The 1,153,433-nt window shown below is 39.8% G+C and overlaps 10 protein-coding genes, 4 long non-coding RNA genes and 1 pseudogene across 46 annotated transcripts in view; 7 read left to right on the forward strand and 8 right to left on the reverse strand.

Moving 5' to 3' along the window:
• Nucleotides 1-10,019: 10,019 nt before the first annotated feature.
• Nucleotides 10,020-53,526, reverse strand: LOC112670677 (uncharacterized). Its single transcript, XR_007402082.1, has 7 exons — nt 53,403-53,526; nt 52,833-52,958; nt 40,440-40,640; nt 37,274-37,448; nt 16,635-16,735; nt 15,720-15,784; nt 10,020-10,221 (listed from the first exon to the last, which is right to left on the reverse strand). It is a non-coding gene; the product is annotated as an uncharacterized LOC112670677 (long non-coding RNA).
• Nucleotides 53,527-84,238: 30,712 nt separating this feature from the next.
• NEUROD6 (neuronal differentiation 6) lies at nt 84,239-87,319 on the reverse strand. 2 transcript variants are annotated; one of them, XM_049093774.1, is made up of 2 exons: nt 87,042-87,319; nt 84,239-85,548 (listed from the first exon to the last, which is right to left on the reverse strand). In XM_049093774.1, the coding sequence occupies exons 1-2, from the start codon at nt 87,057-87,059 to the stop codon at nt 84,655-84,657; spliced, it is 912 nt and encodes a 303-aa protein (XP_048949731.1). In that variant the 5' UTR covers nt 87,060-87,319; the 3' UTR covers nt 84,239-84,654. The 2 variants fall into 2 exon arrangements, with proteins under 2 accessions (XP_048949731.1, XP_025320329.1); XM_025464544.3 differs by having other exon boundaries at nt 84,239-85,689; nt 87,042-87,313.
• An 81,010-nt stretch (nt 87,320-168,329) lies between these two features.
• LOC112670885 (uncharacterized) lies at nt 168,330-173,697 on the reverse strand. The gene is made up of 3 exons (XR_003143273.3): nt 173,535-173,697; nt 169,112-169,227; nt 168,330-168,562 (listed from the first exon to the last, which is right to left on the reverse strand). It is a non-coding gene; the product is annotated as an uncharacterized LOC112670885 (long non-coding RNA).
• An 18,241-nt stretch (nt 173,698-191,938) lies between these two features.
• On the forward strand, nt 191,939-334,341 carry ITPRID1 (ITPR interacting domain containing 1). Of its 6 annotated transcripts, none has more exons than XM_025464549.3 (14): nt 191,939-192,448; nt 252,778-252,955; nt 254,224-254,272; nt 254,601-254,638; nt 264,151-264,202; nt 267,005-267,091; nt 269,835-270,037; nt 273,207-273,781; nt 278,476-278,533; nt 316,595-316,677; nt 317,072-318,337; nt 326,341-326,468; nt 327,233-327,344; nt 327,791-334,341. In XM_025464549.3, exons 2-14 carry the CDS (start codon nt 252,796-252,798, stop codon nt 328,094-328,096), a joined length of 3,117 nt encoding a protein of 1,038 aa, XP_025320334.3. In that variant the 5' UTR covers nt 191,939-192,448; nt 252,778-252,795; the 3' UTR covers nt 328,097-334,341. The 6 variants fall into 6 exon arrangements, with proteins under 6 accessions (XP_025320334.3, XP_025320335.3, XP_025320332.3 ...); XM_025464550.3 differs by lacking the exon at nt 191,939-192,448 and adding an exon at nt 223,771-223,909; XM_025464547.3 differs by lacking the exon at nt 191,939-192,448 and adding an exon at nt 223,904-224,008.
• A 12,110-nt stretch (nt 334,342-346,451) lies between these two features.
• Nucleotides 346,452-390,190, forward strand: PPP1R17 (protein phosphatase 1 regulatory subunit 17). Of its 4 annotated transcripts, none has more exons than XM_035698658.2 (5): nt 346,460-346,646; nt 375,942-376,048; nt 380,280-380,432; nt 382,012-382,164; nt 388,961-390,190. In XM_035698658.2, exons 1-5 carry the CDS (start codon nt 346,477-346,479, stop codon nt 389,038-389,040), a joined length of 663 nt encoding a protein of 220 aa, XP_035554551.1. In that variant the 5' UTR covers nt 346,460-346,476; the 3' UTR covers nt 389,041-390,190. The 4 variants fall into 4 exon arrangements, with proteins under 4 accessions (XP_035554552.1, XP_035554551.1, XP_048949733.1 ...); XM_025464553.3 differs by lacking the exon at nt 346,460-346,646 and adding an exon at nt 370,473-370,652; XM_035698659.2 differs by lacking the exon at nt 380,280-380,432 and having other exon boundaries at nt 346,452-346,646.
• Nucleotides 390,191-420,367: 30,177 nt separating this feature from the next.
• On the reverse strand, nt 420,368-910,783 carry PDE1C (phosphodiesterase 1C). 11 transcript variants are annotated; one of them, XM_025464557.3, is made up of 20 exons: nt 910,684-910,783; nt 821,540-821,590; nt 795,306-795,477; nt 529,732-529,845; nt 527,690-527,872; nt 526,627-526,693; nt 522,131-522,247; nt 520,033-520,173; nt 511,044-511,144; nt 508,445-508,573; nt 507,274-507,375; nt 506,580-506,700; nt 491,266-491,347; nt 487,812-487,932; nt 485,897-486,072; nt 477,644-477,874; nt 471,002-471,079; nt 440,448-440,516; nt 434,042-434,102; nt 422,650-422,738 (listed from the first exon to the last, which is right to left on the reverse strand). In XM_025464557.3, exons 1-19 carry the CDS (start codon nt 910,766-910,768, stop codon nt 434,089-434,091), a joined length of 2,154 nt encoding a protein of 717 aa, XP_025320342.1. In that variant the 5' UTR covers nt 910,769-910,783; the 3' UTR covers nt 422,650-422,738; nt 434,042-434,088. The 11 variants fall into 11 exon arrangements, with proteins under 11 accessions (XP_025320341.1, XP_025320344.1, XP_025320346.1 ...); XM_025464556.3 differs by lacking the exon at nt 434,042-434,102 and having other exon boundaries at nt 420,368-422,738; XM_025464559.3 differs by lacking the exons at nt 434,042-434,102; nt 795,306-795,477; nt 821,540-821,590; nt 910,684-910,783 and adding exons at nt 699,090-699,116; nt 718,965-719,067; nt 720,377-720,509 and having other exon boundaries at nt 420,368-422,738.
• LOC118350652 (uncharacterized) lies at nt 480,872-487,331 on the forward strand. The gene is made up of 3 exons (XR_004804870.2): nt 480,872-481,012; nt 485,032-485,193; nt 487,212-487,331. It is a non-coding gene; the product is annotated as an uncharacterized LOC118350652 (long non-coding RNA).
• Nucleotides 546,766-550,733, forward strand: LOC112670683 (uncharacterized). Its single transcript, XR_003143143.3, has 3 exons — nt 546,766-547,063; nt 548,026-548,185; nt 550,427-550,733. It is a non-coding gene; the product is annotated as an uncharacterized LOC112670683 (long non-coding RNA).
• LOC112670682 (ATP synthase subunit d, mitochondrial-like) lies at nt 767,915-768,496 on the reverse strand. Its single transcript, XM_035698662.2, has one exon. The coding sequence runs from the start codon at nt 768,454-768,456 to the stop codon at nt 767,974-767,976; it is 483 nt and encodes a 160-aa protein (XP_035554555.1). The 5' UTR covers nt 768,457-768,496; the 3' UTR covers nt 767,915-767,973.
• A 103,144-nt stretch (nt 910,784-1,013,927) lies between the features above and the next one.
• LOC112670684 (deoxycytidine kinase) lies at nt 1,013,928-1,017,116 on the forward strand. Its single transcript, XM_025464566.3, has one exon. It carries the CDS (start codon nt 1,014,072-1,014,074, stop codon nt 1,014,852-1,014,854), a length of 783 nt encoding a protein of 260 aa, XP_025320351.1. The 5' UTR covers nt 1,013,928-1,014,071; the 3' UTR covers nt 1,014,855-1,017,116.
• Nucleotides 1,017,117-1,024,528: 7,412 nt separating this feature from the next.
• On the reverse strand, nt 1,024,529-1,028,539 carry LOC112670839 (ribose-phosphate pyrophosphokinase 2-like; annotated as a pseudogene).
• A 5,469-nt stretch (nt 1,028,540-1,034,008) lies between these two features.
• LSM5 (LSM5 homolog, U6 small nuclear RNA and mRNA degradation associated) lies at nt 1,034,009-1,037,335 on the reverse strand. The gene is made up of 5 exons (XM_025464576.3): nt 1,036,904-1,037,335; nt 1,035,724-1,035,819; nt 1,035,411-1,035,438; nt 1,034,662-1,034,734; nt 1,034,009-1,034,257 (listed from the first exon to the last, which is right to left on the reverse strand). Exons 1-5 carry the CDS (start codon nt 1,036,947-1,036,949, stop codon nt 1,034,225-1,034,227), a joined length of 276 nt encoding a protein of 91 aa, XP_025320361.1. The 5' UTR covers nt 1,036,950-1,037,335; the 3' UTR covers nt 1,034,009-1,034,224.
• A 3,536-nt stretch (nt 1,037,336-1,040,871) lies between these two features.
• Nucleotides 1,040,872-1,121,373, forward strand: AVL9 (AVL9 cell migration associated). Of its 7 annotated transcripts, XR_003143144.3 has the most exons (22): nt 1,040,874-1,041,197; nt 1,059,790-1,059,910; nt 1,061,387-1,061,472; nt 1,064,541-1,064,612; nt 1,066,716-1,066,805; nt 1,068,125-1,068,191; nt 1,069,416-1,069,456; nt 1,070,185-1,070,223; nt 1,075,705-1,075,774; nt 1,076,068-1,076,606; nt 1,082,200-1,082,334; nt 1,083,390-1,083,609; nt 1,086,114-1,086,231; nt 1,089,489-1,089,542; nt 1,090,022-1,090,110; nt 1,091,850-1,092,171; nt 1,093,045-1,093,292; nt 1,096,833-1,096,996; nt 1,100,182-1,100,541; nt 1,101,494-1,101,708; nt 1,117,405-1,117,610; nt 1,119,962-1,121,373. XR_003143144.3 is itself a non-coding variant. In XM_025464567.3 (16 exons), exons 1-16 carry the CDS (start codon nt 1,041,105-1,041,107, stop codon nt 1,091,963-1,091,965), a joined length of 1,950 nt encoding a protein of 649 aa, XP_025320352.1. In that variant the 5' UTR covers nt 1,040,874-1,041,104; the 3' UTR covers nt 1,091,966-1,096,644. The 7 variants fall into 7 exon arrangements, 3 of the variants coding, with proteins under 3 accessions (XP_048949740.1, XP_048949739.1, XP_025320352.1); XR_007402083.1 differs by having other exon boundaries at nt 1,091,850-1,093,292; XR_003143145.3 differs by lacking the exon at nt 1,093,045-1,093,292.
• Nucleotides 1,117,857-1,153,433, reverse strand: part of KBTBD2 (kelch repeat and BTB domain containing 2) — a 217,026-nt gene continuing 181,449 nt past the window's right edge. For 3 of the 7 annotated variants that reach the window (XM_049093785.1, XM_035698643.2, XM_025464569.3), the window contains exons 3-5: nt 1,127,357-1,127,864; nt 1,123,193-1,123,358; nt 1,117,857-1,120,603 (exon numbers count right to left, since the gene is read on the reverse strand). In XM_049093785.1, the coding sequence (XP_048949742.1) occupies nt 1,119,068-1,120,603; nt 1,123,193-1,123,358; nt 1,127,357-1,127,526 (1,872 nt within the window). In that variant the 5' untranslated portion in view covers nt 1,127,527-1,127,864 and the 3' untranslated portion in view covers nt 1,117,857-1,119,067. Of the gene's footprint in view, nt 1,120,604-1,123,192; nt 1,123,359-1,127,356; nt 1,127,865-1,136,727; nt 1,136,954-1,137,277; nt 1,137,419-1,137,786; nt 1,138,064-1,138,322; nt 1,138,406-1,153,433 lie in introns of those variants that run through there. The other 4 variants (XM_025464572.3, XM_025464570.3, XM_025464571.3 and 1 more) reach the window with 4 other exon arrangements.
• LOC112670699 (uncharacterized) overlaps nt 1,137,246-1,153,433 on the forward strand; it is a 200,313-nt gene continuing 184,125 nt past the window's right edge. Inside the window, exon 1 of one of the 2 annotated variants that reach the window (XM_049093790.1) lies at nt 1,137,246-1,137,375. The gene's annotated coding sequence lies outside the window, so the exon portion shown is untranslated. Of the gene's footprint in view, nt 1,137,376-1,138,397; nt 1,138,474-1,153,433 lie in introns of those variants that run through there. The other variant, XM_049093787.1, reaches the window with a different exon arrangement.

Genomic DNA, 1,153,433 nt, shown 5'->3' on the forward strand with positions numbered 1-1,153,433 from the left:
CCAGTGAGAGTCTATGCTCAGTGGGTCACAAGTATGCTCTGAGAGGTGCTGGAGAGTGACAACTATAGCAGGTAGCAGAGGCAGCAGCCCCAGGATTGGGCTCCTGTTGGGGGAGTTGACTACATGACCCAGTTGGTGGCCATGGACTCTAATCAGGAAGAGAAAGCCCAAGGATCAGGGCAGGTAAATATGTCCCAACAAACTAGGAGCCAGGCCTTAGGTTTTCTAGCCCTAATAGCTGATACCAGACAGGTGTGCCCATCAGATTGACACTTCTGAGAATTGTGTGAATCTCTTCCTGGTCTCCGAAGGGTTTACAGAAAGGCAGATATAGAGAGAGGTCTCCCACCCTGGGGATGGTATAGTTGCAATAATCATCAGAAACTGGTCCCATCTTCACTGGAGCAAGTTTGGTTTATTTGGGGGTTTGGCCTTGGAGAGGCTAACACTTAAAGAAAAGACCAAGGCTCAAATGGATCCAATTTCTTGCACATGAGTTGTACTGACTTAGTTATTAGTGAGCTCAAGTGGCACTAAGTGACAGAGTCTAGGGTTTTTCAAAAGCCAAACTCTATATTCTTAATCACTTAGCTCCACTGTCTATATTGAAATTATTATTTAAGAGGCCAAACACTATAAACATTTAGGGTACAAGACTGCAGATTTGGCTGCTTTATTGGCCATGTGGGGTTTGAAGCTTCAGCTCCTCATCCAGTAGAAAAAAAACTAATTCAAATAATTAGGTAGTAGAGGGAGCTAGCTATGTTTTCTACCTGCAAAATGTGGATTTTGTCTGTACCTGGAATAGCATATTCCAAATAGCCTTCCCATTGCCTAAGTAAGTCCATAATACTATTTCTCAATTTGGTTGAAACATGCAAGTTTGGTTGATTTCATGAACGTTAAAGTGGAGTTATCAGGTTCTGTAGACACTACATGATAACTTTTAAAAGTCTTCAGAGTAAAGTAAGAATGATACTATCACAAATCTAGAACAATGCCTCGGTAAATTAGGTACCTACTATTACGTTCTTAAAATTCATGGCATCAAACATAGTGATTTTCTGTCTCCCAGATACATATGGAATGTCTTAAAGGAAAAGTAATTCCTTAAAATTAAGATTCAAAGGGATTTAAAAAAAAAAGAAGTTAAATTTGAATAGAAATACATATAAAATTGGTTTCTGAGCTTCCTAGAAGGCAACATAAAAAAGGAAATATGGAAAATTCCATTATTTTTCATTATCAGCAAGGAAGAAACATATTAGTTCCTCAGGAAGAGAAAGCATTCAACATGCATACAATAGCATACAAGTCTATGTTGTAAGACATAAACATCACATAGACTTGACCATTAAAAAGAAAGAACAGTTTAAAGTCTTTGTAATGATGTAGATTGTAGTACAATTCAAGAACTGTAATAAAATACATTCTTTCCTTTAAAACTAGAATGAAGGAGATATTCTTATCAAGGCATTAATTCAGGGGGCCTCTAGGCCCTGATGCGCAGATCTTGGTCCACAAGGCAGCACTATTTGGTTATGTATTCATAAAGGCAAATATTTGTTGATTACCTGATCTGTGCCATTCATGTTTCTAGGGCCGGGGATGAGTGATAAAAAAGAAAAAAAAATCCCTGTTCACAATCCAAATTAAAATGATTCCAGCACATTAATATAAAATTTTATAGTTTTAATTGTTACCATGATGTGTGATGAATGAATTATGGGTTAATCAACTTACATGATGCTTTACGGTTTACAAAATGTTTTCATACATCATTACAACCCAAGTATCCTTATGGAAGCATTGGGACATGCCAGGTATTGGACTGATGTTCCTGGCCATAGAGCCTTGATACATCATGAAAGTGATTGTGATTTTATTTTTCCATTAGAAAGGATATACTTGAGAGCTCATTTCAGAACTTAGCAAGACAATGAGCTAGTGCCACAAGAGGCCTTAACATACCTTGATGTGTTTAAGAGTTGAACACTACACTTAGTGACACCTGGTTTAATGAACATCTCAATTTTTTTACATCCCATGAAGTGTTGCAGGACTTTTGGCAAAATGTGAAGTTGTTGTGCTAGACACAGTGAGGAACTATGAATAACTGTTAGATGATAACTACTCGTCCCTATCTCAAAGCAATGATTGTGAGTCATATGGTCCACTCAGGCTCTCGAGCCCTGTATTCTCCTTCCTCAGCATGCCTATTGTGCACAATGGGTGAAGAATTCTGCTTCTTTTCCAGTTAATTAACCCACATGCTAATGATACTGTTCCGTCCTTGGTTAATTCAGAGTAACCTCCAGCTGTCTGCCTCCTGTCTGTTTAGAAGCTTTTGGTGATGAAGGTAGAGTAGAGCCCATGAGAAGGAAACTGCTGCATATACTCACCAGCACAGGCAGACGATATTCAGGTAGGGTGATCATCTCAACCCAGTTGGCCCAGAACTTATTTGGTTTCAGCACTGGAAGTCAAGTCCTGGTAACCCCTTAATTCCTATGCAAATAGAACCAGGATTGGTCACTGCCAGTACTGGGAACCATCGGTATAATCAGTAAGTAACAAATGAACACTTCCATCATTGAGTAAAATACAAGGGGTTAGGTAACATTTGGCGTCTTGGTTTGAATTCCCTTGAAAACAGGTCTTGAGTCAAAGATTCCAAGTGAAGGTAATTTATTGGGAGGTGATCCTAGGAAACAATGGTAGGAGAGTGGAGAAATGAGGCAGGAAAGCAAGGTGCCACTTGGAACCTAATCTTATTGATTAAACTGGGAAATGGTGTCTACATATCCCAGAGTCATGCTACCACATGGCAGGAGGATTGGGATAAGCACAGTCATTATTAGTTGAAGTTTCTTTTTACTAGCACAGGATGAGGTTGCTAATTTGATCTGCCAAGCCAATGGGCAGAGTGGACCTCAGCAGTCAGAGAAAGCCCTCTGACTTTCATGGATTGCAGGAGGAAGCTCTGCCATTGTACACTAAAATGGTGAGGGACAAAGGGCCATGCAGAGGTCATTGATAGTGCTGCTACAGTGGATCTACATTGCTTTCCATGTCAACAAATTCCAAAGAATTGAACTCTTCCCTCTGAGGACCCAGGCTCAGAGATGGATGCCTGTTTGGTAAGGGGTGAAAGAAATGTGATGGATATGGAGAAATTCAAAGTGTGGGTGCATGTGTGAAAGGCAGGAGACTTTATTGCCTCTGAATAATACTTGAAACCTGTTCTACTCATTAGTAATTATCATATGGCCAAACTAGATATGTGGGATTAGTTGGAATCTTATAAGTAGACTTAAATTATGTCACTTCAAACATTCATTGATTTTTAGGGACAAGACTTTTCAACTTAAGGGTCTCATTGCATTACTTATCAGGTCTCATTATTATAAAGAATTTGTTTCTTTTTTTACTTACATTCTTCCCTCAGCCATTAAAAACTATTTTAGTATTTCTATCTTTGAGATGGACAAAGTTTGTCTCTCTGGTCTCCCTTGGAAACACCAAGAACAGGACCTCAGTTTGAAGTTTGTAAAGTGTTTAGAGTGGAATGCAATGGCAACGTCTGCATCCAGGAATCCTGGCCAGGTGCCTGGGGTTGGTGACCAGTCATCCCAGCCATCTAGGCTGATCATCAGTCACCTACATGACCTGATGGATACATCTGCCAAATGGACATGCTTGAACCTGGTTAGAAGCTGAAGATTCAATCAGCCATTGTTCAAGATTAACGAAGACAATAGGTGAGCAGAATCCATGAGTCATCAAAAACCTCAAGGCAGAGACTACAGGGAGAGTCTGTTGGTAGGGAAGCCATCTTAACAAATACAGAGCAGCTGTGTGGAGCTGTGTGGCCATGATGGCCATGATGATGCTCACTAGAATGAGCAGCAATGTTCACCTGCCATGGAGAGGAAAGGGCAACCAAATGACTCAACATGGTTTGTGTCCTAGAAGTTGATCCAGGGTTCATGAGTGTGAGTATGAGGCTGTTTTCTGTATTCTTCAGTTCCTGTATTCAGCTTTATAAGAAACCCTGTTAATTGAAGGAAACTGGGTAACCTCATCTACCTTAAGGAGCCCAACTAACCTATCTTTTATATGCTTGAAATAATTTCTCACCTTTCTCTGATTTATGCTAAATAATTTTAATTTTATCAGTATTTTTTACTCTCACAAATTTTTTTGATAAGTTTTCATTAGCCATGATCTATCTCATCCTGTCATTTCACCCTTTGGAATTGTTCTATTTATTTTTATTTTTAAAATGTTTTCACTTTTATTGAGGTACAATTGTCAAATAAAATTGTAAGATATTTAAAGTATGATATGGTGATTTTACATATATATACATTGTGTATACTGACAGTTTTCTTTTAAGTAAACTCTATGCCCAACGTGGGGCTCGAACTAACTACCCCAGGATCTAGTTGCATGCTCTACTGACTGAGCCAGCCCAGTGCTCCTTTATAATGTTAACAATATTTTCATTTTATTTTTTTAAAGATTTTATTTATTCATGAGAGAGAGAAAGAGGCAGAGACACAGGCAGAGGGAGAAGTAGGTTCCATGTAGGCAGCCTGACATGGGACTCAATCCCAGGTCTCCAGGATCACACCCTGGACTGAAGGCGGTACTAAACCACTGAGCCACCCAGGCTGCCCTAAGTAAGGTTCTTTCTTTCTTTCTTTCTTTCTTTCTTTCTTTCTTTCTTTCTTTCTTTCTTTCTTTCTCTCTCTCTCTCTCTCTCTTTCTTTCTCTTTCTTTCTTTCTTTCTTTCTTTCTTTCTTTCTCTTTCTTTCTTTCCTTTTTTTTTGTATATGTTTTTATTGGAGTTCGATTTGCCAACATACAGCATAACACCCAGTGCTCATCCCATCAAGTGCCCCCCTCATTGCAGGTCACCCAGTCATCCCATCCCCCCGCCCACCTCCCTTTCCACTACCCCTTTTTGTTTCCCACAGTTAGGAGTCTCTCATGTTCTATCACCCTCACTGATATTTCCCACTCATTTTTTCTCCTTTCCCCTTTATTCCTTTTCACTATTTTTTATATTCCCCAAATGAATGAGACCATATAATGTTTGTACAGTCTCTTCAGTAATGGTGCTGGGAAAATTGGACATGTGCAGAAGAATGAAACTAGATCATTCTCTTATACCACACATGAAGATAAACTCAAAATGGATGAAAGATCTAAATGTGAGTCCAAAATCCATCAAAATCCTAGAGGAGAACACAGGCAACATCTTTTTTGAACTTGGCCACAGCAACTTCTTGCAAGATACATCTATGAAGGCAAGGGAAACAAAAGCAAAAATAAATTATTGGGACTTCATCAAGATAAAAAGCTTCTGCACAGCAAAAGAAACAGTCAACAAAATTACAACCTACAGACAACAGAACTACAACAGACAACCTACAGAATGGGAGAAGATATTTGCAAATGACATATCAGATAAAGGGCTAGTATCAAAGATTTATAAAGAACTTATTAAACTCAACAGCAAAGACACAAACAATCCAATCATGAAATGGGCAAAAGACATGAACAGAAATTTCACCAAAGACAACATACACATGGCCAACAAGCACATGAGAAAATGCTCTGCATCACTTGCCCTCAGGGAAATACAAATCAAAACCACAATGAGATCCCACCTCACACCAGTGATAATGATGAAAATTAACAAGACAGGAAACAGCAAATGTTGGAGAGGATGCGGAGAAAAGGGAACCCTCTTACACTGTTGGTGGGAATGTGAACTTGTGCAGCCACTCTGGAGAACTGTGTGGAGGTTCCTCAAAGAGTTAAAAATAGAACTGCTCTACAACTCAGCAATTGCACTACTGGGGATTTATCCCCAAGGTACAGATGAAGTGAAACAGCAGGACACCTGCACCCCAATGTTTATAGCAGCAATGTCCACAATAGCCAAACTATTGATGAGATGAAAAGATAAAGATGTGGTCTCTCTATACACTGGAATATTACTCAGTCATTAGAAATGACAAATACCCACCATTTGCTTCAACATGGATGGAACTGGAGGGTATTATGCTGAGTGAAGTAAGTCAATCAGAGAAGGACAAATATTTTTATTTTAAATTTAATTTAAAGCCTCATAGATTCAATTCACCCTCTTCAAGTTCTCCTGCGTTTTAGGCATAGGAGAGTAGAATAGGGTAAGATTGGGATCAAAGACATAGATTTATTTATTATTATTATTTTTAAAGATTTTATTTATTTACTTATTTTAAAGTGAGAGAGAGAGAGTGAGAGAGTGAGTGAGCCAGAGACAGAATCCCAAGCAGACTCCCCACGGAGTGTGGAGCTTGACGCTGGGCTCAATCTCACCACCCTGAAATTGTGACTTGAGCCAAAACCAAGACTCAAATGCTTAATCTACTGAGCCACCCAAGTAGCCTTTAACTTCTCTGACTCTTAAATAAATAAGGATAATATTTTTTTAATTAACAATAGTTTATTATTATTATTATCATTGCCCCACAGAAAATAATAGGTGAAACATTTTCTCTCCCCTCATCTTTGCCCCTCAAGTATATTCTGTGAAAGATTAAAGTTTGTCATATTAAAAAATACAATTTGGTAATACAAAGAAAATAAAAGACTATGGACCAAAAACTTGGAGAAAGGGTGAGGAGAGAAGCTAAGAAAGTCTATTGTAATTGAGTTAAAACTTTAGCAGTGAGCTTCTTGGAAAGAAAGGAAAGCAAAATATAATAGTCACATCTTATTCTAATAAAGTAAAATACAAAAACAAAATTTTATAAGGTAAGAAATATGTTTAATGTTTAATTCTGACATGAATTATTACATGGTTCTGTCTATAAGATACATTGAGACACACAGTAGAAATTTGTGGTAGACAAAGGGCCTCTGTATCCTATTTCTTACACTGACTGCAAATTAAAAGCTATGAATGTATGGTTGTGTTGAAAGTTTCTGGAAAGCATTTATTTCTAGAGACAGCTGAGAGATGATAGCCAAGGCATCTATTTTTTAATAAAATGAATAAATGCAGCAATACAAGCTGAAGGAAGTAGAGAAATGACTTGGTTTATTTCCTAATCTTTTTCTTTCTTTCTTTCTTTCTTTCTTTCTTTCTTTCTTTCTTTCTTTCTTTCTTTCTTTCTTTCTCTCTCTCTCTCTCTCTCTCTCTCTTTCTTTCTTTCTTTCTTTCTTTTTTTCTTTCTTTCTTTCTTTCTTCAGATTTTATTTATTTATTCATGAGAGACAGGGAGAGAGAGAGGCAGAGACACAGGCCCAGGGAGAAGCAGACTCCATGCAGGGAGCCTGATGTGCTACTCGATCCTGGGACTCTAGGATCACCCCCTTAGCTGAAGGCAGGCGTTCAACCACTGAGCCACCCAGGCATCCCTCCTAATCCTTTTCAAAGATGAACAAAGGCCACATTTGCCTTGATAGTACATCAGCTTGCTAACTGGCCTCCTTGGTGCTGGGCTCGCCCACCTTGGTTCCTTTCTCTCTACTGCAGTCAGGGCAGGGATTTCTAAAACACTCATTGTGTCATACATGGTTTCCATCACCTTCTATAGTTCACTCCTCAATTCTTTCAGTTTCTCAGATATGCTATGTGTTTTCCTCCAGGCACATTCTTCTTTGCCTGGAAGAGCCATCTCTGCTGTCAACCGCCATTGCCTCCAGCCCTTCCCCAAAATGTCAAGTCAATACTCATCTTTTTGAAGCCTATCGCTAGTTCCAGAAAACTTCCTTGACAACTCCAACCTCCTTGCCTGGATTAGTTTTCCCTCCTCCGTGTTCCTTAGGCACTCTACTCCATGATATTTTGTGTTTACTCTGTGTATCTTCCACTAGACGGAAGGTTTTGTGCATTAGGAGCACCATCTCAGAGCTTCATTGAATCTTTAGCATTAGCAGAGCCCTGGCATGTAGTAGGGGCTTACTACATATTTGATAGATAAATGAATGAAAGACTTGGTAGGAGCTGACTTTCAAACCAACAGTTGATGTCATTTTTTTTTGATGTCATGTTAATAATCAATAGACATCTTCCCAAAGTGTGTTTCATGAAACACTGCTTCTGAGAAATATTACTAAGTGTCCCAGATGACAGACTTTTGTGATTAAGGAAGTAAAAAATGTTGCATATTCTCTCTCAAAAAGTCACTATTTTCATTAGAATATTAATGGCTCCTGTATGTTTTTCAACTAATAAACTTGTGTACTATATGTGTTTTCATATTTTTTGGTGGAACTCTTGAAACTAATTCCAAGCAACACCACCGGTTGTACATGGTCTTTTACTTTAAATTAGGAAATGTAATAAGGATGCATTCATCTTTATGATTATTTATATTATTCTGGAAAGTATGAACCAGTGCAGTAAGACCAAAAAGAAAAAAAAAAAAAGAAAAAGATGAAGCACACAAAAATGAAAAGACATGATGAAGATTTCGCAGATTATATGAGTCAACTCTGAAAATACAAGAGCACCAACTCTGAAAACCTATTAAATTAACAAGAAATATAAGTGAGTCTAAAACATAAATATATCAAAAATGACTATATATACTATATGAATAGTGGTGATCAATTTTGGAAAATCCTATGGGAAACATTTAACAGACTAGCAAAATATAGCAACTTGGAAATAAACTGCACAAAAATATATATGAATTAGATAACCCAAATTTAAAAAATGAATATACAGAAGATGCTTAAGTTCAGAGACTGCTACATCTCTAAATGAGATCATTCAGTATTATAAAGATAACGATTAAACACAATGCTATTTAGAACCCCAGTTTGGAATTTGAGAAAGGGTTTCTGAAGTTCAACTGGAAGATAAGTGGGTAAAAGTAGCAAAGAACAAAAGTAATAAAGAAGAGCAATTAGGAGAAACCAGTAATGTCAGTTTTTTAAATATATTAAAAGTTATATATCTTAAAACTTTACTATACCTTGCAGGAATAATCCAAAAGAGACTAAAATATGACAAGCATTTTTAGACTTAAAGACTTAATGTGAAAGAGAGTCACACATACATGTAAGACTAAGTGTTGCTGTTGCAAAGATTGGTTGATAATGTCTCAATTAAATTTAGTTTCTCATTTCATGCTATATATGATTCAAGACGGAGGAAAGATTACAGATAAAAGAAGCAAAGCATAGGAGAACCAGGAGAAAGTATAGATATTTTGTTTGCTTTAAAATTAAGTTATTCTTTTTTTAAGAGTTTTTAGGGTTTTAGAGTTACAGAAGAACTGCATAGAAACTGCAGTGTTCTCAAACACCCCGTCCCCCTTCCCCTCACAGGTCCTCCTATTAGCACCTCTTACGTTGATGTGGTGCATTTGTCATCACTGAGGAACCAATGCTGACACATTATTATTAACTAAAATCCATAGTTTATGGATTCCCTCTATGGAACCCCACAAAGGGTTCCCTCTTTGTGTTGTGTAGTTGTCAGGATTTTGACAAATAGATAATGTCATGTGTCCACCAATACAGTATCGTACAGGTAGTTCCACAAAAAACCTCCTTGCTCCACCTATTCATCCTCCTTCCCTTCCCTTGAGCCTGTAGAAACCATCAAATTTTTTTTGCTACCTATACTTTTTGCCTTTTTCAGAGTGTCATACTGTGGGAATGATTCATTATGCTGCCTTTGCACCCTGGCTTCTTTTACTTAGCAACATGCATTTAAATTTCTCCTGTGTCTTTTCATGGTTTAAGAACTCATTTCTTTTTATCATACAATAATGTTCCATTGTATGGATGCACCATAGTTTATTTACCTGCTCATGTATTGAAGGACTAAATACTTTTCAAGAAAGTTCGGTAATACTCATTAAACAAAACATTTATTGAGAGCCTACCATGAACCAAGTCTTCTTTTAGAATCCTGGGGTGTAGCAATGAGCAAAATATACAACAATCTTTGCTCTTGAGAAGATTGCATGCAAGTAGGAGAAGACAGACACACAGAAAATGAATAATAAAAACAATGAATAAGTAAATTTTAAAGTATACAAGAAGGTGGTAATTGCTATGGCAAAGTAGAAGGCAGAGGTGGGCAAAGGGAGTGGGAGTGTGGGGGCTGGTGAAGTTAGGCTGCAGATGGGAATTCTGTATCAGGTGGTTATTGCCCCATGAGAAGGTGATGCTTTCACCCAGATTTGGTGGAGAACAGATGGCCTGGAAGTGTAAAATTTTACAGTTTACTACCAATAAAAAAGGCAAATTCAAACAATGTTATAATATCCCACTTATTAAATTAGCATAAACTTTTAAAAATGTAAGTTTGGTGATGGTACATGGAAATTTCACTTGATAGGAGAAAGAATTAACTGCTATAATTGTTCTTGAAGGCAATGGGGTAATACGGAATAAGGAACCTTAACAACGTTTAAACAGTCTCTCTCTCTCAAAAAAGGGTGGGGGGGGGGAGGTGGGCTCCTGGGTGGCTCAGTCAGTTAAGTGTCCAATTCTTTTTAAAAAAAATTTTTTTTTTAATTTTTATTTATTTATGATAGTCACAGAGAGAGAGAGAGAGAGAGGTAGAGACACAGGCAGAGGGAGAAGCAAGCTCCATGCACCGGGAGCCCGACGTGGGATTTGATCCCGGGTCTCCAAGATCGCGCCCTGGGCCAAAGGCAGGCGCTAAACTGCTGCGCCACCCAGGGATCCCTAAGTGTCCAATTCTTGATTTTGGCTCAGGTAATGATCTCAGGGTCCTGGGATCATGCCCAGTTTTGGGTTCTGTGCTGGTCCTGAAGCCTGCTTAAGGTTCTCTCTCTCTCTCTCTCTCTTTCTCTCTGTTCCTCTGTCTCTCTCCCTCCACCTCCCTCTCTCTCTAAAAACAAACAAACAAACAAACAAACAAACAATATTTAAACAATCATTCCACATCCATAAAGGCATAGCTAAAAAGTGATCAGGAATGTCAACAAAGTTTGTGAAAAAGTGTTTAATTGTAGTTTTAAAATTCAGAAATAGCATCTATTTTCTATAATGGGAACACATTAGAAATGATTATGGTACCTTCAATTAATGTAATGCTATGCAATTTTTAAAAATGATGAAGTCATTTTTGAAGAATATTTAATGATTTGGGAAAGTGCTTATGCACAGAAAATGTTCCAAAAGAAATATACCAAATGTTAACAGTAGTTATGAACCTCGGGTGGTGGGATTATGGATGCTTAAAAAATAACTTCTTTTTGATGTGAATGTATAATGCATCATAAAACTCATGTATAATACATATGTATTATAAAACACATTATTAAAAATGAAAAGTACAGAAAAGTAAAAAGAAAACAAAAGTGGTTTTGGCTTATTCCTCTCAACTCTCTCCCTTCTTTTACTTTCTTCTTCCTGATTAGCTATTATTTTTCTTTTTTCTTTGCTCCTCCTTGTGCCTCTCTCTCCTCACTTCTTTCTCCTGCTCCACTATCTCCTGCTTCTTCTGCTGATACTCATGAGTCAAAGGGCATCCAAATACATTATGCATGGCCAGATGGCACTCCAGAAGGTCATCTATAATCCCACTCTTTCCTCATCCTCACCAGCACTTTTTAAAAAAGATTTATTTATTTGAGAGAGAGAGAAGAAGAAGAAGAAGAAGAAGAAGAAGAAGAAGAAGAAGAAGAAGAAGAAGAAGAAGAAGAAGAGGAAGAAGAGCCAGAGGCAGAGGGAGAGAGAACCTCAAGCAGACTCCCCTCTGAGCACAGAGCCCAATGTGGGGCTCAATCCCAGGATACTGAGATTGATCACCACCTGATCAAGCCAATCTTGATTTTATGGAGCCAAAATCAAGAGTCAGGTGCTTAGCTGACTGAGCCACCCAGGCACCCCAGCACTTTCTAGTATATAATCAAACTTTCCTATTTTTGCTATTTGGACAGATGAAGCATAGTGTCTTGTTTTGAATTGCATCTCTGTGGTTTCCAGTGTGGCTGAACTTCTTTTCATGTTATTAGTCACTTAGGTTTCCTCTTGCAATGTATTCAGTTTATACATCTTTTGCCCACTTTCTGGTTGAGCAGTTTGTTTGTTTGTTCATTCATTCATTCATTCACTCACTCATTCATTCATTCATCCGTCCTTGCTCTTCTGGATGGTAATCCCTTTGTCAGTTTACCATCTTTCAACGTCTGCTCTTCCTGTTAACTGTGCTGTGCTGTGCTGTCTTCTAGAGACAAAACTCTTGAACTTTGATCCATCGTTTTTCTTTAATTGACTCACCAGTATTTCCATGTAGAGCATCACTTAGATCTTGAGTTAGATCTCTGTTTTGAGTTTCTGTATCCATCATTTCTCTTTCTTCCCATTTCCATTTTTGTCTTTTTCCTCTTTATTCCATAACGAATTCTCAAGTTGGCCCTCCACATTACGTATTCAGTCTGTCAATGCCAACTCTGCTATTTCTACTTTCTGAAATTTTTGGTTTCCTTACGGCATTTTCGACTTCAATAAACCCTGCTTTCTTCTCATCTTATCACTTGCAGGTCTATTCCCTCGCTACCCTTCTTCCATCGCATTTCATCATCTTGTGAAACACAAACAACTTATAACTTTTTCTTTTACTTCCTTGACCTAAAATATCTAGAAGTTTCCTTTTTCTGAGTACTCCAGTAGGTGATACCCTTCCCTTCACCCTCCTGCTTTGAATGTTGCTCCATCCTCACCTGGGAAGCCCGAGGGTGAGCCCCAGCCCCTGTGCTCTGACCACTTCTGCAGAGGCTGAGTCTCTTTCCTAGAGTCACAGATGGTAGGTAGGTTGGTGAGCCCAGCGCCTCACACATTTCCTGTCTAGTTTTGCTCCCTCAGACAGAAATGGGATCCACTCCTACGTCCATCGCTGGCTCTCCAGCACATGGAACAGATGGACCACATGGAAAACTATAGCCCTGGTTTTCACTGCTTCTATTTCTATCTACTCCCAGGCCCATAGTGTTTATTTATGGAGACTACTATGCTGGTAACCCACAACCCAAGTCTTGCCCAGGTGTTTTCTGAAGAGTTGAAGTCTCTGGATGTAGATAGGGGTGAGGTGGGAGTGACTGAAATGAGAAATTACCATCTGGCTGTCCTAAAAAAAAACAAAAAAAACAAAAACAACAACAAAACATGAGCTCAGTGAGTGATTAGCCGGCTGGTTTTCTGGTAGGTGCAGTTCATGTGTTTCTCAACAAAGCATCATGCAGTGGAGGAGAAACAAAGGATTTTTCTCTCTTCTTTGAGTTTCTTTCAGGATTTTTTTCTTCCCTTTAGAAGTAAAGCACATGGTGTCCCCCTCCCCTCCATGGCTCAGTGCTTATGAGTCTGGTTATAGTTATAGTTATCTGGTAATAAAGCCGAGTTCTCCTAGATTCTGGAAATAAGTTCATTGTTCTAGTTTTCACTGGTGTTATACATGGTCTGTCAGCTTTGTGTGTCTTCAGACAGTTTTTAATGAGACAATGAGAAAGGCCAGGTGTCACTTAAAGCTGATCCATTTATTTAAGAAGCCACAGTTTCATTTCTTGCCCTGGAGAGGTAGGGACTTCTGCTTAGAAAGTTCTTCTAAAGACACCTGCAGGCCTGACCAGTTCTCAGATAATAACAGACTTGAATGTTTTAAGTATTTGGGCAAGGAATTTTCCACAAAAGAGAAACATTTGCCTGAACGATTCTAAAGTCTGGTATGATTAATGCCCACTTCCACCATATAAAAAGTTATAATATGGCTTCTCCTAAAGGTATGAAATTGAGGTAAAGATATATCAAATTGGATCTGATGAATCCATTCTAGTAGATGATAATACAAAAATCTGGTTTATGGAAATAGAGTGTGAGAGGGTGGCAAAGAATGTTACAAATGAGAGAAATTATACATCGTGAGTACCAGGTAGTTTAGCATGTTGTTCTGTGGATGGACTTCTTTGGTATCATTGCTCTTTCTTTATTTGAGGCCCAAAGGCCAAAGTGGTATTAAGTGGTCTTTATTTCAACACAAGGACTGTACCAGTTGTGTGTAAGTTTGCCAAGTAAAATGGAGCAAGCCTCAGTTGAATTTGAATTTCAGATAAACAATACTTAAATTTTCATATGAGTATGTTCCAAATATACAGGATTTGCAAAAGGTGGTGTCTGAACATTTTAAGTGGCACCTCGAATATATAAGAGTAGTAGCTAAGGAGGCCAGGTGATAGGATTTTGGAAACATTTGCTAGAGTTTAGTATCATTCCCATTGTCTCCCATCCCCATGGGGGAGGGAAAGGTGTGTTTCCTTCTGCAGACACCCCCTGAGAAAGAGCTGAAGAACTTGAAGCCTGGGACAGAGGGAGCTGGTGGTGTCAGGTGCCTGGAAGACTCAAGTTAAAGATGGCAGGAGCCATCTGCCTGGCAGTGACCAAGAGAAGAGGGTGCCATTGAAAGCAAGCTGTGCCTCTTCTGGGGCATAGTACCCACAGATTAATCGCAGGTCCCAAAGCAGAGACTGGGCCTGCAGGTTGTTTTAAAATGAACTCCACTAAGGAGGGCTTCCTTCCAGATGAAGACACTGGCAGAAAGAACCCCACCGACGTAAGCACTGAGGAGGTTGCCATGAGTGGCCGCTTGGAGGAAGACTGAGGGAGGTAGATGCTGATGTTCCTGGAGAAGAACTTTCTGCAGGATTTGTGAAAGTGCCCCAAAAGAACCATATGATGGCCAGGGAACACCAATGGAGATCACCTATTCCTTCATTTCTTCATTCTCAAAGATCTGTACTGCATGCTAGGCATGCATTGTTCTTAGTGCTTAGGATACATCAGAGAACATGGTGGACACAGAAACTCACTCTTAAGGAGGAAAGGGGTGGCATACGGTGACCTAAACCTGATAAATACAAACAGTATAGAGTATGCTAGAATGTAGGAATTGCTATGCTATTGTTTTAGAGCAGAGTAAGGGCTTTGGGAGTGCCACGGGAGAGGGTGCAGGTATTAATTAGGGAGGTAGGTACTGATTGGTGTCGAGGCTCCTCATGAAAGGCTGCATGCATTATCTGTTATGATATGTCAAGTGGACATGCATCTAGTTCATTTATAATCATCAAGAATAAATTCATGCAAAAAAAAAAAGAATAAATTCATGCATATTGGTCATATGTCATTCAAAAATATCTTTCAGTTGGTCAAAGAGAACACAGTATTAGTAAATAGCAAAACTCCCCAGTCAGCACTGTCATTTGTTACAGAGAAAGCTAATGGAGAATATTTAAAAAAAAAAAAAAAAGCTGGGGAAAGTGTTAATATTAGCCTTTCCCCTTTTGCTCCCTTCCCTACCTGGCTCCTGGCTAAGATGGTGTTAGCAGGCGAGGAAGGAGCGGGAAACTAAAGGAAACAGAAGAGAAACAAATCCAGGGAGGAAAGAATGGCCCAGAAACCAGAAAAGGGAAAGAGGGTAGCAATGGAACAAGCCCAAGTTTCAAAAGGCAGGTTTGGGCGAGAGTTTAAAAGAGATTTAAACAGGGAAAAGAATATATTTAAAGTACTTAAACAGCCTTTCAATTATTTTAGTTTGTTAAAACAGGGCATCCCTAGGTATGATTCCATGCCAAGGCTGACTTCAAAGTTAGGAAGCCAACTTAGTTCGGGTTCCTAGCAGCATGGTTTGAAGGAGTTGAAGATCACCGGGGAATGTGTAGATGAAAAGTGCTACTTACCAGGAACAGTTATGGACTGAGTTTACATGCAGCAATATGGGTAGGTTTCAAAATATGGTAGGTTTCTATGGGGACATAGAAATGGGAACTGATTAATAGCATAACGCCATGAATATAATTTAAAATACACGCACACACAAAACAACTCTTCTATATGGTGTCTACACAGACATATTGAATGTAGATATAAAGGCTAAGAAATATAATAGAGTAATTGGCAAGGGAAGGAGGGGAATTAAGAGTGAAGATGGGGAGAAAACAGGACCAGACAGCTACTGGCATTGTCCTATATCAGAACTTGTGGGAAGCATCCTGTATCATCTCTTGGTAGGTATGGCCATTGCCTGCACTGTTCTGAGGCTTGGGCACTTTGCAAGTTTACACTGCCTGTTCTTTATATGAATGAATCTAGGGTGCCCTTATATATCCCATGTATCAGGGAAAGAGCAGTAAAGTCTCTGGGTTGCCAGAGCAATTCTCTGGAAGCAGTAGGGTAAGCCCAGGAATGTGCTAATAACAGCATAAGTGGGGTGCATTAAATTCAGATATTTAATCCTGGCTGTCAGATGGGCACCCCTTTTCCTGGTGATCAAGGGAGAGGCCACAGAGTAGATCCGAGGGGCTTTGGGAAGCATTGACAGCAACTGATGAAAGCTTCAGGTGTCTCCTGACCATCTTCCTAAGATAGGTTTGTGGCTTCCCAAGAATGGGCCCCAGCTGGGGTTCATGCAGTAGGCTATGGGTACCATGGCAAGCATAGAAGACCATCTGGTTCCACCCTGTGGGGGACAAGGCCTGGGGAGCAGCCTTTCCTCTGAGGCAGGTAAGCTTTGGGTCTAGGTCTCTTTCCCACATCTTACATCTTCTTTACAACTGGTTGGCAGTGGTAATGAGATGGAGAAGCCATCCTCCTACCTTCTTGCTGACTTCTCATTGAGCCAGCATGCTGCTAACTTTCTTGCCAGCTCAGACTTGCGCTTAATCCTACCAGCTTCTCCTAATGGTACATGGGAAACCTAGAAAGAGACAGAAACTGTTTGTCTTTTGCCCACCACTGGAAGATCAAATACTGTGTGGCTTATATAATAGCAATTATTTTACTATATATTATGTTTTAAATTGGTTTGCATCCTTAGGAAAGAAAGCACACTTGGAATATTTCAGTATGGATCATTCTATTTTCCAAAGGTAATATATTTTCTCATTTCAATCTAGAACTTGGGAAAGTTCACTCATTAAACAATATCAACAGAATACCTATCTTGTGTTATGACCTGATGTTTAAATGCTCCCCTAGGCTTACACAGATAAGTCATGGTTTCTACCTCCATGAACTTATCTACAGCCTACCAGGGAGACCATTATAATATGTTAGGACAATCGCTATCGTGGCGGTCTGGACAGTAGCATAGGTAAAAATGTTCTTGGAGAGTCAAGATAAACTTTACAGAGGAGAAATCTTCAGTGAAGTCTCAAGGGATGATTGGATAAGATGATGAGGGCAGGGAAGAAGGGCTGTGAATGGGTTCTTGACAGACAGAATGGCCATCTCTGTTTCCGGACACCAGACGAAGCAAGAGTGAGAAGCTGAAAGGGGGTTTCCATCCTGGCTCTCGGCACAAAATTTGCAAATCACTTAGGTCTTTGAGGAACTTTGGTTGAGGAATCTTTACAGATCAGCGATTCCCACAGACCTCAGTAGAGCTTTCTGTTTGTTTCAGAAAGAAGCGTGGATTTGAGAATCAGTGTGCATTGCAAAAGCTCCAACTAATGTATCACAATTATAAAAACACCTGTTCTATATATGGCAATATTTTTGTTGTTGTTAATCCACTAGGCTGAGCACATCAAAACTAACTTCTTCATTAAAAAAAAAATTTAATGAGTAAATGATAATCCTAGCTTCTATCTTTTCCCCCTGAAATTCAAAAACCTGTTTAAAAACCATGAATTTTTGAGTTCCAAAAAAGTCTCACAGTGAGCATTGGCACAAACTACTTTTTATAGAAGCACCATTTTCTTCAAAGATTGCAGTTGATTATGAACAATAAGTAAGTTTAGATTTGACCTCAAGGATTCCAGTTCCTTAACAATATAGCTAAGAGATTATCACATCTCAGTACATAAAGACTTTATTTTACTTTGACTTTTTTAATTAAATATTTTAGTATATTATGAACGATATTAAGAACAGAGTTATAATAGACATTATATATTATTAACATTTATATTTATAATTATATAGTCAATTATTTATATCCCAGATATCATAATTATACAGCTCAATGCATCTTAACAGTGTGTATGCATGTGTGTTAGCAACACTTGGATCAGGAAATAGAATACTATAGATACCCAGGAAGCCTCTGTGAGCAGATCTCCCAATCACGACTGCTCTTTCTTCCATGACTCTCTGTATCAGTTAGATCTTCTGTGTAACCTACCACTCCAAAATTTAGTGGCTTAAGACAATAGTCATTTTATAATTCTGTGGGTGGCAGCTTCGGCTCAGCTCAGCAGAAAATTTCTGTTGATCTGGATGGAGGTTCAGCTAATCTTGGGGTGAGAACTTGCTCCTGTAGGTGTCTGCTAGACTGCCTGGCTTCCAGCTGACTTCTCAATGGGATGTCAAGGTTCTCCTCCATGTAATCCCTCCCAGGCTTATTCTTCTAGTGACAGGATTGTAACAGGAGCAAGAATAGAAGTTGCAAGGCTTCTTAAGGCGTAGGCTCAACTGATACATCCATTGGTCAGATTGTGTTTGTCAAAGCAAGTCAGGAGGCCCGCCTAGTTTCAAGGGGTGAGACTCCACTTCTAAGCAAGGCCTTCAACATATTGTGGCTATTTTTATAGTCAACCACAATCACCAGTAATTAGTTTTTGCATTTTGTGTGAATGAAACTGTACTTTTTTATTAAAAGATTTTATTTATTTATTCATGAAAGACACAGAAAGAGAGACAGAGAGACAGAGAGACTGGTAGAGACAGAGACAGAGACAGAGGGAGAAGCAGGCTCCACACAGGGAATCTGACATGGGACTCGATCCCAGGACTCCAGGATCACCCCCTGGGCCTAAGGCAGGTACCAAACCGCTGAGCCACCCAGGGATCCCATGAAACTGTACTTTATGTACTACCTTTTTGGGGGTCTGTTTTATCATTTGACATGATGACAAAAACGTTACATTGCTACTATTCACAATAGTCAAAATAGTACCAATATAACACTTTTATCTCTGTCTTTTGGTGAACATGCATACGTGTATCTGTTTGGTATAAAATCTAGAAATGAAATTTCTAGGTTAGAGTGTAAGTAACATATTTAACTTTAGCAAATACGGCCAGTTTTCCAATGTGATTGTAACACTTCACTCTGCCACCAGCAATTTATAAGAATTCCAGTTGTTATCCATCCTTGCCTAAACTTGGTTATTACTTAATATCAGTGTTTTTAATTTGAGCCATTCTAAAAGGTGTGTACTTATGCTTCATTGCTGTATTTACATTTCCTGGCTGAACAATGACATGGAGTTTCTTTTCACGTGCTTACTGGCTGTTTGGATATCCTCTTTGGTGAAGTCCCTATTCAGGACCTTGGCCTGTTTTTCTATCCAGTGATTTGTAATGCCTGGTCTTTCTCTGCTTTCATCTAACTCCTAGCATGTGGTCTTAAGGGATCCCAAATAAAAACTTGGGGAATTTATCATTGTTTCTCTTTCTTGGCCCTGAAAATCATTAAAAAAAAAACTCCCCTTCATCATGAAACTGCCAAAAGCTCTATACTTCTTGGCTGCCACTTTGTAAGGCTTCTCTTAGCCCAAGCAAAGCAGTGAGGCATCAATGAATGCCTCAAGGGGAAAGCTGCACACAGTCCCACTGTGTCTCTGTGTCTCTGCCTCCCTTCTCCTAGTCCCTAAAGCCCCAGGGCATCTTAGCATCCTTAACTCCACTTTTATTCTTACCAGATCTTAAGGTTGCTGAAAGCTCCCCTGAGTTTCCTTGTTTTTCAGTAACCTCTCTTGGCTCATTTCCTAGATTCTTTTCCTATACCTCATGCAGGATGGCAGACGACTCGAGGCTTCTTGGTTTCCCTTCTATCCAGGAGTTTGGCCTTTCCCCTGCTGGTCACATTGGTACCTCTCTTCTGTTTTCAAATTTTTAAAAATCTAGCTATTTTTGTTGTTCTTAGTGAGAGATTTGGTCTGCTAGACAGTAATCCTCAATTACCTAAAGTGGAATGAATGCCCTTTTTTTTTTACTTGTCCAGCTACGTAGTACAGCATTGTATGGATATCCTAAAATGTCTTTATATAGTTCCACTTGTGGATACTTGGTTTGTTTTCTATATCTGTTACTGCAAACGATAAAGCAGTGCGTAACTTTATATTCACACATGTGCAAACTTATATTATAAAAAATTCCTAGAATGGAATTACTTGGTCAAAGGGAATATGCATTTGTATTTTGATAGACATTGACATATGATTCTTTGTAGACCTTTACCAAACATGTGATGAGCATGCTTATTTTTTTAAATTTTTATTTATTTATTCATGAGAGACACACAGAGAGAGGCAGAGAGAGAAGTAGGCTTCCTGTGGGGAGCCCAAGGTGGACTTGATCCCAGGACCCCAGGATCATAACCTGAGCCAAAGGCAGACCCTCAACCACTGAGCCACCCAGGCATCCTGAGCATGCCTATTTTTTCACAGCTAACAACGTGATGCGTTATCTTCATTGTGGTATCCAGTAGCTAAAAATAATGATAAATCCAGTAGCTAAAAATAATGATAGCTCGTGAAATAATAGTATCTCATTATACTTTTAATTTGCATGACTCATTGTAGGAGAGATCGAACATCTTTTCAGATGATTAAAGCCTCAAGTTAGCAAACTTCTCTATAGTTTTTGTGATGATCAACATTTCCCAGAGTATCTTCCATTAAATTCACATAAATTTTTCTGGGATTAAAACACACACACACACACACACACACAAATCACTGTATCTTATGCTTCCCCCTTTTGGCAATTCATAATTCATTATAAAAGCCTCTGATAAAATCAACCAATTTAACTTTTCTTATGGTGGCATAATATATATATCATTTATTTTAACCAATAGTAAGTGTACTATTCCGTGGCATTAACTATATTCAAAATGTTGTGTAACCATTTCTATTATCTATACCCCAAATCTGTTCATCATCTCCAACAAAAATTCTGTGCCCTTTAACAATACCTCCCTCTCTCTCACCTCCTCCCACCCCTTGGTAACCTTTTTTTACTTCCTTTCTCTCTGAATGCATATTTTCTAATTATTTCATATAAGTGAAATCATATATTTGTCTTTCAGTGTCTGACTTATTTCATCAAGCATAATGTTTTCAAGGTCCATCTGTGTTGTAGCATATACAAAATTTCATCCCTTTTTATGGCTGAATAATATTCCATGTTATTTTTGTTTATCCATTAATCCACTCACTTTAATTATTTCCCCCTTTTGGCTATTGTGAATAGTACTTTGAACATAAGTGTACAGATTTATCCATATTTTTGCTTTCAGTTCTTTTGGATTTATACCTAGGAGTGGAACTGGTGGGCCATATGGTAGTTCTATGTTTAACTTGTCAAGAAACTGCCAAACTGTTTTCCACAGTGGTTGCACCATTTTACATTCCTACCAGTTGCGTACGAAATGGGAATCTCTTCATGTCAGGGCCTCACCAACACTTGTTCTTTATTTTTTCTTTCTTGAATATAGCCATCCAACAACCAGGTGTGAAATACTACCTTGTTGTGGTTTTAACTTGCATTCCTCTAATGATTAGTAATCTATTCAGACTGCTACAACAAAATGCCATAGGCTGGGTGGCTTATAAATGGCAGAAATTTGTTTCTCACAGCTCTGAAGGCTCTAAGACTAAGATCAGGGTGCCAGCATGGTTGGGTTAGGGGCCTCTTCCAGGTTGCAGACTCCCATGGCAGAAGGGGCTAAGGGGCTCCGTGGGATCTCCTATATGAAAGTGTTAACTTCATTCATTAAGGCTCCAGCCTTGTGACCTAAGCACCTTTGAACTGCTCCACCACATAATACCATCATATCGGGCACTAGGATTTCAACATATGAGTATTAGGGGAACACAAACATTCAGACCATAGCAATTAGTGATGTTAAACATTTCTTCATGTGATTATTGGACATTTGCACACCTTCTTTGGAGAAATGTCTTTTCAAGTCCTTCACCCATTTTTTATTTGGGTTGTTTTATTGTTGAGTTGTGGGAGTTTTAAAAAAAATGTATTCTGGTATTAATCCCTTATTAGATACGTGATTTGTAAATATTTTCTCCCATTTACTAAACTGTCTTTTAGTATCTTTGGATGCATAAATGTTTCTAATTTTGATGAAGCCCAATTTATGTATATATTCTTTTATTACCAGCGTTTTTGTTACCAAGCCCATGAAGTTGTTACCAAATTCAATGTTATAAAGATTTTCCCAGTGTTTTCTTCTAATAGCTTTATAGTTTTGGCTATTTGGTTAGGGTCTTTGATACATTTTGAGTTCATTTTTGTATATGGTAGATATACATTTTGTATGTGGATATCCAGTCTTCTCAGCCATTCTCAGTGTAACCTTCAGAGCTGTGCAAACATAACAAGGCACACTTCATGAATATTCAGAATCTTAATAAATCACTCAGATTTCTAAACTCCATTTTGGAAGATCAGACCACGCCATAGTGGTTTTTTTTTTTTTTTTGTAGTAGTTGTTTTAATTTGTATACTGTGTCCAAAGTTTGTTTGTTGAAAAACAGTCCCTTACCTATTGAATGGTCTTAGTGCCCTTGTCAAAAATCAATTGACCATTTACATGAGAGTTTATTTCTGGGCTTTCTATTTTATTCCATTAGTCTATATGTGTGTTGTATGCTAGGACCCCATACTGTTAAGTACCACAGTTTCCAAGTAAGTTTTGAAGCTAAAAGTGTGAATCCCCCAGCTTTTCTCTTTCAGATTGTTCTGGTTCTTTAGGGTCTCTTGCAGTTCTACCTGAATTTGAGGAGCTTTTCCACTTCTGGGGAAAAAAGATTTATTTATTTTAGAAATAGAGAGCATGAGCAGGAGGGGTAGAGGGAGAGGGAAAGAGAATCTCAAGCAGATTCTTTGCTGAGTGTGGAGCCTGATGTGGGGTTAGATCTCATGACCCTGAGATCACAACCTGAGCCAAAACTGAAAGTGGAACACTCAATGGACTGAGCCACTCATGTGCCCCAAAGCTGTTTTGGAATTTTGATTATGATTACCCTGAATCTGTAAATCATTTTGGGTATTCATGAACTTTTAACAATATGAAGTCTTCCTACACATGAACATGAGATGTCTTTCTGTTTACTTAGGTCTTCTTTATTTTTTTTCAGCAATGTTTTATGGTTTTCACCATAGAAGTTTTTTCACTTTTATGGTTAGTGTCATTCCTAAGTATTTAATTATTTTAGATGCTGTTACAAGTGGAATTGTCTTCCTCATTTCCATTCTGGCTTGGTCATTGCTGGTCCTTAGGACCACAACTGGTTTTTGTGTTCCTTTACCCTGAAACTTTCCCCAAATTTGTATATTAGCTATCATAGCTAGCTGTCATGTGGCTTCTTTGGAATTTTTTGTATATAGGATGATCTCACCCATGAATAGAGACAGTATTACTTCTTCCTTTTCAATTTGGATGCCTTTGTTTCTCTTATTCTTCTAATGGCTCTGATTAGAGTTTCCAGTACAATGTTGAATAGCAGCAGTGAAAGCAAGCATTCTTGTTTTGTTTTAGATTTTATTTATTTATTCATGAGAGAAACAGAGAGAGAGAGGGGGGCAGAGACATAGGCATAGAGAGAACTTTGCTCCTTACAGAAAGCCTGATATGGGACTTGATCCCAGGACTCTGGGACCATGACCTGAGCCAAAGGCAGATACTCAACCACTGAGCCACCTAGGTGTCCGCATTCTTGTCTTATTCCTGATCTTAGGGGGAGAGATTTCAGTCTTTTACCACTGAGTAGGGTCCACTTAACTTTGTCTTAACTCAAGATTATTTAATGTATTTGGCTGAGGAGTAAGCTATTCATATTGGGAGACACTTTTATTGATAGAATAATACCTGTAATGAGTCTATAATATCTGACAATTACTCTGGTAAAAAACTCTGGTGCTCAGAGAGACACATGGCATTTAGATTTCAATTTTTTATTTCAACATTTTGACTCCACCATTTTGAGGAAGCCATCCTCTCTGCTTAATCAACTTCCTTGTATATTTCAGCTCACTTCACAAAATGAAGCAAAAAAATATACTTTTCTCAAGCAACTAAGCAAGATGTGGCTACTAATTAAAATGCAAAGAGTGAGTTGTATGTGGCACTGTTAATATAGGGAGGACCGTCACACACATGACTTGGTGCTCTGTGGTGTTGTATTGTTGGTGGTTGTAGGAACTCAGCAGGAACACTTAACAGCTGAAAGTTTTATAATTTGCCTTTTAGGGAAAAAGGTGTGAGGTTGATATGAAAACATTGGGTGTTTTCTCCTCTTGCCAAAAAAAATCTTGATTTTATCTTCTTCATTCCAATCACTCACTACTCATTAATTTTCACCAAGCACCCCATCTCCACATGCATGCTTTCTCTCAAAAAATCCCAAGTGAGACTCTGCCAAGACTCTATTCCCCATCTGAACACATTACCTCCCTTTACACATTACAGGTACCTCTGACAAAGGCCAGGAAATGAAATGCTGAATAAACAAATTGGCTGAAAAATCAGAGTTGTTGTAAAATTGGCAGCAGTAAGATAAGCAAGCAGCAGAAACTGGCAGTGGTTAGATCATCAAACAGTAGTGTCAAAATGGCTAGGCTCAAGCTGGTCTCATCAGAACTTCCCAGTCTTGCGGGCAAAACCAGATGAAGGGCACGTTTTGTAGGACTGAGTCATAAAACCAAAGTCACAGAAAGTCTCCTCCATTTCACGAATGTCTCAGTTTTCTCATGTCTCTGCAAAGTTCTATCTATACTTTTAATAGTACTACCTGGTTTTACATATAGTGAATGTAGAATAAAATGGTGGTTAGACAGTCACTGAAAGATTATCATCCCTTATGTCAAGCACTCCACAGCAGTCTTCTTGTTCCTCCTCAGATACACAGAGTCCTTCTCCTTAGTTTGGATTTTCTCTCTCCTAAAATGATCTTCCTCAAACATGCAGAGAGATTTTTTTTTTGTTTTTTGTTTTGTTTTGTTTTTTCCCCCTCATTGACTTTGGTCTCTACTCACATAGGCCTTCCCTAGTGCTCCTTTCTAAACTATCCCCAAATACTTTCTATCTCATTACCCTGCCTGGTTTTTCTTTCTGGGTCTTGATTTTTGGCACTCTGTTAAATGTTTATTATATATTTGTGTGTTATCTGTTGACTATTATCCGTTTCATGAGAGCAAGACTTTGTCTTGCCCACTGCTGTGTCACCAACATTTAAAATGATGCCTTGCACATAGGTTAAATACGTAGAAAATATTTTCTGAATGAACAAGCTAATAAATAAACTAAAGGGAAAGTCATTTAAGAAATAAAGAGAATGTATTTGCTCTGTGAAATGAAGTCTTGTCCACATATAGGTAGATCCTGCCCTCATATGGTATCATCAGGACTCTCTCTGCCCATCAGCTCTGCCCACCTCTCTGCTGGTTCTACTCTGGCAGACTCTTCCCTTCTGGTGGCCCCAGCACCCTATGGTTATATCGTGCAAAGTTACAAAATTCAGGGAGAAGGACATGCCAAGCCCCCAGTAGCACAGGCAGGATTTCAGGGCTCTAGGGCTCTCCTGAGCAATACCCCTGAACCAAATACTCTGACCAAGTTGTCAAAACATGGTAATTGTCCAGGTCTTGGTCACTTGTTTCCTCTTGGAGTCTGGAGTGGGATGTGTCCAATCAAGCCACCGGGATCAAGACTGGGAAAGGCAGCTCTCCAAAGAAAAATCAGGGTACTGATCCTAGAAGATGTGGAAAGGATACAGGAGTGTACTGTGCTCCTTCTGACTGAAAGAGAGAGAAAAATGAACAAATAAAAAGTTCTTTGCTGCTCAGTTACTGCTTAACTTCCGTTAAGTCCTCTCTCCCAGGAAACTAGTAGAAATAAAACAAAACCTTATTCCAAGTTAGGATCCTTGTCTTCTTTATGCTTTGTTGGCACCCCATAGGTGCTAACCAGAACAACCATGACACAGTAAGCTTTTAAAGATGCAAATGCTAAACACATGCTTGTGACTCAGGCACACGCAACTCTTAACTACTGCCTTTTCAAACATTCTTCTATGTTTTCAGGGACTAGTCAGGATCGTAGGGACAAACTGAATCTCCCACTCCCTGTCCTCTTCCCTGCTCTTTTCCTTCAAGGCACTTCTCGATTTCTAATACATTTTATGATTTATTTAATGTCTGAGTCCCTTCCATTTCACAGATTATAAATTCCAAGAGGACAGGGAGTTTTGTCCCTTTTTGTCCACTGGCCCATTCCCAGAGCCTAGAACTATGCCTGGCACGGAGGAAGCATTCCACAAATATTTGTCAAATAAATGAAAGGTGAGGGGTTAACGTCTGTGCTTTTTCTTTACTATCTCTCTGTATTCGATAGGTTACTATTTTTCCATCAGATATATTTTGTTCATTTTTCTCCTTCATATTCATTTCTTATAGTGTTTCTAGCTTCTATGTTGTTCAAAAGAACAGAACTGTTGCCTAAAGATGTGTTTGAATTATCTTCTTATATTGTTTGTAATTGAACCAACTTCATCAAAAAAGAAAAGAGAGAAGAAAAGAAATGGGTGCACACATAGTAGCCAAAAGCTAAGCACTGCAGTTTTAGGGCAGTTCTCACTGTGGTTTGTACCAGGGAAATGACCATTCCCTGGGATCAGAGGTTTTTTTTCTTAGTGCTTATCTGTCATTAACATAAATGTTTCCTGATCTACTTTGTCAGTTTAGTATTAGAGAAGGACAAAGAAAGGGGCGCCTGGGTGGCTCAATGGGTTAAGCAACTGACTATTTCAGCTCGGGTCCTGATCTCCAGGTGGTGAGATTGAGCCCCGGGTGTGGCTCTGTGCTGAGTGTAGATCCTGCTTAAGATTCTCTCTCTCCCACTCCCTCTGCCCTTGCCCCCTGCTTGTGCTCTCTCACTATCTCTAAGAAATACATACATATATACATACATGAGAAATAGATAAGGGGAAAGAAGAATGGGATTCATTTTTAACTTATAAAACTTAGGTATATAAAAAAAAAACTTAGGTATATAAATCAAATTTTTAAAAAATATGGCCAGTGACTAGTTGTACCTTTCTCAAAGATCCCAACATTTGAACTTGACAACCTAGTAGAATCTGCCCATCTTGCATATTTTTTGCTCTGCAGGCCCAAATTAGAAGTGGTGTTCCCTTTACCTTACTCTTTTTTTTCTAATTTATGACACTTTTTTTTTTTATCCTTCTGTAATCCCTTGTGTCTCTCTCTAAAAGCCTGGAATGCTGTATACTTTGCAACAAGGAAAGTTACATAGCATGCTTCATTTTTCTCTTTGTCATGGATGCCAGATTAGAATCACTGACTCGTGATTAGAGTTTGTTAATTTATACACAAGCACAATTGTAGTCTCCTTTTTTCTGTAATTTTAATTTTCTACTTCTATTTTACTTACTTTTTATTTTAATTTTGGCTATGTTATACTCAGGAGCTTTTATGGAAAGAAACAAGTTATAAATAAGCCAATTAAAATTTTAGGGTATGTTTATTTGCTGACCGCTGTAATATTGATTAAGGGTGGTGTGGAGAATTCAAGCAAAATAAGAGTAAGACTTCATATTATTCTTGAAGAGTTTATAGTAATATTTGTGAGTGGGATTAGTGTGGACCCAAGCAGGCTGGATATGTTCTGCATCATTCCCTGTTCTGGGATTGCAGAGGTCATGACGGCTGTTAGCTACTCAGAAAGTAGCTCACGATCTTTTCACATATGAGAAGCTCTTTCAAATGTCAAAAGATGCTGTAGACTGTATCACCCAGGATGGGCTATGCTGTGTGGTAACAACAACTTCAAAATGTCATTGACGTCAAACCACCAATTTTCTTTCTGGATCATACTACTATCCACTCTGAACCAACTGGGGCCTCTGATCATCCTAGTTACTCTGACAGCCAAGCTGATGGAGTGGCCATCACCCCTGATCACAGAAGCAGAGGGAAGAGCAGAACACTGGAAGGTCTCCCACTGACAATTAAAGCCTGGCTCAGAAGTGACAGTCATCACTTGTATTCACAACACATTCACCAGAACTAGTCATATGATACCTCCCAACTACAAGGGGGCCAAGATATACAACATTTGCATGGGCTCAGAAGGAGGAGAGAACCAGAAATATTGGGTAAATGACACTAATGACTATGCAGATATACCTACACAACGGCAGTTGTCAATTTTTAATATTTGTTGCTTGAGTAAATGCATAATGATAAAAAGTTGCTATGAATTTGAGTAAGACTTTAAAATTTTGTATTACATTAATATTAATATCTAAGTAAGTATAATAAGACTGAGACATTTTTATCTTAAGGCTAAGCCTAGGAAAAATTAGAGATAACACCAGGATTATTTCTGGGGAGTTCACTTTGGGCAAATAGCCTGATGATTATGTAAGGACAATGGTGGGAATGTGGAGGACAGGAGTGTTGGCTGGTGAGGAGGACACTAGTCTCCATAACACAGAGAAGTTTGAAGTTTGGGAGGCAGTGCAAGAGGATGAAAAGGAGAAAAAGGAGTGCAGGAAAGCAGGAGGGGGAGAGAGAATGAGAGAAAGAGAGACTGAGAGAGAGAGAGAGAGAGAGAGAGAGAAGACTAGCAAATAGGAAGAATTATTTGAACTCTGGAATGACCCTTCCTTGGACCTTTCTCCACCCCTCCACAGAATTCAATAGCTTAGTGAGCTCAGAAATGCTTGATATGAGTGGATTTTGGATGTGAACACTAGAGAAGGCGGTAGGTTTCAAACTGGGTTGAAGCAGTAAATATCTTCAACAGTAAGGATGCAAAAAAGACTGGATACTGTAAGCTGCTCAGAAATTTGCAGAAGTCTTGAAAAGGGCCTGGTCATAAACTATTGATTTCATGTCACTCTTGAATGTTCGGAGCTGACATTTTTGTTAACTCACACTATTATTAAGTAATACTATTTTAAAATTTCCTTAAATAATCAACCTGTACACTGACTTATTTAATGATATTTACTGATTACAAACAAGACAATAAATCATACAATAAGCAAGGTTCATGTCACCTCAGGAGGAGCAGACATTAAACAGACACATATGGAAATAAACTTATTATTCAGCCCACAACAATAACAATAACAATAATAGACTCCCTATGGATTGTAGGGCCTGTGGATTGAAAACTATAATTCCAGGAATTTAGGCTATTCTTTAACAAGCCTGACATGGGAAGAATGAAAGACCCCTACACCAAATTCAGTGCTTCTAGTTTTGAGAGCACTCTAAAGGATTTCTTAATTTCAGTGCCATAAACAATTCATACCAGATGGTTAGCCAGTATATTAAAGGGAAGAAATTACATTGGAGGAATGAAAGATAGTATGTCAATTAGAAAGAGACTTTAAAATAAATACTTAAAAAAATAGTTAAAGAGATCATGGGATGCATAAGGCAAATTTTAGATTATATGAAAAAAACAACAGGCAAGTTTGAATAAGAAACAGATGGAAATTCTAGAGACAAAAATATGGTCATTGAAAAAGAATTTAAAAATATTCAATAGCTAGATTCGAAAAGAGCTTACATACAGTTGAATGTGGACTTAGTGAAATGAAATATGGATCTGAGAAAATAAATCAAATGCAGCTCAGAAAGGAAACAAGAGGCTTAAATATGAAGGAGAAGGTAAGAGCCATGGAGAAATGAAAGGGTTCAATTTATAGAATAGTAGTTCCACAGGGCAACACTCCAGGACATAGGTTAGAGCCACAGTGAAATAAGTTATGACTGATAATGTTCCATAATTGAAGAAACACATGAGCTCTCAGAGTGAAGAAACATACAGAGTCCTAAAAAGGATAAGTAAAAACAAATTCTCATTGATTTGCATCACAGTCAAGCTGGAGAAAACCTAGGAAAATGAGAAAATTTTACAGGCTACCAGAGAGAAAAGGAGGTCTGTAAAGAAATCATCATCAGAATTATTGCAGACTTCTCATCAGCAACAATAGATGTTATAGGACAATAGAATAGCATCTCCGTTGTACCATGAGGAAACAGTTACAAGGAAATAACTGTTGGTGTAGAATTTCATGCTTATCTAAACTGTGGTCCCACAAAGTGAGAGCAAAATCAGATATTTTCAGTAGCTTACTAAGTGCATGCACTATCCGTGGACCCTCCTTTTATAGAATTATTAAAGATTACTCTTCAGCAAGAATGAAAATGAACCCAAAAGCAAGGTGTTGGGATGCAATCAACAATAATCTGAAGGAAAGGAAAGACTGAAAATACAGTTAAGTATAGAATATTTAAAATAGATTTTACTTATTTATTCATGAGAGACACAGAGAGGGAGAGAGAGGCAGACACAGGCAGAGGGAGAAACAGGCTCTATGCAGGGAGCCCAATGCGGGACTCGATCCTGGAACTCCAGGGTCATGCCCTGGGCCAAAGGCAGGCGCTAAACCACTGAGCCAACCAGGGATCCCCCTAAGTATAGAATTTAAGCAGTTTTTAAAACACAGAAGAAGTTGGCAGAAAGGCATTGATAAAGATAAAAGCTGAATATAATAAAATAGTAAACAAGGAACAGTGGAAAAGAAAAATAAAACAAAAAAATTTAAACTACAAAGGAAAGTAAAGTAAATATGTGACAGATTTTAAATCAGAAGAGGAAGAAGCAGGAGAAGAGGAGAAGACTCAAGCAAATAATCAAAACCAATCGGAAAGTTCATTAGATGAGTATCTGCCGTTAAAAGCCACATAGTGATCTAGGTTTCCAGGAATATAATGTTCCTAAATCACTTGACTATCCCCGGTTAGATGAAGGGATGGAAAACTTCCTAAACCATTTTCAGAAGCTCATGTAACAAAAATATTAAAATTTGATAAAAATAAATCTAACATGAACACTAGAGAGTGAATACACTTGTTAATATCAATGTTAGCAATTATAAATAAAGTATTTCCAAAGTGAATAGAGTAGTCTATCAAAATAATAATACATCATAGTTAGATAGGCTTTGTTCTAGAAGGAATAGCTTAATGTTAGGATCTCCATTCATTAAATCAATAGATCAAAGAAAACAACATATAATCATAACAATAGATGCTGTATATAACCATTTAAAATATTTAACACCTATCACTGATTTAAAAATCCAAGAAAACGGAAAATACTGGGAAACTTCTTTTACCTTGTGAAGAATATTTATTCAAAACAGTATCTCACAGTACATGGTGGCATTCCCATTAAAATCAAGATTAAGCAAAAATTCTTACTATTTCTACTATTAATGAGCATTTTTGTGAAGTATAGCCAATGCAATAGATATGAAACAGAAGTCAACAGAAGTCTTATAAGGGAAGATATGGAATAATCATTACTTATAGATGATGTGACCTTCTATCAAAAGCATTAATGAGACTGTTCTGAACTAATTTATTTAATAATGTACAAGCTAAAAAATTAAATAAAACAATTTTTCTCTATGCCATTGATCATCAGTAGAAAATACCTTGGAAAAATGGTTGTGCTTCAAATAGCGGAAATAAAAAGTACGTAGGGAAAGCACTAACACAGAATGTTTCATATCTATATGGGGAAAAAAAATCCCACCTGAATTGGATTTACTTCTCTGAGGTACATGAAGCAAGTAGGAAAGCCTTAATATTATAAGATGGAAAATCTCACTCAAATTAAGGTATATGTTTGCCACAACTTCAAATGAAAATCTATAAGATTTCTGGAAGTGACAGGTGGATCTGATTAATAAAATGCTATTTAAAATAGCATAAAAGAATAAATAAGTACTGGCTGTCAATAGTATTTTGGTGGTATGCAGTAATATACAATATCTCACTAATCCTCTTGAAATTTTAGGTTTAAACTTAGACCTAGAAAGGTTGATTAATTTTCAAAGGGCCACACCACTGGGTGGAATTGGTACTCCAACATGGGTCTGAAGGTCTTACTTCAGAAACTGAGATTTTTAATATCCATGTTATATATTACAAGTGCAACAGCCATTTAAATTTCTTGTATTACAAAACATGTCTAGAGCTTATTTGAGGAAGAAGCAGTTTCCACTATGTTACTCACATTCCATTTAAAGCCTATTCAAAAAGGGATACTCAAAGTCTTTCTTTACCTACGCTTAAAATAGTAGTCTATGGAAAGCTGTTCAGGATATATGGTTAAGTGAAAAAAACAAAACAAAATAAAACACACATTGCAAAGCAGAATGATCCACTTTTGTTCAAAAAATATCCTTTTATGTCCATATATCTGTGTGTGTGTGTGTATGGCAGGATATTAATATACATAAATGTATATGATAGGGTATTTATATATATAAAATATCCTCTTATATCCATATATGTGTGTGTGTGTATGGCAGGATATTAATACCCATAATGTATATGGTAGGACATTTATCTATATAAAATATCCTTTTATATATATGGTAGGATATTAATACCCTAAAATATTAGCAGTGGCTAAACTCAGAATAATTTTTATTCTTTTTGTTTGTCTGTATTTTCTCCAGTCAGTTCTTTTAAAAGTTCTAACATTCCCCCCTCCCCTGAAAACCTCAGCTCTTGTGAAGCTGAAAAACAGGAAGCTAGATTTGTTCCCCAATTCAGGTTCATAGTGAAAAATTAAGCCAGGATTTTTTTTTTTTATCTGCAGCCTAAATAAAGCTAGTCATATTAATAGTTATTTTGAGGAAAACGGTCAAGGTCAATTGGCTTGACCTTTAGCCATCATTGAAGTGCAAGGTGGAAAGAAACAATGATTTTCGTATGGTCATCAGGTGACATGGCACCACGCATTTATTTCAGAAATGGGTCCTGTCCACAGGCGAGGCTCTGAGGACAAATCCTGGTAACATCAGAATGCTGTCCTGCTTGGGCAGGTGGCCCAGCCCCTCCCACGCTCCTTTTGCGGATGCCCGCTGGCTGGGGCGCGAAGGGACGCAGAACAGCTCCACTAACAAGCAGCCTTCCTTCCAGAGACATGTGCCTGGTTGTTCCAGAATGCCCAGTGATTCTTGTTGTCACCGTGTGGCTCTCCATGTTAACACGCATCTTAGCAAGACCTTAAAATCCCGACTTCGGAGCAGCTACATTTCAGCTCACTCTCAGTATTTTCCTTTTTGTTTGTTAGCTATAAAACCGAACAAATGGGACTGAGGGATGATGGCACGGCTCCAAATCAGAGTGAAACGCATCCCGAGTTGGCCCTTTGCCCAAAGGTATAATTTTCAGCTGTGAGTTGCCCTTAATTCTGAAAATCATCTTTGTAGCTTCAGATTTTCCAGCGGAGTAGAAGCATTGTGTCTGCTGTCCAGGCAACCAGCCTTCAAACACAAAAACAAAAACAATATTTTGCTTTCTCTTTGCATCGAATCAGACTTCTTTAGCTAGAGGATTCAACACATGAAGAATATTCCAGTGTAAATGCTGTAAATATTCTGTGCTTGCAGGCCATAAATAACAGCCTGCTGATTTCCTTAGGTTATTTGATCTTGGAACAGATCATTCTTCCGAGTTTGATACCTGAGATATTTTAAAACTAGATTTTTCTGCCTTTATGAATAGTAAAAGTACTTAGCATTGGTTTCAATTATGTTGGGGTAAACAACAAATTATCCTGTGATTAAGGGTAACAATTGACAATATGTGTATTTAGTAAACACAAATGCCAGTATGTACAACACGTCAACAGTATGCCAGGGCTCTGTATACTATAACACTAGTGAGCAGAAGGACTCTTCAAACAGCAAGTTGATATTTGTTTTTATTGTTCAATAAATAAAGTCTTTTTATATGTCTCAAACTCCATCAGGCAAAGGACTTGTGTCCTATATATCTTATATCCCCCAAATTGAAGAGCAAATGTACACAAAGAGAATTACATGACCTTTCTTAGTTTTGCAACAAATACATACCAAGTTTTCTAATACCCACGTAAAACAATTAAACCTTCTCAGAATACACAGTAACTGCCAACAGTCTGACACTTATTTGCTGCATGTACCAAAGCAAGCTCTCTGAGATTCAATTTTCTTATCAAAAAACATACAGAACTCTTCTTTCTCTTTTTGGCAAGGCTGTTGTGGGAGCCATGAGATAATCATGTGAATAGGTCTAGCACAGGACCTGACAAAATTTAAGAGTTTAATTACTGTTTTTTTTTTCTTCAGATTATGGAACGAGTATAAGCTTATTATAGAAAATTGAAAAAAAATGAAAGTATAAAAAAATCACCGCTGTCACATCATCTCGTTTTTTTTTCTGGCCCTTTTTCTATCATAGTTTTTGTAGTTGAGGTAATGCTCACTATAAAATTTTACATTCTGCCTTAATTCAATTTACTTTATAACATCAGCATTCTCTCGTGTTATTACAAGCTCTTCGTAAACAACAGTTTTAGTGTCTGCATGGTATTCCATCCTGTCATTTACTAGCCATTTCTCTATTATCGTGTAGGTTGTTTTTAGTGTTTTGTATGGTAGACAGTGCCATGATAAACACCTTTGTTTCTAACTTTTGTATTTCAGATGATTCCCTCAGAATAGGATATATTTCTCCCATCTGTTCTTTGTTCCATATTTCCACCTTTTCTGTCTTCTTTTGATTAATGATTTTTTATGATTCCATTTTATCTGTTTTATTGGCTCATTTACTATACTTCTGTTTGTTTTAGTGGTTGCTTTAGTATTTATAGTATACATCTTTAACTTAGCACAGTCTACCTTCAAGTAAATATTATGTTACTTTATATATAGAATAAGAACTTTACAATTGTATATATTTACCTCTCCCTCCTCTCCTGTGTGCTATATTTGTTTTATACCTTTCTTATATCCAGGTTATAAATATTATGATGCATTGTCTTTATTTTTTGCTCTAAACAATAAAGTGTCTTTTAGAGATATTTTATATAAGTAACAATAAATAGTTTATATTTAGTCACATATTTACTATTTCTGATGCTCTTTACTCCTTTGTGTAGCTCCAGATTTCCACTGGATCTCATTGATCATTTTCCTTCTGCCTAAAGGTCTTCCTTTCAGATTTCTAGTAGTGCAGATCTGAGGATGATGATTTCTCAGTTTTTGTATGTCTGCAGAAGCCTTTATTTCTCCCTTCACTATTGGCAGATTTTTTTTTTTTAGCTGGGTATAGAATTCCAGATTGACAGTTTTTTTCCTTGCAGTATGTTAAAAACATTGTTCTACTGACTCTGGTTTGCATTGTTTCTGACAAGACATTTGGTGTCATTCTTATCTATTTTATTCTATATTTTGTGAGTTTTTCTCCTACTCTTTATATTTCTTTTTCTTTGGTTTCAGGCAGTTTGAATATGATATCACTTGATGTAGTTTTCTTCAGGTTTCTGGTGCCTGGAATTTTCTGAGCTTCTTGGGCTCCTTTGAAGAAAAGAGGATAAATCACACCAACCTTTTGCCTAGCAAAATACTTTGCACCCAGTAGGCATGCAGTGATGGTGGAAGGAATTATGGATGAATAGGATCTTGAGCATACTGATAATACTATTAATTGTAAGATAAAGGCAATACTTCTAGGTACACACATAGAAAAAAAGAGAAAGAGAGAGAACACATAATTTAGCTAAAAGTGAATACTGGAAAATCTGCATATTTACATAAATATTATTGAGTAGCTTTGATTCAATGAAATATCCATTTTATTGGGAGAGAGCAATATATTAGGTTTTTGGCAGAAATGGGATATGATGAGTCATGAATTTAGTGAAGACATTGGGAAGAATGTTAAGTAAGGAGCCTGGTGCATGTTTACATGCTTCAGGCTATAAACTTTGTGTGAACCCAGAACACAGATAAAGTTTGGGGCAGTGCAGCAGATGCAGCTAACACTGATATTCTGTAGGCATCATTTCCTATCTCAATTCTAGAACACTGACCCATAACCATGATATTACAATGGACAGAACCATGTACAAATGAATTAGATAGTCATTAGTGATAGAGAAACACGTAATCTTCCTGCTTTGTCTTGGGAAAACGTCTTGGGAGTCATCAGCAGGGTGGTAATGTGCAAAGGAGAAAAGACAAAGACAAGAGCATGAGATTGGTCTTGGGTCAGAAATAAAGAGATTTTACTGGATAGGCAAGCATGTGAACTCGTTGATTCCATAGTGATTTGTTTCTCTGAATGTATTGTTCTCTAAGTGTTTGTTTTTCCTGATGGTATCACAGTCAATGTTTTCATGAATTCAGATCTCCTCCTTGGTTCTTTCACTGGCCATAACTGATTAAAAGCAAATACCAGGCTTGAGAGATAGTAAGGGCTCATACTTCTTGTGTGGCAGATTTTAAGGATTGGATTGGGGGTCTAGAAATTTTGATAGTTTGCTATCTTGGTGGTTGGTTTCATCCTTTACTGCTAAGGGGCCGAGACAGCAAGAAGGGAGCTAACAAATCTTTTATACATAGAAAGTAATTATAAATACTCAAATAATATTTATGTAGTGACAAGCATGACAATTGATTAATTTTAGTATAAAGACTAAATACTTCACTGTTTGAATGATAGCATTGACATTTCTGCTGCTTTAAGTAACATATGATGAGAATATATACAAAGAAGATAAATATATAACTCTGGTAGAAAAAAATAGAACAGACATAGAAGCTGGGGCACGTCTCTTTCAATCAAATATTTCAGTCAGTATACAGTTGTGTATATATTTGTTTAAATGTAATTGAGAGTAGAAAGATCATTATCTATTTCATTCAGAAGGTGCTATTTTTGCAACCCAAATATCAAGAAAATAATTTTTTAATATATATAAACCAAATCCAGTTTTAATATATATGAACCAAATCCACTTAGTTTAGTTATGTTGCCCTTGTTAACATGGGCAAAATAACAAGTGCCCATGTTATTTTAATGCATTAAGATTTGATAAAATAAGACTTCTCTTGCTATTATATGATTAAGTCATTATGTGAACTTTTATTTGTTGCCTTGATCTCAATAAAATGCCCCAATGAAACAATAAGCATTTTATCTCAAAAATCAAGTTCATTAATTTCCTTTTTATTTTAAACATCTTACAAAGTATCTGAGATTCAAGAGGGGCAGAATAGTTACGGTATTCAGGAAGCCTCAAATCTACCATGAACATTTATCTTTTTAAAAAGTGGCCCTATGTATCACTATAACTGATAGAAGACAGGTTGGATATACTTACAACTGATTAGACTGGTGATTAGAGTGTTAGCCACAAGGAAATGTATAAAAGCATATAACTTTAGATGAAAAATTAAAGGTTGATCAACTTTGAATTGGCTTGCATTCAAACTCTGCTAGGTATTGGATAATGCAAACCCATCCCATCAGGTCTTCTTTTGAAAGGCTTAAACACCCTGTAATTTGAAAGAAATTAAAACTAGTCTGCATCCTGAGAAACTCTGAAATATATTTTCAGGTCCTCTGCTCTGTGCTTTCTATCTCAGCCTGGGAAGCAAAAGGACATAACTGCAGAGGCCCTGTTCTATGCCAGTACATATTCTTGGATATGCTTAAAAATAATTCCCTATTATTAAAGGTAGTCGTAGTATATTTTCCAACACCTGAGAGCATGGCAAATAAAACTAACTTAATCAATATACTTATTTGCCTCTTGGTAAACCCTATCTAGCAATATTTGTATAGGCTTCCTAAATAAGAAGTAGTCATTAATGATTTAACATAAATATAAATTTATATTTATTATATAAATATAACATAAACTGGAATTTATATTTATTATAATGTATATACGGAAACTTCTTGAAAATCGTTAAGTTAATTTGCCAGGAACCAAGAGCAATAATTATAGTAGGAAAAAGATAAAGGTATTCCCTGTTAAATTAAAAAAATTACAAGATGCCCATCATCATCATTATTCTTAAATATTCTGAAGGTTCAGGCAAATGTCACAATATGAGAAAACAAAATGAGCAGTATGTAAATATTGAAATACAGGAAGAACTCTTATTAACCATTGATATGATTGATTGTATACCTACAAAAGACAAGAGCATCAGTTATAAAACTATTAATAGAACTAAAAGAACTTATTAGATTGCAGGAGCACAGGAAACACACACAGAATCAGTAGTGTTCCCATTTGCTAGCTACAATTGGCAAAAAATTGAAGAAATGAAGAAATAAGGTCTCACTCAATGACTACAGAAACTATAAAGTACTTGGGAATATATTTAATAAAAAATCTACATAAAGAGAAATGTAGTGGAGTCATATCATATGCCTATCAATCATATACAAATTAAATTAAACTTCATGCTACACATGCTTCTTTTTAAAGATATGTATATTTCATACAATAAAGCTCCCAACTACAGGCCAAGTCCTTTCCTGGGTGTTTAACTTGAGAAACAGCAATCTGTTTCAATCCTAGAGGAAAAGCTGACTATGTTGTATTTATTGTAAGATATTACATCTGTGTATTGTTCTTCAGGGTCAATTAAAAGGATTTTCTTTTTTTTTTTTTTTTTTTTAATTAAAAGGATTTTCAAGAATAATTTTGACCATAAGCAATTGTCACCTTGATGCTGGTTTTGGAAATCAATCCTTATATAAAATGAATCTCCACCATGGTACGTGGCTTTTCTGAAGGACATAGAGCAAGGCCAGGATAAATGGAGCCCGGGGTGCAATATTATTAAACATTTGGTTTTCTAATATCAAAATAAAATGTGAAGAAAAGTCAAAAGAAGCAGAAAACAGTCAAACTATGTTCCTTTACCCAAGTCATTTCTAAAGACATCCTAAGACAGAATGATTACAACTGCCAGACCTCTGCCCTTCTTTTCTTGTGTTCATCTTGGCTAATTGAGTTAGAGAATCTCCATTGTTTAGAAAACATGTCTGCTTCCAGACTGAGACAAGTCACTACGTTACAGTGTGAATAAGACTTCAGGTGGTAAAAATGAACCATGCTTGATTTCCTCTAACTGGGATGTGCATTTAGAATAGTAGAGCCTCAGTCTGTGTTCCAGGGTGTTGCTAATACGGTGCTTTGGTATATGAGCAATGGGAAAGATCACACAGATGTAAGAGCTCCCAAAGACAGGATAAAGTTAGGGAACTCCTAAGATGAAGTATGAGAAAAGTTAAAGCACTCCTGAGACTATGCTCTACCACTCTACCCACTTCTGTGGGATATTCGTATATTATGTTGGGAGAGGGGTGCTACCTGACTCCCTCTGTCTGTCTTCTCCCATGGGGATAACCCACGTCCCTGAAATTGTTGTTTGTTGACAGTTGTCAACAAACTGAATGTGATGAATATGCCCTGGGAGGTATCCTCATTGGAGAAAGTGCATCCTGGCTAGACAGGAAACAATGTAATGCAAATGTTGATCTTTCCCAGATGAATATAGATATGTAATGCAATTACAACCAGAATCCCAACTGTCTTTTCTGTTTGCTTGTCTTTGGACCTGGACAAGCTGGTTCTAAATATTTGCCAGTTGTCAAGAGAATTTTAAAAAAGAACTAGTGGGAGGCATTTACTCTATCAGCTATAAATAAATACTAAAAATATTACAATAAAAATTCAATGGCACTGGGATAGGGATAGTAAATAAATTGTGAAAACAGTAGTAAATACTTAATGGGAATCTTTCAGCAAGAAATAATTTATTAGGCACAGGCTATGTACCAGTTGTTATGCTAAGTCACTGGTTCAAAAGCTGTGGACAATTTCCAGTCACTGCCATCATTTTATAGGATGAATATTTGCAAGTTACAAACATAGTTCATGGACAAAGATCCAAAGGTGCCGTGAGATGTAGGACAGAGGGATGGATCCCAGTGTGGAATCCATGAGAAGCTTCCCTGAGACTGTGATATTTTGGCTGAGTCATGAAGAATCCCTAAAGTTAAGCCAGGTTAAGGAGGCCAGTGGCAGGAAGACCTGGCTCTGTGGGAGAACCACCCCAGGTAGGAGGAGTCTGGTACATTTGAATATAGGGAAGGCTGGTGATTGGCATGAGAGAGGGGCCCAAAAAATGAATTTATTTAGGAGCCTAAGAGAGGCTGAGAGAACTTCTAGTTTTCCCATAAGAAAAATGGAAAGCCCTTGAGAGTTTTATATAAATTTTCTTGTCTTTCAGCTGACATTGATGTATCAATTTCAGTGCAATATCGATTGGTAAATGATTTTTCTGTATATCTGATACAGAATAACATTTTGATGGAAGTATCAGTAAATTTTGCTTATCAAGTAAAAAAGTACTTATGTATCTATATTATCAAATATTCCTCTTTTTTATATATTTTTCTTTTTCTGAGCTTACTGTTTCCTCTGCTTTCTTATTATTAGCTTTTATACGGTATATGTTTCTTACCATTTTTCCCCAAGGTATATGTGCATGTATTGTTATTTCCCTTTTTTCTTCTGTAGTTTTAAAGGACTGACCACTTTTCTCTGTTTCATTTATTTCTCCAAGTAGTTTTGATGCCTGGCTGGGGCCACAGTGAGGTGACTAAGAGACACTGAATGCAAAATTTAAGAGGATGCCCAAGACTCAAGATTTTAAAGTATGTTCCTGCAATAAATAAAAATGTCAAAATTAGTGCAAAAAGTCTACCATGAGCCATATATCAAAATTTTAAATAAACAGGAATCCAACCCTGCACTGCAAACTTGCTTCTCATTGGCCTCCCTCTAGCCCCAGCCCTGGTTCCAATAAAACAGTCAGCTAGCCTTTGAGCTATAATTTGCTGACTTAAGTTTTCAAGCAAATGGATTAGAATTTAATGGTGTTTTTGAACAAGAACTTAATAGTGTTTATAACACTGTCCTTCTCTTCACAAATAAAAGAACATGAATATGCTTGTATTTACCTTTTACCTGCCCTCCTTCCAATTGTTTTAATGACCCAGAATGTTAGGTTTTTTTTTTAAGATTTTATTTATTTATTCATGAGAGACACAGAGAGAGGCAGAGACATAGGCAGAAGGAGATGCAGGGTCCTCTCAGGGAGCCCTATGAGGGACTCAATCCCAGGACCCCAGGATCATGACCTGAGCCAAAGGCAGATGCTAAACCACTGAGCCACCCAAGCATCCCCAGAATGTTAGTTTCAATATACTTTGGACTTAATATCTTTTACTTTAAAGTTCTTGTCTAAATAGTAGCATTAAAGTTTACAACTCCATTAACTACCATTATTTAGGCTTAGTTATGTATTTTAATGGCTATCTTGCTCATCATTGTATCTTTACTTTCCCCTATTGAGCTCTGTATTCCGTCTTTTTTGTTTTTGTGGTTGGGGTGATTAACTAAATGATTTTCCCTGGGACTTCAAAGTTGTTGTTGTTTTTTTCCCCAGAAAATGGACGCAGGTGGTACATTTCCAGTCTTTGTCCACAGATGTCACACTTTCCTCCTCTTGTTTGAATGACAGTCTATTCTAAGGGAAAATTCATGTTTTCTTATAACTTGTGAACATTTCTCTGTCTTCTAGTATTTAGTCCAATGCTCTTCTGGTTCCCTTGTCATTTATCCTTGGCATTTGGAAATGCCATTATGATACGGGTGAAGTGTAGTTTCAATATTTCTTCCCAGGACCTTTTAGATCTGATGACTCAAGTCTTTTGACATCTTCCTTTTTATTTTTGGACTTTGTTTCCCCTCTGCCCACTTAAATTCAGCCTTCTATAATTACGTAGATTATACAGTTTCCAACGTGTGCTTATTAGATGGCACCAGTCATGCACGTTGTCCATGACCATGCCTCTGCTTTCTGGCCTGGATCTGCCCTGGTGCATCAGGATTGGTCAGCTGACCTAGGTTGAGCCAACTGACATCCTTCCCCAGGATTTTTCTTTTTAACTAGAACTAAGGAGGAAGAAGTTAGTTCTCCTGAGTAGAAGAAGCAGACTATAAAGTTCTTGGCTAACTACTTTCTGCCATGTGGAGCATCCCCATTTGTGGTGAAAAGAGCAAAATTGCAGGAAGAAAGGAAAGGAGACGGTGATATTTGAAAAGTTGGTTCCTGATGCTTTGCTTTTAAGTCAAAGAGAATGACAAGGAGAGCACTGTTCATTTTAAATTACCAAATTGGCGCAAAAATGGAGGGACCAAGAAAATGGAGACAGGGAAGCAGAATATTCTCATAGTTCTCATGAGAGGTGATTAGAGCCCTTTTTGAGGTTTTAAAGGGATGAGTTGAAAACATAATTATGAGTTCGATTGATAGACCTGGTCCTAGATGGGTGTGAGACTGGGGAGAAAGGAGAGACTAGACTATGCCTAACCTCTCTTGTTGTGTGCCTGAAGGACACAAACGAAGATAAAATCAACACCATGTGTAATAATGAGGTTGAGAGAAGGAAGCCAGATACAAAGAAGCACTCCCTGTTTATATCAGTTCAATGCTAAGCAAAACCAATCTTTGATGTCTGAAATCAGTTTGGTTAGATGGGGTGTAGCAATTGTAATGGGCCATGAAGTGGCTTCTGGGGGGTGATCTGTTTCTTGATCTAAAGGCTGGTTACACGTGAATATTCATTTTAAGAAAAATACATTGAACAGTACACATATGATATGGACATGTTTCTATGTGAATTTCACACTACAACACAAATGTCAAAAGCAAGGGTAGGAATCATTAGTGGTGAAGAGGATAATTTCTGTTTTGCACATTCTGAATTTGAGGTGTCCATAGGACAGTGGTTCTCAAAGTGTGGTCCCCAAAGGAATAGCGACATTACCTGGAAACTTGCTAGGAAAGCATATCTTTGGGCTCCATCCGAGATGGAGATGTACTGAACCAAACATCCTTGGGGCAGGGCCCAGCAATCTGTTTGCACAACCTTCCAGGTAATCCTAACATATGCTAACATTTGAGAAAGAGTTCTGTAGGATACCTGGATGGATCTGTTGGGCAGAGAGCTAAGCATGAATCTGAAGTTATGTAGAAAATGGTTTGGGCTGAAGGTATGTATGGTTTTGTGGTTGCATTATTTAATTTAAATGATCCTTAAATCCATGAAAAATAGGCAAACTCCCTCCAGGACATACATGCAGTAAAAAGAAGAAGGGCTGAAAGAAGACTCATGGGAAAGCACAGCATTTCAGGGATAGGTAGGAAAAAAAGATACTGCTTGAAATGACAGCATATAAACACAAATATTATTCAGCTTTAAAAAATGTTGGAGATGAACATTCACATGGAAAGATTTCTGTGAAGTATTTTAAGTGAAAGAAGACAGACAATTAAAAGGCACAAAACTTAACAATCCCATAAGCATACACTGACTATCTCTGAAGTGTGCAATTCAAACTATATTTTTATTTTCTTCATTTTGCTTATCGTTCTTTCTAGTTTTTTCTAATGTGAAGATGTCTTGCATTTTGTAAATGACAAAGAAAAAGCCCAACAAAATTGTTTTTAAAAGATGAAAGATATCTTGTACACATGGAACTAGACAACACAGGCATGAAGAAAATGCAGTTTGGAGACTTGAAGAGTCTATGTTAAGATGAAAAGCACAATTGCAAAATTTTAAACTGTAATCCAGACAGAGAATTGGGTACTTCAGAAAATTGAATTAGCACATTAGGAGATGAATTCAGTAAATTCTTTCAGAATGTGGAAGACAAAAGTAAGGAGAACATAACAGGAATAAGACAGGATAGATGAGGTACAGTCCCAAGAGAGAGTTGTGCCTAGAATCCAGAGGTCAGCCCCGGCCCCCACTTCTCCCCAACTTTCCCCCACATGGTCGCTGGAATGACCTACTAGGCTTCTAAAATCAGACCAGGTCACCTCCTCTTAAATCCTTTCAGAGGCTTCCCATTGCGTTTCAGGTGAGATACACTATTCCCTCCTGGCAGCAGGACCCTGTCCACCCTGCCCTCTCCCCACCTCTGTCCTTCTGTCCTTAATTCTCCCTGCACTCCAGCTGCACTGGCCTTTCTGCACCTTCAGGGCCAAGCTGTTTTTCATCCCCAGGCATTTGGGAATGCTAGCTATATTCTCATTTCTCTTCATCCTACAGGTCACAGCTTGAATTAAACTTCCTCAGTGAAGCATCCTCCCCATGCTGTGCTTTCCCTTCATCTTATGCAGCATAACACATAGTTGGAATTTATTCGTGCATCTCCCCAGATAGGATAAGCTTAGTGAGGGCAGGGTCCACATCTAGTTTATTCACCTCTGTTATGCTGCATATAACACAGTTCCTAGCACACAGTAGGTGGGTGCTAGGTGAATATTTGTTCGTTCGTGATTGTCACAGTTGTGCTCCTACTGGTGTGTCTTTGTGGTTATTTTAAAGAGAAGTCAAAGTAGACTGGCCCTGCATCCATCCTTATGCCATTGTACACAGACACTGGCAGGCGTGGGTGCTTAATTGCAGCTCCTCCTCTTACATAAACTAATTTCTAGAAGTAAGCTAACCAAATCTTAGAAGCTGTGTTGTCCATTTGGAGTTTCCACGTGAGGTATCCAGATGGCCTGGAAGCATGAAAATGGCTTCAGAACCTGCCTTGCGTAATCTCAGTGAGTGGTTTATGCATGGATAGACTCCAGCTCAATAAATGGTAGGGGCTATCTTTTAATTATGTGGTTTTCATTCTGTCATCTAAAACACTGCTGTGCAAATTGTAGGTGTCTTATAAATGCTTATTGATTTAATTATCAGTTAATAGATGTGTTTTCTTGCAGAATGGTGGCTTAGTGTTTTTTTAATTTTTAGCAATCATTTCCTATTGCCACATGGACTTTTCTTTCCCACCAATCTGATTAACTCTTGAAATAGGAGGAGCTCTTTATTGAAAACAGTAATTGAAATCGCGCGATGCTTCCAAATGCCTCTAGCAATGTTGTGGGTTTAGTCTCTTTTTTCCTCATAATATTTGTATCAGTTATCTGTTGCTGCATTCCAGATTACCCCCAAATTTAGCAGCTTAAAACAACAAACTTCTACTATATCATAGCTTTTGTAGGTCAGGAACCCAGAACTGCTCAACTAGTCCTCTGGCTCTGAGTTTCTCATCAGGCTGTAGTCATCTTGAAACTTGATTCAGAGGAGACCCTCTTCCAAGAGCATCACTGGCTATTGGTGTGCCTCAGTTCCTCCCAGGCTGTTGGCTAGAGGCCTCAGTCCCCTGCCTTCGGGCCTTTCTGTAGGGCAGCTGAGGACATGGCAGCAGGCTTTTTCCAGATGGAGGGCAGGGAGAGAGGAGAGAGGATGGGAGAGTACTGGAGAGAAAAACTAGAGATAGTGAGTCAAAAGCCAGAGTCTTTGTGTTATCTAGTCTCAGAAATGATATTCTATCATTTTTGCCCTAATCTATCCATTAGAAGTGACTCACAAGGTCCAGCCCACACTCAAGGGGTGGGAATGACACAAGGGTGTGAAAACCAGGTAGTGAGGATATTTGGAGCTATCTCAGGCATTGCCCCACACAGGATTTTCTCTTATTATTTAATACCTAAAATCTCACCTTCTTTTCTTGTGGGAAATTAAAAGCATATAGACAAGTACAATAAAGAATCACATATCCAGCACCTAACTTTAACAACTGTTAACATGTTGCCATACTTGCTACATTAACTTTCTTATTTCTATTTACATATTTTTATGTTAGTTATGGATATCATGACATTTCACCCATAACTTCATAGGCATCTATAAAAAAGGATTCCATGTTTCTACCTAATCACAAAACCATAGTAACATCTGACAAGATTTAGCAATAATTCTATGATACAATGTAATACCCAGTCCATTTTCAAAATTTCAAAATTATCCCCAAAATGTCTTTTACAACTGGTTTGTCCAAGCCAGGCTTTTGGGACTCTCAAGTCTCTTTTAACTGAAAAGACCCTTGGCCCATAGCTCTGTATTAACTTGTTTTTCCCTGTAAAATTATTATTAGTTGTCTGCAGCTCAAGAAGAAATATAGTTTGAAAGAATTCAAATGGAAAATAATTCAGTGATTCCTAAGTATGTCATTTAAATGATAGATTTTGATTAAAACATTCTTCTAACTTATATATAGCATGAGATTTAAATATTCCTAATCCCAAACACCTTCAGAATAGCAGGAGACAGCTTTGACCCCAGCTGATGCAGACATTTAAGATTGTAACACAAGAGAAACTTGGATAGCAAATGGCCTCTATATACAGAAGTGGCATGGATGGGAGGAAGGAAGGGATAGGGCAAAAGATCTTCTTACTCTTATAAAAAATCAGAGTAATAATTACTTCTAACCGAGGTGAGTCAGAGGAAGTGCATTTTTAAGGAGCATATATCCTGGGTATCCAATCTCTAAGGATCCCTTATTTAACAAAGATCTAACTTTTAATTGTAATAGGAACTCCTTTCCTGAAAGATAAAAAGGACCTTAAAACACGTCAATGCCAATTATTCTTTAAATTCTATGCTGTTGTTTTAGTTTGTTCTATGATTTAGTCACATAAAGTAGAATAATTATAATTATTCTTATCAATTTTTAATGTTAGACATTCTAAAATTATTAGAATTCACATTACTATATTAAAATAGAAGAAATATGTGATCATCTCAATAAAAAGGAGAAAAAACAATAACACCGATAACATTCAGTACCTTTTTATTTTTAAAAATCCATAGCAAACCAGGAAAAGCTTCAGAAACCTACGAAGAATATTTGTCCCAGGGTGCCTGGGTAGCTCAGTCAGTTAAGCATCTACCTTTGGCTCATGTCATTATTTGGCTCGGTCCTGGGATCGAGCCCCAAGTCAGGCTGTCTGCTCAGTGGGGAGTCTGCTTCTCCCTCCCACTTTGCCCCTTCCCCCTGTTCATGTTCTCTCTTTCTCTCAAATAAATAAGATCTTAAAAAAAAAAAAAAAAATCTTTTGTCCCAGACCTCAGCCAACATCATTCTTTATGAGAAAACTTTAAAAGAAGTCCCTTTATATCAGAGAAAGATAAGGATACCCATTCTCATGTTCTATTTTACCTTGTTTTGGAAAAAAAAAAAACCTTGAAGTTATAAAGATTAGAAAAGAAGAAACAAAGGTGTCACCATTTGTAGATAATAGAATATTTCTAGAAAACCCTAAATAATCTACAAATTATTAGAAATCATAAGGAAATCTAAGTTGTTATATTTAAGATCAACATACAAAAACAATAAATGCCAAACATAGTTTAAAAATGCAAATAAAAAGCCTTATATTTATAACAACAAACCATAAAGAGCATAAGAATAAACCTAACAAAATATATGCAGACTTGTATAGAGAAAACTATAGGGGATCCCTGAGTAGCTCAGCAGTTTAGCTCCTGCCTTTGGCCCAGGGTGTGATCCTAGAGTCCTGGGATCAAGTCCCACGTTGGGCTCCCTGCATGGAGCCTGCTTTTCCCCCTCTGCCTGTGTCTCTGCCTCTCTCTCTCTCTCTGTGTCTCTCATGAATAAATAAATAAAATCTTAAAAAAAAAAACTATAAAACTTTGTTAAAAAGCACTCGAGAAGGCTGATAAATGGTAATGTAGTTCATGTTTACAGATAGCATAAGGCCAGTGTTGTAAAGATGTTAAATCTTTCCAAATAAATTCGATTAATTTCCAAATAAACCCTTAAGGGTATTTTTCATGGAGCCTGAGAAGAGGATTCTAAAATTTATGTGTAAGACCATAGATCCAAGAAGAATCAAAGTATTACAGAAAAGGAAATGAGAAGAAGAGCTTGCTGTACTTAGTATCACAGTTTAAGAAACTAAGTAGTTAAGACAGTATAGTATTGATGCAGGAATAAACTGATGATTGGAACAGAAGAGGGAGTACAGAAATAGGTATACCTTTATATAGAGAATTTTTATAGAAGACAGAAATGTTTTAGATAGTCGGGAAGAAAGGGCAGAGAATTCAGTTAATGTGTTAGGGGAACAACTGGTTTTCTATATGGAAAAAAAAAATGAAGTTTAATCCTAACTCACACCATGTACAAAATTCAATTACTGAATTTAAATATGAAAGACACGATAAAAGCTTGAAAAAAAAGTAGTATTATCTTTTTGACTTCAGAATAAGGAATCTTGGACTTTTTTTAGATGAAGCACAAAATAGTATCAGTATTAAAAATTTAAATTGATTCATAAACACAATAAAGAAAATGAAAGACAAGTCACAAACTCAGAGGTACATAACACATTTAGTTACAAAGCAATGTTATATGTGTATGTATGTATTCCTACAAACCTGGAGAAAAATGGAACAGAAGACACTAAAGAACATTTCTTATTTCTAGTTTTATCATTGACAGAGATTTTAGAAATTTATGGATAAAATTCCTGTCAACTTGAACCTTACACTTTGACCCACCTTTTTTTTTAATTTATTAGAATTCACATCAAAATATGTAACACAACCTTAAGCTTTCTAGATACTTGGCAATAACTTTCTTTATTGTGGAAATATATATACATCATATAGCATTTACACTTTAATCATTTTTGAGTGTATGGATTCAGTGCTCTTGAGTACTGTAGCCATTACCATGATCTATTTCTAGAACTTTTTCACTATTCCAAAGAGAAACTCTGTTCCCTTTAAGCAATAATTCCTCATTGCCCCTTTCTCCAGATCCTGGTACCCTCTCCTCTGATTTCTGCTTCTATGAATTCTCCTATTCTAGGTACTTCCTATAAGTGGAATCATGTATTCATCCTTCTGTGCCTGGCTTATTTACTTAGTGTAATATTTTCAAGGTGCACCCATGTTGTAGCATGTATCAAAATTTCATTCATTTTTATGGCTCCATAATATTCCATTATATGTGCATACAATATTGTGTTTATTCATTCATCTGTTGATGGACATTTGGGTTGTTTCCACCTTTTGGTTATTTTGAATAATGCTGCCATGAGCATTGGTGTTTGAGTCCCTGTTTTTACAATTCTTTTGGGTATTTACCTACGAGTGGAACTGGTGGATCATATGGTAATTTAATGTTTAGCTTTTTGAGGAACTGCCAAATGGTTTTCCATAAAGCCTGCACCATTTTATATTCCTACCAGCAATGCATGAGGGTTCCAGTTGGGATTATCTTTATGTGTCACCCTATCTGATTTTGAAATAAAAACAAAGCATGCGAAGCTTAGTTTTTACCTATAGGTGAAAAGCAATAGTTAAATAGAAAGCAAAACTACGAGATAATAAAACCTAAGATTTGTGGATTTCCTCTAGTTTGGCGGACTTTTCAGGAATCCGCAAGTGTTGTTGGCACAAGCTTCTTTGTCAGTAGGTAATGTGAAAATTGAATTTGTTGTTGGTGATAAAGTTCATGTCTGCTTTCTTTGGGGGGACATTGATTTGGGAATATAGTTTACTGTAACCTGGTAATTTCAGTAATGCAAATGCAACAAAATGTTACTTAAAAACAAAACATAAATTCAATCGGGGGTGGCAAGGCAATTAAGGGGAGCTCTCTCCATTTGGTTGTCCTTCTGGGGCATTATGGCAGCTGCAGCCAATATTGAACAGGGAGCTGCAGCTGTTTACAGATGCATTAGGAAAGAGAGGCTTTGGAACTCAGTTGCAGAATTTCTCCTGTGCAAAAGAAAGGCCAAAATTGTCAGAGAGGGAGCATATCTGAGGGATATAAGTAAATTTAATTTTCAGCAAGAGCACAAGGTGCTAATACTGAGCATTACAGTTGCAATAAATCAGAATCCTGGTTTTGGCTGGCCACAAGAAAGGTGAGTTCGGTTCAGAATATTTCCTGTAATCCAGCTACTCTGATACAGACCCACAAAAGCAATGTGTACCCATCTATTTTTCATTTAGAATATTTATATAGTTCATTCATGGCACAGGATTAGGAGTGTTTGGATTCTCTATTGGTTGCAAGGCTGTCCATTTCCAGAAGTACGTACCATGGTAAATGCAGTAATTATAGGAAAGTATGAAAACACCAAGTCTTCCAATATTTGATTATCCTTAACATAGAGCTTTGGTAATAAAAAAAGAGTTTTGTTGAAAATAGTATAACTTCAAATTGGAATCATGAGACTTAAAAAGGGAACATTTTAGACTCAGGGCTCTTGGTTTTGACTTGTGCCTGGATGCTTAACAGGTGGTCTGCCACTTGCCTTATGACTCTGGTGACATCATCTCTTTGCCAAGATGTTGAAGCTGAACACACATCCAGCAGAACAGGAGCTACTTCTGTAATTCAACAAATTATATTTATCGTCTCATCTGGCTATACCCAGTTGCCCAGGAATATGACTTTTGGTCATTATTCTTCACCATATATGTGGTTGTCATGTAAAAAAGCCAAACAAAACAGTCACAAAATCAATTTGTTAGCAGGGCAGAGAGGGGGCTTCAAGGCATGGAGGAGGACCCCAATCCCCTTGGGAAAAAAGCAGAAAGGTCAATTTGGTTTATTAAAGAGCTGATCCTTTTAGGTTCAGGATATAATATACTTCCTTTAATGCCATCTAATAGGAAATCAGAAACAGTCCAAAAGCATAGTATTCCCTGAGGAGGAGTCAACACAAAATTAGTACCACCAGGCCAAACTCTTGTGCTTTCTGCTGCCTTAAGCACAGAATCCTGCAATGCAAATGTCATTTTTACTTCTTGGAATCAAATTTAAGGCCTGGTGTATGGAGGTGTTCTGGTAGGCACTTATATATATAAATAAAATAAAGACAAATAACATGTACTTCAGAATGACCTGGTAGATTTATGCCATAGCCTAAGAAGCACTGAGAAAAAAATAGATTTTTTCCCTGAAACAACACATCAATGAACACACACTAGTCAGGCACTTATTATTGTTCAGCATTCCTAAGAGTAAGTTTCCTGAGCAGATTCCTCAAAGGAGAAAGAGAAGGAGTTCCAAAGTAGGGGTCCCAGGACCGAAGCAAGCCAGAAAGGGGCTTACCTAAAGTAGGCCACCCAGTAAGGAGTGTGGTCAAAGACAAGTGTGATGAGAATCAAATCTCAAGGGTATAGGGAGAAGGGGCAATGATCTGAATTCGGGGGTCAACTGCTCCTGAAGAGTGGGAGTGCTAAAGGCCTATTGGCCTGGTACCTGCTGCATGGTAAGAAAGCAGGCACGATGTCTCCTGAGCACCATGCAGAGTGTGCCAATGGGGATGGGTACAGACATATGCAACACACAATCCTCGATCTCACATGACTTTCAGTATGGCTGAGCAGACCCCACCATCATATGGGGAGCAATCAGAAAACAGTTCGAAAGAGCAAATAATGATGGACTCAATAGTGGGCTCATTACTGTGTGAGGTTCAGAGAGGGTAGTCAGGGAAATCTTCACAGAGAAGGGAGCTAGAGCAGGCCTTGATGTGGTTAGGGGAAGAGGGAGGGATCTGGAGCAGCCCAGGCAAGATATTGCATGTGTGAAGACCCTGAGGGTGAAGGAACATGGTGGCTGCATGGATTATGGGAGGTTGACCCACAGCAAACGTGGCACTGCAGAGACCGCAGGAGACTGGCCCTGATGGAGCAAATGGTGCACCCTGAGAAAGCCAGTGTGAATCGGGGCTATCTGGAGAAGCCTGATGGCCAGCAAAGGATTGGATGAGGTAGGAAAGAGAGAGCCCTGGAAACAGTGTGTAGGGGACACTAGTCAGGAGGAGAACAGGGAAAGTGGGAGATGTAAGAGACAGAGTCTAAGGAAAGTATACAGAAGGCAGATGAAGTTGTCTAGCCATGAGGTCCAGTTTAGAACCCAGAAGCGGGACAATGGAGGAAATGATGAATGTTAGGACGTTTTTAGAAGAAAAATCAATAGGTTTTATATTTTGACTGTAGGTGATGTATAAAGAAGAGAAAAGTTGAGGAAAATTCAAGAATTTCATGTCTGTGTAAAAGAGAGGTCAGAGAAAGGAGACTTTCCACATGAACATGGTTTTGACCAAAAGGACTATACCGATGCTGAAGTGACATTTAAACAACCAAGTGGAAATGTCCAGTGAGCAGTCAGAAGGAAGGGAATAAAGCCAGGATAGGACTGGAATTACGGATTTGAGCCCACGCAAGGTAATTCTCAGCAATCTGTAGGTTCATATATTATAGTCCTGAGAGACACTACTTTCTGTTGTCTCATGTGGGATGTGAATTTGTGTCCTTGAATTAGCTGAGTACAGTTTTCCCTTTTCAGAAGAAACAGTAAAATAAAGCAATCTCTTTGGTCGCAGCATGGGGACGAGACAAACCAGTTGGCCCACAGTCTATAAATCCAGGGGTTGCCTTGGGTCAGCGGCTTCTTTGAGTCTCCTCAACCATTATTTGAAGGTGAAAGGAAACCCATCAGAATTCTCTTCAGTTTCCAAAGGACACTCCCGGAAAACTCAAAGTAAGGAGCCAGAAGTAGTTCTTTCCCACTGACGCCCATCCCTTGGTCTAGGTATCACTTCTGTTACTGAGTGGAACTCCTCTCATGGAAACAGGTTGCTTTGTTTCCTGAGTGTGGTGTTCTCATCAGACAAATCTGTTGTTTAGTGTATACAGGTTGATTTGGTGGAATGATATTTGCGCGTGGTGTTATGTAAATAGAGTTATGGCCCATCTTTCTGATACTAACATGGGCTATAATTAGGACCTATGTGTATGTAATGGAAAGGGGGGGTGGTGGTGGTGTGTGTGGTGTGTGCCCATGCGCATGTGCGTGCTGAGCGCAGGGGTAGAGAGATGTGTAAGGGAGCCCGCGTTCAAGTTCCTGATGTAAAGAAAGTCGCCAATTCACAGAGGAATTTGATTACCTCTATCCATTATACACGCGCAGTGAGTGAGCGTGCTACTCGCCATCTGTCATCCATTTCATTTGCATCGCCGGCACCTGGCCTGTTTGTCTGCTGCGCTCCCTTCTTCACCGAATTCTTAGGCTGCTTTAATAAAACACAGAAATGTTATTGTTAAAAACCAATTAATTTACAATCCTCTACAGAGATAGTATTACTTATAATTCAATTTGGCTTCTAATGATCTGCTTTCTTGCAAAATGACTTAATTCTTGTGTCAAAGATTAGTTATTAGATATTACCCTGCGTACCAGTCCTGTACTGCTGAGGTAGGCAAAGCAGCTTGGAATGTCCCTGGCCATTAATCAGAAGTCTGAAACATTTTCTTGTTTAACTCCTTCAAGAACCTGGTTGCAGGCATAATGCCCTTAACTCTTCCCTGACCAAATGAGGGAGTGCGCTCCCTCCCCTGGGTTAGGTTTGGTGGGAGGAGATCTGGAATTTTCAGAGAAAGCTTTTCGGTCATTAAGCTGAAAACCTGGATAGGCATCTACAACGTGAGATTCTTTCCCCCTCCATATATCAGCATACATTTTTATTGTACCATCTCAGGCAGTTTGGTTTCCTCCCAGCTGTGTCGTGAATGAGGTACGCAAAGCTTGCCCCCCTCTTCCTCTAAATCTGGCCTTTAGGAGCCAAGGTGGCTGGGTTTCCCACACAATGACAGAGCTGGGTGTCATTTTGCTTATTATGACAGGATTATCCACACCCATCATGCAGGCCAACCTGCTCACACAGTGACAGTCTGGCAGCCCTCAGCCACCTTGTCCACACATTTCACCGATAGAATCACCAAACATATGGCTATAGCCAGCACATTCTAGAAACATCAGCTTGGGCTGAGGTATCTGAGAGAAAATTTATTCTTACAGATTAAAAAATCCTTAAAAGGCTTCAAAACAATTTGTTTTCAGTGTAACATTCTCAAGCTGTACATGTCTTTACTTTTTTAACCTTCTGATGTAACACAGAATTTGGTGTGGAAACTATTATTTCCTTTCTCAGTTCAATCTTAACAAACGCCAAATAACACATATCCTAACAGGGAGAATACGAATATATATATTATATATATAATATATGTTATATATATTATTATTCCATATATATTATATTACTATATTATAATATATATTATAATATATATTATTATAATGTTATTATATTATATATAAATATAATATATATTTAATATTTTCTTTTCCACAGGTATAGAATATAAAATTAAAATATATTTACATATCAAACTATGACTATAAAGACTAGGACCTGCCCCGAGAAACCTAATAAATTGCTATGAAAAATGTAAAGGCACGAAAGTAATCATTGAAGGTTAGTAATTACTAAGTGAAGATACTTCTCAAACTTCGAAAGGACTCAATGAGCTGAACTTGAAGCAGCCAGAGAATTAAATAATACAGATAGAAAGCAGAGCACCATTTTGCTGTAAAAGTGTGTGGAGGAGTCTTTTTGTGCGTGTGGTTTCGATGAACTAAAAAATCCAGCTACTTTCTACATTTACAAAATCTGTTGTTTAAACGATGCATTCATTCTGCTTATACTTTTTAGTTTTATGAGATGCAGTTGCTGCTGGTTCTGGAACATGTGCCCGTGTGAACACTGTGGGGTGGGGGAGCTAGAAAGGTAGTGGCAGTTCAGTTTGACTTCTTCTCTGGATCCTGCCACATTCAAAGCGTGAGGTGCTCATTATTTCACAAAAGCAGAGAAACCAGCTTTGCGACTGAGGCAGACGAAACTTGAACAGCTGTCTTATAAGAAGCATTTTCTTTTTTGTACATTATAATATCAAGGGAACTGTGCCTAGCTCCACATACTCTGTCTTACATAAAGCCTTTCTACAAAGGATCAAACATTGGTAAACTCCAAAAGATTATCTTATTTCAGCGATATGGCTCATCCTTAATGTTACTCTCTGATTACTCAATAAATTATAGGTATTATTTATTCTAAGTAGCTTGTCCTGTCTGTTCCCACACATTTTTTTACACACTTTTGCTTAAAAAAACTGAACACAAATGATCATAATATGAGGTTGCCCCAAACTTAGAGGATTTAAAAACCAAGGCTGAAAGGGCCAAAGGGAGAAAGCTATAGGGATAAAGATGGACAAATGGTCCCCAAATCTGTTCCCTGGTGATTTTGGCTCAGATTGATATGATTTAAAAACTTCATTGGGAATAACAGATAATTCATATCCCTGAATCACTGCTCTATATGCAAAGTAGGGATGGGAACCAAATGCCAAAATATGTCCCCAAAAAGAATAATCCCCAAATAACCCTGTTTTCCAAAGTTTATTCTTCAGATTCAGACAATGCATCATCAACCTCAGAAATAGGAGCCGAGCCAAGCAAGCTGCAATCTAATATGGAAATTTGTCCTGGCCACGGTACTGTGTCATTCTTCTGAATGGGATCACCTGCACCCATCTCTCCTAGGAGAAAATTTCAAACAGAGTTAGCTCCTTAAACCTTCTAATTAAAATGAGAAATCCCCAGGCTTCCATGACTCAGCCTCAGAAAAAGATTATTAGGAATTTAATAGGGAAAATATAGCAGCTCAGACCATCTGTGACCCAGTGCTCTGTGAGAATTTAAAGAAAACGGGAGGGAAGCAGTGCACACTCCAATGCACGCTGGAGGAGTACTTTGTAGGAGCTGCAATAAATCAACATAGTTAGAGTACAGCCTTTTTCAGATTTAATTACTGTTACATAATTATTAGCAAAGCATTCTCCTCTGAAACTGTAAAACTCATTACATCAAAAATCCCCAAGCTCCTGATGGAATTTATGAACTAGTTACTTTCTTTCCAGCTCTGGGAAAATAGTGGAATAGAGTCCAGATTTGTCTCCAGCTTTTTAGAAGCAGAGGGGGATTTTTCCCCCCCTGTTTTGTGTCATTTTAATAGGTTTCTGAATTGGTTTTCTATGGATCTTTCTCTTAGACATCCATATTCTCACCTAAATACCTGCTTAAAGGATTGAGTTCCATTTCAGTGGCAAAAGGTAGTAAGCAAGTACATTTCACAGGATGCTGACAGGGAGCTGGCTGATTGTCAATAGAGTGAAAGATAAATAACTTTTCAATGTCTGTGATTTTTTTTTTTTTTTGGAAGATTCACTTTGGGTCAGAAAGGTCACAGCCAGTCATGGAGCTTTGGTTGGCAGGGCCAGCATCAACATAGGAGTGCTCTCTATGCCAGGGCATACTGGACCAGCATCTGTATGCTCTGGCGTACCAGAGCAACACCGCAGGCAGTGCCTTTATATCGATGGTTTGATATTGGCCATGGTGGGAGTATGTACAATACAAAACTTGGCCAGTGCTACAATCAAGGCTTTTTCCCTGCAGAGCTAGTTGTTAAACATTTACCAGCATAGCACTGTTGCTGTGCTCACCAATGACACAAGTGTAAATGCCGCCTCTATTGCCTACACAGCTCTCAAGGGCATCCTAGGATAAATTCCTCTCACTGAAACACTGTGTCCATCGAAGTTTAACAGAAATGGTTTATTTAAAGTCTGGCTTGGGAAGGGGTTTGTTTTCTTGGAAGCAACAATATTGTGGAATGACATTCCTTTGGAAGATGGTTGAATGCCTGTGGCTAGTTAGCTTAGCTTTTACTCCAAAGTGTTGCTGAGCCCAAGACTGGGACATTGCTTCCAATGTGGGTCACGCAGCCTCCCTAGATCTTTTGAGCCCCTTACCTGCAGAGAAGTGCAGCTGCTAGAAAACAGTTTGCTCTTGCTCCTCCACTCAGAATATACAACCAGCTGTTTTCTGTTGTATTTGTAGGCTCTCTCGGGATTAGCTCTCAGTGAGAGGCAGATAAAGGCAGCTGAGGCTTAACCAGTCAGCTACCTTGGACCCGCTCCCCCTCTGGCCACATTTCCCAGCTACTGACTTTTCACCAGCCCTGGAGCAATCTTAGTTTCTCCCTGGTGATCCCCTCATCCATGCTACCGGCAAGATTTCCCACCACACTCGCTGCTCATAACTGCCATGTAGCCAAACTAAATGACTCCTTGCCCTGAACTGTCCCATGCTCCTCCAGGCCATCTCTTTTCCAATAGAAGAGAGGGTGACTAACATTGCATGAACATTGTTCTACAATTCTGTTTTGATGTTCGGTGCCATACATTTTGTATTTCAGATGAACTATTTAATTTTTTTTAACAATCTGTTTTTAATTGATAAGAATTCTCATCTCTTATTTTTTACAGTAACCTATTTCTATTTAAAATGTATAAATGTGATAACTTTACAAATCTCTTGGAGAATGATGTACTGAAAGTTTTCTTTGGTTTCCAGTGTTAATTCTGTGTTCTCTGGATATAGTTCTTCTGTTTGCTAAGTATTGTGTCTTTCATGTTGGGGTTTTTCTTAGATGTTTGGTGACTCTTCGCGGTCTGTTCATATTAAAGATGTGGTTCTAATTTAAACAGTATTGTTAGGAAGAGTTCTTTGCTCAGCTCAATTGAAATGTCCTGTCTGACTCATGAATTTGGGTCTGGTTTAGAAAGCCCTGCTGGCTGAATGGAGGAAGAGGACATGTGGCAGGCTTTCATTTCAAGCATACAGGTGGTTTTGCTTCTGGGCGTGGAGACTAATTTCTCAGTGACCGTATGTTTGTTGGAGTGCTGTTTGCTTCGACTGCCCAATAACAATTGTTATTAAGTCTACCCTGTCAGAATTCTGAAACCAGAGGGTGCTCCAGAATTTAATCCACAGCCAGATGCTAAATCCAGAAGCACAAGATTATGGAACTGACCTAACATTTTTATTGCCACCTGATTTGTCAACTAGCCAGTCCGTCTTGCCTTTCTTTTCCTAGACTCGGCTGTTTTTGAGTTTGGAGTTCCTAGAGTTTCTGTTGGGGAAACTCACCTGGACTAGGAAGTTATCTCTTTTACTTAAAGCAGTTGTAGAGTTTTCAGTTGTATTTTCTCTCTGTTACATGTTTGAGAAAATTTTATCTGTTCTGATCTGTTGGTGTTAGGTTTTCCGGCTTTTGAGTGTTGCTGTGTATTTAGTTTTTTTAAATCTCCTCCTGCATTTTAATGGGATTTGGGGAGAGAGTGGTGACAACACATGACCTCTGTCATCTCAAACTAGAAATCTTCCTCTGTTCTTATTTACAGGACTTAGTTGTGGCTTCATTATAACCATATCTGTAACTTAACAGAACAGAATTTAACAGTCCACATTTTGCCAGTGGCCTACAAACACACCTTTAATGAAATAGCATGAATCGCGTAAAGTACTACAGGTCTGTACTTTAATGAGAGACCTAGCAGTGGACCTCCCCATCCTCCCCAGCCTCCTGGCTCAAGATTGGGGAAAATGCTACTCTTTATCTAAGTTTCTTGTGGGGGATAGGCATATTATAAGGAACTATCCAATTCTTGTCTCTTCTTCATTTTTGAATCTGATTTATATTACTTCTATTAATTTCTTTTGTATTTTAGTAGGAAATTATTATTAAGAAAATCCACGAAAGCTTATGGTACTAATAGTCTTTTTAAGAAATCTTTGTGCGATGAACATCACACGTTATTCTCTAGACAGTCATCGAGTCTGTGGCTGAAAAAATACTAAGCCTTTTGCTTAATGCCAGCATTTATTGTTTCTTTTTCTAAGACATCATTATCATGGGCCCAAAGCTAATTTTTCAAGTGACGGAATGGATTGTAAAGATAAAGAGGGGAAATGCTAATATTTTCTTACTATGACTTACTAATTTGCAATAGAATTGCACTATAGCAGAAAAACTCTTAAATGTATATTTTTGGATATCAGTTATAATTCTTGGAATTTTATACTATGATCACATGAAAAATCTGTTTCAGTTTTATTAACCACTTAGAGATATATTCTGTTTAATTCTTTTCCATATATTGTCAGGTGGATGGAAGTAGCTCCATGTAAATCTAGAATTCAAACATCTGACCTGGAGAGTAAATGCCATGCTTTAAATTGGTCAGCATGCAATGCAGAAAAATCCTAGAGGGTTACAGATGATATCAATCACTTGCTACACTCATGACTAATTTAATCTCCTTCTTGCCATGTTCTCCCATCAGCCTAACACTGCACGACCTGTCAAAATCTCTGCCACAATGTGACTGGGCTAAAGATGAAACAATTTGTTCAGTCAAGCCTATTTGGCTACCATCTGATTCCCATCTTGTAGTAACTTATCTTGGCCTGGTTGAAATTCATTTTATCATGGTCTATAAAGGAGGTATTTGATTAGCAAATTAGAGGCAACATGAATTCAGCACTGATTCTGGGTCAGGCACTGTTTTCAGCATCGTCCACGTATTATCTCATTTAATCCTCACATCATTACTATGAGGTGGACACTACTAGTCAGCAAAATATACAAGGGAGAAAACTGAGAGCCAGGGAGAGTAAGTTGCCTGCCCAGGGTCATACAGATGGTAAGCAAAGAAGCTAAAATTACCATCCATGGGATGAATGTATAGTTAATGCTTGTATACCCCTTGCCTTAAATACAACACGGCATTTTCATAAGACTGTATGTTAACTATATACATGTAAGTATAATGAATGGCCCCAAATAACAAATGAATTATATTTTATTCACTAACTGAAGGATATGTATACCCAAATATTTTATCGAACTAATTCAGCTCACTCACAGACTTTAAAGAAGATAAAGCATATTTCTATTTAAAATATCTGTAATTCAAGCATTGTCTAGTTTATATTGACTTTTTCCTTCTGTTAGCCTGATCATATTAACTTCTACTCAATGTTCATGCCTTCTAACTTGATTTAAAGAATACATTCTCTATCCTTTTAAACTCTTTGGTTGTCACTTTGCCTTTCTGGGTCTTAATACAACCTGCAAAGACTGCCTGCCCTTGCTTATCTATTCTAACCCTGGACTCAGAGGCACACCTAGGTTTGTGGATTCTGGAGCTTATATGGGGAGGAGGATGGAAGGGGGTGGACAATCTTTAACAAAAAGAATGTGAAATTAAAAATACAAAATTAGGCTCAAAACTAATATTTACTTAAGGTAAGAAATCACAACACATTATAGATTTTTAAAAAGCTGGAAAATACTAAAAACATTAAGAAATCCAAGTCTATACATGTATACAAACAATATATTTAATAGTTAATGGTTTACAACTTAAAAATACCTTTCCCCCTACAATTTTTGGCCATATAATTCAGATATATAATTATTGATATAAATGGACTATATAACAACAATTTGGTAATCCAATTTTTAACAAGATAGAAAGCTAAGCTAGTCTTTCTTCTACTATAGTTGATCACAATATCTCTTTTCTCCATGGCTCAACATTTTTATCCAACCTTTCTCTGTGTGTGTGTATGTGTGTTTACAAGTGAATTTAAGGATTAGCAAAGAAGATATACTTCACGTACGTTCAAATTAAGATTTTGTAATATATCACTTGCCTTACTGAGCATTCTGAAGCACCTTTACAAATGTTAGTTAAAACAGTATTTTATAAATACTGGCTTTATCAAACATGCCATTGTATCCCAAAAAGGGAGGGAAATGTAAGGCACATTTATACTTGGATATACTGCCTTAGCAGATCTCCTCCTGCAGGAGAGATTTTCCATTTGTCCAGACCTGGATGAGACAGAAAGTTTCACTTATGATTATATATATCCAATCATTAGTAGGGCTTCCCACTGTCTAGCTCCTGGCTTCTTGTTTTCCTCCATTACCACAATGCTGGGTACTGTAGGACATGAGGCCTCTGGTGCTGCACCACTTCTTGGTTTAGGTCAGCATGCTAGGTGGCAGGACTATTCCAGGAGACTATTCTTAACCACTGAGAAAGCTGGCAACAATAGCATGAAATGACTGAAATCCACATGACTCTATCCCAGTAACCCCAACATACATGTATCCCTAAGTCAGCTTCCCTTAGCCAGTTCCCCAAATCTTCATCTGTAAGGAGAGGCCGTATGAGAGAGAGAAGCAGAGGGGCAGAGGGTCAGGCAGAGGCCCACCTTGAATCTTTGCACATCCTCTGCACCAAGTTACAGGTGCCAGGACCCAGAATTCCCTTCCTGAATTCCTGGGCTGCTGACCTGCTGGCTTGACCACTCACAATGTGGACCACACTTACTCAAGCTCAAATGATGGGGCGGGGGTGTAGGTTAGAAAAGGGGACAGGCTAGAACCTGGGGGATGACTTTCCCCACATTCCTCAGTTCAAGGAGAAACTCTGAGGAGTCAGATTATTCTTACTTTGAACTAGGCCTTCCCATTCATTAGGCAGGCATATTTTTCAAGAGAGTTAGCAAGATTTATAACTCAGATGCTCTACAGTGAATATGCGGTACTTGTATTATCTGAAATAATATTGAAAAACTTGTCACATGTTGCAAAACTTTCAAGCAAGCAAAACTTTGAGGTCTGAATCTAGCTATACAATTTAGAAATTCTGTTCACTGTGTCAAGAAAGTACACTAGGACAGCTGTCTGCTAAAATTCGCTGGACTCTGGGAAGAATTATTGAAGGAACCGTGGCATTAACATTCAAGATTCCCAGGATCGCCAAGCCTGGGGCACAGGGAAGTCACAGCAAACACTGCCCCAAGCTTCTGGAAAATGCACATTAGAAAGCATGACACATACTATGGGGCTTGAGCAAGAAGTACACCTCATTGCTCCCAATGATAGGTGCTTAGTCACCATGGCTAAACAATGTGCCCCTAATGCCTCTTCTGTGGAATGGAGCAAACCATAGAGATCTCACAGACTAGGGCCACCTTGGGCTGGTAGGAACCAGGCACTTCAATATGCTTATGATCACACAGCCAGAATCTGTAATATTCCTAGAAGGAAATCATTCTTGGACAAAAGAAAATTATTTTCTTTGGGAAGAGAAGAATAGTAATATTCAACAGAATGGTGATTTTTTTTTATTGTCCAGCTATTTAAAATTCTAAGCGCTGTTGTTTGTGTTATGTAATACTTAGAGAATGGTATAATGAGGACACGTTGATAAGAATATAGTCCTGGAAACAATCAGATATCTTCTCATCTACTCTTTGACTGTTGTCAGATAACTGCTGTGGGTCCCCTCCTAATCTCATCTGATTCTGTGCCCCACATAGGCTTGGACAGAGGAGGTGGGAGTCCACAGTTTTAAATGCTAAAAAGTTGTCCAAACCATCTGGGTTTTAGGACAAGCCAGCAATCCCTGCAGGTGATGGGAGCGCCCACCTTTGGTGTTCCATCTCTCTCGTTTGCTATTCAGTTATGTATGTCCAACCACACAGCTCCAATCTCTCTGCTAAACAGAAACTGGGCTTGGCATTTTGTTCGGCTTTCAGATCCACGTGGTTTTCCTGCCCCACATCACTTAGGAAAAGCTGGAAGGGAGAGATCAGAGCCCCACTAGGGCTCCTCAGTGTGATTCCCTCCTAATGATCCTTTTCCAATCAGAAGGGAGTGATTCTCCTCCACCTCATTATTTTCCTGCCTAGCTTTCTGCCCTTTGAAGCTGAGTTTTTCCTTCCATTAACAAACAACTATGAGATTGTACTCACTAGTACTTTGTACTAATCTTGTGGTTTTATCGCCTGACCCCTGACCAACCTTTTGGCATAAATGGTTTCTTAAAGGGGCAGTGACTGCTTTTAAAACTTATTAGAAGACATTAAAAGAGATTCCACTTCCTTCTGGGATCCCCTGGAGAAAACAATACATGCAAAATACAGTTATCTTTTATTCAGGCGGTGGGGGTGCCATTTTGCACTGTCTATATGTCAGATTCCACATGGTGGCCTGGATACTTGGTATTCAGAAACCAGGCAAGAAATTAGCATTTCAAACTGATACTAAACACAAATTAGACTCATTCTCATCTTCTGTGACAGGAATAGTACTTGGTAAACACATAGGGAACGTTCGGGGTACAACATACATGGATTCAGCTAAACAAACATTTATTGAGCACCTGCTGTGTGCAAGACACTGTGTTGAATGCTATACTGAATGCTGTGAGTCCATAGTATGACCAGGATTTGCAACTTGATAGAGCATATGGCTTTACATGGACATAATATAGGATTTCAATCTTCACAGAGGGAATAAATACCATATGAGCAGATGATGGAAGTCAAGAGAGGGATGGGTGATGCAATTTCAGATTGAGGGGACAAAGGGAAACCATGATTCAGATTTTCTTTTCATCTAAGGTTTTTCTTTTTTAATTTTTTTTAAAGATTTTATTTATTTATTCATAAGAGACACAGAGAGAGAGAGGCAGAGACACAGGTAGAGGGAGAAGCAGATTCCTTGCAGGGAGCCCGATGTGAGACTCCATCTCAGGACCCTGGGATCACGCCCTGAGCCAAAAACAGACACTCGACTGCTGAGCCATCCAGTTGTCCCTCTTCTAAGGTTTTCTTAACCAGTATCTTTTTTTTTTTTTTTTGCCAGAGCTTTTTGCGCTGTGCTATGGATGGCCTGTGGAGCTGGAGTTTGAAAGACTGGGATCTAATATAAATTTTGCCACTTGCTAACAGTGTGACTCTGGGCGAGTCACCTAACTTCTCTGCTTTTTCAGATTCGGGGCTGGTAATTACATTTATTTGTCACAATCTGTCCAAAGGGTTGTTGTGATAATCCATGTAAAATAACACAGGTATCATTCAGGTGGAGGGGATCATTATCATAACAAGCTTTGTTCACTAGTTGTTACTGGTTATCAATGTTATATTTCTTTTTTTTATTTTTTTTTTATTTTTTTTTTATTGGTGTTCAATTTACTAACATACAGAATAACACCCAGTGCCCGTCACCCATTCACTCCCACCCCCCGCCCTCCTCCCCTTCTACCACCCCTAGTTCGTTTCCCAGAGTTAGCAGTCTTTACGTTCTGTCTCCCTTTCTGATATTTCCCACACATTTCTTCTCCCTTCCCTTATTTTCCCTTTCACTATTATTTATATTTCCCAAATGAACGAGAACATATAATGTTTGTCCTTCTCCGACTGACTTACTTCACTCAGCATAATACCCTCCAGTTCCATCCACGTTGAAGCAAATGGTGGGTATTTGTCATTTCTAATAGCTGAGTAATATTCCATTGTATACATAAACCACATCTTCTTTATCCATTCATCTTTCGTTGGACACCGAGGCTCCTTCCACAGTTTGGCTATCGTGGCCATTGCTGCTAGAAACATCGGGGTGCAGGTGTCCCGGCGTTTCATTGCATTTGTATCTTTGGGGTAAATCCCCCACAGTGCAATTGCTGGGTCGTAGGGCAGGTATATTTTTAACTGTTTGAGGAACCTCCACACAGTTCTCCAGAGTGGCTGCACCAGTTCACATTCCCACCAACAGTGTAAGAGGGTTCCCTTTTCTCCGCATCCTCTCCAACATTTGTTGTTTCCTGCCTTGTTAATTTTCCCCATTCTCACTGGTGTGAGGTGGTATCTCATTGTAGTTTTGATTTGTATTTCCCTGATGGCAAGTGATGCAGAACATTTTCTCATATGCATGTTGGCCATGTCTATGTCTTCCTCTGTGAGATTTCTGTTCATGTCTTTTGCCCATTTCATGATTGGATTGTTTGTTTCTTTGGTGTTGAGTTTAATAAGTTCTTTATAGATCTTGGAAACTAGCCCTTTATCTGATATGTCATTTGCAAATATCTTCTCCCATTCTGTAGGTTGTCTTTGAGTTTTGTTGACTGTATCCTTTGCTGTGCAAAAGCTTCTTATCTTGATGAAGTCCCAATAGTTCATTTTTGCTTTTGTTTCTTTTGCCTTCGTGGATGTATCTTGCAAGAAGTTACTATGGCCGAGTTCAAAAAGGGTGTTGCCTGTGTTCTTCTCTAGGATTTTGATGGAATCTTGTCTCACATTTAGATCTTTCATCCATTTTGAGTTTATCTTTGTGTATGGTGAAAGAGAGTGGTCTAGTTTCATTCTTCTGCATGTGGATGTCCAATTTTCCCAGCACCATTTATTGAAGAGACTGTCTTTCTTCCAATGGATAGTCTTTCCTCCTTTATCGAATATTAGTTGCCCATAAAGTTCAGGGTCCACTTCTGGATTCTCTATTCTGTTCCACTGATCTATGTGTCTGTTTTTGTGCCAGTACCACACTGTCTTGATGACCACAGCTTTGTAGTACAACCTGAAATCTGGCATTGTGATGCCTCCAGATATGGTTTTCTTTTTTAAAATTCCCCTGGCTATTCGGGGTCTTTTCTGATTCCACACAAATCTTAAAATAATTTGTTCTAACTCTCTGAAGAAAGTCCATGGTATTTTGATAGGGATTGCATTAAACGTGTATATTGCCCTGGGTAACATTGACATTTTCACAATATTAATTCTGCCAATCCATGAGCATGGAATATTTTTCCATCTCTTTGTGTCTTCCTCAATTTCTTTCAGAAGTGTTCTATAGTTTTGAGGGTATAGATCCTTTACATCTTTGGTGAGGTTTATTCCTAGGTATCTTATGCTTTTGGGTGCAATTGTAAATGGGATTGACTCCTTAATTTCTCTTTCTTCAGTCTCATTGTTTGTGTATAGAAATGCCACTGACTTCTGGGCATTGATTTTGTATCCTGCCACGCTACCGAATTGCTGTATGAGTTCTAGCAATCTTGGGGTGGAGACTTTTGGGTTTTCTATGTAGAGTATCATGTCATCGGCGAAGAGGGAGAGTTTGACTTCTTCTTTGCCAATTTGAATGCCTTTAATGTCTTTTTGTTGTCTGATTGCTGAGGCTAGGACTTCCAGTACTATGTTGAATAGCAGTGGTGAGAGTGGACATCCCTGTCTTGTTCCTGATCTTAGGGGAAAGGCTCCCAGTGCTTCCCCATTGAGAATGATATTTGCTGTGGGCTTTTCATAGATGGCTTTTAAGATGTCGAGGAATGTTCCCTCTATCCCTACACTCTGAAGAGTTTTGATCAGGAATGGATGCTGTATTTTGTCAAATGCTTTCTCTGCATCCAATGAGAGGATCATATGGTTCTTGGTTTTTCTCTTGCTGATATGATGAATCACATTGATTGTTTTACGGGTGTTGAACCAGCCTTGTGTCCCAGGGATAAATCCTACTTGGTCATGGTGAATAATTTTCTTAATGTACTGTTGGATCCTATTGGCCAGTATCTTGTTGAGAATTTTTGCATCCATGTTCATCAAGGATATTGGTCTGTAATTCTCCTTTTTGGCGGGGTCTTTGTCTGGCTTTGGAATTAAGGTGATGCTGGCTTCATAGAACGAATTTGGAAGTACTCCATCTCTTTCTATCTTTCCAAACAGCTTTAGGAGAATAGGTATGATTTCTTCTTTAAACGTTTGATAAAATTCTCCTGGGAAGCCATCTGGCCCTGGACTCTTGTGTCTTGGGAGGTTTTTGATGACTGCTTCAATTTCCTCCCTGGTTATTGGCCTGTTCAGGTTTTCTATTTCTTCCTGTTCCAGTTTTGGTAGTTTGTGGCTTTCCAGGAATGCGTCCATTTCTTCTAGATTGCCTAATTTATTGGTGTATAGCTGTTCATAATATGTTTTTAAAATCGTTTGTATTTCCTTGGTGTTGGTAGTGATCTCTCCTTTCTCATTCATGATTTTATTAATTTGAGTCTTCTCTCTCTTCTTTTTAATAAGGCTGGCTAATGGTTTATCTATCTTATTAATTCTTTCAAAGAACCAACTCCTGGTTCTGTTGATCTGTTCCACAGTTCTTCTGGTCTCGATTTCGTTGAGTTCTGCTCGAATCTTTATTAGCTCCCTTCTTCTCTTGGGTGTAGGATCTATTTGCTGTTTTTTCTCTAGCTCCTTTATGTGTAAGGTTAGCTTTTGTATTTGAGTTCTTTCCAGTTTTTGAATGGATGCTTGTATTGCGATGTATTTCCCCCTTAGGACTGCTTTTGCTGCATCCCAAAGATTTTGAACGGTTGTATCTTCATTCTCATTAGTTTCCATGAATCTTTTTAATTCTTCCTTAATTTCCTGGTTGACCCTTTTATCTTTTAGCAGGATGGTCCTTAACCTCCATGTGTTTGAGGTCCTTCCAAACTTCTTGTTGTGATTTAGTTCTAATTTCAAGGCATTATGGTCCGAGAATATGCAGGGGACAATCCCAATCTTTTGGTATCGGTTCAGACCCGATTTGTGACCCAATATGTGGTCTATTCTGGAGAAAGTTCCATGTGCGCTTGAGAAGAATGTGTATTCAGTTGAGTTTGGATGTAAAGTTCTGTAGATATCTGTGAGATCCATCTGGTCCAGTGTATCATTTAAAGCTCTCGTTTCTTTGGAGATGTTTTGCTTAGAAGACCTATCGAGTATAGAAAGAGCTAGATTGAAGTCACCAAGTATAAGTGTATTATTATCTAAGTATTTCTTCACTTTGGTTAATAATTGATTTATATATTTGGCAGCTCCCACATTCGGAGCATATATATTGAGGATTGTTAAGTCCTCTTGTTGAATAGATCCTTTAAGTATGATATAGTGTCCCTCTTCATCTCTCACTACAGTCTTTGGGGTAAATTTTAGTTTATCTGATATAAGGATGGCTACCCCTGCTTTCTTTTGAGGACCATTCGAATGGTAAATGGTTCTCCAACCTTTTATTTTCAGGCTGTAGGTGTCCTTCTGTCTAAAATGAGTCTCTTGTAGACAGCAAATAGATGGGTCCTGCTTTTTTATCCAGTCTGAAACCCTGCGCCTTTTGATGGGGTCATTAAGCCCGTTCACATTCAGAGTTACTATTGAGAGATATGAGTTTAGTGTCATCATGATATCTATTCAGTCTTTGTTTTTGTGGACTGTTCCACTGAACTTCTTCTTAAAGGGGAATTTTAAGAGGCCCCCTTAAAATTTCTTGCAGAGCTGGTTTGGAGGTCACATATTCTTTTAGTTGCTGCCTGTCTTGGAAGCTCTTTATCTCTCCTTCCATTTTGAATGAGAGCCTTGCTGGATAAAGTATTCTTGGTTGCATGTTCTTCTCATTTAGGACCCTGAATATATCCTGCCAGCCCTTTCTGGCCTGCCAGGTCTCTGTGGAGAGGTCTGCTGTTACCCTAATACTCCTCCCCATAAAAGTCAGGGATTTCTTGTCTCTTGCTGCTTTAAGGATCTTCTCTTTATCTTTGGAATTTGCAAGCTTCACAATTAAATGTCGAGGTGTTGAACGGTTTTTATTGATTTTAGGGGGGGATCTCTCTATTTCCTGGATCTGAATGCCTGTTTCCCTTCCCAGATTAGGAAAGTTTTCAGCTAGAATTTGTTCAAATACATATTCTGGCCCTCTGTCCCTTTCGGCGCCCTCGGGAACCCCAATTAAACGTAGGTTTTTCTTCCTCAGGCTGTCGTTTATTTCCCTTAATCTATCTTCATGGTCTTTTAATTGTTTGTCTCTTTTTTCCTCAGTTTCCCTCTTTGCTATCAACTTGTCTTCTAGGTCACTCACTCGTTCTTCCACCTCGTTAACCCTCGTCGTTAGGACTTCTAGTTTGGATTGCATCTCATTCAATTGATTTTTAATTTCTGCCTGATTAGCTCTAAATTCTGCAGTCATGAAGTCTCTTGAGTCCTTTATACTTTTTTCTAGAGCCACCAGTAGCTGTATAATAGTGCTTCTGAATTGGCTTTCTGACATTGAATTGTAATCCAGATTTTGTAACTCTGTGGGAGAGAGGACTGTTTCTGATTCTTTCTTTTGAGGTGAGGTTTTCCTTCTAGTCATTTTGCTCAGTGCAGAGTGGCCAAAAGCAAGTTGTATTGGGAAAAAGAGAAAAAGAGAGGAGAGAAAGAAGGAAAGAAAAGAGAAAGAGAAAAAAAAGGGAAGAAAAAGAAAAAAAAAAAACGAAAAGAAAAAAAAAAAAGAAGAAAAAGAGAAAGAAAAAGAAAGGAGAAAAAAAGGGGGTGGGGGAAGGAAACAAATCAAAAAGCAAAACAAAAACAAAAACAAAAACAAACAAACAAAAGAACCACCGGGGAGTATCTTCTGATTCTGTGTTCTTTAAGTCCCTTGGCTTCTCCTGGAAGTTGTCCGTCTAGCTGGTGTTCTGGGGGAGGGGCCTGTTGTGCTGATTTTCAGGTGTTAGCAGTTGGGGGAGCTGCTGTGCCCCTGCCTGGTGCAGGGCTCGGTGGGGGTGGTTTACCCCGTGAGGCCGCAGGAGGAACAGCCCCAGTGGCGGGGCAGCTCTGGAAACCTGGATTCAGCTCCGGCAGGAACTCCGTCTGCAGGGCCTGGAGGCTCCGGGGCGGGGCCGCTGATGTGCTCAGCTGGGGCAGGAGCGTCCTCGCTGTCCTGGGGCCTCCCGGCCTCTGCCTGTCCCGGGGGAGGCGGGATCCTGGGCTGTGTCCCGGCGCCCTGTGCTCCGGAGCCTGCGCTGGTGGATTCGCGCTCCCGGGCCGCGCAGCCCCCTCCGCGGAGCCGCCGCCCAAGTCCCTCCGAGCTGCTCCTGGAACCGCGCAGCCCCCTCCGCACGGAGCCTCTTCCTCTGCCCGAGCCCCTCCGAGCTGCTCCCGGGGCCGCGCAGCCCCCTCCGCGGAGCCGCCGCCCGAGCCCCTTCAGCTGTTCCGGGTCCCGCCGGGTCCCGCCGTGCGCGCTGCAGCCCTTAGGGAGCTCGGCGCACTCTCCTGGGTGCGCAGTTGCTGTTACTGTCCCGGGGAGCCCGAGGGCATCCTCGCCCTCCTGGGTCCTGCTCCACCTCCCCACGAGCCCCTTTCCCCCGGGAAGGTCGGTGCAGCTCCTGCTCCTCCGGGACGGGGCTCTCCTGTCCTGGGGACACTCGCCCCGGCCTCAGCCCGGCTCCTCGCGGGGCCCCTCCCCCTTGGAGGCCTTTGTTCCTTTATTTCTTTTTCCCCGTCTTCCTACCTTGATAGAAGCGCGAACTCTTCTCACTGTAGCATTCCAGGTGTTCTCTCTTTAAATCTCAGGCCGAATTCATAGATTTTCAGGATAATTTGAAGGTTTTCTAGGTAGTTTGGTGGAGACAGGTGATTTGGAGACCCTACTCCTCCGCCATCTTGCTCCTCCCCTCAATGTTATATTTCTAATTTTCTTAACTGATCTTTATAGAAGGTTTCTTTCCTAATCACTTTATATTTTCTAGCGTAGGAGCAAAACACAGAAGACTTCCACAAAGATGTGCACCTTTATGTCCGTTTGAGAACAGAAGCCCTTGGGGCTTGTTTACCTCATGTACCCCTTTTCTAACAGGAGCATCCTTGTCTGGTGTAGATCCAAGCAAAGGCTTATTGCCCTTCTGTCTTCTCAGCGACTGTCTTCCTTCCTCCTCAATCAGTCCCTCCTCCCGTATATAACAGAAGCGAAAAGGTGCAATTGCCAAATATAAAGTTGCGAAGCTAACTCTGCCACTAGGATTTTTTCCTCCCAAATCATAGGTTTCCTTTGTCAGTTTCACTTTTGACAAGTGGCAGTAAAAAAGTCTCTGGCAAAACATATAGAGTGAAATGTGGTGACTTAAGCCAGACTTCCTCATGATTGATGAAGAAATTCTTTCCAGGACGAAGTCTGGAAGAAAAGTGATTTGAGTTGTGTGGTCTGTTCAACTAGCCTTCATAATGGAAATGGTTAAGGAAGAAAAGCAGTTGCCCAGGACCAAACACATTGGATGGCCTCCATGGTGCTGGTCTATGACACACAGGTTCCCAAGAACACTTAACACTAGACGAGGGTCACAGATGAGAGACATGTTTTTCTGTCTTTTAGGCCTGAGACATGAAAGCGATTATTGTATTTATTTCTCCTCTAGGATGATGCGTTGTTTATATCGTTCATTAGGGAACTTGAACTCCTCCTCATGGAGGCATGGAATCTAGCTATGAAACATAAGCTACCTATCAATTCTGTCAGGATCATGAAAAAGAGAGTTTGAACTCAGAACAATTCTTTTATCTCAATCTTCTTAAATGAATAGAGGGTGTGTGTGTGTGTGTGTGTGTGTGTGTGTGTGTCTCGCCTCTTCTCCTTCATCTTCTAAGGAAAATCAGTGACTCAGAAAGAAACTGGGAGCCAGAAAAAAATAGGAGTCTTGGCTAGTATTTGAGATTAAGTGCTATATCACTCATCACTATATCTCCATGGAATAGTAGTAGGTCTATAGCTTTAAGAAATGTATTTTTTCTAATGTGATTAAAATAAGAAATAAACAAAATCTTCATTTCCAGAATTTGAAAGCTAGTGTTTCACACTTTGGTTAGGTCAGGTGCCCTCCGACTTGATATGCTGGCCTATTCTGTAAATGATTCAATGGAGTGACCAGAAGCCTAAAATTGAAGCCATATGGAAACTTACTGTGCATATTAAATTGTGTGTAGCAGTGTTAACAGCATCTTGATTTGTGGCTGCAAGTAATAAATGAATTATATTAATTTTGTAGCTGCAAGCTAATTTCTCTAGAATTACTTTTTAATAACCAAGCATCATGTTCGCTGGTAAGATTTAAATACATTTAGGAACAAATTTGTAGACTTTTAAGTAATGCTAGATTATCATTTTGAAAGCTTAAGAGTTCATTTACTATTTCCCCTAACACCAAATTTTTAGAGAGAAAATGATTTTGCTCAAACTGGGTAAGTTTGTTGGTAAACAATGGGTGTATAATCCAGGAGCGGCCACCACCCCACTACAGCCAGGTGGGAACTACATTATCGCAAGTCTCTCCACCCCCCTATTCATAGGTGATTTGTCTCTATCGTATCTATCGGATAATTTATCATTTCCTCTTGCCTGCTGGATTGAAACTAACCATGCTTTAATGTCAGTGCGAAACTTTGAAAATGGTGGTCGGTGATCTTAAGTTTAGTTTGGTTGTGGAGAGTGTAGGTTCTGGAGACTGGACTCCCTTGGACTGATTTTTCATCCCCCTGCTTATCAATTATATGACCCTGGGCTAGTTTTTGTGCCTTGATTTTGTGAGGGGGACAAATGATAGTCTATGCCCCCACAGGCTGTTGGGAGGATTAAAAGAGAAAGTAGATATGAAACACTTGGATGAGACCCTACCTTGATGATACCTCAGTAAATGTGAGCTACTGTAATTCTCTGGGGGAGAAGATGGGAAAGTGGCTGGTTAGGCAGATGTCCATGGAATCCCAGATCTACCAGTTACTGTTCTTAGATAATATATGATGTTGGACAAGTCGCTCCACTGCTCTGAACCTCAATCTTTATCTGTAAAAGGGAATTCTTGTACCAAACCCATCTCCCTGAACTGCTGGGAGGGATACATGAGATGAAATGTGAAGAGGTATAATGAAGTGCTAGGCCATGCCATAGTTTTAACAGATATCATTAATATTAATTCCTTCTCTCTTCCATGGGAAGTAGCCTCATTTCTATTATTTAGGGTGGGAGTGAGGTCACAGCTCAGTCAGATGGCTATTTCCCCTCATACTCTTAGGCTCCATGCCAAAGGAGACTTCTGACAATAGGGACAGTGATAAGAAAAATCTACACTCACAAATAATATACTAAATGTTTATACATAACTTTTAAAATATATTATATTTTTTGGCTATAGATTTTTCTTCCTAATTATGTTTGATAATGAATAATATTATAATTAGTTGGCCTTCCCTGAAGGAGAAGGAAACTAGCTTGTCCTGAAAAAGATATTGCTATGGGTAATCTGTATGTGAGTAATTGGCATGGTATTGCCCAAAATGTTCAACTCTTTCACAAATACTAACAATGATCATTACTCATTGAGTGCTCACTATATGCCAGATGTACCGAGTGATCTACATACAACATCTCATTTAATCTTCTCCTAAATGCTATCAAGTAATTCTTATGGGATCTCACAATTGCAAATTAGGATACTGATGACAGAGAGGCTATAAAAGGTCACTCCAGTCACTTCCTAAATTGATGGTTCAGTTCATGGGATGCAATGGAGTAGAGTGGTCAGTTTTAGCCTTTTCTTTTCTTGTTACAATATCTCATTTCATGACACAAAACTTTACAGCAAAGGGCTTCTAAAAACCTGTACGACAATATTGTTCTTAAATCTTGCAATTAGGAACCATGTTTTCATTTGTCTGCATGGTCCTCAGTGATCCTCCCCAGAAGTCAAAGGTCAGTTATGGTACAGCTCCTGCAGCAATGCCAGGAGGATTCTGGGATAACCATGCCAAACACAAACACAAAGTTGTGCGTTCTACATGGAAGAGGACCTGTACCTGAAGAAACACTATTGGTGCCCCCCACCCCAGTCTTATACCCCTTTTCTTTTCAGGCTCCACACACTGAGTCTGAGCCCACCCCTGCCCCAAAATCCAACTGCAGCACAGACTTCTCTCTTGAACTTCAGACTCAGAGGGCTGCTGCTGAACCGCCTGCCCCACCACAGGGCTATGACTATCACAAGGTGCTTAATCTCAACAAGTTACAAACAGGGCACTGGGGTAGCTCAGTGGTTGAGCATCTGCCTTTGGCTCAGGTAGTGATCCTGGGGTCCTGGAATTGAGTTCCACATCAGGCTTCCCGCAGGGAACCTGCTTCTTCCTCTGGCTATGTCTCTGCCTCTCTCTGTGTCTCTCGTGAATAAATAAATAAAATCTTTTAAAAAAAAGTTACAAACAAACCACAGATGTATAACTGTTCTTCAAACTCTCCTCCCTTCTTCATTTCCAGGTCCAGGCAGTAATTTCAATGGTTTCTCTCTATTCATCACCCCTCAGGCCTCTCCCTTCCTTTCTATTCTGTAGTCATCTTGCATTGGAGCTATTTCCTGAGAGGTTCCTTTGGGTCTTGACTGCACTTCTCACTTTGGCACTACAGTGACACTCCCAAAATGCACATCTTCTAATGTACTCCTCTGGAAAGACCCTTTAGCAGACTTGCCTGCAGACCCACAAGGCTTTCCATGGTGTCACCTTGGCCAGTGAATCCAAGCTCACCTCAGGCCAATCCCAGCTTACTGCAAACACCCTGGTCAAACTGAACTTGCAATTTCAGAAGTGATTTGCACCTTCCTCTCTCTAGGTGAACATTCCTGCCTGAAACTCCCTCTGTTAGAGTCTCAGACGTGCTTCCCAATAAATAACAACTGCTTACTTAATACGATAAGAAATAGGGGGATGGGAGCCAAACATCAGCCTTAAAATTGATGAAGTTAAAGTTAGAGGATTTTGCTTTGAGTGTGAGCTAAATGAGCTTGCTAACTCAACTCTAGAAATGGGTAGACTGTTCCAAATGATCATAGAAGACACTAGAAGACCCCAGAAGATTGCAGGAGCCCTGCCGTTTCTTAACTTGGAATTCCAGGGAACAAGGAAGGGTGGGAAGGAAGAGGGGCTGAGGAACACAAGCCCAGATTTCTTTTCCAACATCCTCCAATCAGATTAAGGCATTCCTTCCCCCAGAGAAAGGGTTTAGGAGGTATTTGGAGGCCAAGATTGTCAGACCTTTGCATTTGGATGGAAATAACAGGAGAAGGAAAGAAGCATTCCCACCATACACCCTCTCACACTGGTCCACCTGTGAAATGTCTCTAACTCGAGCATCTCTTACAGGAAACTCCTGGTCCTGCCTCCCCCACGGCCCAGCCCAGGATGAGCAGATTGTTGCCTCCATCTGTGTCCCCTCGACTAATGCCTTTGATTTAGTAATTTATATTTAACTATATATCTGTCTTTTGTCTTGGACTCCCTGTTCTTAGAGAGCCATGTCTTCTTCATTTTTTTTATATCCTTCATACCTAGTGCAGAGTCTAAAAAAAGTAGTTTATTAATAGATATTTGTTGAGTGAATCGATGTTCTTTTGGCCTTGATTATTCAGGCCCCAAGAGAGCACAGAGCATGCTAGCCTGCTCACCACTGTCTATGCCTCTCCTGTCCCCTTCTACAACACCTAGTGCAGGATGGCACTCCTGGTGAGGGACACACAGGCATCCTCACTACACCAGAAACTCCACGAGAAGGGGGAGCTTGCCTTCTCTCTCCTCACTGTGTCCACACTACCTGGAGCAGTGCAGGACTCATTGGAGCAGGGACTCAATAAATAATTGTTAAATTAACAACTCCTTTCATTGTATTCTCCACTTTTTTCCTCCCTTTAGGATAGAAACATGTGAAGTCCATGACCCATTATTCTGAGATTTTATCGAAGGCATGGAGCAATTGCCAAGGCACTGCCCTAATGCTCTTTAAAGTAGGTTGGTGATTTTTCTATCCCTCCCTTTATTGGCCATTGAGTCCAAAGTAATTGAAATATATGGTTACAGAGCCCTGAACTATCTGACTAGGAACCTGAGAAGCTGGTGTCTTTTCTTTTTGGCCACAATTCCAGTTCTCCAGAAGGTGCTGGCCAGTATACATTCCTCTAGTTCATCTTCAGTGTGACATGGAATCCCAGTGGGGATTAAAGTTTCTCAATTTGCAATTCTCCAGATGCAGTAGGGAATGACAGTATGAAAGTTGTTTTGAGGATATCTCTTTATTTGTTACACTGGGAGAGGATCTTGTAGAACAGATACAAAGACCAATTCTTCCGTTATGACAAATGTACAATCCTGATCACCACTCCATGGCGCTGCCCTTCAGACACTGCCATGAGGCAGGCTGCATTCAGTGCTTCCAGGGTTAGAGCAAGTCTGGATTCCTCTACCAAAAAAGAGGAGTGATGGCCCCAGCTCATGATCGACCAGGATATCCTTTGTTATCTCCCATCATGTCTTAGATACAAACACACACAAAAAAAATCCCTCACGACTAATTTTACTTCTCTTGTATTTTGAGAAGAAGCCAGAATGTTCAGCAAAGGGAACTTGAAAATAGGCATATTTCAAAACCAAACCAGGAATAATGCCATAATGGTTGGAGAATCATTGCTCTCTGATGACAAGTTTCAGGGTCTCCTACATGTACATCCAAGTTTTGGACTAGTTTACCAGATGCTCAAAGGTTGAAAAGCCAACCTTTGTGTCTTAGCAGATCATACACCTGTGACATTACCTGACCAATGCTGTTTCACAAAGGCTAGCGCAACTCCTGTTATCATTTCACTTTCTTTCTTCTTATCACAAACACCAATGGGCACCTGGAATTCCTCTTCTTCCTTACTCTATCCCATCATCTGTGTCCAACTATCTGGCTGACAGATGAAAGGCTATATAAGCTTTGGGGTCAGGAGGGCAGCTTTCCTTTCATTAGCCTTATCTGTCACCCCCAAGATTGTGTCCATTGTTTAATGATGTGAAATGCATCTGGTCCCTGCATTCTGGGAGTTCATGTGGACCAGGTAAAGCCAAGGATTCAGTAGGTGGAGATGAAACCTGAGAACTGGTACTCCAAAAATGATTCCTTGGGTGATTCTGAAGCCAGCAAAACTTGGGAATCCTGCCCTACAAATTCAGGACTTGATTGGACTCTCACAGGATTCTGATGGGCTCTTTGACACTTTATTTTCTTCTTACTTTATCCCCCAGTGTAACTCTGTGAGCTTACTAGGCTCCTTCTCCTCTTTCTAATGTTGCAAGTTAGCCTGGTTCTTTGCCATCTGCCTCTGAAAGTTCTCATTGCAGGATTTCCTTTTTCAAACTCTGGAAAGAGATAAGGTCCCTGACTTGGCATTTTAGTGATTCTTGCTGCATCGTTAGAATTCTCCCTAGAAATTGGCAGGTAGACACACAGGTGATTCTCTCAAGAATTCTCACCTTTCTAGTGTGAGAGGGTCTGACATAAGATATAATGCAGTTTATAAGCTTGGGTCCAGGTATCTGAAGGGTCTGGAATCTCTGGCTTTTTCATTTATTTATTTCACCACTGGTATCTTCTCCATCAGTGGCTTTCCAACTTTTTTCGTGTGTGTGTGTGTGTGTGTGTGTGTACCTGAAGCAAAGTTTCAGTTGCTAGTACTTGCTTTTACTTTATGTGAGGGACTCTATTTTTTTATTCTGCAAATACAATTTGTTATAGTCTATATCATAATAGAATTATATTCTATAATATACTAAAATTATGTTAAGCCCACTAGACTAAATTGGTATCACACTGTGCCTTGGATTTAACCTACACTTTAAAAAACTGTTGTTCATCTTGTTCAGATTTAGCAGAAGTCATATGTTGATACTGTGTTAATAATAGAAACAATAGCTAGCTTCATCAGTTGCTTACTTGCCTTGAACCAGGAGGCGAGCAAGTACTTTTCCTAAATGGTCGCATTTTATCTTCACAACCCTATGACATATGTGTTATTATTCTCACTTTAGAGGTGAAAATCTGAACTTTAGTGTCAGTTGTTGGGTGTGAGAGGTCCATGCTGTTTTGTCTCTGGTTCATGATGTTAGTTCTGTAATAAAGCCAGAGCTTATATCCCCAATCACAATCACTGAATCAAAAACTTAGTGAGTCTATGTACTATAGAGACACAAAGAGGACTCAATATTGTCCCTGCTCTCAAGGAGTATACAATCTAGTCATATCTATAAGTGACATGGCAATACGAGACCTAAATAAGATTTTGAATATGATAATATTTAGACAGCGAAGATTTAGAGGGCAGCTATGTAACCGAAACAAGAGAGATGTGACTTCAGAGCAGCATGATGCCACTACAGACAAGAGGGATCTGGGAGGCTTCATGTAGGAGGTAGCCTTAAAGTCCATGTGAATTTGAGCAAGTGGAGATTAGAAATGAGGACATCTCACGCAGGTGGAGCAGTGCAAGACCCAAAGGCAGTTGAAAGTGCAAACAGATAAGTTCAACCTCAGGGACATTCTCCTGTAGTACAGAAGTTGTCTCATCTTGCTTGTCAGATATCTCAGGAGCTAGAGCACAGGTGAGGGTGTCTTGGTTCCTGGCCCTCCAATCTTGTCTTTATCAGGATCAGAAATATTTTTATGTATAGAGTAACTCCTAAGATATCATTTGAATAAAGCATACTGATGATTTTTTTTTAAAGTAGGTGAAGGGGCCCCTGGATGGCTCAGTGGTTGAACGTCTGCCTTTGGCTCAAGTTGTGATCCCAGGGTCCTGGGATCAAGTCCTGCATCAGGCTCCCTGCAGGGAGCTTGCTTCTCCCTCTGCCTTTGTCTCTGCCTCTCACTCTTTCTCTCTCTCTCTCTCTCTCTCTCTCTCTGTGTGTGTGTGTCTCTCATGAATAAGTAAATAAAATCTTTTTTAAAAAGTAGGTCAAAACCATTGATAATGAAATGGAATATCAATTTGGAAAAGTGGACTACAGATTGCACACATGAGGTCTTGGGTGCCAAATTAGGGACTGTAGAATACTGCCTAGACGTGAGAGCCTTGGGACTGGTTTGGTCCACCTTTGTCCATTAACATTGTGCCCATGGGAAAGTGATATGACTCTGCTGATTTGGTTTGCAAAATGAAATAAGGACGATATAAACTACTACCTAATGCTGAGGTTCCTGGGACTAAAAAAGGTGAATATGTGAAAAGTATTTTGTAAATTCTAAAGTGCTATATGACACCAACGGTTGTTTTCAGTTTTAATATGGAGAATTTAGATGAAGAAAAAAATTAACTGCATTTAATTATTTATCAGATAGAAAATCAGAACCATGAAAGGTGTTACTCGGAGGGACTGGTGTGTTGGAGTAGCTGGGGAAGGTTCATCTGGCACAAGGGAATGGGCTGGAAGGAGGAAGGTGGAACCGGGCAATGAGCTCAGAGGCCAATATATTGGTCTGGGTGTGAAGTGATAAGGGGAGATCAGCAGAACTTGGAGACTAACTTGAAAGGGCCGTGGCCAGAAAGAGAGGGAACTGTGAGAAATATCTGAGATCACTTTCTTCAAACACACTGCAGAAAAGTCTGGAAACAGCTGGCAGGAGGGGTAGTGTTTTGGAGAGGGCTTCACTGTCCACATGTTGAGCTTTGAAGGACAATGGGATAACCAAGTGAAGGTATCTGGTGGCCTGAAGTACAGGGGAGTCCTCATGCAGGGGACACAGGAGGTAAGTGAGAGCCTCAAGACAAGGAAGATGGGTGCAGTCGGTGCCCAGGAGAAGGAAGAAGAGCTGGGAAAGGAGACAGAAGAAGAGTCACCAAAGGGTGAGGAGACCCACAATCGTAGGGAGGACAGGGAGCCAGCAAAGAGAAGGACTGAAGGACAGTCACCGGCTGCCAGTCACTTATTTTACTTCTTATGATCCTTCTTCTACGAGAAACCAAGAATCTGCAAAGTCATGTCATGTGCCCACGCACCAAGAGCTAAGTGACAAGCTGGACAAAGCTGGGCTCTGAGGCTTCTGCCCTCAGGGGATCTTGCACATGCCCTTAATTGGCACCCAGGGCCTTATGTAATGAGATCTCTTGTCAACTTTTCCAACCTGCTATCCCAATTCTTTTTATCCATGGTTTTTTACGCACTTTCATTTGAAAACATCGGTGTGCTTTGTTCAAAGGATACCATAGGAGTTGGAGTAAATACTACAACATATGCAGGCTCTGTTGGATGATAGAAGTGGAGGAAGGACTGCAGTGGATCAAAGAGACAGGGTGCTAAAGAACGTGTGACATTTTGTATCAAGCGGTTATTGAAGAGTTTTGATGGGGAAGGCGAGAGCAAGAGGCCAGGTGAGGCTTTAGGATGAAGAAAGGTGTTTTGTTGTTCTGTTTTGGTTCTTCAATTGGGGAAGGAAGTCTTACTAACCTAGCTGAGTCACTGCCTCCTAGGTGAGCGCACTGCGTTACACGTTTAGTATGAAAGGACAGGCTACAGACCGCCCCCCTTCCATTCCCTGCCTATTCAAAGGAAGAACTTGAAACTTGTGTGGGACCCCAATTAAGAACCAGGGCCCCTGTGGGAGTGGGAGGATACCCCTCGAGTAGGGAAAGTATCAGATGCAGGGAGGCCAAGTGAGAAACAGGGCCGGAGGGGAGGCAGGCGGCAGAGGCTTTGAGTACAGCATGAGGTTATGCTGGAATCTCCTCTCCGGGGTAGCTGAGCGCCCTGGGACCAAGAGGGCTGAGTGGTTACAGCTGGGGACCCGTATCAGGAGCCTGAGCAATATCTGCATTCCTTTCAAAATGAGAGCATGTTCTTTCTTCTAGGCCAGGGACCCACAGACAGGTGATGAGGGAGAAAAAGCAATTCCAAGGGAGAGTGCAAATGCTCACTAAGACATTACACGAAGTCAGTGGTGGGTTGCTGGGGCACATCGCCAGCCACGGAGGGAGGTGGTGGTGACATCAGCATGGGCAACCTGGGATACAGGAAACACTCTCCTTCCATGCCTTCCAGACAGAGCAAGAGGCCTGAAGTCATGCACTGTACAGGGAGGAAGGAGGACTGGACTTAAGAATAAGCCTACTTAGAATCCACAAGCTGGGGGGCGGGGAAAAAAAAAAAAAAGATCACAGCTGGGAGTCTAAGAGACCACGTGGTAACACAGATGTATGCAGTCAAATGGGAAAGAGATGGTAGGAAGAGGAAACCGAATACTTGGGCGAAGTATAGGATCTCTGAGAGGAGAAGAAGGATTTGGTAGACAGCAGAGTCCCGGGCACTGGTCCTGGAAAGAAGTAAGCAAACCCGGCCACACACAGCTGGGGAGGGAAGACGTCTGTAAAGATGGGGCTCACAGATGGGGCTCATGGAGCTAAGACAATCTCTTGTCTGGTAGACTGAACCTGCTGGGTAAGGCAAGTGATGACATGCACAGAATGTGTCATGTTAGAGGCCGGGGCAGTGCCGTGTGGGGGGAAGAGGTCACTGTGGCTCCGGACAACCCCACGAGGGCACTGATGAAGAATGGATGCGCCGCAGCAGCCCAGTGGAAGTGTGGTGTGCGGTGCGTCCCGTTCGCACCCAGATGGAGGACATGTCTTGCAACAACATATGCCTCCTGCACTGTCAGGAGTGTTTTGAAAACAACTGAAAATCTTACTGAGTGCCCGTGATGTGCAAAGCAGAGTGCTAAGGAGGCCTGCACAGCACAGAAGAGGAGGCCCAACCTCTTGAGGATTCAGAGTCTAGAAGGGGAGGCACGACAGAGATTGCTAAGTGCCTGACCAACATCCATCTTCCTCTTTCTTACTTGTGGGTGGCAATAGGTTCTGATAAAAAGAATGTATTTCCCAGCTTCTTTTAAATCTAGAGGTGAAAAAAATAAAAAAATAAAAAAAATAAATCTAGAGGTGATCAGTGAGATATTAAGTAGAAGTCGATGGGTGGCGCTTCCATAAATATTTTCTAAAGGGGTCTGACCAGGTGAGTGGGACACCTTTTTGTCATCCCCTTTCCTTGTTCTTTATTGGAATGAGGACACAATGGTTAGAACCCCAACAGCCTTTTTGGGCCGTGAGGCAAATTTGAAAATGAAAGCACCACCCCAAGGTTAGTGGAGGTAGGAGGAGTCTAGGCCTCTGGTGCCCCTGGAGAGCCATTTTGGTCCTGCACTACCTACTACTTCTTTTATGTAAAAGAGAAGTACATCTTTTTTTTTTTTTTTAGTACATCTTTATTTTGTTGAAGATGGATGTTTATCTATCTATAAAATCCTCATATGGGAGAAAGGACAAACATCGGAGAATTACAAGATTGATAACATAAAAAATAAATATAATACTCACGTAATTCAACTCAAAACAGATATTAGCAATGTGAAAGGAAAGAATTATTTAAAAGGTTTAGAAAACAGAAAGGCCTTTCATCCTTTCGCGTTGGGAGATGAGGAAAGCAGGTCAGGAAGAGAGCAAAAAACTTGGGAATCCTGTCCTCCAGCCTTTTGGCTGCTGTATGCTGTCTCTTGAGGCTGCAATAAGAGGTTTGTGGGGAGGCAGGATTTTGACCCAAATCTGACTCCAAGACTTCCAGATCCTAAAGTGTACTTTCTATCTTATACGATTTCCCCTTCCATTGGAGTAATACCTTAAAAGGCAAGATTTTGTAACCCGTGGCCTCTGCGATGTTAGTACAGAACCAACGAGTCATGATTTCTCAGGACTGCAGTCCACAGGGGACAGAGGGGAGCCCTGCTGAGGAGGAGAACTGGCACCCCGACCTTGGTTAGTGTAAAGGGGACCAGCTGGGTGGTTCCCATACCAGGGATCATCGGTGGGACCTGAAGGACGGTTAAGCCACCAGGATCGGTCCCCCACCCCTCCTCACACACAACATAGCATCCCACAGGGGATCAGGCCACCAGAGGAGAGAGCCCGCGTGGGATCGGGACACCCAAACTATAGAAGAAATTTCATGACCTCGGGGTCTGTGCCAGAAAACCCCACTCTTCCGCTTGAGTTCATTTCGAACGAAGCCCCGAGATGAGACACTCCTGAACATTTGCTCCTTCCCCAGACATTGAGCCAGCTGCTTTCTCCTTCGCGTTCCCGAATTGCCAGAAGGGAAAGGGGAGAACGCATCTCCCGCTGTGGTCTCTCGTTCCCACACGGGTCTGTGACCCCGGGAAAGACTGTAGTTTCCAAGCCTTTCAAAGTCTGGACCAACGAGACACTTAGCGGCCGCAGTTGGGCAGCGGGTCACCTGGGACCAAGGTGGGAAGACGGCGCTTATTCCGTTAGTGACTAAACAGAAACGCCTTCGTTTAAGTCCGATTCTCCCCCTTGCAGATGCTTCTCCACTTTCTTGCCCTTTGCCCAGACGGGGTGAGCAGCGATCGGGCTCCCGGTGTCTGAGGGGCTTTAAAGAGGCCGCAGCCCGGGCCGCCCGGAGAAGGCCAGGTGGGCGCGCACCAGCTGCGAAGCCAGGGCGAGCCACCGCGGTGTCCCGACGGACAGACAGGGGACTGACGGCTCTCCGCCTCGGGCCGACTTCTCTCCACCCCTAGAGGGCACACGTCCGCGTCTTTCCCCGCCGTCTTTGCCCTCGCGGGATGGGAATGAACAGGTGCTGTCGCGAGCGCCGGGAAGGGCGCGCTCGTCACCAGCAGGTGCTCGGGCACCTCTGCCCCTCGGAGCGCGGCTGCGGTGCGCGCTCGGGGGCGGGTGCGCGGGGGGAGCCGGGGGCCTCGGCCCTGGAGGTCCCGCGGGCGTGGCGGGGCAGCACACGGGCAGCTTTCGGCGCACCTTGGGCACACTCGATGCGGCGGAGGCAGCGGGGCAGGGGCGCCGCCCTTTCCAGCCTCGCGGGGCCTGGCCCCGGGAGGTCGCCTCCTCCCCCGCGTCGGGCCGGCGAGGTCGGCTCGGGCGCGGCTCGCAGGGCGCGGCCCCCGGCCCCAGGGCGCCCACTGCGGGCGGGCCCCGGGCAGTGCAGCCGGTGCCCCGCGAGCCCCGGGACGCGCGCGGGGGCGCCACGCCGCCTGCATCCTCCGCGCTCCCCGCCGCCCGCGAGCAGCCGTCGGGCCCGGCGCTCCCCGGCGCCCCGTCCCGGCTGCGCGGACCCGGGTCTCTAACCTCGCCGGCCCGCGCAGCTGTCGCCCGGCTCCCCCGGGGGCGCGCACCTGCGCCGGAGGGCGGCGGCACGGAGGTCACTGCCACCTTGGTCTTTCTTCTAGAAGGGGCCCGGCCCCGCCCAAGGGGGTGAGCTCCCAGGGCGCCGTTCAAGTGGGTGTCCGCTGGCCTTTTGTCAGGAAACTTTTAATCACACGGAATTTAGCCTCTAATCGGCCAGACTTAGTTAAACCGCGCAGAGTAAAACCTTCCATTTTTTAACATCCACTCTTGGTGTTTGCTGGAAATTTGCCACCGAATTTCGGCTGGAGCTGAAGGTTACCAGGATTTATCATTGTTTCCCCAGGATGTTTAACCCTCATGGGCTCCTCTTCTTTCATTTAAGATACTTAAAAAAAAAAGAAAAAAAAAAAAAGAAAAAAGAAAAGAAAAATTCTTATAAGAGCTTTGGCCATTTTGTTTAAGAAATTTGTTTTATCTCGTACGGTTTTGGGATCCAGAAATATTTCTGAGATGGGGAGGAGGGAGTGTTAGAGAGCAGCTGTGTACCAGGAAATAATAAGTATCATGCAAAAATATCACAGCTAATAGATGTCCTTTAGGAGTGTAAATATCTATGTTTAATTGCTTTAAAAATGCGGGGTGGAAAAACACAATTATACATTGTGATAACAAACCTGTACAGATAATTTCTGAAAATACAAAACAAGTGCTGAAAAATTTTTCTTTACGATTGAAATATTGTTCCAAAATCATGACACCGTCCACCCAAATATCATGTTGCCCCATCTGCAATACTCGAAGAGGAATAGTTACCAATTGAATGCATTTAGATTCATCCTTAATAAAAAGAAAATTGCATAGCTTTTTATATTGTTGCACATCCTCAAATGCATCTTCCAACATCAGTGTCACCTTAGGGTTATTCTCAATATTTTCAATTTTCAATTTTCAGAGATACATAATATATAATTGCTAGTAATTATAAACACATCATTTTATTCATCTGATTTTAATAACATGCATTTTTATAATTACTGTACAACTGAAATAGACATTGAGTTACGCTGTGTGCATGTCTTTATTCAACAGTATATTCTTAGACACCTTGTTCAAACAAATCAGGTGAATTTAAAAGAAAATAAAACAAGAAAAAAAAATCCTTCCAGTAGAAACAGAATCACAGTGCTTTACAGACAAAAGGAAAGGAAAAGAAGTCCTCATACGAAAAGAGATTTATTATTACATAGAAAATTCTCACAATAGTTGAAACACACTTCAGGAACTAGTAAACACCTCAGATAGAGTTGTGCCAATTACTCAGCCCACAAGCATCTGCTTTGTCTTAATTAGACGGGGGAGGTGAATGACCACTGTTTATTTTCATTTTCCTCATTAATTATGAAAAACTGCATTTAATTCATCTTGCATGGTGAGAGATTGGCTGCGCAGATGTAAGTCGTAAGGGAAGTGACTGTCGGTGGGCAACCTGAACATGGCACCCTGCCCAAGGGGACCCCTGGGTGGCACTGCACAGTAATGCATGCCGTAATTGTAATTTTTGCCATAGTCCAAGGTTTCTTCTTGCTTCAGGGAAAATATCCCATTATAGTTAATTGGGGGAGGACTTAAGGGACCTTCAAACTGAGGGCTGGCACACTCAGGGGAAGTGCTTTCATAGAAGGATTCATATGCACTGCAATAATTGTAGGGTTTCATGGACTTGGAATTATCAAGAGTTCCATGCCCTGGGGGAGTGGTGAGCTCAGGGCTGTGGTAGGGTGGGTAGAAAGTAGAGTAGGGTGACCTTGTGTGGTGCGCAGCCTCCCCACCCTGACCCATCAGGAAACTCCTGGCGTTGAGCTGCAAGCAGCCTGCCACCAAGTTTGTAGTTGGCTGGGAAAGACCTTTGCATAAGTTTTGGACGAACGTGAGCAGATCAGGTCTCTTGCCGATTCTCAGAATTTCAGAAAGTGCCCAGATGTAGTTTTTGGCCAGTCGTAAAGTTTCTATTTTGGACAGTTTTTGGGTTTTGGAATAACAGGGGACCACTTTTCTTAAATTGTCCAGAGCGTCGTTGAGGCCGTGCATCCTGTTTCTCTCGCGCGCATTCGCTTCCTGTCTCCTGAACTTGACCCTCTCCAGTCGGAGCTTGGTGGTCTTTTTTTTCCTAAGACCCCTCCTTCTGGGCAAGCCATTTTCATCTTCCTCTTCCCTGTCTTCCTCCTCTTCTTCCTTCTCGGTTTCTTCTCCGGGGGCCCTTTTGATGCTCTTTCCTCGAAGGACAATCTGTTTGGAAAAGCTTTCTGGTTTCTTAATTTGCTTCTGGTCCTCACATTCTCTAGAAAACTTTCTGCACATCTGGGATTCTGGCATTACAACAGACTCATCAAACGGTAGTGTTAACATGGTTCTCTAATCTTAAATTACCTGAAAAAATGCCAGCACAATATTTAAAGTGTTTTCATTTTTAAAGTTTATACACTTAAAACATATTTAATGACTTAATCATAAGAATGCACAAACACGTGAAAAAGACTGATTCTGGGACCGATTTTTTACGTAAAATACAATCTTTGAGTTTGTGCAGACTAGTAATTACAAAAAAAAAAAACCATTGGCACATGCAATAGGATCGATTTATACAGGCAAATTATCAAAAGAAAATAGAACAAGAAGTATTCATTATAATGCCACCACCATCTCCACTTCCCTTTGATTTTAAACTGGTTTTAATGCACAAAAAGGACCGTGGAATTCCAGCAAATGCAAAACATGATATAGCAATGCAGAATTTCATTAATTCCAATTCCCCTGAGTACAAAATAAGAAGAGACACCAGTTTTTAAAATAAAAAAGTGTTATCTCTCCATTAGCTGACAAATTTGTGAGGGTTTTTTTGTTTTTTGTTTTTTTGTTTTTGTTTTTGTTTTTTTTTTTAGAAAAAGAAATCAGCCTTAACTTTATTTGCTGTATTACATAACTGCAAATTTAGCTAAGTGGCTGTTGACATTTACAAATTTAAAGAAAAGATTAATCAGAGCCGATTTTTAAAACCGATTTCTTTCTGAGCAGGGAAGAAATATGTAAAAGAGCACTATTTTCCCAGCCTTCACAAAAAAGGGGGAGGGGGATTAGGCTAATTTGGAATAAACTGCATAAATAAATTTGAAAAAATAAAAATCACTGGCATTTTTTTTTTAAATCAAAGAAAATGTTAAGACTGCTTTTACATTTACAATTTTTCCAAATGTGATCGTCTGTTTACTGCTGTTCAAATCATCCTGGACAAAAAAACCACTCTCGTAGTGTTTTTGTTCTACGAGCCACAGAAGTCTCCCTCTAGCTAATATCTGACAGGAACGGTCCAAGGATTCTGACTGCAATTGTGCACGTGTGTTCAGAATCCCGAATGAAAGGGGAAAATAATTTGTGTTTCAAATGCAATTTTGGCTTTCGTTTGGTGAAGCAGCAAGTATTTTCATCTAAAGTCTTCAAACAAATAGGCACGTTAAAACAGAGACTTTTCAATTTAACAATCTCCAGCCCCCTCAGCACACACACATACACACATACACACATAAACTCTTAGTAATGTCCACATACTTGCAGTGTTACATAATAGCAGTGAAAGTATGTGACAATTACATCATAAGAATGAAATATGATAAGAAGTTATAGATGGCAAAGAGCATATAAATACTATAAGACAGTGACACTGTATCTTTAAATACTTGCATGCAAAGCCAGCATCAATTGAAGTAGATCTTTATTTATATTACCTTAGGTTTTAATTTCATTCAATAATCAGTTTTCATTTTGTATCTTCCAAATCTTTTCAGGCTGAGTGTCGCATCGTCTCCTGGAGTCTCTAGATCTGTGTATATCTGCACTATCTCATTGATCTCTAAAAAGTGACATTGATGCCAACTGCCAGAGCTGGTACCCATGCCATCTGCTAGTGACGTCACAGGGCAGAGAGAACCATGTGATCCTCTCTCTTGGGACCTTCATTCTGCACTGATCATCTGGCATCCCTGTAAGTGGGTACCAGCATTCATGCATCAACACAGAAGGTTAGACTGATAGGGAAAAAAATCTGCACCAGCATTTCACATACAGTAGGTGCGTTTCTCCTCGAGCTGCTTCGGCTCCACTGGCAGTCTGGAGAAATAGCCGTGTTAGTGCTCAGTTTCGCCCTGCCAACGGTGCAACTATTAGGTAGTCGTTAATATTCCATTCATTTACAAGGTGGGCTTTTGTGTGAGCGAGGGGGTTTTGTTGTTGTTGATGTTGACGTTTTGTGAAGATCACCATCCCATTCGTGCACCTGGGTACCCAGGGAAAGGAAGCCGTGAGAAGGAGCTGAAATCAGGAAAAGGGTCTTGAGATGCTTACCCAAAGTAAGATTTGTGTAAGCGAACAGGGATCAGCAAAGGTCTCCTCATTTCCTTGTTTTGTTTCGTGGCATGTAACTTATGGGTGTGTGTCTGTGTGTTCTCTTATTAACATGTACGACTTCTGTGCTTCTTAGGAATTTGGAATAAAAGAACAGTTTCTCCATCTGGGGTCTGTGAAAGACATCCTCAGGCACCCCCCCCCCCTTCTCCACTTGCTGGTACCTTTCAACAACTTTTCGGGAGACCGTTTATCTCTTAACAAACGCAGAGACGTCTGCGAGGCCACCGTGAAAGATTTCAGACCACATCCTGTGTCCTCTCCCCGAAGTCACAACTTCGGTCTTGCATTGTCCCATCCTCTCTCCAGCGTTAACTTGCTTGCTCGTTCTCATTTCGTTTCCTACACACCAAACATAAGAAATAGCTCTTAGGTTTTTGTCTTGTTCTTCTCCCTGGCATTCAGCTGAGTGTTTTTAATCAAAGATTAGCTTTTCTGCTTTCTGAAGCCCTCAGATTTTTTTTTCCTTTCTCTTAAAGATCTTCTCCTTCTCTTAAAAGCTCTTCTCACATTTCCCCCCTCTAGACCAACAGCCAATTTAAAAGTCTCCTCATTTTTACATCAGTGTCCAGTGTTTTTTTCTTTGTCAGATTTACACATATTTCTCTTTCCCCCCACTCCCCGCTTTTGGTATCTTAACGAAGGCAGGGGGAGAACCAGTTAAGCGAAATTGGAGAGGCCTTATTGATAAAATACACTGTGAAATCAGAGGCAAACTCTACCTTCCTCTCCTTCTCTCTGCTCCCCTGTCACCCCCTTCCCTTGCAAAGAGAGAGAGAGAGAGAGAGAGAGAGAGAGAGAGAAAAGGAACGTTTTATTTCAGAATTGCCCATCAGTAAAGTAAAAAGTGCACTAAAAAAAAAAAAAGTTTAAAAATGGACAAACACAACCTTTGTTGTTTGACAACTGAATAATCTCTTTCTATAAAGTGAGACAGTATGCTTTTGGTATTAAAGTAATCCCTGGCAGAGTTGTAACTGTTGAATCTGTGTTAGCCTTCCCTTTATAAATCCCAGTTTTGAAAGGTTTAGAATTCTGCTGCTTTCATGCACTTTGGTTCCAGATTGGCATCGGCGGCCTCAAATCAAATGCGGTTCTGCTCCTGTCGTCTCCCACTCATTTCCGTCCCCCTGAAAGTTACTCACCTTTGCCTGGACAGCTCTAGAAAAGATGGGGAAGGTGGCAAAAAAGAGAATTATGCTAGGTAAAGGAGAATAATTTTTCTCTCTCAATGGAGAAGAAAAATGTTTTCTCTGCTAAACATGCAAATCAAAAATAAAAATACGGCTATAAATTCATAACCTAAGTGAAGTAGTTTGGCCTAGCTTATGTTTTTTAAAAAAGTCAGACGTACCAGAGGCATTTCAAAATGTGTCGCTTAAGGGGCTATATTACTGGTAATGGGTGCATTGAGTTTCTTTCGCATAGCCTTTGGTTCAAAAACAACACACACCTTTTATGTCAATACAGAGAGTTTCTATAGGAAGAGCAGATGCAGACTTTCGTTTGTTCTCACGTATGATTTAATTTTTTAAATGTTCAGGGGCATAAGTAAAAAAAAAAATCAGGAGCCACAAAGCCTGTCACACATTTTCCATATTATACCATATTCTAAACTTGCAAAGTCTCCAGAAGCTGCACTGTATTATGGGCATCGCAAACACGAGATTCAAAATCTAAGGAATAGGTAACGTGACATGTTGGTAGAAAATTATCACCAATGTAGCTCATCGCAAGGATAGACTTTATATTTTATCTTTGCAATGTGCAGACAAATGAGAAACAGTTTTTTTGATGAAAACATTTGGGACTGTTCTATTTCTGCCTTTGAACATGAAATAAAAACCTTCGGGGGGGGGTGGTGAGGTGGGGCGAAGGGGGGATAGATCTGTGTTGAGGTTTCTGAGTATTAATCTATTGTTTGAATGTCTTAGGTTTCCTTTTTAAAAAAAAAGCAGGGGGACAAAAAGTTGTTATGTCAAGATTTAGCAAGGATTCAGGGTGTTTGTACAATAATCTTTCAAAAGAAATTTTGTTATGCATTTTCTACTATAGTTCCAGATATGCAAATGCCTGTGCTGTTAATATGCATTCATAACATACACCATAACGGCTGTTCTACTCTCTGCTAAGAAAGCACGTTAACACCAATACTCCAAACAGAAATACATTCTGAATTATAGACGAATACTCCGAGTATGGGGAGTGTATTATCCTCATTTCTAGAATGTATTTTCTCATTTTACAGCAATCACTGCACACCAAAGTTTACATCTTAATTTGATCCCGATTTAACCAACATGATCTTTGCTTCTGGGGCCAAGACATCTCATAGATTTTTTTTTTTTTAATATGCCCAATGTCTGACTGCCTATCTCTGTCTCGCTTGTACTGGGTAGTCTCTCATATTTCACTTTTAAAATGACCCACAGAAAATGTAGATATAATTTGATCCCATTGCAAGGCAATAGAATCCAAATGTCTAAATTAAGGCTCAGGGGTTATTATTTTTTAGGTCATCTGGTTGGTACCTGTGTCACAGTGAAGAAGAATTCTATTGACTTCCTTTCGCACTCCTCTCATAACCTAGGAGATCAGTCTGGAACATGACAGGCATTTTTCTTAGCCCTCTTCAAGAGTAAGGTAACAGGATGTAGACCCGGGCAGGGTCAGACAGCAAAACATCAGGACCAGAGTTTTTTCCCCTAGAAGGAGGGTGCTTCCTGAGATAGATTTTGGGCAATTTTCTCTCTTGCCTTTTTTTTTTTTTTTTTTTTTTTTAAGCTCTTAGACAAATGCTTCAGGGCAGCGTGTAAGCCTGTGAGCGAGCCCAGTGTTAATCTTTTAGAGTTTTAACTCTGTCATCCCCCGTGGCTTGAAAGAGTTTTATGGCTGTGGCAAAGCGTCTCACTTTGGAAAACAGTCTTTGGGATTTAAACAAAAGTATTGGAAATATAAGGCAAACACAAAACTACTTTACTCCCCTTGAAGACTTAGCGGGCTTAAAAATATGATTTAAACATAGATGTCTAAATGTTTTATAATATATGTGTGTGTATATATATAATGTATGCATATATATGTATGAACATACGTGTGTATATATAATATATGCATATATATGTATGTATATATTATGTATGTACACACTTGCAAGATTCCTTAGATCAAACAGATAATCTGGAAATTTGAGGGCAACGTTTGAATTGTTTTTACAGATTTACTTCAGGGTGAAGAGTAAACTGAATTGTACCATTATTTTGCAGTAATTATATTGTTGTTTATGAAATTCACAAACTACAGCAACACCCAATATTCTGTTTTAGCCTTTACACAAAACGGCACTGCTGTTCTTTCCAGAAGTACATTTTATTATTTTTCCTCCATAGAGCATACTTTTTTATTTGACTCCCTCAACTGCAGTTATTAAATTCATTTTCTAATTTCTTATTAAATAATGTCCTCTAAATCTGCCGGTTAAAAGTTCTACCAGGATGAGAAGACCAGTATTATCGGCCTGAGTTATTATAGTTCCAGCCATTCATAAAGAAATGGTGCTTTATTAAGTTTTATGGTGTTACTGTAAGAAAACATAGTTTCCTTTAGTCCTTTACAAGTATTAAGAATGATTTATTGCCCCATATTATGACTTTTAATGATACTGCCTAGAAATTAGTGTTATATTCCAATAATGTGTATTGGCATGGTTATTTTTAAGCATAGAAAGCAGAAGTGAAATTTGTCTCTTTTCTGTTACATTAATCCGTTGTAAGACTCGAGTGGGAACTTCAGGCGAGAGATGTTTTACAAAGGTTTCATGGAAACTGCATTTTGAAAATCAAGTTTTAGGTTACATGCTTGTATGATGACATGCAGGCTCTCTTAAGAGGGGATTTCTGGATGGATTTCAAGAGGTTCTGGAGCTTCCTAGGATTATGTGCAAATTTGGCATGTATGTACATATGTGCATTTTTCTAAAGAAAGACTCGCCGTCAAATTCTAAAAGGTTAAGAATCACAACGCATATTTCGATGTCTTACTCAACTCGCCTTAAATCCTGATCCTACTGTTTAATGGTTATGTGTCATTCATTGATTGATTCATTCATTCATTCATTTATTCACCCACTCAGCCACTTAACAAAGGTTTATTGAATATCAATTTTGGATTGACTCCTTTCTTTCTCTCAGACTCTCCAACCAGTATGTCAGCAAATCCTCTCGGTACTATCTTAGAATTACATCTAGAATCTGACCACTTCTCGGTCATTCCACCACTCCTTCCCTCATCCAAACCACCATTGTCTCTCACCTGACCCAAATGACTTCTATGTGTTCACTCTTCGCCCCTTATATTCAGTACAGTCTTCAACTCAACAGCCAGAGGCATCTATCTGGTTAACACATAAGTCAGACTGCATTCCTCTATGCTCAAAACCCTGCAGTGGCTTCCCCTTCCTCAGAGTCAAAGCCAAGTCCGCAGACCCAGCGCCTTCTTCTGGTCTTTCTGTTCCCATCTTCTACTGTTTTTCCCTCCACTCACTCAGCTCCAGCCACATTGGCCTTGGCTGTTCCTTCCATTTCCAAGGACGTCCACCTGAGGCTCCTGGCACTTAGTTCTATCTGAACTCCTTCTCCTGAGTATCCCCATGGCTCCTCCTCATATCCCTCCAGTCTCTCCTCAATGTTCCCTGACAAGGAGGTCCCCTCTGACCATCCTACTTTATATTGTATCCCAACACTCATCTGTCTCTTTATTCACTTTCCAGTTTTGCTTTTCTCCATAGCCCTCATCACTTGCTAACACAATACATCACTTATTTAATGTGTGTATTACTCTACAGTTCTTGTGCTTGCACATGAGAGGCATAAGTACATACTTGTTGAATGCAGAGGTTTGTTCCAGGCACTGAGTTGATGATGGCCATTTGATGGCATGTAGAACAGCTATGGCAAGCCCTCGGGGAGTTTAGAGTCTAGAGGAGGGAGATAGGCAATACATAAGTAAACACAGAAACATGAAATTTATGTATTGGTGGCTACAGATAATCATGGGAAGCCCTACTTTATTAAAGTATCTGGGAAGCCCTTTCTGAGTCATCCTTCAAGCTGAGTCATGAAGACTGAGCAGCAAGCAGAAGCATGAGTGTGTGACATGTTGAAAGTTCTGGGGAAACCACAGTGAGAGTAAGGATAAGATCCTTTGAGACTATGTAGGTCATATAACGGATTTAGGATTTATTTCAAAGGAAGTGATTGAAGGACTTCAGACAGTTAAAGATTTGAAAAGATCACTCTGGCTAAGAAGAGTTGGGGAGGGAAAAAGACGAAGCAGGGAGAGAATTTACAAAGCTTGTATGAGTGGAAAGCTCACAAGGGATGCCTATGGCCCAGCTTCAAGTCAGGTGATGGAAATGAAGGGAGGAGGCCTAGAAATATAGTTTGGAGAGTGAGGCACCAGAACATACTGTTGGATGGGTGTGGTTGGGATGTCAGGAGGTGTCTTAACCTCTGTTCATGGTGATGATGAATAGTGCTCTCCCATATGCAATCCGCCAAGCACCAGGCGAGGTGCTTCACCTACATGGCCTCATGGGATCCTTGCAATGAGGTACATGTGACTGTCTTCACTGTAGGAGTTTTGAAGCTGCAGCTCAGAGAAGTTAGCTAATGTACTCATGACCGTTCCATTTTTAAGTGGGGAGATCATGATTTAGACCTAGGTCTGTCTGAATCAAAATTCTAGCTTTTTTAATAATTACACTTGGAGACCTTAGGAATTAAATAATCAAACATCAGCAAACTGTCTCAAACTGTTTCCAGTACATAATAAATCCTAAATATTTAGTATTTATTAGAGTAGTAGAAAAACTTGACCATCAATCTATTCACAAAATGAAGAATTATACCATTCATATATCTAGTGACTTAAGTTTTTTATCATTCAATTGTATTTTAGATCAACATTTACAGGTAGGTCAATAGACTGCCGTGTATGATGTATTCATATAACAATGATTACAATTGTCATCACAGTGAGCTCCTATGAAAGTTGAGTCATTCACTTAAGTCCTGATCCTACTGATTAATAGCTATGTGTCATTCATTCATTCATTCATTCACCCATTCATCTCTGTTCCTTCAGGACAAGAAGTTGTTCTTTCCTTCTTTTTCATTCACTCAATAAAATACTTTCTGTACGTTAACACTGTAGACATTGCAAGGGGAAGTAAAGGTAAATAACCAACAGCCTCACCTTTCAAGGAAGGTGATAAGAGAGGTTGTTGGTAAGGAATGAAGAAAAATTTGAGTAGAGCTAGCATGTATGTGGAGTGTATTTTTTTTTTTACTTTATTTTTAAGTATAGTAGGGACTAAAACACATGTGGATGATAAGTGCACTGCCCAATTAATTCTGATAAACTGAATATATCTGTGTAATAAGGTCCCAATCAAGAAAAGCTTCTTGCCAGGGACTCCTGGGTGGCTCAGTGGTTAAACATCTGCCTTTGGCTCAGGGTGTGATCCCGGGATCCTGGGATCGAGGTCCACATTGGGCTCCCTGCATGGAGCCTGCTTCTCCCTCTGCCTCTTCCTGCGTGTCTCTTGTGGATAAATATTTAAAATCTTTTTTTTTTTTTTAAATAAAAGCTTCCTTCCAGCCCCTTCAAGGTACCAACCACATCACCCCAAGAGCAAACACTATCCTGGCTTCTCTGAGTTGATTGGTTTTGTTCATTTTGTATATTAAATAAGTGGAATCATTCAGTATATGCTTATTTTTGGATCTGACTTCTTTATCTCAGCATTTTATTTGTGCACTTTACTTGTGTTGTTGTACATAAGTGTAGATTGTTCACTCTTGTTGCTGTATAGTACTCAATTGTGTGACTAGACCACAATTTGTTTCTCCATTCTGTTGTTGACAGGTGTTTGGATAGTTTCTAGTTTTTGATTGTTATAAGTAATGCTATTCTGGTACATATTTTTTTTTTTTGGTAAAAAAATACATGTGAGGTGTATTCCATTCCTAGTTATATATCCAACAGAAATGCATACGTGTGTTCTGTGTGTATGATTTTAAGAGAAGCTTAAAATAGGACACTCACAAAAAGTTAATTTTTAATAATTACCTACCTGACAACCACCCACATTCTAAAATCATTACACAAGATGAATAACATTATCCCAAATTTATAGATTCCTGTCTTCTAATCTAGGATGGTATTGATTACCAAACTACAAATAATTATTGAAGGATTCCTATGCATCAAGCCACATGATTGTGGAAAAGAAGAGTAGAAGAGATCATCCTTTTCTTCAAGGCATCTAGAGTCCTGTTGAGGAAAGAAAAGTAATAAAGCATTGAGAAGCATGAAGGGCAGACTACGGTATAGAGTATCAAAAAAAATGACTATCTTCTTTGTTCATCCTTTAGGAATATACTGCCAATTTAAGACTATGCAGTAGTTTTGTCAAGAATATGTTTCAGAATACTTGCACTTAAAGCATACTGCATATTCAATGTTAAAACACATTGGCGAAATTATAGAGGCTAATATTTGATCAATGTTAATATTGCCTACTATTTTTGAATACTTTCTTTGTGCTAGCTTTTCTGTGTATGCTATATAATTCTTACAACAGCTATATGAGGATTATATACATGAGTAGACTGGTGTAGTGATTCAAGAATGGTATCTGTAGCCAGACCCGCTGGTTCCGACACTTTCTAGCTGGTTACCCTGAGCAAGATCCTATTCTTCAGCATTTCCATATATCAAGTGGGAATAATTATATTTTTACCTTATAGTCTGTTAGATGGGAATGGCTAGAAGAGTCCCTGGCCCATGGTAAGCACTGCACTATTATTTGACAGATTATTTTAAAATAAAAATGGAAACGGAGAGAATTGAGTATAAAGCATTTATAGGAAATAATTTCTTAACTCTTTGTGAAGGAAAAACATTTATATGAAATAATTTCTTAACTCATGTCTATGGCAATGACCTCTGGTCACCCAAGCATTCAGGGTGCAAGTGGGGAACATATATTCTGATGTCAGGACAACCAGTTCTGAAAATATAGGTTTCGGCTTGCAATTTCAGCATCTTGGGCCAGGAAAGATAACAGTACCTTCAGGACAAATAAGTTCTCAGTGAAGTCTGAACCGGGCAACAGATCTTTTAGAGATCTGAAAACTTCTTGGCTGTGTATACTCCATTTCTTTTGCATAGAAACATTGCAAGCTTTGCTCTTTGTCTCTACCTACTTTTGAATCTCATAGTGGCTTTGATGGAAGCATATACCACACACCCAAAAGATAGAAAGCATTATTTTTTTTTTTTTAGTCCTAATGTTCACATGCTTGCTAATATAAGCCCACAAGATGACTCTGGAAACTAAAGCATTAGGTCGAAAGGCTAACCTTACTAACAACACAGATTTAAAAGCACACAGGCATGATCCAATCGCTCCCCAGGGGATGCACATATTTGCCCTGCGATCTGCCACATGCAGGTAGATCTTATAACCTCCAGATCACATGAAAAAAAAAAAAAAACATGGTCCACCCCTATAGCAATAAAACAAGCTGCTAACGAATCCTGCACAAAATGCAAAAACCCAAATCATTATTTGCCTTTTTTGTATTTTAGACTTCTGGTTGGTTTGCTCTGTTTGGCTGGCAAATCTCATCCAATTACAATATTTTTTCATTTGCGTTTTAAAATAGCAATCCTAGCCCACTGTTATTATAACATATGTGGTAAGTTGTTGTTCCTGGGGTGGTGATAAATTCGTGGCTATCCATTCACATCCTCATGGGTTGGAATTAATCTTTCTCTTCTGATTTCCCACTACACTTTGTGCTTCTATGATTGTGCTTAGCATAATTTGCTTTGTAGTGTATCTATTTGTGAATGCATCTGTCTCCCCCATTAGCTTGTGAAGATAAAAACTATCTCGGATTTCTGTTTCATTTTGTTTTGTGGTTCCTGTGTCAACAACACACTGAAGTACATAGTAGGGACTCAAAGAATATTGGTAGTAGAAATGAATCGATTGATTGCGGTACATCACATTTGGCTGCAGAACACCTTAAAGTGATGAGACCCATCTGTCAATCAAAGCTGTGATCTTTGCTTCATTAACACCATGGCTAAGCAATGAGGTAATAAGTCAGTGACAAAGAGCTTCATGCCCCACATACCATAAGTTAGGTGACAGATTATATGTAATTCTTTAAGCAGCAAAAACCCTTCAGAAAGCAAGTCTATGTCGTGGCAATAATGATCCATAATTTTATACAGTCTGTATGTGAAGGCTGAACCCAGCTATCTCCTTCCTGGCTCTTTATCCAAAAAGGCTGCTCCAGTGCTAATTATCTCTTTCAAAAGCTAGAGTAACTTGTTCCACTAAGCAGTTTGCAGTGCATTTTGGCCACCGATATTGGTACAAGATCCAGTCTAAGATTGTGGCACATGGCTTTGAATTCTTTTATTGCCCAGTGTCATTTTCTGGAGGAAATCTATCGTTATCCTTTTGATCTGAAGATTAAGCATTCCCCAGCTGGACTTTCTACCATTTGCAGAATGTAAGTTCGGCCTGTCAGTGGTGATGCTAACTTGAAGTACCCTAGCTCTACTTTTTCCACTATTACCTGTTTTTGGAGATGGTCGACATTAAAAGAATGGAAGGAACCATCCTCCGTCATGCTCCATCTGGCTCTGCTAGTTCCTTGGCGACTGAGGCAGCACATACATTTGGTGGACAGATAAGGAATGGGAAATTCATGATATTAATAATGATTTCTCTGTTCTCCAAAGCAAAGGCCTTTCCGGTTTAGCAACTCTTTTACAAACTGTCCATGTTGGGAGGGGGCTGAGCAAGACTCAGTGTTGGAAGTGAAATAGAGATAAATGAATTAAAGACCAGACAGGGCACGCAATGATGGCATGTACTTCAACTGCTGCAGTTACTGAGTGCCTAGCATGGTAAATGAATAAAACATGGGCCTCGCCGCGGAGGGGCTCCTGGTCTTTAGGGACATTTAGATTCATGTAGAGACATTGCTGAAGTGTAGGGCAAGAGTCATTTCATCTGGCTCCACAGAGGTCTGTTTCTTTTTGTTCTGAAATGACCGTAGACATTTTTAGTGGTGGTGATGATAAAAATATGGGAAATGTGGGTGAAATCGACTTCTTACCTGGAGAGTTATAATACAGCAAGAAAAGACTGGATTGAAAGGAAATTCTAAAATGTAACTCTTATGGCCTTTTGAATATTTCATTTTTAACTATTCCTCCCGAGAAAACATACTTTTATTTTCCATGGCAATTCTAGTCAAAACTAAATGAAAAGAGGGAGGCAATTGTATAGGTGGGGATGTGGCCTTTAATTCAGAATCTCTGGGCAGGGTAAAATGAGAACTTTTCTGGGCCCTGAACACTTGACTTTCAGAGGCACTGTCCTCCATAAAAATAATAAAAATATTTGATGACTGTGTTGGTAGAAAGAAAATTTAATACAAGGTTGATTATACTCATTTTTATTCTTCTGTACTACACCTGATGGAGAAATCTACCTGTCATTGGAGGTAGGGCGTGGCCAAGAGCATTTTTTTAAATCTTCAGCTGGTTGAGAATCACTATGCTTTGGGAGTTACCCACTAACCCACAAGGACTTTAGGAAGAATCTGTGGAAGTGCCTGCCTCTCTAGTTCTTCCGCCTTCCAGTTTTCATAAGCCACCCACTGTGCATATGAAATACACCTGGTGTGGGGATATGGCAATATAGGTATGCCACTGAAATTGCCAGATTTTAGTGAATAAAAATGCAGGACACTCAGCTGAATTTGTATTTCAGATATATTTAGATGTGGGACAAACTTATACTAAAAAGTATTCATTGTCTATCTGAAATTCAAATTTAACTGGGCATCCTGTATTTTACCTGGCAACTCTATATGCTGCCTCTATTCTGGGAACTCAAGTTGTTTTTCCCTCCCAAAATACACTTTCCAATTAATATACCATGCACTAATATAGTGTTGCCCAAAGAATGCTCTTTGGACTATTATTATTTTTTTTTAAAGATTTTATTTATTTATTCAAGAGAGACCCACAGAGAGAGGCAGAGACACAGACAGAGAGAGGAGAAGCATGCTCCATGCAGGGAGCCCAATGCGGGACTCGATCCCAGGACCCTGGGATCACGCTCTGAGCCAAAGGCAGATGCTCAACCACTGAGCCACCCAGGTGGCCCCCTCTTTGGACTATTAATAGGAATCACTCAAAAAAAGAAAGAAAAAGAGTTGCACGGTCAAAGATGTTTGTTTTCTTTAAAGCATGTCTTCTTGGGTTCTTCTGTGTACTTTTGTACATTATGACTCTCCAAGAGCAGGATATGGTAGGCACATGTCCCAAACTTATCATTCCATCAGATGGTTTCCTTTTCTTCTGGAATTTCTCACAGGACTTAAATTTCTGATGGGACACACCTAGTACCCCACAAGGACCAATGTGTCTTTGTTTATGATGAGTGTGATGGACAGTTTGAATCTCCCTCACTGATTTACTTTACTTTCTTCTTCTCTTTTGCTCTTGGTTTCTGCGGTGGTGCCTACATAGCAGGGGGAAATCCACCTTTCCCTTTTACCTCAAGTGTTTCACAGGCTCCCTTTTTTGACTGCGTTAGGTTCAGTCAAATATGGGGTGTGTGGAATCATGGATTTTATCTTATTGTTGAATGAAGGACACCTAAAGCAGGTGTGCAGGGCTGGCTACATCATTTGTGGGGCTCAGAACAAAATGAAGATATGGGCCCCTTTTCCAGAAATGATTAAAAATTACAAGGTGGCATCACCAGATCATTAAACCAAGCACAGGGGACACAGATGGCACACCCATGAATTCAGCCCTGCTGGGGGCACCATCCTCAGTGCCAAAATACTGAGAGTTGTTACCCAGAAAACCCTAGGAATTTCCAAAGGCTAAAAATTGGAACTATCTTCAGATACCTAAAGATCAAAAGCAGAAGCAAGTCACTAGATTTGGCCAATGAAGACATAAAATTTTGGTATTTCGTTCATTGTGAATTTTTGCATTAATTTTGAATTTTAAAAACATTGTATTATGGATTTTATTTATCTTGATTTTGGTGCTGTCTTAGTTTTCTCAGGCTGCTGGAACAAAATATCCTAGACTGGGTGGCTTACATGACAAAGGTTTACTTCTTAGAGTTTTAGAGGCTGGAAATCCAAGATCAGTGTGCTAACAAATTCAGTTTGTGATGACGAAGGTTACTCTTCCTGGCTTGCAGACAGCCACCTTCTTGCTGTGTCCTCACATGGCCTTTCATCTGTACACATATAGGAGGTGGGGGTAGGGAGGAGAGAAAGAGAGAGGAAGGGAGAGACAGGAAGTGAGGAGGACATCTTTTTCTCTTTTTATAAGGCCACTAATCCCATCATGAAGGCCACATCTTTGCATCTTTGTGACCTAATCTAATCCTAATAACTTCTCGGAGTCCCATCTGCAAATACCATCACTTCAGGAGCTAGGGCTTCAGCATATGAATTTTGGGGGCACAAATTCAGTTCATAACAGGTGCCCCCCAAATTTTATACAGGGGTCTCACCCTATTTTTTGGTCTAGCAAAAGATAATGGAAAAAAGTAGCTTTATCATTATTTACTTTAAAGAACATGTTTTTAAAAGGGGAACATTTTGTTCATTTATTTTTGTTTTACAGCTCACACACAGAAATACACACATATATACATAGACACATCCACATACCCCGATGAATAAATATGATTTCTTGGAAATAGCTGGCACAAAATCTAGATTCATTCTTTAAGAAGACTTTAACTGGAAATGAAAAATGTTAGATTAATTTATTGTTGTCATTAGAATTATACTTATCTCATATAAGTGTCCTAAAGAAGTCAAATTTCTTAAAAAAATATTGTGATCTAATATATTTTATCTAATTTATCTTCTATACATTTTTTTTCTTTCTCAATATTAAAACAATTACCTGGTTAAACATTACTTCTGAACAACACAAAAGAAGCTGTTCTTTTTAAATGAATCATAACTTAGTGATTGTTTTTCAGTTTCTAGAATACTTGTTGTTTTTTTTATGATGCATGCCATGTGTTTCCGGGTGCCAAGAGTCATTTCTTCATATTTTGGTAAAAATGCCCCTCCTTTCTTTAGTTGATGAAGCCTCCTACATTGTCTGTCCGCATGCCTCCCAAAGATAAGGCTAGACCTAGGGCTCAGACCTGGCTGTTGGGTAAATTCTATCCCGTAACATGGAGTGATTGCTAGCACTCCATGAACCATGTGATCCCAGTGAGAATCAGCTCCAGGCTTTTGATGGAATTACTAGAAAAAGGCATGTCCTTTCCACTGAGGCTGCTGAACTGGAGGAATGTCAATCTGGATCTGCGGGTACCATCTTGGCCACTCCTGAGGGGAGGCTGATTGAGAAGAATGCACACAGGTCAAGACCTGGCATGGACAGATTCTTGATGGCACTTTTTTGAGTACCTGGATCAAACCATGTTTGAAGCAAGTCCTACCCTGGACTTTTAGTTATGGAAACAATAAATTCACTTAAAAAGTATTCTGGTTGGTGTTTCTGTCACAGATCACTAACAGTAGTGACAAACATTATGCACAGGACTTTCAGAACTGGAGACGAATGATGATTGTATTACAAAAGTGGCCTCTTGGTAATACCAGAGTCAATCTGAAGGCCCATTGATTAATATCTCCCCTCAGACTATATCAGATACTTCCTTGTAAATACCTGGACAGCTATACTTGCCATGAGAAATTATAATTGCCCGCTTACCTATCTGTCTCCTGGTCTGGAATGAGATAAGCTCCTTAGGAGGCTGTTTTTCGGGGAAAGAGCATTTACTTGGTGCTTACTAAGCGTTAGGCTCTCTTGGGTGCTTTATTACATTATCTGTCACAGTACTCCTACAAAGTATCTGTGCTCTTTTTTGTTTGTATCCACATGCCTGGCTTGTAGTTTCTGTCTGTGTGTGTCAGGGGCCAACTATGTCACAAGGAAATCTCTGAATTTACTTTCCTTTAGAACATATATTAAAACTCAATAGCAAAGGAATCATTTCTTTAAAACAAGGGTGGGCAAATTTGTTCCCTAAAAAGACAGATAGTAAATACTTAAAGGCTTTGCAAGTCCTGAGGTCTCTTTTACTGTTACAATGTGAAAGCAGCCAAAGACAACATATAAACACAAACAAATGAGAGTGCCTGTGTTCTAATAAAACTTTATTTATGGACATGGAAATTTGAATTTCATACAGTTTTACATGTTATAAAATCTTGGTTCTTATTTTGGTATTTTTCAACTATTTAAAGAGGCAAAAATGTTCTTAGCTCTTGGCCTGTACAAAAACAGATGGTAGACTGAATTTTGCCTATAGGCAGTAATTTGCATACCCTGGTTTAGAACTTGGACCAGTACTTTCCAAATATAATGTGAGCCACATATGTAATTTAAAATTTTCTGGTATCTATAGTAAAAAAAAAAAAAAGGCAAAAGAAACAGGTGAAGTTAATTTTAGTACTATGTTTCACTATCCTCCAATATAATGAAAATATTGTTTCAACATGTTCAATATAAAAATTAATTAATGATGTGTTTTACATTCTTTACATTTGTACTAAGCTTTAGAATTCTGGTATGTATTTTACATTGAAGTTCATCTCCATTTGTATGCTAAGTTTCCATCAGAAATACTTGATTTGGCTTTAGATTTCATAAAATTTACAGCAGACAATGGATTCACATACATGAATTGTTAAAAAAACATTCTGAAAAGTTTTCCAGTAGTTTAATCAGGTCTCAGTTCTTAAATTTGTTAAGTAAAATGTAAAGTTCAGTTTGTCAGTTACTAGGGCCACATCTGAAGTGCTCAATAGCTGTTACGCTGGCCAGCCCAGACGTAGAACAACATGAGATTGTTTCTTTGCTGAGAAAAGTATTTTCACTGGCATCATTTAGAACGGTTAGTAAATGGAGGTTGTGAAAAGCAGATACACTCTGTCAGTGTTTTAAATGTTTTTAAATTCTCTGCAGATAATGTACCCTCTACAGCCTGCAGCTAGGACAGAGCTCGGAGCCCTCATGCCTGGAGAGTAGTGACCAAGGATGAGAAACAACAGGGAAGATTGATTGCCAAAGAGGTAGCTAGTTGCAAATCATATAAGGCCTGGTGAGCAATGATGAGGGTTTGCAAACTTTCTCCTAAACATGATGGGCTGTCATTGGAGCTACTTTGAGCTGCTGGTGGAGAATAGGCTTTAAGGGGGCGAAAGTAAAGTGGAGGTCAGTCATGAGGCAACTGCAGGTGTCAAGGTGAAAGATGATGGTTGGTGCAGAGCTGTGATGAGGTAAAGCCAGGAAGGCATCTGGGGTTCTAAGCTGGAGGAGGCACTTACCCTTAGGGTTCTGCTCCTGGGATAGTTCAATCCTGGGAGTGTGCACCTCCTTCTGTGTTGGCCCTGGTGGCTTGGATGTGAATGGTTCTGTATGGGAAGTGAGTGAAGTCACCAGGACTGGCATTTGTTTTGAAGGAAGAGTCCCCAGAATCTACTGATAGACAAGACATGGAATGTGAGAGAAAGAGGGGAGTCGAGTCTAATGTCACAATTTTGATTTTCACCGTACATCTAGCCAGCCCTAGCATAGCCTGCACTGCTCATCCTGCTCCATTGCCAAGTTTACCAGAGCACAGAGGTGTCCCGAGAATCGGAGATTTCAATTAAACACATTTTGAAATTGTAGACTCAGTTGTGCAGCCCCGATCTCCTTCATTGTAACAAGGGTCATACTGTACATAAAGCTGGACAGTTTGTGATTCCACTTCATTGTGAACCAACACAGACCAGCCTCGTCCTTAATTCCACCTCTAAGAAGTCTCAGCAGGCACCCGGACCATGGGGTAGCATAGCTGCATGATACTGTTTTCACCCATCTCGGATGCAAAGGCTGCCTTGGCCCTTCACTCCATCCTCACCCACCCTTCTCCAGACTCGGAGCTGCTTCTCTGTCTGTAATGGAAATCCAGCCGTTCTTCCCCCCTTCCCCCACCATCGCCACCCCTCTTAAATTCCATTTTACAACACACAAAGCAAGATAGCCTTTGTTAAAAAGTTTAATGTTCTTAATTAGTTGAATCGGTTGGGCTAATTAGAATACCAATTAGAACTGGCAGGGCTATTGTTAATTTGAAAGTGCTGTGGTCTAGTGTTAATCGCTATTAAACCTTATAGTTTGTGAAAGATAGAGAGAGGATGAATACACAAAATACATTTTAAATGTTAAAGGTCCTTGGTCAGAGGGATCCCTCCTGTCAGTGAGTATTCCAGGGAGGCAAAACCACAGAGACGCACAGTTGCTAAAGACTTGGGCCTTGCAAGGGGCATAAGTGCCTCCTTTTTCAAAAAATGTTAAAAGGCTGCAATTGTGTTTTTACTAAAACAGCCAAAGTGTTTAATTCACCTAATGGACTAATGATCTGGAATGATTCTTTTATAGAAAAAAAATCAGTGTTTAAGTTACCAGGGCACAAAAAAGTTTCTGTCATTACCAGAGCCATGCGTCCCTTTTGGGTTGTAACTTCCTAAATATAAGGAGCAACCCTCACAATTAAATCTCTTTTGTTTCTGGTCACTATTTGACTAGGAGATTAAAAACACAAAACCAGAGAAACAAAGTCTTTGCGCAAAAGTACCATGTTTGGACGGTAGTAATGCATGAGTCCATATTTTCATGTCTCATTTGGAAATGACTAAATGGATAAGCAAGTCCTAATTTATGTTTTCAGACAAGTATAAAAATCACTCCTCGTTTTCTCAACAAGCAAATATGGAATGGACAATTATAGCTATTCTTACCGTACATTTTCTGAGATATGACTTTATTTTCCCTCTATTCCAGTGATAAAGACAGAAGGTATTGCCATCCATCGTTGCTGGTGTCCTCTCAATATATCTGTGATACATTTCCAGAAAATAAACCATGCAGTTTATAGAAAACAAATATAAAGATATATTTTATCATATGTATTATGGCACTGTTAGGAAACAAGGAATCTTTTTAAATGGTGAATTGCTTTACAAAAGATATAAAAATGTTCAGTGCAATTGCTACCTCAAATCCTTTTGGAGATAAGTGGAGAATAAATTTAAAACAAACAGACAGACCAACAAAGAAATAAGTGATTGAGTGACAACCAGTGCAGTATTTGTGTACAAAAATTTGTACAGAAGAAAAGAATTATAAATCAGAATGTGTCCCGGGTGTTTCTTAAGATACATGGTGACATGTATCAGAGATACTAGATTGAAATAATGTCTAAATTAATCCAGGTCGTTGTATTAAATTCTACTCCTCCCTGATCCAGTGCTGCCCACATTACAGGCATCATACTAGGTATCTGCTCTGGGGATGGGAAAATACAATGTTGAAAAAGGTTAGGGTCTATTAGGGAAGACTGAGGTAAAGCAAAACAAACAAACAGAATAATACTTGATAGCATCAAAATAGATTTGTTTCCTTTTGATGTGGATTCATACACCACATCGGGCCTTTTGCCTCGCCATTAATTTTTTTACAGGTGTTTATAATCCCTGTTCACCAGCTCCAATTCTTTTAGGACTACTAGTTAACTGTAAGCTTTAGGCTGTGGTTAAGAATAATAGGCTACTTGTCTAAATTTTATCTTTATTTTTAACCTGTGTGTAAAGAAGTTGGCATTGTTTGTTATAAAATGCCAAAGAATCCAATTTTCAATATCTGCCAGATATCAACGAGGTGCCAGAGATCCTTCTCTAAGCACCAAGAGAGGGAAAGACCAAGAGAAGTGAAGCGCAGATCCCAAGTAAAAGTTTGACCCAGAACTATACTGATCCACTGGTCATTTTAATGTTCTTTCATTTTATTTGACTGTATTTCTTCTTACTCAGTTCCTTGTCTATGTTTTGTAGTTGTTTTTTCTCCTTGTGGGCAAATCTCTAGATGAATTTTTTCTATAGTCAAACCATAAATGCCTTCATTAATTTGTCACATTTATTATCTACTATGTACCAAGTCATGTTTTGGGCTCTCAGGTGCAAACACACAAATATAAGACAGCCATGCCAGAAAAGTTCTCAGTCCAAGAAGTGACAGAGAGAGGTATAGAGCTATTAAACCTATTTAATGTACTCATGGAGGAATAATTGTAATGCTGTCTGGCTAGCAGTGTGTCAGGGTCAAGAACAAGGTGCTTCAGAGAACAAAAAATGGAGTGAGAAACTTGCTCTGTTGGCAGAAATTGGAAGTGAGGTCTGGAGAACAGACAGGAACACGATAGACTGCTATCCCCTGGAATGGGCAGGGTAGAGGCCCTGGTTTAGGGTATAGTGGTGGTGGGAGGCCCTTGATGTTATTTGAACCTGAAAAACATAATGCAAAAACAAAGTAAAAGTACAACTCTGATACAAGACACATGTATATTTTCTTTCCAGAATCTCTTGAGGACGGGAGCTGAGCCACAACATAACTAATTGTGTGGTTCAGAAAGTTATTTCATACATTAACAAAGTTCAGTGATAATTTCATCCACAAAGAATCCATAGGATTGGGCCAATATGACATATTTTTCAGAAATTGCTTTTGGCATCCATAAAAGATATGCGAACATCAAGGAAAGTATATACAGTTCATTTCATTTTTGGAAGGAATGTTAAGGAAACAAATGAAATACTTTAATTTCCCTTTTGGTGTGACTTGAGATTAAAAATACCCCTTCTCACTAAAGAAAGCATTCATACCGGGTCATGTGCCATGTGCATCCTTCCCCTGAAAATTGATTTAGTGGAGTCCTATCAAGATGCTAGTTCTCATTCACCCTGTTTCCCCAACCTTCCTGGAAATTTTTGAGCAAGTCTCTCACTTTACTTATGGATGCTTCAGGCCTGCTATTTGGTGTCTGTGTAGACGCCAGGCGCCTCTCTGGGTATGTTTGTAGTTTATTTGCCCCATGTCATTCTGCAGAAATGGATTCACTCAGTCAACTAGATGGGAGAGCTTTGAGCTTTGCTATCAGCTCGAGGAACAAAGGGACTGCAATCCGGAGAAGCCCCTGAAGGGAAGGTAGTCTACTCACACAGTCCCTTGAGGGTCCTCATCAACACGGGAGAACTGTTTTGACAGAACCACTGAATTGGGTGCAGGAGTCACATTCTTGGGACATCAAACCAGGACACATTTCCTGCTCGCCCACAAACAACACAGACCCCTCCGCCTTTGGGGAATAGGAGGAGCCCAGTCTGAGGGGCATGCTCGCTTCCAGGGTTGGTTGGAATAACTTGCCGTAGGCAAAAGGGCAAGGAACATTGAGTAGCAGAAATGGAAGCAAATAATTTATTTTTTTTCAAATTGCGAGCCCTGATGTCTGGCCCCAGATATCTGAGCATATTCTCCATTCTTCTAACAAAAGAAACACACATGCTTATTCCACCCTTTTCCGCCTCATCTGGCAGCCGCTTTCTGGTCCAGCAGACACTAACATCTAATGAGTCAAACTTCTCATTTTCAGACTAATCAGTCGGCTGCACTAATTGCAAATGCAAATATGCAAATTTATATTAATTAATTACTCTGCTAATTAGTTCTGCGGTCTTTTTTGGGTAATAAATCATTGTGCAGTGGAAGGGAAACAAGTCCTGTCCCATTTCACTCCACATAAAAATTTAATGTACTCATGGAAGAAAATATATATATATAAAAAAGACACCCTGAGTTGATCACTGTGCTTCTACTGACGAGTCCCCTCCAGAAAGGTGCAATTGTGAGAGGGCTTTCACATCTTCAGCAAATGCCATCACTAAGGTGCCTGTTAGCAATTTAATTATCACATTATGAGCTTCAGAAAAAGCCAGTTTGCTGTGCTGCAGGCTGTGACATAGAGCTCGGCAGTTCACTCACTTTGCAGCAAAACACTTATAAATAAGATGAGAATATAGAGAGGGAATCACATTTCTTTGCTGAAACGTTGTGGCTTTCGATCCAACATTTTCAGGGGTTTTGTTGTTATTGTTGTTGATTTAAGCCAAAATTATCATCTTGCTTTCCTTACCCCTGAATTAAAAGTTTTATCATTCAGATTTAGGAACACATTGAAGAACTATATCAGGGGAGGTGGGGCTCGGCAAGGTAGAGGTGAGGAAGAGCTGGTAGGGGAGGAAACTGTCTTCCATATGTCTAGGAGCAATGAGTGCTCAGATTTATTTCATAAATTCTTATTGGAGACCTACTAGGTTACCAGCTACCCACAGTGGGGCAGAGAGTGATGTATAAGTGATGCATAGAAATGGTCTCTCCGAATTAGACTGTGAATTCTTTGAGGATAAAAGGCTATGTCAGATTTGCCTCTGTGCTCCTAGTTTTATACCCAGAGAGAACATTCAAGAAGTATTTGCTTATGGGGTGCCTGGGTGGCTCAGTCCATTAAGTGTCTGCCTTCAGCTCAGGTCAGGATCTCAGGGTCCTGGGATCTAGCCCTGGGTTCAGGCTTCTGGCTCAGCTAGAAGTCAGCTTTTCCCTCTGTCCCTCCCCCTGCTCCTGTGCTCTATGCTCTCTCTCTTTCCTTCAAATAAATAAAGAAAAAAATTTTTTTAAAGAAGTATTTGGAATGAATGAATGAGTGGCTGCAGCCTCCAGGGACCTTGAGTCTAATTGAGGTAACAATAACTGTTACTCATGTACAGTTTTGCCTTTTTGTTGGGTAGGTGCCAAGTAATACTCTGTGATTAGGAGATGAGTGGAAGGAGCCATGGTGGTTAAGATTGAAATCCTTACATGTTCAATGTCCCTTCATTTCCTTCTCCTTCTCAGCAAGATATTCTTTATTTAATTCCCCATGCTCGTTCCTCTCTATTGTGCCTTCTCCATGTGGGATTTGATGTGTAAGCAATAAAGAGGAAACTGCTCTCATTACAGCTGGGCAACTGGCAGTCAAACCCTAGCTCAGCCACTGGAGGGTTGGCGATCTTGGGCAAACCATTTAACTTCATGGAATCTATTTCTTCCTGAGTAGAAAGAGTGTGATGGGTTTATCACCAGCAGTGTGGGTGCCAGGGCTTTGCGGGCAGGAGGCTCAGCCCCCATTCCTCACCTCCCACCTGCTCTCTATGTGACTTTAGGTCTTGATTTTTTATTATTGATAAAAAATTATTTACTTTTTGATTTTTTGAAAAGTTGGACTGATGGACACCTGTACATGATGTGACATTTTAAGACTACACAAGAAAATTAATTAAAAAATGAGTCTCCTTCCTTGTTCTCCCCAGTGTCAACAACTAACCTTGTGCATCCTCCCAAAGCTATAGAGATCATGTGTAGTGTGTGCACATACATAGGCACACATGATATTTTCCCAAATACACACGAATGATAGCATACCATAATACTCTTCTGCATCTTATTCTTAACATATTGGTACATATCAGCTATCTCACACTTTTTAAGCCTGCGTATTTCCCATTGAATGAGAGCACAGTAATTGTTTTTGTATTAGCCACCAGTTGGTGGACATTCTGTTTTTCCCCATTTTTCTGCTACTGCAAATAATGTTGCAGTTAATATCCTTGTATATACAAAATTTGGCCCATGTGGAGGTAGATCTGTAGGCTTATACCTAGAAAAAGATTGCTGGATCAAAGGAGACACACTTTTAAATTTTGAAACATGACCAAAGTCATCTTCTCTCTGAAATGCCTTTTCTTTCTTATTATACTTCAGTGTATGGTAATAAACTATATATAACTTATTTCTTTGTCTGTACCCTGTTAACAAGGACAGTGTTGCCCAATCATATGTGTACAATAGATGCTTGTTGATCAACTGGTGGATCCAAGTGTTTCCCATGCTTGCGACAGCCCCCATCTTCCCCAGTGTGGCTCACTTCTACTTTCTATCTTGATGTGAGCATAATTTGGAGATTATTTTCTCAAAGATAAAATAAAATAAACATCTTTTGAATGTTCCATGGGTTGTGCTGGATGATTAACAATTCTTCAGCAGAATCCTCCAACCTGCTGGTCTTGGAACAGCCTTGAGAAAGGCCTGTGAGGCCCTTCTGTGGGTTTCCGTGTGTGGGAGAACTCCTACCCTTCCACTCTGCAGGGCATATGGCTGTGCTCTACGGGGCTCGAAGGGGAAGAGCTGGGCTGATTATTTATTTAATATGAGAGCCTGAGAGCACTAACAATCTTAGATCATAATTAGACTGATAAAAGTGAATAGAGATGCAGATTTTAAGAATACAAAAGGGTATGGTTCAAAATCTGGAGCACTGAACCTTCAAAATTCCATCTGAAAGAAAAAAATAACTGCTCTTAATCAATGCTTTCTGATGGTGCAATGGAAAAAAATGTAAACCTGTTTTCTTCAGAAAATTAAATTAGAAACCCCATGCCATATAACTAGATGTGTAGTGTATTTGAGTCATTTTTTTTCTAGACGAAGAGACATTTTTCAATAGATTATATGTTTCCTAACCCATGTTTGGAATAAGAAATGATTGAATTTTGTTTTTATTTTTGGTTTCACCATTTCTTGGGAATCTCCTGTAGTTAGGGGATGAGGCTAGTGAGCTGAGGTTGAGAATTTCATGTTCTCAAATGACCAATTGGCTTATCACGAGAAACTGTGTTCTATACCTTCATGCAATAGCCACTTCTTCTGAAAGCATGTACAGCTGCTTATAAAAAGAAATCCATTAGGTTTCCAGGGAAAGCAATTTAAAAATCTATGCCCTTTTCAAGCACATTCTTTTTTATTCATGTTTTCACATAAAGAGAAATGAAAATCGCCATTAATCTTACTATCCAAAGATGACTACTGTAAACATTTATTTAATGTTATACCCTTCCAGACTTTTATCTGTAGCTACATCTAGAGCTCTAAGTATCTGTCCATTCATACTTCTCTACAGATATGTCCCTGGCATTCCTGGGGTTTGCACTGACACTGCAGCTAGACCAGTGGGTTAAGGCTCCTTTTGATTGGTTAGAATCAGTGCTTCCCTGGTTGATAAATACTTTGAGAATCACCTGGTATTTGTTTAATAAAAGTGGAGTCAACCTCTCCCTACTGTTTTGGGGGTATATGTGTGCATGTGTGTGTGTGTGTGCATGTTTGTCGCTCATTGGTATATTTTTTTCAAAACGCACAACCTCATTTTTATGGTTGCAGAGTATTCAGTTGTGGGAATGGATATTCTACAATTTATTCAAGTAGTCTTATGTTATGGGACATTCTGAATTGTTTTCAGTTCAGTCTTTCTTATATTTATATGTCATCCTATTTTATGTTTGTGAGCCTCTTTTCCTTTGTTATCTTTGTTGCTTACATTTCTTTCCACTAGTGGTTTGTTCTACACTTATTGTTCTCTAGTACTCATTATCTTTTTATTGAAAATATTTGAATCCATCTTTATCAGCATTAGGATTTAATCAGTTTCTGCTAATTTCCCCACCTCCACTTTCCTGTGAGAGTAGATACTCTTCCTTTTATTATCTCTTCCCACCTCCAATTCTCAGTTGATGTTTAAATAATTGCAGGTTTTTAGATCCATTTCTTGAAATATAATATGTAGCTTTTCTTTCCAGAATTATGTTCGACACTTGCATTGCTTATATTCACATTAGCAATTGTTTAGCTATTAAGTCTGGACTTGACTTCTTTTATTGCTCACTGCCATTTCTTTTAAGCAACATTTGACATTATTAAATTCTTTATTTTGATACCTGTCTCAATGAACTGAAATACATTTTTGAGGACATTTTTCAGAAAGGGTATGTGGGTGACCAACATTTTTAGCTCTTGCATATCAGAAAAAAATCTTTCTCTTCAAACATAAATGGCACAGGATTTGTTTTGAAGTTTTTCTTCAAATTTCTTTGCATATTCCTCCCAATTAGTTTCTGGCTTTGAGTTTTGATCTGGTTTTTTTCTTCCTGGAATATCATTTTCAAAAAAATTACTCATGCCTGAATATATATAGATTTTTTTCTTTGTCTTTCAAATAGAAAACCATAAGTAGAATTTGTGTGTGTGTGCGTGTGTGTGCCTTTCTTCCTCACCTGGTATAATGGATCCATAAAATCCAGATTCATCTAACATTGTTCCATCACACAAATCTTTCTGTTGTTATTTCTTAGACAATTAATTCTCCCATGTATTTCTGTTTTCTTGTGTTCTTCCCACTGTACTCTTACTGTGTCTTGTGGATCTACCATACATGTCACTGACCTTTCTCTGTTTGTCATTGTCGTTTGTTCTATGTACATCCTTTTACACTGAGTTCTGGGAGAAGCTCTGAGGCTGGTCTTCCAGTTCAAGGATTCAGTTTTCTGCACTCCCTATTCTGCTATTCACCACTGCACTTGCACTTTTGCATTTGAAAATCCCCCCCCCTTTTTTTTAACTGAAACCATCCTCTCCTGGCAGCAGATTTTTCCCTTGTAGAAATGCAATTCTGCAATATACTGATTTCGCAACAGTATGTACTGTCATAAAAACCACATAGGCAACTTCAAATGTACAATTTTTACAAGTTTCTTGTCATAAATCTGTATCGTTTTGGGAATTTGACTCCTCTGCTCCTTTTGGTGAAGTGAATCTCACCTTTGAGGATAGGAGCGGAGATAGATGCTTATTTATTTTAAAGTATTATGATGGCTTCATTGGCAGTTTTATAGATCACCTTTCACAGGTAGTTTAGCTCCAGACAAAAAGGAGTGATGACAGCTTATGTTTTTTTGGCTCTTATTTTGGCAGATAGAGGTTCCAGATGCTTGAGAAAAGACAGAAGGAATTTTGAGTTCTGGAGTCCATGGCTTTCTTCTCAGTGTCCTTTAGTGGCTGGCCTGCCCTGCACAGCCCAGGCATCAGAATGACACCTGTTGTCATCCTGTTCACACTTTCTGGGAGCTCCTCACAGGAGCTTTCTTTTCACCCTGCTGACTCTGTGTCACTCACTCTTGCTTGGAGAAGCGGACTACTCCAGATTAGAGGTGAAGACAGCCCCCCAGGCCATCATGTTTTCTACTGGTGTCATTTATTGCTACCCTGGATTGGCTTTGGGCTTCATCTGCCAAGCAGAAGTTAAAAGAGAGGTATGTGGACCATAAACTGCACTATTTCCTGATATCATTCATAAAATAGAGATTTGCTCCCATGGTCCACCCTTTACTCAAGCCAGTACTCTTGTCAATCTTGGATATTTGTGAGGCTAGGCTGGTGACTCACCTTTCTCTTAGGAAAATACATCCTTCCACAGCCAGATATTTCAGTCTGAGTATTCTATTCCTCAATCTTGACCCAGTCTGCATTATGTCTGGCATAGATCTTATGACATTCTTGGCTGAACAGATCACCTATTTTTATGTCCAGGGACTTTGCATAGTTAAGACCATTAATCAAGATTATTGAATGACAAAAAAAAAAAAAAAAAGATTACTGAATGACTGTAAAGGCTGTTGAGAGCTATGACAATTTATGTCCAACAGCCTTGGTGGTCTACAGGACACAGAAATATCTGAGTAGATAACTCAGGAATCACTATGACAATTCGTCATCTCTGTGATGTGACCCATTCACCTGTATATAAATATTCAGGCTTTGAATTTTCTTTTTGACAATTGGCATCATAAAAAGATAGATACCACCCATGGATCTTGAAGATCAAAAAGTTTCTTTCCCTAATTCTTAGTATCTTTTAGGCAGAGGTACATCCCAGTGAGGCTGACTGAGCTGAAACCCCTGGGACTCTCTCCAGAGTGTTTGTAAAAGGCCAGAAGGAATAGTTTATGACTTTCATTCAAGTTGCTTTGCCCTTACTCCTACCTCATCTTACGATGTAAGGTGAACTTTAAGTTTCAGAAGTCCAGCACATTAGAATATTTATTTAAAGACAACTCCACTTCCTATCTTTTCTGGGGAGATGGACTCACCCTGTCACTAGACTCCCCCAACTGTTTATTCACATTGTCATGGTGGCCCAGCCTGTGGAGCAGGGCCCCCCTGTTGTCAGCAAATGGTTTCCTCCACAAACCTTTTAACTCCACAGGTTTGCAACCATTAATTCTTAAGGGTTTTGACAAATCTCCCCAGTTAAATATTAAATAATAAATATGGACCTGATGGTAACAGGGCTTTGTGAAGTCTGTTTGAAAAGTTCTTTAAAATATTAAATTCAAATAAATGATTGAATCAGAACAAAGGATATATCTTAAGACAAATTCAGCCAAGTCTCTTTAACCTTTGAGTTTTCAACATAGATTAGAACGCTAGGGCAGCACATGCTTTCATAGCAAATTGAAATGGGATTTTTGAAGCAGGTCTTGCAAATACAGGTAACCCATACCTAGGTTTGATCTGCCTTTGCCATTTTGGGGGAGAGATTTTGCTGCCTATTGTTTAATAAGAACGTGTGTGGCTTCTTAAAAAAAAAAAAACGCTTACATTCAAAGAAGCAAATCCTTGAAAACGCTAGCTTTGGGCGCTATGTTTATTCCTTGTCAATGTCTTCCATATGAAATCTGTTCTGCTTATAATATCTACCACAGTTGGAGCTCTGAAAAAAATCTGTTTCATATCTGCCCTTTGCACTTAGCTTATTTTGTTTTATACTTCCCCCAAGTTATCTGTCTGCAAGCAATCTTGCCTATAAGCAGGCTGTCCTAGGGGAGGAGAATGTGGCGAGACTGCCCTGCATTTATGGAGAGCTGGGGATCCTGACCCGCGGGCCATACCTTATGTGGGGAGCTGGCAAAGGAGAAGAGGGTAGCTTCCACATCTGGGATAAAAAGACTAGTAAAGACCAGCAAAGCCAAATTCTGCGTCCTTCTTACTCCCTCACCCTGTGCCAGGCTGGTCCACCCATTGCGTCTACTCTTGGGTTTATGTTCTGCCACTGTGTCTCCATCTGCTCCATCTGCTTCCTCACCGCTGAGCCACCTCCCATAGCTGTTGATGGAATCTGCCTGAAACAATGACTCCATGTACCCAAGCTTCCTAGAAGTAGAGCATGACATGGTCGGCCACAGAGCATGCACGATAGAGAGACCTTGTTATAATAGGATGTGGGAGGTGTCTTAGGAGCAGGATGGTTGACTTCATGGGGGCATCATGAGGACATTCACCAAACACCTCTGAAGTGGATGCCTGTGCGCTGCAAGGGCTTCTGAAAAGAGTAGGGATGAGAACCATTTCTCTCAGCTGTGGTGTGGGGGACCGGGACATCTGTGCCCAGCCTGCTGACAGGATGCTCCAACACAATGAGTGTGAGTCCTCAGCTAAAGCCCTGTCATCTGACCCCAGTTTTGATGTAGACCTTGTCCCCGCCTCCCACCCTCCCCTCCATTGGTGCTCACTCTGGGGGTAGGGGTCTCATTGACTTCAGAGATAGACAAATAAAGCAATGAATAGGGACAGGAAAGCTTAGAACTTATCCAAACCTCCTGGGAGTTTTAAGATCTAGAGAAAGAAACTTCTCTTGGAAACCCAAGAATAAGATGATCATCTTTCTTCTACAAGAAAGAGAAACATTCACTTTGGGGACAGCTCCCATGGTTGTGGAACTACCCTTGATGGAGCCGTGTTTGGAGCCGTTTCTAACTTGCTAGCTGGACTTCTCCCAGGAATCGGGGTGTGGCCTTGGATCTCAAGCCTCTTTCCTGAATGGTGTTGGATTGTGTAAAGGCACTGCCTTTGGTTCCTCTATGTCCATCTTGTTCACACCACTAGGGGTCCTCATTGGTTTACTCAGGACAGAGCAAAAACCAGTTTTTGAAATAGAAACCACCAGAAAGCAGCTTTGATTTGAATTCTCTGTTATTTCAGGCTGTGTGATCTTGGGCAAATTACTCAGTGCTCCTGAGCCTCAGAGTTCTCATGTTCCCAATGGGAAGAAGAAGAGGTCAAGAGTTTTGCATTTGTCGAGGACCTACTATGTGCTAGACATAGCTTTGTTTTAGTTGGAATTCCTTCAAACAAAGCCAGAGATAAGGATTGGGTACAGCAGTTTCTTTGGGAAGTGTGGGTCACAGCAAGCAGGAGCAGGGGGTCAAGGGTGAGTGTGGCAGGAACTAGGAAAAGCCAATGTAAAGAGTATGTTATGGAAGAGTTGTTGAGAACACCTCCATTCCAGTGAGGCCTCCTCAGAAGGGTCTCCAGGGACAGGAAGCTGGGTCATTTATCCACTGACTCCCATCCCATGTGGTTCGAGAGTGCCTCTGAAGGAGATGCGCTTTCCCACAGAGCGGAGAAGACTCTGGGACAGAAGGTGGAGACACACGGTGTCATTTAGGGTAGGTGAGTCTGAAATCAGATAAGCTGCCACTGGAATTAGACATCAGCTGAAGGATGTAATGTAGGTACCTGAGCTATGGTGCTCAATGCTATGTGTATACACATACATGCGTATTTATATAGCCTGTTGATCCATCCGACACATATGCAAGAATCTAAGATCTTCCTCCCAGAGCTGAGATAAGCATTTCATGTAATAATGGCAATTATGCCTGATGCAGGGGACAGTTTGACAAATTCAGCATGGCTGCTCGTTGGGACAGGAAGAGTGTATGTTCACTATCAGAGAATCTTCCCTCCACTGAGGACCATTGTGTTTTGGAAGAGGCAGGAATATAGGGAAGAAGGGGGCCATCCACCAGTGAATCCTTCGCGAGTGCTCCAGCAGCTCCTCTAGCTGCTATGACCATCCCCAGTGGACGCTTGTTAAAGAAATGAATGCCATAAGATTTTTCTTTGCTTGCCTGTGGAGGGGCAGGATCCTAGATGTTTTTGAGATGATAGAAACAACAGTCTAGAAACCCTCACCATCATGTAAAGTACCCACAGAATGGGATCACACCATGTTTGGGGATCTCACCCCATCGTGAGAGCTTTTTTAAGGCAATGATCACTACATTCCACAAAGTAATGCTTTTCCAAACCTAAATAAATAAATCTGTATTAAATAGATAGAACTTGTGAACATATCTGTTGGAAAAGATTTTTTTTAATCCAATGGAGTATGGTGTGGGCCTGACAGCCAAACAAAGTTTTGAGCTAGTAGCCAGAGCACAGACAAAATCTCACTGTAAGGAACAATTACCAATGTGCTTATTCACTGGGCCTGCCTACCTAGATAGCACACATCTATGTTACCACTAAGAACGATCCAAACGTCAATTTGTCTGAAATGGATTGCTTGAAATTCGTAGTGAAATTTTCCAGAGCATTTAACAATCATTTGCCGTCTCTCGTTGAGCTTGCTTTGTTTGGAGCCTGCGATCAGCAAAAGGTATTTTTAGTAAAAATATATACCTACTTTAAACCGAAATGTGCTCCGTGCCCTCCTTTCTGTCTCCACCACAGCCTCTATATTAGTTCAAGTCACTCTCAGCTGTCATCCAAATTGTTGTGATCCTCACTGTACTTGCATGCACCTCTTGGCTTTGCCTCCCCCCACCCTCTCCTACCCAGTCTGAGTTCCTGCCCCAAAGGAGCCTTCCAAATTGCAAATTGGAAGGTATGTTTAAGATTTTTCAATGGCTTCATACTCTTCAGAAGAAAATGAAAACTTAGGACCTCACATAGTGGTGCCCCACCTGCTTCTTCAGTCTACTCCAGTTGCCATGCATTTCTGTGATTTCAACCAGACTCTGAACAGAATATGGATCTAATCTTGGCTGAATAAAGCTTCTTGAAGCTAAGTTCTTATAATTCCATAAGTATAAAACTCAGTAGGTCTACAATTTAGTTTGCTATCAAAAAAAGTGCCTTTTTTTGTTCAAGAAGTAAAATTATCCTAGTTCATCGCAAAATTAAATAGTAATATGATTACTAAAAATAGCTCCTTTATGACATTTTGCCTTATAAAAGAAATTGAAGACCATTTTTTAAATTATATTTATGCTACCAGCTTATGTGTCTAACTTATGTTACAGTGGCTTAAAGCAGATGAGTTTTGTATTACAGTTTATTGTTACTTAAGTTGCTTTCCAAAGATGTACAGACCCAATTGGAAGCAGCCCTCATTTAGAAAGCCCATTAAAAACAGTTCTCTTTACATCCAGGCACTAATAATACCAAACATATATAGACTCATTGATCCATGAATTCACTCATTCAATCCTATTTCAAAGTTTTTATCGAGCATTTTGGTTTTGGCCCAGCATGCTGGAACAATGAACACTTCTCTCAGAGACCCTATGACCAGCTGGTTATCTACCCTCCATGGGGAGAGCCTAGTTCAGATCCCTGATGTCAGAGGCAGTAGGCAGATACTGGGCAGAAGTAGTTTCTAAAATAATGCCTAGAATAAGACTACCAAGCAGGGCCAGGCCAAGAGTGAAGTATTCACCTCAGGATCAATGGTAAAGTGTCTATTACCAGCTGAGATGAACAAAATACCAAAATTTATGTTTTAAGTTTTGCCATAAACTATCTTAATGCTGAGGTGTGTGTGTGTGCGCATGCGTGCGTGTGTACATCTCCCCATAAATTTCATACCCAAGGCAAGTACCTCACTCTCTTTTCCCTAGTCCCGACCCTGCCAGTAGGCAGACCTCATGGCTGCCTGAATGTTGTGGAAAGTGGGATGGTGTCTCTCTCTCTCTCTGCTCTCCTGAGCACCTGCTTAAACGTATATATGTAGCGAGAAAGCAGTTCATTCCACAATAATAGCTTCTAGGCCGTCAAGGCAAAGATAGAAGAATGACTTTAATTTGCACTACTAAGGAAATGGCTAATACCAACTCTTTCCAAGGATCAGATTTAGGATAAAGAGGAAGAGCAAAGAATCCGAGTAGACCCGTGTGCCTTGCAAGGGAGAACACGTGTGAATAGGAAAGCCTGGGGACAGATAGGACACACACAGCTGTGTTACAGTCGGGTTGATCCCAGGTGGTAAAAGTGATAGAACCAGAGCTTTTAAGGCAATGGTTGTCACTGTCATAGTTTCCATATCGGTATATTGGTTTTTTTTTTTTTTTTCCTTGGAGGAGAAACCATGGACACAGCTTTGTGTTTCCTTCAAAATATTAAAATTTTTAATGGACAAGAACAAAGAAATTTAGAGTTAATGGAGAACATCTGTCTATTATTAACCCCGAGTGCACTTAGAAATTAGAGACAATCACACCATTTTGAAATCATATTACCTTCAAGTGAAACTGGCTAGCCTCAGTTCTTTGTCTCAAAAAAAAATAAAAATAAAAATAAAAAGTACTAGAACTCAGTTTTCAGTTTTAAATTGTGAGGGTTTTTTTTTTTTTAAGATTTATTCATTTATTATGAGAGACACAGAAAGAGAGAGGCAGAGACACAGGCAGAGGGAAAGGCAGTCTCCCTGTGGGGAGCCCGATGTGGGACTGGATCCTAGGATCACGCCCTGAGCCAAAGGCAGGAAAAAAACCTCTGAGCCACCCAGGTGTCCCTAAGTTGTGATGGTTTTGAGAGGTATTTCTCTATAAATATAATGTCTACATTCTTAAAATTTGAGTGTGTGATATTTGCCCCCCTAAACAGGAAAAAATATTTCCTTGTTCCCATTTTCTAATCAAAAGAATATTTAAGACCATCGAGTGAACATTATTTAACCAATCTAAACACAGATCATTTTACAGGTGATAAAAAGTCTTATTTTGGTAATAGAGAGCCTATATTCTACAGCCCCAAAAATACACATCCACGTACAACACGGGTAAAGTCAGAAAACTTTCACACAGAAATCCAAGTTTGGTCCTTACCTCAGGATTGAAACCCATTTAAATTCCAAGAATAAGTAGCTGACAAAGATAATTTTCATAGATTAACATTTTTCACCTGGGTTTTATATTTCTGGAAGAAATATACACTGCATTGGTTATGCATTGATCAAACTTTTATTGTGCCAGCTGTACTTCATAGACCTGAAAAAGTGATTCAAGCAAAACAAAAGAGAACATAAAAGCACAACTATAATGGTTTTAAATCCCAAAGAGGCAATTACAAGTTTGATTCCAGTGATGCAGCTGGACTCCATTGGAAAACTAAACACCTTATCCATATTAAGTAGTTATGAAGGCTAAGGCTTGGGATGTAAATAATAAATTTGCACTGCAGTCATATTTGTAGAGTACATCCCTTTTAATAAGTGGAAAGAATATAGTAATAAATTTCACACTAACTCGTGTGCAAAGGAGAATTTTACAGAGTTCAAACGTGTTAAGGCAGGTAAGAAAAATGTGTGGTATGAAATAACTAATCACTGGGATAAAACAAATGAAAAAAGATTAGAATCATGTGCACAGGATTGGATTGTAACTCTTTAACCACTTGGAGCCGGATTCAGCCTAATGCAGCTTTTTGTATGCATGATGTTTCTCTGCCTCTCTTTAAAAGAAAAATGAAAGTAAATGGGGCATTGTGCTGCTTCCCAAATTAATTCACAAAAGCCTAGGACAAGACACTTCTAGAACTAATTATTGCACAGTTTAGAATATCTTTCTCTTCCCTGATTTTTAGACGCAGGAATGAGAAAAGTAAAGAATTTATACAGGATTCCATCCAGCATTAAGCAAGCCGGCTGGGGCTCTTCCAAGCTCCCCTCTAAGTGCTCCAAATATGCTCATTAATTCATTAATCTGCCAAGCATTTAGTATCTATTTCATGTCAGACACCAGGGATGCAAAGATCAGAAGGCACTGCTCTCAACTTGAAGGTGCCACAGTTTAGTGGGGGGAAATAGGTGGGCACATAGACACCCTAGGAAAAAGAAATGCTTGCTAAAGTGCAAATATTCAGTGTCAGGTTGCAGAGAGAAAGGCCACTTAACTGTCTTACAGAAAGGATTTCAGACAAAAGTGCAATAGAAGATGTAAACTTGCATAGTTTAAAAATGATCTTTAAAAAGACTTTGCTCCAAATCTTGCTGTTTGTAACAAATTGCTGAAGGTTACTCAACACTGCTCATTTTTCCTCAATGGGCCATTCACAAAAATCAATCCCAGTTCTTACCAAGACAAGAGTCTGATGATTATCCATAGAGTAAAATAGCAAAGTGAATTCCTTCCTCATGCCAAACAGAAAGATGGAGTTAAAAATGAAATGCAGAAAGTTAAATGTTTGGAAGAAAATACAGGATGATATTTTATGAAGTTGGAGTAGGAAAAAAATTCTTAATCCATTCTCAAATAATGAAAAACCTAAAGGAAAAGATGGACAATTTTAACATCATTAAAATTAAATTTTTATTTTCATCAAAAGGCAAAACAAATTTAAAAAAGAAAGAAGAAAATAAAATGTACAAAGGCAACTGACAGACTGGAGAAGATATTTCTAACCTGTGTCACCATGTAGATTAGCCACCAGAATATATGATATTTATAAATCAATAAGAAGAAACATTTTAAAATAGAAAAATCAGTAAAGAAATGAAGGAGTAGGGGTGCCTGGTGGCTCAGTTGGTAAAGCATCTGACTCTTGATTTTGGCTCAGGTCATGATCTCTGGGTCTTGAGATCAAACCCTAGTGGGGCTCTGTGCTCAGTGGGGAGTCTGCTTGGGATTCTTTCTCTTCCCTTCTCTCTGCCCCTCCCTGCTTCTCTTTCCTTTCTCAAAAGAAAAGAAAAGAAAAGAAAAGAAAAGAAAAGAAGAAAAGAAATGAAGGAGTAAAGAAACACATGGAAAGATGCTCAACCTCATCAGTAATTGAGATAAATGAAAATAAGTTACAGATTTCACACCTGCAGATTGGCAAGAAGACAAAAAGACTAAGGATACAAACTATTGGTAAGAATGTGGGACCACAGACACTCTCACATATTGCTGGTGAGATTGTCAATTACTAAAACCACTTTGAAAAACACAATGGCAAATCTATATAATGTGAAGATGTTCATATTGTAGGACTCAGAAATTTCACTTTACAGAATACATTCTAGAGACACTGTCATACATATACACAGAGATTATGCCCAGGGAGGCCATACTCTAGTTGTGAAAGAGTCAATATGTCCACGAAATAGGAGCATAGAGAAATTAAATGTGGCATATTCATATGATGAAATACTATACAGCAGTGAACATGATGTTTATGCAAGACATTGAATGCAAAAAGGAGGTAATAAAAATGACAAGAGACATGAAGCATGAGTAGTAAACAGAAGATAATCCTGGAGCAGTCTATGGATTTTTCAGAATGAATAGAAGATCTTGGGGTGAAAGGGTGGAGTTTGAATATCTATGAAGGGCAAGAGATGGGCTACAACCCAACCAAGACAAGGAAACAAGAATAGACCCTATATATAACTTCCAATGTAAAAGTCGTACCTGAACTCACCATCTAGAAAAATCTCCATTCACTGGTCTGGTGCAGTGGCAAAAGAGTTTGCTCTGTAAGACAAGAAAGTCATCTGTGAAAACTTGAAATCTTATGCCTGCCCACAATAGTAAGAGATCCCACATGAACTGGAAACATAGTGAGGAAACTCCATGCTGAGTATTAACATAAAAATTATTATCAAAATGACAAAATAATACTAATTTAATGGCTCTATCATTGACAGGACCTCATTGAAAGAAATACTAAATAAAGGCTGAACTTTGGAAAGAAGAAAAATTGGACCTAGAAAGACCTAGAAGGAGAATGAAATCATGAGGAAAAAAAGGAAGTAAATCTAAATAAAATGACTATAAAAGCAAAACTGTAACAATAATAACTAAAAGAGTGTTAAGGTAGTTAAAAACAAGGTAGAACTAAGATATATAATCAGAATAATATGGCAAAGTGAGATTGGGAAAGTGGATTTAAAACTTCCCAATGGCACACAATTCTAGGATAGACAAATCTGATGGTTAAACTTCATTATATGAAATACACTTTTTAACTCTCTCCACAACTTCACAATAATTTCCTTCTTAAATTTTTGTCAGTTGATTCTTTTCTGTCTTGATTTCATGACTGACTTTAGTACAGACTTAAATACTTTAGAAATTTATAAAGGTTGTAAACAAGAGCTGAGATTTCAATTCAAAATGTAAATGAAATTCTACCAGTTCATTTAATGGAATAAATGCACTAGTAAAAAAAAGTTAATGATACAGGAACTAACTATATAATAGAAGGCTCAAAAATTAAATCCAGTTCTTTAGAGATATTGAAAAAATGCTGGTTATATTGCTCAGGAAGAAGAAAAGAAACAAATAGTGTTAGAAACACAGGAAGGTCATGACTGTGATATAAGTTAAATAAACCATAAGAGGATATCTTGAAAACATTTATGCCAACAGATCTTAACATTTAGATGAAATGGAAAATTTTCTAGAGTTGGCTGGAAAATTATTAGAAAACCCTAATATCTTCAAAAAATTCAAAGGATTAATAAAAATCTACTCCTCAAACCACCACACTCAGCTTTACCAGAGTGCCAAGGAAGTGAAAGCATCTGTGTTATCCAACTGTTCCAGAAAATAAAACAAGAGCAAAAGATCCCCACCTGCCTCTATGGGCCTGGTAAATAACCTTGATGCAGAAAACGACAAGGACAGCCCAAGAAAGGGAAATTATAGGTCAGTCTCACATGTGAATGTAGATACAAAAAAAATCCTGCGTAAGTTATGGTCAAATCAAAATAGCATTTGCAAAAAAACATATACATAGCCAAGAAGCATTTATCTCAGGAATGCAAAACTGCTAGTGACCCTATGGATTGACAGTGGTCTGGTGTTTCCATTACTATCTAGGATCTAAAGGAAAAAATCCCAAAGGAAGTTCTTAAAGCCTCTTAAGGGAAATCTAGGAAACACTAATGAAGTTTTAAAATTCGAGGTTAGCAAATTCTTTCCAGTTTTACTAGCCAGTGACTGACGACTCCCAATTGTATTTCAATTGTATTTCATTTTGCAAATGTTGTTAGTGCTGTGAATGAGCAGAACCAAATCACAGCATGGCATAGATGGAGCAAATCTGAGAGATTGTGTAGTTGAACCTATCATTTTAGACCTAAGACACATAGAAGTGAAATCATATGCCCAAGGTTACACAGTTCATCAGAGACAGATTCAGTCTGATGACCTAGGTAAACTTTTGACTCTGTACACCAATGCCAAGGGTCCCCCACAATACTGATTCATAGATATGGATAATTCCATCTCTGACTATGTGATGGGTTAACTTGTTAGACAAATTCTCTCATCTGGAACAAGTAGAAAGGTTAAAGATGATGTATACATATGTGTGTATGTGTGTGTGTGTGTGTGTGTGTGTGTATGCATATATGTAGGTAGGTACATGCATGTGCACATATATCTGTATATCAGAGTAAATGTAAATGTAAATATCATGGTACAGTCAAGTCAGCCCAGAAGATAGTTAGGGCTTGGGGCACCTTGATCCTGGAGAGAAAATAAGCATCTGAATGGAGGTAAGCCCAATTTTCCTCCAAGAACTTGCCAATTTGTTAAGAGCCTGAGGCTGAGAGATTGGGAAGCTGGGTAGAACTTTGGGAAGACAAAAAATTAGAATTCAAGGCCCTCTGTGAGTGATAGGTCGTGGTAAACACCCCAAGCTATCACTTGGATTCATTTTAGACACCTGAAGGACTACACATAAGAACTATGAGTTAGCAGAATATATCCAGCCCTTGCGATGAAAATCAGCTAAATTCCCTACCTAACTGCCATCCAGAAGCAGAGTAAATTATCTCTGGAAGAAAATAACATCAGTCTGAGCCTTGAATTGTTTTCATACACACTGTCTGGAGTTTAATAAAAATTTCTCAAACATAATTAGGAAAAAAAGAGAAACAATGAAAAACTGAGGGGAAAAATTAGCAACAAACCTACAGGTGATCCAGACATTGGAGTTATTCAGCATAGACATTTAAATAACAAATTAGCAAGTTCAAGAAAATAATGATGAGGACTTTCACCAGGCAACTATAGTGCATATAATTTAAAAATCACTTGGAAATTCTAGAACTTAACAATATAGCAAATTAAGAAATTAATTAAATTAAGAAATAGACAGATGGACTCAACCACAAATTAAACACAGCCAAGAAAAAGATTAGTGAACTGGAAGTGAAGCCAGTAGAAACATATCCACATTCAAGTACAGAAAAATAGATGGAAAGCACACACACCAAGAAACATGAACATAGGAGACATAACTGCTTGAGGTGGGCCACTGTCAGAGTGTTTCAAGATTGTTCACCAAAGCTTCATCTCAAGTCGGAGATGGGACTTGGGCATGTGGCACCAGCACTGAAGCATGCACTACAAAATACAATGGCACCATTATCCTCCAATTAAAGCAAAAGGATTATCCAAGTAGATTAAAAAACAACCACCATATGCTACTTACAAAAGAAACATCTTAAAAATAGGATGCTGAAAATGGAAGTCAAAAGATAGAAAAAAGATATATTCTAGTCCTATAAAGGAACACCCTTTTATAAAAAAAAAAATCAAAGACTCCATCCATTTAGGAAGATGCAATCATTCTAAATGTGTGTAGATTTAAAATGCATGAAGCCAAAATGATAGAAATGAAGCTAATAAGGGCAAAATTAACTTATTCATTGAGGAACTTCGGCATATTCACATAGAAAGAGTATGTACTGTGATTAAAATAGAGAAGGAAATTGTCCCCAAGGTGTGAAAACGAGGGTACAAGACATCTCTAATGGTGCTTGGAATTTCACATATCAGGATATGTTACTTAAAGAACTTTTAGTCTTCGGCTTTATACCTGATCAGAGAACCTTGTTGTAAGTGAGGACATCATGGGCTGGGGGATGGAAGTGAAGCAAGCTCAGGGAAGGGGACACAATAGATTCGTTTTATACTTTCCCCAGATTTCAGCCATTCTAGTATATACCTGGTGTCTACACGGCCAGTTGTTTTCCCCTCTACATATAAGACAAATGATTGCACATGGCTTGGCTGTCATTTCCAGCTTCTTACAAACTCAGATACATGCCTACCCTTGTCTTGTTCCTTCCTAACATCAGATAGAATGATTATTCTCTGCTGTCTTACTTAGAAGTGGTCAGGTTATGGAATTAAAATGTACACTGTTTCCACTCCATAAGGCAGCATCAAACAATGACATCTAATTTCCTATGGCCATGTTCCCTAATTGTCTTATAAAACTGAAATATTAAAAAATATTTCTGACATGCATATACACAAATACTATATGAAAATTCACATTACGGGTATGCGTGTATTGTGCTAATTCAGATTTGGGGGACTTTTTGTAAAATGCCACTTCTCTCTACCTCCTTCAAAGCTGCAGTTAGCCTGAAGCCTTTCCTCACTCCCATCCAGTGTGACTGGAGCTGGTCTGTAGGAATCATAAGTTGTCAAGAGATACCATAAGCTCTGAGGCAGAATGAATTATTTTATCATGTCCCTTTTCTTGGACATTCCATATCAAGGGATGTAGTGGCTTTAAACCCAGGTAAGGGACAGCCCTGCATCCTCCCTCAGCGACACAGGAGCTCCTGTCTGCCTGTCTGTCTGCATCACCTCTGGAATGGATTGTGTCCAGCTGTTAAGAGTTTCGTTCTTAAAGCACAAAAGTCTTGAATGTAGATCCAGACTCTGTACTATACGGGATGACAGGTAGTTGTTACTATTCAGAGACTTATTTGGAAGGGGCTGTAGGTGGCCCTCCCAGGAGGGAATTTATACCAAGAGAGAAGAGATGTTTGGGGTCTGTTTGAGGGATGTTGTCATGCAAGGGGATGGGTGATTCTGGCTACAGTGTGGTGTCCATCATGACATTTTCGAATCTCAGGAGGAGCAGTAGAATGAGAGACATTCTACTGCATAAAGCAGAACAAGGGCCCTAAGGTGCTGCGAGCAGAAGTCAGCACCACTGTGTGGTAGCCCACGTAGTACCCATCAGGCATGGCACATGGCATCGTAGGCACCGTCCACACGCAGCCTTAGCATTGGCACGAGTTGTGGACGTGGCGACAAGCTACGGGAGATGAGGGAGCGTGTAATTCCGGAGCTCTGGGTCACATCCACAGCTGATGTGCCACAGCAGCTGGAGCAGGAGAAATTAGGTGTACAGATGCACGAGCTGGGAGTTACACGAAGTGGGCAGAAGAATAAGACCTTTACTTCCTCCGACTCTTCCAGGCTATGACTCTCCTTCCTTCCAACTCATGTATACCCTCCAAATTCTTCAGTTCAAGAGCATGGTAAACTCTTAACCACGTTTTTCCATTAAAATTGACCTTCACTTTGAGGGCCCTATTAATCTCATATTGAGAGCATAGATATGCTCATCATCTTTATATGATCTTTGTTTTCTCTTCACAAATACTTGAAATTCTCATAGAAGACCAGCATGCCAGCTCAGTTACTTGACTATTTCTCCAGGAGACCAAAGAGATAATGAGTGAGATATTTATTACTTTCTCTTTTGCCTCAATGCCTCACTCCCATTCCAAAAGCTGGATCGTCCTGCCGACTTCAGGTCATGGATTCCAACAGTAAAATATGTGTATGTCAAGTCACCTTATAAATATAGGGGTTTGTTTTTTTTTGTTTTTTTTTTTTTTTTTGGTCTAAAAGCTATTTGTTGGCTGTAAGCTGTATATAGATGATTGTCTTTATTATCTTCCCCTGAGGGATTCTCTTTGCTTTTGAGCTTTCAACTATGGAAGAATTGAAAATCTTGTTACCAGTTTAGAGGAGAATTATCAAATTAACAACTTCCAAACAAGACTTCTGAGGAAATTTGGAGAGTTTAATCAGTTTAAGATTGGGGTGAAAACTGGTAACATGGTTCTTATATTTGAGCTTACAAGGAGCATTAATGTTTCTGCTCAGACTCTCACTCCCCCACACAATGGCTAGAATAGAATAGAAATGAGGCCCCAAAGAAGCATGGAATGGGGGTTTGCCTCTTTATTCTGAGTCCTGTGTAGCCTCTGGTGGTCCCTTAACCTTTCCATTTATTTTATTTTATTTATTTATTCATGAGAGACACAGAGAGAAAGGCAGAGACATAGGCAGAGGGAGAAGCAGGCTCCCTGCGGGGAGCGATCCCAAGACTGCAGGATCACACCCAGAGCTGAAGGCAGATGCTCAACCACTGAGCCCACCCAGGTGCCCTAACTTTTAACCTTTATTCAACTGTGAAAAGAAGAAGCTCATGGCTCCATTTTACAGTTGTTGTGAGGAGGAAATGAGGTCACTCACTTAAAATGAGCAGCTTGCATTTGCGGGTGAGGCGCTGTCCCAAATGCTGCATATGTTACCTTATTCATAATGACGGCATGTGAGACATGCTGTGTCCATCATTTGGCAGGTAAGAAAAGGGAGGTACAAAGATGACCTCTGTTTGCAAGTCTGCATTCTTAACCACTCTTTGCATTTAGAACATCGACTGGAACACAATAAAGTCTCACTCGAAGTGAACTAGAAATACTATAATGCCTTAGTTTTCCTTTATTCCACGTCTTCTCAAGAGTGTCTTTGGAAATTCTTACGGAAACTGAATGAGTGGTGTTAGAAATCACCTCGTGCATGCAATGAGCGTAGGAATGCATTTAAAAGGAAGTTATATAATAATTACCAAATGCAATGCATTCAGAAGTGATTGTGAAAATACCGCCTTGTGATTATGATGGAGTAATTGAGAGGTGCTGCTGAGGGAAAGACATTTCTTTCCTTTGCTCCTGAAAACCTAAGAATATTTATTTATCTATTTATTTGTTTGCTCGTTTATTGGCAGATGGGGGGCGTTATTGTTCAAATGTGTGATACTTAATTTTGGAGTTGAAAGGGTGATGCCACTCATACAATTATATCAGGCTTTAGAAGTAAATTTCCTATTGTCAGACACCCAAATTAACTGGCATAAATATATGACAAATTGCAAAACAGTTGATTAAACCAGTTGCCAAATAGAACTCCATTCAGATAATAACCCAGTGTTCAACACATTTTAGCACAGACTATTTGAAATGTCTTTATTTAGCAAAATCAGAGATCGAGATTGTTATCCTACATTTATCTTCTCGAAGATAATGTGATCATAATAATAATAATGTGATGAGCTTTGGAAATGAAAAGCTTCTGGGCTCAGTTCACTAGAAAGTGTGCTTATTTTTGCCAGTGAATAATGTGATTAGACAGTAGAAAAGATGGTGGGCTATCAATATTTTTCATAAAGATTCCTAATGTTGCAGATGATGACCACAAAAGTCAACTGATATTCTGAAGGCTACACAGCAAAGGCGTGTCAGGATCCAGGACTGCTGCCTTGCTAGGTCTTGTTTTTCCTATAATAATAAATTTCTTCTTATTTTTTGGATTCCTCAGGCTTGATAAGTCCATAATTCCTTGGATATATACCCCAGTAGAGGTAGTTTTTGGGCTTCAGGCTGAAGGCACTTTTTTCCCAAACGAGGGCAGGCATAAAGGAGGAAGGAGAGGGTGGTCTCCCTCCTTCTGCGCATTATCAGTGGCCTGCTCCCCTCTGCTATGTGGCTGATTCACCACTCAGATTGATTTTCATGACATCCTCCTGCTATGTGAACTGATGTAATGATAATCTTCGCTTAAAATGGTCCTGATTTAATGTAAGCTAAGTGACATCATTAGAAATAATGATAACATTTCCCTCTTCTTTCCAACAATTGCTATATTTGCTAGCTCTTTCCAAAAATGTTAAATAATACCATGAAAGTGAACATTCCAATCTTATTCTGGATTTCATGCCATCATGAAATATGTATTGTTCCTCCTCAGCCTTGGACTAATATAGTGGAAACTGGGTCTCAATCTCAGAACTCTTTCTGCAGAGCATATATGCTGCTAATACACCACACCTCTAGCCCAACAGATACCCCATGGCTACTGCCAACTGGTAGGAATGAACAAAGGTGGAGAAAACCATTTGTCATTCATACTCTAGAGTTTTACCATGCATGGAAAGTGCTCTCCTTTATTCCATTTACTTATGGATTTCTTCTATTTTTATATATTTTTCTTTTTTAAAACAGGCTTCCATATATACAACATTTTCTAAAGTGATTATGTGCTTTGTGTCTGTTTGGCTATTATTACCATGGATTATATTAATTTCAAAATGTTAAATCATCCTTCAGTCTCTGGCTGAACTATTTCTTGGCCATGGTGTATATACTCTTATATTTGTTAATTTTTAATTAGAGTTTTAGTTTCTATATTGGCAAGTGACATTTACCGTCAGTGTTGTGCAACTTATTCTAAAACCATTTTTTAGTGTCAAGGCTTTGCTACCTTACTAACATCATTTGAGGAATTTCCATCTCGTTATATTCTGGAATTATATAATATGTATCTGTTTTTTACAGGGTCAACAGGGTTGCCTATAAAACCATCTGGGCTGAGTGATTCTTGGAATGTATTTTCAATTTGTCATGAATATTGATATATTTTCTTTTTTGGTTAGATTTGGTCATTTACATTTTTTAGAAAATTATTCATTTTATCTACATCTTTAAATTTAGTTTCAAAGAATACCTAGTATTCACTATTAGCTGTTATAGTCTCTTGTCTATACTCTCTATTCAAATTGTGAATATTGAATATTTGAATTTTTTAATAATTCTTACGCATGTTAGAATTGCCTATTTCATTGGTCTTAACAAAGGAACAATTGTTGCATTAATTTATTAATTCTATGGGTCTTATTTATTTAGATGGAGTTTTTAAAAAATTGCTCAACTCCTATTATGTTTCTAGAAAATATTTTTCTATTGATTTCAAGTGTTTTCCATATTTCAATGCTTTTTCTTTAATTTTTATTTATTTATGATAGTCACACACACAGAGAGAGAGAGAGAGAGAGAGAGGCAGAGACATAGGCAGAGGGAGAAGCAGGCCCCATGCAACGGGAGCCTGACGTAGGATTTGATCCCGGGTCTCCAGGATCGTGCCCTGGGCTAAAGGCAGGTGCTAAACCGCTGCGCCACCCAGGGATCCCTGTTTTCCATATTTCAATAGACTTTTATTACTTTTACTCATTTTATTTCTAACATTCATAACTCTTGTTCTTTATCACTATAACAAAGCTCTTTATTCAAACTTTTTCTTTCATTCTCTTATATTAACATAGAAATATGTTCTTTTTGTGTTAATGCTATTGCCTATTATCACACACTATTAATTTAAAATTTTTTCTGTTATTTTATTTTATGTATATTGTAAATATCAGCAAAGAAAGCTTTTAGCCAGAAATCAGAACTAATTATAGCTTAAACAAATTAGTATAGTATCTTTTGCTCTTCTATTTTGTTTTGTTTTGCCTTTTAAGACCTCTGAGGTCACAAGTTCTTTTCATAGGGTCATCCATCTTTAGCATGTTACTTTGTTGCCTTATGTTCTCAAGGTGGACACTGCAGCTCTAGACATCACAACAACTTCCCAGCCAAGACAAACAGGAACAAATGTCACCAGCTATGTTAGTTCCTTTCATCTGAAAAGTAAAAACTTCCCCAGACACCCCACACTTCCATATCATTGACTAGAACTGTATGACATGACCAACCTAGCTGCAAGAGAGGCTGGAAAGTAAGTATTTATCTCTTCTAGAGTCTCTAATAGAAGATGAAGAAGAAGAATGAGTTGGATATATCTGGCTAATTAACCAACTAACTCTTACCTGCTGCAATATGTCTATTGAAAATAAAAACTGTGATTTTTTTAACCCAATCTGAAATGTGACTTTTAGATTTATTATCATAATTGATTTTAATCCTTTCATTATGCTTCTCCCCTTTTTAACCTTTTAGTATCATGTAGAAGATAATTTTATTACTTTTCCTCCTTTTTTAAAATTTCTATTAATTGTCAGTGTCTGGTTAAAAAGGTTTTTAACCTATGTTTTTATGATAATATTAAAAAATTGAATTATATCTTCAATAGCCCATTACTTCAGAGAAGTAATTATTAATTCCCAACTTTCCATTTTGTCATACTTAATCACACTCCTACTACCTGACCTATGTGAATATTTGAGATTTAAATCGGAATATAATAATCTGTATTATGTAGTTCATTGGTTTTCAGCATATTCACAGAGCTGTGTACCCATGACCACAATCTGTTTTAGAACACATTCATGACTCTAAAAGGAAATGTAAAAAATGCATTACATTATTAGTTCTTCCCTTATATTTTTTGATATTTTCATTGTTTTTTGCTAGATTTTTAAAATATTCTTTAGGCTTATTTCTAACTTACCTAATTGCAATATTTAAACCCACTGTTTCATAACCTTTGTTGGCTGGAGAGTGAACTCAGCAATGTGTAAGAGAAAACTTAAATAAAATTTGCTTAAACAAGACAGCTACTTGTGTTTTGTGTAACAAGAAGTCTAAAGGTAAGTGAATCAGAATTGGTACAGCAGCTTTACAATATCATTGGCTATGCCGGATCTTTTATGCTATCCCTGGGATATGGACTTTTTTCTCTTGTTCACAAGATGACTTCATTGGGTGCAGCAGATAAGAAGGAAGGGACCTAGGAAAGAAGGCTGCCTGTGTATCAGGAGAGTAATACCTTCACAGAAGCACTGAGCACACTCCACTTACATCTCATTGGCCAGATCTATGCCCAGTCAACTCCCACACACATCCCATTACCAGGGACACTTGTGGCTTTTAGATGGACAATGTGAATACAATTGGGGTTCTACTAGTAAATTAGAAAGGGAAAAACAATATTGGATAGGCAACACTCTTACCACATTCTCCTTTTTTGACCCTTTCCTAAGTTAGTTGAAATGTTCCATCAATGAATATTTTTTTAAAAGTACATTTTAAAATTTCCTCTGTATCTGGAACTATAGTTGCATGCTTTCACGTGTAAAAACCCAACTTTACCTCAAATCATTAGATTTCCCACTCAAAACCCTATATTTATTTTCTAAAGCTTCATTGAGTCATATCTTATGTTGCATAAAATTCCTGCATTTAAAGTGTGTAGTATAGTGATTTTTAGTGTATTCATGAAACTGTGCATCGATTGCTACAACAGTCTATTTTAGAACATGTCCATGACCTCAAAAGGAAACTCCATTCACATTAGCAGTCACTCTCCATTCTTTTCCTCTTCCTAGTGCCTGGAAACCATGACCCACTTTCTGTCTCTATGTATCTGCGTATGCTAAGAAATTTCATGTAGATGGAATTAGGCAATACACGGCCTTTGCAACTGACTTCTTTCACTTAGCACAATGTTTTCAACTCTCATCCATGTTGTAGCATGTATAAGTACTTCATTCATTTTGTTGCTGAATAATATCCCATTATTTGGATATACTACCTTTTATTTATCTATCTCATATAATTACCATACCATTGATGGATTTTGACCTGTGTCCACTTTGAGGCTATTATGAACCTTCATGTGCAAACTTTGTGTGAATATGCTTCTGTTTTTATTAGGAATATACATAGCTAGGAGTGGAATTATTGGGTATTAGGATAACTTTATGTTTAACTTTTATAGAAAGTTTCAAACTGTTTTTGCAAGGAGGCTGCACCATTTCACATTCTCACCAGCAGAATAAGAGAGTTCTAATTCCTCCACATTCTTGTCAATACTTGTTACTGGCTGTCTTTTTTATTATAGCCATCTTGGCAGGTATCAAGAGGTATCTCATTGTAGTTTTACATTGCATTTCCTTTTCTTTTAAAAATGTTATTTATTTATTTACAAGAGACACAGAGAGAGAGGCAGAGACATAGGCAGAGGGGAAAGCAGGCTCCCTCTGGGGAGCCTGATGCAAGACTCGATCCCAGGACCCTGGGATCTTGCCCTGAGCCAAAGGCAGATGGTCAACCACTGAGCCACCCAGGGGCCCTTACATTGCATTTCCCTAGTGAATAGCAATGTTGAGTATCTCTTTGTGTATTTACTGGACATTTATATCTCTTCTTTGGAGAAATGCCAATTCAGAGCCTTTGCTCATTTTTGATTTGGTTATTTGTATTTTTATTGTTGAGTTGAGTTGTATATGGTATATACATTCTGGATAAAAATCTCTTGTCAGATACATTATTAGAAGATATTTTATCCCATTCTATGGGTTGTCTTTTAAATTTCTTGCTAGTGTCATCTGATGAACAGAAGTTCATAGTTTTGATGAAATCTACTTTGTCTTTTTTGCTTTGTCACTTAAGCATTTGGTGTTGAAAGTAAGAGACCACTGTCTAACCTAACGTGGTATGATCTACCTTCATGTTTTCTTCTAAGAGTTTTATAACTTTAGCTCTTACACTGAAGTTATGATCCTCTTGAGTTAATTTTTGTTTATGGTATGAGGTAGGGGTCCAAATTCATTCCCTTGCATGAGGATATCCAATTGTTCCAGCACCATTTGTTGAAAGGACTAATCTTTCCCCATTACATTGTCTTGCACCTTTCTCGAAATCAGTTGACCATAAATGGGAGGGTCCATTTCTAGATTCTCAATTCTGTTCCATTGTTATGGAATATGTCTATATGTCTATTGTTATATTATTACCATATCATCTTGATTTCTAGAGTTCTATAATAGAGTTCTAAAAATCACTGAGTCTCTCGACTTTATTCCTCTTTTTCAAAAATCGCTATTTCTAGGTTTCTTCATGCTTGTGTCTCTGACTGAAGTGCTTTGTTTAGAGAGACATTTCTCAGATTGCAGTGTACCACCATTGGCCCTCTACTAGTTCCATTTTCTGTTGTGGTGTTTTCTGGAGTTTTCAGCCCTGTATGGATATGGGAAGATGAGACAGAGAAAAGATCAGGGGTTTATCCTTTAGCCATCTTCCAGAGGACTTTGAAAGCACAGAAGAGGAGTAGATGTCTCATTCTTTCACAGATGTAAGCTCACAGTGCCAGATCAGGGGAAAGATTTGGGAAAGCATACACACATCTTTTTTCTTCCTCTTTGCTCATGATCTCATATGCTTTCATAAAGTCTCCTTTAACAAAACCTGAGTATCAGATTCCTTTCAACCCCATTCCGCCTTCTGTATAACTAATATTTAACCAAAACTCCCAGTATGACTATTAGAGTTTGTTCATGGCCAGCATCTGTCTTGGTTGGTTTATGCTCATATATGAATAATAATATTTTGAATAATACCCTGCTCATCACACATGTCAATTACCCAGATACCAAGATGTGAATACCTTTCAGGCTAAGCTTTGCTGCTGTTATGAATGTTCGTCTAAGCTGTGCTTTAGAACTGCAAACCAGGTGCCACTTGGCTTTGGAGGTCTCCATTGGATGGGATATGAAATCATGGTGTAGCTGCAGTTTCTGACTGCAGTGAGTAATTTCATTCATAATCATTTTGATTTTCCCTCTGCGTAAATTTTCCCTGAGAGGAGGTTAGGCTCATTGGGAGGAGAATTCATTCTCTCAAGTCATTAAGGTTCCAGTTGGTGCTCTGCAGCTATAATTAATTAAACTATACTCAACTTCCCTAAAAATGAAATTCTCTATATCCCCAGTGAATTTGAGATTCACACTGCATAGACTGAGGCATGAACACACCAAAACCTGAGTTTTTCTTGAGGCCTATCTTACCTTTTTTTTTTTTTTTTTTTTTGCCTCCCAGTCTGCCTTCATGAAGGTATCTTGTAAGTAGGGGCATGATGGAGAAGGTGATGTTTCATTTCTACTCTTGTACTCTTGTAGACTTTTTTAGTGAATCTAAATGTCTTATCCAGTAATAATATCTGAGAAGAGGGTGATAGACAGTAAAAAGGAGGAAGTATTCTTTATTTTAATTAAAATGCTAACATAAGGCATGATCATTGAGTGATTGCATTACAAAGCAGCTACTTGTTCTGCCATAGTTAAGTGTGATTTGATGCGTCCATTATGAGCCTCTATTCTCAGGGGTTTATATCTTGGCCAAAATAGTCCCTCCAGGCTGAAACTTGGCAGACAACTCAGCCTAATTACAGTCATTTTCCTTTTTGGATTAAGAAAATGGAATTATTACAGTGCTTTAAGCCCACCCATCCCCATATTTTCAAAGGTCTGTATTTATATCCACTTAAATTGTGGGCTTTGATCCTTTCAAATAAGATGGTAACTTAGCAAGAACCAAAGGAGTTCTTAGTACCTGTGAGCAACTTGATCCAGGCATTTCACAGAAAGGGACTCATCCTTCTGTAGCCAGGAGTTCAGGAAATCACTGCATTAGTAACAGGGCTTGTGGGGATGTCAAGAAGGCCGGTGCTGTGGGTTTTGCTACCTTCAGTAAATAGGTAAGGTGCATCCTCTATTCCCAAGTCATGAGTCTGCAACCCCATCACAACTCTCTCTTGATTTTGAGCTACCCTATTGTCCTACCACACATCTGACCTCCATATTCCTCACTCATCTTTATCCATCAATAGGAGTGGACAAAATTCAAGGGGGTTAGTGGTGATTAGTGAGTTCTAAGACATAATAATAGAAATCCTGGGTCAGGAAATCTTCTCTGCAGGAGTCACTTGTGTTGTAATCTTGGAGACCTCAGGGTTCAATGGCTTTACCAGCCTCCAAAGGGCCAGGTAGGTGATTTATTTGCTTCTGTGAATTATCACTGCATTATTTTTGCCACAGTTATTTGACACATTGATCACCATGGATAGTATTAAAATTTTCATCATTTCTTAGGTGCAATAAGTGAAATTTGACTTAAAATTCTATATCTTACCTGTTATATCCCCCCTGAACTTTTTTCTCTAACTTGAAGCATGTCATGTCCTCTTTGAAATACTTCCACTTAAAGTGAAAGTTTTGTAGCTTCCCTGACAAAAACCACAACCTACAATTTGCAAACTTTTGTGAAGAAATCAGTGTGGTTTCTGCAATTTACAGCTTGGAATTCCCTGGGTTCTTGCTTGTAAATCTATCTAGATATATGCCATGAATATGTAACATGCAGACTGATGCTGAATGTAGCACTGTGATATAAATAGGCTTCTTGGGCTTTTCAGAAAAGCAACAGGAGTTAAAAAAAATTCAACTCCATTTTCTGCACTGTGCAGCCCATTAAAGAGACTGTGGAATCAAAATGCTGAAGATGTGAGACAGAAAATGTTGCTGAATCAGTCCCTTCGAAGAGGCTGGCATGAATGAGTCACGTGGTGTGGAGGGAGAAGCAGCTTGGGCACACTTGTAGCTGTCAAAGGTTTCATTTACTCGGAAGGTTTGGTATTTGTGTGAGTGCAGTGAGCAAATAAGTTATGTCAATGATACATACAAACGAAGTTACAGCAATTAAATTAAAAACTAAAAAGGTTTTGAATGTTAAAACCGAAAACATTTTAATTGAACATAATTCTATGGAAGACTATTAAATTACCACCTTGGAACAGAAGCACAAACAATGTGATAATGAGCTATGGAACCAAAATTTAGAACAGATAAGCTGAAAAAATTACAGGTACCCTAGTGTAGGAAATGCACAGTGCTGATGATATGAAAATATGAATTATTTATACCTTTTTTAAATGTAGAATGTAAATTTGCTTGGAATTAATTTCTGTTGGGAAATCACTACACAGTAAACATGGCTGTCTCTTAGGGTAATATTTTTCCTCCTAAATGTTATTATTATTATTTTATTATTGTTGTTGTATTGGGAAGAAGATGAAAAAATACTCAAGATTGAAACGGCCAAGTTATGGTTACACTGGAAAACCAAATCTTTTATTTCTGGGCAACATTGAATGTGGGCAGTCACGATGTAAATTATCCTACACTTTTCAACAAAGGATAGCCAAACTGAGTGCTATGGACTGAATTGTTTTCCCCAACATATTCATGCTGAAGCCCTAACCTGCAGTGTGATCATATTTAGAGATGGGGTCTTTGGAAAGTAATTGAGGGTAAATGGGGGCATAAAGGCATGGCCCTAACCCAATAGGACAGCTGTCCTTATGAAAGAGGAGGATCTCTGTGTAGGCTTGCATCTGTACAGCAAAGGTCATATGAAATGGAGCAAGAAAGTAGCCAACTCCGAACCAGAAAGCTAGCCTTTTCCAGGAATAGAACTGATCAGCACTTTGATCTCAGACCTCCAGCCTCCTGAACTATGAGAGATAAATTCCTGTTGTCTAAGCCACCCAGTCTGTGGTGCTTTGTTATGGGATCATGGGCAGACTAAGACACTAGGTCAGTAGAATGCACATTTAAATTTAATTTGAAGGCATTTTTATATTTACTAATGTTCACCCACTGAAGACCATAAAGCCTGTTGCGTTTGCGGCCCTCTGAACTGTGGGCGTATGGATGCCTGGGTGTACCGCCCCTCAATTACTTCTGCTTATCGATTCGTTGAATGTATATTGTTGTTTCTTCAGAACTGGGAAGTCAATCTGTAACCACTTTAAAAATTGTTGAGATAGTTTACATTCTTTTTTCCTATTAAATCTTTAAAGTCTGGTGTGTATTTACATGTTCAGCCCATCTTCATTTAGACTGAGCATATTTCAAGTGCTTATAGCCACATGTGGCTAGCCGCTGTCAGGCTGGACAGTACAAATTTGGATTGGTTCAAATTAGTTAGTCTTATACACAAGTAACGTGGAATAAGTCTAACATACCTATAAGAGCATATTAAAATGATCAGCCAATAAATTCTTGGATCTTCTTAAATATGTATATGGAATCATCTCAACTATAGTCCATGACTAAAGGGAGAAAGAAAATATATTATTTGTGATTATCTAAGAGACATAGATTTGGGACCACTGGTTGTGCCTTAGATACTGGGCTCTGTCTTGGCTAACCTCTTCCTCCTTGACTAACCTTCCAGGAAACCTCAGGAGCTCCTCACCCCAGTGCACTTCACAGGTGGGGAAATGGAATCCAGGAAAGGAAAGCAATTGGTTTGACCAGATTATACAGTTAATCAGTAGTAGAACTAAGCCTTAGACTCCGGTCTCCCAGCTCTCTAATCCATTAATCTTTAATAAATAATGGCATTTCAGAATTGATGCCAAATGGCTTTGTAACCCTTACCAAAATATCTGTACTTCAGAACATACATAAGTCATATAAATCATATCTGGGGTGGTGAAATGGAGGAGGAGGGAAGGGATCTATATGAATGAGTTTTGTTAATTAACATAAATATGTACTAATTTATCTCAGCTTCTCGGAATATTTTTATGCTTTCTTGCCATTCATTTCTCTTCTTGATTCTGGTTAACTGAAGGCCATGTTCTGGAGTTCTTTGGGCCAGATGGACTAGCTGTGAGGTGTGGGCTTATTAGTTCTCACACATATAAATGACTCAGTTTCCTCAACCTCTAAAACAAGAAGAAAAGAAATACTTCTCTAATAATGTGACTGGAGGGATTTAGTAAAATAAGATATTAAAAAACAATAGAATCTGGTATATAATAGCATTTAATATATGTCAGTTGTTATAGATGGATTAAATTGCCAGATAAGCGAGTTTCAAATGATGATGTTTATTACTTCTTTTGCTCTTCTAGTAAGAGATTGCTTCTGGCTGGAACATCTTCCCATCTTTCCTTTGGGAGTGTTCGTGGGAGGTAAATGTAATGGGGGTCAGGTTCTAGAGGCCAAAATGTAATGGGTGCTTTCTTTCATATTCTCACTGAGGACACTAAAAGCCAAATACTCCCTAAGAGCAAGAGGAGAGTATGTGGGTGCCCTTGTCATTAGTGAGGCATTTACTGGTTACTAGGAGCCAGGCAGACTTATGTGGTGTCTGCCCAGTTCTCTCTGAATCTCTGCTGCCCATCTCCCCCTACTCCCCTGCCTTAACTTTACCTGGACCTTCTTCCCATGAGCACCCCTTGTTTCTTCCACATTGAACATCTTACACCTCTACCAACTCATCAGCCCCTTATCTATGCTGTGTCTTTGCTCCTAACTTTCCCTCTGCCTAGAACATTCTTACAACCTCCACGCCTCCAGCCCAACATCTGTCTTCACCTTTTCCTGGCAATGTACAACCCCATCACCAGCTCTTCCTCAAATTCTGAATGCTCCTGGGCTCCTCCGGCATTTTGTTTTGACCTGTTGTGTAACCATAAGATGTGTGTTTTGTCTCTCTTTCCCACCAACCCTGGGCTCCGTCTGGACAGGGAGTTTTGTCTGTCTTCCCCCACCTTACTCACTCCCCTTCCCAGCTCCTAGCACATGGCCTGGTGCATAGTAAGGGCCTATGCCGACCAGCTAGATAAATGGATTAAGGACCCTGCCCACAGCCGACCTCTATTCATGCCATTGTAGCCCTAGAGCTCTTTCCCTTCTTTGCTGAGTCTGGAGCTCAATTAGGCTTCTAAATGTAAATTCTGTCTTTTAATTATGAACCGTAGAAAAATATATGTGTGAATGTGGGTATATTTTTAACCTTGAGTGGCTGCATTCTTTTTACCTTTGCCTGTTTTGGAAATCCTTGCTTTCCCTGTGATCACGCCTCTCTCTCAATAAATGGACATGAAAGCGAAGACGTGAATATTTTTATCTGACATTATTTTGGAGCATTGCTTTCCTGTTTGCTGCTGTTTCCTTTTCATGGACCATTAGCAGCTTCCAAAGGCAATATCCTTTCACTGTCACACTATGCCATGGGGGGCCATTTCAACAACTTCAGACTAGGGCATTAAGTGCAATTCTGGATGAGAGTCAGCACATAACCAAATAAAAATAATAAAAGGAAAGCTTGTAGGAGCCATTTGGAACGCTGTCCCGCGCTGAATTCATTTGCAGCCTCGCAGAAACCTACCCATCACCGGTGATCAGCCCCAAGCCCGACCGTACCTTATTTAATTGTAAAGTATTTCATATCCTCAGAAACAGCCCTGCTCGTTTGCTTTTCCTTTTTTGGAGATTGTCTTAGTGGAATGCTGAGATTCTAATCAGTAGGAGAAGAAGAAAATGCAGGTTTTGATTTTAGAAAAAAAAAAAGGTGCATTTCTTACAGCTTCTCTCTCTTTCTTAAAATGAGCATTTAGGAGGCCTCTTTGGAAATTCTTCTAAAATAGGTGCTTAGCACAGGAGAGAAAGAGACACAAAAGCAAGGCGAATTAAGCTCAAATGCCTAATTCAGCATGAGCCACTGCCACCCACATGGATGGTCTTCACGTGGATGGCAGTTGCAGAGATGAACTGGGGAAAACCAAGCATGGGAATTGGTTTCCAGGCCAGTGTCCCTGATGGTCAACCCACTTGAGAGTGTCCTGAACCTGAATTCGGGAAAGCCTCAGGTCTAGCCAACCCAGGGAAGTTCAGCCTTCATCAGTGTGTCCCTAACTTTCCTGACATTAGGGCCCCTCGGGGAGGCCGGTTGTTAAAAGTACTGTTTCCCAGAGACCTTTCACCTTGAAATTCTGACTTAGTTGGCCTGGGGGGCTGGTAATGAGAATCAGTTTTTTTTATTTTATTTTATTTTTTATTTATTTATGATAGTCACAGAGAGAGAGAGAGAGAGGCAGAGACATAGGCAGAGGGAGAAGTAGGCTCCATGCACCAGGAGCCTGACATGGGATTCGATCCCGGGTCTCCAGGATCGCGCCCTGGGCCAAAGGCAGGCGCCAAACCGCTGTGCCACCCAGGGATCCCCGAGAATCAGTTTTTTAAGTGGTTCTGAATGAACCTTGTGATCCGGCAAGTTAGAAAACACTGCCCTCATTTATTTATCTATTCTGTAAACAAACTTCTTTGATAACCAGTTTTGTACAAGGTGGTGTCCTAGAAAATATGGGGACAGGAGCAGGAATAGACCTGAATCCTGCCCTTTGGGAGTCCACAATCTAGAAAAAGCTTGTGGCATTTCCAGAAAGCTACCAGTTCATGCTTTGTCTTTAGCTTTTCTACAATTCGGTGATGCAGATGAATAAACACTGGTGATGTATTCACTAATCAGCCAGTCAAGAAATGCTTGCAAAGCATTTGTGCAAGATGCCACACCTCAGAGCTGATCCTTCGGTTCAGAATATCTAAGGACAGGCTACATTAGAAGACCAGAGGTGACCCATGAGTCTGTATAACAAAATAAAGCTATCACAAAAATCATAGCTAGCATTCATCATATGCTTATTATGTGCTGAGCTTTGTGCTAGACATTTTCCTCTAAGCTCCTTTAAGTGAAGGGCTGTTTTGTTCATTGTTATACCCCCAGCTTCTCAGACAGGACCTGGCACACAGTAACTGTTCAATAAATGTTTGCTAAATATTTATAAACATTTCTAAATATATTTATAAATGTTTATAAATAATAATAAATATATTATTAGCTGGCCTAATCTTTAAGACAGTCTCTGAGCTAAATATTAAATACTCCAGATATTCTAGAACTCTGCGAGGGAGCCTAGAGAATCTGTATTTTAATCAAGGTCTTTGAAAGATTCTTCAGATCACCCAGATTTGGGAAGTAGGAAATCTGGACCAACCCTCAATAGATATATAAGCCCCCAGGCCTGTGATTCTTCAATACTTTTTTGGCTTCTACTTGAACATTTCAAGACAAGAAATTCACCACTAATTATACTAGCCTATACTAGCCTATACTGGCTAGTATAATAGTATAATTCTGATAACCCGTACCAGAATCCAATGTCTTTAATTTTAGAAATGCTTTTCCTTATGATTACCTGAGGCTGACTTTTTTCACTTCTTCTGATTTCCTCTCCAGGTAAAGGATCATGCCTATAACATTTAGCTCCCGATCATCATGTAAAATGAAGAATTAGGATCATACCATCATACCCTGATCTAGAAACAAGGGGAATGCTGAATCCAGAGCTGATCCTAGCTGAAGAGGCTTAGACCCTGGACTCATTAGAAATCACACTGTGCCTTGAGTTTAGGAAGCACATGGACCAAACTCCCATTAACTCAGATTTAAAACTTGATTAGCACAGTAATTATATGACCTTGTACACATTTCTTGGGCTCTCTGAACTTCAGTTTTTCCATGTAATGGGAATAATAAAGTATCCTACCAATATGTGTGTAAAATATAATAGCTAACAATAACAAAAACAAAATCCATACGGTAAAAATAAAATGATACACACATAGAAACCATAGCTAACGTTTTTCATGTGCTTATTATGGGCTGAGCACCTTGTTAGCTAATATTCTCCTAAGCTCCCTTGGCCCGTTTTGTTTACTTTATTCATGGTTGCATCCCCAATATCTAGAACCGTATCTGACATGTAGTAATTGATCAATAAATATTCATTGAATAAATGAGTCAACTCATTAGCTTATCTGATCTTCAAAACAGCTCTGTGAGCTAAATGCTACTGGTAACCCTATTTTACATGTGGGAAAACTGAGACTGGTTGCTTGTTCCACCCAGTGGGTGATAGAACTAGAATTTAAACCCAGTATATTCCCATGTTGTGTTACCTACCCACTAGTTATTACATGTCTTTTGCCATTCATTGCTAATGTTAATAAATGTAACTTTAGATTTGCATCCTTATGCATCCTGACATCTGTTGCTGGAGAGGGAGTGCATGAATTTGGTTGTGACACTGGATCTTAACCAGTCATTACTCCATCCTGTGGGTGAAGGCATGTATTCAAAACCTGGTGGCACCAGAACAGGGCAGCGTTCTTTTTGTCCAGCTCCTAGTGGCTGTACAACCTGCTTTGTGAGACACACGCTTCACCCAGAGCCTTTGGTTGTCTTTTCCTCCCACTGCACAGTCACTGGGAAAAGTGCGAACTCTAAAACTGCTGGACTGAAAATGAAATATGCAATGGCTTCAGGCTATGTGTTCCCTTTGCTGGGAAGCACTGCCATGATAATTGTTTCTACAAAAAGAAACTACAACTCTGGCAAAAAAAAAAAAAAAAAAAAAAAATCAAACCCTCTGTTTGCTTGAACCTATCATAAAGCATTGCTGGTAATTATAGAAGCTGATTGTGCGACAGTTTAGTTTAACTTAATTGGCAATTTTTTTTAAACCGCAACACAATAAAAATAGTAAAGAACGAGTCAGGTTCTAGAGATGGAACATTTAGTTTTGGTGAAATGTCAAAGATCTGTGCACACTGCCAAAGGTGTGGGAACGTAACTCTCTGCTGTCAGCTCTGTTATTTAAACCTTTGTCCTTGCGTTTTAAATTCTGTTTCCTGTGTGCAGAGTCTGATGTGGGCTTTTTTTAGTCCATTGTGGCCAAACAGGTCTTTAAGCGGTTGTGGGAAGAAGTGTGCCCCATAAACTGATTTAGAAACATGAATCCTGTGTCTGGGAGAGGTGGCTTGTGCAGCATGAACTCACTGTGTCCCATCACAAGTTAAGTATAATTGCCTCTTTTGGGGGTTCATTTTACTTGATCGAAAATTGATTAAACCTTTACCTCTTTTTCCATCACCGGATACATCTAATCCTGTTCCCCACCCTTGGCCGCTTCCCTCATTGTCTCCATCATCATCATGTTCATCATCTTCATCTCCATCATCTTTACCAGACTATCTTAATGATAATAGTGACAATAGCTACCCCACTGGGTTATGATACATAGGCCAAATACAAGGCCAAGGACTTCGGAGAGATTATCTCATCTCTCATCACAACAATTTAGAAGCCATTCATGATAAAGTGGCAAAGCTTAGACTCGCTCCTGTCTAGCACCAAGACATATGATTTTATCCACAGTGTTATTCTATGACTTTTAGAGTTTTGTCTACACCTCAGCCCCCATCTCTGGAACAAAGCTTAGTTTCCCAGCCAAGGCAGAAAATAGAGTGAAAACCTCAGGCCACCATTCAGTGAGGCTTGAAATTGGTCTTGCTACCTGTAGAGATAGTATCTACTATATCAGAGATGACCCTTGGGAGGGGCCATGTCCTTCCAGGTGGCAGTCTTCCACATGCAATAACCACTCCCCATGGCTCCTCCTCCAGGCTGGAGTTCGAGCTCCTTTCCCGGCCCAACTTGCCAGGTCCCCGGTAGGCCTGGAGCTCTTCCCTTGAATGCCAGCCCTCTCTCTGGGCTGCTCTTATCAGTTGCTTGGAGTCCCAATCCTGTACCTCCGAGTAAACAGTGAAGACTAGATATTCCTTTCAACTGAAAATCTCAGAGGTGCCTGGGTGGCTCAGTTGGTTAAGCATCTGCCTCCAGCTCAGGTCATGATCTGGGTCCTGGGGTTGAGCTCCACGTTGGGCTCCCTGCTCAGCGGGGAGCCAGCTTCTCCTTCTCCCTCTGCCTGCCACCACCCCTTGCTTATGCTCACTCACTCTCTCTCTCTCTCTTTCTCTGTCAAATAAATAAATAAAATCTTAAAAAAAAAAAGAAATCTTAGTAATGGTGATGATTGTAGTGATTCATTGAGTGCCCTTTGCCAGCACTGTTCTAAGTGATTTTCCTTATACTGACTGCCCTCATAATAAGCCTAGGAGGTTGGTCTGTTGTCCCCCCCACCAATTTTCCAAAGGAGAAAATGAAATAGAGAAGGGTTCACTGACTTATCTAAGGTGACACAGCTAGAATGTGGCAAAGACAGATGCGTACCCAAACTTAATCATAACACTATGTTGTCATGTCAAGGTGGTGCGGCAAAGGGTTTAGGGAACCAAACTTTTATAATGCATCAGGTAAATATAACAGCTTCTAGGTAAACTGATTTATGAAGAAACACTTCTACTTCAACTCTACCATGAAACCTTGAAATGGGTAGAGTTCATGGAAACCTCAGGTTCCAGTGTCCTGATGCCTCAATGGTATTTTCTACATTCATTCAAATCACGTTTTAGAATATCTTTACATTACTCCATGAACAATGCTGTGTCATGATTGGGTTATAAGTAGAATCATATGCCATATTCTTACCAGTACAGATATTTTCCTATCAAGCTATAAACAACCACATCACTACCTATATCTGTATGTGACTCATTAACAGTCAACTATGCCATTACCATTTATACACGTTATTGATATTGCTTAGCCAGTTAACAAGAAATTAGGTAGGCTTTTGTGTGCTTGGCACTTCTTATATATTCAGCAATATCTAGATGAGTAAGAAAATTGTTTTGGTAAGAAAGATACACATGTATGATTATAGGTACAAAGTCTTATTCATTTGTAAAATGGTGCAGAGAGGGTTCTGACTAATGACACCCTGAAGTTTTAGCTGTGGGAAGTCATCCAAGGGAATCTGAGATGGAGAAGGAGCTAAGTCAGGACTAGGGCTGGCTTTCTTGGCAAATGAACTGTGAGTGAGAGGCAATCATCAAATAAGAGAAGGGAACTTAGTAGGTGGCTCGGAAGGGTCACAAGCTCTGAGACAGAGGAAATGAGAAGTCTTGTATCCACATACAGGGCTGGACTGTCTTCACACTCAGGTCTGTAGCGCCCACTTAGAGGCCACATGGCTGATGCCATTGTAAAACTACAGTGGGCATGCCTTGGGAAAGATGCACAGGAAAGAAAGGAACAGATTAGAGAAAAATGACAAAGGTGTCACTGGGCAAAAGCCCCAGAAACCTCCGTCTCATCAAGAGAACTGCACTGATATCTGGGGCCAGCACCAGAGGCTAAGAGGGGACAGGCTTGCTTCCCTGATTCAAGGGGCTGATTCGGAGGGAGAGCCATCTAGATCAGTATTGAGTGATGGACACAGTGAGCAGAGAAAATACTTTGAGTGTGTCACCAAGCTGTCTGTGGGCCAGTCCAATTACTTCCATGAAGATTCTGAAGTTGTAGCTTCCAAGGGAGAGAAGTCTGACATGAAGGACTAGAGCCGAGGGTCCCTGAAACAGGCCTCTGGAGCCCACCAATGGCTGGATGAAATCAACTCTGTGGTTTTGGACATTTGCATTTTTAAAAGACTTTGTCTTCATATGTAATGACTGCTTTCACAATTATTAAGTGAATGTACCCCCTTCTAGTGTGGGAGAATATTTAGATTTCTTATTTAGCAAACTCTGGCCTCCTGGGATTTTTCCTGAAGGAAGTGTCATCTCTTAGGGGACACAGAAAGGAAGCCAGATCTGGAAATAGAGCTCAAGACACTTAGGGATAGAGGCTTCCATTGTGCTTGAGTCATCTGGATAGACGTGGAGGGAGGGACAGAAGAAAGGACAAAGAGATAGACCCATCCTCTGGTAAAGAGACGGACAGACCGATGAGAACCTCCGCCCTCCTCCCAGGACACACCCAGGGATATGGGGGCCTTTGCTGGGGACAAGCTATGCCTGGGTGCATAGACTGGCTGAGAGCTATGCCCAGGAGCAGGGGAGACTTGAGCTGTGGGGCCTGGCATGTGTTCTTTCTCTACAGCTTGGGGCTCATCACCCTCTGCATGTGCACTGCCCATGATGGGGTGGTGGAAGTGGCCGTGGCTGACCGGGGCGGGGGGGGGGGGGCGCGGGAGGGGTACTGTGCTGAGGCACAGCCTGAATTTCGCACCTGCCAGTCCTTGGGCTCTATAGAGAACTACACAGAGTCGACCTTATGGCTTGTCATAAGGGAAACCAAGTGACTGCAACTATGTCAACTCTCACATGGAGCTCCTCTGGGAAGGAACAGCTTGCCCGCCTCCTCTCCCTAGGGTAAGTTACTCACGTGGTCTTGGAAAGAGGTAAGTCTTTGGACTTATCAAGAATATGAGGCCTTGGGCATCCTTGGTGGCTCAGCGGTTTAGCACCTGCCTTCGGCCCAGGGAGTGATCCTGGAGACCCAGGATCGAGTCCCACGTCGGGCTTCCTGCATGGAGCCTGCTTCTCCCTCTGCCCAAGTCTCTGCCTCTCTCTCTAAGTCTGTGCCTCTCATGAATAAATAAATAAAATCTTAAAAAAAAAATACGAGGCCTGTGGAGGAGGACTTTAAAAACAAAACTAAGAACCATTTCAAATATACGAAAGTATAGAGAATAAGATAATAAATAATTATATATCCAGTATCCAGATTTAACAAACACTGAGGTTGTAGCATATTTACCTCAGATTAAAAAAAAAAAAACAAACTCATAGAGCGAAAGTCCATTTTGATCTCATGTTTGTTGCCTTTCCTCCCTCTCTCCTTCCTTCCTCCTTTTCTTCTCAAAGGTGATCTCAAACTGCTCATCCATGTTCTTCTGTTACTATATGTGTGTGTGTCCATAAATGATATAAAGTAGTGATGTGTTTAAAATTTACATAAACGTTATCATGTTCTATGTATCCGCCTTCAATTTCACCCAACATTAACTTTTTAAAGTTATCCATTTGATACAGAACTAGATCTAGTTCATTTGTTTTAACTTCTTTCCTCCTCTCTCTCCACATCTATCTTCTTATTTATTATCTCTCTCTAAAGAGATAGATATGAGAAATCTCTCTTTCCCTAGAGAGATGAGAGTTTGATTTGTTTCTAATTTTATACATTCTCACATTTAATTTTTAAATTCAATTAGTATTTATTTTTATAATGTGTGGTATAGAATTTCCACATGTCACAATGCCACTTAAAAAACATCATCTCCTCTACTGCTTTATAATCTCCTTTTTTTCTATTCCATGTTCTGATATATCTATAGGTCTGCTTTTGGCTACTCTAATAATCCATTAATCTATGTCTCTGTCTCTAAACCAATTTAATATTCTTCTAATGATTATAGATTTCAACAAGATTTGATAGCTGAGAGGGTAAGACCCACACCTTTATTCTTCAAAAATGAGAAAGCTGTGATTTAGATGGTAATATTGGGCTTTGACTGACTTTGACTGTTTTTGATTGGAATCAAAAATAAAGTGTGAATTTACTCTGAGCCCAAGGAAGTGGGACATGTCATACTGTCTGCAATTAGTCCTTCAAACAGTCTGGTAGGATTGAAAGTATTATGCCCATCTTGGAAATGATGAGGGCAAGAGCTGGTGATGTTAGGTAACTTGTCTTCTGAGGACATTTAGAAAGTGGCATGTGCAGAATGTCTTTGACCTCATGTTGGTGCTTAGTAAATATATTTTCCACCAGATCTCTTAGCGCTTCTCAAGAAACCTCATGAAAAACAGTTTCTTTCCCCCTTGGGTAATATGAACTATATATTTTCTTCTTTGGAGTCTAGTGAATTTAGATTCAAGCTGTGCTTAACAAGTTCATTCAAAAGCTCCTTATGATTTAATTATCTATGTACTATTTTTTGCTCCTTTTCTTAATATCCTCTTCTAATACATATTTTTCCTGTCTTGATTTTTAAATATTTATTCCTAATGTACTGTGTTGATACATGCCAGTTTCATAGCTAACCTTAAATAATTTACCAAAAAATTAATGAATACTTGTTATTTCTATTACAGCGATGCTTCTCAAACTCTAACATACATCTGAATCACCTGGGTTTTGTTGAAATGCAAGTTCTCAGGCAGGAGATCTAGGCAGGTCCTAAGACTCAGCACCCCAAAACCAGCCCCCAGATGATGTTGTTGCTGCATTGACCCAGGACCACACCTTGAGATGTGAGACTCTCACCCCAGATGAGAAGATTGTATAATCACATCTCCAATCATTTATCTCCCTAGAGGAGACATAGATGGCCACAGTGGGCTGAGAAATACTGATGACAGTTCACCAATTTTCTGTATTACTTAGAAAGCACGGGGAAACAAAGGTGCTCTTGGGTGTGATTTACTGTCAGCTACCTTCCACAGCCAGGACACAGACCTTTCCAGATAAGGGGGACCACATAGGTAGTGAGAATGTTCTTCCTCTCTGATAGCAGGTCTCAGCTCTGACTGTACATTAGAATCACTGGTGAGGCTTTTTTAAAAACCCTATAGCCAAGACACCTACTAGCCCACTTCAATCAGGATTTCTTGGTGACAGGGGCCCAAGAATTTTTTTCAAGTGTCCCAGGTGATTCCAAAGTGCAGGCAAGGTTGAAAACCACTGCTTTGCAAGAGGGGAGCAAGATGGTCCCCTTTACTGGTTTTGCAGAGAATCCTCCCCCTCCCTTTGGACTCCCCTTCTGAGGAGGGCCAGGCCCTGCAGCTAGGCCAGCATCAGGCCAGAGTTCTTGAGGTTAATTTTCAAAACTATTTCTACTTCCAACCCCTTGAAATTCTCCCTGTTGGGATCCTTAATCAGACTGGGTTCTTTTAGAAGTTTCCTATTTCAAGATCCAAATGCAAAATAGAGAGTGATCTCTTAACCTTTTAGAGTTTTCTGTCCTCATAAAAGGTTAATTGTGGACTAAATCCATTGCTCCTTCTTCCTTGCATGCCCCAATCTGCATCTTCCTTTCTTTCGGCCCTTGTGTTTCAGGTCCAAGTTCACTGGGTCGGAAGGCAAGTGTCAATGTTCTCTTTATGTGTCTTATTTCTACAAAGTAGAAGGTAGGGAATTTGAAATCCACATGACTCCGGAGTTGTATCTTACCTCCCCCAACTATTCACTATGTATTGAAAAGCAAAGTTTTTTTCAAATAAAAAATGAGTGAAGTAAGTCAATTGGAGAAGGACAAACATTATATGGCCTCATTCATTTGGGGAATTTAAAAAAATAGTGAAAGGGAATAAAGGGGAAAGGAGAGAAAATGAGTGGGAAATATCAGAGAGGGAGACAAAGCATGAGAGACCCCTAACTCTGGGAAACGAACAATGGGTAGTGGAAAGGGAGGTGGGCAGGGGGTTGGGGTGACTGGGTGATGGGCACTGAGGGGGGCACCTGACGGGATGAGCACTGGATGCTATGCCATATGTTGGCAAATCGAACTCCAATACACACACACACACACACACACACACAAGCCGGGATAATAGGGACTTCCCATGATTGTTCAATGAGCTGAAAGAATTAAATTCATGAAATGAGAATATGTGATAGAATTTCTTTCACTTCACGAAAACTCAGATCTTAGTTTCCTTCCCTCCATCTTTCCATTCCCATTTAGAAAGAGGTTTCAGTATACCTTTTGTAAATTGATAACCTTCCTTTTCCTAAAAGATATTTGAGGAGACTGAAAGGAACAATAGAAAGCCAATATACAAACAGATATTTAATGGAAAGCATGTGCCAGAGTGAGATCATTCTTTTAGAGAGATAACTATCACATGCCACCATTAAGAAGAATGTGCTCCTCATAATCTTAATTTAAATGAATAAGTTTCGAACAGAAGAATTGCTGCTAAAGTTTCTAATGAAACACAGCAATCACTTCCTCATTTTTTCTTTTAAACTGAGGTCTTGGGTTGCAAAGAAATTAAAGACAAGTATGTTCACCACTTAAAAAAAAATTCAGTGCCTTTTTCAGTTTTGAAAACACCACTTTAAATACAGATAAATGTTGGGACACCTGGGTGGCTTAGTGGTTGAGCATCTGCCTTCGGCTCAGGGCATGATCCCAGGTCCAGGGATCAAGTCCCGCTTTGGGCTCCTTGCAAGGAGCCTGCTTCTCCCTCGGCCTTTGTCTCTGCCTCTCTCTCTAGATTTCTCATGAATAAATAAAATATTTAAAAAAAATAAATACAGGTAAATGTTAGATTTATTGTTATAAAAAAAACCCATTCTTATTCCATTGGAATATTTCATTGTAGTAGAATTTCTTTGCTGCATGAGAGTAAGTAGATTCACATTTCTTATATCCTCAGAATTTAGATTAGGAGCATATTTGGGTACAAAGTTGGGAAATGATGACAGAAGATCACCTATTCTCAGAAGGCCTTGGTTCTGGGCTGTCCCAGGGATAATCTTGAATACTATTATTTAATTTCTTGACCCCTTAACCTTGTTTCTACCCACACGTTGAAAATGTGTTGAACAACATATTTAATATTTAAGCTAATGAAATGTTTTGTTTTAAGGAATTTTATGGTTACTTTGTACTAATTGGAGATGGGGCTGAAAGTCAGCGTCTCATATGCAAACACCAAACAACAGGACACTGAGGCAATTAAAAAATCAAGTAAAGTAGCATATGCCTTAAAACACATAGGAATAGTTTTTGCTTCCACAAGAAAAAAGAGGGAGGGAGAGAGAGAGAGAGATCCAAGCTTATTTTTCTTTAAAAATGTGGTCCTTTGTTTACCACTTTTGATAGAGACACACATACAGAGAAATATCTCTCTATGAAAAGAAATGGTACAAGCACCATGCCAAATGGCATATGTCACATGCCCTTTAGGTCATGGAGACAGTAGGGAATGGTGAGGACTATGGCGAACCACAGAGTATGTCCAAGTGTTGCCATGTGGAAATGGAGCCCAGGGTTGCCAGATCTTTTGAGTTTGCAAGAAAAACAAACAGCCTGGATTTTTATGTTAAAAAATGTCCTAAGTTTTAAAATACGTATTTTTTAAAGACAATTTATGGGACAAATAAAACATGACTGCCAACTAAATTCAGCCAAAGAACCACAAGTTCACAATTGCTGCTTTAAAAATACTGCAAAAGGGTCAAGGGGAAGCAATTTTAGTGAGGTGTTTGGTATGAAGACTAGCTCCTTTCTAGAACAAATTGTTTAGAAGAAATGTAAGGGCAGCCCCTGGGGCGCAGTGGTTTAGCGCTGCCTACAGCCCAGGGTGTGATCCTGGAGACCGAGGATCAAGTCCCATGTCGGGCTCCCTGCATGGAGCCTGTTTCTCCCTCTCTGTGTGTCTCTCATGAATAAATAAATAAAATCGTTTTTTTTTTTAAATAGAAGATATGTGAAATGGTGTGTGTGTGTGTGTGTGTGTGGTGTAGATAGAGGCTATTAGAAATCTATTTGGTTAAATAGGACATGATACAAAGTACATCACCTTTTTATGATGGAATGTTGAGGGTTGAAGGCACATATTTGAAGAAAGTGGGGGAGGAAGTAGCATGGAAGCCACCACACCAGATGGGGAAGGAACTATGGTTCTGTCACTGAGGACCCAGTGAGGATCCCAGAGAAACTGTCAGGACATAAGAAAGAATGATAGTCCAGGTGAACAATATACATCTTGGTGAGATAGCGACTTGTCAAAGATGAACTATTTTTGGAGGTCGTTTTTAGAAATATCAACAAATGTTAAACAGGGCATTTCTATTCAGGATATAGTGGACTAAAAAAGGCTTCGACATTTCCTAAGGTTTTTTGTCTTGCATCCTCTTCCTAGCAATTGCTGATTGCTGTTTTCACACTCCCTGTCTGCCATACTCCTCTACTTCTCTTTTTCTCTAGAGAAGTAGAGCAAAGGCTCCTTGGGCTCACCATGCCCCCACACCTTCTGTGTCCAATCACTTTCCCATACTTGAGGACTGAAAAGGAGCCAGCACCCTGCACACATATTTAGTGAATTCTGGATATGTACTACATACATTTTTTGTTTTTTTCAACAAGGACTTTCCCCATGTGAGAGAAAGAAAGAGGAATTTGTATTCACACTGCTTTGTAGAGTTCTAAAATGTGTTTTGGGGGGATACAATTCAAACACTAAAATAATCCATTTCATGCATATTAATTGATTTTTACATGAAAACAATTCCCATTTGCATGAGAGCTTTGGCAAATTTTGAGTCTAGGGAAGATGTTATAAACAGTAGTGGGGAGAAAATGAAATCAAACATTGCACTATATTGGTCCGAGCTTAAAAAACCAAGTGCACTTATTCAAATTTTCCTTGCTGTCAATGGCAGAAATCTACTGGTCCTCCTGGCTCTTCGCTAGCCACTCTTTCCCTATTATCCTCCATCCTTGGGTTTTAAATACTGAGCGTCTTCTGTTCTCTAGCAATTGTCTTTCCTTAGGTGTATGTGTTCATTCTGTCCTATGGATTTAAAACTTTGTGTTGCTTTCTCCCAAACGTGAATCACTAAGCCCAGATAAACCCCCTGGTTTCCGTCTCATTAACACTCCACCTTGATGTCTTATCAACACAGAAAACTCACCTCCTAATGACTTAAACTGAAGGACATTTTATTGGCTGACATATCACATACAAAGACAAATAGTTGGGCTTCAGGATAGGCTTAATCCAGAGGCTCTGGCTCCATTGGTCTGTGCTTCTCTGCTCTCTCCTTTTCCCACAATGCATGCTAGCTTTTTCTTTCCACTGGTAGTGAGACAGCTCTGACAGTTCCAGACCTTAGGCTGCCTCTTCACAATGTCTAGAAGAAAGGAGAAGGATGTTTCCTAGATCTGCTCTCATAAAAATGAGGACTCTTCTTTCCCTCAAAACCCCAGAAAAGCTTTCTTTGAGTTTGCTTGGTTTGAATTGAGACATGCCCGTTCCTTTCCCTTCCTTCCAGGATAAGTCCCATGCAGAGATTGGTTCAGCCTTCCTATCTCTAAATTACCCACAAAGCAAACATATGGAGTGACCTTGAAAAGTTTGGACTAATACCTTCAGCTCTATAAAATATTGCACCCCTTTTTAAAAATACTGAATTTTTGTATTATTAGCTTTATTATTGTGAAATAAAATCCATAGAGAATTAAATTAGCCTATATACTTCATTGATTTAATGTCCCAGCTACAATATAAAAGAGAAATATAAGGCGTTAATAGTGAAACAATATATATTTCAATACGCATGTGGTGCGACATAGTTACATTAGAGCCTTATTACTCGTGTGGTCCACGTTCTAACAGCATCAGTACCAACTGGGATCTTGTTTGAAATCAGAGTCTCAGGTCCCAGCCCAGACTTACTGAGTGAGAATCTGGTTGTAACACCATCCCCAGGAAACTCATGAGTATGAGACACACTGTGCCAGAAGATATAATGTAGACAGATGTTTTTTCCTATTTGTAGAATCACAGTGAATATGATAGCCACAAATGTGACTGATAAAGATGTGTTGTGTTGGCAGCTCAGACATCCATTGGTCGTATGATTTTTGGAAATGATGAACAACACTTGAGACAAGAACACAACAAATTACCATGTGCCCTCAATTTACATTTATCCTGGAAAATACAGAGCGTAATAAGTGATGCAAAAATATGTTGTGTTTACCTATAAAATGGAGTTTGATTTTTAGGGTTGTATAATCATAAATAGGTTTTATACCTAGTTCAGGTTTTACTTTTGATTGTATTATCAAATAGGATATTGGAAAGCAGTAGAGGATCATGGGACAACTCTGCAGACTTTCCCTTATTTGCTGTCAAATCTTCTGCCCCCCATGTTGGTTAGCACTAAGTTTAGTTTGAGGTAGAGAATTCAGCTTCTCTAAACTGGCAAAGCTCAGTTATGTTCAGGACTGGTTCAGAAAGGGTCTGTTAGAAATTTCCAGGGATTCCATAGTGAGGACAACCCCAGGCTATTAATCACAGAGGGCGACCTCTCAGGTATAAACACGTTGAATGTATTTAGATACTGTCTATTAAATTAGTCAAGATGAATGTGTACAAATATGTCTGCTATACTGATAACTACCATGAGTCTGGGACCTTGTCATTTTGCTCACTGCAATATTCCCCCTTGTAGCCCAACGGTTCTCAAATATAGAAGATATCAGAATGACCTGGAGGGTTTGTTAAAACAAAGATTGCTGAGCCACCTCCAGGGTCTCTGATTCAATATGCCCAGCATGGATCTGAGAATTTGTAGTTCTAACAAGTTCCCACGTGATGCTCCTTAAATTAGCCAAAGCCCAAGGATCACACCATGAGAACCACTGACCCAATAAATGTATGTGAATGAAGGAATTACATTCAATTCGTCAACAAATACTTCAAAAGTGTGCTAGTGCTGAGTGCAGTATACAAGTCTGACACCATCCTGGCCCAGAGGAAGAAACATCCAAATCAGGGAGAATAAAATGTGTGGATAAGTGTGCCAGTGGGGAACAGTGTACTCAAAGTGGGACACTGAAGAAAGACTAAAAAAGACCATTCACAGAGGTGTGGGCAAGGTTCATGGGGACATAGGCATGTGAAGTCCTTAGTAATGAGCAACAATAGGAAGCTTTGGCCTTCTCTGGCCTTGAAGAGCCAGGGCTGGAAACTGTTACAGGAACAGTGAGCACTGCCCACCTGGGAGATGGGCTGCCTGATGGGGGCTGAGGCCTCAGGTAAAGGACACAGAAATAATACACTAATGGAATGGTGGGGAGTAGAATGCCCCCGTTCTCCACCCTACCCTCTAGTCTCCTCAGGGACTCCCATGTAGGGTTGCCAGTTAAGGGCACCCAGTTAAATTTGAATTTCAGATAAACAGCAAATTTCTTTTTAGTATAAGTGCAATACTTAAATATACTTCTACTAAAAAAAAAAATCTTGTTTATATAAAATTCCAACTGGATGTCCTGTATTGTATTGTTGTTAAATCCAGCAACCCCATCCCCAAGGGCAAACTTAACCAGAAGCCAGAAAGCATGGGGTAGCGAGAGCTTCAGTACATTAAACTTTTCAGAGCATGGAGCTGGTAGAGACAGGGGATCTGGAGTTAAAGGAAGGGTTTTGGCAATTGGAAAATAATTTCATGTTTGCCTGATCTGGTAAAGAGAGAGAGAGGGAGACCTGATGATCCAGGAGAGATTAACGTCATTCGTGAGATGCCTTGGAGTGGAACATTGATATGATTTTCACAGTGACAAGAGTAAAGGCAGCACATGTGGGCACAGAATATTTGCAGTGGTTTGCAAGCTCAACAGGATCCTCTCCACCCCCATCTCTCCTCATCACCCCCTCACTTCCCTCTCCTCCTCCCCTTTCCCTCTCCCAAACCACTGGCCTTCTTGCTGTTCTTTCAAAAGGTTTGATAAGTAGAGGTTCAAAAATGGCCCTAGATGCTCATTAAGGTTACCTAGACAATTGGGACTACCTTGGTTCTGGCAGGAGGGGCTATCCCAAAACTTAGCATAGGAATAATGGCTTCCTTTCTCTGGCAGGAAGGGCTACAAATTATTGTGAAACCCAAGGTTACCAAATAACTTCCATAGACACCTGGAACCTTAAACCCCACCTGCCTGACTCCAAGCAGTGTTTATAATCTCACAGGGACTTAGGTTCTTCCATTGGGGCACAAACCCATTATGCATCCAAGCCAAGCACACCTTGCCATGGGATCTTGGGCAAGGGTTGTGGGATTCATCTTATCCCATGAATCTCTCACTTGTAAGATTCTTCAATAAAGCCTTTTGTTGGGCAGCCCGGGTAGCTCAGCGGTTTAGCGCCACTTTTGGCCCAGGGCATGATCCTGGGGACCAGGGATCAAGTCCCACATCGGGGTCCCTGCATGGAGCCTACTTCTTCCTCTGCTTGTGTCTCTGCCTCTCTCTTCCTTCTCTCAGTGTGTCTCTCATGAATGAATGAATGAATAAATAAATAAAGCCTTTTGTTACCCATTCTGTAGAATGTTGTGGGATTCATCCTGAGGCAAGATAAACAATCCCCTATTAACACAAAGATACTTACTGTGCATGGCCCTGGAACATTCCGCATGTGTTCCTACCTTTGCACTTGGATATAGTCTGCCTGTAATAACCCCCAAAATGTGTTTGTGTCACATTCTCTCATTTCTCTCTGGTCTTTGCTAACATGTCTCATTACAAAGACTTTTCCTGACTACCCAAGATGCAACAGCAATTTGATCCACTCCCCCAGCTTTCCTTTTAAATTCTACATTTTGTTGAGATGCCTGGGTGGTTCAGTTAATCGTCAACTCTTGATTTCAGCTCAGGTTGTGATCTCAGGGTCATGAGATGGAGCCCCGCCTGGGAATCCGTGCTCAGTGTAGAGTCTGCTTAGGATTCTCCCTCTCCCTCTTCTTCTGCCCCTCCCCTTGCTCTCACACATTTTCTCTCTCTTTTCAATAAATAAATAAATAAATAAATAAATAAATAAATAGAATCTTTTTAAAAATCCTATGTTTTATCATCTCTACTACCCAATTTGCATACAAATCACTTGAGGTTGACACTTTATTTCATTTCCTGTTATATCCTACTGTCTGGAAGAGTACCCAGGATGTAGCAGATGCTCAAAAATATTTGTTGACAGGATGCATAAATGAAAAAAATGGCTATAAACTGGACAATTAATTGTAGGTGTAGCAAGATTGAAAATAGTGACTTCATTTAAAAAGTTAAATCTTTAAGGAGGCAAAAGATTATGATCATTTGGATTTGGTTGGAGAAATGGGATCAGAGGGAATCAGACTAGGAATGGTTTTGGAGAGAAGGTTGGTGGAAGGCCTGCTGGCAGATTTGATTTGGTGGCTGAAGGAGAGGAAAGACTCAATGAAAACTCCCTCTATGAACAATTGAATAGATGGGATTTCCAATCACTGAGATGGGAAAGGCTTGTAAAAAAAAGCAGGTTGGAGTAGGTTGGGAGAAAATCAAGAGTTTAGGTGTGTCAAGATTGAGATATCTACTAGACATCCAAATGTAATCATCATGTAAGCAATTGGATATACTAAGTTCAAGCTGCATGAAACGGTCATGGTGGAGATATAAATTTGGAAGTTTTATATGGTCTTCAAAACCAAAGAAACTGTTTTAATTAATGTACAGAAAATATATTAATAGCAAAGCGAGGGGAGGGCTAGAGAGAGTCCTGTTACCCTCCAACATTTAGGAGCTGAACAAAAGAAAAAAGGCAAGCAAAATGGATTGAGAAGGAATAATCGGTGAAGAAGGAAAATAAAAACAAAACCATGCAGAGTCTTGAATATCAAGGGAAAAAAAGTGAGGGGACAAAGTTTAATTGGTACAAATCTTGTGGAGGGAAAATGGCAATACGTACCAATGTCTTAAAGATAATCACCCTTTTTATTAAGTAATTCAACTCTAACAATCTAGCCTATAAAATCCAAAAAAGTGTGCAGCAAGATTTATGCACAAGAGATTTTCATTGAAACATTACTTTATTATAGCCCAAAAATATGTACAACATAAATGTCCCAAAATAGGGCATTAGTTAAATAAATTGTGATACAGCCATACAATTGAATATTATGTAGCTATTAAATTATGTTTATGAAGAGCTTTTAATGAGCTGAAAAAATGCTTGTAAGATGATATAATGTTGAGTGAAAAAAGAGCATGCAAAATTTTATGTACAGTATGATCTCAATTATTTAGTCATACGTACTCATTAGAAAACTACTGGGAAGAAATATCCTGAAATATTTATATAATTTTTAGATTATGGGATTATGAAGAGTTATTATATTTCTTTGTGTTTTGATTTTTTTCTCAACTCATCCTGCATTTCCTCCACAAGTGGAAAACATTGAGAAAAGTTCTTCCTTGAATTGAGTAGAAATCTGTCTCACTCCTACCAAGTCACCTGGTTCTAGTTGTCCCTTTTTAGAAGTAAGAAAGTGAGCAAATCTTACCTCTTTTATCTATGATAGCCTTCAAATATTTGAAGAGAGCTGCCATCCAGAGTTAGTTTTACCTGTGATTCCACATCCTTCTGCCTTTCAAACTGCCAAGGAAAGAAATCATCTGATCTCTTTCATAGTTCCTACTAGAGAATCTTCTACATCAATTACCACTTGCTCTGTGATTGGTCTCTCTAAACTTCAATTTTCTCACATGCAAAGTGGGAATAAATTGTTGGGGGGGGCGTCTTTAATGGGATTTGTGTGTAAATGGCTTTATAAGCTAGGCACTATGTACATTTGAAGGAATGGATGGTCATGGGAGCATTGTCAGACAGTGGGCAGGAGAGAGAAGACCTGTAACCTGAGCGTGCCCACCCCTGCCCCAAACCACAGCAGTGGTCCGGGCCAGTCATAAAGACTCTCCTCCATCAAAGGGAATAAACAGCTTCTTGTACTATCTCCCAGGGTTGGGGTCAGGAAGCAGTAAGGTGAGAAATACAAGCACTGTTGACACGTCAAAAAGTACTATGTGTATGCAGAAACATTACTTCCACATTGGGACCTTCTCCCTCACCCCACATTCCCTATCTCCTCATGTGATAGGAGCTACTGGGGATGTGTGATGCTTTTACCAGTGGATATCATGGCAAGGCAGGCATGACCATTCTCCCATGAAGCCCAGTTTTTCCTTACTTGTCTTAAGATTGAAATCCTACCCATCCTAAAAGACACTCAGGCCATGAACATTCACTGAACCTCCTTGAGATATTTCATCTTCCACTGCACACTTACAGAACTTGCCAGTCCTCCCTTTGGGGACTCATTACTTTCTAATTTGCACTTGTAATTTATAATTTCTTTTTACTGACTAAAATTGAATTCCTTGAGAGCAGTGACCCATAGCATGATAGATCTATAAGATTTTGTATTCTGCTCATGTATTTTCATTTTAAATATGAAGAAATGAAGACTCAGGGATGGGAACTGGTATTCCAGCATCATGTATTTAGTTGGAGGCAGGGCCAGAACAGGGACCAAATTTCTGACTACTTTTTCCATTGGTTCTTATCAATGCAAGTGGATGAATCACTGGAGTCTCTTTGTCCTCAAACTCTCTGCTCAGGGCTCTCCCTTGTCAGAAGCCAGTGGAATAGCAGTTTGGGGCTTGAAATATGAGCTCTGTGAGTGTTGAGTAGATATTGCTGCTGAGTTGTGGAGCCTTTCTTGGGCCATTTCATTATTATGGACTGGTAAATCATTGTTCCTCTCCCTCTATCCCTCCCCACCTGAGGAATGATTCAGCCATTTGAGAAAGGAGGTATAATATAGGGGCAAAAATTGTACTGCACTCCCACCCCAGGATGTGAGGATAAGGCAATTCTTGAATTTGATTAAGTGAACAGCCAACTACTTTTGGTGGAAATCTAGACAGTGATCAAAAGTCTGTTCTTGACTTGGGTTATTCTATTTTTCTCTTGGTGGTCAACTGATGAGTTTCCATTTTCTTTTTCCATAAAAGATATTTTCCTCAAATCCGAAGCTGAGATGTCTTCTGTGTAATACTGGTCCATCAAACCTGTTATTGATTATTTACTGGATAAGCTCAAGTACTGCTGCAATTTTGTTTTCAATCCAAGGTTTCTGCCTTCCTTAGAAGGGTTCTCTAATTAATTGGCATGTAAATGAGGCTTTGGAGCTATGGGTTTATCAAGGGCTTCACATAGTTCTCAAAGACTTTCTCATTTCATTTTCAAGGCAATTTGCATACTTTCACTCAGTTCTCCTTCTACATTTCTTTGAAGAAACCCTTTATGCCCTTGGGTGTTCTCTGTATACAACTCCCTTGACCTAACACTTGTGCTTTACTTTCCCCTGAGCAATGACATTGCCTTAGGCGGAAGTGACACATTTCCATCACTGATGAGCCTCCTGAAAGACTCAGAGAGTGTCTTGGGTACTGGCTTGAATGTATCTAGAGCTGAGGTTGTTCATCCTGTCATCTTTAGAGAGTCCATGCACAAATTAAAGAGAAAATGCACTCCTCCGTGTAGAAAGGAATAATAATCCTTCACTAATAAAGTTCCTTTCTTTTTGCTATGCTAATTAAATTTAGATGGGTTTGCTAAAGAATGGGTTATTTTTTTCTTCATCATTCATACTTTTCAAATGGCATTAAATTAATGATGTCCTCATGAAAGGTAAGTTACTCTGCCTCTTGACCTACCTCTTGGTCACACTCCATTGGTGTGGAAGAAGGGAGACATTTGTCTTTTTCTGAAATTGAACTTGGTACTTACTGGTCATTACTTCTACGAAAGCATAAGACATGTCACTATAATGTTGCTACATATCAGACTCTCTGCTGGGTAAAAGATAGAGTCCCCCTCTCTGGGTATTGTGGCTTAGCACCAGCACTCTGACATATGATATGGTAGGGGTCAGAATAGGCCCAGAACTAGGAAAGGTGGATCATGATCCCAGATTAGTCATGTTTTGTAACCCTGAACATGTCATAAGTGAGGAAATGTGGTTTAAAATCTAATATCATATTCCATCAATTTAAGATGCCATCTAGTGTAAGATGAACCTTATTTTATGTACCACTAGGAAAAAAAAACTGCTTACTAAACTATGATAAAATGCTCTCTCATCTAATTGGAATTTTTCTTTGATATAGCTCTTTTATTTAGACTTATTTAAACACAGATTTCTGAAATTGCACTATCTTGTATGTGTGTGTGTGTGTGTGTGTGTGCATGTACACACACATCAAAGGACAATTCAAGCAAAATAAAGTAAAGCTGCCTCCAAATTGAAGTCTTCTGAGTGACCTTTCAGCTCAGTGTTGCTGATGCCCAGGCTTTTCTCCTCACCCTCGCCCACAGTCTCCAGAGTGCAGGTGACGAGCGTCTCTCTGAAGAAGCATGCTGCTTTGGGTTCTGGTCTTTTCTAAGCTACTGATACCGTCCTGCAAATTTTGACACTAAAAGTTTCTTGGGTCTTACCAGAATGTGTCAGCAGGCTGTTTTCAGGCAACTACTGGAACTCACAGTCCTCAACAAATGCTTTGTTGACTGAAAGGTCCAGGAATTGGAGCTGTTTGGTTATTCCACCAGTAATAACATGTTTTTTCACACACAGGCAATCATAATAATTTCCAGCTTACCACCTGGCTTATGATAATCGGATGACACAGTTTTCAGAGCTGCTAAAATATATGTGTGTGCATGTGTGTGTGAGTTCATATTGTAAACAATGGTGTAAAAAATAGCCTAATCAGAGACTTTAACCTATTAGTGCTAATTGGGACAGTGGACATAATGTGGCATGGCAAACTCGGACTTCTCCCAAGCTTCCATCTGCAGGGAACACGAAGAAGCGGATTGGGCACAGTGCTCTGTATCATTACATTACTGGAGATGTACTAGTCCTATGAAAGAGAACGCAGAATAAGAAGGATGTCTGAATCTTCTTAGCATAATGAGGTCAAGATATTAGCTCTTAAGAAAGAATCAAAGCTATGCTAATATGCAGGATTTGGATTTCTTACATATACTAGAGAAGAAGGGGATGCTAGTAGGGAGTTAATTCTAGTGGTGGCCACATATGCTTCATGTTGAGTATGCTAAGTCTTGCTTCTCAAAGCATGGTGCAAAGACCAGTGGCATTGACACCACCTGGAAACATGAAAGAAATGCAGAATCTCAGGTCCCACTCTAGATGCACAGGATAAAAATCTGCAGTATGACAACATCTCCATTAAAGTCTGAGAAGCACTGCCTAGGGGAGAGTTTTCTCCCTCCAGGCAAACACATGCACACACCATCAGGGACACCAGAGCTCATCAACCCTTAAGAAGCAGATATTCAACACCTAAGGCTGTTAAATATGTAATTTACTTGAAGATTTTAATGATGGCTGAGCTTTAATCAGTTTTGTGGATAGGAATGGTGAGTTCTGGTCAAACGAAATGGGAGGCAGAACTGGACTCTATCTGGGGTGGAGATTTTCTTGTTTTTTTTTTTTTAAGATTTTATTTATTCATAAGATACAGAGAGAGAGAGAGGCAGCAACATAGGCAGAGGGAGACGCAGGCTCCCCAAGGGAGAGGCTGATGTGGGACTCGATCCCAGGACCCCAGGATCATAACCTGAGCCAAAGGCAGATGCTCAACTGCTGAGCCACCCAGGCATCCCTATATGGAGTAGAGTTTAAAGGAGATGGCTGTGGAGTGTGGGAGAGGAAGTTTGGCAATAAGAAAAACCCCAGTACAGCACCCTCTGAAAGCCTTGGAGAGAATATTTGAGAACTCTCTGCCCCAAAAACCTAAGGGGATGATTTGCTTTTGTACAGGACACAGAAGAGCCAGAGCAGATAATGTCTAATTCCCCAACCCCAGTCTACTCTCCAGAGTTAGTAACAATCTCTGAACTCTCATGTAAAACGTTACCTAGAGTAGTGGCTTTCAAACTTTTCAAATATCTTTGACTTGCAATTCACAATAAGAAATACATTTTATGTTAGTTATAGCTGAAATAAATCTCTCATAAAATTATACTCATCCTGGCATTTAATGCACTCTCATATTTTATTCTATCATATTTCTTTTTTTTTTAAATACCACTGTGACCTACTAACATGATTTCATGAAATACCACTATGGTAGCACAATCTTCTTTCACGAGGAAAGGGGGAGGGTGGTATAAGGGCAAGTTGAGAAGGGGAATCCCTTCTTCCCTCATCTTCTATGAAATCAGAACTACCTGCCCTCTGTGTAGACACCTGATTGGTCTATAGGCAAGAGCCCACAGGTAATACAGTGATGCTCTTCTCCTCTGTCTCTAGGGAACATGGAGACACATTCTGTGGAAGAGAAGAAATTAGAAGGAGGAGCAACAACAAGAGCCACTACTTCCACAGGTTACGTCAGTGATTTGGTTTAAAAGCAAACTATTTGTTTGCACAACAATTGTGACAAAGTATTTTTATAGACAGGACAAAAAATTAAAAATATTTACCACATTTTCTTTCACAGGAAGAGGTTTTGAGAAGATTTAAGGAAGGACCAGATTGCTTTCCTTAACAAAAAAGATGGTCACTGTCTTAGTCCATTTGGGCTGCTATAACAAAATACCACAGACTGAGTGGCTTATAAACAACAGAAATTTGTTTCTCACAGTTCTGGAGGCTGGAAGTCCGAGTTCAGGGTGCCAGCATGATGGGGTGAGGGCTCTCTTCCGGGTTGCAGACTTTCCATGATGTCCTCATATGGCAGAAAGTGCTAGGCAGCTCTGTGGGGTCCTTTTTATAAGAGCGCTAATCTCATTTATGGGGGCTCCACCCTCATGACCTAGGTACTCCCTGAGGACCCAATTGCCCAACACCATCACATGGAGCATTAGGATTCTGACATGTGAATTGTGGGGAAACCCACAGATTTAGGCCATAGCAGGCAGAGAGGGAAATGAACAGAAAGGAAGCCAGAAGACCAACATGGGAGACAGGAGAGGACAAAGAGTGAGCAGAGGGAGTCTAAGAAAGAAAGGAGACTGGGAAATTTGCTTGCTATGTAGTTCAGGCTTTTATAAAATTTGGATATATCAAATATAAAATTGTAAAATTCCTCTCTGCCCAATCCTAAGAAACCTTTAGAAAAAAAGTTATATTACCCTTTAAAGCTTTTATAGATATGTGTGTGCTTCATGTGTGATTGAAATGAGCCTTAGGGCCACCGCCAGAGGGCCAGTTTAATTTGGATTACAGAAGTAAAGTAACAGTGTTAAGTAATAAATTGAATCTTTGCTGATTAAGCAGTTCAGGGGGGCTCCCAATAAGAAGAATGAGTGAGTTACAAGTGGGTTTTGAAGATCTGATTTCCACTTACAAGTATTTTCATGCAAGACTGCAAATGTTTCCCTATAAACACTTTCTCTGCAAGATCAAAGTGAGCCTGGTGAATCACGTGGTCTTTAGATCTTAAATGGCTTAAAGAAAAGCCATTCTTAAAAAAAAAAAAAATTAAGATAAGAAGGGAGGCTGAAGTAATATTTCAATGAGATTTTTTGGGGGGAAATTCAACCGTGAAGTTGCATGAGCTTTCATTTCCCTAAGACCAGAGCAAGACAGACTCAATGTGTTGAGATTACTGAGAACTATCACATCATTGAAACTTCAGTTAACAACAGAAAAATAGTGGTTGAACTTTCCTGGACTTGAGGACTTGATGAGACCTGTAACCCCTGCATGTCTAAGGAGCGGGTAAAACTTTACTAGATGGACTGATGTGTGTGAGATCAGTGTTTCTAGGGGAACTTCTTTATAAGTAAGGTTTTATGAGTCATGGTGAAGAAGTAAGCAGATGATCCCCACCACTGTAAAGACAAGTGTTCTTGTCCGGGCCTGGATGTTCTGATGTTCTCAGGGGAATCTGAGAGGTGGTGGGTTTTACAGTCTCCTCTTATGACTCCCAGGTAAACACCCATAAGGATCATTCCCTTATTTTGATTTACTGTAGGAACATGCATGCTAACTTAGAGCCTTGGCATCTGAAGTCATTTGTGCTGGTAGCTAAGGAAAACAGGCAGTAGGCGAATCAGGACTTAGAATAGAAAACTAGCCGCCAACCCTATTATGCTTTTATGGTTACTGATAATCATTGGGAATGATATTTCTCTCACTGTAGATGTCATAATTTTCTTACTCTTCAAATGGAGGGTTTTTGCAGCCCCACGCTCTGTCCATGTATCTAACAGCTGAATCCCCGATGCTGTGCTCTTCCCCCTCCAAATCACCCTACGACTTTCAAGAGCTCAGTTCCGCCCTGTGTCCCATTGCTAGTCTTTGTTTTGTCTTTGTAAAATGAAAGTCTGGGCCCAAGCTTTATTTTTCCTTTGATTTTCAAGTGCCCTGCCATCTCCCAGTGGTGTCTCCCTGTTGACCCCAGCTCCCAGCAGTCCCTCCTGGCCGCTTTTCCCAACTCTATGTTCAGTGACATCAGATTGGTAGCTCACCATCCGCCGTGGCAGGAGCAGTTGTACCACAGACACTGGCAAGTACGATAGATCAGAATGCTTTTGTTGCTGAAGAGCCAGTGGTTAAACACTTCCCACACACCCCCGGGCCCCTCTCATCCAATTCTAGCTTTGAGCCTGACAGATACCACTCTTTGAATTTATCGTGTGTCATCTCAGTCTCTACTGGCAGAAACCAAGACTTGGGTCTCCAATTTGTTCCCTTCCCCTTCTCCACCCCTTGTCTCTTTTGAGAAAGGAATTACATACTTTTCAATCAGCTCTGCACACAATCTTGGCATCATCTTTGTTTCATCTCTCTGCATCCACTGAGGATATGCAGAGTTTTAATGGTTATTCCTTTGAAGTTTCTCTTAAAACCATCCTCTTTCCTCATTTTCCCTGCCAGCCCTCATCATGTTATACCTGAGTATACTCAAAAGACACCCCCTTCTTTTGTTTACTTCTGTTTCTCCCAATCCTATAAATGGCAACAAAAGATTCTTAGATCCCATCTAAACCACAATAAAAAACTTTCATGGCTCCAACTCTCTGATCATATCTCATGTCTAACACCCCCTGCCTGGTTGATGAGACTACTGTCAGCCTTGCACTATGTCGGCCATCTCCCCCAGTTCTTTCCAACTCTGTCCCATCCCTCTGGTAGGGTGTCTCTTCCTGTCATTTTACATGAGCCTCCTCTCCCAAGCAGTTTTCTCAAGGACCCGGAATGCCAACACCTGCAGCTGCAGGAGAGAAAGAGGAGGCAGTAGCAGCTGCTGGCATGGAGGTAGATGAACCTCCCAGACTTAACCTTTCCCCAGATTGTTCTGAGTCAGTCCACTCACGCCAGCTGCCAGGGGCCCCTATTTCTCCATCCATCTCATCTTCACAACTGGGCATTGCTTTCTTGTTTGGACTCTTTGGGATATCCTGATCTGACTCTAAACTGCATTCAGTGGTTCTACTGGCCTTGCTAGGAGACAGCCCTGGAAAATGCTGGTCGTGGACTCTGTGTGTGCTCTATTCACATGCCAATGAGTTTTGGGTCCTAAACCTCTTGCTTGTGCCATTTCCTCTCTTTATTCATTGATTTGAATAAAGTCTAGTGAGCATATACCATGTCAGACACCAGGACAGGCAATAGAGATGCAAAACTGGAAAGATGTGATTGTAACAGCCTCTGGGACAGGGGTTGGCAATCATAACCCATGGACCAGATTCAGCTCACTATCTGGTTTTGTATTGCTTTCGAGCTAAGAATTGTTTTCACATATTTAAATAGTTGGAAAAAGTCAAGCGAAGAATATATGCAACTCAAATTTCAGTGTTGATAAATAAAGTTCTGTTGCAGCGTGAGCATGCCCATTTGTAAGGTGCCATCTTGTAAGGTGGCTGCTTTTCCACTCTAACAGCAGAGCTGAGTAGTTGTGGTAGAGACTTTATGGCCCACAGAGCCTAAAATATTTACTATCTTGGCCTTTACATAAAAAGTTTGTTGACCCCATTCCAAGATTTCAACATTTAGTGAGTGAGATAGACATGCAAACAATTACAATATACTTGGATGACTAATTTGATGGCAGGAAAGATGAGAGACAAGCATAGGAGAGAATAAAGCTCCTGCTAGAAAATGTGTCTGAAGGGTAACGTTTAAAATGCACGGAAGGTGAAAAGATGCTCAACATTTGGATCAGATAGTGGGGGGCGGTGAAGGCACGCCAACATTATGTTAAAGGGGTCAGGGCAAGGGAGAGGGAAGCATGATTAGGGAAGAAAAATTTCCATCTACCTGTAGAGTTGACTACATAGCTTTCAAAACCATAACATGTTGAAGTTGCAAATGAGATCATTTTGGTAAAGTTTAAATAATCCAAAATGATAGATCTATCTCACATGCGAATGATAGATACCAAAATTAAGATAGTGGCTACTTTTGAGAAAGATGGACAATGAGATTAAGGATGAGTATCCAAGAGATTTCATCTGTACTGAAATGCTTTATTTCTTTTTAAAAATTATGAGGCCAACATGGCAAAACTATTTAATTCAGCAATTGCTAAAGCTGAATTGGGTTCACAGATGCACATTAATTGTTTCTTATATTTTATATGTTTGAAATATTTTTAAAGTAAAAACACTGATTTCACCCTTTGCCTTAAAGATGTTCCCAGTCTACAATTTAGAGGTGGAACATGACATGCCTGCCTCTCATTTGTAGTTGGAGCTTTTTGGGGCAACTAGAACAGAGTCCCTCAGTGTAGCTTCGAAATGGGCACATTTATTAGAAAGTCACACAAAGGACACTTACTGAAATCAAAGGACAGAAGCCAAAGTACAGCCAGGACTCCTGGGGACTGGAACTGGAAGGTGGAAAGTGGCCAGGAACCTGGACAACCTTTCACAGAGGCTATAAGGTTGTGCTTGTTCTTGATCTCTCTCTCTCTCTTCCTCTCTCTCTCTCTCTCTGATTTTCTCTGAGCATCTGTTTTACTCTGCTTCTTGCTTCCTCTTAACTCCTCTGATTCATCTGTAAGACATAAAATGAAGTTGCCCTTCCATCACTGACAACTTTCATATGTGGTTTGTTCAGATTCAAAATGAGAATATGTAATTCGTGTATATCATCATTTCAAACCAGGCCACACAGATCTATGGCCATGCCACACGCATGTATGGCCCTGCCTAATCTTTGGTTCATCCCCAGTGGTTATCCCAGTGTAAACAGCACCCGGCTGTTTCCCTGAGCAAGGGCTATGGAGGTACTACTTCCTACTACTATGGCTACTTCTTCTTCTCCTTCCCCTTCTTCATCCTCCTCTTCCTTTTCATTTCCTCCTCCTCCTCTCCCTTTCCTTCCTCCTCCTTCTGCTATTACTGATAGTACTACTAATAATAAACATTTTTTAATCCTTTCTGTGTTCCAAAGATTACACCAAGTACTTTACAGACATCATCACATATATCACACATATATCACACATACCACAGATATCATCACAACCCTATGAAATAAAATACCATTATCCCCATTTTACAGATGACGGAAATGAGGCAGGAAGAAACTTAAGTAACTTACCCAAGGTCATACTGTGAATGATAAAGTCAGGATTCTCAGGCAATCTGAATGTAGCTGGTAAATTGACTGGCATTTCTTGCTCTTCAATTTGGACAGAGCAGGCTGAGGTGGTTGTTCTTACAGTGATGCAGAGTGCAAAGGGGAGGAAAGGAAGTCATTTGAACAGGGCACTGAAGGAGCAACAGGACTTCTTACACCAAAGAACAGTGGATTTAAAAAATGAAACAGATGAACATGAGGGGAAAAGAGAGAGAGGCAAACCATAAAACAAACTCTTAACTATAGAGAACAAACTGAGGGTTGCTAGAGGGAAGATGGGCTAGATGGGTGATGGGCATTAAGAAGGGCCTCGTTGTGATGAGCCTGGGTATCATATGAAAGGGATGAATCACTAAATTCTACTCCTAAAACTAATATTACACCATATAGTAACTAACTAGAATTAAATAAAAAATTGAAACAAACAAAAAAAGGAAGAATGAGGCAGGCACAAAGGCAGCAAGGAGAGTTCAGGAGCCCCAATCAAACCCTGGCTTTGAGATGACATAAACAGGAGAACGCAAGGAAAAGACACCAACAATACCCTTCACTTCATGACCTGTGGGTAAAATTAGCCTCCGCCCACCACCTTAGGATAAGCCATCTAAAGCTCAAGCTGCTTGGCTCTTATGAGTTCACCAGATGAGAAAATTCAAGGGATAAGATGAATGCCATGGTATCTTGTATAATAGCAAGCATAGTGAATGTTATTAATATTATGTCTAACATTGATGGGGTCTTTATTATGCACCAGGACCAGCATTAGCCATACTTACAACATTAGATAATTTCACTTCACAGCAACCTCATAAAGTAGGTACCATTATCCTCCCCATTTGTCAAAACCAAAAACTGAGGTTTAGCAGGACTTGTTTAAAGTCCAACGACTTGACTTGGCTGAACCCATGTCTCTTGGACTCCAAAGCCACTTACCTTAGTCACTGCATTATAATACACAAAAGTACAGCCCCAAAGATCTGTCTAGATGGTTTACGAAGCATCCATATCCTAGACTATCATGCAGGCATTACATGATGTTGTAGTTCTTTATTTTCATGATACATTATTAGGTGAGAATAATATATATATAATATATATATATTATTATAAATATAATATATATATATTTGTGTTTATTAGCAATATACACATGTATTAGAAATACATGTTAGAAATATGTAAGATATGAAATACATACATGTTACACACAGAAAAACCTAAAAGCACTCACACCAAAATATTTATCTCTTAGTATTGAGAGCCTAGGATCTTTATATTTAGCATGGATTATTTGTATAAATTTAGTGGTCTGGTATTGGTAAACAGGTATAACAAAGAGGCTCCAAAATGCAGTAACTCTCTCATGTGACTTGGTCATCTTTGACACATAACCTCCAAGGCTGCCTCCAGCATCACTCTCATCTGGACAGCTAGAGAGGAAAAGAAGGATCCAGGAGAAGCTGTCTGTCTTCAGGCAATGACCCAGAAGCTACACAGTCACATGCTCTCATACCTCATTAGCCTGATATGAGCAAGAGTGGCAGGGAAATGCAGTTTCTAGCTGGATGGCCACACACCCTGTTAGAATATTCCTATCAATAAAAGAAGGGGCTAGTGAGTGCTAGGGGACACCTGTATGCAGTTGGCCACTTAGGAAGCATGATTTTTAGGAATTCCAAAAGAGAATACCCTAAACCTCCACCCTCTGAATGGGAGAGCTAGAAGCTTCCCTCTCCCATACCCCTTTCCAGGGCCATTGTACAGACTTGCCCTGCACAACTAGAAGGCACAATACAGGGACCAAATGGGGTCCCAGACCAGGCCTGGGGATGGCCCAGCTTTCTTTCTCTTTCAGCCTGCGCTCCTACTGAACCGAGCAATTCTTAGCAATTTGCACAGCAGAGTGTGTGTGTTTCTGACCTGTCCTTGGGAGCCTGGGTTTGTATTGGCTGACTCTTAAGCAAGGGTGTCCCCCATGATTATAGTGGAAACCAAACTGCTCTCCTACCACATCTCTCCCCACTCCCTGCACTGTACCTTCCTGTGATCCATGTCCTCCAGCGCCCTGCCTCTCAGTCCACTTCCCAACTCGCTGGGGTGTCCGTCAGTCCAGAGCAGTTGGGAGGGAGCTGTCATTGTTAGGATTAAAGTACTGAATATACATACATACTCTTGAACCCCCTTCACTTTATTAGGCCTTTTTGACTTGACGTCATGATACTGGTTCCTCAGCTTAGTTTCCTTAATGATAAAACTTTTGAAATGGATTGATACCTAGAATTCATCAGTTGAAAGTATCTAATTTGTCCTTAAATAGTAATGCCTATGTAGAGCAGGAAAAATCCAAGCAGGTCAAAGGGATATAGATTTCTCTTGACTTCTGTCCCCAGTCTTCCTCTTTAGACAACCACTTTTCCAGTTTCTCACATAGTCTTCTAGAAGACAAAGAGACTGTGGTAGTTGGCTGGACACACCCTAGCCACTGCATCTTTCATTTATGCCACAATCAGAGGTAGGGTCACAACCTGCCAAGGAGTAGACCGAAAATGCTTTCTGAACTCACGTCCTGCTCTTCCTCCTGCCGTTCTGTCCTTTCTCTGCTCCTCCCCAACCACGAGCTCCTTCACATGCATGTAGGTCAGATATGCCCAGCTCTGTGATGACCTCCCTTCCCACCTCATCCTGCCCACTACTCTGACTCTCCAGGAAGAGCCCTTCTTCCCCTTAAGGTGCTCCCCGAGCACTTTTCCCCAATACTCTGGCATTTCTCCAATAGTCATAATTGTTGCAATGTTCACCCTTCTCTGTCCTTGCTCCTTGTAAATTCCTTGATTACAGAAATCCTTCATCACGGATCTCTGGGACTCTACATAGAAGAGGGCTTATCACATAGTAGGGGCTCACTAAAAGAAGTAAAGGAAGACCCAGACCAGCCCTTCCACTGGTGAGTGGAATCTAATTGAGATGTGATTGAAACCCAGGAGCAAACCCTGGCCAACCTCCTTTTCAAGAAACTGTGAATTTCTCACTGCAGCTCTCCAGAGAGGCCTGCTTATCGGGGCTCAGTGTGTGGTCTAGAATCATGTGCACCGACATATTGCAACGCAGTATTTTAATGATGCCTTAGGTAGGAGGCAGCGCTGTCACATATAAAATGGCTAGAGAAAGAGACGGCTCTTCCTCTTCCCATTTTGAAAGTTATCAGATATTTTGGAGGAAGATGCAAATACCAGATCCCTTCAGACACACAGATATGGGCAGAGACACATACGCACACGGAAATGCTGTGTCTTCGCTAAATATAACCCTTTGTAGCGACAGTATCTCAATAATTTTCAAGTGAAAAGATAAGGAAGGAGAGCCAAGTCTTTCATAATGAATGCAAGCCTATAGCTTTTAAGCAGGGCTAACATATGGGCCACTGATGTGAATGTGAATGCAAATTAGATATTTTTGATTGCTTGAAATAAAGTCAGCAGAATCAAAGCCTCACACAGCAAATGGTGCAGATTTAACTACGTCAGTGCCAGGCTGAGAACAAGAGCTCTTAACACATCCTCAGGAAAAAAAGGGCCTTCAGGCTGGCATTTTGGATTGAGGCCTTTCTAGGTAGGACAAAGATTGGGCTTTATTGGCACTCTGGTTCTTTTTTTTATAGAAGAGTCATTTGCATTGCAAGGCTATGCATTAAAGATCGCCTTTGACCTCTGACCTTTCCCATTTATTATGTTGTCAAAAACCTTAAGGTCATAAGGAGCCACTAGAGGTCATTTTATCCAGTCTGCTGCCTTCAAGCAAGTAAAGTCATATTCACTGGGGTAGGCACCATCCACAGTGCTGGAGGTCCAGCAGAGACTACAACAGTCACTTTGTTCAAGGAGGTTACTGGTGTTTGGAGTCGTGGGACCAAAAATCTCACTCTGGTATTTCATGATTCTGACTCTGGCGGAGGTGAGCCTAAAATGCCTTAGGAGCACAGGTGCAGGGCACATTCCCTCAGAAAGTGTGTGTGTGTGTGTGTGTGTGTGTGTGTGTGTGTGTGTGTGTTTGGTTCATGGAAGGCTTCCTGGAGGAGTGACCCATGAGCCCAGCCTTGAAAGGAAGAGAGTAGCTAGCCAGTTAGAGGAAAAGGATCTACCCCCACAGAGGTGCAGAAGCCAGAGAGAGGCTCATGCAGTGAGGCACACAGTTCCCTGTGAGGGAGAGCATGAGAGGGTAGTGGACAGGCTGAGTGCATAAGCCGAGAGGACCTTGCTCCCAGGGGACCCAGCCATCTCATGTAGTGCCCAAGAGCTAAAGCTCTAGGCATGGAGATAAAGGCTTTAATAAACCTTTAATAATGGGAGGCCTTTACCCACCCCCAATCCCCAAAAGCATGAAGTACCTGCCAATGAGGCTGCGTCATGCAGAAGGCTCCTGCCCCGACTCAGGCAGTTGAAACATGAGAAACAGAGTTGGTCAAGAGGCTCCTTATGGAGGCTTAAATCCCAGCCTCCGTAGCTTAGCATTGGGAGGGACTTCTCCTGTCAAATCAGCCCAACACTGCTGTCTCCTTCCAGCAAATGTAATCTTCTCTCCACTGCTTCCTTACCTCCTAGCTTAGGATTTGTTTCTAAACCTCACTACTATTGACATTTTGGACTGAATACCTCTTTGTTGGGGGTAGGGGCTGTTCTCTATATTGTAGGATGTTTATCAGCATCACTGACCTTGACACCCTAGATGTCAGTAGCACCCCCTACACACATGGTTGTAACAATCAAAACTGTCTCCAGATATTTCCAAATGTCCTCCGGGGGGGATGCGGTGGGGACCAAATCATCCCCACTTGGGAGCCCTTGCTGTAACTTAAATACACTAATACTTTTTCCCAGGAAATTCTCGTTTCTCTGCTCTACTGTTACAGTGTGATCTTGGTGAGGGCTTCTGGTTCTTTCATAACACTTTCTTCCCCTGGCTAAAGTGTTACCCAGCCTGGATGCCTGGTTTAAGCTGCTCAGTCAGAGCCCTTCCTTGGTGCTCTCACTGGACCAGGGAGCCTCTTACTTTCTTCTAGTGGCACATGTGGACATCATGAGCCTGGGGGCTGTTGGTGGTCGTATAACCAGCCATAGCTACAGCCTTAGCAAAATTCTGGTGGCCTTTGAGTACTTAGGGCTATTTGCCCTAAGACCTGTGGTTAGCCTCCGTGAACATTACACCCACTTTTATAGTGAGCTCATGTGAGTTGAGTTTCAGTCACAACCAAAGCAGACCTACTGAACTCACCATCCCATGGTGATAAAAGTCCTAGTCTGAGGACAGGCAGATGAGCCAACAAGGTGAGGTGAGAGTGGGATTGTGTTTACATCGATATCTGGAGCATAGTCAGTCTGAGCTGCTTATCCCAGGCTGGCTGAGGGCAGAGCTCTTCCTGAGAGTCATCCTACCTCCTGAGAACAAAGCCGTGGCTGTGAGACAAATGACCAAGATGCAGTTGTTGTGTGGGATCAGATCTTTATTCCTTTTGCTTATTCCAGTGAAAGTTTCTATCCCCAGAACTATGACCTAATAAAATGCCCTGGCTCCTAGTTCTACCTCACTCTTCTAGTGATGGGTCGGGAGGAAGCAGTACGGAGCTGAGAGGGCCCTGACCGTCTATAGAAGACAGCACATTTTTCCTCTTCTTATTTTTTCCTCATTTCCAAGGCCAATGGCCAAGTAGAGAGGCAACTGTCCCCCCCTCCCTCAAGGAGAGGAAATCTATGAAGCATCCTTTAAAAAAATCTGCTTCCTTTCATCTGAATCTCCACCTCTATTCCAAGTATCACAAGCATTACCTAGTGTCTCCACACATCTGTGATGTATTTAAATTATCTTGCCTTGGACAACTTGACTAATTTAATTGCAACAGAAACATCCATGTTGTCATGGCACAACATCCTGCAGTCATAGTCTTTGACTCTATATCTTTAAAAGAGCACATCAGCCTCTTGACTATGGCAGGGATATAGGAGAAAGGATTAATAGATTAGCTAGCACCAGGCCACCCACCTATGGCTGAGTCCTTCAATCCAAAAGGCCCAAAGCTGCATGTCAGAGCTCTGCTGGTTAGGAGAGCCTTCCCTTATCCTAGAAACAAGCCCCACACCAGCTGTGTTTCTTGCTGTGGGAAGTTACCCACCACGAATGCAACTGCATAGGTGCTCAAGGTTCCTGGACAAGCTGCTTTCATCCAAAAAAAAAAATTCCTTTTCATGCTAATACCAGATCCTACTACTAACAATACATGGGCATTGCTCACCAGGCCTGGAGCCCTATTTTGTATTTTAAGGATAGCTGGGATTCATCTGAATTAAGTAGAGAAGACATGCAGACACGGAAATGATGATCATGAAGCTAAAAATTGTTTACAGTTCCCTGGAAGTAGGAAGCTTGGTACCATGCAGGACCACACAGAGGAGCACTGAGGTCAGGCAGGAGGCAGAGGGAGCAAGGTAGGGTGGCGGGTGGGAAGAAGGAGGAGGGAGGTATGTAGAAGTGTGAGCAAGAGCTTTTCTTGTGGTTTCTGTGGGAAGGAAAAAGCAAGGCATGCTGAGCAGTTTAGGATTAGTTAGTTTGAATAATCTCAGCGGTTCTAGGGCATAGGAGCTGCACCCAATGGCCTGGCACTTGGCCCTGGAGCGATTAGGGCAGGGGAATTAGCAGCTTGGAACGTGAGACCCTAAAAGATACTGTGGCTGGGGGTATTGGTTGGTTTGCACATGAAAGGCATGCAAGACTCTGGGTGGTGCAGTTCCTCCAGGGTCAGTGAGGCCCCAGATGTCAATGCATCAGAATACAAAAAATAAAAAGATATGGTTGGTACAGTTTGTCCTTAGGGATATAAGCATTAAAGTGGTGGTTTTCAGATCTTGTTTGTATTTTTGTGTTATGCTGTTTGTTGTTTGTATTACAGTTTGATGCATGTTGTATGTGTTGGTGGAGCTACAGAATTCTTTATTCAAATGAAATGTCACTCGGATTCCCAATACATAAAAGTAAAAGATAGCTACTCTGGTTGCAATAAAGATCATTGGTCCAGAGATTGAAATACACAGCCTTTCTGCCCTTTTTCCTGGGCGGTTCTTGAGGCAATACTCAAGATGTATGGATCACGGCTTGGAAACAGGGCCCTGGAGGCCTCTCCTAACACCAGTTGTATCTGCCACAAAGTGGGAGTCAGCTAACCCACATTCTAGTCCTCTGCATCTACGCTTGGGGCTGTTGGAGGGTCACCGAACACCGAATGTTCCAGGAACCTGTCCCCTAGGTTTTTTCTGCCAGGACACTGCTCCCATGTATACCATCTGCACTGAAGAAAAAGCCAGTATTATGTTGTAGAGCAGCTTGCAAGGGACCCAAGTCACAAGATGCTCCTCTGAGGACTTATACTGGACCACACAGAAGATGCTGGCTCAGGATAATGGGATTTGAGCCACCTTCTCTGCCCCTTACTCCTGAGCCTCCGAATCTCAAGTCCTCCAGTATCTTCTCACTCGAAAGGCTAGCAAAGGCCAGTCTGAAGATGAGCCAGACAGCATGGAGGGATAAGAGCAAGACTTTGTCTCAATGGCTAGGCCAGAAGAATCATGATGACCTGCCCCAGACCTTCTTTCTTGGGCCTGCTTCAGTTCACTAAATGCAAGTAAGCAATGCAAAGAAGAGAGGAAATCAACATTTCACTCTCACTGCCATCATCATCATCATCATCATCCCTGATACAGTTAATTTTATTGTAAATATCATTTTTTTCATGATGTCCCTTTCTTGCTTCAAGGCAGTTGTTATTAATGTGACTTTAATGTGCTTCATTGCCCTGAAATTGCTGGTAGAAGCTATAGTTCTCTGTCTTGTTAACCTGAATTTTCTATGTTCTCTCAAGTGACCGGCAGCAAGGTGACATTTTTGCTGTTATTTCTCTGTTGACTTATTGTATCATATGCTTGTAAGTACACAGAGAGCATGGGCTGGAGAGCCAGTCTTCCACTCACTGGCTCACTCCATGACTTCTGGAGACCTTCACCTCATCTTGTTCCCCGTGCTCAGAGAGGACTGTCTGTTGTCCTTGACTGCACCCTGTTCCTTCCCATGGTCTTTTCTTGTGGGAAAGCATCATTAGGAAGAAAGAGTGACCTTTCTATTTGGAATCTGGGTTCAAAATGAACCCCCATTGTTTTGCACTGTGGAAACTTACAAGCAACATCTCCTTGGAAACAGTGGTGCCAGCTGACCCACTTAATCACTTATTGCTCAGTATCAAGCGAAGGAATTTTCAGTTTATTTCTTCTTGATTTTGAATTCGGGGTTGTGTTCTAGAACTTGCCGGAAATCTGTCCTCTGAAAAAGTGGAAGGATATCCTACTTTTTCAGATGCTGCTCTTTGAATCATAGGACATCCTGAGCACAAAAGAAAAGTGCTTAAATTGGGAGTTGATTGTACACTATGTAGAATGAGTGTCATGCTAGCTCCAAGTGAAACCTGTTTTGAGAGAGTCAAGGTGATGTTTTAGAGCACTTGGCTGATGCTTAGAAAACTATTTCTGTAACACAGGTGTACCCATGTATTGGGTGCATGATTTTAAACTCCTCTTTTCCTTTTGTTCAAATTGACTTGAATGTTGCGTGTTTGAGTAGGATTATACAAAAGTTTTTGAACTTTATAAAGTAGGATCCATGTGCAGATTTTTATTGTATGTAATTATCTAAAATGAGAGTAGCATCCATGCAATTTTCAACTTACTTTCTTGGCTTCTTAGGTAATATAGAAAATTAGAACTTAACTGTAACTCATATGGACAGGTAGGTGAAGTAGAAAACAAACTCATGTGGAGATGGAAAAGAACCGTCCTTGAGCAGATGAATAATGATAGAGGGAAGCAGTGGGTGATGGCTTGTGTTGTTCCCAGGCCTTCCTGATTCTGGCATAGTAACCTGCACATTTCCAAAAATGTAGGGGCAAACACTTAAATATATAACAAAAAAAAGCAGAGGCATTTGAAGAATATGATAGTATAACCTCAAGGTTAACTTAACAAACATACTTTAAAAAATTTTTTGTAGAATCTATTCCATTTATGATTAGCATACCAAGGTTTTGAAATATACTCAGAAATGTCTAAAACTCACTAATATGGAAACCAGCCCAGAAATTGGTCAGAGATGTAAAGTGGTGATTCTGAAATGCTCTGAAATTCTGGGGGAGGGAGTGGGACTTGTTGTTGTTCTCATTTTTATTATTTTGAATTACCAAATGATAGACCCACAAGTGGCACAGGAGATCAATTGGTTCAATTATCACATGGTCAACCTGATTTTCAAGATGGTAACTAGCCTTTCCAAAGTCACAGTCTAAATCCGTAATGTCCTATATGGTAGACATTAGTCACACATAGCTATTGAACACTTGGAATGTGGCTAGAGAAACTGAAAAATTGAATTTTAAATGTTATCTATTTTAATTTATATTTAAAAACTGATACTTGGTTCAGTTATTGGAAAATTGTAAATATGTCTAGAGCAACTTGGCTCTATTAATCTACTTTTCAATTATGCACTTTATGAAATCTAAATACAGATCAATTACTTCTGAGAAATATTTAGCATCTAAATTGAGAAGTGCTATAAGTATAAAATACACATCAGATTTCAAAGACTTACTATAAAAAAGCAAATATTTCACCAATAAGTTTCATATTGATTGTATGTTGAAATAATATTTTGGATATATTGATTAAATAAAATTTATTAAAATTAATTTTACCTGTTAATTTTTACTTTGTTTTAATGTGGCTGCTGAAAAATTAATCATGTACATGGCTCACATTATATTTCTACTGATAGTGCTGCTGTGGAGGATAAACAAGATGGCAAATATAATTTTTTTAAGATTTTATTTATTTATTCATGAGAGACACAGAGAGAGAGAGAGAGAGAGAGGCAGAGACACAGGCTGAGGGAGAAGCAGGCTCCACGCAGGGAGCCTGATGTGGGACTCGATCCCAGGTCTCCAGGATTAGGCCCTAGGTCGAAGGTGGCGCTAAACCACTGAGCCACCAGGGCTGCCCTGCAAATATAATTTTTTGATTGTTAGTCTCTTGATCTTCACTGAACTATGCTGCTTCTTTAGAACATTTTCTTATCTCTTCTATTACCTTTGCAAAGCTAGTATGTGACCTTTTATCAAAAGTTAAAAAAAAAAAAAACCTCTCTGCTGGAGAAAGCATTCTAGAAGATGGCTGAAGAAGCACCAGGAGTCTGTATCCCCACCTAGACACCAATTGCACTAGCATAATCTGTCTAATAGAACTCTTCTGGGACGTCTGAATCTATTGGAAGTTTGTAACTTCCAGGAGAAGCTTTGAAAGGTAATTTGCAGTTAGTTTCAGTCAATATTAGCTCTTAACACAGTAGCAGCTACTCATCTCCCATCCTCATCCCCATGGCAGGCAGCTGGGTACATGCTCCTGGAGTAGCTTACATGCAGCTTTCCAGAGCCAGCTTTTCAAGAGCAAAAAGGACCCTATTCTCCAGATATCAGAAATCTGATTGCTGATTGCTGCTTCTGATCACAGAGGTACAGGCAAAGAGGTAGGTGGCCCTTGTTGTTGTAGTGACATGGCTCTTTCCATTGCTGTGCATCTTTCTCCTTCTGGCTGAAATGACTTTTAGGGGATTTAAAGGACCGATACCCCTTCCTTTTTTTCTTTCCCTCTTTAGAAGACAGATATTAAGACTAGGACATTCAAAAGAAAATGCAGGGGTACCTGGGTGGCTCAATCAGCTAAGTGTCTGACTCTTGATTTCAGCTTAGGTCATGATCTCAGAATTATAAGATTAAGCCATGCTGGGTGTGGAGCCTGCTTAAGATTCTCTCTCTCTCTAAAAACAAACAAACAAAAAAGCAAATGCATATTTAGGGAAAACTAGAAAGTGACTACACATATGCAAGGAAAGGCTCCTGTCCAGAAAAAACTGAGAAGACCTTAAGTTTATTCTTCAGGCTGATCCTTGATATTTGATATAAATAAATGAAAATGAACAGATGGGAAAAGATATTCTATGCAAAGTGTAACCTAAGGAGAGCAAAGGTGGCTATACTAATATCAGACCAAATAAACTTTAAATCAAAAAGTTTACAAGAGACAAGGAAGGACATCATATATTAATAAAAGATTCAATATAGCAAAAATTTATGACAATTACAAACATCTGTATACCTTCTAACAGACCATCAAAATACAAAAGGCAAAAACTGGCAAAATTAAAGAGAGGAACACAGTTCTACAGTAGTAGTTGCAGACTTCAATACCCACTCTCAATAATGGATAGAACAACCAGACAGAAGATTGATAAGGAAATAGAGGACTTACACAACACCATAAGCCAATGAGGTCGAATAGATAATATAGAACAATTTGCCCAACAACATCATGCACATTCTTCTTAAGTGAAGGAACATTTTCCAGGATAGAATATACATTAGATCACAAACTAAATATCAATAATTTAAAAAGACAATATTATACAAAGTATCTTCTCCATCTACAACTGGATGAAGTTAGAAATTGATAACAGAAATAAAACTGGGAAAGTCATAGATTTGTGGAAACTAAACAACACACTCTTCAACAATCAATGAATCAAAGAAGAAACCACAAGAGAAATTAGAAACCCCTTAGAGATTGATAAAAATTAAAATACAGCATACCCAAACTAATGGAATACAGCAAAAGCAATGTGAAGGGAGAAATTTATAGTTATAAATGCCTACATTAGAAAACAAGAAAGATCTCAAATCAACAAATTACCTTTACAACTGAAAGAACTAGAAAAAAAAAACCTAACTAAACCCAAATCTAGCAGAAGAATGGGAATAATAAAGATTATGGTAGAGAAAAATGAAGTAGAATTTTGAAAAATAATAGAGAAAATCAGTGAAACCAAAAGTTGGTTCTTTGAAATCAACAAAACTGACAAAATTTTAGCTAGATGAATTACGGAAGAAAAAAAAAAGAGAGAAGACTCAAATTACTAAAATCAAATGTTAAAGAGGTTATTGCTTTTGGCTCAGGTCATGATCCTGGGATCCTGGGATCAAGTGTTGCATCAGGCTCCCCGCAGGGAGCCTGCTTCTCCCTCTGCCTCTCCCTATGTCTCTGCCTCTCTCTGTGTGGTTCTCATGAATAAACAAATAAAATCTTTTAAAAAAAGGAAATAAGAAGACTAGTTCTGCCCATGTACTACAGTTATGAAGGTGTCAAAGGCTGACAGTACAGTGAGTAAGGATCCTGTGGCTCTAATACAAAATTGATCCTGGCCATTAGGACAGAGGCTGTTGCAAGTCTTCCTGACTGTAGATGTCACTACTTTTTGGATTTCGAAAATTTTAACTATTGGTACAACTTGGTGGCTCAGAGATTGAGTCAGCCTTTGGCTCGGTGTGATCCTGGGGTCATGTCTGCATCCAGCTCCCTGCGGGGAGCTTGCTCCCCCTCTGCCCATGTCTCTGCCTCTCTCTGTGTGTCTCTCATGAATAAATAAATAAATCTTTAAGAACAAAAGTTAACTATTTCTTTTGTCTTTTCCAAAATGATATTAGAGATAAAGGACAGAAAGGGAAAATAGCGATAGTGACTCAGAGTTGTTTTAACTGAGTGTTTTCTAATTATGAAAGAAGAAAAATTCATTTTGAGCTTAAATCATTCAATAAGAAACAGAGTAAATAGTAAAAGTTTTCTCCTTCTCTGCCCAAAGTGCCCAATCCTGTTCCTCAGAAGCACTGCTGTTATAGTTTCTTCTGTCTTCCAGACATTGTCGATGTCTGTATCAGATGTAGATATGGCTCTGGATTTGTTGGCTGGAATAGTTGAACATTATTTTTTCTTTTTTCTTTTTTTTTTTTTCTTTCATTTATTTATGATAGTCACACAGAGAGAGAGAGAGGCAGAGACATAGGCAGAGGGAGAAGCAGGCTCCATGCACCGGGAGCCTGACGTGGGATTCGATCCCGGGTCTCCAGGATCGCGCCCTGGGCCAAAGGCAGGCGCTAAACCGCTGCGCCACCCAGGGATCCCGAACATTATTTTTTCAAAGCACAAATGATACCATATTCCACAAACGATTCTATAATTTGCTTTGATCGTTTCACAATGATACCTTGGGCATCCTGTCAACAAAAAAGAAATCTTTATCATTCTATTAGCTGTGTATTAGTCCTCGGCTTGTATGCATTTAATTTATTTAACTAATGTCCTTTTGATGAGCATGACTGTTTTTAGGGTCTTTCCCTATTATAAAAGTATTATAATGAACACCTTTCTCTCTCTTCCATCTGTAACATTCTGTATAGACCTTTATGCATATGTGTTAATATATGTGTATGGGAAAATCAAAAGAAGAAGCATAATTAAATAGTAAAGTATAATTAAATATTTAAAAAAATATTATCAAATAGCATCCTAAAATGTGAATGTGAACAAATCACCCTTGACTATCTTGAGGATTATAGTTTGGTTTTTTTTTAAAGATTTTATTTATTTATTCATGAGAGACAGATAGAGAGAGAGAGAGAGGCAGAGACACAGGCAGAGGGAGAAGCAGACTCCATGCAGGGAGCCTGATGTGGGACTCCATCCCGGGGCTCCAGGATCACACCCCAGGCTGAAGGCAGGCGCTAAACCACTGAGCCATGCAGGGATCCCCGAGAATTATAGTTTCTTTCAAATTTTTGTTATTATGATTCAATGGCAGTGATACCTCATTTGATATAATTTGCTTTTTTACTAGGAATGCTCTTGAACTTCATATCATACATTTATTGACCATCAAAAAGCAAAAGGGTGGCAATACTTCTGTGATCTCATGAAGGGACATCAACTCAAAGGTTGGCACCTGAAGTCCTTTGGAGAATGACTCTGAGGCCCTGGAGGTAAGATTCATCACCTATTTATCTCTGTATCTCCAGCACCCCAGCACCCCAGCACATTGCCTGCCTGGCATATGGGAGACACTCTTTCAGTGTTTGTTGAATGAATGAATAAAAGTGGGCACAATAATGTAGAAAAAAACTAAAGAAGGCATACAAATTTCAGACAAATTGGAGATGTGGTGTTTGGAGTACAAGGATTTGAAAGAAAACTCTATGAAAGTTACAGGCACAATCTGTTCATGGGTGTGACATGTGCCCCATGCTTGGAAGGGCCCCAAACTTAATTTAATGCGTGGCTGGCACCATTTTGAAATTCATAATAGTTTTTAACAAGGGGCCCTGCATTTTCATTTTGCACCAGACCTTGCAAATTATATAGCCGGTCCTGGGTACAGTAGGTGAAAGTAAATGGGAAGATAAATATTTAGAAAGTGTTTGGAGAGATGGAATTGCACTTGAGGGTTACATCTGGATGAAAGTGAGAAGTGGGGTTTCTGGAATCTTTTTATCATATGCTTCTACTTAAACCAAAATAGATCAGCATATGTAGTCCTTTTTAATCCTAATTTTTAGATTAGCTGACCTGTGGTAACAGCAAAATCATGGTTATGATTCCATCAAGAAAACATCAGCATAAGCAGCTGTCCACTGAGTGGGGAAACAAGACATAGAAAAAGAAAACTCAATCAATTGTCTGCAATAGTAGATTACAATTTGGGTGTAATAACAAGAATTACAATGGAAAGAATTGCAGTGTGTGCTGAGTTAAATATTTCACTTGTGCAGAATTTAACACCAAATCCATTTCTTTCTAATAAGTGATTTTTATTTACCTCAGTACATAAATGAAACCTGGTCATTAAGGCTCTAAATTTAGCAAGTGATAAAATGGGATTCATTTCTTTATATTTGACAACTGGTATACATGCACACATATGTTTGCGCCAGTGTATATAGTATCTCTATAACACACATTAAAATGGAAGTGAGAGCATCATATGCCAAGTATCTTGAAAGTAGAAGGAACATGGTAAATTCTGGCCACTCACTGACAAAGGAAACACCAGAAAAAGACCAAGTTCATGGTAGGAAGGTCATAAGTTTGATTTCAGAAGCACACGGAAAATTGAATCCAAAGTGCCTTTGAGATATCAAAGCAGCTATAATACGTAATCTTTTTGATGCATGCATTTAGAGATCAAAGGAAATGTTTGGTCTGAAGTTGCCTATGTATTACTGCTGATTGATTGACATCTTGACCATGGACTAAGCAAAGAAAAATGGGAGAGGGAAACGGCCAGTGGTCAATCTTTGTAGAAGGGATAGTCCTGCATGTGAGATTGAGAAGGGGGGGCCCCAGAGGCAGGAGGAAAACCTGTCCCGTGTTGAAAATAGAGCCAAGGGAAGAGATGCTTTTAAGAAAAAGAAATGGTCAGTGGTGCCAAAAACCTACTAGCAGGTGCAATAAAATGACTGTTTGATTCATTAGAGTAAGTAACATAGAGGCCACTACTATTGCTAAAAGAGCTGGTCAGGTGCCAGAAGCCAGGCCCAGGTAGGTGGAGAAGTGGATGGGATAATAGAAGTGAAAACACACACTTGCTGTCATCCTTTCTCTCTTGCTCCTTCTCTTTTTCAAAGATACAGAGAATCGGGGATCCCTGGGTGGCTCAGCAGTTTAGCACCTACCTTCGGCCTGGGGCACGGTCCTGGAGTCCCGGGATCGAGTCCTGCATTGGGCTCCCTGCATGGAGCCTGCCTCTCCCTCTGCCTGTGTCTCTGCCCTTCTCTCTCTTTTATCATGAATAAATAAAAAATAAAAAATAAAATCTTAAAAAAAAAAAAAGATACAGAGAATCAAGGCATCTGAGTCACCATTCTGCTCACTCACTTTGCTGAGAAACCTTGAGAATAGTGGAGGTGTCCAGAAAGAGTCCATTCTCACCAGGAGTTGAGGACAAATATGGGGCAGTAAAGGTGACTTCCCTGGACTTCTAGCCCTGCTCCAAGTCTTAGTCTGGGAGTGACGTTAGAAGCTGGGGAAATCTCTGAGCCAGAGACTCGTTTCTTCCTTTCAGAAGTCAAAGAGATTTGGGGAGTATTCATTGCCTTCTAGAGGAAGACTGACCCTACATCTAAGCTGAGACCCAGCCAACAGGAAGTATGTAGCCAGGGTGCACCCTCTGTGAGGCCACGTGCCTGGTGAGCACTGTGTCAAGGTGCTGGCATTAGTGCAAAGTGTCATCTTGGTCACTGCAAAAGCCCCAGGGTCTCACATTCACAAAGTTCTCAGATTTAGACTTATGTCCCTGGCTGTAACCGAGGCAACACACACAGTCTCAGAAGTACACGAATAGGATTGGAAAGAAGGGCTGGAAACTGTAAATCTGTCTCTGTTCCCTTTCACCTCAGGCAAGCTACTGAGCATCCCTGTGCCTCAATTTCTTTGTCTTTGAAATAATGGAATCTACTTCATCAGGTGGTTGGGAAAAAAATTAAATGACAGAAGATCGGAAAGATGCATTGAGCCAGGCATAGCATAGAGTAAGTGAGTGTTCATAAGTGTAAGCTGGTATTACTTTTATTACTATTTGATGTTTGTGAACAACATGATTGTATTATATTGTATTCCTGGTGTGAAATGTAATTTGTTAAATGTAAACATTTTCAAAGTAGCATCATAAATGTGACCCTATTTTGACATTTCTTTATTTTTTTAAATATACTGGAGCCTTAAAATAATCTAAGTGTTTTGGGTTCTTCTCCACTCTGAGTGGACTTGGACTTGGGTATGGAAACTGAACCTGGGACAAAGTGGCAGTGGGGAGGAGCTCTACCTCTGCCTTCATAATAGCAAGAGATGTCTCGAAGGCTCAGCCTTCATTGTTCTTTGAAAGTATCTGATATGGTGATAAAATGAGTGCTGCTGCTCTTAGGTTGTCACTATTATGTGAATGTCCAGGTCCCCTTGGAAGACTCTCTTTGGGCACCTGACCATATAGGTCAGGCCAGCTCTTAGCGCAACTGCAGGCAAATGGAATTGCTTTGTGAATTGTCATATCAAAAATTAGTTTATGGAACTGTAGCTCAGAAGGGATATTAATATTTCAAGTGCTTATCAGATAGATTTAGAACTTTCTAGAGGCTGGAACGTCTGGGGGGAAAAAAGGAAGAAAAAAAAAGCTTGTCTGATCTAGCTTGACGGTCAAGCAAAAGACATTTTTCATAGAAAAATTGCTAAAAGAAAATATTAATTACTGGACACGGTTATTCAAAACAGATGAATTCATCTTTGGAAATTCAGAGTTCATGGAGTATAGATTTTACGAGCAACAACAGCTTTGTTCCTTTTTACTATTGTCAAATAAAGAAAAGATTCACATTTAGGTGGTGGTATTTCTGAATACCAATTAATTTCTTCTAAAAGGTGTTCTAAATGACTGAGATAGTCTTGGCACCCACCTTGGACTAATAAGGGAACAAATACGGTCCTTAGTAAAGCTAAAGCTTCAGGCCAGAATAGGGAGAAACTAAAATCCACCATGAATTTTGTGGAAAGAAATCTAGACCTGATGTAGGTAGAGGCTGCGAAGGAAGGCAAGAAGGGGTCACATTTCCAGGCTCTGTGCTAGGGAGCACCACGTTAGCAGAGAGCATCTTCTTAGGAATAGTAACCGCACCAACCTGGTTTGGAAGTTGAGGAGATGTGGGTAGAGACGAGCAAATGGCCACTCTCTTCTTGGTGCTGGGTCTGCTAGCACTCATTTTATGTCATTTATATCTCCCTAGAGGATGGGGGGACATCCACGTTTAACAAATGAGAAAACTGAGGTTCAGAGAGTGTATGCGACTACTCCCAGGTCACACAGCACACAGCGGGCACTCCGGCAGGGTGGCTGGGTGGGTTCTGGGATCCAACCCATACCGTTGCTCATAATGCCCGGTCTTTTCTGCTCCATCCAAACTGCCTCATCACAGCGGGTCCCCCCATTTCGGATATCTTTTTAATGACACTTGGAGGCGTTTTCCAACCAGGGAATTACAGACACAGATTACGTGAAAATGGCTAAATCTGCACCATGGGATAAGAACTATCTGCAGTTTACTATTCAATTAACCTAAATGTAACCATTTATTCCTGCTGACATTGTTTGCCATGCCTACTTCATTGTAATGGAGTACTTAATTGGCTAATATCTACCTTGATTATGAAAGGGCACAAACAGTGAAATGAATAAAAATATTATAGAGCAAAGCAGAGGGAGCGAAAAGAAGAAATGAGGAAAAGCTACAGAGAGGACAACAGTTCCCATGAATACTTGGCTAAGGATGTGACTTCGCCCTGCCTAGTGCTGTGACCTCTTCTTCCGTTTCCTGGATGCCACTGATGCTCCTGCCTGGCCTCCCCTCAGGTCTTACGAAGCTAGTGGTTCAGGGCTGGCTGCTTCCTGCTTCCTTCAACTGGAGACTTAGAATCAATGGTAGAGAATGGCCAATATCAGCTGATAAAATAGAGCAAAGTTCAACATTTCCCCTCTACCATCAAAATATTGGTCTATTTCCTTGTAATACCTTTTCGTGTGTGTGTATGTAAAAAGCATTTTTTGCAGAGTTGAAATTACACCATACACATAATTTTGTATTCTGCTTTCTTTTCACCCAAGAGTGTATTGTTACAGCATACAAAATCCTATGAAAACAATTTGGGAAACACATTTAATTAGTGTTTTCTCTTAAATTGTGAAACATATAGACTCATATGGTGGACACCTGGCAGGATATACAAGGGTGGGGTCTCTCCCTACCCATACCCAGCCCTATCTCCTCCCCAGCACATGGGGCTGAAATACCTGCCAGGCCTTTTGCTAGGTCTCTGACTCTGAGGCCACTCCTGCTGTCGGTGTAGTGGAGCTGGGTTGCAGAAATGGGAGGGGTGTTTGACTATAGAGTCTCTAGGTCCCAAGCCTGGTACCTTTGTTCTTTGGTAGTTTTTGTCTAACTCTATGGAATATTCCCTTCCGCCCCAGCTGCCAAAGGCCATTTCTACTGCTTGGCATTTTATAATGACTATAATATTGTGCACTTGGAAGATATGGATGTATCTGCTGTTTGGTTCTGCCCTTGGGCCTTTGGGCAGGAGACTTGTGAGTCTGTTGGGAAGAGGGGAGCTGTATGTGATCCATTCATGTCCATGGAGGCTGATAAAAGCAAATTGAAAGCAATGAGACACCCTAGGCTGTGCCCAGGCAACTCTGACCACCTGTCCTCGCTCCTGGACTCATGGCTTCAGTTTCTGAACTCTGTATCCAATTCGAACTCTTGCCTGTGGTATCCTCTAGCAACTTCCAGGGAGCGCCTGGGTGGCTCAGTTGGTTAGATGTCTCTGCAACTTCCCTGCTTTTTACTTCTTAGTCTTTGGCTAGCTCATGCCTATGGTTTTTGGTGTTCTCTGTTATCATGTGGGTTTGCTCCACGTTGACCTCATGGCCATAAGGAATTAGCCTTGGCCATGGTACACCTGTTCTCTATTTCTTTCTGTTGGGATGAGGCAGGTTCCAACATTTAGCCTATGAGTGCTGCCGGGTTACTCATTACCTACCCAAGGCAAAGCATGAGGGGCAATCCCTCTCCCACTACCCACACCTGTGGAACTCAGTGTGACAGGAAAAAGAGACAGTCATTCCCATTGTCCCAAAGACAGATGAGGAGATAATGGGACTGACGCTCAGTTTACATTAGCCACCCCTTGCAGCGTCACCACCACCTTGCCCCTATTTCTCTTTTGAGTAATACTGGGGTAGTTCCAGTAAATTCCAAGTTCCCAAGCCCAAGAGATAAGGGCAAAGAGGATGGGCAGGCTTGTATCCAGACTGTCCTGTCAGAACAAGGCAATATTGATGGCCCCTCTGGGAAGACATTCTGCAGCCAGGACTCCCCTCCTCCCTGGAATGTAAGGTCTGTTAGCTAATTTACCACCCAATTTGGCCAGATGAGCAGCAGGACAAATTGTCAGAAGGCTTCTCTTTAGGGAGGTTCCTCTTTTCCTCTCAGTCACTGGGGATGTGAGTGAGTCGGGCACCTTTCCAGACAGCAATCAGAACTACAGACCATAACTATATATTCTTTGTCCCAGACATACTATATCTAGGAAGTTACACTTTAGGAAATCACTGGACTGGGACGCCTGGGTAGCTCAGCGGTTAAGCGTCTGCCTTCGGCTCAGGGCGCGATCCTGAAGACCAGGGATCGAGTCCCACATCAGGCTCCCGCATGGAGCTTGCTTCTCCCTCTGCCTGTGTCTCTGCATCTCTCTCTCTCTCTATGTCTATCATGAATAAATAAATAAATAAATCTTTTTAAAAAAAGAATAAATAAAATCTTAAAAAAAAAATCACTGGACAAATCCTAAGGTAGCACAAGTAGGTAACAGGAACAATGTGACAACAGAGTTGGCCATAAAAGCCAAAGATACTTAAAGAGTGAGGGAGGAAGGGTAGGAATAAGGGGAGAGAGAGAGAAAGAGATACACAGAGACAGAAGGAGAGAGAGAGATAAACAGAGACAGAAAGAGAAAGAGAGTGCTTGCATGTGAAGAACTTTAATGCCCTACAATAAATTTAATTGGTTAAATAAACTGTGGCCTGTCTATAAATGTAACATTAAAAATGATTAAATGTAGTTACTAGCCTAGAAAATGTTCTTGCTATATTGTTAAAGTCACAAAAAGCAAGTTACCAAACAGTATCCTTTTAAGGATATGCACTAAATGTTAACGGTGGTTATCTGTGGGTGGTGTGATTTCAGGTGACTTTTAAGAAATTTTTTTTTCCTTATATGTTTTTTTTTAAACAATCTACAAAAGCAGGCATTGCTTCTGTAATGAAAAATAACAGCCAAGGAGGAAAGAGTACCTAAAACCGCCTCTCTCAGCCATTCTGAACTCCTCGTTTTGTGTGAGAAGTGACAAGCACCTTGGGGACCCAGACACATCTTCCTGACTTTGAAACAACGCTCTCGCCCCAAATCAGGGTGAGCAGAGAAATCTGGATGAGAACCTCATCCTTGCCAGACACCGTCTCATATAAATCCCTGGCCCTGGCAGTCCTGAGCCCACAGCAGAAGCCCCACCTCGGGGGCAGCCCTAAGGAATGAGTTTTCAAGAGCCCAGACAGCCACCTTCTGTTTCACAGAAGCTTCTGCACAGTTCTACCCAGAGGACAGTCAAGGACACCTAATGGCTCCTTAGCTATTGGGACCCTTTTCTGATCTCAGGATAAAAGGCTGCAGTTGCCTTTCAGCACACAAACATTTGTCCTCACCTGCCTCAACCAAGCCTAACCTTGCAGGACCACCAGGGAATGTGTTAAAAGTGCCCTTTCGGGTGCCCCCATCCCAAGTGGGATCCGAATCTCTACAGACAGTGCCTAGAACTCTGTGTTTTTACTAAGCTATTCTATGCACTAAGAGATGGAAGGCAATCATGTCGCCCACACAGCGTCACCCTCTCTGTGCCATCAGAAACGCATGCCCTGCTGGGCCAGTTTGTTCCCTCTATTGCAAGATAGCAGGGCGCGTGGGAATTCAGACACTCTGAACCCCACCAACAACGTGATGAATTCCTTCCTTCCTTCATTTCCACCACTGGACACTGGTGGTGGAAGAGTAAGCCACGGCCACCGCTCCCCGGGATATTGCAAACAGAGGGGGATGCCAGCACGCCAGTGTGTAGCTGTTGTGCAGTGTGATGGGTGCAGTAGTAGAGGTCAGGAGTAAGACACCCAATGTGGACATCATCCCAGGCCACTGACGGTGAGCCGTATGCAGAACGGATAAGAAACTCCATGGGCCTGAGCTTGGGGGTGCGTGGAAAACGGAGGGCTGTGGAGTCAGTGAGAAACACATTGAACCTGTTTTACAGCTGAGAAACAGAGGAATTTAGGGCTGTAGGAATTTCTTTGCGGTCCCCTAGGGAATTGGGGTTAGAAATAACTGTTTTTCATCTCCCCATCAATAGAACATTGGCTGGGATTCCTAACTCCCACCCAGATTGCTATGAGTGGCCCTACGACCCCAGAGAAAGGGATATAGGGACTCCTGGGTGGCTCAGCCATTGAGCGTCTGCCTTTGGCTCAGGGCATGATCCTGGAGTTCTGGGATCAAGTCCCATATCAGACTCCCTACATGGAGCCTGCTTCTCCCTCTGCCTATGTCTCTGCCTCTGTGTGTGTCTCTCGTGAATAAATAAATAAAATCTTTTTAAAAAGAGAGAAATAGGGATATATTACTGCACTAGCTCTCAATCATTTCGATGTCATAGATCCCTTTGAGGACCTGATGGAATGTGCCTATGTGCACGCACTTTTGAAAAAATTGCAAGGGGACTGTTAACCCCCTGAACCCTTCTACAGTTCATGAGATAAAAACTCTTAACCCCAAACAAAGGACAGAGAGAGGTGTGAAAGGGTAAGAACACAAGGAACTGAAATCTAAGAAAAAGATGTTCAGCATTCCTGGGAGAAAATGCCTTCTGAAGGGCAGGAGGAAAACAAGAAAATGAGTAGGCTGTGCGATGCGCTGCCAGCAAAACATCCAAAGTGATGACAGCTGACGCGCTAGCAGTATTTTAGGATCTCTCTGCCACTTGCACATTTGTTCCTTAGATACACTGACAAAGGCCCACGTTGGAGATTATTGACTCTCTTTCCATTGAGGCTTTTCTATCGAGGATGACAATAAGAAAGCTACGGGCCTGGCAAAAACTTCCAGCTATTGGTGTGATGAAAATGATGCCATGCGCATTAATGGAATCATTCCGTGCCTTTCCCACAGGATTCTAGAACATTCTCATTTGGTGACACAGCTTCCCCTGCAATGCCTCTCCCCCAGAATTTACCTGGGGCGGCAACCATCCTCAGTGTTTGGCCAGCTTGGCCTCTTCTGTCACAGCCTTGTTCTGTTAAAATAAATACACTAAACTCACTCTCAGCAGGTTATGGTGGCCGTCCCTAATGTGGCGAGTGGCTGTGTTCCGGCTGAGTGGACGCACGGGTTTCAATGCCTCAGTTGGGAGAAATGAAGAATATAAGAGGACAGAGGATAAAGAGAATGTGGTTCCATGACCTGAGATGGTGGAGCTTATCTCTGACAGTGGCGGCCCCGACATCTAGTCTGAGGTCAAGTTAAAAAGGACTCGGGCCAGCACTAAGAAGCTTTGTTCAGTGGAATTTGTCCTTTCCAGATCTCTCACAGACAGGACCTGAGCTGACAAGTTCCCCCAGCCCAGTTTACGGGAGCCCAGGAGGAGACCTTTAGAGGATCTGTTCGCTGACTTCCATTTCACATCTTGCAAGGTATAGACTATGATTATTTTGCTTAATAGATTAAGAAAGTGAGTCCTTGGGACACCTGGGTGGCTCAAAGGTTGAGCATCTACCTTTGGCTCAGGTCATGATCCCAGAATTGAGTCCTGCATCATGGTCCCTGCGGGGAGCAAGCTTCTCCCTCTGCCTATGTCTCTGCCTCTCTCTCTCTGTGTCTCTCATGAATAAATAAATAAATAAAATCTTGAAAGAAAGAAAGAAAGAAAGAAAGAAAGAAAGAAAGAAAGAAAGAAAGAAAGAAGAAGAAAGGAAGAAAAAGGAAGGAAGGAAGGAAGGAAGGAAGGAAGGAAGGAAGGAAGGAAGGAAGGAAGTAGGTCTTCTGTAATGAAAAGAGCATGGGGTTTGACACCATGGGAGTTCTGGATTTGGTGGAGCTAAGCCTCAACATTCTTACCTATAAAATGGGTATAACACTATCCAGCATTATCATAGCAGTGAATCAGATACTATAGTTTCTTCCCTTAACTAACAGCCCAAAGTTACTCTTCTGGAAAATGGCAGAGCCAGGTGTTCTAATGGCAAGTCCAGGAATCGTTCCCTGCATCCTACCCTGCCCTGCCTACTACATCTTCTGTCTTTTTGAAGACACTGTGGAAAGAGCTTCAAATTCCCATATGGCGCCTTGGAGATTCACCTTTCATGACAAAGATTCCCACAGAATTAATTCACAGCACTGCTAAGGTGGGGTGCTGGTGGATGTGAGTAATTTTTTTTATAGTGTTACAATAATTTATCATCCTCTCTCCAGCAGCCGTACTCTGGCTGGCAGCTCTAAAAATCCTACAGTCCACGAGAGAGCAGTGAACAGAAATATTTTCAAGAGCAGATGGGACGTACCTTCAAAACGCAGGATTGTCCCACTGAAACTGGGACATCTGGCAACCCTAAAAAAGCCCAAACTAGATGAAATAAAAATTATGAGATGGAGAAGCAGAAAAATATGTCTTTGCATTGATTAGCAGGGAATGTAATTAATCTCCTTCAACTCCCTTTTCAGTCCTGTGGTGTAAAACAAGGAGAAATCGCAGTCTTGCTGCCTTCCCCTGTGACAGTTCTTACGTGAGAATTTCAAAGTAGTAGAGTTTTAAAACTTCATAGTAATGCCTCCCCTTCTATTGCTCGGAACTGTTTGGGGAGTGATCAAATTCATGCCCAAACTTCCTCAGTACAATGCTTTTCTTATTAGCCTGGCCAACAGCGGGGTGAGAACACTCTGACTCCTAGAGTTAGGCCAACAGTTTACGGTTTTATTAGGAAATTATACAAACAAATCTTTCTTTGCCTATTAGAGGGTTTTATTCCAATTTCTTTTTTTGTGGAGGTCAGCAGTGGTGAGAGAGAGGGAGTGCAGGAGGGAAGATCTCCAGCTTTTCTTCTCCTCTCCCCTTCCTTCCTTCCTTCTTCCGTTTTGACTCCTAGCATCCCATGTTAGGTTGGTCATTTTCTTCTTATCAAACGTGTGTTCCATTTAGCCTAAATATCATGAGACTAGACACAAGTGTTTGTGTGGAGCTCTGTACTGTTGTCACCTGTCCCTGCCCCACTCGGGTCCAGAACAGTGCCTGAAACATGCTGGTACTGACAAGTAAAATGTTTGTGGATTTGAACAAGCTGGACACCTGACACAGACCAACAGCCTTCCTGCATTTAGTCCGGAAGGGGATCAGATGAGTCAGTATCTGAGTTCAGTTAGTCACCTGATAGTGGACAGACCACAAAAATAAAAAGGTAAAATCTAAGAAACTAATCTTTTTAAAGCCAAATATCCACTCTTTATAAAGGCTTATTAAATATATATAGGAAAATATGTCTACATAAAAATATAGTAAATCATATATTATATAAGCTATAATATATAAACACTGTATATATATGTGTGTGTGTATATATATATCCCTATTGAATTATACTTTATTTTCCTAAATATTCTATTATGCCCACTTCTTGGGTCAGAGAAACATTATAAACTGAACCAAATTCCCCTCACTCCCAAAATCCATATGTTGAAGTCCTACCCCCAATGTGGTAGTACTTGGAGAAGAAACTCTCTGGAAGTGGTCAGGGTTAGATGGGCTCCTGAGATTGGAGCTTTCTTGACGAGGCTTGTGCCCTTATTAGAAGAGGAAGAGAAAGACCTCTCTCTCTCCATGTGCATTCTCAGGAGAAATGCCAGGTGAAGACACAGCAAGATGGTGACCATTGGCAAGCTGAGCTCATCAGGAACTAAATCAGTTGATCTCTCAATCTAGGACTTCTAATCTCAGAAATAAGTTTCTATTGTGTAAGCTGTCCAGTCTAGAGTATTCCGTTAGGGCCGTCCAAAGCTGACCATCACAAGAAGCGATGCTCAGCATGGTTAAACACCACAACCAAGGGCCCATGGCCATGGAATGCTATAGCCAAGAAAAGAAACATGTTCTAATAATAAACCAAGGACAATTTCCACTAGGTGACATAGACAGCTCCAAGTTCATGGCCCACGATGCATGACTGTATAGACACGCATGGACACAAGCAGCTTGTATCATCCCCGGGGTTGTTTCCTGGAACAAACCCACAGAGGTTGTGCCCGGAAGCTGGAAGGCTTGGGTCTGCCTCACTCTCTGCCAAGCAGAAGTTGTGAAAGCAAGCCGCCTGGTGGATGCTAAAGTTTCGAGACACTTGTGAGCTAAGTGCCTTAACACGACAGATTTATATATATATATATACATATATATATGTATATATATATATAATTTTTATTTATATATAATAATATAAATTAATATATACTACTTACACCAATGCAGTTAGAGAATATAATCTTTAATACCATTTATGAAGGAGGAGGTCCAGAAAGGCCAAAGGAGGACCTTAGGTCCATGAAGTTCATAATGCAGGCCTGAGGAAAGCACCAAGTATTGAAAATACTTTTCACTTCCAATGGAAACATTTCCTCCGCTGTATTAAATACTGCTCTGTAGTTCCGCAGCCATGCCCCACTCTCCCAAAAGTGCAACAATCATTCCAGAGTCTTGTCTGCTTACACTGTTCCCACTGTTTACACCATCCCCTCCTTCCACACCACCTTCTCCACTAGGCAAATATCCTAATGTCATCCACCTCTGTGCCTTTGTGAAAAGGCATCACAGCTCTTTGCCTCTTGGTTTCTACTATTCTCCTCACCCTCATCACCTGTTGCCTTGTGTTTTAATCATTCAGTCCATCAGGAGCCATACCCAAAGTTAGCAGAGTGCCCTGTGCAATGCAGTCAAGCTTAGTGGTAAAGACCAAGGATTCTGGTCCAAAGTTCAAAATCTAGTTTTGTCACATACTAACTATGTGCTTTTTTGCCTAGTCAGTTAATCTACTTTCTTCCATTTCTTCCTCTGTAAAATGGGAAAAAGTGTAGCATTTTCCTCACAGGATTCTTGTGAAGATGGTTTGAATATACAGGCATGTGTGCACATGCATTCAGACACAGACTTACCACTGGGAACATAGTAAGTGCTATGCAGTGATAGGTATTATCATCATTTATTGGTATTTTTATTAATATTATTAGGTATCAATTTCTAAGCATACAAAGAGCTCCTTAAGAAGTTCAAAATCAAGTGGGAAAACAGGCATATAAGGAAGAAACATTAAGATATCTCTTTCTGGGGCACCTGGGTGGCTCAGTGGTTGAGTGTCTGCCTTTGGCTCAGGTCATGAGCCCAGGGTCCTGGGGTCGAGTCCCACATTGGGCTCCCTGTGGGGAGATTGCTTCTCCCTCTGCCTGTGCCTTTGCCTCTCTCTCTGTGTCTCTCATGAATAAATAAATAAAATCTTTAGATAAAAAAAAGACATCCCTTTCTAAGTGTTTTGAAAACCCAGACTCTCTCTAGCTGGGGGGAAGTTGAGAAGGCATTTTAAATGGAGGCCGCATGCAGGTGGATCTCAGTAGAGGGTTGGATTCTTCAGGCGGATGAGGGGGCAGGGCATCTTGGAAGAGTTTGCAGACTTGACGATCTCAAATGGCTAAGTTATGTCTGGAGATTGTTGAGAATTTTGGTGGGGCCAGAGCATAGGCCATTTCTAGGGAAAGGAGCCACAAGGGAGGTGGGAGACAGAGAGTGGAGACACACTTGAGAGTTCCACCCTTTTCCTACCAGCTGTGGGAAACTGGGGAGCAACTTGCTTAAATATCTACTCTGGGGAGACCATTGTGAGGTACTGGAGAGAGGACTGGAGGGAAGGGTCATTGGAGGGGGAGTGGTTAGCAAATGATTATGAGCATGAGCTCAGAACCGGGGGTTGGATCTAAGGTAGGGTGTATGGAGAGAGAGAGATGAAGAGGCCAGAGATGCCAGACTCAGCTGGGTGTGGAGACAGACAGGCTGTTGGAAGATGATGAGGCAAAGACAGAAGCTGACTGATTCCTGATTCTTGGCCCGGGTGGTAGGATCCGTGGTTTCTGTGCTTCTATACATGTAGAGACTTCTGGGAAGAAGCTGGGATGAGTCTGGTCCTCAGAAGGGAGACCTAGGCTGGTGATAAAGGTTTAGAGGATTCATCAAGCCTGTAGGTGATGCCACAAGAGTGGCTGAGAGCACCCAGGTGAGGGTGTCAGCCATGGGTGGATGGCAACACAGGTTGCCTGCCAGGATTCAAACCTGAACAGTTGTGGCAAACCTGAAAGAAGTCCGTTGACAGAGTCTATTATATTTCATTGTTCATTGTCCACCCCATCCACAGGACTGTTAGTTTCATGAGAATAGCGTCTTCGTGTTCTGCAACAAAGACTCCAAGAGCCACCAGTATCATGTGATATAAACTGGAGCATGTTGCGGAAACATCACAAGCAGAAGGGGAGCTGAATATGCACAATGCTCCAAGGTTCGTTATCCCAGAGAAGGGTGCCTAGGGCAGGCAGGTGCCCCATAGCTTTGGTAGACAGAAAGCTTCCACTACTTTGAAATTCTACATATTTTTAAGGGTGCAGAGGGGGCAACCTGGTAGAGAAGCATCTTCATTAGAAAGTCTGCCTTGGGGCAGCCCCAGTGGCCCACCGGTTTAGCGCCGCCTTCAGCCCAGGGTGTGATCCTGGAGACCCGGGATCAAGTCCCACGTCAGGCTCCCTCATCAGCTTGCTTCTCCCTCTGCCTGTGTCTCTGCCTCTCTCTCCCTCTAGTCTGTCGTGAATAAATAAATAAAATCTTGTAAAAAAAAAAAAAAAAAAGTCTGCCTTGGTCGCTGTCCCAGTCCAGTGAGTTGACTCTCCTTGCTAAGGCATTAAAGGGAAGAGGTGACCTCCAGGGTCATCGGATCTGTATCTCCTCACTCGGGTATCCCCAACGCCTACAACAGTGCTCAGCATCTAAAGTGGTCAAAAACAGTCATGAAATCAATAGTGTACCCCAACGTGTCTAGCACAGATCTTGGCACATGGTGAGTGCTCATGGAGTGAACTTTCCTTCTGTCTTCCAGACACTAATGGGACTCATGCTAATTCTAACTTATTTCTCCAAGCCCTCATCCCTATTCACACAACCTAGTGGGAGATGATCCCCCTGTAGGGGCCTAAATACCCTGGGGTTCTTTCTCTGTTTTTCCTCAATTGCATTAGCTGAACCCTATGTCCCACCCCTCTATCCCTCCCCTTCCTGCTGGACAATAATGCTGTACCACTTTACAACAAACAGGGACAGCTGCCACCAGTTTTCAGCTAAGGAAACGGAGACTCCCAGGGTTTAATGTCTTGCCCAAGGCCCTAGGGATGCAGTGTGGGAGCTGCTAAGCCTTTTGACCCCGAGTCCATGGCTCTGCCCATGCCTTCTACAGGAAACACTTGGAGTACGGTTCACAACAGTCCCCAAGCAGATCTTTGGGAGAAGATGATGCAATGGTCATCATGCTGCATTCCCAGAAAAGCCACACAACACAGGCCACTTAGGGTGGAATGGTGGAAAGAACACTGAGTTCCTGGGTCAGCTCTGACGCTTAGCATGTGTGTGATCTTGGGCAAATTTCTGCAGTGCTCCGGGCCTTGGTTTTCATTTCTGCAAAATGGGAATAATGATGATTCCTGCCCTTTCTACGCTATAGAATTTTTTTAACCAACAATTGCTCAGTGGGGCGCCTGGGTGGCTCAGTAGGTGAGGCATCTGCCTTCAGCTCAGGGAGTGATCTCAGGGTCCTGGGATCGAGCCCTGAGTCGGGCTCCCTGCCTAGCAGAGAGTCTGCTTCTCTGTCTCCCTCTGCCTCCTCCCTCTGCTTGTGCTCTCTCTGTCTGTCTCTCAACTAAATAAATAAATCTTTAAAAACAAAACAATCGCATAGTGCATATTGCACAGCAAATGCAAATGCAAAAATAAATACGTAATTGAGTGAAAGGGTTGAGAGGATTGTGAAATTGCCCATAGTATCAGGGGCCTCTTTTTTCCATTCTAAAAATGGTCAATAATGAAAAGAGTGCCTTTTTTGGTCCCTAAAGATTGAGTTGTAGTATCCATTTATGTATTAATTTTGATTCTAAATTAATTTTTCCTAAACGGCATTGCGCATGTTTGAACTGAGCTTTACAAACTTTTTCTTTTTCTTTCTTTCTTTTTTCTTAATCAGACAGTCGAGATTTCTTATAGTTCACTCTGGCAGAAATAACTCTTTGTCATTGTCATCGCTTTGATAAACAAAGCTTTGAGGGCTTAAGACACCCCGGAGGATAGAACTGATATTTTCCAAGGGATCCTTTGGTCCTTGAGTCTCAGCAACTTGTTCCTTGTGCAGTTACATGAATGAGAAAAAGAGCCTGGCTCTTGGATCTGGGACATCTGAACTGACTCCTGCCAAGTGGCAGGGACAATTTTAGTGCTGCTGAGAATCTGACTGCTGTTTCCGCCTACTCCCGCCTTCCTCCTTCCTCCTGTCCTTGAGCACGCAGATGCTGCCTGCCTTCTGCTCTCTCTCCTTTACCAGTTTCTTCTATTGCCATGTCTCCTTGCACCCGCTCTCCACACTCCAGATTCTCCCCGTTTCCCTCCTTCTCCCTCCCTGCTCTCTATGCACCCTTACATATTGCTTGGCTTCTCCAATAGCCCCGTGCAATGCCTTTCCAGGGAGCACAGCGCGGGGCACAGCCTGGGGGAGGCAGGCTAATTTCATTCTCCTCTTGAACCTTCAAGTGCCAGTCATAGGAACCCTCTCTAAGGCTTCACTTTCATTCTCATCTTTCCCCTGGATTGCTGCAACCTTCCATAACCAGGTACTTGTCTCCAGTTCTGCCCACTTCAGTCTCCCAAGTCACTCCCTGGCTCTCAGAGTGAACTTTCTAAGTATTAAATCAGACCATGCCACTTTCTAGAATGCCCCGGAAACTCCAGGGAAAATCCATATTCCTCAACTTCATCTTCAAGATCATCTCTTACCTGGCCCCGGCTCACTGGTCCTAACTTACTCATTTCTAGGTACACATGTAGCACACACTTCATGCGGATCCCTGATGGTGTTGCCAGTGAATGGATGAATGAGTGGCGCATGCCCAGCATGGGCAGCAGGGTGGCACATGGAAAGGGCCCAGGCTTTGGGGTAGACTTGTGTGCAGGTGTCAGTCACTTATTCACCTACTGAACAGTGAAGCTCTCTTAGCCTAGTTTGCTGTATATATAACAGTAAGTCTTTTGCCCATCCTCAAAGCCAGGACTAGGGAGAGGTGAATATTGACTTTACCTTGGGAAAAAAAAAATTCCAGGGGCATCAAAAGCTCAGTAATCAAGAAAATATTATTTTACTGTAGTTTTTTTTAAATAAAAATCAATGCAAAAGAACCCCATGATGAGCACATTTCAAAATTTAATAAAAGCAGTTTCTGACCCCCAACCTAAGCCTCACCCTTTGTCCTGCTCTTTAAAAAAAAAAGATTTATTTATTTATGATAGACATAGGGGCAGAGACACAGGAGGAGGGAGAAGCAGGCTCAATAACAGGAGCCTGACGCAGGACTCGATCCCAGGACTCCAGGATCACGCCCTGGGCCAAAGGCAGGTGCTAAACCTCTGAGCCACCCAGGGATCCCTGCCCTGCTCTTAACACAGGGCTTCTGTGAGAATTCCGGGCAGGCTGTTAACCACCACCTGGCCTTGTTCCTGGGCTTCCACTTGGACCTGAGTCCCCCAAAAGCAGTGATGCTTGAGTGTGGCTCAGAGACTGGTATTGATCTACAAACCATGGTGAGTCCGCAATGAGGAAAGTACAGAGGTTGAAAATGTTTTTGTAATAATTGGACAGAGTGATTTTATGTCTGTTCTATCTATTTATAAGTTTGGGCCTTTTATCTGGTACCTCTTCTGTTTCTTCTTTAGCAATTCGTTTTTGTTATAGTTTATAAAAGCTTTGGTGAGCAATGGTTTGGAAAGCATTTTACCAAACTAGTCCTTCACCACGGATGATTTCAGCACCGATCTCCAAAGGTACATGGCTTCCTAGAATGGATTTATTTGTTCCTAACATGGGGTGGACCAAACCGTGGGAGGATATGGTCTAGACAGTCCCAACTCTGGGAGGGCCTCCCCGACATCCCTGTAGTCTATGCAATCGGCGCCCCCTGGTGTTGTGAGCAAAGCAGCCCTGTGTGCATCCTGCGCTGCTCACCAGGATCCTCTTGGATTCCCCCCACTTGGGTTTCAGACTGGATTTCAGGTTCCCTTTGTATTCCTCCCTTGCAGCTGCGTTCCGCCGGACAATGTAGCCATTCTCCATCATTCGTCTCTTCATTCAACAAAACTTATAAGCCCCTCCTGTGGGTGGTGGTGGTGGGGGGGGACATTCATGGATGTTGGGAACATAGGCATGAGAAGACCTGACATGGTACCTACCCTTGCTGAGCTTACAGTCCACCAGGCAGGCCAGGTGAACAACTACATGAGCAAGTAAATATATCAGTTGATGAAGTAGCATAAAAACTAAACGAAGGGCTCCGGTAAATTGCAAAGCAAGGCCTTTCTTTCTTTCTTTCTTTCTTTCTTTCTTTCTTTCTTTCTTTCTTTTTTTTTTTTTAGCAAGGCTTTCTTAACCAGAGTGTCCAGTGAAGCTTTCTCTGAGGACAGGAGCCCTAAATAGGACAAGGTCTCAGCCATGCAAGCAGCAAGGGAGAAGGTTTTATAGGAAAAAGGAATAAAATGCACTAGATCCACAGGAGGGAAAGAGCCTGTGGTGCTCCTGGCCCTGGAGGAGGAGCACTGTGGTTACCTAGAGAGGATACCAGGGGAGGTTGGGAGGTGGCGTGCCCCCTCACGCAGCACCTGTAGGCTCGGTGAGTTATGTGCCCTGCACCCTCGGTGCCGTGACAAGTCTGTCCCCCACTTTAAAACAGGTGTCCCTTCTTTGAAATGGATATTCCCTGGGATAAGACATGTGGGTAACGCAAGCCACCCCGGCCTGCTGAGCCTGCTTGGGCAGCTGTGGTGGACGCCGTGCTCACCTGGGCACCGTCTTCCCTGGCTGCTCCTCCTCCCGCCCTGGCTGCTGATTTTTGCATAGACTCCAATCTTGGGGAACCAGGCTGGGCAGGCACGCTCTGCTCGCGTCCAGTGACTGGTCCAGGGAGGAACATGGGTCCCAAGCTGATCTGGTAAGATTACTTCTCTGAGGTTCATTCTAACTGGGACTGACAGCAAAGGCAATGTAGCTTTGTTGTTGTTGTTGTTGTTGTTGTTGTTGTTGTTTAATTGGAGTTCAATTTGCCAACATCTAGCATAACACTCAGTGCTCATCCCGCCAAGTGCCCCCCTCAGTGCCCATCACCCAGTCACCCCAACCCCCCGCCCACCTCCCCTTCCACTACCCCTTGTTCATTTCCCAGAGTTAGGAATCTCTCATGTTTTATCACCCTTACTGATATTTTCACTCATTTTCTCTTTCCCTTTATTCCCTTTCACTAATTTTTATATTCCCCAAATGAATGGGACCATATAATGTTGGTCCTTCTCCGACTGACTTACTTCACTCAGCATAATACCCTCCAGGTCCCTCCACGTCGAAACAAATGGTGGGTATTTGTCATTTCCAATGGCTGAGGAATATTCCACTGTATACATAGACCACAGCTTCTTGAATCATTCATCTGTCGATGGACACCGAGGCTCCTTCTACAGTTTGCCTAGTGTGGACATTGCTGCTTTTGTGATTAGACACCAATGGTGAGCACACTCTGCCTTCAGGAGAAAACCTGTGTGCAGGGCAGGAGCCGAACACAGGTGGGCAGGTGTAGAGGAGGGATGGAGAGGCGCTCGGGACTGTGCTGCGTCCCCGGCTCTGGGCCCTGGTTCCTCTCTCACCCCGGAAACCCAATAAATCCGTTTGTCCTTATTGTTCTTCCTACACTTGCTTCAGTCCAGTTTCCATGGCCTGTAACTACGAAGACGTCGCAATACAGCCTCCTCGGCTGCCCACCACCTGCAGGGCCTGTCCCTTCCCACCTTCCCACCCTGCCCAAGATGTGATTGGCCTTGGCAGATTTTTTATTTTTTTACTTATTTTTAAACTTCTTAAAGCGTTAATTCCAGTAGAGCTCACATCCAGTGTCAAACTCGTTTCGGGTGTGCCATATATAGGGACTCAACGGTTCTGTCTGTGAAATACAGTAAGGGCACATCCACGCTTCCCCAAGTGGATCTGTCAGGAACTTTCTACCATTGGGAGACTGGGTGTGACCGTTTCTCAATGTTTTGAGATGCCTTTTATCTTTGGAAAAGTTAGCAAATCTGAAGGTCTTGAGTCAGTATTGTTCACAGATTCTATGAGGTTCCTAGGAGAGGATACACACACACACACACACAGATCATCTCTTTACAGATACACGAGTGCACACACACACAGATACACACTCGCAGACACATGTAAATGCACACATGCAGGCTGCATTCTTATGGAACGTCAGGGCAATTTCAGTTGTTTCTTTTATGACCAAATAAAAGGAATACCGCTTTCCTCAATGTTCTATAAATAAAAGGCCTTTTCTTGGGCCCTGGGTCAATTTCGAGTTCTTCAAAACCATCTGGAACATGATTTCCTTTCTTCTTAACAATTTCATTGTGCTATTTTTCTTTAAGCTCAACTGTAGTAGGGGGAAAAAAAAACCTCTAGAAACCAAGCCAAAAATCGGTGTGAATCCTGACAGCAGGCCCCAAAATGCCAAATGGGCGAGAAAGAAAGGGAAACACTGACTTTTTCCGAAGCCATATAACAATCCATCCATGTAACAATGCATCTATCTCGATGAGTGTAAACTTTGAGAGGCTGGCGTGGGCCAGCAGGAGCGGTTTGTCTTGGTGGCTGCGCATTGTCATGTGCCCATCTATCCATCTACTTCTACCACTCTGAATCTGGTGACCTTTTGGATTCACTGCAAAATCCAGATGTTCAATCTGGCTCGGAAACCCCCAGAGGACTAACTATGGGGGTATTGCAGAGGTGCATGTAGATATTTTAAGCTGCAAATGATAAGTTAATGAGGAAGGTGGCTTGTGGAAGTCTTGGAAGTAATGATCTACTGCCAGAAATTGGATTTTTCTGTGGTTTACTCCACTTTTAAGAATAAATTATATTCTTAGTCCTAGGTTTATGCGAAATTGCTCATAAAGGCTGTATTATAACTATGATGGTGCCCACTTTAGGAGCACCATTTACACAAAATTCTCAGCTTCAAAACACATTAAGTATGCAATAGTTATTTGCATATCAAAATAATTCTGTGAATACATTTTTCCTACCAAATGATTCTAATAAATATGCAGCTTCTCCAGTTTCTTTAAAATAGGTTATTTGTGGCTACTTTTACATATCTAGGAGAAAGAAACATTTTGCATCAGGTGGAGAATGCGTATACTCTGAAACAGAGTATTAACTGGTAAGCTTTAATTACATGGTTGTTGCTATGAGAAGATTTGATGATCGTCCTGGTCACTTCTGATCTTGGGAGGAATTTTTGGAGTTCTGAAGCTTCAAGTGACTCTATGACTGAAATAAAAATTCTGGTTGGCAGTTGGTTAAATGTGACAGATTCTGTGAGCTGCTCCTGAAGTTAGTAAGCTGGTCCTTGAGAAATGTTCCCTGGATTCTCTTGATCATCTGCCTGCTAAGGAAAAGATGAGGGGGGAAAGAAGCCTGAACTAGAAGCCAAAACCTGCACTGGCTTTAGTATTAACCACCCATGTCACTCTTTGGCAAGTCATTTATCTCCCAAAGTTCCAGGTTCACTGTTTGTAAAATGGAAATAACACCTGCCCAAATTTTGTGTGTTGTCAAGGGATTTAAATGAGATTACACATATGAAAAGGCTTCTAATCTATTGTAAAAATAACTCAAAGATTAGTATTATCCTCTTCACTTTGTTCATAAAATAATGATGTCCTCTCTGCCTGGAATGCTTTGTTCCTGCATCTTCACAAGGTATGCGGGTTTAGATTCCAGCAAGATGCAGATTTCACCCCAACTTTGTTAATGCAAATATTATAATGAAGGAATGGATGTGTGGATAGGCTTAAGGGAACAAGAAGGAATGATGAGAAACCTAGGGAGGAGCAGAAGCAAGAAGCCATTGCTACTTCTAAGGCCAGCAGCCTGAGGCTAGGGTGGGAGGCTCCTGGTTAGGGAGCTGGAGCTCTGGAGGGCCACTCCACGGGACCCACAGTTGTGGAGGGCCACAGCCTTCCCCAGGGTGCAAAGGCTCAGGTGCTAAGCAAGGAAAAAGCAGGAGACACAATGCCCCAACTCTCCTCCTCTTGCCTCCTGCTGTCTCCTTTGGCCAAATTCCATTGCAAATCAGTTGGGAAATAAGTCAGATAGGGAAGAGCAGGGCATGGATGGGGGCAAGTGGAGAATCAACAGCTCGCTGGTTAATTCATTCTTGTCATTCAGTTCTCATCTCTTCAGAATGCCTTTTCCCACCACTTGACCTAAAGGACCTTCTGCCAATCCCTTTCAACTCCATCACCTTGTTGTATTTTTTTCGTAACACCTATTATGACTTGACATCATTTTACCATTCATTTCCTTGGTTATTTATTGTTTGCCTCCCCCGCTAGAAGGCCCATTCCATGAGGTGAGAGTGTCTTTGGTTTTGTTCACAGTTCTAACTCTAGAACCTGGAACATCATCGACATTTCCTATATCAATATCACTGAAGAGAACCTCAATGAATAATGATGGTAGAGTAATGGAGGAAGATGTTCCATTGCCAACAAATACATGAGTTGCGACTGTATCAACAGAAGCCACCTTTGCTCCAAACCCTGGGCTGAACCACCAAAATTTCCCATTCTAGAGAAGCCAGCCTGCCCACCCCTGCCAGGGACTGAGGGATATTCATGAATGACTTGCTTCAAGGAGTAGCTGTTCACTCATTGTTCATTGCACACTGCTGCAACAGGAACAGCTTTCTCATGACCAAGTGTCAAAAGGAACCAAGACTACTCATTTTCTATTTGAACCTGGAGGTGAAGACTCCACCATTTCCTCTACACATTCCTTATCATTCTGGGAAAAGAGTAACTCAGGTTGCATGAAAGCTCCTGCTCCCAAAGAACTGGATGCATCTCGGCAATGACAACAATACTAGTAATCCCTTATACTTGCATACGGTGCTTAGCCATCATCATTTAATCCTGACACTACCTACGGGAGAGGTGTTATTTTGTCATTTCTTAGATAAGAACGTTGAGGCTCAAAGAGGTTAGGTACTTGCATACGGTGCTTAGCCATCATCATTTAATCCTGACACTACCTATGGGAGAGGTGTTATTTTCTCATTTCTTAGATAAGAACGTTGAGGCTCAAAGAGGTTAGGTAAATTGTCACGTAGATAAAATGGAGCTTGATCTCAAACTCTGTCCCCTTGGGAGCTGTTTCCTATGTCAGTATTACTGAAAAGAAGATTGAATTCTACTGGTAAAACCGGTCACTGACAAGAAAAATCCATGACTGAGTGATCTGGAATTCAACTGGCATCTGTTAGTTGATCAGAGAGCTTGGTCAAGTAACAAAGAATGGATTTTAGACTCAGATTTAAGACCTTACCTTACACATTTGGTTTTTTATTTTAGGTAAGTCACTTCTCTTTGAGCCATAGTTTTCTCTTCTCTAAATGGGTTATCAACACGTCTTCCAGAGTTGTTTGGGCATTAACTTGCCCCAAGTCACACCATAAGCAAAGGGCAAAGCCAGAACTTGAGCCCAGTCACTGAAGCTAATAATAGCATTGAGATAATAGCAATAAAAATGAGACTGGACATTCCCTAGTCATTTGCTTTCTCAGCCTACCCAGTGATTTGCCCACCCACTGTTAGAAAAATGAGGGGAAAGGAGAGAAGGAAAAGAGATTTGATGTAATGAGTCTTTGACCTTCAAGAAGGGGTTGAGTCTGAGCATAGAGAAAGCAAAAGATAGGAGCAGAGGCAGAGCATTCACCCACATTCATCCTGGTAGAAAATTTATCTTGAGTAATCCAGGACTTGAATCTCTTCCTTCCAAATATAAAAGAAAGAACATTTCAAGATCCTTAACATGCCTATCCCATCCCCTCTACCATTGCTTTTCAGTGCCCTCACTTAGTGGAAAATAGAAATCCTGTGGCTCCTTTTGATATAGGCCATGGGGACCCAGCTAAGGACAGGCAACTCTCCTCCTGCTGTTCCTGCTGGACAGCAATAAACAGCCAAGCGTCCCCAAGGGATACGGACCTCACCGCTGACGTGAGCATAAACTGCCAAGGCTGCACCCGTGATGACAATGGGAAGGGAGTCCTTGCAGCTCAGGAGGGCAAGTGGACTTTGCAGTTAATCAAGCAGCTGAATAGACATCATAGTTAATCATGCCAGATGTTGTGGCATCAGCTCTATTCGAAACAAAAGGAGGGCAGAGGTCACTAATGGTAGAAAGCACAAGGAATGGCAAGTAAAGAGGAATGTTTTAGCTATGAATTACTGTTTTAAAAAGACGGGAAAATATGCTGGCTGTGATTTTAACACGAGTCAAGGTTATTTGAAATGTGCATGCGAGTTATTTTTGTAAAGCAAAATTGACAGGGTTGGGTATCCACATTCACCCTAAGAGAGGTGGTTCTACCATTATAACCTCTGAAATTGGAATCAGCTGTTTTGGAAAATGGAGAGATCTTAATCTTCATTCACATGTCCAGCAGAGCCTCGATGACCATTAGGGAAATAGGTGGAGTAGATTCGATCACTGGATGGAAGAACATGGATTCAATAGGTCTCCAAGACTTGGATGACCTAATATTTCTTGAACGATGCCTGGACTTCTCAGTGAACACATCCCTGTAAGGGCAGCAGGAACTGTACCCCCAGTGCCTGGCACTGAGCAATTGCTCACTTAATAGTGTTTAATAACAATACATACATACTTTTAAATTTAAGTACCTATAATGCATTAGGTATTGTGCTAAGATATTCATACACCTTTCAGTCCTATCCCCAACCAGTGAGCTATAGAGCAGAGATTCAAAACCTGTCCCCCTAATGTGGGCCCTTACAGTATCTCTCAGCTGCTACTCTCCTTTGGGGCTTTGTTAGTTGAGAAATGTTCATCTGAGAAGCTGACTCATACAGAGGCTTCACAAGAGCTTCTGCATTTTACAGGGTTCTCCATGCTTTGATATAAATGTCCAATATGTGAAGTGTCTGGGCACTTAGGCAGCCTCATGAAGGTCTGAGAGACCATGGGAGATTTTCTTCAGTGACCAGCTACTTGTTGATCTTTGCCTCTTGGGTAGGGTCACCAAGCTCATTATCATTTTTGAAATTGTTTTATGAGAAATGAATCTTCAGGGGAAAGGAGACAGGCATTCCACTAGGCTCTTGAGAGGACTTACCATTTATTCCTCACAATGGCCTAGTGACATACACTTTTGTTTAAATTCTCATGAGAAAGGAAAACTAAAGCTCAGAATGGTTTACCAACTTAACAGAGGCCACATAGGGACAAGCAGAATCTGGTTTTAAATATAAGCCTTCAGGATTGCAAATCTGGAAGCTTGGGGGAAAAATAGGGAAGGTGTTTAGTCCATGCTTCTAAAACTTGCTCTGGGTAAACACTCCAACCCCTGTGAGATATTCATGGTTCAACAAGGTGGGAAACACTTCTTACTTACCCTGGTTTTAGAGATTCTCAGTGCACATCAGCTCAGGAAAGAGCCTCAGAATTCCTGCTACAAAGACTGTTCATGTTAGTCAGCACTCCCCAAATGTATTTGAGCACCAAACCTTTCCCCAGTACCCTTCATTGTTGTTGTTGCTGTGCAAGGGTTGGTCTTGGTTTCCATGTAATATGGATGAACGTTCCATGGACCTTGGACTACAGTTTGTGAAACCCTGGTTTATTCTGCTCTTATGAGAGAATCAAGGCCATGGCAGGAGTAGCCAATGATTAATGCTTTCTTTGTGTGTATGGATGTCTGATTGTGTGGGTATGAGCATGTGTGTAGTGTCTGTGTGCCTCATGGAAGCAGAAAGACAGAGAGAGCCTAAGAGTCTGAGCGCTACCACCAGGTCTAATTGGGAACAGGAAGAAGGTGAATACCTATAAACTAATTCTCTTGCTTCACTTGCTTTCCCTACAAGGGGGCTCAGTGACTGCCCCAATTTTTCTTCTTATCCTTTATTATATGAATATTACAAATTGGAATGTATACGGGAAATCATTTTGTCAGGGACTGGCATGTGTTGCTGGAAGTGCTGGGAATTGGGATGGAGTGGGGAGAGGAAGGTAGAAACATGAATCCATTTCCTGGTTTTGACGGATGAGGCTAAAGTCTGGGCTATGACAGAATGTACTAGATTCTCTTAGGAAAGCTGGCAAAGTGATTAGTACCTAGCATCTGTGAGGCATTGCATGCATGCCCCTGACCTACAGCCAGGGGTAGATACAAAGGCTGATAGGAAAATTTTAGGATCTCCTCCAATGGAGTTGTAGATTCTGGAGAGTTCGCTGGAGTGTAAGTTCTTCTTCCACAGTTCAGTCTCCCAGATAGATGGACCAGAGGGTATTTAAGGTTTCTAACAGAGTAATGCCCAATGGCTCTAAGATTTTAACCAGCTTTTCCAAAGGATTACTAAAAATTGATCATTACGGAATTGTTCAGACTGTTGCTTGGTAAGTAGCTCCCAATATAGTCTCTCCCACCTTCTTACTAAAATACTCATGGAGAGACAGAATAAGAGAAAATTCAAAGCATTGGAAACTGAGATTTGTAGGCAACTTATTATCAGGATTTGGAATGCCTTGTTACTAAATAAAACACAAATGGAATTATTTCAGAAAAAAAAGACTAGTTTGTGTCATGACCTGCTTTAATGCAATGAAACAGTATGATTAAAGAAATAATAGATGTTTTCTTACTTCCATATCATCTGCAGATTTAAGAACTAGGACCTGTACCCACAGGACCAGTTGTGTCTATATGCCCCCATCCTCACTTTCCACTTCTTAAAGTCTAAGGCAGAGACTATATACCTTAGAACTCAAAGAGATGCAGAGGGCAGGGCTTAGGCAGAGTACATTCTGGAAAGTTTCATTCTATAAAGAAAATAGTGAATGGAGCACCTAGGTGGCTTAGTCTGTTGAGCATCTGTCTCTTGATTTCAACTCAGGTCGTGATCTCAGGGTTGTGAGAGCAAGCCCTGCATAGACTCCATGCTCAGTGTGCTTGAGATTCTCTCTCTCTTTCCCTCCACCCCCACTCTCTCTCTCAAAAAATTCAAAATTTAATAAAAGTATCTTATAAAGAAATTAATGAAACCCAAGGCTGAGGAAGGAAACTTACAGAGCACAGCAAGCTTAGCATGGTCCATTTTCACATATTGCTTGGGTTTGTAGCATCAGAGAACTAAGGCAGGAGAATAGCAGGAAGATTATTCACTAGCTAAAAGCTTGGTAGAGACTGGTCAAGGATCTGGAAGATGTGCTTATTGACCTACCTGTGCACTTTACGCTGGAGAAGGGAAATCAGTAAGTGGATACACCCTGTGTGAAAATAAATATGGGGAATGACTAGACCTCACCTTTCTTGAAGGATGGACAATAGCAGTAAGAGAGCAATGTGGGGACCATGAAAGCAAGTATCAGCCAAATAACACATTTAGCATATCACTGGAGGAAATAAGGAAAGGAAGACATTTCTACAAATCTTCTGTTCATGATCTGAAGGACAATAATTTGGGGGAGCAGTTAGGTTATATTCAGCATGGAACAAAAAAGACATGGCCTACATGAAACATGAGCAGAGAGCCATCAAGAGAGAAGGGATTGGGATCCCTGGGTGGCGCAGTGGTTTGGCGCCTGCCTTTGGCCCAGGGCGCGATCCTGGAGACCCGGGATTGAATCCCACATCGGGCTCCCGGTGCATGGAGCCTGCTTCTCCCTCAGCCTATGTCTCTGCCTCTCTCTCTCTCTCTGTGACTATCATAAATAAATAAAAAAAAAAATTAAAAAAAAAAGAGAGAAGGGATTGAGGTTTAAAAGTTGGAGTGTGGGATTAAAACAGACTTAAATGAGATAATATAGTATTTTAAAGAATCTTAAAAGATGATAGCAACATTAAGTTTCACATTGGAGAAGAGTAGAACTAACACGTAAAAAAAAATTAGCAGGAATATGAATGAGAAGTTTGTAATTTTTTCCAGAATACAGAGGCAATGTGAAAAAAAGGAGAAAAAAGGAGACTATAAACACTAAAGACAAATATGGATGGCCAATTTGCAAATTATTATTATTTCTGAATTGAAACCCTGGAAAAATAAAAAAGATATAAAATTATAACAAAAGAGCACTTTCTGCATATTTTATGTGAAGTCAAAGAAATGACACATACATCTAGACATTTGGATAAAGGCAAACAACTAGGATAAAGATAAAAATCTATTATGATCCAAATAAGAGAAACAGGTTTTCTGCAAGGAAACAAACATTAATTTAACTCAGTCTCTCATTTGTAACCTTAAATGCCAGTAGACAAGAAAGCAGTGTTTTTTTTTTCCTCTGTCGATGAACAGTTTTTAAGCCCAAGAATGCTAGATTCAGTCAATTGTGAGAAGGCAAAAGAAATATATCTTCTGATAAACAGAAATGCCTAAAACATACTAATGACACGTCTACCCTCCTTAACAGAATTATTTACAGACCCATTCCAATTAAACAAGAAGGTAAGCAAAATTAGGAGTTCAAGAATGAAGAACTCATAAGATAAAAGGAGTGAGTCTGGGTACAGTCTGGCCTATTTAATAATTCTTCATCAAGAACAAATGCTCTCTATAGTATATACATGTAAAGTTATAAGCAAAAATATAGGTGATGTGAATAATGTAACTAAAACAGATAATTTTAAATCTATATATCACACTTACAACCTTACAAACTGAGAATCTGAGATCCCCATTCCAGTAAAACATGTACACAAGTCAATTACATGTAAACTCATATACAGGGTATTGAAAATTCCAAAGAAGCAATAGTATAGGCCTCAACATCTTGACCTTTGCCTAATGCAATAGTACTAGAATTTATTAACAAAAGGTTAATGTATGAAAGCATTATTAAATGAAAAAGAGATTTTCCAGATAAACCAGGCTGAGTTTTTTTATTTTATTTCTCTGCTTAAGTGTTAAGTGTTGAAAGTCTTTGGAAGATGATCCCTCTGGTCTCAGACATGAATAGGTGCTGGGGAGGCTGTCCCATTGCCAGCTTAGGGAAAGGTTAATTGTGCAATTTACAAAAGATTGGGTTTTTGTTTGTTTGTTTGTTTTTTCTTAGTAGCTCCGATTACCAAGTGGTGCCTCTCCCTTCAGCTCCACTTGCTTTTTTGTAAGAGATGTAAAATATTTTGTTAACCTGAGAGAAATTTGACTTCAAATAAGCGAAGGTATCCTATAGAGAATGAAAGAAACAGGAAATATTTGCCCAATTGCCGCCAATCTTATAAACATTCCTCTCCCACCCCTAAAGGGTAAGCCTTGACTAATAAGGGAAATATGTGTCACCTCTCCTTGGCCTGCAGTCCACAAACTTATCTGAACCATTTATTGTTCTTTATTTAAGTTGGAAACTCAGTCCCTTGAGGACTGTAAAATCTTCCCAGAAGTTCAGGCCCTGAGTTCTGGCTCTTACCCAAGTCTTATTGGTGGAGATGCCTGCAGTGTGAGTCCCAGGCCTGTGGGACCTGACACACCAGGGAGGGCCCCCTGGCTGTGCTCGGGCTGGATGGTTTGGGGTAACTGCTTCCTTTCAGCTCAGGTATCCATCAGCTTTCTTTTGTGGTCTTGATGTGCTGTTTCAGAGCTCACACACCTAAATGGAATAAGCAGCAATTTATTCCAAGCGGAAGAATGGTTTGATGATGATGATGATTATTAATATTTGGTTTGATTTTTAAACAGCCCTTGAGCACAGTGCTGAAACATCCTGGACACTGAAAGTTCTAGAGATATTGCTTTGTTGAACCTTAAAATATAGTGATTTATAGAACAAAAAAAAAAATATCGTAAGTTGGTTTTGAATTGTAGTGCAGTTCCTGTTGGTAGGCCCCTTTGCTAGTACTTGGATGTTGAAACTCCTAAAATGAAAACCACCATTTTTGCCCATGACCGACTCCAATTGCTCATGGTTTGAATGTATTTATCTCTTAACACAGACAGAGGAAAACAGTAGACATTTAGTAAAAATTTACTGAAAATGTTGGACCCCAAGAGGAAAGTATGTGATGACCATACTTCCTAAATTTTTCCAGACCCGTCTTCATTTTAAACATTCTGCCTCAATACGCATAGAGGTAAAATTTTGTCTTGATTATCAAGTGAAGAAGTATGGTCTCTTTGGTGTGAGTGTCAGGTAGCTAACGTAAGAGAAGCTTTGGACATGCTGTAGACCTGTGTGAGCCTCACACATAAAACACCTAGCACAGTGACATCATGGAAAGCCGCTCAGCTTTGGAATCAGAAAGGCCTGGGTTTCCACCCCAGTTTCACAAGGTATTAATTGCATGACCTTGGGCAAAATCACAATTGTGGTGGGGACATCTGATGCTCCCATAGCCATCATGGTAGAAGACACATGGGGAGTGGGGAGGGAGAGATACTGTGGGATCCTATTTCCTGGGGCTGAAAGTCAGAAAGCCTTCGTTGCCTGATACTGCACACACTGTCTTCACAGTCAGCTCTGTGCCTCCAGCCCTGCTTCTGTGAGAAGGGCCAGGCTGCTTATGCTTGAATTCCTAAGACAGCAGGAAGGAAGAATGGAAATCAGTAATGTCTCCATGCCTTTCCCTGGGGAAAATGTTTGCCACTACTCCTGCTTTTTCAACAACCTAGAGGATATTCACAGAATGGCCCATGATTCTGAAGTTGTAAAGAAATAATTCTACTCAACGTCACTACTCTATGCAAAGGTTGTAGGTTCATTCTAGTTTGATGGGAGGAGGGAAGGAGAGAAGGAAAGGTTGTGCCTGTGGGAAAAACTTTCACAGGTAAATATTGTGATAATGAAAGCCCTAGGAGAGCCTCTTTATTTAGATGGGCCAATGGTGTTTTGTTTTGTTTTGTTTTGTTTTCTGGTAGAAATATAATGCACTCTGTCATTAGGCAGGGTTGCTCCCTACCTCACCAAGATGGAATAACAGCATCATAGTTGAATTCCACCTGTACCATTCTCTCCCCACAATGCTTGGCCAGTGGCCTAAAATACTTGGCTGCCGATGAGGGAAATTAGACTGTGAGTAACTGGTGTGATTAACTCACCTCTAAACTCAGGGTAAACGAAACTCCCTTTGGCAGGGGGGAAGGGGTAAGGGTTGTAATAGTTATAGCATGTTTTCGGCCCTGAGGAAGAAATTAGCAAATGAACTTGAGCCCAGCGATCAGGGATTCATCAGTAATTAAAAAGTACCAGATTCGACTACACAGTCTGACCACATTCAGGACTTAGAGATACCCTCTGCTGAACCAGAGCACACTGTGGGTCTCTCTGTTCCACAGTAAAATCCTCTAATGTAGGTACCAAGCTATCAATACAAGGCATTTGGACTGTTTTCAAAACAAGTGAATTATCTATTGATTCTTGTGTACCTAGAAACCACCCTCGGAGTCAGGCAGGCATGACATGATTATCCCCATTTGGCAGATAAGGAACCTGAGGATCAAAAAAGTTAGACAGCCTGCCAATGCCACAGAGCTAGTAAGTGGCTCATCCAGTTCTTAAATCCAGAGTAATTCAATACATTCCAAATTCATGGAGTCCCTACTATGTTCCAGACTTCTTGTCTCCTTCTTTTCTCTGCCTTTGTGCTCTTCCCACCAAATCACAATGTGGTACTCTTGAGCCCAACATCAGTGTCACTTTTGGTGCCCATTGGGCTCTCTGGTCACAGTCCTGGCCCTGCATTTCCTCAAGACAGATGCTCACAACTGTCAGTTGCATCTTTGCCAAGTCTAGTAAGAGATATTGGCAAACTTACAAAGCTGGTAGAAACCCTTTCCTTTCTGAGTCTTCATAGACCCTCCCTGATCCAAGTAGGTGAGTGTCCCTTCAATTGTGCACATTGAGGTATTCAGTAGTTTGTGTCATGGGCTAAAGAACAAGGCCTATCTGGAATACATCTTGTATTTTTTCATCCAGAATGGATTCTTAAATGTAGAATAGGCTTAATATGTGTATGATATATTTATTATTATGCAAAATGAGAGGTTGTTATTCATTATGACAATAATAATATTCAGACAATAAAACCAGTAGTGAGCACAATTTACTGGCGACACACTGTTCTCCAAATGCTTTTATACAATGAATTCACTTAATCCTCATAAAGTCACTACATAGGATGAAAGCTAACATGGCCTATGGCTCCTTTTCTGAGAATGAGCCCTGGAATTACCTCAGATGATAAAGAAAGACAAAGATAGCCCCAACAACCTAGATGAAACATGAAACATTCCTGGACCACAGAAGGACCAGCAACCACGATGACTCATTAGGTAGGGAAGGAGATTTCACGTCTATTATGATCCAAATAAGAGAAACAGGTTTTCTCCCCCTACCCTACAGTGGGCAGACTCTTTTCTCCCCCTACCCTAAAGTGGGCAGACCCCTGCCCACCCTACTATCTTTGAAAGACATAATTAGCAACCAGCCCAGTGAGACTAGGGGACACCTGGTCAGGGTAGGGCTAGAAGCATGCCACAGGACCAATAGCCACAGATATATGACTACTGGACCGTAATTGGGCTTTTCCTCCTTAATCACTACTCTCCCTGACCCCAAGGTGTCGGTTAGATGATGACAAGTGAATGAGAGAGCCATTGCAAAGAAGCAGAGTTAACACATAGGTACAAAGATAGCTCAGGTGACTCCTCTGACCAAGGGGCATTCCTTCATCCCCACCATTTAAACTCTTTTGGATGTAAGGAATCCAGGCCTTTGCTCTTTTCCCATAGGTTCATACCACCAGTTGAGATGTCCACTATATCTAGAGGACTGTGAGCTCAGAGGGAAAAACTGCAAGGCAGCTAGAGAGCAAACAACATTAAGAGTAAAATAGCAAGAGTGCCTGGGTGGCTCAGTCAGTTAAGCATCTAACTCTTGGTTTTGGCTCAAGGTCATGATTTCATGGGCCATGAGATTGAGCCCCTTGTCAGGCTCTGCACTCAGTGGGGAGTCTGCCTGAAATTCTCTCCCTCTGCTTCTTCCTCCACTCTCTCTCATAAATAAATAAATAAATAAATAAATAAATAAATAAATAAATCCTTAAAAAATGCATGTCTGTTCACCTAGCAATTACATTTCCACAAAATAAAAAATCCTTATAAAAAAGAAAAAGACAGCAGCTTCAACAGCATACACTGAATGAAGGAATATTAATAGATCAGAGAAAATAAATTTAAATGTCTCCCTATCTGACTAGACCCCACCCTAAAATCATCAATGTTAACATCACCAGTAATGGGATAAATTGACTTCATATGTCCCTTGATATGGCACACTGAGAGGAACACAGAACACAGAATCACCTCAGTGGTATTTCTGAAAGAAAGCATAAGCTAAGTCTAATGATGGGGAAACATTAGACAATCCAAGCTGAGGAACATTGTGAAAGTTAATGCTTCAAAATGTTGCTCCCATTATATTTAAAATACTTAGTGATGTTCCAGATTAAAAGAAGATAAAGAGACATAATAACCGAATGCAACTCATTATCTAAAATTTTCTTTTGTTATAAAGGACATTTTGGGAACCACTGGTGAATTCTCAATAAGGTCTGTAGATTAGATGACAGAATTTTATCAATGTTAATTTCCTGATTTTGATCACTGTATGGTAGTATGTAAGAGATTGTCCTTGATTTTAGACATTTAACATTGAAGTCTTTAGGGATAAGGAGATATGTCCATAAATTACTCTTGGATGATTTAGACCTATGTATTTAAAAATATATCTTTATCAGTAGATTGATAGGTAAATAGATAAAGATATTTAAATTCAAAGAGAGAGTGGGAGAACAGCAAATGTGGTAAAATGTTAATAAAGTATTGGGGCAAGGGTCTGTCTGGTGGCTCAGTCAGTTGGGCATCTGGCTCTTGGTTTCAGCTCAGATCACAATCTCAGGGGCATGTGAAATTAAGCCTTATATCCGGCTCTTCACTCAGCAAGGAGTCTTCTTGTGAGGATTCTTTCCCTCTCACTCTGTCTCTCCCCCTGCTCACTCTCTCTCTCTCAAATAAATAAATGAATCTTAAAAAAAAAAAAAAAAGAAGAAGAAGAAGAAGAAGAATGAATTGGGGTGAATGGCATGTATACATTCTTTGTACTAGAAAACTTTTTATAAGTTTTTTCTAAGGATGAAATTATGTTTAAAAGCTTAAAATATGATCCCACACACATTTTCTATCCCTTTCCTCACTTTATATTTCTTTTCTGTGCTTATAACACCTGACATAATATTTATTTGATTATTTGTTAGTCTCCCTCCAGTATAATATAAACTCAATGAGACATGTTTTGTCCCAGCCATATTTCCAGCTTGGAAAATAGTACCTGGCACATAGTAAGTGTCAATATAACAAATGAATCTGTAATAACTATCCAATGAATATTCTCAAAGAGGGGTAAAGAGTGATGTTGGAAAATGAAGCTAATACAAGTGTTCATAAAGAAGAATTTTAGGAGGTAATGGTTATAAATATGTTAACAGTTATGGTGAAATTTAAGAACATGAAAGAAAAGAGAAAGTTCTGAAAGCTTCTCAGCAGAAAAATATCACCGACAGAGGAACAGTTATCCAAGAGACAGCAGATTTCTCAATTGCAACACTAGATGCAAGTATACAATGGGAGGTAATTTCAAAAGATTTAAGGAAAAGAAAATCGATTCTAGAATTTATATCCAGCTAAATTTTCACCAAACCTTGAATATTACAAAAATATTCTCAGGAATGTAAGGAATATCAGAACTAATAGCTATACAAAGAGCTTGTAAAAGAGAAATTCACATTACTTGTAATAATACATGGAAAATTCACAAAAATTATTATTAAAAATTATTTTTAAAGTATTATCCATCAATTAATTTCAAATCATCAGCATCATGGAAACTAAAACGTTTATAATTACTTTTTAAAATGTTTATGATTTTAAATATATGATCAATAATCCAGATAGGCTCAAAACAAGTGATCTAATTTATAATTCAAGAAGGTAGATATAAGGCAAGAAAGTAAACCCTTAGAATGAGGAAGAGGAAATAATAAAGATTAGAGCAGAAAAAAACAGAGTATAGAATAAAAGAGCAATACAGAAGATGAATAAAACCAGAACTTTGGTCTTTTCAAAGATTTATAAACTTTAGGCATCTGGTAAGACTAATCAGAAAATTAAAAATATTTATCTGTACATTAATTATATTTGAATTGTTTAATTAATTTATTCAAAAATGGTTATCTGCAAAATATTTCAGAAAATTGAGAAATAACTATGGACAAAATGGAAAGCTTTTACAATTTAAAAGAATATTATAGACAACTACAGGCAACAATTTGAAAAGCTTGAGCCAAATGCATGGATTTCAAGAAATGTATAAAATGCCAAAATTAAATATCACAAAAATAAATAGAATATATGAATAAATCCTATTTTCAAAGAAACAAAGACTTCTACCTCAACCTTGCTTTAGCAGCAGAAAGCCCCAGGCCCAGATGACTTTTAAAAGGAGTCCTATCCATTTCTAAATAAAAATCTTCTTAAAAAGAAGGAAAGGTAATTAACTAATTCATGAAGTTAGTGTATTTGCAATTTCAAAGCTAGAGAATAATGAGAAATGGAAATTATATGGACATTTCACTTAAAAATAGATGAAAAGTTCAAATTAGATATTAGCTAATGGAATACTTAATGTATTTTTAAGGTAATACACCGTAATCAATGAGGATTTATCTTAGGAAAATAGACCTAAACGGAAGACTAACTCAGAGAAATTATTAGAAAACTAGAATTAGAAGGTAGTCTCCTTAACTTGATGAAATCTACATATTAAAGACACCCAGGAAACATATGCAACAGAGAAATAACAGACTTGATCCTTTTAATGTAGGAAATAGCACAAGGATACACCCTGTATCACTACCATTGCGTTGTTTAAAATAGTGTTAGAAGTTCTGACCAACGCAATGAGAAAAAAATAATTAAAGGAGAAAGAAAAAGAAAGAAAAGCTATGAAGATAGAAAGGAAAGGGACAACATAGTAAATTCTAGGACCATCTACACAGAAAGCGTGACAGAATTTTCAAAATATGGTAACCACAGAGTTCCACAAGATCCTCAGATACAAACTTAGGTACTATATGTCAATATCATTCTTCTAAACTAGTGTATTAGGGTTCTTCAGAGAAACAAAACCAATATTGTGTGTGTGTGTGTGTGTGTGTGTGTATCTGGAAATATACATCTTTCTTTCTCTCCCCCCCCCCCGTTTTCTCTTTCACTAGACAAGTATTTACAGAGACAAAGATATGAGATAGAGACATATATCTCAGTATTTATACAAAATATACACATATGTATATATTGAGATAAATAGTATCTATCTATATAGACAGAGACAGAGACAGAGAGATGAAGAGGGAGGCAGAGAGAGAGAGAGAGATTTGATATGTCAAGGAAAGGGCTCCACAGACAGGAGTAAGGGGAAATGGATTGATTGAAGATTGTTCAGTAGAGGTATTCAGAAAACTGGCTCACCATAGGCATAAAAAATAAGTTTGGGTCCACATTATACTGCATATTAGAGTGAACTCCAAAGGTATAAAAGACCTATGTGTTAGAGGTAAAGCTGTAAAATGAGTGTGTCTGTGGTGGTGGTGGGGGGGCATGATAATTTATTTAATCATTGGGTGGTGAAGTACTTCCTAAATAAGAACCCCAAAGCACAAACCAGAAGGTAAAAATTGGATTTGACAACATCAAAATTAAAGACCTCTGTTCAATGAACCGCTCTATATAGATTATGTTAACATATGGGTGGCAGATTAGGAGAACATATTTGCAACTTCAAAAACCAACAAGGGATTAATCTAGAAAATACAAGGGACTCTTATGAATCAACCAGAAACAAAAAATGAACACAGTAGAAAAATAGGCAAAGGTTATGACTCTGCAATTCAAAGAAAGGAAAGCATGGAAGGACAAAAGTATATGAAGAGATTCTCAACTTTGTTAGTGGAAGTGTAATAATAGAAGTAAAAATTGAAATAATGCAGACTTGCCACTTTCTGTCCATTTTAATGAAAATCAGATGCCACCCAGAGTGGCACTTAGCAAGTGCTTAGGAAATGAGGTCTCTCTTGAACTTTTGGTGGGAGTTTAGACAATACAACACCATTCTGGAGAGCAATGTGTCAGAACTGGGTGAAATAAGGAATTCATAAACCATCTAGGGTAGGCAATGGCCTATAGAGATGAGTAAGAACAGTGAGATACTACAAGGAAAAAAAACAACAGAAAAACAACTGTATCATTCAATTCTTCTATGACATTAAACTCCTCTCGTGGTAATAAGATGTACCATGAATATTGATGTTAGCCACACTTATCTTACATTCCCACTCAAAACAACAAAAAGACAGCCCAAGACTCTGGGCCTCTCAGCTACGGTATGGCCTTCATTCTTCAAGGCTACCTGAGATCTTTAAACCTTGGAGGTATCATCCTGACTTAAAAGAGGCCCCAGGGAGCTGTGATCATTCAAAACATCATGATCCTTGATCTTAGGTATATTTATTTACACAATAACAAAGTAAAAATGTAAGCTTAGCCATATCTGAGTTATCATTCTCACTAATTCTTGACTCTAGATCAGCCTTTGTGACTTTGCCTAACAGACTCTGGTCCTGAAATCTGAGATATCTATATCTATATCTATATCTATATCTATATCTATATCTATATCTATATCTATATCATCTATATGTATATCTATCCAGACAAATTCATACACAAGGTCATGAAAGCCCAGATATGAGAGACTTGAGAAAGAATGCTCATGATTTCATTGTAGGGGATTGGGTAGCACTGGAGCCCAACTGAGGTCCTCTCAGTGGTGGAAAGGAGAAGTAAAATTGAGTTGAGTTCTATATGGTGAGTAGGAACTCTACAAACAAAGAAGTGGAGGGAAGTTCTATCTGACAGAGGAAGGAAGCATCATCTACATGGATGTGATGTATGAGAAAAACAAAAAACAGAAATGATCTTTCAGGTTCTTCAGACAAGTACAATTGTGAGTAAGTGGGTGATATGGTCAGATCACTACTAGCTGTGAGCATAGACTGGAATGAGAGGAAGTAAGGAGGCAAGAAGACCAGCAAGGGAGCTGATACAACCCAGAAATGTCTAGGCTTAAACAGATAGTAGTGGTGGAGACAGAGGGAAAGATAAATTTGAGAGGAGTTAAGGAAGAAGAATTAATAAGGCTTGGTTGTGATGGGAATGAGGAAGAAGGGAAAAATCTAAATCTAAATCCCTACATGTCTGGCTTGGAGTTTGTGAACAAAAATTATGAAGTCACTGGCTCTGCTGTCCAGAATCTTCAAGTTCAGTTGGGGAAGAAAGCCACATAGACAAGTGATATGGTAGTAAAATTGAAAAGTATAGTAATGTCATCAGGGAAGGGAGATTAATTAGTTGCCTTGGGCGGCGTATTGGCTATAGTTAAGAGTATAGACTCTGGAGCCAACTACTAGGGTTTTAATCCCAATTCTTCCTCTGAGAGGTTGTATTTATTCCTTAATGTTTCCACATCTCAGGTTACCCATCTGCAAAATGGGAATAACAGTAGCACCTATAATGCAGGTCTGGTGTAAGGTTTTAATTAGGACAGTGTTAGGGACATAGACAATGTTTAAACTGGAGGCTAAGGCATGTCCTTGAGGCAGTATGATATTGTAAGAAAGGAGTTCAGACTTAGAGGTAGAAGCAGATGTTGTAGTTCAGGAGTTCAGGTCATGTGACCTTGGACAAAGCAAGCCACCTTTCTGAGTCTTAGCTTCTTACATGTTAAATACCGAAGGAAAAAAAAGTCTTTCCTGCCCTGGATATCCAACAAGTCTTTAGAAACAAGGTAAAATAATAGATGCATTTAATGAAGCTGTAAAGCCAATACTAATGGAGCAAATTACAATCATTAATGTGATTTCACAGGGGGAAGAAATGCTAACAATAGAATGTACTTGCTGTTTCAAGGGTTTGCCAGTCTGTGGGAACAGGGAAATATCAAGGACGGAGGTCTGACCTAGGGATAGAATTACCAATTCATTCCACCTTCCTTTCAGGGTTCTTATGACAATTAACTTGCCAAGTTTCAACCGCAAGACCATATGTTTACTGGATCACGTGGGGAAATGTGGTTTATTCTGATTATTTGTTTGTATTAACATTATTAGTGCAGTGCTTCATTTATTATGTTGGCCCTAATTCAATCTGTCAGGCCGCTTCACAACGCATAAAGTGTAAAAATATTCCAAATGCAAGTGATTTTTAAAATAGGAGAACCCTAAACTCACCTCCTCCTGAGCAGAACTTGTTAGCCGTCACTTTGGACTCTACAGAGTGGTAGTCCTTCTGATTGTTATCCTGACCCTTTCCAAAGTCTTGTAGATCCTTTGGAAGTGCCAAAGAGTAGTCACGTGCTAATGATGGTTTTAATATTTAATGTATTTTAATTATTCTAATTATGTGGAAGCTGGTATTCAGTGACCTAATTTAAGGTAGGTCGTTTGAGCAACCAGACCACCCATTTTCTGAGCACATGGAGTATCTAAATATACATCAAACTCCTCCCTTCAAAGCTTCTCTCTCGCAATGACAAATAGTATGTTAAGTTCCACTAGTAAAGTGTAGAATTATTATGGTACCCAAATTCACAATTCTTATTTCCGATGTTGTAAATCAGCCCATCAGGTGACGCTTCCTAGTTCTTTGGTCTCATATCTCCTTTTGCTTCCACATACTCTGTTTCAGCCCATTTGGGGAACTTTGTAGTTCCCCAAATGTATCATCCTATTCAATAATTTTGCACCTTGGGGATCCCTGGGTGGCTCAGCGGTTTAGTACCTGCCTTTGGCCCAGAGCGTGATCCTGGAGTCCCGGGATCGAGTCCCAGCATCGGGCTCCCTACATGGAGCCTGCTTCTCCCTCTGCCTGTGTCTCTGCCTCTCTCTCTCTCTCTCTCTCTCTCTGTCTCTCATGAATAAATAAATAAAATCTTAAAAACAAATAATTTCGTACCTTTGTATGCTGTTCTCTCTGCCTTCAACCTGCTTCCCACTGCCCCAGGCCTAGCTCAACCCTCATTTTTCCGGAAAACTCCTACTCATGCTTCAAAACTCAATGCAGACACTACTCGGTGAAGCCTTCCCAAATTCCCGGTTGAGAATATGTCCCCTCTCCCTCTGTGTCCTCAACGTCCCTCCATGAGAGTTACAGATTGTGACCCCCAAAAGGCTGCAAGATCCTTGGGGAGAGGAGAGTGATTTGTTTTTCATGTCTCCTTTCCCTAGCCCTGGGCCTGGCACAAGGTAGACCTCCCAGAACCTTGCAGTGCCCAGGCATATAGAAAGTCTCCTCTAATTTGGCTCATCTGTCTGAAGGAGCCCCACTATCTCGGTCCCCTGTTTTGAATATTTCCTGATATAAAATAGATCAGTAAAACAGGTTTTTCCTTGGGACAATGGGCGTGGATTATGAAAATGTTATGCAAGATTAGTCAAATGCTATACTGCTTCCTTCAGGAACTGTCCAGGTACACAACTGACAGTTCAGGAGTGGTGCTTTTGTTGTGGATGGATGGGGGCCAGTGGAGGGGGCTGTGACGATCGGCTTCTTTAGGGGATGGGCTTTCCTTGTCCCCTGAGCTCTACTCCAACAGGCAAAGGTAAGACTGTTTGTCAAGAACTTTTCTTTGTGCCTCAGCATCCTGATGACTAAAAGAAGTGACACAGAAAGCCTGCTTGCTCTTTCCCTTTTCCTATTTGTAAGTACTTTTTTATTTATAAGTATTTATATGTTTATTTTGACTGTGAGCAAGCTAACAGGCTTGAGTTGAGTTCAGGTGACATTGGTGAGAGTGCTGCAGTCGTTAGAAACGAGTAGAACAATGAGAAATGCTGCCTGTGGTACAGTGGCTGGGAGTTCCCTGAGGGGGAGACAGAGGAGAATTAAGTCTCAGTCTCTCTGTGGGTGGGGGAAGGTCACTGATAATAATAATCTAGAGCTGGGGCTCCGAATTAACAAGTAAACAGTGTGGTCATGAGGGCTAGCCGATTCCAGGGGAGGGGAGAGAGAAAGAGAGAGAAGAGAGTGAAGTCTGGGAGATAAGAACCCCTTGGAAGCATGATGCTCCATTTCCGGTTTCCAGATGGTGATATTTTTGTGGGAGGATGTCATTCAGAACAATGTTCAGCGTGCCCTACTCAGAATGTTTTGCTACCTCATCTTTAACTGATATAGTTGTTAATTAAGGAAACATGCTAAAACTAATGAAATTGAATGCTCTGATAGAACAATAGATTTATACATATATATTTATATATCAACATATGGAAATACAATTGCATTTATTTTATATGTGTGTGTGTGTGTCTGTCTGTCTTGCTATATAATAAAAGTAACTATTTTCAGCAGATATTTTTTCTAAAGTCAGCACAGGGCTCCCTCTCACTTCTGCTGGTTCTGGTTTCACCATTACTGGGGTACTCAGGAGAGAGGGAAGTGCTCTAGTAATTGTTTATTCATGTTTGATAACATGTTGTTAAATAATAACCTTCCTGGGCCACTCCCCCAAGTCCTCCAAGATAAGAGATCAAGAAGTAAGAGAGTTTGGGGGGAAAGGATTTTTTTTTTTTTAAAGGAAATAGCTGTAGGGCTGCTTTTTCATTCCTTTTTGGTACTTCTCCACTGAAAAATACATGGAGTGATAAACACAACGAGACAATCTGCTTTCTGCAGCAAAGTAAGAAATAGAGAGAAATAAATGATGATGTGTCCATACAATGGTCAACTATGTGGCCACTAAAAAGTAACTCAAGTCTAAGTGCTTGGTCATGGCATCACTTCCAACAGGTGTTTACAGATGAAAAATCCTGGAGGACAAAATTGGCAACACTTTCAATAATGATTACTTCACAAGATTGAGAAAATGGGAACATTTTCTCACTTCATGTTATATACATTGTGTTGTTCAAAATGTTGGTAATGAGCCTAAGTGATACATTCCTTATGCAAAGAAAAAAATGACTGAAGGAAGAAAGATGAAAGAGAGAATGAGGAAATCAGGGCACAAACCGAGGTGTGCTCTTTTGCAGATGGGGTTAATTGTTTGCTATTTCATGTTATAAGATGCCAGAGACATGCATTAAGAAAAAATAGAATAGAATAAATAGATAGATGATAGATAGATAGAGATTATATTAGTCAATCCTTAATAAATTATGTTGCTAATAATATACTAGGCTCCTAATTAAACATTGAACTTTTAATCAATTCGATATAATATTGATAAAAAGGGACATTGGGGAAGGAAGGGGAGTACTTTGGGAATTTAATTTTATTTTCCAATAAAAGGAAAAGAAGGAGCTGGATTCCCAAAACCATGGGGCACACAAAATAAATTGAACGAGTGACAGAGAATCATCCAGACATAGGATTGGACAAGAAGAGAGAGGGGGACCAGAAGATTAATAGTAAATCCTTTTTAATAAGCTTCATATTTTATAATGTGCTTAATGTTTCATCACCTTAGGGTCTTAGTGGAACTTTAGGTACTTTTTCAGAGGTCTTTTGGTATGTGTTTATAGGTTCTAGAAAATAAGAATTAAAAATATTTTCCAGAAGAGATTTAGTAAGTTAAACTCTTTGTGCAAAAACCCCACCCAAATTATATGATCTTGTTTGTTTTCTGCTCATTTATTCCTATTAAGTCTATGAAGTTCAATTTTGCCTCTTACTATATAATTTAAGACACCCTAGCTATCTTTCAAATCTCATTAGAGAAAATCTCAGGGATGGTGGGGTATAGTATAAGGATGGCAAGAGTTGTGGTTGAGTCAGAGATGGCAAAGCTCAGAAAAAAGCAAGCCACCCACTCTAAGTGACAGAGATAGTAGAGGGTGGAGCCCAGATTGAAATCTAAGTCTGTCTCACCAAAGCTATACTCTTAAGAAAAAAAAATTTGCCTGATACAAAAGTATCATATGCTCTCACATAGCCATAATTAGAGCCTCATGTATCCTTTTACCCTATCTAAAAGGGCAATCTTTATAGAAATGACAAAGCAATGACTTCTCTGGGACAAGATGTGACTGGTACCAAAGGTGCCTGACTCAGAGGTTGCATGAAAATAGGGCTCCATACAAGAGGTGTCCACTCCACTGGCTAGGAAAAGAAAGATGGACATACACGAGATAGAATAATGGCCCCCATAGCAAATCTCAACATATTACCTTATGTATCAAAAAGGACTTCATAGATTTGAATAAGAGTCTTGAGATGGGACGATTATCTGGAATTATCTGGGTGGATGTAGGGTGATCACAGGGTCGTTATTAGAGAGAAGCAGGAGAGTCAGAATTAGAAAAGGAGATGTGATAACACAGGCAGAGGGTCCTTGTCACAGAGATCTGAAGACACTACCCTGCTGGCCTTGAAGCTGGTGGAAGCAGCCCTGAGCCAAGCAATGCAGGCAGCCTCTAGAAGCTGGGAAAGGCAAGCAAATGGATCCTCCCCCCAAAGCCCCCAGAATGGAATGCAACCTTGCTAACTAACACCTTGATTTGAGCCCAGTGACACTGATTTTGGACCTCTGACCTCCAAAACTGTAAGATAATCGATGTGTGTTGTCTTAAAGCTAAGTTTGTAGTAATTTGTTACAGATCAATAGGAACCCACTATAATAGGCTTTTTTGCTGAACTTAATGTCTCAAGCCGTCAGAGTTACTGAGGGACAGGAGGACAGGAGTGGGAGAGCTGGAGATTATTGCTGATTAAGACAGAGCAGGATCACTGATGCTGGAAAGGCCTCAGAGTTTGACTTTCAGATGTGTAGTCAGTGATTCGTGCTTTTCCATCATTCTTCTCTAATCTCGGGTTCAAGGAATAAGCAGCACAATTCGAGGGACACATATACAGCAATATGCTCACTTCATCACACAGGATATTTTCTGCTTTGTGTAGAAAATTAAAAAAAAAAAGATTTTCACTAAGATCTTGCAAAATAATTATCCTCGTATTTAATCCTTTCATATTTTAACCATTACGGTTTGTTCAGGCATTTGTAAATTTTCAAAGACAAATTTAACTGCAAATAATAAATTATTTAAAACTTACAGAAAAAGACTTTCTGAACCAATTCCCAAAGAGCAGACATTTCCTGAATCTCAATCTTCCATCATCTTCCAGAAGATGCAAAAGAAGAATTTGGGCAAGTCACATAATCTCCCCAGAGTTCCTATTTTGTGAATTTATGCCCAATTCATTGAGATGGGAAAAGAATCTTGAATCCTAGATCTGGAAGGAACCCCAGTGATGGCAGCAGCCCACATTTTTCATTTTTCATGTGAGGAAACTAGAGCAGCTACTCGTCCCAGATTTTACACCGAACTGCCCTCTGCCTGTGTCCCTAAGGACGTAGTCTACCAGACTCTCCACAGGTGCTAGCAGTGCAGACATTTTTTTTCCTTGAGAATTTTGTAATCTCAGAAGAAAGACAGACAAAAACATAAATGCATAAGATGGCTTCTTATAAAGGCAATGACAGAGGTCAGGACAGGGTGCTAATAGAGCTTGGAGCAGGGACACACAGCCGGGCATCACTCATCATGGAGAGCTACTGATTTTAAAAACTTAAACTTCAATTAACTTTCTTTTAGTTTACAAAAATAATTGTGTCCTTGGTAAATTGCTTTTAAAATACTGTCAAATAGGGGCACATGGGTAGCTCAGCCGGTTAAGCATCTGTCTTCAGCTCAGGTCATGATCCTAGGGTCCTGGGATAGAGTCCCATGTTGGGCTCCCTGCTCAGTGGTGAGTCCACTTCCCCTACTGCCCCTTCCTCTGCTTGTGCTCTCTCTCTCTCTGAAATAAATAAATAAATTATTTTTAAAAATACTGTCAAATAAAATGAAGAAAATTAAAATTGTCCATAATCAGAGATTATAGAGTCCAGAGACTATAATGCTACTATATCTCTAAATATATATATATTGTTTTGAATCTCTCTCAATATATGTATAATTTTAATGGATAATATATATATATATATATATATATACACATGTATCTATTAGCACACTATCAAAAATATCCTACTTTATTTTTTTTTAATTTTTATTTATTTGTGATAGTCACAGAGAGAGAGAGAGAATGAGGTAGAGACACAGGCAGAGGGAGAAGCAGGCTCCATGCACCGGGAGCCCGATGTGGGATTCGATCCCGGGTCTCCAGGATCGCGCCCTGGGCCAAAGGCAGGCGCCAAACTGCTGCGCCACCCAGGGATCCCAAAAATATCCTACTTTAAAGTCACTGTATTTCAGCATTGAAATGGATATACTAAATGCCATGTAGGTCAATTTCCACATAAATGAAACTTTTTATTTATTATTAGTTTTAGATTTACAGAAAAATTGCAAAGGTAGTACAGTTTCCCGTATCTACTTTTCCTTGTTATTAACATCTTATATTAGTGTGGTATATTTGTTATAATTAATGAAAAAATATTGATACATTATTATTAACTAAAGCCCATATTTTAAATTCCTTTAGTTTTTACCTAGTGTTCTTTTTTTCTGTTCCATGATCCCATGTGGAACACCACATTACATTTTGTTGGCATATCTTCTTAGGCGCCTCTTGACTGACAGTTTTTTAGACTTTCCTTGTTTTTGATGACTTTGACACTTTTTTAAAAGAATATTGACCAGATATTTTGTAGACTGTCCCCTAGTTGGAATTTGTCTGGTGGTCTGTCTCATGATTGGAGTGGGGTTATGAGTATGGGTGAGGAAGCTCCCAGAAATAAAGCAGCATCCTTCTCATGCCGAATCAGAGGTACGTAACTTCAACATGACATGATTTCTGATTCTAACTTTGATCATCCTGCTCAGATTCTGTTTGTCTGGTATCTCTACTGTAAAGTTACCCCCCTCACACACACACACACACACACACACCTTATATATACTTCACTCTCTGAAAGAAAGTCACTGTGCATAGCCCACATCCAAGGAGTGGGAAGTTAGAAGGTGGCTTATCGACCTGAATTATTTGGACTTCTTTTGCATGGGAGGTTTGTCTATTTTCCCACAATTATTTATTTATTCAATCATTTATTTGTATCAGTGAGAACTCATGGCTACTGATATTAAACTTTTGGTTATGATCTATGTTTTATTTAGTATGTGCTCAAATTGTACCAGCTTTGGCCATTTAGGAGCTTTTTCAGCTGGCTTTTGGATCTCTGACGTACTGCATCAGTGTGTGTGTGTGTGTGTGTGTGTGTGTAGCACTTCCTTACCTTCTGGCACTGTCAGGAGCTTAAGTTCATGTTTTATATTTCCTGCTCTAGCCCTAAAATCAGCCATCTCTCAAGGAGCATTGGCTCCTTTTATTGGAGAAGGGTATCAGAAACCAAGATCTGGGTACTAGCCATGCTTATTAACGGCAGGGTGTTTTGCTTCTAGGCCCTCTCAGCTGACAGAGGGAGGAAATAGATACGTGTATGCCGACCCATGTGTACAGACATACCTATAAGCATGTCTGTATGTAACCCGCTGTACCTACAGTAAGCTAATCATGAGCTAACACTGATGTCTCCAAGTCCAATCCATTACCACGTGGGTCACTGCAGCCTCTTCCCCTTGCTTGTTTGTAAATTTCCACTCCAACTGTGAGAAATCCGGCTCCCGGATTTGTGTCTTTTCCCTTTTATTCTGTTAGCCTGGCTAGAGATTTTCCCTTTCATCAATCATTTCAAAGAACAGGTTTTGGTTTCATTAATTTTTCTCTAGTGTTTTTCTGTTTTCAACTTCATTGATTCTCACTCTCCTTTTTATTATCTCTCTTTTTTTTTTTTCTCCTGCTTACTGAGGCTTATGTTGCTCTTCTTCCCTCTTTTCCTAAGGTAGAAGTTTGGTTTATTGATTTTAGATCTTTTTTTTTTTTTTTTCCTAAAATAGATGCTATCAGTTCCCTTCTAAGCATGGCTTTCGTAATTTTGCGTTTTCATTTTCATTTAGTTCAAAATATTTTAAGATTTATCTTGAGATTTCTTCTTTAGAATTAGAATTGTGTTGAATTGTGTTGTCTAATCTCTATTTTGAAATTTCCCAGGTTTTTTCTGTTATTAATTTCTAGGTTGATTCCATTGCACATGAGAACATGTTTTGTGTGATTTCTAGTCTTGTAAATGTGTTACGTCTTTCAATTTATCTAGTCTTGTAAATGTATTTTATAGCCCAGAATGTGGTCAATTTTGTTGAATATCCTATGTGAGCTTGAGAAGAATGTATATTCCTCAGTAGTTGAATGCAGGTTTCTATAAATGTTATTTGGATCAAGTTGGTTAACTGGTGTTGTTCAGGCTGTCAAACTTTTACTGATTTTTGCCTACTCTGTGTATTGGTTACTAAAAGAGGAGTACTGAAGCCTGCAACTGTAACAGTAAATTTGTCTATTTCTCTTTTAAGCTATTGTCAGTTTTCACATCATGCATTTTGATGCTCTTGTGTTAGGTGTACACACAAGATTGTCATGTGTCATGTCTTCTTGGAGAATTTCTACCTTTATCATTATATAATGTCCATCTTTATCCCTGATACTCTCCTTGGCTCTGCAGTCAACTTTGAAATAAATATGGCTAATTCAGCTTTCTTTTGATTAGTGTGGTATCCCTTTCTCCATCCCTTTTACTTTTAATTTATCTGAGTCCTTATATTTAAAGTGCATTTCTTATAGACAGCATATAATTAGGGCTAGTTTTTTTTTATCCACTCTGACAGTATTTTTTTTTAACTGGTGTATTTAGACCATACACATTTAAAGGAATTATTGATATAATTAGATTAGTATCTACTGTGTTAGTAATTGTTTTCTCTATTGGTTGTACTTGTTCTTCATTTCCCTCCCCCCCTTTTTCTGTTTTCTTTGTTTTTTTTTTTTAATTTTTATTTATTTATGATAGTCACACACACAGAGAGAGAGAGAGAGGCAGAGACATAGGCAGAGGGAGAAGCAGGCTCCATGCACCGGGAGCCCGACATGGGATTCAATCCCGGGTCTCCAGGATCGAGCCCTGGGTCAAAGGCAGGCGCCAAACCGCTGCGCCACCCAGGGATCCCTGCTTTCTTTGGTTTTATTGAGCATTTTATATGTTTATATATTTCTTCTCTTAGCTTGTATTATATTTATTCTAAAACATGTTTAGTGATTTCACTAGAGTTTACAATACCTATTTTAAATTAATCTACATGCACTTTTAATTTTCTTAAGATTCATTAATTTATTTATTTTAGAGAGAGAGAGAGAGAGAGCGCACAGGAGAGGACAGAGGGAGAGAGAGAAAGAAACTTAAGCAGACTCCATGCTGAGCATGGAGGCCATGTGGGGCTTGATCTCACAACCCTGAGATCATGGCCTGAGCCAAAACCAAAAGTCCAAGGTTTAACCGACTATGACACCCAGGAGCCCCTAAAAATTCGCTTTTAAATAACTATACCACTTCATGTATAATACAGATGCCTTACAATGGAATATTCCCAATTTCTTCCCCCATCCCATTTGTGATATTACTGGTATTCATTCCAGCTATCTGTATACTATAACCACCCAATACATTGTTACTATTATTACTTCAAACCGTTTTAATTAAGATCAACTAAGAATAGCAAAAACTAGACATTTTTTTTATTCTCCCATGATCTCTTTTAAAAATCTGGATTTTTGGCCTATATCATTTTCCTTCTACCTGAAGAAATTCTCTTAATATTTGCTACAAGACAGGTGATGAATTTTGCCAATTTTTTTGTTTCTGAGAAAGTTTTTAATTTTTCCTTCACATTTGAAGGATAATTTCACTGGATAGAGTTCTAATTTGATGGGATTTTCTTCATTCACTATTTGAAATATTTACTTTGCTCTCATTTTGCTTATATGGCCTCTGGTGAGAAGTCTGCTATAATTCTTACCCTGTTCCTTTGTAGGTACATTTCCCCTTCTCTGGTTCCTTTCAAAATTTTCTTTTTCACTTTTAGTTTTCTATGGTTTGAAAATGCTATACCTTGGTGTGGTTTCCTCATATTAATCCTGTCTGGTGCCTTCTGAATTTCCTAAATCTGTGGTTTGGAGTCTGTTGTTAATTTTGGGAAGTTCTCGGCTATTATTTAAATATTTTTTTCTGCTCTGTTCTCTTCTCTGATACTGAAACTGTATATGGCACGTCTTAGAATTGTCCCATAGTTCTTGAATGTTCTGTTTTAGAGTTCATTCTTTTTCCTCTTTGCCTTTTCAGTTTGGAAAGTTGCTCCTGGCCAACTTTAAGCTCACTGATTCTTTCCACTGCTGTGTGAGTCTACTAATGATTTCATCAAATGCATTCTTCATATCTGTTGAAATATATTTTTTTTATTTCTAGACTTTCTTTTTGATTTTTTTCTTAAAGTTTCCATCTCTCTGCTCCAACTTTATTTGCATGCTGTCTGCTTTTTCCATTATACCCTTAACATATTAATCATAATTATTTTACAATCTTTACCTGATCGTGCCAACATCTGTGTCATATCTGAGTTTGGTTCTAATGATTGTGTTGTCTTTTCAGACTGTGCTTTTTGTTTTTTTGCCTTTGATATGTTTTGTAAATTTTTGTTAAAAGTCATGCATGTTGTATCAGGTAATAGGAGGTAAGTAGCCTTTAATGTGAGAATTTATGTTAATCTGATTAGGAGTTGGACTATGTTTAATGTTTGTGATAGCTCTACATACCAGAGATTTCAAATTCCTCTAGTATCCTTGTTTTTATCTTCTATCTTGTTGACTTTGGTCTTCCCTAAATAACTCCTCAGAGAGAAAGAGAGAGAGAGAGACAGAGACGTGCAACTCTTTCAGCTGTAATCCACTATTATTATATGAGAACCCTGCTGGTGTGTTGATTAAATCATAGGGAGAGGAAGCATTTTATAATCTTCTGATTGGATCTTAGTCTATGTGTTAGGGCTGTGACTTTCACAAGTGTTTCTCTAGTGGAAGAACCCCCTGCTCGCAGTTACCCTACCTGGCAACAGCATTCCTAGTCTATATCCTCGATGAAGCCCTGACCCCTGTGGACTATGTTTTTTTTTTTCCTTAGGTAAGACAAGGCTAAAATAGTCTAGTATAGGAGAAATGCTCTTCCACAATTGGGCTAAGGGTCTTGCAAAGTATTTTCCCCCCCGGAAAGTAGGCCTTTGCTGTGGAGAAGGATCTGAATATATTTCATAATGATTACTTTTCCTCTCTTTCTCCCAGAACCATGAAGGAATCTTTCTTACCTCTTCACTGAGATAACTTGGTGGGTTTTCTGGAGGCAAAGCCCTCAAAAATAGAAGACATTCTCCTGTAATGTATCCATGAGGGATCTTCAATGATCTCAAACTGTGTCATATTCAATGTGTTTATGTTGTGAAATAGTAACACATACACCATCCCTCATTAGGATTGTGTCAGAAACCTGGTCTTTTTACTTACTTTGCGAGGTTTGTTGACAGAAATGGTAGTTGTAAGGGTGATGGTTCTTCTTGAACTACTGAAGAACCTTTTTGACTAAAAAGGCTTGGAACCACTAAAGCAAAAAACACTGAATACATTTATGGAAAGGAATATGACAAGGGACAGTGTAGGAAGTCTAGATAACTAATATAACAGCTATTCAATGATCCTGATAATTTTTAGTACTCAAGACAATGTGTGACTCCACTTACTGTTTTCTATGAAATGTCTCTGAATATTTGGTACTCTCCCTTCCAGTCAAACATGCAGTGACTTAGAGGAAGGAGTAAAATCAGTGCCCACTTCTTAGATTACTGTATCACATAGGTTCAGTTTATCAGACATTTATTGACCAGTTATTTATTTCCTATGAGCAAAGTAAATGGCAATATGATCCAACTTCCTGTAGGGTCCTAGAAAACATCCCCCAATACCATTCATTTGCCTTCTGAAAGCATTTTATACCTCGATTACAGTGTTAAGCAACTCAGAGTGTCTGCAGCTAATTTGAGACATGGCTAGTGGTTCCCTTTCAGGAGTAAAGATTAGAGAGCCACTTCCATTGTATTACTTTCCTATATGGTCAGAGTTAACATATTCATTGTTAAAAAGCAATTTCAATTTTCTTGCCAACTTTCATCTTCTGTAGAGTGGATAATCTAAGTCATAAGAATGTATGTTTTCCCCCATGGGGATCAGTAAAGTGAGATAGTAAAGAAAGGGTTTTTTTGTTGTTGTTGCCAGTAATAACGCAGTCCATAAACTTTTAAAATATATCTTGAATTGCTCTGCCTCTAAAAAACTTTATTCACCTATTCCTTGTTATCTTGGATTATTTCACATAGTATTATAACTTTTTGTTTATGACTCTATTTCTATCCTGAAAAGAGAGCTCCTTGATTCAGGGAGAATATCTTATTTTTATATCTATAGTACCTAGAAGAAAGCTAGCCCAGGGATATTGCTCATAAATACTTGTTGAGATGAAATTAAAATTAATAAGGTTCTATTTAGATCTGAAATCCAGTTTCTTCCATTACTGAGCTCTAAATCTATGTATCCAAACTGCTTGAGTGATTATTATTATTATTGTCACCAAACATACAAAACATAATGCATCTAAGATGATTGTAGTAAGTTTAAAGAACATTTTTCAAACATTATTGCAGTGATCCTTACAATAATTCCATAACGGAGCATCTGTGAAATAAATGTTTGCATTTTACTGGTGAGAATACCGAGTCTCAGAGATTGACACCTGCATAGTGTCTCACATATAGTACATGCTGGAACCAGCACTGGAACTAAGGGGCCCTACGTCCTAAGAAATTAATACTTCTGCTTTGTGTAATACAAGGTTTTTCTACCTCAACACTCTTGATATTTGGAACTGAAAAATTCTTTGTTGTTGGGGGAAGCTAGCTGCTCTGTGCCTGTTGAACAGTGTCCTTGGCCACTATTCATTAGATTCTAGTTGCATCCTCCACCACACTGTGACAACAAAAATGTCTCCAGACATGGCCAAAGATCCCATTGGGAAAATCAGTTCCAGTTGAGACTCAGTGGTCTTATAGCAAGCACAATATGGTAAGTGCTCTGGGACCAGCATAAGTAAAATGGGAGGCAGGGGTGGCTGAGGGGGAGGGACATCTCCTTCACAGTGGAGGCAGCTTTTAATTTGGATCTTTACTGTAGAAAGATTGAAATGACCTAGCAGTATTTATTATGATGAGAATGAATATCAGATATTTGTTGAGCAGTCATGATGTGTCAAATTTAGCTCTAAGGGTGAAAATATAATAAGCGTTGTTAAATGTCTTCCTAAAATGAAATACCATCTTAATGTCCATCTAGTGGAACATAGAGTTATTTGGGGTCTCTTAATCTCATGATATGCATTTAGCATCTAGATTTATTATATTATCTGCTAAAGATTACTTAGGAAAGAATTGCCTCTCATTAATTTTTGTAGCTTCCTAACTTATAAATCAATCCCAATCATCATTTAATTGTACTGTACATGGAGATTATGTTTTCTAGTAAGTTTCTAGCTCATTGTGAAGGTCCAAAGCTATTGAACTAGAATGTCTTTGCATAAATGCAGAAGGAAGGAAAACCTACCTTTAGCTCTTGTCACTGTTCAGCCAGGTTCTTAGAACTGCATAGAAATTGCCTCAGCAAACATGACAACCATTTCTCTGACTCAGCTCAATGAGCCCAGGGCTAAATATACTTGGAAAACTGACCTCTCTGAAAAAGTATGCTCTCCTTCCCTGAATAATCATTTGTGAAGTATATAAGAGCTGTTTGTATATTCTTTTTTTGAGCTCTGGAAATATGTGTAATTATTAAGCATATGGACTCGGGGGTCAGTTGACCTAGATTTGCCTGTCCTCTGCCTCTACTCATGCAACTTGTGTGACTGAAGACAGTTGTTTTAGTATCTGTGAGCCTCAGTTTCCTCATCCATAAGATAAGGATAAGAATGAATTCCACTTTGGAGTGCCTTGGTAGCTCAGTCAGTTAAGCGTCCAACTCTGTTTCAGCTCAGATCATGATCTCAGGGTCCAGGGATCGAGCACCACATTGTGCTCCGAGAACCCTTTTGTTAAAAATCTCAACTGTCTGTTGTCTCTCCCTATGGTAGTTTACTACAGTAGACATTTCAACAGTTCATCTGACTCTATTCTCCACTCCAAGCAACCTGATGATTATAATTTGGCTTCTCATGTAGGTCAAAAGTTTCAGTTCTTTACAGCTCACAACCTGATTCTGCTTTTGGCAATCTTAACACTTTTCCTCATCTTCTTGGTCTAGATTCTCCTCTTACTCTAGACTCCTTTCTGGAATGAATTCATCTGCCACCTTGGCTTCAACTAGGAGCTATTCTGTGACTGCACATGTATGTTAGCCCAGACTTCACTATTGAACTCTAGACTCCCTATCCAAACTACATACTGATACTTCCCCTCAGTGTTTCCACGGGAACCTTATATTTGCAAAACAAAACACACCAATTCCTTCCATAAACTTACTCCTTCTATAATCCTGCTTGAGAAGAAAATGATATTGACCATGTACCCAAGTTGGGAACCTGAGAAAAATCTTTCACTCCCCACCCCCACATAGTAAGCAATCAATAAAACCTACTGATTTTTTTTCTCCCATATAGTCCTACATTGCTCACATTTTTATCTCTAATCTTAGGGCTATGGTTGCAGTCACCATTATATTTCACTTGGTTTCCAGCCTCTCATTTTCAGTTTTGTTCCTTCTGTTCATTCCATTCTGCATATTGAAGCAAAAGGACATTTTTTAGAATATAAATTTGATCATGTCACTTCCCACTACTCTCAGAATAAAACCTAACCTCTTAATAGCATATGACACCTTCCATGATCTGGTTATTCCTTCCCTTTCCAGCTATATCACTTGAAACGACTCTTCGTAGGTTTTATATGAGCCATACCTAGATTCTTGCAATTCTTCAAGTGGACAATTCTCTTTTTTGTCCAAAGGACTTTGCACATGCTGTTCCCTCCACCTTCCTCCCACCCTATGTAGAACATAGGGGCTTACTTTTACTTCCTGGCACTTTAAGAAGTCTACCAGGAGACTTCATGAGATTATAGGTGCATTCACCTGATAGGAGAGATATTAACACTGTGCTTCTTTTAGCCTGTTTTCCCAGGATGACCCATTAATGGTAGAAGTGTTATATAGGGGGTTCCTGACACTTTAGTTTTAGTGCCTAATACACAAAAATTCATTTTGTGAAACTGTCAAATCACATAGCTTTTCTGGGTCTCATTTTCCTTATCCTTGACATTCCATTATAAGATTACTGTGTAAATCCAAAGAAACCAAAGCTCTGAGAATGACCTACTTATTGAAAATACAGAAAATGTGTGGCATCACTTTTCCAATCTCACTTTTGCTCTATCCTCACCTCCCTTCTGACTGGAGAACTTTCACCTTTTAGTATATTTCCCTTCTCCCTTCCCTTTAGTTTATCTTCCCTTCTCCCTCACCTCATTGACTAACTTCTATTCTCCTTTAGGACCAAGCTTAGACTTGATATTTTCCAAGATGCTTTTTCCAAACCCTCAAAGCTGGGCCAAGAGCTCAACCTATAAGATCCTGTAAAATTCTTTCTTTTTCTCCGGAAAAACTTAGCAACTCTCTTGTCGTTTTGACCTACTTTATCCTCCTCTCTTAGACAGTGAACAAATTCACCTTACTTTATCTATCTGTGGCCGAGGAGTATCCTTCTGTAAGCTGAAAGATAGACCTGGAAGGAAGTGTTCTATTTGGGAGACTGTTCTTAGAATAACAATGCACTAGCTATCGATTGCCAGTTTCAAAGTTTCACAGATTTTGATATATATCTTCTTTACTTTTCATGCAGAAAGCTTTATTTTAAAATTCAGTCATGTACACATTACTTTTTCTGATTTAACTATGCCTCTGAAGAGGAATTGATTTTCCCAAGATCATTCTAGTAGAAGCTAGACAGGGTCCTGTTCTCCTAATTTCTAATACAGATTTCAGTGCATGTATACTCAACTTCTCAATAAATGAGCTATATGAATAAACACATATGTAATTAATGGATAATCTAAATACAGGTAATTGAGAGTTTCTTTGTGGATGCAATTACATGCTCATTTTTATTTAAAAAAAATCACTTTTGAAAAAAATCTTCTGAAATGAAAATTGTTGAAAGAGAGACTTCATCTTTTAAGTGTAGTTCTGAACATGATATTTCAATTAAAGTTGTCTTGTCAATTAGCCTTTATCCAAGACCATCATATCCTAGTGAGTGGTGCAGACGTTCTAGTCTTCTCAAGAATAAATGGTCAGTGGATGCCACAGGAGGAAAAGGATGTGGTGTTACTTCAGGCCTTTGAGACACTCCTGGGCTCCTGAGGGTAAAGGTCTCAGATACTAGTGGTAAAGAGGTGAAAAAAATCCTGATAGACAAGGGACACCTCCCAGGATAGTTTCAAGGCCAGTTTATAGGGCTATTCAAATCTTGCTTGCAGATACTAGGAGCTCTGCAGAGGAACTCACAAGCTGTCATGGGGTTGGGAGTGGGAGAGATATAAGGTTTTCCTCTTCATTCACCTTGAAGACAACCTTAGTCCTTCCGTTTTATATATTGGGGTTCCTGGGTTTTGTTGTTTAAAGATTTATTCTATTTATTTGAGAGAAAGAGAGAGAGTAGAAGAAGAAAGAATCTGAAGCAGACTGCACTGAGCACAGAGCCCAAGACAGGGCTCAATCTGACAACCCAAGATCACTACCTAAACTGAAACTAAGAACTGGTTGCTAAGAACCACCCAGGCCCCCCTGGGGTTTCTGGTTGTTTTCCTTTTTTTAATTAAATATCATTAGAAATGCACATGTTCTTTTCATTTTCTTTTTTTTTTTTTAAGATTTTATTTATTTATTATGAGAGACACACACAAAGAGAGAGAGAGAGAGAAAGAGAGAGAGAGAGAGAGGCAGAGACACAGGCAGAGGGAAAAACAGGCTCCATGCAGGGAGCCCGATGTGGAACTCCATCCCAGGTCTCCAGGATCATGCCCTGGGCCCAGGGCAAGCACTAAACCGCTGAGCCACTCAGGCTGCCCCCACATGTTCTTTTCTATCATTGTAACTCTGATAATCCAGCTTATCAAGATGAAAATAATTGCTTGCATGCACAACTCAAGAATAGAATCACTTTTAGGTAGTCCTTTAGCATTCTGTCCTTTGTAAGGATGCACAGTAAATGTGACCATGAAATTTAATTTTTGTAGGATGAAGTTGACATTGTACTTATTTACCTTTCTCAAGTGGAATTGCCTGATCTTTCAATTAAAATTCTTCTTAGATACTGAAATCCCATAAAGGCAGGACTATTAGCCTTGACAGTTTGGTCCTTTTCTTTATGGGTTTGGGAATATGTGTGTATGTTTATGTTTTGTATCCTCTGAACTTTCCAGTAGAACTTCCTGGGAATTGAATCTCTCCACCCGGAATATCAGGTTCCATAGTCCGCATCTCCAGTGACGGTTTGCAATGCAAATTGTTGGGTTGGTAACACACAGTACCATAACCATGGTAACCAAATGAAGACAAGTTTGCTTTACTTCCTCAGCAAAGTACATTCTAGCCCTAGCCCGGCATTCAGACCTGACGTTACTGCCAACAGTCAAGGGCATTAAAGGAACAGCCAGAGGGTTCATAGAAATAAAAACACAACTGGAACCATTGTATTCATTCCCCACCCCCACCCCCCAACACACTTCCCCTGAGTCCAGGACTTATTACTAATAATCCTGTCATTTCTAACTACTTTCTAACTGCTTTCTTGGAGGGGAGGGTGGAGAGAATCACTATGTATCTTTATCCCCAATTTGACTGCAGATTTTGGCAAGCACACTGTCCTGGCTTTCCCATGCCTCACTTCTAAATAGGAGCAGATAGAAACCTGGTCACAGTTCTGTGGTCACAAGGACTTTTTAGTGTTAGCAGCTGTGATTCTCAAGGAGACAGGAAGGCATCCAAATAAAAACAGACACTTTCTGAGATCAACAACAAGCAAGCTACAAAGGCCACTTCTCTGCCAAAATTCTTTTCTTCTGGTATAGTCATTCTTTCCATTTGTTTGTTTGTTTTCAGCCTGTGGGGGAAAGGTATTAGTCCACTATTCTCATTTTCTGTCTGTTGGAATGGAAAGGCAGCTGTGGTATGTTCTGAAACTCCTTTACTTGCAGCTGTATGACCCAGTGATGTTCCAGAAGAAAGACTATTAGCAATAAGGTGAGCAATCTAATTGTCAGGGATTCTGGCCCAGATGATTCCAGCACTCCTGTGACTGCCTGGTGGCTGCCATTAACATGGAAAGATAAGAAAACACAGGGAATGGAAATGCTTTAGGCTCAAAATTGTTAGTTTATTTCCCCTAGTTTGTGAATACCGTTTCAAGCAATGTTTCTGAGATAGGATGAAGACATTATTTTGACTTTCTTTTGTAACTATTGGGACTTGTGTGTCATTTTCACTGGTACTTATTACTTCATTGTGGTTCAGAGGATGATTTTCTAACTCTTCCATTCTTGCCATCATTATTTGTTGGCATTCTACTCTAAAGAATAGCTTTCCCATCTCCCCACAGGTCTGCATCCTTTAGACATTGGTACATATTACCCGAGCTCTCCAGGAGGTTCAAACAATTAATATTTCCACAATGACGAGTGTCAATTTCCCACCTTCTAGGTGTTTTCACACTAATGAATTTCTGAGAATCTGATATGGTAACCTATTGTCTTTTTAGTTTTCATTTCCTTGAATATTAATAAGGTTTATTACATTTACATTTTTTAGCCATTCATAGAGTACCCTTTAAAAAAAAAAAGCTTAGAACCCAAAGTAGGGCTTAAACTCACAACCCTGAGAATGAGGCCTGAGCTGAGATCAAGAGTCAGAAACTTAACCAACTGAGCCATTCAGGTACCCTAATTTCCCTATTTTTGTATTGCTTCATTACATTGCTTTTATTTCTATGTATCTTTTTTTATTGATTTATAATTGCATGTCATACATCAAGGATATAAAAGTTTTTCATAAGGGAGACAGAACATGGAAGACTCCTAACTCTGAGAAACGAACGAGGGGTGGTGGAAGGGGAGGAGGGCAAGGGGTGGGGGTGAATGGGTGACGGGCACTGAGGGGGGGCTTGACGGGATGAGCACTGGGTGTTATTCTGTATGTTGGCAAATTGAACACCAATAAAAAATAAATTTATTATTAAAAAAATTAAAAAAGTTTTTCATGTCATATATACTGTCAATATTTTTACAGATTTTTTGACATTTTGACATTTTTATCATTTTTGCCATAGGAAATTTTAAATTCTTAACTTGTTAAATCCATTGTGATTTCCCTTTATTCACTTTGGGGTCATTTTTCCACAAACTTTTACCACCTCAAGATTAGAAAAAAGTTCTACTCTTTTAGAATATTTTATTCTAAGACTATTTTTATTTCATCTTTTCATATTAAATCCTTAACACAAGGGCAGCCATGGTGGCCCAGCGGTTTGGCACCACCTTCAGCCCAGGGTGTGATCCAGGAGACCTGGGATCGAGTCCTACATCAGGCTTCCTGCATGGAGCCTGCTTCTCTCCCTGTGTCTCTGCCTCTCTCTCTCTCTCTCTCTCTCTCTCAGTCTGTCATGAATAAATAAAATCTTAAAAAAAAAAAATCCTTAACACTATTGGCATTTAGTTTGATGAATTGTATAGGGCTTTCTTTTTGTTTTGCTTTGCATTTTTTTCCACTAAATTTTAAATTTAGAAATAACTATAAATTCACATACAGTTCTAAGAAATAATACAAAGTCTACCTGACTTAATGAAGGAATTCTTCCAACAATGCATTGATAACCTACTTCTGCATATGTAGATTTTTATCTGGGACAGGCTTTGTCTTTTCAATATAATCAACAGGTATAAAGTTGTAATATCAGGACAGTTTCTCATAATCACTTATAAAGAATAATATGCTTCCTTCTCTAAATTCCCTGAGAGATTTTATGGTTATGGTCACAGTGGGAAAGCAAGGATGATGATACCTTTGATGTTAGAGGAATAAAGAATATGCTAGAATTTGCCTTTGTGAATAATTCAGATAGGAAAGATGATTTAGACCCAGGGGCTGACTTAGGTCTTGATCTCTTCTCCTCTCTACCATCTATTTCTGTGTTCTTGGATGGAACACTTTCTCATTGTAGTTAAGAAGTTAACCATTATAAGGACTGAAATACACAATTTTTATTGCATAACAATATTTTTTAAAATATTTTACTTATTTATTTGAGAGAGAGAGACTGAGCATGAGCATGAGCATGAGCAGAGGGGAAGAGGCAGAGGGAGAGGGAGAAGCAGACTCCCCACTAAGCAGGGAGCCTGATGTGGGGCTTGATCCCAGGACCCATCATGACCTGAGCCAAAGGCAGACACTTAACCAACTGAGCCACCTAGGCAGCCCTAACAACATGTTTTAAACTTGAGATGTGTACACCTGAAAATCTTAAAGCAAATTGCTTGACAGGTCATTTTTTTTTTATAGATATCAGGCAAGGTGTATAGAAGGAAATTGTGATAGAGCCCAACTAAGAGTATTCTTAAGAGAAACAGCAATCTGCATTGGTCAGGGTTCTCCAGAGAAATGAGATAATTGAGATAGCACATATTTATATGTATATAACATAAACATAATTATATATACTCAATTAGAGAGAGAGAGAGAAATCTATATCTATCTATCTATCCATTGATCTATCTACCTATATATTGCTCATGTAATTGTGGAACCTGAGACATTCCATGATCTGCCATTTGTAAGCTCGGGACTTGGGAAAGCTGGTGGCATAGATCTAGTCTGAATCTGAAGCTTGAGAACCAGGAACATCACTGGTGTAAATCCCAGCACTATAGCATGAGGATTCTGATTTCCCAGCTCAACAGTCAGACAGAGAAAAAGAGAATTTTCTTTACACCTTTTTCTTCTCTTCAGACCTCAATAGATTGAATAATTCCTGTCCATACTGGGGTGAGCAATCTGCTTTACTCAGTCTACTGATTTAAATGCTAATCTGTTCTGGAAACACCCTCTTAGACACACCCAGAAATCATGATTAGCCAGATATCTGGACACCCTGTACTGGAGTCAAGTAGACACATAAAATTAATCATCACACCATCAGCTAAGATGACTTGTGATTTCAGTAAGCTAACATTGAAGAACATCTGTTTAATGGTTGCAAATCCACTGCTGAATAGCCCTTTGGTGAAATTTATGCTATAATTGCTCACATGCATTTTAATCCCCCTGTCTGGAATGTTTGCCTATCCATTACCCATCTTCAAGAGCCAGAGCCAATACTTCCCCTTCCAAGAAACCTTTTTTATTTCCCTAAATGAACATTTTTCTCCTTTACTATTTGAGAACAGTTGTTTTATACTTCTCTTAAAATGCATATTATGTTCTACTTCGCAATATATGGTTAATAAGTACTATTTTTTGTGATCAACTATAAGCTCTTCGAAGTTTCTTTACAGAGTAGACAGTAAAATATTGAATTGAATTTAATTAGCAGATATTGTTATTGCAGTTATTTACTTAGTAGTTCTTACATACAATACACTTTTATGAAGAATGACTAGTGCACAGTACTGTCTTTGATGGGACAGAGACTCCAAAGATAAGTAAGTCACAATTCTCCTCTCCTGAGAGCAGGGACAGAGTCCAGCAGCAGAACAATCATTCATTCATTAAACAATCATTGCTGATCACCTGTCGCTACCCATGGCCTACACTAAGTGCCATGGATAAAAAACAACAAAACAAAACAGAACAAGTCATGGTCCTTGAGTTAAGTGGGAAAGGCAGAAGTGTACGGGATGCCTGGGTGGCTCAGGGGTTAAGCACCTGCCTTCGGCCCAGGGCGTGATCCTGGGGTCCCGGGATTGAGTCCCACATCGGGCTCTGTGCATGGAGCCTGCTTCTCCTTCTGCCTGTGTCTCTGCCTCTCTCTCTGTGTATGTGTCTCTCATGAATAAATAAATAAAATCTTTAAAAAAAAGAAAGGTAGACGTGTAAACAAACTACTTGAGTGTGAAAAGTGCTATAATAAGGAGTTGTGCAGGTTGCTGTGAGTGCCAGAAATGGACTAGGATGAGAGTGGAGAGTGATAAGGGAGGTTTTATAGAATGAGTTTTATTTGAACTTGATGAAATGGTACCCAGGAAAGAGAAAAGCAGCACCAGCAGTGGGATCTGCACCCAGTAGCATCTGAGAGGAGAGCACTTGAAAACAGCAAATAGTTCTATGCCTCCAGAGTGGGATGTACACGGAGAAACCTGGATTGTGGTGCTATGGGAATGAGAGATACCTCCACATCCTTTCATTCTCCTTCCCCAGGGTGAGGCAAGGCACCTGCGGAGAGGACAAGAGTAGAGATAATGAGAAAAGACAGAATCATTGAGAAAGAAAAATCTCTTTAAAATTGGAAAGGGATTGGAACATGGCTAGCAGTAGGTGAACCAGTTGATTCAAGTTTACCAGCCTCAAAGGCGTTTCAAGTTTCTAGGAAGCTGTATATATGGTTCTTGACTATAATCTTAACACTCCAGCTTATTTCACCAGCAAAAGATGAAAATGCCAAGTCTAAGAGAACTGACTCTGGATTCCAACTTGGGCACAACTTTCTTGTGTTTAAATCCAGTTTGCTCCTAAATGGCACGAGAGAGCACCCTTCACATATTTCATGGTGGGAGGAAGCCACCCACAGAGCAAGTCAACACAGACTGCTTGTTCCTCCTAGCAGAGTGTTGACAGAACACTCTATTCTCTAGGATCTGCCTCTACTTTACTGAATCACTTGGAAATCTTTATTCATCTTTGTGAGACTTTGGTATTTGGACAGGGAGGAAGAGCAGAAGGGCATTCCTGGCCTGGCTTTGTCGCTTGAGTTTTTGAGTGGTCTTTCAAGTAATAGGAACAGTGTTGCTTTTTTTTTAATCCCTTGTATAATTTTGATGGATATAGCTTTAAAATATTTTTAAAATGTGAGCTCCATTGGTCAACTAATAGGCTATGTGGAGGCTTGAAATAGAAAAACCATCTTATGGAATCATCTCATCTCATCCAATTCTCTCATATTATGCAAGAGGAAAAATGACATTCCAAGACAACTTGAAACCACATGCCCAATGTCATACAGCCAATGAACTATTTGTTGATTAATTAAAATAAATTACATTTTGTTTCCTTGATGATGAGTTAAGATCTTTTATCTGTTGGTAGCTGTTGGAAGACACATAAGGTAAAAGAAGGTATTTACTCAGATAATTTTGGTTGAAATAATAGAAGTGAGCATCAAGTGATTACCCAGAAAATTTTGCTTCAAAATGGAGGTAATAAATATATTTATATAGTTGAATATATATTGATATATATTTGTATGTATGTGTGCAAATATATATGTATATGTATATAATCTGATCACTTCTCTAATTCAGATTACATTGTTCCCTGATACCATATACCTATTCCTGGCAAGTTGTACCTTCCCATAAATTATTTAATTGTTGAGTATCTAAGTTTTAGTAATGACTTCATAACCAATTTTGCATTGATATTTCTCAATCCCTTGTTGGTATTCATTTAAACAGCAATTTATCCAGCAAACATGTATTGAGTACCTTTTTCTACAATTATGATAGGAGAGCTAAGATCTCTGTCCTGAAGAAAATCCCACAATGGTTAAACAGAATTATAAACACAAACTTATAAAACAATACAAAAATACTTTAATAGAGGTTTACACTAAACTATAAGGTTACAGAGGAGCAATTAAAGCCATACTCATATAGGGAGAGCATGTAGATAGAGAAAATAAGAATGGGCTGAAATTTGAGCTGTGGAACAGTCAAAATTTTGATAAGTCAGGGGTGCCTGGGTGGCTCAGTCAGTTAAGCATTGGACTCTTAATCTCAACTCAGGTCGTGATCTGAGGGTCACGAGATCAAGCCCCGTGTCAGGCTCCATGCTGGGATGGAGCCTGCTTAAAATTCTCTCTCTCCCTCTCTCTGTCCCTCCCTCCACTCTAAAAAAAATTAGAAAAGCTAGCAAAAGATCTTGAGAAAAAAGCCTTGAGTGAGATAGGAGGTAATCTGAGAAAGTATGGCATTTAATTTTTTTAGATATTTATTTATTTATTTATGTATTTATTTATTTATTTATTTATGAGAGAGAGAGAGAAAGAGAGGGAGAGAGAGAGAGTAAGCACAAGCAGGCAGAAAGGGAGAGGAAGAGGGAGAAGCAGGCTCCCCGCTGAGCAGGGATCCTGACATGGGGCTCAATTTCCAGGTTCCTGGGATCAGGACCTGAGCTGAAGACAGATGCTTAACCAACTGAGCCACCCAGGCACCCCTAAGACCATGGTATTTTAAAAAAAAGATAAAAATATTATGTCCATTAAGAGAAAATAGTGAAGTACTGAAAATTCTGAAATGAGAAGAACTGGTAGTTGAGTGTTAGCATACTAATTTGGGTGGGTAATAAGAGAGTGGGAGGTGTGGATGATGATGAACATGGGAGCATTTGCTGTGATCCAAATGAGACTATAAGTTTGATTCATATCAGATTGGCAGCAGCAGAGGAGGTCAGTGTGAGATATATTTTAAGGACCCGTCTCTCATCCTCTTTTAAGTGACTTGATATGGCATGTAAAAGGAATAAAGGAATTAAGGAAGACTCATAAGTTCTTGGCCTGAGCAACTGCCTGAATAGTGTTACCAGTTACTGAGATGGGGAACACTGAAATAAAGGCAGGTACTTAGAAAGCAAGCAGAAGTCAAGAAAAGAATAAAGGTTTCAGCATGACACCTATTAAATTAAAAAAAATAAAAGTATCCAAATGAAGATGTGAAGATCCAAGTGAAGATGTGTAACTAGAAATACCCCACTCTGAAGCTCAGGTCCCCTATTCTAAGGGTCTGGACCAGATTTGGAAATGTGAATTAAGGAATCATCATGAGTTGAATAGGAAACTAGAGTAGGAGTTGGATAGAGATTGAAGGGTCAAAGGAGGATTATTTTAAGATGAGAGACATGATAAAGGGAACGATCCAATAGGGAAGAAAAATGGTGCTCAAGCGAAGTCTGTGAGTAGAATAGGGGTGACAAGGTATGCTTTAAACTGGGAATTTGGAGGCTGTTCATTTATAGTGATGAAGTATGACCATGAGAATTGAGTGGAGGGAAGGAATGTTGTAAATATTGTAAATCTGCTGATCATTGAACTGAGTGGTCAAGTGTTGATGGATTGCCCATATTGACAATGAAATCAATTGAAATCTTCCAGGAGGATGACAGAAATACCATTCCTTTTGCAGTAAATGAGGGTAAATATCCTGGATATTTACATAGTCTGATAGCTTATGCTTCAAAAGACAGAGGAAATAAGATCTGAAAGCAGTAATTAGGAACATGGAGGAAATTTATACCATCTCCAAGATTATAGTCCTGATTCAATGAGTGAAAAGGATAAAGCCACAGCTTGAGAGAGTGGCAAAGGAAACCATGTTCAGGTTTTAATTAGAAACAGGAGATGAAGGGACATTCAGTGAAGAGCTAAAGATAAAGTGGATTTAGTAGGTGACAATCTATGAATTCCAGAGGGCACAGGGGTTGGGAGCATCTGGAGAAGGTAGGAGATTGGGCCAGATGAGGCAATGTCCACTGCCACATCCAGATGAAGCAATGTCCACTGCCACATGAGCATGGTTCAAGGGCATAATGGGATTTGTCCTATGGTCTCCTAGAGTAAGAAGTGTGAATCAGTTTCCTTCAAGTGTACGCCTCCCAGGACTGGTCTCAGTCTGTGGAAGGAAGTGAGTGGTGTTGAAGCTTATGGTAATCATCTTTGTGAAAGCATGAGGGGCTCTCAAGGCTTCCTTTTCAAACCTCTATGAGTGATGTCACAGCTGGGAAAGGGACAGGTCTTCCTGAAGCACATGGCTCTATGTAGACTTCTAAATTTTTCTACTGAGGCAAGTTATTTATATGGCAGATAGAAGAGCAAAGCAAACTGGATACCATTTGAGATCTTAACAAAAGGCTTGAACAGAGTAGTGATGAGGATCCATAGTAGAGACATAGAGATGGTGAGATTCCTGTGGATCAGAATGCTTCTGGAATTTTTTCCCATTGTGATGTTCTCTTCCTGACCATGGGGCTCCTTCAGAAGTGGAGCCAAGGCTCGAACTACAGCCTACAATTATCAATTATAACCCTGAAATTAATACTATAGTTGAAGGAATTTCTAAACTCTGATATGAGTCTCTAGTGTCAGGTAAATCTGCATCTCATGGTCACAGAAATATTTTATTCTAATACTTTCCAACTATATTTTTCAATTACTCAAACTAAGCAATCTCAAAATGACCCAGGTTATCTACAAACTATGGGTGTCGAATTTATCTCCTATGGAAAAAGAAGCAAATTGTTACATTGATTGGTGATTCTTTTCCTTTACTTGACAGTTCTTGACATGAAAATGACATACAGAGGCAACATAGAGAAGGAAAAAAAAACTGGCCCACTTGGGTATTGATTGTTTTATATACATTTTTCATTAATTTTTTCCAACAGCCATCTGAAGTGGTTATTTCATAGTCATTATAGAGAAGAAGAAATAGATTATCAGAGATGTTTGAAAATTTCCCCCAAAGAGATGTCAAAAAAGCATCAGAGCTGAGATTAAAATCTGGAGTTATGTGACCTGAAAGCACTTACCCTTTAACCACATTAGAACCAAGAATACTGGCTAAGCCAGCTGGTGTCCCTTTACCAAATAACCAAGCAATCAACTTACAGTTACAGATTATTTACCCTGGGCAGAGTTCTGTGCTGGGATCTATGGGGAACACAGAGATAAATAATCCACAGTCCCTATTCTCCAGTATGAACAACCTTTTTGGCAAGACAACCTGTTTGCATAGAGGTGAAAAAGTTAAATAATCCCAGAGGACAAGAATGTAACTACTGTCACAGCTTTGAGTATCAAGGTATCAAATCCTGTGATTTCTCTGTGGGCTGAAGGCTTCACAGCGAAAAGGAGCATTTATTGTTGCATTTGCTCAAGTGAAAAAAATGTCATATAAAATTAATGTTACACCACCAATATTTTGAGTATTTAAAAAAAAATTTTAAAACGTGAGGACATTTTGGTACATTTCTCTCTCTTTTTTTTTTTTTTGTCTTTTCAATATACTTTTCCTTAGTTTTGTTTTTACAAAATTGTCCTTGGTGCCTGTTTTTCATCCTCTTTCCTATTAAACATGATAATATAAGAAATTTCCTACATTAAAGGAGGTTCTTTATACACATAAGGATTAATGGTATTGTAATTCGAACAGAAGGGATCTGAAGACAGGGAAGAGACCTTCAGGCACAGATGGCAACATAATCTCAGATGAAGATTCACTTTGGACCAAGTCAGCATTGGCAAGAATTTGGTTCCAAATGGTCCTGGGGATAAACGGGTTAATCAGAGGATTCAGCAGAGACTCTATCCCAAACACTTCAGCTCGCCAGTCACCTGAGCAATTCAGGGCTGCCACCACATCTGTGTTGCTTGCAAAGAACTGCTTGCTCTTTGGGTCAAGCCAGTGGATGCCAAAGGAGGGTCATCTAAGCATGGGAGAATCCAAAGCAGATTTGTTTACTTAATGGGAAAGGCATCCACCAAAACAGCAGGGAACAAAAGAGTTTTTCTTTACAAAGTGGTCCCTGACCCTCGCCTTTAGCAAGGGTTCCCACTTTCCTTGGCAGCCTTTTGCTGCTCTAAAGCCAACTACAGGGGAGCTGGCAGGGAGCATATCCTCACTGCTTGTGCAAGCCCAGTGGCTGAGGTCAAACACGCCATTTAAGAACAGAAGTTTCGGGACATACCCAATAAAGCAGCACTTCTATCTAGAACTTTAACGATTTTTACATTGTTATATTTGAAAGAAACAGTAGCTCTGTTAAAATTTGACATTGTAGTACAGAAGCAGCAGTTTGAGGACTTTAGCAGCTTGACAGCTCCTGCTCCCACTACAGAGTGGATTGGTGCAAAACAGGACCTCACTTTCAGTTGAGGTTGGTGGAGGAGCAAGACTGTTTTAGGGTATGCCCTATTTTTCTATGATACTTTATCCTTTTCTTCAGACTATGAGAACGTATTGAGTTTGTTGTCTCATGAATCTTGTTAAGCACGATTTCACAAGGATATTTTCCCTCCTTGTGAAATCTTACGTTGTCAGAGTTGAATACACACACAAGATGCATGGCATTGCCAAACAGAACTTTTTTACTCAAAAGAGCCAAAGTATGAGTAAAATTAAATAGCCAGAAATGAAATCCAATTCAATTAAATTCTTAAAGTTTATTTTGTCTAGTGTTATGGATTCTACTACACCAAATAATCCTATAAAGTTTAGAAAGATAATCTTATCTGTATTATTTTTGTCTTGTGTTAGCATCAGAATTTTTATTAACATATATTTGTTCCCAGAGGATATTCTGAAAGTTAACTTTCTTTTTTAAAAATATTTATTTATTTATTTCAGAAAGGGAGAGAGAGAGAACCCTTGCAGGGGGAGGAGAGGGTGGGCAGAAGGAGACAGAGAATTTCAAGCAGACTCCCTACTGAGCTCAGAGCCCAAAGTGGGGCTTGATCCCACGACCCTGAAGTCATGACCTGACTTGAGCCAAGATCACAACCTGAACTAAAATCAAGAGTTGGATACTCAACCAACTAAGCAACTCAGGTGCCCCCCAAAAGTTAACTTTCTCAAGTAGGCTGACTACATGACTCACTGTTGATATAGATATTAACTGTCTACCCTTTGCCATAATTTTTAAATAATTGAAATTTCTTATTATTCGCTTTTTTAATCATAAAATTCACAGACATTACAATTGTCATTGATTTTGCAGTAATTTACTATTATAACTAAGTGAATATTTATACTTCAATTGAATTATAGAATTTTAATGTACAAAGCATGTAAGGAAACTCTGACTGCCAATTGCATCAAGAATGCTCACCTACCTATACTTAAATGAAAATATTCAAAGGTTTACAATAAATCTGAAAGACTTGCCTTGATAAAATATTGATTAGAAACAATGGATTAAGTCATGTGACCAGTGATTATGAGTGAGTTTAACGATGCAAGACATGTTGTTGAGGTAGGTATTTGACTATTTAGTCATTTCTCTAAACTTGAAGAATAAAGTAATACAAATTGAGGCAGATGCCATGGAAAGAATTTAGTCAGAAAGCATGGTTTTGAATCCTAGCTTTGCTACTTTAATTTTATATTTAATATTATATTTATATTTAGTATTTATATTTATAGTTAGCACTTATTTAGCACCTACTATGTACTGAGAATTCAGTCAAATACTGGAGACACATTGATGAGTAAGAAGGAGACCCTCCTTCTTAATGTCCCGATAATCTGGGGAACTTCAACAATTTACTCAGATGTTCTAAGCTTTTGTCTCCATCTCTTACTCTGCAAGTCTCATAATGATATTAATAAAGGTTAAACGAGATAATAGGGATGATCAATATTTCTTGTGCCATAAGCATAACGTACTTATTACCATTCTAACTGTCCCAATCATCCTATCAGTCAGATGGTATAGCTTAATAATCACAGGAATATGCTTTGAGTCCAGTGCCTGGGTTTGAGTGCTGGTTATTGTGTGGCTTTAGGTATGCAACTTTAGATATGCAATCCCTCTGCTCTTCAATTTACTAGAAAATTGTGACAGATCCCTTCCTCTCTTGGCAATTAAATTAAATAATGAATGTATAGAATTCCACATAGAATCTAGTACTCCACTGGGGTCAACAGTTTTTAAAACTCAGGACAATTTATACCCAATTAAAAAATTAAAGAATGCAGTAAAATTATAGAATTTATACAAGGCCACCCAACAAGTCGCAGAGGTGGGACTCATCCACGTGCATCTGTTGCCAAAGTCTTTATTTTTCACATTTTGGGTTGTCTGAGAATATTTGTATAGATGCAACTGTTGGATAAATTTGAAGGATACTGATTATGTTAATCAATACCTTGAATCTCTCTTCCTGGCTGGTGTCCCCTCCCAGTCCACAGTTTCTTTGCTCTCCATCCACATTGCAGACCCCCAACTGGATCGCCCAGAGGGTGGATGTGGCCTGATGACAGGCAGGGGGCATTAGTCCCAGTGCCCACCTGCCTCTCCCCTGAAAAGGAACCACTTCTCCATGCTGAGACAGAGAACTCGGCTAGGGAGGGTGGAGGAATCTGCTCCAGAAGACTGTGGTGGCCTGTTGGCACTCTGGCTTCTCCTCATTGAGTCAAGCCTAAAAGCTGACTGACTCATCAAGTCTGATCTGTTTGTATGTTTTAGTTTGCCGAATCTCTTACAATGGCAGAGAGGTCTCGTGGTTCTGGCAACTCCCAAGGAGGCCGAGGAAAGAGCAAGAGAGAGATCCTGAGGTCCACCAAGAGGGCCTGGGCTCCCCTGGATGAGCAGCTGCTCCCGGGCCCCAAGGAGGACAGCCGGAGACTCACCATTCCTCTGCTCGGTGAGAATGGACCCTCAGGGCAACTTGAAAACATCTGGCTGTGGGGAGATAAGGGGGATGAGGGGGTCTTGGCTGGGGGCAAATGATTTTGGAACAAACTCTTGGCTTGAAAGATACTAGTGTTCCTGGAAGGATGCCAGAAACTTCTGTGAAATGGGCACTTCTTACCTCCCCAACATTCAAAACTCACACCTTGATGGAAATAGACCAACTGCTCCCTTTCTAAGTGGAGTCCATGTCAGAGACATGAGGCTTCCTGCAGGACATCAAACATTTTATTGAAAGGATCTTCTTATTTTCAGGGTCTTGCACGAAGCATCCACAATAATTTTAATAGCTTAAAGAATAATAAATGGGAAAACACTTTTCCCTCCTCTATGATATAACTGATAGTTTTTGTTCTTTGCCCACCACCCAATTCATTCTGCCTCTATAAAGTCCCTATATTTAAAAAAATAAGCACCTTCCATGCTTACTTGGCCTTTCTGGTTCACCAGACACCTTGTGAAGGGCTAAATCAGGTACTTCACCCTTCAGTGGGATAAAGTCAAAGAAAACCAACCCACAGTAGTCTGTAGCCAACCAGAAAGGACAGAAATATTTACCAGGAAATATTGCTTTCTATCCTCTTCTTTTTGCCTATTGACTATTTGTTAAGCCAGTGACAAAGATCCACCTTAAAAGACTGGTGCCTTTCTAACACAGGATGCCTTTGGCAATCCTGGGACTCTAGTGCAATTTGTCCCTGGAATGAATGCAAATTTGGTTTAGAACCTGGCAGAGAACTCCTTGCAAATAAACATCACTGGCTAGCTGCCTTAGGTAAATGTCATGATTCAATAAGGAGAGGGTCCATGGTGAGCTATATCCGACAAGAGAGAGACAAAAGTCTGGTATGCTTTTTCACTCTTCATGTTCACACCAGGTAATTTAAAAATTATTCTAATATCTCTTGCACTTCAGTGATTTATGCTTCTTCCTTTTCACATTTCCTTTTTTCTTTCTTTCTTTCTTTCTTTCTTTCTTTCTTTCTTTCTTTCTTTCTTTCTTCCTTTCTCGATGTCAGTCATTTGGCAAGTTTATGATTTGTTCTCAGGAAAGACTAATTATGGAAAGTGGGAAGTTTTGCCTTGAGAAAATAAACGAACATGCTTTTAGAAACATGTGACTATGTAGGAAATAGAGCTATGGTGGTGGTTGGATAATGGAGTAGTGTTATTTTAGCTGGTGTGCTTTGATTGACTGGTCTGTTTCTTTCTCTTTTGTAGAAGAATCCAAACAAGCCAGTATTCAGCAGTGGCTGGACTCTGGATTCTTGTAAGTGTTTCTTTGTGCCTTACACATCTCTCTTGCAAAAATCGGTGAAAACAACATGGGTAACTCTGCTGGGGGCAGGTGTGACAGGTAGGGCTTTTCATTTTAACTGGATACATGAAGGATTGCTCTATTATTACATAAGTTATATATCAATTTTAAAGTATGCAACAGAATACTGTTCCAGTCCCTGGCTGTTGATTGCTTTTAAAAAGTTCTCCCATAATAGAGCCTAGTTCTGCATTTACTCTCATCTGTTTAATTAAAATGCAATTTAGTATAATTGAGTTGTATACATTGTTTGACTCGCAATATTTTTGTTTTTTTATAGGGTAAATGAAAACTTTCAGCAAGTCATCGACCACACTGGTAAGACAAGAGAATCAGAAGCATTTAGGCTTTGTGGACCCGAGTAAATTGATTAAAATGTCTATGTGAATAAATCTTCTTAAAATGAGAAATATCAGAGCTTGCTAAAAACAAGCTGGAATGGATCTCAAAAACCATCCAGCTCAACTGTTTTGTCTGATACATAAAACAGAGGCTCAGAAGGGATAGGGGGTCACTCAGTAGCAGGCAGAGGGCTGTAAACCAGGCCTCTTGCCACATCATTAGTTCAGACTTTACCAGAAAACTTACCGGGTTCTATGAAGACATTTTGCAAGGATATAATTATGGAAATGCAATTGTTTAACTTTTCCTCACGCTGTATTATACTTTTATGTCTAAATCTAGTTTCTTTCTATTCTTCAGTCTCAAAATTGTATCCTCTCTTTCTAATGGTGCATTTGTTCTCAAAAAGAACAGATGACTGAATTCTGTGGCAAACAATATAAGTATGTATTTCTGACGCAGGAAATGTATCACACTTGTTACACTGAGATTTGATAAGAACATTATAAAAGTAAATTAATTGCAAATCTCACAGTTTCCACCTTCTTTAAATGAAATACTGTATTTCATAGAAATACAATCATAAAATGCACTTACAGGCCCCCCGCATAACCAGCTCAATTGGTGGAACATGCGATTCTTCATCTCGGGGTCATGAGTTAAAGCCCCTCCTTGGGTGTAGAGATTACTTAAGAAATAAATATAAATAAATACATACATACATACATACATACATACATACATTCACATTTTAAGTACTACTCAGGAAAATAAAACAAGAAGCCTGGCAATTATAAATGAAAGGCAACCCTGATTACAAGACACTTCCTGATTTCATAGATGTTAAAATTGAAAAAAAGGCGTGTTTTAAAACTGATGAAATGTCATAAATAATGTATGTAAAAAAATGACATAAATTAGGAGTTTAATGATTAGAGGGGAAAACTATTAGTTTAATGGTTACTTACTTGGCTGATTCTAATTATTTCACTTCCTCCTCTGACATCTTAAATTAAGATTGACCATTGGCTACAAATCAGTTTAAACATGAGGCTTTTTTACTAAAAACAAAAACAAAAAACTAGGTATATCATTGAAATTTCCTCCTTATCGAAACTTCTTTATTTTTTTAATATAAAAGTCACATTATTCCCCAAATCTCTGAAGATGTTTGCCAGTAAACTGAATTTAACGATCTCTATAATAGTGCAGAATCAAGAAAAGACAAGAACTTGGGGTGCCCAGCTGACTCAATTGGTAGAGCATGTGACTCTTGATCTTGGAATTATGAGTTCTAGCCCCACATTGAGTGTAGAGATTACTTAAAAATAAAATCTTAAAGAGAGAAAGAAAGAAAGAAGAAAGAAAGAAAGAAAGAAGAAAGAAAGAAAGAAAGAAAGAAAGAAAGAAAGAAAGAAAGAAAGAAAGAAAGAAAGAAAACCTAAGAAATACTGCCAGCATGAGATGTCAGAAATCCCTGATGTTTCCTCTTGCCCGGGTCATGGTGGGAGGCCTGGGGTTGTCAGTAACTATATTATTAAAAGCTTCACTTCTCAGAAATTAAAGACAACCATGGCCCTTCCACCTCTGAATCAAGTCAATGGAGTGTAAAGGCACAGACAGGAGGTGCAAAGGTGGAAGAAAGAAGGGATAACACATCAGAAACACACAATTCCCATTTGCCAGGTGCTTTATCTTTTCAGCAAGGTTTTTTAATAATAATGGAATAGCCTCTTACAAGTTTAATTGAGCCTTCATTTTACAAGGCTCTTTATGATCTGTTGTATTTTAAACTCAGTAACCTGTGTGGAAGGAAGGCCGGTGTTCATCCAAGCTTTGCAGTGAAGATTCTGGGCCACGGAGTAATCAGGGGTTACGGTTTGGGGGCAGAAGCTGGTTAGGAGGGGGCAGAGGAACTTGAAGCCCAGCATTCAATCAAGCCTTCTGTGTGCTGGTCCTAGCCTTCTGTGTGCTGGTCCTAGCCATGCTGAGACCAATAAATGTGGAGTTTAGAGAAGTCGAGTCATACTGTAAAATGTAGAAGCTAGGACAGTGCCAAAATCTGGTACCTAAAATTCGTGGTAAGAGTGGCAAAGAGAAAAACCGGCGAGATGAAAAGAAACCAAAGAGGAGAGAGAAGAATAATCACTACTGGAAGGAAAATCCCATAAAAACTCATGCAATCCTAGTATGATGCAGAGTGGTACCTTCGTTCCTAGGGCAGCTCTAACAAATTACCCCAAACTTAGTGGCTTTAAACAGAAATCTACTCTCTCAAGATTCTGGAGGTTGGAAAACTGAAATCAAGGTGTGTAGACCAGGTCATTCTGTCTCTGAAGGATCTAGAGAAGAATCCTCTCTTGCCTCTTCCTTCCTGCAAGAGGCCCCCAGGAATCCTTGGCATTCCTTGGCTTATAGTGACAGCCTTCCGTTCTCTGTCTCTACTCCACATGGCCACTTCTTCCTGTGCAGGGAAAGCTTTTCTCTTTTTTTAAGGACACCAGTCATTGGATTTAAGACCCACCCTAATCCAGTATGACCTCACCTTTACTAATTATATCTACAAAAACCCTATTTCCAAATAAGGGACACATTTTAAAATGAGACTTCAGATACAGAAATTAGATTCAACCTACTACAAGTAGAATTTATTCTAAGGTTGGTTTCCCTCATTGATCACTCCTGAGGCCTGCAAGTACCTGCTCATCTGATAGGTGACACACTGCCTCCCATAGAAAGCATTCTAGGGGACCTCTAGGTCTTGGACTGGGCCCCAAATAAAATGGGAGGGAGGTTGCATATGGCTTCAGTGGTCCTATTGCTGAATTCCTTCTGAATTTAGAGATGGCTAAAGTAGGGCATTGGCCTTTTATGGTGACTCTTTGGCTTTCATGGGGCTATGTGACTCCCTAAAGTCTCATTTTTATTAAACTGGAGTCTAGCTGGCTCATTTTCCAATTGCCAGTACTATTTCACTAGATAAAGCCCTTAACCCATGGCACTTCAGCTTCTTCATCAGTAGAACTGGGAGGGGAGATAAATGATTATATATATATATATTTTTTTAAGATTTTATTTATTTATTCATGAGAGACAAAGAGAGAGACAGAGACAGAGACAGAGACAGAGACAGAGACAGAGACAGGCAGAGAGAGAAGCAGGCTCCATGCAGGGAGCTCGATGTGGGACTCGATCCCAGGTCTCCAGGATCAGGCCCTGAGCTGAAGGCGGCACTAAACCGCTGAGCCACCTGGGCTGCCCAAATGATTATATTATATATTAAGGGCACACAGTCTAGGTACATTACATATGCTATCTTATTTACCCTAACCATCTTCTAAGGTAAATATTATCATTAATAACTTTTGCAAGGAGGAGAATGAGACTCAGAAAGGTTAAGTAACTTGCCTAAAGTAGGTAAGGGGGTCAAGATTTGAATTTTGATCTGTCTGACTTGGTAGCCACGTTGCCTCTCCAGAAGCCTAGTATAATTTACTATATGTGTTATGCATGGAAGCACCCAGGGGGAAAGCAAGCCCTACATCAATCTCCCTGCAAGAAGAGTCAAAATGTGAGCATCGTGGCTGAGTTCACTGGCATTTACTTCTCTCTCCAGGTCTTCTGGCTCTTGTGCACCAGCCTTCAGAACCACAACATAGTCCTCCAGAATTTAAATTTTTTACAGTAGAACTAATTTCTTATGTCAATTGAATAATGTCAATGGAAAGGTTAAATGACCACGGCTAGATGTTAAAATAAAAAAAAGATGCATCAAATAATTCCTCTGGAAAGCCACTCGATTGGCTGGCTGCTTGCATCCCAGGTCTTACTCAGGTATTTCACAAAGGATAGTCTCTCACCATCTGCCCAAAACATTAGGACATCTTAGCTGAGTGGTCTGGCAGTCTTCTTAAGTATCTCCAGAACATTGTCTGTGCACATGGATAACTCAGAGCACATGGATGACTTACAGGGAAGACCCTTATGGGCATCCTTCAATTTGTCTTTCTCCTTTCTGAGAACTATCACTGGTACAGATCAACTCCTTGTGGTTGTCACCAACAGCGTGAGCAAACACAAGTTTGATGCTTGGTTTGTGCTCAGTGAGGATCAGTGGAATTTCCTATTGCCATAAACACAATAGGACAGTTAGAACCTCTTTGAGGTCAGTTGGGCTGCTAAAGGGTACATGGTGATGGATGTGAAAGTGTGTCTTTTCAGGCTGCTGACTCTTCTTAATCCCAGATTCCATAATAAAACTGTGTAGATGAAAGCCTGAGGTGAGGAGCTGGTTTTCAGCAAGCCCACTCCCACCACTGAGGAACAAATTAGACTTTGGCATCATTGCCCTGAGAGTGCATTGGAGTTACCTTGCAGGAACAGTCACCTACACAAATGCATGTGTCACTGGGGAACTTTATGAAATGTGCACTTGTTTAATAACACAGCCAAGCATAACTTTGAGGGAATGTCCAATGTCCACAGCAAAAAAAAAAAAAAAAAAAAAAAAAAAAAAAAAAATATATATATATATATATATATATATATATAGTTTTTGTCAAAGATCTGCTTGGAGCCATTGATTACTTGATGGGTGGTTAATTCATTTTCCCTTTTAATATTTAGATATTTCTTCTCCAATCCCCAGAAGGATCCTTGAAGAATAAACTTAACATCTTTCCAAAAGGAATTTGTTAAATAAGAACTTAAAAAAAAATCAAATTCTAAAATCTGTGGTCTATAAGATGAGGTCAATGTAAATCCAATTAAACATAATAGATGCTCCCTTAATGCTTAGCAAACAAAAGCATTCAGAGCAAAGAACTGTGTTAGTGGAGGGGCACCTGAGTGGCTCAGTCGGTTGAGCATCCAACCTTGATTTCAGCTAAGGTCATGATCTCAGGGTCGTGAGATCAAGCCCAGTGTTGGGCTCTGTGCTGAATGTGCAGCCTGTTTGGGATTCTCTCTCCCTATGTCCTCACACTCTCTCGAAGAGAGAGAGAGAAGGAAGGAAGGAAGGAAGGAAGGAAGGAAGGAAGGAAGGAAGGAAGGAAGGAAGGAAGGATGGATTGTGCCGGTGGAGAATACAAAGATGTAGAATATAAGGCTCTGCTCTTACATATGTCATTCTGGCTCCCCAGGACCGTTGAAATGTGAATGCAATCTGTGCTAGTTTTTCACAAGACCCTCTTGTCTTGTCCCCTTTCATTGCCATCCTAATTCTTTATCTTTCTTCATCTAATGCCTCCTGTCTTAGAGTCTTTCCTGTTCTATTCTCCTCTTCTCCTTCTTTTGAGCCCTGACCCAGGTCCCATATTCTCTATAAGCCCTTCCTGACATCTGCGCTAAGAGACTCAGTTTTTCTTCTGAACACCAGTCACATGCAGTATGGGTTCTACCCATATGGCACCTGGTCTGTGATGCCTCAAATTATTAGGGATACGAGCGGCTTCACTAACAAAATTGTGAATCCCACTGAGGTAGGAATTATCTCTAACACATCTGATTTCCCCAAAGCTAGTCAACAAAAGATCTCAGTAAAATTGGTCCAAAATGAAGCTGATGTAAGTCAGATTGGGAAATCTTCAAAGAAGAGTGACTTGGGCTAGTCAAAGAGCGATGTGGTTTTGATAAAAACAAAGAGGCAAAGGAAGACAGTGTCACTGGGTTCAAGGAACTTGAACAAAGGCACAGAATGAAAAGAAAACCAAATGTGTGCAGGAAAGCATATAGAAGGCGGTCAGACTAAAGAAATGGTTTCATTCTGGGGAAAAAAACTGGAAATTTTTCTGATAAATAGGGGTTTGTCAGCTTATAAATGCCTTAAAATCCAGAAAGAGGAAATCACACTTGATGTATTGAGATCATCTCAGGTTCCGGTCAAAGGAGAAATCACTGAAACTGGGGTCTGTGTTGAGGAGGATTTTGAGACCACATCTTTGTTCACCTGAACAGAAGGCCATGAATAATTAGTGATAGTTGCCATAGGCGCAGCGCTGGGGAATTGAACCAAGCGTGTTACACACTTGCCATCTCTATTAGAGTGAGTTATGAATGGTTTCTGAGAGGAGAAATGACAGATTCCAATGTTTATCCTGGAAATAGGAAGAAGGTGCACACCTTGGGAAGACACTGTTGCGATCACAGGCGGGCTGGAGGTCACAAGGGCTTGGGCTGCGTGTCGGCACTGGAATGGAGAGGATCCTGTCAGCTGCATCCAGAAAATAAGCAGATATTCGAGCGAAGAAGAACAAAGCGTTACAATTGGCTTTAAGGTTTTGAGCATGAGTGTCAGAGAGAAAAAGGAATCTTTTCTTTTGTAAAAATATGGACTGTGATCATTTACAAACGGAGACAAGCCCTGTCGACTGCCTCTGCTCAGTGTCTCGGCCGTGCAGGAGTTAAATCTACAGAAAGCTGCAGAATGCTATTATTTTAGAGCCCTGTGAACATGTAATTTGATTAGTCTATTGGACGATATTCCAAAGAACCAAATGTCTTCCATGAATCAGTCAGAAATGCTTAGGAAAACCAAAATAAAAAATGCTTTCTAAGCCAATAAAGGTGCTAATTAGTGCCTTCTGCATATCTCACTACATCTTCTCCAGTAATCCATTTTGCAGGGTTAAGTGCGGTGTCTGCTGCTTCAGATGGCAAAAGTCCACCCAACAGTAGGGAGGGTGGCTGGAGACTCCAGTATCTAAAAGGGAATCAGAACTGGCATTTTAACCCATGCAATGGGATGTATTGAGTGGAGCAGAGAACTTTTTTTTCTTGCTTTAATTCGCTTCCAAATCAACCTTTATGAGACTTAGGGATAGTAGGACCTTATTTTTCTTTTCTTCCTCAATCCACCATGGCTTTGAAAGAGTAAAATCTGGTGTTAAAAAACCTTAGAAGGGGATCTTAGAAGGAAAGAAAAATTGGGGAAGATATCAAGACCAAGCAACTAGAGAAGGAAGAAGGACGTAAGGAGACCTTGGCACACAGGGCTCTGTGGGTGGATACAGGCATCCCACCTTCCGCCTGGGGCAGCCTCGAGCATGCCCTCTCGAGGAAATGCAAGGTCATGGGAGCAGACTGGTGGTCCCATTATGACATTCCTACGTGTCAAATTCTGGTGGTGGTCAGAGGGGGCGGACTCAGATGCTCCCAGCAGCCAGGCAGGTGACTGCTAATGAACCAAGCAAACAGGATAGAGACTGCGGAGAACGGCTGCACACGTTGGCTCCAAAAGATTGCTCCCTGAAGAGATCTGGGCCGATGCTGCTGCATCTTCGGAGTTTTAAGGAGATTCTAGGAATCCCAGTGCTGGCGAGAACTGGGCCACCAGCTTGTGCCTCTCGGTTCAGGTTCATTATTGAAAACCGACAGAGGGAACGAGAGCCTAACCCTGACAAGCCCAGGAAGTTTATCTTGCAAATGAGCAAAGTGGAAAAAAAAAATAACAACAACCGAACTAGACTGGAAAAAAAAATTCCTCCAACAGGCAAGGAATAATAGTTTTGTAATGTCTTGTGAGACTCTCAATGGCTTGGTCCAAATGCTGGAAAGGCACATCATAGATTTATATTTTTCACTCCATATGACTTGTGTGACAGGGTTCCATTTGTTTTCTAGGCTAGACAGGCATCACAACCATGCTCTCGCTACCTTTTAAAATTGTAGCTGTGTATTCTGGGCTTAGTTAAGAACTCACCGTCTGCTCACACCTCAGTGATATGCCTCAAGTCTTTATCTTTCTAGACCAGTGTTCAGCAGGGTCACCGAGCCTTTGAAAAAAACAGCTGAAAACTACAGGTGTTCCTATCTCCACCTCTAAGATTTGGCACTCAGAGGCAAGTTCACAGATACCTAGAGATCTGTTCCTTGTCTCCTACCCAGACGAGAACCCCGGCTCCAGACTGAAGAGCCCTTTATTATTTTCAACCTTTTTTTTTTTTTCATATGTTCCAATCACTTAGGTTTGTTTTTCCAAAATTTCTCCCCACCTGCATATATTTCTCAGGGTGAAAGACTTGACTTTCTCATGGGAGTGCTGGGTGGCAACATTTCCAGTTTTATACATGTCGCACATTTGCACCCAGGAAAGCCACCGTGAGAGGAAATGAGAAGGCTGGTGAACTTTCGGAGGAACTGGCCCATGTTCTGAATGTCTCCCTCTGCAGACGTCTGCCACAGCGTTACATCATGACGCAGATCCTGAAGGCTGCCACGGCTCATTCAGGAGACTCCCAGGACTTAGCTCTCCTCTTCTGTCTTCAGCACCACTAACCAGGCAAATGGACCTTCAGCGTCATCTCTCTCACATTTATTTGTTTGCTCAGAAACCGTGTCCCGACACATACATACAAACTCCTCTTTCTGGTTTTCAAATAAGCGACAGGACATTTCTGTTGAGAGTGTAGTGTTTTGAGAAGAAACAACAGCCACAGATAAAAATAAGCTGTGGTATCCTGCTGGCTATGGGAAATACATTCAATCTCTCTGAGCCTCAGTTGCCTCTCTGTTAAGGGGGGATTTTTTTAAATTAATTAATTTATTTATTTTTATAAATTTTTTATTGGTGTTCAATTTGCCGACATATAGAATAACACCCAGTGCTCATCCCATCAAGTGCTCCCCTCAGTGCCCGTCACCCAGTCACCCCCACCCCCTGCCCACCTCCCTTTCTACCACCCCTAGTTCGTTTCCCAGAGTTAGGAGTTTCTCATGTTCTGTCTCTTAAGGGGGGATTTGTAATACCCATTTCAATAGATTTGCTGTATGAAATAAAAGGGGTGGTACCTGCAACATGCTTAGCACGTTGTCTCCTACAAAGTTAGTACTAAGTAAATAATAACTGTTATTGCTGTAATCAATAATCAAGGTAATGATAAATTCCTGGATCCCCTACTTTTGACTGTGTGATCATGGGCTTTTTATTTGACTCCCTATCTGAAAAATCAGGATAGGTCCTAAATTTAAGACTGTTGAGAGGATTAGGAGATACAAATGCATGGCAGATGCTCAACAAATGCTGGATCCTTCATGTATTCTTTTGCCTGTCCTCACCCATGCTCCTCAACCTTGTGGACCACGAGTGAGTATTCCAAATGCCCTACGATCTCATCAGACTAGCCCTATCACTGTGCTTTGCACTTGCTATGGACACTCTTCATGCATGGCCACACCTCTTTTCTCTCCATCAAACCCTACCCATTTTAAAAATCCAAGCCAAGTACCAGTTTCTCCACGAAACCTTTGCTGTCTACTTCATTTACCACTGACTTCCCTCTTGACTGAGCAAGTACATTTCTTCAGGTGGTTGTCACACAATTTAGCCATTAATTACATTCCGTATTGTTCCACTACAGAGATGCCTTGTACCTCGTGTTGATACAATCTAGGATATGGAAATCAATCCCATCTTCCTACACTTGAGGAACAGAAAATCTTCTATGTGCTAAAAAGGAAATCAAGCTCATCTCTTCTTTTCTTTGTTGCAGTTTCTTTGCATGAACAAGGAATGGTACACATAACTGTGAAGGACTACCTGAGGTAGGTGGCAGGGCCCCCGTCGCTCCACTCCAGTCTTTCACAGCCACATCTTTCATAAATGAAATGGAAATGAGGACACTTCTTAATAATGCCATGGATCTTACGCTCTTGTCGCTGGTTTAGCCACATCACCTAGAATGCTTTCACTAGCCTTGAGAGAAATAGAGGTTCTTTCACTGTCATAAAGGAGGAACAATTAAATCCACACAAGCTGGCATGGGGGGGGGGAGGAATTTAATGAAAACATATGCATAAAAGGCATTTGGCTATAATATAACTGTTCAGAGGCCCTGTCCGTAAAATAGTTGCATGCATATTCTCATATTGTCAATATTATCCACCGCCATGCTATTTGCTGGGCAATAATACAGTTGACCTTTGAACAACATGGCTTTGAACTGTGCAGGTCCACCTAAATGCCAGTGTTTTTTAAATTCAAGAGTAATTACCATACAGTGTTGGTTTCAGGTGTACAATATAACGATTGAACAATTCTATACATTTCTCAGTGTTCATCAAGATAAGTGTACTTGTAGGGCAGCCTCGGTGGCCCAGTGGTTTAGCGCCACCTTCAGCGCAGGGTGTGATCCTAGGGACCCCGGATCGAGTCCCGCATTGAGCTCCCTGCATAGAGCCTGCTCTCCCTCTGCCAGTGTCTCTGCCTCTCTCTCTCTCTCTCTCTCTCTCTCTCTCTCTCTGTCTCTCATGAATAAATAAATAAAATCTTAAAAAAAAGGAAAAAGACAAGTGTACTTTTAATTCTATTTCACCCATCCCCCCACCCACTTCCCCTTTGGCAACCACCAGTTTGTTCTCTGTATTTAAGAGTCTGAGGTTTATGTTTATCTCTTTTTTTCTTTGTTCTTTTGTTTTGTTTCTTAAATTCCACACATGAGTGAAATCACATGGTATCTGTCCTTCCCCAACTTACTTATTTCATTATTCAGATTTTTTTTCTTTTAAGTACAATACAGTACTATAAATATGTTTTCTCTTTTGGTTTTCTTGATGACATTTTCTTTTCTCTAGCTTACTTTATTGTAAGAACACAACATATTATATATAACATACAAAATATATGCTAGTTGACTATTATCAATAAGGCTTTCTGCCAACAGTAGGTTGGGTTATTAGTAGTTAAGAATTAGGGGAGTCAAAACTTATGTGTAGATTTTGACTATGTCAGGGGTCCTAGCCTCCTTGTTGTTTGAGGGTCAACTGTATATAAGATTTCCAATGTTACAGGTTGAATGCAGTGAGAGTCTCTTAATATGAGGATATACTAGGTCTCAAAATAGTGTCCAACAGTGGCAGCGGCATCACCTCAGAACTTAATAGCATTGTGAATTTTAATCCAAACATTCTGAGTCAGGAAATCTGTGTTTCTGCAAGCCTTTCAGATGATTCTGAGAGACACTCTGGTTTCAAAACCATTGGCATAGATTGAGCTTTCTAAGGTTGGGAATTCTGCTTCCATGCCTCAGCCACCCTTGCACTTTTGAGATAATCTCAACTAGTTGAAAACCAAATATTCAATACTGTAACACTCTGACTCCTACCATTCACAAGTAAAAAACTACTTTGTCATGGTTTTTCCCTCTTAGCAGATTAGCTATTTTTGCTCCTCACAGAATCAGGGAGCTGTAAAAGGACCCCAGAAATCTCTCAGGCAACTTTCTCATTTTGTTGAAGAGAAAAGTGAAAGCCAAGGTCAGTGACTCACCCCTGCTCTCATGGCTTGATTAGAACTCTGACAATACATGGATTCTCCGGGTCCAAGGCCAGGGCAGTTTCTGGGTGGCTCTACTGAACATTACAAAGTAAGGTGTGATCCTCAAACCCGGAATGAAACAGAAATATGGCAGGCTTAATACAAACTGAGGGGAGGCAATAAATAAAAAGATATCTTCTGTGTCTCTCCAGGGCTCCCAGCAAACTCAACCATCTGTTAAAACCAGAGTCTTTATTATTCAGCAACACAACTTTCTCTGCCTTAATGCAGAAAAACAATTGAACAAAGAGGCAAGGACCAGCTATTCTGACTAAATGTGAACAAGGACTAAGGCAAATTCAAGATAACTTGGTCTCTTAGGGACACTTGATATCTACACTGTATTCTTTGATTAATTCCAATTTTGTGCCACCTGGCTGTTATAACTGATGAGGCTAGCTGTATCTGTGGGACATCCAAGCTATATAAAGCTGAACTATATTACAACCAGGTTTCATTCTGTTTAGAAGTGCTTTCCAGTGCCTTGCAATGCAGGCCTATTTGGATAGTGTGGCACCGTTTTTTTTGGTGTGTAGTAGAGGAGTTGGTTACTATTGTATATGGATGGCTACAGGAGCCCTGGAGAAAGCATTTAGAGTTTGTTAACCATGTGATGTGGAATCCATCACCATTATGGGAATTAATACAGTTATTCCAGTGACTGCTCACTGTACCTCTTTCATCACATAGTTTTAACTTCTTCGGAAAGTTGGTGCCTACCAGAGCTGTGTTCTTGAAAGGTTCCCCAATGATTTGCCATCTGTCAAAAGTGAGACATACTGTCACCTTTATAATGAGCACTAGCGGGCACCTAACACTTAAATTCTCACACCTTCTGTAACACAATGCTCTTGAAAAGAGGAGCACCTTCTTCATTGCATGTTCCCTCTTCTTCAAAGGTGTGGCCATTATGGGATTATTAGAAAGGAGGAGGAAATGCAAATATTTGCTCAGGAAGGGAAAGATTCACAATGATTTCCCAGGGGACTGAGTCAACACATCTCATCATTGGTATTTTCCCCCGACTGTAGATCTCTGCATCCGTTTTCAGAAACTCCCACCCTGTCCAGAGGGACCAGTTTCAACTCTTGCCACTCTGCTGCAAGTATACCACAAAGGTATGTGATTTCCAGGCACTCTTCATCCAGAGAAATCATTCTGTGTAACAATGGATATTGTGAAATTTTAAATAGGCACTTTGGAAATAACTTGTTGAATGAATGGATGAGAAAATGAATAAAGGATTTCATAACTCCAACTTGCAAGAACAATGTAAAAGAGTCAGTGGAATTGAACTAAATATCCATCAATGGGGAAATGGCCAAACTATTGGCCAACCAACCCATTTTATGGAATTCTAAACAGTGATAAAAGGAAAAGGCAGAGAACTATATATATTTAGAATGAACTTCAACTCATATTTTTCCAGAGAAAAAAGAAAGAAACATAGAGTATGCTGCTATTTATAGGGTGGACAAGTGAGAACCAAAAAAACATATATGTAACATAGAAAAATATCCAGAAGGATCCATATAAATTTAGTAGGAAGGGAGTCAGGATTGGTGGGGGGTAATGGCTAAGAGGAATGAAAGCTTTATGTGTAATATTTTTTAGGAGTGCCTGCATGACTCAGTCAGTTGAGCATCTGCCTTCAGCTCCAGTCGTGATCCTAGGGTCCTGGGGTCAAGCCCTGAGATGGGTTCCCTGCTCAGTAGGGAGTCTGCTTCCCCCCTCCTCTGCTCCTCCCTCTGCTCATATTCTCTCTCTCTCAAATAAATAAATAGAACCTTTAAAAATGTTTTTAACAAGATGAATATATTTTATGTATTTCTTGCATAATTAAATATAAATAAGAAGAGTTAATGATATTAAAAATAATGTTTAGTGACAAATAAATCAATAAATACATTCTTGGATATGAGGTTGTGAGCCTTTGGAAGGCAGAGAACTATGTTCCTGTTCCTTTTTGTGCCATGGGTGCTTAGCAGAAAGCCTAGAATATGATAGATGTTCAATAAATATTTGTGTAAATGGACAGGATAAAAATTTGTACAGTGAGGTCAATATGACCACAGATTAAATCTTTCATACACAATTTAGCTTTCTTACAAGAATTGTTTTCTCCCTTGAAACTTTCTTAAGATATCAAGTAATTGATACCCCTGTTCTCTCTTTGTTTCCAATGATTAGGATACCCAAGCTAAGCCACTTAAGCCCCAAAGTAAGAGTTTTTGGCTTATCTTTTCTTCCTTGTTCAAATCAGGAAGCCAAGCACCAGATCTCTATGTCACATAAAAAAGTGTGAACGTGATATTGGGTAATGTGTGGTAAGTGGGTCGGCCCAGTGAGACTACAGGTGGCTGTTGTTAAATGTGTGAATGGCTAAATAAATGAATTGTAATTAATCCAATTTAAATGATGAAGTCATGAAAGTAAATCATCCAAACTATCTCAAATAAGCTCCTTAGTGTTGCATGTAGAGGCAAACAGAAACCTGCCGCGAAAGAGCTGAGCAGACCTAGGAAAACCTTACCAAAAGTTCTGCTTCCCATACTGTCCATGAGGTTTTTTTTTTAAAAGTTTTTAAAAAGATTTTATTTATTTATTCATAAGAGACACAGAGAGAAAGAGAGAGGCAGAGGGAGAAGCAGGCTCCATGCAGGGAGCCCGACGTGGGACTTTATCCTGGGTCTCCAGGATCAGGCCCTGGGCTGAAGGCGGCACTAAACCACTGAGCCACCCGGGCTGCCTTGTCTGTGGGTTTTAAAAGGTTACTAGCACAGTCACCAAGGAGAAGGACAGGAATTGGGAAGTAGTTGGTATACATAAATATAATTTCCAGATAACAAATGTTTATTGTTTTAAGTCCCAAAGCTGAGTAACACAATTTGAAGAAAGCACTTTTATTTCTCATCAATGTCCAAAAACAAAAACCAAAAACAAACAAACAAACAAAATACAGAACATATTTTATTTATTTTTTTTAAAGATTTATTTATTTATTTATGATAGACAGAGAGAGAGAGAGGCAGAGACACAGGAGGAGGGAGAAGCAGGCTCCATGCCGGGAGCCCGAAGCGGGACTCGATCCCGGGACTCCAGGATCGCATCCTGGGCCAAAGGCAGGCGCCAAACCCCTGAGCCACCCAGGGATCCCTACAGAACATATTTTAATCTTACTCAGGGACTGAGACTCATTATTTGTAAGTATCAGTCCTTAGATTCTGCATGTAGTGATTTCTCTACAGACCTGTGTAGCTGATAAGGCCTCCAGACTGATTCTCTTTAAAAACATTCTTTTTTTGAGTTGTACTGTTTACAGGTTTTTTTTTTCTTTTCCTTCTGTTTCATTGTGCCAAGAACTACCATTTCTTTGTGGTTACCAGTGTATTACCTCTGGCTTCTGACCCTCAATCTCCCTGCCCTAACTTAACATTTGCCTATTATGAAATGAAAAGTCAGATAAGTAAACTCATTGGTCTTACACTAAATTACAGACAAGCAGTCCCTGAGTGGGGGTGATGGACTGTCCTTTAAGTAAGTATGTATAAGCTTTCCTGGATGAGCCATCTATTTGTCTATTTAGATTCTTCTTTCACACAATTTCTGGAAGATGGGAGGGTGTGGGGGGATGATGACAAGAAAAAATACAGGCTTTGTTAAGTGAACTGTTACTGGATAATATTCATATTTTTACCACAGCATTCCTGAATGGCTGGAATTTTGGGAAAAAGATCCAGTGGAGATTCTTCTTTCACACAATTTCTGGAAGATGGGAGGGTGTGGGGGGATGATGACAAGAAAAAATACAGGCTTTGTTAAGTGAACTGTTACTGGATAATATTCATATTTTTACCACAGCATTCCTGAATGGCTGGAATTTTGGGAAAAAGATCCAGTGGAGATTCTCTTGGATCTGGGGTTTGGTGTGGATGAGCCAGACATCTGCACACAGATCCCAGCCAGATTCCTGGGTTGTAGCTCAGCAGCCAGAGGAATCAACATCCGGGTTTTTCTTGAAGCTCAAAAGCAACGAATGAACATTGAGAACCCTGACTTGTATGGTAAGTGGGGCTACGTGGCTTCTGAATCTCAGCAGTGAGGGTGAGTGGCCGGATGAGTCACAGCATCAGGAGGGACTGTCTGGAAGATATATGTAGTAGCAATCACTCCTCTATTGCAGTGGCCTCCAACAGAGACGTTTACGTCTTAATTGCTCTACATGTCTGCTGCAGGTTCATGTGAGTGTTTGGGGGAAGGGAGATCTTGCTCCATGTGTCCTCCTCTGTGGACTCAGCCCCATCATCTGGAACGTCACTGGTTGCAATGACAGAAAAGGTGCAAATGGAGAATCATACTTGACTCTTAACTCTTTCTGCTCAGAATTTACCCATTGATTTCACTGTCAGATTTCTTTGTCCAAAATCAGTCATATGGCCATGATTAACTCCAAAGGGGTGAGAATATGCAGTTTTACTATTTGTCCAGAAAAAAGAAAATGCAATACTGGAACAGCATTAATGTATATCATGACCTCATACCCAGGAGGCAGAGATACCAGGATCTGACAAAGCTTATCATGAGTCACAAGATAAAACCTTAATTTCCTCATGTATGAGGTTTAGAACACTTCTTATTCCACCATGGGCTGTAAGTGGTAAGTATTAATCCAGATTTGTGGGTTAAATACGTCTAAACCTTTTAATTATCATACATGCTGCTATTTTTCCCCAACTGGTGGTCAATGGAATACTTTTCTCTAGGACATTACTAGGATGTTCTTGGAGTGTGTGTAATGTGCTTAAATAATTTTGGGGAAATATGTCTGGCAGTTAAGCAGGTTTATTTACTTCAGAATTTGCTTAATATGTTAAGTGCACCCTTGGTCTCCTAGAGAGGATGCAGGACAGCATTTTCAGACTCATATAAGTACAAAACCCCTCTTGGAGGGGCATTGAAGAACATCTCCTCCATGGGATAGAGTTTGCAGAATTCTGGACTAGAGAAAATGCCAAAATTCTGTTTCTGAAATACATTCTTTAAATAAATTCATGAAAGTCAAGTGAGATAAAGTGTTTTTCTCAAACAAATATCTTACATGTTTCATTTTAGTCTTTGTTTCCTCCATTTTCATGTAGGAGAAATGGGTCTGAAAATCTCAGCAATGCAATTTTTAAAAAGAATTTGTATCCCCGAAGGTGTTTCAATGCCATATTTCTTAACTTCTTAGAAGAAATTAGTATCATTCTTTGTTGTCTCCTCCTCCAAGCCACAGGGAGTTGTGAGTTCTTTGATCAATTCTTTCTTTGGAGACAGTAATAACACTTATCATTATCTGGGGAGTGTTTGACCTGAGCTATGAAGTAAACATTTTGTAGATGAAATTGACACACGGGAGATGTGTGTCTTCATCTTAGAGAAGACCTGGGAAATGGCCCCCAGTCCTGTGATTGTGCCCCACTCTTATTTCCATGATTAACACTATGCTAATAATGCATTGTAAATGCTTTCACTCAACACTTACCAGGACACTCTTGATTCAAGAAAACTGAGAAGGTCAAATGTAAAACAAGCAATAATAAAATTAGTTAGTTGTTCTACACACAGAAAGGAAAAATGTGTCTCATTCAAAGTCAATAAAAAAGGTTCAAAATTGAAGGGAAGAGAATCAATTGGTTCATGGTTTAATTTCTCCACAGGCAAAAATAAACAAACAAAAATAAAAAAAAAAAACCCTCCATTCATCTAATGCCACAAGACTTGTTTTCTGAATTGACTTAGCCAGCTAAATGGATAGATTTTATCTTAGTTTAAGTATAAAAATATGCTTTAGGATAGATGTAAGACAATCGTAAAAGTACAATTATGATTCAGTCATACCACTGGGGTCACAAAAAAAGATTCAGTTTTAACTAAAGCTAAATTTAGGGGGAAATGTAATCAGAATGTTTCTGAAAATATCCAGAACCCAAGAGTCCCTCTTTGTCTTAAAAGAATATCACAATCTTCTGTGAAAAGCCTGTCACATTTTTTAAAGTAGAAGGATCAGTAGTAAATATGTTCCCCTTTCAGGTGAAGGGAGCGGGTATAGACATAGGATATGCTCATGGGAAAGTCAGTAGCATTGCTGTAATGGTGCAAACAAGAACAGAAGACTGCCTCCTTACTCACCAACGGGGCATTTGGCCACTGCTGAGCCATGCAACCCTGCATGCTTTATTACTGCCTTTTGGCTGTGTAATAAAAGCAAAATGTTTTGTTTTGTTTCCATCATTTTGGTTTTATTATCTGTAGATACCAAAACTACTCTTCACCATTTTTTTCTGAAGTGGCAATGTGTCCCCGAATTGCTCTAGCTGCACGAGGTCCCTTCCATATGCTAATGAAGTCAATACTTGCCTGTTGCCTAAATGAACCATGCAGAAAGACTTACAAGTTGAGGAGCTGGTTCATTTGAAAAGGCAAATGGGTTTTCACATCAATGACTGTCTTCTTCTGGATGATTAAGAACAATATATTCTCGTCCTGAGTCTTACACATTTATAACTCTAATTGCTGATATTTGTACAGCATTGTGCTTTTCATTGAGTGATACATAAAATGGATTATAATTACCCTCATTCTTCAAAGGAGGAAACTGACCATTTACTATGTGCTTGGCACAGGCCCTAAGGACCATATTTCTATTAATTTGCTTACTCTGACATCATACTTCCAGTGATTGGTTGATGTAGGGTCTGGATCTAGGCCTTCTGACTTCAGATTCCATGATTTTTGCACACTGATAGGTGACAGTATAGGTGAAAATGATGGAGGTGATGGTTAGGATATCTACTACCTAAAGCTGTGGAAGTACACTCAAGTTCACCTCATATGAAAGTTAGGCAACCTCTTTAACATTTAGTTTAATATGCAAGATTACATTAAAATTCATCTCACCTATAATTTTTATGGATTCACACATAAAAACTAAAGGCATACATGAATGTATATAGTCACGCATATTTAACTAAATATAAAAGGTGTTCACTGCTCCCATGACACAGTGGCAACTCCTTATCTCAGGGAACCACCTCCATGATGACCACTGGCATGTACTTGAGTTTCAAGAGCTTGCAGTCCTTCCCATCTTGAAAAAAACATGTGTCTTCAACCTCTTCAGTTTTGACTACATTCATGCAGTTTCAGGGGAGAGACACAGTCTAAAAATTGTGTGTTCCTTGTATCACTCAGGACGTTTCCAACAACTGGAGATCCTGGACCATGTAACCAATGCCTTCTCATCCTTGATGAATAATGTTAACATCCTGCAGAACAAAGCTGAAGAGAAAGATGGAGGGGAAAATGTGCAAAGAACCTCAGTGAGTGAAGCCAAAGAACATCGAAGAAGAATGGGTGAGCTTTTCAGTAGAGCTTCAAAGCAGAGCATTAGGAGAGATTGCAGCCCAGAAGCGTCTGAATCATTGAAGATGAGGGGCAAATGTTCCATCACCTCTGCAAAATCAGGAGAGTTCGGAGCAGAGTTAACAGTTGTGACAAACGACCAGGACCAAAGTCCTTTGTCTCCTCCAGCAGAGCACTCCTCTCTCCAAACCTGTGATGATTTGGTACCTTGTCATTCTCCCCAAGCTCTTCTGAGCAAGCAATGGCCCCGCTCATCCACACTGGCCAAGAGGGCTCCTCCTTCCTGTATGTTGGAGGGGTCAGTCAAGGATAGAACTCAAAAGGTGAACTCTCTTCAAACTACCAAGCTCAAGAGCTTGTCTCGTCTTGCAGGCAAAGCACTGGACTCCTTTGAAATGGAAGAGGTCAGTGTTATACCTACACGCTCAATTTCTAAGGGAAACAACCCTCCCCAAAGCATCTGTGCCTTCTGCCTTCACTTAACCTTAACCCCTCAAGGGGTGAAAGATTATTTCTTATTGTTCCAAACTCCTCTTTCCAGTCTAGGACACTTAAGGTCATTCTAGCATGCTTTCAGCCACTCTAACTTTCCTTGTTTCACCATCTTGGAGGGTCAGCTACTTCCCACTCAGTGAAACTTGCCCGCCACTTCCACTCTGTGTTCTCACAGCCTTGGTGGGGAGAGCTTGTATGGCAGAGACTGTCCATGTGTTTTGATGACATCTCCCCCACTTGTCTATCAGCAACTCAATGGCCAGATTTTGTCCCCAAGGAGATGTGCTTTGGAAATATTTCTCCTGTAATGCCCCATGCAGGACCTTGGACAAGGAAGTAGGGATTTGGGTTTCATTTTGATTTTACAGGACCAGTATTTTATTTGTTTGCTTGCTTTGCAATTTATCAATATTCACATAACTTGACCTCCATTGCAGACATACACATTCACCACTCTGTGCACCAAGAACTCCCTGCGTCAGCCTCTTTGCTCTGCAGGTGCACCTTTCAGAGACTAGTCCCACCTTCTTCTGGTGTCCATGCCAATGGCATTGTCAGCATCATTCTACACCGCCATGAGTCGACTCTGAGAAAGTAGGAATGCATTTGAGGTGTAGGGGTGGTTCTCACTTCTGGTTCTTCCTAGACTGCACCATGGCGCAGCACCCCTTGACCTGGGTCCTGTGGGTTGACTCAAGTCCACTCATCAGGGGCTGCTTGTCTCCATCCTTTTTACCACATCTTATGCAGCCTGACCACCATACATTCCGTTTTTTAAACATGGGCCTGAAACATGTGATAGGGGAAAGATTATACTTTTACAGACCCTTTCCCCACTTGTACCTCTTCACACTGCCTGTTTTATCCTCTCCACACCATTCATTTCCCATCCACCCAGGGTCAGAGCCTTGTAACCCCGCACATTTCTCTCTCCTGACTGGGAGAAGGGCTAAGGAATGTTAGTAAATAAACGAGTTTTGTCCAAACTCTGTTATTACTATGTCAGTAAACAAATGAGTTCCATTCAAACAAAGCAACAACCACACAATCTGCCCCTTCATCTTTACCTTCACTCACTCGTGCTAATTTTCACTCTCATTTAGATGACACCCCCACTGCACTCCTCAGTCTTTTTGAAAAATATATATACATATTTTCACAGATTGGTCTATTCTTTAATACAATGAGGAAGGAAGTACAAAAGAAAAAAATCCCCTTTATCATGTAAATCCAGGAGTGGGGCAGGATTGTATGCAAATCCCAAGGTGGGACCACCTTTCCTTTGAGCCCTCCACAGGCCACACACCCTGATAGGCTCTGGAGTACAGACTCTGCCCTCAATGGAACCTCTGTGTAGTGGCAGGGATGGCACAGAAACCTGTAACACGCTGGGAGAGTGACAGCTATACTAGTAAACTTTTATGTCACTCTAGACATATTTGGGATATCTGAGGAGCTTGAGGCTAAGTCCTTAACCAGCCAGGGGGCTAAGAGAACCAAGGAACTTAGAGAAAGGAAGGCTGACCCATAGCCTAAAAAGAAGAGGAATTAGGTGAATATGCCTATTGGTAGCCCTCCCCATTCCACAAAGATAGTCTTCTATCTATTTCGTTGCCTCAAAATATGTAGCTGGCAATGATCCTAATATCTAAGTATATATGTTTGTATGTGTACATATCCTATGTCAGAAATGATTTCAAGAACCTTAAAATGTTAATCTGAATGTAAACCAGTAGCCTACAAATGAATAAAAATTACAAATGGAGAAAAAGCAGACTTTTGGTCTCCTGCCCTGATTTGAAGATAGGCTGAGGTGGCACTAAGAAAAATTATTTGGTTTTAATTCAATCCTGCAAAGATTATTTAATTACCAAACTACTTAAAATGCTATAAAGAATATCAAGAAAATCTGTAATCCATTTGCCAGTCTGCTATTATCACCTACAGTCCAAACAAGAAATGTCACCATCTTCAGCCTGTTGGCACACCCCACAGACACTGCGGTCTCCTGTCAGGCTAGACTGACTTAGAGAAAAATAATGTCCATTGGATGCCATCTATATGTGAGAGTACAGGGATAGATTAATATCATATTCAGCATAAAAAGGACTGAGAAAAGAGTGCCAGTTCTTGCATGGTACACCTTCAAATATTCTTAAATGACAATTATTCAAGGAAAAGCTAGCTAGTAGTATATGTGGGGGGTGGGAAGAAATTCAGACACCAAAATAAAACAAACTCATGTGCAGTAGTACATAGTAGGTACTCAGCAAATATTTGTGAATGAGTAAATTAACGTTAAAAATATTTGATATTATTAGTTTAGTCTGTGGATGGCATCCACAGGGAAACAGAATATTCTATTGAACTACATAGTTAACTTTGTTTATGATGTTTTTTAAATATTTGCCTAGATTTTGTGTGAGAGTCTCTCTGTATAACTAAGACAGAGCCCCCCAAACAATATAAAAAGAAACTCACTACTTGAATTTTGTTTTTTCTAAAACATATACTTGAAATATTACATCCTCATCACAGACTGGGAGAAAAATATTTGTTTCATTCAATACCAGTGGATGAGTAAATGGAGCTTGGGTAGGTTGCATCTCAAATAGGAGCTAATGCCAGATGTAATAGTCATTTTTTAATGGCAAATTTAAAATTCCAATTATAAGAAATGAAAAATATGTGTGAAATTGGCAGATTTTCATGGCATTTAAAACATGAGCCAATGTCCTTAAATATCCAGCAATCAGAATTTCAACTGTGATTGGCCACAATTTGCCTCCAGATCAATCTATGATGCTTTCCCTAATGTCCTACCAACAGCTGAATTTGGCAATATTTGGCTCACTTTTCAAAACTAGGATTCTAAGAAAATTGTGCATAGATATTTTTAATGCACAAATCAACATATTTTGGTGTTTAATTTTTCTTAGTAAAATTAAGTCTGTTCCTTTCTTTTTTAATTCCCAAACATATTAAGAGAATTTAATACTAATGAAGCCTCTGCAATTGTAAAGTCAAGGTAGGATGCTTCTTTATATCCGCCACAAAACATTTTAATCTTTCTCTCACTTCCATACAAGGATCTTGCTCTCTAGAACTCATATGTGAGACTGTTGCCCATATTATTAAACAATACCAATTGGCATCCTGATTAGGTGGAAAATGTTTCCAACATTAACAACTATTTCTTTATTTTTAATTTTTAAATTTTTAAAAATGTATTAATGAGTTTGGCTCTGGTGGAATAATCCAAGAATACACCTGGTTTTCATTTTAAATTATTGAGATGTTGTTGTTTGAGGGTTGCTTCTCGATAGATTAATGTACACTTTACATCACACTAAATGGACTTCTCTGCATGATAATGATCAGAGCAAAATAATTTTCTTAGTGTACTTAAAAATTTATATTATGAACATGGTTTGAGTTACAAAACCAATAAAACTAATGTTAAGAAGTAAGTCTAATTAATTACAAGTATGAAACAATTTCTTTGAAGAAAAGAGATGAAGGATTAAAAAGGAGGAATGAATATTTCTTACATTGCTGAGCTATACTCTCACACTTCTTTATTCCTGAGTTAAAGGTCATTTTTGGCCACATGCACGACAGTGTTTAAATATCCTTTGATTCAGCTTTCAGTATATAGACATTAGTCCAAATAAATAATATGACATGTAAGAAAAAGATTTATGTACCAGGATACTCATCTTACCATTACTTTTATTTGCAAAAGCTAGAAAACATTCCAACATCAGTAAATTAATGTACTTTTCCAAATATAGTCTATTGTAAAGTCATTAAAAATGATGTTTTCAAAGAAATCCTATAAGTGGGAAAAAAAAAAAAAGTTCTCCTTCTAAGCTTTGATTGAAAAATTTTGATTGCATTACTATATCCAGAAAAAAAAATTAAAAAGGAGACCTGCAAAAATGCACTCTGAGGTATTAAGAGTAATGTTTTCTTGCCTTCTTTAACTCTATTTATCAAGTTTCTATAGTAATCTATATTATTACTCATAAAGAAATTTTTTACTCCTAATTTTATTCTCTAGAGTAGTATATTAATTTCTGAAAGAATTTTAAAAATAAATTCTGCTCTATCAATTTGGAAAACAAATTTTCTTTGAGCTAAGCTCTGTATAGCAACTGAGTTGTGAATTTTCTGAATTGCTCTCCATAAATTTACCAAGTCATAAATAAATCTCTTAGAGAGATAAAATTAAATGTGGGAAATAACTTGCTTTCTCCAAATATATTTAAAGCTCTTTAGGAGAAAAAAAATATAGAATAATAATATTATTATTTAAGTTTTACTCAAATGTTACATCTTCCAGACAGGGTCTCTATTCCTCCCACACAGAAGTGGTTCCCGCATTTCTCTCTCCTGATCTTCTTTAGTTCTCTGAATCTTTATCCTGAGTGCCTTGTATGTGCCACCTGCCTGCAGCAGACTGTAAGCTATTTGAGTTCAGAAATCATGGTTAATCCTCTTAGCAGTAGCCAGTAGGCACTCATTATATGTTGATTAAATAAATGAAGTGAATTTATTATGAAAACATCCCTAATGAGATTGATGTATTTTGGTGTCTCAGGTCCAGAGCTTTGATGAAGAGACTGGTAATCCTCTTGACATGATGTCGGGAATTGCAGGTAAGATTTATCAAGATGTGCAATGTCATCAATGGCCTTTCAGAGAGAAAATGTAAATAACTAGTACTCAACTTTCTTAATATGTAGGACTTAAACTACATATTATTATTATTATTATATGTAGGACTTAAACTACATATTATTTCATCTTCAGGAGATGGCATAGCTGGGGCACCTGGGTGGCTCCGTGATTGAGAGTCTGCCTTTGGCTCAGGTCATGATTCTGGGGGTCCTTGGATTGAGTCCTGCATCAGGTTCCCCACAGGCTTCTCCCTTTGCCTATGTCTCTGCCTCTCCCCCTGTGTCTCAAATGAATAAATAAATAAAATCTTTTAAAAAAAAGATGGCATAGCTACCACTGTTGCTATTTACTACCACTACTATTTCTACCTACTGTTATTAAAAACCTACTAGCAATGCCAGTGTACATGTAAATTTCAAACAACTTACTACAGATCTGTCCGATATCCCTGGGGCTAATGCACTCTGTGCTTTGTCTAAGATTAACTCTGTGTGATTTGATCAAGAGAGTGGAATGGATTCCACATAGGACTGGGACTGAGGGAATACTTTCTTACTCCTACTGACAACTGCTTGATGTTACAAAAGTCATATCATTTTACTGGTCCTTTGATAAGTGGGGTTAATTTTTTAAGTTTCTCTGCTAGCACTTAGATTCTAAATTAAGTGATGGTAGGACCTTCTTATTAAACTCTTCGTGGAAACAAGTTGCCTAGATGTAACCTTCCAAATAATCTTTCAGAATCATGTTATATAATCCTAGACAGCAAAGAAGGAGAGCTTTCTCTACTCTTCATTCTTATGCTCCCATTCAGCCATCATTGTGATTCAGCATTTCCATGATCCTATAACAGAGCTAAAAGTAGACAGGGATTAGTGAAGCAAAATAAAGCAGATGAAGCTAGTGCATTTCCTGGAAGAAAATATGCAAATTTTTAATTTAATTTAGTGTGGTGTCAAACACATCTTTTTCATTACAAAGTGTATGTATGGGCCTCATTTTGCTAAATGCTGTTTAGAAATTATGCATTAGTAATTATAGGGTCCTGCTGATTACATAAATTGTTATCCTGCTCTTCGAAGTAATTACCACATAACCTGCATTGAGGTTTATAAGACAAAAATAAGCATCTGTTTTCCATCTAATTGAATGCTTCTCAATGAAGCTAGAGGTCCCTGTGCCAATAGGAACTGCCTTCCTTGACATTCAATTAAGAGGTCTGCTGATATCATGTAAGTCACCCCAATCATTCCAAAAATTGATTTGGTAAGTTAGGCAAAAGCACTAACCTATATTTAATTTCAAATTCAGAGAGCAAAGTAAGATGGGTGAAGGTTAGCCTAATGGAGAAAATCTGAACTAAAGTAAAGCAAATATAATTTATTACTTTCAAAAACAGTGTCATTAATCCAAGAAAAAATAGGACTAGGAAAAAAGTAAGTAAAACAAGTTCTATTTCTATTAATAGAGAAAAGGGAAAAGTATTACTTTTATTTATATATGAATGAATGAATGAATTCATTATATATAGGAATAAATTATATATATGAATGAATTTATATATGTGTATGAATATAAATGAATGAATTTTTTAAAAGATTTTTATTTATTTATTCATGAGAGGCAGAGACACAGGCAGAGGGAGAAGCAGGCTCCATGCAGGGAGCCCAATGGGGGACTCGATCTCTGGACGAGGGATCACTCCCTGGGCTGAAGGCAGACACTCAACTGCTGAGCCACCCAGGCGTCCTTAAATGAATGAATTTTGACTCAAAGTTAAAAAAATTATTTCATTCAAAAATGAAGGTACCTTTAAATGGCAGAAGTGATCCTGTGCTACATCCAGAGCATAGCCCCTAACCCACCTGGCTGCTTCCTGGCTGTTGAAATACTTGCTCCCAGAACATTCTCTCTGGGAACCCAGCTCTCATGTTGTGAAAATCCCAAACCACATGGGAATGTCCACTCTGATAAACAGCCTTGAATGAGCCTCTGTGTGAATAAGGAAGGCATCCTAGATGTCTAATCCAGTCAGACTTTCAGATGACTTCAACCCAGATGTCATCTGACTGCCACCACATGAGAGAATCCAGTCCACAACCACAGAGCTGAGCTGAGTCAACCCACAGAACCATGATAGATAATAATCAACTGTGGTTCTAGGTCACAAATATTTAGTAACATCATGTGAGAGTAAAAATGTGAAACAAACTTATCCATTGTTGGTTGTCAGTTAAAAATCGTCATAATTATTTGAAGTACAATCTGTCAATGTCACATACTTTTAAATGTATGCAACTATTCCAGTTTGCAATTTGACCCATCAGTAGACTCCAGTGTACACACAAGAATTTTGACTGCAAAAACATATTTATAGTAAATATGCTAGAGGCAGCCTAAATGCCCAAAAGTATAAACTAGTTTTAAATAATTATGGTACATTGTTACATTAAAATCTATTCAGACATTATTTTGAGAAATGAGGCAGATACTTACGCATTGATATGGAAAGGTCTCTGAGACATACAGTTGTTAAATGAGAAAAAGTATGTGCAAAAGATTTTGTGTAGACACCTCTTTTTATTTAAAAAAATATCTATTTCTACTGAAGGGAGAGAGTATGCACAGGATGCATCTGGAAGAGCATATAAGGAACTGCTAATGGAAGTACCTTGACAGAAGGGAAACTAACATGTTTTAAATTAATTGGCATCTTTTAATTTTCTTTTGTTACCATGTGCATATGTTATTTTCATAACACTACTTAGCAAAAAATTCTGGGGATACTATAGGAAATTGACACCATAAAAATGGGAGATATTGTTGTTATTAATTCTCTGCTCCCCATGACAACCAGTCCAAAATTTTTGGACACTTTTTCTTTTTTAATTTTTAAATAAAAATTATATGTAGTTGATGTGTGAAACATGATGATTTGATATACATATACATATTGAAAGGATTACTATGATCAAGCTATTTAGCATATCAGTTCTTCACATACTTTCCATTTTATGTGTGTGGTAAGTGCACCTGAAATCTATACTCTTTTAGCAAATTCTCAATATTTAACACAGTATTATTGACTATACTCACCAGATATCTTAGATCTCTAGACTTATCCATCCTACGTAATTGTAACTTCGTATCTTTTGATCAACATCTCTTCCAAAATTGGGAGATTTTATTATTCCTCTCAGCTTTTTACAGATCAAGTTTGACATAATAAAAGGTGATAGATGATATATTAATATTGTAATTGATAATAACAATATTCTCTCTCAGTGTTCTTCGTATACTTTATCAGAAGAGTTAACAGTTTGTAAATGCAAAGATTATCTCACTGATTCCTTACATATGCACACATTATGTATAGGGCACCCTACCATGGATAAATGCAGTAATATTTGAATTTAATAATAAAAATACAAGTAACACTTCCTCCTCCCAACAAACAAAACAAAATACTAAATCCAGGTCTTCAGGATTGATTTTTCCATCCTAAAAAAAATACAGAAGATGCTCATTTAAAACTGTAGGTTCAGATCATTTCAATAATAATGATGAATATTTCATATAAAATTAAAGAATTGGAAGAGAAGCAGTAATCTGAGGCAAATTCATAGCATTAATTGCTTTCATTATCAAACAAGTAAAAACTGAAATAAATTATTTGACTCAAGAAGTCATCATAAAAACAGTAAAATAAGCATAATTAGAAGTTAGAGGTTAATAAGCTAGAGATCAATCATTTAGAAAGCAGAAAAAAATAATTTGATAAGTAAAATCAAAACACTAGTTTTTCATGTGGGGAATAAAAACAAAGCTGTCAAACAATAAAAGAGAAATGCATACTAAAGAAATTAGATAATCAAAATAAAATTAGAGAAAAGACAGAACCACTGATATATAAAAGAAGTTATACCATATCCAAAACCTATGTTTTAAATTATAAAGGAATACCAATACCAATACAAGTGGTATAATTAAAACCAGGGATAATTAGTATGAGTGATATTTTAGAAAATGTATGTATTCATAGTAACAAATTTTATATTGGTATTATGTTGACAATACTCATAATATACATATCTATTTTATTTTATTTTTTTTAATTTTTTTTTTATTTATTTATGATAGTCACAGAGAGAGAGAGGCAGAGGCACAGGCAGAGGGAGAAGCAGGCTCCATGCACCGGGAGCCCGATGTGGGATTCGATCCCGGGTCTCCAGGATCGCGCCCTGGGCCAAAGACAGGCGCCAAACCGCTGCGCCACCCAGGGATCCCTACATATCTATTTTAAACCAAAACATTAACAAAATATCATAATAGAACTGCTAAGTAAATTAGTACCAGAGAGGGGAAAACAAACAAAAATTAAGTTTACCAAAAACTATCTCTAAGAACAGCAATGAACAGTGACAAAATAAAACCAAAATTGTTGCATAAGTAGGCTCTCTCATTTTTTCAAGAGATAATGGCTCTTCTGTAAAAATCTTCCAGATAATGTAAACATTTGTAAATCTTTCCAGTTCCTTTTAGATTAAAAAACAAAACCTGAACTAAATTTTACTTATGAATACAGATGTAAACATTTTTCAGTAATGATGATTTAAGTTCAGTGAAACATTAGAAGTATACTAATCCTTGAAAACTAGCTTTCATTCCAAGATTTCAGTGTTTCAACAATTGAAAAACCAAAATAATTTATCAACTACTATGATAAATTATTAAAGGAAATAAATGATATGATAAATTTGATAGCTTATGAAAACGATTTGTATTTTTATAAAATATTTCACTGTTTACCAACAGAACTTCAGATGAATGAAATTTCAGATAGACAGTTAAATGCAGAAAAACCACACCCACATTATAAAAGGTCTAAAAGTATAAACGTAGGTGAATTTTACATCATTTTGGAATAGACAACTATTTTTAAAGCTCGACTTAAAATGCAATAGCTATTTAAATTAAGCAATTTTCACAGCCTACCATTTAATACCTATATATGAAAAACAATCATAAAAAATTAAAATGTAAATGACAAGCTGAGAGTGTATTTTCGTCATAAACAGCATCATAAACAAAAAAGGATTAACAAAAATTCTTTGCAAGTAGAAATAGAAGGAAATTTTCTTAGTCTAAGAGGTATCTACCAAATCTTGATAGCAAATATCAATCCTAACAATGAAACCTTCAAGGAAGTCCTGTTCAACTATGAATAAAACCTACCAGCACTGGGCAGCCTGGGTGGCTCAGCGGTTTAGTGCCGCCTTCAGTCCAGGGCATGATCCTGAAGACCTGGGATCGAGTCCCACGTCAGGCTCCCTGCATGGAGCTTGCTTCTCCCTCTGCCTGTGTCTCTGCCTCTTTCTCTCTCCTCTCTGTGTATTCTCATGAATAAATAAATAAAATCTTAAAAAAAAAAAAAAACCTGCCAGCACTACTTTTATTCAGCATTAAACTAAAGGTCAAAGCAGAATGGCAAAACCACGAAGTAAGATGTATGCACACTTACAAACTGTCCACATTTGCAAACGAAATAACTGTCTGCATAGAAATCCCAAGAGAATTAATAGGCATATAAATAGAATAACAAGGTTTAGCAAGTTTGTTGAATGCAAGAGCAAAATGCAAAAATCAGTATTATTTCCAAGCACCACCAATAACCAGTTAGGAAGACATAAAGGAAAAAAAAAGATTTCTTTCACAGTTCCAACAACAATAAACCTGCAAGAGTACCTTTGAATATATATAAATGAAGATTCAGGGTATTTATTGGGAAAATTATAAAATATTACTATGTCTCATAACAAAGACCTAAATAAAAGCAGAGCTATGTCATGTTCATGAACAGGAACACTCAACATTACAAAGAAACCAAATCTCCACCAGTAATAAAATTGGCAAAACAGTTTCAATAAAAATCATAATAGAGTAGGTTTTTGTTTTAATTTTTGTGTGGAACCTACAAGGTTGTCCTGAAATCCCAATGTACTAGTAAAGGGCAAAGAAAAGCTAAGATAATAATGAAGATCATGGAGGAGGAATCTGTGCTACTAGAAATGAACACTTATATCATAATTGGGAGTAAGGTGTTACTCCACTGTTACAAAAAATTTTTTAAGATGATGAACCAGTGAAATAGAGTTCAGAAGTAGATCCCCCACATGTATGGAAATGAAAAGTCAGAAAAAGCATTTCAAAACCAGTGGAGAAAGGATGAATGTGATTGATACAATTAATTGGTTATCCATATAAAAAAGATCAAAAATTAAACCCTTGGCTTGTCCCATTAACAAAAATAAATCCAAGTGTAGCAAAGGTCTAAATGTGAAAAGCAAAGCATTGGTACTTAGAGAAGAAAATAAACAGGGTGTATTTATGACCTGAGAGCAAAATACAATTTCTTGAACAGGAAACCCAAAAAGCACACACTGTAAAAAGAAATATTGATAATACAACTTTATTATAATTGTTAATATTGGTTCAAAAAAGACAGCATACACAAAGTTCAAAGACCAGTCACAGGTCAATTATACTTCAAAAACAAACAATATCACAAAGTAGAAGTTATCTACAATAATATTTAGCAAAATATTTAAAAATTAACCGATAAAGAAGAAAACCCACTCTATGCTATTATAATTAGGAACAAATAAATTTAAATGATTAGATACTATTTTAGGCTGACAGAATTTTAAAAATTTGATTCTACCAAGTATTGGTTAAAGGAGAAAATAGTCTTACACAACTGGGGAGACTATAAATTGGTACAGCCTATTGCAAAGCAGTTTGGCAAAATCGAGTCGAGTTAAAGTTGCACAGACCCTTTGACTCAGCCATTTCATTTGTAGTATATGAATGAACTACAAATGTAGTATATATGCGATGAATGAACATATAAAAACTTTTTTGCAACACTGAAATAGTGAAAAAAACCACCTAAAGGCAATCAAATCAATAAGAATAAGGTTAATGATACTGCAGCATAGTCATAGAGTAGAATAATATGCTGCAATGATAATAAGCAAGTTAATTTGTCCACATGAAAAAATATCACGAATATAAGATGGGGGTAAATGAATTACAGTTAGGTGCATACAATATATAAAATATATTTACCTTAGCAGTACTTGGTGTCTAATGTATATACAAAGTAAAAGCACAAAAATGTACATTGGAAATATAAACACCAAATTCAGGATTCTAGTTAACTCTGAGAAGGAAGGTAAGGAGGGAGGCGATGGGATCAGAAAGGGATAAACCCAGGTAAATAAGACTACTGTATCTGCAATGTTTCCTTTAAAAAAAAAAAAATCTAAAGTAACTATGGAAAAATGTTAAGTTTTAGTAGAACTGAAGGGTGTTTACAAGGGATAAATATAGGTTGTGTTATTTTCTATACTTTATACATGTTTGAAATTTCCCAATGCAAGAGAATTGAACAAAATATAAAGATGTCAGTAGGAATTATATTAAATAAGCTAGTGCAAACGAAGCAGTTTTCAACGTCAGTAATAGTCTAAGAAGTATACACGATACACTAAAATAGGCAAATAATTTATTAAATTGATGGAGGTTTAAGACATCATATAATCTAATGTTGGCAAGGATACACATTGCTTTCTGGAAGGCAATATATAACAATATATATCAGAAACTTTGCAACTGTGTTTATCTTCCTATGGGGTATCCCACTAGATGTTATCCCACCGCAATTATAATAGAGATGTACAAAATTAGAACTAGCTTAAATATCCAATATAAAGGATTGTTTAAATAAATCATGATACATTATATGGAGCACTATGCGGTCATCAAAAATGAAAACTGGGAAAAAAAAGAAAACTGGTATTTCATGCCACAGTGGTTAAAAACTTACAATTAAGAGAGAAAAACAAGTCATAAGATAAAATGCGTTTCTACAGAAAAACATCTCAATTTGCTTATATGAAATCACATATATAATCTATATGATACACATAAAAACTGTAAATGTTAATAGTTGGGTGACCATCTCGTGGTGATGAGTTTCAGGTAATATTTTTTCTTCCAAGTTTCTAACCCTCGACCCTCCCACAAAAATAAATAAATAAATAAGTAAATACATAAATAAATAAATAGAAAGCACAAGTGTACACAGCATAGACAATCATGGTTTTTCCTTCTTTTGCTTCTCTGTATTCGCTAATTTGTCCACAACAAACTAATCATTCAACTAAGGTAATGCTCAATGGTCATTTTTACAAATGAAATATTTTGGGGGGTATTTAATGACAGCTAAATTATTAAGGTTTTGCAAATAAGATTTTTGTTCCAAAGCAGATTTGGAAAAGGTAGTTTTGAAGAGGTGCCTCATCTCCTGGTTGGCCTTTCAGTCTTCTTCCTCACCAATTACCACTAAACTAGATTCTGTTTAATTTTGTTAAATTTAATTTTAAATTTTAAATTTTAAAAAAATTTTAATTCTGTTAAAACTAGATCTGTTAAATCTTTTAATTTCCCATTCTCAATCTTTCTCTTTCTCTCTCTCTCTCTCTCTCTCTCACATCTCTCTGTTATGTCATAGGGGCTGGTAATACTAATTTAGAAGAACATCAAAAATAGCCCATTCTCATTTCTTAGCCGACAAACTCCACAGTCCTACTACTCTATCTCCTTTTTCTTCTCTATCTGTAAGCGCTCCCTTTATGCTACCGCTAGCCTCGGTAAATAACACCTCTGCAGGACTCATCTGGAAAAACAGTAATCATTTGTTTATGCCTCTCTCCTTTACACTAAATTATGTTCTGCTTGAGAATAGGAATCTTGTCTTATTTACCTGCCATCCCCAGGCCTAGCACAGTGCCTGACCCATCAGGGAACCGCATACATGACACCATCTAAGCTTCTCCCACCTTAGCCAGAAGAGTTTCCCTTCTAATTCACCAGTGGTGATTTAATGTTGCAACAGTGCACTGTGGGCAGAGTATATGATTATCTTAAAATACAGCACATGGTATTTTTAATGATCTTACTGGCATGGATTTCAGTATTTGTAAATCCGGACTGTCTCCAATATGTATATTCCTTTCAAATCTATGAATTGGTGCTTTCTTTTTGCATGTTGCATTTAGTCCTACGCGGTGTAGACTTCATTTATTTTGGTTTTGCAAACGTTCCAGCAACAACTCTCAGAAAGTTGTTTTACCTGAATATACAAGGAATCTGTTGCCTAATTCGATATTCCAATCAGTTACAATTATTATTAGGAAGCAGTTCATTGTTTTTTTTTTTGTTGTTGTTTCTTTTTTTTTAGCAGTTCATTGTTAATTAACAATTTATATTTGATACATTTGCAGTGTCCTGAACAGTTTCAATTACATTATTTAATCACCATACTACTCTTTCCTCTTTAGAGATAAGACATCAACAAATTAAGCAAGTTGCCTGAGTTTACACAGCTGGCAAAGAGAGGACCAAATTTCAAGTCAGGATCTTTTGGATTCAAATCTATTCCTCCTTCCATACTGAATTCACTCATTCAATGAATATTTATGAGCACTTATACATATAAGAACCTGGTCTAGGTGCCGGGGATACAAATGAAAGCAAAACAGAACTTAGTCCGGGGGAGCCTGTGAGTATCTGGAGGAACCACTTACTTATTGAATTACAATTGCCCTAAGTGTCACGAAGGAAAAGCAAAAGATGAATCAAAAGCTATTAACATCCGAGAAAGAGCCAAATACAGATTTGAGTGCCTTGCTAAAGCATCCCTTTAAATTCTTCTCACCATTTATTAGGCACTTACTCCATGCCAGGTGTGGTTCCAGGCACTTTATATGTATTAATTCACTGAATCCCCCCTTGGAGGTGGATCCTATGGTCACTATTCCCATTGCACAGATGAGCACAGCGAGGTGGAAGGACCACGTAACTGCCCACAGCCCCACACCTCAGAGCCCCTGACTGCCTTTTGTTTCTGGCTGGCTTCTGAATTGACTTTGAATGCACCTGGTCATAAGCTCTTAGCACTTGCCTTAACTTCTAGTGCAGAAAAGCTATTGCGGCAACAAAATTGCTTAAAGATAAACTTAGATCAGGAGACTCAGAAGATCCTGATTTCTGTAGTCATTCACACATGAATCTGCTTTGCCATCTACAGTTTCATACTTGGATTATCACCACCGGCCTCCCCGACGATGTGGGTTGCTAACTTGGAGGTAAAACATGAACTCCGCTGGCACCGAAAAGAGAGGCTGGAGTGCCCACCTCTTTTGTTGTTTGTTTGGTGTGGGTGGTGTTACTTGTTTGCAGAGAATTAGCACACAGGGAAGAAGGATAGGCAACATGAAGGGAACTGACTGATCACCCGTGACCATGACCGCCTGTTCGCACAACCGACTAGGACCAGGCCACTGGGAGAGCCCAAGCCTCCGCAGCCCCATCCCTTGGCTCCGTCGCCTAGCCTCAATTTGAGTCCAATTGCTTAATTTTCTACCCACCCCACGAAAGGCAATTCCCGTGCTGCTCTGTGTCTTCTTTACATTTCTCCATAATGCCATCTCTGGCTGTTTAACTGCAGCAGGCTTTATGATAAGGGTTGTTGTTTGTTTTTTCTTCCTTGGCAGTAGGCAGAGACTTAATTTTAAAAGACACACTCAAACTCAAACAGCCCTGAACGACTTACACGGAAAGCAGGGTGTTTTCTAGGCTTGTTTTTGAAATATTACAATTTTTTTATTAGGCAATTTTATCATTGTTATAAATAAGTAATTGTACTGGGGAGAAGGGATAATCCTTATTTAATTAAATTCATCTATACTCCCAGGTTGGCAGCAACAAGACATATGTGAGACTAATACCCACAGCCTGCCTCTTTGCATGTGCAATTAAAAATTCACTCTACAGTAGCACTGGCAGTTTAGTGTTGCTTTTGGCATTTACAAATTCTTTTATTTTGTGACTTTTTTTTTTTACCATACACATATGCTGGAGCAGATGTTGCTTATTTGTTGTTTATTCAAATCTGTAGGCTCTGGCAGCTAACTCCATTGTTCTGTAATGAAGCTTTATTCACTGTCCTGTATTAGGACCCAGCGCCTGCACGAGAGGCTGCGTTAGTTCCCAGTAGGACGCCACAGTTATTGCCCTTGTAGTTGGCTGTTTATAGTTGGAAGCTTGCACTGGGGGAACAAACCACCACAACAAAGAGCTGGGTGGTTCCGGTCGGGGTGAGTGGGAGGGAACAGGCAGGAAGGTCACCCTGCAATGCTCTGCTCTGTAGCTCTGCCCGGTGGCCTCAGCCTGGCACCCACACTCTGCTGCCTTGGGGATTTGCTGTCTGAAGCTCATTCTCTTCTTGGACTTTCTTTCTCTCTCCCTCTAGTTATTTAATTCGTCCACAAGCGGGGTGCCTACTGCACCTCCCCACCCCCTTTTTTCCAGTGCCCCCCACCCCACCCCCATGTGGATTCCTTAACAGCCACATTTAGCCAGAGGACCTCTGTCCAGAGCAAAAATCTTCCATATATCACAGCCTCATCACCTCTTTCCTCATCCCCATACTGCTTCTGGCTGTCCACGTCTTGGGGGTAGCCACACTTCATAAAGTCTAGAATGTCAGGTCCACGTTGACCAAAATAAAGACCTACTGATCCCTAGAGCTCCAATGCCAATTTTGCCTTCTGGAAAACCCCTGTCTTGGCCAGGAGGCAATCAATCAGAGATGTAACCACCTCCATCTGGCACATTATGACATGGAACCTCACTATTAACACATTTGTGATTCATCTTGTCCCAATGAGTGGTGCCAGGGATCAAACCACATCCTCCCTCCCCGTGGCAGCTGGGAGCACTCTAGCTTCCCAGCATGCAGAGTTAACACATCGGCTCCTGTGACATCGCAAGTAACAATTCTTTTAATTATCACACCTTCCCTCCCTCTCCCCACCCACTCCACAGACATTTTGGCACCATGGGGATATTTTGCAGCCGGCAATCAGTACTTTTCTTAATTGACTGAGTATGTTCCAATAGAGCAAAGCCTGGTATTATCCACTATGGAACGAAAGGGGCAGTTGCTTGATGCGAAGTTCTGTAGATTCAACACTCTCCATGTGCTTGGTAGCTTTTACCTCCATAAGGGTGCCACAGTGTTTATTCATTTTTTTTAATTATTTCTCTCAGTTGTCTATATATGAATGTGAATCTCTTTAGGATAGAATTCAAGGGCTGTTCCATTCTGGCCTCAGTCCACCCTGGCAGTCTTGCTTCCTCTCCCATAGACTGCACTGCATATATTGAGTTGCCCAGCATCCTCCACCATTCCCCACTTTTCCATCTCTGCAATGCATGGCTTCCTTTTCATGGAATCCACTCTCAGTCTACTTTGCCACGTGCCAAATGTCACCCGTCCTCACTGTCTCAGTTTGATTAGTACTCTTCTGTCACTTTCTCCAAGAACCCTGCTTCCTGGGGATACACCTTCTTCAGTGCTCTGCTCAATTTTGACATATGCCTTTACTCTAGGCCTTAACACAGTCTGCCTCGAATTATAATTAGCTGGTGTAAGACATATGTCCCTAACTAGATTGCTACTTGTTTTAAGGATTCTCTCCATGCGTCTTCACAGCTAAGGGTTGGCATCACATCTACAGAGAGGTTAGCATGGGGAATGGGTTTAGGAAACGAGAATAAATCTTCATTGAGCATTCTGTGTTACAGGCACTATACAAAGCACTTTACATTCTTAATTTATCCTCAAAACAACCATGGGATTTAGTGGATTTCACTCCCATTTTATAGATGAGAAAACCAAGTCTCAGAGAGGATAAGTAATTTAGATTAAGCTAGCTCAGCTACTGAGTGACTGAGCTGGGATTCACAGCTCTGTCTGACCCCAAGCTTTTATTCTTCTAAAACATTCCTCTGTTTCCTTGGCCAAAATTCTAATACTGTTATATTAGACTAGCCAAGACCACCATAATATCAAAATATAGGTAGAACTGGAGTGATAGTTCAACAGAGAAAGCACTGCTGTACTTCTAAGGAAATATTAAAATCAAGTGTATTAATATAGTTGAAATCATCTACACCAACAAAGGGAACAAACTGAAGTTTATGACCTAACCAGGGGTTGAGTTTATTTAAATTCAGACTTAATATATAATAATAATAATTACATTAATATTATATATAATATTATTCAACCTCCCACAGAACTATGCTAGATATGATATAAACAGGAGCATTCCTTGCCATGTCCCTTATAAATATATATATATATATTTTAACAAGAGCTGTGTTTCAAAGTTTTTTTAGAAGATAGTTTATATCAGACATGAAACCAAGAATGCTTTGTTTTATTTTAGCCTGAGAGATTGTCTTGGAAGGGGATTTAAAAAATCACTCTCTCACTGATCTTTCCTATCCTGGATTAGTGATTATGCGAGGAAGGGAGGGCGTGGCCAAGGTAGTGGATGGAAGCCACCAAAGATGAAGGAAGGGCAGTTAAGTTGATGTGTTGCAGATACTCCTTATCTTGTGCTTTATCTCCAATTTTTGCCCCAGCTCAGCCTCCTACCTCCTCTCCACTCCTTTCTATGCCCCTTTGATCACCTGCCAAGTGCTAGTATAAAACCTTTCAAGGTGAAACAAGGCCATTAATTAACAAGGCCATTAATCAAGAAACTAGGCCATTAATTAGGAAGGGTTTTTTTGTTTGCTTGTTTGTTTTGTTTTTTTGCCAAAAGTCCCAGGTTATATGAAGAGCAGTGGCCTGAGAAAGCACAAGAGGGAAATCATGGCTTCCCATCTCCTTTTCTAGGATCTGTCAGAAGAAAGTTCCCAATTCTTCTCTGGTGTAGCAGACATCATCCTATTAGCATGAGGCTCTGGAAAAGATTGAGCAAACAGGATATCCCGATGGAAAGAAAACTGGTGCTAGAAGAGGCTTTGAGCGTTAGGATTTTTCCTTCCATAACTGATCTTATTCTGATTGTTCTCCTTACCTTGGAAAGAGAGTTGGCATCTCCCCCTCCCAGCCTTCCCTGGGCAAGTTGAAGCCAGAGGTAAGGCTCATTCTTCTTTCTGGGTAGAGAGGTTAGAGAGAGGCACAGAGCCAGAGCAGCTGAGATTTTGATTGGTGTCTTCTGCTGCCAACTCTAGTCAGCTTCTGGTGCCCACACAGACGTCAACGATCATATCTGACATGGTCTATTTCCTGCAGCATGTGCAATTTGCCCACCTGCATGGCAATCCCACAGGTTTAACCTTGATCAGAGTCTGATGCATTAACCAATAGGCTTTCAAATTTATTTTATAAACTATAACATAGTATGAACTTGTAGATATTCTATTTTCATTAAATGACTTTCTTTTAAAAATGTGTGGAGTTGGTGTATAGGGACTTTCGAAGTTTGGTTTTTATCATTTTCGTTTCTATTACATGAATAAATAATACTGATAGTATAAATTCTTGCATTCTGAGAAATAAGACTATTTTAAAAGCCATTATTTGCTCTTTGTTAACCGGAAAGTGAACAAATTATGATTTCCTAGCATTCCAAAGACCCTGACACGCATATCTTGATAACCTAGTGGGGGACCTGACACTGGTTTGTTCAATGGGTAAATTAAATCAACAAAGATTTCCCAGGAGCTGTAATTCTGCCTATGATAAAAAGAACAAGCTCCTCCCTAAATGTCTGCAATGGTACAAGACAGCCAGACAGACAGAAACTCATGATGGCCAATTCCCTGAGGCTTACATGAAACCAAGGTCACACAGATAAACTTTGCAAAGATAATGCAATCCACTGTCCTAGAGTTCTGTTGATATGACCTGATATGGAGAAATAACTTTGAATTTAGAGAAATAAAAGATTTTTTTATGTCCATGAAACCCTCAGTTTCAAATATTTATATCAATTATTATATCGACAGAGGATTTCATCATCGAAATTGGAGAAACTGAAGCTTTACATGGGGATGCTGAACAAAAGATATGGACCACGATATTTCTGGAGAAGCATTTTTTTTTCTTTTTATTTTCCTTTGTGCATGTTGCCAACTCTTTCTATACTTTCCAATACCTTCCCAGTACATTTTTTAAGTAATATTTTACCTCATGTAGGCTAACAAATCTAATAATTTCAGTTTACTCTTGGCATCTACCATTATGGTAATTTTAATTCTTTTTTCCTCTGGATGAGATGATTTCTAAGCCTGCTAGGAAGCAGTCAGCTCCAGGATTCTTTCCTTTGCCTTTTTCTGGGTTAGATTCTCTCTTTCCTAAAGTTCAAGTCTTCTGTCTTTGAATTCTCCTTTTTGTTGTTGTTGTTGTTTTGTTCATAGAACATCCTCCATTGATTTCACTAGATAAAAAGGATGTAGTCATAGAACAAAGCCCTGCCCTCAGCGTGCTGTTCCCATCAGATGGTGGCTCTCTAATGCCTGGTATACAGTTGTCATTCTAGGATATCTTGGCAACATCACCTTGGAAATTCCTCTGGGTTTTGTCTTTGTTGGATCTCTAGTTTATTTGGGTTTTTTTGGTGCTTCTCTGTCTTAATGGATGCCTTCACTTTGGTGGAAGTCACATATCCATCAACATCATTTCTTTATTTCTGATGCTCCCTATGACAATTGCTGGTTCAATGTTAATTCTGGCCACTTCATATCAATGAAATTGGACAATTGTGGTCTTTTGTGACTGGCTTATTTCACTTAGCATAACATTTACTAGATGCATCCGTGTTGTGGCATGTATCCATACTTTATTCCTTTTGCTATTGATGAATAATATCCTATTGTATGGATATGCCACATTTTATTTATCCATTCATCAGTTGATAGATGTCTGGGTACTTTCCACATTTTGGCTATTATGAATAATTCTTCTTTGAACATTTATGCATAAATATTTTGGAGACATATATTTTTATCCCGCTTGGCTATATACATAGGAGTGAGATTGCTGGGTATTAGGTAGCTCTCTGTTTAACATTTTGAACAATTGTCAAATTGTTTTCCAAATCAGCTATGCCATTTTATAGTCCTACCAGAGAGCTGTCACACAGGTCAAATAGTGAAAATTATCCAGAAATGGGGCTTCTCTGGAGCTTTCAGATCCCTTTTGCTTCCTCCAAGAACTACTAGAGCTGTTGGTTTTCACAACTATCATTTTTCCAAGGGTACTAATTGTTAGGACTAATGTAGATCTGGGGAGAAAATGATGGGATTCAGGTAAGTTAAGATGATGCCACAAAATTCACTGTTATTACTTATATTCAGCTACTTTTTTCTTAAATATATGCTCCTTAGATTGTCGCAGGACTTTGGTTAATTTCTAGAGTTCTGAAAGAGTTCATTTTGACAATTCTTACCAGCATTCTTGTTGCTTTTATAGAATAATAGGATTTGGAGGTTATTTTTTTCACTCTTCTAGAAGTACTTCCCTTTCTTTATGTCTTTGTAATAAAACACAGTCCTTTACTGGAGCTTTAGTAGGGTATTTGCAAGAAAAAAATTATGTGTTCATTCTAACATTTTAATCCAAGCCCTATATTTGTGTTATTATTCAGTAACAATGGATTTTAAATTTTCAGCTAGTAGAATATCAGGTAATAAGACACACCAGAAGGAAAGATATTCTTAGTTAAGGCCATCTTTCTTTTAAGTTCCCATATGATCAGCAGTCTGTTTTGTTTCAGTGTGAAGCCAGACCCAGTGGTTATGTTTATATTTATGTTGTATACCCAATAACACTCTGAACATTCCTGAATTTGGAAAATGGCTCCTCAGAAACGCAGGTATCATTCTGAATTTCTTATTGCTCTTGTATAGTATGATGACATTAGGTTATGTTTGTGTCATTCTTGTCATTAATAAGAGCTTTGATGTTTTCTAGCTCATATGTTTGTTCCTCACATCACCTGTGCAATAGCTCAAGTAGTCAGGCTTATTACCCTTTTAGATGCCGGACTTTGGCTCAGGGGAGTTAAGTGACATGCCAGAGAACACCACTTAGTATGCACCAATGTTAGGAGTTGAATCCAGGTGACCTATCTTAAAGTTTAGAGACTTCTTTACTATACCATCCAGTGTCCCTGATCCCAAGTAGCATGGAGTTTTCGAGTTTTGTTTAGTACAAACCATCCAATGCTTAGAGTAGCTATACAACCTCCAAGATCTTCTTAAGCATGTAAGATAAGGGACCTGGGGAGGTAAGTCCAGGAATATTTTCAATAAATGATACTTTACAAGAGGAGGCTGGAACTAAATACCTTTGCTTTCGGAGGGGAGGAGGGTGTAGAAGAGACTATGAGACTTAACTCGAGCCTGGTAGCTTATCCGAAAAATAATTCTGCATGCAGGTCTGAGGCTTTATACTTTTCCTGATAATTCAACAAATATTTATTTACCACCCATTATGTGTCCAGAACCATAAATATTACTGACAAAGCCTCTACAAAAGGAAGAGATGACATGCAATTAATAGATATATATGCCTCATGAATACGATAATTTTTGCTGTGTGGTTCAATACTGTACACGTAGATCCTTGTGGCATATGCAGATCCTGGTACATAATTGGTGTTCAATAAATATTTATGGAATTAATTAACTAACAAGATAATTTCAGATAAGTTTAAAGGGTATAAAAAAATAAAATGGGATAATATAATACAGAGTGTCCTGGCCCAGGGACTGTATTATATTGAATAATTAAGGAAGGTTTTCTGAGGAGAGACACCCTTGTCACCAGACTTTAGAGCAGTCATTGCTTATATTTGGAAACCTACTTCAGAGAGAACCACTGAGAAAACTCCTGACTTTATGCTTTCAGATCACAAGGAATCCTGTAAAGTCCTTTCTTGTGCTCTGGAGTAGAATGGCAGGAATGGACACTGGACCTCACCGAGGGTCCACTGCTAATAGTTTCCATCACTATCAGCCAAGGCTTGAGAATGTAGTTCAGGTTAATTTTGTATTAATTTTTAAAGGAGAATAGAATGGCTTCTAGGACATACATGTTGATTAACAGAATTCTAGAAGTTACCATAGTCCGGAATCAACCCTTAGAAAATAAAATGATATAGGTTCATTAAACATATACAGCCAATATAGTCTCATTTTTTCTTTGGGCACGGATTTGATATGGGTGCTTTATTGGAAAAAGGTCAGGTCACGTGCATTATTTGTGTGAACCTATGGTAAGTTATTTGAGGCCCACAAACCTCAAAGCTTCCATTTTCATGATGGACATGATAAAATTCACCCAACTTGACAGTTGTAAGGATGAGAGACAACATGTACAGAAATTAACAAGCAATAACAGCAAGCAGTAAATGGTAGCTATTGGTACTATTGTTGTCATTATGGATTCATCTCACAGATCATTTGCAAATCCTCCTCTGTCATGTCTATGGACAAAGATATAAAGGCAGAATCAGTGATTATCAATGTATTGTCCTTAGTACTCTTTTAAGAAAATGACATGAACTGATTTAAAAAATGGAAATCCTTTCTCTGATTCTTAGGAGTTAAAGTATGTGTATTTGCTTACACTAATTTTCAGGTAAGATCAAGATGATTACTAGTAACATACTAAGTATCAAAATAAGAACTAATACAAGTAGTGTGTTAGAGTGTACTGGGAATTCTAATTCTGTTCTCTGTTAAGAGGCTTGACTGCTATACAATGCTTTGACAGCATTACAAGATGCCTGTTATACATACAAACATGTAAATTGTTGGAATTCTTGCAAATTTCCAGAATTGTGGTTTGTTATCAATATAGTCATAGCATCATCTTTAATTGATCATGGCTTTCAATTTTGGCTTTTCTTGATTTTTTTAAAATATAAATCATTGTTAATTTATTTTTCTGTATTTATTATATTTATGGTTAGCCTTTCAGGGCCCAGAGATGAATATTTAGATACCTGGGCTTTTTGCTTTCAATAATTAGATTTTTTTAACATGCAGGTTCTAGAGCTCCATTATGAATCATTGCTCCCATTTGTCTTAGAAACTGACCTTGGGGAAAGGTTGTGTTAGAGTGATTTATTAAGAAGTACTCCCAGGGGGAAAAACAACAACAACAACAACAACAACAAAATAAACATAGGGGACTGAGGAATGGGACGAGAAGGAGGTAATATACACTTTTTAACACACCGTTCCACACAACAACGAAGATCTGATTTTTTCATCATTTCATTGAGTCCACATGCACTATCTGTTATTTTAGCTTTGAAAAGAGCTAGTACCTGAAATCACACAGTAGGTTCCCCAGATAACCGGAAGAGTAGTTTTCAATGGCTTTTCTCTGATTTCCTCTGTGCCCAAAGCAAGAAACAACATGAGGATTATGCATAAGTGAATGAGACAAAAACCTCAAGGCCAAGAAGATTTCTAAAATGAATATGCTGGCAGCATAAAAACATTAGCTTGTCTTTGAAACAATTGTCAGACTCCCAAACCTCTCCTGTCTTCCTTTTCTAAACCTGAACACTCCATTGACAAATGGGATGATTTTCATCTTGGTGGTTTGCATACATGGTGTAGTTGTCCTGGTTGTATTCCAATCTAAATAATTGTATCTCCTCTTCCTCAACCCCCCCCACCCCCACCCCCACCCCACCCCCCGCCACCCCATTGCTTATATTCTGAGCGGCATTCTCTTTCCCTTTTAAACCGATTGCCTCTGGACACCACCGTGAGGTGGTAACAGCTGCAGGAAGATGCCGCAGAGATGGCTGCGTCGGTGAGTAGGTGTGTCCATCCCAGTACACTTTGCCTATCAACTTGTTCAATATTTAAAGCATTTGGCATCTTTCAGGAACAAAAACCTAGAGAGGAGAAGATCTTATGATTACTCTTCTAACCCTCAGCAGATTTGAAGCATTGCTCTCATTAGGGTAGAGATAACACCAACAATTAAAAAGTGATAGACTTTTGCGGAGAGCTTGATTAATGTAAAGGAGCTTCTCAATATGATGTATTCATTGATAACCTATCATAAAATTAGCCTTCATTTAGGTTGTCCAAAGTTATCACACCTCTGTGTGGTATTAAGGATTTCTAAGTTAAGCAAGAGGGGCATTGAAATGGAGACTGAATATTCCCAACAATTTAATTAAAAGAAAATGTGTTATCAGCACAAAATCAAAACCATCTTGCTTTTTGTAAAGAAAACTTCCTTGTAAGTAGAAATAAGAGTTCACACAAAATTACTTCGGGGAAAACACATTGCAATTGGCCTCCTCTTTCAACAGTTGTTCTTTAGGCAAGTTCCTTACCTTCCGAATAATTCAAAGTAATAATTCAAATTTCTAAGGAAAAAAAAATCACCATACTCCTGTGAGTTTCTGGTTTATAATTGTGCCCTCCTCCAGTTCCTGCAGTAGAGACACTATGTTCCATAAACTAAGCAGTTATCTTGGTTTAAAAGAATGGAGATCAAATAACTATATTTCAGAAAAAAAAATTTGACTTCTTCAGAAGAAATGTGTTTAAATTTACTTCTAACACTACAAAGCACTGCAGGAAAAGAAAATATAGTCACCTTTCTATTTTAGCAAGGGGAATGATGGGGAAAAATTTCAGAGGCACACTTGTATTTATTGTGCTTATAGAAATTTTACATGCTCTTCACACATTTTTCCTGGTTGTCTTAGCTTCCCCATGATCCTAAGGAAGCCTGGAGAAGGCAGAAACCCATTGCTCACAGACTTTTAGGAATTATCATACTCTCTTCAATACCATTAGTGTTATAGGAGCAAGGGCTGGGATGTCTATACCCAGATCGAAAGCGTAACCATTTCTCCAAACCCAAGATCTTTTCTGCTTTATGTATATCTTTCCAGTCACCACCCAATTTGCCCCTCTTCCCCCTCAATATGACCAATAGCCCATAGCAAAAAATTAGGGCTGCTCATGGGAACATGCAAAGAGGGCAAGTTTACATTATTCTTTGGGGGTTCCCTTGTCACATCCTTTTCTTCTGAGTTACAACCCTGCTGGAGGCATCAGGGTATTGCCACCGTTAGGTACTCATGTTTCACAAAACTTTTGGTCAAAAAGGGAAGGTACAGAATGTTTCTTCGCTCTTCTCTACCTCACTTCCAGCACAAAATGCCTCCAGGAGGCTCATCTCCTTAGAGAAGGTAGAGATGACGTTAAAAAAAAGGTCTTGAGCCAAGAAAGCCAAAATAGGCCAGAAGCAGATTTTCAGAAACTTGCCTCCTTTAATTGGGTTATAATGCAGAACACCATAATTATAGTTGAGGATTAAGACTTACCTGCAATTACTTCTAATTTGTGAATGAGGAAATCAGGCCTCGTAAAAGTTAAGGAACTTGCTCAAGTTCACCCAGCTGGCAAGTGTTGGCATCAGGACAAAGCCCAGAACTCTCTGACTCCAAATGGCACGCTCTGCCCAGATTCCATGCTGTAAATAACTTTATTATAAAATGTGCTCTGCTGATGCAGATTGCAGTCTATTAGAAGCCAAAATGGATAAGATGGTTTATCACACGTATCACGAGGGAGTGGGTGCCACAAAGCATTTCAGGATTCATTCTGGATGACCTGGCTGCCCATTGCCTTGTATATAGTATGTCTGAGAGAGAAAATTTCTCCTCCTACTCCTCTCTATCTCCATGTTTCCCTTTGTCTTCTTCCAATTTTTAAACTATACTCACTTTATCTTTAATAGTTATATATTAACCATAATATCTTATTACTTTTTAAAAATAGGTTTAGTCCCCTCTCCTTTCCTTTGTCTGTAAATACATGCAAAATATTCTTTATCTATCTCCATAGACTTCAGGGAACCATGTTCAACCCATATGCATACTCATGTTAGATATATTTAGGGGCAGGATTGGGGTTATATGGTTAGTTTTAGACAATCAGATTTTTGTCATTACAAAATAAAAGGCTTAATGACTACTTTTGTACTTTTATGTGTATACTTTTATATGTGAGGAAAGAAAGGCCCATGAGGTTAGTGATTCGCTCCAAGTGCCAGTGATAATTAGTGGCCAAATCCAGACCCAAGACTCTCAGTTTTGAATCTTCAATTCTGGTTGTATTATGATTAATAAATTCTCTTTGTAACAGGGTCCTAATTTATTCTATGTTTAAACCATATGTGTCAAGCTAAGTTTAAGCAGGTAAATCCACCATACCTCAACATTTTGAGGTCAAGAATAGTGTCTGACTTCTCTTCAATCCTCAGAATTTACCTTAGTGCCTGGCACACAGCAAGCACTCACAAATGAATATGTTGAGGACCAAATAGGTTCTTAAATAAAGCGTGTTCTTTAAACATTTAAAAAATCAGAGTAGACATTTTTTAGGATGGGCTTTTTTAAAATCTTTCCTTTATAAATTTATAACTGCTTAATCAAAATAAAATGATCTCACCTAAAATTAAAATACTATATTCTGAAATATATATATTTAGCTGCACTAAATGTTAATATGAAGTTTCTTTATTTACAGATATTTTGTGATAATAAAAACCTTCAGTAAACTTTTCTAAGACTTCTTTATCCATGGCTCAATATGTGATTTTTCCAGTGTTAAAAGGAGCCCAAGTTGATTCTAAAATCAAAGAACAGACAGAAGTTCAAGTGGGTTGTAATCTTGGCAAAAACATGTTCTACCAAGAAAAAAAAGGAATTCAGCCTCCAAATCTGTTACTGTGCATGCATCTTCTGGTTTTCCTTTCATATGAGCAAAGTCCAGGAAAAAGAATCATAGCATCACATAAAGCAATGGAGTATATTTTGTGTGACTAAAGATATAAAAATTGCTTGTTTGAAATAGGCCTACTGTATGACTCCTTTTGAAAAGTCAGTTTGAAATAGGGCACCTTACAACCACAGATATACTTTAAGTTTGGGTGTATAACCTTATGTTTGGAGAAATGCCATTAATAATATTTTTAATTGCCTTCACTGAACTGGTGCTACTAAGTAGGAATAAGTTTTCCTAGTACATTTTTTGTTTGAATTTTACTATTTACAGATCTGTGGTTGTTCTTTTCTTTTGTTATCACACTTCCCTTTCCTATCATGAATATCACAAAAATGGATACGACAGCTTAATTTGAGTTCCTTCCTGTAGTAGTTATTCAGGATTTCTCTTCAGAATAGTTTCTGGCATTTGAATCCAAACAGTTCTAGCATGTCAGTGAAAAACATGCTCTACCGGAGAAGCCAGTGCTGTTGGAACCCCAGATAAAAGGACTTAGTTTTAAACGTACACCAAAACTCTCGTTATAAGGCTATTTGTTCTTTGTAAAGGCCTCTGACATCCTCAAAGTTCATTCTCAGAATGTGAACTTCTGGAGAGGAGAAGCATGGTTCTATTCACTATGTATCCCCTGAATCTAGCACATTATCTAACACAACATGCACTCAAGAGATAAATATTTGTGGAGTGAATGAATAAATATAGCAAGCTTCTTCTAGAAGATAGTTAATCATCAGTTTTAAGATGATTTTTATTGCTTAGGAGGCATACCTTATGCATTGTGTGTTTCTAAAAAATATATGTTGGGAAAGACATCCTGGGATAAATTTCATTGCTATCAAATTAAATAAAAAGGCAGTCTCAGGATTTTTGTTTAGTATCTATTCTATCATTAATCTGTGGCATGTCTACTAGACAAGCTTGTCAAAATCTGGGCTGCATCTTTCAATTCTCTTCCCTGTCCATCCAGTGCCTGGTGTAGAGTAGCTAATCAGTAAATGATTGTTGTTAAATGAATGCGAATATATATAAAATAATTTTATCAAAATTTAGGATAACTTGGGAGCAATATAAAAGAACATTCATATTTTTTTAAAAAAGAACATTCATAGTGAAAAACAGAAAAGAAAAGAAAAGAAAAAGCTGACATGGAAATTATTCTTTAGAGCATCATCAGCATAAACAGGACAAAGAGAAGAAAGTGAGTAAATATGATAGATATGGAGGACACTGCCCAATTCTCTGCCCATTTTTTCTCCAAACTTGAGTGATTTGAGATACCTATAAAAACCCAAACCTCATTTTTATTAAAAAGCAGATTAATCAGGCATCTGGATGGCTCAGTGGTTGGCTCAGGTCATGATCCTGGGGTCCTGGGATTGAGTCCCGCATCAGGCTTGCCTCAGGGACCTGCCTCTCTCTCTGCCTCTCTCTGTGTGTCTCTCATGAATGAATAAATAAAATCTTTTAAAAAAAATTTTTAAAAAGCAGATTATTCAGAATTAAAATCAAAGGATACAATACTATATGGAAATTAATCATGGCAAGGCATTTTTAGTTGTCTGATCGATTGTATTGGATATATCACTCAGGCAGGGAAGAGAAGTATATTCAAACGGTTTGACTGAAAAGATTTTGAAAAGGAACTATTCATAGGTTTGGGCTGGGTTCAAGAGACCAACAAGAGATAGGGAAGCACTCCAAGGCTAGCAAGAATAAAAGACCAGGTCTGAAAAGACAGAGAAAGAATCAGGCACTAGGGCCAGGTAAAAGTGGAAGCCTGAGAGAAGAACACCTCACCAAGACTCTTACTGTAAAGAAATGCAGCCATATTAAAAAAAACAAACAAACAAAAAAACAACACCATGAAGGCAGTGGTTGAATAAATATGCCTTGTTCTTTCTCCTGCCTTCAACCTCCTCCTTCTACTAGCACCTCCCATGGACTGAACAGAAGTGTAAATTTGGAACACAGATAGGACAGAGAATGACCAGAGCGAGGCAGTGGAGGCAAAGAAGGGCAAATGGAGAGCAAACACACACAGCTGACTTCCCTGAGAATCCACCTTTGTCCCTGATGCAACCATGAGTCCCATGTCTGTCCCCTAGACTGCAGCTAGATGAAAATCATAAGCCTGATTCTTGAAGAAAATCTTAGTTCTCCAGCTTGGTGAATTCAATTTTTTTCCTTTTTTTTAATCTTGGATTATTGCTTTTGATGAAGTAGGCTACCAAGTAAAAGGACTACTTCCTCCTACTGTCTGAGGATTTGACATAATCACCTGCATATCAACTAGTTAACTCAAGCACGAATAATGTTTGCTCCCAAACTGCTTCACAAGGAAAAAAAAAAAATTGAACTGATTGTCTCTAGACCTGTGGTAGTCGACTCAGTACAGAAATTAAAAGTTCCAAAGATATTAGTATTACAAAATTTGAAATCCACCCATTGTCCCAAATGATAATGGGGACATTGTTCATTTCACCCTGGAAACTTCTAATTTTCTATTTTCAAATATAGGATAAACTCTGGATCTAAATTTAAATATGTCATTACATTCTTCCAGGAAAGTGAATGCACGTTTGCTATTAAAAACTGGATCTGTGCCCCTTCTTTTTTGACTCAGGAATATCTAATAAATAAGAATCTATGGAGACAAAGAGGATATGTATATTGAAACAATACAATCTTTATAGATTCATATAAATGTTCTGTTGTAGAAATATTTAATTGAATTAGGATCCTAAATTGTTTCATTCCAAAATTCTGCATGATCAAACCCCTAATTACTTTATGTCACCTAGCTCCAGGCACACTGGCTTGTTTTCTCCTGTGGGTAGAAACATAGCTTATGGGGGAGGAGGGAGCAGAGAGAAACATCACAAGTCACTCCCTCTGAATATATTACTCTAAAGTGTCCTTTCAACAATTGTTAAGGTAATTTGTTGATATGATGATTTTTAAGAAAGTGGTATTGAAAAGATGTCAGAGGAAGCAGAGTGAATAATGCATTTAAAAATACAATGATTAGACCATGGGACCAATAGAGAGGAGTTTTCATGCTCACTTACTTCTCAACAAACATCCTCTTATTAGATGCCAGAAGATAGTGAAGACACATGTTAAGTGAAAATTTTATAGCTCCAGAATTCTATACACTTTTGAGTTGTCATATTTTTAGTGAAGCATCATTTCAGACAAGCAAAGTCTTGGGAATTATAAATTATATAGGCATAATGCAAATACCATGAAAATTCTTAAAAGAGAAGAAACATGAAAAAAGAATTCAACAACAATATCCTGGAACTAAAATCCTAGATCAAAAAAAAAAAAAAAAAAAATCCTAGATCATATCAGAGAAAGCTGAATGTAGAAGAAAATAAAATTGTCAGCAAATACTGATTAATTGGGGAGTCAATAGATACTGCTTTATTCTTGATGTTGATAATTGCAGTTTGAAGTGTTTAGATTTTTTTTAAGTTATCACCAATTAGATTTAAAACCATTTTCCATGCCTTGTGAATTACCAGAGGGGAAAAAGCAATCAATGAAAATATAGTCCATGGGGCAAAAGAAAAAAACATGAATAACTAATTAATTAATTAATTATATACCAAATATTAAGCCAAATAGCCACATTCTGAATATTCAGAATATAAAGACTATGCTAAATGTTTTATATTATCTCCTTTAATCTCTGAGACAGCTGTTTATGGTGCAGTTCAAAATCGAGTCTACTTAAATGTGAAGTTTGGAGTTTATTAATACAACAGTAGGATAGCAAATACAGATTATAACTTGTGTCCCAGTTTTCACTGATATATATTAGCCGTTTGTAATGTTGAGCTGACAAATAGTCTGAGGCTGGATTCCAGCTCAACAGAAAAGACTGTTATAAACTATTAGTGATGCTTATTTTCAGATTTGTATCAAGTGTGTGACATATTTGCTACATCAATCCCAGTTATAATATAGAAAATGTAAAATTACAAACAATAAGACTAAATGAATATTTTATTAAAATAGCCATAGATGGAATAAATGCATCTGACAAAGGAAAAGACTCAAAGGTCTTTTAAAAATGTTATCCACATTTATAGGATGCCTGGGAGACTCAGTCTTGATCTTAGTTCAGGTCTTGATCCCAGGGTGGTGAGTTCAAGCTTCACAGTGGCCTCCACACTGGGTGTGGAGCCTACTTAAAAAATAAAAAATAAATAAATTTTTTAAAATGTTAGCCACATGTAACATAAGGAGTAACAGAAAAGCTAAAAGAAAAATGAATGGCAAAAATATACCAAAAGAGTATACCAATGCAAAAAAGAAAAGGGAAAACAGGAATGACAGCATTACTATTAGATAGGATGGATTTTTTTAAAAAGGGGCCATTCAAAAACGTATGAAATAAGGCCAAAGCTATCTTAAAAGGCACAGACGTAGTCTTTTCTCTTTTTAGAGACTCTAGAATGAAGATAAATAAATTATTTGGCTGATGACATTAGAAAAATAAATAAAAAGTAAGAATTAGCATTAATCTAAGAAGTGGGAGTCCTGATATACCAGTAACTATTGCCAAAATTGAAAGTTGTCAAAGAATTTCATCTTTTAAAATGCACCATGGTCAGGGTTTTAAGGCTGAGCTCTTTTAAATTCTTTAAAAAGTTTAAGGAAATAATACTACATCAGCTCTCCATGCTGCTTGAGGACATAGAAACAAAGACAGAAACCTATCCAGTTGTTTTCTACACAGCATAAATCATGACACCACCATCTGAAACAGAAATGCGCTTACTCACAAACACACACATGTGCACAGTCACATTATAAGGAACTTTTGATAAAGAAAAACTCACATATATATGCAAAGGAAGCAGATTATAAATTGTATGTCATATTTATTTTACAAAATAGACGCATATCCCTGTGCACAGAGAAAATGTGCTGGATGGAAAGATCTATAGACAGAGTATAATAATTTTTCTGCATGGTTCAGACGGTAAGTGATTTTCATTTTCTTACTGACATTTTTTCATTTTCCAAATTTTCTTCACCATCACACACTAATGATCCTAAAAAACAACTAATGGCATTAAGCTAAAAGAAGCAGTTTAAAAAAGCAGCTTCTTCTTCTGCGGTTTCTTCTTCTTCTTCTTCTTCTTCCTCTTCTTCTTGTTCTTTTGTGATGATGAAGGAAGACTGTTTTCACTAAAGAATAGAGGACAGACTGCTAAAACTGCAACGATAAACAAACAGAGGGAGAGAGAAAGGAAGGAAGAAGGAAAGGGGAAGAAATAAAGAGGGAAAAAGGAAGAAAAAAGGAAGGAAGGAAGAATGCCCAGGTAATAAGAAAGAGCTTGAAGTAAAAATGTCAGTACTCCTGGATGGTTCAGTGGTTGAGCGTCTGCCTTCAGCTCAGGTCATGATCCCAGGGTCCTGGGATCCAGTCCCACATTGGGCTCCCCATAGGGAGCCTGCTTCTCCCTCTGCCTATGTCTCTTCTTCTCTCTCTGTGTGTCTCTCATGAATAAATAAATAAAATATTTAAAATAAAAAAGAAACAAAAATGTCACCAGGGCACTTCTGGAAGTTATGGAAACATTAAGTAGAAATCTTTGTAGGATAGGAACTCCTCCGCCCAAGCAGGCTTGGCATAGAAAGAAGAATTAAATTGCTTCAGGAATATTTGCCACAGTCACGAATGTTCTCAGCCATTCGTCAGTTCTAGGATCAGAGTCAAGATAAATATAAGCTCTGTGAGGATGAGTATCTTTGTTGACATTGTGCTGGAGTTTCTAGAACAGTGTAAGACCCCACAGGGGCCCAGTAATATTTGTGAAATGATAAAATGGAGTTTTGCAGTAGAGCATTCCCAGGCTCTTTAGAGTATTAGCAGTGGCTTGGCCCACAGCAAGAAGGGGTTGCAAGGCCACAGATAACACAAACAGATTTAAGAATGAAGGTCAAAATCGTCTTGACAGGATAGAAATGTGGTCCCAAATTAGCTCGACTGAATTCACAAGAGAACAAAATAGGGCCAATTTCAGGATAACACAACACTGGGAACTGAACTTCTGGCTAGACTAATCTTGGCCTGTGAGTATAAGTGAGACATTCAGAAGTAGGCAAAGGGTGGTCCTCCTCTGCGCCATTGGTCAGACCCTATCGCAACTACTGAATCTAGTTCTGAGGGATCGGTTTTATAGCAAACATTACTAGGTAAGCACTTAACTGAGAAATACAAGACACAATGGCTTAAAAACTGCCCTGTGAGGGCTGATTTAAAGGATCTGGGGAGATTTAAGCTGAGGATAAAAGGCCTGGAAAGTACAAAAGAGCTGGTTTGAGGAAAAGGAGTTAAACATGTTCTTTATTACTCCCTTGATCAAGCTATGACCCACAAATGGAAAATGCAAAAGTAAATTCAGCTCAACATAAAGAAGCATTTCCTAAAAGGTATGATATGTTCTGACTAGATAGAAGTAGGTCCCTGTTACCACAAATGTGTAAGCACTAACTAGATGGCCATCTGTAAGGAATGTTCTGGAAGGGACTCCTGCATTGGATGATAGGTGGCACCATCCTATCTATCAATCTGGAGGACTGACTGTGGCCCATAGAGTACTTTTATTTGTTCTACCAAACATTTAAAATTAATTTTCAAAATGACTTTGGAGGAATACAGCCTCTGGAGTCCAGACAATCCACACTGCATCCCAGCTGCTTCACAAACTTATGCTACCTGCCCACCTTGAGTTTGCATCGTCTATATTGTCCAGTCCAGTTCCAACAGAATTGCTCCTGTGACTCAACTTCATCACAGAACTGTCACAGAATTTTCTGTCACTGGGGGCTAGAAGAGAGGGGACCATGGCAAAGAAATCAGTGAAGTAAAATAAAATAAAATAAAATAAAATAAAATAAAATAAAATAAAAATAAAGAAATCAATGAAGTAGAATAGATCAATGTAGATGGTGGGCCCCAGTCTGATCTCTTTCTTTTGCTCTACACAACTCCAGCCTATACTACACATATAAAGACTCCTTTTCCTTTTCTCCCTCCCTATGTTTCAATTCCATAGAATTTCTTTTTCCTGAGCCTATAGGAGCTCAGACTACACTAAGAGTAAAACTCTCTACTTAGGATTGATTCAAAAGCCTTTATTATCAACTCAGCTCAGAAAAGCAGCCGTTTGGGTGAACTTTTCTTAGGACTTGCAGCCATTCTAAGGACTCTAGGTAGGGCCCTGGCTCCTTGGTTCTGTGGTTGGTATAATGCTGCCACCTGCTGATTATCCAGACAAAGTGCCTGAGGCATCTGTCTCCCAGGCAGAAATGTTTCAAACTTTTTAGGCAGTGAAGCAGTACTGCCCAGGCAGGGTCCGCTTGATGGGAAAGGTTAAAATCTAACTCCATGAAGACAGGCCTGTGCTGAAAAGGGGGATTTTTAACAAACAGCATTAATAATGGTACATATGATTGATAACAATGATATTCATAGTACTTGAGTTTTCTTTGATAACATTAAGAGAATGTTCTGCAACAAAATTTATATACATAATTATATCATCTTTTACAGGTGCATAAAGTCTTCATATATCCAGTACTTATTATCATATATTATTCTCATTGCAATCCCACAAGTAACCTATCATTGCCATATTTATTCTTTTCCCCATAAGGAAACACTCATCGAATGTGAGTTGCATGCCCAAGATCACACAGCTAGTAAATAAGAGAGTCAGAATCTGAATCCAGTAGATCTAGTTCTGGATTTTCTAAACGACTCAGTTAAGGGTCCTACATGGATCTCAGTAGCATACACTGTAGAGAAGCTGGCCACCCCTTGAGCTATGGGATTGGCAGATAGAGGAACCAGAATGTCTAAAGGGACATGACAAACCTATAAAGGGGCTGGTGGTGGTTTGGAGCAAGATCCTTCCAGTAGGGGAGGATGTGAATAATTAGATCTTGCTAGGAAGAAAGGACTGGTAGGTAGAGGAAAGGTGGGAACTCAAAGCCCTAATCTAATGAAGTAAGGAAGAGCTGTAGCTTCTTGGGCATTATTAAGAGCCTATGGAAAATCCCATTGATGAAGCTTCTAAGATTCTCCCAGTCTTCTTGGCCTGGATAGTTTCGGGAACTGGGCTGGGTTGGCCTGGGGGGTGCTGGCCCCCCTTTACTATTACCCTGCCAGATGCCATACTGTCTTCCCTTAATTCATGCCCTCGGTGTTACATATTTGGTGTGAGGACAAACAATGCACATTTGCATTTGTCTGTTTTGTTTAACCATCTATTGTAGCTGTCCTGGGCTAAGAGGTTTCTCATCCTTTATATGATTTAATTGCTACACCCTTAAGAGAATGTTTCGAATTTGCGAATCCAATTTCGAGATGTTTATCATCTAGTTGTTGAAAAGGTGGCTTATAGGCCGGAAAGATTTTTAGTTCTCTGAAGAAACTAAACCATCTGTAAATTGGCCCACACATTACTTGGTAACTCTCTAAATGATTCAAATGCATGTATCTGACTTCTAAATTTTAAAATAAACAAGCCTCTGGTACTGAGAAAACTACGCCCAATTCCACCATTGGATCTCACCATCAAAGAAAAGCTCTCAAAATCTGGCCATTTCCAAAATTCACTTAAATGAGTCTCGGAGGTTATTTTGTTATCTGTTTTTGTTCATTGTGCTTTACAGTAGTGCAATTAGCTAAAGGTAACAGTTATAGTTTAAACATGTCCTTCTTAGAGAAAATCACTCTTTCTACCCTTTAGGGACCCTTGACTTTGGTTCTCTATTTTCATTTGGACCAGGTTGATGTGGACCAACCAAAACATGTGGGAAAGAACTCTGACATAGAATTATGTTCTAGTGCTTGAATATATCATTTCATCTTAGGGTTGCAAGAAGGAGAATAGCAACCATTTTATTTTTTTTTTTAATTTTTTATTGGTGTTCAATTTACTAACATACAGAATAACCCCCAGTGCCTGTCACCCATTCACTCCCACCCCCCGCCCTCCTCCCCTTCTACCACCCCTAGTTCGTTTCCCAGAGTTAGCAGTCTTTATGTTCTGTCTCCCTTTCTGATATTTCCCACACATTTCTTCTCCCTTCCCTTATATTCCCTTTCACTATTATTTATATTCCCCAAATGAATGAGAACATATAATGTTTGTCCTTCTCCGACTGACTTACTTCACTCAGCATAATACCCTCCAGTTCCATCCACGTTGAAGCAAATGGTGGGTATTTGTCATTTCTAATAGCTGAGGAATATTCCATTGTATACATAAACCACATCTTCTTTATCCATTCATCTTTCGTTGGACACCGAGGCTCCTTCCACAGTTTGGCTATCGTGGCCATTGCTGCTATAAACATCGGGGTGCAGGTGTCCCGGCATTTCACTGCATCTGTATCTTTGGGGTAAATCCCCAATAGTGCAATTGCTGGGTCATAGGGCAGGTCTATTTTTAACTCTTTGAGGAACCTCCACACAGTTTTCCAGAGTGGCTGCACCAGTTCACATTCCCACCAACAGTGTAAGAGGGTTCCCTTTTCCCCGCATCCCCTCCAACATTTGTTGTTTCCTGCCTTGTTAATTTGCCCCATTCTCACCGGTGTGAGGTGGTATCTCATTGTGGTTTTGATTTGTATTTCCCTGATGGCAAGTGATGCAGAGCATTTTCTCATGTGCATGTTGGCCATGTCTATGTCTTCCTCTGTGAGATTTCTGTTTATGTCTTTTGCCCATTTCATGATTGGATTGTTTGTTTCTTTGGTGTTGAGTTTAATAAGTTCTTTATAGATCTTGGAAACTAGCCCTTTATCTGATATGTCATTTGCAAATATCTTCTCCCATTCTGTAGGTTGTCTTTGAGTTTTGTTGACTGTATCCTTTGCTGTGCAAAAGCTTCTTATCTTGATGAAGTCCCAATAGTTCATTTTTGCTTTTGTCTCTTTTGCCTTCGTGGATGTATCTTGCAAGAAGTTACTGTGGCCGAGTTCAAAAAGGGTGTTGCCTGTGTTCTTCTCTAGGATTTTGATGGAATCTTGTCTCACATTTAGATCTTTCATCCATTTTGAGTTTATCTTTGTGTATGGTGAAAGAGAGTGGTCTAGTTTCATTCTTCTGCATGTGGATGTCCAATTTTCCCAGCACCATTTATTGAAGAGACTGTCTTTCTTCCAATGGATAGTCTTTCCTCCTTTATCGAATATTAGTTGACCATAAAGTTCAGGGTCCACTTCTGGGTTCTCTATTCTGTTCCACTGATCTATGTGTCTGTTTTTGTGCCAGTACCACACTGTCTTGATGACCACAGCTTTGTAGTACAACCTGAAATCTGGCATTGTGATGCCCCCAGATATGGTTTTCTTTTTTAAAATTCCCCTGGCTATTCGGGGTCTTTTCTGATTCCACACAAATCTTAAAATAATTTGTTCTAACTCTCTGAAGAAAGTCCATGGTATTTTGATAGGGATTGCATTAAACGTGTATATTGCCCTGGGTAACATTGACATTTGCACTATATTAATTCTGCCAATCCATGAGCATGGAATATTTTTCCATCTCTTTGTGTCTTACTCAATTTCTTTCAGAAGTGTTCTATAGTTTTGAGGGTATAGATCCTTTACATCTTTGGTTAGGTTTATTCCTAGGTATCTTATGCTTTTGGGCGCAATTGTAAATGGGATTGACTCCTTAATTTCTCTTTCTTCAGTCTCATTGTTAGTGTATAGAAATGCCACTGATTTCTGGGCATTGATTTTGTATCCTGCCACGCTACCGAATTGCTGTATGAGTTCTAGCAATCTTGGGGTGGAGACTTTTGGGTTTTCTATGTAGAGTATCATGTCATCGGCGAAGAGGGAGAGTTTGACTTCTTCTTTGCCAATTTGAATGCCTAATAGCAACCATTTTAAATGAAGCTTATACTCAAGAATAGTAATTGCTTAGGGATTGTCTAGAATATTCAAAGAATAATGATGTATGGAAGTCCTTCACAGCTTATGCTGCAAATCTTGCACCAAGACATATAGAAAGAAGAGGTTCCAGAGCTGTTTTGTCCATCCTTCAGCAAGGTTCAACACTGCTGTTGAATATCTCTGGACCCCCTAACATTTACATAGCATAGGGTTGGAGAATGAGGGGTAAAAGTCAGTCCCATATATTGCTCTCTCCTGTACCATGCTCTGTCCACTGCATAGCCATTGTGGGGGCTAACTAGAAAAGCTGCCATGGGTCCCAAAGCATGTAGACTGGAATGGGACGCTTGTATGGAGAACTCTTGAGGATGGGCTGCCCACCCTGTAGGGCTATTCAGTGGAAGGGCTCCAACCAAAGTGCTCAGAGCCCTTTGCATAGCACCAGAAAAATATTTTATATTCTGCATTAAGCATCTGAAAGATTTCTGCCATAATCATTGTTGATTTCATACCCATAGTTGATAAAAGGAGAAAAATAGGTGGTATTTTTCTAACTCTAAAAGGAGCTGAAGAGTTTTAATATTGGTGGAGCTCATTATAACACAAGCAGCAAAATCTTAAATATCACACTCTATTGTGTAAATATTACATAAGTAAATTTCCTATAATAAATATACAATGCATATATACTATTTCCCTTGACAACTCGTAAACAAATATTCTACTATTATCAAGGCTAAAGTCTCTATAAAGATTGTACATCATATTTAAAGGGAAGCCTCACAGGGAATTCCTTCCATATAAACTACTCAATTTTATAACAAGTGTTTTTGTTTTCTTGTTTTTACTCTTCTAAGTCTTTCCTATAAACCTCACATTACATTGTTATTATTTTGTGTTTAAATTGTTGTTATTTTGAAAGATTTATAGAACTTTAAAAAATCTTTAAAACTTACCCACACTTAGAGTGTGTGGGTGGTTCAGTCAGTTAAGCATTGGGATCTTGATTTGGGCTCAGGTCATAATCTTGGGGTCCGAGGATCAAGCCCCAAGTCAGTCTCCACACTCAGCAGGGAATCTGCTGGAGATTATCTCTCCCTCTCCCACTGCTCTCTCTCAAATAAAGAAATAAATAAATCTTTAAAAAAAAAAAAAAACTTACCCACACGTTCTTTTCTTTCAGTACTTTAAAGATGTCACTCCACTGTCTTATCCTTTGGATCATTTCCAGTGAGAACCCACTGCTTTCCTTTTCTTTGTTTCCCTTGTGTATAATGTGTGTTTTTGTCTCTGGCTGATTTTAAGATGTTTCTTTTTATCACTGGTGTTGGGCAATTTCATTCTGATGTGCCTTGGTATAGTTTCCTTCATATTTATTGTGCTTGGAGTTTGTCAAACATCTTGAAACAAACTTTTCTTTGAAGTATTTCTTCCAGGGCTCCCCTCCATCTTTTAAATATTCCAATGACCCATGTATTCAGCTTCTTGGCTTGTCCCACAGTTCACTCAAGCTCTTTTGATTTTTAAATTTTATTCTTTAGTCCTTTTTATTTGGGATAGTTTCTACTGATGTGTCTTCAATTTCACTAATCTTTTTCTTCTTCAATTTCTAAAATGCTGTTAATCCCATCCAATATAAATTTTACCTGAAACATTGAGTTTTCATCTCTAGAATTTCAATTTGGGTAATTTTTTTAGTATCTAGCAGTCTCCCCTCCACAGTTAATCTTTATTCTAGCTTCTTAAACATGGACTGTAATCATAGTATTTTAATATCCTTGCTTGCTAATTCTAATATCTCTTTCAGTCCTAAGTCAGTTTCAGTTGATTGGTTGCCCCTACCCCTATGACTCATATTTTTCTGCTTCTTTACATGCCTGGCATTTTTTGTTAGAGGCCAGATAGTGTAGATTTTATCTTAGGTCTGGGACAGAGTTGAGTTACTTAGAAACAGACTGATCCTTCCAGGTCTCACTTTTAAGATTTGCAACGTAGGAAAAATGCTCTTTCCAGAGCTAATTATTCCTCAGTCCTGCAGCGAGAGCCTCCTGAGCACTCCGCTCCACCAGGGCTCTGTGAATGGTGAAGTTTTGGAACCTGGCTGATGGAAGCATGCACTATTCCAGGCCTGGGGAGTGCTAGGCACTGTGTCTCCTAAGCCTTTCCAGTGATTCTGTCCCCAGTCTTTGGTGTTTGCTCACACACAGGAGCGGATCAGCCTTCAGCTAACTACTCAAGAGGGTTTCTATGAGTTCTCTCTTTGTAAATCTACCTCCTCTCTCCCATTCTTCCCTGCAAACTCTAGCTGGCTCTGTCATTCTGGACTCTTGGTTTTGTCTCTTCAACCCAGGGAGACTGCCAGGGTCTGCCTGGGTCCACCTTCCCTCTCTACACTGCAGCCTATAAACTATTTCAAAGCAGGAAGCTGGGTGATTGTAGGGCTCACATTATTTGTTCCTGCCTCTCAGGGACAGCCATTTTAAATTACCTGACACCCATATTCTGGAAACCATTTTTCACATACTGTGTTCAGCTTTTTAGTTGTTTCAGGTGGGAGGAAAATCTAGTTCCTATTATATCTGCTTGCCAGAAGCCGAAGTCTTCTTTAAGTCTATGACCTGTAAATATATTCCACATTTTACTCTGAACTATACAAAAGAGGTAACAGCAAGGTCAAAGATATTGTTTTCTCAAATTTCCTCTGTTTCTCTAGAATTCAGCTAATAAAAACTTACATCCTCTGATTTTTAGACTTTAATTTTAATTGAGGCTGATTAATGAATATGGAATTTGTAAACTTTGATTCTACAAAGCTAAGCCCCCTTCTCTTTCTTTTGACTACAGGGTGAGGTAGTTGGAATTTGGGCTGGGTAGACCACCCCTGGACCCACAGCTCTACCAACTGTCGTTGCTCAGACACATGGGCAGTTAAGACTGGTGGGAGAGAGTCCTACAAGTTGATGAGGTGCTGCTGCTCTTATTTGTGGGGCTGCTCTCAAAGTTTGGATCCAGAACACTTAAGCAGAGGGTGGATTGTTTGCTTTTTCGTTTGAACTCTTCTGCAGCAGCTGGTTCTTCAAGCAAAGGCAAATTCCCAATTTCTCACTTAGGTACCAAATAGCCAAGCATGAGATCAATTAGCAATCACTTTTTTCCTTTCAGGCCACTCCCCGGACCCATGCCCAGTCTTTTCTCCCAGGACATATAGGGCTCCTCTTTCTGCTTTTTGTAGGGGAAGGGCTACACTCCAACAACCCTCTTCCCAGGCAACCTCCTCTTCTAGCCCATAAAGCAGTTGCCATTAAGTAGGAGAAAAAAAAATATTACAATTTAATCTTTATCAGGTTCGTCCTCTAGTAGCCACCCACATCTGCTATCCCTGCTAATATAACGTATTTTATCTATGGTAAAATTTCAGATAGATTTAGAATTTCCAGATGCTCATATTTAGAGTCATTACCTGCCCTCACTTAACATTATTCTTTCTCTGCCCCTTCCAGCCTTTCGCAATGACAAGAAAAGCAGTCTAAAACATGAGCATGGACTTGTAGTCATATAGCATCCAGATGAAGCTAGTAAAGTTATTATCCAATGTTTAGTTAAAAAAAAAAAGGACATATATGTCTTAGTCAATTAGGGCTGCTATAACAGAATACTACAGACCTGGTGGTTGTAAACAACAGGAATTTATTTCTCACAGTTCTAGAGGCTGGAAGTAAGTTCAAGGTCAAGGTGCTGGCAGTTTCAGTAGCTCGTGAGAATCTACTTCCTGGTCCACAGGTGGTCATCTTCTCACTGGTGGAAGGGGCAAGGGAGCTTTCCTCTCTGGGATCTTTTTTATAAGGTATTAACCTCACTAATGAGAGCTCTGCTCTATTACCTGTCACTTCTTAAAGACCCCACCTCCTAATACAATTACCATGGGGGTTAGGATTTCAGCATATGATTTTGGGGCGGGGGGGGGATGGAGGGACATGATATTCAGTTCATTACAAAATACATATGCACAGATATATACATTTTTTTATTGTTTTGCCAGTGTGGCATTTAAGAGCAACTCATTTCCTTATGGATTTTCTTCCCCTTATTAAAGAGGCATCTGCAATCATTTGCTATTTAGTCTTAAGAGATGGTGGTCCTGTTTCCTTTATTTCAGGAAACCAGTGACACAATTTTACCTGAACCCTCTAACAATCGAGAAAATAAATCCTTGGAATTCCCTTGTTCAGCTCTGTTTCCAGGAAGTGGGCTTTTATTGAGGATCAAGCAACAGAGGAGGTTCAATCTCAGTCCCACTGACAGCCTATTTCCCTTCACTGATTCCAGGCCTCTTCTTTCCACAGGTGCCACAGTGAACCGAGAAAACAGCTGCCAGTCTGACAGCAGTGGGTTCCTGGATGAACCACTGGAGCCCCTGCCCCTGCAGGTAGAGGGCCACCGGAGGTCTGGAATAGGAATAAAAAGGAAGATAAGTAGAAAGCTAGCCAGCACATCAGGAAAGGGCAATCAGCCCTTGGAAGACACCTAGCATAGGGACTCAGGGGATGGGGGATGATGGATCACACTAAACAAGGTGCCCGAAAGCTTAGCATTCCTTTCCTTTTTATTTTCTTTTGATTTTACCAAACAAGGAAGCTGAGCCCCATAGACAGAAGGGCTTAGTTAAAGTAGTAAACTAATGTAAAACTGAGTTTATAACACTTATCTCCTGACTCCTCAGTCAATGGTGATGATAAGGAAAAGACTCACACACACTTCTGAAACATAGTGCCTTCCCCATCCTCCTGACCCATTTGCTTTTATCCTGGTTTCTCACACAGTTGCCTTCCTTGCCAAGCAGCCAGAATCCTGCTGAGAATGGATGTAGAAAGCCAAGGGATCAGAGCCAGTGCTTGGTGTCACCCCAGTACTGCCAGCAAGAGTCAGATGAATCTGATTCCAAGAGTACGGTGAGCGCTTCCTTTTCAAAACAAGACTGGAGTATCTGGGAGGAAAAGGCCTCAATATCCATGGTAGAGAAAGAGTCTCAGTTTGAGGATATGGAGAAGCCACAAGAGCCATTGGCCCCAGATACAGCCCTTGACAAAACCAGCAGACGGGGAGAACACCCAAGGAAAGACAGCCATCTGAGGCAGTACCTACCCATGCCCCAAACTGAATATGAGGCCATCATGGGCACAGTTACCTCCAGATATGACTGTCCTCTGGGGTTTATGGTGACCCACATCACAGAAGTGAAGGATGGGTTTCTGAAGCTTGAGGGGCCTGGAGAAGCATACATGCAAAGCCACCACCACAAGTCCCAAAGATCACCTGGAATTGATCCTGCTCACAAGTGCCGTCATGATGACTCTGAGGACCCAAAAGGAGCAGAAAGCAACAAAACCTATACTGACACCAACAACATCTCACTGATAGGAGAAAGCCCACCACAGGACATCTCCAAGCCCAGTAATGTCCTGTCCTATACAGTTGACAATATTCAAACATCTGAAAAGTCCATTCTCCACCTAGATACTCAGCAAGCAAAGCCAGTGTGTCCTGCTTTGGGTCAAGTACCACATAGAGCAGAATCTGAGATGGAAAAGCTTCCTCCAAATGCTGACTCAAACACTGTTGGTTCCAGGTCTGTGACAATCCAGATGTCCTCCAATCTGGCATCGGCTGCTCAGAATGCTGTGGCTTTGGGGGCTGATTCTAAAGGAATGACTTTAGAATGCACTATGGGTGACCCTGTTCCCACCACAGAACCAAGACTGGAGACAAGATCAAGAGAGTGCCGTGATGTTTCTGTTCAGGCCAATATATGTGAGCCTAGGCCCTGGCATTGCTGTTCAGCTCCAAGTAACAAGGCCCAGTACCTCACCAAATCTGTCTCTCTAGACACAGCAGCCATTTGTCACACTGTACCTGTCCACTGCTGTGTCTGCTGTCATCACCATCCCCACTGCCACTCAGAGGGGCAGAGCCCCAGCTCTGTGCTCTCAGCCTGTAGGCACTGCCCATGCTCAGATGATCATCTGGAAGCCCAGTTCATTAAGACGTTGAACATCCTTCAGGACACTACAGTGAAGGAGCTGTGTTCTGTAAGTATCATCTCTGCAGAGACGGGAAGGCAGATGGAGAACACCAACTCGGGGATAATGTTTGGGCTTCCTGAATTTGAGCTCTTGGGGCATATCTTTCCATCTCAAATCATGAGTAATACTTGTAGAGTGCTTTAGAGCTTATGATATAGTCTCACAAATGTCTCATTATCTGATATGTTCAATCACCTTCTGAGGTAAGGAGGAAAATTTCATTATTAATCCCCATTTTACAGAGGGTTAGAGCATAATAAATTCATGTGTAAGGTTATAAACATTAATGCATCAGTACCTCATCTCCAACTGAACAATTCTATGTCTTAAATTCACTTAGCTGAATTATCTTGCACGAGCCATTAAATCTCTCTGATCCTAGTTCCTGTTTTGTAAAATAGAGAGTCTGTTCATGCCACCGACACAGGATTACATTAGGATTAAGTGAGAGAAAGCCTCTAAAGCACTCAGGATGCTCAGACACTCAGCACAGTGCCCAGCACACAGAAAGCCCTAGAAAATGTTAATTGTATGGCTCCCAATCTTCTTACTAGTTTTCATTACTATTATATTATTGTTCAGCTCTTGAATCTAGAGCTTCCTTAGAAGCTCTATATGAAATAGAGGGACTTCTGCTCCATCTTGGCTGAGTTTATTTAAAAGCGGACATTGAGTTAACTGAAAACTGAATGAGCCCCCCCAACCTGTTTTGCCCCTGATAAATCAATAAGCATTTAGTGATGCCTTCAGTGTCCCCTCTTCAGTGATTCTCAAGGTGAGAAATGATCTAGGCTGTCAAGCTTAGCCATTGTTAACAAAATTAAGAGTGTCACACATGAAATTTCCTGTATAGAAAGCGAAAAACAGAAAGGTGGCACAGATAACATAGGGCTACAGCTGTTCAAAGGAGTGTGGAGGGCAATTATAATTTGTTAAGTGCCTACTATTTGATGCCTGATGAGTTACCTTCCCATTCTTTTAATTCCACAGATATTTATTGAGTGCCTGTGCTAATCACTTTATTTACCTTATGTCAAGTAACCCTCATTTTCATCCATGCCATGAATCCTGAGTCCCTAAGATAAATGCCAAGTCTTTCCCCTTTTGCAGATGACGAACCTAAAACTAAGAGAGTGTAAGTTTCCAACTTACCCCACTAATAAGTGGTTAATCCAGATTCAAATTCAGATTTAGCTGATATCAAATTCTTGGACCACACACTTTGGGCAACGATGTGTCTAACTTTAAAATATCTAAATCTGTAGAAGTGTAATAGCTACATGAGAAAGTGATTATGTGAAAGATAAGGCAAATTACTACGTAGCCCTTCAACATCTAGAAATCTGCATAAATGTTATATAAACATAGAAAGAGGATCGATGAAAGATAATTTACTACATCATTTTTTCAAATTGCAAGGTTTCGGGCATTTGGAATATTTTTAAGTGGGTCATTTAATAAGGGTTGAACTAGTAAAAGAAGTCATTGAGATTATAATACTATCCAAAAGTTTCGTGGGAGTGAAATGCAAAGGCTAAAGTTGAAATGCCCAGGTCCAAATCCTGAAGCATAGTAGGAGTCATCACCACCATCATCATTGATATTTATTAAGGGATTTTAAATGCTATAAGGTGGTGGATTTGGGGGCGCCTGGGTGATTCAGTCAGTTAAGTGTCCAACTCTTGAATTCTGCTCAAGTCATGATCTCAGGGTTGTGAAATTGAGTTCCACATGTAATCAGCATGGAACCAGCTTAACATTCTTGCTCCTTCTCCCTCTGCCTCCCCCACCTGCCTCCCCAAAAAATGGTGTAAGCTGGTGGGTTTCAATTGGGGATAACTTGCCCCCATCCCTGGTAACATTTTACAATGTTTGGAGACATTTTGGGTTGTCATAGCTGGAGTAGGTGTTGCTACTATTAGTGGGTAGAGGTCAGGGATGTTGCTAAACATCTTACAGTACACAGGACATACCCCTACTCAACAAAGAATTATCTACCCCAAATAACAACGTCAGGGCTGAAAAGCTCAGCTCTAAGGGAATAAACATTTTGTTGGCTCCATAGTTAATATAGGAAAATGTTAAGAATGAAAGATAGCTAGAGAAGGTGACATTTTAAGAGACTGTAGAGAGAAAAAATATTAAATCCTACAATCAGGTATTCTAGTTTTCATGAGGAAAACCAGGTTGTCAATCTAAAATATCCTGAATAAAGATTTTTTTCTAATTTACATTTTTAAGATAAGTTTTACAAGGATATGTAAATTAAACCATATTTAGTTCTATATTTTAAGAATAATAAAGTATTAAAAAATCAAAATTAAAAAAAAATCAAAATTATCCTAAAAACTCCAGAAGAAAAGGCCTCTCTAGACTTACTAAATGTCATTCTTTTAATGTAAATGTTGCAGTTATTTATTCCATAATAAGATACTATCTAGTTTCTGTTCACATCATCACTCCTAAAAACAATATAAATCATTTACTGGTTGTATTCTAAAGGGAAATAGGGGCGCCTCGGTGGCTCACTCAGTTAAGTGTCTGACTCTTAATTTCCGCTCAGATCATGATCTTAGGGAAGTGAGACCAGGTTCTGCTTGGGCTCCACACTCTGAGCAGGGAGTTTGCTTAAAGAACCTCTCTCCCCCTCTTTTATCCCTTTGTGTTCTCTCTCTAAAAAAAGAAAGAAAAATAACAAACATGTATCCACAAACTAAGAAGCTAGACGTCTATCGTTAAATTCTCTTTGGGAAGTGCTATCACTTCATTTATTAATATTATAATCGAGTATCTATGGCAATAGCTCTGTATATGATACTCAATTAGCCTATCATTTGCTCAGTTGTATGGCCACAAATGAAAAAAGAAAAAAGAGTAATTCAGCCTCCCATGGGCAGAAAAGACACTCTACCTCATAAGGGTATTAGCATGGTTGAGGCGACTGTGACAAACCAGTGCAGACAAAAGAGACACCAGGGTCTAGAGAGGCTCAGGTATTCAAAGGGTGGGCCTGACTACCGGTGCCAGGAAGCTGTCTAGTCCATCAGGCAAACCATAGCATCCAGAGAGCATAGCTGACCAGTTAGTATAGCCCAGTAAGACCATTAATATGAAAAGTTTTAATAAGGCATAAAGGGGGATGCCTGGGTGGCTCAGCAGTTGAGCTTCTGCCTTCAGCTCAGGTCATGATCCTGGTCCAGGGAATCAAGTCCCACATCAGGCTCCCTGCAAGAAGCCTGCTTCTCCCTCTGTCTATGTCTCTGCCTTTCTCTCTGTGTCTCTCACGAATAAATAAAATCTAAAAAAAAAAGACATAAGGGTCAATAAGGTATTTGGGGGTGTCCTTATGAATTTGCAGAAATATGGTTCTGGAAACTGTAGAAGCAAGTGGGTATGCAGCCCCTGGGATCCCAGCAGCAGGCAGAGGACTACAGCTTTTGAGAGATGGCACTGGGGAAACTCAGAGGCAGGAACAGGGTGAGGACTGGTTCTGGGAGCTAGGCAGAGGGACATTGATTAGAACTGGGACCAAGGATTGAACCTGGGCCAGCTCCAGGGCACAGCAGAGATCCCCCCATTTCTCCTACCTGGTGTCAAGAGATGACCTTGGGCCCAAGTAGCCCCAGCTATGTGGAGAGATCTGGCAACTGGAAATAGACCTTCTTCTTGATTTGACATCATAAAATATTAGCTCTTCTGCAGAACATGCAGGGGTTTTGTGTCCCATTACGCACAATGGCCATCTTCAGACTAGTGGGCAGCTTTCAACTGAGTAGGAGGGTTTTTTTTGTTTTTAAAGATTTTATTTATTTATTCATTAGAGACACAGAGAGAGAGAGAGAGAGGCAGAGACACAGGCAGAGGGAGAAGCAGGCTCCATGCAAGGAGCCTGACGTGGGACTCGATCCCGGGACCCCAGGATCATGCCCCGGGCCAAAGGCAGGCGCTAAACTGCTGCACCACCCAGTGATCCCTGAACAGGAGTTTAAATGAGAATGCATGCCACCATCTCATGTCTTCTAAAAGCTTGTCTCATAGTGCCTCAGTTTGCTCTCCTCCTAGAATTTACAATTATACCAAAAAATGTTATTTTTACATCAAATTAATCTGACATTATACACCTTGAAATATAAGGTTTTATTAGATAACAATGCATTTCTCCTTACTTAGATTCAAGGAACCACAAACATACACTCAAAGAAAGCAATCTTTTACACATGCATTATTATACTTGTATGCAGGTGTGCACATAGGCACGCAGACACTTGCAGAAAAGCAAGTGAAAATGAGGGATTGCATTCACCCACAAGAGGAGGCTGCTTAAGCCAAAGAACAAACTCAAGAACACAGAGAAAAGGTATCTATGGTGAGTGAGTGTGTAAGGGTTTGTAAGGCTTGAAAAATGTTCTGGAGAAAAATGTCTGTAAATCAGATGCTAGGTGCTAGCTAGGGTTACAAAAATTATTCATTAAAAAAATTATCTGGAAAATAAATCTTGGACCCAGTGAAGATTATAGGCAGGGACAGATACTCTAAGCTGTCAATGGAAGTTCCAAATGAGTGTTGAAAATAAGAGCAATTTTAGATAAAAGACTCAGGAAACATCCCCACCTCCTCCCCTTACAGGGCAGTAGGTAACAATTCAGAGACTAACTTGACTAATTGGTAGATGCCATTTCTTTTTTTTTTTTTTTTTTTTATTTATGATAGTCATACAGAGAGAGAGAGAGAGGCAGAGACACAGGTAGAGGGAGAAGCAGGCTCCATGCACCGGGAGCCTGATGTGGGCTTGGATCCCGGGTCTCCAGGATCGCGCCCTGGGCCAAAGGCAGGCGCCAGACCGCTGCGCCACCCAGGGATCCCGGTAGATGCCATTTCTGTGGTCTTGCGGGTCACCCTGGTTTGTTGACTTGATTAAGTCTTATGTATATGTGAGTTCTTCATAATAATTTATCAATTAAAAAAAAAAAAAAAAAAAACCTTTCCAGAAAAGCAAATGAGATCATCTGAAATAAGACTTTCGGATATCAGAAAATTCTTCTATAATGCTCATGGTTTAGATTTAACTAAAAAGAAAGCACACACAGCTTAAAAAGTTAAGATGAGCCCATTCAAAAGTGAAGTTTCGATGCTTTCTGGTGGTGTTGCTCTTACAATTGAAGTTAAAGTTTGTTTTAATGGGTTTGGGTCAGTCGAGTAGACCTTTAATTCATTGCCTTTGGGTTATAACCCAGAACTTACATTGGAAAAAAAAAGGGGGGGGAGTTTAAAACAGCTTCTTTTCTTTTTTTCCTTGCCTAAGTTTGCCTTTTTTTTTTTTTTCCTGAAATGTAGTTTTAGTACTTCCAAATGGCCAGAAGATGGCACTGTTTCAGAATCTTCCGCCTCACTCCCTTTTCAGGGAAGAAAAGGCCATCAGTCCCAAATCCCAGCCTGCGTGCCTTCCAATCACAAAGAGTTACCCCAAAATAACTAGAGGAAGCATAAAATTTAATGTTTCTAAGGCTCAGCCTCCTTGAGGCTTTCCATGTCCCTGGCCTCACCATCCCTAGAACTTGGTCAGCTTGTAGGAATCTACTAGGACCCTTCAACCAGGTCATGCCTAAGGGACAAATAACTCGTCCCGGTCTCCAGCTACGTGGATCAATTAAATTTTTTTCTAAAGATTTTATTTATTTATTCATGAGACACACAGAGAGAGGCAGAGACACAGACAGAGGAAGAAGTAGACTCCATGCAGGGAGCCTGACACGGGACTCCATCCCAGGTCTCCAGGATCATGCCCTGAGCCAAAGCAGACGCTCAACCACTGAGCCACCCAGGCATCCCGCTCAGTTAGATCTTGAGAATAAAAGAATGAATCAGACTTGAAAGCTGACCTTTTTTGACCGTGGACGAGTCACTTTGTCATTCTGTGTCAGAACATTTCTCTTCAAAAGAGCCCTTCATGGTCTCTGCGATGCTTCCCGTTTTCAAGAGTCATAGTTGCAGTCACCTTTCAAGCACGCTTGCTGACATCAGTAACACTTCAAATACTCCTCTAACCGGTGCAAATGCACTTACACCGAAGCAAAAGTAATTAGAGTTTTGCCATGTAACAAACGTTACTCACATATAAAAATTAGGGGACAGAATCAAAACCAAACTCTCAAAGCAAAATGACGAGGAGCTTTCAGTATAAAAACATCACTTATAGGAAAGTATTTCTGTTATGACAATTCCAGTAAAAATAGCCATGAGGCTGCCAGGATCTTGGTCATTGAGTTTTGGGGGGAAAGAGTAAGAAATCTGAGACTTCCTAAAAAACAGGGCTAAGAGGAATTAACACAACTGTTAAGACTGATCCCCATGGAAGGAAGAAAAAGAGAAAGTTGAAAGAGGGCATCCAGGAAAATCAGTTTCCTTTAAAGAGCTTTCCAGAAGCCCCAGTCCATGCTCTCTGCTTTCAACTCATCGCCATCCTACTGCAAGGGATGCTGGGAAATGTCATTTGTTAGACACACTGTTGCCCTAAGATATTAGAATTCTGTTCATGTGAATAAAGGGGGAGAAGACAAGGAGCAGGCAACTAGCAGACTCTGGCACAATACTCTGGGAGACAGGGAGGGGGCCAAACCCATGGACTGTAGTGAGAGCATTAGGGTCTAACAAGCATCAGTGTCACTTAAAGTCAGATGGGTAAAAATAAATAAATAAATAAAATCAGATAGGTAGAGATGCTGGGGTTCTGGATCATACATTCCTCAAAGCATAATCCAACCTGGGCTGGAAAACAAAGAAGGTAGCTAGTAAGAACTCAGGGAACCATTAGGCTCCCAACAAATGGACTGGACTTAGGGGCTGCAGGAAGATATGCGAATCAGGAAACCAAAGCAGAAGCACAGTCACGCAGAGAAAGTAACATTTAAAGAATGATTCTCATCCGGAGCAACAAGGAGCAGGATTGGGAGAGTAGACAAGAGGTCAATTCTAGATTCCAGTTGATGAAGAGCGTGGGACGCCTCATTGATGCCTGCCTTGCTCTGGATGAGCTTGTTAGCTGCATGGAGCTGATGCTGCAGATTTCACCGTCGGGGATTGTGGCTAAGCAGGGCTGAGGCTGATTAAAAAAAAAAATATATATATATATATATATATATATAAAAGTCTGCATAGAATATGCAGAATATATATATATTCTATGCAGACTTTTTCTAATCTAACATATACCATCGGGACAAATGTGTTCAGTGTCATTGAGATTCAGAGTGAGGCAGTATTCAACGCCCAAGTTGAACAAGATTTAATAGGACTCAAATTTCCTAAGCATAAGCCCTCACCTTGGCCCTGTATCTGCATCCTGGTAACTGCTACCTCACCTAGTCCTTCAGACCCTGGTAACCCCTACCTCAGTCCTTCAGACCCCGGTAACCCCTACCTCAGTCCTTCAGACCCTGGTAACCCCTACCTCAGTCCTTCAGACCCTGGTAACCCCTACCTCACCTAGTCCTTCAGACCCTGGTAACCCCCACCTCAGTCCTTCAGACCCCGGTAACCCCTACCTCACCTAGTCCTTCAGACCCTGGTAACCCCTACCTCAGCCCTTCAGACCCTGGTAACCCCTACCTCACCTAGTCCTTCAGACCCCGGTAACCCCTACCTCACCTAGTCCTTCAGACCCCAGTAACCCCTACCTTAGTCCTTCAGACCCCAGTAACCCCTACCTCAGCCCTTCAGACCCCGGTAACCCCTACCTCACCTAGTCCTTCAGACAGCCTGCGTGTCTCCGGGACATAATGTCTCCAAGAGCCAATCGACAACCGGTGCTGCCCTTCTGTCCCAGCCAAGTGTTGCCTCCACTTGCCTGGAGAAGCCAAAGGCTGGGCTTTCCCTCTGTTCTTCCCCACACGGTAGCGACAGGGCTTCCTTGCCGACAAGGGAGCCCCAGTGGGAAGGCCGCCGGAGCAGAGGGGAGCTCTCACAGTGAATCAGAAAGGACTTCCTTCTCAGCTCTTTCTAATTGTTCCCAGTGCACGGTCCACGAGATGGAAGCGATGAAGGCGGTGTGCCAGAGTTTCCGGGAGCATTTAGAGGAAATTGAACAGCATCTTACAGGACAGCAGGCGCTCCTTTGCAGGGACATGTCAGAGGAGGAAAGGTAATTATCGAAGAGAGTCATAAAAGCAAGCAGCAGCCCACACACCTGGAGCAAGGAAGGGGAATCAGGGCAGGACAGATGAGCACCAGGGAGCAGGACTAATGAGAAATGAGTCCTTCTCCTTTGCTTTCCTGTTCTTGTCCTTGCTTTCTCAGTGGGAGTCTGTGAGAGCTATTTGCTAGATAGCAACACTTATTCTGGAAGGCCAAGGCTATTTGAGGTCAGAAGATGGGCAGTCAGCTGGGAAGAAGGGGCTAGCCAGCGGGATGTCTTCCACTGATGTGAGTGGGGCCTATGCAAATGTAAGCGTTGGGGGTTATGAGGGTTTTGAAAATCTGCATTATGTTCACGTAGATTAAAAAGCATATGTCCCAAAAGTCCATTCCTCGCTGCCTGGGCCCCGAGGGATGGAAATACGGTTAACTGTAAAGGGGGGCGCAGGAGTTTTTACTGGGCGGATGGAAGTGGTCCCAACTGCCTGGTGGTGACTGATACAACTTGGCACATTTACAAAAAATCATCACATTGTGCTGTTAAAATAGGTAAACTCGGTGGGATGCAAATTATTCTGCAATCGAGTTGTTTAGAAAAGGAAAGAAAGAGAATCTGCCCTGGTGGCTATGTCTGCGACTGATGCAAATGAAGAAGGTGACATTACCTTTTAAGAAATGTCAGAGGAGTGACCTACATCTTGAGAGGGATGATGGAGGGCGGGCGCTTGGAGGCCACATGAAATCCGATCGCTTCCTGTTCTTTACCTGCAGGGAAGAGGCGGCACACCTGCAGACCCTCCGCCGGGCCCTGCGGCAGCAGGTGGAGGAGCTTGAGTTTCAGTTGGGAGACCGGGCTCAGCAAATCAAAGACGAGATACTATCGGTATAAGACGGTGGGAGGGGGGGGAGAGTTGACTGCATCCTGCCACCGCAGGAGGGAGGCGTTAAATCAGAATTCGGTGCCATCAGTTTCAGATTCTGGGATTACACCTCTATTTTAAGTATAAAGAAAGCGAAGCCTTTGCTCAAGGCCACGTGGCTAGCGGATGACAATTCAGGATTCGAACTCGGGTCACCTAATTCCTGTGCCAATCTGACCTCCTCCCCTGTACATGAGAGACAGGTTATTATTAGCCATTTTCTCAATGAGAAGAAGAAACACAATTTGGGGGCAGGTATGGCTTAGTCACTGCCAAAATCAGCTGCTGGCTCACAGAACCCACTGGAGAGAATCCCCCACCCATGAATACCTTTCCCACTAGTCTGGCTTAGCTATTTGATATGAATACGGTTTGTTGCCCACTGTTTCTGTTCTTATTTTCCTTTTAGCAGCTTGAGCTTCTCACCGAGGAGCAACCTGAACACTATACAAACCTGCATGACTGTAACTGGACAGAAGAAAAGAATGGCCACACTTCGTGTGCTAAAATCCACCGGGCCCTGGGCCTCCGGGTTGCCTTGCCTCCCCGCGATGGCCGGCAGGCTGCCAGCTCCAGTGTGACCCATCTGGCTGCCTTTTCTCCACCCACCTTGGAGAGCAGCCCCAAGATGTCTCCTTCAGCTCGAGCAGAGTCAGGTCCAGCCCCTCTGTCAAACTGTCCTACTGGAGAAAAGGGTACAAACATCTTCCTCTAGATCAGAGTGGGTTTGATGGCCTTCCAACACAATGAGCACATTCTAGCCAGACAGGGAAATCTAAGTTGCCCCCGAGAAGTGTCTATCAACCCTTCTTCAGCTTTTTAAAAATATATATTCTATGCTGCGTTTCAACCCAAGAGAAACTCAATATTTCAATATTTATTCAATACAGACTAAGTGAGCACCTACTATGTGGCTGGCACCAGGGAATACACAGTGGCCAAGATATATGGTATCTCTAGGTATAAGTGAAATTTGCCCTGTGGAAATTTAGAGTCTGCTGGGGGAGATGAATGTGGACACGCAAAGACATGTGGATTTGAAACTGTGAAAATGCTCTGAAGGAAATAACAGGGTTTTATGAAAGAGAACATAGCAGGGAATCTGATCGAGATCAAGATGTCAGGAGGGCCTGGTTTGAGGAAGTGACAACAGAAGAGAGAAAGAAAATCCAGGCCTCAGAAGGACCAGACTTTCTAACGGCCTGAGGCAGTCAGCCCCTGGAAGCATCGATGAAGCTCCTACCTTGTGCCAGGAAATCCTCTCATGCTGGAGACAGCTGTGAATAAGACAGACGTCCTGTTCATAAAGAGTTGGATGGAGAGGGAAGAAAATGGGAACAGCAGACAAGATAATTTCAATATTGGCAAATGCCATGGAGAAGACAGTGTGGGAATATTGTAGAGACTGGCGTGGAGAAAAAGCATCCGGCATTCCTTAGGGTGACGGCCAAGGCCTTGCTGAAAGGAAGCTCTCTGGCTACGACCTGAATGGTGAGGAAGAGGAAGCCATGTGAAATCTGAAGAAGGAACCTTTAAAGCAGAAGAAATGGGAAGTTTAAAAGCCCTAAGACAGAACTAGCCAGAGGTGCTGAGCACATGAGTGTTGGGAACGTGGAAGAAAGAGGAAGTCCAGGGGTCAACTCTGTGCTGGAGTCTGAGAGCCACGATCCTTCTTCCACATGGAAGCATTACGGGTTCTAAGCAGGACTGTCACATAGTCTGGTTTACATTCAACATCACACGGACGGCCTGTGGGGAACACACCGCTGGGGACTTGCAGCTAGGCAGCCCTCCCAGTGACGAGGCTGTTGGTGTAGTCCCTGCTGTGAGAAGCAGAGTGTCAAGTTGCTTCCATGCAGCTAGGGAGGCTTGGGAGCCCCCCACCCCACTGAACCGTGGGATGCACTGACAGTCTTGAAGTACTGGAGGAATTCTAAGGAAAGGAGAATGCATGAAGAATGGAAGAGTCAAGAAATGTCATGGAAAAAAATAATCCTTTGAGGGAAGTAATGATGTGTAAGAGATGTGCAGGTGGAGGTCACTTCCAAGCAAAGAAACTAAGAAGCTTTTTCTTTTAAAACTACCCACTGCTAGAATGGACCTCCTAGCCCATCTCGTGCTTCATCCCCCTTGCTTCTTGGAAACCCTTTGGCTTCGGTGGAACCCTCCTGCCATCTGGACCATCCCACAGTTGACTGCACTTTCTCAGAGTATGAACATCCTCCTGCCATCCTTAATTCTCTTCTTTTTCGCTCTCCACACCTACTTTCCCAATATACGCAGTTCACAGGTACCTCCAGTTCTTGCCCTCTCCAGAATTCCTGTCCAGAATTTTCTACTCTCAATAACACATTTTCACCCTGAAGACTTGCCTGTATGTCTCGCTCAGCATCTAACACTGATCCTGTCATTTCCCTGAGTCAGTTCATCTTCCTGATACTTCCTGGTCCATGGCATTGCCGTACTTCACGTGCAGACTCAGAGCCACAAGTTCACATTGTCTCTTCGTCCTCCGTTACCTTCTTCCCTCAGAATCAACAATCACATCACTGCCGAGTGTACTGCCACAATGTCATTCCCAGAAGCCCCTTCGAAACCTATTACTTGGTGAAGACCCAACTGAGGGGCCTCCTAACTGCCTCTAGCTTCCTTCTCTCTGAGCTATGCTGGCCTCTGCCAAAGTGGTCTCCCTGAGGCATCACTTGGGTCATATTACCCTGGCCTAGGGTGAGTAGCCAGGGAACACTTTTAGGCTATTCTAGAGAATTAGAGACAAGTCACAGGATCACTTTCCAGAGCAGTCTTGCACCAAACAACCTCTGTGCCCTGCAATTGTTATGTCCCTCTCTTACTCTCCTGCTGCCTCGTTTCTCTTGAACACATCCCTATTTTGGCTCCTGCATCATGGTTCAGCTTCCAGCCCCAACTTGACTCCTGGTATATTGCATTTGTACTCCCCCCCAAGACTGCTTCCCTTTCTAAACTTTTTAAACTTTTTACTCTTTCCCTCGGTCAGACTCTAGGCTCCCTGGTTTATCTCCATTTCTCCAATATAGACTTCAAAAAGGTTGCTGTGTTTCTGCCTTGACAATCAGGCAGATGCCTTCAGAGATGATGGAGGTAGAAAAGGAGACCTATTGCCCTCAGATGAAGGGCGGCATGTGGAACCCCCAAGGATCACTAAACATCTCATGGCATTTCCTTATTTATTCTCTGAACTCTCCAACAAAGAGCACAAAAGGGGAACCAAGATATAGAGAGCTGCTTGTCCCACCCAGAACCTTTCCTATCTTTAGTCCTCAATGACCTGATTACCAACACTAGTTCCAAATACCATCTCCTATAGCTCATGCCCTTCCTCCCATAGACATGAGACCTCTAGAAGCCCAGCCCATCTGATGACCCATGGGTTATGTACTAGTGTCCCCCATGGTTCTCTATCCTGAATAACCTCTAGGCTCACAGGGGAGCTTTAAAAAATACTGACATTAAAGCGTCACCCAAGATCCATTAAACAAGAATCTCCAGGGATGGGATCCAGGTATCCATCCGTAGGCTTTAAAAGCTTCCCAGATGATTCTGACATGCAGTTAAAATTGAGGATTGTCGGGATCCCTGGGTGGCTCAGCAGTTTAGCACCTGCCTTTGGCCCAGGGTGTGATCCTGGGGTCCCAGGATCGAGTCCCATATCAGACTCCTTGCATCGAGCCTGCTTCTCCCTCTGCCTGTGTCTCTGCTTCTCTCCCTCTCTCTGTGTCGCTCATGAATAAATAAATTAAAATCTTTTTTTAAAAAATTGAGGATTGTTGTTCTAGATGAAAAGGCTACCCTACAATTCCATTTTACAATTCCATTTTTCCTATTGTTTTTCTAGGGACTCTCTATTCTTTTCTCATTTTTCTTTCTATACTACCCCTCTCAGCTAAAAGAGTTTTTCACAATTTATTGGCGATCCCTGAATAACAAAGGAGAAAGGAAAAATGATGTGTGGACTTTATTTCTATTTTTACAACATTGACTTCTACCTTGATCATCAATTCCTACATTTCATCTTTATTTATAGAGAAGTAGTAAACAGATGACTGTATTTTGTCTTCCTTCCTTTCCCAAAAGTCCTCTTCCAAATTTGACAAACGAGATTAAATATACATCTTTGATTAGGTAGATCAGGGTAAGGATTATTTGTTTCTTTAACACCTTCCTTCTCTTGCAGGAAATGTCTGTATAAAATAGCCAGTTACAAAAATTATGGAAATGTAGGTAGTCTTCTAAAGGTATATGGTTGTTCCACCACTAGGACACAGCACAAACATTCTAGAAAGGTGAGCAATTAGACAAATTGCCTACAGTGTAAACATTAAATGTAAACGTAAAACTGAGTGTTTTGAATATTATTTATGGCACACGAGGTATGAAGCAAGTCTCTCAAGGATAGAATCTACAACAAGCACTCAGGTGACTCAACTGCTCTGATTTATGATGTCCCCTAACTTTCATCCTTCCACCTTTTCCATAAATAAGCTTCAAAAATGCGTGTGTATATCATAGTATGTATAACAGCTACCATGTTTCACTCGAATATCAATGTACTCAACTTAAGGCATCATAAAACATTATGGTTATGGAAAGAATGTCAAAGTGTTTTCTGGAATTACCCACAAAGTAAATGCCTTCCCTCTCGAAACTTATGGCATCCCTACTGGCCTATTCTTTTATATCAGTGTGTGATACACAATGTTCTGTATCAAGCACTTACATTATAATCCCTTATTTTCAAAAAAGGGTTCACAGCAAAACTGCTCACTGGGCTTAGGGAAAATTTTTTTTAAAGATTTATTTATTTATTTGAGAGAAAGAGAGAGAGAGCGCGTGAGAAGGGGGAGGAACAGAGGGAGAAGAAGGGAAAAGCATGAAGCCCATTCAGAGTTTGACCCCACAATCCTCAGATGAAGATGCAACCTGAGCCTAAACCAAGAGCCCAGTGCTCAACCTCTCAACTGACCCAGACACCCAGGTGCCCCTTAATTTAGAAAAGTTTTTTCTAGGAAACCTAACTTAAAGCTAAATAAGATTTCCTTTTGGAGTCCAGATGTATTTTGACAAAGTTCAGATGTGTTTTTGACCCGAGTTGCTTCCACACAAACATGAAAATGAAGATTTGGAGGTGGGTTTTTTTTTTTTTTAAGATTCTATTTATTTATTCATGGAGACATACAGAAAGAGGCAGAAACACAGGCAGAGGGAGAAGCAGTCTCCCTGTAGGGAGCCCAATGTGGGACTCGATCCCGGGCATGCTCTGAGCCAAAGGCTGATGCTTAACTGCTGAGCCACTCAGGTGCCCCTGAAGATTTGGAGGTTGTCAGTTTATATGATCAAACTGGATAAAATGGGCAGACCATGCAGGTCACCATTTGTTTATACAAAAATAAGAATCTTTGCACATGACAGGCTTTACCTCATTTGAGTCTCTCGGTGCTAAGGGAAGTATTCCCCATTTAAACACTGAGGAAGCTCAGATATGGAGAGATTGACCTACACAAGCACACAGTGAGCCTTATGTTTTATCATTAAGAAGTAACTGCATGCTACGGCTAAGAGCTCAAGCTCTGGAGTTAAATCCAGGCTTTGAAATTTAAATCCAACTCCAGTACTTATTCTGTGTGTTGGGCAAACTAATTAACCCCCTAAGATTCAGTGTTATCCTCTATACATTATCAGAGTTAATGCATATACAGCCCTTTAGAACAGGCCTGGAACTTGGCTCAGGATGATTCCATACTGAGTCTGGCTCAGTATGATTGGGATTCTGATGACAATAGCAACAAGAATAGAGACAGCTCTGTAATAGCTACTTCCATGCAAAGTATTGGGCTAGACATCATATGTGCATTATCACTTATCTTTGTAACAATCCTGAAAGGCAAGAATGAAAACACACACACATACACTCAAAAAGTTAGTAAATTATCTAAGTTCTGACAACTAATAAGAGATTGAGTTGACTCTGATTCCCTGCTTTGCCAGTGGTTCTCATTTATGGCTCTGTCAAGCTTTGGGCTTACGTGGAGAAACTGATGGTCCGAATCAACCGGAGTAGCCCTGTTTCTGAAGACATTGTACAGTAGGCTTTAGCAGAGATTTTTCTTTGAAAAAAAAAAACCCATTACTATAGAGAAGTTTGAAAAGCACTGTACTATGCTAATCACACATGACTCTTACAGTCAGATACAGGTTCTGAGTTGCTTTCATACAAGAAAATGACTTCCACAACATAGGAATCCTCCAGAACATACCATCCTAAAAACTCAGCTTAGTGCCACTTGTCCCACTGACAGGAATAATGGCAAGAGTTCCTTTGCAGCCTCTGAGTAATTGTTTGGGGAATCTTTTTGTTCTATCATCAAGTTCCAAGATCCTGAATTCTCTTTCTTTGACAGTTAACTCTATTAAAGTTGACTATATTCAGGAGAACCCAGATCACATATTTGAAAAACAGGAGATCATCGCAATATTTGTCGAAAGTTAAAAAGAGCAAACTCTTTAATTCTGAAACCCAACTCAGGGTTGGAGTCATTTTGTTTCAATGAAAAAGATGGAAAAGGTAAAACCATACTACCTGTTTATTTTCAAATTTAGAAATTGGCAAAGGAACTATTTATCCTCTTGTATATCAAAAGACTTGGGTCACTTCCCTGTATTAATTACATTCTATCCAGATTCCATTTCAATATTCAAAGCCAAAGCTTTGAATTGAGAAGACTGACTTGAGATACAATATTGGGAACTCAAGTCACATACTTTCCTTGGTTTTGTTATGCATGAGTGAAGACCCAGTTTGCATGATGAAGACAAAAACCTTGAAGACTGCTTTGAATCACAGCGTATGCATAGGCTGTGTAGATTTGTCTAAGAAAATGTTTTTTTTTTTTTGTTCACAAATAAACATTTCCCAGAAAAGTGTCCCATTAGATTTTGTTTAACAGATATTCCCTTATATGTGGATTTTTGTCTGCAGGACCAGAGTTATTCTGTCTTCAAAAACAAATAATTCTGTTGAGAAAAAAAAGATCAGAAGACTTTCTAATGACATGAAAATCCGGTCTATTAAACTGTTTTTTCTTTGTTGGGAAAGTAATCCGTTTCTGCAGTATAACACTAGTCAAATAAAATGGGACGTTTGTGCAGAGTTTAAAGATTAAAAGTAGTTTCCCTTTGAGAAGAAAAGCTTCAGAGCGTCTTATTGTGGATTGGTGGGTTGCATATCTAATTTCAAATTGTAATTAAAACAACAAAGAACAGCCAAAATTTGCAGGGATTATGGGTTATTAAAAATGATGTCAAATTGCCTTTTTTTGAGAATTGAGAGAATAAGAGCAGAAGCCAATATATGGAGGTCACCTTTCTCTACCCAAATTCATGGCACCTTTCTCTACCCAAACTCAGTCTCTAATAGTCTAATTTTAAAATAGTAGTAGATTAGAGTTTAGTATAGGATTATGTCCTCTCTGAATCTGCCCCCAATTAAGTAAAGGAAGAGCCCTCCACATCAAAAATGATTTCTTATTAGAATCACATTGAAGACATTTCCCTTTGGGTATTTCAAGAATTCAGTGCTTCACCAGGAAAATGGAAGGGAACAAAAACAATTCTTAAATTGTACCTACACTTTTTTTTATTCCTGTTATCCTTCAATAATTGCTTATTTGTTGATCTATCAGAGTCACAGGATTTTTCCTTTTTTAAATCTTAACGTCTTGGGGGGCTATTTTACTAGTGTGTAGTTTGGAAGGTTTAAGAAACACGATAGGTTCCTACCATTGGGACATACCTTTGAATATTCAACATAATCTCCTATTAAAACTATACCTGTTTCTCTCTTTTTACCTGAATAGAGAGACAACAGTGTTGTCCTTTGTGTGTCCAGAGTACCCTATATGGACTCCAACCCTAAATCCAAACTCTACATGGCACTTAATTGCTCACATTTCTACCTTCCCCCCAGATTTTAGAGTAAGTTTCTTGAAAAGAGAGGTTGAATCTTAATCTTTTTGGAATTGCTTGTACAGAGAACTATAACCAGAACACAGAACATGATAGGGGCATTTGCTAATATATATATATATATATATATATATATATATAAATTTTTTTTAAATACTGGACCTGATATCAGAACAAAATTCCTGAGTGATATTTTTAGTGAGCATGGAAATATGCATTGACAGTATTTTTCTTACAACACTTTAAAACATTATCCCTTTTTTGTTGTTTGCTTTGCCTCCATGGTTTCTGGTGAGAAAACTTCCCTCATCTCTTTATGTGTTGTTTTCATCCGGCCTTTTCAAGATTTTTTGCATTGTTTTACTTTCTATTCTTTGATTATGATGAGTCAGAGCATGGCTTTCTTCAAGTTTATCTTATTGAAGTTTGCTTAACTTCTTGTATCTGAAAATATATGTTCCTTTATCAAATTTGGAAGATTTTCAGCCATTATCTTTTCAAATATATTTCTGCACCATTTCTTTCTCCTCACCTTCCAGGGTTACAATAATAACAAAATAAGAAGCTCTGACACTGTCCTACAGTTCTTTGAAGCTCTGTGAATATTTTATCAAACATTTTTTCTTCTATGTTTTCCAGATTGGACAATGTTTATTGACCTACCACCAAGTTTATTGACTCTTTTTTTTTCCTCATCTCCTTTCTGCTTTTGTGGTCCTACAGCTGACTTTCTATTTCTGCTATAATATCTATCAGTTCAAAATTTCCATTTGGTTCTTGAGATGCTTTCTGTTTTTTGACTGAGAATTTCTATCTTTCCATTTTTGAGAGTGTTCACTCTTACTTCATGTACATCATTATAGAAGATTCCTTGTCTGATAATTCCCACATCTGGGTCACCTTGGAATTTGTATTTGTTGATTACTTCTTCCCTTAAAAGTTATCGATTTCTTGATTCTTTGTCGAGTAATTTCTTAAAGATTTTATTTATTTATTCATGAGAGACACGGAGAGAGAGAGGGAGAGACACAGGCGATAGAGAAGCAGGTTCATGCGGGGAACTTGATGTGGGACTCGATCCCGGAACTCCAGGATCACACCCTGAGCTGAAGGCAGACGCTCAACCACTGAGCCACCCAGGAATCCCTATCAAGTAATTTTGGACTGTATCCTGGACATATTATGCTATGAAACTCTGGGTTCTGGGTTTAACTTTGGGTTAAAAATTTTCTGGGGAGTGTCTTGATTTGTTTTGTTTTATTTATTTGTTTGCTTCAGTAGGCAATCAACCTAGCTAGGTTTGGACCACAGTCCTGACCCATTTGCATTCTGTGATTCCAGTATCAATTTAGTATTCACAATCTTTCTGTGGTATCTGCCCTACCCTGTGCATGCACCATTTCAGTCTAAAACTTAGGTGGCAGTCTACACCATAGTTCAGTTTTCAGAGTGTTTTCAGTCTACACCATAGTTCAGTTTTCAGAGTGTTTGCTATGTTGCTTATGATTAATTTTATCCATGCCCAACTCACGAAGAGCCCAAGACTTTATACACAGACTTAAAGGGTCCCTTTCTCCAGTTACCTCCATTCTGTGGATCCACCCCATTCTCTGACTCCTAGGAGTTCCTTTTCATGGCTCTGCCTGGAAAATCATAGTTTTAACATCAATCACTATAAGGAACTTCCTGAAACTAGGTCTACCTCAGAGCAAAGTAACAAGAGCAAAGAGCTTTCAAACCATATGCTTCCATAGCTGCTGTCCCTATGTCACCTCCACTGCTGCTGCTAGTGCCACTGCTGTGGAAATGCTACTTCATTACTTGGACATGTCCAAAGTAGGGCTTGAAGAGGTAACAATCTTTCCTTCCCAGTCTCTAGCCCAAGAGAAGATTTTTCTTGCAGCATTTTCTATTAGCACCTATTGCATAGTTTCATGATTCAGACTTCCCTGGAATCTATGTCAGGAATTATAGGAGGAGAGAAGAAGCAGAGACTCTTCTTCATAGGGTGTTGTTCTTTGAGTTTTTGATTCTCCTCTCCTGCTGACTTGTCATTAAATACTTTTCAGAGTCATCAGATAATTGTTTCATGCATTCTGTTCAGGACTTGTGGTTGTAATCAGTGAAAAAGTTAGGGCAGCATGCATTTATTTCTTCTTAACGGAACTGAAATTTGCCAATCTAATTGTTCTTCATATTCTCTTATAGTAAATAATGCTAACAATTGCTTATTATATGCTAAATATTGTGTTAAAACTTTTATATGAATGATTCACATGTAGAAAAAAAAACAAACATTTGTCTAAATATCTTCAGTTTGTAGATGAGGAAACAGAGACTTACAGGAATTAAGTGAATTGGTCAATGTCACACAACTGAAAAACCAAGTACAAGCCTAGGCTGGTCTGACCCCAGAGCCAAACCCTGGGTCACTCTGCAACATAGCTATGGCCAGCTCCATCATGCAGCCTGGTTGGGGCCAGAGCTGCAGACACTCTGATTACATGTGAGGATCAGGAACGATGTAGCCTGAGACCCATGTTTCCATAGCTTTCAGCATTGATTAGGTCAAGTTGAAAGATGTACTTATGCACAAGGCAGGTTGAGATTTAATATTGCTTTGTGTTGGTTATTGGGCAGGTGTTTGTTTAAAGGAAGTGGAAACAGGTGTGTGGGCTCTGATTCAATTACATGATGGAAAGGAACACACTGATCCATGGCCATTTTCAAGGAGAGATGCTGATTGTGCTAATTAATCATTTGTCTGTCAGAACAAAATGGAACATAATAGAAAATGATGTTCCAGTTACCATAGGTATGGAACACAGACTCATGTGTCTGGCACTCCAGCAACCAGATGCAACTGTTTATGATGACAGCAATTAAGATGCAGTACCTGAGTCCTCCTCGATTACCATGTCTGAGATGGTTTGAAGGAAAGGTGTTTTATAGACTCTTGCCAACAGCATGGGACATCATCCAACAGGAATTGCATCCCAAAGGAACTTTTCCCTTCAAAGAGATGAATTGAGTCCTTTTAGATCATGATGGTATCCCAGAGATAAGGCTGAACCGAATATTTTTCCATCCTGTGTCTTGGAATACTCAATCTACCTCACCTAACCAAGATATTTATGCTCATAATAGAGTGTCATAATAATATTTTATTCTTTCTTTAAGTTGTTCCCCTGCCACTCAACAGCCAGAGTAGTCCCTTAAAAGCAAATCAAGTGCTTTGCTCCCCTGCACAAGAATCTCCAATGGTGTTTTCAGTACATTTATAATTAAATCCTAACTCCTTACCAAGATCTATAATGTTCTACATGACCCAGTCCTGCATACCTCTAGGCCTTCATTTCATGCCACTCTCTCCCTTTCTCACTATGATCCAATTTCATGGATCATCTTGCCAGTCCTGAACAAATTAAGTCCATTCTCACTTCAGGGGGATTTCCTTTGCTGTTTCTTCTTTGCATTTGCTATTCCACTTTCCCTAGACACACATATACATGGTACTTTCTTATTCGATCTTCAGATGCCTTCAGAAGTCTTCCTTTTACAGCCCTATCCAAAATAAGGCTTCTTGCTGCACATATCTCTGAATATTCTCTATACATTTAACCTATTTTGTTTTTGTCCTAACATTTATTATCTGGAGGCATCTGGATGGCTCAGTCAGTTAGGCGCCAAGTCATGATCTCAATATCCTGGGATCGAGCTCCGCATTGGATACTCTGCTCAGTGGGGAGCCTGCTTCTCCCTCTCCCAGGTCCCCAGCTCCTTTCTCTCTCTCTCACTATCTCTGTCAAATAAATAAATAAAATCTTATTTTAAAAACCATTTATTATCTAGACTTTTGTTACTTCATTTATTTGTTCAGTGATTAGACTGTAAGCTTCACAGAGAAGAGACTTGTCTGTCACCTTTCTATATTTTACCCATAGGCCTAAACCACTGCCTGATACATAATAAGTTCATAAAAGAATTTGATGAGTAGATGGACAGGAAAATTAATAACTAATCATTTATCTACACTCATTTATATTGAATATACACAAATAAGGCACAATCTAATCCATCAAGGAATTTTTAGTGGAGGGGGGAAGCACACACAACTAATAACCTTTCCATGTTACTTCTTTGCTTTTATCTTTCAAAACCTCCCCATCAACAGCGACGTTTCTGAGCCCAGGATCATCATTTTCACCAGACAGTGGAGAACTTGAGAAAAAAATGTTAGGACACATGGCAAGGCTTTACTAAAGTGAATGCAACCCAAGTGACAGTGTTATAACTCTTCCTTCAGGGTTACATCTCCTTTTAAATTAGAGGAGTTTCCTCTTGGTTGCAGGTAACAAACCTACCTCCGTATTATACAAGTCTACCTCAAAGATTTTTCCCCCACTCTAGGCTCTTGCTTGCTTCTCTAGCCCATGGAAGTTGCTATCTAAACCCCCCTTATTATAAAGCCACTTCCTCCCAAGGGCCTGCTTCGCAGCGGAATGTAGTATGGACAGGTTTCCTTTATCTTTAGGACCTCACGCCTATATGGATTTTTCAGATTATAGTAAAACATCTGTAATGATTCTCAAATGTGATTGCCCATTCAAATAACCTGAAATTTTCAAAAAGCTACTATTGCCTAGAAAAAAAAAAAAACACCCAGGCATTTTTATATCATTGGTTTAGGCTGGGACCCCAGGATTGATATTTTATAAAAATGCTCTGAGTAATTTTAAAATGTACGTGGAGTTGAGAACTATTGATTAAATAATCTTTAGGGAATTAAATTTATAGGGACATCATTTTAAACATGCCAAATTTGACTTTTCTCCTAATCTGAAGGAGAAGCATCTTACAAGTTAAGTACTTCTTAGGAGGTCTCTTCACTAGATACCTACCAGATGGTATCCTTGCTCACCTGCCCTCAGGACTTGACTTTCTCTCACACCTTCTCAAACTTTCTCCACGAGAACTCCCACTAATTTTTTCAAGAAATTACATCCCTTACCTACAGATGTTGATGTCACACGAGGATCCACCTTCTGCTCTAGTCTGCTTTATGCAGACTGGCCCTGTTTCCTGGAGTTCCCCAAAACATTCAGACCTCTGCTGTAGTCTTGTGAATAAGAATAGAAACTGAGCATGTGAACTTATTCCCTGGATTGTAAATCATTTCCCCATGAAATGTCTGAATTCAAAACTAACTAGCTACATTAGGGATTAATTTTTGAGAGATTTCCCTTCTTCTTAAAATGAAAAAACAAAAACAAAAAACAACCTGAATCTTAACACTCTTACTTACAGTGAGGAAAGCCAGATAAAAATTATAATTTTTATAAGCCAAAGAGGGAACTGAGATCACAGTGCAAACAAGTAACTCAGAATTCAAGGAGAGACAACCTCCCACCTTGCCTCTCTTGTGATAGAGCTTGGCAGGAAAACAATTTTTTATATGAAGGCTACTAATTTTTGTGCATTGATTTTATAGCCTGATATAAAAAATGTTTAAAGATTTTCCAAGAGAAAAACTACCAATCAATCCAATCAATATCCCTTATAAATGTAGATGCAAATATACATTTTTTTTTTTTGCACAATCAATTGAAAGGACTTAGAAGCACTCCAATAGCAACAATCACTTCAAGCATGTAGACCTTAAATCCTAACATTATTCTCCAATGAAAGAAAATAGGACTGTTTAGGGAAATGGCTGATTCTAGGACTGAGGCAGGAAATAGACAAGGTTAGCCGGGAGCATCTTGTGTTGCCAGAAAGTAAGAAAGTGTTCAAAAACAATCTGATTGCATGGAGATGTGTCACAGGGACACAGGACCAACTGAAAAAGCTTTCAGTGGAAAACGATACAATAATTTGAGCAAAAAAAGTAAATAAAGTCATCTTGATTATAACTCAAAGTCTAAAATAAATATCCACAAGTCCACATCAATATAAGTAAATGATCTGAATGGATAAGTAAATGGGAAGAAGAGATAATTCTCCCATGGAGAAGAATTTCAAATAATTTATGTAGACACTCCATCCTCAAGGAGGTAGACTGTAACTCCCTCAGGTGCAACTACGGACCGTGAGCAATAAAACCCTTCAAGACAGCACAGTACAGAAAAGAGGAAAAAGAAATAACTTTACTTAGAAAAACCTGACACATACTGCCTCAGCCCAGTGATCAAGGGCAACCTTAATAGTGATAATGTATGTTGATATTACATATTCTTAAATGATATCATGAAAGTGACATTTTACTTCTGTGTCACAGACAGAAGGAACCTATGGAAAGATGGGGACCAACGATAATGTACTATACTGAATGGGATGCTGGAACAAAGAACATCAGGTAAACACTAAGCAATAAAATGTAGACTTCTGAATAAAGTATAGACTTCAGTTCATAATAATGTATCAACATTGGTTCATTAGTTGCAAGAAATGTACCATGTTAATGTAAACTATTAATAATAGATGAAACTGGGTTCAGACACATAGGAAGAAACTTTCTTGTACCATCTTCACAATTTTTTGGGAAATTGAAAATATTTCTAGAAAATGAAGTTGATTGTTAAAGAGAGAGAATAAGACCAGTGTCCAAACTAAAAAGAAATTGAAAAAAATAAAAATAAATTTTAAAAAAGGAAAGAAGGGATCCCTGGGTGGCGCAGCGGTTTGGCGCCTGCCTTTGGCCCAGGGCACGATCCTGGAGACCCAGGATCGAATCCCACATCGGGCTCCCGGTGCATGGAGCCTGCTTCTCCCTCTGCCCCTGTCTCTGCCTCTCTCTCTCTCTCTCTCTCTGTGACTATCATAAATAAATAAAAATTAAAAAAAAATAAATAAATAAAAAAGGAAAGAAAATGAAGACAAGCTCTAGGTGAGGAGAAACTACTTAGAAAATATGTATCTAATAAAGAACCAGCATTCAGAATATGTAAAGTTCTGCTGTGATTCAATAATGAGAAAACAAACGGCCCAGCTGGGAAAAAAACCTCATAAATTTCAAATAAATACCTCACGTAAGATAACAGATGGATGACAAATAAGCACATGAAAAGAGACTCAAATTATTAGTCATTGGGCAGCCCGGGTGGCTCAGCGGTTTAGCGCCGCCTTCAGTCCAGGGTGTGATCCTGGAGACCAGGGATTGAGTCCTGCGTCAGTCTCCCTGCATGGAGCCTGCTTCTCCCTCTGCCTGTGTCTCTGCCTCTCTCTCTCTCTCTCTCTGTCTCTCTCTCATGAATAAATAAATAAAATCTTTAAAAAATATATTAGTCATTTAAAAAGGCAAATTAGGGGTACCTGGGTGGCTCAGTCAGTTAAGCAACTGCCTGCGGCTCAGGTCATGATCCCAGGGTCCTGGGATCAAGCCCCATGTTGGGCTCCCTGCTCAGCGGGCAGCTTACTTCTCCTTCTCAGTCTCCCTCTCTCAGATAAATAAATAAGACCTTTTTAAAATTTTTTAAAATAATTTAAAAAAAAATAAATTTTAAAAAATAAAAAGGCAAATTAAAACCACAATTAAAAACCCATAACAACGTACCAGAACACGCCTACTAGAATATTAATAACCATAACAATGATACTGCTAATACATTGACAAGACCAAGTACCAGCAAGGACTTGGAGCAACTGGAAGTCTCCTACATTCCTGGCGGGAATGCAAACTGCTACTGCTTTGAAAACAGTGTAAGGGTTTCTTAAAATATTAAACATACACTTGTGAAACAACCGTCCTGAAATTCCACAGATTATATCACAGGCAGCTCTCTGTCCCGTGTCAATGTATATTTTGAGGAAATTCTCCCAAACTTGCTTTGATAATTATATGATGCTTTACCAACTTAGATAGCTAGTTTCTTCAATAAATAGCTATTTAGTACATATTATATGCCAGGCATCAATGTAGAGCCTCAAACATACATACAAATTAAGATAGACAACATCTTCTTTTATGTGACTTACATTCTAGAGGGGTAAGGTCAAGGTACAAATAGGCAATAGACAAGTAAACAAAAGCAATAAAATTTCAAATAATAAGTGGTTTTATGTAATCGGCACATAAAACAACATGATGGTGACTGCAGAGGTTATTCTGTACTGTTGTTCACCAAGACGGACCAGCTCTGTCATTGGGCTGCAGACCGGAATAATGGAATAAAACCAATCAGATAACAAATGGTGGCAAGGATGTAAAGAAATTGGAGCCCTCTAACATTGCTGGTGGAAATGGAAAATAGTGCAGCCACTGTAGAAAACAATTGTTCAAAACGCCAAACACAGGATAGCCATTTGACCCACCAGTTCCGTGTTTGTGTACCCAAGAAAATGAAAACATTCACCTGTGCATGAATGTTCAGAGAAGCACTGTTCATAAGAGCCAAAAAGTAAAAAAAAAATAAATAAATAAATAAAAAAATAAAAAAAAAAAAAAGAGCCAAAAAGTAAAAACAGCACAAACTTCTATCCACTGATGAATGGATAGACAAAATGTATATCCATACCGGGGACTACTACTCTTCATCAATAAAAAAGAACCAAAAATTAATTAATTAATTAATTAATTAATTAAAAATAAAAAAGAACCAAACACTACTAATGCTTGCTGCAACGTGGTGAGCCTCAAACACATCCTCAGTGAGAGAAGCCAGCCAAAAAAGACCATATACTTTATGAACCCATTAGTGTAAAATGTCCAGGATAATCAAATCTGTAGAGGCGGAACTTAGATTATCAGTTGTTGAGGCCTGAAGAATGAGACATGGAACGGAAGGGACTGTTAATGTACAGGATTTCTTTTGGAGGCGATGAAAATATCCTGAAATGAGATTGTAGGTGATGGTCGCACAACTCTATAAATATACTAAAAACCATTAAATTGTCCACTTGTATGTAAAATATATCTTTTAAGGAAGTGTTAAAAAATAATAAGGCAATTATGCAAACACTCGAGGCCAAGTGTTTCCAGGGAGGAAACAGGAAGCAAGTCACTTGAGATGGGAATAAATTTGGCCTATTTGAAGAACAGAAAGTAAGGTTGGAGCTAGTTAGAGAAGGAGAAACAAGTAGAGACCAGGTCTGATAGGGTCTATTAAGTCTGGAGGTTGGGGGGGCTGGAGCTAGGATTTTATTTTGAATGTAAAGAGAAGTCATTGGAGGGTTTGAAGTAGGATAGTGACAGGATGTGAGGCATATTAAGATGAATCTGGCCACCTCGTGGGTGATTGACTCAGAGAGCATAAGGGGAAGCAGAGAGACCAGCCAAAACTTAACACTCAGAAAAATAGGAGATTTCTTTATTCTTTCCTTTCCTCCCCCGCTTATCTGTTCTTTTCTGCTCTTCTCTTCTTTTAATCATAAACAAAAGACAAGGTCACTTTATATTTAGCAGAACAGTTCTCATGAGTTATCCCAGAAAAAGACACTAGCCAAAATATTTGACCCTCTGTTAACCTTTAATATCTCTAACAAGTTGTACATCGCTGGTCACAGGAGAACAGTCTAGAAATAATGAAAAATTTAGACGACTTTTATATAATTAGTCCATATAAAAAAAACACCATTATCCCAATTTAGTATCAAAACCTGCTTTTCACTCCAAATAGCACTGCCAAGGTAAAACTTAGACCACTTCATGTGTCTGTGACAACTCTTTCCACACCAGTTTCCTAGCTCACAGCAGCCAAATGATTTTCCTACATCACAAACAAACCCCAGTCTTCGGGGTTATATTTGGAAAACGAACAATAAGGCATCTGTAGAAAAACAGCATTTGCATTAGATTCCTCTTCTTGCCTAAGGGGTTATTTGCATTGTGCAAGCTCAAGTGGGTGGCAGAGAATAGGCAGGCTTTGTTAGACCATTACTCATGTAATGAGATTCGATGCCTGCTATTCAACACAATTTTCAGTGGGCACTTTCCCTGGGGTTAAATTGCTGCCTACAGACATTTTGATTATAAAATATAATTTAAAAATAAAAGACCGCAAAGTGCCCCCCAGCTCCGCCTTTCCCACCCCCACCCCTACCCCCACCCCTGCATTTCCTGTTCTTCAATTTATCTCATAGAGGAGATTTGCTCAGCAGAATACTATGCTCAACCTTGGAGTGTCTGAGTCTCGCCTGGGACTCCTCCAGCCCTCCTCCCATCCCGCAACAAGTCCCAAGGTGTCTCTCCAGCTGACCCAGATATTTCTATGTCAAGAGCCAATCAACCTTGAAAGTATGAGTGATTTGACACCTAGTGTTTCAGCCAGCTCCAAACATTCATATTGCACATGCCCACTCCTCCATAAGGTTGAGCCACACCCAAGCACTGGTGACTGTACCCACTTCAGAGCCTATTTATCAATTCTAAACCTGCCCCTGCTTCAGTGCAATTTTCCTCCAGTTTCTCTCTTTTATGATCCTGCACTTCTCCCTGTGAACTTTGTTTTGCCCTAATCTCTCTGATAACTTTTGTCTTATTATTGTCTTCTAGAGAAATCAAGCAATGCTTTAAAGTAGACTGGCGGGATCCCTGGGTGGCGCAGCGGTTTGGCGCCTGCCTTTGGCCCAGGGCGCGATCCTGGAGACCCGGGATCGGATCCCACATCAGGCTCCCGGTGCATGGAGCCTGCTTCTCCCTCTGCCTGTGTCTCTGCCTCTCTCTCTCTCTCTGTGACTATCATAAATAAATAAAAAAAAAAAATTAAAAAAAAAAATAAAGTAGACTGGCAAGAAACCTTAGAACTTCAGGGGAGCCTGGGTGGCTCAGTGAATCAAGCGTCTGCCTTCTGCTTGGGTCATCATCCCAGGGTCCTGGGATTGAGGCCCTTCTTCCCCTCCCTTTCCCTCTGCCTGCTACTCTGCCTGCTTGTGCTTTCTCTCTCTCTCTCTCTCTCTCTCAAATAAAATAAATAAAAAAAGAACTTCCAGGCCAGGCCCTGTCTATAAACTGCTATGAGACTCTTACCACATCTGTCACAAAGCTCCATTGTATCTCACTGGTCACTAATTTCCTTGTGCCATGATCATAATGGCTCTGAACCTGCTTTGCATTCCCCACCCCATCCCTCACCCATCACCAAACTGGGGCACACTGGAATGTCTGGCTGTCTTCAACATCATGCCTGGGCTGAAGGGAATCATGGGTCCCTGTTCAGACCCTCTGTCCACCTAAGTCTACCATGCTGGCATTTCTGTTGTATCCACTCCATATACCCATGGGACAGACACATAGGTGGTCAACCAGAAGCTCAAATGGGAAGCAAGCTGTAAGTCCCCTGTGCTCTGAGATTCCCAAACCTCTGTCAGGGAATCCCAGAGATCTAACAGGGACCTAACAAGGCAATATTAGCAAAATCAAACATATATACTTTTGACTCTTTTTTTTCTTCATTCTTCTTCTTTTTTTTTCTTTCCTGGTTTTTAATAGCCTTTCCACGTTCTTTGTACAGGTTTGGGAGTGTAGAAATAAGCAAAGAGCACTCACATGAGAGTGAGCAAAGACTATTCCTTTCAGAGCCTGCTATAACAAGAAGTCAGCCACCATCACTTGTGTTTGGCAGTGACTCAGGGGTAGGCAGGCAAGTGGGAAAGCTTTGTAGTGAAATAAAAGAAAGCCTTCAAGTGTGCTCTGGGTGGGAATTGTTGGCATGGTGAAGCTGGAAATGAACTAACTATAAGTGGGCCATCCCTATGATTGGTTTGGGGAACGTATTTGATCTTGTCTGGTTAGCCCTGAGTTGGAGCTGAGCAAAAATTAGGGAAAGTGACAGTAAATACCAAGTCATGGCCATTTGAGGTTGATTGCTGCAGAGACTGTAAGTCACAGTTCTTTTTTTATATGTGGTCTAGCCATTGTCCATATGTATTTTCAGTCCTTTAAGAGGGAACAGATATCTCTTGGGGCACCTAGGTGGCTCAGTAGTTGAATGTCTGCCTTTGGCTCAGGGCATGATATCAGGGTCCTGGGATTGAGTCCCACATCGGGCTACCCACAGGGAGCCTGCTTCTCTCTCTACCTAAGTCTCTGCCTCTCTGTGTTGCTCATGAATAAATAAATAAAATCGTTTTTTTTTTTTAAAGATATCTCTTTCTCTTGATATGTAAGAACTCTTTATAGGTAAGGAGATTCATTCCAAATTGAATCTGAATTTTGAATTTGTTTAAGTGTGTTTATGTTATATCAGTTTTTAAATTTTGTATGAACTATTCATTTTCATAGCCTCTGCTTTAGTTAACTTGGAAAGATTTTTCATATTCAAAATTATATAGTATTTACCTGTATTTTCTTTAATACTTGTACTATTTTTTTATTTTTAATATATTGGAATTTGTGCTCGTGTAAGGTGGGTAGTAAAGACCAGTTTTCCTTTTATCCAAACTGATAGTTGCCTCAATATCACTTATTAATAAACCCATCCATTGCCCATCAATGGATTCTCAAAATAGTTTCACTTTGATGAGATAATAATATCTTTGTGAATTCATAATTCAAGTCTAAGCTTTAAGAGTCCAATGTGGAAGAAGGACAGGGAATACACATTAAGCGAGCAGTTAAAAGAAAATCCAGGATAAATTGCTAAGGTAGAAGTGTGTGTCCCATTGATGAGTTTATTATGTGTTTATAGTTTTTGTCCTTTAAACATATTTGAAATCCATAAATCTTAACTACATCATTCAATGACTTTGACAAAGTGCATCTCAAACTACTATCAAGATAATGAATACCAAGATCATCTCAAAAGCTTCCTCATATTCTTTCCCATTGAGCCGTGCCCCATCCCTACAGAGACAACCATTGTTCTGACTTTTTCCCCATCATACATCAGTTTTGCCTGCAACATACTCTGAAATGCATCAAAAGCAATACATGTCAATTGGAGGATAGAGGATAAATAGGTGGATACCTACATGATAAAGCAAGCATAATAAAATGTTAATGATAAAATTGGGATAATAGGCATATATATATTCCCTGTAAAATGCTTTCAACTTTTTATATGTTTGGAAATGTAAACAATAAAATGTTAGGAAAGAAAAAAGGAAGGCAAAGGCCCAAAGAAGAGCTAAAGCACCCCTGTAAAGGATCAAGATAAGGAAATATTGCTAGATATCAAAAAATATGTAAAGATATGTTAATCAATACAGTGTGGGGTTGGTACAGAGACAGAAAAACTGACCAATAGAACTGAACAGAGAAACCAGAAAAAAAACACACAAATGCAGAAACTTCACTTATGATGGAAATAACATTGAGGATCAGTAGAGGAAGAATAACTTTTTCAAGAAATGGTACTCTGAAAATTGGTCATCCATGTGAAAAAATAAAGTAAGATTCCTTCCTGACAGCATAATAGCACATGAATTAAGGATATAGGTGGGAAGATGAGACTGTGCAAGATTTTGAAGATGTAGTTGACTGATGCTCAGAATCCATTTCCACTTTCCTCTGATGGATATCGCTGTATTGCAGAAATCTTTTTTTTTTTTTTTTTTTTAATTCTCAAACTCCCAGTAACTAAGAAACAGGATAAAAATTAGGTTTAATCAATTAGGTGCACTGACATGAGATTTAGAAGGTAGCAATGAGGCCAAGGCCATATACCTGCTTCTTTAGGCTGCTTTCTGTTTCAGGCAAGCCCAGGGAGAGTCCAGCAGGCAGCCTGGCTGGTGGAATGGACAGTTGTGATGGCAGGAGTGCCTGGATTCCCTTCCATTCTTCGGCCACCATGCATCAGAGCTATCAAGATGTGGCTGGTTAGGTGGTTGTGACAGTTTTGTGTAATAGATTTTTGATTCTGGATCATAGATTTTATTTTGATGGTTGATCCAGATCTGATCAGAATTAACACCTTTTTAAACCACTTTCAGGTTAAAATATCTTGATTATGTTTCCTGCATTTAGCCTTGACTAACAATGCATACAATATTAGAAAATACCCTTATGGTCTTGCAGTGGGAAAATATTTCTTAAACAGGATACATACTGGACAAGTCAGAAATCAAAATAATTCACATCTGACTTCAATAAAAGACAACATGAAAAGAGAAAAAACTCACAAAACACTGATGATATTTGCTTCACATATCCTTGGTACAGATCAAAATCCAAAACGGATTTCTTAAAAAAAACTAATATGAATCAATAATGAAAAGAAGGATAAGGATTAAAAGTTGTCAAAATACATGAACAAGAGAAAGAGTAAATGTCCCATAACATGTGAAATTATACTTAACCTCATTGGTAACCAACAAAATGCAAAATAAAACCACAAGATAAAATTCTAACTCATCAGATTGGTAAACATTTAAATAGTGGATCACACAGTGATATTTGAATATTGAAAAAACAGAATCTAAAACACCACTAATAAAATGTATTCTGGGGTGCCTGGGTGGCTCAGTCAGTTAAGGGTCTGCCTTCAGTTTGGGTCATGATCTTGGGGTTCTGGAATCAAGCCCCACATCAGGCTCCCTGTTTAATGGGGAGTTTGCTTCTACTTCTTCCTCTGGCCCACCCCCAGCTCCTTCTCTCTTTCTCTCATTCTCTCTCTCTCTCTCTATCTTTCACACACACAAACAAATAGATAAAATCTTAAAAAAGAAAAGAATGTATTCTACTACAGGAACTTTGGAAAAGAGTCTGTAATTACCTGAAAGAGTCCAACCTGGGCATACCCTATCACACAGATATTTCATTGCCAGGAGTATATCTTTGAGAAACTCTTATACATATGGATCAAAAAATATGAGTAAGAATGTTTCCAGAAGCATTGCTTCCTTGCAAAAAATCAGAAATAATCCAAATGTTCATCAATAGTAGCATAGATGAATGAACCACAGAATGGTTGTTCAATGAAATACTATGCAACAGTGAAAAATGAATGAATTATAGTTACTTGTTGCCTCTTTGTCCTCAGATCTATTCCTTGCCCTTGCAAACTACATTTTCTGGATTCCTTTGCCAACTGACTTCTGGTTAGATGTGCATCCTCCCCAATCAGATATACAAGACGGAAGCTGGAGAGTGGAAGGAAACAGAAATCCAGGTTATTTCTCTCTCTCTCTCTTTTTTTTTTTTTTCTCTGTTTTAGTGGACTTCTTCTAGGATGGGCCACATCTCTGCCATTCTCCACCAGACGATTCTTTTCTCTATGGCTTCAGCTCTTGACACAGTTCTAGGTCTCACCAGATGGCATGGTTCTGGGCTGAGGGTAGACTCCCTGCTATATCCTTCCCACCCTAGTGGTGGAGGGTCTTTGTGCTGTTGCTAAAAGCTGGTTTGCTTCATCATCCTCTACTTCTCGGCTCTTTTATCGTCCATGGAACTAATGCCCTGTATTAAATTTCTTTTGTTTCATACCTAGAATGCTGTTTGTTTTTCTGTTCTTTAACCAATACATACAACTAATTACATCACAAGTGGATCTGAAAAAGCTTTTTTAAAAAAAATTTTAAAAAGCAAATCGTAATAGAATACCATCAATATACTTGCACTTACATAGGCTCCATAAAAATGCAAGAATAATATATTGGTTAGAGATATAAACATATGCTAAATTTATAAAGAAAAAACATTGGAAAAGTCAGCAGTGGAGGTGTAGTTCTGAATCTTACTAAATTACCCTTTAAAAAGAAAATACATGACAAGGTAACAGAATAGCAAAGCCAAAATCCACTGACATCTACAACAAAGTAGGTGACAAGGTACCCTTCTGAAGAACCCAGTACAGGGATCCCTGGGTGGCGCAGCGGTTTGGCGCCTGCCTTTGGCCCAGGGCGCGATCCTGGAGACCCGGGATCGAATCCCACGTCAGGCTCCCGGTGCATGGAGCCTGCTTCTCCCTCTGCCTATGTCTCTGCCTCTCTCTCTCTCTCTGTGACTATCATAAATAAATAAAAATTAAAAAAAAAAAGAACCCAGTACAATGAATGTATCTCAGAACTACTGCCTGAGACACAGATGAGAATATTTCACCACTGTTTCCCATCTCCCAGAGTTGTCCCAGAAGATATTAATGCCTTGTTAATAGCACAATGCTTTCAGGTTTGCACATGTGCCAGAATGGCTGAGTAGCCTCCTGCAGATGCTCCACATGGCAGTGGCAGAGAAGCCCACGGCAAAGAGCAAGAGATACTCCAGTGCAGCTGAGCCAAGGGCTGTCAAGAACAGTGAGAGAAAAGTGGTGGGTGAACTGAAGTCAAAGATACATCCAATACAAACCCTGAAGCTTGCCAATAAAAAAAAAAATTTCATTTTAAGTATATATGGAACATTCAGGAAATTTAGCAATAGTTGAGGCCACAAAGGAAACCTCAGTAAACTCCCAAGGACAGATATGGTACAAAGAGCATTTTTTACTTCAATGAAATAAAACTAGAAATCAATTTCAAATAATAATAGTTTTAAGAGATATAAACACATGCACATCTCTGAATCAGGGAGGAAATACAAAACAAAATCACAAAAGTTCTTAAAAATGACAAAAAGGAAAACATTACACATCAGAAGCCGTGATGTACAGTTAAAGCATTAATGAGAAGGAAAATGACATATATGTATGCTATATAAATAAATAAGTATACATATGCAAGAGCATATGCATGTATAAGTACCATATACATAAATTAACTACCAACTCCAAAAGTAGAAGGAAAAAGATAGTAAACCAAAATAAAGCCAAAAGAAGGAACTAATAAGATAAAAACTAAACATAATGAGTTAAAAAAAAAAAACAGGAAAATAAATAAATAACAGTATTTATTCTACTAATTAGAATTCTATTAATTAGAATGAGTTATTCTAGATATTTTATCTAGAATTATCAGATAAATACAAAGCTGTTTCTTCGGATAAAATAAGTGAAATAGACGAACCATTAGTCAACTAATTAAGCAGGCAAAATGGGGAAATGACTGAGAAGGAGCGTCAATCAAGGACTTCTAACAAATCCTAAGAAATGACTGCAAAGGATGACCATTAGTCATTAGATGGGACTCCATCTTCCCCAGAGCAGTTCATGTCTGCTGTCCCAGTATCACTTCCACTGATCACACACTTTAGATCTCAGTTGGAAAATGTTTTTTTGGTCACCCTAATTTTGCACAGCTCTCTGTATAAATTTGGAAACCCAAATTGAAATGAATAATTTTGTAAATGCTATAAGCAGCAAAATTAACCACAGCAGAGACAGAAAGTATATATAGGATAATTACCTTGGAAGACAAAGAGAAGTTGGTTACATGGATTCTCCCCAAATATGCACCAAGACCAGAAAGTTTCACAAGGAAATTCTACCAAACTTTTCAAAGATCAAATAATAGTAATGTTGCTTAAATTATTCCAGAACACAATGAAAGTAGAAAGACTTCCAAACTCAGTTATGAAAGAAGCAGATTGACATTGAAACTTCAAAAAGATTATACCAAAAAAGAAAATAAACCATTCTCACTTATAAATATCAATGCCAACAACTTAAACTATTAGCCAATAGAATCCATGGCACAATAAAAAAAAAAAAAGTATATATTCTAAGTGGTCTCCCCTCCCAGGAGGGGAGCATGTTAAATAGTAGGAAATCTTTTAAATAATTCAGCATATCAATAAAGCTAAGGAGAAAAATTGTATTTTTGTCTTCATAGATGCAGAAAAATTATTTTATGAAACTCAGAATAAACCCATTAAAAAAAACCCTCGATAATATAAAAATTAATGGATGCTTCCTCAATAACTCAATAACCAGTGTGGTACCGCACATATTGGAAAATTTCTAGAATTTCCCTCTAAAGACAGGAAAACAATGCCTACTATCTCCTCAACTATTAAAACATTGTTTTCATATTATATCAGGCAATGCTATTTGTAGAGGCTGCTTTTAGGTAACAGGCTTGAGCAATGGGAGCCTGACTGAGTAAGGTAAAAGGGCCCATAGTGGCCACTGGGGTGAATGCAAACAGGCTCAATTAGGTGACCCACCTCAAAATATCCATAAGCCCTAGCTGACCAATGGACTATTGAAAACCAGGCACAAAAAAAGAAAAAAAAAAAAAAAAAAAAAGAAAGAAAAGAAAACCAGGCACAGTTACCAAAAATGGAAAAGTCTGTATATTCCTTAACTACAGCTCCCACACCACTGCCTCCTGGTAGATAGAGTCTCAGCTTTGCTGTCCTGCCCACAGCTCCCTTGGAGTATATTCAATAAACTTCTATCTCCCCTTTTCTGCCTTGAGTGAATTCTTTCAGCACCAGCTGGCCTCCACTGATGGGGTCACCCCATACTACTAATAAAGAGAAAAAAATTAGAGATACATGAATTGCAAAGAAAGAGCAATATCTCTCTTACAGATGACATAATTATATATCAGAGAACCCCAAAGAATTGATAGGAAAACTGCAAAACCTCAAGTTTAATAAAATAGCACATTTTAAAATTAACACATAAAAATCAATACCTTTCATATGGATAAAAAACTAGTTAGAAAACATAAAAGAAAAAGTCTTATCTGCAATAGCAAAAATAAAATACTCACATATACTAAAGCATAAACTTAACAAGAAATATTCACAAACTATATGAAAATAACTAAGATAGTCCTAAAAGACAAAAAAAAAAGTAGATCTGAAACTCATAAAGATATGATGTCAGTTCCCTCCTAAATTATTTATGAATTCCACTCAATTCTATAAAAATGCCACTTTTCTGGAGGAGGTAAATTAAATATCAAGTTCTCTGGAAAAAAATAAATGTGCAGGGGCCCCTGGGTGGCTCAGTGGTTGAGCGTCTGCCTTTGGCTCAGGTCGTGATCCTGGGGTCCCAGGATCGAGTCCCACATCGGGTTCCCTGCATGGAGCCTGCTTCTCCCTCTGCCTATGTCCCTGCCTCTCTCTCTCTGTCTCTCGTGAATAAATAAATAAAATCTTTATTAAATAAATAAATAAATAAATAAATAAATAAATAAATAAATAAGCAAGGATAGTCGGAAAACCCCTAAAAAATAAGAACAATGAGACAAGGGATATTAGAACCTTACCAGGTATTAGGACATGTTATAAAGTACATATATGTGTGTGTGTATATATATATATATATATATATATATACACACACATAAAGCTACATATATATGTATATATGTATGTATATGTAGCTGTATATATGTGTGTGTATATAAAGGTGACATCTCGAAATGAAGGTGCAGGAAGGGAGTAGACTTTTAAATAAGTGGATAAGTAGAGAGTCATATGGAAAAAGCTGAAATTGAACCCAGTTCTTTTAGGATAGCCCAGTTTCTTTCTTTCTTTTTTTTTTTTTTTGATAGCCCAGTTTCTAAATGAATCAGATACTTAAATGTCAAAAAACAAAACCATAAAAATATTTTTTTAGAGGTTGGAGAATTATCCTGTAATCTGAACGTAGAGAAATTTTTACTATGATATATGATATAAATTCCAGAAGCAATAAGGAAAAAAATTGATATATTTGACTATATAACTTTTAAAAAAAATTCTACATGGCAAAAAGGAAGCAAATTTAAAAATAAATGGCAAGTTTGGAAAACATATTTGCAACCTCTATTGTAAATAAAGAGGAAACAACCCTAACATAAAAGCTACTAAGAAAAGTGACATCAGAAGGATGAATGGATTGCTCACAGAAAAGAAATATGAATGTCTCTTAACTATATGAAAGAATATTCAATTTCACTCTAATGAAAGAAATTAGGAATATATTGAGATGTCATTTTGGCAAAAATCCCAAAATTTGACAGCAATTCTGTTAATTGGCTATGAGAAAACAGACAGTACCAGTGTGACCATAAAAGTGTAGTATAGAGGGTTCCCCTTTTTCCACATCCTCATCAACACCTGTTGGTGGGAATGCAAACTGGAGCAGCCATTCTGGAAAACAGTAAGAAGGTACCTCAAAAAGTTAAAAATAGAACTACCCTATGATCCAGCAATTGCACTATTGAGTATTTACCCAAGAGATACAAAAATACTGATCTGAAAGTTACATGTACCCCCATGTTTATAGCAGCATTATCAATAGCCAAATTATGAAAAAAAAATCCAGGTGTCCATCCACTGAAGAATGGATAAAGAAAATGTGATATATATATTATATATATAATGGAATATTATTCAGCCATAAAGAAGGATGAAATCATGCCATTTGCAACATCATGGATGGAGCTAGAGAATTGTATGCTAAGTGAAATAAATCAGTCAGAGAAAGACAGATACTGTATGATTTCTCTCATATGTAAAATCTAAGAAATGAAAGAAATGAACATGGCAGGGCGGGGGGCAAAGAAACAACCCAGGAAACAGATTCTTAACTACAGAGAACAAACTGAGGATTACTGGAGGGGAGGTGGGTGGAGAGTGGATTAAATAAGTGATGGGCATTAAGGAGGAAGCTTGTGTTGGACACTGGGTGTTGTGTGTAAGTGATGAATCACTAAATTTGACACTTAAAACTAATATTACACTGTATGTTAACTAACTGGAATTAAAACACAAACTGGGGGGGGGGGGGTAGTGTAATATAGAGCCCAGAGTTAAATGTCTTTTCCTTTTGACCCAATCATGTCACTTCTAGGAATCTTCTCCAAAATAAGATATAGAGCATTTACATCACTCCCAGGATGTTTTTTATGTTCAGTTAGCAACCTTCCTACCATAAGCAACTTTCTGATTTTTTACATGATAAGTTAGACTTGTTTGTTCTTGAATTTAATGTAAAATACAATCATACTCTAGGTTATCTGGATTCTTTGCCCCCCCCACCCCCACAGATTCATTTATATCATTTGGTGCAGTAGTTGTTCACTCCTTTTTACTGTAGTGTAGCATCCCACTGAGTGAGTTAAGCCATAATTTGTTTATCCATTTTCCTGTTGGTAGACATTGGGCTGTATCTGCTTTGGCTTTTTTCTGAAAATTTGTTGAAAAGTCTTTTCTCATTGAACTGCTTTGGCAGCCTTGTCAAAAATCAATTTGTGATAGAAGTTTATGGATCCATCTGGTCAATTTCATTAATCAATTTATCTCTCTTTGCTATCTCTATGCCAGTGGGTCCCAACCAGGGTGATTTCGCTCCGCCCTTAGAGGGACAGAGGGAAGGAGGCATTTGATAATGTGTGGATAAATTTATTCATTGTAACAATTCAGAGAGGGGGTGGCTATTGGTATCTAGTAAATAGTGGCCAAAGATGCCGCTTAACATCCTGCAGTGTAAAGGACAATGCCCACAACAAAGAATTATCTAGCCCAAAATGTTAAAAGTGCCAAGGCTGAGAAACATCGGTCCACACCAATACAACACTGCCCTAATTATGGTAGCTATATAGTAAGTCTTAAAATCAAGGGGTGTCTGAGTGACATAATCAGTTAAGCATCCAGCTCTCAGTTTCAGCCCAGGTTGTGATCGCAGGATAGTGATCCCAGGTCAAGAAATCGAGCCCCATATTGAGCTTCAAGCTCAGTGCAGTCTACTTGAGACTCTCTCTTCTGTCCCTCCCACCTGCTCACTCTCTCTCTCTCTCAAATAAATAAATAAATCTTCTTAAAAATCAAAATAAAATGACAATAAAATCAAGTAGTGTAAGTCCTCCAACTTTGTTCTTTTTCAAGATTATTTTGGTCATTCAAACCTTAGGATCTTGAATGGGAATTGCATTGAATCCTTAGATAAACGGAGAACCCAGTCGTCTTAACATTACTAAGTCATCCAATCCGTGAACATGCTCCTGGCTGCTGTATCAGTTGATAGTTTTTTTTTTTTTCCTGTAATGTCCTTGCCTAGTTTTTGTATGAAAATTATGCTGGCCCTATGGAATGTTTTGGGAAGTGTTCCCTTCTTTCTATTTTCTGAAAGATTTTATGTAAACTCAGTATTATTTCTATCTTCAATGTTGGTAAATTTAGCAGTGAAGCCATCTGGACTGGCAGTTTTTCTTTGTGCAGGATTTTAATTATGAATTAAATTTCCTTATAGAAGAAAGGCTATTCAGATTTTCTAGTTTTTTTTTCTTGCATTCATTTTGGTAATTTGTGTCATTAAGCATTGCTTTAATGACACTCGACAAATGACACTCTCCAAATTTTTATCATTCAGTTCAAAAAAGTTGTCTTTGATTTTTATTTCTTGTATAATGGACAATTTTGAAATTTGTGTCTTAATCATCAACTATTTGATGGTTTTCCAAACATTGTGAGTTCTTTATTTCTAATTTCATTCCACGCTGGCCAGAAAATATACTCTGTATTATTTCAATCCTTAGAAATTAAGGATGTGTGTGTGCCTGTGTGTTTATGGTCCAGCATATAGTCTATCCTGGGAATGTCCCATATGCTCGTGAAAAGAATGTGTTGTTGAGTGGAACATTCTAAAATGTTAGTTAATTTATTTGGTTGATAATATTATTCAAGCCTTCTGTATTTCTATTTTTTTAAAGATTTTATTTATTTATTTGAGAGAGAGAGAAAGCGAGAGACCGAGCACCAGCAGAAAGAGGGGGCTGGGAAGGGGCCAAGGAGGAGGGAGAAGCAGACTCCCCACTGAGCAGGAGGCCCAACACTGGGCTCCATCCCAAGACCCTGGGATCATGACCATGAGCTGAAGGCAGATGCTTAACCAACTGAGCCTCCCAGGGATTCCCTCTTCTGTATTGCTGTTTTTTTCTACTTATACTATTAATTACTGATAGAAGGTTAAATCTCTAACTATAATGGTATAATATTTAACTATAATTGTGGATTTCTCTATTCTTTTACTTCTGTCAGTTATTATTTCTTAAACCCTGTTACTAGGAACCTATATACTTATGACTTACGTGTATTCTTGATTAATTAAACTTTTGTCATTACGAAATGTCCCTCTTTAGTGCTTCTTGTCCTCAAGTATACTATGTCTGATATTAATATTCTCATTTGAGCTTTCTTACATCTACTCTGACCTATTTTCCCCCAATTTTTTCCTTTTATTCTATTTGTGTATTTATATATAAGGTCTGTCCCTTATAAACCATATATAGTTTGACCTTTCTTTTTCATGTAGTTGGACAATCTCTGCTTTTTAATTTGAGTGTTCATTTCCTTCATATTTATTTCACTTTTACAAATATGGTTCATTTTAATTCTACAATCTTAATATTTGCCAAGTAGCCCCTCTGTTCTTTGTTCCATTTACCCTCTATTCCTGCCTTCTTTTGAATTATTTCTTGAAATTCCATTTCATCACAGCTCTCAATTTACTAGAGACTCCAATTTGTTTTTTTAAGTTATTGTTTTATGATTTGTAATATGCAACTTTAATACATTACAATCTACTTTCTAATTTTATTATGTTATTTTACATACAATGTAAGAATCTTACAACATATTCTTCCCATTACCTCTCTTCCAACCTTTGTTATTATAGAGTCATACATTTTACTTCTGTATGATATAATCTCAACAATAAATTGTTATAAATAATATAAATAATTGTTATTCTTTATGTTTTCACTACCCAATTGTCACCTTAAAAAAATAAGGAGTGAGAAAAATAGGGGCCACCTGGGTGGCTTAGTCAGTTAAACATCTGACTCTTGATGTTGGCTCAGGTTATGATCTCAGGGTTGTGAGACCGAGCCCGACCTCAGGCTCTGTGCTGGGCATGAAGGGCATGGAGTCTGCTTTAGATTCTTTCTCTCCCTCTGCCTGTCCCTCCCACTCATGTTTTCTCTCTCTCTCTCTCAAAACTCAAAAAAAGAAAAAAAATGAGAAAAATAGATTTTATGTTTGTTCACGTTTACTATTTCCATGGGTCATATTTCTTGCTTTTTTGCATGCCTCACAATGTTTTACCATATGCCAGACAACATGGGTAAAAGAACAATAGAAACCAATGTAAATAATATTTGCCCTAAGAAAAAGGCATACTTATTCTTTTGTCATACACCAGTATGGGGGCCTAAATAAATCTAACCTGACGTCAAGCTGGGTTGGGACTTTGTTAATAGCTTTTATTCACCACTGACTCCAGATATTTTTAGGGTAGTATAAGGACCTTCTCTTCACCAGGACTTGAGCTTGATGCATTAATGATTTCAAGATCTCTTTAAGATTCGCTGTCCAGCTGCTCCCCTTCAGCACTGTAGGAGAGCTCTCTCTGCTCAACAGCTCAGCTTTCAGCTTTTTGAGTCATTGGGGGCTTCTGTAAGATCTCTCTCCATCCTGCTGCCCTAATTTGAACCTTTCACAGTCTCTAAGGTCTACGTGGTGATGGTCTGAAGTGCACTGGAGTGATTTCTTTTGGTTTTCCTGCTCTGCTCTTTGCATTCATTCTGTGGGCTCCTGCCTTGGACTAAGTGATGGCCCCAGTGCCTCAAGGAAAATTCTCTTCCCTCCCCTGCCCTGCATGCAGCTTTCAGTGGAGTGGACCACTATACTTAACTTGGAGATGGTGCCATAAGTCTTAAATAAAATATCTTGGCTTTCCTCCAGCCCTCCTGCCCTGCCCCAGCCAGAAGCACACTATCTATCCCCTTGCACTCAAGGCAAAACCCATGGGAAAGTGTAGTGCTCTCTGGCCAGGGTTCTAATTCACCCCTCCAGCTCCTATCCAGCCATTACAATTTCTTTTCATTTATAGCAAATTTTTCTTTCTCCTCTCCTTTCCCAAGTGGTAAAGGCAGCCACTCCTCTATTTTCTCCTAGGAAAGATTAATCACTTTCTCTAATTTTTAGCTTATTTAGCTTTCTTTGCATCCTCGACTCTCTGATAGGTTAAAAAAATCTATGATTTTTGTGGCTTATCTTGTTTGTTCTCATTTTTAAGACCTTGCAATTTTCCATATTCTAACAGCAGAATTCTCTCTCCACCTTCAATTTTAATGAATGCACTTTGAATAGTCACGGAATCTTAACCTCTTATAAATGTTCTCATACATGATTTTCAAAGTTCTACAGAACCTCCAAATATACCTTTTGTCTAAATTGATCCAGGAGATTCTTATTTGACAAGTTAAACTTGATTTTACTATTAATGAGAAAGAGAAAATAAAAGATGAAGCAAAGAAAAGGGAAGAGGATGAGTGTTTGTTAGGTGTCTGCTATAAGGTAAGCATATCAGATGTGTTTGCGGTGTTCTCTCTCTTAATACTGATCACAACCGTATATTACTGCCTCCATTTTATAGGTAGGAGGCTGAGGTCACAGAAACTAAATTGCCTGTGCTCACCAGGGTGTAATTCGACAGGATGGAATCTAAGCCCAGTTTTCTCTAATTCCACATCTTGTCTTTCTTTCCTAGAATGTTATATGCTCAAGACAAGAACATTTATAGGGAAGAGCAAGGAAGTCATGTAGTTAGTAGTGGGTGACCAGGATGAAGAGGTAACACAGAATCAGATCACATGAACCTTGATTCTAGTTGTAGATGTTTGAAATTGACCTCAAAGGCAATTGGTATCATTTTAATTTCCTGGATTGTGATGGGAAGATGAGAAAAGCTTTCCGGGAAACACTGGCAGAGACAAGAGCTGGTTGACTCAGTCTTCACACTGTGTGCACCACCAATCCAAACCCAAATGAACACATGATCTAGTAATAACCATGTGCTTGTTTGCAAATGCAGCTTAGAAGCAGATCCTGTAACTTCCCCTTCCCATAAGAGTGTACCCCCAGGGCCACTCCTCTGTAGGCATTCTAGAGCTGCTGCTGCCAAGCCAGGGTGGACTGGACAGACAGGAGGAGGGGCCAGAGCTCTGCCTAGAGGCCCTTGCCAGAAACCACGTAGCTGACCTTCTCACTGGCAACAGGCTGGAGAGTTTCCCACTGGGCTTTATGAAGGTAGTAATATGAGGCATGTAATTTCCTTGAAATCAAGTACAGAAGTTATAGCTGCTATTTTAAATACATGCTGGGTTTAAAATTTGCTTTCACATATTCCTAAATTGTGTGCCATTTTTCATGCAGTTGAAACTAAAGAGGCAAAGTCCCAAAACTTAAAAAAAAATTCCACATCGTAAAAACCTGAGTCAACACTTTTCCTTATGCTCATAGAGTTAATGAACTTACTTATTAATATTTTTGTAGCACAATTCAAACATGATAACCCTTCATTTAACTACTTCTCCCTGAGCAACAGAAGCTTTAAACTACATTGCACATACCTTAAAATTCTATGTGCCCTTTGGGAAAATATATGTGCTTGCTCCCTCTGTGTTTAGAAACCCCCATAAACAGTGTGGCGTGTCTGCCACTATTACCATCTGGTAGCTGACATCAATTCCCTCGCTGGTTTCCTCCAACAAGGCAGCCTTATATGAACACTTGCAGTAACATTTGACAGGCTTTGGTGACACAGTGGGGATTAGGCTCAGTTCCTTTATTTTCCTGCCTCTCTGGTAGAGGTTTCTCAGAATTCAGGAAAGTCTCAGATTTGGAGAACTCATAACAGCTTAGCTGGAAGGAAACAAGCATGGAAATGGAGATGAATTTGTTCTCCACAGGCCTATTCATTCTCACGTGCTGTGAGAGATAACCAGTGACCAGAGAGTATTCGGGCGCCCTTAATGACTTAGAGCTGCATTAGTCAGCATATTTTCAGCATGTTTTTCATCTTTAGTACACTTACTTAATCGAGCATCAGAGAAGCCATGATAGAATTAATATTCAAGCAAAGCTTTGGATTAGTAACCGAATAAAAGCCACATGGCTCCCTTGCTGTTCTGCTGAGTGTTGATCACCATTTTATACAGTAGCCAGATGTCCAGCTTTGAGAGCATGTTACTCAAAAAGAATAAAATAGCTTGATTTTCAGAAGGGAGCAAATGATGGATCAGATTTGTTTGTTTCACTGATGCAGGAGAATAGAAGAGCATGAAGCATGGAAAGACCACCAATGCAGCTGAGGGAAGTGTCACACCCATGAAAGAGCAAGGTAGAGGCAAGAACACTGGTTCAGGAGAGGAAAGACCTGGGTTCAAGTCACTCTTTGCTTTTAGTAGCTGTTCAGCCTTGACAAGTGATCTAAGTCTCCGAAAATCAGGTTTTCAATCTGTAACCTAAAATAACATATACTTGATAGAGATGTGATGAGAATTAACCAGAATATAGTTAGATTGAAATAGGAACTTAATAAAATGTAGCTAGATCAGAGTGACTGCTGTTTAGATCAGAGTAATGCTCAACATCAGTCAATGTGATTACGTCCCATTCAGTCAAAATGCTGCTCAAAGTTAATGGGACTTTGGCTCAAGGACCTCATAGCTCTAAATTTCTATTGGAAAAGACAAATCAATATAAGCCAGGACCTGGAGACTAGATAGAAATGCGTCCAAGTGGAGCAAGTCTTAGAACTGAATTGGCTGCAGGGAATGAGAGAAAATCAAGGTAGAGATAAAAAAGAGATTAAAAAAATGGGGTATATGTGAAAATGAGGATATAGCATAAATCAAATATCTAGTCAAGCATCAGAAGACGTCAGTGTCAGGTCCTGACAGGTGAGTAGCATATCATGAGAGGCATTCAGGCAGCCAGCTGATATTGGAAAATAGGGACAAACCTACCCCCTTTATTTTTTTTAAAGATTTTTATTTATTTATTTATTTATTTATTTATTTAGTGATTGAGAAGAGAGAGAGTTCATACAAGCAGGGGGAGAAGCAGGCAGGAGAGGGAGAAGCAGACTCCCTACCAAGTAGGGAGCCTGATGCAGGGCTCATTCCCAGGATGCTGGGATCATGACCTGAGCTAAAGGCAGACGCTTAACCATTGAGCCACCCAGGTACCCCAACCCACTCCATTTCAATGCAATTCACCCACATTCCTGGGAAGATGTTATTATCAAGGCCAAAATACCAGAAATAATTCAAAGTTTTATTTAAAATTTGATTGTTCCTTTTACCCTTGGAGTGGTATGCTTCCTGTTGCTCAGCTGCACCGTCTTGTCCACGTGAGGGACAACCGTTGCACACAGTGAGACTTTCACTTATGTAAATAAAAAGTGTTCGGGTAAATCCAAAAAAGAAAAATTGATTGTTCTTAAAACCACATATAACATTGTCCCTACAGAAAGGCCGGAATTTTTTGCTCTTTCTCAGAAAGATAGGTAAGTAACTGCTGTATTCTTCCAAATTTCAAAATTTGGCTGTCCTTGGCCATCATCCTCTCCCATAATCCATGTAAGGAATTTTGAGATTGTGGTGACACTGTATTTTATTTGCCACACTGTCTAAGGATGTTAGGCAGTGCTTAACACACTTCCTGCACATAATTCCTCAACATTCAGCTGGATTGATGGATGGATAGTTAAATGGATGATGGATAGCTGAAAACATTATCACTCCTTTGTCTAGATTATCTTTTTCTGCCTTTCACTCAAAATCAATCTTCTCTCTTCAAAGACCTCACTTTATCTCCAAAGAAACCGATCCTTGCTGCTTTCCTGATGATCCCACTTGACTCAGGTCTGCAAAAATGCACATTGTGTCCATAATTTTTTCTGTGTCTGTCTACCTTCATTTCTACCAGATTATGAGCTCCTAAAAGGTAGGGACAGAATCATATTTATGTTTAACTCTTTAACCAGGGGTTAACTTAATATCAGGCATGACATCGAGTTATAATTTCAAAACTAAAGGCATCAGAAAAATCTTGACAACAGTCCGGAAGAAATGACAAATCACACATAGAGGAATATCAATTTAGATGATAGAAAATTTCTCATTTGAAACCATAGATGTCAGAGGAAGTAGCGTAATATTCTTCAAGTATTGAAATAAAAAAAAAAGAAAGAAAACCTGTCCATTTCAAACCTATATCTGGTGATATTATCCTTCAGGAATTAAAGGGAGATAAATGCACTCTCTGACAATGGAAAACTAAAACAAAATGTGGTGCTATCAAATACATTCTTTAAAATTTAACTGAAGTAAGTTCTTCTAACAGAAAAGAAATGATAAAAGAATCTCAGAGCATCCGGAAAGAAGAAAGAACATTGGAAAGAATAGAAATATGGAAGTTTATAAGAGCCTAACTTTTTCCTTATGAGTTTTATGAAATAATATTTGATGATTAAAACAAAAATTAGAACACCATTTGTTATTTTAGACAATGATGCTTAAAAGCGGGGAAGGGAAGGGATGTAAGTGAAACTCAGGTTTCCACACTTCACTTGAAGCATTAAAGTGTTGATACCAGTAGACTGTTAGTCTTAATGTTTCTGAATGTTTTTATGCATGTTTATGTCTGAGATTAATATTTAAGGCAGTGGACTTTGACTAACTCAGACTGTCCCCCTTATCTGTATGGGCCACATCCAATCAGTTGATGGCTCAAATAGAACAAAAATAACCTCCCCTAAATGAGGAGATTCTGCTAGCAGATGGCCTTTATACTTGAATGGCCTGAGTCTCTAGCCTAACAGCCCACCCTGAAGATTTTAGACACACCAGCTTCCATAACCACATGAGCCAATTCCTTAAAACAAATCCTTTTCAATGTATATATTGGTTCTGTTTCTCTGGAGAACCCTGACTAATACAGAGATATGCTCAAACAGTCTCTAAATAAACGAAGATGGAATCCTAAAACATGCTCAATTGACTTGAAGGAAAGGCAAGAAAAAAGAAACAGAGGAATAAGAATCAGAAGAAACAAAAAGAAAACAAGTAATAAAAAGTCAGAGTTAAATGCCAATATATCAATAATTATCTTAAATGTAAATGGTCTAAATATATCAAATAACAGAGATGAAGAATGTCTACCCAACTATATGCTGCTTATGAGAAATTCCCTTCCAATTCAACAATATAGATAAGTTGAACATAGAAGGATGGAAGAAGATATGCACTGCAACCAATTTTTAAAAAGCATGAGTGTCATATTAATATGACCAAATAGACTTCACAACAACAAAAATTTACTAGAAACAAAGAGGAGCATTACAAATAATGGGATCCCTGGGTGGCGCAGCGGTTTGGCGCCTGCCTTTGGCCCAGGGTGCGATCCTGGAGACCTAGGATCGAATCCCACATCGGGCTCCTGGTGCATGGAGCCTGCTTCTCCCTCTGCCTGTGTCTCTGCCTCTCTCTCTCTGTGTGTGTGACTATCATAAATAAATAAAAATTAAAAAAATAACAGAATTAATATATCAGGAAGACATAATGATCCTAATTGCCTAAGCACCAGATGACAGTCTCAGACACATAAAGCATACTAACAGAATTGAAAGGAGAAATAGACAAATCAAAATAAAAGTTGGAGACTGCAACACTCCTGTCTCTGCAACTAGACAAAAAGTTATCAAAGAAATTGAAGATGTAAACAACACAATGAACAATATCTAACTGAAAAATATAGAACACCTCCATATACATTTTTTTCAAGAAATCATAGAATATTCACCAAGATAGACTATTTCTTGGGCCATAAGAAAAGCCTCCAAATTTAAAAGAATTGATATTATATAAAGTGTGCTCTCTAACCACAGTAGAACCAAACTAGAAATCAGCAACAGAAAGATAATAGAAAAATCTGTAAACATGTGGAAATTAAATAACACACTTTTAAATAACCCATGAATCAAAAGAGAAGTTTGAAAAAATATTTTAAATACCTAAAGTTAAATTTAAAAAGCTATAGCACATCAAAATATGTGGAATGCAGCTAAAGCAGTGTTGAGAGGGAAATTTATATCATTAGTGCTTACATTCAGAATGAAGAAAGGTCTCAAATCAGTAACCTAAGTTCCTACCTCAAGAAACCAGTAAAAGAAAGACAAGATAAATTCAAAGCAAGCAGAAAAGGAGAAGCAATACACATAAGAGCAGAAATCAATTAAATTGAAAATAGGAAAACAATAAAGAAAATCAATGAAACACAACTGGTTCTTTGGGGGAAAAAATCAATAAAATTGATAGGCCTTTAGCAAAACTGATGAGAATAGAAGGCACAAATCATCCAAATCAAGAATGAAATAGGGAGTATCTCTATCCTACAGCCATTGAAAAGATAACAAAGGAACAACTTTATGCTCATTCAATAATTTAGAAGAAATGGACCATTCCTTGAAAAACCACCAACTACCAAAATTTAACCAAGATGAAATATAGTCCTGGAATCAGTAAAGAAGTTGAATTTGTAATTTGAAGGCTCCCCAAAGAATTTTCTAGGCCCAGATGGTTTTAATGGAAAATCTACTAAACATCTGAATAGGACAACACCAGCTTATCATAGTTTCTTCCAGGAAGTGAAAGAAAAAGGAATACTTCCCAAGGCATTATATAAGGTCAGCACTAATTAGCGAAACCAGCAAACAACAGCACAAAAGACAGTATATCTATCTCTTTGTTTATTTCATGTACATCTGTAATTATTTCTAATAAACAAATAACATTATCTCTCTTTTCAATAAGCACTTATTAAGTATTTGGTAGTTAATTCCTGAAATGTTGAATGTTTTTCATTTTTAATCCAATGAGAATAAATGATATCAGAATTTATTGATTAATTCAAATAATCTTCTGTTACCTAGAGCTAAAAGGTATTCAGAACTGCCCAAAGCAAAGACATAGACATTTATTTACCAGAAAATATTGATCTAAAACAGTTATTTCTCCTCTCTAATGGCTGAAAGAGACAACCAAAGAGATCTAGCAAGATGTCTGGGATAAAACCAGCCTGCAAATTTTCAGTGAGCTTGCTTTCACACACACTCTCTCTCTCTTTCTCTCTCTCTCTCTGTCCCTTGATTGGGAAACTAGAGTCCCATCACCCCTCAACACAGAAACTGCCTTAGATTGATTTTGGAAGGCAAATATTTCAAGTGCACACTTGATAGGCTATTGACTAAAATAAATTGTCTGGAAATGTTCATCACTGTGATCATTCTCATTCGTAAAGATTGAATATTTGTGATTAAAATGAAAATATATTCATTTAAAGCTAGTTACCATTAGCCATCCATCAGGAATGAAGCCAGAAGCCAATTGAGCCACACATCAGGGGCTCTTGGACCTACAAATCATGTCATGGACACAATGGCTCCTTGCACTTTACACTCGGAGCTTTGTAGGCCAAGGGGTCTATGACTTCAACACTGCACATATGTAGCTGTTATTTAGAGCTCTCTGAGGTATAGATTTACATTACCATCTGCCATCTCAGTTGCTGTTTACATCTGCCTTAAAAGGAGGAAGGGGGTTGGGCATAATCAATTAAAGTGTTTGTAGAAAGCCCTGGGAAAAAAACACCACCACCACAACACCCTGAACTTGGGATAAGTACACATGTCCATCCAAAAAGGAAGTAAGCAATTCATACTCTCTTCTTTCTTTGAAATATTCCCTTTGAGTTGGGGAAATTAAGTGACAAAAGAGTGTTTTAAAATTCCTAACACTTCAGCTTTTCTGAAGAGCTTCAGAAATATTCTCAACTATATATGTTTTAAAATTTATTCATAAATGTATTGGTAAATGAGACGTAATATAAATTTAACACTTTTGCTCTGTGAAAGACTCTGTTAGGAGTTTGAAAAGACAGACCATAAACTGGGAGAAAGCATTTGCCAAGCTATATTTCTTATAAAGGACTAGTATCTAGAATACATAAGAAATTCTTAAAACTCAACAGTAAAAAAACAAACAAACAATCCAGTTAGAAAATGAGCAAAAGACATGAAGAGACATTTCACCAAAGAAACATAAAGATGGTAAATAAACTCACAAAAAGAGGTTTAACATCATCAGTCTGCAGGGGAATACAAGTTAAAACCACCATGAGATAGCACTATATGCCTAGAAGAATGACTTTAAACAATTATAATAACACTGAATACTGGCAAGTAGGCAGAGAAACTGGATCACTCATAAATGGCTGGTGGAAATATAAAATGGTGGAGCCACTTATTATTAGTGGAGCCACTTTATATTTCCAGTGGAGCCACTGGAAAACAGTTTGGCAATTTCTTATAAAATTAAACATGCAACTGCCATACTAGCCACCAATTGCACTCCTGGACATTTATCCCAGAGAAATGAATATTCACATTAATATAAAAGTCTATACATGAATTTTTTAACAACTTTATTTGTAATAGCCAAACACTAGAAACAATGCAGATGCCCTACAACAGGTGAATGCTTACATGTTGGTACATACCATGGAATATTAGGCAGCAATTAAAAAGGAACAACTTGGATGAATCACCGGGAATAATGCTGGGCTGGGGCAGGGGGCCGGGGGGGGCGGGCGGAGAAGTCAAATCCAAAAAAAATTGTACTGTATGATTCCATGTATAGTAACATTTTAGAAATAACAATATAGAAATGGAGAACGGGTTAGAGGTTGCAGGGGTTAAGGAGTGGGTGGGAGCTAAGAGAATAAGGAATGGGATGGGAGGCAGAGCAACATGAGTAATTCTTGTGGTGATGGGACTGTCCTATATCTTGACTGTATCAATACCAATATACCAGTTGAGATACTGTCCTCCAGTTTTACAAAACTGGTACCATTGGAAGAAATTGCTTGAAGGGTACAGGAGGCTTCTCTGTATTGTTTCTTATAACTGTGTGTGAATCTAAATTATCTCAAAAAATGTTTAATATTAAAAAAGAAGTGAAGAGTTTAGGAAATAAAGTGTATTTTTTCTACTCAAGTTTGGAAATAAAGATGCTGCTAACCCACTGGCCAAAAAGGCTGTTGATAAGAAGATAAAGCAGATGGTTGGGAACAGAGAGCTGCTTCTAGGGACTTTCTCTTAGCATCCAGAGCCCCCCTTTCTAGCCAGGAGCATTACTTTTTGGTAATGCTTTCATCTCTTACAAGGATGTTCCACTAAGGACCAAGACAAACTGGATCCAACAAGGAAGCCTGCTCCCTGCCAATTTGTGACTTTGGCCTCTGAATAAATTCTAATCCTGGGAGTCAACCTCAGGATGAGTTTAATACCATCCCAGCCCTATTTCTGGGATGCTGGAAAATGGAAAGGGGGAATGAACCACTCAATACTGGTGACTAACAGGTGTTGAAGCCAGTGAGGAACTTCTCAAGATCTGCCCTGCATGCAGCCTTTGGAAGGTGAGGAACCCACATGCCTGGATTCCACTCATACCTCTTCTGTGAGTACTAGCTGTTGGGTATCACTGGCCCCTGATCTTCTGGCTGCCCTCAGGGGACTTAAGCCCCTCCGGCTGATCCCTACTTCATCCCCTACACTAACCTTCCAGCTCTTCATGCCCAGATCACTGATTCTAAACTGCTCCTCTGATCAGCATAGGACATTTCCTCCAGTGAACTTGCCCCAAACACAGAGCCTGCCTCTCCGTATGACAGCACAGCACACTCACAGCCTTGCTTCAGCATCCTGGAGTGAATTCCTCATATTAAAACATTTGATTTCATTCCTCTGAAGCAACAACTTTTTCCTGGCCTCCACACCCCAACCTAGATGGTGATGGCTGCTTTCTTCTCTCTGGGCTGTTCTCTCCAAAATGCTCTTTTTGGTCAGCCGTACTACCAATTGGTTAGGAGCATGGCCTCTACCTCCGATTGCCCAGTTCAAACTCTAGCCTTACCACTTTCTAACAGTGAGGTCTTATGCAGATGATTTATCAAGTCGGCCCCCCATCAGTGAAATGCGGATGATGACGGCCTCTTCTCTGGCAAGAGTGTTACAAAGATGAAATGAGTCAGTAGGTGTAAAGAAGGGTGCCTCGCACATGGGAAGCCTTAAGTAAATGCCAGCGATTGCTATTCTTCTCACCCTGATACCTCTGAGAGGCCCAGGTGGTGAGTGAAAGTGTCTTGAATTTAATCTCAAGTAGATTTGAGGGTTAAAATTAACTGTGGTGTCTTTTGGGCAAGTCACGTAATCTGTGCCTCACCTTCCCTATTTGCAGTCAGGCCAAACAACAACAACAACAACAACAAAAAAAAAACCCTACTCCATAGGGTTGTTTCAGAGATTGAAGGGTCTAGCTGGCTTGTCTGATCTCTTCAGCCTTGCACACGAGGTACTCAAAGCACAATTCTGTATTGTGTTTTCAAAATAGACAATTATTGCAGTCGGGAGCAGCAGCTAGATCAGTCCTCCTTCCCTCTCCATCCCCCTTGCCCTGGCGCCTGTGAAACGGAGCATCCCCATGGCAACAGAGGCAGCTGGTCCCTTGATAAGAGGAGCTGGAGCCGGGCTGCAGCCACTGCTGCAGAGAAGCCGGCCCAGCTTCAGGGAGGAGGCTTGCCCTCCCCATCTCTCGCCTTATCCCGGCACCTGCGCTGATTGGTAAGTGCTTCAGATTTTTACTCCAAAAACTTTTGTGGCAAGAAAAGCAAATTTCCAATAAGTCACAGCTTCTCTATGGTTGCTGGGACAAAGAGGTCTGCTGCTGGTGAAGCAAGGGGAGGGGAGGGGGTGCCGGGGCAGGGGTGTGTTTTGTGGAGCCAGGCTAAACTGGGGCTAGGTGGGGAGCAGGAAAAGTCGTCACCTTCAAGACATGTTTTCTAAGAGAAGTAGAGTCCCGGATTTCGTGAAAATCACAGCTCTCAAAAATTAGGTTACTAAATTTCGAGAACGGTGGTGTATCCGCATATCCGCACAGTGTGGGAGGCTTATCTTCTAAGGCTGGGGAGAATGGGCTTACCAAAGAAACCTTTCCATGCCCTACTTCAAGTAAGAGTCACTCCTCGAGGAATACTGCAAATTTAGTCTTTTAATGAACAAACTTGATTTTACACCGTAGTACTTTTTGACCTGAATTAAATCCTCTAGTTAGAAAGAGATGTGACAAAGGATATGAATTTTACATAATCAGACGCCACATTGAGCTGTGGACATAACCTTCTCATTTTTTATTCCATCAAGTAAATCCAGAGATGATTACTTTGGGGAAATTCTTTAGAGTTTTTTAGAATTTCATCATGACTAGGCGAAGTGTCAGCTCGCTCCTGAGAGTCAGTAACACCATGTTCCCCAGACTTGGAAAGGGGTGTCCTGCCCTTGGCTTGTAACTTGGATTGCTCTAATCTCATTATTAGCTTCAGAGGAAGCCAGAGATGGGGCAAGGACCTGGTTCCAGTGGTTCAGTTGAGATATACATGTTGTAAACCCAAGGGGAGGGCAGCGAAAACAAACAAAGCAACCTACACTTCTTCAAGTGCCAGCATGCGCAGCAATCTGGGTTGGAAGCTTTACACACGCTGTATCGTGAATACTTTCAATCCTGGAGAAGAGCCACCATCAGCCCATTTTACAGATGTGGAAACTAAGTTTCCAGGAGGACGTACCACTTTCCCAAGTTCGCTCAGCTAGGGAGTGGCGCAAGTAACCAAACATTTGCTTCTTCCACCCCATATTGCACCAAATGCTTGCAGTCAGTGACCTTGAGTTAAACTTCATATTCTAACATCCAACCAAGAATCCTACTGGGTATTAAGAGAAAGGACAAAGTGGCCAGACCCACTTCTGACCTCAGACTGAACTGACCAATGTTATTTAGCTGAGGAACTGGTATAACTGCCCTAAAGGAGGAGCTGGCGCTGCGCTCCTGGAGGCGGCTCCCCCTTCGGCTTCAGCAGCCTGCCTTGGCCGGTCTGTCCTTCCACAAAGTGGTGGAGGTCCTTCCCAGGCCCCTGATCTCCCAGTTCCTGTTCTCAAAAGAGAAAGTGACTCTTATCATTAAATGCACAGCTGACCTTGTGTACTGTGTGATGTCAGTTAATAGATCTCCTCCCTCAGTGGTATTTGCATTTGCAAGTGTCTCTCTGTGGGGGGAAAAAAGACTTGTCCCTTGTGAAAAGTAAAAATTAGCAAGAGGAAATTGCTAGAGTTTAGTATCAGGCTCCTGAAAACCTCAGACCCCTGAAACCACGTCGTTGGTTAAACCTCAGACCCCTGAAACCACGTCGTTGGTTTCCTTCTTGTACGTGCTACACCAAGCCACCCTCACAAGCCACCCTCACGCTCTCAAACATTGAGAAAGTTAGTACAGATCCACCAGCCTTTACTCTCTAATGGAGAAATCTGAAAAAATTCTGAAAACCAGAAGTTTGTTGTTGTGGTTAAGTTCAACATAAATTTGTTCGGTAGCAAGACCTGAGCTGAGAGGAGATGAATCTTGGTGTGGTCTTTAATCACATCATTTGGTGCAGGCGTTCAGATTTTTGCTATGGAAGTAGTGCGTGCGATTGTGGTGATTCCTGCTTCCCTCTGAAGGGTGTCACAAATGTCCCGATTTCCACAGCTCCTGTGGCTCCGGGCTTCTCAGGTGAGGGTAGGCAGCCTGATACCATCCAAACCATCACTGTGTGAGTGTTAAAATTCAGAGACTACACTGAACACCCAGGAAACAGCACGAGAACGAATGTTAACCTTTGCAGGAGAGAACAGTTTATGTTCAGTTATGTAATACCCACAAGGCACCTTGACAGTCCCCAGCCTCCTGGGTGGAATCTGAAGACCCAAGGGACCAGGTCTTTGGGTACGAAAGAAAGAGCTCGAGCTTCAGAAGTTCCCAAATTACAGCAAGTTGTTCTGGGAGATGATGAAAACTTCCAGGGCAGCAAGACGAGGGAGGGCAGGGTCCCCTGGCCTGGGCTTGGGGTGGGGAGGCTGAATTAAGGAAAAGAAAGCATGGATAAGGTCAGGAATCATAGGTGGAAATATTCCACTTCTTAGCTCAAGAATTAGACTGGCTGGTGTCTTACAGTGGCTCACTCTTAAAGAGCACCTCTTCTTACTGAGGAGAGGAATGTGGAGGGGATAGGGAGACCCAATTATCTTATACTAACATTCAACACGCAAGTAAGAGGACAGTTACTAATAAGGTGATGCTAAACCAGACCTCTCTCTCCTAGAGTATTTGTTCCTTTCTTTGTGTGCAGCTTTTCTGCCCAGGAGACCTTAGTGACATCATCTACGATATAAGTATCTTTTAATCCCCTGGGCAAAACGTGACCCCGCCAGCACAGGGTATTTTTGTGCTATAAAAGTCCCAAATCTGCAAACCATCTCTCAGCCCTGTAGCCAACGGAGGCTTGCCAGTCCATCACCAGCATTCTTGCAGTCACACTGGTTGAAAATAGTGTTGTTTCCCCCCCCGTGGACACTAAGGGGCTATCTTGGGAAATAAGCACGTCTCCTCGCCTTGTCCAGGGACTTCCACACTTGCACAATTCACTTGCCAAGGGCAGGCTTCCCTCTCTCAAGTCCAGGACTCTGAAAGCCGTTTTGTTCAGATGAAGCCTGGCCCTCCTGTGGCCCAGCATCTGGATGAAAATGAAAGATTTGATTTTTTTTTTTGGTACTTTTTGGTTATACAAGCAGGTCTTCATTCGCTAAGTCACATGCTATGGTAACACTAATGTTACAGAACAATGACTGCCATGTACTCAGTACCTGCAACGTGCGAAGAAGGGAGCTGTTCTGTTTAACCTTTATGGTAACTGTCAGGTACATACTATTATCTCTATGTTACAGATAAGAAAAGGGAAGGTAAGAATGGGATAGGGGGACAGACAGGGACCTACATTCCTGGGTGTCCATCTGTGGGTGCACCACAAAGATGCTAGCCTTTGCTCATTCTATCATAACAGCTATAGCTTGTAGGCAGAAAGGGCAAATATGATTATATCATACTTGGGCTCCAATTACCTCACTCCACCATGACGCTGTAGCTACTTCATCAAAGTCATACAGCTTTTTAGTTAGAGAGCTGAGATTTTATCTAGATCCATTGGAACCCGAAAACTTAGATTCAAATTAAATAACCCGCGATTGAGCACAGGAGCAGCCCATATGACCCAAGTACAAAGAACAGCTTACTGCTGTTGGAGGAAAGGAGAGGGGGCCCATTGCCAGGTAGGACCTAAAGCAGGCCTGGGTTCAAAAGATCACACTGACTCCACATGTGCAACTAATAGTATCACTTCAATCTCTTTGAGCTTCAGTTCTCCTTCTGGAGAATGAGTATTTCTTGACTAGGTCCTCCATGGAGTGATTTACAGCATCAAGTCAATGACAGAGCCCACGACTTTCTACCCAAAAAGGTGGAAGATCGGTTAAGTAGGTGCTCAGGCCCTACTTGAGGCTGTAACTTTGCCTCTAGACCTCCGTGCTGAGCCCAGTCATCCCGACTGGGAGTCCCAAAGCTTTCTTCTCCACTCAAGCAGGCCGTGGTTAGCCACCCAGGTGAACAGCATACTTCCTTATGGTCCTGGGGAGTTGGCAGTCTCAATACAAAAACTAAAACAATGGTCAGAATTGATTTCTGCTAAAGTCACTCAGTATAATCAGTCTACTGGGTGACACTAAAAGCTGGGCTCAAGTAATCTGTTAATAGCTCCATTTGCTATGCAGTCATCCAGCTCGTAGTGGGAGAGGCCCTCCAGCCTACCCGGAGAAAACTGGCTTATTCTTCAGAAGACAACTAAGTCTACGAGCCTGAAATATTAACGCAATTCACCTTTGTGTTCATCCACATGCCAGTAATCCAGGAATCTCAAGAAAAGAGGATCAGTTTGGGTCATTTTAATCTTATTCCTCTCTAAGCATTCTTATAATGATAGGACATGAGTAATAAACTAAAAGATACAGAATTGGATTCTATAAATCTCAACTAATGCGTTTCTCATTCAGACCTGACACATGTCCATTCTGGATTTCCACTCCTCCTGGACAATGACTACAACTAATAGCTCTGAGAAGTTCAATGGATTTGTGGTTTAGGAAAAATGAGAGAAGGGGAAACAGATTTGCTCTAATGTCAGAAGTCTCTAGGGAGAAAATAATAGGGATCCATTTCAAGAGCTAGAGTTTTTCCTACCAACATCTCTACAACCTAGAATATGGATAGAGAGGAAAGCTCATTAGAGTTATTTTATATTATACATTTATATATTACATGCTATATCTTGTAGTTATTTTATATATTTGTATACTATATCCTATATTTTATAGCTATTTTATAGCATGTAATGTATACACTTGTATGTTACATGCAATAGAGACCCAGAAGCTTGGTTCAATTTGGATTCAAAGGAATCACTGTTGGAGAGTCTTGGGTGTCTAATGAGTCTTCAGAACTGGATTTGGATCCAGGCTATTTAATAACTTGGATCTTGGCTATTTAATAATTGTGTGACTACATTAATTAATTGTATTTTCTGATCCTCGGTTCCTTCATCTGCAAAGTGGGCATAATAATCCTATTTCACAGAACTCAACAGACAATATAGACAAGATTTAATCAACATTTTTTTTTAATTCTCAGCTAACTCATATCTAATTCAGAATTGACAAGTATTCATTCTGAAACTCCCACGGCGTTTCTGAAAGAGGATAAATATTGAATATTTGATGCATGGTGATTACCAATAAATCTGTGTGTATGTGTGTGTTTCATTTATTTTAACTTAATCTTAAGTTAGAGTTCCTAGTAGGTAAGTACAAGAGGCAGATTTGAAAAATAGGATTAAATTGGGAATGCAATAGTAAGTGCTCAATAAATATGCTTATTTAAAACGTGAACAAATGAACAGAAGACATACTAATGGTCCTGTTCCTATATTCCTGTAGTGCTGGGGAAGAAATACCTCCTTCGATGATGTCCACTGAGCAAATGCAGCCATTGGAGCTCTCAGAAGACAGACTGGACAAGCTAGACCCTCATTGTGACCCCTTAGGTAAATGCTCCAGGGTGAATGTCAGTAGTGGAAGTCAGAAAGGAGATGTCTCTGTCATTCTCTTGCCATTCGGTTTGCAGGCAAGTCAGAGGGAGACTCCCAGAAACCTGATCGTTTGTGCCTTCTGGTGACAGCCAACACCAGATGGACAGGCAAATAGCATGGCTTTGCAGGGTCTGCCCTGTAAATATTAGCTGAAGCACTGTAGAGAGGTTCATTAAGGTTAAAAAAAGAGAGAAAAGGCATTGTCCTTTTTTGGGGGGTCTGACAGAGTCCCAGGCAGAGCATTTTTGAGGCAATAAATGGAATGTGTCAGCAGAGCTTGTTTCCAGTATTTGCCGGCACACTTAAACCCCATGTGCAGTGCCAATAAAATATTTCAAATATCTCTCTTTGCCTATCAAGACAGAATTTTAAATAGCCTTTTTCTGCTTTATTGTCAATCTGTTTCCTTTCCAGAACTGACTTTTTGCATAACCTTTGTAATGAAAATACCAGAAACATTTCTGCCTCTACCCATTTCTAAAAATGAGACACTCAGACTTTTGATGGATGGGCCTTTTGCATATTCATAGCCTTTGTTTATGTCTTGCTTGGTTATGACTCCCCCCCTCCTCTCCTCTCTCCCCATTTGCCATCAAGATAGTTTATGTTCAAGATTTCTCCAAAAGTGGGAAAAAGTGCAATTAAAGTAAAAGTCAAAATTGAAGCAAATGTCTTGCTCTCTGTACTGTGCACTGAGTTGGATTTTAGGGTGAAATGGTGACCCATGACTGGTCCCTACCCAACCTATACTTCCAGAGATCCCACAGCTGGGCAGCACTCAGTCTGAGTGATATTCATTCATTCAACAAATGTCTGTGGTAAGTATGATATAGGGGGAAATTAACTGTGATGCGTGGCAACAAATTTTTAAAATTTCATTTTCAGTCAAGCGTTGAAAAACATAGGGGGATGGGGTAACTGGATGATGAATATTAAAAAGGCCGTGTGAGGGCAGCCCGGGTGGCTCAGCGGTTTAGTGCCACCTTTGGCCCGGGGCCTGATCCGGAAGACCCAGGATCAAATCCCATGTCAGGCTCCCTGTGTGGAGCCTGCTTCTCTCTCTGCTTCTCTCTCTGCCTCTCTCTCTCGAATAAATAAATAAAATCTTTTCTTTTTTTTTTAAAAAAAGAAGGGTATGTGATGTGATAAGCACTGGGTGTTCTATGCAACCAATGAATCACTAAATTCTAGCCCTGAAACTAATAATACAGTATACGTTAACTAACTTGAATTTAAATAAAAAAATTTTTAAGTGAAAAATAATAATAGTAAAAATGAAACGTAGTCCCAAGAGCCTGGGCTTACTCCTGATGCCATAACCTGCCAGTAATGTGACTTTTAGCCTTTCATCTTGCCTTCTAAATCTCATTTTCCTCATCTGCAAATTGGGGATAATAGTATACTTCCTTGTGGGCTTAGTGTGAGAACTAAACAAGATAATATATTTAGGGTGTGCTATGAATATTTGACAACTGGAAAACACAAGCATTGATGAACCAGAGAAAGTGTTTGTCATTCCCACACACTAGAAGGATATGAAATCATCTAGTATATAAGCAATATTCAAGGGATTTCCCCTCACCTCTTTTTTTGTATCTGTACACTTAAAAGCATATGATTAAGTACCTTACATATAGTATGATCTCAATAGATGCTTATTAAATGGAAATGATTGGGTTGAATTATTCAAATCCTTTAGCTGAAAGGAAATATGTATTTCTATTACATATGGCTGAAGGAAATGATGCTATTTGATTTTCTGATTGTGTATTGTGATCTTTGGAGGATGCAGGCATAATAATGTATGGTTGCTAAGTATTTCTAATGGTAGGTTTCTCATGCATACTGAGTATATAAAACAAAGGACCGTCCAGATATAAAGCTCAATAGACCCTAGCAACTTGAAAGGAAGAACCATTCATTTGTCTTTTTAGTCCTAGAATCTCGTTTAAGGCCTGGCATCGAGGAGGAGCTTCATCAATGTTTGTTGAATAAATACATTTTGAGTGACACAGGATATAGCTAGACCCACAAAACTGAAGTGAACATGTTTGGCACATTTAAACCTCCATGTTTTAAAGACACTGACCCAGATATTTTTATAAAAAAGAAACAGAGAGAGGGACACCCGGGTGCCTCAGTTGGTTAAGCACCTGACTCTTAATTTCAGCTCAGGTTATGATCCTTGGAGTCCTGCGATGGAGCCCCACATCAGACTCCTCACTCAGTAGGGAGTCTGCTTGAAGATTCTCTCCCTCTGCTCCTCATCACTTGTGCACTCTCTCTCTCTAAAATAAATAAATCTAAAAAAAAAAAAAAGAGAGAGAGAGAAGAAGGAAGGAAGGAAGGAAGGAAGGAAGGAAGGAAGGAAGGAAGGAGGAAGGAAGGAAGGAAGGAAGGAAGGAAGGAAGGAAGGAAGGAAGGAAGGAAGGAAGGAAAGAAAAATGGCTGAAAAGATCCATTTAATTTCTGAATTTCTGAAAATCCATTCACAGTTGTAGAAGTACCAGACTGTAGCCAGGCCTTAGTGAGTTTCCAGAGAAGATAGATAACTCCATTTTTTTGTAGCTTCTTTGAACCCTAACAGACTATTTCCTTACCTATAACATGTTTGAGTTTATTCATTTAAGCATACATTCAACAGATATCTATTAATTTCTGTAAGGAGATAAAACACAAGATATCTGCCATCAAAGAAGGCAGAAAGACATATGAATAAAAAGGTGTTACATGAGCAAAAATCCTGTGGATATCTTGAAAATGAGAAAGGACACCAAGGACTGGGAAAGACTTATGAGATGGGGCAGGAAGGTGGGCTTTTCTTTGAACCTTATAAGAGGTTAGGGGCTGAGCAATGACCAGAGTGAACATTCTTTTGAGGATCTGAAATACATCAACTGAAACAACTGCTTTGCCAACATTAACAAATTTAGTCCTCTCTCTCTCTGTCATACACACAGACACACACACACACTGATTTAATATTATCTCCACTTTAAAAGGTGAAGCAATATTAAGTTTCTTGAAATTAAGACCCAAGTTTTCAGATCTAACAAGTGATAACGTCATCAACTGAACTCAGATCAGTCTACTCCACTTAAATCCATTCAATATGCATTTATTGGAGGTAGAGGCTATTAAGAATAAAAATATCAAAAGAATATAATAATCTCCAAGAAGGCTCTGTCAAAAGCAGGAGACAAGCCATTATAGAACAAGCAAATGTCATTGTCTAGAACAACCATAGAGAAGCTCAGGGAAGCACATCAGCAGCAAAAGCATCAAGGAGTCAGATGGAACAGAGAAAATACTTTCGTGGGCGAGAAATGATCAGATTGGTTTCATCACTCACACTGACATCTGATGGACATGATGTAGAATTCCAGCTTTACAAGCTCCAGGGACTGAGAAAGGTAAAGAGCTGAGTAAGAAGACAAGAGGATCTGGAGTGAGAATGAGCAAATAGGAGAATTGCAACGGCAGTGGGGAAGTGAATGAAGACACCACTACTGAAGGCAAATGTGCATGGTCAGCATGACCCAGCGGGCCCCAGACATGAAGGAGGGTGAAGAATTTGTTACTACAAGACTGAAGAGCATTCTGGGTTCCCTACTGGCCCATGGAGTCTTCAAGAGACGAAACCTTGATCAAAGGAAATTAAGAAAGAGCGTTTAGCACAGAGAATCTGTTCTATCAGAAATTTAACTCAAGGGATCCCTGAGTAGCTCAGCAGGTTTGGCGCCTGCCTTCGGCCCCGGGGCATGATCCTGGGGCCCCGGGGTCGAGTCCCACGTCGGGCTCCCTGCATGGGGCCTGCTTCTCCCTCTGCCTGTGCCTCTGCCTCTCTTGCTCTCTCTCTGTGTCTCTCATGAATAAATAAATAAAATCTTAAAAAAAAAAATTTAACTCAAACCCACTCTGTGCCTTGCCTAACTATATTTTAAAGTTCTTCATTTTGATTATCCGTCCATTTGAGCTTTCTTTATTTGAAATTTTACAGACTATTCTAGTTTTCTGTTTTATTATATGTATTTGTGCAAGACTACTAAAGTCCTCTGTAGACTAAGCCAAAATATATAAATATTTTTCTTTTTTCAGACCAAATGGCTTCTGCAAGTAATTGAAAACCAACCAGTTCCTTTACTCATGTTATCTTTTTTTTTTCTTTGCATCCTATCAAAATCAGATGACCTTTCAGACCAGCTCATTAAAGACTGTGATCTCAATAAGAAGCCAAGAAAGGGGAAAAATGTACAGGTGGCCCTGAATGTTGAGTCAGAGCAAAAAAAACCGAGGAGGAAAGATACACCAGCACTGCACATCCCACCTTTTATACCAGGTAAAGGGCAACGAGGTCAGTTTGCATGTCTGTAAAGGGGAACCATTGCCACTAGATCACATTGGTCTTACAACTTTTTCCTTAAATATGTGGGTGTTTTTAAATCACGGGTACTAGTCCTTCATCTGTCTTCGTTACAATAAGGTCAGCTGCTATAACAAATGAATTCCAAATTGTTAGTGGCACAACACAAGGTTTTTTTCAGTCATCACTAGTGTGAGTTGAGGAGGCAGGTTCTTCTCCAAACAGTAATTACAGGGACTCTGGCTGATGGCAATCTGGACATCACCAGCACCTGGATTTCAAAGTCACCATGAGCATCAGCATCCAGCAGGCATGGGGATGAGGGGCACAGGGGCGGGGCGGGGGATGGCGGGAAGAACAGAATGGAAGACTGGCAGGCCCGGAAGTGACACATATCACTTCCTTCCATCACAAACCTCACCTGACAGCAAGGGAGGCTGAAAAGGGTAGCCCAGCTGTGTGTCCAGCAGAAAAGCAAAATGGTTTAGGGAACAGCTAATGTGTCCCTATAACAACTTTGTGTGTGATGTGGGACTCTCTCATTTCCCCAATGTTTGATCTGTTCTTATTTCCTTTTCTCCTTCCCTTTGGGCCATTTATTTAGTGTCCTCTCCACTCACAGCCCACTTGGAGGGATACAAAACAAAGAGAACACTGAGCTTTCTGGGAAAGAGCTTTCAGTTTTATTTATTTATTTATTTATTTATTTATTTATTTATTTATTTATTTTAATTATCAGGGATATATTTTTTTAAATTTTTATTTATTTATGATAGTCACACAGAGAGAGAGAGAGAGAGAGAGGCAGAGACACAGGCGGAGGGAGAAGCAGGCTCCATGCACCGGGAGCCCGACGTGGGATTCGATCCCAGGTCTCCAGGATCGCGCCCTGGGCCAAAGGCAGGCGCCAAACCACTGCGCCACCCAGGGATCCCGAGCTTTCAGTTTTATAAGAAATAATGGAAGCATGTAAATGGCTGAAATATGCAGTGAGCAGGAAGGCTGTAATGAGGTCCTTACAGAAGGACCCTGGGAGCTCAGCCTGGGCAGTGAATCGTGGACAGTTGGATTGAGGAGATTGTTTGCAGAGAGTTGCTAAACGTTGGAGAGAAATTTCACATGGGAGAGAGGTGAGAAGGTGGCAAGTCACCGAAGACCGTAGCATGTGGCTTGCAGAGCAGCAAATGATCCATTGCCCTAAGGAGGATGGACCCCAGAGGTGGACAGACCTGGGCTCGCTTCCTGGCTCTGACCCCTGCGAGCTGTGTTACCGTGGGCACATTTCTTTGCCTCACTTTCCTCAGATGTGTGATGGTGGTCGTAATATTAAATTCCTCGGGGCTTTGTAAGGCTAAAATAAAATCAGGCCTGCAAAACCCTTTGTGTCACTTCAATAAATACTAATTCCTAATATAAAAAAGCTTTTCTTAAAATAAGTCTGAAAGATATATTGATTACCATCACTAGGTATGTGTGCAAACATGAATGCATAGACCTTATGTATAGGATGTATGTATTTGACCCTGTTTCTCCCTCTGTTCCCCTAACCATGCAGGTGTGCTTTCAGAACATTTAATTAAAAGCTACGACATTCAAGAGATACACCCAAAGGGCAAAATGAGTCCAGCTCTTCATAACTCTGACCTGGACCAGAAAAAACCAAGGAGAAAAGACACACCTGCCCTGCACGTGTCCCCCTTTGCAGCAGGTAAAAGAGCTGGTGCAAGGTATTTGCAGGGGGTGATGGGAACAGGTCAAGAGCCTTACCATCTGGAGGTGCCACGGGCATGGCCTCTGTCCTGGCCCAGCAATCTGTGTCACACAGAAGCGCTCTGTGGGGGGAGCAGCATTTATGCTGCCTTTCAGGCTTACCTTCACTGGCAGCTCCCCCAGGGCTGACTTGGAGCTGGGGAGGTTCAAAGCATTACTCATGCTTCAGCAGAACTGGTCAGATTCACTGAGCCAATGAAATAGAAATGTCAGTGGGTCCTTGAAAAGAGCTGGAATACCCTCTTCCCCAGCCTTCTGTGGATCATGCACCCTACTACTGATGGCTGATTCTCCCAAGACACCTGGCTGGATATACTGACCAAGTCTTCAAAACAAGAGAGAGAGGGAGAGGGAGAGAAAGGGAGATGCGGAAATAGTGAGAGCTAACTTTAGTAACAAACTATAGACATGATCTCTGAAAATATCACCTTTTTTTTTCAGATGTAATTGAGTATTTATGGTTAATTTTGTTAGGTATGATAATGACAGTTTAGTTATGGTTTTAAAAAGCTTTTAGTGTTAGAGATACATACAGACGTGTTATAGGGAATTTGCTTTACAAAATGAAAAATAAAGACAACTAGGTAAAACAAAACTGATAAAATGTTAATAATTATTAATTATGTACTTCTGTCTATTTTGAAAATTCCCAAAATAAAAATGTTTATTTTTAAATTTAAATTCAATTAATTAACATATAATGTTTTATTAGTTTCAGAGGTAGAGGTCAGTAATTCATCAATCTTACATAACACCCAGTGCTCATTATATCACATGCTCTACTTAATATCCATCACCTAGTTACCCCATATCCTCCACCACCTCCCCTCCAGCAACCCTCAATTCATTTCTTATGATTAAGAGTCTCTTATGGTTTATCTCCCTGTCTGATTTCATCTTGTTTTATTTTTCCCTGTCTTCTCCTATGATTTTCTATTTTGTTTCTTAAATTCCACATGAGTGAGATCATATGATAATTGTCTTTCTCTGACTTATTTCGCTTAGCATAATACCTTCTAGTTCCACCCACAATTGCAAATGGCAAGATTTTATATTTTTTGATCCTGAAAGTATCATCTTAATGAGAGCTATCTTAACATGTGTCAAATCAAACCCAAAAATCTTGCTGAAGTCTGTGCACAAGGCTTTACAGCAGCCAGTATGTGAACATAGTCTTATTCCTGAGAATTTCATGTGGATATTAGGGAATAAGAAGTATATGGTCATTATTAGACTATAATAAGACTGAGTATGTGTGTGGGTGTGTGTGTGTGTGGGGGGGTGTATGTGTGTCTTTTATATAGATATTTGGAGAGGAGTGGCAGGGAAGAAAATGTACTAATGTTTATGGAGAGCCTACTAAATATTAGGTACTGAGTTTGGTATGTCTCACAGATTTTTTAAAATCAGCTGAATAGCACAAGAAAGTAGCTATTAATTCCCTATATAGATAAAGACACTGAAAGAATGTAAGTCACTTAAAGTCTTCTGTGGATGGCATTGATGGATGGATAGCTGCTTGGCTGCTTGATGGATTGATAACGGGATGATTAGATGGACAGATAAATGGACCAAATTATGTTCAAGATTAAACCCCATGATGTCATAGAGCTGAGGCTTGAATCCAGGGCTGTCTCACCTGTGGACAACTTTTTACCGTACTGTGGTATAGTTGGGACTTGCAGCACTAGGGTAATCCAGAAGGGACACTTTGGGAGGAGATGAGATTTTGTCATTATAGAACTATGTTTCCCCATTGTTTTATTTAATAAAGAAAAAAATGGAAAGAAGGCTCAGAAGAAGACATCATGAATAGGCAGTCAGGTGCAGCAGACAAGGGCTACTGATTTCTGTGGGGCAGAGCCAAGCAAGGAGGACTGGAGCATAAGGAGGGACTTCTCTGGAGAAATAGATCGAGGACCAACTGGCAGGATCTGAACTGCCTCAAACATGCTGTTTGCGAGCTACAAGCATCCCTACTGCACTGATCCTCCAACCCATCACGCTTTTCCCCCAAGCTCTGCCTCTGTCCTGCTTCCAGTCACCTTTCAAGACAGTCAGCTCAAAGTCTCTGCTAAAAGACTCCTCTAGGTCCAAAATGATCCTTTTCTATTCCGAACTAACTCTGTAGTAGACATGGGCAGGCCAATAACAAACTTTGTCATCTCTTCCAGCGTAGTCTTTTACGGCTTTTGTTTCTAAGAACAGCTACAGCTGTTCTTTACATTGACTTACATTTGATGAATTCATGAGAACTGGTCTGCGGTTGCTCTATGTTGCTGATATTAACCTTGACATCTAGTCCAGTCCCTTCTATATAGCAATGCTCAATTAGTATCTATGGATTTGATATTCTATTTGGCAATCACAATTCTGCAGTTCCAAGTTCTTCATTAGGAGACCCTGTTTCTTACCCATTCTTGTATTTGTTTTTATTGAAGTCCTCCTAGGGGAAGACTAGGGGAAGGGGAAGTCCTTCCTAGGGGAAGACTAAAACAAAAATATGTATGGACAGAGAGTCACCGTAGCACACAGCATTAAAGATGGACTTTGGAGTCAGAAAGGTCTAAATTTAATCTCTGGTTTTGCTCATTCTAGCTTTGTGACCCTGGGCAACTAGCACAAACAAAAGAGCCTCCTTCATTTCATCCATCTCTGAAAGGAAGACCGAAAAATCTGTCTCCCAGGATTGTTAACATAATTAAATAAAGCACATAAAGCACTTAGCACAGATCCTGGATTTTTGAAAGTCTTCAATAAATGTTAGTTCCCCTCCATTCTCCCAACCTTATATTCCTTGAGATGAATTAAACCATTTCTAAAGGTGAGAATCTTCCTAGCCGCAATGTTTTGCCTCTCCATATAAATCTACTGATTCAGGGTACTTCCTAAAATGTTGAGCTCTATTTATCTGGCAACGGATGCTGCCTGCATCATAATATCTATATCTTCAGAGAGCAGCTTCCCAGTTGAATGAAAAAAATGTTTCTCAAACAAGGTGAAGTACACAGAGCTGGAGAGAGAGGCTGTATATCCGTGGACTCTAATCACATTATGGAATTCTTTGAATCAGCAAATCTCTGTGTTATATTTGCAATTATAGATGTTGTTCTATGAGTCTAGTTTTTATTAGCATATTAGCTGGAGCACTTTATTTTTGAAGAGCCTTTTAGTATCTAAAGATTTGGCAGTAATAGAAATGCTAGTTAAGCTGATAAGGATAGAGCCTTCGGCAGATGTTCAGAGAGACTCATATTGGTTCTAATAAGGGTGTTGAGAGGAACTCACAGACAAATGCACTCTGGAGACATCTCCTCTCATTAGCCCTTGGCAACTGAAGACTGGACGAGGATTATCTCTCTCTTCTAAATCTCTTGCTAACTACCTTCATTCCCCTAGGTTAATGAGCTTATTTGACAAGTTCCAACTGCCAGACAACTCCTCAGTGAGGAGTCATCTCTGGCTTCCTTGCCAACCCAAGGTTTGTTCCCAACTTGGCCCACATTTTCCAGGGCCCCCCATCTTGGTGACTACATGGCAGGGTGTACTGGGTTGTGATTAGTGAGATCTGAGTAGCCTAGACTTGCTTAAAAGAAAAAGAAGTCTTTAGTTAAGGTCTGTGGCAAAGGGAGCCAAAGAAAGTAAAGAATAATGAGGCCAGAAGCACTGAAGCAAAGCCTGTTGGATAATTGGCCCATAAGCTATGAATATTTGGAGATCAAAGCTCAATAATGTACTTGTAGAAAGGGGACTGTTATGTCCTTTGAAAGTGACACCGCTTCTATTCTGCTGGGAAGAGTGTTCTCTCTCATGTGGCTTACCAAGACAGGTGGTGTCTTAGCCTCAGCTCCCTTAGATCAGAGGCATACATCTTTAATGCAGGTGACCAGCTCTGAATGGGATCATGGCCTAAAACAGCTTGCTGCAAGTTTAATTGGTTGACCCTTAGAGACTTGGGACTGACAGCTTTGGCCTTAAAAACATACCTGGTTCTAACGAACAGCCAAGTTCCATAAACTCCTACACAGAGAGTAGAAAGGTAGAAACTGACATTTTCTAAATCCCTACTGTACCCCATACCCTTTGATAGATCATAGAATACCCTTTAAGAACCTGAAGGTTTGGTAGGGGAGATGGATATATTACCCAATGATTCCTACAATGTGATATGTGCTTTAATGGAGGTTCATGTAAAAGTGTGCTTGAAGCATAAATGAATATTGGTCTAAATCTACCCGGCAGCATCACTCCCTGAGGGAGATAGGATTTATTTTTCCTCCAGTTTCGCAGATGAATAAACTGAAGCTCAGACAGGTTAAGTGACTTGCTCAAAGTTAAATGGCCACCAAGTTAAGGCAAAACTTTCTGGCTCTAGACCTCATTCCTTCAATGACATGTCTCTGTTTCCCCCAGGAGAACAGAGGATCAAGGCTGGGTTAAACTACCCATGTTTATCAAACCTCACTCATCTTCAAAGGAACAAAGTTGATGATTTGAACTATCAAGAGTAAAAATACAGTGATGACATACATGCTACTGATTTCAGCTTCACCCTGCACAGTCACAGCCATGAAATCAGGATTTTCATGAGCTACCATATGTATTCTTCATTGTAAGATGCTAAAAATAATGCTTAATTCTACTAATATAAATATTAGTTCACTTTCTACTTAAAGATCTCCCACGTCCCTGTGGAAAGCCTAGCCTACTTTGGGAAGGGTTGACCTTGATGGCTAAACAGGATCCTCCCTTCCCTGAAATCCCAGGACTTTTTTTTTTTTTTTTTGACCCAGATGCTCATCTGACTAGGTTTCAAGGATACCCCAAATAATCAGAAAGTTGACTGGGATCTGGGAATTTAAATGCTCTTGCCTACTTTGAATCAACTCAAATTTGGCTTAATGTGAAAAGATATCAAAGAGAATTAGGATAGTAAGTTTGGGGACTTAGCATAGTTAACTCTCTGTTCTCTTCCCATGCTAACCTTCTTTCCAAATGAAAATCCAAACCTCTTTGCAGCTGGTAGAAGAGAAAATATCTCCCACTGTGTTTCATAAGTGATTTATGCAAAATTCTCAGTTTCAACCAGACTCTTGAAATTGTTTTTCTCCTCCAATAAATATCTGCTAATTGGTTAAAAAAAAAAAACAACCCATATGAACAAACTAGGAACTGAATCAAATGAATAGTCATTAAGATCAACACATAGTTTTCATTAATTTGCTGCTGTTGAATGGAGTCCAGTGTTGTAAAAAGGCCTCTTGTGGTGCACAGCTTTCTACCCTCATGTTTAGATCTTTATGAAATGCTTAATGAACTGAAAGGTCTCTAATTATGAGACGGTGGGGGCGATGCAAGGCAGTGGTGGTTGGCTGAAGTGGATGGACAGAAATCATGGAGGACTGGCCTTGAACCATAGCTTCCTTTATCTTTTTATTATAATGACCCTACTTTACAATTGACAGGATGAGCAGAACCACCCAGACCTCCTTGGATGGTCTTAACTGGGCTGATCAGTCCAGAATATTGTGCTCAGTCTTCTAAAGTTCAACAACCAGCAAGCTTTTAAAAAGCAAAATATATTGGAGCCCAACATAGGAATAGCAACTTTGAATTCTGTGTAGTAAGGATGCTAAAAAAAAAAAAAAACACTTGATGCTCCTAAAATTTCAGAAAAGAAAGGATATTTTAACCCCTCAAAGAAGAAAAAGAATCATCTCAAAATAAAAAACAACTTTTTTAAATTGCCACCACAGAACTTTATTAAAACTCACAGCACTTTCTTAAATTTCTCCTTTTCCTTTGAACATTTTAAACTTTATCACCTACCAGTACTGACATTCAGGAATGGCATGTTCAGAGCCTCAGCTCGATATTTCCCCCAGATGTTAGTAAAATGTATTTAATTTTGGTTTCATGCTACTGACCCATTCTTTTCTTAATTTTTTAATTATTTTATTTCATTGTATTTAAATTCAATTTGCCAACATATAGTATAATACCCAGTGCTCATCTCATTGTGTGCCCTTCTTAGGGCCCGTCACCCAGTCACCTCATCCCCCACCCACCTCCCCTTCTGTTTGTTTTCCAGAGTTAGGAGTCTCTCATGGTTTGTCTCCCTCTCTAATTTTTCCCCACTCAGTTTTCCCCCTTCTCTTATGGTCCCTTTCACTATTTTCTTATATTCCACATATGAGTGACCCTTCTTTTCAAAGAACTGAACTAGCTAATGTGAAAGGAACGGGAAGGGACTTGGTGCTCACAGGGTGATGCTGCACTCAACACTGTCTGCACTTCTCCTTCAATTGGCACAAAACCAGCATGCTCATTTTATATCCAGGAAAATTCAGGTGTGAAAGTGTTAAATGGCCCAACACAGACTGAGGGAGTAGCAGAATAAGAGGTCCACAACAAGTGGACTCCCAAACCTGTTTGTTTTCATCCTCCTGTGCTGTAAGCTTAAACGCAGACTATAAACCAGAGGTAAAAGTTGCCTCTAACTCCTAGGTTGAGGGGCTTCTGGTCACCAGAATGCTGCCTCATTGAGTCCTAGCTCCTCTGGGCGGGCCAAAGGCATTCCACTCCCTCACTCAGTTGGCACCTTTAACTCTTGGCTCTGCAGATGCTAAAGGGTTTCTGGGTTGCCATGCTCCTGTGTGCTGTGTCTACGCAGAAAGGTTGTCTAATATTTTAATTAGAGGCACTTAATTGCAGATTGGTGCTTTGTTTTGCAGGTGTGACACTGCTCAGGGATGAAGGACCCAAGGTGATCATGGAAGATGACGAAAAGGATGGTGACAAGATAGCTATTTAAAGAGAGTTCCCCTGAGACCACCTGTAAATAGGTTAGATTGGTTCCCTGTGGTGACCTAGAAAAAAAATAGACTTGCTTCTGCTCTCATTTTGCCTTTGAGATCCAGACACCTTTCCCCCAAGAGGCATACTATATCAGATTGCCAGTCACCTCCTTGTCTCTTTCCTCTTTCTTGAATCTGGTTTCTATTCCCGCCTCTTGAGTTGTCATTTTCTAAAGCAGTGGAAAGGAAACAGATCCTTCTAAATTAGGAGGTAACAGGGAAAGCTCTAGTGCACAGCTTCTGCATCTTCTGGATCAATCTATGGAGCAAAGAACAAGAACAGCATGGAAGTGCTATTTTTCTTGGTTTATGCTGGTGGGCAGGACTTGACTTCACATCATCCAAATAGCAGTTCAAGTGGGGACTCCCTGTTGCCATTTAAGGAGGTGAGAATGTTTGGGTACAGACTCACTGATTGCTTTGGAGAACATGGTCTTTTATCTCTTTATCTTTCTTCAAGAGCATGTGTCTCTGGTGACATTTCTAAGGCCCTTGTTACTGATACCATAAAGGTGAATGAACTGGAGGAGTCAACCCAACCAACCATGCCTTGGCTGAAAATACCAGAGATAAGGAGTGCTGGTCTACTGAGACGCTTACAATTATATCCTATTTGTTTTCATTTTTTAAAACATCTCTTAACCATGTTGTCCCGAAATCTGTGAGCTGTGTCACAAGTGAACCATTACTAATGATAGGTAGGATATTGTTTGAGATGAATTTACTTCTTAAAAAATTAAGGCCAGTGGAAGGCCACTCCTATATTTTTAGCATTCTCACTTACTTAGACCCTCATATGCTTTCTTGGATGGGAAGGAAAGATGCAGAGTTTGCTACTGAGCAAGAACCTCTATGTAACACCTACCCCAGCCTGCTATCTGTGGATGCCATGGGAAGCCTTTGCAGGAGGGCCTTATCACCAGATCATGGACATGGGGAAAGGCAAAAATTGTTGTTAAAAAAAAGAAAGGTGGATATTCAAACAGATCTTGCCTGAAAGTGGTAATTTCAAAGCTCTGTATACACCCTGGCTCCAAGAGGCTGTCTTTCTCACAAATGTGGGAAAGATGTAGGACACTGCTGGTAATAAAAATGCTTCTAACCAGATCTTTATATCCTGGTGCATTTCTTCTAAAAATTATTTACTTACAAATATAATGAGAAGAGGTTGCAAAAGAGAATCACAGGATTGATTGATTTGTTTGGTTTGGTTTTGACCCACATAGGCTTAAAAATGTCTGAATCAGCCATTAATATGTAACAATTCAATCAGAAGAATTTGTGTAAGATTCTAGATTTCCAGATTCTCTTAGAAAAACACCTCAAGATCTGACAACCTTGGGTTTGATTGGAAGCATGACAACTATCAGCTGATGCTGGGCAGTAGGTGTCCTTTTAGAAGGAGCACACATTCTCCAGTTCACCCTCTGCCCCACCTGGAGTATGTCACCTGCTGACTTTCCTGGCCAGTCTTCACATTTGGGTTTAGAGCTCCTAGGGAAGACCCACACTTGATATTCCTAATGACTTCTTGCCTCTTTGATCCCAGGGCTCCCCTTTCACTTCTGATGGCCTCAATCATGGGGGGGGGGGGGGGTGGAGCGAATAAGATGTGGCCAGGCTCTTGTTTTAGGCATAAGTGGTGCAACAGGCCACCATAAATTCTTTAAGAAGCTGGAAGCAATTAATGTATATAATAGGATTATATCACCACCGGCAGTAATTTTTACCAAATGATTCTCGCTAGAAAAACACAGATGGAGTCTTATGCTATCAGATTTGCTGATAAGCATGGTGCGTCCTGCAGCTGTGGCTGTAGGATATATGCAATAAACTTAATGGCCAGTCTGGGAAAGCCCAACCCATTTCTGATTTCTGGGCATGTGGAGAGTAGACTAGCCATTGTATAGACAAAGGCCTTGGCTTCCAACTCCAGCTGTGCGACACTGAGCAATTCCCAGAAGCTCTCTGTTTCTTTATCTTGAAAATGAAAATAATAATTCCTATTTGGCTTTCTTAATGGTTTGAGAATTAAATGAGATAATATATAGCAAAGGGCTTTATAAGTGATGTGTAACACAAGATATTTTTAAGACATTTTCAGAGCACGGACTATACCTTTCCTATCACCAAGTCCCCACTGCTGGGGTATTACATGGGCAGCAATTGTGTAGAATTTAATCCCAGCACCTGAAGAAGAACTTCCAATAAGGAGATGCCATGGCTTCTGCAGCCCTAACTGCAAGACCAGTCCTCCTCTTTCTGGGAATGGCCTTTGTAACAGTCCCAGCTGCAAAGGAGCATTCACTAAATAACGAGGGCAAAGCCAACCAAACTTGCAACCAACCCTGGACATCACTGGATTGATTTGGATTGAAGTCTAATCTTCCTTACTTTTCTTGACCCACATGACCCTTTTCTGGGCAGGTAAAGTAGAGGCTTAATAATGAGGATACATTCTGATTAAAATAGTTCCCGGTACATTGTGAATAACTTCCCTCCCACGACATAATAGAATTAAGAAAATAAAACCATTACATGGTAGCCCAAATTAAGGGCATCCCGAGAGACCCGGCAAACCAGTTGGCCATTTGTTCCTTCTGCAGGCATCTACCGACCCCAGGCTACCTGACATGAGAAGGCACCAGACGTGAGACGCTTAGCTCTCGTTCCAAAGCCCCACGCAGGCCTGGTCTCTTTCTTTAAATCCAGACCCTCTTTAAAAGCTGTCGCCTGAGATCACACAGCCGACTTCTCATGTTTAATTATCACTAGAAGAGGCAGAAAGAAGCTGGTGCTGAAGGAGGAGGATAGAACCATAAAGAACTCAGTGTTTCCTTTGAAATTCAAGCATGTATTTTTCCTAGCGGAGAATGAGAGGCTTAGTTCCACGATGGATTTTCAGAATCTCTGTCATCTTGTGGAAATGAAGCTCCCTTGCCCCTTGTGATTGCTAAGTGTGAAAATGTTACTCAAAAACTCCCTAAGACAAAACAAAACAACAACAACAACAACAAAAAACAAAAACAAAAACAAAAAACTCCCTAAGACAGAGAATGAATACATAGGAAACCAATGAGCTGAGACTATTCCCCCCACCCACCCACCCCCACTCTCCTGGACACAGGGCTGCTTCGAACTGGCTTTAAGGTATCATCTGTATGGAGGTTTCAGAGCCCTGGGGCCACCATAGTCCCTGACCCACCAAATCAAGCAGAAGACTCTTCATAGATAAACGTGTTCACAGTTGAAAGGATCTCTGCCCTCGAAACATCACAGGTATCAGCTTACCTTTCACAAGAAGAAAAGGGTAGGTGTTTCCTAACTTAGATTAGCAGGTCCTGCCAGCAAGATGAGCCCACCCCCCTGAGAAGAAGAAACAGAAAATGGAACACCATCGTGCTCATCCTAACCAATGTCACTCTTCCTGATGCCAAAAATGTGAACTTTCAGGGTTGAATAAAACAGCAAACGACAGATCGTCTTGTCCTTATTGAGAGCTTCAGAAGAACAATATAGACTTTGGTATTTATCAACCAAATCATATAATAAACGATATTTAAAATTTATGAAACGCTACTTACATAATGCCCTTCGTAAAAGGAACAGCATGCTGGGAGCCCTTGCGTTTATTTGCTCTTTTTTCCTCTATCATCTTAGCAGATCCTCAGAAGCCATTATAAGAAAGCTAAGTAGGCAGGGAAATTGGCGTGGAGGAGAGGCCAAGGTGGGAATTCAGGTCTCTGAACTCCTAGCCCAGTGCTCTTTGTATAGTATGAAACTGTCCTGAAAAGCCCCCTACAAGCAGGGTCTGGACGATAGAGAGTGTTAAAGAGGGAGATTTTTCAGTGATCCAGACAGAAGTGCAATATGTGAATGGTTTCTTTTAGTGACTTTTCCCCTGCCCTCTCTGCAGAGATTAATTTTTGAATAAAAGCATAAATAAATGTTCAACTTCCCAACACCTAAAATTTGATGATGGGTAGCAGATGCTATGCTTTAGGGAGGTGAGTGGATTATGTTGGTCTTCTCATTCCACTCCAGCGTCCTGATTATGCATTCTCTATTCTGTAGCCAGAGTGACCTTTATCAAAAGACAAATCTGACCATATTAGACCTCTCCTTAGTGTCTTCTCCTGGCTTAGAATAAAGGCAAAGATCTAGAGCCCGGGACTGCTCCCTCCACCCTCCTAGCTCCGGGGGCATTGGCCTCCTGACACTTGTGGTGTTCCCTCTGCCCCAGCGTCCTGCCACTGCCAGGGATGCTCCTCATTCTTCCCTCCCACCCGCCCCCAACCCCAGGGCTGTGTGACATCCAGTGAAGTCCCGCTCAGCCTTCAGAGCTCAGCAAAATGACACTTCCCCAGGGAAGCCCTGCCTCACCTCTTTCATCAGGTCAGGCTTGGCCATTACTCACAGGTTCTCTAAGCCCCATGTTCTTTTCTGTCACTGTCCTTTTCTTCCATGATCGTCCACTTGTGACACTGGCTGACCATGGCCTCCTTGCTCTTGAGCAGAGACCCATAAACACAGAGATTGCATCTGACTTTGCAACACTCACACCCTGTACCTGGCATAGAGTTTAGCATGCTATAGATGCTCAAGAAATACCAGTGAGTGAGTTAAGTGGGTAAATGAATGAATGAGACTCCAAGCCCGATGGTGCAAGGCTGCCGTGCCTTCTGCCAAACTGAAGGTACACAAGGTTACGAACTCTTGCGAAGACCAGAAAGTCTCTACAGCTGAATGCACACAACAGGCACAGCAAGCTGGGCTGCATTCTGGACCCCAGTCTTCCCCTTGGCACCAGAGAGTTCTCTCAATTGGCAGCCCACCTCCCCAAGGGCAGAGTTTTCTGTTATCAAGTCCTCTCTGCTTGGGCAATCAATGGTGGAGTCAAAGGGAAGGGCAGCTGCCCAGTAACCTGAGGGTGTAAGTGTCGTGGCTTAAGAGGTGACAGGGTGAGGACTTCAGACGCTGCAGTAGGGGTGTTCCAGCATGAGGGATGGGGTGGGGTGGCTGTGTTCCAGTACACTCGGCTTCTGCTTTTTAAGCAGCTGCATTATCACCTTAACATGCTCTCCCTAGTGGTTATACAGTATAAGGAGAAAATGCCAATCATCCTTGACATTTGAGAGCTGGTGAAGTGACAGGAGAAAATCTAAGATGTTGGTTTGACCATGTAATTTGTAGGAACAGTTTATTATTCTTATGTAATATTATTATTATTATTATTATTATTACACTAGCAGTTGGGTCCTCATTAATTACGTGTGAAGGCATCTTTGTTTTATCTTTTTTCTAATCACAGAAGGAACTTCTCTGTACTCTGGATCCCTTTTCTGGTCTGTTTACAGCACAGCCTAGGCTAGGAGGCCGGAGCTATTAGAGCCGGCTTCCATCAGTCCCAGCTTGACCTTGGGCCTGCAGCGTTTTAGTGCATCCGGTTGTCTCCAGCCCCAGGTCCTGTCCTGAGAATGTCAGCTCCCTTGTGCACCAAATGCCTTAACAGGCTGCAGGGAAACAGAAACTGTTGACTGAGGCTCATCAGGCCCAAATCATCCCTGCTGTTCCAGGTGACTTCTAGGCGAGTCAGCTTGTCGTGTGGTATCAAAGCCCCGAGAGCCCATGCTCACCTGTGCCTGCATCTTGGAAGAATTCACATTTGCCATGAGGTTTTCTAGGACCTCCTGTTACAAAAAGTCCTAGTCTTTTGACCGTTTTGTACAGCTAAGGACCAACTGCCCACCTGGTGCTACGATCCTGGCAGCTGGGGGTCGAATGACTGCTGCATACAAGCTTCTGCAACTAGTAGCAGCTGTCAGGGTAGCTCCTCTGGGCTGGTCATGGGTTCTGGGACCCCCTTAGGGAAAAGTGTCTGAACCCCCCAGCCAGGGTGGGTATCGTCAAGTCCAGACTGCTCTTGGAGTTCTAGAACCACAGCCTGACCCATCAGTTACCAGCAGGGGGCTGCAAATAGTGGTGGTGATGTAGGTAAAGGCAGGTTGAGAGACAGGAGTTTGACAGAAATGCATGAAAGGAGGACATCAGACGTGGGGAGAGTTGATCCCAGTGGTAAATCCAAGCCCTAAGATCTTGACTATCAAGGTCCTTTGCTTCTGTGACTTCTTTAGCAATTTACCAGAAATGCTTCCTGAAGGCAGCCTGGCTTTCCCTCCTCCCTGAACACTCTTTGGCTCCCAGCCACCCCCAGCACTCAGGAAGGCCCATGCAAGAAAAGGGCCACAGAGCTCAAGCCTCAGTGGCTTCCTGGTAAGTCTGCCCCTCTATGTGCCCAAGAGACAGGGGCTGTCTGCACTCAGGGCACAGGAGTTGCTGAGAGCCCGGCAAATCTGGCCACCTGCTTCTTTGCACCCTTTTTTGCCCTGCTACTCAAATAATCCTCTGTCCTCCACACTGCCACTGAGCAGCTTTTTTAGCAGCATGATTGATGAACATTAAAAAGACAAGAGTAGGGGATCCCTGGGTTTCCCAGTGGTTTGGCACCTGCCTTCAGCCTGGGGTATGATCCTGGAGCCCCAGGATCGAGTCCCATGTCGGGTGCCCTACACGGAGCCTGCTTCTCCCTCTGCCTGTGTCTCTGCCTCTCTCTCTCTCTCTCTCTGTCTCTCATGAATAAATAAATAAAATCTTAAAAAAAAAAAGTCAAGAGTACCTGCTTCAGGAAAGGTTTAAAAAGACATCTTCCCAACTCTCTGGAGTGTTGACGAGGTTGCCCTTCAATGCTGGGGGACCAATACAACTCTTCACTGCCCAGGTCAATGCTGTTATAATTTCCTGGTGTCCGGTTCTCACGCGTGCTCTTCCCCTGCTCTTCCCCTGACGTGGTCCGTGGATTATTTCCCTAGGCACCTGTTGCCCCCTCCCTCCCCATCACAAAGCACTACCACGTGGCTCTGTGTTCAACCACATGACTCTGGGCCCTGTCTCACTGGCAGCCATCACACAAAGATAAATTCACACATTTGTTGAAATGACCCATCACACCTACGAAGGGCTCGAGGCCTACTGGGCCATACTCACTGCTCTAAGGCAGGAAGAAACAAGCACCATGACCAAGTCTGCTCTTCCCTGAACCCCTTAATTCCACAGGAAAGCTTCTTGTTCCCATTGTCATGTGCTCAAGGGATCCTTTTATTGCAAGGAGATGATAGTGGGAGTCTCCTAGGTAGAGCACCTAGAAGCAGAGGTGCTAAGCGAGAGTAGGGTGGGAAGCCCTGCATTTCCACCCTCCTCCCTTCCTCGCCATCACCTCCTTTAGCCTTTATGGAAACCCTGAGGGCTCTGCCCAGCAGGGTTAGAAAGCACAGCAACTACATAATTAGGGAGGCCAAGCATTCCTTCAGCTGCCTCCAACGTGAGAGTCCTCGGTTCACGCTCAGCCCCAAGCCTCCCATGTTGAGTGGGATGCAGGTTTTCATTGTGTGGGTAATGTATGGGTTTTAATATACATGTTTGCAAGCTCCGTCTTTGATATACCCCATGCATTTCTGAATAGGAACAACGTCCCTGGTGATTCCTCAGTCTGAGCAGCCGCCAAATCTGCAGCCAGTCTCCTATAGAGCAAAGCAAAAAGCCAGCAATAAAAAAACTAAATAGCAAATCAACAGGGTGTAGTTCTTGAACAAATGCACATTCATAATTTGTAACTGTGTAGTTATAAATCCCCTCCTAGAGTTTTGCTCTAACGACCCAAAACAGAGAGGAAGCTTTTATTTTTTTTCCCTTCATTTGGGTATTTGGTGAAGGAGCAGTGTACATTTGCCAACAGTACAAATATTTATACTTTTTAGCACTTTCAAGCATTACTTCAGATGTAGTGGAGCTACAGAAAATCCATGCCTGATTTACCAAACCCTGCTCTGCAATAAAACTCCTAACAGCCACAGATATTAAGTTCTGAGGGGGAAAATAAAAACCAGTATTCTTGATTTTTCACAAGAGGTTTAAAGACCTAGGTTCTGGGATCCCTGGGTGGCTCAGCGGTTTGGTGCCTGCCTTCAGCCCAGGGCATGATCCTGGAGTCCCAGGATCGAGTCCCACATCAGGTTCCCTGCACGGAGCCTGCTTCTCCCTCTGTCTGTGTCTCTGCCTCTCTCTCTCTCTCTCTCTCTTTCTCTGTCTCTGTCTCTCATGAATACATAAATTTTAAAAATCTTAAAAAAAAAAAAAAGACCTAGGCTCCATGATCAAATCCTCAATTGCATGCTTGTGTGTGTGAGCATACATATATAGATCTCACCTCAAATCTTCTCTCTAACCGATGTCAAGCACACAATGCTTGGCAAAAGGCAGAACATTCTGTGGCCCATTTCACTGCAAGCTCAACCCTAATCGGGAGAGGTCAACAGAAATAGAATTCTAGCAGAGAGAAAATGTTCGCCATTTGGAGATGACTGGCTCTCAACAACAGGGCTCCCTTGTCATGGTGCTTAAATGAGGAAATGACATCCAATTATTTGGAACAATACTGACCAACAGAACTCCCTGAAAAGATGGAAATGCTTTAGCTCTGTGAGCATACCCTACCCTTGTGCCTACCATACCGGGAAACAAAGGTTTGAAATGTAAAGCTCTCTAATTTGGTTGGAAATAGAATCGACCATCCAAGCAGTCGAATTGGACATAGAGAAGCACATGATTTTAACTTGGAAGATACCTTAGCATCCTCACGTGGCAGAGACAGTGGGATTTAGAAACTCCAAGTGAAATGCTAGATGTTAAATAACCACGATAATGGAACTCGATTTCCAACAATGCTTGGGAAAACTCTGGACTGGAAGCTCCAATCCATAGACAAACTCGTGCTCAGGTGCCTCTGGTCTTAAGAGAGCCAGGCTTAATGTCCAGCCACAGCTGTGATTGTACAGAGAAGGCTCAGTTGAAAGGGGAGAGATGAGACCATCTGAACAACAGCCTTATGCAGGATGCTTGCTCAATGGAGCCCCATTTTGTCCTCACAACCATCCCATTCACAGGCAGCAGGAAGGGGAAACAGTCTCAGAAAAGTAAGAGCCCATGTCTCACGCAACTAATAAGTATAACCCCTGGGATTCAAACTCTGTCATATTTGCACCAACATCCCTGAGAAGGTGCCATGTCTCTCTGCTGACAAGGACTTCCTCTAGCAGATGGCTTTTGTACCTGCGGCCCAGCCTTGGACTTGCCCTCCACTCCCAGCATGCTTCAGCCCCACCATCTGTGAACCAGAGCCCCCTGCACTTCCCCTCCGGCCCTCCCACCAGTACCGGTCCCCACACCCTCCATGGCTACTGCAGGCATGCTGCTCTCGCTTCACTCCCACCTGTCCATCCTGAGCCCAGGGTCAGGTCAACCTGACTGCTTTTATGGTCTTTGACACAAAGTTTTATGTTTTTCTTTTGGTGTAAAATTTAGTAGCCGTATCCATCCAACAACTACTTAATTGAACAGAGGACGGTCTACACACCAGACACGGTGGCAGAAAGGTAAAGAAGGGCCTTGCTCATTGGGAGTTTATAGTCCACCAGTAGGAATGGTATCAAACAGAAACAATTCAATTAAGTATTCATATTGACTAAACCAGGGTTATGGGAGCTTATAACGAGGGAGCCTGGCCTCATCTAGGAGGTGGAGGTGCAATCAGAAAAGTCTTCCCCAAGGGAATGATATTTGCACTGAGGTCTGAAGGATACATGAGTGTTAACCAGGTGAAGCTCTCCCGAGAAAGCTGGGAGAACCTGGCTGGGGGTCGGACTGTGTCATTTTGGAAGTTATGTCAGAGTCCTTGTGGTCAGTTTTCTATTTGGAAGTTCTGGAAGTTACATGAATTATATTATATTAACAGGAAATTAATATAATATAATATAATATAATATAATATAATATAATATAATATAATAATATAATATGAGTAACATATATTAAGACTATATACTTATATTACACATTATATTTTATAGTTTATAATTATATATTTTATATAGAACTATTTATGTATTTTATATACTATACATAGATATATAAATATATTGTATTAATAATTATTCATGGGTTATTTATGGATCATCCACTGTTTTCTGAGCACTGAGGATTCAGAGATAAAAAAAGACATGGTCCCAGCCTTACCTGACCTCATACCATCTTAGAGGAAGCAGTGAGCAGATGCTGATGATCTACTATGTGCTAGATAAATGTCGATTCTGGAACTCAGAAGAGTTGGGGTGGGGAGAGAGGCTAAGTACTGCCACGGAGGTCTTAGAAGAATTCACAAAGGAGGTGAAATCTGAGCTTGCTTTGAAAAAGAGAAGACGAAAGGTGAGAATTTCAGTTCTAATGACACCTGAGTGAAAGATAGAAGGGTGGAAGCTGAAAAAGATATGCCACAGCCTATGGTGATAAATCTTTCCAATGTAGAGTCTGGGTTTTGTACTTTGTAATTGGAAAGACCTGGGTCAGTGCCAAGCTCCCTACCACTGACCTGGGATTGGATTTTAGACCTAGGTCTTTACCTCTTTGGAGCCTTGCTTTCTCATAAAAAGAGAGAGAGAGAGAGAGAAGGAAGGAGAGATAAATGCAGACTGCTATGCTTTTGTGAAGATTAAATGAAAAAAAATATGTGAAAGTTTCTGGCACTTGGTCGGTCATAAAAGAGGCACAAAATAATAGAAGCTTTTTCGAAAAAGTTGATTTTCCTTGTGCCTTCCACTGAACAACTATTCTTTCACTAGGGCTTTCCTCTGTCTGGCTGCCCCTCGCCCAGAGACCACAGTGACGGGCTTGGTTTGGAGTTAGCTTGGGATGAATGGATTTCATTCTCTCCTTACCAAATGCTTTGCTCTTGCATGAATGACAGATTTCATAAAGCCTCAAGTCCTACACACCACAAGAAAGGCACACAGTCGGGCAGCCCCCGTGGCTTAGCAGTTTCAGTTTAGTGCCGCCTTCAGCCCAGGGCGTGATCCTGGAGTCCTGGGATCAAGTCCCACTTCGGGCTCCCTGCATGGAGCCTGCTTTTCCCTCTGCCTGTGTCTCTGCCTCTCTCTCTTTCTCTCTGTATGTCTCTCATGAATAAATAAATAAAATCTTTAAAAGAAAGAGAAGGAAAGAAAGGAAAGAGAAAGAAGAAAGAAAGAAGAAAAGAAAGAAAGAAAGAAAGAAAGAAAGAAAGAAAGAAAGAAAGAAAGAAAGAAAGAAAGAAAGAAAGAAAGAAAGAAAGAAAGAAAGAAAGAAAGAAAGAAAGAAAGAAAGAAAGAAAGAAAGAAAGAAAGAAAGAAAGAAAGTCACCATTTGGGGAGGGCCAATAAAACCAATAAAATAGGTTTTGCATTTTTTAACCTTTTTGCCTCTTGTGTGACCTTTTTTAAATTTAACAGTAGTAGTAAATTGAACCTCAGCAAAACCCACTGAATCTGAATCCAAAGTATCCAGTAGATGATTCACTGTTTCACATCAAGGAAAAGCTGCTCACACCAAGGGTGTCAGAGAAAGGCAGGACTATAACCCGAATGATTCCTCCCCAGAATGCTGGCTGAAGGCCAGCTTCAAATCCTAAGCTCCGTCCAGGAAAGAGAAACAGGGTCAGGCAAGTGAGGGATACTGGGTCTTGGGGAGAAAATACCGGAGATTTCTCCTTTTAATCCAGGATGTGTAATAACTACAGGACAGGTTGTTTTTCTGATTGAGTCCACTAGAGGAAGCCAAATAATTTAAACTTTCACTGGGACTGTTCTGTATAAAAAACATGCACATCGAATTTGAGAGCAGGTATGCACCTGGGAAGGACAGGTGATACGACGGGAGCTTTGGAACTCCACCCATGGGGTATGGCTAAGAATGAAGAACAGCTCGGTCATCCACCAGCTACGTCTGCTGTGGCAAGTTCCTTAATCTGCCTTAGCTTCAAGGTCCTCATCCGTAAAAGCTATTTGGTTGTATCTCCCTTACCAGGTCGATGGGACAAATTATTGAGATCCTGGATTTAAAGCCTCTGGCTCCTCTAGATAGTGATTCAGTTTTAGTTCATTTCTCTTGCCCACTTTGTCTTGGTGTCTGTGGTCTCCCCAGCAGATCCAGTGCTGCACAAACTCACACAGTGTGTGCATGCACAAGAGCACATACCCAACACACACACACACACACACACACACACACACACACACACTGATCCTTTCACCTCTATAGAAATATTTCAGGATCACTGACCTCAAGTCTCAGTTCTTGGGTTCAATTTCTGCTTCCTCCTCACTTCTTTCATCAGCCTTCCGGCCACCCCCAGGACTCACCAGTCCTTACCAGTTCATGCCAGCCCCTTTTGCCATCCTCCTGCCACCCCTTCTACCTCTCTGACCTCTGAGCTGTCAACTGAGTGCACGTGATTTATTTCAGTCCATGAGCTCTTCTGAGTTAGAATCACCCCTTTGCAGGGTGGGAGAGAAAAACTGGGCTTCCAGGTCAACTCAGTTAAAGAAGCCCTTGCTAAGTGCCCCTTTTTTTAGTTTTTCGATTGAAGACTGCCTGCATACGCTGTGGCAAACACTATATTAGCTGCTGCACACAGAGAGGCCGAATCGTTTCTGTCCTCCCTGAGGAAGGGGAAACACACATGGAAAGGCGTAGACAGGATTCACTGTGATACATGCAGTACCAGACACCCATGCGAGGGGCAGAGGTCACCCCTGAGAGAGGGTGTGAGTGGCCCAGAGAAGGCCTGAGGATGAGATGACAGAGGAAAATGGATAGGAAGGATGGACAGAAGAGAAAATGACACAGCAGAGGATGAAAGCAACAAATAAAACACACCTGAGATAGCCCGGTAGGTCCAAAGATCTAAAAATGAGATCAGATAATGCAGGGAGTTTGGGGCTCATGAAACTGGCAAAGTGCAGGGAGGCAGATCCTGGAGGGCTGTGCAGGCCAGCAGAGGAAACAGACCTTCCTCGTCCTCCAGTTGGTGGAAAACCTTGGGATGGTATTGCAGAAGGGAATGAGGCTGACTGGTTTGTGCCTCGCCACGTGCTGGGGAGGCCTGACGGAGGCGGGAGAGCCATCAGGTACCGGGACTCAGCAAGCTCACGGGAACCTACAAGACCCTAAGGATGAAAAGGGAGCTGAGAGGCTCAATGGGTGGGGATAGTTAGCTCTTCCCAGAAGCTCCCACCAATCACTGGTTAGAAATCACCTAGTACAACTAAGTACAACAGGTGTCTGGGTGGGGTGGGGGGGAAGTGGCATTTTTCACTAAGAACTAAGGCAAAATATCTCCAGGAATACCTTTTTCCCAGCACTCCAGGCATGATGCCGAACTTCCACCAAGTTCACCTCTTGCCAGGGGTTGATCTGGCCCGGACTCTGGCCCGGGGAGGGGAGCTGTGAGGATGGAGGACATTCCTTCCCCTGAATGACTATTGGCCAGGGCTCCATACCTCCTTCAATTCTGAATCTGAAAAAGCAGGGTATTGAATAACTGAATAGAAGGACTTGTCCTGGGGGAGGAGGAAGTGTTGATGTAAAGGGTACATCAGCCCAAAGATTGATTGCCTTGCGGTGAGCACACACATGCAGATGCTCCCACACCCACTCAGATGTTCCCATGCACCGTGTGAAGCCAGGAAACCCAGATATGGGGTGTGGGAGGAGGAACTTCAGTATTTCATTTTCTTGTGACATTTACCTGAAAAAGTTCCTCCATCCTGAATTTTTCTCCCTCTAGGTTTTATTTATCTCCTAGCGGTAGCAGCCAAATTATGATAAATAGCTGAGTTTAGGCTGTTTTTGAGAGACTCGGGCATTATTGGACACCAATGGTGAGGCTTAATTTTACTTGTCAACCGGGGTAGGCTACGGTGCCCAGTTGTGTGATCAAATACCAGTGTAGATGTTGCTGAGAAAGTATTATGACGATGTGATTACCATTTAAGTCACAGAGTCTGAGTAAAGCATAATGTAGGTGGGCCTCAGCCAATCAGTTGAAGGCCTTCAGAACAAAAACTGAAGTTTCCCAAAGAAGAGGAAATTTGGCCTCAAGACTGCAACATACAGGGGATCCCTGGGTGGCGCAACCATTTGGTGCCTGCCTTTGGCCCAGAGCCCGATCCTGGAGACCCGGGATCGAATCCCACATCAGGCTCCCGGTGCATGGAGCCTGCTTATGGCTCTGCCTCTCTTTCTCTCTCTCTCTCTCTGTGTGACTATTAAAAATTTTAAAAAAATTAAAAAATAAAATAAATAAATAAATAAATAAATAAATAAAGACTGCAACATACAAACACTGCCAGAGTTTCCAGCCTGCAGGCCTGCCCTGTAGATTTCAAACTTGTCAAACCCCACAATCACATGAGCCAATTCCTCAAATTTCCCACTCTCTCTCTATTACGGTTCTGTTTCCTCTAAAGAACCCCGACTTATGTGCCCACACACTTAGAGCTCTTCATTCCCACAATTTGTGTTCGGTCTATTTCGTATTTAACAACATGGCTAAAGTCAGTAAGGGTAAACTGCAAACCCAAGGAAGACCTTGGGGATTAATTTGGTGAATGTTCTTGAATCTGATTCTTCAAAGACAGGCCTGGCAGAGCCCTGAAGCCTCATCAGTGAGGGGAGGGGAGGGTTGCTGAGTTGGGTGGGTGACAATAGTGATTCATCCTGAGATTGAGGTGAGACTCTAAGGTGCAGCATTTATTTTAGGGACATGTGTCAGGCTCTAAGCTTGGAATTTCCATTCTTGAGGGAAAGTCATTCCACATGGTTGTCACACACAAAAAGAATAAGAATAGTTGGCATTCTGCTGACATCCATTCTCTTCTGTTCCTTAGACAAAGGTGAAAGCTTCTGGCCCAAAAGACACATCAATATTCACTAAATAAATTGACTTCTAATGCCTAATGTGTTACCTCTCAAACGGATAGGGGAATGTCCTCTTGTCCACCCCAATGGTTCCTTTTGAATTACCTGGATAACATCTGAGCCCCAGCATTGAAATAGTGACATTGAGCAGGGATCTCCCTCCTGGCTAGGGCTTCTGAGAGCCGTGTCACCCCTCTGCAGAGGGGCTGGAGAGGGGACCATGGCGTGATGAGTAGGATTCCCACCCGGAAAGGCACACTCCCTTGTGGTACCTTTTAAAATATCCCCTGGGCAGAGAGCAGCTATTATGATTCCCATGAAAAAGACACTGAGGCACAGAGAACCCAGTGACTTGCCCAAATCCGCACAGGTCATAAGTAAGCACTTGTCCTAGAACTGGAGCCCTGGCTTTTGCTTTGAGTCCTTATTGATGGCTCATTAATATTCCTGCCCGTCTGGAATTCCACAGGACAAATGTTCCCACAATGCAGGTATCCTTTTAAAATTATTCATAAAACACCAGCATGCTTCTTCCGCATATAAGAATGCTTTGGATATTTGAAAAATAATAAAATCTCCACCCACCCTCATCCTCTTGGAAATTAAGATTTTTTTAAAAAGGGTTTACTCTTATGAAGAAGGGACTGTGAGATTTGATGATAAGCTGCAGCCCTGGAGCTTAATCTCACAGGGGAACCGAGATGTGTCCACTGATTATTAGAATCGTGGATCTTCTATCTGAAGGATCATAAAGGTTAGTTCATGTGGTCCTCACTCTGGTCAGAAAAGGGCCCCAAGACCTTGGCAACCTGCTGAGGTGGCAAAGTAATTTGGTGAAAGGGTCTCCTGGCTCCTGGTCCCAAGCCTTCCTCAGGCTCCTCACTGCTTCTTGAGCACAAGTCAGAGTGCGTGAAAGCCACACATACTTCCCAAACTATGCACCAAGGAACCCCAGGGGTGCCACAGGATATTTTAAATGTCTGAGGGAAATAACAGCAATACTTGATACCTGCCGGACTCCGTGTGAACTACTAGTGCCAGGTAGTTCACAGTGTCAACATGTCCTATCTTTCCAAAGCTGAGTTTTTGACTGTTGCTGTGCTAATGAGCAAATATCACACACACACAGAAAATCGATACGGGACAGGAAATGAGGGTGTTGGTGTCCACCCTGACCCAAGGTTTGAGAAGTTGTGCAGGGCTGGGGTGCACATATATCCCACTGGTAAGTAACTGTGATTATATAAGAGTAAAACTAAAATATCACAGTTTTCTTTTGATTTATCTATACAGTCTTTTCAAATGGCCACTAAGGGGTTAGAACATAACACTTAAAATACTGTGTGAAGCTAACCACTTGAAAATTGGAAGGGGGATTTCTTTTGGCTTGGAGTCCTGAGACAAAGCTGCTGAGACAAAGAGAAAGTCTTGGAACCTCTGCAGAGGAAGGCCTTGCTCCGGGAAGTGTGCTCCTGCACCTCTTCCCCTGTCATCCGGGGAGCTCTTTAGAATTGCAGAATTCTCTGCCCCACCCAAACCAGAATTTGATCTTGCACCAGGTGGAAGGGCCCCAGGTGATCCTCTTACACTTGATTCACATTTGAAAAGCTCTGCAGAGAGAGTTCTCAGGGCAGTGTATGCAAAGCCTGGGACTGCTGGCTCCTAAGGGACCACACAGCTAGCATCCCCTGGAGTCAGGATCCCACCCAGACACTAGCTATGGATCTTGGGCTATTCTGTGACCTTTGAGCCACTGTTTCTTTAATCGCTGAGTGAGAATAATGGCCACATCCTGGCTCTTTGAGGTGGTAATAAAAGTTAAATGAGGTAATACAAAGCAGAATGGCTGGCCCGGAGGACATGGTCAGAAAACAATTGTTTTTGCTTCCTGAGTCTGTGGCTCTAGGGCAGATGATTTGTCCTGTGTTTGTGTGTGTGTGTGTGTGTGTGTGTGCATGTGTGTGTGTATACACGTGCACGTGCATCTTTAAAGGTTCACAGTTGGGGATCTCTGGGTGGCTCAGCGATTTAACGCCTGCCCAGGGTGTGATCCTGGAGTCCCCAGATTGAGTCCCATATCAGGCTCCCTGAATGGAGCCTGCTTCTCCCTCTGCCTGTGTCTCTGCCTCTCTCTCTCTCTCTCTTTCTCTGTGTCTCTCATGAGTAAATAAATAAAATATTTTAAAAAATAAAATAAAATAAAGGGTCACAGCTGCAGAAGAAATCGAGTCTGATTGAAGATCACATCTACTACAATGACCAAGCGATTACACATGGCACTGTCTTTTCAGGTCTTGTACCAAGGGGTGTTGCCTGGAAATGTGTAAGGTTTGCCTTAGGGATTTCATTGTGTGCCTATGTCCCTACAAGGAGGGCAAACACTGCAGGCAGGCCCAGGGCACAGGACTGGTGGAGGGATTTGTGTGTGTGGTAAAATACACACAATCATCATCTTAAGCATTTTTCAGTTTAAGTTCAGTGGCATTACGTCGTGTAGGCATCACCAGCATCCACCTCCAGAGCTCTTTTCATCTATTAAACTGAAGTTCTATACCCATTAAGTGAAGACTCCCCAGTCTCCCTCCCCGCAGCCTCCGGCCCCCAGCATTCTTACTTCCTGTCTCTAGAATGTGATCACTCTAGGTACTTCAAATGCATGCAGGCATGCAGGCGCACAGCACTGTCTTTTTGTGACTGGCTTATGTCACTTAGCATAATGTCCTCAAAGTTCATTCGTGTTGTAGCTTGTGGCAAGATTTCCTTCCTTTATAAGGCTGAATAATCGTCCATTATGTGGATAAACCATATTTTGCTTATCCATCCATCAGTCTACGGACACTTGGGTTGCTTCCTGCTTTGGATTCCTGTAGGTATGTACCCAGAAGTGGGATTGGATCACGTGCTTATTTCATCTTTAATGTTTTGAGGAGCTGCTCTACTGTTTTCAGCCGCGGTACCATTTTGCATTCCCACCAGTAGTGCACCAGGTGTGGGATTTGTTTTTGAGTTGTTTTCAAAAGCAGCATGAAGAAATGACATATGAGAGACAAGGACATATTCTCCCCTAGGACTGCGAGGTCCCCAGCCCGGGTGACCCTGCCTCACTCCTACAGGATCCGCTGCACACTTAGGGCGGTGCCTGGAAAGTAGAGGAGCTCAATACAGGATTGCAGACTCAAAGGGAGTGTTTCCAGGGGCGCCTGGGTGGCTCAGCTGTTGAGGGACTGCCTGTGGCCCAGGGTGTGATCCCAGGTCCCAGGATCCAGCCCCATGTCGGGCTCCCTGCAGGGAGCCTGCTTCTCCCTCTGCTTGTGTCTCTGCCTCTCTCTGTGTCTCTCATGAATCAATCAATCAATCAATCTTGTCAAAGTAAAATCAATGAGTGAGTGAATGAATGAATGTCCATCAAGAAGACCATTGTCGCAGAGTACAGCTTTTCTTCCTACACACCACCGCCACCTGCTGGAGACAGTTCACATTGCAGCTGCCAGGCTAATGCCCGCGCCTCTAATACTCTGCAAACGTTGATTTGTTTGGAAACTGCCTGTGCAGATTTTTGTGATCTTTTAGACAGGTTGAGGCTTCCTTTTGCTTTGTGAAATTTTTTAAATCAGAAATAAAAATGTCACAGAGTTAAGATAGTGGGTACACAAAAATGTGTGTGTGTCAGGGAGAGAGAGAGAGAGAGAGAGAGATTGAACTGGGATGACATCCTACATAATGGGAATAGCTTATATGGAGGGAAGCCCTGCGAAGAAATGGAATTTGGCAAAGTGTGGACAATGGTATGTAAAGATGCAAAAGGCCAGGACAGGGCCAGCCTTGAGGATTTTTTAAAGTGGTCACTTAGGGGCACCTGGCTGGCTCAGTGGGTAGGATGTATGACTCTTGACTGGAGGGTCCTGGGTCTGAGCTCCACATTGGGTGTAGAGTTTACTTTTTAAAAAGAAGAGAGGCAGCCCGGGTGGCTCAGCGGTTTAGTGCCGCCTTCAGCCCAGGGTGTGACCTGGAGACCCGGGATCGAGTCTCACCTCAATGAGGCTCCCTGCATGGAGCCTGTTTCTCCCTCTGCCTGTGTCTGCCTCTCTCTGTGTCTCTCAAGAATAAATAAAATCTTTTTTTTTTTAAAAGAAGAAGCCACTTAATGCAGGTGATGTCCTAAATACAAACTATTTGTTCATTATAACAATTCTAATTATACCTTAGCTGCAGGGAAAAAAAAAAGAACAACACCACTATTAACTGAGCTTGGCCTCTTTTATTCATATGCAATAAAACTATGACTTTTGAAGCCTAGAATGAAGAATTTAGCTTTAAAAAAAAAGAATTTAGCTTTTCAGTAGTTCAAACTGACCTTCCCAAGGTAACGGTCTGAATCCATTCTCTGACATATAAAATACCATCTCCACTCCAAAGACGTCATGGTGTAGTATACTAAGCCTAAAGCCTAAACATGTTTCTATTTCTTCTGCAATAACTGTTTCAAAATACTCAGCTTTTGGTCATTATTAAGGAGAGAAATGCACGGGAGTTTTAAGTCTGTCTTGCCTCCATGGACTATTTATATAGGTATATATATTATATAGGTTAAATAAGAAAAGATAAAGCCTGAAAACAGAGTAGGTGCTCAACAGAAATTTGTTTGCTTTCTTACCAGGCTGGAGTTTCTCTTCCATTCCCCCATATGGGCCCCACCTCCCCCGATCCATATCACCGATGTCCTGTGGGTGCCCTGAGTGATGGGGTGGGTTCTGGGGATTTATCAGTTTTAGTGCTCAGCCAACTGAGCCAGGAAGAGGGATTGTGTGAGTTGAAAGAGGAAAAGAAGAGCAGGGGTGAACTCCATCTCATTTGAAAACAGGTGTTAAAAAAAGAGAGAAAGAAAGAAAACAGGTGTTGCCTGATAAGAAACAGCTAGGAGAGGAGAGGTTTCTGAGAAGTCATTCTAAGGGGCCTTGTTTCCACAGCACCAAGCCCTGCAAAGGAGGTCCTCAGTGGGCCCGGAGGGTAGCAAACCCACGGGTTCCCCCCCCCTCACCAGGGACGTAGTTAGCTGCCAAAGAAGGCAGGACATTGGACTCAGGCCGACTGGGGTTCAGACACAAGCTTCCCCAGGCACCAGCTGCGTGGCCCCAGGCAGGACGATGAATGCTCTTAGTCTCCATTTTCTCTTATTAGAACAGGAAAGATGATTCTTACTTGTGACGTGGTAAGGATACAATGGACTAACTTATGAAAGCCTGTCCCAGGGAGGCCTTCTCATAGGACGTGCTCAAAATGGGTTTGTTCTCTTTGGAGAATGCCAGGTGCCCCTCCTCGTCTCGCCCCCCACCCCCACATATATATACACAGACCTCATCCCACACCCCTACAGATGCCCCACCTGCCAGCCCCCAGCCTCAAATCCTTGACCTCCAAACTCAGTGGCAACTTAGTGAGCGTGCTGTGCAATGATCTACTGAGGTCTTTTTGGGAGTCTCAAAGATTTCCTGTTTATGGAGACACTATTGACTGATGTGGGCAATGATTTACAGACACACACACGCAAGCCAGGATTCCTAGAGGGAATTTTCATTGTGATCACATCTTCAAATGAATGGGTAAAGCCTCACTCAGGCGTCAGTCAGCTGAGGAAAAAATTATGGAGAGGATAGAGAGCTAGAAAGCCTTCCCAGAGTCCCTAGAAATCTATGCCATGGATGAGAGATAATGCTCTTATTTTAAGGAGGCTCTTGGAAGCACTCATAGTCTTGATGGGAATATAAATACCCATTTATTGAGTACTGACCATGTTCCAGGCTCTGTGTTATGACCTACATGCATTTTATAACATAGTCATTCCAGCCACTGGAATGGTTGTTTGAAGGTCATACTGCTAACAAACCATGGAGCTGTGAGGTAAGTCCAGGAATGGTGGTATGCCCAGGTGCCCAGGGCACTCACAGGAATCCTCCTGAGGGGCACATAAGAGCACACTCACAATGCAGGGTGGACTGCTGAGCCCTCTGACTACCCTGTCTCATCTCCCTCTTCTTCATGAGCAGGGTTACTGGTCCTCTTGGATTGTGACCTTGACTTACAGGGACCACAAGTCTCTACCAATGTTGTGAGATCCCAACTGGCTCCGCCCACCCAGGACCCTGACCCAGGGGCTGCCCCTACCTGCTGGGTTCCTGCACCACCTTATCCCCAATCGTGGCTTCCTAGCGGATCCAAACCAAGCAGAGGGAACAGGGCATGCAAATGCTATGAACCCAGGGACTGGGGGTATTTCCAGCAGCTGAAGCTCATGGAGCATGTGCAGGAGAGGCAAGGACTAAGGCAAGGCAAGGAAGGGGCAGGCGGGCACAGATCCCAGAAGCACCTAAGCTCTTCTTCCACCATCAGTGTTCTGAAAGCAATAGGAAGAGGAGCAATTTAGGCAGGAGAAGCGACTTGATTAACTTTGTAATGAAAAATATCTCTCTGGTAGTTTTAGTGGCCGTGACTTTGTTTTTGTTTTTAAGATTTTATTTATTTAATCATGAGAGATACAGAGAGAGGGAGACAGAAAGAGAGAGAGAGAGAGGCAGAGACACGGGCAGAGGGAGAAACAGGCTCCATGCAGGGACCCCGACGTGGGACCCGATCCCGGGTCTCCAGGATCACACCCTGGGCTGAAGGCGACGCTAAACCAGTGAGCCACCCAGGCTGCCCGTGGCCGTGATTTTGAATTCATCTGTCGATCTATATTTTTATTCCTTAATCCAGTAGATTGTTTCTAGGTGTTTAACAGAACTTGTAATAAAACTACAAATGGCATTCCTCCTAGAACATGGAACTCATTTTCATTTTTAAGATTCTCCCAACCAGGTGACCGCCTCTCCGCCAGCCTGCATCCAGCATTGGTTTCTCTTCCTCTGGGACAGTCTTTCCCTTATCCCCCTAGTGTGTGACTCAGCAAAAGGCCAAGAAAAAAGGAGCTGAGTTGGGGATGAGGAGTAATTCAGTACAACTGGAGTGCAAGGGATCAGAGGTAAGAACTGGCTGCAGGGGATACTGGAGAGGAAGGGCGGCCCAGGTCATACATGCCCCATTCTCCTCCTAAAGCATTACCCAGAGTTAACAACTCTTTCTGTTCTGGAAATGCTTTCTTCACAGTGGGAGCCCAGCCCTCACTCATCATGCTGTTTGGTAGTGATTCATTCATAAAGCTACCTCCCCGGAGCACCTGGGTGGCTCAGTGGTTGGGCGTCTGCCTTCAGCTCAGGTCATGATCCTGGGGTTCTGGGATGGAGCCCCGTATCAGACTTCCCTGCAGGGAGCCTGCTTTTCCCTCTGCCTGTGTCTCTGCCTCTCTCTCTCTCTCCTTATCTGTGTCTCTCATGAGTAAATAAATAATATCTTAAAAAAGAAAAGCTATCTCCCCACGGGATGAAGCTCCATGGGCACCAAGGACTGTGACCCCACCATGGCTGCATATTCCCAGAATACAGCACAGTAAGAAGACTCAATCAATACTGTCCAATGACACAATGAACTAATGCCAGGGACAAGAGGCATGAATAAAGAAAATGAAAGTGGCGTGGCATGTGTATGCATGTGAGGACTATGAGAGCCCTGGTCCTACTCAGTAAAGAACAAACATCTCACAGGACTTCTGTTTGCTAAGTCCTAAGGCCCCCTCTGTTCTGCTGCTATCAATCAGTTGTTAACATCAACTAATAAGCCAGCATCTCCCTAAGCTCTTATTTGATGATGACTCTAGACTCTGCAGTTTCTCTTCTGTTAATAACTATAAATTTCTTGGGAGCAGGGGTGGCTCAGTCAGTTAAGCATCTGCTTTTGGCTCAGGTCATGATCCCAGGGTCCTGGGATGGAGCCCCACATCAGGCTCCATGCTCAGTGTGGAGTCTGCTTCTCCCTCCTCCTGTTTGTGAGTGCATGCTCTCTCTCTCTCCCTCTCTCCCCCCCTCTCCTCCTCTCTCTCTCCCCCTCTCAAATAAATAAATCAAATCTTAAAAAAAGAAAAACCCTATAGGGCACCTGGGTGGCTCAGTCAGTTAAGCATCTACCTTCAGCTCAGTTCATGAACCCAGGGTCCTGGGATGGAGCCCCGCATCAGGCTCCCTGCTCAGTGGAGAGTCTGCTTCTCCCTTTCCCTCTGCTACTCCTCTTGCTTGTGCTCTCATTCTCTCAAACAATTTTTTAAAAATCAAAAATAAATAAAAAAATTTAAACACCCTACATATTTCTTATGAATCAGCACTTTAGGATTATATTTAACTGAATTCAAGACATGGTCCCCAGCTGTCCTTCACTGAAACACACTGCATTGGCCCTGAGATATTTGCTTTCCACACTCTCCAAGCTTAATCTCACAGAACCCACCTGTATCACCAAAAGTAATGCTGAGTACCATTCGGGGTAAAAGTGAATAGATCAAGAACGTTTCAAAATTATGTAATGTGGTCCCCTTGGAATGTCTAGCTCTAATACAAACCTTCTTCTGAGCACCCAACCAGTAAATCAGACTACTAATTGTGTGTCTTATAAACCACGGGTGCAAAATGGAATAACCCATTTCCATTCTGTCCCTAGATTCTTCCTCTTTACCTTTCCCTTCCACCTGCCCTCATGGTCATCCATCTCAGAAACTGCTGCCTTCATTTGCCCTCATCCATGCAGACACTCCTTCCTCAACACCCCATCCCTGGTTTGTTGATTCTACTTTTCAAGTTAGAATCAACTCTACTTACCTTGCTATTTCCAACACCACTCCTAGCCTGGCCTCAATTCTCCCCCCACCTGCCCTACCTCTAAGATCCCCTTATTAGCTTGCTGGTTTCCTCCCTATACCCCTCCCTACCCATACTCCATTCTCCAGCCACAGTGATCCTTATAAAATATGAACCTTGTCCTGCTGGAATATTGGTAAAAAAATTTAAAACTTTCCCCTTACCTTTAGAATCAAGTCCACAATCCTCAGTCTGCCTCTAGGACCACTACATGATCCAGCCTTTGTTATTCAGAGAGGTTCATCTCACACCAGCCTCTCCATTGGTCACTATGCCCTTGTAATATGGGCCTTTTAGCATTTTACCAAGTGTATGCTTTTGTTCATGCACATTCATCTCCTCTACCTACCCTTCCATTTCTTAATTTCTATCTACCCTTCAAATGCCTGCAACTGGCCTCCTAACAAGCAAGTAAGATGAAGGAGGCAACAAGTATTTCTAAGTAGAAATAGCAGCTTGTTTTCAATGGTGTCAACAACTGAAGTGAAAAGATCATATCAGCTCTGGACACACACACACACACACACACACACACACACACTGCTGCAAAAAAGTAAAACAAATATTTAAACACCTTAACATTAAATTTAAAAAAAAAAAAAAAACACCTTCACGAAACTTCAGAGAAGCAGAGTCTTTTACTTAGTTAGAAATAGGCTTCAGAAGTAGTAATAGAAATAGTAACAGTAACTCAAAAAATAGATTATTTTTCTTATGCAACAGTTAAGTTCCCAGGGATGGTGTAGTGGTTCAGTGATATAATCAGGGACACAGACTCTTTCTTTTTGCTCCCGTTCAGTCAGTGTGTTGGATTTCATTTCCATGCTCCTTATTGCCTCATGGATCCAAAACAGCTGCTGTAAATCCAGGCTAAAGTCAGTATTCCAGGCAAGAAGAACTGGAAGAGGCAGCTTTGTATGTCGTTAGCAAAAACTGTGTCACCTGACCACCCTTAAATGAAAGATAGGGAGCCACAGAGGTTGTGCCAGCTTATGAGCATACTAGGGATAATAAATAGAAATTAATGGTGCTGTAATAGCAACACAAATGATGCTATAAATAATAGATTGTTATTTATTTCCCTATACAAAATGTCATGGATATTGTCTTTTATTTAGAATTGTCTTTCTTATATTTTTTAAATTAGAGTTCTGTCTTTATTATGTTAGGATTTCTACAATTTGTTTCCCAATATTTCCCCCAACTACATTTTCTTCATATGTTAAGACTTCTTTATATATATGCATATATGAATTTATATATAATTATATATATGTAATTTTAACAATAAAACTATTCAAGAACTTATGCCCTGTGTTTGATAATAGAATATACTTATACAGAAATGTAGAAGAATTATCAGAATGAGAATGGTATTCTCTGCAGCCTGTCCACTCTTTTGAATCCAAGAAGATTCAACATTCATCCAGCTAAAAACTATCTCCCATTAAATGTCCTGAAACTCAGCTAACAGCTCATGCCTCTGAAAGATACCAGGTGGCAGTGCAGCATAAGAAATGAGTGTGATCAAGGGCACTCATTCAATTCCACAAATTAAATCAGTATAATTTTTAAGGGCCTTACCCACATCCTTGTGCCACCAGTTTATCATGGCTTCAACTTCATCTCCAGAATGAGCAAAGTAGAATGCCCTTTCAGTGACACGTTTCATTTGGCTTATTAACATTCAAATTTTTTTCAGATGGAAGACTTGACTGAAAACACAACTGTGTTGTCTAATGCAACATCGCCCCAGGCACTTTTAACCTATTTTAGGAAATGATGAGATCACACTCTGATATTTGTTTCCCAAATTCTGAATCTTGTGGGACCTCCGTGGGTAGATGTTTGTGGGACAGAATGGCCTAGGTTGGGACGCCTGGATGGCTCACCAGTTGAGCATCTGCTCAAGGTGTGATTCTGGAGTCCCAGGATGGAGTCCCGCATTGGACTTCCTGCGAGGAGCCCCCTTCTCCCTCTGCCTATGTCTCTACCTCTCTCTATGTGTCTCTCATGAATAAATAAATAAAATCTTTAAAAAAGAAAGAAAGAAAGAAAGAATGGCCTAGGGTAAACTACCAATTTTTAAGGGTGAGACTCTAAGGTCTAAAGTTGTATTCCTTTCTTCTCCAGGAATTTTGAGTCTAAAGAAACAGACACATATGAGCAATCAAGTAAGGTTTTTTTTTTTTCTTTTTTAGAAAAGTATAATAATACTTCAATCTGCAAACGTACAAATCTTTTTCTGAATCAACTGAGATTTTGACACATGAAGAGATATTGAATCAGCAGAGAATTAGAGTAAAGGCAAAACTAGGTTATAGCTGCATCCAGGGATGATACATTAATTTTTAACAGAATAGAAACTCCAGTGGACTTGAACCAATTGCATGGAGTTCTGTGATGGGAATTCTTTTCTGGCTGTGCTTGGACTTGGTGAGAAAAGCTACACTGATTGATTAGTAATGTCAGTCATAAGTGAAGAGAGGTGGGATGGTAATATATTTGTCACACATTGACAAATTTCCTATTTCTATCTTACTCTGGTTTGGTGCCACCTTCAGCCATTACATTTTTTGAGGACCTATTTTATATAAACTACTGTGTTGGTTGCCATAGCAAACACAAATATGAAAAAGTGGGGGTTTGGGGAGGGAATGGTTTCTACTCTCCCAAAGATGATAATATAGTAAGAAAGAATTAAGATCTATGTAATTTGAGGCAGGATCATGAAAGCGTCAAAAGGAAGCAAAATAGAGCATTCTGAGGGTTAACCAGGACAAAAAAAACAATTCTAATCAAAGGGATCAGAGCACATGACCCAGAGGAATGAAATTTTCTGTTGAGTCTTGAGTAACTAAGATTTTCATAAGATGTAGAATGAATTGCGTAAAAAGAGTGATGTGAACATACATGAGAATAGGCATGGTTCCATCAGGAAATAGTTCCATGTGAAGGTGAGGGATAAAAAATAGTGTTGCAGGTGATAGATGTCACTTCATGGACTCTGTTTTCTGGAAAAGGCATAATTAATATATTCTCCATATATTCATTCATTAAATAGAATCACTCAGTGATATCTGCATGCCTTTATGTCTTAAAATGCTTGAATTCAAATGTTTTGGCAATTTATCTGACCTCTGAGTATGGCTGGGGAGAGAGAGGGCAAGGGAGATCTTGTACAAGATACCCAGACCTCTCTATGCACTTATCTTGCTCGGATACCCAGACCTCTCTGTACACTTCTCAGCCCTCATGGACAGGTGTTGAATCTCAGTCTGTGAGAAGCCCACTGGATGAGACAGCAGTCCATAAACTTCTCCAACAGGGAAGTAAGCACATTGGCAGACTTGTTCTTCATGTTTTTCCTCATACCATTGGTCATTCCTCTACCATTGGTCATTGAAAGTCAACTTTTCTGGAGCTAGGATATATCTGACATGGAAGGGAATATCATTTCTTGCTATGAAAAACCATAATTCCTAAGGAAGAAATCTGGAGCTGGGAGCAGAATTCCAGAGAAGCATCAGTGACAAAATATGAAAACTTATTTGGAGAAATAAAAGAGAGAAATGACTTTGAGAATGGGTGACTAAAGAAATAGATATAGTAATAACAGAAATATAGACATCAGGGAGAACACAGTATGAGAGCTGGAGAGGAATTCAAGAATGAGGCTTACAATATCTTCAAGACATTCAGGTGAAGAAGTCCAACAGGTAGTTGGGAATGCTTGTGTAGGTGAGAAAGCAAGAGAGACAGATTTGTAGAATCAGAAGTCAAGCTGATGGATTTGGTGCTTAAAATCCTGAGAAAAGATACAATTTATGGGAATCTTGGAAAAAATCCTATGAGGAAGAGAAATGGTTAGCCACTAGTCCAAAAGTGATGTAAAGAGACAAATCAGAAGATGCAGTGCTCACAGACCAATGGAGGAGAGCTTCTAGATGAAATGATGTGGGCAACAATGTGAGAGACTTCAAAAAATTCAAAGGGAACAAGCCTGTGTAAATGTCATTGTGCTTAAGGCAGTTTGGATACCTCCCACTTGACTATTGAATTTGCTGATTTCCCATATGAAAATCAAATGTAAGCCTATTGTGGCAGTAGAAAAAGGATATGCTTCAGTAGTGGAGGAAGTTGGTTTTAAAGAGAGAAAGAACTATGTCTTCCTCTGAGATATCAGGAACAAATAAGAGAATGCTATAGTCAGATGCCCACAGGGGAGGGGAGCAAAATAAGAAATGCTTTTTCCCCATGGACTGTGTTTTCTTAATGCTGTAGTGGAGAGGACCGGGAAAAGGAAGCAGGAAGTTGGGGAAAGAGCCATCCATTTGGAGTAACTGATGGGAGATGAGGAAGTTGCATCCAATGAACAATGGTCCATGAAAGACTGAGCTACGGGTGAGTAAGGGGTCATGTTAAAACAGTTGTGGGCTTCTCCTTGTAATGTTTCATGAAAAAGTTTCAATAAAGGGCACAATACTGGTCCGGATTGAAGAAGGGCATCACCAATCTGGTGTTGGGAATGATCACGCTGGTCCTGGATTCTGTGTTGGAGCCATGTGAGAGCATGCTGAATGACAGAAGATGAGTAATTATGGGGAGCAGGCTCCATGAAGAGGTACATCAAGTCTGCAAGCAACACAGTGTGTGGAAACAATTATATACTCCTATAATCAGAGGACCTCAACTGAATCCTCTCTCTACTCTTTTCCACTAGCTCTGCAAACATTCTGCAAAAATTTAACCCTTCTGCGTCCCAATTTATTGATTAGCACCAGGACAATAAGGCTTCCCACACAGGTTTATTCAGAATTAAATGTATTAGAAGGCACACGGGTGGCTCAGTTGGTTGAGCTTGAACATCTGATTCTTGGTTCTGGATTAGGTCGTGATCTCAGGGTCGTGAGATCTAGCTCCTCATCGTCAATCTTTGAGCTTGGCATGGAGTTTGCTTGGGATTCTCTCTCCTTCTCCCTCTGTCTTTCCCACCCCTGTCCCTGGCTCACATGCGCATGCCTGCGTGCTCTCGCTTTCTCTCTCTCTCAACTAAATAAATAAATAAAATATTTTTAAAAAAGAATTAAATATATTAGTACATATTAAAGTGGTTGAGACCTAGTGGGTTCTCAAAAAGTATTAACTACATTTTTTTCTGTTGTGCTAGAGCAATGTTATGTAATTTAAGTTTTTTGACAGCTGTAATTGGACATATGTGTCCCTGTTGTTACATTTGCCTTTTACATTTATCCTTTTACCATTGTGTCTTAAATCTCAAATCTTCTTATACCCAGTGAGTCATAAGAGATGCTGCTAAAAGGGCAATAATCATAAATGAATTGTTTCCATCATGGCTGGTTTCTAGGCAAGGTGCTTCTATAAGCACAGGTCAGCTGAGTCTCTTCCTCAGGTGCACAAAATAAAGCATGCCATAGAACATTCACAGAGAACCTCAACCCACATTAAAAGACATGATTGAATACAGTATACTGTAGTTATTATCACTTATCATTCCCCAAAAGCAGTTTTTCATGTTCTTTAAATATAACAAAAGTATAATGAATGCTCATGAATCTCCTAAATTAGTCTTTGAACAATACCACCAAAAAAGCCTACTATCTACATCTACGATATTGTAGAACATTTTCTGGCCCCAACTGGCCTTGCCATGGGCACCTGGGACTTTGCCAAAGGTTAAACCTGGAGCTAAATCGTTAATTCTTCACCCACCCCCCTCTCAGTCCTAACACATCCTCACATTTAACTTAATTTGACAGACTCCCAATAAACCAAGATGTCAGCCCAATAGTTTTTCTTTTAATTGGAAATGGATCAAAAAGAGTATATTGATTAAGTGAAATTTGTAGGCAAAGGGAAAATAAATTCAAACTTTATGGATAAATAAGTGTCCTTCCATCTGTCTTAGGAACATGGGTCTTTATGGAAATCCTATACTTTAAAAATAGTGGTTATCAACCATCTCCGCTTTTCTCCCTCTACCTCTCGGGGGATTAGAAATCATAACAATAAGAGTGCTGGAATGCCTTCCCTATTTCAAAAGCTCAGTGGATGAGCTCACAGTAAGGCTTAACTGGCTCCTGCTATAAAGAGGTAGGAAGCAAAGGGAATTAGCATTCTCTGAGCATCTATTAGTGACAGTCATTGCTCTACCCATGTGAGGTTAGTATTACTACTAGATGGAAAAAAAAAACACAAAACAAAACAAAAACCCCCCAAATCCACAGAACACCTGGGTCTTATTCTGGGCAGAGGTGTGCTGGGAAGAGAGAGAACAATTTATACTGCTCTTTTCTTATAGGGGCTGGTCTCCTGCCTAAGAACTGGATTATATACAAGAAAAAACACCATTTGAAGCTTCTGTCAATTCTTTGTACTTAGGCAGGACCCAGAGTAAATGTCCTTTGTTTGGCAGAGTGGGTTCATAAGCTTTAAAAATGCCTTGAACTTGTATGGTATAGGGAGTAAGAGACAGATTGCTCTGTACATTCACAGAAATTTAAAGTTCAAGAGGGGAGAAAGGTCTTGGTAGAAGGAGAAATCCAAGAAGATACAGACAAATCTGTGTCTAAGGAAGACACAACCATGAGAAATCCTCCACAAAACAAGACTAGCTGATTGTGGTTGGATTTTTAATTTATGTGGGTGAACACCCACTGCTGTGCCATCATCCCAACCTTCTGGGAAAGTCCGTCCTATGTGGTAGGCTTGTGTTGGTGGAAGTTCAGAAAAATAAAGGCATTTGGTAGAAGTAAGATGCCAACGGTGGTCAAGGGTTCAGAGAAGTGGGATATGAGAGCAGGAGGTGGCCATAATAAAAGATAGAAGGTCAAGAACTCCTAAGAGTTCAGGGAGACAGGGGTGAAGGGAGTGCCAAGGGTGGGGGTGTCAGGTTACCCACTGAATGTCGAAATGCATATTAAAGACTGCAGTGCCCTGTGAGGCAGAAATCGGTATGGGTGTGTCTGTGTGTGTGTAAATATTATTAATTAATTTATTAGTTAAATTATGAACTTCTTTTTACTGAAGTTGGAGAATACAAACAACCTATCTGATGTCATAGCACCAGTAAGGGATGTTGCTGTCAAACTCAAAAGCCTAACTTATTTTTACTACATTTTACTCTTTCTCCAAGAAATAATAGCAAATATTTATTGATGCCCTTAACTGTTTTCTCAGCCCTGTGCTGTGCTGAGCCAGGTAATAATATTACCCTCATTTTACAGCCGAGGAAACTGAAGTTCAGAGGGATTCCAAAACTTGCTAGAGCTCACAAAACAAACAAAAGGCAGAGCCAAGATTTAATGTTAGATTTTTCTAGCCCCACAGTGCCAGTTCTGAACTACCAAGTATATAGCTTGGCCTGGGATGATATAAAACGGAGTTGATAACACAGGTGCTTACCCACAGACTAGCCGGTATTCTGGGTTATTCATATTAACAAATTAATTGATTGGGTTGGTATAGGGGCAAGGTGGTTTTAAAAACCCTATACAATCAGGAAGCCAACTGAGAAGCTTGTTATGCTATTCATCTTGACAAGATATTCAGGACTGAGTAGTGCCAAGCATAGGGAAAATCTAACTCTTTTCAAGTGAATCCCAGAAATCTGGAGAAGAAAAAGGTGACTCATACAAGAAAGTCCTTTAAAAGCATATTTTTATTTGCTATAAGAATATAATCTGGCATTTCTATACAATCCATCATGCAAAAAAACATGGTAGGCATTTTACAAGCAAAGCAGAATCTCGGTATCTGTACATGTGTTCAATCAAGATATTAGCCAAAGCTGAAAAATAATATATTGGGATAAAAGAATATAGAAGGAGCCAACTGTCTTCCCTAGGATCATGGCTTCTAACGTCAAGAAAGCACAGCCACCTTGCTGTCTCAATGCCTAAGACTGAAAGAATTGACGGATAGATGAGGAACATCATCGATGATCCCCTGGGGAGCAAGGAGGCCACTACCCATGGGCAGTTTCATTGTGTGGCTAAATGGCTCTGTGAAGCAACACTGGGGCATCTGTATACAAACAGAGAGGAACTACCTGTTGAGCTAACCTAATTCAGGTGGAATAGACACTGCCAGCCTGCAGAAGGATCCTTTGCTTAGGCACCAAGCAGGGAGTTAAGAATTACAATTGCTTTCCTAACAAAAAGTCACAGTGATTTTTTTTTTTTTGTATAGTAATTAAATTTCCCTGCAATACCGTCATAAAGCATGTTTTAAATAAATTGCTCAATGGCATGATGGGCACTAAACTCTGGAGCTGGCCCACCTTGCATAACTGTGGTTTACTGGAAGTGACTGTGGCCAAAGAGTTCGAAACCCTTTAAGATCAGACCCCCAAAGGCTGTGGCCATCAGTGCGCAGCTCCTTCTTTGCAGGGGAGCCTGAGAGTTTTTTCTGGATGTGGAATGTTCACAGCTACATCTGTCGTGCTCTTATTACTCACTGAGTTCAGCAATAACATTCCAAATCCGTGTTACCTCAATCTTCACCACAAAAGGCAATGGGTATTATGAATCCCACTTTCTAGTTAAGCAAACTGAGGCTTTTAAAGATTATGCCATTAGACTGAGGACATGCAACTAGTTATAGATGGGACAGGACTGGTGACCAGGACTGCCAGACAACACATGTAAATTTTCCACTGCCTCAGACCATTTCTTGAAGGGGTCAAAAGTTATTTCTGGCCTTGAACATTTCCTTACCAGTTTGTGTGATTTTAGGCCCAAAGTGAAAAGTCTAGGAGACATTCAGGAGAGCTAAAAATGTCACAGTGAAGAGAAGTGAGTTACTGACTTCCATTCCACCAAGAGCTGTAAGAGCAACTGAGATCCCAAAGGGCCTTTGCTATGCTATATGGTCTGCTGAGAGGATGATCTGAAATTTAACTTAGAGGTATCTCCAAATTTATGGAGAAAAATCTGCAAATAAGGGATTCAAATTAGGTTCAATAATTTACACTCTCCTGCCCCAGGACCACGAGACAAAATGGACATCTCCTGGGGTAGATCTCAAACCTGGAGTCTCTGAGGCATGGGCATCCCATTGATTTCTAGCACTGTCAACTATAAGTAAAAGTAACAAATTAGAAGTAGAGCCAAAATGTTATTTCCTGCAAACTCTCACATCTCCAAAGGGACAAAATGAGGCAGGAAGCCTGTCATGAAAACCAAAGCAAGGATCTTTATTTTTAACTCATATCTGCTTTATGAAGCCTCACTTTAGAATCCTCCATGAACTCAACTATTCATTAGTCTTCTTTTCCCTCTGCAATTGTTACATTCAGAAACACAACTTTTAACTTTAATGCACTTACTTTGAAAGTTACATATTTACCTGGATTTTAAATATTGTAATAATCACTGTAATTAAGGAATGCACTTGTAAAAACATTTTTCCCATTGTATTTAAAACTGGAAAAAGTGTTTTAAGAAGTGCATTTCTTAACTACAATGATTATTAAGCCAATATTCTTATTGCGGCAAGTCAACTTCTAGGGATAAAAGAAGTGTCAGTGGGAGGAATTTTCTAAAGAAGATGCATTATTTTAACCCGGGTCCAACTTAGACTTTGAAAGATCTATACAAATAAAAGCCACAGGAGACTACCGTCTTATTATTGGAGTCTGTGTTGACTCCCAGGTCCAGTTACAGATGCGTCCTTTACAGAACAAAGGGGAAAATCACATATGGACTTCACTTTGCCTTGATAGAGTCCATCACAAAAGCACCAGCCCTCCAAGGCCTCCAAGGGTCTTGGAAACCTATCCCACTGTGGCTGGTGAGTGCTGAGAGGAAGTTGAGTGGGCCTTTCCTTCACTGTCCCCTTGACCTATTTTCTGTTCCAGTTATGTGAGATATTCTGAATCTTTTTCATTTTGATCCTCTGATCCAGCATCTTGTACCTCGCAGGATGCTCATCAGTTTTCTTTGGGACCGAAGGTGCGTAGGAACTAGATGCATAAGCAGGGCGTTTAAAATGACGCAGAGGAGCCTTGATGACTGGCGGCCATGCAAAGGAAGACAGACAACCATTAGCCTCACCAATGACATGGCCCAACCTAAACACTGTGGGCAATGTGCTCCCCCCTAGGCCTGTCTGTTTTCTTTAAAACCAGGACACAAACAAGTTGGACCCTCACTGGAATCTTACTGCAGATAGATGAAAAAAGACATTCTCACCTTGGTCATTTACTTAAATAAAGACAAATTCTTAGAGATGGACAATGATGACCCCAGAATACGAGTGTTTTTTTGACAATGAATGTTTGGGGTTAAGGAAGTGAGAGGAGCAGTGGGATCACTTTAGCGAATAGCAAAGCAAACACAGGTGAGCAGAGTCATACCATGAATCAGCATTTAGCATTATATATAAGTTTTTAGGTTCAGCAAAATGGCACACAATCCTGAAGTGCTTAAAAAAAAAGGACATTACTGAGAGAGTATTTGCCAAACACATATATAAAGGTCTTATATCCAAAATATATATTTTTAAACTCTTAAAATTCAGCAAAGGGAAATAAACAATGCAATTTACAATGGAGCAAAAGATCTGAACCAACTCCTCACAGAAGATATGCATATGGCAAAAAAAAGTAACAATTTATGTCATTAGGGAATTGCAAAGTAAAACAGCAATGATATACAGTACACACCTATCAGGATGGATAAAATCCAAAACAAAACAGATGACACCAATCGCTGGTGACGATGCAGAGCAATAGGAACTCCCATTCTTGCTGGTGGGAATGTTAAGTATTACAGCCACTTTGGAAGAGTTTGACAGTTTCTTATGAAGCTAGTCATAGTTTTACCACATGTTCCAGCAATTGCGCTGCTAGGTATTACCCAAATGATTTGAAAACTGATGTCCACATAAAAAACCTGTACATGAATTTTATAAAAGTTTATTCATAATTGACAAAAACTATAAGCCAAGAACTCCTTCAATGGTTAACTGAATAAACATGTTGTAGAACATCTATAAGTGGGTTATTATTCAGTGCTAAAAAGAAATGAGCAGTCAAGCCACATAGAGACATAAAGTATTACTGCATTCCTCCTCCCTCTGCCCCCAGCTCTTCCCCTTCTTGACAACTTAAATATACAATCATAGGGGGTGGTTAAGTTCTGGTACGTTCTTAAAATATACTACTGTGATACTATGGAAAAGCCGATATAGATATCTATTAATAAAAGTAGAGGTTCATGTAATACTGTTAAACCAAAAAAAAAAAAAAACCCAGTAAATATAATCTAATCTTATTACAATAAAAATGTACCAATATGTGCATCAGAAAATCCGGAAGATCACATCTTTAAATCCTGGCAGTGATTAGCTCAGAGGAGTAGAAACATGGTTTTTGGTTCATCGTTTCTACTTTTTAATTTTTCTATGATGATCAGTTTTTAGTGACATAACTTTTGAAAAAGAAACATACTACTGAAATTTCTTTCCATAGAATTGCAAGTCAGAGCTTTTCTACAAAATCATGCATAATAAAAAGCCAGCAAAACTGAGGTCATTTTGGGTGTTAGTCTGAGACATCTCCGAGAGCTCAGAGCTGACTATATACTTTTTCACAGTCTGTACACTAATACGCATTCATTGACTTCTTAGAGTTCTTGGGTGTTGCTGATAGAACAGTGAACAAAACAGACAGAAATCCCTGCCCTTGTAGGACTTCCATTCTAGTGACCCCTACTGAAACTTGTCACTTCGCTTACAGAAGAAAAAAGTGTTCAGGCATAATTAGGGATGCTATTACTACCATAACACCCACACTACCTTTGCCTTCTGAGTTAGGCTAACACGAAGTAGAGACTTTGAGTAAATGGTCGAGTAGTGACATAATAATATCTATGCGGAAGAACAGAGAGGTTTTTTGGAAAGACCTCAGAGCACTCAATTCCGTGCTTTATGGTGAACAGCACAAAACACTCTAGAAACAAGTGTAAAAACAGCCCTGTTACCCTGGAGAATGGGGTAGAAACAAGAGAGGCTTCAGATTAAAAGCGGATTGTTGCAAGCATCTGGGCTAGCTGATTTACTGCTCTTCAAGTCACAATCCCTCTCCATATTCATTCTATTTTCACTACTCAGCATGAACCCAGCCAAAGTATTATTGAATTTCCCACTTCTCAGCATGAAGAGACATTTACCGTTTGCTGGAATTCTGATCATCTGAACAAAAACTCCCCTTGCCACTGGAGTCGCTGCAAATAGAGTTGAGCCTGCTGATAGAGATCGGCTCCCCACCAAGATTGTGGAAATACTTACATGCCTGCTGTCACCCTTACTCAAAATGTTGGAAAAAAGAAAAATTCATACAGTGCTGTTCTGTACGCATTGATTACCTTTCCTCTCTGCAGGGGAACATGATTTGATGACAGAGCAAAAGAGCAGAACCAGGGATAAGGCCACCATCTTGAATTTAGAGGAGACTTTGGTTTAGGGGGTGCCCGTGTGGCCTCCTAGGGCCCTTTCATTTGTATACTGGCTATTGCTTAGATACTGGAAGAGGATCTGACCCTTCCCCTTTCAACAACTGCACACATTCCACAGCTGAACCTGAGCAGTGGTGTTAAAATCCACCCCCTCCTTCCCCCGGGGGTAGAAAATAACCAAACTGAGAACAGAATCCCCCTCCCCTCCATGTGCTTGGTTGTTAGCAAGTTGGACCTTTTTTTTCTCTTGGGGACATAGTCACAAAGTCTGCTCTCATCTCTTAGAGCAATTTACTTGGTGGAAATGGTCTAATTAGCTACTGAAGATCTGACAAAGGCACATATCGCTGCTCAGAGCCTGAACGTGGGAGAGTCATTATCTCTATTAGTTTCAAATGCACTTAGCAAAAGAAAAGTGCAAGACAAAAACTGACACATCACCATCCTTTATTTCACAATTACACACAATAATTTGTTTTTCATAAAAGCAGCCCTCTTTGAGGAGTTTGAATCCCCGTTTGTTTAAATCTCATCTTCCTCGTAAACACCACAGTTCTCCCAAAAGTGTGTGTGATCATCTCCCTTTCCTCAGCCACCACCGACCTGTTTTTCCCTCTCTGTTTCTGTCTCTGTCTCTGTCCTTGAGGCCATTTTGCTTGGTGGTTACTTTCTTTATGGTGTGGGAGATGAGTGCATAGAATTGTTCTTCTGGAAATAGATTCAGATTTAGTCCTACATCAAATTAATACGGTTAGTTGGATTCAGGTATTGCAATGTGAAAGAGGACTTTTAAAGCTCTTTAAGAGTATATTAGTCTATTATTGTTTCTCAAAGTACCCTTCAATAAAGTTGTGAATGTAATAGGTGTTGTTGAGGGACAGGGAGATTCCTCAGTCAAATTTAACTGGGTTAAAGTCAAACTACTATCTTCATGGCAGGACTTCTCAGACACCCAAATAATGGGGATGTGTATTAGGAATCCTTAAGAAGAGCCGACAGCCTGTGGTTTTTCTCAATCTTATTAGGTTAAGAAATTCCCTTCATCTCACAGAGTGTTCAGCAGAAAACACTTTCAGAAAAGACTGTCCTAATTCATTATTATCTTTATCTTATGGTATCATATCATCTACTGTCATAAATCCCTACTTCGGGACACCCCGTTGTTTCGCACAAAGTGAGAACAGACCACGGAGAACTATCACTGGTCCTCAGCTAGTGCTGGTCCTGCCCACTCTCCACGAGTTAAATAACAATCTGTGTGAGAATCTGTCTCTGTTCTTTTGATCCTCTCTGACCTCACGGTGGTCTTCTGCTTCCAGTCACTGCAGGAGTAGCAACTCCTTATGGAGATTTTCTGAATCTCTGTTGCAGAGCACTACCTCTGAGGGCAGCAACTTGGTCTACCCTTAGCTTCTGAATAAATTCTAATATTAGCACCATTCTAAAATAAGAACTGTTGGACATTATGTTTTCTGCCCTTTCAAAGATAATGCCATGATATGATCTTTGCAAAAAAACCATTTCCATTTTAGACCTTTTCTATCTGCATTCACACACACACACACCCTAACAAATAAAAAAAAAAATATTTGTTGCCTCTGAAATGCTGTTTTACACGAAGAATAAAATGCCACTGCCATACATTTCATTTCTAAAATCAATGTCTACTTGTGGTATCTGCCTGAAAGCGGATGGAAGGCTCTTATAAAAATGCGCAAAAATCATTCATGAGTTCTGAGTTGCAAAAGGATCAGAATGCTAACATCAGCTCCATCAAGGATGGAATGATATAAGAACCGAGCTTGTGATTTTCATTTCAGGATTCACCATGGTAAAATAGCTATGATACCTGACATACATTGTGTGCTAGGCACAATGCTAAGAATTTAATGTGAACGAGCTTTTAATCTTCTTTACAATCCTATGAAGTAAGCACTGTTATCACCCCCTTTTTGGGTGAGGAAAACCGGGGCTTAGAGAGCTTAAGTAACTTGCCAAAGCCTACACAGCTGGCATGCAGGAAGTCTGGATTCTGGATTCACATCCAAGTGGCTCAACTTCAGTGCCTTCACTCGATATTTAAAGTAACCTTGGACCCAAGTTCAGAGTAAGTTTTGATAAGTAGCATAATAAGTTAAAGGAGTCAAACTTGTACCTCATTAATACTCTCAATATTTGAGTATCTAATCCGTGTAATATATAGGATTCTTGAACACACTTGTTAGTAGGTATACTCACACTCCCCCCAAAGCAAAAGCAAATCATCCTCTTGCCCCTTACACATGCACCTAATATAATTTGTGATAATGGCTCAGGAAGGAATTATATAAAGGTCCTGGCTAACAGGTCTCTTAAATAACTGCTCTTATCTCTTGCTTTACTTATGCCAGGTTGGAATGTTAATAGGAATTCCAGAAGTCACAACCATTGTTGATGAACAGTCAAGCCAGGTAGAGCTTCAGGATTTTGGGTGAAATTTTTAATTTGGTGGTTCTTACCCAGGGTGCAAATGAGAACCACCGGGGGAGCTTTTAAAAATCCCAAAGCTCAGGTCAATTAAAGCAGAATCTAGGTGCATTTAGCCTGAGACCTCAGGAGTTTCTAAAGCTCTTCAGATAATTCCACTGTGTGTGTTTGAAAACTACTGTTTTGGTTTCTCCAAACATCTCCTTCTTTATTTTCACAAAAGAAACAATAGTTAATAATATTTTGCACACACAGAGTGTTGTGTAAACTGTGGAGAGCTAGCCAATGTTGCTGCTATATTTTGATCACAACAAACTGCCTGGGTGGGGAGGAGTCTTTATGCATCTGTTAAAGTTACTTGCAGTCTTCAGAATTATGCTTCCCCCCTGCTCCTGTCTACCACACTTTGTTCTTCTTATTGGGCCTACCATGATGACAAAAGCTCTGAGAAATGAAAGGCATTCTTTTGTTGGAGACAGCAACTTCAGTGCCATCATCTGAGGACTGTAAGGAGATCCACACCAAGAGCCAACCCTGAGATTAGCCATTATTTTCTAAATAAATCTAACATCCAGAAAAGGAAAAATATAAGACAAGACAAAGAGCATGTTCCTGATGTCTGTCTGAGGGGTAAGATAAGAGTGAGAGCTCTGCAGGCAGAGATCTAGTTTGTTGTTGTTTAAATTGTTGTTGAATTTATTAAAATAAGTTGACTGCCAAATGTTATAACACATTCCTGACTCGTGGCTATGCAACTTGTCCCAGGAGAGAGGACCAGTGGGAAGGGAACATCTGTCCTGCAGGCAGTGCTCAGGGGACTCCATGGGCCTTCCCTGGGCCCCAGCCCTGACATAAGGCAGTTAACAAAAGGACCTGGGCACTCCTTCACAGCCACTTCTATGGACACATGTACCCCCTGAGCCATGTCAGCAGCAAGGGGTACAGCCTGTCTCATCCGTGCTTTTCCTTCTACCTACATGTGGACTAAATCCACTGTTCTTTGTGAGAATCCACAGCAAACTTTATACAAGACTCCTGTACTTGAAATAAAAATGCTGAGCAGGAAGGTGGCATTTTGGATGGATTTTTAAAATATTGAAAACCACCAACTCTAAGTCCTCTGGGAGAATTTTCTCAGCTGGTGGGATGAAACATCACTTCCCACTTACAAAACACATTCAAGGTGAGCCATTTGGAATGGGCACACTATAAAAATTCCCCAATGCCTAATTATCTCAAGATATCTTATTTTTAAGACAGGACGCAACACTAAGCTTTTGGCCCATTCTGCCAATGGACAAGCTAGGAGTCTTAAAGCCTGCTTCTACCACTCCTGATTTTTCTTGGGCAAGTCACTTCACCTATAAGCTTCACGATTCTCCTCTGCAGCCCATGTGTAACGATGTTGCCTATCTCATAGGGCTGCTGGAAAGAGTCAGCCACATTGGGCTTTTAAAGGATTTCCTACAGCGTCTGGCATAAAGAATGCCTGCAGTTCCTGATGACTTCTCTTAAGATGCTTGTAGGGAGAGTGACCATGTCCAAGGGGAACTCCCGAATGCCAGGAAGACTTCTAGGACAGGCACTGTCATTTCTTACAGGACTGACTTTGGGCTGCTAGTTATAGTATTGCTCAATTTGAGATAATCCACCCTTTGGGACAATCTGCCTGATGTTTGTTTTATGCCTCTGGATGTGTTTCCCCTTTGGACTCTTTCTAGGATATCTTTTCAGATTGTCTGCAATTCCAACCGGGTTTATATCTGATTCTGGTCAGGTCAGCCACATTAGCTAATTTGGCATGAATCAGTGGCATTTGGAAGGTGAGCTCATGAGAAAACACAAAATCAGCCAAAAGACTCCCCTCAATGCTAGTATCAGCTCCATGGAGGACGGAAACAAGAAGGGTTCATCCCATTCCCAAGGGAGAAACACACCCTTTAAACCTCCAGCAGTTTCGATCAATTGGTTTCCAAAGCTGGTCTTTTCCTTAAAGGATAAATGGAAGATACTAATACATTTCAACAGAATAGACTTGGTTCTTGTTCATTATCTAGGCTTCCCATGAGGTGTTTTGAAAAATGAAAGTGAAACATAACAACTTTTATAAACCCAAGGCTATACTGTTTAAGAAGATTAGTAGTATGGTCTCCGTCCTCTGTACCATTCAGTGTTTTCACATCCGTTATTGCAGCTGCCCCCATCCTTGGAAGGGGCCAGATTCAGTTCTGTCTCTACTCCCCTATGACTCAAGCACATGATTTCAGTTTCCTTTTTTTTTAATTAATTAATTAATTAATTAATTAATTTATGATAGTCACAGAGAAAGAGAGAGAGAGAGAGAGAGAGAGGCACAGACACAGGCAGAGGGAGAAGCAGGCTCCATGCACCGGGAGCCCGATGTGGGATTCGATCCCGGGTCTCCAGGATCGCGCCCTGGGCCAAAGGCAGGCGCTAAACCGCTGCGCTACCCAGGGATCCCTGATTTCAGTTTCCTACGTAGAAAAGAGATGATAACTCTCACTACAGAGAGCTGTGATGATAAGCGAAGGAAATCACTTAAGTGAACAGTCAGCATGGCACTGACATGTGGTAGGTGCTATCTTGCTATCTATTTCTAATCCTTCCTCAGATGAAGACCCTACAATTCAGGAATTAGCTGGAAAATTTGCAATTGCCAGGAAAATTCAGTAGTAGTATAGTTTCCCAGCTAGGGAATTCATCTGTCTCCTCAAGGCACAGAAAGCATTATACTGAGGCAACAATGATTAGTGTCTCTTCCTTTCATAGAAATACAATTTAGCAACATAAACCCAGCCAGAAAATCACTCTTAAACCATACCCATCATATGTATTGTTGTCTAAGGTGATGATCTATCCTTATGCTCTTCAAGGTGTATTTTATATTAAAACTACAATAATGAAGCCCATCATCTACATTTTAAAAGATGCTGGCTCTCCAAGGACTTTACCTCAAAAACATGAGACTGCTCAATAACCTACTGGATCCACATTTTCACCTCACAGAGCAAAGAGCACAAAAACAGGAAACCTGCTGTCTGAGAAGCTATCCAGAAGGAGCTGAGAGGACACTGCACGAACCAAATCACTACCTAGGATAGAAAGATGACCCATCAGCATTTCTAGGCTCCCAGAGGAACATATGTCCATAGGGAAAAGATAAACCATATGGTTTTGTGGCCCTTCATCCAGCCTGAAGCTGTTTGCATCCACCTGCAGTTCTCAACCTGGCTGCACATAAGATTAGTTGGAGAGCTTTGAAGTTTACTGATGCCCAAGCCCTACCCCTAAGAATCTCCGAAACGATCCATTATTTTAAGGTGGAGCCCAAGTATCAGTATGTTTGTCATGTCCAGTGATTCTAATGTGCACCAAGTTTGAGAAACACTGGCTTAGGTTCCAAGTTTGTTCTGAGACTTGGCATTATTATACTTGGGCATTAAGGGATGCCTGGGGCAGGTGGCAGGGTTTTGTCATTACATGCAGGAGTTTCCAACCCATGGCCATGTGCTAAGATCTGTGACAAGAACTGAACCCATGAAAATATACTCTGGGGACAGGTGGTGTGGTATTATTACAAGAGAAGCATGAGTTGGGACAGCACATAACTGGGTTAAGCTGTTACTAGTTGTAAGATTCTAAGAAGATAAACTATTCTGGGACTCAGGTTTTCTGTTTCTGTTTTTCTGAAAAATGGGAAGAACAGTAACCGCCTTGCATGGTGCTCTGAAGATTTTAAAGGGGATGTAAATGAGATAACATATGTACAGTAACTTGGAACCTTGCAGACTGCCAGCATGTCGTAGGTGCTTGGTATGTGGCTACCATTAAAATTTAGCACAGGGGATGAATGGTCATCACTGAGGGCCTTTTAATGGTGCCTCCTGATGGATTTGTTATTATAGTGTAGAAAAGTCATACAATTCCCTGCACAACTGGATTTTACTACATGAAAGACCTTACCAAACAATGAAGAGATTAACTTAATGAATTTATTTGTGAACACTCGGCAGAGAACATTCTGATTCATGAAAGACTATCCAAAATGTGCATGTATATATATATGGAAATATATTTATCAGCTACCTGAGGGAACCCCTTTGCTGAAACTTAGGGCCATTTGGAGCAAAGCAAAAACATTTAGCCCACATTCTAAACTATTTACACAAGGTACAACATGCATGGATGTTCATGAAATCACTTTGGGTAATGCCTAACCATGAATGTGAGTGAGTGCTGGAAATCCTGGCTGGGATGGGAAGTGTGACTTAGACAACAAACCAGAATGAAAGAATTTCAGTCCCTGAATTCTAATCTGGGTGCAATTAGGAAAATAACAAGGACATTTTTGATTCTTAAGACTCTTTGCATTTATTATGCTGAGGCATAATAATTCTTCAAGTCACCTTCATTGGAAGCCATTCTTAAATCACTGACGCCTTGGTTTTTTTTTCAATGCTTCTTTATGCTTTACCCCACAGATGATTAAACTTGGCTACAAACCTCATGGGGATAGGGAAAGGGTGTTATGCACACTTGCATCCCCAGAACCTAATCACAGAACTGGTAACAGTTGGTGCTAAGAAACATTTAATGAATGAGTAAACTACTCTGCATCATACTCGGTAACCTTCACAGATTTCCCACCTACTAAAGAATAAAAATGAATCACTTAGGATACACACCAGCTGGCAAAGTTGAACAGCATCTACAGGCCCTGACATTGTCCCCTGCGTCAACAATGTCTCGATACCTAGATTTGCTGCCCATGGTTGCCATCAAAGGGTGCCAGCAAGTTCCTTCCCTTTGAAGTCTCCAGTCTGTAGCCCGAACACACTTGCTTTACACAAACACTTCAACCTCAGCTCCTTTCTATAAGTCTTCCTAGGGGGGCGGGGGGTGGGGGTGAATGGGTGACGGGCACTGAGGGCGGCACTTGACGGGATGAGCACTGGGTGTTACTCTGTATGTTGGCAAATTGAACACCAATAAAAAATAAATTTATTATTAAAAAAAAAAAAGTCTTCCTAGAGTGTGGAGAGGCACTGAGGCATGGTGTTCAAACCCCTCTCCCTCTGACAGAGAGGTGAAAGAGGAGGAGCAATTAAGTAAGCCTGGAAAACAAGCTCTTTTCTTCTTCAAACAATGGCTGGCTATTAAATGCCCTGCAACTTGATGATTTAATGATTAATGGTTTCATTTAATAAAATTATTATTTTAACTAACAACAACAACAAAAAGAACAAAAAAGTCCTCCCTCAAGGAGGGATCATCTTCAGTTTAGCTCTTTCATTTTGTTTGCCCTGGCAGGCCCAATGTATGTGAGGCATGCTGTTTCAAACGAGAAAAAAATATTTTGGAGAAAAGCTAAATCTTTTTCTTGAGCTTTTTCCATCAATGTGTGCGGTTTTCCACATGTGCATATGAAATGGGAAGTGTAAGGCTCAGTCAGTAGCTCTGCCCGTTGTTCATACCAACAAGGACCTATGCCAGAAGAAGCCTGCAAAGCTAAATTTCACCAGGTTTGTAGAGCTCTGAAGTGCCAACTCAATACATCACGAATGAGCTTTGATCCAGTCCACAGAAAGAATGACAACCACCATCCCTTAAACAGAACTCAAGATGAAAGAATCAAAAAGAGAGCACTCATTGGAATCTTTACTTAAAAGACAGTGTGTGTGGGGGGGGAGAGGCAGCCCCGGTGGCGCAGCGGTTTAGCACCGCCTGGAGCCCAGGGCGTGATCCTGGAGACCCTGGATGGAGTCCCACTCTCTGTATGATGCCTGCTTCTCCCTCTGCCTGTGTCTCTGCCTCTCTCTCTCTCTGTCTCTATGAATAAATAAATAAAATCTTTTTTTTTTAAGAAATAAAATCTTAAAAAAAAAAGTGTGGGATCCCTCTGCACCCATAGCTGCACCTGAAATCAGTGCATGGGTAATTGGTCTAATCCCCAGGAGAGTAAGAAAGGTGGTTACAGTATGGATGATTTGACACCAGTCTTTATCCATTAGCAATGAAACTTAAGCAAAAAGCATAGGCTTGCCTTGCCTTGCTGCCTGCTAACGTCAGGCAAGCTACTTATCCGATTATGCTTCAGTTCCCTAATTTGTGAAATGGAGATAAAGTACCTTCCTTAGAGAGTTGTCGTGAGGATTAAACGAGGTAATACATGTTAAGAATCTAGCACTGTCCCTGATATTCAATAGATGTGCAATACATATCAAAGTATTTATTGTTAAAAAACCTGTATTAGGGAGATCAGAAGTTATTTTTTGTAGTTTACCTCTCAATAACATAAAATACATAATACTTTGCCTTGGTTAAAAAAAAAAAAAAAAAAAAAGCATAAGCTTCCTAAAATGTCTTCAGACCTCAGAGCTGGTCAGTTCTCTTCGGAGGAATCCTCTGGATGGACGTTTTATCCGTAGTCCCCTAAAATAGGACACACGACAATGTCATTGCAAGCCAGCTGGCATCTCAACACACAAACTCTTTTTCTACTTCGGGCATGGAGATTAGAAGCAGAGCTGCATCTACTGCCAACACTACCGTGCACGCCAGCAGCCGCACACACAGGGGAGCAATCAGCTATCTCTATCAGCGAATGGTGACAGTACTGTACCTTTCCATCTAAGGATAACTTCAGGAAAATGATGTGACTGAGACGCCCTGAGGAATCAGCTCAGAAGTAAGTCACTGACTAGTGTCCATCATTAGCAGTCATGACTGTAAGTAGTGCTGAAGCTCTGGGCAACTCCTCCAGTGAGAGCCAACATTTCCTCAGCTCTCCATCATTACAGCCCACCCATGGAGCGTGATTGGGTTCACAAACCTCATGGGGCATAGTTGAAGGTGGCTCTAGAAAAAAATTAGCTGCAGGTGCTATTACTTTACTACATAAGAGTCACTTTGCTATAGATACGCGAAGAATCAAGGTGTGTCCCCAGAAGAGTCTCCTGGTGCGGGAGCTTTAGAGGAACCCCTTTGATAATTTCGGAAATTATACAAGCAGTTAGCTCCTTTAATGAAGTGGTCTCTGGTGGCTTCTGGATTGAAGCATGTTGCCAGCAGGACTTTCTTCATATCTGAATCCTCATATCCCAATACCCATCATTCCCAATATGGGAAATGTTAGAAAGGGAAAACATTAAATTTCTCCTAAATATATGTAAAATCATGTTTACATGGATGAAACCAAACAAAACTGTCTTGGAAGACAGCCATAGGTTTTTCACTTAAAATTCTTTAATATATAATATTTTGAGCATACAGAAAAATATGGATAATAATAATAATATCAAATTCCCATACATTCTCAATACAATTTAATCAAACCTTAACATTTTGCATATTAGCTCATAAGTTCATTTAAAGAGATTAAATGTCACAAATAGAGTGGAAGTACCTACTACACTCTTCCATGATACTTCTCTCTCCCCACCACCCAAAAGACATCATCTAGAATTTGATGTTTATTATCCCTGAGTGTATATATATATTGCATTTGTATGCATCCACTAAATATGTAATATTTTTGCTTGTTTTAAAAGATAATATAAGTTGTGTTAGATGGTATATATTTTGTTGCAACCTGCTTTTCTTATTGGATGTTACGTTAAGCATTGTTTGTAATGGCAAAAAATGGAAAGCAACCATCGATAGGAGAATGATTAAACATCCTGTGGCTCATTTATATAATAGGCTACTATACAGATGTTAAAATGGACAATGTCTTTCAAAGACTAGCTTTGTATTTTTTCTCTTTGTTGAAGTATATCCCCTTAATTTTTCTTTCAATGAAGCCTGTGACTGGTAAATCATGTCGTTACATACCTGAAAATGTTTTTACTTTGCCTTCACTCATAACTAATAATTGAACTATTTTAACTATTATATATTGGTTGACTCTCCCTCAACACACGGTAGACACATTTTCATTGTCTTTTGGCATCGACTATTACAAATGCAAATTTTGCCATTAGTTGGTTGTCATTTTATTATAAGCAACCCGTTTGAATAAAGCCAGCTTCCCATGGCATTTAAGAATTTCTCATTCTTGAGGTAGTTTTAGGCAATCTCACACAATATCATTAGATGTGCATTTGGTTTTATTTAGGTATAGCAATTGAGCTGCATTTTCCACTTAAGGTGAGTTTTATCTATCTTCCATGCTCTTTCATTTTTTATTGAGATATAATTCACATAACATAAAATTTATCACTTGAAGTATATAGTTCAGTTACCATATACACAGGGCTGTGCAGCCATCACCAATATCTAATTCCAAAATATTTCCATCACTATAAAAAGAAATCCCATACCCGTGAGAATTCACTCTTCATTCTCTCTCCTCAAGCTTCTAGTAACCCCTAGTTCATTTTTGCTTTCTATGGAAAAGCCTATTCTGAATATTTCACATGAATCATACAATGCAATGGCCTTTTGTGCCTGGCTTCTTTCACTTAGCAAAATGTTTTCAAGGTTCATTCATGTTGTAGAATGTATCAATACTCAGTCCTTTAGACAGATAATAGATAAAATGTCTGTTGTACGGACATAGCAAATTTGGCTTATATATTCATCACTTGATGGACAGTTAGTTTCTCCATTTTTTAACTATTATAAGTAATACTGCTTTGAATATTTGTGGACAACTTTTTGTGTAAACATATGTTTTCAGTTCTTTCGGGAATACATGTAGGAGTGGAATTGCTGTGTCATATAGTCACTATATGTTTAACTTTTTGAGAAACTACCAAACCATTTTCCAAAGTGGCTGCAGCATTTTACATTCCCGCCAGCAATGCACAGGCTAGTAATTTCTTCACATCATCACACTTGCTATTATTGTCACAATTCTAGTGCATGTAGAGCAGTATCTCATTATGGTTTTGATTTGCATTTCCCTAATGACTAATGATGTTCAGCATCTTTTCATATTCCATTGTATATTTTTTTGGAAAAGATATTTTCCAAAAATATCTTTTTTATTTTATTTATTTAAATTCTCTGTCCTCTTTCTAATTGGGTTATTTATCTTTTTATTGTTGAGTTATAAAAATTCTTTACATATACTGGATACTAGACCCTTATCAGATATATGATTTTCAAATATTTTCTTCCATTCTGTGGATTTTCTTTCCACTTTCCTAATGGTATCCGTTGGAACACAAAGTTTAATGAAGTCTTATCTATTTTTTTCTTTGGGTTTTAGGTGTCATATCTAAGAAACCATGGCCTAATCTAAGGTCATACAGATTTATCTTTATATCGTCTTCTAAAAGTCTTATGGTTCATGCTTTCATTTTTGATATGATTCCCTCTCTATCCTATGTTTGCTATCCTGTCCTAAGAGCTAACTTCCAACATTAATTCTCTTTTCAGCTGTGTTCCATATTGAGTTTTTCTTTTCTTTTTTCTTTTTTTTTTCTTTAAGTTCCAATGACTATATGTTTGCTTTTTTAAATTTCAGATTTGGGGATCCCTGGGTAGCTCAGCAGTTTAGCACCTGCCTTCGGCCCAGGGTGTGATCCTGGAGTCCCAGGATCGAGTCCCACGTCAGGCTCCCTGCATGGAGCCTGCTTCTCCCTCTGCCTGTGTCTCTGCCTCTCTCTTTCTATGTCTCTCATGAATAAATAAATAAAATCTTTAAAAAAAATAAATAAATTTCAGTTTTGAATTGCTTCTTTTACATCTCTCTGTTCTTGTATTTTTGTTCTGCACAATTTCATTTTATTACTTTTCAAGGATTATTATTTCACTATTTGGTTCTCTGAGCATCCTTAAACATTATATTTTAAATTGTTTGACACCAACAGTTTGTGATAGAGGCATTTGAGTCAAGGGAGGCAGTATGTGGTATTATTGAGGTAGGAAGAAGTAGAGAGCTGGCCATTGTAAAGACTGATGTAAAGGGCGTCTGCTAAACAATGCATGGTTACTTATGTCAAGTGTTTTGAGAACTACCCTTCAATTTCTATAGAGTTTGGAATGGTCAGAACTCAGTGCCTAACAAATTATGGTATAATATGAAATGTGCCTGAGACACCCAATTTAGGACCAGTTTAAACTGCCAAACTAAGGCCAAAGACAAGATGGCTGCAACACAGACTCATAAGCCTTGGAAACCTGGCAGGCCAGCAGTAGGATCCCAGCACAGCAGGTGGGAACCAGGTCAGCTCTGCATATTATTGTGGTTGTCCAGAATGATGTCAGAGGTGCCACGTGACCTAGGAATGTTATAAGCTTACAGAGAAAAGCAAACACCATTACAACACACTGGAGTTGTTTGATTTGGAGCAGTTTTCCTCCTAATGTTTATAGTCCTAAAAGCACCAAAACTACAAGCAGGAACAAGATAAAAGAGGCTTGCAGAGACTACAGAAAAAGGTCTGATTGATACTAAAAAACAAGTTAGTATAGTTAGTACAAGTCCAAATTTGAAAATGAGTCTTTTCTGAAGGTGATTGCTTTCTATATAGTCATAAATGAAATCGGACAGTTCTCACTCATACACCCACAGACCCAGTCTTATAAACATTAATGAGCACCCAATGTGTGCTTAGCACCTTGATAGGCCCTGGGGCAGGAAAAAAAGATAGTCCCCACCCTTGGAAAAGCCACCTATCAGTGAGTAAAGGAATTTACAAGCAAATCATTATACATCACTGTTAATCCTACCTAGTTGATTTGGAAGGACCACAAAGAGAAATTATCCAGAATTAGAAAAGGGTAAGGAGTATTCCAGGCAGAGTGACAGTGGCAAGAAAGCTCAAGGGCTACTCAGTGGACACTGAGCAGTTTTTGGACTGCGGTAGTAAAGCTACAGAAGTTGAGGTTGAAAAAGCAGATAGATATAGACTATGTTTCATCTAATCTAAGATACCACTGATTGTAAAGTGAACTATTACTTCATGTATTACCAAGAAAAAAATGCTGCTCATTAAATTATAACACAACATTGATTGCAAAACATTCCTACACAGATGGACTAAAACGCAAGGCACTATCCCTCCCAGAATGGATGAAATTCAGCAATTCCCAAAAGAAGAAATTTAGGAGAAAAATTAGCATTAGAAAATAGATTCTTAATTATAGAAAACAAACTGAAGGTCACTGGGTGGGGGGAAGGGACGGGTAACTGGGTGATGGGCATTAAGGAGAGCACTTGAGGTAATGAGCACTGAATGTTATATAAGACTGATGAATCACTGACCTCTACCTCTGAAACTAGTAGTACATTATATATTAATTGATCAAATTTAAATAAAAAATAACAAAAAGAAAAAAGATTCTTTTAAAACGCGGTAAGTGCAAACTGAATATGAATATAAGTTTTTCTTATCAAATTGGTAAAGTATTAATGTTAACATTTGCAGGAGTGTAGTAAAAGGCAAACATCACTAAAAGTATAAAATAATACTACCTTTCTGGAAATCATTTTGACAATAATGTGTCAAGAACTTAAATACCTACATATTCTTTGAGCTAGTAACCCTACCTAAAGGAATCTATCTTAAATCCATATGTACAGACTCAGAAGATTTATGGACAGGAATGTAAGGTTATTTATAATAGCAAAAATGTAAGCTACATAAAAGCCAAATTTATCAATGAATATATAAATAAATTGAGGTATACTATGAAATGTTAGTCTCTGAAATATTGTTTAATATTTAATAACATGGGGGAAATATAATGGAATACTAAATTTTAAAAGAGAAGATACAAATGTCTATGTAGGATAGAATTCTAATCTAGGGGAAAAAAGTATTTAATAAAGAAGGAGGGGTAATCTTAGCTCTGAGTGTAGCATGAACATTTTTCCTTCTTATAATTTTTACTTTTCAAATTTGCCAATGTCCATATTTATGACCTCTCTTTCCTCCCAAACTAATGTGTTCTTCCAATTTTTACTAATAAAAGTTAAATTGTGTTAGAGAGTGTAACCCTACACATGGAGACAGAACGACCAACAGGTGTCCCTTATACTGAATAGCGATTATACAGGATCATCATGAATGCTTAAAATTTTCTGGTCAATGTTAGATGGTACCCAATGCAGATCATACATGACTTCCATATTTCTCAAAAGTAGAGATTAGCTACAAGTCAGTATTATGCTAAATTTACAAGCAGTGCCTCCAATCCTCATCATGCAGACGTATGAGAAACAAAAGTTCCAAGAAGCGGGATCCCTGGGTGGCGCAGTGGTTTAGCGCCTGCCTTTGGCCCAGGGCACGATCCTGGAGACCCGGGATCGAATCCCACATCAGGCTCCCGGTGCATGGAGCCTGCTTCTCCCTCTGCCTATGTCTCTGCCTCTCTCTCTCACTGTGTGTATATCATAAATAAAAAAATTAAAAAAAAAAAGAGTTCCAAGAAGCTGAATAAGTGTAGTGAGCTTGCACAATCTGAAGAAGGCAAAACTGGGATTTGAACTCAAGTCTCTTGCAAAGGCTCACACTCCCCTGTACCATCTGTCTCTCAAAGAAGTTCTTCTATAGCATGTCCTGATGAACATCAAGGAAGAACAAGATTCTACTCTTTGCATCAATGAGCAGGAAAGACCATGACCCAAATATGAGTACCTTATGTCCATTCCTGAAGGAACTTTACAAATATTGATGACAGGGGTAAAGCTCTCTGATAACTTGGGGTGGACTGGATAGATAAGAGGCCAGATTCCCAGTTCATCAATTGTCAAAATCAACTGGGAAACTATTCCTTTCTATTACCTGTGATTGCTAAGATGATGGTACAATGCCATCTACCCACCTGGCAAGGTAAGGCGACTTGCAGAGCTAGTGCTGGGGGCTGGTGAGCCATGAGAGCGCTTCTTGGTTCCTGGAAAGAGAAACAAGGGGTAAGGAGGAGTAGGATTGTGGACACACTTGTTGAACAGGTGTATGCTCATCTGAAACATTATCAAATGATCCAAATGTTTGGGTCTGAAAACAACATTTAGAAGAAGGTTAGGGGGATCCCTGGGTGGCGCAGCGGTTTGGCGCCTGCCTTTGGCCCAGGGCGCGATCCTGGAGACCTGGGATCGAATCCCACGTCGGGCTCCCGGTGCATGGAGCCTGCTTCTCCCTCTGCCTGTGTCTCTGCCTCTCTCTCTCTCTCTCTCTCTCTCTCTCTGTGACTATCATAAATAAATAAAAAATTTAAAAAAAAAAAAAATAGAAGAAGGTTAGGTGAGGTCATGGGAGCAGCACAGATTCCATGATCCAGAAGAGCCAGGAGCACAGCCATTCCTTCTGTGTACACGATGGTTTCGAGTCTACTGGTTGGCAGATTAGTATATTGGGGTCCACAGAACAGGGCTGCACTTTAGAACCACCAGGGAAGTTTTTTAAATATATAGTTGCCAGAGCACCACCCTCAGATTCTGTTTTCATTGTACTAGGGTGGAACTCCACGATCGGTCCCCCAGATGATTTTCATATGCCTCTAGGGTGGAGAACTGCTGCTGTGGATGGGGAAGTTCTAGATTTAGAATTGAGGTATCAGGGAGTTTGTCCCTATACCCTTTACACGCTATTGCCCTGAAACAATTGACGTGAATTTTCTGAAGCTCAGGTCTTCCTCTGCAAAATGAGGGAAATAACAATGACCTCAAAGTGTTCTGGTGGGGATGAAAGGGACCACAGTATGAGAGTGTGCAGAAGGCCACACAAATGCTAGGTTAGTGGGGTCTGTGAGTTCCCGGCAGCTGGCATCACAACTCCTCCTGGGAAAGGGATTATCTATCTTTGTGCATATGAATAGTTTTGTGGGCCATGAAGGAGTGACAAGCCAGATCCCAGAGTGAGGATGGAGAAGGAGAGCAAAATGAAGAGGAGGCTGAGTTGTTGTGCAAAAGAACATTTACATAAATATATAAGTATGTGTGTGTATGGGTCTATACACACGTATACACATAGGCATATATATACGCATTCACATAGATACATATAAATTATATATACATGTATACAAATATTCATTCATTCATTCATTCATTCATTCATTTCTTTGTTTATTTTGCCATCCAGAATGGGGCCAAAGAGGCCTGGATGTCAGAATCTAGCCACACCCCAGATGCCTGGAGTCTGAACTGGCAGTGGTGCAGAGAATTCTTAAACAGAAGGCATCCGTGATTCCTTGTTATTTGTGTTACAAGCTCCTGAACCTACTCAAACTTTTTGTAAAGTCCACTTTGCACACACAGGCCTAGTGTCTATGGAGGTTGTGTTAATTGAGAAACTCTCTTGAGTCAATGCAATCATGAGTAAAGATAACAAGATGGGCCATCAACTGATCCACATCAGAGGAAGCAGAAACTTGGCGCTGGAAGCAAACTTTCTCTACCCCAGAGTCGCGGGTGAGATGTGGAGAAATACACCCAGAATGGTGTTTGAGACGGTTTCATTTTAGTCTTAAAGAATAGGGTACCACCCTTGACATCCTGTGTTGTTGTTCATTATTATTATTACTGGCAGTAGTAGAGATAGTGGTGTTAACAGTGGAAGGAGGACTAATAGTAAAAATAGAAAACACAAAATTAATCCAAATACCTTAAAGATGCAAAAATGGTTAATTTGCATTAGGTGAGAGAAGCTATCTAGGGCAGAACTTCATGTCTCCATTGGCCAGGTCTTGTATATGCCCTGAAGATCTTAATTGGCAGGGAAATCAGAGGGTCCTAACCTCTGAGCAAAATGGGTCAGATTGTTCAGACCCATTCAGTAGTTCTGAATCAAAATGACCCTGATTCAGAACTCCCTGAGGTGATTTTTATAAATATGGCTTCCAGGGCCCTTTCCTGAGCCTACTAAAGTGAAATATCCAGGAAATGGAGGTAGATGTTTGCACGTCAACAAGTTCCCCAGGTGGTTTTAATGACCATCAGTAGAATGAGGTGTCTCAGACACCCTGGGGAGAAATTACCCAAAGTATCACTTTGGCCACGGCTGTCTCATTGCACAACTCCAGAAGGTGCCATTCATGCTGTATCCTACACAAAGAATGGTGGGCCTGTGTGTAACAAGTCAGCTCTGCTTGGGGTTACCACCAGGATGCAGAGCCATGCCTCTGACCTTGTCCAGAGGCCCTTCTGATCCACCAGAAATACTTCTGGGTCCCACTGAATCTGCATTTACACGGGGACGCCAATGACTCAAAGCACTTATCCCTCTGTTCACAAAACATTTTACTTGTCTCACTGTCCCTTTAGGATAGGGCTTCTCAACATCGGCACCCCTGGGCTGCAGGAGTAGGCTAGGCTGTCCTGTGCATAGTAGGATGTTTAGCTGCATTCCTAGGCCTCTACCACTAGGTGTCAGTAGCACCTCCCCTGTCGTGATCCTCAAAAATGTCCCCTGGACCTAGACAATGATAAATGTTCCCTAGGAGCAAAACTGCTCTCAGGTGAGAACCACTGCTTCAGGATGAAGGCTAGGTTCAGGTTTTTTATCAGAGTGGTGATTCACAATCTGACCACTTGGTCATTAGTAATAGTAATAGTCGTTGTTGCACGTGAGGCAATTGCAGGTTCTAAGCACCGTATTAGCTATAGACAATTAAATGTACATTAGTTATCTTTTCTGTTATTAACATTCTGATAATAAAATAATTCCCATTTTGTGGAATTTGGAGCCAAACGAGTTTAAGTAATTTACACACAGCTACTGAGCATCTGGGGAAAATAGTTAAGTCAGGATCCTTTAGAGCTCAAACCTAGAGAAATTTTCCCCCATGACTCTTGCTATTTTTTGACTAACCCATTATCCAGGCTTCCATCAAGTGCAGTTATCCTAAATTTGCCTAAGGATAAGAAAAACCTAAGCAATATTTTTAACAAAAAATAAAAAAAGTACCAACCAAGCACTGGTGAGCCAGCATTTCCTAAAGGGCTTAGTTGTTTGACAAGTGCCCCCAAGGTGATTCTGATCTTCAAGCAGGCTTGGGAAACTTTGTGTGATATAAATTTCCTTTTTTTGGTCTCACTATTGGAAAATTTGGCACTCTGCTTTCCATGGACACTCTTGTGAACTTGAGAGATCAAATGTAATGCTGCCTAAGTGAGCACTCGAAAACTTGCAAAGCACTGAATGGCAAGCTATCAGTGTTATTAGTTGTAGGAACATTCCCTAGTGCCAGGTGATTTCATAGAAATGTTTGGTGCAATTTTTTTAAAAAATCACGTACTATGATCTTCCAAAAGCCTGCGGTTTGATGGCTTTTTCTTGAGGCAGATTTTCATCCCCTTGCTATTTTCTTTGCAGTAGCTGAATGAGATAATCTCTGGGAGCCTTGGGTCACCGGAAAGTAGAACTGCAAGCCCTCTGGACATGGATTTATTTTTTCTGTGTGCTTGATGAAATGTCCAATACATCACAAACAAGTAGCAGGTGGGGGACACATAAAATAAACTTGTGATTTCCCCAGCCTTTTGGGTGATATCATGGACGACTGGGTGTGGTTAGGTTCTGAGTCAACCTCCCACTGGCTCCCCATTAACTGAGGTTGTGTTCCTGAAGTCATTTTCCATGCCACAGCCACCAAATCACAAACACTTTACTCACCATTCCATTTGTGGGAATAATACTTAATGTAAGTTTCATTTTTTAAAACGCCACCCCTCCCTTGCTCCCATTCCCAGGAAAAACATCAGAAACTGAGCTGGAAGATCTAGGTCCAGCTCGGCTTCCAAATTGTGCCCTACTGTTGCCGGCCAGCAGAACGTCTTGGGACTCCTATAACTCTCTCTAGGATTTATTGTAGAAATCTAGTTGGGATGCTGCTCTGTGAGTGACTCGGAATTCACTGTCAGGGATTTTCAATCCTGGCTACACATTAGGATCATCTGGGGAGCTGTAAAGAAAATATGCTGATACCCAGGCACTTCCCCCCCACTGTTTAATGGATCTGGGGTGGGGCCCTGGGCATGGGCATTTTTTCAAGCTCCCAGCTGAGCCCGCTCGCAGCCACGAGTGAGAAGCACACATTCAGTGAATACCTAGAGAAGACATTTCTTTCAGTTGTCGGGGGAAGGGTTCTTTATTCTGAACAACCGATGTGCTTTATCCTCATGGACGATATGAATCTTGTAAATGGCTTCTTTTCATTTTTATTTAGGTTTCCAGGAAACTCAGATCCAATTTATGACACAATGCTGGGAACTGGGGAGACCTATTCAGCCTGCATGACTACAACATTTGCCCTGGTTTGCTCCAACACCAGCTACTTTCTGTCTCTAATTTTATTCTGCTTTCTTAGTTGTTTTGTTTTGTTTTTTTTTAAACAATTTGATTGTGTTTCCGTGATTTTAGAATTCCAAAATGGTTTTTAAATGAAGTAGGTAAAATGAAAACATAAATAAACAACTACATCAGGGCTGATGTTGCCAAGCTTTCTTTTCCTCATCTCTAAAAATTTAAAAACACTAATTTCAAGATAGAATTGTGAGGATCAAGTAGCAGTACCCATGTGGAGGTGCTTAGCAAACTGTGCGGGGCAATATAGTGTTTATTATTTATATTCAAAAGAGAGGGGTGTATGTTTGTGTGTGTGTAAAGTAGCTAATATGTCATCTTTGGAAGATAAGCATTTTAAGGTCACAGATTACATCGTCCTTGACCCACGGCATGTGAATGTTCAAAGAGTAAACAACCCAATCAGTCAGCTTGGGGCAGAAATGTCATCACTGCAGTCTCTGTGACTGCAAGTATCTTTTGACAAACGAATAGCTTTCAGATATTTCAAATTAATGTCCTTGGTTGGTTCAGCTAAAGGGCAAGGATTCTAATTCATCAAGAGTATGGAGAAGAGGACACTGATGGAAGTGACAACCAACCTTGGGGCCGATAAACACACCTAAGACTCAGGACCGTGAGGCTAGCAGTAAACCCCAGTGATATAGAGCTTGATTCAAAGATATTATTTCCCTTCTGCAAAACAGGGTGGGTACAGCCCAAGTCTGCCGGGAAAGGGTATTTTAAGAGCCCTTGAGATCAAGCGTCAACATTAGTAATGGTGCAACAATAGGAATGTTGTTACAATGCCAGAGGACAGATCCCACGGGCAGAGGTGGTGCTGAAAGACGGAAGTAGGAAAAGCATCTATCATCCTACTGGGCATTTTCAATCCCTTTCTTCTAGCATTTTGCAACATCTGCCTTTGTGATACCCACAACCTCTGATCTCTATGGCTAAGCCCATCTACCAACACCTTCTCCATGTTCCAACTGGGGTACGGCAGAGAGCAAGAAGCCATTGCCTACCGCCTTGGAACAAATCCCCAGTTTTGCTTCTTCCCATCCTTGACACAAGAGTATCAAGGGAAATCCACATTCTGCTCAGGGCGTGGCATCACTGAAGGACTTTGGAGGGCTTCAAACCCACCCATAATTCCCTAAGAGTTGTTTTCCAATAGTGCATAAATTAGAGCTGCATATTCACAGTGTTTAATAACAATTTTTCCTGCTCCATACATCCAACATCAATACTATGCCTACTTTTTAAGTGGGTTTCTGTTCATTACAAAGAACAATGACCTAAAATACAAGAGCTATTCAGATATGCAGTTCTTTATGCTCTTGAAATATGGCTGTTTCAAATATTAATTTCAATATGCTTTGGAATTGGGCCAGCAAATGACAAGTCAAATGAATTTTACAACCTTTGACCTAGTAATTGTACGTCTAGGAATTTGTCCAATGGAGATAGAAATGGGAGAAAGCCTTATGTACAAAGAACTCCACTGCTATATTAATTACACAGCAAACAAACCAATAACTAAAAACATGTAACTTAATTGTCCAACAGCAGAAGTTGGCTAAGTAAACTGTGCTAGAGCCATTAGATGAATTATTAAGATGATACTGAAATTATATTAATATGGAGGTTTTTTTATGGGACGCTGCTTAAAATCTGATGTTATATGAACAAACTGTAATGCACAATTAAATATACTGCATGGTATGGTCTCAGCTGTTTAAAAACACATAGCAAAAAACTCTAAGGAAATGAGGAAAGAAGTGACAATGAATGGTTGTTAGATAGGATATTATAGTGAATTTAATTTTATTATACTTTCCTGTATCTTTAAAAATGAGTAAGTTCTGTATTTTTAAAAATGAATTTTTTCTGCTTTTAGGAAAAAAATTTAATTGTTTTAATGCATGGCAAACACAATCACTTGGGAGGAACATCACAGCCCCCTTTGTCAGAGAAGTAATCCAGTGGAGTCACTATGCAGGAACAATACGTGGAGGTGGCCCAGGTTAAGAGGGTGGTATCTGGTAATACGTCTCCTCACCACTAAAAAGGTCCCTCTCCATGGCTGGTTTGAAGGAGGTGGGCTGGGTGCCAACCTGTACATAAACCACTAGTATGCCCACAAACAGGGGTAATGACTATTCCCTCATCAGACTTCTTATGTTTATTGCTGAAGAGAAAAAAATATTGCCAGGTAGGCCTTTCAAGAGAAAAAGAGAGACGAAAAGTTTAGAATTTGAAAACTGGCATCACAGGATTGTCAAACCATGTCATTGTATCCAGAAAAAAACTGAACATATGGATGCCAGTTTAATTCCATGAATGCTGACACTTCTTATGCCCCGAGGACCTTCTGATAACCCATCCGCCTCATCCCTCAAAAAAGATTACACGAGAGAGCTTTACTGTGTATAGTTTCTAGTGTGCAGGCAAAGACGCTTGGTAAGAGAGTGTCATGTGGCGTTTGGAGGAATACGAAAGAGATAGATGGTTGAGGGAGTTTGGACAGTCCCATATCTGGCATGGAACGCAGACAGCAACAACAACAACAAAAAAACATGAAAGAAAGAAAAACAGCATTAGGTTTTTCAAATTCCAACGGAGAGATTAACTCACTGTTTTTATTTGGTAATCAGAAGAACATACAGGTACTTATTCATTACTAGATGATGGGGAAAATTATACATAGACAGTCAGCCTCATCTGTGCAATAAAGATTTACAATAAACACATCTTGAGTTTATTGGGAGTAGTTTCGCATTTCTGTTTTACATGAATCTTTAGGAATTATTTTTCCATTTGGAGACATGATGCTATGGCAATTGAATAGTTTGTTTTCGTACAAACCAGCATCATAGGGAACAAAACAATCTTCTTTAGAATGGATGGCCATTCTTTTGCCCTTTGATACACAAATGCAAATTGCCACCTGCATTTTATCTACTAGAAACATATTTTACATCATGGAAATACATTCTATCACTGCTGTAAAAATAAACACAAGTCCATTTTACCATCTTCCCTTTTGCAAAAGCATTCTCAGAACACATCCAGAAATCTTTTCCTTATACCTCCAAAGAATTACTTATTTGGCACGATTTGGACTGAGTTTAGGGGGGTTGGTTCTGCTTGCCTCCCTTTTTTGAGTCTTGTTAAACACTCTTGGTATTAATCCAGACATTGCCCACAAATCTCGCTGAACAGCAGCAAAATCTAAGGCTGAGATGTGCTGAGTTAGCCATTCACATTGGGCCAATGCCCATACAGGGAGAAGATCTATCGACGATGATGAGCGCATGGCATCTTAAGGGGAAAAACCCTGGGAAAGCAAAACTTGGGCTCTACACTGAGGGAAGATGGTAGCATTACATTAGCCTCGAAGTGACTCACCTTGCTTTGGGTAACTGATCTCCCATGAGGATTTCCCATATCCTGCTTCCTTTCCCCAATCTATTCCCTATACTCCCCACTTACCTACCCCACCCTTGGCACCCAACATTTCCTCATGTTAATTACACTGGAAGAAGGTGCCTTTCTTTCCCCCATTATTTTGTGTTTCCTTGTGCTAAAATGATACCACAGGCAGAATGGCTTGCCTGGACAGAGGCAAAAGAAGGAATTTATGAAAGGTAGAAAAATGAGAGAAGAGAAGAAGGGAAAGGGAAAAAAGAAAGGTATGAAAAAGGAAGAAGATTCTTAAATTAGATAGGGGGAGGAGTCTGGCTGTACAGTGCGCACCAGAGCTGATAAAAACCTAACCGAGCTCTACAAATGAAAATAGCAAATATTTTTAAAAATTTTTTACAGCATATAAAATTGTATAAAAATATCAAAGCAAGAAAAAAAGGAAAATGTATACTCTACAATTCCATCTCTAGAATCAGTTACTGGACAGTACCTACAGCTGTAAGTTTTTACTACAAGTCTATGTATATTCGTGTGTGACTCTATCTCTGTACCATCATACATATACCCACTCAAAGACAAGGACACAAGTATACAAATACCAACCCCAAGATAGATCATGACAGAGAAGCAAAGACTTTACAAATAATGTGCCTCCAGGACAATCTATTTAAAGGCCAATCCATAGCTGTTGAGTTTTAATGGGCTTTATTTTAAATGAATTGTCCTGCACCATAACCTGACAGAGAAATACTTCTGCAGGTTAAGAAGCCTGCTCCCATGAAAACACATGGGTGAAGTTCAGTGATCATGGCTGAAGCTAACTAAAGATGAAGGCCTCCATGATGGCACTGACCAGCCTGCTCCAGCCAGCATATACCCTCAGAGATGAGGAATCTTCCCAAAGCAGGTTGGGTAAGTGTGCTCCCAGTGAGCTGAAAGGGCCCACACACCAACCCCTGCTTCTCCCAGCTCAGTGGCTAGGAACCTAGGTGAGGCCCAAGTTCATTGAGTGAAGCAAGCCATTGCCAGCGTTGATCCACTTCCACTTGGGAACAGGAACCAGAATAAATGTAAATTCATCTCAAATACATCTGCAATATTTTAATGAAAAATGGGAGAGGTGTGTGGAGAAGATTAGTTAAAATAACCAGGAACTAATCATGTTGAAACAGACTTTCATGAACTTTTCAGTCTGGGTTTTCCATGGCACTCTTTGTTGTTTAATGTAAAAACAAGGTGTTCTTTCAATGAAACAATCCTTGATTACTGCAGACTTTTCCTGGAAAAGTATGTTGTCTTTTACAAATGACTAATGAAAACATCCAGAGGACCACCTCCCATTTTTTAAACCTCTCTGAATCCAAACTAACTGAACTTTGTCCAACAGCCTAGGTGGCTCTGCTACCATTCTAATTCTAGTGTCACCTCAATGCTCAGTCTCTTCGACGAGAGGAAATCTTAACAACTGAAATTTGGTCTTGGCAGGTAATGTGTCCCTGGTTCTCAGAGGGATGTATCATAGAAATATTATACTGTTCATGATATTTTTTTCAGTAAGTTCATTTTCTAAGTGCTAATGACGCCTTTAATGATGGAGCTCTGCTGATGAATCATAAGTATTACTTTCCATTTATTCACACATAAGATCCAATATAACATCATTATTGCATTACTGTCCAATTTTGCTGTAGTTCAGTGCTGTACACCAACTCTGTAATAACAGCAGAGCAAAACTGGGCAGTGATTCCCACACTGCACGTGTAAAATTCCCTATTTGCTCCAAGACAGTCCACTTTGGATTTTAAATATTTCAACTTGGATTATAAATAAATCCACTGGTATTTCATATAGATCGGTGTCATCCCCTTTGGAAGAACAATTTCGGACAAATCCTGTTTTGTTGTGTTTTTATTTTTTTTCTTAAATCCAAAAGCCGCAGAGGAGTTTTTATTTTTTTATTTATTCATAAACTTGGCTCTGACGGTTTTCCCCAAACTACCTGCAGTTTTGTATCCCTTTTCACAAGCTGCTTACGTCACTAGAGTATGTCTGCATATACTTAGAAAGCAAGCTTTAGTGACACGCTTGGCATATAGGCGATGTGGAGCTTTGTTGGCACGCACAGGTACATAGTGGGATGCAGCTAGACAACTGTGCGCATGCTCCCTGAATGCTGGCTGTGTGCCAGGCCCTGTGGTGGGGGGCAGCACTGTGACTCCTGTTGGGATGCGCGGGGATCTCAGAATCAGAACAGTTTCCAACTGGAATAAAAAGGTTGTCTAGAGTCTTTAAATCCCCTTTACTGGGGACATAATACTGCATACTTGGGCTTTAATCTCAGAATCTTCTCTCATTAGGAGAAAAAGATTTAGTGCTTTTTTTTTTTCTTTTGTTTTCCCCATGTTGCTCTTGACCTTTTCACTTTTCAAATTTACTCAAGGCATGGTTCTAGGTGGAAAATGTAAAGTCATTATATGGCTTTAATTCTGCAAATAAAATAAACAGGTACACTAGATTATTCTTTGGCTCTCAGATGTTTAGATACTATTTTACTGTTTAAGTATATTGGGTCCTTAACAGGAATCCTATCAGATGTTTCCAATAGTTTTTAAAACCTCCAAGAATGAAATGGATAATGGAGGAAAATCCATTTAAATTTAATGATTTAGAAATGAGTCTCTTGCCTGCTGCCATAAATTATTAGGGCTCATAAACTAAGAAAGGTTGGCATGAATAAAAGATGGGACAAAGGCCTCCCTATGGATCGGTCATTATGCCATCAAAACATACCACATCCACAAAACCTGGGTGTAGAGCTATGTGGTCACATAGGGAAACTTTAGGGTCAACTTCATTTGGAAAATGTTCCACCTAGGGAGATGTAGAAACTACGGTTTGTCAATGGTGGAAATGTCCCTACTGCTTTCTCCACATACTGGTCAATTCTTTTTTTTTTTTTTTTTTTTTTTTAAGATTGTATTTATTTATTCATGAGAGGCAGAGAGAGAGAGAGAGAGAAAGAGAAAGAGGCAGAGACAGGCAGAGGGAGAAGCAGGCTCCATACAGGGAATCCAACGCAGGACTTGATCCTGGGACTCCAGGATCACTCCCTGGGCCGAAGGCAGGCGCTAAACCACTGAGCCACCCAGGGATGCCCCTGGTCAATTCTTAATTCAGGTGCGTAAGCCCTTGCTTTCTACCTGACAATGTAATACTAAGATGTCATACTCCATGCAGTGGAAGAATGTGTGGCCCATATCGCTGCTTCTTTGGCAGCTGTTTCAAGAGAACAAAAAGACCACAGAAATTGTGCTAGAGCTTTGGAAATATTGTTCTTCCAGTCAATACTGACTTGGGATCACAACTTCAATGTTTTATCAACTGCAGTATCAACTTATTCCACAATTAATACATTGGTTTACATTTTTAAAAAGTAGATAATTTTGAATTTTTCTCAATGTCCCTTCAAAATACTTCTTAAGGATTTAAAAAATGAGTTACATGGAGTTTTGCTTTTCCACACTGAGAATTCCAAGCAGAGCTCTATACTGCATGAAATTCTCTTCTCATTCTTTTTCAGCTATTAATGACTTAAAGCAAATGGAAAACATTACCATCTTTATTGTTCCTAGAAAAAAATGGCTATATTCCTGTTTCTATTTCAGATATTGTTTAGTCTTTCCAGTTAAGAGTATAAAAGGGAAGTTGTAAGCTTTCTATTTTGACCAGATGCAAAGCTCTATATACAGGACAGAAATGAGGTAAGAGGTTCAATTTTCAAGATGAAAAGTTCGACATGCCCTGGTTGTATTTCATTCCTCTACAAAACTATACCACCTCAAAGAGCATAGTTTGCAAACTGATGTCCCGTGGATGGAGTGCAGGTCATAGGCATGCTTCTTGCAACCAGCACAGTCTTTGGAGATTTCTGAACTTATTGCCAATATTTAAAAATTTGGAGAGGGTTTATATAAAAACCTAGGTATCTGTAGAGGACCCCCATTTGTACATAGCACTGATCCTGTAGCCGACTAGTAATTGCCCCCTTTCCACAACACACACCTCAACATACAAAAGGTTCCCATTCCTCACAGTCCCTCCTGTTCCTTATTGCCTCACTGGTACCAATTGCCATTGATCACGATAACTCTGATAGGACATGGCTTGCTTTTACTCATTTACCACTAGGCCCCTGACTTGAATTTGTGACCCCATTATTTACTGTGGTCACTGAAAAGCAGAGAGACCGACAGAAAAACACGTGTCATTACAAGGCAAAATGTAAAGATGACAAAGAACTGTGTTTAAATATTAGTACACAAATATGCATTCTTCACAAGAGTTCTTCAGATCTTTCTGTTGGGGGTATTTTGGCGAGGAAAGTAGCCTTGTAGACCACATAGATAGTCTCCTTTCTGTCTGAAGAAATAGGAATATTTTGCCTTAGCAATACAAAGATTTTTTAAATGTTTGTTTTGGTGTTTTTCATGTAGAAATAAATCTGCGATGGGGACTACACCTACGCCTATCATCTAGCTCTCTCTCTCCCTGTTAGCCAACCCCACTCCATCACCAGCATAATCATGGGGTTTCCCCTTGGGGAGGACTCAAAGATTCTCTTGTGAACCATAGCCACCTTTTAAGAATCAGTTTTATCCAAATCACACCATTTAGACCCATAACATTACCCTTCCCTTTACTCTACTGGATCCCATTTTTTACTTGGATTCAGGGGGTGTATCTTTATTCCCTTTCCATGCTACATCCACGATTCTTTCTCTTGATTTGTGCTATTAATTATCTCCTATGTGTTATTTTTAAAGACTCACTAAAATGAGAAGAATTATTTGACATATCTCCCTGATACTAATTCCCTTAGCACTTCCCTGAATAGAAAGAAGAGTGATTAAGTGAAACCATAAATATCCAACAGAAGAGGACCAGCCAGTGGTAAAAATTTCAGTAACCACTTAGTTATGGATGCTACCCAATGAAAACAATGTGCCTCCTACCTATACAATATGGTCATCAGCTGAAACATTCAGGTTTATATTAATGAATGCACAGATAAATTAAGCATTTACAAATAAAAAGTCCTATAGGATAATCTCTTTTTTAAAAAAGAATTTCATATATAAATGGAAAGACAAGCATAAGAACAATTTTTAAGTCTGAAAGAAAATTGGAGAAAAAGAATGTTCCTGACTCAGGAAAGGAAACAACCAGAGACTGGAATCATCATCTCATCTGTGATGAAGGGCCAGCATGGCTGTATCCACCATCAGTAGCCAGTACCAAAAAACAAAAACAAAAACAAAAACAAAACCAAAACCAATTTAAAGTAACAGCATCGACAGTAGTAAAATGGCAATTACTGCGCATGTGGCTTTTTCAGACCTCCCTCAGCATATCCAGGATGTCCATCCTCAGCAGGCCAGACAGGTGCCTTGAAAGCCAGGGCATTAGCAAAGAATTCTGAGGAAGTCCCTTCATGTTTTGTTTCTGTTTGTGCCAAAAGCTCAAGTTGTTTTATTTGCCTGGGGGAGGATCTCCCCAGAGTTCCTAGACCTCAAACCAGCTCCCAGAGAGCCATCTCTCGGAAGGAGGCGGCATGAGGGAAGGCAAGTGTGGGGAACTTGTTTCTGAAAGTTGGACACCTTCCCCAGATATGGGTCTTTGTGGAAGGAGGAGAAGGAGAGTGAAGAAGCTCAGCTAAAATGATGCAAGACACTGGCAGCCTCTTTTATTGTATGTGAGGTGTGTTTTACTCTTCTGAATCTGAAAAAAAGAAAAAGAAAAAGAAAAGTGTCAATGCTGCCTTTCCCCCCACCCCTTCTCCACCCTCCAGGTCTGAGGAGAAGAAAATCTGAGGAATCAAAGAAAGGGGGGAGGATCAATTAAACATTTTTATACTAGTCATTGCTGCCTCTTTTGTAGTATCATTTGCTCTGTTCATAAAGGGAAACTCTCAGTGGAGAATTTCAAACACTGGTTACACTCAAAATCTTCATAGTTACTTTTAGCTTGATTATCAAACATTTGGTTCATGCAGTATGGACACTAAAATACTTTATTTTGCAACCAAGATGACAGTGCCCACCAAGCTGGGATGATATGCCTCTGGAGTCAGTGGGATTGGAAGAAATCAGAGTCATCAAATCCCAGCCATTTCCATACCCAAAGCAATGATCCTCTCTCAGAATTTTTGCACACTTGCCCCCCTCAGAAGCCTCCTCAGGAAGATTTAAAGCAAGATGTGTTCCAACTGAAATCATTACACAGATAGGTAAATCACCTGACTTCTCTACTGGGCTGAGAGTGAGGCAATAGAGGAAGAAGACAAAGATGGAAACAGAATTAAGTTAATGAAAATAGACAATAGTGGATTTTTTTTCCCTGCCTGGCATACTCTACCCCATGCAAACTCACTGGGCTTGGGTAGAATTTCTAAAAGGCAAGCAGACAAACAAAAACCATCATGTTATTTCTTCCCACGAGTGTTGCATGGTCTGCAAGTCATTGTGCCTTAAAGTTAGAGAGGGTTCCTTCCTGTGTAGAGTTCAAAAGAGAGAGGAGTACTGTGGCTTAGATTTTAAGGATAACACCATTCTACAGAAACGTTAGGAGTCATTAGTGGATAAGGAACATTTCCTACTCAACTTGAAAGACTAAGATACTGTCCTAAATAAGATTTAGTTGAAATCAGGCAGCAAACTAGTTGAGAAATAGGGGAGCCCTATCTGATCTCTTGTAATTACTGTCAATTCTCAATTTGCTAGAGGGCAGTGATCCAATTCTCTGTTGTTCCTCTTTCTTCATTCTAGTCCCATGTATGTTTATCCTCCATCAGCACCTTCACCCATTTTGGAGAAGTAACAGAAAGAGAAATACTTCTGACCAATCAGTTTACTCTGATACAAGCACTGTGGGTGAAGAAGTCACCAGGCGCCTCTCTGCAACTTGCCAGTGAGAGAAAGGGGTGAAACAAAAGCTGAAATCCAGGCCTAGAAATCTTCCTTTGATTCTGATTGTCAATGTGCAATTTGGTCTGTGTGGGAGTTGCAAGACAGCACTCCTCGGTGGTGCTCCTGCCCTGCCATTATCTGTTTGAGGTCATCTGTAATGAGACTCCTTTTAGACAGTCATCAAAATACTAACTACCTTAGGAGATGTCCCCAGGCCCTCAAATATAAAACCCAATTTTATTATGATGATAGAAGTTTGAGGTTGATTTTTTAATAAATGATCAATTGGTTGGAAGGATGCTAGGGACAGCAGACAAGGACCACTGTTACACCCAGTGTGCCTCAACTAGCCAACAAGGGAAGTGATGCACATCTTCCTCCTTGTGGCCTGGATTAGCAGAGGTCAGCTGTCTAGCCTACAGGGTTCTAGAGATGGAAAGAAGTCCATCTAGGATCTTTAGTGGAACCCAAAGGCCCTTGAAAAAATACCTTTCTCCTTCCTAGTCATTGCTTCTGAATAAGATGAGAAGGACTGGCTGTGGATCTCCACCATCCCTCCACAGTCTTCTGGTCAAGGGATGGACGGAAGGGTAAATAAAGGAAATGTGTGTCTCAGCTGTGCCTGTGTTCATTAAGTATAACCAACAGTAAAAGATGCTCTGTAGTTGGGTCTGTGACCTGAATGACCATCCCAGCCTTCCCAAACACATGTTCTCTCTAAAGTAGTTTCCGTCCATAGATTTCTTAGAGCACTTACTATAAGGTAACTCCTATCATAGCTATCTGCAAAATGTTCCACGCAGACCATAGACTCCTTGGGGGTAGGGAAAACATCATTTATCTTCATAACTCTTTGCATATGTTATAATGTCCAACACACTGCACATGCTCAACAAGTATTTTTTAACTGAAAGGAAGTGAACTAAATAAGCGTCAGGTAAATGGGACAGATATAGAAGAATAACGAGTAGGAAGTCTCTCTCTACCCTTTTTGAGAATCTTTTCACAGCAGGAAATAAAAATTAAAAAGAAAATCATAAATGTATTTATTTAATATTTTATTCAATAGCAAGGCATGATATGTAAAAAATGTATACTTCCTTTGCAGAAATTGCCCCACTGTGGAGACTAATATCCCAGAGAAGAGCCACCTGTTGTGCAGGTAGCTTTGACATGGTCTGTAAATCAGGCTTGCTCCTCATTCACTCCACACTTCCTCCTCTGAACTTTGAGTGTCTTATATTTGCTTTGTTGTGGTTTGGTTTTATGTTTTTGTTTTCAATTTAAACTAAAATTAGATAAGCATTTTAAGCTAAAATTGGGTAAGACTACAAAGTATTAGGAAAATAAGTTCCTGAAACCAGATAAATGGCCATTCTGTATCTGAGATAAGGGATTATTTTTTGTTACAGAGTCTTTGAATTCCATTGATTGTAAATCTATGTTGCCTTTTGGAGGTCACAAAAAAGCAGTAAAATTCACCCACCTTTTTATGATTGATAAACAGAAATGGAAAATATCTTCACCTAACTTGGGATAATTTGTGAAAATATTAGGGCACCTGGGTGGCTCAGTGGTTGAGCATCTGCCTTTGGCTCAGGTCATGATCCTGGGGTCCTGGGATCGAGTCCCACACTGGGCTCCCCATAGGGAGCCTGCTTCTCCCTCTGCCTATGTCTCGGACTCCATGTGTCTCTCCTGAGTAAATTAAATCTTTTAAAAAAATCTGAGAAAATATCTAAGCAAATGTCATCCAACCACCCACCCCCTGACCAAAGACTTCTTATGTCTCGCAAAGGGGCAGCCATTGGAGCCCTGAATCCTGAAGCACATGCTGTATGAATTCACAGAAATATATTAACTCTATGGAAATGAGTAAGAAAAAATGTAAAAATGTTTCAGTGACTTCATTTGGAGAAAAAGAGGTGGAAATTTACAACAACATGGTCTTGTTTATTCTACCCTTCCCACGTTACTCCTCCTCCAGGTAAGTGGAGATGCTGTATGAAACCATTTGGTTTAAAGATAATTGTTTTAAGAAGAGGCTTAAATTTCGATTTAATGTTACTTGACTCTAAAAATGTGTTTATCTGTCATAATGTTTATTCCTAGATCATCTCTGAGGCAGGCCTCACAGAAATCTGGCACCAAGCTTGAAAAACAACTGTAAACACTTTTCTCTTTCATTTTTCTTGGTTTTGATTTTTTACAGCCTGATTCAACTATCATCCAATCTCAAAGAATAAAGCTGACTTGGCTGAGAACAGACCTGGGATTCAAACCAGATTTTTAGGTTCCAGAAACTCTACCATAGCTGCCTCCGTATGGAGTTGACTTTCTACGAAAACCACAAAATGATACAGTAAGCAATGGAAAGGAAGACTAAATGTGGTAAAACCAAACTCAATTTTGGATGTATAGTAGAATTTCTGGGGCTTATAAGTGGGTTCTGGTTTGGAATAATAATTATGAGAAAATGCTAAAAACAAAAAAACCCACATTATTTTAGATACAGCTATTAGAATTGATCTAGGCACAGATTTCACTGTTTTAGATCATAAATGCTATTTTAAATTGTTATCACTAAATATCCAAAAGCATATATTGCCTCCTTTCTCCATGACCCAAATGATAAAGGATATAATTACAATATGATTATTCTAAGTTAATTGTATGCATGTAATACTAATGCTACAGTCCTGCTAAGATACACGGGTGGATGGGTGGATGGATGGACAGATGGATGGATGGATGAACAGATGGACAGACAGAGAGAGTTAGTAAGTAAATGTATGGAAATATAACTCACTGAAACCTTGCTTAGGCCAACATGATGAGCTCCTAAAATTTAGCCATTTGATCCAAATACACATAATAAGAACAGTACAAAAGATAGTAGTTCTTAGCTCCCACCTTTGCCCATTTTTTTCTTTTCTTTTGATCCACAGCATCTGTGCTATCATTGAGAATAATGATGGTATTAAACTTTTAGTCTCTAACTTTTCTGCCCTCTCCCTCCCTTTACACAGCATGGTGTTTCTTTCCAAACTTAAAATCTGTCAATAACTCACTCTCTTCTACCCCATGTTGCCCGAGGTATTTTACTGCTGTTACTCTCTGTATTAATAACTTAGTACTTTAACACCCAAGAAATAATGAAAACATCCAACTCTGCAAGTGCTCCAGGGTCTGGCCCACTCTTAAAAGGTAAGTAAACATCAGGCATCAGCAGCCCTTAACACTCTTTGGTGCAGGTGAGACAACCAAGATTTGTCTCCATACAAAAGTTTTGTTTCTGATCAGTCTTTGAATCTGCTATTTTTTTATTTAAATTCAATTAGCCAATAGAAAGTACATTCTTCATTTCAGATACAGTGTGCAATGATTTATCAGTTATGTATAACACCCAGTGCTATAACCACATCACGTGCCCTCCTTAATGTGCATCACCCACTTACCCCATCCCCCCACCCACCACCCCTCCATCAACCCTCAGTTTGTTTCCTAGTGTTAAGAGTCTCTCATCTCTAATGATTTTTCTCCCTCTCTAATGACTTTCCCATTCTGCTATTTTTGAAGCCAACAAGAAGCCAGAGACTGTAGAGACCAAGAAGGTCCTTCAGAGAAAGTTAAGTGAGGCTGGAATTTTAAACCTGAAACATTATGACTGCTCTTCATGCTTTTCTCAATTTTTTTAGTTTAGGAAAAGCAATATAAGATTCAAGATAAGTGAGAGAAAAAAACAAATATTTTCTCTCAAGTTTTCACTGTGGCTCCAGAGTATAAGATAAAAATAGCATGCATTGTAGAGGGCTAACACTTATGAAGTACAGACGTCATCACTTGAAGATCGTGGTGCCCTTCTGTGAGAATGCTAAGAATAAATACAAAGAGGAAGCTTCGATACTTGCTTGATATTGCATTTTTAACGGTTCTCCTTGCATGTGGGTGTCTAGAAAAGAAATGGCATTAACAATGTAGACAGTGCTAGCTCCTGGAACTGGCACATATTTATGGCAAAGGCAGCTGCTATTTTAAAGAATTTTTTATAATGTTAATAGAGTTTCTCTTGACAAATGCATTGCTACTTGTGTTTTTCCCATCCCTGTGTAGAATTTGACAAAATCTATTTTTTAAGGGGGAAAACAGATAAGTATTTATTTCATGAATACTAAAAAGTTATTTTTAATCCTGAACATCAGTGTTAAAGGAAAAAAAATCACATTTTCCACAGTTCCAAAATTATAATCCTTTCTGTCAGACGGGGTTCCTTTAAAAATACAATGGTACATTAAGAGTGTAACGAAATGTCTAGAAGATAAAGTGAAACAATGAAAGCTTATATACCAATAATTCCAAGGGAAAAAATGTTTAAAAAGATTAATTTTGTCATTACCGAAGTATACATAATATACTTTTATTTGACATTTCTACTATGTAGTTATTTGGTTAGGGACTGGAAGCTAAATGGCTATATAAAAAACATGAATTGACTTTAGAGTATTCTTTAGCATAACACAATTTAATTATATTAAACCCACCAACCTTATGTCATATTATATGGATCATACCACCTATAAATGCAATATATGTATATGTTTATATACTACACATATATTTACACAATTATCTATAACATATCCCATATGTATATACATATATATTTCAGTTGCTGTTTCAATACTACAAATGTGAATTTCAAAAAAACAAGAATGTACAGGAGGATGCCACATGTTCCCTTATCATCTACCATGAGGATATCTATTATACACCCTCCTTGAGAAGCACAGAGATATTTACTAAACTTAAAAGTATATAAAAATACTATTTGGTTTGAAATGGATGTTTGTAACCAAAAGAGCTAACTGTTCTGATTCACTGTGACTCATTGATGCTAGAACCATGTGTAAGTAATGGGCTTTGTACTTCCTTGCTCCCAAGAATATAACACTGTAGTAAAAAGGAGCAGGAACATTTTGTAGTTCACCCTATTTGACCATTTTCTACCATGTATCATGGAATGGTTAACAGTCTTCCCCAAAATCCATCCAAAAAACAATTATGTTGGGTTTCAGCATTGCTGAACTCACAATAACTCTTGTTGGGTCAACCTACAGCACAGCTTCTGAAAATAGCTAAAAAATAACACTTAAGTATATCAATCAAAATGTTTTAGCAACAAAACCCTTTAAAATCTAATTAGTGAGGTTTTATCCAGAACATGAGGATAATAAGCATCTGAAAAATAATATTGCAATTTTCTCTTCCATTTATCAAACTTTTTACGGTTTTCCTTTGACAGGGACATTGGAGTGCAGGATTTAGACCCTTGGGTTATCACACAACTTGAGAAAATAAGGGTGTAAAAATGTTTTGAAAAACAAATATTTCATGGCTCTTCTTGCTAAACCATACCGTTTACTTATTGTTGATGCTCCATATGTTAATATATACACATAAATTTGTTAAGTAAATGGGTCACAGGAGTTTTCATGGACAAATGGCTAAGGGAAATGGGATATTAATCAGAACATGTGTTGTTATGATGACTTATCTTAACTGGGACTCAGGGGACTCCAGATGTTTGGTCCCCGTACACGCATGGAAAATAATTCATAAGGATGCTGCGTTCTCATGTTGAGGGAACATTCTTCTTAAAAAATAGGCCTTCTTTTTGTCAAAACATAAAGGGCTACAGTGTAATATCTTCCCAGAACTAAGAAAAAAAATGTTCTCCTCTGAGAAGGAAAGAAGTAAAAACCCCAAAAGATGGGATTAACTATTTGTAGAAACTACCTCGAGACAGCAGAGGTTGACTTCAGTGGCATGATCAATAGTAAGGTGTACTGCAAATGATTCATGGCTAAAAACAGTTAAATACTGAAGTTTTATAAGTTTTGTCCTTAAAGGAAATTAGAAAGGACTGAAGGCTATTGTTACAGTAGCACTGCCTTGGGTGTGAGAGGAAAGGACAGTGTAATAGTTACTGCTGTCAGAACTGTTCACCATCCTTGGCCTTTTTTACCCACCACAGTTCATGATCTGAGCATACCTTTGGAGATCTGTAAAGCTTATGAAAATCTGGTAGGCTATGGTGGAGAATCAAAAACAATGCCTTAAAAACAAAGAAGTTTCTGCAAGGTTAAGGCCAGAAATGTGATCAATAACAACTAAAAGTGAACAAGAGATCAACCTATCTGACGGTTGAATGTGTGGTTGAAAAGAGACTTTTAGAAAGACAGGTGCCATGGAGGAGTGCCTCTCACACTGTCAGAATGCAGGGCATTCGAGATTGCCCCCATCTATTCTTCCTGGCAAGGCTATCCTGATGGTGGAGACAGATGTATCAGGATATTCTACTTTGAAGTCACACTTTTTCATCAAGTAACTCCCCTTGTGTTTTCAGTTTGTCAAGCAACTTTCTTGTATGATTTGAGTTCCCAGGTAGGTTTTCCTTTAGGAGAAAGAAACCACTGACTGGACAGTTGACACAAATATTCCAGGGTACATCAGTAAGTTAGCAGTCAAAACCATACATTGATTATGAGTATTGGTGTTAGTGTCAACAAATCTTTTGCAGCATAACCAACTCTTGGTTTACGGTCAATATGAAACTCCTCTGCCATTGTGTAGAGTCCTTCTTGCTAATCAGCAGGCCTCCTTTATATCATCATATATAGCACAGGCTCCCAAATGATGGAACTACTTGAGTTTTTCTCCAAATAAGATAGTTCTTATATAGAGAAAAAAATGAATAAAAATCCACAAAGTGTATTTCACTTCAAAAATCCTATGTCAAGAATTTCCAAGATTCCATAATCTTCGTCTATTACTAAATTGTATTATGTGTACCTTATGCAACACAAATTGGGATAGAAGTTTAAGATGGTCATTAAGATACTGCTCTTTAAGACTTGTGAACCCATCAGAATTCTGAATAAAACCATATAGACAGCTGCTTAGAAACAAGTCAATCTGTCAAAAATTGAGGAAAATATTAAGTGACTATAAATGCCTTTAAAGTCCCCCATGACTAGGTAGGATATATGGAATTGATTCAAATATGAATGTACTGAAGATGGGTAAATGTGTTCAATTGTTTCTATAGCTCTACATGGACCAAGGCACAGCCAGCATCAGCTGCAAGTGATAACGAAGCCCTGTGGGAAGAAACAGCATAGATTGGAACAAAGAGGAAATAAAAGGAGGCAGTGGCTACAAGCTATGGTTTTGAGGGTCTGAAATAGGGCAGGTCTTTATTTTGGTGTATAAAGACAGCCTAACAACCACTGTCCTGCGTAGTGTGGGGGAAAATATTTGGAAGAAAGAATGAGGTGAGCGTAATTCCCTGAGAAGAAAATACTGGGTACAGGTATCCATGCAGACTTGAAAACGGATGATTGCCTCAACAAATGCACAGCTCCTGAATAATGATATATGTGCCAGTGTGTTTGTTGCTTCTCAAATCTCTGAACATGAACTTAAGTTAGGAACCATCTCTGCTGTAAAGACAGACATGTGTCTCAGTTTTCCAGGCACCTATTATTGGACTGTTTCCTCCCTGGATTTGCAGAGAAGGGCACAACTCCAGGTCTGTGCAGGCCCTATCTATCTCTCTCTCTCACTATGAACTCCACTGCAAAGCAAGACATGACACCCCACCCTTTAGGCAACTAACAAAATATTTTCAACTCTAGCTAAAAAATAAGAGCATCAAGTAAGACTCAGGTGTAAAGGTTCAGACTATATCCTTCCACTGCTTTTATTAAGAACTTGGTGCATCTATTAAAATAGAACAAAAGGAATCTAACAAAGTCAAAGTCATCCATTCCATTTATTTACCCACTTTCAAACTACTTTGGTAGGATCAGCTATATTAAAAAAAAAAAAAAAAAAGGAAAAATACATCCAAATATGAGGACTCACATCCCAGGCAAAATGCTTGAATGTAAACAACAAACCTTTTAATCTCAAGTAGTTGTTCTACACGACCCAACAAGAATATTGGCTCCATTGTCTTTTGTTTTCTGTATTGAGATCCAAGAGATGAGAACATGAGCAACTTAAGAAATAAACAGAAAAAGTGCCTATAAGGAAATGAGCTTAGAGACTCATTTCCCCGACAGACAAAGGCAAGTAACAGCTAAGAAAGTTTTAGTGAATATAATATACAAGTATAAAATCATCTCTCCACGTATAAGTTTTATTTTGTTTTCTCTCAATATGGGTTTTAATTTGGCTTTTAATTTGCATTTCTTACTTATGTCTATGATTTCCTAATGTGCTTATTTGCTAGCTGTACATCTCTTCTTGTGAAATGTTTAAATCTTTTGCATGTCTTTAATTAAGTTGTTTGTTTTCTTATTATTGAACATAGAAGTTTCTGTATATATTTTGGATATAACTCCTTCAATACAAATAGGCTTTGCAAATATTTTCCCCAGGTCTGTGGGCTGTCCTTTCATTCTAATAGAAGCTTCTGAAGAGTAGATGTTTTTAATTTTGATAAAACATAATTTGTCAATTTGTTCTTTTATGGTTTGTACTTTTGGTGTCATGCCTAGAAAACCTTTGCCTAACCTGCGATTGCAGAGTTACTCCTGTTTTCCTAACCATAAGTTTTATAGTTTCACATTTTAAATTTAGGGTTATGATCTATTTTAATGTTTCCATATGATGTAAAATATGAGATAATTATTTGCATATCAGTATCAAATTGTTCCATCACCATTTGTTAATGACTACCTTTCTCCATGGAATGCCCTGCCCTTTGTTAATAAGTTATCCATGTATATGTGAATTTATTTCTGGACTCTCTAATCTATTGACCCATCTGTTTATCTTGATCCTAATACCACACTGCCTTAATTACTACAGCTTTACAGTAAGTCTTGAAACAAGGCTACCTTTTTAGTCCTCCAATTTTTCCCTTCTTTTTCCAAGTTGCTTTGTCTATTTTGGGTGCTTTGCATCTCCATATAAATTTTAGAATTGGCTTGTCAATTTCTACCAAAAAAAAAAAAAACCTTCTAGAATTTTAATTGGGATTGTATGAATCTGTAGATCAATTTGGAGAGGACTTACATTTTCACTATCTCTGGAAAATTCCCCAGTATTTTGAAACTAAACACTATGCCTCTAAATAATTGTCAGATCAATGCAAAAATCAAGATGGAAATTAGAAAGTATTTTGAACTAAATGTGAATACAAATGCAACATGTTAAAATTTATGGCATACTACTAAAGTGGTACTTAGAAATTTACAGCACTTAATGCCTACATTAGAAAAAAATAAGTCAAATTAATCACATTAACTTCCATATTAAAAAACTAGAACATAAGGCAAACTCAACCCAAAAGTAAGCAGAAGAAAAAAAAGATAAATGAAATAAAAACAGAAAAACAACAGGGAATATTAATAATAATAATTAATAAAACTTATTATCCTCTAACCAGACTGGTCTAAGAAAAAAAGAGAAAAAAGATAAATTACCAATATAGAAAAATAGATTAAGTCACTACATATTCTATAAATAATAAAAGAATAATAAAATAGTATGAATATCCTTATGCCAATTTAATTCCACTATGACCTATAAATATACTTTGCATGACTTGGGTCCTTTTCAATTTATTGGGACTTGTTTTATATCTTACAATCTGGTCTATATTGATAAATGTTCTGTGTGCACTTGAAAAGAACTGTATTCTTTATTGTTGGGTATTCTAGGAACACCACTTGGGTAAAGTTGGTTGGTAATGTTAAAATCTTCCTTTCTTGCAGATTTTGTATCAATAGATATTCTATCAACGATTGAGAGAGGAATATTACTGTCTCTAATAAAATCATGGATTAAAAAATTTTTTACAGTTCATTTCATGTATTTTGGTGCATAAATATAAAGGATTATCATATAGTCTTGATAAATGGGCAACTTTATTATGAAATGAACTTCTTTATCTCCGGTGATAGTGTTTGCAATGAAATCTATTTTGTAAGATACTAATGCAGGTCTTAAAGCTTTCTTTTTATTAGTGTTAATTGGTATGCCAATTTCCATCCTTTTACTTTTGGGCTATTTGTGTCTTTTTTTTTAATAAAGTTAGACTATAATTGGGTTTTACAATCTGAAAACCTCTGTCTTTTTATTGGGGTGCTTAGGAAATTTAATGTCATAACTGATATCCTTAGTTTTAAGTCCATGATCCTGCTATTTGTTTCCTATTTGTCTCATATGTTTTTTGTTCCCTTATTACTTTTTGCCTTCTTACCGATTAAGTTTTTTTATTATTTCATTTATCTCTTTTGTTGGCTTATTAGCTATATGTCTGTGTTTTGTTATTTTAATTTAATTGCTTTAGAGTTTATAGCATATGCTTTTAATTTATCACAGTCTACTTTCAAATGATATTATATATATCACTTCATGTATAATATTAGAACTTTACAATAGTATTCTTTCATTTCTCTCTTCCCAGCTTTTTATGCTATTGTTGTCTTTTTATGCTATTGTTTTATGCTATTTCAATTGTATATGTTTTTTATTTATTTATTTATTTATTTATTTGAGAAAGAGTGTGTACAGGAGGGGCAGAGAGAGAGAGAGAGAGAGAGAATCTCAAGCAGACTCCATGCTGATCATGAAGCCTGATCTCATGACCTTGAAATCACCACCTGAGCTAAAACCAACAGTCAACCACCTAACCAAATGCACCACCCAGGCACCCCTCAGTTATATATGTCATAAATCAAACAATGTATTATCATAATTTTGTTCAAATAGTCGGCGATCTTTAAGAGGTTTAAATGATAAGAAAAAAAATCTTGTATATTTATCCATTTAGCTATCATTTTTTGTGTGCCTGATTCTTTTCTGCAGGTTCATATTTCCAACTGGCATAGTTATCCTACTGCCTTTCATTAACATTTCTGGTAGTGTGGATCTACTGGTGATGAATTCTTTCAGCTTTTATATCTGAAAGATATGTTTACTGTGTATGGAATTCTTTTTTAAAAAGATTATTTATTTATTCTTGAGATGTGTATGGAATTCTTAATTGAATTATTTTTTTCTTTCAGCATATTAGCTCCACTGTCTTCTTATTTGCATTGTTTCTGATAAGAAATCTACAATTATCCTTATCTTTGTTTAATGTACTTGAGTTTTTCTATTTCTCTAGCTGTTTTTAAATTTTCTTTTCTTTACTGGTTTTTAATAATATGATTATGCCATGTTTTGGTGTAATTTTCTTCAAATTTCTTGTGCTTGGTCTTTACTGAGCTTCTTGAGTCTGTGCATTTATAATTTTCATCACCGAGCAAAATTTTAGCCATCAAATATTTTTCTTTCCTCCCCTCCCTCTTCTTTATGTTGGGGATTCCAATTACACATACATTAGGCTGTTGAAGATGTCCTACAATTCATGGATGCCCTTTACAATTTTCTTTTGGTTTCATTTTGGATAGTTTTTCACTACTCTTTTCTTCCACAGTGTTTATCTCATTCACTATATTTATTATTAATCTTATCCAACGTTATTGGATAATTTCATCCAGTGTGTTTTCCACATCAGACACTGTACTGTTCATCTCTAGAAGTTTCCCCTTCTTTATATCTCCCATGTCTCTAATCAACTTCCAAACATATGGGCTATAGTTATAAGAACTACTTTAATGTTCTTGTCTGCTATTCTAACTTCTATTTCAGTTCTGGATTGGCTTCCATTGTTTCTCTCTCTCTCTCTCTCTCTCTCTCTCTCTCTCCCTCCCTCCCTCCCTCCATCCCTCCTTCCCTCTCATTACAGGTAGTATTTTCTTGCTTCTTTGCATGTCCAATAATTTTTTGTCAACTATTGGATATTATGAACTTTACCTTGTTGGGTACTGGATATTTTTGTATTCCTATATATGCCTATGAACTTTAGTCTAGAGTAGAGTTAAGTTATTTGGAAACACTCTGATCCTTTTATGTCTTGCTTTCAAGGTTTATTAGATAAGACCAAAGCAATATTTAGCCTACAGCTACCTACTCCCCCATTAATAAAATAAGACAATCGGGTGGATTCTACACGATTCTCTTTAAATGATGAGGTCTTCAATCCAGCTAGTTGGAATTGGCACTTTTCTTGCCTTATATGAAGTGTGAACATTAGGACCATTCCTTCTAATCTTCTTGAATGGTTCTTTCCTGAACCATTCTTTCTTGCCTGATCTCAGGCAGTTTCCTATCTGCATGGTCAATCAGTACTCTGATGAGTGGATACTCTTTAGATCTCTGGACTTCTATATCTCTACAGATCTCTCTTCTCTGGTACTTTATCTTGTTAACTTCAGCCACCACCGCAGCTCTCCCTGGATCTTTATTCACTTCTTCAACTCAAGAAGTCCATCAGGTCTGCCTGGGTTCTCCCTCATATGCTGCCTGGAAACCCTCTCAAGGGACTACACTGAAGCAATCATAGTGCTTATTTCATTTGTTTCCTGTTTCTTGAAGATCACTGTCTTTCATTTCATTTCTTTTTTTTTAATATTTTTATTTATTCATGAGACACACACACACACACACACACACACACACACACACAGAGGTAGAGACACAGTGTCTTTCATTTCTTAATGTCCAGTATCTTGAAGACTATTTTTCCACATAAGTTGTCTTTTATTATGATTATTATTGTTTCAGGTGAAAGGGTGAATCTAATTCTTATTAGTCCTCTTTGGCAGAAGCAGAGGTCCATAAATAGTCTTTTGTCTACCCTTTTCACTTTATATTGCTGACTTTAAATTTCATGAACATCTTTAAATATTCCAATTCCCAGAACATTCAGTGAAGGAGAAATTCCTGCTGAACTCCTCTGGAGCTTGGCAAACAACCCTGTAGGGCCTAATTATAATCAATCTTTTAAGAGACACAAAATGGTGGCTATCTCTTATATCTCTGTTAATGTAGTCAAATAAAGTTAAGGGCAAATTCATATTTCCGAGCAATTCTTAAAAATTTTGGCAGGTCCAAGAGGCTATGCTGTTTCAAAAATGGCTAAAATCACACTGAAAAAGAACTCATTCACTGACACCCCACAAGTCTCCCAGTGACACTGTAAAAGTTTAGGCCCTAAGAGAATCTTGGCTCAGAGGCCCAGTCTTTTTATGTTAGTACATTTCTCCCTAAGAGTAAACAAGGTAGTTTCGAAGGACATTCATTCTTTAAAGTCAGTTTGAAAATTAGTGCTACAGGATACTAAGGAGAACCTCAGTAGCCTGACAGAGATAATGTACAACTGCAATGTGTTCACTATGCCAGGATGTAATTTATGCTTTCAGCACACACTCCTTCCCTCTGTGAGTGCCTCAGCTCCCTGGGGTTTGGGAATAACCAACTGCGGTCCAGTTTCCATCAAGCTTCTTTCTGAATGCATACAATGTTGCAATTTCCAACCATAGTGGGTTTGGTCATACTGGGCACTGAACTGTGCTTGGATATTTCCTCTCAAAAATTAGACAGAGCTGGTCACCACTGGTTCCCAGGGGGAGAGGCATGAAAAATAGTTAAATTGGCTTCCTCTAGTTATCAAATGTAATAGGATCTATTAAAAAGAAATAACAAAATGTATGTGGTTGTTACTAGACAGCTTTTAAAAATAAATGTACCCACTATTCATGTATCATTTAAAATTTTTCCTAGAGTTTCGATGACCAAAATTGAAGAGATAAATGAGACTGACTGAAATCTTTTCTACTTCATGCCACCAAGAATAGCTTTCATCCTAGTAAAGATTTTTGGCTAAGATAGCACAAGTAACTAAAGCCCAATGACCTATGTCCTTATGATATCAAAGCAGTAAGAATAACTGATATCATATTAGCCCATCTATGAAATTAAAATACAAGGTTGTTCATGTCCAACTTTGTGTATAAACTTGCTAGTATTATGAATATACCAGACCCATTTAAAGCAGTGGAAAGTTAGAGTTATGGAGGGAAAAAGAATTTTTCTTATTACTGTACCCTGTTCACCACCCTATGGAATCAAGAATCCTGTTCATTAAACAATCAAGCTTTACATTTATTTGTCCAATAGAACATAATACCTATTTACCCTCTCCCATACAGCCCTTTTATAAAAAAGTTGCTTAATTATTTTAAATACTTGGGGACAATTAAATTATAAGGGCTCAGGTAAAATAAAAGGGCTTCATGAAGGTAATAAAATCTAATTCACAATGCCCATATAATATCATAATAGATATTTGTAGCACAATATGCAACAAGATCCCATGTTAAAGATTTGGGACTCAGTTTATTCTGCGCTTTTATGCTGTAGGAATTTAGATAGGCCACTGAATTCAGGATGGGCCAGGTGTTCAGGTGCTGGGTTTATACATTACATTTATACTGTACATTTTCTGGCTTGCATTACCTTGACTTGGTTTAATGATATCTGGCAACAAATCTTACCCTACAGCAGAGTCTAGCTAGGATGACTACCATTTTGAATTCTGTTTTGTCTCCCATGTAATTCATGTCTTAGTCACAATCATTTGAGGAAGGTATTTTTATTAGGTACATGGATTTCACTTACATAAACAATTTGGCGCAAAACTGCATATGGATGTTTCCTAGATATTATGTGATAAGACACCTTGAATGAGCTTAAAAGAAAAGGCTTAAGAACCGATTTCACACATGAGTAAAGAAAACCTGTCATAGTGGCTTGAAGATGAAAGCTAGAAGGGCTGCTTCCTTTTTAATAGGTGGAGTTGTGTTCAAATTTTTTCTTACTCTTCGAACTGAATACACAGTATTTGTTCTTCAATGACATTTAAACCAAACTATCAAAGAACAGCTTAGCATCCACAATGTCTCCAGGGAGGCATAACTCAAAGAGAGTCTGGGACTTTTGAACAAACCATTACCTAGAAACTTGCGTTTTCAGTTTATCATGTACACATATGAAGGAGTTGCTATGCATAAGCCCAAGTTACAACTGAACCAGGAGATTTATATAAAAGGCGGGAGCAGTTTTCTCAGTAGGATAGTACAAAGTCTGAAAGAGAATAAAATCTAAACTTTCAGGTTTTAGAAAGAGTAAGATGCTTTGTGAAAAGTAAGAGCAATGTTCATGGAGCACATCACAAGGTAGGTTCATTCTACCTTGGGTATTTGGTGGGGTTTGCCATCCAAAGCTTGCCTTTGAGACTTGCTGACCAAACTGCATTATACAAATATGTCTGTTTTCCAATATGTGGGCCTTCCAACATAGTGATAACACTGGACAGATCTCTCATCTTATCAAAAGTAATAATTCCTCATTAAAAGAGAAAATGTGAAAATTGAAAACATAGAACATTTCCCATTTATGCTACACAACTCACAATCAAAGACTTGTATTCCATCTCATTCCAACCAGTAAGTCTAGAGTCAACTTTAAAGTTAAAATGAAAAAATGCCAAGTGGTAAAGACAGAGTGTAGAATGCATTTGTGATGGAGAAAGAATGGTGGAGGGGAAGAGATACAATGATAATCTGTAAATTATTGAAATAGGGATTGAGTACTTCTTAAATGTAGTGAAGGGTTTTTTCAGGGTATAATACAAGAATATATTAACAACCATGATTTCAATTCTAGGTGTAATTCTAACAAACCTGCATTAAATTGCACATTTTATGGAAAAATATAATGGGAATTATGTTCTTACCATCTGTTTTCTTTGAATCACTTCCGACATTAGATTGATCCTTCCTGTCTGTCTTATTTTTACCATCTTTCAAGTCACCTGAAAGTAATAAACATGACAAACAGTATATGTATATAGTTAAAAGGGAAGTTATAACTAGTCTTAAACTTGTCAAGGTAAAAAGATGAAAAAAATCCATAATTTTAGTCATGAAGGGGGTACTTGTCTGAATGTAAATATCTTTTTAATCCATATATTAGGTCTTAAAAGCTAGATTATGATCTAGAAATTAAAACAAAGTTCCTGTTAAGCAACATTACACTTAAGCCAATAATGTTTATTTTCCAAGAAAGGCAATTCAGCTTTATTACTGAGTTGTGGAGTGTGGAAAACTTAGGTCAAATGTAAGTTATCCCAGCTAATAGCTACTTAACCTCTATATGCCTCAATTTCCTCATCTGCAAAATGGGGATGATAATAGCTACTTTATAGACATAATAAAAGGACAAATGTATTTAAGTTAGTGAATGTGATATCTGGCACATCATACAATGACAACTGAACTCTAAAACAGAGTTATAAATGGTATTCTAAGTAATGAGCTTGTCAAAATATGATTTGTAAATGTTAAAAAAACACTATGCAGGGGGATCACTGGGTGGCCCAGCGGTTTAGGGTCTGCCTTTGGCCCAAGGCGTGATCCTGGAGTTCTGGGATCGAGTCCGAGGATCGAGTCCCATATCAGGCTCCCTGCATGGAGCCTGCTTCTCCCTCTGCCTATGTCTCTGCCTCTCTCTCTCTCTATGTGTGTGTGTCTCTCATGAATAAATAAATAAAATCTTAAAAAAAAAAACACTATGCAAACAAATGTAGAATAAACACATGTCAAAAACTTAATTCATTCACAAAGGAATCAGAGAGATGGTGTTAAGGGCATTTAAGGAAATGGGTATTTATAGGTAGAAAACTGTTAAAATAAGATTGATGTGTTAGAAACAAAACTGGTCATGTCCTACAGGGCAATAAAAATAATAACTTATGAGTGGGGGGAATCTCTTCTAACAGTCAAAAATCTCTAAGTTAGCATGTAACTTTACAGTACCTAGGCTTGAGTCAAGGTAAATGACAAGGTTAAACACAGTCATGTTCTAAAGCAGAAGTCACTGGGCAACCCAGGTGGCTCAGCGGTTTAGCACTACCTTCAGCCCAGGGTGTGATCCTGGAGACACAGGATTGAGTCCCAGGACGGGCTCCCTGCAGGGAGCCTGCTTCTCCCTCTGGCTGTGTCTCTGCCTCTCTCTCTGTGTGTCTCTCATGAATAAATAAATAAAACATTAAAAAAAATAAAGCAGAAGTCATCAAAATGTAGCTCATGGGCCAATCTGGAAATAGAGATCTTTGGGAATATCATGTCCATTTGTTTACATATTGTCTGTGGCTGCTTTCATGCTGCAGTGGTAGGTGCCACATAGTTGCAATGGAGACACACAAAACTAGGAGTAGTTAATGGCTGGGCTAACACAGAGAAAGCTTGCTGACCCTTGTCTAAGAGAATTAAATAATCCCTGGCCACGTTTGTCCACCAGTAATGTCACTGTGACATTGAAAGGACATGGCATCCCTTCCCCCAGCCCTATTCTCAAGTTTTGGAAATTCTTCTTACAATCTTACTAATAGCATCTTTGTTTTTAGCCTGCATAAAACCCAGAATACACAACATTACAACTAAAATACCAGTACTTCTTAAAACAAGAAGACCCTAAGAATAATTGCAACCAGGGAGGACTATCTTTTTTTTTTTTAAAGAAAAGATAGAGGTCCTATCTTTTTTTTGCTTTCTTTGTGCCAGGCAATGTGATAAATGCTTTGTGTGCAGCATTTCACTAAATTATTTCAACAACCCCATTATGAAAGTACTGTTATTGCAAGTAGACAAATTCATCACAGTTTAATTCACTAAATTATCAATTTGCAGAATAACAAACTCATCAAATGATGTTTTCCAAGTGTGGGTTTTCCCTTGACTTCACTACAGCCACTGTGTCACACACTGGTCAATCCTGCTGTGTTGAGTGCAGTGCACTGGCTGCTGGCTGCCAATGGTTCACAAACCATCCTGGCCCCATCTCTGCCTATAACCTTGCATGTATTTCTCCTTCCAGCAGCAGAAATGCTCCTGTTGGCCTCTGCAGACCTGGTTTAAGCAATTCATCTGACAGTTTTTGCATATATGGCCAACTGATCTTTCCATAAAGTGATTTTGTTTAAGCAGACTTGTGAAGAATGGACATGAAACTCATATTACCATCTCCATTTTATGGCTATGGAACCTAAGGCTTGGAAAAAGTAATCTACCACAATATACACAGATGGCTTTGAGTCTAGAAGCTAAGCTTTCAACCACTGTATCTTGCAACTTTCCTATGAAGCTTAAGTTTTCAATTTTTGTTTATTGCTGCCATTTCTAAATGCCTTAGGCCTACATATTTATAAAGAAATGGTTATCTAAGCATAATTCAAGACCATTTGGGGTTGTAATATATTCAACATAGTAAGTATTTTCAATGGAATTTGATAAATCCTAAGCTAAGAGTCAATAAATTCTCCAAGTTTCCTCTTACTCTTAATTCTGAAATAGGATGAACTGGCTGAAGGGACTGAGGTAAAAGGGGGTCAACTCTAGGCAGGGTGTAAGCAGGAGGAATTCAAGTGAAGGGCATGGTCATCACCCTTTACCACCACCAATGGCCAAAGGGAGAATTCCTTTGGAGGTCCCATGAACAGTTCAAATATTGGCTCTTGTTTTAAGGATGCCAGAGATGGATTCAAGGATTTTGAGCCCTATCGTCAAACTAATTCTCTGTAGAAAAAAAATCTTTCTTTCCTAAATGAGCCTTCACATCCTAATGCATAATACTTTACACCTTCAAGGTTTCCATGGACTGGAGCTTTATGTACAGCTGCATCAAGATCAGGATGTCTTCCAGAAGTCATAGGGGGGTTCAATTTGCTGGATTCTAGGCAGCAGCCTGTGGCAACCTGCCTTTTCCTCAGTCAGGGTTGGGGAGGTTGAGAAAGGAAGTACCTTGTTGGAAACCAAAGCTTAAGGGATCTCATATATGCTGATGAGAACACCTTTAGAACTCCACTTAACCAATGTTCTCTGGTTCTATCCCGGAAGTATCTTGGGTGACCACAAAGAAGGATTATGGGAAAGTGACACATATTTGTTTGATGATGTTCCTTGAACAGAATCCATTAGGTAATTTCCCATGGGTTGTATATGGAGTAATGGCTGATCTGAGCTGTTATTCAATAAACAGAGGAAACAAAAGAGCCTTTCTGCACAGTTATAAATCATTTTAATTAGACTGCTGTAACACAGTCCCGAACCACCATTAGGTTTTCTTATTATTGCTCAAAATTGACTTCTTTTCCCATGTCTCATTTAATACTTAATTTTTAAGGGAAATGGTAGACTGTTGATTACTTTGGGAAATAAACACAGTTGTGAAATCAACCCAGCCTGGTTGAAAATTTGGTCTCCTATTTGTCTCTTTCAGGGTCTCTCTCTAATGGTCTTCAAAATAGATTACTGCCACCTCTACCCTCTCTGGGTATTTGTTTATACTCATTGCATAGAATTCATAACTTTCTCTATGATTGGCATGTTTTTTGTTCATTGGTTTCTCTCCCTCAGCAGACCAGGGGTTGGTCACATGGCCCCATTGCCTGATATTATATGGCCTACAAACTAAGAATAGTTTTTATATTATTAAATAGTTGAAAAAGGAGAATATTTAATGACAGTTGAAATTATATAGAATTCACACTTGAATTTTCATAAAGTTGTATTGGAATACAGCCATGCTCCTTTGTTTATAAATTATCTGTGGCTGCTTTTATACTAAAACATAACTGTTCAGCAGTTGCAACAGAGATTGCATGGCTCCCCAAATCTACAATATTTACTATCTTGCCCTTTACAGAAAAAGTGCGCCAAACCCTGCAATAGATTATAAACTTATTGTGGACCTCAGCTGAGCCTCAATATTCTTCTGATTTCCTAGTCTCTCCAATAATGCCAAAACTTGCAAACAGTAGGGATATGCTGATTATGAAATACAGAATTTGGACTTGGACCTAAATTTGACTTGAAATCTCTACTTAGTGGTTGCTGGACCTTAAGCAAGTGATTTAACCTGAATCTCTGTTTCCTCATCTGCAAAATGGGAATGATATATCTACCTCACAGAGCTGTTAGCATTTTTTACATGACTTAGTGTAGGTAAAAATCTCATGTACAACATCTGGCACATATTATGCATTCAATAAATGTTATTGGTAATACTTTTGTTAAAGGAAGACATTTTAACCCACTTTTCTAAAAGAAAAAAAAAACTAGGGAAGAAACCACATCTTGCCCCTCTCAGGAGCCCTTCAATACTCCTTCTCTGAGAAGGAGATACTCATCTAGAAGGAGGAGTTTGAGAATGCATAGCTTCAGCTCAGCCACCCAATTCTCTGATTCCCAAACCCCTTTGAGATGTGTTTTCCACAAGACACACCTTTTCTGTCACTCCACGAGCAGCCCGCCAGGGTTGGGATAGAGGTGGCAGTTCCTAGGCCTGCCTGCTCTGCCAGTGTCTGGTTGGCTAAGCTCAGTTCAAGGCTGATGGATGAAGTAGCCTATGTGCTCAGCAGACTGAGTCCCATTTTCCAATCCAACTCCAGTTGCAGTAGAGCTATATTTTGATCACAGACTTTCTGATACTGTATCTCTCTCTGAGAGAGCTCAGGAGGTTCTGAACTCGGGAGGGGGATGAGAAGGGATCTTCTGCACTGCCCTGTAACAGCAATAGGTATATCATAATTCTTATAAAACTGAACATATTTTCTGGACAATGATGCACCTGAATGCAAAGCAAACCAGTTAGGAGCAGTCTCCAGAACCAGGCTGTTGAGGTGCAGCACAGGGTGGAAGAAGGCCTTCTCAATTTCCTAGGGTGCTCATGGGGTCACATGAGGGAATTTATGCAAAGCCCTTGGAACATGATAGGAGCTCTTAATATTATCATATGTATTAAAATATTGTTTCTGGATTCTATATGTTCTGTATGTTCATTGTAAAAATAATTGGAGAGTGTTGTGCTAAGCACCTTCTACATGTTCCTCATTCACTCAGGCTGGGAAGCATACATAACAGCTACAGCGTGGCCTACCAGGTGGATAAGAGAACAAACCTGTAAAGAGAGGACTTAGAGCAGCATCTGGTGTATAGTCAATAGATGCTAGTTATTCTACCGTTGTCATTGTTTCTGCTATCATTCTCATTACTGGAGGCTCACAGTGGCCCTGCTGTGAACAGGAATTATTATACACATTTTACGGAGCCACTAGAAAGTTAAGGAACCTGGCCAAGGCCACCAGGAAGTGAAAGGCACAGCTGTGACTTGGATCCAGGTCTGTCGAACTGCAAAACTACCTTGCCCCAACTTGGCCCTTGAAGGCTCCAGAGACTATGGCCTTCCTGCTCTTCCCTAAACAAGGTGGCCAATCCCATGCCCTTTTGCCTTAGCTCATCTCGTTTCCTCTGGTGAAGAAGGCCCTGTCCCTCATCTGACTGGCAAAGTTCAGTATTTAAAACACAGTTCAGGCACCACCACCTCCTGAAGCTTTCTTTGACATTTCTCCATTCCAGGAGCCCCAGAGCAACAAAGCTAATGTCCTTTTTTTTTACATGATCCTTGATCATTTTAGCTGCCATGCCATGACTTTAATTTGCTCAGAATTATTTCCAAGGCTGTCTATGTTCTCTCTGAGATTGTGGACTTCCTGTGGCTTTTGCATTTCTTTTTTTCTTTTTTTTTTTTTAAATATTTTACTTATTCATGAGAGACAGAGAGAGGGGCAGAGACATAGGCAGAGGGAGAATCAGGTTCCCTGCAGGGGGGGCAGGGAACCTGATGTGGGACTCAATCCCAGGACCCGGGGATCATGACCTGAGCCAAAGACAGACGCTCAACACTGAGCCACCCAGGTGTCCCGGCCTTTCCATTTTTAAATACTCAGTGCCAAGCACAAGGCACAAGGTGGTGACCAGATCAACCTGGTTTGCCTGGTACTTTTTGGCTTTAAAATCTAAAACTCTGGATGCCAGGAAATTCCCCAGTACCAAGCAAATGGGATAGGGTGGTCACCATAATGTATATACTTTTTCACCTACAGACATACAGACACATTCTACTGGAATAGACCCTAGATAGACCTGAGCCCCAGCCCTGCCTGCTAGAGGGATAGTACCCACATCAGATGGACTTTCCAGCCACCCATCTGGCAGTGAGCACTCAGGAAAATGCTGAGATTGTTATGAGTTACTTCCTCAATGGCTAGGCAGGCACTGGCCAGAGTCTCCAGAACGGTTGGGAAAAGCTTAGAAGCTCCAAGTCTCCCCAGAGGGAATGGCCTAAGCCAGTCTCTGGCTTCATCTGATGGGATCCTCATGGGACCCAGGGCCCAGTGAGGTGTGATCAGCAGCAGCTGGGAAGACCAGACACACCTGGCTCAGAGAGCCAACCACATAGGTGCCGTTATTTGCCAGTTTTCGTTCATTATGTCATTGATATCCCAATGAAAGAGTTCCACCAGTGAAACTGTACTCACCATTCTGTTGTTTTTCTCCTGAGGACTTCTCAGATTTGGAATTCTTTCCACGAGGGTTGTCACTTTTGTTTGTGCGTGTTCCGTTAACTTGATTCTTAGCTTCTCCAGATGTCTTTTTTTCGGTTTTGCCAGCCGCACCCTCTTCAGCCTGGCTTTTGGCTTCCATTTCCTTTTGCTTCTCCTCTGCAGCCAGGCGAGCTTTTTCTTCCGCCTCCTTCTTGGCCTTCTCCTCTGTATCCATGGCAAGTCAGGAAAGACACAGAAAAGATGAAAGGAGGTCACGCTATTAGGAGAATTGCCTCTTCAAACAAAAACAAGTATTTGCACTGAGTGTTTGGGATCTATTTTTGGTTAATTCAAGTCAGGTTAGTGTGTATATTCAGGAAACCAATAATATAGGTTCATGGTGATGTCATTTCTGAAAATAGTGGGTGAGAAAAAGGAGCAGGGAGAAAGTAATAAGGATCATAATAATTAATAAACCGATATAACAATTGGCATTTTCAATGTTTATCATCAATAACTTCTCTTGAGTGTGTCCTCTATGTCAGGTATTACACTAAGTGCTTTTCAAGGACTACTTCTTTTCATTCCCAAAACAGCCTTAGGCAGTAGCTACTTTCATTTTAGCTCTATTTTACAAATGTGAATCAAGGCTCTGGAACATTACAAAATCCTTCCATGACCCCAGTAGAAATTGGAGTTTCATGGATATCTGCTTAGGATCTGGAGTTTAAACATAGACAATTGATAACAAAACAGAAAGACAGGAAAAATAATTGCCACTAGAATAACACAGTTTCAGGCCAGTGTTTATGAATTTAAAAGTAGGAAGAGGATAATCAAGCCTTACAAAAAGCATGGTCTTCGAACTGTCCACAAGATTAGAGGTAGTCTTTTTGTTGTTGTTGTTGCTGTTTTTTTAGAGGTAGTCTTTAGTTTGGGCAGATACCCTAGTCTTCCCCTTTAATGAGAGAATGTCAGCCTCGTTTCCAATTCTGTTTACTGTGAAACGGTCTGGCTCTGTGTTTCATCAAAAACATAGGGTAGTTGCATACGGTCAAGCATTCATGACAACATTGTTTCATTCATTCATCTAATTTCTATTGAGAAGTGACAGTGTCAAGCACCATTTTAGGCGCTGGGATTATAGCAGCAAGCAAGATTTAATGGAACAGAAAAGATCATAATTAAGTAAGCAAGTCACTAAGATAATTTCAGGTGGTAAAAAGGACTTTGCCAAAAAGGCAAAGCAAAGTAATATGATGGAACAGGATCAGTATAAGAGAAGGAGGTGGCATTAGATCAGGAGGTAAATAAAATGCTATTTGACAAATTCTTAATGATGAATTGCTGGCCATGAAATAATCAGGGAAAATCACATTCCAGGCAAAGGAAATAAAAAATGTCAAGGCCATGAGGTAGGAATGAGCTTGGTATGTTCAAGAGATACTAAGTTAGTCAGTATGGCTAACATAGATTTAGAAGAGTTTGGTGACAGATGATGTGGTCAAACAACCAAGGACATGCAGAGTTGAGACCTTGCAGGGCCTTGGAGGCAATGAAGTGGTGCTGGGCTGTAGGAAATAACACACACCTAACAGAAGCCAATCCTCCCTTAGGGGAGAGACTCGCTCTGCTTAGCATCCAACTGATTCAAAAGGCCTTCCAGATTGTGGCATCCATTATAAAAAGCATTATTGCATTTTTTCTCTAGATATGTTAAAAACATCCTACACCTCATTATCAAGGGTCCTCTTCATTTTCCTTGGTTAGTCTTATTCCTGAAAAAGCTAGCCTTCATAGACAACAAGTTTGTTTTTAATCTAATAGGCACTCGAGTGGTTATGTTTCCCCTTGTTTTAACTGCTTAAGAGCACAAAGCCCAAATCTGATCCAGTTCACATGTTCATAGGGTTTTACGGCATTGTATTTTGTGGATGTCTGTGATCTCTGGCTTCATTTTGCTTTTCCTGCCCCTACACTTGCCTGGCTCAAATGTCCTCTTTAATATACTATGAAGTTTTCATTAATCTTTTCATTGATCATCTATCCAATCCATCCAACTCAATGCCCTGGCCTCACCCTATTCACATTAAATCATATTCTGGAGGGAGAGGGACAAGGACGGGATATTTTAAAAGCTCTCCAGATGATTCTAACATGCAATCAGCATTGACAAGAGCTGATTTAAATTTTAAATGTTTGCCATTCAAAATTTCCTGACATTCTGCTTCCCAACAGGGTGTGTTTATACTTTACAATGAAAAGGTAAGGAAAGATTTCTTTACAAAATAACATAACTATGCACATATAGAATATAAGATGTCTTCTGACTTCTACAGAAAGGTACAACTAGAGAGTAAGAGAATGCCCATGCAAATGTTGAGATGGCATTCTCAGTAGACTTCAGGGTCACGGAATGGCCCCCTGGAATGTTCACCCAGACTTTCTTTCATCCTCCCATAGTGTCCTGAAGACAGAGGTCAAATGTCATTTCCATTACTGGATTCCAGTAATGTACCAATTCCAGCTTGGTACAGTATCCGACACATAGCAGATACTCATGGAGAATTGGTTAACTAAAATAAAATGTGCACAAGGGGTTATGAGTCACCCTATTTGCCAATGAACCTGACTTGTACATCTTCCATCACCGTAATTTTCTGTGTGAAATACAGAAAGTATACAAATTCTATCCTGGAAGACTTAGCCATCTGACAAATGTTGGCTTTCTTAACTACCAATGCAAGTGAGTAAAAAGATGGCTGTACTCACTACACAGAGAGGAAAAGTGAGGAGGAAGAGCATTTTCACTCATACTCAGGTATCAGGTTAACTAATTCATGGTCCCCTCATAGACTCCCCACTGAAGCCGTGGCAAACTTTCAACATTCAAAATATCCACAAGTCAAAAGTAACTGATAAAAACTGAAGGTATTAAGTTCTGGTTTGTTACAGAAGAGCATAAAATATTATCTGGGCAAGAAAAATTCATTTGACAACTGAGTCAGAACAATTTTCTATGGAAAGTCTAGCAAAAAAAAAAAAAAAAACCTGGGAGGAGGTACATTTTAAAAAACAAATCTGTTTTTGCTGAACTACTGCTGATAGCAGGCAATAGGCAATTAATGTTTGAATTAATGAATGGTAGCTCTTACGACATCATAATCAGACCCTAGGTGAGCCTGCCCCACTGTATGAGTCCTTTCACTACACCAACTGTGTTCCAGCAGGTGGCTCTGCAATGTTCTTCAACTACTCTACTTCCATCTCTCCTTGATTCTTTGAAATATCTGGTATTTTTTTTTGAAATATCTGGTATTAATGTGACCAGCCATCAGTACACAGTGATATTACTCAAAACAGGTATGGAAAAAACAAGCAAACATATAAATAAGAAAAAAAAAATATGAGGTATGTTTGTGCCACTGTACTCAGATTCCCGTATATTTTCAGGATGAAATTATTAGTATACAGAAATCTTTCCTACAAAGAGAAAAAGTAGGCAAGCATGCAATTAATTTGTTCCAAGGATAACATATTTAGAATTAACTGTTCAGCTCTTAGGTTTAGCATCTGTGGTATTTGTCGGCTTCTAGACTAACAGAAAGCAAATGTCATAGTGCAACTCCATTCCTTCTGCTTCCTATTTCAGACTATCTGTGGTGATTTGACTCACTATGAAATTGGCCCCAACAAGAAGCTAATGCGTTATGGTAGAGAAAAGCAGAGTAGAGCCCTCATGATCCATAAATCTCATTCCTCCTGAGAGCTGGTTCTATCCCACACTGAATGTCTATGCATTCTGAGAGAAGTACATTGATTTGCTTCATTCATTTTCCTTTTCTGAATAATGGCTTATAGTCTCTTAATTAAAAATGATATTGAACTAGTTATCCCTTGATATAATTTTCTGAATTGCCTACTTACATTATCTATGGATATAGATAATTGTTCCAAGGATAACATATTTAGGGGGAAACTAGAGGGAAAGAAAAGGAGAGATACTAACAGAAAAACAACCAACCAAAATACTATATGAATTTTGAATAGTTAACTCTTAGTCATATATGAAAATAATAACAAAAATACTTCTAGATATCTAAGGACTCAGAAGATGTTCACACAAGATCTTTCTAAAAATGGAAGCCAAGAAGTGCTCCAGCTGACCACAAAACTCAATCAGTATTAGAAACTCAAGAATGGAAAAAAAAAAAGAAAAAGAAACTCAAGAATGAGGAAAATATATAAATGATGTGCAATAAAACTGGTAACTCTTAGTGTCAAATAAAAATAACTGTTGTTAAGCTAGATATAAAACTTGAGGGGATCCCTGGGTGGCGCAGCGGTTTGGTGCCTGCCTTTGGCCCAGGGCGCGATCCTGGAGACCTGGGATCGAATCCCACGTCGGGCTCCCGGTACATGGAGCCTGCTTCTTCCTCTGCCCATGTCTCTGCCTCTCTCTCTCTCTCTCTGTGTGTGACTATCATAAATAAATAAATAAAAATTAAAAATAAATAAATAAATCTTGAAGCAAATATTAAAAATAATATTAAGGTTAATTATAAAAAATAACAATTTACTTATAATCACCTAGATTAAAAATCTCATGGTATTTCAACAAAAACAGTGATTATGGAGGAAATAAATAAAAATACAATAAATGTCTCAGCATTTGCAAAGGAGTGGCATTATATACCGTTTCATATTTTTGTTGATTGACACATAAGTCAATAAAAATGTAAAGGTGATCTCTGGTAAAAGAAAAATAAGATATATTTAAAGAGACCATTTACAAAGCTAGCTAGTGAGTAGGGTTATGGGCAAATAGATAAAGAGGATTAGAAGGTACAAACTTCCAGTTACAAAATAAGTAAGTCACAGAGATGAAAACTACAGTATAGGAAATATACTCAATAATACTGTAATAGGGCAGCCCTGGTGGTCCGGTAGTTTAGTGCTTCCTTTGGCCCGGGGTGTAATCCTGGAGACCTGGGATCAAGTCCCGCATCGGGCTCCCTGCGCGGAGCCAGCTTCTCCCTCTGCCTGTGTCTCTGCCTCTCTCTCTCTCTCTCTGTCTGTCATGAATAAATAAAATCTTTAAAAATAATAATACTGTAATAATGTTGTATGTTGACAGATGGTGACTATACTTATCCAAAAAAAGAACATAAAATTAAAAGTCATATGATAAACTAGATAGGGCAGAAATTGCAAGATATTTTGTCAACTGAAGATTAACTATCTTTTATATATAAAGAGCTACTATGAATCAATAATAAAAATATAAACATCCTAATGGGAAAAATGAAGGGGGCAAAAACACAATGAAATACCTTCCACTTCTACTGGAAGACATTAAAAAAAGACAACTTTATAGAAAGAAATTTAATAATATACATCAAGAGCTTTATAGTTTTTCATCTACTTTGACAGAGGAATTCCACGTCTAGAAATTTATCCTAAATAAATAATCAGAGGTTGGCCCAAAGACTTTTGACCTTGTATACCTTGTATGACCTTGTATACCTATACCTGTTATATACAATAATGAAGAACTGAAAACCAAAATGTGCAGAAATAAAGGAATACTACTACATACAATGTAGTCATTTGAAGCATACTTTCAAGAATTTTCAGTATCAAGATAAAATGCTTAAAATAAAAATAGTAAAACAAAATACAGAACAATATTATGCTATGATCCCAATTTATGGGGAAAATTTTTACTTATATATTTCATCAATGTCTGGCTGGAAAGATTAAAAGTGAAAGTGAAATATATATATATGTATATATATATATATGTATGTATGTATTTCAGCATTATAATCTAAACAAAAAATGTTTATAAGGCATTAAATATTGATCAAAAATTGATCAATATTGATCAGACTTGCAAATTATTAATACTTATGCATCTTATTTGGGAATAATAATGATTTTCAGCCCTGAGAGCTGTTAAGAAATACTGATTTAATTTTTTCTAACAACTATGGGTTCTGGTCCAGCTAGCTTTGTATCAGGTTGGTTAATAAAACCAAGACTTTTGATCTCATTCTAATCAATTTAATACCAACATATGTTCAAGTACCCCATGCAGGTCAGGCTTTCTTGAAATCATGGTTTTCTGGTAGAAAAGAAGAATGAGCAAAACAGCTTAGGATAATCTAGTACAAACTGATCACCAATGGAAAAAAAAAAAGATGTAAACTGAATCTCTTAACCACCAGTGAACTAGTCAACAGCATTACTGGGCGGCTAAATCTCTTACAGAGTATTAGATATAGGTTGGTATTTTTACCACCATCTTCTTAACTCTGCATCCAAGCCTCTAACTTTCTTTTCCAATTTTTTTCAAATAACAGCTATGAGTTATCAGGCACCAACCACACACAGGCTCCATTCTCAGTGCTTTACAGATTTATTTCTGTTCTTTGCATCAACTCTGTGATGTGTATTATCATCCTCAGAAGGTAATTTTCGCAAAGAATCTGCATGAATCTGCCAAAAAGCACAGTGCAAGCAGGGATTCAATTCTCCATTTCCCCACTAACTGAAATGTGCTTTGATATTCAAACCATCCTCCCACAAAACGTACATAACCCAGGTTTTGTGCCTCTGTCCACTTCCTTTCTCCTCGCTCCCCATTTTAAAATATAACACCTCCTGCAGGACTAACCTCAGGCATCCTTGAAGTCCTGGCTACAAGATGCCTTCCCAAACACCCCCAGCAGATTTAGGGACAAGTCCCTTTATACTTCCAAAATAGCTTAGTCATATCTCAATCGGCATACCTAACATTTTGTTAACTATTAGCATTTATTCATCTGTCATTCTTGAAGTGCCAGTTTTCTGCTGGGAAAGCAGCCGTCTAATGCTCCCCTCGGTGATTAGTTTCAGAAGGTAACTTAAGTAAACTAGATAACGGCAAACAAATTATTTCGAAGTACCTCTTTAGATTGTGTGTTGTCAGGAATTGGATTTTCAAATGTAATGAGTGTAATTGATTATAAGAGCATGCTTCTTTTGAGATGATGTAGTAGCTGCCATTGCTGCTTGCATGGGCTGCCAGCAGGGAGAATTTAAATGTTTAAAGCATCTGAATAGACTGTGAGAGGCTACACTTAAGATATGGAAGAGGTGTTGGCTCTGCAGCTCAGGGTCCAACATCTGTCCTGAAATGATAAGGGCCCAATTATGCCTTAAAAGTGCCATACACATAAACCTTTTGCCCCACCGAAAGGAGCAGCCACTTGGACAGGATTTTGTAAACAAGCTGCAGTGGCTGGCATTTCACTTCTTTCCTTGAAACTCTGTGCTAATGCCCCCCTACCCTCAGGTTTGAGGACCGGGATGTCTGATACACATCTCTGTCCTCTCAGCATGCAGGAGGCACTTGGTAGATGTTAACAGACACTGACTGCTGACGAACGCTCACCTCCACAAATCCCATTGGGATCAACCCCCTCGCTGAGCTCCTGGAGCCATCGATGTTTGTGTCTCTCCCTGGAATCTGGCACCACACCATTGTACCTTTATCTCAGGTATGTGTTCCTCCCTGGGCTACAGGATGAGCATACGGTGTGTTTGGATCACGCAGTACATGCTCAAGAAACACGAATACATGTGTGAGCAAATGGATGTCAGCTTTCAAGAAGCACACGGGTTTCAATCTTTTTTATTTAGAATACCAAGAGTCATGACTTTTCTCATCCGAATTCTGATGTTGGCCTCAGTGAATTTTACCTGCAAGTTTGCTTCATCTCAGGAGACCTGAGTCTCCTGAGATGAAGCAAGGACTTAAGAGAAGTTGAGAATATGAAAGGAGGATCAAAATGCACGCAAGGATATGAAAACTCCTAGCCCAGCGTGATGGCAGAGATGGCTATTGGCTAGGCTTTACTTAGATAAAGGAAGTAATGAAAGCCTCATCATTGTGTCACATGACATGAAATGAGAATGATAAGCTGGTATCAAAGAAACCAAGAAATAACAACACCCATCCGCTGTAGGATCTTTATACAAAAAAAAAAAAAAAAAAAAAAAAGGACTTTAGTCAAATAGCACAAAGGTCATGCCTAAGTGGGGGCGTGGCAGTCAGCCTCATTCTATTATGTGCTGAGGTAGATCCTAATATTTAGCCATTTGAATTGATACCCTGAGATGGTGCTTCATTTGCAATACCTTTAAGTATGTTTTTTTAAGTGGGTTTGGACAGATCTGGAAGATTCCCCGGTGGCATGTTACCTTTGGGCACCTTGGCCCTCCATCTCTCCCGATTGATGTGCACCACCTCAGTCCAAGTGGCTTTAAAACTCTTGTAGTCAACAGGGATGACAGAACTGTTGATGGGGGCGCTTCCTTCTGAGCCAGTGCTCTTGACACCCGATCTCTTTGCATCTGCCGAACTGATGCTGTTCAAACTGGAGGACAAAAAATCATATCAAAGAGGAAGGTCAGTGTTTAAAAAAATGTATGCCAATGAGTGAGCCCAAGAAAGTATTGGTTAACACTTCTCAAGTTGTATTGTGAAATTCCCGGGTCCTGAAGTTTGCAATTCCTATTTTCCATATATGACAAATGGGAAATTCTGTATTTTCAACAGGAGAAAAAAAAATCAAGATTTCAGCCTCATGAGCATCAATATTCTCCATATTTCTTCCCTGTTGACTGGTGTCCTCTTATTCAATGACTAGAATTCCCTCACATGAATTCTCTGTCTTTAACTCTGAAATTAGTTAATTTGAAATTGGGCTTCTACTTGGCTTCCCAGTGCACCCACTTGCTTCCACACTGACCACTTTTCCAGGTTACCCAGCCACTTGTACCTCTTTCTCTCCAGCTCCACCTCCCACTGGACTGGAGTGTCTCTGTCCCCAGAGTCCCCAAGGCCACAGTAAGATGATTTTCTTATGTTCCTGGGGGAAGCTGAAAAGGCACAGACACCTCGGAGATTGTGGGGAAATGACTTCTACAAAAGGCATTTTTAAAATGAATATTATTACTTCAAGCTTTAACCATGGGTGATTTTGCAAATATAGGAAGTATCATCTTCTGGGAAACTTGAATGTATCACACACTTCCAGATGGCTAGCGCTGTGACCCACACAAATGCAAACCCACTGACAACCATAACTGAGGCTGGCTAGATAAGTAGGCTGTGTTTCAGCCCAGTGCTTGCAGGGCTGTGGGGCAGGGGACTCAGGTGGAAGGCTTCTGTCCTCCGTGAGAGTAGTCCTCCCTGAGCCCATTCACCTTGAGCATCCCCGGGTTCCCACTGTCTTTTTTTTTTCCCACTGTCTTAACAGTTGTTTTACCTTCCCTTCTATTGACTCCCTCTCTTGCTTCACCTTTCTTATTTTCCCACTAATTCTATTTCTCTCCTTTCTCCTATATGACAAAGCCCTAGGTTTTACCTGGACAAGTGGAAAAGGACTAGCAGTGGTACCGCTAATAAAAATCAAGGGTTAGCTTTACTGTAGCAAGCACTTCTTCCGTGCCCAACCCTGTGTTCAGGGCTTTATTACACTGAATAATTCCTTTAATCTTCCCTCCAACCTAGGAATATTATACCCCACATGAGGAAACTGAGGCTACTCACCTGAGATGACACAGCTACCAAGTAATGGGACTATGATTTTTAACGTGGATTCTGACTCCAGAGCCTGCTACTAATCTATGCTCAATATAATGAAGTTGTTTCAAAAGGTGATTTAAAATTTTCAGGATTTTTTTTCCCTTCCTCCACTTCATTCTCTCCCTAAACCTAGAAATGAAAATCAGTTTCATTTCTTGTGAGAATTCTGATCAGCAGTACTTTCTTTTTGTAGTATGGGGAGCAAGGACTGTCTGGGCCCAGGAGGTAAGTGTCGTGATAGGTGCTGTCTTGAGCAAAAGCACCAGAAGAGAGAATGGGGTGGAGGACCAGTATTGGAAACCCACCAGTCATGGTGTAGAGCATGGCTACCTCCTTCCAGGCCAGCCTGTAGAGCACAGACAGTACACCTTCCATTCCTCTGAGAAAAAGAAAGAGGCAGACTTCTCTCTTATAAGAGAGATAGGGCAAACATCATTAGGAAATACCCCCATCTCTACCAAAGGAACCACTCTGTCCTCGTGGACAGGCCAACCTGACCTCTAACCTTCGAGTTTCCCCACTGACCTTGAACGCCTCTGTCCTATCCCGCCGGTTTGGGAGGTTTCATCAATTAAGGGACTCACAATCTTTTCAGTCATGTCTGTGAGCACAGTGAAGGTGGGTTCCACAATGAAATCAATAAAACCTGAAGAGAGACAGCAACACTTCAGAAGAGCTACATATTACCTGGCCTTTCTATATTTTCCAATGGAGACTAATGAATCTTATCTTTTTTCTTTTTGAAAATTTATCCACAGAGGAGCTCCAGATCAGATTAGGAGTGAGTAGGTTGGTCTTATTCATTTAACATATTCCTTGAGCTGAATACCATGAGTCAGTTCCATTTCTCCTGCATAACTTTCTTATGATTTTCTAGCAGCTAGCTCAATCAAGTGATTAAGAAACACATATTCAACCCCCACAATGGAACAAATGCTGTGGTCGGTGATGCATATAGATGAAGATGTAGAACACAACCTGTCTACCTTCAAAGAGTTTATGAGAGATTAACTGAACAGAAAAATGACCCCTAGAGTATATGGCAAGGGCCAAAGGAGAAGACCAAAGAAGGCCCCTGGGAAGGTAAGGGAGGGAGGATATTTTCCCACCCACTGAGAGGCCTATGAATAGCTTTATGGAGGTTGTGATGTTTGAGCTGAGCCCTAAGTGTCTTCACACTAGGTGGAAGGGATGGAATAAGCAAAGTGATGAGGATGAGAGAAAATGCAGGATGTGTCTGAGGAATAACTGGGGCTTAAGGATTTTTTTTAGAGTTGGAGAGGCAAAGCTTGAGAAGGCAGGAAGTCATCATCAGCACAGGGAGGGAGGCTCCTAAGGGTCAGGCCAAGGAGTTGGGACTTCGATGGGTATTAGAAGTCCCTTGAGATGTTTGGGCAGCCTCATAGTTTTTTTTTAAATGTTCTTTGGGAAAATTGATTTGTCAAGAAACTTAATCTGGCAAGAAAGGAGAGAGCAGGAGGGGATGAGGCTGGGAAAATCTTTCAGAAGCTGTTGCAATAGCTAAAGGAAGGCAGGATCCAGTGCCACTGTAAGGTGGGGGTGTCATGGAGGCATAGGTGCAAGCACAGCAGGAGGTGGTGCTGCCTCTAAGTGGGAATTGTCAGAGACTTCCCCCAGCAAAGCAGAGAGCCCAGAGTCGATGGGGGAGAATGTGGCTGGGGAAAGGACGATGGGCTTGGTCTTAGATTGCTGATTCTGGGGTACAGAGGACATGTCCAGATGGGAGAGAGCAAACAGAATTGGAAGAAAAGGGTTGGAAATTAGGAGAGGGGTCAGATTCGGAACTGTACCTTAGAGATATCACCATGTCAGGGAGACAGCTGATGTTAGGCTAGAGTTATTGTATCAATGTCTCAAAAAAATACCCAGGTGTTCTATAACACATTAGTAGAAAATATATAATCTGGAACTATTGGTGATAGTTCGTTACGCAGCCACATGAAAGTTGGGAGGAAATGAAATACCAAATCAAGCATTTGTTTGGTGCAAATGCTTATTTGGTTTTCATAATGACCAAGGTGGGTGATCCTGGCATTTAATGCCCAGCAATAAAGGTTGCTAAAAGTCCTACAACATAATTGGCAAAACAAGCAATGTCCCAAATACCCATAGTATCCTGATAAAGAAACACTGATGTCCAGCTTTGTATTCTTAGTTAATTGTGGTACAATTTTATAATTTCAGTTCAAGCTGAAACTGAAGTGTTTCATGACAGTTTTCACCTTTTTTGCTTTTGTACAAGTTAAAGTCAACATGTCCAAACCAGAACTAACTCATCAGCTTTCCCTCCAACCCTTATAAACAGGACCACTTAATCTGGATTGCTGCCTTCACCTTAGCTTTGTGTTCAGCTGAATCCTTAATATATTACATGCCACCTCTCTTCTGGAAAGTCTCCGTCCTCCTTCAGTTCTATCACTCATCATTGTTTGCTTGTAATCCTGCAGAAGGCACCTAGCTGATTTCCTTGCCTCTGGACTTACTCAAAATCCTCCAGCTATCCAATAGAGAAGTCTTCCTAAAACAGTGGTTGACAAACTTTTCTGTAAAGGGCCAGATAAGTGAATATTTTAGGTTCTGTGGGACAAATCTATGACAACTCCTTAACTCTGTCACTATAGTGTAAAAGTAGCCATAGCAATATGCAAATGAACGAGCTTAGCTCTGTTATAATAAAACCATTTACAGGACCAAGTGGTAGGCCAGATTTAGCCCACAGGCTACAGTTTAATGACTCTTACTCTGCAGCATCAATTTCCATATTTTTAAATCTTACTTACAATTCTTTAGATATACCCTGATTTTCTCTCTAGACATGTTCACTTCATCTGCCCACTACTCCAGCCAGGAGTTGTTTGTAGTGCCCTGATCACACTAGGCTGTTTTAAATTTCTCTGCTTAGTATACGCTGATCTCTTATCTGCAATGCCCTTCCACCGACCCATTACATACCTCTCACCTACAGCACCATTTGCCTAGATATTGCCCACTTATTTCTTAAGCCTCAACTCAAATGCACCCTCCAACAAGTCTTTCTGAGTCTAACAGTCTACACACTCTGTTCTGTACCTGATTATACCATATACAGAACTCTATCTTTGCACTGTAACACTCAAATAGATTTTGTTTTCCTAACATCTTGCCTACCACCTAATACTAGTTCAATGTCTTTGCAAGCAGATACCATATATAATTTTTATTTGTTTTTTACGACATACTTCTATTACAGTGCCTAGCAGTGCCCTGCACCTAACAGAAACTCAATATATTATCATGAAAAAAATGAATGAGTACTCAAAATACAAGTAGAAAAAAAATCAGTAAATCCTTGTTGAATTTACTTTTTTGAATGATTTCAGACTCTTCCAAATGAAGAGCACTGATGATATTTAATTTATGTGTGATACTGGTAACCTCTCTCATATCTGAGGATTTTCGAAATGCATATATATTATGGTAATTAGCAGTACAAAATTACCTCTACCAAAAAAAAAAAAAGTGTTAAAAAGTTTCTAAAAAGAAGGAAACATTTAAAATGAGCCAATCCTGAAAGTAGCGTTATCTAGGAAATGGGACTGTCCTGGAAACAGGGCCAGAGGAAGTATCATTGAGGAGAAATGCCAAGGAGATTTCCGGTATTGCATGCAGAATGGAGAGGCTGAAATAGAATGGGCTTCTTGCCACTGATTCTTGTCATCACATTGTAAAGTTGAGGCCCCTTTTGCTCTTGGTGGGGAATGATAGAAACAGCAGAGAATTGCTCTCTAATCTCCCCACAAACCAGCCACATTCCAGGGAAAAGAGTGGGGAGAACACCTCCATCAATCCAACCGACCATGAGCACAGCAGAGCAAAATGGAGCCAGGTTCCCTGCCAAAGAATCACTGGGAACATCTGAGCTTACTTTTAGGTATCCCTCTCTGTTTATTCTTTCCATCCAAAGGGCTGTAACACCTACCCACTTGCGACTGAGCAACCATCGTCGACTTTCGGTCACACAGTGGAGAAAAAGGCAGCCCCAGCTCTGCTTCTCTGTCACCCTAGAAAAACAGGAGGTCATAGTAAATTAAGATCAGTAGGTACAGTTGCCCAGATTTTATTTAGCACCTTCAACTGCCACAAAGGCCACTGGTCTTTATTATAATTATTACAATTACATTATGTAATAAGTCCTTCTAGGTCCTGCTCCTCTGCATAAAAGGCACCAAGAAACTGAAGCCCTTTGGAGTCCAATCAGTCCATCCAACTGCAAAGGCACATGCTGTTGTATAGAAAGCCTCATCAGGCAGCAATAGGTCCCCTGAGGAAAATAAGAAAAGCCATTGCGTCCCGTGGCCTAGAGCCAACACTGCAGTCAGGATTCCTATGTGTTCTCAAGTTGTGTAGATCTGTGGCCTTTCATGAGCCAGTAAAGCCCCTGTGTTGTGGGCAGTCTCCAAGACACAAATTCAAACTGGACTGTTTTGGTTTTATTCTCCTAGTGTTGCTATCTAAACCTACACACAACTCAGGTAAGTGCTTCCAGGGTCTTAAGCACAGGCTCAGTCCATAATGAAAAGTGGACCAAAAAAGAAACAGTAAATAATTGCTTTTGTTTCTCAAGTCAGACAGTAATAATTCTCTGGCCAATATATTCTCAATCTAACCAAAAGCATCACTATAACAAGTAGGTACTATGGAAAGTCTAAATAATGAGGGAAATGATTTTTGAAAACCTGAACCAAAAGCTTTAGTCACACACCTAGAGGAAAGGGAGAAGATGGCACCCTTCTTATAGTAGTGAATTAGTGCTGATTCATTTTACTAGGATAGAATCTGCTCAGGTTAATTGTTACTGATTTGAGTTGAATCTGGCCTTTCTCCCCCTAGCTGTGTGATTATAGTAAGCTTATTTTCCCTCTCTACATTTCAGTTTTATGTTCTATAAAGTATGAGATAATACCCTCTATTTCACCAGGTTGTGATGAGGATTAACTGAGAAATATATGTAAATAAATAAAAGAACTATTATTGTTTCTCTGATATTAGATATCTTAGGTATCTCTAATATCTAAGTCAAGATTTGAGAAACATTTAGTGAATTTGTTATATCAAATACACTCTGATTAGAATAAATATTAACAATACATTAAGAGTAAATAAAAAGTAATAACAACTTCATTCAAAAACTAGATCTGGATTAAAAACGCAATACTTTTTCTTTCTAAGGCATGTTATGAAAGAGAAGGGATGCTGGTCCATATACAGAACATCTACTGAAAGGAAGGAAAAGGAATGGGTGTCTGAGGAAGATGAATGGTGGGGTCACAATAGGTGCTGGGGTCATCCAAGGGTCTTAGGAACAGTCCTGAAGTGGTTCAGTTCAGGTGTCCTGTATAGACACCTCATGGGACACAATGGCTTTTCTATTTCTGAGTATGCCTTGCTAAGGACTGTACTATCTCTCAAGTGGCATGATAAAAATAATTTACCCCTAAGCTACTTCTACTTGGACAGGATGCAGAGAAGGAAGAGTATAACATAAACTGTTGTTGTGTAGATGGTTTAGCAGGATAACTCAGCTAAGACAAATAAAACTCATTTTAATTCCTTATGAAGCAGGGATACAAGGTGAGTTTTTGGTACATTTTAATGGGGGTGGTTTAGAAGAAAAGGTGGTGAACACTAACCATTTGACTATTAAGGTATAAGCATCAATTTGGATTTTATTATTAAAAAAGTATAAGCTATGAAATGACATCCCATGGATTTATCCATACCCATATCTACACATCGTTTACATTTTTTGGATGTAATTAAGCTGAGTAGACTCAACTATTAAAAGCCTATTTTAAAGTAGTGGTCATTGAATTTCCTTTGGAGGACAGACATATTTATGAATTGGAAAAAAATGTGCAGAAAGTAATATGAAAGGAGGTACTTCTACAGCTGAATTCAACTTGATTTCAAAAATATCATATGACTATAACTACTGGTCCATGTGGAATTATTCATACCCTTTCCTTTTTACTGAAGACCTTAATATTTTCCAAAAAAAAAATAAAGGGCAAAAGTCTTAGGATGAAGGATTTTTTTTAACTAATTCATTTTTTTCTTCTAGGACAATGCACAAAAATAAGTATCATTCCCATGGTGGAGTTTAAGACTAATAAAGTCATCTAGTCAATCTGCAAAAGAAACACAATGCATATTTGTTGAATGAATGAAGAGATAATTTGATTAGAAACACTCAAGCTCCTTTGGCTACATTATGACAGGCAGGCTGGGGGAACAATGAGGCAGTCAGCTGTTCATAAAACTTCCCTCTGTTTCCTCTTCTATTTCTGTCCATACAGTTACTCTACGTTTTCCAGGATCTCTGCCTGTTAGTGCTAGATAATAAAACAAGAGGAAGGGGATGTATCTCTACCATACTTCTGGCATATAAAATCTCCTATGTCTACTTGTCCATGTTCTTCCCTTTTTTGCTGGCTTGATGTAGATAAGCAACATGGAAGCCATGTAGAGTTTGGGTCTAAAATCACTGCTAATTATAAACTACCTGCCAATCAAGAAACACTTGTCCTGTACTTCACATGAGTGGGTAATAAACTCCCATTTTATGTGTGTTATTATATATTCTGTGTGTTACAGCAGCCATATGTAAGCAACAAACCAAATAAGAGAAACAAAGATTATTTCTATATTGTAAGTTCAAGGGCAGGTGACGTCTCAAGTGAGTCTTTCCAGGTGGAATGAAGAAAAAGTATATTATTGGAGAGGGTAACAAAAGTATCACACACAAAAAAATTGCAGCAATGTACAGTTTTCTTTCCCAGGAGAAAAAGTTATAAATATGAAGTATAAGAAAATTATTGTGATTTTGGATTTAAGATAGTATAGTAAAGACATCTGTGTCCTTTCTTCTCAGAAATTATCCTCTCAAAACAGGAGAGCAAGAATCAGAAACACAAATACTAGGAAAAATCTCTCCTCTCAAATCAAACTATATGAGGAATGGCTACTAAATGTTGTGCATATCGGATAAGGAAGAGGTCAGATCTCCAGAGGAGAAGCCTATGGCTGAAGATCTCAGATAAAACTTGAAGAACATAGTTCTCCTGGTTCTCTCTGGTGTGAGAAGCAACCCTGAACCCTATTTAGTCCCTAGGAATTGTAGAAAAGGAGAATTTGAATGAGGAAATACATAGGCATGGCAAGAGGATGATGGATGGCAGAGATTGCTGCCCACTATTGTCTGGGAAGAAATAAAGATTAACGCACATACCCACACACACACACACACACACACAACACATCCCACATCACAGAAACCTCAAAAGAAACCATGAAGAATCTCTGCTATTTTAGAATATTGCTGCTCTGGTTCCTCCTGGGCACATATCTCCTGCAAATAGTCTAAAAACAATACATTTCATTCACTGATAGTAAATAATAATTATAATAATAATAATAAAATGAAGGAGGAAGAAGGAGCACTACCATCACTACCAACAAACAAACAAAAAAAACTTGTGAAAAGATATTTCAAGTGAAAAAGGGGGAAAAAAGGGAATAAAGGAAGAAACAAAAATAAATAAATAATGGATAGGAAATACCAGAAAAAAACAGTGCCACCCAGTGATGACCAAACATTGTCATGAATAGAAGGAAACTCCTGAAATTATCAAGAACAGGGACTCAGGCAAACAGGAGCTAGCAGAACTCAGGAAAGATATGGAAAAGAAAAACAGAATCATGCATAAAAGAAGATTGCCTGGAAGCAGCACAAATGAGTCGTTCTTGATGAAAACAATATTAAGGGGCATGAAGGTCAGGAATGTAAAAAGCAGACCAAACAAATACCACTGATCAAAGAGTTAATGAAGATTTAAAGTTAAAATATAGACATGGAAGAAAAACAAAAGAGAGCAACATATGAACTGTTTTCCCTATAGAAGAGAACTGAACAAACGGAAAACAAAAGCATTCAAAGATTTAATCAATGTAACTTGAATCTATAGAAGAAAAGAACATGCCAGTTCCCAAGAAAAGCTATTACAGAACAATCATTACTGAAATTTATCCTAGTAAGATCAGTAAGCTTCAAAGGTAAAGTAGTAATCCTTTAGGGCACATAAGCAAAAAGATATGTCACCTAGACAGCTAGACAGGAAAATAATTACAGCAGGGTCTCCAACCTCTCCATGGCAATATTCACAGGTGGAAGACACTTGAGTGAAATCTTAAAAAGGCCTCAGGGAAAGAAAGTTTGATTAAAAAAAAAAAAAGTCTTACCCAAGCAAACTATGGCCCAAGTAAACTATGGCCCAAGTAAAACAGTAGTAGAAAAATGGGCAAGTACACAAAAATGTGGTTTCATTAGCTCTTCTAGAAGAAATCTCTTGAGGAACAATGTTGGCCAACCAGTGGATGATCAACCAACACTGAGTAGATGTTAGAAAGTACCAACACTGAGTAGAACCAAGACAAGAACAACTAGAAAATTATGCTTTTGCCAGATATGCTTTCTACTGTTCTGGGTCACTTTGTTTAGCACATATCTTTTGTAAGCAGCATGTAGTACATGCCATAGAATGCTCATTTAAAAAATCAGGACAGGGGGATCCCTGGGTGGCGCAGCAGTTTGGTGCCTGCCTTTGGCCCAGGGCGCGATCCTGGAGACCCGGGATCAAGTCCCACGTCGGGCTCCCGGTGCATGGAGCCTGCTTCTCCCTCTGCCTGTGTCTCTGCCTCTCTCTCTCTCTCTGTGACTATCATAAATGAAAAAATTAAAAAAAAAAATCAGGACAATTTAGAAATAATATGCCCAACAAGTAGTAACAAGGAGTTAATTATGTTATAGAAGTGAAATGAGGAATAATGTCTGGAGGTAATGAATAAACATTGGCTTTCTGCTGTAGATGAGGATACGAATATATCATTTAAATATGATATATAAAATAATCGAACTATATTTAAATAACAAAGGACAGACTATAAGAATTAAACAAGTTAATAAAACCACCTAAAATTAGATGCTGGAGAAGAGGAGAGAGGAAGCAGAAGTTTACTACTTTTTATAACAAGGAGGCAATAGATAAATAAATAAAGGATGTAGAATTTTTATCATCAAGTTAGCCACTGGAAGAACTAAAAACTATATAAAACTTCCAAGTCATCAGAAGAAATAGAGAACAAAGCAGATGGCACAGCCAATATAATGAACTATTTACGAAGAAGCTATAAAAACAGAAGGCATAATATAAAATACTATGGCATCTAAGATCAAAGATTCCCATAATTTCAATAGATATGAATACAGCTGATATCAAATAATAAAAGAAAATAATTTTAGATGGCCTCATAAAAAAAACCTCAACTATATTCAGTGTTTAAAGGGCACATCCAAACCAAATTGTCTCTGAAAGGTTAAAGGTAAAGGCCTGTGCAAAGACAAGGGTCATATTCTTAAAATGAGTCAAATTTGAATTCTAGGTAAAAGCATTAGATGAGATGAGGCAAAGAAGCAGGCTTTATAATGATAAAGGGTACAATAAATTATGACGATCTAATAGTTATGAATATCCAAGAACCAAATAATACAGAATCAACATTCACACTACATAGAAAAGAAAATAGAAACACCTGTCAACCCACAATAGATCAATTTTTCAAATGATATATAAAATACCTAAGTGACATAATTCATAAGGTAGACGTATATGGTATTCTTTGAATTCTATGCCTTGCAAGTAGAAGATGAATCTACTTTTCAAGAGCAATGAACATGCACAAAACATTATATGGTAGGTGACAAATAATTCACAATAAAATCCAAACAATGAAAAAATTCTTTGAATTTCAATAAGCCACAAATTAATTATAAAACTAGAGAGCAAAAGAGCACACCACTGTTAAAATATATAAACAAACACCTCTATCTGAACCAACTCTTCTGTAAAGGAAAAATCTACACCAAAATTACAGAATATTTAGGAAGGAATGATTGTGAACATATTGTATATCAGAATCTATGAGATTTATAAGAAAAAGACAAATTCCTAGCCTTATCTCTTCTAATTCTAAACAGGCAGAATGAAATAAGTGAATGGATCATCCAACTCAGGGAGTTAGCAAAAGAACAAAACAAATTCAAGCAGAACAAATGAATTAGTAAAAATGAAAATCTCATTTAAGGTATTATCAAATAAAATAAAAACAAAATAATCAAATGATTAGCCAATTTCATAGAGAAGCAAAGGGAAAAACACTAATACATGAAATGAGAATTAGAAATGGGGAAACAACCACGGACACAGAGGATATTAAAGAATTGCATGAATTTGATGTTTGCAAAATATTAAAAAAAAACCCAGAAATATAGAGGAAATGAACCTCAAGACTTTTATAGCATGTATTTACCAAAGAGGCAAACTTCTACTTTTTAAAAGTCAATATTTCATTGAGAAGCACCCCAAGGCCATAGCTTGGATTTTGTAAAATATGGTTATAGTACTGAAGATGTAACTTACTCTTTTAGCAAAGTTGGAAGGTCTGGTCTATCAACACTGAGGCTATGCCCTTATTTTGAATTATAGCCCAGCTTTCAAATGTAGTATTTTCAAAGACTCTTTTTTTTTTTTTTTTTTTTTATTGGTGTTCAATTTACTAACATACAGAATAACACCCAGTGCCCGTCACCCATTCACTCCCACCCCCCACCCTCCTCCCCTTCTACCACCCCTAGTTCGTTTCCCAGAGTTAGCAGTCTTTACGTTCTGTCTCCCTTTCTGATATTTCCCACACATTTCTTCCCCCTTCCCTTCTTTTCCCTTTCACTATTATTTATATTCCCCAAATGAATGAGAACATATAATGTTTGTCCTTCTCCGACTGACTTACTTCACTCAGCATAATACCCTCCAGTTCCATCCACGTTGAAGCAAATGGTGGGTATTTGTCATTTCTAATAGCTGAGTAATATTCCATTGTATACATAAACCACATCTTCTTTATCCATTCATCTTTCGTTGGACACCGAGGCTCCTTCCACAGTTTGGCTATCGTGGCCATTGCTGCTAGAAACATCGGGGTGCAGGTGTCCCGGCGTTTCATTGCATTTGTATCTTTGGGGTAAATCCCCAACAGTGCAATTGCTGGGTCATAGGGCAGGTATATTTTTAACTGTTTGAGGAACCTCCACACAGTTTTCCAGAGTGGCTGCACCAGTTCACATTCCCACCAACAGTGTAAGAGGGTTCCCTTTTCTCCGCATCCTCTCCAACATTTGTTGTTTCCTGCCTTGTTAATTTTCCCCATTCTCACTGGTGTGAGGTGGTATCTCATTGTAGTTTTGATTTGTATTTCCCTGATGGCAAGTGATGCAGAGCATTTTCTCATATGCATGTTGGCCATGTCTATGTCTTCCTCTGTGAGATTTCTGTTCATGTCTTTTGCCCATTTCATGATTGGATTGTTTGTTTCTTTGGTGTTGAGTTTAATAAGTTCTTTATAGATCTTGGAAACTAGCCCTTTATCTGATATGTCATTTGCAAATATCTTCTCCCATTCTGTAGGTTGTCTTTGAGTTTTGTTGACTGTATCCTTTGCTGTGCAAAAGCTTCTTATCTTGATGAAGTCCCAATAGTTCATTTTTGCTTTTGTTTCTTTTGCCTTCGTGGATGTATCTTGCAAGAAGTTACTATGGCCGAGTTCAAAAAGGGTGTTGCCTGTGTTCTTCTCTAGGATTTTGATGGAATCTTGTCTCACATTTAGATCTTTCATCCATTTTGAGTTTATCTTTGTGTATGGTGAAAGAGAGTGGTCTAGTTTCATTCTTCTGCATGTGGATGTCCAATTTTCCCAGCACCATTTATTGAAGAGACTGTCTTTCTTCCAATGGATAGTCTTTCCTCCTTTATCGAATATTAGTTGCCCATAAAGTTCAGGGTCCACTTCTGGATTCTCTATTCTGTTCCACTGATCTATGTGTCTGTTTTTGTGCCAGTACCACACTGTCTTGATGACCACAGCTTTGTAATACAACCTGAAATCTGGCATTGTGATGCCCCCAGATATGGTTTTCTTTTTTAAAATTCCCCTGGCTATTCGGGGTCTTTTCTGATTCCACACAAATCTTAAAATAATTTGTTCTAACTCTCTGAAGAAAGTCCATGGTATTTTGATAGGGATTGCATTAAACGTGTATATTGCCCTGGGTAACATTGACATTTTCACAATATTAATTCTGCCAATCCATGAGCATGGAATATTTTTCCATCTCTTTGTGTCTTCCTCAATTTCTTTCAGAAGTGTTCTATAGTTTTGAGGGTATAGATCCTTTACATCTTTGGTGAGGTTTATTCCTAGGTATCTTATGCTTTTGGGTGCAATTGTAAATGGAATTGACTCCTTAATTTCTCTTTCTTCAGTCTCATTGTTAGTGTATAGAAATGCCACTGACTTCTGGGCATTGATTTTGTATCCTGCCACGCTACCGAATTGCTGTATGAGTTCTAGCAATCTTGGGGTGGAGACTTTTGGGTTTTCTATGTAGAGTATCATGTCATCGGCGAAGAGGGAGAGTTTGACTTCTTCTTTGCCAATTTGAATGCCTTTAATGTCTTTTTGTTGTCTGATTGCTGAGGCTAGGACTTCCAGCACTATGTTGAATAGCAGTGGTGAGAGTGGACATCCCTGTCTTGTTCCTGATCTTAGGGGAAAGGCTCCCAGTGCTTCCCCATTGAGAATGATATTTGCTGTGGGCTTTTCATAGATGGCTTTTAAGATGTCGAGGAATGTTCCCTCTATCCCTACACTCTGAAGAGTTTTGATCAGGAATGGATGCTGTATTTTGTCAAATGCTTTCTCTGCATCTAATGAGAGGATCATATGGTTCTTGGTTTTTCTCTTGCTGATATGATGAATCACATTGATTGTTTTACGGGTGTTGAACCAGCCTTGTGTCCCAGGGATAAATCCTACTTGGTCATGGTGAATAATTTTCTTAATGTACTGTTGGATCCTATTGGCCAGTATCTTGTTGAGAATTTTTGCATCTGTGTTCATCAGGGATATTGGTCTGTAATTCTCCTTTTTGGCGGGGTCTTTGTCTGGCTTTGGAATTAAGGTGATGCTGGCTTCATAGAACGAATTTGGAAGTACTCCATCTCTTTCTATCTTTCCAAACAGCTTTAGGAGAATAGGTATGATTTCTTCTTTAAACGTTTGATAAAATTCTCCTGGGAAGCCATCTGGCCCTGGACTCTTGTGTCTTGGGAGGTTTTTGATGACTGCTTCAATTTCCTCCCTGGTTATTGGCCTGTTCAGGTTTTCTATTTCTTCCTGTTCCAGTTTTGGTAGTTTGTGGCTTTCCAGGAATGCGTCCATTTCTTCTAGATTGCCTAATTTATTGGCGTATAGCTGTTCATAATATGTTTTTAAAATCGTTTGTATTTCCTTGGTGTTGGTAGTGATCTCTCCTTTCTCATTCATGATTTTATTAATTTGAGTCTTCTCTCTCTTCTTTTTAATAAGGCTGGCTAATGGTTTATCTATCTTATTAATTCTTTCAAAGAACCAACTCCTGGTTCTGTTGATCTGTTCCACAGTTCTTCTGGTCTCGATTTCGTTGAGTTCTGCTCGAATCTTTATTAACTCCCTTCTTCTCTTGGGTGTAGGATCTATTTGCTGTTTTTTCTCTAGCTCCTTTATGTGTAAGGTTAGCTTTTGTATTTGAGTTCTTTCCAGTTTTTGAATGGATGCTTGTATTGCGATGTATTTCCCCCTTAGGACTGCTTTTGCTGCATCCCAAAGATTTTGAACGGTTGTATCTTCATTCTCATTAGTTTCCATGAATCTTTTTAATTCTTCCTTAATTTCTTGGTTGACCCTTTTATCTTTTAGCAGGATGGTCCTTAACCTCCATGTGTTTGAGGTCCTTCCAAACTTCTTGTTGTGATTTAGTTCTAATTTCAAGGCATTATGGTCCGAGAATATGCAGGGGACAATCCCAATCTTTTGGTATCGGTTCAGACCCGATTTGTGACCCAATATGTGGTCTATTCTGGAGAAAGTTCCATGTGCGCTTGAGAAGAATGTGTATTCAGTTGAATTTGGATGTAAAGTTCTGTAGATATCTGTGAAATCCATCTGGTCCAGTGTATCATTTAAAGCTTTCGTTTCTTTGGAGATGTTTTGCTTAGAAGACCTATCGAGTATAGAAAGAGCTAGATTGAAGTCACCAAGTATAAGTGTATTATTATCTAAGTATTTCTTCACTTTGGTTAATAATTGATTTATATATTTGGCAGCTCCCACATTCGGAGCATATATATTGAGGATTGTTAAGTCCTCTTGTTGAATAGATCCTTTAAGTATGATATAGTGTCCCTCTTCATCTCTCACTACAGTCTTTGGGGTAAATTTTAGTTTATCTGATATAAGGATGGCTACCCCTGCTTTCTTTTGAGGACCATTCGAATGGTAAATGGTTCTCCAACCTTTTATTTTCAGGCTGTAGGTGTCCTTCTGTCTAAAATGAGTCTCTTGTAGACAGCAAATAGATGGGTCCTGCTTTTTTATCCAGTCTGAAACCCTGCGCCTTTTGATGGGGTCATTAAGCCCGTTCACATTCAGAGTTACTATTGAGAGATATGAGTTTAGTGTCATCATGATATCTATTCAGTCTTTGTATTTGTGGACTGTTCCACTGAACTTCTTCTTAAAGGGGAATTTTAAGAGGCCCCCTTAAAATTTCTTGCAGAGCTGGTTTGGAGGTCACATATTCTTTTAGTTGCTGCCTGTCTTGGAAGCTCTTTATCTCTCCTTCCATTTTGAATGAGAGCCTTGCTGGATAAAGTATTCTTGGTTGCATGTTCTTCTCATTTAGGACCCTGAATATATCCTGCCAGCCCTTTCTGGCCTGCCAGGTCTCTGTGGAGAGGTCTGCTGTTACCCTAATACTCCTCCCCATAAAAGTCAGGGATTTCTTGTCTCTTGCTGCTTTAAGGATCTTCTCTTTATCTTTGGAATTTGCAAGCTTCACAATTAAATGTCGAGGTGTTGAACGGTTTTTATTGATTTTAGGGGGGGGATCTCTCTATTTCCTGGATCTGAATGCCTGTTTCCCTTCCCAGATTAGGAAAGTTTTCAGCTAGAATTTGTTCAAATACATATTCTGGCCCTCTGTCCCTTTCGGCGCCCTCGGGAACCCCAATTAAACGTAGGTTTTTCTTTCTCAGGCTGTCGTTTATTTCCCTTAATCTATCTTCATGGTCTTTTAATTGTTTGTCTCTTTTTTCCTCAGTTTCCCTCTTTGCTATCAACTTGTCTTCTAGGTCACTCACTCGTTCTTCCACCTCGTTAACCCTCGTCGTTAGGACTTCTAGTTTGGATTGCATCTCATTCAATTGATTTTTAATTTCTGCCTGATTAGCTCTAAATTCTGCAGTCATGAAGTCTCTTGAGTCCTTTATACTTTTTTCTAGAGCCACCAGTAGCTGTATAATAGTGCTTCTGAATTGGCTTTCTGACATTGAATTGTAATCCAGATTTTGTAACTCTGTGGGAGAGAGGACTGTTTCTGATTCTTTCTTTTGAGGTGAGGTTTTCCTTCTAGTCATTTTGCTCAGTGCAGAGTGGCCAAAAGCAAGTTGTATTGGGAAAAAGAGAAAAAGAGAGGAGAGAAAGAAGGAAAGAAAAGAGAAAGAGAAAAAAAAAGGGAAGAAAAAGAAAAAAAAACGAAAAAAAAAAAGGGAAGAAAAAGAGAAAGAAAAAGAAAGGAGAAAAAAAGGGGGTGGGGGAAGGATACAAATCAAAAAGCAAAATAAAACAAAAACAAAAACAAAAACAAACAAACAAAAAAGAACCACCGGGGAGTATCTTCTGATTCTGTGTACTTTAAGTCCCTTGGCTTCTCCTGGAAGTTGTCCGTCTAGCTGGTGTTCTGGGGGAGGGGCCTGTTGTGCTGATTTTCAGGTGTTAGCAGTTGGGGGAGCTGCTGTGCCCCCTCCTGGTGCAGGGCTCAGTGGGGGTTGTTTACCCCGTGAGGCCGCAGGAGGAACAGCCCCAGTGGCGGTGCAGCTCTGGAAACCTGGATTCAGCCCCCGCAGGAACTCCGGAGCTCTCCGTCTGCAGGGCCTGGAGGCTCCGGGGCGGGGCCGCTGATCTGCTCAGCTGGGGCAGGAGCGTCCTCGCTGTCCTGGGCCCTCCCGGCCTCTGCCTGTCCCGGGGGAGGCCGGATCCTGGGCTGTGTCCCGGCGCCCTGTGCTCCGGAGCCTGCGCTGGTGGATTCGCGCTCCCGGGCCGCGCAGCCCCCTCCGCGGAGCTGCCACCCAAGCCCCTCCGAGCTGCTCCTGGAACCGCGCAGCCCCCTCTGCACGGAGCCTCTTCTTCTGCCCGAGCCCCTCCGAGCTGCTCCCGGGGCCGCGCAGCCCCCTCCGCGGAGCCGCCGCCCGAGCCCCCCGAGCTGCTCCGGGTCCCGCCGGGTCCCGCCGTGCGCGCTGCAGCCCTTAGGGAGCTCGGCGCACTCTCCTGGGCGCGCAGTTGCTGTTACTGCCTGGTTCCTGCTCCCACTCCCCACGAGCCCCTTTCCGCCCGGGAAGGTCGGTGCAGCTCCTGCTCCTCCGGGACGGGGCTCTCCTGTCCTGGGGACACTCGCCCCGGCCTCAGCCCGGCTCCTCGCGGGGCCCCTCCCCCTTGGAGGCCTTTGTTCCTTTATTTCTTTTTCCCCGTCTTCCTACCTTGATAGAAGCGCGAATTCTTCTCACTGTAGCATTCCAGCTGGTCTCTCTTTAAATCTCAGGCCGAATTCATAGATTTTCAGGATAATTTGAAGGTTTTCTAGGTAGTTTGGTGGAGACAGGTGATTTGGAGACCCTACTCTTCCGCCATCTTGCTCCTCCCCCCCTCAAAGACTCTTATAGTCCCATTGAGATTTCCCATTTGAACTGTCCGATTTAAAATCTATAGTTAAGAGCTGAGGCAACATTTCTCCTACATTGGTTACTTACAATGGCTCATGGCATCTGGGTTAAAATATTAAGTCGATAAAAATAATTTACTGAATCATAATTACTAAAAAATGGTTCCAGTCCAGTGAGCTAACATTCCACTCCCAATAGGCAAGAAATTCAATAAGGTTATTTTCACATTGCCTCTAGCACCTTTTCATTCAATTAAAGCATATGTGTATGCAAACCAGGTTTCCTTTATGGGAAAAATTGTGCACATATTTAAGCAATTTCTCATAATCACTCACAATTAAAAGAAAGAATCACTCCTATACCTCAAACTTAAATGAATTAGCTATCACCTACCTTTGGCTATGGATTAAATACTCTCAGCCATAGGGGGTGTTATCACACAAGCAATATTAAAGAAAGCATATAATAAAATCCTTTCACTAATATTAGAAAAACAGCTTCCAGAAAATTGGCTCAAAATTAGGCCTTGATTAAGGATGAATTTGCAGTCATTCTTGTATATATAAGGCCATACCTGTATAGCTCTAGTTCCTCGCACACCACTGGGTTCTCCTTGAAAACAAGTCTGAGAGACCAAGCAATGACTTTGGAAGGGGAAATGCCCACATGTAGAATCGGGTACCTTAGGGTATATTCACATAACAGTTTACGGGAACATGCGTATGTGCATGTGTTGATGTGCACCCCTAGACAGTGTGAAGGAAGTGTAGAACATTTAATGCCAGAAGGACCCTAAGGAAACATATGGTTCAACCTTCTCCTAAATCCCTCCTGCTGCCAGCACCTCCTAAAATACAAATCACAGATAAGACCACTGGGAACTAAAAAAAAAAAAAAGACCATTGGGAACTAGAAGAGGGATTGGATTAGTCCCACAAACCAGTTGGAATAAAAGCTCCAATAAAGGGTCTTCTGGATATTGCTGAATATGCTATTGACTCTGCTCCCACCTCATCACTAGATATTGTGTACAATTTCAGAAGAAAAAATACACACATGTAGATGCCTCCTACAGCTTTTCCGTTCAAATCAGAATCATAGAATAAGAGTAATCATAGGAGTAATTTACTTCCAAAAATTGAGTAACCATTAAAAGAGCCTATCTCTGTCAGTTTAGGGGACAAAGTTGAGACTGGCATCATGAGTAGTGTCTTGTGCAGAAGTAACTGAATTAGCTGTGCTGATGTGAATTTGCTATATTTTAGGTCCTTACAGCCTGCATGTCATCTGGCTTCCAACCTCAGGACCTCATGTCTCGAAGCAAATGTTTTAGTGGCAGCTCTTGTTGGAAGATGACAGTTTTGGTACAATGCATTTATTTCTCCATTTCTCTACTTCTGTGTACCTTTTTTTTTTTTTTAATTTAATTTTAAAGTATAGCCTACTCACTAAAAACTGGCTACCCTTGTAGAAAACACAATCCTGGGTCTTAGGATGGATGTAGTACGTTTAAATATAATTGAAACAGTAGCTTCTAGTGATTTCCTGACCACAAATTGCTACACCTCACTTTGTTTTTTTTTTTTTTTTTTTTTTTTTTTTTTTTTTTTTTTTTTTTTTTTTTTATTGGTGTTCAATTTACTAACATACAGAATAACACCCAGTGCCCGTCACCCATTCACTCCCACCCCCTGCCCTCCTCCCCTTCTACCACCCCTAGTTCGTTTCCCAGAGTTAGCAGTCTTTATGTTCTGTCTCCCTTTCTGATATTTCCCACACATTTCTTCTCCCTTCCCTTATTTTCCCTTTCACTATTATTTATATTCCCCAAATGAATGAGAACATATAATGTTTGTCCTTCTCCAATTGACTTACTTCACTCAGCATAATACCCTCTACACCTCACTTTGGAATCTAACTTATCCGCTCAAAAGAAATCACCCAATCAATTTTAACAGATTATTATGAGTTAAAGGTTAACATCTTAATCCCACATGGTGATGCAAAAGCAACCACCATTTGGTCAACCCATTAGAACAGGAGTAAAAGGGAAAGTAACCAGATGACACCTTGACCAAAAAATGGACAAAAAGAATTTTTTTTTCCAAACAGAAATGCATAGGACAGAAATACCATAATATTCTGAGAACCAAAATTTAGGTAAGAGTCAAACATCACATGACTAAAAGGCCACACATGCACACACACACACACACACACATACACACACACACACACAAGCTATGAACCCTTCCTCCCCAAAGAAAATGACTGAAATGCCAATAGTCTTCTTATAGCATTGCTGAAATATAAAACTCAGAAACTATCCAGTGCTGACAGCCCTGAGAATAGCACAGCAAGGTACCTGTCTGAAGAACTCTTCTAGAAGCGACATTGTCCAGCGATGATGGAGCTCCCATGCTTTTGCTGGATGGCTTATGTCTGCTGTGTGCAGCATCAGGGATAATGCTTTTGGCTTTTCAATTCTATAAACCCAAAGGACCCAAACACATGACAAACAAACTTTCAGAACCTCAATAAGAGTTTTTAAAAATCATTAATTTCTTAATCTCTCCCCATTCTCTCATCTCCACCCCCACTTCAGCTGAACTGGGGGGAAGCATCATTTCATCCCACAGGGATATCCAACAGCTTAGTCTCCATGTTTATGGTGCTGGACACCTCATAAATGGACTCAAAACTATTTCTGGAATAATTGCATCACTCAAAAAAAAAAAAAAAAAAAAAACAAGAATCTAAGAGATTCACTCATTGGCTTTTGTTGCCCCTATACTGAGTGAATCTTTGTTCAGTTTCCTGCAAGGAATGATTTTAAAATCTAATGTGGGAGGTCAAATTGTTACTGGCCCTATTATTTATTTCAACCTTGATGAGAATCTGTGATATGTACAACTGTGATGCCCTCTCCTCAACCATCCCCACATGGTGAGACCATTCAAGGAAGCTCTCTGAAGGAGGGACACTTCAAAGGTGCAAAAACATGGACAAGAACCAGTTCAAACACCTATAAAAACACATGATGTCACAGGTCCACTCACGCTTCTGGCTGTTGCAGAGCAGTCTTCATTGCTTTGATTTGTTGGAAATGACAGGACATGTCTGTGGCCATCACCATCTCAATTACCAAGGTCCGAAACTCCCTTTCAGGGACACCCCGTGAAGAGAGAAGCATGGAAGTTAAAAAAAAAAAAAAAAAGGAAAGTAAAAATTTGTTTATATTTTTTGCCACTTCTAAGCAAAATCAGTTAATGGTGACATTTCTAATCAACTTGAACCATTTAGGTGAACTTTTTTTTTTAGGAGGAATAAGTGAAGGTTAAGGATTAAGGAATCATTTTTTAGGAATATGACATGTGGAACATACATATCAGTATGGCTTACTTTTCTGAATCTTTACATAATGGCTAGCACAATGAACAGCCAAGCATTTAATTATAATATAAGTACTATTTGCATCACAGTAGATTCAGAACTTTATAAAGATTTAAATGGTTTTGTCTCTAATCTTTGAAATATCTTGACCTATATTAATAGCTACAAAGCCTTGCAGGCTTGCTATATACATGCATTACAATATGTGTTAAGCATTTTAAATGGATTATATCATTTACTATAACATTAACTAAATCATGGGGTAAATTTTATTATCTATTTTATAGAAATTAAATTTTACAACAGTATGAAGGGTTAGGTAACTTCCTAAATGCCATACAACTAGTAACTATTTCCATATTCAAACTCAGGTGTGCCTAAATTCATTCAGAGACACACAGTGTCATTTAGGCAACAGAATTAGATATCCATGATTTGTTTTGAGTGCCAAAATGATTTCCTTAGCAAATTTTGAAAGATTTTTAAAAGAAGTTCAAATCAAATAGAAGGCGAAGAACAAATGTTAAATGAAAAAACTCAGATTTAAGAAGCTAAGACAAATGCAATACCAGTTTCCTAAGGTAAAAAACAGCAGGTATTTCCAAAGTGCCTACAATATATTTGAGTATTTGTATTAAGAAAAAAAAAAGAGAGAGAGAGAAAAGAGAGAAGAGGAGGAGGAGGAGGGAGGGAGAGGACAGATCAGGGTAGGAAGAGACAGAGAGAGAAGGTGCCACAAACATTTCAAGTGGTGCTGTATCTCCAAAAGCAGCATATTTAATCTCTCCTCATGGTTCTTTTCCTGGACTCCAAATCTCTCTCCTGTCTCATCCTTACCTCCAGTCATCCTTTGAGAGGTTGATCAAAATATTCATTTCCTCATCCTCTTGCAGAAGGCGATAGGCTGCACTTAAATGGTGATTTTCTAATACAGACCTATCGTTGTACAGAATAGCAGGGTCAGACCTGAACAGAAAGACAAAATAGTTTAGGATGTTTAACGGTTGAGATTTTTCAGGTAACTCTCTCAAGCTAGAATGCACCACCTTTTTTCCTATGTTTAACAATTATATTTGCCCTCATGACATTATGTCAACCAATTAACTAAAACCAACACCACAAATCATCAATAGGTATTTGTAGGGTATTTAAATGTTAATATGTTAATGTGAAATATGTGATATCCAACTGTAGGACTCTCTGAAAGCTGTTCCATAACCAGATCTCAGTGATCTCTACTAGCAGCATAGGTGGATTTCATAAAACACGGGTCAACTCAAATTTCCTTGTATTTTCTGGAATGCCTTTAATTTTTAAAAATTTTATTCAGTGAAAGAATTTATTTATTATTGTTATAATTCTCTGAACACATACCACCTGGTAGGTAGAGTCTGCCAAGTGCCTCTGGTAGTACCTTGATCTTAATTTTGCCATGTGGAAGCCATGTGTATAAAATTGAGAGTAAAGAATATAAGGATTGTATGATAGTTGCTAGTCACTTATTCGCAGACCATTGCACCAAACACAGAGCTGTACACTGCCTTAGATTATTATAACTTATTTGTTTCTCATCAAGGAAGCGGAGTCTCGGTGATGTAAAATGACTTCCCAGGCCACGGTTGGGATGAAGGCAAGGTCTTCTGACAGTTCGCCCACTGCTCCTCACAATAACTTGTGCCTGTCACTGGCCAAACTTTGGGATATAGCTAGTATACCTTTAAAGTGTCAAGCTTAACATACCATCAAGGGACAAAGAACTTGGTTACAGATTTAGTTTTCTGTATAGGGATCACACAGGCTGAGATGCTTTGAATAAAGTTCTATTAAAGAAGGCCAATGTTTCAATTTTATTCCGAACCAAGCGTAACGGAATCCACTGAAATTTTCCTACTCCTATGAAGATAACACAAAACGTGCAAACCCCATGGTGAAAGGTCTTATCTTGTATCTGTTAAGTAAGGTTCCCACTGATGTGTATTTTGTGATGGTAAGCTCTTTTCCAGCTGCTGTAATGAAGCCATTTCCTCTGAGTTGAGATGGGTTTTGATATTGGTCTCCAGCAAAGACCCACATACAGTTGCTCTAACCGCCTCTCTTTCTTCAGCAGGTGCTAATCATCGCAGCCTCAGTCCTCAGAGCAAAGATCCCACTCATAGATATCCAGTCAACAGAGCTGCTCTGTGGAATTCCCTGTATTTAAAGCCCTTGAAACAGAACCACAAAAGGCTGCTTCCCAGCAGCTGAGGCTCCCCTCAGGAGGAAGCGAGAGATAGACAATGAAGCTAATGGCTTAAATCCTTTTGTCTGCTGACATTCTATTGAAATTCCCCTTCTGAACAGAGATCAAACAATACTGCCTTCTTTTGTGTACCTCATAATTAAGTGTTCGGTTCATTAAATAAATGTAGATTGATTTAATGAACACAAACCTATCTGGACTATGCACCTGCTTTTTCAAGTGAAACCTCAAGTATTTATTTGGTTTTAAATTCTCATCGCTCCCCACTACATTCTTCCTCTTAGACATGCCATCTTTCACCAAATTCTAGCTTCTCTTGATTACTATATCAAGGCCCAATTAACCCTATTAGAGTCTCTCCAGTTTCATATAACTGTCTTAAGAGAAGGTATGTTATTAGGTTAGGACAGGACAGATGAAGTTTCATCCTAAATGGAAAAGACAATTGACTGGTACTGCTTGCCTAGAATGCTGTGTCGAGAGGAATACTGAGGATAAAAATGAAGCTTGGTTAAAAAAAAAAATTGATTAGTGATGTCTGTTATAGTCAAGAGGTTCAGAGTCAGGTACCTGGACCCATACTTAATACCAACCCCCCCACCCAGAGATTTGTGTTTACCTGTGCAGTTCATCATAGTGGGTACACAGGTTATCTATGGCAAGGGCTGTCTACATGAGACAACCCAGCTCCCCAAACCCTCTGCCAGGGAGCAATGCGAGCACTAAACAGAACAAGGATGAAATCAGGAAGGAGAAGAGTGTCCCCAGAATCCCAGAGCCATAGGGCAAGAAGGCCCAGTTATCATACATGTCAACAGAAACACCCTGATCCTGGGCCATCCTCGCTGATCCAGTCTACATGACAACTGCACCTTTACGTAAATTCTTCTACCACCTAGTAGAAATAGGTAGCGTATGCACATTATATATATAAGTAAAAAAATAGCTAGCATTAGAATAGAGAAGAAAAGGATATTCATATACGATGTGAATAACATACGAGAATTGGGCGCAGACGGGTTCTCAAACTAAATCTTGATCAAAGCTGACCAGGCTGATCTCTTGTCGAAAAGTTCCTTTCTTCAGAAATGCAAAATAGAGTAACCATGCAAAAGAAAGACAGCTAACACCTTTCTGACTTCTAAAACTCTACGCCTGACCCCTCCTGCCTCCTCTCCAAACATCCAACATCCTCACCGTGTCTGAATGTGGAAATTGTTGGTGGTTCCGGTGTGCTCATAGTCGTGGATGGCAGCTGAGAAGATTATAGCAAAGATCTCCAGCTCTGTCAGCCAGTTCTGAAAGGGAGATTGCAGGGCAATCAGATAATCTGTTTCTTTCTCAGAGAAAGTCCTCAGCTTGCTGACAACACACGCACGTCGTTGCCTTTCCACCCTGCAGCTGGTGCGCTATTGCCAAACACACATTTTCTGACGGATGGATTTTTTTTTTTCTCCCTAGGAGGAGGCTGGGGGGCATGTGATTTGGAAGTAGCACACCCAGCAAGGTTGAAAAAGTGAACTAATAGTTTCATTTTTTTTTTTCAAGGAAGCAAAAAACAAGAAACATGAAGACTTTAAAAACCCTCATTGTATTCGTTCCCAAATTCCAAGTAAATTCCTACACAAAGAAAAAAATTAAGAATTTCAACACAATACCAAGAACTAAGCATAACAAAAAACCTAATGTCTATCTACTAGAGAGTGGGTAGGTAGACACATGGGAAGATGACACCTGGCCTTCTGCCTTATGCATGCTGATGTCTGAAAAGACCACCCCCATCCACACCACCAAAACTGGCTGTAGTTCAAGGTTCTCAGATTGTGTTCCCTGGATCAGCAGAGGTAGCGTCACCTGGCAGCTTGTCAAAAATGCAAATCCCACCTCAATCCCACCAAATCAGAACCTCTGGATTTTACCACCAATCTGTGTTTTACCAAGCAATCCAGATAATTCTGATGTATGCTAGTATTTGAGAACCACTGCATGTTTAAAGTTTCCATAACTGACTTCCTCTTCCATAACTATAGATTCATTGATGCCTCCCAACCTTCCTGTAAACCATACTACTCAATGCCCACATGACCAAACATCCATGACTGCTAGCCCAACCTTTGGGACCCTCAGCTCACTTTTGTTACCAGTTGAAGTGATACTTACAAGTTCCAGTGTGGTTTATTCCAAACACTGTTTTGGAATAAAAACAGTTCTGGAAAAAAGACTGTTTTGGCAAGTTGCACTTGTTATTATAGTTATGTAACTAAATATGACATAAAACCAATGAAATACAAACACGAAAGTGGAGCTGTTCGCCTATAGAAGGCACTGAGGGGGGCACTTGACGGGATGAGCACTGGGTGATATTCTGTATATTGGCAAATTGAACACCAATAAAAATAAATTTATTATTAAAAAAATAAATAAATATTAATAAATTTTAAAAAAGAATCTAAGTTCAATGATTTGGACAGTCACTACGAGGCTGTTGTCAAAACAGGTATGGTGAGTGTGAAACAGAATAAAATAATTATAAAAATGTAGATCAATTCTGCACTCAGTTTGCTTCATGAGTATCTTTAAGTTCACATTTCACTTTGAAGAAACAAAACTAAAATTTTTAGATAGGGTCAGGGTTAAAGGAAGACTGATATGAGTACCCAAATCAGCAGAATTCAGAAATTAAAGAGGTCAGAATTAAAGATTAGTGAATAGAATATATTTAATTTGGGGGCACCTGGGTGACTCAATGGTTGAGCATCTGTCTTTGGCTTAGGTCATAATCCTGGGGTCCTGGGATTGAGTCCCACATCAGGTCTCCACAGGGAGCCAGCTTCTCCCTCTATGTCTCTGCCTCTCTCTGTCTCTCATGAATAAATAAATAAAATTTTTAAAAAATTGACTTAAGTTAGTAGAAAATGATTAAGAATGGACACATACGGGGGCGGGGGGGGAGCCCAGGTGGCCCAGTGGTTTAGCGCCCCCTTCGGCCCCAGGGCATGATCCTGGAGACCCGGGATTGAGTCCCACATCGGGCTCCCTGCATGGAGCCTGCTTCTCCCTCTGCCTGTGTCTCTGCCTCTCTCTCACTCTCTCTCGCTCTCTCTCTGCTGTCATGAATAAATAAAAGCTTTAAAAAAATTTAAAAAAAAAAGAATGGACACATACATTTTTATAATTCCCACCTTAACTTTTTAAAATTAACTACTAATTTTAATATTCATCTTGAAAATTTCCTGAGAAATATTGCCTTTTTAAGGATCACTAAAAGCAAAATAAATAAACTACATAACAACCGATAGAAAAGAAAAAAGACTCTACAGTAAGGAAAAGAATAAGCATAGTGATAACTCAGGGTAAAAAACCCCATACTTCTGAAAATTATTTCTAGTAGATAGAATTCAGCATTAGATGTCAGGAAACTTTTTGGCACCTCTGATATCGCACCTCAAAAATACAAGCTGATCTATCGGAAACAGGAAGACATAAAGAAAAAAGCAGACTAAGATGAAAAACCAACAAAATGAAATGCCAGTTTAAGATAATTAAGATCTGCAAGTAAACTGAAGATATAAAGCCTACCCTGGAAGCAGTGAAGGGCTTTCTTAACGCGGTTAGTGTCTATGGGGCCTCATGTTGTGTCAGAAGCTACTCCAGGCATTTTGCACATAGAAACTCATGCCAGACACACAACTCCACAAGGGTAGGTACTAGATGAGAAACTTGAAGCTGGGAAAGCTGGGTCACACAGCTAGTCATGTGAATACCCTCGAGAGTTCCCGCTCAATCTTTCTCACACTTCCTTTTGGTCATGGTTCATGTGTTTACTTCATTTTGCATAAAATTAGAAGTCAAATTTTATATTTTTCTTTATATTTTCCATGCATGTTTTACACACATGTTCTTGATATCATTCTCATTTTGGCAATGTCTTTCTTTTCCTTCCCTGTACCCTGGCACCACCCATCAGACTTGACTACCTCTACCTACTCCCACTTCCCCCCGACCAATATATCTCTTTCTCCAAACTCATGCAAAGTTAACATTTTAAAATAAGATTATGAGGCTACCTTGGAGCTAGTCGAGCCATGCTTGGAACAGAACTTCTAAAATGACAAATATGTCTGGAACACTATAGTACAAGGCTTTTCCTGTTGGCTATAAGTAGGATCTCTGCAAGCACATAGCTCTTCCTAAAACTGAAGGTGTTTATACTCGAGATGACACAGAATTCTGTCTAGGCAAGACAGTGCTCACGAGTACAACGGAAAGATGACTCCTGGTGGCAAACCCAACAAAACCAGAGTAGTCTGAGGAAATGTACCTTATACTCATGGAAACAGTGACATGATTCATGCCAGATCCCAAAGCAACCTTCCTGCTAAGGCCTTTGGAAACAGAACTCATGTTATGCTGTACCCTTCGAGGATTTAAACTCATGGAAAAATAAATAAATAAAAATGTAGATATTTTTTCTAATGTGAAATAGATCAGTAAGTCTATCAATAAAAGGATTATGACTGAGAGCCAATATACCATCTAAATAAATCTGAATCATAGGGCATCAACCTAGACTACAGGTGTCTAAATAACTACATAATCATGGTTCTCACAGTAACTTCTCCCTTTTACCCAAACACACCAACAAGATCCTATCTTACATATAACCCACTTTTAATAAACCAAAATCAACAAATGATTTATTTTTAAAGATTTTATTTATTTATTCATGAGAGACACAGAGAGAGCAGAGACATAGGCAGAAGGAGAAGCAGGCTCCCTGTAGGAAGCATGATGCAGGACTTGATCCCAGAGCCCCAGGATCACACCCTGAGCCCAAGGCAGACACTCAACCACTGAGCCATCCAGGGCCTTCAACAAATGATTTAAATAAGCAAATAACAAAAAATAAAACCATAGCCTTTTAAAAGTCATCTTAACACCTTGCTTTTCAAAAAACCCTGTGGATACTTAGAAATCAGTTCTGCTGTTTGAGGATAAGAAGAAAGGACAGATGGTATCTGGCACAAAAGGAAGGAAGTAAGGAAAGAGGGAGGGAAGAAAAAAGAGAAGTAGAGAGGAAAGGAGGAAGTAAAGGAGGGAGCCAGGGAGGAAGGGAAGAAGAGAAAAAGAGAGAGAAAGAAAAAAACAAAGAGAAAAAGAGAAGATAAATATCTTCACCCAGGGGCCGTGAAGGTTGGACAGAACAAGAAATGGAAGTGTGCATTTCCAGAAAAATGAACACAGGAGCCAATCCCAGTGTCAAAAGATGATTCATCATGAGTAAGGAAATGATTCCCTTTACTGGAGAAGCAGTTAGAGCTAATTAGAGCCCTGTAGTGTCAGGCATTAGAGGCTACAGTGAGGAACACAAACCAGATCCAAGAGGCAATAAAGTTTACATGCAAAAGTAACATGGTCAGCATGCCACTGAGGGGGAGAAATAAGAGCAGTACCTTTGTGTTTTGGGGGGTTTTTGTTTGTTTGTTTGTTTTTTTAAGAGCAGTACTTTTGGATGGAAAGTCCTTATAGGACGTATAGACAATTTGGAGGAAGAATCCATATGGGTTAGCAATTAACTGAATGCAGGAGGGAGGAAGAGGTCGCAGTCAAGGAGAAGAATGAATTAAAGATGATCCTAACATTCTTAGCCTGAGTGACAAAAGTGCAAAACGAAACAAAACAAAAAAATGATGGGTGACATCATAAATAGAGACAGAGATGAGAAGTTTTGAGGGAAATCAGGTTTCATTTTTTTAAAAGATTTTATTTATTTCTTTGAGAGAGAGAGAAAGCATGAGCCTGGGAGGGAGAGGAGGGGAAGAGGGAGTGGGAGAAGCAGACTCCCCACTGAGCATGGAGCCTGATTTGGGTTTCCATCCAAGGACGCTGGAATCATGATCTGAGCTGAAGGCAGATGCTTAACCAACTGAGCCACCCAGGTGCCCCTCAAGGCTTCATATTTTAATATGGTCCAGATTTCCACCTAGGGAATCCAGGTTCACCTCTCTATTCCATGGACCTTTGATTAGTAACCTTCACTAATTTATTAGTGTTTTGTCATCGAATGTAACATTAGAAAGTGTTACAAAAGAGGGCAAAGATCATGGGGTCCAAAATTCTGCTGACCACAAACACTAATAAAATTATTTAACACTCTTTTTTATAAAGATTTTATTTATTTATTCAGGAGAGACACAGAGAGAGAGGCAGAGACATAGGCAGAGGGAAAAGCAGGCTCCCTGTGGGGAGCCTAATGCAGGACTTGATCCCAGGATCCCAGGATCCCAGGATAATGAGCTGAGCCAAAGGCAGACACTCAACTACTGAGCCACCCAGGTGCCCCTATTTAGCACTCTTTAGCCATTTAGTGTTTCCCATATAAATATAATGATGGCATTTATGACCAAAAGAACAAGATACATAGCCTCTCACTTCTAAAAAAAGAATACACAAAAGGAAAATTAATGGCACTTGCTTGACAAAAGCAATGAAAGGGGCCAACGGATGGCTTTGGATGTTGGAATCTTTTGACCTAAATCACAATTTGACTGGAGCTCAGAGTCTGATTCAAATTTATTCAATCAACAACTTTTCAGTCTAATTCTGTTCAAAGATTTTTCCCTTAAAAGTGGGCAAAATAATTCCAAAAGGATTCAAGCATATTCTTGGCGGCTAAGTAATGCAATAATGAGTAGTATAAATAGATTACAATGAGTAATACTGTTGATGTTGAAGCCCAGACATCACTTTATCAATTGGATGTTTTGATTCCCTATGTGCCTTACAGTTTATAAAACTGAAATGATTTAAAGCATTTCCCCCTCTTGGTTTGTAATGAAAGGTTAGAGTAACAATATGTTCTCCATTCATCAGTGGAGAATGCTCTCCACTGTTTCTGTACACTTGCAATGAAAGAGGTTTGTTTTGAGCTGCATTTCCAAGAGAGAGTGGGTGGGAAGTAGTTTCTATATTTAAGAATGATTCTGAATATGGCCTGAATTGATAATGAAAATTCAATGGCAAATGAGCTCATTTAAGAATAGCACGCGGTACATCATGATCATTGGCTGCTATAATATAACATTTGTGTTAATGATAACTTCCATTAGCATAAATACTCGGGAATTTTTGAGGGCTAAAAAAGCTGTGTATGATTCACTTTTATATCTCCATAGGACACTGTATACAGCAGGTACTAACAAAATATATATTGAATAGATGAGTCGAAAGCACATCTACACATCTATGTTGATCCTTACCATGATATGATACTTTCTAGTAGCACATGAGGATACTGAGTTATAAGAATATCAGGGGATCTCTTTTCCCCCCCCCCACAGGCACTGTAGAAGTACGGCTAAATTTTTAAATGCACGGCATCAGAAGTCAGTCCTGGGATCAAATCTTAGCTCAGCTCCTCTACTTGTTTGCTTGGGCCACCATAACAAAATGTCACTGACTAGGCGGTTTAAACCAAAGAACTTCATTTTCTCACAGTTCCGGAGGCTAAAGTCCTAGATCAGGGTATTGGCAGGGCTGGTTTCCGGTGAGAACCCTCTTCCCAGGTTGCAGATGGTCATTGTCCTGTGTCCTCACATGGTCTTTCCTCCATGCGTGTGCATGTCTGCAATCTTAATCTCACTGGAGATTAGGACTTTTGACAATATAAACTGGGGGCAAGGGGTGACAAAATTCCACCTAGAACAGAGACTTTATAATGGGGCAATCTTAACTCTGTGAATGGGTTTCCTCCTCCTTTTCTACTGAATATGTGTCACTTTCTCGTCGATTCTTTTATATAATCCAGATCTTAATCCTTGCTCTCTATTTTCCTTCAGTACTTACAGCATTACGGTGATTCTTTTTATCCTACAGTTTTTAATTCTAATATACTCAGTTTAATCAATATTTTATGTAACTTTTGTGTCTTGAGGTTTATGTAAGAAATAAACATTCTCAAATTTTCTTCTAATATGATCAAATTTTAACCCATTTGTCCCATATTTGGTAACTGATGTAAAGTGGAACAAAAACATTCTTTTTCTTTCCCAAATGAACAATAGTTGCCAGAACATTTTTGAACTGAATCACTTTCCCTGTAATGTTGTTGGCTATAGATGTGTCCTTACCTTCTCACCTGAACTTTTTCCTCATTATACTCTAGTGAGTGCTCCATCCTCACCAAAGCACTGAGACCACTCATGTCAAGGGCACTAATGACTTCCATGTTGCCAAAGGCAGTGGTCACTTGTCTATTCTCATCCTACCTGATATTTTGGCATGTCCCATACAATTCACTATTCTCTTGTGAAGCGCTTACTTTCCTTGGTTTCCATGACTCCACACTCTCTTGGTTTTTATTCCAATGTCACTGACCACTCCATTTTAGTTACTCTTGTTGGCTCTAATTCTTTACCTTTATTTTATCTTATTTTATTTCAAGATTTTATTTATTTATTTGAGAGAGAGCATACACAAGCAGGGGGAGTGGCAGAGGGAGGAGTGAAGCAGACTCTCTGAGGAGCAGGGAGCCCAACATGAGGCTCAATCCTAGGATCTCAGGATTATAACCTGAGCCAAAGGCAGATGCTTAACCAACTGAGCCACCCATGCACTCCTCTTTACATTCTTTTTAAACTCTCAACTATGGCAGGACTCACTGCAGAGCCCCTAGGACAGCTATTTTATCTACATCCAATTTAGGCCTTTCATTTGACCTAATAATCTATAATTGATTTTATTGCTTTTTAAAAAAGAGATGGTCAAATTATTTTCACAGAATACTTCCACAACTTTTTAAGACACTACATTGTGTTGGCTGAGCACTCCAGAAAAAATGCTCAATAGCAACACTAGTGTGGCCATCCCTGTTTTGCTCCATGCTTTCATGGCATTACCATTAACTAAATCTGCTCCTGGAAAAATTGTTTACCACATTGAACAGGTCCCCTTGATAGTTCTTCTAGAATTTAAAAAATTATTGCTTTTTAAAATAATATTTTTAAGAAGGCTGCTTTACAATAAGGAAAAACTGAGAATTGTTGAGAGGTTTCAGGGAAATCCAACAAAGTTTTACTAACGACAATTCCTAACTATTGAGTTTCCTTCAGGAGGCAGACAGAGCACTTCATATTTTTGATAGTTTATTCCTAACTACCACAGTATTTCTACAAGAAAGAATATTTTTCATCATTTTAAAAATGAGGAAATCCCGACTCAGAGATTTAGGTGATTTATCATAGGTCACTAAATCTAATAAGTAATTACTCAAGGATTTATATCCCACTCTATCTCACTCCAGTGGAACACTCCTCCCACTGTGTTCCATTTTTAATTCAGTAAGATATTAGACAAAGTCTTTCAACATGCCCTAGAGGAAAAAAATAACAAATGTGTTCAGTTTATGGGCTAATTAATAATCATAGCCAAACAATGTCTACCTTGATGTCAACTCTGAAGATTTCAAAGGAAAAAGTCATAGAGACTTAACACAGAGACCTAGCTATTTGTCACTAATAGCTGTATCCTGTAAAAGTAATAGCTTTCATCAAGGCAAAGAGGGAAAAGGCACAGATAACCAAGTTAAACAATGGATGCCAGTTCATACAATGGATCACAGAACACAGACTCAAAAACATCTAAAGAGCTGAAATGTTGGGTCAAAACAAGTAAGAAAAATTTCAAATGATTAGAAGTAAAGATTGCCCTTTAGGTCAAATGAATTGCACACACATAAATAGGATGAGATTAACTGCAATCCTTGTGAAAAAGATCTAATGGTTTAAACCAAAAGCTAACTTTGTGGAATGTGGTTGTCAGGCATACTTGATACGATTTCAGTATGCATGGATAGCATTGTGTTGGACTATAGCAAGAGGTTGATAATACCACTCTCCATACCTGGAAATACATATTTAGTTCTAGAAATTATCTTTAATTTGGCCATAGACTAATAAAGATGCAAGTCACTACCACATATTTATTTCAAGTCCAGGATGGAAAAAGTATCAGAGGCAATTAGGAACCCCAAGACCCTTGGTGATTGATTAGGCAATTCCTGGGGAGCAGAAAGGCCATGCATCAATGCACTTCTTGTGGACTCAACCTCAACAGAATAGGAACAGCCTCTAATAAAAACAGTCATCACATCTTTTTGTGTAATCTAAGAGTTCATATCGGTACTTACCGCTACTCCTGTCTTATAAAGGAGGTAATGCACAGTCTGTGTAACATCGGCGGCATGCATTAAATTGTGGTAAGGATTTTTATGTTTGCTGTATCCCACTTCCAGGGCCTCCACAAATGAGACAAGTGCAGAAATGGGGATCTGGAAGAGAGCAGTAAGGTTAAGTAGCCAGTGATTTGATAACTAAGTGAGGAAGCAGAAATCTAAGGCACTTGAGCTGCTGCTTTCTGGAAACATAACATACCACATGAAGAAATAGGAACTTTACAAGATTAGTGAGAATTACTGAAGAAATCATCAGATTATTTTAAAATCTCACAGGAAGTCCTTGGTTCAAGAACAATCTGCCCTATACATTTTTTGTTGTTGTTGTTTTCAGTCCAGAACCCCAGGAGAATGAAACAGAATCATCTCAAAAGCAGTTAGGGCAGAAAGGTATGTGTTCATCTATTTCTCAAGCAAATGTTCAAGTCTTTTATTTCTTGAGAAATAAATGGATCCATACTGTGTAGCATATCTCATTTATTTTGTGGAAAAACATAAATTACCTAAATGTTGTAAGGTATAAATTGATTGCAAAACAAATACAAGCTTCCACTTCCCAAAAACTGTGCCCTTTAGAAGGAGTGATTGTATGCACTGGACACATGGAAAAAAACAAAACAAAACAAAACATGTGATATCCCGTTATATATGAGAACAGAAACCAAATGCGTTCTTATGTCGATTACTTGGCAATTTATTATTGTTGCATTGCCATTTGGAATAACATTTACTACTAGTTTAATTCCTTTTCTGTCTCAAATATGTATAATATATATATCTTCTTTCTCTATGTGGCAGAAAATAAAGAACAACTGTAAAATATCTGTACAAGAGAAGGGGACCCTGAAAACATTCACTGGATTTCTTTTCTGGATTAGTTCCTTGGCTAAGGGCTAATTATCAAATACAACACTAGGGGAAAAAGAGAGAGTATGTGTTCCAGGAGATTAATAATCATGGTAGGAAGAAAAAAAAATAAGGAAAACACTGTATATTAATGTTTCATGAGAGTCTATAACATGTTCTTCCTTAACCACATCCTTCCATATTTACCATCTATGGGTTTTTTAAAACTTAAATATTGCTTCTTATATGTCAGAGATTAGTTAATTATCATTTTCAAAAATGAATATCCAATAAGCCCAGGTTCTTTGGGCTGTTCATGAGAGGTCCATGAGCCACTGAAATGCTATGTAAAGGTATGTGTACATGCACAAGAGCTTTATTCTCTGGAAAGGGTCCTGAGCATCCATCAGATTTTCAGGCAGATTTCTGACACAAAGAAATTAAGAACCATTGCCATAAAGCATTTATGGCTATGTAAAAATATGCCCCCATAGTCCTTAGGAAAGTGATAAAGAACTGTGCTGTCTACAGAAATCAATACGCTATATTCACAATACCCTGCATTTTCCAGACGCTCATCAATATGACGAGAGATATGATAGATGTTGCCAGATAAATGCACAGATTCCCTGGAGAATCTGGCCTGACCTCTAGAGTCCATGGTATTAGAAAGCAGGAGGGATTGAAAGCTAGAAACAATTCATGCTCTTTACTTAAAGATGAAGAATTAATTTGAAGCACGAATGGCTGGGAAATACCAATGATCTGTCACGGATGATAAGTGAGAGCATTTGTCTGAATTTGAGCCAAGTAGTGGGAAAAAAAGTTTGCAGAGACAGCAGATGCACACTGTCTCCATTACTGTCTCCGCACCAGCAGTGGTCTCAGTACATGAGATCAGGCTGATAGGAGATCTGTGGGCAGAGCCATAGGAGAGTCCTGCTAGTCCGCACTGTGGGCTGTACTTCCAAGAAGACTGGGATCACACAGTGTGCTTCTGGCCTCTCACCTGCTATGAGCCCCACCCGGCAAGGGCTTAAGTCAAAGTTCCCACCACCAGGGAGCCAAGGGCAGCAGCTCTCTGGATGATGCTTCCTAAGTCACTCATAGCAGTTTTCAGTGTATATTCAAAGGATTCCCTTGGTCTTAGCCCAAAGGTCATGGAAGGATAGACAAATGCATGCATTGTTTAAGAGTAGGCACTGACCTTGAAACGGCTGATCAGATCATAACGTGTGAGTAATTCATAGAAAATGAATTTCAGAGCATGATCCCCACTGGCCTCATTGAGGGAAAAGACATCAAAGGACCACTTGTCCACATCCTGTGTGGCCGAGTAGAGAGAAAGAATGCATTAGTCCAAAGCCACTTGCATAGTTACCAGTTTCCTTCCACCCTCACCCAGGATTTCATAGCCCAGTCTCTAACACCATTTCTGCCCTCAAACTTCTCTCAACTTGCCAGACCTGCATAGCACTTACTGATAAAATAATGAAATAGTCTTACTACTTAAAACAATAGCCGTAATTTATTGAGTGCCTATCATATGCTAGGCATTGTGATCAGTGATAAATATATAATGTACCCTGAAAACAACTCTAAGGGGTAGGTATTATTAGTCACCTCTTACAGATGAGATAACAAGTTAATTTTCCTAAGTACCATCACAAGTGAAGTGCTAGGGACTCAAGTGGGGCCAGGACACAAACACGGTCAACAGATACCTAAGCTCAGGCTCTTTTCATCAAGCCTGTCCCCCTACCACTGCTGAATTGCAATTGATTATTTCACTTCATGACAAGCTAGGGTGCTTCCCTACTCCAAACTTCTTCCCAGTCCCTTACTATTACGTACTGACTTCCTCTTAGTCCACAGCTGAGAATGTTAACCCACTTAAATGTATTCAGAAACAAATATGATACAGAATACAAATAATATGTCCCTTCAATTCAAATTGCTGAGCTAAAACCACAGAAAGAGCCTTCATTTCACAAAACAGAAAAATGCTACCACTTCTGAAATCACTGATCTGAGAACCTAGTGCTCAAATCTGTAAGTCACTTTACTAAAAAAGTAAAAGCAAGAACTAAGCTGAACACACTCCTCACATAACATTCTTGAAGTTTAAAGCCTTTTTGTCTATAGCCACCAAAATACACATAAACATTGTCTGATGTCTCCTTGACTTATAACCAGCTACTTGTGGATGTATTAAACAGAGGTGTCTTTAAGCAATAGTTACAGCAACAGTCATTTGGTTTCTTGTGTCAAGAGTTTCACTTTCAGTAGTTAAAGAAAGTGTACTGTTGTAAGCATGAGACTAAGGACACGTGTGAGACTGCACTGGGTCCAGGCAAAGTCAGATGGTTCCTGGGAAGAGATGCTAGCTGTCTGGAACTGCTGGTCTGAGTGGCTCAATGCATTCCAACCTCATCCATCTATCCTGATCCTGTCCCTTTTCAAACATCCCAACCACCAAAGATCATCCCAAGGTCATTAAGGGTCTCTCTCATGGATGTCCAGGCACGGGAAAACTGAATTGTATATAGAGAAAACCAAACTTTTCCAAAAGGGTTTCAACTGTATTGTTTCAGTTGACACTCAGTCATAACTTCACTTCAACCTTCTAAAATTTCTCCTCCATTATAACAACTAAAGAAATAGTTACAAGTATCGAGCACAGTTTCTGTGCCAGGCACAGTGAGAAGTGTTTATATATTTGTCAACTCACAACAGTAGAAATAGGTGTTACTTTCCCTACTTTTATACAGGGCAACCTCAGAAAGATGAAATGAAGTGTCTAATACCAACTGGTAGGAGAACCAGGTGATAACCTCATTGACACTTCTAGCGATAATATTACTGCCAACAGATGGCATTGTAAACTCAATGTATATATATGCTGTGACACAGACCTCATGCTCTAAATACCCCAATAGGGCCTAGGCCATAGATAGTGGGGCCATTTGAGATTAACCCAAGACCTAAAGCTTCGCCTTAGCTACTATAATTGACATTGTCATGATATCCATTAACCCTGAGGAAAAGTCCCCTGACAACTCAATAGGTGAGAAAACATTTTGTCATGTTTGCAATTTTTAATCTTATTCTCCAGAATGAATAAAAAACAGAAAGGCTATCACTGAAAACAGAGAAATGATCACAGTAAGAAGTCATGATTTATTCTGAGTATTAGGACTTAGACAAACAGGAGGATGAGTGTGAATGGTCAGCTGGATGTTCTCTCCCGCTACTCATTTTTAAAAGGGCCTTAGCTGTGATTCTCAAATTTTAATGTTCTTCAGAAACACTTGAGGTACTCAGGAAAAAAAAATGCTGATTCTCAGCTGAGGGACTTGCAGAATCCTGGCCTGCAACCTAAAATCTCCATTTTTACCAAGCGTCTTATGTAACTGTCCAAAGCCATTTTTCCTCTCTTACCAAAGTTGGCTGAAGGCCCATTCCTGGGGAAAAACTTCATGAACTTCCTATCAGTCTAACGTAATGGAAGCCTGAACTTCCTCATTTCCTCCCACTTTTAAAGCTGGAGTCTACCCGGGGTGTCTCCTCCTAAGATACACAACAGATACCTTCTAAACAACAGCACACTTCTATAATTTCAATAACCCCACCTAAAAAGACTAGAAATTCCCAAATCAGAAGCTAGCATATATTGAACAGAAAAAATTAAAAGAACAAAAGTGTGACATATATTTCAAATTTAGAGACTGGTGGTAGTTAATTATTCTCTTAATTATATGTGATTTCATGCCATTTCCTTACATTAATCACAAAGGTTAACATGACTGTGGCATGATGGTTATTTTATTGGATTGTATTCTCTCAGTCTTTGGGGAAGTTTCCAATAACAGAAAAAGACAATGGTGATTCCATATAAACTACTGGCAGTGAAATAGAAATAACCTTTTTTAACAGGTACTACTTAAAAAAGTAAAAAAAAAAAAAATTTGTCTGATCCCACCAATTCACTTTCAATCCACTTTAGATAAAACCAAGTCTAGGGAGGGGGGAAAGCATTATATTGTAAAAGATCCTGAACTTCCCCAGTAAACAGGGCACAGGATCAAGAGAAAGTGGAGTTTTACCCTTCTGCACATTGTCAGCAGTACGTGTGCAGAAGGATAGCAATTTGGAGAGTTAGCACTTATTCATCGTCTGAATCATTCTGGTTCCTTTCTCCTCAGAAAGATAACATGTGTGCATCTGAGAATGACTTTTCTCTAAGCATAAAATAACAGTCCATGCACATCCCAAGTTGTTCCACATTTTCTTCAGTTATTTTGCATAGGAAAGATGTTCCAATCTGGAAGAAATATTTTTATAAATTTCTTAATACTGGTATAATCACCTGTATTTATGTTTATGGTAAGGGAAGGCATTAAAGATCAAGGATTCTTTTAATGTCCTTTGAGTTTAATTGAATGTTTCAGGTTCAGTTATAAAAATCAATGCAGCTTCCTAGTGGGTGTTATGAAACATCAGATCTCATGCAGTGATTTCACTGATTACATGTGAAATGTGGCTGTAAATTATACTGGTGCCCTAGGTTCTGGGGCGAGAGTGGGGCATTGAAGAGGGTTAAGAGGAAACATGTGCCTTCTTGCTATACCCTTCTTGAGTATCTTTCCTGTTCTTAGGATGAGTTAAGAGACAGAAAATGGACAACTGAGAATCTGAATATAGGGTCTCACAAATTCAATTAGTGAATGTCTTTGAGGTGAGAGAAAAAGATGGATATATATAATCAAAATGGCTCTAAAAGGCTTTCTTGACATTAAGTTGATCATGGAATGGTCCCATCTCTGATTCCATCAGTAAGTAATTTAAGTTACCTTCTGAAAATATCATCAGGTAATATATGTTTCAGGTTTCAGAGAAAGACAACAGACTTAACAATAGTCAGAATGGGATGTCTGGGTTGGGCAGTCGGTTAAGCTTCTGCTCTTGGTGTCAGCTCAGGTCATGATCTCAGGGTTGTAAGGATTGAGCCTCATGGGCTCTCTGCTTAGCAGAGAGTCTTTTTGAGATTCTCCCTCTCCTTCCACCCCTCCGGCTTATGTGCTCTCTCTCTCTCTCTGGTTTTCAAATTAATAAATAAATCTTAAACATGCACACATGATAATATGCTAGGATGTCCCTGAGCAAATGGATGGCACAATTCCATGTATAGACACCATGCAATGTCAACAGACCTAGTGATCCTGGCCCTTAGCACAGCCCCACCCTCAAATCTGGAAGCCAAAGCCGCTTTAGCACAGCCAGGACAGCCTCAAGCCAGTGGATCTGAATTGACACATACCTAAGAGGAATACATCCAGTTTGAGGCTCTTCTATTCTATTTATTCTATTCTATACAATTCTAAGAGCTTGCCTGATTGGGAATAATTCTACAAGATTTAGCTCATTTAAACTCAAACACCTGTACAACTTCCCATGGAACTTTCAGGCTCAGTGAGTCTTGGATAAAGAGTAGGATATATACATTCTGGGGGATAAACATTCACGGAGTAAAATGTTACTGTAAGAACAGATAAGTAAAAAATAACAAAAGAAGTAAGTCAGGAATGACTGGGAAACCTGTAAGTGAACTATAAATGAAAGCCTCTTAGTTTCTAACAATAAATGTAACTGTACTTTCTATAGGATACCATGTACACCATAAGACCTTTTCATTGGTATTACCTTTAATGCTTCAATAACAGCCGGTGGGTAGCTCAGTCCAACCATGTTTGATGTCCGTCTATACATTCTGGCAAAGTCAGACAGGGAAAATACAATATTATATCTTGGGAAGGAGACTTAGCAGGCCACAGACTTATACTAAGTACTGACAAACAATGAGTCATGTCATCCAGTGGAACCAAGAAACATAACAATTTTTTATAATCATTTTCATAGTCATTCAAGTGGCCTAAAAATGGGTTAAATTTGGAAGAAATTAAAGCAATCCCAGATACATGAATCATTGGAAACAAACAAAAATTAATTTATGTGCCCCCGATTGGAAATTCAATTATTAAAATGGGTCACTTCTTCTGCCAGAAGTGAATTATAGTTCCACATAGACAGTATGCAAAGTGGCACTTTAACCTAAGTGAGGAACTCCTATGGGCAACCCATTTGGAAGAGCTTGTTCTTTAGAACTGTCAAAAACAAGAAGAAAAATGTCCCAGGTGAACTTTGAACTGAATGTGGTATTTCTAAAACCTGTGAATGTGCCATAAGGATTATGGGAAGAATAAATTGATTTGTGCATTAAGGATTGTAGGAAGAATAAATCAATTTCTGGAATCTATTCTGGGGAAGGGGGCAATTTAATTAAGGAGCAAAATGGTTAACAAAATTGGAAAGCATCATGGGGAATTCAAAGCCTCTAAATGAACTGTCCCCCCACCACTCCAAGTCAACAACCACAAGGCATACCTGACCTATTCCAAATGCAGACATTATCCACATATGTCAAAGGATGATGGATTAGATGATGCCCCTTTTAAAAATGGGGAGACTGGACTTAAACCAAATCTTTTCTAGTTAATGAAAAGAATGCTGAGCAAAGGCAAAAGCTTGTCTTAATGATGCTACAGAGACTAAATAGATATGTTTTGGCAACCCCTCGTTCAAGACTGTTTCCACCAGAATTTTCTGTCTTTATAAGGATACCAAAATTAATCAGAGCATAGCTTCCAGTTATTGTAGACTGGTGTCCCTTTTGCTGCTTTGGTCACTGAATGACAGCTATCTTTACCTCTCCACAAATATCCCAGCCTGTACTGCGTGGACGATGCTCTTGAACCGTGGCTTTTCCTCACTCCTTCTGAGCATCATCCCCATCTGCCTCGTGAAGGTGGAGGCCAGCCAGTCTCGGACCTCAGAAGGCACTGCATCTGACTGAATGTCACTGAGTTCATCCTCTGTATCCAGGAGTCGCCTGAACGCAAGAAACACAACCAGGACACTGAGTTTAAATCGGAAGTTAGAGCTCTCTGTTCAAAACAGCTGCTCCTTCTTTCCACCCCACCTGCACACACAGGTACAAAGAGACCAAATAAAAATGGCCACAAAAAATTCAGCACTCTTTTGGTAAGGCTTGCAAAAGCTCACCACTCTGTTTCAGGATGGTTCTCTCTACCATACTGTACAAAGAAACAAAGAGATCAGAGAAAGTCAAATATACTCCATCTCAGGCTACGGGTCTCAGAACCACTTCAGGAAGGAGGACTCAGTATCTTCATTCCTAGGTTTGTGGAATTTGAATGGGATCTAAATCTTCCATTTAAAAATGCATTCACAGGGAGGTTTATTTCACAGAGGGACCATGTGGCACTATTTTGTGTTTAAAAAAAGAAAGAACATAAAGACTTTGCTATGGGCAACAATACAGCATCACAAACTTCAAAGTTAATTGCTCCCACTACAAAAAAAATAATGACGATTCTGTGGCATGATAGAGGTGTTAGCTGATGCACTGATGGTAATCATACTACAATATATAAGTACATTAAATCAATACATTGTACAACTAAGTTACACAAGGTTATACATCAGTTATAAATAAATCTTTAATAAAAATAAATTTAAGACAAAATAAAAATATTTTTTAAAGAGAACAAATTTTAATTTGAAAGAGAAAAAGAAATACTTTGTAAAATATTACCCAAACCACATCAACCCAGCCTTCTGGATTAATAAATCCAAATGATGTCAACCTATATTCTTTCTAATTTGATAGAATATTACAGAAACATAAATTCTAAATTCAAGCAAAATTTCCACATAATGTAGTTCTTTATTTGAGCTCAGTGGTATAAGTCATCTGCAAGATGTGTTTAACTGATGTTTGAAACTTATTCATAGGTCAGCCCACCAGAAGAGAATATAAATAGTAATAAGTTAAAATAAAATTGTCTTTTATACTTATATTAAGTCCTACTAAAAATAAGCAGTGTAAACAGGTGTCAATAAAAAGAGTTTTTTTTATAAAAAGGTTTTATTTTCCCTTTAGACAATCAATTTGGGGGGCAGGAGAGAAAAATGTAACATTTGGAAGTAACTATTATATCAAATTTTCTTAAATTAGGAAACAAGCATGTCACCAAAAACTAAGCCACATGCAAAATTCTTGGGTTACTAGGAAATCCTTTCAGATTGGAATCTGGCAAAGAGAGTTAAGGCTAATAGAGGAAACTGTCTGAATTAGGAAAGAGAAGAAAAGCCTTTCAAATTCACCACGTCAACATTTTTCAAAAGAAAAGCTATCTTGCTACTTTCAAATGCATTTGGTGATGGGAAGTGCTTTCATACCTTTGGATAATTCAGGTGGGAAAAGTCTATGAAGAAAATCGGTAACGGTTAAGATTAAAGAAGGAATTGTGGGAATTTAAGAGAATAAATGCTTTACCATCACTTCAGGAGCCTCCACTTACAGACAATGTGCATTAACACAGGAACATAATTTTTAGGCTGAGGCTAATTGTGCAATTACTACAGTGGAATGCTACACTTGATAAGAAACCTTATCATATTTTTAAAAATCACTTTCTCTCTGCTTATATTGTTGCACTTCATTATCATGATGGCCATGTGAAATAAGTTCATTTAGCTCCTTTCTCAGATGAGGGGGTAGAGAGGCTATGAGAGGTCCAAATCTACCTGACTTGTTTGTGCAAATGAAAGCTCCATCACCAGTCATTTGAGTGCTATCCCATTACAGGCCAAAGAGGACATTTCAGAAAAGCCGCATAACAGAAAACTCACCTTCAGTGCACGAACTTCTCATTTTTGGCTTACCTGGTTTCGTCAATGTACACAGATTCAAGCACTGTGGCTGCATATTCCAAATTCTTCTTAAGATCTACAACCGAAGCCTCGCCTCTCTCTAATTGTTTGACCAGAGACCTTAACCTAGGAGGAAAAAAAGACACCACTAAATTAGAATAGAGGAAACAGAATAATTTTACAGTTAGAGACACATTTTATAGCCATATAATATTTTTATTTATTCCAATTTACCTGAAAGGAAAATACAAATCTAATCATGTAGCTGACCAGTATTTCTCAAAGGAAAGGTTATAAAATAAATACATACATTTTTGCCATTGTGAAGCAAGAACAAAAATGTTCTCATCCATCAGGCACTGACCACCTCTGACTTTCCAGCTGCCTTTTTGCCTTTCTAGGTGTTCCCTAAATTAGCAATGATTTTCCTGCTTCTCTAATTTCAATTTTTTGGTTCTAACTGGATGTAGTAAAACAAGAGCAGCACCAACATCACCAAATACCACTTGATATTCTGCTGTGTTAAAGATTATACTATGTTCACCAGCACCCAGCCTGCATAGCAACCTCATGGTCAATGGGTGTACCAAGACAGTGAAGAGATTTAGAGCACCAAAATACCCGTAGAGGGTTACATAAGGAATACATGAAGATAAACTATTTTACTCAACAGGAGGAATTCCACTAGGGGCAGATAAATGCCCCAGCTTTAAGGGGGGAAAAAAGAGAGAGAGAAAGGCTGGTTGATAAACCAACATACTGAAGACAAGATCTTCCCCTCTACTAATCAAGTGTTCCAGACAGTATAAGAAAAATGATAAAATATGCTCTTATTTAGATCAACATTATCCCCACAGAAAAGGAGTTAGTATATATGAGACCAATGAAATGACAACAGATGATCAAAATTCAGTAACTGAAAACACTGTAAATATCACAGATGTGGAGGTTGGACAACTCTTCAGGCTGTTTGACAATCAACAATTAAAAAAACAGAAACTTTGAGGACAACCTTGGGTTTGAGCCCCACATCACAACATATTAGCTACACACTACCAGGCAAGTTATTTAATTTCTCTGAGTGTCAGCTAAGAAATGGAAATCCAATGATGAAATTTTCTGAGTTGTTATAAAGATTAAATCAAATTGATATTAATATATTCACATCAACCATGTCATTTTTTCTAGCTTTATTTAATATATTTAACATTTCACATTGTGTAAGTATAAGGTGTACCACATGGTGATTTAATACATGTATATATTGCAAAATGATTACCACAATAAGGTTAGTTAACATATCCATCATCTCATACAATTATAACTTTTCTCGTGTCAAGAACATTCAAGACTCACTTTTAGCAATTTTCAAGTATACAATACTTGAAGCTAATACTTGCTAACTCTAATCACCATGCTATAATCACAAAAACACATTAGATCCCCAGAATTTATTCATGTTAAAACTATTGTCTATACTCCTTGATCAACATCTGCCCATTTCCTGGTTGTTTTTGTAAAGGCAATTGTTACCATTATTGTCATGATTGTGATTCAATGACCTTGATCATCATAGGCAACCAGATGGGAAGGATTATAGCAATATATTTAAGATTAGTATCAAGTCTCATCTCCCAAGGCTATTTCAACTTTCCAGACTTCAAAATATCCTCGAAATTTGCCATCATAAGAGAGAATGGCTGACTTCTTGGCAAGGTGTAAACTAACTCCCTTCAGATCTACATGAAAATAATCAGCAACAAAGATTGAAGAAAAACTCTGGGTCAACCTTAAACAGTACGGTCAGCCACACAAAAGAAATTCCCAGGAATCTGAACGATATAAAATATAGAAGAAATTAGATTGAGGGTGGTCACTACCTGACTTGTGAATCTCCAACATGTGACAGGGATATAGACAAAGGAAAGCAGCAGAGGCCTCTGTGGCCCTGGAAGAGAGGATCAGCCCTGTGGCTCCCATTAGCAGCACTAGGAAGTGTTCTGGGCTTCAGGGGCAGCAGGACAGGGAGTTGGCATGGAAGGGCTTTCCAGTCACTCACACGGAGTGGACAGCCAGTCTGCCAAAGAATGGGGAGATTGTAGCTATGAGCCCTGAGAGCTATTCCAAAGAAGGACTGGAAGCTCTAGCAAAACACATTCCTGGCTAAGTTTGCCTCTAATTTTGACTCTCACCTCCAGGGGCCCAACTACCCCCAAGCTGTCTGGACTCTCAACTGACAAAGTAAAATGAGGGTAAATTAAGGAATTTTTAAAAATTTTTCTCCCTTCATTTGGGGCTTGAAAATTCTACCAAGGAACTGACATGAATCTCTAATAGGACCTATGTCAGTTCTCAAAACCTTACTGAAAGGAAAATGACAAAAAGTAAAAAATGATTAGGTAAAATATAAGACTAACAGAAATAAGAACCAGATGATCCGGTCTACGTGTAATAGGGCTCCCACAAGAAATAAACAGAAGCAGCTTCAATCAAATAAGTTTTCTTAGACGGAAGAAAAACCAGATGAAAAGGGATCAGATAAAATCAGGGATGAAAAAAAACATTAAAATATCCAACGTATACTGTTGAAATTTTTTATTTCAAAGAACAGTGAAAAGAACTTGAAAATCTTAGAAAATAATATATATGACTTACAGGTAACATAAATGTAAGCTGGTCATAGAATTCTATCATGGCAAATACCAGAAAGCCAGTAATACCATTTTTTGAGAATAATGTGATGTAATTGAAGATATCTATGCCCATACCCAAATTAAGTAGAATTGCCAACAAATATATTCTCAAGTGTGGACAAGTTCAAAATTTCATCATTAATATGAGTCATCATTAATATGATTTTCCAATCATGATTTTCCAAAAAACGGAAACAAAGAACAAAAAACACTGGGATAGTGATCTTTCAAGGATGGGAGTAGATTCCTGGGTCTCCCATTAGACGGATTGTGGATTGATGACCTAGATTTAACTAAGCCAGTCTTTAAAAAATTGACAAGGAATTCCAAAGATTTTTAAAAACTGGCAGATGAAATATAATGCTAATTATGCAAGGTCAAGTAAATATGAAAATGACTGACACTTCTTTTCCTAAGAGAAGTTCCTGTTCCTAGTACAAGGGCTTCCTACATTTATGAAATAAAAACCAATTATAATTAGTCAAAAACAACTGAAATTATCAAGAACATCATATAGAGAATGACTTTGAATCCACAATTATTAACGATTCCCACTCCTGGGAAAGCCTGATATCAGGGCGATCAAGTTTGGAAGAGCTGGGGGATCCCTGGGCGGCTCAGCAGTTCAGTGCCTGCTTCAGTGTGATCCTGGAGTCCCGGGATCGAGTCCCACGTCAAGCTCCCTGCGTGGAGCCTGCTTCTCCCTCTGCCTCTCTCTCTCTGTCTGCGTTTATCATGAATAAATAAATAAAATAAATAAAAAGCCATCAAAGTCAAGTCTTAAAAAAAAAAGTCTGGAAGAGCTTCCTATCATCTTGGGACCCAGCAGCCAGGGCCCTAGGCCAAAGAAGGAGTGAGGCACCCAGCAAAAGCATTACCCTGAATCCCACTCAACAGTTCAGATCAGAGCATTGAAAATCATCTCCCCCTGGAAAGTCCCAGGCTCGGTGCCACAAACAGCAGAAAGTCAAGAGTGTGGGGCTCCATCCTCACGTAGTCACCAGTGGTGCCAGACAGACACTGGCCACAGTCACATTTATGTATCTGGTGTAAAGGTCTGCCCTGACATAAAGTTGTAAACAGAAGCAAACCCATAACCTAGCGGCTTCAACAAACCCAGAGAAGAAATAAGACAGAATAAAGGACCTTTACGATGCATGAGAAGCACTAAAAATTCATGTCTGCTCCCGTTTCTCTAGCTTATGAGATGAGCAAAAGATTCTATCAACACCCTGGTAGACATAAAGGAAACCTGGAACACACCCAGTGCATTTATGGAGAACACCCAGCTGAGATTCATTCGCCTTGCTTTATTCATAGAACAACTAAACAGAAAAAAATATACATGTCAACAAAAAGATTCAGCATTAACAAGAGCAGAGAATATAGCACTCAAAATGCAGTGAAAGAATCATTTTTGAAAATTAAATCTCCTGGGGCACCCGGGTGGCTCAGTGTTTGAGCGTCTACCTTTGGCTCAGGGCATGATCTGGGGTCCTGGAACCGAGCTGCATTGGGTTCCCCCTGAGGAGCCTGCTTCTCCCTCTGCCAATGTCTCTGCCTCTCTCTCTGTGTCTCTCATGAATAAATAAATAAACACATCTTTAAAAAAAAAAAAAGAAAAAATTTACTAGTGGCAACAGAAGTAAATTTTAGGGAACATCTACTTTGTGTTCAATAAAATTCAAGAAAACATGGATTTGTGAAACAAAGTGAAAGCTGAAATCATATTGTAATAAAAAGCAAATACACTGAGACAGGAAAAGAAATTAAAAAGAAACAATACATGACAACAGAAAGACTATAGGAACTTTAAAAAAAATTAATAAATGATAACCAATTTTTGAGACACCCAGCTCCTATAACCCATCAGATATAAGCAAGAGCTGTCCCTGTCCACATAACTGCCGGCTTTATGCTTTATGGAACTGCCACACAAGCCCTGGAAAATTCCAGATGTCCTTATTTTCAAGTATTGCTGAGCATTAAGATAGCGTTCAAGTGGGTGTTCCTCCATTGGCCTCTCAGTCCACCCTCTTCTTTATCCTTTCTGGAATGTGATGCCCTGTCCTTCCCTACCTACCACTTACCTCGGTGAAACAGCTGCTTCATGAATGGAAGAGTTTCAAATGAGCTCTTTCACCACTGCCACCAGTTAGTTTCAAAAATTAAAAAATCTCCGGAAGTTTCTGGGAATAAGGAGGCATCCTTCCCTATTTTCTATCATAGTAAAGGTTTTCCCTAGATCTGAATCCATCTTAAGAAGGGTGGTCTGAAAATAGCCATGTTATAGAGTATCTCATAGTCATGTTATAAAGTATTTTTGCTAACCTTGGAGAAGACTAGCTAAGGCAGGAAGGCTCAGATGTTTCCTCTGGCCTCCTCGTGAAATCTGTGTGGATATTTTTCCACATGAATTCATTTCACCTAAAAGCCCATGTCCCCAAGGACAGATCCCCTGGTGAGCTTCATTCCGTATAACTAGCTATTTAATACTATTCATAAGGATTTTTCGTTCAGGAATCTAAAGGAAGGGAAGGAGGTAGGAAAGGAGGAAGGAAGTTGAGGGAGGGAAATAACTACAATAACAATAATAAAGTTTCCCTTCTGAGTGAATGTTCATAGTTTCCAGCACTTCATCTATTTCTGCCACCGTGGCTGCCAGATAATAGTTCCAATATAGAAGTGCAACACCATTTAAGGAATAGCTCATGCTTTCAAAATTTGGCAACACGTCTTTCTGTTATGATAGTGTATAATTTCATTGTGGATAAGCCACGGCAGCTTTACGTGAGTCCTCCATTTCTCCACAGAAACTCTGTTTTCTACAGGTTCCCAGCTACAAGGCATATGATGAAATGCCGTGTTACCTCAGTTTTCTGTCCCTCAAGCCCAGAGCAAGTGCTGGATGCTGAGTTAGCTTGAGACCATGCCATTATTTGAAATGCATAAAAGCGTCAGAAGACAGGAACTAAGTAAGGAAAGGCCCAACACCATATTTTGGAATTTGAAAGGCTATTGGAGTAGAAAAGAGAAGGTCTTTTTTTTTTCCCCCACAAAGACAATTTCTAGGATCACTGAGGTTGACTTTTTCTTTAAGTAGACTCCACATCCAGCATGGAGCCCAATGCCGGGCTTGAACTCACAATCCTGAGATTGAGACCTAAGATGAAATCAAGAGTTGGACACATAACTTACTGAGCTACCTGATACCCCAGGTACCCCAGGAAGTAACTTTTGACTCAACTTCATAACCCAGAAAATTGTCCTACAATGGACAAGGCACTATTCTCCACCCAAGTGAGGTCCCAGAAACCCTCTACTACCATGCCTTGGAAGCATACAATTTTGTTGAGCTTTAGACACTACTACAATGAAATCATCATAAAAGCCTCCTGAGCAAAAATAAACTGCAATAAAAAGCCAGGAAACATGTTTTCTTATATCTGTCCTTTCTGCTCAAGGTTATTCCCTCCGAGGATGGATGAGCAGCTCCTAAAATGCCAGTATGGCCAACCATGGCTGTTATTTCTGACAGGCTTTGTTTAGTTTGAACAAAATGTAAAAGGGAACTGGATCTTTTAAAACACTTCCCGTACATGTCCCAGTGAATCATGAGTCCTACAAACTCTTTTGAATAAAAAACTCAACATTTCAGTTCATCACATCCGTGTATTTGTAAGGCAAAGGCATTTCTGTGTACTTTTCACACACCTGTTTCCTCCATGTCACTCCCATCCCCCGCCACTTACCTAAATGCCATAGAAAGTAAACTAAAACAATTCCTCCATATGGGATACTCTAAGTGACCTTCAGGCTTATACTTCATGTCATCTAGCAATGCCATCTGAGTATTTTTCTGGTGATTTGTTTGTTTTTATACTTAAGATGGTTGCACTTAAAACACTCATTCAACATTTACTGGGTGCTTGTGTGCAGGCACTGTGACAGGCTCTAATAATCCAAAGAGAGAAAATGCAGTGCTTTCTCTTAATTAGGGAAGATGGACAACTAATCGGCACCTACCATGAGGCACAGCAAGCATGATGGCAGAGGGGACAAGGGTGTTAAGAAAGAAGAGGATAGAGGAATGTACAAAACACAAGGTCCTCCCCTGAGGAGGTGATATCAGAGCCACTGGAGGCCAGAGAGGCATCAGCCAGGCAAGCTAGTTGGGACTAAAAAAATGGCAAACTTTGGACTGAGGAAGCAGCCGGAAGACTGTGATCCATTCAGGGAATTCCACTGGTAGCTGGAGCTTAGGGCTATGTGAAGAGACAAAACTTTAGAAGGCAGAAAGAAACCAGACTCTGGTGGGCTTATCGTGTCAAGCTGAAAAACTTTAATTTTCTCCTAGAGATAATGAGGATCCCCTGGGGAATTTTTAAATGAGGTGGAGGAGGAGTATGAGAAGATCTGCATTTTAAAAGATCAATCTAGCAGCAGAGTAGAGGACTGCAGGTACTTACTAACTTACTAAGTAGGAAAATTCTATCCATTTTTGTTGTAATTAGGCTTGTCTTGTAGCCTGAACAGTGCAGTATGAATATAATCTCTCATGTGACAGCACATGTTAGGGTGTTGCATGAGTTTGGTAGTAGTATGGATTGTTGGTTTTAATAATTTCTTAAGCATGTGGTTTACTAATTTAGTGATCTCCAAACCGAAAGCAAGAACATGAATAAAATGATGACTGGCAAGAATAGCCTTGTTATGTAACTTTTACCTTTTGTTTATCTGATAAATAAAAGAGAATTTTGCTTTTATGGGTCCCAATTACACATGCTTAGGGAGATGACCAAATATATTTAAATAGATTATCGGGTTCTAATCACTCTTTCACTTAACAACAACAACAACAAAAACAAAACAAAAAAAAATACCCAGGTGACTAGATGCATATCTGTATGTTATATACCTCACTATATAAGTTATTAACTAGTAAAAAGACAATAAGCTTATAAAAGGCTTTTAACAAAATTGACCTAATTGAACATGTATTGAACATTACACTCGGTTGCACATTACAACATTCTCTTCAAGTACAAATGTAACAGTTATCAAAACTAACCATATGTCAGGTCATAGCAAAAATCTCAACAAATTTCAAATAACTGAAATCAGATAATGCTCTTTAACAACAGTGGAACTGATCTTGAAATCAATAACAAAAAAGTGATTTAAAATATTCTAAGTGTGTGAAAGTTTAGGAATATACCTCTAAATAACCATGGGTCAAAGGTTAAATGAGAAAATAATTCTAAATGTTAACGAAAATATGATACCTCAAAACATATGGCATGCAGGTAAAGCAGTGCTAAGAGGGAAATATATAGACAACTAAATATCAGAAAAGGAGAAAATCTGAAAACAAGTGATTTCATTATACATCTCAAGAAATTAGAATAGTTAACCCAAAAAAGTAAACTATATCAAAAAATACACATAGTAAATAAAACTTCATTAAATAGAAAACAAACTTATACTTAAGAAAATCAATTAAGCCAAGATAATAACTAAAAATAATGAAGCCAAAAGCTAAGTTGGATAAAACTTTATTGAATATTCAATAATTTAAATAATTGAAAAGCTTAATGAAGTGGATGGATTAGTCAAGGCTGATCAAGACAAAAAAAAAGGCATAAATAACCTAAGATCAAGAATAAAAGACAGAATATTACTACAGATCCTACAGACATTTTAAAAAGCACTAAAAAATATCATAAATACTTTTGTGCAGATAGGTACATTAAAAGTTTAGATGAAACTTTAAAATTGAATGAAAACTTATCAAAACTGACATAAAAAAGATACACTATAAATATTTCTGTATCTATTGGAGAAATTAAATCCATAGTGTAATATTTCACCACCAGGAAAACTGCAGTGCTAAATCACTTTATCAGTGAATTCATCTAAACCATTCAAAGAGGAAATAACACAATCTTCCAGAGAAAAGCAAAAGAGGAAACATTTTCCAACTCACATCCTTGCTTCCAAGACCAAATGAGAACATTATAAGAAAAGAATTACAAACCAGTCTCTCACAAACATAGATGCAAAAATCCTAAACAAAATTTTAGCAAATTCAATCCAGAGATAAATAAAATGGAAAGCAAACACTAAGCACACTTTGCAAGAATGCAAGGTTGCTTAATATTTTAAATCAGTGAATAAGTATTGTTCATCATTTTAACAGGAATGAAAGAGAAAAATCATGCAGTCTTCATAATAGATTTAGAAAAAAGTGTTTGTTTGAGGAAATACCTATTCATGACAAATATCTCTGTAAAGCAAAAGTGAATTTCCTAAATCTGATACCGGGTCTTTAAAATAAAAATGCTGCAGCAAACATCATCATACATAATACTGAAATACAGTAAGCTTTCCTGTTGAGCTACCTAATATGGGGACATGTATTACCACTACTTCCCTTCAAGCCTATATGGGAAGTTCTCACTAGCTCAAGAAGGAAATGAGAAGAAATCAAAGGTATACAGACTGGAAAGGAAAAAATAAAACTGTTACTACAGATGAAATCATACACAGGATATCTAAAATAATTTGCAAATAAAGTAATACAATTCAAAGGTGAAGTTAGCAAGGTCACTGGATAAATAGCAATAAATCATTAGAAAACAGTACTACCTATAAAAGCATCAAAATAAAAAGTATCCAGAAATAAACCTTATAAAACACAAAAAAGAACTCTGTATAGAAAAAGTGTAAGGTATTATTAAGAGATATCTAAATGGCCTAAATAAATTCAAGAATAATCCATTTCCATAAATTTAAAATGCAGTATTTAAGAAATATGAATTCTGCCTAAATTCACTTATAGACTTCATGTACTCCCAAACAAATTCTCCACAGGTCATTTGGTGGAAACTGACAGGCTGATTCTAAAATTCATTTGGAAATGCAACCAAATATACCCAATATGGTTTTGAATAAAAAAGAACAAAGCTGAAGAACTTATACTCCCAAATACCAAGACTTATTATAAAGCATTGAATTCCGGGCCTGTGTTCCTCAACCACCTCGCCATCCCAGCCTTCTCCTCTCAACATCCAGCTGGTGTGTGTAAGGATATACACCTGTCCTTTTATATTAATACAAGCACAACATAAGTAGGCAAGGGAATCTGCCACAAGAATAATTAAAACAGCTAAATATAAATTGCTTTTGAATTATCATATTCTACCTGTGATTGTTCTCGTCCATCGGCATAGGCCCAATCTTTAGATGCCCACTCAAAGGTATCACTACAGACTCTCTTAGTTGCTGTGGGTGTTCTGATGAATATCTGCATTCATTGTTTTCCTGAAGCTCCATCATGAGACATACCTGCACATTCGGTCTTCTTCTACGGTCTGTTCTATAAAGTAAATCCACAAAGCATGCCAGCTCACCAACTATCAACACTAGACAGAAAGCGCTGGTCAGCCCAAGAGAAGCCTTACGTCTTTATGGTATTCCAGGAGTTATTATGACCCACGGGTCAAGTTTCAATTCATTTTGAGTTGACAATTTTGACTGTGTTCCTGTGGAGTTCTTGTAGTAGTAATAACGCAGTGATTTAGAAAGGGGCCCCCTCTAGTCATTCATGGTCTTACAGAGAAATAGTTCTTAAAAACCAGTTTGTCCTTCACTTGTTTTTACTGTCACTCAACTCGCACATTCTGTTAAAAGGAGATAATGCAAAAAAAAAAAAAAAAAAAAGTGCAAGATGCACAATTATGCTAGGAAAATCTTTATTCCTGAAAGGAAACACCGCCTCCCTAAACAGAGCTTAGGAGGAAAGGATGCTGATGTAAGAATAGACTTTACTGGCCAGTTTTCTTCAGGAAAAAGGAATACAATGAATGAAAAAGAAAACCCAGAGCATCATTCAGAATTCACCAGAGGCATCATTCAGAATTCACCACAGGCCATGCTGGGTACTGTGCAGGGGGAAGGAGGTGAAATCCCGCCAAGCTCCCAAAAGGTAAGTTCCAGAAGCCATTTTTCATTTGCAGCTATTCATGTGCAAAGAATCACCATCACTTCTCTCTGCGGATAAACATGCCACTTCAAAAACATCTGTTTCGATAGACCAAAGAAATGAGAAAGACTAAAAACATCTTTGAATGGTGGTAATGAGAAAAGGAAGATGAGCAGAAATAAGAGGAAAGTCTGCAGGAAGATTTAGGCAGGTTGAAACCACGCATAGCCAAGTTTCTCTACATCTTAAGAGTCAACTGAGCCCCATGGCCTCCTCGTTTCCCTTCCTTAAATTCAATTCCTTATTCAGTTTGAATTTCATTGTGTTGGAATGATTATCCAAAGAAGCTAAAACTCACTCACCCAGCAAAATCACAGAAACTCTACCATACTAGAAACATAGTATATTTTAATAAGATAATCCAAGATTACCTTTTCCTCCCACTTTTGGTTTTCTTTTCTTCTAACAACAGAAATAAATAAAATTAATTCATGGATAAAAACCTACAAAGAATGGCTAACAAGATGCTAATGAGTTAGCACAGCTCCCTTCCTTAAGATTAATTCCAGAAGAATTGTAGAAATAAAAAAATAGGGACGCCTGGGTGGCTCAGTTTTGAGTGTCTGCCTTCAGCTCCTGTGTGATCCCGGGGGTCCCAAATCGAGTCCTGCATCGGGCTCCCCACAGGGAGCCAATTTCTCCCTCTGCCTATGTCTCTGCCTCTCTCTGTGTGTCTCTCACAAATAAATAAATAAAATCTTTAAAAAATAAACAACAACAAAAAACAAACATGCACAAAAGAAATTAAAAAACCAAAATTCAAAGAAAACCATGACTCATTCCCAAAGTGACTCAGGGGTGCTTTGCATGAGGAAAAAGCAGTGTGTCTCCTTGGGCTGGGACAGGAGACAGCCCCAAAGGCCCCGGGGAGGAAATGATAGGCCAGAAAGTGTTATAGTCTGCAACTGACCCCTCCCTTCCACTGCCTCCGAAGCCACAGTGGCCACCCCCATAACTCTGGTGACTCAGAACACTAAAGGTCAAGAGATTTGAGAGAGTTCAATCAGGGTTGTTTGCCACATCTTGTGGCTCCACTAGGTTCACCACAGGCTCCAAGATGGCCACAGAAGGAAAAAGAATGTGGAAGGACACTTGTGAGAGGGTTTTATGAACCAGGCTGGAATTGGAACTCATCACCACTGGTCACTTTCCATTGTTCAGAATCCAGTCGCATGGCCACACCTTTCCAAGAGAGAAGCTGGAAGATGTAGTCTGGCTGTGTGCCCTGCAGGGTGAGGGAGCTGGGTGGCTGGAGAGCCAGTCAACCTCAGCCACAGCTAGAAAACAGTGTTTTTTCCTTTTAACTCTTATCTTTCTACTTTGTTGAGAGGATCACATGGGATACTGTATATTAAAGTGGCTTACTAAAGTTATAATCCTACTAAACTGAGAAACATAATCATGCTGATTATGAGATAACATCCCAAACTTTCTGATAAAAGTGAGATCGCTCTCAAGGAAATTATCCTGAGTGAGAAAAGGCAATCCCAAAGGTTACATACTATAGGATTCCATCTGTATCACGTTCTTGATTTCTCAGTTTATGTTTATTATTTCACAGGATTGTGAAATGAAGGACAGATTAGTGGTTGCCAGGAGTGGAAGGGGGAAGAGAGCTGGACAAAGATGGGAGCATAAAAGAGAGCCTGTAATGATGATACTATTCTGGATCCTGAGTGTAATAAAGATACACAGACCCATGTGTGTTGTATAGAACTAAACAGATGTGCACACACATGCACACACACAAGTACAATAAAACTGGGGGATCTGAGGAAAACAAGCAGATTGTGCTCATGTCAATATCCTGGTTGTACTGCAGTTTTACAAGATTTTCCCATGGGGGAACTGCTAAACAGTACATGGGAATCTCTCCATATTATTTCTCATAATAATCTGAATCTATCTCAAAAGAGAAAGTTTAATTTAGAAAAAGGGACACAGCCCTCCAGCTCAATGGAATATTGATAATAATAGACTAGATTTACATTTTCCTTAGCCTTGGCTGGTCTTACTGGGGTCTCTCTGTTCAAGTGGCCTGTTCAGTATCTACCTCCTAGATCCTTCTGCTTGGTTTCAGCAGAGGAAGAGAGTAATGTTTACAGGTGAGCTGTTAACTGTCTGATGGCCTTGGAGAAGATCCAACAAGGGCTTACAACAAGTGATGTTCAGAGCATGGTAAGAACCAGGGAAAGACTCAAAGCTATTTCTTGCTGGAAGATTCTCAGGATCAGCTGAAGAAACGGAGATACTAGCGGATGGTTGGCACACTAATAAGATGAGGAAGAAGAACCCCAGCGACTTTCCTGAAGGGTCCAGATTCCACCTTTCCTGGCCAGGATCCCTGCGGAGCTCTAAGGTATGAGGCACCTTCCCTCCTAGCATTTGTGCTCCACCTTTCCAGCTCATCTTCAGAAGTCTGTTTCATTTTAAGGGTAATTTCACTAAGGCAGGCTGACCAGGAAGGTCTGTGAAGAAGGAAATTCAGAGTTAGGCATAAGGCTGCTGGAGTGAAGGTAAGTAGGCAGGGGTGTGAAAGAACCTGTCATGGTGATTGTGTTGTATTGTACAGTCATTTCCAATCAAACAGGAAACCAATTTGCATGTTATTAACATTTGAAGTTTGTTTTCCACATAATTACCATTCAATTTCCTGCCAACCGTAAATCATTCTATAATGGCTTTGGGGTGGGGGGGGCAGGTAGGCATCTGGACCTGTAGTGCATTATCATTCATTGTCGGTCTGCTCTAGCACATTCTAATCCCTGAATGTGTCAAAAGCCACAAGTTTCTCATTCTTTTACTATATATTAATAGAAAAAAGAGTTGAGGAGACTTTTTACTCAGGTGTTATAATCTCCCTCACCAGCATTACCTCCCCGGCTTTGTACTCAAGGCCTGAGATTTGTTGTTATACTTTTTCTTCTATTAGAAGTGTGCCCCCACCTTCTCTGTGGTTAGAAACACAAGCTTGCTATAGGTCAGGTAGCTAAGCAAAGTAAATGCTAATACAGGACAAAACTCCCCAAATTATTTAGGAACACAGGTCATCTCCTGTTAGCTGTTTTCTGTAAGAATTTATAAGGAGAGTTGATTTACAAAGGAATTAGCAGTAATCATAGCAAGTAGTGATGGGTCAATATGGATAAAGCACTCTGCTTACTCCAGATAGAATATTCCTCAGCATTCATGATGGTAATTTTTACCGTTTAAAAATACTGTCCAGTGCTTTGGATTCCTCCCCTCATGAGCAGTGTGAGCCTCGATGGCACCAGGACTCTCTTGTTTCACATTCTGAAAACCTTCTAAAACTCTGTACATACTCAGTAAGATTTTTTTTAATGGCATTTGAAGTTCTGTGACATTGTTACATGTTTTATTATTGAATGTGTAAAGAAGAACTTTCAAAAAAAAAAAAGAAGAAGAAGAAGAACTTTCTTTGTTGAGCTTCAGACTAGGGCCTGAGACTAGAAAGAGGAGGAAAGAGTTCCGTTCAATGATTCTCTGTCAAAGGAAACAGAGACACAAGGGAATCACAAAATGTTCAACCCTCGATCCTGACTTTGGAAGAGTACATGAGATCTGTCAAGTCTTGAGAAGCAGTGGTGCAGTCACAACTACACTATCGAGGGTTTCTGGAGAGGAGTTGTCCTTTCTCCCAACGGTCTGCAAACCTGCACAACTGGGGGCTCATTAATCTCCCTGACATGGGTAGAGCAGCAGAGGGGACACCTGCTCTGTCCACAGGACGACAGGCCAGCCAGACCTGATTACAGGTCTCCCTGCAGAACCTGAGAAGTGGCTGAGCTTGGTCCATCCAGTGCTAGTGTGAACAACGAACAACAGGAGCATCTCTACTACAGTTGGGGACGGGCCTTCAAAATTGATAGTCACACATATGGCTCAGTGACCTGTCACTTCCATGTGTCCTTGGGTCCCGGGCTATCTACTCTCAATTGCTATGGACCTTCTGCCTTTTTTCTCCAAGCCCTTGCATTCTCGCATTTCCCTCCACAAAGATGCCATCAAATTGGAACTGAAAAGCTAAAACCTGTGGCCCAACTGACCTTCTGCTTTATACTTCCCTCACCTAAAACCCTAGTTCGCCCTCATGCAGGAAATTCTTCCACCCAAATTCATTGGTATATAACAAAAAAGACTATGTTGTGTTTTCATCTCCCCTCCCCACCCCCACCAACTGCTGCCAACAGCCATTCCCACCACAAGTCCCCAGGAGGTGGTGGAAAGAAGAGTCTAGGACATGGGTAGTGTGCTAGTCCAAAATCTTGCAGCGGGAGGTTGTTGGATGGGTCAAGGGAACACCGAGAGCTGAGTACTTTAGACTTTGGTGGGCTCAGCAAGGCATTACTCCTGAAGTGACTCCCAGGCCATTCTCACACCAACCCAGCACAGTGACATCACAATACAAGCAGCTACTGTATGATAGTTAGACAGAGGGAGCCCACAGTTCAGATCACTCAAGTCTCCCCTGGCTCTTGGGTGGGAAGGAGGAAGGTGTGAGAGATCCCCAGTGCCCTGCATAAGGCCATGGGACAGCTGATAGAGCTGGCTGGTGGGAGTACCAAGAGTGCTATCATGGTTGAGGGCCACAGGAACCAAGTGGGCGTTACAGCCAGACCTCAACAGGACAACAGTGCCACAGGAGTGGAGTAGGGCTAAAATGGTGGGGAGAAATACAGATGTTAGCTAAAGATGTCACTAAGACTTGCAGTGACCAAGTGGACAAGAGAAATGAGAGGTGCCAGAGAACAATGCAACAACATAAGGCCCCATGCTGTCTTGGGAGAGCAATAGGGAGAGAAATACAGTTATCTGATTAAAATATTTTTAAACATGAGTTACCTAAAAGGACCATTTAAATTATTAGATTGGGTGGAGTTTCATAACTTATATTATAGTTCCTCTCTTTCCACCTTTACCAAATTCTTTCTCTCTCTCTCTCTCACACACACACACACACAGGCACACACACACACACACCCATTACAGACCCAGACCCAGTAGAATAGAGAGCTTATGAAGAAGATCAGATCATACATAGGAAGCAAAGAAGCCACAGGTTCCCTGCACATCTTGAGTATGCTGGGAATAAATGATTGCCCTTCCACACTCACAGCGCTGAGCAGCTCCTCAGAGGCAGGCAGGGCACATGAGAAACAGACAGATAAAGAAAAGAAAGAAAAGAAAAGAAAAGAAAAGAAAAGAAAAGAAAAGAAAAGAAAAGAAAAGAAAAGAAAAGAAAAGGAGAGGAGAAGAGAGGAGAGGAGAGGAGAGGAGAGGAGAGGAGAGGAGAGGAGAGGAGAGGAGAGGAGAGAGAGAAGAGAGAGAAGAGAAGAGAAGAGAAGAGAAGAGAAGAGAAGAGAAGAGAAGAGAAGAGAAGAGGAGAAGAGAAGAGAAGAGAATGAAGAGAGGAGAGGAGAGGAGAGGAGAGGAGAGGAGAGGAGAGGAGAGGAGAGGAGAGGAGAGGAAGAAAAGAAAGAAAAGAAAAAAGAAAAGAAAAGAAAACAGACTGATGCAGTATCCCTGGGTGGCTCAGAGTGGTTTAGCACCACCTTCAGCCCAGGGCGTGATCCTGGAGTCCTGGGATCAAGTCCTGCATCAGGTTCCCTGCATGGAGCCTGCTCCTCCCTCTGCCTTTGTCTCTGCCTCTCTCTCTCTCTCTCTCTCTCTCTCTTTTTCTCTCTCTCTCATGAATGGATAAATAAAATATTTAAAAGAGAAAGAAAGAAACAGACAGATGCAGTGCATGCCAGGTCCCAAGGCTCTCACACCTGGCATGGGAGGTAAATGCAAAACCACCATAATCTTCTTTGGCAAATCCCGTGACAGAGCTATAACCAAATATTCTTGGGGCACATGGAAGAGGGAAATTACTCCTGGTAGAGGTAGGACAAGGTTCCACAGGTGTAGACATGCAAGCGAGATTCAACAGATCAATTTAACAAGTATTTCACGTGTCCTTATATATACCTGCAACTGTGCTGGGCCCATGCATCTTGAGGGTACAGTCTGGTAGGGACAGCAGGCATGAAGAGATAAATTCTATAAAACACATTAAGTCCTAAAATAGAGTGTTTTAGGCATTATGGGAAAATCAAAAGTTCACTGGACCCTCTATCTCCTGCTTAGGCGAAAAGAGCACGTTAAAATAGATATTACAAGAAGAGGTCAGGGGAAGAGAAGGAGGAAGGGGAGGAATGTGAGATAATTTCCAAGTGACTTCCTGAATTTCTTCCCCTCAGATTTGGGAATACAATACCTTTGGTCCCACTTGGAAAGATAGTAACTCTGAGTCCAGTATACTGTTTATGTCTCCCTAGGGCATAAACAGCACATCTGCCAACCAGTAGCCCTGCTACCCTTCCAGAGAAGGCAGAAGAATAATAAACATAAACTGAGAGGAAGGGGGAGGCCAGCAAGGACAGTACTGCCCACTTAAGATGACGTCCTATGGGTGGCCGTGGACACGGTCTCAAAGAGATAAAGAAATGGGAAAGAAAAAGTTAGGAAATTTTTTTTGAAAATTTCTTCTACTCCAAAATGTCATCTGTAAGAGGAGAAGGGACTTCAAAATGACAGGGCATGAGTAAGTATGGCAGTTCTTGTTATTTTCATTTTTCTGTCCTATCTGAGTCTCAGGAGTAAAGGGCAGATGTGGGACAGGACCATCCCTACTTTGGAAAGTGACTCTCTGTTGGTAATTTCAAACAGGTTACAAATCTATCTATCCCTGGGGCAAAGCTATGGGGCCATTTCACAGAGATGAATGCAAAGGCAGAAAGATGTTAAATATCTATTAGGGATTCCCTCCAAAAGGCTGTTTGGGTGCCAAGATGAGCTGAGATGTCCAGATGCCAGGTGAGCGGGTATCTGGGCACCACTGCTGTACTGAGGCTTCTGCAGGGAGGTGGGAGATGTCTGCTCCTAGACCCCAGGGAGGGTTGGGGGAAGCTGGACCTGCACACAGAATGGACAAAAGTGGGGAAGGCTGGAGAAGATGGATCACCCAACTACCAGAAAGTCTTCTTTTTCTTAGAGACAACTTACCAGCTCTTGTGATCCACTTGGTAAGGATTTTTTCCTATCACTGTAGTCTAAGAATGAGAGCAGCTAACTGGACCTTACTAAACATGTTGTCCAGAGTGCTTGCCTTCACATTTTTGTGGGTTTTTGCCTTCATGACAGTTAGTCAACAGGCAGTGATAATGAGATATGCAGGGACAAAAGAGTTTTGAAGAAATGATAGCAATAGTACTATTATAGGAAGAGTAAGATTGATCATCGTATTGAGATTATCCTAAATTGATTCTAGTGCAATGATCCCCAAAGCCTACCCTGAATTCTAATTTCCTGGGAGCTTTTAAAAATACAGAAACCCAGGCCAGATTTTAGACCGAAGTATGAAATGACAAAATCATGCTGATAATTCTGACCTTGCAGGGTGGTAGTAACACTTTCAGACAAACAATGTGAATAATTAAACAGCCTTGTGAAAGGCTGTGAGGTCTGAATCATCTTGACCAGTGCTTTCTAAACTGCATTCCATAGAACACTTGGCCCACAGGATGTTAACAGGCATTGCTCACAAGAAGCCTTCAGGATGGAAATGTTGTGAAAATCCTGCTTAAAAAATGTTAGGAAGACTTTGTTTCATCTCTATCTTCTCAAATCTTTTTCCCTGGATGCAACACCCATGTGACTCTCTGAGGTAAGGCTATTGTGTAAAGTATGTTCCCACTAAATTTGACAAAGGTTTGTGCTTTTCTTTTAAATCCCTCAGAGCAGGAAGGTTCTATTGTATGGGATTTGGGGATCACTACTCTGCAGTCACCCTGCTCTGCCTCGTTAGATGAGCTGGTTACATTTTTTGCAGACAAGGGATCCAGCAAACTGGGGATGAAATAACAATTATAAGACAAGACAGTTTCCCTCCTTTTTATGCACTTAAATTTTCTATTATATATCGAGAGAAAAAAAAGATAAAGATGCGAAAATCATGCAAGATTATGCATTCGTGGAAACATGAACCACAACATGTGACTGTCCCTGAAACCAGTTTCTATTTTAAGAACATGTCATCTACTCTTTTCTAGTTTATATTATCGCATGATTTTTTTTAAGATTATTTATTTATTTATTCATGAGATACACAAAGAGAGAGGCAGAGATGTAGGCAGAAACATAGGCAGAGGGAGACATAGGCTCCCCATGGGGAGCCCGAAGTGGGGCTCAATCCAAGAACCCTGGGATCACGACCTGAGCCAAAGGCAGAGGCTGAACCACTGAGCCATCCAGGTGCCCCAATATTATCACATGATTAACCAAAGTTTTCATAAGTTACTCAGATATTTTTTTTAATTTTTATTTATTTATGATAGTCACACACAGAGAGAGAGAGAGAGAGAGGCAGAGACATAGGCAGAGGGAGAAGCAGGCTCCATGCACCGGGAGCCCGACGTGGGATTCGATCCCGGGTCTCCAGGATCGCGCCCTGGGCCAAAGGCAGGCGCTAAACTGCTGCGCCACCCAGGGATCCCAGTTACTCAGATATTTTGATGTAGTTTGATGACCTCAGCAATGATAGAAGAATAATTGAAAAAATTATTTCCCTTTGTCCCTTCTGACTTTTCTCTAGTATTTTTTCTTTTTCTCCCTGGCCACTCCCTGATGACCAGCTACCATAATTTATAAGGACAAAGGGGCGTATCGTTATGACTGCCAATTCTCAAGTGGACTATACTATTCCACATTTAGAAAATTGTCCCTGAATTAAACACAGAATCACCACAACCTGTCTATTCTCCCTCATTCACATGCTTTGTATTAGAAGAATTTCTTCAAAACCTCGAATAACCTGACCTGCATTAATATTTTTACTTCTTTCTTTTCCAGTAGTCAGAAAACCAATGATAAGTTGTTTACCCACCAGAGAACATTTTCAACACAAACTAGTAATTTTCCTTGGGTTTTATTTAAATTTTTCCTAACATTCTTCCAAATAACTCACGGTTTGTTTTGTTTTACTATGTGTTTGCGATAACACGTGTACAAATGTGAGATAAAAACAAAGTTTTCCTTAGTTTATGTTCTTTAAAAAAATAACAGAGAAGACTCCAAATGAAATAAGTATTTCAAAGATGATAAACACGCTTGTCATTGGCATTCCCTATATAGTACCCCACTAGACTTCCTTATATTTCACACAAACCTTTGCTTTATTTGCATTTCAAAAAGAGTAAAACTGGTCATTGCAAAAAACTTATAAAATACCCATTAGAAATGAAGAGAAAATAAAAGTCACATCAAATTGTTCTACCTAGGGCAGCCCGAGTGGCTCAGTGGTTTAGTGCCGCCTTCAACCCAGGGTGTGACAGGACTCCAGTGAGTCCCGGGATCGAGTCCCACGTTGGGCTCCCTGCATGGAGCCTGCTTCTCCCTCTGCCTGTGTCTCTGCCTCTCTCTCTCTCAATCTGTGTCTCTCATGAATAAATAAATAAAAATCTTTAAAAAATTGTTCTATCTTAGAGATAATAATTAATATTTTATCATATATCCATAGATTTTTTAAGTGATGATTTTTTTTATCTTCTCTACACAAATTATTTGATAGAATGCTTTTATACGTAATATGATATAAATCTCTTCCCACATTACAAATGTTTTTCTTCAACATAATTTTAACAATAACACAGTTTGTCACTAAATATATACCTTAATTTGTACAACCACTCTATTAATGAAGGACATTCAGGTTGTTTTTAATTTTTGCTAATATGAAATATATTTAAATGAAATTATTATGGCTGTATTTTTATGCACTTCTTTTTATTAGGATAAAATGTAAAAGTCCAATATCAGTATTAAAGGAAAAGAATATTTCGAAACTTTTTTACGCTTATCACTAAACTCTCCATAAAAAATGTATAACAATCTTCTTATTCACCAGCAGAACACGAGATTGCCTACTTCTCCAGATTTTCACAAATACCTGGTAAGACTGTTTGAAAGGCAATGGAAGTACATTTGCATAGATATATGTTTTATCTCATTTTTTTATTCCTTGGATTTTCAATGGAAATTTTAGAAAGGGAGAAAATAAAGAACTTGATATAAGATTATCATCTTTGACTGGAATGGCTCCCCTTCAGCCCAATTAGATTTTAACTGAAGGAAGTTATTTATGTTTCTAATATAAAACAGTAAAGAAGTCATGTTCGATCCTCCGGGCTTCTCTGCCTAGCAACTCAAAAGCTTTCCATCATTTATGCAGTCTAGCCTCTTGCCAGAGTGCCCTTAGCATAGCACTGCTCGTGGTTCCAGTCTTTACCAAGAGCATGGATGTCCCATTTATACCAATCAGTCCTGACTGTAGATAAAAAGCATCAAAAAGTGGCAACCAATATTGCAAGTCTCAGAAGATCCCTAAATGCCCAGTTATTAACAGAAGTATTTTTAAAAATTACAGATTTTATGTATTATGTGAGAAAGGTATTGGGACCAAGAGACGAAAAACAGGTTGAAAGAATAAAGTCAAGAAAGAAAGGGGGGCAGGCAAAGAAAGATGGATTCAGGGGAGGAAGGAGTGATGAAAAAAATGTATAAACCTGTAGAAATGAGCATTCCTGTATTTCGCTCCACAAGTGACAGGAAGCAGATTAATCTGTTACCTATTTCATTTTGCCCAAAGGTTTCCATTAGACTAAACTTGATTCTTGAATGTGTACAACATTACTATCTCATCCTCAGGCAGTGATTCTCAAGCAGGGGCAATTTTGTTGACCACAGGAAATTTAGTAATGTCTGGAAACATTCTTATAGCAGGAGAGTGTTACTAGCATCTAGTGTATTAGTGGCCAAGAATGCTGCTAATCAATGTACAGGACAGCCTGCCACAACAAAGGGTTATTTGACTTGATATGTGAGTAACACCAAGAAGCCTTGCTCCAAAGAAAACTAAAGTTTTGTTATCTGTTCTTATTGGAGAAATGCCATTGGCTTTCTGTCTCTTCAACTAAAAAAAAAAAAAAAAAAAAGGCAATAAAAAACAAGCACAACAAAAAATCTCTAACAGACCCTAGATACTCTCTATTTAATTGATTTTCTTGTTTATTCTATTTTTAACAGCTTTATTGGTGTATAACTAATCTACAAAAACCTATACATATTTAATGTGAATAATTTGATGAGTTTGGACAGATAACACTTATGATACTATCACCACATCAAGGTAACAGATCCAACACCTCGCAGAGTTTTCTTTGCTTTGTTTCTTTTTTATGTGTTAAGTGGTAAGAGCATGTAACATGAGATCTACCCTCCTAACAGATTTTGAAGTGTACATTACCAAATTAGCTATAGGTATATTATATAGCAGATCTCTAGAATTTATTCACTTAGCATAGCTGAAACTTTCTACTCATTGAATAATTGTTTTAGGTATGAGGTAATATCCATTAGTTTTCTCTTCCTGTTTTCTTTTTTACTGTAATATACAATATTTTACTGGAAGTTGTGAAAGTACCACCAAAAGTTTAAGTTATAGGTAGTTCATCTTTTTATTCATGCTTGGCTAAAATTCACTTTATATAGTCATGACAAATATAATAAGTATGTAAATAAAACGTGTCAGGAATATACTATGTATCTGCCCAACATTCTATGTAATATCTATGTGAAAGACACAAAAGCACAGTAACATCACATATACATAAATATATATCGCTATATATCATATATATGTCATATATGCATTCATATATTGCAGATACATCACAACAAAATAAGAGTGTTCTCTATAGCACTCTATTGACATCCTGAATGTTTTAAAACTTCCTATTTCAGAATCTGATTTATAGTTTTAAAAATGAAAATCTAAAAATGAAACTTTTTCAATGATTCCATTGTTTAATAAGTTCTTTTTTTTTTTAAGATTTAATTTATTTAGAGAGAGTACACACATGCGAGCGAGGGGAGGGGCAGGAAGGGAAAGAGAGCATCTCAAGCCAGCTCTGCACTGAGCAATAAGCCGGAGTGGGGCTCCATCTCAGGACCCTGAGATCACCACCTAAGCCGAAATTAAGAATCAGATGCTTAACTGATTGAGCCATCCAGGTGCCCCTCCACTGTTTTAAAAATTCTTAAAATTTGTGTTACCAAAGATGGCCCAATATTTTAAAACCCATTAATACAATGTACCAAATTAATGTCAGAAAGAAAAATCTATATGATCTTTTTGATAAATGCTAAAAATAAATTCAATACAGCAACTAAAACTATGTCATATCTAGAAATAAATACAAAAAGAAATATCCTTTTTCCATGAGAAGAAAATTCTAGTGAGGAATATCAAATGAATATTAATAAATGGAAACCTATATCATGTTTCTGGATGGGAAAGCTTACTGTTTTAAAGACACAAACTTCTTCTCAAATTATATTATAAACTATTAATTTGCTGTAATTTAGGAGCTTATTCTATGATAATCTAGAGGGTTAAACTTTTTTAAGCAGCCAAAAATCTTCAAACAAAAAGGAATTCAAAAGAAAAGCAATTTTACAATTTCCTACTAGATATCAAAAATAGAAAGTTTGAAAATAAAAACATTATGGCTTGTCAATGCAGAAAAACATTTATGTTTTAGCTTAATTTAGAAAAGAATTTCCAGGGAAAAAATTTATTATAAATCCTATAATGACAATATATGATACATTTATTTTAACAGTAGAAGTTGGAATTATTGATTGAACAAATAAAATAGTATGTAACAAATTTCGTAAGCAACTGTAAAAAATAAGATAGATGCATATTTTGCACCTTATACCAAAATGTTTTCTAAATGGACTGAAGCTTTAAATGCAGGAAATGAACCCATGCAAATACTCAAAATAAGTATAAGATACATATTAGTATAATATGGGAGTGAAACTAGGCTTTTCTAAGCATGACATTAAAGCTTGCAAGCATAAAAGTAACAGACCAACAAACCAAACAACTACAAAAAATTTACAGTTATATTATGAAATGAGAAAAATTTATTTACAGCATATCACAAAGAACTGTTCCTAAAAGATTTTTTGAAATCAATAAAAAATACAAACATGCTTTTTAGGGAGAATATGCAAAGGAAATGAGCAAAAATAATTTATAAAAGATGAAATATAAATGTACAGTAAGCTTAGAAAAATTGATGAGCCTCACAAATGCAATTAAAATTTCACTGAGATTCCATTTATTTATTAAATTGGCCAGAATCATAAATCATAATAAAAGTGCAGAAAAGAATAGGGGAAAACAGTTGCTCTCATAAGTTACTGACAGGTCTATAAATTGTATGATCTCATGGACAACTAGGCATTGTTTGTCAGAAATTAAAAAAATATGAGTATCCTTTCACTTAACAATTTCTCATCTATTTACTTATCCTAATAAAATAAATAAGGATCTTCTGAACTATTCATCTACAAGGATGTTCATCATGTGTTCCTTTATAACAGCAAAGAAGTAATAGTTATCACTAATAGGGGATTGATTATATTAATTGGGAAATCTTCAATTTTTATCATTATGTATTATAATTACAAAACAAAATTTTAAATTATACAGTACATAGTATAATAATTTATAATATTAATGCAGAAGGATGCTCACCACATATTAAATGAAATGGGTTAAGTATACATAGTTATCAGATACCTTATAGAATCCACATAATAAGAGATCTTTCTTAGCCTTCTCAAATGAAATGCTGAAAATACCAAACGAGTATGTCTCAATTCTAAAATCAAAGTGTTACATTGTGTTTTATGTTACATCTTGGGATATTTCATTTTTCATTTGAACAAATAAACTCTATGGGCTAATGTGTAATAACACCAAAGCTATACCACTAACCTTAAGAAAATAACCATTAGCAAAGAATTAAAACACTAATAAGGACAGTGCTTTTTGTGAAGTCATTCCTTATCTAATAAAAATATTGAAATTTTTTTCAAGAAAACAGGACTTTTTGATAGGGAAATAAAGCTTCTGAAAATATCGGCATTTGGGATTCTACAAAGAAACTTTTAAAATATTAAAATAAATCTTTCCATAGAGCACAGAAAATATCTAAAGATATATGTGATGACTAAAACTGCTAATAAATTGTATTTTATTTTCTATAAGCACCAGAGACACCCTAATTTTACAAATATGCCATAAAATACAAGAAAAAAATTTTTAATCTTACGTACACCATTGATAAATTAATTCAATCAGTGAGGAATTTTAATGAGGGAACTTTTCGTACATCAGTACTTCAGTGAATTGTAAATGGCGCTCAAATACCACAAGGTCAGATTCTTTTTTTCTTTTTTTTCACAAGGTCAGATTCTTAAATCAATTCATGCATTTATATTCATTGTAAAACCTGTCAGTCTTTGAGTCCTAGATACTCTAGCCGGTCTATATGTTATGTAATAATAGTAAGAATTTAAATATCATGATGGTCCATTCTCTTGCCAAAGCTTTCAAAATGAGAACACATAATGGGAAGACTATTCCCTTAAGGGAGATTTCTCCAAAAATAGCAGCCTGAGTCAAAAAGAAAACAATTGGTCAAACTCATTTATTATTACAATCTAATCACATTTTACAGCTGCCCATGGGACATCTAAATGTAAATTACATTTACAACTTTCATCAAAGGGCCAGCATTAATGCTTATGCAATAATCAGTTCTTCTTTGGTTATCTCTATAATTTAGAAAAATAAGATTAAGACAAGACAGTAAGTGGTCATTTCCCTCTTAAACTTATTCTGACCCTCAATCTTGGTTTCCCTATTTTTACTTAAACATGTAAGTAGAGCAATGAACTTATACTCAAAAGAAAATTTAGACAGTGAGAAGAATGTTCTGAATTTCATGGCAGCCTTCTCAAAGTGCACAGGAATATAGAAGGCTCTAGTGCAGTCTTTTGGGGAATGCCTCTCCTTCTAGCTTCCATCCCTGGATGGAAGCAGAATCCAGCCTCTAGTGATGCAGGACTAGGCAACAGTAAATAATCTATTTCATTTCTTGGTTTGATAAGCACCAAAGAGAAGCACAGAACAAAATGAAAAAGCAAAGGGAAACTAACTTTAAACTTTAATGAACTAGTAATTCTAAGGGAACCTTTAGCATTTCTCATTAGGGATAACAATGAATCTGGATTTGGAGACAATATGAAATTTGCAAGGAAAATCACTGAAAGTGAAAAAAAGTCTGTACAAAAAGAAATTTCTCTTAAAGGTAAAGGTTTTAAATTTAGGGTCCTATGACAATTGCTAAATGAAGGTACTGCATCTCCACTCACTTCTTAAAATTACCTAAATCCAGTGTGTCCAGACACATAAATATGAAGGAAGCAAGGTTTTATGTATACTTTTTCTTCTACTGATGACTGCTAAGTACTGCTTAGATTGCTATAGAAGCACTATAGTGCTTCTCACTATAGAAATGAGTAAGAATTTTTCCCAATATTCACTGAATTTCCACCATTCTTTTGAGAAAGGACCAACTAGATAAAGACCTGCCACTCAACTGAAGTAAAATTAATACTTTAACAGTAAATTATGCATCCCAAACACTATGGTTCATGACTATAATTAGTATACATTAAAAGACTTATGGCAATGGTTTGGAAGCTCTGTCAACTGACCATTATTTGTTGATGAGACGATTTTTATCATTATAAACTAGGAGCATTTTAATCAGCAGTCAAATGTGTTACCTTAATTGTTATTCAGTTGAAAAACTTGGTAAAATCTCTGCTAAGACTTCTTTTATTTTGTTCTTTTGTATACAAGAGGAACATACTTACCCTAGGCTAGATACTGTTAGACACTGTGGAGAAAAACAGAGGAATCTATGACATGGACCTTGGTCCCATATCATTGACAGCTAAACAGTGCAAGTTCACTACAAGATATCAAATGATTGCTTGCACTTAATTTAATAAACATCCAAAGACTGCCAATGTGTTATGCATTATGCTAGACCCAAGGAGACAAAAGCAAATAGGTCACAAATTGACAGTATTCTATTTGGTTTCAGACATACAAATAAGAACGAGCATCTCTATTCTCATAGATTAGCTAAGTGTTATCTCTATATTATACAATCAAATATCAGTGAACCTGGACTTAGCTATCTTGACTTCCTGAAAAAAATATCAAATGAAGATAAAATGCTATGCCATCAATTTTTAGAAAATTTTTAGAGATGAAAATGTCTACTTGGAAAAAGTATGTCTTTTATTGAAAAATTATCTGTGAAATAGGTTTCTTCTGCATTTTTTTCACTTTTTGCTTTTTAAGCCCAATGAAGGGCTTGAACTCACAACCCCAAAATCAAGACCTGAGTTCAAGAGTCAGATGCTTATCCCACTGAGCCACCCACGCATCCCAATTCCTTCTACATTTTAGAACCAGGAAATAATTTGTTACTTCAAATAGAGAGTGGGGACTATATAACTTAATGTGTGCAAATTTTTGTCTTCTTTTGAAGCCCTTATGGTTGAAATTTCCTTTGTAGTGCTAAGATCATAGTGGACATTAAGTAAATATGTTGGATAAATAATAAATGGCAAGCCAAGCATTTTACTTTAAGTACATTTTCTCTCATGTGTAAACTGATTGATCACCATTATGTTTCTCCCTAAATCCTCATATATTTGAAGTCATTATCTAACTATAACTTCTCTTTATGTCAAGTATTTGCACGTCATTTCCTCACAAACACCACATGTAACACCTTCAATCATCTCATTCTTACACAATTCTTTCAGTCTTTTCAGGCTCTTTTAAAAGTGTTAGTCTCATGAGATTCTAATAAGTTATTATCTCCCAAATGTCAATTTCTCATAATTCGCAAGAGTCTGCTAATTTTGTATATTACAGTATAAACTAATATAAGAATGAGGGGTCATTCTGTGAATCCATCTTGGCCTGTCCTTTCAATAAATTAGCTGTACAGTGAAATACATTTTCCTTGGTTTGAGCTTGATATCAGAAGAGTAGATACGAAATCTCCATGCCTGTGGCCAAGTGTACTGTTGGGGCAACAGCATTTGTTGTTGCCAAGTCCATGGCAGGTGCTATACAGGCTACTGAGAGAAAAGGCACAAGAAGCTTCCAGCTCAGTGAGGGGCACACGCATTTGTTCATGCAACAGTAAGTGAACAAGACAAGGGATCACCCAGCAGTCTAGCATGTGGCTGTTGGAATATAAAGCCTTCTGTTCCAAAGCCTAGCTTTTTCATTTACTCATTAAATGACTTTGTACAAGTTTTTCAAACTCCCAGTATTTCAATTTCTTTTTTGATAAGGTAGGGATGACAAGACTATTTACTTCACAGGTTTGGTGATAATTATATAAAATAATGCATGTGGAAAGATTAGCAGAGTGCTTTTAAATCCTTAGCGGCTGCTATGTGTATGCACACACATATGTGTGTACTTTGTGCCAGGTACTCTGCTAGGTATATAAATAACTATGATGCAAGGCAATATTTTAAAAAGAGGTAAAATGATGAGCAAGAATAGGTTTTGAGAAGAAGCCAACAACCTCCCAATATGTCATGAGAATGTGCATGCACGTGTGTGTGCGTGTGAGTGTGTGTGTGTGTGTGTATGTGTGTGTGTAGCATCAGAACTAACCTCAGAGGGTGGGAAGTTCTGAGCCTACAGGTAGAAACAAGATAAATATCCTTGTCCAAGGAAGCAAAGAGCAAGAAAAATGGCATCCAAGTCATATTATACGGCCATCCAGTCTCATCTGCATTGCTGGGCACCATTCCTTCCTTCCCCAAACATATAGGCCTCCATAGATAAGGTCAACTGTGAGTCATAACTCATTTTATACAGACTATCACCAAGAAAAATCAGCAAGCATAAAAGGTATTTAATAAATTAGAACCCGTAAAACTTTATGGGAAGCAGGTGTTTGAGTCCCATTTTATGGAACATGAGCCTAACAAAAGGATTATATGAAGTATTGTGAGGTGGTTCAGCCTGTGAACAATGATGGGAAATGTAATCACATGCCCCACAAACTAGACTATGATAAGTCTCCTGTTGTTAGAATAATGCCATTTATACACCTATTTATAATTTTATATTCCTCCCTTTCATTTCATTCTTCATTGAAAGTTAATGTATTGCAACTCATTGGCAGGCAATTTATTTTAGGGTGAAAAGTAATCTAATAAAAAACAATAAAATCTGTGAATATGAAAAAATATCCCAAAGATATAAGCAGATTTATTATACAAAGATGGAAAATATATCTCTTATATGAAGGCATTCATAAAGTGAGTTAAGTTCTCTGTGCAGAAGTTCTTTGGAAATATACTTGACAGAGTCATTTACCTTCAATGTCAGCAATCACCTGGGAACAAGTAAAAATCACTCCTACAAGTCAAGAAGTATTTATATGCAGCCAAATAACTAGAGCAAAATAAAATCTTATGGGAGAAATAGATGAGTGTACTGAAAAAAAGTGGAGGGTGGGTAAGAGGGGAAGATGTAAAATTTAATCTACATCTAATTTAAAGAAGTTAAAATGTTAAAAGTTAAAATGGGCCCACTAATCACACAATGATTTAATTATAGGATACCAATAATCTTGATTTCATTGACAGTTCTCAGTAGGTAAATCTCTAAGAAAGTGATATTCAGTCATTTAGTAATATTGCTCTATAATCTAGAAATTTCTTTAGGATCTTTAAATTTACTTCTTACTTTCCGTGAAAAGTTTCAATATCATTTTCTTTCTTTAATTTTTGCTCCTTGATGGAACAGTTCCTCTTTTATCATGTCATTAACCTTAATGCCAAGTTTTCAGGGTGGTGGTAAGGCTCGCTGTATGAGGAGTGGATGGCCAAACCACTCCACCACAATGAGAATATGCAGGTATTCTCATTTTGGGGGCTTCTGCCAGGTTCTGGACATCCACCATTAACAGGCGCATCATGGTGTGTTGTGATGGTCAGTTAGTATTCCTCTGCCGGTCAGTCCCTGTGCTGTGCCAAGACATACAGAAACTGAAAATCAGGTCCATGACTTCAAGAAGTAAACACTCTGTCTTTGCAGGATAACCTCATTTAGTCCTCCAAACAAATCTATGAAGTAGTTAATATTTTTATTCCTATTTCACAATGCAAAAAATTGGCTCAGTGTACCTAACTTTTCCAGGGTCCCACACCTAGAAAGTGATGGCATTTGATTCCAGAGCCTGTGTTTTAATCATGATGTAATTCAATAAGTAACAAAGATTGGATGATTTATCAAATGACCAAATGGATGAATAAGACATACTAAAACAAATCGAACACCGTGACCATATTCCTATTCAGCCTCTCAACTTCCTTAGAGATAGAATATTTTTAAGTTTTGAGTTGTATGTTTCCCAAGTTAAAATTAGATCCCAAAGACCATGCCCAGTACTATGGACACTGGCATCCAATGATTGAGCTAAACTATGAAAAGAAATATTAGTAGTCACAATCTGTCCCTAAAATGCTAACAAAACTAGTGACACATTTTTACATGTTAGTCTATAAGTTGACCAAATTGATGCAAAAAATGCCTCTTTTTTTTTTCATTTCATTGATTCTATCAACTAATTGTGATGGTTTATAAACATAGCCCAAATAATGTAATAATGTCAAAGAACTACTAGAAAATTAATAGTGAACTGAGGGAATCTAACCAAAATATACAGTTTAAACCAAATTTCTTTCAAACATTCCTGTGATGGTCTTTTTGGGTTTTGTTTGTTTGTTTTTGTTTTTTTTAATTTTTATTTATTTATTTTTTTGATGGTCTTTTTGATGTGTCAACTTGGCTTGGCTGGTTCCCAGTTACTTCACCAAATACTGATCTAGGTGTTGCTGTTAAAGTAGACGTGACTCAAGGCCATAATCAGTAGACCTTAAATAAAGGAGAATATACTAGAAAACTTGAGTGGACCAGTTGAAAGGCCTCAGTTGCAGAACTGGAGCTTCCCAAGAGGAGAAGAAATTTTGCCTATGGGCAGCCGCTTCAACCATGCCTAAGAGTTCTAGGCTGCCCGATGGCCATCCTATGGATTTGGGCTTTACCTGGTAGCCCCCAGAATGAGCAAGCCTGTTCTGAGCAATCACTCTCTGATATATACCTTCTATGGGGTCCACTTCTCAGGTCGAACACCAACTGGCAGACTTACTCTTGTATTCTTACATAGCAAAGAGTTGTAGTGATTCTAATCAGCTCATCAGCCTTTACTCAAGAAAAACCACAGGGTTTGGAAGCAATATAAAACGTCACAACAGCTAAGGGGCTCCTACCACCATTTTAATGAAAAATAAATTTTAAAGAACAAAACACAGACATGAATTTTTAATAACTACCCTTTAATAACCCTTTAATGACCACTCTTATTCATCCTTACAACTCCAGTGGCTATTACATAGTAGGTGCACAACAAATACCTTATAAGTGAGTGAATTGATTCAGCTGACTGTTCTCTTGTGCTCCCTTAGATTCTTCACTTGCAATGGTTGCGGTACAAAGAATGCCAGACCCTACCACAGAAACTATAGATCCTGATAAATAATTGCTTGGAAGCCTTTCATTCCTCAGAAATCCCACATGAATTTCCCATTTTTAAGACAGCATTTTGCACCTAACCTACAAACTGTATAACTCTCCCACTCAGAATTCCACTGACCTAACCACTGAAATATAAAAACATAGTTATCACCACCAAGAAATAAGAAAATGAGCCAGTCAAAGATAAAAACTTCTAAAATAATGTGGCCTAAGTCCTCTTAGTTGGTTGCCCAGATGTCAGTTTCTAATTATAACTAAGTAGATGGCTTTGGCCATTATGGCTATTTCTACACACTGATCATCAGTGATTTGATCCAATCATTGTCAGAGAACTCACAGATCTTTGGACACCCTCTAATATCAAAACATGCCACTGGAACTTTCTAAATAAGGTTTCGTGCCCTCTCATGTGAGGAATCAGTAGCCACCTTTCCTATCACACCCATGACCATCAACTGCCTGGACTCTCTTGGGCTTCATATTTAGCTCTCTCATTCCGCTCCACTTGGAGCTGATAACCAGGATCCAGAATGTGTGTAGTGTTATAAATAAAGCCCCAGGGTGCTGGCTCTTTTAGGTTCATTAACACCAAAGAGGGAAAAAGAGGGAAGGAAAAGGAAATCTCTCTTCTTCGTTTCCCATTGCTCCTAAACCTCATATAGTACCTAGTACGTGTAAGCTAAGAACTGTCTAAGAAGACATATCCATTTAATCTTTCTAAAATCCTATTTAAAAGATCATACTATATATTTCCAAGTCTAAGACACATTTATTTCGACATTTTAACATATCTGACGCAGGAATACAGATTGTACAATCTATAGAATGACTTACTCAGCATTGATTTATCTTCCATAAAATGAAGGTATACCTTATATTTGATAGCATCTTATTTTAAATGAAATTAGGTCTTCAGTTTATTTCACAAATGAAGAAACTGATGCACACAGGCTAAGTATCTTTCCCAAGGCCACAGAAATAGTAAGGGGCAGAGTCAAGACTTGAACCCTGATAGTCTGGCTTTAGAGTAAAGTTTCTCAAAATTGGCACTATTCACATTTTGTGCTAGCTCCTTGTTGTGAAGAGTTGCCTTGTGCACTGTTGTATATTTAATAGTAACCGTGGCCTCTACCTACTTGATGACAGTAGCACCCAGCCCCAAGTTGTGACAACCAAAAAATGTCTCCAGATATTGTTAATGTCCCCCCGTAGGCAAAATCACTCCTGACTGAGAATCATTGCTCTAGAGTATGTTCAATCATTGTGCATATATATTCTCTAAAAATGAAGACATATGTAGAGTGACTTCCACTACAGCCAAAAAATGTTGGGTCCTCTCCAAAAACCAAGACCACTGCTTAGATTAAGTTTTCTCCCATAAGATGGTCCTTTCTCCTGATTTCTTATTTTATTTTTACCCTGCTCTTACTGTCCTCCCCCATTTTAATTCTGCACAATCTTCTAAGCAGTATTCTTTCCATACTTTTGCCATGTCTTATCTCTCTTAAGTTTTCACTTTCAGTTTAGGTGAACTGGAATTTAGAAGCACTTCTGGAGGTGCTGAAAGCATTTGCTCCCCTATCCCTGCACCTGCCTTTTGCTAGGGGAGAGTGCCCTGCTTCCTTGCTACTGCCTTGTACCAGCTCCATGCAACACCCCAGGGATAAGTAATGGGAACTATCTGCTTGCTCTAGCTTTGGCCAAATTAGGAAACCAAGCAGAGGCTTTTCAAAAGCTGGTAGCATGGTAAAATCCAGGCAAATAAAGAACATGATTTGACTGCAATATGTTCTGATGAGAAGACCTATCTGTTCTCAAAACCCTGTAAGTGGAGAGGACATATACGTGGTGGGTGAGTACATGACTTCTACAGTTTAATGGCCTAGGTTTCAATCCCAGTCCTGCGGCTCAAAAACTGTATGAGTTTGAGCTACTTGATCTTCCCTTGCTTTAGTGTTCTCCTCTGTCAAGACGGAAAATAGAGCCCCCATCTCATGCAACTGTTGCAAAACACCTGGTCTATGCAAACAACAGATAAGTGTGTGATCATTAGGAACCCAATTCTAAAAACAATTGAGGTATGTTTTCAGTTTAGCTTGATAGGCTGGTTTCCAATTTGTCAGCCTAATTTTTTAAGTAGAATACTCCCATCAAAATCCTAAACATAAACCAAGCAAAAATATATAAGCAAATTGCTTACATTTATTCAGAGCAGATTATGGAACTAAGCTATCATATTTCAACATGTAGTTTTGGTAGTCAAGAGACACCAGAGCTCAGGAATTGAGATGTCTTCACAACCCTGTTGATATACCACAAACATCATGTACCTCAGCTTTCTCCCTCTGAAAAGGGGTAGTAAGAATTCATTGTGATCATTACAGAGGATACACACATTTGAGGCTGCATTTTGTCCACACTGTCTAGAATTCAGAAGCCCTATTTTCAGTTTTCATTTTGGCTCTTCACATGGTACACAGCCAATCACATGAATTTTCAATAAAAATTTTCGGTGAAATTTGAGACTACTTAAAAGAAAAGTAATCCCCAGGGTACTAGCCAATGCTTTACAAGCACTGTGTCCAGCTCTATTTTATTAGGGAGTGAATTGGAGAAATAAACACCATAAATAATAAGTTGTGGCCAATTTGGGTCACACAGGAGGAAAGAGGCATGTTACCATTAACATGTAACAATCAACCTTGGGCCAGAAGGAGAAAGCCAAAGCCAAAACATGGAGTCAACAAGGGCAGGAGTTATGCAGCAGGTGTCATATTAGAGATATGACAATGGATGAATGTGAGAACAGCAGGTAAGACACCAGAATCAGAAAAAGGGCAAGAATTGGGGAAATTTGAGGTATAAAGGCAACCCAAGCAATCAAGTCTGGGATTTGTGATTTGGGACCAAGACAAGAACAGTCCAAAATCATTTCAAGATTCCCCTGGTGCTCCTTTGGAAGAAGTGAGTACAAACTAGTATCCATCCTCATACAGAGTTCTCCAATCCTAGCCTCATAAAACTAGTTTGGCTGTTGACTATTGAGCAGCACTTGTGTGCTGGTTTGCCATTTCTGTTCATGAGCATGAAGAGTAAAGTTTTTTAAAAGAACCTGCACAGTCCACTTCATTAATCACCCTTCCGCCTACATCTCATGGTTGTATGTCAGTTAAATCCACAGCAATTATATTTTTAAACCAGCAATTATCCTCATTCCTTCTCACTGACACTCCATACAGTTAGTCTGGTTTAGTTCCAAAGTAAAAACAAAAAGAAAAGCATATACCACCTAAAATAAAGTCATATAAACATAACTCAGATTGGCTCAAAATCAGATAATTTTTAAGCAGCTCCAATCTGATTTACAAGTCAGATTCAAAGTTGGTTCTATATCAAGTATGAATTAATTACACAAATATTGCCAAAACAACCATAAAAAAGTCAAAGGCTAAGATCTTATTTAGAATGTAGTCTAGAGAATATAGAGATTATTACTGGAAAATCCTATCATATCAAGGCAAATATAAGAGTTTGGATTTTATGTGTAAAAAATAAGCACAGGCAGGAAAGAAATACTTGATGGCAAGGATTTCAGGGAAGAATTTAGCAATTTTACATCCAACTTGATCCATCTATACCCAAATCTCAACATGGAGCTTGCTTTTTCTACTTGTGCATTAAATAAGGATGCTTACACTGGCCAGGATAATAAAAAGAATATAGGGAAAACAAACGGCAAACCTAACATAATACATCTTTAACTATAGTCAATTCACCCTAAATACAAGTTTTCAGGGCAAGGAGATATGGATTAAGCAAATTAATTCCTTCTTCCTCATTATCAGCTGTCTTTGTCAATCATTACAAAGGTTGAATACTAAGCTACCAAATGCATAAAAAGAATGGCTTCAAAACAACTTTGGTAAAAGATGCTCATGCCACATAAATATAACTTAGAGTTATCTCAAGGTTTTTCTTCTATTTAAATATTGCCTTTTAGCATCTATAATAACAAAAACTGCCGCTGTCCAGTTGAAAAGAGTTGAGAAGACAACACCCCAGTTTAATCATGAGACAGTCACTATTCCTCTGAAGTTGTAAGAGGGTTTGCTCAAGAATAAATCCATTATCACAGAAAAACCACTATGTAACAATGATGTCTGTCTGCCCCTAAGTATCTCCAATTCATTTAGCTCTATTTGCTAAGCCTCACCAAGATGACATTCATTCATTCATTCATTCAAATATTCACTTATTCTATTATCCCTCTAAAATGAATCCATTTGCTATCCATTTGCTATGAGATTTAAGGTTCCCCAAGAATCTAATTAATCAAATCAGTCTTAATTGCTGTGTAGACTGATCTGTGGACTCAGAACCTGTGTCCTTTATTAAGATCCTGCCTTACCCAATAAGAGTTGGCCTTTCATGTCCCAATCTCTATCATAATAGCTCAACCTAGATGCTCCCACTAGCCCTAGACACAGGCTTGGCCTTGCTCTCCAGTGTTACCAATATTCAAGGTTCATCTGCCAAGTCACAGTCTTCCACCTAGGTCTTGGCTGAATATTACTATATCTTCCTAAAAATCCCTGCTTGCCCACTGGGCCTGTTGTCTGCTGCCAAGTTACTTCACCATGAAAATCTGCCCAACCTCCAGCTTTGATTTTGACAAAATTGGCCTAGATGATGCTACTTATTTATTTGGGGGATTGATGATAACTACATATCCTGCACATTTCACTGATTCCATAGAATTTTTGTCTGGGCTTGTTTAGCCTTAAATATCTACACTAACTTCTCTGTGTTTTGGTTTCTTTATCTATAAAAGGGGAATAATGTTAGTATCCACCACAGACAATACTATAAGGCTAAATTATATATTTTTATAAGTATTTAAAACATTTATATTTTATATGTTTTTAAATATATAAAACTTAGAAATCTACAACAGTGTCTGGCAAACAATACCTCTATAAGTGTTATTAGTATTACTAGTACTATTATTTTTGACTTTTTCCAGTAAGCTGCAGGATCCCTGAAGATGGGATCCTGCAGCTATTTCATTCTTAAAACCCTCAGATCTCGGGGATCCCTGGGTGGCTTAGCGGTTTAGCGCCTGCCTTTGGCCCAGGGCACGATCCTGGAGTCCCAGGATGGAGTCCCGGGATGGAGTCCCGGTGAGGGGCTCCCGGCATGGAGCCTGCTTCTCCCTCCTCCTGTATCTCTGCCTCTCTCTCTCTCTCATTCTCTCTCTCACTCTCTCTCTCTCTCTCCATGTCTATAATAAATAAATAAATCTTAAAAAAAAAACAAACCCTCAGATCTCAAGGGTGATTTGCATATCTTAGGCAATAAATGGTTGTCAAATAAAATTGAATTACTGAGTACTTACCAAAGATATGTAGAAATATTATGTCTATCATATAGCTGTAGAAAGTAAGACCATAGAAATCAAATTGCCTACTTCAAGACATAAAGCCACTAAAAGAGCAAGACAGTCAAGAGCCCATATTTCTGGTTCCATGCACTGTCCTCATATCATACTGTTATAAGAACCTGATATAAGAACCAATGTATATACTCAGACCTAATTTATGTAAATTTACTTCTCCTTGGGCAAGGATATGTTATAGGGTAGCTTAGGTATGCTCATTCATTCATATATTTATTAAGCAGCCTTGTGCCAGACTGTTTTAGGTGTAAGGAGACCACTATAAAATGGACAAAAAGCTTTGCCTCATGGAGCTTACATTTGGCTGGGGGTGGGGGATAGAAGGGGTGCAGACAATAAAAAAATTGAATTGTGGTAAATGTGAAGCATAATATTGAGGGACTGCTCCATTATATGACCTTCATTGATACTATCAGTTCCCGTTCCATTTATTCATATCCCTTTCTAGAATCACTGGACAAGTTTCCTCCAACACCTGGTTGGTGAAGAGAAGTCTATTGATTTGATGCTAAGAGGGTATAATATTGTTATTTTGCTGCCAGTCCTCCTGCCAAGTCTATACTTCACAGCCGGCCTGAGGAATAACTCCACTACCGGTGATGGTCAGAAACATAAATGGCCCTATGGAAGTTCAGTTGCTCAAACTGAGGCAGCTCTCCTGGATAGGGGAGAAGTATCACTTCTATTCAGCCACAGGTAGAGAAGTAAATGTCCCAATCCTGATCCAGGACCCATCTCAAATACAACCAAAAGATAAACAAGAGTTCATTTTGGTAGGAATAATCCTCTTTGTTAAGATTTTATTTATTCATGAGAAAGAGAGAGAGAGAGAGAGAGAGAGGCAGAGACATAGACAGAGGGAGAAGCAGGCCTCCCATAGGGAGCCTGACGTGGAACTCGATCCTAGACCCCAGGATCACAACCGGAGCCAAAGACAAGCACTCAACCACTGAGCCACCCAGATGCCCCAGAAATAATTCTCTTTTTACAAATAGAAGATATGTTATATGACATCAGGTGCTTTAAAATCCCAGGGGTTATTTTAAAGAAAAAGAAAAGTTTTCATTTTAAGTCATCAATTTCATTTTGAGGGTTTTGAGGCAGCTTCAAGATTTTATGACCTTTTATCAATGCAACAATCACAGATGGGTATTCCTCTTTAAAGCAAATTAATGTCAACCTAAGTATAAATGAGTCAGACCTATGAGTTTCTAAGCATTACTGTTAATTACACTGCCAAAACCAAGCCTTTGTAGTTTTAATTTTCTAGCTTCCTGAATAAGCCTGCTGAAGACATCTTTTACTTAATGACATTAATTGTCTTGATATTGGGTTTGGATATGTTGCTTTTTCATATAGCATCTGAATGTAAAAACAAAAATAAAACCCAAAACCTAACAAACACACAAAAAAGGAGAGATCATCAATAAAATTCTTTTCTCCCAAATTACTACATTAAACCTGCATTCAGGACCTGGCAAGCTACTGATCTACTCTTCATAATTCTCCATTTCTTCCAAATAGCTATACTCTTAAATCAAGTAATATATTACTCTTCAATCATGTTTGATAATTAAACATCAAAGGCTTGCCAAAAGACCTGTTAAAAATATCTAACCTCTGCTCTGGAAAAGTCTCTGTTAGAAATGATATATTGAATAGTTTAGATTCAAATCACTGCCCTGATTTAAACCATGTGTAAATAATAATAATACTATAAATAATATAAATAATTGAGTGTTACCCACAACCCCATACATCAAAGACCGTCAAAGATATTTAATATTGAAGTCCTTTCCAATACTAAGCCCCAGGAGATTAGTAAGAGGTCAAGGTGACTGGACCTTCTTAATTAGAATGTAAATTCATTTTTTGATTTATTGTATCAAACAGATCCATGAGTAGCTACTGATTTTCTAAACATGCTCATTTTCTATTTCATTGACAGCTATCAATTAAATATTAATTAGAATCCCCCACCTCATTTTTAGTTTCAGTGTGCTGGATTCATTCAACCAAGACAGGGACATTTTGTGTCACAATTCTATGCCATTCTGGCTTCCGAGTTTTGGAAATAGAATATCCCACACTAAACAAAATTTGCACCAAACTGTCAACTCTGAGGCAACATGTTATTCATTTGTACCTATGTATACATCATGCCTGTATGCCCAAGCCAGTTCTACAGACCCATGAAAACCCAAATGACTTCTTCTTCCTCTCAGAGTAAAAAGGAAGAGAGAGATGGGGAGGCGGGGAAGGGAAGAGGGAGAGGGAGATAAAGGGTGAGATGTTTAGCTGTGCATGTTGCAAAGGGGACCAGGTGTCTGACTGCTCCTATCAAGACTGTGAACTAGTCATTCAGAGCTCATTTGTGTCCCCAGTTCCTGAAAACAGTCTTTCTGTGGGTTTGCAGCCAATATGAACTCGCCTCTCTCTGCCTTTCCTCTCTGAAGGCTTTTCTTTTGTGTCCAGTACACTATGACAGTTAGCATCAATTCATGCAATTTCCAGTTTTCAAATTTTTGTTGGCATCTCTTTTCTTCTGTCATTTCCTCTCCTTCTGTTCTTGTACATTTATGCTTTCTTCATTGCTTTGCTGTCATATGGAACAGTTTTATAAAGGAGTAGAGGTAAATCCATGTGTTTAATCTGTTATATTTGGCCAGAAGTCTCCTCTGTACTATAGCATACCACTATAATCTAAATCAATTTGACCCACAATGGCTGATTTCCAAGGTGGGCTGAACATTTAAAAAGCAAACGGCATTCCTTGTCTTCTTTCTTATTCCTCTGTTTCCATGGATCAGGTTATATGCAACTAATGATCAGCAGCAGCACTGCTAAAAAGTCAAGTCATAGATTATGGCAGGATTTACAGATAAAGCTCAAAGTTCAAATCTGAATATCTGGCCAATTATTTACTATCTGATTAAGATATTAAAAGCCCTAAAAATTGGGCTTAGGAAAACAGAAATACCTGAGACATAATCACAGCATCATACAATCCTTAACAGACAGTATTGTCACATGTGGAGTAAAAAGAGTGCAGTTCATGGAGTAAAGATGACCTGACAAAAAAAAAAAAAAAACCACTTCCTTCCCTCCATTTGATCTAGGCTGCTGTTGAACCTCTCTATTCAATTTTAGTTCAATTATTGTAGTCTTCATATTCTTAATTTGTTTAGTACTTTTTTATTAATTTTACTTATTTTTGTTTGTTATTCACGTCTTGTTTAAAATAAAATTCGGGCAGCCCGGGTGGCTCAGCGGTTTAGCTCCACCTTCAGTCCAGGGCATGATCCTGGAGATCTGGATTTGAGTCCCACGTCCAGCTCCCTGCATGGAGCCTGCTTCTCCCTCTGCCTGTGTTTCTACCTCTCTCTCTCTGTTTCTCATGAATAAATAAATAAAATCTTTAAAATAAAATAAAATAATAAAATTCACTTTATTTTTATTTTTTTTTTATTTTTATTTTTTTAATTTTTATTTTTTATATTTTCTATCTCTGTTGCATTTCTATCTTTGTTCACACATTGCATTCCTGACTTTGGTTAAGTACATTTCTTACCATTATTTTGAATTCTCTATTCTGTAAACCATTTATCTCTGTTTCATTATAGTTTCTGGTGATATACCTTATTCTTTTGTTTAGAACATATTCCCCTTGTTTCTCCGTTTTCCTTGACTCTCTGTGTTGTACATTAGATAAAAACAATTATTTCTCCTAGTCTTGACAGATTGGTCTCCTATAGGAAATGGACTTTGTCAATCAGCCTATCCTGAGCTCCTATTTGCCTCTTAAACTTTTGTGATTGTTCAAGCTACCATCTGTTTTCTTAGTGGCCCCCAGTAGTTGAATGTGTACCAAGACTCATGGGTATCCCAAAGGCGAGGATCACAGTCAGCACTCAGATGCTGGCTGACCAGAAGCCAGACACTCAGGCAACAGCTGGGAAACTACGCAGTCAAACCTGCTCTGGAGGAAACTGGAAGAAGGACATTTTTGCCTTCTCCCTCTGCATTAAGCCACAGGGGGTGCTCCAACACCCATTTAAAAGCTGCTTGTTTGCTATAGTCCTGTGAGACTCATAAATGCAAGTATCATTGGTTATCAGAACTGGGTGATTAGGGGCCCATTCCTCAGGTGGCAGTCATAAAAGTTGGGGAACCAGATGTGTGGACAAGCTCCTTCCAGGAAGATGCTGGGAACTTGGTTTTGTTGTTGGGCCAAGTGACAGGAAGTGCCCACCAGCACTTTTGGGCTCAAGGAAGAATCAGTCAGTACCATGCTAATTATAAACCAGACCGGCCCTCGGGCAGCAGCTTGTAAAGTAAGCAATTAAACCATTTCCAGAGAGAAACTGAGAGATGGGCATTTTTTATCTGCCCCTCTCTGCGCTAAGCCCTGGAGGGATAGCCAGCTACCAGTGTTCTCTCCTGTTAACAACTGCTTCTCTGTTTGCTCTAGTGCTATGGGACTCATCAGTGCAAGTCCTGTTGGCTTTCAGAGCTCTGTGATTTGAGGGCCTGTCCCTCGGCAGTAATAGCCTTAAAAGTTGAAGTGCTAGATATGTGGTCCAAATCCTTTGTGCCTCAGGGAAATGCTGGGAGCTGGATGTTTCCTCTCCATTACTGTATATGCTGTGTCAGTGGTAGGATTTATGACAAGAGTGTGTTTCAGCCTTTACTACCCAATTTGATATATTTTTTTCAGTTGCCTGATGTCTAGGAGTCACTCAGCCAGCTTCTGGATTTCTTTCAGAGACAATTACTCCATGTGTAGCTACATTATTCAATGCATCCACGGGAGGAGGGAATTCAGGAGCCTCCTCCATCACTATCTTGGTCCATGGTCTGAGTTTTACTTTTCCTTGGTGAAAGGTTGTTCTTCATTCCTCAGTGGAATCAAGGGAATCAATCTAGGGGCACCTGAGTGGTCCACTTGGTTAAGCAGCTAACTCCTGGTTTCCACTTAGGTCATGATCTCATGGTCATGAGCCCAGCATCAGGCTCTGTGCTCAGCCTGGAGTCCACTTAAGACGCTCTCCCTCTGCCCTTCCATCCACATTAAAATAAATAAATAAATCTTTAAAAAAGGTTAAAAAAAGAATCAATCTGCTTTCGCTCTTAGTAAGTATGATATTTAACTAAAACTATTTGTCACATATTTATTTTCTATCAGGCAGTATGCCAAATGTTTGGTGTATATTAACTAATTTAATCCTCACAACCAAATGAGGCCCGTATTATTAATACTCAATGTAGAGGTGAAGAAATTGGAATTAATAGAGAAATTAATAAATAGCTTGCCAAAGTCTCACAGCTGAGAAGTGGTACAGCTATAATCTGAATCCAGTCAGCCTCCAAAGTTCACCTCTTTACTGACCTCCTTATCATATGACCTCAATATGCATATGAAATTCCATGGCATGAAGAATGAAAAGGGAGTCTACATTGATAGTATTTAACTTTTCTTTAAATACTTTCTGTGTGATATCCATGACCTCTCTTACAAATACTTCTGATTATTTTGGGTAGACTCTATTTAACAATCTTAGGAAAATGCTCTGGAAACATCAGCAGAAACATATAAAATCTCATTGCCCCAGGCAAGAATGCTCTATGAAATTAGAGCCAGATTTTGCTTATAATTTAATAGTCCTTTTTTCTCCATCATTTGCATAGAGATACAGCTTTTATAGAGTTTTAATTCTGAATTTACATTCCAAAAATGTCAATCTGGAGGCTGTAATCCTACTAACTTTGCTGTATGCCTATTTTTCTGAATGCGTATAAATGTTTATTTTCTTTAAACAGCTTATTTCAAAGGTAAAATGTATTCTGAAAGCTTTACTCTAAGCATAGGCTGTCATAAAACTTCCTTGGCATATCTTTCTCTTACAGTTAACCAAATTACATTAGGGTATTTGAAGCAAATGAGGATATAACAAAGTGATGTGGGTGGACAAAATGTATGAACTGCATCCTGTTTATGGGACATTTTTACAATTGTATAGGCTGAAAGCTATGTTTAGAGAAACAGTTGAAGAAGCAAATAAAATCATTCACTTAGTGGTTTATAAGCAAAAGAGAAAAAAGGGTGTTAATCTTCATGATAAAAGTATAGAGTCAAAAATGAGTTTTATATCAAAAAAATCATTACAAAAGTCCTTGAAAGAACATAAAAGACAACACAATTTATAAGGACAATTGGGACAATTCCACTATTCCAGAATTGGAAGCCTCTGTTCTTCTTTCTTTCTGTGTGTCGCTCTCTTTATAAAGATGTTTCTGTCAGCTTGGGTGCATTTTCATCAAATTTAGAGTGTACATTTAGGAAGCTATAACTAAACATAGACCAGTGACATATGCTGAATCGACTGGGGCAGAGAGATAGAGGGGTACTCAGAGCAGCTGATGCTGAGGCACAGGATGGAGGTCCCTGCAACACACATTAAGGTTCTCTAAACAGAGAAACCCAACAGAGGTGTTAAACCTAAGTCCCAAAATCAATAATTCCAGTGGCAAATGCTCTGAACTGGCCTTCTGATTTTGGATTAAGCTGCTTCTCACCTAAGCCGCACAGCATGATTCAAACACAGCGGCTGCACATTAGCATCATTTGGAGGACTTTTAAGGTCTATGGGTCCCCAGTTCTGAGCCAGACCAGTTAAATTGGAAATTATGGGAGGGGTGGGAGTTGGGGGGTAAATGAGTAGCCACAAGACACCAACATTTTCAAAATCTCCCCTGGTAATTCTAAGCTGTAGCCAGAATTGAGAAGCACAGGTTGAGTAGCTGCCAGAATTTATTTAATGATGGTTAATAATTCTCTCTCTCCTAAGTAACATGGAAGAGACCAGCAGGTATTATGCAAACTTAAATGATATTTTTCTAATAAATAACTGAAAATATTTTATATCAACTATCAATGTTTGTGCCATACAATATACTACCAAGAAGTGTAGACAGGGAAAAGTAAGGACTTTGCAGATCAGAAGTAGTATTTGATCCCAGCAAAGCCAAGGTGAGGTCATCCAAGTCCAGTGCTTTCAACAAAGTATCCTCTCAGTAACAAGTGTAATATAATAGTCCCAACTTCCTAAAATGAACTTTCTTCGATTACATAGGATTCCATTACTATGTAGCTCTGATTTTAAGTCAATAGAAACCTGAGTTTTAAAATGCAAGTGTGAAGGTTCCTATCATCTTGGCTCGCACTATTTGTTTTGGGTTCTTTCAGTAGAGGAGGGTATGTAGGGTCTTCTCCCTGAAAGAAGTTGTGACCCCCTTCAATTTGCAGTAAATCTCAGAAGATTCCTGTGAGCTGACAAGCATTTCTCATTCTTCTCACATGATTACCTTTGGATTCCAACCTAGGAAACAGAAGGGACTGGCTTGTCGCCTGCGGGCACATGACTGGCACTGATAAATCCCTGCCTTGCAGCATTTCAGACAGCTTTGATCAACAAATCAATGGGAGCCACAGGCACCTGGTCTATGTAAAGAGACTTCATTTCTTCCACTGATCCAGCAGCTGCTCCTTCCTTTTGGGGACTCCACGTTTATATATAGGCAGGGTTCAGAAGGAGGACACTGTGACATTGTTTGCTCTTAATACCTTCCCTATTCAAGGAGATAGACAGTGGTTTACACTCTGTTCTGCTGCTGGAAGCAACTGGAAAGTCCAAAGTACTGTGCTCTCCCCAGGGAGAAATGCTGGTGCCTTGCAGATAATCTGGTACTGTTATTAAAATAATTTTAGGAACCAAAAAAAGGAAAGTTCAAGCACAAAGCCATCAGCAAAGAATGAGAGAGTCTTAGATTCCTGTAACTATTTTCCATGTCGACAGTATGCTCTTTGAAGTATAATTTATTCGATTACATTTGCCAAGTCAGTTGATACATACTACCCCAAATGCCAAAATATAGTAAAGATGGAAGACAAATGAGTGAAAGGTGATATACCACACATCTAAGTATGAACCATACCTTCATGAGATGCAAAAAGATGGAGCCTCAGTGTCCAATCAACCCCAACCAAACTACAGTAATCAAAGAGCTTTTACTGCAGAGCAGAAAAAAAAAAAAACACAGTCCTTAAGTCATGCAATAATGTAGAATTTCCAAATATATGGCTCAGTCAGTCAGCCAGATTTATAGAAAATATCTGGTTGAAAATGTGTTCATATGCCTTAAGCCACTTTTTAAGAAGAGATATTTCTTTTGTGTGAGAGAGACAGAGATTCTTACTACTGACATCAAAGCTGAAGAATTTCTTTAGAGTCCCACCACTAAGTGGACTCCAAAGGACAGAGTTCTGTAATGATGAATTGAACCCCATTATTACTTTGACTGATTAATTTTTCCCTATGTCTGTTTTCAGTTAGCTGCCCCTCTTAATCAGTAGGAGGAACAATTAAAACAATTATTTAAGATATTAAGTCAGCAAATGTTTATTAAGTGTCATGTGTGAGGTACTAGTTAAGACATTAGGTCATTTGTACAATAAAATTCCACACAGTCCAAAAAGAATGAGGAAAATCTATACAGGATGCTAGGGGAAAACTCAAGGGGAAAAAAAGTGATATTGTCATGTGCAAAGTATCTTTCATTTGCACTTTTAGAAATTATTTATGTTTGTATTTGTATTTATATGTGCACATAATTACATGGAAAATTTTTGGTACAGTGCACCAGAAACCACTGACAATCTCTGGGAGTGCAGCCCTTTCGGGGTAAAAGGGAAATCCAACTTTCATCATAGCGTTTGCAATTTTTTTACTATGTACATCCATATTTCATATTCTAAAAAATGCTTAAGTTACAAGCACCATTGTCTAAAGTAGACATCATTATTACTGAAAATGAAAAAAAATGATTTCAAAAAAACCACAAGTTTTCATAATCTTACCTAGTGATCAAATATATTTTAAACCTTAGGACTAAATTTTCTTTTTTCTTTTTTCTTTTTTTAGGACTAAATTTTCAAGTAAAATTAGAATTCAATAAATGACTATAGATTTGGCAAACATGCAAAATCATATATAATCATACACATATGCATCCTCAACACCAATTTCCACGTATGCATATGTGTATACTCTGTGCCTTATGTCTTAAATCTCTCTCTTCCTGCCCACTCTGATTCAAGGCTGCCATTCCTCTCAAATAGCTATAATGTAAACACAAGTATACCTGTTACTACACATGGCAGTTTATAAACATACTATTATGTTTTATATTCGTGATGGATGAATAGAATACACTATATTTACCCATGCCTGGGTTTGTGCAGTTTTACATACATATACAGTCTGACATTTGTGTCCTTGCCAGCTGTAGGTCCTCAAATACTTTTTCTTTTTCAGTCATTCAATGGCCTATGATATGAAATGATTTCCAACTCAGAGATTTTCAATGCTAATGTCCAAGCCTACATATGGTATTGTCATGACAATTAGCTAAACGAAACATATGAGAGTCCCTTCACTTAACTCAGATCTCAGCACAAATCAGCAACTCAGCAAATGTTTGTGGACTATCAGTATATTGAATACATAAGTTGAAAGTGAGGAGCACCTGGGTGGTGCAGTTGGTTAAGCATCCAACTCTTGGTTTCTGCTCAGGTCGTGATATCATGATCATGAGATCGAGACCCACATGTGGCTTCGTGCTCAGTATGGGGTCTGCTTGGAATTTCTTTCTCCCTCTGCCCCTCCCTCAGCATGCATGTGCTCATTCTCTCTCTCTCTCTCTCTCTCTTTCATATAAATAAATAAATGTTTAAAACAAAATCTTTATTTAAAAAAAGTGAATGCAAACCTATGAGCATTTTAGAACATAGCCTCTAAAAGAGCTTAGACCGAAAACTAAAAATCTGATGAAATAGTAAACAAATCAATATATCAATTCAATTTATTAAAACATGAATGCAGTAAATACCCAGTACCTACTTCTGGAAGTGATGTTACAGTAAATGTTGACATTAAAGAACAGTTTCTAATTCAGTTTCTGAAATTGAGGAGTCTTTTGCTTTTCAACATCAATTATCATATTAAAAAAAAACTTTTGAGGTTTCTGGGTGGCTCGGTTGGTTGACCATCCAACTCTTGGTTTCAACTCAAGTCATGATCTCAAGGTCCTGGGATCGAGCCCCAGGTCAGGCTTGTTGTGCTCAGAGTGGAGTCTGCTTGAGATTCTTTTCCTTACCCTCGCCCTCGGCCCTTCCCCCAACTCTCTCACACACACACACACACACACACACACACTCTAAAAATAAATAAATAAAATATTTAAAAAAAAAAAAAAAAAAGGAAAGAAATTTTCTACCTAAATTACAGGTTGTTATGCCAAGGACAGCCAATAGGCCTGTTATGTTAAACAAGCGTATAACAGTTTTAGGTTGACTCTTTAAAAAACCACACCCAAAGAATGAATTTTACTTTTTCAAGGTACTTAAACATGCTCTATTCCACTTACGCTTTTCCGCAGTACAGAAAAAAAATGTGGAGTTAACCCAAAACGGTTAAGTGCTACCTCCCAGGTCTCTATGTATCTCCTGGTTGCCACAATGCCATGACACCATGAAATGCAGGACTTCCCTCATGTAAGAAGAGCTTTTCACAGCATGAAAAGGGATGCCATATTTGATGTACACCTCTGCTGTGAGAACTACACCAATTTCAAAAATAATTCCATTTTTTTTAAAATACATCCACCTGAATCAAATACAGACTATTAGTCTGAGTTCATTAACAAAATTTTTACTGGTAAGTATAATTCAGAAAATAACACAATAATTAATGTAATTCTGTCATTTATTCCAGGGGTACCCATCTCTGTGTAACATGCTTCTCATTGAAACTAATTTATGTTCACAACACAACCTCTTTGAAGTAATAAATTTCTGACATTAAAATCTCCAGTAAATTCTGTTAACACATCCAGTAAAAAAAAATTACACTAGTTTATGTGAGTTGATGTCAGGTTTATATAGTAAAACTCTCTCTTGCTTCACAGTCTAAAAGTTAATAGTAAAAGTACTCAAAATGATCTAATTTGTAGTATCAATGAGGAAGATAATTTTTTCCTTATGCTACCATTATCTCAAGAGCCCATTTGTGACCAGAACTTTTGCTAAAGTCCCTTGTAGCGGGGCAGCCCGGGTGGCTCAGTGGTTTAGCGCTGCCTTTAGCCCAGGGCCTGATCCTGGAGACCCAGGATCGAGTCCCACGTTGGGCTCCCTGCATGGAGCCTGTTTCTCCCTCTGACTGTGTCTCTGCATCTCTCTCTCTCTCTCTCTCTCTCATGAATAAATAAATAAAATCTTAAAAAAAAAAAGTCAAGTCCCTTGTAGCACTAGTTGTCAAGGTGACTGATGGCCACGGTCACCTTCCACTCTCTGTAGCATCACCATGGGCCAGAGGACTAGGAGGGTCTAGTCCTACAAGAAATAAAGTCCTCAAATACTAATTCCCTTTCTTATAATACAAACACTTGATTTTGGGGGCGGGAGGTGGGGGAAAGGACGGTAATTGATTATGTACAATTAAAAATGCAATAATACTGCATTTTTAAACTAAAAATCTCATTTCTTAAGCACACGTGTGAGGATCAAATTGTCAAATGAATGGATTCATTTTATCGTATAACCTTCCCTTATGACAGGTAACAAAAACTCAAATGCCTTCTTTATTTAATAAGAGCCAGTGGCTCAGTTGGTTAAGGGTCTGCCTTTGACTCAGGTCATGATCTCTGGGTCCTGGAATCGAGCCCCACATTGGACTCCCTACTCAGCAAAGAGTCTGCTTCTCCCCTTCCCTTTGCCTCTCTCTCCCCTTTCTCCCCACTTGTGCCCTCTGCTCTCTCTCTCAAATAAATAATAAAATCTTAAAAAAAAAAAAAAAAAACAAAGAAAAAGGAAAGAGCCGATGGATAAAGTTATCCTCTATGTAGGATGAGTCTATAAAGTTTAAAATGCGAAGTGGTTGAAATAGTGAAGAGAAGGCATCCTGGGTAGATGGAAAGGAATAAAAAGGTTCACATACTGATACAAAACTCCTTTGTTTAATTGAAATCAATACTTTAAAATAAAAAATATTTGGCTGTCAACCCTGAGCCCTGGGCATTCTCTGTCTCCTTAACAAATCAAGTTAGTTATTTCAGCTCTGCCCCTTGCCTCAGGCCCATACTGAAGCTCCCTCTTACTGATTTTCAGGGCACAAGTTCATTCTCCTCTGGCTTTTGCTTTTCACATAGAAGTTTATATCTCTGAAAAGAAAACCTATAAATCGGCTCTCAGTACAAATGAAAAGCCAGTAACACCAAGGTCAAAGAAAGGTTCCACTGATATGAGGACGCATTCATTCATTTATTTGTTTATTTATTGTTTACTTGTTGTTCACATAAGCAACCACTCTGTGTCAGGCACAATGCTAGGCCCCAGAGACACATGTAATGACAAATATTATTTAGTTCCTTGGATCAAGGTGTTTAAGATCTGGTTGGGGAGAATAAATGAATTCAAGTTCAGGTACATGTGCCAAGAACAATACAAAATAAAATGGCATGGTAGTCCCAAAACAGGGTTCTGGGAATCCTTTGCACAAAGTTTCACTGCCTCTGGTGTCTCCCATTTATCAAGGCATAACATCACCAATGGGCAATGGGTAGGGAAGAAAGATAATTCTAGCAGTAATAGCAGCTTCTGCAATGCTCACTGCACTGAGCGTGGGTTGGGGAGAAGTGAGGACAATAAGGCTTATTATCCCCACTTCTCACTTTTTTTTTAAGCAGGCTCCACACCCAGTGTGGGTTTGAATTCATGACCCTGATATCAAGATATGAGCTGCCAAATTGAGCTAATAAAAAAAAAAAAAGATATGAGCTGAAATCAAAAGTCAGGCACTTAACCAATTGAATCGCTCAGGTGCCCCTCCACTTCTCACATTTTAATAGAGGAGAGGAGGCTTCACTCCACTTTCTATAGGGGAACATAGGAAACAGTACCTCCCATGGGGTATAGGCAGCAACCTCTAAGTTTCAACTATTTCTTATTAAATACTTCTAGAGTGACCATATTCTGCAAACCAAAAATATGAGACATATGGTCTCACAAAGGATAACTTTTTTCAAATTCAAAATAGATATATTTGTATAAACAGCTGGAAAGACTTAAAATTGAATCATATGGCTATATATTTGACAAATAGCCTTGATGAATTAGGGAATGGCCCAGAAAGCTCATTGTATATGTTGACAGAGAAACAAGTTTCACCACACCAAATTATGTTGATGCTGATGCTGCAAAAACAAACAAACAACAACAAAGAAAAACAAGTAGAAAGGACTGTTTCTGCCAATTGCTGACAAAAATTTAAATCCTCTTTCCTAAAGATTTTAACAAAAAGGTCTATAGAAAGAAACTAAACAATGTGCTCAAAAACTACACCTATGGCACTCTAATTCTATTCCTTCCAAGAGAGAAAAGAATTCTCAAAAGTTTTAACATCTCATTTATCCCAAACTTAACAGGCATCAGAAACATATATATGAGCAAGTACACAAACAGAGAGGGCCAAGAGAATTCCCCACTAGGTTAAGATACTAAACTTCATGAAGGTGATGATAACAAGCAAGACATTTAGAGCTTCATAGACCCTAGGAACTCATATTTTGCATACAAGTGTAAGAACTTTACTTCTCTGGTTTAAAAGCTCATAGCAGGTTAGAGACAAGGAAATAAAATGTGGATAGAGAGAAAAACTACTTAAGTTAAGCATATGAACAGTGCTGGTACTGTAAATATTTGTTTCATGAATGAATGAATGAATGAATGAATGAAAAAATGAGTTACATTTATTTTTTTTTTGAGTTACATTTAATAGCTGTGCAATAGGCAATGTATAAAAGGCTGATCAAAGAACATCCAAGACCTAGAATAGGAGAAATTATTTGCAAATCATATATCTGATAGGTGGTTAATAATATACATATATTCTGGACTTTGCATTTCTCCAAAGCAGTTATGGAAATAGCCAACAAGCATATTAAAAGATGCTCAACATCACTATTAGAGAAACACAAATCAAAACCACAATGAGATATCCCACCTATTCGGAAGGCTACTATCTAAAACAAAAACAAAAACTAAAAATAAGTATTAGTAAGGATGTGGTGAAACTCTTACCCTTGTGCACTGTTGGGAATTTGCATACCTATGTTCATAGCAGCATACTTATAATAGCAAGAGGTAGAAGCAACCCAGATGATCAATGAAAATAGATAAATAAGGCATGGTGTATATATAACATAGATTTATTATTTAGCCTTTAAAAGACCAACAAGTCCATGAAAAGATGGTCAACATCACTAGTCATTATGGAAATAAAAATTAAAACCATAGAGATATATCATCTCATACTCATTAGATGGCCATTATCAAAAAGACAAGAGGTAAATGCTGGCATGGATGTGAAGAAAAGGGAACCCCTTCTGCACTGTTGGTGGGGTTGTAAATTGGTACAACCACCATTGAAAACAATATGAAGGCCCTCAAAAAAATTAAAAATGCAAGTACTATATGATCAACAATTCTACCTCTGAGAATATACCCAAGGGAAACAAAAACATTAACTTGAAAAAAGTTACCTCCACGTTCATAGCCAAGACACAGAAACAACCTACATGTCCATCAATAGATGAATAAATAAAAAAAAGTTGTGGTATATACACACACTGGAACATTATTTAGCCATAAATAAAAGAATCCTACCATTTGTGACAACATGGATGGACTTTGAGTGAATTATGCTAAGTGAAATAAGTTAGAGAAAGATAAGTAGTGTATGTTCTTTTTTTTTTTAAGATTTTATTTATTTATTCATGAGAGACACACAGAGAGAGACAGAGACATAGACAGAGACACAGACAGAGGGAGAAGCAGGCTCCATGCAGGGAACCCGACGTGGGACTCGATTCCGGGTCTCCAGGATCACACCCCTGGCCGAAGGCGGCGCTAAACCACTAAGCCACTGGGGCTGCCCAGTATTGTATGTTCTTGTTTATGTGTGGAATCTTAAGAACAAAACTTGTAGAAAGAGAAGTCAGTTTGTGGTTACCAGAGGTAGAGGTTGGAAATTGGAGGAAGGTGATTTAAAGCTACAAACTTCCAGTTATAAGATAAATAAGAACTGGGGACATAAAGTACAACATAATGACTATAGCTAACACTTCTGTGTGATATATGAGAAAATTGCTAAGAGAATAAATCCTAAGAGTTCTCATCACAAGGACAATTGTTTTTCTTTTTTCTTCTTTCTTTTTGTTGTATCTGTATGATATTAGTTAAGTGTAATATAGTAATCATTTCACTATATATGTAAATCAAACCATCACCTTGTATGCCTTACACTCATACAGTAAGGTATGTCAATTATTTCTCAATAAACCTGGAAAAAAAGAGGGAAATTCTGTCCCATGTTATGACATGGATGAGTACTGAAGAAAGACATCATGCTAAATGAAATAAGCCAGTCACAAAAAGACAAATACTCTTTGATTCTATTTATAAGAGGTATCTAAAGTAGTCAAATTTACAGGAACAGAAAGTAGAATGGTGGCTGCCAGAGACTGGAGAGAGGGAGAAATGAGAAGCTATTCTTTAATGGGTATAGAGTTTCAGTTTTGCAAGATGAAAAGGTCTAGAGATTTGTTGCACAACAATGTGAATATACTTAACATTACTAAACTATACACATACTAATAGTTAAGATGATAAAATCTGTCACATGTTTTTACAATTTAAAATCTGTTTTAGGGGTGCCTGGGTGGTTCAATTGCTTAAGCATCTGACTCACGATTTTAGTTTAGGTCATGATCTCAGGGTCATGAAGTTGAGCTACACATAGGGCTCCACGCTGGGCATGGAGCCTGATTAAGGTTTTCTCTCTCCCTCTCCCCCTGCTCCTCCCCACTGACTCCACTTGTGCTCTCTCTCTTTCTCATAAATAAATAAATAAATAAATAAATAAATAAATAAATAAAATTTTTAAAAAGACATCCAGAACCATTTATTGATATATATATATGTGTATATATATATATATATATATATATATATATATATCAGTTGTGCTCACTAGAAATTGTCAGTGTTAATGATATTGACCATTAAGAAACTCATTTTATTCAGTACATTATGTTTAAGAATGGGCACAAATACATACTCTCAAGATTGTCCAATACAAAATAGTTTTATAAGTGGCATTTACAATAGCACAATTCAGTTGTTTATAAAATTCACTAATATGGGGCACTCCATTCCTAGACAATGCAAGATAGAGAATTTCTCTAGTTTGCCTCAAAAACAAAAACAAAAACAAAAACAAAAAAAAACCATCTTGCTTTTTTTATAAAGGTATTTTGTATTCATTTAATATAAACTCCCTTGGGACACCTGGGTGGCTCAGTGGTTGAGCATCTGCCTTTGGCTCAGGCAGTGATCCCAGGGTCCTGAAATTGAGTCCCTCGTTGGGCTCCCCACAGGGAGCCTGCTTCTCCCTCTGTCTATGTCTCTGCCTCTCTGTGTCTCTCATGAATCAATAAATAAAACCTTAAAGAAAGAAAAGTCCCTTGTGATGAAGAAAAAGCTCTTTTTTATCCTTAATCATACAGACTGGAGATCTGTATTGATTGAGCCCTCTGGCTAATTATTCACCACACATTTCTTATTGTGTAGATATAGTCTAACACCTTTTACATGACTTACAGTTTTGAAATTCTTTCAAGAATGTCATTTTGGAAGATGGATCTGTTTTTGATTCAACAGTACTTATTTGTCTAGTATCCTGGAAAAAATCAGTAAGCATCTAACAAATTTAAAAGTAGTTGTAGGGGTGTTTGGATGGTTCAGTCAGTTAGGCACCTGACTCTCGATTTCAGCTCAGGTCATGATCTCGAGGTTGTGAGATCAAGCCCCGTGTCGTGTTCTGTGCTGGTTGTGGAGCCTGCCTGAGTTTTCTCTCTCCCTCTCCCTCTGACCCTCCTGCACACTCTCTCCACCTCCATCTCTAAAGAAACAAATAGTAATAACAATAACAACAACAACAACAATAATAATAATAAATAAAAGTGGTTTGAGAGGTCTAGAATTTGCAGTTTCCAAAACTAGTCACAAATTTTGGTAATCCCATGTAGCTTCTTGTAGCTTTTATCTTGTAAAATATCTCGAAAAAGAGCATGCCAGCTGGATAAAGTGAGGGTCAACAGCCAAACAGCTTTAAGGTAGAACCAATTTTACTGGTGAAAATCCTTTTATACCTAATACAATATTTAACTTTTAGAATACTTTCATTTAAATTATATGTTCAGTGCTAAAATTATCTACCTCTACCTCACTAAGACCCAAAACATTGACAAAAGTTTACTGCAAACCTTTATAAAAATCTACTTTGAATTATCTTCGTATATCATAATTAATTCCTGGCACGTATAAGTACTCAATAATTTAAATTTTTTGTTGAATGAATAATTGAATAAATGGTTTAGGTTATATTTCTAACCTTAATCATGGTTACAATGCATTGTGGATACAGCAACATCAAGGTCTCAGCAACACCACTACCCCAGCACCAAAGCATTTTTAGCTCCTAGTGGTACGTTCAGGTATTGCACAGAAAAATCAACATATGATCCAAATCCTTTAGGAATATCCAAATTAAACAAGCCCAAGCACCAGCAAAACTTTTAATTTAAAATTATTACTTTAACAATGTGGGAACAAAACTATTGATTGGGCCAGACTACTTTTTATTTTTTCAAGTCACACACAGTCACTTTCTTTGTAAAGAAAGTAGCCAACTCGTGTACATGATTATTAGGTTAAGCATCATTGACTTGGGTGGGCAATGAATACACAATTTCACTAAGTTCTCAAGGTCAATATCCACAGAGTTGGCAAAATTTGACAAGAGTTAAAAGGAAAACAATTGTTAACAGTAAATCCTTGCTTTGCTTTAATATTTAATGGTATGATCTCCTTTAATATTTAGTGATATGACCACTATATTACCATCACAGCAGAGAATAGAAGTAACAATGACAAACATCTTACATGAGACAAATAAGAAATAAGTTTGACAGCTGAGAAAAGCAAAGAATTTTTAAGGGGAAAGAACTGATTGGAGGGAGGTGATGAAGAATGTAATAAAGATTTCAGAGAGCAGCCTCAGGACATGGAAAAAGAGTTCTCACCCTGCCTGACTCATCAGGCCATGCTTAGGACAGTAATTATCTCTTCTCTACCAAATGGCCTAATGAAACATGACAGAAACTAATCAAAATAACAGAAAGGAAGGAAAAGGGAAGACATAAGATACTATATGACCAAGGTCAAGGCAGAATGAAGTAAACTAGAAGCAGAAAAAGTACTGGCAACTCCCAGTCTACTCAGGTCCAACTGAAATTCATTGAGATGAAGCACACTTGGCTGTCCACACCACCATCACAAAGAAGAGCAATATAGAAACTGTGAATCTAGGAGAGTCCCTTAGGACCACAGTCTATGAATGTCTTTATGAATGTCTATGAATGTCAGACCAATGGTGTCTAGCTCTGACTACACATTAGAATTACATGGGAACCTTCAAAATCCTGATGCCCAGGCCCATCTTGGAAAGACTGCTTAACTTGATTCCTATTGAACATGTGTGTAGAAATTATTTTAAAGCTGTCCAGGTGATTGTAATTCATTGTCAGAGCTAAGAACCATGATTTCTACTCTAACTGTTTAACAGAGAAGAAACTACAGCCAAAGGGGGTTTGTAATTCATCTTCCCCAATGATTTTTTTTATTTTTTTCTCTTAAGGATACCCATGGCATCTCTTGACATTGTCTGTCATGGAACAGGCAACAAACTGGAAAATCAGAGGCCTCGCTCCAAGTCTTGATTCATCTAGATCACCGAAGGCAAGGCTTTCCACTTCATAAATGTAAAGTGAAGAGCTGGACAGTTATACAAACTCCTCGGCAGTGAAGAGAGGTCATTTTCTTGCCAGGGTAGCTTCCTCCAAAGTGGCTTCTCGTCTTCTTCATTGTTGCTAGCAAAGTCTTTTTATTTACCAGCAGATTCACATTACTGTCATTTCTGCCCCAGCCACCCTTCTCCCTGCATAGGGTTTATTCATGGGGTACAAAGGCTGCCTGTCCTCCATTTCAGCATTTCAGAAACTCATAACTGAGTATTCACGACAGAGCTTCCTCTAACATCTACCAATTCTCTATCAGAAGATAGTACTTTCAAATATGACCCAGGCCACAATCTTGTTCAAGCTCTCCAGTAATGTTTGACTTTGAAAATAACTCAAGACATAAACAGAAAGATAAGCGACATTTCTAATATTATGTTGATCTTGAAATTCTATATGTGGGGTTTACCTGATGGATCAACTTTCTCATAAAATTCTGATCTGTAGAAATAGTTTATATTCTAAATAATACTCTAGACCACAAATTGAATCAGCAAAGTTACACCGGAGCAGGGGACAGCAAACCATGGCTCAAGTCAAATCTATCCACCAGACTATTTTTAATTTTGTAAATGAAGTTTTATTTGAACCTAACTTATTTGTATACTGTCTATGGCTGCTTTCATACTACAACAGCAGAGATGCATAGTTGTGACAGATTATATGGCTCATAAATCCTAAAATATTTACTAGCTGGTCCTTTATAGAAAACTCTGCTGACCCCTGCATTAGAGGGTGGAACTAGGGAATGCTGCCCTCAGACACTTATTCTGCTACCTCAGAGGACCCACCCCTATCACAGCCCACCACAAAAAAATGTTAGTTCTGTTATACTCTGATAAGCCTCTGGCTCCAATGAAATTTCTTATTGATGTTACAATAGGTGATATAACTAATCAAAAAGAAAATTTTAAAAGTCTATGTCTTCCATGCATTGGAAATAGAAAAATGGCAGAGCAGGAAAGGGGTGGGGAAGAAGCAGAGTGATGCCTGATGAACCATATATTACCACCCCCAACCTTCCTCTTAAAATCCCATGAAATAACTAAAAATGCATTTTTAAATGTGAAAAACATCCTTGCAAACTAATAAAAGTTCCCATGGTGAAACAGAAAGTTTAAGGAAATATACACCAGATCAGTTCAACTCAGAAGCAAAACCAGAATGAAATCACATCCCAAAATACACAGAGGCAAAAATTGCTTATAAAGTAAAAACATTTGGGGAAAGCCAAATCACAGATAATTGAGGCAGGATACCAGGAGAAGCTCCAGAAGTATTCATCAGGGACTAGGTTCGGAGTTCCTTGTCATTTAAGCCTGCACCACTATTCCTCTTTGCCAAGCAATAGACAGCAGGGACAGTGACCACTGGTTAAAGTACTGAGTGTGGGGCTAGAGTCAGGGAGGCAGAGAGGCTAACTAGACACTAGGAAAGACAGCAATTCCCTGCTCCCCAGAAGACACTAATAGAAACGTTCACATGAACTGGAAATATAGTATGGTAGGCCAAACAGAGAAGAAAACAGGGATTTTCAAACACAAAGATAAAAAGATTAACAAGAATCACCAAATGTTTTAGAAAACCCAACACCAAACTCAATAGAACTAGCACCTGAGGAAACAGAACAAAGAGAAGATAAATTTAGAATAAATATATTGACTATTTTCAAGAGATGGGATTTGATATTTATTAGATCCATAATCTAGATCTTTTAAAATAGATTCAAGATCTTTTAAATTAATTTTGATCATTGGACAGAAGACTAAATAGGGGGGCTAAATAGTAGATTGCATTCAACTGAATAGAAACTTAGGAAACTGAAATAACAAGTCAAGAACTCTTCCAGAATGCAGAACAAAAATACAGTCTTGTGTGTGTGTATATATATACACTGTTACTCTCATCATAAAAAAGAGATCTTGCCATCTGCAATAACATGGATGGACCTAGGGGGCATTACACTAAGTGAAATATGTCAGAGAAAAACAAATACCATATGATTCACTAGTTTTTAGAATCTAAAAAACAGGGATGCCTGGGTGCCTCAGTGGTTATGCATCTGCCTTAGGCTCAGGGAGTGATCCTGGAGTCCTGGGATCGAGTCCTGCATTGGGCTCCCTGCATGGAGCCTGCTTCTCCCTCTGCTTATGTCTCTGCCTCTCTGTCTCTGTCTCTGTCTCTCTCTCTCTCTCTCTCTGTGTCTCTCATGAATAAATAAATAAAACCTTTAAAAAAATAGAATCTAAAAAACAAAACAAACAACAACAACAAAAACACCAGAAACACTCATAGAGAACAAACTGGTGGTTGCCAGGGGGGATAAGGATGAGGGAATGGGCAAATAGGTGAAGGGAATTAAAAGGTACAAACTTCTAGTTATAAAATGAATAAGTCACAGATACAAAAAGTACAACATAGGGAATACAGTCAATAGTTATCATAACACTGTATGGTGGCAAAGCCGGCTACACATGTGGTGAGAATTGAGTATTATAAAGAATTGTTGAATCACTATGCTGTACACCTGAAACTGATAAAACATTGTGTGTCCACTGTACTTCTATGATAAAAATTAAGAAAACAGACCTCTAAATATGAAAGAAAAGTTGAGAGACAAGCAGGATGGATCAAGATATTTCAATATATGTCTAATAGGTGTTCAGGAGGAAAAAAAAAAAAAAAAAAACCAACCACAGAGGAAAAGAAGTAAATGAAGAATGTTAGGGGAAAAAATCCCAGAGCTAAAAACACAAGTCTCAAATTGAAAAGGGCTCAAGCGTCAAACAAGATGAATTAAATTATAGTTTGTATATTGTGGTGAAATTTTGGAACATCAAAGTTAGTGAGGAGTAAAATAGTACAAGCTTGAAAATAGAAACAACAGATTACCTACAAAGGTACATACTGATGTCAAATTTCTCACTGGCAACACTGGAGTGCCAGGAGAGAAAGGACTACTCTCTTTGAGTGTGCACAGAATATTATTTTGAACTGGTTCCCATCAAACTAGCATTCAAATAGAAAGGCAAAAATTTACATATATTTTTCAAACCTTCTAGCTTTGAGAGACTTGACCTCCACAGACCATCAATTAAAGAATTCTCAGATTAGCAAAAGAAATGAACCTAAGAAAGAGGAAGATGTGCAATACTACAAACAGAGCAGAGGAAAGCAAAACCCTGGACAAGGGACACCATCTCTTGCAAGTGGGAAAGTAGGTCAGAGCCCTGATGGCATGACTGTGGCCCTGTAGGTAGAAAGCCCAACTTTTCAAAGCAAAGAATTTGCTCTGGGAAAAGTGTTCATCCCAGAATGCAACAGGTAGACCCACTGTGTCGGGGCAGGATATAGCTGTTCTCAGACACATGTTTGTGTGGGAAACTAGATACTGGGTTCTAGGAGGAGGATTTAGAAATAAGAGTCCCTCTCCCAGGTCTGTATCTGTTCTTTCTGGGCCTTGAGTTCCTCATCTGTCAAGTGGTGAAAAGTGTACTTACCCTTTCTCAAAAAACTGATCCCTACCCTCTTCAAATGTGTGGTTTGTGAACCAACATACACTCTAATGAAAGGGCTTTAAAGATGAATATTATGTTTCATTTCTTGGCTATTCACTGGTAGCTCCAATGTTAACAATGAATGTTATTCATTGATTTCCTCCTCTCTCCACCTCCTTTGCTTGGCCCTACAGAAACACAAGAGGACTGAAACAAGATCCCAGTCCATGAGGGCTCCCACAAAGGTGGCCAGCAACCATTTCTGAGGTTCCTCCAATTTCAGGGCAGAGTCTTAGCCTAGGTATCCAACACTTTCTGGGATATGTCCAGCTGTTGGTTGGGGAAAGCCCTTGTCTGCATTTTTAAGACCAAGAAGCAAGTAGTTGAGTTCTGCATTGTTTCTCAAAGGCCCACATTCTCATGACCTTTGGTGAATCACTAGGGGGACTGAGCATTCTGGGTGACTTGGCCTGTGGTCTTATAACCCTTCTATATCTGACCTGAGTGCTGGGATGTGGTTCTGATTCTCAGTTTCAAATCATAAATGGGATAAAACAGATCCAACGGCCGAAAAGAAATCAGGCTTACAGGAAGGTAAGAGGTTACTATTAATCATGATCAACCTAGATATTATTTGCTTATCAAATACTCTGTATCAGAGATTTTATATATTCTCTTAGACTGTCACAGTCACCTTCCAGGGGAAGACTTATGCAATGCACAAAATGGGAGTCAAAGGGATGGGGTTATTTTCCCAAGGCTCCAGCTAATAAAAAACAGAGACAGGATTTGAATTCAAATCTATTACTTCAAATCCTATCATTTTTTTTCCTATCACTTTTTTCTATCATACCAAGTTGCCTCTATCTATCTCTGACCAACTGCACTGTACTAGAGAGGTACAGTTGTCTAGACTATGTTTTTCTCCTCTGACATACTCTAAGGAAGATGCAATTTGTTGCCTAAGATGGAAGCAGTAATTGGGGGAACAGATCGGAGAGACTTGCATCAGGCTTTCCCCTGAATGATTATCCAGTTCTTATATGCACAGTAGATTCATTGATTCATCCACTTCCAAACTAGGAAAAAACATTTGCAAAGGCTAGTTGAGACCAAGAATGGAACCCTAGAATACTCAAATAGTCCAGTGATGCTAACCTGGAGAGCCTAAGGAAAGGGAAGGAGATGAGAAAGCAGGAGAAATAGTAAGAGCAGAGAAGTCTAGGGACCCCACAGATCCATGGAGACAGATGCCTTGAAGCATTGAGAATAGGGATTGAGTCAGAGTTTCCCTGGAGGGCAACAAGGACTGTGTCCAGGAACCTGCCCCATATGCACATTTGATCTCTCACTAGTCCTCATTCATAGAGCACTAATTCTGGTAAGGAATTGGGGATGACAGGGTGAATGAAAACCAGTCACTCTCTGTGAACTGGTGAACCCAGAGTTTCACCCTGAACATCCTAACTGGGTCCTCTTTTTCCAACCACATAGACTCACCAGATCATTCCCATCCTTCCCTTCTTTCCAGGTAAATTTTCCCTACCTATCTCATCCCTTACAAGAACATAGCATACATACACCTTCCACATCACGCATCCACACACAAATTCAGGGTTAATTGCAAATAGAAAAATAATTCCAGCAAAAGCTCCATTTCTACATATGACAGAAAATAACCAGAATACTCAATCTTTTGAATGGAAACAGATATTTTAAAACACTAAGCAGCCACTTACCCAAGCTGTCCACCCAAGCACAGAGCAGCCTTCCAAGGCACAAGGTTACCAGAACATTCCACAGTAGAGCAAAGATGATATGAACTCTGGCTATACTGAGCCTTTGGAAACTAAATCCTAGGATGGTACTCTAAATACATTGAGTAGAACCCTAAAAGCAATGGTAATGGGCAAGCAAAGATGGCAGCCAAGAGGAAGTCTCCTCACTGAGGTCACAAGAAACCCACTGACTTGGAGTTGAAGGATAGAGAAGGATAGGACAGCTCAACAGTGCTGTCTCCACCCTAGAGTCAAGTTCATGATCTGTAGAATAAGATAATCACCCTGCAGAAGATATTAGTATAAATTCCAATGGTCTTAAGCCCACAAAAGCTGAGCTAGATGATGACAGAGAAGATCCTTTTACCAAAGGCACAGAAGTTTCTATGGACAGCCCAGAAAGGGAACCTATCCTTCCCTTGCAATCTTCTGCAGTCACCCTGTCAGCCCTACCACACTCCTTGCTGCTAGAACTGAATCCGATCTTGACAGATCCAAGGAGGACATATGAGATAATGTCTTTAAATAGTATTTTAATAGGTAAATAACAGGGATTTTGATACCTTTCCAACATCCCCCTCCTGCTAGTCATTCCTAATGGAAAATTTCCCAACACTTTGGGAAAAGAACACTGAACTAAAGTTGTCAGGGAATCTGGCTTCTAATTTTGTCTTAACCCAGTAACCTAGGTGCAACCCTTATCTTCTTATGTCAAGAGTCTGACATTTGTGATCTTGCGATGATAATGTGAGGGTTCCTATGTAGCTCAAGTAAGATTGGGGTGTGAAAATGCTTTAAACACTGTTAATCACAATTTAGTGGTATTTTGAGTGGATTTTGTCATACAATAAATATTTTGATACTTAAACTAAAAAAGCAAAGATGCACAAAACAAATAATATTTCCAGTAACACTGAGAATCAGCGATCTCTCTGTGAGACAGGTATCATTCCTCATGTAAATATATAGTGGGGAAGTAGATAACCTCTGGGTTTCCTTTAACATTTGCCTCTAATAACAGTAGCTAAACATCTCTCTAAGAATGGAGAAAAGAACAGCCCATTTTTCTCTTCCCAGAGTAGCCTGAAGAAACTACAGTAATAAGAGCCAAATGTGTAACATGGACTCCAGCTGAAGAGTATGGATACCTCATTTCAAAGCTTTAGGAGGGAAATCATAAACTGTGTCAAGCATTGTGTTTTGTGTTGATCCGAATTACAAATCCCTCCAAATTTCTCCAGGAACAGTGTCAGTTTGAGCGTTGCTAGCTCCTAGCTTATCCCCTTCGAATAGCCTAACATAACCCAATTCCCTCATGCTGCTCAGGGTTGCCCCCAGGAAAGGATGCACTTTTAAAGTTCTGGCCCTCAATAATTTATGAACCTGGGAGAATTGATGACGTCAAAGCCATTTGAATTCCCAGAAGAAATACACCCTAGAAATGGTGTGAATTGAAATTGATCTAAGGGGTATTAAAATGGATGTGTGCTGCCGTTTGTCTCATAGGTAATAAATGATGCTGTTCAAGTAAGCAGTAATGCAAAATACTAGAAGGATCTGATTTAGTAACGAGGTTATTCTTCTTGGAAGCCACTCATTTTGAGAGGCAAGTGATAGTTACTATCTAGAGGCAGTAGTAAGAAACCGTGGTATTGCCTGGATTACATCTATCATGTTGGTTTTTGCTATCCTTGGGACATGTACAAATGTGGAAAGTAAGCACAATCTATATTGTCCTCATTTATATTTCATCCAGTAGAGGTGCCCCTCACATATGATAACAAAAGGTTTCTTCATTCACTGAGGAAATATTTTTCTGCTGATAAATCTAACAATCTTGTTCTTGTCACTAGGGATGCTTTTTTTAAATTGTACCATAGTTTTTGCTATTGTTACTGTTCTTTTTGATATACAAAAACTGCACATTTTTAATGTATTAATTTAGTGAATTAGGACATTTACATCGACCCCCACAACCGTATCTCAATAAAGCTATGATAAAAAATAAAAAAATAAAATAAAAGCACATGTATTTTTTAAAAGTACCATGTGGGCTATTACAGAAGCAAGATGTCAATAATGCTAAAATATATATATAATTGGCCATGACTGGTGAAGAATATGTAGTTGTAGTCTCTGAGGTGGGCCAAGACCACATTTCCAGTATAAAGGATATTTCCAATGCCTGAAAGCATGAAAAATCTCTTTCTATGTGTGCCCCACTGGTTAGGCTGCTCCTAAAAAAGGCCCTGTCTTATAGCAGTTTGGAAAGGTTTGAGCTTCAGAGTACAGCATGCATGCGGAAGAGCTCTAAATGCAGAACAAATGCTGCCAGATTAGTTCCATGTAAGGTAATAATTAAGAGCTATATGTCTAAGATCTAGCTCCCAACATCAAAAGGATAACTGAAGTCTAGCCCAGTGAGGCTCAGAACACATATTTGACCTCTGCCTTGCAGTATTTGCTCACCAAACATCTGGGAGTCAGAAAGCCTACAGGAGCCACTTCAGGGAATTGGCTGCAAAGGAAGTCTTGTTCAACAAAAAACTATATTGATTGTTGATCCACTTTGTATCTTTTTTTTTTTTTTTTTTTGCAACAGATACATAAACTGATTTGTATTACCCAGGGTAATACACCTAGAGATACCAGGCTCCTCATTTTCTGCCAAACTAAAATCAGTACTCAAATCTTAAGGTGAAACCAAGTCCACCAATAATAATTTCATAAACATCAAGGACCAGGAGTATAAGCCCCTAAATAAATAATAAGTAATTCTTCCAATGTACTTAATTCATTCTCCCCAGAATTTCTGTACACACAGGTGGTCTTCTTTCCAGAGACATATGCATGAGGGCTTTCTCTCAAGGAAAGATAAACTATACATTCAGTATTAGGATCAAACTTCCAAAATTGGGATCAAAACCAATTAGAAGACTTTGTTGGTCCCTACCATTGAAAAAAAAAAAAAACAACAGTATATTCGGAAAAACTATAGGAGAATCTCTAAATATTATTTCTTAAAGATATGGATAGCTAGATAAAAAAATAATCTCACCAAGAAATATCAAGTAAGACAAAATTCATATCTGTTAAGTCTCCCCTAGTCTTCAGAAATGACCCCAAAAGCAGCATCCTGTGGTCAAGCATAAGTCTCCAATGGAAGCTGCTTACATCATTCCCACCGCAGCTTGCTGCCCTCCTGTCCCAAAGGCCTCCCCTCAACTAAAACAAGCTTCAAACACTTAGGGCAAACCCCACTTTTCAAATCACCAGAGCAAGACTGATCAAAAGCCATCCTTTACCACTTTTCAAACTTTTTTAAAAACTTCATCTTACTGGTTGCTGGTTTTCTCTCTCCATCATGGATGGTCATGCTCAAGTGTTCACTTAAGGTTGACAAGCATGTGGCACATGATTCACAATATGGCTAGAAGCTGGCAGGATATTGCCCCCTCCTAAAGATGTCCACATGCTAATCCCCAGAACGCTTGAATACACAAAGGATAGTTGCAGATACAATTCAAGTGAGGAACCTTAGACTGGAGTAGCCTGGATTATCCTGGTGGGTCAGATCTACTCAAAGGAGCCTTTGGAAGCTGAGAATCCTTCTCTGTTGCAGACAGAAGATGAGGCAGAAGAAGAGGCAGGAGAAATCTGAAGCATTTCAGGGATGCCCAATGAGGGAGTCAGCCCACCATTGCTGGTTCTGAAGACAGAGGAAAGGGACCACACACGAAGGAACGGAGGCAGCTTCTAGAAGCTGAGAACTACCACCCCTGCTCAGCAGCCAGCAAGAAAATGATTGTGTTGTTTTAAGCTGTTACGATTGTGGTAATTTAACAATAGAAAATTAATAGAGTGGTCATTTGTATTAACAGCTACAGTGAATTGCTTTTCTTTAATATTTATTACAGGCTTTCGCCTGGCTCTTTGTGAGTTATTTTCATAACACTAGAATCTGCCTAACTTATTATCTTACGATTTTATTGCTTTTAGTGTCTCATTATCATTTGATTTTTTTAAATTAAGATTTGCCATTTATGATTTATGATCTCTTCTATAACTGGATTTAGGAATCCACCAACTTACCAACTGATCAGGAAAAAGTTTTAACAGAAAAAAATCATAATCCCCCATCCTCAAATTATTTAAGTAAGCACATTCTTTAGCTGTATAAATATAAGTTCTAGTGATGCCAAATAGATTTGGTTGCTGAAATATGGAAGAATCAAATTTCAGGACATGAAAGTTTTAAATTCTTTCAAGTGGGACAGCCACAGGAGCCCTATCAGCAATGTGTGGATAGACTTGGTACAAAGGAAATATAATAAACCGTTTCATTCAGTTGCTAAACCTGTGTCAACAACATATATTCACACTCACTCTCAGAAATGGAATTCGCTTAAAAATAAGATCTCTCAAATTGGATGACTGACCTTACCATTTTCCAAGGCCCAGATTATCCATAAATAATCATGTAATTTTTCTTGAAACTTTCTTCGCTTATCAAAGTTTTGGCGCTTTGAATTCTCCTTTGGTTTTGTTTGTTTGTTTGTTTGTTTTTTAAGAATTTATTTATTTATTTATTATTCATTCATTCACAAGAGGCACACACACACACACAGAGAGGCAGAGACACAGGCAGAGGGAGAAGCAGACTCCCTGTAGAGAGCCCGATGTAGGACTTGATCCCTGATCCGCTGAGCCACCCAGGCACTCCAGAATTGAATTCTCCTTTGAACCAGTTGTAATGTCTTACTAGTTTTCTCATTTACAAATTAGTTATTTTCTTAAGTTTTTATTTATTTATTCATAAGAGACACAGAAAGAGAGGCAGAGACATAGGCAGAGGGAGAAGCAGGCTCCCTGTGGGGAGCCCGATGCAGTACTCAATCCCAGGACCCCGCAATCACAACCTGAGCCAAAAGCAGATGCTCAATTGCTGAGCCACCCAAGTGCCCCCAAATGAGTTAAATAATATATTTGATATGTGTATTAGGGCTCCATGGAAACAGAGACAATAGGAGTTATATAAAGAGATAGATAGTGTGTATTTGGTTTTTTAAATTTTCGTTAGCTATACATCTCTATATATACTACATATATGATAGACTGTGTGTGTATATATATATATCTATATAAAATATATACAAATATATAAAATATTTTATATTTGTATATATTTTATATATACACACAGTGTATATATGATATACACACAGTGTATATATAAAATATTTGTATATATTTTATATATATATAAATGCATCTATGTCTATAAAGAGATAGATCAAGGTAGACATAGAGATAGAGATAGGAATAGAGATTGAGATAGAGGTAGTAGATAAAGATGGACACAGAGGGGAACTGGCTCACGTAACTATGGAGTCTAATGAGTCCTAAATCTGCAGGGTGGGCCAGCAGGTTGAAAACCAAGGGAAGAGCTAATGTTGTAGCTCCAGGTCAAAGGCAGTCCACTGTCAGAACTCCCTCTTCCTTCAGGAGAGTCAGTCTTATTTCTATTAAGGTCTTCAATTGATTAGATCAACTGATTGGATGAGACCTACCCATAGTAGGAAGAGTAACTTGCTGTCCTCAAAGTCTACTGATTTAAATGTTAATCTCATCTAAAACACACTTTAACAGAAACATCTAAAATAATGTGTGGTCAAATATCTGGGTCCCATGACAACCAAGTTGATACATAAATTTAACCATCACAACATGTGTTCATATTATATTTGAATGAAATTCATGATTTACCTCAATAAAATAATAATAATTATAATAACCTTTAACAACTGGCAGGCCTTTGAGGCCAAGTTAGGCTGGGTCTCTTTCACTTTCCAAAGGCATCACTACACCCCTCCAAAGTCAGCCAGGTCTTCACAGTACCCATTCACCATAGGGGAAGCCCCCAGACATTCACCACTGCTAAGCACAGGACTCCAAGTATCATTTTATTGAGCCATGTCAGTGATCTTCACCTATGTAGGGTAACCAATGGTAAATATTCTCATAGTACCTGTCCTGAAATAGCTTTTAAAAAATTAAGTCAGTATTCACTCAAAATATTGATTAGACATTTACCATAATCAAGTCATTGTAGAGGATATAAAGAAGCAAATATCTCAAAGAACTTAAAATATAGTTGAGACAATATACAACACATCAATTCAACACACATTCTTAAGAAGAGGTCAAGTCCAGATATGAAGTACATTTGCCTGGGAAGGTCCACTCTAGCTAAGTTATAAGTCTAAAGAAAACACAATAAGATGCACAGGTGATGGCATTAAAATGTGAAGGACAATGTACCTCTATTTTCAAGATCATGTTAACAAGATTGAGAGGCTAAACCCAACACTAACCAGATAAGCCACGAGGTCTTGTCCACTTGTACAGCACCTAAAACATTGCCATTCTTCACTACAACTTTTCTCTGGGACTTTTTTTTTTTTTAAAGTAGGGTCCATGGTGGGCAAGGAGCCCAAGATGGGGCTTGAACTCATGACTCTGAGATAAAGACCTGAGCTGAAATCAAGAGTCAGATTTTAAACAACTGAGCCACCCAGGAGCCCTCTCTAGGACTTTTTAACAGCCCAGATCAACAGGAAGCCATCTGTCATCTTTTCAAAACCCCACATAAAGATACATTCCAATTTCTCTAGAGATATCAGTGTCAGTAACTCATTTGAGAGGTCCTCCCTTATCAATACAGTTATGTGTACTTTGGACCTGACTAATAGGAACTCTCTTATTCAGTAAACAGAGATATCTTAACTGACTGGCAACCAGGAAAAGGAGCTGTAAATGATAAACTCTGCATAAGTATAGTTCAGTGTCCCTTTATTACAATAGTTTAGGTATTGGCTGAAGAAAATATCTGAAGTTTAAAAACAATTATTTAAAGTGATAATTGCATTTTATTTTATTAATATCATTTGGAAATTATTCATTTCTTTACATTCACTTAGCTCCATGAAGACTGTGAATCAATCAGCACTACTGTCATTTTAAGCATAAAATAAAATAAAGTGGTATTCAAAAATACCACATCTTGATATCTTTTCCAGGCCTTTTCATGCTTCCAACTTTCTTTCCTTACTTGTCCCTCTCCTTGATGCTTCAGTATTACTTATCCTTTTTGGAAGGAGGAGGATAGTGTGGGAGGGTGGAGTGGAAGGGAAATTTTTGTTTTAGTGTTTTGGGGGGATTTCTTGTTGTTGTTTTGGTTTTTCTTAATTATCATCCTAACACCTAGGAGTCTTTCTTAGTCATCTAGATGAGGAAGATTTTTTTTTTAAGTTATACGTTGCAGTTTAATAGCAATCACAAATCTGGCACCCAAGATCCAAGACAAGCTCCAAACTAGGGCACAACAGAGAAGGAACCCCACCAAGTCAATGAACTCAAATTTGTGCAGTTTACTGGAAAGCTGCTAATTTCTACAGATAGCTCTAACTCTGTGTAACAACCTGACTTACCACTCCTGAGCATAGTAGAAATTGCAAACAGTAAGGGGTGGGCAAGGGTAACAGGCTCCAGGGGAGGTTATATTGGTTATATTGGAAACAAAAAAACTTACAACAAGCAAACAAAATTACTCAAACAATGAAGCCTGAATTTTATTCAATATTTAGACCCTACCCAGTTTGGTCTAAAAAAAAAACATTACTACCATTTTCCTTCCACTCTTACATGTATGTTTTTACTTTTTAATGTTTCAGAAATTGAAATCAGTCACAGAAGTAACATGTTCTTTTACCATAATAGTGTTTCTTTCCTTTAATGAAATTTGGTAGTGGTAAATCTTACAATGTAGAATAAAAGAAATGAGGTAATGAATATGCGTTAAAAAGCTGAATTGGGTTCACTGTCTTCTGTATTGAGAGTTTCAACATTTTATAGAAATTTTCACCCCAAATAACAGTCTTAATTTGACTACAAGAGATAATCTAGAAAATTAAGCTATGTAAAGCACTACATTCCTCACAGATGCCTGATAAATGAACTATATATCCTAAGCATATGGACCTCCCAAAAAGGCAGCCAAGGGTTATCACAAACTGTTGCTAGTGTACATTAGTAGCTTTTATTTTTTCTTGATTAACTGGTGTTTGACATTTTTAAAGACCTACTCTAGGAGTTCCTGGAGGCCCCAGTCAGAACAGCATGCAACTCTTGATCTCAGAGTCATGAATTTGAGCTCCACATCGGGTGTAGAGACTACTTACATAAATAAAAGTTTTTTTTTTTTAAAGACTTGCTCCAGTGAAGTTTAGAGGCTTCATAGGTTTTAAAGTATAATTTTTCAGCTTCCACACTTAAAAATGTACGTGTCTTTTCTCTTTCACTTAATAAAGAAGAGCTATATGCTCGAGCACACAGTTTCTTGGTGGTTTCTCTTGCTTTATTTTGGTAACAGTTAACTAACCTTGTCCTCAAGCTATCCTTCCTTCAAGTTAAAAAATCTAAACTACCATTTAAATGTTTATAAATCTATCTGACTGGCACTGTGATCAACTAACATTGCATGCAAAGACAAAGGAGATGCAAGCCCTACTCCCAAGGGGCTCAACAGGGTGTTAATATAAAGGTCTTATTAAGGGCTGACCATTAATCAATAAATTTCTCGTGAAATATACTCACATAGCTTATTCCAATTTTGATAAACTGAAAGACACTTCTACAGACCACCTCAATTTCAATAAACTGAAGTACACTCTCAAAGCTCACCCTAATTTCTACAATATCGTAAGAATATGCAGAATAGAGTAAAACTAATAAATATATATTATCATAATTGCTAACCACATATCAGAAAAGGCCTCTCTTTGGAAAAGATTTTCAGTATATGTGAGTATAGTTTAAACATACACACACGTGTGTGTATTCTTGTGATCATTCCACTCCCTTTCTCCTCATTCCTGAAAAGCACATTTGAAGGAAAGTAAGAGTTTAGGAATAGCCTTGAGTACACTCATCAATTCCAGTGAATCATTCAAAACCTTATGGTTTTACTATTAATAACAATTTACTAGTGACACCTCACAAGATCCATCCACAGTGGACACTGCCCAAAGAATCCAGTCTAGTGTAAATTCTACTTATGAAATCAATAAGACTTAAACTTGAAAAGGAGTTAGAGAAAGTTAAAACATTCACTGCATGGAAACCTCCAGGAGCTTAGCTATTACTTCTATTAAAATAAGATTCATCTGACCTAGAAATTATCCATGAATACATGCAAAGAAGAGTAGATCCCAAACTCATCAAGGCAGATATGCCAGTTCAGCCACTGGCTCTTCTTTCAGCCTTCAATGAAGTTGTCTTCCCCTCCCCAAGTATATTCTGTTTATTATTACTGTTTGCTCAGCAGGTACTGGTAGCCAGGGAGGTCTGAGCAATGAGGCAGAGAAGAAATGGTTAAACCAAGAGTTGTTTCAGTCGCTACTATACAATTCTCAGGTTTTCTTCCCAACTGTGGGTATCACAGATGAGATTGGCCCCTCTTAACTAACCATGATCTGGCCAGGTCTTCCTTTTTCCAGCACTCCCTCATGGATCTTCTCTGTGATGAATAGTTTTTGTTTTACTTGATCCCAAGAGCAGTTAAGCCTAAACCATGTATATGACCTGGACTGTCCCCACCCACAGGATGAAGAATCTTGGTGTATATCTGTGCTTTCCATGGAAAGGCTGATGCAGCTTTCAACTCCTACCTCCCTTTAGTCTTCCATAGAAAATACCAATTTACAGTTCTTGCCTTTCATTAATATGAAATACATAAATAATTTGGAATATTAAAATTAAAATAATATACTTCCTAATTTCAAACTATACTATAAAGCTATAGTAATCAAAACAGTTTGGTTCTGTCATAAAAACAGACAAATGTATCAGTAGAACAGAATTGAGAGCCCCAAAATAAACCTAAGTATATATAGTAAATTAATATTTAACAAGGTAGCCAAGAATACTCAATTGAGAAAAGACAGTCTCTTCAATAAATGGTGGTGGAAAAACTAAACATTCATATTCATATGCAAAAGAATGAAACTAAATCCTTATTTTACACCACTCACTAAAGTTGATTCAAAATGGGCTAAAGACCTGTAAATATGAAACTCCTAGAAGAAAACATAGGAAAAAAGCTCCTTGACACATGCCCTGGCAATGATTTTTGGATACAACACCCAAAGCACAAGTAACAACATTAAAATTAAACAAGTGGAAAAGCATCAAACCAAAAAGCTTTGACACAGAAAAAAAAATCAACAAAGTGAAAGAACAGTCTATGGAATGAGAAAAAAATATTTGAAAGCTGCATTTCTGATAAGGGATTAATATCCAAAATATATAAAGAACTCCTACAACTCAAGAGAAAAAAACCCAATTAAAAAAACAGGCCAAAAAAAAACAAAAAAAACAAAACAAACAAACAAAAATAAACAGGCAAAAGACCTAAATGGACATTTTTCCAAAAATGAGTTATGAATGTCCAGCAGGTACCTGAAAACATTTTTAACATCACTAGTCATTAGGGAAATACACATCAAACCACAAAAGGATATCACCTCACACCAATTAAAATGACCATCATCAAAAAGACAAGTGATAACAAATGCTGGCATGGATATGGAGAAAAGAGAACCCACCTGCACTGTTGATGGGAACTTAAACTGGTACAGCCACTATGGAAAACAATATGGAGGTTCCTCAAACAATTAAAAATAGAACTACCGTAAGATTCAGCAATTCCACTTCTGGGAACATAGTTAAAGGAAACAAAAACACTAACTCAAAAAGATATTTGAACCCTCATATTCATAGCAGCATTATTTATAATAGTCGTGACATGGCAATGATCTAAGTGTCCATCAATAGATACATGGATAAAGAAATTGTGGTGTGCATATACAGCGGAATAGTATTCAGTGATAAAAAGGGGAATCTGCCATTTGTAACAACATGGATGGGTTTTAAAGGCATTAGACTAAGTGAAATTAGTCACACAGAAGAAGCCAAATACTGTATGATCTCATTTATACATGGAATTAAACAAAACAATACAACGGAACTTATCAAAAAAGAGACTAGATTTGTGGTTATCCAAGGCAGGGAGCCAGGGGAGGACAATATGGAGGAAGGTGGTCAAGGGGTACAAGCTTCTGTTATAAGATAAATACTAAGAGATGTAATGCACAACGTGAAAACTGCAGCAAACACTGCTGTGTGATATATAAGAAAGTCATTAAGGAGTGAATCTGAAGAGTTGTCATCAAGAGAAAAAAGTCTTTTTTCTTTTTTTGCTTTTTCTTTTACTGTATCTGTATGAGATGATGGATGTTAACTGAGCTTATTTAGGTAATTGTTTCACAAAATATGTAATTAAAACATTTATGCTGCACACCTTAAAACATACAGTGATATGTATCAGTTATATCTCAATAGAATAATAAGAACTAGTTAGCACTTACTATGTGCTGGGCACTGTGCTAGGTGTTTCCCTTATATTGTTTTATAAATCTCAAGAAATCTATGTATTTACAGAAGGGAGAACTGAGATTTGGAGAGACTAAGTAACTCCCTCAGGATCATACAACTAATAAATGGCAGAGTTAATATTCTAATCTCTGTATCTCCAACACTCAAGTTTTATTAACTATCTCTTCCTACTTCCTCCAGCATAAATTTCCTACCCATTTTAGATATAAGAATGTATATCTAAAAGATGTATCATAGAGATGAGGGAGCAATTTATTTTTCACAAAAAAAAAAAAGGGTTATTATAGAGTGAGGTAGAGAGGTCTCGTGGAAAAGGTACTACTTCTGTTTTAGTCCTGAATTTCACATACTATGTGTCACTGGCAGGGCTACTGTTGTGCTTCCCTGGACATCAAGTTCCAAATCTAGAGAGTAGATTAATAATACCTGCTCTTCACACTGCACAGAGCTGAAAAACTAAAAATGAGAGGATGCATGTGAATAAGTTATGACAAAAATTAAACAAGCACTACAACTGATATTATTAAAATTTTTACACACATCTATCTAGAAATGTGGATTACTCACAAGTACTCAATATTGGATATTATGTTCACTACTGTTGATATTTCTAATAGTGTGCCTTACATGCTTTGCCATATGGTAGATATTTAAAAACTATCATGTTGTTGGATTATAATAAATATGTGTGTCAACCATCACAGTCAGAAAGCTGGTATTAACTGGCATCCATTTAAAACAAGAGATTAAATTTATTTCAAAAATAACTGTTTCCAAATTCTATCTTTGACCAATCTGCCTGAATTTGTTTGGGCCAATAAGAACACAGGTTTGCCGCTGTGTTCATTTAATTAGTAACCACAGCAGGTTCTACCCCTAACTCGGTTTAATGGACTCCACTATTTACATCCAATTTCCACACTCCATTCTGAAGGCAGAAGGGAAGCACCTTGAGAAAGAAGACAGAAGTTCTGATTCTTCAGTCTCCAAGCAAATGCAAAACAATTTGCCCCACTGTGTATGTGTGACATGGACAGATCCTCAGCAAATTACTGAAGGTATAGGAGCCAAAACTGGAAACCCAAAACAGGGCACTTGATGGCTCTGTACAAGACCACTTTCACTAGGGAGACTTTACCTGCTGGATTTCTTCTATAAGCTCAGATTTTGTTTTTGTTTCAAACAAGTCTCCCCAGAGAAAATATTTATTCATCTTACTAGGTACTTTGACATAGGATTTCCATGCTAAGAAAAATGTATCTGACACATCAGAACAGCAATAGAAACTATCACAGATGATGCCAGTAAAAAAAAAAGACTCTTGGCATTTTTTGAGAGCTACACCTCAGAGACCATTTTCATGGCATCTTACATGAAAAAGAAAGGGAAAAAATGAGGCAATAAGTACTGTTCTCTTGAGTTTGTAAAATATTAAGCAAAAAATATATAGATGGATACACATATTAACAACAAAATTGGAGAGGTGGAACTGCAGAAATAGGGTATCTTAGTACCTTGGTGCTCAATATTTTGATGGGAACATTTTAAACTGTGATGACTTTGTTATTTGAAGTTAAGCATCTTCCTTGTTCTTTTCCCAAATATATTTTCCACTTCAATCCTCTGCTATAAGTAAATAAAACTCATTAATGTGAGGTCTAGAAGACTGAAGAAGGTCCTGTTTGTGTAGCCCGTGGCTGAGGATCTCCCAAAGACTCATGCTCCCTCATTCATGGTATAGGGTTGTTGCTGGGAAGTGGTTGCACCACCAGGGACTACCTGCCTCAACTCGCTAATAGGGAAGTGAGGCCGTGGGACTAGTCCTCAAAAGGAAGGCACGTGTGTCACTCAAGGACCAAAAATCTTAAAGAGCAATTGCCCCTTCTTCACTCTTTTTCCCCATTCTCTGGCTGAATGCAGACGTTTCACAGGATGTGCCACAAGATATAAAAAGCCTGGGTATCAAAATCACCAGTTGGGAAATTAACCACCCACATGACAAGGAACATGTGAGGAGGAAATAAATTTCAGTAATGCTAGGTCACTGAGAGTTTGGTGTTTGTTACAGCAGCTACCATTATCCTAACTAGTCCAATTTTCTATTTCAGTTTTCTTTGTATTATACAGTTTTTCCTTTTGATGTGTCTCTTAATGGGTCTATTCCTTTCTAACAAAAAATTTCATTCTCTGATCTATTCCTGGCTTTTAGGTACTGTACATATTGCCAAGAATCTGTCCCTCTGGCTTACTGAAATAATTAACTATACTTTTCTCCATTTACCTGTAGCAACTTGGCTTACCATACTGGACTACTATTATTTGATGTAAGTGATTATGACTGAATAGAGTTGTAATGTGGGGCATAAATGTAAGTTTAAATATTGATTATGAATAACCCTGGACAATGACACACTTTACCTCTGATTCAACATTTCATGCTTTCAATAATTCTCATCTTTGCTTGTTTTGCCAGGTCACAGGTGATGATGATCAATTTGACTTCCAGGGCAAGTCACGAGAGATCAAAGATGTTTAAACTTTTTGCTATTTACACTTTTAATATTTTAATACATAAAACAGAGTTTGATGTATGCTCAGAATGTGCTCATTAACAGATTTACAAATAAAATAAACTTCCATAGGCATGTGTGAACATTCTTGTCCAGAAAAATAGGCTATCTAAATCTCTCAGTAAGAAGAGATAAGTTAAACGAAGTTAAATTTTGTTAACTGGAGTTTAGATTGAAGTGATTTGTAATTAATAAGTTCTTCTCTCTCTTAATAGATAAAGGTGTTTTAAGTCACTTCAACTCACACTTTGGAGAACCCTGTCCTGAGATTTTTTTTCTGTTTAACCTGTATATTCACATCACCTATAGCCACCAAGGAAAAACAAAATTCAGAATCAATTAGTTAAGCAAAAGTTCAAATTAAAACTAACTTCTAAACTTTGTTTTCTAACAAAGACCCAATAACCAAACCAAAATTCCTAACTTTAATCACAACTATGAGTCTTTCAAAAAAATCCACAAAAAGAAAATTGAACATCAATCATCCAAAATCATGGGTAGATAAACAATGAAACCAATTTATATTTGTACAGGTGTCTGCTTCTCTTCCATAAATTGGCATGCCCAACTATACAGAAGAGATTTCTCTTCTGCAATAAAACATTCTTACTAATAAGCCTACCTATTTCTCTACAGAGAGGTCATAAATCTGAACATATGCTAGTAAGCAAGGCAAAATTGGCCAATAGGCACACTAAGGAATAAAAATGGGAAAATTCATTAATGATCCTTTTTACATAGACAAAGTAATTGTCCCATACTAAAACTATAGTGCTATTAAAATAGAAATTTTAAACACATATACTTTTCCCCAGTCTTACATTTCACACTAGACAGGCATGTCAGTTAACTTCTCTGATATAGACACAAAGATATGTCTATGTACCTACACAATTCAATATTTGGCATTTCAAGCATAAGGGTAACATGTCAGTTTTCCATTTGTTCTTCTATGTGGACATTAGCTAACTTGGGGTTAACAGGGACAAATATAAGCCTTTTCCTGTAACCCTAGCATCACTCAATTCTGTCATTCAAAAATGTCCTTCTACATGATCCTTGAAAACAGCTGCAAAAAACTGCTCTCCTTTATGGACAGAACAAACCACCACCTAACCCCCACTGAACTGATGCACTGAGTTCACATGGTCAAGATGCAGAGCAAGAGGATAAAAGGAAGTGACTCAGCATTTGGGAACTGTGACATCATTGGCAAATTTAGTTTAGTTCTCTATAAGCTCTAACAAGAGAATTCTTCATTAGCAAGGTCATTTTCAAAAAATGAGAAACATTGGCCACATTAGCACAATTTTCATGCAGCATTACATATACTGGTGTTCCCTTCCTGGGTAGCTCAGCCAAAATGCATCTACTCAACAGTTCACCTCCCAGCTGAGGCTTTGGTTACTCCTGGCAGTGGTGGGTGTTGAGGGCAAAGTAGGTAGAAAACATCATCCCCACCAAGCCACCGAGCAGCAACCAGAGCCTAACATGCTTTATATTTTTTAACAAGTTGCCATCTAAATGATAAACAACTCTGAAAATCTACTGGGTGCTATTAAAAGCACCGTTTCCAGGCATGGATCTCCAGTTTGGCCCACCTGCAATGCTGGATATGGTAGTGACTTGGTTTTCCATTCACTGAGGTGTTCGAAACATCGAATATACTGCAGTGATTAAAGGAAATGTCTTTTTGGGTTTGCAAATTGTTTTAAAGCTAAATGTTGTACAAACAATGCTTTCTTCTCCAAATATCTGCATGGTAAATTATCTTACAGTCATGCTAGAGCCAAGCTAAGTGACACAGATGAGAAAAGCTTGATCTCAGTTTCCTCATTCTGTCCTGTTGTTTTTCCAGGTCTCATCAATTTATCCTAGTAAGCCTCCAGTCAACATTAGTAGAAGCAGTTGCTTCTCTTAAAAATTACAGTCATATTTAGACATGTTTTATCCTTTGTAAACACTCGCTTCAGGTGAATCTGACATATATGGTCAAAATATTCCTAAAGAACCGTTGGTAAACTGATTTTTTTTAACAGAAATTTAAACATGCAATGGAGAGTGCTCATAATTTACAGAAACTCTAAGACTAAATCTTTTGTAAAGTTCCTTTTTGCAATGTGAACATCCAGGCCTGATTTATCTATATTGTAACTCCCAATCTTCATATATCAAGTATATTCAAAAAGTGCCTACCACAGCACATGGCAGTGGTCATTCAATACATATTCTGGCTTAGTGCAGATTCAGAAAATCCACAGAATAATCTATATATATATATATATCTCATAGTGTACCCAGATACGTTTTGTAAAATTATGTACAAGTTTCTGACCTTGGATAATTTGGGCACATTCATGGTATTTCAGATATTAGATGACTACATGGAATTTTTGAGTTTTAGAGAAATCTTTGAATTGAATAAACCAGCAGAGAACTAGTCACTTGGGAAATCAATTTCCAGATTCTTGACTTCTATGCGTAGTTTTTCCCAGAACTAATCTTCCTGTAGCTGAGGCTTCCTGCCAGTTCTTCCTACCACTCCTTTTCCCCCATGTAAAAACTCAAGAAGTAACAAACAAGAAGACAAGACAAAATAGCAGTCCTCAACACCTTGTTTAATCAAGATACCATAACCATCTTTGTCTAAATTGTTAAAAGAGGGATCCCTGGGTGGCGCAGCAGTTTAGCGCCTGCCTTTGGCCCAGGGCGCGATCCTGGAGACCCGGGATCGAATCCTACATCGGGCTCCCGGTGCATGAAGCCTGCTTCTCCCTCTGCCTATGTCTCTGCTTCTCTCTCTCTCTCACTGTGTGCCTATCATAAATAAATTAAATTAAATTAAAAATTTTTAAAATAAATTGTTAAAAGATATATTGCTAACTGATATTCTCATGTAATGATAATTTATTTTAAAAATTATAATTAAAAAAAATAAAAATTATAATTCATTCACATAGTTTTCATCAATTTTATACTAACAATGATTCTAATGATAACCCAATCCAGAGGGGAAAAAATTAATACTTAAAGACTGTGGCTAATGAAATTGAAAATAAATGCAGTTTTATTACTATGAATATTAAATTTTTTGATTTATTTATTTATTTATTCATGAAAGAGAGAGAGAGAGGCAGAGACACAGGCAGAGGGAGAAGCAGGCTCCATACAGGGAGCCCGATATGGGATTCAACCCCAGCACTCCAGGATCACGCCCTGGACCAAGGCAGGAGCCAAACCGCTGAGCCACCCAGGGATCCCCTAATATGAATATTAATGAGACACCATGATAGGCTGATTAATAAGAGGTGTTCAAACATAAGATAATATTCTCTAGGAGAAGTGGAATGAAAATAGAGTTTCCAAGTGGTGAAGAACTTGTTCCTGATATATTTTTAAAGATAATACTAGGTATCAAATTAAAATCACATATCCTGATGCATACATTTTAAGGATGGATGTAAGAGCTTCATTTTAAACTGTTAATATTTACAATATACCAGAAATAACATAGTTTTCAACTTACTAAAATTAAAAGAGTAATTACAGTGGAGAAATCTGAAGGACACCATCCTGACCAGATTGATCAAAGTTAACTGACCAACAAGGGGACAACTGGTATTCTGTGACTCCTCATGTGTCACAGTGACACAGCACCACTTTGGGAAATCCTTGTGAAAGATGCATTACCTGAATCTAATCAGATGAAATTTCTGACAAACCCAAATTGAGGGATATTGTACAAAATAACTAGTCTTTACTCTTCAAAACGTCAAGGTCATGAAAGCAAAGAAGATGGAGGAATTGTCTTGGATTCCTACAATAGGTAATCCTGGACTAGATGAAAATGCTATGCATGAAGACAAGTGGTGAAAATTGAATACAAAACTGTAAGTGAGATAATAGTATTTTATCCATTAAACTTCTTGACTTGGATAATTTTTCTGTGATTATGTTGGAAATGTCATTATTCTTTGGAAATGTACACTGAGGTATGTAAGAATAAGAATAATACTTATCCTCAAATGGCTCAAAAGGAAAAACAAAAATAGATAGATAGATAGATAGATAGATAGATAGATAGATAGATGATAGATAGGCAAACAGATAATGAATGAAGAAGAAAACTGGCAAAATGCTAATAATATTAGCAATGAATTTGGTGAAAGGTATATGAGTGTTCTTTGTACTACTCTGGAAATGCTCCATGAGTTTGTAATTATTTCAAAACAAAAAGTAAATAAACTAAAATCTACCTGTCAAATTAAAATATGGGAATGACTATATCATTTTCCGGAATCTTACCAGATATTATTGGTCAAAATTTGGCAAAATGCTACAAATTCTGGATTACTTCTCTCTCTCAACAAGATCCTTATCAGTCATACAATTTCTGCTCTCCTGAACTCCTGTTCACGCATTCCCCACCAAGATCTGTATGTTCAGTTTTATCACCTCCTTTCTCAATTTTGTCTAGCAAATTGACACGCTCTGTCTGCCACCTTTTTAAGAAATAGTAAAGGAAGTATCACTTTCTATTTAATAAGCATGAACTGTTTGTCTAGAGAAGCAACAAGTTAATTAAGTTTAAAGACGAATGATCTACAACTAATCTGAGTTTATATTGTCAGCATATGGAGAAAAAAAAACCCCAGTAGAAAACAAAATGTATCCAAAACTCTTTACTATCATTAAATTACTTTTATCTATGGCCTATATATATGATATTTCATATGTGTTATATATACTGTATACATACACAGATAATTGAGCATTGAGTACAGTCACAGTGTGATTTTATACCTTGTATAATATTGAAATTTCTCTTTAAAGGGAATGATGTAGCTCTAAATGCATATTTCATCTTTTTATATCTGTGGTCTTGAGTAAGGAAAGGGTTAAGGTATAAGCAGGGGGAGATAGGAGGCCCCTGACTCCCTTGACTAGGCTCACAGGAAGGGAAATTACTGACAAGGCTCACAGAAATCCCAGTTGTGGAGAAATGCTGAGACATACAAAACCAGAGATAAGGGAACAAACCAGACCACCTGGCCCTGGATGTTAGAGAGTATATTTTTTTGGCAGGTACATTGTAATCACAGAAAATGACCAGACTACAAAGTAAGTCATTGAAGATAGTTTCAATAGTCCCTGCTCAAACCAAGACAGCATAAGAATTTCAAGGCCACAAGCTTCCCAGTCACTTCTCAATAAAAGACTGTCAGTGGGGGGATCCCTGGGTGGCTCAGCGGTTAAGCGCCTGCCTTTGGCCCAGGGTGCAATCCTGGAGTCCCGGGATTGAGTCCCACGTCGGGCTCCCGGCATGGAGCCTGCTTCTCCCTCTGCCTGTGTCTCTGCCTCTCTCTCTCTCTCTCTCTCTCTCTCTGTGTCTATCATGAATAAATAAATAAAATCTTAAAAAAAAAAAAAAAGACTATCCGTGAAAGCCCGCAGTGGCAACCCTTTCAGGACCCCTCTCACCCTAGAGAGCTTTTCTCTTTACATTCTCTTTTCACCATCAGTTAATAAACTTTCACTTCACTTCACCCTTTTGTGTCCATGAGATTCATTCTTCGACTCCATGAGACAAGAACCCAATAACCCTGCAACAGTCTCAGAGTATACAGGATAGGTTTTCATTTATCTCCACTCCATTCTTCTGAAGGAAACAGAAAATAATCCCATTTGACAGATAAGAATACTGGGGCAAAATGAGACAAGAGACTTGAACTGTATAAAATCATATGTAGAGTGACTGTACAACTAAATTGAGGAATTAGCCCTCCCAGGTACCCATCTATATAGTTCCATAACAGATCATGCTGGGATATGCTGAAATTTCCCACTCCCCATACATAGAGACTTCTACATGCATATACATGCTGCATGATATACACATGGATGTGAGCATACATACATGAATATATTTAACATTGATGTTAACATGAATATATCATGACACCCAACCAGGCAAAAACTCAGGCATGAACCAACTCAGGCATGAACTAACACCGATAAAATATCTCCAGAAATCAGTTTATTTCCTTTTGTCCTAGTCAACAAAAGGAGTCAATGAATATGTGAATAGAAGAAAGTGGGTATCTCCAAAAACAAATTCTGCCTCAGGTTGCTGAGATGGCCCATAAGCCACAGACAGTTCAAATTTCAAGACTCAAAGACAAAACGTATAGCCAACAATCCCTGTAAAATCCAGAATAAATGTCAAAAGAAAATTCCTGATACAATGTCTATCTTTCTATCATGCCCAGAGGTTCATAATTAGGAATCAAACGTTGGCTTCTAAATGTTCAAAAGCCTTCTAGCACCTCTTCAAAATACCACAAAATAAAGAGGCACTTTGTTCCCACTGACCTCTTGGAACTCTTACTAAAAGCAAACCAATTCTAACTAGAGGAGCCTAGGTAATATTTCAAAAGTGTTGCTACTCCTAAAATCTCTTTACCTTGTAAGCACCGAATTGCTTCACCTTGGCTGGTGTCAATGACCCCCAAGAGTCTACACACACACACACACACACTGAGTCCTTTGTAATAGGTGGAGTAGTTTTAACAGTTGCTATTTGTAATAGTTGAAAACCAAAGATTTCCAGTTTGTGACAGTTCTGTGGAGACAGAAAATAAACCTTGCAGTGGAGAGGCTTCTCAGAGATATGACTCACTTCTGCTACAGCTGTATTCCATAAGGGCTACAGAGGGAATGGGTGAGGCTGGAGGGGGTCAGAGAAGGATGGAGGAGGCACTAAATTAGAACTAAAATTATGGGACCTTAAAATTCTCTGATCAGAGAATAAAGAGAAGGCTTCAGCAGGAGACAAAAGAAAAAGGAGATAACATGCTTAATTTCAATGAACCCTATAGGGGAATGTGGCTGACCAATGAGAGGCCAGGAAAAACCAACATGAGGGTTCCAGAAGGGCAATGTGTCTCCCTAGGACTGGTCTTAGCCAAATAATTCAGCACTCACACATGACTGTGCCATCTAATGCATCTTCCCGTCTTCACACCTGTCAAGACCCACATACACAGGTCAGGAGCTGGATAGATACATGGTCAGCCATGAATTACCTGAGAACCGAGAGAGGCCACAAGTTGAATGTGAGCACATTAAGGGTGTTCTGAAGAGACAGGTCTCCCTGTCCTGTGACCAGGGCCCATAGCCAGGTCAACACCACCATTAAGTTCAACCACTTTAAAGAATACCTGGCTTTTGGTGTCTTTGGATTCTCCTTTTTCCTTCTGATTAAAAACAACTTTTGTTAACTTCTTACTATAAAAGCAATGCAATTAGAAAAATTAGAAAATACAAAGAAGAAAACAACAAGCTAGACGGTCACCACAGAGAGAAACATTATTAATACTAGGTGTGTAAGTAATAATGAAAACAAAATAAGAATAATTGCCTATATTTATTAATCAATTACTATATGCTAGATAATCTAATAAGCATTTTATAGATATATTCTTATTTAATCTTACTGTAAAACTTGTTTTTAAAAAAAGGTAAGAAAAAAAGTGTTAAACACATTTTACAGACATTTAAAATCAAATGTCATGCTGAATCACTAGGTTATATTGTTCAGGATATATTTGCTTATTTGTTATGCACATATGCATTTATTTAGCAATGAAAAAATTTCCATATTAAAATTTGAAGCCCTCTCATTAAGAAATAGGAATCTTTCCCAAATTATTCAGAGCTTCTGGCAGTAAAGAACTATAGTGTTCTTTATATAAGTTCTGCCCATACCCTGTTGAGTTTATTCTTTAGGTTTGATGCAGTTATGACTGGGTTTCTTTTCTCTCAATTATACTATTGTTTGTATATTTATTCAGGGTTCCCTGTAATTTTGAGGGTAATCAGTCACATTTAAGAAAAAGACCAGAGATTTTCTCGTAAACATGAAAAGCCATAGGGAAATGGAGGAGGGAAGAGTAACTAGAAGTTAATTTGAATTGGTTTCTTTGCAAGACACAGAAATAAGTGCAGATACAGTAAACATCAATGAGCACCCACTGATTGATTTGTCCTGGCAGTGAATTAGACAGTAGAGGGTTATAAAAGAATCCTGTTATTGGGGATTCTTGGGTGGCTCAGCGGTTCAGCACCTGCCTTTGACCCAGGGAGTGATCCTAGAGTCCCAGGATCAAGTCCCACGTCTGGCTCTCAGCATGGAGCCTGCTTCTCCCTCTGCCTGTGTCTCTGCCTCTCTCTCTCTCTCTCTATCATGAATAAATAAATTATTTTTTTTAATTTTTATTTATTTACAATAGTCACACAGAGAGAGAGAGAGAGAGAGAGAGGCAGAGGCACAGGCAGAGGGAGAAGCAGGCTCCATGCACCAGGAGCCCGACATGAGATTCGATCCCGGGTTTCCAGGATCGCGCCCTGAGCCAAAGGCAGGCGCTAAACCGCTGCGCCACCCAGGGATCCCTGAATAAATAAATTAAAAAAAAAAAAAAAAGAATCCTGTTACCACTGACCTTGACATGAAAGAGAGCTTACAAAATGGGCAGGAGGTTGAAAGTTCATGTATGAAAATCTGTTAGCACCTACAGAGATAGTAAATACTAAATTGTGTAACATGACTCCCCCTGTCCTAGGTATTAAGAAAGTGCCTAGAACACTGAGCTGGGAAAAAGAAATCCCACCAAAATAAATAAGCTTATGTTATCACTGAATCAGTGGGCAGCTGGGAGATAAGAAGCCAATATAAACACAGAGATTTTAAAACTCTAACACCAGAATAATATCTTTATGGTGAACCCCAAGTACCCACTAAGCTCTATCACTTTAGCTCCTCAAACAATGAAAACAATCAATAATACTCTTACTGAAAAATCTCAGGGATAAGGAGGAAAGAGGACAATAGATCTATGAAACTGCTTTTCAGAGTTGAACCATGTTGCTAAGATGTGGATACGTCAAAAAGCATGGGGCTGCCTTCTATCTTGAGTCTTAATTTATTCAATTGTTTTAGACACAAATCGCTTTTCTTTGGTTGAAAATTTATTGTGGTTTCACTTTTCCAAAGAAATGAAAATTGTATTGTTGAATAAACAACTTGTAAAGCCATCTATTTTTGCTGGCACTTATTAAGTACCTTTGCTCCCTGTATTGAATTTCAATTTAGTCACTTAGTCCAACACATAACTAGATCTAAACTGATGTCTGGATTAGAATCCTTGAAGGAACAAGGGGGAAAGACTGTTTAAGCACTCCACCTCTACTGGAAAGGTAAATATCCTAGCCTCATGGGGCTGCGGACCACACTTTCTTTTCCCCCATTTTGATCTAGAAAGAAGATGACTAAAGGGGAGGATGGAAAGAGAATTAGTCACTATTGTGCATTTCCTATATGCCTAGGACTGCTCACGTTGTACAAGCTCTCCCTCAAAATGACCTTGTCAAATGGGTATATTACTTCTATTTTACAACTTGAAAACAGAAGCTTGGAACAGTTACAGCATAACCTAGGCATATACATACAGGCTTAGAAACATAAGGGTAGGGGTTCAAGTACCAGCTCTGCTGCTTACCAGCTGTATAATCTTGAGTGAGTTATTCAAGCACTCTGAGACTTAGCTTCTTCACCAATAAAATGGGGAGAAAACTCTTCCTTTTTTTTTGCCAGGAAGCATCTGAGCTATTATTTGAACCTGGCTTCATACTCCTACACCTTTATATATATACACCTGAGTTATACTGCAACTATTCTAAACCTCAGAGTCCCTGTGAAGATTATGTATGTAGGGTACAATGAGGGTCTAGGGACACTGAGGATTAGATATATAGAGCACTTAGCACAGTGCCAGGCATACAGCAAGAATCTGATAGGTGGCAGCCATTATTAGTAATAAATAGCAGCCATTATTATTAAGATCTACATTGATTCATCTGTTTGTCTGTACTTCAATTCTGGATTATCCTCCTGCCTTCTCTGCCTTGCTTTACATTCTAAGACTTCTTCCTAAAGATGCATTACCAGAGCTCCCTCACTGCTGGAGCTCTGGTTATATAAGATGAATGCAAGCCACTAACAGGTGATAGGGCAGGAGGAGAGAATTTCAGGTATTTCTACTCTCTTCTTCCTCTGAGTTACATCTTCTAGCAATGATAGTGACCCTCCATGACTTCAGTTCCTGTTAGGATGCCCCTCTTTCATAGTTCCTGCTCTTAATGGCTTCCTGCAATGCTAATTCCTCCTCTTGTGCTTTCAGAACTAAAGGTGTAATAACTTCCCATTGTTACTAGTCTCTGGGTACACCAACACCCCTAGAAGATCCCCTTAGACCTGGGCCTACATTTGTAAGTTGTTTCTTTGTTAAAATTTCTTGACCCATCTGAGTTGGAGTCCACTCCCTGCCAAACCCTAACTGATATCCAGACTCAAAAATCATAAGTTAGTAAATGAGGGATCCAGCCACCATTGTGATTCATTGCCAGTGCTTTACAAAGCACTCGGCCAATGGCAATTTAAACTAAAGCAGAAGTTTACCATCAAATATTACTAAATAACCATTCTTAAAAGGGAGAGGAGCATTGTTAAAGTATAGCTGGCAATTACAAAAAAAGAATACACTTGATGACTTATTTTGATGATAATTGAAAAATATTCTCTATCTAATCAAAAGCTCTACCTCAATTACACAGGTTGGTCCAAGTCCAGTCCTCAACATAGCACCAACTACAATTCAACTTTCTTCTGAGAAATGTCAATCTAACTTCATTCTGAGAAAGACATTCACAGAAACTTAGAGAAATATGCCCAAATTGTAGGCAGCAGTTTTTCTCAGTCCTTCTGAAAACTGTATCACAAACCTCAAACTCTGGAAACCACCATTATCAAAATACCACTAGAGCAATTTTGCAAACCATCATTTTCAACCATGTTCAGTTAGGACTTGACAGAAGCCACTTTAGCAGGTCTCATTTTTTTCCCTTGCAATTCTAAGTGAAATTGCTAATCAATCCACAGGGCATGAATAAGCATGTAATTACTCAGTTAAAGAGTAATTATATGGGCATTTATTTGTACCCTCCAAGCTCAAAGGATATTGGATGCAGGATCCAAAAGAGGCGTACTGTATGTTTTCAAAGACTCAAATTTGTGTTTGCTTCAGTGTTTCCTTTTTGCTGTTTCTGCAGATCTTTTTATAGCTTTTGTTTTGGTGCACAATTTGCTATGTGAAGCTTAGGCACATTAGATGACACGTTCAAAGTAATGTGCCCCAGTGTTTCACATGACTGTAATCAGTTATGATGATTAGAAGCAATTTTATAAGTGAACCCACATTATTAGTGAATCATTGCAAATTTCCCATTTTGGAATGGAGCAATAAAACAGTAGTCTTGACAATTGCTGGTCATCAACAAGCTCCATGTTGGCAAGACAAGCACGGAGTATGAGCTCTGGCAATCTGGCAACTTGCCATTTTCAATAATTCTATTCCACCAATCCCAACTCCCAGCTGCAATGTCAGCTGGATGCAAAACTTTTACCCATTTCCTGCCCTATACACTGTACCACACAGCCACACAGCTGCTGGCTTTTGCCCCAGATGCTAGGGCGGTTCACTGAGGATTAAGTGATGACTTATAAAAGTTCTTCCTATTAGAGAGAAGTGCTATAAGAATATTTTGGAGTCCAATGTATCTATGAAGAAAGAGGCAGTCTTGGGGCACCTGGGTGGTGCAGCTGGTTAAGCATCCAACTCTTGGTTTCAGCTCAAGTTGTGATCTCAGGGTCATGAGATGAAGCCCCACATCACTCTCCGTGCTCAGTGCAGAGCCTGCTAAGACTCTTTCTCCCTCTCCGTCTGCCCCTCTGCCCCTAAAATAAATAAATAAATCTAAATAAATTTAGATAATTAGAAAAATAAATAGGAAGAAAGAGAGAGAGAGAGAGAGGCCACCTCAGGTATACTTCCTTGTCATCTGTGCCACCCTGCATTCACATGCTATTCATCCAGGCATATTCATCCTTTTGTCACAGTGGCTCTATATTTATATTTACCTTTCCTGTTGCCAACCCCTACTTAGTTCTTGGGTTATTTCCTAGAACATAGGCAAAAATATACTTGATAAATGGGCAAGTGAATAAATGAGTGGATGAATGAATAAATGAGTCCACCTGGATGTTCCAAAATGTTGTTCATTTTGCCTTCTAATTACTCTTCCATCATTGTTCTATACCAAATGTCATGAGCATCCTACAGCCATCAGACCCTACCCAATTTTGCACACACTTGGAAAACCCAGCCTATGGCTGCACTTGGTATCCCTGCTGCCTCAACTAGAGCAACAAGCTTGACTCCTGCTTTACCCTTATCCCCACTGTGACATCAGTTTTCTATTGCTTTGTTCAAAAAGGCACCCCATGGGACTCCACTCTGCCTTCACAGAGCTCCCCTTCCTGTCTACCCATGCCAGATTCATTGCAATCAGCCACCACAAGAGGAACTATATGTGGTATATAGACATTGCTCAATAAATGTTCACAACTGTCCATATGAACCATTTAACAAATGCTATATCCTTATCTGAGTGCTATATTAGTGATTTAAAATGCACTTGTCAACTTTTACCCATATCTTTTTCACAGAAGTCATTTACATTTTGGAAAGAATAGCAGATAAAGTTAAGCAGTGATATCAAGCCAAAACACAAGGAGAAAAACAGAAAATTTGGCATGGAGATATCAATAAAATCATAGAATTGTTTCCATTTGGAATAAAAGCACAGGGCACAGAGTTCATTCAGACCCTACCTTTTCAAAGCTAAAGAAACTCAGGCCCACAGAGGTGAAGTTCATTAGCAAAAGTCACACCTAATCAACTAGCAGTCTGGGCCATACATTGAGCTTCTGGCTCTATAGATTGTCAGGGAGGGTGGAGAAGGAAGAACAGAGGATAAGCAAGACCAAAGTGAAGTTAGGTTGAACCACTTCATGACAAAAAGAGGAAATAAGAGAGTAACAAAACTTTAAAAATGTTCCCCCCTACCAGTTCTTTCTGCACTGCACCCCTTCACTGATAAGCATAGTGGTATCTAGTAGTTCAGAATTTGTCAAGGTGTGCTTGATAATCTCCCAACCCTCATCACAGGCTGAATTGTTTCCCTTCAAAATTCATATATTGAAATCCCAACCTCTAGTACCTCAGAATGTGACTGTTTGGGAAGAGAAGGTCTTTATAGAGGTGATTATGTTAAAATGAAGCTGTTAACATGGGCCCTAATCCAAACTGACTGGTGTCCTTATAAGAAGAGGAGATTAGAACTCGTAGAGAGAAACCAGGGCCATGAGCATAGAGCGAAGACAAGGAAAAGAGGCAACAAGAGGTTAGCCATCCACAAGCCAAGACGACAGGCCTCAGGAAACCAATACTGCTGGCACCTCAATCTTAGACTTCCAGCCTCCAGAATTGTGAGAGAATAACTTTCTGTTACATAAGCCACCCAGCCTATGTAGTAATTTTTATGGCAGCCTGAGCAGATCTTCCAATTCAAAAGACTCCAATACTACAGAACTATGGAGATGAAGGGGGGGGGGGCAGGGGCGGGGGGGGCACTCTAAATGAACCCACTGGGCCAAAACCAGATAACAATCAAAATCCTAATTCCATCCACAGCCTTGCTGCCTGCTCCTACAAGCTGGACTGAACAAATGTCCCTTCCCCTTTCTAGGTCTTGAGTCATCCTCTATGATAGGGTGGGGGAGAGATGATATAGCCAGTTCTAGCCTTTGCTAATTCACAGACCTGTTTTGGGGACCAAACGAAATGATAACGTCAAGAAAGTGCTAACAAACATGTAAGGTATTGAATAATTCTTATTCCTATTGTCATGTGCAAAAGAACTCCAACTGCAATTCTAAATCTAAACAGGGCAACCGTCTGCTAAAACAGAGGATTAAAATAGATTCCAGAATCTCCTAACATAATATCCAAATGTCTGGGATACAATTTTAGAAATCCCAGACCATACCAAGAATCAGGAAAATCACAACTTGAATGAGAAAATACAATCAACAGAGGCCAACACTGAGATAAATCTGATGTTCAAATTCTGACAAGCACTGTAAAGTAGCCAGCACAGAAATACTTCATTTTTTAATTTAATAAAGGAATTATAAATGCCTTTGAAACAAATAAAAATAGAAAATCTTACACACAAAAAATAAAGATATAAGAACCCAATGGAAATTACAGTACTTCAAATGCAATAACTGGAGTTAAAAATTCACTGGAAGTACTCAATGTCAGAATACATAAGACAGAGGAAAAAGATAAGTGATCCTGAAAACAGAACAACAGAAAGAGACACTGGTGAGACAGAGCAAAATATCTAATAGTTTTATCATTAGGGTTCCAGAAGAAGAAGTGATAGAGATAGCCTGAAAGCATATTCAGAGAAATAATTACTGAAAACTTCCCAAATTTGGTGACAGACAAATCTATAGATTCAAGAAGCTAAGAGAACCCCAAACAGAAAAAGCTAAAAGAAATTCACACTAAGATACAACATAATTAAACTTCTGAAAACTAAGACAAAAAAACATAATAGGATTAATATTTTACACGTCAAAGTTTTTTGATATTATGCACTGGGAAGTCTTTGCATACTGAGAATGCAAATAGATTTTTGCCAAATATATAGATATAGACAGATATCAATATAAATATAATACAACATAGCTTTTATACTGTGTCAGGTAATTATGAGCCCTTTGACAATTATTAACTCAATCAACTCTCAAAACAATCCTATTAGGTAGGTATCATTATCCTCATTAACTTGCCCAGGGTCACATAGCTAGCAAATGGCAGAGCTGAGGATTCAAACCCAAGCAGTCTGAGAGTTTCCACTATGCACAGAAGTAGTAGTATAATCAATAACTGAAAAGAACAAGATCTTTAAAAACTATACAATGAGACAAGGAGTAATACAGAACTTGATTCCTGGTATTTTAAGTTTTTTCTTTAAAATATATAGGGCTGGGGATCCCTGGGTGGCGCAGCGGTTTGGCGCCTGCCTTTGGCCCAGGGCACGATCCTGGAGACCCGGGATCGAATCCCACATCGGGCTCCCGGTGCATGGAGCCTGCTTCTCCCTCTGCCTGTGTCTCTGCGCCTCTCTCTCTCTCTGTGACTATCATAAATAAATAAAAAATAATAATAAATAAAATATATAGGGCTGGACATTATGGCTTATACAGACTTAAATAGCAATAACTTTCATTGTTCAGAACTGAGTCTAACCCGAAGTTGTACTTGATGAAAACAATACTTTTTTTTTCAACCAGAATCACATACAGTAAAAGATACCTGTGATTCTTTAAATCATGCCAGTATGTTCAATGATTTTCATTAAAACAGATACACTCTCAAATATGGAAAGCAGATCTCTTAATTCTATTAATTAAAAGGGAAAACATACACACACACATGCAAAAAAAATTAGACAGCTAAACAATACAGGCACACTGAACAATGAAAATATTTTGCAAATTTGAAAATAGTATAGGTGTCAAGATGAAACTGTCCTTTTTAGGACTGCCGGGCCAATAATATCTTTTTGTTCTAATATGTAATCATTTCCAGAAATGTGGTTTCCTGTAAACCAAAAGGAAACTGAAGTGTTTTGTCATCATAAACTACCCTAACAACTCCCTGTATGTGACAGCACTGTTTATGAGTGACATTTACTCTGGTACTGGAGGAAGTCACTGGGATATACTGAGACATACTAAGTGTCCAATAAATGCAAGTTTGATGGACAAAAGAGAGAAGGAAAGGGATGGAGAGAAACCCAGACTCTGGACTTACCTCTGTCAAATCCCACCTCACTCCTAGAATTCTTGGAGTGATTGCATAGGGGCATGAAAGGAGATGATGGAATTTTTCTAAAACTGCTGTGGTGACGGTATAACAACTATAAATTTACTAAAAATGGCCAAATTGTACACTTAGATGAATTTTATGATATGTAAATTACACTCCAATAAAGCTGTTTCTAAAAAATCTCCCTATTATCCTTGGATTAAGGCCCAAGTTCATAAAAGCATTCCTTGATAAGGCTCCTGCTTCTCTCACATCTTATCTTTTTTACCACCCAAGTTCCCCAGCCCTCTAACCCACCACTCCACTCAGCTTCTGTCTACTGCACAACCTTCAGTTTCCAGAAGATCTGAGGTGGTTTTACAGCCCCATGTATCTGCTCACTTTTGCTTTTACCTTCTGCCTTGCAGTCTTCTTCACTGCAACTGCCTAACAAACACCAAATGGTGTCAAAAACACAGTACAACCTAATTCCTATTCTAGGAAGCTTTCCTGAGCCTCTTGGTAGAATTGGCTATTTCTTCGTGTGTATCCCCAAGGAACCCAGTAATTCAATGTCTATAAATATTTTTTTTCCTCTAAGGTAACAAAGACATCTGCAATTCTATCAAAATATCCATTAGCCCCAATCCTATCCTTCTCAGATCTATAAAGATAATCAGCAGATACACAGAGCCTAACAAGATGCTGATCCATGGTGGAAAGGAGCAAAAGAATAAAGATTGATGTACACAAGTCAAAAAACTATGTTAGCAATAATGAAAAGAATGAATTAAAAAAAAAAAAAAAAACAGCCAAAAACCTAAGTCAAGAACTAGGGTTTGAACTCTAAGTTGAACCAACAGAGCATCACTACTGAGACTGATGAGCATTCAGTCTCCCATCCCACAGCATCTCCATCTGCTTTTAAAATTACACATCTGTAGAGATTATTCCAGTGAATGATATTTGTTCTGAGGCCATGAGATATCAAGTAAATACTAACCTCTGCTCAGAACACCGGGTAGGAAGGCAGGGAATATATATATTGACTATAGTCAGGTTTCCTTCAAAGGAAAATTAACATTTTAGTACACAAAGAATTAGCATATAACCTGGGAAATTAAATAATCCGTCATTGCAGTCACCAGAGTAAAAGAATTATTATGGGGGTCTCTGTTTGCAATTCAGTGTAGGAAGAAGAAATTTAATCATTCAACAACCATTCAAGCATTTGTTAAACAAATGAAGTATAAAATGATAAGAGAACCAGTCTAGAAGGTGGTAACCTCTGATCTGCAGGTAGAATGTATGCTACAAAAGAGCATAAGTGAATTGCTTCGGGGCCCTTGATTTCAGCAAGTTAACAAAAGATTCAGGGTCAATGATAATTAAATTCATGATAAGTATATGAAATGATCTAAGATGAACATTTCTTAGGGATACAGAATTTCCATTAAGTATTCAATATTAGTTAAGTGATCCTAACTAGTACTTTTTCCTTCTATCCATAATCAAACATTCATCAAGCATGGAATTCTACTTCCAGAATGCATGTTGAATCTGTGTACTTCACTGCCACCAATCTGGTCCATGCCACTAGAGTCCCAAATATAGACAATTCTGTAGTCTCCTAACTGGCTTCCCTATGGCAGAGTAAATTTTTGAAAACATCTATCTAATTAAATTATTAAACCTCTTCGGAGGAAGGGACAAAGTTGCTGATTGTCCTGACTATAAATTAATAACATCTACATGAAACATCTGAAAAGAAATGGGTCACTTTTATTCACAGTAAATTTGTTCTAATAAGATAGAGATGAGGAACATTACAAACGATGTCTACAGCATTAAGTAGAATCAATAAAGACCCAGAAAGCCACTAAGAATATCTGAGTTTGGAACTGAACAGTGATTGGTATACAACTAAGAGAAAAAATGATGCCTGCAATGTTCCTTAAGATCGCCTCTGTGTTGCACCAGTGGCCAACAGCAAGTTCAGCAGCAAGAGAGTAAAGAAGATAGGAAGTAATAATAACAATAAAAAGAATAATCTGGTGCAAATGGACCCCAAATATAGTAGTCATCCCTGTGTAACAATCACCTTTCATTGCAATTTACTGATGTTGCTTCATTACAATACAGCATAGAAGAGGGTAATCTGCAGACTGTACTATTTAAAGCTACGTATTTTGAAGTAGCACATATCACTCTCACAGGCACTGCTAGGGTATCCAAGTCAGATTGTACAAAAGTGAAATGACCTATACAGAAAAAGGGTAAAAGGTAGCAGGGAAAAGTGTTCCTTTTAGTAAATATTAAAGGCATTTAAAATTAGTCTGAATTAAAACATCCTTTGAAGAGGTAACAACTTGTAGCTTTGTTAAAAGGAAAAGATAAAGAATATGTTGCTTCCTGTTTGAAAATACAAACTGGGTCTGTTTCCTACTCTTTCCTTCTCGATCAGCTATGTAAAAACTACATTTGACCCCAGCTACTCTCTATCATAGGACAGTGTTTTGATTATAACACTTAGCCTGATCTGATTTCATTTTATTTGATGCATGTGTTGATTTTCTGTCTATACACTAAAACATGAGCTCCTTGAAAGAAAAGATCTAAAATAATTAATTAATTAATTAATTAATTAAAAAAGAAAAAGATCTTTCCTGTTTTATTAACCACTGGAGCCCCACTGGGTTGCAAACAATAGTTACTCAATAGCTACAAAATAAATTAATGAATAAATCCTGTATAAATCCATTTAACATAAGGCTAGAATAATAATAGCAATAAAGACTCAAAACTGATTAATAACAACAAGTATCCAAATTGTCTGCTTATTATGAGCTACTCCCTGGGTTAAATCTTTTCTGGCATCTTCTTCCTTAATTCTCCCTAGAGCTAATGAAGTAGAAACATCATCTCCATGTTAGAGATGAAGATACTGAGATGTTGAGAAGTGAAATAAATTACCGGACACTATAGAGCCAATATATGCTGAACCAGAGTTCAAACCCAGGCTAATTCAAAGTTCATACTCTCTACATCACCCTATCCTGACTCTGCTGAAAAAGGCATCTGCCCAGATATTTTCAACACAGATTTCAGTAGTCTCCCCACAGGGGGCCCCCCAGCAAGGAAGCAGTCTTCCCAAGTCAGATCTCATATGGAAGCTAGGCAGAGGGATAGCCAATTCTGTCATCTGAGCCTCACAAAATTATGTTAACTGATGGGTACTTAGAGAATGTACATTTCAGAAGACTCAAATTGAGTACAGATGTTTAGAAGATTAGTGTCAAATTAGAAAGCATTAACCAGACATTAAGGCCAACCAAATTGGTCTGCCTTTCAGAAGCTGGGTCGGGATGGGAGAAATGTGTGCTAGCTAAGTAGGCCAGGTTACTCAGAGGTGGTCCTGTAACTCTGAAATCAGTGAGAGAAGCCCAGCTTTGCCAGAGAACAAAAAAAGTAGGAGGCCTGACCCCTGGGGCTGAAGGATTGAGCTAAAAAGGCTTTCAGATGGGTTGGAAAGAGAATGGATTCTTCTGCGAAGACTTTTCAGCAGCTTGTAGATGCAGCACTAGAATACAATACAACAGAATGTTGTTGTTTTTTAAATTGTGGTTAAAATATATATTATTTGTACCATTAATATACATATATATTACATATATGTAACATGAGATTTATCCTCTTAACAAATTTCAAGTGTGCAGTATATTATCATTAACCATAAGCACAATGTTGCATGGCAGATTTCTAGAATTTTTTCATCTTGCATGGCTGAAACTGGAAACCTTGCACACTATTGGTGGAAATGTAAACTGGTGTAGCCACTGTAGAAAAGAGTGTGAAAACTTAAAAACTTAAAATTAGACTACCATGTAGTCCAGCAATCCCACTTACAGGTATATATCAAAAACAACTAAAATCCAGATTTGGAAGAGATACAACCTCTCCATGTTCAATGCACCACTACTCATAACACTTAAGACATGGAAGCAACCCAAATGTCCATCAATGGATAAAGAAAGTATGGTATACAAATAGCCAAAGCAATCTTGAGAAAAGACGATAAAGCTGGAGATACCACAATCTCAAATGTCAAGATATACTACAGAGTTGTAGTAATCAAAACAGTATGGTAATGGCAAAAAAAAAAAAAAAAAAAAAAAGATATAGATCAGTAGAACAGAATAGAAAGCCCAAAAATAAACCCATGTTTATATGTCACTTAAACTATAACCAAGGAGGCAAAAAATATACAATGAGAAAGTCTCTTCAACAAATGGTGTTGGGAAAACTGGACAGCTACATGCAAAAGAATGAAACTAGACTGCTTTCTTACACCATACATAAAAATAGACTCAAAATAGACTAAAGACCTAAATATGAGAACTGAAGCCATAGAAGTCCTAGAAGAAAACATAGTCAATAATTTCTTTGACATTGACCATAGAAACATTTTTCTAGATACTCCTCCTCAGACAAGGAAAATGAAAATAAAATTAAACTACTGGGATTATACCAAGCTAAAAAGCTTTTGTATAGTGAAGGAAACCATCAACAATACAAAAAGGCAATCTACTGAATGGGAGAAGATATTCACAAATATTTGCAAAAGTCGTCAAATATATAAAGAACTTATACAACTCAACACCAAAAGAACAAAAAATCCGGTTTTAAAATGGGCAGAAAACTTAAATAAACATTTTTCCAAAGAAGACATATAGATGGCCACAGACACATGAAAAGATGCTCAACATCACTCATCATCGGGGAAATGCAAATCAAAACCACAATGAGATGTCACTTCACACCTGTCAGAATAACTAAAATGCGCACACACACACACACATACACACACAAAGGAAATAACAAGTATTGGCAAGGATGTGGAGAAAAAATAACCCTCAAGTATTGCTGGTGAGAATACAAATTGGTGCAGCCACTGTAAAAAAAGACTATGGAGATTCCTCAAAAAATTAAAAATAAAATTTTATGATCCAATAATTCCACTACTGAGAATTTACCCAAAGAAAATTAAAACACTAGTTCAAAGAGATACATGCACTTCTGTTTACTGCAACATTATTTATAATAGCCAAGATTTTGAAGTCACCCAAGTGTCCACCCATAAAGTAATGGATAAAGAAGATGTGGATAAAGAGGAATAAAGAATATATATATCAGGGATCCCTGGGTGGCGCAGTGGTTTGGCGCCTGCCTTTGGCCCAGGGCGCGATCCTGGAGACCCGGGATCGAATCCCATGTCGGGCTCCAGGTGCATGGAGCCTGCTTCTCCCTCTGCCTGTGTCTCTGCCTCTCTCTCTCTATCTGTGTGTGACTATCATAAATAAAAAAAAAAAAAAATTAAAAAAAAAGAATATATATATCAGAATATTATATATATATATAAAATCAGAATATATATATCAGAGTATTACCCAGCCACAAAAAAGAATGAGAGCTTGCTGTTTGTAACAACATAGATGGATTTAGAGGGTATAATGCTAAGTGAAGTAAGTCAATCAGAAAAAGACTAATACCAGCATTTCACTCATATGTGGAATTTAAGAAACAAAACAAATGAACAAAGGAAAAAAGAGGCAAAAAAGGAAAGAAAGAAAAAAGAGATAAACAAGCAAAGAAACCATTCTTAAATACAGAGAAAAACTGGTGGTTGCTAGAAGGTAGGTGGGTGGAGGATGGGTGCAACAGATAAACGGTATTAACAGTACACCTATCCTGATGAGCACTGAGTTCCATTTATAGAATTGTTGAATCATTATATTATATACCTTAAGCTAATATACCACTGTATGTTACTTATACCTCGATTTTAAAAATGTGGTATACAATGGAATATTGTTCTGCCTTAAAAAAAGGAAGAAAATCTGGAATGTTTTTTTAACCAATAATTTGATGCTGGGGATATTAAGACTGTCTTAGAACTCCATTTTTTCAATAGAAATCCACTTTTCAACAGAAATTTTTTCAACAGAAACTAGGAGAAATGAATGAGATCCTACTTCTTCAAGGACATATTCATATCATCCATCGATGTGTTTCTAGAGGAGGCAATGGTCTCTGAGGTTCTTTAAACCTGTTTCTTTATTTTCATTCAGTGGTTTCATTGCATTCAGAAAGATTGAGTGTATTTCCAAATTATGAAATCTCATTCTGAAAATTGCTTTTGGAATATATGTGTTGGTCATCAAATGATGCTGCACACATATCTGCTTATAAGACTAAGTGGGAATAATAAATCCTCAGGTAAAAATATTGAATCTTGTGTAGGAATATGCTGAGCATTCACCTTCCCAACTGCAGGAGTCATGGCAAACATCGTTAATAAATCACAACCTTAGAGTCCTTAATCCATCGCTCATAATAGCACTCAAAAATGATGGGCCTTCCCTATCATGAGTAATTGTTTGGAAATAAAGAAGTAGATGAGGCAGCATAGATTGGCAGTAAAGAGCACTGCTCTTAAGTTCAACAAATATCTACTGTGTGCTGGTTTCCATCTGTAAAATGGAATTTAAAAAGTCCCTAGTTCATTATATGGAGGTTATAGAGATTAAATAATTCAATTAAGCAGATAGTATTTTATTTTTAAAAGGAAATGCTAAGTACTACTCTAGGTGCTTTTCACATATCAACTCATCTAATCCTCAAACAATCTTATGAGAAAGAAAGTATCCTTATCCCCTCTTGGGAAATAGGCACACAGAGAAGTAAAGTAACTTGCTCAAGGTCACAGAGCCGGTAAGTGGCAGAGGCATGATTCAAACCTAGGCATCTTGGTTCCAGAGTCCACATGGATAAGCCACATGTGTTAAGAAGACAATCTCCATGTTCATTAGCTTTCTGCTAGGACTTCCTGAAAGTGCATAAAAAATATGTGCATGCTTTGCTTTGAGATCTCCATATGAAAGCTACTAGAAAAAGACAAAGAAATATTTTATTAATCCAAACACCAGCTAAGAAGAAATATAAGCAGCAGAATTTACTGGACCCAAGTCCTATATAATGATTTTGCCACAGGTCAACAACTGACCTGTATTGGTCATTTGGTCTCCATCTCCCTGACAGGTGACAGGTAGTACCAATACTCTTTAAATAATAAGACCTCAAAGAACTCATCATATCCTGACAGTAGGGGAGAAATAATATGTATATCACCATTTGGAGGTGGAGGCCTAAGTAAATGTTCCAGGAGAGAGCTCCTTTAGGAAAAAGTAGCCTTTGTCACATGTGCTTAGACTTCAGGCAGGAAGTACCCAGAAGTACTCTTCTGCAGATGATGAGGCTTCCAGCCAACCAGATGCTGGCTTCTTCTAGCAAGTCAATCTAGCATTCTGCTGGCACCTCAGCATAAAGCAGCACAGATCCACTTCATCACAAAATTTCAGGTGAGTCACTGGTAAAAAGTGAGTCCTTAAGTATCAGGGGTTAAGACTTCAGGAAGCAATTATTTTTCAGAAATAATACTTGATTTTTAAAAGTATGGAAATTCAAGCTTTATCCTGAGCAGAATTATTTCAAATCTGGCTTAATTTCCACCTACTAATATAATTATGATGAATAATCTTGATAAAAGTACTTTGAATTTGTCTAACACCTCCTAGATGATGATTTCCAAGCCTTCAGTAAATCCCGAGAGCAAGATTATTAGTTTTTTTTCTATATTTCACAAGACCTTTGGGTTGATACTCAACAAAATGAGCCACAAGTGGGTTTTTCACTTTCCCAGTCAAAAAAATATTTATACCTATGACCAGCTTGCTTTCTTGACTGTGGTAGTTTCCTACTGCCGCTGTAACAAATTACCACAAACGCAGTGCTGAAAACAACAATTTTCTTATCTTGCAGTTCTGGAGTTCAGAAGTGTAATATGGGTTTTACTGGCCTAAAATCAAGACGTTAGCAAGGTTACACTCCTGATGGCTCTAGCGGAGAATCCATTTCCTTGCCTCTTCTACCTTCCAGAGATTGCCTGCATTCCATGACCCATGGAGCCTCCCTCCATTCTAACACCAACCAACGTGACATCTTCAAATCTCTCCTGATCGTCGACATTCTGCCTCTCTGGGATAAGTAGCTTTGTGACTACATTTGGCTCACTGGATAATCCAGGATAATATTCCCATCTCAAGATCCTTAACTTAACCAAGTTGGTCATGTATTCACAAATTTCAGGGACTAAAATGTGGACAACTATGGGGAGGGCATTATTCTACCTATCATATTGATCCTTAATACTTTCTTAAAGTCTTTTCTTCTGCCCTATGAGGCCATTAAATGTCAAAATAACTGAATTCTAAGTTATTTTTGCAACTGTATATATCCAATCTTTTGACATCATCATATCTAATAATTCAACTTTATAAGTTGCAGATCTTATCTAATAATTCGATTTTATCATAAGTTATGTCAAACTACAGCCAAGAATATTGACATTATAATACCATCTATATAAACAGGAGGACAAAAAGTATAGGCAAAAATTTTTTAATTTTAAGTTCTGCCTTTGTATATTTATATTCCTATAGATTTATAGATAATTGAGATTTGGTAGCTAAGGTTATAAGTAAATTTTAACAATATAACATATCACTTGTCTTTAACTGGTCCATTTCACATACTTTAATTATAAAACTCTTTGCTAACAAAAACTCAATTTAAATTAATTTGCTTCATACTCAAATGTCTCAATAATGATGAATCTAAAGCAAGTCTTCTCTCTGGATTTTTTTTTTTAAGATTTTATTTATTTATTCATGAGAGACACACAGAGAGAGGCAGAGACACAGGCAGAGGGAGAAGCAGGCTCCATGCAGGGAGCCTGACATGGAACTCGATCCCGGGTCTCCAGGATCAGGCCCTGGGCTGAAGGCGGCACTAAACCACTGAGCCACCCAAGCTGCCCTTCTCCCTGGATTTTGATCAATAATACTTTTACTCAAGGATAAAGACTTTTCAGACTATGATCTACCTCAAGTGACAACATTTTATCAATGCTTTAGTTTTAAAAGTATATCTGCCTATAAGCACTTTTTCTAGACAGTCATGACTACTTTCTTAGCTTGAATAGATGACATACACATATTACTATATATAGTTGTATGTGTCAATACACATAAAAGAAAAGAGGAGATAACAGGGAAAGTGTTAACTGCATATATTTTATCTTTTGATGATGTCAAAGCAATTTAGATTTTATATCTGAGAATTAAAAATGAGACAAAAAAAGAAAGTTTCATATCTTACAGATGAAATTGATGCCTTGGAAGCAGGACAAGAATAGAACATTTCCTGAGTACATTTCATGTTTGAGACTTTGTTCTAGGTACTCTACTAAAACAATCATTCTCAAATATATTTTTTGTCAGTGTCTTAAAAACAGCCTATTATGTTACGTTAGATAACGCCCTTCTAAGCTGTACCACACAATTCATTCACTGTTTTGTCTGATGTTCCACCTGAAGTACAGAGTAGAACATTATTCTTTCTAGTTGAAAATAACCAGATTTATGTGGAGTTTAAGTGTCTCCTTAAAATGTGTCTCCTGAAAATGGCTTTCAACTTGACCCCTGACATGGCAGCCGTTCAGTACTGGTGCCCTGGATCAGAGGTCACACTGAGGTTCTTGCTTTTCAAAGATTTCTCTCTGTCAACAAGCATATCAGTATGAATTCAAAAGAATGAGAACAATTCCATATGACATGCATCTGCCTTTTGTCCTGGGAGCGATTATGGTAAGTTACAAACCAGGAACTTAATGTCAAAACCCTGTGTTCAGTGAGGCATAATGGTCAACTCTCAGTAGCCTATACAAAAGATAAAAGAAAAAAAAAAAAAAGAAAAGATAAAAGGATAACAATAAATAAAATTTACAGGGACGCCTGGGTGGCTCAGTGGTTGAGTGTCTGCCTTCCACTCGGAGCGTGATCCCAGAGTTCTGGGATCAAGTCCCACGTTGGGCTCCCTGTGAGGAGCCTGCTTCTCCCTCTGGCCTATGTCTCTGCCTTCTCTCTGGGTCTCTCATGACTAAATAAATAAAATCTTAAAAAAATAAAATTTACAGATTATAGGAATGTTCATTGGAATCAATAGGTGTAACAAATTCCTGACATCGAAGATACTAGAGAAGGTTCCACACTACTTTTTTTTTTTCCCCCATGAATATAGGCAGAAGTCAACCAGTCCTTCTTAGTTTGGATAATTCTATGTACTACCCAAAACCAAGAGATTTTGAAATGGGCCTGAGAATAACTCAAATACACACAAACTGCCTAATTGAAATCAAGAACCAACTGTGACAGTTATTGTATTTAGGTGGTGGGTAAAAGGGTGTTCGTTATATTAACCTTTTAATTTTCCTGTATTTTTAAAGATGATTTCAAAATCAAGAGTTGGAAATAAAAAAGTAAAATTGAAAAAGGTAATTCGTAAGATACTTTTAAAACATTCAGATTTTGACAAATTTGTATAAATTTGGGGCATATTCACACAAACCAGTTAGTTCATACATATACCCCAAGAAAATGTATATAAAATCTACCACCTGAGAAAATGGAAGTCCACACTGCTTCCTACCTCTTTTGAATGAATAAAATGTGACTGGTGTAGAGTTCAATTCTTTAGAGAAATTTCCTTTTGCAAGTCATGTCATATTGACATATATTAGAATAGCAACTAAAATATTCTAAATCCATCCCCCTTTTCGTGTAACTGTCCTTGTTACACTGTTTTTAAGTCAGAGTACAAACTGCTCCAGGGCTAAGCAATGAAAGAAAAATCTCCCAATTGCTCCTAGCTACACAAAGACAGGTACAATGAACATTCTAATGACTACACACTCCCTAGTGAATTTAAATTTCCCAAAACAATGAATAATCAAAAAGTCTTATGAAAGCTTCTACACAAAAGAAAGGAAATGAGAGCCTGGGCAGCAAGTGTCCAGGAGGAGGGAGATAGAGTCTCACTTAAGACCAACTTATGGATGACTCCCTAACACACCACAGAAGATAGTACAAATGTTGAGGCACCTGGAGGTTAAGTGTCCAACTCCTGATTTCAGCTGAGGTCCTGATCTCAGGGCTGTGAGATCTAGCCCTGCTTCAAGCTCCACAGTGGACATGGACGCTGCTTAAGATTCTCTCTCTCTCTCTCTCTCTCTCTCTCTCTTCCTGTACCTCTCCCTCCCCTATCTCCTTCCCTCCCTCCAAAAAAGGACAAAAGCAAATGCATGGAAACATGAATTCCATTTACTATCATAGCTGACCATCCAAAATTCTTTGTTGCTATTAGAAAGTGAAACTAGTGCTCCTGAAAAAAATGAAATGAGAATCAAAAGGAGCTATGGTTCACAGGGAAGAACACTGCTGCTACTGCACAGCACTTATGTCCCGTAGCATTATGCAAATGTCTCCTTATTTCTTCCACTACCCGTGAGACCGTGAGAGTTAAACATTAGAAAGCCTTCTGATTTATAATTCTAACACCTTATTTATTTTGTCTGTAAAACCAAATAGAAAAAAAAAAAAAAAAAAAAAAACCAAAAAAAAAAAACTTTTAGCAGAGGTGCAAAGAACTCTGAGTTACTGTGAGTGCCAAACTTTATTCTCCATATATCTCCCTCTTCCCCTTCCTTCTCTCCCTTCCCACCTTTCAGATACACTATCTTCTCTTCTGACTACTTCAACAACTCCCTATTCTGGGATTTTTTTCCATTTTCATCTTTCGATTTTGTGTGCCCCTTTCTGGCAACCTTCAGCCCCCAGCACATGGCCATCCCAGATGGCTATAGTTGGCTCTAAAGAAATAACATTTGCAGGAATTCATAAACAAACCATACAGGAAGTTGTTTTAGAAGTTAGTGGCCAAACTATATAGAATTAGTAAACAAACTATATGGTGAGTTGAGAAAAAAGAATAAGAGGTCTGCTTATCCTTGGCAAACCAATCTTCAACAAGCAGATGAATTTTCAATAAGGGGCTAACCCAACCAAACTTAGTTGAAGAAGGGATTTAGTTCACATACAAGGCTTTAAAAACTAAGTTACCCAAAACCCTCTATAAAACATAAATTGAGGATTATCAACTTCTCAATCATAGTATCTGTCACAGAAAGACCAGCAACTTTGGAATGGATGGATTTGGGCCACCACACAGCCAGGAAACTTTGGGCAAGTTACTAAATCTTTCTGAGCTTTGTTGTTTTGCCTATAGTACGATGATAACACCTGTCTACCAGGGCAAGAAGAAATGTGTGAATATATGTAGAAAGGCTTGTAGTATATATTCAGTAAAAGAATACCATGTAGGTGAGTTCTTGAATATCAGACATTGTGAAAAGTGTTTTATACATGTTGACTCATTCAACCTTTACAACAATGGGGACAGATAAAGTTTTAGTCCTTCCTCCCTGAAGAGATCAGAATCATTGTCAACACCAGCAGTTCCCAAATTTGACTTAATGTTTGATTCACCTGGAGTTTTTAAAAATTGTGATGCATAAGATTCATTTATTTATTTATTTATTTATTTATTTATTTATTTATTTATTCATGATAGACATACACAGAGAGAGAGAGAGAGGCAGAGACACAGGCAGAGGGAGAAGCAGGCTCCACGGTGGGAGCCCAACACGGGACTCAATCTCAGGACTCCAGGATCGCGCCCTGGGCCAAAGGCAGGCGCCAAACTGCTGAGCCACCCAGGGATCCCCTGCATAAGATTCTTATTTAAGAGTTCTGGATGCAGCCTGAGCACTGGGATTCTTAAAAGCTACCTAGGTGTTCCCAATGTGCAGCCAAAATTGAGAATCAGTGTTCTAGAAACACCTTCCCCCTCCAACATCTTCAACATCTTGTTTTTTCTTCTCACAGTCTAGTGGCCCTTATCAATGAATTCACCAATCATTCATTCATGCATGCACTGTAAATTTGGAGAGAAGATAGTCACCATAACAGGGAAAAACTCAAAGTCTAGAGTGTAAATATATGAGTAAGCCAACAATAATAATCTGAAGTGTTCAATCATGCACAAACTGATACTTAATTGAAATGCCTACCATGTGCCCAGAGCAATGCTGCTAGGCTCCGGAGATAGAACAATGGAAAACACGGACACATCATCTGACCTGATGGACTTTCTCATCAGCCAATAAGAACTATAACCAAAGTAAGTTCTGATTGCTATAGAAGAAAGATTCTGTTTTCCAGAATTGTCCTTCCAGCTCAGAGAAGCACTAAGCCTTCCAGCAGACAAGTAGTCAGAATGCACTACAGCAGGAGTACAGGAGGGTGGAGAAGAAAAGTCTAGTACAGGCATAACTGAAAGCCAAAGTGCAAATACTGACTTATCTGCAATGCCTTGAAAGCATCCTACTTTCCCAGACTCAGCCCAGGAATTAAAGAAAGGTTTCCATGAGTTGAGGAACTCTGCACTGAGTCTTCAAGGATGAGTTGAGGAACTCTGCACTGAGTCTTCAAGGAAGAGAAGGTGATACTTAGGTTGGGAGATGGTGCGAGGATCCTCAGGAAAGAGAAAGCAAGGGCAACTTTGAAGCAATGGGGGGGGAGGGGAGTAAATAGCACCCAGATGATCTACCCCATTCCCTCTCCTTCTCTTGAGTGCCTGTCTTCCCCTAGCCCTTTATTCCCCTGTTGGTGGGTTGTTTTTTGATTTTTGATTGATTTTTTTTTTTTTGCCTTACTCTTTTCTTGTTCCTTCTAGGCAGTCTTTAGCATCTTTGACCTACCTTCTCCCACCTGTACCCTCCACTCTACCACTTTACCCTGGGTGATTGTCCTGGCAGCAGGACCAGATTCATCAGCCCACACTCAGAAGGGCCCCTTCACTTGATTTAATGCTCTGATGTCATCGTCCTGAAGTTCTTAATAATTTTTGAACAGCGGGCCCCTGCATCTTCATTTTGCACTGGGTCTTGCAAATTACACAGCAGGTCCTGCCCAGAAGATTTAGGGATTCACCGGTCTAGACAGAGAATTCTGGAAAATAATTTCTAAGGAAGGTCACCTCTGGTGCAATGATCTTTTAAAAATTGATTGAGTTTGTGGATTGTCTACAACCTGTGTTTATAAAAACACTGACTGCTAAATCAAATGTTGACATAAGTGGGTCTTGTCATAGAGGAATAAAACCCCTTTTTCTCTCGAAAAAGTTCTGTAAATCAACAAATTACAATATGGAAACCTCAGACAGAAAATCCAGGAAGTTAACAAGATACTGTCCTTCAGAGCAGCTGTTCATTCAATGCCCCCACGTCTATTCCTCAGTTCCTCTGAAAGAAAGATGCCCCTCACTGCAAAAGAATAGAGAGAAGTATAGGGAAATGACCAAAAATCAATGTTTAAAGAAAAAACACTGGAAGACTGCTGTTGAGATACCCTCAAGCCATGAGTGCATAATTTCTCTTCTGAGAAAAGATTTACCAGTCCAGGGACAAGGGCTGAGAGCAGACCAGCCAATTGGTACTATAGCAGTCATGAAATAATACCACATCTTCACAACAAAGGGGTGAGCTTTTTCATGATTTTTCTTTACTCCACTAAAACACAAAGAGTCCTAGGTCACATTTTTTTAGATAGCAAGGCTGTTTATACAATTAGGTAAATTAAATTTATGATTGACACCACGGGAATGGTTTCTCAGAAACCTTGAAAAATTCTTCTTATTCTCAAGAGAAAAGAATTTTGAGCTTCAATTTGCAAAATCAAATCAAACCCATTCCCTGCTCTGCACCCTCCCTTAGTACCTTGTTCCCCATTTATATCATAGGAAGAACAACACTGGCCAACACCTCTTACTGTGAGATTGTCTTAAGGGCCAAATAAGAAGCTCATTTATATAAAAATGTTTTTTAAGCTGGGTAAATTAATCACTAATAAAAAGTGTTGCCATTATACATTGGACAGTTCCCTTTCTTCACCTTAACCCCAGATATCCTAAGACCCTCTTTTTCTCACTCAGACTGAGTCTGTCAGCCCCTGCACCACCATCCCCTTGCCTTGCTCCCTTTTTCTTCACCAGCAACATGGCTTTGCACCTGCACTAAATCCCCAAATTGGCATAACCAGAGTGTGACCCTAGCCAAGTCCCCACCTGTCCTCTACCAGTGGTTCTTCTAAACCCCTAAAATGCATGCACTGCTCTGGCTTCCTGGTTTCCTTGAATCTAAAGGATTCCTTGAATCTAAAGGATTCATCCTTTAGATTTCAGTTTGGATACTGGTTACAGTGTCACTTCTTCTAACAGTCCTCCCAAACGCATGTGTGTGTGCACATGCATGCGCACACACAGCAACAATCCTGATGTGATGGCATTCCCAAAATCTTCCATATCTCTCTGGATTCCACCCTATCATAGCACTTGGTACAGAACATTGTAGTAATTTCTTTCAGATGTCTTTCTTTCCCTCACTAGACTGTGTGAGACCCTTGAAGACAGGGCCCATGTTTATTTTTATTTTTCAGGCACTTCAATGGACATAGCTCTTGGCAAAAGTAGGCATTCAGCAGATGTTTTAAAACTGGCAAAGAAGAGGAGTAGGGGAAAAGGGTGATAGTGGACTGAACAGTGCTCCCCAAAATTCATGTTTACCTGGAAAGCCAGAATGACACTATTAGTTTTCCCAGGTCATCATAACATATCACCACAAACTCATTGGTTTAAAAGAACAGATATTTATTCTCTCATAGTTCTATAGCCCAGAAATCCCAAATCCAAGTGTTAGCAGGGCCATATTCTCTCTGCAGATTCTTGATAAGAATCCTTTCTTTTCTCTTCCTAGATTCTAGTGGCTCCCAACAATCCTTCATGTTCCTTGGTTTATAGTTGCATTACCACACTCTCTCCTATTTCACATGCCTTCTTCTCTCAGGGTACCATCCCCTTCTTATAAAGACACCAGTCATTGGATTTAGGACTAGTATGACCTCATGTTAACCAATTATATCTGTAATTTCCAAATGAAGTTACATCCTGAGTTTCCAGGGAAACATGAATTTTGGGAGGGACTTAAGTGACCTATTGGGAAATATTGTCTTTGCAGATATAATTAGTTAGGGATCAAGGTAAGATTGTACTGGTTTCAGGTGTGCCCTAAATCCAATGACTAGTGGCCTTATAAGAAGTGGGAAAGACACAGAATGAAGACTGAGACAGACATTGGAGCCCTGCAGGCCTAAACCAAGGGATATGTGGAGCTGCCAGAAACTGGGAGAGTCAAAGAAAGATTTTTCCCTAGAGTCAGCAGAAGGAACATGACCTACCAACACCTTGATTCTGGACTTCCAGCCAACAGAACTATGAGAATATGTTCCTATTGTTTTAAACCAATCAATTTGTGGTTATTTGCTGGAGCAGCCCAGGAACTAAGGGAGGAGGGGAGTGATGAAGAGTTGATGAAGATGAATGATTGTAACTCTTTTATGAGCTTCCATTTTCTAGAAAAAACAGGGGAGGGGAGAAACTAAGGAGAAATGCATCTGTTTCAAGACAAACTTCAAACCTATGTAATTTAATGTCAACACTGATTAAACCAAAGGAATACAAGGCAGAACTATTTAAATTTTATTGAATCTCTGCCTTAAGCAGGTATGTGAAAGAAAACATTCTTGAATGAACTGAGATTAAGCTACTAGATATTTATGTATTTGTTTGCTTTTAATTTATTCATTCATATGTTTATTTAGTACAGTTTTAAAAAGGAGACCTTTAACTTTTTTTTATCTGGAAATCTCTACTAAAGAAACAAACAGGGATGCCTGGGTGGCTCAGCGGTTGAGCATCTGCCTTTGGCTCAGGATGCGATCTCAGATCTGGGGATTGAGTTCCACATCGGGCTTCCTATATGGAGCCTGCTTTTCCCTCTGCCTGTGTCTCTGACTCTCTTTCTGTGTCTCTCGTGAATAAATAAATAAAATCTTTAAAAAAAAAAAAAAAGAAAGAAAGAAAGAAACAACCTATTCTTGATAAACCAAGGATTCTTGAGGAGATTAAGGAAAGTAAACAGAGAGGTGCAAACAGGAAGTGCAATTTAAAGCATTTATTCTCAGTGGCATTTAGGAACCAGAACAGGGTGGGCCCATCCAGTTGAGCTCATTTTACCTCTGCCTCAGTCCTTTTTCAGAAGTAGTGGAAGATATTACAGAGCTCTGGGACTTTTTTAATTGCCTAAAGAGAAAACCACACCCAGGCCTAAAAGGAAAAGAATCAGCTTTGAAACTAGGAATATGTTTCCAGCTATGGTCACCTAGAAGGCCTTTGTTCTCTCTCTGCAAATACCCTGATGAAATGAAGGGACATATTCTCGTATAATAAAATACCCCCTTCCTTAATAAAACTAACTTAATGAAGCATCATTACAATTTTTTGTTCTAGTGAACCTTGTTTTAGCTTCATTATCATACAAAGTAGACTTAAAAGAGGTTATTTCTGCTAAGTTTACTAATAAAATCCCTTTGAAAAATAGCAAATAGGAGGAGGCTATCTTTTGCTCAATTCTCTGATTTCAACAGTTCTATAATGAACTTTCAGTTTAAAGCTGGCATGAGTAGAATATATTATGTATCAGTGTTGGTTGTCTGCCAGCTTAGAACCATTCTCCACCTTCTCAGTGTGCCTCCCATGGGGATAACTCCCTTGGAATCACTGTAGCCCTCCACTCCCTGCTGAGTTTTTGTTGGAAGCACCAGTAGAAGATCAGAGAGTGGAAAGAGAAGGAAACTGGGGTGAATGGGGTGCTTAGGACATGACCCATCCCAAGATCACTGTTGTTCTGACAGTGCCAGGTGAGGCAGTCCCTTCCATATTTTTCTGAGCTATCTCCAACTCCCAGTCACTTCACCCATCCCCTGCCCCATCAGGCCCAGGCAGTGACAGTTTCCTGCCACTGCCAGTCCCTGGGTGTCTCACTATTCTTCTGGGTACTCTTAACTTTGCCCATTCATATGTAAAGAGCACCTTTATTAAGTGACCCTGTGTCAAACCCTTGGGTTTGCCATTGGTTTCTAGCCAGAGCCATGACTGGTAATGCCAGCATCTGTAAGACCATTTAAAATATGTCCATGTAACCCATATAAGTAATCACAGCAACTCATAGGATGACTTTGCCTTACCTGTCTTTTCTCCACTCCACCTTCATCTGTTGAAAATCTGCCCATCCTTCAAGAATCATCTTTAACGTATTTTTTAACTTCATACAGTTTCTTCTACCTTTGAGCCTCTCTCTTTGTTTTTTTAATTTCATTATTTTGAACTTTACTCTGGTAGTGTTCTCATTCTGCTTTATTTTCATTTGTTCTCAGGTCATATCCCCTTCTCTGGCTAATAACTCATTAAGATCAATGACAGAATGGTACCAATTTTTATGTTCCCCTCCCAACCGGTAACTAGTTCACTGTCAGTATACATATTCACTAAATGTGTGCTGCTGCTGCTGCTGTAAACTCTAGCCAGGCAGGTATCTCCAGTAATTTCCCTATTATAAAACCAAGAACATTTTCATATACACGCATATCTTCATTTTATTTATATATGTATAATATATTATATATTTACATATATGTCCTACACTGATGTTTTCCTGATAAACCAACTTTTCCTTTTCTATTTTGATAGGTATATAGATAGGTCCAGACAGAGACACAGATGTAGGTATAGGTATAGATATAAAACAAGTCTTCACCTTTGGTCAAGTAGTTTTCCAAACATTTTATACATTCTTACACTTCAGTGTCTCTGCTAACACGGAGAACATTTACTTTCTCCCTTGTTCCCTTTCCCTCTAATGACACTGCTCATTACAGCTCTTGCTGGCCCATGACTGGTGGACTGTCCTTTGCTCTCCCAACTATAACAATCCAAAGAGCATCTATGTCTTTGTCTTTAGCCTTCTTCTCAGTCGGCACTTTCTCCTGCCTGCTTCATCATTTATTACTTATGATCATATTCAATTATCTATCTTGAGTTTCATTTTCCTCAACTAGAAAAAAATGGGAATAATTTAGTCATTCACTGAGTCGATTATTTAATAACGACTTGCTAAAGACTGGGCTGGGTGCAGGGAGGCCACGAGTCTGAAGCAGCCTGTTCCACAAGGACCTTGCAGTCTGGTGTGAGGGCGCAGAGGAATAAAAAGACACATACGGTGCGGGAAAGAAGACTCCTCAGAGGAAGGGACCACTGAGCCAAGCCCTTCATTCTAGGTTGGAATTAGATGAAGAAACACCCTCGATAATTTGGTTGATTTTGAGAATTATGGAAATAGGATCAGTCACAGTTGCAACAGCAGAGAGATCCTTTTCACAACTGAAATTAATGTAGATTTGCTTGAATTCTACTGGGTTTAAAGAGAAAGTATCTGCTTTGGTGAGTCTGACTACTGAACTTAATTCAGCTTCAAAATTAAATTACTGCTCTGCTGGAGAGTCACTTAGAGCAGCAAGATGCAGGGGAAAAAATTAACTTAAATTAAAATCACACTTAAAAATTCAGCACACTGGGGCTCCTGGGTGGCTCAGTCAGTTTAAGCGTCCAACTCTTGGTTTTGGGTCAGGTCATATCAGGGAGGTGGGATCAAGCTCCGCATCAGACTCTGCACTCAGGAGGGACTCTGCTCGAGATTCTCTTCCTCTCCCTCTGTCTCTCCCCCCACCTTCTCTCTAAAAATAGATACATACATACATAAAATTCAATACATCATTGAGATCTTACTATGATATTTATTTCATATTTAAGCTGCTACAGTTTTCTCCTTGTACCAAGGAACCCCTTCCATGTTTTTTACCTCTTACATGTTTAGCAACTCTGAGCTGCTTCCATATGTAAGTGAGGCTCCCAAGTCCTGCAGTCCTTTCACTTGACCAAGAAAGATGGTTGTGGACACTGGTGAAAACATTTTTATATTTTAATAAATTTAACTCTGTTTAAACTATGAATATCCAACTTACAAATTTTCAGGTTTTTTTTACATATGTAGGTGTGTGGGTATTTGAATGCATATTATAGAGTCAAAATTTGTGAGCCATTTAGTTGGAATGTGACATACATTTCTCTACAGAAATTCTACCTAATAGTGCCTAGCTTCCCAGGCTAGCTCTCAAACATCTATTACACCACAGCATCTTGTCACCACATCAAACATCTCCATGGGGCAAATGTGGCAAGGGTTAAATTTAGAGGCCTACAGTTCTGATTCTGATTAGGTAAATGAAGTCAGGGCCTCTGAGGCAAAGACTGGAAACCAGTATGGTGGGTACAGTTAAGTGCGGTCTCTGGGCCCCTTGTGCTGCATAATGGAGAGAGCTAAGGCTCTGAACTCAAACAGACCAAAGTCAGAATCTCAGATTCATCAGTTGCTAACTTTGTGGCTATCAAGAAATTATGTTCTCCATATCTTCATGTCCTTACCTACAAAACAAGAATGGCTATAAGGATTAATAAGGTAATACATGCAGTGTACCTCCACAAGGGCTGGCACTCAGTAGCCATTCAGTAAATTCTGGCTCCCTTCCATTCTTTCCTTTGCTTTCTGAACCTGTTACCTACGTCTTGGACTATGAAGAAATTGGCTTCCATTGTAGGACTGGAGAAAAAGAACTAAATGAAAAGCATCTGTGTGTGTGTGCAACATGTACTGTGTGCATACGAACATGCGTGCATAAAATCAGTAAATATTAAGTACCTGGCCCAATGAATAAGAACTCCATAAATACTGGCTTATTTTTCCACTAGTTTACTGAACAGACTGCTTCCTTTTCCACTGACACAGCCTGTAAATTCTTGCTCACCATTCTGTCCCTGGGCCACTGGAATGTGAATCACGGTGTTTCTTCTAATAGTCACAAAGCCATAGTCTTTGTGGCTGGTAATGTATTAGATAGTTTCTAGTTGGTTCCAGACCTCTGGGTTAATCTGGAAAAGACATATGGAGGCAGCCTAGAGACATTGATTTCCATGAGTTCATCTGCCTGGCCTGTAAAAGGTGCCGGGGTGAGTATAAAGAGAGAAAGAATATCTGTTCCCCATTGGGGTCCTACATACCAGGCGTGAACCCAGTGCAGAGGAGGGCTGTGTTCACAGGCTACAAGAATGTTTCAAAAGGACACCCAGGGTCTGAGTCAGTGGAAAAGAGGAAACCCTTCTTGTGTATGCATAGAACATATGTGGCTTCAGCTCAATGATACCCAGGGAACCACAACACCAACTTAGACTATACCAGAGTTGGCACTTTTAGGAGAATCAGAAATCTATACTAGTTTGGGAAAGCCATTTTCCTAAAGGGAATATTACAGGGCCAGGATGAATGAAGCACGAGTACTTCTGTGTACTGTGGGCATCAGGGAAGAAAGGCTTCAGAGAGAAAAATCATGAGAGAATTATTTCATCACACACGAGAAATCCCCAGGAACTCCCAGTCATCTGAGGTTAAGACTTCTCTAGGGGGCAGGGAGGTGGTCCTGAGACTTCAGTGTCAATCCACAGGCTGGAAGGGTTTGAGGAGAGTGCAGAGGGAAGGGTACAGCCAAGGACAAAGTCCAGCAGTCTTCAGTCAGGTGTATGTGCAGCAATGCTCACAGTTACAGGGGGCGGAGGGAATTCTGTGGCTTAATAGCAGAATGGAATAAATGGTTAGATTATAGGTATATAAATAATAGTTTCTAAATATTATGGCACCAATATTAATAACTATGACTTTTTTTAAAGCAAATCTGCTAAACCCTTATTGTTCATCACCACACAGAGATGACAGATAATGATGGCTTGCTAGCACTTGTCAGGATCCCGGGAGGAAGACACTGTATAAATATCAATTATAATCAGTCCAAGTTTTATTGTTTTCCATTCTCCAGTGGCATTTTATATGTAACACAATCACTAATCTTCACACTATACAATCAGTACCTACTTAGTATATTGTCCGGAATAGTTAAACTCTAATTAGTTTATCCCAGTTGCTCTGGGAACATCTCTTAGAGGAGCTTTTCTTATCCAATAATTATGCTTTTGTTGTTTTCTAATACAAGCCAATATGTACTGGTTAATATTTAAGTGGCTTCACACTGAGATAATAAAAACAGTGTTTTGAATATGTCTCCGCTATGTCTGAGACTGAGAATGGCTGTGGCATCACTATCTGTTTTGAACTCCAACATAATCATTCCTGATCATTCAGTATGAATGCTTAACCCAAGAGATAATCACTGTTTTCCAGGCTAACACTCAAGTTGGCTGAATTAAAGACACTCTGGCCTATGCAAAGGATCACAGTCTGAGGTAGCCTCAGGGGAAGAGGGCAAACAGGATGGGAGAGGCTAGGTGGCAGGTATTGGGGACTGTAATTTAGGAAAAACAAGAAAGGGAGACAAAGGGCCTCAGGGCATATATATTCAGATGTTCTAAGCAATCAATTAGAAATCAGGAGAATGGATGGATATCCTCTACAATTTTTTTTTTTAATTTATTTATGATAGTCACACAGAGAGAGCAAGAGAGGCAGAGACACAGGCAGAGGGAGAAGCAGGCTCCATGCAAGGAGCCCGAAGTGCGACTCGATCCCGTGTCTCCAGGATCACGCCCTGGGCCAAAGGCAGGCGCTAAACCGCTGCGCCACCCAGGGATCCCTGGATATCCTCTACAAATTTTTTTCTCTATTATAAGACATAATAGTTTATAGATATCAAAGCTTTGTGTATGGGAAATTAAAAGAAGAAATTTTGGGGTGAAGAGTCTCATAAAATCTTACAAACAATAAGAAACATTAAAATAATAAATAAATGAAATGCCAACATATGCAAAAGATAGGAGTAAAAAGTGAATAGAACAGAAAATTAGAAGGCCTAAATGCTAGTCCTGAAGCTTACACTTATTTGTGACCTTAAAACTTACACTAATTTACCTTGTTACCTTGACAAGTCTTTTCATCTCTCTCAATTTCTTTCCTTATCAGTAAAAAGAAAATGATAGACAAACTTGATCTCTTAAAAACAAACAAAACCCTTTTTGTAACTGGCCAAATCCAGTAGTCCTGAGTTTTCTCTTTTTGGACAGTATTTACGCTCAAAAGCATACAACCAATCTATCAATTATGTGTTCCCAACTGCCCTGTATAGAAGACAGAATAAATCATTTACTCCCCAAGGAAGAGGAATCAGAAAGTGAAAAGCCCATGTTGCTGAATCACTGTTGGTGCCTGATACAAAAGTCCCATTGACTGCATCCCTTCTGTATCACAAGCAGCAGCAAGTGCTCTAAACCAGAGGAAGCCAGATACAAAGGCACACAACAGTCATGGTGCATGGTAGAGGGGCCACAATTCTCTTATGCTCTGTCTCTAATTTCATTTTATGGCTTTGAGCAAGCCCCCCAATTTCTTTATGCTTTAGTTCTCTGATCTGTATATGTGTTAATATTATCTAAACTGCCTTATTATAAAAAGAATTAATATTTTAGACACATTTGTAATCAAAGCACTTCAGAATGAAAAGTGTTAGTTTTAAGAGCTAATGTGCTTATGGAAATAGCACTGAACTTGGAAATTAAAAAACTGGTTTGAAAGGAGATTTACTATCTAGATGCTGGGTGACATTCTCACCTTTCTCTTTCAGTTCTCTCATTTGATAAGGACAAACTGTAAAATCTTCCCTGTCCACACCAAGATTACCAAATCCAAATAAGATCATCAAATGTATGGCATCTTTGAACTACAAAAGTAGGTTCTTGATAGCCTCATCACAATCAGAGGAACCTAGGAACCATTTTTGCACCTCTTTCAACATTAAGTTTTACAGGTCCAACAACAATTAGGAATCAGGAAACTTCAGGACCTCCTGATAGTAAAGGAACATCAACAAAAGAAGCAAATTCAATCTAAGCTTTATGCAAACCTGGCAACAGTAAGTGACAATCATGAGAGGCTTGCTTGGTCACCTTCTTAACTGGCTTGTGAAACAATGGTGGCAGGTGTTACCAGCAAATCCTTGGTTCCATCAAACTGTAGCAGGAGCCAGTCTGTAACGATTTGGGGTTTCACCCTCTGAAACAAAAACCCACGTGGCGAGACTGACTGGATCATGATAATGCATCTAGAAATGTTTTTCCATCCTAAACAAAAGAAAATCAGAATGGATGTTCTCCTAAACAATGGATGGATGGAATGGATGTTTATCCTAAACAAAATCTGGAGAGAAGCCCAAATAATCCAGATGATCTCTACCCACTTCATGGGTATGCTTGTTTCTAGATACTATTTTGGATGTTTTTCATTTTCTTTCTTATTCAGAAAGGCATATTTTTCTTTCTCCTGAGTATCCCATTTAGTTATAGCTGTAACTACTGCCCACGGGTCTTATAAAATGATAGTGGGAGGGGAAGGGGACAGAAGAGAGTCAGTGAGGCCTTTTGGTTGGAGGTCTATTTTGTAGAATACTAAATGGACAAGTAAGTCTATTTTGCAATTTTTAAGAAGACAAAATACAAACTTACACACTCATCTTCCAGTGACTCATTCTCTACCACTCCTTTAATGCCTGCCTAGAAGCCCTGTTCTACGGTCGAGAATATTTCACCAACATTTTTACATTTTTCAACTCCGCATCTAAATTCATTTAAGAGTAAGCCAGTTTAAAATTATGTTTAAAATTATAACATAATTATATTACATTCCTAATTATGCACTGAAGAGTTGTTGTGGAGTTTCTTGTTTGTTTTTCATTCCCTCTAGGTTTTGGCATGGATAAAACTGATTGAATCACCAGTTGCTTATAAACAAGAATAGATTTTTCTACTCAACTTTGTAATTCCCCAAAGAGCTTCATGGGGGAGTTTTATATCTATATAGAGTGCTGCTTATAGCTGATAGGCCAACTGGTCTCCTAGCAAAAGCACCAAATCTTGGGACCAAAACAAACAAAAAAGCATCACTCCTGAATTGTCACCAGCATCTAGGCTAAACAAATCCTTTTGTATTTTTTCAGTTTCTGGTTGGTCCACGATCCTCCCTTCCCCCCATGTACTTGAGGTACAGGTTGCCTATTCAAAAGGTGAAAGAACCGTTGGCAATGGGTATAGGTGCCAGAAAACAGGTTTATTGGGCAGCCGGCATTACCCCAAGAGGGACATCTGTTCAGCAGGAAGCTACCACTCTGTGCCAGCCTTCAGAACCATCTGCCTCCTTATGCTTCAGGACACACACACACACACACACACACGCTCATCCATGCACTGACTGGGTATGAAACCCAAGTTGGAGAGTGAAGCTGGTAACATAAAATGTCTACCTCACAGCAGAGGCTGAAGGAGCATACAGTGAAGAACCACCAATGATTACTATATGGATTTGTCTCTGTATGGGAGAAAGAGTTTCCCACCCTAATGCCCTGATCCAGCCCCAGCCCTCATGGTAGATTAGTAATTTATTGCCTGAAAGACTTAATAAAGATCATCCACAATGATGTCCAAATTAAATTTCAAGGTCACAGACCTACCGTAAATTCTTCAAACACTCAGAAAATGTCTTTTAAAAAACAGCTCTCACACGGGGGAGTTAAAGGAGTAAGAGGGAAAATGTCCTTCGGATGGATGGTCTTTCATTACACTGCTGTTGGTCCAATCACAGGATTAAAGAATAGTCAGTGAGACTAATGTCACACAAGACAGACAGATGTGGGTCATGGGCAGCAGAATCACAGGGCATGCCCTCCTAATATTTGTGTGCACATGCACTTGCATGCACTTCTATACACATGTGTGTGGAAGGACAAGACACAAACTGTATTGCTTAAACGGATCCAGTATCTCCTTATTGCTGAGCATTGTTAAGCTAATGTCCAAGATGAGTAAAATGGTTTAACTGTTTCTAAAATGTTATCATGACTTTTAAAAACTGTATCTTAACTTTAAGAAATAATTTGGAAGTTTACAAGGTAGTTAAAATAAGAGAATAGAAAGCAGTAAAATTCTAGATATAAAGGGGGAGATAATAGTACCAGAAACCAGAGATGAGGATTATTGCAACTGAGCACTCAATTTGGCTCTCCAGTCAAGCAAAAAGAAAACCATGAGAAGTAAAATAACCCTCATGATGTTACCAACTTTCAGAAAGATAAGTCTTCCTGGAACTGAACTTAGGAGTAATTCATTGCATGAAAATGTAAAGATGGATGGGCAGATCGACAAATATTAATAAAACATAAAATTGCAACAAACAGTGCTGTATGAAACAAGTCAGCATAGAAGTTTTGAGTGTGAATTTCTCAATAGATAAATCTGAGTTCAAATTAGTAATTAGGACATTTATCAAACTAATTAAACCATACGAAGCTTCTGATTCCTCATCTCTAAAACGGAGGTGACGGTACCTACCTCATAAGGTTATCATGAGGATCAAATGAGATAACACAGGAAAAGGACCTTGTACAGTACCTGACCAGCAGGTGCACAAGAAATGTTGGTTCCATATATCATTTCTCAGCCCCACTCACAATGGTTGGCTTCAGGTCTCCATGTGGATGGAACAAAAGTCTAAGACCTATTGACCTTGAAGGCACTCTAAATAAATGTGTAAATGTGTAAATGTATAAATAAGATATTATGATGGCCCAAATAAATTGCTGGCCAGATGCAACAAAAAAATTTTTGAAGAAACTGAAAGAATGGTGGCTGACCTTTTAGATTAACAGTGGTCTCAACCACAACCAGGGAGTTGCTGCAGGACTCATTGCCAAGGATTAACATCTTTTTTACTATCTCACCCAGATAGTGGGCCATCCTACCTCCATATTGAGGGCTGGCTATAGGCATGATTAGAGACAAAGTCAATTCTTTGTCTCAAAGAAAACATATCATGAACCTATAAGATGCTTAGACAAGAATAAATTGGGATTCCAGAATCTGTTATCATACAGAGCTCTAGAGCAATAATTTAATTTGAAATATATAAGAATAAATATCACCTACTTAAGAAAATAAGTAAAATACTTTTATATGGCTGCTAAAAAATATTTTTAATAGTACTATTCCTGGATGGAAAAATGGATGTATACATATTAGATGGATCACTAAATACTCAGCAATCCTTTCCCATATGTCTGACTCTGTGCTGAGTTACATCAGATTATTATCATCAATTATGCTTGTACACATCTAGTTACAACTGTGAGTTTATATTAGTGATCCACAAAAGAACTGTTAAACTAAATTAAAAAATGCTACAAGGTCAGGACGCCTGGGTGGCTCAGTGGTTGAGCTGCTGCCTTTGGCTCAGGTCGTGACCCCAGGATCCTGGGATTGAGTCCTGCATTGGGCTCCCCGTGTGGAGCCTGCTTCTCCCTCTGCCTGTGTCTCTGCCTCTCTGTGTCTCTCATGAATAAATAAGTAAAATCTTTTAAAAAAGAATGCTACAGGGTCACCTGGGTGGCTCATTCAGTTAAGTGTCTGCCTTTGGCTCAGGTCATGATCCGGGAGTCTGGGATCCAGCCCCAGAGACAGGCTCCCTGCTCAGCAGCGAGTCTGTCTCTGTCTCTCTGCTTGTTTTATGCTTCCTTGCTCTCTCAAATAAATAAACAAAATCTTTAAAAAAAAAAATGCTACAGGATCATGCATACAGTTCACAATACAATTAAAGAGACTAAAGCAGAAAATGACCATTTGTAACAAAATTGTGGTAATTGTCACCATACACATTGCTTTGTGTGTAATTAACAATTTGGTTAACGTATGCAAATTGTAATACTAGAAGTTCTTTTAGCTAAAGGGAGGATTATCCGAAATTCATTTCCACAGCCAAATTCCAGCCCCTGGCAAATTTTCTAGTATCTGCACATTTTCTCAAATGATGAAAGCAGGTCAACAGCACTAAGCCAAAGCAACAGTTTAATTTTAGCATCTCTCTGTGCAAAAGCTACTGCAACCAAGGTCACAGCCAAGGTTACTGTGCCACCTCCTAACGGCTGTGCTGTCAGAAACCCCATGAATCATTTGCAAGTACTGAAACATTAAAGAAATGTTGGGGTTCAGTAACAGAGGAACCAACATAGTTGGAGCATTTGCAGAAACTCTTTCCTACCTAGGACCTTTCTCACTCCCTAAAGACATGACCATTCATTCACTCAACATTTACAGTTGCTCACCATGTACCTAGTACTGTGCTAGGGGCCAGTTACAACAGACACCAGCTCGGCAGAGCTTACAGGCAGTCTCAGACCTAAGCACAAACTTCAGGGGCATAGTCCTAAGGAAATAAAAGGCTCAGAATCAAAATGCAGGCACATTAATATGCAAATATGCTCTTCAATAAGGGCACATCACCTGTTCAACATGCCCTTGGGTAAATGAGCCAGAGTGACTGACTCACTCCACTACAACCCCATCCAACAGCCATATAGGGTCCGCATGTCCAGGCACAGGTTTGGCCAGGGGATCCGTGCAAACCACACTCAGCAGAGCACAGTAGAGCCTGGAAGAAGCACCAGGAATCCTTGCAGTTCCACCACTCTTGGATCCTGCAGCCACTTCCCCACCCTGCTTATGAGAAGCCCCATGTGACATTGATAAATTATTGTATCTGCTGATGACACGACAGGTCAGGAACATGGAGGGAATGGCACTCCTACATGAATGTAAAAACACTTTCCAGCAAGAATGCAGGTGAACTCCAGGTGACATCCACATTAGTCATTATAGGTTTTTACACGTTTCTTTGTATAATTTCAGAATTATATATGGTGAGACATGCCTTTAAATCTAGGTAAGGTAAGGAACCCTCACAGAGCGACCAAGAGACAGACTGATCATGCCACAATTACTTACTGAGTGCCTGCTGTATGCCAGGAGCAATGCCAAGCGTGGAGGCTATTGTTAGGAGAGGTAAGAGACCCCTATAGTGGTGGGTAGATCATGCATGAGGGCTTCCAGTATCAAAGGTGTACGTGCAAAGGCAGCGAGGTAGAGGGGAAAGAATAGGAGCATCCAATGGAAAACCCAGTTCTTGCCTCTTATCTGTAAAAATGGAGACAACCACACCTATTCAAGGTCACTGTGAAGACCAAATAATAGCAGTTATGGCTTATTATGTCAAACAGTTGAATCGACTGCCATAATTTGAAACTGGGCTTCCCCTCATTAAAGGTATGACCTTTCTGTGCCTCAGGCTTCCTCATCCATAAAAGAGGGATATATAGTCTCTTACAGGGTAGTGATAAGGATTCAATGAGTAAATTCATATAAAGAGCTTAGAGTGGTGTCTGGAATGTAGGGAGAATTCACAAGTTAGCTCTTATCACTGCTGCACTCCCAGGGCTATAAGAAGGAGCTTTGAGGGTGTTGGGGAAGATTTTGAAGTTTAAGCAGGATCCCTTCAGGTAAGGCTGGTGGGAGTATGGTGGAAATATAGAAAGAGGGGAAAAAACACAGAGCAGCAAAGTGGTGTGGGAAAGCCGGGGCCCAAGAGGATAACACTTGTGCTCCCAGGTCCCTCTCACTGTCTCTTTCTGTCCCACTCCATCCTGGAGCCAATCCTAACCAGAGTAGGACCCTCCCGCCAGACTCCGATACCAGCCAGGAGGATGAGAATCAATGTTTTCATCACAGAGCAGGGGCCAAAGATGAGCCCTGGATACACGCATGCCCAGGAAGACCCTCTCCATACTCACCTGCACACCCACACCCATGTTGCAGCCTTCATTGGGTCAAGCCATCCCAGAATCGGGAGTCCTTTACTGAAGCCCCTTAGCTCAAGCTCCGATATGCTGCCCAGTTCTTAGAGTTATATTCACTTTTTAGCATTTTTACTTTTACAGAACACCTTCACATAATATGACTTTTTAACCTATTGATTTTCTAAAAGTACTAATCGCTATCAAAAATAATGAGGTAGAGACTGATCTTCTTTTTGTATAGAACTATATGTAATATGGTTGCACCTGTGCAAAAGAATGGATGTAAGGACACTGCCCATATGTGAACATGAATTCTTGAAAGATACAAGAAATTTTTTACAGTGCATTTTCTTTGGAGGGTAGGACTGACAGATCTACAGTGAAAAAAAGAGACTTTTCATTTAATACAGTTTTGTATGTCTTAATTTTACACTGTGCATATGTACTACTTTAAATTTTTTAATGAGTTTAAAAAATGAACAAAATATTCCATCTCAGAAGTTCATTCTAATGTCTAAATAAAAGTATGTTTTCCTGGTACATAGTAGCTGTTGGTAAATAACAGCTGCCTACTGCCACTACTATCATTATATGTATAATAAAACTTGTAGGGGCGCCTGGGTGGTTCAGTCAGTTAAGCATCTGACTCTTGGTTTCAGCTCAGGTCATGATCTCAGAGTCATGAGACTGAGCCCTACATGGGGTTCTGCACTCAGTGTGGAGTCTGCTTGAGATTCTCTCTCCCTCTGCCCCTCCCCCTGCTTGCTCCCTCTCCTGATAAATAAATAAGTAAAATCTTTTAAAAAAAAACTTATTGTATAATTAGTAAACTAATCATTATCGTATAATTATTTGTACAATAACTACGAATGTAGTATTAACTATGCTCAAGTTTATTCATGTGCATCAGATCTCCCCAGTGGGGCTGTGAGCTCCATGAGAACAGCTTCTATCTGGACTGGCCTTTGCTTCCAGGCATACATAGCACCTCCCTCAGGGATCATCATCACAGACTAACTAACTAAATAAATATACACAGGAATAACTGCCCTGCCCAACAACCTCATGGGTGAGGGAGTAAATATATCCTTATCTCCACATTGCAGGTGTGGAAACTGAGGTCCAGTGAGGTCATGTTGGGAGGTCAAAAGTAAAAAAAAAAAAAAAAAAAAAAAAATGGGGAAGGAGCTAGACAAAATCCAGGTCTCCGAGACTGCCAGTCAGAACTTTCCATCAGCTGTGGCAAGCTCATTAACACAAGTAGATTGAACTCAGTGCCAGCACAGAGACAATGTTGAAAACCCAGTGAGAACTAGAGCTGGGACTACTAAGTGAGCTCACTAAAACAAACCAACAAACACCATTTCATTAGGCACATATGTAGTAAGACTGTCCCCTGATATGATAGTTATATTAGCCAGGGTTGTCCAAAGAAACAGAACCAATGGGAGATATATAGATATAGACAGAGATGATAGATATAGATATAGATATGATTTAGATATAGATATAAATATATCTCCACATACACTACAAAAGGAAATTTATTATAAGGAATTGGCTCATGCAATCATGGATGATCTGCTGCCTGCAAGCTGGAGACCCAGGAAAGCCATCAGTATAATTCAGTTCAAGTCTGAAAGCCTGTGAACCAAGGAAGCTGATGGCATAAATCCCAGTCCAAAACCAGGAGAAATGAGATGAGATGTTCCAGCTCGAGCAGTGAGGCAGGAAAAAAAGAGGCAAACTCCTCCTCCCTCTACCCCTCATTGTATTCAAGCCCTCATCCAACTAGATGAAGCCCACCCAGTTGGAGAGTACAATCTACTCTACTGAGTCCACCAATTCAAACGTTCATCTCATCCAGAAACACTCTCTCAGAAGCATCCAGAAACAATATTTAATCTGGCACCCCATGGCCAGTGAAGTTAACACATAAAATTGATCATCACACCAGTAAAGTCACCTTAGGGGGACACACATGTGCATGGATTCCAAACAAGAACAGTAATCTGTAGGGAAAGAAAACAACCCCATATGATCCACAGAGAGCAGTTCCAGGAGAATCCTGCCAACCAGCATGGAAGCATGAGCCCATTGGTGCTGGGGAGCCAACAGTCACCTACACAAATACTGGTTCTGCCACATGGCTTGGGACAAACTGATCCTCTGTGAGCCTCAGCTTCCTCATTCGCAAAATGATGATGATCCAGGTACCCAACACATAGGGTCCACTATACGGATTAAATGAGATAAAAGGTCCTAAGTAATTAGAAAACTGCCTGGCTTAAAAAGTATTTGATGAACATTGGTTATGTTTGCTATTTCTATTATTAGAGATAAAAAGCCATAGCCAGAGCATAACCACACACACAAACACATGCACACACGCGCGCGTGCACACACACACACACACACACACTCCACCCTAAGAATTACTTGCCCCATTCCTTGCACAGACTTTATCATACTACTTATCAAGGGTACTAAAATGAGTTGTGTGCAGATCTGTCTCTTTTCTAGACTGAGTGTTTTCTAAAATCAAAATAATTTGTATCTTATTCAATTTTATATCTTCAATTCTTAATACCTGAAAAGTGCTCATACATGTTTGTTAAAAACGTCAAAGTGGAATGAAAAATTCTGAATCATTTAGACTCACTGATAACAGTGATATCACTCGGTGATAACATGATATCAATCACAGATATAACAGCAAACAATATTTTAAAGATTGAAATGCAGTTTCTTTTCATTTTGTGGATGTCTTTTTAGATAGTTTACCATAAACACAATATCTATAAATAAAGCTAACTTGTATTTTGAGGCCCACTAATGAGCTAAACCGTCAGCCCTCTAGCTTCCCTTTGATGTTCATTCAACTTCATTCTTGCAAAGTTTAAGCCAACACATAGGACGAAATGAATACAATTCATCAAAGAGCCCAGGCTTCCACAGACCTACACAGAGATCCAATCAACAGGTTGTCTCTGCAATGGAGACAGGAAGATCCCCTTTAACGAGGGCAATCTCTCAAATCAGTTCTCCTTCTCACACCTTGGTGGGAGCAGTGTGGAGGTATAGCAAAGGAAACTCTACCTCTTTTTCCAGGCACTATGGCAAAATTCTGTAAGTTGGGTCACTACTTGGATATCTTTGTCAAGCCGGTTGTGAGACTGTGAGCCCCAAGAATGTGCCAACAGCAAACCTTACTCCATTTCTATATAGCACAATCATGTTTGTCCTCAGATATAATTGCGTGGTTCAAGATAAAACACTCCATACTACAATGCTTATTGTCTTTAACTATAAGCCCCATCCATCATGAAAGCCAGATTAATTCCTTGCCTAAAGCCAGTAATATGTCTTTGGGATAAAGCACAAACTTTGAGAGTTTAATAACTTCATTACATTACACGGCCCATCCATTACAACAGCATAGCTATGGCTGGACTCAGTTACTGTGATTACTCAAGCCAATCTCATGTTTACAAAGGACAGTTTGCTCCGAGGGAGGCAGAAGACTGGTTTTTGGAGCCATTCATTTATTCCCTAGTAACTGTTTGTTGAGTGTCTACTTTGTGCCACACACTGCTCCAGGTACTGTGGCTACCAAAAAAGAAAGAAAAAAAAAAAACACACATTTTTTGCTCTACGGAGTTTAACGTTAGTGAGAAAAGACTGACAAAAAAATTAAACAAAAGCTCATTTCAGGTAATGATGTATTGTTAAGAAGAATCAGGAAGGCCTTTCTGATGAGGTGAAATATGGATGATGACAAGGGGCTTCCATGCAAAGATCGCCCTTTGCACAGAATTTAATCTGGCTCTTCAGTTCACATCTCTGCAGAACTCTGTGGAAGAACTACATCCTCAGTATTCCAGAATGTCATAGCTAAGATACATCATAAAAACTTGAACTCAATTCCATGTACCCAAATCTTCAGATTTCCTAGATCCCTGGAGAGATCTTGTCAGACCCTTGAGTGTGGTTTAGATACTTAGCAGAAGCCTCTGTTGTTTAAATGGCCCCCAAGACACTTGAAAATAAATAGGACTCATTTAACAAAACAGTTTATTCTGAACTGTCAGTACCTCATTAAAAGGAAGACCCCACTGCCAGCTCCACTGCCTTATCCAGACCTGGCCAGCATGCACATTCACTCACCCCTTCTCCACAGGACCTGTTGTAGAATGGGCATGTGGCCCAAGCTTCTCCTCCAAGTAAGCCCTGAGGTTTATGCAAGAGTTAGTAGAAATAATGTTTCTAACTGATGGACTGAATCTGGAGGTACATGAGGCCTAGCTGCTAAGCCTGGCAGAGAACAGAGCCTATGTGGAGCAGGAATGTTGGAAAACAGTAAGACAGTGGGCCTAGATGCCTTCATCTGAACAGCTGGATCAATCCACACCTAAAGCCAACATACTCTCTGATTCTCAAATTCTTTGGTTAATAAATTATCCCTTTTTTGCCTTAAAGTAGCTTAAAATAGGTTTTCTATCACATGCCACAGAAAGAGTCCAAACACATACCAGAGGTAAACCATCCTTAATACCAAATTACTGAGAACCAAACACACTTCCCAATATATCCAAAGAGCCATTTGTAAGGAATTCTAGATTGGGACAAAAGAAAATCGAGGTCTCTTCTGATTTCCATTAATCAATAATTCTTCTTTAGTTGGCACATATTATGTTTTCATATTGGTGCCAGCTTCTATAGAGGATGAAAATGTATAAAGCATTGCTTCCCTGGCATCAAAGTGCATATCCTACAATCTATTACCGTTACTAATGCTTTACTAATCCATAGAGCTTTCTAAGATACACAGCTTTTTTGAAGCATTGAACTTCAGGTGCGAAGAATCAGACTAGATCCATCCAAATCCTTAGTATATGAACTCTCATCATTGCCCCAGACATGGCCCTTTTTTATCAAGTGCCCACTAACCCTTACTCATATCTTTTCATTGCATCTTCACAACTGAACAAAGGAAGCTGAGATTCTGGGAAGTCACTCAAACCTCACAATTAGTGAGCACCCTCTACCCCTCCATTGGTCTATTTATAAAAGTATAAAAGAAGTTCCTCTAATCACACTAGCAAGAAGCTATACCATACTGGCTGGTGTGTTTGAAAGGTATAGTTCAGAACAGATGCTTCACATTTGCCACTAAGCACAGAGCCAAAATCTATGAGATTGCTTCTAGTCAACTGCTGATTTCTCATCTTTGAATGCAGTCATTTTCAGGAAATTTTGCACAAATTCAGTTGGTACCTACAGACACACTGAAATAGTGAAGCCAGATTTAAATCAGATTTTTCCAGGATAACAAAAGGAGATAGCTTAAAGTATCCGTGATTTTTTTTTTTTCAAAAGTCACTTCTTTAAAATGTCATTGCTGGCTTTCTTTAGTGGCATTCTCTTTCTGCAGATCAATGATAGATCTATTGTCCCTTTTTTGGTTCCACGGGTTCTGACTGAAGCCAATCAGGTAAGAAAAGACACAGGGGTTTCATTTATTTAATCTAGAAATAAAATCACCTAAAAAAAAAAAGAATTAAAAAAAATTTTACAAGTAATTGATTTCTACTTCTTTGCCTGAAAATGACTCTTTCTTATCCTTCTGGCACATTAAATTGGTGAAGCAGTTTCACTTTTTGGGTACAATGCTCTCAGAAGAATTAACACTTTCTACATCGATTAATTTAGAAAAATTATCTTATTTGTATTTAAATACAAAATGCTCTCCCATGCTATACAATTCAAGGGGGTAGAGGATATAAGAGCAAAAGAAAAAAATTTTTTCTATAGTTGAGGAGGTTTATAGGGGACATAAACCATAGCTTGGGTCCCAAATCTTTCAGATATCACTAGTAGATGGGTGTCCTGGATCAGAAGCCTGGTGTTCAAGGAGGGCTTCCTTGCTAGGCCCCTCATCTACAGTTGGTGCTAGCAGTACAAGACAGATTGATGTCATTTTCCATAGGAGGATAAGAGCTCAATATTGGAACGTTCTCCTTCTGCTGATAAACACAGGAAACAAAAACATGATAAAATTCCACTAATGGGTAACTTGGGTATAAAAGAGAAACATGGTTGACACTGCCAATAAAGTTCATATGTGGCCAACAGGTGAGAGGAAAAGGAAGACTCGGTGGCCCTTGAGGCCACCCACTGCAGTCAGAAAGAAGGGCCACCATGATACAAAGTGCTCTATCTATGAAGTCAGCCTGGGCAGGCATCAGTCCCAGCTCCGCCACCCTCCTGCTTCGTTGCCATATGGCAGGACAAGAATAGGAACAAGTCCAGTGTCTGGCACATCAACACTTCAGGGATAGTGGTCTCCTTTTCTCTCCTCCCCACTCACTTTCTATGATAATCCTTGGTGTAATCAACGCCTCATGTCTTCCAAGGTTTACCTTATTTTTATAATATTCAAGTGCATGCATCATGACTAAAATAGTGAGTACAGAATTTGGAATCCCATAAGCAACCCTATTTTCCATTAAGTTTGCCTAATTAACTCTATTAGGATCCAGAGAGGTTTTAAAAATAGAACTTACCTGTGTGAGAGTTAATTGCATGCTGTTGTCTGTTCAATACTTCTGTCTGAAGTATACATAGGCTTTGCATTCTAAGAAACAAGCTTGACCCTCACATATGCCCCATTAACTCTTTTCCCCCAAAGAGCCACCTCAGCACACCTACCATACTGGCCTCCTAATTGGACTTTGTTTCTAACTTAAGCCTCAGCCCACTGGCTTTTAGAATATCATAAATCAGATCAGTCATAATACTAATTCTCTTGGCTGGGATCAGGAATATGGGGGAAAGAGGCCACTCAAAGGAACTATAAAAGGACTGTAATTATTATTTTTCATATATCATGAAGGTTTATCCTAAGATAAATAATCAAAACAGCTAGTAATATATAAATAATGATCACCTACTTCAGGTCTTTGCCTTTCCTGTCCTATTTTTACTTGCACACAACACCACTAACATTACTGCCACCATCACCAGTCTCAACTGGCCTTATTTTTCTCCGTAGCACTGATGGTTCCATATATTTTACTTATGTACTTTATGTTTCACTCTATTAGAATGGAGGCTTGAAGAAATCATCACTTGGTTTTCACTTCTATACCCTCAAAACCTATGCCACTACCTGGCACAGAGCAGGAACTCAAAAACATCTGTTAAATATCTAATACCCAGTCCAGATCTAATATTTCTTTGAGACTCTCCCTATATAAAGAATTTCATGAAAATTTTTAAAAAACTAATATAATATGACAATACTAAATAATGAGTTTAGAGAAACTTCCAAGGTAAATGGTAGAAACATGTTCTTTACAAACTAAATCTTCTGATAGCAATTCAAGTGTAGCTTTTAGTATTGCTTCTCAGAATCCCTTCAATAAATATTTAGTAAAAATAGCTCCTTTCCAGACTTTTAGCATAACTCTAAGGATATTTAGGCCTGACCCACCTTTGTACAAAAACTGGAAGCTATGGATAGTCTAGTGTCATTTGGATCAACGGCCCAGGCCCTTACTCCATTGGCTTAGCTGCCAACCAGCTTCTATTTTACTCCATGGCTGTAGATTCATGCAAGTTGGATAATAATAAATGGACTCTTCACAAAGATGCAGTACAAGGCAAGGCTATGAGAAAAAATATAAGGAATTACACTTCTAACCAAGCTGGAAATGGAGGGCCTAGGTGACTCAGTCAGTTAAGTGTCTGCCTTTGGCTCAGGTCATGATCTCTGGGTCCTGGGATCCAGCCCCACCAGGCTTCCTGCTCAGCAGGCAGTCTGCTTCTCTCTCTTTCTCCCCTTATGCCCCTCTCCACTGCTCATTCTCTTTCTCTCAAATAAATAAAAATTAAAAAAAAAAAAAAAAGATCTAGCCATGCTGGAATATCAGTGATCAGATTTACCCTCCTGTAGATAAAACCTAAAAGTAGGCAAAAAAAGATACTTCAGTGGTTTTCAAGACACTAGGTATCACGCCAACAAAGAACGGGCAATAAAGAGTGGTACCTGAGACATGGGAAACAAACAAGGGGAGCTCTCTGATTGCCACAGCTTACTGCCTTGAGAAAGTTTCCAGGCCTCAGTGCAGAGACAGGGAACCCAAGTGGAGCCTGGCAGTCTCCCTGAGTTAGGAGACAGAGATGAAATTCCAAAGAGGCCAAGGCAGCTACAATGTGCAGGACAGTCTACCTGAGAAAGAAGAACTGCACAAAGAGAAAACATCAGAGATCCATAGAGAATCCCACCTGAGTATATAGCTAAGTAATGTCAGTACATATGTGTGAGGAAGATATGGCTACTTTTGTACCTCAGCAGCACAGTCGAGCAGTTACAACAGCAACCATATGGCCCTCAAAGCCAAAATTTCACTATTTTGCTCTTTACAGAAAAAATTTGCCAACTCCTGACTAACATCATACTTGACGGTAAAAGACAGACGCTTTCCTCCCAAGATCAGGAACAGGACAAGGATGTCCCCTCTCACTAGTATTCAACATTATTCTGGAGATTGTGTCCAGTACATTGAAGCAAGAGGAAAAAAATAAAAAACAAACAGGTTGGAAGGGAAGAAATAAAGTTGCCTTTTTAGACAACATGATCTTTTATGTTGAAAACCTGATGGACTCAACCTAAACCTAAAAGCAATGAGAACTAATCAGTCTAGCAAGCTTGCAGGATACAAGATCATTATACAACAACCAATTGTATATCTATATACTATAAATGAACAATAGGAAGTTGGAACTTAGGGACACCTGGTAGCTCAGTCAGTTAAGCATCTGCCTTTAGCTCATGTCATGATCCCAGACCTGGGATCAAGCCCCACATCTGGTTCCCTGCTTCTTCCCCCCCCACCCCCGCTTTTGCTCTCTCTCACTCTCTCTCTTTCTCAGTCACTCTTTTTCTCAAATAATAAAATCTTAAAAAAAAGAAGTGGAAACTGAAAAAATAATGCCATTTTAGTATAAAAGAATTTAAGTACTGTCTTCTTTCATTAAGATAGAAGCTTTTAGCCTGGTCTTCACTCATTGAAACTACACTGTATATAAACCATCATCAAAGTAACTTCTTATATCAAGACATAAGAGTTTGTACACGTAGAGAAAAAAATAAAAATAATGCCATTTTTAATAGCACAAAATATAAAATAACAATAAATCTGGTAAGAGATTTTTAACACCTGAATACTAAAAACTACAAAATGTTGTTGGAAGAAATTAAAGAAAACCTAAAATAATGGTGAGATATACTGTGTCAGAACATTTGATATTGTTAAGATGTCAAATCTCCACCAAATTTATCTATAGATTTGACATAATCCAAAATTAGAGGGATTTTTTTGTAGAAATTGACAAACTCATCCTAAAATTCATATGGAAATGGAAAAGTCCTAAAATAGAAAAGCAACTTTGAAAAAGAGCAAGGATTTTTAAAACTTTGGAAATGCAACCTGATTTCATAGCTTATTACAAAGACAGTTTGGCACAGCATCAAGATAGACAAATAGAGCAAGAGAACGGAACAAGAGTCTTAAAATAGACATACAAATATATAGAAAACTGATTCTCAACAAAATGTAATTGCAACATAGCAAAGAAAGGCTAGTCTTTTCAACAAATGGAGCTGGAACCACTGGACCTTCATACACAAAAATCTAAGCTTCAATTCATACTTACAACCACATATAAAAATCAGCACACACTGAACCATGGACCTAAATACAAATCCTAAAACCTCTAAAAGAAAATATAGGAGAAAATCATTGTGCATTAGTTTGCTATGGCATAAGCAAGTGCCATGAATCAAATGGCTTAACAGAAATTTATTGTCTCACAATTTTGGAAGCTAGAAACCCCCAGATCAAGCTGCTGGCAAGTTGGTTTCTTCTGAGAGCTGAGAAAGATGTTCCAGGGCTCTTTCTTTGGCCATGTTTACCTTGTGTCTCTATAAATCATCTTATCTACATATAGGTCTGTCTCTGTATCCAAATGTCCCTGTTTTATAAGGATAGCAGTCATATTGAATTAGAGCTCACCCTAATGGCCTCATCTTAATTACTTCATTAAGATTCTATAGGTATAAATAGGTATAAATACAGTGAAATTCTGAAATACAAAGGGTTAGGACTCTGAAATATCTTCTGGGGGGGTAACATAATGTAACCTATAATAGACTCACAAATCTACAATCATAAAAACAACTGATAAACTGGACTCCATCAAAATTGAGACAGTGTTAAGAACACAAAGAGTAAGCCACAGAGTACAAGAAAATATTTTCAAATCACATGTCTGATAAAGAATTTGTGTCTAAATTATACAAAGACCTTCAAGATGCAATAATAAATAAACAACTTTAAAATGAGAAACAAATTTTAACAGATATTTTATCAAAGAAGATATACAGATAGCAAATAAGTACATGAAAAAATGTTCAACATAATTAGACGATATGGAAATATAAACTAAAACCACAATGAGATACCACTGCTCATCATTAGAACAGCTACAATTAAAAAGACTGAGTGCTTCATGGATATGGAGTAACTGGAACTCTCATACTCTCCTGGTAGGAATATAAAATGGCACACATTTGGAAACAGTTTGGTAGTTTCTTAAAACTTTAAACATGTAGCTACTACGTGATCTAGCCATTCCACTTCTAGGTATATAGTCCGTGAAAATGGAAGTCTAGGTCCACACAAAAACTTGCCTATAATGTTCTTAGCAATTTTATTTGTAATAGCCCCAACTGAAAGCAATTCAAATGCCCATCAACAGTGAATGAATAAAAATACTGTGGCATTTAATCCATAGTGGAATAATATTGTACAATATAATGAATAAAGCACTGATAACATGCAACATGGATGACTCCAAAAACAGTGATAGTAAGTGAAAGAAGCTAGTTTAAAAAGAGAACATACTGTATGAATCCATATATATAAAACTCTAGGAAATGCAAAATAATCTACAGTGCTAGAAGGTAGATAACTGGAAATGGACATTTAGAGAGAGAAGGGCAAGATGGAGCTAGAGGGAAGCATTAAAATGATCATGAGCAAAGTTTTGGAGGCCATGGGTGTTTATTTTGAACATGGTAATGGGTTTATGAGTATATGTATGGGTTAAAACTCATATTGTACAGTTCAAATAAGTATAATTTATTCTGTGTGATTTATACTCAATAAAGCTAATGCTAAAATACTCATTTCCCATTCAGATGGCCTCTGTTTCAAGTCCTGGCTTTCTCTCTTTCTAGCTTTGTCATCTCAGTCAAGTTTATCTCTGAGGCTCACATTCTCTGACTGCAAAATGGTAATTCATAACACTTATTTCCCAAGGCTATCGTGGATATCAACTGATAACTCCATCTCTGGAAATAGGAAATACTCAATAAATTATAGCTATTATTAATAACAATAATGAAGTTCCTAATTCTTACTTTTTAACTTCCCATAAAGGCTACCTTGAAAGACAAGACATACAATCCATATTTTCAGAACCTAGAAAGCTGAATGTTCTCCACTTTCTTATTCAGTGTTTCAGATAGTGCTAATGTAAATGAGTTTTACTAAATCAAAAAAGGCATTGGCAGAAAGTCAAAGTGTGTTTTTCTGATCCTTTAAAATCATATTTTCAAATATAAGTTGCTATCTACCCTGCTATTAACACAATGGACTTAGTTACACAGCCTCAGCAAAGTGCTTTTTTATACATATACAATCCTTCCTCAACTGCAGCTGGCAAAACTACATTGCGAATTTTACACACATGTGCACACACACGTGCACACATACACATCTCTCAAATTTTTCAACCTAAAGGTCTTTTTACATATGTGCAGTTTAGACCCTCAAGAATAAAAGCATTAATAATTACTGTTCCTTCACATAGACCACATGGATGGGCCTATGGGATTGTGCAAAGAGAAGAGACAGGCCTGGGTAGCATCCTTATAATATATGAGTGGAAGACCCAGCATGGAAAAATATCCTTAAGCACTGTAAAAATTAGTAAAAAGGCAACATACACAAGTACTTTGCTGAGATTTTGGAAAACAAAATGAGGAAAAGTCACATGCAAAAGGCATCAAGCATCAAGTCAGTAAGAAGACAATTCAAAAACATTTAAAACCTATATAGTCAATGACACAAAAAACCTTCTGATTTAATTTGACCCAAAGGATCACACCTTCACAGCAATGGTTTGTGAAAAAAGTGACATTGTTATAATGCCTACAGATCTGGTTTATTAAGGAGCAAAAACCTTCAAGAAGTTTTGTTTTACTCTATCTTTAAGAAATATATCAAAGTTTTTTTCAAACTCTGAGATTAGAAAGTGCTCATTTATTCCTGGCACGTATTTTCCAAGTTCACAGAAAGAGACAGGGTCTGCAGTTCTGTATAGAAATCTCCATTACATGTGTGCTGCTAAAACCCTGGCTTTCAAAGCATGTATATTTAGAACTTGCGGTGGCAAAACAGATTACCGAACAAATGACCAAAAAATGAGGAATCAGATGCTTAACTAAAGTATAAATGGTGACTCTCTAGTTTGCAGGTGTTTACAAATGTAAACATACTTATAATAATAATGATTTCCAATATGTACAGGTACTGCGGTTTATCTCTACCTGGGTAAGGTTTCAACTATGCTTAAAGTCAATAAAGTTCTCTAACTCCTTTTCTTTCCTGAGCAATGTGTTATAGCACAATCCTACATACCGTATGAGACCTGGGTTTGAATCTGTAGAACTATTTCCCAGCTTTTTGATCTAGGACAGCTTACTTAATCTCACTCAGTCTCAGTTTCCTGTTATGCAAAACACGCGCAAAACTAAAATATTTTTCGTGAGGATTAAATGAGGTTTAAAGTGTTCAGCACAGGGTATTGCAAAAAAAAGTACTTAGTATTAGCTTCTAATTAAGGCAGGTACATTTCTAGTCCTCCAGAAGAGACTACATCAGAAGTGCAGCTGGAATCAAAATTAGAAATGTACTTCATACATACAGAAATAACAGATTAAAAATGGGGGGATGGCTCAGGTTTTGATCCCGGGATCCTGGGATCAAGTCCGGCATCGGACTCCCCACAGGGAGCCTGCTTTTCCCTCTGCCTATGTTTCTGCCTCTCTCTGTGTCTCTCATGAATAAATAAATAAAATCTTTTCTAAAAAATGGGAGGAATATCTATTTTCTAAATCAATTGTGTGAAATCAGTCTGGTGGCCATCATCATCTCAACAAATCAGATTAGGAAGCCAGAAATTGTTCCACTGCTTGAGAAATAACCAATTCACTCAGGCAGAAAATCCCAAATCTCCATGTTGTATTGAGGTGGCACTTGAATGAAGTTCATGATTGGATAGTCTGTGATTTTTCTAACCAGTGTTTCTGGAGAAGTCCACACTACCTCATACAAACCAGTTGTTTGAATTTTAAGATATCACATCTAAATGCTAGGAGCAAATTTAAATGAGTACAAACTATGTAGCAAAAGATATTGCTGTAAACAATACAATTTAGAGGAGACCCCAGTTCTCCACTACAGTCTGTCTCACCACTAACATTTTTAATGCCAAATGGTTAAACTGACGCTTTATTTCTCTGTAAGCTAAAGGAATACAGATAACCAACATTTAAGATAAAACAAGCCAGGGAAATATAGGAAAATTATTTTTATTTCTTATATCCTCTCTCAGTTCATGGAAACCAGGTACTGGCAACAACATTTTGACGTCTTATTTTTAAATACAAAGATGCCATAAAGGTAAAGGCTGATACATGTTTTGCTAGTATATGTTGCTACTGAAAATTTTAAATTTTCTATACATCGAAAGAAATCATAAGAAAAAATTTTAAAATCAATGATAAACTAGAGGGAGAGAAAACAAAGGACACAGGATTCATACGTTTTTTAGCCTACAAACAGTTCTTAGATGGAAATATGGGCAAAATACAAATTGGTAATTCACAAAAGAAAAATTATAATCATTGTTGATACACATTCAATCTGATAATCAAAAAGATGTGTACTAAAGCAATGTAGGGGATCCCTGGGTGGCGCAGCGGTTTGGCACCTGCCTTTGGCCCAGGGCGCGATCCGGGAGACCCGGGATCAAATCCCACGTCGGGCTCCCGGTGCATGGAGCCTGCTTCTCCCTCTGCCTGTGTCTCTGCCTCTCTCTCTCTCTCACTGTGTGCCTATCATAAATAAATAAAAGTTTTAAAAAATTAAAAAAAAAATAAAGCAATGTAGGATCAAAATCACCTATCAGATACAAAATATAAAATATTAATGATAAACAGATAGGAATTTCCTAGTGAATAATCTTTCATATGTATTAAAAGCTTTACAGATTTTTCATACTTCTCAAATTCCCACTAAAAGGATTTTTTCCTTATCCTAGGGTAAAACCTAGAAGAATAAGGAAAAGAATGCATGCATCAGTGTCTATAAGATGAAAAACAAAAGCAACTTAAATGTCCAACAAGAGTGGATTGCACAGACATACGGTATAATATTATGCAGACATTTAGAATGATGCTTTAGAAGGAGATTTATGGACAAGAAAAGTCCATATCAATATATCAATAAAATAAATAAAACCACTTCAAGAATGTATATGTAGTCTAATCCCATTCTTATAACATTATTTTGTAGTGAACAAAGTTTAAGACTGTGTATATGAAAATGCTGACTGTAGTTCGCTGGAAAGTAGAATTTATTCTATATTTTTACATTTCCTGTGAACAAGACACAGTCAGACAAAGCATAATGGTTAAGAACACAGGCTGTACAGTCAGCTTGACTGAGTTCAAATCCTGGTTCCAGCCTTTACCAGCTGTGTCCTTTTTCAAACTAACCTTTCCATGGCTCCACTTCCTTTCTGTAAGATGGGGATAACAACAGTGCCTACCTTACAGAATTACTATGAGTACTAAATGGTAGATCTAGAACAGTTCATGACACCTAGTAAAAACTCAGTAATGTTAATTATTATTATCATTTTCTACTTGTGTTATTTATACGATAGATTGCCGAAAACAATTAAGATAAAAATACCTTGACAGGGGAAAAGGTGCCAAGAAAATTCAGTGAGAAAATAAGTCTTCTCAACAAATGGTTCTGGGGTAACTGGACATCTGCACACAAAAGAATGAAGGACGAGTGCTACCTTCCATCATACATAAAAATTAACTCAAAAGGGATCACAGACCTAATTGTAAGGGTTAAAACTATAAATCTCTTAGAAAAAACATGAGTAAATCTGTAAAGTTGGATTAGACTTTAGATTTTCTTAAATCATGACACCAAAAATACAAGTGACGAACGAAAAAATTGATAAACAGGACTGCATCAAAGTTAAAAGCCTTTGTGCTTCAGAGAATACCATCAAAAAAACAAAGTACAAAATACAGAAAGGGAGAAAATATTTCCAAATCATATATTTGATGAGACTATCTAGAGCATATAAAAAAAACTCTTAAAACATAATAATCAAGACAAATAACTTACTTAAAAATGGCCAAAAGATCTGAATAGACATTTCTCCAAAAAAAAAAAAAAAAATACACAAATGGCCAACAGGCACATGAAAAGATACTCAGTATCATTATCCATTAAGGAAATACAAATCAAAACCACAATGAGCTACTACTTCACATCCACTAGGATGGCAATAATCCAAAAGACAGATAATAACAAATGTTGCTGACAATGCTGAGAAATTGAAACCCTCATTCACTGCCAGTGAAAATTTAATATGGTACAGCTGCTTTGGAAAACTCTTAGGCAATCCTCAAAATGTTAAACACAGAGTTACCACATGACTCAACAATTCCACACATAGGTATATAATCAGCAGAAATGAAAACACTAAGAATATATCCACACAAAAACTTATATAGGACTGTTCAAAGCAGCATGATTCATAGTAGCCAAAATGTGGAAACAACCCAAAGGTCAATAAGCTGATGAACAGAGAATCTAGTATATTCATACAATAAAATATTATTTGGCAATAAAATGGAGTAAAATACTAATACATGCTACAACATGGATGAATCTCAAAAACTTCATGCTAAGTGAAAGAGGCCAAACACAAAAGACCACATACTATATGATTCCATTAATGTGAAATGTCAGGAATAGGCAAATATATAGAGGCAGAAAGTAGATTAGTGATTGCCTAGAGCTGAGGGAGAATGAAAGGTAAGAATGAAGAATGAATACAAATGGATATGGGGTTTCCCTTTCAACTAACAAAAATGCTCTAAATTTAAATTTTGGTAATGGTCACACAATTCTGAATATATGAAATATATTGATTGTACCCTTTAAATGGGTGTATGTTTTGGTATTGAATTATATTTCAATAAAGATTTTTAAATTTTTTTTTCTAATTCCCTAGCAACTCTGAGCTTGACTTCCAAAGAATGTCCTTGGAAGAGCCAGTAGTTTATGAGAAGCAAAAAAACATAGTTTAAAAAGATCTCCCACTGATCTGTTAAGGCTCCAGACACTTCCTTTTCATATTCACCCATGGCTGACTCCTCCCCCATGACTCACTCCTTAACTCTTTATTAAAGCACCTGTGCTAAGCCAGGCATAGCACTAGGTAATGGAACACAAAGGTGACCAAACCCTAATCAAGTTTACAATTGAGTGAGTATGACATAACAAGTCACATTAATGCAAGACGGGCAAAGTATAAGGTACTTGGCAGCTTGTGGCAGGCTGGCAAAAGGAGGCATCATGGAAGCAGTGACATCGCATGGCGAACTGGAGGATAAATTCGCAAGTGAAAGTGCTGGAGAAAAAGGAATCAATTTGTGCAGAAGGAACACGTACAAGGGACTGGAGGCTCACTCATTGGGGAAGTAAAGGATGTACAATATGGTCAGAGAAGACTGTGTGCACTATAGTGGTAAAAGGAAGTATGGGTCTTCATGGAAAGCCAGGTGTACCATGTTAATGAGTTCAGATATTAATTTGAAAACAATGCAGAACCATTAAACAGAAAACGTAAATGATAACATTAGTGGTTGGTGTTCTAGAAAAATTACTCTGGCTTCAGGATAGCTACACACGACCCAAAGGAAATATAATAAGAAGCAAATATCTGAATTTGGGGGTTGCCAAGTAAGACATGCCAGCCCAAACTGTGCTACTGATGGTGTGGGCAAAGGAAGGCAGCTGGATCCAAGAGGTATTTCACAAATTGATGGGACACAACTTTGTATATGGCACAGAGAAACCAGAAGAAGAAAGGATAACCCCCAGCTGTAGCTTTGGCAACTGGATGGATGATGGTGCCATTTACCAAAATAGGGAACATGCAAGAGCAGCAAATTTGGAATGGAAGATATTAAACATATTCCATTTGGACTTCATAAATTAAGCTGCCTATGAAACTTCTAAGTGAAGACAAAATTTGAATATATAGGTCTGAAGTTTAGGGAAAAGAGATGGTGGGATATGGATTTTGGAATCATGAGTCTGAAGAGACTAGATGAAGTTCTGGGAGAAGCTGAGTTGTGAAGAAAATGGATGAAGAGGGTAGGGGGCAGACCCCAGGGAACACTAACTCCAAAGCCATAGGAGCCCCAGTCCATCCTATAGCATCCAAGGACCTCCCTTCTGCCCTTAGTAGTCAGCTTGGTCAGCACAGGCACTTTGGGTCTGACCACTGAAGAACTTGGCCCCCAGACACCCTAGCCCCTTTGTGCACCCTCAGTGAGCTTTTATCCCAAGAATTCCAAGGGAAGGCTATATGCCAAGGACCATCCTGGGTCGTGTGAAAAAAAGACACCAGCAAATCCCCTGCCCTGACAAAGCCTAGTTGGGCAGGGGACAAAAAGAACATACAGGTGACATCAGGACACAGCAACAAGTGGCTCCAGTAAGGCCACACCCAAAGGGAGAGCCCATTTCTACTCAAGAAGTATGGACAAGTCCTAGCAGAGAGTGCTTCCAGCATGTGAGTTCTAAAGGAAGAGAAGAAATCAAAAACACAGAAGTAAAAACAGGCCCAGGAACGTTTGGGGAATGCAAGTACTTCAGAATGGCTGTAGGTCAATGTGCATATGAAGAAATCCTTTTATCTCAAGAAAGGGGACCTCACTGAGGTATATTCAGTTGGAGATGGTTTGTTGAGGTTTGTACTTTCTAAAAGGAAGCAGTAAAAAGAAACTTCTAATCCATGAGCCAGATCCCAGGTCTCACTCAACAGGGTGCTTTTCAAAAGGGCAATACAAGTATTAGTTTATAATCACTTTGCTATATGCTCATACACTTATAGCAAACACTGATAATGGGAGAAGCAGTTCTGCTGGCCAACAGCACCAACAGCTCCCAGGTAGTTAGTTTATCTCCCAACACACTTAGAATTTCTGAGTCTCTTCATTACATCTGAAATTTTAAAAGAAGGTAAATTGTTTTTTTTTTCCTGAGGGACGGGTATGTAAATGGAGTCTTCCTGAATGGCAGTAGATTAGGACTCATTTCACTCCCAGATCCCAGATTCCACAAATTTAAGGAAAACTGTGTTCCTAAGTTTTATTGACAGAAGGGTAATTTAATTTTATAAATTCTAAATTTGCTTTTCTGAAATAGGAAGCACAGAATATGATATAAGGGCTTCCAAAATACCAAAATTTTAATAGGTCCTTTGCTCAAAATTGGGCACTTAAGCCAAATCCCATAGATCTGAAGCAGAGAAATTTGCAGATACTTTAAAACCAAGACAGAAAAAAACCCCACAGATTCTTGGTTTTACAAAGTAAAGACATTTAGTGTAAAATTGCAGTTATATTTTCTGAAAAGCACACAAGAGCCTCAAATCCTGGCAATCCATACAAGGATAAAGTGTATTCAAACAAGGCCCAAGAGTTCAGTCTGTGTCAGACAAATTCCACACAAATCTAAAATTTTGCTCTGGGGAGCAAATCAAAATCTTCCTGACAAAATACAGATCATATACTATTTGTTTTCATCAAGACCACCAGTAATATAAATTCCAAAGCCATATTTTGCATTGCAGTAATTTCTATACCTTCAGTCTGTTTAAACCATTATGGCTGTGACACAGGTGGGGCAAACATCTTCTCTGCAGCCAAATGCTCTACTCCATTTAGAAACCAACTCTACACAAGAGGAAAATGCAAAACTAACATCTACAGAGGATATAGAAGACAACTTTGGAAACAACTACTCAATACATTCTTCTAGATTCTTTCCTAATTTACACTCTGATCAATTTTACAGGGGCCGTTACTGTTGATTTTATCCCAAATGAAGCCTGACATTAAAGGCTGCCCTCACTTTCTACTTTCTTGGTCCATGTCCTTGATACTCCCACATTCATACTTCCGTAGGCCTTCCTCACGCCGCATTGAAAGGAAGGTTTCCTGGAGATTCTATTGTTTGGAAATGGATTTCTTCCAGCTCCTTATATTCTTCACTTAAAATCTAAGGCTCTAAACTTTTGACAGCTTTGTAGATTTGCCCTACAAATCCCTACTGTACTGACTACTCTCTAAACAAATTATGCTCAGTGGAAGTTCCCAGCTTTGAGTGCACTGCATTCCTTCCACAAAAATTTTTTTTCTTTGAGAAGGGAGAAAGGCAGACAAGAATTAGAGGATGGTGTAATTGTAAGACACAATTCCTGTTTTCTGTTTATCAGGCACCTCAGCCATGAGACAAGATACAAATTAGATCCCGCACAGGTAAGTGATGAGCAAATCAAATACTTATTCTCTACTTCCGTGTGTCTTTTTTACATTTTCAGAGCTTCCAGAATGCTTGGCTGAAGCATTCTGTGCACCAATTGAAGTTATTTTAACACATAATTTGAATTTCAGTCATGTCTTATTTGACATTTTCAGTTATATCATCAGCTGACATCCACTTGATGTCTATCAACAAAACTTAAGAACATAATTTTTCTTAACTTCACAAAATCCTGGACTGTAGGAATGAAATGGGTCCTATTCAGTCTACTGCCATTAAGGAAAACTGTATTACACGCTTCTCTCTCGGGGAAAAAAATACTTTACTTTAAAATTCTGAAGAGGAATATTCAATACATTTTCCCTTAGGATGTTCTTAGTCTCTCAATCTAATAATCAGAGATTTTTTTTCATTCCTAATGTTTCACTTAAATATATGATCAAGCTATCCCCAGGAACCTAATATGTGTTTTTATACTCTCTATCCAAAACCCTTATTACAGTGTCTGACATATAGCAGGTGGTCAGCACATATTTAATGAATACCAATGAGAGAAAGAAAATAAAATGAACAGTGGAAGACATGGAAGAAAAGGCAGAAGACAGAGGAAGGAAGAAAGGAAAGGGAGGGGAGAAGAGAACAAATAAATACTAAGAAAGATCCAACAGGAACTCAGCACTCAGGAAATTAACAACAGAGTGGCAAAGATGTGACATGCACATGATAACCACAATACAAAGTAGAAAAGATTAAAGGGCTACAGATAAAATGTTGAGAAAAATCAGAAGAAAGTTACATAAGTTCTAGCTAGGAGAAGTCAGGAGCAAGTCAATAGAGGGGGCATTGGAAGTGGGCCTTGAAGAAGAGGTAGATTTCAGTCAAGTGGCCATAGGGCACAAATGTAATTCCAAGAAGTCATGAATATGAGAAATCAAGGGGAAAAAGGGGGCAGGCAGTATGGGAGGGGGCCACTTCAGTAGCCAGGCATATCATAATACAGCAGAAGTATTAGGAGATCATTTACATGAAAAAGTAAATGAATAAATGAATTAGCTTCGGCCTGGCACTTTAAGATAAAAGAAGAACGTGAATATGGTTTCTGCTATCCATCTGCAGATGTCAGTTGCAAATTACATCTTTATCACTTTGTAAAGAATATTGTTGGAAAGCCTTCTTCCATTAAATTGGATCTCCTTGAACAACAACAACAACAAAAAAAAATGAATGAGAGAACTGTATGTATTTCATAGTGTTTGCATGTCATTTTATTTTAATCCCAAAGATATGGGAAATCAATATGAAATAGATTCTTATTTTTCTATTACCAGCACTATAATCCAGTGTTGAGTTTGCTTTTCCTGCCTTTCTTTTTATTTCTGATATTTTTTAACACTTAAAAGCAAACCAAAAAAGGCTTTGTTCTTACTCTTCCCCTTGCCTATTTACTCCCCACCATTTAATACATATACACATTAAAGACTGGCCAAACCAATTTGCCAATAAATTACACTCCTGCTGGCTTTTATGGCTGAGTTATTTCTATTTGTAAAAAAAAAAAACTAAAAAATAGAACATACTGCCATATAACTGGTCCGTCCTGGCAGAAATGTTAACTCTAGAATAAAATGGATAAAACAAATCAGTATAAAAGCCAGTGCGGTTAGTGAAAGCTTCAACATACGGCTTGCAATGGTTGAAATCTCTTCTGACCCATGATGTTTGTTAAAGATTATACTTGCTGAAAAGTAACCACAGCTACGATTATTAAGTTCTTTTTTTAAAAAGATTTTATTTATTCATGAGAGACACAGAGAGAGAGAGAGATCAAGAGAGAGAGGTAGAAACAGGCAGAGGGAGAAGCAGGCTCCATGCAGGGAGCCCCACGTGGGACTCGATCCCAAAACTCCGGGATCACGCCCTGGGCCAAAGGCAGCCGCTCAACCGCTGAGCAACCCAGGTGTTCCCAATTATCAAGTTCTAATTGAGTTTTCACTCTATGGCCATCAAGCTTCCCACACAACATGATGAGTTTTTTTCATGCTTAAGCACACATGAATTTTTAAACATACATCAGAAGAACTTAACTTCTTTTTCATGCAGGCATTTGCACACAAACGTTCATAACAGCCTTATTGGTAATAACTCCAAATCAAAAACTACCCAAGCTATCTTTTATTAAGTGAACTGTCAAACAGCGGTATAGCCATACCATGACATGCAAATGAGCCTTATGCATAACTGATAAAAATCTGAATAAACTCTATGGATTGTACTAATGTTAACTTCTTGGTCTAGAGATCATACTGAAGTCATGTAAGTCACTAGGAAAGACTAGATGATAGATACACAGGACTTTCCCTGCACATTAGCCTATGAATTTATCATTATTTAAACATTAAAAGTTCTTGGGATCCCTGGGTGGCACAGCGGTTTAGCGCCTGCCTTTGGCCCAGGGCGCGATCCTGGAGATCCGGGATCAAATCCCACGTCAGGCTTCCAGTGCATGGAGCCTGCTTCTCCCTCTGCCTGTGTCTCTGCCTCTCTCTCTCTCTCTGTGACTATCATAAATAAATAAAAATTTATAAAAAAACATTAAAAGTTCTTAAAATACATGATTGATATATATCAATATGTGTCACAAGGTTATCTCTACCGAGATATCAATACTGAGTGCAGAATAAACTATGACATATATATATTTTTTGAAGAAAATATGGATGAGAGGAGAAGGGAGGAAGATATATAACATCCCTAGTAGATCCCAAATTGATGAGTGGCACCTGGGTGACTCAAGTCAGTTAAATGTCTGCCTTTGGTTCAGGTCATGATCCCAGGGTTCTGGGATGCCAGAGTTTTGGGGTCAAATCCTGAGTGGGACTCCCTGCTCAGCAGGGAGTCTGTTTCTCCCTCTGCCCCCTCTCCTGCTTGTGCGCTCTCTCTCTCTCTCAAATAAGTAAATAAATAAAATATTTTTAAAAATTTTTTTAAATTGCTGAAAACTTGATTTGGGGAACTAGTTACTAAGTTGTCTCAAGCTTTCAATATACGTTTATACAATGGGGACATATACACCAACTTAATAAGATTGTGCAAAATAAAGAAGCATATGTAGTATTTAGTAAGAGTGTGAGACTCAAATATAGTGGACCCTTGAACAACCTGAGTTTAAACTGCACAGGTCCACTTATATATGGATTTTTTTTATAGATACAGTACAATTCTGTAAATGTGTTATTCCTTCATTATGATTTTAATAACATTTTCTTTTCTCTAGCTTATTTTATTGTAAGAATACAGTGTATAATACATATACAAAATATATATTGATTGATTTTGTTATCAGTAGGCTTCTAGTCAACAGTAGGCTATTAATTACTTTTTTTTTTACCGGAATCAAAAGTCATTTGCAGATTTTTGACTGCATGAGGTGGGTCAGTGCCTTTAACCTCCATATTGCTCAAAGGTCAAGTGTATTAATTTTTTTCCAATTAGCAAAAAGGAAAAAAAAATTCTCTAACATTTTATTCTTCTCTCCTTACTCTTATTGCATGACCTTACTTCTTGAAAAAATTATTTCTTCCTCCTTCAACAACCATCAGAGACAGCAAAGATTAAGCATAAAATCAGAGCTCATTTTATCTAGTTGCATCTGTTTTAAGGAGGCCTAAGTTTAATCACCAAACCATTAAGAGACAGTTCTGTAAGCTCTCAGAAGCACAGAATCCCCTTACACGGTTCAGCCATGGGGCTGAAATGTAGCACTTTAACAAGATCCCTGCTCTGAACACTTAACACTCAAGCTCTCTGTTGTGGTCTCCTTCCCAAGGTAATTGCAATTTCACTTCTCTCAGTGAACATAATCCCCACCTTTTGCTCTTTTTAGTGAATTGTAATGACCTGGACAGATGGCAAACAGACCACTAGAAAAGAGATGTCTTCAAGTACCAGCCCAATGAGGGAATCTGTCCAGGAGGTTTAGACAGAACAGCTGAGCAGGCCATGCAAAGAGTCCTCTTCATATAAAGTCACCATCTTTTCAGAAACCTTTTTCCCATCTCCAAATGTGCCTACCTATTTACATTCATTTGATGCCAGACACCAAAAAGACAGTATAAGAGAGAGGTCAGGCACAAGGACAGCCTGAAAGCCGCGGCCAGGGTCCAGGCGGGGGTGGAGAGGAGGTGGAGAGGAGGTGGAGGTAGGAAACAATGATGGGGAGAATGAGAGTCAGCAGAAACCAATGGGCAATGGGGCATGAAGATGGTAATTAGAAGCATGTATGTATTCACGGCTTGAAGACATCACTGAAACAGCTGCCTGCTACCACTCAGAACACGAGGAGCTGATCCCAGCAGGGCTGGCTGGGGCTTCCAAGGTAGGGCAGGAAACCAGAAGGCAGAAGGGCAGTGCCAGGGAGAGTTGGAATAGCGGTGCTGGGTGAGCCAATTCTAACAGCGTCAGAAACAAGGTAGAAACCTGCCATGAGGTAGGTCTGCCATGGGTGGGATTTCACTACAACAGGGAGAGGACAGTTAAGGTCAACTATTGGCTGACTCAGACTGGCTTATCCACAATTACTTATTCAGCACCCATGTTATAGATGCAGTTCCCAATCTATACTTACAGCCAAAGGTCACACAGTCAGGGTACAGGCCTGACTCCACTGCTCTCTGTTCAAGAGGGAGCATATTCTCTTTTCTATCTTAAAGAGGAGGATCAGAACACTTACCTAGCTGTGTCTTTTCAGGCCAATCAAGTTCTGGCAGCTTCTGTTTCCTTCTAATGCCTTCCCGGGAATTTGCTCTGCTAATGAGGCCCCTCCATCTGACAGCTGGTTACACAAGCTGCTCTCAGAGAACAAAACCTACGTGTTAAAGTAACCAATATCCCCCCACATGCACACAAGCACTCGTGTGTGTACACACACACACACACACACACTCCCCCCAATGTAATTCAGAAATCATGGTTAGAATGAATCCAGCACCAAATGGAACAAAGGCTGCCTCCAACTCAAACTGAGCATTCCCACTTTTTCCCTTGCCAAGTGCATAGCCCGTGCTATACTTATAATCACCCACAGAGCAGAGCTGGCCAAAGCTTGCAGTGTTAGATGAAATATTGGTGCCCCATCTGGTCTGCCATCAACTCTTATCCTTCGAGAGCCACCACATAAGAGACTTGCTGTCCATCTCAGAACATCAACAACATACCTCAGTCCTCTAAGAGCAGTATTCTGCTGAGACAAGGGAATTCCAACTCAATCACTGATCTAGACATACTACAGCAATCATCACCACCACACATCTCCTGGAACGGCCAAAATCGAAAACACTGACAAAACCAAATGCTGGCAAGGATGTAGAGCCACAGGAACTCTCATTCCTTGCTAATGATAATGCAAGATGGTATGTCCACTGTGGAAGATGGTTTCGAAGTTTCTTACAAAACTAAACATATTCTTGCCTTACAATTTGGCAACCATGTTCCTGGGTATTTACCCTAATGAACTGAAAACTTATGTTCACAGAAAAACCTGCACACAGATGTTTTGGAAGCAACAAGATGTCTTTTAGTAGGTAAATGGAAAAATAAACTGTGGTACATCCAGATGATGGAACATTATTCAGTGCTAAAAGAAGTCAGCTATCAAGTTATGAAAACACATGAAGGAATCTTAAATGCATGTTACTAAGGGAAAGAAGTCAATCTGAGAAGGCTATACAGTTTATGATTCCAACCCATCTGACACTATGGAAAAGATGGCACTATGGAAACAGTAAAAAGATCAGTGGCTGCTAGAGGTTGGGGGAGGGAGGCATAGATGGAACACAGAGGATTTTTAGGGCAATGAAATTATTCCTCATGATACCATAATGATGGATAGCTGTCATTATGCATTGTCCAAACCCATAGAAAGTACAGCCAGAAGTGAACCCTAATATAAACTATGGATTTCGGGTGATATTTATATGTCAGTGTAGATTCATCAAGGTGACAGCAGGGAAGGCAGTGGGTGTGTAGGGGCAAGGGTATATGGGAATTCTCTGTACTTTGCACTCAGTTTTCCAGTGAAGGTAAAACTAAAAAATAAAGTTATTGATTAAAAAAAAATCTTCAGAGACTGACAAAAGTCAAACCAGAAATTCTGACATGCAAAATGAGTGGTAGTGGTAGCGCGCACGCGCGTGTGTGTGTGTGTGTTTGAATAGATACCAAGTCACAACATTCCAAAGAAATGCTGTCTTTACCAATATGGGAAAAGATAAGCCTCCAAATATCCCACAAATGAATGTAACTGCCTCAATTTTCTTTGCAAAGGCAGAGAAGCCTATCAAAAATGGTAAAGAGGCTAAAGTAAGGAATTTTTATGAATCAAAAATCACAACTCTAAATCTCTACCAAGATGAGTCTCACTGTTATGAGCTGCATTATAATCTACTGCAGAAAAACTTAAAAAGAAATTGTTTTTATCTGTTAGGCTAATGTAGTGATTACCATTTCCTCCAATTCTTCACTTCATGTTTTCAGAGCAGTAAAAATCTGATATAATAAGTCTTACACTGAAACCGTATTAAATCTTCAAAACCAATCAGAAAAAAAGCACAGGCAAGTCCTCTTGGGATTTCAACCTAATCACCTTTAGGGACCAAGGGTAGGATCAGAACTTAAGTATGTCTTTACCCAAGAGGGGAATGCAAAAACAAAGCTGGCTAGGCACAGCCTTCCTCCTGGTTCCTCCTGGTTTCCATTGCTATGCAATAGAAATTTACTGAGTCACACGTGGCATTTAAAATTCTCTAGTAGCTGCATTTGAAACATAAAAAGATAAAATAAATATTAACAGTTTATTTAACTATTTGTTTAAGGTATCCCAATGTTTATCATTTCTACACACAGCAGTGGTTGCCACATTTCAAGAGCTCAATAGCGGCTTGTGCCTAGTGGTTACCATATTTGATAGCACAGGTTTTGAACTTTCAGTGTAAATCTAAAAGGTCCCATGCTTCCCCCTTCTCAAATATTTATTTATTCATTCAAATGCATTTATTAAATCTCTTCATCATTTTATTATTCTTGCTATGAGAAGTTCTGCCTATCTCTCTCAAGTAAATAAATCTTTAAAACATAAAGTTCAGCAGAGTAAGTAGTAAGAGCACTTACTTAGGTCATCCCTTCAAACTATGCAAATCAATAAAAAAAAAAAAAAAACAAGTTTAAGATATGTACCAATGTGAAAACCAGCTCAATCTCAGTTTTATTGTTGTTGTTGGCAATTTTATTTCCAGTTCATATCCTTCCCAACCCGTTTGGAAAAGCAAAGGATTTCTCATCCCAAGTTGATCTTTATGATTCAAAATAATGCTGTACATAGTTCTGTTTTAACAATGACCTACAGATTTTATAGAAACAGAATAAATGAAGAAATAATATGTGCAATGCTATTCTAACTAGGAGCCTGCAAAAAAAAGGAAGAGAGAGGTGTAGTGAAGAGTGGGAGGAGAGGAAAGAAGGAATGGAGGAGAGACCAGTGGGGTGAGTGGCAGATATCACAGCATTTCATAGAAATAAACTCAAAGAATCAAGAGTTTAAAAGCAAGATTTTCACATTTAATGACTTTTACACAAATAAGTAATGGCTTGTTAATTGTGTAAATGTTATAAAAGGGATTTTCAAACTGATGAACATTAATTATATACACCAATACGTCTGAAAAACTAAGAAAGCACAGACTTTAGCCATTGCAATTATGCATTTTAAAGACTGTTCCTTAATAAACACTATGATGGGCCTTATTTCATTGCAGCATAACTTATACCAAAGAACTGGAAACAACCAAATGCCTATCATTAGGCAAGCAGACTAATTATGATTTAGCCATATTATTAATTTTTTAAAGAGATAAATTTTTAGGAGCTGACACATAAAAATTTCCAAGATATGGGGACATCTGGGTGGCTCAGTCAGTTAAGCATCCAACTCTTGGTTTGGGCTCAGGTCATAATCTCAGGTTCATGAGACTGAACCCATGTTGGGCTCTGTGTTCAGTGGGGTGTCTGCCTGAGATTCTCTCCCTCTCCCTCTGCTCCTTTCCCCACTTGCACGTGGTCTCTCTCTCTGTCTCTAAAATAAATAAAATCTTTAAATATTTTCCAAGATACGATTGCATGGAAAACCAAGTTGCAGAAAAATACATATTATATAAAATACATATGCCCCCTTACTGATAATAGTTATAATAACTCAGGAGGAACCTGGAATCAGGATAGGTAAAGGGTCAGAGGGAAAGTCAAAGGAGACTGGCCTTCTCAGTAATGTTTCAATTTTTTCTTGGGCAAATATATTCATAATTTATGTGTATAGAAAAATAGAATTTTAAAATAACAAGGCACACTCTCAAATGCATTTATCCCAAATAAAAATTTAATATATTGAAGCCAACCACACTCACACTTAGGCATTTGTGCTCACCTAAGAATAAAGCTTCTCCCACCGTATCTGTGTAGATATCTGAACATCGGGATATATCCCTGAATACAGAGAAGTAGTTCCTTTGAATTGCTTATTTTTTAAAAATTCACATCTCTGCAAATCTTCTCTTGTAAAACTGAACACATCAGTATGCTTCTACTTGTGTATGAATCAGGTCTTGGTGATACTGTGAAATAAACATAAAATGGAGAAATTAACTGGATGCTGAGCTTGATGCAGGATTGCAACTGTGATTCACAGCTCCTCTTTGTCTTTGACTTACTTTATGATAAACCTGATTAAAAATTTATAAAATAGGGGCATCTGGGTGGCTCAGTCAGTTAAGCATCTGCCTTTGGCTCAGGTCATTATCCCGAGGTGCTGGAATCCAGCCCCATGTCGGCTCCTGCTCAGCAGGGAATCTGCTTCTCCCTCTGTGCTTCCCCCTACTTGGGCATGCTCTTTCTCTCTCTCTCTTTCTCTCAAATAAACAAATTTTAAAAAGAAAAGAATTTATAAAATAAATACAAAGTACAGTAGATATTATTGTCATTTGCTAATACATGGACCTCTTCTCCCCCTCTAAGAGGACCTCTCCATCCTGCTGATGCTGTACTCAGCCATGAGACCATTCTGCCCAAAGGAGGGTGAGCCGTGATATATTCCACTGAAGCAAATCTTTAATGGTGACCAAGTGATTTGTCTCTCCTGCTTCTGTCCTCACCATGAGACGCACAGCTCCTATAGCCTTTGAGCCATTTGACAACTTTGTAAATTGTAGATAACTGATAATAATACAAAATAATTCTTGTCTATAGACATGCAAATTACATTCTGTCCGGTGGGGATCAACTTCCCTCTTGCACTGTGGGAAACATTCTGTCCTCCATTGGCAACATTTCTAATCTATACATTTGCCTATTCTTTGGATGGCCATTTGAACTGGTTGTAACATCTTACCAGTTCCTTCATTAATAATGAATTTTTAAAAATCTTTAAAACATATTCATTTTATATCTGAATGAATTAAATTTTACCTTTTTCTAATGTATCCTGACAGTGTTTAATATGTGCTAGATAATTTTACCATACGTTTAATCCTCCCAACAACCCTATCTTTTACTAATGAAAAAATGAGACCCAGAGAGATTAAGTAATGTACTTAAAGTCACACACTGATTAATAGCAGAGCTGAAAATCTAACTCAGCTAGCTAAAATCTAACTCAGCTAGCTAAAATCTAACTCAGCTAGCTAAAATCTAACTCTAGCTAACATCTTCTCCACAGTGTCTCAAGGGCAACATTCTGAGAAAGGTTGCTCTTGAGAAAGAAAGATATGGTATTGGAGTATCAAGAAATCACAGATTATCAAGGTCCAGTTCCTTTGTCATATGAGGAAACTGAGGTCCAAAGGTCCAAAGATCTTATCCATGTTATGTAGCTTATTTTGGGTAAGGACTACCATTTGGGGCTTCTGACACTCAGGCTAGTGATCTTAGATTCAAGAGAGAAGTTGTATTTGACCAGAACCTTGATAGACAAATAGAATCAACAGACTTGGGAGGACATAGGGAACAAAGGCAAGGACATGGTGTGGATATTTGATATGAAGAACAGGGTCCTATTCCAACCACGCGGGTCCATGGGCATGCAGGAGGCGTGGGATGGAAAGAAACAGGGCAAGGAGACTCTATCCAGTGTCACAGGGCACTGGAGAGCAGAAGCCATAGGTCTGTAATTCAAGAACAGCACTGCTTGATGGAGAAATACCAAGAGGTTGTGAAACAAGTTTTCTACTTTCTTAGAAGTCAAGAGATTAGATGCAGGCTATCTGACCTTGGGCACAACCCTTTACCAAATGAGCTTGCTGTTTCATCTGAGGCTGAACAAGATGACACACCTAGGATTCCTTCCTTCTAGGACCAAAGCTACAGCAATGTCAAAGGAGCAGATATGCTTCCTCTTAAACTGATCATGGTACTACACTAAGTTTTAATCACATGTGTTACAGAAATCCACGATGCCACAACTATTTAGAAGAGCCATGTACTATCCTGGAGAGAAGAGGCTGCATCCAGGGTTTTTTGGGAGAGGGTTTTGGAGGCTTTTTTTGAAGGAGCTTTTCTGACAACAAAAACAAAACTACTTGCTGTCACTCCACTGTCTGGTTGTGTTCCAGGTCAGCAGGGACTTCACAACAAGCCGTGGCTGCTTCTTTCTAGTCAAGTGTATCACTATCAAGACCCTCTCACACCTTGAGAATTTTCCCATCTTTTGCCATCTGGGCATACCCTGGTCCTCACAATTCCAAGGCAAGAATCACGGTCTCAGTGAATCCATATGCTGCTGAGGGTGTGTAGAGACAGACCCGGACAGGAAATAGGACCTTGATTTCCAAAAGGCACACATAAAATACAAGATGAATGCAGAGAGAAGAGTGATCAGACTGGATGGTACAGACCAACTCCATCTTAGAAGGAATAATGATTCCTGATTCTCTTATTTTGATTAAAATCTACCACCCCCTAGGCACACACTGGGTACTGAAAACAATTAACATCCACAGTGTCCTCTCAGCCACCTACACACCAGTCTGTGGAACCTCATTATTCAAAGGGCCAGGAAAAAAAAAAAAAAAAAAGAGGGCCAGGGACCAGGACCAGGAGACATGCAGAGTCTCAGGCCCTACCCCACACCTCCTGGATCACAATTTGCATTTTAACAACAACATGTTTAAGGTGATCACATTAAGGTTTCAGAAGTACTGTTTATAGAGTTCCCAGGACTAAGGCAGCAGCAAAGCATGTATATGCAAGAACTAACAAGTGAGCAGAGGGATGCGGATGGGGGAACACTAGCCTGAGAACTGGAAAATACAAACTCTATTACCAACACAATTAATTCAGAAGGTGACTTCTCAAAACTTATCTTCAACTGAATTCAAAGGACAAGGCTAACACCTTCCCATGGTGAACTGAGAACTGAATCCACAAGCATGGGGAGGCAAGAGAGGAGGGGTGAATTCTCTCTTGACCGCAGCCCAGCAGAATCAAACGTCATTTCCCAAAGCTGTCCGAAGATGCAGCATACTCGGGGATCCCTGGGTGGCTCAGCGGTTTGGCGCCTGCCTTTGGCCCGGGGCACAGTCCTGGGGTCCTGGGATCGGGTCTCGCATCAGGCTCCCAGCGTGGAGCCTGCTTCTCCCTCTGCCTGTGTCTCTGCTTCTCTCTCTCTCTCTCTCTCTGTCATGAATAAATAAATAAAATCTTTATATAAAAAAAAAAGATGCAGGATGCTCTGGGGTGAATCTGCTGTCTCTTTGTGACTCACGCACAGATGAAGGAGCTTAAAGAAAAGGGAGAAGCAAACCATGAAATATAGTAAACGATAGCTTCATCTTCCTCACTCTGGAATTCATTCAGTAGTTTTAATGAACTCACAGTCTGGAAGGCAGGGTGAAGCACACATATGGAATATGGAAAACATTTGCATTTCATGCTGCCCTGTGCACTGAGAAGCCCAATTCCCTTTGTTATCAAGAGAATAAATATCCTTCCTCCAGTTGGTACTTTGGAAAGGAAAAATAAAAAACAAAACAAAACAAAAAAACCCTTGCTTTCCATCACTAGTGTTACCTACTGTGAATTCCCAAAGAATGCAGATTCTCAGGCACTTATTAGGGCAAGAAGTGATTCACCCAAGACACAGTCTACTCCCATTACTTTGTGCTTTCACCTTGCACCATGTAGGCAGGCAAAGGCCAAGGGCCTAGGGCCTTCACGGTGAAATTCTATGTCCTTTCTCTGTGGGACACTTCTCTTGGTTTGACCCACAGATCTGAGAGAGGTTCAAACAACTTGCTTCTAATTTCGGTTAGCAGAAAACTCAAAGACTCCTGGACGGATGTTAAATTATCCCCAGAAAAAAAAAAAAACACGGCACTTGGATTTATTAATGCATTTAGGCTGGACCTGGACACTCGAATGTATCCACAAAAGGATACAGTTTATGCTCTTATTTTTAGTACCCACTAATCAACACCAATAATTTTCAAATTAGAAGTTGTTTCCCATCAGGGGATAATAAAATCAGTTTACCATGTTAATAAAATAGAATAGAATATGAAATACGAGACTTAATTACTAATAGTAAGATGAACTTTTATTTCAGTTGTGAGTGGGTGGGGGTGTGAGTGTGTGTAAGCACACACTGAATCACAGTATAAAATTGTTTCTTATTGTGGGTCACAGTAAGCAGGAAAACCACTAGCTGATTTAGAGCACCTGGAAATCAGCCTCTTGCTAGAAAGAAAAGGGAGGAATCTTGGGGAGAGAACTGGTTTCCTCAATGAGCTTCTAAAAGCAGAAAGAGAAATCAAGTCCTCTTGTGGCCCCACAGATGGGACTGGAACTTCTAGATACTCCCTCCAGCCCCCAACTGTGGCTCAATCTCAAGTCACATCTCATCACAGATCTCACAAAAAGGAAGAAGTGCCAATCTGTGCCAGCACAGATTTGTGCCTCGGACAGAGATGCCAGTCTGGCATGTGGACTCCCCTTAGCAACACAAGAAAGGCTGAGCAATCTGGAGATCCTTTCCCTTGGCATGGCTTTCATTAAGGTCTTCATTCTCTACAAAGATTATTTTCCTTTTCTCCCCCAGGTATCTTCATGGTAGCCCCCAGTCACGCTCAGCTTCAAATGCACAGGGAAACTAAACAGAGAAATTTAAGCAAATGCCCAAAGCACCCACATCAGAATGACTGCCATCCGCTCTGATGATGAATTGTAGTGCCAGCACGGTTATAATCCCACCTTGTCACCATATCTCATAGCCCCAGAGTCAAAGGGACAGGGACTTACGCGCCAAACTGGCCTCAACTGAAACCAAGTCCTACTATCTTCTGACCTTGGGGAAGTTGCTCCTGTTCTCTAAGACTGTTTTTTTTTCACCCATAAAATAGGAAGAACAAAAGCACCTACATCAGAGGTTATAGTAAAAATTAAGTAAAATAAGTGTGGAAAGCACTTAGCCCAGTGCCAGGAAAACATTGAATATTATCATGTATCATCATAGCTATTATGTTTATCATCACCTGACATTATCATTTCAAATCCATTTTAATTTCTCCTCACCCTAGTTTATTTGCTTGTTTTGAAATCGATACCTCAGGTATGGATTTTAAAGTATGAGAATGAAATAAATAATATTTTGTTGTGTTTATTGTCAGTGGCTTGTATAATGATGGGCCTCTAAGCTCAACACTCCAAGGAAGTTCTCATTTTCCCTGGGGAAACAAACACCATAATGCTTCTCTCCTGAACAAGTTGTCAAAAGCCAGAAAAGCCATGCATGAGAGTTTCTATCTCTGAAGTCCCAGTAGCTCAAAATTCCAATGGGATCAGTCCGTATCTGTTCTAGTGTATAAGTACATTAGCAGAGGGCAGTTCTGGCCTATGACAGCCACATACGCCAGCTGCTGCTGTGGAAATAGCAAAAGCAGCCCCATGTTTCAGCTATAATGTACCTGGTCAATTGTGAAATCTGACTTGAAGGGAGATAAATTTCATTTTTACCCCATTTGGTAATGAGAACGAAGGGCTGCCTGGCGTCCAAAGAAAATGCCAGGGAGAGGGTAACTCAGAGAAAGTTCAATCAACTTAGGCAGTGGAATAATGTTCTCTGAGTGCCAAGTGCATTACTGCTGCCTATTATAACAGTTTTTCAAAACAAGGATTTCTCTACTCCCACACAGTTTGCTTCAAAAATGACTTTTCCTTCCATAAATGGTGTTCCTGTGTCTGAGAACCACATATATAAGAAATAAGGCTAAAAAGGAGGCATCTAAACCACCAGGTCAACCATACTCACTTATCTACTTGCTCTGATATAGTCATCCTGCATTTATTAGGGAAACAAAAAATGACTGAGGGTCTTTTCTACGAAGGAGCTTATGAGATGGTTAAGGAGATGAATACACTAGAATCCAGTGTGATGATGTAGCACTGTAGGTACAGAAGAGGCATCACAAAGATACAGAGGAGGAACTGTATGGATTATAGGGCACTGTATAGCTTAAACGTTTATGTTAGAAAGATGAAGGGTTTAAAATCAATGCTCTGTGTTTCATCTTAAGAAGTTAGAAAATTAAACTCAAAGTAAGCAGAAGAAGGGAGTAAGAGCAGAAAGCAATGAAATATAAAATAGTCAACAGAAAAAGAGAGAAAAGTTAGGTTTTTAAAAAACATTAATAGAAGTAATAAACAAGTAGGAAGACTGATCAAAAAGAATGAGATAAAGCACAAATTACCAATATTAGGAATGAAAGAAGGGGTATCACTGCAGATTTTGTAGACATTAAAATGATGGTAAGCAATATCATATCAATGAATATCACAACATAGATGAAATGAAAAATTTTGTGACAAACACAACTAACCAAAAATGATGCAAGAAGAAGCAGAAAATCAGAATAGCCCTACACCTATTAAGACAGTGATTATCCAAGTGTGGCTCCCCACATTAACAGCATCAGCAACACCTGGGAGCTTTCTGAAATGTAAATCCTCAGTCCCCATTCCAGATTTACAGAATCAGAATTCTGGGGGTGAGTTTCAGTAAGCTGTGTTTTAATAGACTTTCCTGGTGTTTCTGATATCATTGGAGAACTGTTTCAATACGTTCTTCCTGCAAGAAGCCCAGACCCAGGTGGTTTCACAGATGAATTCTATCAAACATATAAGAACGAAATATAAGTTGATAACGGGAGCATCTGGGTGGCTCAGTTAGTTAAGCATCTGCCTTCAGCTCAGGTCATGATCCCAGGGTCCTGAGATAGAGCCCGAAGTTGGGATCTCCATTCAACAAGGAGTCTGTTTGTCCTTCTAAAATAGAGGACAGAACAATTTCCATCATTACTCTTAAGCCCTACTCTCTTACAGAAGATGTAGGAGATTCTTTTTATCTGCCTTTGATTTTTATTTTGAAGTGGTTCTTGGTTTCTTTGGGATGGGCCATTCTGACAGACAAGTAAGTGGTCCACGGGGTCCAGGTGGCCACAGTACATGCCTTCAAGTAAAGTCTTTATCAATCATCTCCTTTCCTTTACTTTCAGCCTTTAAAGAAGTGATTGCTTACTTCTCTGTGCAGCAGCTAACTACTGCTCATGGCAGGCACACCCGCTAGGAGACCCACAGCACAGTGATCCTGCCCTACCCTTGCATACCAAAACCCACTCAGGCCTGAGCTGAGACTGGAGCTCAGATAACAAAAGTTATTAAAATCAAGTATCTGCTCATGTTACTCCTTCTAAATAAACACTCATAAAAACTTTTCATCTGGCTATTTCCTCTTATTCATCCTTAAATCTCAGATCAGGAGTTATCTGCGACAAGATTTTCTGAGCCCCCAAACTAAGCAGAGCACTCCTGCACTATCTTTCTGCACCTCTATCATAAACTTTATATTGAAATAACGTGGCTGGGTCCCTATCTCTCTCCCATTGTCATTAGCTCCTTGAGGGTAGAAACTACATCTTACACTTTTTATTTTTATTTTTTAATGTGTTGCAGTGCAAGGCGATCACATACTTGATAGTAAGTATGCAGTAAAGTGAAGAGTCTGGGAATGAAGTCAGACAAGCCAAAACCTACACCTGCAAATAAAACATGCTAATTGTATTTTACTCAATACTTTTGGCAGGACTCTTTTTTATCTTTTTTTACTTTTAATTATTTTAGAAAGAGAGAGAATGAAGGGGCAGAGGGAGATAGAGAATCTCTAGCAGACTCCCCACTGAGTGTATAGACCCAAGCAGGGCTTGATCCCAGGACCCTGAGATCATGACCTGAGCTGAAATCAAGAATCAGATGCTTAACCAACTGAGTCACTGGAACCCCAGCAGAACTCATTTTTAAAACTGAATACTTTTAATTTGCTCTTCGTTCCACCTCTCAGTAGTATTGTTAATGCAAACCATGTGGACCAGCTTTCATTTTACAACTTGATTTCTCCTTTTAAATCTCTGGCAGGGAGGCAGGTCCCTGCCCCCCTGACCTGTACATGGCAGGACATCTTAAAAGATAAATACAGGGACCAAGAGAATAACAGTGAGCGGTAACATCTAGAATCTTTGACTAAAACAGCTGGATTCCTTCTTTTAGGCTCTTTCTAGAGACCTGTACTTTATCTTCACAACTTTATGAATCGGCCTGAAGCACAAGGTAGACTTTCCCACTGCTGTCCACAATTTTCTGGCACTGGTCCAACTACACCTCTGACAAATAAGATCCTGAAGAATTAATCTCCTGTACAAGCAGAGTAAGTCCTTGAGGGAGGCCAAGTATTGCAGAGAGTTGGCAAGGTCTCCTTCTTCATTATGAGGAAAAGTTGCATTCTATAGACATGAATGTTTATAAGGAGGGAGGGTATTATACTAATAACTAATATTTATTAGTCACTTACTATATGCCTAGAACTGGGTCATATACCATAGATACATTGTCTCATTTAATCCTTATCAACAACCTTAAGAGTTCAGAACTATTAGTAGCCCATACCCTGAGAATATGCATGCTTATCAGGCTGAAATATCACAAAATTAAGGAGGGGTGGAAATGAGATTTACATATAGGCTTCTAAGACCCCAAAATCCATGTTCTGAGTGTCAATGCTATGTTACCTTATTAACAGACCTCTATAATAATTATGCCTCCTACCGTATCCTACATGAACCAAAGGCAGAAGTTATTGCTATCAAGGAGGGAGAATCATCTACCCCACCAATCCAAAGACCAAAAGTACCCTTTAAATATGATTCATTTTCCACTACAAGAGACTAATTTAAGGTAAATTTCTTTCTATTCAAAATAATGATACTAAATGGTATGCTATTTAAGCTATATAATGGCTTCATCTGCACCTTATCTGTCAAATCCCCAAATCATGCTCCTGGAACATATCTCTCAATACAGAGAAGTCAGCAGGAGGAAAATGCAGATGTAAAGCAAACAGGTGGAAGTATGAAGGTAGTGTGATCTAATGAGCACAAACCACAGTCATAATAAATAGTTGTATGCATGGGCCACCACCAACACCATCACTGCAACCATCACCATCACCACCATCATTGATACTATTATTCAGTACCTTTGTTCCCACCCTTCAGCAGCACTGTGACCCCTGAGGGAATGAGGCTTCTGTTTACCCATCAAACATGCACTTACCCATCAAACACTCTGCCTTACCAAAAGAGTTAATTTTCTTTCTCTCTTTCTCTCTTTTAAAAAAAATTTTTTTTACTTATTTATTCGGGAAGCAGAGAAAAAGAGAGAGCATGGGGGTGGGGGAAAGGGTCAGAGGGAGAAGGAGAGAGAAAATCCCAAGTAGACTCCTGGCTTAGCTGGGAGCCCAATACAGGGCTTGATCCCATGACCCTGAGATCATGACCTGAACTTTGGTATACGTGCTGCCGAAGTGAGCACTATCATGACCTGAACTAAAACCACGAGACGGACACTTAGCCAACTGAGGCACCCAGGTGCCCCATCTACCTTTTTCTCCTGATAATGGGTCATGAGCAAACAGTGGTGACTAGTAAATGTATTTACTGTTCCTATTATCAAAAATTCAGGACATGAGAATTAGTAAAATTACTGCAAAATTACCACAAAATTACTTGAAATGATCAATTTGGCATACTGACAGAGAATGATCGCCTACCTTACAGTCTATATTGCACACATCAGGCTCTTTTCTTAAGCTATTTGTACTAACTCTAAGAAACTCCTGATTATGATCTAAATGATAAAACACATCTTAAAGATTAAGGAACTTATTATAGCGATGTCATCCCATAAGTCCTCTGTTTGTATTTATACCAGAGGGCAACAAGACAACGGGGACAACCCCAGCTCTGGTGGCAGACCTCTGCAATGCACAAACTCAACAGTAAAAGGAGCTTGCCCTGTGACTCCAGGCAGAGCCATGTTTTCAGACCTACCGTACTGGCTACTGGACTTGTATTGACCTCAAGGGACATTTTTGTTGTCTGGTGTATAAGTAGGAATCCATTCCAATTTATATTGGGCCTTACTTTGTAGCTACTAGTTTTTATTGAATTACTGATAATGCATGTAACAGATGGGACTTCATTTCTCAGTAAATTTGTTTTGCCTTATTGCCTCCTATGTAACAATATGTGACAATAGCAAAGTGCTTCTTTTAAAATCTGTGATTTTACGCTTTTTCAGGGCTAATAGAATACAACAGCATGTAGAACTTATGATTTCTGATTTATTTCAGAATATATTTATATAAACTAAACAATATTATCTCTTCAAAATAATTTCAAAATCTCTTCTAATGCATGATTTAAAGTACCTTAAAATTTTATTCCTTATAAAACTTAACTGCATCTAATACACTATAAAATCTTATATGTCAACTACATAAACTATGAAACAGAATTCATAAATCTTCTACATAAACAATGAACCATAGGCCAAAACAGTAACATTAATAATAATCGCTAAATACTCTTTACACTTACAAAAAGCCAGGAAGTGCACTTAATGCTTTCAATCTTTATCTCATTCAACCCTGACAACAACACTGTAACATAGGGAAGTACTATTATCACTTCTTTTGTACAGATGAAGAAAATAAGGCTTAGAGTGAGGTCCCTCAACCTTGATACCACTCACATCTTGGATCAGATAATTCTTCATTATGGTGTAGATGTTCTGTGCACTGTAGGATGCTTAACAGTATCCTTGCCTCTATCTACAAGATGCCAGTGGTATATCCCACTCTCAGATGTGACAACCAAAATTATCTCCAGACATTGCCAAATATCCTCTGATGGGGGCATCACTACCACTTTGAGAAGCTGGCTTAGAGAAATAAAGCAATGATGGTCATACATAGGAAACAGTAAAGGAAGGATTAGAAGCCAGGCATACTGATTCTATAATGCATGTTATCAACCAGAACATTCTTTGGAAAAGGCATGATGAACTATGGGTACCTTCCTGTGGAAATATCTTCCAATGACACTATACCAGACTGGGCCATTTCAAACCTTTTTTTCCTAATTAAGGGCCATGTTCTAAAAGCTATGGACTTTGGGTGGCTTGCTTGCTCCCCTGCCCCACCTACCCCAACCTTCTTTCTGTTCTGTTCTATGTGCCCCAAAAGAGAATCACCAATCACTTGTTAATGCTGATTCCATTCTTCAGTAAATAAGACACAGTCTCTGCCCTCACAGAGCTCCTAAAAAGCAGGACCTATTTTCTTCCTTCTTCCTCTCCCTTAGATGAGCGTGTGCTCAAAGTGCAGGCTCTTTGTGCAGTGGCCATTGAAGTCTGTTTTCTCTATACGGGATCATTCTGAGCACTATCCCTGTGCCAAAAATTTCCAAAGGCTTCATATATGCCATTCTGAGCTCCCAAGAATTCTAGCAAGGAAATACCATTATTTCCAAGTATTATTGGCCAAGGAGAAACTGAGGTTTGGTAGGTATGGGCACCTACCCAAACATTACAAAGGTTTCATGCCAGGACTCGGATTTCATGGATAAGCGAAGACTACAGAGATGCCTGTTCCAAAGAATGTTCTTGGCTTAATCTACTCCTCCAGCTTGCTTAAAATGTTTCCTTCAGGTCCCCTCTCCCTGACATCCCAAAGTTAAGGGAATAAACAGCATAGAGCTGAGCACAGTCCACTAGTGGAGAGACAAAGCGAAAAATTCAGGCAGTGACCTCATGAACTCCGAAAAGACATTATCTTATTAAATCAGAGGACAGAAAAATACAGAACAAGTTTTCTTTTATCTGATTCTCTTTTTACCATTTACTTTTTATGCTTAAAAAGTTACATATTCATGTATGACTGATTGTATCGTTTCAAAGTACTTTAAGTTGCTGTACCAAAATAGATGGTTTTGAAAAAAAGAAACTGGTGGTAGAGGTGAATTTTTCCCTCCTTCAATCACATTATTTAAATATACCTTGTTGCATATTTTTTAAAAAGACTTAATTAAACTTTCCTGAGAGCTTCAACTTTTGGGTTGGAGCCAAATATGAAAATTTTCAAACGTAAAATGTCCCAATGGTAAAAAGAACAATGGGCGGAGTAGGGAAATGAACTCCAAAAGATATTTCTTTTTGACCCTTTGATTTTATTCAGCTTTCAGCTGCTTCCTTTGGGAGGCTAGGGGTGGGGGTGAGGGAGTTCCAGAGCTATAAACAAATAATGAAACTACTTGAATAGAAAGAACTCAAGAAGCTTTGCCAACTCAAAGTCCTGCCTTTAAACCCTAGCCCAATCACTTCTCCGCTTTGTGACCTTGGTCAGGTTACCTATTTTCCCTCGGTTCTTCATTTGGAAACAGGATCGCTGTGAAGATTAAATAAAAGAATGCATATAAAGCATCTGACACACAGTAGATACACAATAAATTTAACCAATAGGGTGCCCTTTAGACATAGTATGTTTTGTCCAAAATCTGTATTTTGGCAATTGTCCTTTTAATATATTTCTCATGATTAGTTCATATTAGGTGAAATTAGAAATATCAAAAGCAAGGGTGATCTGATTGGTGCCCAAAGAACTATCATTATAGGGCCAGTCTATGTTACCTGCTCAGTGACCATCATTCTCATCCATAATGCTGCTTCTCTCCCATGATTCAACATAAGTCCTACAGTGCTTGCCATCATGGCAAAGGCTGTTTGGTGGCCTAGGATTTCTTGTGGAAGGACCTCAGTAGTTAGACTATTAGACTATGATTATGACTATTAGAGAATAGTCATTTTTGAGGCCAAAGGAACCAGAGAAATCTTCACATTCAACCTCAGTCTCTTCACAGATGAGGACACTGAGCCCACAAAGGAGCAATTTGGCAAAGCTAAACTAGCAACAGAATCCAAATCTGATTCTTAATTTCTTTACTCTATACCAGTGGTTCTTAACCACTGGTTAATTTTGCCCCCCAGAAGACATTTTTGATCATTACAACTAGGGGATGGGGGATTGCTACTGGCATTTAGTGAGTAGAGGCAAGGGATATTACTATTCTATGATACAAAGGATAGTCTCACAATGGAAATATCAATAGGGTCAAACTTAAGAATTCTCATGTACACTGTTGAATCCAGCACCTCCAGATACTCCAAAAGCTGCTTCTTAGGCTTCTGCCTTTGGGTGTTGGACTTGGCCCCAATTTGGAAGCCTTCAGCAATGACTGAATCAATCAATTCTGCCTCTTTAGTGTTGAGAGCCACTGGGATTAGGAGAGATTAGAGACTTGCCTACCCAGGCAATATAGTCTGGGTTTAACTTCTGAGGCACAGTGATTATGTCCAGCATGAGTGCTACTGAAGTCTTAAAGTCACACTTAAATCTTATTAGACAATCTAAGAAAATGATTCTTAAAAACATTTTGGCAAAATACCACAGAACAGCCAAATGATGCACACCACAGTTATCAAATATTTAGATTAGTGCACTGCAAACAAATATATTTGCCATTGTACTAAAAATCTCTATAATTAATGGTCTGCATGGAGGAAAGATAAAGATTGAAGCATTGGTAATAGAGAAAAAATACTTTCAGAGTTTCTACCCAAAGCTAAAGTTCCACATTGAAAGAACTCATATAGAGAAGAAAAGCAGAGTCAATGATCCAAGCAATTACACACTTTCTGGTTCTTGACCATGCATGCCATCTGTCTTGCTGACCTCATAGGACTCCACCCTGGCCAGTGCAAGGACCAAATGAGAGTCTAGATGTGGGAGTATGTGGTGATCTGCAAAGCCATTTATAAGTATGAGTCATTTATCAATCTGAGCTTATTTATCCACAATTCCACTTGGTAATTCTGACCTTAGTTCTGGGTCAGGGTAAAAATATATAGAGGATCCCAATCTGATTCACTCATAAATTTAACCCACACTTAACAAATACCAATACCAGGGAACATATTCTCTACTCAACAAAATCATACTGGTGCCAAGAATGACATGCACCCAACCATGTCTTGCACATGGAATTAAGCAGCAGTAACTGGGAGAGCAAGATCACTTTTAGGTGGTAAGATCTAAGAAGCTCCACAGAAAGAAATGACATCTGAATTGCATCTTCAAGAAAAGATGGGCTTTCAACAGGTAAAAGAGAACATCTAAAATACTACAAAGATTACAATGGAGAAAGGATGATAGAAAACATAAGGCAAATATGGCAGACAGTGAAGAGTTCAGCTTGACTGGAACTTGGGATGAACAGAAGGGAGTAACAGAGACAAAGCAGGAAAGTGAGGTGGATGCAGTTGTAGAAATCCTTAAAATCCTAAACAAGAAGACAGCTTTTATTAGCCAAAAGGAAGCTAGAGGAGGTGTGTTGTTGTTGACATGGCATAATTAGAGACATTGTGGAAAAAAGTAATCAGACATGGATATGCAGAATCAGACAAAGAAACCAGAGTAAATACTATATGTTGGCAAATTGAACTTCAATAAAGAAAAAAATTCTAAAGAAACCAGAGTAAAGAGAGTGGTTAGGATAAGTCCTTCAATACTCCTTGAGAGATGGGTAATAAGACTGGAGTAAGATCAAGAGAATGAAAATAGTAAGAAGGAAAAGCCCACAACCTATCAGAGACCCATTTATCATGGGGGAAGCGGAAGAACCAAAAGTTACGGTTGAAGAAACACACACAACAGAAACTCATATGAAGTGACTCAAAAATGTTGATCCTGGGTGAGTGGGAGAATGATAGTAATTATCAGACTCCATGATGGAAGAGAAATGAAAGCTGAATCATGTCTAGTTGATCCTCTTGACTCAGAAAATGGCAGTTCAATGACAAGGTCATTAGTTCGACTAATATCTAGACAGACTCAGTGAGGAGCTACTTAACATATCTCAGCACCCTCTCTCTCCACACCTAGTTCCTAACTGCTACTACATCACCTCTCTGGCTCAAGATCCCCATACCTGTGCTCCCCCACCTTCTGCTGATATATTAGGAGGGTGACAGACTGAGTGACGGTCACAGAATAAGTGAGTGGTAGTTGCCTGATACTCTGACCTCTGACCAAGCTATCTATGCAGACCCTCCATTACCCACCTTTCTCCCCTGGATGTGTTTCCCCTGAAATTACAGTACCTGTAGGCCATTTTCCATGTTAACTGCATTGGGTATTATTCTTTGTGACTATGTTTCAGTGTCCATCTGTGATCTGTGCTCTAACCAAACCACTTTGCTGCTTTTTTTGGTGTACCTTGACCTGCCACCATTCACTGTAAAGTCACTTTGATTCAGTTGGCAATCTTGGAATATGTATTAGACATATTCTCACAGCTGATGCACATGTCCTTACTACTTTGAGAATTTAATAGTCATCACAAATATAGGAAAATATTTTTCAAAGAGCTTTATCTCCTAATGTCTTTGTACAATAATTTTCTTAATTGTAAAAAAAAACATTGTGCAAACATTTTATACATGTCCAGATGTACTTATGTTTGTGAACAGCTATTTTCTTTTCTGAATAAAACTAAAAAAAAAAAAAAAAAAAAAAAAAAAAAAAAAAAGAGCTTTATCTCTTAGAAGGCTCTCTTGTCCCTGATGTCACCACTAATACTTAGGCTCTAAGTATCAATACTACTAAGTAAGTAGTAGTATGTAAAATTGGTTACCCATAAGTATGTGAAACTATGTGCCTTGATTAATCCTATACCCCCTTCAACTTTCCCCAAAAGTTATTTGATTGTCATTTTTCATTGCATAAGAGACAACAGTCCACTGATTCTGTGATGCTGAAAGAATTTCAAAAATCACCAATGAGTCTTACTATGTCTCCAGAATGAGGAACGGGCCCAGCTCAGCAGAAGATCCACTTGCTCACACAAGGATATAATTGCTTGGCAGATAGCCTTCCCAAAGGGTGAGATCCACTGGTCTTCCCCGCCCCCCCCACCCCTGCCACACACACACAAATGACAATCTATTATTAACAGCAAGGTGGTGGTTCTGCTGATGACTCATTAAGCATGCTGATTCGTGACAGCAAAGGCAGACCTGACTAAGGGAATCATTTGCTGGATTTAATCAATTATTGAGCTCATCAAATGTGATTACTAAGCCACATAAAAACCCAAGTGAAAGAAGGCATTAGACACTTAAAGGAAAAAAATAACTCCTTGTTTTGCCTTGCAAAAGATAGAGGCTGCTCCATTATCTACATGTGCGATATCCACTTTGCTGTCTTCCTCCTAATATCCAGAAAATTTTTGAGACATTTGCCCCTTTGAGAGAAAACCTAAAGAATCAGCAAAACATACATTTTTAAGATAACTGAAAACATGAAGAAAACAGAGAGAAATAATTCTCAGCCATCCTATTAGACTTTAATATGCCCATACTTCCAAGGACTGTGAATAAGAAGCAATACTATAGGCTCTCTTTGTGATCTAGTGAGAGAAGAGTATATAATAACGTAAATATCTTCCCAAATGACCCAATTGTTCCCAATGACCTTCAATACATATATCTATTATAGCACTTACATTCTAATTATTTTTGTTCACATGTATCTTAACTACAAAACCACATACCTCTTCCCAGCGGCAATTTCTTGTATAGTTGACCCTTGAACAACACAAGTTTGAATTGCACAGGTCCACTCACGTACATATTTTGTTGTTGTTAAATACAGTACAATAAATGTATTTTCCCTTCCTTATGACTTTCTTACTAACATTTTCTTTTCTCTCCATTTATTTTAAGAATTTCAGTATATAAAACATATAGCATACAAAATATGTGTTAATTGACTATGTTATTGATAAAGCTTGTACTTAGCAGTATAAGTTATTAGTAGTTAAGTTTCTGGGGATTCAAAACAGGTGACTACCAATCTAATTTGATTATCAAAAAGCTATTTGGTCACAGAATGTCTAGATTTATAAAATGAGTAAATCAGAGATAGCCAGAACCAGAACTTCTTAACACTATCTAAACAGAGCTAAGATTTGACAATCAAGCAACCAACTAACCAACCAAGCTAGAATTAATAACCGATAAATCAACAAAAACCATTATTCTAACAAAGTTTTCACTCTTTGATGTGGCTTAAAACTCCAACTCCTGACCATTCTGACCTAAGTATTTCACCAATCCAGACATGAAAACTGGACACTTGTCTGCCGTCCAGACACTGAGGTTTGTGGAAAAGTCGTTATTTCTACCTCTGCTGACCCAATCACAGCATTTCCAGGCATACTAAAATAGGGGTGTGGGTGTACAGGGGTGTTGGAAGCACTTCTAACACAGATTCGGCTTATAACACCATCTCTGATAGCAATTCCTTTCTTTAGCAGCAGCCTGGAAGTATTAGATTACTTCTACGTATTTGTGATTATTTTGTACACAATCTGGCATTCTTTCTCAAAGATATAAACCTCTCAGAGCCAGACATGATAACTTGAAGCTGCAGCTGTATTAAAAACAATTTGATGAGAATTTTAGGGGGAAGCAGGTCTCCTAGGTAATCCTCTCTAGGTGTCAAATTACCATGTCACCACTTCAACAAATCTCTTGGAATGACTGACCTTTGTGGACAAGACTGAATCACAAGGCAAAAGGATGGTTCCCCTTAATTGTGTTGATTTAAAGCCTAATCCAATAAGGGATTCTGTGCAGGGAGAAGCTTATCTTCCACCTACTGGTGCCACTGCTAACCCAGTAAAGAGTTTTTACAACATCATTCTTTTGTTTGAAATTCTGGTCTTAGAAGAGATGAGTACATTTCCCTTAATACTAACAGTGAGATTCAGAAGAATCACTATCATAACATACTCTTGGGCTACTAAGATCTGCCTAGTACTTGATAAACTATTTTTAAAAAGATACCTAGCTCAGTTGATTTGTAATAGGATGACAATAACTTTGAAAGCCAGAGGATTTTTTTCTTTAACATGGCTTTGAAAGGTGAATAAATACATAAGTGAAATTAAATGAAACCTCACACAAGAAGTTTAAACAAAGGTAGATTATTTTTGTATCCTGAGCTCTCTTTTCCCTCATATCCTATGAGAGCTAAAGCTTTTTAATATAACATTTATGTCATTTAGTTTTCCTACATGAAGCCACCAGCTTTATCTAATTATTAACTGAAGCCAAATGACTACACTCAAATAATCCATTGAGTTCACACTAGTATGTCTACCCCTAATGTGAAAAAGGAACCAAGCTACCCCTAGTCTGAATGAATCATCAAATAGACAAGCATGTACTGAAACAGACCAATATCTGACAGAGGCATCAAGACATACCTAAAAGTGTCTACCACTCATCAAATGAAGTATCCACTTAATCCAAATTTACAGATCCCTGGAAAAGTTCTCAAATAAGTCATTCTGAAAAAAGGGTATAGATTCAGTAAATGAAGGTCTTAAATTCTTCAACATCTTTCCATTAAGAGACATAATCTATGTCCCCCCTTCTCTTGATTCTGAGTGGGTTCTGTGATACCTTGACCAATAAAATACAGCAGAAGTGACATTGCACCAGTTTCAGGGCCCAGGCTGTAATTAAGAGAGCAGCATCTTCCACGTCTCATCTGTTGCAACACATAGTTTAGGAAGCCAGCAATCACCCTGAGACCACCATTCAGTGAGAAGTCCAAGTTCCATGCTGGAGGATCAAAGGTATGTGTACAAAGAGAGAAAGACACAAGGAACACCAAGACTCTGCACATGTGAGTGAAGAAGCAATCTTGGAAGTAGACCCTCCATCTCAAGTAGCCACAGCTCACTCCAACTGGGTGAGGTTCAAATCACTCAGCCAAGTTCTTCCTGAATTCCTGACCTGTAACACTGTGAGCAGAATAAAATGGTTGTTTCAAGCCATGAGTTTAGGGATGGTTTCTTATCAATGAAAGATTGGTAGACATGGATGATTTCGTATGCAAATATGTATGTGATTATAAATAGAAGAGCTCAAACCAACCGCTATTAATTTGTACTTTACATGACTTCAGTGAAGCTGGTGCAAGACAGTCTATTTTTTTATTATATCGACATAATAATAAGTTCATGTAAGATATGCAAAAATATGCTTTCAAAAATAATCGACATAGTAATTTAAAACTTGTCAGGGTTGAGCCGCTCTCTTATAAAATTCCCTTTAACCTGTCTATTTATCTCTTCTTAAAATAAAATTGAAGCAACTTTGAAATATTTCATACCCAGGTTAACTACATATAAAAATGATAAATTACCTTTTACTACTGAAGACTATTATGCCCTTTAATCTGAGTGATTAATTTACATCCTGTTCAGTGGTTCACATGCAATTACTACCATGAACCCGATGAGCCTGAACAAGACAGAATTATTCAGCCATCTGTATAAACTCACTATATTTAGAAAAGTATAGGAAGCCCTAAGCTTTTATTCATCTCCTCTCAATGATGTGTGCACCTCTACACTGCATATCAAACTGTAACACTACTATTCTGGATTACTGACTTCATTTGGAAACCACAGGATAGGACTCTCTGTCATGAGATGATGCTCATTAGAAAAGGTAAGATTAAAGCATTCATCTGAAATAACATTCCTGAAACCAACCGGATTGCATTGGTGATTTTTTTTATCTAATTATAATCTGTTTAATGTCATAATACCAAAATCAAAGACAATCAATGAAAAGCAGACACTAGACTTTTAGACTGAACTGTATGGGCTTCTAATGCTTGGCAAACAAAAGATCTGAGCAACTCTATTTCTTTGGATGTGCTTTCCAAACTCTTCTCAATAAAATGAAGTAATGGAGGATGATAAAGGATAATATTCTACTTTAAATTACCTTTTCCATCGTTAAATTTTTAAGAAGATCATTAGTGCCCTTACAGGAATTTGTACCTATGCTTTGGGCTCGACAGCATTTTATCAAAGAATCAGGCAAATAGGAATTACAGGCAAAAGAGAATTCAAACACTAAAAGTGTACTTAAAGGTGCTTTTTGTGCTTTCATCCATAAACCTTCAACACCTGCCAGCCCAGCCCCTCTCTGGTTGAGGTTTTAGTAAAATCACTAGGCAGATATACAGTTAATAAGCCTTTTCATCCACGAGATCCACTCTTACAGGAAGGTATACACTCACGGTGCCACATTAAATGTCTGCAATCAATTTTTAATTACAGCAGCACTAGTGATCCAAAGATGAAGCAGGCAGCTTATTGAGAAGGAACCAAAAGACTGTTCATTACACTGAACATCCACCATGAGCCAGGCTTGTGAAGAGTTGCACCACAAATGACTCAACCAACCAGCTCCCCTTTCTCAGAAAGATACTCTTACCTCTGGGATGTTTTCTTATATTTCCTCCTGTAGGAAAAGAAGCATAAACACACATCAGAAAAGAATTTGTGGCAGGCAGTGAGTTAGAAAAGAGAACTTCAGCAGGGATGGGCATGAAGGGGAAAACTTTGTGGTAGGTTCTTTTTGTGAGGCTTATGAGTTTCAAAGCCCAGCTACAAGTTTTGAATCATTGTGTGATACTGTGGTCAGATGCATATAACCAGTCTTAAAAATAGCATCCCCAGAGCTCAATGCCTCTGCCTTCTTATGTTCATTCTTTCCCTTTGAGGGTACTATAGTATCTGGGTTGAGATCAGGCTTTAAAGACTGCAAGACCCAGATTCAAATCGCAGCCCTTCCACTTCTTAGGTTCATGGAGTTGGTGAGGGGTAACTGGACAGGGTCCTGTAAAGCATTTCTTTTGTCTGGCACACATTAAATGACCAATAACTGCTGGCTATTTGTTTTGTCACTATTATTACTATTACCTCCACTATATAGCACTGAAGTCCCTTTACGGACATGCCTTTTACAATGAAAATGAGTAATCATGCAGCTAAGTCATAAGATCAGACATAAGCTCTTCAGAGAAGGAAGAAGGGACGAAAGGGACAATGAGAAAGTCTAGAAGCAATAGTGGTGAGAGAAGCAGTAGGAACGTGCTAATGGCTCAGCTGTGGGCTAGTCTCCTAGAAGACTTCCCCAGGAGCAGAAGTGGCTTGAGTTCTAGAAAAAGAACTAGAGTTCTAGAGTATAGAAAACTATAGTTCTAGACTAGTGGACTAGAACTCTAGCCACTTCTGCTATTTAGCCTTGGGCAAATGCCCCAGTAGGGCATACGGCTTCCTAATCTATTAAATGGAGATAACATCTGTCCTGGCTATCTCACCCAGGTCATAGTGGCATTCAATGGCAAAGTGGCCATCAAGCTTCTTATCCCAATATCTCAATGGTTTTCACGTGTGTGTCATTTTTTCCACACTCTGAAGTATCTCAAAAAGAGTTTGAATAGGCTCTTTACTGGAGGAGATTCAAGGAAAGAAAGTGGTGGAAGAGGAAAATGCATCCTTCTGCTTCCCAAGTGTCTTTAGTTCCACACCTGCGTTCCCATTACAGTCACTGCGTCCAGAAAGCCAAGGCACTAATTTGCTCATAGAGCTATAAGTTACACATTTTTTAAAAGGATTTTCAAATTCAGAATCACTATGATCTGTTACAACTCTGTTCAAATAAACATATGCATAGTGGCATTGGGTGTTAAGTGAAGAAAGCAGCATGCAACATAAAACCTACAAGGTGATCTTGCCTAATATATCAAATATTTATCTAAAAGGAAACACCAGAATGAAAACCATGACTCCAGGGTAGTGGATTAATGGATCACTGCTTTTATATTTATTATTTTTACTATTATTTTATACATATATATAGTCACATATATGGACATATACATATATGAATATATAGAGATATTTGTATGTTTGAATTATACCATATATAAAGAGAGGAAGGTCAACTAACAGAGTGGGTTAAGGCCTGGGCTTTAGAACAAACTGTTCGAGTCTTGATTTTGGCACTTAGTATAAGACCAGTTATTCAAACCTTCTGAGCCTCAGTTTCTTCATCTATTAAGTGGGAATAATTGGAGAACCTCTCTCAAGACCTTAGAGTAAGAAATAAACAAAACAACCCACATGAATGTCAGTTCCACAAACGCAGATTCTTTGTGTGGTTCTCCATGGTAACCTAGAGCCTAAAATGGTGCCTTGCACCCCCTCTAAAAACTGTGCCTGGACCCCATCAGCAATAACAGATCATTCTTCAGGCAGTAGCCAAAGGCAGAGGTTTCACTACAGGCATGGAGTACAGTGAGTTATCGGTATGGCCTGTGCCCTTGGCCTTTGTTAGGACTACTATCTTCTAAACTGGGCTAAGGGGGTGCCTGGGTGGCTCAGTTGGTTAAGTATCTGCTTTCAGCTCAGGTCAAGATCCTGAGCCTGGGTTCAAGCCGTGCTTCAGGCTCCTTGCTCAGCAGGGAGTCTGCTTTTCAGTCTTTCTCTGCCCCTTCCCCCCACCTCCTCTCTCTACCCCTGCTCATGCTCTCACTCTTGCTCTCTCTCTCTCTTTCTCAAATAAACAAAATCTTAAAAACAAACAAACAAGAACAACAACTACAAAAAAAAACAATACTGGACTAAGGAGTCTCTTAAGGTGAGATCAAAAAATAACCCTTTGAGAGTGTGCAAAGACCAAAGACAAGGGGGGTGCAGGCAGGCCAGATGGATGCCCCTGGCTTCAAACCAGAAGTCCAACTAATTCTATCTACCTTCAAAGGTCAGAAGAAGACAATCTTTGTTGTTGGCTTCCACAGAATTCTCCCAGAATTTGCCAAGAACCATACAAAGCCACTGCTGGGAGCACTGAGACAATCAAAAATGGACAAAAATAGGGAAGGCTTCCATTTTCAGCACCTACTAGTAACAAGTACTTAACATATATTGTAAATCCTCATAATGACACTGTTAAAATTCACTCTCTGAAAGAATCTGAATTCTAAAAATGGAAGTTAAGACATGTACCTAAAGCGTTACTTTATGATACCAATTGGTACAAGGGGGGAGGCTCAGAAAGCTTTGTGAAAAAGGTGGTCTTGATTGATGGCTGGGATTTCAGAAGGAGAAACACTTAAATATGAGGTAAGCTGGTAAGGAGAGCATGTCTAGTGACCTCAAACCAGCCCACCCGCAGCCCAGCCCAGCCAGATATGGAAGAAGATAGCAAGCAACAAGGCTGAAAAGTGCTTAGGCCAAAGTTAAGTGACACAATTTATACTTTTTTTAAAAAGATGGTATCTGGGAGAAGGGGTCACCACTGGCATTGTTTTGTCTCATCTCTGATTATGTGGAAAGACAATAGGGCTCTGGAATGTGACAGACTGGCTTCAAAATCCAATCCCACCCCCAGCTGTGCGAATTCAGGCATGCTTTATGCTAAATCAAGCTTTAGTACCCACATCTGTAAAATAGAAGGACCGATCTCAGAGGAACACAGTGTTTTGAATTTGCCACATACATGCATGCCATGTAGGCATTAAAAAAATTTTAGGACCCCTTATTTTGAGCTTCTTGAAGCCAGGGGTCTTGTTATATGGATCTGTATATCTACTCCAAGGGCTCCACATCAACTGGCACATGGGTGGCACACATGTCTGTTGGCAAAATAAATGAATCATATGCAGCTGCCACTCACACTTATAAAATATTGGCTGTACATTTGGCAGACCCAAAGAGAGACCAAAAATCTGATTTTTAGTATAATCCACCTTCTTGACACTCACTCCCCACCTTCACAGATGCATGCTTGGCATCATAGTCCTAAGTTCTCTCTTCCCATTTTGTCCCATTTAGACACAGATAGCTTCAGAATCAAGATAGACCCAATCCAAACAGGGTCATCTTAAATTGGAGTTGAAACGTGAACACTTAAAGTACAAGAGAAAATTTACTTCTATGGAAATTATCCTATTCAAGATCCAGCTCACAGATCATTTGGACTGGGCAAGATGAGTGAGGACTGAAGGAACCCTACTTATCCTCCAGCTCTCAGCTGAGACATCACTTCCTCCTGGAGACCTTCCACAGTCTCCCAAACTGCACAGTACCCCTTTGGTATGAGCTCACCTACATCACTGCACTTGTTACTCCAGACAGTTACAATCTGTTACACTGATGGCAATGATGGCTTGTCTGCTACCTGCTAGTGTTTCTCTCTTTCCTACACAGTAATTAGCAAATGGGAGCTGCTCGATATATTACTGGAGAATGAATAAGTGAATTTTTCCAGAAGCTGATCAAAAAATACTGTCTTTCTACTCATTTTCCTTCTGTTTAGCAACGATTTACAATGAACGGTGAGGATGCCTACCACAGTCATAGTTTTCTACACACAGGAGGAATGCAATGACAGTGGGCTGTGGAGCATATCCTGTTTCATGCCCATTACACAAATTAACTCACTTTGATACCTACGGACCCTGGGATGTCTACCTCACTTCACAGTTGATAGAAGTGAGGCTCAGAGAGGTTAAGTAACTTGCCTAAGGATACAGAACCTTCAACTGGTTGAGAGAGGAAGCAAACTCTGAAGCCTTCAAAGTAAATTGAGAGAATTATGCAAAAAAGTCAAAGGATGCCAAGAGGGAACTTTAGACACTAGACCTAAAAACAAACAAAACCAACAACAATAAAACAAATGGTGTCCTTCCTTCCAAATGCAGGAAATGAGCTGGAAAAGAACCCAGTTTATTTTTGGCCTTTTGTTTTTAAGAACTTCAACAGAATTTATTCCTGATTCATAACCTGAAAGACAAAAGGAATGTTTTTAAATGTTCTGTTTTGGTTTTTCAAACTTACTTCATATTTACCATTTTTTGAAACCTGAAGCAACACATCACAAATCTCAAGATTCACATAGCTGGGCTAAGCCAATGTAAAAATTAAGAGAATGACCAGGAGCTGTTATGCTCTGGGATCTGGCAAAGCTGGAAGTATGAGAGATGGAGACAGCATGGCTTCACGCTCTGCAGAAGACTGGTCATCTGCACAAGGCTGAGGCCGAGGAAACCGCATCCATGAAGGTCTTGGGCAGCCCTTTGCCAACTGTTCCCTAAAACAGGTTCAGCCCTCCGCACTCTTTGGAGAAGCATTACAGCATAATGCTTAAGATTCCTTGTCTGAGCTCAGAGCCTCCTCCAGCTTACTGTGTCCAATAAGCTACATGACCTTAAGCAACTGACGTCATGTTCCCAACCACCAGTTTCCTTATCTGTAAAAGTAACAATAACACTCACTTCATAAGATGCTGTGACAATCAAATGTACGACAACGGAAAGCCTTCTAGCACAGTGCTGGGTACCCAAAAAGGGTTTGAGAGTCAGCTACCGTATAGTAACAGTACTGCATGAATAATAATGGTATTTTAATTCAGATTTCCAAATTTTGTTTGGGGAAATTAAAAAAGCCTTTCATTAATTAAAGAAGTAAAGAAAAAAGGCTGCAGATTGCTTTCTAAAAGTAAAAAAAAAAAAAAAAAAAAAAATTAAAGACCTGAAATTCTTCTTATCTTAGAACACTTAAACCACAAAGAAAGCAGGGCTAATCAGAGTCCTGCTAAAGGGAGGTGGAGCTGAAACTGTCCAGCTTTCCCTCCAGGCCCAAGAGGCCCTGCAGGCTATACAGCCTGCCACCCACTCTCTCTGTGATCTCAGTTAACCTAGCAGAATGATACACTTCCTTCTAATGTTTAAGTAGGGCCATTGTTGAGAAAGCAGGAGAAAAAAAAGTATAATTGGGTACTTATGAACTGGACACCATAATAATCTTTATAAATAGCTAAAGTTATCTTTTGATAAAGATTCAGGGCACCTGGGTGGCTCAGTCGGTTGAGCCGCTGCCTTTGGCTCAGGTCATGACCTCAGGGTTCTGGGACTGAGTCCCACGTTGGTGTCCCTGTTCACAGGAAACCTGCTTTTCCCTTTCCTCCCTGCTTGTGCTCTCTCTTGCTTTCTCTCTCTCAAATAAACAAATAAAGTCTTTAAAAAAAAAAAAAAAAGATTATTTTTATCAATGACAATTCCCTAAAAACAGAAGCCCAGTGAGTTGCTTCCCAGAATCCCTAAGCACCTTCCAGAAGTTGTAACTCAGTGCAGAGACAGGATGTACCGTAAGCAGAATTGATCAGTCCATATCCACTTACTTCTTAGGCAAATTAAAAGACTCCTGCTCTTCACTAAAAATCAATGTCTGTTTAAGTCTGGAATGTTTCTATGGAACCATGGATTGCCCAAGAACTACCAAATGATGTGTGTGTGTATGTGTGTGTGTAAATGTACTGTAAAAAAACAGGAAGTGAGCAGTTGGAAAATCTCCGCCAAAGGCTTGAATCCTTTTATATCTAGCTGATCAAATTCGGAGAAGTGAAGACTGAGATGGGAGCATCATCAAAGAGCAAAGAGCACTCACCCCCACCCCCACCTCCACCCCAATATTTTAAAAGTTCTCCAAAGCTCTCCACAGCTGTGTCATCTGCAGAGGCTTCTAGACTCTGAACTTCATCTTACCTCTCCTGGCCCCAGCCAGGGAGAGAGAAGATGAAACTAAGCAAGCATAAAAGGGGTAATTCCGTCCACTATAAACCTGGACCTGCCTGAGAGCAGAGCACAGACAGCAAGGGAACCATAAGAAACAGCAATGAGGTGGGAGTGAGGATGTTTCTGAAGGGTTTTATTTGCTTTTGGATGGCTAGGGGTTCCCGAAGTACTGGGCATGCCCACAATCAAATAAATGTAAGTTTCACATACTCCAAAGTCAAACAGATGATTTGGGAATCATTCCTGATAGCCTGGATAAGTGAGAGTTGATTAAGCACTGATGTTAAATTATGAAGAGGCTGGCAGTATTTCCTTTTTTAAAAGTGAGTATCTTTGAGTAAGAGCCATATGGGTGCTGCAAAAATGAGGTTTATAAATAGGCTTAATAAAAAAAATAATATAAATAAATAAATAAATAGGCTTAATATTCAAACAAGCTGGCTTAAAAAACAACAACAACAACAAAAAAAACTTGTGTTTAGTTTCAAAGTTGACAGCAAGATACCTCCCAATTGGGCACAAGAAGGTTTTCTGGTACTAGAAGTTGAATACGCAACCACTGTACATGCACAGTGAGGACTCTAGCTCTGCCTTTGGTGTTCTCCGGCGCTTCCAGGCAATGATGACTCACTCTGGTCCAGATCCCGTCACATCCCGTCTCCATCCTCTCCTACCAAGGTCACCACTGCTGCCGATGCACAGACAGCTTTGGAAATCTTGGTTCTTGGCCCTCAGTTCCCTCAAGCAAGAAGAGATTGGGGGACAGGCTCAGAAAAGCAAAGTGCACAGCAAGACTCAGAGTTAACTGAATGGAGTTAACTACATGTTCTCAGGAGTTCAGGTCACATGTAGCTCCCTCTCCGGACAGGAGACTAAGATAGAATGTCACAAATACCCATGAAATGAGTAAGGACCTGAATGATCATCTGATCCTCTAGTTTTGTTTTTCATTGGCATATGAGGTATAGACTGAACAGAACGGGATATCTCTGGAAACTTCTGAACACGTCTTAAATCACTTGTATGAACTACTCTATGTTGCTGAGAATGGAAGGTCCTTGTATATATTCTCTTATTCCTACCAGTGATTTCATTTCCATGTTACACACATTAAAACCTAGGCCTGCAAAGCTATGTATATATTGACTGCATGATGGCACTTCTCATATTTTGAACAAGAAAATGCCAATAAGAAAATGTGTATAAACGGCAGTCTCCTGGCACCTTCTAGCAGAGTATTAGGGAGGGGGAAAAGATATTAGAGTGAGAGATTCTCTTCCCTTCGTAGCTCAGATATTTCTTAACTGATGAGCTACAGAATGAAAATCCATGTGGGCAACGATTCTATTTTCCTGCTTGGCCAAAGATCCAAGGCAATACAAAAAGTAAAAAATAGCGAAATGACATAAACTCACTTTCACCTGGAATAACCCAAGAATTAGGAAAGGGTTGTTTTTGTTTAAATCTTCTAAGAGAATTTTTTTGCCTGTTTTTTTTAGCTGGGGAAAATTTGTCCCCCAGACTCCCACCCTCCCATTTAGCCTTCTTAGAAAAGGAAAATCACATTCGTAGTCGGCAATCAATCCCCAAAGCACAAAACTGTGATATGTCTAACCCAAAGTGACGAGATCAAATTCAAATGATGAAGCGAAGTTTGGGGGTAAAGATGGTGAATCCAAAGGATGAGAGAATGCTAATCTGAGACAGGGCTGTAAATAAGACAATGTTTAACTCATTCCTGGAAGTAAATATGTTTCTGGCTAGAGCTGGCTGGGCGCTGAGAAGAGGAGAAATCCTTGCAAAGGTTTAATACAAACTAACCAAGCCCACAGGATGCCCCCCACCTCAATTCACACAGCCAGGGCACACCATGACCCAGGCTCCCACATCCCCGAAGCCCTGTTTCTGCTTTGTCTCCCTCCCCAGCCCCCTTGTCTGCCTGCAGACAGCTGGCCAGACACAGAAATCCAGAAATCCAAATCTCTTGTTCATGCCTGCTTCTCTCCTGGGCCTGAGTTAAAAATTCCAGCACTCAAATTACTGTCCAACAGGCACCCAAATGGAAACCCCTCCCCAAAGAAAGCCAAAATCTTCCTCTGGAAAGCAAGGCTTTTTTGAGCAGACCAGGCATTATTTTTCCTTCTCGCTTAAAGCGAGGCAGTGATCTAATCCCTGGCACCAGCAACAAAATATGGAAAAGGTTTTTAGCGAAAGGAAATAGAAAGTAAATGTTCTGCTTGTAGAAGTCCAGGTAGTACTTCTCTGCATAAATTATTTATCCCTCTATTCATGTATTTACAACCACTTGCTGTGTCAGAAGTACAGCAAAACCGTGCGGTAGGGATAGAAGAGCTTTTTGTGACCTCTTTCCTGGGAGCCTGGCTCCCATTTAGATAAACATCAGGGAGAAAGGCTGAAAACAAAAATATTTCTTAATATCTGCAACACTGCCCAAGTGGGGATAAATCCAAAGGATTAAGACAAAAATCTTACTCTTCACAGATACATCCCTATAATTAGGGGAGGGGTAGAATTTTTTAATTGAATTACCCAGAGCGTTGCTCTAGCTCTCTACTTCGTTCTTCCCCACGTATATTTAGCCAGAACAAAAACTCTATCTTCTGCCAAGTTTAACTTCAGTCTAATTTTTCTAAGCCTTCCCCCATCTAGTCTAGTAGTATTCCTTCCCTCTCTCTTCTCTTACGCCCTTCCTCCCAGCTCCTATCAACACCTCCTTCTGGCAGAAAGCAGGGTAATTTTAAATCAATACACCTGCTCCCAGGGAGCAGAGGTTCTTCCTATTTCCTCTAAAGCCTTCTCTCCCAGTAACATCATCCACGTAAGACTCTTCTCTAGACGCAGACTCTGTAAATTTCAACAATCTGAATGTGGTAAAAATGAGGCCAATATCCAAATTACAGAACAAAAAAGAAAAAAGATTAACCGGCAGATGCACTCTCAGGGACCATTTTGAGCTCTACTGTCTCCAGAAATCAGTTGAATATTCAAACCAAATTCTCCTTACTGAAACTATCCAAAGACTCCCACTAATGGGTGCTTTGAACAATTCCTTCATTCTTTCTTAATGATGACTAATTTCAGTCCACAGTTTTATAGAAAGAATGACAATTCTAAACAATATTTATGGGGCTTCCATTTATGAGAATTAATCCTTTTGTTTCACAAATAGGCAATACAATGGGAGTCTATTCATGAAAGTGTTTATGGTTCCTCATAGTTGGCAGACTGGATTTCCAAATAGCGACCACCTGGGATAGTATACTAAATATAAAATACTTTGTGGGAGGCAATTTAAAGATATTATAAAACCCATCAGAGTCATCCTCAGACAAGAGTCGGAGAAGTAGAGGGAAAAGGGGTCAGATATTAGTCTGAATTTGAACTATTCTTAAACCACACATGGAAGTGGCTTCCAAAAACTAATCTCTCACTACTGGATTTACTCAGTGTCTCTAGAGTGCAGGAAAAGTCTTGGTTATTTCAGCATTTTGGTTGTTTGGAATCTGGATAAACAGAACTTAATGTTCTTTGGATATCTAATAGTGACTTTCAGCCAAAATATTCAATGCATTCTTATGTTGATTGTTTAAGTTTTCACTCTTCTGGTGTCCTTAAGGGAAAGGAAAGCTATGCTTCAGCACAATATTGAATATTGGGTCCTTACAATAGACTTCTGGAAGAGAAGGAAAGGGAAGGGGGGGAGGACCATTTGAGGAAGGCCTTAACCAGCAGGGAAACGGCCATGAACAAGGCAGATGTGGTGCGGAGGGTGAGAGCAACAGCAGGACTTACACACTGCCCCAAGCGAGACCTGGTATGCCCATCACAGGGCACCACTGGGCAAGCCTAGACAAAGGAAGGCCTCCTGCAGAGTCCAGGGAGCCCCCACCTGACCAATCTTCAACAGGTCCTGCTGCAGTGCCTGGGCCCCATGCTTTCAGTCTCACTGCCTGGCTCATGCTGTTTTCCCAGAAGTTTTAAAATGGGGCCTCATTCCATTTAGTTTCTTGGGTCATGATCTCTTTCTTCCTTTAGAATACTGAGAATGATCCTGCCTACCCTTCAGGTTCTGTCTCTGCTCCAAAACTATGTTATGGTGTAGCATCAAGCAGCCAATATGAGGATTCCAAGCAAAGCTAGGTACACTGATGGCTAGCTGGCCTTTCATATATGTTGGACAAGAAAATGCCAATGAGAAAATACATATAAACTTAAGTCTTCTGGCACCTTCTGTCAGACTATTTAGGGCACCACACTAAACTGTTCTCTCTACATGTGTATGTCTACATGTATACATATATACATAATTTTTTTTCTTCTTACTTTGTCAGGCTATCCATTATACCTCCAATCCAGAACTTTCCTTTCATCTCTAGACCCCATTTATCCAACTGCTCATGCCTTCTCCTCATCTCCTCAAGGACATCATATAGGTCCCTCATATTCAATATGTCCAAAACTGAACTCATTATCTCTAATCTCCATTCATTCTGCTCCCATGCACAATGAAACCTGTAATCTTGCTCCCCGTCAATGGCCCTCACCTAGGTAAATAGCATCTGGGAATGAAGCGAAAAATCTGGGAGTTATCCTAGATTCCACACTCTTCCTCATTTCTCATGTCCAAGTCCTGTTGAGTCTACCTCCTGAAAATCTCTCAAATGCATTCCTACAGACCTACAATGGCTTCCCATTGCTAAAACACCCTGGTCTAAAAGAAGAAGCTTCTTGGCCTTAGCACCATCTTCTTGGAAATCTCTACACCATAAGAGGCAAGTAGAAGTGAATGCGTAGGCTAAAGCATCATCAAAGAAAGATGAGACAGGGGTCCAAGCAAACTGCCAGCTTGTGCATGCATGGAAGTCACAGGAGCAGAAATAAGGAAAGCCAAAGGCCAGGGAAACTAGTACCAATTGTTGGACCACATGCCTGCTTTCTAGAATTTTATTCAATGGATCTAGAGCATCCATCACCATCTGATCACAATGATCACCTTAAGAGACCCACGTTGCTCTACCAAAACAATCTCTTTTGGTCCTTTCCCTGGACCTGTGACTTCTGGGACTAATTCTGTTTTCATTTGTGGCTGAATATAACATGTGTATAATAAATAATGTGTGTATAACATACATATATATACATACACATGTATATATAAAATAAAGTGTATAATAAATCTCTTCTGCTGTCTTAGATAAAGAAAAGATAAAATAAAATAAGCAAGATCTGATCCCTCTCTGTGTCTTGAACCTCCTGTCTCCAGTCTTGGCTACAGCCAGTTGGCCTTCTTGTTTTTTTCAGAGGTTCCACATTCATTTGGCTCTTTGCACATGCCGTTTTCCCAGGCTTTGAATACCTGAGAACACTCTTCTTTACCTCTTTACTAAACTAATACCTACCTACTTGTTCTTCAGAGCTCAGCTTAAATCTCCCTTCTTTAGAGAGAAGCCTTTCCTGACTCTTGGACCAGATTTGGACCTCCCATAATATGGTTCTGCAGCACCCTGTAGTTCTTTGTGGCACTCATCACTATAATTACTTGTGGAATTACATGTTTAATATTTGCTTCTACCAGTAGACTGAATGTTCCATAAGGGAGGGAGCCTTTATCTTGCTACCCACTCTCTAGTGCCTGGTGCATGATAAGTGCCAGGGAATTGTTTGCTTAGTGAATGAGTGATGGATGACACTCTCGCATATAGATGTATGTGTATTCATCCAAATATATAAATAAAATTCATTACCTATAATTATAAATTATGTCTTCTCAATTGAATTATTCTCTTAAGCTTTTCATTATTTCCCAACCTTCTTACACTCGTGAAGGCTTGTTTATTTTCCTTAATAAAAGCTGTCAAAAGAATATACTCCAGTAAGTCTGAAGAATACCAAAGCTATACATGGACTCAGTATACTTTCTCCAGAAATAGAGTATTTCATTTGTTGTAGAATTCATTTTTTACTACCTATGAGAAACTGTGATGGCCTTTCTCAAAGCCATCACAGACTACTTTATGGGCCCCATGTTCAACAATTATTTTTCTTAGTTTTTTATTGAAAATCCATGAGTTAGGTCATTGAGCACTTTCCCCCTATATAGGAAAACTGGAACCAAGCAGTCTTTCATGAGCCAAAGAAAAATTAGACAGAAAATCGAGCTAGAAATGCAGAAATCTCTCTGCTTAGGACTGCTTCCCAGCCAACAGAGGCTGTAAAGCTTGGTCAAAATAATAAATACTTAACTGATTAATATTAAGTTGTAATTAGCTAATAAGTCGCACAACCCAATTGTGCTAAGCAAGCACTCATGTATTAAGATACTGCATTAGTATTCAAGTAAAGGAAATTTTATTCTACATATAAGAACCTATTTATCCTTTTTCTATTCACCTTTCTTCCCTTTAATACCCAATAAGAAAGTAGTCAGGTGAGACTTACTTGATTTTTATTAGGAAAAGAAAGACAGGGCACTTGAGTGGCTCAGTCAGTTAAGTGTCTGCCTTCTGCTCAGGTCATGATCCCAGAGTCCTGGGATCAAGCCCTGCGTGGGCCTCTTGTTCAGTGGGGAGCCTGCTTCTCCCTCTTCTCCTCACTCATGCTCTCTCTCTCACTATCTCTGTCTCTCTTTCTCTCAAATAAGTAAATAATATCTTTTAAAAAAACTCTAAAAAAAAGGAAAATAAAGACAAAAACAATTCCTCAGACACAAATATCTTCCTTCTCTGAACCCTAGGATACTATGTCAGTATCACTTATTTAGCAATTAATTATTGTGTATACTTTTATTGTTATTTTTTAACTTTTAACATGTATAAAGAATTATCTCCTTAACTAGACTCTAAATTTCCTGAGAGCAAGGCTTTCCCCCTGATATTTCTATATCTCTTCTGAAGCTCCTAGTATCTGGTATATAATTGGAGTCCAACAAAAATATGCTGAGCCACTTGACATTTCCAATTAAATGAGAGAATGGAAGAACTGATTAATATACTAAAATATGTAATCTGGAGGAAATAAATAATTTTTTAGATTATTCTTTTGGCATTGCTTTATTAGTAAGATTTATTAGTGAGATTCAGGTAAAGCCCCTCTTCCCTAAGTCATCTGTTTGCAAGGCTTTACCTTGGAACCATGACTCTTAGACCCACTGCTCCAGGCCAAAGGTCTCTCCATAGTTCCACACTGCCATCACTAAAAGCTACATGGATTTTCCAGAGGCTGCTCCATTTCAACATGTCTAAACCCAAGTTTATCATCCTGCTTTATCCAAGCCTGCTCTTCTCTCCATGGCCCCTAACAAGGCAAATGGCATCAAACTCATTAAGACATCCAAGCCAAAACAAACGTGGAAGACAACTGCTCCTTTCTCTCTCTCTACTCCAAAACTAAGTACACTACCCTAAATTCACGAATCTTCTTCAAACAGTCTCAGACCTCAAATTCCATCACCAGTCTGTCCTCCACATTTCTTCCAGAATAGCCCATCCTAAAATTCAAGTCTCAATTTTTACTCTGCAGCTTAAAGTCTTTTAACAATTCCTTATAACGTAAGAGATAAAAATGTAAATTTCTTAAAATTACATGTAGCAAAATAAAAATGATTCTCTGGAAGATGAATGGAGAATGGGACACATTTTCGTGTATGTGTAATATAGTAAAATGTATTCAAATACTTACCTCCTTAAACTATAAATACGTATAGTTTTGAATAAAACAGAAAGTAAATTTTAAAAAATTCCATGCCTTTCTTTCCAACACTGTCTCCTTGATGTGCCAAGTCTCCCATGCCTCTGTACCTTTGTACACTCTGTTACCTCCATTCATTAGCTTTTATCTATCCCTCAATATTGTACTCAATAAGTCACAGCTACCTTTCAAGGAAAGTAAGGTTCTTGGGAATTGATTTTTAAGGGAAGGTAACCCTATGAGGTCCCTGATGGACCAGAGACCAAACTGGGAGCCAACTGCTTTTGAGGTGACCTGAGAGATTTCTGTCCAATAGCTCAACATTAGATAACAGCAAATGGACCCAACCACACCTTCTCCTTTTGTCAATTGCCAATGAGAGATGAGCATAGAGAAGAGCACTGGGACTCAGGCTACATCCTTAGTAAGTAGAAGCACTTTCCTAATTTTCCATAAAATCAGCTCAGAATTCTGGGATGATTTATTCTGGGTTGACTAGAAGACTCCTTGTTTCCTTGAATCTTTGCAAAAGACTTTTTTGCATCTTTGCAGAAGGCTGATATGAGTAAAAAGAATCTGTGCAAGTTTCTTCCTTGTGATTTTGAGGACTCTGCTATAATAAATCTGTAGCTCACTGCTAGTCTGCAACACCATCTCTGGCCATCCCAGGTGGAGGAGCTCCCTGTGCATCCCTCTGTAACTATAGTCAACACTTCCGGCTTTTCCTTTCAATCTCTCCTGCTAGCTTGCCAAGTGCGGAAGGGCAGGTATCTTATCTACCCTTGCACACCCAGAGCTTATCAAAGTGCCTGGCATATAATGGACACTCAGTAAATGTTAATTGAGTAAACTAATGTTGCCTGAACATTGATGGCACTGTTAAAAATGTCTGATGAGTACAGAGAAAATACAGCATAAGAGAGCTTAATTAAATAAGAAATATGAAACCAAAGACCCACGCTTCTTTGCCTATGGTTTTACCCCCACATCTTTGGAAGAGTCAATTAAGTTCTCTGTGCTTCGATGGGGTGTTAGTGAAGACTGAAAGAAACCAGACTCAAAGCAACCTAAGCAAAAACAGCCCCACTGGTCCTGTAGCTGGCAGAGCACAGAATCAGAGAAACAAGTGCAGGAACTGGGCCTCTGAGATCAGACCAGGGATTTCCACTGCATGGTCTCCCCTCTGCTTTTCTCTAGGTGTTGGGTCTACTCTCTCCTCTCACAGAAAAGTCTTCTTCATGAAGTCTGGAAGTAGAGCCAGTGGCAGCAATCAGGGAAACCCAGAAAGGAAAGCAGCATTTTCCAAGGGCCAAGAGACCAATCACCATGAAGGACACTACCACTCCTGCTTGGTTTCTGGGCCATACCGGAGACCTGCCACTGTTACCACAAAGGTGAAAATTTAAGATTGGCTAGTCCTGGACCTTGAGCTCATCCCTAAGCTAGGGATAAGGGTAGGGAGGAAGGCAGGGTCTATTACCATAATGGGGAGTAGGAAAGCTCACTGAACAGACAGGAACAAAATAGTCCCAGGCTGCTACCTTGACAGCCACTTACCTCCTTTTACATCATAATATTGTTTTAGATAATGCAAAAGAAAAATCATCTTCAAATAGAGTGTTATATAAGTATGAAATTTATTATGCTATCTCATAGTTAAGCAAAATAAATATATGATGGCATAATTACTGGGGCACCTATGTGACACAGAGGTTGAGCGTCTGCCTTTGGCTCAAATCATGATTCTGGAGTCCTGGGATCGAGTTCCACATCAGGCTCCCTGTGGTGAGCCTGCTTCTACCTCTGCCTGTGTCTCTGCCTCTCTGTGTGTGTCTCTCATGAGTCAATAAATAAAATCTTTAAAAATAAACAAGTAAATAAAAATGATGGCCTAATTATAATTGTGACAATAAATGCCAAGGAGTAAGTGAAACCTGCTCGCTTGGTCTCAATTTAAAAGAAAAAAAGCTATAGAAACACTTTTTATCATCATAGAACAGGCTGGCAATAGGAAAACTCTTGGTTGAGACCCAAGGTACAAGTCAAGACCCAAACCTATGAAGTTCCCCGCCTGCCCCCCACCCATCACCAGAGGAACAAAATGCCACCCTTATCATATTTTCCCTTATTGGAAGATTCCCTGACAAAACTGCCATCGGGAGGGGCTCTTACAAATCTTACTCACTCTACAGAGGAAAGAGAGATGACAGCAGCACTGGGAGATAACCCAGGTCTACAGAAACAGAAATGGGTAAGACAGAAAAAAAGAGAGGTTCCTCCTAGAAATGTAAGCAGAGAGCATGCCCTTGGATAGAGTTCATTAAAGAGCTCAGGTGTGCAGTATTTGTTTCCTCCCAGCTTAGAGGAACATGAACATGGGTATGAGAGGGTTGCAGGGCTGCAGAGGGAGGCTGAGGAACACCACAACCCTTGAATCACAGTCAGCCTCTGTGCAGGGGTGTGCAGCACTTCACTCAAGGGAGATGAGAGTCATCATTATAGTAAACACCAATGCTTGCAGGGTTTTGCAATTGTAATTGGGACAGACAGCGTTTAAAATTCACATTTCTGATAGTTGATGTGCTATTAGCATCCTGATGTTGTTACAAGGCTAGATTAAGAGTTCTTCCCAATTTTTTTCCCAGAGAAATATGTGAATGAGCTCTAGGTTTCTTTTTTTTTTTTTTAATTTTTATTTATTTATGATAGTCATCAGAGAGAGAGAGAGGCAGAGACACAGGCAGAGGGAGAAGCAGGCTCCATGCACCGGGAGCCCGATGTGGGATTCGATCCTGGGTCTCCAGGATCGCGCCCTGGGCCAAAGGCAGGCGCCAAACCGCTGCGCCACCCAGGGATCCCTGAGCTCTAGGTTTCAAATATGTATTGATAATTTACTATATACCAGATGGTACTATAGGTGCTAGGGATACACGAGTGATCAAAACAGATCAAAAAACTATGTCCTCAATGAAGTTTATATTGTAGTTGGAGGAGACAGACAATAAATGTAATAATAGAATACATGGCATTTAGGTAGTGAGATGTCCCCTATATTCTGCTATGCTATAGATTCTTGGCAGATAATAACAGTGGCAACAATCCTCTTACTGCTGGTAAAGACCACTCCTGGCCAGTGCACAAAAGGGGAGAGGATATGGGGAGGGAAAAAGAGAACCTAGGTAAACCAAAGAGTGGGATTCAGCCTTGGGTTGTGGCTTTCCCACATCTTATCCTGTTCCTACTTCAGTTTAGATTTCTGTGCCCAACCTGGGTAATGATGAAAACATGCCTCCCATCTACTTCATGGAATAGTGTGTTGGTAGGGCATGTGGCCTATACACTGACCCAAATTTGTATTTATCTCCACTCTGATGATTAAAAAGTTCATATTTGGTTCTTGATGTTTTCTTCATCGCCTATTAATTGAACACCTACTACGTGCCAGACCCTGCTCTATGCACTGCGGGTACAGCAGTAAGTAAGACACACAAAGTGTCTGTCCTCAAGCAACTTACATTCTGATAAAGGAGATGAAAAATTCAATAGTAGATTGAATAGAGACGATACTGACAAGAAGACTGATGCCATTAAACAGTCCAGGTATGAGATGATCAAGTCCTGGACTTAGATGGCTCTCAATCAAGCAGAACTGAATTCTTGACTATCAGTGGTTGCCTATAAGGTCCTGTCTATAAAGGAGTCACATGGTTATAAATTGATATGAAAATCCAATTGTGACTACTGAGTCTTTCTAAACTGTTGAAAGAGCTGCTTCCTTTCTCTTACTAACTGGAAGAGACTGAGTCTGTTGTGTGGACAAACAGAAACATACCCTTCCACCTCCTAAGGGTTTCTATTTTATGAACTGCAAGAGTGCTATTCCAAGTGGTATAAATAAGCATGCCTTTGGTTTCCAGAGTCTTTAGCAACTTATCACAGCACTACTGTTTTGGGTTTTTTAAAAGGCAGTAAGAACCATTAACAGTAGTAAAAAAAAAAAAAAAAATATGTCATAATAACGATAGTAACATGTCCTTTTCAAAATAGAAAGTGGAGCAACAGATCTCTCTCCTAGGATTGCTGTCAGGCAGGGCATTTCAGTAGGAAGGGTAAAGAGAGGAATTCAAAAACACAAGCTTGGAGAAGAATCAACCCACACCTTTTACGTTCAAAGGCACCGGATGCTGAGTAGATGCGAGAGACTGGAGAACCGCAAGTGTGGTTATATCACACCCCAACACCTTGGGGAGAGAATCCTAAGAGATAGGAAGCAGAAAGCTACAAGACAGTGTGTTATAAGCACTAAATGCTTTTTCACACACATTCTCAGCCTGGCTGATTTACCCAAACACTCCTCTTTGCCTGAGTAGCTCCATGGAGTCAGCTGCAATTGTAAAGCAGTCAGAGAGAAGCGGTTCATGAGTGTGTGCAGATGAGTCCCTCCAGCCGAGACGGCAGGGGGACCGGCCTGGCAGCACTTTGACATTGCATACCTCAGACCCAGACTTTGCAGACACAACAACTTTTCTGTGTGCAATATGATCAGATGTAATGTTCATTACATATGACAGGAGTTTACTATAAACACGGCTCTGAAAGAGGTGCTGCCCAGCATGCATCTCAACTGGCAGGAGAGCCTGCCAACCAAAAAGACAAGATCTCCAAATAAGTTTACCGCCTCTGTCTACAGCAGCCAGACAACTCAAAAATCATATTATTTGGCATGGTTTCCCATTTAGATCAATGGCAATGAAACTCACTTGGATTATTGATGAAGGGCTTTTATAAATTGCACTTTAAATGGGGATCCCTTAAAGAAACATATACTACCTATCGCTTCCCCTTAGGAACTTTGAATATCCTGGTCCGGATATGGTCTCCTCTAAGATGAAGCTAACTTCTATCAGTGGCCTTTCTATTTTGTATTGGGGTGTGTGCGTGTGCATGTGTGCACATGCGCTCTCATGCTTTCAAACACAACTACAACAAAACAAACTGCCAAGGAGCCAGTATTCCTGTCACAGTCCATAAGGAACAGAATGTCTGGAGAATATACTTAGAGAAAAACTGTTGTTGGTGGTGGTTTTTTTTTTTTTTTTTTTTTTTTACTGCACTAGATATTTGATGCCAAATGTCTAATAAAATGAGTATCTGGTAGTTATGAAAGGTGTCTTTGGGATACGCCTGGGCAACTGAGGAGCAAGTTGTAAATGTACAGCTATCACTGTAGCTTCCTGACTGGGGTGACCAGCTGTTTATTGTTTATGAAATCTTTTCACCAAACACCATGTATTTTCACCTCTCCTCAGCACGCAAAAGCAGACAGAACCCAATGAAGTGAATGAAATTCAGAGATCTCTGTCCATCAGTCCAAGTAGAATTCTGGCCACTATACTGAAAGCAAATATGCTAATTCATTATTCCAATATTGCTAGGAAATTCCAATATTGGTTCTGACCCCCACTTTCTCCAAAAATAGCCCTTCCTTCTAGTAATTATGTCTGGACAGAAAGAATCCTAAGAAAATATCAGAAGTTGAACTAGGCTGGGGTAAGGGAGAGGAAAACACAGCAGCCAGAATGAATGTTGAATTTGAACTGTTGGTAAGTTCTTAGAGCACCTGCAGAGACGTTTGCAAGCATTTTTGCAGAGAATATCTTTCTTTGATCAATAGTCTGTGGCCTGAGTCCCTAGATTTTTCTCCCTGGGCAAAAAAGGACCAGAAACATCTCCATGGGTACTGAGCTACTACTACAACTGATATCTAAGGACATTTCCTCTTCCCCCAAAGAAAGTATGCTTTGGAAACAGCAAGGCGTTCTAAAACACTCGGGAAAACAAGTCTCAGTTAGGGGGGGACAAAAGGAGCAGTGACTGTAATTAAGGGAGAAGCAGTTGTGGAACTTCTGGGGCTGTATTTAAAGGGCCCTGCAGGAACCAGGAACGAGGTGAGCGGTCACGGCTGTGGCTGGGGAGTAAAACACCGATTGCAAAGAGAAGCAAATACTAGATTTACTTACAGCCCTCGGAGCCGAAGCCAGATTTTCTCGATCTGCTCGGGTTGCAGGTATTTCAGAGAGTTGCTCTCAAATTCTTCAATCTCCTTGGTCGGCGACTCCATAGCTGCAGGTTATCGCTGGGAGTGAGGCTGAGGGAGTTCGGGCTGCCCCTCCCCTCCCCGCCTCCCGGCCGGGCTTGGAGTGGGGGGGCCCTGGAGCCTGGCCCCTCGCGCTCCGCCTTCTGCGCCCCGCAACCCCGCGCTTACTGCGGGCGGGCGGCGCGGGCCACCGGGCCCAGGTGCCTCCGGGGGGCGCCGCGGGAACCCGCCGTGGCCCCGAGCCAGTGGCCGGCGAGGGGGACTGCGCTCCGCTCGAGGAGAAAGCACCTCGGACCTCTCCGGAATTTTTTTTTTTTTTAAACAAAGCCACGGAAGCGATCTGTGTGGCAGCTGAAGGATTTGGGGGAGAAAGGGAGACCGAGTGGGGCGGGGTGGGGGGGGATGGTGAGAAGGGAGGGGGGAAGCACCCTGGGGGAGCCCGAGTGGGGCGGGGGGGGGGGGACAGTGAGATGGGAGGGGGGCAAGCGCCCTGGGGGAGACCGAGTGGGGGGGGGGGACAGTGAGAAGGGGAGGGGGGAAGCGCCCTGGGGGAGCCCGAGTGGGGCGGGGGGGGACAGTGAGATGGGAGGGGGGCAAGCACCCTGGGGGAGACCGAGTGGGGCGGGGGGGGGGGGGGAGTGAGAAGGGGAGGGGGGGAAGCGCCCTGGGGAAGCCCGAGTGGGGCGGGGGGGGGGACAGTGAGATGGGAGGGGGGCAAGCGCCCTGGGGAAGCCCGAGTGGGGCGGGGGGGGGGGGGGACAGTGAGAAGGGGAGGGGGGAAGCGCCCTAGGGAAGCCCTAGTGGGGCGGGGGGGGGGGGACAGTAAGAAGGGAGGGGGGCAAGCGCCCTGGGGGAGCCCGAGGGGGCGGGGGGGGGGACAGTGAGAAGGGAGGGGGGCAAGCGCCCTGGGGGAGACCGAGTGGGGCGGGGGGGGGACAGTGAGAAGGGGAGGGGGGAAGCGCCCTGGGGAAGCCCTAGTGGGGCGGAGGGGGGGCGGACAGTGAGAAGGGAGGGGGGCAAGCGCCCTGGGGGAGCCGGGCCGGGCAGGGGGGGATGACCGTGAGAAGGGGAGGGACGGAGGGGAGCAAGCGCCCTGGGGGAGCCCGAGTGGGGCGGAGAGGGGGACAGTGAGAAGGGGAGGGACGGGGTGGGGGGAGCGCCCCGGGGGAGCCGGGCCCGGCCGGGGAGGGGGGGGGGGGTCCGACCCGGAGGCCGCGCCCCCGCTCCGCCCGCTCCCCTGCCCCGCGCGCCCGCCGCTCGCTCCTCGCGTCCCACCCGCGCTCTCTGCCCGCGCCTCGCCGCCTTCGCGCCCCGTCTCTGTTTTCCTTCACTTACCAGCAGCTCTGCTGACAAGCGAGAAAACTGACAACTGAGAAAAGTCGACCGTCGGCGCGCCGGGGCTGGCGTCTGGTGCGACACCCGCGGGCGCGGAGGGAGGGGCGCGGCCCCGGGAGCTGCGCGCACCGGCCGCCCCGCGCGCCGTCCGGGGACCCGAGGACCCCAGGCGCGCCCGAGCCTCCGCGGAGCCGGCGCCGGAGCTCTCAGGTAGGGCTCACCCACGCGCCCGCCCGAGAGCCCGCTCCACTTGGCGACATTCAGGCAATTGGTAGGAACTAAAGGAGCCACACGAGACACCTGGAAAGTCCTGATCTTGCTACTGCGAGGCTTCGTTTCTCCCTCCCGCCCCGCCCCCACCCACCCTTGGCGAGGAGCTGGGAGTTTGCACCGATTAATGTGCCACAGACTCCTCAAGAGGTGCCTGCAGGGCGATGGCTGGGCAGACGTTGAGATCGGCCAAAAAAAAAAAAAAGTTTCAGCTCCACAAAGTGGCAACTCCCTGTGTGTCCCCCACCCCACCCCCCGACCCCAGGTCATTCGCGATGTCAGTGAAGCATAGTGCTCTAGAAGAATGGGACCAGGTATGGAGTTGGGAAAGGAGGAAGAAGGTGGGATTAAGAAAGAGACAGAAGACAGAAAAGGGGAAGATCCTGGTTCAAGTGGATTGCAGCCCTGACATCACAGAATTGGCAGACGGACTCCCATCTAGAGGAAGCCCTAGAACCTCCCTGGGCCATTTCAAAGCCGGGACTCAGGGCTCCTGGCTGTAGCTTGCCAGGTACCCTATTCCCCTCACTGGTGTATTCCTTGAGTCGCTCCCGGCATCCTTTGACTAGCCATTAGTCACATACCTGCTTCTCAAAAGTAGGATAGAAGTAAAGGTAAGAGCTAGTTTTTCTTGATTGCTCCAGCAAAGTTACCTTCATGCAACCTTGATAAAAGAATACAATGATAGTGTCTGAATTCTATATGATCACCCATTTGGTAGTTGGCATTTATTTTCCAGAAATTAGAGGTGAGAGTGATGAGGACGGCAAGACTAACCCTCTTCGTTCCAGTGGAAGAAGGTACCTTCCCAAGGTGAGATGACTGGCCCATCTGATTGAAAAGGACATACATGCTCACCTGCCATACAATCTGAAGTCGCCTCATTAAAGTCAGTCCTTAATTTTCTGGAAGCACGTACATTATCACTCAGTTAACACATTACTACCAGACAAAGATAGGATTAAGCAGCCAATGTGTTAACATGAAATTCATCTATCTAAAAAGAACCAATTACCTACCCAATGTCACCCCACAGGGAACAGTGACCTGCTAAAACTGGATGTTTAAAAAAAAAAAAAAAAGACATTATTTTAACAGCTTGTTTTGGGGATGCACGATGGGAGGCAGCATGGTCCCCAAATGAGGTTTCCAACTCTGTGCACCTTGGGCAGCCTGCTGTCAGCATATGGAAGTGTAGTAATGATAGGAACAGCAAACAGGTATCCAAAACCTTCTATAGTCCAAGCACTGCTCTAAGGTTCTACCCTCACATAATACCAGCAACAACTCTAGGAGGCAAATACTATTATTGTCAACCCCATTTTACAATAGGAGAGCTGAAGCACAGGTAGTTATCCAGACCTGCTAGAAAATGAACTGCCCTGGAAAAGACAAGCGTTTGAGTTATGGCTCATTACCCTATCCAGCACAAATCTGTCCCCCTCATAGGGTCCCATTTTCCACATGGTTAAAGTAAAGAATTTAGGCATAAAGATTTTTTTACAACTGTTCCAACTTCATGATTCTATGAGGTCATCTGGAGAGAACGGGGAGAAAGGAATTCTGAAAAGGGAGATGCATATTGCTGGAAACATATTTTAATTATGGTATAGTATGGTTTCTCTGAGGGCCAGCCTGGGATGAAAGGATGCAATAATAAAGCATATTTGTATTCCTGCCCTCCACTATACCTGTCACCTTTTCCTCGTATGAGTGGGATTTAGATTAAGTCAGAGAAAAGCAAATTTTGAAGAAAAAGAAAAGGAATAGCCTTTCACCGCAATTAAGCCTATCAGAGAAGGAAGACAAAAATATTATTGAAAACGGTTTCTTAGAAGTATTTTTGTTTCTTTTTTTTTTTTGAACTTTTTAAAAGCGAACATGAATCAGAAAGTTAGTAAGGATATATCTTTTTTCTTTATTTTAGAGCCATATAGTTTTTGGAGCTGGAGGGACCTTAAAAATAATGTGGTTTAGAAGTTTACAAATGTTTTAAGCGACGGAATATTTTTATATAGAATAACATTTTATAAGGGACTCCAACGCACACCTCATATTGAAAACTTAAAGAAAGAACTGCTCTGATTGAATGGGGAGTAGCGGGGGCAGGGGGGTAGTACTTAGTCTCCAGGGACAGAGTCCACCTCTACCTTCTGTATATCCCATCTCTGTGTGATGAATATTTCCACTTCACAGATGAGAACACTGAGTCCAAAGTACCATAGACCATCTTAGGATTTCTTGCTCCTAATCCAGAGTTGTTTCTAAGCCACATTAGGAAAAATTTGTCTTCTCTCTGCCAAAAAAAGTATTACTCCTTTTAGATCCACCATGTTACTATGTCACTCAGATTTCATTCTTTTCATCTATCACAGGACAAGATATGCTTGACAGTTGCAGCAACATTACAAGCCACAATTTCCACAGGCAGTCCACTCAGAGACAAGCAACAGACGCAGACCCACTGAGAGACAAAAGATCTAAGAAAATGCAAAGCCACTCACAGCTTTGCTTGGGAGGTTAATTTCCATTGTGACTTCTTTACCCAGCTTTTTCAGTAAGACTTTTTAGGAAATCTTATATGGTGAAACATCACTAAATATATATAGACATGCATACATAATAAATATATAATACACATATGCGTATATACACACACATATTTATACATGGATATAACTGCCAATTTAAAAGTTCCCCAAATAAACATAGAGTAACTTAGTCTAAGTACTAGCAAGCCTCTGCATCATCAGCATTAAGTATCATAAGATCAGAGAGAGTGAGCTCCCTGTCTGTGGCAGAGTTGAAGAAGAAGCTAGATGACTATCAGGCAAGGGAGTAGGCATCAGGCTGTGTAGACATAAGAATGACCCCTCAGGCCCCTTTCATCTCTAAGATTTCATAACCCAATAATAATCATAATAACCACAATCACTACCCTTACCAATTACTGAACCCTCTTATAAGCCAAGCATCACCTAAGCACATCACAGGTTGTTTCATTTCATCCTCAACAAAACACTTGAGAAGAGTTCATCACGCCCATTTACAAGTAAAGACAGAAGAGGCTCCCAAAGATCAGATCACTTTTGCAAAGACATATAGTTAATAAGCGGCAGAGCCAGGTTTTAAACCCAGACCAGAGTGCAAAGCTCCTGTTCTTTTCCCTTTGTTATACCACCTCCCTGCAGACACACACACACAAAAAGACAAATAAAAGGGAATAGAACAAAGAGGGTGGGGCTGCAGGAGCACAGATGAAGAAAGGTCACTGATACAGTGGGGGAATTCGGAAAGCAGAGGTGACATTCAAACTGGATCTTGAAATCGATGAGTAGAGGGGTCCCTGGGTGGCTCAGTCAGTTAAGCATCTGCCTTCGGCTCAGGTCCAGGGATTAAGCCCCACATTGGGCTCCCTGCTCAGCGGAGAGTCTACTTCTCCTTCAGCCCCTCCCCCTACTCATCCTCTCTCTCTCTCACACTCTCTCTATATTTATAAATAAAATCTTTTTTAAAAAAATGGATGAGTAGAAGTTGCTTACATGGAAGATGGGTGAAGGCAGGTGATTCCAGAAAGAGCACACTGCATGAAAAGAAACACAAGCATGAGAAGGTATGGAGTGTGGAGCTGCTCAAAAACAGTTTTACATGGCTTGGCTATAAGTGCATGACTCAAAATCAGGAGAAAATGCTGAAAGGGTTAGCCAGATTTTGGGGTCATGGAAGAAACTCAGGCTCTCTCCAGATGATGGAGAAATGGGGTTGCACTAGGTAGACGAAGGCATGGTCACATGTCGAGGGTACTCACTGCCCTGAATACACAGCATACACTGAGGTCAGCTCTCCGGGAACCTGCCATGGGCATATGCAACAACCATGGGGCAACTGACAACCAGGACTCCATCAGGGGAATCCGATATCAGGCTCCTCAGCCTACAAGGAAGGAAGAGTTGCACAAAGAAAAAAGACAAAATCAGAAAAGGCACAGTATTGCCTCCCATGAACACCCATCTTCCAGCTTCCAAATTAGGACTGTTTGCTTTGATCTTCATGAAGCAAATCAGTGTCCTTGTTACATTTTTCATGATTTGGCAGCAGCATCGTCCAGAGAGTCTGTTGAGGGGGAAATTCTGGAGAAGCATTTAGGATATGGGAAGTCACACCACCAGGCACCAGAGCCCCTCCTTCCTGCTCACACCAGATGTGAGCCAGCCCTACAATATACTGTCAACAGAGGCTCTTCTCTCCCACTGGCTTCCCTTTTTGGCAAGGGGCCTCTCTGGTGACAGTCACAGGGTCTTTTCTCTCTGATGTCTTCTCATTTTGGTCTTATAATTTGGGGCAGACTCTGTGTCAGGAATCACCTCTACCAGAAAAAAGAAAATGCAAGAAGAGGTGATGAACTGCTAAGCCCAGGGGACCTCCATTCTCTGGCCCATCTGAAATGGGGCTCTGAGTAGCCACCATCTCAACTATCCAGAGTTTGGCCAAGTCAGGTAGGGAGAGTAGATAGGAGAAGAAACGGGATGGAGTCCCAGCTCGGGGTGGTCTCATGTAACCTGCACGTGACTCAGTTTTTGCCCATCTCTCTGGCAGGATCCTTCAGTTGCTGTGACAAACTCATGTAATGCTTCTAATGGAGATGGCATTTGCAAAGTGGATGACTAAGTGGAGCACTGACTCACATGTGACCTAGGATAAGATACTTCTCTTCTCTGGCCATGGGTTGAGTTAGGATTAGCAACCTCTGGATCGCTTTTCAGTTCTCAGCCACAGCCTCGCCTGAGATAACCAAGCTTTTCATGGGCCCCCAAGAAAGCTATAGGAAAATCTAGAGTCTGACCACTGGCTAGATTTGACTATATAATAAACATAACTTAAGTTGGTCAATCAGAGCCATCCACCCTGTATCTCTGAACAAAGTGATCAGTCAAAGGGTAACTAACAGGAGATCTAATACTGGTTCCTTATGAGAGATTTGATATGGCCACTGGGAAAGAGAGAGAGTCTATTTGTTTTTCCTTTGAGATAACATTATGAAGCTTGGGGTTTTTTTACCATGTAGAGAGAATATACCAGAAAAATGACACCGATACACAGAAAAACAGAGAGAATAGCTGAAGACACAAAGAAAGAAATGTTAAAGGATCTTTGGAGCCCCTTTATCTTACAGTGCCTGAAGCCAGAGGCTACCCATGGATTTTTTTAAGTTATATGAACCAAATAAATATCCCGTCCTCTCATGTTTTTTTTTTCTTTCACTTAGGCAAACTTGAGTCAGATTTCTGTCACTGACAACCATAAAAATCCTAATAGAACTCACATTGAGGATTTTTGTAGAGTTTAAAAAAAAAATGTACGGCCAGTGCCTTAAACAATGAAAGCTCTTGTAACATAGTAGCTCCTCCCCCAGCTCATCCATCCAGTACAACATGAAAGGAAGGAAACAGGAAATGGTATAGGACTTTGAGGTGGGCAAGGCACCCAAGGTAAATGTAAGGAGACTTTTTATCTTGATAGATACCCCAATAATTTTGTTTCAATAACAGCTTAGTAATTGCCTACCAAAGCACTGCCGTTACTATAAAAGTTAGTTCTTCAAAACAATCCTGAAGTGAACAAAATACATTATTTTTATCTCCAGCTTAGAAGTCACATAAATGAAGTCCAAGAGGTCTGCTGGGTACCTTCCACTGGTCTACCCTCCAGCTACTGGCTAAGTAGCATGACAGTACCAGGATTCCTAACTCCTGGCCCCGGTACCCACTCTGCCTCTCAGAACACTCTGCCAACCCAGCAGAATTAACTTGGCTATACTAATGAAATTGAAAATTTTGTTCATGTAAAACTGCTGATGCCACAGTCAGCCAAATTCTGACCCAAATGCACATAAATCAGTGGGTTGTCTTCCTATTGCTGTAAAGCAAATTTGAATGTGGAAAACCTCGGTGCTGACAGGAACCTTAGCAATCCTTTTAGCCAAGTTGCTAATTATATTGAGAGGAACAAGCAGCCCAACCAGGTTAGATAAGGCCCAGTGCAAAAGGCCCAGTGGCAGAGCTGAGACCAGAAGCCATGTCCCAGAGCTCCATTATCCCTGAGCTTCCTTTCTGGATCTCAAGAATGGTTCTAGCTCCCATCTGAGGATTTGGTTCAATGGTTTATTCACAGATAAGAAAGAGGAATGAAAAAAAAAAAAAAAAGAAAAGAAAGGAAAGGAAAGGAGAAAAGAAGAAAAGAAAAGAAAAGAAAAGAAAGAAAGAAAAGAAAGAAAAGAAAAGAAAAGAAAAGAAAAGAAAAGAAAAGAAAAGAAAAGAAAAGAAAAGGAGGAATGCCCACTAAAAGTATAGGCCATTGGCAAAGGCTTCCTAAAGGGAAAAACTAAAGAAGAGAAACTCCAGGAAAGTGAAAATGCATGTGGTGGCAAGGAATCTGGTATGACAGGTGTAGGTGGCCCAAGAAAGGGCCAGCCCTCAAAGACTGGATATGCAAATTGAGGTGGGCCTCAGATACTCAGAAAGCTTAGTCCTTTTACACTCTTGTCAGTAGGAAATCATTAAAATCTGTTGAGTGTGTGTATAACAGATACAAAGCAGAATTGCGATTTAACAAGTACAATTTATAAAGAATGATAAAAATTTTTTTTCAAAAATTGTCTTTAAATTGCCATGAGAGGAAAAAGATTTGCAGATTCTTGTCTCTGTAGCAGGGCGAGGGGTGGGTGGGTGGGGCGATATAGACACAATTCCCCAAACAAACGCAAGGACTTTTAAAATTTATTCATGCATTCAACAAAACAAACTTTACTGAGTGCTTACTATGTGTTAGGCGCTCTGTGACGATAGGTATACAGTGGTCAATAAAAAATCCAGTGCCTGCACCATGGAATGTCAGTCTAATTAGGGAAACAGGTAATAAATATATCATCATAAATCATGAAAAGTGCTAACAAGACAATTAACAGAGTCCAGTACAGAAAACAATAGGGGTGGGGCGTATTTATAAATAGGTTAGCATCAGCCAACTACTGCTTGAGGATTCTCTCTCTCGCCCTCTGCCCCTCCCCTGCTCTCTCTCTCTCTCTCTCTCTCTTTCTAAAATAAATAAATAAAATCTCTCCTAAAAAAAAAGTAACTCGAATGAGGAGAGACTCTAGACCTATGAGTCCCAGCATCTAAAACCCACAGTGACAATACTGAACTAATTCAATCAGTGATGAAGAATTAATTTCCTTGTTGGTAGTGTTACTACAGGATTCACTACACTAGTGTCCCAGAGGGCAGAGATCCCAAGTGTCCTGTCCACCACCAGTCCTTGAGGGCATAACAGACCAACTAGCCCATGGCCAACTGGGCTTCTCAGAGAAGGACTATGAAATTTATTTCATTTTTGGTCCAAAACAATTCCTGCCATATGAACTATATTCAAAGAGCAAAGTTGAGACATGGAAACAAGTACATCTTCAACTAGACCAGAAGCTAATTTGGGGAAAGGCCATAGGCGCTGGTCAGGTTATATTTTGGTGCATAAAAGGTTAACTTTCGGTTATCTAGCAGCTGTACCTCCAGATAAGGGAAATGTTACTTCTTGTGTGATTAAAAACATAAGGAGAATTAGGGAAAATACTCCTGACAGCATTTTCAAAATGTCCTCCAGGACACCTAAATGGCCCGTTCTATTCCCTCTGATTCTCAGAAGTGAAAGGATTTTTAAGACTCAGGAGAATAAAAGAATAATGTCTCCATGAATGCCTTCCACCCATACGCTTTTGACAGATTTGTGCTAATAAAAAAGACCCTGAAGGCACCCTGATCTGGCCCATAACCCTCATACATACAGATTGATAGACTCATCAGAAGTTGGTAAACGCTTATATTTCTACTTGTGAGATATAAATAGACTCCTATAAGCAGGGAGTGGGACCTGATTTACCAAGAGGAATGGAAATTTATGGGCACAATTTGAAAGTAATTAGCATGCACAGCAAATCTTAGCCAGAGGCTCTACAAGCCCTGGGTGCCACCAGTACCACCATGGAACTGCGTAGACTCCCACAGGAATACTTCTGTAGCTTCTCCACCGCCTGGGCTAAATCTAAGTAAAGAAATGAAAATCATTCTCCTCAATGGGATTTCAGAAGCTCTTAAGAATTTAAGCCAAAACACTGAAAAGAAAGAGTGCTGAGCCCTTGGACATAGCTCCAAGTCACATCAGTTAAGATCCTGTTAGCAGCCATTCTGCTTTCACTGTGGGTTAACCAAACACAGCCTCCCACACCAGTCTCTAGGTAACAAAGATTCCACTTCATACTTCCTGTGCCCACTTGGTCACAAAAGGGAATTGTGAAAATCAGTCCCCACCTCACCCATCCAGACAACATAGCAGGAGTACCCTCTCCATCCTGTGCAGAAATCAGTCTCATTTGCTATGGAGGTTCCAGTTATAATGATCACAGCATCCATTGCCCATATACTGCTATTCTATAGATGACTCTATCAGAAACCATTCGGCTGGATCAATTCCAAGCAATTCCTAAAGATACTACCATTGCCTGCGACTTGGGACCACATTTCCTATTCACTGACTGCAGGATTTATCCGTCTCTAACCACGTTCTAGAACCCGCTGGTCAGAGAGGAAATTTTAACGCATGCACGACCCTCTGAAAATCCCTCCACCTCCCATTGCAAAATCAAACTTGGTGAAGGGTTTATTGACAGAGGGGTGGTCATTTACTACCGGTCATCTTGGGCGCTTTACTTGATTACTTTGGCTCTTAGGAACAACAGTCTCATCGAGGTGAAAATGTGCGTACATCAGAATATTGGCAGGGGGACTTACATCATTCAGTTTGATTATAAATTTGATTAAAATTGCAGTGATAACCTACCGCCCACGGTTACACTCTAGCCCTGGGGAAACCACGACTAATAAATGCATCATCATAAATCATCTAAAACTTAAAGGAAAGGAGGTTGGGGGGAAGGGGAGGGGAAGAGAAGGAAGGAAAGAAAACCACTCCTAAGAAAAGCTACGGAAATTTAAAGGCCAAAAAAAAACAACAACAACAGCAACAAAACAAACAAACAAACAAACAAAAAAAACACTTCTGAAAATATAACGATTGGACTTTTCTTTCTCTCTTTTTTAAACCAATTAAGCAGGTGCTTCAATCTGAGTGTTTATGAGAGTTTGCTGTCCAACGGTACGTGCGAACGCGAGACTCTGGGCATCTTGGCCGCGGCCGGCGCCGCATCATTTCGCGCCTGTTGGCTGAGCCCGGGGTCTGCAAACATTCGGGATCCGCTTTTCTTCCTCGGTGGCCGCGGGTGGCCAAGGTGGCCGGAACCCCGCGGGTCCAGGAGGCTCCGTTTGTCTGGCTGCTGCCAAGGGTGCGCAATCACTAAGCCGTCAGAAGGCGCTTTCAGCGCTGCAATTGATAGCGCTGTGATTGATAGCGCCCCAGAGGCTCGGGAGGTCGCCAGGGCTGGGGGGGGGGGAGAGTGGCTGCAGGGGAGGGTGGCTGGAGGATGGTTGCTGGAGGGGAGGGTGGCTGGGGGGGAGGGTGGCTGGAGGGGAGGGTGGCTGGAGGGTGGTGGCTGGAGGAGAGGGTGGCTGGAGGGTGGTGGCTGGAGGGGTGGGTGACTGGAGGGGAGGGTGGCTGGATGGGAGGGTGGCTGGAGGGGAGGGTGGCTGGAGGGTGGTGGCTGGAGGAAAGGGTGGCCGGAGGGTGGTGGCTGGAGGAGAGGGTGGCTGGGGGGGAGGGTGGCTGAGGGGGAGGGTGGCTGGAGGGGAGGGTGGCTGGAGGGGTGGGTGGCTGGAGGGTGGTGGCTGGAGGGGAGGGTGGCTGGAGGGGTGGGTGGCTGGAGGATAGGGTGGCTGGGGGGGAGGGTGGCTGGATGGGTGGGTGGCTGGATGGGAGAGTGGCTGGGGGGAGGGTGGCTGGGGGGTGCTCCGTGGAGGAAAACCCCTTTGCCCCGCCAGCTGTGTTCTCGCTCCCAGCGGAGCACACTGGCCTGTCCCTAATCACCCGTGAAGTGGTGCAGGGGGACGTGGTGCAGAGGAGGGGCAGGGACAGCGTGAAAAGAACCCACGGGGACGACCAGCTGTGACTCATGCTTTTCACCTTTGAAGGGAAGTAACATTTTGGAGCAGGATTCCACTCTGGCCTGCCTCCAAGGGACATGAGAGAGAGAAAGAGAGAGAGAGAGAGAATGCCCTTCCTGTTCCGTGCTGACAAGGACCAGCCCATGCAGCTGGAAGGAAAGGGCCAACATCAACAATGCGTGGGGACAGTGGCTGACATGGTTTTCAGCTATCTGGATAATTGTGCAGTTGTCAAAATAGAGCTCGAAAAGGCCATGTGCGTACAGAGCCTTCACTGTTACTGAAAGGGCAGGCTCTTAACCCTGCATAGTATCCAGAGGACACCTCCAATCTCTCCTGTCCCCCCAAAGTAATTATTTGCTACCAGTATGAGTTAGTAATAGGAGGAGGAGGAGAGTAATAATCATAATAGCTACTGTTCATTGTACGTAGTATGTACCACCCTCTTTGTAAGCATGGCAACCCATGACACCTTCACGGGGAAACTTAACTTGCCCGAGGTCATCTAGTAAGTGGCAGAACAGGATTTAAACTGAAATTTGTCACTGGCCCACCCACTGTGGTGTCTCTCAAAAGCAGATATTTTTGTGTAAGTTGGAAGGCTTAACTGTGTCTGATTGACAAATGTCCCTCTGACCCACAGCCTTCTGACAACGGTTTGATGATTTTGCAGTTGCACACCATTTCAAGCCATCTTTTTGTTTTTAACATTTTATTTATTTATTCGTGAGAAATACAGAGAGAGACAGAGAGAGAGAGAGAGAGAGAGAGGCCGAGACACAGGCAGAGGAAGAAGCAGGCTCCTTGCAGGGAGCCCAAGTGGGACTCGATCCTAGGTCCCCAGGATCAGGCCCTGGACTGAAGGCGGCACTAAACCACCGAGCCACCCAGGCTGCCCTCAAGCCATCTTTAAGTAGCTTTATAGACCAGAATAAGGAGAGTAGAGAAGTGACCACTGACCCAAGACCACACTTGCAGACAGTGGCAATATGCTGAAATGAGAAGGACCCTGCAGTGAGAAAGTTAACAGTTAGTGTCCTAGCAAATTGCAAGTATACCAGAGGGTAGTATTAACCCTAACCACCCTGCTACACCACATTAGATCTGTAGTATGTGTCCATCCTCCCTACCTAAAACTTTGAAACTTTGTACCCTCTACCCAGCATCTCCCCTTCCCCTGCCCTCCTCACCATCCTGGCAGCCACTGCTTGACTCTCTGCTTTTATGAATTACGCTAAGAGGGTAAATTTTTTTTAAAGATTTTATTTATGTATTCATGAGAAACACACACACAGACAGAGAGAGAGAGAGAGAGAGAGAGAGGCAGAGACACAGGCAGAGGGAGAAGTAGGCTCCATGCAGGGAGCCCAACGTGGGACTCGATCCCGGGTCTCCAGGATCATGCCCTGGGCTGAAGGCTTCGCTAAACCGCTGAGCCACCAGGGCTGCCCTAAGAGGGTAAATCCTAAGTGTTCTCACCAGCCCCCAAAAAAGTGAGTGAAGTGATGAGTACGTTAATTAGCTTGATTGTCATAATCATTTCACAATGTATACATGTATCAAAACATCACATTGTGCACTTTAAATACATACAATTTTTATTTGTCAATTATATTTCCCTCAGTAAACCTGGAGGGAAAAAGAGCCTATAATTGGCATTATGGGAACTGGGTCAGTCATTCCTCTAAAAGTCTACAAATAGAGCCTCACCTTCAGAAAGACACGACACCGCCATGCCGTGTACCATACGGGTTTCCCAAGAAGGCATGCTCTCTTCCCAAGGGTTTCCAGTGACTAAAAGGGAACACACTGTGAGGGACTCCAGAAGGAAACCCTGCATATCACACACCCAGGAAAACCTCTCTCACCCACTCCGTGGTCTTGCTTTTGCCTCTGCAGCACTTTCCTCCAGAGATCACAGTAAAAATGTTACTGGCTTGCTTCGTTACAGCAGGACAAATACTTTCTTGGCATCATTTTCTTGTCTTTTAAACTTCTCTCATTCCTCTCATCTAATTTCTCTGTTGCAAGAAATGAAAAGCAAGTGTGTTTCTGGAATGGTACATGCAAATGAAGAGACAGTGATGGGAGGCTGAGATGAAACGCACAGAGCTGACAAGGCAGAGCTAAGTGAGCCAGCAGGCTCATCGTTGATAACACAAATAATAATGATAGTAATAGTAATAATCCTAACAGCAGCACTTCTGCATTTATCTCCTTGTGGGACGGTCCTTTTCTCAGGCTTCCCAAATCAGAACAGGGAATTATGCAGAGACCCCGAGGGGCTCTGCCCTCTGTGATCTCTACTCAACCCAGATTAATGAAGCATTCATAACACCTGTGCTTACACTTCTCACACTGTCATCCCAGCCATGTCAGGACTGGTTTCATCTGCGTCGGAGCAAGCCTTTAAATTCCAGCGGCACCAGGGACTCAAAAGGCAATGACCTTGACATACACAGGCTTTCCTCTCACCACCCAGGAAGCTGGGGGCTCAGCACCAATACCACACAAAAGCCACCTTCCACCCTGGAATTAATCATCATTTCGGAGTTTCCATTACAAATCTTTGTTTAGAGAAGCCCAGAATAGTGAACCAATCATGAGGTTTTAGAGTGGTTTTAAACTTTTATGGATCAAGGACACTCTGAGAATCTGATGAAAGCCACAGAGTTTCCTTCTACCTATTTAAATAAAATGTGTACACTCTGATTTGCATATATAAGGAGACTCTTGGACTCTCCTGGAACTCATCCAGGCTCCTTTCCCAAAAATCCTGTGGTTTAATGAGGTGTGTGTGTGTGTGTGTGTGTGTGTGTGTGTGTGCATGCATTTTAATCTAGTTTGCTCTTCTTACCCCAAAAGGAAAATGGTATGAACTAAAAGGAGAAGATAACTAATAAAAGGTATAACTCAAGTTTTCAAAAAGGGAATGTATTTAGTGAACACCAAACACATGCCAAATATTCTACCAAGTATAGGATACATTTTTGTGCATTTAATCCTCTTTACAACCATTCAACAACAAGGACTATTTTACCTATTCACCTCTCCCTCCCCAGTGCCTTTCACAGCGGTGGGACCCCTGATTACTTGCTGAGTGAATGAATTATTACTATTTTGCATATAAGGAAACTGAGCCTCTGAGAGGTTAAGCAACTTCTACAAATCGAACAGGGAATAAATGCTACTAGGGATGGGATTTGAACTCAGGTCTGCTTGCTCTCTTTCCCCTGTGCCTTGATGAACATTTGGTATAAGAGACTAAAGCAAAGACATAAAAATGAGATGCTGTGTTGATAGCCAGACTTGTGGGGAGGAGGAAAAGCAGAGTAGGTGGGCTGGGAATATGAGGAGGGGCCAGGGCAGGTCTCAGTACAGGGACCAAGGTGGTCCATAGTGTCATCTCTGGAAGTTGAGATATGAGCAGAGCCTGGAAGGAGATGAGAGGACATGCAAAGTGGAGGAGTATGCCAGAGAGGGGAACAGTGAGGGCCGGGCCGTAATCAGAAGTATGCCTAGTGGCTCAAGGAAAAGACGAGAGACGGGGGAGAGTCATACAAAGTGAGGTTGGAGAGGTGATGGGCAGGCAGGGAGCTGCAGAAAGCTCATGTGTCAGTCATGACAAGGACTGTGGCTTTTACACAGAGTGAAATGGGAACTCACTGCAAGATTCGGAGTGGGGCAGAGGCATGATGTGACCTCCGTTTTGCAAAAACCATTTTGGCTGTTGACATGAGGATGGAGGGTAGCAGGGCAGAGAGTAGGGTGGGGAGACCGGGTGTGAGGCCACATCCAGATTTTCAGGCAAAACATGATGATGACTTGGCCACGGTGGTAGCAGTGGAGATGGAGAGAAGTATATTCTGGACTAGTGAGAAAAGAGAGGCATTAAGGATGACTCCAAGGTTCGGAACCCAAGAAACAAAACTGACATCTGTTCAGGCTCATCCCTACCTTCTAAGTAGGCAAAAAAATCTGCTCTTATTCTCAAGACTTCAAAACCAACCTGAGAAAAAATAATATATTTACAGTTTCCGAGTACATTTCTTTCTTTTTTCATGAGATATTGTGTGTGGCCTTATGAGAAAAGAGGAATGAGTTTCTTAAAAATTGCATGTTCTTTCACTTTTGAGTTTTAGAAAGCAAGCTTCGAAAAATGTTTCCTTTGTCTTACTCCCTATCTTCATATCTAAGGCTGCATGACCTTCTCTCCTGCTCCGCTGGACGCCAGGCCAGTACTTGAATGTGTTCCTGCTGGCCACTAAACACAGAGCTTCCAAACAGCTTTCTGAAACAGGGAGCTCTAGGCGGATGCTGACTTCCAGGTGACCCGAATCTGACACCAGGAGTGAGAAACCAGGGCTGTCCCCTCTCCTCCCATGAAAAACACAGGCATTCCTGGCTAGCCTGGGCTGCCAGGCAAATGTCGAGCCATCAGCTCTGGACACAATCAAAAGTAAATGTGGAGCTCGCTTCCGGATCACACTGTGTGGCCAAGGAGACAGTCTACTGGAGGTTAAAGCAAAAGTGCTGAAGGGTTTGCAAAGGGTAAGTCTCTCACTTACTTACATCAAGGATTCACTTAAAAAAAAAAAAAAAAAGAAAGAAAGAAAGAAAAAAGAAGAAGAAGAAGAAGAAGAAGAAGAAGCAGCAGCTAAAGTGGAAAAGCCAGGATGATAGAAAAACTGTATTTTTGTAAAAAAAAAAAAAATGTGTTGCACGTCTACTGTGTACATGACACTATTATTTTCCTGACTTCCACACAACATTCTCAGTAGCCAGCTTTATTTTCACCATTGTTCTGAGAAGGAAAGATTAGAGAGGTCAAGTAACTTGCCCAAAGTGACCCAGCAAATCGGTACAGATGTCTGACCACAAACAACAGCTTCCACCATCGCTGCCTCTAGGATGACCGGCCATCCCCCATGTGCTTGGAACTGAGAAGGTTCCCAGGATCCAAAACTTTCGGTTGAGATGCAGAAAAGTCTCGGGAAAACTGGGACAAGAGAGTCACCCTCACTGCCTCTTGAAACAAAAATATGCCCACAAAAATGCAGTCATTTCATGAATAACCTAGAAAATTCAATAGAATAAAAACATCATTGGGAAAATCTTTTTTTATTTTTTATTTATTTTATTTTATTTTTTTCATTGGGAAAATCTTAAATGCACACTTTTATTTAAGGTAAATACGGGCTCCGAGGGGGTTCTGCCTTTAAGAAGAGCAGGCTTCTTTCCCACCCGGTTAATAGCCAATCTTCTGCAATCACAAGAGGGAGGCCTTGGTGAGAATCTGCTGCAGAACATTAATCCCCAATTTCCTACACTTTCAACTCCGCACTAGGATTGGTTCCTCCAGCTGGCTCCCAAAGCAAGCTTGCCAGTTGTGAGCGTTCCCACATCCAGTTGCCTTTTGCATCTGTTTGCTGCAAAATGTCAACTGCATCTCTTGCTCAGGTCATTATAATTTATACCCCTGACCAATCTACCCAATGTCTTGCTGAAGGGCCATCAGTGAATTCGGCTCCCCAGGATAAAATTCAGCGGCTTAGAAAGGTGGTAGCATTTCTCCAGAGCCCGGGTTCCCCATTTGCTAGTACTGCTCCCTCACTCATTCTACAGACATTCATGCCAACTTTGAGGCAAGCCAAGTGTCATTGTCTTCATGTAACTTGTCAATCGGCAAAGGACCCTCTTTTCAAGGAGTCTCGTTGGTAAGGGGTCCTGAGACGCAGAACTTGACAGTTGACACAGAAGATTCATCCTCCTCTTTATCATCTAGTGACTCAATCAAAGGAAATGAGGGGTAAAAATAAGCCAGAATAGTTGAACTGTTGCACCAGGTCCTGCGAGCTTTGAACAGCCAGCCCAGCTGTGCCTGGGGTGACAGGCGCTAGATGTGAGTTTACATGTTTTGGACACTGCTGGCAGGGTGGGCCGAAGGGACAGAAGAGCCCTTCCGTACACCCTCTCCACGGGCTGGGGGCATAGGAAGGCACGCTCTCTGGCTCACCTCTTAATCTCAGGGCTAATGCCCAAAAGGCAAAGAAGGCTGAGTGTGTCGCTCTGACCCAGAAATAGACGGAAAGGGAATCCACCAGCAGGAATCTCTTCCCCCTGCTTATCTCTGCTCGTCGTGCTTTTGCAAGTCTCCCCCATCATAATGATGTGCTGATAAATGTTGAATCTGGTGCAGGGTGAGCCCTTCTTTGTAGCATTTGCTGATTTCTGCAGTATAAATACTCCCACTGTGGCCAGTTTCAAGCTACCCATATGATGTCACTGAACACAGAGGTGGGAAGAAATGTGAACAGTCACGTCCAGCACACGTGACTGAGACCCCCACACCAAGAACAGCCCCTGAGACCCCCACACCAAGAACTGAGTGCCTTATCCTGCTTTAGTGCCACTCTTCCTATTCTTGAATGATGGAGGAGGGAAACTGTGCTTTTGTCGGAATGACCGAACCACAAAGGCAGACGAGGGAGTGCATGACACTTCGCTTGACAAGAGTGGAGGGTGTGTGCATTTCTACTACTTCAAGCCAAGGAATTTCTTTCTCTTGTGCTAAACAAGTTCACATGTTTTAGTTCAGTACAACTTACAAAACTGCTGTGAAAGAGGGGAAGCAGTTTTTATTACACAAATAAGGAGACCACCTCCGAGTGGGTAAGACTGCCAACCGAACAACTAAATCTGAGTCCTGAGCCCTATTTATTATTTATTCATCTGTTTGCATCTCCCCAGAGAGGAGTCCAAGGGTTCTGTCTACAGTATAGGTATGATGATGGGGCTCCCCTGTTTTCATTCTTCCACTGGCTCCCTATCAATCATAGGATAAAGTCCCAGATATGTATGTAGGATGGCACAGAGGCTATCTGGCCATGATCCCACTTTTCAGCAGCCCTGCAATCTCATCTAAACTCCAGCCACAATACTTGGAATTTCCATAAAATGACTGGTTCCTTCCCAATCTGGCCTCAAGTTTTACCTTCCACCCCCACTATTTGGGACACTCCTCCTTTCATTCATCCATCATCTCCAGCTAAGATCTACATAGATTTCTACTAACTTATTGTTCTTTTTTCTTTAAAAGGCACTCTGCCTCCTCTAAACTAAGTAAACTATTTGAAGGCAAGGGCTAGGCTGGTTTGTCCTCCAGAACATATGAGAAATGTTTACCTGCTGAAATCATCCTTTTATTTTATTTAGAAAAATAGTCCTGGGACACTCAGGTGGCTCAGTAGTTAAGTGTCTGCTTTTGGCTCAGGTCATGATCCTGGGGTCCTGAGATCAAGCCTCACTCGGGCACCCCATAGGGAGCCTGCCTCTCCTCTGCCTATGTCTCTGCTACTCTTTCTGTGTCTCTCATAAATAAACAAAATCTTTTTAAAAAATAGTCCTGCCGCTCGGAAAGACTTCTGCGTGCTTAAATTGCTAGAAGACAGGAAATCTCCTTGGGAAAGCAAGTAGACAGCGGTGGCATTTCTGATGAGGCTGAAGCCAGACAACAGTCAAAAACCATGTTCCCAGGACAGGCAGTTCCGGCACCATCTATGGGCCCACATCAAGTCCTTCCTTCACTGACAGTCTCTTCCTCTCAGACAATGGCAATGGAGCTGTGTCACTCCCAGCAGGACTGGTCTGGCCTTCACTGCTGTGCCACCATGAGCAGCTACAGAGGTTATGTGGCTTGGCCAGAATCACACTGGGTCAGGGAATACCAAACAAGACACAAGCATTTGTTATCATAGTTCTACAGCCCACCGGCGGGCTTCAATGTGTGGCTCTGTGTCATCCTTCTCATGCACCCAATGTGCTGCTTCTAGCATGGATGTTCAATTAAGTTTGCAATCAGATTGCTGCTTCTAGGGAAGCTGCTGTTTCTGCTTCTTAAACTTTAGAACAGGGTGCATATGCAAATGTATATGTCCTCCAGGTCTTCACCCCAAATGAGACTTTAACAAACAAGACTGTAAGTAAAATGCTTATAGAATAGCACACAGTCCTTCACACCTGGCCCCTCTCCAGTCTCAACAGGTACCCAGTGCAAACATCTATCCCATGCTTAGGCCAATATTTCCCATAATACTATGTTGCATGGAGTTCTAAACTGGCATCGTAAATGGCCTTTGGTCAAATAAATCTAGAAATGCTAGGTTACAAAACAGGAAGAGGGTTTACTGGAGGACATCTGAGAACTTTATCATGCTAATGCGTATCATGAACCTCCAAAATGAGGTATAGTATGCAGTATTCCCCAGACTTAATGGACCATGGACATGCCCACTCACCTGTAGGGACTGATGCTTTCCCAATATAACTTTGAGAATCCAGTTCTAGCCTCATGAATTCATTCAATCACTGAGCAGGTGAGGCACTTCAATCAATACCAAGAAAAGAAAGCATTAATGTTTTGGAAGATTTTTTTTTCAAGCCCTCATACAAGGTGAAGTCAGACAACAGAATGTTAAATAGAAAATGTTAAATATCTTCAAAATTTTTTATTCCTAAGCTATAAAGCCAAATAGCGCATCAAATCCTGCCAAGAGAATAAACTATTTATTCCTCCTGACATCTTAGGATTCTCTTATGGTAGAAAGAACATAGACTTGGGAATTAAATACACCTGCATGTATATCTTGGCTCTGCTCCTGTTCACTGGCTCTAAACTGCCTTACAGGGCTGTGGTGAGAATTACATAAGACAATGAATACCATCACATAACAAAAAGTAATTAATTCATGACTTAAAATTATTATTTTTCTATGATATGGATAACATCCCACTATGTCTTACGCAAATAGCCCATGTTCTGTCTTTATAAAAGTGATGATTCTATTCCAAGCTCTGCTTTATGGCCTTGTACAGGACAAATCTGTATTAATAAAGACTTCTCAGAGAAACAGAACTAATAGGATATATAAATGATCATATATATGTATATACAGTTGACCCTGAACAGCACAGATTTGAACTATGCAGGTCCACTGATGCACAGATTGTTTTTGTTTGTTTGTTTGTTTTAAGATTTTATTTATTTATTCATGAGAGACACAGAGAGAGAGAGGCAGAGACACAGGCAGAGGGAGAAGCAGACTCCATTCAGGGAGCCCAACGTGGGACTCGACCCCGGGTCTCCAGGATCAGGTCCTGGGCTGAAGGCGGTGCTAAACCACTGAGCCACCAGAGCGGCCCCAGATTGTTTTTGATACAGTACAGTACTACCAATGTATTATTCTCTTATGATTTTCTTAACATTTTCTCTAGTTTGCTTTACTTTAAGAATATGGTATGTAATACATATACAAAATGTATGTTGACTGTTTATATTATTGATAAGTCTTCTAGTCAATAGTAGGCTATTAGTAGCTAAGTTTTGGAGGAGTCTAAAATTATATGTGGATTTTCTTTTTTTTTTTTTTTAAAAAAGATTTATTTATTTATTCATGAGAGACACAAGAAGAGAGTGAGAGAGAGAGAGAGGCAGAGACACAGGCAGAGGGAGAAGCAGGCTCCATGCAGGGAGCTGTCCATGGGACTCGATCCGGGACTTGATCCTGGGATCAGGCCCTGGGCTGAAGGTGGTGCTAAACTGCTGAGCCACCCGGGCTGCCCCGTATATGTGGATTTTTGGTGGTGCCATGGATCAGTGCCCTAAACCTTGCATGGTTCAAGGATCAACTATATATGGATATATGTAAAGATATGATATGAGTGTGTATATTTATTGTAAGGTATTAGATCACAAGATTACAGAAGCTGAGAAGTCCCTAGATATGTAGGTGGCAAATTGGAGACTCAAGTAAATCAATGGTGTAAGTTCCATTCTGAAGGGCAGCAGTCTTGAGAACCAAAAACAGATATTTCAGTCTGAGTTCAAAGTCCAGAAAAGGCAATGTCCTAGCCCCCTGGGACAGGAGGCATGAGAAGTTCCATCTTACTCAGGCTTTATGCTCAGCTCTTAAATTTACTGGATTGAAGGCCACCACATTATAGAAGGCAATCCACTTTACTCAATCTACTGATTCAAATGCTAATCTCATCCAGAAACATCTTCACAGGCAAACTCAGAATAATAACCGGCCAGACATCTGGCCACCTCATAGTCCAATCAGGTTGAAACATAAAATTAACCATCACAACATCTAAATAAAGCTACTGAATTAACTAGGTTGAGTAAATCTGGGATTTGGGGCTGTCAGAAGACCAGTGTGCCAAGAAGCAAACTGAAATGCCAAATGACAAGCCAACTCCAGTGCCAACATGCCTAAATAACTGGAGGAATCATTTAATAATCTGGCTACAGTGAACTATTCAACAGTCTTTGCTGCCCACTGACTAACCCCCAAAGATCAGCAGATCATGCCTCCAACTCCAATACCAACATTTGGAGAACTGTAAATGAAAGTGAAAATGCTCTTAGCCATCAAATAAAGCATCCCACACTGACAGCGATGTTTTGCTTGTTTTTGCTTGTTTAGTCATAAAACTCTACCCTGTTGGTGCATCTTAAAAACAACAACAACAATGAAGCACCCCAGCAAACTTCTGCCCACATTGAAAAGATGAGCAATTAAACAATACACAAGACTGGGAAATATGTGGGTAAATGGGAAAACAGTTGCCATGGGCACTAGAACCTCAATTATGAGGCTCTAACTAAAACCTCTCTTCTGCTGGTCTCTTCACACTCCACTTCTGGTAGGAGCACAAGTGGCAAGGTGACATGGCAGGAAAGGGGAGAGGGACTAACAGCTGTTGAGCACAGATGTGCCAGCAGTGTGCCAAGCCCTCTAAAGACAATGACCCACGAAATTCTCACCACAATCCTGAGATGGATATGCATTTACATTCTCCATTTCATAGATGAGAGAACTGGGATTCACACAAGTTAAGTGACTTGGCCTTGAAGAGCCTTTCTTCTCATGAACAATGAGAATTATATAAATGATTGTATTTGCTGCCAGGAAACTCAAATTCAAATGATCTTAACATAATCCCTGCTTATAGATTTTAATGTCTATTTTTTCTTATGCCCCTATAAGCCACACCTAATCCATTATGAATCAACGTAGAACCAAGATGGGTTGTAAGATGGACACATAAAACATCTGGGATGAAGATCCAGATTTCTCTGATTCCAAAGCTTTAATTCCTTTTACTTCATTAAGTTGGAGAGATTTAGTTGAACTAAGTTTTTGGTTGGCTGTTTTACTCTGTTTAAGTACCCGTCAGGATTTTCTAGGGTAAGTCTAGATCTATATATATCTTGGGCCTGCTATAAACCTTTGAGTAATTTCTGCTAGGATCACTCCCATTTTATCTCCCCTATTACATGGGCCTAGAATTCTTTTTATAAATCACTGAACTATCTGAAGAAGTTGGTCCCTGGTGTTGAAATTTAAAACATCTACTTATGGCCATACACAAATATTGAACTCTCGGTAAGACATGCAAGCTGCAGTATTTAGGGGGAAAGATACTGATGTCTACAACTTACTTTGAACTGCATAATAAAACATGGAGGGAAAATAACACAGATTGATGGATGACAGAGAAACAGACAGATGGACAGATCTACGGAAATGCAAATACAGCAATTGTTAGCTACAGAGTCAAGGTAGTGCATATATAGTGTTCTCTGTACAATTTTATCACTTTCATTACATATTTAAAATTCTTCATTAAAACTATTGGAGATTTGGAGTACTTGGATGGCTCAGTGGTTAAGTGTCTGCTTTTGGATCAGGTTGTGATCCTGGGGTCCTGGGATTGAGTGCCACATCAGGCCCTCACAGGGAGCCTGCTTCTCCTTCTGCCTATGTTTCTGCCTTTCTCTCTGTGTCTCTTATGAATAAATAAATAAAATCTTTAAAAAATATATTGGGGATTCATAGAGAAGTGTAAGGCCAGGGGCTGGGAGAAGGGCTGAGTTTCAGTTTAAGATAATGAAAAATCAGATCACGAAAATATATATGGAGATGGATAGTAGTGATAGTTGCACAACAAGGTGAATATACTTAATACCACAGAATATGACACTCTAAAAGAGTTAAAATGATAATCTTATGTGTGTTCTACTATATTTGAACTAAAAAAAAGAGACAGAGAGAGAGAAACATTGAATTATTCTGAAAAATTGCTGTAACAGCGATAATTGCTCTTGAAAATACACAGAAGGGACAGAACAAAAAAAATAACTTTTCAAATATTTTTACATAAATATGAAAAAAACAAGTAAAATATATTAAATAAGCCAGACCAAAAGAAAAAAGGTTTATGTCTTTAAAGAAAAAAAAAAAGTTATACACAGATCATTTGATTTCAATAGAAGAAAGTACCCAAATGGAGGAAATGTCATCTGTGGCCTTACAAAAAAGCCTGGACTACATCTGATTTTGCTCCTAAAAATTTCACCTAAATCACTGTGTGCTTGTTCATGTGTGTTTCACCTCCACCATGTTAATGTTGTCATCCGGACGAAAAACATGGATAAGTGACACTTTGAGTCTTTTTCGACTCTAACATTTACATATTGTGGAATCTTTTGCATGTTTTATATGATTCCTTATATTTTATATGATTAGATAAATACCAAATTGACTGATTAAAAAGATAAAAACCACAAAACCTCCTCTGGATCACTGTTGTCTGCAAAATCCCTTCTGAGTCCTGACCATGTTCGTAAGCCTGCTGTTCCAGCCTCCCCCTCTCCCATGAATCTCCCCCTTTTCTGAAGTATACTATCCAGCGTGCCTCTGAGTATATTCTCTCCACTGGCTAGAGGTACCTGCTCTGCCTTCCCCTGCCTTCACACCTACCTTCGACCTGGGTACCCTTCCCCCTGGTTCATTCTGAGTCTTCCTTTGACCTGCCCAGCTCAGTAGTACATCTCCAGTGAGCTCTTTGTGGCCCTTCCCCTTCTCATGCCCCCATCCTCCATCATCACCACCAACATCAAAGCAGTTGTGTTACCTCCTGCACCTTCATTCTGTTTGTTTAGAGTTTTTGTTGGTGTTTCTTTCTTCATTTTGCTTTGTTTTAGAGCTGAGATATAACTGACATATAACATTACATTTGTTTTAGGTGTACAACACAGTGATTTGATATTTGTAGATAGCATGAGATGATGACCACAATAAGTTTAATTAACATTGTGCATCCCTACTTTCCATCTCCCACTAACAGTTGTACTCAAAATGCACTTGTTTAAATATGCCTCCTTGGTGAATGAGTCTGTGCCAGGGGATGGCCCCTCAGACTCCACTCCACTCCCAGGTACTTAGCACAACAAGTGGAACATGGCCTTTTCTCAGCTAAGTGGACAGTACAAAAAGAAGGAAGGAAGGGAGAGAGGGAAGCAACATTTCTGTATGTCCCATGGAACTGCAGGCTGCTTTACTATGGCATTCCTAAAGAACTTCTTGTTTGAGGAAATCAGTGATATAAATTCTGCTGTGTTTGATAGGAAAATAAATACATAGTTCTGGTTGCTCTCATTAGTCATCTAATTCCATAAATTTAACTCCTGCCCAGTGGCATATTAATCTACTATTCCCTAAATTACATACTTATGCCCAAATGCCAATATCTACTAAATTAAGGGAAAAGTGAAGATGATGTTTTATTTGAATTTTTCAGAAAGCCAGTGTAAATACTTCAATCCTAGCTAAGGCAATGCATAATGCCTTACAGAGTCTAGACATTGACCTTCCCTTTTAACCTAGACTGATCTATCCATGCCCCACCCACTTGCCAGAATAAGAAAGGTGATCCCAAAACACCAAATAGTATCTAAAGCAATCTCTGAGATAATCACACATGCATACAGATACATACATGCACACACACACACACACACACACACATGCTTGTTATCCTGCTTCTGACCTTCTCTTTGGTGAACAACTTAGTCCCAACCTACAATCTTACCTGGGGCCAGATCTGGTGTTCCTATGTTCTCCCCAATATTTGAATATTTGCTGGGGAAAAAGAATCGGACAAACATGAAGTGATTCAAACCCTTAAGGGTTGGTTGATATGATTCAACATCACTTTATTCAAACTAATGTAATGTCCACAAGGCATAGTACATAGGATTAACTGAATGCTTTCGTCACTTGATGTCACCTCTCACACTGGGATCCCTGGCTGAACATAAAACCATTGTGCTGGAAATTAAGAAAGTCCAGATCCAAATTCTCTTGCCCTTGAATAGTTGTTTTTTCCTTACTACTTTTTAAAATGACCTTTTAAAAACTGTCACAAAAAGAGGTCAACCTGCTTCTCAAGCATATGTATGTGACATCAACCAACAACGTTATTGGAATTCTTGGTTGAATTATTGGATAACCAAGAATAATTGGATAATAATAATTGGATAATAATAATTATCGGATAACCAAGAATAATTGGTTATTCTTGCAATGGATTTCCTTCCCATAGAGAGAATTACTTGAAAATAATGATAAAAATTTGGTCCAATAACCAAGATATATTTTTTGGTCAAAGACAATTAAAAGTTGGTTGGGTATCTAAATTCCTGTATTCTTCTAGACAATGATCTATAATACCAGGTATTCTTCAAGCTCTTAAATAACAAGAGAACCCTTCCATTGTATTTGTTCCCTCAGACCACATTTACTGAGCATATCCTGGGTGTGCACTGAACACAGAGCAGGATTCCTTTGAAGTTTCCTGGGAACAGAGGCCCCTTTATCATCCTCATCTACAGTAGTCTACTGAGGGTCTACTGTTTTTGAGCTTGACACACTTGGGTTCAAATACCCATTCTGCCACTTAGCCACCATGCCCTTGGGCAAGCTATTTAACCTTCCTGAATCTCAGCTTCCTCCTCTATAAAATGAGGGTAATAATACTATTCTCAAAGGGTTATTATACAAGAATGAGGTTAGCAAGCCTATATAAAGCACCTGGCATGCTGCCTACCTCAGTAAATGTCAACTCTTTTCCCTCCTTCCTTTCCTGTCTGACAGGAGGCAACATTTCAGGAAAAACTGTACCCACTCCTGAGAGGTCTGGAGTGACAACTGCTTCTATAGCATAGCACACTACCAACAGAGAGACAGAGGGTCAAAGAGCAACTTTTGAGGTGACTGGTATTTAGCCATTGTGTTTTTGGTGTGGTCTCCTAGAGATTACTGCCAGAGGCATGGACCCCTCACCTGCTGCCAAAGGCAGGCCCTGGAAAAGCTTGTTTGTTGTAGACATTTTTCACGCTGCACATGCATCCATGGGAGACCTTTCAGGCCTCCCTTTGCCACAGTGGGATTACTTCACATAGAGAAGTCAGGATTGAAGGATTTCCTCCAGTGATTGAGGAGCACATGACAACCTACATAAAGACATAGCCTATTCAATAGGGAGAGAAGTTTCTGCCTAGGCCAGCTGAAACTCAGTTGCCACTTACAAGTACATAGAGTTGCTCGTATTAAAAGGTCCAGGGGATACTGGTTAAATATAATCAATTACATTGAGGGTTTTATCAGCTTGCCTCTCCCACCCAATACTCCACCCATAAGCATAAAAATGGACAAACAGAATGTGAAAGAGACATGAGACGGTAAAAGATTCCAACAGATATCTGGAAGCAGGAAAGGGCCAAGGGTACAGTCTGACTATGCTACTAAAGAATACTACAATCAAAATACTAGCACTCTTCTACAAGAGGAGTGAGTTGATTCATCCTGCAAAAATCCCAAAACCCAAAACCTGAGCTGTCAAGTTCAGTGGAAGGTATGGATGAACATGGAGCTGAGGATAGGGGTCTTAGCCCACTCTCTATTTCCGTGGTGCTGAGAGCCAGAGAGATATTTCCCACCCATTCTTGCTCAGGCAGGAGGCTGGAAGATTCTTGAGAAACTGAAGAAGAGAAAATATCCAGAGATATTTTCCAGAGAAAATATCACTAGATACTAACATGGGATTCCCGAAAGGGACCAGCCAGAAAGCTGCACAATTACCCTACAGCAAAGCCCAAAGGTTAAAAGACCAATCACATAGAGAGGGCTTGCAATTAACTTTTAGTGCTCTTAAATATGAATGAACAGACAATGGTTGTCATGTATTTAAAAAAAATCCGTCTGGGGAAAAAAAGAAAAAAAAGAAAGAAAGAAAGAAAATCCGTCGGGCAGTCCAGGTAGCTCAGAGGTTTAGCACTGCCTTCAGCCCAGAGCATGATCCTGGAGACCCAGGATCAAATCCCATGTCGGATCCCTGCATGGAGCCTACTTCTCCCTCTGCCTATGTCTCTGCCTCACTCTCTCTCTCTGTATCTCTCATGAATAAATAAATAAAATCTTAAAAAAAAAAAAGAAAATCCTTCAACATGATAAGAGTCAAAAGTAGAGAGCTATTAAAAGCAAAAAAAAAAAAAAAGAAAGAAAAAGAAAAAAATATATATATATATAAGAAAAAATAAAAAGATTGAACCACAAAGGATAGAAGATAATGTTGGAAAAATCCAATATAAAGTAAAACAAAAGGACAAAGACATGGAAAATCATAGAAAATAAGAATAAGAGAATAATCTAGAATATCTAACATCTGACTACAAAGACTTCCAGATCAAGGCGAGAGAATAATGGAAAGAAATTATCACAGGAATATAGAGTAATATTCCCCAGAACTGAACACAAGTTCCTACATTAAAAGGTCCTCAAATTGCCCAGCATAATGAGAAATAGGACATATATCAAGGTATATCATCATAAAATATCAGATTTCCAGGGCTAAAAAAATACACTAAAAACTTCAGGGAGGAGGTTAAGCTCACAGTTCATATAAAAAGAACTGGAATCCAAGAGCACATAGTTCTCAATTATAACCCAAGAACTTGAAGGCAATAAAACAATGGCTTCATTGTTTCGAAAAAAAATCTTCCTCAACCTAAAACTAAACATAGCTAAAATTTCAAACAACTATAAGAATAGAATAAAGACATTTTCAGACATACAAGTTTTAAAAACTTGTATCCTTTTTCTCAGGCAGCTATATAGGATATGTTACCCCCACAGTTCTCGACTTCTCTCCTAAGTTGGATTTCCTATTTCTCAGGTCTCATATCAAGATAAAATAAAGACACTGAATACTGGTGATGAATAAAAAGAAAAGAAAAAATAAATACATCGATATCAGATTCTGCCCCCAAACAATTCAACCAATCATGCATGGTAAAGTTCACCATCTAGAAGAATCATCCCACCACTCCCTACCCACCCGTGTATAGAGCTTTTAAGTGGCATTTCAGTGCCCTTTTCTTAAATATGAACAGTCAATAAAGGAGTATCAGATATCTGAAGGCAGTCTCTAATATAGAAGATCAGGGATGAGAGGGAGGAGACTGAGAAGAAAAAGTGATTTTGCAAGATTAAAATTTTAAATTAAAAACAACCCAGCCCCCCTCCTCCCCCCACCCCCCATTCCCCGCAATACACACACACACCATATCAATAGGGCTCCTCCATAATGAAATGGGATTACAGCTAAAAGAACTACAAGCCTCAGATTCCATTTAAGGAGCTTCCAGAAGAATCCAAAAACAAGCAACAAAAACAAAGACACTATAGAAAAGTTTCACCTCTGACACCACAGCTATGGTAAACATAATCTAATTCTTAAAGAATTAGGCTTATCTACCTCTATTCTCTTTACCTGATACATAATATATGGCTTTTAACAAAAAAATATAATCCGTACTAAAGGCAAAACATAGTCTAAAGAGACAAAATAAACATGAGAATCAAACACAGATTTTGGAATTATCAGAGAGGAAATTTAAAATAACTATAATTAATATACTAAGGACTCCAATGGAAAAAATGGACAACATACAAAAATAGGTGGATAATGTAAACTTAGAGACAGAAACTCCAATGAAGTATAAAAAGGAAATGTCACAAATTAAAAACACTGTCACAGAAATAAAGAATGCTTTTGATGAGCTTACCAGTAAACTGAAAATAGCTAGAAAGAAAATTAATGATCTTGAATGTATGTCTGTCAATCAATACTTCCAAAACTTAGATGCAAAGAGAAAAAAGAAAGAGAACAGAATATCAAAGAACTGTGGGACAAATGCAAAGGGTCTAACATATACATAATGAAAATATCAGGAAGAAAATAGAGAAACAAAATTATTTGAAGTAATAATGGTTGAAAATTTTCCAAAATTAACCAAGAAAACATTGAACCACAGGTCCAGGATGCTCAGAGAACACCAAGCAGTATAAATACCCAAATCTACACCTACACTTAGCATATCAAATACGAAATCTACACTTACACTTAGAAAATCAAAGACAAAGGGGAAATTTTAAAAGACACCAAGGGAGGGGTATCCCATCTATCTACCTACAGAGAAACAAGAAGAAGTACACTGGACTTCTCTTTATAAACCATGCAAAGCGAGAAGAAGGTAGAGCACTTTCATTTAAAGTGCTAAATAAAAAAACAAAAACACCAACATAGAATCTGTGTCCAGCAACGTTATTCTTCAAAAGTAAAGGAGAAACAGATTTGCTGAGACAAACTATAATTGACAGACTGTCACCGATAGACCAACTTTGCAAGAAATGTTAAAAGAAAGGCATTCTTCAGAGAAAAGAAAAATGACATAGGTCAGAAACCTGGCTGTATATACATCAAAAAATAACACATTACAGAAGGAATAAATGGATCTAAAATATTCTATTTTTTCTCATTTTTAATTGATCTAGCAGATAAAAATTTTTACAAAATAATAATAGTAGTCATATACTTGATAATTATACCTTATGGCTAAGTAAAATGAATGACAGTGATCTTATAAAGAATGGGAGGGAAAAATTGAGAATTCTTTGGTATAAGGTGCCTGCACTACCTGTGATGTAGCATAGAGTTATTTAAAGATGGACTTGAATTAATTGCAAATGTATATTGCAAACTCTGGAGCAACCACTAAGAAAATTTTTTTAAAGAAATGTAGTTGATACACTAAGACAAGACGAATGCAATCATATAAAATGTTCAATTAAAACTGGAGAAGGATAGCTCAGTGCGCCTGGGTGGCTCAGTAGGTTAAGCATCTGCCTTCAGCTCAGGTCATGATCCCAGGGTCCTGGGATGGAGCCACAAGTCAGGCTCCCTGCTCAGCAGGAAGCCTGCTTCTGCTTCTGCCCCTCCCCCTGCTCATGCTTTCTTTCTCTCTCTCTCTCTCTCTCCCCCCTCCCTTTCTCTCTCAAATAAATAAATAAAGTCTTTAAAAAATAAATGTAAATAAATAAATAAAACTAGAGAAGGTAGAAAAATTAGAAGACAAAAAAAGAAACAAAGAACAAGGTTGAGAAAACAGTCGTAAGTATGGTAGATATTAAATCCAACTATAGCAATAATTACTTTAAATGTGAATGGGGCAAGTACAACAATTTGAAGACAGACACTATCATAATGAATAAAAAACAAAACCCAACTACATGTGCCTACAAAAAACAAAACTATTATATTTACCTTCAGTGAGATAAGGAAATAAGAAATAACTTGGAAATTAAAGATATGGTCAATGTAATGAAAAATTCAGTCAATGTGTCATAATATAGGTTGAAGGACTCTTCTACAGCGTAGAGTAAAAAAGAAAAAACCACACATAAACAAAAAGAGAAAAAGAAAAAGATAATTAGAGGATCAATCCAGGAGATAGTGAAGGCTCCAAGGGTTTGCCCAAGTCATGACTCTAGAAGAAAATTATAGAGAGGCAAGATCTTTAGCCTTAATCCTTCCCCAAGCATGTTTTGTGCACTGACGATATTCCTAGTACCATGAAAAAGATCAACATTTGACTCCAAACATTTATCAAATTGCTCCCTCTTTGTGCTAATAAGCATGTAAATGTTCATAATAGCATATAAATGTTCATAATTTAGAAAATCTAGCCATGGTTTCTTCCTGCATCCCACATTGTCAGATATCAACCCTCTCGCCCCTCTGGCCCCTCTGTCAGATATCAACCCATGCCCACAATACCAGGCCTATGGGTTGTGCCAGAGCATGGAGACTTTAAATGGAATCTGAGTCACTCAGTGCAGTACACTGGCTACCATATGCTTCTGTTCCAATGTTTGTGCCTTCTCTTCATTTCAGCCTTACCCCTGGCACCCATATATTCTGAATCATCTGGTCCACATTCCAGGATTTGAGGTAAAATAAAGCCCCTTGGCCAAAGGAACATGCAGGGAATTGGCCACAAATATTGTTGGAGCAAAGGAATGAGAGAGATGTGGAAGCTCAGCCTTGGGGCACATCTATCAAGTTCTCATCCTATTCTAGCCACAGTGCATCACTGGGGTACAAAATTTATCAAACACATAAATATTTATGTACAAGAATTCTCTTCATATTGTTGTTTATGATCACAAAAGCCAAAAAAATGGAAATAACCTAAATATCTGAAAATAAGGAAGAGGTTTTTAAAATCCTAATATATCCATATGAAGAAAGGGATAACACAGGCTTTAATAACAACAGAGAATTTATATACAAGGAGAGATGGATAGAAGCTTATTGCTCTGCCAAGGAAACTTATTACAAAATAGTATATACCTCTGAATCCATTTTTTTAAATAAAAGTAGTTAAAAAACAAATGAATTAACAAACAAATATAAAGCAGAATTGGACCTATAAATACAGAGAACAAATTGATGGTTGCCAGAGGGAAGGGGTGTGGAGGATGGGCAAAATGCCTTCTCAGGGAGGCCTTAAGTGAAATTAGAACCCCTCACCTCACCCCAGCACTCTCCACCCATTTGCTTCCCAATATGACTCTTCTATAGCTCCTCTCCATGGACACACTCTGTGTTGCCTATTTATTCCTAGCTATAGGAGTATATGTGAGCTAAATATTAGCGGGAATTTTTGTCTGTTTTGTTCACTGCTCTATGCCAAGCTCCTAGGACAATGCCCGGCAAATGCAACATTCTAAATAAATAAATATCAAGCATGCAAATTCACCACCATGGGTACATATGTCCTTCCCATTTTACTTATACATATGCCTGAATTGGCTTTTTTTATTGTACTGGCATTTTTTTTTTTTGAAGTATAGCTGACAAGCAATGTTATAATAGTTCCTGGTGTACAACATAATGGTTCGACAATTCTATACATTATATAATGTTCAGCACAATTCTTGAGGCAATAGCCAGAGAGCCACTTCTGACTGGGAAAGTATGCATGCATTCTCACTCAGTATCTCCATTAAGCTTTGTGATACTTGTCAAGGTATATTCATTATCCACTTAACTCTGCCTGGAAGAGAGGAAGTCGCAGAGAGCTGACCAGTGCCCTCTGCAAGGCTTTGCAAGATAGGCACATGAACATGCACAGGACAGGGGGCAAACAGAATCACTACTAGGAAAGGGGCGTAGTATGTTTAGATCATGCGTAAAGAAGAGGGAGTATAATTTACAGGGGTTGAAAAGGCCATGTTTGGGGCTGAGATGCAGTGTGCCAAACCCAGGTCAGGAGAAATCAGTGAAGGATCATGAAACAAAATTGCCATGAAGGGCCTATCATGGGCCATTGTTACAGCAGTTTTTTTGTTTGGTTTGGTTTGGTTTGTTTTTTTTACTACCCTTCGGGGTTAGGTTATATGTAAAGGAACTGAGGTTTAGAAAAGTCATTTACCCAGGACCACAACACAAAAGTGATAAATCCAGCTGTGTCTGCCTTCAAAGCCCATAGACTTTCTACTAAATGAAATCTACTATTCAGAGCTTAAGACAATGCCTAGCACATATGAAGATACATATATCAGCATTGTTTTCATCACAAAATCCTGCTGCCTTGTGTGAAGAAACCATGACACTTGAGGAAGAGTGGGTCTTTCCCTTGATTGACCAAAAGAAGACTGCAGCTACATATTTGGCCCCCAAGTCCCACTCTGCTGACCCTTTCCATCATTATCTCTTACCGTTCCCACCCTTTCCCGCTCTATCTCTCTGCCTAATTTAAAGTGAGAGATGAACCTCAATCAACACACCACCGTAACAATGATGCTGATGAATCATCGTCCCTCAAGATGGTGCCTCTGCCACCAACCCAGAAGCCTTCCAGAGACTTCCATCTGATTAAACCCCATCGATGGGTGGTATTTTCCAAACCACTGCATTTTAAGATCTCAGAAACAGGTGGGGAAAACAACAACTGAACTTATTAGAAGATGACTTTAACTGCCTGAAAGGAAACTAAAAATCTCCTTAAAATCCCCAGAGAAATTTCTAAAACTCCAGAGCAGCCTGAAGCACAACTACACATTTGCTAGAAATAAAACATCTCACGTCGAACATACTCTCATTAGGCAAACAAAGCTGGAGGGTGCTGTTGGGAGGCAGTGGACTGACACAAATTACACTCATAGTGAGGCCTTTCACACACACCACAGCAGGAAACAGGGTTTGTAACCAGATGGTAGAACAAGGCTTCTGAGAGTAAGGGGCTCTTCCCATCACTTCTTGGTCCCACAGCAAACTCAAGAGCACTCTCTGAGTCAGACTCAAAAGGATGAAATCTCTTAAGAGTCTGAAGAATGTAAGCAGATGAAACCAGAACTAAACTAAAATTACATATCACTAGTTCAAAGTCCTTAGATTTTTAAGCTTGGAGCAGAGGGGCAAGTGTGAAGTGACAAGAAAGATGTTTCAGAGACATCAAGGACAGTAGATTTGATTATAGATCCTGAAATCTTCTAAAAATTATCAGCAACTTCATAGCCTTGTAAGACACCAAATTAGGTGAGTGTGAGGTGCTGGTTATATTAAATTTGTTGGAATCTCGCCTTCATAATACAAAATGGTGCAGAAAATAAAAGTGGAAAGAGGTGGCAGGTCACAACCAATTAGCCCAAGATTGTGGCACCATGGTTGGGAGTTGGGTCCTTCTGGAGCCACAGAAGTATTGGGAGCCATGAGCCTATCAAGTGAAAGTCTGTTGGGGAAAATCAGGTTCAGACCAGGAGACCTTTGACCTACAATCAAGCAGAAGCCAGAACTGCAGGAAAAAGATTCCAGAGCTAAGAAGACAAGATAAAAACAAGGAAGCTTGAGAATGGCGGGGTGTACCCCCGTTGGTCAGCACATGAATGGTACAGGGTCAGAAGAAAGGCAGACGAAACAAGATCTGGTAATAAACTGGTAATAAACTTCTAAGTTACCTGCCTGCCCACTTTGCAGGAAAATTCCACAGGAAAATTTTAAAAAGCTGGATTTCCTCGATGTTCTCCCAACCTCATTTTGGTATCTTCACTTAATACTGCTTGAATTCATTTGTGGCTACAATATTACCTTTCAACCAAAAAAACAGTAATTCTCTGTTGCCCAAAGAGGAGTTGTCAGAACCTAAACTTTCTAAACACCCTGGGAATCATAAAGGAATCTCTGTATTGAAGATTGTGTCTCCCTCAGGGAGGTTATGTCCTCTCATGAGTTTTGCCCCAATTCCAGGCACTCACTGCAGGCTGCAGCAGAGCCCTCCACTCAACCTTCCTTACCTTCAAAATGATGTTACTTTCTTACGTTACTTTCCTCCACTTCCTCTTTTTCATGCTTCTTTAACTTTGTCTTTCCTCTTCCTCTTCCTTTCACATTTTTTTCCTTCTAAAGTTTATTGCATGAATGACATAAGTGATCCAACTTCATTCTTAACAAATGTTTCACTAGTAGTCCAACGTTTTAGTGAATTAGCCATCCTTTACCCATCAATTAAAAAACCTTCTTTATTATTTGTAAAACTTGTACATACACTTGGGTCCATTTCTGGACTTTTTACTCTTTTTTCTTCATCTGTGTTTATCTATGCTCGAATCTGTACACAGTGTTTTAATCATTATAGCTTCATAATGCATCTTTCCAATAGTGAGAAATCTCCTTCATTATTATTCTTTGTGTTCTAAAAATAATTGTCCTTCTATTTCTACTTTTGTAAGAGATTTGCTCAGAAATGGACATTGCCAACATTACACTTAAAAATCTGCTAAGAGGGTAAATCTTGTGTTAAGTGTTCTTACACAATAAAATAACTTGGGGGGGGGGAGAAATGGATGTTGCTTTTTGAAATCAATTTATCTGGCCTAGACTTTACTTGATTATGACATTTCAAGACTCAATTTGATAATGGCTTTGGGACTTTTGTGTCTATATTCAGAAATGAGATTGGCCACTAGTTGTCTTTTAAGTAATTTCTACAAAAAATCATAATCGACATTTGCAATACTGAGCTCACTATATCTTCTAATTTCTAAACTCTGTGGGGCTAAGTATTCCTAATAAAGGAAGATAAGCCAAAAAAAGCCAATGAGTTCAGGCAATGCGCTAACTGGCCAGTCAGCAACAGTGTGATAACTTAATCATTATAGGATACAGTTATAAACATAGGATATTTCTCCAATTCTTTTGTCCCTTAGATTCGTCCTTGTCCACAACTGTATGAAGATAAGATGAAAGGTACATGGGCAGATTCTGCTAGAATAGCCATCAGACAAAAGAACTACACCTTCCAGAAGGCTTTGCACAGTGGAAAGATATGACTAGTCAGAAACTTATCTTGAAAAGCTACACATAACTAAGGAACCAATATAGAGGGGACAAAATGGCATGGATGTGAGAGTTCTGCTCAAGTAAAAGTGCAAGAAAATCCCACGAAATTAGAGTCTTAAAATGAGAGAATGAGGGCATGTTAGACTAAGCCCTTAAAATCCCTAAATATTATAGAAGTGTGTCAAGAAAGTTTTGTCCTTAAATGTGACATATCTCTGGGGAGGAACTAAAGGTTGTTTTGAACCTTGAGGTAATGTTTTGATAGCATTAGCTCAGTCAACCCTTTCCCCCTTTTATTTCCGCACCAAGGTTTGCTAGGAGGTGCTCATACACTACTCAGTTTGTAGAAGACTTGATGTACTTCTCTTTCTCCTAGTAGAGCTGTACCTACCACATTGCCAAAGGACACTCCTAATGTGCTCATCACACCCCATAAGACAGTACACCTGTTATTCTCAAGGGATGGGAATAGTGTGTCCTTGCTGCTTCGGATTAAAGCTGATGCATCATAATAACTAAGAAGCAGGCAGGGGTTTGTCAGATTTATTCCAAGTAAACACCTGAATGACCTCCCCAAATGGCAGGGGGGCTGCTCATAATAGGCACATACATATGTAAAACAACAAAAGAGAAGGTGCCAGAGTTTTTCTGCCACCTGTACTTTCCTCTCCCGATTCCACCACCTGGGGTGAGAATGATGATGAGCTGTGGGAAACACAGAAGGTGCAGTAACCTTGGAAAGCCAAGCTGGGAGCTGAGGGAGTAGTTCACTACAAGAGTGAGAGGAAACCAGAACAAGAGAGGCTGGTCTGAAAGCCCTTTTAGTCCATAATCCCTATTAGGTGATTTGTGTCCTCTTTTGCTATTGCTTTGGACTACAAAACTATAGAATTATAAAACTTGAGATCCTTACAAACATATAGTTACTTCTTTCCAGAGCTTCAGTCACTTCTCTGGACAAGTTCATCAACAGCACCCTATGGCCTATTTCATGGCAATAAGCTAAGCCATTACAAGGGAGTGCTAACACTCCTCATCTCACTGTGACTTCCTCAACCATATGGGAAAAAGCATTTTTATTTGCAAGTTATTACTCAACTATGCAAGTGAAAACCTCTGCTTCTCTGCTCCTGGGAATATGCAGATGCAGGATGTAGAAATCAAAACCCTGCTCAGTATGCATCTGGAAGCCCATCAGAGGGAAAACATCCGTGAAATTTCTACCTCTCTTGACATGATAATTTTTCTTTCTGTCCAATCCCTCAGACAGACTTTGTTTTAAAGGTCAAGAAAAAATATTAATCTCAAGCAGTTTGGCTGACTAGGCTTTCCAACTCTTTGACCAAGATCTATTGACCAAACTTCACCAATAATAATAACTACAGGGAAACTATCTCATATGTAAATGGGACTTCATAATTTGTATGGGAATTCTGTGTACATGATCCCTTTTGGGCCTCAGGGCCTGTGGGTATTTATTCACAATAAAACTGAGGCCCATTGCAGTTGAGAGATGTGCTCAAAATTATTATCAGAGCTATAAGTAGAACCTAAGCCTTCAACTCCAGTATAATACTCCTTCACCTCTTTGTGTCTTTAAGTCTTTCAAACTTATGACAAATGGTCAATTTACTACATATATGGGCATACACATGGGGGCATATACATACATATGTGTTCCAGGATCTATAGTGATATCCCCTCCTCCTTCCTAATATTGCTCATTTGTCTTCTCTCTTATTTTCTTGATCAGTGTGGCAAGAGGTATATTTCTTATGGCAGGATGTGGTCAAAAGTGTTCAAAATCCACTGCTCATCTTCTTCTCCTAAATGACTACAGAAATTCTGGAATACAATGAATCAATGAATTTCATTGAGAAATTAACTTGGTTCCATGTTTTTAATTTGGGGGTAGGATGTAGTTGTGAACTCATTAGCCTAAAGAATTAAGTCTATTCTCCCCCTTCTCCTCTCAAGAGGGAGAAAAGCTCTATGTCCTTGAAGGCTGGTTTCTGTTACTTTCAGGGAAGGACAATACTTTAAAGAGAGATTTCCAAGGGGAGGACAGATGCACACTGGTGCAACAAAAGGAAGAGAGACTTCTCTTTTCCCTAAGGGTTAGATTTCTAGAACCTGGGTAGTTATGTGAGTATGTTTGGAAAGTAAGGGGTAAGTGAAGAGGAAGTGGAAAGTTGCATAGCATCACCATAGTCAAGCTTGTAAGGAGGCATCTTGGGGGCACCACCACAGACAAGTATAAAAGCAAAGCCTGACAGACAGAAAGGACCAGGTCTCCATTGGAGCGTCTAGGAACAAATGGAAGGATACCAATGATGGTGATCACCACAGACTTAAAGTCAGGTCCTTCCTTCATTTCTCAAGATAGACATCATTACTGAGATCCTTGCATGATTCCATACAGAAGAGAACCCCAATAAAAATGAACATTAGAATTCCTCACCAACCACAGCTAGTCAAGTTTAAAGCAAAGTTTGATTTCATTTAGAAAAATAAAACAATACATGACATTTTCTTGTATCTCTAGGTCAAAACATTTTGCAGTTGCTATATGCTATTTATGATGCTATGGTGATATGACTAACTTTGGATCCTACCCAGAACTCCTACTAGAAGGACCCCTCCAGGATGGAGAGTAGTACCAAATTCCAAGCCAGATAATGTATGAGAGGGTACCCAGGACATGGAGACTGGGGAGCTAAAGGGTGCCAGCTTCAATGGCAAGCTGAAAATAAGTTTTTATTTTCTCCTCTGTCCCTTTCTCACTGAATCCCTGCTTTCCACACTGATTCATACATATATTTGGACATACTCTGTTTATACTAAAATTCCAAGTCTACAAAAAGTTCAAGAGGATTCTCCGGGAACTGGAAAAAATAAAGGGAGACTGCAAACACTCAAGCTACTAAGCCAAAACTGTCAGCTGGAAACATACAGAATGACATTGAAAATCCCCAGGTTAAGCCAAAGTCTTAAACATACCTCCAGATTTGCTTCATTTAAGGCTCCTACTGGAAGCTGCCAGAGGGGTTTCAGAAAAGCAACAGTGTAATGAGAAATGCTCCAGTTTCCATGACAGCCTAAACTGACCATAACATGAGTAAGAGGGAATACCTTCTGCCTGACTGCCTTAAGATGGGACATCAGTCCTTTTCTGCCAGACTCAAATTGCTTTTCTGGGTCTCAAGCCTGCTGGCATTTTGACTAGAACTATACCGTTGACTCTCTGGGGTCACCAACTTGCCAACTACAGATCTTAGGACACATCAGCCTCCATAATCACATGAACCAGTTCCTTATAATAAATCTCTATCTATACATATATTCTATTTGTTCTCTATCTTTGGAAAACCGAACTTCCACAGGAATTAATGTGGAAAACCAATTTAAGAGCTCCTCAGAATGCAAAGAAAAACACCAAGAAAGTGCTTTAATATAATAGGAGGTCCTAAAGAAAGGGTAGAACCAATGAAATAAGAGTAATAATCAAAGATATAATAGAAGAAAACTTTTCAGGTTTGGTGATTTTTTTTAAAGATTTATTTATTTATTCATCATGAGAGACACACACACACACAGACAGAGAGAGAGAGAGGCAGTGACATAGGAAGAGGGAGAAGCAGGCTCTTCACAGGGAGCTCAGTGTGGGACTTGATCCTGGATTCTGGGATCCAGAGCTGAAGGAAACCGCTCAACCACTGAGCCACCAAGCATCCCAGCCTTTCTGGTTTGATCTGCAAATGCTAGGACCATCTACCAGGTAAACTCAAAAGAGAATAAATAAGAACTCATTAAAGTAACAAAATACATTGCAATAATAGTATAAAACAAAAATAATCAAGATAATATAATGCAGAAGGAAGGTAGGGTTTTCTAATAGCAACAATATAAAATGCCTAGAAATAAGCATAAGAAATAAGCATGACAAGAACCATATCAATTGATAAAACCTTCCTGAAGAATATAAAAGAGGACTAGAATAAGCAGAGAGCACATCAATTACTGAACTAAAAGATTCAATATTATAAAGATGTAAATTATCCCTAAAATAATCTATACATTTAATGCCATTTCAATAAGATTGCAGGGATATGTGTCAAAGATATTCTAAATTCTTCCTGAAATATTAAATGTATACATTGATTAAAATGTTTCTCAGAAAAAGAATAGTAATGAAAGGAAGAAACTTACCCAACCAGACCCTAGTAGATACTCTATATAAAGCTACAGTAAATAGAACAATGTGATGCTAATGCAAAAAGAAAAAAGAAAGGGAAAGAAAAATGGGCAAATTAATGAATTAGAATTGAAAATCAACAGAGAACTGAAATAGGGGCACCTGGGTGGCTCACTGGGTTAAGTGTCTGCCTTCAGCTCAGGTCATAATCCCAGGGTTCTGGGATGGAGCCCCACTTTGGGCTCCCTGCTCTCTGGGGAGTCTTCTCTCTCTCTGCTCCTCCCCCTGCTTATGTTCTCTCTCTCTCTCTCTCTCTCTTTCATATGTAAATAAAATCTTTTTTAAAAAGAGCTCTAACAGACTTCAGAATTTAGCATATGAAAAGGTGGCATTTAACATTGGTAGAGATAGAATCTTATTTTTGAGGGGGGGGTGTGGAGAGTTTTGCATCACCTTAGCTATTTTGCTCTTTGTGTTAACACCTACTCTTCACAACCCTCAGAATTGGTTAATAGAAGAGCAATAGAGGGTTTGTGCAAGACTGAGAGTGGTGACTGCAGACTTGTTCATATTTCTGCAGTTCTCTGATAGATTTGTCTGATCTGGGTCAATTTGGTTCTGTAATCTGAATGTTCAATAGAGTTATCTTAAGAACCTCCAGGGAGTCCTGGCTGCAGCTACTGCCATTGATATTTTACTTTTCTCAGGACCTGAAACCCCTTCTGCCTAAAGCATATTGTCCAATCTCATTAGCTGCGGATCTTGAGGGTCCTCCTCCTGGGCTCCTCTGCTGCTGAGACTTGTTTTCTCTTTGATCTCACACAGGGTGCTGAAGAGCAAGGGTTTCATTCTGTGACAGTTCAGGGCATGTTTCTTTGCTTGTGCCTCATTCAAGTTCTGGTCAGTGATGGTCACAATCTGGTAGAGGATGTCACCCATGTCCTGCTTCCTGTGTTCTCCCATTCATGGCTATGGAGGGGAGACCATGACAACCTATACCACGTGGCCAGCGGGATCATTTCTTTTCTTTTTCTTTCTTTCTTTCTTTCTTTCTTTCTTTCTTTCTTTCTTTCTTTCTATTTTTTTTTTTTTTAGATAGAGTTTTAAGAGTTGGTATTCTGTTAACTATATAGCAATTTGGAAAAAAAAAAAAAAACACAAGTAATTTAGTGCCTGCCTATCTTATGCAAGACACCAAAATAAACATGAGTGTATTAAAGATACAAATTTTGAAAATGATGCCACATGAGAGGTGCCTGAGTGGTTCAGTGAGTTAAGTATTCTACTCTTGATTTTGGCTCAGGTTATGATCTCAGGGTCCTGGGATGGAGCTTTGAGTCAGGCTCCATGCTCAGCAAGGAGATTCTCTCTCTCCCCCTCTCCCTCTGCCCCTCCCCTTGCTCACCTGTTCTCTCTCTCTCTCTTTCTCTCAAAAGAAACAAATCTTTTTTAAAAAATGAAGCCACATGAATGCTAAATTACAGCTTAAGGAACTGCTTACATAACATGAAATTGTGGAAATTTTATCTAGAAGTTTTGTTCAGAAAATTTATTTTTCTAAGCATGAAAAATAAAGGACTAAGAAATCTGACTTTGTAAGAATTCTTGTGTCAACATGTGACATAAAATTAAAAGCCTACAACATATTATAGAGAAATTACAACATGTATGAGATACAAATGGAATAATGTAGTAATTAGACCTGATTCAATGAGATAAATAGATATTACCAAAAGACAGATACATATACAAAGAAGGAATTCAAATGGTCTATATGATTACAAAAGTGTTGGAGTGCCTGGGTGGCTCAGTTGGTCAAGCTTCTGACTCTTGATTTTGGCTCAGGTCATGAATTCATGGGTCATGGGATCAGGTCCCATGTCAGGCCCCATGTTCAGCAGGGAATAAGCTTGGGTTTCTCTCCCTCTGCCCCTCTCCTTACTTCTGCTGTCACCGTGTCTCTCTCTCTCTCAAATAAAGAAATCTTAAAGAAAAAATGTTCAGCTTTAAAATGTAAATGAAACAATGATATTGTTTCTCTATCATCAAACTGGCATTGCTTTTTTTAAAATGATCTTGGCCTAAATGGCAGAACATGGACAATCTCTTAAACTATTATAAGAATAATATCAATTTGTATGACACTTCAAAGAAAAATACAGCAATGCCCTAAAGTCAATATACGGCTAGTGTAGGAAAAGCTCTTTGGTAAAGTACCTCTACATCTAGAAATTCATTGTTAGGAAATAATTAGATGTGGGAAGCAGTCAGACATTTAAAAAAAAAAAAAAGTGTTTATCACAATATTAAATGTTGTGGTGGTTTAAAATGAGAAATAATCTAAATGATCAACAATTGGGGGCTTGTTTTTAAAACATAATTTACACTATCATTAAAAGTGATGTAGCAGATTAGTATTTGTCACATTTTTTTACATAACTAACCATCTTTGCCCTCTCCTCTGAATCCTATTTCCTCATCCCTTAAAAAAAAGTTGACACTAAATATCACTCTCAAGACTGTGTTCAATCCCTCAATTGTGCTAGAATAAAAAAATGGTTGAGTGCAGTTTATGAAAATACACATCTATGGACAAAGAAAGATGCTCCTGACACACTGTTCATGGAGGAGGCAAATTATGATTTGCTTTGTAATTATCACTTAAGTTACAAATTCATAATTTAATTACAGTTTATAATTTTAAATTATAAAATTATTTGGTTTTGAGAAACACATACACCAAAAGTAAAAAGATATAAAAGATACTGCAACAGTTATATCTGGGTATTAGAATTATACTTTAAAATTTTTCTCTTTTCGATTTTATATTAATTTCAATATATTAATATATACTTGTTTACAAAATTTAGGGCTTTTTTAAGTTTCTTTTTTCAATAATCTCTACATCCAACATGGGGCTGGAACTCACAACCCTGAGAGATCAAGAGTCACATGCTTTTCCATCTGAGTCAACCAGGAGCCCCTGATTTAGTATATTAATAAACATGTAACAGAACACTTTCATAACAGGAAAACAAATTATTTTTAATTTCTTAAAATATAATAGATAATCACTTTTAAGTTTCTCCTTACCAAGATAGTGATTAATCAAAAGAACAAAACAACACTAATGAATCATTCTAGCTTTTTTATTTGCCTTCCAGTTAATTAATATTCATCAGATTCAAAACCCTTTGCATTTACTCTCTTCAGGTCACTCCACATTAACTTGAAATAACACAAAAATAATCTTGTAATAGTATTACTTCTTTATTGCTTTCATTCAAAGACCTTAAATTGTTTTTAATGGGCTTATATGTTTCTTCTTCTGAGTGAAGACAGAAATAATTTTCCCAATGACTGTTATCTCAGTTCAGGATTAAAGTAGAGCACACATTGTTCCAATATAATTAGGCCTAAAGTTCTCTTATATGGTACCTTACAAAGTTAGAAAATTATAAACTTGTGATTCTGAGCTTCCAAGCTTTCCCTTCTCTGTTACCTAGAAACAACATACCTCACACAATGATAACACATGATTTATCATAATGGAAGAACAGTTCCAACTCACAAGTACAAAAAAACAATCTGACTGCTTACTTACACTATTTTTTCAATAGCATAGATTTCTCTTTCTAATTATTGTTTTTATCTTCAGAACATAGTGCCAAATGTGCAAATAGGAAAGGCAGAGCCAACAAGAACAATGTCTCATGTCTCTTCCACATTCAAAGCAACTATTTCTGTCTCTCACTACAGAAGCTAGCTATCAACCTTCAGAGGCAAAAAATACTATAGATTTTTTTTCTGGAAGAAATGGGAACTAACATTTCTCCATTATAAAATATAGAAAGTAAATAATGAAGATAAAAAAGTATATTTCAAATTTGGTTAAGATATTAATATTTTGCAGGTGCAGGGGATATTGAAGTACTTAAAGAACATCATCATGTTCATCATATCAAGGCAAATGAGGAGAGCAAAGACCTTGAAAATGTATAGCCTCTCTCCACTTACAACTTCCCAACTGGGCAAGTGATAACAAGAACTACAAAAGCATGTCCTGAGCTCATGATTTGCCCAAGCACCATTACACTAACAAATGTGAGTTACATTACTATTGCTAACTTTTATCAGTCATTTTGTGTTCTAAGCCCTGTTTCACATTTAGTCTCTTGAAATTGAGGAAATCAGGATAAATCTACGTAGATCAAAGCTGCTACATTGCACCAGAGGGTACTGGTATTTTCCTACCAGTTTGAACCTCTTAAAAATTTCCCCACATGGATCTGCACACAAGATTTCCTCTTGGTGTCTGAAAGGCTTTCATTTGTCCTTCAAATGTCACAATTCAAGCATCTTCTTTCAAAATGCTCCCTGAATCTTTTATACTCATGCTCAGAGTGAGAGCCCCTGGCACAACCCCCTTATTAGAGCATTTTATTATGCTGCATGGCACTGATTGTTTTGAATGTCTGACTCTACTAGTCTCACAACAGGTATATATGTAATCACCTCTTGTTTCTCTAGACTCTGGCCCAGGATCAAATTCTCAGTAAGGATAATAATTTGTTGGTTGGTTGATTGATTCACTGGAGGGATGAAGTAAAAACTTTAAATCCTTAAAGTATAGAAGAAAGCAAATGGTTGGTCACTTGTACATCAGAGCTGAGCCTTGGGTTCCCATTAATGTATTAGTGACCTTCAGGAGCCCTAATGAAGCCATCTCATTAGAGTCGATGAGGCCTATTAGGCCTAATTCATTCACTCTCTGACTTAGGATAATTTACTTATATTGAATTTCAAACTGATCTGATAAGATGATTCATGATAAGGTATCTTCCTGGGTCTGTCTTCTCTTCCTCCTAATTGCCATTGCCCAAGTTCAGCTTCTTCTTGTCTCTAAACCATAGACACTACCTTCTAAATTGTTTAACATTCTTCCCTTCATTCGTTCAACAATTCTTTATTTAGCACTCCCAGGCATTGTTGTAGACAGTGGAGACAGCAGTGAACAAGACAGACATGGACCCCAACTTCATGGAGTTTATAGTAGGGGGAGACAGACAAAGAAGTTTCAGTGATTCTGAAGATAGACATCATAGAAATCAACTAATGTAAAGAACAGAGAAAAATACTGAAAAAAATTAAAAGAGCCTTGGGGACCTGTGGGAAATTTCAAAAGGTCTCCCATAAAAGTAGTTGGAGTCCTAGGAGAAGAGAAAGAAATTGGGCCAGAAGAAAATAATAGAAAGTGGCCAGAACTTCCCAAATTTAATAAAATACTATAGATTAAAAATCTATAGATTAAGGAGCTCCAGTGGCAAAAATCTGTTAGAGCATGCAGTACTTACACATAGTGCAACCAGAAAAATATACAGATTCAGGAATAACACATTCAGGAAAACCACATCTAGGTACATCATAGTCTAAGTGTTAAAAGATAAAGACCTGGAACAGATAAAATCACCTAAAGTAAGGACAGAGAAGAAGATGAAAACTAAGCCACAGGATTCTCTAAAACAGAGATGTCAAGTAGAAGATAAAGAGCCAGGATATAAAACAGAAAAAAAATGGCCAATGAGGTATTAAAAGAAAAACAAAAACCAAACCAGAGGAATGTGGTGATCACACGAGCCAGGAGTAAAGGTGTTTTGAGAAGGAAATGATTAACTGTGTGCAGCACGGTAGCATGGACCAAGCGTGATGAAGGCAAAGAACTAGCAATCACATCTGGCAACATGGGAATCAGTGAACACCGAGACAAGAGCAGTCCCAATGAAAAGGTTAGAGGAAAAAGTGCAAGAGCCTAAAGAGGTTGAGGAAAGAAAGGAAGGCAAGAAGAGAGGCAAGGACTACATTCTTCACTCTGATAAGAGAGAACTTCTAAATTGCAAAATTCATTATGCTTTACTCCTAAGTAAAACCATACAGCAGACCTTAACACAGAGACCTAAACATCCTCAAAAAAGAATAAGAAGGAGGAGGAGGAGAGTAGTAGTAGTTCACAGCAGATTAAGGGTCTTGAGTATTGCTTCCCAACATACCAATCTACAAGGCACACTAAAACATCAAGGGAAATGTGATGCAATGTGGAAAATTTGTTCCCAGAACTCCTCTCATAGCAATTGTTGGAAAGAATAGTTTGAAAAACTTGTAATAATGATGATAAAAACTGAAACATCTCAAGGGAGGTTCTGAAGACAGTACAGTCCTCTGTGGTTAACCCCAATAACTACCCTAATTCATTCATTTATTTTTGCTTCCTCTGTTCCCAGAAGTGTCCACCATATAGTAAATGCCCAAAAATATTTGCTGAAAGAATGAATTGGTTCAAAATACCCCTATGTCACTTCTCCCTTGGATTTTATATCTTACTTATCAAAGGGCTCTTTCTGACAAAAATGTATATTTAGTTACAAAGAGAGAGGAGCCAAAACAAGCATGTAGCAATAGCTGCAAGGCCAAAGTTGCTGAAATGTTGATCCATGTTGACATAGCTTTTGCTCAGTTCCTTGCATCTAGGATAAATATATGCTACATTCACAATATGCATGTAGAAATATTTAATCATGATGTTGTACACCTGATACTAATGTAAGGATATATGCCAATTGTATCTCAATTTAAAAATAAATCTCTACTGAATCATAATTAAACAGAGGAAGTATCTGGGCCTAAGAGAATCTAAAATGGCTGTGCCTCCTTCTTCAAAAAAGTTACCTTTATGTGAAAAAGATGTGCAAAGTTTACTTGTTTAATTGGAAGTAGTTTGGTGTTGTGTATTTAGCAATCCTTAATAGAAAAGAAGGAAGCAATTACACCCAGAAGACTTTCCTTTTAAACCCCACATTTATAAAGCACTGTATTTTCTTCATGTAGTTCACCCTAACAGAATCATGTAACCATTCATTCATTCATTCATTCATTCATTTTATTCCTGTATATAGTAATCCAGGATGCAGCATAAGAATATCATAGTATTTTTATAAAGTAAGAGTCTGGTTCAATAAAGACCCTACAAAATACTAAACACAATACGTATTGTGAAGGGAAGTTTGCTTCCAGAAAGCAGCTTTCATACTGCAAGCAAAGATGCATAGCAAGCAATCCAGCTATCTAAAAATAGACCAGGGTCCACCTCCAGCCCTTGCACTTTCCATCTTCACTCTCCATTAGGAAAAACGTCAGCATCACCTGGTTCTTCAAGGACCGTGCAATTGCAGCACCCTTTGAGCCCATGTTCCACTTTCTGGGCAACACAATCAAATTAATCCCTGTCACATGCTTTGCTTGGGTGTCACCATTATTAAAAAGCAATGTGAAGACTGCCTGGAAAAAAGCTGATTAGCAACCACAGTTAACTAAAGGCTCTAAAATTGAATAATCAACTAAGTGAGGGATAGACTCATTGCCAGCTGTTGTATCTCCTCTGGCCCCTGGAGAAGAAGCAGACAGGGGGTGACCAAGGCTGTTCATCATCAGATTAAATAATGAAAAGAGCTAATAATCATTCTCCACTTCAATATTTGTTATGCAATTCACTCGACCTATTATTCAGGTTTTGTCTACATCGGTTGAAAGAATGTTGGAAACGACATTAACAGGGAATACATTAGGGCAGAGTTATCTGTCCATTCAACTCAAAATCTCCTACTCATACTCTCCACTCCCTTTGACATCATCCCAGCATGCAAACGGCAATGGTTACTTACAATAAATAAGATGCTTGTATCAATCCATAAGTGTTTATATTTCATGGATCAAAGAAATGCTATTATAATTTATATGCCTCTTTATTTTTTAAAAAGATTTTATTTATTCATTTGGCAGAGAGAGAGCTCCAGAGAACACAAGCAGGGGTAATGACAGAGGGAGAGGGAGAAGCAGACTCTCCACTGAGCAGGGAGCTTGATGCAGGGCTTGATCCCAGGACCTTGGGATCATGACCTGAGCCAAAGGTAGATGCTTAACTGACTGAGCCACCCAGGTGCCCTATATGCCTTTTTATATAATCATAATTTAGCACACCTTTCATGTCAAGATCCCCAAGCCCCTCAATGATTACTTATGAATTGAATTACGAATTTTGTATTTCACAACTTCCTATGAGAGTTTAGTTAGCATGGTCACTTTTAAATATCTCTGGCAAAGGAGAAAGATATTAACTAAAAAGATACTAACTAAAAAGATACTAACTAAAAAGGTAGCCAGGGATAATATAAATAGCAATAAATTTTGAAAAAAAAAAGTTCTGGGTTCAAATTTTAGTTTTATAATTATTTGAAACACATATCGTAGATGTTCAGTGAGAGTTTTATTGAGCCAAATACTTATTTTATTTTATTTTTATTTATTTATTTTTTTTCCGTATCATTATTTTTAATGTCCAACGTTTATAATATGAGGGCCGGGGCTTTCTCCTCATCTCAAGTTTATAAATTTTCAATTGGCTTGTGAGGCCAATAGGGATACTTCTTCTTGTCTAATTTGGTTTCTGGGAAGACTTCATTCAGGTCCTCAATGGTCATCTGATCAAATGGAATTATGTTCTTCATCTTCTCCAGCTCTTTTACATATTCTTCAATCCTGGCCTTTGAGCGAGACAAAAACTCAGTACAGCTTTTCACATCTTCTTTTTCCTCAGCGTCCACCTGGACAGTGTATTTATTCTCTGGCACAGGAACCTTCAGGGCATTAAACTTCTTGAAGTCATCTACCAAGCCAGCCTTTGCCACATTGGCCTTGTAGTAAGCCCAGTCGATAGCAGGTGGTTTCTCAGGAAGAGTAGCCAGCCTGGAGGTAAGCATGTCATTCCAGGATTTCAGGGAGATGGCAATGGCCTCCTGGTTTCGGGGTATGATCTCCCCAAAAGCTACCCAGTCAATGGTTTTTAGAGCAAGTTTTCGCCTGGCCATCTTGAGATCCTTCACCGACCCCGGCGGCCCACAGTCCACAGCCCAAATACTTATTTTATTTAAAAAAAAAATTAACCTTCAACTAATGTACCACATTGCACAGTAGTAATCTACTCTCTTTCCTTGTCTAAAAATGAGGATAATATAATAACTTACATGGATTTGTTGTGAAATTAAATGGAATAACAAATATGAAAGGGATATTCCAATATAAGGTACTATTATTAATAATACTAGCAGATAATTAAATCAACAGATTATCCAAACTCATTTGGACCAATGTTTTCCCTCCGAACCTTTACCCAAGACACTGACAAGCTCCAATTTTTCACTATTTGATTTTAATCAACTCTCTTTTCCCCATCTTCTGGTTGATGTCAACAACTGGGAAATGCAGAGTGCTGCACAGACCAAGCCAAGAGAGAAAATGATAAAGCCAGAGATTATCATTCCCAGAATGCCCAAGAGTTGAGGTTTGTGGGCATAAATGAGTAGGCACAAAACATATTAAATACTAATCAATTAAAACTCATATTGCAAATGTAGGCACATTGAAAATCATTAATTCCAATTTATATAGATCAACTGACAACTTATGATAAGAATTTCTAAATGTTGACCCATAAATCATTTTTATTTGTTCTATTTTTCAACCAGTCAATTTACCATCAAATTACTAAATCCATACATTGACATCAGTAGTCCTGAGTCTCTTACTCCTTCAGAATTTTAAAAGTGGAAAAATCTGAAGAACCGTAAGGCTTTCTACAGTGATGGCAATGTCATATAATTTATGCTGTCCAATATAATATCTACTAGCTACATGTGGCTATTAAACATTTGAAATGTGCCTAGTGCAAATAAGGAGGTAAATTTGTAATTTTACTTAATTTCTTTTTTTTAAAAAGGTTTTACTTATTTATTTATGAGAGACACAGACAGAGAGGCAGAGACATAGGCAGAGGGAGAAGCAGGCTCCATGCAGGGAGCCTGATGTGGGACTCAATCCCCGGTCTCCAGGATCACGCCCTGAGCCAAAGGCAAGCTCAACCACTGATCCACCCAGGCATCCCTGTAATTTTACTTAATTTCAATTAATTTTGATGTAAACAATCACTTTAAGATACAGCTCTGTGGTTGGTGCTCCAGAAGCCATTCAGCCTGCTTCAGGGAGAGACTCAAGACTTCAAGATGAGGGAATAACCATTCTTTAGATATGCATCAGAGAGATTCCTGTCAAGTCTGATATTCTACAGCACTAAAGAAGGAACCAAATGGTCAATTTAAAGGGAAGAAGAAAAATAACTAACTAACTAAATAAATAAATAAATAAATAAATAGCTATCTACATCTTTATCAATAATAGCAATTACCAGCCTCATGAATTATCTCAGTAACCTTGGGAACCCTGGATGGCGCAGCGGTTTAGCGCCTGCCTTTGGCCCAGGGCGTGATCCTGGAGACTGGGATCGAGTCCCACATCGGGCTCCCGGTGCATGGAGCTTGCTTCTCCCTCTGCCTATGTCTCTGCTTCTCTCTCTCTCTCTCTCTCTCTCTGTGTGTGTGACTATCATAAATAAATAAAAATTAAAAAAAATAAAATATCTCAGTAACCTTGTTTGCTGAATCTGCTAAAGTTTTGACATATTCATATGTTCCTCCTTCTCAACAGAATCTAGATTTGTTTTTTCAGGTAAAAATGTGGTTATATTGCGTTAGAACCAGCTTTTGCTTCAGGAGGGGCAGACCTAACTGGTCTAAGCCAATTATACTGGCCCAGAAGTGGATTAGGGCAGCCCACAACTTAGACACAAATCTGTGATATAATTCTAATCAACTCCGTTGATACGAAGATTAGTCGACTGGGATATGAAGGGTGGGTATGGGGTTGCTTTTGAAAATGGTTTCTCGCCCTTAAGAAAGACACTGGAAGAGGCTCATCATGTTCCTCTGAGGTTTGCCATCTATTAATGTGATGCCTGGAACTTCAGCTGCCACATTATGACTGTGATGGGAGCTGCTCTGAGGATTAACACATCCTGCTGAGGATGACAGAGCAGAGAGATGGAAAGAATCTGGGCTTGTGATGACAATATTGAGCATGTGAATGAACAAATCCTGCAGCAATCCTACTTTGGCTCTTCTATTTTTATATTACGTAAAATAACATATTTTTTTAATTCTTTGGTCACTTTGGGTTGGATTTTCTGTTACTTACACCAAAAGCATTCTGACACAACCTCCATTTGTTAAGTACCAGGTAGGTATCTAATAGACATTATCTCATTTAATCCTTGTAACAATCATCCAAAGAAAATTTCATTAATTCCATTTTGCAGCTGAGAAATCTGAGGCTCAAGAGAGATGAAGTTGCAAAGGTCACCTGACTAATGAAGTGGCATGGGGACTGAAACTCAGGGTTGCCTAATACCAAAACCCCCATAATTCCCTTCCAGCCCCTGTCTCTCAGAACTGCATGTCCCTCCAAGGTCATGCATTAGCAGATAAGTCTTAAAATGGCCTCACTCTATTAACTAAGTTGCATTACTTTTTCACATCATCTGTAGATCCTCACATGTAGAATAAAGTGATCTGCCTAAATGATCTCACCCAACTATGATTATAAATGGAAAACAATTAGAGCTGTGATTCATTTCAATTTTTATTTCAAAAGTATTCCCTTCATACTTTTCCTGACAGCTGAGAAAGCAGGCTTTGAAGCCAGAAACTCCACCTCCATCAGATATTATACAGGTTCATCTCTAACATGCTTGATGCTGTTAGCTGCCCAGGTGGGGCATGACTGTGGCTGTTACAGCAGCAAAATGCACCTTCTTGCCCAACTCCCTAGCCAACTAACAGAGCACCTCAACACCTTGGCCTGCCATAAAGGTTGGGAGTAATTTTGAAAAGCCTAGATGCCTCACCACTTTACCCAAGAGTAAGGATATGCATTCATGAATAATGAAGGCCGTGAGTGAGTCAGGCAGCATTATGCAGTTATTAGCCAACTCCAAGGTGTGCTACTTCACAGAATGATTATATGCTAATAGGTTCATTTGCTTGCTTTGTTTTGATTCCTTGGGATGGACCCTTTCTCTTACCCATGGAATAAAAATTTGCAAGGCTCTTCATTTAGTTGTCAGGGAGATAGCTTTTGAGACCCTGATTTACGTCCGCCATTGAGATTCAAATCTATTTAGGGACTTTGAAAGCATTTAAGTGAGAAAGCATAAGAATAGGATGCTCCAAATAATATTAAGTAGATACTCTTCCTTTCTGGAAGTGGAGCTTAATCCCATCCCCCTTGAGTATGGGATGGACTTAGTGACCTGTATCCAATGAATAACAGTATGGAAAGGAGAAAATAGTAACTTTACAGTGAAAAAAAATCTGGCAAGTACTACCTTAAACAAGTGGTTGGGTTTATCATAATGAATGATATCCTGTATCCCCAGATATTATGCGATGAAGAGAGAACTTCACCTCTATGGTTTTCCTGCCCATAACCTACAACCCCAACTTCCAACTTAATCATTAAAAAAACATCAAACAAACCCAAATTGAGGGACATTCTACACAATACCTGACCAATATTCTTCAAAACTGTCAAAGTCATCCAAATCAAAGAAAGACAAAAATTGCTACAGACCAGAAAAGACTTAAGAAGACATGAAAACCAAATGCAATGCAGTACCCTAGATGGGATTCTGAGCCAGAAAAAAAAAAAAAAAAAAAAAGACGTTGGGAGAAAAACTGGCAAAATCCAAATGAAGTTTGGAGTTCAGTTAAAAGAAATGTACCTATGCTAGTTTCTTAGTTTTGACAAAAGTACCACAGAAATGTAAGATTAGGGGAAACCAAGTCAAGCGGTATATGGAGACACTCAGTATCATATTTGTAACTCTTCTGTAAATTCAAAATTATTCCCAAATAAAAAGTTTATATAACACCTCTCCAATCCCCTCCCCTTGCCAAAAAAATAATAAAAGGAAATAGAATAGCTTCCTTCTTTACCCCTCACCCCAGAACATACACATGTCCATCCTTGACTCTGTACATTTAGGCCTTTTACAATTGGGTTTTCAGTGAGAATGAAAAATAAGTTAAGAGAAAGCAAATAGGAAAAACAAAATTTTAAGATTTTATTTATTTGAGAGAGAGAGAACATAAGCAGGGGGATGGACAAAGGGAGAATCGGGCTCCCTGCTGATCAGGGAGCTCCAACAGGACTCAGGGCTCCATCCCAGGATCTTAGGATTATAATCTGAGCCAAAGGCAGACACTTAACTGACTGAGCCACCCAGGTGCCCTAAGAAAATAGGAAAATTTTAGATCATAAGCAGGAGAAATATAGAAAGATCTAGAAGGAAAAAAAAATGTCAACTGTACTTCAATTTTTTTTTAACAAAAGGAGGAGGTGGAAGAGGGATAGAAATAGAGGGAAAGGTCAAAAAGGGTAAGGCACTCCAGGTTTTGTCCCTAAGGACAAAACTCAGGAGCAAGGAAGCAAAATTAAAAGAGCAAAAAGCAGTATATACAGTGCTGCCCACACACAGGTCCTCGGGATGTCAATCTCACTGATGTCTGATATGTTCAGGGTACTGTATTCAGAACTGCCACAGGGTGTGGAAATGATGAGACAAAGTTCTCCAGTAAAGAGGCAGCAGTGACTGGCCAGAGGCTCACCAATCGCATCTTCTCTTCCAGGGTCCACAGAAAAAAACTGCATTTCCCAGACATCCTTGCTTTTAGACTGGTGCCATATGACACACTTCTGGTCAGTGGCACGTAGGTAGAAATAACACACACCACTTCCCACTCTAGCCTCTAAAATATTTCATATTATCCACCATCGTGTCTCTTTCTCTCTTGCTCTCTACAAACAGGCAGTTGGAAGCTAAGGCCTCTGAAATGGCAAAGCTACTTCTGAAGATGCCCAGATTCCTGAGTCTCTGATTGGAAGTAGCCAGACAAAAGATGCTCAAACTGCAAAGGATGGTGGCCAAATGAGAAATAGAGTTTCATTGGGTCAAGCTGCTGAAATTTGAGGTTTGTAGGTTACATAGCAGCCAGACTATCCTAATACAGAATATATATAAATGACTCTACTGACCAAAACATTTTAGAGCAGCTCGGAATGTGGAAAGGGGAAAAGCTGCTATTACTCTGTTGCTCCAAAGGATGGGGGTGGTTGTAGAGCTGGGAACTGAATATTCCAGGTGAAGAGATGTCCCTAAGAGAGCTATCAAAACAGAAAACAGCAAGGCATGGTCAAGAGCAGACTGGCATACGCATCACTTTATCTGGAATACTACAGGGAAGGAAGGAATTGCTGGGAAATGAGTCTGTGAAAGAAAAGTCCAGGCCATACTATAGCAAATCCTAAGTGACATTTTAAACAGCTATCTTAGGTACTTAAGGCTTTTTTTTAAAGAGTTTATTTATTTATTTGATAGAGAGTGAGAGAGAGCATAAGCAGTGAGGAGCAGCAGAGGGAGAGGGAGAAGCTGCTGAGCAGGGAGCCCGATGCAGGGCTCAGTCCTGGGACCCTGGGATCATGACCTGAGCTGAGGGCAGACTCTTAACCAACTGAGCCACCCAGGCACGCCAGTGGATCTACAGGGTCATTCTAACCTGACATACGGAATGAACTATGTGTGAGAAGACTATAGGAGTAGTCCAGTGGGGACATCCTGAACTAGGGGACAGTCAGAAGGGAAGAGTCTTTAAAGACCTTCCAGAAGCTACCATCCCATCAGCTGGTAGGACTTTGCAGCTGTGCAGGACATAGTATCACTGGCCATGACTTTATGTAACTTAGAAAGAATCATCACTTCATTCTCTTCTTGCCACCCCCATGTGCTATGCTAAAACCCTCCCATCCACAGGCTACCATATATTTTGCAGCTGTCAAGTACAAACAGTTCCCAGAAAAAGAGATTAAATAGGTTTAACTTGTTATTCAACAACTTGTTCCCATCTTCCTTTACCCACAGCTCAAGCCCAAGGCTCACATTGCAAACGGTAAAATGCGCTTTTTTTCTTTTCTCTCTTTATTTCTTCCTTTTCAGTTTTTCTCTTTTTATACTAAATTCAGATCAACAAATATTTGTTGAAATATTCACAAAAGCTGTGAAAAAAACTGTTAGGAATATAAATTTAAATAATAAAGTATTTGAAAGTAAGTATCCCACAGTAAGGAGTCAGAAATTCCAACACACATGTAGCTAACCAAAGATGAAGTGCAATGACATGTGTGACCTTGAACTATAGGAACACAAGGAGAAGACTCATCCTGCCCAGGTAGGATGGAAAGGAAGTGAGGATATCTGACCTGGCCCTGGACAGATACATAGAATATTACTGGGTTGAGGGGTACCTGGCCAGATAATTAAGAGTTCAACTCTGGATTTCAGCTCAGGTCATGATCTCAGAGTTGTGAGATCAAGCCCCGCATCAGGCTCCATGCTCAGCATGTCGTCTGCCTGAGATTCTCTCTCTTCCTCTCCCTCTGCCCCTACCCCCCACTCATGTTCCCTCTATAAATAAATAAATACATAAATAAATAAAATCTTCAAAAAAGAGAGAGAGAGGAAGAGACAGACACAGTACTAGCCCATAAAACCAAGCTTTATCTAGCTTCAAATGTACCCTGGGGCTCAAACGATGCTACTAAGAATTTGTGTCCACCTATCTCTCGGTGCTCCTCTCTTCCGCGTCAGCTTCATACTGAGGTAGGCTTTACCCTATGGGGGCTACATCACCCCTGGGAAGACCAGACACCTCCTACCAGCTCAGCACCAGTTTCACAATAGTTCCTGCAAAACCACAGGTTGGTTCTGATTGACACAGCTAGAGGCATCCTCCCATCTCTAATCCTGTATTTTCACCAGCCAGGCCTGGGATATAAGACCCAATCCAGAAGGTTGAAGGTGAAGCAGCCCCAGCCAAGCTGTGTGGGCTCAAAGTAGACAGAGTTTCCCCAAACGGAGCCAGGATGCTGCTCCCACCAGAAGAAAGAACATACGCTGGGTAGGAAACAAATGTCGTACAACTGATGTGGCTAGAGCATAGCATAGAGGGTGGGAAGACAGGAATGATGAGGTGTTGGGAGGGAAAAATCAAAACAAAATCAGGACCATATCGTGGATCCTATTTTGGATATGCAAAGGAATGTGGATTTTATTCTTCAGGCTACTTTTTCTCCCACAACATAAATGATGAATGACACCATCTGCAGGCATATCCGGGGGTTATTTGTGATTTTTTTCCATGCATTAGCTCTAATTCCACCCTTATTCTCTCACGCTAGACAGCAATGATACAGTGAACCTTGCTCTAATTGGTTTTTAAAGAGTAAAACGAAAAGAGAATAAATTATTCACAGACTTCTGCTCTCTAATTATTAGTACTAACAAATTACTTTGATTCAACAATGTCTCCCAGTGCCTCAGTTGAGCACAGATGTTGAAGGCAATGAGGAGCCACTGAAGGTTTTTAAATGTAGGATGGATTAGATGAGGAGATTCTAAAGGCAGACAGGCCGGTTGGGAGGCTATTATGATAGAAAGGTGAGAGGTGCCAAGGACTTGAGCCAAACTAATAGCTGGAGAGAATGGCAAAGGAGAAACTAATTACAGGGGTACTGCGCAGGATGTCACTACTCACTGAATGGAGAACACCAAAGCAATGCTTCAGATTTGCCTGACAGCTCCCAAACCATGCATTTTCACCCCCTCCCCACCCTAACTCTTTCACTTGCCCGCCAGCTAGTACATACACACTTAACACAGAACATGACTGGGGCAGATGTGGGGACTCCTGTCTAAGCAAAGTTCTTACAGGTTTGAAGGAGTGGGGTTTTTTTTCATAACTGCTTCTTGATTGTAATTTAAAATATAATAGGGATGCCTGGATGGCTCAGTGGTTGAGCATCTCCTTTTGGCTCAGATCATGATCCCAGGGTCCTGGGACTGAGTGCCACATCAGGCTCCCCACAGGGAGCCTGCTTCTCCCTCCCCCTGCCTATGTTTCTGCCTCTCTCTCTTTCTCTCTGTGTCTCTCATGAATAAATAAGAAAAAATCTTTAAATATATATAATAAATAATAACATAATAAATGTTGGTGATTTTAGGTGGTTATGAATGATTGTGTGGGCATTAATTATAGCCATAATCACAATTGTTAATTATTATAAAAATATTTATTAACTGTTCAAAATAGTGCCTTAAGGTTTAATAGCACTATATCACTCTACGCATTCATTTATCTCCATTTACTTTGTTTTCACAATAATTCTGAAACAGATTAGTGGCAGAGGAAAGGTTGAAACTGCAGGTTTCTTGGCACCTAGGACCATGATTTTTCTACTTCATTTTGGTACTCACTATTTTCAGTAAAAATTAATAAATATAAACTGTATCCCCAATCTGAGAACTGGATTATCATTTGGCTTTTAGGTTTTTAGTTATTCAGATTTTCCCGAGGAGAAGATTTAAATAGGGAGAAATGAAAATGTGTAGGTAGTTTAGGGGAAGTAGAAAAAGCTCCCAAAACAGTTCAGTTGGTTATATCAGGAGGTTCTCATGGGGTTGCCATTGGCATCTGGGGCAAAACAATGCTTCCTTGTATTGGACTGTCTTTTGCATTTTAGGATCTTAAAATCTTCCCCTACCCCCACCTCTAGGGTTTGCAGCAACGGAAATTCCCACTTGTGTTTTCTATCGCCCTCTGGGGGATTAGGATGATACTGCAGGATATCTGGGCCTAGCCTGGGCATGGAAAGTCTTTGAACCTACCAGACTTCAAATAAGGCAGAGCTAAAGCTAACGGCAGTTAAAAGGAAGAAAAAAAAAAAAAAGATAAGCCATTATACTTCCTAATACCAGGCTCCAAACTCTCTGACCACTATTCCTTTGCGAAAGCTACTTCCTTTCACTGGAACTTGCTATACCCTCACAAAAACTAACCGTAAAGCTATATATCTTGTCTTCAATTCTCAGTCAAATTACAAATTCTGTTCCAAGAAGCCCTGCTGACCCCCCTGCCAGTGGAATGATTCATCATGTCCCAACCCCAGAATTCCCATAGCAATGGCCCCTCTGTGCCGTCTGCACTAGATTTCATACTGTGATCATGTATCTCTTTACCCACTTCAGCGCTGCCAGTAGAAATATGCCACAAGCTACTTATCTAATTTTCCAATAGCCACATTTAAGGTAAAAGTAGGTAAATTAATAATATGTCTTAACCTAAAGTATTCAAAATATTATAACATATAAGCAATATTGAAATTATTAATATTTTATCTTTTGTATATATATTAAGTCTAGAAATCAGGCATAATTTACTCTTGTAGCATATCTCAATATGGAAGCTAACGACTCATTGGAAATACTTGTTAGCATTTAGATTTTATTAAATGTACAGTTGAAAATGTAGATTCACATACTCAAGCTGTTCTAGATATAACTCAATAGAATAGTTTTCCATAACTGAAGTGATCTCAGTTTTAAAGCTTATATTTAAATGATTAAAAGTAAATAAAATTTAAAAAGCTGTTGCTTGGTGGCACTAGCCACATGTAGTAAATGGCTATCATACAGGACAACCCAGCTGTCTCCACTACTAGATTTAAAACTTCTCAAGGGCTTACAGGACCTTATTCACCACTGTATGCTCAGTACCCAGGTCATTGCCTTGTGCGTAGTAGTTACTCAAAAAGTGTTTTGAATGAATGAATGAATGAATGAATGAATGAATGAATGAATTGCTCATCTTAGTCTCACCATAAGTATCCAACAGAACAGTCTATATATGTGATAATAATTGTACCTTTCATTTACATAATGCTAAACAGTTTACTAAGCTCATCATCTATTCATCTTCACAATACCCACTGAGAAAGATATCATTTCTACTTTTCAGGTGGGAAACAAAAATACAAGTTTCAGAAAGCTCAGTTGCTGCGTGTAAGGTCGCTAGTAAAGGGCAGGGCCAGATTTCAAACCTAGATTTTCTGAATCCCAGTTAAAGTTCCTTCAACTGACTCACAGCTGCTCTTCAGTGATCAACAAATGTATGTGGAATTGAATTAAATACTTCAGAGCACACAAAATATGCTGAGTACAGCTGAGAAAGGATTTCCTGCAGTGTCCTCTATCAATATACAACATGAATATCAACATTACATAAATTCTATGCATCAATTAAATAAAGGGTCAAGGCAAAACATTCTAAGGCCAAAGAGATTACAGTTAATACCTGTTTGATAATATAATGCTGAGTGAAGGAAGGTTGGAACAGTATCCAAAGAAGAACAATACTATTAACCAGAGCACCTCTGATCACAAACACAGTGCTCATCTGGGGAACTCCACAAATTCTGCCTAGGATACAAGGATCTAACCAAGTAAATTACCCTAGAGCTATTAAAATCTATTTATGAAAAGACGTCTGTCACTGACTTGCTTATATTATATTTGCAAAAACAGTGGGAAAACTTCAGTATCCAAGGATCAACAAATGGTTGGCTAAACTATGGTATATCCACTAAATGAGAAAGTTCTTTGATGTTTATGAAAGTTTAGATGTGGGGAAATGTTGGGTGGGTTTATACCTTTAAATTTTAGAATATGAAACTGTGTGATTAAAGAGAAGTTAAACACATCTGTAGAGGAAATGAATCAAATTTTAACAAATATGAAAAGAAGAACTATGGGTGATATTTTCCCCTTTCCCTTTTCTACGAATATGCATCACTTTTAAATATATATATATTATAAATATATATATTATAAATATAAATATAAATATATATATATATATTTAAAACTTCCTTTAAACAAATAAACAGGCAAATACAGCTCATGTCTCCCCTACCCACTCCCCAGCATGGATAATGGAAGCCCAAGTAAAGGAAAAGCTTCTCTTACTTTCTGTCTAGAAAATGAGCTTCCACTCATAATCAAGGAGATAATCCTTTTCTCTGAGTTGTTGATCTAAGCTACTGGGTGGGTCAAGAACTATCATCACCCCTTGGAAGGATGTGGCAACTGCTCAGCAACAGTCTAGCTCAATGCCCAAGGCCACACAGCTTTGTAGAACCGAGTCCAGGCAACAGATACAACTCAACTGCCACAGCAAAGCTGCTCATATTCCCAAAGTGCCCTGGCTGACTTCCAGTAGACACACTTCACACTGGGCCACATCAATGTGGGGTCACCTTACACGCTTGTATAATCGCCACCCAGCTCTGGGAGATGTTGTTCACACTATTCTAAGAGTCAGCCACATTAAGTCCTCAGTGATAAAGAGCCTGAAATAGGAAATGTCCTTGGAGCAAGCCAGGGGCTGGCAAAGACAACTCCCAAACTCTCCAAAACTCCCAGGCTCCCCTCCTGCCTTGCCTGTGAAATTGACCACCTTTGTTCTAAAGTCAGTGGGATTTCCCAAGGATAAATAAAGGCTAAAATACAGAAAGATCCCTACCATAATAACAAAAATCTCACACCTTACTGATGGTCATCCAAAAGGGCAGGCAGAACCATTCAAACTCACTTGGTTGCACAGGTGTATACAAATGTCAAATTCATCTATTTGGTTACTTAAATATGTACAGTTTTTTTTCTATCCCAATTATAGCTTAATAAAGCTGTTTGTAAAAGTATAGTGATTTACCTTTATATTTCCCCCACTAAACTCTAAGTTCCCTGAAGGCAAGAACTTTCATGAGGTCTTTCCTAGGTACATGTCATCTTTTCTCCTTTGCCCCCAACTCCTTACCCTAAGAACAATATATGAGTCCATTGTTTGTGCTCCAGCTTCCCGCTAGGGAGTCAAGTCAAGTGGGAAGTGCAAAGGCTCTGGGGTCTCGGCCCTGCTCTTTCTCAGATGCGTGCCCACAGGCAAATCATTTACTTTTTCTGAACGTTACTTTGCTAATACATACAGGAGGCATAATATTGATATCTACTAGGAGCGGAACAAAGAGTGACTATATTACTCCCATGAAGAGTATGTTAGCAAAAGATACAGAAACTGTCAGCGTAGGCACCATACGGCTTTAATGAAAGGGCAGGCTACCTTGAGAATAATAATAATACTCAATTCCAAGCTGTGAAAAATGAGCACTGTCACACTCAATCTAAGGGGTTCAGTGTTGACGGGAATGGCTGGAAGAAGCCCCATCAGAAGAGGCTACTCAGGGCTCTTTGGCGATGTGGTTTTGTGAACCAATTTGCCCTTTGAGTCGGTGTTTCCACTTCTAGATATCTACCCTTAGGATTCAGCTTAATATATGGCAATATCTAGATGCACAAAGATTTTTATCATAGCTTTCTTTCCAAGAATGAAAAACTGGTAACAACCCAACTGCCCAACACACACTCACATATACATATTATGTGGCAACATAGAAAAATGCTTAAGATAAAATGTTCAGTGAAAAAAAAAACAGGATACAAAATTATATCCACATCATAATTACAACTATAAGTATAAGGCATAGATAGAAAGACTTCAGGAAGGATGCCAAAATGATAGCATGGATTAGAGTCAGGATTTTTTTTTCTTTTACCATTTATCAAATGTTCTACAAGGTAAGTATATTATTTTTATGACAAAATTTCCTTTTGGAAAGATGAAGAAAGGAGGGCCTGGTGACTAAGAAAGTGAAGCAATGTCTCAAAGTCAGTTTATCCTGAAGGTGGTGAAAACATGTCAGCCACCGAAATAGTAAGTAAAAATAGTCCGTGCCTAGCAGGCTTCTGAAAACTTCCACATATCACATTCCCAAAAGAAAACATGCAACTCGCCTGCATTCTGTTGAATTGGCTTTTGGAGAAAGACAACACAAGGAACATTTGGTGACACTTCAGTTATCGAAAATGGCATGGACATATGGCATCTCGGAGGGTGGGAGAGCTCATTCTGTGATCATTCCAAAACGCTAGACGCCTGTTCCAGATACACACTGTAGGAAGAGAGCAAAGTCTGTATCTGGTGACTATGGTCAGGAAAGGCCTTAATGGCCATTGGAAGAATGGTGCCCTGTGGAATGTTTTAATACACCAAGGCAACATGGATGGGGGAGAATGTAGGGGAGGAAGGGAAGACCAAAGCAGGCAGAGCAGTGGTTCTCAGGCTTGCTGAACTCAGCTTAACCAGAGAAGCTTTTAAAACCTACAGCTGCCTGGGCCCCACCCCGGGGAGGCTGGTTTAATCACTTGTGACTATCTTGTGCAGCCTGGATTAAGAACCACTGAAATAGAAGGTAGATAATAAATCTGAAGAGAATAGAGACCACTGGGTATGGTAAAAGGCAAGGTTTTCAACTGGGAGAAGATGAAATTACAGCATGGAGGGAATCCACTTGTGGTTGCTGGTGATGCACTGATTTTGTTCAATAAGTTAGAAAAGGGATAGAATTTTAGAATTCATTTGCTCTACTTTCTCTTGGGTAGACACCCCACCTCTCCTCCTCCCCTTCCTCTTCTTCCCTCCTCTCCCTCTTTTTCCCTCCCTTTCCTCCTTCCCTCTCCTCCCCTCCTTCCTACTCCCTCCCGACCTTTTCTCTCCCATATACACCCAAAGACAACATACACACACACCTCAATCAGTTCAGCTTAAACCAAATAACAGAATTCCTGGTGATATTTTGTAATCTTTAAAAATATAACTAATAGATATTAAGGACTATATTAAGTTTATTTAACCTGTTTTAAAACAAAATTATTACAGATCCACAATAAATTGCAAAAATAGTACAGAGAATTCCTATGTACCCATCATCCAGCTTCTACCAATGACATCATCATACATAACTACAGTACTTTATCAAAACCAGGAAGTTGACATTGACACAATACAATTCCCCGGATTCTAACCATATTCAGATGTCAGTTTTTGTACTAGGTGTTTTTACATATACTTTCTCATTCCACCCTTCCATTATTACTATTTCCATTTTGTAGAAAAGAAAACTAAGGGCAAGAGAAGCAGAGTAACTTTCCTGAGGGGGTAAGTGACACAATTGGGACAGAAATTCAGTTTTGTCTGATTCCAAATCCCAGGTCTACACCACCTTCCTCCACCAGGTCCCCATACTGCACAGAGCACACCACCATAGTTCACGGTCCCTAGAGAGAGAAAGGGCTTTGGTGAGACTGCAGGGAGATGTTGGTGATAGCCTGTAGTAGAGGCCTATGATAGCAAGTGTATAGGCTCATGACCAGGAGAGCAGGAAGTTTTAGGAAGGGTTTTCTAGGTCTCCATTATGAGCAGCTAAAGCTGGATTCACAGGCTGAATAAAGTACTATAGGAGGAAGGGGCAGGCAGAGAATGAAGCCCAAGGCAGCAGGCCAGTTGGTAGTGTGGTGAAAATCCATACTAGGTACTGGGAAATGGCAGGAAATGATGTAAGCAGGCTAATGTTGGCACCTAGCATTGGATCAGAGTAACAGGGAGGCAGGCATGCATGGGGAACCGAACTGGAAAGTAGGTTCACACTAGCCACAAAACCAGAAGACACAGACCCATTCCTCAATGCTAGACTGAGAAAGCAGTGTGGCCTAGTGACTAAAATGTGGGTTCTGGGAGTACCTGGGTAGCTCAGTTGGTTAAACATCTGCCTTTGGCTCAGATCACAAACCCAGGGTCCTGGGATCAAGTCCCACACTGCGTCATCAGGCTCTCTCTCCCTCTGCTCCTCCCCCTTCCCACCCCACTTGTGGGGTGCTCTCTCTCTCTCTCTCTCTCTCTGTCTCACTCTCCCTCTCAAATAAATAAATAATAAAATAATACAAAATGTAGATGCTGAAGCCAAACTGTCTGGCTTTGAATCCCAGACTTACCAACTGGTAGTATGAGCTTGGATTAGTTAACTGTTTCATGCCTTAGTTTCTCCAACTGTGAGCTAGGTTAGCTATTATTAAGCACACTTCTAGAAATGAAAGAGAGGCATAGGGTACCTCAAAGTTCCTAGATGTCAGAACAGCAACTCAGTGCTAAGGGAGATGTGAACATAGCTGTTAAGGTCAAATAAGGTCCATTGCTTCACACAACACAGGGCCTAGAGCAGCGTATACACCTTCCAAGAGCATTAAACAGGAGGCTGAATCATATTATGTACTAATTAGCAAGTACCTGCTGATGCCAGAAACTGTGCTCATTGCTTAACATGCATAATCTTCCTTGACTCCCTACAGGTATCCCATGAGGAAAAGAATATCTAATCCCGTTAAACAGATGAAGAAACTGAGCCTCAGTTTAAGCTGCATGTTCAAGGTCACACAGCAGGCAAGGAGTAAAGCTGGATTAAAAGCAGACCTCAAGTGTTCCCACTATATCTTCCCGATAAGATACAGGCATCTCTTTGGACTGGTGTTTGGTAGAGGCATCAGATACCGGCCAGCAGGAGCAGGAAGCAGAGAGTGGTGCATTATGGTAAAAAGAGATGACAAGGAAAGAACTGGAGATCCTACTTAAAATCTAGATAATACGTTTGAACTCCTTTCTCTGGCTAAGTAACACCTTTCCCAGCCCACTCCACATGACTCTCTCCACTCTGTAATTTTCCATAGTTCTTGTGGCATCAATAGGTCCATGTAAGGACACTGCCTTCCACCAAGATCAGAAGACTCCAAAGAGCCCCTATCTGCAGGGTAGAGGTTTACGCTCTGGATTTGCCTATATACATCTTCATATTCCAGGTAGAACTTATTTCTGCCCACTAGAGGTAATGCATTTGAGACTGCAAAACAACTCATACTACCCCTCTGTTTGGCCTTTGTGGACTTTCTCTCATAATTAAAGCCCTAGATTCCAGGTGGGATAAAGACACATGGCTTAAGATGAAAGAAGAATTCAGAACCTGTACTGATACTAAAATGTAGAAAGAGAAGGGAAGGGAAAGGTCTTGTCAACAGTCAAATGTCATTTAATCGATGGGAAGGGATGACAGAGTTAGAAGTCACCATTAATTCAGGCAAAAATCATCAAGTGGTGCTAAAACCACTGCATAAATGTTTGTTAGCAAAGAGGCTACCTGCACGGGTAACTTATTACTTACTACCCCACAGGCAACGTATTACTTACACAGGGGAAAAAGGTACCTTTATAGTGGAAAATGCTCAAGATTACATCACCAGTAACAGGCACAATTAGCAATCTTCCAGTGGAATGCTGCATTGAGGACACAACACCACTTACATAGTATTATCAACATGAACAGCCTGAATCAGACCACAAGGCAACGATCCGACAATTTCTAACTGAGGAACATTCCACAAAACAAAGCATGTGACCTATTTGGTTCAAAATGTTAACGTCATGAAAGACGAAGAAAGGCTGAGAAACTGCTTCAAATTAAAGGAGACGAAGGAGATGTGACAACTCAATGTAATGTGTGCTTCAGGAATGGGTCCTGCGCCAGAAGGAAAGATTGCCATAAAAGACATTATGGGAACATTTGGTGAAACTAGAGAATGGGCTGAGTATTCAGCCTTATGTAGTACTGAATATTCAGTATTATGTAGTAATGGTATTATGTTAATGCTAAGCTTCCTGTGTTTTAGTATTCTTCTGTGGCCATGTAAGAAAATGGTCTCAATCCAAAGAAACTGAAGTTGAAGCTGAAAGATCATGATGTCTACAACTTTTGCCAAGAAATTCAGAAAAAAAGATAGATTATGATATAAGATGGGATGAGATGGGATAGATAATCAATAGCAAGTAAGCGAATGCAACTCTAAGCAGAGGCTAGACAGTTGTTCATTTTACTAGTCTTGCAACTTTTCTGGAGGTTTAAAAACTGCCATAATAGTTTTTTTAAAAAAACAAATCCAACGACTTTTCTTAAATAGAAGGGACCTGTCGGTTAGCTTAGAGCTAGACATGACAGCCTTGTTCAGTGCTACCCTTAGAAACTTAACCACCATGAAAACTAAACCCTGACATTGCCAGTCACACTCAAGGATGGAATAATCAGCCAAACATTAGAGAAAACATAATTTAATAAATATAATTCAAACCCCCTTCATATACTCTTCTAATTCTACATTTGGACCATTTTCAAAGAATGAAAATGATGAACAGATCAAAGTTCGGGACCCATTACCCAAGACTGTTATTTGATTCACATCTTCCTGATTTTGACTTTGCAGACAGTGTTCAAATCATGCTCTTGGGCAATCTGCACTATGCCTGCCTCCAAGTATTTGAGCCCCATCACCAGAGCCAGAATGAACACCTCTCCTGAATGAGGGCAAGCATGTCTGCAGCTCTTGTTCAAATAACAATCCTTCCCCAACACCCAGGGTCTGGAGGTAATTTATTGTAGCAAATTCACTTCTGGCTGCACTTAATAGTAATCAATAAATGGAGAGCAGAGCAGCTAGGTGATAGTTATGGGGCTGCCTAGTCAATAGCCATTAGCTACCACTGTACTTAGAAGTAATAAAAAAAAATGGCCTCAGTTCCAATCCACGTGGAAAACATATTTTCACAGGTTTCTTCTCCAAATTGCCTATGTACTTCCTCCAGGCACTATCGGTGTTCAGACCCCATGCTAATCTCTAGCTCCACAACTCCACCCCTGCTGAAGGCCAGAAACTTTTGTTTTGATCTCTGTGTGTAGGGGACTGAGACATGGAAATATAATTCCTAGTTCTGTAACTTAATGGAAAATGCAACCTTCTTTCTGTTTCCCCAAAGATTTTACAAGAGCTCCAAAGATCTCCGCGAATGGAATACAACTGAAACTTACTCCCATGGTAAACCTACCATATTTGGTTTCAACTTTACCTTTCCAATACCACTTCCCTTTCACATGCCTTAGACACAAATCCAGCAGTTCCTTCAGCATGTCTCCCTGCCTCTGACCTTGGCACAAACTGTCCCTTTCACTTCGCTTTTATGTCCACCATGATCCAAGGTCACCTGTTGCATTGTTACTCCAAGTGCCATTCATATATTCCTCAATTGATGTGAGGTCCAGGGCTGTGGAACATGCACTGGTCCAATTCACCCCATATGGCTCCAATGAATAGTACAAGATGTGACTGCAGAGTGAGCACTTGAATGGGAAGACAGCATCCAGTATGAGAAATATTCTAATAAGAAGGAAACTGTTCCATCCCTGCTAGCAGAACCCTTGCCCTAATGCTGCAAGTGGGAACAAAAATTTCTAAAGAGTAAAATACAGAGTCACATTATTATGAGGTAAGCAAGAGGCCCCACTGCAGAGGAGAGGGACCAATCACCAATCAAGGGACATCCTATTTGCATTATCACTGGGCATGGTTTTAGAGAGTTTTGCTTTATTTTTATTCAGGTTCTTTAATTGTACTGAAAAAAAAAAAAAGCAGTAAAGTCAGTCATCACACAGAAAGTTTATAAGGGAAAACATATGGTGCTTTTGAGATATTTCTCAGTGTAGGGTCCCATATCAGTAAGCCAATCTGTCTCTTGACCTCATCTACCATTAAATTAAGCCTTAGCCCATGGCCAGATACTGAGAAGGAGGAGGATATAAAGTAGGAGAAGTAGAAAGTCAGGGTCCAGCTTTTCTTGCTTGGGGAATTGTGGGGAAAAGGGAAACCAGTGTAGAAAAGAGGCAGAGGTGAGGCCTATATGTCCTCTTCTCTCTCTGGAAGGACATCCTCCCATAAACCAGAGGGTCCATATCCAAGTACACTTAGTGGCCAGTAACGTTAGGAGGGGCCAGGTTTTAGCTTTCCCAAGTTGTCTCTTGGGTTCTGTGAGGTTTGGCCAGGCCATGATGTTCCCCTGAGCTCCTCAGGCCAAACCTCAGAAATAAGCTGGGACTGTGATTGGAGAGTTGACCAGTGAGGCTGACATGGGGACAAAGTAGCCAAGGGCAGAAGGCTGGACCAACTGATCAGAGCCATATTAGAATCACAACCAGACCTCAGTGGATCTCAAAGCACTTCCAGAGGAGGGCTAGGGGTGGAGAGCCTTCTTGCATTTAAGACAGAACCTCAAGGATTCCTTGCACACTTCAGGTCTCTGTGGCCAAGGGCAGAAGTTCTCCAGCATCAGAAGTACCCCAGCATCAGAGCCCATGGCAAAGGCACAAAATCAAGTATAAAATATAAAATCAAATAGAGACTGACCCAGGATTTCTAGGCCAGTAGCCTTGGATCTGTACCCATAGCACTGAGCTGGCAGTGGTAAACCAGCAGAGGATCACAGAGAGACAGGGGACCATGTTAGCCCAGGTCTTCTGAGACGCTCCAAGACAAGACAAGACCTGCAAGAAATATATCAGGGGGAACATCTATAAAAGAAAATGGGGAAGAAGCCAGGGAGGCTGGGAGACTCAGGATATAAGTCTGACTCCCAGTGAAGGAGAAAAGGAAGGAACGTTGAATGGAAATATCTTAGACCACAGTATAGCTCCACAGAAAGTTCAGCAAGGCCATCATGGACTCTTCAAGTCAATGTCACCATTAGAGAAGTCCCATGTCTCCCAGGAATGGCCAGTCTTAGCATCTCTGATGCTCTCAGTCACTGGCTGAGAGTACCTTTGGGAAACACAGCCTCAGCCATCACCAAAACAAATTTTCTTACACAGAAGCTGGGACCTTGGACCAAGTACACTCCCTGTGGCTGGAGATGTGAAAGATGCTTTCACATGGCTGCCACAAAGATAGATCTCCTCTTTCCCAAAATACCATGGAAGGCCCAGGAAGAATGCAAGAGGAATAGTGTCTGCATGCTCCATGCTTTGTCAATTTCCAAACAGTGAAAAAAAAAATCTCTCCATAAAAACTTACTTACGAAAGAAGTCTAAATATTTCCCTTTATGAGAAGCCAACTTTGCAATAGAAACTCCTCTGAGTTTAAAAACAACAACAACAACAAAAAGCCCTCAGAATTCACTATTTCATTTTCCCCTTCACAAACTTGAGGAAGACTCTACAATTGGGATTAGCAAAGACCAGAAGGGAAAAATGTCAGCTCCAAGGAGGCAGCATTAAGTCAGGGAAGTAGGTGTCCCCAAAAGTCCCAGTGGGTGACCAACATACGGTGATAGAGAAAGATGTGTGACCAGACTTCCCATGAGCTAATTGGGAATTTTAACCCATGACTCATCCTGGGGTGGGGTCTGAAGCTGCAGGGGCCGCCACCCCACGCCATGTCGTATCATCAGCCAGATTGCACATTTCCTGAAAGTAATCAAGTCAGAAACTGGCTTCTTGGCAGTAGCCCCTAGTGGAAAAATGACTGCCAAAAACCAAAATGAGGATGAGTTCAATGATTTAATTCTGCATGGAAAACACAATCCGTTAAATGGGATCTGACAAGGCCTTAATCTCATCCATAGCTGAGGGCGTTGGCTCAATGCAGTTCTACTCCCTGCAACATATTCTTAGTAAGCTATGTATAGAATCAGGAACACTTTTGCCAAAGCCCAAATAAGTCCATTCTAAGTGGGAAGAGAAGCTCATCAAGCCCCCAGTGATTCCCTGGGGGAACAAACATGTTATTCTTCCAAATGCAAAATTATCAAAATTTGGTAACTCAACCCATGTTGAGAGTCACATGGCTCAAGGGAAGTAACTGAGATGGCCCATATGCACTGGATGGCTTCAGAATTTCTGCTTGCATCTAAGGAGGTCAGGCCGGGACAGTCTTGCTTAAAAAGCACCCATAGGGCTCATGTTCCAGCCTGGGGTTCATTGCACGATCTAGTCATATAAGCAGGGGTCAAGGTGTGGAGGATCAATCCACTGCTAAACAGGGTGCTGAAAACTAGGAGAGAAGGAATTAATGGCTGTCAGATTCATTAGTCCTCTTAATCCTAGCAACAGTCCCCAAGGCCTGCGTTGTCAATTCAGTTTCCATTTGTAAAATGAGGAAACTGAGACTCAAATCACATGGGTCAGAAGAGCATTTGCAAACTCATACCTGTGGCATTGGCAAGCCCAGGCCCTTCTACTCAGAGGGTGGTCCTCAGACCCTCACATCACTTGAGAGTTAGTTTGAAGTGCAGATTCCCAGGCTGCAACCCAGACCTACTGCGTCTGGATATGAATTTAATAGGATCTCTGAAAGAATTCATTCATAAAGTTTGAGAAGTGCTGCCCTTAAAGGGGTTCTATCCAAAAGCATGGGTAGATTAAAAACATAAGTTTGGACTAGAAGAAGGATTTAGCACAGAAGAACAGGGTTATGTCTCACAGGAGAAGCACCAAACTTTATATCTCAGCCACCACATCCAAATTAGTAGAATCAATCACATTATCTTATTCACCAATGACAAAGCCTGAAGAAGCCAAGGTGATGTGGTGGGAGCAGAACATGATGAAGAAGTCATAGCTTTGGATCCAGGTAGACTGGGCTGAGATTCCTTGCTCTACCACCTGCTGAGTAACTTTGGATAAGCTGTTTGATCTCTCTGAACCTGTTCCCTGACCTGTACAACTGGGATTACAATACTTGCCTTGCCCTGGTTTGGGAGAGATTAAATGAGCAAATGAATGTACAGTTCCTGGCCATAGCAGATGTTCAATAAACATTGGTTTCTTTGCCCCCCATTGCAATCTGGACTGGTGTGAACACTGGAGGCTGGGGAGAGAAAAGGCTGCCAGCAGCCAACTCTTTCCTGTTTTCTGGGCCCTCTGAGTCCTGTCACTGATCAGACTGGCTGGGTTTGTCTGTCTACCTCAAGCTCCAGGTTCTGTTTTCTATCTCATCTCTTTTAAGAAAATCCTGGGCAGAACAACAGGCTTAAAGAGACAGGTCATGAGGAAGAAGGAAAACAGGCATCTGGGGTGTAATCCCCGGGAGTATCTACTTTCCAAACACTGAAGTTTTTTTGTTTTGTTTTGTTTTTGTGTGTGTGTGTGTTTTGTGTGTGTGTGATGGTTCCCACCTTCTTCTTTTCAAAAGTCTCAGGTCTTAAAAGCAGATTTTTCAGGCCAGAGGCTTAGCAAACTTTCAGAGCAACATGGTGTCTGCACCTGGAGTCACAAAACCCAAGTCTGATCCTATTTACTCAAAGGCACATAAGGCTTTCAGTGAGAGCTGGTAGGGAGAAGAGACTAGCACCTATCTGGGTGCCAGATACTGTGTTTGTCTCATTCTTTTATATTACCTCCTTTAAACCCTCTCACCATTCCTAGGAAGTGGGCGCCTCTATCCTATTTCAAAGATGGAGAAAACGAGGCCAGATTAGATAACTGACCCACTCAAATTAACACAGCAAAATATTTCAGAGTTCCAGGGAATATTCAATATCATCTGGTCTAGTGATTCTCTAAGTGTGGACCCTGGACCAGCAGCATTGGCACCACCTTGTTAGAAAGGCATGTTCTAGGACCCCACCCAGACCTGGGGTGGAGGAGCCCAACAATCTGTTTTCATAACTCTCCAGTGACTGTCATGCACCCCATGTATGAGCCCCACTGCCCTTGTCTACCCTCAGGTGTGACCGTTAAGAGAATGGAGGTTCAAAGAGATGACGCAATTTGCCTTGGTAACTCAGTGGAGACTAAAGCCAGTACAGCCACTTTCAGGAGTTGAATTTTCCTACCTGGGAAGCTTAGAATATCCCATTCACGAAGAGTAAAAACTAAAGTCCATAGGACAACCACACAAAACTTGCAGTGATATAGGCTGGGATTTGAACCTGAACAAAAATGAGGAGCCCATTCCCCTCATGCATTGGTCACTTTCTCTCAAAACTCTGCCCAACTCTCTGCTCTGAGATATGGAACATTTGTCTCATCCCTATTGCCCAGTAAAGAGGAAGACTAGAGGGGAGCGTGCCAGGGAACACATGCAGAATTGAGATGACATTTGCACACCCTCAACTGTTGACTCACAAGCCTTAGTGGAAAGAGGTGGTACCTCTCATTTTGTAAAATCTCTATTTTTAAATCTGTGTGTCAAATTCTCACTTTCTGCTACACTCCCTTGCATTATTGCTAACTGACATAAACAGTGAGTGTTGGCCACCAGGGGCCATTTGGTTGGACGAGGAGCTGCCCTGAAGCCACGCTTACAACAAAAGCCACATGCATTTGTTTTTTAACAAAGTTTATTTATTTGTTTTTTAAGTAATCTCTATACTCAATGTGAGGCTCTAACCAATGACCCCAAGGTCAGGAGTTGTATGCTCCTCTGACTGAGCCAGCCAGGTGTCCCCCCAAGCATGCTTTTTTTATGTGAGTTTATAGATTACATGTTTATTTGGGATGGGATTCCAGGGGCTGCTAAAGACTAAACAGGACCTAGAGTCTCTCAAGCTACCCCTTGCCTCTGTCATTGGTGACCACTGATTGGCAAGCCATTGTCCTTTTTCGTTTGTGTTTGAATTCAATCAGAACTATGGGCTCTTCCTTTCTGAGCCAGTTTCTCCATTTCTAAAATGGGCATCATGTTTGGGTTTTTAGGGTCATGCCTGGCAATCTCAGAATTCTATGGTTATTGTTGTTGTAACAGGGAGCCTCAGGGAGACTGAAAGTACAAATTTTAAAAGCTTTTTTGAAAAACACTTAACCATTTACAAATTTATAGACACTTCCTACCTTTGGAAATAGAGAATAGAATTTCCTTTAGGGCAGACTCTCCTTTTGATCTAGAAGGAATTACTTGAATGGAAATTTTTATTTATTTATTTATTTATTTATTTATTTATTTATTTATTTATTTATGATAGTCAGAGAGAGAGAGAGAGAGAGAGAGAGAGGCAGAGACATAGGCAGAGGGAGAAGCAGGCTCCATGCACCGGGAGCCCGACGAGGGATTCGATCCCGGGTCCTCAGGGTCGCACCCTGGGCCAAAGGCAGGCGCTAAACCGCTGCGCCACCCAGGGATCCCCTTGAATGGAAATATTATACAAATATAAACAAGTATGCATTCTTTGTCCAGGGGGTGGCTTGTATGTAATTGTCGCCACCTACTTGCAGAGAGCTAGAAAAGATGTCTAGGAAATGTGATAGGAAGCATCTGACCTCTTCCTTTTGAGGAGCAACATCATTAGAACATACCTGAGAAACTGGGGTAGCACTAACTGAAGCCAGATGTCAGCAAAGGACAACAGAAGCCGCAGGAGGAGGCAGCACAAGAAAGAGGAGATCTGGACTGGACATGAACTTAGAACTTCAGTGAGGTCAGAAAGTCCACCCTCAGCACGAGATCCCATTGCCCTGGCAGGTGCCAGAGGCAGAGCAGGCTAAATGCTGAGTGTCAGTAAGCCTGGAGTCCCTGGGTATAGTTAGGGAGACAAACCCCCAAGAAAAGACTAGACTTCCTGATAATTTGGCACATTAGGCTTACTGTATTGCAGTTTGGATCTTGTTTGATAATAAAAGCTGATGACCGTTTTTCACAACCCAGGATTCCTAATGCCCTCCAAGTAGAAACAAGGAGAAAGAGATGGGAGTAAGCAAAGTTGCCACTATCGTGCTCAGCGGTAATAATCCTACAGAGGAGCTATGAGGACGGACAATGCAAATTGATGAGAACCATGTGCTCCTCCTCAGCAAACAAGACCCACCCTAACTGAGAAAGACAGATGTTAACAATCACATGCTCAGATGCCTTAATTGTGTGTATAGGTGTGTGCAAATGTATATTTACACGCATGCGTGCCCACACACACGTTACAGGGGGTGAGCAGCTCTGATTTTCAGAGTGAGAAAGAAGAACCTAACATCCTAACCTTGATAGAAGACTACTGCTTAGTAAAAGGATTTCTCTCAGGGACTGAGAGCACTGATCTATGATGCAACCTGGAAATGTTAAAATGTGTGAGTGTAACACACCATTTGTCCTATATTTCCCAGAGTCACTAACATTGAGAAGTCAGCAATTCTCGTGATTTTTCACTCAAGGGAAATGGGGAGGGGGACACACAAAAGTGATATATTCCTATCAGCATTATTTAAATTCAGCGATGACTCATTTCTTTCTTTGCAATCCAAAAAGCATATAGAAAATAAGTGGCACTTATTACATGGGTCACCTTGATTCTGCTCTAATTTATTTTTTGATAAATAAACTGTTCCCCACATGTTAATACGTTGCTTATGATAATTTATGTACAACAAATTCCACAACTGATGTGACCACCACAGTTAAGGACAACTACGTTAGAGAATATTTACCTCCTAACATTGCCATTGAAATCACTTATCTTCTTCAGACAAGGAGACAAATAAATGAATAATCAACGCTGATGGATTTCTAGCTTGAATTGCTGAAAGGTTGGTACATTTACACCTGCCATGTTTTTCTTGCTGCACCAAGTGTTACAAGGAGCCAAAAATAAGTTCCAATCTTAACAAACATAATTTAATGTTTTTTCTGGAACCCAGACATTGATACATAATTCAACTAGCAGATCAAATGAAGTTCATGACCATCAATACATTTTCTCTATTAAAGAGCACTGAATGCCAAGAGAAGAGGTGATGGTAATAAAATTGGCAAGCAAATGAGATGTTCTTCTCACGAGAATGCCTCTTTAGCTGTTCATTTAAGAGGACAATGAAGCTGGTCTGGCCTGGAAGGAGTAGCTACAAGAAGACTACATGGGAAGGGGTGGACTCCACCAGGGACACTCCAAAATGAGAACATATAGCCCAAGAATGCCATTTGGCCTCCCTCCTCCCACCACAGTCAAGTGCAGAGAAACACAGGTTCATGGAAGTTACTTCTCTCTACCTGAGTGGGTTTTATTTTATGTAAAACCACACAGTGCAATAACCAAACCTTTAGTAGGCGTAAGAAAAGCATTTGCTTTGCAATTCTTGTCCTGCCACTGCATCAGTCACATTCCATAAAGAAATCCAAACCCCTATTCATCATTGCTTTTCAGAGCTCATCTATAATTCAGTCTACACTATGAAGCTTCACACAATGAAATGGCTTTTACTGAGCGATTACACACGTCACCTGGATGCAAAAGAGAGCACGTTTTTCATGGATGCCAAGAGTTGTCTGAGTTGTTTATGAGAGGAGAAAAGTGAGGTTTATATGTTCTACTAGCCATGTGGAGAGTACAAAAGCCTTATATAATGGAAAGAAAAGTGAAAGACATAAAACTAGGGTAACAGGGAGAAAAGAGGGGAGGAAGGCAGGCTGGCAAAAAAAAATTAAACCTTAATTTCTGATACCAGCACTGCTGTATATTTCAAAAGAGAACTTGGAAGCCTCATTCAGGGAGAAGAAATAAATCAGTTTTACAGACCATGTCCCACACTCAGATTGATTTTTCTTTGACACAGTGGAAAGGTAAGTGCCAAAGTCGTGACAAAGCGGAGTACCATGCAGGAAGAAAATGTAAGCGGCCTCTACAGAAGACGGAAGACCAAATGATGAACAAGAACACAGTCAGCAGCCACCTGGGAAAGCACACAGGAAGATCTGCAGTTCATTTCAGGAGGCAGCAGCTCTCACATCTCTTAGGACTAGAAACCTTCCCCCAGCCAGAGACTCTAAAGGCATGGGGCTGAATTCATTCCCACACATGCTTTTTCTCTGTATACTTATCTCCATGCGTCATCCTCCTTTGAAGCAAAAGACTCATTAATCCAATTCAAATTGCCAACATCAGTAAATCCTTCGCCTCAGCACTTAAATGCCAATACCAATTAAATACCAACAGCAACTTAACTACTGGTAAGATCTTCACTACATTCAAGAAATCCAGCCAGAAGTCCAGCTAGCATCAATTCCAACACTCCTCATCAATTCTAATTTACTCAGTGCAGAGAAATGAGGTAATTTGCAGGCCACGCTGACGATGCATCCAACTGGACTGAAATAACTCCACAGCAAATCAGAAGGAACAAATTGATTGCAATACACCAAACCTGAAGGATGTCTTCACCAAGGCTTCTGGGCTATCGAGCTGAGGCAATTCATCAGCTAGGATTTCTTCTGGTGGTCGAGGGTCATGGACAATCGTTGGCCGTGGCTTTTCCTTGGCGTTTCCCGTGAGCCCGTCAATGAGGGAGTTCCACAAGCAGTTCTGTGACTTGGACCCTGAGGTATGAGGGGAGAAATGTGTGCAGTCAATTACCAACCAACAACATGTCCTGCTTTGCCCAACTCAGGATATTCCAAAGCAAAGTGGGGAAAATTACATATTTCTCAGGATCTCCACCAACATCCAAGGGTTCCAAAAGATATGGGTCAGGCTACTTATGGAGCAACCAGGAGTTTTTAAATTTATATGCAGAAAATAGGCTAATCCCCTGAATATTTTGATCCACAGCCAAGTATTAAGGACATATATCTCATTTCGTTTCAGTGGTGATCAATTCCAACTCCTGATAGAGCTGTAGAGATTTATGGATATATTTAATTAACTATTGGAAGTATACAAAGGACTACCATTTTAGAGAAGAACATGGATGTTCAGATACAAGTCTCCCTTATGAGCTCAGTTTGATCAAGGACTGAGTTTCAAGACTCCATCCTATGGAGACACCCACCTCAGACAGGGCCCCACCTCTAAAACCCAGAACTCACTCTAGGCAAGTTCAGTCGTCTAGAAGATCAAGACCCAAGGAAAATTACACTGCATGTTTACTGATATTCTAATCAATAAACACTTCAAATATATTAGATGAACACTAAAGGCAAACATGAAGTGGTAATAGTGTCACAAAATAGGGCCTGATCAGCCAGGTAGTCAAGGGCAATATCAACAGGAATGAGTTACATGGATATCACATACCCCTGATACGATGTGATGAGAATGGCACTTCACCCCTGTGGTCCTCCTTCCCAAAACACATAGCCCCAGTGTATTAAGGACTAAGTATTTCTAGCCTCTGTTAACCTGATGCTTTAACCTCTTCCCTAGGTGCATATACCAGATATGCCTTGTTATGGACAATAATAATGTATCTGAGTCATCTTGCTTTTCAAATACAAACCAATCAAACCAGAGTCCACCCCCACTATGTCCCTTACTGAGCTTTCACACTCTGGACCATTATTCACTTGCCTTCCTCACCTCAGGGCAGGTACCAGACAACTAGGGACAGTCCCTAAGTTCCAGAGCCCACTGAAATTATTCAAACTAGCCAATCCTGAGGCTACTTACCCTGCCTTCCCCATTACTCTGTACAGAAGCCACAATAAAGACACTTGTCCACAGTTTCCTCCACCCTAGATCTCCCTTATAACTTCTCAGGATGGCCTCCATGATGAGACATGTAGCCCCTCTTTGGGGATCTCCAAGTATCACAAAGTTATCTTTTCAAGGGCAGTCATTTCCAGATCTGTTGGCCCTACCATACCTAACTGATAATAAAGATCTATCCAAATACCCAGTCTAGTCATGGGGAAAACATCAGACAAATCCCAAATGAAGAACATTCTCCAAACACCTGACCAATACTCCTCAAAACTGTTGAGATTATCAAAAAACAATGAGTCTGAGAAACTATCATAGCCCAGAGGAGCCTAAGAAGACATGATGACTAAATGTATTATGCTGTCCTGATAGGATCATGAAACTTAAAAGGACACTAGGTAAAAACTAAGGAAACATGAATGAAGTATGTACCTTAGTTAATAATTCATCACTATTAGTTCATTAATTTTGACAAATGTAACATATTAATATAAGATTCATAATAGGGGAAATTGGATAAGGGGTATCTGGGAACCCTCAATACTATCTTTGCAAATTTTCCATAAACCTAAGACTATACTAAAATAAAAAGTTATTCTAAAAATGCAAATAAATAAAAACTATAAATAAATAGCTATTATAAAAGAAGTCTACGAGCAAAAAAAAAAACTTTTTAAAGTAGAGCCTGGGAATATTACTATTGCTATTATCCAATTACCACTGGTTTGTGCTTGTTATTCTCTTCCCACAGGAAGAGAATATTCTTGCACAAAGATACTGTTGGGTTGCCAAGTCATACACTCATGGAGCTGTGTCCATCCAGAAGGGGTTGGCCTTTTCTACCCCAACCATGCAGAGGGAGGACCTTTTTCTAACTTACAAAAAGGTTCTTTATGGGGTCTTGGGGGTCTTGTGCAAACTGGTAAAAGACACCGCCAGCTAATGCATATGCATGTGATAGATGGGCAGAGAATAAATCTATATGCGCATGGGGATGCCTCCTCAAGTCCCCAACCAGCTACCTATAGCCCACAACAGAAGAAATCTCCTGAAGGACAGCTTTATCCCTAAGATCAAAAGAACTTCACACATCTCACAAACATCTCTGAACCTTCACTAAAAACACACATATGGGTCAGCAAGCAACTCTTTCAATGACCATGCCTTTGAGTGCTCCCCTTGGGCTGTCCCACATCCAAATTGCTTTTGTATTAATCAAGAGAAAATTAAAGCACACTAGTGCCAGGAAACAGATGCCTCTAACTCCTGAAACGCAGGACAGCTTTTCTAAAGTCCTAAGCAGATATCTTAATAAGATCTGGTCATATTAATGAAGGTCTGGTTCTACGTTAATAAAGATCTGTTCTATGTTAACTAAGTAAGATCTGGTTCTAGGAGGAAGAACAATAGCAGCAGCCTGTTTTCTTAAATTTGATCTAAATGGAGGCCTTACAATAAGCTCTCTGCCCACTTCCCTTCATTCTTTTATTTACTCATTCAATATAGACATATTTAATTCCTTCCATATGCCAGGTTCCATTCTGGGCCCTAGAAATAGAAATATTAGCCCATAAACAATCACAATAAATGGGCAATGCACCATACTAAGGGCAAATGAAGTGCTCTAGGAGGCAGAAGAGAGCTCACCCACTCTGCTTCAGGGCCCCGGGGGAAAGATACACGGACAACATCACATCTGATAAGGATATAAAGCAGGGACAGGAGCAGCCTGGGTGGCTCAGCGGGTTAGTGCTGCCTTCAGCCCAGGATGTGATCCTGGAGTCCTAGGATGGAGTCCCACATCAGGCTCCCTGCATGGAGCCTGCTTCTCCCTCTGCCTATGTCTCTGCCTCTCTCTCTCTGTGTCTCTCATGAATGAATAAATAAATAAAATCGAAAGAAAGAAAGAAAGAAAGAAAGAAAGAAAGAAAGAAAGAAAGAAAGAAAGAAAGAAAGAAAGAAAGAAAGAAAGAAAGAAAAAGAAAGCAAGCAAGCAGGGACAGATCTTCAGCAGGTGAAAAACAGAGAAAGGAACATTCAGTGAAAACAGTACATGCAAAGGCTCAGAAGATACCAAAGTAGCTTGTAAAGGCTGGAGCAAAGTAAGAAGGGACGGTGACCAGAGAAAAGGTCAAAGGCTGGTTGGACAAGTTGTAAAGTGCCTTGAATAAAATGCTAGTCATTTAGAAAGTTTTCTTTAGATGAATAAGAACTAAGGCCACACCTGTGTTTGAGAAAGGAGACTGGCATGCTATAGAGCAGTGAACTTGTGAGGAATAGCAAGGTAGTATGAAAAGGTCCATGCACCCATCTCATCCATACATGAAATAAAGCCTTACCACATACTTTTGACTAGTTTTTAGTATATATAGATGTGATCAATAAATTACAAATTCATATAAAAGCACTAATGAGTTCATAACAGCTTTCTCACCATATTTTCAGTGAGTGACTCAGAAGGGTCATGTGACCTAAGCTCTTTTCTATTAGGAGTCTCAAATGGAGATTGTTATTGATCTCTGGTTTAATTCCACTGTGGTCTGAGAAGAGACATTGCATGATTTCTATTTTCTTTAATTTTGTTAGGGTATACATTATGACCCAGAATGTGGTCTATCTTGGCAAATAGCCCATTTGAGCTTGAGAAAAATATGTATTCTGATGTTGTTGGATGAAGCAGTCTATAGATGTTGATTATATCCAGTTGATTTATGGTGTGGGCTTTTTTCCTTTTTAAATGAATTTTATTTCATTCATTAAAACATCACCTATATATATAAAGAGTTTTATATACATACAAGAGTTAGTATATATTCAGTATATAGATCATTCTTGATGCACATAAGGAATCCCAGACTCCTTGCTATAACTTTATGATATATTCCCTCTCACTACCCAATCCCAGAGAAAAAGAAGTCTTTCTAAAGATTTATGATGATACTTTGGAAAAAATATTTCCAGCTATTTTTCCTATTTAACATCTAAACAACTATCCATTTATAAGTATTTACTATTAAAATTGTCTTGTGATGAAAACTTTAGAGTATAAAAAAACTCATTTTTATTTATAGCAACTTTTTGATAAATAAATCTCTGGTTTGTTTCTGAGGGGAGGTTTCAGATTTTTTACTAAATCTTCAAAGAGGGGATCCCTGGGTGGCGCAGCGGTTTGGCGCCTGCCTTTGGCCCAGGGCGCGATCCTGGAGACCCGGGATCGAATCCCACGTCGGGCTCCCGGCACATGGAGCCTGCTTCTCCCTCTGCCTGTGTCTCTGCCTCTCTCTCTCTCTCTGTGACTATCATAAATAAATAAAAATTAAAAAAAATATAAATCTTCAAAGAGGTCCATAACTCAGTATAAAAAAAATATATGCCTGTGATTTAGAGACAGATTTTCAATTCCACCAGATTGATGGTGCGGTGAGTTCAACTAGGTTCTTGCTGATTTTCTGTCTGATGAATCTGTCCATTTCTGAGAGAAGACTATTGAGGTCTTACTCTCTGATAGTGAATTCATCTATTTCTTTCTACAATTCTATTAGTTTTTTCCTACTAGTTTGACACTGTTGTTAGACATACACACATTAAAAATTCTTAGCTCTTCTCAGAGAATTGGCTCTTCTATCATTATGCAATTTCCTCTTATTCCTAATAACTTTCCTTGTTTGAAGTCTGTTCTGTTTGAAATTAATATAGTTATTACTGCTTTCTTTTTTTTTTTAATTTTTATTTGTTTTATGATAGTCACAGAGAGAGAGAGAGAGAGGCAGAGACACAGGAGGAGGGAGAAGCAGGCTCCATGCACCGGGAGCCTGACGTGGGATTCGATCCCGGGTCTCCAGGATCACGCCCTGGGCCAAAGGCAGGCGCCAAACCGCTGCGCCACCCAGGGATCCCTACTGCTTTCTTTTGATTAGTGTTAGCACAGTATATTATTCTCCATAAATTTACTTTTAATCTATATGAGTTTTTATATTTAAGGTGGGTTTCTTATAGGCAATTATTTGGTTCTTATTTTCTGATCCAGTCTGACAATCTGTCTCTTAACTGGTGCATTCAGATCATTGATATTTTAAATGATTATTGACACAATTGGATTAAAACCTACCATATTCACTATTTTCTGTTTGTTGTTCCCTTTTTTGTTCCTATGTCTTCCACTGTTTTTCTACCTCATGTCATTTTTTAGTGAGCATCTTAGATGATTCTAATTCTACTTTCTCTCTTTCTTAGCATATTGGTTATAGTTCTTTTTTTTTTTTTTTTGGTAGTTGCCATAGAGTTCACACCATACATTTACAGCTAATCCAAGTCCACTTTCAAATACCACCATAATACTTCACTCACAGTGTTAGTACCTTATAATAACAAAATAATCCTAATTCCTGCTCCTGTCCCTTGTATCATTGCTGTCAAATCTTCAGAAGAGCTGTGAGTGATGCTCAGAATTATCGTCCTGAGGAATGGAAGGAACATTTAAATGCAAGCGCTCATCCCAGGGACAAGTATAACCCGACAGGATATTAACTCTCTAGGCTTTCTGGGTCCACTATGCATGAATGTGGGACAATTCCCACACCATCAGAGAATCTCCAGGACATAAATCAAGAGAAAACAGTACAACTGGAGCCTAAAAAGTGGGCCAAAAGGATGTGAAGTTGTGTTCAAGAGGTCCCCAATACATAGAGTTCCCACACAGTTTTTGTATAGAAAAAAATACAACCAGAGGGGCACCTGGGTGACTCAGTGGTTGAGTGTCTGCCTTTGGCTCAGGTTGTGATCCCGGGGTCCTGGGATCAAATCCCACACTGGGCTCCCCACAGGGAGCCTACTTCTCCCTCTGCCTATGTCTCTGCCTCTCTCTGTGTCTCTCATGAATAAACAAATAAAATCATATATATATATATATGATTTTATTTGTTTATATAACCAGAATCCCATCTGCTACTCATTCCTGCTTTAAAAGGATCACAATGGTCCTTGCCATGGCTCTTCCCAAGGCAATTTGATGTGGGCCTTTTGAAGTTGAACTCTGAGAGCAGGAAAGAATGCTTCTTCAGAGTCTCCACAAAATGGGCAGAGCACCCTCCAGGGACACTGGGATGGTCTGCCCTGACAAAATGAAAAATAAAAATTCCACTGCTCTGATTTATTTTAAGCTGATTTTGAAGGCATGAAATGTTTCTGATTAAACAGAAGCAAAAAAAAGGAAACAGAGAGAGAGTCACACAGGTCTCTCTCAATAATATCAAAAACCCCATGAGGGAAATCATAGATAAACTAAGCCTTCAGGGTACCAAAAATAATGTGGCTCAGGTGCAGGAGATGAGCAGCTCCATTCAGCCCACTCTGTGTCATCTGCTTCTGCCTCCTCCTGTCCCCACCCCTGCTTTCCTGTCTCCTTTGACTTGTTCCTGTCTCTCATTTGAAGCCAATTACATTCTCCTTTTCTGTTATTTTTCCTTTGTCCCTGCGATAAATCCTCTCCCTCCTCTTCACAAAGACAACTTTTTGTATACCCCATGAACCCTCTAGATTGATTATAAATCTTCTGGATTCACAAATTCTGGTAGCCGCATCTGTACCACTGAGCTTATCAAGAAAACAAGTCCTCAGGTTCAGATGATACAAACATTGTTCAGCAGTTGCTACGTGCTAGACATGGTAAAGAGGGCTTCACCTGTGTTACTTTATTCAATGGTCAAATTCAACCCCTCAAAGTAAATATTTTTGAAATATTATTGAACACTAGGCTATTAAGACTCTAAGAGATCAAATAAACTGGATCGCACAGTTAGAAAACAACAGATTGCTTTGACCTGAAATTCTCATTCTCCTTATCAAGGCTCCAGGTGATATGTCACACTGTTTGTACTTTACTTTTGAGCAAATAAACAGATGCATATTGTAGATCAAGCATAATATTCCATATTTGTTATTATGAACCAAACATTTTTTTACAAAAGAAATAAGATACACTCTATCTGCAACTAGGGAGAGCCTTGATGTTGCTTAATCTCTTCCATGAAAAAAAAAAAATCTCTTCCAGGAAGCAGTTAGCAGCTTCCTTTAAGGACGGAAGTTTGGGCTGCAGGAAAAGATGAATAATGCAAGCTAAATTTAATGGATTGAGAAAAGACTTCTTAAGAAAGCAAGAAAATGAGATGAGAAGGATCTAAATAAGAAATAGCTACAGATTCATTTTTGAAGTGTGTCTAATGGTGGCAGTCTGATAAACCGCTGGCAGGAGGAGCTCAAGGTCACGTGGTAATCCTATTTAAATCTGACAAGTGACTTATCAACTCAGTTCCTGATTTGAAAAAAAAAAAAATACACAAAGATAATGTGGACAAAAGCCTGAGAAATTAGAGTCCTGCAAAAGCACAGAGGAGGAATGCTTGAATGGCTCAGCGGTTAAGCATCTGACTTCAGCTCAGGCCATGATCCTGGAGTCCCAGGATTGAGTCCCACATCAGGTTCCCTGCATGGAGCCTGCTTCTCCCTCTGCCTATGTCTCTGCCTCTCTCTGTGTGTCTTTCATGAATAAATAAATAAAATCTTTAAAAAAAAAAAAAAAAGAGGAGAGGGAGTTAAATCTTCAAAAAGGTGAAAAAAATTATTAGAAACCATCAATGATTCTCAAAATATCTGTGACACAGGTTTGTAGGTATCCTCTTTTTCTGGGAGGATATGGGTCTTGAAATTCCCATCCAGTAGAAAAACAGGGGCTGGAGCACAGAGGTCAAGAATTACCTAATAAAACCCAGATGAAAAGTTTTATCCTCACTAAGAACAAACAATGGTAGTGCAAAAGATTAGGTAGCGATAAAGACTTGAATATCTTTAAATCAGTCATGTAGGCACTGTTCTTGTTACTTTTAATATACTAATTCTTGATTTTGAAAACTGCAGAAATTTTGTCCAAAATATTATCCTTTTAATATGTAATTAATATACAAATATTAATGAGATTTTGTATTATTCTTTTCTTTCCCCAAACCCAGGGGATATTTTACACTTACAGTGCATCTCATCTCAGTTAGCATTAGTCACATTTCAAGTGCTCAAGAGTTATATTCTATGCGACAGTCTGTTCTACAGAATTTATTTTGATTCATGTTTCAATTGGCTGAAGAACACCCTCAAATAATTCTTTCCAGAATGACATGGTTAATGGGATAGATACACATGAACAACAATTTAAGTAGAGATTTATTGAATTTACATTAAGCTCAACATATTTCTTAATTATCTTCTGCTATCTTGCACTATAAAAGAGAATTAGGAGCCAAGTCTGAAATAGTTTTTCTTTCTTTTGTAGACAAACATTTTTCTTTACCTTTGTATTTCAAACATTTTACTAGCATGTTTATAATGGTGAGTTATTTTTACCAATTTTTAAATGTATTTTTCTGGAACACAATGAGCCCTGTCAATATGGAAACCCAAGCCCTACTTTCTTCCACTCAGGCAAATTGCCTTCAAATTTATCTTTGATTACTGCTTCTGTTCCAATTGTTTTGTTTGGCTTCAGTCTCAAAACATCTATGATTCATTTACATGTGTTGGTTCTTCTCTGGCCTCCTATTATCTTGTCTCACCATTTTCAATTGCTTATCATTTTTATCTATTGTGTAAGACACTGTTTCTCAAGTCTGTCTTCCAATCATTGATTAAATTATTTTCAGTGTCATTTCTATATTTCAAGATGACTTTTAATTCCCATGTTGCATATTTACTTTCTTTGCATCTTAACTCAAAATCAACCTGCTTCTTTTCTTATGGCTTTCTGCTCTTATGTTAGAAGGGCTACGTCTTCCTGCTTCTTATGGAGAATATAAAGTAGGGTTTACATATTGTCTTTTGCCTTCTACATTAAATCATTTTTCAGAAAGCCACCTCTTCCCAACATCTTTATGATGGTGTTTCACTTCCCTATTTCATCATATTTTGTTTAGTTTTATTTTTGACTTAACCCTAGTTTAGTCATTCTGGAATGCAAAAAAATTCATACAGAGATTATCGTTTTCCAAAAGGTAAGGCATGTAGGTTACTCTAGGTTTCACTCACTGTCTCCTTGGGCTGCCGGATAAATTCAGCAGAAAGAACCGAGAGTAAAACTGACATTTACATCCAGACAGTCATCATAATAAGCAATGCATAACCCAAGCCAAAAGAGTAAGCACAAAAAATGGTGCCCAACCTGCTTCAGAGTAAAGCCTTGCATCTGTCTTTACCCAATTGATGGGCACAGCTCCCATCTAATTTTCAAAGCCTATTTAGAAATTCATATGGTACAGTAGATCACTATATAGTGAGACCATCAATTCCAAGAGGGAAGGTTTCAATTACTCTTTGTCATACATCAGAAGAATGAGTCTGTTCACCAGAGTAATGATGTAGACAAGATTAAAGGGAGGCTGTTTTCAAGAACTTTGACAGCATTCATTTAGTATACTAATTAAAAGAGAAGTTTATCTATTGAGAGTGAAATCTACTTGACAAACACTTTGTTAATGGTCAGTGTAAGTTAGGTACTTGGGTGTTAAAAGATAGCATTTTTTAAGTTTTCCATAATTATGACTTTCACTAATTCAGACACCACCCCCACCCCCATAATTAAGTGAAAATTTTTCAATGCATAACTACCTTGAAGTATGCTAATGTCTGCAAAGCATGCAAAAATCCAAGTTTTACCATCTGCTGGATGATTCATTTGTAAATCTGCCTAGTATTCCTTTGGGAAGTTTCAGCGCGGATTTTTAACCTCATTATAAAAACTTGGTAGGAATGAATTTAGTAATATAGTATGTATGAAAGTGCTCTGAGCACTTGGAAGAATGTGCCACATCCATCGTAGACATGTTGAAATGGTATGTGTACCGTGATAAAAAATAAAAGTGTTTGAAAGTAATTGCTTGGAGATTTGGTGTTTTAATCAAGAGTTCCAGAAAAACAGAGACTTTGAGGTAACATATTAGTCACAGGGAAGAGCTCCTTCAAATTCTGGTCCAAACTAGCCATTGTTGGTAATAAAGACAGTGGATCATTTGTTGGTGATAAGCTCCTTTAGGGAAAGAACCGTGATCTACTCTTATACTCCTGTACCCAAAATGTCCTTTCAAAGTTAGCTTTTTCATGTACTTCTAAGATACCTGCTTCTGAGGCTGTAGAGAACACATTAAGAAACTCTAATAAATTTCTCAGTCTTTTCTCCCTTCTATGGGTTTCAATTGTATCATGCATAGATTTTCCTCAGTTTTTCACCCAAATGGCTTCGCACCTTGACCTCTCTTCCTTATCCTGCCCTATTGTACTAGAGAACTTGGCTTCATAAAATTTACTGACCTGGAAGCTAGGCAATTCCTTCATAAATTCCAACAACTGCAGCTCTAAATATGAGAATTTCCCCAAAACTTCATACTTGTAGGGGAATTGTTAATAGCTTAATCTACAGGATGATGATTCCTACAGTTGCACATTTTATAGCCTACAAAACTGGATGTGTCCAGCCTGGGCTTCAACCCAAGGCTTAGCCAAGGCTTAATGCATACTATGGCAGGAACCACTGCACTTCCTTAGTCTACCTGCCTATCAGTGGGGGGGTGTGGGGAGGAGGGACAGGGCATAGTACTTGGCACACAGTAGGCGCTCCATAAATATTTGTTGAAACGAAGCTATCACGGGAAGCCATGACTGGTAAATCATGGAAGTCCCATAATTTACAATTTATCTGGCTTGTTTTCTAGTAAGGTAATTGAATATGAATCTCTAAGAACTGTCTAAGTGATAAGTGGTTTTATCCCTTTGTTTGAGATTGTTACAGATCTGGGGGCGCTTGGGTCGCTCAGTCGGTGAAGTGTCTGCCTTTGGCTCAGGTCATGATCTCAGGGTCCTGGGATCAAGCCCCATGTCAGGCTCTCTGCTCTGCAGTGAGTCTGCTTCTCCCTCTCCCTCTGCCCCTCCCCCTGCTCATGCTCTCTCACTCTTTCTCTCAGATACATTAATAAAATCCTAAAAAAAAGAAAAGAAAAGAGAAAAGAAAAGAAGAGAAAAGAGAAAAGAAAGAAAAGAAAAGAAAAGAAAAGAAAAGAAAAGAAAAAAGAAAAAAAGAAAAGAAAGAAAAGAAAAGAAAAGAAAGAAAAGAAAAAAGAAGAAAAGAAAAGAAAGAAAAGAAAGAAAAGAAAAGAAAAGAAAAGAAAAGAAAAGAAAAGAAAAGAAAGAAAAGAAAAGAAAAGAAAAGAAAAAAATTGTTACAGATCTGGAACAGTTCTAGTCCCTCTGCTTTCAACTCAATTCAACATTTATTGAACATTTATTATGTACTGACTGGCAAGGCACAGTTTCTGTTTTTGAGGAACTCAAAAATCTAGTAGGAAGATAGTCATTAGAGAGATATTTATAATACAGTATAAAGCGAGCAATAATACAACTATGTAGAAATATACTGATGCGAAACAAAGCAGGGAGCGATCATTTTGTTCCAGAGGTCGGGCGAGGCTGTACAGAAAAGGTGGCTTATGACACAGTTTTGAGAGATAAATGGTTGGCTTGGTGATCAACAGAAGATTAGAACATTTCAGGCAGAAGGAGTCACACGTGCCAAGGCATGGAGGAGTGAAACAGCATGAGAGGGCAACTAATTTCATTTTTCTGAGGCTGAAATGATGGCCTCTTAATAGGAGACGTCATCTCGGGCCAGTTTGAAGGGCCTTGTGTGATGTGCCAAAGATTTGGATTTAATTCTGTAGGCTATGAAGGGTCATCTTAAAGGTGCTTTTTTTTTTTTAATTAAACTTTTACTCTGAGAAAATTATAAATTCACATGCACTTGTAAGAGATAATACAAAGACTTCATGTACCTTTTACCCAGTTTCCCCCATTGGCGACATTTTGTAACATTATAGTACAATATCACACCCGGGATGGTGACACTGAGGCAGAGCATTGCCATCACACAACGATCCTTCCAGGTACCTGCCTATAGTCACACCCACTTTCCTTCCCAGCCCTCTCCCTCCTTAACTCGTGACAACCATTAATCTGTTCTCCATTATCTATAATTTTGTCATTTTAATAATGCTATGTACATGGAGTCATACACTAAAATATAAACTCTTGGGGTTGGCTTTTTCACTCAGCATAGTCCAACAACTCATGTTGTTGCATGTATCAGCTTGTTCTTTTTATTGCTGAGCAGTATTCCATGGTATGCATATACCACAGTTTGTTTAACCATACACTGAATAAATAAGTTCTGAGTTCTTTCCAATTTGTGGCTATTATGAATAAAACGTCTATGACTATTCATACACAGGGCTTCTTAAAATGTAGTAAAATACATATGATATAAAATTTACCATCTTAACCATTTTTACGTGTAACCAAGTTCCATGGCATTAAATACATTCAGGTTGTATCCACCTCCAGAACTTTTTTTTTAAAGATTTTTATTTTTATTTATTCATGAGAGACAGAGAGAGAGAGAGAGAGAGAGAGAGGCAGAGACACAGGCAGAGGGAGAAGCAGGCTCCATGCAGGGAGCCCGACGTGGGACTTGATCCCACGTCTCCAGGATCACGCCCTGGGCTGAAGGCGGCGCTAAACAGCTGAGCCACCCGGGCTGCCCCCAGAACTCTTTTCATCTTGCAAAACTGAGCTGTGTACCCGTGAAAGTAATTGCCTCCTCCTCTCAGCCCCTGGCATGGTTATGATTCTACTTTCTGTCTCCATGAACGGCTACTCTAGGTACTTCATGTCCGTAGAATTCTACAGTATTTATTTTTCTGTTCCTGGGTTATTTCACTTAGCATCATGTCCTCAAGATTCATCCATGTTGTAGCTTATGTAAAAATTTCCTTCCTTTTTAAAGCTGAGTAACATTCTACTGTATGCACATTTTATTCTGTAGATATTTTGCTCATCCATTCATCTACTGATGGACACTTGGATTGCTTCCAGCTATACCGCGAATAATGCTGCTATGAGCAGGAGTGTACAAATATATGTTTAAACTACTACTTTCAATTCTTTGGGGTATATACATACTCAGAAGTAGAAGTGCTGAATCATTTGGTAATTCTATTTTTAATTTTTTGAGGAACTACAAAACTGTTTTCTATGGCTGTGGCACCACTTTACATTCCCACCAATAGTGCACAAGGGTTCCAATTTCTCCACATCTTTGCCAACACTTGGGTTTTGTTCTTTTATACTAGCCCTCCTAATAGTTGTGAGTTCACATGTACAGGTTTTTGTGTGATAAGTCTTCAGGGATGCCTGGGTGGTTCACTGGTTGAGAGTCTGCCTTTGGCTCAGGGCATGATCCTGGATCCAAGGACAGAGTCCCACATTGAGCTCCCCGTGGAGAGCCTGCTTCTCCCTCTGCCTATGTCTCTGCCTCTCTCTGTGTGTTTCTCATGAATAAATAGAATCTTTTAAAAAAAATTTTTTTTAAGAATATAAGTCTTCATTGCTCTGAAATAAATGCCCAAAAGCGCAATTCCTGACTCACATGGTGCTTGCATGTTTAGTCAAAAAAAAAAAAAAAAAAAAAAAAAGCCAAACTTCTTTTTGGTATATTTTTTATTGGAGTTCAATGTACCAACATACAGCATAACACCCAGTGCTCATCCCATCAAGTGCCCCCCTCAGTGCCCGTCACCCAGTCACCCCGTCACCCCATTCCCCCGTCCACCTCCCTTTCCACTACCCCTTGTTTGTTTCCCAGAGTTAGGAGTCTCTCATGTTCTGTTACCCTCACTGATACTTCCCACTCATTTTCTCTCCTTTCCCCTTTATTCCCTTTCATTGTTTTTTATATTCCCCAAATGAATGAGACCATATGTTTGTCCTTCTCCAATTGACTTACTTCACTCAGCGTAATACCCTCCAGCTCCATCCACGTTGAAGCAAATGGTGGCTATTCATCCTTTCTGATACAGCCAAACTTTTTAAAAAGTGGCTTACCACCAGCAATATATGAATGATGCAGGTCCTCTTCATCCTTCTCAGGATTTGGTGTGGTCACTATTTTTTTTTATATTAGCCATTCTGGTAAATGAGTAGCAGTATCTCATTGTGGTTTTAATTTGCATTTCCCTAATGACTAACAAAGTTAAATATCCTTTCAAATACTTACTTGTCAACTGTATATTTTCCTTGGTAAAATGTCCTGTCTTTGGTCAACTCTGAATGGGTTGTTTTTCTTTTTTATGTTTGAGTTTTGAGAATTCTTCATATATTATAATACTAAAACTTTTTTGGATAGCAAAATTATTTGCAAATATTTTCTCCCACTTTTTGGCCTGTTTTTTCAACATCTTGGCAAGGTCTTTGCAGAACAAAGGTTTCTAATGTTGGTGAAGTCCAATGTATCAATTTTTTTCCTTTTATGGATCATGGTGATAAGTCTTTCTTTCCTAGCACTATAATCCCATGATTTTTTTCTATCTCTTTTTCTAAAAATTACATAGCATTATGTTTTATGTTTAAGTTCATAATCCATTTCAAGTGAATTATTATATAAAGTTTGAGACTTAGGTTGAGGTTTGTATTTTTGCCTGTGGATGTCCAAATACATGAGCCCATATATTTAAAAGGCTATATTAGCTCCATTAAACTGCTGTTGTACCTTTGTCAAAAATCGGTTGGACGTATTTGTGTGAATGAATCTATTTCTGGCTTCTCTATTCTGTTCCATTGACCTATGAATCTATCCTTTTACCAGTACCACCTAGTCTTTATTACTGTAGCTACACACTAAGCTTTGAAATCAAATAGACTGATTCCTTACACGTTGTTCTTCTTTTCCAAAATTGTTTCAGCTATTCTAGGTCCTTGAATTTTCATATAAATTGTAAAATAATCTTGTCTATATTTACAGAAACTCTCATTGGGATTTTCATAGGAATTGTGTTAAATCTGTTTATCAGTTTAGGGAGAATTGACATCTTCACTATGTTGAGTCTTCCAATCGACGAATACAGTATTTGTTTCCATTTATTTAGATTTTCTTTTACTTCTTTCATCACCTTTGTGTAGTTTTCCTCATTTAAGTCATATATATTTTGTTAGATTAACATCTATGTATTTCACCTTTTTTTTTTTCTTTTTAGAAAAGAGAGAAGGAACAGGGGGAAAGGCAAAGGCAGAAGAAGAAAGAGAATATGAAGCAGGCTCCACACCAAAAATTGAGCCTGATGTGGGGCTCAATCTCACAACCCTGAGATCATTACCTGAGCTGACATCAAGAGTCTGATGCTGAACCAACTGAGCCACTCAGGCGGCCCTACACATTTCACCTTTTCTGAGCAATTGAAAACATCACTGTATTTTTTATTTTGATTTTTTATGTTTATCTTATATCCTATAACCTTGCTGAACTCACTTATTAATTCTAAAAGGTTTTTAATAGATTCCTGATAAATTTCTACATAGACAATCATGTCTTCTGCAAACAGAGACAATTTGATTTCTTCCTTTCTGATCTGTATGCATTTTATTTCATTCTCTTCCCTTATTGCACTGGCTAGAACTCCCAGCACAATACTAAGTAAAAGGATGTGAGCAGATATGCTCATCTCACTCTCAATTTTAGGGGTAAAGCATCAGTCTACAGTTAGCCGTGGTTTTCTTGTAGATGTTCTCTATCATATTGATGACAGTCCCCTATATTCCCATTTCCCTGAGAGTTCTTATCATGAATGTTGAATGTTGTCAAATGCTTTTTCTGCATCAGTTGATATGCTCATATGATTTTTTCTTCTTTTGCCTGTTAATATGGTGAATTACATTAATTTTCAATACTGAAAGAGAATCAACCCCACCTGGCATGGTGCATAATTCTTTTTTACATGTTGTTGAATTGTTTTGCTAATATTATGTTAAAAAGTTTTACATCTGCATTCATGAGGATATGGGTCTGTTGTCTTTCTCTGGTTTTGGTATCAGGATACTACTAACTTCATAAAATGAATTGGGAAATGTTTCCTCCTCCTTATTTTCTGGAAGAAATTATGTAGAATTGGTACGAACTTTCCTTTAAAAATTTGGTAGATCTTTCCAGCTAAACTTACTGGGTCTGGAGATTTCCTTGGGGGAATTTTTAATTATTAATTTAATTTTCTTAATAGTTATAAAGCTATTAGCTACTTCATAATTGGTAAGTTGTAGTATTTTGTGTTTTTCAAGAAAGTGATCCATTTTATCTAAGTTTTTAAGACTCCAAGTTCAAGCAGAAGTCTCAGATCCAACTCCTCACTCTGTACAGCCCAAAGCCTGAAATCTTTAGCACATGTACTAGATCCCATGGCCTTGGCAATACCACTCTCATGCAGCATAGCTACAGAATCAGCAGCATGTTTATAGCTTGCTGTACTAATATTAAATTCTTCCTTCATTTCCACCTGCAGAGTTCCTTTTTTTTATTGCAAGTTTAACTATGCATTTTAAAGTATTTTTTAAAATATTTTACTCAGCATTTCTATATGCTTATGAAAAATGGAAGGTTTTCAGACTATCCTAGTCCATCTTTTGCTGGAACTAGAAGCTTCATCCAAACTTTATTCAAAGGAGCATATATTGAGAGAGGAAAAGAGGAGGTGCTTGGCATATAATAGCCAACCCATTCTTCCTTGCCCTCCCTGAGGTTACATTACACACAAAAAGATTTCTATTCATATTTTTAAGTTGTATAAGCTTGTACACATGTAGTAAGGACTAAATATTTGCCATTAACTCAATAAGCTGGACTACAATTCCCATGAAGGAAAAAGAAATTAGTCTGCATTTAAAGGGAAAAAAAGTCTAAAGGAATATATGTGAAATGCTGAAGGGAAAGGTGTCAGTAGATAGCAATGCAATTAATGTGATGATCGAGCTGCTCTGTATGAGAAACTGGGAGGAGTGTCTTTCAATTCCTAAGAGGGAAATGGAAAAACAGGGGAAAAAGTAGAGGAGTGTAGGCAAAGAAGGATCCAGGGGTGGTGGACCAGGAGCTACATGAGCAAAGTGGTCTTTAAAAAAAGTTTTGTTGGTGAGATGGATGAAAGGGCTATTGAGAACAAAACTCTGAATTAAAATTGTCTGCATGCAATTGCATATTGTAATCTCTCGTGGATCCCTAATCTTCACTCAAGGTCTGCTTTCACCAACAGCCTTTGGTTACTCCAAAAAAAGAGAAGGGGCTTTGTTCCACATCTGAGTCTATGTCAGAGCAGATCAGAAGACAGCTACAAGCAAATAGAAGGAAACAATCAATAGAGGTAGGAAATCAGGGCAAGGAGAATATTAGATCATCCCTAGTATTCACAGAAACATTGAGGAGTGCTCTGAAATTCCAAAGGGCACACAATAGCAATTTGGGCCTATTTACCTAAATCTCAATGGACCTCCAGCTGACATCTGAGTTACATATCATCCACAGGCTCCTAGAAGCTACTTAGAGTATCACCAGACAGTCCACTGATGAACCAATGGCTAGCATATTGTAGACCAAGTGATATAGTGGTTATATTCAAAGACCCAAATATATACACTCAAAACAAGAAAATCAAAGTGAGGCTCAGTTCTCCAAACACACATGCTTCACTATGTGTCCTTCACTATGACTGTGACCATCAACCCCTTCTAGGCCAAGCTGAGTTTTCCCCACTAGACAGGTTCTTGCAGAGAGCTCATGACCCGTGACAGAAATGCTTTAAAGATTATCTGATTTTACAAGAGGTAGTGAGCTTTGGACTGGATAGTTTTAAGTTCTAGTCTAACTTGAAATTGTTCAAATGTAAGATAATGAATTGATGGATCTGTTTACTAAACCAAACAGGTTTGCTTGGCTGATAATGACTGGATTTGATGAAAGCAATGGAGAAAAAGGAGTAAGATACAATGTGGAATCCCTTGTGATCAGGCAGACAAATCTTGGGTTAACAAAAGTTGGGGAGTAACTGTCTATAGTTCTGAAACACAAATAAGTCATGACAAAAACTAGAGTTTGAGGATGACAGTACAGGTGATTTGGAGGTGCAAGCAAGAGGCAAGTGAGCCAGCCAGACAGCTCTTATAATGATGTTATTGTGATGGGGAAAGGCCAAGAGTAGACAGGAGATGACCACAGAAAGAGAAAAAGATAATTATATTCAAGAGATGTTACAGGGCAATGCCAGTTGTAACAGTTGAATTAAGGGGTATCATTAGACTATTTTCCTATAATCACTTTCAGTCATCCCCTACAATCCCTCCCAATTAAAATAAAATTAAATTAATAAGACACTATTCTTTGATAAGGGTAATTAACATTTGCATATATATAAACAAGTGTCTACAGAAAAATAATATATATTATAAGTATCTATAGAAAAATGCTAATTGTATTATTATTCTATGATCTATAAACAGGGTGCTTCACTGCACCCTGGCTTCTGCCTCTACCCTCATCACCACCATCACAACTAAAGCAGTTGTTTGGAAACTGGCCTACATAAGAATCACCAGTATTTTTTGATAGGACCCACCCCAGGAGTCTCTGATTCAGCAGATCTGGTAAGGGGTCCAAGTACTTGTATTTCTAACAAGTTCCAGGGACCCCACTTTGAGGACCACTGAGCTAGATTGCTACCCCTAAGCCCTTCATGCACAGAAATTCTAGGGCTGCCACTGTTGAAGATAAAGTTCCAGTTTCTGCTGTAACAAGTGGAAAATGAAGATGTTCAGTCATTAAATACCATTGAGGTAAGACCTAGAGCTCTATACAGGATCTGAACTTTTTAGAAATAGTTAAGTGTTGTTTAAGACAAATCAGAAAGGGAGACCTAGGTGACTCAGCAGTTGAGAGTCTGCCTTCGGTTCAGGATGTGATCGTGGGGTCCTCAGATGGAGTCCCACATCAGGCTCCCCACAGGGAGCCTGCTTCTCCCTCTGCCTATGTCTCTGTGTCTCTCATGATAAAGAAATAAAATCTTAAAAAAAAAAATACAAATCAGAAAATCTCCAGATCTAGTTCCTGCCCTATTCTGGGCTCTGTAAATGGCTCTGGTTCATCCATACTACATGCCCCACCCCTGAAAGCACAGAATCAGCCACAGCCCACTGTTTAGAGCATTTCTCAGCCCTTCCTCCCACCCATTTTCTCTTATCCTTATTTTCATCATCATGGTTCCATAACCCATCCAACTCCAACTCAAGCTTTTAATGCTCGCAACAGACCCTCCTTGCTATGACAAGCAATTTCTTTTTTTTTTTTTTTTTAATTCTTATTTACTTATGATAGTCACAGAGAGAGAGAGAGGTAGAGACATAGGCAGAAGGAGAAGCAGGCTCCATGCACCGGGAGCCTGACGTGGGACTCGATCCCGGGTCTCCAGGATCGCGCCCTGGGCCAAAGGCAGGCGCCAAACCGCTGCGCCATCCAGGGATCCCCGACAAGCAATTTCAAAAAGTTCTCTGGCTAGACTCCAGCACTCTGTTGGAGATAATTTTGAGTTTGCCCTGGGGTTCCACAATAGGTTTCATCATGTAATAGGTGCTGGCTCACCCTCTACCCCAACCCCAGAGCTCACCCTCACTGTACTGCCTCTGCCCATTCTCTACCCGGGGAAGGGGATCATTCACCCAGATTATACACCTAGTACAAAAATAGCAGGGGACTCTCCTTTGGCTTTAAAATCCATCCACACAAATTATTCCAGCTCTTCAACAGGATAATCTGTTTTCAACGCTGCCTGGATTTTTACTTCCAAAAGCAAAAGAGGTCAAATGGGGCTCCATTTCCTTAACTGCTTTTGATCCCACTATTTTCTTTTCAACCATTGCTCACCTCCCAAGCATAGGCTCTTCCAAAGCCCTGGACTGTCTCCACAAAAGTCCACTGCACTGAATGTCTGCCTGAGTCTCCTCGAGCTGAGATACACACCAAATTCTGGACTTCTGCTGCCATGCTGTGGCCACAGCTGAACACTGCATGCAGCCTTTATTTCCTAAAAGATTGTACCGCCCTTTTATTTTTAATTTTTTTAAGATAACATTACCTTAGTTTCAGGTGTACAACATAATGATTCAATATTTGTATATATTGTGAAATTATCATCAAAAAATCTAGCTAACATCTGTCACCATGCATAGCTGCAATTTTTTTTTCTCGTGATGAGAACTTTTAAGATGTACTCTCTTAATTTTCAAATATCCAAGACAGTATCATTAACAATGATGTCACCATGCTACACATTGCATCCCCATTGCTTATTTATAACTGGAAGTTTGTACTTTTGACTACCTTCTCCCACTTCACCCACTCCCCACATCCCATCCCCTATCTACTTCTGACAAATACCAATCTGTTCTGAGTTTGTTTGTTTTTTTTTGGGGGGGGGGAATTATTATTTCACATGGAAGTGAAATTATACAGTATTTCTCTTTCTCTGCCCAACTTATTTCGCTTAGTATAATCACCATAGGATGGACCTTGAGGGTTTCTTTGTTTGTTTTAAGATTAGAAACTACCTTCTTCTACCTGTTAACCTCCACTCACTCCCTAAGCCTCAGCTAATGCTGGTCTCCTCCAGAGGGACTCCCTTGAATCTACTTTACTCCAGGTCAGATGAGGTCTCCCCATCTGGTTCACGCGGCTCCTTGTAGCAACCTCTAGCATTTCCCTCCACATGCTGCACTGGAGCCGTTTATTTCTGCATCATCTGGTCAGACTGTGAGCTCTCTGAAGACAAAATTACTCATGTGTGTGTTTCTAGGGCTTGGCATGGAAAAGTCCTTAATTAAAATATGTAAAAAGAAGGAAGTAAGGAGGGAGGGAATGAAGAGGGAGAGAAGACAGGGAGGAAGAAGGGAAGGAGGGAGGGGACAGGAAAGGTGATAATATATGCAGTGACCATCACCCATACTTACTGAGCAGTGTGCAGACACCATGCTTCATATTATTTATCCTGGGTAATCAGAGCTATAGCCACCTCAGCTGCCCCAGCATCATCCAGTGACTGGCCTATTGGGGGCCTCCTGGACCCTGGTCCTTCCTATCACCCATGACCAATATTTGTTCTAACAGATCGGTGACCACGTCACATGTTTTTAAGTGTTTTAGCACTCACACCTGCATGAGATCATCCACAACCAATTTGGAAGCAAGCTCTAATAATGGCCTAGAATCCCGATGCAGAAGGTTTGGCTTGGATGGGTAAGTTACCAGGCTGAATTCACACAGAATTCAGCACTCCTGGACATAGAACCCAAGCCCCAGCCTAACCTAGAGCCTGTGTCCAAAATGGCCTCTGAACACCCTGATAGGAGTGAGTCGGAGACCCTTGAGGACATACTCAGGAGTGGTTTCTGGAGTGTGTGTTCTGGCAGCAGGAGAGCCTACCCCCGCTTATGAAGTGAGGATGAGGGGGAAAAGTGGGGAATGGGGCTGGCAGGTACAAGTTTATGCTGTCTTCCCTAAACAAGTCATTGCTCCTACACCAGGCATGGTTAGTATAACTCAAGCAAGTGGGGTGGGGTTCCTGGACTCCAGGAGCCTACTCTCTAATGGGGAGACTGACACACACATAAAACAGGCATCTCCAGGGAGGAGGACTCTTCTGGCTGGCACTGGAGGGCAGCCGTGTCAGCATCCCAGATGTCTGGACCAGCAGGGAACCCAGCCCCACAGCCAGCTGACTTTATCCCAGAAGTCCTGGGATGTCAGGAGCTCCAACCTGAGGGGGGCCCCAGGAGTTCCTCACCTCAAGGCCACCTCTTCATGGCACAGCTGTGGTCCCCAAAGGCCACACCTTCAGCTCTAAAACAAGGCTGAGTGCCAGTTGTGAAAACCTTTCAAAGGCTTCCCAGAATCAGGGTACATTTCATGGGCCAGCACAAAGACCCCCCTGGGCTGCCTCTCCTTTGTCCCTTCTGTTTTACATATTGAGAATATATTTTCAGATGTCTGGGGAGAAAATTAAAAGGTCTGATATCAATCATTTTCATCATAGTAAGAATGAATCCCTGTGTCCTCACTCCAAAAGGAATTTGCATTTCAAGTCTTCAAGTGATTCACTTATTTCAGGGAATTCCTGGCATCAGTGAGCTGGTAAAATGGGACGTTTGAGGAAAGGTCTTCCTAATCCAGATGGAATCAACTTAGAGAAGGTCACTGCAGTGTAGATCCTCAAACCCTGCCCTGAGCTGAAGCTTGAGCATCTCTACTACCAAGCTGGCAGACCCCCAAATCCCTGTGCTACAGAGCTGGGAAATTCTCCAGCCCTCAGACCTGGGAACAGCCAGGATTTGGAGTTGGAAGACCTAGAATTCCATCAGTGTGCAATTCTTGATGTCTTCTCCCAACTTAGTAGTCCTCATTTGTAAAATAGAGACAGCTCATGATGTGAGCACCCGCTATCAGCTCTGCAGGCGGTACTGAGGTGAGGTGCTCTGCAGGCTCATCACCCCTCAACCCTGGTGCTGATGCAGGGGTGGGAAGTCCCCACACACAGGAGCTCCAGCCCCAGGACAGCTAGCCACATGATAGCTGCCATTCTAGACCATTTGTGGGTCCAAAGCCAATGTATCTTGGGCTCACACAGTACCTTATGATCAGGGTCACTCTCAATTCCTCATTCTCTTGACATCATCATTCTTCTGTAGGTGTTGGAGGAGAAGATAATATTCTCCACTGTCTCTGAATCTCATGCCCCTCTCTCCCTCCCTCTCCTTCCTTCTCCTTCCTCACCTCCACTCTTAGACGAATGACTTCCTGGTTACTCTCCATGCCCATGGATATTAAGCAAATGCTCTGGTTAAGATCAGGTTGATCAAAAGCCACTTCTAAGCATAAAATGATGGGCACAAGGTGATAAAAGGGCCCTGATAGGATCCAGAGACTCACAAGATTCACCACGCAGTGTCCACCACCACTACTATTTGATGCCACATCAAGTGTCTCCAATCTAAAGGTGACAGTAACTGAGCTTGACCAGTGGACTCTGGTATTGATTTCTTTGAGGAAGGCTCAGTTCTGGGTAGTGGTGTCAACCACTAAGTGATAGGGGTTCCAAGAAGAAAGCCACGCACAGGTTGGTTATGTTGCAGAAGTAACCAGAATGAGGCCTGTGAGGCTAGTAAACCAGCTGGCCAAGGCGGAATCAGAAACCACCCCTTGGGGATCCCTGGGTGGCGCAGCGGTTTGGCGCCTGCCTTTGGCCCAGGGCGCGATCCTGGAGACCCGGGATCGAATCCCACATCGGGCTCCCTGCATGGAGCCCGCTTCTCTCTCTGCCTGTGTCTCTGCCTCTCTCTCTCTCTCTCTCTCTGTGACTATCATGAATAAATAAATAAAATCTTTAAAAAAAAAAAAAAAAAAAAAAAGAAACCACCCCTTGGAAAAGCCAAATGTTTTCATGATTCCTACACTCTACTTCCCTTTTGTTCTCCTTTAGGATTTCTTGATATAATCAACACAGCTCATCTCTTGCAATATGGGGAAGCTGAGAAAAGTACACTGATTCAAGCATAGGCAAAATCTATAGAGAAATGAGAAGCATACTCCAGAAGCATCAGGAATCAGACTATGAGACCCCCAAAGAGAACGAAACTTGGGTATGATTTGGGAGGCCACAGGTCCAGCCCTTCCCTTCCGGCCCTGAGCTTTTTTCTGTAGACCACCCCACCCCCCATCTCAGTGGGTACAGTTTTCAAAGCATTTACAGCCTATGTTCTTGTTTCCCATCCCATCAGGCCTACATCCACGCTGGGCAGTGCACAACATCAGGACTCTATGTGTGTCTTCGTGGGTGCCAAAATTAGAGAATGTTGCAGAACCTCATCTTCTAGCCTCCAAAGAAAAGTCTGTCATCCAAATCCTTCCAATCTCCCCAAATTGAATATTTCATTCACACCATACCACAGCCTCAAGGTCATTTTCGATATAGTTAAATAAATAGAGTACCAATGAGACAATGTTACATTAAGAATTATTTTTTTCTACACGAGGTTCTGGGTTTATTCTCCATTATCTCCACCAAAAAAAAAAGAAAATATTTTTTTTTCTTCTAAAGACCACCTAATTTTCTCTCTCTAGTATTTGCTACAAAAAAATTTAGGGGGGAAAACAATTTAGGAACTAATGGTACCATCCGACTCCCCCCTACCCAGGACATTGCACAGTCAAGAAATTCTTTTGCCTTTATTTTGGTTCCAGAATCAGCCCAACTTCAGTGGTTTGCCACTAATTGCGTTTAGCCTGTATATTTTGTTTCTCTCATGTCCTCACTTATCTGCTATGAATAAGCTTTCAAGTGACATATCCTTCCAACCCAGACACACAACTCAGAAGTTTTGTGAAAGTCATTTACAAGCGAAGTCACCTTCATCTGCCTGGAAGGGACCAGCTGCTCCAGCTTTCATTCTGACTTCATGGTGATGCCCCTTGTCCCATCCCCTTCCCACATATTGCAATGAGCATCAAAGCACCAGGCACTCCCGCAGAGGCGCACGCAACACAATGCACACAGCGTGATTGGGTTACCATTCCAGCTTATTAATTTGCCTGACTACTGCTCAGGAGATAAGAAACAAAGGGACTAAAAGCATATTCATCTCCTCATTGAGCTGTGGGATGAAATCCCTATTTTGGAAAGTAATGGCTCCAGGTAGGAGGGCCGTGAGAAGCGAGGGTTTTATTACACAGCTCCTAAAATGTGGGCACTTAAATGCTCGTGCATTATCATGTATTATTACAGTTCTAAAAAAACCATTTCTAGGAATCAATCCCAAAGTTTTGAAGCCTCCCCCAAAAGAGCTGGAAGGCATAATTCTAGAAGAAGGCCCTGTAAATAGAGAAATTATACTTTCTATTCTATGCGTTAAGGCTTACTATGGCGGAACCCACACTCAAGACTTGATCTGCCTTATTTGATCGACCTTCTGTAATAACAATGCAGTCACTGAGAACCTGTGTACCATGACTTCAAAAATAGGTAACTTTTTGTATAAAGGAGAGAAGATGGGTATGAATTCTCTATTTTTCAGATGGAAAAACTGAAGCCCAGAAAGCATCAGCAAAACTACTTTAAGCAAAAGGCAGCAAGTAGTGATAGTGCTGGAAAGAAAAATCCATCTATTTTGATGGTCAGTTCACCATTTCTCTACTCTGTGGGGAACATACCCACCCAGCCCTGCTCAACCTCTTGTATTTCTGCTCCCTTATTGGCATCTGGGTTTTCCTTCTAGGGAGAGCATTAATTGGCTGGTCACACTGGCATAGAAAACACTGAGGGCGTTTGGCTCCTATTCTCCCATTATGATCCATCTCCATTTCATCCTGGAGATGAAAGAGTCAAGAGAAATCGATGGGAAACTCCAAGGCCCTTACGGGATTCCTGTGCCCAAGGAAAACAATTCAACCTATCTGAGCTTCAAAATGTCACCTAAACGAGGTAAAGCCAGTGGAGGCAGCCCATAAAGCATCACATGTGTGATGCTTTCACACATGTGTGGACCTTGGCAACTACAAGCATTTCATACACTCTTTGTCACACTATCTTCATAAAAAGCCCACCTCTACTGTGGGGCTCGCTGAGGGGATTCCCAGTGAGCAGTTCTCCAACTCAAATGTGCACAGAAATCACCAGGGATTTGTCGCATTCAGATTCTGATTCCTTAAGCCTGGGGCTCTTCATTTCTAAAAATCCCCAGGTGATGTCAACTCTCCAGCTCCCAGGACCCCACTCAGAATAGCAAAACACTGGAGCATAGTTTGATGAATGACACACAGTTCTAAGGATTGAAAAGGCAATAGCAATGAATAGCTCATTCTCGATGGGGCTCAAATGAAATATTAACCTGTTGAAGATATCTCTTATATTACTCTTTTATTGACATTGTTTTACTGACACCTGGCAGCATTACAAAGGTGTACGATGCAGGCAAAAAGGCCTCTGAAGGAGCCCAGGAAAGGAGTAAATAAGCTCTACTCACGAGAGAAGCGGGCAAGTGGTCTGGCAGTCTTGTCTCCAGCTTCATTTGCAACTGGAAAAAAAAAGCAGACAATGCAATAAGAACAAAGCACATAGTCCACAGAATATCCCCAACCTATAGCTGACCCTCTGGATGATTTGACATTAAACTATGTTTGAGGATCTTTGTAAGAGAATAAAAGCAACTTCACTCCCTCTCTTTCTGTATTTCCAGAGCTGTTCTCAATGTCTAAATTAGGGAAATGCCTTAATCATTTTGATGAGTACATCTGAATAAAGCTGGAGAGGACCTACACAATATATAGTTTACTATGCCTATAGGTATTCGTTGGCTTGTACCCACATCATAAGAGAGTATGGTGAATGCCTGAGTTCCAAGTCAGTGTATGTTCAAGCTTCCTCTTATCAGGCCGTTAAACGCGCCCACCCCATAAATCCAGTCTGCTCAGATGGACAGGGGCAAAGCTAAGACAGGATTTCAGAAGACAACAACAAGGTTAGTTTTTATTAGGAGAATATTTAAATGTAGATACTAACAAGCAGGGTAGAGTCATAATGAATAGCCCTTATATTTATAAACACCATCTTTGGGATTCAAAATAGAGATCAATCATTAAGTAGAAACACAAGTTTCACTCACTTCAAATATCACTTTTAATGCCCATAATGATAACAGCTTGGTTTTTTGATATATTCATAGTAAACCGGCACAAATATTTGTGATCAACTTGAACAGAGCACCCAAAGCAATTAATCGGAAAAACCTGTTCACTTTAGCTTACAAAACAAAACAAAACAAAACAAAACAAAACACCACTCACTATATAGGCAGAACAAAAGGGATTGCTAGAGTAATCCTTAATGTAGGCAAGTTGCAATAGCCAGATAAAAGAAATAACTACTTCATAAACATTACATCAATTTGCAAAGAATGGAAGGAGTAAAAAAAAAAACCTTTCACCCTCTCACAAAGGTAGTGACTTCACAATTCACTCTCTGTCTACCTTTCCGTCATTTACATTGCCCATTGTCTGCACTTTGTGGATCACAAACAAGATATTATACAAAACGACCAGCAGAGGGAGGTGACATTGCATCCTGCTCCTGTTACCTCCCACACCCCAGCATTTCAAAAAGAAAAGAGGGCAAGAGAGGGAGGGAGAAGCCAGCCCTAGTTAGTATAGTATAGACATGAGTTTCCCTGACCTTGAGTTCAAATCATTTCCTCTTTAGACACCGTCGGTCTCTAAAGAAAGAGCGCAAGGCTCTCCCCACCCCCCCCCCACCCCCCCCCGCTCAAAATACTTGCTGCAGAAACTGATGGGCTGCTGTTAAAGCAGGAAAATGAAGACCCCTGCCATTGCTGAAAACACCAGCAACCACTAAAATGTTCAACTTGGAGAGTGAACATTTTCCCTGTGGGAAGGAAGAGGAGCAGTGACAATACTGTCACCATTTTACAAGCAGCAATGACTATTTCCTGGCCCAAGAGCTTTTTCCTCCTCTCCTTGCCACCCAAACCAAGGATGGGGACTGCTGACCCAGATCCAAGTTACACCAGGAGAGGCAGGAAGCAAGATCTAGGCCAGTGAAGTACCCAGAGAGTTGGCTCTACCCAGAAGGAATCTGAACTATGCCAGCGGTATTATTTTTCTAAACGCAGACCCAGTGCCACACTCCCTTACTTAAAGGTCTCCAGGGATGCGCCAACATTTACAAGACACAATCCAGCCAACGTGACCTGGTATCCAACACCTGATCCCATCTATTCTTCTCTTAGATATTATGTGTGTATATCTATTTATTTATTTATATCAATTGTTTTAGATTCAGATTCTAGAATAGTCTTGGATCACAGAATCCAGGGGACTTTCCATCTCTAGTCCAAGAGGACTCCCTGTAAGATTCAAGAAACAAATCTTTCACTCTACTCTCCAAGGAGTTCCACTCTTTCTAGGTCAGGGATTTGCAGCCCTGGCCACACATTAGAATTACCTAGGGAACTTCTTAAAATCCTGATGCCTAGGCCACACCCCAGACCAATTAAACAGAGCCTTGGGGATAGGACCCAAGCATCAAACCTGTTAAGCTGCCAGGTGATTCCACTGAGCAGCTGAGAAGTACTGCTAGATGGTGTAACTTCATACATCTTTATGAAAGCAACATTCAGGAAGGAAGGTGTGGCTCAAATTCCTTCGAAAATAATTACCCCTATTCAGTTCTTCTTTTCAAGACGCTTTTGTTTTGTCATTAAAATCCTGAACAGGGACATGTCTCTGCTTTAAGAAAAAAAAAATCAACTGTTAAAACTGCAAATATAAGTATGGGGACCCATTAGTGAGCAATTCTTCAGACTGTGAAGGATTTTTTTTTTTTTTAAGGATTTCTTATAAAAAGGTTGCCTCCAGCCTCCAACACATGTGCACCGAGCACCAACTATGAGCTCAGCACTGGGCAAGGCTCTGGCTGGACTGCAACAGTAGATTTCACTCAGTCTTGACATACCAATAAATTAGGGAAGAAAGCTATGCCTTCGAATCTGGGTTTACCCCAGCCTGATGAGCTAGGGAATTGATTCGATGATGATGATGATGATGATGATGATGATGATGATGATGATCTAGATTCCTTGGTCCCAGCCCAGAAACACTAATCCTTGCAAGTGGGGACAGGAGTCTGGGTTTTAACCAATTGCCTCAGAAGCTACACTCACATGTGAAAAGCAGTGTTCTAAACAAAGTGTGCCCCTGATATGTCTGTTGTATTGCACACCCTCCACCGCCCACCCTCTTCCAATAAATAGCCAGAAGCAAATCTTAAAGGAAGATTTGCCATGGAGACCGGTGAGAGGGAGGCAGGAGAGACAGGAAGTTAACTCAGAACAATGAGCACCCCAACCCCAGGCAATGAAGGTGGTGGTGATGACCGAGCTAAACTACAAACAATCCAGGCCATCAGGACAGGATGGGAGGGTGGTCCAAACAGTTGTGGTGGTCACCTGGGCAGGTGCACACTGCTTTGTAACCAAAACTAGCACCAAAAACACTGCCACCCTTGTTTTGAAAGCTCTGGCACCTGGGTGAGGATAAACGCAGCTGGGGTGCTGGGTGCCAGGGCGAACACACAGTAAGCAAGCAAGCTGGGAACAGGGCCTGGCCTCCTGAAAGGAAATCTGCCCAATGCACTGGCTGTCTGCTGCTTTGCCACAATCTCTGAGGCCAGCCCAGGGACCCTCTCAAGGTGAGGTCAGTCCTTTGAGAAGCCTGGTTGCTGGAAAGCCAGGCACAAGGGACTCCCAGAGAAGAGAGGCTTGGAATGAGGTTCTAGGCACCTTCCTAAGTTACTATAAAAGATGAACTCACAGCTGTTTGGCCTCACCTCACACTGCCGTCAGCTTGAGAAATCCCAAGCAACAGCAACTGGATGGATGCTGGGGAGAGAGTCTTGGTCCAAGATCGTCATCTTTGCTTAGCTGTCACCTTCTAAGTAAGGCCTTCCATGACCATTCCGTTACTAAGGTCACAATCCCCAACTCCCCATCTTCCTCTGCCCCCATTCCCTTTCCCTTCTCTATTCCTCCCCCCAGCACTGTCACCTTTCATATGCTCTGTACCTTATTCATTGGGCTCATTGCCTTTCTCCTTCCACTACAATGGGTTCTCTGGACCAGCACCAGGGAAGAAGGTCATGATCATGATCACATGATCATGGTGATGTGATCCAAACTCTGAGCATGGATTCTCTGTCAGTGAAAGAACTACTACATCCACAGGGCCTAACCGCCTGGCACACAATATTTATCATATGAATCAATGACCAATCTTCTACCAATGTACCATGCAGAGTGCAATGGGGGCCAAGAACTGGAAGGAGAAGTGGAAGGGGACAGTGCAAGGACACTAGCACAGAGTGAGCACTTATATGTTCTGTAAGAACCAATTCGGCCTTTCAGAAATATTTATCAAGCACTGACTAAACTGTAGATACCAGGTAAGGCTGTGAACAACCAGTCCTGGCCCCTGCCTTCGCCCCCAGCAAGACTGCCATTCCCATTTGATAAATATTCAAGCCACTGGAATTCAGAAGGGTCGGATACCTTTACTAAGACCACACAGTTGTGTGGCAAAACTCCAATCCAAAGCTAGTTGTACCTGGCTCCAAAGTCCATTTCCATTTTGCCTCTTTTGCTTTCCATAAAGGGTAGGCGGAGAGGAGCCATGCTTCAGAGAGGGCTGCATCCAGGTAAGGGTCTTATTGAGGCCTTCCCGTCTCCCTCACACCTCTAGGCCCCGTGAGAGCCACATACTGGCCTACTGAGAGTGGGGGAGGTCACCTGCCTAGGACCTCATACCTGCCACAAACCCAGAGACTGCCAGCAGAGAGGGATCCTTTTGTGAGGTGGATGCTGGTGCCAGGACCCACAGCAATGGCATCCAGAATAGGGAGACGCTAAGAACAAAAAAGCTTCACTGCCTTGTTCATGCAAGAGCCCCAGCTACCAGCTGGCTCCCTAACCCTCCCACACCCTCCTTAGGTAGAAAATAGTGACAAGGGAATAGAAAGAAGAATCAAATTCATGTTGGCATGAGAAGCACTACAACTCATAAAAAGAGCCTCAGGAGGCCTATTCTCTTTAATAGGTGAGGAAACTGACATTCCAAGAGATCAAGTGACTTGTCCAAGATCAGACCGGAGCCAAGCAGCAGAGTTGGAAACATCCTTTTCTCCAGCTCCAAGCCCAGCGTTCTCAGGAAGAGGGATGCGGTCAATCTCTTTAACTCCTGCATCGTGGTGTGTCCAGCAGGGCGTAAAGGGTCTGGCTTCCTTTTTCCCCACTGGGTTTGATAGATATCAATGCCTGACACCCCCAGGATCCACCTTAAGCACAAAAATGTGTAACTCTAATTAACAACGAAGGCTGACAAAAATGCTGTGTGGAGGAGGCTTCTGATGCCGGGTCTGAGGTATTATCAAAGCCTGCGGTGACCGGGGTGGGGGAGGCCAGAAGGCGACGTGGAAAAGTCCCTGACAGCTTGGATGACACATCAAAGAATAGGGCCACAAAGTGTATAATTCACAAAGATAACTGAGTTAAACACTTATGTAAAATATGTTATTGGGGTTGCTTAAAAAGAGAAGTGCTAGCTATATAGTAACTAAGGGTCAGACTAGGCGCTGCTCATTTCTTACCTGATTTTCTCTTCACAGCAACTCTCTGAGGATATTGCTATTATTTCCCCCATTTTCCAGACGTGGAAACTGAGTCTCTGAGACCTTAATTGCCTGAAACAACCAGGGAGCAGCAGATCTGGAAACTGAATCCAGCACTACCTTACTCCAGAGCCAGTGCTCTTAAACCCCGGTGCTCTCCCTCGCACTTCCAACACTGTCAGCACCTGAATGGTAGTACTATTTGCTGAGTCCTACTACCACCCAGGCCTGGTGGGGGAGGCCCTTGTCTCAACTCAGCCTCAGGTTAGAAGCTCACAGAGGTATGTAACCCCTGCTCTTCTGTTCCTGAAACGGAACAGAGCTCTGCAATCCAGCTGGAATTTGTGTCCTAATGACATAAAAGACATCGCCACCCCTCAGCCTCTTCCTTTTCCCCCTTCTATATTCAGAGATGCTCAGCATCGCCTCATTATACCTTCCGGGCCAATTTGGCTGTCAAGTCGACTCTGAATCAAGTTCTTGCACAAAAGAAAATAAAACCAATTTGTAGTGATGACTCATCAGTGCTGATAATTTGAGAGTGGCAGGGATGGTGCACCTCACAGGCCCTTCTCTCCTAGGGTAACAGCCAAACCCTTACAGAGGGCAGGGCTTGCCGGCCAGAAGGCAGCATGGCTCACTGGCTCACTCGGCCCAGGGTGCGACGAAACACACAGAAGGGAAATCACACAAGCCTTTGCCAACCTGAGAAGACAGCTTGGGAAACATATTTCCTTTACTTTCTTTTTTTTAATTTGGAGGAATTTAGGTCATATGGGAAGACTCACGAAATGTATTTCTTTCTTCCCTGGTCCTGATTTTATATATTTGCTTATTTACCTCTATCCTACCTCATTCCACAAATTATGTTTTTGCTGCATGTACCAATCCTTCTATGGAACAAAGTGGGATATTAATAAAAAAGTGAAATGTATTTATTTCGATCACGTCCTTGCTTCCATTTCCTGATCCTTTTTTCCAAGTTGTCGGTTTCAAACTGACTTTTCACGGCTTCCTGTGACTTAAACCAAACAATTGATTAACCTCTGTTGAGTCTCCCCTGCACCCGCTCTTTCTCGTCACTGTGCTGAATGCAAGGATGGACATTACTGGTGTCCTGGAGTCCAGCCGAGTCCCAGAGGTCAGGCACGGAGCTTCCTGACATGGATACTGGTAGAGTTGTTGCAATGTGAATGTAATGCGGTACCTGGTATTTCTGTGGAAACCACCTGGCCAAGGTACCAGGCCCTGACCTCACAGAGCCTGGGGCCGAGCTGGGGAAACATGATATTAATACATGACCTGATCCAAACTCTGCTGAATGCTAAATGAAAGGTCCTTGTTCATAGAAGAACAAGAATCAGAACTGTATGGGATTAAAATCCAGGATCAAGCTGGCTGCTCAAACTGTTGGCTAATTACACTTCACTCCAGACAAGGCAAAGAAAAATATACGGAGAGGAGGAACACGAAAACCCTACATCATGCCAGGCACTCACAGGAACTTCACATCCATAATTTTCATTTAATTTTCACACCATCCCATGAGGTGAGTCTTATTACCCCTATTTATAGATGAGAGGACTGAAGCTTAGAAAAGGCAAGTAACTTGCCCAAATCAGGGCTAGTGAATGGCAATGCTGGGCTTGAAACCCAGTTCTGAGAACCCTTCTCTTCTCTGCAGATGCCATGGCTGGAATGCATGTTAAAAGGTCCAACCCCACACATCCTGTTAGGATTCCCTACAACATCCCAGACATATGGATGGCATACTTCATACCTGAATCGCCCCTATGGATGGGAGCACATACCCCTGGAGATAGGCCCCTTCACCTTTAACCCATTCTACACCTTAGAGGGCTCTTCTTTGCGATGATGACATCTAAGGGATCAATCAGTCTTTGACGACAACTGTCATAGCCTCAGCCCCTTGAGCCGTCTCACCCCCACACTGACACTCCCCCAGTTCCCTCCTCATCTGACAAAAAATAACTAGATGCCTTCTCCCACAAAAGTCAAGTCACTTAAATCAGGGCCAGAGGAAGAGAATATATGTGTTATTTTAAATACGCCTCAGCACCCCACTGCTTAACAACATTCACCAACACAATGGTCTTCAGGCCAAGCCGAAGTCTCAGCTTCTCAGAAGACAAAGGGCACCTGGGAACCATCTTCCGGACTATAATCTGGAGCTGTCCAAACGGACTGAGCACTTTCAGGAAGGCTGCTGTCTGAAGCGCCCCACCTCAGACTCCACTGTGCACACAAATCACTTGAGGATCTTGTTAATATGCAGATTCCGTTTCAGTTGGTCATGCGTGGGGCCCGAGACTCTGCATTTCCGACAAGCTCCCAGGTGATACTGATGGGGCTGGTCCAGGAACCCCACTCTGAATGGCGGGGTGTTAAAGGACGTAACCCACTCTGAAAAGGAGCAGCCAAGCACACTTTCTAAGAGCACTTTGGAAAGCCCCAGCATGGTTCTGAAAATGCACACTATGGAGTTTAACGTCCAATTCCCTTGGTTTCTTTTAGCAGTTTTGTCAGAAAGAACTGTTCACAGCAGGGCTTTGGAACCTACCGAAGGACAGGTACTGAGAGTGTATGCATGTAAGAGGGACTGAGCAGAGAGGGAGGGGGAAGCTCAGCCTCCTCCACGGCACGACAAAGACCAGAGCTGAACTAGAAAATCACTCCCCATCCAGAGCACGCGGCCAGCAGGAGGGCACAAAGCCCAAAACGAGCAAAGAGCTCCTCAGATCCAAGGTAAGAAGTCAACCTCCAGCCAGGACTCGCTGGAGCTGCTCCATTTTCATGCACGCTCCTTGCAGGACCTTGAGCTCATGAGCGCGAGCGTGCACACTCCGTTCCCGAGCTTGGCTCAGGCACACACAGCCAGCATTGCTCTGTCCAGCAGCATAGATCATCACGCCGTCACTGACTGGCTGCGGGCTGAGCAGATCAAAGGCATCAAACAAATAAGACTAGGCACGGGTCACTGTACCCTTGGACAAGGAACTCAGATGTCCACTGGGTTGAGCTCCCCATAGGAGAGCCCACATCTGCCCAGGCGATTTCCCTCCGGGCTCGCGCAGGGTCTGCACACTAGGTGGCTGAATGGAGGGCTAGGAAGGAGTGGAGGAAGCCAGGCCCGGCCATGAAGCCACAGAGGCCCTGGGGCAGAGACCAGCAGGACGCTGCGAGCTCTCCTCCTCTGCAGACGCCAGAGCCCCATGGCCAACTAGTTAAAGGCCGGCTCTTAGCTTGGCAATTTATATTCTCAGCTGGACGGATGTTTGGGAACCATTTGCGGGAGAGGGGTCATAAATTGGAGGCAGGTGTCCTAAGCTTGGCAAGCAAGCGTTTAAATTGAATTCCCTTGGGAAGAGTTCACCACAGTTGCATGGATCCCCGCTGCTCTCACCAGTCGGGCTTCATCCCAGCTGCCTACCTGAGACACGGGCATTAGGGCTCTCAAACTACACCTGCCAGAGGAAAACTGTGTTTCTCCTACAAACTTCCTCTTCCCCACGCATTTCCCATAAGTGCCACCTCCTTTCCCCACCACAGGTGATCAGGACAAAAATATGTGAAGTTACCCCTATTTCCATTCCTTCCTTCATACCCATAGCTCTTCTGCCAATAAACCCTAGAGTACTTATTTCTAAAATATATCCTAATTCCTACCAGTCCTTCTAGCTCCTCTCCTAAAACTCTGGCCCTTTGTTTTGATGACCTCAACATCATCCCGGGGTCTCTCCCTCCACTCTTGCCTCTTCTCTGCCTGCCACAAGTCCATCAGACTGCCTGGCTTCCCTGCTTAAATGCCTCTAGTGCTTCTCATTGTGTTCAAACTGCTGCCTCCACATCCCTCCCTGATCTGACCTCGTCTCCTCTTGTGCTAGTTGACTAAGCCGTAGCTACCCAAGCCTCCTTTCTCACTCCCAAAGCCACCAAACCTATTCCCATGTTTCCTGCTTGGAATGCTGTGCTACTGGTAACAAGGATTCCCATAGTATCGGTTCCCCTTCCAGGCCTTTCCAGGTGCCAGTTGAAGCATTTTACATGTGCTAACTCAGGCAGTTCTCTTCCCCACCCTCGGGGGTAGTGCTATAGTTATCCCCACTTATTAGGGATGACGTTCCTGAGGCAGAGAGAAGCTAGGTGACGTCCTCAAAGCCACACAGCTGGTAAATGGCAGAACCAGAGTCATCACTGTGCAGGCTAGTTCCAAGACCTTGCTCTGAACCACTATATACCCTGCTTCTTATAGATCTCATCCTTTGCACAGCAGCCTCTTCACCTTTCAGGTCTCAACCCAAATGGCATGGCCCCAGATCCTTCTCTGACCCTCATCCTCTCTCAGGCATCTGTCAATATCTGGAATTAAAACACGTCTCCATCACAAAACACGTCTCCAGACACAAGAGGGTATAAGTTCCCTGAAGGCAGCTTCCAGCAGCCTTATTCTCTGTAGCCCCAGAACTCAGAGTAGTGCCTGGCACAAAGCTGCCTTGACAAATATGAGCCAGTCCACTGCCTGCTTATGTTCCTGCCAGGCCTTTGAAGGCATCTGGGTTTTCAATCTTCCATTTTGTCCTATCTTGTAGTATTATCTGCAGTCTCCCCACAGCCTGCTCCACAGGACAGCGTCCGTGCCCGGATGCCAAGGCCCTGCACAAGGTGGCTCCAGCTCCCACCACAGCCCACACACCCCTGCACACCAGCTCTCTACCTGTGAGTCCCACTCTGGACACTTCAACCCCAGGCCTTTATTCACGCCCTCCCTTTGACTTCATGTTCTTCTCCACTTTTTCCAACTAACGAACACCCACTCGTGCATCAGGGAGCAAATGCAACCACCCCCAAAGAACAAGTTCCTCTGTGATCCTGCTCCTGTCCTCTTGACACCAGCGTCCTGTTATGGCAGGAAGAAAGACCACAGGCTTTCCAGTCAGACGGGCCTCAGCTGGAATCCTGGCTCCTCGGCTGTGTGCCAACACTTCTCCAAGTCATTTTCCTCATGTGCACACTTAAGTCACAACGCTTAACCTCTCAAGGTTGTCAAGGTGGAAGATGAAATGTGGGGAACACTCAGCAGCATCTTAGCACACAATCACGATCAGATGCTCAGGGAAAGGTAGATGATGGTGTTAGTGTTATCTCTTTAGGGTCCACCTTTCCAACGATATGTGTGTTCCGTGAAAGTAGGGACACGCCCTTAATACCCTTTTTTTTATCTTCATAGCTAAGTGCATGCATGACACATGACTCTCAGTAACCATCTACTGCAGAAATGCATGAATGAGTATCTTTGGATTCTGGTTCCAGGTAACTCCGGGATCATAGGAGGTCAAAACCTTCCTCTGATCCTTTCCCTTTACTACTAATAAGGAAAAAACTGAGAGACAGACAAAAACTGCACCTACAGGACCTTTAATCTTATGTTAGAAAAACTGACTTAGGGAAGGGGACAAGGAGGATGCTGTTGTGGTCTCTGGGAGGACACAAAGAGGATAAGCTGGAGATGAAGAGCACTCTCCCAGGGACCTGGCCTTCGGTGGCCAGCTTTATTAATTAGGAAAAAAACTATTAAAATATATCACAATCTGCTGGTGAACCAGCAAGAGATGAAGCATTAGGGGCAAACTGATGATTATCCATTTTCAGAGAGGGGGTGTTGCTCATCATGCCTCACCACCTGGCTGGATTAAACTTCCACAACATTCCCGCTAAGAGGGCCCTGCAGTAAGTCGTGTTAAGGGGAGAAAAGGCAACCTCAGTGCTTCTGGAATGCAGATTCCAAACCTTCAAGGGACAGGACTGATGTGTTTTTCCTCTGTGTTTCCCTTTGTAGTTTCTACACAATTCCCCTTTTTAAAAAAATTTTGTTATTTAAATTCAGTTTCGTTAACATACACTGTATTACTAGTTTCAGGGGTAGAATTTAGTGACTCATCAATTGCATATAACGCCCAGTGCTCATCATGTCATGTGCCCTCCTTAATGCTCATCACCCAGTTACCCCATCCCCCCACCCGCCTCCCCTCCAGCTGCCCCACTTCGTTTCCTATATAATTCCCAATTTCTCTTCCCAGCACACACACAAGCTCACATGCCCCACTGACTGCAGGGTGATAGCATGGTAGTTTTCCCCTTCTCTGTCTTAAGGTTTTTCTGCTAATGAGGTTTGGAACCTAGCTAAGGATTGTAATGTGAGTATGACAGCAAAGTCCAGGGCACTCTCAGAGATGGGAAGGTAGTGGGGGTGCATATTTTAGATTGGAGAGCAGAGTAGGACTCTCTAGGGAAACTAAATATAATCTCATGATGAGATTTGAGAAAATCCACTGCCTATGAATCTTTACCATTCCCTCAGGGGCCTCTGCATGGCGCTGCAGAGAGGAACCTTGGAAGAGGCCGAAGACAAACACAGCGGAAGAAACAGTTGTGTCTACTCACTTCAGGCAGGGTGTTAGCAAAGCTGCGTCATGGGAGGCATTTTCATGGGACTGCAGACATGTAGTTTATCACTGATAACACGGAACAGCAACAGAGCTCAGGATTTAGAATCCCAGGGCTTGATGTAGGATACCAGCCTCTCTCTGCCTGGTCCTGACTTCCTCATTCAGGCTCTCTGGGCCAGAGCTGCTTCTAGAAAACAGCTTTAAAGGCAAGAGACATGTCCTGCCTTATTCACAGGGTTGTTTTAAGAAAGGGCTAAATGAGCTACCTCATAAAAAAAAAAAAACACTTGATCAATCATAAAGGGATGAGGGTATAACAGGACTACTGCTCACACTGTGAAATTTTATATCTCAACTAACAGAGAATTTTAATGTTTTATACTCCTCTGGACAAACATTGTGGCCCCCTTATTTATCTCTCTGTGCCATGAACCAAATGTTTGTGTCTCCCCAAAATTCATACACTGAAGCCCTAATGTGATGGTACTTAAAGGTGGGGTCTTCGGGAGGTGATTGGGTCATGAGAGTAGAGCTTCTATGATGGGATTAGTGCCCTTATTAGAAAAGGAAGAGAGGTAGCCCCCTCTCTTTCTCAGCCATGTGAAGATACAATAAGAAGGCAACTGTCTACTAACCAGGAACTGGGCCTTCATCAAGAACCCACTGGTGCCTTGATCTTGGACTTCTGGGCCTCCAGAACTGTGAGAAATAAATGTCTGTTGTTTAAAAACCCCCACTCCAGCCTAGTCTATGGTATTTTTGTTATAGAAACCCAAGCAGACTAAGATGCCAGAGTTTATATTTATTTTCTTTAAGATTTATTTATTTATTTTTAGAGAGAGTGAGTGGGAGAGGGGGAGGGGGAGAGAGAGAGAATCTCAAGCAGACTCTCTGCTAAGTGTGGAGCCCTGATGTGGGGTCTGATCCCAGGACCCTGAGATCATGACCTGAGCTGAAAGCAAGAGTCGGATGCTTAATCAACTGAAACATCCAGGTGCCCCTAGAGTCCATATTTAAAATAAGTAGATATGATTAGTACAATAAATATTAGAAGGGTAGCCAGGTGAGAAGATAAAGAGGGCCTGGGGTGCAGCCTGAGACAGGATGGTCAGGTAGGGCCTCTGATGAGGAGATCAGAGCAAGCACCTACAGGAAGTGGGGAGGTCCAGAGAAAAGCACAGCAGGCTGAAGGGGCAGCTAATGCAAAGGCCCTGAGGTACAACATGACGGCGAGAATGCACATTCCTGCCCAGCACATAATAAGCACACAATAAGCCTGAGCCATGTGATAATGACTATCGTTCTCACTGCTACCAAAACAGGCAGTTTCCATTGGTGGATGAGTCGAAGCCAAGGAAACCCAATGCACTACAACAGATGTTGGCCAGAGCCCCTTCAGATCACAGCCTCCACATCAGAATTCAGCTCTGGGGGCTCTTTTCAGGCTGCTACAGAAAACAGCCACATGGGGGCAGAGGCCATTAAGGAGTAGTACTTGCACAGGAGGGCAGCAGATTCACTCCATTTCACCCTCGATAGGATCCTACCTCTTCCACACTTGCCCTCTCCCTCACCCCAAACACAGCCTCTGAGGAGAAGAGGTCTCTGCAGGTGTCAGACTGTGCAGTCAACTTAACTCACATGTGCTAAGCCCCTAGTGTGCCTTCAGCTCTGGGCCAGGCACTTGGGACACTGAACTGGATCAAGATGACATCTTTGCTCCTGGGGAGCTCACTTTTTGGTGAGAAGTTAGGGGTGGAGAAAAAAACTGGATGAAGAAGTGCCATGGTGGACCTTAGTGCAAAATGCCCTGGAAGCACAGAGGAGAGAACATTCTCAGGGAAACCCACCTTCCATCCCCGCCCCAGGCTACGAGGTCCCCTCACCATATGCTCTCATTGAACTCCCTTCCTTTCCTTCCTTTCTTTCATAGCATTTAAAAAAACTGTAATGGAATAATGATTTAAGGGATTAATATCTATCTCCCTGCTAGACAGTGGGCCCCATGAGGCAAGGACCTTGTCTGTCTTGTTCACACCCACATTCCTTACACCTAACACATGGCTAGCATGTGGCAGGGACACAGAAAGACACCATAAATAAATGGTGTTCTTTCTGCTGAACACAAGAACACTTAATTCTGTTGTGGAAACATGATATTGGCCTCCAAGATGGCTCCCATGAGCCTCACTACCTAGTACTCATACCCTCGTGTGTTTCTTTTCCATAGTACGTCAGGACTAACCACAAGATGAACAGATTACTGTAAATGGTTGCTGTATGACTTCCAAGTTCTGGTCATAAACACTGCTACTCACACCTCTCTCATGGATCCCCTGCTCTGAAGGAACCACACAGTCAATCTGTGAGGAGACTTAAGCAGCCCTGTGGAGAACTCCACATGGTGGAGAATTGAGGCCTCCTGCCAAAAGCCAACATCAACTGGCCAGTCATGTGAGTGTGCCACATTGAAGCAGATCCTCCAGCCCCAGTGAAGGCTTCAGATGACTATAATCCTAGCCAACATCTTGAATGTGACCTGATAAGAGACTGTAGGCCAAAACCCACCTAGCTAAGCGGCTCTCTTTCCTCTTCTTATAAGGACACACTAATCCAATCATCGGGTCTGCACTCTCATGACCTAATTACTTCCCAAAGGCACACCTCCTCCAAATACCATCCCATTAGGGCTTCAGCATATGAATTGGGGGTGGGGATGGGGACAAACATGGTAGTCCCAAAACTGAAATGCAGCAGGAATTAACACCAGAGCTGACATTCTTCCCAATACCTCTGTTAGGAGAAATCCATAACTTTTCAACCAGGGGCTACAGCGGCCTCCATCTCAGCTCCCCCAATTCAGTGGGTGATCCAGTGACCCTGCCAGGAAGAGCAGGATGACGCATGAACAGCCTGTGTCTCTCCCTTCCCAGGGCCACCCCCGGCCAGGAAAAATTCCTCACAGACTGTGCCACTCTTCCTTTCTGGCTGAGGCTCTCTTGAGCCTCCCCACTGCCTGGCAACAGTGACGCTGCTCTGTGCCCCAGGTGATCACCCTGTCACACACACCCCTTCCCTTCTGCAGGGCAAACAGAGGCAACATCCCAAGGCATCTTGGAATGAATACCCAAAACAGTGCAGAATCTGAGGCAAACTGACAGGATGTGATTCCAAGCTCCAAACCCACCTTGGAAACACTAGGCCAACACTAGGCTGCTCTTTTGAATGGGGGACATACCTTGAGCCATGAATCCTACATCTCAGGAAGATTGTTCCTAGAAAAATAAAAAGGAAATTTGTGCTTCCAGGGCAACTACTCTGTACAACTCCTGGGCATTTTACACATATCTCTATCCTCACCATTACCCTGTGAGTCAGGCATCACTATCCTCTTTTTCCAGATGAGTAAACAGAGGTCCAAAGAGGTTGAATAAATTGTCCAAACACACAGACAATAGTTGTGTATAGCTGGACAGGCTGCACACTGCACAATTCTAGAGAACAAAAAAAAAGTAATTTCAAAAGGGGTATAGTTTTCCAACTTGCACAAAGGCACACATGGTTCTACTAGACAACCACCAACCTCCTGGTCAGTAGTGGTTTGATCCTACGTCTGTCTGACTTCAAAGCCTTTGCCCTTTCCACCAGAGCTCTATACCTTCCTTGGGATAGCTTCATGTATTTCCATATCAAAGTTTTCACAGTTCAACTGGCAAAGATGGCACCACAGACCTCTAGACATTCCAGCTGGAAAAGATGTTGGCAATTAATAATCTACATCAAAACCTTCCCTCTGTATTGGAAGAACACAAGGCCCAAAGAGGGCCAGTGAGCTTCCCAAGACTATACAGCTGGGTGTGGCATAGCTGTGACTTGCATCCCACATAGCTGAAGGTAGATCTGGCCCCAATATAAAGTTGTTCTAAGCACAACAATAGGTGATCAGAGCTATATTATCTAAGCTAGTCATCTCAACTCTTTTTTGCATCAGAATCACTTTTTCAGTTGTAGGTGGAGGTAGCAAATGAAGGATCTCAAGGAAACGTCCTTCACCTGACAACTTTCTGAAGTCCAAGCTTAAAAGAGGGCTGAAAGGAAATGGGAGCTGAAAGGGCCAGAGCTCAGAAGTTTCTCCAGAATAGGCAAGAAGTGCATTCCTCTGCAGGCCTGACAGGTCCTGGGAGGGAAACCGTTGCTAAGTGGAAGTTTCTAGGCCCTCCCTGGTGGCCCTCCAGGCAGTTGGCATCCACCTTGAAGGGAGAGCTCAGATTCTGCATAGGCCTCGCTGGGAGTCCCTGAACACCATGGCGATGGCCCCTAGGTAGCCAGGGTGACAGGAGCCAAGGGAGAAAGAATACAGGGAGGAAATCCGAGCACTCAATTTGCTGTTCTGTGGAAGGTACCAATTAAAATGTTTCACCCTTCTGAGGCTGCTGTTCAGCCCTGCTCCAGTTGGGCTGCTTCATTAATAGCCCCTTCTGACACTCCCTCCTCCACCGTCCACCGCCCCACGCCTACCCAGTTTCCTTTCCAGCCAGTGAATCCCACGTTAGGCTCAAAGGCATGCTGGCCATAAAAACTTCTAGAGTCATAAATAAATAAATAAATAAATAAATAAATAAATAAATAAATAAATAAAACTTCTAGAGCCACAGAGACCCCCACTTTGACACTGAAGTTCAAGGAGACAGGGTGACCACCTAAAATCATTCAGCTAGTCTGTCCTGGCTCAACATTTAACATTTAAAATGTTAAATGTTTAAATGTTAAATGACATTTTAAATATCATTGAAAACAGTCCTTCCCACCTTATGTAAACCTGGTCCACACACTTTCCTGCATAAGTCACTGATATTGCCTTTGTACATAGCTGGTTCAGAGCCATGCAGGAGGAAGATCCAGGACTCCAAACTCCCAGGTTCCACACCCTGCATGGCTCAGGGAAGAACAGCCCACTGAATCACCTGCAAACTCATACTGGAAGAAGCTGTCACACAACTCTAGAAAAGGGGGCTAGTAACCACTGACACGTCTCTGCACGGCTGTCTTCTAGTTTAGTTGGTTCCTTAATACTTAGAATCTGATTTTCATAAAGTGAAGCAACTTATCACTTCACAAGAGCTGATGAAATCTTAAGGCTGGCATGCAGGAATAATTATTTAAAAGAGAAACAGAGTACGGGAAAATTGAATATTTCCATGACGTTACTAATATGAACATGGACAGAAGTGAAATAATAGTAAACAAACACCAGATCCGACACCAGTTAGCAAACTGAAAGCAAAAAATGTATTTATTATAAAGCTTAAACAAATCATGCTTATCACAGAAGTATAAGAATACTATTAGAGAATGTAGTAATCTCATAATCTCTCTCTCTTGGACCACTGAGATTATATAAGAAAACAAAAATATCATCTCAACATGTAGGGAAAGTCTTTGAAAAAACTCAAGGCTTTCTTATGATTAAAAGAAAACAAAAGCAAAACAAAAAAGATGATGTCTCTTTCCAAGTAAGATGGAATAAGCACATACCACCCTATCTCTCCCACTGAATGCAGCTATGAAACCTGAACAAAATGCATGGAGCACCTATTTGAGGATGCTGAAAGTAAACAGTAGCAGGCAGATTAAAAGAAAAGACAATTCAAAGTGCCACCAAACCAGTGGTAAATTTTCTGGGTTTTCTTCTAGTTTTCTTCTATTGCCCTCTAGCCTTGCCTCAAGGCAGTCAAGTGGATATCAAAATGAATAGAGATTAGACATCACCATGAAAAAGAGAACTCCTAAAAAAAAAAAAAAAAAAAAGAAAGAAAGAAAGAAAAAGAGAACTCCAAGTGAATAGTTCCAAGACTGGAACAAGAGTGGGAAATGAGTCTTCTAATACCTGAGTAGGAGAAATCCATACTTTTTTTTTCTTATTTTGTATATGCTCTTGCATGTCAGCCCCTAGACACCCACAAGTCCCTACAATTCTAAAGGAGGAGTATCTTCTCTGATCAAAGGATCTGCGGTCCCAAGAAAGTGGTATAAATTCCCCTTGCGTTATTTTTCTCTCTCCATCTTCCTGCCCCTTGGCCTGGGATTCATGGAAAGTGAGTAGTAGAGTGGTAGTTGTAGTAGAGCTTAAATAAAACTCCAGCTTTCTAGCCAGAGACCTAAAAGGGGAGCCTAAAGGAATCATAAAGTATGAGGAGGATTATGGAGAAAGAGAAGTTCAGGGAAACAAAACAATGAAAGCTATATGACCTATTCTAGGCTCACTTCTGAGCAGTACATGTATGAATCTGACTCTAAACAGAATAGCATAGACCTTAAAAGCTGAACTAAAAGATGAACCAGTACCCGACCCAGACTGACTGCTGAGTGGTACATATGGGACAGATCTGAGTAACACTGTCAAGTCTTTAAAATAGAACTGATGTTCTAATCACAACCCACAGAAGGCAAGTCAGAACTTTCAGTCTGAACACAACTTGGTTCCAGCTGCCAAAACAAAAATATCAAAATTCTCCATATGATTTAAATAAGACCCAAAGTCTCACCTCACATATTCTAAATGTTTAGGATAAAATTCAAAAGTATATCTGGATATGAAGAAACATACATGAATAAAGACAATTAACAGATATCAATGCTGCAGGGATGAATTATTGGAATTACCTGGCAAAAATTTTAAAGCAGTGTTATAAAAATTCTCCAACAAGTAAGGGCAAATACTCTTGAAATAATGGAAAGATAGTCTCAGTGAAACAATGTAGAAAAAACAAAATGAGATACCAAAAAATGTTCAAATAACCCAAAAGTAAACAGAAAACAGGAAACAAAAGAAAAACAGAGGAAACAGAAAATAAATAATAAAATTGATTTAAATTCAAACAAAACAATAAAATATTAAATGCAGATGGTCTAAATATACTAATTAAAAGACATATTGTTAGAATGGAGTTTATTTAAGTATTTTATTTATTTATTTTAGAGACAGAAAGAGAGCACAAGCAAGGGGAGGGGCAGAGGGAGAGGGAGAGAGAGAATTCCAAGCAGACTTCATGTTCAGCACACAGCCTGAGGCAAGGCTCAATCCTAGGACCCTAAGATCATGACCTGAGCCAAAACCAAGAATCAGACATTTTACCAACTGAGCCACCCAGGCACCCAGAATGGATTTTTAAAAGAGCCCAACTATATGAGGTCTACAAAAACTCATTTTAAATGTAATGCTACAGAAAAGCTAAAATTAAAAAGGTAAGAGAAGATATACCATGAAAAACCTAATCAAAATAAAGGAGTGGTTGTATTACTCAGACAAAATAGACTTCATAAAAAGAAAATTACCAGAGATAAAGAACATTAACATAAAGACAAACATACAGACAAATGGAACAGAATGGTAAGCCCAGAAATAAATCCATGAATATACAATCAACTGATCTTTGACAAGAGTGCCAAGCATATGCAATGGAAAAAGGATAGCCTACTCAATAAATGGTGTTGGAAAAACTAGAAATCCACAGGCAAAAGAATGAAACTGGATCCTTATCTTAAATCATACACAAAACTCAACACATGAGGGATTGAAGACTTATAGGAAGACCTGAAACCATAAAACTCCGAGAAGAAATCATAGAGGAAAACTTCTTGAAATTGGTCTTGGCAATGATTTCTTGCTATGACACCAGAAGTACAGGCAACATGGGCCTCTGGTGGCTTAGTCAGTTAAGTGTCTGACTCTTTTTTTTTTTTCTTAAGATTTTATTTATTCATTCATGAGAGAGAGAGAAAGAGAGAGAGAGAGGCAGAGACACAGGCAGTGGGAGAAGCAGGCTCCATGCAGAGAGCCCAATGTGGGACTCGATCCAGAACTCCGGGATCAGGCCCTGAGCCAAAGGCAGATGCTTAACCGCTGAGCCACCCAGGGATCCCTAAGTGACTCTTGATTTCAGCTCAGGTCATGATCTCGGGGTCCTGGAATTGAGATTCCCATCTGGCTCCTCACTCAGCAGGGAGACAGCTTGAGATTCTCTCCCTCTCCCTTTGCCCCCTCCACTCATGTGTGCCCTCTCTTTCTCTCTCCCTCTCTCTCCCTTTCTCACTTTCTCTCTCTAAAATAAATCTTAGAGAAACATTACATTTATTTTTTTAAAAAGGAAATATTTGCAAATGACATATCCAACAGAAGGCCTGTATTCAGAATATATAAAAAACTCTCAAAACTGAGTAGTAAGTTGCTGGTGGGAATGCAAAATGGTACAACCACTAAGGAAAAGTCTGGCAGTTTCTCATAATGTTAAACGTAGAATTACCACATGACAGCAATTTCACTGCAAGGTATATACCTATAAGAACTTAAAGCAGGGACTCAGATACTTATACATCAATGTTCACAGCAACAATATTTCCAATAGCCAAAAGGTGGAAAAAACCCAATTACTCATCTGTTGATAGATAAACAGAATACAGTATATCCATATAGTAGAATATTATTGATTCATAAAAAGGAATGAAATTCTGATACAGGGTACACATGTATATACCTTGAAAACCATATACCTCGAAAATTATGTTAAGTAATAAGCCCAGACACAAAAGGACAAATGTCGTATAATTCCACTCAAATGAGGTACCTAGAATAGGCAAATTCATAGAGACAGCAAGTAGAATAGAGGTTATCCAGAGCTAGGATAGTAGGGGAGCAGGGAATGGGGAGTTATTATTTAATGAATAAAATTTCTGTCTGGGATGATGAAAAAATTCTGGAAATGGACAGTACATTCTGAATGTACTTAACATGTATTAATGTACTTAATGTATTTAATGTACTTAATGTTCTTAATGACACTGGGTTGTAAACTTAAAATGATTAAAATGGTAAATTTTTATGTTATATAAATTTTACCACAACTTTAAAAACTCAACAGTAAGAAAAGGAACAACACAATAAAAAACCGGGCAAAAGACTTAGACATTTCACCAAAAATGATATATAGCAAGACTACAAAACACAAAAAGATGGCTAACATCATTAGCCATTAGGGAAATGCAAATTAAAACCATTATGAGATGCCACAACACACTTCTTAGGATGAGTAAGATGGCTAAAATAAAAATTTTTTTTAATTTTTATTTATTTATGATAGTCACACAGAGAGAGAGAGAAGCAGAGACATAGGCAGAGGGAGAAGCAGGCTCCATGCACTGGGAGCCCGACGTGGGATTCGATCCTGGGTCTCCAGGATCACGCCCCGGGCCAAAGGCAGGCGCTAAACCGCTGCGCCACCCAGGGATCCCTAAAATAAAAAATTTTGACAATACCAAATGCTAGTGAGGATCCAGAACACTGAAAGTCTCAAATATTGCTGGTGAGAAAACAAAATGGTATAGCCACTCTGGAGAACATTTTGGGAGCTTCTTATAAAGTCATACATCACTTACTGTAAGTATTTATCCTGAAGGAGTAAAAAGTTACATCTCACAAAAATATGTATACAAATGTTTATGGCAACTCTATTCATAACCATCAAAAACCAAAATGACCCAAATTCCCCTCAGCGAGTAAATGGACCAACTGCTACAACCATACAACGGAATACTGCCCAGCCATACAAAGCAGCAAGCTACTGATACACACAACTTGGATGCAACTCACTTGCATTATACTGCATGAAAAAAGCCAGGCTCAAGAGGTTATGTACTATATGATTCATTTGTATAACATTCTCAGAAAGAATTAAATTATATGACAGAGAAGAGATTAGTGGTTGCCAGAGGCTAAGGATGGAGAGAGGTTTTAACTAAAAAAGGTCAGCAGGAAGGTTTTTTGGGGTGATAGAACTGTTCTATAGCCTCACTGGAGTGGTGCTTACACAATTTTAAGCATGTGTTAAAATATCTAGAACTGTGCACCAGAAAAATTCTGTAATTTTAAAAAATAAAATTCAAAACAAAAATCTCTCAGCAAACTAAAAATAGAAGGAAACTCCCAAAATCTGACAAAGAGAACCAACCAGGTACCAAGAGCAAACACTGTTCTCAATGGTGAAAAGTAAGAAGGAATCCCTTGAAAGTCAGGGATGAGATAAGGATACCCACTATAACCACTTCTGCTCAACCAGGAGTCTTGACCAGCACAGGTTATCATTTTCACCTAGGAAATCCAAGAGAATTCACAGACAAATAATTAGAACTAGTAAGAGAGTTAAGCAAACTTGCTGGTTAACAATAAAATCTATATTGGATTCCTTTACACTAGCAATGGATAATTAGAAAGTATAACTTTTCATTTTTTAAAAAAGATTATATTTATTTATTCATGAGAGACACAGAGAGAGGCAAAGACATAGGCAGAGGGAGAAGCAGGCTCCATGCAGGGAGCCCGATGTGGGCCTCGATCCAGGGACCCCAGGATCACGCCCTGGGCCGAAGGCAGGTGCTAAACTGCTGAGCCACCCGGGTTGCCCGAAAGTATAACTTTTCAAATGATATCTTCTACAGCAGCACTAAAAATTTACAAGGTGTCAATGACTAAATGTAGTTGAAACATCAAGATTATTATGGAGAAAATTATAAAATTTTATTAAAAGATATTTAAGAAGTCCAGAGTTTTGCTATGTTTATAAATGGGAAAACTCAGCAGCATAAAGATATCTGTTCCCTCCAAATAAAAGTATACATTTTTACTGAATAAGTATTTGCAAAGCATTTAGAACAGTGCCTGGCATATAGTAAGTGATACATAATTGTTGTTGAACAAATAAATCAAAATTCCAACGAATTTTTTCATAGAGCTTGACAAGCATGTTCTAAAATTTTTAAAACAGAACAATGGTCCAAAAATAGCCAAAGCAATCTTGAAGAACAGAGGTGGGAGGAAAGATAATTCTCATTCTATCAGATATTAGCAGTTAATTATGAAACCATTAAGAATGTTTTATGGGCCCAGGAGGAGACACAAAGAATAAAATAGACTAGAATAAAGAGTCCTGAAATATTTGTTGTATAGAAACTTGATATATGACAGAAAAAGCATTGCAAATTAGTGAGTGCTGAAATTGTTTATTATCCATACTGGAGAAAAATAAAGTCCTAAGTCATACCATCTACAACTCTCCACTCCAGGTAAAATAAAGCCCTACGCATGAAAAGCAAAACTTTCAAAGAAAATGTTTTTTCTTCAGGGTAGGAAGGAATTTCTCAACCAAGATGCAAAAAGCACAAACCATAAAAAGAAAAGATTTTTTTTAAATAATAAAGCATTTTAAAACTTCTGTGTTTCAAAGATTCTATAAATAAAGTGCAATATAAGCCATCAAGCAAAATAATATAATTCATATAACCAAAAAAGTGCTTATATCCAAACTACACAAAGAACTCCAATAAATCGATACAAAACCAATAAATAGGGGATCCCTGGGTGGCGCAGCGGTTTAGCGCCTGCCTCTGGCCCAGGGCGCGATCCTGGAAACCCAGGATCGAATCCCACGTCAGGCTCCCGGTGCATGGAGCCTGCTTCTCCCTCTGCCTATGTCTCTGCCTCTCTCTCTCTCTCTCTCTGTGTGACTATCATGAATAATAAAAATAAAAAAAAAAAACCAATAAATAATGTAGTAATTTTTTAAATTAGACAAATCATATAGACAACTCACAGAAGAGGAAACCAAAATGGTTAATAAACCAAAAAAGATGCTCAACCTCACTAATAATCAGGGAAATGAAAATTAACACCCCAATGAAATATCGCCAAATTAAGTATAATGATGTTCTCTAGAGATAGGGAGAGAAATGAGGCCAGGAATGGTTCACAGAGAGCTTTAACAAAATGTGTAACTGTGACAGTCACTAAATCTACTCATAAATATTTCAGTTCCCCTCCTTTTTTTTTTTTTTTCTTTTTTTATTTATGATAGTCACACAGAGAGAGAGAGAGAGAGAGAGAGAGGCAGAGACACAGGCAGAGGGAGAAGCAGGCTCCATGCACTGGGAGCCCGACGTGGGATTCGATCCCAGGTCTCCAGGATCACGCCCTGGGCCAAAGGCAGGCGCTAAACCGCTGCGCAACCCAGGGATCCCCTCAGTTCCCCTCCCTTAAGTGCATTTCCCTACCTCTTTAAGCTAAGCAAGTATCTGTGATTTCCTTCTGCCAGGCAAATGCATGCAGAAGTGCCCCTTGTAGGTGGAAACCTTTGAATAAATATGTAATTGGTCACCTTTCCTTCCCTTTGCATGACTGACAACAATGCCCACAACCTGGATCCTGGACTGGGCCTTTTTCACCCACATATGGACATAAAGCATGAATGGGAGATAAAACTTTTTGTTCATTGTTTGTTTCTTCATTTTAAGCCACTTAGATTTGAGAGCTGTTTGTTATAGCAGCATAAGCTAGCCCACCCTGACAGAGTAGCACTTTATTCCTTTACCTGGATGGTGGGTATATGGATGCTCATTATATTATTCACTCTACTTTGTAGGCCTAAAATATTTCATAATTTTTAAAGAATGATGGTAATGAATTTTTAAAGTGATGGTAATGAATCATTATCTAGGGTAAGTGTAGAATATGTATGCCTTCATTCTAGAAATATCAATTGAATACTTACTATGTGCCAGACACTGTTCTAGGTGCTCAGGATTCAACAGTGAACAAAAAACATCAAAGTTTTTGTGGAGGTTAAGAGAGGGAAAGCAGAAAATAAACTAAGATATATTTAATTATTCAGATGGCATACTTATTATAATAAAAAATCAAGCAGAGTTAAAGGGGTAGAGATACATAGAAACAGTACTATTTTAAATAGCATGGTCAGGAAAGTCTCTAATAAAGAGATATCTGAACAGAGATCAGAATACAGAGACTTGCAATGGGTGGAGGCCAGGGTTGAAGGGAGAGGAAAGTAAGGGCAAAAAAACAGCAAGGAAGCCCCTGTGTCTGGAACTGAATGACCAATCTGGGAACAAGACCAGATAGGGCCCTCTAGACCATGGAAGGCCATCAGATGGTCTTGAGCAAAAGAAGGATAGGATCTTACATATGTCTCAAAAGGATCATTCTGGTTGCTGTGTGAAGAATATTTAAAGGTTTGTTAGATGGAAACAGGGAGGCCAGATAGTTAGCTACTGCAATTGTTCAGTTAAGAGGAAATGATGGCTTGGTCAAAAGGAAGAGCTGGAAGTGGGGAGAAACAGATTCGGAATTATAGGTAAATATGACAGCATTTGCTGATGGGATGGATGTGTAATATAAGGGAGACAGGTCAAGGATGACTATAAAGCATTTAGCCCAAGCAACTGAAAGGATGGGGATGCCGTAAACTGAGTAGAAAAGACTGGAGGAAAATCAGACTAAGGTGGGAAAGATGAGATCAGAAGTTTGTTTTTGGCCATGTGCTCCCTGTTAAAAATCCAAGTGGTGATATCAAATAGGCAATCTGGAATTCAAGGGAGAACTTCAGACTACAGCGAGCAGTACATCACTGGTATTTAAAGCCATGGATTGAATTAGCTCACTCACAAAGTAAATGTAGATAGAGAAGAGATCCAAAGACTCAACCCTGAGGCAGCACAGCAAACACAGAAACGAGCCTTCACTGAAGAATAGAGGCTAATATCTCAAAGCCAAGTAAAGGAGAGTTTTAAGAAGGAGGGAATGGGCAACTGTTTCAAATGCCACTGAGGATCAAATATAACGGCTGCTGTATTTAGCCAATGTGAAGGTCAATGTGGAAGTGGCCATCTTGACAAAAGCAATACCACTGTAGTTGTGGTGGAGACTGGGCCTGGCACAGACCAAAGAGCAAAAACTAAGTCCTCATGTGTAAAAATTATGTTGAAAATTTATCCTACCAAGGAGATCCAAGAAATGGGCCAATTACTGGAGGAGAATGTTATGTCCATACAGGATTTTTTTTAACAGGTAGAAGCTATGAAAGCATGTTTGCACGCTAGTGAGAATGATCCAGAAGAAAAAGAAAAATTGATGATGCAGTGGGGATGATTGCAAGCAAAGTTCTTGAGAAGGTGAGAGAATGTAGAATCCATTGTATAATAAAGATACTGGCCTTAGACACCGTCTATCCACTGTACCACAACAGAGTATTCAGGGAGAAAGAGCAAGTGTAAAAGTATGAATGCAGAGTATGTGAGTACAGATACAGGAAAAGTATAAGATGTGCCAATGGGACCGTGTGGAAGTTCTCTTCTGTTTGCTTCTATTTTCTCAAGGAAATAAGAAGCAAGATCATCAGCAGAGAATGAGGAGGTGGTAAGATTTGTGAAAATTCTGAAAAGACAAGAGAGGATATAAACTAATTGTCTCTCAAAGGGAAGAAAGGTATTAAGATTTTCCAGGTAGTACAAGGGTCCAGTATAAGACTCAGTGGTCATGAATTTTTCAATAAGATAGTCAGCATGGTTTGTATGTTTTTTCTGACCATTCCGCAGCCAGAGAGTAGACAAAGTTAGTGATTCCCCTGGCTATGTGGTATTACCAAACAAGTAGAATAGAGGGTGAGGAGAAAGGGTATTCAAAAGAGTGATTACAATGGTGGCACATGGAAACAAGATGAGTAAGGAGGTAATGGAGGACCGGACAAGGTGCTGGCCAGCAAAAAGCAGATAGGGTCAATAGTTTGGAGTTCCCAAGAGGTTGAATAATTGTTGGAGGTAGGCTTGCTCCTAGGAGTGGTCTGGAAGAAAGGAAAGGATTAGTCAATATGCAGGATGTTGTAAGTGGGATTTGGGGGAAGGGCTGATCTACGGTGATTAGTAATGACAAAGCCTAGAGTATGCCCATGGGAGTGAGTGGCCAAGAGAGGACAAGATCATGCAAGATGATGAAATAAATTAATAGAAAGAGCAGAATATTAGAAGGATCATCTACTTGTGTATCAAAACCCCCCAACATTGTAAAAATAGTAGACCAGGAATAAAAAAAGTCTTCAAGAAAATAAAAAAATAAATAAAAATAAACTTTAAAAAAGAAAATAACAGAATTTGTAGATCCCACTCAGAGAAAAATATTCCTGTGTTATATTTGCAAAAAAACAATGAAGAATTTCAGGATCACCCTGGATTTGGAGTTAATAAACAGTTTGTCAGATTTTCAGAAATAACATGATGCCATTTTTTTTTAATTTTTATTTATTTATGATAGTCACAGAGAGAGAGAGAGAGAGAGGCAGAGACACAGGCAGAGGAAGAAGCAGGCTCCATGCACCGGGAGCCCGACGTGGGATTCGATCCCGGGTCTCCAGGATCGCGCCCTGGGCCAAAGGCAGGCGCCAAACCGCTGCGCCACCCACGGATCCCACATGATGCCATTTTAATAAATAGTAACTAAGGTAATGACATGGTGATTAAGACAGATCTAAACCTGCAATTTTCAAGAAATCTCTTCTTGACAAGATTTTCTAAGTTGGTTCATACACTTCTCCCCACTCACCCTCTATCACAGCTTTCATCCACAGCAAACAACAGAAGAGGGACCCCTGGGTGGCTCAGCGGTTTGGCGCCTGCCTTGGGCCCAGGGTGTGATCCTGGAGACCCGGGATCGAGTTCCACATCAGGCTCCCTGCATGGAGCCTGCTTCTCCCTCTGCCTATGTCTCTGCCTCTCTCTCTTTCTCTCTCTCTTTCTCTCTCTGTGTCTCTCATGAATAAATAAATAAAATCTTTAAAAAAAAACCAGAAGTACAGAAGGAAGACAAGTATTTATTTCAAGGACTCTGGGTTTCACTTATGTTTAATAGTGAGGGAATATGGAGGAATAGAAAGATCATTCAACCTACTGGAAGAGCCCCCCAGGCACCTGTGTGGCTCAGTGGTTGAGTGTCGGCCTTCAGCTCAGGTCATGATCCTGAGGTCCTGGGATCAAGTCCCACATCGGGCTCCCCGCAGGGAGCCTGCTTCTCCCTCTGCCTGTGTCTCTGCCTCTCTGTGTGTCTCTCGCGAATAAATAAATAAAATCTTTAAAACATTTTTTAAAAATAAAAAAAATAGCCCCAGGTCTCATAAGGCATATTGGCTCTTTAGTTAGAAGATCTGAATCCGAAGTTCCACTATTTGATTATTTCCGTAATTTGCTGGAAGCATTTTCTCTTGTTATCTTTGCTTTTAAATCAGAAACTACATATATCCTTACCTAGAGGGCTCTGATGAGGATTGAGACACAACATGGAGGTCTTATAAGCTATAAAATACAAAATAAAATAAATATTCAACTATTCCATTAAAAAAAAGTCTTCAAGGAATGACTAGAGATGATCTACACAAGATTATAACAAGGAGTCATGGGTAGTACAGACTGAGGCAGGAGCTTCCCAAGACCTGGTGGCTTCTCAGGAGGAGGCAAGAACAGTGGCTGGAAGCAGCAATGAGGGAGAAGAACTTCACATTCACATCTCTGGTCTTGGTGGGGCATGGGATAATAAAACATCCAGTGAAAGCTGTGTCCTCTGAAGACAGCCCAATCCTAGATGGAGCAAAAAGGTAAGTGGCCACTCAGAGAAAAGAGTGAGGACACAGGGGACTTTTATGAGTAGGAGAATGAGGGTTCCCTGTGGAAGGTTTAAGGGAAAGAGGAGAAGAGAGACACTGAGTCCAGTTAAAGGATACAAAAGATCCATATGGAGATAAGTGTCTGGAAGATGGTGATGGATGACTCGGGGTCTGGCTTCCCAAAGTGCCTAACACCAGTGAGTTTCTCCTGGTGGACAACTGTGGAGAGACCATCTCTTAGGCAACTGAGGTAGAAAGAAAGAATGTTAGGAGGAGGAAAAAATGAGGCTTATCTGGATGAAAAATGAGGTTTATCTGGATCACACAAGCATTACACGCTTGTATAATGAGTATATGCATGATGTATTTCTTAGGGAAATGGCTCTGAGACAAAGAGCTTTCTACAAATGAACACTGGAAGAGGTGGCTCCACACACTGGCAGTGCCTAGCTTTCTCTGATGATATGCATACACTGTTCACAAGGCAGGGAGCATGGGGAACACTCAGATTAGTCCTTTGAGCCTTCCCAGTTCACCTGTTTGTGGTGATGTTTTTGAGCAGGAGGGAGCTGGTAACACTAGTTTAAAATGGGATATGGAAATGATCTGTGATTGTTAATGATCCACACCTTCCTTGACCCACATGTCAAGGGAAATGGCTCTGGTGGACTTAAAATGGTTGAAACTGGACATTAGAAATACCAAAATAGAGTCCCCCACCCATCACACAGACCTGAAGGAAACTGAGGTCTTCAAGAACATCCTGGTTGGGGTGGGAGGTGGTCATGGTGGGCCTGGAAGAGAACTTCTAAGGATCAGACAGCTGGAGGTCAGAGTCAGCAGGTTCCAATCCTCCCTCTTTTCTGGGGGAGGTTATCTATCCAATTTTTTTTTAATTTTTTTTCATCTATCCAATTTTAGTGCCTCTTCATGGATATGTGGGGGATAATAATACCAGCATTTGAGAGTAGTTGTGAAGAACAAAGTCTATTGAGCTTTTAGGACTATATCAGCGCTCTCTTCTTTACCATCTTCTTTCCCAGAAAGAAACCATGAAATCTGGGACCTACAGACCTGACCAAAAAGACAAGAAAGTATCAGTGTTCCTGATCAAGAAGGACGCTCAGACATAAGAGTCTTCAGAACTGGTGATAGAATGAAGCATATCTCAAAAGCCTTTCAAGATGAGGATTTATGTGTCAGTGTGTTTCCAAGGAGACAGATTTTACAAAAGTTACTATGAGACACACTCCCTCTACAAAAACAAGATAACATCACGCTCCTGCTTTCAGCAAGCTCCTTCTGCCTTCTGACAAATGATGGAAATGTAGGAGGAAGAAGCCTAAAAGCAGGGTACGAAAGCAAAATCCCCACAATTTGTGGAATGAATGAGTGAGTGCTGTGTTTTTCCTCTGTGCTGAGATGGGGGAAGAGAAAGGACAATAACAAGTAAAAGTAGCCACATAGGGCCCAAGGAAGGAGTACAGAGGCAGTTGGGGACCCAGTCACTAGGCCTGGAACAAGCAGTAGTGTTAACTAATAAGAAAGAAAGAAAGACCTTGGGCTGGTTCCTAAAGTTTTCAGGACACCTGAATGCCATGCAACCAAACTCACACATGAAGTCTGGCCTCCAGAGGGCTCTCAATATTCCAGAACCAGTTGCCCTGATCTGGCTGGCTCTGCTCTGAATCAGCATTCCGAGAGCAGGGATCCATAAGCCGTGGTGTTGAACACGGAAAATGGAATCCCATTTAGTTCCTTTTTCCTTTGTGGGTATTTAGTATTTTCACCTAATCACCAGCTCCCTCAGTCTGAAGCACTGTTTTCCAATGGGCATTCTATGGAATGGATATTCTATGGAATATCTTGCTGGTATTCCATACAGGAAAGTGCTTTGTTAGATAATGCTAGCTAACCCTCCAAATAACCTCCCTATTCCAGAGACATGCAGGGCACATTAAAGGCTCATGATGTTCTACTATAAAGAAACCTGATGAATATAGTGTATGTGACTAGAAAACTCTTTTCCCATCCATGCATGAAATATACCCCCTGGAAGTACCCACAGAGATAGAGAGGAGGGAATGGATTTCACAGACATTTCCAAAGTTGAATTGGCTCAGTTCAATAACTGAATATATTATGTGGACACAGGCTGTTAGTTGAAATAAGACATGTTGCCATTCAGAGTTGGGTGGCCTGGGTAAGGGTGTAAAAGATAATTAGTACTATACATGTTGTAGTTGAGATTCCTCTGGGGTGTATAAATAGATCCAGTTGGCAATGCGACATGAGTCTGGAATTTGATATATATAATGAGGGGCTCCATACAAAAACCACGGCTCAGGGCACCTGTGTAGCTCAGTGGTTAAGTGTCTGCCTTCCACTCAGGTTGTGATCCTGGGGCCCTGGGATCGAGTCCTGCATCAGGCTCCCCACAGGGAGCCTGCTTCTCCCTCTGCCTATGTCTCTGCCTCTCTCTGTGTTTCTCTCATGAATAGATAAATAAAATCCTTTAAAAAAGAAAAGAAAGACAAAAAGAAAGAAAGAAAGAAACCACTTCATAAAACCAAATGGTTGAGGTCCCCAAAGGAGAGAATTTAGTATTGAAGGGAAGACCAAACCTTCTTCAAATCAATATTATCATCATTGAACACCAAGAATGTGCAAAATCACTGGACTAGAAATACTTAAATGTGCAAGCCAGACTCCTAGCCTTAAATGAGCTTATAGCTCATTTAGCAAGGGAGTTGAGAAATAAACATAGGGAGAATGAAAATATGTAAAATTGAAACAACAGCTTGGTTCAGCCCCAGAAGGGATTTTTCAAAACATGGAACAGCACCTACCCAGTGAATTACAGAGATTAAAAAGCCAGAGGGCACAATAGACTGACAAGAGGACCCCGAGAGAAGGTAAGCTCTATCGAGAACTGGAAGGACAGGTAAGACTTATAAAAGGAACAATTCCACCCTTGCAAACAACCGTTACTTCCTGTCATCAAATAGACATGCCAGGACCCTCTGCTGCAGCAAATACTCTCTGACCCAGTGTTGCACCATAATTAACTTCTAACCACACTCATGGGCAGAATGTCACCAATGCTTGGCAAACAGAATATTTGGAGAGAAAAGATTTTGTAAAAGCTTCCTTTTGGTTTTGTGCATTGTACATAAATGCTACCGCATATGCAAAGAACAGGCATGAGACAAGGTAGGTGGGAGTCTCAGCAGAATTGTTTATGGTGAAAAAGAGAAGCATTTGAAGCATAGTCTTCAAATATATGCAGCTGTCAAACAGAAGAGGGATTGGATATATGTTCTAAGGTGCTAATGGATGAGAGAGAGCTCTTGGGAGTCAAATGTTTTATAAAACATTATTTTTTTAAAAAAAAGATGTCCAATAGTCAAAGATATCTGGGAAGAAGTGGCTGCCATAGAGGATAACAAGTTCCCCTTTATCACTGGAAGTGTCTAAGCCAGATCCGAATAAACTCTTAACAGGCATGCTATGGAACAGAATCAAATATGGTACAGAAAACCTCAGTTTCTTGGAGTTGCTCTTATAGGGCCATCCCACCACACTAGTGGCTATTTTCATCAATTCTACTTTGGAGTAATTTAAAACTTTTTCTTTTTAAGAACTAAGCGCCTTTCACAACTGCTCTCTCATGTATCCACCCAACGATCCATGAGATTATTTCCATTTTGCAGATTTAAAAAAAAGTCAAAGGCACAAAAATAAGTCAATCATTGCGTCTTAAGATAGTAGTGGAGTCACACCTTCTGTGGGGGTGAGGTTCTAGAGTTAGCTCAGAAAACAAAGATCACATGTGCTCAAGGATTGCCTCTGAAAATCCCTCAAGTCAGTTGTAAGTAGTCTCTTTGATCTTATGTATACAATCCTAAACAGTGCACAAGATAAATGCATGCAGCAAGGCATGCATTTAATAAAGAATGCACATGCAAAATATAAATTTAGGGAGTTTTGAATTATATAAGAGAGAGAAAAAAAATGGAAGCATACACAGGCCAAATGAGCATTTGCTACCACTCCACCATATGCACAGCATCTTCAACTCTGTAGCACTGTGTCAAGACAGATGAGTGGCCCTGGGTCAGCTGGTCTGGCTGCAGCTGAATAATGACACAAAAGCTCCCATTTACTGACACTCATCTGCCAACCTCTGTGTACAGTACTTCACTGACTCCTTTCAACTACTGATCTATGGAGTAGATACTGCTACTACCCCATTTTATAGATGAAGGCTGACAGTGAGTGGTAACCCTGGGTCACACACACAGCCAATAAGGAGCAGAGCTGGAGCAAGGGTCTGTCTGAGTCAAAAGCATGGGCTTTTTGGAGTGATTCTCCAGTTATCTGTGTGTCAGAATCACCTGAGGAGTGAATCTGCTCAAAGTAGAGTTTCTAGGACGCCTGGGTGGCTCAGCAGTTGAGCGTCTGCTTTTGGCTCAGGGCATGATCCCAGTCCAGGAATCGAGTGAGGAGCTCTCTGTGAGGAGCTGCTTCTCCCTCTTTGTCTCTGCTTCCCTCTGTGTCTCAGGAATAAATAAATAAAATCTTTTAAAAAAAAAAAGTAGAGTTTCCTAGGTCCATCAGACCAACTGACTCAGAATCCCAGCCTCCTTCTCACTCGATTCTGATATGTACGGTCCACAGACCACACTTGGAGAAATCCTGCTGCAGGCTCTAACTCCCCTGCTTAGTGCACTTCCTACTAAACCATGTCAGTGCTCCCTGACCAGTGCTTTGAGGGCTATTAACAAAATGCTAGAGGATGATGAATACAACTGATAATGCTATAGCCACATCCTCTTACGACTCATCTCCGAAGCAACATGCCCCAAGTCCCTCCATAAGCACGCCCAGCTGCCTGGGGTTTGTTTTAATGATCCAGGGCAGAGGACACCCCCTGAAACTGTGAGACCTTTCCCTGCGTGAAATGTTTCATAGTTAATCCAAATAAGCTTTTTTACTTAAAAAATACCTCAAAGGCTGATTACAAGTTCTTGGCCGTAACATACCACAAAGGCGTACAGTCATGGACTTGCATTTCTGAATGGAATCATTCCACTCCTTTTGATTGAAAAGGCGCATGATCTAGTGCCAGATGGTGACATTTGTACAAGTCAAGCCGGATTAAGTCAAGTGCTTTAGTGAAGCATGATGCAGATAAAGAAAATGATGGATTATCAGCACACACATGCACACACACATACACACACATGACTAATGCTAAATTCTTTAAATTGTAGTAGCAGATTCCCCAGCAGCCTATTTCTGTTCCCTGGCCTCTGCAGTTCCCAGCCTCTCAGAGCTGGATATACTTGGCATTCGTTCACCTACAGCTGGCATGTCCACAGTCCAGGCAGAGCTGGGCCTGAGTCAGACAGCCCACGACTAAACCCCTTAGGCCCTCTTCCAACCCACCTCTGCCTGAACGTTTGAAGCTGTGTTCAGCTAAACATAGCAAAAGCAGCCTGAAGCTTCAGCTCCGGGAAAAGCTGACTCATCTATCCAGTTTTCCAGACCAGGCACCTGGGCATCCATCATCCTTTCTTCCTTTTCCCTCACCTTCCACATCAAATCCATCACCAACTGTTCTCATCTGCCAGCCCCTTTCCAGCCCACCACTGCCAGGATGCTCCTGGTTTCCTGTTCCGATGCTCCCTCTTGCAAACACCACTGCATGCTCCTAACTGCTCTGCAGCCTCAAGATTCATCCATGTCAGTGAATTGTTCTCTCGCAGGCACCTGCACAGAGGAGTTGCCTGCCTCAGAGGAGGTTAATAGACGCACTAAACCGTCCACACATGAATACTAAGGGCATAATTAAATATTTATAACCTCTTGCCCTTTCTCCATTCTCCTTTCTCTACCCTACCTCCCTTAAAATTTTGCAGCTCCCCCTTGCTATTAAAATAAAGTCCAAACTCCTTGTTTTTGCTTACAAAGGTTGGTCATAGTCATCTCTCCAGGAGTGTCACCTGATGCTTGCCACATCCCTCCCTCTCAGCACTCCAGCCAAGGTGAAGTTCTTTTAGTTGAGACCTCATCTGATTGATTATATCAATCAGATCTCAGTGCCAGGGTTGTAAAGACAACCCAATTGATGGTTAATGTCTCCAGGGAGGATTCCATTTTGTGTTTCCCTATAAATAAAGTGGATACTTAGGGATTATGAATCTTTTAGGCAACTGCCATTTATTTGGGAGTGACAATCTAATTATGTGTTATACAGATCGCCTGTGTCCCCTCCTCTCTGACTTGCCTATTCTTAGGCAACTGCCATCGTTCTAAAATTATAGCTAATACAATCATATAAACCATGTATCAAGCACATTTTCCAAAAGATTCTTCATTCATTTATTTAGTAACTGTTTCCTGAGTATCTACTCTGTGCCTGGCACTGTGCAACATCTCATGATTATAGGACACGAGCCACAAAACAGGCATAGCTCCTTCCCTTTGATGATGGTTTTGTAAAGTACTAAGAAGAACCAGGGGCAACGAGAGTATAGAACTAGTGAGTCTGGAAGGAAAAAGAAAAAAAAAAGACTTCTTTGGGAAATTGATGTATGAGAGCTGATACTTGAAGGCCAAGCAGAACTTAAATCCATTGTGAGGACAGGCAGAGAAGAGGCATTGCGAACAAAGAACCATGTGGAGGGAAAATGAATGTGGGGAGGCCAAAGGAGGATGTGAGAGGACCAAGAAACAAAACTGGAGAGGAAGGCAGGGCCAGAGCCTTCAGGCCTAGCAGGCCAGTGCTGCTCAGACTATTTCCAATATGTCATGTGCCGACACTTCTGTAAAAACCCATAAAAATGTTATCACTGAGAAATTAAAATTAAAAGACATACAAAATACAAGCCCCGTTTTTTTTTTCACTACTAAACAGACATAAAATTATTATGTCAGTTACTATAAAAGTTTTTAAATGCTTGCTCTCAATTTGTGTCATTTGTCATGGCTTACTGATAACAAACAGGGACCCGTCTACAGACCACACTTTAGTAGTCTGTTGGATGGAAAGCCATCAAAGGACTTTAAGAATGGATAAGGTAAATTCAGAATTGAGTTTTTCCAAGATCATTCTGGTGACTATATGGGGAATGGGTTTAGGATGGGAGGGCCAACTGGGGCTATTATAGGCCTCTTGGTGAGAGATGATATATCTTAGAGGGAATGATATTTAATGTTTGCAACAACCTATGAACAGCTTATTGAGATTTAAGGTTACCTCTAGAAATAGAATTCACATTTCCAAAAACCTAGTGAATCCAGACTCTCCAAAATAGTATTTAAATACAATCCTTAGGGCCATCTTATTGGTAACCTTATAACAAGATCCTTTTTACTGTTTCTGTAAATAGCTTTTCTATGCCATTCACAGCCAAAGCAGCCTTAATTGAAACCCCATGATAACCGATCAGCATTACCCAGACTTCAGAGAACACAGCTGCCATTCTTCATGCAAATGCTCTGCAATGAATGAAACCTTGGACTTGGAACAAGAATCTGCTTATAATGGGCTGTTGTTTTTAGTATTTTCTCATCTTTCTGAAAATAATGGATTTCCAATGGGTCTTGATGACTTTTAAAAGACAACTGAGTTTATGCAGCTGGGGAAGGATAAGGCTCAGGGAAGGCCAGGAGGCAGCTCAGCTCAAGAGCAAGAGCCGAGGACTTTGCTGTTAAGCAGGAAGCACCTGTGACCCACATCCATCCCATGTCATCTAGAAGACCCAGTGTTTATCAAGCAGTCTCTCTAAACCTGTTTCCACATCTACAAAATGGAGCCAAAAATTTCTGCTATGGCTCATTTGCAGGACTGATGTAAAGATAGTTTCAATGTCATTCAAACCAACATTTCTGGCACAAGCAATGTGCCAGGTATTGAACTGGACACTGAGGTGACACACATGGGAGGCAAAGTGTAAATAATTAAGGGCAATGCTGCATGGTAAACACAACACTGCACAGACACACACACAGGAGCATCCAGAAGAGGCAGTGTCTACTCCCAGGAAAGGGTCAGTGGGTCAAGGAAGGACTCCTGGATGAGGTAGTAACTGATCTTTGAAAGCAGACAAAACAAATTCCCAAGCATACAAGCCTAAGAACCCCATCCTAAGAACACCATCCTAGCATGAAGCATTTGAAAACCACACGTAGCTCACTACTTAGAAAATGTATGGAATTAGGGAAAGGGTATAAGGCAGAATAGAAACAGAGGAACCACAGATGGCCCTGTGCACCAGTGGAAGCAGGAAATGAGACCATATCTGAGGATCTAGGCTGGACTAGACTCCAAGGATGCATTTGAGTGTGAGTCACTGTGTGTGTTGTGCACATGTCTGTGAGTATGTGCATGTGTGTATGCACATGCAGAGGTGAGCAAGGGGAAGGCTGAAGAGACCTCAGAGACCTCTGTTAAAAGGAGTTGTCTACTTCTAAGGAGGGCTCCAGGACCCTACAATTAACTCTATGCTTCCAAGAAGGCCTTTTTTGCAGAGGAAATTCTCCTGGGAGATAATGGCTGCCCCAGAAAGTCAAAGGCACATCCTGAAATCTGACTAGGAAAAAGAAAGGCCAAAGAAACAACTTCCCTTTCTTCTTAGGACTCTGTTGAAAGCAGCCAGTCTAAAGTGGCTCAAACACTGAACCTTTTCCCACTGCCAACCTATTCCCAGAAGAGCTATGAAACCCAAGTCTCTCTGCTTTGGAAATCATCCACATTGATAACATGTGGTACCAGAGGTTGGTGAGAGCCCAGGGCATGACCCCAAGGTGGCTGACGTCACCTTGCAAAGCTGTTAAGAGCATTAATAAATTCATGGGACTCGAGGCCACTCAGATGAAGACACCAAAATAAACTGCCCAGATTTTTTCTGTGTCAGAGTGTCTTGCCCCACATCCTTCCCCCTTCTCACTAAGGAAGCAGGAGAATGAGCACAGGCTTTGCAGGGGCATGGAGCTCAGCTTGAATATAGCTAGACCGACTCAAAGTTCTTAAACTTTAGTTTTTAAGAACTACCTGGAGACCTTATTAAAAGATAATTCCTAGGCCTCCTGGCCAGAGTTTCTGATTCAGTGAGGCTGGTGCAGACCCAAGAATCTGCATTTTGCCCAAGCTTCCAGGTGAGGCCAATGCAGCCAGCCTATGAACACTGGGCTACCACATACTACCTCTGTGACCTTTCCAAGTCATCTAACTTCCCTAAGCCTCAGTTTCCTCATCTTTTGAATGAGCATAATAATACCTGTTCCCTAGAGTCACCATGGGCAGTGCTTGAGAGAACCTGTTTTTCCATGATTGGCACATAAGAAGCATTTGATAAATGGAATCTGGAGTTTTGTAGTAAGAGGCCATGAGCTCCCAAGACAGTAATACCAGTAGAATCCCAGGGTCCTGAAACCCAAATCTCAGAAAGAAAGTATTGCATGGACAAGTTCACGCACATACACACACACATACATACACACACATGCACACCTTCATCTACTGAAATATTATCAGTTCTATGGGTTCCTTGAGGTTTCATCGCTCTCGAGAAAAGGAAAGAGAATGCAGCTATAAGGGACTGCCCCACTGGCATGTCTTCACTGTCATCAGCTATGAAACATTCATCAGATGGAGCCAGGGTTTGTACCAGCTGGAGAGTGAGCTGAATGGGCCCCCTCTCCTGCCCCTGAGAAAGTCATCAGCTAGACACAAGCAAATGCATTATTTTAAATATAACATTGGAAATATTATGAATGCTATGGAAACGGAGGAGGAAAGTCTATTTGTCCTGCCAACCAGGAAGTAAAGGGTTCGCAAAGCTTCACCAAGGATGGTACATTTACAGTGAGCCCTGAAGGATACACAGGAAGAGGAAAAAGAACACCCTGGCAGAAACAAGAGCCCGAACACAGGACAATAGATGGCAGCCTGGGAGAGAAGTGGCTTGTACTGCTTTATGCCCAGAGTTAAGTATGTGTGGATAGGAGAGGCGAGGCCAGATCACATACACAAGGGGCCTGGTAGATGATGGGGAGTGATCCCTCATGAGGGAAATAGGGCACATAAAACGCTGAGGCAGAGACATGACACAACCATCCCTGCACTTTGGATGGAGCACTGTGGAAGTTGTAGAGGAGAGAGGACCAGGTTTAGAAGAAGGGAAACCGGGATGCTTGGGTGGCTGAGTGGTTGAGCGTCTGCCTTCAGTTCAGGTCATGATCCTTGGGGTCCTGGGATCAAGTCCCACATCAGGCTCCCTGCAGGGAGCCTGCTTCACCCCCTGCTTATGTCTCTGCCTCTCTGTGTGTCTCTCATGAATAAATAAATTAAAAATCTTTAAAATCTAAGTGGAATAAAATGATGTAACTAAGTTTTAAAAAGAAGAAGAAGAGCAGGAGGAGGAGGAAGGGAAACCATTCAGAAGGCAAAAGCTGGTAAAAGTCTGACCCAGAGTGATTCACAAGGAAAATGATGGGGGAAAGAAATCAAAAGACATTTCCCAAACTAGTTTCAACGTGTTTTGCCACTTCACATAAGGTAGGGTCTCCATCAAGAATCCAACTCAGAACAAGGGGTAGTGGAAAGGGAGGTGGGCAGGGGGGATGGGGTCACTGGGTGATGGGCACTGAGGGGGGCACTTGACGGGATGAGCACTGGGTGATATGTTGGCAAATTGAACTCCAATAAAAAAAATTTTTTTTAAAGAATCCAGCTCAGAGACCTGGGATCTAAACTTGAACAACTAGACATCTCCCAGGTTTCACTCAAGTGGTTGTAAGGTATAAATAGCTTGTTTAAGGGAGTTTTCTGAAAGCTGTTTGGAGTTACAGAGAAGGGGCTCCCACTGTGGGCCTGGCAGTATCACTGTCCTGCCAGGTGACTGGAGTGGAAAGCCCAAGAGAGGGACTGCAGCACCAGCTGTCTGGAGACAAAGCCCTGAACATCCACCTCCTAGCTGCCCTTTCTCCAGGGCATGAGCACCAGAGCCAACTCACCAGGAGCTGTATTTCTCCCACAAGCAGCCAGTTCTCTCTGCCAACATCTCTACCAGCCTTGCCAAAGAATTCCTGTTGCCCACTCAGGCTCAGCTGGCCTCGGGGCTGCTCAGCTCTCTGGGTCAGTCCCATGGAGGAGTAAAAACCACTGAAAACACAGTAATATGACTTCGGGCAAGTCACTGCTCCTCCTGGCCTCAGGTTTCTCATTTGTACAATGAAGTAACAGCATCTGCTGTACCTCGAATGTGTGCTGTTGTGAGAATTAAATATGACAACGTATATAAAAATGTTTATGAACTGCAAGTCAGTAAGTGCTGCCCTTTTCTCTACTTCCAGCCCAGTCTCTGGCTTCAGCCTCTTGCTTTGTCTCTACCTGCTTTTAGCCAGTCTCCATCCCCTCACTCACCAAGGAAAGGTCATTTTGAAGTTGATCACTGGGTAACAGGGCTGAAGTTCATCAGTCCATCAGTCCATCCATCCACCTCTCTGTTCTACAAACATATTTTATGCATCCGGCTTAATGCAGCTACTGGGATTGTAAGGTATATAGTTCCTGACTTCTGGGAATTTACACATACCCCACCAACCAAAGTTCAATAGCCAGCTACCATGTGCCAATGCAGAACTGAGGAAAGAATGAGGACAAAGACAAAGTAAACATAAGAATTTAGAGAAGTTAGGGAACCCTGGGTGGCGCAGAGGTTTAGCCCCTGCCTTTGGCCCAGGGCGCGATCCTGGAGACCCGGGATCGAATCCCACGTCGGGCTCCCGGTGCATGGAGCCTGCTTCTCCCTCTACCTATGTCTCTGCCTCTCTCTCTCTCTCTCTCTGTGACTACCATAAATAAATAAAAATTTAAAAAAAAAAAAGAATTTAGAGAAGTTAGAGAAAAGACAGGTCAAGGAGGAAAACAAATGAAAAAGAGGAACAGGGATGTTTTGGGTGTCAGCAATACCCCCACCTGCCTTGTGTCCGCTTCACCTCTATTCCAGGCCTGGTAAGGTGCCTGAAAGAGAATGGAGACTCAATGAAGACTTATGTACACCTAAACGATGTGCCAGGAACCAACTCCTTAAACTCAAATCCCAATTCCCTCATTTACTGTGTGATCACAGGCAAATTATGTGACATCTCTGCCTCAATACTCTCATCTATAAAAGGATCATGATTGCACCTATTTTAAAGTGTTGTTATGAAAATTAAAATCAGTATTTATAAAATGCTTAGAACAGTGCTTGGCACCTTGTAATCATTCTATGAGTGCTTTTATTATTATTATCATCATCACTATTATTATTACTACTACTGTTATTATCAATTCATAATATAATCATGACACAGAAGAGGTGTGGCTGGCTATCTCCTGGGCAGCAGGACAGAAAATGTCACTCAAGTTCACATGCCACTCAATTGCCTGAGCCCAGCACTGGCTCCTGATGAGGTTAGAGCCCCAGCTCAGGAGCTGCTCCTGGCCAAGAAGACACCAGCAAAGCTTTGCCGGGTGCTCTCTGACTTTCCTTGGCCACATTCTGTGTCTGGGAGCAGAACCAAATATCCTCAGTGCATCCTGACAATGCCACTGTGAGATACAGGCAGAGACCACAAGGGCTTTCTGCAGCAATGGAGACCAGTACAACACGTTACCTGCTGCCCATTCCATCTACCTGCTCGGGCAAGTTGGACAATCTACAAGGAGCCAGATGGGTAAATTCAAAGACACCAGGCCCCTCAGCAGAGTTTCCAGAAGCATCAGATGAGCTAACAAGTCCCCTAAAGATATAGGACAAATGCCTCCGAATTCCAATTTGCTCTCTGTGTCCTCTGCGGAGCTGGGGGATTTCTGAAAAGTTCCCTAACCACTTAAAATCTATGTGTCCTCATCTATATATAATGGGAATAATAAAACCTACTTCTCAGAATTCATTCATATACTAGCACAAGGGCCAGCCCATCACACACATTCCAAACTGTGTGGTGAAATGGAGTCTATATTGAATCTGGTATCAATATCAGCCCTTGTCTTGTCTGGTAATCAGCCTCTTCAAACACAAAGCCTAACAGTTAGTCTCTTCCCAACACATTTGCCATCTGCTTCCCTTCTCACCCATGAAAGCTGGGCCCCTTCATGTGGCATGGCCTGGGGATGGCTGATGTACAGAGGGACAAAGGCAAGGGCACACTCCTGGAGGATTCTCAACAAGCTGTGCGCGTGCCCAGCACACCTTGTGCCAGCCAAGGGAATTCAAGACTCTGGAGTCCCTGAGGAGCCATCATGTTAAAAAAAAATGTAGCCAGGTCAATGAATTTAAGTGGGGACTCGCTCACACATAGAAGCTCCAAGAAGCCCAGTGGGCAAGGCAGCCAACTTTCTGAAACTTTATTTTGGACAAGCTTGCAGCCTTCTGTAGTTGTGGGGTTTTTTTGGTGTTTTTGTTTTTGTTGTTGTTGTTGTTGTTGTTTTAACTCAAGCCAAAAAACATCTGTCCTTATACTCTTAAGAATCCTTCTAAAGGCTTAGTTCCTTCCAGAAGCAGCTCCCACTCTTGCCCTTTAAAAAACCTGCTAGGCCCAAATCAGTTACCCTCTTGGAGCCTCAAGAGTCTACTCATCTGTGAATTGGAAACAACAGGACCTGCCACTTGGAGCCACTGTAAGGAGTGAAGGAGGTAACATCTGCCATGCCCCCAGCACATGGCAGGTTCTCTGCAGGATCCCCCCATCTCACTGCACAGCTTGGACCTCAATGAATCACAGCACATGGTAGGCAGTCAGTAAAAATTTATCAAGGAGAAAACAATATTTTTTAAGTCCTGATTTTTTAACATTTCAAATGGTGTGTGTTTCCCAACTCCCCAGACCCAGAGATGCTATCAGCAATTTTCTCCTCCAAATGGAAGTTTTGATAAACCACTTTCCCATATTCTCAGCAGGGAGGAATAGTGGTCTGAGGCTAGCCAGGGGCAGCACTGAGACCCCAACTTCATCAGCAGTTCATTAAATTCCACCTATGTGCTAGCATAGGTGAGCATGGCTAGATAACTGCTCTGAAGGTGCAAAACAAATGTCTCATGTGCTTGGGGCCTGGGACAAGTCTCTGCTCTAGACAGAACACTGCCTTAGAGTCAGAACAAGTGGATTCAACTTGAACTCTGCCTCTCAACAGCTGGGAAAATTTGGACAAGTTCCCAAACATCTAAATGTCCTTGTAAGGATGATGAGGCATTCTTGGACTTGAATCTGGATTTGACTTAAAATCTCATGGTTTTCTCACTACACTGGGCTGAAATTTTTAAAAGCAAAGCAAGCAAACAAACAAAAACACTGCTCTTAAGGAAGAATTTTATTTGTTCTCTCATCCACCCCAAGGGAAATTTCTAAAGCAAACATCATCACATTTCCACCCTCTGTGACCTTGCTACAGTAGCTGAAGTGGATCCAATTAATCTAGAGAGAGAACAGCATCAACAGAGGCCACTTGTCACTGCAACAAGCTCCTCTGGCTTCCATGAAGAGGATGAGTCAATTTATTCTGCAAGCTCATTCTTCAACAACTTCCATTACACACATCTGTGTCACTGCATAAACATACAACACAAACCCACAGCACAGCCTATCTTCCCCCAAGCTGGATATTCTTTGTTCCACCTAAATACTGGGCTCTTCCCCAAAAAAGTGTCATCAGACCCTGAGGACTAGGCCTAACCAGTCTTCAGGGAGCTACCACATGGATCTTCCTGTTTCCAGGCCCACTGATGAGGATCATCTATCTCACCAGAGATCCTTCAGTGGTGAGAACTTGGGCTTTGAGTCTAACTCAACGCTGGAAGTCTGTGAAAACCAGAGTCAGGGTCAGGGAGGGAGGCAATGAAGAGAAGAAGAGTAACTGAACAAAGCAATCATAAGTGGATAGTCAGAAGGCCTGGCTCCACCCATCACTGGCTACATGGTCGTGGAAAAGTTATATGATTTTTCTGGTTTTCCCATTTGTAAGATGAAGATGTGTAATTATCTCTACTTTTCAAGACTGCCATAAGCATTATGGGACGATATGTATATAAAACAACTGGCAGCGAGAAGGTCTCAATAAAACACAAAAAAGTCACTTTTCCCTCAATTCTTTGTTTTGTGAACACAGTGGTCAATCCATGGAGGACAGCCCACTGTGGGTTTTCTCTGTGGAGAGATCTCATCTTCAACCCTGAGAGACTGAGAGAAGCCAGAAAGTTCCCTTCCTGCTCTATGAGTTCAGTGTTGGCTTCTTGGATCAAAACCCAGGAATTAATTCAACTTTGACTTTTACATTGAACCTGCCCTTAAGTGTCTACTAATGTGACAGCTAAATCATCAGAATCAGAAAACCCAGACAGATATTTTAGTGGGTGTATGTCATTCACTATTTTGAAATCATTTATGCTCCAGCATCAGTTCAACATCTACACTTCGTAGATTTTTCTTTTAACATGCCACCGGTTTTAAAGTATTGTTCTTAAGCAGAAAAAAAAAAAAAAACTGAAGGACTAAAATTATCCTCAGCCTTCAATTCTGAACACCAAAAAAAAATTGTTTTTCATTGTGTGCTGACCCTGAGATAGGTGGCTCACATCTACAGCCACTCTGGGATTTTTAGATGTGACATCTAGTGATTTTACACGTGAGAAAACAGCTGCCAAAGACTAGGCAGGGCCTCCTCTGGTTTGCCCATATTGATGAGAATATTTTTGAATTTTTTAGATTCTAAATTGGACTACAGATAGGAGATAAAAAGTTATGTCAGGATACTTTTTGACGTTCATTTGTATATTTTTGTATTAATTTGCATTTTCTGCGGTCCCCGCCTCCACCTCACACTCAATTCCAAACAAGCAACCAGGAAGCTAAGTCTGTGGCCCCTTCTTGTCTTTGTATAAAATCGTAAATTCACCACAAATGTTACACACTGGGATCCCTGGGTGGCGCAGCGGTTTAGCGCCTGCCTTTGGCCCAGGGCGCGATCCTGGAGACCCGGGATCGAATCCCACGTCAGGCTCCCAGTGCATGGAGCCTGCTTCTCCCTCTGCCTATGTCTCTGCCTCTCTCTCTCTCTCTCTCTCTCTCTGTGTGTGACTATCATAAATAAATTAAAAAAAAATTAAAAAAAAAAAAAAAAACAAAACAAATGTTACACACTGCTGGGTGGGCAGGTGGTCCAGGAGGATGGCATAGAGGCTTCTAAGAGACTTTGAAGGTTCTAAAGCAGGCAAAGGAGAGACAGTCTCCCAAATGTAGAAGATCCAGCCTGGGAATGGGATCCATAAGTGGCAGTGGCTCACAGCCCACCATATGGCAGTGTACCGGGAGGTAGTGGTAGGACCTCAGAGGGGTGATTATAAGAGGACCCCAGCATGGCAACTCCCCTGGAACACAGGTTTCCAAACTGGCCAAAGATTTCTGTGTACCGAACCTGGTAGAGAATCAGCAAAGCCACCAACCAGACCTTCGTGTGGGGAACCAGGCAGCTCCATGGTCCCTAGTATGAACTAGTGATGCTCTTCTTCCTAAAATCTAGGAAGGGAGAGCCCCAATAATGATTCTGAACTTCCTGCCAACCAGTTGGAATGGAAGCTTGAAATTAAGTTTAAATAGATTTTTTAAAAAATACTATGTTTTGCACACCTAGGTGTGTGGGTGAAAATTTCCATATAAAGGCTTTCCTTGACCTATTCGGCCTTCATTCTCTCTTGCCTTCCTGGTTCTTTAGCCCTCAGTCACAAACAATCACTTCAATCAAGACACTGAAAAATTATGGTTCTTGGTTTTACCCCCTTTGAGTCATAATTAAAGAATTAAGATGTCAAATGTGATTCCTACTACAGAATCCAGCTTCCTCCTTTCAATAAGGCATGGTTGGGAAGGTACCAGAATCTCCTTGAAAGTTTTTTACTTCACATCTATTCATGACCACCACCCCAGCATCCCTAGCAACCCAAGTCTCTGGGGACAGAGAAGGAGAAAAGGACATTATATACTATCTTTAACTTTTTGGAAATAATTTCAAGTTTACACAAGATTGCAAAAATGGTACAAAGAACACCCATAAATACTTTACCCAGAGTCATCTACTATTAACATTTTACCCCATTTGTTTTATTCTCTCCTTCTTTCTCTCTCTCTCTTTGTTCTCCTCCCTCCCCACTCCATATGTGTATATTCATATATACGGCACTACGTATAGGCATGGGGGTGTAGCTATGGGCGTATATATACATTTATTTGTCTGAACCATTTTGGAGTAAGTTACATACACTATGTCCTTTTACCCTCAATACTTCAGGATGTATTTCCTAAGAACATGGATAACCACAATATAGTTATCAACTTCATAAATTTACACTGAAAGTACTTTTATCTACTCCACAATCCATATTTCAACTTTGTCAATTGATCTCATAATATTCTTTATGTTGTTTTTCCCCTCAAGAACAGGATCCACTCTAGAGTCAGGCATTGCATTTATCATAATACCTTGTTAGCCTTCTTGCATCTGGAACATTTCCAATAGCCTTCCCTTATCCTTTATGACACTGACATTTTTGAAGAATACAGCCCTGCCCTTCCCACAATTTTTTTAATATATAAGAGAATGCCTATCATTTTGTGTATATCTGATGTTTCCTTGATTAGACTGAGGTTTTGATGATATCTGCATCATATAGATGGTGTTCCTTTCTCAAGGTCTCACATTTGGAGGCACACAATGTCCATCTGTCTCTCACAAGCCATTTTAATTTTGGTCACCTAATCAAAGGTAATGTCATATTTTTCACAATATCCCTACTGTTTTATTTCTTCTCTTGCAAGATGCTTTAGGACCAGGCAAATATCCTGCTCTTCCTCAAAATCCCACCTACCCTCTAGATTTGGTATCCACTGATAATTCTTGCCTGATGTGAAACTATTTACTATGACGTTTGCAAAGTGATGACTATAAATGCTTTTCAGATCACTAGAGTACCTCTACACTCCAAACAATTGAGAACCACTAGATAGAGAACCCCCAAAACACTGACAGTTGTTGAAGGTTTAATGTGCAAACAACAGGAGTCATTGAAGATGTTCCTGTTTATCAAAAAAGGAAAAGAGGTCAACATTTATCAAGCCGCTACTGTTTTCAAGCACTTTATATACATTATCTCAATGACCTTTCATGACTACCGTTCTTTAACAGATTAACACACTGAGGCTCAGAGGGATTAACTAACACACCCAAAGTCAAATATTTACTAAGTGACAGCACTGAGATTTGAATGTAGGTCCATCTGACTCAAAAATCCATGCCTTGTATACCCTCCTACTTTCATAGCTAGTTTCTGATTCCCTCCAAAATGGATCCAAGCTATCAGGTCTCTCATCATATTGTGCCCATTGGGGAAGGAGCTCTCATTCAGAAAACATTCCATGCTTTGGGGCACCTGGGTGGCTCAGTTGGTTAAGCGTCTGACTCTTGATTTCAGCTCAGGTCATGATCTCAGGGTTGTGAGATTGAGTCCCATTTCTCTCGCACGCTCTACCTCTGCCCCTCACCCCCTCCACTTCCTTCTCTCTCTCTCTCTCTCTCTCTCTCTCAAGAAAGAAAAGAAAAGCAAGTACCCCATGCCATCCAGGACTTTGGTTGGGTACAGTCCACATGTCATACTCACGGAAGGCTGATAAGGGCCACCAATAATTATTCAAATAGATCCACTGGATTCAGTGCCTACATTGATCCTATCCTTCTCCTAGCTGTCTTAAAGTTGACGAAGCAGAGTGGGCCTATCATGGAGCTAGAAAAAGCCCAACCATATAGCTCTAAAAAGTTCTGTCCAGAAGCCTTTTGCACCCCTCCCTTCCTTTTCAAGTAGGCTTTTCCAAAATGCCCCAAACAGATGCTTTTTTGTTCTGCCAGTTACGCTACAATATTCCCTATTGTTCTTTAATCCAAATTACATTTCCCTTTGGAATCTGGGACAGCTTTGCCAAGAAGCAAGGGCAATAGTCCAGTTTGTGATGAACTCATTCAGATATACAAAAGAATTTTTTTTTTGAGATTTTACTTATTTATTCATGAGAGACACACACACACACACACACACAGAGAGAGAGAGAGAGAGGCAGAGGGAGAAGCAGGCTCCATGCAGGGAGCCCGATGCGGGACTCGATCCTGGATCCCAGGATCACACTCTGAGCCGAAGGCAGATGCTCAACTGCTGAGCCACCCAGGTGTCTCTCAGATATACAAAATTAAAAGTAGTAATGGATGTTGCACACCCAAAACTAATATAATGTTATGTCAATTATATCTCAATAAAAAATTAATTTAAAAAAAATTTTAACATTACTAATGGAGTTAAGCAGTTAACAAAACAGAAAAGATGGACCGCTCCAGAGAGGGCAAGATTAGCAAGGTAGAAATAAGAGTCAAGGGAACTCATTTCATCAGTACCTTGTTCTGTCTCACTGCCCTTTAGCCCCAGATAATTACATTGCTGCTAATGGTTAATGAGCAAGTCACTGGACTCCTCTCGGTCTCTGAGGCATGAATGAAGTCAATCCATCTTTCAGCTCTATGGGTGGGTGACCTGATTTAAGCTTGGCCACTTGTATCCAAATGTCCCCCAGATATAGTGATCTATTCAGAGATAGGCACATGATCCAATCCAGGCCAAGAAGACTCTATCATAAGACTTTAGGCTGGAATAAGAGGGAAAGAGAAGAATGTTCTTTCTCTTTTGCTTTAAGGATAATGTAACTGAAAGCCAGCACCAGGACACAGTTAGCCTGAAGGTAAAGCCAATGCAGAGAAAAGTAGAACCAAGAGAGAAAGGGACAGAGATAGAGACCAAGCCTGAGAATATAATTTAAGCCACTGAATCCAACTATGCCTAAATCTAGGTTACTCTTTGGTATTTTCTGTTTTGTGAGTCAATATGTAAAGTTTTTCACTGAGGTCAGTTCAATTGAATCACTTACAACCAAAGGAATCCTGACTAACAGAGAAAGATACATAACCAAATAACTGAAAAATGGGTCAGAATCATACTGTCAGAAATTAAGAACGTATGGTGTTATGTGTGTCTGCAGAAAAAAAAGATATCACTTCTAGCAGAACAATCAGGGAAGGCTGCATGAAAGAGGTGGTATTTGAGCAAGCTCCTAATGGATAGTAGAATCATCTGAAGAATCTCCCCTCCAAGAGGAGGTGGGAAATGGCAAGAGAAAAAGAGATATTATCAAACCAGAAGAATAAGAGAAACAAAGGCATGCATTATTTTGAAGCAAACTGCAGGCATAATTTCACCAATAAAATCTTCAATATCTATCTGTAACAGATAAAAGCTTTGTAAAATGTAACTATAGCAGCATTGTTATACACAACAAAACTAACAACTCCTTAATAATATCTAATACCCTGGGGATCCCTGGGTGGCTCAGAGGTTTAACACCTGCCTTCAGCCCAGGGCATGGTCCTGGAGTCCTGGGATCGAGTCCCGCATCGGGCTCCCTGCATGGAGTAAAATCTTTAAAAAAAAAAATCTAATACCCAGTCTGTGCTCAATTTCTCAATTATATCCAAAGTGTCCTTTAAAAAAAAAAACTGTAAAACATCATTATTTACTGTAAAAAAAAACTAAATACATATTAAGAAATACAAACTTCCAGCTGTACAATAAATAAGTCACAGGGATGAAAAGCACAACATCGGGAAGACAGCTAATAACACTGTAATAGGTTTGTATGATGACAGACGGCAAACCTACCTATCACAGCAAGCATTGTACAATGTACAAAACTGTCAAATCACCATGTTGTGTAACCAAAACCAATACAATATTGTGTGGCAACTACACCCAAACAAGTATAAAATTAAGGGTTATGAATGAAAAGAGCTCAATTATTTAAAGTATTATTTTTTTATTTTTAAGTTTTGTAAGTAAAAATGTTACATACTTTTTTTTTAAAGACTTATTTATTCATGAGAGACAGAGAGAGAGAGAGGCAGAGACATAGGCAGAGGGAGAGGCAGGCTCCATGTAGGGAGCCCAATGTGGGACTCGATCTTAGATCCTGAGATCACGCCCTGAGCCGAAGGCAGGCACCCAACCGCTGAGCCACCCAGGAGTCCCAATTTTTCATACTTTTATACATGTGGCCCCAAATATATAAGACAATACTCTGCACATTGTGGCAATCAAAACATTGCTGTAGTTGATAATTGAGTTTCATGAATCTGAAATATGTAATCTAAGAGGAATGTACTGTATTTTTCAACAAAATTTAGAAAGAACCCCAAACTGTCTTTTTACATTTGTTCTGTTCAAATCAGGATCCAAGCCAGGCACCAGAGGGCTTGCCCAGTGGTGTTTATTTTAAAGGATCACTCTCCAAAATGTACAAGAGACAGATCTGTCAAAGTAGACAAGTTAGGAGGTTACAGCCATGATCTTGGTGAGAAACACAGACAGCAAAGAGTCTGCAGAAATGGAAAGGGATGGATTGAAACACATGTAAGAGATAAAATCTCTAGAAGAGGAATCAAGGAGGAATACTAACTTTCTGATAATGTTAAGAGTGGGGTAAGCAAGTGGCACCCTAAGCAGAAGCAGAAGATGGAGAACAAGAAATCAAGAAATCATTTTTGAGAATCTGCCATATGCCAGGCATGCTGGAACCCACTTGCAGACAAGACAGATAAAAATATCTGTCCTTTCAAGAGCTTGCTTACTTTTTTTTTTTTTTTAAGTAGGCTTCATGCCCCACATGGAGCCCAACACGGGGTCTGTACTTAGGACCCCGAAATCAAGTCAGAGGCTTAACCAACTGAGCCACCCAGGCTCCTGTGGAGCTTACTTCCTAAATGATGCCTGAGAGAGAGCAGTAAGCAACAAAATACAATGAATTCAGAAGGGTATGAAGGAATCAAAATCTGTGAAGTGATAGATCAGGTCCGTGGCCACCTGTGGGGGGTGGACTTCTTTAGACAGAATGGTCAGGGCGGGCCTGTCTGAGGATATGGCATTTTTGCAGAGACCTGAATGAAGAGATGGGGCTGGCCTTGAGGATGAACATTCGAGGCAGAGGGTACAAGGGAAAAGGCTCTGAGCAAAGAATGAGCTCGAATAGTAGTGTGTTAGCCTCGGTCTTCAAAAATGGGATTAAATGGGCGAGCATGAGTTAAGATGCCTGTGAGTAAATGGGGGGGAGGGAGCTGGAAAGGCTGAAAGAGCCGTCTGCCCACAACTGTAGGGGAGCAGGGAGGGGGGGAAGGCAGGTGGAAGCACCCTGGACCTCCAGGCCACCTAAGGAGAGGTAGCGGGCTAGTCCCCCACCCCCACCAGCGGTAGGCGGGGCCCGCAGCTCCCCCCCCCCCACTGCAGCCCGGTCATTGGGGGCGGAGCTCCCTGGGGGCGGAGCCTGCGCGCCCACTCCTTGCCTTGCCAAGCGCAGCTCAGAGGCCCTGGTCAATTACAGGCCGACTTACAGGTCCCAAGGGCTTTCCCACCCAAAACCCCCCCTGAACGAGGCCCAGTGCTGAGATGAGGTCGGAAAGGAAAGGAGTGCACAGGCCAGATCACAGGCTGTGGTTCCTTCATCTAAGGGCAGAGGGAGGAGTTAAGGGTGTCTTCCGTTTGGGGCTTGCTGGATCTGGGTGCGGTAGGAGACACTACCGTGGAGATGTCAAGTGGGCAGTGGAGAGCACTGCTTTGGAGTTTCAGAGTGATCTCAGGGCTCAGGAGAAAACTCTGGGAATGTCTGGCATGCAGGGAGCAGCGAACACTTTGGAGTGAATGGGACACTCAGGGCAAGTCCAATAAAAAGAGACGGTTGGCTAAGAGTTAAACCTGGGGGCAGGAATGGGGGAGTCCATCAAGCACTGCAGGCTGGAATGGCCTGGAGGAGAAGAAGGAAACCAAGGGGCCTTTTCCCCTCAAACTACAGAAAAAATAACCCCTTCTCCCCGCCTCCTCTCTCTCTCTCACTCACTCTCTAATATTCCAGACCCCCAACCAACCTGAAGTGGGGTCTCTTCTCACACCCCTGTCAGTCACTAGAAAGGGATATAATGTCCCAATGGGAGGAAAACTCTTCTGATTTTGCTTCTTTCTCTCCTGATCAAGGCTTCATTTCTCTGCCCACCAGGGTGGTCCACAAACACCAATTATGATGCTTCCAATTTATGGAGCTCTCAAGGCATTTTATCTGCATCCGTGAAATTAAGGATTATTCTCCCAGTTATACAGAAGTGGAAACAAAGGTTCAGAATGGCTTAGTGAAGACAAATGTCCTAAAGGTGATGCAGTGTGCCTGTCAGTAAAAGAAGTCAGGCTAGCATGCTATCTGGATAAGCACACCAGATATGGTGGTCTAGGAAAATGAGAAAAGGAGCAGGATCCTCCAGGGCTGTCAACCTGGCCACACAGGCCTCGACAGGTCAGGCAGGACACCAAGCTGTGCGGATCCGTTCCTAGACACAGCATTTAGGTACTTAGGGTAAGACCTGATGTAGGGAATTTTACATCCAGTTGAGTCTTGATGTGTCTAAATGATACATGCCTACGTTTTTCCAAAAGGCTTATTAGGAAGGTGCCTTGCTCAGCATGGCCTGGTGATGGGGTGAGGAGTGGAGATTGAAGACAGACCTGGTTTTAAACCCTGGCCCTGCCAAATGCTGACCCCGATGGCTATGGCCAAATCACCAACCTCTCCAGTCTCAGTTCCTCTACTAGAAAATGAAACTAATGACATCTCTCTTTCTGGAATGATGAAAGGATTGACTAATATATAGATAGCCTAGCACATAAAGGATACAAAAAATACTACTGTGAAATTTTTTTAAAAACCAAGGGTTCTACATTTATTTCTTTCTACCTTGCCTTGTTCCAAAAGAGAGTTATAGCAGCTGGGACACAGTAAATATTTGTTGACTGGAGTCATATAAAATAGTGACAAACGAACTCAATGTCCCACAGAGAGGCTGGAGAAAAAATGAGGAAAAATTGCCTACAGTGCAATTTATTAGTTTTTTTTAATATCAATGATTTGAATTCCAGATTTTCACTGGAATGGGGAAAATGAGTCTAGTTTTTAAATGCACTTAGGATAATAGGTAATATTTCAAATAATATGCAACCTTTCACTAATTAATAACATTGAACTAGACCTCCCTCATCCTTCTCTTCCTCTCCATCCTCAAACACATGCCATGTGGAAGGACTCCTGAGTGATGGTTAGGGAGAGGGCAAGAGAGGGAGCAGTACCAGCTAGCACCCCTGATAACAAACTATTAGTTATTCTCACTTGAAGAGAACCACTTATATCTTGTGAATTCTTCCCCATGAGATCTGAAAGAGGCAGTGAGCTATAAAACACTAGTAACCTGAGATTGCTGAACTCAGGTTGTCATGACAGCTAGAACAGTTGCAGTCCTTAAAAATGCCTGCTAAATGTTTATCATATTGTTGTTTAGAGTTAAAATGCTGGAAGCAACCTAAATGTTCAATAATAACCTTGTTAAACCCATGCTTCACACACTTTAATTGATTTAAAGCCCTGGGATGGGAGTTGTTAAACTGCAGATTCTGAGCCAGCAGGTCTGCCTAGGGGCAAAATTGTGCATTACTAGCAAGCTTCCTGATGGGCCCACAAACCACACTTTGAGTAGCAAGGCCTTGCTTAAACTATAACAGATGTATATTAGAATAATGTGTACTTGTTAAAAATGATTATATATATCTATATACATTCCTATGAAAGGAAGTTTAGGATATATTGTTAGGCAATAAAAGCAGGCTATCCAATTAAAAAGTTTATAAAGCAGAGCACGAGACAGTATATATATAGTATATAAAACAATCCTATTTTATATGCAAATTTTGCATGTAAAAATATCTAAACTAATGCACTACAAAAATCTAATAGTACTTATCTCCAGGTGGTAAAACTTAAAGTGATTTTAATTAATTTTTCTTTTTGTGCAACTGTATTTTATAATTTTTGTTCTTTTTACAATAATAAAGTAGCATTTGAATAATAAAAAAAGAAAGGAAAATCTGCAAGAGATTATGAGGCCCAGGAAAATGCTTTCTCCTGGGATTATTAAGCAAGAATATATAAACGGCACATCAAGAAAAGAAAGAAATGAAAAAGCTCTCAGGAGGCCAAGCTAATTTCAAATGTGACCTTGCCACCCATCACGGTGCCCCAAAGACTTTTAGAAAAGGAGAGAGGTTTCCAGTGGCCTGACCTAAGGAAAAATATCTTACACAATGACAAGCTGAAACTCCACATACAAGGAGCTAATTAGGGGAATGCCTAGGTGGCTCAGTGCTTGAGTGTCTGCCTTTGGCTCAGATCATGATCCCAGGGTCTTGGGATCCTGAGATTGAGTTCCACATCAGACTCCCATTGCAGAGCCTGCTTCTCCCTCCGCCTGTGTCTCTGCCTTTCTCTCTGTGTCTCTCATGAATAAATAAATAAAGTCTTAAAAAAAAACAAAACAAGGAGCTAATTAGGAATAGTGACCAAGATGCCACCTGGCTTCAAGACCTGAGGTGCCCCCAGGCTGGATGCCATGATCCTAGAACTCCTGTTCAACAATCCTGTGGTACTTGGGGATACACAGTGCAGAGGGCACAGGCTTTAGAGTCGGTGGAATCCCGCATTGCCATTTAGCAGAAGGCCCTTAACCTCTCTGTATCAGTTTCCTCCCATCCAAACTAGAGGTGCAAACAGGGCTTGAATGAATTCACAAGGAGATGGACTTTGAGAAGTCCCTTCCATGATGCTGACCTGCCAGGTGGGAAGCCTGCTGGACAATCTAATCCACCTGGCAGGCAGAGATGATGCCTGTGGAAGAATTTTAAGCTCAGTACATATTGTGCTAAATTGGGTATACTTTCCTTCCTTGGAGTGAGTTGGTACGAGGATAGAATGCCATGATAGTCTAGAACAGATAAACAATAAGAGGTACCAATTTTTAGGGACACCTGGGTGGCTCAGTGGTTTAGCACCTGCCTTCAGCCCAGGGTATGATCCTGGAGTCCTGGGATCGAGTCCCACATCAGGCTCCCTGCATGGAGCCTGTTTCTCCCTCTGCCTGTGTCTCTGCCTCTCTGCCTCTCTCTCTCTGTCTTTCATGAATAAATAAATCAAATCTTTTTTTTAAAAAAGGTACCAATTTTTAAAGAAAAAGCTTAAAAATATATTACCCAGGAACAGAACCACTTCTGAAATAAAAATGATGCTGTGAAATGAGTAGTTTTCATCAGAAGGAAATCCATTATATTGGAGGAAGTTATGGCATCAGATTAGTTGAACTTAATAAGTTACCTGTGATGATTTAGAAAATTAATAAGGCCTCACAGACCTTATTGACAAATAAGGGAAACAGGAAGAAGCTGGTACACCTGTCACAGGTTTTGCACCATGCCTCCCTTATTTGGCAACAGGGCCTCCACCACAGGATAACAGTAGATGGAAAAATGCTTGCAAGGAAATGAACACCAGTCAGAGGAAAAGCCTCTTGTGGTCTATCTAGCTCCACCTTGAAGAATGACTGGGGAGGCATCTAGGGTACCTTTCCATTGCAAATAAAGGATGGAACAATGAAGGAAGAATTTGACAAGATAAACTGGGTCTTCTTGCTGGAGAATGCCTGGGTGCTGCAGCCTGTCATTTCTTCCACTGGTTTAGCTGCAACAAATGCCAATTAGTCATCTCTACAGTGTTTTACCTATTCACTCCTGTAGCATCTCAGCCTGGGAGGGACGTTGCCTGAGAAATGAAGATGCTCACTGGCTTGGGTAAGTAGACTGGGAAGTGTAGCAATGCACAATGAAACCTGGGTAGCTCTCTCTGCCCCATGTGATTCAGCCAAGAGAATGGAGACTTACAGGTTAGAAAGAACAGCAGGACCAGCAATGAATAAGGGAGGGGCACATCCAAGCAGGATGAGGCCCAGACTCAGTGGAAGATCTCATAACCCAGCTTGACTGACCTTTGCTGGGAGATGCAGCTAGACCAAAAAATGATTACATTCTCACACATCTAGGACAAACATTCAAAACATCCCACCAGACCAGATTGTATACACATACAGCTACCTGTTTCACAAGGAAATTGCAAAAGATAAGTTGCTTCTCATTGACCCAGTGAAGATGTAATTCTCCCACTTAAGTAAATTCTGAAAATTCCAAATACTTTTTTGCACAAATCAGAGAGTCTCAAAGCCTACAGTAAGATTCATGACCAAAGTTCATGGCCTGAAGTAAGATTTCTTACATAGGAAAAATCTTGACTTTCAACCACGAAAAAATTCAGTTAGGTTGTCTATGACAGACATTTTTGAGTCTCTAACCAACAGCCATTCTCCCTTCAAAGCCTAGCAAACAGAATCCTGATTACATTTGGGTGCAGTGGACCCAGGCAAGGACTGATTCATGATTGGTCTAAGTCAATAATGACAATACCTTTCTAAGAAGCCAGTGACTGGTCTATGAGTATACATGTGACCCAGTTCTAGTCAATGAGACTCAAAGAAGTAAGCGCTCATGCAGCCATTTGGCCACATTAAATGAGGAGCAGGAAAACAAAAAGAAATGCAAAGCTGGTTTTTTGTTTTGTTTTGTTTTGTTTTGTTTTTTAGAGATAAGCAGAGTGAGCATGGTGGGGAGGGGCAGAAAGAGAGAAAGAGAAAGAATCTCGAGGAGAATCTGCACTGAGTGAAGAGCCCCACGCAGGGCTTCATCTCAGGACCCTGAGATCATGACCTGAGCTGAAAACAAGAGTTGGCAGCTTAACCAACTGAGCCATCCAAGCACACCAGATTCTTAATTTTGTCTCAGGGTTGTAGGATGGGACCCTGTGCTCAGAGTGGAGTCTGTTTGAGATCTCTTTCCCTCTTCCTCTGCCCCTCCCCCTGCTCATAGGTGCACATGTGCATGCAGTCTCTCTCAATAACTAAATAAAACTTAAGAAAAAAAATAAAGAGTCAAACAACCAACTGAGCCACCCAAGCACCCATCCAAACTATTTTCATTGAGCATACATGTCAAATGTGACAGTACATTGGGCAAAAGAGGGCAGGTCCAAGCTATAATTTCAACAAGTATTTATTAAGCATCTACCATATGCTTAGATAACCCCATATTATTAGATATGGAATAATTCATCAGTAACCTCTGTAGCATCTGCTTCAAGATAGAGGTGTGGTTGGGGGGTCTTTCAGGATTTTAAGCAGGAAATGCCTCAACACCTGGCAATTAAGAAATCTACTTCAGCTTGGATCACACCCAGGAAGTGACTCTTCCAACACAGCTCTCAAAGAACATTTGATGCAAAAAAGAACAGCAGTTGCAGTGGCAGCAATGACAGACACAGGGAAAAGTGTACCCACTCAGAGGTTGACGGTATATAGCATGTCATAGTGAGTCCCATAAATCAGGGGAGTAGACAGCCAGCATTGTGCAAAACATATTAGAGGAAAGCAAAGCTGTCCGTAAAAATTAATTAATAATATATGTATATATGTGTGTGTGTATATATATATATCCCAGAAATTTCATCCCTAGACACATGTACAACACATTCAGGGGACTTATACCACAGTGATCATTGTAGTATTGTGAGTCTTAGCAAATCAGAAAAATGAAATGTTATCAATAGGGGAAGGGGTAGATAAATCGTGGTATGTCCACCAAAAGCAATACAAACATCAGTGAAAAATGAGTCAATATGACTTATTTATGACTTAATATATACTCTTGGATGGGTCTCACAAATATTATGTTAAGAAGGAAACGGTGAATTGTTAAGGGATTTACCAGTAAGCTATGATTCATAGGAAGTGATGGTTTAGGATACATACATATATGGTAAAGGACCAAGAAATGCTTGAGAATGATGAAAAGTAAATCCATGATAGGGATAACTCTATGGCGGAGGCTGGGGAATGTTTTGGGAGGATGTTCACGGGAGACCTCAACTGTGTTTCTAACATGGGTATTAAGTACATAGTTGGTTATGTTATTGTCATTTGTGCCTTTTGTATGTCAGAATGATTTAATGACTTTCTTCTCAAATGGATTGAGATTGTGAAATGAACAATAAAAAATCTAATCTGGTACTTTAAAAAAAATTAATTAATAAAGTCTTGATCCTGTACTTTGAGCCAATGTATAAACATCAACCAAGAACTTCCTGTAATTATAGTACTTCTGAAAGTATGTTGGGGCCACACCAGAGGATATAGGTCATCCCACAACTATTGCCTTAGCCACAGTGGACATAGAGTTATAGGAACAAGAACTGGTACTTGATTACAGAACCCATTGGAGTTCTTCTGTGGGTCCTTGCATTTGTTTGTTAGTAAGATGGAATTCACTTCGGGGGTCAGGATAATAGTCAGAGGAGGACATCCTTGAAAACCAGGGGATTCAAATTTTCCTTTCAAAGACAAGTGCAGAGTGGCCCTGGTGGCACAGCGGTTTAGCGCTGCCTGCAGCCTGGGGTATGATCCTGGGACCTGGGATGAAATCCCACATCGGGCTCCCTGCATGGAGCCTGCTTCTCCCTCTGCCTGTGTCTCTGCCTCTTTCTCTGTGTCTCTCATGAATAAATAAATAAAATCTTTAATATAAATAAATAAATAAATAAATATTTAAAAATTAAAAAAAAAAAGACAAGTACAACCAATCTGGGGGGACATCATAGCTATGTCTGCGTCTCTAATCAGCATGAAGTCACTTGAATCATTAACAAAATCAGTTCCATCAACACTGTAATTGTGGCGGAAGCCTAGATCACAAAAGTCGTATGTGACGGTGTCTCAAATCTAAAGACACTGAATCTTAGTATTACAACTTTGTTGGGTTCTTAAGAGGAATAATATAATATCAATTTATGCTTCTGTCTCTTTTCTAGAGATCTCAAAACATGACCTGGGTACTATTCTCATTACAGAAGAGGGTTAAGGAGGATTGTGTACTTAATGAACATGACGACAGCAAAGCTTAAAGTTAAATCTTAAGAGGGTTTTGGAATAGAAGGACACTGAAACATCCAGTACAATATCTCAAACATTTTTAGCAGTAAACCTTTTATTCAAATGGAATTTTACACAGAACCCCAATATGGATAAAATGATATTTACTTATTATAATTTTATTTAAAAGGGAAAACTCATAAATTTTAATAAATTGGGTCAATGAAATCAATTAGATACTGTTTTGCTGGACATGAAAATTTCAAATTGGGAGTTAAGGATGATCATTGTGGATTATATCAGCATCAGTATCCAATGCATTTCTCTGTCATGTACTGTTACTGGTTACATGAGATCTAAAAAATTCAGATTGGTACTTAAAAGCAATGACTAAATAAGCTTTGCTCCCCACCCTGTAATGTCAGGATAATTTCAATAAATTGAAATAATAGAAGCTTTATTCCAAGTTCTACTCAAAAAGAGCTAATCTTACAACATAAATTAACATGTTTACAATTGCTGATGTGTTCAAGAAAGTTAGTATATTTGATAGAATAAGTGAATGTGGGATGCCTGGGTGGCTCTGTCCATTAAATGTCTGCCTTCTGCTCAGGTCATGACCCCAGATCCTGGGATCAAGCCCCAAGTGGAGCTCCCTACTCAAGGGGAGCTGCTTCTCCCTCTCCTCTCTACTCGTGCTCTTTCTCACTATCTCTCTCTCTCTCTCTCTCTCTCAAATAAATAAAATCTTAAAAAAAAAAAAAGAATAAGTGAATGTTTGTAACAGTTTTTTCAAAAGTTGAAAATGTATTTTACAACTGATGTTTAAACCAAACATTTGCTTGATTTCTACAGCACCTCTCCTAGGCCCCAGAATTCTACTGTCTAAAAAACACTGATCAAATTAAATTCCTCAATTTTATAGATGAAGAATTTAAGCCCAGGTTAGGGAGATTATTGCTCAAAGTCATACAGTTACAAGTGCATATCCATGCTCCTCACTTAGCAGGGAATCTGCCTGGGATTCTCTCCCTCTCCCTCTGCCCCTCCCCCTGCTCACACTTTCTCTCTCTCTAAAATAGCCAAACTATGGAAAGAGCCCAGATGTCCATCAACAGATGAATGGATAAAGAAGATGTGGTATATAGATATACAATGGACTACTATTTAGCCATCAAAAAAAATGAATTCTTGCCATTTTCAACTATGTGGATGGAACTAGAGGATATTATGCTAAGTGAAATAAGTCAATCAGAGAAAGACAATTATCATATGATCTCATTCTTATGTAGAATTTAAGAAACAAAACAAAAACAAAACAAAAAAGAATATCATAGGGGAAGAAAGGAAAAAATAAAGCAAGATGAAATAAGAGAGGAAGGTAAACCATAAGAGACTCTTAATGATATGAAACAAACTGAGGGTCACTGGAGGGGGTGTGGAGGATGGGATAATGAGGTATAGGACATTAAGGAGAGCACATGATGTAATGAGCACTGGGTATTATATAAGACTGAAGAATCACTGACCTCTACCTCTGAAACCAGTAAAACATTATATGTTAATTAATTGAATTTAAATAAAGAATAAAGCATTAATATTCAAAAAATTAAAAAATAATAAAAAATAAGATAAATACACAAAATCTTTTTTAAAGTTGTTCCTCTTCCACATTAAGCACATCTTTTACTTCTAGCAAAGAAAATAACCTCATATATTTCATTAGATGGCAACTTTTACACCTTGACATGTATTTCAGAGTTTAAAATGAGAAAAAAAACCTTCTAAATAAAAACTTCTCTGCAGCATGCCTATGCCAGCTCTCACTAATGTCAGCGGGTCTCACACAAGCTCCTCTTGTAGGCACATAATCTGCACAGCCACTCATACTAATGGCCTTTTTCTCTGTGGCTCACACTTTGTACTTTCTCCATGAATCTTGCTGAACCAAAAGTAAGAAAGCAAGTAAACCTGAAAATATATTTCAAGAGTTGAGCATCAAACAAAGAAATACCAGCAGCAGGCAAAGAGCTCAATTTAACTATAGCCATCTCTAATATGAATTCTCCAAACCCTCATTCTATATCCTGGCCTCTAGCCTAAGACTTCTCTACTCCAAGTTGGCAGGAATGTCAGGGAAAATAAAACAAAAGCCACAAGTCTTACTAGGTTGCCCCTGCAAATAGCTCCTGGAATGGGCAATGAAATTAAGTACAGAGCTCCCCTTGCACTGGACTTATATACCTATTCTCAAACTCATGACCACAGAGAGCTGATAAATCACTTGTTCATTAGTGTAACTTAAAGTCTAAAACAGGAAGTCATCTGCAATGGGTGAAAACATCAAGCAAATTCACTGACATGACGACATGATACCGAACCATGCTCACTTAGTAAGACCCTGTAATTGTCGATGACAGCTCACTGAGTTATAGCAAACCTTAGCTATAAGTGGCAAGATATCCAATTTGTGAAAATGCAAACATATTTGCATTTCCTTGGAATACAAATGACCATGATGAAAGCAAAAACTTTTATTACAATAATACTATCAACAATAGCTAAATGTATTGATCATTTACTATGTACCAAGCACTATTATAAGTACTCTATACTTATGAGCGCTTTCATTTTACTATAACCCTAAGAAATAGGTACTGTTTTCAGTCCCACTTTATAGAAAGCAAAAGAAGGCAAAGACAAGAAAGAAAGTATCAGAACTGGCGAAACAAGCACAAACAGCCTTATATGAGCATTTGTCTTAGCTAGGTATTAACTGGTATCTAAACATGACTCAAAAAGCAGTAAGAGAAAAAGTTTAAACATCTCAAACATCATCTTCAGTTCTTCGCTTAAAACAGATGAGCAAGCAGACATTAAATCCCAGAGTTAGGGTTAAATGGATCCTCAGAATCTAGGAGGTGGGTGGTTAAGTGCAGGAAACACAGCTATTTTGAGAGATGGTGCTGTGTGACAGTTAGGTTTCGGGGCTCCTGAACAAGACAAGCTGGATTCCAAATCTGGCTCTGCCCCCTTGTAAGCGCTGGTATCTTAAGCAAATCATTTAACCTTTCTGTGGAAAGGATAATATCTCACAGTGCTGTTGTGAAGACTAAATGATCTACTACATGTGAAACCTTCATATGATACCTGGTCCACAAGAACCACTTAACAAACATCAGTTACTTTTATTATGACCCTACGACCACCAGCAGAGAAAGAAAAAAACTGGGAAATGAAGCTTTAATTAGCACAGAAAGAACAAAAATCGTGGCTTTTATAAAAACGGTTTTTCACTATTCTGCTCCTGGACTCATTCTTAAAAAATAAAAAATTCCTACACCGCACATCACTTAAAAACTGCATACATGCCAAGTTTTCCCATAATAAGCAACATATGGCACTACTCAGATATGAATAGTTATTTTTTTAATCCTCTCTAAACCTCACTTTTGCAAAGTCTTCACCAATTGCCAATAGGCATTCAAAATTTTTTGCACAAGTCTCAGAAAATCAGCGATGATGCTTCTGACCCAAAATGGTATAAAGCAACAATGCAGATGCTCCTGAGTTCTCATTAATAGCAAAGAAGGCACAGAGAAAGATAAAAAGTCATAACAAAACTAAAACAGACCACAGCCCAATACCAGAACTGATGAGGATTATAAAATAGATGGCACTGGATTAAAACAACAGCTGCTAAGGCTCTTGATGCAGCCTAGCTTTGATGAATGAAACAGCCCACAAGACCAAAGAGAGAGAGAAACTGACAGAAATAAAGATGCTTCAAACTTCTCCTTTCATCTCTCAGCCTCAGGTTCTGTTCCCTCATTGTCTTCCCCAACTCTACCTCTTAACCCTTCCAAATCTAATCAGAAACCACAAATTCTAGAAAAAACAACATTGATGAGGGTAAGAAGAGCCCGGGTAGCAGGACAGTACATTCCTCTTAGATAAAGGCCATAATACCATCAGGATGAGCCCCGATGGCAAGCACACTGATGACTGTAGCTGTTCATATTCAGAGTGCCAGAGAATCAGGTAATGGAAGAGACGGAAGATGCCATTGCAGTGAAGCAGGACTCATCAGATAACTGAAGAGGAAACTGGGCGGGGAGTAATGACACCAAAATGCCCCACACATGAGGAGAGGATTGGACTACATGGCAAAAAATAAATAAATAAAAAGTATAAACATGGGAAGATGGAAATTAAAATGCAATTAAGGTTCCAAAGAAAACAAATGCAGAAGAGAAAGGATTCTAGAGAAAATAAAAATTCAATAGCAGAAACAATACACACTGGAAACAGTTAAAGAACAAAATGGCACAAAATCCATTTGGTGGTCAAAGCAAAGAGAGGTCAGAGGGAAAGAACGTGGACATCAAAGTGATTCTCATTGTGGAAAATAGAGAATGGAAGTCAATACAGGGATAAAGGGTGTTCCTGAAGGAAATTTCAGAACTGATGGAAGACAAGTAATCATCAAAGATGCAATAGAAGGAATTGTTTCTAACCTGAAGAAAAACTGGATAGGCAGATCAAACGGACCTTCGACTTTCTCTAAAAGTCAATTAAGAGTCTCACATCTACTCCTATGCTTTCAAAACTATTTAACTATAAGGATAAATTTTTCTAGTTAAAAAAGAAAAAATAAAAACTATAAGCACTCAGGAATAAACCAGATTGCCTATAAAGTATGAAAAATCAATCAGGTTTCAGATTTCTTCAACGGTAGGCTAAATCCAAAGACATGCTAAATCAAGCCTATAGAATTTTGAAGAAGAAAAAAGTTACCACCCAGCAACTTTATGCCACCAATTTATCTGCCATGTTAGAAAGGTATTTTGACATACATGAGTTCTTAAGAGATACAGGAGCTTCTAGAAAGTTTCTTGAATTTGCAATCCCACAATCTGAAGATTAAGAGTTCCAGAAAAGCACAAAAATAACTGGCAGTGATAATAAAACTCGTTAAGAGATAAACTGCAGAAAACTCGCTATAAAACTGGATTCAGGGGCACCTGGTTGAGCGTCTGCCTTTGGTTCAAGTCCTGATCCCAGGATCCTGGGATCGAGTCTGCCATCAGGCTCCCCACAGGGAGCCTGCTTCTCCTCTGCCTATGTCTCTGCCTCTCTCTGTGCGTCTATCATGAATAAATAAATTAAATAAATAAAAGTTTTTTTTAATGAAAAAAAAAACTGGATTCAGGGACTGTCAATGGATATAAGGAAGGGTTCTTTTTGGGGTGATGTAAATGTTCTAAAATTGGATTGTCCTGACAGTGGCACAATTCTGTAAATTCACTAAAAATAATTTAATTGTATATTAAAGCAGGTTATTGTACGGTATATTACATCTCAATAAAGCTGTTTGTAATAGAGTTCTCCGGAGATACAGCATCAACCAGATATATACAGATACACGTAGAAGGAGATTTATTATAGGAATTGACTCACACATTAAGGGACGAGAGGAGTTCCCTCATCTGGGACAAATTAGGTGGTGCTCACCAGCACTGAGAAGGGTGATCTATACCCAGCCTATGAATTCAAATGCTAATCTCTTCTGTAAATATCCTCACAGACACACCTAGAAATAACATTTACCAGCTATCAGAGCATCTTTTAGCCTATTCAAGTTGATGTATAAAATTAACCATCACAAAAAAAAAAAAAATTAACCATCATTGTTTAAAAAAAAACAAAATAAAATATAAAACTTATCTGAACAGAAAAACCTATAATGCTAAAAAGAATCATATAAAAAAAAAAAACTACCTGGATTTTTAAGCCCCAGATTGTATCAACATAGCCTAAAAAGTGGGCAAAATGAGTAAAAGTATAATAAATTCCTTATCACCAAAGATGCCATGTCACACCTGACTCTGACAATCTGAAAATGTAAAAGCTGATTAAAGAAGCTTTGAAAAATGAAAGGTAACTACCCCTACAACATATGTCTAGAAACACTAGAAAAGATAACACGTAAAGAAAATACAGTCCATATATCAAAAAAAAAAAAAAAAGGAAAAAAAAGACATGGCATTTTTTCAGTAGAACACCTTGTTAGAAAGAGCAAATATAACAATTTTAATAATAATTCAGTAGAACACCTATGTCAGAAAGAGCAAATATAACAATTTTAATAATTATTATATTAATCTCTCAATTTAAAAAGTTAAAACTGTCACATTGGAACAAAAAACAAAATATGATACAGAGTGAAACAAACAGGAGAAGGGGCAAAAATGAGAAAAAAAGCATAATTTTTTGAACTGATGAAAAATACAAACATTTCACACCAAGAAGAACTTCACTTAAAAATGGGTTTTTTTATGTTCATTGCAACCAAAAGACAAGATATTTTTAAGTGGAAAAAAAATGTAGATTATACACCAGTATGTAGAGAACGATCCCATAGCAATTGTGAATGTGGAGTTTATGTACACACAAACCCAATAGAGGAAAGGGTGTTCACCAAGATGTCAGATGTAAATTCAGGGAAGGTTTACTGTTTTGGAAAAGCAGATGGGAGAGGCCTGGTTAACTTAAATTTTTAGTAGTGAGAATATAATATATTCACACATATACACACAAAGGATAGTGCAAATTTGAAGAAAGAAAATGGTAAAACCACCTAGTGGTACATATCCAGAGAATCATTTATATTGAAAAAGAGTTAAATTGATGGTGAATATGTAATTCTCATTAATTCTACAAAACAAATTACAGTGTAACAAAATATATATAAAGCTAAAAACAAAGAAATTCACAAGAACAAGATATAATAATGAGAAGGCTTTAATAAACAAGTAGTCTTCATCAGGTCAAGCAGCCAAAAAAATAGATAAGGATCTGAATAATGGTATTAACATAATTACTAATCTGGATAATTGTTAGGATTATATAATTACAATATAATTAAATTAGTTTAATAAATATATTTTGTAATATACATGAAAACAAAATATGCTCTATTTCTCAGTGCCTATGGAACATTTTTTTTTTTAAGATTTTATTTATTTATTCATGAGAGACACAGAGAGAGAGAAACAGAGACATAGGCAGAGGAAGAAACAGGCACCATGCAGGGAGCCTGATGTAGGACTGGATCCCGGATCCTGAGATCACACCCTGAGCCAAAGGCAGATGCTCAACTGCTAAGCCACCCAAGCGTCCCCCATGGAACATTTTTTAAACTTTATTTAGAATCAGGGATCCCTGGGTGGCGCAGCGGTTTGGCGCCTGCCTTTGGCCCAGGGCGCGATCCTGGAGACCCGGGATCGAATCCCACATCGGGCTCCCGGTGCATGGAGCCTGCTTCTCCCTCTGCCTGTGTCTCTGCCTCTCTCTCTCGCTGTCTCATGAATAAATGAATAAAATCTTTAAAAAAAAAAAAAAAGAAGAAGAAGAAGCATCAGACCACCTAGGAAGTTGCTAAGTCATGCTCTTAACTACAATCCTATTAAAAATCCTAAGGACTTTTTTATTTGTTTGTTTACATAGGCTCCACACCCAGCATGGAGCCCAACACAGGGCTCAAACCCGACCCTGAGATCAAGATCTGACCTGAAATCAAAAGTTAGATACTCAACCCACTGAGCCACCCAGGCACTCCCCCCTAAGGACTTTTAAATAGACTTTTAAACTAGAAATACAAAATCCATCAAGAAAAAAATAAGTAATAATAGCCAAGAACATTTTGAAAGAGATGAATGAGTGTAGCCTTGCCATATTGGATCTTAAAATGTATCACAAAGCTACAATAACTAAAAAGCATTACACTGGTTTAGGAAAAGACTGGAAGAAAAAGGAAATAGAAATTCCAAAAAGGAGATTCAAATATGTATATGTATGTATGTACGGGTCACATTTATATTATGAAATTAATGTTTACATCAGTGCAGAAAAAAATGGATAATTTGGAAGGGAAACAAAGTATATCTCTATCTTATTACAAAATAAATATTAGATAAATTCAGAGATTTCAATGAAAGATTTTATAAAAATAAAACTATAAATACAGTCCTAGAAGAAAACAAGGACACAGATTTTCATAATGTCTTTAGTGTAGAAGGTTTTCCTAAACATGAACCATAAACGAAAAAATTGGTTGGTTTATTTTAAAATATAATGCCTGACCATCAAAGTTAAAAGGCATATTTACAAGTGGTGAAAATTACCTACAGCAAAATCACTTAAGTTAATAGCCTTAATGTAAAGAAAAAAAAAAAAGCCTTAATGTATAAAAATTTTATATTAAAAAACATCCCAATAGAAAAATGAATGTGTATTTGTTTGTAAAACGAATTCTTTTATTTGTAAAAGAAATACAGATGCTGCTTATAAAAGAACATGAGACAAAAGGGTTTAAACCCACAAATAATCAAATAAATTAACAGAAGAGTTAATTCCTTGACATATTAGAGTACAACTTTTTTAAAAGGTTGAGATCCAGGGCACCTGGGGGATTCAGCCAGTTAAGCATCTGCCTTCAGCACAGGGCATGATCTCAGGGTCCTGGGATAGAGCCCCACAGCAGCAGCAGGCAGTGGGGAGTCTGCTTCTCCCTCCCCCTCTGCTCCTCCTCCCTGCTCGTGCACACACACTCTCTCTCTCTCTCAAATAAATAAATAAATAATCTTTTTTAAAAAAGGTTGAAATCCAATCTAAGTAAAGGTCAAAAGGCAAACTCATATTTCAAAAGCTTCAAAAATATTTCTACTCAACAACTTTACTTCAAAGAATTTATCCTAAGGTAAAAATAAATTACAAAGATGTAGAAATTATGATAGTCATGGAATAGATTTTATGACAGCAAGAAAACAGAAAGAACATAAACATCCAGCTAAATAAACCGCAGGACCTTAGAAACACCGTTGAAGAAGACTTTGCATGAAATTATATTAATTATACATTGTTAGGTAGGGGGGAAAGGTAAATGACAGTGGGGTAATGGTCTCATATTTAAAAAATAATAATAAATGGACACCAGTGTTAAAATTCAAGCAGAAAAAAAATATTTACCAAAATACTAATGGTGATTGTCTGTAAACATTGATATTACAAGTAGGATTTCTAGTTCTCGTTGCCAATCTTTATTTTATAAATTTTTCTACAATCAACATGTACAACTTGCATAATAATTGTTAAAATAATAACAACAATAGTAGTAAAATCATGCTGAAAATTGTTAAGCTTTTACTCCTTTCAAAGAGCATGAACATGCTACTTCTTTTTCTCCTTAGCATGGAAGAAAGCACCACGGATTCCCATTAATGGAAAAAGATGTGGCTTGCCCTCACCCTGAGGGACACTTTCAGTGAGATGATTACAGCTGCTATGACAACAAGGGGAGGATGTGATGTCACATAATGATCCAGTGACTGCAATGTTCCCATCCCAATGCAGAGCTCTCACTGCCAGCTGGAAATCCAGCAGAGACCTCATTAAGGGCATCTGTTCGGTAATTACTACAAGTTTCCCCTCGTCATGCATCCAACTCTGCAAACAGCCCTACCACAGAACTCCAACTCCTGATTCACAGAGGGCCTTAATCTCCCACTTCTATAGAGCTCAGACTGACAGTCACCAGAGACCCAGGGTCAAGTGTCGGCACAGTCAGCAAACGCAGCTTCCATCAACAGGGATCAGGAGGGAAGAAGGAGCCAGACAACTTGTACTGAAACAGACATAAACTGAAGCTTCAAGGTGTTTAACTAAGGGACCTATACTGCATCTCCCTAGAATGTTTAAATATTTTCATTTCCATTAGAGAAAACCTAAAACACTTCCAATCTCCAGAAAAGAAGAGCAAATAGCAGTGATTGCACAGCAAGCCAGAGAGAATCAATTGCAAAATCAGAATGCAAGATAAATTCTCCTACAATGAATATGAAATCCCAAGACTCCTACTTCTAACCATTAAATGACATAACGTGCTGGTTTTTTGCATGCCATTTCCTCTGCCTATAATGTTCCCAAAATCTCTCCCCTGACCATTCCATCCTCAACCTCATCCAATTCAGTGATTCCCAAACAAAGCTACACATCAGAGTTACTTAGAAAGCATGCTAAAATGCACATGCCTGGGCCCCACTGTTGTAACCACAGAAGCAGAATCTCCAATTCCTGGTACCAGAAATCTTTAACAAGTTCCCCCACTTGGTTCTTATGCAGCCACCCCTGCCCCTGCAGTATTTGAAAAACACTGATCTAGCTAATTCCTACTTCTTTAAAACTCTGCTCAAGGACTCCCATATATTGCTGTCAGGATTATAAAATGGTGCAGCCACTTTGGAAAACAGTCTGGCAGTTTCTTGAAAGTTATACATTAATTTACCATACAACCCAGCAATTCCACTCCTACCCAAGAGAGTGAAAACCTAAATCCACACAAATACCTGTACATGAATGTTTATAGCAGCATTATTCATAATAGCCAAAAATTAGAAATAACCTGTGTCCATCAATTAGTGAATGGAAACACAAATGGATATATCAATACGATGAGCACTATTCAAAAATAAAACAATGGAGTAGTTATACATGGTGATGACTGCACAACTCTGTAAATTTACTAAACATCATGAGTTGTATTTTTTAAATGGGGGAATTTTATGGTATGTAAATTGCACCTCAGTAAAACTGAATGAAAGGGAGAGGGAAAAAGCTAAGACAAGACAGGAAAAAATGGAGTCCAAGCCTTTGCTGACTGTTGCAGGCAGTGAGGCCTTCTTATCCCTGTTAGCCCCATTTTTTATAAATCCCCCATTTTTATAAATAACACCGGGCCCAGGGACATTATTTTTTTAATATCAGTCTACCAGCCCACATGCTTTTCAAGAATGAGAAAATTGTCTAATGTCACCTTATATCTTGCGGTCAATGGACACCTAGCAAATGTCTAGAAGAATAAATGCAGCAATGGGTAACCATGAGCTTTCAGTTGAAATAAACCGTAACATACATTCTGGTACTAAGATCTTAATACCCAGTTTACCTCCCTCCTAAAGGTCATAAACCCTCTCTGTGGGATAAGAGAAGATGTTGGATGCCCGAAAGTACTTTGGATTTCTACCAAAGGTATGCCCCACAGGAATAGGAAGAGCCCTTCCCCGACATCCCCCATGCAACGTCAGGCTCACACATAACCACAGTAGCTTCAGATACCCTGGACTCAAGTCCTGGTCTCTCCACTTCCTCAGGCAAGTACCTGTGTTTCCCTTCTTCATCAGAAAATGGGGAGTTAAATGAGCAGGTACTTTCAAAGCCCTTAGAACAGTGCCTTGGCAAATCACAAGTGCTCAGTTAGAGACAGAGGAGAGAATAAGTATATGTGGAGGGAGAGAGAGAGAGAGAGAGAGAGAGAGAGAGTGTGTGTGTGTGTGTGTGTGTGTAACTGGTAAGACATCACTGTCCAAACAGGCTGTGCTGTGAAAGGCTCAGGTAAGTTTCACCTGGCTCCTGGGGTACCACAAAGGAAAACTGAGATAAGCACATTTCTCACTAAGTTAAAGAAAGAGTAAGTGGAGTAATTTTCAATGTCCATACATACAATTAGATTTTAAAAAGCAAGTAATAGAACAACATGTAGGATCCCATTTAAATATAAAATATAATAGAATATTAAGTGAACAATAGGACAAACAAAAATATGGAAGCAGACTCACCTAAATACTAATAAAGGTCATCTCTGGATAATAAGGTTTTCTTTCCTGAGTTTCTAAAATGAATCTGAATTATCTTTACAGCCAAACAAAATTAATAATCCTATCTTCATCTGTTAAAAAATTAATTAAGTAATTAGGAAAATGAAGATAGCCTCCAGCCCCCACAAACCACCTGCCTCTCTGGCAGCCTGAAAGTTTGTCCGGTTTGTTCCGAAGAGAGAATGAATACTCAGAAGGATACAGGAAGGCTCAGATAGAGAGGAGGAACTCCCACACACGGTAGCAGCTAGGTGCAACAAAATAACAGGGCCAATCAACAGTCAACGGGCTGATTCACCCCAGTACAGGCAAAATGTCCTTTTGCAAACACAAATCTGATCCTGTCACTTCTGCTTAAAACCACCAGTTGCGGGCAGCCCGGGTGGCTCAGTGGTTTAGTGCCGCCTTCAGCCCAGGGCATGCTCCTGGAGACCCGAGATTGAGTCCCACGTTGGGTTCCCTGCAGGGAGCATGCTTCTCCCTCTGCCTGTGTCTCTGCCTCTCTCTCTCTCTGTGTCTCTCATGAATGAATGAATGAATGAATGAATGAATAATAAACCAGTTGCAGGGCACCTGGGTGGCTCAGTGGTTGAGTGTCTGCCTTTGGCTCAGGTCATGATCCTAGGGTCCTGGGATGGAGTCCCACATCAGGTCCCTCTGCCTATGTCTCTGCCTCTCTATCTCTCTGTGTCTCTCATGAATAAATAAATAATTTTTTTTTAATTTAAAAAAAAAATTACCTTCTACTGCTCTTGGGGAAAAAGACCAAAACCCTTCAGCTGGCCAGAAAAGTCTCGGCCCACCTCTAGCCTCTTCTCGGCCATATTCCTCCTCTACCCACCCTACAACCACAGGGCCTCTGCACAGGCCATCTGCTCCACTGGATGCTCCTACACCTCTCCTCCCACCTCCATCAGGGAACCCTACCCCAATCCCCCAGATTAAGTACTATCCCACTGTTGGGCACTCATAGCACCCTGGCCACTTCATCAAGAGAAGAGCACAGTTATACCACTAATGTCTGTGGGCTCAGCCAGTTTGTCGGTTTTACTAACATGATATCCCTAGTGCCTAACACAATAGCCGTTGTGTGGTGGGCACTCCATAAAGAAAGGCTAAATGAATGATTACAATTCATGTGCAGCCAGGGACACTACAATACATGTGCCTAGACAAAAGCAAAATCAGATCCTGGAAGGCCTATGAGGCCCACTTGGTAATGTGGGCTTGATCCAAGCAAGCAACGGGAAACTACTCAATAGTTTAATTTTTATGTTCCCAAATTCATTTTATTTGTTGTTTTTTATTTTTATTCCAGTATAGTTAATACACAGTGTTATATTAGTTTCAGGCGTACAATATAGTGATCCAACAAATCTATATATTTCTCATGGCTCATCATGATAAGTGTACTCTTAATCTCCTTCACATCTATTTCACCCATCCCCCACCCACCTCCCCTCTGGTGACCATCAGTTTGTTCTCTATAGTTAAGAGTCTGGTTGTTTGGTTTGTCTCCTTTTTTCCTTGTTCATTTGTTTTGTGTCTTAAACTTCTCATATGAGTGAAATCATATGGTATTTGTCTTTCTCTGATTTATTTCATATAGCATTATACTCTCTAGACTCCTCCATGTTGTTGAAATGGCAAGATTCCATTCTTTTTTATGGCTGAGTAAATATTCCAGTGTGTGTGTGTGTGTGTGTGTGTGTGTGTGTGTGTGTGTGTCACATCTTCTTTATCCATTCAAGGATGGAGACTTAGGCTGTTTCCATAATTTGGCTATTGTAAACAATGCTGAAATAAACACAGAGCTGCGTATAGCTTTTTGAATCAGTGTTTTCGTATTTTTTGAGTAAATATCCTGTAGTGGAATTACTGGATCATATGGTGGTTCTATTTTTAATTTTTTGAGGAACCTCCACACTGTTTTCCACAGTGACTACACTAGTTTGCATTCCCACCAACAGTGCACAGGGTTTCTTTCTCTTTACATCCTCACCAACATTTGCTGTTTCTTGTTTTTTTTATTTCAGCCATTCTGACAAGTGTGAGGTGATAGCTCATTGTGGTTTTGATTTGTATTTCCCTGATGATTAGTGACGTTGAGCATCTTTTCATGTGTCTGTTGGTCATCTATATGTCTTCTTTGGAGAAATGTCTGTCCATGTCTTCTGCCCATTTTTAATTGGATTATTTGGGGGGGTTTTGGTATTGAGTTGTATACATTCTTTATATGCTTTGGTTACTAATCCTTTATAAGATATGTCATTTGCAAATATCTTCTCCCATTCAGTAGGTTGTCTTTTAGTTTTGTTAATGTTTCCTTTGCTGTGCAGAAGGTTTTTTATTTTGATATAGTTACAGTAGCTTCTTTTGTTATTGTTTCCACTACCTCAGGAGACCTGTCTAGAAAAATGTTGCTACAGCTGATGTCAGAGAAATTCTTTGCTCTTTTCTAGGATTTTATGGTTTCAGGTCTCACATTTAGGTCCTTAACCCATTTCGAGTATATTTTTGTGTATGGTTAAGAAAGTGGTCCAGTATACTTCTGCATGTTGCTGTCTAATTTTCCCAACACGATTTGTTGAAGAGGCTGTCTTTTTCCCACTGTATATTCTTGCCTCCTTTGTCAAAGATTATTGACATATATACATGGGTTTATCCCTGGGCTCTCTATTCTGTTCTATTGATCTATGTGTCTATTTTTGTGCCAGTATCATACTGCTTTGATTGCTATAGCCTTGTATCTTGAAATCTGAGATTTTGATGCCTCCAATTTTGTTCTATTTCAAGATTGTTTTGGCTAGTCAGGGTCTTTTGTAGTTCCATACAAATTTTAGAATTATTTGTTCTGGTTTTGTGAAAAATGCTGTTGGTATTTTGATAGGATTGCATTAAATTTGTAGATTGTTCTGGGTAGCATGGACATTTTAATATTTTTTCTTCAAATCCATGAGCATGGAATATCTTTCCATTTGTTTGTGTTGTCTTCAATTTCTTTCATCAATGTTTTATAGTTTTAAGAGTGTAGGTCTTTTATCTCCTTGGTTAAGTTTATTCCTAGGTATATATTATTTTGGTGCAATTGTACACGGGATTGTTTTCTTAATTTCTCTTTGGCTTCTTCATTATTAGTGTATAAAAATGCAATGGATTTCTATATATTGATTGTGTATTCAGAAGCCTAACTGAATTCATTTATTAGTTCTGGCAGTTTTTTGGTGGAGTCTTTAGGATTTTCTATATACAATGCCATGTCATTTGCAGAAAGTGAAAGTTTTGCTTCTTCCTTACCAATTTGGATGTGTTTTATTTTATTTTATTTTATTTTATTTTATTTTATTTTATTTTTTTGTCTGATTGCTATGGCTAGTACTTAGTTCAATACTAAGTTGAATAAAAGTGGTGAGAGTAGGCATCCTTGTCTTGATCCTGATCTTAGTGGAAAAGCTCTCATTTTTTCACCATTGAGTATGATGTTAGCTGTGGGTTTTTCACATATAGCCTTTATAATGTTGAGGTATATTCTCTCTAGACCTACTTTGTTTAGGGTTTGTGTAATGAATGAATGTTGTACCTAATCAAATGCTTTTTCTGCATCTATTGAAATGATCATATTTTCATCCTTTCTCTTTAGTGCAATGTATCATGTTGATTGATTTACAAATATTGAGCCACACTTGTATCTTGGGAATAAATATCACTTGATCATATTGAATGATTTTTTAATGTATAATTAGATTTCCCAATATTTGGTTGAGGTTTTTTTTTTTTTTTTTTTTGCATCTATGTTCATAAGAAATATTGGCCTGTACTTCCTCTTTTTTGTAATGTCTTTATCTCGTTTTGGTATCAGGTTAATGTTGGCCTCACAATATACATTTAGAAGCTTTCCTTCCTCTTCTATTTTTTAGAATAGTTTGAAAAGAATAGGTATTAACTCTTCTATAAATGTTTGGTAGAATTTACCTGTGAAGCCATCTGGTCCTGGACTTTTGTTTGTTAGGAGTTTTTTTTTATTACTGCTTCAATTTTATTGCTGGTGATCAGTCTGTTCAAATTTTCTATTTCTTCCTGCTTCAGTTTTGGTAGTTTATATGTTTCTAGGAACTTACCCATTTCTTCTAGGTTGTCCAGTGTGTTGGCATATAATTTTTCAAAATATTCTCTTATGATCCTTTGTACTTCTGTGGTGTCAGTTGTTATTTCTCCTCTTTTATTTCTGACTTTGTTTATTTGAGTTCTCTCTCACACTCTCTCACTTTTTTTTTTTAATGAGTTGAGCTAAAGGTTTATCAATTTTGTTGATCTTCTTAAAAAAACCCGCTCCTGGTATCATTGATCTATCCTATTGGTTTCTTTAGTTTCTATTTCATTCATTTCTACTCTGATCTTTATCATTTCCTTCCTTCTGATAGTTGGGGTTTTGTTTGTTCTTCTTTTTCTAGCTCCTTTAGGTATAAGGCTAGATCGTTTATTTGAGATTTTTCTCACTTCTATAGGTAGGTCTGTATCAATATAAACTTCCCTCTTACAACAGCTTTTGCTGCATCTCAAAGGTTTTGGACTGTTGTATTCTCATTTTCACTTGTCTTCATGTATTTTTTTTTATTTCTTCTTTGATTTCTTGGTTGACCCAGTCATTGTTTAGTAGCATGTTATTTAACCTTCATGTATTTGTGTTCTTTCCAGATTTTTTCTTTTGGTTGATTTCTAATTTCATAGTGTTGTAGTCAGAAAAGATGCATAGAATGACTTTGATCTTTTTAAATATGTTGAGACTTGTTTTGTGGCACAATATGTGATCTATTCTGGATAATGTTCCATGCGCACCTGAAAAGACTGTGTATTCTTCAGTTTTAGGATGGTATATTCTGAATATATCTGTTAGATTCATTTAATCCAATGTCATTCAAAGCCATTGTTTCCTTGTTGGTTTTCTGTTTGGATGATCCATCCATTGATGTAACAGGGGTTATAAAGTCACCTATTATTATTGTATTGCAATCACTTACTTTCTTTTTGTTTATTAATAGCTTCATTATGTAGTTGGGTCTTTCCATGTTGAGTGCATAAATATTTACAATTGTTATATCTCTTTATTGGATTGTTTCCTTTATGATTATATAGTATCCTTCTTTGTCTCTTGTTACAGTCTTTATCTTAAAGTCCATTTTGTCTAACTATTGATACCCCAGCTTTATTTTCACTTCCATTTGCATGAATAAATGCTTTTCTATCCCTTCACTTTCAAACTGCATCTGCCTTTGGATGTGAAATGAGTCTCACATATAATTGAGTCTTGCTTTTTTAACTACTCGTTCACTTTATGTCTTTTATTAGAGCATTTAGTCCATTTACATTTAAAGTAATTATTTATAGATATGTGTTTATTTTTTGCCATTTTGTTACTTGTTTTATGGTTGTTTTTGTAGTTCTGTTCCTTTCTTCTCTTGTTCTTTTCTGTCATGATTTGCTGGCTTTCTTGAGATTCCTTTCTCTTTATTTTTTTCCCAGTCTATTACTGGTTTTTAATTTGTGGTTACCACTCAGTTTATATATAACATCTTATGCATATAGCAGTCTATTTTAAGTTGATGGTTGCTTAAGTTTGAACTCATTCTTTATTCTCGTCCTCTGTCGTTTTAGATAAATGATATCATTATTTTACATCTCTTTATTTTATGAATCCCTTGACTGATATATATAAATATACTTAATTTTACTGCTTTTGTGCTTACTACTTTTCTTACTTCCATTTATGTTCTTTCCTTCCCACGCAAAAATTTCCCTTTAACATTTCCTGTAGGATTGGTTTAGTGGTCAGAAATCCCTCTAACTTTTGTTTGTTTGGAAAACGTTTTATCTCTCCTTCCATTCTGAATGATAGCCTTGCTGGATAGAGTATTCTTGGCTGCAGGTACTTTTAGCATTTTGAATCTATCATGGCATTCCTTTCTGGTGTGTAGTATTTCTGCTAAAAAAAAAAAAAAAAAAAAAAAATCCACTAATGGCCTTATAAGGTTTCCCTTGTATGTAACTGTTTTCTTTTCTCTTGCTGCTTTAAAATTCCCTCTTTATCATTACTTTTTGCCATTTTAATTACTGTGTGTTGGTATTGAACTCTTTGGGTTGATTTTGTTGGGGTCTCTCTGTGCCTCCCATATCTGGATTTCTGTTCCTTCCCTAGATTCAGAAGATTTTCAGCTCTTATTTTTTCAAATACATTTTCTGTCCTCTTTTCTCTCTCTTCTTCTAGGATACCACAATGTGAATTTTATTACATTTGATAGTGTCACTGAGGTCCCTAAGTCTATTTTCATTTTTTATTATTTTTTTCTCTCTCCTGTTCTCTCCATTACTCTATCCTCCAGGTTGCTGATCCATTCTTCTGCTTCCTCTACCATTTGTTCTATCTAGTGTATTTTTAACTTCAGTTATTGAGTTCTTCATCTCTGATTGGTTCTTTTTTATGTTTTCAATCACTTTGTTGAGGGTCTCATTGAGGTCCTCCACTCTTGTCAAGTCCAGTGAATATATTTATTACTTTTGCTTTAAGTTCTCTATCAGGCATGTACTTATCTCCATTCCATTTAGCTCTCTTGCTATGATTTTGTCCTAATCTTTCATTTTGGACATATTCCTCTGTCTTCTCATTTTGTCTAACTCTGTGTGTCTGTTTCTGTGTTAGGAAAGTCAGCTACTTCTTCTGCTCTTACAGTAGTGGCCTGATAAAGAAGAGATCCTGTGGTGCCCTGCAAAGCAATGTATCCCTGTTTACCAGAACCTGGTGCTTCAGGGATGTCTCTTATGCACATTGTGTTGTCGCTGAGCTGCATTTGCCTTCAGTCCAGTTGACTTCAAGGTCTCTTTTTGCCTGATGTCAGCAGGGTTTTGTCTCCATGTTAGTGGGCCAGTTGTGAGGCTGCTTGGGCTTGACGTGAGTCAGACCAGGCATTCACCAGAGATGCAGTAGCACTGAACTACAGGGTACTTTTCCTGTGTTGTCTCTTAAGAAGCCTTCATTTTGGGGCAGCACCTGTAGTCTGACCAGATGTCTGTCCCTAGCCCACTGATGGGGTTACAGATGGACTGGTGTGTACGGTTATCTCCCCAGAGCAGGAGTCACTTTGGAGTTATACTGTCCCCTGTCAACGCTGCTTGCACACTGCTAGGCTTATGGCACCACTTTAAATGGGCTTTGGCCAAGAGTGTATTGGAGGGCAAAGGATTGCAGGAGAACATGGGGGCAGGGTATGCAGTGTTAACAAGAGTTGCATAGGTCTTTTTGTAGGAGACCCAGAGCTGCTTTAGAAAACTCCTGCTGCATGACTAGAGGGGAGAAGTCCTCAGGAGAGCATGGGGGCAAGGTGCATGGTGCCAGAAAGGTCCAGGGACAGGAGGTGTATAGGGGAGGTGAGAGGGGTGGATCCACAGAAGCACACAGGAGCAGAGTGAGCAGTGTTAGCAAGTTAGGTAGTGAGTGTTGGCATCACACTGGTTCCTGCAGGTGTCTGTGTGTGTCTAGGCAAGGGGCAGGGGAGCAAAACGGTGCCCACCAGCTCCTTTGTTCCTAGAGGAGTCTCTGAATGATCCCTGTCCCTCCAACACATGCTCTAAGATTAGTAAACAAATCTCCTCCCTTCATACTCCAGGTGTTTTTCAAATTGCTGCTTCCATGCTGTATCTCAGCAGGACGATTGTGCTGTCTCTTTAAGGGCAGGGATTCAGTTTCCTATCCCCCTTCCAGCTCTCCCAGAGCCCAGTCTACTGATTTTTAAAATTCCAGGTGTTAAGCCTCACTGTTATAACAACAATTAATGAAATTTCACCCCTCTGGTTTTCAAAGTCAAATATTATGGAGATTCATCTTCTCCATGCAAGTTCCTAGTACCTGGGGTCCCTGATGTGAGGGTCTGTTTCCTTCCTCTCTTTGAGTCTGAAACATCTCTCCCTCCTGTAGACAGTCCCTGTGGGCCCACTGAGCTCCCATTTGCATCTCTGCCTTTTCTACTCCCTCTAATGTGTCTTCTTCTCTACATTTAGCTGTGGAGAGTCTGTTCTGCCCATCTTTGGGTCATTTTCTGGGTTATTTACACTGATGTGGGTGTTTTCTAGTTGTATCTATGGGACAGGTGAAGTTAGGATCTTCCTACTCTGCCTTTTCCCCATAAGTCTCATACTGGACAGTTTCAAACTGAAGGGCAGAGAGATCAGTTGTATGCTCCAAAAGAACATTCTAGCTGCTGTGTTGAGAAGAGTGTGGAGGGGAGGCCAATTGGAAATATTGCAATATTGGAACTCAGTAGGAGAAGAGGAGGTCTGAACTACGGCAGGGGAGATGGAAGGGAAAGTATGAATAGGAAAGAGTTTAGAGGGGCACCTGGCTGGTTCAGTTAGTAGAGTATATGACTCTTGATCTCAGAGTCCTGAATTCAAGTCCCTCATTGAGCATGAAGACTACTTAAAAAAAAAAAAAAAAAAAAAAAAAAAAGCAGAATGAGTTTAGGGAAGAAAATCAACAGGACATGATGGCTAATTAGATGAGATGGGGATGAGGATGCAGGAAAAGGAATCTTAGGTTCCCAAATTTCTGCTTCAGATGCCTGAGCTTTCTGAAATGCAGAAACTGGATTTGAGTCACTGTTCTGAAACAAGGCACTCAAATTTCTTGAAGCCCCAGTTTCTCCACCTACAATATGGAGCTGCTCATAGTTCTCCTGCAAGGTTACTGGTCAACCAAATAAGTTGGTGCTTGGAAAAGTGTTTCACAAATAGCAAAACCTTGTTATTATCATCAACAACATGGGGATAACAACTTGCATAACTGCATTATCACCCCAAAAAAACAACCTCTTTGAAACTATCTCTAAGACTAGGCTTAAATTCTTACACAAATGGCCTAAATTCTGCATCTTTTAAACTTTTCTCACTGTCTTAAACAGTTGACCTCATGAATGACCCAGATGAGAAAGGAAGAAAAGGCATCTCATTGGAAGGTTGGGTTTCCCTGGGGCGCAGCAGATGGTTAGGATCTGCTTCAGCACAGACTCTTGCTGGTTCCCTCCTTAAGAGATGTTGGATTCCCCTTCAAAACTTACTGACTTAACAAAACTTGAAAATCTAAAGTAACTTCCAACTGTTTAAGAAAGATGAGTCACTAGACACAATGAGCTATACTTTGTGACCACAAGGTAAGCATCAAAGCCAGCCAAATACCTTCAGGCTTGGCATGAACTAAGGAAAGAGAAAAGAGAAGGTAAACGAAATAAGATTTATAAGCATCTGGGGTGGTCTCATTACTGGGCCAGCACTATATAAATGTCATAATCATATATAGATATTATTATTCCTATTTCATAAGGTTCAGAAAGGTAAAGAGAGTGGTCAAATATCTCATAAATGGTGAACATCAGAGCTAATCAATTCAACTTCTGATTTGTCCAAAAATAAAGAAGGAACATTCTTTCTACTTTATACACTACAATAATTCTTTGAGATGATCTCCAATAGACAATATGTCTAATGAACAAAATATATAATTCAGCAGATCCAGCACAGCATTTTAACCCAAAAAATAATAAAATAGTAAAGAGGACTAGACCTGAACCCTGAAGGCCTGCATTGAAACCCTCACTCATCAGGGACTACTCCATCTGCAACCCCACTTACAAAAGCTGAATTAAACAACCTTAAAGGCCCTTTCTTAAATGCTAAACAAATGCTGGTGATTAGTAATGATGCAAGTCCAAGATAGCTAATCCTTCTCTTATGTTCTTTTCCAAGCTCATGGAATCACACCTGAGTCACTCTATGCCATCATCAAGAAGAGAAAAAGCACACTAGAGAAGCAGAAAGGAAAAGCCAATCAATTAACATGATTTCCTCCCAGAGAAACAAATCTCCATAGCAGCACGTGTGGACTGATCTTCATGGATGGAGTCTTGAGTAGTTTGGACCTTTGTCCAGCAGATACTGCCCTTCCATAAATAAAAACCAACTTCCAGTAACTTTGCTTCCAAGCCCCACTTCCCCAGGGCTCCTTGGGGAAGCCCTGGTTCTCAGGCCAAGCTCCCACCACACTCCAGAGCCTGCCCACCAAATGGCACAGGAAGTGCCAAGCAGCTCTCCCCAGAGCAGCTGGCACCAATTACCCAGACCCTGCTGGAAGCGCTGGGCTGGGGTAAGGCAGGCATTCCGGATACCAGCCTGGTCAAAAATCCTATCCTAAAACAAAGACAGCCTTGCAGCCCTGCCAGCACTCATCATAAGTGTCTGGTGGGGGTCTGTGGGAGGCAGCCAGGGGGCAGGCTGGCAAGCACCATCCAGGAAAGCAGCTGTGGGCCTGGGAGACTTGCCCATTCCCTGATTGCAGGGCCTCTCCATCATCACAACGAACAGCTACCAATTATTGGGCACCTAGAGTGAGCTAGGTTCTTACATTCTTCATCCTATTGAACTCTCCCAACACAACAAAGAAGGAACTGTTATGCCCGTTTCCAAATGCGGAAACTGAGGTTCAAAGAAATTCATGATCTTTCCAACAGTCACAGGGACAGGATGAGCCAGCACTGGGCCTAGAGCCCAGGTCTCCTATATTATCTTCCTTTCTACCTACCATCCTGGCCTGGGAGAAATAACCATCTAAAAAAGGGCCTAGAAATTAGGGACTCGTGTTGCAAAGCCATCACAAGTGACACACTAAATCCTAAAAGATGACAAATTGGTTGAGAAGATGGGAGCATTTGTAGGTCCACCATAAATTCTTCAAGAATAACTACACAGCATCAGGACACCAATGCCCAAGGACACAAAAGTGAATGCCTTTGGTAAGAAATGCCAATTCTGAACATCAGAAAACAGAAGCTCAAGGTCATAATTACAGCTTTTCCATAATTACAGCTTTTCAAAGAATAGTACATATAAGTATTTGATCAAGCAGGCCTGAGAGTTGGTTATTACCATTAACCTCATGATAATAATATTATTGTAGAAATATATTATCATTATGGATATATATTATGAATATAATAACATAAAAATATTATAATAAACATTTATACAGAACTTACTATGTACCACATGCTGTTTGGAGTGCTTGATGTACATTAACTCATTTAATCTTCCAACACCCCAGGAGACAGGTAATATAATTATCTCCATTTAAAAGATGAGCACATCGAGATGCTCTTGGATGGTAACTTGTCCAAGATCACACAGCTAAAAAACTCTGAACCCAAAATTCAAAGCAAGGTAGTCAAGTTCCAGAATCCATGCTCTTAACCTCTGTACATACCTCCTCTCAAAACCAGTAAGCGTTTATGAAGCAGAACCCATGCTAGATGCTCCCATAACTACTATCTATTATCACATTTATTGTTCATAATAAACAAATCTAGGAACGTGAATTGAAGCCATGAAGGCTTCCTATACCATCAGAATGGACCTAACCTTGCTGACAAACACACACTTGGAAATCTCCACCCATTTGTTCCATTTCCCACTAGGATTTGATATCATGGTCACTTGCCTTTGCTTCCTCCCTTGAGTCTAAGCTCAGTGGTTATCAAACTCACTGTGAATCAGAATTACCACACCAAATTACATACACACAATCTAGGTTACTTACTCCGAGAATAATTTTAACCCTTCGCTAGTCTTACATCCAATTTACCTCTACTTTGCACTGAACTCTGTGAAGCATCTTTCACCAGAAATCCCAGTGCACCTCATTTAGCCATTCCCCTGCACCTTCCCACTCTGAGAAAGTTATGATGGCCCTTAGGACTCAAGGCTCACCTCCTTCCCAAGTGGCAGGAACCACAGAGATTTCCTTACTCAACCAGTTCATTTACAGATGGAGAAACTGATGCCCATGGTAAGTGATTCATCCAGGATTAAAGAGCGAAGTTAGTAAGAAACTAACCCCAACTCCCAATTCTGAGTCCAGTGTGTGTTTTCTATCATACTAGGCATTTTCCCCCATGGTTTCCCCTGCCCTTCCACAGAGTCTGGTTCAGTGCTATATTCAGCAGATGTTTATTAACTTCCAATAATAATAGTGCTGTAGATTGTGCCCCCCAAAATCTATATGTTGAACACTAACCCCCAATGTGATGATATTAGGAGGTGGGGCGTTTGGGCAGTAATTAAGGTCATGAGGGTAGAGCCCTCATAAATAGGATTAGCACCCTTATAAAAGAGATGCCGGAGAGGTCTCTTGACCTTTCTGTCATGTGAGGACACAGAGAGAAAATGGCCATCTATGAACCAGGAAGCAGGCCCTCCCCAGACACCAAATCTGTTGGTGCCTTCCAGCCTCCAGAACTGTGAGAAATCAATTTCTGCTGTTTAAGCCACCGGGTCTGTGGTATTCTGTTACAGCAACCCAAATGGCCTAAGACAATGCCTAGGAGCTCTACTTGCATTTTATCTCATTTAATGTTCCAATCCAGCAGCGTAGCTTAGGACACTGAACTGCAACCATGTGATGCCACCTCTCCAATATCACAACCAAAGGAAGATGGGGTTCATACTGTGAACCCCAAGTGACTAATTCCAGAGCTAGTTCTATTCCAAACTCTAATAACCATTCTGGTCCCCTTTTCCTTCTATGTCCCGGGACAGATCCACAGGCCTGGCTCAGAAAGACATTCCTGCAATGCTGGAACTACTCCAATTTCCCCATGGCTCCAGGTGGATTCTTTCCAGGTCCAAGGAGGCTGGGTAAACTTTCCAGGTACACCGTGTGGTCCAGGGAGGAGTGTCAGTCCATAGGATGGCAGAAGAGTGCCCAATGAACACTTAGCTCGTGTTCCTGTCTGGTGCCGGGGACCAGCATGGTTGTACAGGGCTTCCTGGTGCCACTCCCACACCAGTACAGGCTGACCTATCGCTGAACCTGCTCCAGAGCACACCCGCAAACCCTCAAGACCATACCACCAACCCTCATCCATTCCTGGCCAGAGCCAACTCTAGCCACAGCATAATTTCAGGTGAAGGAAAGCAACAGTGAGCAAAGACACACAGTGTGACAGCCAGGCACCGCGCATGGCACATCACTGTCCAGGATGTGATCCACCCACAAGGAAGGTGATACTACTCCGTTCGTTCTAAGAGGAAAACTGAGGCTCAGAAAAGCTGACTGACTTGCCTAGCCAGTGCAATAAGTATTTGTGTGACTCCAAAGCTCAGGGTTTCTCACTACAAATGCAACCTCTCCGGGATCCCTGGGTGGCTCAGCGGTTTAGTGCCTGCCTTTGGCCCAGGGTGCGATCCTGGAGTCCCGGGATCAAGTCCCACGTCGGGCTCCCAGCATGGAGCCTGCTTCTCCCTCCTCCTGTGTCTCTGCCTCTCTCTTTCTCTCTGTGTCTATCATAAATAAATAAATCTTAAAAAAAAAAACAAAAAAAACAAAAAAACAAAACAAATGCAACCTCTCTGCAAACACACATCTCTAACACTGTGTACTAGGGTTGCTGGCTGACAATCAGAACCCCATCGTGAGGGCCTCATTCCTCAAGCTCACGATACATCTGCCCTTTGTTGGAGTGTAAATGCTGTCAAGAGGGGAGCACGATTTTTAATAAGTATGAAGTCTTCCTAATAACAAGTAGTTTTTTGATGGCATTTTAGAGTTAAAGCAATTTTTTCTTGCATAACTTCACCTGATTCTCACCACAGTTCCATAACTGAGACTCACACTCCCCATTTCACAAGTGTGAAGGTCTTGCCTCCACCCAGACCGACAGGCAGGTGGAAAGCAGACAAGTCATGAGCACTGAGTCCACTCTGGACTGAGAAAACTCTGAGCCATATGCACCAAGGGTGACCAGGGGTCTCTACGCCTAGGCTGGTGAGTGGGCCCCACTCCCAGGGCATACAGCCAAGTCACCCTGGCCTCATTTACCATGGAGTCCTGCTACCCCACCAGAAGCCCTGTGACAGAAGCATCCATTAGCAGGCCTCCTCCACTTAGCATGGGTTCCCAGCTCCCACAATCCAAGAGCAGAACAGGAACCCTCACTCCCAGCCCCCTGGGCCTTTGCTGTCTAGGGGACCCTTATGTTTCCTCCTCTGGGACAACCTCACAGAGAGAAACATAGGGCATGGGAGCTAATGGCAGTTGCTACAGGAAACACATCCCTCTGTTAGCAACACCGTTTCAGTACAGGCCTAGAATTTTCCACACCACCAGGTTCATTTTTTAAGAAAGTAGCTTCTTTGCCATATACCCCACCAACTTCATATCCTCCTAGCCCTTGGCTTCACCTATTTCTTCTGACACCCTAGAGATGATCACTGAGGGGAGAAGGGAAGTGAGAGCCCTCTTGGAGCCCCATTTTCTCATCTGTAGAATAAGTGGTGAGGAGTACCAAAAGAGATTAAGAGAGGCCCACTCAGTTGGTTTTAAAAGAAGAGTTGTTTTTGGTTTTTGCAGACATACTTCACTTTGAACGGAAGACTAAGAGAGGGACTGTCTACTTACTTCACCCTGGAGAAACCATGTGACTAGTTGGTGTAAGGGCCAAGGGCAGGTCACCCCAAAATGTGCTACTTTGGCATGCAAATTATTTCAAGCTGAAAACAATCAAGGCCCAAAAGACTTAGAAAGAAACTTAGAGGGATCCCTGGGTGGCGCAGCGGTTTAGCGCCTGCCTTTGGCCCAGGGCACAATCCTGGAGATCCGGGATCGAATCCCACGTCGGGCTCCCGGTGCATGGAGCCTGCTTCTCCCTCTGCCTATGTCTCTGCCTCTCTCTCTCTCTCTGTGACTATCATAAATAAATAAAAAGTTAAAAAAAGAAAAAGAAAGAAACTTAGATTTCCCCCTCCACCCCCACTCCACAACTGCCTAAAAGAATTTAGAGTACCTGCTCCAGGAAGAGAACCATGGATAACTACATTATAATATAACTAAGGGTGGGGGGGATCCCTGGGTGGCTCGCTGGTTTGGCGCCTGCCTTTGGCCCAGGGCGCAATCCCAGAGTCCCGGGATCGAGTCCCGTGTCGGGCTCCCGGCATGGAGCCCGCTTCTCCTTCTGTCTGTGTCTCTGCCTCTCTCTCCTCTCTCTATGACTATCATGAATAAATAATAAAAAAAAAATTTTTAAATATGAACTAAGGGGTAGTAGATAGGGAGAAACTTAGCAAAGTTGATTTGTTAAAATTCCTCTCTATGCTCCCTTGTTTCTGAAACAAGGAAACAAACATTTGTTTAGCAAACATTTACTCTTTTCCATCTTCTTGTTAATTGCTTTCCTTCCCTTTGAAGTTTCAGACCCCTACCTCTTTCTCCTCAGTTCAGGATGACATACGTATTTCATTTTGTCTGACTATCTTTGGAATCTCATGTCTATGAGGATTCCCAGTATGTACATAATTAAATTTGATTTTCTTCTGTTTATCTGTCTCATGTAAGTTTGATTCTTAGTTCAGCTATAAGAATCTTAGAGGGTAGAGAAATTTTTTTTCCCTAACACTGGCAACCATGGGTGTGGACTACAGATATCTGTATGTTTCAAAGCAAGTCTTCACTGCCACACACTGATGCTGGCAGGAATAGGAGTCCTCCTTCCTGGGAGAAATATTTATAATATACATAACACAGCACTTACAAATATTATACACACACACGCATGCACACAGACATAGAAAGAAAGAGAGAGGAAGGGGAGAGAGAGAGAGTAAGGCTCCCTTGAATATGTAGGGGTTAAAGGCATCAGTACACTACACAATTGAAAATCCACATATAACTTAGATTACCTAAAAACTTAACTACTAATAGCCTACTGTTGACTAGAAGCTTTGTTGATAGCATAAACAGTGGACTAACATACATTTTGTATGTTATATGTACGACATGCTATATTTTGTCAATAAACTAAGGTAGAGAAAAAGAAAATGTTATTAAGATCATCATAACAAAGAGAAAATACATTGTACTGTACTATACTGTATTTACTGGAAAATATTCATGTATAAGTGGACCTGTGCAGTTCAAACTTGTGTTGTTCAAGGGTCATCTAGATATGTATATATTCACACATATACACACACACACACACACACACACAGAAACATATATGTATATATGCGTTGGGGCACCTAAGTGACTGAGTCAGTTAAGGAGTCTTGGCTCAGGTCTTGATCTCAGGGTCATAAGTTCAAGGCTCCATGCCTACATGTGCATATACAATGTATATCATTGATATATATTAATTATATAATTATGTGATTAATATACAGTAAGTATATATTATATAATTAATATATAGTATTATATTTATATGTTATCTATAATTAATATATTAGTTCTGTGTATAATTAGCATGTACTACTATGCACTAAGACCACCTGTAAATTAAAATAAATTATAAAATCACCCAGAGGAAAAACATATAGGCAAAGGAAATAAAAATATAATTTTACAAAAGAAGTGAAATAACATGTGAAATTGAGATTCTTCTGTCCACCTCTCGAACCAGCAACTTTTTTTTGAAACTATAGTGTCTGGTATTCATGTGAGTGTATGAGCAGCTTGATAAACTGCTGTAGGAGTATAAGCAGGTATTTGCAGAGGTTAGTCGAACAATAAATGTGTTTTAAAATCCCTAAAAATATACAGAGTCATAGACAAAGCAATCATACTTCTAGAAATGTATCTTCAGAAGTATTTACGGATGTTCTCAAAGATTTAGTCCTTTTTCACTATTATGGCAAAAAATCAAAAGACACTAAATAACCAACAATAGGAAACTGATTAAATAAATGCTTTAAATATAGCATGAAGCAAAGCTAATAAGATTTTAAATAGATTATCAAATATTATGATTGCATTTTGTTTTAAAAACTATATACACACAAAAAAGTACTGAGTATATAAATATATGTTAATAATATTTAGCATTGGGTGATAACATTACAAGTGATTTTCTTCTTCCTTTTTGATTATTTGTGTTTTCTCAAATGTTTATATTGGCCTAAAATTTCTAACATGTCTCTTAAGGTATTTACTAGTTTCTACCTAGTAAAAAGTCATATATGGACAGGTCACATCACCTCAAGAGCACAAATTCCTTGAATACCAAGTTCTAAGTCTGATTTATCTTCATAACCTACCCCCGTGATATTAGCTTAGGGCCTTGAATAATTACAATTGCCATTGATTGAATGTGCACTGTGTGGCAGGCATAGCGCTAAATTTAATGCAGTAAAATTCAATAAGCATTTGTTGAAGAAAGCAGGGAAGAAGGACAGATGGAAAGGAGTATCTGAATAAATGTCCAGAGATCTGAAATAAGCTAGCGGCTCGCTCACCAGGAAGTGAGCAGCTCACTTTTGAGGTCCCTTCTAACTAGCAGACCATACCAATGTGCTAAACCATTTCTTCTAGTGAGTACAGGAGCAAAAAGGATGGAAGGGGTTAGGTGGGGGAGGACCTGGATTTTAGAAGCCACACTTTTCAGAAGACCTCACAGGGAACTACTAGGTAAAGCTTTAAAAACCACTTTTAGAAGTTTCTTATCAGATTCAAGAAAACTAACATTAACATGGCAATGGCCTTTTAATGATTTAAAGATAATAGCCTTTTAATGTTGCCATTGGCAACATTAAATTCATTTCTACAAAAACTCCCCAAGCAGCCACCATCACCATTAGAAGGTGAAAGATAAATTATACAGAGTTTCATAGGCGCCTAAATAAGTGATTCAGGGCAGGGTGTGAACTCTCACAAAGGATGATGAGGCCAAGGGAGTGCAGAGAGAGAATGTCTTCCTGATAGAAGGACAGCAGAGGAGGTGGCCAGTGAGCAAGAGGCAGGGGAGACAAGGTTTCTCAACGCAGAGTTAGGGAAATGGCATTCCTGGTTGATGAAACAGCCAGATGGAAGGCTCTGAGCCTGGGATTTGAGGAAGGGCAAGCAATGATAATTCTGTGGAAGACACGGGTTTAAAGTGACAGTTGAGGCAGGAAAGGCTAGCTCAAGCCAGAATGGGGAGTCTTAGGAAACAGGCTAAGTAGTTCAGACTTAATTCTGGAAGCAATGCGTTGTTCAGTCCGAGCCCCAGAAATCTTGGGCCACTTCATTAAAAGGAACAAAGGAGTTCCTAAGATAAGTTCCTCCCCATTGGTTTCTTCTTGCCCCTCTGGCAATTTCTTGCTACCGGGTGAGGAGTGAATGCAGCCCACCAAAGAGCAAATTAACACACCCTTCATTTTCAAAGATTTGGAGGTTCAGTTCAGATTTGAAGCCACAATAACCTGAGCATAGACAGAAGTAGAAATGCTGGAGCAGCTCCTTGGCACCTGGCTTTGCCCTGTTGTTCTCCAAACTCTGCATTCCAGAAAGGAAGCCCCCCCCCCCACCCCCGGCTTTGCCCACCTCTTGGGAAGATGAGGAGGCAACCTCTGGCCACTTGTTTCAAAACAGTGCACAGCTTGGGACCGGTAGGGAAAGCTTGGAGAACTGTTCTCTTCGAAATCAGCCACCAGAGGGTCAGAGCCCTGCAGTCCTGGCTCTAACACACCCTCTGGTACTCCTCTAGGTAACAGGTTGGAGAAGGAAAGAAAACGGGGAGCCACAGGGAGTCCCGAGGACCGCGGGCCGCTTTCTCTCGACTATTTCAGGAACACGATACACGCGTCCCTGCCTCCCTCGGAGCCCGCACCCTGCGGGTCTGGCGCTCCTCCGCCTCCCCCTCCCGCCCTCCCGCCCTCCCCATCTCCCTCACCCGCCCTTCTCTGTGTCTGTGTCCCTTTCCCCCGGTGGAAACTGCCCTTCGGTCTGCCTCTCCCTCTGCGCACCTGTCTCAGCCTCTGCACCCCGCGTTTCCGTCACCCCCCGCCCCCCCCCCCCCACCTCTCTGGCTATGGGTCTCTGACCCGACCTCCAGGTGTGCCCTTCCGTGTCCCGTGCGGCTCTGCCTCGGCCCCTGTCTGTGCCCAAGGCTTCCCCGGGGCTTTCCGACTTCAGTCCTGCGGCGCCCCGAGCCCCGTCCCCGACCTCTCCATCCCTCCGCCTCCAAGCCCGCGTCCCCACCGCTCCTCTCGGGTGTGCGCTGCTGAGCTCGCAGCAAGGGAACCGAGCGGCGCGGAAAGCCGGGACCCTGCAGACGGTCGGCGGCGCTGGGGGCCTGGGGGACCCGCCCCCCCGCCCGCCCCCGAGCGCCCCAGCCCCTGCTTAGGGAGGACCCCGCCGCCCGGCTGGGGCGGGCCGGAGGGTGGAAAGTTCTCACCGATGGTGAAGCTGTAGCCATCGATGCTGAAAGTGGCGCTCCGGCATTTTTTGAAGCCCTCTTTCCTGTTGCTGGCGTCCGTCATGGCTCGGCCGCGGCGTCCCCTCCGCGCGGTCCCCGCCGTCCCGGGCCCCGCCGCCCGCTGCGAGCCCGACGCTCCGGCCGCGAGTCCGCCCAGGCGCTAGGAGCGCGGCGCGGTCAGGGCAAGGCGCCGCCGCCCCATCCCCGCCGCGGGGCTGCAGGTGGGCGCGAGGGGCGCCCGGAGCGGGGGGCGGGCTGGGCGCGGGCTGGGCGCGGGCGCGGGTGCCGGTGCCGAGCTCCCTGCCTCCTCCGCCCGGGGCTCTGCGGCCGCCGCAGCCCGCGCGCACGCCGGTTTGGTCTCACAACTTGGCCTTCCCCTCTCTGGGGGCTGGTGGGGTTTGGGGACTCAGGGGAACGGCTGGGATCTGGCGTCGTGCTTCTTCGAGATGTTTTCTCTGGCAGGCGGGAGAGCTCCCAAGAAGCACATCAACAGATGGAAAAGCAAACATCCGAGCCGGTCAGATGCTGCCAAAGTTTACTCCAAACAAGGAAGCTGGGGGGGGGGGGGGGGGGGAGGGGGAGGAGGTGTGAAATCGCCACGCCCACTTCCTCCCAGCAGCTGTCCCCTCCACGAGCCTAGAGCCGCGATAAGATGACTTCTCCACGGTCCCTCACCAGAGATAGTATCAAAGCAAACCGTATCTGTGGCCACGCGCTTTCACACGGAGGCTGAAGACGTGCAATTTACAACCCTGTTCTAGCCCATTGCTAGGGGCTCGTCCCAGCTCTCTCCAACGTGGTTTTGCCACATATTAGACTCCTGGACTTCGTGGAGGGGAGAGATTTTACCAATCCTATAGCTAACCCTCCTATAGCTTCCTTACAGATAAGGAAACTGGGGCCCTGAGAGCCTTGATTAAGGTACTACAGATAGAAAGTTGTTGCAGCGTTAAGACACAGTAGTTTCTTCTGGTGACACCAAGGCAATCACGGGTCCTACTGGAATGAGTGACTGGTAGGCAGGGTTTATACAGAGAAAATCATTCCCTCCCTCCAGCTAGCAGTTACTGAGGATTTACAATTGCGTTGTTCTGTGTCAGGAACCAGGGAGATCAAGCGAAGAGATCAGAGCTGAGTCCCTTGGTGGAGTCCACCCAGTGTCACATGTAGAATGACAGTGCTATGCTCAGGTTATTGGAGGACCACAATTAATTTAACTTCATTTGCTGTGATTGGATTTGACACAATTAATAAACACTTGTCAATCAGAAGTCAATCAATCAAGTATATTTAGAGAGTCAATCAGGTATATTCCTAATTGGTTCCAGTTGAGGTTAGGGAGCAGTGGGTTCTTTCCAATAGTTCCCATTCCCCTATATTTTTTCCACTTTCCCAAACCTTTAGCAGATGCACCCACCTTCTCTTGTGTCACTGTAAATCCTGGAGTGAGGAGCCTGAAAGCCCTGAGTGACAGTCTCCTATAGTAAATTATCAAGAAAAAAATATCTAATGCAATGGAAATTTTTCCATGAGTGAGTGAAATTAAGACTTGGTATTTAATCACTCTTAGCAGAAAAGCTTTTTGAGATACAATCTATAAAAATAATAACAATGTGATCATTTATCTGTCCCCTAAAGACTGGTAAAAATAACTTGCCTGAACAATTAGAACTGTTTTTAAACTGCTTCTCCCCAGAATCATTACCTCTCTCTCCCTGGTTTTAGAGACTGCACACCTACAGAACCACTAAATGCATTGCTTCAAGTGCAGAGTCTCAAAGCAGCCTTCTCGGTGTAGAGCTCTTAACACCAAACCAAGTGAAGTGAATGCTAACATTATATAAGCCAAGAAAGAATGAGCCCAAGACTAAGATCAAAAGAAGCATTGCTTTTACTTGTTCTCTCAGAAATACTCAGTCGAGAGTGCTTATGAAGTCAGAAAACTAAACCAAACAGCTAAGCAGTTGTATAGATCCTGCAATCTTATTAGAGCAGGGGTCAACAAACTAATACCAGCGGGCCAAATCCAGCTTGTCACCTGTTTTTATAGTCTTCATGCTAAGAATGGTTTTCACATTTTTAAGTTATTGAAGAAAATTCAAGACCATGTCTTCTGACATGCTAAAACTATATGAAATTCAAATTTCAGTGTCCACAAATATTAGAACATAGACACACCCCTTTACTCGCATATTGTCTATGGCTTGCTTTTAAACCAAAAGGCAGAGTTGAGTAGTTCTGCCCAAGACCGTATGGCCTGCAAAGCCAAAAATATTTACTATCCACCCCTTTACAGAAAATGTTCTTACATTACATTAAATATCTTACATTACATTTATTTTAAAATAAGTTGGGTGGGGGCACCTAGGTGGCTCAGTGGGTTAAGGGTCTGCCTTTGACCCAGGTCATGATCTCAGGGTCCTGGAATGGAGCCCCATGTGGGACTCCCCACTCAGGGAGTCTGCTTGTCTCTCTCCCTCTGCCCCTCCCCCTGCTTGTGTGCTCTCTCTCTCTCTTTCTCAAATAAAATAAAATAAGGACCTAAAATAAAATAACTTTGGAAAGGAAATATCCTTTTTTTAACTGCTAGAGTGGATTCTAACAAGGAAGGTATAGCCACAAATATTTGATAAAGGAAGGAGGGAAGGAAAAAACAATATACATATTCATACTTTGATCTCATCATTAGCCAACATTAATTAGATTAAGATTAATCTCTCCCAAGAGATAATGCATGACCCTACTTCATCCCAAAAACTCAGTACTCAAATCAGCTCATAGCTCATGGATGAAATAATGCCCTTCAAAACATAACAACTGCATATGAAAAAAAAAAAAATCTGGCAGGATACTCCTCTGACATGGGTACTACTGTCATGTCCTTTGACACTCCCTGTGAAGGGGCTGATACCTATTTCCAAATGAAAAAGAGTGCCAATGGCATGTATTTATTGCTCATTGGTCTTTAAACTTCTAGAAAAAGATGAGATCCTATATATAGCATATGTTATCAAAAAGTCAGCTTCCTAAGAAAATAACTTTTTATTTGTTGTACCAAAGAAAAGACAGCTCTTCAACATTTCATTAATACATTCCAACCATTCTCAGGTAGGAAGCTCCCTACCATTTGGAATTCTCCTAACAGCCAATGGTCTAAGAATTGAAAACCCATGTTGCCCAATGCTCTTTTGAACTGTAACCCTGCTCCTCTGGCTATAATTGGTAAGATCTACATGGAGCTAATGGGTATCTTTTCTGGGAACAGGAATTATGACAGATGAAAAGAAAGTTCTGGTAACATTCCAGAGGTACCTGGGTAGCTCAATCGGTTCATCATCCAGTTCTTGGTTATGGCTCGGGTCATGATCTCAGGGTTATGGGATTGATGTGGGGCTCTGTGCTCAGCACAGAGTCTGCTTATTCCTCTCTCTCTCTCTCTCTCCCTCTGCCCTTGCCCCAACACCTGTGCACACAACAACTCTCTCTCTCTCTCTCTAATAAATAAATAAAATCTTTAAAAGAAAGAAAGGTCCTGGACACTCCAGAGCCATTCCAGCCAGCATCTGAGAACCAGCTCCTCCTAAGTTCCATAAGGTGGCCTAATACCTTATACTCTATTCCCTTTTTGTGAATGACCCAGCATAGGGGCGTTTCTCTTGTTTGCAACCAGGAGATCTCACTAGTCCACCAAACGTAATCTCTTCAAGTTGGAACACAGAGGAAGAAGAAATGAACAGAGAAAGGGAGGACTCTTACATTATTGATTACCAACAACATGTTAGGCATCGTGCTAACCAAGAAATGGTCCCTACCTGAGGACTTTACATGAAGAATAAGTTCCAGACAGTCCCTGGAACAGAGCATCCAAATGACAGAGCAGTCTCAGAAAGTCTGTATCTAGGGAGGCAAGTCTTCTTCAGCTGTCACTCACACCCCTCACAGTTTCATTTTGCTTCTACCTTATTGCTTCCCTAGAGCCCATTCTTTATTTCTCATTTTAATTAGGCCCAGGGATGACAGAGGCCATCTAAACAAACAGGGAGAATAAAAACCAAAGTGCCCACACCCTTGAGCGTCCAAGAAAGTCGCCAAAAAGATACCCGGAAGTCCCTGATGGAGGTTACAGAATTCTATTTGCACAATGAGGTAATTTTGCTATATGATAGGGATGTCCTCCTGTCTATTCTTTTTTCTAAGTTTACATGTTATTAATGCATTAGTGAAAGTGACTATTTTTTCAGTATCTGCCTTCAGTGTCTCAAAAAATATTAAGCAGCAAATTAGAGTAATTAAATTTCTTTCTTGCCAGGAGAATTAGGGGAGATCTTTCCAATAGCCTTTGTCGTCAGGAGATTTTGAGAACGGGATAATTCTGCAGTAGCGACAAAATGTCTTGATTTCATTTTACATAATCCAGAATACAAGCCTGGAATACTCTTCCCCCTCAGACCGTCCGGTTTGCCTAGAGACCTCCTCCTCAACCTTCAAGGCTCCACTGATATCCCAGATCCTCCAGAAAACATTTCCTGCCTGACCTTCCTGGAGGGAGGTGGCCACTCCACCTAGAGCCTCCCCAGAACCCCATTCTCTATCTTCATCCTAGAACCATCACACTGCTCTCATACTGTTTTTTTGCACACTGATCACCTCATGAAGATATGAGCTGCTGGTAGCAGGGATGGGTCTTCCATCCCAGCCCCTGCACAGTGCCTGGCACAGAGTAGGCCCTCACTACATTTAATGAATTAAAGAGTGAACACAGATGTAACATGTAATACTGCATGCCAAGAGGTGACGTGATAGTGGTAAGATAATCATTCTCAGACATTCCCTCTCTCCGTTCATCCTCCATCTTTCTCTATGATGAGCTTTGGAGCCATTTCAAAACACAGCTCCATAATAAACAGGTTAGCAACATTTAAAATTAACAAAATAAAAATAAATAAATAAAAATAAAATTAACAAAATAGAACAAAAAGCTCCTCTACTTGCTAGCTGTGTGCACTTGAACACGTTGCTTAGCCACTCTGAGTCTGTTTCTTCTTCTGTAAAATGGAGATGTAACATGTATCTCATAGGGAATAGGTGAGTAATAATATGATAATTTATGTTAAAGACTTACCCTGAGGGTGCCTGGGTGGCTTAAGTCCCTTAAGTCTGTGACTTGATTTTGGCTTTTGGCTCAGTTCATGATCTCAAGGTCCTGGGATGGAGCCACAAGTTGGGGCTCCACATTCAGCAGAAATTCTGAGGTTCTCTCTCTCTCTCTCTCTCTCTCTCTCTTCCTCTGCCCCTCCCCCCCCCACTTGCTTGCTCTCTCTGAAATAAATAAATAAATCTTAAAAAAAAAAAAAAAACTTACCCTGAATCTGATTCATGGTGAACTTTCAATAAAATTTTTTTTCACATTATCATCATCACTAGGACACTAGGTCCCTTTTGTGCTTGCTTTCTACATAAAAAGTTTGAGATAATCCATGTTCAGAGGCAAGAGAAACAAGGCTTAGGCCTCACTCCCTCCTGGGTCCAAGCCCCAGAGAATCAATCACCCCATGAGCAATTGAGCCAGAGGTTCTAGGTGATAGAGGTCACTCAACTGAGCTGCGGACACTCACAAGACAGTCCTGAGAGCTGAAGTCCAGAGCTTGCACAGGACATGGCTCAGACAGCACCCTGAGGAAATGCTCAGTTACTCCCCTACACACACACACACACACACACACACACACTCGCAGTCCAGCTTCCAATGCCCTCCCCATTCCACAACACTTCTGTCATCTGGGCATTAGCACATTTAGTAGATATGTTGTGGCCCCCATCCTCTAGGGCTCCTGGCCGTATTTAACTCTGTGGACCACAGCTGCATACTTGGGATGTCTTTTGTTCTTGGGTATCCAGGGCCCAGCTTGCTCCTGGTTTGCTTCCCAGCTTTCTTGCTCATTCCTTTACTGACGTGTAACCAGGAAACCTCTCATCCTGGAAGCTTGATCTTCTCACTCCATCCCTTCTCCACTGAGCAATCCTCTTCACTCTTGATAGCTCCACTAATCACTCTCCAGTATCTGTTTCCAGCCTAAATCACTTTCCTGAGCAACAGGGCATCTCCTCTTTTTTCAGAAGGTGTGACAGGCACCTAATCTCAACTCATACAAATCTGAATTATTTGCCTTCCTGTTCTGCCCCCAGAGTTCCCTTAGGGTGTTGGGGGAGGGGAATAATACTTCCACACCCCTTCCCAGGCTAGGCCCACCCTTATTGCCCTCTTTCCAGCTATTCCCATAGGAGAATTTCTTCCCTGATTCTTTCCTGGAGCAAAATTCACTAATGCAAGGATCTCTGGGGGGAAGAGCCTATATGGCACATCTGTGAGGATGAGAAGAAAGTGCCCTTCTCCTGGGAGGAGCAGCCCATGCTAGGCCAGACACAGAGCTTGGTGAATGCAGCATGGACTAAACATCACTTCCACATGGTCCCTCATGGTCAGGCATTTTTTATTTCCTAGCCATAACACCTCACTATTAACCCCCAACAGCCCCATCTCTGTAAATGGTCCTCCCAACCATTCTATCATCAGATCAGAACCTGAGTCATTACTATCCCTTCTGTGTCTCTCATCTAACCACTAAGTCCTGGCAGAACTACTACCTAAATGTCTGGCATCTATCTGCTCCTTTCCACACTTCCTTCCCTCAGTCCATGAACCTGGTTGTGCTTCTCGGCCCAGGCGCCCTCAGAGCACTTGATGACACCTGAAGACCCCTTTCGGCCACCTCTGTTTCCTTATCTGCCTTTAGATTCATTCACCTCTACCTGTGGTGAAATGATTACAATTGTCTTGAATTCATATTTATGCCTTCATTTCAGAGAGCCCCTCCCTGGTAGGTCTGGACAGGAACATTGGCCTTTGCCAGCACCTGTCTCCCCTCCACCTCCTGGAAGCTATTGACTCTTCTTCTTGGGGACGCCACTGAGGAAAGCCCCTGATCCTGAGTCAGAAGCCCTGGGTGATGAGGCAGGTCTGCCAGTTGTGTGACCTCTGGCAAGTTGCTTAATTACCCTGAGTCTCACTTTCTTCTCTAAAATGGGCAAAATCAAGCCTCTCTTGCAGCACCTTATAAATGCAAAAGTTACAAGTGAGAATGCCTCCAAAAGACCTTTCAAATTAGGAGCCATGTCTTACTCACTGGTTTGGCATCTTATATGTAAATCCCCATTAGAAGTTGTTGAGTGAATGAAATGAATGATTAGTGCACAGGAATCACTGTACCTAGTGGACTTCCAATAGTACAAAGTGTTTCCGAAAGAAACACTGGTGATTCCTCCGCCTATAGCACAGCCTTTTTACCTTCTTCATTAGATTAATACTTTTGGCAATTTTAATAAGGTGGCACTAAATTTAATAAGGTTACCCAAAATCATAGTAGGTATTTAAGCTTGGTTTAAATCTACCTTCCAGGGACACCTGGGTGGCTCAGTGGTTGAGCGTCTGCCTTTGACTCAGGGCATGATCCCAGGTCAGGGATCGAGTCCCACATGGGGCTCTCTGTGAGGAGCCTGCTTCTCCCTCTGCCTATGTCTCTGCTTCTCTCTGTGTCTCTCATGAATAAATAAATAAAATATTTAAAAAATGAAATAAAGTAAATTTGACTTCCATTCAACTTGCCCAAACTCTTTTTTTTAATATTTTTTAAATTTATTTATTCATGAGAGACAGAGAGAGAGAGACAGAGAGAGAGGCAGAGACACAGGCAGAGGGAGAAGCAGGCTGTATGCGGGAGCCCGACGTGGGACTCGATCCAGGGTTTCCAGGATCACACCCCGGGCCGAAGATGGCGCTAAACCGCTGAGCCTTCTGGGCTGCCCCTGCCCACACTCTTAAAGGCATAATATTTTACTAGCCGTCACTATCATTATGCCCCATGGCCCACAGTGGCCACTAACTCTCTGCTGTTTTGTCTCTACTCATAGACATGAATCTCCATCATTCCCCAAGACAGCATGAAAATGGGTCATCACAACTGTGGAATGGAGACAAATGTTAGGTACCCTGACCCCCATACCCAATGGAATTCAAGGGCCCCATGGCAAATCCATGGGCTCAACAGCCTTCTACATCTTCTACACCTTCTACATCTCTGCAGGATAAACAGTCTCAGATGTCTTGGGCAATGGTGTGTTTGAGCCATAGTTTCTTCGGGCTGCAACTATCTCTGACCTTTATTTAGTATGCTATAAGATTCATCAGTAACTTTGGGTCACCCAAGTATGCTTGAGTGCCCACTGCTCAGGAAAGGCAAAGCACAAATGCTTCAATGCTACTTGTAACAGTGGTTTTCATCAACACCAATAGCTGAAATCACCTATAGAACTAGTAAATCATACAGACACCAAGACTCACCAAAACAGAATATGATTCACTGGTCTTGAATGGAAAGTCTAGTATTTTTTTTAAATCTCACTATTGAGAAGCCGGGGATGAGAACCACTACCATTGTGCAATATTCATCCCAAACATTCCTGGTCTATTTCCAACCTTAAGAAAGAAAAGAGGATTTGATAGACATGAATCCTTTGAAACTCTATCCTCACCAATCTTTTGACCAAATTTGACATCCTATTCACCAGGTGCTGGCACAGTTTACACTCATATACTAGGGTTGAGGAAAAAAATCTGCCCCAAATTAGAGTTTTAACCTTTCAGTCTTAAATCCATGCTAATTTGACCAAATTACCTAAACCCACCACCATGATATAAATTAAAGCTTTGCCCCAAAGAAGAACACCTCTTTTTCATGTTTAAGAGTATAAACAATTATATAGTATGTTATAGCTCTGACTTTAGAAAGCAAGCCAAAAGTATAATTTATTTAGCAGTTGAAAATTGCATGATTCTTGAGACATATGATATTTTTTCTTTCTGTAACTAGAAAACATAAATATATAGAAATACAAAAATTCCAGTATGTTAAGAGGCAAAAGGAATAACAGAGAAAATTGGTGAATGATCTTTAGCAGGCCAGCAAAATTTGCCACATCAAAGATGCTTGATGAGGCTCTGGGGAATAGAGGATTAGAATAAATACAGAGCATCCAAGGTAACGACCTGCATAGCAATAGGTCCCAAATGGACAACCCATTATAGGTAGAATCAGCTCAGATATGCACTTGGACGTGGGTACGGGAGCAGTTTCTTAGGGGTCTAACATGCTCAGGCCACCTGTGCCAGGCTCTGTTCTAAGTGCTTTATGCATACATCTCATTTCAAGCCCTCCAATAACAAGAATGTATTATGGAGTTAAGAGCTTCTCACTGCGGTTCTAAAATCCCTAGAGAAACTAACTCCTCTCAGTGACAACCTTGGCAACAGAATTATCAAGAGTGCCAGGAATCAGGAATGCTGGAACCAAAGAAAACAGACAGGCAGCCCAAAAGAGGATTTCCGACACCAAAGTGGATCCACCTATTTGGATCCAACCATTTCCTACTACAAGTACAAAATGACTTATAATAGATTCCCTTCCATCTGTTGTTCACTGGCAGCTAAATTCATCTCGTACTTTCTTCCAGCTTAGTGATTCACCTCAAACAGGATAGCAAACATGTTCTTTGTCACCAGCAAACATGTACCCACACACATACACACAGCTAGCTATACACACACACAGAGACACACACGCACACACAGCACGCTCCACTTTTGTGTCCTGGATTTGGCCTCTGCTGTTGATGATAATGATAAGGATGTGAAATGTGATAGACTAGCACAGTTAGAGTAAAGATAAACTAAATTTAAGAAAAAAGAGCAAACTACAAAGTAGGATATGATATGGTTGCAATTACGTAAAAATACACTCTAGAAAGACAAGAAGGAAATATACCAAAATGGTAATGATAATTATATCCTGGTGCTAGAGTCATAGGTAACTTGGTTTCACAGAACCAGGGACTTCAGGCTTGTTCTAGTTCATATGGACATAGACTGGCTGCATCCCTGGCCTCTCACCCGGAACATCGGTGAAATTGAGTTTCTTCTTTTATGTATGCTCCAAATTTTTTACTATGCTCATCATTTCAAAAGAAAGAAAAACACACATTTTAAAAGTCAGTTGTCAGTACAGACATGGATATCTAAATTAGTTCCTGCATTTTCATGTTTAAAACATTTTATAATTTAAAATGTATATTAGGGGAGCCTGGGAGGCTCAGTGTGTTGAGGTGCGGACTCTTGGTTTTGGCTCAGGTCCTGGGATGGGCTTTGCACTTTGCAGGGAGTCTCCTTGAGGATTCTCTCTCTCTCTCTCTTTCTCTCAAATAAATAAATATTTAAAAAATAATAATAAAATAAAATGTATAAATTATCCTGAGCCAGAACAATAACCCATACCTAGACTGTAAGCTTAATGGGGGCAAGGTCTGTTTCATTGACTAATGTATTCCAAATACCTAGAACAACATCTAGCACCTAACAGGCAGTTAATACTTGTTGAATGAATACATTAATATTCTGGTTTTGGCAGTGGTTTCAAGAAGAAATATGGAAATTAGCATGTCAGCCTTCTGAGTCAAAAATATGCTCTCCTCATCCTCCAAAGACAGGGATAAGATGGTCCATCTTTACCACAGATTGAGTAAACAAAATTTATGTTCATTGCCCAAACAATTGAGGCTCCTCCTTTTAGAAGGGATTTCATTCTTCCATCATACCAGGACCTAATGGAAAAATCCTGGACCACATCATCAGTAATGTGATATCTTATATACTGGCACTTAATAAAATATTAGGCACTTTTGCCATACAATGCAAGCCAATGCCAAAAGAAATAGATTACACACTTGGGTAGTTGAAATTCTAAATTATGATCATGAATTTTAAAAATCTTCATGGGTAGGGAAATTGCAAAGTCCCTACATTGACAAGATGACTGAAATCGCAGAATCACAAGCAAATTTTTCCAGATGTTGATTACGTTGATGCCCCCAAATTCTACCAGAGAATCAGTCTATATTATCATGAGAAAAGAAAGCAGTTATAGTTGGCAGCAAGTGGGAGTATTAATGATTTAATGCTGAGATGCTTTTGTCAGCTATTTAAGTTACCAAAAGGTAGTTTTTTCATTGTGATAAATTCTTGCACATCTATTTGGCGATCAAAGTTTTAACAAAATACCTCTCTAGACAGCAAAGGGCATTTGGAAGAATGGAGGTGATTGGGTTTCTTCTTTTCACATGAGTTGCCTCTTGGCTTCGTGAATTCTCTCTCTGATTTTGAAGATATCCTGCAAACCACAAAGCATCGTCATTGACACATAGCCTACCCTCGGCACACGGTTACGGGCTCAACTAAAACTGTGTGACAACTGACGCACATCTCAAGGAAAACTGAAGCGTGCTGGAAATGCAGGATCACATGTTGGAAATAATAAGAAGTAGAAAAGGGTAAAACAGGGGTGTTAATTCAGTGATTAAATTTAAAGAAGTAAGAAAAGTCAATGGGTCCTTCTAGTAGTTGTCTTCATTTTTCACTCCTATTCATCGAGATCACTGTGCCAGACCCTTTCACATACAGAATCACCTTGAGCCCTCACAACAATTCCCATTTCTCACATGAAGAAACTGAGGCCAGCCACAGCAGGGTGGATATGAGATCTAAACAGGGACTGGTCTGACTCCTCTCCATCTTCTGAAAGGTGTAAAGTTCCAGACACTCCCATCTCATGGCCCTTCCACTCACTCTTACTTTTTCAACCTCTTCTTTTTTTTAATAAGGTCCAAAGAAATAACTAAGCAGGCAGGAGACCAGTGCCAGTTAGAGGCCTCTTCCTTTCTCACTCCCACACTTGGAATGTAGAACTGTGCCACCGAGGTTTACTGCCCTTGAGGTTTCTGTCCCTGGGGGAGGGAGCCTTTAGCCACCGCCCAAGCTTCTCCCCCACCCCTAGATTCCAAGTATCTTTGGCAGGCGTGGTTCCCATCCGCAGCACTGGCACAGGCCCCCAGCACTGACCACTTGGAGCTTCCTCTTCACCAAAAGAGAAACCCCAAATGCCATGAAGATGCTGTTCTCCGAAAGCAGCTGCTCAGAGGACTGCAGACCTGCTTCCCTGATACCCACCCAGATGGACCCTTGAAACCTCTCAACAGGGACTCTCCTGGGAAGATAGGAGGGACAACCAGCTGTCTCAAAGAAGTAGGAAGGAAGGGGGAAATTGGAGAAAATTTGCAAGAGTGCCTAGAGGCCCACTGTCCAAGCCCCACAGTCCACCCACTTTGGTCCCTGCCTTCAGGCAGCTCAGTTTAGACCCACTGACCCTCCAGTGATTAGATCAATAGACACAGATGCTGCCAAGACAGAAGGAAGTCGGGAGGAAGGGATGCAGCACAAGGACTGAGTCCCTCCCACAGACTCCTGGAGGGATAACATTAACGCTAGTCTCATTTTTGAAAGAGAATGGTAAGAAGGCATAAGCAACAGTGACAGGGTCTTTTATTTTAGATTATTAGTGTCATTTTCACCCTAACCATTTTCACATCATTTTCATCCTACCCATACCCACAGTCGTGCAGTAAAACATCGCAAAGAAGAATACAAACTCTATAGCCAGGATCAAACTCTGGCCCTGCTCTCCTTGGCTATATGACTTTGGTCTCTACCTCAGTTTCCTCATGGCCAATCATAGTACCCCATATGGCTATTGTGAGAATAAATGACTTAATGCGTGAAAGGTGCTTAGAGCAGTGTCCAGCATGTAGTAACTACTCAATAAGTGTCAGCTGCTGCACTTATCGTCACTGCTACACTATTTTCAAGCCATATGCATTTTACTGCACTTTTGCATAATGTCTCTTCAACATAGTAACCTGTGAAGAGTGGGAAGTCGTAGGTAAAGGGACAAGATCAGAGAGGAGTACAGACTGCCCTAACAAATAGTGTGGTTCTCGCTCCAGGACTTCTGATTGCCCGCATTATTTCCAACACTCCGCAACACTTCTTAAGCTGTTTACAAACCCTGAACTCTTCAAAGAGAGTTCCTTGAAATTACTTAATGACTGCAGTGCTCCTTTCACATAAACGAGGAGGGGAAGTGGCGCTAGGAGACAATGGGACTGGCAACATTGAGCACATCCGAGGACCTCACACATGGAGTTTACATGGGGATGCTTGGGATCAGAACCGAGTCTACTTCTGAGTGTGATGAAATCCTTCTACACTCCAAAGTCTCACAGGGTCCCTGTGTCCAATACTCCCAAAATGCCACCGTGCACGGCATCAGGAATCTGGCTTTGGAAAACAAAGGTCTTTCCTCCCCCACTGCCTCCCCTGGGGGCGCCGGCCACACGGCTGTGCTTGCCACCATCACCACTGGGGCGCGCCCTGCGTTGGCAAGGCTCCACTCTGCACCACTTGGGACTGTCACTTAACATACAGGCAAGAGGACTCCACCATCAAAAAAAGGATGAAATCTTGCCACTTGCAACAATGTGCATGGAACTAGAATATATTATACTAAAGGAAATAAGTCAGAGAAAGACAAATACCATATGATATCACTCATACATGGAATTGAAGGAACAAAACAGATGAAAATAGAGGAAGGGAAGGAAAAATAATTTAAGATAGAAACGGAGAGGGAGCAAACCATAAGAGACTCTTAACTCTAGGAAACAAAGAGGGTTGCTGGAGGGAGGTGGGGGCTAGATGGGTGATGGGCATTAAGGAGAGGACTTTTGTGAGGAGTACTGGGTGTTATATGAAAGTGATAAATCACTAATTTCTACTCCTAAAACCAATACTACACTATATGTTTATCAACTTGAATTTAAATTAAAAAACAAAAAACAAAACAAAACAAAAAAACAGAAAGGCAGCAGGAACACCAAGTAGAAAATGCCAAGGATCAAGAACAAGTGAAAGCCATATGTGAGCAGGAGTCTCCTCTTTTCTCCAAAGTGCATGCACCTTCTTGGGCTGCCCGATGGTCTTTTCACTGGGACAATAAGGATCCCACCTAGCCGGCAGAAGTGACCATGGTGAAGGACAGTGAGTGTAAGAGTAAAGGCGGAAATCATTAAACGACTGGCTATGAGAATGTTAAAATGAACCACATTTGCCTGGATATTTTCCCACAAAACAAACAATGCAGTCTTACAGCCAGGCCTTCGGTATGGCTGAGATACCACATGAAGTGTTGTCTTGCTCCTTGGGAACTGGAAACGCTTAGAAGGCCCCTGAAAGACACAGCCAGCCCAGTCAAAGGGCTCAGGACTGAGGTTCAGGACACCTAGATTCATACCCCAGCTCCACGATGGCTGAAAAAGGCATTCATGTCTGAGTCTTGATTTATCCATCATTTTAATAGAACCAATAGAACATGTCATGCTCTTTCAAGCTGTTGCTAGAGCAGAAGAAAGAAGAGCATTTGGAGGATTTTGAACAAAGCCAGTTGCAGTTGTATGGGGCTTACCTTGCTCTCCTGTGCCCTCGAGTTTCTCTGCAGTTTCCCCTGGGCTGTGGCACTCCTCTGCAGCCACTGCATTCCTGGCTTCTGTCAGCAAAGAAAAGAAACATGCCCTGTCAGGCACCTGGCGATAACCAGAGAAGCACATCCTGGGTGACCTCTCTGGGATGCCTGACGCTCTTGACTAGTTCCTCTGCTTGGCCTTTAACTTTGGTTTTTCCTGCACTCCTGTGCCCTGCTCCTCCCACCCAGTCTTCTACCCTCCCTCTCCCCCTTAAACATTGGTGTTCCCAAGGGTTCTGTACAGGCTTCTTTTTCTTCTCACTCTCCAGGTGATGGCATCCATCCCCTTGGGTGTTATTGATTCCTATCTCTTCAGCCAGCATACCAAGGGGCTGAGCCATCTAGACAATGGGTAAGCCATCACTGGGAAGGGACCATCTGGAAAGGCGAACAGAGCTTCCTCCAGACCCCTGGAAATCTCCATGTGGGAAATACTCCTGCATCTTGAGAGCACTGGTCCAGAGGAGGCAGGAATAGAAAAGTAGGCCAAACTCCGCTGTAGAATGTCATTTGCCACAACCCTGTGAGTAATTACAATGACTCCCATTTTTCAAATGGAAAAACAAACTCAGGAAGGTTAAGGTCACAGAGCTCATATGTGGCAAAGTCAGGATTTGAATACAAGTCCTCAATAGGTCTGGTACACTTTCTTCCCCCCCAACAGCTAACCCTGTGGATTCAAAGTCTGAAAAGTTAAGAAGTCCATTCTAGGGTGCCTGGGTGGCTCAGTTAGTTAAGTGTCTGCCTTCAACTCAGTTCATAATCCCAGCATCCTGGAATCAAATCCTGCATTGGGCTCTCAGTTCAGTGGAGAGTCTGCTTCTCCCTCTCCCTCTGCCCCTCCCCACTGCTTATGCTCACTCTCTCAAATAAATAAATTAAAAATCTTAAAAAAAAGAAGTCCATTCTAAAGTGAAAATATTCCTACAGAAATGCTTCTTGATATTGTACTTAATCACACATATTTTATAACTAAAAGAATTTTCTGTACTTTTGTATAGTTTTAATGCTTCCTGAGCATAGATAAGTAAAACACAATTATACATTTTATTATCCCCAAATCCAAAATGAACAGGATAAATAAAAGACCCCAGCAGAATGCCATAGCCTAGATACAGAGCAAAGCTGCCCTATGCACAGCCCAGCCAAGTGGTGGTGGAAAAGTAGAAACAAGGTGATTTAAGGTCAATTCAATGAGTGCCAATTTGCCAAACAGAATCTTCAACCCACTAGTTGATGGATTATTGATTCACCATACCTTGTTTATAGTAATATTTTGTACAGTTCACAGAGGTTTGGGCTTGACTGAGACTACTCAAAGTATAGCATATTTTCAGAATAATAACTGCTTGTGTATTTTGAATTTCAAGTACCATGTGTGTAACAAATATTAAAGATTCTCTAAGAGCATAATGAGTTTTTCTTGTCCAAAGCATTTTCAGACCAGTCTGCTACTTTTTTCTGTTATTCTTGGTTAATGGATTTGTTTGCTTCGTAGAAGAGAAGGAAAAGGTGGTCTTGAAGGTGGTATGCAAGGAATTGTTCTAGGAATATTGTCACACCTGTACCCGCATGCCTTCCAGAAGCTCACACATGCAAACCCATCCATCCGCACTCTGTACACATTCACAAAATGAGAGTTTCATCTGCATGTTGATTTTCACATATCCATGTCAGTTTAAATATATTCGTGTAACACACTCTCTGGGAGAATGAGATTAACTTAAAAATAAATAAAGAAATAAAAGGAAGGTGAAAGAAAGGAAAGAAAGAAAGAAAGAAAGAAAGAAAGAAAGAAAGAAAGAAAGAAAGAGAGAGAAAAGAAGAAAGAAAGAAAGAAAGAAAGAAAGAAAGAAAGAAAGAAAGAAAGAAAGAAAGAAAGAAAGAAAGAAAGTGAGATCAAGGAAAGAAGCATTTCTTAAGCACCTACTCACCTCCAGGACTCTGCTTCATACTGTCACCACAGCGCTCCATCTTCTTGAAACTCACACCACCTACAAGGTAGGTGTCATATTCCCTGTTTACAGAAGATGTGAGTAAGGCTCAAAATCAAAGATGCACCACTACCAAGTGACAGAGTCCTGATTCAAACTGAATTCCATCTTGCCCCAGAGGCTATGAATTTTGGAGCAGGGAGAGGACTAAGATTAGTTTCGCAAAGGTCCTGATCCCTCTTATACAGCAGTCCTCATCTACTCTTACCTGAAGAAACAATTGCCCAATGACAATAAAAACCTCAAAGAGAATTATGCCAACCACAATCAGTGCGCACATCCTAAAAAAGACAAATTAATAATCTCTCTCTTCTTTTATGAGGCAGCCTTTCTTTTAATACAATCACAGAGCAGAGACATGCATTGTTAGCTTCGGCTTTGATTTGCCAGGAGACAGCACAGGTGAGTTCCAAAAGGAAAAACAATTCACAAAAGGCAAAGCGACAATGGATGTGGGAGAGGAAAGCAATCTCTAAGTCACCGTAAAATTACTTTTGGGTGGCTGTGGAAACGTAGCCATATTATGTTAATTTCTCCAGAATGTGTAAAGCAGACGCCCCAGAGTTACCGAACGTTCCTGACTTCTTTCTGCTTTCTCAAGTGCATCGTTCAATAATTAAAATCTATTATATTCCTAGAGCAAAACACTTAGTAACACCTCAGCAAACACCGGGGAGAAAAGAAATGGAATTTTGATAGCAGGTCTGCTACTAACTTGAGATAAAATCAGCTTAATGCTAATTATTTTTCACATTTAGTTTCTATATTTACCAAATGGCCTAACTTCAGGAGAACAGGTTCTTTCTATGAATGCCTGCTGAATTAACCATTAACATTCCCTATCCACATTACCAACCCTTCAAGACCTGTTTCTAACTACATCAGATGTTCAAATCCCTTACCCCAGCTCACAAGAATCATTCTCTTCTCTACCTCCATTTGCACTTTCGGTCATATAATCAGCATTTCATATACATATTAAATGTATTAACTATGTACCGTATAACATGTGTCAGACATCTAATGGGATTTGAAGACAATATGATTACAATAATAGCTGATTTCACTGAATCCTTACTAAGGGCAGATATTATTCTAGGTGCTTTTGTGTATATTAAATTACTGAGTCCTTGCTGTCTATGAAGACTGTCCTACTGATAGCCAATTCCACAGATAAAGTAAACTGATTTACTCAGTAACTTGCTTGTTGTTACTCAGATTATCAGTGAGGGAACTAGAATTTGAACTCAACAGGCTGGCTCTAGAGCCCTGGCAATTAATGGCTAGTGTACAGCTGCCTCTCCAGGCCCACATTCAAGGAGCTCATGGTTGAATTAAAGACAGATATGGGAATGCCTGGGTGGCTCAGCAGTTGGGCGCCTGACTTTGGCCCAGGGTGTGATCCTGGAGTCCTGGGATTGAGTCCCACATCAGACTACTTGCAGAGAGCCTGCTTCTCCCTCCACCTGTGTCTCTGCCTCTCTCTCTATATCTCTCTCTCTCTCTTTCTCTCTCTCTCTCTCTCTCATGAATAAATAAATACAATCTTTACAAATAAAAAAATAAAGACAGATATGAATCACAATCACTGTTGTGTCATATGATATGACTGAGCATACTGAGGAAAAGTGACCAACAGACTGGGAGAGTCTAGTAGGAATTTGTCAGGAACCACTATCCCAAAATCAGGACTTCTTTCACCCAAAATTAGTTTTATCTATTTTTCTTTTTCTTTTCTTTTCTTTTTTTAAGAGAGGGAGAGAAATGAGGGAAGGGGGGCAGGAAGAAGACAGAGAATCTTAAGCGAGCTCTTCATCCAGCATGGAGCCCAACACGGGGCTCAATCTCATGACCCTGAGACCATGACCTGAGCCAAAATCAAGAGTCAGACACTTAACTGACTGAGCCACCCAGGCGCCCTTCATCTATTTTTAAATGTATGTAAATGGAATCATTTAGCTTCTTCAGCATCTGGTTTCTTCCATTCAAAATTTATTTATCTAGAGGAGAAAATAGGCAGCAACCTCTTTGACCTCAGCCACAGCAACTTCTTACTAGACATATCTCCAGAGGCAAGGGAAACAAAAGTAAAAATGTACTATTGGGATCTCATCAAGATAAAAAGCTTCTGCACAGTGAAGGAAACAATCAACAAAACTAAAAAGCAACCAACAAAATGGGAGAAGATATTTGCAAATGACATGTCAGATAAGGGGTTAGTATCCTAAAGAACTCATCAAAATCAACACTCAAGAAATAAATAATCCAGCTAAGAAATGGACAGAAGCCATGAACAGACATTTCTCCAAAGACATACAAATGGCTACCAGACATATGAAAAAGTGCTCAACATTACTCTTCATCAGAGTAATACAAATGAAAACCACAATGAGATACCACCTCATACCTGTCAGAATGGCTAAAATTAACAATTCAGGAAACAACATGTTGGCAAGGATGCAGAGAAAGGGGAACCTTCTTACACTGTTTATGGGGATGCAAACTGGTGCAGTCACTCTGAAAAAGTTGAAAATAGAACTACCCTATGACCCAGCAATTGCACCACCAGGTATTTACCCAAAGGATATAATATACTGATTCAAAGGGGTACATGTACCCCAATGTTTGTAGCAACACTATCAACAATAGCCCAACTATGGAAAGAGCCCAAATGTCCATCAACTGAATAAAGAAGATGTGAGGTACACACACACACACACACACACACACACACACACACACTGGAATATTACTCAGCCATCAAAAAAATGAAATCTTGCCATTTGCAACAATGTGGATGAAACTACAGTATATGATGCCAAGCAAAATAAGTCAGAGAAAAACAAATATCATATGATTTCACTCATATGTGGAATTGAAGAAACAAAACAGATATAAATAGAGAAAGGGAAGAAAAAAGAAGATAAAAACAGAGAGGCAGACCATAAGAGACTCTTAACTATAGAATACAAACAAGGTTTCTAAAGGGGAGTTAGGTGCGGGGAGAGGGAAGGCTAAATGGGTGATGGGCATTTAGGGGGGCACTCATCCCAATAAGTGATGAGCACTGGGCATTATATGTAAGTGATAAATTACTGGATTCTACACCTAAAAACTAATACTACACTATATGTTACTTGATTTTCTTTAATTCTATCTGTCTCATCCATGTTGTTTGTATGTAGAAACAGTTCATTCTTTCTCTTTGCTGAATTGTATACCTTTGGATGGATGTGCCACAAATTCTCCATTCTACTGTTAATGAATATTTGGATCATTTCCGATTTGGGGCTATTATAAATAGTCTGCCATGAACATTTCCTTCACATCTTTTGGTACATAAATGTAGACATATGTAGACATTTCTATTCAGCCTATCCTTAGGAGTGGAATTGCTGGTTCGTAAGTGATGCAAACATTCAGCTTTAGTAGATACTCATGATACTGCCAGATAGCTTTTCAAAATGGTTATATCCCATCATAGTACAGAAGAGCTCCATTGCTTACATCCTTGCAAACCCTTGATATTATACTCTTTTTTCCATTTTAGCCATTTTAGTGGTGTGTAGCACTATCTCATTGAGGTTCTTGTTAAATAGCCTTTTAATTAATCTCCCTGCTTCCTCTTTGCCTCCCTCCAACCCACTCTCCAACAATCAGAAAAATCCTTTTCAAGCACAAATCAGAATGCATTATTCTCCTTCTTAAAACATTCCAATGACTCCTGACTCATAAGTCCCCATGTGATCTGGCTCCCACTCACCTGCCCAACTTCATCTCACACCAACCACACTGCCTATCTTCCAGTGGCTGCAGGTGCTCCAGCCTCCTTTCTCTCCCATGAACCAACCAAGTTGTCTCCCACCTGAGGGTCACTAGATATGCTGTTCTCTCTCCCTGGAACCCAACCCCACTCCCCATGTCTCACCTCAACTGCCTGCATGCCCAACTGCTATTAATCCTCCAGATCTCAACTTACAAATCACCTCCTCAAGTGAGAGCTCTTGTTGAACTTCCCTATCAAGAGTTTATTTCCTCAGCAGCACCTGCACATCTACACCTCTTATTTCTTTATTTACTTGCTCACATCCTATCTTGTCCACTAGCTTATAAGGTCCTCTCTTGGTCACTACTGCATACCCACTACCTGGCACATAATAGGAGCTCAATAAATTTTTATCAGCTTGTGGATTTAATTAACGTATCCCTCTTTGGGAGGATCTAAGCCCTTCCTCACTGAGGAAAATAGATAAAGAAAAATGTTCTAAGATGTTCAAAAGAAAAGCATCATTCATCAACTTACCCTTATTTACTGAGCATATACTATGAATGGGATAAGCCCCATATATTTTGCAACAAAAACCACATTAGTGCTCCCTCTCAATTGCTGATGAGCTTTTAATCCAGTATGGATGACCTTGAGGTGCCTTGAGTCTGCTGCTCCCTGCTTTTGACCACTATATATAGATTCACCCTTACTTCAAAGGTGCAGCAACATTTAAATTACTTTGCCTAGTATTTAAATTCAGCAAGTTTGTGTGTGAGGAGGGAGGGGTTCTAATACTAATACTAATAAATTATCACTTATAACATATAGGCAATTGATGGTAATAACCATCCATCCTTCTACTGCCCCGGAAAAATCAGCAGATCTCCAAATCTTTGCTCTTTCTTTTTTCCTTTACTGTCAGTGTCGTACAAAAGGATCAAGTAAGAACACATCTGGAATTACTATATAAAGTAGGGCATTTGGGGGATTCTAATTATTCAGGCCTGTGCTATGGGGAGGAGGGAATTAGAGTCCTCTATGCCCACACTGGCAGAAATGAATTAAAAATGAACTGGAGATAGATTATTAAAAGCCCCAGGGTATGGACCTGTTTCCAGCTCATTTGCTGAAATCACCTTCCACACCTTGCCTTTGTCTCCGCCATCAGGGATACCAAGGAGCCTAGCAGTACTGATAGCAATTCAGCAAATACCATTCTGAAATCAAGAGTAAATATATTATCTCCTAGAACAATCAAATAGATTCAGAAGCCATCTTTGGCTATTGTTCCCAGAAGATGGGAGACTGGGAAAAGAACCATTTCATATAGGACACCTATTCTCTGCTACCTACAGCGCTGGACACCTTCCATAACTTACTTAATCTTCACAATGGCCCTAGAGATAAGTATTCTCTCCATTTTGCAGATGAGGATGTTGAGGCTCAGCAAAGTAAGTGACCTGACCATGGTCCTACTTAATAAGTGGCTGGGTTCAATCAAGCTTGAACCCAGATCTCTCTGGTCCCAAGGCCTTGTTCAGTGACACTGATAGATTCCACCTTGACCTTGAATTGTGGGAGTACAAAGAGAAAGAACAGAGAAGGACCTTTCCTGTGCTGGATTTCAAACTGCTCATGAACCCACAGTGCTGAGTACAGACTACCAAAAGGGGACTGGGGAAAACATCAAATTAATTGAGATCATCACAGGGTTAGATTACTACTTAATAGACTAGCTAAACACTGGGGATGTGGCCTCAATACAGACAGAATTTCAAACTGCAGTCTTGTTTCTTTCTAGTGATACATTTGGATAGCTAGCTCCCTGCCAGCACCTTTGATGAGAGGGTGTTGAATACACACCTAGGTGAGGAGCTGAGCCACTGGGAGATGGGTGAAGCCCATTCCAGAGCCCTGGTGATTTGTTCCACTCTAGATCTCAGTCCCAGAGAAAGAGGTCAGAAGCAGGGCATGGCAACAGGATTGACGCCCAAGCTTGTTTTGTCCCCAGAGCAGAAGTTCCAAGTTCCCTAGAAACGCTATGGGTGAGAGGGAGGTTAAGGCCAAAGAGCCAAGAACTGCATCTGCTAACAGAGAGGAGTTTTCCTACTAAAACAATTAAGTATGGACATTGGTGTCTTGGGAAGATTTTCCTTTTTCCAATCCTGCTGAGACCTAGGCCTTCCTTCAACTTACACACTTTGCCTCCTTTCCGAATGCTTAAGTTAGGTATATCGCTTTCCTTTCAAATATAGGATAGGTGGCCTCAGGGTTAGTGAAAGCTCCATCCCTTGAAGTAGCCAGAAAGGCTAGATGACTACTTGAAGGGAGCATTGGGGACTTGATGCAGATTTGATGTGAGGCATTAATTCAATCACTTATTCAAATTCACCAACTATTTACTGAGCTACACTGATATACAAAGTAGGCCTGATCCCTTCATGGAACTGACAGGTCAGTGGAGAAGACACAAAAACAAAGGCAGAAAGAAACATTTAATTACCAATCCTGATAAGTGCTATGAAGGAAAGAAAAGGCAATGTGAGGAATAATAACAGAGAGAATAAAGAATAGTAAATAGAGGTTCAAACGTTATGTTTTAAAACAGTTCTCTGCAACAGTTGGAAGCCCACTAGGAAGCCATCTCATTGGCCTAGGGAAAAGATGGCCTAGGAACATAAAATCAATAGGACATAGTAGGACTGGAGAGGTGAGGGCCTGGAGGGGAGGTGAGAAAATGGAGATGACTCCCAAGTTTGGGACTCAACAAGATCATCTGAAATAGTGAATTTATAATACTGAATAGATTCCCAGAATATGAAGCTTCAAGACCCAGATTAACAGGCCAAGAGGGAGAGCCAGCCTACCCCTTGCTGAAGCACAGAGCCACCAGGGGCACTATAAGGCATTGCTACCTAAAACATCAGGGCTGTCAGGGCTGAAAGGAGAAGAAAGTGAGGTTTTATTCAGATGCCATAATCTCCCTTTCTGTTCTCCTACCCACCCACCCCCCATATCACGCTTTTCAGAATTCCAGGACTTTCATGATACCTCCAGCCATACATTATCTGAGACATGCATTAATAAAGAATCCCTATAATCAATAAGAAAAACATAGACAATACTGCACAGCACAGGTAATATAGTCAATAATATTGTAATAGTTTTGTATGGTGACAGATGGTAACTAGACCTATCATGGTGATAATTTTATAATGTTATAGAAATATCAAGTCTCTATGTTGTACACCTGAAACTAATATTGTCTGTCAATTATGATTCAATAAATAAATAAATAGCAAAAACATATACAACCCAATAGAAAATGAGCAAAAGATCTGAACAGGCATTTCACAAAAGGATATCTAAATTGCCAATAAATATATGAAAAGGTGCTCAACTCCAGTATTGCACCATATGTTAACTACTAAAATTTTTTTTAAAAAGGTGCTCAACTTCATTAGTTATTAGATAAACACAAAAGAAAACCATAATGAGCTACCACTGCATACCCACCAAATGGCTAAAATGAAAAAGATTAACAATACCAATTGCAAAAAATAAAAAAAATAAAAAAAAACAATACCAATTGCTGGCAAAGATTTAGAGGAACTGAGTTACTCACATATTATTTATAAGAACTTAAACTGATACAATAACTTTGGGAAAAAAGCATTTGCTGGCATCTACTAAAGCTGAACATACACATACCCTCTGGCTTAACAATCCACTCCTCTGTATTTATCCAATGGAAATAGGGACATATTTGTGCCAGGAGATACGTATGAGGATGTTTTTAGGAGCACTACTCATCACAATCAAAAACTGGAGAAAATTCAAATATCTATCCACAAGAAAATGGGTAAAACAAATTGTGATACATTGATACTAATGAATGCTATCTAGAAATGAAAGGGAAGAAACAAATGTGCATATAAGGACCTGGATGAACATCACAAACATCATGTTGAAAAATGAAACAAAATATAAAATAGTATTTTCTATGATATAGTTTATGTGACTTTTACAAACAGGCAAAACTAATCTTCGGTGATAAAAGTCAGAAGAGTGGAAACCATTGGGGGTGAGGCAGTCGAGACTAAGACTAGGTACAAAGAAGTTTCTCTGATACTGGTGAAATCCCTTTTCTTAGTCTGGGTACCAGTTACAAAGGCAAGTCCATTTCATGAAAATCTATCAGCCTGTGCCTTGTGATTTGTCTACATTTAAATATATCTGGGGGCACTTGGGTGGCCCAGTGGGATGAGCATCTGACTCTTGGTTTCAGCTCTGGTCCTCATCTCAGGGGGTCATGGTGAGATCAAAACCCAAGTCAGACTCCATGCTAAGTGCAGAGTCTGCTTAAGACTTTCTCACCCTCACCCTCTGCCCCTCCCTACCGCGCTTGCACACTCACGCATGCTCTGTCTCTCTCTCTCGCTCTAAAATAAAATATCTTTAAAAAAAACAAATATATTTGTTTACATCAATAAAAATATACTTTAAAAACATCTGGTGGTGAAAGGAGATACAGCTGCAACAAATAACCAAAATCATAATCAAGGTAAACCAGCGTCACAGCCAATCAGTACCAAAGAGTGGAAAGAGTAAGGATGAAAAAATAATAATAAATAGTAAAATCATTGTAGTTTCAAATATTAATTTTCTGTGCATTTCTGAAGTTTTTGGCCTTGATATATTGTTATTACAGCATTTGGCTGCCAATTTTTGTTTCGGCAATAGGATCTGGCTGTACTTTGAAGGTTTGCAAAGGTATTACTGTATCTCTATCAGGAATAGTGAGAGGCATATAGTGTGTATATATATATATATATATATATATATATATACATGTACACACACACACACATTCACTCACTAGGATATGAACCTGTACATAATACAGGTTCATGACTACAAAACAATGAGAACGATTCCCATAACCACTCACAAAATGAACCTGAGTATTTTATCATCACAACTGGTCTGTGTGTACATGCTCCTTGCCACTGAATGCCCACTGAAGAAGTCCCAAAACTATTTGAGGAGCTGCTCTGGTCATCAAAAAACTTGTGCGTATAATGGAAAAAACACATGCTTTGGAGCCCACCACTCATCATCCATGTGCCCCTGGATGAGTGATTCAACCTCTTTGACTCCGTTTCTGTCCAGAGAAAATGGAAGAAATACAACCTAAATTGTTGGACTACAGTGAGCATTGAACAAAATCGTTTACAGGAAAATGCCTGGCATGGTCCAAGTCAGCCCTTAACAGATACTAGACAATCGTAGCAATGCAGCAGACTTTTTATCTTGCGATTCTATTCATTTTAAAGTAAACACATTAACTTTCTCTATTTCCTCCATAATTTAATGAGAACAAAAGGTCAGGCCTTTTGAACTTGCTTCATAGGCTGGACATTTTCAAAAAAAAAAAAAGTTTAAAAATACGACAGGCCCCGTATTTCAGAAAGAGAAGCAGACAAAGATAAGGAAGAAGGGCATTGGAACCTTAAATTTGAATTCATGCAACAGATACATTTCAGGTACACACACTAAAAGTAAAAATAAAATAAACCACCAATAAATGAATCAATGAAAAAAGAAGTAAAAAATTTTTAAAGTCATAAAATACATTTTATTTAATTTCATATTTTAATCAAATTTCTTTCAGTAAAACTAAACTACCTCCAGACAACATATAATAACTGAGAAATAACTTCAGTTGCAATTGCCTAAATAAAGATCCTTAATTTCAAGGTAACTGAAAACATAATCTGTCCCTTAAAAAAAAATGTTTTTAAGAGGCGCCTGGGTGGCTCAGTTGGTAAAGCATCCAACTCTTGGTTTCACCTCAGGTCATGATCTCAGGGTCATAAGATCCAGCTCCATGCTGGGTGTGGAGCCTACTTAAGATTCTCTCTCTCCCTCTGCCCCTCCCTCCATCCTCCACCCTCTCTTTTTCTCCCTCTAGAAGAAAAAAAAAATCTTAAAAAAAATTTTTTTCAAGGCACCTGGGTGGCTCAGTGAGTTGAGCCTCTGGCTCTTGATCTCAGGTCTTGAACTCGGGATCATGGTTTTGGGACCCACACTGGGCTCCACACTGTGTGTGGAGCCTACTTAAAACAAAAGAAAACAAATCTTTTCAACATAATTCCATTAACATTTTGCCCAGAGTTCTAATTAGAAAACGAACTTATAAAAAAAAGAAAATGAACTTATTTTACTTGAATATTAGTATCCTCATTAAAGAAAGTATGGCACTTTTATACAATGGCCATGAAAAGGTAAACATAAAAGCTGTATTTTGAAAGAATATTTGATGATTTGGGAAAATGTTCATGAAATATTTCCAAATGGCAAAAACATAGGCTATGAAATACTATATGTACTATGTGACTGTGTGATGTCACTTTTATGATAATATATATTTGCATGGCCTTCGAATAAGGTTTTCAGAAGAGGTATCTTTGAAACAGTAGGATTGTGGGAGATACACATTTCTTTCTTTAAACTTCTGCCTCTCAAATTTTATACCATAAATATCTATGACTTTTATAATGAGACAAGAAAATAGTCTTCTCTTTAAAAATGATCTGTAATTGACTTTTACTTTTTTAATGTTTTTTTACATCTTAACAGATGTAAAAATCTTCTCTCTCCTATTGTTGCTTTCTCCCTCACAACTTCTTGCATTTTGACCATTTTTGGGAAACATTGATGAATGCTATTACATAATTTAAAAAATAAAATAAATACCTGTTCATAAGTGGTTGCATGGACCTATTCAAGATTCTAGGTCTTGAAGAGCCTCTCTTCAAATATACTAAAAATTGACACGTCCAAATCTCCTATGGACACTGTGTGTTGAATGGTGAACTCAAGTCTGGCCTCTATGTGAGTATATGACCCTGGACAGGTTGTCCAACTGCTTACATCCTCTGCTCCTCACTTGGGCTCTCCAGGGACTGCCTTTCCACTTCCCCTACTTTTCCTTATAGGAGACCCTGTGAGACTCAGAGGGTGGCTGAGAAGTCTCAGCAAGCCTGGTAGCATTTAGTCAAAGAATTCTATTAGTTTGCTAGGACTGCCATAACAAAGTACCACAGACTGGGTGGTTTAAACAACAGAAATTAATTTTCAAAGAGTTCTGGAGGCTGGAAGTCCTAGGTCATGGCATTAGCAGAGATGGTTTCTTCTAGGACTGCTCTCCTTGGCCTGTGGATGCCTGTCTCCTCCCTATGTCTTCACGAAGACTTCCCTTTGCCTCTTCTTGTAAGTCATATTGGAATGGGGCCCATCCATATGACCTCGGTTTACCTTACTTCTTTAAAGGCCATATCTCCAAATACAGTCACATTCTGAGGTACTAGGGATTAGGATTTCAACACATGAATTCTGGGGGGACACAATTCAGCTCCTAATAAGTTCTTATCAAAGAAATTAACTATAGTGAGTGGAAGGAATGGGCCTGATAGAGGCAAGAGTCCAATTAAAGATATGGTATGAAACTACCTGCAAATTTCCTGAAACATACATAGAGTTCCATTTTTTTCACTCCCTTTACAGGAGGGCACTGCTTAGCAAAGCTGCCTTCCATGCGGGGGATCTTTTGTATAATATTCAACAAGCAAATCATTCAAGTCATCATGCCAGCTGCCAACTCATAGTTCAATTTTAGCAGCACCCCCCCTTGTAACCATTAAAGAGAGATTGTTTATGCACTTATTTGAATATTTTACTGCATTTTGCCCTTATTATGTCAAATAAATGTGTAGAAAACGGGAAAATGACAGGCTGGAACTAGTGATTAGAAACGTAAGTCTCGTCATCTTACTACAATTGACACAAAAATGGGAACTAGCATGGGGGCTGGAATCAGGGAATGTCTCAACTTAGAGATCACTGAGCTTAAGCTGGTGTGGATACACCAGTGAAGGAAAAAGAAAAAGGCTAAAGTACATAGACTAAGTTCCAAAACCAAATGATCAAAGACGACCTATGGGACAAGTTATAAAGGGGATCTGAAAGTGCACATGAACTCTCAGAGAACGGAGTTGCTGTGCAACGTCTACATATCTTGTGCAACCTTCACACATTTGACATTGATACACTTTTCTGGGAACTGTCTATAGGAAACTTTTCAAAGAAAATAAGGGAATTCTGTACTGGAACACAGAAACAAATAACTCCGGTGAGCATGTTTAAAAGTCCCTGGCCACACCATGGAAGCCTACTTTCTACAAAAGTCCTGAGTCCTAGGCCCTCCCACCCATCCCCAGACTTTCATATTCCATAAATTCAGCTTTCATGTTTCTTAAATAGATTTCTTCCTTTCCACTCCTACTTTCCTAGCTCAGGTATTTATTACCTCTGACTTAAAGAGACTCGTAAATAGGCTCCCTGACTCTGGTCTCCTAACTTTTATGTCTCCCATACTCCACTGCCAAATAATTCATTTGTTCAATTGATACAGATTTTTGGAGCCCTATTATGGGCTAGACATTATGCTGAGCACTGGAGATTCAACCTCAAAACAAACACACGCTGGAGGTAATAGTTTAGTTGAGAAGATAGCCGATTGCTAGAAACAAATCATTACAATAAACTATCATTATGAGTTATTTGGTAGTAAAAAACAGGTGCTACAAGAGCAGACAGCTGGGAGACCCAAACTAGTGCAGTAAAATGGGAGAAAAATTGTATTAAAAAACATTTGCTGCTGTACATATTCTTTTTGGGGGGAGAATCAGCAAAGAATGGAGTGAAACACAGGAATGGGCAAGTTTCTATGAGGTAATCAATAGACATGACGCTAAAATGTCTATTAGACATCAGAATGAAGACATCAAAATGGCAAGTGGTTGTGCGAGCCCAGAGTCCAGGATATGGGATGGAGACAGAGAATGGGGTGGCACTATTTAAAGTAGAATTGGATAAGATCACCTAGGGAGGGAAGAAGAAAGAGGGGCAAGAGACAAGTATTGAGCCTATGTAGATACGGTATTAGAGATCAGAAAGAACAGAATCCAGCAAAGTGGATGGAGAAGGAACAGTCATTGAAGTAAGAGGCAAAGCAAGTGCCTGAGGAGTCACAGAGCAGTAGAAAAAAAAAAAGGATTTCAGAAATGAGGGAGTGAAGTCTTTTCAACAAATGGCGCTGTGAGAACTGAAAATCCACACACAAAAACTATGAAGTTGAACCCTTGTCTTACACCACATACCAAATTAACTCAAAATGGATCAAAGAGCTAGACCAAAACTACAAAATTCTCAGAAGAAAACACAGGAGAAAAGCTTCATGACATTGGATTTGGCAATGTCTTAGATATGACACCAAAAGCACAGGCAACGGCAACAACAGCAAAAAAAAAAAAAAAAAATAGATCGGTTGGATTACATCAACATTTTATACTCCTGTGCATCAAAAAACACAATGAACACAGTGAAAAGGCAACCTAAGGAATGTGAGAAAATATTTACAAACCATATATCTGATAGGAGATTAATGTCCAGGATATAGAGGAGAATGGCAAAAAAAAAAAAAAAAAAATCCAGACTATATAAAGAAGCCATACAACTCAACAATAGGTGCAGAGTTTCAGTTTTGCAAGACAAAATGAGTTCTGGAGATTGGTTGCACAATGTGAATGTTCTTAACAGTACTGAATTGCACAGTTTAGAATGGTGAAGATGACAAATTGTATGTGTATTTCACCAGCATTTATGGGGGTTTTTTTTGAAAAGTAAAAGAAAAATAAAAAAGTTAAAAACTTTAAATTTTTTTTAAGTATTTCATTTTGCTGGCAGGTTAATAACGATGTGTCGTAAGACATGGCACTGCAGACTTGTTAAAGCCATTTCAGTAGAATGAGCTACAGAAGCTGATGGAAATGTAGGTAGGGGAGAGACTGGAGGGTAAGGAAATAGCATGACTGAAGATACATAGCTTTGTCAAACTTCTTAACTTTGAACAGGAGCATAGAGATGAGGCCACAGCTGGAGGAGGATGTGGGGTCAAGGCTCGCAGAGTGAAGATGAACAAGGTTAAAGGATGTTCACAGGGAACTATGGGACAGCCTAGGGTGTAGGGTGGCCATTAAGGATCCACAGTCTCTAAGCGAAAGGCACCCCACTGAAATGGTTGTGACCTTTCTCCAGCAGCAACACAGCTGCTCGGGGGAAGGGGGCAGGTAGTGTTAGTGACTTTAACCTGGCTTTATCCAGGTTGTGGGTTTTTTTTCTAGGCAATTTTGCTGTGAACCTAAAACTGCTTGAAAAAAATAAAGCCTTTTTTTTTTTTTCTAATCACTCTGAAATGCTGTGTGGAACTTGAATGGGACAATCCTGGAGAAAGGCAACCCATAGAAAAGCCTGTTATCGCCACTTGCTGAGAGAGGGAGCACAGAACAGGAGCAAGTTTGGGGGTCAGGGGAAGTGCATGGTGAGTTCCATTTGGCGGGAGTATGCAAAGTGTGAGTTTCTCAGAGCTGAAGGGAGTCCATGCCCAGTACTTTTTCCACATAAACACTAAGCACAGAAAAAAGCCCCTCAGTGTATACCCTTATAGCTCAGTAAACACACTCATCATAGCCAAAGCCAGCCAGCTCAAGCCTGTCTGCATGAGTCATGCAGCATGATGGTTGAGTTGTGGACTCCAGAGCCAAACTTTCTAGTTTGAATCTTAGCTCTGCTGCTTACCAGCTTGAACAAGTTATTCAACTTTCATTCCTCAGTTTCCTTATGTGTAAAATGAAGAGTATAATAGTAACTACCTCATGAGGTTGCTGTAGATAAGGTGAGTCAGTACCTATAAAATAGTTAGGAAAGTAATGAATCATGAACACTATAGGACCATTTGCTATCAATACTGTGAGCATTCATCACCTTGAAGAAAGTTTAGCAGATATATTTATTCATCCATTCCATTGTTCATTCATTCAACAAATGCTGACAGAGTCTCCACCACTAGTACTCAGAGAAACCCCAATTCTGTGCTCAAGAACCTTAGACTGATAGAGATTCAGACATGCATAATTTAAAATTTTCAATCTCAACCTGAAGAGCTACTTAAAATAACTGATAACAAATGTTATTATTGGAATATACGCATCACTAGGGGAAAAAAAACCTATAAATACTTTTTTTAAAGTCAAAGTCATGGGGCTTCTGGGTGGCACAGTTAGTTAATATCTGACTCTTGGTTTCACCATAGGTCCTGATCTCAGGGTTGTGATCTCGGGGTCATGAGATCCAGCCCCATGTTGGGCCCCACCCATGCTCAGGGTGGAATCAGCTTGGGATTCCTTCTCTCTCTGCCTCTCCTGCTAGTGCTCATACTCTTTCTCTCTAAACTAAATAAATAATTAAAAAAAAAACTTATAGTTAAAGCCAAAGTCATGTGCTTATCTTGCTTCACATAAGTCTTCCTTTTATACATCTGTCTGTAGGTGATATTTTTTGTTTCATATATATATGAGTATATGTATATATATATACACATATATATATGATTGTCCATACATACATATATACAGACATATATACACAAATATAATATACAAATACATCATCTTATTTTGCTTTTAAAAAGCGAAAGTGGGATCCCTGGGTGGCGCAGCGGTTTGGCGCCTGCCTTTGGCCCAGGGCGCGATCCTGGACACCCGGGATCGAGTCCCACGTCGGGCTCTCGGTGCATGGAGCCTGCTTCTCCCTCTGCCTGTGTCTCTGCCTCTCTCTCTCTCTCTGTTACTATCATAAATAAATAAATATTAAAAAAATAAATAAAAAAAAGCGAAAGTATTTGAAGAATGATAGTCAATGCTAGAGAACCAGACGTTGCATAAAACCAGTTGTATGCTCAGCCACATAAGCAATGATGTGATGTGGTGGTTAGGAGCCCAGAGTCTGAAACAAGACTTCCTGAGTTCAATTCCAGTTCTCCTGCTCCCTACTTCTGTGACTTTGTGCAAATGAGGCCTCAGTTTTCTCTTTTGTAAAATGGGAATATAATAGCACCTCATAGAGTTGTTGTGTGGCCTAGATGAGTTCATCAATATGAAGCATTTAGAATAGTAAGAACCTAAAGTATTAGCTATTCGTAACATGGATAAATGTGCCACCAAAATTTTTGTACTTGACTCATTTTGTGCTTATTTATTTATTTCAAAGAAGATTTTATTTATTTATTCATGAGAGACACAGAGAGAGAGAGAGAGAGAGAGAGAGAGGCAGAGAGCATCCATGCAGGGAGACTGACGTGGGACTTGATCCCGGGTCTCCAGGATCACACCCCAGGGCCGCAGGTGGCACCAAACCACTGAGCCACCGGGGCTGCCCTGTGCTTATTTGTAAGCTCAACTTAGCATTCTAGCGATTTTACTAACCTGTGTAATGTGCATTCTTAGCAAAGAGAAATGCTAGATTTTACATGAGATAAGTTGGTCCAGGCCTTTGTCATTATACAAGGGCTGCTGGGGGATGTTAACTCCAGGGTGTTGCCAGTCACTCGTCTGCGGCTTGAACCTGCCACCAGAGGGCGCCAAGAATGATTTTTTTGTGTGTGTGTGCAAAGGTGACCCTCAGGGAAGAGAGACACAGGTGAATTTATACCTGAATTACTTCTGAGTCTACTCTGGTCAAATCAAAACAGGATTTTTCTTTACACTTAAAGATCCAGGGACACCTGGGTGGCTCAGCGGTTGAGTGTCTGCCTTTGGCTCAGGGCGTGATCCCAGAGTCCTGGGATCAAGTCCCATGTCAGGTTCCCTTGCATGGAGCCTGCTTCTCCTCTGCCTATGTCTCTGCCTCTGTGTGTGTGTGTGTGTGTGTGTGTCTCATGAATAAATAAATGAAATATTTTTTAAAAATTAAATAAAATAAAGATCCACTTTTGGCAAGTTAGGACCCCCTAGCTTGGAGAACTTTCTGATTTAAATGATTGATAATATCTGTTTGAGTTTTAAGCCACATACCACGCACCTTTATCTCAGTCATATTGCTTCCCAATTTGTGGGGCTTGTTTGCAAGTCTCTTCCTTCCTCATAGACGGTGAGCTGGGTTCACAAGCCACCAAGGCCCTGCCAACCCTGCAAGGAGAGTTTGTGTGTTCATGCTGCACCTCTTTTCCCCCAGTGCATGAGGAGATACTGTGTTTGAATTACCATCCACATTACTCCATATTACTCGGGGATATGTAAAACTATCTTTAAGTGTGCATCTTACTTGTATCTAATCATTGCATTGCATACCCTGCTGAGATGCTCTTCAAATCTACATCTTTGTGGTAACACTGTGGTTCCCTGTTTATAACCTGCTTTGTAATAAATTACCTTTTGTAATTTCCCACAGTCTCTGATTTTAATTAATCCATTTAAAACCCATTTCAGGGGCGCCTGGGTGGCTCAGTGGTTGAGCCTCTGCCTTTGGCTCAGGGTGTGATCCCAGGGTCCTGAGGCTTAGGGCTCCCCGCAAGGAGCCTGCTTCTCCCTCTGCCTATATCTCTGCCCCTTTCTCTGTCTCTCATGAATAAGTAAATAAAGTCTTTTTTAAAAATAACATAAAACCCATTTCAAAGAAAATAGATGAATTTTTGTATTTCAGTTGTATTCATGCATAATAGGCCAGTATTTTCATCTTTTTTGGCAGCTCTGTAATAACATTTTACATCCATTTGTTATATGTTATTATCTACACAGTATCATTTCACTTTTTAAGAAGTTAACTATTATTCAATGACACTGAATTCGTTGTAGTGTTCGGGGGAAATCATCTGAGAGAAATGTAACTGTTATATACCTGAATGGAATAGAAATTAGATATTAGAGTTGCACAAAATTTGTTCTAGTCCACTCTCTGGAAGAGCTCAAGGCTTAACAGTTGCTGAGGCCTGTGTATCTGGATCCGTTTCATCTTTGGCCTGTCTCCTGCTTCATTGTTTCCTTCCTTTGTTGCTCAGTTTTCTCTGGCCTCCATATCAGCCCTTGGAGGTGCAGGACACATCACTGTCTTGGGGTTCTTCAGTGGCTGGGGCCTCTTTCTTTTTTGCTCTTTCCCCCAGATATCACTTCCCACCTCAAATAGCAGCCCTTCCATGAGTTCTTCCCTGACCACTCTGTATGTTATGAAATATCTTCCAGCATCCCTGATCCCCCATCCTCTGCTATCTTTTCCCACAACATCTATCACTTCTGTCCCACTATATCATTTTCCTTCCTTTTTGTGTATTGTCTGTCTCCCCCTCCTGGAGCATAAGCTCCACAAGAGCAAGCATTTTTGTCTATTTGTCCTGTTTAGATATCCATGGGGCCCTAGAACAGTGCCTAACACATATGGTGTTCAGTAAGTAATTTTTAAACTAACAGAAAGATATTAAGAATATAAAAACATCCTGAAAAAAAAGTCCTGAGTCATATTTCATTCATTTATATTTATATTATGAGGATCGCATCAATCATTCAAGTGCATTTTTAGCTAACATTGAAGTTGCCATCTAGTCATTACCCCTAAATGGTGCTTAGATTTTGAAATTCGGAATAACTAGAACTTAGCCTCAAACCATTCCCCATCTAACATAATCATGCAGTCATATCTTCTGGAAAAAATCCCTTATCCAGAGCCTGAGGACCCCTGGCCCCTGAAATTCCCACATAATGTTTTCCCTTTTCATGCATAGAGTGGGTCTGTCAGGCTGACTCTTCTCATCCATCCCTAACCCTGCCCCCAAGACTCTCCCAAAATACATGGGGAGGAGGACAGAGGAGGCCGCAAAATGGGGAGGAGGACAGGGTAGGCCACAAAGCCCTTATTGATCTAAAAATCACATTCATGTTTTCTGTGTATTTCTATAATACAGTCAGGAGACTCTCTCAGTGACCCCAAATCAAGTAAAAGAGTGGTGACTACATGTCACCATGGTCCCCAATTTCTTCCCTGAGGAGAATAATAAAAAATAATCAGCTGACGTCAAAAGTACGAACCATAAAAGAAAAAAAAATGATAACGTGGACTTCACTAAAATTAGTAACTTCTACTCTTCAAAAGACACCATTAAGAAAATAAAGACACCTGGGTGGCTCAGTGATTGGGTGCCTGCCTTCAGCTCAGGTTGTGATCCCAGGATCCAGGATCAAGTCTCACATCAGGCTCCCTGCGAGGAGCTGCTTCTCCCTCTGCCTATGTCTCTGCCTCTCTCTCTCTCAATCTGTGTCTCTCATGAATAAATAAATAAATCTTTAAAAAGAAAAGAAAAAAAGAAGAGAAAAGAAAAGACAAAGGGACTCCTGGCTGGCTCAGCGGCTGAGCATCTGCATTCGGCTCAGAGCCTCATCCAGGGTCTGGGGATCAAGTCCCGCATCAGGCTCCCTGCGAAGAGCCTGCTTCTCCCTCTGCCTGTGCCTCTGCCTTTCTCTGTGTCTCTCATGAGTAAGTAAATAAAATCTGAAAGAAAGAAAGAAAGAAAGAAAGAAAGAAAGAAAGAAAGAAAGAAAGAAAGAAAGAAAGAAAGAAAGGAAAAGAAAGAAAGGAAAGAAAAAGAAAGAAGAAAGAAAAAAAGAAAGAAAGAAAGAAAGAAAGAAAGAAAGAAAGAAAGAAAGAAAGAAAGAAAGAAAGAAAGAAAGAAAGAAAGAAAGAAAATAAAGACAAGTCACAGGCCAGGAGAAAATATTTGAAAATCGTATAGCTGAAATGACTTGTATCCAGAGTATACATTTTAAAAAAGAACTTAATAAGATGACAAACAACCCAATTTAAAAAGCAAATGAGGGGGTGCCTGGGTGGCGCAGTCCATTAAGCAGTTAAGCATCTGACTCTTGGTTTCAACTCAGATGGTGATCTCAGTCTCATGAGATCAAGCCCCCACCAAGCTCCGCACTCAGTGTAGAGTCTGCTTGAGATTCTCTCACTCCTTCTCCTTCTGCTCCTCCCCCCAAAAAATAAATAAATCTTTAAAAAAAATTAAAAACACATGAGAAAAGATGTAAATAGATACTCCACCAAAGAAGATATATGGGTAGCAAACAAACACATGAAAAGATGTTCAGTATTACTGGTCATTAAGAAGATGTAAATCAAGGGCTGCCTTGGGGCTTAGTTGGTTAAACATCTGTGTTGGGCTTGTCATGATCCCCCGGGGTCCTGGGATCAAGCCCCACATCGGGCTCCCTGCTCAGTGGGGAGCCTGCTTCTCCCTCTCCTATTCCCCTTGCTTGTGCTCTCTCTCTCTCTCTGCCAAATAAATAAATAAGATCTTTAAAAAAAAAAAAAAGGAAAGAAAATACAAATCAAAACCGTAATGAGATACCACCACACCCCTCACAGCAGAAAGGCTATAATAAAAAAAGGCAGACAGTACATGTTGGTGAGGATATGAAGAAACCCTCAGATACTGCTAATGAAAATGTAAAATGGTAGAGCCACTTTGAATAACAATTTGACAGTTTCTTAGAAAATTAAACACATACTTAGTATATAACCTTGCAATTTTACTGCCAAGTATCCATCCAAGAGGAGGGAAAACATACATCCACATGAAGACTCTTATAAACAAATGCCCATATGACAAAGTCAAAACAGTTTTGTGGAACTGTGATTTTTTTCTTTTTCTTTTTTTTTTTCTTTTTTCTTTTTTCCTTTTGTTTTGTTTTGTTTTGTTTTGTATTATACACGTTGTAGAACTCATTTTGCTGGCTGAAAGAGTATGGAATAATATATCTCACGTCATTTTTGTAGAAGAAAAACTATTTGAAGGTATTTTTTGGTTTTCCCTAACATGTATCCACTGTAAACGTTTGTCATGTGCAAGCTCAGAGCTTGGACAGAATTTTTTGTATTTGTAAATTGGTTTAAATACACGGAATTTTATACAGGTTTTCTCCTGTGTTATATATGCATTATGTGCAGGTATGATATTTTCTTCGCTACTTTTTCTATCTTAATATAGTGTGGAATTTTATTGTATTATTCTTCCATTCTTAATACTGTACCACATTCCTGCTCAGAAACTGCTTACTTCCTTAAATTGTCTTCTTCCCCCAGCGTGAAATGTATCCATTTATAACTGCCTATTGCCTGTTCTATTAGCATCCAAAAATGTGGAAGGCCTCCCAACCACCATTTCTGCTGTGTCCTTAGGATGTGCAGTAAAAAATATAGACCTAACAGTTTATGTTATAGAATGGCTTTATTTACTTTGGTGACTGTTCATAGTTTTTAAATAAAAGACTGAACATTTTCTTGAGTCCTTCAAAAAAAAAAAACTAGAATCTTAAACGGTGATCATTTGGTGAATGGATAAGAAAAATGAAACAACACACAGTGGAATCAGGGCCAGCTCCATGGGGATGCAGCCAGTGCATTTGTACATGCCCTTAGAAGGGTCCCGCACTAGGGTTCAATGTTCTATGGTCACCATCTTGAAATTCGTAGTAAATTTCTCTTTGAATTTGTGTTTGGTCAGTGAGGTCCAATGGTACATGCTTCAGATCTAGGTACCTGGCACATCCTAGCAGAGAGATAATGCAACCCTTGGGGGTTATCTGTCACCATAGGCTGGGGCAGTGAGCCCAGGCCAAAGAGAGATGCCTGACTCAATTTGCACACCCCTAGCCAAGCCACAGCATGTTGGTCCAGCGGTTGCTGGGAAAGGCAAACCAGCCACTAGTGGGCCACATGCATACAGGGACACAATGAGTATCCCCACGCCTGAGGGAATATAGCACAACACTAAATAGCAAATAAAAACCATCATGACAGCCTGAGAAAGAGATTGCAGAAGAGAGGGAACAGATGTACACTTTAAAACCTGTAATGGCACTTTTTCCTGCCTTTGTAACAAGGGATGTGAGTTTTCATTTTGCGCAGGGCCACAAATTTGGTAGCCAGTCCTGGAAGGAATACTATGCAGTAATAAAGAGAAACAAAGTAACAATTATGCAACAACACAAACCACACAGACATTCTGCTTGACAAAAGAAGCCAGGCACCAAAGACTACATATTGCATGACTCCATTTATATATTTCTAGGGGTGAGGGAAGAAGCAGAACTGAGGAGGCAGGAAGTAGTTCAATAGTTATCTGGAGCTGGCGAGGGAGAGCAGAGACGAAGCCCAATAGGCCCAAGGGAACTTTCACTGTAATGGAAATACTCTAAAACCGGTTTATGGTGATGGTTTGAATACATAAATGTACTTAAAACCCATTGAACTGTGCACTTAAAATGGGTAAATTTTATGGTATGCAAATTATATCTCAATAAAGTTGTTTAAAAAAGAATCTGAAGTCCTCACCCCTATTTCCCACAACCCACCCATACATCTTGTAATGGAGCCTGGTTAGGGCAGCAGAGATTCAGCTGCATATCACAAAGACCCTTTGGTCTATGGCCAAGGAAACACTACTAGCCCTGAAGCTGAGAACACCTGGGCAACTGAACACCTTGGCCCTTCTGCCAAGAGGTGGAACAGTACAGCTGATATGCAGGTAGCACACGGTATTTAATTTTTTGAGCAATTGAGGAAAAGTAGAACTCTATAGGCCAGTCTCTGTCTTTATGCACTGGCAGTTTTTGTAATATTCTAATAAGAAAGAATCAAGAACAATCTTACAGTGGTGGGCAGAATTATAATATAAATATAATAATCTCTGTATAATCTCCTTCCTTTAACTGTAAGCTGGCACTTTGTTCTTGCCAATAGAATATGACAAAAATGAAGATATTTTGCAGATGTGTTAGGGTTCCATATCAGCTGATTGTGAGTTAATCAAAAGGGAGGTTATCCAGGGTGGGCCTGATTTAATCAGGTGAGAACCCTTCCTGAGGTCAAGGATCCTCCTTGCTGGCTTGATAAAGTAAGTTGCCCATGTTGAGGAAATCCACATATCAAAAAACTGTGTGTGGCTTCTAGGATAGGAGGACATCCTTTAGCTGAAAGCCAGCAAAATGCTAGAGTCCTCAGAAAGCTGTAAGAAAATGAATTTTGCCAGTAACCTGGATGAGCTTAGAAGCAGACACTTCTCCAGCCAGCACCTTGATTGCAGCCTCACGAGACTCTCAGCAGTGAGGTCTCCCAACCTACTGAAACTAGGAAATAATAAATGTATTTTGTTTTAAATTCCTCCTAGTTGCAGCTCAAACTCATGACGAAGATGAATTCTAAATCCTTTTCTCCCCTACAACCAAAGCTTTGAGAAGACTGCTCCTCAAAGAAGCGATTTTAACAGAAAACCGCCACCAGGGGGAGTCATGCTATCAAAGAATCAACCAAAGAACCCTCTCCTCCAAGGGGAATCACTTCAAATTCATTTCCAAATGTCAAGGACCCTTTCCAGGTCCCTCCACAGAGGTAGCCCTCAAGATGACCTGTGGCCTCCTGGGAGATCTCTAGATACAGCAGAAAGGTCACAGACTGAACCCAAAAAAAGTGCACTTGCGGTTCAAAAGGGGAGCTCTGAGATTTTGACCAACCAGAATATAGGGAAGGTGAGGCTGCTAGGGGCATCGCAGTCCTGCTGCAAGCTAAGCCGCTCGTCCTCCTCCCCACAGATTCACAGTGACTGGAAAACACGCACGACTGCCCAGGAGAGGCATGCACAGCAGCACCTCTAGAGGTGAAAGCATTTCTGATGAAAACAAAGAGAAGGCATCTCAGCATTTAGTATCACGATGCATTCCCTCCCCTGCTCCTGCTTCCTCACCAAATCCAGGCAGCTCCTGCTCATGTTTCAAGATACAGCAGATGTGGAATGTGAACTGGTGCAGCCACTCTGGAAAACTGTGTGGAGGTTCCTCAAAGAGTTAAAAATAGACCTGCCCTACGACCCAGCAATGGCACTGTTGGGGATTTACCCCAAAGATACAGATGCAGTGAAACGCCGGGACACCTGCACCCCGATGTTTATAGCAGCAATGGCCACAATAGCTGAACTGTGGAAGGAGCCTCGGTGTCCATCAAAAGATGAATGGATAAAGAAGATGTGGTTTTGTATACAATGGAATATTCCTCAGCCATTAGAAACGACAAATACCCACCATTTGCTTCGATGTGGATGGAACTGGAGAGTATTATGCTGAGTGAAATAAGTCAACCGGAGAAGGACAAACATTATATGGTCTCATTCATTTGGGGAATATAAAAAATAGTGAAAGGGAATAAAGGGGAAAGGAGAAAAAATAAGTGGGAAATATAAGAAAGGGAGACAGAACATGAAAGACTCCTAACTCTGGGAAATGAAGTAGGGGTGGGGGAAGGGGCAGGTGGGGGTGACTGGGTGACGGGCACTGAGGTGGGCACTGATGGAATGAGCACTGGGTATTATTCTATATGTTGGCAAATTGAACACAAATAAAAAATAAATTTATTTTTTAAAAAAAGAAGATACAGGAAGTTCTAGCATAAATAAAACTACCTCTCAGTTTTCCCTGACTCTCCACACCTGGATGAACAAATACTCCCTCTTCTGAATTTCCTTCAGTTTGTTCCTCTTTCTAAGACATCTTCCAGTGTGCTGTATTATGGTTATTTGTTTATTCATTAGTCTGCCTTCCAGCTAGACCCAGGGACAGGGACCATGACTTATTTATCTTTGCAGCCTCCTGATTTATCTCCGGGTCTGGCTAAAACAAATGTCACCTAAATTGAAAGGAAACTTAATTACACCTTAATTCTCATCACTGCAAACTGATGAAATGGAGACTTCCTAAAGGAGTTTCAAGGTTTTATAAATATTAGGGATGGCTTTTCTCAAAGGTCTCATCTAAGCTAAGATACAAATTTATTTCCAAAGCTCCCACATGATACTCTTGATTTTAAACTATCATCCACCTGGCCATCGTTTTTGTTTGTTTGTTTGTTTTTGTTTTTGTTTTGTTTTTTGTTTTTTTTTATTTCACTGGGACGTGTTCCTCATCGAAAGGAATTCCACCGATAATATCTTGAAAGATGACTGTGGGACGAGATCTGTGACACATGCATGGAAGGGACAATGGGGAATCAAGATCAGATAAGAAAAAAAATGACCTGTTCTATCCCAGAGCTGGTGGACAGTCTGTCAGGGACATTGTAGAGGACAGGGATGGGATATTGGAGCAGATGATCACCAGGGCTTTAGCCGCCCTCTGACTTCAGAACTCCGGGAAATCCGAGGTATTCTCTAAGATACTGGTCAACTGCCAGAGACCCCAAATGTCTCCCTGGGAAACTTTGTGTTTCCCATGCCCTGGGAGAGCATAGGACAAACGTACTCTGCCCCTTGTTAATTACAATGATCTTGCCTTGATGACATCAAGAGATCAGCGCCTGCTTAATGAAATAAAACCTTCCTAATGAGGGAGCTATGAAAAGTGGACATGAGGGCCAGAAGACCAGGGCCCTGGGGAAACGGAAGTCATTTGTGCTTAACTTAGGTGTTTTAAGTTATCCAGACTCTTGCTTGGATGGGCAACGATCTAGGAGTGTACTCACAAATCATCGTGGAAATTGTAAAAACGTAAAAAGAAATCCACAACAGGAGTACCATGTACAGTTTGATGAGAATCCTCTCCCTGTGAACTAGCTAATGGCTTGTTAGTTACTTTATTTAATGTGCCATGGTTACCTAATCACCAACTTCTGCTCTCCTGTCCTTACTTTTTCAGATTTTTTTTTCTTTTTTTTTTTAAGATTTTATTTATTCATGAGAGACACAGAGGGGTGGGGGGCAGAGACACAGGCAGAGGGAGAAGCAGGCTCCACGCAGGGAGCCTGATGTGGGACTCAATCCTGGGACTCCAGGATCACGCCCTGGACTGAAGGCAGGTACTTAACCGCTGAGCCACCCAGGGATCCCCTACTTTTTCAGATTTATATTGAACTAATTACACCTGCTATTTCACATATAAAACTCATTTACTTTACAAATGAATGACGAATAAATTATTCTAGGCTCATTTCTATACCTAAGAGAGGGAGCAATTCCTTCCTGGATAAGAAAAGGGAGAGTACAGGACGCTTCCAGAATGAAGAGTCCTAGAGGGGACATGCTCCCAGGATGACACATTTCCTTTGTCAAGATCTACACACACATCCTAATCTGAGAAAGGCCTGTCTTTACTTTGTTTTTTAAGATTTTATTTATATATTTGGGGGAGGGGAAGCACAAGCAGGGACAGGGGCAGGTGCTGGGGAGGAGGGAGAAGCAGATTCCCCCCCACCCCCCCAGCAGGGAGCCCGCTGTAGGACTCATGCAATGTTGGCATTTGTCTGCAGAGGTTTTTCATCCTGCTCACTGAAGGAGATATGCATCTTCATGCCCAAGATGTCAGAAATGTCCGGCTCCATCTGGGACCTCCAGGGATTATGAGTTTATGTTTTGTCTTTAATTAGCAATTCTAAAGTTTTCAAATTTGCACAAAGGCACTTACATGGAACAGGCAGTAGCCCCAGCAGTAGTCAGCTGGCTTTATGCCATTGACCAGAGCCATCCTGCGTCCCTAGGAGAAACCGCCTGACACAACTCTTGTCTTATATTATGTTTTGTTTTCTTTCTTCCTCCTTCACCTCCCACTCAGTGTCTGTCTGCCACCAAAGTGTGCCCCTTTCAGACATCCCCAACCCAAATCAAGGGACCTTGCACCCTCCAGAACAAGCTAACCAGATACAGCATCTTTTCATCTACCATCCCAAGAGGCATTTTTGGTTTTTGACATTGAATGTTGACTTCCAAGGCCAGAGAAAGTGGAGACTGGAAAGGAACACTTTTTGTTTTTTTTAAGTAGGCTCCACGTGGGGCTTGAATTCAACCCTGAGATCAAGAACTGAGCTGAGATGAAGAGTCAGATGTTCAACTAAGTCACTCAGGCATCCCAGAAAGGAGCAACTCTTATATACTGAGTAGCAGCAAAATATAATTGCACCATATGACTGGATTAAAATCACACCTCCTATCGCTTACCAGCTTGTACTCTAGCACACATTTATATGCTTAACTACTCATGCTTCAGCTTCAGTGTCTGCATTAGCAAGAGGAGCTGATAATACAGACCACTCCTCCTTCACAGTGGAGGATCAAATCAGGAAGTGCTGGGCTCTGTAAAAAGACTAGACTTGGGGGGGAGGGTAGGGGATTGCATGGGGGACAGAGACTGGCTTGGGTCCGAGTGGATGACCTCTGCACCCCCAGAGCCTAGAAGAGAGCTGGGCATGTAGCACAGCCAACATTCATAGTGCCTTACCAGGTGCAGGGCTCTGTGTTAACACATTAACTCATAAGCTTCACTACTCCATGAGCAAGAACTATTATTATTCTCATTTTACACATGATGAAACTGAAATACTGGAAGGTTCAGTAATCTACTCAAGATCATACAGCTGGTAAGCAGCAAAGTAAGGATTTAGATCCAGCATACTAGATCCCTCTTTCATGCTTTTTCTCCATAGCATATCTCATTGTCCAATGTTACCCGTATATGTGTGTACATATATCTGTGTATATGTATTTTATATATTATATACCTATTTATTTTTTTATCATCTATCTCTCTCACTAGGATTTAAATTCCATAACAGGGGGAACCTGGGTGGCTCAGTTGGTTGAGCACCTGCCTTGGGCTCAGGTTATGATCCCGGGGTCCTGGGATGGAGTCCAATGTCGGGGGTCCCTGCTCACCAGGAAGCCTGCTTCTCCCTCTCCCACTGCCCCTCTGCTTTCCCTCTCTCTCTCTCTCTCTCTCTTTCTCTCAAATAAATAAAATCTTTTTTAAAAATTAAAAAAATTAATTCCATAACAGGAACTTTTGCCTATTTTGTCCCATTTATATCTCTAATGCCTATAACAATATCTTGCACATAGTAAGTGCTCAGTTAACAATGAATGAATGAATGAAAGAGTCTAGCTCCAAAGCTTACACTCTTAACCATTGTGTTTACTGCTTCTCTATGAATGGCCATTCTTTTTGCACTATTTAAATGTAAACTGTCAAATGTAAGAGATTGTTACTAAATGTTTTATTTTTTACCCAAACCATGTGTTCTGTTCTGCTCCATTCAGCTCCCAGCATAATTGTGTCCTTTCCACTGCAGAGCCTTTGCTCATGCAGTCCCTTCTACCTGGGATGTCTTCCTTCCTCCCAGCATCCACTCAAACCCTACCTACCTATCCCTCAAAGTCAACCTAAACTCAATGCATGCCAGTAAGCCTTCTCCATCCCCCCAGCCCACACATGTCCATCTCTCCTCTGAATTGTGCTGTAATTACAGAAGAACTTAATTTGGTACCTAATTTTTTAAAGCAAGTAGAGCCTCCTTACTTGATGAAAGATTCCTGGGGTGGAGGGAGATAAGGACAATGTCTTTCCTGACTGTGAACCCCACAGAGTGTAGCAAGGGCCAGGCATATACTAGGTGTTCAGTGATCATCACTTACAGGGAAAAGACCAACTGCTCAGCTCACCTTCCTAGACTGGCAGTGCTAGAACATGGGGGCTGACCTATCTGGAATGAAGAGAAACAACTGGGGATCCCTGGGTGGCTCAGCAGTTCAGCACCACCTTCAGCCCAGGGCGTGATCCTGGAGACCCGGGATCGAGTCCCACATCGGGCTCCCTGCATGGAGCCTGCTTCTCCCTCTACCTGTGTCTCTGCCTCTCTCTCTCTCTCTCTTTTTCTCTCTCTCTCTTTCTCTCCCTCTCTGTGTCCCTCATGAATAAATAAATAAAATCTTAAAAAAAAAAGAAACAACTAATGGGCCATCTGTGTTTTCCACTAAATGTTCATTTTAGTTGTGATCTATAAGGTGTCTGGGCACAGAATATGATTACTAAAATGAGTGACCCAAAACAAAGTATCCACCCCTATTTGTTGCTATGGTGAGTGCTACCAAAGACAGTAACAACACACATCTAGCGGGTTTTGAGATGACAAAACACGACATTGAATGCAGTATCACTTTGTCCACCTCTTCCTAAACGAGCAGGTCTTGTTTTGAAAACCAGTGTCATCTGATTTGACTTCAAAGGGAAGCTGTGGGAGAAAATTCAGCACTACTCTGATTCTTGTCCATTCAAATGCTGTGAAGTTAAAGCTTTGTAGGTGAAGGAGAAACCCAGGATGGGCTTGCTGGGTATGCAGCAGGTGCAATCACACCAGCTCCACCCTCAGAAGGGGCACACTTCATATAATGCTGTGGACCTTACTTTACGTCCCCTCACTCTGCTCCTCTTGGTCTCTGATTCTTTATTTACACTGCTTCCTCTGTATTGAACACAATCCTCCACCTTATCTCTCTCTGTCTCCCAAAAAATACCCCTTGTTTTTGCCTACCCAGCTCCTGTGCATCCCTTCAACCTTCACTCAAACATCACCTCCTCTTGGAAGTCTTCCCAGATCCCCCAAGCCAGCTTGAACCTCCCTGTTACACACCCTCAGAGCCACCAAGCATCTCCTTCATAGGCATTCTCAGTTTGTGAATAACCACAATCTGAGTCATTATTTGACTAATGTTGGTTCTCCCCCGGGCTTTATATATCCAGGAAGTCAGGTATCGTGCCTGCTTTTGTTGCCCAGTATATTCCCAGGGCTTGGTGGTGTGCCTGACTACGGTAGGTACATAGCTAACACCCACGGAATGAAGGCATGGGTAGATGCTGCTATGGCTGAAGGTCTGTGCCCCCTCCCCAAAACTCATATGTTGAAAGCCTAACTGTCAATATGGTGTCAGTAGGAGATGGAGCCTTTGGGAGATGATCAGGTCATGAATGCAGAACCTTCGTGAATGGGATGAATGCTCTTATACAAGAGACCCCAGAGCAGTCCCTTGTTCTTTTAATCATAGGAGGATATAGTGAGAAGTTGGCCATCTATCAACCAGAAAGCAGACCCTCATTGGGCACTGACTGGATAAATAAAATGTGGTATAAACACACAATGGAATATTATTCAGCCATCAGAAGGAAAGAAGTGCTACAACATGGAGAAACTCTGAAAACATTATGCTGTGAAAGAAGTCAGTCGCAAAAGAACACATATTATACGACTCCATGCCTATGAGGGTCCAAGACAGACAAGTCTGTAAATACAGTGAATTCGTGGTTGCCTAGGGCAGAGGGGACAAGGACCTGGATGAAATGGGGAGCGACTGCTAATAGATAAGGAAGTTCTTTTTGAGGTAAGGAAAATAGTCTAATATCGATTGTGGTGGCGATTGCACAACTCTTGAATACACTTGAAGTGAGTGAATTATTTAGTACGTGAATTATATCTCAATACTGGCCACAAAACTCTTTGACATTCTTTCTGTGGAAAAGGAAATGTTCTCTCCTTTTGAATCCGGGTGGACTTGGGACTCCTTCAGCTAATAGGGTGTGACAGAGTGACACTGTGTGGCTTCCAGGGCTAGATAGAAGGCGATTGATTGTGTGTGTTGGAGCCTTCGCTCCAGGATTGGCGTCCTGAGCTACTGTGTAAGAAGTTCAGCTACATTGAGGCTGCCATGCCGGACCCCCAGAAAGAGGCAGCCTGTCTTCCGGTCACTATAAGCATCAGACACGTGAGTGAATGAGCCTCCAGGTGATTCCAGACCCCAGCCAAGAGTCACCCAGCCTTCACCTGTTCCCTGCTGAGTCCCTTCCTGGACACCAAGGAATAAACACAGACCATGCTGCTGTGTCTGTCTCAATTCCTGATCCACAGAATCATAAAACTGTGGTTGTTTTAAACTACTAAGGGGGGATCCCTGGGTGGCGCAGCGGTTTGGCGCCTGCCTTTGGCCCAGGGCGCGATCCTGGAGACCTGGGATCGAATCCCACGTCGGGCTCCCTGGTGCATGGAGCCTGCTTCTCCCTCTGCCTGTGTCTCTGCCTCTCTCTCTCTCTCTCTGTGACTATCATAAATAAATTTAAAAAAATTTAAAAAAAAAAATAAATAAATAAATAAAAATAAACTACTAAGGGGATCCCTGGGTGGCGCAGCGGTTTGGCGCCTGCCTTTGGCCCAGGGCGCAATCCTGGAGACCCGGGATTGAATCCCACGTCAGGCTCCCGGTGCATGGAGCCTGCTTCTCCCTCTGCCTGTGTTTCTGCCTCTCTCTCTCTCTCTCCGTGTGACTATCATGAATAAATAAATTTTAAAAAGAAAAAAAAAATAAAATCTTAAAAAAAAATAAAATAAAATAAACTACTAAGTTTGGGAGTGTTTTGTTATGCAGCAATAGCCACCAGAACAGATGCCAAAAGGTAAACTTTATTGATCTAAGGTTTTGAGCAAAACAGAAAACATTCTGAACCCCTGACATCAATTTTTTGGTAAACAAAGTCCCTTTATTTTTTTTTTAAGATTTTTTTTTTTTTTTCATGAGAGACACAGGCAGAGGGAGAAGCTGGCTCCATGCAGGAAGCCCAATGTGGGACTTGATCCCCGGACCCCAAGATCACGCCCCGAGCCAAAGGCAGATGCTCAACCACTGAGCCACCCAGGCATCCCTATTTTTTTTTATTTTGTTTGAATTTTGATTCCAGTATAGTTAACCTACAGTGTTACATTATTTCAAGCACACAATACAGTGATCCAATAAATCCATACTTTACTCAGTCCTCATCACAGTAAGTGTGCTCTTAATCTTCATCACCTATTAACCCATACAGCACCCACCTCCCCTCTGGCAACTGTCAGTCTGTTCTCTATAATTAAGAGTCTGTTTTTTGGGTTTGTCTCCTTTTTTCTTCATTGGTTTTGTTTCTTAAATTCACATATGAGTGAAATCATATGGTATTTGTCTTTCTCTGACTGACTTATTTCACTTAACATTATACTCTCTAACTCCATCCATGTTGCTGCAAATGGCATGATTTTATTCTTTTCTATGGCTAATATTCCATTGCATGTATATACCACATCTTCGCATGAACTCAGTTTTACCCTAGCTCTCAGCTAATTTCACATCCATGGTGCCAAGTTCCACTCAGGCCAAGGTAAAATTAAGTCATACATCATCCCTGATAGCAGGTTACCAGATTTCCTTGTAACTCTTGAGTCCTGTCAGGAAATAGATAATAAAAAAGGATAATCTGAAGAGGGCTCAAAGGGATTGGAGGGGTTGGGAGAAGTGTCTGCATTCTACTAACATCTGATGGATAGAAGCCAGAAATGTTGCTAAACATCCTGCATGCTCAGGACAGATCCCACAAGAAAGAATTCAGCCCAAAACATCAATAGTGCCCAGGCTGAGGAGCCCCGCTATAGGTTTTCCTTGGAAAAGCCCTGGAACTGGGGTCATACAACTTGGCTGCCAGTCCCGGCTCTGCTGCCAACAGCTTTGTGTACTGGACCAGTGACACAGCTTCCCTGAGTCTCTTTCACATCTGTCAAATTAGGACCTTGATAACATAGAACTTTGATTTTTTATGTAAATGATGTATTCTTGAAGACTTGATATGATTTAAGCCTTGAATAATTCAAAACCAATCCTTACAAATAGTGGCAGGTAGTTCTCTTTACCAGCTGAACCCATGCAACCATAGGGCATTAGCATAAACACCACTGGTAATTCCATCTGCCAGCCAGCTTTGAAGGTATGTGATTCCTGATAGATTTTTACACTTGAGAGAATCATATTAATGTCATGAATAAAGCAAGATTTTATTAACATTGTATATCATGTTTTCTCAAATTCTCATAAAATGCAGTACCTTTGCATCTGCCCTCCCCGGCCCGCTGAGGTTGTTGGGAGGATCAGGCGAGGTCTTTAGCCACAGTGCCCTGCATCCCTGGAAGGGATGATTGTTGCTTTTGGTAGATGCACTATACCAGGAAATTCTTTGCCCTTTCTCTCTCTCTCTTTCTCTCTCTAACCTTCAAACCATCTCTTTTCCATAGGGCATCCTCCATGGCAGCTAATCTGATGGACTAAACCAGCATTTGCTTTAGCTTCCTGAGCCCATGCTTCTTTGTACAAACATAAAAATATGATGACTTCCCCTTTCCAAAGATCCTATAGGGACACCTGGTGGCTCAGTCAGTTAAGCATCTGACTCTTGATCTCAGCTCAGGTCTCAATCTCACGGTTGTGAGTTTGAGCCTTGCATTGGGCTCCAAAAAAAAAAAAAAAAAAAGCTCCTATAAGCATTCACCTGGTTCACCTGGTTTGGACACCCTGCATGGACCCAAATACAAGCTACTGTGTTCTTTGATAGTACCATCTCTTCCCCTACCTTTCCACTATGCAGTCAATCTAAAGAGTGAAATGGAAAGGATTAGCCAGTGACCCCAGGACATTTAATAGCTGAGCAAAGTGGGAACTGCCCAGAGGTGGTCCATCTAGTCACATATGTGAAAAGCAGATCTCTGGGAAGGAGTGTGGAAGCCTGATTAACCTCCTTCCCTGCTCCCATCCCTCCCACCAAAAGCAGCACTGATGCCTTTCTATCTTCCCAAAGCCCTTTGTTCCTACCACCATTATAACCAAAGTGCACTGTGATATCATGGTTAGCTTGCAATACTTGCCTTAGACTAATGTGCACTTTCTATTAACTATTTTAAAATAGTCTAAAGGCCCTGCCACTGTCTCTTTGGTACCCCAGTTGGGAAGGACTATTTTGGTGGGTCTCTCTATAGTTACTTTGCCATTGAGAAGTATTTCATTTTCACTCTCCTGTCCTCCAATGTTCGAAGGCACCTTGGATGTGTTAAGATGTGTTAAATGTGATAAATCCTACGTTGCCACGCCCTGTTCTATTTTCCAGGTAGTTTTTCATTTACTCTTCACAGTAATATCATAAAATAGGTCATTATTATTATCCTTATTTTAGATACAGGAAAATTGAGGCATAGGAAGGTAAACTTACCCAGAATCACTAGTAAGTTGGGGGACTGGGATTCCAATCCAGCTACTCTAAGTATAGAACTCATGTTCTCCAATGTTGTACTCTACTGCCCCTCACCAAGCAAAACAACATGACAGCTTCCTCTTCCATTCTGTTTCAACGGCCCCCAGGCTGGAGTTGTGATTTCTGATGCACAAGAGTCCACAAAGGAAGATAATCTCTTCAAATCTCTACAAAGAGAGAATATTCCGGGAGGGAGAAGCAATATTTAAAGTCACACGGCTGCTCAGCCCATATGTTTGGGAGAGTAAGGGGTTTGTATGGGGATTGAAATGAATCAGATTTGTGCAAGTTACCTCAGTGGCATCATGTTCTAAAGCCAAGTTGGGAGTCCTGCCAATTGAGTGCATTTACATTCTTTGATATCAGTTCCCATGTCTCCTCCGCTCCCTCCCTGGCCCAGGCAGAGACAAAGATGAACAAAACCTCCTCACCAGTCCTCCTATCCCTTCCAACCCATACTCCTCAAGGCAGCAGAAGCCAGAGAGATTCTTGCATGCAAATCTCAAATGCAAATCTGACATGTCACTTGCCATCTTAAAACTTCAGCCGCTCCCCACTGCTCTCAGCCTGGGGTCCAGACTTTGGCCTACCTACCTTTCCAGCTCCACCTCCATCATTCTTCAGCCCCAGCCCCACCTAAGACTTGCAGATCCCTGAAAAAGATCTTGCTCTCTGACTATCCCCCTTCTCCCCACAGTGCCTAATCTCTCCATTGTCCTATGAGCCCTCTGAGGGATTGCCCAGTCATCTCTGGGTCCCTCTGTCAAGCAGAAGGCCTGGCCCAGTATAGAATCACAATACAGGTAGAAGGCTGGCCCAGACCGTCAGATGGATCTCCTCAGGGCTTAGGTGGGGCCTGGGGCACCATCCCTATGCCAGTCAGATCATAGAACTGGTGGCCAGAAACTCAGCAGCCATACTGAGCAAGATGTGTAAGGAGGACAGACAGAGGCCCAAGTGCAGATGATAGGACACAGCTGAGAACACCACAGTTAGAGACACCTTGAATCAAGGACCCAAAGATAGAGACACCAACCAAGGCCATCACTTGGGCTACAAATCAAAGGACAAAGAGGGAAGGTTGGGCTTACAATAAGAAAGAAAAAATAGGGCAACTCAGGCAGCTCAGTGGTTTAGCGCCGCCTTCAGCCCAGGGTGTGATCCTGGAGACCCTGGATGAGTCCCGCATCAGGCTCCCTGCATGGAGCCTGCTTCTCCCTCTGCCTGGTTTTTGCCTCTTTCTCTCTGTCTCTCTCATGAATAAATAAATAAAATCTTAAAAAAAAAATGTTAGAAACACAGAGACATGCTCTCACCCACAACAAAATCCCCAAATGTCCTGTTTGAGGCCAATGCCACAAGCTAACCCAGCTGGCTTTCAAGGTTACAAGTCATAATTAGGGACTGCAGAGATTTTCTACAATTCAAGATTCCTGAAAAAAGAAACTGCCTTTGTCCCGGAGCTTCAGGAAGCTGTCTGTTATTTGAAGGGCCATCCTCTCAGACTGCCAATGTTCAGCAACGCTGCAATAATGCAGGCCGAGATTCCATCCTTACAAGAGCTGCCTAGAATAACTAAAAATAAGCTCAATGGTGGACTTCCCTCTCATTTTCCCGAGGGTTTCTCCCTGACCCTTTTTCATGCAAACACAGCTGAAGAACCACTGCTGCCTGAGAGCATTAATTGAGCTGTTGATGGACAACTGTATAATTTGGAAGCCAAGAATTTCCTGCAGCTGCTATCAGTGGCTGCCCTGTCTGGTTTTGGGTAATAAGTTCATCAAATTCGCTGTATGTCTAAGACCAGAAATCTGAAGCTATAAAAAGAATGTAGCGTTGGAATGAGTTGCCCAACATTCTCTGCAGAACTCACTGTGCCACGGCTGTCTCTCCCCCCAGGAAACACCCAGCCAGCACCAGGGGCTCCGTTGGGGGTGTAAGGTAGCGTCTAAGGCCAGCCCCTTCTCTGGGGTACACAGGTCCATCCCTGTTGTCTACTTAAGGACTTGGCTCCTACCAATTGCCCCCCTCTCTTGCATTATCAGCATCCTGTCTTTACTGAATCATTCTCATCAGATGAAAATTTGTTATCTGTTCCATCATAAAAGAAAACATTTTTTTTTTAAAGAAAACATTTTCTTGTTCAACTGCATACCCATCCAGATACTGTTCCAATTATCTGCTCCCTTTCATAATAAAACTCCTTGAAAGATGAACCTCTATTGCCTCCTCTCCTCTTCTCCCATGCTCCTTGACCCTACTCTGACTGGGCCTTCATCCCCACTGTTCCACAGACACGGCTCCTATCTAGCTCAACAATGACTCTGCATTCCCAAATCAATGGTCAATTTCAGTCCTCACCTCACTGGATTTCCAGAAGCCTGTGGTATATTTGATCAGTACTCTGGAAACATGTACTCCACTGGCTTCCAGACACCACACTCCTGGTTTTCCTTCCACCTCACTGCCCATTCCTTCCCAGCCTCCTTCGATGATTGTCCTCATCTTTCTGACCTCTCACTTTGGGGTGCCCCAGGCTGAGTCCTGGAAATCTCTTCTCTCTATATTCTCACTTCTCAGATGACCCTGCCCACATACATGCTGACAATGCTTCGTTTTACACCTCCAGTTCCAGTCTCTCCCCTCAATAAGCTTCCTGGCAAGCCTCAATTAGATGTCTCATAGGCATCTCAAATATGACACATCCAAAGCCGAAGGATTGCTTTCCCTTCAACACCTTCTCCCCGCCCTGCTCCATCTTCTTCAAAACCAGGGGGATATGGCAACTCCATCTTTCTAGTTCCTCAGACCACAGGTGTTAGGAGTGATCCTTGACTCTGCTCTCTTTCTCCACATCCATTCTACCTTCAAAATACATGCAGAATATGATTACTACTCATCGCCAGCCACTCTTCCCTTGTCCAAGCCTTGACTCTCTCTGCACATTTTACTGCAATAGCGCTGAAAGTTTGCTCCACCGCTCCACCCCACCAGTCTCCTGTCCACTCAGCACCAGAGAGGTTATCAGGGCATCCCAGGTGAAACTGCAGAGCTCTGCCTTACTGCCTGCCCCTCACCATGGCATTCCATCTTCCTTATAGTAAGTCTAGTACCCTTACCGTGGCTCACCCTGAGTCTATGTGTAATTCATCCCAACTCCTCCAACCTCATTCCCGCCACCCAGCTGGCTCCCTCCACTCTGCCACTCCTGCTGATCCCTCAATGCCCAAGCATGCTCCCACCCCAGGGGTGCCCCAATTACTCTTTCTTCAGCACATGACTCTCTCAATTATCCATGCCTCTTTCCAAGTCTCCTAGCTTAGAGGGGCTTTCCCTGACCACTTTATCTAAAAGATCTCCCCTCTTCAACCCTTTTGCTCTGTTTACCTGCCATACAGATTATCTTTTAACAGTATAAATTTATTTGTATATTTATTATCTGTCTGACCCCTCCTACCACCACCAACACCACCACCACCACCACCACAAGAATGTCAGATCCATTAGAGAAGGAACTTTGTTTGGTCCTGTCACATTCCGGACCCTGAAACAGTGCCTGGCACATAGAAGACCCTCTAAATCTTTACTGAGCACCACCATATGCCAAGTGCTGATCTGAGTGCTTTACATAAATGAACTCATTTAACCTTCCAAAGAATCTACAAGATAAGTGGTATGATTATCACTCCCATTTCATAGAAGAAATTGAAGTACAGAGAGGTGGTATATCTTGCCTAAAATCACATAGCCAGTAGATGGCAGAACCACGATTTGAACAAAGGCAGTCTGGCCCCAGAACCGGCTTGCTTTCTTTCTTTCTTTCTTTTTTTTTTTTTTTTCTTTCTTTCTTTCTTTCTTTCTTTCTTTCTTTCTTTCTTTCTTTCTTTCTAAGATTTTTATTCATTCAATCATGAGAGACACACACACACAGAGAGGCAGAGATACAGGCAGAGGGAGAAGCAGGCTCCATGCAGGGAGCCCGATGTGGGACTCGATCCTGGCTCTCCAGGATCATTCCCTGGGCCGAAGGCAGGCGAGCCACCCAGGCGGCTGCCCTAGAACCTGCTTTGTAACACCATAATACACCTCCCTTAAGCAGCTCAGTGTCTAATCTGGAGGAATCGTAGAGGCTCCATCCTGTCTGGACTTACCATTCAGCACCTTGCCTCTGACCTTGGCCCCGGTTCTGCTTACAGGGCTCTGCTCTGCTGAGAGCTGGGCCCTAATTCTGGTAGTTTCAACTCTGTCTTACTCTTTGGTAAGAGTCCTAAGTCTCTGTCTTGGCCCACCTGCCCAGAATCCTTGTTCCCAGAAGTGGATCCTGCCAGAACCCTTCCTAGAGACAAGAAAGCTTCTAGATGTGCCACAGACTGAGAGGCCTTAGGTGCTGTCTGGACTATCTGGGCAAAGCCTGTCCCAGGAGCGTCAGGACCAGCTGCAGTTGGCTTACCCTTGGAAACATGGCTGGCAGCCCAGGAACTGCCTCTAAAACTGGCCTTTGGGAAGAAGCCCATCCACAAGCCCCTACAGGTAACCTTACCAGCTACTAATCAACAGTTCATTAATCATTTCTGTGTCACTTAGAACGTGCCAGTTACTGTGTAGAGTTCTTCCCATACATTATCTTACATAATCCTGTGAGATAGGTATGCTAAGACCCACTTTACAAATTTAAAAAGTTGAGAAATTTGCCAAAGGTCAGGGTGGGACCATGAACCCAGTCCATCTGACACTAGCACCTGTGTTCTCTCTCCTCTCCTGTGTTCTCTGTCCTCTCCTGTGTCCTCTCCCCACCAGGCAGACCCATCCCAGCCTGAGGATGTATCTGCTTGCTCCTCCTGCATCTCAAAGACAACAGGGGACAGAAAATTCTGAAACACATTGCCCTGGCTGTCTAAATGCTACATTCAAATACACACACAGGCGCGCACAAACACACACACACAGAGTCATGCGGCAAGACCTCAGCCAGCTGATGTCTCCACTCAAAATTAATAGACAGCTAACACTGGGGCATCTCAGGACTATCCACATTTATATTTAATAATAACTATCAAGTTATTATCTTTGACATTAATTGCAGGAATTTGAACAGATAATTACAGCTCAAGACACGAACTTCTCTTTTGCTTACTAAAAATCATAGGGGACTTGCCTATGACTGAGGCCTGAGTCATTACATACTGCAAGAGCTGCCAGCAGTGAGCAACAGTCACAAGACTATCAAGCATTGTGACACAAGCATTTGTTCAATACCTACTGCACACTAAGTAGCAAAGTCTAGTGGGTAGAGCTCTGAATTAACTATTCAAAGGTCCAGTTTGAACCCCAGCTCTGCCACTTATTTGCTGTGTGATCTTGGGTCACCTTGTGACTCTGTGTCTCTGAGCTGAGGTGAAAGGAGAGAATTGAACCAACTGGCCTCTATAGAGGTCTCCTCTTGATTTGGTGTTCTTTGGAGAGACAAAGAGGCTTCAGATCCCCCAGCAGGGACCAAAGGAAAGTCTCTTTTGGGAGTCTGCTGTCCATAGAAAAGACCAGGAAGAGTGTTCTATGTTACTGGTGGTTGACCTTTGAATGTAAAATAACTGATCTAGTAAAATAATTATCACAATGATGGATGGATGCCTGCATGCCTGCATTCATTCATTCATTCATTCATTCAGAACAGAAACCTGATTCAGGCAACCTGATGTTTTATTCAAGTCTTTTTTTCTTTTTTTCTTTTACTCAAGTCTTGACTGTGGAAAGAGTCCTCAGCTTTGGAGTCAGCCACTCTTGGGTTGGAGTCCCAGCTCTAACTCTTACAACCAGCAAAATTCTTGGCAAGTTGTTTAACCTCCCTAAACTTCGGTTTCTGATGTGCAAAATGAGAAAATAGTTCCCATTGCCTCCATTTCCCAGTTTCCCAAATACTAAGAATACACACTCAGATCAAAGGAAGTAAAAGTCTATCACCTACCAATCTAAGAAGCTTGTACACTCTTAGGACTGCTCAAAAGCCAAAATTAGCTTCTTAACTCACAAAATAGGTCCTTTATATCCCATACTCATCATCAGTAGAGTTGGAGCTGCCCATTCATTTAATAAGCTTTTATGGAGCATCCTTTTGTGCCGGTTGTTGTGCTAGGTCTAAATATTCACACGTGGATAAACATGGTTTCCATCCATACCGACCCTAATGTCTAGAGGGGAAGACATGCATAAAAACAGCATCTACAATCCAAGGTATTCTCAGCAGTTTGTATCCCAGCACAATGCAGACAGGTGTTATATAAATATTATTTGAAAAAGAAAAAAAATTAATTAGCAAGATAAGAGAAGTCCAGAGTACAATGGAACCACATAAAAGGGAAAAACAAATTAGAATGGAAGGTCACAGTGCTTCCTTAAGAAATAAATGTTTCTGAGAAAGAATATTCCAGACAGAGGAAAAGTCACTTGCAAATCCAGAGGAAAAGAACAGATTTCAGTCTGTCAGAGAACTGAAAGCAGTTCAATAACTATTGCTCAGAGGTCACAAGCAGCAAGAGAAAAGACAAATCTGCTTAAGTACATAGGGACTAGCTCTTAAAGGACATTATGGATCATTTAATGAGGGTGGATTTTCCTGAGGGAAGTAGGGAACCTTTAAGGGCTTTTAAAAGGCAGATACATTATTAGATATTCATTTTAGAGCTATGCTTCTTAAAACTTAATGTACTTAGTTATTACCACAGAGTTTTCTTAAATGCAGATTCTGAAATAGTCAATCTGAGGTGGGGTCTAGGATTTTAGGATTCTAAGATCATGCATTTCTAATGAACTCCCAGGTGATGCCATTGGTGCTGGTCTATGGACCACACTTTGACTACCAATATTTTAAAGTAGTAACTCTGGCTAGTTTTGGAATATAGATGAGAAAAGAGTGGGAACAAAGAGGCAGGGACACCAGTTGGGTGAGTAATAGTGAGGAAATGGACTGAGGAAGTGGCTAATGGAACAGAAATAAATGAGCAGAGATGGAATATTGCAGGATTTGAGAAGGAGAAGGGGGAGAAGAAAGCAAGGATGTTGCTCTGGTCTCTGGCTTGGGTATCTGAGTGGATCAAGGTAGCATTTACCAACACCAGGACCCAGAAGGACAAGCCAAATTTGAGTGAGAAGATGAATTTAGGAGCAGGTATCTCCATGGTGCTCCCTTTCTTGAGCTTGTCCATTGTTTTCCCATGGTCCTCCCAAAGCAAACATGAATGGGGTGTGCTAGGAAGAAGACTGCTCCCTAACAGAGTTCTGGGGGGAAGCTCATCTTGGGACTTTGCTTCTGCCCACTGAAATCCAACTTGATCTCCTTCACAGAGTATTTGAGAAAGTGAAATGAGAGAAGATTACAAAGGGTAACTGGCACTATGCCTGGCAGAGAATGGAAAGAAGGAGCCAGGTTATAGTCACATGCAGTACTGCCCAGGGGGACCAGCAAGAACTTTGCAGGACTTAAATCCCAGAAGGTCAGATAAGCTCCAGATAGGAGCAGCCATGGGAAACAAGAAATACAGAAGGAACTCCCACATGTACAGTCAACTAACATTTGACAAAAGAGCCAAAAATACTCAGTAGGGAAAGATTAGTCTCTTTAACAATTGGTGTTGAAAAAAACTGGATAACTACATGCAGAAAAATGAAATTGGGCCCCTATCTTACGTGACTCACAAAAATAAATTTGAAATAGTTGAAAGACTTACACATAAGATCTAACCATAAAATTTCTAAAAGAAAACATAGGGAAGAAGCTCTGTGACATTGGTCTTCACGATGATTTTTTTTAAGGTTTTTTTTTTTTTTTATGATAGTCACACACAGAGAGAGAGAGAGAGAGGCAGAGACACAGGCAGAGGGAGAAGCAGGCTCCATGCACAGGAGCCCGACATGGGATTCGATCCCGGGTCTCCAGGATCGCACCCTGGGCCAAAGGCAGGTGCCAAACTGCTGCGCCACCCAGGGATCCCCACGATGATTTTTTTAATATAACACCTAACACACAACAATGAAAGCAAAAATCAACAAATGGGGCTATATTAAACTAAAAAGCTTCTGCACAGCAAAAAAAAACAATCAATAAAATGAAAAGACAAACCTACAGTATGGGAGGAAATTCTTCCAAACCATATATCTGATAAGGAGTTAATATTCAAAATAAATTTAAAGACTTATACAACTCAGAACAATAACAAGATTGAGAAAAACTCAATCTGATTAAACAAATGGGTAGAGAAATGAAATAGACATTTTTCCAAAGAAGACATTCAAATGACCAACAAGTACATGAAAAGATGCTCAACATTACTAATCACTAGCAAAATGTAAATCAAAAGCACAATGACACATCACCTTACACCAGTTAGAATGGCTATCATCAAGAAGACAAGATAACAAATGTTGGCAAGAATGTGGATAAAAGGGAACCCTTGTGCACTATTGGTAGAAATGTAAATTGGTTCAATCACTACAGAAAACAGTATAGAATTTCCTCAAAAAATTAAAAATAGAACTACCATATGATTCAGTCATTCCACTTCTAGCTACATATCCCAAGGAAATGAAAACATTTCAAAGAGATATCAAAAAGATATTAGCACTCCCATGTTTATTGCACCATTATTCATAATAGCCAGTATATGAAAACAACCCAAGTGTCCATCAATGGATGAATAGATAAAGAAGTGGTATATATGTATATATAATGGAATATCGTTCAGCCATGAGAAAGAAGGAAATCTTGCCATTTGCAACAAAATGGATGGACTTTATGGGTATTGTGCTAAATAAGGTACATCAGACAGAGAAAGACAAATACTGCCTGATATTACTTACATATGGAATTTTAAAAAGCTGAACTTGTAAAGATAGAGAGTAGAATGGCAGTTACCTGGTGGAGGGAGGGAGCTGGAGAAATTGGGGAAAGGTTGCTTAAGGGTACAGACTGGGAACTAGCAGATAAATAAGTCAAGGATATCTAATGTACAGCATAGAGATTATAGCCAACAATACTGTATAATAAACATCAAAGTTGCAAAGTTGCTAAGAGACTAGATCTTAATTGTTTTTATCATACACACATAAACAAAAATTCATATAACAGAGGTGATAGCTAATGCTACAATGGTAATCACGTTACACCTCAATACCTTATACACTTTACACAATGTTATATGTCAATTATATCTAAAATTTTAAAATAAAATAATATTAAAAATAAATATAGGAGGAAACTGGCCTTGTGCATTGGACTAATTATGGAAATCAATGCACAGAATTAGCAGGACCAGGCATGAAGTTGCTGCTTGCTAACACACCAAACTACTGGCCTAGAGCTCCTTAACACCTCAAAACCAGCCCTGAGCCCTGTTCCAGAGACCAAGGTCAAGTAGTTCTGGCAGTGGGATTGGAAAGATGCTGTTTCACACCTCCATGCCTTTACTGACACACATCCTTCCATTCTTTCCTTTGTCTCTCTACCCTTTCCTTTCAAAATCCAGTTCAAATTAGCTTTTGCTAGATTTCCCTGGACCCTCCATTTCTGCCTTGGTATCCTCATTAACTCTATACAGAGAACCATTATATGCTTTGTACAAGTTATTATGTATATATATTGTGTGCCTTGAATAGATTGGGAGTTCCACATAGCTACTGCACTGGAGTGATATCAAGATAACATTCAAAAGTAATAGCCAGACTATTCTGCTGAATGAATAGATTTTCATTTTCAGCAATATGACTGATGTGGTTATCAAGGAAAAAGACTCCTGGCACAGGACACCTACAATGCTAGTAAAACATTTTAAATCTCCCACTTACATGGTTGAACTGACAGAAAAGCAAAAGAAATTCTCAGACGTTAGAAACAATGAGAAACCATAAACCCAGAAAGATAAGCAAGTACTAAAACTGACATTCTCTCTGGAGGCATCTATCCATCCCTGGTGGTTAGAGACTGATTTTAATGGGCCTCATGAGGAAGGAGGACAGGAAATAAAGTGTGGAACCAGAATGAAGTGGAAGGCTGAATTAGAGATCTCACTGAAAATTAGGACCTCCAAAAAAGCACCATTCTCAATGGTATGAACTAGATCTTAAAGAAACCTTCCCCATAGTAGGGGGGAACAACAGAAATCTTGAATGTTTTGGCCCTGACTCTGAGTAGAGCATGAAATAAAAGGGGGGGGGGAATCTCCCTAGAGAATTCTTAATCACAAGACTTTACTTATATAGATTCAGAACTGGAATCTACACTATGTGTGGGGACAGAAAAACCCCAGGTCAAACATTTAGTTTAAAGTGGTTCCAGAGGGATCTCTGGGTGGCGCAGCAGTTTGGCGCCTGCCTTTGGCCCAGGGCGCGATCTTGGAGACCCGGGATCGAATCCCACATCGGGCTCCCTGCATGGAGCCTGCTTCTCCCTCTGCCTGTGTCTCTGCCTCTCTTTCTCTCTCTCTCTCTATCATAAATAAATAAAAAATAAATAAACCTAGTATATAAATAAATAAATAAATAAATAAATAAATAAATAATAAAGTGGTTCCAGGTTGGCCAGTAAATTTTAAGCAGAATTAACAGAAGGAAAATTGCACTAAATGCACCATATTCAAACTTTAAAATACTAAGAGAGAAAAGTCTTAAAAAGTAAATTTAGGGGCACCTGGGTGGCTTAGTGGTTGAGCATCTCTGCCTTTGGCTCAGGTTGTGGTGCCAGGGTCCTGGGGTCCTGGGATCAAGTCCTACATCAGGCTCTCTGCAGGGAGCCTACTCCTCCCTCTGCCTATGTCTCTGCCTCTCTCTCAGTGTCTCTCATGAATAAATAAATAAAATCTTTTTTAAAAAAAGTAAATTTAATTTTCAGTCCAGCTAGAAGAAACTTGGACAAAGGAAAATTTCCTCCTCTTCAACACAAACAAGTTGAAGGTAAGAAAAAAAAGGAAAAGATTTACCTTGCAAACAATAATCATAAAAAACGCTGGACTAACATCAGATGAAATACTAACATCAAACAAAATAGACTTTAAGAAAAAAATATTACCATAACCAAAACAGAACATTTAATAATGATAAAAAGATCAATTCATCAAGAAGATATATTCATTATAAACATATACTCACCCATAATACATGAAGCAAAAATGGACAGAATTGAAGGAAGAAACAACAACTCAACAACAGAAGAATTCAATATCACTCTCAATAGTGGTTAGAACATCTATTTTTTTAAAGATTTTATTTATTCATGAAAGACAGACAGAGAGAGAGAGAGAGAGAGAGAGATGCAGAGACATAGACAGAGGGAGAAGCAGGCTCCATGAAAGGAGCCCTATGTGGGACTCGATCCCGGGACCCCAGGATCACACCCTGAGCCAAAGGCAGGTGCTCAACCGCTGAGCCACCTAGGAGTCCCTGGTTAGGACATCTAGACATAAAATTTAAAAACATAACCTTTTTTTTTTTTTACATAACCTTAATGCAACTTGAATTTGAAGGCCTCTTCAGATTTCCTGCCAAGAATTTTGCCTGGATTTGCGCCAACACTTAAATCATATAATTTGCCTTATTGTTGCCAAGAGATCATTAACACTCACCCTATTTTATGTCTTCTCTTAACCAATGTTTTATGAGATATTTTCCCCCATGCCACAAACAATTCAGTGTTAATGGGAAATGTATATCTGTTATGCTTTGCTTAATAATGATAAAAGAAAAAAATGCAGGTTACCAATGATTCAGAAGTGACATCGTGTAGAGTTGTCTTTGCTCAAGGCTATTTGTGGAAAATTTAATTGTTGAGGAATAAGTACACAAAAACCCTCCACTGGGTCCCCTGGGTTTTGGTAATTAAAGTGTATTGTCTGCTAGTGATGCAAAGGTTGTGGAAAACTATGAAATGTCTCTCTGGCTAAATAGTTTTTTTCAAAACTAGATTATCCAGAAAATACATAGTAGAGGAAACTGTTATAAAAGAACTGAGAAAAGGAGGCTGAAGGAGAGGCATGATAGGGATCTACAACTATTTTAAGGGCTGCTATATGGAAAAGGTGATAAATCTTGCCTGTAACTATTCATTTATTCAACAAATCTCTGAATGCACACTATGTGCCAGGAACTGTACTAGATCCTAGTAATAAAAGAATGGGGAGAAACTAGAATCAGGGAGGAAAAGACATGTACTACACATCACCTCACAATGTAATAAGTGCAGCAATCAAAACAGGGAAGAGTGTGCTATGAGAGTAGAGATACTATGGGAAATCAGGGAAGGCTTCTTAAAGGAGGTGTCTGTTCAACTGAGAGACAACTCGAAGTTTACCAGAAAGATGAAGAGGCAAGGGACTACAGGAAGAGGCATGAGCAGAGGCAGAGGCACAAAAAGGGAAGGGATATATGGGGAAATAAGTATTTCCATATCATCAGGGTAGGAGGTAGTGGTAGAGGAGGTGAACAGGTACAAAGAGGCCAGTTAGGATGGGCTTGGAACATCTTACTTGGATTCAGGGCTCTGTGCTCAGCGGGGAGTCTGTCTGTCCCTCGGTCTCTCTCCTGGCTCATGCTTTCTCTCTCTCTCTCTCTCTCTCAAATAAATAAATAAAATCTTTTTTAAAATGTATGGACTTAAAGTCCTATTGGCAACCTAAGAAGGGAAATTATAGTTCTTTTTTTTTGAAATTATAGTTCTTATATGTTATTCTAGTTGAACTAAACTAAAACCTAGGGTGAAGTTATAAATTATAGGGAGAAAATATTGGGTTAGTATAAGGAAAATCATTTTAATTAGCTAGAGCTGCAAAACCAGGAAGTTTTTTTCAGAAAATGATCAACGCCCATAGCAGCCAGAGATATTTGTTAGAGATACAATAAAATTTGTTTGAGATATAATAAAAAGGATTCCCAGAAGAAAACCTATATAAGGAAAACTTTAAAACACTCTTGACTTGAACAACTGAAAAGAGTATCTTTGGATAAAACAACAAAACATCATTTAACATATCCTCTTGCTAAATATTTAGTTTGTATCCAACTCTTGACTATTACAAGTAGTGAACATCTTTGTTCAGTGGCATGCTGGCAAATGGGGGAGGGGACCTTGATTTCTAGTGTTCTCCATGGTGTAAATACTTTGGCATGGCTGATTGCTAGCTGCCCTCAGAAAACCACTGAAGTTTACTTGTAAATTATGAGCACACTCTGTTGTCCTAATATAATATGACCTTCATAAACTCATAAGAAAAGAAATGTAAATTAGGTGAAAAAACAAAACAGAAGTAGAGGTTCTGATGTTTTCATACAATCCCCAGCAGGTTGCTTTGGGTTCCCCTGATGTGCATGTCCCTCACTTTGGAGACCACAGTCTTTAGGTCATGAGCGAAAGCAGAGGCTACATTAGCTCCCAAGCTGAGCATGTGTAGAAGCTCTACTAAAGTGGCCATTCTTGCTTCTGAGAGGGGTGACTAGCCTTGTCAGAGAACCTATAACCAACCGCTCAGTATTTCAGCAGCATGGGCTTCAGCTTGAAGTGGACCTGAATTCAAATTCTGATTTTATCATCTTGCTACCTGTGACCTTGAGCACATACTAGCAAGTACTAAGAGTACCTCGTTTATTAGGGATTTACTAGGTGTCAGGCAGTCTGTTAAGCACTTTGATACACATGATCTATTTATCCTTATATCTGTCATACAATTAAAATGCTATTATCCCCATTTAAGAGCTCAGGGAAACCAAGACACGAAAAGGAACATAATTTGCCTAAAATGAAACCCATATGTCTGACTCCTGAGCACCATACTTTACTGCCTCCCATGCTCACCCTCTTTGAGCCTCTGGTGTTTTATCTATGAAAAGGAGATAAAAAGTACTTGTAAAATGTGAGCACAGCACCTAGGCTCAACAAATATTAGCAGTTATTGTCAAACTTCCAGGTAACTCCTCAAAAAGGTGCCCATCATTAGAATAAGGATATAGAAAGAGATAATCAAGCTGGGCCCTGACAAAAGCAGGTCGTAGGAGAAGGGGGTGGCAGGGAGCCCTGAAGAAGGCAGGTATGTATGGGTTGTGCCCTGCCCTATCACTGTGACCTTGAGGGCAGGGGTTTCAGAGCTGCCTGACAGACCCACCTAAGGTGTAGGTGGGAGCCTAGGATCTTCCCAGCTTCCTGACTCCCAGTGTTAACATCATCGGCTTCTTCTACTCTGACTCCACAGTCACCACACAAATTTCTCAAAGCATTTCAGCTCTCCATGGGAGAGAGAACTCACTGATCATTAATGCTGTTTAACAGAGCAACTAAATTAATAAATTGACACTTTTGAAACTCCAAGATGTGGAAGAAAGATCACAAATCTAAGACTTGGATCCCATACTGCCTGGGCACTGTGTGACTTCAAGGCATCATTTATATCCACCTTTTTCCACCATAGACTTCCACTTCCCCAAAATTCTAAGGTCCCTCTGCCCTCTTCTGAGTTCTAAACCTGAGGCACTTAAATCTCCTGCTTTGCCACCCTCGCTCTTATGAAATAATCAACATTGCTCCCCAGCAGTGAAAGCCAGCAGTGTGTATTTTAAGGCTTGCAGATACTCAGAAGGAAGAAGCCATATCATAAATGTAAGCTAGCACTAAAATCACTCATCACTTTAATCATCAAAAGCAGCCTGAGGTGTGGAAACATGAAGGTTGCAACAATCATACTCCTGTCCTCTCTAAATTTGTAGAGTTATTGGCTTGGTTTGCCCATCGCTGCTGTTGATTCAATTTGCAATCGTTGGGAAACCACTCTATGATTCAATTTGATTCCATTCAATAAACATTTCTTCTACCCCTACATTTTGGCAGGGAGGTCTCTAAATCACATTTTACATTGACAGATTCAATAATGCATGTGGTAATTACTCTTACTTAGTACCTACCAGTTACCGTATTAGGTACTGGAGTAGAGGAGAAGGCTGTGAAAGATGACAGATGCCCTTTTTTCAATTTCTTCTTTATTTTTAGGGTAGAAAGGCTAAGAAAAAAATTACAACAATTCAAAACCTACCCACGTTATCACCCTTGACACAAAAAATCTTCTCTATTGTATACAGTCCTCCATGCATGTACATATTAGCCCAATGACCAAGCATCTGCTTTGGGGAGTGAACTGTGGGGGCTAAATCCCAACTCCCCCCAGTCCAGGAAGTGGACCTGAGACCTTAGCCCAGGTGTCTGTACTCTTTGCACTTCCTTTTTGTCATGGATAAAATAGGAGCAAGAGTGATCCCTATGTTCTGGGGGCTGAAGGAGTTATACATGTAAAGCATCTAGAAAGTGCCTGCCACAGAGCAAGCAGCCAATAAGTAGGTGCTATTAATTATGGCATCTGCACTAGTGCTTAACTTAATTTCCAATAGCTTTTATTTATTTTTTCACTGGCATTGCTGACGCTACACATTCTCCATGCCATATGCAAGGGGCTGGTGTGCTCCTTGGAGTTATTTCATTTTTCCTGGCTGAGACAAGGAAGCAGAGAGACAGACCCTCCAGTCAAAACCCTGCATAGGGTAGTATGGCATGGGTGGGAGGAAGAAGAGAATAGCAGGGATTGGGTAGACCATTTTTGCTTGCCCCTTGCCCCTCTTCCTGTTATATACCCACTCCAGATCACCCTTGCTGACAACCAATATGTTGTTGCAATTTAATTTTTCTTAGCCTTTCTACCCTTGTTTATGCTCATCTAATCACATGCAAACATACAAAGAGGAGATGTACCTGAGTGCAAATGTGACAAGAGATGAGAATGTTTGTTCTCTTAAAAATGGGAGCATACGATAATGTATTTCTATCGACTTTGCTTTTCTCACTCGAAATATCTCAGCTGAAGGTGGGTTGTTTCTTCATAAGTTTGTACCTACAACTTTAAGTAAAGCATTTATGTCAGCAGGACTTTATCTGTGGGAGCCTCAGGGCCTGGGTTGAGCAAACATTTACATTCCTTTGCCTGGGACCCAAGACATTACCACCTAAGTCTACTATATTTTGCACATTTTTGGATATTATTAAAATGTACATATATATCTATCATACATATTGAATATTATAAACTCTACTTTATAGTGTCCCAGAGCACCTAGGTAATGTGAACTGGGAACTCAAATGCAAGCGATAGGAGACCTTCAAAAATAAAGGCTTAAAAGAGATTTCTGTTTTTCTCTACCCAAGCCCAGGATAAAAGAGATAACATGTTTTTTTTTTTGTTTTGTTTTTTTTTATAGCTGGTGGAAGAAACTTCTTTTGGCACATTTATGAGGGTCCTAGCTTTATGCAGGGGTTTCAGTTCCAATTCCCAAGTTAATTCAAGCCTGAGGCCTTGTCTCCTGACATCCTCCCAGCCCTCCCCCAAAGTGGTTAAAACCAAGTTACTGAGATCAGCAGCCCCACCGCTTGTTTGGCCCTCTAAAAGATTCTCATAATTTCCTACAAATTCAACTCTGTATTTCAAGAGATGTTTGCTGTGCCTTGTCAATTATTCTAGGAATTCATAAGATGAGTTTTTCAGGATACGTATTCCAGTGTAAAGCTCAGATGGAAGTCAGAAGCCCATTAGGATAGCCATGTATCCATTAGATGCACACCCATCTCCCCATGCATTAGATGATTAAGTCATCACGTTTCTGTAGCTCACTATACTTTCCAAAGTGCCTTTCAGGTCCATTATGTAAAGTCAACAACCCCATGAGGTAGATACTCCAGATATTTTTATTTTCATTTTATGGAAAAGGAATAACGCTCAGAGAAGCTAAGTGTCTTGCCCCACAGGGACCAAAGAGCGAACTTGAGTCAAAATGAGGAGTCACATACCCGTTTCACCCACTCTCTGCCTTTCCTGAGCTGCACCACCAAGCTCCTGTCACAGCTGATTTATCCCCTGGCCTCTTATGAATTCTTCCACTTCTTGAGCTCCTGCTGTGAGCCAGACCCAGGCCAGGCACTGGGATTAAAAAACTGGAGAAAAGAAAGCGCTTCCTAGGGGCTCCTAGGTTGGCAGGGGAAAAATGAAGTAAAATCCTCAAATACAATACACTCAAGTACAAACTATACAGAGAACATTAAGGAGAAATCTGAATTTGCCCAGATATCATTGATGACCTCTATTTCTAGTATATTAAGGAGAAAAAAATGCTATTCAAAGTTGGCTGCAGATTTCCTCTTGTTCAGCAAAATGTATTGATGTTTACAATAAACCCCTCCATAAGGCAAAAAATGGAATCCAGAAAATCCAATTGCATGAAATGCTGAAGTTGCATTATTGCAAGGTTAATGAAAAGCAATATTTTTCAGAAGGGTTTCCAGTTACTGTATAATGCACATGCATGGGGGACTGTGTAGGTATTCCTTGGAACTACTTGGTTTTTCTTGACTGAGACAGTAAAGCAGGGAGACATACCCTCCAGTATAAATCCTGTGTAAGGTGGGTATACCTTTGTTGGGAAGAGGACAGGAAGAGCCACTCTATAACTGACCAGCTAGTGTCGCCAGGGTTGTGACCTCCACCCTCGGGGAGACAGTGTCCTGATGGGAGTCAGGAATGCTTTACATTAAATTGAGGACATTCAGCATGGTTTCAAAGGAGTTGCTTCCCCCATCACATTCTCCCACCCCTGTAAGGGACTGGAATTTAAAATCCAGCTGCACTGAGGGAGGGAAGAATTGTCAGTTGTGTTGTGTTATATCTGAATTTCATCCCAGGGCATCATTATTCCTGGGTTTTATTGTACTTAACTGTAAAAAGATAAGCTCCACCATAAAAACAGGAGGAGAGAGACTAAAAGAACTCAAAAACCCATCATAATAAGTAAGAGGAATTTTCAGGGGCAGGGAAGATGATATTAGGCTGGAAAGAGAAAAGAGCAAAGCAACAAGAGGTAGGCCAAGAGATGATGCGAAGAAAAGAACAGAGGAGTTTAATGTACAATTTTAAGTTGTTTGCTGTGTTGAGCTCAGTGGAGCCCATCTCCTCTGTCCATAAAACTGTCCCTAAACTGCTACACCCACAATCTTGGGTCAGTGGTACTTCAGGGAGCCATGGAATCAGAGCTGTGTTTGATAGGACTGCAGCGGGGTGATGTGAAGGGATGAAATAGACAGTGCTACAGAATCTGGACACTGGAAACTTGGGGAGGCTAGGAGGAATGTGCATGGCCCACTAATTAAACTGGTAGGGGAGCTTGAGCCCACCCTGCTTAAGCATTCAGTAAAATTCAGAAAGACATAAGAGACCACTCAAGCCTAAATAAACACATTGAAAATATGAATGAAATAGAGAATTTTCTAGGAAAATATAATTTGCCTAAAGATTTCTCAAAAGAAATAGAGTCTTGAATGGTGTCCAGTTTCTAAGGAAGAAAGAGGAAGTTGTCAAAAAATGCACCCCCCAATAAGCACCAGGCCTAAGGTTTCCTGGCAGAATTATACAGACTTTCAAAGAGCAAGTAATTTCGATGGTATTTAAACTTGTCTACAATATAGAAAGAAAAACTTCTAAGTTATGTCTGTAAAGAGAGTATTACATTGATATCAAAACTTGGTCAATATTTCATACACAGTAAAATCTAAAGACAAATCTCAATATCAATGCAAAAATCCTAAGTAAAATATTAACTAACAGAAAGCAATGACATATCAAAACAATAATATGCCTTGTCTAAATAAAGCTGATTCCAGGAAGGCAGAGATGGTTTAACATCAGGAAATGTATTGATTATTCATACTTATTGATCTAAGGAGAAAAGCCATACTGATTCCTTACAAGCTGAAAGGGCATTTGACAAATCTCTAGCCCTAGTCTTGATTTTTTCTTTTTTTCTTTTAAAGCCAAATAGCCTACAATCTAGCAATTACACTAAGTATTTACCCAAAGGATATAAAAATACTGATTTGAAGGGATATATGCGCCCTGATGTTTATAGCAGCATTATCAACAATAGTCAAATTATGGAAAGACCCCAATGTCCATCAATGGATGAATGATAAAGAAGATGTGGGGTATATATATATATCATATATTACATATATATGATATATAATGGAATATTAATTGAATATTATCATATATATATGATATATATAATGGAATATTACTCAGCCATCCAAAAGAATGAAATCTTGCCATTTGCAACTGCATGGATGGAACTAGAGTATTATGCTAAATGAAAGAAGTCAGTCAGAGAAATAAAAATGCCATATGATTTCACTTATATATGAAATTTAAGAAACAAAACAAATGAATATAGAGAGGAAAAAAAGGCAAACCAAGAAACAGACTCTTAACTATGGAGAATCAAGGATAGTTACTGGAAGGGAGGTGGGCAGGGGGATGGGTTAAATGGGTTATGGGGATTAAGGAGGGCATTTGTTGTGATGAGCACTGGAAGTTGTATGAAGATTCGCTAAATTTTACACCGGAAGCCAATATTACACCGCATGTTAACTAAATGGAATTTAAATGAAAATTTTAAGGAAAAAACATAAAAAAATAAAAAGCCTAATAAAATAGGAATCTTTGAATAATTCTATCCATATATATGTATATATATGTATATATATTTATATATATGCATGCACACATATATCCTTAATATATTATATTCCTAATATAACAAATTCTTTTCCATATATATGTACACATATATATATACATATACTTATTCTAAAGACAGCAATTTAATAAAGTCAGAAACAAGAAGGTTCACTCTCACTATTACAATTTATTACAACTTAACCTGGTCCCAAGGAATATAAATGTAATTATAAATATGACTACTGGGGATGCCTGGAGGCTCAGTCTGTTGAGCAGGTGACTCTTGATCTCAGCTCAGGTCTTAACCTCAGGATCGTGAGTTCAAGTCCCATGTTGGGCTCCAAATAAGTCATCATAAATATAACTACACAAGAGAAAGAAATGAGACCTCCGTCAATGCCTGCCTTGTAAAATTTCCGGTAACAGCATTATTTATAGGCTCAAAGAGTTCTGTTGTACAAGCTTAGACACAGGGCAAGTTGATGTGCTGTGGAAAATGTCAGATGACCCTAAAATGGCTTTAGTGAAGATAATGATACTAGTGATAAAAATGAATATAAAAGACTAAATAAAATTGTTTTTATGAAATGTAACAGTAGAAAAGGTAATATTCTAAATGTAGCTTCCACGACTTGAGATTTTTTAATGAGTGTAACAAAAGTAACAAAAAATATATTAAAAGTACACATTTGGCTTTTTTTCCTAGTTCCTTCAAAGTTTATACATTCAAGGAGGCCACTTAAAAAAATTTTTTTTGAGAAATTTTCTCAAAGAGGACACAGAGGACTCAGCTGGGGCACCTGGGTGGCTCAGTGAGTTAAGCCTCTGACTCTTGATTTAAGCTCAGGTCATGATCTCAGGATTCTGGGATGGAGCTCCATGTGGGGCTCTGCACTGGGCTTGGAGCTTGCTTAGGAATCCCTCTCTCCTTCTCCCTCTGTCCCTCTCTCCTATCTCTCTCAAAAAAAAAAAAAAAAAAAAAAAAAGGACTCGCCTTTGTTATTTCATTTCATTACAAGTCAGCTTGAGAAGCAGTGTGGGGTCTGCTGGCAGAGATCTGGGGTCCCTACTTAACTGGCACTCTTACCCTCTCTCTTTGGTCTGTACCCAGTGGAGCTTGAATCCCGGGATTGATGATAACAAAGCAAAAGGCTGGAGGCTGGGGAGGGGCAGAGGCACCGAGGACAGCCTCCTTTCCTTCTCCCTAGGGAGCCCACAATTAGTGAGGCTGTGGAAAAAGTGACAGAGCGGAAAGAGCAAAAAGTCTTGATAGCTGATTTACAGGTTAGTCATCTCCAAAATCATGTGGTGGGTGAAAATCCCAGTAGAACAGCTTTCCCCTGAGTTGGACAAGGGCTGTTCTTAGGGAAAGAATCTGAGACTTCTGAAAGATAAGGAGGAAGGTGTGTGGGGGGGGGGAGGATGGTGAGTGAGTGATGCTGGCCACTCCCATCCCTGCCCATCCCCCACAGCACTCCACTCCCGCAGCCTTTGGATGTAATGTGACCTGATGTACCAGCCATTGGAGCCTGGAGTCCTTCAGGACGGGCACAGATATACACACTGGCAGGTGCTGGTATGTACATGGGAGCCTGGGCAGTGCTGGCAGGACACACTGAGTATCTTTGATCTAAGTTCAAAGGTCGTCCTCCCAGAGCCCTCTTCCCTTTCTCCCTTCCTTTCTCTCACCTTCTGGGATGCAGAGGCATAGAATGTGCTTGGGAATGGCCTGGACATTTATATTCAGGGGTAGGGATGAGAAGTGCCTCTGGGCATTCCCTGGAAATATAGAGAGATGGTCTAGAAGGGAGTGAGATGTGCGTGGCCCTGCTCCTCTAGGAAACTCAAAATATAACCTTAGAGGGATATGGCCAAGTGGTTACTCCCTATAGAGAAACCAGGTGACGTTTTGATGGCCATTTTGTTGCAGCTATATTGATGTGATCATGTGTTTTTGAAAACTTGGTGTTCCTAAGCAATGTGAACAATTTAATCAGCTAGCCTCATCTGTTTGCCCCCACTCATTCCTGACCCTTGTATTTTCTTCAAAATGTAAGGGAAAGTGGACATGGGATAACAGGCTGAAGCTCAGGGACACTGTCAGAGACTAAGAAGCATGAGGATCAAGCAAGAGGGGGGAATTTGCACACATTCTTTAGGAAAAAAACTGGTTTTTGGATCAAGTCACAATATGATAGACTCAGAACACACTTGTCTAATTCAGGACAGGTTTAGGTGAGGGAATGAGTGAGAGGGAACTGCCAACACTGAAGAGCCATGGAGTGAGTGACCTGAGAGGGGCAGAGAGGCAACTCCTGTGTGACTCTACAGATACCCAGGGGTGAACTGCAGATGAGAGCTAGTCTTAAACACCCACCCAATGCCTTACTCTCCTATAGCCAACACACCTTGCCCCAGGGCCAGAAGGATAAGAATGTTTGGAGATGTTGCTGCCCCCACTCAGGGCAGACTGACCTGGGTGGAAATTCCAAAAGCCCAATGTTCTGGGCCTCTAATGAGCTGCAAGCACATTAGGAGCAAAAGCTGACACCAGTCCATCAGGGCCTTTTATTGTTCCACTCAGTCTGGAAGCTTTCACCAGGAGCTGAGTGGCTCCCAACTGGAATAACCAGTTCTGTGGCATAGGCACCAACATCAGGAAGAAAAAGCTCAGAAGCACCTAGCAAAGTTGGTGCAAAGCAGTAGTTAACCCTAATTCTGACTGATTTCCTTTGGAAATTACCCTTTTTTTTTCTTTTTGTAAGCACTGATAACTGCTTAGAACTGGTTTTAAGACAGTTATACTAGGGGCACCTGGATGGCTCAGTGGTTGAGCATCTGCCTTTAGCTCAGGTCATGATCCTGGAGTCCTGGGATTGAGTCCTGCATCGGACTCTTCCCAGGGAGCCTGCTTCTCCCTTTGCCTATGTCTTTGCCTCTCTCTCTGTGTGTGTCTCTCGTGAATAAATAAATAAAATCTTAAAAAACAAAACAATACTAAAGAAAGTTATACTAGAAATGCATTACTACTAATTATAAAATCACACGTTGACAAAGACTCTCTACTTGACCAAACTTTAGTAAGCCTCCTCTGAGTCCCTATCTCAACTAGGCCTCAATCTTAGCTTCCCTGCTCTCCCTGTCCTTGCCAGGTCTGCATAGTGCAGCTTTTAGCAAGAATCCTACTAAGTCACTGTAGCAAGAATCCCCCCCTCACCTTGATATCTGATCACTCTCAATATCTGATCAACTTCTTTATGCCTCACCTTGATGTCTAGATTCCTTCTCCTGCCTTTAGCAAGAATCCTGTAAGGTCAGTTTAACAAAAACACTCTTACCTTTTAGTATTTCAGTAAAATTTAGTACTTTCTAGTCACTGACCCCTCACTCTACTAGTTAGCTCTAGATTCCCATTTATCTGTGATGTGATGAGCACTGGGTGTTATATGCAACATTTGGAACTAATATGTTGGCAAATCGAATTTAACTTTAAAATAAATAAATAAATAAATAAATAAATAAATAAATAAATAAATAAATAAATCCCCATTTATTTTTGCTGTATATAGAGTTGAGCCTGAACTCTCTTCCCTATTGTAATATTCCTATTGCAATAGTCCTGAATAAAGTCTTCCTTACTACTTTAACAAGCATCAGAATAATTTCTTAACAACATCTAATAATAAAAATTATAGCTAATGCCCACGGAGCACTGACTCTGCCTGACATCATGCTAGGAGCTTTGCTTTAAACTCTTGAACCCACAAAACAACCCAGTAAAGCCATTTGTTTGCATCCCCTTTTTACAGACGAGGAATCTGAGCTTCAAAGAGTTTAAGTAACTTGCCCAAGACCACACAGTTAATAATGGGCAGAACCAGGATTCTAACTCCATCAGTCTCACTCTAGAGCCTGGTCTTTCAACTACTAAATAATATTAATTCCCAAAGAAAATTTTTGTTTTTAAAAAATACTATAATCCCAATTAGGTAAAAATCATATTATGCACATAAACAAAAAATGAAAAGGTATATATAGATGTTAAAATAGCTGTTTCAGGGATGCCTGGGTGGCTCAGCAGTTGGGCACCTGCCTTCAGTTCAGGTTGTGATCCCGGGATCCAGGATCGAGTCCCATATCAGGCTCCCTGTGTGGAGCCTGCTTCTCCCTCTGCCTATGTCTCTGCCTCTCTCTCTCTGTCTGTGTCTCTCATGAATAAATAAATAAAATATTTTTTAAAAATAGCTGTTTCATTAAGGAGATGATATTTTATGAAACCTTTTTATCTCAACTTTTTCTTGATATAATTTTATTACCCTATAATCAAGAGTATATATCAGACATATAAGTATATATTCCTATTTCAACTTTAGGGATAATCTGATTCAACATAGTAATTTGAATATTATCTATAGTCAACCTATCAATCGATTTGATTAATTCTCCTAGTCTCAATGTCTCATCGATTAAAAGGAGATAATATGGTACTTATCTTGTAGTATAATACTAGTACACAAAGAATGTATAGAACAGCCTCTTAGCACATAATAATTGATCAATAAATGTTAGTTTCTACTGTTCCTACATAATATAATTATTTAATCTTTTTCTTCACATCTTTTTATGATTTTACAATCATAAAAAAAAAAAACTTCATTGCTTGCTTTCCAAACAGTACCATTACATAACAAGATTCAGAAATGGGAAGATACAGCCACAGGTATATTTTAAGACTAAGCTTTATTTTTTCCTTCAGAACAGAGCCTTTATTCTGAAAGAGGTGCTTTCAGATTAGTAACATTTTTTGTCTCTGTGACTAAAAGAAAATGCTCGTTGTTAGGGTGTCAAAGTCCAGAAATGAATTCAACAAAAACAGCCACAGGGCTTAAGAAGTAAAGAAAGCCCTTTTCCAAACAGCCCTTCCATGGACTCTTCTAAACAGCATGGCAATGAGGTCCACCCAACTCTTGGAGCATTTGGCTATAGGCAAAACTCACCATGACACAAAGAAGCTTAAGTGAATAGGTTGTGTGTGTACTGATCTTTATGGTTCCTTTTTTCCTGTTGTATTGAGGTTTATTGAAGTTTTCCTTCAGTTTTATTGAGGTCTATCAGGAAGATGTGACATCGGTAAGGAGCCCAGCATTCTAGCTGGCAGGAAAAAATGCAAAATGATGGAATCCTCCTTAAATCTGTAAGCTAGGGAGTGGAAAGTGCTGGGAGGAAAGAATCTGTCACTGAATTTAGACTTCTAATTCATACATTGTTCAGACTAACAATTTTCTAGTAGTCTCCAGAATGTTTAGTAAGATATATCTTGCTCAAAGGACACTCAAAAAGTAGTAGATGTGAGGGGCACTGGGTGGCTCAGTCAGTTGAGCACTCAACTCTTGATTTCCACTCAGTTCATAATCTTGCAGTCATGGGATCGAGCCCCAAGTCAAGCTCCACACTTGAGATTCTCTCTCTCTCTCCTCTCCCTCTGCCCCTCCCCCCTTCTAAAATAAATAAATAAATCTTAAAAAAAATAATAGATGTGAAGAGAGAACATGACAGAGAGCATGTAAGTAAAGACCAGCCCCTCCTTTGGAGGTTAGCTTCCATTCTCTCAACAGGTACAATTTTTTTTTTTTTTTTTTTTTTAAATTTTTTTTTTTTATTTTATTTTTTTTTTTTTTTATTTACGATAGTCACAGAGAGAGAGAGAGAGAGAGAGAGAGGCAGAGACATAGGCAGAGGGAGAAGCAGGCTCCATGCACCGGGAGCCCGACGTGGGATTCGATCCCGGGTCTCCAGGATCGCGCCCTGGGCCAAAGGCAGGCGCCAAACCGCTGCGCCACCCAGGGATCCCAACAGGTACAATTTTGATTAAAAACAAAACAAAACAAAAAACCTTTATAAACCTAAATCAATAACTAGTTAAAAATGATGGTATTTCTTTTACACGAGGTTAGGGATTTTGAAGTATAAGTGACAGCAGAGAAAGGCAAGTCTGAACAAAGCCCACATCAGTTTCCTGTGATATTTGCTCATTAGATCCAGTTGCTGCCAACTGTGGCCCAATATGCACATCCATTTTCCTGGTCTGGGCCATCCCATGAAAATCAAATCAAAGTCTGATGTATATACACCCTTTCAAAGCCCTTGAACATCCATGATCTCATTTGGTCCCAGTTAGGCCTGAATCTATCTACGAGTAAGACACCTAGACTCTCAAAAGGATGCTGTGAACACCACAGGGGAGTGATTTTCAAAATTAGTATAAATAAGATTCCCCTGGTGCGTGTAAAAATGCAGACTTCTGGTCCCCACCATCAGATTCTGATTCAGTAGGCCTAGGAAGGGGCCCAGGAAAATGTATTTTAATAAGAACCCCAAGTACTTCTGAGGTAGGTTTCCAAATGTACTTCGAGAAATACTGCTATGTTGCATACTATGCAATTTAATTAACTGTAGTCCATCTTGCACTGTTCAGCTTTGTTTAACCTTGATTTACCTTCTCTCCAACTAAATTTTAAGTGTAAATCCTAGCTTTGTTCGTTAGAAGCTCTGTGATCTTGGGCAAGTCACTTAGCCTTCATGCACATGTTTCCTCAGCTCAAAAACAAGGAAAATCAACTCTAAATGTTCTACTGTCACCAGTGTTCACAATTTTATAGTTCTGCTTCTCTTCCTAGACACACAGAAAATTACATTTCCAGCCCCTTACATGTGGATAAGGCCATATATCAGGAGGACCAAATGGCAGTCCAAGCAGAACTAAATCCTAAATCTTCTGCTAAGGAGTGAAATACAGAACCAAATCAGAAACTTAGGAGTACAGTGCCACTTGACTGGTACAGATATCCAGACTCTCCAGGTTCTTATGCCTCATTCATGAAAGGGCAGAAGTGCTTGACAATATTTCTTACCAACTTGCATACTTTTTTCTTTAAGATTTATTTATTTATTTATGAGAGAGGCAGAGACATAGGCAGAGGGAGAAGCAGGCTCCTCACAGGGAGCCCAATGTGGGACTCTATCCTGGATCTTGGGATCACACCCTGAGCAGAAGGCAGATGCTCAACCGCTGAGCCATCCAGGCGTCTCCCAACTAGCATACTTTAAGCATTACTCATCTTGATCAATGAAAAATTATTTCTAATTACCTTTACGTTGATTTTAAAATCCTTTAACATAGTTAGATATAACATAGTTAGAACAATTAGAGGAAGAGCTGAAGTACACTTCTTTTTTTTTTTAAGATTTTATTTATTTATTCATGAGAGACAGAGAGAGAGAGAGAGAGAGAGAGAGAGAGAGGGGCAGAGACACAGGCAGAGGGAGAAGTAGGCTCCATGCAGGGAGCCTGATGCGGAACTCGATCCTGAGACTCCAGGACCACACCCTGGGCCAAAGGTAGGCGCTAAACCACTGAGCCACCCAGGGATCCCCTGAAGTACACTTCTTATCAAGTATTTCTGATCAGGGTCTTAATGTTAACTGCTCACTCCTAGGAGGCAGATTAAAACCTCACACACACACACACACACACACATACACACACACACACCATTGTCTGGGTTGAACAATGAGTAAATTACAGAAAATATAACACCAAGGATAACATAAGTATGTGGGATCTATGTCCTTACCCCAAAATGGGAGAGCTAGGACCTGAACCTTCTAACATCAAATGAACTGCTTTGTGTTTTTTTTCTTGCTTCCCCTCTGCCTTCAATCTTTCTCTGGTTCTATACCCTTCTCTCCTCGAGGCATGTGTTAAGTGCCTTACATCAATTACCTTATAGAGATGAGGTCAATACCATTTCTAGTTCCACTTCCACATAAGGAAATGGGCTCTGAGAAAGTTCAATTTAGGTAACCAGGAAGTATCCAAGTCAGGGATTAAGATTCCAAAGCCCCTTTCCTTAGCACCATGCCTCCTGGAAGAAATAATGGGCCACCTAAAAATCTAACTAACTGTAAGAGATCTAGGATAAAGCATGTCATCAATAATAAATAGTTTATTTCAACTCTCTTTTTTTATTAAACAGGAACAATAAGGCCATCTGTCCCATCTACCTAGAAAACTGTCCTGAAGATCATATGATAAAGAGACTCTAGGGGTTTTTTAAGCTGTAAAATGCTGTCAGATACGAAGCATCCTTCCCCAAGCCTTCCATCCAACCAGAGCAAATACACCACTAGTGGCTCGGGGATAAAGAGGTTATTCAACTCTGCCCTTGGCTGTAACTGCCTTTGGAAGCAATGCCTCTAGTAACTATCAGGAAAGAGAATGAAAGGAAAGTGGTTCAGAGACATCCTAGACTTGATGGGACATTTTAGGGACCCAGATTTGCCTCCCTAAGAGAAATGCAGTGTGGCAGAGGAGGGCAGTTCCTGAAGGCGATGCTAAATCCACAGGGGTGTAGTACTTGCCCAGCACACCAGTATTCCTTGTCATCAACCTAAGTTTTTAGAAGGCTGCTTGTGTGTGTTTAAATTAACATGGAACAGGGACATATCCTAGGAGATGCTGTTGAAGTGTTGAAGATTAAGACACTAGTGGCATAACCATTCCCCCTCTGATCTTTAAAATGATGAGAGTTTTATTTTCTTTTCATATTAACAGTCTGCAAGGGAGAATTTTGACACTCTAAAATGTGTCTCTTTGGTTTGAGGATTAATTTAGGCTGATTATTTTTAAGAAACAGAAGACTCAAGAAGTTTTTCTTTCTTGCCTCCCCTCCTAACGTTCTAAAATAACTTAGATGACCTGCTCTAGGAATGGAGCTATCACCATACATAACTATAGTATAATATGATCTAGGTATTAATAAGGGAGGATCTTAGCAAAGTATGTTTGTTAAAATTCCTCTCTACATCCCATTGTTTCTGGATGGCCCAGCAAACATTTGTTTAGCAAACATTTACTCTTTTCATTTTCAATTGCCTTCCTTTTCTTTGTAGCCCCAAACCCCTATATCCTTTTCCTTAGTCCAGAATGACATATATACCTTCATTTTGCCTGAATGTCTTTGGAATCTTTCATGTTTATGAGAATTATCTATGTGTACATAATTAAATGTGATTTTCTCCTGTTAATCTGTCTCGTGTCAATCTAATATCTAGAAGAGTCTTAAAATGTAAAGAAAAAAATTTCCTCTTCAACAAGTACTTTTAATTTAGCTAAAAAATTCCAAAAACAGGGCAGCCCCAGTGGTGCAGCAGTTTAGCACCGCCTGCAGCCCAGGGTGTGATCCTGGAGACCCTGGATCGAGTCCCACATCAGGCTACCTGCATGGAGCCTGCTTCTCCCTCTGCCTATGTCTCTGCCTCTGTGTGTGTGTGTCTCTCATGAATAAATAAAATCTTAAAAAAAAATTCCAAAAACAAAATCCCAAAGTAAAAGCATCATGATTAAGAATCATAATTATCCTGATATTTTAGAAATTGACAAGAGAGTGGCCCTAAGGAGCTAAGCACATAAAACAGAAAGATTAGATAAATGAAAGCTACTTTGCATCCAGAGTTCTTATCCTCCATAATATCTGTCAAGATCCAAAATCAAGAACTCAACTGTGGCAAATACAATATATCGAAGAATAGTGGCCCTTCTGGGTGATTACTACACATTGACCAGTGGTTTTCAAAATGTGATGCCTTGACCGGCAATATTAGCAGCATCTGGAAACTTACTAGAAATAGATATTGCTATATTGCCTGCCAGACTTACTAATCAGAAACTCTGGAGACAGAGCCCACTATTTCCATGTTTTACAAGTCCCCAGGTGAGTGTGATACACACTTTGGTGTTAACAAAATCACCTGGGAAATTTGGTTAAAGTACCAAGACTCCCAGCACTATCCCATACTTACAAGCCTAGGCTTCTGGAATTAGCTTTCCAGGTGATTTTGATAAACACCAAAATTTGAAAACCACTGGTGCTAACCTATGACGGGACTGAATTATAGGGAAATACTGTTGTAGAGATTAACAGCCCACCAAAATGATATGAAATTTACTTTAAACTAAAAACACTTCATCAGCAGCAATAGAAAGACACATTACCTAAACTTAGGCGGAGCCTCCCCAAAATATAGCTGCCATTGACCCTTCCTCCTCTGAGGGAGTTTCCAGAGTGGGAAAAGACTGATGCTTAACATTGAGAAGTGTGAAAATTCAGCTGTGCACTTGCACCCTTCCATACTTGCCCACTGAAGTCCCAAACTACTCCTCTTTTTGTTGTTGTTGTTGTTGTTGTTAAGTTGGTGTATAAACTTTTACTTCTGGTTATTCAACAAGTTACTCATCACTAAATATTCCCTTATGCAAATTTAAATAAAGCTTATCTTTTCTCCTTAGGCTGTCCATTGTCAGCTAATTTGCAGGACCCTTATCTTGAATTTAAGCAGTAAAGGAAAAGTTTTCCTTCCAACAATGATAGTCTTAGCAAGAGACACAGAGGACTTAGATGGAAACCAAAAACAATGAAATTCAGCAAGACAATATTCCAAGACCATCATCTAATAAATACACTTTGAGACTAGCTCTTGCAGGACACACATTTTCCAAATGTTAAACAAAAGAAGAAAGGAAAGGGACAGCAACTGAAAATTGAAAGAGCTCAAATAATTTCAATATGCAGATTATTAATAAAAATCATTTTATTCAATAATATCAAAATTTCTCCCCATCCAGAGGAATTTCTAACAAAATCTAGAAGCCTCAGATAATCTATTGCAGATTATATAAAATAGATACCTGTGGAAGGTTTTTTATTTATTTGATTATTTGTTTATTCTGAGGTACCCTTTTATTGAAAATAGATGAGGCTGTTCCTTCCTTTCTAGCAGTGAGTGGGACCCCAAAGCTCTGAAAAGAAAAAACATAACAAAATAGCTATGCTTCATCTATGTCAGGTCCCCACTTGGGTTTTGGCAACCATATCTCACTTAATCTTCACATCAATATGATGAGAGAACAGTAGGGAACCATCACCATCCTTAATAAAACAAATCTCAGAGGCCTAAAGCATTTATATTTAGATGAGGGGAGACAGCTGGCCTTACTGCCCTGACTCTGCACCCTGAGTCTTCACTTGCCCCACAAAGTTCTCTGGCTTTAATGACAATATCCTAGGTGACTATTTATTTCTTAATACTCTGACACCTCCCTCCCAGGACCAATGCAATTTCTCTTGGTTCTCCTGACTATAGTTGAGACAAAATAAAACTTTCAAAGGACAATACTAAATAATAAACTAAGGACTAATAAATGGGAAATAAACACACAGCACTTCCAACAAGTAGGATAGAGAAGTGGATAAGAAGATAGTTCTAGAGCTAGACTACTTAAGTTCAAATTCTGGCTGTCATTTACTAGTTGTGTAACCAGTTTCTTAACCCCTGTGCCTTAATATCTTCATCTGTAAAATAATAATAAAAATATCCACCCTGCTATCTCATAAAGCAACATCTGGCACATAGTGCTCATTTATACAAACACATTCAATCAGTTTGGCCTATAAAGTACAAGCTAATTTGCTCCCAGATTCACAAGTTGTGTACCGTTCTACCCATTATTTGGAGAAAAGGGCCAATCAGCTTCACAGGTAAGGGCAATGAACTTCATTTTTATTTATTTTTATTTTTTTTTTGAACATTTTTAGAGAGGATAAAACTGAGACCGATCTACAATTCCAGCTATCTAAACCCATCACACTTCAAAGATTTAAGTTCAAATACCATTTTTTAAAGATTAAAATATACAAATTCAATAACTTTGTGTACGTATCCTAGATAATATAAAACTCAGAATGTCACTTTCAATTGGTGATATTCTTTATGAAATAAAATGGAAGGAATGGAAAAATTAATTTCTTGTACAATCAAAAAGTTAAAGTTAATAGTTTTTAAATGTGTATTCATCAAATCCAAAACAAATTAATTGAATGCAAATTCCTAAAAACCGGTCTTCAGGCATTATAAATGTGTGAATTAATTGCAATACTCAAATCTTCTGTCCACATCATCAAAAGTGTGAGAAAAAATATGGCAATATTCTTTCATGGATATATATTTATATATATATATATATTTGTAATTCAACTAATATCAAACACATATACACACACAAATTAATATTGAATAGTTTCACAAAGAAATTCCATATTCCATCCAATATGACTATGATAGACCATAATAAGATTATATAAAAATTAAATTTGCATCCTATACATTAGAAAATATTAAGTTTCAGGGGGTCCCTGGGTGGCTCAGTGGTTGACCACCTGCCTTCAGCCCAGGGCCTGATCCTGGAGTCCTTGGATCAAGTACCACATCAGGCTCCCTGTGAGGAGCCTGCTTCTCCCTCTGCCTGTGTCTCTGCCTCTCTCTCTCTCTCTGTGTCTCTCATGAATAAATAAATAAATAAAATGTTTTGAAAGAAAGAAAGAAAGAAAGAAAGAAAGAAAGGAAGGAAGGAAGGAAGGAAGGAAGGAAGGAAGGAAGGAAGAAGAAAGAAAGAAAGAAAGAAAGAAAGAAAGAAAGAAAGAAAGAAAGAAAGAAAGAAAATATTAAGTTCAAGGATTGAGTCCCACATCAGGCTCCCTGTGAGGAGCCTGCTTCTCCCTCTGCCTATGTCTCTGCCTCTCTCTGTGTGTCTCATGAATAAATAAATAAAATGTTTAAAAAAAGAAAATATTGGGATCCCTGGGTGGCGCAGCGGTTTGGCGCCTGCCTTTGGCCCAGGGCGGGATCCTGGAGACCCGGGATCGAATCCCACATCGGGCTCCCGGTGCATGGAGCCTGCTTCTCCCTCTGCCTGTGTCTCTGCACCTCTCTCTCTCTGTGACTATCATAAATAAATAAAAATTAAAAAAAAAGAAAATATTAAGCCTTCAGATACTTTGATGATACCTTACTCCTGTACAGTACTTATAGTTTAGAAATCATTTTTATCTCCATAATTTCTTTCCTTTGAGTTTCATGGCATAGGAGATGACACAACTCTATTTGTAGTCATTTTAAAAGAGCAAATAATACAGGCTTAGAAAATATAGGTCTCCTGCCCTAGGATGTAGAGCTTAGCAGAACCCAGATTCCGCCCCCCCCAAAAAAAAGAACCCAGGTTCCCTGACTCCAAATCTGGTTCTGTCCATCCATACCACAAAGTCAGGTCCTACAAGTGGAAAAAAACTAACATATTTTATAATGATAAATCCCCTCTTGCAAGAATCATGTGTATGTATCTTCTTTTAATTTTTGTTTAGGAAAGTTGTTTGACACAAGAACAAATAAAAACTAAGGGATAAACTCACAATATTTTTGGAAGGAATTTCTCAAGGGAATAGGGATACATGTATCCTTATCTCTTCTGAGTCAAAGTGTGGGCCAACCCCCCACCACCACCAATCTCATCTTTTTCTCTTGAGGGGAACCAACATTCCCCACCGAATCCACTGAATCTTTTTCAAAAACTCAATAGACAATAGCAGTGAGCATCACAACCTTACCTGGGATAAAGTAGGGATTCACATGAAACAAAAAGCCAGCTGATATATTTAGTAACTTTTCTAGTGTGAGAGGGTTTTTTTTAATTACATGTATTAACTAAGGACTTTCCTCCCACTTACATAAAACAGGACCTTCCCTATGAAATGGAGACTTTGAATATCTTAAACTAAAAATTGAAAAGTTTCACTCTTCCCTTTAGTTTCAGCTGAAAAGGTTCAGAGATCAAGTTTAGCCATAATACTGAATATCTGCATAGCACTTTGTAGTTTCAAAGTTCTTTTTCATGTACTGTGTCTAGTTAGATTTTCCAGCTACCTAGTGAGATTCCAGTTATTATGATCCATATGTCACCAATGATAAAAAAATCAAGGCACAAGAAGAACATCTGCCCAAGAGCACAATGAAAGCAGCAGATGGAGACTCAGGCCCACCTGATCCCAAATCCTGTGTGCTCTTTTCACTTCTCCTTTGCTGCCTACATTAACAATTTCCCCCAACTATGCACCCCAAGCCCCTTCAGAAGAGACCAGTTCAAATACTAGTTTCCTTCTTCACACATGAAACTAAAGTCTTAGACAAGCAGGGATCTCTTGCCCTTTTTCCAATTCCCCTGGAAGGCGATGGGAAGATGAACCGCATTTATCCTTATCTTTCCAAAACAACAAGGAAGACTTCTCTGCGTGCTGCTGGCACCAGTGCAAAGCTGGGGAAAGGGATCTTTACGTGTAAAGTGCCTTGCGTGCTACTGCTTAAACTCCTCGAAAGACGGCCCTTCTGAAATAACTCCCTATTGAACCAGAAATGAATCTTAACTTGTAAAACAAAAACAAAAAAGTTATGGGCAAGAGAACAAAGAAAGGGAAATACTGTTGAGAGACAGAGCCTTCATTTCTCCCTCTGATGTTAAGAAGAACCCCACAGGTCTCCAGGCAGCAGCTCCCCGCCATCCCTCCTTCCCTAAGCAAGGTAAGACTCACCCGTGGCGCTACCGCTTTGGGGCAGGCAGGGCTGGGACATACTCTCTGCACACTTCAGCACCGGGGACAGCTCCGGACTCCCTAACTTCGCGCGCTCTCCTTCGCGGCTGGGCGCGGCCGACTGAGCCTCCCAGGCTGCCGGCGGGTAGGGCGTCTCTGCCCGCCCCGGCCCGAGCCTCCGGGTCTTAGGGAAGGCGAATGGGTCCCTTCGAGCGGCGGGAGCAGCGGGAGCAGCTTGTGGCTCCTCGCGCTGCGGTGGCGACGAGCCCAACTGCACCACGGAGCTGCGGGACCGCGCCAGCGCAGAGGAGAAGGAGCCCATCTCAGCGGGCCGGGCTGGGCCCAGTGAGCGGCCAAGGCTCCCTAAGGAACCCACACCCCTTGCCTGCCAAAGCCTTACTCCCTCTTCACGCCGGAGCTCCCCCAGTCTCTGCTCCGCCTCTGACTCCGCGGGTAGCAGCCCCTTCTGGTGGAGGAGGAGGAGGCTGAAGCTCCGGAGGGCTGCGCGCCCAGCCCCGGGTGGACCCAGGACTCCCAGACTGTCTCTGCGCCTGTCTGACAGTTGGGGGTAGATGGGGACACTTGCAGGGGTCTCTGTGCAGATGTTGTCCGGAGACTTTACTGGAGGATGGGGGAAGGAAGAGGCGTGGCATTAAGTGAGGGATACTTTTTTCCGCTACTTTCTGCAACTTGGTTCACCTGGGGCAAATAGTCCAAGGGCCCAACGTGTCCTTCCTGCTCCTCCCTGGCCCTCTTTTGTATCCTGGGAGATTGTAGGTTTTGACAAGGGCGGAGGAGGAGCCTACATTTGTTTTCTCCTCACTCTTCTTAGAGCCAATATCACTACTCTTCTAGATTGTTTTCCTGAGAAGCCTACACGCAGCTGCCCCTGAAGAAGATTTGGCAATCCCCTTCCCTAGAGTGCCTCCCCCTGTGGAAACCAAGACTTCCTGTGAGGCATTTGAGGCCTGGGAGGGTAGTGGAGGTGCAAGGGGAGACTACTGGGCTAATTCCTTGCAGGGAAGCAGGGAGGCAGGCGCCAACCGGCCCCCGAGGCTTTCATGACGGGAAGCCAGAGCAGCCGGGGACCCTAGTAATAACCCTACCCTGCTAGTCCCATCGTTTCTCTGACTGCAGTGGAAAAGTGGTGAGGCCTAATGTGGGGCCAGAGGCAGGAAGGGCAGCCTAGTATTATGTTTCAGCTAAAATCCTGTTGCCTAGATAGGTTTTAGGTCTTACCCAAGCCACAGCCAGTTACTGGTCAAGTTTGGTGTTGTGTCTGGGACTCCTTTTTCTAGATCCAGTCTTCTACCATTCTGCACCCCATTCCAAAGGTTTTCAGGCATTGAATTATTAAGTGAAACAACTGTTCAATATTATCTAAGGATGGAGTGTGCGAACGAAGAAACTTTATCAGTGATTCCTCAACTGGCCTAGGACCCAACTTCCCTTCCTTCTCATTCAGTCCCCTTTCTATGACAGCATGACACTTGACATCGTCATTTATAAAACAGTATACAAATAAGTATATGTAAAATAGTATTATCATTGAGGTGGCTTCCAGATCAACCAACCCCAAGATGAAAAGAGGAAAAAAAGTTTTAAAATCTTCAACTGAAAAAAAAAAAAAAAGATAAAATCCTCAACTGATATGTAGAGAAGACAAATCAGGGATTAACTTAGATGGAACAGCTACAGGTCCAACACAACCCTCTGTCCTTGTTTCCTGTGAGGAGGGCAGAAGCTGAAATCCATGGACCCTCTGCTATTTAAGGGAATACACACTATGTCCTCATATCAATAAGGACCATGCAGCGTCCTCTCACCTCTACACCTCTACTAACATTACAGATCCAGCTTCTCAGGGCTGTCAAAAGGAATGCAACAGGGTCCACCTACCTAGGTGTCTGTATGGCTATATTAATTTTTTTAAAAATTTAAATCACTTTTTATTTTTTCCTTGCTAGTCTGATGTTGCTAATAGGCCCTGGTATAAATTCTCACTCTGGGTAAAGGACTTTTTAGAAAGAGAACTCCCTGGGTAGACATTCCCTATTCTTGCACCTTAACTTGATTTTCTTATAAACCTGACATAGGCATCATTAGCAATAATATAAAGATGGGCATAGAAAGAGGTAAGATGTCTGGACTTAGCCTAAGTAATACATTCCACTGGCTGTGCCCATTGTGAAAGTACATAAACATTGTATTTCTGAGAGGGACAGTAAAGAGCTGCTACCCTAAGCCCCCAGAGTCTCCTCTGCCACACTAGCTGACTCAGGCGTTTCCCCAGGGGAGACACACACAGACACACACACACACACACACACACACCCTTCTCCTGGAGGGAGGTTCAGAACAACTAAGTTTGATTGATGCTGCTGCTGCTGCTAACCAGAATCTTCCAGCTCTCCTGTCAGTGGGAGAGATGATCCTGGAAAACTGAAACAATCTTTTCTCTAGCTCTTTTTCTACTTGCATCTCAAAAACTGGGACTGTGTATAGTCAGCTAGGGTTTGGTTAGAGGAAGCTGTTAAAGAATGTGCCAGCTATAGGGGATATTTTCATGGCCCTTGCCTTTCTTCTTCTAGCTTCCGACCTCTTCCATCAAAGACAAGAGGGCTCCCTCTAGATTTCCACTGGTTAGCGGTCAGCAGAGTGTGTATTGAGGAGCTCTGGAAAGACCTTCAGACTCACCCATCAATATCCTGCAAAGATATCACCAACTGGGTGCCTTTGGATCCTGAAGGTTTTGCCATTAGCAGTGTTGAATTTTACCTGACCCCTGTGCTGGAAAACAATGAAGGTTGAGAAGTGCCCTGCCTTATCATGTCCTAGAAAACAGTTTACTACAAAACCACCCTGAGCAGCCTGGGTTGCTCAGCGGTTTAGCACCACCTTTGGCCCAGGGCATGATCCTGGAGACCTTGGATTGAGTCCCACGTCGGGCTCCCTGCATGGAGCCTGCTTCTCCCTCTGCCTGTGTCTCTGTCTCTCTCTGTCTCTCTCTCCCTCTCCCTCTCTGTGTGTGTATCTTTCATGAATAAATAGATCAAATCTTTAAAAACAAAAAAACCACCCTTCCTCAAATGACTTAGATAAGACCTAAGAATGCCCCTTTGTTTACCTATGACAAAGCTAGGACACTGACCCCAAAGAAATTTCCATTCTTTGCCTCAAAAATGATTAGCTGAACTATTTCATCCCCCTTGATCAACTAGACAAAATGCCTGTTAACCAAACTTTAGTAAATTTCTCTCCTTTTCCTGGACCTCTGAACTTTGGCCTACCTTCATCCTGAGGCAGCACACAGCCTTCCTGAGAATATGCTGGTCTCAGGGTAAAATATTCCCTGACCTACTATCCAATCCTGTCACCCCTTCAACCCACTTCACTATATCCAGTTCTTTCTGGACTTGTTTACTCCTCTCTATAAAGAATACCCCCTTTTGCCTAACTCTTTAGACACTTGCAGATCTCATGGTCAGGGCATTCTCCCAATTGCAACAGCCCCCCATCCTTGCAATAAACTTCCAAATAAAGTGTCTCCTTACTAAGTCCAGATTTGTTTTCTTTAACATCATCCCTAAGAATCTCTTGTAGAAGGACACCTGGGTAGTGCAGTCAGTTAAGTGTCCAACTTCTGGTTTTGGCTCAGGCTGTGATCTTAGGGTCTTGGGATTGAGCCCCACATACCCCCCATACCGAGCCCCACATCAAACCCCACATAGAGCCCCACACCAAGCCCCCATTGAGCCCTGTGATCAGTAGAGTCTGCTTAAGATTCTCTCTCCCTCTCTGCCCCTCCTGCCCACTACCTTGCTCTCACTCACTCTCTCTCTAAAATAAATAAATAAATCTTTTTTTAAAAAAAGAATCCCTTGCAGAATATAAGTATCCCTATAAGAGAGTACTCTAAGCCTTAGTTAGCTAATCCTTTCTATGAAGATTAATTTACCCCTGTTTGAATAAAGGGAAAGAGGGCAGAAAAGAATACTTGGAGAACCCACTGGGCACTAGACACAGACCTGGATAACATATATAGTTTGTCTCATTTAATCCTTACAGCAATCTTATGATATAAATAATATTATCCTCATCCTACAGATGAGAACACTGAGGCTCAGAAATGTGAAATGATTTCCCCAAGACCCCACAGAGGCCAGATGGAACCTACATCATTAAACTGGAATCATAAACTCTACAGTAGCTGCCCAACAAAACTTAAAGATCCCAGAGTCCTTGGGGGCAGCCTGGGTGGCTCAGTGGTTTAGCGCCGCCTTCAGCCCAGGGCCTGATCCTGGAGACCTGGGATCGAGTCCCACGTCAGGCTCTCTGCATGGAGCCTGCTTCTCCCTCTGCCTCTCTCTCTCTCTCTCTTTGTCTCTCATGAGTAAATAAATAAAAATCTAAAAAAAAAAAAAAAAATCCCAGAGTCCAGCTTCCTCCATGTTGGGGAAACTGGAGCTAGCAGCATGTTAGTGGCAGTAGAGCCCAAGGTAGAACCCAAATCTTCCATCCTAGCCACTGTCTCATCCCAGCACAACAGCTAACATTTTCAGTAGCTTCACAGAAGTCTTGTTGTCAGCCTTATTTTAACTGTTCTCTGCTAAGGAGGTCTAAACAATTTCTCAGAAAGTTCAGAGGATCCAGAGAAAGCCCCAAACTCATGAAACTGAATGATTCCAAGTCAAGTCAGGACACACAGGAGCAAAGAAGCAATTCAACCGGGCTCCTTTAACATCAATTGGGTACCAACAGTCTCTTATGGTCAGCCAAACACAGGATTAGACATGGCTCCTGCCCAGGGTGAGGGGTTATGGGAATATAACACAATGCTGGAAGCCTGAGGCTTACCTCAGGCACTGGCAAATAAGAGGAAAAAATCACGTAACTCAACCTTGAAAGGTCAGAGGATGATCTGCTCCAGGGAAATCTGAGAGCCGGAAAAGGGCTGGGATATAGAGCGTTAGTACTATGACGGCATTGCTAAGCCTCTAGGTACAATACAGGAATAAACAGCTCAAGTATTGTTCTTCAAAACAATGACACACAGGATGTTTTCCATTGTTTCATTTGTCTTGGTAGTATCCTGGTAGATTAGAAAGGCTAAAGATATTATTCACCCTATTCTATATCCAAACAAAATAAAAACTTAAAAGCTGAAATGGATGGCCCAGACCTAAGTGGATGTAAGAATTAGAGACAAGTCTAGTTCTAGCTCTTAGGTCTTCTGACTCCAACAAATGTTCTGTCTACTGTAAAAACCAAAAGAAAATTTAAGTTGGATCTATCTATTCCATCTATCTATTCCAATTTACCATCCAGTGAAGGACTACCTTCTACAGAGCTCTGAGAAAAAAAAAAAAAGTAAAATTAAAACTTATGGCCCCTAACTAATGTCTCAGTAATGAGAGTTCATTACTTTTTTTTCATTACTTTTTATAACATATTCTTTCACTGATTATTTTTTTTTAAAGATTTTATTTATTTATTCATAGACACAGAGAGAGAGAGGCAGAGACACAGGCAGAGGGAGAAGCAGGCTCCATGCAGGGAGCCCGATGTGGGACTCGATCCCAGGTCACCAGGATCACACCCCAGGCTGCAGGCAGCGCCAAACCGCTGCGCCACCGGGGCTGCCCCATCTTTCACTGATTATTAAAGTGACATGCTTTCATGGGATAAAATTTGGAAACTACAGAAAAGCATAAAGAATAAAATTTAAACCACTCACAAACCAACCACAGTTTATCCTTCTCCTGCAATTAAAACACAAATGAAGTATATATTCTTTATTTTAGTGGCATTACATAGGATAATGCCTAAGAAATGATTTATATTGTTTTTGGAATAGTGTCTCCCAGTCATATATACCCATTCAATCATAGATGTCCAGTCCAATATATCCATATTTTATGAAGTCAGGATCATACTTTGAGACCAGATTTTCTCCCTTAATATATCATCTTCATATTTAATTCACATTTTTCATTAAACATGACTTAAAATGTGTACAATATATTTGTTCATTCCTTGACATACTATAACTTACTTAGCCTCTACCTTAATGTTGGTCATTTAGTTTGTTGCTATTTTTCACTTTTATAAAAATATCATGGAACATGGGATGCTTGGGTGGCTAAGTCATTAAAGCATCTGCTTTTGGCTCAGGGCATGATTCTGGAGTGCCAGGATCAAGCCCCTCATCTGGCTCCCTGCATGGAGCCTGCTTATCCCTCTCCCTGTGTTTCTGCCTTTCTCTCTCTGTGTCTCTCATGAATGAATACATAAAGTCTTTTAAAAATATAATATCATGGAACAAATATTAATCTACTAGCCTGTTCCTGTGAATAGTTTACTTGATGTAACTTTATTTTTTTAAGATTTTATTTTTAAAATCTTTTTTTAAATTTTTTTTTAATTTTTATTTATGATAGTCACAGAGAGAGAGAGAGAGAGGCAGAGACATAGGCAGAGGGAGAAGCAGGCTCCATGCACCGCGAGCCCGATGTGGGATTCGATCCCGGGTCTCCAGGATCGCGCCCTGGGCCAAAGGCAGGCGCCAAACCGCTGCGCCACCCAGGGATCCCTTATTTTTAAAATCTTTAGACACAGGCAAACAGAGGGAGAAGCAGGCTCCATGCAGGGAGCCCGATGTGGGATTTGATTCCAGAACTCCAAGATCAGGCCCTGGGCGGAAGGCAGGTGCTAAACCACTGAGCCACCCAGGAGTCCCATTGATGTAGCTTTATAACAAGTTTTAATAACACTTTCTAAAATCTCCTTGGATTTTCTTATACAAATTTTTCCCTAGATTTACCTTTTTAGCACATCCCCCTAAAAAGATGAGATGCTATTTGAAATGCAGTCAATGTTACAGATTAGCCCAAGGAGAATTGATAAATTGACTCATTATTGCTTTCTGAAGCAGTCTACTACCAATTAGCACAAACGTTTTAAAAAGCTGTTCTTTTTAATGGTTCTAGACAATAATCTTCAGTGGCCTCTAATATTATAAGAGATAAAAGACCAACAAAGAGTATTCACAGCAGCACCTATGAAGTTGTCTTGCCAAAAAAATCAAACCTGAATCTGACCAGATCTCTAGATCTACTACCAATGTATTGGAAATACAAGAGATAGGGGATCATGGTAAATAGCAACATAGAGTTACAATCAGCAAAGTTCAGGCTGTGAAATTTTATAGGACAAGCAACTGATTTCTTCAACAAATAAATTGCAAGTGGAGGTAGGGCAGAATTTAAGAACATATCAAACAATTGTAATATAATTTATTTGGATCTTGATTCAAGCAAACTATTACCAAAATATTTCTTTTGATGAATGGAAAAATATGAAAACTATCTGGATATTTGATGGTGTTAAGGAATTATTGTTAATTTTTAGATTAAATAAATTTTATGCTTAAGTTTCTATGAAAAATCCTTATCTTTTAAGGATACTTTCTGTAATATTCACACATGAAATGATGGGTCTGGGATTTGCTTCAGAATAACCCAGGTGAAGGCATGAAGGGAGTAGACATGAAACAAGATTGGCCATGAGACGGTAATTACTGAAGCATGATAATAAGTCCGTGAGAGTTACTAATCCCATTCTCTATTTTTGTATATGTTTTAAATTTTCTGTAACAAAGAGATTTTTTAAGCTGGTCTTGATACTGTGCCGAAATCAGTTTCATTTCATTCTGTGCTTTAGTTCTGTTGTCTAGAGCAGAATTGTTCAAGCTATGGTTGTAATCCACCATTGGGTCATTAAATGAATTCAGTGGGTCTCCACTAGACTTTGTTTCATATGGAATGGAATAGGATAGATGAATAGAATAGAATAGAATAGAATAGAAAGGATAGAATTAGAAGACATCACAATAAGTAAAGTAAGAAAATTCTATTTCATGAATTTTTAGATTCATTCTGTGTATGGGTAGTGTTTGTCCATGTCCCAGATCATAACATAAATTATATTTCTTATTCCAGATTATAGCACAAATTTTTTAGAAAACATGCCTCTAGAGAAGAGGTCAGCAAACTTTTCTATAAAGAGCCAAATAGTAAGTATTTTTGGCTTTGTAAGCTATAGCAATGCTGTCACACTATTCACCTCTGCAGGTAGATTATAAAAGTGGCCATATACAATACATAAATGTATTTATATGACTATGTTCCAACAAAACTTTATGTTTACTAAAATTTGGATTTCATACAATTTTCACGTCATAAGGTATTCTGATTTTTTTCCCTAACCGCTTAAAAATGTAAAAATCAGGGGTGCCTGGATGGCTCAGTCGGTTGAGTGTCTGACTCTTGGTTTTCATTGGGGTTGTGATCTCAGGTTCATCAAATACCATAAATCCCCACTTCGAGCTCCCCACTCAGCGGGAAGTCTGCTCAAAGACTCTCCTCCTTTCCTTCTCCCCCTCCCCCTGCTCATTCTCTCTCTATATATATAATACAAATAAAAATTAAAATGTAAAAATTATTCTTATCTCTAGAACTGCACAAAAGAAGGAGGCAAGCTAGATTTGGCCTGTAAGCTATAGTTTGCCAAACCCTGCTCTAGATTTTCTAAGGGAGAGGTTTATTATGGGAGGAAGGAAGGTCATCCTGGTGAGGTTTCAGGAGTCTGTGTGATTGGAAAAAGCACATTAAATTTACCATTGCTTTTGTATCTGTTTTAGGACTAGAGATTCCATTTATTTTGAAATTTCAAATAGGGCTTGAGATTTTCCTTTTCCTCCAAAAGAAGCATGAATTCCCATAGTTAAAGCAACATTCCCCATCACTAATGGAGATATCACCTCACACCTATTAGGAGGGATGCTATAAAAAAAAAATGAAAAACAAAACTGACAGAAAATGAAAAGTACTAATGAGGATGTGGAGAAATTGGAACCCTATGCACTGTTGCTAGGAATGTAAATGGTATAGCTCCTATAAAAAACAGTATGGTGGCTCTGCAAAAAGTTAAACACAGGATTACCATATGATCCAGCAATACCACTTCTGGGTGTATACCCAAAGAATTGAAATCAGGGACTCAAAGAGATATTTGTACACCCAAGTTCATAGCAGCATTAATCACAATAGCCAAAAGGTGGAAGCAACCTAAATGTCCACCAAAAGATGAATAGATTTAAAAATATGTGGTATATACAGACAATGGAATATTAGTCAGCCTTAAAAATGAAGGACATTATTACATATGCTACAACATGGGTGAACCTTGAGGACACTATGCTAAATGAAATAGCTCAGTTACAAAAAGATAAATACTGTATAATTTCACTTATATGAGGAACCTAGAATAGTCAAACTCATTGAATAGAGAATGGAGAATGGTAGTTGCCAAGGCCTGGGAGGAATAAGGCATGGGGAGTTAATGAATACAGCTTTGGAGCTGTTCCTTCCTATAATCTAGCAGAACCTGGACTTTCAACAATGTGTTCTGAGGATGTTATATACTAATACCTCAAGCCCGTTTTGTGGAAGATGTTTCCCTCATTTTGTTACATGGCCTTTGAACCTAAATCGCAGAATTTTTTTTAAAGATTTTATTTATTTATTCATGAGAGACACACAGAGAGAGGCAGAAACACAGGCAGAGGGAGGGAGAAGCAGGCTCCATACAGGAAGCTTGACATGGGACTCGATCCCAGGTCTCCAGGATCACGACCTGGACTGAAGGCCGCGCTAAACCACTGAGCCACCCGGGCTGCCCCTAAATGCAGAATTTTTAATCTATTCCTATTCTATTTAATTTCGTATGTTTTCCCTCCGTTGTGTTAAATTACATTGAACTGAACCACTTCCAAGAATAATTTTTTTTAACTACAAAACAAAACAAAACAAAAAAGCCCCAAACTAAAAACACTAGATTTCATGGTCTGAATAAAAACGACCAAATCTGTAAGTCACATTAGTTCGCCTTCCCAGTGTCTTCAACTATTCTTCACATGATAAACTTTAACAACTGAGCTTTTGTTAGATCAAGATTGAGACAAAAATAAAGCAGACATGGCAAATCAGTTTCATTTAGTATGCCTGCATTTGATTGGCAGTGGCTGTCTGCAGCACTGTGTTTAGCAGGAATCTGGAGCCACATCCATGGAGAGCAGGAAAGAGTACAGATTAAAGGTGTCTGTCAAATAAGGTAAGGATAGAGAGGCAAGAATGGTACCAATTTGCCAGCAAAGCCCCATGAATTTACTGTGGTTGAATTTTTGCTGAAGGTCCTATGATTGAAATCTAAAGGCTATTAGAAGGAGTGTTTCAATTGCTCTTATTTGTCACTACCCTCTAGTAGGAAATAAAGCTAGAAAAGGAAACCTAATGTCTGTAATTCCCTCAGACTTTAAAGGACATCTGCATGTGCTGGGCTGATAATTCTGTTTCATCTCCACCCATCCTATTGTGAGCCAGAGTCTAAGTCAGAAACAGGAAATGTAATTCTTAAGGAAACCAAAGGACAGAAGAAAACATTATGATAATATTTCAAATTATGCATATCATATGAAGTATAGGTATGTGAAAATATTTTAATTTTTATGAAACATGCATGTATATAAATCAATCCCTACTAAGATAGAGAGATAGATCCTTATACCATATACCATATATAAAGACATATAAGATCAGAAATACATAGGAAAAGCAATGATTAATCTCAATATCTTCTGTATCCTATTAAATTAAAGGAAATTCAGTGTATTTTTATGTTATATGGCAAATAATGGCCCAGAGCCAAATCTGGCCTTTCATGTGTTTTTATGTGGACTGTGAACTAAGAGTAGTTTTTCTTTTTTAGTTTTTTAAATGGTTGAGAAAACAAGAAGAATTTTCATGCATGTGAAAAGTATATGAAATTAAAACTCCAGTTTTATTGGAATAGAACAATATTCATTTACATTATTATCTATACTTGTTTTGCACTGCAACAGCAGAGTTGAGTCATTTTGATAGAGACTATATGGCCTACAAAATCAAAAAATATTTACTATCTGGCCATTTACAGAAAAAGTTCACTAAGGGATAGTGGCCATGATCACATCCAGGATATAGTTTCTTTCACAGATTTAGCATTGCAACTTGTATTTTGGATCCAAAAGCAATATTGGATCCATAATATTTCAAGTGATTTGGGATTTGTTTCCACCCATGCACTTCTATTATAATAGCTCTTAGTATAAAATAACTTAATAAATGATAAATCAGTCTAAATTTTTTATAAAGTCACAAAATACAGTGATTATTATACTAAAAATTGTTGAATGTTTAAGTTTTAATTATGATTTCTAAAATTTTAAGTTTTAGAAATTTTGAAATAAAAGTCATCACAATAACCATTTTCTTTTTAAAGAGGAAACATCTAGCACCTAGCATATTGGTGCTAGGTGCAATAAATTGTTTGTTGTATTTCTTTTTTTTTAATATTTAATTTATTTATTCATGAGGGACCCAGAGACATAGGCAGAGGGGGAAGCAGGCTCCATGCAGGGAGCCCAGTGTGGGACTCAATCATGGGACTCTGGGATCATGCCTGAGCCAAAGGCAGATACTCAACCACTGAGTCACCCAAGCGTCCCTGTTTGTTTTATTTCATTAAAATAGTTTAAATCTTCCTATTTCAATTCATTAAATAAAGCAGTTACTCCAAATGTGTGCAAATAAATGAAGAGCACCCAGATGAGAACAAGCAAAGCTATTAATTGAGGGCTTGCAAGGGCATCAGATACAATCACTTACACTTGGAGAGACAAAAAACAGGCAGAGGAGTAGAGAAGCCTTTTAGTGGAAAAAGGGGAAGGCTGTGACTGTGCCTTAACTAGAAGCTGTTAGCATGCTCAGACTGTAGGCAGGCTAACAAGAAATAAAGTATCCTTTATGATTGGCCACAGGATCATATTTGGCTATCTCCAGTTGGTCCTGAGTTAGAAGCAGGGGCAAAAAGTAGGGAAGCTGTCAGTTATTAATCAAGTCTTGGTCCTTTGGAGCCAATTGCTACAAAAGCTGTCATTTGGCTTACTGGACTGGTTGCTGTAGGCAACTTGTCCAAGTTGTATTTTTTAAAATGGTCTCACCATTGTCTGTTTGTATATTGATCTCTCAAATGCAAAAGACTAAAATTCACTTTAATGCCACAAACATTGGACAAATACTAGCTATATGCCAGGAACTACGTCAGATGCTGAGAATAAGAGATCAAGATGGCATGGCCACTGCCCTACATTGTGGGGGAGACAAAGCCTACAAGGGGGGCTGTCTATCCCTTATCTCTTGTAGAAATGGAATTAAAACTTCTTACAAAGAGCTGTTGACACATAACCTTCCAAAAGAGATTTCACTGCCTTCATAAGCAGTGCAAGACTCTCGGATTTAGGAAATGTTTTTGTATCTGTCCTGCTGACATTTAAGACAATGCTCTAAAGCCTACCCAACAAAATGATAAATCCAGGAGATTTTTAAATTTTTTTCTAATTTTTAAAATTTAATTTAGGATTTTTTGATTCACTGTTGCTTGTACTCTTACAAACCAGAAAAGTGAGAACTATAAAAAATAGACTAAACTGAGACGTAACATCTTCCCACAACCAGTTTGTTTACTTTTTACAAACATGTTCATGAATATTGAATGGCACCAGTCATCAGCAATTATTATACCCTAGGCTATGGGAAGCCCTCTATCCCAATCCAGTTAGCCAAAACCCCCAGTTTTCCACCTGGACCCTGGTTCTCACTCCCTATTGTATTTCACGTTGTTCCACTCATCTGTCCTTCTTGGATTTTACAAGTTACTGAGTTTTATCAATGGAATCCATCAATTCTGACTCATTCTATGGCCCAAAGCAAGTCATGTGGCCAAACCCAAGTCAAGAAGGCAGGAAAGTAGGCCCCCAGCACAGGGAGGAGAAAAGAACCAGGGCCAATGGTGTATTGTACCTCATGGACTCTGTCTCTGCCTTTGCATACTAGTGTAAAAGCATAAGCAATAAAGCTCATGTAACCTGTCTCACAGCTCCAGCCTTGAGTCTCATCAAGCTCATTAATAAAGCACAGCACAGTAACAAACTGAGTTTTGGAATAGATAGATTTAGGTTTGTTCCCTAATTCTCATCATTTATACCACTGAAACCCTGGGCAAGTTACTCAACCTTTCACTGTCATTGTTTCCATCTGCAAAATAGAGTTAAAAATAATATCTTCTTTAGATGTAAAACATGTCTTTATCAGTTGAAGTACAGCAGGAAGCAGATGGCACTCTCACCCTGGACAATTTAACAAGAGTTGAATAAACGGTCTCATCTATAAAGGTGTGAGCAGTGTAGGGAAACCTGGGTAGTGCAGTATCCCAGGGTAAGCAAGAGCAGGGGATTCTTCATCTAAAAGGGAACACCAGAGCTGGCCACCTTGGACAGATATAGTCCATCTGCAATAACCCAGAGGAGAATAATACCCCAATCTCCTTCCTTTTCTTCTTGTCCCTCTCTCTCTCACCAGTGCTTCCCATTGATCAAACCCAATGGGAAGCCAGAGAACAGGAGTCTGTTAATGCAGCAAAGACAGGACAGCCTCCCAAGTATGGGTGCCAGATTTAGCAAATAAAATTACAAATTTTAATTTCAGATAAATAGGGGCACCTAGGGGGCTCAGTAAGACATCAACTCTTGGTTTTGGCTGAGGTCATGATCTCATAAGTTGTGAGGTAGAGCCCCACATCAGGCTCTGCGCTCCGTGGGGAATCTGCTTGAAGATTCTCTCCCTCTGCCCTTCTCTCCACTCTCAAATAAATAAATATTTTTTTAAATTTAAGATAAAAAACACTTTTTTAGTGTAAGTATGTCCCAAATATTGCACTTATCTACTTACATTAAAAAGGTATTTGTTCACCTGAAATTCAAATTTAACTGGGCCTCCTATATTTTATCTGGCAACCTGATATCTTGGGGGATAGAGCAGGGCAAAAAAAGAGGAGAGGATGGACCTGGAAGGTCAAAATCCAGCACAGTGCCCATATTCCTTTTGCTAATAACCCTATTCTACCCTTTTCCTGTGCTCATTGTAGGTTCTCGGGCCAGCCTTTATTTCTCTCAGTACTGACTAAAGAAAAATACCAGGCACAGATGTAAAAAAGAAATGCCATCCCAACAGCTGGTGAAAGAAATCTCCACAAGATTGACCTCTCCTCCAGCTGCAGAAAAGCAATGAAGGGTCCACATCACAAAATTGCCCTTACAAATGTTTTTTCTAACAAAGGAGTCTCCTAGGACAGCTAGACTGTGAAAGTAAGCTTTCAGTTCTTAAAGTCTATAATTTTACTTGGTCTTCTTTTTTAATAGTGTATTGCCTTGGTAGTGATATTTAAATTGATAGCTTTGTTTTCTGGAAAGTATAAATATTTGTAAATTTTCTTTAAGCCAGGAAAAAATTAATGGCATCTTCCTTTTCTCCCACATGCACAAGCTATTTTAAAACCTATGATTCTAGCTAGATTTTTTTAAAACAAAGAGTTTGAAGGTCTATATTAAGATTAGAATTAATAAGAGTATCTATCTCATTGTGCAAATTAAATGGGCTTCTGCCTGGGAAGTAGTTAACAATTACACATAATAAACTCACTTATTTAAGACTGGCTATCAAAATCGCAAACTAACAGTCATGCACATGTGCATTAGAATAGAAACTCAAAGTGGAAGAAAAGAAAACAAGTGGAGTGTTACATGCAGTCAGTAAGGGGGAAACCCTGTGACCAGCCCTGGTAGAGAGCCGACCTGGGGAGAGGAGTCTATCACCCAGGACCTATCTAAAAGCCTCCATCACAGGCATGAGAGGGGCCCAGCAGGAAGGCAGAAACAGTGACATGGTGATAGATCAGGAGAAAGTGATATACATAAGAACAAGCAGGCAGGCTACATCTGACCAAGGACGTTAGAACTCTCCTCAGTACATCTAAAATAATTTACAAATGATTACAAATTAGGTTTTAAGCTAAAACTAATTTTTAACACTTTTCAAAGTCCTTGCATCTACTAGCTCATATTATTCTTATTTTACCATCTTTGGAGCATTTTAAGGAATTTTGAACAAATTCATCTAATGACTTAGTGTACATTTATAAACAATAATAATCAGAGGTAGTCTTTCTCAAGCACTTCCTATGTGCTGGAGGATATTAATACAACACTTAACTTATAGTTTACAGCAGAAGCTCTGGTGAGGATAGCCTAGATTCAAAGCCCAGTGCTGTGATTTGCCAGCTGCTCGTTGCTGGGGGATTACTGCACCTCTATACTTTAGGCCTTTCATCTGTACAATGCTGGCTGTACGTAAGGTGCTGGCCCACAGCAAACATTTAACATGTTAGCAGGCATCCCCTCGTGTCATCACTACAATAAAGCGAGGTCAGTTTAGTATTAATCCCATTTTATGGTCAAGGAAACAGGCTCATTCATACCTGTCCAAGTTTATGCAAGTTCAAATCTAGGTCTTTCTGACTCAAACCCACGCATGTTCTTAACCACTGTGCTATGCCAAACTCCCACCGTTTATCAAATCTGCAGCATTTTCAAAATGACAGAATTGTTTTGGATCTGTGTGCATTTATTCTATTTTTTAACTTTGAAAGAACTTTTTTTGCCAGTTTATCTAAAGAGCCATTCATTCAGAATAGAACTAGAGTCACAACAGACTATTAAGTCCTGGCCTGAAAAACAAAGGATGAGTCACCGGTCAAAGGTATGATCATGGAGAGGGCTGGGTTCTAGCCACCAGTAGGGAGTCCAGTGGCAACCTAACCTGTATGGGAAGCCAAAATAGGAAGAGTGGCAATGCCCCACTGAGACCACAACATTTCCACTTCCCTTGATCTTCACGATAACAATTTTAAGAGGTGTAATTATCCAGCTATGTGGAAACTGTGACATAAAGAGGTTAAATGACTTGCGCTTTAAGTAATGCTATAGCCAGAATTTGTACTAGAGCTTAAGGTACCTGGCTTTTGGAGTGGAAGTGGAAAGGGTCAGATCACACAACAATAGAACATTCCTCAGAGATGATCCGAGGTTTATAGGTGGTACACTGTACCTACATCCGTGAGCTATGGGGACATCATGGAACTGTGTCTAGTTTGAAAGAATCCTAGCCAAAGTGGAACACATGCACATCTTTTGGAGCATGAGCTGCTTCAGGATTCTCTCTCTGGCTACTGCTCCCCACAGGCATATGCGGCCCTTGGAGGAAGAAGGGAGAGAGCGTAGATGAAGGTAAAGGAAACAGAGAGAGCAAGAAAGAACAAGCGAATGCTGAGTGCCAGCCCGAGCTCTATAGGGACTGAACCCCAGTTCTCTGCCTAGCAAGCAGACCAAACCCTTCACAACTTCAGATGCTACATCCATTCTGCAGCTGCCAGTGGCTGCAACCTGGAAACTCCAACTTTGCATTCAAGGTGAGGACACCAAAGCACCCAACTTCATCTAGCCCATGACAAAAGGTGGAGAGGAATACTTGGGTTCTGTATCTGCTGCGCATCACAGAAAACCCAATTAGCAGTAGCTAAACCACAAGCATGTTTATTCATCTCACCTAACAAAATGCCTGGAGATAGGTTGTTCCAAGGTGGATCAGCCTTTCTGCAATTGTGTTGGCCATCTTCTTGGGGCCACAAGATGGCTTCCAAAGCTCCAGGTATTGCAACCTCATATAATAGCAATCCAAGCAGAAAGGAAGAGGACTGGTGGGATCTCAGTACAGATTGTCTTTTAGGGAAGGAAATTAGGGAGGGAAACTGTACCCTAGAACACCCAGTAAATGTTCCCCCTTACTGGCCAGAACCAGATCCTATGCCCAGTTCCCTAAACTGCATCACCAGCTAAAAAGCAGAGGGGATCCCATGATTAGCTTAAGCCAACCTTGGGGTTGGTGATTGCCTCCAATCAGGTTTCTTTTAACAACATTACACAAACAATAGTGGCTCCATCTCCTATTCCCAATCTACCCATTATCCCTCACCTCTCCCCAAGAACTTGGGTGTTCATGAATCAAATCCTTTTGGCCTGCTCAAAGAAGAGGGGAGCTCTTCTCAAAGAGTGGGGAGGCACATTGTGTGAGCACCAGTTTCTATTATTTATACCACTGGAGTTCTTGCCATAAACATTACCAGTGGCACCCAGATGGTATGGATCTCCATGGGCAGTCTCTGCTATACCCCACACCCAAGGATTCAGCACTTCAATGCATCTCAAAACAGAATGATTCCACAACAAATTTACTAGTCATGGGCATTTTACTGAAGATTCCATGGAAATAGAGGAATGGAGAGGCTCAGCAGATAGCCTTCACCCCAACAACTGTGCCTTGAATCACCCTTCCAGACATGCTCTGGGAGCTCACCACTTCTCCTCTTCACCCTTCCTTCACATATCCTCTATAAAAATTGCCCCAAGTAGTCTGCTTTTGCTTCAGCCTACTTTACCCACTCAGCCAAAGGCTCAACAGCCATTCATGGATCTGCAACCAAATATTATTCCTCAAGCAAAGCAATTAAAATTATCATTCAATATTATAGATGTTGATAAGTACAGTGAGTAGGAGAGCAAGGAATAAAAGATGGAAATTAAAGTGAGCAATCACTGATAGGGAATGTTGGGAAAAGATTGCTCCATCTTTGGACACATATTCACATTTTGGGTCACCCAAGAGTAGCTAACTTTTACAATTAAAATTCCCGTCAGGGCAACTGGGTGGCTCAGTCAGTTAAGCATCTGACTCTTGATTTTAGCTAAGGTAATGATCTCAGGGTCACAGGATCCAGCTCCATGTCAGGCTCTGTGCTCACTGTGGAGTTAGCTTGAGATTCTTTTTTGCCATGTCCCTCTGCCCTTTCCCCTGCTTGCTCACTCACTGTCTCTCAAATAAATAAATAAAACCATTTTTAAAAAATTCCTGTCTCTGTGAGATGAAATATATACCCAAAGCAAGAATAAGACAAATCACTTCAGAATGCCATCCCTTATTTTCATTAGTTCTAATTTCATGTTCAAACTTCGTGTGTGTGTGTGTGTGTGTGTGTGTGAGAGAGAGAGAGAGAGAGAGAGAGAGAGAGAGAGAGAGAGAGAAGGAAATATCAAGAATAATTAGCCAAATAGACCCAATTCTCCAAGCCCCTCGAGAGCTTGCTATGGTGGAACCAATTTCACAGGCGTCTGTCTGACATAGACAGCCAATTATTGGGATCCCTCTAGAATCTGCTGTATCTAAGGTACAGCATGTATCTTGCCATGCTACCTTTCCCTCCGGTGAGACCGAGGCCCAACAGGCAGGGGACAAAGTAAACGAAACACTCAAGCACCCACTGACCTGAACCAGCTGAGAGCTGAAACTGGAATAACTCAAAAAGGGGGTGCACTTGTTACCTTCCTGGAGATAGGAACTGTAGTTGGACAGAATCACCAAGGCCTCTCATTGAGAATTTTTCAGACAATGAACTTCAGATGAACTTCCTGGTTGCCCGCCAGGCAAATGGCTCTCACACCGTTTCAGTTTTCTATTGCTGCAACACATACACACACACACACACACACACACACACACACCCTAAAATATAGTGGCTTAACAATGTATCATTTCTCTTCAGTCTGTGGGAGACTAGCTGGGGTCACTCATGCACTTTGCATTTAGTGAGGAACTCAGTCTTTTTTCCATGTGATGTCTCCAACCCTAGCTCCTCCCCAGGTGGCTTCTCTCTAACAGGGTAGCCTAGACTTCATTACAGCATGGTACTTGGGTTACAAGGGTGGTCCAGAGGACAAGCCCCAATATCTAACTATAACTATGTATCTAACTATGTATCCAGTCTCTGCCTATCTTATGCCTACTAATGTCCCATTGGCCAAAAAAGCCACAGGGAAGGGTGCCTGGCTGACTCAGTCTGTAGAGCATGTGACTCTTGACCTTGGGGTTGTGCATTTGAGCCCCATGTTAGATAGATGTAGAGATTATTTTAAAAGAAAATCTTTAAAAGGGAGAGGCTGCGGCTCCGGGGCCTCTGCCTGCGCGTCGGGTCGGGTTCGGCGGCGGCGGCGGCGGCGGCGGGGGCGGCCCCAGCGCGCGCACCTGCGGCCACCTCCATCCCCCCGTCGGATGCGCTCGGGGCGCCGCGAAGCCCGGCATGGCCACCCCGCCCAAGAGAAGCTGCCCGTCCCCCGCGACCGGCTCGGAGGGAAGCCGCATCAAGAAAATCGCCATCGAGGGGAACATCGCTTCAGGGAAGACAACATTTGTGAATATCCTTAAACAGGTCTGTGAGGATTGGGAAGTGGTTCCTGAACCTGTTGCCCGTTGGTGCAGTGTTCAAAGTGCTCAAGGTGACTGTGAGGAACTGACAACATCTCAGAAAAGTGGTGGGAATGTTCTTCAGATGATGTATGAGAAGCCTGAACGGTGGTCTTTTACCTTCCAGTCATATGCGTGCCTCAGTCGAATAAGAGCCCAGCTTGCCTGTCTTGATGGCAAGCTCAAAGATGCAGAGAAACCTGTATTATTTTTTGAACGATCTATATATAGTGACAGGTATGTCTTTGCAGCTAATCTGTATGAATCTGAGTGCATGAATGAAACAGAGTGGACAATTTATCAAGACTGGCATGACTGGATGAATCACCAATTTGGCCAAAGCCTGGAACTGGATGGAATCATTTATCTTCGAGCCACTCCAGAGAAATGCTTGAATAGAATATATTTACGGGGAAGAAATGAAGAACAAGGCATTCCTCTTGAATATTTAGAGAAGCTTCACTATAAGCATGAGAGCTGGCTACTTCATAGAACACTGAAAACCAACTTTGATTTTCTACAAGAAATCCCTATCTTAACTCTGGATATCAATGAAGACTTTAAAGACAAACACGATGGTCTTATTGAAAAGGTCAAAGAATTTTTGAGCACTTTGTGATTTTGCTGAAGACTAAAGGCAGCCAAGTGATTCTAGATACTTCAGCTTTGTGTATCTTCATAGCTCGATATTCATACAAGTCTCTAGAAAACTCAGGTTTTTTACCATTTTTTTTTTTTTGCCATTTTTGTTCCAAGAAAAAAATTGTTTTGATGAATTCTGTATAAAAGTTTATGAGCAATTTCATTTCTTTTTGGCTTTTTAAAAATAAAGACATCGAATTATCTCTCACAACAAGAAGTCTGGAGGTAGATGGTTCCAGAGTAAGTACTGGCTGAACTACATCATGAAAGGACCCGGCCTCCTCCTGTCTTTCCCTTCTATTACTTTCCTAGGCAGGTTGGCTTTTTTTTTCTTCCCCCTGGTGCTTCTTATTTCACTGGTGAACAGTTTCTTAAGTGGGAACTTTAATGTTACATAGTAAGTGTTAGTGTGTGCTGTATAAATTAATGCACCGATTACAAGTTGGAAAGTGGAATTTAAGAAATCCCAAAAAAAGGATTATGAAGTTTTATTTTAAATACTTTTGATCAAGCGTCTCTCCTTCCATCTTAATTTATGTGGAAGATAAGATCAGTTTAGTATTTAATCACTTCATTGATATTTATGAATGTATCTATAATTCATTAATAAAGGAGCAGGTCAGACTTTGTTCCCATTTTGTAATGGCATAACCTATCGTATAAGTAATTAATCTTTATTCTGCTTTTGTTTTTACATTTGTGGTATGGGTGAGACTTGTCTTTTTGCATGGGATTTTAGAAGATTAGAGAGGAAATGATAACATGTTTCTGTATTTAAAAGATAAGTGTAAAGATTCAATTTATATGGAGCTTAAAATAGCTGCCTATTTTTTTCTCAGACCATTCTCTTAGAGTGTATATTAAACTTATAGTTAAAAGATTGGTTTAAAATATGATTGCCTGTAATTTGTTTGAGGTGAAAGTATGGTTTTCCCTAAGTTTCTTTCCATTTTTATTGGTAAAAATTTAGTGGAACATAGCAAGGGATAAGTTTTTCCATTTTATTTTTTGTCGACTCTACTGGGAGTGAGTAGTTTCTCATCTTTACCTTTATACTTACTTAAGAGGTCAAAAGAGAAACTGAAGACAAGGTAGATTATCTTCTTAGATGCATCATCTCTTTTATCCTAGCTCTAACTTCCTTCCCTACCTGCTTTCCTTACTGTCTGGATTAATTAGGCAGCCTGCTACTTTATTATTATTTTTTGTTTTTGTTTTTATTTATTTTTTCGTAATTTCTATACCCAACGTGGGTCTCCAACTCATAATACCAAAATCATGAGTTGCACACTCTTCTGACTGAGCCAGCCAGGCACCCTGACAGCCTGCTGTTTTAAAGCTTAAATGAAAGTCACACGTTTCTACTTTTGAGAACATGATCACTTTTCACTTCACAGTTTGCTTTGCTTCTCTGTAGGGGTTATACCTTCAGTTTTTTCCTCTTTTATATGTTCTGTATCTTGAAAGTATTATCATTTTTGTTAAATATATATTAGGAAACATATGTAATAATAAAGAATACAAGGGGGTAGAATAGTTGTAATTTTTAAAACTGCATGGATTCATTTTAGGTCTGTAGATAAAGGTTTTTCTCAAGTTTGCTTAGTTAAGGTGTGCAGTGTTTTTCTATGTAACCTTTCTACTTGATGTTTTAGAAAAATTCTGTTTTTGAAATGAGAAGAGTCACTTTGACTTTGAAACTATCATTTTCCTTTTTAAAATGTAATTTTTTGTTTTGTGTTTTTGATAATTAAAGATGATAATTTTGTAGGTTAAACATTGTAGATGCACTGATCTTGAGACTTTGTCTCAAGTCCTATACTCACCACGAATATTGAAACCATTTCATGATATTGTATGGGGTTTTTTTTTGTCTGTATTTGATACAAATGAATTTGTTTACTAAATATTAGTTTAGTAAATAAGTGTAAATCTCATGAACTGTGATGGAGCTATACTCATTGAAATGATTATATCTTTTTAAAATTAAAATTTATCCTACTTTTGAAAAAAATATGAATATAAAACGGTGACAATGGTTTAAATAAATAACATCGATTCTGTTTTAAGTGAAGACATAATTTGGAGATTTTTAGTGACTTCTAGAAATGTTTAATTTAATGCCTTTTTAAAATCTGTAGAATTGAAAAAACCTTTAAAATTTTTTTTGTTAAGATTCACAATAAAAGCTGTACCATTGGTGGGTACAAGAGTATTGAAAAAAAAAAAAAAAAGAAAATCTTTAAAAAAAATCTATAAGGGGATCCCCGGGTGGCTCAGCGGTTTAGTGCCTGCCTTCAGCCCAGGGCATGATTCTGGAGTTCCGGGATCGAGGTCCACACTGGGTTCCCTTCGTGGAGCCTGCTTCTCCCTCTGCCTATGTCTCTGCATCTCTCTCTCTCTCTCTCTCTCTCTGTCTCTCATGGATAAATAAAATCTTTTAAAAATCAGGGATCCCTGGGTGGCGCAGCGGTTTAGCGCCTGCCTTTGGCCCAGGGCGCAATCTTGGAGACCCGGGATCGAATCCCACATCGGGCTCCCGGTGCATGGAGCCTGCTTCTCCCTCTGCCTGTGTCTCTGCCTCTCTCTCTCTCTCTCTCTCTCTGACTATCATAAATAAATAAAAATTAAAAAATAAGTAAATAAAAATCAATAAAAAATGTTTTAAGTCACAGGGTCAATGTGGGAAGAGAGTCCACAAGTGGTTCACTGGGTTCACTGTCCACTATAACCTCAAAGTGCCAATTTCTTTATTTACCTCTCCAAAGAGCATAATACTCTTCATGGAGCACAACCATGAAACCCTATGGGCTAAAGATTATCGGAGTCAACAGAAATCACCTGGGAAAAAGTGAATATAGAACTGAGTTAAAGAGGATTTCAGAATATGTCTGAAGAAAATTATTTGGTACCATCTCTTAAAAATCATATTAATAAGGTTCAGTGAAAATACAAACCCAAAGAATTTAATCAGAAGGTTTAAATGATTGAGTCTGGAAGGTAATGGGTAGGCCTAATTGAAACTTGTTTTCAGAAATGCTTCTCTGATCTCCCTCTTTTCCAAAGTTAGTACTTAACTATCCATTTGTTTATTCCTTCAATAAGTGTTTATGAAGCACCAGGCATGACTCTACATGCTAAGGTTTTGTGCTCAGTCTTATTCCATCTCTCTCCATGTCCTACCTGAATTCTGGCAATGGCCCAACAGCTGGTCTCTCCAGCCCAACTGCATGTGCTCCAAAGTCCCAAAACACAAAACTAAACCCAGTTTGCTTTAGCTTTCAAAGGCTCTGATACCAGAAGCACCTGGGTGGCTCAATCAGTTGGACATCTGACTCTTGATTTTAGCTTGAATCATGATCTCAGGGTCATGAGATCAAGCCCCAAATCAGGCTCTGCACTTAGTGGGGAGTCTGGTTGAGATACTTTCTCTCTCTGCCCCTCCTCCCACCCTCACGCTCTCTCAAATAAATAAATAAATATGTAAATCTTAAAAAAAAAAAGTCTCTGAAACTGTATAAAACCTAAACTTCTAAAATGACTTTTAGGACTCTACAAAATCTAACTCCATCTACTTTCTTTTAAAAAGTACTTTTTTTTAATGAAGGGTAAAATCATGACTCTCATACAAATATAAAGTGAACACCTGTCAAAGATCTTTTTTAGCCCACTAATTAACAAGGAACTGGTAGGGTGTTAAAATCCAGTCCAGGGACATCTGGGTGGCTTAGCTGTTGAGTGTCTGCCTTTAGCTTAGGGCGTGATCCCGGGATCCGGGATCGAGTCCCACATCAAGCTCCCTGCATATGTCTCTGCCTATGTGTGTGTCTCTCTCATAAATAAATAAGTCTTTTCTAAAAAATCCAGCCCAAAGGAGTATCCACAGAGCAGGCACATACACAGTCAGTCAGACATGATGAAATGAATTTTTAACAGAAACAAAACTGGATGATTCCTCCCACCTATGTGCTTTGGGGTTGAAGGATATGGGGAATCAACTGCATTTCCACGTGACAAAATTCATTTTCATTTCTATAGACAAGAATCATTTGCCTTACTCTTAGAGTTGTATAACTTACAGGGTTATAAATAATGCAAAGAAGTGAGAGGTACAGACTACTATAGAACCACATAATATGGAAGAGTGCACTAGACAATGCCCAGCATTCTGTAAGATACCCAGTAATCTTTTCTTTTCTGTTCTTTTCTGTTCTCTTCAAAAGTCTGACCATTTTTTCACACTTGCCGGCTTCATCATCAACAGTTTCTTCAGCCCTTCACCCAACGTGATTGCCACACTGCCCTCCTCACAGTTGCCTAGGAAAGCCCCACACACTTCTGGCCACATTTTTTGGGCACTTTCTGCATCCTCTGCATAGAATGGACTCACTCTCTATTGGAGATATACCCATCATTCTATGTATTCAGCATATACTCCTTTAGACACCATAATAGGTCAAGCAGTGATGATTCAGAAGTGAAGAAGACAAGGTCTCAGCCTAACCTGGGAATTGTGCTATATGTGTGCTATCTACCTTGAGTCATCTGGACTTTGGGAAATGCACTGATGTCCAACCATTGTGTAACTGTGAGGGACAATGGGGCTTCCCTCAGAGTGCCAGGACATGTTCACTATTGGTCATTCTGAATGAAAGAGGAGCCTCAGAAGAGACTGAAGAGGAACATTCAGAGGGGGAAGAAGACCAGCAGAGACCAAAGCAAGACAACCAGAGGAGGAGGAAGAAATGGCCAAACTGCAACCACCACAGAGAAGTCCAGCAAGAATAGGAATTAAATATGCCCATGTGTTTTGGAAACCCCCTTTTGCAGTATTTCAGTGGAAAGACAGAAACAGAAATCATATTACCATGGGATATAAAATGAAATAGGGGGTATAGAATTGTAGAAACTGGATATACTTTTTTTTTCTTTCGAAAGAATAGGAATTCTATTTTAGAACTAGAAAGGGGAGGGGCAGCCCCGGTGGCTCAGTGGTTTAGCGTCGCATTCAGCCCAGGGTGTGATCCTGGAGACCCGGGATCGAGTCCCACATCGGGCTCCCTGCATGGAGCCTGCTTCTCCCTCTGCCTGTGTCTCTGCCTCTCTCTCTCTCTCTCTGTGTGTGTCTCTCATGAATAAATAAATAAAATCTTAAAAAAAAAAAAAGAACTAGAAAGGGGAGAAGAGTGGAAAGAGAAAGTATAAGTACAGCAGCTAAAAAAAAAATAATAATAATAATAAATAAGTACAGCAGCTAAGTAATTTCCCAAAGAAAAGCCAATGTAGAAAGAGCACTGGATTTGGAGAAAAAAAAAAACTTGCATTCAAATCCTGGTTATAAGATTTCAGGTATGGTAATACCTCAAAATACCAATGACATAATCTTTATAAAAGAATATAGTACAAAGCCTAGGACACACTAGGCATTCAATACGTATTATTTTAAGCCTCAGAGAAACATTCATTGAGGTTTGGTTTGGTTTTTACAATCCTGTCTGGCTGGGGTTTCAGAAGTGAAAAGTAAAAATTCCCACTGTCCAAGTACTTTGAATTCTTTGTTAGTAAGAATTTGCATTTCAGGATCTATTTCTAAATAAGAACTTGGGAGATTATCTTGCTTTGCTTTGCTTTGCTTTGCTTTGCTTTGCTTTGCTTTGCTAAAGGGCATGGCCCCAAAAAGGGATCCCAGAACATACCCTACACACCAGGTCTTTTGAGAATGGTACCCTGCCACTTGACGGTATGAACATTGGGTGTCAAACTATATGTTGGCAAATCAAACTCCAATAAAAAAATATACAAAAGTAAATAAATAAAATAAAATAGAGAATGGTACCCTGTCCTTTCCTCCTTACTAATTAGACCCCAGGAAGACTCTAAGATGGAAGCTAATGGGAAATATGAACAGTTCCTTTTTATCACCACGGAAACAAAGCAACAAAGAACTGAAGCAGCTTGCAGTACACTTGATATAAACCCTAAGCCTCCTACGACTAACCCAGCACCAATCTCGCAAGCCCCCAAATCTGCGACTCCCACCCCCTGAAGAATTAAGTACTTGAACAGATGACTTTAGGTTTCCTTTCTGTCCTAAAGAGGGGAAAACACTTTCTTTCCTCTAGACAGCACCCTAATTTGTCTCCACTTAGCCACATAGCTCAGGACAAGAGCTTTTTAAAATTAATGATGCTTTTCCAAGAGTAATTGCTTCTGCTCTAATCACATGCTATTTCTTGCTACCCACGGAGCTCAGCGTTAAGAGTGCCTAAAGGAATCAGCAAATTGCCCGAAATGCACTGCTCTCAAGCCTCCAGGTTGCCTAATAAATGATGATGAGTCATCCTAAGCCAGGTAGTCACCTCATATCCTTTATAACGTGAGCTTACACGTCAATATGCTCCCTAGGAGGCAAATCACAATGTGGAGCTGGGAAAGGTCAAGGCTCAGATTTTTTGAAAATCTTCCCAGCTTTTTTTTTTTAATTGAGGTAAATTCACATAACATACAATTAGCTATTTTAAAGTGTACACTCAGTTGTGGGCCATCTGGGTGGCTCAATCAGTTAAGCATCTGCCTTTGGCTCAAGTCATGGTCCCAGTGTCCTGGGATAGAGCCCTGCATCAGGCTCCCTGCTCAGCAGGGAGTTTGCTCCTCCCTCTCCCTGTGCCCCTCCCCCCTGTGCTCCATCTCTCTCCCTTTCAAATAAATAAAATCTTAAAAAAAAAGCACTGCTGATTCAAAGTGTACCATCAATTGTAGTTAGTGTATTCACAATGTTGTGCAATCACCAGAGCTCTCTCTGCTTTCCAAACTTTTCCATCCCCCCATTACAACACCCTGTACCCATTTAAGAAGCCATCCTTCACTCACCCCTCCTTCCCTACCCTGATAACCTCTAGTCTGCTTTCTGTCTCTGGATTTGCCTATTCTTATATCATATAAAAGGAATAATAGGTGACCTTTCATGTTCGGCTTCTTTTACTTAGTGCAATGTTTTCAAGCTTTATCCATGTTATAGCATGTTTTGGCACTTCATTGCTTTTTATGGCTGAATAGTATTCCATTGTGTGGATGTACCACAATTTGTTCATCCACTCATCTGTTGGTGGACCTCTGGGTTGCTTCATCTTTTGGTTATTATGAATAACACTGCTATGAACATTCTTGCATGGATTTCTGTGTGGATCCCAGATGTTTTTGATAGGCCTCTTCACTCCTTCAGCTCATGATTTTATTTATTGCTACATGATTTTACTGAAAACATTTATCATCGTATGGGAGAAATACTGTGTTCCATGCAGATACCACAGTGTCGCTCTTTCTAGATATTACTATCATATAATATGGTGTAACACGAATATCTATAAATTTCTTATACAATTTGAGTTTGGGGTTCAATGGCTTTTGCATGTTCCTAATTCTCTGACTCCCTTGTTTGACTAGATACAGGCTGGACCACTCCTGATTCAACAGAGTTAGACATAAGCAGAAAATGTGGTTTGTCTTCTGGACCAGTGAGGAGCAAGAGTGGGGGAAGTCCTGGGATCAGCTGCTTACAAAAGATTTTTATCAACTTGGTTGGATTGTACTCCCCAAATCTTAAAATTTGGTCTGAGTATGGCCAAATCCATACTAATTAATTCATGAATGTGTGTAAAGCACATTAGAATACAAATATAATGTTAAATAATGGTAGAACAATAAATTCTCAAGCCAGAGAAAGACAATGCAATTTTTAAGTCAGGTTTTCTGTCTGATAATCATTATTATAAAACTAGTTCAGTATATTCTTAGACTCAAAATATCTCAAAGCCAGATGTGCATCTCTAAATTGACTGGTGTTAACCATGTCAACATGTCTGTATTTGCATATCAAGACGTCTTCATAAACGGGTTAAAAACTATATTTCCATTTGTCCAAAGAAAGATATTCAAATGCAGAACTCATGTATTCCTCAAAAATAATAGATACTACACAGTTTCAAAACGTGGTCCTTTCATCATGCTAAACCAATGCTTTCTAGATATACATTATTATACTGTATTGCTTGTCAGATTTAAATGAAGTTCTCACTTGAAAGCGCTACACTGGCTCTTCAATAACTAAATGCTACTTGCTAGCTTTAATTTTGACTACCTACTATATCAGAGATTAAAACTCTAAATCTAATTCAAATTTGCTTGATAAATAGCTTTGATTTTCAATTCAGAATTTAGATCAGAGGATATATTCTCTCCCTTTATTAAAATACAGCAGAATGGAAGTTCCCAGACTTTGTCTAGCCAGGCAAATCCCCACCTTTTTTTTTTTTTAAGATTTTTATTTATTCATGAGAGACACAGAGACAGAGTGAGAGGCAGAGACACAGGCAGAGGGAGAAGCAGGCCCCGCGCAGGAAGCCTGATGTGGGACTGGATCCCGGGACCCCAGGATCACACCCTGGGCCGAAGGCAGGTGCCAAACCGCTGAGCTACCCAGGGATCCCCCCCACCTTTCTTTTTGATCTAAATTATTCAGGTTGGATATCCTAGCCAATATTTATCTAAAGTCCAACTCTTTTCTTCAGCTCTATAGTTGGCGGAACATCTCATTTAGGGAACTGTTGTAAATTATCAGCCTATGGGTAACATCATCTTCAGTGGGATTTTCCCAACCATCACTCTTGACAATTTTTGAACATTATCCTAATGAAACAATTAAGGTTTACTTATTAATACTTTTTTCTTAACATTCTTTTATCTATATCTTTCAGTTAAAATCTGCAGTTACAATAATCATTTGCTTGATAGACTTGCTGCTTCAGAATGCAAAAAGCAAAGTGTATTTAATATGAATGAAACAAGTTCAGAAAGGGGATAGTGTTTAAATATGCATTTAGAGGCACTCATAACAAATTTATCTATTTCCTCTATCAAAAGCAAAAAAGAGAATCAGACTGAATGTTAATGGATTTAAGGTAGTCTTCATTATGAGGGAAATCCACAACATAAGATTACTGAGGAAATAATGAAGGATAGAAGCTACAAATACAATGCAAAAAAACAGGATATGTTAGAGTGCATCTCAAAGAATTGGGAATTCTATACATCTTCCAACTTCAATTTGCAGCCAACTAAGGCAGTCAGAAATTGCTCATCAATTTGATAGTAAGTTTGAATACAGTAGTCTATTGCTGGACATAGCTTTTGGAATTTTTAGACTTAGAAGTTCAAGTAAGTGTGAGCAGTTACCACATATTTTTAGAAGCTGTAGTTTAAAAGTTGCAACTGTGGTTCCAGTTGGATTAGAGGCAATTCATAAAACTGCATTTACCTATGATTTTGTTGCCTCTGATTTGTCTATCAGAAAATATATGATTCATTGGCATTTTTAGCTAAATAAAATTCACTTTAAATTAAGCAAAGTAGCTAACTAGTTTATTTTAACCCTGAAAGTCAGTATTCAAGGTATTGCATGATTTTCTAATGCACATTCAAAAGTAAAGAGCTAATTGCAACCTCACCCAAATGTTCATATTATCATTACAAGTAAACTAGTACACAAAATGCTTTAATAGGAATTTATCTCTGACAACATCAGAAATATGTAAACTATTAATTTTCACAAGAGGATTGTTTTTTTTAAGAGGATTGATTGTATAAGGAAATTATACAATTGTATGATTGTTGCCTCAGAGTATCATAAGAACAAAGGTAAAAGTTCCCCTTCTCAACAAGGCAAAATGACACCAAAACTTTTCATTCAAGACAAGTTCAATTAAAAAGTAAACAAACATTCCTCTACCTCTAACCATGGTTTCCTAAAACCATAAAGATATGTTCCAAAGTTTTATTTTTTTTAAGATTTTATTTATTTATTCATGAGAGACACAGAGAGGTGGGGGGGCAGAGACACAGGCAGAGGGAGAAGCAGGCTCCACGCAGGGAGCCAGACGCGAGACTCGATCCCAGGTCTCCAGGATCACACCGGACTCGATCCTGGGTCTTCAGGATCACGCCCTGGGCCAAAGGTGGCGCTAAACCACTGAGCCACCCAGGCTGCCCTGTTCCAAAGTTTTAAAACAGAGATCTGATGCTTTAATATTCATCATTCTATATTTTACTGAATTCTAAAGTCAAAAAAGTTTAATTCACAGTATCATGTATGAAATCATAATATTCTGGAGACATGAAGGGCCATGGCTAAACAAGTAGAAGGCATGTACTGTTGTTTGCTCTTTGGATTGCCTCAGCAAAATCATTGAAATACCCATAACTTGAATATTAGAGCAGTGTTTCATTTTGTCCTCACGTAGAATGGTGTTTGTGATATTGACAGCTTCAGGGGCAGCATTAGTAATTCTGGAAATGGCCCAGAGAAGATTCCATGAGTAAAAATGGCATAGACTTTGGTGGTTTTGGCATAGTGTAGACTGACTGTGGTATAGCATTTTGTGCTGATCATGTCCATGAGGATGGCCACCTGATCTTCAATTAACCACCAGCCAGAATCATTCTATCCACCTCCATGGCTCTTCTTCTTTCTCTGTGTGGCAAGGCAAATGCCACATTCAGTCTGTCGATGAATGATACAGCTTCCTGCTTCAGGGGAAATGATGACACGGTTCCTGTGGTCTGCAATATTCTCCTGGTGCTATATGTGAGTCACTCACAGGGACAGCAAAGAAGCCCTGGATCTGAGCAGCATTGTAGGCCCATGGTAATGATGTGATCTGCCCCAGCTACTAGAAGCACAGAATAATTTGCATACAAGTACTTTTGGAGGTCATCCCAGGAAGTGAGTCGGGGAACAGAGAAGTGTGTTACATGGTGTGACAGGGTGTGTTGATGTCCCTATGACAACTGGGGCTCCATCCCTTTGGGAACCCTCCATGAGATGCATACAACGTACCTGAGAATTGCCCCTGCCTAGGAGCAAGAGAGCTGGGATTTTTATCCATTAACTCCCATCCCCACTAGTTGAGAGCCATTCCTAGGGGCAGTAATTCCCCAGCACTTCCAGGCATAGCACATGCAGGAAGCCAGAGGAACCCTCTGAACAGAATCATGGGCTTGAGTAGGTCATTGGCATGACATGGAAACCGTTGACCCAAGTTACAAGCAACCTCCAAGGTGAACCACAGGGCTATGGCAGGGGGCATTGACAGCATCCTTTACAGTTTCCGGAATCCAATTCACAGGCAGACTCCTCAACTTCCATGTCTCAACCACAATTTCCTCTCAGATGTTCTTGGTGTCCATTTTAATTAGATTTTATCTGGATTCAAACAGTAATAGGGTAGGTAATGGTTTCCCCACAGTGTGCATTGGGCCAGCACCAAGAAGTAGTTCAGGAAAGGACAAGACCCACTATGTACTAAGTACCCACTATAGGCCAAGTTCTGTACATACATGGACTCATGGTAATGCTCAAAACAGCCCTATGGCATACATATATAATATCCTCCCAATTCTATATACACACATGCATACATACATACATATATATATGAAAATTGAGCTCTAGAGAGAGAAGCAACCGACTCCATCTCAAATGGCTAGGAAGTGACACAGCCAACAGTCAAATCAAGTGTGGTTAACTCCAAAACTCTCTGCCCTTTCCTCCTAACACATAAAGAGAAACCAGAGCCTCTTCAACCTCTCGGGAAAAACATTTCCCTTTGATTGAGGGACCCAAGTTTAAAGAATTCCTGGAAACTTCAGAAAGCTCCAGTCCTCCTAGAGCCTAGGGTGAAATAAATTTGTCCAGCAAGACATCTTTTACAATATTGAAATCCTAACTGAACCTTGAACCACGCAGACCATTGTTTAATACACACCCACTCAACACAAAGCCTTTTACGTGTTGAACTATTTTTGCTGCTTTGAATTTATATGAGGAGGGACTGATGTGGAACAAGGCACAGGGCAGAAAGCTGCACTTGTTACCTCCCTCTAGGGGGACACTTTCCAGAGATAAGGATTACAGAAGTTCAGCACCTATTAAATAGATTCTGCCCACAAGTGGAGTTAAGTTTTGAAGAGTCTGGGTGACATCATGTGAATTTTAAAACACTGATGCTCAAGATCTCTGTGGCATTTTAGAAAGCTTCAGTGCCTTGACATAGTCTGTTCCTACCACCTGGAGTGTTTTTCCTCATACCAGGCAAATAATCATTGAAATTCAGCTCAGTGATAATCTTTTCTGGAGAACCTTTCCTGACTACTCCTAATGGAGGGGATTACTCTCCCCATCCCTTTGTGCACCCACCACCCCCTCTTTCTGCTCCGTTTCTAGATGTCCATGGCAGCTCATTTGTTAGCCTCTACAATCTCCACCTGTGGTAATATGAACACCCAACCTGGACTTAGGAGAAAATCTGAGCCAAACTGTCCCACTGAGCATATCAATTCTTCCCCACCCTTTTCTCACCCCCTCGCCAACACAGGCTGCCTCTTGCCTGACTCCACTTTCTCCACTAATTAAATGTCACACTTCCAGCTGTAATCACCAAGAGATGCTCTCCAGGCAATTCAGTAAAGGGAACAATAAGGTCCTTCCCATTTCGTACTACCCTCATGAGATGCTGACCCGTGAAGCTGGCTGAAACAAATACAAATAACAGGGTAACTATGAGGATGTGTTAATGTGGCCCATGTCTCAAGGAGCAGCAATTATGAGACCAAATGCCTTCCTTGCTTTCCACTCCCACACAAGCAGAATCCACCCATCCCCTCTCCATGGTCCAAAAGCTAATGTATTCATCATGTTGTACACTAGGGAGCTCTCTCCCAGCTTTCTGGCCAGCAGTGAGCTTCTGAAAGGCAGGCACAAAGTAAGCGCTTGATAAATGATTGCTTTATTAATGAATTAATGATAACCATGAACAAAATATGAAATCTCTCTACCTTTTTTATTCCCTCTAAAACTTAAAACAAATTGCTTTGGAAGTTCAGCCATTTTCTGATTAATAAGGGCGACTTTCTCCATCTCATTCTAAAAAATAAAAAAAGCTTCCTATTCTGTTGTCTTTACTTAATTGAACAAGTAGCACTTGAGACTTGAGTCTCTTTGCTCAAGCACTATGCTTTGTGATAAAAGTTTCAAAGATAACTAAAGGCTCAATTCTGAGAGGGAACAGTGTGGACTAAGTGGCAGATGGCTTTAATTGTTGACATGGAATTGCTATGATGGAAAAATGATTTAAAAAAATAAGTTGATCCAGAGGCTCTTTATTTTTTTTTTAAAGATTTTTATTTGTTTATTTGAGAGAGAGAGCACACAAGCAGTGGGAAGGGGCAGAGGGAGACAGAGAAGGAGAAGCAGACTCCCTGCTGAGCAGGGAGCCCCATGTGGGGCTCAATCCCAGGACCCCAAGATCATGATCTGAGCGTGATGCTTAACTGACTGAGCCACCCAGGTGCCTGAGGCTCTTTAAATAGTAATGATAACTACCACCATTTATTGAGCACTTACTATCTGACTGAAAATATACTAGATACTTTACATATATTATCAGTTCATTTTTACAACCCTAAGAGGTGGTTATTTTTCCCAATTTACAAATGAGGTAATTGAGGCCAGAGATATTAAGTACCCACCAAAACTCCCACAACTAACAAAGGATTGATTGGGATTAGGGTCCAGGCTAGGCTGATTCTGGAGCCCATGGTTTTATCCATAACGTTATACTTAAAGATAAATTTTTGATAGGGGCGCCTGAGTGGCTCAGTAGGTTAGGCATCCAAGGCATCCAACTCTTGACTTTGGCTCAGGTCAGGATCTCAGGGTCATGAGATCAAGCCCTGCATTGGGCACTGTGCTTGGTGTGGAGTCTGCTTATCCCCCTCCTACCCTCTGCTTCTTGCTCTCTCTCTCTAAATTAATTTTTTAAATATCTTATTTATTTATTCATGAGAGAAACAGAGAGAGAGGCAGAGACATAGGTAGAGGGAGAAACAGGTTGTCTGTGAGGAACCTGATGCAGTACTTGATCCCAGGACTCCAGGATCACAACCTGAGCCAAAGGCAGACACTCAACCACCAAGCAACCCAGGTGCCCCTAAAACAATCTTTTTTTGAAAAAAGATATTTTTTTTACAGTAAAAAAGGCACCTCATGTAGAAAATATGAATGAAAAGATTTCTCCTTGTCAAAAATAGGTGTAAAACAGTAAGGACTCAATCCTTTACCTGCCGTTGTGGTGTGATCCAACAGCAAGTACAACAGAGTGGAAGTCAGAAACCTGAACTCGAAAGCAGGACCTGGGTAAAACAGCAAAAGCGTTGACTTCAGTAACTAGCTCCTTGTTCCATAGTACCCTCTGGTGGCCAGTTTATGTCATTCAAGATTATTCCCTTTTTTTTGCTTTGCTGTTTTGTTTTGTTTTTTTATTTTTGAGGTTATTTCTCTCTTTCTTTGCTATTTTATCTTACTTTATTTTATTCTTTTATTTAACAGAGAATGAGAGAGAGAGGGAGTACAAGCAGGGGGAGTGGTAGGCAGAGGGAGAGGGAGAAGCAGACTCCCCGCTGAGCAGAGAGCTGGACATGGGGCTTGATCCCAAGACCCTGAGATCATGACCTGAACAGAAGGCACTCAACTAACTGAGCCACTCAGGCACACCATTCAAGATTATTCTTAAATTTAAGAATTAAATGGTAAACAACCAAAGATTTACTCAGGGTCAACCTTGGATAAAGTAGATTGTCTGTCAAAATGTTTCAATACTTAGTCCTGATTCTGTTTTTGGTACTTGAAAACAACCACCTTCAAGTCATTTCCTCCGCAAGTTGTTTCCTCTGTCTTATCCCTCTTAGTCTGACTGCTACCTTGCTAATACATGACTTACTTATTAAGCAGTAATGAATTACTAATTAATTTCAGTAAGAAACATTGATGAATACAAAAACTGGTGAGTTAAAGTAGGACAGTGAACTGATATTTGCAAGGTCTTGGATAATCACCCCACAAAATATTTAGCAAAAACGGAGGACACTGTAACTTTACAATGGAGAACCTGGTTATCATCAAAGCTCTAAGTTAACATTAGAAATGGAACTAGTCAACACTACATGCAATGAGATGCATTGGGAAGAGCAGCATTACTCCTGTGATATACTTGCCAGAAATGCACACCCTGAGCTTACTCATGGGGAGGTAACAAACAGATCCAATTTGAGGAATCTTTTACAATGGCTAGTTGGCAACTTTCAGAAATATCAGAGTCATAACAGTCAAGGGAAGACTGAAGAACTGTTCCAAATTGAAGGAGACTGGAGAAACATGACTACTGAATACAGTACATGATCCAGGACTGGATCCTTAGGCTATAAACACTGTTGGGGCCACTGATAAAACCTCAGTAGGGTCGGAGTTAGGGTATGTGAGAGCACTTCCTGGATCTTGCAACTTTTCTTCAGTAAGTCTGAACTTGTCACAAAATACAGTTTGAAAAATACAAGGCATAGTGCACAGGCATTCCTGTTTTGGCTTGCAATGATTTCACTGAGATTTCTCTCATCTTCAATCCTAGAAGATGCCATATTCCCTTTACAATAAGGCCCTCCCCCTTTTTTTTCTTTACTAATAGGAACCTACCACACCTCTATGGATGAAGCTGCAATTCTGGTCCTTGAAATCTAAGGCATAACAAAAGCTTGTGTAATCAACAAGTCAACCCTCAAGAATGAAACTGAGACCACCTGGATGGGAAGTGGTTCCCATACCCCCTCACCCCCCAAGCCTATAGACAAATTCCTCCTCAGTCCAGACCAAAGTCTGGCATTTGAGGCTGCAGATAAATCATTGCCTACAAAGGCTTGGACTCACAATGGAAACCAGAACTCCACTAGTACTCCATAGTAGACATAGAACTTGGCTGCCTTGCAGTTTAAATGCAGCAGAAACTGTTCTATCCACTAATACATACAGATTCTCATCTCTATCATCAAACCTTGCTTCAGTTACACCTACTTTAAAAACTATCGGGGCAGCCCGGGTGGCTCAGCGGTTTAGCACTGCCTTCAGCCCAGGGCGCGATCCTGGACACCTGGGATCAGATCCCACGTCAGGCTCCCGGTGCATGGAGCCTGCTTCTCCCTCTGCCTCTCTCTCTCTCTCTCTCTCTCTCTCTCATGAATGAATGAATGAATGAATGAATGAATAAATAAATAAATAAATAAATAAATAAATAAATAAATAAAACACCTATCCCTCCAGCAGCCTATACTCTTAAGTCAGTGGAGGTCAAGCTTTGCTGAGAATTTGAATTATTAACTAGAGAACCTGGGAACTCTATAAAAATCCAAAGGCCCAAGGCCCTTCCCCATTTCAACAAGCCCGGATCTCTGTGTTCTTTACAAGTCTCCGAGTGATTCTGACAATAGTTTTCAAACAAAATTTGAGAAAAACTTACACAAGTCAGCAATGTCAGCACAGCTTCTGCCTTTGCTGCTTTCATTTTTGCTGAGGCCTCACCATCACTTTAGGGCCTAGTGCATGCAGCCCTGCCTCCAGGGAAGAAACAACACCTGTGGGAAAACAGCCACTCACCAGCAACCTGCCAAAATGAAAATCCTGTATGGTCAGCAAATAATCAAGATCATTTCAGCTTCAAACCCCCATCTCACCCCACTGGAATACTCAATCATAGCCTCTCTTCCCAGTTTTTGCTCATTGTCTAGATATAGTGCTCCTCACCCAAACACCAAATATTTGGGAATTTTGAAGGGTCCAATAAATAGTATCTCTATTCCTTACAGCAGTGGTTCTAAACCACAGGTGATTATTTTGCCCTCAGATGGATGACATTTGGCAATACTGGAGCCATTTTTGTTACAACTGGGGGAAGAAGGGAAGAGGATGGATGCTATTGGCATCTAGTAGGTAGAAAACAGAGATGCTGCTAAATATCCTGTGATGCACAGGGTGGCCCACACAACTAAGAATTATCCAGACAAAAATGTCAATAGCGTCAAGGTCAAGAAACCCTTATTTAGAGTGGCACCCATTCGAAGCAAATTGCAGTATAAGACAAAAGCAGAAGCAGATAGGAATCATACTATTATCTTTATTAAAGACTAGATTGAGATATGTATCTGTAGACAAGAACCCCAGTGGATTCCTCCACCTTGCCACAGACTAGGTAACTGTATGCCTCCCTAAATGAGATCAGGCTTCTCTAAAACTCCCAGCATGTTGAAGCTAATAAGAACATGAGCTTTTTGCAGACTAATTCCTAGGAGAAAAAAAAATTAAGAGCTGGGCATGACCACCCATTTCCCATTGGATGGTGAGTAAAAGGGTGAAAAGACAGTATTACACTTGATCCTCCTCCAAAGAGAAAGAAATAATAGGAGGAAAGCATTTCCCAAAAAGGGTTAGAAGTGGTAGGGTAAAGCAACAGGCTCCTAGCAGCTCCTGAGAACCAACTGTTAAATCTTTGGGAGGTTTGGAAGCTACTTGTTAAATCCTCGGCAGCTTGAAATCAGCCACAGCAGGAGTGCTTAGACCATGAAAATAAAAAATATATATACAAAGCAGTGCTTTGGTTTTTGGAAAACAAAATTGAATTTAAAAAATGAAGAAAAAAGAAAGTTGGATCCTTTTTTATTGTGGAGACACTAAAATTGAAGATAGATACAGGATGCAAAAGAAACCAAAAAAACAAAAATATAATCATATTAAAGAAGGTCTTTCTAATCCAGGTATACCAATGACAAAAATCATAAAGGAGGAGATTAACATATGACTACATAAAAATACATTATTTATGTCCAAAAAAAGTACCAATAACAGGTAAACTATACACTGGGGAAGTTATCTGCAAAATACATAAGAGTAACCTCATAACAATTCTTACAAATTTGTAAGAAAAAGAATTGCAATGGCAAAAGCCGCATATAAGTAATTCATAAAATATTAGAATCCAAAATTAATAAAGAAAACTTTAAACATACCAGGTTTTGCCTATCACAGTGGCAAAGTGAGAAGATAGAACGTAGCCAATGTTGGGAAGTATGTAAAGAGTACTATGGGGAAAAAAAAATACCATGAAAAACTGCTAGCAAAGTGTAGTGTACATTTTGTTGGAAACATGACTATTATCCTTGACCTCCCGTTATGAATTTATTCTAGGAACGATAAAAATGTATAAAGATTTAGACTACTATGACCAATAATAAAGATAGGCTAACTTATTGTAAATCCATTTAATGAAATATGATGCAAACACTGATATTGCTGAAATATTTGATATGGAAAGATGTGCGCCACTTTAATTATTTTATAAAGTCTTAAATGGAGCTACAAAACAGTATATTCAGGATGAGCATGTTTTTGTAAAAATAACATGTATTGAGAGTATACTGATAGAGTATTGGAGGCCATACAGCAAAGTATGGCCCTTACCATCTCCATTCCTACAACGTGCATATATTACCTGTATATTTTGCTTTTTAAAAATTATTGAAGTACAGTCAATATACAATGTGATATTAGTTCCAGGTGTACAATATAGCGGTTCAACAATTCTATGTATTACACTATACTCACCACAATAACATGTTGTCACCATAAGTTATGGCAATATTATCAACTATATTCCCTATGCTGTACTTTTCACCTCCAAGGCTTACTTATTTTATAAGTGGAAGTTTGCTTGTTTTTAATAGGAGTTAATGGAACCTGAGTTCAGTGGAAAAATCTCATTTCAAGGCATCAGAGTTTAAACTGAATTTTGTAGGGATCCCTGGGTGGCGCAGCGGTTTGGCGCCTGCCTTTGGCCCAGGGCGCGATCCTGGAGACCCGGGATCGAATCCCACATCAGGCTCCCGGTGCATGAAGCCTGCTTCTCCCTCTGCCTGTGTCTCTGCCTCTCTCTCTCTCTCTCTCTCTCTCTGTGACTATCATAAATTAAAAAAAATTAAATAAATAAATAAACTGAATTTTGTAAGTAATTATTTCAGGGTTTTTAAATGCAACTATTCAAAATCAAAGTTCGTTCTTTTGTTTGGAACAATTTTTGTTTGAGAATCAAATCATCATGTAAATGAGGAAGCAAATGGGGTTAAAATTATAGGAAAGCAAGTGACAAAATAGCTTCAAACTTTGTTACACTGGTTATTGCAGTACAAAAAATAAAATGACAGTTAACCAAAAGCATTTTTATTTTGTCTTCAGAGAACAACTGTTCTTCTTTTTCCAAAATAATAATGATTAACTTACAAAAATGGGCATTTACAATGCATCTTCAAAACATTTCCCTTTAACGGGAAACTTAGCTTTACAGAATCCAAACATTAAAAGGCTTAAAAAAAAATCGATTTTGTTGTCATTATAGGACAAAAGAGAGTAAGGAAATCCATTCATACTTCAGGACCTTCTCCTCCAGGAACTAGCTGCAGAGAAGGAAAAAGAGCTTATTAATACCACCACCACACCCATCATCTAAAAACCCCTTTTCACCCATCAAAGATACCTGGCCTCTTTGCTCCTCCCCCACATTCCCATTTTCTCCAGGTCATTGCTTCTGTTTATAATCCCAACATCGTCAATTAATACTTAGAGTCTAAACAATGATTCTTGGCAAACCAAAAGATTAAAAAGCCCAAGCAAACTAATCTTTAAGCCTATTGTCATGTTCAGTAGCTCAGCTTTAGAGCCCTGATCACAGGAGCATCTCATTCCCAACTTAAACCCACTGGGCCATGAACATTTATTTAACCAAGCCAAGTAATCTGTAATCTCTGCCTCACAAAAATGGGCTACATCTAAAAAAACGCCCAGCTTTACTGTACCTTACCATTGTTATATTATTTCCATTTAGCAAAATTTGATCTAATTTAGTGATCCTTCTTCCTTCTGGTGTGATTTCACTAAATGAAGAAATAAAAGAGTCAAGATAAACAATGATAATCAAAGCCAACATTCTGATCCCTAAAAAAGTTATTCTTGTATATATATGAATATGAGGTTGAGCAATTATGTCAGTAGTTTTCAGAGACAAAGGTTATCCACTGGATGACCAAAGGCAACACAGTGAACTGACTGGCCTCAGATCCACATCCACTAGGATCAAAACTAAAAGAAGCTAAAACTGGCCAAAGAGATCAAATATGAAATGGAATGTTTACTAGCCTCACCTTTTTACTATTATTTACTACTAATCCTTACCCATTAAACCAATCTGTAATCAACTCAACTTTGAAAGCAGACACTGGTTGTGATCTTTAAAACTAATATAATGGAGCTATCGTTTATATCTTAAGTTTAATGCCTTGATTTGTCTGAGCACAAACATCCTTGGCTGTTTTTAGTATCTTTTATCTCAAAGCTCAGTCTCCACTAAGTCCCTACCAGTCATTAATAATAACATAATAATTACATCCGGTAATAACTGATCCAATTTTACCAGTGTCAGTAGATAAAATTTCTATCTTTAAGGTATTTCTGACAGGCAATGTTTTCTCATTAATCATTTTAAACTCATTAATACTAAAATTGACTTAAGGAGAGATTCCCCCCAATTCTTTAATTTTTAACACTACTCACAACTCAGTGACATCCTCCAGTACCATATCTGAAATTTGGTGTTAAGAAAAATACATATACCAGGTTGAATTTACTCTGGCTTCTATCTTTACTCCGTTTTAATTACAACGTTTAATACAATGGCTCCAGAGCAAAATACTAGTAATCGGTAGGAACTTTATCTTTTTTCAGTACACACACCTCTTAAAACGCTATCAAGAGGTGAATAAATTTCTAATACAATAACCAGTTACGTACTGACTGTCCATATTCTTATTTCTGTTCTTAAGTACTGCAGGAAAACCCATACCACCACCACCTTTTGAAAGGATACTGACAAAGTCATCAAATCCCAAAAGTGTGCCAACAATTTCTTTATCACTCTTCATCACAATGTGAATTCTTGATCCTATACATTTGTCCACGAGCTCTATATATATATACATATTTTTTTTTTTAAAGAAAAAAAAAGAGGGGTGGGGGGGGTGGAGAAAAAAAGATTATTTTACCTGTTCATTTCTTCAACAAATATTGGAATGCCTACTGGCACTTGTTAGTTACTTACTGTGAAAGATAAACCAGAGAAAGTATTCATTCAAAAACTTTAGAGATTTTACGGTACGTTATCTCTGTTGCATAAACAAAAACGTCCTGTTTACCACTTACCTCTCCTTTGTTGAAGTTTATCCATCACGGTTGTGGTTTAATGTTATTTTAAGTGATTTTGATTAACATACGAAATGCATAATTAATATATAATTAACATCTGAGCCCCCCCCACCCCCTGCAGCCCGGGTGGTTCAGCGGTTTAGCGCCTGCCTGCAGCCCAGGGCGTGATCCTGGGGTCCTAGGATCGAGTCCTGCATCGGGCTCCCTGCATGGAGGCTGCTTCTCCACCTCTCTGGGTGTCTCTCATGAATGAATAAAAATGTTTGTTTGATGTTTTTTTTTAAGAGTCTAAGCCCCATGAAACAACTGTGGTTGTTTTCCCAGGACTCTATCCTCAGTGGGCAATGTCTGGCACATAGCAAGCGTTCAAAAAGAGTTGGTGGAATCAAAGAATGAAAACTTCCAAAACAAGGCCACTTCCGATAACTCCATCAACTCTTTGGCTACAAAATATCGGAAGAGGCACAACCGTATCCACCAGAGATTTCTTCCTGTCACTATCTCTGTGTTCGCACCGCAGTTTGAACGCCTCGTTAGCTGGCTTCGTTATCACTCGGCGTGATGCTTACAGGTGGAGCGCTCTATCTCCTCCTGGTGTGTGTGCTATCCGCAGGCAGTGGGAGGCGTCTGAATTTGTCCAAGAGCGCCCAGCCCTCGTGCCTAGTGCAGAGAGGCTCCCGGGCGGCCCGGGGCCGCAGACACTCGGGAGCCGGCAGACGAGCCGCGGAGCACTGAGGCCCTTCATCCCCACATTTCCCTAACACTCGGCCAAGGGCTACTTCAGCCGCAGCCGCCCGGGCCCCAACACTTAGCCTGAGCCCTCCGGTCCCCTTCTCCGCGATTACCTAGAGGCAGCAGCTGCGACGGGTTAGTGGTAGCGTTGGCCGCCATGGCTACGCCGGAAGTGGCCCGCCGGCCTCGCCGTCAGCCCGGCAAGTTTGAAAGAGCGCGCTTCCGCTCCCCCCGCCGGCCCGCGGCCCGGACAGGCTCGACCAATCGGAGGCCGAACTTGCGATCCAATCAGTCCGCAGGAGTCGCTCCTTCCCAATCGCTTCTTTCCCGGGCGCTGAGCTCTCGGGGAGAAGGTTCCGTCCGCTGCAGGTGGTGCGGTCTGGGCACGTAGCGGCTTTCCCCGGGCAGTTTCCGACAGACAGACGCCAAAGGGATCCTGCTTTGTGAATAAATCCTTCCTGCAACCCGGAAGGTTTTGCAAAATACGGAAATCTTTGAATCGTCTTATTTTCTGCTATGAAGTTGCACCTCATCTCAAGCCAGGATCTTTTTTCAGACCGAACCAATTTTTTTTCTTTTTTTTTTCTTTTTTCTTTTTTTTTTTTTTTTTTTTTTTGCCACTAATGCACTGTGTTGCAGTTTTTGTAAAAGCCGTTTTTCAAAGCATCTACTCCTAGAGCGCCCATGTGCCTCAGTGGGTTAAGCCTCAGACTAGATCTCAGCTCAGGTCTTGATCTCAGGATCCGCTGGTTGGGCTCCACGTTGGGTGCGGAGCCTATTTAAAGAAGAGAGAAAAAAGAATCTAGTGCTTCTTTTTAAAGTCCAGTGAATTGAAAACCCACAACCAGCATTTAAAAAGAAAAAAACCCTTCTACAGTGGAAATTTAAAACACATTTTATTTTTATGCCTACTACCTTATTTATCATTCTTACCTTGTTGTAGCTAGGAGTCCAATTTATCACAGACTGTATCCACTTTCAACACTTAACTGTCTTGTCTTATAAGCAGCCACCAGATGTCACTGTCCGCTAATGTCATCACACAGGAAACCTTAAGGCTTTTTGTTTTTTTTTTGTTTTGTTTTTTTAAATTTTTATTTATTTATGACAGTCACAGAGAGAGAGAGAGAAGCAGAGACACAGGCAGAGGGAGAAGCAGGCTCCATGCACCGGGAGCCCGACGTGGGATTCGATCCCGGGTATCCAGGATCACGCCCTGGGCCAAAGGCAGGCGCCAAACCGCTGCGCCACCCAGGGATCCCAGGCTTTTCGCACTTCTGTTTTGCAAAGAATAGAAAGCAAACAAATTCTCTGCCTTAAGTCTGTTTCATATTTGTATCCCAGGAACGTAAGGCTGACGAGTCTAAACAGGAGAGAGCAGAAAAAAACATCATTCATTCATACAACAGATAGTTGTAATACACACATCATTCATTCATGGAACAAATATGCATTAGCTACACACTATTTGGCATTTTGCTGAGTATAAAACTGTACAAAACAGAACTACAATGTCTTCTGCCCTTCTAGAAGCTTAAGGATGAATGGAAGAGAAAGCCTACTAACAAATATAATATACAAGGTATATGAAATTTAAAATATAAAAGACCTCTTAGTTTCAGGGATCCTAGAGAACTAGAGATTCCTGGTAGGATTTAAGGAGAATGTCAGTAAGAAGGTTCAGAAGTCCTAACAGATGGCTCCTTCAGTTCAAAACTTCCTAGGGCTCAGCCTTCAAAACACCAAGGCAATTTTTACTTTTTTGCATTTCATAAATATTGTGCACCGACTGTATGCCAGAAAATTTACAAATACACTTAGTCGTAATTTTTATGACTATCCTGTGAGACAGGCATTTGAATGGAGTTCCTCATGGTCAGAGAGGCTAAATAACTTGCCCACTGGTTACGTGGACAGTTTGGGAATTGACAAAAAGTTTAGTCACAAAGGAATTGACAAAAAGTTTAGTCTTGGAAGGTAAGTAAGAATTGGATAGGCAGAAAGGGGGCAGAGCAGCATTCCAAGCAGAGGGAATACCATGTGCTGTCAGCATGTGTCCACCACCAAACCTCTTTTGCTGTACTATATTTAAATCTTACATACTTCCTCGAAATTTGGCATAAAAGTCTTCCCTTCCCAAATGTTTTCCTTTAACCCCAGTCCTTAGTGATTTTACTTTATTGCATTTTGGATGCTCTACCCCCGAGTTCTGGTAAAATCCTGCTCATTCTTCAAGACCTTGCTCAAATGCGACCACTTCTGTGAAGCTTCTCTGACTTGCACTTGGTAGGTTTTCCCATTGTTCCACAATAATGTTAATAGTTCTCAAAATGCTCTCAATGTATTCTCCTGTAATTCTCTTCCAGGGGGTTACCTCCCTCCCCAAAGATTGTGTTCCACAATGTCAAGAATTTTGGGAAGCAGTAGAGCAATTAAATTAATTGGTTCTGAAGTTAAATGACTTTGGTTTGGATCTTATCCCTACCACAATTCCTTCTAGTTATTTGACCTTAAGTAAGTTTTTTAACCTAAGTGTTAGTGGAAAAAAAATGAGGATAATAGTTATCTACTTTAGGACTGTTGTGAAAATCAAAATAATCCATGAAAAGTGGCTTGCAGACTGAAACACAGTGCTTATTCATTAAATGTAAGCTAGGGCAGCCCTGGTGGTGCAGCGGTTTAGCGCCGCCTGCAGCCCAGGGTGTGATCCTGAGACCCGGGATCCAGTCCCACATTGGGCTCCCTGCATGGAGCCTGCTTCTCCCTCTGCCTGTGTCTCTGCCTCTCTCTCTCTCTCTCTCTCTCTGTCTCTCATGAATAAATAAATAAAATCTTTTTTTTTTAATGTAAGCTAGCATTGCTTATGTTTATTTTGTAATGCTTATTAACATGATGGTTAGGTTAGCGTAGGTGCTACAAAAGCTAGCACTGCTGGATGTTTTCACATTTATCTTGTTTTTATAACCAGATAGAGACCAGGCAACAATTTTTAAAAATTTCTTTTGATGCACTATGCCTATCACAGTTCCAGGTGTACTGTAAGGTCGAATAAGTATTCCTTGAATTGATTCTATTTATTCATCCCTATCAATATTCTCCTTAATCTTCATAAGACTCTAAAGACAAAGTAATGCCTAATTTGTTTGTGAAACCCCCTTCTTCCCTTGGTTTTCTTTTCTATTTCTTGTTTTATTTTCACCACACCATAACGAGAGTAGGGACCAAATACAAGGCACTGTCGCTACCTGATAGACCTTAAAAGTCAGGAAAAATATAATTTGAGAAAGTCCATACTTAGTTTTCTATTAGCAATTTAATACTATTGACAACGAATAGTCTCTTTATACTCTGAAAAAGGAACTATATAGTTCATTTACATAGTAGAATTAATGGGGATTGCACAAGAGTGGTTTTATTTTATCACGCCCTCTCCTGAGGCAAGATACAAAAAGAAACAACAGAACAATTCCAGATGGAGAGTTCATTTTTAATGAACTTGAAAACAGGTCATTGCTCTGTGTCTCCAGGATATTTCTCCCCTCACCCCGTACTTACAGAGCTGACTTAAAATAGAATCTATAATCCATCGTAAAATATATGTAACTAGAGGAGGCTCAATTTATTATGTGTTCAGAAAAGCATTTCTGGAGATAAATGTCATCATAAAAATAGACATGCAGGGCAGTTTAGCGCCGCCTTCAGTCCAGGGCCTGGTCCTGGAGCCTCGGGATCGAGTCCCACATTGGGCTCCTGGCATGAAGCCTGCTTCTCCCTCTGCCTGTGTCTTTGCCTAAATAAATAAAAATAAATAAATAAATAGATAGATAGATAAGTAAACAAATAAATAAATCTTTAAGAGGGCAAAAGAGGAGGAAGCGCCTTAAGGAAGCACCCGAGTGGCAGGGGAGAGAGGCGCCCGTGGCCCCGGCCCCGCCCCCAGCCCGGTGCCCAGGCCCCGCCCCCCGGCCCAGGCCCCGCCCCCCGGCCCAGGCCCCGCCCCCCGGCCCAGGCCCCGCCCCGTCAGGTTCCCTCCGGGTCCTGCCCCGCCCCGCCCCGCCTCGCCGGCGGCGGCCGCCGCATCAGGTGACAGCCCGGAAGCAGCGGAAGCGGATGAGGGAAGCGCGGCCGCGGCCCTGGCGGGCGGCGCGGAGCTGCGGGAGCGTCGGCCTCCTCCCGGCCCCCTGCGCGGCCCTCATGCGGCGCCCGCGCTGACACCTGAGATCCGCCGCTCGCCGTCCTCCCGGGGGCCGCGGGGTCGCCCGGCCCGCCTCCCTTGGCGGTTGGAGTCGGCTTGCGGGCCCGCGGCGGCCGCCCATGGAGAAGGCCGGGCGGGGAGGCGATGGCGCCCCCCGGGGGCCCGTACTGCACATCGTGGTGGTCGGCTTTCATCACAAGAAGGGCTGCCAGGTGAGGAAGGGGCGCGAACCCGCCGCCCCCGGCCGTTCGTGCGGTCGCCCGCGGCGCGGCCCTGAGCGCCCTGGGCCCCCGTGAACTTCGCACCTGCCCCTCGCGCTCGCCGCACCTGAAGCCCCTCCGCCCTCCCCCCTCCCCCCCCCCCCGACATCCCCTTCTTTCTCCTGCGCCTGAAATTGTGCTTTGAGCAGCAGAGCAGCTCTGTGTTGGTATGTTGGGGTTGGCAGGTGTTTAGGGTTTTTGGAGGAGCGGGAGGAAGGGATCGGAGGTCAGCCCCGCTCAGTTGCTCATTCATCTCTGCCTCCCTTGACTTTCTGCAATGTCCACCTGTAACGGGAGCCTTTAGAAAGATTCAGCACTCGGACTGCGTTTTCATCAACATAACGAGCTCAGTGGGCTCCGCACAAATGCCTCGGGTTGGCGGAAGCCCAGGCGGCGTCGTGGGAAAATCAACTTCCTTTGTTTATCTTTGGAAGCCCTAGAATCCGTCGTGTTTGGGTGCTGTATGGACTCCTCCTCCCCCCCCCCCCCCCATTGGGCCTCGCTTTTGCTATTTGGTCTTGTCTAGATCTTACCTTTTGGTGAGAAACTGACCTTTCCAGTTGAGTTGCGATGAGAGAAAGCGTTATTTTACCGGGCAAAGGAGTGTGCAAACACAAAGTCATTTTTATCACGTTTCTCCACCGAAATAGGGAATGGGAACAATGGAACGATGGCAATAATGTGTATTGGAGGTAAGGGAACAAAATGGAAACAGAATTTTTTCATGAGCCCAAACACTGGAAGGCAGTGATGTCATAATGTGCTAGTGAGCAGGAAATTGAAACGCTCGAGGTGTTAAAAAATGCTGACTGCCACTACTAGGTAATGTAGCGTTTTGTTTCTTGTGTTTGATAGAAAATGTAACGTTTTAGAAGATTTTTACTGGCGAAATTTAAATTCTGTAGTGGGGGGTGTGAAATCCCTGGGTAGCTCAGCGGTTGAGCATCTGCCTTTGGCCCAGGGCGTGATCTCAGGGTCTGAGGATCGAGTCCCGCTTTGGGCTCCTTGCATGGGACCTGCTTCTCCCTCTGCCTGTGTCTCTGCCTCTCTCTGTGTGTGTCTCATGAATAAATAAATAAAAATATTCAAAAAAATAAATTCTTTAGAGGATGATAACTGGAAAGTGGGGTGAAAAGATGGTCGTATTTGTATGTGTTCTAAGACTGCTTAACTTTATAATTTATTTTTTTAAGATCTATTTATTTATGGAGACACACAGAGAGAGAGGCAGAGACACAGGCAGAGGGAGAAGCAGGCTCCATGCAGGGAGCCCAATGTGGGACTCGATCCCGAGTCTCCAGGATCATGCCCCGGACCGAAGGTGGTGCTAAACCACTGAGCCACCCGGGCTGCCCTAAGACTGCTTAACTTTAAAGTATGGTACTCTGTTCCTTGTCTCTCAGTAGAAAATGGCATAGACACTGAGGAGGAAGTGGTGTTATTCAGTGTGATATTAAAAAAAAATTCGGGATCCCTGGGTGGCGCAGCGGTTTGGCGCCTGCCTTTGGCCCAGGGCGCGATCCTGGAGACTCGGGATCGAATCCCACATCGGGCTCCCGGTGCATGGAGCCTGCTTCTCCCTCTGCCTGTGTCTCTGCCTCTCTCTCTCTCTCTGTGACTATCATAAATAAAAAATAAATAAATAAATAAAATAAAATTCCAAGCAGCAGCAGAATGTTTATCAGACATAGTCCTATGTTTAGAAGTAAGAAGGTGGATATTCAAATATCTCTACCATGGCATGCAAACACCATGTTTGTTAGATTTTTAATATTCTTAAGATTTTAATTCCAGTGTAATTAACATAGTGTCATATTAGTTTCAGGTGTTCAATACAGTGATTCAACAGCTCTCTACATTTCTCAGTGCTCATCACCATAGGTATACTCTTATTTCCCTTCACCTATTTCACCTATTCCCTCCCCCATCTTTCTGGTAGCCACCAGTTCTCTGTAGTTAAGAATCTGGTTTGTTTTTTGTTTGTTGGTTGGTTTGGTTTGTCTTTTTTTCCCCCTTGTTTTGTTTCTTAAAGATTTTTAGTACTTTAAAACTTCACGTCTTTGGTCTTATCACTTTATAACTCACTTTGGATATGGGTGAAGTAACTGAAACTTGGAGGAAGTAAATTGATCTGGCTGAGGTCACGCAGCAAAACAGTCCTGGAGTCAGATGTAGAATTGTTTCTGGCATCATATGTGTTCATTCTGCTGAGCCATGTGGCATTTAGGAGTCTTTTAAGATAAAGCAGTAGGAGCCCACTTCCAAACCAAACTGAGGGGGACTTTTAAAAACAAGAAGGTAATATCGGTAGGAGAGAGAATAAAATCTTTTAATTTTTGCTGCCATCTAAATTCAAGATTAATTATGTTTTATACCAGTCTTATTGTCAAAAATAATACCATTTATATTTTCAGAAAGGAAAAATGATTTAGGAAACTAATATTGCTTCGAGATTAAAGAAAGCTGAATAGATTGTAAGATGAAGGAAGCACTTTGGGCTGAAATAGCACACTGGGTGGGTGCCATGGCATTTCACTGGATTTGTTAGGCCTTTGGTTTCAGCATTGAGGTAAAGGCTGCTTGTTTTGTTAAATAAACACTGTGCTAGGAATTAGGAGACCTGGATGACATCGTGGCCTTACAGCTCCCATGACCTCCAGCAAGTCCAGACTGCATAATTTTCTGTATCTCCTTTTCCTCTACCAGATTTCTTCATGGGAATTTTAGACCTGGCAAGGGTCCCTAGAATTCATTCTACTCCCATCTCCCTTAAATTTACGGATAAGTAAACAAACCCAAAAAGCTTAAGTAACTTAAAAACACTTAGTTTGGTGCTATCAGAAAAAACAAGAACTGGACAATAGTTAAAGCAATAAAGACATTTTTTTCAGAAAAGCTATTGTAATAGGGGAAGAGAGAGCTCAGTGTAGAACTGGGCTCAACTCTGAATACAAGGAGAAGGAGACATTGATGGCCAAAGAGCAGAGTGAGGGATCAACGGATGGGAAATTACTATATTGAGGTAAAGGGGATTTCTGGCTAAACCCAGCTAACAGAATTCCTGCTAAAATTAGATAAGGCTGAGAAGAACGAGGAAGCCCAAAAAGTCAATTCCTGGTTGAGAAGAGAGTTCCAAGAAGCCTAACGAAATTTTGATTAAGGAGAGACTTTGTCAGCACTAACACTGAAACCCAGATATGCCTAGTCTTTGTAACCTACCATATCTCTTATAATAGCGCTTTTAGCTTGTAGGCCCTTAGTAGAAAGAGAAAACACATGCCTTGGGGTTTTTTTGTTTTTGTAACCCACATGATGTTTCACAGAGACTGAGGGCAATTATTTTTGACTAAATTAACTTGCTGAGTAGTGTCTGTTCATCTGGGTTGCTGATAGAATGAAGAAAATATAGAGGATCCTGCCACAGTGCATTGAAAGATGAGAACTCTAGTATAGGTTCTTTTTTTTTTTTCTTTATAGTTTTTTAATTCCAGTATAGTTAATAAATACAGTTGTTTGTTTCAGGTATATAATATAGTGAAATCCCCATCACCTGTTTCACCCACCCACCTCCACTTTGGTAACCATCAGTTTGTTCTCTACTTAAGAGTCTGTTTCTTGGTTTGTCTCTCTTCCCCTCCCCCCCCTTTGTTTTGTTTCTTAAATTCCACATGTGAGTGAAATCATACGGTATTTGTCTTATTCTGATTTATTTCATTTACCATTATATACTCCAGCTCCGTCCATGTTTTGCAAATGGCAAGATTTAATTCTTTTTTATGGCTGAATAATATTCCATTGTATTTTCTTCATTCATCAATGCTGCTTCCATAATTTGACTATTGCAATGCTGCAACAGACATAGGCATACATATAACCTTTAAAATTAGTGTTTTTGTAATCTTTGGGTAAATACCCAGTAATGTGATTACTGAATCATATGGTAGTTCTATTTTTAATTTTTTGAGGAAGCTCCATACTATTTTCCACAGTGGCTGTATCAGTTTGCAGTCCCAATAGATTATTTTATTACTGCTGACTAAAAAGAAAGCAGCTTTTAAAAATTACACTTACCTCTCATAGCAGAAAATTAAGACATAAGAACCTGGTTTTGCAAATCAAACAAGAATTTGCTTATATCTAGTCAAAGAATGCACAGTGAATAAAAAGGTGATTTTTAGATTTAGAATATTGAGTATTCTCTAGCTTTTGCAAGAGTCAAACATTTGATTTTACTAGAACTTTTACTATTTTTCAGAGAAAAATTTTGGCTTACTAGTAATCTGTTAATTTTCTGTTCTCTCTTTAATGAAGGTTTGTTGGGTAGATGACAGCATGATTTGTGGACTCTAAAGAGAGTTAAGCTTGGATGAGTGGATAATCTGAAAAACCTTCATTGAAAACCCTCTGTGGTAGGGCACCTGGGTGGCTCAGTGGGTGAGCATCTGCTTTTGGCTCAGGGCATGATCCCAGGGTCCTGGGATGGAGTCCCACATCAGGCTCCCCGCAGGGAGCCTGTGTTTCCTTCTGCCTTTGTCTCTGCCTCTCTCTCTGTGTCTCTCATGAATAGATGAATAAAATCATTAAAAAAAAAGAAAACCCTCTGTGGTATATCCAGGTTGGGTGTAGGGAATGGTAACACAGCCAGTCCACTTAGACAACAGAGCAAATGAGTGAAAAACTCTCCTACTGAGTTGGCTGACAAAACTGACAGGTCAGTTCAGTCAAAAACAATGAAACTTTTGCCAGAGACCTGATTTGTCCAATGGATTATAATAGTATTGGAAAAGATAGGAAACTAGTTCAACTATAGTTTTTCATTTTTTGGTTGCCCTACGTTTTCTTGTCTTAATTTTTGTAAAATAACAACAGATTTTGCCAGATGGAAGAGTATTATAAAAAAGTGTACTAAAATTTCCTATATATATTCTCTCCTTTTTTTTTTTTTTTTTAAGATTTTATTTATCTATTTATGAGAGACCCAGAGAGAAAGAGACACGCAGAGATACAGGCAGAGGGAGAAGCAGGCTCCTGGAGGGGAGCCCAATGCGGTACTTGATCCCAGGACCTGGGGATCATGCCCTGAGCCAAAGGTGGGTGCTCAACCACTGAGCCACCCACGTGTCCCAATGTTATATTGGTTCTTTTTTTTTTTTTCTTCTTCCTTTTTTTTTTTTTTTTTTTTTTTTATGATAGTCACAGAGAGAGAAAGAGAGAGAGGCAGAGACACAGGCAGAGGGAGAAGCAGGCTCCATGCACCGGGAGCCCGACGTGGGATTCGATCCCGGGTCTCCAGGATCGCGCCCTGGGCCTAAGGCAGGCGCCAAACCGCTGCGCCACCCAGGGATCCCTGTTATATTAGTTCTTAAGGATGTTCCTCGCTTCTCCAAATCAGTGTCGTTTAAAAAAAAATTTTTAAGTTCAATTTTTTGGTAATCTCTACACCAAATATGGGGCTTGTAACTCACAACCCTGAGAGCACAAGAGTCACATGCTCTTATAACTGAGCCAGCCAGATGCCCCTCAGTGTCTTTTTAGATGTCCTACAACACTGCTTCCTTAACCCTTCAAAATCCAATTGTTTTGGAGAATGAGTGTATTACATGAATTAATGTTCTAGAGATTGATGTAATCAGCATATCAAGTGTTTCGTAGTCTGTAATTACATAAGATTTCCCCCAGGATGGATTAATCAGCCACCTTATTCAACAGTTTAAGATTTTACTTCCAGGTGTAAAGGATTAAAAGTGCATGGCTCATTGAATTGTGTTTCTAACTTCAGATTATTTTAGGCTGTGTTAAAAGTGCTTTGTTAAATCGCTCTTCTAAGTATTCAAAATGCTGTGGTCTTGTTGATCACTTCTTTCCATGTCCTGAGATTATTCATAGTGAAAATTCCCATACTTGGTTGTATTTTGTAATTTTTAGATTGAAGTGGACTGAAGTAAAACTTTTGTTTAAAAATAATGCTTTTCAGCAGTCTGCTGGGGTAATAAACATGATAACTTTACATTGAAGGATGTACCAAATCTTTGTAGACTCTTCTGTTATAAAGGTGCTCAATAGGGAATCAGGTAGTTTCATGTGGACCACAGGGTTAAAGCGATCTTCTAATACAGCTGTGTTGAAGATACCCAAACTAGACATAGAATATGACCATTCATCTTGTTTCCTGCATTTCTTCCACCTTTGAGGTCTTCAAATGTATCTTAAATGAAAAATTATTTAAATTAAAATGAGCATCTGACTTTATCACTTGATCATTTTTTTCCCCTAGATTTGTGGGAGTGAATTCTTCTGTAGCTTAACAGGTTAGTTTCTAGTGATGATCATTCTGGTTTATGGATAAACCAGACATTTAGATCATTTTAAGTGAAAGTACTACCATGACATTTACAATAGTTTTGAAATATTTATCCATTACAACTCTTTTCCTGATTTTTTTTTTTTTAATTTAGCATTTGGCAAAGGACTTCTTCTTCCTTAAAAACTCACCTGCAATACCTGGAGGGAATTATAAGAGTACAAAAACTCTTTGATGTGATGTATTTTATGTACAACCTTATCTCTAGTAGTTTGCTTGTTATAGATTATGTGTTCCAGACTTTTGTTCCTTATTTATGGCAATAAATGTGTAACTATATTTGTCAGATTAGCATGATTTTTGGCAAAATAATCAAATGAATATCAGACTGTTTGGTTCTTTCATAAATAGATTGGAACTTTTTTTTTTTTGAGAGGAAGGGGAAAGACTGACGGAGAAGGAGAGAGAATCTCAAGCAGACTCCACACTAAGTGTGGAGCCTAATGTGGGGCTTGATCCCATTACCCTTAGATCATGACTTGAGCCAAAATTAAGAGTTGGATGCTTAGCTGACTGAGCTACAGAGGTGCCCCAGATTGAAACTTTTTTAAACACTGAAATTAATAGGGAATCATTATTTTCCAAAGTGATGTCATAAAAAGTTGGAAGGATGCCTGGGTGGCTCAGCGGTTGAGTGTTTGCCTTCTACTCAGGGCGTGATCCCAGGTCTAGGGATCGAGTTCCACATCAGACTCCCTGCAGGGAGCCTGCTTCTCACCCTGCCTATGTCTCTGCTCTCTCTCTGTCTCTCATGAATAAGTAAATAAATAAAATCTTTTTTAAAAAATTGGAATTATTACTTGATTTTTTTTTCTACTAATGTTCTGATAGTTTGTAGTTTTGTATACATAGCTGGCAGTTTATAAATCTTGAATAAACTGGTTTTGCCAGGCTATACTTCTTTAAAAAATAGAATTATGAAAAAACTAGAAATCGTGTTTACATAAGTTCCAAGGTGAATAAGGCAACTGAAGCAGTGAAGAGAAAATGACATTTCCTCTTGGTTTGGGTGGGCTGATCATGGGAAAAGCTCCATGAGTAACAGAATGTTGCATTGCAGATTCAAGGCTGGATTGAGAAAATGAGGGACAGGGTTGGTTTATGTTAGGGTGATAGTGCCAAGACCTGACCCATTGAGGTCTTGGTAACAGATGACTTGTAGTTTGGCACCTGCTATTACTGGAATCCTTTGATGACCATGCTGAAACATTGGAATATTGTTTGTGATTCTTGTTGGAATAGAATCCCTTTGGAACAGAAAGAACAACCTTTTGGGGAGTTAGAGGTTAGGGAAGAATAATATCTAAAGATTTTTTTTTTAACTGCTCAGAGAAACTGTCCTGAAACAAGATTGCATTTTTAGCCCTCCACTGACACTTTGATTTCTTGAATTTGAATGGTTTGGTGGAGGGTTTTTTTCTGATTTTTAGCCATGCTTTTTATATACTGAAGTGATGAAAATCTCTGACTTCGCAGGGCTGGAACCTTAACAGAGCAGTAGAATAGTTTTCTTTTTAAAAAGATTTTATTTAGGGCAGCCCCGGTGGCGCAGCGGTTTAGCGCCACCTGCAGCCCAGGGAGTGATCCTGGAGACCCTGGATCGAGTCCCACGTCAGACTCTCTGTATGATGCCTGCTTCTCCCTCTGCTTGTGCCTCTGCTTCTCTCTCCGTGTCTCTCATTAATAAATAAATAAAATCTTTTTATTTTATTTTATTTATTTTATTTATTTTTAAAGATTTTATTTATTTATTCATGGAGACAGAGAGAGAGAGGCAGAGACACAGGCAGAGGGAGAAGCAGGCTCCATGCAGGGAGCCTGATGTGGAACTTGATCCCAGATCCCGGGATCATACCCTGATCCAAAGGCAGACGCTCAACTGCTGAGCCACCCAGGCGTCCCAGTAGAATAGTTTTCTTTTAGGCCTTGGCATCACAGCTAAGCAGGATGGGTGTCAACCTGTGTAATGGAAGTTTGGAAATATGTTGAAGATTCTTTTGTCTTATTATTCCCCCCCTTCCCCCGGTAACTAGAAAGAGCCTAATAGTGCCTGATTTTTTTTTTCAGTTTAAGTTTTTGATTCCCTAGTAAAATGCCTATGTTTCATGAGTAACCTTCTCCCTCATGGTATTACGTGATTCACATCTTTTACGGAGCATGGATTTTGCTAGATAAGGGAAGTCTGCAAAAGGGCTATGGTTCACTGGGAATGGGTACAAGAGGAGGATAAAGACAGGAAGAGGAGTCTGTACTTAATTTTGAGAAAGACTGGCCCTATTAAGTTCTTTGGTTAGATACCATCAGGTTAAAACCTTGGTTTGTTCCCAGAATATTTTTAGAGGATGTTATTTAAATTGATATTTTGGGCAATATTTAAATCATTCCAGTTGTTTTTAAAAAATGCATGTCTTTTCAGAAATAACATATACTCACTAGTAAAAAAGTAAAAAAATATAGAGAAGAAAAAAACTTACACTTAAAATTCTGTATCCTAAAGAAATCTGTTTCTAAGGCCTTGATGACTACCACTCCAGTTCTCTTTTTTTTTTTTTTTACAAATATATGTAACTTTTCCCAAAGACATTATATCAAGTTTTATGGTTTGCCTTTTTATGTAACTGTGCCGTTGATATCGTTCCATATTAATAAATATTGAATTATGGCATTTTAAAATAGCTAAATAGTATTTTGTGGAAACAGTTCATTGTTCTCCTTTTTAGACACTTTAGGTGTGGTACTCCAATTTTTTGCTATTTTGTGTAGTGCTATGAAGAACATCCTTGTGGCAAAATCATTGCTCCTTTTATCTAAGTATGGAGATTTAATTTTAAGCTATCATTTTTCTTAAAATTTTATTTAAATTCAATTAATTAACATAGAAGTATTATTGGTTTCAGAGGTAGAGGTCAGTGATTCATCAGTCTTACATAACACCCAGTGCTTATTACATCACATGCCCTCCTTAATGTCCGTCACCCATTTGCCCCATCCCTCCACCCCCTTCCCTTCCAGAGACCCTCAGTTTGTTTCCTATGATTAAGTCTCTTATGGTTTGTCTCCCTCTCTGGATTAGTCTTATTTTTTCCTCTCTTCCCCTATGATCCTCCGTTTTGTTTCTTAAATTCCACATATGAGTGAGATCATATGATAATTGTCTTTCTCTGATTGACTTATTTCGCTTAGCATAATATCATCTAATTCCATCCACGCCATTGTAAATGGAAGATTTCATTTTTTAATGGCTGAGTAATATTCCATTGTGTGTGTGTGTGTGTGTGTGTGTATACCACGTCTTTATCCATTCATCTGTCAGTGGACACCTGCGCTCTTTAGCTATTGCGGACATTACTGTTATAAACATTGGAGTGCAGGTGCCCCTTCAGATCACTACGTTTGTATCTTTGGGGTAAATACCCAATAGTGCAATTGCTGGGTTGTAGGGTGGCTCTGTTTTTCAACTTTTTGAGGAACCTCCATACTGTTTTCCAGAGTTAAACCATCTTTTTTTTTCCCATGGAGATCTTGGTAAAACAGATTTTGAAGCAGAACATGCTGAACAAAATTTAAGTTAGTCTGGATGACTCTGGCTTCATAACAAATGTCGTTTGTCCTGTGGCATTCTCAGTTTATTTTAACATAGAGTTTTTCACACATGCCTTCTGACTCAGCTGGGCCTTTTTTTTTTTTTTTTTTTTAAGATTTTATTTGTTTATTCATGAGAGACACAGAGAGAGGCAGAGACACAGGCAGAGGGAGAAGCAGGCTCCACGCAGGGAGCCCGATGTGGGACTCCATCCCAGGACCCCGGGATCATGCCCTGGGCCGAAGGCAGGTACTAAACTGCTGAGCCACCTGGGGATCCCTCAGGTGGGATCTCTTTTGATAAGAGAGGGAGATGACAGAGCAATTAGCAGGCACTTTCAGTGTTGACCCAAACACGACGTTGCAGTATTCAGCTTCTCCTCCTTGCTTTCTTATTTTATTTTAATTTTTTTTATTTTTTAAAGATTTTTATTTATTCATGAGAGACACAGAGAAGGAGAGACATAGGCAGAAGGAGAGGCAGGCTCCCGCAGGGAGCCCAATGTGGGACTCTATCTGGGGGGCCCAAGATCATGCCCTGAGCAGAAGGCAGATGCTCAATAACTGAGCCACCCAGGTGTCCTACTTTTTTTCTTAGACTAGGAGACCACATCTTCTACATATATTAGAACTGTGTATGAAATAAAATTACTTAGTCATAGGTTTTAAAGAAGACCTAAAGCCTTCTTGAAATATTATCAGGGGCTTTATGATAGCTGGTTAGGCTGATAGATGCTTTTCTAGCTTATTTCTGGTTCTTGACAGTGGTCTAGGTAATTGTCAATCTGACTTCTGGATAAACCATATTTGGGTTAGATTTCAAATACAGCATTCTGCACTTAAATTTTCTTCAATTGATGCTCATCATCACGATATGTATTAACTATATACGAAGAAATGACAGGAGGGTTGTTAATGAAACCTGTTCCTGCCCCCATGGCTTTCATGGGTGATATTAGTAATTTGTTAGACTTTGATAGGGATAGTGCACTACCAGAAATTCCAATATTTTTTACTATGTAAGAGTTTAAAGTGTTAAAAAATAAAATTATATATAAAACATTGCTAAGGTAGAGTCCATTAAGATAAATTGATTTAAATCTTTTGTTAGGAAGTTTCTAATGAAATTTTTTTCCTGCAAGAAAAGTTTTTTTTTTTTTAAGAAAACAGTTTTTGAAGCTGTGATATCATCTTCATATATATTTTCAATAACCTACAGATAAACAATGTTCTATTTATATCTTCTCATCCAAATGACCTGTCTTGGGGCACCCGGGTGGCTCAGTCCATTAAGCGACTCAGTTTTGGCTGAGATCATGATTGAGCCGACCTTGGGCTCCAGGCTCAGCACAAAGTCGGCTTAAGACACTCTCCCCCTCTTCCTCCACCCCTCTCCCCGCGCTCACTTGCCCATGCTCTCTCTCTCTCTCTAAAATAAATATCTTAAAAAAAAAAAAAAAAAAAAAAAGACCAGTTTCTGTCATTCTGCCATGTTTGATGCAAATCCTTGTCCTGTCTCTTCCATTGTAGAGGGACTCTGTATAGTATTCCTAATATACCTTTGTACTTTCAGCTCTGACAGATTCTCTTTTACCACTCTCTCCTTGAATAACAGCAAAGCATATCTGGTAATCAAGATACCCAAGTTTTAGTTTGACCCTAATGGTTATTAGATGTTTAATCTGGGGCAAGTTGCCTAATGTTTATGGACTTCAGTTTCTTTATCTGTAAAATAAGGGTTTTAAAAATAGACGATTGCAAAGATTCCCCTTCACTTAACATTATTAGAAGATGAAATCAACAAACATTTGCTAAATACCCGTCATTAGATCCTACATTCAGAAACATACCCTTCAATTCAACAGGCAAAACTAGTGTTTGTTGTTAGCAGTCTGAACAGAGGAACTTTCTTGGATGATGATAATTCTGTGTTTTGATGGAATGGTTGCTTTTAGTGGTATAAATCATCAAAACCAATGAACTCTGTACACTTAAGGTCTTTGCATTTTATACTTTCTAATAACACCTCAAATCTAAATAATTTAAAAGTGTTTTTTAGGCTTGGGTCAGTCCATAGAGCATGCAGCTGTTGATCCTGGGGTTGTGAGTTTGAGCCCCATGTTGGTGTAGAGATTACATAAAAATTAAATCTTTTTTTTTTTAAAAGGTTTTTTTTTAAGTCACCTTGTAAAAAATCACAAAGTTCTGGATCCTTCAATACTTTTGAAAGGGCTGTTTCAAAAACTATTAGTTATATGATTTTCTACATTTAAACTTCTATTTGTGCAGAGCTAGGACTTAATAATTCTCCATTTGTAATCTTTCAGTTTTGAGCCTTAAAAGTTTATAATTGAGAAAAAAATAATAGATCAGAGAAACAATGGCTCAGTCATTTTTTTTAATGTCCTATCTTCATGTGTTAAATAAGCATGGTATCTTTGGAGACACAAAAGCTACAGTTCAGTACAAAAACCCAGACATCTCTTGGATGCTAATATAAGTTATATGCTGAAAGCATCAATTTCCATGAAGTACAGTGATTTTCTCCACTCTTTGTAAACAAGTTGTAGCAAAGACTCTAAATTCCATAAAGTAGACCCTAAGTATAATTCCTGCCTTCGTGAACAATTTAAACTGCTAATAAGAGCTTATACCAGTATAAGGCTTAGTCACCATGCAATTTATCATTGCAGTTCTATGAAGGTATTATTAGCAATAATAATAGCTGCCATTTATGGAATGTTTGCTGTATACTGTGTTAGATGTGTTATCCCATTTATTCCTCTCATTATACCAAGGTTTTATTAACTTTCTTTTATAGATAAGGAAATAGAAGTTTAGAAGTATTTTATTTTCTTAAGGGGTAATTTATCAACAATAAAGTACACACAATCTAGGGGTGCAGCATTATTGATTTTTACGTACATGCACATTGGTGTAACCACCATCCAGATCAAGAGACAATTCCAGCACTTCAGAAGATCTGTGCAGGCGCCCTCTCCTGAGTATTACTTGCCTGAGGGTTACCACTGTTCTGACCCTATGTCATAGATTTGTGTCCCTCCTGTCTGACTTGTTTCACTTAGTGTTATGTCTGAAATTGTTCCATCTTATTGTGTCAGTTTCTGTATGATATTTGTATGCCATCCTTGACCTCCTGTTAAAGTACATGAGAGTTGTTCCCAGTTTGGGAATATTACGAATAGGACAAATAACAATTTACTTTAAAATTTAAGTGGCTGGGATGCCTGGGTGGTTCAGTGGTTGGGCATCTGCCTTCGGCTCGGGGTGATCCTGGAGTCCCGGGATGGAGTCCCACTTTAGGCTCCCTGCATGGGGCCTGCTTCTCTCTCTGCCACTCTGTGTGTCTCTCATGAATGAATAAATAAAATCTTAAAAAAAAAAAAATGTAAGTGGCTCTTTTTTTAAATTATCAGGTTGGTTTGAGTTTATGAAAGTTAGGGTTTTTTCCATGTAGCACATTGGTGCTATACGACTAAACTGTTTATTTTACTTGGAACCTAGAATAGTATAGGAGTTTTAGATTTGTGTAACGTAGAAGATCCTAGAAAGTCCAATACATTTAAGATCCTTCAAACTGTTTTTAAGAATTCATAATTAGTAAACACGTTTGAAGTTATCTTTACCTAGCATTACATAAAGTAGCATTACAAAACTAATCTGATATTACTGGAAATAAATAGCACTTTATTTCTCTGAAACAAATCAAACTCATTGACTCCATATCTATATTTTTTAAGTTCATTTATTTAAGTAATTTCTACACCCAACATGAGGCTCAAAATCACAAACCTGAGATCAAGAGTCACGTGCTCTTCTAAGCCAGCCAGGAACCCCTAAAAAAATTCTGTATTTAAAATACACATCATCTGTTTTCTTGTTCACAATCCAAGTACCTCATCTATTTTTCTTCTGTTTTGTTTACAATCTTGAGGGTTGGTTTTTTTGTTTTGTTTTGTTTTGTTTGTTTTTAATACTTATCCTGCCATGAATTCATAGGGAATGGGTTTCAGCATCTCAGACTCCTTTCCATTGGATCTCACAAAGTGTGCTTCTCTGGGTGGAGCAGGCTGGCAGTTCAGTAGATCCCAGTAGATCCCTTTCTCTTTGGCTTCCATCTTTTTCTGATCATTTTCCTTCACGTGCTTCAGGAAGCTATCTAGGCTCTTTCGGTACTTAATATGCCCAGTACATAGGGGCGCCTGGGTGACTCCACTGGTTAAGGATCTAACTTTTAATTTTTGGCTCTGGGTCAGAGTCGTGAGTTCAAGCCTTGTATTGGGCTCCATGCTAGGTGTGGAGCCTACTTTAAAAAAAAATATGCTCAATACTTACATTAATTGTCTTGGCAAGAATCTTGCCCTTGTTTGTTTACAATGCCAACAGCATGCTGGGTAACACTGTAGACTCTTCAGTTTTGCCATGGTAACATTTGTGGGGCATTCTGTTTTGAACAGTGCCCAATCTCCTCATGTCTACAACATCACCTTTCTTGTAGATTTGCATGTATGTGGCCAAAGGAACAACTCCATGTTTTTTCTTTTTAAGATTTTATTTTTTTATTCATGAGAGAGAAAGAGAGGCAGAGACACAGGCAGAGGGATAAGCAGGCTCCCTGCAGGGAGCCCTGTGTGGGACTTGATCCCGGGTCTCCAGGATCAAGTCCTGGGCCAAAGGCAGACGCCCAACCGCTGAGCCACCCAGGCATCCCTAAAATTTCTTTCGTTTTTTTCTTTAAAGATTTTATAGTTCTTTAATTCTAGAAAAAAATAGAACTGGCAGCTTTTATTCACTTAAATATATAAAAGCACATGTTTTAAACTAAGATAACTTGTTTAATTTTTGTTTTGTTTGTTTCTATTTAATTTTAAAAACAGTAAAACTTGGTTTTAATTGGTAGGTCTCAGTAGTACCATTGCACCTTTACAGTATACACTTTATTTTTCTGGGCGTTTCCTGCAGTCATGAAACTATAAAATAATGTATCATGCCGAGGTAGAGGAGTGTTAAGCACAGTCTGTTTCAGAAATAGCTGACTAGGGGATTCCTGGGTGGCGCAGCGGTTTGGCGCCTGCCTTTGGCCCAGGGCACGCGATCCTGGAGACCCGGGATCAAATCCCACGTCGGGCTCCCGGTGCGTGGAGCCTGCTTCTCCCTCTGCCTGCGTCTCTGCCTCTCTCTCTCTCCTCTCTGTGCATTCTCATGAATAAATAAATAAAATCTTTAAAAAAAAAAAAAAAGAAATAGCTGACAAGTATAGTCATTTGTCAACTTTTTAAGAAACTAAAAGGGTAGAGTGCCAGTTCTCTTGTAGTGTTGACTTTTACAAATTTGGCAGAGCAAACATAACTTCAAGAAGACATGTCTTCTACATCCAGTGTTTTCTTTAAAGAGAAAAACATGATAAAACCTTGACTTTGCTGCCTAAAATGTTTTAACTGTAAAGAGAACACCCATCCTTCTGAGTGAAGGGTAGGTGGAATCCACAAGGTGCCTAGAAAGGAGCAGAGGCAGAGCAGCTGACTCAGCATCTCTAGGAAGTGTACCTCGTATGCCATCAGATCTGTGAGGACTACGGATGTGTTTAATTTGGTGCTGTTTGGCTTGGTGGCTTCTATTAGTTGTATGGTTCTCTGACAATGGAATGGATGGATATTTCCTTATTAAAAGGCAAACAAAGGGTACTTTTGAAGTACTCAGAGTTCACACCAGGGTACTGTGTTACTGTTTTGTTGTTTTTTCAGCCTTTTGTTTCTGAGGACCACATAAATGCAATCTGACTAGAGGATTCTTTTCTTTTCCCCTCCCTCCCTTCCTCTCCCTCCTTTGCTCCATGCCCATTGTGGAGCTTGAACTCAGGACCCTGAGATTGGGTCACATGTTCTACTGACTGAGCCAGCCAGATGACTCTAGGGGACACTTTATATCCTACCTGCCTTGCTTTATCAGTATATGCAAATCTAACATTCTTTTTCACAGCTGTGTAGAACTGATGCAAAATTTATGTGATTGCTCTTCGGATGAATATTTAGATTTCCAATTTTGAATATGTCTCCATTACCTCTTTGTCAGATCCTACAGTTCCTCCACACAATATGTGAAACCTCCATATAGAAAAGATACAGAGAGAAGAAAAAGATACAGAGAAATAGAAATGTGAAATGTAATTTGAGATTATCTATGTTCAGCCTTCAGTTAATTGAACTTAAGTGACTGCTGAGAGAAAAGTTTTACTCTGTCCATAACCCAAACCTTTTAAAAATCCTTTCAAACTGAAAACATTGGTTGTTTTGAAGGTAGGGGCTGGAAGATGAGTGGGTAGCCAAGGTGGTAGTGTCAAGGGTGAGAGGGAATCTTCTTAGTGTATAGTCCTTTTTTGTATTTTTATTTATTTTTCAAAAATTTTAAAAGATTTTATTTACTCATGGGAGACAGAGAGGCATAGATATAGGCAGAGGGAGAAGCAGGCTCCATGCAGGAAGCCCAATGCAGGACCCAATCCTGGGACTCCAGGATCACACCCTGAGCCAAAGGCAGACACCCAACTGCTGAGCCACCCAGGTGTCCCTTTTTGGCATTTTTGAAGATTTTAAATATGGAACTAGGTCAGCTATTTAAACAATCACTTTTAAAGCCCTTTTATAACTCTCATATGACTCAAGCGGTATCTTGATTCATTCCATTGAGGTGTGAGAAGATGAGCCATCATATCTTTCCACATTAAAGATAGTCTGTAAAAGTGATTCTTAGTCCTATATTCCAACATTAGTGTATACAGTTAACCCTTGAACAATGTGGGGATTAGAGATGCCATGTATAACTTTTGACTCCCCCAAAATTTAACCACTTATAGCCTGTTAATTGGAAGCCTCACTGATAGCATGAACAGTTGAATAATACATATTTTGGATGCTATATGTATTATACACCATATTCTTAAAGTAAGCTAGAGAAAAAAAAATGTTAAGAAAATAATACACAAGTGAAAATAAAATACTGTACTGTACGAAGATTTGCTTATGTGTGGACCTATGTGATTGAAAACCACGTGCAGGTGCAACTGTGTATTACTACTAATGCAGTATAAATTCCTACATAAATGTATTTTGAAAGAAAATTAAATCACCTAAAACTTCTAAGTCAATATAACAAGTCCCATCCACTTAATTCTTCCTTCCTCTCCAAAAGTCTCATTGAAATAACAAAAAGAAAATAGAAACAGAGAAAATGCTGATAAATTTGGGGAATACCAGAAACTGAAAGTTTATACTAAAAACTTTGTTATTTCTATACAACACAGTAGTGTTGGAGAAATTTCATTAAACTTTCACTAATCAGTTCTCAGTATTGGAAAAAAAGGTAACCTGAAAAGTTGATTAATGCTGGCCCATTAAGTCCTCTTACCAACGCCATACTAAAAACGTAGCTCAAAGCTACAAATATTGTGAGCAAGGGAGCCAGTTGATGGGGAGGCAAACCTAAATCTTGGCTCAAACTTCTCAGGCTTCTTTGTTGGGCCTCCTCTTCTCAATTTAGTAGGATATTGGCATTTCTCAGGGCTTCATTGCTTCAATTACCATCTATTTGATGATAGTTCCCAAATGTAAATCTGCAGTCCAGTCACTGTCACTACTACCCCCATCCTTTTATGCACATTAAAATCTAAAAACTTTTAAATCAGAAAGGGGAAGAGACATGAATCTTTCCTCCTTTTTATTCCTTATATCTTTTCCCTCTTCTGTATAGTAGGTTTGCTAATAATGCCAAATGGTATCAGTAAGTGTGGCTAATCCTTACATCATTCATTCCGAATTTAAAAGTATTTGGGTGGGGGAGGGGTGCCTGGGTAGCTTAGTCAGTTGAGCAACAAACAGACTTGATATCGGCTCAGGTCATGATCTCGGAGTTACGAGATCCAGCCCTACATTGGCTCTCTGTTAAGTGTGGAGTCGGCTTGAGATTCTCTCTCTCCTTCTGCCTCCCACCCCCTGACATGTGTGCACGCTCTCTCTTTCTCTCTCTCTCTCAAATAAATCCTTAATTTTTTTATTTTTATTTTTATTTTATTATTATTATTTTTTGCCCCGGCACCTCAGTAGCTCAGTCAGTTAAGCTGCAGACTTGAGACATAGGCGCAGGTCATGATCCCATGGGTTGTGAAATAGAGCCCTGTGTCCTGCTCCACACTCAGCAGGGAGTGTGCCTTAGAGTTTCTTCCTTTGCCTCTCCCTCCACTTGTGTACTCTCTCAGGTGCTCGCTCGCTCTCTCCCTCTCTCTCAAATAAATAAACCTTTTTTTTTTTTTTTTTTTTTAATCTTAAAAAATAAAAAATGGGGCAGCCCCAGTGGCCCACTGGTTTGCGCCACCTTCAGCCCAGGGTGTGATCCTGGAGACCGGGGATCGAGTCCTGCGTCAGGCTCCCTGCTCAGCCTGCTTTTCTCTCTCAATCTCTCTCTCTCTCTCTGTCATGAATAAATAAATAAAATCTTTAAAAAAATAAAAATAAAATTTAAAAAAAATGTATTTTTGCCTATCAGGATAAAATGTTCCCTTTGAGCTAACATTCCTTACTATTTTAGGTTGAATTCTCTTACCCGCCCCTGATTCCAGGAGATGGACATGACAGCCACACTTTACCTGAAGAATGGAAGTATTTGCCCTTCCTTGCCTTACCAGATGGCGCACACAACTACCAGGAAGGTATGTAAACAATGGAGCAATTAGTAGGTGCCTTTTTTTTTTTTTTTTTTAATTTACCAAGACAGATTCTAAGTGTTTTGATAAATATAAGGCCTTTGGCTTCTTGTGACTATTCATAAAATATTTAAATGCTTGTTTGGAGATGACTAGTCATGCACTAAAGATATCCAGAGGAGTGCTGGGCTTACGCTGGTAATGTTAGTGAATGTTGGTCACTCCTTTGCCAGGATCCCTGGCCAGAGTAAGTGCTTGGCCAGATTAGGACATCTGCTGCTAGTAGCAGTTCCTGCATTTACACCTCAGACTCCTCTCAGAGGGAAACTAAAGGGTTATGGGGCTCTAGATGCAAACTTACTAAGTTAGTACTCCAGTGTCCATGTGGGATTGCTTCTCTGCCCCTGGAGCCACTGCTATTGAGTGCTCTGCCTAAAAGCTTACTGTAAGGGGTGACTGGCTGGCTCAGTTGGTGGAGCATGTGACACTCGATCTTGAGGCTGTGAATTCAAGCCCCATGTTCAGTGTAGATATTACTTAAAGATACAATCTTAAAAATGTTCGTGTATAAAAAGACCATGTTAATACCCTCAGAGAAAGCAATGCTGTGAAGTTATACTGAGTCTCCTATGACACTGTGAGTGCTTTGACTGGCTTAACAAAGGACATGTTTTACCATGGCATTATGGGCTCTACCAAAACACCAGATTAAACTTAATTACCTCTTTTCCTTCTACTTAATAATTTTCATATGAAATGAAGCAAATGTTACCATGCAGTTTAATGTAAAACTTAAATACATTGTTTTTAACCTTGCAAATCTTTTCTTCCTAACTCTTTTATTATGAAAGCTTTTAAACATATAGAAAAGTTGAAAGAATAGTATAGTGAATAATTCCACAGTTTTTCTTTGTATTTATGTATATGTACAGTTTTGCCTTTATTATATGAAAGTAACACTATGTTGCAGACATTGTAACAGTTTACCTCCAAATACTTTGGCATGCACTCCTAAGAATAAGATCATTTTTCAGGATAATTTACAGTACCATTATCACAGCTAAGATTTAACAGTAATTCAATAATATCTAATATCTATGTTCAAATTTCCCCACTTATTCCAAGAATTTCTTGGATCTATCCAAGATTCATGTGTTGCCTCTTGTTTGTATGATTCTCTACTTTCCTTTAATCTGGAATAGATAACGTATTTTCAGAGATAAATTATTGTAGTTTCAATTTTAACCTGTTATAATTCACCTTTTGAGAATGTGCATTAATGAATGTACATGGTAAGAGGGATTCTAAGTGAGAGGGATTCTAAGAAACCAATGGTTGTGATGCTAGAGGTAGTATGACATGGATTCCTTGTTACATCATCTCTTTGGCTGTAATTAACTGTATTGTAATAACTTCAGTTTACATTACTTATTAATAAAGGTAATTCACTTTGGTAATTACATTTTTCTGTCTATCTCTTAGATACTGTGTTTTTTCACTTGCCACCCAGAAATGGAAACGGAGCCACAGTATATGGTATCTCCTGCTACCGACAAATTGAAGCCAAGGTATGGTAGTTACAGTGAACAACAACAACAAAAACACTGATGCTATTTTAGATTTTTATAAACAACTTGAAATTGTTTTCCCTATAGTACCAGCTCATTCACATGAATATTTTTGTAAATTGACATGGGTGACTAATTACCATAAAATATTTTGTGCGTTGTTTTTGTATAGTGATACCTAAATTGTCCATTTGTCTTCAAAATACTGTATTTAAACTTTATAGTTTAATTTTCTTTTTCTAGTGTTTGGTATGTAATTTACAAAAATGAAATGATAATGTGTGTTCTTTAAGCAGCTGTTTAGAATTAATGGAAAGTACTTGTAGTAGCTTTGAAAGACTTGCATTTATCTTAATTATCTACAACTAAGATTTTGTTAATTCTTAAATTACCTGCCTGCATTACTATAATAGCTCTAATTAATAGATTCACGTAAGCCAAGATGCGTAGCTTCCCCTTCCATGGTTGCTTCTGAGCAGCACCGGTTTGTGTGTGTGTGTATGTGTGTGTTTGTGTGTTTTGTTTTAATGAAGATACTCTGTGAGTAAAAAATCTCTTGCATTCATGACATCATTAATACTCTAAAGTAGTGAGTGTTCTGCAACTTCAGCTGCACATTGGCGTCACCTGGAGAGCTTTAAATTCTAGAGATGAGTAGATCCCAACCCCAGAAATTTTGATTTAATATCCTCGTTATCAGAAGGTTTTTTTTTTTTTTAAAGATTTTATTTATTTTTTCATGAGTGACTGAGAGAGAGGCAGAGGCATAGGCAGAGGGAGAAGCAGGTTCCATGCAGGGAGCCCGATGTGGATGGGCCTCGATCCTGGAACTCCGGGATCACACTCTAAGCTGAAGGCAAACACTCAACCACTGAGCCACTGAGGCATCCCAGTTATCAGGTGTTTCAAAAGCTTCTTGGGTGATTCCAATATGTAGTCCAGATTGGAAACACTGCTCTAAAACAGTGATTTTTTTTTTTTTTTTAATGGGAATTACTTGGAGACTTTCTTTTTAATCCACACCTGGCATTTCCTTCTGACTTGAATTAGAATCTCTGGTAATAGAGGCTAGGCAATTATAAGTTTTAAGAGCCTCCTCAGATGAATGATTAACTTAGTAAATCTTTCAGAATTTTCTTATCTTTTTATAATGACCATTTCAGTTGAGATCTGGCGCATTCAGGGTGGTATGGCCATAGACTATAATGACCATTTCAAACATGCAGATAAATTTTTACAATTGTACGATGAACACCAATGTACCCATTGTCTAGATTCAACAATTGTTGATGTTCTACAACATTTACTTTGTGTGTGTCTGTATTTTTCCCTGAACCATTTCAAAATAAATTGCAGGTGCAAACTCCACCATACCCAAAGTAGTTAACTACTGTGAAACAGCCCTTTGTGCATAGGGCCTGGAATATAGGACACACCTTGTAAATATTTGCAAAATGAATAACTGAATTTAAAGATAAAGATAAACCTGAGAGTAAGAGATATCCTGGTAGCTTTGTGCATTTGATTGCTTCATATACTGTTACCCTTAACAGTATGTTTCTATGAGATGAACTGAGTTGCCCCCCGCCCCTTTCTTGGATATCTGTTCCTTTTACTCTCATCCCCTATAGATAGTGTAAACACTAATAAAATTCTCCAAAGCTGGTCAGTATTAACAGTTCTCATGCTCTGCATAGCCTTTTTTTTTTTTTTTTTTTTTTAAGATTTACTTATTTATTCATGAGAGACACAGACTGAGAGAGAGAGAGGCAGAGACATAGGCAGAGCGAGAAGCAGGCTCTTTGCAGGGAGCCTGATATGCGGGACTCGATCCCGGATCCTGGGATCATGACCTGAGCTGAAGGCAGGCACCCAACCACTGAGCCACCCAGGTGTCCCTCTGCATAGCCTTTAAATGGCATTTCATGCTGCCTGTCTTCTCTCCCCCTGGGTCTGACCCATTCCACAATATATTGGGATTGCCATTTTCTCCAATTTTTTTATTGTCACCTAATAACCAGGGGGATAAGACAGGTGTCAGAAGGACCTAGAACCTAGGAGAAAGACTGATTCCCTTTGAAGGAAAGTAAGACCTGATAGATTAATGAAGGCAGAAAGGTAGAAAACAGATTGAGGGAAGGCTCTATTCTTAGTTTAGTGACTAGTTGTCAGTCGTTTGAAGACACTAAAACCCCTTGGTCCTCAGGACAAGTCCAAGGAGATGTCAGGCAGTACACTACAGAGGGGAAGATTAGTTCTTACTTCTTTCACCACATTATCTGAGGTTGATCAAATGAAGGCTTGTTCTTTACTAGTAGAGAACAATAGACATCTCACATAGTCCTCCTCAGAATCGTCAAGGCATGAACTCTGGCTCAGAGCTGGGCTACAATACCAGTTTGCCAGCATAAACTCCAGGCAGTGTAGAAAAGCACCTTAACTGTCTGCTAGTACTTCCGTCTTGGGAGAAACAAGCTGTTTTTGTCATCCTAAACTAGCCTCTTCCCACCAGCAACAGTAGTCTCTGAAAGGGTGCCCATTTTCAAACGAGAATCAAGGACATTTGGTTTGCATTATGGGTGTGGCAACTTATACATGAGGTACTCTTAATCACAGAGTAAGTTTCTTTTTTTTTTTTTTTTAGATTTTTTTTTTTTTTTTTAACTTTCATTTATTTATGATAGTCACAGAGAGAGAGAGGCAGAGACACAGGCAGAGGGAGAAGCAGGCTCCATGCACCGGGAGCCTGATGTGGGATTCGATCCCGGGTCTCCAGGATCGCGCCCTGGGCCAAAGGCAGGCGCCAAACCGCTGCGCCACCCAGGGATCCCACAGAGTAAGTTTCTTGAAGAGTAGGGATAATCTCTCGCTGTTATATTTCTAGTGCCTACCAGATTCTGGCACAAAGTTTCCTGGCTGACTTGTTCAATAAATATATATTCTGAGATTATGAATAAATTTGGAATTTAACTAAATGTAAGAAATTTTTCTCACTGTTATTTTTATATTGGAAGATAATGATTTTTAAATATTTCCATGAAATATTTCTAATAATGACTTTTTTATAGGCATTGAAAGTACGGCAAGCAGATGTCACCAGAGAGACCGTTCAGAAAAGTGTCTGTGTTCTAAGCAAGTTGGTAAGAGACCAAATAACTTGTTAATGTGTTTGTTAAATGTTCGTGGCAGGGTTTTGCTTGAGAATAAGGCATTATTAGAATAAGGAGAGATTATGGAAATAGTAATAGATTAAAATTCATTAGGGGCTCTTATTTATTCTCATGCATCTCCTCTTTCTCTTTGCCCTTCAGCAGTTTTACTCTCATTTGCACCTCTACCCACAACTAGATAAGACGAAGGAAACCTCCTAGCTAGGTATTTGGAAAAGAGGTTGAGATTTGATCAAAATGAGGTTGCTGATCTATTTCATTTATCCATTTTAATTTTGTTTTCAAGACTTTGGATAAATAATATATTACTAAAACTCAAAAATATCACTCATATTTTACTGATGATATAAAAGTATATGACTCTTGATAATGAATAACTGTAGCCTTAACTTGCTCTTTAAAAACTGAAACTTTGGGGGGCACCTGGGTAGTTCAGTCAGTTAAGTGCCTCTTGATTCCAGCTCAGGGCATGATCTCAGAGTTATGAGGTTGAAGCAGGGTTGGTTTCTGCGCTCAGCAGGAAGTCGGCTTGGGATTCTTTCTCTCTCCCTCTCCCTTCCCTCTATCCCTCCCCCTGCTCACATGAGCACTCTCTCTCTAAAAAATAAACAAGTGTTTAAAAACTTAAAATTTTTGAGGAACAGAAATGACATAATGAATTGTACAATAACAATACTTTAAAATTACTCTGTGTACAAGTTGATCAGATTACATGTATCTCATATCCATGGACAATTTAAATGTAGGCTGCTTAATAAATGTTGAGTTTTTGCAAAATAGGATTTATTTTGGCTTCTACTACTAAGCTTTAAAAAAGTCCTGAATAACAATAATTTGTAAATTTATACTATGGGCCTTAATAATAAGATTTTGAGGATCAGATATTTCTTCCAAGATCTTAATTTTAAAGAGAGGGCAAGAATAGACTTCTTAAAAAGGCATGGCTGTAAAAGACCCCAATATCAGAACATTGGTAGATTATACGTAGTTTCTAGAAGAGTAACCTGAAAGATAGACATCAATGAATCACTTTTTTCATACTGGGCCAGATGACCAAAGCATAGGAATACCAGATATTAAAGCAAGTGCGACATGTTGAAAGGCTTCCTGGGTAATCTTTCTTCAAAGAACAATTATAATTAAAAAACACACACACAAAAAAAAACCCAATTATAATAATAAATGTCATTTATCAGGTCTTTTTATGTTAAGTATTCTATACCAAATGCTTTTTAGATATAATTGTCATTTGAATCCTCATATAAAAACAGTGAGATGTAAGTATTTATTGCTCTCATTTTACAAATAAAGATGTATGAGAGAAAAAAAATGTCTAGACCTGTAACTATGAAGTGATAAAATTGGGATGAAAATCCGATTTTACCTGTCTTTAAACAGGCATAGAGGGTAGGGAGAGCTAGCTCACGCAAAAAAGTTTGGTGTTTGTAGTGCATTGTATTCTATATATATGTAAATATATGAAAATATATATTTAAAATATATAAAAATTTAATGACTTTATACTTAGATACTCTTTTAATTTTTATTTTTTTAGATTTTATTTATTTATTTGAGAGAGAAAGCGAGCCCAGGCAGGAGGCGGAACAGAGGGAGAGGGAGAAGCAGACTCTCTGCTGAACAGGGAGGGAGCCCTATGCAGGGCTTGATCCCAGAATTCCAGGATCATGTCCTGAGCCAATTAACTGACTGTGCCACCCAGGCACCCTATACTAGGATATTTTAGATGGTAATAATGATATATTAACAGGGATATTGCAGGGGGACTCTTCCAGTATTACTTGTTTTAATTAATTAGAATATATATATACACTATGGTCTCTGTATTCTGAGACATAGAAATCAGAAAATAATCTAGAAAAGAACATTGAAAATAAGGATGGAAATAGTAGAAGAGGGTCTAAAATAAAAATAAGAGTTAAGGAATAATTTTGTTGCAGTATACAAAATAATAAGTTAAATTAGTTTTTCTTCCTGTTCTTTCAATTACAAAGCTGTAACATTTTTTTTTTTTACTATTATCAAACTAATAGTACTTTTTTTTTCTTCTTTAAGCCTCTCTATGGCTTACTTCAAGCAAAACTTCAGCTCATTACACATGCATATTTTGAAGAGAAGGATTTTTCCCAAATTTCCATTCTAAAGGTAACTGTATCCCTCTATAGATATATTTGGCTGAAAACAAATTCAATGAATCAAATAAATCTTGTCAGTAATACTGTAAAGATAATATTATTACTTAAGAAAGACATTCTTCTTTAAAAATAACATTGACCTATGATCCAGCAATTGCACTACTAGGTATTTATCCTAAAGGATAGAGATTCAAAGGGGTACATGTATCCCAGTGCAGCATTATCAACAATAGCCAAACTATGGAAAGAGGCCAGACGTCCATCAACTGATGAATGGATAAAGAAGATGTGGTATGAAATCTTGCCATTTGCGACAACATGCATGGAGCTAGAGTGTATTGTACTAAGTAAAAGAAGTCTGAGAAAGCACCATATGATTTCAGTCGTATGTGGAATTTAAGAAACAAAATAAATGAACATATGGGAGGGGAGGGGAAAAAGGGGAGAGAGGGAAACAAACTTTAAGAGACCCTTTAGCCAACAAACTGAGGGTTGCTGGAAGGAGGTGGGTGGGGGGTGGACTAGAAGGGTGATGAGGATTAAGGAGGGCACATGTAACTGAATTCTCCTGAAACCAATATTGCACTGTATGCTAACTAACTAGAATTTAAATAAAAATTTAAAAAGAAAAAAACCCACAAAAATTTGCAACTTGAAAAAAGAATATTGAAGGGCAATGAATCTACCAAAAATGTACAATCGATATTTATTAAATTTAACCACACTTTTTATTAGGAAATAATAATGACTATAATTAACATAAGTGCTTCTATTAATGGAAAATAGCTCTTTTGCTAGGGCATTGCTTCTCTAAATTTGCTTGTCTTACTAATATACATGATATTAGTAACACATAATTAGTATACATAATATGCTAACATACATGTTATGTTTATATATCAGTCTTCTGGTTCCAATCTCCCAATGAAAAAAAAAAAAAAGGAGCCAAAAAACCAGAAACAGACTACATGACTGTTTTTCTAAAGATGGATAGCTTGTTTTTCTCTTGGCTGCCATTAATGTATGGAACATAGATCTCTCCTAGATTCTAGTGAGTATAGGACAATTAGGTGTTTAGCAAGAAAGTAGAGAGAACTTAGCCTAGAATCCATACCATGTGAATGAACTAAGCTTTAAAATGAGGAGGAAGAGAAGAAGGGAGTACTGGAAACTGGTAAGGTTTCAGCAAGACCTCTACTGTTACTAAAGTTAGTGTCTGGCAAAACAAACTGCCTCAGGTAAAGAACCAGTTTTTTCCTGGTCATCATACTTCTAATTTAGTGTCTAAAATGATTGTAAAATGTTCTAAATTGAGTCTATATTTTATAGGAGCTTTATGAACATATGAATAGTTCCTTGGGAGGAACTTCATTAGAAGGATCCCAAGTGTATCTTGGTAAGTAGCTTTTTACAAATCAGAAACAATGTCCTCATTTCTTTTCATTTTCTAAACTGAGTTATTTGATTAACCAAGTTGCATGTAAAACTTTATAATCAAAGTTAAATTTCTGTATGAGATCTAAATTTAAATTCTTCCGTGTTTGATGTTGCTGCTTCCTTAAGTATCTTCTTCACTAGTATTTGTATTAATTAAGATTATAACATAATTGTAGCAATCTTTAGAGCTATTATTGTATAAAGCAAATTTCTGCTTTTCAGAAGTATAACGGAAGTTTTTTCTTCTTATGGTAATGCTGGCCAAGTCAATTCCCTGTCATAACAGAGTGGGAGAGCAAGAGAGAGATCTGCTCAATTCTTTTCTGTCCTAAGATTTTTCAAGTTGGGAGCTGTGTATGATTTATGCTATTCTGATAATCCAGAACATTCATTGGTGTCCAAGGTACTCAATTGACACTCAATAAATACTCTTTTCATGATGAGAAACAAGTTTGCGTCACACAGCGATTTATGCTCACTCAATTCCTATTTTAGCATTAAGTAGCCAAATTGTGGTAGTTCGCATTTATAATCCTGTTATAAGTAAGCTGGTCACAAAACTCCTGAGAATATATTTTTCTCTGAGTTATTTTCTCTTGTCCTGTGGCAGATGATCGGAGAAGACTGTGATTTAGAAATAATAACTATGGAGTGTGGCAACCAAAAACCATGTTTAAATGATTGACTGCCACTACAGTATAAGCTTCAAATTTCCACTACAGTATACGCTTTATAATTTCTAAACTTGTATAATTTGTAAGATATTTGTAGAATGGGGAGAAAATGTTAGAGCTACATTGTCTACAACAATAGCCCTTAGCCTCATGTAGCTATTTACATTTAGATTAGAATTAATAAAAATTAAATCAAATTAAAAAGTCCAGTTTGTCAGTATACTTGCTACATTTCAAATATTCTGTATTGGACATATGTGGCTACTGTATTGGACAATACAGATTTAGAACATTACCATTATTGTAGTAAGTCCTATTGGACCATGTTATATTTGACTGTTAACAATAATTTGGTAAATTCTGAGTAAATGTGTGCATAACCAAATATTACATAAATATTTTTATATTCTTACTATTCCTATTTTTACCTACCTTTCCTTTGATTGGAGGAAACTTTGACAAAACCCAGAGATTGTCATCACAGATTAGCTTTTTTATTAACATTGTAGGTCTGTCTCCTCGAGATCTTGTGCTTCATTTTCGACATAAGGTATGATACCTTATTTACTTTATAATGTACTAAAATTGTATTCATTTATTTGAGCAAATTCTGTATGCTACAAGGTCGAATGCAGATTGTGGAATACCATATTTTAGTTCTAAGACCGTTCTCATAATGATAAAAGTTGAAAGTGTTGGTAGAGCTTATATGATAGAAATTTTGAAAGGTATAGGAATACTGTCTGTGCAGGGGTGGATACCTTTTTCTGTTGTCTTTGTAATTTCAGATGTCATGAAATTAGAATGGGAAGGAACATGTTTTAATCTTACAGAGTAGTTTGTATATTGCCCTGAGAGTGAAACATTTTCCAATAAAATATCTATACTTATGTCTTCTGATCTTTATTATTAAAGATATGTTGACTGGGACATACACAAATTGATCATTCATTTAACAAACATTTATTGAGTATCTACTATGTGAATGCCCTGGACATCCAGAAATAAATGAATAGTCCTTGCCCTTGAAGGAGCTTGCAGGTATTTCAAGCAAAATAACAACTCCTTCCAAAAAGCACAATTTGTTAAGTGGTTCTTCACTAATACATAATTTTTAGTTTTTCAGTATAAGTTCACAATTTTCAATGTAGTTTAAGCACTGTAGCTAATATTATTGATTAAATCAATGTGATTATGTTTGAGAAAGGGAAAAGGCAAATGAATAAGTGCTTGAGTTATGCTTGAGTTTCTTACTTTAACGCAATATTTTTTCTTTAGGTCTTAATCCTGTTTAAACTAATTCTTCTTGAAAAAAAGGTGAGATTTGAAGGAATAGAGTAACATTTGTTTGCTTTTTTAAATATACTATGTAAAGTTAAAACTAATGGTAAAGTATAAATTAACACTTTTTTGCCTGTCATATTGTAGTAGACTAAAGCACATATTCTTGTTCAATAACACAGAATTATAAATTCATGTAGTCTTTTCTGGAGCCAATTTAAACTGACCAAAATAATGAGGGACTGTATTGGGTTACTGCAGACTTCAAGGCTGATTGATTGAACGATTCTACAGTATAATTAAGTATCGAGATTTTTTTTTCCCCCATCTCTTTGCTCCACAGAGTGTAGTGCTAGCTTTATCCTGTACCTGGTTTCCTTTGTAGTGTAGGTTAACTGCCAACAGTAAGGTTTCAACTCAAGATATTGATTGCAGTGTTGTGACTCCAGCCCTGGGTCAAGGCTCCATGCTCATTGGGGAGTCTGCTTAAGATCCTCTCCTTCTGCCCTTCCCTCCACTATTGCCGACACTCATACTCTCTAAAATAAATAAATAAAGTGGGACACCTCGGTGGCTCAGTTGGTTAAATGGCCGACTCTTGATTTAGGCTCGGGTTTTGATCTCAGAGTCGTGGGATCAGCCCCCCACCCCCACCCCCTGGACTCTGCTCAGTGCAGAGTCTGCTTGTCCCTCACCCTCCCCATCTGCTGCTCACCCTGCTTGCTAGTGCGTTCTCACTCTCTCTCTGAAATGAATAAAATCTTCAATAAGTAAATAAAATCTTTTAAAAAAAAGTTGGTGGTAGTGGTAATACCTATTCCCAAACCATTTAATAAGAATCATCTTTTCAATTTGTTTAGACCCATGAGGCCATGTGTCTGGAGTGAACAAATAAATTGTTACCAAAGAAGTGCATATACTGGTTGGTTTAAACTTGAGTTCCAGATCATTCTCTAGTACAAAAAGATAGAATCACCATGATTTTAGACCAAGGGTGTGCAAACTAGGCCCCAGGACCAAATCTGGCCTACTATATATTTTTATAATGTTTTATCAAAACATAGTTATACACATTCATATACTTATTGCTTATGGCTGCTTTTGCACTATAGTGGCAGAGTCAAATAGTTGTGACAGAGACCATATGTATCACCTACAAAGGAAGAATACTTAATATTTGACCCTTTATAGAAAAAGTTTACTGACTTCTGGTTTAGACTAATAAGGAACCACCCTTGGATATGGGGCCAGTTTTATATACTATATTACTGTGCTAAGTGGAGTAGGGGTAGAATGGATGTTGGAAAGTCAGCCATTTATAATGTCTATTGTGGTTTGTTACCTTAAAAATATCTATTTGTGGGGATCCCTGGGTGGCTCAGCGGTTTAGCGCCGCCTTCAGCCTGGGCGTGATCCTGGAGACCCGGGATCAAGTCCCACGTCAGGCTCCCTGTGTGGGGCCTGCTTCTCCCTCTGCCTGGGTCTCTGCCCCTCTCTCTCTGCGTGTCTCTCATGAATAAATAAATAAATCTTTTTAAAAAAATTTATTCGTTTGGCACAGTAGTAGTTCTCATATTTATTTTCCAGAATTAATGTGAGTTGGACACAGAGCTCCATCTAAGATATTCTGTCACAGAATAATTTATAATAATGAATTATCAGTGAATAAGTACTGGCTCTCCTTGTATATTCTACATGATTCAAATGACTAAAGAGATTTGGAGGGTTTTTTTGTTGTTGTTGTAATGATGTTTCATTGAATGTTAAGTGAAAAGTTGATCCAAGTACATATCAAGCCCATGATCCCAATTTTAACAAGCAAATATTCATTAAAAAGAGACAGGAAGGAAAGACATCAACAGTTTGGTGAGAATATACGTTATATTTTTTATATTAAAGATTTTATTGATTGATTTAGAGCATGAGCAGTGGGAAGGTGGAGGGAGGGGGGGGAGGGAAATTCTCAAGCAGACTCGGCACTGAGTGCAGAGCCCAACACAGGGCTCAGTCTCAAGACCCTGAGATCATGACCTGAGCCAAAATCAAGAGTTAGACACACTTAACTGGTTTAGTTATCCAAGTGCCCCTAGGTTATATTCTTAAGAAGGAAATATGTTTCTAGTTTTCTGTAAAACCATATGTATTTCTTCTTCAAAGAGAAAAAAATGTTTTTTAAATGAATGAATCTAACATATGTGCAGTGTTTTACCTTTTTAAAGTTTTTAGGGGTGCCTGGGTGGCTCAGTCTGTTAAATGTCTGCCTTTGGCTCAGGTCATGAAACCCGGTCCTAGGATCAAGCCCTGCATCAGGCTCCCCACTCAGCAAAGACCCTGCTTCTCCTTCAGCCTCTGCCTGCCACTCCCCTGTTTGTGCTCTCTCTCTGTCAAATAAATAGATAAAATCTTTTTAAAAGTTTAAAAATTTTTGGGATCCCTGGGTGGCGCAGCGGGTTGGCGCCTGCCTTTGGCCCGGGGCGCGATCCTGGAGACCCGGGATCGAATCCCACATCGGGCTCCCGGTGCATGGAGCCTGCTTCTCCCTCTGCCTGTGTCTCTGCCTCTCTCTCTCTCTCTCTCTGTGTGACTATCATAAATAAAAAAAATTAAATAAATAAATAAATAAAAATAAAAGTTTAAAAGTTTTTTTAAAAATAAGGTTTTTAATTGTAAAATACACGAAACACCTAATTTACCATCTTTTTTTTTAAGATTTATTTATTTATTTAAGATAGACATAGAGAGGCAGAGACACAGGAGGAGTGAGAAGCAGGCTCCATGCTGGGAGCCCGACGCGGGACTTGATCCCAGGACTCCAAGGATCGCGCCCTGGGCCAAAGGCAGGCGCTAAACCGCTGAGCCACCCAGGGATCCCCCCTAATTTACCATCTTAACCAGTTTTAATTGTATAGTTGAGTGGCACTGAGTATATCCACATTGTTGTGCTGTCATCATCATCCAATCACAGACTCTTCATTGTGCAAAGCTAAAACGAACTCCCAGATTTCCTCTCCCCACTGACAGTGACCCTTCTACTTATTGTTACTACGAATTTGTCTACTCTGAGTTCCTTATACAAGTGAAATCATGCAGTATTTGCCTTTTTGTGACTGCCTTTTTGTACTAAGCATAGTGTCCTCAAGTCTGATGCATGTATATCACGTGTCAGAATTTCCTTCCTATTTATTTATTTATTTATTTATTTATTTATTTATTTATTTATGAGAGACAGAGAGACAGAGACACAGGCAGAGGGAAAAGTAGGCTCCATGTAGGGAGCCCAATGTGGGACTTGATCCCAGGCCTCCGGGATCACACCCTGGGCTGAAGGTGGCGCTAAACCTGAGCCACCCAAGCTGCCCTCCTCTTAAAAAAAAAAAACAAAAAACAAAAAACAAAAACTGAGTGATACTCATTGTATGTACATACTACATTTTGTTTATCCCTTCGTCCTTTGATGGATATTGGGTTGCTTCCACCTTTTGGCTCTTATGAATAATGCTACTATGAACAATGGTATGCATATATCTCTTCAAGACCCTGCCTCCAGTTCTTTTGGGTATATACCCAGAAGTGGTATTGCTAGAGATGGTAGTTCTATTTTTAATTTTTTTGAGCAATCCCCATACTGTTTCCATAGTGGTTGCACCATTTTACATTCATGCCAACAGTGCACAAGGTTTCCATCGTCTCTACACCTTTACCAATACTTGTTATTTTTTAGTTTTTTGATAGTAGCTGTCCTAATAGGAGTGAGATGTTATCTCCTGGTCTTGATTTGCATTCCCCTAATGGGTTGTAATGTTGAGCACCTTTTTCTGTGCTTGTTGGTCATTTGTATGTCTTCCTTGAAGAAATATATGTTCAATCAGGTTTGGGGGCTTTTTTGTTTTGTTTTTTGCTTGTTGAGTTGTAGGTTTCAAACTTTGTTATTGCAGTTTATAATAAAAGTGTTTTACATTGCAATCCAGAGCACACATGGATATACAAATCTGAAAGAAAAGTCTTGCAAAATAGTACTTAGCCTAGCTACATGTAGTGGCATTTATGATCACATAACTTTAATGTGGCAAATCACAGGTACCCTTTGTATATTGATTTGATGAAATAAGGATGTCCTTTAATGCAACCCTTGGTTTCTCTGTACTTGCAAAGCACTCCTTAAGTAAGATCATTCTGTAAGGAAAACAGAAAACTGTGGGTGCTATGCTCTGTCAAATAGCACTTCAGTGTCACTAAATGATTTAATTGTTTAAAAAAGGAAAAAAAATCACCTAAGCAAATCTTTTGCTTGTTTTTTCAACTAATTTAATGATAACCAAGTGTTAGTTTTAATGCAACATCTAATCCTGTTTTTTTTCCATTTTTAATCATGAAAAATGTTGAACCTACAGAAAAGTTGATAGAATACCATAATGAACTTTTTTTACACATTTGATTTGTATGTGTCGGTAACATTTTGCTACTTTTACATTATGTTGCTTTATATATATGTTCATTTTCCCCCCACCCCGAATCCTAATAATTTTAAAGTCATGGTACTTCACCCCTAAACACTTTAAGATTTTTTTTAAAAGATTGTATTTATTTATTTGACGGGAGAGAGAGAAAGAGAACAGGAGTGGCTAGGGTAGGGGGCAGAGGGAGAGGAGGAAGCAAGTTTCCCACTTGAGCAGGGAGTCTGACACAGGACTCCCTGTCAGTTCCTGACTCAATCTCAGGAACCGAGGATCAAGACCTGAGCCACTAAGGCACCCCAGGATGTATTTCTTAAGAATAAGAGTATATTCCCATATAACCAAGAAACCATTTTCACATTCAAGAAGTTATAACATTTGTACAATAAATGATATCTAATATGCAGTCCATTTTCAAATTTCTTCAGATATTTTAATAATATCCTATAAACTGGTTGTTTCACTCTGGGGATCAAGGGTCATGTATTGCCTTGCCTTGTGGTTCTCTTTAATCTCAAGCAGCTCTACCACCTTGTTCTTTTTGTTGTTGTTGTTTCTTTCTGTTTTTTTTTTAAGAATCTAGACTAGTTAAATTATAAGATTAGATTCGTCTGATTATTTTCTTTTGGCTAATTTCAGATTAAACTTTTGGGGCAAGACTGCTATACAAGTGGTGGTGTGTCCTCAGAGTTATCACACCAGGAAGCCCATAACTGTTTGTAGTATTATCGGTGATGTGAAACTTGATCATTTGATTAAAGCGATAGTCCCCAGATTTCTTCATAGTGAAGTATTTTGCAACTAATAGCTAATCTATGGGCTGATAAATTTGAAGCTATGTGAATGTCCTGTTGCCCAACAACTTTTCACAGTAGTTTTAGCTTCTGTTGTTAATTTTTAACTGAATCATGATGGATGTTTGGTAATTTTTTTTATTCTTTCATTAATATATTTATTAGCTTGTTATTCTTTTGTAAAGGATTTTTCCTTTTCTACACTCCCCCTTTTTTTATGTTGTAGATTCATGAATATTCTGATTTAATTTTTATTTAATCCATTTCAGGTTCTCTTTTATATTTCTCCAGTGAATAAATTGGTGGGTGCCCTGATGACTGTATTATCCCTTTTTCCAGGTAAGAGGGTGACAGTATCTACTCTTCCTATCATTTAACCTATACTCGAACTTTCAATGATAAAAATTTTTAGGAATAAATTTGTTAGGGATAACATTTCTATTTTAACATGATTTTCTTTTGGCAAAGGGTCTCTCTATTTTATATGAGATTTCTCTCTTTTTTAATTATAACATGTGCAAGTATAACTTATTAATATTTTTATAGGAGACTTCCACTATTTAGAATGGAATATGCAGTTCTTACTTTTTCTCACCTTATTGTAAGCCAAGCTCTTCTATTGTATGTTGTAGGCATGATTGAACATGGTCTCAGTGACTGTTCTCAGTACAGACCCCGAAAGAGTATGTCTGAAGATGCTGGGCTTCACGAAAGTAATCCCTCTGCAAATGATTTTCTTTCTATGTCTGCTCCTGACATTTCAAATACCAACTCAGGAACTGTTAAGAAAATTATAACAGGAAGCCATGGAGGAGATGTTGGCATCAAGACCGAAGAACCATTGCTCCAAATAGAAGATGACAGCAGCAAAGGACAAGAACCCAATGATACTAGTCAATATTTGAAACCTCCTTCCCGCCCATCTCCAGAGTCTTCAGAAAGTGACTGGGAGACCTTGGATCCTAGTGTGTTAGAGGACCCTACCTTGAAAGAAAGGGAACAGGTTGGGTCAGAACAGACAAACTCATTTCCAAAGGAGTCTGTACCCTCAGACAGTCCTCCAATTACTGTACAACCTCAAGCTAACACGGGCCAGGCAGTCCTGATACCAGGGCTAATTTCTGGTTTGGAAGAGGACCAATATGGCATGCCCCTGGCCATCTTCACAAAGGTAAAGTTTAGTGTGTGCTTAAGATTTATTTATTTATTTATTAGAGAGTACATACATGAGTGGGGGTGGGGGGAGAGGGAGAGGCAGAGGGAGAAGGAAAAAGACAGAATCTCAAGCAGACTCCCCACTGAGCCAGGAGTCCAATGGGAGGCTCAGTTTTACAACCCTGAGATCATGACCTGAGCAGAAATCAAGAGTTGGATGCTTAACTGACCAAGCCACCTAGGTTCCCCTAGTGTTCCTTACTGAGGCCCTTAAAGAATCTGACAACCCTTGTATTTTTTTTTTTTTTTTAAGACTTACTTATTTTTCTGAGAGAGAGTAGGGGAGGGGCAAAGGGAGAGAATCCTCAAGCAGATAACCCCTGAGTTTGGAGCCCAACACAGGGCTCGATCCCACAACCCATAAGATGATGACCTGAGCCAAAACCAAGAGTTGGATGATCAACCAACTGAGCCACCCAGGTACCCCCCTGACAACCCTTTTAGAGTTTAACTTAGAGTGTTGAACACATTTTCAGGTCTGAAAATTTGCCTTGAAAACTGTAAAATACATACCAAATGTATAGTGTTTCATATGCCAGATACCATACTAAGCTATAAATTCTTATACCCATGAACTTGCACTCTACCATGAAAGACAGATACATCTTTCTGGTAACTAGAGCAAAGTTTTATGGTTTCTCTAAATACCATCCTTTATGCATGAAGTAATAAAACTATGTGAAAAAGAAAGATGGGTAGTATTGACCTGAACATGTATTTCTTCCTCTGTGATAAATTCTTTCTCAGTTTATCAAGCTTTACAAATAAGTATTTGCCCCAAGTCAGTATTGCAGTACAGTTAACAGAGAATGCTTTGTTCATTTTGTGGCCTGATGGGGGATTCTGAAATTATCTTACTTTGTTTTATGATTGATTGAATTAATGCACAGTTTCTTAAAACTGGGATTTAGAAACTTAGGGAGAAAACACAGGGCACGCCAACTGTTGGTTATGGTTGGTAGCCACCAGTTACAGGTTTTCTGAACTCACATGTGGGTGTTAGGACTGCCTGTACTTGTTGAAGCCCTTTCTTGGGTGTTTCACCCACCCTCTAATTTTTATCGTGTGGAGATATCAAAAGGGCAATTAACTGGGGAGCGATTTTGTTTTTGTCTATGAGGTTGCTGAATTAAAGCAATGTAAACATCTATTTTGTGGGCTGCCAATGAACCATGTTTGGCAGAATTTTCTATTTGTATACATTATGCCACTACTGAATGTATGATACCATCATCTTTATGGTAAATAAAATGTTTTTCTTTTTGGTTCTATGTTTTATTATACACTGATTAAAATCTAATTTGTTATTCAATCACAATTGTAAATACAAGTACTGATTCTTTCATGTCAGTAACTTTGGAGTATGAAATACTCTTTTTTTTTATTGAAGTATAGTTGACATAATGAAATATTCTTAAAACTGAATTGCCTTTAGGCTTTTTTTTCCTCTCTTGAAGATCATAAAGGACTTCTACAGAAGGAATTAGGCTAGCCAAACAGCTTAAAGTAATTTTAAAAATAGCCAGAGAGAAGCTAGGGTGCCTGGAGAATATTGTTGAAGGTAGGATATTGAGCTTTGAAGAGAATAAGCTGACTAGTCCCTTGACTCAATGAACTTATACGTAATAAAACATTTCTGTCTAGAAGATATGCCCCAGCTCTCCAGCTTTCCAGTCTTCTCCCTGATACTTGAAATTACTGGAGGATGATGCCTTTCATGTCAGTTTTAGAAATGAGCTTTACTGAGTCAATACTATGGATACCAGATGCTGAAATATACTTAAACCTGTCCTAGGAGCTGATTTGGGAAGTGTAGGGAAAAACTGGAGTGCAGAGGGAGAGGAGATAGGATTGGAGGAAGCTTTTGAGTCCAGTGCCCACAGGGGGAAGGGGAAGAACTAGGGGAACCAAAGGAGAAGGAGGAAAATTAGAAAACTCTCCCATGTGATATGTGTGCTCTGCTGAACTCTACCACTTTAGAACCAGAGAAATGTTGGAGTGAGGGAAATAGAAGAATGAGGGAAATAGAAGAGAGCTAAAGAGGAAGTTGGGGTAACTATTTTCAGATGTGAAAAACAGTCCTGAGGGCTTTTCTTATGCTTTCCTGATTTTAAATCTTCCTATCAATTCCTACTGGAATTGGCCACACACTGGAGCAAAGCCATTACAGTAGAGCCATTACAGGAGGACCGGCCAAAAGGCCTAGAGCCTTGGGAGTTAAGGTTCCCACTTGCTTTAATCTCATGATTTCTCTTTTCTAGTTATGAGGCAATATTTATTATTTGGTAAAAATTAGTTGGACCTTACCATAAATGGAACTCTGATGAAAAGTCACCTTGATTGAAGTAACTCTTAATTGAATACAAAGGGTTTTTATTTTTAGTACTTAAGGGATAGGAAAAATGATTTTAGGTAATCACTAAAAAAATTATTTTTGAGTCTATTAGTTTTTTAAAAAAGATTAGCTACTTAGTTTTGTCATTTTGGTTTTTGTTTTTAAAGATTTTACTTATTTTTGAGAGGGAGAGAGAGCAAGAACACAAGTGGAGGAGGGTGGTGAGGAGCAGAAGAGGGAGTAAGAGGGGGGAGGGAAGATCTCAAGCAGCCCCACACTGAGCCTGTCCCCGTGTGGGGCTTGATCCCATGACCCTGAGATCATGACCTGAGCCAAAATCAGGAGTCAGCCATTTAACCAACTGAGCCACTCAGGTGCCTAATACAATTTTTAAACATACAATTTAGTAGTGTTATGTTCACATCACTGTGCTATAGATCTCCAGAAGTTTCTCATCTTAAACTGAAACATACATTATTTATCTTTTTGTGACTGGCCTGTTGAACTTAACCTAATGTTCTCAAGGTTCATCCATACTGTAACATAGGTCACCATTTCTGCCCTTTTCAAGGCTGAATAATATTCCGTTGTGTGTATATATCACACTCTGTTTATCCAACCATCTGTCAGTGGACATTTGGATTGCTTCCACACTTTGGTTATCGCGAATGCTGCTGCTGTGAACATGGGTGTGCAAGTAATGAATGTTTCAGGGTTTTTTTGTTTTGTTTTTTACTATTATATTACTGTAGCTCCAAATATGGAAATTAAAGCACTCTAGAAAAGTGAAAAGCCAGAAGTGGGCTTGAGTGTGGAGGCTGTTTATGTTTAAGGAGGTGCACTGTACTCTTGCTGCTACCATACAATAAGGGATTTTTTTAAATTTAAGAAAAATAGACCATTGTTAAAAGAAATTACAACATGGGGCACCCGGTAGCTCCATCCGTTGAGGGACTGCCTTCAGCTCAGGTCGTGATCTCAGGGTCCTGGGATCCAGCCCCATGAGGGGCTCCCTGCTCAGTGAGGAGCCTGCTTCTCCCCACCACGGATGCTTTCTCTCTCTCTGTCTGTCTCTCTCATAAATAAAAATCTTATATGTATATAAGTATATATGTATACTTTTTTTAAAAAGTGACACAATTTTTTTCTTTTTTTAATTTTTATTTATTTATGATAGTCACAGAGAGAGAGAGAGAGGCAGAGACACAGGCAGAGGGAGAAGCAGGCTCCATGCACCGGGAGCCTGATGTGGGATTCGATCCTGGGTCTCCAGGATCGTGCCCTGGGCCAAAGGCAGGCGCCAAACCGCTGCGCCACTCAGGGATCCCAATTTTAAGGTTATTTTGAAATATTTTAAGTTTGTAAATATGTAATACTTTCACATGGTTCTAAAGTATCTATAAAATGTCTCCCTTTCATTCCATCCCCTGCTACTCAGATGCTCTCTCCTCCAGTAGTAACCAGCATTATCAGTGTCTTCTGTTTTTCTCTGGGGGTATTTTATGCATACACAATGTATAGATATTCTCCCTCCTTTTATACACAAATGGTAGAAAACTATTCCCCACTTTACTTTAATACCCCTTATTCTTTTTTTTATCAAATACTCCTTGGAAGTGAATTTCATCACTCCTAATTGCTGCTGGATGTTCCATTGTACAGATGACTGATTTATAAGAAGTAGAATGCTGGTCAGAGAGCATGTGTATAGTTTCTTAAGGAATGTAATTTTTTATATTTCTAAAGTGTTGAACTATTGATTTTTTTACAACATACTTTTACAACATATAGAGAGCATTCAATATTGTAGTATTTATGTTTATAAATAGATATTTGAGTGCTGGGGGAGTCTATTGTTTTTAAGTATGTAGCTCACAAAGTAAAACATGACCCCTGGAGCTTTAAACCAGCTGAGTGATCCTGAATGAGGGGCGGGGGCTGGAGGGGGAGTGTCTTTTCAGCCTTTAGTCCCAGGAGGGGTGTGGGTTGCAAAGGACCGTACTGAGTATGTCTAATGCATGGGCACAGTTTATTTTTGCGGCCTCTATTGGTTAGCATTTTATAGAACACAGGAAGATTGTCAAGAAAAAGAATAAAACCAGGTTATTGGACCTATATTCCAACTTTTAGAAGTCTTCTCTCCCATATTAAGTACTTAACAACCACCTGTTAGGGACAACACATATTCTGGGATGTGGTAAAGAACATGAAGTAGCAAAATAGATGTCTCCTACACTCTCATGCGGTAATATAACATATCATCCAGAGGATGCTATCTAGTTCAGTGGGGTTTTTTTAAGTGATGAAAAGTAAAAAAAAAAAAGAAGAAGAAAGAAAGAAAGAAAGAAAGAAAGAAAGAAAGAAAGAAAGAAAGAAAGAAAGAAAGAAAGAAAGAAAGAAAAAGAAAAGAAAAGAAAAGAAAGAAACTCAAGTCACAGGACTTGAGATTGAAAACAAGTGTACCCTCTTGGCTTCATACACAAGTTATGCCACTTGGAAATCTGTCTTGATTAGAATCTCCCAAAAGAAGTGCCATATCCTCCTTCACTGCATCATTGAAGTGTTAACATCTTTACTCTCTGGAAATTTGTACTGTGCTTTGGCAATTCAAATATAATTTTCAGGGCTGTATTTTCAAATACAATCCAAATAGAAGTTAATTAAATATACAGTTATTGCTAGTGTGGTTTTTGTTTGCTTTTTGTTTTAAACATTTAGTAGCAAATATCTTGAAATATTTTTGCATGATTTTCAACAACAGGGCAATAAAACAAATGCCGTGCAAGTGCTTTGCTATTCTTATAACAGTATGTTGGTGGTTTTGTGTTTTCAAATTTTCCTGAAAGAACTAACAGCTTTCTGCTAAACAACATACTTTTTCGTGGGCTTAAAACTTCATTTCCCAAATAAAAAAGTCCAATTCCTTAGTTACTGTGGAGGCTTTTGAATTGAACTGAGAACAAAATGACCAAGTAAGATAGTTTCCATGTTAGACCACCTCTCATGGAAAAGGTGAGCGATTAACTGGACTCGGTACAGTCAAGACCTGAAGTTCCCCTGAAATTGTAGTGAGTCAAAGATGAACTCTGTTAGAGATCCGGCAATGGACGAGATCCGGAAGTTTCATTTCCTAGTATTAGCTCTCTAGGCTTGAGCAGAGAAGTGGCTGTCCTATTACTTTTCTGATGCTATCTCTCACTCTTGTGATTCTTAGGGATATCTGTGTTTGCCTTATATGGCATTGCAGCAGCATCATCTTCTCTCTGATGTCACCGTCCGTGGATTCGTTGCTGGGGCTACTAACATCCTTTTCCGACAACAGAAGCACCTCAGTGATGCTATTGTGGAGGTGGGCTTATGTATGAGCGTGTGTCCTTGACACTGCTGGTCCCTGTTTTTCTTTCCTAACTGGAATTCTGACAGCATAGGAATGGCACTAATAAAGGTAAAAATTCCTGTGCCGGCATTCTATGCACCTTAGGTATATTAACTGATCCGATTCTTCTAACAGCCTATGAGATAGGCATTATTGCTATTCATAAACAAGTGGAAGCTAAGGAGCAGAGAGATCAAATGGCTAGTAAGTGGGTGAGCCAGGATTGCTTAATATGTTCCTGATATCAGGAAGAAGGAGCTACAGATAAATATTTGACATCAACATATGAGAAATTTAAATCATGTGTTCAGTTTTACAATTGAAAGAATTTTTTAAAAAAGGAAATTTCACCCACCGTAGGTTTTTATAGATTCTAATAGAAATTACCAAAACATGCTTCGTGGGAAAATGAATAATGAAATGAAAAATATGGGATCCCAATTTTAAGGAAGAAAAATAAGTCCATACCTTCCAAGGCAGAGGATACAGATGGAGGGACCACAGAGTAGCTTCAACATTACTGGTTACATTCTGGTTCTGGTTCTAAAGTAGGTTGATGGGTTCATGGGTATGTGTGTATTACTTCAGAACTAACCTGTAGGTTACGTATATCTCTTTGTATATCACATGTTACATAATAAGAATATTCCATAGTATCTGTGGGCTCAAAGAATTTTTAGGAATTATACTTACTAACTGTTATAATTCATTTCTGGTTGTGTGACAAAAGTGATTTTTACTACATATTTCTGTTTTCCAAGATTATTTACAAACAACAGGAGTTACTTTTATGATTCAAAATTAAATATTTATGCATATATTTTCTAAAAACAAAATGAGGATTTTTTAAATAGAGAAAGAAAAAAAACACTTCAGTGTAAAAACCTCTTTCTTAGCCTCACATTTTGAGAATACTGTTATTCATATTTTTGTTTTCAGCTTCAGCTTCCCAGTAGTTACTTTTTAAAGTGTGGCATGGATGTCTGCATGAATGCCCAGACTCTGACTTGTACCTGGATACCCTCTAGGTAGAAGAAGCTCTGATCCAGATCCATGATCCAGAACTCAGGAAGCTGCTTAACCCAACTACTGCAGACCTCAGGTTCGCAGATTACCTGGTGAGGCACGTGACTGAGAACCGGGATGATGTCTTCCTAGATGGCACAGGCTGGGAAGGAGGCGATGAATGGATCCGAGCCCAGTTTGCTGTCTACATCCACGCGTTGCTGGCTGCCACACTGCAGTTAGGTAAAGAGCACACAGCCACTTATTTCTTTTGTAATCTTTATGAGGTTTTGAATTGCATAAGAAATATTTTCATTATAAAATAATCTGTTACTTCCTCATACAGAGATAACTGCTCTTAACATTTTGAGCATTTTATATCCTTCCAAACCTTTTTCTATATATTTTTTTTAATTTTAGTTTTGTGTTATTTGTGGTGATCCTTTTACAAAAATGGTTGCTGTTCCAAATGTTTTTTGAAACTTCGTTTTTCTTTATAATAGAAACAAACATACTGAGACAGTAAAATGCAGGTCTTTGGCACTTTTACATGGCTGCTTAGTGTTTCACCAGGTGGGAGGAGGATATGTCAGTATCTGGGGGGTATTTATAAAAACTGCTTACATGTTTTTGAGATGTGTAAAAGAGAATCATGAAAGATAGAAATCACTGGAAATCACATTCCAAGTGATTAAACCTTCAAATTGCCCATTCAAAGAAATGTTATTCCCATTCAGTGGTTAAAATAGAGCAGGTAAAGATAGACTTACTCTTCTATTAAAACTATTTTGTTCCCCATAGAGAAGGAAATCTACAAAAAGAGAAAATGAAGGTCTGCAGTGAGCTTTTGCATGTGGCTGCCTACCATCATGGACATGTAGCAAATACTCAGATTTTGTTGTTGTTAAGAGTGCTGAACTTTTATTTTTTTTCCTTTTTTTTCAATTATCTCTACCACTGTGTGGGAGAAGTTATTAAAAATGCGGTGAAATACACATAATCTAAAATTTCTCATCGTAGCCATTTATAAATACATAGTTCCACAGTTGCATTACGTACATTCACATTGTCTTGTCAGTAGATGTTTGAATCATCCCCAGCACTGTCACCTCCCAGGTTAGTTCTTTGTGAAGGTAGGTGTGGCGTTTGAAATCCAGGCTTCTGAGTGTGTCCTTCATTTGTAAAGAAAAGCTCTGGAGCACGTCCTTATTTGTTAATGGGGTATTTTTAAATATTTGCCTCTTCTACAGTTGTAGTAGCTGAGACACCAAGATTTAAATGCTCTAGTTCAGAATCATTCAATAATCTAGTAAGAAAATCCCAATTTCTACCAATCATATTAGCTTCATGAGTAATTTACTTTTTAAACCTATCTGCCTGGGTAGTTGTGAGTCCTGAATAATAATAGTAACTAGCCTTTTGGGGGGGTAGGGGGAACATTTCATATGTGAAAGGACCTGTTTTGTTTTGAGCACTTTACTTCTAACTCATTTCATCCTCACAACAATTCTGGAGGTAAGACCGTGTTCTCTTCGTTTTATAGGAGAGGCACTGAGCACAGAAAGGTTAAGTAGCTTTCTCATCCCTCTGGTCGAGACTGAGCTGGGATTCAAACTCAAATAATCTGGCTCAGGCCTATGCTGCTGTTAAAAAGAGATTCAACCTAGGGAGCTATTTGAGAAATCCATTCCTAAAAGAAATAGCTTATGTTGCATTTCGAGCCATGTGTATCCTCTTTCCTTCCCAGCAACAAAAGTCACTTTTCACCTTCAAAGCAGGAAACTTACAATCAGTATATGATGCAAAAGCCATTTGAACTTATTCTCCAGACCTTTTCTATTCTTCTAAGCAGAAGAAATACTCTGCATTAAAACTTCCCCATGATTATGAAAAAGCTGAAGAGTTAACGTTAAATATGAAATTTCCTGGGCAGCCCCGGTGGCACAGCGGTTTAGCGCCGCCTACAGCCCGGGGCGTGATCCTGGAGACCTGGGATCGAGTCCCACGTCGGGCTCTCTGCATGGAGCCTGCTTCTCCCTCTGCTTGTGTCTCTGCCTCTCTCTCTCTGCATCTCTATAAATAAATAAATTTTAAAATAAATAAATAAATAAATAAATAAATAAATAAATAAATAAATAAATAAGAAACTTCCCTCCCCCCCCAAAAAAAAAGAAAATTCCCTTGTTATTTAAGTGTTTTGACAGTGAAATGTATGGAAATTACACAGTGAATTTCACCAAATAGTGAGATAAAGTGCAAAGAAGAAAAAAAGTGACTAAAAGAACCAATTCGTGTATTCATTCTAATTTTTTCCATAGAAAAATAACATTTGTGAAAAGATAGTAAGACACTCTAATTGCCTACTCTATACATATACATCAGTATCTTTACTCACTGTCCAGTCTACAGTTTTTGCTTAGTAGATAATACTATGCCTCTTAAACTTGGTAAGGAGAAGTGGAAATATTTTGGAATTGTAAGGAACCTTAGAATATATCTGGCTCAACCCTCTTATTTTCTGGTTAGGAAAATGAAGTTTTGAGTGATTAAGTGACTTGCCAAAGGCCACATAGCTTCTTAACAGGATTTCTGGAACTAGACCCAAGTTTCCTGATATCTGGTAGGCTATCTCCCCCAAAAAGCATGGGGTGGGGGGATAAAGCCATTCCTTTACCCGTTTTGGTGATGAAGCTTCACATCCCTGACTGGCTACAGTCCAGCTCAACTTTCAAATATTTACTTGACAGATAATGAAAAGATATTATCGGACTATGGGACAACCTTTGTTACAGCCTGGAAGAACACTCACAACTACAGGGTGTGGAACAGCAACAAGCATCCGGCACTTGCGGAAATAAATCCGAAGTAAGCACATCCTCTAAGGATTGATAGTACATAACGTGGTCGATTTACTGCCTCAGTATAAAGAAGATCGTATCTTAACTTTGATGGCAATGTGAACATCTCCAAAAATCTCCTTAAATAGATCGAAAAATCCCAGATACAGAGAAGCAGCTGAAAACTGCTTCCCTATTCTTACTTGTTACACAAAAAGCTCAAGACATTTTTGGAAGGATTAACATTTCTCCCAGCTCTTGGCATAATTCAGAAGAGGAAGTCTGGCACATGGCAATGTTCATTGCATGATAGTTTTCTCCCTTTCCCTGGATCCGTACGTTAGCAGAATGGTCAAACAAGATAGAAACTTTGAAGGAATACCACTGGTGGAGACTCTGAGGTTATTTTAAAATATGAAGTGTAAAAAAACTAAAGGCAATATTTGAACTCCTAGTATGTGGTCAAACCCAAGTTTCCAACTTAGATTCTAAAATACCAACAAAATTTAATACCTGTCACAATACTGAATGTTGACAGACTTTATCCATGTAGGCATAAAAGACATTTAAATGTGTGGAGTGCCACTTTTGTGAAGCATGCTATCTTTGTTTGAATGGAACAGAGTAGAAACTAAGGTGATCTCTCCATTGGTGGAATGTGTATGTAGTTCCCCCCTTATCTGCAGTTTCAGTTACTCAGGGTCACCTGCAATCCTGAAGCAAATGATCCTTTTTGTGACATGTCGTCAGAAGGTCAGTAGCAACCTAATGCTACATCACAATTCTTAACGTCCTTCACCTCCCTTCATCTCATCACTGAGTATTTTATCATCCCACATCATCATAAGAAGAGGAAGGGTAGAGACGCATGGGTGGCTCAGTGGTTGAGCATCTGCCTTTGGCTCAGGACCTGATCCTAGGGTCCGGGATCAAGTCCCACATCAGGCTCCTTGCAGGGAGCCTGCTTCTTTCTCTGCCTATGTCTCTGCCTTTCTCTCTGTGTCTCTCATGAATAAATAAATAAAATCTTTATTTTTTTTAATAAAATCTTAAAAAAAAAAAAGAGGAGGAAGGGTAAGTACAGGGCAATAAGATATTTTCAGAGAGAGAAAAAGAGAAAGACTACATTCACATAACTTTTATTACAGTATATTCTATTTTATCATTAATCTCTTGCTGTGCCTAATTTAAAAATTAAACTGTCTTGTAGAAAGAAAAAAAAACTGTATTGTAGGTATGTTATGTTATAGGAGACAGTATACATAGGGTTCGGTATACTATCTGCAGTTTCAGGCACCCGTTGAAAGTCTCAGAATGTGTCCTCCAAAGATAAGGGGGAGCTACTGTACATCCTAGGAACTTATCTTCTAAATTAAATTATTAAAGTGATTTTTTTTTAATACAAGTCTACACTGAATGTTTTCATTTGTATTTTAAACTTCTTGAGAGTCGGACAGAAACCAACTTCGTGCTGACTACTGTATTTTTTGGGAGCTGGAGTTCAGTTAGTTAGACTGGGGATGTGATTTAAGTGGTACTATAAAGAATATTCACACACACACACACACACACACACACACAATCCAGATATTTATGTCATATAAATATCCGGAACTTAGGGAGGCATCTGCAAGGGTGAAATGTAGCAGGGTTTTAAAGAACATATCTGTTAAACTTTATATCATCTATCAAGAAAAATGACTAGGTTCGGCAACAATTTTGGTGAGTTTAATCATCACACTGGGCTATAGCAGAAACCTCTATTGGCATTTGAATGTGGTAAAAACATAGAGAATTAAAAGGCAAAAACATCTTAATAGTATTAAATGAGAGACCTAAGAGTTCAAAGTATTCTCCGTCACTAACCACAAGGTCTGTGTTTTAAAGAGTGATGAAGGAAAACAGATGTGAGTTTGTTTGCCTGGTGGCCCTCACTGTGACGGGGGTGGGGCAGTCGTGGTGGGGCTAGGGTCCACCTCTACCATCTGCAGTGTGGCCTGCGGGGCCATCCGGTCTCTTCCCCCAGTGCTCTGTACTGATAACCTGCTCAGATCTTCATCCAGTCTCTGCATCTGCTGTGGTGCCTTTAACTTGAACCAGCTCTCCCAATGTTGATGTAGGTCCATGAGAGACTTAGCTGGAATGGGTTTTAAAGGATTGTAAAACAGCACTTCTAAAAATGTATAAATAAGTCAAAGTTACTTAGACTGAAGGGAAAGCTCAAGAAAGACCTGAAATATATAGGTAGCAAAATTATGCAGATATAACAGTTTTTCATTATTTTCACCAAATTAAAAACAAGAAATAATAGTCTTCAGTTGTTATCCAGAGGATATAACTTAGACATATTCCAAACTAATTATAAGATTTGAAATCTATGAAACCCTTTCTCCAACTCCTAAAGAGGAAAGAAGGAAGTCCTCTAACTTCCTTTAGTAAACATCAGATATTTTTCATCCTTTAAACATGGCCTTTCTAGGAATATGAAGAATGATTAAGTACTCTCAATCCTTTCAACCTATCATTCAGAATCCAGAAAAAGTAATTACATATGCTTACTATGGCCAATAAGGACATTTGTTGTCTTTTGGAAAGCTATAAATAGCATTTTGATGTTTTTATAAGTAGCTATCATTTCATTAGAATCACTTTTTTTTTTGTTAGACATTGAGAGAGACCTCTCAGTATGAAATAATGTGGATATTTATTGACTCCTTTTATAGTATAACTTTGGTCAAGTTGCCTGATTTCATATATATATATGTATGCACATGGCTTCTTCCCTTTTGTTCATTTTCAAGATCTGCATTTTGAGTTGCTTTTCATATAGAAAGTACAGATTTTACTGATACATGCAAATCTTCAGTGACCAAAAGCACACATCTGTAAGACAGTCATAATCAAGGTATAGTCCATGACCATGACCTAAAAAGTCAGTTACTAACCCTGACTCTTCTGGGGAGCTTTTTAAAAATGTTGATGCTTAAGCCCAACCCCAGACCAAATAAATAAGAACATTAGTGTAGCATTCAGAAACCTTTCTCACCCCCGACTCCAAGAAAAAAAATCCCTATTTTTACCAGGAGGAAATAAGCTCAAAAAGGCTCCCAAGATTGTAAGTAGAGAGCTATGCTCAAAGCAGGTTTCCTGCTGTCATGTGCAGAACACCGCCACCCAGCTGGGTCACCCCTGCAAGGTTTACTTATACTTCCTTGGGACCATGTTCTTTTGCGACTCTATTAAGAAAATACTCATGGTCTAATAGTCTCAAACTTTGTTTTACAGTCATCCTTTTCAAGGCCAGTACTCAGTGTCAGACATGAAGTTAAGATTCTCACAGTGAGTATTTAGAGAAAAAACTAGGAAAATTTTTATGTCTGAGTTTATGCCATGTGTTTCATTGCTAATTAGGAATTGTTTTTCTCCACTTGATAGACTTGTGCTTCAAATAGTAACCAAATATGTGCATAACATTCTCCAGCTCAGCAGTGTGTATGTTTCAGAGTGAAAACACTGCTGTTTCATAGAGAATGGTGTGAACTAATAACAGAATTTGCCATTTTTATTCTGGTGGAGTAACTTTAGCAAATCATAACTGTAGGGAGAATTAACCATGCATCCTTATGGCCTTTTTTTGGTTCGTCTGCATGTTATTTTAGTATTTTCTGAAAGTTTACATGCTTAAAAGGTTACTTAACTAACTGATGCATGACAAATAATTTAGCTTATTTTCTCAATAATTTTATCTTGGGGATGGTTATAGGGTGTGGTATGTGTGAATTTTTGTAATGTCCTTAAAACTTCTTTGCTTTTATCAGTTCTGTTCAAAACAGTGAACGTGGCAAAAAAATTGGAAACGTCATGGTCACAACCAGCCGAAATGTTGTCCAAACAGGAAAAGCTGTTGGTAAGACCTGCCTTTCCCCAGAAACAGATTAGAATCATAACACATCTCTTCTCTGTACTTGATATTGTTAGAATCATAAAGTTGCAGAGATCTGTGTCTCATATCATATAATAATGCAAGATAGTTGAATACAAAGGCTGAGTGTTTTTCACCTTATTCCTGAAAATTCTTATGACATCGGATAATATCAGAGTTCAGCAAATTTTGCCACACCCGATGGAGAGAGACCAATTTTCTGATGTGTTCACTGTTGTAACGAGGCAAGTTTCGGTGGAGTTTTTCCCCCATATCCTGAGCTGCCTGCAGTTTTTTATAAGTAGTAGAGCACCATAATAAAGTAGGTATTAGGAGTGCTGTCTTCTAAGGTATTATCATAAATAAAGGAAATCAGTGAAACCAACAGGTCATTTTTTTATAAAGATCAACAATATCAATAAAATCTTTATAGACTAGTAAGAAGAGAAAAGGTACAAGTTACCAGTATCAGGAATAGAAGAGGGGACGTCGGTCTTAACAGAAATTAAAAGGATTATAGGGAATATTGTGAATACCTTTATGCCATTTTGACAATTTAGATGAACTATGCAAATTCTCTGAAAGACTCAAGTTGCCAAAACTGATGTAATAAGTAATTGGAAATTTAATAGCCCTATACTTATTAAATAAATTGGATTAAAAATCATACCACAGGTTTTTAATTTAATCCAAGCCAATATAGCTTCACTTACTAATTTTATCAGATGTTTAAGGAATAATACCAATTTTATACATATTCTTTCAGAAAATAGTGAATGAGGTATAACCCTCCCCAGTTCTTTTAATGAGGCCAGTATTACTGTGAGAACCAAGCCAGGTGTCATGCTGTTGCATACATTTCTTCTGCACCTAGCTTTCTTCCGTTAAAATACTTTGAAGTTTGTTCCATATCCATTCTAAAAAAATGTCTCATTCTTTCTTTTCTGTCCACCATCAGTGGGTTCATTTGATTATAGGGGGTGGGATTTAATATGTAAGCCTTTATTTCCATACACTATTATGCATTTAACTTATTTTGACTTCTTATTTTTAATAGAAAAATTCTACTTCATTATAGGTATATGATGTCAATCATGACTTCATTTTTAGTGATGCTCTGCTATTTAAATTCTAAAGCCAGTTCTCTTCCACACTCTTCTCTCTGAGAATAGTGGGAGTATATGATTCAACTTAAATAATTTCACTTGAGCATCAACTTTGGAGATAAGGTTTTTTAAAACAAAACTGACCAGAGGCAGATACAGCAGTTAGCATCTTCATTTATTGCAATATCATTTCAGCTAACAAAAGCACAGTTCCTGAAAGTAGCCTAACCACTGTTCCCTGTGTAGGTGGTTATCAATTATCAACTTGGATTTAAACTAGAAAGACCACGTAAATCTTTCTAAGCTCTCCCAAATGATTCTGATGTGCAGCCAGTGCTGAGAGTCGCTGGCATAGCGTATGTATATTAAGAGAAGAGTTGGCTGACCACCTTCAGAAGGCTTAGGAGAGAAGGTGCTTTTCCCAGAAGTTACCCAGTTTCCTACTAGACAAGACCCATAGAATGGAATTGTTTTGGAACTAAAATTTAAATGGTATTTTACTATTAACATATTGATGTTACAGTAAATTAACATTTATTAATTAGCATGGGTCTTTCACTGTCTATTAACAAAAGTGAAGACATTTTTCCTTTTGTTTTTCCCCTCCTCTCCATCCAGGCCAGTCAGTTGGAGGAGCTTTTTCCAGTGCAAAGACAGCTATGTCTTCATGGCTTTCTACTTTCACCAGTCCCGGCCCCCAGAGTCTCACTGAGCCACCTGACGGGAAGCCTTGAGTGTCCAGAGACTGCTGTTGCTTCCTTAGGTTTAAGTGTTTCCTGTCTGTCTGCTGCTCCCAGACTGTTCCTCTTCATCGACCACAGGTCCACAACAGGGGACCAGCACGTCAAACTGTTTACATGGACAGTTGCCCTTTGTCTAAATGAATGTCGCACGATGCTGGAAAGATGAAATTGCAGCCGTAGCAGGGATGGCTCTCCAGGTTGGGGTTTAAATTGACTACTTTTTTTTCAGTCTGAGCCTGATTAAAACACATAATGAAACTTCTCATGAATTTTCAGTTCTGATATTATATACTTGTTTACTTTAGAAAAGGTTTTACTTATGTAAATTTTGTTCTCTTTTCCTGTTTGAATATCCAGATGGCCACTGTAATTTATATGTGCTAAAATTAAGTTATATTACTATTTGAATTTCTCTCAAGTTGGCCCTAAAATGTGCTTATAAAGGGGCCATACAGTCCAGCCCTTTGTTATTACTTTGTTGAGTTATATAATGATTTTTTGGTTTGTTGGCTTTCTACCTACAAGACACATTTATCAAGTCACTTCCTCCCAGAAACATGAAGCCAGAGGCAATAGTTCTGGGGATGGAGTGTTTTATGTTCTTAATTTATTCTTCCCCAGTAAACACTTGCTCTGAGGCATCAGAGAGTTTCACTGTGCTTTCCTCCGCTTCCAACTGTGCAAGTCAGTGTGCAGAGAAATAGCATGGTGCTGGTTACAGTGGTGTTCCAGCAGTTACATGCGAGCGTGTACTTAGGGCGAGACTTCGGAAGAGCTCAGTGTAGTCTGTCAACTCCAGTTATGTTGCAGCCTTTTATAAGAGTTTTTAAACCCGCACTTTGTGCCTTCTGTTTCTTCTTTTGAACCGTTTTCACTGGGTGTTTACAGACGTACAGGTTTTTTGCTTAGTGTTACTCTTCATATGGCGTTTCAAGGCATTTGGCCTTCCCACTTCCCTGATGGAAAATCCTCTTGTAATCAGTTCCTACCCCCTTATGAAAGTATGTATAAGGGAAAAACAAGATGATCTGTAACTATTAAGTAGAAATCTCATCTTTGCTCACATTTAGAAAAGCAAGAGGAGAAAAACAGAGCCATGACATCAGTCCTGTTTCACAAAGGACCTCTGGTTTCACTTTAGACACATGCATGTGTGTGCTATCTACTGAGGATTTGTACACAACTGGACCTCATGTATCTGCTGTGCACAGCTCTCATTTGCTTTTCAAGGGGACTTTGGATGGGTGTTCTCAGGGAGTACTTACAGGGCACAGACTGCTTTTTCAGTAACAAAGGACACTTGGAAAATAAATACCTTGTAAGTATGATCTAACATATGATAGCATATTGGGAAAATGAGGGATCTAATTAAGGAGGACACTTGATTATATTTGATTTCTCCCTTAAAAGTGAGGCGCCTGGCTGGCTCAGTTGGTAGAACATGCGACTCTTGATCTCAGGGTCATGAGTTCAAGCCCCACATTGGGCATGGAGCCTACTGTAAAAAAATAAAAAAATAATAAAATAAAATAAAATCTTTTTAAAAAATTAAGAAATGTTTATGTAAGAAGTAAATTTTTCTAGGGCATGTGAAATGAACGTAGGGACATAACTAAATATCTCTAAATTTTCCAATTTGTGTTTTAACGCAAGTCCGCAAATCTGAAAGTGTACTTCCATTTGAGCACAGTAATTCAAAAATTCAGTGATGATCGATGCAAGGGCTTATTATGAGAACTCTATTAATTCCACTTGTGCTGGGAAACTTAGCCTTCTCAGGAAATATTATTTGAGGAGAAGAAAGTAATACCAAACAAAACCTTAAAAGGTACTTCAATCAGTGTTGCACTGAGACTATAAAGAATTCATTCTAACATCTTGTTTCATGAGGCCACGTCATTAGTCGGAGTGTCATAGTGCATTAGCGTGCGGTTGTTACTTCACATCTGCCTGACGTTCACAATGTGAGAGCACTGTGACCGGTTAGCCAGCACGTTGCTGGTCCATCCTTCATTCTGTATGGTGTGTGGTTTAGGGTAAACTCCCATCTCACTGTGCAGAAGCAGACCAATCCACACTTTGATATCCCACTGAAATAAAAAGAGTGAAGCTTTGCTTTAGGATCACTTGTTCCCCCACTTTAATATACACTTTTACACAACCTTTCTCACTAAGGTTTCTAGTTAAGAGTTCAACTCTTAAGGTGGTCATTTTACTGGCTTTCAGCACAAAGTGAATATCTCAAAAGATAGAACTTTTGTCCAAGAAGTAGTCAAAAGACTGTAACGATATTTCCTTCAGTTTTTTGGGGGTGTTGGAGTTTTCAGGGAGCATAAGCTAGTATGTTGTTGGCAAGGGCCTTGGGGCAGCCAGCAGTCAGTTTCTATCTATTTAATAATTTCTTCCCTGATGGCAGGAAGCCTGGCCCCTTGTCTCGTGAGCCTACATGCTTGTCTCTTGGATTCCAGGTGTCAGCTGAGTGGCCAGCCCCAGAGGCTGTAGCCTCCTTGGTTCTCTGAGCAATAGGAACCAACGTTATTAGGCCATCTTTGGACATGCCACTCAAAGAGGATGCATTGTTTAGCCATGCTTGCTCTGGTGCTTTTATGTCTAAGAACTGAGTACTTGTAAGTAGGCCTGAGGGGGCAGCATCAGCCAGGCTTTTCCAGGGTGTGCCAGGCACATGGACTGCATCTGTAGCTTGGCAGTGACCTCACTGTTATCTAGGTAACTTAAAGGTAGTGCTGGGAAGAAGTCCCTGGCATTATTTAGTTCCTACTAAGGCATTGTAATGACAGTTTACATGGGGGAAGGAAAAGAGTTAAGGCTACCAAGCACCTCTGGGCTAAGTGAATAGAAAAAGTTGCATGTCAGAGAGAGGCTTAGAGTTATCTTGCATATGGATTTGACTCATGTAGCCAGGATGAATAGCCTATCCCCAGATCTACCAGTGATTTACTAGTGCCCAAGCTCTAGAACAATCCTCATCTACTTTTTGCTTAAAGAAGCAGCAGAAATACCCTGGGGCAGCAAACCAGAGCATATGATGCGATTTCCTCAATCTTATCTTGCTTTCTGAGTTCTGTATTAAGCATTGGCTTTTCTTTCCTTAAGAATAATTTACTTTAGAAAGGCAAGGAGAAAGCAAATTCGCAAGGGAGACAAGTTAGAAGTTGCAAGGCTGAGGAACAACGTACTTCAAATCTGAATGAAGGTATCTTGAAAGCAGTATTTAATGTGCTAATGGCTACAAGAGCTCTTTTACAAAGAAGTTAGAATTTTTAATCTGCTAGTTACAAGTTATAAAATGAAGCTATAACATCTCCCTGGCAGGTTTTTTTCTTACTTTGTTTTGTGGAAGTTACAGCCAGTGGGTTTTTTTTTTCTCCCCTCTGGGCCTGGTAATGAGCTGGGGAGCACTCAACTTTGTGAGGGGCAGTGGACAGATCTTGAACCGCATAAACATTTATGTGTCAGTAGTTTGGGCAAGTAGCCTGTTAGGATGGTAGCTGCTAAATATTGCCATTGTTTTACAATGGAGTTGGCTAGGACTCTTGAAATGGCATCAGCATTTGCAAGCTCTGATTCTTTGACCAGAGGTGGTACAGCATTTGTGGCCTTTCCACCCTGATCAGAGGTAGCCTCTAAGGCTGACGGGGAACACGGCTCCAGCTTCTAGATTGTCATTCCACGTAACTCAGTATGCCACTAGGAGTTTTTCATTCCAGGTCTTTAGAATTCATGACATTGGAATTGTTTTGTTGTAATTTCCAACATTCCATAAATATTTGTCAAGGACAAAGGAAAGGAATGTGGATCTTTATTCTTTTCGTATAAATGACTTTGTACACATGACTTCCTGCTTTCATACAAAGGGGAAGAAATTAGCTCAAGGGAGGAGCTCCTCCCTTGTGTGATAACTCCAGAATTAAACGATTGTGCACGTAGAGGGGTTGAGTATATTTTGTAAAACTCTAATGATTTGTATTTCTGTGCTGTTCTAAAGTTTACCTTTTTACTCATATTAATTAAAGATATAGAAACTATATATTTAAATCATGTAAGTGGGACACAATTTAGGGTTTTGGTTTTTTTTTCCAGTCTTATTTTTCATCAGCATCTCACACATAGTATGCTGCTCAAATTTTTTTGTGTGCAATATAAACATTTGAACATTTCAGTCAGGTACTGAGCCAGAAAAGGTAATTGAAGTTTTTTTTAGGAAGCTTCTGTGCTTAGAAAATATTTTGTTTTCTTGAAATGTTAATTTATAGCTGGGAAAATGGGATCAAGACTTAATGTGTTTCAAGCCGCTTGGTCATTGGTTCCTAAATTTAGGAAGCATTTGATTAACAAGTTAGTGAAGGCATTTAGTGATCACAAAAGTAGTTTAAATATTTGAGATTAAAGGCTTCCCATAACCCTCCCCAGGAAAGTTTAGCTAAGAAGTCTTAGAAAGTTTTCTGAGGAGGTTTAGCAGTGGCACACGTTTTGATCAGAAAGGTAGTTTCTCTTTGCTCCAATAGTTTTATATAGTTCTTTGTTTCTGTTGTCATTTGTTTTTTAAAAAATGTTAAATGATAAATCACGTCTAATCATAGTGAATTGTAAAACTTCTGTATCTTTATTTTAAGGAAAAATAAGAATAAAATTATCCTGTTTGTCCTGCATACGGTCGTACTTGGCCTCTCTTTCTAGAAGTACCCTCATGTTGTTGGGGTGGTCTCTGGCCCCTTCACAGTTGGACAACAATGCCAGCTGTGTGTGAGAAACCAGCACACAGACTGAACTGGAGGACTCGTTGCTCCATTTAATCTCTTGTTTTGATATTGCTTATGATGATGCCTCTGTTTTTAAGGTGATGACCCCTGCAGGAAGAACCCCTTAGTTTCTCTGGAATCTAAGTGCACAACGTACAACCAGACAGAGATTGGTCGGGCGGTGATATCACATGCTCCCTGACAGAAACCCCCAGGGGAATAGAACATTGTCGAGAGCAGCCTATTTCCCCCACCTGGACTGGTAAGCTTCAAAATAGCCCTTGGCATCTCCACTGAGGGCTCCTAGCATATTTTCATAGATATTTCCATGTACTGTGGTCCTTCTTACAGCTGTTCTACAAAAGAGGAGCTTTGTGATGTGATTCACAGAAGCAGACAAGTTTCCTTGCCCCAGGGGAAGGTGCACTTCCTTGAGTGCTGGGTTAAGTTTAGGGTCCCAGCATCCTCGGACATGGAACATTAGCATCCTGGAAATGACGAGGTATTTGGGGACGGGGACAGTAGAGCTTGGCACTGCCGATATCTCCCCTTTTTCGAGGATCTCTGCCACCTGGGTATCAGGCTGTGCCATGGGAAGGTCCACGGTTCCCCCTCACCTGCAGGGTCACAACTGCCTGTCCTCTACTCCGATAGGATGGGAGTTGCAGTTGTTGAATCTGGTAACATCAAGAAGGATTGTGATTGCAGAGCCAGTTTTCTTCCAATGAACAACCCTTTGACAAACAACATCTTCTCTGCTGGCCTTAATCTCTGCGGGGTTGGGGAGCCGCACATAAACACACTCAGTGTGATCCTGCAGTCCAAAGCCAGGGAGCAACCTGGGGCAGGAGATTAAGAATGGTTATGCTCTATGCTCTTTATCCTATGAACACCTACATTTAGAGCTGCTGACCTCCCAACACAGCACAAGGAACCAAGAGTCAGATCATTTAAATGTATATGTTTCATATTTCACTGGGCCCAGCTACCCTCCTGGAGCATTTAGATACGGACCAGAACTGTAGAAAAAATGAAAGCCACCTGATGAAATCTTGATTATTATTGAAGCCAGGTGATGAGTGTGTTGGAGTTCATTAGACTGCTCATTCTGGTTTGGGATATGACTACCATCCTTCACTTGACCTGCTGCATCCTACACACGCAATTTTCTTCAGTCGTTGCAGAGAATTTTTTTTTTTTAAGATTTTATTTATTTATTCATGAGAGACACAGAGAGAGAGGCAGAGACACAGGCAGAGGGAGAAGCAGGCTCCATGCAGGGAGCCCGACGCGGGACTCGATCCCGGGACTCCAGGATCATGCCCTGGGCCGAAGGCAGGCACTAAACTGCTGAGCCACCCAGGGATCCCCCATTGCAGAGAATTTAAAAACTTAGGTCAGGTCCTCAGCACCAAGTCTGTATATCTGCTAGCCCTGCTCTGACCTTGGGTGGTTCAGTGCCTTGTCCTTGTAAAGCAGAATCTGTCTTGAGTCCCTCTTTGTACCCCTAAAGTTAAAGCTTGAGAATGGAAAAGAGCAGAAAAGCAGTTTTGGGGGAAACCTCATTCCATCCCTAAGTTCTCTTCTTAGGAACATGTCTGTTCCATCACTTTCTAGCTCCACTTCCACATTGCCAGGGGATTGGGTCTGACCCTTAACTGATTTCCCGATTTCCAGTCCTACCCAACCCACAAACCCAAGTACACCTTCCTAAAGCATGACAGTATTAATTGTGATGTGGTATCTACTTACTGTCTACAGAATTAAGGACAGGTTCCTAAGTCAGCCACGAGGGTCCAGCACACAGTAACTCATTAACTCATGCCGCCGCCGCCTTCACCTCCAGAGCCCCCTGGCCAACTGAAACTTTGCTATGTATCACCTTCCCACCCCCTAATTGTTAGAGAAGCATTATTGAGGGACCCCACAATCAAAGACCCAGCTCTAGCCTCTCTTCCTTCTTAAAGTCTGCCCCAGGGCTACTTGGGTCCTTCTTAAAACACTCAGACTCAAGTGTTTATTGTTTATTTACACTACGTAAATAGGTGCTTCCCAGGTTTGGAGATTTACAATTAGTAAAACATTTTTTGAAAAGGAGATGGGCGACTTTAGTGAAATACACCTGCAGAAAAGAGCAAGGAACATTACATTAAAAGTAAATCTAAGCAACTGTTCACTGTAACCATGACCCACATAGGAAATGGCCTATTAGCAGCGCCTAAAAAACCCCACCCTGTGTGTCTCCCTGGTGATAATTCATCCTTCTCCACAAGTATTTTGTACTCTCACTTTTGAGATCATCATTTCTTTGTCATTTTACCTCCTCCTTCCAGTGTATGTATCCCAACCAGCATAGTTTATTTCTTGTCTATTTTTGAACTTGTATGAATGGAATCAACCGTTTGGATTATGTCTTTTTCTGATTAATTTTGTTTTTTGGGAGATTTTTCTCTCTGATTGTTTTATAATCCCATGCCATCGTACAGCTGTCCCACTGTTCCCCTGGCTGGCTGGAGGCAGATTGGGCTGTTTCCTGTTTGGGGGCAGCTGTAAACGGTGCTGCTGCCCTGGCCCTGGCCATTCTAGTTTGCTTGTCCCACTGCATCTGTGTGTGTTTCTTCCAGGTAAAAATGTGAGCATGAAACTGCTGGATGGTTTTTCACATTATGTCCAATGTTTAGGTATCACAAGGAACTTAAATTTTTGCCAATCTGATGAGTGTGAAATGATATCTCATTGTAGGTTTTAATTGACATTTTCCTGATTAGTAATAAGATCGAGTAATTTTTCACTTATGTATTAACCAGATGGATTTCTACTTTTTCTTTTTCTACTTTTGTTAAATGCCTGTTCAAATCATTTACCCATTTGTCTGTTAGGTTGTCTGTTTCTTATTGGCTTGGGTGTTTCATGGGTGTGTATATAATGTATATATTCTGGATACTGTTTCTTTGTCAGTTATGTATGTTGCAAATATCTCATTCTAAGTCTATTCATTCTTTATGATCTGTTTTGATGACTATCATTCTTAGTATAATTAAATCTGTCTTTTATGTTTAGAGGAAATTATATCTTCTTGTGTCATACCTAAGAAACCCTACTCTACCTCAAGGTCATGATATTCTCTATAATCTTCTCAAAGTTTTTAAATTTTGCCTTTCATATTTATTCACTTGTACACCTGGATCTTCTTTTCTAGAGTGCTTTAGAGTAGAGGTCCAATCACTCCCACCACCCGAACTCCCCAATGTGACTAGAAAGTTTTGGCATTTCTTCTTTTGCCAACTAAGGACCCTAATAACTCTCGTATCATTATCATGCCATACACAATTTAATACCAAAACATGAGAAGAACATAAGGTCAGACTAAGGGAGAATCCTTTAAATCAAATAATTAACTGTTTGAATTGTACTAATTTGTCTGTATTTTTCTCATTTTTGTTACAGGTTCTGTGCTCCGGTTCATGGGGATGAATGAAGGAACTTTATTTTTTTACTCCGAAGGGCTAACATTCCCCACGTCTGACAATCACATAAAGGTCCAGTGTTTTCCAGAACTGTCCTGGGGAGCCACAAACCTTAACGGCTTTTCACACTGCCTCAGAGGCACACTGGCCTCCACAGACCCAAGATGTGCACATCTTTAGCTGCTTGCACTGGGAATCCACTCTTAAGACTAACCCAAGCCTCCCGACTCCTGCAGTGTAAATTCTGTCCCTAGCAGGTATCTGAGGGTTACTATGTACACAGCACATGCCACACAGATGGTTCCTGGCCCTCTTGGAGCTTGCTGTTCAGCAGGAGCAGGTGAGCAGTTACCACAGGGGGCAGAGAGGGCCAGGTCAAGGTAAGCCAGGGTGTGTTCAAGCATATCGTGGTGGCCAGCTGCTGGCCGATAGGGATGAGTAGAAGTTTCCTCCCCTGGGAGACTGAGTTGATACCTGAAGGCTACACGAGCATTGTGGGGGTGAGGTGGGGATGAGGGAAGAGGCTGTACTCTACAGAGGGCTCCGGGGCTGGGAAGACGGCATCAGCACACTAGAAAGCAGTGAATGTTCTTTGGTGTGGCTGAGACCTCAGTGGCCAGGTGAGGAAGAGGAGAACTCTGTGAGCCAGGAGAAGGGGTACAGACTTGCTCGAGAAGGCAGGGGGAGAGCCTGAAGGGCTTCGCCACAGGCCAGAGGCAGGTTGGGTGCTGCCCTTGAGAAGGTCAGCCCAGGAGGGGGTACCCCACAGGCGCACTGGCCTTGGCCCTAAATGCAGTGATGTTTCTCTGAATCAGCAGTACCCTCTCTTTTCCCCGGTAGCCCAGTCTCACAGCTTTCTGCCGACTTCAGATCACATGTGCCCCGAACAGTGGGCCCGAGGACAGAACCCCTGTGATGCCACCCTCCCTCAGAAAGCAGTCACTGTAAGGACATGTGTTTTCCTTTGATTTCGCTGGAATTTAGTGGGGCCTGTTAATGAGAAGCAAGTCTGAGTGATTTCAGGGAACACGGGGGGGACACTCCAGCATCTAGCTTTTACTCTTGGCCTAGTGGAGACCCAGGATACCTGTCCTGCCAGCTCTGTGTCGGTAGGTTTAAACCTGGTTAGAAGTCGCTTTTCCCCCCATACAGTTTACAAGCAGGAAGGCAGTGTGCTGTGTATATTCAAAAAGTCCATCTGCGGTCACTCTGGATTTTCATTCATGTTTGCTCCAACCCATGGATTTTTTTTTTTTCTGACCAACTTTTTTTTTCCCGACCATCTTTCCCAGATGAACCACTTGCCTTTCCACCTGCCCCTCCTGGCTGGGCCCTAGAAGAAGGTCCTGCGGCAGCACTTCCTAGAAACCACTGAGACCCAGGTTAAAGCACACCGTCCTTGGCTGCAGTGATCCTGAACTGGCCCTCCCTTGTGAGCAAGGTCAGCAGGAGAGGCTGGTGCCTCCACGCCACTCCCACCAAATGCCTTTGAAGTGGAAATTCCCAGGTAAAGTTTCAACAGATAAAGATGCATGAGTATGTTGTGTGTGTGTCACCACTTTACGGTTATTTAAAATCACGGGCCAGCAGGACTGGAATTTTTAAATCTTAGATGTTTTCCCACTTTTGAAGTATGTTTTTCTATTAGTGATAGCTCTCTTGTTTTTGAGACTCAAAGTTTAAAACATTTTTATTCTGAGTGCTATTAATTCTACTCTAAGCATCTGGGCTTAATGAATCCTTAGAACTTTTCTTCTGTGTCTTTGTTGTAAATGAAGGATACTAGTCACTGCTGCTCTGGTTGGGAAACATGGTTTTTGTTCCCTTTTAAGTTATCAGGTTAAACCCTGTGACTGTTCTCCCTTGAAGAGCAGGCTGTGTTTCCAAAGTTTCTAACACAATTCCTAGGGGAGGCGGGATGGGCTTCCTGTATTGACAGTGGTGTTTATGGGGGCTGTGTCTCAGTTCATAGAAGCCTGCATGTCACAGAGCCGTTGTATATATGAAAATATAGTATTAAAGGTGCTAGAGAACTGAAGAACTGAAAAGCTCTCTACAGCAGTTCAAAAAAAAATGTGTTAGCTTACAACCTGACAGGTAAAAACATAACTCTCCCCTGATGCAGCCCCAGCAGCAGCAAGTAAAGATTCACTCAGTCACAAAACCACTTAGTATGGTCCTGTATGGGGTCCAGAAGACAAGAAGAGACCTGCTCAAAAACTTGATATAAAATGAAGAGTGTCTTGAGAGGTCCAGTAAAGTGCTATGGCAGTCCTTACTGCTGGGACAATCCGAGAAGGCTTCCTGGAGGAAGTGGCATTTGCTCTCTTCCTTGAGTGAGTGAAGAAAGTAAGATTCTGAATATAGGCAGTAAAGAGCAGATTTTTAGGCCACTCTCGGGGGCCCATGGCCTGCGATGCAGAAAAGGAACAGGTCAGAGTGGGTACAGCTCTGGGAGGGAGTAAGAAGTGATGATGGAGGAGTACTATGGAAGAAATCCGTCTCTGGAAATGCTAAAGCCAGGAGGAGGCTGAGATGCATAAAAACCACTCCAAGTTACTCTTGGTGAGAATACAGGATTCAGGAAAAGAGAGCGAGGAGGAGGAAATCCCCAAGTGGCAGATACAGGAAGAAAAATAGTACAGCTGACCCTTGAATAATGTAGGGATTAGGCGCACTGACCACCCCCCATGCAGTCAAAAATTTGTAACTTTTGACTCCCCCAAAACTTTACTAATAGCCTACTGCTATGATACGTGAACAGTCCATCAATGTATATTTTCTATGTTATATGTATTATATACTGTATACTTAGGATAAAGTAAGCTAGGGAAAAGTATTATTAAGAAACATAAGGAAGAGAAAATACATTATAGTTCTGTACTGTATCAAAAAACTCTAAGTATAAGTGGACCCACACAATCCAAACTCATGTTGCTCAAGGGTCAACTCTCTCTGGTGGGAGACTGCTCAAAGTCTCCGATGAATGGTGAGGATGACTGAAGTGGACACCTTCTTGAGTATGTTTGAACATTAACACCTGTTTCATTGCTTTAAGAGAGATGCCCTTTTGTACCTGGGTGGCTCAGTCGGTTAAATGTCCGATTCTTGATCTCAGGGTTGTGAATTCAAGCCCTGCATTGGGCTCTCCACTGGGTGTGAAGCCTACTTTAAAAAAAAAAAAAAAAATGCCCTTCTAAGAAGGAGGATCAGTCATTAAAGGTTCTGTACCTTAATTAAGAGAGCATCTAATTCATTTTAAATGGACTTAATCTCATCCTAAGTATGGCCAACATTCCATTCCTAAGGATTTATATCAAAGAAATAATCCCAAAGGAGGGGGAGGTATATGTATAGAGTTGTGTGTCATTATAACAAATAATGAAAAATCAGGAACAAACAACAGAAGGCCTGCCATGATACTTCAGTGTAGTACTGGAAGTATGGTGCTCACTGTAATGTTACACAGCAGTTAATCATTGAAAAGTGGGGTAGTGTGAGAAGAGAAAATACAGAAAAAAAGAACTTATCCAAAGATGGGGCGGGGAGGGGGGGAGTATGGGGGCCAGGAATCCGACTTTCTTCCCTCTGCATTTCTTGTCTTTCCTGTGTCTTTTCTGTTTCTCCCATGCAAGTGTGAGACGCTGGTTACCGTAGTGGAGGGGAGGGGACACTGCACATGAGTAAAAGCCTCTCGGGCCTTCTGCTACACCAGGGCCCTTCTTACTGTTCTGGGAGTAACTAGTGTTTCAATGGACAGTGAGGTTGGGGAGGCCTGGCACATAGTAGGCACTTGGTGAGTATCGTAACATGAACAAAACCTCCCACTCCAGTGCCAGGCTCTGTGGTTACAGCTTACCAAGCACAGTGTAGCTGATGGACTGAAAGAGTAAAAGGAGCTAAGGAAGCAAAATAAAGCAGTGCTTTCAACTATTTCTATTTTACAAAGTGCTTGGTGAAACTGTAAAAGGATATTATTTAGTACCACAAAAAGTAGGCCAAGGGTAAGAAAACCTCTCCATACCCAAGAGAATTCAGCTGACCAAATTAAGTCTGATCCAGAATAAACAGTTCTCATCTGGAAATCTAGCAGTTTCAGAAAGTACTGTCCAAGTGGAAAAAGGCCCACAATGCTGGTCTGCATAATTATGTAACCCTTTAGGAAAGTGGGAAGAAGTGCCACCGTCCTGGGGTACACAGGAAGGAGAATTCTCGGGCCTCAAAGAAGAGGACTGTGCTCCTGAAGAGAAGCCAGGCTCACATGCCCTTTCTCATGAACTTGACAACAACCTCAGTCGTTCTGCTCTGTGCTTATTACCCAATGTCCAAAACCTACAACAAGGTTTCTATTATCAGATTCCTCCAGCAGAAGTAACTTCCAAATACTCATATGAATAGCCCTGCACGTGGAGGAACTCACTAGAAATGAAACCAAAGCAGGATGCCTGGGTGGCTCAGTGGTTGAGGGCCTGCCTTTGGCTCATGTTGTGATCCTGGGGTCCTGGGATTGAATCCCTCATCAGGCTTCCTGCAGGGAGCCTGCTTCTCCCTCTGCCTGTGTCTCTGCCTCTCTCTGTGTGTGTCTCATGAATAAATAAATAAAATCTTTAAAAAAAGAAACCGAAGCTCAGCTTTAGTGGTCAAGACCATTTATACTGGTGTTTGATCAGGAAAAGCATTATCGTGGTCCCTTTAAAGATGACTTAAAACCATCAAACAGACTAAATCCCATATGGTAAGAGGAATTTAAAAAGCAACTTTCTCTAACAAATTGTAAAAATCCAGGCTTAAAAGTGAAAGCAGGGGATTCTAAGGGGTATATGTACACGGTGTACACAGCAGCATTTTTCACAATAGTCAAGGTGGAAGCAAGCAGTGCCCACCAACAGATAAATGGATAAACAAAATGTGCCAGTGACACACAATGGACTATTATTCAGCCTTTAAAAGGAAGCACATCCTGGCATGTGCCGCAGTGTGGATGTATCTTGAAGACTTCGGGCTGAGTGAGATAAGCCAGTCACAGAAGGACAAATCCCCTACGCTTCCGCTGGTGTAACATCCCTAGGCTAGTCCTGGTCCTAGAGACAGGAAGGGGAAGGATGGTTGCCAGGGGCTGGGGGACAGAGAGCAGCGGGGAGTTAACTGTTAAGTAGGTACAGAGATTCAGTTTTGCAGGATAAAAAGTTCTGGAGATGGGTGGTGCTGATGGTTACACAACATTGTGAATGTACTTAAAAAAAAAAAATGCATTTAGAAAGAGCATGGAACCAGTGGGAGAGACACTTGGGATCTTCCAAGTTTGGTTCTCCTACTGTTCACCTATAGCAAATTTCAAATATATAGCAAAAGTAGTCAGAAAAGTTTAATAAACCTTTTACAATATACCATTCAGCTTCAGTGGTTGTCAGTTTGTAGTCAATCTTATTTCATCTTTACCCTCACTTTTCCCCTCCATTCAATGGAGTTATTTTTAAAACTTTATTTGGGAATAATTTCAAGGATAAAGGTACGTAACAAAAGTGAAAATAGTAAGACAAAACCAAGCACCTACTCCCTTATTCGAATTCATCTGTTACTAATACTTTATTTCATTTCCATGTTTTATATGTTCTCTCTCTCACACATGCACATCTCCCCCATTTTTTTTCCACCTATTGAGGCTAAGTTATGTATATCCTAGACCTCTACCTTTACTTTTATACCATATACATACCATATACCATATACCATATACATACCATATAGTGTAGTTACCAACTTCAGAAATTTAGCACTGACTCCATTTTATCTCTACACCATTAATATTCCAATTCTGTCAGTCCTGTTCTTTGTAGTATTTCTGTCCTCTCCAGTACGGGGCCAGGTATTATAGTCAGTTATCAGCCTCCATTTCCAGAATCTTTCTCTTTTATGACATTGATAGTTTGGAAAAGTAAATCCCTCTTCCTTTTTTAAATAAGGTGGTCCTTATTGCCGGGGGCAGGGGGGTATCTACCATTTTCTTACGATTAGATTCAAAATAAGCATTCTTGCCCAGAGTCCTGCCTGGATGGTGGCATGTCCCTCTCAGGGTATCACATGGGGGGAGGCATGGCGATGTTGATCTTGATCACTGATCAGAGTTGTCCGTTCGCATCACTGAGCAGTTTTTGCCCTCCTCCCATTCCCCACCAAATAATAAGCAGTCTCTGGGGAGATGCTTTAAGATCGTGCAAATAATCTTATCAAAATTTCCCTTAGATTCAGCATCTGTATTTATTTACCTATTGCCACATAATACATATGTCAAAACTTGTTTAAAACAGTATTTGTCATCTCAGTTTCTCGAGGTCAGGAAATTAGTGCTGGCTCGGCTGGATGGTCCTGCCTAGGACCTCTGGTGAGATTACATTTCGTTGTTGGCCAGAAGTTGGCCATTATCTGAGGGCTTGCCTGGAGCTGGAGAATCTATTTCCAAGATGGCTCATTAACACATCTGGCAAGTCAGTGCTGGAACTGTCACTTCCTTACCACCCGGTCTTCTCCCTAGAGTTGCTTCTGGGTCCGCATGGCATGGACTGGCCTCCTCTAGGGCAAATGATCCCTGAGACAACAGTGCCTTTTTTTTTTTTTTTTTTTTTTTTTTTACCTATTCTGGGGGTCATGACACTCACTTCCACTACAATCTATTCATTAGAAGTGACCAAGTCCAACCCACATTTCAAGAAAGCACTAAGCTCCAACTTTGTAAAGTGACAACTCTTGTAGGGAAAATATCAAAGAATTTGCGGACATATTGTAAGATCACTAAAGCATCCTGTGATGATTCTTGCCTGATTTAGTTCTTACTCTGACACCTGCAAAATATTGACTTTCCAACTGCCCTGTATTATTTTTGAAGCAAACACCAGCGTTATATTTCATCAGTAAATATTTAAGATGTATCTCTAAGAGATTAATGTTTTAATGTCATAAGCTGATAACAGTGTTATCAAGTAGCAAATCAGTATTTAAATTTCCATTTGTCAGGGATCCCTGGGTGGCTCAGCGGTTTAGCGCCTGCCTTCTACCCAGGACATGATCCTGGAGACCCAGGATCGAATCCCACGTCGGGCTCCCGGCATGGAGTCTGCTTCTCCCTCTGTCTGTGTCTCTGCCTCCCCCCCCCCTCTATATATATATCATAAATAAAATCTTTAAATAAATAAATAAATTTCCATTTGTCTTATGAATGCCATATTTTTATTGGGATGCAATTCACATGCCATAAAATTCACCTGTTTAAGGTGTACAGTTCAGTAGTTTATAGTATTTTCACAGATTTGTGTGGTCATCATCACTGTCTTGATTCCACCACTCCAAATAGAAACTGTATCCACTAGCAGTCACTTCCCATTTCCCACTCAGCCCCTGGCAACCACTAGTATACATTCTGCGGATTTTCCTATTATGGACATTTTGTATAAATGGAATACTACTATATGGCCTTTTCTGCCTGGCTTCCTTCACTTAGCATAAAGTTTTTAAGGTTGATCCATGTTATAACATAAGTACTTCATTCTATTCTTAACTTTTTTTTTTTAAGATTTATTTATTTATTCATGAAAGACACAGAGTGAGAGAGGCAGACAGACACATAGGCAGAGGGAGAAGCAGGCTCCATGCAGGGAGCCCGATGTGGGACTCGATCCCAGATCCTGAGATCCCAGGATCACGACCTGAACCAAAGACAGGCGCCCAACTGCTGAGCCACCCAGGTGTCCCTGTTGGGTTTGTTTGTTTGTTTGTTTGTTTGTTTGAAGTAGACTTCATAACCAGCATGTAGCCCAGTGCCGGGCTTGAACTCAGGACCCTGGATCAAGACCTGAACTGAAATCAAGGGTCGGATGCTTAACCGACTGAGCCCTCCAGGCATCTCTACTTCATTCTTTTTTTATTACTGAATTCTAATGTATGGATACACCACATTTTATTTGCCCACTTCTTGGCTCTTATAAATAATATTACTCTGAACATTTGTGTACAAGTTTCTGTGTAAAGCCAGATTTATTTTCTGTTTGAATCAAGACTAAAGTCTACAAAATGCCATTGGTAGAGAAATCTTTTAAGTCTCTACTAGTGGTTCCTCCTTCCACAACTTGATACACTTTTTCAATTTGTTAAGAAATTTGAGTCATTTGTCCTTGCAGTTTTCCAAAATCTGGATTTTGTAGATTGCATTTCTTGGCATAATTTAACATATTCTTCTAACACTTATAGTTTCATAAATTGATACTTGTGTGTAGAAACTTGGTCAGGGATCCCTGGGTGGCGCAGCGGTTTAGCGCCTGCCTTTGGCCCAGGGCGCGATCCTGGAGACCCGGGATCGAATCCCACGTCGGGCTCCTGGTGCATGGAGCCTGCTTCTCCCTCTGCCTATGTCTCTGCCTCTCTCTCTCTCTCTGTGACTACCATAAATAAATAAAAAATATTAAAAAAAAAAAAAAGTTTAAAAAAAAAAGAAACTTGGTCAGATTCGTTCTTGATGAAAAAAGGGCAAGATGATTATAGGTAGGCTGTTGTCCTACCAACCTAATTGTCTCTCTTTTTTTTTTTTATATTATCGGCTATTGATAATCATTGCTCAGATCCATTTTGGCATAAGAAGTAATGATAGTCTCATGCTGTCATTTCTTATCCAATAGTTGGAATGTGATATAAAGAAAAAATGTGCCCTCTTTTGTTACTGACTGATTCAGTTTGTATATAAAAGGGAGGATAAAATGTTCCACCCTTTTCCTTTGTTTTATCCTCCAATGATGAACAATTTGTGGGTTTTGAAAATGAATTTGTGGATGAAACATACTTGATATATCCTAATCCACTGGAGCTTTTGTGTTTTGTCTTTTTTTAAAAAAACATCTATTTTTTAAAAGTAAGTAGCCATATTTTGGCAGGAACACATGAATAGACTGACATTCATTATATTAGATGATTAATGATATTTTTTGATACAAAGTCATTAAGATAATAATTCAGATATTTTAATGGGTATATTTTTTCCAAATAGTAAGACAAAATGTTTGAAAATTTTCATGCTAATGTTTTAATTTCTGAAGATAAAGAGGTTAAGTATTTAGTAGACCATTTCTAGGGAAAAAAGCATTGACCTAATTCATAGTGGTATCTTCCAGGAGTGTCAGTAGATGAATGTAAAATAGGTCTCTTTATGTACCATTAACTGGCATCCTCACAGAGAGGGAAAAAAAAATTTTAAGATCTTATGTATTTGAGAGCGTGTGGGGGACAGGCAGGGGGAGAGGGAGAAGCAGACCCCCCACTGAGTGGGGAGCCCCACTCTGGCTGGGCTCGATCCCAGGACTCTGAGATCATGACCTGAGCCGAAGGCAGACATTTAGCTGATTGAGCCACCCAGGTGCCTGCCCCCAGGGGAATGTTTTCAGTACAGGATATATGACACTACATGTGGTTGGTATTGGAAAAATGTCTACGTTCCAATACATATATTGTTTGCATTTTACTGTCCCCAACCCCCCCCCCCCAAAAAAAATAATGCTACTGGTAGAATGATAAAAGGCAGAGCAAACCACAAATGAGTGAAGGGGAAATATGATTGAGGAGCTTCAATTTTCAAAAAATTCTTAATGTGCGTATCTTCCTCTTACTGGGGTTGTTATTCTCACTGTTGCTCATATCATCCTCTCTTTGGCCAGTGGTGTGTTTTATTTTCTTGGTCTCTTTATTTTTTCTAAGAAATTCTGTGGCCCCATCTCTCCCTCCACAGCCAGACTGGGGACTGCTCCCACGGAGTTGTGCTGCCTCACACAATCTCATGCAGGCCACATGTGCGTTCCCCGCACCTGCCTTCCGGCCTTGGGCCTTCCGGCCTGTGAGATGGGGCTGCCCTCACACAGCATCACACCCGCGGCCTGCAGCTCCCCAGCATGGTGCCCTGGGGAGGAGGTTTGCCTGGTGATTGCTGTCATGTGCCCCATGACCCTGCTGTCCTTGTGGGCCCTCAGGCCTTTCCAGCAATCTTGAATCCTGGCTCTTTCCCATCCCATGGACCCCTCCCTGGTCAGGCCTGGCCAGGGGTTCCTGCTGGCTCCTTGGTTCCCACGTTTTTGGACATGACTGCGACCTCCTTTTGATAGCTTCCTTGATAGCTGGCGTAAGGTGTTTCTAGCCTCCTTTGCACATTTCTTGCCCCGTACCTAGAATCAGCCTTTTCTCCAAGAAACTTTGGTTCCATTTAAAAGGAAATGTTACCTCAAAACTGCAGTCCACAGCTATGGCTATGGACACTGCCATGACTGGGAAGTCCTTTTCAGACCTGTTCAGCAGAAAGGGGAAATTTGTGTTTTGTTTAGGATGTGAGTGTGTACAGATACCTGCACTGCAAACTTAGACCACAGGGATTTCACTTTCCCTCTGTCTTACATCCGTATGTCCTTTCTTCACTCAGAGACTCTAGTACTAACATCATTACTCATTCACTGTTACCCATGGTACATACACAACAGTCTCAGGATACTAATCCCAACACTACCACTAATAATGTGACTAAAAACAGGTAGATTTTTATTTATTTTTATTTTATTTTATTTATTTTTTTTTAATCTACGATAGTCACACACACAGAGGCAAAGGGAGAAGCAGGCTCCATGCATCGGGAGCCCGATGTGGGATTTGATCCCGGGTCTCCAGGATCACGCCCTGGGCCAAAGGCAGGCGCCAAACCGCTGCGCCACCCAGGGATCCCTAGATTTTTATTTATTTTTAATGTAGGCCCCACGCCAGCATGGAGCCCAACACAGGCCTTGGACTTAACCCTGAGATCAAGACCTGAGCTGGGATCAAGAGTCAGACACTTAACCAACTGAGCCACTCAGGCGCCCCAAAGATTTTTTTCCCTAGGCTTTATTCCACTAGAGATGCATAAATTACTGTTTTAAGAGTTACTTTTTGTGTGGTTATGCCACCCACTGGATACTAATTTAGATTCATTAGCTTCATCCTAAAGTTTTTAAATTTAATTTTGTTTTATAATTATGTAACATATTTACCTAGTTCTAAAGTCAAATTTACCAAACTAGATATATTCAAAGTCAAAGAAGACTTAATTTTGTCCTCCTCATGTTCCTTCTCCAAGTTAACCATTTAAAAATGTTTATAATTTATCTTTATGCTTTAAACACATAAATACAGATAAAATAGTATCTATTTTATCACACACACATTCTCCGTTTTGCTTTTTAATCTGGAAATCTGTATGGATTTGACATTAACCAATCCTCTTCCAATGGACATTTGTGTTGCTGTTGCAAATAATGTTATAAAGGATAACAGCCTTGTGCATATTTACAGTTAAAAAGTATTTTTTGCCAGTTTGTTTTTGGGAGAGGTCACTAGATAGGAGACTTCTGGTCAAAAGGATTAGTAATTTTACAAATATTGCCAAATCCCCAATAACCACAATGGTAATTTGCAGGACCATCAGCCATATGAGTATGCGTGTTTCTCCACCAATAGTTTGTGAAACTTTTGGATTTTTGCCAATTTAATATATGAGAAACAGTATCTCAGGGTTGGCTTTATCTTTGACTCTTTCACTTGACATGAATGGGATAAGCTTGTTTTCATATGGTTAACCATTTATTCTCCTTTTTTTTTTTTTAATTTATTTTCCTGTTCATTGTTTATCTCACAAGATCAATTTCCTGCAGAGTCTTTGGTCTTAACTTTTAAAAAAAAATTTGGGGCGCCTGGGTGCCTCAGTTAACCATCTGCCTTCCGCTCAGGTCATGATCCCGGAGTCCTGGGATGGAGCCCTGCATCAGGCTCCCTGCTTGGCGTGGATTCTGCTTCTCAGCCCCTCCCCCTGCTCATGCTCCCTTCCTCTCCCTCCCTCTCTCACTCACTCTCTTAAAGTCTTCATTTGTTTTTTTTTTTTTTTATTTAAAGAGCATGCATGAGTAGGGGAGGAGGCAGAGGGAGAGAATCTTCAAGTGTACTCCCTGCTGAGTGCGATCCCCGTGTGGGGCTCAGTTCACAACCCATGAGATCACAGCCTGAGCTGAAACCAAGAATTGGAGGCCCAACCAACGGAGCCACCCAGGCATCCTAGTCTTTTTATTTTTAAAAGCTCTTTAAGGATACTAGAAATAACTAACGATTTGAAATATTGTCATATACCAGCAGGTGAACCAGTATCACATAGATGTTCTAGTAATTCTATGAATATTCCTGCATATAAAACATACAGCAAATTGTTCAAGCATCATTTATTGAAAAGACTGTCTTTCCTTATTGAATTATCTTGGCACTTTGGTCACAAAGTTGACCATAAGGGTGCCCGGGTGGCTCAGTTGGTTAAGCGTTTGCCTTTGGCTAATGATTTCAGGGTCCTGGGTCTGAGCCCTGCCTCAGGCTCCCTGCTCAGCATTCTTCTGCTCCTGCCCCCTTTCATGCACATGCTCTTGCTCTCTCAAATACTTTTTTATTTTGACCCTAAACACATGAAAATATATTCAGTTCTATGATATTCTGTCTATATCCTCGTGCAGTACCACACTGTCCTCATTATAGTAAAATTTTGAATTTTTTTAAATTTTTAACTGATCTCTACACCCAATGTCGTCTCAAACCTATAATTCTGAGGTCAGTATTCACACGTCCTACCAACTGAGCCAGCCAGGCACACCTGAAATTTTTGGTGTAAGTGTTCCAACTTGGTTCTTTTTGTAAAAATGGTTTTGGCTATTGCAGTTCTTTTGCTTTTCTGTAAAAATTTTAAAATCAGCACATCAGTTTCTGTAAGAGAAAAAAGTATACTGGCATTTTGATAGGGATTGCATTGAATCTGTAGATCAATTTGGAGAGAATTGCCATCTTAACAGTATTGATTCAATCCATGAACATGCTCTATCTCTCCATTTCTTTAGGTCTTCATCAATCTCAGCAATGTTGTGTACGTCTTATATGTTTTTTGTTGAATCTATCCCTAATTTTGTTATGTTGTTAAGTTTTATGGTTAAGTACATAAAAACAGCTGACTTTTGTTTTTATCTGGTATTTAGTATTGATCTTATATCCTTGCTTAGGATACTTGTTAAGTGATTCTAGTTTTTATTTCTAAGCTGTATGCCTTTTCCATTTCTTGCCTTATTGCCTTGGCTAGTACAATTCCACGTAGAAGTGATGAAAGCTGGCAACTTTGTCTAGTTCCATATCTTAGGGGGAAAGTTCAGTCTTTCACCATTAAGTATATTAGCTCTGCGGTTTTCATAGATGTTCTTTATCAGATTGAGCAAATTTCCTTCTCTAATTTGCTGAGTTTTTATCATACATGGATATTGAATTTTGTCAAATTTTTCCTCTCTTTACTTAGATGATCATAGGATTCTTTTCCTTTATTCTGCTGATGTGTACTCTGTGATTTTCAGATGTTAAACCAAACTTTCATTCCTTGGGATAAAACTTACTTGGTCAAATCCTTTTTTACATATTGGTAAGTTTTCTTTCTTTTTTTTTTTTTTTTAAATGTCAGCTCATTTGATGTTCATTTATTTGATAAATCCTTTCTCCATAGTGTCAGAGGTACTCCCACTACTAATCACTATAATTCTAAAATAGTGGTCTGAATTCAAATTCCCTTTATGACCTAACACTCCTTTGTATAGATTTTATTTTTTTATTTTTATTTTTTTATTTTTTTTAAAGATTTTATTTATTCATGACAGAGAGAGAGAGAGAAAGGCAGAGACACAGAGGAGAAGCAGGCTCCATCCAGGAAGCCCGATGTGGGACTCGATCCCGGGACTCCAGGATCACACCCTGGGCCAAAAGCAGGGGCCAAACCGCTGAGCCACCCAGGGATCCCCAAGATTTTATTTTGCGTCTACTATGTGCCAGGCATTGTTAGGTGTTGAGGATACAGAAATAAGGTAGATGCAAGCCCTTGACCTCACAGCAGTGGTGAAGACAATCAAAACATGTTAACTGTAAGATAGTTGGAGGAGTATTAGACAATATTGGGGACAAATTGAGATTTAAATAAAGGGAACTCAAGGTAGGATTTTTTAAGCCACCTAAAGGAAATGAACATGTAAATTGAATTTAGCCGGGTTACCATAGCATTTACCATCCAAACAGGAACATTTTTAAAAGTCAAAGGGAAAACAAGTATAAACTAGGATGTATGGTTACCTTAGATTTAAGCAAAAGGGAAGAGTGTTTGAGGCAGATAAAAATGTATGTGAAAGAGAAGACTAGATCTATTAAAAGAACTAAAATTCTCCATTTAGGGAGACTGTAAACTGTAAGGAAGAAAAGTAGGCCAGAAAAGGAAGGAGAAATCAGATTCTTCAAGGCCTTACAAATCAAAAAGGAACTTGGACTCCATTCCAAGGACAATAAAAGTTCCAAGCAAAGACATGACATAAATTTTGGGAAATTATGTTGATTGCAGTGTGGTAAAAGTGTGAGCAAAAAAGATATCAGCAGAGATCATTTAGGGGGTAAAAGGAGAATGGAGTATGGGGTTTTGGCATCATGAGATGTTCTCTGATTATGTGACTGCAAGACTCTATGAATACACTAAAGACTACTGAACTGTTTGGTGATTGTGAATTACAGCTCAATAAAGTGTTTTAAGGAAATTTAGGAAATTAAGTCCTCCAGGTGAGATGGTAGGGGCTCTACATTAAGGTGTTAGAAATTGAGGATGAGTTCAAGAGATATTTAAGAGAAACTATACGGCCTTGTGATTCACAGTATATGGAGGTGAAGGAGAGGGAAAAATCAAATTAACTTCCAAGTAAGTGGCAGGATGGGGCACAGTGCTGTTTACTGACAGAACCTGAACCAGACAAGTGTGTGAGATGGAGGTGGGGAAGATCTTAGGACATGTTGAATTTGAGAGAACAGAGACTTTCAAGTGGGAGATATCTGTGTGTCCCCCTCCCTCTCCCCAATTCATTTGCTGAACTCTAATCTCAATGTGATGGTGCTGGGAAGTAATTAGGTCCTAAGGATGGAGTCCTCAGGATCTCATTAGTATCCCTGTAAGAGGCCAACGAAGTTCCTGTCACATGAGGATATCTCAGCAGTCTGTGTAGCCCAGAGGAGAGGTCTCACAGAACCTGACCATGCTGGCACCGTAACCTCAGACTTCACTCTCCAGAACAGTCCAGAACAAATTTGTTTATAACCCACCTAACTGATAGCACTTTGTTTTAGCAATCTAAGCTAAGACGACATATAAGTGTGGCTCTCAGGTGAACATCTAGGCCAAAGAAAACCAACATACGTCCCTGAAGTAAACAGCATTGCTTAAGGTGCGTGATTACAAAATCAAGATTTAAGAGATGGTTAGAGGTGAAATCATCTGAGGAAGGGCCCCAGACATAGGGAAAAAACCAGGGGAGCATCATGTCGCGAGTCCAATTCAAAGTCTTTCAAATGAAGTATTCAGGGGTGTAAAGTACTATTATGTGTCAAAAAAGACAAGCAGAGTAAGCTCTGAACTTCAAGACGTTTCAGTGGAGTGATAATGGCAGAAACCAGTCTCACTGGCTTCCCTGGTAAATGGTGAGGTGCTGTTTGTCAAGAGGCAAGTAATTAGGTTTTGAAGGGGGAAAAGAAGGGGGTTGAGCAAGAAAATATTTTTTAAAGAGGCTTGGGGGGATCCCTGGGTGGCACAGCGGTTTAGCGCCTGCCTTTAGGGCCCAGGGCGCGATCCTGGAGACCCGGGATCGAGTCCCACATCGGGGCTCCCGGTGCATGGAGCCTGCTTCTCCCTCTGCCTGTGTCTCTGCCTCTCTCTCTCTCTCTCTGTGACTATCATTCGTAAATAAATAAATAAATAAATAAATAAATAAATAAATAAATACTAAATTTCAAATAAATAAATAAATAAAGAGGCTTGGTCATGGTTAGAGAGAGGAAAGGACCCATTTAGAGAAGTTGAAGGTAGTGAGGGAACACAAAAGCTGCAGAGAGGGAGGGAGGACTGCCTCAAGTTCAAGGTTTGGGGACAGTCTGGGATCCGTGTTTTCAGTTCCTGACGGGATGCTGATGCACAAGCCAGTTTGGGAGGCAGGGTACTCAAAAGCAGACTTTGTAAGGAGCTTGGAAAAGATGGTACCTTTAATAAAGATCCTGGGTTATTCTGTTTTCTCTCTGAATAGGAGGAAGAACTTGCAGGGGGCGGGGGCAGGCAGACAGACTTGGTGATGCAGTTGAGGAAGTTTTCCACCATTTTTCCTGTGAAATCACCTGCTAATAGAGTTGGGGAAGGTGAAGATTTCCTAAGACTGGAGATTTCAAATTGCTCTGAATGAGGGGTAGCTTGCTACTGTTGAGGACCTAGCCAAGGATGGGGACTGCAAATTAGATAGTGGCACCATCTGTGCCCTCGTGTGGTTTTCTGTAGCAGTGCTCAGCAAGCCAAGAGTCACAGGCAGATCAAGCCGAACTCATCTGAGATTCAGGTTTTGCCAGTTGTAAAATAATGACAGTGAAACAAAGGAGTTGGGCTATTGCCAGGAGAGAGGCGGAAGTAGAAGAGGGCAAGTCTGAGCCGGATGGAGGGGACCACTAGTGGAACGAACGCCTGAAGAGAATAAAGAACTTGGTATATTGGGTTTGACTGTTCCAAACTCAGGGCCCTTCTGTATACCAGTTTGTATTTAGCACTTCTTTTATCACCAGCCCTGGTAGGGGGTGCGGCTCTAAGAAAATCCCTACCCTCAGAATCATGGGTCATTTTGTAGACAAGCGTGCCTCTAAGAACACTCGATAGAATGACTGGTACAATGAACAGATCAAGGTAAAAGGTACTAAGGAAAAAAAAGGGAAAAAAAAAAAAAAAAAAAAAAAAAAAAAAAAAAAAAAAAAAAAAAAAAAAGGTACTAAGGACGTGTGACAACAGACTCTCGTCATCACAGACTAAGAGGTGGCTACCAGGGAAGCAGTCATTAAAAAAAAAAAAAAGACTCCCCCAAGTGGATCTTAGGTATAGAAAGACCACGACAGACAGAATAGGGACGGAAGACCATTATGAGTAGAGCAGTAGCATAGGCAGCAAAGTACAGCACAGACCTGATTAGTAGGAGTTCAAGGTCATAGGACAGCAATGTAAGATGAGGCTGTTAAAGGGATTTAAAGTCAAATTAGAGAGCCTTAAATGTGCTAAAGAATTTGGAACTTTATTCCCCAGCAGTGAGAGGCAGTTTTTGTGAGCCGGACTCCGATGTGCTCTAGGAAGACTGGGAATCCAGAATGAAATCCTTACTGAAGGCCTAAACCCACGGGTCTCTGGGACTGCACAGAAGAATCAGCAGTAGTGCTTTGAAAGACACTTCTGGGTCCACCCACCAGAAATCCTGCTTCATTTTGTTTGGGATGAGGCTCAGGCATTTAAAGGTACTCCAGATGATCCTAACCCAGGACTGGGTTAAAAGGCATGATGGTCTCTTCTGTGTCGTTGGTTGACGTTGATACAGTAAGGCTCAAATCAGACAAGAATAAAGGAAAGCCAGATATGTGAATGTCAAAATTCTGAAAAACGAAAAAAAAAAAACCCTGTAACAAGCCAAACTGACCCAACAAAATTAGAACTAAAAGCCCACCATTCGTTACACCATTCCCATCACAAAAGAAAGACAGATATTGAATATATACAATTTATTTAATAAATTAATGTCATTCAAAATACAGTGCCAGAACATTATGCAGTTGAACATGCTAGTAATGTTTGTCATGAAGCACCTGTGCTCATGTTAGATTGGCGGCGCCCGCTACTGCTAGTGGTTCCTGGGATTAATGCCAGAGCAGCACTAGTTATCTGCTCTTCTGCACGGCTCGTGCAGAGAATTCCTGAACAGTTCACCTTTCTAATCCTAACCCCCCCCACACACACACAACAGGTTAAAAAAAAAAAAAAAAAAAAAAACAGAAAACAAAAAAAACCACACCCTGACAGCTAATGGGTATCTATACACAATCACTCTACAGTAATGCTTGTTATTAAATTAAGATGTAATGACCTGGTTAACCCACTCTAAATCTTTAAGATGGAGAAATACAACAGCAGCAGGTAGTTATATGCATGAGCCAATGTTAAGGTAATACAGAAAGTGGAGGCATTTACTGATTAAAGCTCCACACAGACCCGCACAACGAGGGACTAGCAATTCTTATTGCAAGCCCAGCAACTTAAGTCCACACCTGGTAAATGACCAGCTGATTGGAAGACCTGTATTCTAGATAGACAAGTATAAGTTAGTGGAAAGAGAGTACATGCACCTAATAGTATAGTTAGACTGATCCTGCAGTCATAGCTTTCCCTGTGCAATGCCATAAAGTGGAAGATCTTCCTCAACTATAGTATAGGATTTAGACATTTCTATACCAACATGGACACTAGTGTTTAAGTGCAGCTGAATTAATTACACTGAAAAAAAAACCATATTCCAGGACTTCAGAACAGAAGCACGGGAATGAAATACATATACTAAAATAACCTCGGCACAATTTGCGATATACCACACTAGGAACAGGAAACTACTTTAATAAGTGAACTTTTTGAACTGTACATAACACAGGGCTAACAATGTTAGATAATCCAGATTCTTATGCTCTCATGATACACGTAAAAGTTTCAATTATTGGATACTCTATTTCATATTATGGAAGCATATCTTTCTGTAAGACTCACTGATATATATTATACTGATGCAAATATTAAGTAGGGCATAAAAATAAAATTTATCAAAGATAGATTTTTATGTACTCATATTTAGTCCTTTCATAGCCTCTCTTGTTTAGCAAAGAAAATGACAAAGCACATAAATCAGGCGTGCACTCCCAAAACTCGCCAACTATACAGGTGGTAGTGCAACCATCTCTCCATCTAGTTCAAACTCCTCAGTCCCATCCGGTGAAAAAAGGTAAGTTGGTGGTTTCCACGGAGATTCTTCAAGGCAGGATGGATAAAGTTTCCCCACAGTGCACCGAAAATCTCTCCCCAAGTCCCAGAGTACACGTTCAGATATGTGCTGCCGCAGAGACCACCGGTCAAGTTCCAGATCATACTGGTAGGTGACATATTTAGCTCTCTCGTTTAAGTGGGTTTCTCGCATAAACACACACAGAGAATTTGAGATCACAACAGCTCTGACGCAGGGGTCTGAGTACCTCTTCGCAGGGATGTTGGCTGCCATTTTCCACTCGTTTTTATTCACATCATAAATCTCCACAGTTACTGAAGACCCATCTACAGTGCCAGAGGGCAGTCTTATGCCAGAATTGGTAGCAATGTGCAACCCTCCAATATAGAAAATTTTATCACCAAAAGCTGCAGCCGAAGCAAAAGATCTGCTAGTCTGTCTCATGGCCATTTCTACCCATGAATCAGACCTGGGGAAATAACAGTACATGAGGTTCAGTGTCATCACATAAATGCAGTCATGGACCACAACTGCTGCGCTCCACTGCCAAGCACAAGGCAAAGGGCTTACCATTGTCCATTCATCCTTCTCAGTATCGTATCTCTCCACGGTCCTCCGATTAAGTTCTCCACCTACACTGTCTCCTCCAATTGCATAGATATAGCCTTCACAGCAAACCAAAGATGGCTTTATGCGGACAAAAAGCATCGGGGTCTTTGGAAACCAGGTATTTTGCTGTGCATCAAACCAGTAAAAGCAGTTCACAGTTCTGAAGGCAGTTTGAAGTTTGCTTGTTTTACTGTGATTTGTTTTTGTGTTTTTCAGAGGAACCTGACCACCTGCTATATAGATGTCATTATCAGGAGTTACAACAGTCCCAACCTTATGCAAATCAGCGGGTGGGCTGCACAGCTTGTAAACTTTCTCTGCTTGGGGGCTGTAACAGACAGAAGAGTAAAGACTACAAGGATTTTCTGAAGATGCTTCAATGAAAATCATCATCTCCTCTTTAGTCATTCCAAGTCTTGGTTTGAAAAACTTGGGCATAGACTTATACAGACCTTGAACCACCACAGACTTGTCATTGGGCGGCAGACCTTGAAACCAAGCTCTCTGTGTTACTTCGGAAAGTGCATCGATTCTGATTTGGCTAAGAACTGAAGACAAATACTGGGATCGTGATTCTGTGTTGTATTCTAGCCACAGCATAGCAGCTTCTCGAACCGTCTCCTCCTTTTCAACATTTAAATTGTCACTACTGAGGATGTCTATCAGTAGGTCATGTGACAGCTGCATGAAAGCCTCCTGGTGATACACAGCAGTGAACTTGTGTTCTACCATTCTTTTAGCACTTTGTTTTAATTCCTCACAACTGAACAGATCAGCAAAACTCAACAATCGCACACAATTCTCTGCATTTATTTTTTTAATTAAATACTCCCGACAACGTTGTAATACATCTTCCACCTAAAATGGGAGGGGAAAAGGTTGATAAAAACAAATTTTACTTTTATGTAAAACACAAGTATTATTAATCAGCTCCCTAAACTATACTTTTTATTTTTAGATACTTATGCTTGGGCAAAGAGAGAATGCCTTCCAGTAATAATAAAATTAGAAAACTGTATAGTTTTGTATTTCTACTTCTTGTCCAATGGCCTACTTAAGTGCTCTATTTAGGAGCTAATAGTTTAACATTAAATAAGCTCTTAAAAATAAATGGTCTTAAAGGAAAAAGTATGGAAATTTATGGATATATTCCATACTTTTCTAGTCTTTAAAACATATGTAATCGAAGGCAGGCCCGGTGGTGCAGCGGTTTAGCGCCACCTACGGCGCTAAAGTGTGATCCTGGGGGCCTGGGATCGAGTCCCATGTCGGGCTTCCTGCATGGAGCCTACTTCTCCCTCTGCCTGTGTCTGTGTCTGTCTCTCTCTCTCTTCTCTCATGAATAAATAAATAAAATCTTAAAAATAAATAAAAAATATGTAATTGAGAAAATCAAATGGAAGCCATGTAAAAACTAATGATTATCATTTTTTCATTATAAATTTGTTATTCTGGGGCGCCTTAGTGGCTCAGTGGTTGAGCATCTGTCTTTGGCTCAGGTTGTGATCCCAGGGTCCTAGGATTGAGTCCTACATCGGGCTCCCCACAGGGATCCTGCTTCTCCCTCTACTTGTGCCTGCCTCTCTGTCTCTCTCTCTCATGAATAAATAAAATCTTTAAAACTGTTAGCCTAAATGATTATTGATGAGTAGCTGGCATCTGGTTTTCTCAACATGGACAAGAAAGTCCTATAAAACAAAGCTATGCACAAGAGTTAAGTATTTGCCTGCCTTATCTAGAGAGGTAACCAAAGGAACAATAAATACATTTATGTGCAGTTACAAATTACCTATGTTTAAATGACCCACCTTAGCCATTCTGTTTCCTAGATTTGTTTTTTCTTAAAAAGGAAAAGTAGAGATCTTGGCTGAATCAGAAGTGCTACCTACTATGCTTATTCAACATCATAGTAAGCTAACTAGAAGCAGTTTATAGTGACAAGTCAGGGTGCCTAGACTGGATGCTCAGGAGCAGACAGTATTAGGCAGCTTTACTTCTCTAAACCTGACCTTTCTCTTATATACAATGGGAGGATCCTTACCAATGATTATAATAAGGATTAGATGATATCTACACATCTATATATCTATAAGTAAAACATATATAACCTAAATAAAAGAGTAGTATCAGGAACATAAAAGCATTTTCTGTGGTTAATAATGAAAATCATGTTGCCAGTCATCCCAGGCTTGTCAGGACAACCCGGTCCAAGAGCCAGTCCTGTTTTGCCAAGTATATGCATATAGAGTTTAACAACATGGTAGGAAAAAAGTTATAAGGAACAGTGTCACTATTTACAGTAATAAAGTACTCTGGAATCCAAATTTCTTAAAATTCCTCAATTTTTTTTGCAACTCTAAAAAATACCTACTTTTAGTTTCTGGCTTTAAAGTACTGAAAATTTAAACTATGGAAAGACAGTGCATATTGTTGGCACTTCCCCCTTTCTCAAGTTTGGATCTAGGTTATGAATGCCTTTAATTTTAAAGCATCAGGAAGCTACGATGGCCTCAGTTTCCCCAGAGTTGCAGATATAGTAGAACACTGCATAATTTTATAGGGAAAAAAACAGTCCAGAATAAAAGTTATATACAGCATTGGACTGAGTTCTGGTTCCCAGAATTTCACCCAGGTGTTGGTGCTCAGTGTCATCATACTCAATGCAGTATGCATTTATGAAGCATCTACTAGGTAGCATGACCTGTTCTCTCCAAATAAAATCTTTAGTCTCAAGGTTCTTCCCTCAGAGAAACTTCCAGTTTCTGAAATATATTCCAAAAAAAGAGAAAGGGAGGAGGAAAATATTTTTATATTCTGTTTAAAATTGTAAATATTGAGGGAAAAACAGAGTAAAATAGTTTATCTGTAAGTGGATCAATCATCACTTTAGTTTAATAGTTCTTTAACAGCTCAAGATGGTCACACAGCTATTATAATATTTAGTTCGATCATTTCCATAAGAACTTCAAATTTTCTGTGAAAACCTGTACGATCAAAAATCAATACATCTCAGCCTTTAGCAAAAAAAAAAAAATCAAAGCGCTTAAATTTAATAAACACCTTTAAAAATTACTTTTATCTGAAATCTGAATTCTCAGGTATATTAGAATATGAAACCAGTATGAAATTTTCACCCATCTTTTCAATTCAGTTCTCTTCATAAAACTAAAGTTTACTGGCTGACCAAATCCTGTTTTTCCCTTGTTCATTATTTTTATATTTACTTAATCTCTACACCAACATGGGGCCCAAACCCAGGGTCCCAACATCAAGAGCTGCCCATGCTTCCGAGCCAGCAGGCAACCCTCCTTTGTACATTTTAAGAAGAGAAAACTTTCTAAAATCTGCAATAAAATTATATAGGTATAAGACAACACTGATGATGAAACACTGTCTCTTGAAAAAAATAGACCAGTTTATGTATATAACAGAGGAGAAACTGCTTACCTGCAGGAAGCAAGCTGTTTCATAAAGCTGTTCTACAGTGCTGTCATTTATTGCCAAGTTACCCGTGTATGCATAAGCTATTATTATCTGTAAGGTGGCTGCATCCACATTCCGCAGGTGCACATGTGTCTGTTTGCTTTCACTGAGTCCACTCATGAACATGGCCCTACATAGAGAAAGAACCAAGCTTTTAGGTTTAGTGTAAAACCAACGTAGACATAAGAAGCAAAACTAGACAACATGGATTTTTTTTTTTAACATGGATGTTTTAGAGTATTTGCTGATGGACATATTCTAGGAAAAGCTTTCGAGGGAAAGAACCAAAAAGCATAGTTCATTGCCAAAGATATACTAAACCATTCCACTATGCCATTCTGAGTGAAAATATCAAAATTCATGTATTCTTTATATTCCTACAATGGAATACTATTGGGCAATAAAAAGGAAGTATTGATGCATACTACGACACAGATGAACCTCCAAAACATGCTCAGCATAAGAAGCCAGACATAAGAGACCACATATTGTAGGATTCCATTTACAAGAAATGTCCCCCCCAAAAAAAACAAAGACACAGAAGAGAGATTAGTACCTACCCAGGAGTGTGGGTGAGAATGGGGAGTGACTGTAAATGGGCACAAAGGTGAGTGAAGTGTTTCAAATTACATGGTAGAGATGGTTGTACATCTCTGTAAATATACTAAAATGCATTTAGTTATACAAAATGGGTAGATTTTGTGGTATGTAAATTATGTCTCAATAAAGCTGTTAAAATGGGTCATTTACTCACATGTTTTCCCAAAACTATACAGGGTAGTTTCCTAAAACAATGCAAAGAATACTACTGCATGTACACAGGAGAAAAATCTATGTGATCAAAAGTGAGTATCACAACAGCACTAGGTTAGGCCCCTCAAGGACAAGATGAGAAAAGCCATCAACATGGATAAAATAGTGAATCAGAGCAGAACATGACCGTTTTTTCAGGGGTATAAGGGCTCATGCAGGAGACTAGAAAGCAAACTGGAAAGATGAGTGGCTGCCAGATCATAGAGGGCTTTTAAAGAGAAGAGTCTGAGCTTTTTCTTATAGTGAGGAACACTGAAGGGTTTTGTGCATGGATTTATCAGCACAATAAAATGTATTCTAGGATGAATACTCTACTGCCGGACCTCAAGGGCCAAAGGCTGGAACCAAGAAAACAGGACTAGGAGTCTGCTGCAGTAATCTACACTGGTATAAGAACCTGCCCAGGGTGGCAGAAAGAGATAAAAAGCTATCACAACGAATCAAGCTGGTGACTTTCTGAACACAGGAAATGGAACCAAGTAGATAGGGAAATGAAGTGCCTGAAAAAATACTGCTAGCCATTAAGAGAAAAATTTTAAGGTCAAGGAAGTGCAAAGTGAATTTAATCCTGGGAAAAGGGAGTTAAATTTTGGCTATATTTAAGGTAAGGGCAGTTGAGTCAAATGGAAATAATACCATAATCAGTTAAGCATTTAGAATCACTGAAACTCTGGGGAAGGTCAAGCATTAATACAATAGTCATTATCTACAAAGTAACACGTGTTAAAGCTGAGTAAGTTACCTGAGGGGAACCTAAAAAACTCAAAGAAAAATGCAACAGCAGTCCAGTACTATGCTACTTAGGACAAAAGAGGTAGGGTGTCAAAAACTGTGGAATCAATGAACGAGGAGCTCAGAACGAGGAGCAAGGACAGCAGCTAACCTTCAGGCAGTGAAGGAGAGGAAAAGTGGCACAAACAACATCAATCAAGGTGGCTGATGACATCCTCCCCAAAATACAGGATGGCCATAAATAAACCCAAGCAAGTCAGGGAGAACAGGAGGTGTTCTCTGAAAACATTCAAGACATGACAAGAAACCCTTTAAGAAAACCGATAAGCTACTGGCTTCACCTGTCTGACATGAGAGCATGGGAGGTAACAAAAAGAAACCTGAAAAAGAACTGTAAGAGCTGAGTTAACATGGAAGGTTAGGGATCAAGTGGTTTTTATGGCTCTTCCAGCAGGAGGCAGTAACTGGAAAAGAGAGGACAAGGGGACAGCTGGCTGTACAGATGACAGGCAGACAGGCTATTCTAGATTATGGTTTCTAACACCAGAATGATGGACACTCCTGTGAAGGAGCTGTGCTTCCCGAAAACCAAAGACAGAAGAAGCCTAGCCAATCTGATCATGAAAGTATTAAATAGACGTTTTTAAGAAAAGAGCAAATACTGAATTACATATTAGAAAAGTATCGCAGAGGAAGAGGTGCTGAGCAGTTCTCAGGTTACTGCTCTCTCATCTGGGGTCTAAATGTTACTAAGAAGTACTGTTTCAGAGGTTCTTTTGATTTCTGAGGCTCTTGATTCTTGGTAGGATATAACTGGGAATTTAAACCACAAAGCAAGGATGTATCTAAACCAAAAGGCAAAATTTGCATTGTGGGTTACGAAAGCGGCCCAGACACAGGATTTTAAAGATTTGATCCCAAAGACGTACTGGACTATTCTTTCTTTCTACTTGTAATTATTTCTACTTCTTAATATCTGATTTGCTTTAAGGAGAATATATTCTCTCTGAAGACCAAGGATGCTAACAAAGGGAACTGGCCAGTGATGAGGAAATAACAGTAGCCTTAAAAAACACTGTGTTGTCTTTAAGACAGTAACATTACTGAGGTGCCTGGGTGGCTCAGTCAGTTAAGTGCCCGACTCTTGATTTGGGAGGGAGCTCCACACTCAGCACGGAGTCTGCTGAAGATTCCTCTCTGCCCCTCGCCCCACCCACTTGTGCTGGTGTGTGAGCTCGCTCTCAAATAAATAAAAATCTTTAAAAAGAGAGCACAGCACTAATAAGCAGCTTTGGTACTGACTGCACCTATAACCTCAAATTTCTAACACCATCTAACTAAGCAAATAGATCTGAAAAAGAAACTGACCATCAAAATCATCTGGGAAGCTTTTTAAACATAAAAATTCTGAAATGCTCACACAGGTCCCCTGAATCAGAATTCCTAGGTTTGAGATCCAAGAATCTGTTTGTAGAAGCACTCGAGGATTCTGATGATTAACCAAGTTTTAGAACCACTGTTTGCAAATATGCTAGCTTTCTAAGAAAATCAATGTCTGAAATTGTATGAAAAATCCACAGCTTAACTTGAAACTGCTGGCACAGCAAAGATAATTAGCATTTGGGCCTCAGCTTCTGCAATCATGAGATGTGTTACATTAAGAAATGTGACATTTCTACACCTTCATGTATGTTGACATTAAAAAATCAACATTAAACCTGTCCTTTCTAGAACTGTCACTAAAGGAGAGCAGAAATTAACTTTCACTGCTACTCTCCACTTATGACCACTAATACCTGTGGTAGGTGCACACTGGTCCACATTTACCTCATCTTTATTCACCCTGTTCCTTTTAGATATTAAGTAAAAATTCAACCTTAGGGCAGAACACAAAAGAATTTCTATGCATTGGCTTCTATTCCTCTCATGAAACATGTAATAAAGTAAAATCTATCTACATGTAATAAAGTAAAATCTATCTAAAAAGATTAAAAGTTGCAGATCATAAAAATGCAAAGTTACACTTTATTTATATGCTATTACAAAATAAATCAGCTTCTAAATTCCAAGGCACAGAGAAAAATGTTATTAATTACTTAAATCTGGCAAGGAGTCTGGTAAGGCTAACAATAATCAAAAGTGAGAAAAATATTTTTGCAAAGGAAATAAAGTCCTTAACATGTATGAATAGCAACAATGATCCTCTAAGTTATTACTTAGCCTACTTACATCTATCAACAATGACTACTCTTTTAGAAATACAGTATCTTAAAATCTCAATAAATAAAAATTACTCATTTTTCTTTCTCTTTTAATCTTTTTGTCTCCCCATAACTAAAACTTTACCTGAGTTAATTTCAACAAATTTCTTATATTTAAACTTTTGTAAAAACTTTTTTCATCTGTCCTTTACTTATACATGCAAGGAAGTGACTTCACCAACACTATGCCATCAGAATAGAAAAGTTAAGCAAAACGTGAAAACGTCTATTTTTTAAGTTTAAAAGAGTTCCAATTAAAACATTAAAATAAACTAACATTCTGCATTTGAAATTACAAAGCAAGCAAGATTAAAGTACTTACCTAAAATAAGAGCTACATGTTGCAAGAACCATCTTATGACAGGGGAATTCAGTGCCCTCAACAATTAACACTATGTCAGTAAACAACTGCTGTTCATAAAACAGTTTTAACTGTTCCAGCAAGGACACAGCATATTCAGTATTGATCTGCCTCTCGTCTTGAGTGGACATGACTGTATTCCATTAATATCTCCCGGAACAGATTGGAAAAGTCAGTCTTACTGATGGAAGGTCAAGTGAATGCTTCAGAAACAAAAAAAGGAGAAACTCTGCTTGCTGTTATCTGCAGCATTCAGAATCAAGACTGACACAGTTGCTAATGAAGAGTAAGTATCTTGTTATATGCTTAGAATCACTCCTAGGTCATCCTGTGTTAATTAGGTTCTTCAGTTCTTCAACACAGTCTGCAAACGTCTTGCTCAAATTTGCAATTGCTGTGCAGCTCATGGGTTAAAGAGAATAACACACGAGGTAGATTTTGTGGTGGCATCCTATGTTCCGTGGGTCCTCTGGAGTAATTAAAAAAAAAAAAAAAAAAAAGGCCAGTTAAGAGTAGGCTAGTATATTTTTAGGATACGATGCTTAAAATGGCAGATTTAAATATAAATTATATTTATTTGAAGTTCAACTTCAGACATTGCCATAAAAATGAAACCTGAGAAAAGGAACATTTTGACATCTATTACATTTAAAATAAAAAGACCGAAAAAAATTAACATTCATAGTTTTATTTTTTTTACATTTATAGTTTTAAATTAACTTTTTGCCTTCTCTTCAAAACGTAAACATCCTAGAAAATAAGCACATCAGTAAGCACATATTTTTAAAGTTACTTAAAAATTAAAGAATTTAAATTACCAGCAAAGCCAAATCTCCTAGTTTTTTGTTTAGTGGCAATACGGAGCTGTAATTTAAGAGGAGGAAAAAAAAAAAACCCTTTCTCTTGCACAGAGAAATCTCATTTTGGGGATATATCCTAAATACACTCAACAAAGTTTTTATATTTAAATTAGTTAAACTACATGGTAAATAGATTCCATTAGTTTATTTCCAAAGCATAAACTATGTTTTTTAAATGTGTAGTTCAGTCCAGTAAGGGAAGTAGATGCAGTATATATCTCTTTGTATAGTGGTTCCTTCCTAAAAATCCTTTTGAGTATAAAATTTTACTGGGGGAAAAAAAAAACTTTTTTAAACTAAACATGGTAGAGACATGTGTAGGACCCTAAATGGAAGACTCCATAGTATACAAATATGAATTTAATGATCCAAGATGTGTAAATTTAATACAAAACCAATCTAAATCCTATTTGCAGAATATCTGCCTAGAAGAATGCGCAGAAGTTGCCAGGGTATTTGAGGGAAGGAAGGGCAAGTTTTTCCTCATAACTCTCATCAAATATTAAAATGTACTACAAACTACAAGAAGCCCAAGTAAATACAAGAAATTGGATATAAACACTGGCATTTTAAAATTTAAGATTGGTTTAGTTCAACAAATAATGTTGGAACCGGCTAACCACTTGAGAGGAAACCCTAGGTTTTAGTTATATTGCATACCATTCATCAAAAGAAATTCCAACTGAATTAAAATTAAAATTTTTATTTGGAAATCAGAAATTACAACATATGGCAAAGGAATTACAAATCAAGAAAGGAGGTAAAACTCATACAGAATTACTACATAGCTAAAAACTATCACTTCAAAAAAAATAAAAAATAAAAACTCACTTCTTTTCTAATTAGATGGTTCTTAGTTCCCATAATCAGAAAATCAAGTACTACTCACATGAAACCTATAAATAATACCATGATTGGAACCACTACCACTTTTTCTCACAAAGTATCTTCCATATGTCAAAAAGAAGATCACATTGTACTTCCTGCCAAACTATACTATTACACAAACTGCTAACTTGATATACACTGTCAAATTTCCAGCCAACTTAACTCTGAACATAACTAAAACAGGTGCAAAGGCAGAGTGAGATTTTGGGTCATTTAAGGTAATGACTTCGCTCTTCCAGATCTGAAAGTTACACTATAAATCTAAGTTCTACTACCACAACCTCTAAAGCTAATACCTAATCACCTAAAATCACTATTTTCATTTATCAACAATGCAAGGTCTAGTGTTAGCAAGGGTGTAGGAAAATGAGTATTCTTCTACTGGAGTGTACGCCAATTCATACCTACATGTTCTTACTCAAAACTCCTAGGGCTAGGTATGTTCTGGAATTTAGAATTTTTCAGGTTTTATAGTGGTACTGTGGTACATACATCATGTATTATAGGACTCTCTCAAGGAGTCTGGCGCAGCACTCCATAATCGAACATATTACTATCTTTGCTGTGGGAAATACGAATAGTGTGAATATAATACTATAAATAGCCTCATGTTACTTCAGGTTGAGTTTTGCTAGTTTCTCTTAAAACTTGATTTCAAGAGCTTTCTGAATTTCAGAATTGCAAATGAACTATTACGGAAAGCAAAGTACCTGGCATTGTAAATGTTGAATATCTCTATCAATTCTACCTCTGGAAATTTAGCTTATAGAAATGCATACATTGAAGGGCACCCCCGGTGGGCGCAGCAGTTTAGTGCCGCCTGCAGCCCGGGGACTGATCCTGGAGACCCAGGATCGAGTCCCACGTCAGGCTCCCTGCATGGAGCCTGCTTCTCCCTCTGCCTATGTCTCTGCCTCTCTCTCTCTCTGTGACTATCATAAATAAATTTAAAAAAAAAAATTTTTTTTAAAAAGAAATGCATACATTGAGAAATTAAAAGACTCAATCCTAGCTGCAAGACCCAAATTCATCCTCATCCATATTTAAGCCAGGTGACAGGAACTGGCAGCCAGGGCCAGGATGGATTTGGATCATACTGCTAGGCCCCAGAATTCCTTGCAGACTAGCTATACAGGCTCACTCTGGTCATTCCTTTAACCCAATAGTATGATTTAATTTTTTGTAGTGATTTGATTTTTTGCTGTGACTTTTTAAGACTCCATTTAATTTGTTATGTGTGGGTTTTACTAGATTTTTTTTTTAATTTTTATTTATTTATGATAGTCACACAGAGAGAGAGAGAGGCAGAGACACAGGCAGAGGGAGAAGCAGGCTCCATGCACCGGGAGCCTGACGTGGGACTCGATCCCCGGTCTCCAGGATCGCGCCCTGGGCCAAAGGCAGGCACTAAACCGCTGCACCACCCAGGGATCCCTAGATTTTTTTTTTTTTTTTAATTAATCATACCCATGAAACCATACTAAAACAAATGGTCTGCTTTTTCAAAATTACACAGTGAGCCAACCTCATGTAATCCTCATTCTGACTGCTTTAGGCATTCCTATTTCCCGCCCCTTACTTTGTAATCCAAGGTTCATTTTCTTCCTGACAAGGTAATTTTTATTAGGATATCTTAATACTAAAACAGAAAAAGGAAGTCATTTAGATATACTTAAAGTAAAGAAGTTTAATCATTTAAGCATATTTGTATCTAGTACAATTCAAAATAAAACTGTCACTTCTCTGAGAATATAGACTTCAAAATATACTAACTAAAAACATGAAAAGGTGCAAAGTTTAAAATGATCAAAGCTTCAAATGCCTGTAACATGAACATTTACTGTAACAAGATTCTTTCTCTCCCAAAAACAAAACTTGAAATCAATATCCTAAAAATATTTCATAAAGTCTGTACCGTATTACTTAGTGATCTGACCTATTTTATTAATTTTCCCTTTTTAATAAATTGCAATAGAACTATCATTCTGTGTTATATCTAAAATTAGCTTCAAAATAAGTCAAACATTCTGTTATTTGCAGAAGTTAGCACCCACAAATTCCCAGGTATCAAGGAAATCGTTTAATTTTCCATCATAAATTAACGTCTACTTAAATTTAATTCAACATATGTTTACTGAGTATTCATTAAGGGTTGGTCATTATACTCTGAAGTACTCAGACTGAGAGTTGCCAACCACTAGAGCTCCAAAACACCATATACATTTATTCTTATTATACAGATTACAGCCAAAACCATGATTTAAAAATCCAGTTATTCTAGGAGTACCTGGGTGGCTCAGTGGTTAAGCATCTGCCTTTGGCTCAGGTCTTGATCCCATGGTGCTGGGATCAAGTCCTACAACAGGCTGCTCCCAGGGATCCTGCTTCTCTCTCTGCCTCTCTGGGTGTCTCTCATGAATAAATAAAATCTTTAAATAAATAAATAAATACATACATACATACCAGTTATTCTAGACAAAAGCTAAAAGGCAGCTTAAAACAAGTTGGGTATAAGGAATGTTTCTCTTAAAATCTGTCTTGCTCTTTCATCTCCAAACTTCTGATAACACAAGAACAAGAAATTTTATTATCATTAGAAAAAGTGTAATACAAGTAATATAAGCAAAGGAGGTAGTTGGCACTTGGCTCCACTAACAGTGGTTCATACTTCAAAGAGGAAAAAGTTATTGAAGACCTTTTTAAGCCTTCTGAATTCTACTAGCATATGCAATGATTTTCTAATTTAAAAAACAAACTTTTAAAGGATATACTACTTCTCTTTTATTCAAAGACAAAATATTCTAAGAGGCTTTTTTGCAAGCTATAGTCTCTGTCCCAAATGCTTGACTCTGTTGTTACAGCCTCAAAGCACCAAAAGACAGTATGTGAACAAATGGACATACTGTGTTTCAACAAAACTTATTTCCAAAAACAGGCTGCAGGCCACATGCACCAATCTCTGCTTCAGACTGCTTCCTGATCAAATATTAAGAGTCTGTGATTAAAATGCATGACACAAGTTGTTTTTCCTAGAATATTTTCCCTCTAGATCACAAAAAAAAACAAGGAAAAAACCCTACAAGCCTGAATTGCCTAAAGGTTGAATTATATACAACTCTTAATCTAACTTGTATATATTACACTCTTCAACTAAAATATTTTAACATCTATTATGTAATCAACACAACTGCTTCCCTTACCTACTGCAGGTTCAGTGAATTTTTTTTTCCAAAGATTTTATTTATTTATTCATGAGAGAGAGAGACACAGGCAAAGGGAGAAGCAGGCTCCATGCAAGGAGCCCGACATGGGACTCGATCCTGGAACCCCAGGATCATGCCCTGAGCGGACGGCAGATGCCCAACCACTGAGCCACTCAGGCATCCCATTTAGTGGATTTCTGAAACACTTTCTCTTTTATGTACTGAGTACCCTTTATCAAGGTTAAAAACAAAAAGGACATTCTTCTACAAGACAATCTGTTGGAAAAAAAAACACAATGAGAAAATACTATAGAGTCAAAAACACAACCTATTTTCTATTTTATCAACTACAACAGTAACTACATACATTTGAAAACCACAAGATGTGTGAGATTTTTTGTGTAAAGGGATAGATTTTAAAATCTTGGATTTTAAAGCTGATCATTAGAATATTAAAACATATTCCACAATGAAAATGCCAACTAGAGCAAGAATTAAATGGGAGCTGTACAGACACCGTATAATGAAATTTTGAATCTAATAAAGTGCAATGTACTTTAACATAAAAACTATGCATATTCTAACTTCTTTTTCTAAGTTATGGGCTCAATTAATGTTTTTTACTGATCTACTTGATGGCAGAGAATAACAGCATTAAGGTTAGAATGCCACATAACAGGATGAGATTCTTCTATTCTCTAGCCACTAATTTTCTGCAAAAAATTAGGGGACAAAGTCCAACTTATTTTTAAATCTAAGGGCTACCTATGAAAATAAGAAATTTATAAATTACAATTTAAAAAAGCAAAAATTTTGGTTCTAATACAGTTTTTCTCTATTGAGTGAATTCCACCACACAAGTTTCAAAACACTGCTATTAAGTGATCAGGATTAAATCAGTCAGCAATCCAGATTAATATATACAATTCTATTTAAAAATATTAAACACCTCTTACAGGAACTTACTCCAACAGGTTTCTTCAAATAATCAGTGGGACTATAAAATAACAATACTACAAAAAAGGTGCTTAAGTCCTCAGGCTTTGAAATATGTCCCAAACTGTTTCTACAAAGAAAATCAACACAAAACAAATACTGCTAATATTCAAAATTAAATAATACTAACAAATATTTCATAGATTCTGAACACTGATATTAAAAGTACAGAACCCAAGATTAATCGGAGAAAGGCATGAAAGGCTGAAATTAAAAAAAAATAACTCCAAACACTCAGAGATTTCAGAGGCTGATGGCAGCAGATTTTATTAGGGGGAGGGGAGGTATCTGATTTCACTTTGATCCCACAGGTGTGTCATTTGTAGTATCCTTCCACTGAGTAGCTACAGAAACACAAATAGAAGCAAAGCAAGCTTTTCTTTTCTTTTTTTTTAAGATTTATTTGAGATAGAGAGCACAGCAAATGAGAAGAGAGTGCACAAGCAGTGGGGAGAGGCAGAGGGAGAGAAAAGCAGGCTCTCCCACTGAGCAGGGAGCCAGATACCGGGGCTTGATCCCAAGACCCTGGGATCGTGACCTGAGCCGAAGTCAGATGCTTAACTGACTGAGCCACCCAGATGCCCCCAAAGCAAGCTCTTCTAATGTTAACCAGGCAAAACCTGAAAGATCAAGGAAAAAATAAAGTATTAAAAAACTGCTGAACGTAAAAATGACTTTGATCAGCAATTAACTGAGCTGTATATGTTAAATGAAATAAAAAGATGGGAAAGAGGCTGCCAACTAGGACTGCACAGAAATTACATAAAGGATGAAGTAATGAGAAAGAAGAAGGGCAGCAGACTCTAGGTCATCATCTGTACGAAGCACTTTCCAGCTGTATATTATTAACTTAGACGGTGCTGCATCTTTTAATGCTACAAATGCCCAAACAGAAGATAGAAAACTTTTCTTGGAAAGGATCCAAAGCATTCTGAATGTCAAGTTATTGCCAAAAATTTAAGACCATTACTGATGGAGCCGTGAAAGCCCAATTCCTCAACTTACCAGTTGTGTGACCTTTGTAAGTTTATTTACTTTCTGTACCACAGTATGCTAATCTGCAACATGGAAGATGAAAATAGAACTCTTCTCAAGGAGTTGATTAAATGCAAATGCATTTTATAAAGATCTTAGGACAGTGCCTACCACATTACACTACTACATAAACATATGAAGTTGTATTTATTAATCCACTCAATGGCCAGGCTTTTTGTCCCACTTTCCCAACTCCTGAATCTCCATACCTATATACCAGGTCCAGGCGTCCCAATTACAAGATCTCAGCACTCAAATACAATTGTCTTTTTATTCTGAGTGAAGGGGATCTTAGACACTCATTTCAAAGATTTAGGGAGTATTTTGATGGTACAAATCACAAAACAAACCAGCTCAACAAAAGCTAATCTTGATTAGCTGATGGGGGGGGGGGGGGGGCGGGGACTCGACTAAGGGAGAACCAGGAAGCACCAGTGACAAAACAAAACATTGTTCGAATCAATGAGATAGGTTGCTCCATAGGGAGGACAAAATATTGGTGCCGGCAGGTTTGCTTTCAGGTTATCAAAACCATTCTGACAGTTGAGAATGTCTGGAAAACTACTTGGTCTTTCTTTACACTGATTGTCAACCACTACACAGATGTGATCCTGGAGACTCGGGATCGAGTCCCACATCGGGCTCCCTGCATGGAGCCTGCTTCTCCCTCTGCCTGTGTCTCTGCCTCTCTGTCTCCGTGTCTCTCATGAATAAATAAATAAAATATTAAAACAAAACAAAACAAAACAAAAAACCACCTTGCCTTTTGAAGATTTTATCAAGTTCGATAAATTTCAGTATAGCTCCCCCTACTCTAACCAAATGCAGACCTCAGATCTATTCTTACGTTCTTCATTTACAACCACACTGAAGAGTCTACAGGGCTCCATCAAGTAAATTCAGATTACAAGTATAAGCCTCCATACTACCTTACAATTAGTAAATTATTTCACTTCAAAAAAAAATTTAACAACAAAAAATGAGACAAGACCATAAAGGAGATGCCACCTGTGACAGAATAATTCTACGAGTATAGTATGTCCTTTTATTTTGGGTATCACTTTCCCATTTTTTCCTTTCAGCTCTGCAGTGACTTAAGAAAGGTGGAGAAATATAAGCTAAAGCAAAACTGACCTTAATGGTCTCACTGAGATTTCATTTTCCACCAAGTCAATGATTTTTTTCAAACACAACTACAGGAGAAAATATTTTTCACTCAAATATACTGGTGTGGTCGTTAAGGGTACAGCCAGTTAACACTGATTGTAACTACTGAAGTTTCTCAGTTTCTTCCAAAAAAGAAAAAAAAGGGGGGGGGGAAGATAAACTGAGGAATATTTAAAACCCTGTGCCTACCATGGAAGCTACAGCATGTCACCGCTTGTCAGAGGTATGGAAGTGGAGCAAAGAAAGCAAAGAATTTTAAAAGCTTTCATTAAATTACATTTTCTCCAAATCTTCAAAAATCCCTTCTTCCCACACTGAGGAAATCTAGGTACTGCAAATTCCTGGCAAGGGAACGAGGAGTAATCTTCAAATATTTAAAAACATTACTTGCAATCAACCTGTCATTGCTAATACTGAGTTACTTAAGTATTACTTGCTCTATTCAAACTCCACAAAACTGAAAACGAGGAGACTGAGATATAACGAAGTTTGACATTTTCATTCATATAGCTTATGACAGCAGCACAAATCCTTTTTCCTGGTCTGTGAGCAAAACATCTCTTGTCTAAATAAATGTATAAAACCTTTTGGCTTTTCAGACTACCTCCGAATTGCTAGGAACTCAACGTTCAATGTTTGAATCTTATGAGATACCTCATCATTTCCATTAACTGAAAGAAAAAAATGTACAGAATTGTGCGGACTTAGGAACTAGGATACTGCTATTTCCATCCACCTTCTTAGAGGCCCCAAGAATAAAGAGATTTTAGGCTTCCTATGAGAGCAAACAAAAAAAGGGGAGGAGAGTTATTGCATTAAAACTCTGCTTCCAAAACTCCGTGTTCAGGAAACAGCACTAGGTCGGGACAGTGTGAACTATAAGGCATGCTCCACAGAAACGCCACGGTCCTGTGCAGTTTACAGACGGACCAGTTCTGGGGGATTTAGGGACCCAAACCAAAGGGGTTTCGATGAGCACTAGACCAAGGAAAGGGCAAAGCGAAGCAGCAAGCTCAACGTTAGCTAGCAGCCAGGTGAGAACAGCAGCACAACTCCACATCGTCAAGACTAGAGAACTGGCGGGATTGACTTTTCCATTTACTTTTAGATCGGGGGGCGGGGGGGGGGGAATCCTTGTGAAAAAACGCTACCAAAGGTTAACCGAAATAAGTCAGTCACTCACAATGGCGAGAGAGATGAAGTCCGTGTTTCTCAAAATCGGGCAGAAAATCCACAACTCAGAGGGAAGGAGGAAAACCAACACCCACCCTGTTGATCAGTTGCCGCGACAGAAGAAAATACAATTTTGGTCAAGACCACGCTGCCGATATAGGGTTTTGTTTCCCGAGCGCTCAGGGAGCCGCACGTACAGATTCCTAGGTAAACAGCACGTGACCCGCCCTCACCCTACATTTTTATAGGGCTAAGGGATGGAGAGGAACACGAGCACTACCTGCACGCGTGCCCCTCTTAAAGTTAATTCTACATTTTGGGGTCCTTTTTCTCTTTTCTTCCTATTTTCGCTTGAAGGGAGCGGAGCGGTGGCCGACAACCCCCGGGCTCCGCAGGCTGACGGAGCGCGCGGGCGCGGAGGTCGGGGCGGCGGGGGGCGGCGGGGGGCGGTCACACCCCGGGAGACGTTCCTCCGCTTCACGGCCCGTCGGCTGCTCGGGGGAGGGGGTGGGCGAGTTCACGCGAGTTAGCGACGTCCGAGTCTAAAGCCAAATACGTACACGGCTTCCTGTCAAAGGGCGGCTTCTGCTTTCTTTTGAAAATCGTGAGACCGTAATGGGATCTCTGCTGATCCGCATCGCTCGTGCTTACTTCAGAGGTACGGGGGGAGAACCAGCACGCCACCACAGCACGTTCCCACCGGGTCGCGGGCACGTCAGGAGGCTTCGCTTCGGCGACGGCGGCCGCCGGTCGCGGCCAGGGCGCCGCCCGGGGGGGGGGGGGGGAGCGGCCGGAAACGCCCCCGCGCGCGGCGCGGCCACCGCGGCCCCACACGCCCCGCACGCCGGCCGGGCGCCGGGCTGCCGAGGGGCCGCCGCAGGGCGCGGAGGGCGGCGCCGGCGGCCCGCGCCCCTCCCCCGCCCGCGGCGGAAGCGTCTCGGGTTTGAAAGATGCCGCCGCCGCCGCCGCCGCCCCCCGCCCGCGGAGCCACAAAGGGCCGAGCCCCCTCCCACCGCTTCCTCCGCGGGGCCCCGCGGCCCCCCCGCCCGGCGCTGGCGACGCTGCTCACCCGTGTCCGCAGGTCCCGAGGACGGGGATCCGGCGCGGCCGCGGCCCCGAGAACACTGGGCCCCGCGGGCGGGCGGGAGGCGGGAGGCGGCGGCGGCGGGGGCGTGGCCCTCCCGCCTCGGCCGGGGCCGGGGTCTCGCCTCCGCCTCGTCTTCCTTCCGGCTTCCCCTCGCGCCCTCCCTCGTCGGTCCGCCCTGCGCGGGGAGCAGCGTCCTCTGCGGGCGCCGCCGCACGCTCCTCAGGGCCCGAGCTCCGCCAGACTCCTCCCCCGGGAGCCGCGCCGCCGGCCCGCGAGACGCCCGGCTCGCCGCTCCCCTCCCCTCCCCTCCCGCCCCTCCCGCCCCGCCCCTGCGGCGCGCGCTCGCTCGCTCGCTCGCTCGCCCCCCTCGCGGGCCCCCTGCGCGGCCAGGGGCCGGGCGCCAGCCCTCGCCGGGCCTCGGTTCCCGCCGCTCGCGTCCGCCTAGCGGCCCGAGCCGCAGTTTTGCAGTTTCCCGGGTTCTTGAGGACCCCCCCCCGCCGCTCTTCTCCCGCCCTTACCCCAGCTTCCCCCGCCCTTTTCCTTTGCTGGATCCCACCGGAAAGCCAAAACAATTGGGTCCGCGCAAGCGCGAGAAAGGAAGCGGAAAGGGGAGGGAGGGGGCGGCGCGAGGTGACGGGGAGGCGCTGTTGGAGGGGTTTCCCGGAGAAGGTCAGTCGGCGGCCCCGGAGGGCGCGTGCGCGGCGCGGTGGTCGCCCCGAGGCGCGCGGGGCTGGGGCGCGGGGGGCGCGGGGGGGCCCGAGAAACCCCATGCTAGGAAATCCAGACGCCGAAGCACCAGATTTTATGCTGTAGGCTCTTCCCCCGCAGGGCGCCCCCCCCCCCCCGCGCTTGAAATACAAACATTTGCAGGCTGGGTCGGGAATTGGGAACGAGGAGGGCTAGCCAACCATCAGGCCAGGGGAAGAAAGGGACACGTTGGGTGGCTGGCTGGCTGGCTCAGTGGGCTTTGTGGCCTCAGCCCCTGCTCCCCCAAAATGCGCCTTCCACTCTCAGAGCATGTTCGGCTTCCCCGATCGTATCGAGAAAGGCTTCCGTCTCCGGTCTTTCAAGGCCAAGGAAAGCCTCAAAAGCAGCACCTGAAAGGGCCCGCAGTTCTGGGGACGCCGCCGTTGTCAGGGTGCGGAGGGGAGCAGCTGTAGAGGAAGCCTTCGGAGAGGTTTGTGCTGCAATGCGGCGGCTACCTGCCCCCCCACCCCACCCCCAAGCAAGCTCCCAACGAGCGCCTTCAGTTTCACGAGCTAAGCCTTTGTAGCAGCAGATGGCTTGTGGCCCACGCCGGTTTGGTTAACTTGGTACAGCTTGCTAGCAAGCAGAAAGTTGTAGATTGCCTCTCTCATTCGGTGGAAGTTATCCATGGATGCAAAATTGTCAGGAATGCCCACACAGACTTCACCTACCTTTGTAATTTACACACTCGGCACAAACTCCGTGTGCAAAATGTACATGACTAATTATGCACTAAAAGCCTTTACGTTACCAAAGAGCGTCTTCCTGTAGGTTAGATCAACTGAATGCATGCCAAGATGTGTGTTATTTGGGAATACTGGTAAAGGGTTTTACAGTGGAGTCATTCAAAATAGATTCATTCAACCCATCTTTATTGAATGCCAGGTATGCTATCACTCTCCTTAGTCTGGTTAAACGCTTAAATGTTTTGATATTAAACAACAAAGAAGCCTTACAAAAGATTCAGTCATTTCACACACTTGAGCACCTACGCTGTGACAGTGGACGCGTGAGATGCAAAGTCTGAACAAGAAGGCACAAACCACAAACAATACCTTTGGTAAGAGTTGGTGTTCGGCAGGTTGCATGGTGCATGGTTAATTGACTGACTCTTGATTTTGGCTCAGGTCATGATATCGTCTCAGGTCACGATATTGGGGTCATGAGATGGAGCCCGAATTGGTCTCCACGCAGAACCGAGAATTGGCTTGAGATTCTCTCTCCCTCTCCCTCTGCCCCTCCTGCTTGTGCTCACTGTCTAAGATAAATAAAATCTTTTTTAAAAAGAAGAAAAAAGTTTGTGTTTCATCCTGTAAACAACAGAGAGCCATTTATGATTTTTAAGGAGAAACGGATCTTGATAGGATACAAAAATAATTCTGAAGCATGGTGGATAATCAAACTGGAAGTGGGGAACTTAGGAGACTGTTAAAATAGCCCAGATAGGAGATGGAGACAGTGTCTAAACTAATTTAATGGCAGGGAGGATAGTGAAACAGATAGATTTGAAACTAGCTACATACAATAAACAAGACTTGGTTATTAAGAGGATGGGGGAAATAAAAAGTGAGGGGTGGTTGAATTTTCTAGTTTGGGTGATTAGACAGTAATATCAGAACTACAGGAAGAGTAGCTAATTGTGAGGATGAGAGAGAGGACTAAAAAGGTGCCATTTTAATAGCTTTACAGTTGGGAATGCATTTGACTGCAAGTAAATATTTCCATAAGGATCTATTTGGTCACCTAACTCTGTAGGTAGTCAGTTACCCTAGTTTCAACAGCTCAGAAACACCAGAGCCACAATTTCTGTGATTCTTTTGACATCTGTCATGGTTGCAGGATAGCCACAGAAGTTTTAGCCTTCATATCTTTTTAGATTTATTTATTTATGATAGACATAGACAAAGAGAGAGAGAGGCAGAGACACAGGCAGAGGGAGAAAAAGGTTCCATGCCGGGAGCCTGACGCGGGACTCAATCCCAGGACTCCAGGATGGCACCCTGGGCCAAAGGCAGGCGCTAAACTGCTGAGCCACCCAGGGACCCCCGCCTTCATACCTTTATTGAAGGCAGAAAGATGGGGAAAGGAGTGGCCTCAGCCATCTATGCTCATTTTTATTTTTTCAGAAAGTAGAAGCCTCCTCAAGACAGTACCTCATATCCCCAACTCCACAGACTTCCACATTCATCTCAGTTTCCAGAGATATAATTTGGCCAAATGCAGCTGTGAAGACTTAGTTTTTCCCAGCTCTAATACGAAGTATAAGGCAGAAAAGCATTGGGAATGGATGTTGGGTCAGACAAATAGCAGTCTGCTAGTTCATTAATACTTAAAGCATCAATTTAAACATTTAAAACATGGAGCTGGGGTGCCTGGCTGGCTCAGGGAGTAGAGCATGTGATTCCTGATCTCAGGGTCGTGAGTTCAAGCCCCACATTGGGCATGGAGCCTATTTAATAAATAAATAAATATTTTTTAAGACTTTATTTATTCATTCAGAGACACACAGAGAGAGAGAGGCAAAGACACAGGCGGAGGGAGAAGCGGGCTCCATGCAGGGAGCCTGACATGGGACTCCATCCCTGGTCTCTAGGATCACACCCCAGGCTGAAGGTGGCGCTAAACTGCTGAGCCACCCAGGTGGCCCAATAAGTAAAATTATTAACAACAAACAAACACTGAGAACTAGCCAGCTAGATTGTAGTTTCTAGAGTTTCAAAGAGGTTAATCTTTTTGTTGTTTTAACTAGAAAAAGAACAGGTTGAACATTTTATCCTTAAATATTTCAACTTGTTTGCCATTTTTTCCCTTAAGGTTGCCATCCCCTTAAAAAGTCTCAGGGAAAAAAAAAAAAGTCTCAGAGGGGCTTTGAGCAAGAAGAAGGGGCAAGGGCACCTGGGTGGCTCAGTCTGTAAAGCATCCAACTCTTGATCTCCACTAGGTCATGATCTCAGGATCATGAGAAGAACCCCACAGCTGGCTCTATGCTCAACAGGGAATCTGCTTGAGATTCTCTCTCTTCCTCTCCCTCTGCCTTCCACCCCTGCTCTCATTCTCTCACACACTCTAAAATAAATAAATCTTTAAAAAAATAAAAAAAAAGAAGAAGGGGCTTGCTGTAGTAGAGGAGGCTGACTTCTTGTTTAACTTTCCATCCTTAGCTGCTATCATAGAACAATTTTATGTGCTTGGCATTATTAGCATCAATACCACCCTCATTTTTTCTTTTCTTTTCTTTTCTTTTTTTTTTTTTTTTTTACAGATCCTGCCCCTCAGCTTGAAAGCTGAACAGTCACAACTAGTTAACAGTGTCTAATTTAAGGAGATCAGAAATCAGTATTTTCTAACAATTACATTAACTGGATGGACTGTACAGCAGCTCCCACGTGATCAATATCCAAAACTAGGCATATGACATTGTTTAAAGCTCTCCTTTTTAGTCAACAAAGCATTTTTTAATTAAATGTCAACACCCATGAAATAGTATCTTTCTAAGACTGCATCTGAAACATTGTCATGATTCTAGAAAACAAAACAAATAATTATTGGAAAAAGTAAAGATACCACTACAAATTTTCTAAATTTGAGTCTTTTCTGTGCTTAATCATTTCTTAATGTTATAAGTCATAATCATTTAAGATGGTAGGATAATTTAAAACATTATTGTTAATTTTAACATTGTAACCTACTTAAAAATCTTGAATTTGGGGGAGGAAGTTCCCAGGGCCATCTCTGAAAGGGACACTGCATTCCAAAGCTGATATGCGATAAATCTTCTCCATCTTGCTTCCTTGTAATAATACAGAAAAAACCTAGTTATAATGGACATCATTATTATGGGGTAGCACAAGGGAGTTCTTTGTGGTAACAGAATCATTCTGTACCTTAATTGTGATATAATCACAAATCAATATATAAGATAGCATTTAATAGAACTATATATAACACCTATTTAAAAATAAGTGCAGGCAGTGGTTGGCTCAGCGGTTTAGCACTGCCTTCACCCCAGGGCCTGATCCTGGAAACCCAGGATCATATCCCATATCAGGCTCCCTACATGAAGCCTGCTTCTCCCTCTGCCTGTGTCTCTGCCTCTCTCTCTCTCTCTCTTTCTCTGTGTCTCTCATGAATGAATGAATAAATAAATAAATAAATATTTTTAAAAAATAATAAAATAAAAATAAGTGCATACAAAGGTGATAAAATCTGAGGTCTGTAGTGTAGTTAATTTCATTGTGCTAATGTCAATCTACTTTTGATAATGTACTATAGTTATATAAGATGTTACACTGGGGGAAGCTAGGTGATCAGTACACAAGGAACTCTATATTACTTCTACCTCTTCTGAGTCTATAATTATTTCAAGATAAAAAGTTGTTCTTTTTTTTTTTAAGTGGATGCCATTCATTGGACAAAGACTTATTTTAGTTCCCTGGGGTACAGAGATAAAAGACTCAGAGGAAGAGGAATGCTGGACAAAAAGACCTAAGCAAACCAACAGTGGGATAAATTCTGTGAAAGCAATATGATTTCAATATGTGAAAACAATGTGTATTATGAGAGTCCATTAGAAGAACAAGCAGGGGGGATCCCTGGTTGGCTCTGCGGTTTAGCACCTGCCTTCGGTGATCCTGGAGTCCCAGGATCGAGTCCACATCAGGCTCCCTGTATGGAGCCTACTTCTGCCTCTCTGCTTCTCTCTCTCTCTATCTCTCATGAATAAATAAATAAAATCTTTAAAAAAAAAAAAAAAAAGAAGAAGAAGAAGAAGAAGAAGCAGGTCAGGAGAGGCTTTTGAGAAAAAGTAGAGCAGGGCAGGTAGAAAAAGAAAGAATCCACAATAGGAAAATAGCATGGGTCAAGGCATATAGGTTTAAATGAGCTCTGATAGGTTTCACTGTTATGTGTTTTCATTTCGCATAGCATAGCATATTTTATCTCATAGCCCTTATGATGATTGTAACTAAATGTTTTCATAATATAAACTCCATGAGGACAGAAAGTACTTTTACATCTTGTCGATTGTCCAGTGCATTACACAGTTCTTGTCTAGGCACTCATAACTATTTGTTAAATGAATGAGGTCATTGGCCATGACTGAAACATGGAGTACATGTGGGGGAATGACAGGATATCTAGAGAGGAAAGCAAGTGATAGATACAGATCATGAAGAGTTTGACATGTTATATTTGGAGTCTATCCTAAAGGTAATAGAAAACTATCAGCAGAGGATGATTTCTTTTGTGTTATAGAATGATAATATGAAGGGTAATATAGACAATGCAAAATGTAGCAATGTTCCAAAAAGTCAAAATGCAACCTGAGTAATTTGTGTGTTAGCAGAGGAAAGCAAGCTAGGCTGTTAATAGTTACAGGTCCCACTGCAGGGATTATATATATGTCTACCAGCCTCTGAGTCTCCAAAGGCTTTGTTTTACACCATTAATAGTAATAATAACAATGACCACAACGACAACAGCTAACATTTACTGGGTGAGTACTTATCATGTGCCAGGCACGAACTCCTCTAGTCCTTACAACAACTCTGTGAGTTTGATATTGTCTCCACTTTGCAGCTGAAGTGACTGAGGCACAGAGAGGTTAATTATCTCACTCTAGATCATACTACTAATAAAGTAGCAGAGTTAGGATTAAAATCTAGGCTGTCAGGGGTACCTGGGTGGCTCAGTCAGTTAAGCATCTGCCTTCAGCTCAGGTCATGATCTCAAGGTCCTGTGTGCCTGTGTGGAACCCCATGGGGAGCCCCATGTGGAGCCCCGAGTAGAGCTCCCTGTCAGGCTCCCTGCTCAATGGGGAGTCGGCTTCTCCCTCTCCTTCTGCCCTTCCTCCCCCTCCTTGTGTTCTATCTCAAATACATAAATAAAATCTTTTAAAAGATAAAAATAAAAAAATCTAGGTTTTCTGGCTCCAGAGTTTATGATCTTTACTCTGTTTTATGGCCTGTCTTCCTCCTAGACAATTGCCTCCTTTCATCACTTCAAATATTAGGAACTACCACATTATCTCAGGAACATAGTTTAAGTAGTATGAACAGGAAGAAAAAAGAGATGATATTTCTTTTGCCTTCTCTTGGGTTATCAGAAAAAAATAATTCCCAAAATGCTCAGCAAAGTTCCTCTTACATCTTTTTGGCCAGAAAATCAGATTGCTATACCTGGTTTCCAGTCATTGATTGGGTTCGAAGGAGAAAAGTTTCACTTTCTCTGAGCACATTGCTTTCCTTTATCTAGATAAAATCAGGGTTCACCTAGCAAGGAAAAAGTGTTTGAGTGCACTAGTAAGACCAGCAACAATGCCTGCCACAAACACAATCAATCCATGAGACCAATGAGAATGTACTTCAGGAAGAACACTGGACTGGATTCTTTCTTTCTTTTTTTTTTTAATTTTATTTATTTATGATAGGCACACAGTGAGAGAGAGAGAGAGGCAGAGACATAGGCAGAGGGAGAAGCAGGCTCCATGCACCGGGAGCCCGACGTGGGATTCGATCCTGGGTCTCCAGAATCGCGCCCTGGGCCAAAGGCAGGCGCTAAACCGCTGCGCCACCCAGGGATCCCTGGATTCTTTCTTTAATGTGCCATTCAGTAGCTATGTCATTCTAACAAGTTATTTAACCTCTTTCTTCATATAAAGCTTAGACATATTATACCTTAAAATCATACAAAGACTTAAGACGATGTAAAGTGCCTACCACAGAGTGCCAAGGTGTTCATTGGTTGAATGTCTGCCTTTGGCTCAGGGAGTGATCCTGGGGTCCTGGGATCGAGTTCTGCATTGGGCTCCCCATGGGGAGTCTGCTTCTCCCTCTGCCTCTGTCTCTGCCTCTCTCTTTGTGTCTCTCATGAATGAATAAATAAAATCTTAAAAAAAAAAAAGTGCCTAGCACACTGTCATTTAATAAGTAACAGTTGTTAAAATTTTGTTCTATTCCACATGTTAAATATAAAATGACCATATGATCCGTCAAAATGACCATATGATCCATCAATTCCACTTCCAGATATATACCCAAAAGAACTGAAAGCAGGGACTCAAGCAGATATTTGTACACCCATATACATAACAGCATTATTCACAATAGCCAAAATGCAGAAACAAATGTCCATTGATGGATGAATAAATGAAATGTTATTTATACATTGGAATATTATTCATACATTGGAACGAATGAATATTGGAATATTATTGCAATGGAATAGAATATTATTCACCCTTATAAAAGAAGGAAACTGTGACATGCTACAGTATGGAATAACCTAGAAGATATCATGCTGAGTGAAATAAGCTAGACACAAAAGGGCAACATTATATAATCCCATTTACAGGAGATATATAGAATAAAATTCATAGGGACAGAAAAGTAGAATGATGGTTGTCAGGGGCTGGTGGGAGGAAAGAAAGGTTCTTATTTAATGGACAGAGAGTTTCTATTTGGGATGATAAAAAGTTCTGGATATGGTTAGTGATGATGGACGGTTGCACCACACTGTGAATGTACTTAATGCCACTGGATTGTATGCTTAAAATGGTGAAAATGACAATTTTAATGTTATGTATTTTTACTACAAAAAAAAGTTAAAAAGAAAACCTTGAAAAGAAACTGGCTTTGTCACTTGCTAGATCTGTGATCTGAGGCAAATTACCTAACCTACTCGAGCCTCAGTTTCCTCATCTATAGAATGAGAAAAATAATAATATCACCTAATTCCTGAGTCGATTGTGCAGTTAAAACAAGATGACTCGATAAAGCACTACTGTCTTTGATTCTTCCTAGCTGAAAAGAGAAATATTCTAATTCTAAAAACTCCTGTAAGTCCTTACTACTTTATTTAGCAAAATTGTTACTATCACTGTGGCAGAGAGAAAATGTACATTTTTAATTTGGCTGGATCATATGGTAGGAGTATGTTTAGTTTTATAAGAAACTGCCACAGTGTCCTCCAAAGCAGCTGTACCATTTTGCATTCCCTCCAGGAATGAATGAGAGTTCCTGCTGTTTCACATCCTCTCCAGCCTCTCGTATTGTCAGTGTTCAGGCTTTTGATCATTCTAATAAGTGTACAGTGGTATTTCATTGCAGTTCTAATTTGCAATTCCCTGATGACATAATGCAAATAAACATATTTTCATGTTTATTTGCCATCTATGTATCTTCTTCGGTAGGGTATTTGTTAAGGTCTGTACCCTATTGTGATTTTAATTGGGACGTTTGTTTTCTTAGTATTAAGAGTTCTTTGTATATTTTGGTAACAGTCCCTTATCAGATATATCTTTTACAAATATTTTCTTCCAGTCTCTGGTTGCCTTTTCATTCACTTGATAGTGTCTTTCACAGAGTTTTTAATTTTTATGAAGTCTGGCTTAATTCCTTCTGACATGGGTTGCATCTTGGTATTATACCTAAAACATCATCACTGTATCTTCTAGGAGTTTTATTGTTTTTGCTTTTTACACTTAGGTCTATGATCTATTATAAGTTAATGTTTGTGAAGAGGGTAAGGTCTGTGTCTACATTCACTTTTTTTGCATATAGATATCGAGTTGTTCCAGGATCATTTGTTGAAAAGGCTATCTTTGCTCCATTGTATTGTTTTTGCTCCTTTGCCAAAGATCAGTTGACTATATTTATGTGAGTGTATTTGTGAGTTCTCTATTCTGTTCCATTGATCTTTTGGTCAATTTGTTTGACAATACCACAGTGTCTTGATTACTGTCACTTTATAAATAAATCTTGGGGGATCCCTGGGTGGTGCAGCGGTTTGGCGCCTGCCTTTGGCCCAGGGCGCGATCCTGGAGACCCGGGATCGAATCCCACGTCGGGCTCCCGGTGCATGGAGCCTGCTTCTCCCTCTGCCTGTGTCTCTGCCTCTCTCTCTCTCTCTGTGACTATCATAAATAAATTTTAAAAATTAAAAAATAAATAAATAAATAAATAAATCTTGGAGTAAAGTAATGTCAGTTCTCTAAATGTGTTGTCGGGCAGCCTGGGTGGCTCAGCGGTTTAGCACCCACCTTCAGCCCAGGGTGTGATCCTGGAGACTGAGGACTGAGTCCCACATCAGGCTCCCTGCATGGAGCCTGCTTCTCCCTCAGCCTGTGTCTCTGCCTCTCTGTGTGTGTGTCTCTCATGAGTAAATAAATAAAATCTTTAAAAAATAAATGTGTTGTCCTCTTTCAAATTTTTTTTTTTTTTTTTTTTTTTATGATAGCCACAGAGAGAGAGAGAGAGGCGCAGAGACACAGGCAGAGGGAGAAGCAGGCTCCATGCACCGGGAGCCTGACGTGGGATTCGATCCCGGGTCTCCAGGATCGCGCCCTGGGCCAAAGGCAGGCGCCAAACCGCTGCGCCACCCAGGGATCCCTGTTGTCCTCTTTCAATATAGGGCTGACTCTTCTGGGTCTTTCCCTTTCCATATAAACTTAAGGATCAGTTTGTAGATATCCATGAAATAACTTCCTGGGATTTTGATTGGATCTATAGATCAAGTTTGAGAGAATTGACATCTTGACAATATTGGGTCTTCTTATTCATAACCATAGAACATCTCTCCATTAATTTAGTTATTTGATATCTTTCATTAGAGTTTTGTAGTTTTGGGGATCCTTTGGTGGCTCAGCGGTTTAGTGCTGCCTTCAGCCCAGGGTGTGATCCTGGAGACCCGGGATCAGGTCCCTGCATGGAGCCTGCTCCTCCCTCTGCCTGTGTCTCTGCCTCTCTGTGTGTGTGTGTCACTCATGAATAAATAAATAAAATCTTTTAAAAAATAGTTTTGTAGTTTTGTACATATTTTATATGTATTTCATTATGGGAATTGTCCATATAAATGGTCATGTGTTTTTAATTTCAAAGTGAACTTTCTCATTGCTGGTAAATGTGAAAGTGATTGGCTCTTATATAATAACCTTGTATTCTGCAAGCTTACTATAATCACTTCCTAGTTTCAGGAGTTTCCTGTCCATTCTTTCATATTTTCGACATGGAAGAGCATATCATCTAAAAAGACAGTTGTTTCTTCCTTCCAATTTAGTATATTTTTTATTTCCTTTTTTTTTTTAAGATTTTACTCATTTTTTCATGAGATACACACACACACACACACACACACACACACACACACACACACAGACACAGAGGCAGAGACACAGGCAGAGGGAGAAGCAGGCTCCACAAGGGGAGCAAGCCTGATGCAGAACCAGATCCCTGGACCCAGGATTATGTCCTGAGCCAAAGGCAGACGCTCAACCACTGAACCACCCAGGCGTCCCCTTCATTTTCTTATTTTATTGCTTAGCTAAAACATCCAGTATGACATTGAAAATTGGTGATGAGGGGTGTCAGTTAAGTAACTGACTCTTGATTTCCTCTCTGGTCATGCTCTCAGAGTCTTGAAATCAAATCCCATCTCAAATTCCACTCAGTGGGATTTGTTTGAACTTCTCTCTCTCCCTCTTTCTCTGCCCCTCCCAGCCCCATGTGCATGTGCGTGTTAGCTCGCTCTCTCTCTCATATAAATAACAAATCTTTTAAAAAGAAAAAAGAGGGATCCCTGGGTGGCGCAGCGGTTTGGTGCCTGCCTTTGGCGCAGGGTGCGATCCTGGAGACCCGGGATCGAATCCCACGTCGGGCTCCTGGTGCATGGAGCCTGCTTCTCCCTCTGCCTGTGTCTCTGCCTCTCCCTCTCTCTCTGTGACTATCATAAGTAAATAAAAATTTAAAAAAAAAAAAAAAAAAGAAAAAAGAAAAGTGGTGAAAGGGGATATCCTTGCTTTACTGCAGATAGTAGTGGGATAGCTTTAAGTTTCTGACATATATAATGTTCCATGTGAGCTTGAATAGACTGTGGATTCTGCTGTTGTTGAACAATGCAGTCTATAATTATGCATTTTATTCAGGTGATTGATGGTGTTGTTGAGTTTATCTGTGTTCTTACTGATTTTCTGCCTGCTGGATTTGTCCATTTCTCATAGAGGGGTAGTGAAGTCTCCAATTATAATAGTGGATTAATCTATTTCTCCTTGTAGTCATATTAGTTTTTGCCTCACACAGTTTGGTATTTTGCTGTTGCACACACATACATGATAAGGATTATTTGTTTTTTATCATTGTGTAATGCCTCAAAGTGATTACTGATATAATTTAGTATCTACCATATACATTAGGTTTCTACTTCTTGCCCTTGTTTTTTTTGTTCCTATTTTTGTCTTCCACTCTTTTCTGCTAGTGTTCATCAACCATTTTATATTATTCCATTTTCTCTTTTTTCTTAGCATATCAGTTGTACCTCTGTTTTTACTCTTTTCGGTGGTTGCCCTATAAGTTGTTATATACATTTACAAGTAATCCATGTCCGCTTTCAAATAATACTACACTGCTTCACTAGTAGTGTAATTTATAAAAACAAACTATTCCTAATTCCTACTTCCTGTCCCTTTTATCATTGCTATCATTCCACTTATACCTAACCACCTGTAAGTGTGTGCATATATACACACATAATTGAATACACTTGCTATTATTATTTTTCAAGATTTATTTATTTGATATATAGAGGGAACATGGGTGGGGACAGGCAAAAGGAGAATCTCAAGCAGACTTGGCTCAGTGTGGAGACCCACAAGGGGCTTGATCTCACAACAGGTTGAGATCACAACCTGAGCAGAAACCAAGAGTCGGATGCTTTACTGATTGCGCCACCCAGGCACCCCTTGCTTTTATTATTTTGAATAAAATATTACCTGATAGATCAATTAAGAATAAAAAAATAAACATTTTTATTTTACTTTCACAAATTCCTTCTGTAATAATCTTCCTTTATTTTTTAAGATTTGAGAGAGAGAGCAAGTACATGGGGGGGGTGCATCAGAGGAAGAGGGGGAGAGAGAATCCTGAGCAGAGTCCCTGCTGAGTCCAGAGCCCAAGTCAGGGCTCAATCTCCTAACCCTGAGCTCATGATCTAAACCAAAATCAAGAGTCAGTCGTCTAATCAGCTGAACCACCCAGAGCCGTAATCTTTCTTCCTTTATATGGATCAGAATTTCTGACCTATATTATTTTCCTTCTCTCTAAAACCTTTTAACATTTCTTACAAGGCAGAACTACTAGCAACAAATTCCCTCTATTTTTGTTTTTCCATGAAAGTCATTATTTTTCCTTCACTTTTGAAGAGTAATTTTGTGGCATACAGATTTCTAGGTTGATGGGATTGGTTTTTTTCTCTCAACACTTTAAATATTTCATTCCACTCTCTTCTTGCTTGCATGGATTCTGAGAAGTTGGATATAATCCTCAGCTTTGCTAATCTATCATTAAGGTGTTTTTCTCCTCTTATTTCAGGATTTTTTATCTTTCATTTTCTGTACTTAGAAAATGATATGCCTAGGGGCCCCTGGGCTGCTTAGTTGGTTGAGTTCTGACTCTTGGTTTCAGCTCAGGTCATGATCTCGAGGTCATGAGACTAGACTCCCTAGTAGGAAGTCTACTTGAGGTTCTCTCTCCTTCTAATCCATCCCTCCACCTACGCCTGCTCTCTCTCAAATAAATAAAAAAAAATAAATCTTCTTTAAAAAAACTGTTAGAAAACTATATGCTTAGGTGTAGTGTTTTTGTTGATTGGTTAGTTAGTTGGTTTTGACATTTATCATGCTTGATACCCTCTGAGCTGCCTGGATCTGTGGTTTGCTATCTGACATTAATTTGAGGAAAATTCTCAGTTATCATTGCTTCAAAACTGTTTTTATTCTTTCTGCTTTCTTCTTCTAGTATTCCCATTATGTGTATATTATACTTTTGTGTTTTTCCACACAAACACAACTTGAATATTTTTGAATATTCTTTTTCATTCTTTCTTCTCTTTGCTTCTCACTTTTTGAAATCTCTTTTGTTATATCCTCAAGCTAAGAGATTCTTTGCCCTGCTATGTCTATCGAGTTCATCAAAGGCATTCTTCATTTTGTTAATGTTTATCTCTAGCATTTCTCTTTTTTTCCTTAGAATTTCCATCTCTCTGCTTACATTACCCACCTGCTCTTGCATGCTGCCTACTTTATCTTTTAGAGTCTTAGAATATTAATCATGGTTGTTTTAAATTCCTGGTTTGGTAATTCCAATATCTCTGTAATATTTGTATCAGATTTTCATACCTGTTCGGTCTCTTCAAACTGTTTTTTGCCTTTTAGTGTCTCTTATAATTTTTTCTTGATAGTTGGACAAAATGTACTGATAAAATATATCATGGATACTGGGTAAAGAACTGCTGTAGAGGGGCACCTGGGTGGCTCAATTGGTTAAGTGTCTGCCTTGGGCTCAGGTCACTAACCCAGAGTCATGGGATGGAGCTCCACATGGGGCTTCCTGCTCAGCGGGGAGTCAGCTTCCTCCTCTGCCTCTGCCTGCCCCTCCCCCAGCTTGTGCTCTCTCTCTCTATATATATATCAAATAAAATTTTTAAAAATCTTTTTTTAAAAGATTTTATTTATTCATAAGAGATACAGATAGAGAGGCAAAGACATAGGCAGAGGGAGAAGCAGGCTCCGTGCAGAGAGCCCGATATGGGACTCAATCCTGGAACTCCAGGATCACATCCTGAACCGAAGGCAGACGCTCAACCACTGAGCCACCCAGGTGCCCCAATAAATAAAATATTTTTTAAAAAATTGCTGTAAATAGCAATTTGATCATGATATCAAGTCCCATGTCAGTCTCTGTAGCTGGCATAGAATCTGCCTGAGATTCTCTCTCTCCCTGCCCCTCTGCTCCTCCCCCCATTCATGCTCTCTTTCTCTTTCTCTCTAAAATAAATAAATAAATAAACAAAATCTTTGGGGTACCTGGATGGTTCAGTCAGTTAAAGAGCTGACTTTGGCTCAGGTTGGGTCCTGGGATAGAGCCCTGCATTGGGCTCCCTGCTCTGCTTCTCCCTCTCCCTCTGCCCCTCTCCCTGCTCTTGATCTCTCGCGTGTGCTCTCTTTCTAATAAAGAAATAAAATCTTAAAAAAAAAGAAATAGGAAAAAAATAAGACTTATGAACATTAAACTGCATCAGTAGCCAACTCTACCAAAATACATAATACCAAAACAAAACACACAACACATTCTTTCAGAGAAGTTCCACCTAACTTTCAAGAAATAGGTAAACAGGGGATCCCTGGGTGGCTCAGCGGTTTGACACCTGCCTTAGGCCCAGGGCGTGATCCTGGAGTCCCGGGATCAAATCCCACATCGGGCTCCCTGCATGGAGCCTGCTTCTCCCTCTGCCTGTGTCTCTCCCCCTCTCTCTCTCTCTGTCTCTCATGAATAAATAAATAAAATCTTTAAAAAAATAAATAGGTAAACAATATTTCTCTTACACAAACTGCTCTAGAGAAAAGAAAAAACAAGTTATTTAACTTATTTTGTAAGCCTGGGATATCTTGAAACCAGTAAAAGACAATATGAGAATTGAAAATTATAAAACAATTCCATTTACAATCTTAGATCACAAAATTCTAAATAAAATACTAGCAAATAGAATCCTACAATGTATACTGAATATTAAAACTAAGTTGGGTATATCCCAGCAATACAAAAATTGTTTAATGAAAGAAAAGTCTAGGGGCGTCTGGGTAGCTTAGTCGGTTAAATGTCTGCCTTTGGCGCAGGTCATGATCCCAGTGTCCTGGCATCAAGCCCTGCATCAGGCTCCCTGCTCAGTGAGGAGCCTGTTTCTCCCTCTCCTCTGTTGCTCCCCCTGCTTGTGCTCTCTCACGCTCTCTGTCAAGTAAATAAATGAAATCTTAAAAAAAAAAAAAAAAAAAAAAAGGAATAAAGAAAGAAAAGTTTATTAAGGAATCTACCTTACTAGCAAGGTGAAGGAGAAAA

The sequence above is a fragment of the Canis lupus genome, chromosome 14 (genome assembly GCF_003254725.2).
Source record: "Canis lupus dingo isolate Sandy chromosome 14, ASM325472v2, whole genome shotgun sequence".
In the NCBI taxonomy this organism is placed as follows: Eukaryota; Metazoa; Chordata; class Mammalia; order Carnivora; family Canidae; genus Canis; species Canis lupus.

Bases quoted from the DNA above. Each gene is read 5' to 3' on its own strand.
- NEUROD6 (XM_025464544.3), bottom strand. From the start codon at position 85,668: ATGTTAACACTACCGTTTGATGAGTCTGTTGTAATGCCAGAATCCCAG.
- ITPRID1 (XM_025464547.3), top strand. From the start codon at position 223,955: ATGACTAAAAGAAGTGACACAGAAAGCCTGCTTGCTCTTTCCCTTTTC. The intron at 254,273-254,600 runs GTAAGTGTTTCT...GTTTTTTTATAG, and splicing joins TGGCTGGACTCTGGATTCTT to GGTAAATGAAAACTTTCAGC. The intron at 318,338-326,340 runs GTAAGTATCATC...AATTGTTCCCAG, and splicing joins CAGTGAAGGAGCTGTGTTCT to TGCACGGTCCACGAGATGGA.
- PPP1R17 (XM_035698658.2), top strand. From the start codon at position 346,477: ATGTCTGGCTGTCTTCAACATCATGCCTGGGCTGAAGGGAATCATGGG. The intron at 346,647-375,941 runs GTAAGTCCCCTG...ATATTCCTGTAG, and splicing joins GCTCAAATGGGAAGCAAGCT to TGCTGGGGAAGAAATACCTC. The intron at 382,165-388,960 runs GTAAAAGAGCTG...TTTGTTTTGCAG, and splicing joins CGTGTCCCCCTTTGCAGCAG to GTGTGACACTGCTCAGGGAT.
- LOC112670682 (XM_035698662.2), bottom strand. From the start codon at position 768,456: ATGGCCAGGCGAAAACTTGCTCTAAAAACCATTGACTGGGTAGCTTTT.
- PDE1C (XM_025464556.3), bottom strand. From the start codon at position 910,768: ATGACGGACGCCAGCAACAGGAAAGAGGGCTTCAAAAAATGCCGGAGC. The intron at 511,145-520,032 runs GTAAGTACCGAT...TCTCCCTTTCAG, and splicing joins TTTATAAGACAGGAGTAGCG to AACTGGCTGACAGAGCTGGA. The intron at 486,073-487,811 runs GTCAGTGGGGAA...TTTGTCCTCCAG, and splicing joins ATAGGACAGAGGCGTTCAAG to TTTGAACAGCATCAGTTCGG.
- LOC112670684 (XM_025464566.3), top strand. From the start codon at position 1,014,072: ATGGCCACCCCGCCCAAGAGAAGCTGCCCGTCCCCCGCGACCGGCTCG.
- LSM5 (XM_025464576.3), bottom strand. From the start codon at position 1,036,949: ATGGCGGCCAACGCTACCACTAACCCGTCGCAGCTGCTGCCTCTAG. The intron at 1,035,820-1,036,903 runs GTAATCGCGGAG...ATATATATATAG, and splicing joins GTCGCAGCTGCTGCCTCTAG to AGCTCGTGGACAAATGTATA. The intron at 1,034,735-1,035,410 runs GTGAGTAGTGTT...TTCTTCATTTAG, and splicing joins CTGGAGGATGTCACTGAGTT to TGAAATCACACCAGAAGGAA.
- AVL9 (XM_025464567.3), top strand. From the start codon at position 1,041,105: ATGGAGAAGGCCGGGCGGGGAGGCGATGGCGCCCCCCGGGGGCCCGTA. The intron at 1,070,224-1,075,704 runs GTGAGATTTGAA...AATCCATTTCAG, and splicing joins TAATTCTTCTTGAAAAAAAG to GTTCTCTTTTATATTTCTCC. The intron at 1,082,335-1,083,389 runs GTGGGCTTATGT...GATACCCTCTAG, and splicing joins TCAGTGATGCTATTGTGGAG to GTAGAAGAAGCTCTGATCCA.